Here is a 1,153,433-nt window from a genome sequence, read left to right on the forward strand (position 1 = left end):
TAAGGGGATTAAGAAGTACAAATAGGTAGTTACAGAATAGCTGTGGGGCTGTAAAGTATAGTACTTATAGGAAATGGAGTAGCCAAAGAACTTACACGCATGACCCACGGACATCAACAATGGTGTGGGGATTGCTTGAGGGATTGTGCAGTGTTGGGTGGAATGAGACAAAGGGAGGAAAATTGGGACAACTGTAATAGCACAACTAATAAAATATAATTTAAAAAAAGATTTATTTCCCTGAAATTGAGGAAGAAGAACTTAGGCAAGGCTGTAGCTGTGGCAGACTTTTCTTAGAGGGCAGGGGTCTTTGCTCAGGGAAGGAAGTGGGTTATGGATAAGCATCACTACGTCATTATTGCCTGTGGGTGTGGGCTCCCCAGAAGGGGCAGCCAGTTGGGAACCAGGTTCCTAGGTGCTACATGCCACCCACCATGCAGGACCAACCAGAAGTTTTGATGGATGCCTTCAAATATCCTCACACCATACCTCAAACCAGTCACTGGTACTTTATCCTTAGTGCTTTAAAAATGAATTTACCATAGCCATCCTGAAATCTGCTGCTGGCAGCTATGATCTTTGTGGAAACATAAAGAAATTCTGAGCCAACATTTTCAAATATCCAGAGTCTATATAACTTTAAAAAAAGTCAGCAGCTCTGACCTTGGCTGAGTGGCTCAGTTGGTCAGAGCATCATCTGTAGATACAGGGTTGTGGGTTCCATCACTGGTCAGGGTACATACCCATGTTGCAGGTTTAATCTGTCAGGTCGCATGAGGGAGGCAACTAATCAATGTTTCTCTCTCACTCTTTCCCTCCCTTCCTCTGTCTCTATAAAAATCAATAAAACATATCCTTGGGTGAGGACTTATAAATAAATTTTCTTAAAAAACCAGCAGCTCTAACATCCCTGGCCTTACTCCCAGCCTGGCCTCCATGGCCTGGGCTCTATGGCAGCTGCCCATGAGGAAGAGCTATTCCTCAAGTTCAACCCAAGCTGATTCACTCAGCCATTGCTCCTGCCTGGCTATCAAAAGCACCTGAGCTCAGGACTCCAAAGCTTCATTAGCCTTAAGACATTTAGAGCAAATGCCAACTTTGGAGCAAATGTCATCAGAGTGCAGAGTTCTTTGGGTTATTACATCCTTTCAATGATAGCATATTATCTGTGTATAAAATCCATGTGTATAAAGAGAAAAATAAACCTCCAGTACTCTTTCCACCAATCCACAACTGCCTGACCTTCACTTCTACGACTGAGCCCCAGCCCCCTTCCCTCTGATGTGATCTCATTGGCTGTGCCATCCATGCCCTGTGTTCTTGCCTCTGAGCTCATGTTCCCAATGAACAGCTCAGACTTGGCAGCTTCCCTCAAAGCAAGAGTCTGAGAGCAAGAAAGGGTGCTCAAGTCAGAGTTACAGCCTTTTTGTAACTTAGTCTTGGAGATGATACCAATCAGTTTTGCAATATTGGATTTATTAGAAGGGAAGGGTTTACACAAAGGCGTGGATACCAGCAGACGGGTGCCATCTGCCATACATACCTTCCATTAGTTCTTCCCTTCCTTTCCCTGTCCTGCTCAGTCCCTTGCTACTTTCTTCTAGTAGTTACTGTAGGTCTACCATGGCCCAGGAGCTTCCCCAGGCCCTGGGAATTGTGGACCTAAGAAAGAAGGTGCCTACTAACAAGGGCTCCTGGTGGCTAACTGGGCTCAAATTTTCAAAAGCAGAGCCCAGCAGCCATTTCTACTCCAGGGCCTCTCATGCAAACCACACTTTAGGGAGCAGCAAGCTGCCTGCCTCCTGCCCTGAAGTGTTTCTGCCACCTGAGTCAGCCTTCCTAAATGAGTTCCTGAAATCCTATTTCGAGCAATGTGGCTGAGACCATCCCTATGCAACCGAGACTGTGCAGCTATAGCCCATCGGCATCTTCACCACCGACTCATCAGAGCAGCTCCATTCTGACCAGTCAGGACAGTGCCTTTTGGACCAAACTATGGGGATTTGGAGTCCTCGTTTGCATAAGGACAGATCAGTCAGGGACCAGAGGCAGGGACTATTGTTTATATAAAACTGCTTCCCTCTTCCACCTACGACTGAAGACTGTGTTCTCGTGTTGGAGCTGAAACAGCAGGGATATCTCACCAGAGCAGATCAGCACAGGGTAGAGCAGACTGGCTCGGTACAGGGCCAAGCTGCCTAGCAGGAGGGGGCCTGGCCCTGGGGCCACCTCACCCCAGGACCTCCTAACAGCAGGGCTATTTCACAACCATGATGCTTTGTAGCTGAGCTGTGACACCACTGGGCTGTTCCAGCACCATGCTGTTCTCACAGCCCTGGTGTATCACAATTGAACCCTTTGCACAGAATAAAGTTTCCCTCTTTGCCGCACCCCAAATTAAGGATTCCTGTTGATAAATAGGTGCCAACGACCACCAGGTGACAGAATACAAAGTCTGAGAACATTGAGGGTCCCAGCCTAGTGAGAGAGAAAGATCCAATACAATGAACTGTTTCCCAAGCTTAAGTAGATGTTTTTCATTAAGTTGATTCTCTTCTAAAATGCAACCTTACCCTAAGCCAGTTCTTCACCCTGGCTGCCCATTAGCCCCAAATAGAATGGCTATTTAGCCCAGAGGTGAAGGAGACATGGCTAACACAGAGCAGTTCTCCCCACTGCCCCACACTTACTTTAGCATTCCCTTAAGTCTACCCCAGGTGGTCACCGGCAGGGAGGAGGCAGCTTTCTGCACTGTGACTCCAAGCTCAGCCTCCTTATTTTCCCCACCTCCCATCCACCACCAATGTCCCCCACCTCTAACCCCTTTAATCTTTCATCCACAAAGGGGCAAAACCACCTTGTTTCACCAAGACACAGCTTTCATTCACGAAAAAGAACTTGGCTCTTTAAATTAGAGATGGTACAGTATTGTGGGCACTTGCGACCCCAAGTGGTAGAGAAGGGAAAGCACATGCAGTGAAGTCAGGCAGGAAGGAAGCATCTCTCCCCAACAACCCAGAGCCTCCACTTACATTATGTAAAACAGTGTCTACAGGGGGCAGAAGCAACACACAACGATAAGCCACTTCTGCCTCTCACCTCGTGTTTGGAGCGGTTTTTTTCACATCTAAGCAGCCATTACCGCCAGCAGTACAAAAACAGCCAGAAGATACAAGTGCCCCTATTTTTTCTGCATTTGTCTTTAGTTGTTTGGAGCACAATATAGGAGGGGCATCTCAAACTTCCCAAGAACCAAGAGGCCAAGAGGACTAACTAGGTGATCAAGGGACTAAGGGGCTTGTCCTAAACTGCAGTAGCAAAAGCACAATTGTTTTGAAGTCTAATGTTTTGTTTTAAAAACTCATCGAATGCAGCATTCTGATGCACTCATATATCACTATGACTAACATAAAAAATGATAGTTTACCCAAATCTCTGAATAAAAGCAACCTTGTAGAAGGACACACCATCTTTATGCAGAGCACCCTTGAGTACAAGGGTGAAGGGCATAGAGAACACATGGCTACCTGGGGCCAGGCTCAGCTGATTCCAATCCCTGCTCCCCTATTTCCTGTCTGTGTGATATCGGCAAGTTAGCTGACTGCTCTGAAACCCAGTTATCTTGTCTGTAAAGGCAATGTGAAGCTCTGAGCTCTGGAGAGAGCCAGAACCACTGAGAATGGTAGTACTATTGTTGGTACAGTGTTTCACAAGTTACCAAGCATTTTTTTGTGTATTATCTTGTTTTGATAGGGTGTCTCCATGTGGCAGAAAGAGAGCAGATTTTGGAAGCCATGAACTTCAGCTGATGCCCAGCTCTGCCACAGAGTGGCTTTGCCATCTTGGGCAACTGACTTAACCTTAGAGAGTATCCACAGCCTCCTCCCCGAAAGAGTTGGGATAACAACGTCACAGGCTTTGGGCATCATCAAACAAAATGTGCCTATACGGTGGGCATTCTTTCGTAAGTGGGAAGTCTCCCAGTGCCTGGAAGCAGCTGCAGTGGGTGGTGAGCAGGCCAGTCTGCAGTCAAACCGGCTCAGCCCTTACAAGCTGGGTGGACTTGGGCAAATTACTTCACATCTTTGTGTCTCAGTTTCCTCAAAACAAGATTAAAATGGTACCTTCTTCGAGGGTTCTGAGGATAAACTGAGTTAACATAAGACACGCTCACCAGAGTGGCTGGCTCACAGAATGTTGAAAATGCCAGGAGGTGTCCATGTGTGGTCGGCTGGCCATACTGTTGTCCTGTTCAGGTGGGAAAGCAGAGGCTCAGAGCAGTTCCCTTCCATCAGAACGATTCCCTTCCCAAGTGGAGGATGAAGAGTTGAACCCAGGTTATGATTTAAGATCCAGGGTTTTTTTCACGATAGCCCAACAGGACCTCCTAGGATTGGAGGCTGCACAGGGCTTCCAGTGGAAGCCTCAGATCCCTGGGGTGGCCTTGTAAAGGGCAATGCTCACACAATATTCCCAAATACAAACAGCAGCGGTTCTCAGGCTACTCACTTCTAGTTCATGAAATAATGCACTCTAGTTTGCTGGAGAGGTTATAGAATAGACAAAAGCCCTATGGCTAATGGAATTTCTCTATGGGACATAGCGACCTCTCAGCTACCTTAAGATGCTATAAGAAACCAACAGCATCCTTCTGATACCTACATGGTTCCAACAGAGTCATAACATGTAAAAGTGGAAAGGGGTCGTAGATTGTTTTCTCCAAACAGGTGAGGGAATTGAGGACCGTAGAATGTAGACCCCTGATCCACACTCCTATATCTGTTTTGATCTATTCTATTCAATAACCAGAGACTTGCTCACCCGGGCCCCACCAAACATGCTGTCCAACCTATTGAAAGTCCTGTATGTCATTCTGTGTCCAAAGTGTCAAGTCTTCTCCTTCCCCTTCAGGCTCCAAACCTGCCAACTCCACTTGCTCTCTCCCAACCCATGACCTTCCTCCTACTTAATACACAGAGAACAGACATGCCATGGGGGGAACGTGGGTAACCTCCACAGACGTACCTGCATTGTACTGCCCCTCTGTCTCCTTGCCTGCCCTTGGAGAAAGGGGTCTTCACTAGTGCAGCGTCCAGATGCCACTCCACCCGGCCTGCTGAAGGAACTTACACATCACTGATTTCCCTTGCTCTCCCGTGAGTCTCCCACCGAGCTTCCTCTAATCAGCATTTGCGCGTGGTTCTATCTCTCCTATCTTAAAAAATCTGCATATGGTGCCAAGTGGGTACCACTTTGTGAAGGATATGATTCTCTAACCACTGTGCTGTATACCTGAAACTAATGCAAACTAATACGGAATGTCAACTGTAACCGAAAAATAAAATGAATTTTGCATGTGAAAAGTAATTAACTAATTAAAAAGAACAATGAAAACCTTCCTTGATCTCACACCTCCCTCCAGATACCTCCTTCATCTCTCTCTTCCCCTTTGCAGTCCGTTTTCTCCAGCATTGTCCAAACTCATGGTCCCTATGTTCGCCCCAACTTGCTACAAGTCCCTCAGTTGATCTCCCACCCTCATTACACCGTCAACACCGCCAACACCAAGATCAGCAGTGAATGAGTTCTATATCAGTTCATTGGCAAATACAAAGTCAATGATGCTGCAGACATTCTGCCAGGTGCTGGGAATACACTGTAAACAAACAGCAAAGATCCTTGTCCTCATGAGGCTTACCAGCTAGTCGGTCTAGGAATGCGAAAGTTCAGTATTCATTTCACTTCATCTTCAATAAAAGTTAATCTCTCACTTATTTTTTAAAATATCTGGTACTGGATGTCATTTTTCTTAGATGGCTGGTACGTCTCAGCATTTTGTATAAACTTATTGTCATCCTACCTGACTTTTTAAGCTTGTCATTTATTTTTCTCATTCTATAGAGTTTACCTGAAGACCAGGCATGTGCAAGGCATACCTGGATGTTGGGAAATAAAAGTAAAAAATAAAAAGGTAGTCTGCGGCCATACCATCCTGAATGCGCTCAATCTCATCTGATCTCGGAAGCTAAGCAGGGTCGGGCCTGGTTAGTATTTGGATGGGAAAAAGGTAAACATTTCTGTCCTCACAAAGTAGAAAAGTGGATGGAGACTGCTAGGTGTGAGTGGAGGTTATATAGGTGTCACTTCAAAGAGAGGACATCATGAACCATGGAGCCAAGTCCTGCCACACGAGAGCTCCAGGCAGAGGGAGCATTCGGTACAAATGTCCTGATGCAGAACAAGAGAATGAGGAGTTGACAACAAGGTCAGTTGGTAAGAGCTGAGCCATTGTGACTGCAGCGCTGATATGCTCCCCACCCGCTGGGCAGCTGCCTCCAGGCATTAGGGACTTACCACTTATGGAGAGTGTCCACCTTCCAGGTGGGAGGCGTGGATGGATGGGGGAGTATGTGTGCTGAGTTGTGCAGATCCTTGCAGTCCACCTTAAAGACTATGGCTTTCTTTCTGAGTGAGCCGGGGGCTGGTGGAGGGTTTCGTGGCAAGAAGAGATGTGATCAGACATGTGTTCTGACCACTCCAACTACTTTATGGGGAACGGGGATGATGGCAGCTGAGACCAGGGTCCTGGTGTGGGGAGGCTGAGAAGTCATGGAATCTGACACTGAATCTCCCCAGGGCTCAGCCAACCCTGGCCTTTCTCCCTAGTGAGAGCCCTGTAATGAGATGTCACTTAGGTGACCTCGTGTCCTCCACAGCTCCCAGTGCCTTCCACTCACTGACAGGTCTACCCACACATCTTCTCTGAGCTCCCTTCTCAGCTTCTTCACCTGCTTTAACTCATCCTAAGCTGCAGGCAAAGAGAACTTTTAAAATGCAGATTTCATCATATTATAACCCAGTTTTAAGTCCTTAAATGCCTTCCCATTGTTCCTAAATAAAACCTTACGAAACAAAATTTTTATCACATCCTGAAGTATCCCATCCCTTCCTACATCTCATCTCTAGTCATTTTCCATACCCTCTCCATCTTTCTGTGCACGCCAGACATATTAACCTTCTCATAGATTCTTCCCAATTCAGGGTCTTTGCACATAATGCTGCTTCTTCCTAGAAGACTCTCTCATATCCTCTTTTCCTTCCAAATCCTCTAGGTCTCAGTTCAGGTAGCTTTCCAAGGACAACCTTCCCCACACCTGAGATGGAGTCAGGGACCTGTCTCCACATGCTCACAATACCTTGAAATTCCTTTTTCACAGCATTGTCAAAATGGAAGTGAATTATTTGCTTATGTAGCAATTCAATGTTTGTTCATGTTATACACTTCATACTGTGTCTGTCTTCTTCCCACGCTATCTCTGGGGTCAGGGGTAGAGCAGGCACAGTGGTACTGCCGCCAGCACAGAGGCCCAGGCCTGGCTCCTGCCCGTCCCTTCCTCCAGAGGCAACGCTTCCCATGGGGTAAGGAGACAGGGCCGAGGGGAATTTTCTCTACGAGGTTATATGCTCTTCCTAGAGGCCCAGCATCCTGGAATCATCTACCCCAAAGGCCCGGGATCTACTTCCATGCCTGTATGCAGGTCTCACCTGGCTCTAGCCTTACACGCGTGGATGATGCCATCAGGTGAGCACCATAGTGCTGAGGTGTGTTCACACAGTGGTTGATGACTGTACATACGGCTGGGACACACAGGCTAGAGCATCCACACGCCAGTGTGCAAGGACACGGGTGCAGAGTTGAACTGGGGCGGGGAAGGAGGTGGCAGGCCATAGGTGGGGCCAGACCCCTCGATCCTTGCACTGACGGCCACATCTGGGCACAGGCCTCTCAGAATTCCAAGAATTCTAAATTCAAACCTGGCTTTGCAGTTCATCTTGAGAGTGAATTTGTCAAAGTAGGATAAAGCATTTTATGTAATGATTTGCTACTTTGATTTTACAATTGTCAAACATTCGGATAGGTGCTACATCGACCTCTGGAGTCTATCCCAGAGCCTGATAAATAAATGAATAGATTTTGTCTCTGGATCATGGGCATCAATCCCCTGAATGGCGAGGACATTTTATTTAAGGTGAAGATCCAGTCGCCGAGTGAATAATCTGTCTATGAAGGGTGACTCCCCTCCTCAGGGCAGTTATTGCTTGGGTGCTCCCTTTCCATAATTCAGTGACAAGTATAAATGACCATAATAGTTAATATCTCTTGGGTGCTCAGCCTCAGGCACTGTTTTAAGCCCTTTCTATGGATTAATTCACTTAATATTCATGATCCTAGGTACGGGTACTAAAGATAAGCACTGGCATTTTACAGATTAGGAAACTGAGACTCAGAAAATTTAAATGACTTGCCCAAGATGACAGAGCTGGTAAGTAGCAAAGCTAGAGGTACATTCGCAGACAGCTTCTGCTGTGTATGCAACGTCAGGGTGTATGCGGGAGCCCAAGGCCTCCTGTGCTTCCCCGTCGTTATCAGTCCCTGGGGTTGACTCATATTCTCATGTCTACTTTCTACAGTCAGTCTCCTCTCGTAGATTTACAGGAATGAAGAGATAAGACAAAGAGCATCTCGTGGTAAAGAAAGTTATTGAATTTTTATTCATCAATCACAGCATCAAGAGGCCTGGATGGGAAAATAAATCAGAAACTCCTCAAAGATGAATTTTTCACATGCTGTAAACTTTAATTAGCAAGAATATTGACTTTCTGCAAATGCTCTCCTTTCACCTGGTAGAATTCCACTGTCGGAATGGAAAAGCCCAAATCCCAAAGTGAAAGTAGAGAACCCCCTTCCTGCTTTCTGGCCATAGGATCACCAACGGTGAAGCTCCAAGGACCCCCAGGGGCAGTGTAAGCCAAGTCAGGGTTAGAGATTGTGGGGACTAGGATGGGGAAAGGAGGAGGGGACTCAAGGCTATGGAGTCCCCAAGCACTATGGCCCCAGCTACAGATTTTCAACAGATGCTGATGTTCTCCCCTGGGGGCAGGAGATGGAGGAAAGGGTGCCATTACCAAGGTCAGGCTCAGTATTAGCTTGATCTATGACCTACCCCGGGGACATCCAGAAGCCACTGGAGGAACATGAGGTAATCTCAGGCAGTGTCAAAGTGTCAATGTTAATCAACAATTTAAATAAATATTTTTGCATGATAAAACGTTTTTATTTCAGTGTTGTTTTAGGAAAACTGATGTAATTCTCTGTAGCATTATTCCTAACTGCAAAAAAAATGAGAAATACCATCTTAATGCCTTAACTGGCAGTCAATTAAGGTCAATTCTCTTTCCTTCTTCCATTTAGGGTCTCTACAAGAATGAAATGAGATAAAATATTTATATGCTCAGCACGGTTGCCATTTACTCATACCCATGATTTATTGAAATGATGTAATGTAAAGGTTTCTGACACATGGTAAACACTTAACATGTCTACTAAAACAAAACAAAACAAAACAAATGCTTGGCAAATGACTAAATTTAAAAGGACAACCCTCTCCTTCCAGGCTTCCATGGATGTGCCCCAAACCAGAGTGGCGGAAATAAAGCAGACAGAAGACCTGGGAAAGTCCCAATGATTCCAAAGCAGGTAACAAAATCCAGGCTTCAGCATCAGATCTCCTAAAATACAGATAGCAGCACAAAGTTTTCAGAATGCTTCCAGTCCGTTAAAAAAATAACCTACATTCTTGAATGGTCATTCAGAAGTCACATTTGTTGTGTATCAGCAAGCACTTCAAGTTTCCACTTGTAGTTGTCTCCTGACTAAATCTGATCTATTGCTTGGGACAGTCACCTGGGCTTTTCTGTCTGCTTGGCCTCCCAACCTGTGGCCCAGGTGGTTCTCCCCTTGTCCTCCCCCTTGCAGCGTCCTTCTGTAGGTCACATGGGCCTGGGCATGCGAAGCCTAGAAGTAGATTCTAGCCTTGACATGACCCTGCTTTACCAACTGGCCTTCAGCAAACTATTGGGCTGTGTGAGCTTCTGTATCTTCATCTGCAAAATAGTGATGCTACCTTTCATTGTGTGGTGGTTATGTCCGAGAGCCCGGTGGACTGTTACCTCTTTCCTGAAAACTTTACCGAACTCTCCCACCTCTTCACCCCCTGTTACCACGCCCCACCCTGGCACGCCCTTAGCTGTGTGCTCATCTCTCTCCCTAACCACTTTGGATGCTGCGTGTTTGGTGTCATTTGTTTTCCTACCTCCCTGGATCTCAGTCTTCTTGGTGCCTGGAGAAGGCGGTGCTCAAAAACGTTTGATGAATGAACACTAAAAAGCACAAAGCTCTAAATCAAGCAAACTTATCAATAAAAGTCTAGATGTTTCAGGCGCCATGGGCCTATTATAACTACCCAGCTTTCCTGGACAGCCTCCAGACAGCTCCTGATGTCAGTAAATGAGTGGATGACGCTGCTTTCCAGTGGGAGCTTATTTATGGGCACTGAAATTTTAATTTCATCTGATTTTTGCATACATTAGCCATTATTCTTCCTTTGATTTTTTTCAACAGTTTTAAAAAGTAAAAATCATTCTTTGCATATAGGCCATACTTGTAAACTGCAATCATTTGATCAATTCTGTGCTATTAGTTATTGGAGGGAAGAGGATTATTGATGTTTGAAAAGTTGACCTTGTGACCTTCATTTCAAGCTCAAGGGATTTTTAAACCCCCTTTTGCTTAGAGTCCCAGCATATTTATTATGACTGAAAACACTCAACGTTCTCTCAAAAGCCAAGGTAAATGCCGCTTTTACTACAAAGACCTAGAGAGCAAAAGGCATTGGCACGATTCTAGGAAAGCAATATTCTGATGGGTTCTGTGTCTCAGCGGCCCCCACGGGAAATGGATTTGTACTGGTGCCCAGCTCATAGGGCTGCTGTGGGGAGGAAATGAAGCAATCCATGAAAAGTGCTCAAAACTGTGTCAGAAGGTCAATGTTCTTTTTTCTTATTTTATTCTTGTTATTTTACAGTTAAGCGAGTCGCTGATGTGGCGACTGTAGTGATAATCTTTGCAGTTTACATGCAGGCCCCTGCTTTGCTCAACTATCCTCAGACTCAGTCAGAGGCAGGAGCCCTTTGCCCTCCCAGTCCAGAGCCAAGGGGGCTGGGGGGTGCATGGGACTCGCAGCCCCTCCCCAGGCACAGCTTTTGTGGATCCGACGGTCAGTGACAGGGCACTATTTTGTGCTCTGATGGTGTGAAAAAATGACAGCAGTAGCTTCACTATAAAGACTTGGTTCTCGTGTGTACAAAATCAATAAAGGTTGAAGGGGTCATTTAAATGTCCCAGATAGAGTCATACAACATTTTATTTTTAAAAAACAGCAAGCTATAGGTGGCATTTAGAAATCTGGGGATTCAGGAAGGCTTCAAAATATCTCTTATGATAGTTAAGTGCCATGGGAGTGTGATTTGTTTCCCCATGAGAAGCATGGCCACCATGTGGACTGCTCTGCTGTTCCGATTTTCTGTGCTCTCAGCCAGTGTTTTCCAAACTGTGTTTCTCAGTACATTGGCTCCATGAGTGGCTGACAGCATGCCACCTCTAAAAAAAGGATTCCCTAAATGTGCATGGTGAATCTAAGATGCGCTTTTTCCTACAAAACAGGGATCCTGTAGAATTAAACCGTGGATCGCTCTGTTCACACCACTGATGAAGCTGCTGCTTTATCCATGCTAATGAAGACACAATTCTCCTGAGATTGCATTTTTATTGGTTTCTCGGGCACTTGAAATATACAGATTATTGCTCAGTTGGGGGCACTTCTCCAGAACATTAACCTCACCAATTACTAGTGAATTTTCTTCATTATTTCTTCATTTTTAGTTTCATTTTTCAAGCATTAGAAATATAGATTTCCTCTATATGTTTATGATGGCCCCAACACACCCGACTAATCTGAGCTCATGTTCCTTCTGTTCTTGCCAAGTCTTTTGACTTCAGTAATTCATCAAATGTTTTGACTTTGACTTTTTCTACTTTATAACCATCCTCTCCTCGACCTTTATTCTCTGCATGAAGGCTAGTGATGTTTATGAGTCTTGTTAAAATGCTACCTCATTCACTCACTCAGTCAATCAATTGTTAAACACTGAGGACCTATTACGAGCTGGGCATTGTTGTAGGATCTGATCGAAAGGATCAGTGAATAAATGGATTTACTCATCCCTGTCTGTTGGGAAGATCTGTTTAATAATGCATGGCTAGGTATGATTATCTTTCAGAGAGAAAGTGCTGTATAAATCAGGAGCTATTATAATATTTACACGTTGGTTTCATGAAATACCATATAAGAGGTTTTCACTATAATACAAATTTTGGTAATTTGCATTTATATAGCACATTATTGGCACAACAGCTTTGTCCCTTTGAGTAGCTTCATTTAAAATGATTTTGTTTTAATTATCTCTCACACAGCAACTATAAAATGATTGTAAAACAATTTGTAATTATGTGTGTTATCTGTAAATGCTAAATAACACTTAAATTTTAAACACTATGCAGTGAAATCTGACATTTCTCAGGATAATATTTTGTTCATTTACCTGATGTACTGTCAACTCTGGGGCATTAACATCTGGAATAGGGAAGATGTATGTCTGGGCAGGTGCGGCGGGGAGCGCGCTTGCCTTAGGAGCCTCTCAGAGGAAGGAAAACTTTGTTTTATTCTCTTACCATCTTACCATCTCTCAGTAGATCAAACAAAATTATTTCCAAAAAAGCCAAGGTATTCATAAAGCATGGGTGTATTCATGGACTGATAGCTTGCATTCAGATGTATAAGGTGCTTTAAATATTCGCTAATAACTGGACACAATAGACATCTGAGCACATCCTTCATTTAATGAACTGTGCAAATCACTGTGAATGGCATCTTGGAACCAGCACTGAATGAGTCTGTCAGGATCCCTGAGCATCCATCAAACAAAGGAAGCACCTGGTGACATTTACATAATCACTTTTCTTCTCCAGTGCTCTGAGAATAACATCTATTTTTTTTTGCCAGCACTGCAGAGTTAAGTTTAAAGCTCTCAATCTCGACTCACTTTTTGTACAGTTGCTCTGTGGGTCCCTCATGGAGCCGACGGTCTCATGGGTCCAACCCATTATCTCATTCTCCTAAGGACTCTTGGAGGACCAGGGAAGGGGTAGTGCTGGACCTGTTCTACAGCCTAGGAGCCTACAATTTGGAGAGTATTAAAAAAACTCACTCAAATTTATACAGTGATAAATAAGAGGCAGAACCTGAGTTTAAGATGTCTAGAATCAAGGGAAGGAAGGATGCTCACAAATATGAGATATCTACTGTCTGATCTTCTCCACATCACAGGCTTCACAATGAAAAACGTTAGAATTGCATATATGTACTTTTTCCATTGCTACCTTAATGAATGATTGAGTGAGTAAATGAATGATTAAGTAGGAAGTTCTATGCTGATATCCTCTATTGACTTCTCAAACACTTGCTGCCTTTAAAAGGATGTGAACTATAGTTCCTCTGAACTATTCCTCTGAAATAGTTCAGAGGAACTTGCTTCCTTTAAATGTCCTTTAAAAGGACATTTAATTTTAACTGTGTCCTTAGCATTCTCTTCTTATCACTAACTTTATCACCACCTCATCCTGCTTTCTTCTCCATCCCTGTTACACCACAGAGGAAAGGAGCCCCTCCTTTGTTCTAGTTCTTCCCCTGAGATACTTCTTTGAGAAGATCCTGGAGCTAGAGGTGGGGCAGCTCGAACACTTTCAGTCTCCAGTATGTGCCCTACCCTGCCTCTGAAGTTCAGAATCTACTTACTTTTGGATTTATACTCCTATCTGGCCTATGATCCAAAATACGTGGAGGTTAGGAGTCTCAAAATTAACTACGATCCTGGCAGAAAGAGATGCTACCTTTAGAGCACTGGAGGAGAAAAGTGATTATGTAAATATTACCAAGCAGGAAGGATCCTGCTTCCTTTCTTGGATGGATGCTCAGTAGAGGCACTTGTGGTCAAATCAATCAGCAGGATCCATTGAGGGCCTGTGACCCCACTGCTTGTGTATTGCAACACTCTGCTGTGTGAGGGTATAAATGCGTAACCCTATCCGGCCTGAGAGTTCCTAGAGGTATGGATCCTTCCTTGCACAGTGCCTGGCACGTAAATGTTTATGGACTCAAATTAGATTGAATCTGACTTGCCTGAGCTTCACACTCCACATCTCAGATGGAGGTTCTGCTCTAGAATGGTGCCTAGGGGACTTCTAAAAAGGAAATGTGCTCTGGCCAGGATAAGGATGTTGTTTTTAGAAAAGAATATGTCTTGATTAAAATTCCAGGTCCACTGCCTATGCACTCATTGTATGTTTGGCTTAGACACTTGTTTTACTTCTCTGAGCCATCTGCAAATAAAGGCCAAAATGCCCCTCCATAGCTTTGAGGTGAGGGAGGACTCATCAACAGAAGGTGCTCAGGAAATATTTGTTGAGTGAATGATGCTGAAATAGTTCAGAAGAACTGCTTTCCATTTCAATGGGCTTTGACTAGGACTTCCCACACTGCTTTTCCCCCAGAGTTGTCAAGCTTTGGAACATAAAGGTAAGGACCAACTCCCTCTATCCCTATTCCCCACTGCAGCTAAGGCTACTTGTGCAAAACATCACTAAGGTCACTAAAATATTAAGTCCTTGGTCTCCTCCAGTACTTCCCCTCCAGCTCCACGGTGTGGTATGGGGTTAACCCATCCTTGTTTGCCACCTTACGCTTGACTCAGTGAGAGCAAGTGTGATGATCTGTTCATGGTGCAAGATCGCATCATGCAAGATGCTCTCTAAGTATCTGTTGTGAAGAAACAATGTCTTCCAGTTACTGAGCAGCACTAGGTGTCCTGCCATCACTGCCCTCTAGACAAAAATTCCAGAGGCAAAGGTTTGGTGATAAAGGAATGGACTCTTTAGTCAAAAAGCAGTTACTTAAGCCTTTCAAGTCACAGCTTTCATCACTTAAGCCTATCAATTAAGGCTAAACTCTAACACCTGTGTTCTCCAATTTTTTCTCTGTTAGTTTTTAATTACCTTCTTTCTATAGGGTTAGTTTATAAACTAAAAACATCATAATGTACAAAAGCTACACAATTTTGGAAGAATGACAGGCTTCTGCCTCAGAGCCTGTTCCCTCTAGAGCACTCAAAGAATGAACCTGCCACCCTCTGCCAGGCCAGCTTGATCCTCGGTTGTGCCGGGAGTTCCTTCCCGTACAAAATACAGTGCACTGGGAAATGCAGGCAGCTGCAGTGCAGCATGATCATCCAGGCATTCTCAAGGAAGAAGAGCCTGAGAGCCCAAGCCAAATCAGGGCAAGAGCCTGAGAGAGAGCCAGCTCAGGAGCCAGAGAGCTCTTTCTGAGCCAGAGAGACAGCTCTCTTTCTATTCCCATTGGTCCTGGAGGCATCCAGCTTCTCAGCCAAGTCCGTCCTAGACTGCCCACAATTGCCTTCACAAACTCCTCTTACAGCTCCTTCCTACTTCTCCCCAGTGATATGAGTTATTAATCAGATCTCTCTGTATCATTCCTACTTAGAATTTTATTTCCTATGTTAGCAGGTCTGCTCACTGGATACCTTCTTATCTAGGTGACAGATCAGACCCTGGGAAAGTTGGCTTTCTCCACTCATGAACACACTGGAAAATGGGCCTACCTAAGTAAAAACAATTCTTTAGCTGGAAAAGGTTTATTTTATAAATTAGGGTACCAGAAGCTTGGTTACTAAAAGGAATTGGAAAAGGGGTCTTTCACATGTCCACTTCAACCGAACCACTTCTAGAAGATATCCACTTAAACAGGCCCCAGACAGAATAGTTGGATACCTACCAGAGACACAGAAGACCTGCAGTGCCGTAACTTCATCACTTTGTTTGCTTTAGGCCTATTTACATGGCCCACCAAAAATAAACTACTGTGGTTCTTCTAATTTCTCAGTGTTTGGTGTTGAACATTTATCATCAAGGTTCCCCGTTACTCCAGTTTGTTTCATTTTGTGTATTTCTTCTCAAATATGCTGGTTTTATTGCACAGACTCAGTCTATGTCTGTGATGAATTCTGTGTTCCGAAAGGTGAAGTGTGGGAATATCATAGCTACACCTCTGTTTCCTAGCTGTAGAGACTGAGGGGCTTTAGTTAACAGTCATGTAGATAGGGAAATTAATAGATGGATGTATTTAGTTCATATGCCAACATTGGTGGCATGGTCAGCATCATCTAGTCCTTCGGGCACTGACCCTCCAAGTTTGGTTTTCACGAGAGAGTCACCTCTCCATGTACTAAGCATTTGCCCAACAAGCACATTTTGATAGTGTTACTTCATTTATCTCTGTGACTTCTTGTTGCATTGTGCTTGTTCTAAATGACTTTATTTCATCCTGTCTGAAGTCTGTATTACAGCTACTATAGATTCATTTCTAATTCTTAACCATCCCATTCCGAAAACTCTGATGACTTTACATTTATGAATTATAAATACCATTCAACAAAGCGATAGTGAATTGCCAGGTCCCTTAAAATGAGTAAATATTGGGAATGTTTCCCAAGCAACAGCCAATTACAGTAGGCAGGGGATTCATCCTATCAGGAACACTTATATTTCAGCTTATTTCAATGTCAGGAAACCTTACTTAATTGTGATTATTCTTTCAGTTCAGAGTCAGCCAAGACCACAGTGATATTATGCAAATGGATTAAATGGAAGAAGCGTAATAACAATTCCTAATGGGGAGACAGTCTGGCTCAGAGGCAGCCTGGAAACCCATTAGACTGAGAGGTATCACCCTGTTTCTTCATTACTGTCTTCTGTAGCCTTGGAAAAATTGTTTGTCTATATGTGGGTGCTTTACCTCTCAATGGGTGAAGTCTGGCAACACAAGACAGAGAGAGGAAGACAACAGCAGAAACCAGTTATTGATCACTTGCCCTGTTCCAGGCCCTGTGCAGGAGAATCTCATTTAATACACAGGTTCAGCAACAGATCAGTATTACCTCCATTTTACAGATAAAGAAACTGAAGCTCAAAGATACTAAGTGCAGTGGCTGGTCAGTAGTAGAGGCAGGATTTGGAGTCAGGTCCACTGGACTGTGAAGTGAAATTATCTCATCTGTTTGTTTTGCTTTTGTGCTATTTCAAAGATGCGAAAATACCAAAGGTGGGGAATCTAGTCTTAGGCTATGATTAGCAATTTCAGACCCAGAGAAGGAAGTGACCATCTCAACTATACCCCACTGGGTGGGCTGCAGAGTCAGGAAGAGGTCTGAACTCTGGCCCTTTAGAATTCATAGCAGAGTCTTCAGGGTGCAGCATCTAGTGCTTGACCCTGACTTCGGGGAGAGGGAGTAAACATTGAAAGAGTCGTGAGCCCCAACCTGATGGCATGTGCCTTTGTTAAAGCCCATGCTACTTTTTTCTCTCTGACCCTCTTTCCTCCCATGTCAAATGTATGTGAACTGCACCACCTGGCTGAGGCCCCATCCCCTCCATCCAGGGCTTGTGGCCCCTAAGGAATACCCTGCCTCCACTCTCAGTCTCTTCAGGTTTCTGACCACTTTATGAACAGAGTAATTTTTCCCGTAGACTAATCAGTGGATTTAAGTAGGATGATTACATAATTAGATTTACAGCTTAGAAAAATTAAACTCTGAGGAGTTAAAGTATAATCATCTTCTAATCCCTTCAGTCACCATTCACTGTCCTCCAGGCAAACTGAGTGCGGGACAGCTCAGCTGATTCCTCTGCCAGGCACCCCTCCTGCCCCTGTGGGCCCTGAAATGCTCACTGTCTAGAAGACCTAATAAAGCAGGAATGTCAAACTCATTTTCACCTGGGGCCACGTCAGCCTCGTGGTTGCCTTCAAAGAGCCAAATGTAATCATAGGACTGTATAAATGTAACTACTTCGTAACAGTTAAGTGAGAGCTTGGCACTGCCACAGGGTAGAAACAAGAAGCTAGGTCGGATAAAACAAGGTGGAGGGCTGGATTCAGACCAAAGGCCTTGTGTCTGCCACCTGTGCAACAAAGCTTCTCTATGAAGCTATCGTCACCTCCTCACACACCTGAAGAAGCCTTACTCAAAGCCCTCATGATTCACTCATTACATTGAAATACAGTTGACCCATGAACAATGGCAAGGGAAGGAGCACCAGCCCCCTCTCCCTGACCTCATATTGATTTCGACTTCCCCCAAACTTAACTAGTAATAGCTTACTGTTAACCTGAAGCCTTACCAATAACATAAACAGTCAATAAAACATTTTCTATATGTTATATGTATGATTTACTATATTCTTGCCCTAATGGAAGCTTAGAGAAAAGAACATTATGAAGAAAATCACAAGAAAGAAAAAATACATTTATACTACATATTGAAAAACATCCATGTAAAAGTGGACCTGCAAAGTTCTGTTATGGAAGGCCAGCTGCATTTTCTTTGTATTCTGTCTTCCCTACCAGAGTGCAAACCCCTCAAAGACAGGGGCGGTATCCCTCATATTTTCATCTGCAGCTCCCAGAGCAGAGCCAAGCAGTGGTCTCTCCCATATGGTGGTGGAATAAGTTGGCTAATAAATCAATATCTTCTAGAGGTGACATGATAAGGACAAGATACTGATTCTTCATGGTTCTTTAGGGGTAAAGATGCAAAATGCCTGCTTAAGAATGAGCAGGATGCAATATGACATGGGCCTCGGGAAAACCAAGAACCCCAAATGTCCAGACTCCTGGCCTCCTACCACCCTGGCACAAGCACAAGTTAGGGAGGAGAGTGGGAGAAAAAAGTGAGCATGTACTGGATGTGTGATTGAATTGTGTGGATAACTTCCCTAGGGAAGGATGAGGAGACTTGGCCTTAGAGAAAACTCCAAACAGCCACAGCCAGACTCTGTGCAGTCTGAACAGACCTCCTTCAAAGTAATCAGGGGCTGCAAAATGGGACAAGCCTCAGCAGAAACTGCTGTCTTCCCAGGAATCTGACAGCTTTGGAGAAGAGAGGCTGGGACTACTCCTTCATCTGGGGTGCTCAGCCTCTCACTGCACTAGGCACTGCTTTTCTCAATAAATGCTGAAAGAATGAATGACCAGCCACCAATCTGCATCTTAGTCTTCAAGAGTCACCTGCACAAAGTCTGGAACTGTAAAGGGTTTATTTTCTATATTCTCCTGCACCTCACATTTTGTGTTTTTTAAATTTCTGGGTTTTTTCCTATCACCACTAAACACTCCCAGTAATTTAATTAAATGCGTATTACTAGACCTCACCCACTCTTCCTCCAAACACCTGGTCAGTCATGGGAGAAGCCTAAGAATTGGTGCCCAGGGGTAGAGAATGGCAATTTCTAACCACTAAGTGCTCTTGTTTCAGGTTGAGTTGGAACCGGAAGAGGGTGCATTCAGTGTTGGGTTTATAAAAGTAGGAGGCAAGAAGTTCTGACTGCACAGCTGCTGTAGTTCTTGCTTTGCCTCTTTTTCTTCAGAGGTGAGGACTTCTAGGGGACCAGCTGTAAATACAGAACATCAGGGTCTCTGGCCCTGGGAGTGAACCAGAGTGGGAGGCAGTAGGCTGAGCCCCAGGTGTTCTAGGAAAAGGAAGGTGGCTGGAGGAAGAATAGGATAAAACTGCTGGGAAGTAGCCAGTATGGCTCTCAGATTAGTCAGGGTGCGGGTAGGGAGATGACTGGGGGAGCCTAGGCAAGTCAATCTGATATTTCATTTCATACCTACCTTGGCCAAGACTCTGGGCATGGCACTGAAGTGAGGAGGCGATACTGGAGAGGAGCAGAGTGAGAAGTAAGGACAGATTCTCACTAATAGAGACGCTGGTCTGGACAGAGTAGAGAGGTCTAGTTTGAGGTCAGCTGGGAGTGATTCACACATGGAAGTGGTATCCCCTGTCCTTAAGATTCTGCTAGGAGGTGCTCAACATGCACATACACCTCACTCCTTGAAGGAAATGAATCAACTGCACAACAGTTGCCATCACTTTTTTTAAAAACAAACCATTAAGCATCAAATATTGAAAGTGTGATTGAGATGTGCCAAATCCTGGAAGGACTGTTGGAGTCCTTTCTGCAGCCAGGTTGGGAATGTCATCCCTTCCTGCCCATTTCTGAGACTTTTTAAAAAATTTTTTTAAATTTAATTCTTATTCAAGTACAGTTTTCTGTTTTATATTCCCTAACCTGCCCCACCCCAGTGCTCCTAACCTCCCTCCCATTTCCTCCCCCCACCTTAATTATTGTCCATGTGTCCTTTATACTTATTCATGTGAGTCCCTCCCCTTTTCCCCTATGATTCTCTCCCCTCTCCCCTCTGGGCCCTGACAGCCTGTTCCATATTTGAGTGTCATTGGTTGTATTTTGCTTGCTTGTTTGGTTTGTTTAGATTCCTGTTAATGGTGAGATCATATGATATTTGTCTTTCACCGCCTGGCTTATTTCGCTCAGCATAATGCTTTCCAGTTCCATCCATGATGTTGCAAAGGGTAGTAGTTCCTTCTTCCTTTCTGCAGCATAGAATTCCATTGTGTAAATGTACCATAGTTTTTTGATCCAGTCATTTACCGATGGGCATCTAGGCTGCTTCCAACTCTTGGCTATCGTAAATTGTGCTGCTATGAACATCGGGGTGCATAGGTTCTTTTGGATTGGTGTTTCAGGGTTCTTAGGATATACTCCCAAGAGTGGAATTGCTGGGTCAAAAGGTACGTTCATTTTTAGTTTTCTTAGAAAATTCCATACTGTTTTCCATAGTGGTTGTACCAGTCTGCAATCCCACCAACAGTGAACTAGAGTCCCCTTTTCCCCACAACCTCTCCAGCACTTGTTGTTTGTTTCTTTGTTTATGATAGCCAATCTGACTGGTGTTAAGTGGTATCTCATTGTGGTTTTAATTTGCATCTCTCTGATAGCTAGTGATATCGAGCATCTTTTCATGTGTCTCTGGATTCTCTGTATGTCCTCCTTGGAGAAATGTCTGTTCAAGTCCTCTGCCCATTTTTTGATTGGGTTGCTTGTCTTCTTTGAGTGGAGCCGAATGAGTTCTTTGTATATTTTGGAGATTAAACCCTTATCTGAGGTATCATTGGCAAATATGTTTTCCCAAGCTGTTGCTTCTCTTTGTATCTTGATACTGTTTTCCTTAGCCATGCAGAAGCTTTTAATTTTGATGAGATCCCATTTGTTTATTCTTTCCTTTATGTTCCTTGCTCTAGGGGACGTATCAGTAAAAATATTGCTGCGTGGAATATCTGAGATTTTCTTGCCAAGGCTCTCCTCTAGGGTTTTAATGGTTTCACGGCTTATATTTAAGTCTTTTATCCACCTTGAATTTATTTTGGTGTATGGTGTAAGTTGGTGCTCAAGTTTCATTTTTTTGCATGTAGCTGTCCAGTTCTCCCAACACCATTTGTTGAAAAGGCTGTCTTTACTCCATTTTATGTTATTGCCCCCTTTGTCGAATATTAATTGACTGTAGAGAGTTGGGTTTATTTCTGGGCTCTCTGTTCTATTCCATTGGTCTATGTGCCTGTTTTTATGCCAGTACCAGGCTGTTTTGATTACAGTGGCCTTGTAATACAGTTTGATATCAGTTATTGTGATCCCTCCTACTTTGTTCTTCTTTCTCAAAATTGCAGCTGCTATTCAGGGTCTTTTATGGTTCCATATAAATTTTTGAAGTGTTTGTTCTATGTCTGTGAAATATGCCATTGGAACTTTAATAGGTATTGCATTGAATCTATAAATTGCTTTGGGTAGTATGGACATTTTGATGATGTTAATTATTACAATCCATGAGCACAGTATATGTTTCCATTTGTTCATGTCTTCCTTGATTTCTTTCTTCAGTGTTGTATAGTTTTCTGCATACAGGTCTTTTACCTCCTTGGTTAGGTTTATTCCCAGATATTTTGTTTTTGTTTTTGCTATATCGAATGGGATTTTTTCCTGATTTCTGCTTCTGCTCTTTCATTGTTGGTATACAAAAATGTCTTTGATTTCTGGATATTGACTTTGTATCCCACTGTTTTGCCAAATTCATTTATTAATTCAAGCAGTTTTTTGGTAGAGTCTATAGGCTTTTCCATGTACACTATCATGTCATCTGCAAACAATGACAGTTTTGTTTCCTCCTTTCCGATTTGGATGCCTTTTATTTCCTTTTCTTCTCTGATCGCTGTGGCTAGAACTTCTAATACTATATTGAATAGAAGTAATAATAGTGGGCAACCTTGTCTTGTTCCTGATCTTAGTGGAAAAGCTTTTAGTTTTTGCCCATTGAGTATGATGTTGGCTGTAGGTCTTTCATATATGGCCTTTATTATATTGAGGAATGTTCCCTCTATTCCCATTTTTTCTGAGTACCTTTATCATAAGTGGGTGTTGTACTTTACCATTTCTGAGACTTTTTTGTCCAAGCTGTGGACTAGGCATGTGGTGGCCTTTTTTTCTCACTGATCATCTGTTCATGCCAATCAACTTGGCTCCCTTTCAAGTGCAAATCTCCCAGGAAACCCCAGACCCAGCACAAACCTAGAAATAATATCAGGATGACATATCAGAGCTGCCACCACAACAGGTATCAAGCTCACCTGTCTTCAGTGCTGGGAAACTTGTCAAATTCCAGCTGTTGTCAGCGTGACTCTGCCTAATGGGACCTGGATCAACCTCTGGAAAACCTCCAGCTTGTCAGTGTCACAGAAGGCCTCCCAGCCGGAGTCTGAGAGCCAGCTGGACTAATGAGCTGTGGCAGGGGTAGGATGCAAATTGCTGGCTTGTTGGTTCCCCACCCCCTCCTTGGGTCTGTGCAAAACTGCTAGTCCTTTTTGTCCTCGGAAGACATGTTTTGTAATTCTATCAGTCACAGCCACAGGCTTGCTTGAAAACACTGGGGCACTAAACTTCTTAGTGGCTGGGTCCCTGATAGGTACTCAACAAGCGTTTTTTGCATAGTGAATGAATGTCAACATACGTTTGTTGAAATACAAGAATGTCTGTTTGAATGCCAATTCACTCTTTCTTTTATTTTTTTTTATTGAGGTACATTAGTTTTAGATGTGCAACCTAGTGATTTGATATTTGTATATAGTCATGTGCCACTTAACAGTGAGGATACATTCTAAGAGATACTTCACTGTGTGGTTCATCATTGCATGAACATCATAGGTACACACACCTTGATGGCATAACTTACTGCACACCTAGGCTATGTAGTATATAGCCTGTTGCTCTTAGGCTACAAACCTGTATAGCATGTTAGTGTACTAAATGCTGTACTCAATGGTAACACAATGGTAAATCTTTGTGTAGCTAAGTCTATGTAAACATAGAAAAGGTACAGTACTAATACCATGTAAAAGATTAAAAAAATACTGTACCTGTGTAGGACACTTATCATGAATGGAACTTGCAGGACTGGAAGTTCTTTTGAGTCAGTGAGTGAGTGGTGAGTGAATCTGAAGGTTCAGAACATTACTGCACACTCCTATAGACTTTATAAATGCTGTACACTTAGCCTGGACCACATTTATTAAACAACATGAGATTAAATCAAGCACAAGAAAGATGATGTGATTAAGAGATGCAGTTAAAGGCTGCTGGCAGTGTAACATGGCATACACTTACAACAAGCTTTTGGTTAAAAAATAGTAAGAGTACACTATGAAATAACAAAAAAAGTCTAGCATGGTAGGTACAAAAACCAGGAACAAAATCGTTTGTCATCATCATCCGGTACTGTGGACCGGACACGGCTGTCTGTGCTGTACTTCCGTAAGGCAGGCGCTGCCGCAGGTGTGCTTACACTGGCACCACCTCAGACCCGTGAGGAGTGGGTGGTGCTATGAAGTCACAAAGACTCCAATGTCTGTCATTAGGTGATAGGGATTTTCAGCTCCATGATTATTTTGTGGGACCACTATTATATATGAGGTCTGTTGGTGACCAAAACATCCTGCACTGTGAAGTGATTACGATGATATGTGTAGTTAAAACCCTTCACCATAGGTAATTATAGGAATTTTTTCTTGTGACTAGATTTTGTTAAGATTCACTCTTATCAACTTTTGAATATGCAATATAGTATCAGTAACTACAGTCACCATGCTGGACTTTACATCCCCATGACCGACTTATTTTATAATGGGAAGTTTGTAACTTTTGGCTCCCTTTACCCATTTTGCTTACCCTTCCTCCCTCTGCACCCCTGTCCCACACTTCTGGAAACCACCAATCTGTTCTCTGTATCTACAAGCTTAATGTTTTGTTTTTTTTAAGATTCCACAAAGAAGTGAGATCATATGGTGTTTGTTTTCTCTGAAAGACTTACTTCACTTAGCATAATGCCCTCAAAGTCCATCCACGTCATCACAAATGACATTCGATTCTCTTTTTTTAATGTTTGAGTAATAGTCTGTTGCATGAATAGACTTTATCAATTCATCTGTTGATAGATAATCAAGTTCTTTCCATTTCTTGGCTATGTAAATGATGCTACAATGAACATGAGGATGCAGATATCATATCAAATTAGTGTTTGTTTGTTTTTTTTTAAATAAATAACCAGAAGCAGAATTGCTGGATCATATAGTAGTTCTGTTTTTTTATTTTTTGAGTAATCTTCATATTGTTTTTCTTAGTGGTTGCACCAATTTGCATTCCTACCATAGTGCACAAGGGTTGTCATTGTCCATCTTTTTTTGATGTTTATTTCTTAGCCGTGTTAACAGGTTTGAGGTGATATTTCCTTATGGTTTTGTTTACATTTCTCTGATGATTAATAATTTAGATATATTTGCATGTACCTGTTGACCATCTGTATGTTTCCTTCAGGAAAAAAAATGTCTATTTAGATCCTCTGTCTATTTTTTAAATTGGATCATTTGGGGGGTTTTTTTGCTATTAAACTGTATGAGTTCTTTACCTATTTTGGATATGAACCCTTTACCAGATATATGCTTTTTGAATATTTTATCCCACTCAGCAGGGTGCCTTTCCATTTTGTTAATGATTTGTTGCCCTGCAGAAGCTTTCCAGTAAGATGTACTCCCACGTGTTTTTTGTTTTTGTGGCCTTGACTTTTGGTGTCCCCCCTGAAAACCAGCTCACTAAGATGGATGTCAGAAAGCTTATACTGCTTATGTTTCCTTCTAGGGGTTTTATGGGTTCAGGTCTTCTGGTGGCGTCTTTGATCCATTCTGAGTTAGATTTTGAGTGCGGTGTGAAGTACGAGGTCCAATGCAAGCTGTGCTGGTAAGTGGGGCAATCCCATCTCCTTAGAAACCCCAAGACCACTTCTTTTCAGCACTGCGAGGAGAACCGCAAGAACTGACCAAAATTTGGCACTGCAGCAGTGCAGACTGTCATGTAGGAGCTCGGACATTGGACTTGAGTGTACCTGCTGGTCCAGAGCCTCCTCATTTACTCCTTAATATAATATTACAAATGAATCTAAGGCATCTTGGACAGTCACAATGACTAGGTTCTTTGTTGGCCAGTATTGGTGACCTCTTCTTCCTTGTTAGATCTTCCTGTGCCCATCCCTGAGACCATTTTGTAGCATGAAACCAGTCTCAGACTGAGTGCCCTCGCACGTATTTTCTATTGGCAGGCATAAAACAATAATATGTCTGTTGTAAGGTTTGATGAAGTCTCAGCTGTTTTTCCTTTCAGTCTCTGATGAACATCTTGCATGCTGGTAAAGGACAGCACTTGGCTTCAGCTAACTTTGTGGCAGACAGAACCACCTTGAAATAACAGCACTGGATAGATTCCTTAGGCCCTGGCTGTGCTTCAAAGGGTAGAGATCACTGAGCTCACCTGTTCATTCAGGGAGATATCTGTACAATAGTTCTAGTCAACTCATAGGTCAACTGTACTGGTTTCACCAGTGAGAAACCTTTACTAATATTTGTTAAGACAAACAACAACCTTCTGGTGCCAACTGGAGATGAATAAAGTTGAGGCTAGCCTGACCTGTGTGGTAATGGCACCTCTGGGGTGTGCGGTTCTGATTACTCGTTCAAACGCTAAATAACCACCTATAGAGTGTGTAGGCCCTGTTAGGGTTCTACAATTACCCTTACTGTGTAGAATAGTGTCCTATAGACCACTTGTCACATTCAAACACTCCATATGAAGTCACTGGGCTCACCCTTCCCTGAGAGATTATATGATCCCAACCCAGCTGCTCCATTATCTTCCAAAAATCCAGGCTTGCTTTCTTGGTAGCAGATTTCCTTCTAGTTCTGAATCAGGCTGGACAAGCATTCAGGCTGTCACTGAATGCCCCTATCAGGAGAAAGCTTGCTGCACTCCATAGTCGCCTCGGTTCTAGCAGTCCCTGGCTGCGGAGCTGACCCAGCTGCCTCAGACCCAGAAGGAAGCACCCTAGCCCCCAGAATGCTGAGTACTCCTCTGTCTGTCCTATTCCAGGGTTCTCAAAAGCTTCCTGCCTGGTCAACTGTTAAGTCCATCTACTCTGGCTGATTTGGGAGGCTCCATAGCTCCCAACCAACTCTCTGGGGTGGTCTGTGCTGTGTGAAGAGAACATGTCCTGAGCTGATATGCACTGCCCCCAGGGCCCAGCCACTCAGCACTCTGGCCATAGCAGGTAGGCCTTGATCCTGCAGACTTACTGTGGACAGGATGCTTACCACAAATGCCTGAGACCAGGAGGATGGGGAACCACTTACCATTCAGTCATTCACTCTCTCTTTTAGCAGATATTCACTAATGACACATGTGTGCTGGGCTGGGCTGAACACTTAGTCCACTGGCTATCTGTCTCTAAGGGAGACAGACAAATGACTAGGAAATTATACTATGATATGAGAGATGCTGTGACAGGGTGAACCACAGGGGGCTATGGAAGGACAAAGGGGCAGCAACAAAGCTTGCAGAATCAGAGAAGACTTGCAAATATTGACCTCTAAGGAAAGCATGTTCAAAGGTTCAAAGGGGAGCCAAGCCTAGGAGGTTATGTGGCTGGCTGGCAGACTGGGACTGTCAAGAATGGGTAGGATTTTTCAGGGCCTTGGTGTCAAGCTAGGGAGTCTGGGCTTCATGGTGTTAGTAGGGAGGGGCCGTGGAGTGCTCAGGGGGTAGCTATCCTCTAAACGAGCACTGCAGGCTTTGAGGCATCTCAGAAAATTCACTTGGGCCCTAGTGCAAAAAAAACCACTATGATAGACTGAACCTCATATTCCATTCACTGCTAGGTGGTCAGGTACCCCTTCCCACTTTCATTAGCACTGAGAGGGCCTGGTAATGACGGCATCCGTATCACGGGCATGGAAAAAAGGCGCAAGACTCCATCAGACTGAGAAAATCTCTTCCTGGGGTAGAAGTTCAACTGAAACTCTAAAATGACTCTATTGTCATTTGTCTGAATACAAGTGATTTCTTTCTGTTCTATTAAACCAAGTCCCAGATACTAGAAACAGAAATCCAAGCTGCCATCGCATATTCACATAAACAACTGGTATTTTGGCCTTGGATGGAGACACACCAGCTCATGTTTACAGAGCTGCTTGCATTTGATGATGACAACATAATACAGCAGAGAAAAGTCACCCTATGGAAAAATCTGTTTTCCTTCTGTTCTGGAAAGAAAACTCACATGACATCAGATGCAGTGAGCAAGTCTGGCATAAACATAGAGCACAGAAGAAGAATAACCTCAAAAGAAAAATATACCCCCCACATTTACCTATAGGCCAACTGGAGGGTAGAAATAGTTTCAGAGAAGAACTTTATACCTTACCCACTTACATTCATGAACTTTATGCCTTACCCACTTACATTCCCATTTCCCATAATTAAGCAAGTCCTAATTATTCCCTATATTGTCTCTGCTACATTAGATCTCTGAGACAATGGCGTGTAAGACAATGGTGCATAACTCAAATACAGGGCCAATCTAAATGAGAAACAGGCAGAGAACTCATGGGACAATTGCATTATTCATGAAAAGACATCAGAACAATTGGAGGATAACATTAGATTTTAAATCACAGTGGCAATTACAAGACAATTATCCAAAATGGTGTAATTGCCGCAGCTACAGTGTATGTGATAGAACCTACACAGTGTTCATGCCACTTTTTCTAATGCCATGAGGAAAACAGGTCTGTACATTGTAAGAGGAAATTCTGCAGAAGAAAACATCTGTAGTCTCTCCCCCATGCTCCACACAGCTAACACCCGGAGCCTAAATGAGAAATGGAGCCCATGGCCATGCTTACATCTTTCAGGACCCCTTGCCTTGATTAGTCCAAAATGTGCTGCTTTCAGTTATTCCACTGTCTTTGAGTGAGTTTCGGTCCAAGCACAGAACCTGAATCCCACTTTTCCTAGAGTTTCTTAGCCAAGGATGCCCCATATAGGGCAATGGATAGTCGATTGATTCGGAGGCAGCAAACTGGGGTCTATTAACTATTCTAATACTGACAGTATGATTTAGTATCTGCTATTACAGAGGCAGCTACATGCACTGAATGCATACAACATGCAAAGTACTTCTCATAACTTACTGAACTTACTCTCATGACTCTGGATTTTCATGCATTCATGTATTCAATAAAGATCTATCCAATATCTTCTTTGTGTCAGGCTCTGTTCTAAGGGCTTATGTTGCATCAATGACAAAACAAAGCCCTGTCTTCCTGGGGCTTACCTCATGGGAGTCGTTTCTGCACAACCCTCATGGGTACTGTGGGCTGTCTGCAGCACTGGCAGAGCCAAATGCAAATTGGTACCAAAACATTCTCTGCTTCTTTCTTTACCCCTCTCTCTCTGTTCCATTTCTCTTTCTTCTACTATCCTTTCCTTAGACTCTGGATATTTTCAAATCAATTCAGCAAACACTATTTTAGCACCTATTAATTTGACAATATGAAGCAAAGTTTTAAATGGGCATACCCTTTGATTGAACAATTTCAGTATTAGATCTTTACCATATGATCTACTTGTGCAGCGTCGCTAAGATATCTCCAATGATATACATTGCAGTGTTGTCTGTGACAGACCCAAACTGGAAACAGTACAAAATGTTCATCAAAAAGGGGACTATTAAATTAACTACAGTGCATCATCCACATAGTAGAATACCATGCAGCTGCCAAAACAATATGCTGATCAAGAAAAATGTCCAGAGACTCCCATGAAGTGAAAAGGGCAAGTTTCAGAACAATGTATACAGTGAGGCCCTTTCTGTGTAAATTTCACACACACATAGAAGAAAGGCTGGAAGGATATGAAACAAGATATTACCTAGGAGAGCCTCTAGGTCTTTACTGACCTTTTAATTTAAAATGTGCACCGATTCCTTTTGCAGTTAAAACCGTGTGAAGGGCATGGACCATCTCTGCAGCCTGGGGCACTGGACGTTCAGGGATGACTAAGAGGGCGTGGTTTTCTGATTTGGAGGGGGGTGATGGTTAACACTATGTGGCTGTGCTATGGTGCCCAGATATTTGGTGAAACATCATTTTGGTTAAAAGTTATTTTGGTCAAAAGTTATTTTGCAAAGATTTTTTTTTCCAATGAGGTCACTATTTAAATTAGTGGACTGTGGATAAAACAGATGATCCTCTATAATTCAAATGAGCCTCATCTAACCAATTGAAGGCCCTAACAGAACAAAGAATGACCTCCCAGAGCAATGCTCTGTCGGCCAACCATCTTTAGATTTGAACTGCAGCTCTTCCCTGAGTCTCCAGACTGCCAGTCTACCCCATCGGATAGACAGAGATGGAGATAGTGTTCGAGATATGCTGTTGGTTCTCTTTTTCTGCATAACCCTGGTGTGGGTTAGTGGTCTAGGGAACACTCCCAGGGGAGGGTATTTGGAGCAAGCCCTTAGGCTAAAGGTGTGATCACACAAGTGGACATGCAGGGGTGACTTGGGGATGCTTTGGAGCTCCATAATCTCCTTCAGGCACCCAAAATAAACTTAAAACTTAAGAGTTCACTTGCCCTGCCAAAGTAGCTGTAAGAAAGTCCTGATAAGCTATCATCGAGATTTCCTCTGGAAAACAAAGTATGAAGTTTTAGAAATCCCCATTTCCTTGTGGCCTGCAAGGCACTGAGGCTTGGCTTCTAGGTTTCCCAAAGCATCTTGGCAGCATCCACATCCCCAGGGGCTCTCATTTTTGCAACAAGATCCTTGGCTCCCCATCCTAGTGGACTTGGCTCCCCATCCCTGAGGCTGTGATCCAGCCTCAGGAGGTCAAGCATTCTTCTCATGTCTTCCTCCCCTCAACTCTCCTGTCTTGGAAGCCCCATCTTCCATGAATTCATGCATAGCCTTCAAATACAAAGAAGACAAATAATTAAAACTTAAATATGATGACTTTGTAAAAGCAAGAAAAGTATTATTTATACAGAATGACTAAATAGAATATACAATCATGCCAGTGCTGTAATTACAGCTGTAAAAAAGTATGCAAATGAGTCAAAGACTGTAAGGTAATAACAGAACACAAAAACAGAAATTGTTAGGGTGGTAGAATTGTAGTGAGTTCTCCTTCCCACAAATAAAAGCTTATTTAGTTCTGAGGGGCCATGTGCAGTTGGCCTGGGTACCAGGCCCCATTCTCTTCAGGCAGGAGCTTACTTAGGAGGGATTAATTGTGGGGTGTTTACTGAGTGCTCTTCTTACTCTTCTTTTAGTGGGGCAAAGAGCAATAAAATCCTAAACTCAACAAATAGAGAAGAAAGACATTTAGAGGCATTCTGCTTTTTTAAACACACACACACACACACACAAAAAGAAAGAAAAAGCTCAGTTAGCACTGCTGTGGTCGCTTGTTAATGAAATCATGTCAATCAAATGGAAAACTGGATGAGGTCTTTTTGCCTGAGGAGCACAGGGCTGGCTATTTCTGCTGGGCTTGTTTCATATCTCTAAGCCTCCTTGAATTAGAAACTAGAATCTTCACAAGCACTGAGTACCTCTAGTGTTTGCACCTGTCAGCAGCATTTCATGAGACTACCACCCCAGTCCTGCAAGGTAGATATAGTTTGTTAAGACCAGTTTTTGAAATCCAGATATCAGTAGGGTTGGTTCCTTCTGGAGTTTCTGCAGACAAATCTGTTCCATGCCCCTCTCCTGGTTCCTACCAGTTGATGGCAATTCCTTCGTGTTCCTTGGCTTATAGACAAGTCTCTTCAATCTCTGTCTTCATCTTCATGTGATATTCTCCCTTGTGTGTGTGTAGTGTCTCTTTTCCTCTTCTTACAAGGAAGGCAGTCACATTGGCTTGGGGCTACCTTAATCCAGTGTGACCTCATTTTAACTTGCAATGACCTTATTTCTAAATAAGGTCACTTTCACAGGTTCTAGGGGTTAGGACTGCAACATATCTTTTCAGGGAACACCATTCGACCCACAACACAGGGAGTCAAACCCAGGCCTTTCTGACACCAAATCTATGCTCTTGGATGGGGCTCTGGGAAATCTTCATAGATAGCACAATTAAAGTAGGAATTTTATAGGCACAAAATGAGGCAACAGATATGGTAAAATCATTCTAACAGCCTTGAAAATGCATGCTGGATAATTGCTGCATTAATAAAAAAGCATTACAAGTATATGTGGAAATATTGAAATAATCACCACTGAAATAATGTGAAAAATAGGTAACTCAAGCACAGTAGATTGCAGCACATCAGAAGGTGAATTTAGTTCTTAATTTTTAACTTTATGAGTACTAATTAGAAATTAAAAAGTGATAACAGCCTCTTTTTGTCAAAAAAGTTGTAATTCCTTGGTAACTGGAGTTTGCCTCCATCATACATAGGGATAATTTATTCATTTCCCTGACCCTGGTACATAACAGCAGATAATGAAATAAATGCACATACACACACAATTACAAAGGGAGTGACTGTGGCTGATCAGTGTTAAGGAAGACACCAGACTCAATTGCAATTTTCACATTTTTCTCTCAAATATTTTTTTTAACTCTGAGAATTATTTCCATGATTTAAATTCAATCCTTTGATCTTGATTTTTACTGGGAAATCAAAATCAAAAGAAATAATTTAATTTGCTGACTGCACTGTATGGACCTTGTTCTATACATTATCCCAATTTAAAATTTATGGCAGGAGATGAGAAAATTGAATTTTCTCATTGTTAAAAATGATTGGAATAATTCAGTAGCATGCCTCCAGGTTACCGTTTCTCTAATTACCTTGTATCCTGAATTCTTAATTAATTATATTTCTCAGACATGAAAGAGTCCCTTTGCGCTCAGAGCCCAACCTAAGCCTTTCTCCGTGCTAAGTGAATTATTTACACAGTCAGTCTTATCATTGCACCTCAGTTTTGTCCTGGAAGTTGTTGCCTTTTTGGTCATTTTAATCTCATTCCTCTCAGAGTCAATTTCCTACCAGGTGGAACAAGCATCTGGACTGCTAACCTCCACACACACCAGGATCTCCTCACCTGTCACCGAATTCCTTTGTGACTTAGTTAAATGTCATTTTTTTCTGGGTCATAGAAATGATACTACTTAAAGTCTCTGCCTCAGAAAGTTGCTCCTGAAATTGGTCAGGACTCAGCTTCATTAGAGAACGACTGGATAGAGGTGATGAGCCTTGATGCAGATACGCAACCGCACCAAATCCCTGATCCTCCTACCTGTGCAAAACACGGTCGTTTAAGTAAGATACTGGATAGTGCTCCAAAGAGTGTTCTCAGCCAGCATGACTCCAGAGGACACCTGAGCTTTAATTCAAAGATTTTTCTCTTCTATTAATAGCTTTAATCATCATGACTGAACTGTTTCTCCAGCCCCCACACTAGATGGGATCCCTGAAAGTGATTAAAGCTCATTTTACACAGTGGGACTTAAACGGAAATGAGGAAAAATGATAGATGGCTGCCATTTGAGTGCTTATTATTTGTCAGACACTGCACATGCATAGCATCAGTGTCTTCTTGGAACTGACTTATTTTGTAGATTAGCAGCTGAAGTACATAGTGATTGAGTAACTCACCCAAATTCACATAGCTGGTATGTATCAGAGTCCAAGTCAAACACCCAGAGTGATTTCCAGACCTTCATGGGCATACGAACAGTCTGAAGGATTTGTCAACACAGCCATTCTGACCCAGTGGGGGCTGGGTTCCTGTATTTCTAGCAAGTTCCTTCCTGGTAGATCAATGCAGCTGGTCCATGGACCACAATTTTAGGAGCAAAGTACAGACTCTAGAGCAATACATTATGGTTTCTTTTAATGGTCCCTTTCCCTTTCAAACTGACAAAAGCTCACATGGAAATTTGTGTTTTAAGGATTTCTTTCTGCTTTTCTACACTGCATAGATGGATATTCTCAAGGTTAAAGGTTGTGGAATAACAATCACTCAGACGCACCTGATGTTATAAGAACCTCAGCATTTACGCTCTGTAGAATTTTCTTAGTAACCTTCTCTCAGTAAAATCTGTCTTTCCTGGACCTTTCTGTCCAAATGTATGACCTGGATCCAGGCATTCATTGTTTCAGAGAGATGAGTTCTTGGTGATTCTGCCAGCCAGCCCTCTGGTCCTCCTCTGTGAGCCCTGTCCTGGGAGGGCAGAGAAGAGTGCCACAGGTGACAATGCTCATAGAAGTGAAGAAGTAATGGGTCAGTTCTCATGGTGAAGGCAAGTTGCAATAGCAGTCCCCAACCTCAGATCTCCTGAGAATCTATATACTCTATGGCTTCTGGAACACAGGGCCAGTTCTACGCACTTGGTGGAGTGAGCTATGTAGTTACTATACACTCTGTGAAACTGTTGGTGGGGTTACTCTTTGATGAAGCCATTTCAAAGGCAGTTAAAATGGGAGAAATACTCTTATTTAAAAATAGGCATATTATTTGACCTGCACATTCTGCTTCTAGAAATCCATTCCTCAGAAATCCTCACATGTGTGCTCACCTGTTTATGGGAGCATTGTCTGAAATATCCGAACACAAAAACAGTTCATCAATAAGGGCACAATTAGCCCTGGCTGGTGTAGCTCAGTGGATTGAGCGCGGGCCTGTGAAGCAAAGGGTTGCCGGTTCGATTCCCAGTCAGGGCACATGCCTGGGTTGCAGGCCAGTTCCCGGCAGGGGACGCATGAGAGGCAACCATACATTGATATTTCTCTCCCTCTCTCCTTCCCTTCCCCTCTAAAGATAAATAAATTTAAAAAATCTAAAAAAATAAGGTCACAATTAAATTAATTATGGAATCACCATAATATGCAACACAATGCAGCCATTAATTATAGTACTGGCCTGTAAAGATATCTGAGACAGATTGTTAAGGGAAAACAGCAACCTTCAAGACAGTGTATAAAATAGGATCCATTTATTCAATACCCCCATCTACATAAGTGCTTATGTACATACAAAGAGAGTCTTCATTAGATGATCATTTTTGGAGACAACTATAGGGGTTCTTTATGACCTTTATCCTGTCTTCCTTTTCTTGATAATCTTGTGCTTCTCTGGGAAAAAAGAAAGGAAAGAGGAAGGAAGGAAGGAAGGAAGGAAGGAAGGAAGGAAGGAAGGAAAACAGAAAGAGAAAGAGGGAGGGAAGAAATAGCAATAGAACAAATAAAGAAACTTTTTTTAAAAGTTTTTGAATTTTCTACTTCTAAGCCATTTGTTCCTGCTCTGCTTTTTAGGCTGTTTTAATTTTTTTTGCCGCTTTGTTTTAAGTTATCATCTATTGTTAGATGCTTTAGCTGTTTCAAATATTCTTTGTTAAACAAAAACAGAGTAGCATAGCTGGCTGAGAATTAGTTAGAAATTAAAAGCAAAATAATGAAGACAAAAATGGAAGAATTCTGAGAAATAAGCCAAAATGCTTCAAGATGGATATTAGGTTATGCACCCAAACTAGAAGTTATCCAGAAGTAGTTACTGGAAGTGACACTTCTTACTCACATCAGCATTGGATAGCATCATTTGATTGACCAGCTTGCACTCACCTAGGATATTGTGGCAGAATTAGGTTGGCTGGATCCTTTGCTTCCACATAAGAGAGCAGTACTATGCAGACCACATGGAATGTGGAAACTGTTGATTACAGAGAGTCTGGGCAGACAGAAGTATCCACTGCAGGTAGAAATTGCAAGCAGAAATTCCAGATGGATTGTGCAGGGACTAGGAGTCCCAGTGCTATTCTCTGTAAGGCCTGCCTGCCAGGTTGGTCCTCGGCTGGTGTCTGAGAAGTTGAATTTTGAGAGTGTTTCTACTGTTTCGCTATCATTTATGCTGAACACCTGCATTCTTTCTGGCAGTCTGGAGTTTTGGGGTACCCCTGACAGAGGTTAGTGATGAGACTATACTCGGACAAAACCATAGGCACTGAAAGCCTAATGAGCTTCCCAGGTTAGCAACAGTCAGGAGTGCAACTGTATTCTAGGTCCTGCACCTTCCTAGGGAATCGGACCTGGGAGTGCTCTTGAGGACCCCTGACCCAGGCACAGAGAAAGAAAATGACCTTTCCACAAAGACCTATTTCCAAGCTTGGAAACAGCCCTTTTACCTCAAAGAACCAGCAGAAAATGAAGACTGACATTAAAAGACTTCTCTTTTCCCCAATGTACCAATGCTATTTCTTAATCAACATCTCTGGGTTCCTCTACCATTTTTGTGGGAGGAAGGGAGATTTAAACTGATTCTCTTTCTGCTAAGGGTGGCCGTGCAAAAGACATGGACATGAGTACTTTCATGAATACATCACTGTGGTGTTGGATTGAAAGGCAGAGAGGTTTTGGAATTTTTAACACCTGCCTCTCCTGAAAGCTTTCTCACTGTGGTTACTAAATTCACCAAAATGAGGAAGGATTTATGCTGGAGACATCATTAATGACTTTTTCAATCACAAACATTTAAGGAGGGCCATTATATACTGGGAAACAAAGATGGTGGAGATGCAACTCAAGTAGCTTATGGTCTTGGTGGGGGCCAGCGGCAGTCCACTGTAAGTGGGTCCTACTGGCTTGTAAGAGCCCACTGTCAGACTCAGAAATTTTGTGAGCTGGTTCATATTACCTTGGTGGTTTGAAATCAGCCATGATATGAGTACTAACATCATAGAAATTAGCAAATGAAACAAACTGGTGCTCCCCTTTCTTATCTGGCCATTAAGCATTCACCCCATACCACTGTAGGGATGGACCAGTGGTTGGAGGGTTGTAGCACACATAACTGCCAGCAGAGTGAGGATTTCAAGGAACCAAGTGCCCATCCAGGGGCCATTCTTTAGCAAGTGACTCTAGAACCCTGGTCAGTGGGGCAGGGACAGTTCCGCTGCCAGCCCAGGCAGGGCACACTCTAGTGACAGCCAGCAGCCAGGTCCCGGCCCTCCCTCACAAGGCAGGGCAGAGGGGTCCTCTCTGTCCTGCAGTTCTCCCTGGTCTCAAGGTAACTTACCGTGATGTCGCTTCTTCTTCAAAGGATCACTGTGTCCCTCCCACAACTTCTCCTGTATGTATTTTGACTTTCACTCTGTAGAAAAGTCCCCAAGGCTGTTTGCAGGAAAACTAGAGTGTTAACCACGTCCCAAACTTCTGGATTGATTGATTGATTGATTCATTCATTCATTCATTCATTCAGAGGGAGAGAAATACTGGAAAGGCCACCTTGAAGGTGTGGGGTTATGCTGAGGAGAGATTTCTGCAGAGGTGGATCTCGACGGCCCTCGTGTGTCCTAGTCTCTAGTGCTATTTTCATTTTCATCAGGGAAAAACCCCACAGGGTATGTGGGCAGTAAGAAGCTGAGTGAGATTCCAGCACGTGTGCACCAGAACCAGGAGAAGTCTTTCTGGGGGTGAGAAGTCTGAATAAATCCACCCGCCCTGCAGAGTGTGATTGCCCGAGTGCCGCGTGAGCAGTGGCTGTAACTGAAGACGAATAAAAGGAAACACTTAAGAAGAGGCAACACAATTGCTGGTTTCGTTTTTTTCTTTTTACTTGAAAACTTGTTTTAACCACCAAATTTTGTAAGTTATAAACCTGTACACTGTTGAGTTTTTGTTTTTGGCTGTCTTTTTTGTCATTTTTGTTTTTCTTTCTTCCTTTTTTTTTTTTAAGAAAGAGAACACCAGAGTAAGAACTGCCAACAGCAATATATGCAGAAACAATCCCCTTCCATAAGGGACGAGATCCACTCTAAGTGTTATCTTTCCCCTTTGCATAAGGTTTGGTGTGAGAGGTGTGTGCAAGTTTAGGGGATTACACATGTGTGTGAAGAGATGATATATTCCATTCTGAATCTGAAATGGCATAGATCTCAGGTACTTAGTAACTGGGCAAAACACACTCACTTAAAAAATGTCAATAAAAAACATTTCTTTGAAAACAGAGAAAGTTAAGTGAAAACCGTAGAACCAAAGAAAGTTTACAGTACATTTTGAAATGATTAAAAAACACCATTTTCAAATGTAAAATCCTTTTTGTAGGTGTGTGTAGTTACCTCAAAAGTTTGCAGACTGACAGCATGGGTGACTTAGAAGTATATTCGACCCCCCAAATTAAAGCATCCTGATAGGCATCAAATATAGTATCTACAAAAGCTTGGAAAATCGAAACCATTATATACAATTTTATAAACATTTTAAACACCAAAACATACATCTTTTACAAACCAGCCTGTTTGCAACAGGTAAATATACAAGACAATCTCTCTGGTACAGTGCTTAAAAAGAACTGCTTCCCTTCCCCGACACTTTCATCACTTCCTGAAATGCAGTAGTACGGGCTCACAAAATGGTTAAATAGTAGCAACTCAGGTCTTTGTTTGCTGGAAGGGCACTACAATACACACTCACGGGTCCAAACACGCTCCAAATGGCCGTACGATCCTCTAGTGCATCCTGAACTGTGGAAGAGATGTATTATGGCCTTTGTGTAACAGTACACACTTGTAATTATTGCTTTTCATTATTACATAAGGAGAGAAAACCTTACTTTTTTCCTATCTCTTAGCCAGATGGCTAACTACTAACTGATGCCAAGCCCATGAATGGGGACTCTAAACCCTAGAATTATACAGCCAGAAGCTTAAAGACGCTGTGGATTCCCACTAGAATAATGTGCAGTTGGACGTTGCAGGAAAAACACACAATCATCTTCTCACAGACCACACAAAATGAGGACACAGAAGAAATGTCTTTTCAAGTCCTCATGTCCCATGTTTTGAAGCTTAAAACATAAAAGTTTAATTGCTTTATCAATATTTGAGTACCAGAAGAGCAGCAGAGGAGAGAGAGCAGATGATTACCTGGGCATCCTTTGCAAAGTGAACACTAGATCTTCCTGAACTATCGCACGTGAAAGCGTTTTCTGGACCTGAAATGATTTATTTTGTTATCTCTTTTCTCAATTCCTCTGACTTTGATTATGGAGACACTGCATTAGTGGGGGAGTGGCATGGGAAGTAAGTAGGAGTTGGCTAATGGTGCGTGTGTGTGTCCAGGCTGTGCTAGTGACACCTATGGGCAGTCCCAAGGAACTCCCAGGAATGCAGCATAAATTCCTTCCCACACCTTTCTCTGGTAAGGAAAACCTCAAAGGCATGGGCGTGGCCTATTGCTATCACTAAGTTTTCTACAATGGCGCTTCATGAATGGTCAGGACATGAGCATGTGGAACGTTGGCATGGAATGAAACTCAGCAGCAAAATGCTCACACGAGAAATGGAATAAACACCTACTTTTACAGCCCCAGAGCTTCTGCTTACACATGACAAACGTCGATAGTCTATCCACCGACTCAACCAGAAAGTGTGCAATGCAAGTAAAGTGCTTACAACAGGCTGCAGAAAATGGCCTCCGGGAGGTGCCACATACATTTAGGGAAAAAAAGGAATAACACTAATTGGCTTTAATATTTTCCACGTGGTTCGTCACACTGGAGGGGGTAGGAACAAACATCAGAACTGATAGAGGAAGGGAAAAAGGAAAAACAAAAATGCAACCAGTTGGTAATATTATAAACAAAGTTTCACCATAACTGATGACTAGTCTGGGTTCCATTCTGTAATGATCATTCCATCCTCATCTGAGAAAACATTCATTTGGTAAAAGCAGCATTTTGATACATGTCCAAAGACATGTGTGAATTCCATAACTGCACCCTTCCTAGTGGGACTGCTAGAAATCATGAGATCATGAGGCTTCTGAAGAAATGGCATCCATGATCTCTAGCATTTTCTAAAGGAATACTGGTGGGAAGTCAGCAGGTCCAGCAGATGACATGCCCTGGGGAGGTCAGTGGTGGACAATGTTATACAGAAAGAATAGTAGCCACATGGATGTCCAATTACTTGACTTCCTATGTGAGCTTGGGCAAGTGCTTTTCCTGCTTTGGGCATGCTTCCTCTTTTATAAAAATAAGAGGGTTGGACAAACAGACCTTAATGACCCTTCCAGATCTTCATATCAGCAGATATCCCACCTAGTTCCATCTTGGCCTGACTGAAAAACCTCATAATCTATAGGGAAGTCTAATTTTCCAAAAAGTTAAAAGATACAATGTTTAAAGGGTAAGAAATCAAAACATCACAACACATGCTTGTGTGGTACGCATTTAGGTGCAGAGCTATTTCGCAGAAAACGAGGGGAAGGTGTCCTGATGAAAGAGGTATTTTATGTAGGTCAGAGCCAAGGGAGGGCACGGTTTTCTTGGGTGGCTTCACAACTGCATTAGGATCTATTTATTCCTTCATTACTGTGTCAGTCAGGCATTCTCCCCGGAGGAGATGCTGTGTAAGCAATAGTGACTCACTGGCATTAATCTTGTTCTAATATTTCCTGGGGGCAAGAAATGAATTGTTGGTTTTACTTTGGTGGTTTTTATGACATTGCATTATCAAAAGTGTAGCAGTGATTCTATGCTAGACCATTAGCTTGTCATTTTCTCCATGATTTTGCAAATGTGCTTCTCACCAAAGAAAATACCAAAGATGTTATACTCAAAAGCAGCCTCAGTGACATTTATTTCAAGACCACAGTGCAGATGATGCTCCCATGAGTAGGTCCAACCAGGAGATGGGAAAAGAAGAGAAGCTAAAAAATGGGAATTGTTTGCATGCACTCAGGAAGCTTGACAATGAAAAGGAGTTTCTTTTAGGACAAACTTCAGAAACACTGACTCCCATGGAGAAGTGGATTAAACACAACGAAATGACTAAAAATATGACCGAGTGGGTGATTCACAGACTCAGGACAGTACAATAACACACTGATGCCATATGCCATCAGAAACTGTGGACACAGATTTGCTCATTAAGCAGATAGTGCAAATATACATGTATTCACCATGGCTACTGCACATGCAACCATAATCGGACTGAAGCAAAAGAGGAAAGTCACTCAGTTTGTCAAATTTGAGCTTCCAGTATTGAGTTACTGTGTTTCCAGTGGAATGATTCCCTTGTCAATTTTGGAAACGGATGGCCAAAGTCCACATGTCAGAGGAGAACCCCAGTGTGTAATTAAACAGCACACATTTTTCAAATAAGAGTTTAGTTCTGGAAAATTATAACAAAATACTGCTTCTTTTTTTTTAAAAAAAAGCACAGTTTTGCTTTGAGTTAATATAAATGGCAGTATCAAAATAAAGTTAGTTGAACCAGAGTAAAATATGGCATTTGGTGTTTCTCTCACATCGCAGAGATTAGAGAAAATGGAAGGCCTGCCTCCCAGGCAGGATTTTCAACAGAGTCCACTGCCTAAAACTCCCATGCGAGTGTTCCTCAAGAGCAGCCTCACTGAGTGCAAGCACACCTTTGTGCATTGGCCCAGACACACACACCATTATCATCCACACACAGGAACTAAGCTATTTTCTTCTTTTTAAACGACAGAATTGCATTTATAGTGATGATGCTAACCAATTTAGAACAATATTCAGCTTTTATTTGCATTATCAAGAATTGTGATTATCTGGCTGAAAACTTCAAAAATGTTCTATTTTATGTTTTCTAAATTTGTGGATTCTGCTTAAACCTCTAAGTATCTGTCCTTCTAGAGGACAAAGTGTTACTTGTTTTCTCTTTATTTCCTGCTCCTCTGAACAAAAGTCAGTTTCTGCAGCACTGTTACAATTGTAGCTGCAGCCAGGTCTGTAAACTGGAAGTGGATAACCACAGTCTTTCTGGTGTCGGAATAATATTAACATCCCCACCCCACAAAATGGAACCCACAAAATGGAACCCCCCATATCCTCTTATCCCTCTTCATCACACCTTTCTCAAAGACCACAAAACCCAACTGTATTATATTGGATGCTTAACACAAATAAACAAAAATAACTAAGCATACTAAACATGTCACCTAAACCTAATTTTATAGCTGAAAATTGGGCAGCTTATAATAAAAAATAAAGTTGATCTTTAAAGGCTTCAGCCCATTTTCTTGTTTGTTTCATAATATTTTTCCTTTCCTTTTGCCTAAGTGACTAACTTTCCCAAGAACAATAACTAGCATTTCCCTTTCCCCCACTGGCTCAATATCACATGCCTCTTTGCTCATCGCCAGTTACTAATACTGCAAGGACTGACGCCATAACACTTCGCAGGGCGCAATACTGCACGAAGCCACACGAGAGCGACTGTGTAACCTAGGGGGTGAAATTTATTCCCCTCTTTAAAAAGTTGGTGAGCATTCCTGGTTCTGAACGCAGGTACATACTGCAAGGGCTGTTGCCACCTCCCAGAAACAAGTTCTGAGCCTTTCCTTTCTGCCCAACTGGAGTCAAGCTGGCTTGAAGCACTGTGACTTGTGAAGAAGTTCCTAGTGGAGAACACCACATTTCCTCCGTGCTCAATGCACTACTCTCCACGCAGACACAAGCCCAGCCAGTGTCCTTCTGTAGCAAACAGGGCAAAGCACCGGAGGTGCATCCTCTTACACTTGGGTCTGGTGTTGAGTCTCAATAAAGGGAATGTGAAGGCTGGCGAGGCTGAGCTCCCCCACGCTCTCGTAGTCACTCATGGCTACCTCTGCATCGTCAAAGCCACAGTTGGCTGACACATCTGAGGATGAGGTGCCTCTGGAATTGTGCAAGGATAGAGACACACTGTCTGCTGGGCCTGCAGTCTCTGTGCCCTGGTTCATGTTCACGGCAAAAGTACTAAATTCACAGGTGGCAGGCGGGCCCACCAAATCTGCTTCATTGGGGAATGAGTGAGGTGGGAGGTACTGGCTGGGATGGAACTGGGGTCTTCTCCTGCAGTCTGAACTCAGTGTGCTGGCCAGTGAGACAGGCTGGGAGGGCGGCAGGGTCTCGTACTGGTCCGGGAAGTCCTCTGGCAGGGGAGGGGGCAGCTGGTCCTGACTCAAGAACTCCTCTTCATGAGGGGGCGGGTACTCGCTGTCAATGTCGTACCCACCCAGGTAGTAATCGCTCTCCAACTCTCGCGTGCTTCCCTGGTGTGCAGACCCTCCCTCCTGGTTCTCAAAGTTGGGCACCTCCTCTATGTCGGACAGGTGGGCTGCTGGCATCCAGTCAGAGGTGTCCCAGTGGTAGGCTGTGAGTGAAAAAGCCACAACAGTTAGTTTCCTCAAGGCTGGAGTTGGGGAAGGTTTGGAAAGAGAAGGGACCTGGCATGCAATTAATATCCAAGAGATCCTACGAATCCAAAGCATGTGCATGCTCCATACAAGGGTGGGTCAGGGGCCAGCCATGCTCTGGCCCTGGGAGAACAGGCGGTGGCAGCTCTGAGAGGTGGTGGCTGGGTGCTGCAGAGCCTTATGCTCAGCCATGCCGTAAGAGATGGCCAGTGAGGGCATGCCGAGAGACACAGCTCTAGGACTTCCTCCCCCCAGCATTTCTACCTAGCCATACACTAAGTGAAGAGTCAGGCTGGCGACATGCTCGCAGACAGAGAGCGGCATCAGCTGGACTGTGGTCCACAGAAGGCAGGGAGGTGTGCACGCAGATGGATGAGCTGCACGGTAGGGGAGTGGTTGGGAAGGAATGTGGGCGGGGTGTTCACCTCCAATACCAAGCTCACAAGACACCTGAACATGCAAAATTCAGACCAGAGAAACTCAGAATAAATGGAGGGAGAGGGACAGGGCAAGAACAAACTCAGCAATTGAAAACACATTAAGTAAAATGCTATGCTGGGGGCGTAGCAGCATCACCTCGGTTGTAGTTCTGCCCTTGATCCATGACAGACACTGTTTAAATACAAAGTGAGAGGTCAGACTGACAATCCAAGCCATGTGAAGAGGGCACATGAGAACGTTTGAGATGCCTTAAAAATGCTATTTCTCCCCATTGCTATTCAGGTAATAAAAAGATAAATCCCACCATGGCTGGTGTGGCTCAGTGGTTGAGTGCCAGCCTGGGACTCAAAGGGTCTCCAGTTTGATACCCAGTGTAGGGAACATGTCTGGGTTGAGGGCCAGGTCCCCAGTAGGGGGTGCACAAGAGGCAACCACATATTGATGTTTCTCTCCCTCTCTTTCTCCTTCCCTTTCCCTCTGTCAAAAATTATTATAAATAAGTAAATAAATAAATAAATCCCATCTACACCAGGTCGTAATTGTATTACGTCACTAATATAAATTACCTGATGGAAATCAATCCTCATTATATTGTAGGTGTGAATGATTTCTCAAGCATTCCCAGGTCATAGTAGGTACTCAGTGAATACATGTTGAATGTAAGGATGGATTTAGTATTAATCTGGATTCCAAGTAATTGGGTACTCTTCTCTTGGAAGATATTTTATAAAAAGAGCATCCCACATATTAAAAAAATATGAACTTGATTTTCTCTAAACTTCTAAAATTCACCCCAATACCTGGAGAAACATCCAGGGTCTCCTTTGAAACCCACTCTTTACTAGGCCCCCTGCCCCCACGAGTTGTCACCTGAATAAAATCACCCCTAGTTCAAAGTAACAAGGAGGTAATATTTACAAAAGGATAAGTCTTTACACAAAGAAATGCTATGGAAGAAAAAAGTAAATACCTTCATTTTCTAGAGTGTCAACTACATTGTTGACAAGCTGAATGACAGTCACTATGGATGCTTGTGGCGAGGAAAAGAAGACAGGAGGGAGGGGAAGGACAGTTTCAGGTTAGTTATGTATTGTAAACATACGTTCATTTTTCTTAACAATAATGACCACCACGACGGTGCAGCACACAAACACCCGGAGCCTTCCCACTGTCGTCCGCGAGGCAGTGGTCCAGTGGACACTTTTTTTCTGTGGTCCCAGGGTTCTGGGAACAGAAGGGGAATGGCAGCGAATCTGGGGCTAGGCCTCCTGAAAGGCATGATGGGCGGGGATGTCTGGGTTATAAGTTTACACTTCATGGCCCAGTGAAATCCATCTAAGAAGGCAATGGCTCATCAGGCTCATGCTAATTCCTTGCTAGCAACTCCCAGAGACTCTACAGGAAGAGCTCAGTATTTCTGAAGAGAATTCTTTGTTGGTCAGTCACGCTGCTCCAAACCAAACCCCATGAGAGAGGATGAACTTGCAGGACTCATGGCTCCACACTCACCTGCCACCACTCAAAGCCTAGAATGACCCAAGGTCCAGCTCTCACCAGTAAAGTGTAGAGAGACATCAGCATTTAGGCTCTGAAATGGTTGGAATCTGGGAAGGTGATTTCTGTGCTTTATATGAGGCAACTTAGCACCTGGTGCCAGCAGCTCGTGGCCAGGCAATCAGGTTTAAAACCAGTGTGCTGAGACTTCCACACACTGCCTGCTTTAGTCAGCACCAATCCAGAATGCTAAGCACGTAAGGCCGACCTGAGAGCACACAGAGCAGAGAGAGCCCCGGAGAAGAGTCAACCCAGCATCGCTGCCTGAGCTGCTTCCTGGATTGTGGGAACTAACTATTCTCAGTTGTTTCCGTACAACACAAAGCAGTGGCAGCTTTTCTTCTGGTTGGGGACGAGAGAAGGTGTGAGCACCCTGGTAAACAGAGCTGGAGGTGTTCCCCTGACCTTCTGAAAATGGCCAGAAGAAATCCACTGTTAGGGTCTGTTGCCCCAGCCAGTCAGGTATGCTGTGGCTTCTGCAGCTCTGAGGAGTGCCGGGTCTTGGGGGTGGAAGTGATTCAAGGGTGGGGGTGGTGAAGTGGACTATTTTACTTCTGGGATTGCTATGGGCTTCGAGCTTACCTGGTTCTGCATTGACCTGGGGGCAAAGACAGTGTTGTTTTCATTTCATGCTTCTGGGTACACAATGTCCAGCACTGTGTTCAGCACACAGAAGAAACTCAACACGGGTTTATGGGTTGAATGGTTACATAAATTAACAAATATTCAATTTTTGCCAATTGCTTATAAATGGGAAAATGACATAGGAGAAGGCCAACTATCTCTGTGAATGACAATTTGAAATTATTCTTGGTTCACCACTCTTGCTGTCTCATGACCATTTCTGCTGCCCTCCCCTGCCCTGAGGAGAACAACCCACCCTCCAAAGCTGGCTCCTCAGCTCTGGAAGTCCAGTTCAGCAACCCTTTCACTAATATAAGTTCACAGGAGTGAGAGGTCCATGAACCACTGGGAATTGCATGTAGCATTTTGGGTGTGTGTGCATTATTGTAAGGAGCTGATCCATAGTATTCAATAGATTCTTCAAAGGCCATGACCCCAAATGGTCATAAGGGGGCTTCAAATGAATGAAGATGTCACTTCTATAGGAAGGGTATATTGCGTCTGAACTTACTTCTAATGACATGGAGGTTGGATGTAGAGTGGAGGCATAATCATTAGTGAAATTTAGAAATAAAATATAAACCATACTGTTTGCTAGAGAGCATCATTTGGGATAAGGCAGTTCCATCACAAGCCAAATTGAAGAGGGTGCACTGCGGGAGGTCCAGGGGAACCTTGTCCGGATCCCTAGGCTTGCTCACAACTGCAGCTCAGCAGAGCCTCCTTCAGCAATGACGCCCAACAATGGAGCTGCGGCCTGAAAACCCGGTGAACATGCGCAGGGGCCCATGAGCAGGGCGAGAAACGAAACCGGTCACATCGCCTTCCTCTCAACCACTGACTGCCAGCACAGGAGGCAGAAGTCGCCCCAGGGGATCAAATCCATGACTTCTTACCATTGTCATCACCAGAATCTGACTGGAAGGAGCTCAGGGACTGAACTTCAGAGTTGCTGCCTTTATTACTGCCTGCAAAGCAGGTCACTTCTCCCGGGTCTTCGACTCCTTTGTCTTCGCGGACAGCCAGAGAACAAGCAGAAATGACACTGGTTACCTCGTGTGTATTTGCAGCCCTGCCACCCCAGAGTTCACTTCTCAGAGCTCTTCCATTTGCTCAGAGAAAATAATTTAGCTCACCAATGGAGAATTGATTGTGCCACGGGGGGGCAAAGGTCTGCCTGTCAATCAAGTGATTTACATTATGGATACAAAACCCTTAACCCGTGGTAAATGAGCTTCCAAATAGCTGACAGCCGAAAGTAGCAGTTCCCTCCTCAAAGCGAAGCCTAAGTGAAGAGTGAAACGAGGATGAAGTGTCTGGGTTGCTCCTTGCCATTCAGAGTTCATTTAAATCATTTACATGGACCGATGTGGTGTCAACACCAGGTTAAATGAGATTACTTTTCAAATAGGGGTATAAATATTTTATAGGCAAGAATGCCATTACATTTATCCTAACTTCCATCTAGGGGAGCAAGCGGCGTTCTCAGCACTGCCTTCTAGAGGGCAGTGTCACACCATCTTTGGGAGTGACAGTGTTCTGCACTCAGGTGAGAGGCGGTTAGCAGCGGGGCAGGGAGGACGGGCTGTCACCCACACACTGCCCCCCTCTTTGCTACACAGATACGAACGCAGACTGAACCACCTCCCCCCCTCTCCAGGGCTGCTTTCTTTTTCTTATTTGAGGGACTGAAGGAAGCAATAAAAGCAACCCGTATCTTGAAACTGTCAAGTGGAAAATGAATTAGCCACCTAAAGACTGTCTCCCCAGATAAATGCCTTGCTTAACAAAGAAAGAAATGTATTCAATAAAACCCAATAATACTTTGGGGGAAAACGAGTGTATGAGTTTGAGGTAGATTCCCAGAATAAAGCTGTCACATTACAAGTAGGTGAAGAGAAATGATCACTGGGAAAATCTTCAAATCATCACGGAATGTGACGGTACAAAGAGACGGTGACTAGTGATGAAGGAAAAAGTTGTTTCTGTTCGCAGCCGGAGAAATCCCTGTTCCTTTTACTATGGGTGATGTCAGCAGTGGGCAGTGGGTCTGCATCTGCTGTCGGAGCTAAAGACACGGCAAAATCATCAGTTGGATAAACAACTGATATACACAGAGAGAGACACCAGCGAGGAATTTGCCTCCCAACAGCCGCGCCACAGAAAGTGTGATGTGCCTTGGAAACGCACATCGTGGGCGTCGGGCTTGGGCCTGAACACAAGGGAAGACTAGACACACGGTCTGGGCTGGTGAGGCACTGGCTGTGCATCCAACTGCTTTCTCTGCGCCTCCATTCATTCAACCCCCCTTTTTCATTGTCAAATAAAAAAGAGCCTTTCCTTCAGCCAGTAATGGGCAAGGCTTTGACAAAGCCTAACTTTACTGATGACTTGAGAGAATATATTTATGGTGAAAGTTCAAAGTATAAATGTGCCTCCAGAAAATGAGTCAGACACCCCTCATGTGGCCTCTCCACTGATCCACATGCGTCTGGCTTCGGGAAGGCCCTCTTCAATAGTTTCCTGCCCAAATTTTACCCATGGGCACAGACACCAGTAGGAATGCCCCCTTCCTCTGCGAAGGCTCCCATTATCTCCTCAGCTATGTGGGCTCTTTAGCTTCACTAGTAATCTGCCTCTCCCCCTTCCCTCTACTCCAACATATATCAGAATAGTCCCAGGGCACCCCTGCTACTCAAACAGAAAGTTATTTGGCCAGAGGAAAAGTCATAGGTGACAAAAGAGCTTGTCTTAGTTTCATCCCACTGCTGCTGAGGCAGGGGCAACAATCACCATCTCTCACCTGCATGTTCAAGGACACCACCGAATTAGTCTCTCTGCTTTCTTCTTTCTTTGGTCCTGTTTAGTTCTTCTCCAAGGAACGGAGCCATCTTTTTAAAATGTAACTTAGATCAAGGCAATCACCTGCCTAAAAACACGCACTCGTCTTGCTGTTACAGTGAACCCACTCTCCCCTGGTGCTCCCCAAGCTCTGGCTACACCGTTCTCCTCCATGGTCTTCAACATGTCTTTCCCACCCCGGAGCCTTTGGACCCGCTGTTCTTCCCTCTGTCTAGAATGCTGCTGCATGAAGCTAGTGGAGTGGGGCACACCACCATCTGGCCCAGCCCACTTCTCACACCTGCGGTTCACCCTCTTGTTTCATGGACCCTTCACATCAGCCAAATAGAACGACTTGCTTTTTGTCTGATCATGTGGAAGGCCCTCCTTTCTCCAGACCTATCATCCCACCACGATCCAACTCAATGTCCCTCTGCTCTTCTCAAGTCTTCAGTCCACAAGACTGGAAACGCTCTCTTTTCCTGACCTTCCAGAGCAAACTTTCTGTGTATCACTGACGCAGCTACACGGCTTCCTTTGTTCCAAGGGTGCAGTATTGTGAGGCGAGCATGGGTTTTAGAATTTGGCAACCCTGGATTAGAGTACCTCATATTAGCCTTTACTAGGGAACAGACTGACAGTCCTCAGGGGATGGGGGGCAGAGGGACTGGATGAGAGAAGGTGAAGGGATTAGCCATGGAACATCCATGCAGAAGCCGTGGACACCAACAAGAGTGTGGTGATGGCCAGAGGGAAGGGGGGGGGTGGCTGGGGACTAGGTGGAGGTGGGCAAAGCAGGGGAAAATGGGAACATCTGCAATATGTCAACGATAAAAACAAGGTTAGAATTGGTAAGTAAGTAAGTAAGTAAGGAAAGAAAGAAATAGAAGACTCTTTGTAGCTTTGTGACTGTGGGCACCTTATGATACTCTCTGAGCCTCATTTTCCCCATCTGTAAACAGGGATAAGACCCAGAGCGATTTTTCAGGGCTGGAATGTGAACACTCAAAGCCACAACATGTCACGATGTGCGCTGTGTCCTTGCAGGTTCTCTCTCCCTTCCCTAACTCCCTTGTCAAGTGACCCCCACACCTGTGGCTTCCCTGTGAATGACGGAGGGAGGAATAAATAACGATGCCGTAGTGCCTACTCACTCTCAGTTCCTGCGTCCCAGTCATTCTTGCGGATGGAGTCGCAGTCGGAGCGGCAGGGCGACACGGCTGGGAGGTTGGGAGCCACACTGCACACGACCACACCCCGCCTGGCGGTCAGGATGCGCGGGGACTCAGGGTGGAAGGTGGTCATCTCCTGGTGCTCGCCGCCCAGCCCGTCCACGATCTTATCCAGGTTGCTCCTGGAGTCGCTCTGGAAGCACGGGGTGTAGGCCATGGGGCGCACAGGCACCTGCGGGGGCCCCACCTCCTGGTACACGTTGCGGCCGTCCCCGCCACCCCGCAGGTTCCGGAAGGGGATGCCATTGCTCTTGTTGAGCAGGGCGGCCGTGGCGGGGTCCTGCACCAGCGTGATGTTGTTGCGGGAGTAGTTCTTGCGGAAGACCTTCTTGCGGAAGACGATGAAGAGGACCACCAAGATGAAGATGATGAAGAGGACCACGGCGATGCCGATCAGCTCCTCCTTTCCCACGTAGGAGTGGCCGGCCTGGATGTTGGGCACCACCACGGGGCGCAGCCCGCAGTACTGGCCCACAAAGCCCGGGGTGCAGTTGCACAGGAAGGAGCCAAACACGTTGACGCAGGAGCCCCCGTTCTCACACTCCTCCCGCTCACACTCGTTGATGTCCTCTTCACACCTTCAGGGCCAAGCATACACACACACCCCTTTCAAACAGCAGGCCTGTATATTGGAGCTCGATTGAACACTGACTTTAAAAGAAAAGAAAGCACCTAAAGGGTACATGAAGCTCCACGCAAATGGTGTGATGGTGTGTGTGTGCAGCAGGCGGCCGCAGTGGTCAGCACGCACTGATATTTCTCCCACCCAGTGTTCCCAAACAGTCTGGCCCTACCCTGGGAGCAAGGGGAAGGCCATCTTGGGAGAGAAGAGAAGGAGCAGAGAGAGAAAAAACAGATGCTGCTGAAGAGGCACTGGTTTCCAAATCCTTGGGGCCAGATGCACTTCAGAATTTAAAATTTTTCAATTTTAGAAATGTCACATAGTATATATCTTTCATATGATATAAAATACACCCCCCCACCCCAGGAATTAGTGTTGGCAGAGGACCCATAATCAAATATACCAGTGTTTCAACAGTAAAACATATGGATATTGACACTTAGTGAAAGAAATAAGGACTTAGATATAGCCTCAGAGTGGGTTTGGCTGTTTTGGGCACCAAATTAGTTTGCCACTAATTTATCCTCAACCCTGTTTCTTCTTGGAGCTTTGTGGTTTTGTAGAATTGCAGATAAATATCTGTAAAATTACACATTTCTATAAAGAGTTTCCCAAGAGTGGGAAGTCTTTAGTTCTGACATTTTCCTGTAGTGGTTATAGTAATTTGGGGGAGGCCTACATATCTACGTATCTTCTAGATTTTATTCTATTCTATATCAAAAGCTAATGCTAATGCAGATTACCAGGAAAAAATTGACTAATACTTTATAGTGAAAAATAATTAAATTAATTTTATTATCTCTAAAGCAATCCATGACTTGCTTTGAGTATAATCATAAGGCAAACATTTAAGTCTTATTATTTCTTAGTTCAAAATTATTTGAGCACACAGACCATTTTTCTTTCACTTTTCTTTGCTTCAGCAATTGTCCCGCTATGCTCACTTAAAGGGCCCATCACCTACCTATGTTTCTGGTAATCCACTTTGTAAAATGTAGTCAAATGTCCCTAATTTGAACAGATTGAAACCAGGTCAGTTGGAAATTAGTCAGAAACATGGAGAATTTCAAAATAAGTGCAGCTGTATTACTTTAAATGACACCCAGCAATTCAGAGTTGGTTAAGTACTTCCCGGTAAAGTCCTTGGAAGATTCGCTTTAATGAATATATAAGACTGATCTATAATTAGGATATTACTTGCTTGAGAGTATATATATATGATAAAAGTATATATATATATATATATCACTCATCCTTGATGGCTTTTAAAAGTATATACACTTTTAAAAGCCATCAAGGATGCGTGAAAGTGGCAATTTGCTAAAAACTTAAAATATCCCCTTTGCATTAATCTGCCAAACACTTTAATTTTACTATTTCTTGGTGGGGGTGGATGTTTCAAAGGAAGGGTAAGGTTTGGTTTCTCAGAATGATCACAGAATGCTAGGCAGTGGAGTCCAGTTAATGAATTCTGGGGAAGTGGACAGTGTGTCTGCCTCACAATTACACTGGAAATATTAGGGGGCAGAGGTGACTTTCTTTAAAAGAATCATTTTCTTGCTTACAGGTCACACAGTAATCAAATAAAAAATTAAAAATTTAGATAGTTATAAAGTATATAAATTACCCATGACCCCATTATTTAGAGATAATTCCTGTTAACATTTTAGGCACTTGTAAGTACTCTTTATATAAAGATATTAACCCTTTGCCCGTCCTTTTATGGGTTAATATTTTATCCCAGTCAGTTGTTTACCATTTTGTTCCCCTAGCAGCAAGAAATAGCATAACCACTCGAATAATCTCACTTACGTGACTCCAGTGAGCCCAGCTTTGCAACTGCAGATGAAAGTATTTCCTATGGGGTCGCAGGAGCCTCCGTTCCGGCAAGGGTTTGGGAAGCAGGCTGTGATCTCAGACTCACAGTTTCTCCCAGTGAACTGTGAGAGACATGTACACTGATAGCCTGGGGAAACAGAGGACCTCGTAAGCCACAGGTGCTGCTGGTAATGCTCAGAGTGCACAGACTCGGTTACAGCACATCCTCGTCATTCCCAGTGAACCAAATCGAAGGCAGATCCCGACTCCCAGAGATGATTAGCAAATTGGTTACACTGAGCTTGGAACTTGGTTACTCTGAGCTTTTCACAAAAATGGGAAGTAATAATTTGGACCTCCCACTAGTCCATAAAAATTCACCTAATTAGTCACATATGTGAATGACAGTGAGAATGGTAAGAGGCACCCAAGGAACACCCAAGACTCCAAGAACAGAGACCAGGATGGGGAGAGAGATGCTTTTCCCACCACACTATTATTGTAAAAGACAGGATGTTTTCAGATAGGAGCATATCACAGGTATCACCCTCATGTCATTAGGACACATTCTACAGTAGCTGTTCAAGAAGTGGTTTGTGTCCTCGCTGGTGTAGCTCAGTGGATTGAGCGCGGGCCTGCGAACCACACGATCGCGGTTCGATTCCCAGTCAGGGCACATGCCTGGGTTGCAGGCCAGTTCCCAGCAGGCGATGCATGAGAAGCAACCATACATTGATGTTTCTCTCCTTCCCTTCCCTTCTAAAGATAAATAAATAAAATTAAAAAATTATAAAAAAGAAGTGGTTTCTTTATAAAAGGTGAATGTGGTGAGACGTTGCATAGCTGGATGCACCTTTCTGACAGTTAGGTTGTATATGGAATTCTAAGCAATTCCAAGTTACTTTACAGAAATCCAAAGTTGTTTTGGTTCCTTAAATTTGTATGTGACTGGTTTCTTTTTCTAAGAGCTTGGAGTATCTTATTTGTCCCCAGTTTTCCGAGTTTTCCCTGTGATGGACTTTAGTGTGGGTTTATTTCGATCAGTGCTGGGTACTCAGTGGGCTCTTACAATCTGGGGAAAATTTTCTTTAGTTATTTCATTGATAATTTACCTTTCTTTGCTTTCTCTGTTCTGTCTTTATGGAAGTTTCATGGTTTGAATCTCAGATCTTTTGGATCCTCCTTGAATGTTATCTTTTTCTCTTATCCCTGTGGGTTTTTGCTTCATTACCCACTACATCCTTATGGGTTTTTGCTTTATTTCTCAACTTTTGAAACTTTGTGAGATTTTCATTTATATTGTCATTTTCTAAGAAGTGTTTATTTGCTTGCTGTGGTTTTCTTAAAAAAAAAAACTTATTGCACCCTGCTCCTATTTCATTGTTGCAATATTTTCTCTTATTTCTCTGCAGATACTAATAACATTTTTAACCCTCACCTGAGGATATGTTCATTGACTTTAGAGAGAGAGGAAGGGAAGGGAGAGAGACAGAAAGAAAACATCTCTTAATTGCCTCCCATACACGCTTCAACTGAGGATCAAACCCACAGCCTTGGTATGTGCCCTGACTGGAAACAAATCCTCAGTCTTCTGGTGTATGGGACAACACTCCAACCAACTGAGACGCATGGGCAGGATGACATTAACCATATTTTTATGATGTTTTCTCCCTGCATAGTTTCCTCCAAGTTGCTTTTCTCTTCTTCTGTGTTTTGGTCTCTGTCATGGTAAATTTTTTGTCAGACTGATTAGGACATGGAGCTCAGCTGTTGGTCAAATGCCACTCCCAATGTTGCTATGAGAGTATTCATGGATGTGATCAACATTTATGATCAACTGACTTTACGTAAAACAGATTACCCTCCATAATGAGGGTGGGTCTTGCCTATTCCATTGGAGGCCTTAAAAAGAAGGAATTCTGCCTCAAGAGTGCAACATAGAAATCTTGCCTGAGTTTCTAGGTTGAGAATTTCAAATTCAAAACTGGAAAATTAACTCCATTTATGTAAATTTCCAGGCTGCTGGCCAGCCCTACAGATTTCAGACTTGCCAGTCCCTACAATCCTGTAAGCCAGTTTCTTAAAACCCATCCATTGATCCATCCATCCTATTGGTTCTGTTTCTCTGGAGAACCTTAATATATTCCCACTTTCAAGTTAGAGGATTTTCTTCCTTGTCTGGTAATCCTGGTTTATCAGCTCATATTGGGGTGGTAAAAGCTTGAAATTGATGGAAATTTCTAAGCACCTGAGTGGGGCTTATTAGCCATGATACTGTGTCAGTACCTTTGACTGGGTCACTGTCTCCGGTAATTGCTCTCATCATCTCCCCAGAGGGAGGGCAAAGGCCTGATTTCTAATGTTCAGAAGACTGGATGGTGGTAGAGGGTGGTGGTGGGCCTCAGCATCCAAGGAGCACATGACACTTACTTCCTCAATGAACACTGTGAATAACCATCCTTCCTCTTATTTGAAGGGCTCTAGGGCTAATCTCTGCTTCCCAAGTGGTCAGAGACTGCTGTTGGGATTTTGTAGATTAATCTCTTACAGGTGTAGAAGATCTAATCATATATACATTGAAATAGTATATGCTCTTGTAAGCATTTTTCTGAATCCAGTGCTACAGAGAACTTTTTTCCTGAATAAGAGGACATTATGATTATGTATGAGTGTTCACGGATGCAGAGAGAGACAGACCATCTTAGGAGGCAGGGGTGGAGTTGGCAAGAGAGAACTCTTTACATTCTTAAAAGGAGGGAACTCTGCAGGCCCAGCCTCTGGGGCACAGAGAAATGCAGAGGACCAGGGACGGAGGCTCCAGGAGAGCCATCCTTAAATGCAACACTGATGGAATTGGAGGAAACTAGCCTACGAGGAAAAGCCATTATTAATGCAAACTGTCCAAATATGACCAGCCTGAAGTCTACGGGCAGGTGCAGTGGTGTGATATATACTTGCTTCAAATTATGCTGATTTGGGGTTATTCTTTTCCAGTTTAGAAAACTGCTCACTTAAATAGAATCATTGAAAGCAGCTGGGATCAGGCAAAATTGCATCACCTGGCTACTCCTTAGTCAGGATGGCATGCCATTTGGAGGTAGAGTAACTTCTGAGGATGAATTAGACTCTTTTTTAAAGGGAGTCATGAAGGGGAAACCTAAGGCAAGGTGGGTCAGCTTAGGTACAACTCCTCCCTCCCCAGCTCCTCTTTGGCATGATTCTGGCAATTGTGAAAATAAAACTATAGCAGAAATAGTAGGGGGCAAGGGAGGGGTAAGGAGGAACTGTCTAGAAATAAGGAACATTTTAATGCTATCATGGAAACTGGGTTCTATAAGGGTTGTGGGTTTGATTTCTTTGGTTTGATGTCTCTGTGCTCTGGAAAATCAGAATTTAAAACTAGTACCTCTAGTGCACTATTTTACACCCACACATTTCTTTCTGCATTTTGCCGTTTGCATTATCTTTTGTGGGATGTCTAGCGCTGCCTGATGCAGCAGCCAGCCGGGCTGATGAACCTGTTCCCTGACTGACTGCCTAAGCAGTAGGCAGTAGACTGCGGGAGCCAGCTCAGACAGGGGCGTGAGACCCGACTATGTAATTGGCGGACCCGTTTTTAAAACACTGGTAGCCTGACCTCAGCCATGGTGGGAGTATATGCACTGCGGAAATCAGTAAATGCTACAAATCAGTGCATTCAGTTTCAGAGAGCTGGCTTGCCAGCACACTCCTGGAAGAGGGATTCTGGCAGGCACCAGGGATACAAAGACAGAAAAACTATGGACACCATGAGCGCAAAAATGCTACGAAACTAGCATGAGGACAGGCACAGGGTGCAGTGAAAGCACAGAATGGGGACATTGGACCTATGCTGGAGAAAATCATGCATGACCGAGGAGCTCAATCTGAGAAAACTTGCTGTCCATTTTGAAGATGTTGATGATGATGGTAGCTGACATTTATATGCCATTTATTATGTGCTAAACAATTCTGGGCACTTTACATGTATTATCTCATTTAATTCTCCAAAAACGTTTATGACAAAGGGATTATTATTATTCCCATTTTATAGATGAAGAAAGTGGGGTCCTGGGAAGTCGATTGCTTACTCATAGCCATGAACCTAGTGTGGATTTGAACGGCAGCAGTCTGGCCCCAGAGTCCTGAACTGTTCACTATCATCTTGAATTATATTTTCCACAACCACAGTTCATCACACTCTCCATCTGGATTTCTCTGTTAATCTAAAGGCAAACCGTGTAGCATCTACTCTCATCATCTCAAACTCGTGGGCCTAAGGAAGTAGAGACCCTTTGGAAGAAATTGTGCTTTTTAAAACTTTAAGTTTGGAGGAGTTTTTATGTTAACACAAGGCAAGGGAAAAGCAACTGGACTTTTTTTTAAGTGACCAGATTTTTTTTTTTTAATGAAAAAAGAGTGGCATCTATTGTTGGCTCTGTGAAAGAGGCTTGTTGATCAAAATTAACCTGTTCTCACAAAGTATTATTTAGGACCTCATTATCCCAGCAGGGACCCTATTATTAATAATTTTTACAATATCAGTCAGTCTGCCATAATGATATTAAGTGATCGGAGGCTTTAGTGGTTTAAAATCACTTTCAGTCCTTTTATGAAGGATAATAATAGTCCTACAAAGGCAAATAAGAGGCCTATTATCATACCTACTCCATGGGGTGTTAGGGAGGTTAGCAGCTTGTTCAAGGATGTACAGCTAGTAAATGACTGAATTTGAACTCGAACCCAAGCTTTCAGTCTCAAATCTTTCTACAAGATTGTACTGACATTGGAACTTGTCAGTGAGCCAGAACTCATTACTTGCTAAGAATAAGGCAAGGGCTTGTAGTTACCTCTCACAAATCTCCAGGGAGCTGATGAGACACACTGAGAAGAACATATCAGACACCCTTTGGGGGAGCCAAATAATCATCAAATAGTAAAGATAGTAGCAAAATAAAGTTTCTCCTCTTCCCAAGCATCGCCATATGTTGATATACAACACAAATGAAAGAAACAGAATTTCAAGAGATATTCGGGCATTATTTGATCATACATTATTTAAATTTTTATAAATGTAAAAGAAAAATAAAATTCAGTGGATAATCTCAAAGTCTTGTTTTTTTAATTCTTACCTGAGGATATGCTTATTGACCTTAGAAAGAGAGAACGGGGGATAAAGAGAAAGAGGGGGGTGGGGAGAGAGAGAGAGGGAGACAGAGAGATGTGAGAGAGAAACATCGATCAGTTGCTTCCCAAAGGTGTCCTGACCAGGGACTAAACCTCCATCTTTGTGGGACAATGCTCCTACCAACTAAGCCATTTGGCCAGGGCTCAACGTCTTATTAAAAAGAGTGGATGATTTTCTCTGGGCTGGAGGAGAATTTCAAAAAAGAAAATCATTAGCAAGGAAAATAGCTTATTAGGTACAAAAAATATGCTAAGAACTTCCTGTGCATTTTTCTCATTTAATTCTCGATAACAACATTATGGTGTAAGGATTATTTTAATAATTATAAATGAAGGAACTGAGGCATAAATAAGTTGGTTTGCTAAAAGTTACACAGTCAATAAGTGGCATGGGCCACTTTATACCAGTTCCCAGATTTAAAAAAGACAGTTATCCTACAAGTATTGAGATATACATTAAAAAATACCCCCTACACACAAAACAAACCTCAAAGCAATGCCCCAGCTTCTCTCCCCTCAAATCTGGCAGAATGAGGAGTATATTTTTAAGCCTTGCCTCAAAGCTGTGCTCCTGTTTATAATCCTTCTACTTTCATTGGATGCAGATGGTTTTGAAATCCACACCCAGATTAATATAAAATGCTCGCTCCTTTCCTTGCCCGAGGAAGGACATGGCAAAATCTATTAAATGGCAAAAGTAGAAGTGGTTTGAGCAATTAGAGAGTGAATTTGGGCCATGTAGGTAAATAATCAAGATCATTCCTATTTTACTTCTTTGGCTTATTAGTCGTTTTCCAAACCGATTCATTCAGGTCGTGGCCTCAACTCTTGGCCCTGCTCACCAGCTCAGATGAACATCGCTCTGATCGGGTTTGGCTGCCCTAACAAGGAAACATCTGCCTGATGCACAAAGCTGGAGATAATGAACTATGTGCAACAAGAGCTTGGGATCTGAAGTCAGCATCAACCCCTGTGTTCGCTTGCTGAATTACAGATTTCATTTGGTAACTCCGAGAACTTCCATGATTTGGAGAGGCAGCTGTGATTTGGTGGAGAGGCCCTGGGTGCAAGCGCGTGTCCCGGCTGCTACCCAGCAGCTGGGTGTGATCACAGCCGAGCCGCCCGACCTCTAGGAACCCCCTGATTTTCATCTGATAGTTGAGCCCCACTAAGGCCCATTTCATTGAGGATAATAAGGTTTCAGGATTCATCCACCACAATACCGCACACAAACATTCGCTGCGTTATTGTCGTAATTATTAAAACTGCTATGGTTTCTGAAATTTCTCATAAGCCAAACACTTGAAAGCTATGGGAATTTTTTACTCTTTTAGTCTGAAAGTTGGAAAATATTGAAACCTATAGTCTGTGTGAATCTCGGGTAGTATGAGAAAACTAGAGGATGCATTATCACGTGAGATGCTAACCCCGAGTGGGGTGAACTTGGCCATGCATCATGGCCCTGTGTCATTACCCTACCATTTCAACTTGTAGTCCCTCTGACTTTTCTCTTCCACCAAGCAGGGTACACACCATACCCTAAGGCCTTGTAAAACAGAAACCTTTGAAGGCTGACCTGTACTTTTCCCTAGGAAATCTGGCTCACATTTCATATATCGTATATTGATTGGGTCAAACCTCTAATATTGTCTTTGAGAGTCTGGAAACATTTAATGTATTAACAACACTAGGCACACAATAAATCCTCACCTTCTGGCATGTTCTTTTGTGTCTGCAATACAACCTATCTGGGTTTTGAATTAGTATCAATATTATACAATTTATGCTGTTACCACAAGATTTTTCCAAAGTACAAAAAAAAAAAAACCCTATTTAAAAGCCACACAGAAAAAACAACCCCCTCGTAAACTATAACTCTCAGAATCTCAGTCAAATTATGTCCACGGTGTATTCACTGGGAACCTGGTTTTTTCTTCTCTGCCCTCTGTGTTCAGGGGGCTGGTGGGCCCAGTAGATACAGGGGAACTCTGTTCAATCCCTGTAAGCCAGCTGTGAGGGGAAGGAGGCCATGGGGTCGAGTCCACTGGTCACAGAAACAGCAATAGAACCACAGAATTTAACACAGAGCTCAGCAATTAAATTAGGCACTTAATTGAAGTTCAATGGACTGAATTTACCCAGACCATACAAGTTAGGGACACGAAATACATATTCAGTAATGCATCACCCAGAGTAGCCTGGATAGCTGTGTTGCTGAAAACACATCTGTGCCCGACTACTTGTAACATCTAAGAAGTTGTCATTTTGTGCAACTTGCTTAGAAGGAGTTGAGATCCCCAAATATCAGTCGCTGTCAAACTCAGATGTGCACAGTACCTTGGAGGCTTGTTAAAAACGGACATCCATGAATTCCATCCATGCAGATTCTGAGATTCTGACTTGTACGTTTGGGTCTTCCCCCGCCCCCACACTTTTCACTGAAAAGTTGTTCTTGGTAGGAAGTTCAGGAATTCGCAAATACAGTTCAGTGACCTAGCAGAAAGGCCCTTTGACTGGACAGCCTGCCGTCGAGGCAGGTAAGCAGATGCTCCTTCTCCCTGAACAGTCAAGAGGCTCTTCTGTAGCAAAGTGCTACTTTAATCAGGTCTTCGGGTGATGCAGATGCACCTCAGAGTGTGAGAACCACTATGTGCGATACACAGACCCACAAAGAACCAGCGTTCTTAGGTTTTGGGGCAGTTAAGAGAGAGAGAGAAGAATCAGTGTATCACCTAGGAATCGTGTTAAAATTCTGATTCCAATTCAGTAAGTTTGGGGTGGGATCTGAGGTGCTGTGTTTTTAACTTTCCCAGCGATGTCAGTGCTGCTGGTCCCTGGAACACCCCTTGACTGACAGGTTAAGAGCACAGGTTGTGTACTTCTACATACTAGGACCTACTTCCCTGGCTGTGTGATGCTGGGATAGCTACTTAACTTCTCTGGCCTGTTTTTTTTACCTGTAACATCAGTGTAGGGGGAGAAGAACAGTGCTGGTCCCGGAACATTGCTCTGAGGATTGTGTCACAAACAGAAATACTTGCAAGACAAGTTCTTGCTTATCTCAGGGCCAAGCACATAGCAAGCATCTAACAAGCAGTAGCTCTTATCATTTAAAAATGTACCAACTTTTCATTTTAAGATTTAGACTTCCAGTCTCATGCAAAGCAGTCTGAATGACTATGTTGTTTTACCAAATTATAGTTTACCCTCAAATCCATTTTCCCGTAATGGGCTTAAGCTGGGCAGGGGAAGGCATGGAGGACCGTGGACTCCTTATTCCGACTGCGGCTGCTCCCTGCCCACTCGTAGGGGTCAGAATGGGATGGGACCGTTTCTTCTCCACAGTGGTTGCTATTTCCAGTTCATGTTTATGAACTACATATAATTTGAAGGCTTTACCAAAAGAAAGCCTTTTCTCTGTGGTTGATTTACAGAGTCATATTTATACTCTTATTACAAGTCAGTGTTCTGGGCTCTGACTCCCCTGGGGTCCCCATGGCTTGCTCCTGGGACAGCCAGAGTCCCAACGCTGGTCAAACCTGCTGACTGTGTCCTTCGGAGCTGGCAGGCGTGGCTCCCTTGCCTCTCCTGCCCAGAGTTTGATTGTGTTGGATGTGGTGTAATCAGAACCTTGCTCTTCTGAAAGAAAATGCTCCTTGATGTGAGTTGCCTGTTTTAAAAACCCCAAATGTTCTAGAATAGTGTGCTAGGGTGACCATAGTCTGAGAGTTGGCTGGTCTCCAGCATTCCTCAAGACATCATGAGAATGATTGTGCTAAATATGTGTCCTGAGAAGTTGCAGTAACTCATAGCACAGGGTCCCAACAACAGTTAGATGTTCAAACAGTGAAATTTTGCTATCGACACTCCACTTTGCATGAAGTCACACTTTAAATACTTCTCTTTCTCCAGCTCAAACTTCCTCTTTGAATACTGCAGGCATTCTGGCCTTTGATCTGGGGAAGCACAACTCCCTCCCTTGCAACCAGCACCCCTGGCAACCAGAGGGACTTCTTCAAGGCGTGAATATTCTTTCATTAATGGCTCAGCCTTATCGTTCTTTTTAATCTATCACTCATCACTAAGATGATTTTTATTTTAAATAACCTTATAATTAGCTACATAGTCTAATGAACAAGAATTAAAGCCAGATTATTGGTTCTTTCTTTTCTTGTCCCCAGCCCTTGCTATTTGGCACTAACTGAGGGGACTTGCAGACAGGACACAGGGACCAACAGAAACTACTTTAATATGAACAGATAATAGGGGTGAGACAATGGATTCTCTCTCTGCTTTTCTTAGAAGCCAAGGCCTTATCCCTAAAGCCAGGAAGCAAATAGGTGCCTTCTCACACATCAGAAGACAAGCCTCCGGTACAAAGGAGAGACGTGAGCAGGTAAGATGATCCACCATTTGAAGGCAGCACACCTGTTGTGGAACCCCAGTCCCAAACCCTGGTGGGAGTGGGGAGCAGAGGAACAAAGAGGAGTATGAGCGCATGTAGGGTGGCTGACCTTGACCACTGTAGGCAGGGCTGGGCCCCTGGGGAGGGGAGAGGAAGCTCTTTAGGTCCTGTGATAAGTCTGTGACAGGTGGGTACTTGGTGCTGGAATCTGATTAAACCAAAGGGGATTAAAAAGAGAAGAAAATTGCTGTTTGGGATGTGGGTTGTAGTCATTTCATTAACATACCTGCACTGAATACTTAGCTCAAGGCAAATAAAAAAATCACAATGCACCGTAAAGAGCAAGATTCCACCGCCTTTTTCCTTAATACAGTGATTATTATTATTTTTAAAGTTAACCCATGGTGGAAGCTCTCAGCTTTGCCAGCAGAAACAATGTCCTGCCATGTTAAAAGTACGTTACAATTTGTGGCTGTGTACCCAGCATTTGACATGGAGTGGTGTTCTATTTCAGCCCAATTTAATTACATGCTCCTTTTATATATTGTAGATGGTTCACACTAGCAGAATTGTTTTTGCCTGCTGAAAAACTGGCCATGACTTGTCATAATGGGCTGGTTTATAGAACCACCGAAGTATAGTTAGTGCCCATCGTTCGGGAATTATGGCACCATAACAACCCTTTATTTACATATACTGCTGAGACAGTAAAAACAGCAAATAGATTTCTTAAATCGAGACTGCAGAAATTTCCCCCCAGGGCCCTTGGCCCTCATTGTGGCAGTAACATATGCAGGTCTGAATAACTTTGGTGTCTGTATTTCGGCAGTGCATCATTCCACGGACAGCTCATAACATTCTAATAATAAAATGGACTCTAAATTTGGAGTTGGGCTTCACGAACATTAGATGGTAATGTGCACGGCAGCATCTCTAAGTGATTTGTGAGGAAGGTTTAGATTTGCTAATCACACTGCCACTGAGAGACTCTGTCTGAAAGTGGCTTCAGTAGAATCCGTGTTTGAGAGGCGGGGAGGTGGCAAAGGCTTCAGCCGGGAGAGTGCCTGACCTAGTTTGAGTTCACACGAAATGGATCGGAGTAAAGTCCGGGATTCTTTTATCTTCAGACTCCCGGGACTTCAATAATCTTGGTATTTTCCTCAAACAGTAGATGCCCTCTCTAAGTCCTCCCACCCCTTTTTTATGGGGGAAGGGCACCCTGTTTGTTCGTTCTTTCACCTTCGTGATGTATCTTTGGGGAGAAAATTATTGGGGTCAAGCATCAAATCCTCATTGACTATTTATCTGTCTGGAGATATCATGTAAATTGTCCTCTCCTTATTCTTGACTTTCCACACCTTCGTAGGGAGGATGTCACTAGACTTATCTTTAATACACACATTTCAAAAGCATCTCCACTATATTTCTATTCCTGAGGTAGGGGGTTCATGGCCACCATACCCCTTTAGCGTTGGATAAAGTTATATGTCTATGTGTGGAAGTGTTATGTGCCGGTTGTCATGTGGTCTTCATAACTCAGACTGCTACCAGTCATTCGGCAGTGACAGGCAGGTGACTCAACAGGGTAAAAACTTAAAAGGGGATCCTGTTCCTCCAGGCTGCCAAGGCTTGGAAGTGTGTGGTGTGGGGTGGGCAAAGGAAGGGGCAGCTGTGATAGCATCTCCTGACTCCAGTGGCCACAGAGTCTGTGGGATGTTGCAAATGGATTGTCTAAACTGGACACTCCTGTAATTAACCGCGAAGCTCTCAATCCCCCCAAGGGGATCAAGATGATTGTGCATCTTGGCTAAATGCTGGTCTCTGGGTGAGCACTTGGGGTGGTTATGCAGGTGTGAGAGAGGACCCCCTGCAGGTCTACCGCTCCCATCCCTTCACCCACCCCTGCCTCTACAGGGAGCCCAGAGCACTCACCTCCAGAGGGCAGGCCAGAGCAGCTGCCCCCGTGCTGGCAGGGGCTGCGCTCACACGCATCGGGGTACAGCACGCAGCCCAGCTTCAGCTCGGTGAGGCCCACCACCTCGGCGAAGCTGCTGCGCTTGTTCTGCAGGGGCAGCTCGTTGTTGTTCAGCACCACCGAGTCCAGGCAGCCCTGGAAGCCACTCAGCACCTGCGTGACCCGCGTGTCAGTCAGGCTGCGGATGTTATCTGCCTGCACCAGGGCCCCGAAGTAGATGGTACTCTCGGTGCTCAGCGTCTGGAAATAGAGGGGTGCCCTGCGCCGCTCCACATAGCTGTCGTCCAGGGACAGGCTGGTGAAATTGCGGTTGAGCTCCAGGAAGACCGAGTGCCAGCTCCCGTCGTTAACGGCACGGCCCGAGATGCCCAAGAGTCCGGGGCCACTGCCACAGTCCAGCTGGAACCACAGCTTACCATCTATGATCTGCGTGGGGAAGGACACCAAAGTGCTTTTTAATATGCTTCTGGCAATACGTTCCTCCTGTACACTCTGCTTCCAAATGGAAAAGAGGAAGGGAAAGGAAGACAGACTTTCCAGGTCAGCAAGAGCTAAGGAAGTATAAAGAGCATGTAAATTCATAGAGATACACTGAGCCAGTCTTTCCAAAATGTTTGATTTGAGAGAGACCCCTTACAGATTCTCACAGCCTTACTCATGGTCACAAATAGACTATATATCTATGCTTCGGTATGTTTCACAGACTACTCATTCTTAGGGGCTCATTTCTGTCTCTGTGGCTCCGTGGATTCCCTGCTGCCCACTCTTTCTACATACACTTTGTAGGCTCATGCCACATAAACATGCACACTAAGTAAGAGGCAGGAAGCTCTGTGAACCAGGCAGAGCCCTGGGAATTTAGGAATGAGGAATCAGACCGGGGCCCTGCATCACCCAGGTCACCTGGAGAGAGTCACCTGGTTGGCCTCTCTGGGTTTGGGCTCCCTTATCTGCAGAGCAGAGGTAGCTGCTGTGGCCTATTTTACAAGGAGACCATGTCCACTGTAGGACGGCTAGCCACAGCAGCACACAGTTAGTACATACACACTGTGCTCTGTAATGCAAATGCGTGGAAGTAAGAAAACTGGAGACAGATATTTATTTTCTTTACAGAGAGCTTTCATGAGAAATCCATGCTGCTACCTTTGCCACTTTTTTGTCCAACAAAATGGACTGAATACATATGGTAAATCATACCAGCATACTTGCTCAGTGACAACTCCTGGATAGATATTCACATTTTCATTTCGATGTGAGTAATAAAATGACCAAACGTGACTTGGGGGACCACCTTCTTCTGCGCAGTCCATCTGCTATTATGCTCTGTGGCTGCAAGGTGGTGTCCCCAGTCTGTCAAGGAAAACCTGGTGGTGAAGGTGCACTTCATGTCAGGTTTTATACAAGGAAGTATTTGACTAGGCTATTCCTTGGTCCATTCCCCCTCTGGCCCTACACTCTACCAAGTCACAGATTCGCCCAGGAGAGCTGACGCAGCTCCGATGTGCTCACATAGTTTGAAGCTCTGTAACTAAAGAGCTCCACAATTATCCCGCACTAACACCGAGTGAGCACTGTTAAGTTTCATTTTTTCTTTTCTGTTGAAAAAGTTAACACTGCTTTTCAGCAGTAACACTACTGAATGCACAGGACACCAGAGGCCTACGTGATCCTCAGCTTTTTGAAAATAAAACTCATTTGTATCTTCAAAATTCTAAGCCTTGTTTAGATGACAAACTAGAATGCTGATGCTGAAAGCTGCCTTGAAAAACACTAATCTTTTGCAAGTTCACGAGTTTATTGGGCCAGAGAAAGAAAAGAGTACTTTCATATGCTCTCATACTGCAAAATTATACTCTGATCATATTTTGTTTTTCTCTGTCTTCATTCAGAATAAGGTTTACTCAATTTTAAAGGATTTCTCTTTTAAGAGAACAAAGCTTTTCTCAAATCAGGGAGCAAGCTATTTTAGCTGAAATTGGGATGTGCGTGAAGCTGTAAGAGGAATCTACAGCAATGATCTGAAATGATGCGCCAGGTGAGGGGAAGGCGGCAATTTCTCCAATGAAATGCATAATTCAGAGAGTGTGGCCCTTATATCTAATGTTATAAGATATTTTGGTCCTTGGGGTTGTTTCAAATTGGTGATGTGCTTTAGCTCAGATCTTCAGTGGCTTGGGCTTGGGAGACAATATATCAGAACTGTAAGAAGTCCTCTTGTAGGATTTTGAGTAAAAAAGTTTAAATTATGTGACAGAGTCTTATTGCCTCAGATCCCTAGTGTGTGGCTAAAGGAAATTTACTATTATCATCAAACTTGTAAGGGTGGTTACCACATGTTCTTTGAAAAGGAGACTTTTAACAAACCTGTTTTCATGGCTGCCATTAATCTCTATCTGGCACACCGCAAGTTCTCAAAAGTATGTTTTAAATGCATAAATGAATGAATAAGTTATCATTCCAGCCCTCCAAATGTCTTCTTGTTATGAACACTCTTGTGCTCCCAGCCTGTCTGCCCCCGTCAGAGGCCCAGATCCACTACCCACTAGCCATCACTGTGGGCTGGTCACTGAATCTCTCTGAGCCTCAGCTTCCTCGCAGGGAGAAAAGGAGTCACTGTATCTATGCACGGGAGAGTGAGAATAAAAAAACATACGTATGTGAAAATACTTTATTAACTTTGGGGTATGTTATTATTATAACATGTTAACCCACTCCTCAGTGTGGGTTACTCTTATACAGACCATTGAAATTCTGGAATCTTGTAGGAGGCTTCTCTGTCACTCCTCTGACCCCTGTTAGAAAGATCTGGATGCTCCAAGTGGCTGAATGAGCTTTTCCCTTACCATCTCCGAATGGCTGGTTACCAGGGATGGTAACTAGCCGTGTTTGAGAATCGCCGATATGAAACACTGTATCTTCGTAACTTCTCTCAAAGATAAAATCTGTGATGTTTTTAGAGTAATAACCAAGAATGGGGTGCTTTTGCCATAATCCTGGACCTAAAATCTGGCATAGGGAAAAAGTTACTTGTGTCTGGCAAATCTCTCCTGGTGGTCTGACATGTTTTCCTTGGCAGTTTGAGGACAGCCACAGGGCCAGTCCCAGCATTTTCACTCTTGCTTTGGCTGCCAGGAAACTCAGAGTCATGGTTTGTGTTCAACTGAATTAGAAAGCCTGGGTTTAGATGTTTAACGATGATATTCTGCCCTTCCCCACTTCATTGGATGGCTCTTAATATTTTGTTTTTAACCTTAATGGTGCTTTTATTTTAAATCATTTGGATGTTCATGGTAATTTTGGAGTCTGTTTTGGAAGGAAACAGGGTGTCAGTGGTAAACAGACGAGTGAGCACCTTCACTTAGAGATGGCAGTGCTCTCCATCCGCGAGCATTTCCACTTCCTGAGTTCTCCAAGCAATTCTTTAGCTGTCTTCAAGGAGTGCCCTCTACCCCACTGATTGTCTTAAGTAGTTTTTAGAGAATGCACTCTAAGTGGGAAAATATAAACAACCAAGAGTTCAATTTGGACAATGCATTTCAGCATAGTCATTGAACCAAAGTATAAACCACATACTGTACCTAAAGCCAATGAAATTTAATTTTGCACAAGGCTAAAAATCCTAAGCAAACAGATTCAAATCCCCTAAGTGGATATTCCTGGTGACTATAGGAGAATATCTGCAATAGGTCAGTACAGCTGTGTCCTGCTTTGGGCAAACCCAACATGTAAAAAGCAAACTCAGAGAACAGAGAGATTGGGGGTGATTATTCACACCACAAAGGGATTAATGGGTAAGTCCCTTCGAACAGTACCTGTTCCTAGTTTATTAGAATTCCATTTATAGATAATTAATTTATACAACTTTCAGAAACACACTTATTTCATGAAATACAATCTACCTTAGGAGCTAGAGCTGCCTTAAAGGTTTAATTTTTCTTCTTTTCCATCCTCAGGGATCTAAACATTTTAGACATTTGCCAGTGGGGTGTCAAATGACAAGCTCTATTTTAGGATCAAGCCATCCAGGCCCAATATTTCTTCCTTCTCAAATTTAACACAATATAAGAGATTTGTTAATAGAGAGTATTTCCTCAGAAAGATGCTCCATGACTAACAGCTCTTTTGAAGGAGGAAAGAGGAAGACCAGTGACACCCAAGCAGAACTCCTAGGAGCTGGTAGCTCTGAAGAAGCAGAGATTGTTCCAAGCAATTATGCAACGCCCACCACTCAGGGCTGTTAGAAAGTGATCTACCAACTGAGGGCAGGGTGCCATGGGGCCAGGAGAGAATAAAGACAGGGCTTAGGTCTTTGAATTTTTTTTCTTACACCATGAATATTTGATTTGAATTAACTGTTCTCTAAAATTACACCTCCAGAGCGAGTCTTTTGAAAACACTGCTTTAGATCCCTAGTCAGGGCACATATAAAAAAATCATGCAATGAATACCTAAATAAGTGGAACAAAAATTAATGTTTCTCTCTCCCACCTTTCCTCTCTATAAAATCAATAAATAAAAAAACTTAAAAAACACCACTTTCCTTTCCAGAGCTGAAATTCTCTGGGTCGACTGAGTAAGGAGAGTGGGAGAGTCCCCACAAAAGTAGTTAACTTTTAAACTGCAACTCCCTGATCACTCACTCTTGGCCACCAAGTACTACCTGACAATACCAGAGTGGGCGAGTAAAAGTCTGTCACTTTTACTACAGGGGAAGCCACTGGCATTCATTTCTCTCCCTCTGAAATTAAAGTCTGGGCACCTGGGTGACTTGTATGTGTCCTATCAAACAATCAAAAGACGGAAGCTAGAAAGGTCCACCATGAGTCTGGTTGAACCTGGTGATAGAATCCAAAAAAGAAACATTTCCAGCCATTTCCACTTGACATTTCCTGCTGGACCGACTCAGTATATCTCCAAATGCACTTAAAATGGGCTTGTATGGGGCCCTGGCAAGAACAGCATCAGATTAAGCATGTCTCCCTCCTTCTTATTGCTCCTCCTAACAACACTGGAGGACTTGATCTGTTCTCCAGATGCTCAGAATGTGATTTTTGATATGACAAGTTGCAGTGGCCACACTGAGAGCTGGGAGAGCATCGGGATAAAGAGCCTGGAGTGAGGGCAGCTGGAGTGTTGGTCTTGGCCTTGCCACTTATGAGCTGTACACCTTAGGGTGATTCCTCCACCTCTCCGAGCCCCTAGCTTCTCCATCAAATGGAGTGATCACATACGACAAATCTATTACATTAATTCTGTAATAAAAATCAAATGATGCATGTAAAGCTTCTGGTATTATTGCTGTTGCTGGTTTCATGAAGGCACCAGAAGCTCCGAGTGGAATACAAACACCAGACTTGCTCTAAAGGAAATCTGGCTGCCTGTGGAGGGTTCCTGGGGCTGGGAATGATTTTCAAAACTGGGCTACTTGTGTCACGATGGCGCATATGGAATCTTCTATGCCCCAGATCTCCAACTTCAACTTGAGCAAGAACAGAAGTTGCTTTCAGAGGTCAGTGGAAATAGAAGAGGACACAGCCAGTCTTTTTAAAGGACGACCCTTGCCATGGAATTGATTAGGAGATATGTTCTAATGAACTGTTGAGTGATTATAGCTTAAAGGAGGTTGGCCCTTGAACCCACTCTAGAGAGAGATGCCCCCCATCTGCCAACAGCCCGTTGTGAGACTGAATGTGCAAAGGGAGACAGGGCATTGGCACACTTCCCAGTTATGCTGCTGTTCCCTTTGCCCCAAAGTCTGCTTCTGGTCTTTCGACTTTAAAAGACAAAATGATTTCAGCAGCCCCCAACCAAGAGCCAAAATACGAACACAAGAACTGACTGCAGGACAAGATAACCCATTTTAATTACCTTCAGAATTATGCAGGGATTTGCTCTGGTGTACATTATAATCCCATTGCTTTGCAGTGTTCGCAAACGCAGAGCTAGCTTAAAGTCCTCTTCTTCGCTATTTTCTGAAAGCCGGTATTTGATGTAACTGTTTCCAGCAAAGCTGAGAGAAGTGTGCCCTGAAAAGACCGTAATGAGAAGACACATATGCTTTTAACTTCCAGAAATGAGCAGGGACACATGAAATCACCCAACAACTACCAGGCAAGTTAATTAAAGACCATGGGAACTTAATGAAGGCATTGAGGAGAAACCATTTTTGATTAAAAACTGATTCTCCATTTCAGGTCACACTCTAATTTCAAAGTGAAAAAAACTATTAACCAGTCAGATGCCAAAAAATCTTGCTCGCCTAATGACAAGAGCAGCTTGGTCAATTCTACAACCTGAATTTCCTTAGTGTCACTAAATTCCCAATTCCGACCTTCTACAATTATCTCTATTCAAGGACAACTCGTCACACCTGCTCCCGTCACTCAGGCACTTCAGTGAACATGGAAAAAAGGAAAGTTGTGGCCATTTTCAGAGTCTCCACATCTCCCACATGTCCTAAGGCCAGGTAGCCGAGTCGGGACATTTGCACTGATGCTAACAGAGATAACTGATACAAAGGAAGTTCAAATCTTGTGTAGCCACAGTTCTACCCTCTGACCATTAATTTCAAGGCTCCTCTTTCCAGAATTTTTAGCCCTCCTCACATCTCCCTCTTTTTTTGCTGTCTCCAACTTTATGTTTTAACAAGCAAAGTAATGGTTGAAAAGCTCTCTTGCTGGGGTGAAAGGTGGAAAGTTTGGAAATATACCAAATCAACGATAATTGTGGAGAATCAAAAGTTTTCTATATAGAAAAGAGAAGGGAGATGGGCAGAAAGAGACATCTGAAGTTAGGAGGCTGGCTCTATTGTTGCCCTGCACACCTGCCTGCTATGTGCACGGTGTGTGAGTTGGGGTGGGGACGGCATAACTATCTTTCAAGTCTAAGCCTCAGATGACTTCAAAAGCAGATACGCTGGTGATCCTTTGCTTAACAGGCAGCTCTGTTCTGAAATCAACTATGAAAGAGCTTTGGCTCTTATTTTCAAGAACAGTGCTGCTCTTTGCAAAGGCTGACTTTCTAGAACCCAACGCCCAGCAAGGTGCCTTGCACACACTAGTCAGGATCATTTTTTATTCCCACTATAATTACTATTCTAGTCATGGTTCAAAACATTCTTGGGTTCCAAACTGGGTATCAGTGTACCTATATTTTACATGTACCTTCTACCAAAAAGAGGGTTTTATTAGTGCCAGAAATGAACAATACTCTCTTTAAGAAAAAAAAAAGTCATAGAGAATACACAAATCAAATGAAGTACTAAAACTGAGGGGAGATCAGAAACAGAGGATCATTTGGATTGAAAGAACATATTACTGATTTTCTTTCTTTCTTTCTTTAGAGACACAGAGGAGAGTGAGCATACTCCGTTTGGGGAACATGCAGTTCGCAAGACACTCCACTGGAGACTGGAGAGTCTGCTTACTTGGTGCTCAGGCCTGGGCTTAGCCCCTGGAAGGCCGACTGCGCTGGCTCAGCTCTACCTTCTGTTGGTCTCTGTTTGGGGGCTATGGGCTTGGGCAGCCCTCTGAACACCAAAGGTCATGCCACAGATATTCCAACTCCTGTGCCTCACCATAATTTCACATCCTCGTCCACACGACATGACTGAAAACACAGGTGTGGTCCCCCTATTGTATCAGGAGTCCACAGTCACTTCATGTGTCCTTAGCACAGGCTGTAGCTGCAATAAATGCCAAGCACCTTGGAGGGCAGATGTCAGCTATGGTCCATTCTGAAGGACAATGTTGCATGCAGACACAGGTGTCTTCTGGAAGGGCTAGGGCAAGTATAATTTACTCAAGGGCAAGTGCTTCAGGCATAGGAATTTAGACCCTCGTCATTCCAACCCACTCTTCACCTGAGCACTCTCCGAGTTTCCCCGGTGGACACTGGCAGAGGAAGGGTCTCCTGCTGGCTTCGTAACCAACACACTGCATGTCCCCTGGACACGGCTTTTCCACGCAAGGATCGTTGGACCCAGGGCATAGCCCTCCTGTGACAAAGGGAGAATACACATGATCAGTACAAAGGGAATCACCCTGCACTCCAGGAAACACAGGAATGGTTCAAGAGCTTGATTCTATAGGCTCGGGGCTGAGAGACAAAGAGGCTGCCCAGAAGCAGGAGCACATGAATGGGCTTCATCTGGTGTGGGTGCCCATCGAACACCCCTGCATCTGCTGAAAGCTCATAGCCAGACTCAACTTGGTTGGATGCAAAGAGTAAATGGGCTCTTTCTTTGAGGCTAAAATATGGTAAGGTTGTAAGTGGTCCAGCTTCAGCGGAAAAAAATTCACTCTACACAAGCTCTGGTAGTGTTTCTTGGAGTGGGGTTCTTCCATACTGGTGGCCATTTAAATGCATCACTTGAGTGTAGATTTTTTTCACACCCCTCTCCTGCCCTGGAAAACTAGGAGTAGACATCAGAAAGAGTCAGCTGTTGTTCTCAGAAGGGGTGGGCTACTTTGCTAAAGAAAAGGATCATAAAACTAATTCTAAATTGTGAAAGCACAACTCACATTGTTTCCTAATCCCTTCTGCTACAATAGCATTGTATCGATTAACTGTAAATGTGCCCTAGCAGCTATCAAAAATAATAGAATTATCCTTGGCAAAGGAAGGCTTCCCTTCTACTTGTTCCACATCCACAGCTCAGTGAGATGAAAGGTTAATCCCTCTCAGAGGAAACCCTAGGAAGCAGATTAACCCACGACGACAGAACGCAGGCCCCAGGTGAATCATTTTGGAACTTCGGTGACAGCACACACCGGCCCACTGACTGCTCTTTTCACAGGCCCTCGGTACGTCAGACATAATTAGGCCACTTTCAAGCTGGTGAGAGTTTAAATGGTAAAAGAACTACAGAACAGGAGACCTTTAAAAATAACTCACAAGTAGGTTAGCAGGAGCACCCCTTCTTGGGAACCTAGAACAAGGCCGGACATCGGCAGCTTCTCTCCCCAGCGAGACCTAGGCTGTTCCCACACTCCTCTCCATTTGAGCCATTTCCTCACCAGTAAGCATATGGTTCCATCGTGCAGGCATTTCTTTGTCCAGGAGCGAGCAAAAACTTAATGCTTATAACACATAAACATTTTGAAAACTGTAATCCTTGAGAGGAGCAGTACAACTAGTAGCCGCAAACTCAGAATTCATAAATCTTATTTTCCACTGGTTTAGAGCTTGGCCAAAAATGATACTCTTGGCAATGGTCCAGCTTATAAAGTCTTCAAAGATGAAGGGATTTTTAACTGAAAATTTAGAACGATCTCTACAAATGGTTCTAAAAATGCATAATTGCCCTGAATCACATCTTCCCATTTTTGTTCCAAGAAATCTTTATTCCTGTCACGTATTTATCAATATTTATGGAACTTAAAAAAGCTGTTCAGCCACCTTATGATCTGTTTCAAGGGGCTTTTTTCATAACCAGTTTTAAAATAACTCTTGGTGCATATTCATTCAACAAATAATTTTTCAGGACCAGTGAGGCAATAGGCCTATTCAGTAAAGATGGAAGCAAATGATCCCGCCTCTTCTTCCCCGCAGGCAACAGCAGCACACCATTACATCCGGGTAAGGAAACCCCTTTCATAGAGACACCTGAGTGCAACGGAAGCACCAGAGAAAGAAAAATTGTGCTTCATGGGAGAATGTCAGAGGTCTTGTGTAGGAAAGGGGTGTTTTAAACGGGCTTGAAGGATGAGAGAATGAATGCGGGCATGCACCAACCACAGTTGGTGGCTTAACTGCATTCCTGTGTTTGCATTTATTCACGGAAAGTTCACAACTCTCACAGCTGACCCGTGGCTGTCTCCACCAGCGGCCCCCTCTCAGTTTCTGACAGCCTGCCCACTTCTAGGTTGCTCCTGCATGCTGACTAGTGAGTATATGCTTACAACATGCAAAAAGATCCCAATGCTAATCTCTGTCACATGGAGGCGGCAACGTGCTTGAATAAATAACAAGTGCATCACTTTTAACTCTGGATTATCTGGACATTTCCTTTCCGTTAGACAGAGAAACAGCAATTTAGGTCTTTAAGAAACCAGTTGCTGGGCGTGTCCCATTCCATGGACACGCTTCTTTCTACTCCCATTTTAGCCGGCCTAGGGATATCCTTTCCACAAATGTCTATGTTTCTGAGATACAGCTTACTTGTTACATAATCTTTCCTGCTCTAACGTGCTAAGAAACTTTGCATCGTCAAAAATCCAGTGAAAAAGCCACCATTTCAAAGCAGAAAAAAGGGCTAGATAATTTCAGACCCACAAAAGCAAAGCTATTTCTCCCATAGGAATAATGGTCACTTTTTAAAAAATTGTTATACATGTAAATAATAAAAACTAAACTCTGTATTTCAAAGTAAATATACACTTGGGCACTTCTCCCCTTTATTCACGTGTTTTGGCCTTTTCTTTTACCTTCCATCCTGCCCTGGGAGTTAGCACAGGCTTTCCCCTTTCCCACCCACATCGCTTACCCCGGGTTAAATCATGAGACTACCTAGACCCACAAGTGAAGTTCAAATCATAGCTCTTTTTCGCCTTTTTTCCTTATGTCATGACTACAGAACCCATATAATTAAATGAGACAAATTAATGAATTACATTAGAGCCAATCCCTATTGTGAAAATTCTAGCTGGAGGATATATACAAATATATTAATACAAATATTATGACATATGCATTCTAAAATAAATCTGTTAGCTATATAATAATGTGTATTTCCATTTATTTTAGCAATTGCCTCTGATAAGTCATTTTTTTCTTCTTTTTTAAAACTAGAGTTTTTATTTTTTGAAGATAAAGAGGTCAGTTCTTGGCGAGGGATTTTTCTCCTGATGCTTTAAAAATCCTCAGGTTCCGTCCTCAGTCCTGGCTGAGATGGGAGGAGCCATAAACACTTGGTCTCCAGCAGCAGCTGTCAGTTTGTTCTGCTCACAGCCCACTCTCATGCGGTTCAAGGAAGCATGAAGGCAGGTGTGAGCCTGGAGGTCCCTGTAAACGTAAGGGCCTTCCTACGTCGGGGCAGGGGTAAGCGTACCCCTAAAGTGCAGTTTATTCCGAGTAGAGCAAGACTTCTAGTTACTGACAAACAGGTTTCCCCAAACTAAATCCTCCCCATATGCTGCGTTTTGGTTCTTCCTTCCCTATGCACTGAGACAAGAAATGAGGTTCTTTCTGAAACTGGCGTTGTCAGAAGGACTTGATCTTTAAATACCAACCCTGAAAAATGCCACATGTCCCTCAATCTCAGATGTGCCTGGGTCTGGGTCCTGGAGACAGACTCCTGGGGATAATGCACATCTCTCATTATCTTCTCCGGCAACATAAAATCCAGTGTACTTGTAATGGTTTGCCAAGGGGTCCCCTTGTTTTTAGAAATCATGTTTACATCACCCCCTTTCAGGCATGTGTGCACATTTTCCACTGCAGAGAGTCTTCCAGTCCGTGTCTTCGGTGGTGGAAAGTGCCTCACCAGCTTCTGAGCAACAGTGAAGAGACAGCAGCGTCAGCTCCTGTTGGCTTCTGGGAGGAAGTCATCTTATTAACTATCATTAAATAATCCAGGTTTAATTAGCTTGTGCTGTGATCAGTGACAGGTTGGGGGGGTGAGAACTCTAGACCTATATGCTCGGCATCTCCGGGCACCCATCAATCTGCTGCCAGGACGAGCATGAAGGCAGGAAGTTCCCGCTTCATCAAACCAACTGACGCCGTTTGTCGTAGGCCAGGGCAGGACAGAAAGAGCAGACAGTTTTAGCAACTGTCAGAACACAAAGCAGGTGGAGAAGGCGCAGTTCCCCATTCCCGGGTCCCCTCCAGAAGGCGGGGCGGTGTAATAGAACATGGTGCTGGGTTGACGAGCAGCAGACCTGGATTTTGGCCGCAAGTACTTATTCAATTTATTTACTATGTGGCTCTGAAAAAGTCTCTGGGTCTCAACGACTTTTTCTGACAAGTGAGGGTAATGATTCTTCATAGGGTTGTAAGAATTAAATGGGCTAATGTATGTGAAAGCAACTTGCAAAGGAAAAAGAAAAACTTATAGTAGAAACAAATCACTACAAGGTCCCCAAAGTGGGGACACTAGCTGACTCGGCAACCTGGAAGAAACCTGAACTTCAGTGTAATCTTTTTCTTGCTGTCCTTTTTGGGTCCAATTCATGACCTGTAAATTGATAGGCATTATGAAATACCGAGTGCATGGGAGGCACAAAATAAGACCTGGAGCTTTTTACTACGCAGTGCCACAGGCCACGTGCGGCCACGGGACCCCCTTCCCCACTCTGTAGCTCTTCTTTTTCTGCAGTCTCTCCACAAGGAGAAACGTCTACACAATGAAGCCATTCTCCAAAAGAAGGTTCCCCACTTTCTGAATTTTGGCTCAGATGGCTATTTCGGTCATTCTCTACCAAGTTAACAGTGTACGACTCACTTCAGCAGAAGCTTCAGAGCTTTGCCAACTGCAGGGAGGAAAAAAGGTAATTCTCTCGAGGCTTTAGAAGGTTCTTGCTACCACAGATAATGACTCTCCTCTCCTCCTCTCCCCAGGATTCCCACAGCCCCCAGGATTAACTCAATGCCTTTAGCTAATGCATCAATATCTAGCTGTGATTATTACAGCTATGAGCTCATTCAAACTCTTGATTTATGTCTCTGCCTAATTACACTGAGAATCCAATAACTAATGGTTAACAATATACTGAGAATCCAATAACTGAATGGTAAACACCTTGAATTCACATGCTTTGCCAAGGTGTTATGTCTTGGCAAATGCTGCAGAAGTCAATAATCTTCCCCTCAATTCCTGGTCTGCATGAAATTTTCAAACACCTTCTCCTAAAGTCTCTTGGCTTTGAAATGGTCTCCTGTGGTTCTCCCAGAAGCACAGGATCATCTGTGATGGTGTTTTCTAGGCTCCATCCTATTTTCTGGATGATTTTTGCTAAAGGTTAAGAGTAGTTTCATTAACGACAACCTCTCTGGGGCGCTTGTGTGTGAGCTCAACATGCGAGGGGCTATCCACACACTGAGAAGCTGTATCACCCCTGGGTTAGACACCTCCAACCTCTCCTGGCACTTTCAGGCTGGACAGGAGGGGTCTGCAGAGATGTGTATGTTATGAATGAAAGATGGACGCCTGCTAGTTTGCAAGAGAAACCTGGTGAAGATTCAGAGACTATTCGAAACCGCCGGGATTGGGACTGCTGGCTGTCCTCCAAGAATCCGCATTAATAATCCCCAGCTCAAGAGTGAACGCAATCACAGATTTTTCTCTGCTTTTTAAAAAAAAAATCAAGGCTAACTTTTAAGTGTCTTACTGCCTCACACAAGACTTCATCATTTCACTTTACTTTATTGTGTTTATTAGAAGCACATTACCGTGGCTGCCTATCTATCACGGGCTTGATCACCTGTCTTGTCATGTCCCTCCCAGGACTGTCCTGGCTCCTCACCACCCAGCCCAGCCGAGCTCCTTGTGGTCTGCCCACTGCTGGGTCATGTTCCGTAAGGGTGGGGAACATGTCCCTCTCACTCACCATTGTGTCTCTCCAGCACCCTGACCAGGATCTGGCATAATAGTCCATTCCAGGCAGAGTGAATGAGCAAATGAAAGGGTGCCCAGCTCCCTAGACCTTCCTCTCCATTGCTCCTTAAAATGTATTCTCTGCTTGGCAAAGACCCAATAGATCAGCTGTATTGCTTCCAATGCCTTTTGTGGACTCTCTAATTAGGATTGAGGGCACCCCCTTTATGTCTCCTCTGTGCCCCACCTCCAACTCTTTATAGCTCCTATTTGTTTAAGGAACTTCTGTTGTTTGACTAGGAAAAACTGATTCAAGAGCTCAAAATAGCTACCCTTTAGATATCTGAATGGCAGCTGGTAGAACAAGAGTCAGACAGGTCAGGTTCTGCGTGGTTGCAAGGATGGCTTTGGGTGACATTACAAAAAGGTGGACTTCGGTGCTCTGTCAAGGAAGAAGGTGTCTCAGGTCTGCCTTGTGAGGCAGTGAGCACCTGGCAGGGTGTGTGAATGCTGGCTGAACCATGGTGCCAGGAGTAACGCAGACAGGGTGTCTACAGTAGGTGACTTTCAGGCTCTTCCCAAGTCTGGGCAGAGGTGGTGGGGTAGAGTGGGCAAGGCGGCCAGTCCTTGATCGGCTGTTTACTAGCTCTGTAACCTTGATATTTCTGACTTTGGTTTCCTAAGCTTTCGAGGAAAGCTGATGACATATGCCCCTAAGGGTTATTGTAAGGGTTAAATGCAACTATATATGTGTATGTCTAAAAAACAGGATGGTAACTGGTCATGGCTCAGTAAATTGTTAGTTGTCATGTCTGTTCCTGCCTTCACCTGTGCACTGAATTGCACCATTTCTCGCCTTCATTCCTTTGCTCTAAGGCTCCTTGGCCAGAAACCCTGCCTTTCCACGTCCTGCCTATTTCCCGGCACTCTTTCAGACCTTCAGCAATGGGCTTCAGTGCTCCCCCTACCTGCCCAAGCAAACCTTTATGACAGTGCTATAGCCCATGTTGAAGGCGTGGCTGCTGCTGTGTCACCTGGGCCTGGGGCGGAGCTTCACCCAAACACTCCATCCACTTTGTGTGGAACCCTGGGCTCCATTCTGTGTTCCCTATCTGAACCAGGAATTGGCAGATGGGGCTTCTACTTCCACCATCAGTCATTAACATACTGGTCTTTAACTCTAGATAGATAGCCTCACAGCATGTTCATTCTCCTGGACAAATGTTTCCTTTTTGATATATTTCTGTATTAGACTTAAGAAAAAACTCCAAAATAGACAATCAGCCCAACCCCATGGACTGCACCTGGTACTCTGTCCATTCGCTGCCCCTGTGGGGACTCAAGGGAGTCTGTCACACCCATTCACTTAGGTCAGTGTTGGGTTTCCTCAGCCAAGTGCCAATGTTCACCTAACATCTGAAGTTAACTAGGCATGATCTCACAACATCAGAACTTTGTATCTCTTGAACTTCTGTTCAGATGTGATGCTTGATGGTGGCTGGAATTTAATGAACCAATTTGGCTAAAATTCAAGTTTGCTCTCATTTTTTCAGAGCAACTTGGCATTTTGGTTCAAGAGGCTAATGATGTTAATTGGGCCTGAAAAGTCTGCATGAGAAAAAGAAGTTAGGAGAAGGATAATTACTGAGGCCAAATCTGTACAAATATTACTATACAGCCCTTATCATTCCAATTGTTCCACCATGTGATGGGAAGGTCCATTGAATGAGTCTGATGACCTTCCAGGGCAAACTGACACTGGCTGTGTGTGTGTTTGTGTGAGTTGAGGGAGACATTTACTGAATTCAGTTATATCTCCTTTCCAATAAATGAGAAGATGCCTGAAATGCCTAATGCTTTCCTTAATAGTTCTTCACTGTATTTTTATTTGAGAGGACACTTCATAAGAAGTGAGAGAGCTGTTATGTTACTATTATATCTAAAAGCTTGCCACCTGAACCTGGAGGAAATTTTTTTTCTGCTCTAGCTCGTTGTGAGAGTTCTCAAAGTCTGATTTTCTGACCACTAGTATTAGACTCACCTAGGCTACACATACAAATCTGAGGGTCCACCCAGAACCTCCCCTTACATATTTGTGTGGGGCTCAGCAATGGGCATTTCCAGGCACACTGCAGTCTGAGAGATGCTCTGCTATCTGGAGATGGTTGTGGTGAGTGTGGAGATCAGTCTGCCGGGAAAATGGGGTTATTTGAGTATTCCCACAGAGTATGTAGCACTGGGGTTATGACTCACATAAAACATGGAAGTGGCTCTGTTCTTAAGATGCAGATAATACAATAGGGGCTCTAAATTACCTTTATTGAATCAGCATGCCATTCTCACCAGGTGCATGGCCCCGGGCAAGGCACAGAGCTATCACATTTATAAAACGGAACTTATCATGTATCACCTGCTGAGACAAAACTGGGCCAGATGACCTTTTGGGCTCCTTTTACCGTTAAAATCCAGTGTTTTATGTTATAGCTTAATTATAAGAGTGACTTGAAGGTGAGAAGAGTCTCCAAGGTGGACCCTAGTCTGCACAGAGCTCCCAATGAAGAAACGTTTGCTTTTCAAACCAAAGCTTCCTCTTGGGCTGTCTGGGGGCTGAATCACAAAACAATCCAGCGTTCTGTGAGGACCAAAGGACAGGAGTCCTGGACAAGGTTGCCACCTTGAAACCTGCTGCATTTAAAACATCAGTGTCTCGTGTAAAATGCAGGGCAAGACCCCCTCTCGCCAACTAAATCCAACCCCTCTACATCCCTCCTGTAAAAAAAAAAAAAGAAAGAAAAGAAATTCTGCCAATTCTGCCTCCAACCTGTCTCTTCTTGATGAACTCATACTCATCCCTTAAGGCCCAGCACCTAGGTGATCTCTGGTATACAAATGTCACAGAAAACTTTTTTCTGCCCACAATCGGGACTTGTCCTTTGTATGTCCTAGCATTTACCAGGACATTTTTATTGCTAACAGGTACTTGCAAGCTGACTTCGCAATAGCCAACTCCTGAAGGCACGGATTGTGCTTTTTTTTTCTACTTTGAATCTTCAGGGCCTGGGACATTACTGCCTCCACAGATTTTTGCTGAATGAAACAAGTTTTCAGAGCTAAAGGACTAATTAGCTGTTTTAGTTTCTTTTGATAGGTCTGCCCTGTCCTGTGGTGAATGGCTTTTGAGCCCTGCTGTGAATGCTGCACCAAAGCCCCAGGAGAGCTTTGGCGCATAAATAAGTTTGCCTACAAGAGAAATCTAGGTGTGACCTGGACAGCTGGCGTTCATAAATCCTGTATGTTGGTGGCATCTGCCAGAAAGGCACTGCACCTAGAGTGCATGCTTTGGGTTATTTGGGGGCTAATTTACATATTCAACAGGTCAGACATCACTGCCTGTACCTGATGAAAACACAAACAGAACTCAGTGCATAGTAAGTGGCTAGAACTCTTCTGGGCTGCTTGGAGGCTGTCAAAATGTCTCTTAAAGGAAGCCATGATCTCCACGGTCTTTCTCTGATGAGCTTATTTTCCAAACTGCAACCAGGAACTCCCTACAAGGGAAGAGGCCAGGGGCCCCGCCTGTCCCTAATTATCTGGGGGGATGTTTTACAAATGGCCTTTCTTCTGGCTACAGTCCCTTTGGGCCAAGCTCACACTGGCTAGAAGTACTCTGGGTGCAATTTTCTTAGAAGAGAGCAGTGAATTTATAGCTCCACATGTCAGAGAGAAGAAAAGAGGGAGGGAGCAATGCTTCTCGCTGACCACTATGGGCATGTTACTTTGTGCAGTTACGGCCTCTGACCAGGAAAGGTCAAGGTTCAGTGGCTCTAGTTACATCAACAAACACGAAGCAGCCCTCTGCTGCTCTGAGGGCTGAATCCATCCCCTGACTGTGCTCCCGGATGTCTGGCCTGTTTTTCACTGAAGCAAATCTAACTGACTTGCCCTCTGCAATAGCTTCCTAACTTGTTTCCCTGCCTCTGGCTGGCCCAGTCTAATCCATGCCCTTCTGCAGCCAGCATGCTCTTCGGGAAAGACAGAGCTCGTCCTGTCGCTTCTTCACCTCAACTCAGCCAATTGTTCCCATAGCCCCGGGATCATTTCTAAGATCTTTATCCTGGCTAACCCTTGTGTGGTCCTGGGCTTCCTTACAAGTCTCATGTGTCATCACTCCCGGCTGCTTCCAGTGACAGGAAATCTCTTTCAATCCCCTCAGTGCAGGTTCCTTTCTTGCCCTTAAGCCTTCCTCATACCAGGTACCCATCCACCTGCAATGCTCTCTTTCCCCAACCTGTCTTCACACGTCTGATTCCTACTTATGCTTTATCTCAGCCTAGAGATACTCCCTTTAGGAAACCTTCCCACTGGATTGGGTCCTCTGGAAGGACCTGGTACTTGCCCTAACAATACTTATTGCATATGCTCAAGCTAGCTGCTCAGAAGCTGTAGGCTCCATGGGAGTGGGGGCTGAGCTTGTCTTGTTACGCCCTAGCCCCCGAATCTCTCGTGGTTGCTAGGCACATAGTAGGTAGTCAGTAAATATTTTGTTGAGTGAGTGAATGGGCAAATGCACACTTACCAGGAATGGTAACCCAGTCTACTCAAATCTCAGGCGGTGAGGTGGGAAGGCACTCTATGCCACACTCACCGTTACAGGTGCAGCGCACGTTCCTGTAGAATCTCGGACACACAAAGCTGATGCGAGCCGTGCTGTAGGTCATGAGTGCGTGGGAATCCAGTGACAGGCCCTGTTCACAGTGCTGCTCCTGACAGTCCAGCCCTGAGCAGTTCTTCTCCAGAATAGCTGAGATGCGCATGACATTCTCCAGATGTCTCCTGGCATTGGACAGCTTCTGGATCAGGTAGGCTGGCTTGTAGAACTCACTGCTGTGCATCTCCACAGCAAACAGCATGTCTAGCTGGTTGGTGCCCAACACGGGCTGGATGCTAATGATGTGCAGGGTGTCTTGCTTCTGGGTGAGGACCACGTTCCTCAGGGTGCGCCGGAACCCATGCATGTGCAGCCCCACAAAGTCTTCGGGGGACACATTTTCAAAGCGTATGGTGACGGTGTTCTGCAGCATCTCATGCACCAGCTGCTCCACGTGCACGACCACGTCGATGGGCACCTGGAAGCGACCATCACTCACTGACACATTCAGGACATACTTGCCACTGTCCAGACCTCCCAGGGCGATGATTTTCCCATCATGACTGTTCACTTTGAACAAGCTTTTCTGCTCCGATTTCAGGGCAAACGTGAGCACGTCATACATGTCTTGATCTGTGGCGTGAATCTTCCCAATGACTCCACCAGGAAAGTCGTCCTCCATGGTGACGATGAAAATTTCCAGAGGAATGGCTGTGGGCTTGTGGATACTCTCCTCAATGACCCGTATGCGGATGTAGGAATGAGAAACTTGCTGGGGTTTGCCTGAGTCTTTTGCCTGAAACAACCAAGAGGGAGAAAGATCAGGAACTAAGAAAAAAATCATAATCATTTAAAAAACAACAAAACTCGGAAGATGTCTTCTCCCTTTACCACACTCACTTCTCCTTCCATCTCCTGCCACTAGTCTGAAAAATGCTGCAGATGTGCATTTAGGAGGAGTGATTTGTCACCTTCAGTCCCCGTTCGCACACTTTGTTATAGACAAGAACATGTATCAACACAACAAAGCCAGTAGGGGTGAGCAGCGATGGAGGCTAGAAGGTGCTATGAGATCCAACCTGCCTGAAACAGGCTGGCCTTGTTTTAATTTTGCATAGCGCTGGCATTCCGTCTTGGACATAAAAATTAATTTTTACTTATTGATTTTAGGAAGAGAGAGACTTGATTTGTTGTTGCGCTTATTTATGCACTCGTTGGTTAATTCTTATGCGTGCCCTGACTAGGGATCGAACATACAAACCTTAATAAATCGGGAAGATGCTCTAACCAACTAAGCTACCAGGCCAGGGCAGAAGAAAATTTTTTGTTCTGTTCAGATTCTTTCCTTTTGGTTGAACCAGATGGCACCTTTCTGCACATCTAAGAAACAACATTAAGTGGAAATTACACAAAATTAAGATTTAGAATCAAGAATGGTGCCCGAAAGGAAAAAAAAATAGTAGCCTGAATGAAACCTTCTTTGTCTTCCTTCTTTATATCAGAATCGATGGCATAGCCACTCTGACAACAGATGTTGACTGAGCACCCGCACACGTCACGTGAACGTAGTTTGTGTTGTGGGGCTTCAGGGCAGGGCAGGCTCCCATGGGCTGGATCCTGGGGCAGATGTCCGAGGAAGCAGGGCTGAACTGGACCTGGGGAGGTGTGAGCTTATATGTGGAAGGCAGTGTACAAGCAGGGGCTTGGGCACCNTTAAGTGGAAATTACACAAAATTAGGATTTAGAATCAAGAATGGTGCCCGAAAGGAAAAAAAAATTAGTAGCCTGAATGAAACCTTCTTTGTCTTCCTTCTTTATATCAGAATCGATGGCATAGCCACTCTGACAACAGATGTTGACTGAGCACCCGCACACGTCACATGAATGTAGTTTGTGTTGTGGGGCTTCAGGGCAGGGCAGGCTCCCATGGGCTGGATCTGGGGCAGATGTCCGAGGAAGCAGGGCTGAACTGGACCTGGGGAGGTGTAAGCTTATATGTGGAAGGCAGTGTACAAGCAGGGGCTTGGGCACCCCACAGACTTGATTTCAAATCTTGGTCCTGCCACCCACTTACGTGTCTGACTTTGAGTCAGTTACTTATCCTTTCTGAGCTTCAATTCTTGTATCATTAATATGAGTAAAATAGTATTTATTTCACAGGCTTCTTGTATAGTGAGGACTAAAAGACACTGTAATTTCGAGGGCTTAGCACAAGCCTGACCCATAGGAGTACTTAGTATCTGGCAGTTAATGTGATTGTTGTTAGTTTTATTATCACCCTCACCACATCTCTATTTGATGGTCAGTGTGAACCAGAGAGGCCAACAGGGAAAATTCATATAGAACAGGATGTGTTTAGCAAATTAGGTGGAACTGGAAGTCAAACAGTGGAGGGTCTGAAAGGACAGTGATGAGTTTGGACTCTATATACCAGAGATTGCCCACTCAAAAGTCAGAGGCCAGAAAGATGACAGACAAGCATACAGCAGCTGAGGGTAAGGGACAGACCAGTGGGCTCTGGCCTGAGAAGGCCTGGAGAGTCATGTCTGCCTAAAAACCCTGAATTCAGAACCTGAAAGAGTCGGGGCCAGGATTTAGCCCATAGACCACACATTTCCAGGCACTAGGAAGCCCCAGATGGTTTTAGCTTAGGACAGGGCTTGATATACCTTGTCTGCGCAGGGCAAGGCAAGAGACAGTAGTTTAGGCTTTGAGGGTTATTTGATCTCTATCAACTACTCAGCTAGGATTCCAGCACGGAGGCAGGTACAGAGCATATGTAAAGAAATGGGTGAAGCTGTGTTCCAATAAAACTTTATTTATAAAAACCTGCTGATGGCGATGTAGTCTAGGAGCTTTAGTGTGTGGGTCCCTGGTGTAGGGGAATGACATAATCAAAGGGGAATGATTACTGTGAAGGGGCATAGGGAGGGATCAGAAGAGAATGAGGCTGAAGCCAAGGGAACCCCCCATGAGGTCTCTGCAGTGGTATGGGGACGAGGCCATGCAGAATACAGTGGGCGGGGGCACAGAGAGAGTAGCGGATGCACACAGGGACTTTAGGAAGGCAAACACGCAGGACTTGGTGGTTTACTGTAAGGAAATGGGAGGAGGAAGCTTTCTCTCCTGTTTTAAGAGTCTGAGATGTGAATGTGCTCTGTAACAATCAGAAAGGGCAGGCAATGCACTCTACCTGCTTCTGTGAGAAGGCCCTGGAAATCTCTCTGTGCACTTGAGCATGCACACTGTGATGTAAAATTATTTACATAATATTGTTGTGGGAATGGGTGGCAACTGAAGCATTCACTGACGTGCTCAGAGCCAAAAGTCATTAGTTTGGAAGGTTTTATGGAGCACAGTAAGCCATAATTCATCATAAGAAATAATGTACGCAATCAAATGCTATACAAATACTAAACTTATTATGGTTATTATTACCACCATTAATAATGAGTTCAGATTTCCCTCTGTGCCAATCGTATACAAAAATTCAGTGACTGTGTACAGTCACTCAGTTTCACTGATGGGACCCAATTCTTGGTACTGGCAAAATTCATGGATAGGAACTTTTTGGTGTTCTCTCATTTCTTGCCCCTACCCACACCCGTTTCCTACCTGCCACTTCTGCCTCTTTGACCCATTTCACTGTGCACAAGCCAATGACCTTGAGGCAGCAGGGATGCTGGGAGGCCACTGCCAACTGAGCACTTGGTCCTTTCCTGTCTCACTGAGAAAACTTACCAAGCAGAGGTCTCTTCAATAGCAGAGGCCATGATTTGGCTCCATTATGTTAGGACCAAGACTGATAGACTCCCTAAGTTGGGTGATATCACAAATACTACTCAGTACAAAGCAGCAAGCCTTGACCAATGAGTTGTCTTTGGGGGTCAATTAGAACCCCGGGAATTTTCAGAATGCAGATTTAGGCCCTGAGACCGTCTGCCTGGTACATCCTCAGGAATGTCCCTCCTGAACTACAATGCTTCCCTTCCTTCCTGTTCAATTTCACACACAGAGGCCACTTTTATTGGTGTGAAATTGAATTTGAGATTAAAAGGGGAACTTTCCTGCATGGTAATGAATTATGTGGACTCGCTCAGCAAAGGGAAACCAACCAATGGGCACATAAACCAGTCTGAGAGAAAGCCAGCCCGACGGGGACAGGAACGATGCCATACCTGGACACGCAGCACGTATTCTGGAGACTCCGTGTGCCGGAAGACCACAGCTGACCTCAGCGTCCCATGCTGGTCCAACATGAACTCCTCCTCCTCATTTCCCGACAAAATAGAGAACGCAAAGGGCGGCCCATTGTGAAAGGAGTCTCTGTCTGTCACCACCAGCTGCAAAATGCTGGTGCCTACTGGCTTATTTTCCTGAATAACAGAGTATATTAAAGATGAAGATAAAATTATACCTCTCTCCACATCTTAAGAAACCCCATCATTACTGGCTGACAGTGCTGTGCTAGAGAACAGGCCTTCAGAGGAAGGAATTCCCTGTGATATTATCGTGCCTTCTGAAAATATGCTGGCGTCTGTAAGCGTCATGCTTCCCATCCTTGGCTGCCTCCCCACAACTGCCCCATGAGACAATGAGCTGCAGGTGAGAACACAGGACTTCTCCTCGAATGGGTTTACAGATTCCAAAGATGGTGTTCCTCTGCCTTGTCCTTGGAAAGACTTGAAATGTGCTGAGTTCACCTATACAACTCTGGAAATATATACCACTCACTCACATTTGTGATTACATCAAAAATCCTCTCAGGCCAAGAAAACATCAACCTTTTGGGATGGGAAGGCACTTCCTCACAGTTGTCACAAGGTAATTATGCTGAAGCCCAACACTGTGATGCAATGTCACAACATTGGACTTTTGGAGGGGACATCCTGGCAACTTCCCGGTACATAGACATAAATATATGCCAGGTGAAAAATGGGCTTTACACCCCAGCCCTCATGACACACTTTTGCCATGTTTTGTAAGAAAAGGGAAGGAGGGTAGAATGAAGTTGGAAATGAGGAGAAGGAGATCCTAACTTCATCAGAATTTCTGGAGGCCCTGATGCTATTATGCAAGCAGTATTTTTCAGAACCTCTCTGCTTTCCCCCCAAATAGAAACACATTCTTTCTTGGCTCAAAGGTTTTCCTCACTTTGGAAATGCCATGTTAAATTCCTCTGTGGCTCAGGCAATGTGTCCCTTGCCTCACTCTGTTTTGACTTTAGCATCACCACAGCCTGAGCCTAAAGTCAGTTTCATTAGTTCAGGCCTTCTGATGACAGCGATTTAGGATTAAATGGGTTTGGGTCACAGAGATGAAGACAATGATACACTGATGTTTGGAGGGGAGTCATGCACGGGGCAACACCCGCTAGTTTTATGTGCCGAATTAGCCTTATAAAAACCATGTGTCGGAATAGGAAAGTTAGTCTTGGTTGAAATAAAGGAGAAATACTTTTTGAAGGAGAAAGAGAAAAGGACCTCAAAGACCCCTTATGTTTCTCCTTGTCTCCAGCTGGCTTTTGGTCATGGGGAACTAGACATGTTCTCCCTCGGGAATCAGTCATGGGACTGCCTCTGCCCAGCGTGGACTTACTGTGTCATGCTGACAGCACACTCAGCACCACACAAAACAGAAGATTCATTGATTTGTTTGCCCCATCTATAAAGGCCATTTCCTTCACAGAAGAGGGGGAAGGGAAGGAGAGAGAATGAGTGCCCTAGGGTCACCTGCTGAGAAAGAAGCATGAAGTATAACAGACAGACCCCGGTGCTGCAGACATGAGCCATGGTCCCTGCTCCCAGGCAGAGGTTCTTGGTCCTCTCACTGCTCAGGACTTCTTGTCGTGTGCGTGAAAGCAGACTGTCAAGCTGATGGATGTGTGTCATCAAACCGAATGTTGAGTAGGCAAAGCCCACTTTGTTCAGGGGCAAGCACACTGAGGCGGAGAAAGCAGGGAGGGCCATGTGGTGGGGGCAGTCCTGGGAAGAGCAACTGAGAGGAGGAGGGATGGATGAAAGTGTAGACCCTGCAAGAAGCTGGGAGCAGGAGAGAGAGAAGAATGCACAGTGGCTGGAAAAGGCACGAGAGAGGAGAGGAAAGCCAAAATACCACCAGGTGAAGGAATTGGGTTTTGCTGACAAGGATGGGAATGAAGCAGAGTTGCTAGCTTTATGCCTGCCTCTCGGCCTCATTCCCAGACAGCTCAGTGGTGCAGGGGGAGCCAGCTATGGATGGCCAGACTCAAAGTCTTGAATGTTACTCCAAAGGGGTCCCCCAAACCTGGCTCACTTTCATCTTACCTTCTACCCATAAAGCACGGGGCTCTATGAGGCAAGAGTCTGAGGCCAAATTGGACTGGGCAAAAGCTGATTCTCTCAGAATATCCGTGGTCCCCCCAAGGCAAGTATATCAATTCCTGTCTCCTCTAAGTCCTCCACACTGACACTATTCCTGGACTGGGTTTCCTTATCCTCCTGAAGTCAGGTTTCCAGCTTCTAGAAATACTGGGAAGTAGAGGTAGCTCAGTGCCTAGTCGTGTGCTCATGAAATATCTTTTGAGTTAGGAAAAAATAAATGGGAAAGAGAGTCACTCTGACTGCAGAATATCAGCAGGAAGTCACTCTAACCTGCAGCCTAATTTGAAAGAGTTAGTGGATTTAAAGTGCTAAACAAACCACTCATGGAAGAGCGACTGTAGTGAGTAGAGGCTCTAGCCTGATGCCCAGTCTTCATTTGACTGACAACACAGTTGTATAAATCTCCCTCCTATGCCAGCAAAGCACAAAGTGGCCACAAAGGCAAATGTGGAGAGAAAATAGTTTTTGCCGAAGACAAACCTCAGTTCTAAGCCTGACATTACCACTTAGCTGCTTGATCTCGGGTGAGCTACTTAACTCCTCAGACCCCCGTCCCTTCACTGTACGGTGGGGCCTGGCCCACCATCCCACTCTGTGGGGCTGTGGTGGGGACAGAAGGTGTATGGAAATCACCTGACACTTGAAAGAATCCCATTGGTGATGGTACTTGTTAACATTAATCAGTTGCAATAGAAGAACCAGCTCTTTCTATACCAGCCCTATGACTGGATGAGTTGATACTAGGCAAAAACAAAATAATGAACCATGAACAGTAAACCACAGCAAAGAAAGGAAGCTGAGTGCATAAAGACAAGTGCCTGACAGGCAAGGTTTGCTCACCTGAATCACAGCGGTATAATTAGCAGGTGTAAAGACCGGGCTGTTGTCATTCACGTCAGAAATGTCAATGTTGAGAGTGGCAGTTGATGACATCACAGGAATGCCACTGTCTACGGCCTGGACAAGCAGGGAGTATCCAGACACCTGTCAAAGCACGAAGGGCTGGCAGTGAAGAAGTGCCACACTTCCTTCCTTCTGCACCCACTCAGAAGAGCTGCAGGCTCTGCTCTGCTTCATTGAAGTCCAGCCACCTCCACTTTAGTTCTAAACCAGAGTTCCTCAGCCTCGGCACCACTGACATCTATTTGCAGAAAATTCTTTTGATGGTCTTACCCAATCATTGTGCTGCATTTGGGCCCATCCCAATATGCTCATAGTATTTAGAATGGAGACTCTTCCTACTCATACTTGGTGAGGCTGTGCCTGATTCCTGATTCCAGTGAAGGGATAGGTGTGGATGGGAGTGGATGGAAAGGGAGCTGGCCTGAACTCTCTTACCCGTTCCCGATCCAATTTCTTCTTAACCTTCACAAGTCCCAAGACAGGGTCCACAGCAAATTCATTGTCCCGATCTCCACTCACAATGGAAAAATGAATCTGTCCATTGGGCTGGCTATCAGCATCTTCTGCTATTAGCTTCACAGCACATAAGCAAAACAAAGAAATGACATGACAAGAGAAAAGGTTTATTTTTAGGGTTTCAGGTGACTACCAGTGGGCACAGCCCTGACCGTTGTCTTAGGTGCTACACTCAGCGGTGACAGTGATCATGACTCTAGTGGGAGAGGCAGTGGGGTTGGCGCCAGGAGGAAGCCACCAGTGCTGGAGCTGCCATTTTACCTGCTAATTTTTACCTGCTGGGCAGCCTAATGCTTGTCAAGCCTGATTTTCTGCAGGCCTTGAGCTAGTAAGGATAGAGTCAATGCTAACTGATAGGGATACTATTGTGGTCCTGTTCCAGTTCAGCAAAACAATGCTTTCTGTCACCAAGCTAGGCATTCTCTCAACCCATGCATTTCTGTGTTATGGAAGACTAAGAAAATTGCCTTTCTCACTTGGGCAACACATGTCCCACTGTCCGATGCGCATGTTGGTGATGCGGGGATTTATATGTGTGGAAACAGTTTCATAATGTCCAGGAAGGAGCAAGGACCTAGAAAGTCCATATCTGATGTGTAAAGAATGCACACCCACAACTTAGTGCTGCAGGAGCCAGCGATAAGGATGAATGAAAGAGACCTGTCCAACCCAGATGACGAGGATGGCGAGGATGAGATTCATTGTTTCCAAAATGTAACATGTAAGTCTAAGAGAGCCTGTGTTCTCACAATACTTCATCTATTCTTATTGGTATTAGAAAAAAAGTCCTTCTGTAAGCGTAGCCAACTCAGCTTATACTTGCTCCCGTTTGTAGCTGCCTTTGTGTGTGTGTGCGCACATGCACATATAGGGGGCTGGAATGGATTTTGTTCTATCCTTAGCTACCTAATAACTTGTCATCTAATGTTACAAGCTAGTGGGGGCCACCGTTACAAATTCATTTCATGGTATGTTTTGGTCTCAAAAAATACATTCCTGGGGGATTGTGATTATCAGTGACTTGTACTTTGATATAAATGCATTTTTCAGACCCTCTCTCACAGGCCAGACAAAGAAGGACAAGTTAAAAGACTCATGCCTGAGGAGAGTTATTGAGGATATTAACGGAAAAAAAGACAATGAAAGGAAAGAAGAGAATCCACAACAGACTTTGCCCACTTTTTCACTCTGTTGAGGACTGTTAGTTCCAGACATCTGGGCCTCCCACTGGCACCTACCAAAATGACAGAGTCCCCGACCAAAGCATCTTCACTGATGACAGCGCTATAGATGTCTTGACTGAACTTGGGAGGATTGTCATTCACATCTGTGAGGTCGATGTTCACAGTGGCCACAGCGCTGAGAGCTGGGGTGCCCCCATCTTTAGCTTCCACCACCAGGTAAAACTTTTTGCATAATTCATAGTCCAGGACTTCAGAGACTGATATACCCCCTTGGAAGAAAAATGGGGAGCTTTAGATTGGATTAGGAAAAACCATTGGTCAGCAATTCCATAATCATGGAAATACAACATCATCTCTGGCCAAGAATATTAGATAGTCAGGAATTTGTTTATTTAATTTCCTGCTGAGTCTGATAAATGCTGTCAGTTAAAAATGTAGGTAGGTATCTGACACAACACTGAAGAAATGAAGTGTTTGCATGGTTCGGTAATAGTTCCTGAGCTTCTCTCAAGCAGCCTGACAGTCTGGCATTTTTCATCCTCGTGCAACTAGGGACAGGAATGACATCCCCGGTAAGTGCATCTGGGTGGTTTTTCAAGTAGACTCGGGCTCACTGGGAATGAGCTGAAATGTGTGGGTGCAAGTGTGTGACCCCAGCCCTGGTGAGCCGATAAACGCCTTCAGATAGATGGACTCTCCTAAGAAGTCTCATTCCCTGTGTCCCCCGTCTTCAGCTCTCTGTGCTTACCTAACACTGTTAGGACACAAAGAGGGCAACGATCTCAGAAGGTACAGTGACAAAACGGAAGAAAAAAATACCTGGGAATCAGTGGCCAAGTAGTAAGTGTGGGCTCAGTGCCCACCACTACAGAACAGCGATAACGTCTGTGTCACTGATACATTTAAATGAAGCAAATGGAAGATGTGGAAGCAGCTAGCTGGGTGCCATCCCTAGGGGAAGTTCCATGAGAGCTAGTTTCCTCCCGTGCAAGCCCTTTCTAGTGAGGAAGCCCAGTGCTTCCTTCACGCTGCCGTTGGTAACTGGTTACCGAGAAACAGTCAGTCGGCCCAAGGTGTGTATGTCACATCCATCCACAGTGGAATGTGCTAAGGCTGCCCTTCTACTTAAGGTGAGAAACGGAAGTCATACCTGTAACAAGAGTCTTTTTCTCCCCATAATTAAGTTTTCTTACTAAGTATCACCCTTAGCATTTTATCTTGCACCCCAGTCTTGTTATCCAGTGCCAAATTTAAATAGCACTTAACCATTTCCCCATGGTGTTCGTATACAATGGACATAATGAGACAGGCTAAGGCTAATGCATATTTAAATGAGGAAAACTTCCATACATTTTAATTTGAAGTAATGGCCTTAATAAACGGAGTTACTGCTGGGAGGAGCTGCTAATGTAATTCCTCCATCAATATTTCCACCTCCCTATATTTAAGGGCAGAGACTATATCTCCTTCAGTTTTTGTACCCTCCTTCATTTTTTGTACCCTATACCTCCTTTACATTTTATGGCAGTGTAATTGAGATGTTAAGCATGTATTCCAAAGTCAGTAAGATCTGAGTTCAAATCCTGGATCCTCCACTTACTCATAGTAGACATTGGAGAAATTATTCAACCTCTCTGAAGTTCTGTTTTTCTCATATGGAAAATGTGAGAAATAACTAGTGATTTAATAGGAAGCTGGTGCATTTGCTATGCTAAATGAGCATTGCTAATTTGGCTAATTATGATAGTTTCATATTTGTATTACTGGACTATCGAAATGGACCTCCTTTGCCACATTGCTCAACACGTACATGTTCCTCGAGTAATGGGGAAATTGTGTCCCATGGCCAGAAGGTGTGAGAGTCTCATACTTCTCATCTGCAAAATGGGAGTGCCTTGCCCATTCATGGGATAGTAAACAAATGAGAATATCCATGAAAGTGCTTTGGAAATATTTTTTTGAATTTTTTAAAATTTAATTATTGTTCAAGTACAATTTTCTGTCTTTTACTCCCATCCCAGCCCACCTCCCCCCCCCCCCCCAGTTCTCCCCACCTCCCTCCCATTTTCCTCCCCTGCCTTAGTTTTGGCCCATGTGTCCTTTTTACTTGTTCTTGTGATTCCTTTCCCTTTTCCCCTGAAATTCTCTCCCCTCTCCCCTCTGGTCCCTGTCAGCCTGTTCAGTATTTCAGTGTCTTTGGCTTCAGAAATATTAATAAAAACACTGTATTCAAATTATCCCTAATAGTTATTAAATCTCTGATGAAGAGAAAGCCCAGGGGTTTCTCTCATTTTTTTTCTAGGCACCTTTTCTCCAGATGATGCCATATCTTCCCCTGGGGTATGAAAAGCGTGTGGTAAGAAATGACAGGGTGGGGACCAGGAGCAGTGAACAGGGTTCAACTACAGTGCCAATTCCAGTTGACTGCAGTGCCAGGTTTGGAAGGCCCGCAGATCACTGTCAGATCACCCATCAGTGTCTGCCTTGGTAGGTGACCAGAGAGTGGCAGCCTGAGTGTGGATGGTGGTAAAGGAACACTAATCTCCAGGAGTGTTTCCCAACCCACGGACACATAGTCCAAGTTAGAAAACAAAGGAACAAACAGAAAAAGTAGAGAAACAAACAAACTCTTGTGCTCAGTGTGCAAAGAACACTTCCTCTCCCCATCAAGGAACCACATTTACTGCTCCCCAACCTTCCTGTGGGAAATCCTGGAGACAACCTGGGGCTCAAGCATCTGCCAAGTGAGTCCACAGTTAGGAGCTTCAAACTTAGAGGGGCATCCTTAGAAGCAGAATGCCAGAAGGCACTCTGGGGCCTGCCTGCAGGCCCTGCTATGAGAAGACTTGCTTCTGCTGCAATCATGTATCAGGAGGAAAGGAGCCTACCAAGCAAAGTGGTTAGGAGGGTAGGAGCTGAAGCATTCTAAGTAGGCTGCTATTTACTTACCTGTCTTTGGGTTGATCCTAAATTTCCCTTTTTCATTCCCAGAACGAATGAGATACGTAATCTCAGCATTTGTGCCAATATCTTTGCTGGTGGCAAAAACCTCAAGGACTTGGGTGCCAGGGGAGGTGTCTTCAGGCACAGTCACCAGGTAGTCTCTCCTTTCAAACACAGGGGGGTTGTCGTTAATGTCCAGGACCGTGATGGTGACGGTGGCAAGGGAGCTCAGGGCCTGTCCAGGGCTCTGGTCGGTGGCCTGTACGCTGATGTTGTAGGAGGGCTGCTGCTCCCGGTCCAGCGGCTGCTCCAGGATGATGATGCCAGATGACTCGTCAATGGAGAAGTAGCCATCAGCCGAGTAAGCCAGGGAGTACACGACCTTCCTATTGATGCCTGCAGCAGACACGACAGCGTGAGAGCAGAAGGTGCTATCTGACCCTCTGCTCAAGCACCTTTGAAGGACCACACAAGGGAAAAGCAGTTCTAACCCACAGCTTTGGTCCTACAAAGATGTGAACTTCAGTTTGTAAAATATATGCAACAAAATTAAAGAGCAAGGAGGTAAAATACTGGCAACAAATATCAGAGATAGTTGGATATTCCTAATATATTGAAAGAAAAAAATTAAGATGCCAATGGATATGAGGGTGAAGAGATGTGCCACAGAAGGACAAATATAAATTAATTGACTACTTCAACAAATGTTTATCTAGAATCTATCAGAACTATTTATTCTGATAGATTAGAGGTAATCTGATAGACTACCTCTATTCTAGAGGCCAGAGAGTCTATCAATGAACAAGAGCCAAACATTTCCTGCGGAAATTTTTACATCCTAGCGAATTAGAGATCAACGACAAGGAATAAAACTAAGTGGCATGGAGTGAAAAGGGAGAGAAATAAAACCACAAAGGGGGAGGGCATGAGGAGTGCTGTGTGGGGCGAGTATTCGGAAGATGGAGCGAAGGGCAGTCATTTTAAATAAGATGGTCAGAGAAGGCCTTGGCATTGAGTGCAAACCGAAAGAAGAGGAGGGAATGAACACCAAGACTACCTGTGGGGAGAACCCCCAGGTGGAGGCACATGCAAGTGCAGAGGTCCTGAGGTGGGAGCCCGTCAGCCCTGTTTGAGGAGCACCGTTGAGAGGACTGGTGTGACCAGAGTCAGGAAGGGAGAAAATGAGATTATGGAGCAGACCCTGTGGTGGGGCGGGGAGGGGTGGAAAGGTGGGAAGCCACTGGGGGGCTTATGAGCAGAGTCATGTGATGTCCCTTGGATTTTGACAGGGTCGCTTGTGATGATGGTTGTGAACAGAATGGAGAGCAGTTAAGAGGGAAAGCAGGGGGAGTGGCTGGAGGCCTCCACAGAAATACAGGTGTGTGGGATGGCAGCCCGGACAAGGGGGGGCGGCGAGAAGGGAGAAGTGGCCTGGTCCCAGATCTATTCTGAATGTGTGGGTGGGGAGAAAAGACTGTTTTCTGACTGGGGAGCTAGCAAGATCTGGGATGGGACAGAAAAAGTACATCCCAGGATGACTCTTACGTTGGTTTTGAACTGAGCAAGTGAAAGAGGGAGCGACCATCAGCTGAGGTGGAGAGTGTGCAAGAGATGAGGATTTGGATGAAAGACCAGGATCCCTGTTTGGGGCAAATTAAATTTGGGATGGACAGTTTATATTTAAGTGGAGATTCAAGTAGGAAGTTAGTGCAGGAGGCTGGAGATCAGACAGGTTCAAGCTGGAGCTATAAATTTCAGGGTCACCAGTATTCAGAGGGTCTGTGGAGCCAGGAGAATGGATGAGTTTGTGAGGGAATGTAGACGAAATCCGATGGCCGTGAGCCTGGAGCACGCTATCAAAGAAGGGAGAAGACCTAGTCATAGGGGGATCTCTAGCTCTACGATATAAAGAAATGCACTTAGTTACCAAAATACAATTTTATCTCAATGTGTACTAACGCTAAAACATATCGACCAGGAAATGTCCACTAACAACCACTCAGTCAGTCACTGATGATTGGGTGTGCTTCTGGTTCTGAAGACTGATTTAACTATTTTTATTACAGGACCTCAGCACTTCAAATACGGTTTATAAATGTCAAATTTGTGGGTAGTTAAGATATATAAGAAGCACAATTTAATTATCTGTAGGCTGAAAAAAATGCCCAAATACTCTTAATGAGGACAGTCATCAGTCATGACTTTACCTCTGACAACACCTGGCTATGACTTTTGCAAACCATGGACCCCAGAGTACATACCCTTAGAGGGGAGGGCTTAAGTCTGTGTCGTTTTCTACCTTAACAGCTCACCATGGGGATGGACATTTGGCAGTAACTCCCTGAATGTACATTTCCCTTAAGCCAAATTCCCAGCAAACCAATAAAATCATACATCCTGAGCGGATGGCATAAATTGCATTATGTGGCTTTCGCCAAAAGGTCAACACTAAGAGCTTGTTCTTGGTTCCATTCCAGAGAGTCCATTTTTTCCAAAGTTTCATCATTTACTTAAATTTATCTGTCTAAAACAACCACTCTATGATATATAAACAACAACCTCTGATTTCATAGGTAATGAGATAAAAAAAGAGAAGGCCTTCCTCTTCTCTAGAAATAAGGTCCCAGAGCAGAGGTCTTAGGGGAGGTTTTTGGCTATATTTAGTGTCTGGAAGATTAAATTCTCCAGCATAACTCTCTGGGGTAAATGCACAGAGGGTTGGAAGGTGATTGAAATTGTACCTGAAAAACAAGTCACTGCCTGCATGTCAGAGCTGGGTGCATGCCCCAGGAGATGCCTTGACTAACTGGGTGGTCTCAGGACACCTCTCAAGGTCACAAAAATGAATTTAGGGAAACATATCAGTGATTTACATAAATACACCACATAGGTTTCCAGGTTGTCAAATTGCACATTCCCTGTGGATTAACTTCCACCCCCAACATACGGTACAGCAGTCTCACCAGCAGTCAGATGGGCAGGATATCCATGCGGGGGCTTTCCTCAGAGCACCTGCTGACAACTGCAAAAGCCACTTCACTGATGCATGAACCAAGGGCTGATGCACTTGTTTGGTGCCACCACCATTTTTTAGGTATGCACCAGAGACAATGTCCTGTTTTCCCTCAGCTTCTTGCTCAATCTGCTTAAGGATCTAAGATCTGGCCCCACAGACACTTCCTCTTCAGGCCTGAAGATCATTTGGGAAGGTAACTTTGGACTCCCTGCCCTGAAAGCCCTGGTGCTCAGAACAGCTGAGTTGGGAGAGAGAAGCTGGATGCACACGGTGCTGCTGTGGGGGGGGGGGGGGGGGGGGGGGGGGGGGGGGCTGTGAGGCCTGAAGGGAACGTGCTTTAATGGCCGCCTGTGTTTCCTTCCCTGGGACAGAGAGCTGGAATCTCATTAAACACATCTATATTCCTGGTCTTCAGCTTTCTCATCCAGCCTTATTCAGATGCACAGGGCTCTGCTCAGATCCCCAGGCAGACGACTCTGTCTCCTCCCAGCGTCTGCTCAGCAGGCGAGCCCTGTGGTTGGAGCACTGTGTTTACAAGGCTGACATTAATCAGCCACACAAAGACCAAGGCTCCCCTCCGGGCAGGTTCTGTTAATTTAAACCCAGTGACAGCGTTTTTCTGCTTAACCACAGCAGAAAACCACCTCCACCCCCAAAGTGGCTGACCTTAACTCCCCCCACCTCCCCATACATTTTGTTTCTGACAGTATCTTGGGCATTCACGCCAGGAGGAAGGGGAGATTTATTGTTTAGCTCTCCTTTCTGTGACCAATCAGACCGATAGGGAAACAAGATCAGAAAAGGTAGGGGAAGTGGGGGATCCCAAATCAATGAACCTGCTAAATTTTATCACTTCAGATTTGGTAGCTTTCAAAAACAGAGCAGGATTTATTTTTGGAACGTATTAACTCCAATTGAAATAAAATTGTGGCGGATTTCAATGATCTCTAGAAATAAAGTCAGATCTGGAGATGCCAATTTGGAGGTGGTATTTTTGGTGTACCAGTTTCTTTGCTGTGTTTCTAGGCGACGGGGTGCTGTCTTTGTTAAATGAATGCAGGTCATGTTCCCAAAGCGGAAACTTTCTATCCAAGGGCATTTGATAAATGCCATCCTTCAAATCACCATCACTTTGCTACATACCCAGCAGAAAAGATGAACCCGGGCAGAAGAGTCGCTTGCTAATTGGTCTAATGCTGTTACTGCATGTCACGATGCGTTACATTAGGTATAACATTAATCCATCATTTTGCCCCTGTGTTGTTTAAGTATGTAATTCTGTTCTCCAATTTGAGTCTAATTTAATGAGGACGGAGCTACTTAGCTTCTTAAAATGCTGAAATGCCAGGCTACCAAGAGAAGTATGATTTTCATTGCAAGTGAAGTTTCTGCATGTTAACTGTGGCAAATGGAGCAGGGCTTTGGGGGATTAAAATTAAGTAAAAAGAGAACGATTAAAATTCCTATTTGTTCAAAGGAAGTAATCGGTAGTGTCACTTTGCAGTGTGGGGTTGGAGGACAAAAATAGCTCTTAAAATTCCCAGTAGGAAAGGCTGGGAAATCCTGGGGTGGCTTGCCAAGGGCATCTCTACTCCTTCCCTTGAAAGGTTTCTAAATAGAGGTGAAGCCCCTTTCCATTTGGCCAAATGGAAACATGGATGTTTTAGACATGGGACTGTCAATGTGGTCCAGTCCTGGAAGACAGAACACCTTGCTGCTAGCCCATGATCTGCCCAAACTATCCAAGTTAACTTGGGCAAGTCACTTCACTTCACTGTGTCTCGGTTCTCTTCACAGTTAAAATGACAGAACCTGGGTCTGTTGAGGTCTAAGATTATCTTCCAGCACTATGATTCATTTCCAAGTTAAACTAATGGCACTGGTTTTGTTTTTACTTCCAAAAGACTGCCCTTCTTCCCCAACTGCCCATGAAGTTGCTAGACCTGGGCGTAAGTGGGCCATGTCACCAATGGAAAATTCCACAGTGACCTTGACCATGATGAACTATTGGATTTCCTGGGTAGAAAGAAAACTTAATAGAGCAGATTAATACCCGTTCAGTTAAGTGTTCAGAATTCACACATAATAGGGTATAGCAAGGCTCTTACACCTCCATGAGAAATAACACCCACTGTTAGGATCGTCCCCGAGGACCTAACCCAGTGTTGGAATAACAGCTTTATTTGAGATTGCTAAAGGTGTTAAAGTCAGCGCCAGAACCAAATGCCAAGAGTGGGCAGCACAGCAAGTGCATCATGATTTTTTTAACCTGACCTTTAAAAAATGTTTTCTCCCCTTCTGCAAAGATCAAGCTCCCTGGCTTAAGGAACCTAAGGCGAGCTCTGTTACGCTTCCTCTGAGGTCTTGTGTTGGCAGCTGTTTTGGCTCTGGCAGGGCAAGGCCTTGTCCTGAATGTTCACCACTACACCCTCCAGCGACCACATGGGATCTGGCCTGCAGGCAGTGCACACAACACCTGGGCTGCACGGAGTTGCTATATGCGGGTTTTTGTAAAAAGGCTTGAATATATATGGAATACATATCTGGGGAAGAAATAATTTGAAACAGCGTCGATAATCAGATTGTGGTAACAATTTTAATTTTGGTTCTAATGATTTTTATGTCAGCTTCATGAAGGCGTCATAATCTATACAGAATAGCATGAACAAGTTTTAAGTGTCCAGCTCACAAACTCTGACAAATGTATAACCCCATGAAATCACCACCCTCACTGAGATACAGAACAGCATAATCACTCCTTAAAGTGAGTGTTGAACTGTGGTCAGCTGCATGATATCACGCCCCGGACTATCTAATAACTTGTTTCTGAACCAAAATTTTCTCCGACCTTCATTAATGCCTATTCATCAGTACTTAAAATCTCACAAGGATATTTAGATTTCATAGCTTTTATGATTCAGGTGTGGTGATTAAGACATGCTCTTAGGTAAACTATAAGGATTATTCTTTTAAAAATGATAAGCAAAGCTTTGGTTCTTGAATATGTCACTGCATTCCTCTGCTACAGCCTTGTGCATAAGACAGCAGTTACTTTTGAGGAATGCAAGGGTTCTGTCTTTCTCACAGGGGACACTGGCTATGACCCTGCCATTTAATAAGGATTCACTAAGTGCCACCTCTTCGATTGCCCCAGGCTCTGTACTGAGGACAAGGGCACCCAAAATACATCATCCTGAACTCTAGTAGCTTAGCAAGGTGACAAGGAATTACTTAAACTAGACAGCTTCCTGAGTGTCTTCCCCCCCAAACCCCTCTCCCACCTGAATCTGAATGCTGAGTTCTTTGGATTCTACTGCCTATCCCGAGGCCAGGTCTCACAGCCAGGTGAGGCTCCCTTCCCCTCTCACCTGGATGGCTACAAGACTCCTGATTACAGACTGCCTCAGACTCTATCCCCTTCCAGCCAAACTCAACCAGAGTTAAGTTCTTAAAACTGGATTTAGTCTTGCTTCCAGCTGCTCCAGATAGTACTGACTTCTCACTTCTTACAGTCAGAAGTAAAAACTTTTGAGAATGGCCTTTAGTTTTTGCAGTCTGCTGCATGCACTGTCTATTCCACTTACTCCTGAAGACACAGTGCACTTTTACCCCTCGGACCTTGGCCTGTGCTCTTTTTTCCACTCAGAGCACTCTCTTTCTCTCATCTCCTTGTCAAAACTCTACGTATTTCCAGGGTCTCCTCTGACACAGTTTCCTTAATTCCCCAGTTACTTCCTTCTCTTTGCTCCCTTGACATTGTTTTTGCATTATCATTAGTTATATTTATGTCCTCTTTCCTACTCAGTTAAGGTATCTTTTAGGCAGAGGGGCTGTGTCTTATTATCTTTGTACACTATACTGAGCACAGGAATATTTAATATTAAAATATTAAATATTTAATACAAAAACCTTCATAGCTCTATTAACAAGCTATTGCTAAATAGGTTTCTGTAGTTGTGAAAAATACCTAGAAATGACCTAATTTTCTAAGAATGAGTATGGGTTGAATAAATTATAGTACATGCATTCAAAGAATGCCATATATACATACATATGTACATGCACACATACGTCATAATACATTGTAAAAGAATATATAATGAGACAGAAATACAGGGTGGGGCAGAGGAGGTTTACAGTTGTGAGTACGTGAAACACAGTTTATTCTTTTATTACTTATTACAAACAACAGTAAACTTACTTTTGTCCACTTCTGTGTATTGTAAGCAGGTTGCAATACAATACCTAGTTTATGAGCCCATTTTTGTAAAGAAAAAAAAGGCAAAAAGGACTTTTATAAAAAAAAACAGCAACAGTGGTTAGACTGACTTGTTTTTTCTTTTTGCTTGTCCTAGATTTTATACAATGGACACAGGTCATGTTTGTAATAAGTAAAAGAATTATTATAAAAACCACATATGTGGAAAATAATTATTTAATGTCAATTTTACAGAGAAGTAAAAATTTCAAGGTATTTTCCAGACTAATGTTCACCATGCATACCATATGAAATATTTGTAGAAAGATATATTTAGATATTCTATATTTCTTTTCCTGGATATTTACATTCCTCAGTTTAGTTTGTGCTCAGAAAGACACTGACTTTAAATAGAAAGTAATTTTTGTTGAAGGTCTCACTGTAAAGTTATCTCAAGGGATAAATTTAAAATTTTTTTTAATGTTTATTGTATTTTTTCCATTCAAAGGTATACTTTTGCAAAAAGTTTCTTTCACACTTAAATTAATTCTATGGCTAGCCTAAAATTCTTCTCTCATTGTCCGTGGGAGGCAAGTAACATTCCATTACAGTGAAAGAGCTCAAACTGACTGCTGTTATCTATCTTTAAAATATGCCTGCAGATGATATGAAATAAAACAGAAAGTTGCTGTGAAGAGGTCCATGGACTTGCAATTACTTTTCAAGTTAGAAATGACTTTGTAATAGACTCTAATTATTTCTGTTTTAAGTGCCTTTTAAAGGTTTTTCATTGGGCAACGACTAACCCTGGCACTTTCCCATGGGCACCATACCAACTCCGGGGTCAGTAGTCCTTTGTCGCTTCGAACAATCATAAGGAAAATAAAAAGACTAAAGGCAGCACCCGTCACATATCAGTGAGATCCTGACTATACCACAATCTCTCGGGGACTTGCCTGTTTGGCAGGTACCCGCTCTACCGGGTAGGATTGGTTTCACGATTATGAGGTCCCGTGCAACGTAAAAATATTTTTAAAGTATTAAGGAGCCTAACGCCGCCACAGCAGAGCCCTGAACCAAGCAAGGGGTCCTCCTCAGCAAGGTGCCCTGTGCAAATGCAAAGGCCGCACACCTATAACGCTGGCCTCCTTGGTTGAACAAGACTACCTTTTATGATACCTCAAAGGCTACAATCACCTACTGGGCCTGAGATAGTTGAGTGTAAGTAAATTAATTCATCAACCAGGTACTCAAAACTCCATCCCTATCGGTGAACAGAGCTTTTCAACTGGACTGGTACCTGACAATAATACTCACAATATTTCTTAATAGTTTTAACTAAGGATGACTGTTGTATCAGTTCATCCATCCCTTCAATAAAGGTTCACAGGACTTTGGCCCATGGCAAGCACTGGGGATGCGGTGAAGAATGGATCACTCTTTGATCCGGAAATGGCTCCCTTTTCTCAGGAGGCAAACATGCATATCGTTGATCATTGGAGAGGGGTTTCCAAGGGAAGTTTCCCAGAGAAGAAAAGAACTGAACTGAGGCACGAAGGAAAGACAGGAGCTGTCAGGAGAACAAAAGAGGAAAAGTGACAAACAGAAGGAGCACATCAGGTGATATGAACACAGGTGAAGGTAAGAGTGACGAAGCGTCAACGTGTACTCGGAGAAGAGTAAAGGGTCCAGTATCGCTCAATTAGAAGTTTAGGACAGCAGAAGCTGAAGTTATCTGTTTCCAGAACCACCAGCAAATTATCAGAGTTGTTATAAACAATTATGGCTAGAGTAATCTGAAAAGTAGGCATAAGTTCACCGATAAATTTGTGGAGAGAGAAGGAAGATTGGAAGAAGCAAGCTGGAAAGGGAGTGTGGCTGTGAACTGGTTTTTAATGTGTGGGAAGTTATTCAAAGAGCTCCCAGCAGATGATGGACAACATAATTGCGCCTGTCAAGGAGGCTTCGGAAGGTGAAGTGAGAGTGCATCCTGCAGCAAAGCGGATAAGCACACTCTGCTGAACCTCCACATACCCTGCAAAGGCAGGCAGCCAAAGCTGGGGGGACCATGGATTCTGCACAAAATGCCCAGGGAGAGGAGGCAATCCCCCAAGACATCTAGCACTCCCTTGGACTCATGCTCTGCATTGCTGAGTGTTGAATCAGGATTGGTTCAGTTGAGCACCTCAGAGGCCCTACCAATCAGTCACATTTCTTGATGAGGCCACGTGTGAATGGGTGAGCTCAGAGAAATGAATCACTGAGATCAACTGTTAGAAACCAAAATTCCCTGCCCATGGCTGATTGCTGATATGCTTAATGAAGACAACTTGTTTGAAAGAAATGAGCTGTTTCATTTAACTAGTATTTTGTACCCCCTGCTTGGAAGATAATGGATTTTAAAAAGACTAGTGATAACAACTTGTATGTGTCGAATGCAAAGACTCCTAAATCAGGCAAACTGTCACAATCAACTAGAGAAAAATATATATGCCGAGCCCTGCCCTGCACTTTCTGAATCAGACTTTGGAGAAGGATCCCTTGCTTATAGGTTTACTTTTGTCTGTTTATTTTTAAAACTCCCCAGGGGGATTCCGATGCATAGCCAGTGATGATAACCATTTTGTCTGATTTTTGTGCATTTTTTAATCTGTTGCTGGATTCTGGAATTTGGGATAAGGTGGTTCATAGGGCCCTAATCAAGTGAAGGGATCCTGAGTTCTTGTGCATGGGGGGATCACTTCGTATTCCCAAATTAACCTGTGAGTGGCAGGAGACATTCACATTTTCTCCAGTGGAACTGGAGAGGGGGATTTCTAGCCTTTGATGATTCCTGCAGGAGGGAGCACAGGATGTGTGTGTGTGAAAGCCTCTGCTACAAGGAATTTACACATGCAGCAGACAGGGCCTTAGGGAACTTAGGTGCACTGTCTAACTCAGTTCTCTCAGTAACTGGGCAGTTCAACAGACGTGTATTGCACGTGGGCTGGGTGGCTGGTGCCACCCCGGTGCTGGCAGCACACAGATTGCCTGGTGGTGGCCCCAGCTTCCCAGGAGCTCATGATCTGGTGGGACAACCAGACAACAACATGAATATCTCAATTTTTTTTCAGAGGAGAGGAGCCCAGAAGGTGTGGGAACTTATTCAAGGTCAGACAGACAGGAAAAATTGGCACTGGGATATTTAACGAGGTCTTATCCCAAAGCTACTATATGATGTAGCTTCCTCAAATGACAGGCAAATGTGACCCAGAGGTGATGGGGTGTCACAGCTCCAGCTTCTGGCTACACACACTAGGGAATGTGTCCTGATGCTGGTAGGAGGTGAAGAATTCTGGGGAGGGGTTTAGAGGGAGGGCCCCAGAGCCCTCTAGTTAGGACCTCTATCCATTTAACATGCCTTTGGAAGAACCACTTAAACCTTTTGAACCTGTTTCTCCATCTGCAGGTGGGAATGTGAAGATCTGTTCTGGCCACAGTGAGAGTACATGTGTTAAGTGTTTGGGGCTCTCTGGAGAAAGGCTTCAAAGGTGAGATTTTATTTTTTGATATCTGCAACAGACGAAGGGCTTTGACCTCAACATGCTTGAGAGGATGGCTCACATCTCTCAGTCTTTGGGGGGATTACTTAATTTTTGTGTATGTTTTGATAGTCCCTCAACTGCCTTCAAGGATTTAATACTTCAGAGAATAAATGAGCTTTGGGAAAGCAAAAAAAAAAAAAAAAAGCATTAAATCACTGACCTATGCAGTTTAGAGGTAAGAATTTCTCAGGTGTTAGGAAAAATATAGAATACATGATATTTAAAAGCAGATGGGCTGACTTCAGAACTGAATCCTTCTTGAGACACCTTCCCGCAGAAATTACTAGAGGAAAGAGCCCTGGACTGAGTGTCTGGATTCCCTCCTTCCAGATGCAGCTCTGCCTCCAACGTAGTCATGCCAGGCAGATCTCTTTGTCCCTGGACCTCAGTTTCCTCTTTAGAAAAAGAACAAACTGATGTTTGCCAGAGCTCATGATCTGGTGGGACAACCAGACAACAAGATGAATATCTCAAATTTTTTCAGAGGAGAGGAGGGCTTTGAGACCTCTATCCATTTAACATGTGTGAGGGGGTTTGAGGAATGGGTGAAAAGGTGAAGGGATTGACAAGTACAAGTTGGCAATTACAAAATAGTCACAGGGATGTAAATTCAGCTTAGGGAAGACAGGCAATACTATTGTAATAACTATGTACGATGCCAGCTGAGTATTTGAATTATCAGGGGGATCACATTGTAAATTATATAATTGTCTAACCACTATACTGTACACCTGAAACTAATGTATAATAATAGTCAATGTCAACTGTAGTTGGAAAATAAAATTTAAAAAAAGAAAAATAGGTATTTTTAAATTATTTTTTCAATTACAGTTGATGTACACTATTGTATTAGTTTCAGGTGTGATTAGACATTTATATAAATTATGAAGTGATCACCCTGATAAATCTAGTACCCACCTGGCACCACACACAGTTGTTACAGTATTACTGACTATGTTCTCTATGCTGCACTTTGCATCCCCATGACTATTCTGTTACTACCGATTTGTACTTCCAAATCCCTTCACTTTCATCACCCAGTCCCCCAAGCCCCCTCACCTCTGGGAACCCTTAAAATGTTCTCTATATCTATGCATCTCTTTCTGTTCTGCTTGTTTGTTTATTTTGTATTTCAGATTCCACATATAAGTGAAATACAAAGCATTTGTCTTTCTCTGACTTCTTTCACTTAGCATAATACCCTCTACATCACTCCATGTTGTTGCAGACAATTGAGTCATATTCCAATACACATACACACCACTTCTTCCATTCACCTACTGGTGGACACTTAGGTTGCTTCCATATCTTGGCTATTGTAAATAATGCTGCAGTGAACATAGGGGTGCATATGTCTTTTCCATTTACTGTTTTGGGTTTCTTGAGTAAAAACTGAGAATTGGAATTGCTGAGTCCTTCTTTATTTCTGATATATAGCCTTTGTTTTAAAGTCTATTTTATCTAATGTAAGTATTGCCACCTTAGCTTTTTAAAAATTTTTATTTCCATAAAATATCTTTTTTTGTCCATTTACTTCCAGTCTGTATGTGTCTTTTAATCTGAAGTCAGTCTCTTGCAGACAACATATGTATGGATATTGTTTTGTTATCCATTCGGCCACTGTATTTGGCCAGAGTATTTAATTCATTTGCATTTAAAGTAATCGTTAATAGACATGTATTTACTGTCAGTTTATTATCCATATTTTTATCTTTATTTCTTTTTTCTTATTAAGAAGACCTTATAAACCCTTTAACATATCTTTCAATATTGGTTTGGTGGTGATGAACTGCTTTAGCTTTTTCTTGCCTGAGAAGCTCTTTATCTGTCCTTTGATTCTAAATAACTTTGCTGGGCAGAGTAACCTTGGTTGTAGGTCCTTGTTTTTCATCACTTTAAATATTCTGTGCTAATCCCTATTGGTCTGCAAAGCTTCTCTTGTCAATTACCTGATAGTCTTATGGAAGCTCCTTATGTAGATAATTCACTGCTTTTCTCTTGCTGCTTTTAAGATTCTCTTTTTGTCTTTCACTTTTGGCATTTTAATTATGATGTTTCTTGGTGCAGAACTCTGTGGGTTCATCTTGTTTGGAACTCTCTATGCTTCCAAGATTTGTATGTCTTTTTTCTTTACCAGGTTAGGGAAGTTTTTCCATCAGTCTTTTTTCTTTGTCTTATTTATTTATTTAAATTATTTTATTGTAGTTCAATTACAGTTGTCTATATTTTCTCTGCACCCCTCCTTCCCACCCTCTCCAAACTCACCTCCCTCCCTTGCTTCCACTCTCTCCCTTAGTTTTGTCCATGTGTCCTTTATAGCAGTTCCTGAAAACCCTACTATCAATGTTTTTTTCAAATAAGTTTTTTTGTTTTGTTTTTTCTTTCTTTTTTATAATGGTTCATTTTTATTGTATTTTCCCCATTAGCATTTATCCCCCAGACACTCTTCCACCACCACCCATTCCCCCTCCCCTCTATAATCACCACACTGTTGTTTGTGTCCATGAGATGTTTTTCTTTTTGGCCCAACCCCTGCACAGACCCTGCCATGCTGTCAGCTTGCTTTCTATTTATGAGCTTGTCTCTATTTTGCTTGTTAGTTCAGTTTGTTCATTAGACTCCATATATGAGTGAAATCATATGGTGTTTGTCTTTCTTTGACTGGCTTATTTCACTTAGCATAATGTTCTCTGGGTCCATGCATTCTGTCACAGAGGGAGAACACATTCACTGATATATCAGATAAGGGGTTCATATCCAAAATTTATAAAGAACATATGTAAGTCAACACCAAAATATCTACAAGTAATCCAATTTAAAAAATGGGCAAAGGACCTGAATAGACACTCCTCCTACAAGGACACACAAGTGGTCAATAGACATATGAAAAGATGTTCAGCATCACTAAGCATCAGAGAAGTGCAAATTAAGTCCACAATGAGATTATCACCTCACACCTGCCAGAATGATTATTATCAATAAATCAACAAACTGCAAGTTCTGGCAAAGATGTGGAGAAAGAGGAGCCCTTCTGCAGTGTTGGTGGGAATGCAGATTGGTGCAGCCACTGTGGAAAGCAGCATGAAGTTACCTCAAAAAATTCAAAATGAAACTGGCTTATGACCCAGGGATTCCACTTCTGGAAATTTAGCTGAGGAAATTTGAAACACTAATTCTAAAGAATGTAAGCACCCCTAGGTTCATTGCAGGATTATTTACAATAGCCAAGATTTGGGAGTGGACCAAGTGTCCACCAGTAAATGAGTGGTAAGACAGCTATGGCACATTTATACCACCTGGCTGTCAACTAGTTTTCCGTTTTTTGCTTTCTCTCTTCTTCCAACATCCCACTCATGTGAACGTTGGTATGCTTGAAGTTATCCCAGAAGCTCCTTATACTATCCTCACTTTTTTTCTGCCCTGATTTGGTGTTTTCTGCTTCCTTATCTTCCAAATTGCTGATTTGGTCCTCTGTTTCATCTACTTTACTATTTCCTTGTAATGTAGTTTTCATTTCTGTTTCTGTAGTCTTCATTGCTCATTGATTTTTTTTTTGTTTTCTATCTCCATTTTATGTTTTCTGTCTCTTTGGTGAAGTGCTTACTAAGTTCACTTACTCTTTTGCTGAGGTCACTGAACATCCTTATAACCAGAGAGGCCAATGACTGGGCTGAGGTCACACAGCTTACACAAAGCACAGGGCACTCACCATCCAGGGCACTCATCACCCCCTTCCCATATGGCCTTTTGATCAATCTGGTTAGTAGGCGATGTGTCCCTGAGGAATGTCTGTGGATATCCTCATCCTCATTTGCAGAGTCCAGAGGAGGCCAAGATACTGGCTCAGACTGTCTTTCCTCCCTGTCCCCAACACACCCAAGTGCTGAAGGCAGTGGAAGAGGATGCTTCAGGCCCTGGCTAATGTAGCTCAGTTGGTCCTGTAACTGAAGGGTTGCAGGTTTCATTCCTGGTCAATGCACTTGAACAGGTTGCGGGTTGGATTCCTAGTGTGGGTATGTACCCCAGTCTGGGCATGTACAGGAGGTGACTGATTTGTGCTTCTCTCTCACATAGATGTTTCTCTCTCCCTTCCTCTGTCTTTAAAAGCAATGAAAAATGTCCTCAGGTGAGAATAAAAAAAAGAAAAAGAATGCTTCAGAATTTACCTTCTCTGTCAGATATAATTTTTAAAAAAAATTTCTTTTGGGGACCAGTGCAAAGATAATGTATATAATTAAGTCATTCAGATAGCACACGCTGAACACATGTTTTTTTCCTCCATGAGACCAATGGTACTGATGAAAGATTTAACATCAAAAGGCTTTATAGTTTTCTCTATTAGACCATAAGGGTGAAGAGGAAAGACTTAAAACATAGCACCATTACAGGATTGAAACTTCACCTTTGGCCATCCAATTTGAAATTAAGTGACAGCACCAAGTGTAGACAAGTGTTTCTAATTCTTACAGACTGGTATGAATAGAATTCCTTCGAACTTCATCCCAGGAAGATGTAGGACACTGCTAACTGGATGTGCTTATTTGCCATAGTTCCAGCATCTATCAGTCACACTTTGCTGTACACTTATCCCATCTTTTAGCTTTCTTCCTGAGTCTCTTCTTATGGCCTCCAATAATAAGTGGCAAACACACAGGCTAGGATGAGTCAGAAGAGGCAAGAAACATTTGGATAGATTGATTTAAATTTGTTTGGTCAGAAATGAAAATCCATTTAACAATACTCAGTGGTTATTTTTGTGAACATTCCTTCCAGATAAATAATTTCTTCCTCCTTCATAAGGAGCTACACTCTTAGAGCAAATGGTGCTCCAGGATACTGGACCAGATCCCTACAAGATCGCCTCATTGGAAAACCAAGTTAATCCCATCTTCTGGCCCATGAGAGCATGGCACAGGGGTCATGACACCATCTCCCTAGCAAAATATGCAGAAAACAAGGGCCCAATATTGACAGTAAGCTTACACTGTTACACTGAATGACAGTACAAAGTGAAGGGTGCTGAGGGCTACTAAAAACAAACCCTTCGTTAAAAGTGGAAAAGTCCTGTCAAGAGATGTTTTCTCTGTCTCTTTCCTGATCTTCATTAATATGAAGATTTAACCATTAATTTTAGAGAGAAAGGCATCATTCTGGAAGACTCCAAAAGAATTTCTCTTATTTCTTATTAATATAATTCACTGTACTGACTGAGTCCACTCATTTGGGTAACCTAGCACCTACAGAGCCCTCAGTGGGTGAGACATTTCTCTCCCTCATTTCTTGGTGACTCCCTTTTACTTTCCTTGAGTCCCTGAAACAAACTCCTTGCATTCTCCTCCGAGTGCCGAGCCAGCTGCTGCCATGTTAGTCTCCTGAGATGACAGAACCTCTTACCACATGGAGATGTCTAAGGGCAGATGTGTGCCTCCCACTGGGTTATCCTCGACATCTCCCTTTTTTCTTCCTCTAGGTATCTGATTTTTTCCCTTCTGCTTCTTTCTTTTTCACTTCTAAGGTCAAGTGGTCTCTCCATGTTGCTGAGGCTGACATATTAGTAAGGTCACCCTCTCTGCCTCTTTGGGATCTGCTGATCCAGCTGTCTTTTCTTGCTTTCATCAATGTGACAGAGTTGAGCACTCACCCAACATCCCATGGCCACCCCACATTTCCTAGCTTCCTCAGACTGGTGCTGGACAATGGACAGTGACAGAGTAGTGTGGGTCTCTCCCAGGCTGAAGCAGCTAGGTGCTGATGTGCTTGTCTTCTGCAGTAGTGAGCTTGGGAACCAAAGTCCAAGAAGATGGTATTGACCAGATAGGGGCCAGACATTTATGTCACCTGTACTTCACATGGGAAAGAATTAAACTTTTTCTGTGCTAAGCCGCTGAGACTTTAAAAAATCACCCCAGTTTGGCCAAGTTTATCTTGGTAGATACAATTCTTTCTCTCTCTTCCCCTACCCTTTTCTCCCTCTCACTTGCTTCTGGATCCTTCTCTTCTCCTGCCCATCTGAGTTCAAGTCCTAGCCTTTAGCACCCAACTTAAATGCTATTGCCACTTTGTGGATCCTTCCTGAGTCACCCGAGTTGAAAATTCATTGCTCACATGTTAATGTTTCCAAAGAGACCTGTACTAACGGATTATGTGTGCTGACTAATCCTTTCAAAATCCCTACTTTTACAGATGTACTCTATTATAACATTTATTACATTATTCTGTGAACGTTCATTGGCGCCTAACACCAATGACTGTAACCCCCTTGGAGGCAAGATCTCTCCACTTTGTCATGAGTAGCAAATTTATCTCATCTGAATATTTTTTCTAAAGGGCTGCACTTTTAATATCCAATGTGTCTTCAGTCTTTCTTCTTTCTCTCTACACTGAGTCCTATTCAGGCCACTTATGCTGTTTCTGCTCACTCAGCACCTTTACCTGGTGCCCATGTCTGACTTCCTGCCCAGACTATCTTGCCAAAACTAGAGTTCACATCTAAAATCGCTGATATGCTCCTTCTTTTTATTGTTCAGCCTTTTTAAAAGTTAATTTTTAATTTTCCTATTCTGGCTGACACTAGATATTACATTAGTTTCAGGAGTACACCCCAGTGATTAGACTTTGTATAGCTTATTAAGTGATCATCCTGATAAATCTCGTACCCATCTGACACGACACAGAGTTATTCAAATTTTGTTGACTATATTCCCTATGCTGTACTTTACATCTCCATGATCCTCAGATACAGAGAACATTCTGTTCCTTCACTTTAATTCCCAAAGCCACCCCACTTGTTTTGGCCATTGTGTTTTTTCTCATTCTCCCTCTACTCGCTTTTGTTACCCTTGTTTTGTTTTTATTCTTATCTGAGGACATGTTCATTGATTTTAGACAGAGCGGAAGGCAGGGAGAGAAAGAGGAAGAGAAATATCGATGTGAGAGAGAAACACTGATTGGTTGGCTCTCACACATGCCCCAACCAGGTATGGAACCTGCAATCTAAGTACCATATGTGCCCTGACTGGAAATCGAACCCAAGACCTTTTGGTTTACTGGACGATGCTGCAACTAACAGAGCCAAACTGGCCAGGGCCCTTACCCTCATTTAGATCCTTCCATCAGATCTGCACTTTTAAAACCCAGAGTGGATCATTTTTCTCAAAGGTACTCCGTAGTTCTTTTTCACACACTGGTTTAAGCACATTAATTCCTTCATGAACCACCACAATCAGGCTGTAGACTATTTTTCTCACCTCACTTACCTCTTTTCATCTTGCGAAACATGATATTCTCCCAACTACTTAATTGGGTCCACCATTCCCAGCTTTACAACATTGTCCTCATGTTCCCACCCTCCTGAATGGCTTCCTGCTAAAATCCTATTCAGTCTGGGACTCTGCCTTTCAGTAAAGTACTTGTGTACCTGACTCTTGCCCTTCACTCCTGCATATGACCCGAGGCCTGTCCCTGCTCCTTCTAGTTAGTTGCTCATTAAGTGTCTGTTAAATTGAGTGGGAAACAGCTGTAAAGTGTGTTATAAGTCTCTGAGTTCCTCTGAAGCTCCTGGAAGAAGTTACAGCCTTGTAGGAAACATTCCACAGGAAAGAAATGAGATGCTCATTAGAACATTTCTTTGCTTTATGTCCCTCATCCGTGAGAGGAAAACCATATCTTCTTGCATTTCAAATATGTGTATATTGGCCTCTCAATAAATCACAAGCTATATAGCACATATTTCAGTGCAAGCTTACATTTTATTTTCATGTTATCTGCCCAAAATGGTCACACATTTTAGCTTTGAACCTCATTCATTACTTTACATTGCATTTGCTAGAATAAAAAGCCCTCAAAATTTGGAACCTGGACATAAGTGGTACATCTAAGAGATAGACTAAATATAGCAGCATGTTAACCCACAGACATAGTGCAAGCAAATATCTCCTAACCTTGACCGAAAGGACTACATTTGAATAAATGTCACGTTGTACCATTCCATTAGTTCATGGGATTGAAGATATTTCCATTTTAAAAGAAAACTAAGAATTTCATACTAAAAGCTAGACAATTGCCATGCTATTTCTTAGAACTCGGAAGATAGGTGTTAAAGTGATCTTGTCTTTCTCTGGTTTTATTTTATTCCCGACTTGGCAGTTACTTTCAGGTAAAGGAATGCCCTTCACAGAGCCAAACAGCCCCGTCACACCATGCAGCCAACGTTCCTCACTAGAATCAAAACCAATTGAACAACTAACTTGGCTGGATCTCGAGGGAATGGTGCTGAATGAAAAAAAAAAGCTAATCAAATGGCTGCAAACTATATGATTCCATTTAAACACAATTTATGAAATAACTAAATTACAGATATGGAGACTAGTGACTACAGGGATTACAGACTGGGACGCTGGTGTGGAAGGAGGTTGGGTGGCTGTGGATAATGGGCCACAGCAGGGAGCCTTGTGGTGGGTGAAGGTGCTGGTGGTGATATGAAGTTGCACAGGTGGTGAAGTCACCTAGAATTATACACAGCACACTCATGCTAAAATCTGATACTTTAGTTACGCAGGATGTTATCATTGGGGGAAAGTGCTATATGACCTCCTGCACATTATTTTTTTGCCATTTCCTATCAACCTATAGTTATTTCAAAATGAAAAAGAAAAAAGAAAAATCTTGTCACTTTAGAGAATGGGCTTCTGAGATCAGGTAGTAACATATAGTAAGTGAAGTGGGTGGGAACAGGGACGCTGGGAACTGCCCCATATTAAGGAGACAGCTTTTATTTAGCTCCCACTGCAGTGGGCTATGCACCAGGAATTGCTGAGTCTTCTGAGAGCTGTTGTTGTTTTTATAAAATGCCAGAAACGAAAATTTTGAATAAAAGTTTCCTGACTTTTATTGACAACTATTTCAAATTTTTTAAATGCTGTATACAAGCCAAATTAAATACATGGAGGGGCTGGATTTGGCGTCATGATTCATGTGCAAACTTAGCTTTAGGCCAGAGGTTCAGTTTGACCCCAAGAGGAACTACTCACTTCACAACCTGGTAACCTCAGCACGCAGCTCATGCCCCTCTGGGGTTCCCAAGAAAGACCGAGAAATGGGATTTCTGACAAAGTAAGTTCTTCTCAGGCCACTGCTGAACAGTGGCATAAGCCCCCAGTCACTGGCACTCTGGAGAATGTCAGGCTGTTTGTGGCTCATACTGACGCTGCTGCAGCCGGCACCTCCCGCAGGCTCTGACCAAGGCCTTCACACTGGCTTCCTCAGCCCAGTGCGTGGGGCAGAGAAGGGGCTCGAGTGGTTTGTGTTTTTGGAAGTGTCCATTTGTTCTTCTCTAGCTATTTCAGTTGTCTGATTTTTAAAAGCTAAATGAGGTCTAAAAAAACAAAAAATGAACCAGGATCTGGTCCTAGGTTAGAATTTTCCTGAGGCTGATATGGTGGCCCCAGTGAATGTGATTTACATTTAAGTGCCAGCGGCACTCACAGCTTGTGTCTATTTAAAGCTTGAATGTAAGGCATTTGTTAATTGGTGCAAAATGAGGAGATGGAGGGGTAGATAAAATCATTATTTTGGTTTTGGCCCTTTAAAGGCTTCATCATCCCTGCCCTGCTTAAGGTCCAGGGTCTAGTCAGCCTTTGTTCTTCAATTCCCAACCAGAAACAGCTGACTCAGAAGCAGTAAAAAGGAGGAGAGGGCTAATAGCATACTCTTCCCCAAAACCACACCGGGGAATGGGGGGGAGGGGGAGGTCAATGACGTCTCCCCACCCCTGCTGTCTGAAACACCCATGCACACTGATCAGACCCCTTCCATCGTCTGTCTCTGGTAGATGGACCCCACCCAAGTCCTTCATGAACAAAATGAGTAGAATTCTTAAAGTTGAAATTTTAGCTCGATTTTGTTTTAATTGAAAGAATTATTAAATCTTAAAATTCTATCTAAGGCCCAATTAAATATTCTCAAAGTCTAATTTAAATTATTAAAAATTTCATTTGCATAATTTCTGTCCTCTTTTCCCCCAAAGTCTGCTTATAAGAGTCCAGAGAATGTTTACTAACTTTCTTTATAGGAGCATTTGTAGGTATTACATAATTATACATCATAAGAGTCATTTCCTGTTTATCGTTTTTCATCAAGCAGATTTTACAATATGCAGATTTTTAAAGGGTTGGTTGTCAGCCTAGAAAATTATGTTAATGTGATAAGAGCAATAATTCAAAGTGTAGCCACTAATTTCTCTCGGGGTACATATGCAGAGACCCTGGGCTTTATGTTTGTTTTCAACTAATTACAGTGTATTTACTTTTCCATTAGCCCAATAATTTTTCTTTCAATTCAGAATCAAGCAATAAGACAATGAATTATCTAAAGGCCTGTTTAGCATAGCAGACACACCCTGTCATTTCCTACTCCTCTGATTTACAGCCTTTAAAATGCACAAATGCTGCCTATATGCCCTTTTGTATTTACATTCCATCATGCAGTCACCTCAATAACTTATTCATTCTCAGAAGGACTACCTAGCAATTAACTCCAGTCTTTTCTAACTCACCATCTCATTATGTAAAGTGGGTTTGAACACAAACTTTATTTGCAACTTTCATTCTAATTTCTTTCTATCTTGCCCACCCTCAGCCTGCCTAGAAATGCCAGTTTATAGGTGACCAAACTGCTCTGGAAAATGGCAGTTTTAAAAAAAAACCCACATTGGACCAGCAGCACATTTAGTAATTGGTCTTTGCACTGTGGGGCACGGCCATACATCGAGAGTGTCGTATTTCAGCTGAAGCATGTGATGCAATCCTTCATAGAAATGGAAATGAATTCTCCCTGCCACAGCATTTTAACTATGTTCAGGAGGAACAAGCAAGGAAGGAAGTTGTAGTTTTTATTCTAAAGGTTAAAAGAAAAAAAATCCAAAATTCTTTGTTAAAAGGTAAAGGAATTCACAGTACTGGAAGAGCTGACATGTGGTTTGATGTCCATGTTCTTGGGAAGGAACCACAGTGAGCTGATGAAACTACAGGGAGGCAGATGTGTCTGCCTTCAGGTTCAGGACCTGCAGATGTGTCAAATGCGTGAACAGGGAGACGGCCCCTCCGTGCAACTGACTTACCGATGTCGGGATCCACGGCCTGAACTCTGGTCAACAGAGCCTTGGCGGCTGTGTTCTCGTAGACACAGGCGTTGTAGTGGTCAGAGGAAAACACAGGGGGATTATCGTTCACGTCCTCCAGGATCAAGCGGACATCAGACTGGCAGAACCTGCCACCCCCATCGGTAGCCCTGGCGATAAGGTTGTACACAGGAACTCTCTCCCGGTCCAACAGAGACGAGGTTTTCAACTCACCTGTGAAAATAAATAGCATGGCGTTTTAAAAACTGTCTTTCTTTAAAAAGCAGGGGATTGATTATATAAAGAATCCCAATTCAGGAAAGACCAATGACATTGGCTCAAGTGCCTCATATTTTGAAAAAAAAAGAACGAATTCAATTTTAAACATCAGGGAAACATTTATATAGTTTTGGATGCAACAACATGCATTGCGTGACCTTCAAATTAATTAATTCCACTGTGAAACCTCTGGAATCAGTGTTCCTCCTTTTGGCTACACAGCAGGGAAGCTCTATACCTCCCTGAACCTCCCGAGACCTGTTACATCTCTGGATTTCTGCTGCATCTCCAGCAAAAGCATAGAGAATGAACAAGTGTCCTGAGTTCTCTGATAGTCAGTCAAGTCAGTAATATGTAGACCCCAAAGAGGCAGGTAGTGTATCTGCTTCCAGGTACTCACCATCTTTTTACTCCACCTTTTTCTAAACTCACTATAAACATTTATTTATTTATTTTTAGAGAGGGGGTAAAGGAAGAAGAAATAGAGGGAGAGAAACATCAAAGCAAGAGGAAAACATGGATCCGTTGCCTCTCCCATGCCCCCTACCCAGGACCTGGCCTGCAACCCAGACAGGTGCCCTAAGCAGGAATCAAACTGGTGACTTTCCGCGTTGCAGGATGATGCTCAACCAACTGAGCCACACCAGTCAGAGCTTTACCCCACCTTTTAGAGGAAAACAAATGATCAAATCAGAGGCTGTGGCTGGTGTGGCTCAGTGGATTGAGTGCCGGCCTGCTACCCAAAGGGTCATCAGTTTGATTCCCAGTTGGGGCACATGCCTGGGTTGCAGGCCAGGTCCCCAGTTGTGGGTGTAAGAGAGGCAGCCACACATTGACATTTCTCTCCCTCTTTTCTCCTTCCCTTCTCCTCTCTAAAATCAATAAATGAAATCTTAAAAAAAAAACCAAAAAACCCAGAGGTGAGGCTAGTTATAGCAAGGGCCCTACTAGGGGCTGTGGAAGGGCCTGTGGTTGCTGGAGAAACCAACATGGAGGTAGGTTATGTATGTCGACCACTGGGACAGCTGTACTGGTGCTGGGTGCCAGCCCTCATGGAGATTTTGTTATTGCTGTTTCAAATGTAATGGTTAAACATTAAGTACAGTGAGAGACCTGAATCAATACTATTTGGTGAAAAGTGTGACTCACTAAACATTATTACACTGAACTGAAATTAGTAGATGTTACTTGGACCATGCCAGCCATGCTTACAGAACAGCTTCTCTGCTGGCTTCCTTGCCACATACAGACGATTCTCAAACACAGGTCAGATCATTTTCCTCTCCTACCCCAAACAGCCCGTGGTTTTCCAGGTGGGCATGCAAGACCCTTGATGGTGCAGCCTAAAGTCATTTTCCAACTACTTTTGTCACAAACCACTCTTCAGCCCCTCCCTTCAGTGACAAGGCACACCCTGGAGGTACCGCGCTCTCGGCTCACACCACCCCTGGCTGTGTCCTGCCTCAGCTGCTGCAATCCCGGCTCAGTTCAAATGCCAGCTCTTTTCAGAAACAGTTTCCTCTCCCCTCTCATCAGAATATTAGCCACTTCTTCCTCTGGGCCCAGATACAACTCCCCTGGGGTCTTTCCTGGGCATTCATTTCATTCTGCCTTTTCTTCTTCTTCTTATTGCCTTATCGGTCTGTCTTCCTTACTTGGGCATGGTTTGTTTTCCTCATCTTGAAGTCTACCAAAAACAGCCCATGACATTCTTTTATGTCGACTAGCTACCCAATAAGTGGTAGCCATTGAGCACATAAACACAGACACTCATAGCCGAGCAGTACACTCCTGTGCAGCTCAGTGCTTCCATGTAGAGTGGCGATGCCACAGGAGCGGGGCGGGCAGGAAACTGCCTTTGGCAGTCCCGATATTTTGTTGTCCCACAGGACTGAGACAACCCTGAAAACACACAAGTTATTCTCTCTTTACAGTTCATTTAAAAATTGCCAGTGGATGAACCATCCCATACACAACACTGAAATAGCTTACCTCCACAGAAAGCGCCGTTCCGTTAGCTCTGGCCCTTAGTGCAGGCATCTGCTCTGGCCCACACAACCTCCCACTTTATAAATTTTACCTGACTATGTAAGCAAATCTAAAGGCTCACAACTTTGGAGAAACTAAGCAGGGATGTTTAATAAAAACCAGACAAGTGTGTTAATAAGCATTGGGAAGGGACCCAAAAGAAATTCCAGCAGGGAAAACTCTCCTTACTGTGCACTGCTGTCTGGTTTGCATGGCAACCTGAACTTGTGATGTAATTCTGTTCATACTCTGTACAGGAAAGATGCTTTAATTCTCAAATATGAGAAACAGGAGAAGCAAAAGGGCATGTCTGATGACTTGATGCTAATACATGTAAGTAAGTCAGGGCAAGTTTATAAGCCAAACAGAGAACCCATCTTCAGGTACCAAGTACAAATAGCGTTTCTTAGAGTCCAAGGCACCCTGTCGAGGCTCTGGCAAAACAGCTGCCCAATACTGATGAGACCAAGTGAGAACTTCACGTCTCTCATGGGTTAACAACAGCATTTACCCAAAGAATAAATGTCACCTTACCATTTTCTGGGTCTAGAAAAAATTCATTGTGTCCAGGTCCATAGAGTGAGTATCGTATGTCTCCATTGGATCCAATATCAGCATCCTTGGCACTGACCTTCAGGATGATTTTATTTGATGGGATGTCTTCCGGAAATAATGCTGTATATGCAACCTAGGCAAAGGTAAAGAAAGGTAACGGAATTATCAGTATTTGTGGGTGAACTACCATAGTTGGCACAATACACAATTTTTAAACAAATGCATTTATATAATTTAGATTCAGTTTCTTTTCCTGTATCATAGAACTTTCTTAGATTATATGATGAAACATGGTGTGTCACCTGCCTAGCCCCTCCCATGCTCATTCAACAAATGCGGATTGAGCACCTACCATATGCCAGGTACTACCTAGATTCTAGGAGTACAACGGTGAAGAAAAATAGATAAGAACTCCTGCAATCATGACACAGATCACATATTGATCAAGGTCCTCTTTTCTGTTAAGCACCAGTGAATCCTCAGGACCCTTCAACTCTTTAAAGAGCCACTACTGACATTTGGCATGAGAATGATAAATTATGTCTGTTTGTAACAGTTTTCTAAGCTACAGAACACCAATATTGTCTCTCGGTCCTGATGGTGATTAAAAGAGGAAAGGTAAATTGTGATTTAATTTCATCAAGAAAGAAAACCAAGTCTTCACTGGCATCTCCCATTGGCTGTCACTTTTTGGACTGCGATAGAAAAACTGCCCCATGAGGAGCCTGGAGATCTGGGTTCATTGCCAACAGGGCCACTAACCAGCTGTGGAAACTTACACAAAAAAGCTAATTTATGCTTTTGTGGGGTCCATTTCTCTTTTATTAAATCAGTGATTTAGACAGAGTAAGTTATAAGGACCTTTAGGATTCCTTAAAAATTATTTAATTTTGAGACCCATGGTCTGGCTTTTGTTTTCGTGAGAAAAATCAGATACCTGACCATGCCCTCTTTCCATGTCCATAACGTTTCATCCTAGACTCCACCTCCCACCGTCTTGTATTCAGCTGGAGCTCACTGACTAAGCAGATACAGCACAAACTAGCCCAGCTCTCAGCAGAAAGGGAAATGTTTTTTTTTGTTTTTTTGTTTTTTTAATTTCAGAGAAGCAGAGTGAAAAGGAGCAATGTATCCGATACATCCACAACTCTTACCTGGTCACACACTGGGCTGTTGTCATTCACATCACTGACAGTCACTTCCACCATGGCCTGCGTGACAAAGAGCCCATCGGTGGCGGTGATATTGAGGAAGTAAATATCTTGTTCTTCCCTATCTAGGGGTCTCTTCACATAGACCTTCCACTCACTCTGCACCAGCCCCAGGGCAAACCTTCCTCGGGGGTTCCCTCCTGCAGTGAAAAAAAAAGAGTTTTTGCAGCTGTGCAAGGAAAAGCTCTGGTCTGCGCTCACCATGAGAGACCTGTGTAGGGCCATCCGGGTGCCTTGCAATTGCTATCATTTATGATATGGAACAATTGACGCTCACTTCCTTTTGGTTCTTGTACAAGAAAGCCTGGTATTTATGTGCTTGGCTTGTGTGGAAAGTAAAACAGTAACTTTCCAAGAGAATAAAATGCACTTAGAGAGGCTGGAGATGATCTTGTGTTTAGTGCCCCTTAAGGACAATCAAATTCAAACTGTGAACAATCAATCCTCTTCTCAGGATGATACAATTGTCTTTCCACTTTGTCTCAAGAGAGGATGTAATACACTGTAGCTCTTGTTACCAAGACAATTTCATTAGCTGCTGATTATGCAATCAAGGGAAGACAGTCAGTTCTAGTAAAGAATATTTTTTAAAGAATCTTTTTTTTAAATTTATGGCGGTGGCATTGGTTAATAAAATTATATAAGTTTCAGGTGTACAGTTCTATGACACATCACCTGTGTATTGTATTGTGTGTTCACCACCTCAAGTCAAATGTCCTTCCATCACCACTTATTCCACTTTACCCTCTTCTAACTTCCCCCATCCGTCTTCCTTGTGGTAATCACCATACTGTCATCTGCGTCTATGACTTTTTTTTCTTGAGCCTTCAACTATTTCACCCAGCCCCCCAGTCCCTGTCCCCTCTGACATCTGTCAGTTCTCTGTATCTATGAGTCTATCTCTATTTTGCTTGTTAGTTCAGTTTGTTCATTAGATTCCACATATAAGTGAGAGCATATGGTATTTGTCTTTCTCTGACTATTTTATTTCACTTAGCATAATGTTCTCCAGGTCTGTCCACGCCGTCACAAAGGTAAGATTCCTTTACTTTCAGTGGTTGAGTAGTATTGCACTGGGTAAATACACCACAGCCTTTTTATCCACTCATCTACTGATGGGCACTTGGGCTGCTTCCAACTTGTCTACTGTCAATGATGTTACAATGAGCATAGGGGTGCATATAGTCTATTGAATTAGTGTTTGGGGTTTCTGCTATTAAGGCATCTTTCAATGAAGGCTTTGTCATACAGCTGCATTATTCTTATAAGGACTGGAGTTTGGGGGAGAAACATGTATGTGACAGAAGTATTAAAAAGCCCTAACAAGGGGTCACTGAAGGAGCAGTTCAAAGAAAAGACTACAGTTAGATCAAATTTATCCCAGTGAAGCTGCAAAAGAGGAAGTAAAAGAGGAGAGGTGGAGTGGAACAGCTTCTGACAATGCTGAAACACTGACTGTGGTCCCAGAAATACTACGAAGGAAGAAAACGGCTTTGACTTCCCAGTCTTTAAAGAGGAAAACAATGTCACTTCAAACCTGGAGGAAGACTGGAGGAGACAACTGGCAAAGAGCCTGGAATTCAGTGAAATCATCATCTTTTCACTCGTTTGGCCATTTAACAAGTATTTGTCACCCGATCTGGGCCAGGCTCTGCTCCAGGCAGTGGCACTAACTGACAAGAGCCTCGGCTGTCTTGGTGGAGCTCGCATTCTAGTGGGGAAGTCTGACAATAAACAAATAAATAGGGAAACATAATGCATACTGGAGCCAGAACAAAAGTGGAGCCAGCTCACCTTCTTACAATGAATCTTCAAAGAAGAGGGCAGAGATCATGTTCCTGCCAAAGGGATGGAGGGGGAAGTAGTGGAATTCTGAGGGCCAGCGTGCACTCTGCACCACAAGGCATGGTGGGCGGTGGGGGTTAGTCCAGGGGCCTCAGCAGTGCAGGGCAAACACAGGATAAACAGACTGCACTGGGCAGACAGTCCAGAAAAGGAGAGGGCCACACATTCCTCCAAGGCAGTGGTTCTCAGTTGAGAGTGGCTATGCCTCCCTCCACTCCCACCCCCAGGGGATATTTGTCAAAGTCTGAAGACATTTTTGCATGTCACAGCAGGGGTCCTGATGGTGGTGCTACTGGAATCCATTGTGTAGAGGCCAGAGATGCTGCTAACCATCCCACAAGGCACAGAGCAGTGCTACAGTAAGACTTCTCTACCCAGAATGTCAATCGTGTGGATGTTGAGAAACCTGCTCTGGTGAGGCTTGGGGTCCTCCCTGGGAGATTGCTTTCCTCCCTCACTGGCTAGGATTCCACCAGGCTGCCACTGAATGTTATTTCAGCACACGTAAATTTAACCTGTTAAATGCTTTTGCTCCAGGCCCGCACTGTTCTTTTGTTACATCAAATGATTAATGGTCCTTTGTTAATCTGTGGCAGCACAGCCAAGTTGTGCTACATCCAGAGCAAAAGTTAAATCTCATTAAAATCAGTTGGTGGTTGGCAGTGGGAGCAGTAACAGTGGCTTTAAGCTACTCTGTTCTCATTACTTTGGTAAAGTTGATAGTGTAGTCCCTTTAAATCATCTATTCAGAGTAAATGTATAAATAATGAAAGTTGAGTTGCAATTCTTTCAAATAGGAAAATATCCCTCAGGATGCCTAAGAAACTTTTTATTGGAAATTGAATGCAAGTAAAATCAAAGTGATGCTTTACTCACCTTTCTTTCCTTACCACTGTTGTTCCTGTCTTTATTGCAGAAATGTACATTTTATTAAAAAATGAAGTGATCAGATAAAGCATAAAATGCATAAAGGGCTTTAAACAGAAAACAGCTCCATAAAGAAGAGTCATGCGGAAAAGCATGGCGGTCCCAAGTCCTGACACACATGCTCTCCTGTGGACCCTATTCTGCAGTGATTAATTAACTTTCCCACCAACGTACTTAAGCAGATTCTGTGTCCTGAGGGCATTCTGATGAATTCATTTTTAACATTGAATAATGTAGTTTTCCTGAAGCGAAGCCACCTGACTATAAGTATGGATGGATTCTTTAAAATATTTTGGCACTTTTTTTTATGTTCTGCCTTCGAATGTCACAACATCCATCAGAATGTTAGTTTTCAAATCCCCAAAAGAGTTTTTAGGAAGACTGCTCCCATACCATCCACCCTCTCCTTTTTGTAGTTTAAGGCCAACCACCCCTGGAAACCTACTGCTGATCAAGGCACCCCTTCTTCACTCTGACATGAGATCCTCAGGCCCTTGGAGCAATGGTGACACATTTTGTGCCTTCTGGGTGACCTCATTTGTCTATCTTGCCTTTCTCATTGAACTGCTACTTACTATTTGGAAAGACAGAAGAGGGATCAAAGAAAAGTGAGTTGTCAAAAATATCTTTGGCTTCGAGTTATAATGGGATTTTTTATCAAAAGGTCAAACCAGGCTCTGGAGTTTGTGTATCTGTATGCATTTGAGTTTTTAGCTTCAGAGGAAACTCGTAAGTGAAGCTTACAAGGGTCAAGCTCTTGGCTTTTTTTTCACACCTAAAAAAGGTAGGGAAAAGGAATATAGTTAAAAATACATCTCCCAAAGCTTCCCGACAAAGAGAGATGTTGTATATGACATATTTGGCTGGACTCCTTTTGAAATGATGAAAGGTGACTCAAGGTCTGGGTCCCAACCTGGGAAATGGGTCGTAGGCAAACCAGTGAACACCAAACTAAGGCTGAGTTAGGAGCAACCAACAATCATGTCTACTCAGAGATCTCTCCCTTGGCCCCAGAGCACCTTTACTCTTAACCCCTCATCTCATCTTCTTTCTTCTCTCCTATTCTTACTGCCTGCTACCTTCCATCTTTAGAAAGCAAAGCATGTAGTGAAAACCAAGGGTGGTAGACTCACCTGTAATATGGTAGCTCACTTGGCGATTAATGTCAGAAGTGTCTCTGTCCCACGTGCTGAGGACCGCCACCACCTCACCCGGAGGGTCGCTCTCCTTCACGTTCCCCTGGTACACCTCATGGGCAAAGACTGGCGCATTGTCATTTATATCTGTGACCCTGACAGAGATCAAAGCTGTGGAAGAAAGAGAGAAGGCCTCTCCAAGGTCGGATGCCACCACGGAGAAGGTGTATGAAGGGTCAGTCTCGTGATCCAGGTCCTTCAAAGTACTGATCCAGCCTGTGTTGCTGTCGATATTAAATGCTTCCATTACCTTTTCAGGCTGGGTATCTGAGTGGAGGGAGTATGTGACCTGCCCATTAGCTCCCCAATCCAGGTCAATGGCTCTCACCTGTGTGAGTTTGGTGCCGATAGGCATCCCTTCCATTATGATGGTCTCATAGCTTGAAGTTTCAAAGACTGGCTTGTTGTCATTCAAATCCGACACCTTGATATCTACATCCACAGTAAACACAATATCTACCTTGTCTAGGGGGATAGTGGCTGCTACTTTAAAGTGGAAAGCTGGGCTTATTTCATGATCAAGGCGTTTGTCAAGCTTGATGGTGCCTGTTTCCTGTTCTATGACGAAGACGCCCCCTTTGTTATTCTCTGGAAGTTCCCCATTAACTGTGCTGAACCTGACATTCTGACTGGGCAAAATCCTCAGGGTGTCCACTGTGCTCCCAATGGCTGTATCTTCTGAAATGGTAAATGAATACTGAGACTGGGTAAAGGAAGGCAGGAAGGTTTCTGGGGGCAAGACATGGATATAGACAGGAATGAGGGAGTGCTTCACTGGGATGCCCCCATCTACTGCTTTAACGAAGAATGACAGCACTGTGTTTTTCAGCTGGCTAAAACTGCCCTTTGTGACCATCCAGCCATTGTCAGGATCGATTTCCAGGAGGTCAGCTACCGAGACTGAGGCCTCACTATATAGGGAATAAGTAATCCTTGAATTGGCTCCATCATCTGGGTCCACGGCTTGAACCTGAGTAACCAAGTGGCCCCTTCCAACATCTGCCCTGACACTGGCCCTGTATTCCACTGTCATGAACTGGGGAGCATTGTCATTTTCATCCACCACAATCACCCTCACAGTGCAGAAAGTCGTTCTCCCTCCACCATCAAGGGCCCTCAAAAAAATACTAATGTCTCCTTCCAGAGGGTTTTCCCGGTCAAGCCTTTCTGTTGTAATGACTTGTCCATTGCTGTCTATGAGAAATCGATCTTTAGCAAAGTCGTTGATGATGGCATAGGTGATCTGCCCATACGTCCCTGGGTCCCCATCTGTTGCTCGAACATGAATTACCTTCGTCCCAGCAGCGGCATTCTCTCTAACCTCAGCTACATAGGTGCTTTGTGAAAAGGCAGGGCTGTACAGGTTAGCCCCAAGAACCCTAATGTGCACCTGTGCAGTGCTAGTGAACAACCCATCAGAGACAGACACATTAAGACTGTACAGAGGCTCCATCCGCTGCTTCCGGTGGTTGGACAGTGTGATGACACCACTCTTGCTGTCCATCAGGAAGCTTGTCCGGTCATTCCCAGATAAAATGTTATATTCCAACCGGTCAAAATCAGAGCTGTCTGCGTCAGAAGCTTGCACACATGTTACAAAATGGCCTCGGGGGGCTAATTCACTCACATATGACTCATAAATGAGCTGATTAAAAACTGGAGGGTTGTCATTTATGTCTGAGATGTAGATATGAACCAGGACCTCACTGCTCAGGGAGGGGAAGCCATTATCAGTCGCTCTGACTCTCAAAGTGCAGTGCTGCACTAACTCGTGGTCCAGCATCCTTGCTGTCAGAATTAAGCCACTTGCACTGTCTATGTGAAAATAATCGGTGCTGTTATACGTATCCTGGACAATCTGATAATGTACCATTTTATTGTTTTCTGAGTCCGCATCCGTAGAGACAACTTGCAAAACAGGTGTTCCAATGAGTGACGCTTCTGACAGTGTCGTATTATATGTAAGCTGATCAAAAATAGGGGGGTTGTCATTTACATCATTAACTAGCAAGTCAACAGTGACTTCGGCCCTGGCACCAGTAAGGGCATCACTGGCTCTTACTGTCAACTTGTAAACAGATGTAATTTCATAATCCAAAGGGCTAATGACTTTCAGGACCCCAGTGTCAAAGTCAATGTTAAATTGTTTATAAAGATCCCCATCAATAATGATGTATATGATCCCTTGACCTTCTGGACTGGTGGCATTGATGCTCAGAATGGGGGTGTCCATTCCGATGTCTTCGTTAATGGATGCTGTATAAAAGGGCTTGTCAAACACAGGCATTGCTTTGTTGACAATAGTGATGGGAAGTTCCACAGATGTGGACAAAGAGGGTTTCCCGCCGTCTTTGGCTAGGATGGTGACACCATACTCAATGTTGGACAAGTCAGAGTTGAATGCTTCTTTTAAAACAACATTCCCTGAATTCGGGTTAATTTCAAAATGGCCATAGTCATCCTGTAGGACATAGGTCACTTCCCCATTTGCACCTTTATCTTTGTCAATGGCTGTAACCTGGTAGATCAGCGTCCCAGGCTCAGCATCGACTTGCACAGCAGCATAGTAAGGGAGGCCCACAAAGACTGGAGAATTGTCGTTTATGTCTTCGATGTTAACTCTAACCACCACCCGAGCCACACGCAGATGATCCATCTCACGGCTGGCTTCTACCACCAGCTCATACAACTCCTGCTCTTCACGGTCAAAGGGGACTCCAGTGGTCTGAATGACCCCTGAGGTAGATTTTATCTTGAACTTATTTCCTGGGTTTAAGATGCTATATTTTAAGGGCTCATTAAGGCGATTTCCTACTGCATTGACAATAGCAACTTTGGTTATGTTAGTGTTGTTCTCTGAGATTGAGGTGGAATAAAAGCTTTGTGTAAAGTGGAGGCCACTGTCCATGGCTTCTTTAACTGAGATAGTGACCATGGATGTACTGTAGAACTTCCCATCAGAAACTTTAACTACCAGCACATAGTGATCTTTGGAGAGGTTGTTGTTTTTTATGGTGAGCACTCCAGTATTTGGGTCAATTAAAAAATGATCCACACTGCCTTCCATTAAGCTGTATGTCAGTTCTGGGGGCACTTCCGAGTCAGGATCTGTGGCACTAACTTTCAGAACCTCCACACCAATGTAGGTAGGTAGAAGTAAGATGGTCTCAAACGCAGCCTGAGTGAAAACAGGCGGATTGTCATTCACATCTGTCACCTCGATGTTGACTTCAACAGGACTCTCTGCAGTCAGCTGGGGGCTACCACTGTCTCTCACATGCACATGAAAATGGAAGTGGGAGATGGTTTCATGGTCTAGGGGAGCAATTGTTCTGATTGCTCCTGTACTGGAGTCCACTGTGAAGAACTTCTTGGCCGTGGACTCCACAATCTGATACACAAGCAGAGCATTCTGGTTGCTGTCAGCATCGGTGGCTCGAATCACCAGTGGGCTGTTATCTAAGCTCCTGACAATGCTATTGACAGGGGCAGCCTCACTCAGGCTGCCCAAATATTGAGAAAAGAGAAAAACTGGGGCATTATCATTTTCATCAACAACCTGAATATTGACCGTGACATTGGAAGCCATTCCTGCCATGTTAGTGGCCTGTACGATGAGGCGATAAAAGGAAGCACGCTCATAATCCAGTGCCTTCCGAGTGGTGATGACTCCAGAATATGGGTTTATGGTAAAGATCCCATCAGTGTTTCCATCTTTGACTTCATAAATGAGGGTAGATTGACTAATGGCAGAAATTAGAATGACTGATGTTCCAATATCAACATTTTCATTTACTTCTGCTTGGTAGTCTCTGTGAGTGAACTTGGGATGAGAATTATCAGACATGGTGACAGAAATTCGCACAATTGCCGTGGCAGACATCGGCGGGGAACCCTGATCTGTGACTTTGACTGACAGGACAAACTGACCCATGGTCGTCATGTCTGGTTCTTTGGAAACAGTGATGATGCCCAGGACTGGTTCAATCTTAAATGTGTTCCCAGTATTCCCTACAATGAGGAAATCAATGGGGAAATGAGTTACAATTGGATCCTTCTTTGAAGATTAACTTTTTATCTAGAGGCTGCTTTACTGCAACAGGGCAAATAGGAAGCAGTTGGGTTTATTTATTTACTCATTTTTGTATTCATTCCATCTCATTCTGAAATAAAACAAGAGACTTCTCTTTCAGAAGTCTCAAAAGCAACCAACATGAGTTTTCTGGTAAAATTGTGCATTTCAGATCATTATCTTCTTAATCCAGGTTAACACCAACAACATAGTACTGTGTATATTAAAACAGGCAAATAAAAGCTTGTAAGAGAGACTTTTCTGTTAAGAATATTTAGGATCTTCTTATTCCCAGCCTTGTGAGAAGAGAAACAGATTGGGCTGGAACATGCCAATGACATTAGGAAAAAGGTAGTTGTACCTAAACCATATTCTGCATTCTATGTTACCAGAAAGAGGGTTATAGAAATTGTTTCAGAACAGTATCACAGTCATTTGGTTCCAGATCACCCTAAAGGGAAGCTCTGCTACATGGGATTGGTATTGTTTCATGCTATCAAAACCAACTTCATCCTAAGCTCTACTGTGGTGAGGGAGGGTTTGTTCATGTAGGGGGAATTCTTTCCAAGTCACTGTTTGCTTTATAAGTCCTGAGGATTCTTTTTTTCAGACTAACTGAGTCTTCATTTCCCTAAATCCCAACACACACACATGCATACACAGACTTAAAGCTAGACAAATCATTATAAGGCAATTGCTCTGATCTGCAATCATTCTATTTGCCAATTTTTTCAGGGTTTTGGGGGGAAGTAGGAAACTGTTGATAATCTAAACCAGCATCCAGACCAAGAACCTGAGGTGTAAGCCTTACAAAACTGAGAAACTGGTGCCCACTCTGGCATGGCGGAAACAGGAAGTGCCATGAATTGTGAAATGGTGCAAGGTTAGAGCTCTGACTCTGGAACATGCGGTGGTGTGAGCTTGGGGTTGCGGAGGAGGAGGAGCATTAAGGAGGGGAACAGAATGGGGGACACGTAACTGGGAGAGTGGAAAGAACAAACTTCAGAAGTAGTGGATGATGTGAAACACAATTCTTCCCCAAGTTTCTTTTGCTTTTCTCATCAGGCTTTCTAATACTTCTCAAAGAACACAGATGTGTGTGTCTAGGTTCTTTTAAATCAAAAGCTAATAGTAATCTTGATTATTCAGTTATACGTCTTTCCTTCTTTTTGAAGTACTGCGTAGGCAGACACATGGGCAGTTTAAATGTCATTATCATTAAGGAAGCCTGCAGGACTGAGAGAGCCATTCTATAACATATCCATTGAAAGATAAAGCAAATGCAGCTGTATACATACTTCTTACTATGTACATGTTAAATAAACTTTTCCATGTCTGAAAGTGAAAAAGCCATGCTCATAAAAATCAGTTTCTATGAGACATTCGTTCATTTCTTAAAGAGGAAGCAAATCTAACAAAGAGGTAACAGATTTAATTCTAGCCCCAAAATGTGAATATTAAATAATACATCTTTAACGTCGGGATGATTATTTTACTTCACCACCTAAACAGGACCATTCTGTGATGACCACAAGCTTGAGCATTTTCAATAACTAGCACTGTGGAACTGAGTAGGAGCCGGACATCCAGTTCAGAGACCTCACAAGCAGGCAGTAGTCATCTCACTTCTGTGTCTCAGAGGAGAGAAGCATAGAGATATCAGAGTAACGGCCACCTTCCAGCAATGGCACCAACACGCAATCCTGAGTGACAAGTGCACCCGAGCATCCGGTGTCCCACTGTGGAGTTTCCAGGTATGTCCTTCCTCACTCCAGGCACAGCAGCTTTCTACATACCCAGAAAGATATGCATGGCCCAGACATAGAGGAGCTGGCTTCTGACTTTGAGTAGAACTTCATCACCTCGCTATAACCTGGCTGCTCACCTGTTTGGTACACTCCTCCAGGATGCTGTTCTCACATATCAGGCCCAGAGTGGGCTCTCTGCCTTTTTTCTCCTTCAACATACTGGCCCATATTCTTAGAATCCACATTCTGCTTACTCTCTACTGCTATATTTGAATCCTTGGGAACTAACTAACCTCTGCTTGTTTTCTTGGAGTCTACAGCCTCTCGCAGACTTTCAGTAACTGGCAAACACTGTGCTTATCTTACTTATCACCATTTATCTAGTACCCAGCAGAGTACCTGACACAAAGAAGGTGATCGATAAACATTTGTTGAATGATTGAGAGGAGAGATTTAAAAAGATTTTTTAATTCTCTATCTATGTATATCTTGGGATCCAATATGTCCCCATCCTAACTCAGCTCTTAGTCCTGGTCTCCCCTATACTGCCTGGTCTCAGAGCCACACACAACCCATTGTTTGCACCAACATAAAACCTGAATTAAGTAGAAGACCTGAAGCTCTGAGCCTCAGTTCTGCCTCAGACCTTCAGACCAAAATAAGAAGCTCTGATAGTTACTTAGAGGCCAGGCAGGGGAGGAAATTTATAGCCTGCCAGTAAACAGAGTAAAATTTGCTTATTGGAGGTTTGTGAGGTTAACTTAAAATGTACACTTCACACAATTACTTGTCATTTGCTTCAAAATGCTGATGCACCTGGGATTGCCTCTCTCCCATCCTGATCTGGGAATAACCTGGCTAGGGAGGACCAGTCTCATATAGCATAGGTCTGTCCATCTATGACGGAGCCCAGGGACCACTTGAGATTTATCATATACACTGTAATTCTCATTAGCTTTTTGCATAGAGAGCCAAAGGCCATTTTTGGAGATACAGTCATTCCTGTGGACTTCTGGAAATTCAAGCTTTCTATATAAAAAGTGTTTTAAGGAAACAACTTTTCTCTCTAGTTTATAGTTGACTGTGGAAGAAATGACCCAGTTTTCTCCCTGTGCACAGTGCCAGACTTAGCCTGTGAAGGTTCAAAGATAAAGGGAGGCAGTCCTTTCAGCTGGGTGGTAATTTACTTTTAATTTAGTCTTCAAGAACCTCCAAACTTATTTAAGAATGATCTGGTGACCTAAGAGGAATATTGTAGTAGCCTTAATGACAAATGTAAAAAACAGTAGGCACACAGGAAAATAATTAGAAAAAGTAAGTAAGGTAGAAGTAAGACTCTATATCTAAATGATTATAATGACATGGAACAATGTATATGTGTGAGTAAATATGGGGGAATATGTAAGTTATGGGAAAACTATAGAAAGAATATAGAGTTATTGGATTAGGTGACATTTTCTGTGATGCTATTTAAAAATTGGTTTCTTGAAAGGAGTTTCTAGATTATCTGTGAAACAAAAGAACAGGAATCACATAATGAAGTAATAAAATGTTCTGTGCTAAGTAAGAGATGTAAAATAGCATTTAAAAATTGTTGGGCTTTATTTAGATTGAAAGGAAATTCCATGGAAATCCAGAAAAAAAATGGATGAATCTGCTGAAGGCATCAGGCTCTTATGAACAGTTTTTTGTGTTTTCTTTTTTAGAGAGTTTACAACAGACTTATAAAAAATGTGGATGCCTAATATAGGACATAATTTTAGATTATCATTCAATGCAGGCTTTTTAAAAGAAGGTTGTTGGCTTTCTTTTCCCTAATATATTTTAGTCTAAAACTGTCATTCTAGCATTCATATTTTAATTCCACTACTCATAAAATTGCTCCACATTTAAATCAAGGGAAAGGAGCCTTCCCAGTGCTGGCATGAAAGGAGACAGCATTTGGCAGGATACACGACAGACATAATGTTGCAGAACATTTTGGAAATATGTGGCCTGACTATTCAAAAAAAAAAAAAAAGACAGCAGAGGAGAAGGGAAAACAGAGTGGATAAAAGATATTTGTAATTTTTAAGTTTACAGTCCTATCCCTTGATTGAACATTGATCTCTTCCATCATAAATGTTTTCTGGTGGTCCATCTTTGAACCATCAGTCAACTATGTATGGCCTTGTCTGACAGATGTTAAAATTGATTTTTCAAAAATCTCACAATTAACAAAATGAGAATCTATATTCATTTATCTTTCCGGTTAAGCAGTCAGTTAAGTACCCACCAACTACTCTGCTACTCAGATTACCTCCAGTGAAGTGAATTTGTGTCAACTGTGGGAGCATAGGAATGCCTGAAGCGCACAGCCCGCCTACTGACAAGGAAACAAAGTCATGTAAGATTCAATTCACACAACTGTCTTGGCAGTTCTCAAATGATGGGAAGCTTTGGTTATTTCAGTATGAGACCATGGCTTGTTGACCCCAAGTAAAAGACAATGAATTTACTATACATTTCTCTTCTCTTTTCCATTACAGAAAAATCTGAACTTGAACAAAATAAAAAGAAACTCTTTCATTGCTGTCAGTGATGGAAAACATTACTGAAATGCCAAGAACTTTATACACCATCATCACACAAATAGGGCAGTTGCCTGGCCAAAAAATTCATTTGGTGGTGTTCCAGCGGTAACTATGTAAATTTTGCAAGGTGATAAATACTACTGAGGGTCCAATGCCATTGCTGGGCAATCAGTGCAACAGCTCTCACCTGCTTCTATGGTATATATGAGTTCTGCATTTTCCCCTTTGTCTTTGTCCAGAGCCGTCACTTGCAGAACAGCTGATCCCAAAGCAGCCGATTCAAACACAGATGCTTCATACAGTGGGTTGGTAAAATAAGGGCTGTGATCGTTAGCATCTTCCACATTCACAATGACTCGGGCCAAGTTTCTTCGATAAGGAAACTCCTGATCTCTGACCTTTGGGCAAAATACAACAAGCAGTAGGACTAAAATCTAAAGTTGCAAAGAACTCACATGGCTATGCCTGTAGTGAAAACAAAATGACATAATGCACACAAAGTGCTTAACCCAGTCCCAGGCTCATAGTAGGTGCTCAATCAAATCGGGACACTGATTGTGAATAAATGGAGAGCAGGGACCACATCCTTTTTATTGCTCAGTATTATGCCTGATGAACGGTCTGTATTCAGTCTGTGTTTGTAGAACCCATGCCTGGATATCACAAACACAGCAGTTTCCTCTGCTCCCCTCACCCCCCACAAGCACACACAGCCACTACCTCTCATCTGTGTGTGCAGCTGCTAATTGAGTGTTGCACGAAGGCTCTTTTTAGAAGGAAACTAAAAAGTAGAATCAATGAATGCAACAGAAGCATTGCCATCCCTTGATTCAATCATTCAACAAACATTTACTGTCATCTGTTATTTGTCAAGTTCCAGGACTGACTCTGGTGGTTCAGCAGTGAATCAGACACAGTCGCTACCCTCAAGAACTTTGTAGTTGACTGGGGAATGCAAACAGTAGAGAGGCAGGTATAAGGCCAGGGGTAAGTGCCAGGACTGGAGTGAGTACTGAGAAGAACTTCACTTTGCATTCAGCCTCTTTGAAGAGGTAACAAAAATAACTACAAGAGGTGAAATGGTAGTGGTGGTTATGTGGGGCACATATTTCAGGCAAAAAGAACAAACATATACAAAGGCCCAGGACTGAGTGGGAACCCTCATTATTGGGAAGACGAACTGAATCTTAATTTCTAAAATGTGAGATCCCCATTGTGACTTCACCAAAGAACCTGCTTGATTGCTTTAAAGTTTCCCATTTTGCATAGGGCAAAAGCTTGCAAATAATCAATTCTTTAACCACATGATTCCACTGTAATTTTATGTAGCATTAATCAAATGTACACTTTCCATTTGTTCAATTTTTAGATTCCATATCTTGAGAGATGCAAAAAAAGTAAAAAATATTCCAAGAAGAGCCATCACAGGGAAAGGGGTTTTCAGAAATGACACCTGGAAGGAGTGAACAAACTGACTAAAATGCTTAGCTTGGAGAAAGGCAGTATTAAAGGACTTGGTTGCTCTAAATATTCAGTTACATAAATGGTAATGGTACAGGGTAACCAAACTGAATTTTGAGTTTGTTAAGGAAAGAATGAACAGAAATGACTCAAAGGATTGTGAGAATGGAGTTAGTCACTGGTATAAGGTTTCTGCCCCTGAAAAAATGCATGCCAAAGCAACCCAGGGAGTGTGCTGAATTTCTCTGTCTGCAGATTGGCCTGCCACACCCAGGGACCAAGCTGGACTCTGTATTTTGGGCTTACTGAAATCTAGGTCTGTTCCGTATGAATGTACAAGGGTGCAGGGACTCAGTCTATTTCTTATCTTTAGTGCTTTGAACAGTGTTTGGTACACAGCAGGTGCCGGAGAAATATCTGTTGAATGAATGAGTGGTGGTCAGAGGGGTGGATTTGAGGATTCCCTCTTCTGTTCCCCCTGGAAACCAGGGCTAAGGGCAGGACACTCAGGTTTCCTCTTGTCCAGAATGGTTTCTAGGCTTGGGCAGGCAGAGTAGCACTTAGTAGAACACTAATTACTTAAAGCTGCTTGGGAATTGGTAGCATCTTTGTGTGTTTTAAAGTCAATCAGTGTATAAGATTAAGCCTCTGTTATCCCACATGGTCTTAAGGAACTCAGGAGGACTCTGTAGGCAGAGGCTGTGTAATTGCCCATAGGTTTCTTAGGCGGTTAAAGGGATAGATTTTAGGTCATAAACCACTCAAGGATGCTTCTTGTTAAACTCTACTTCCCAATTATGGGAACTAGGCAAACTCCAGTTTAATATTAAAGCAACTTCTACGTAATTTGGAGGCTCATGAACCCGAATTCAGATCTAACACTCTCGACCGGCTTCTGTGTGTTTGGGGTTCTCTTTTGTATGCTAGTATTTACTACTAGGTCCAGTGTTGGTGCAAATGAATGAATTCTCTAAATGCTCCCAAGGACTAAGCATTGCATAGGCTGAGTAAATGATTACCATTGAAATTAACTTCTTAAGGAACCTCTTTTAAACTTTCCCACAAAGTCTTCTGGATGTGAACCAGTCCTATACAATGGGAGATTTATGGCAACTTGGCCTGTTCCTCCCTCTCACATCAGTCTCTCGGCAGCATTTTCTGAGCTACCACTGTCTATAGAATGCATCTAATATTTCAGTTTGGCAAAAATATGGAGTCACTGCCTAACAACAGTAATTCTTTACTGAAATAAAAAGGCACCAATGAAGGCAACCCTGTTGTGAAAAGACCAAATTTAGCACTACTTATCAAATTTAAGGGGCCTTGTATATCTGGAGACTAAGGTGTGTGCCTTGAATGGTCAATGATTCTGCTAGGAGAGCACATTAAGCGGTGTGGGCCTACCATTATGTTGAGAATGTGCTTGTCCTGAGCCTCGTGGTCCAGTCTCTCGGCGGTGTAGAGCACGCCCGTGCTGGGGTCAATCCGGAACTTCCTCATGCTGACTGCGTCAATGCTGCTGTGGACAGTGTAGCTCAGCTTGTGCTTCTCGTCTCTGTCTGTGGCTTCGATCTGCAATATCTCTGTGTCTGGGGCCACATCCTCGGATATTGTTACATCGTAATTTGGCTGAGAGAATTCTGGGCCATTATCATTATTATCCAGCACTTTGATAAATACCTATAGTGAAAAGAAGACACAAGTGATGACGACTGTCAACTTACTCCTTCCTTGCTCGTGTGAGAGGCCCCAGCCCTCTTGCTTCCCTCTATGTCCTCAGACGCCAGCTTGCAGCAGCTACCTCAATACATAGGAAGTTCTTGTGTGAAAGCACTCTGTAATCAGAGGCTGACACTAAACCAGTAGTTCACAGTAGCAGGAACACACCCTACAAGCTGATCAATATTCTCACTATTAATTGGACAGCTGAGACAGCCCCCAGCAGGAGATAATTCCACAGGATTACTTGAAGCACAAGGTAAGAGACCACAAGGTGACCTTAGTGTGTTCCATTGCTATTACCCTAAGTTGTTGTTATGTGTTCCTTAGAGTGGGCTTAATGTGGAGGCAGTGACAGAATGGGAACACAGGCTGAGGAAAGCGGTGGCGATCTCAGAGCAATCAGAGCTTCTCAGCTGCAGTGTACACAGGCTCTGTGACTCTCCTGTACTCGGGGCGTGTTGAGCAGGGAACACAATAGGTAAGTACAAAGCTCCTAACTTGTTTCCCTTTATGAATCATTTTGCTTTGAACATTTTCAGGCAGACATAAAAATAATAGCTTAACGAACCCTCATGTATTCATCGCTCACATTTGACAACACCGAATTCATGGTTAACCTTGTTTCATCTGCTCCCATGTATTATTTTGAAGTAAATCCCAGCCATCATGTACTTTCAGGATGTGTCTCTAACAGGAACTAAATACACATAATGCCATTATCATATCTAAACAGAGAAAATGAATTCCTTATGATCATTAAATATTCAGTTGGTGTTCATCTTTCTATAATTATTTTTACATGTGTTATGTATGTTGATAAACATGCATATAGATTTTTCAGTTTAATTTATTTACGATATGCAAATAAGATTCAATATTGCATTTGGTTGACATGCCTTTTAATTTATGGATTTTTTCCTATTTTTCACTCTAGCCCTCGCCATATTATTATTGTTTGTATTGAACAAAGAGAGCCATTTTATCCTTAGCTTCCACAGTCGGAATTTCACTCATTGTATCCTGGTGGTTTCATTCTACATGTCCAGTTGCCCCCCGCAGTTCTTATAAATTGGTAGTGTGAGGTAGAGGACTTGATAAATTCCAGTTTAATTTCCTCTTCCTCCTCTTCCTTCATGGATGAAGGTCTTTTTTTGATAAAAATTCTTCATGGATTATATAGTGTATTTCCATCTGGAGATACATAATACCTGGTTCTTTCTATGTTATGTGATATTAACAACCATTGATGATCATTACGTATATAACATTAATTCATTAAAAATGTAAAATGATAGTTTAATTTATTTCTTTCTTCCTTGTTAGCTAGAATAGTTCTAAAAAGAAACTTACTACAGTTATTTGGTTACTCTGAAGTACACTTCCTGTAGAAAGAGCAGAATAAATTCTTAATTCTTTTCCTCTATTTATCATTTCAAAATAATGAATTGGGTTTTTGGCTCCTCCCAAAATGATTCTTGAAGTATTTTTTCGAGCACTGTTATGACCTACTGAATTTAATCATATCTGATATATTTCTGTCCATTGCAGTTACTATACTCACTGATGCACAAACGGCCCTTCCTTGGTCAATGAGAGCTTCTTCAAGTTGGCTCTTAGAATCTTTTGACACAGCTTTAGTAGTCTTTGATAACCTATTTGCTTTCTGTAAGTCCTGCTGGTAATTTTTCCCAGGTTGTCTTGTACATTTTCTAACCCCAGGCCTGAATTATTCACTTCTCCAAAATGGGTTGGTCACTTTTATTTAGAAATGGTGTTTAGAGACCATGCACGATTTGGTATGAAGAATGCGTATTGTTGCTTGATCTGTTATTGTGTCTATCTTTTCTTCAGTGGACAGAAATCAGAAATTTATTTTGTTTTTAATAATTATTTCATGAGTTAGTATTGACCTTCCAATTTAAAATTAGGGCAACAAGGTTTTTACTTAATTCCATTCTTTTTACATTTGTACCTCCTCTCTTTCATACTGAAATTCTCATGCTTAATGACATCCTCATAACTAATTCTTGCTTTATTTGAAACACATGAAGTCTCAGAATAAAAACACCAACACTGTTATTATAATTCAATTACAATTATAACTACTCAAAACCATTTAATATTATTTTGCTGTTCTTTTGGTCCTTAGGATTTGGATATACAGTGAAATTAGATGTTTAAAGTCACTTAGGATACTTTTTCTCTGTGTAGATGTCCTACCAACTGAATACACATATTAAGTTCATTTGCTTCCATTTACTTTTAACTTTTAGCTTTGTTTTTTAAGCATTTAATTTCATTTTATATTACATACACACACACACACACACACACACACATATATATATATATATATATATATATATATATACCAAAGTTAAATTTACAAAAATGGTATAGTCAAAGAAATTTAGCTCCTATATTTTCCTTTTATCTTATTCCTTCCTTCTATAGGTAATCAGTGTTTAGAACTAATATTATGCACCTTTTGTCTCAACATGTTATTTCACTTAACATTATATCAATGGTTCTCAATTGGTGATGACTTTATAACCCAGGGTAATTTTGCAATATTTGGAGACATTTTTGGTTGTCTCAACTGGGGGAGGGGTGGTGTTCCTAGGATACAGTGGGTAGAGGGCAGGGATGCTGCTGAACTTCCCACAATGCACAGGACAGCCCCCTACATCAAAGAGCTATCTGACCCAAAATACCAACAGTGTCACTGCATTATATCCTGAAGGTCAGTCCACTTCAATTTAGAGTTAGCCTTCCAGTGGATAGATATATCATAGTTAGTTCAATCAGTCCTCTACTGGTGTTCATCTGAAATATTTCCTATTTTACTCTTAGAGTGTGTAATGAGGAGCCTTGTGCCCATATCTTTTCATATATTTGCTAACATATATTTGGGCCACTAGATTGAAGATTGCTGGATCAAAGAAGAAGTGCTTGTACAGTTTTGGTAGATACTGGGTTGGCCAAAAAGTCTATTTAGTTTTTCTGCAAAATAAAAGACACACTTTTCATTTTCATATGTAACTTTATTGATTGGATATTTTGAGTATGTTGGCTACCTCTCACATGGTATAACATTGATTGTTCTCAATGTCTCGAGTTAATTGCTATCAACTTCAACTGTTCTGACTGTGGAGTATCATCCAGCAAGAGATCTCCAGCACAAAACTTTGCAAACTGCTTTTGACATGTTTGATCAGTCCCAGCACTTTATCCCTACACTATACAAACCTTTCTTTGTGTTTCAGTTGTATTTTTATCTTTCTTGAAATAATAAAGCATAATACACTGTAAATGTTGTGTATTTTCTTCCATCTTCAATATTAAAATGGCTATGTAAAAATTCACCAGTTTTGATGTTCTTTTAAAGTGCATGCTGATATGACAGCTGTCACAATACAATCTAACAAAATTGCTTTGAATGAAGTTCAAGACTACAAAGCGACTACTAGAACCATTTCACAGAAAAAAAAACAAATGAACTTTTTGGCAAACCCAATATTTCCATATTCTCCTACCCAAAAGTTTTATCATTTTGCATTCCCATAGCAACATAGTGTGGGGCAAAAGTAGGTTTGCAGTTGTTAGTATGTTAAACACAGTTTATTCTCTTATATATTAGTTACTGTGTTATTTTCCAGAGGAATAGCTGTGAACCTACTTTTGGCCCCCTCTACCTGTAAGAATGACTGTCTTCCCATAGCCTTGCCAACAGAATATGTACATAGTAAAACTTTTGAATTTTTGGCCAATCTGATAGATGAGAAATGGCATTTGAGTGTAGTTTTCATTTGCTTTTCTTTTACTCTGAATAAGGTTGAGCATCTTTTCATTTTCATATGTTTAAGGGTCAGTTGTATTTCATTTTCTCTTAAAACTATATCAATCATTCTATGGGTAAAATGGCCTTCTCCTTTATTTTTGGAAAGTATGATGATTATAAATTCCAAATGTTCTCAATTTTGTCATTTATCTTTATTTTGCTCATGGTGATTTTTTGCTATGTGAAGTTTTTATTTTTATATTCATGTAATTGAATACATCAATCTTTTCCCTTGTTGTTTCTGGACCTTGAGTTATAGTTTAGAACATTTACTACATTTCTATGTTATAGGTGAACACACTCATATTTTTAACGAATAGCATATACATGTTTACTTTACTTATATTCCCATCTCTAATCCATTTGGAATTTTTCCTGGTTTATTATGTGAGGAATGGACCCAGTTTTATTTCTATTTCCACATGGCTCTCCATTTATTTCAATGCCACTTTTTAGATCATCAATTCCCCAGCAATTTAAGAAGCCACTTTTATGGTATATAAATTTATATATACAAATCATGAACATCAGGCTTTTTGTTTTGTTCCATTGGTTTACCAGTCTTTTCATATATCAATATAAAATGTTTTAATTTCAGAGGCTTTACAAAACATTTTAATTATTTGGAGAAGTGTCGGGGCCTAAAGAGGGCGGATGCAATCTATCAAGAAGATCGCACCAGGAGAGCTTGGCTGAGGCAACCCAAACAGGATATTGCAGCCGAGCCAGGTGGCCCCACCCTTGGGGGCATCTCTGGATCACGAGTACTAACTACCAATCAAGATGCTGATCACGCGCCCACCTACCAATCGTGGCTAGGAGCATGCAGTGAGCATGCACAGGACAACCTATTAGAACCACTTCCCCCTTTTCCCTGCCCCTATATAGCAGCCGCGCTCAAAATAAAATTTGCAGCTTGATCAGAATCCTTTGTCTTGCTGCCATTCTTTGAGCCTCCTGTTCCCATCCCTATTCATCCGTTTCAGGTAGACTCGGGACCCCAGTTGACTGTTCTGCGGGACGGAACAGAGAAGCTGGGTCTTCTCTTTTTTTTTCAGGGTTTTCCTGGCCATTCTTGCTTGTTGTTCTTCCAGCTAAACTTGATACTCAATCTGTATAGCAACTGACAAAACCTAAAGCAATCTTCCTTTCCTTCCCTTCCCTCCCCTTCCTCCCTCGCTCCCTCCCTCCTTCCCTCTCGCCCTCCTTCCTTCCTTCCTTCCTTCCCTCCCCTGAGCATATATTTATTGATTTGAGAAAAAGGAAGGGAGTGCGTGAGACAGAGACACTGATGTGAGAGAGAAACAATGTTTGCTCGCCTCCCGGACTGGGTTTCAAACCTGCAACCTAGGTATGTGCCCAGACAGGAAATTGAACTGACAACCTTTTAGTGCACTGCATGACCAAATAAGCCACCTGGCCAGGGCAAAAACTGAAGCATTTTAAATTGGAATTGCACTAAGGGAGAACTGATTCTTTATGATGGTGTCTTCCTATCCAAAAAAGATAGTTTGTTTTTTTTCTCATTTGTTCAAATCTACTGCTTTGTTTTTCAGAGTTATTTTCATTTTCCTTAAACAGGTCTTGAACATCTTTTTAAGTTTGTATATGTGTTATCTTAAATAGAGTTTCCTTTTCTATTATATCTTTTCACCATTTCTTTTTGGTTATAAATGTAGGCTATGAATTTTGTAAGTTAAATTTGTAATCTGTTCCTTTACTAAATTTTCAGATCCCTTGCAGTAGTTTTTTCATTCACTCTTTTGAGTTTTCAGATGCATAATTATTTTATATGCAAATAGATATCATTTTACTTTTTCTTTATAATTCTGATAACACAAATTGCTTTATCTAATAGCATAAATTAGTACTTACAGCACAATATTAAATAGTAGTGAAAATAATGATACTCTTGTTTTATTCCTGACTAATAGGGATGCCTTTAGTGATCACCATGAAATGATATGCAGGCATTTGGATGCATGCTAGAAAATTACTTACTTTGAAAAATAAAGTTAGATGATCGTCATTCTTACAACCGCATTTTGGTCCAGATGTGCTTTTCTGCATGAGAGAAACAGGGTGGTGCTCTGACCTCTGTGCCAGGACAGCTTGCCCATGGGAGTGAGCCTGACATGGGGACAAGCCTGACATGGGGACAAGCCTGACATGGGGACAAGCTTTGTCTGTAGCTGAAGGCAGAGAAAGAATGAGGAAGTGTGCCTATAGAGTTTTGGGTAGTGTTTTTACCTCCACTGTATTTGGAAAGTCTTTGAATGTCAATTCTTTCCTTTCAAAAGTTCAAGTTAGTCAAGATGGTAAAATATTTGTGTTCACAGAAGCAGTTATATTAATGGGGTAAAAAAAAGCTTTCTGGCCAGTAAGCCTGCCTTGACCTTCATGAAGTTTCAAAGTTGATGTGCTCTTGAAAAGCTTGCCTCTTTCTGCTTGCTTTGTCCTGAGCCTAATCGACAGTCAGAACAAGCGTTTCTCTGTAAAAGACTTCCTTTTCCTCATTTGTTTTTTATTTCCCACAGTTGGGGCCATTTGTGAGTCCCTGCACTAACAAACGAAGCAAAGTAACCCTCAAAGAGGTTGTGTTCAAAATGGTCATCGAAAGGCCTGCGGAAGTACAATGGAATCAAAGCAGGAGGAGGCCTGAATGCAGGCAGTCTCTTCAGAGTCGGTTTCAGCGCTGCCCACCACAAACACTTGGGGCTTTGCAGGCTCCTCTAAGCTAAGTCTGGGTGGATGCCAAGTCCGGCTTTACGGAGACTCTTGGTGGGAAGCGTCTATGGGGCAAGTTGCAGGGTAAGAACTCTGTCTTTTATTAGAACCAATTAAGTGCTAAATGACTGAAATTCTGTTCTGCCTCCATGGGCATTTCAAAACCATATTGAAAACATTCTATAGTTGTGATTTCAGGGGTGATGCCCTTGGATTTGCCCCAAGCTAACAAGTTCTGTTTTTGAATGTATAAATATAAACATCAGGTCAGTTTTTGTGCTTGTTTTACAGTTTAAAATCTGTATCATCTTTATGTCTTAAACTTCCTATCTCTAATTCACCAGTGTTGTGAGAATCAGAGAAGGTGCAGGATGTGCCCAAAGTCATTTTCTTAGTTCACACCATCCATTCCACCATGCCATTTCATGTGCACTTAAGTTATACACACATTAATTACAAAATACATCTGAACAAATATGTGCTAATATTATGTACCTTGCTATACAGAAATCCTAATTTACAAAACGGATAATTGACATCAATCATGGGATTATTCTAAATAAAAGTTTTTTGCGGCCCTTAAAATTAGAATCCACTTCCCAAAACTGATTTACTCACAAATTGTCAGGCACAGATCTCTGGCCAGCAGTGAAATTTTGTCATTATTATTCTTTTAACAGAAAGTTTCAGCCCTGGCTGGTGTAGCTCAGTGGATTGAGCACGGGCCTGCGAACCAGACGATTGCGGTTCGAATCCCAGTCAGGGCACATGCCTGGGTTGCAGGCCAGTTCCTGGCAGGGGCCAGTTCCCAGCAGGGGATGCACAAAAAGCAACCATACATTAATGCTTCTCTTCCTCTCTCCTTCCCTCCCCCTCTAAAGATAAATAAATAAAATATTTTAAAAAAAGAAAGTTTCATATTAGAATTGGCTTACTGCCTTCCAGCATTTTTTTCTAACTTAAATATAGAAGAAAGTTCTGGGCCACTGCCCTTTTTACCTGCTAAGTGTGATATGACACTAAAAGAGATGAAAGAAATTCTTTGATGAAGGCAGTGTCCCTTGGGAGTCCCTTGATCTAGAAAATCATGGGGCAGCTTTAGCAAAAGTGGCTTGTTTCTACCCTCCCTCTCCCCTCACCTTTTGTGCAGCAGCAAGGTGGAGAGAGAGGATAAGACAAAGTCCAAATTTGCAAGATAAAGTGTGCTTTTAAAGAAAGGAGGCTAGTAAGGAACCCCTGGGACATCACTTAGAGGCTAAAGAGTATGGAATCCTCCTGGCTGTAGAGGGCAAGGCTAACTCTAGGAATGCAGGCCATGGACTTCCCAGCCCCAGGAAACGTAGACCCTTTGTTGGAAAGCCTCTGTGGCCAGTCTCAATGGACTGCCTTTGTGTGGCTTTAGAGTTTTGAAGATCATCTAAAAGAGATTTTTAATCTCAGGTTTGGTTGTAGAATATATAGATACAAGGTGATTTTCATATCTTTATAAATCAAACCAGGGTTTGAATAAGAAAAGTATATTAAAATCCTAAAAGCACATATCATTAGTCCCTGAATCAATGCAATGTAATTTTTAGATTAATATATGGGCATGACTATATCTGGTCCTTTGTAAATAACAATAAAAGCCATATATATAATATTTTATAGTTACTGGGTATATTATTTCAATTTAAGTTGAAAGGGAGACTGTATAAAACCTGTACATGTCCAACACATCACAGATCTCAAGGGCCTTCTCACAATAATTTCTTTTTACAACAACCCACTAAACACATAACATGTTCTCCCCATTATGGAGAAGAAACTGAGTCTCACAGAGGGGGAGCTACCTTCTCTGGTAACACAGACAGCAACTGAGTAAAGTGCTAACTTGAACGTGAGCACCTGATTCAGGGTCAGTGCTCTTTCCACTATATCAAATGCTTCCCCAAATGAATTAGATTGTATAATTAGTATCTATAAGTGTGCAGGGGAAGGTTCCTGAGAGGGTATCTAATTCTGAGAAGGAAGAAGTGGGTTTATATCTCTTTACCTGTGTACACCTAGGGTAGCCACCTAACCAGTCTATAGCCTCAGTTTCTCACCATAAAAATGAGTATAATGGTAACATTTGATTCACCTACCCCCCAGTGTGACAGGGGAATAAATCTTAAGAATGAGGCTTGTTAAGTCTTACTATACAAATATCAAGAGTTTTATATTACTATGTATTTCCATCTATTGACCTTTTGAAAGAGTCACACTCTAAATTTGTTTAAGTAGCTGTGAAGATGCAGTAGCTCAGAATGGTCTGGCAGATGTTTGAGGAAAGTTATTAAAATTCATAATTCCTCATCCTTGGTAATGTGTGTCTTTGTGGCCCAGAAGCTCAGCAGGTTGAAGGGAGGGCTGAGGTGGGTGGGGGCATTGCTTTCTTCCCAGCATGCATGGCTGGCTACAAGACATTCTAATGGCCATAGGTGGTGCCGTGTACCCGAGGAATCCACTTTAAAGTGTCTCCCTGGTATTTAGGTTAAATTCTTCTGCTTTAGAATTTAACTATGACTTCAGGAGGCAACACAGAGAGTTCTAGTCAAGATGGAGGCGTAGGTAAATACAGCTCACCTCCTCGCACAACCACATCAGAATTACAACTAAATTATAAACCAACCATCATTCACAACCCTCAGAAATTGAGCTGAGAAGTCCAACAACTACAGAATTAAAGAAACCTATTCATCCAGATAGTTAAGAGAGGCAGAGATGTGGAATAGGCTGGTCCCACATCCATGTGTGTTGGATAAAAATTTGGGAGGTATATCTTGACAGCAAGAAGCCTCAGCCCCACACTAGGTGTCCTAGCCCAAAATTCCAGTGCTATAAAGATAAGTCTCTATAACTTCTGGCTTTAAAACCCATTAGGAATTGAGTCAGTGGAAGAAACTGTTAGAATCTCAAGCAATTCCCCTTAAAGAACCTATACACATACTAAATCAGACTCACTCTCTATGAGCTTCAGTAGCAGGGCAGCAGCTTAAAATTCACCAGTCACATTCAGGGAGGAATTGAAGCACCTGGCATCAAGATGGGAGCTGGCTGAAAGTTTTCTCCCAGACAGAAAAGTAGGCAGAGGCTGCAGTCCCTTTTCTGAGCCTGACCTCTGCAAACCATCAGGTAGGCAGAGCCAGCAAGTAGGTGCCATACCGGAGACTCCATCAACACGTCTAACACTGTTGGCCCCACCCTGAAAAACCCCTGATATTCTGTCCCACCCAACAGACAAGACAGCCAAGCTGTAACCTTACCTTTTCCATATGAATGACTGGCCTTAGCTCATGATTCACAACTTCCTAAAGCCTCTCAATCAACAAGACCTCAGTGAGCTCCCAGCCCCCATGTCTATTGTTAAGGGGTCACCCGGCAATAGCCAGCCTAGTTTCACAGCTTGACTTAGCCTGGGAATCTCCAAGCCCAGCCTAAGTGCCAGCTATCTCATATTGTTTTATAGCTCAGTCAGGGTGGCCCTGGGCAGGACACAGGAAGCAGATGATAGAGGAAGGGAAACCCCACGTGACAGCTACAGACCATGCTGGAGCACCATCACCCTGCCCCTGTGCAGCTGATCCTCCACAGAGGGTAGAGGTTGATGATCAGCAGATATAGCCAGTCCTTGCAGCCGACAGGCCTGGGTAAATCCCTTCCATTGATCTGACAACAGCAACCAAGGCTCAACTACAAGAGGAGGGTGTACTCGGTCCACACAGAGGGCATACCTCAGGTACCCAGCTTTGGTGATAGGGGAGGTTGTGCCTCTGGACCCTACAGGACACCTACTATATTAGGCCACGCTACCAAGGCACAGAGTCAAAGCAGCTCTATGTAATACATAGAAACAAATACTCGATTTTGGATGTTTGTCTCCTAATTTTGTCTCCTAATTTTGGGAGGCTGCCAAAATCAGGAGACAAAGAAAAATGGTCCAAATGAAAGAGCAGATAAACACTCCAGAAAAATTAATAAATAAATCAAATGGAGATAAGCAATCTATCAGATGCAGAGTACAAACACTGGTTATAAGGATGCTCAGGGAACTTAGGGAGGACCTCAACAACATAAGAAAGATCCAGAAATGAAGAATGCACTAATAGAAATAAAGAACAATGTACTGGGAAATAACAGTAGAGTGGATAAAGTTGAGAATCAAATCAATGATTGGAAACAGGAAGCAAACACACACACACACACACCAAAAAACCAGTCAAAACAGGAAGTAAAAAGAATTAAAAAAAAAACAAGGACAGTGTAAGCAGCCTATGGGGCAACTTCAAGCATTCCAACATTTGTGTCTTGGGGTATCAGAAGGAAAAGAGAAAGAGCAAGAAATTGGATATCTATTCGAAAACCTAATAAAAGAAAACTTCCCCAATTTGGTAAAAAATAGACATGCAAGTCCAGTAAGCACAGAGTCCCAGATGAGATGGATGCAAAGAGGCCCACTCCAAGACACATCAGAATTAAAATGTCAAAGGTTAAAGATAAAGAGAGAATCTTAAAAACAACAGGAGAGAACCAGTTAGTTACCTACAGATGAGTTTCCATAAGACTGTCAGCTGATTCTGAAAAGAAACTTTGCAGCCTAGGAGGGATTGGCAAGAAATATCCCAAGTAATGAAAAGTAGGGACCTACAGTCAAGATTGCTCTACTCAGCAAAGCTATCATTTAGAATCAAAGGGCAGATAAAGAGTTCTCCAGACAAAAAAAAAAAACTAAAGGAGTTTAACATCATCAAACCATTATTATACAGAATGTCAAAGGGACTTTGTTAAGAAAAAGATCAAAACTATGAACAATAAAAAGGCAATAAATACATATCTATCAAACAGTTGGATCTAAAAAAAAGTAAATGAGGACAGAGATAGAATCATGGAAGAGTGTTTTGATGGTTAAGAGGTAGGATGGGGTATTGGAGAATGGGTGAAGAGGTGAGGGTTTTAAGAAGTATAAATAGGCAGTTACAGAATAGCCATGTGGATGTAAAGTACAGTATAGAAAATGGAGCAGCCAAAGAACTTAGATACATGACCCGTGGACATGAGCAATGGGAAGGGCTTGCCTGAGGGAGTGGGGATAGTCTGGGTTGAGGCTGGCAAAAAGGAGAAAATGGGACAACTGGAACATTATAATCAATAAAATATAATTTGAAAAAAGGGGGCAGCACAGTGTGTGGTTCAGAAACCAGGCTCTGGAATTCAACTGCCTGGACCTGAGCTCTGATCTACTCAATTACTATGCTTTGCCTTAATTGTCTTACTTATAAAATGGGAATAACAATAGAGGATTCGTTTTGTGAATGAAAAAGGGCAATGCAATAAACCTGACAAGCTCACAGGGGACATGTGGCAGGACTGACAAGATCAATGAATGAAAGTAACCACATAAGGTGGTCAGATCACAAATTCATAACTGGGCAGGTCATAGCAGGTAGTCATGTCCCAGGCCTATAGCTTCCTTAGGTCAATGTTTATTCAGGTGAGCTCTGTCCATTGTTCTTATGCATCCAGGATAACATACCTTTGAAATGTCCAAGGAATTTTCTTTTCCAGATCTCTGGAAGGCATAACCACTGGTATGAGAGCACAAGACCACTGAACCCCTCACCGTTATCTTCCTCCCTGCCTACCACCTCTATATGCTGTTAATGTTCATTATTAACTATCCTGTACCCACCAATGTAAAAGAAGTATATGCTTCTCCATTTTGCCTTTTGACCAGTCCTAGAGATTTTCCTGCTTTGCTTTCTCCCATCCCCTTAATCTACCACCAATGGGTTTCATGTACCTTCCTTATGTCTTCTTTGCCTTTAATGTACATAATAAGCTACCATTCTCCAGAGCATTTGAGATCTTTCTTCCCTGCCTATGTCATCAGTTTGGCTTAAATAAACATATGAAAATTCTCTAAGAACTGGAGTTTCTTACATCTAGGTTCCTATTTCTAACATGACAAATTACCACAAACTCAGCTGTTTAAAACAACACACATTTGTTATCTCCTAGTTCTGTTGCTCAGAAACTTGTATGGTATGGCTCAACTGGACTCTCTACTTAGAGTCTCTCACAAAGCTGGAATCAGGGGTTTGCAGAGATGTGTTCATTTCTGGGAGCTCTGGGGATGAATCAGCTCCAATTTGTCTGAAGCTAGTTCCTCGAGGTTGGAGGCCTGAGATCCCTGTTTCACTGCTGGCTATCAGTGGAAGGCTCGCTCAGTCCCCCTAGGCTGCCTGTGTTCCTGGTCATGCTGCCCTCTCCACGCTCCAGCTAGTGGTGGTGTTTCAAATGCTCTCACAGTTGGAAATTCTGCCCCTGTCACTGCAGCTGCATTTCTTCTGACTTCAGCTGTAGCAAGTCATCCGCTTAGGGGCTCGTGGGATTAGATTGGGCCCATCTGGATAATTCAGGGTATTCTCTCCTAACATCTGTAGCTTTAGCTATATCTGCAAGGTCCTTTCACAATATAACATAACATATTCACAAATTCTGAAGATCAGGGCACAGACATCTTTGGGAGGGTGGTGGGAGGGCACTCTGCCTACTGCAAATTGTACCTGCTTTATAAAGTAATTGTGAGAGTTCAATGAGTTTGTTTTTAATATAATGTAAATGCTTGGGTTTTAAAAATCATCTATTTTATGTTTCAGTCAACTATAATCATTACCTTTTAGATGTTCAAAATATCCCATCCTTGAGTAGTGGAGGGCAGTTTAAGTTGTTTCTTGTCACCTTTTAACATGATTCCACTAGTCTCTTCTGCCAGTAAAGATGCCCATCTTCCTAGCCCAAACCTGGAACCAGCTTCTTCTATAAGAAACCCTGGTTCTTTTCCATGGGAAATGGTATGTAGAGACCACACTCTGGGCCCTAAGGGAGAATCCGTCTTACAAGAGATGCAGAGTGCTCCATATTTTGAAGAGTAACTTCACCTTCCTTGGCCTCTCATTATTCCTGCTCTTTCTGGGCCTCTGGTTTCACACCTTTCCTCTACCAAACTGGACCACCTCCATCAACCCTTTCATCCTTCCCTTCTAAGCTAGACCCTCATACTAATCTCTGGCCTTCTTGAAAATCAAAGTGGGGAACAGTTCCACAATGCTAAAGAAGAGCGGTTCTTTTCCCCCCACAGATTTCCTTCCTTCCTTCTTTCCTTCCTTCCTTCCTTCCTTCCTTCCTTCCTCTTCTCTTCTTCTCCTCCTTCTCCTTCTTCCTCTTCTCTCTCTCTCTCTTCCTTTCCTTTCCTTTTTTTCCTTCCTCCCCTCCTTCCTTCTTTGTCTCCTTCCTTCCTTCCTTGTTCCCTCCCTCCCCCCTCCTCTCTCTCTAATTTCTCTTGTTTGCTATCTAGGGATTTGGTAGACAAGCTTAGTCTCTTTCTCAACTTAGACAAACAGTACTTTGTCTAAAGCAGGAAGGCTTTATAAAGCCAACAATCCCATCAGGTGTGTGTGTTTCCTAGGAAGCGTGCGTGGTTGCATGTTGAAATTTTCAGCTGGAGTTTCTTAGTACTGAAAAAATATTGAAGAGTTGGATTATCTTAATAATTTTTATTTTAAAAAAATTTTTTTTATCAATGTATGGTTGCTTCTTGTGCATCCCCTGCTGGGAACTGGCCCCTGCCAGGAACTGGCCTGCAACCCAGGCATGTGCCCTGACTGGGAATCGAACCGCGATCCTCTCGTTCGCAGGCCCGTGCTCAATCCACTGAGCTACGCCAGCCAGGGCTTATCTTAATAATTTTTAGACCACATATCCATTTGAGCACTTGATGAATACTAAGGGTCTACACTCTATAAAGAAACACATACACACCAACCTTTATAAATAATGTCATGAGCTTCAAGCAACTCACAAGACCTCAAAGTATCTTGGAGAGTTTCATTTGTTTGCACAACTGGGTCCTAATTCATACTGGCTTCCTGGGGCAACAGGATTTGGAGGTCAGGCATGGGTCTCGACAGGAAGGAATGTGGATGGAACCAGGGTGCTGCTTTTAAATCTTTCCACACCATGTTATTCATTTTTTGGTCCAGAGCAATACTATTTTTGGTGCCAGTCATGAATGATTTGCTACCATTCTCTGACATTATACATGTAGAAATTGGGAGTATGTTTTTAAAACATTGGAATAATTCTTGGAACATGGAAAATACTCAACAATGTTGGCTGGTTTTAGGCAAAGGGAAGACAGTCAAAGAGCCATCACAGGTGACTGTCCTGGGAGGAGGCATCAGGAACTGGGAAAAGCCCATGAATATACCTCTGGTGTGATCAGAGTCTTTGACAAATTCTACATGGTTTGATCTGCACTGAGGGTGCCTTAAGGGATCGTTTTGCTCTTTCCACCCCAGGAAAGTCAGACAGTATCCAGAATAGCCCTTCATTAAAAGCCTGGGATGAAGCACTGGACCAACCCTTCCCCTCGAGCACCATCTCAGGCTCTTGTTCATTTCTCACAACATCCTGGGACACAGTCCCCATAATACAAATGCTCACAGAGGCTGTGATGACAGTAATAATGGCAGCAGCAGCTAATATTTGTTGAGAACTTACTGTGTTTGGACCTCATACTAATACTCTGTATATATAAATTCATGTAACCCTCAGCAATTCTAATGATGCAGATATTATTGTGCCCATAGATGAAAGGACTACAGTGCAGAGAAATTAAGTGACCTGTACCTGCTGGACGGGATGCAGCTACTAAGTGACAGAGTTGGAGTGGGAAAGTGTATTCATTACCACAAAGCCCATGTTGTCAAATACTCTGCAATGTTATATAAATACAGTAATGTCCTCCATAAAGTCAATTATTTTATGCAGAGGCTCTTGTCCATCTTGCCAGGAGGTTTTTGTAAATGTTGGGATGCTTTATTCTTCCATTTAGTACATCTTCATCTTTATAACTTGAATTCCACAGGAACTTTTTATATCCTGCACTCAAGCAAGGGAATCTCAGTAAGGAAAAGGATGTTTATTCACCACCAGATATTGTAGCTCGGAGGCACAAGACTCCTGTGAGTTGGGAGAACAGGCAAAACTGAAGATAAAGGAATAGTTTTCATGTGGACAGAGATCCCCGAGGCTCAGATTTATTTGACATTTGTGAAGTAAACTTCCATGTGTTGTTTATGGCTGATTGAAGCTTGTGTCATACCATGTTTTATGGTTCCTAATGAACAAGGTAGAGAAACCTTCCCGAAGGAAAACTGAACAGGTGTTTTGGGGATACAGGACATTTATTTAGTTATATGGTGAAGGGTGTCTGATGGTAGAATCATTAGGGTCATGGGTTGGAGCAGACTTCAGCGGTTTCTAAAAGAAACCTAGGATACTTGTCTTTCCCCAGACAGCCTTCTGTAAAATGTCCTTGACACTGAGGACTTTGACTGATTCAGAGAACTGCTGCTGTCCCTGCTGCCAGATGGGCTGTGGCAGACTTGAGCGGGGGCCCGGACTGGCAGGGGCTCTGGGGTGTCCAGGCCCAACGCAACCCCATGGATGGAGTAATGGGTTTTTGATGGTAGCAATGATGACATACAAGTTTATGCCTCGGAAACTGTTAGTTCTCACTTCTTGAGAAGGTCACAACCCTAGAGACACAGAGTGACTAAGAAGCTTTTGACAAGGAAATCTCTTGATACCCATTATTAACCTGCTTAGCTTGGCCTTGCTAAGAGGAAGCTCCAAGTTCACCTCATTTCTCTAACTCCTTCCAAACTGCTCTGGAGATAAGTTTGAAATAAAATCAATGAAATTGGGGCTCAAACAATGTGTACATTCAAATTCTTGTAATGTATGCTTCCATGTTAATTTTTTTAAGTTGGTGTACATCAGTCGTCTGGTTTTAAAATTCTGAATTACTGTGACCTCAGGCATCTAGTGCAGCTCCTTGCACATGGTATGAACTCAAGAAATATTTGTGAAATAAATGCTGTGAAGTGATGTTTCATTGGGTCTTAATAAAATTCCAAAATAACAGTTTCACTGATTTTTTTTTTTTTTTTGGTTACCATGAATCAGTTTTGTGCTTTGGGTCCAGCATACCGGCCATTTAGGTCCTGTTGAATATACAATATCCTCTATTTATTCATTTATTCTAAAAATAGTTAATGTATTTCTATAACATTCTGAGCCCACTGAATTGCTGTTTAATTCAACTATTCAAAAATCCTGGAGAGAAGTATGAAACTAAATATGGTTCCTCGCTTTATTTGTATTTTAGTCAAATATGTCTTATGTTTTTTTAAAATATATTTTACTGATTATGCCATTACAGTTGTCCCATTCCCCCCCTTCACTCCCCTCCACCCTGCACACCCATCCCCCACCATTCCCCCCTTTCGTTCATGTCTATGTGTCACAAGCTCTTTAGATTCTATATTTCCCATACTATTTCTGCCCTCCCCCCTATTTTCTACCTACTGTCTATGCTACTTATTCTCTGTACCTTCTCCCCCCTTCTCCTCCTCCCACTCCCCTGTTGCTAACCCTCCATGTGATCTCCATTTCTATGGATCTCTCCATAGATCTCTCCATGGATCTCCATTTCTACGGAGATCACATGGAGGGTTAGCAACAGGGGGAGTGGGAGAAGGAGAAGGGGGGAGAAGGTACAGAGAATAAGTGATGCTAAAAACTTAAGGTTTGGTTTGCTAAGACATGGCTAATTTAAAAAGCCTAATTGAAATTCCCATTTGAATGAATTAGCACTAAAGATTTAGCAATACTGCAAGTGAGTTATTTTATATTAGGCTTGGGGCTTTCTTTTAGATTATATAATTCCTGTAGGATCTCAACCATGGTGCCCTTTCCAAGTGTCTTGAAAATACTCTGAAACACAGCAGGTTTAGGTAGGGTGACTATGTAATTTGCCTAGGTCTCTGAGGCTAAAATATAAAACAAACCCTGGCCATTAAATCCCTGCTCAGAATACATAGCTGAACCAACCAATGGATGCATAAATAAGTGGGACAAGAAATTGATGCTCTCTCTTTCTCCCCCGTTCCTCTCTTTAAAAAGAATCAATATATATAAAACAAAACCATTTTTCTTATATTTAGGGCAAACCTGCCTCACACTGATATCTACCATTGTGTTGGTCTCACCCAGAGATTTTTCTCCTCCTCCTGGCGTCCATGTCCTTTCACAAAAACTCAAGTAGCGGAGTGTAAGCAGTGGTCCTCAACCCTGGCTGCATGTTAGAACTCTGTGGGATCCCTGGGGGTGGGGCCCAGGCTTTAGTGGTTTCAACTCTGCCCAGTGCCCCCAACCAGGAGATCCCACAGTGCAGCCAGGGTATAGACCCACTGGCACACAAGCTAAAACAGGAGACGGGAGTTAGGGAGTAAGGCACCGAGGCCTCAGGCCTTGTTTTTTATTTTTTTTATTTTTAATGCTGTGTGACCTTAGCTGTAGCACTCATCTGATCATAGTTTATAAAATGAATGTGGCCTTAGGTATTCTCCAGCTCTAACTTACTGTGGCTAACAAAGGAGGAGCTGAAGAGCATCATGGTGTTTTAATTCAGACAACATAGATGTTCTTCTCTTTGTAAATTCAAGAAAAGAGGACTTTGTTGTTAGAGATCAACAACTTACCTGAGTGACAGCAACATTAGTCCCATCGGTGACTTCCACACTCATATTATAAATGGACCTCTGCTCTGCATCCAAAGGTTTTGCAATGACAATGGTCCCAACACCCTTCTCTGCATCAAAAGAGCTGTCAAAATTCCCCCCTAATGATTTCACAAAAACATAAAATTAGCATATCTGAGAAGTTATTACATGTATTGAAGCACAGGCACCCTCAGGTTTCAATCTTATGCACACTAAATGAGACCTCTTTATTTCTAACTTAGTTCATATTTTAAAACATAGCCTCTATAATACATAGCAAGTGTCACCCCAAAATAATGTATTGCGAATAATGTAACCTCAGCACTGATGTTAGAGTAGAGCATCGTAAACTGGCTCCATAAAACACTTAGAAACTTAAAGGCCCATCAACCCCTGCGGCCTTGGTGCTAGGAATTTGTCCATCCTTTTGCTTTTCCAAAGTAGACTGAAGTCTAAGCACACAAGTAGCCCAATTCTGACTAACAAAAGTGAGTAGACACTCTTAAATCTACTCCAGGATTGATGGTGAACATTTGGTTGGTAGAGTTCAGAGTCCCTCATTTTTATTTCAAAAATAAAATGATACATAGTGGGGGGAAAAAAGCAAAAAATGAATTTCATATTAAATTTTTTATACCTGCAAGTTGGGATATTTATATGTTTTTATGCCACTTGGACCATGTGAATTGTTTTTCTCTCCCTAAAGAAGAAAGCCTATGGAGGATTTACAGAATGAAATCTGGAAAGAAGTTGAAGAAAACATCAGCTTATGTACATCAATGTATAAAACAATTAATACAAAAGTTTAGAAAACTTTACTTGCCCTCCGCCTCGAACCAGGTATAATCCACAGTGTGTGAATGATGTGCTTATGATAACAGCAGCTTTATCAAAACTATTATAGATATTTCCCATCCCTGTGAACCAAAGTGTGCTTTATGATCATTCCAAAATAAATCTTTTTTTAGGGGAAAGAGAAGATAATGGTTTATAGTTTTCATATGCCGGAACAGTTTTAGTGAAATATCAGTATATGTTCACAAGCTCTGTTTATTTTTGTCTGACATTTTACGATGTCAATTAATTTTGTTCTCAGTAACTTTATTTAGCTACAGCACACAGGGCAATGCATTTACTGAATTTCTTATTTTAGAAATGGAATCTTGGATTCTTTTACAGTCAACATTCTTTCCATTCCATTTTGCTGATCGATAAACAATACTATATGACATTTCTATGATATCACGATTACAAATGAGGAAACGAGTGAGGGAAAGGAGAATTTTACTTGAACTACTAGAATTTGATACAGTGACACAAAATAAATACACTGGTTCCCCCTTATCCAGAGGGAATAAGGAGTGACTCCTACTAGATGCCTGAAACCCAGGACAGTACCGAACTCTGAATACACCATGTTTTTTTCTATACGTGCATACCTATAATAAAATTTAGTTTATAAATTAGGTACTGTTAAAAAATTAACATTAACTACTAATAAAAACAGAACAATTACAACAGTAAATATTTTGTAATAAAGTTATATGAATGTGGTTTCTCTAATATATCTTGTACTCAACTTGCCCTTCTTCTTCTATGTGAGATGATGTGATGTCTACGTGAAGTTTATGACAAAGGTATTTTTGGACAGAGGTTGACTGTAGGTAACTGAAACTGAAATGATCGATAAGGGGAAGACTACTGTCATATGGTTATTTTAAAAAACTGGTCGTAAAGCACACTTTATATTTCAAATACTTATTGCTTGCAGCTGTCATACACACTTAAGATTATATAATTTCTCGAGAGAACATAATTGCCCTTGACATTTAATTAAAGGTATGCAGATACAGGGGTATCAGAGAATTGCCTGGAGATGATATATTTTTCAAAAATTTCATCTAAAAACGGACTCATCATCCAATTAATATGTTTAACTGATTTACTGAGAATTATTAATTCTTAAAAAAGATGCTTTGAAAACAGGATAAGGAGAAAGGGGAGGGAATCTAGACTGAAAAGGGAAGTAAGCTGTAGGTCACCATGTCCTTTTCAAGGGGAATGTTTCATGTTGACAACCCTATGAAATCAAATGTAAGGCTGATTCAAGTGTCTTGAATAACCATCTTAATGAGCAAAAGAACATAATTTGCCATCAAGTGGTACCTTCTGAAAAAAAAAACTTTCAAAGAAAGAACATAAAATATTCTTGGACCTGTGTAAAAAAAAAAAAGGATGAGAATGCAGCTTTTTAAGACATCTCTGGTGGGTTTGAAATCATGTTTTAAATCACATTTAAATCAATTTTATAGTGTTTTGCTAACCAAGCTGTTTACAGTAGCCCACCCTTATCTCCAGTTTAATTTGAAACTGTGATTTGAACATATTAAATAAAAAAACTTCAGAAATAAAGAATTCATAAGTTTTAAATTGCATGTCATTTTAGTGTGATTAAATCTTGAGCAGCCCAGCTCAGTCCTGCCTGAGGCGTGAGCCGTCCCTTTGTCCCGCCCCTTAGTCACTTAGTAGCCAGCTTGGTTATCTCTTGCAAGCCTGTAACTTGCACTCAAGTCATGCTTATTTGACTTAATAATGGCCCCAAAGCATATAAGGCTAGTGATGCTGGCAATTTGGATACACCAAACAAAAAGCAGAAAGGTTCTTCATTTCAGTGGAAGGGTAAAAATTCTTGACTTAAGGAAAGAAAAAAATTGTATGCTGGGGATGCTATGATCTGTGATAAGAGCGAATTTTCTTTTCTTTCTGTTTTAGTGTATTTTATTGATTATACTATCCCAGCTGATCATCAGCATGATTATGCTGATTATAGCTGTCTCATTTTCTTCTCTCCTTTGTCTCTCTCTGCCCTGCACCACCCCTCCCTCCAACATTCCCATCCACTCCTAGTTCATGTCCATGGGTCGTACATATAAGCTCTTAGGGTTCTCCATTTCCTGGACTATTCTAAACACCAACTCCCTGCCACCTATTTTGTGGCTAACAATTACGCTTCTTATTTCCTGTACCTTTTCTCCCATCTTCCCCCATTCTCCATCCCCCTCCCCACTGATAACCCTTCACGTGATCTCCATTTCTGTGATTCTGTTTCTGTACTAGTTGTTAGCTTAATTTGCTTTTGGTCTTGTTTTTGTTTTTTAGTTTTGGTTATGGATAGTTTGGGTTTGTTTTCATTTTACTGTTCGTAGTTTTGAACTTCTTATTTTTCATAAATAAGTCTCTTTAACATTTCATATAATAAGGGCTTGGTGATGATGAACTGTTTTAACTTGTCCTTATCTGGGAAGCACTTTATCTGCTCTTCCATTCTGAATGATAGCTTTGCTGGATAGAGTAATCATGGATGTAGGTCCTTGCCTCTCATTATTTTGAATACTTCTCCCCAGCCCCTTCCTTCTGGCCCCTTTCTTTTGAGAAATCAGCTGACAGTCTTATGGGAATTCCTTTGTATGTAACTGTCTCCTTTCCTGTTGCTGCTTTTAAGATTCTCTCTTTATCTTTAATCTTGGGTAGTTTAATTATGTTGTGTTTTCTTGTGTTTCTTCTTGGATACAACTTCTTTGGGACAATCTGTGCTTCCTGGACTTGCATATATATTTCCTTCACTAGATTGGGGAAGTTTTCCTTCATTATTTGTTTAAGTAAGGTTTCAATCTCTTGCTCTTCCTCTTTTCCTTCTGGCTCCCTTATGATTCAGTTGTTGGAATGTTGAAAGTTTTCCCAGAGGTTCCTAAGCCTCTCCTCATTTTTTGAATTTTTGTTTCTTCATTCTGTTCCAGCTGAGTGTTTATTTCTTCCTTTTGTTCCAAACTACTGATTTCAGTCCCACTTTCCTTCCCATCACTGTTGGTTCCCTGTATATTTTGCTTTATTTCACTTTGTATGGCTTTCCCCTCTTTCTTTCTTTTGAGACCATACTCAATCATTTCTGGGATCATCCTGATTACCAGTGTTTTGAACTCTGAATCTGTTAAGTTGGCTATCTCTACCTCACTTGCTTCTTTTTCTGGAGCTTTGATCTGTTCTTTCATTTGGGCCATACTTCTTTGTTTCAGCATACCTGTTATATTGTAAGGGGCAGAGCCTTAGGTATTTGCCCCGGCAGGTCAACCCACTTGGCTGTGTTGTGGCACTGTATGTGGTAGAGGGGTCAGAGAGGGAACAATGCCCCTTGCTTGGCTCTCGCTCTGCTTTCATGTACTTCCCTCACTTCCCACAAGCGGACTGTGCCCTTTTAGGTGCTGATTCTGAGATGGGTGGGCTTGTGTATGTTCTAGGATCCCATAGTCCCCTCCAACAGACTCTCCTGTTTGAGTGGGAGTTTCCGCCATTGCCACAACTCCCACAGAGGTTTTTGACGCTTTAGTTTCCTGTGCTGGAACCCTGGGCTGTGCGGTCTGTCTCCCTCCCCAGTTGTTTCTCCCAGCTTATCCACACACAAATGTGGGATATCCAGGTCCACAAGCCTCTGCCTTGTCACACATCCTTGCTGCCCTGGCTTCACCTCTCTGCCCCTCCTACCAGTCTGGATGAATGTTTCTTTAACTCTTTGGCTGTCGGATTTCCATACAGGTTGATTTTCCCAGAGGTAGAATCTCTCTCTGGCAGTTCTGGTTGTTTTTTGTTTTTAAATTGGTTGTTATCATTGGTTATGCAAGGAAGCAAAGCATATCTACCTATGCCTCTATCTTTGCCAGAAGCTCCAAGAGTGAATTTTCTATTTGTGAAATTGTGAAGTAGGAAAAAGAAACTTGAACTAGTTTTGCTGTTGTACTTCAAGCTGCAAAGGTCTAGTCACCATGTGTGGTAAGTGTTTCACTGAGGTGGAAAAGGCATTATTAGATTTGTGGGTGGAAGGCATGCACAGAAACATGTTCCCATCGACAGCTTTGCTTTGTGCCAGCAAGTATTGGGCCTACATGAATATGTCAGCAAGGGACCCTTGAAATGAATGACACCAAAGCATTTATTGTGAGGGCAGGTTACATACACTCAGGATGAGATTTAGACTGAAAAATAAAAAGTACTGGGGAGAGAAAGACTACATGCACATAACTTTTATTACAGTATATTGTTATCATTGTTCTCTTTTATTATTAATTACTGTTGTGAATCTCTTACTGTGCCTAATTTATAAATAAAACTTTCTCACAGGCATTTATGGGTAGGAAAAAACAGTACATGTAGGGTATGGTGTTATCAGCAGTTTCAGGCATCCACGGGGGGGTCTTAGAACATGTCCCCCAAAGATAAGGGGGGACTACTACACTTCCTTAAATCTGAGGACACTGATTACTTTTGCAGGGGTGGATGGGAAGAGAGGCCACTTTCTAACACCAATTATTTCAGAAGGTGAAAATTTGTAGATTGAGGCAAAATAGGAATTATGCAAATTATAAGACTTTGGTTTAGAGAACATGCAAGTAGAGATTTTCTGGTTTTGGCGACTATTTATTTTTTATCTTTTGTTTTGATGAAATAAAATATATTCAAGTACCTATTTCAATTCAGCAGCTATTTAAATGGGTCAACCCTATAGGTTCTCCCTCAACTGCCCAAGACTCACATTGTCCTCGGGCCCCATGCAGAAATACATCATCATTTCACAGGCTTAGTGGCATGAAATTGACATATTTTACATAGGGCATATGGATTGTGTCCTTTATTACTACTCATTTTTCATATCAGATGGTGTTTCTGGCTACTGTTAGGGTTGCCAGTTTTTCTAGTTCTCTCTTCCTGTGTATGTGTGTGTCTCCTTCATTTACTGTTTCAAGTGCTCTAGAACAGAGACCTCTGAAGGGGTCAGGGAGATGGATGAGGGGAAAGCAGATTGGGAGTGCTTGAGAGAGGCTGTGGAGTATCTCTCAGTCCATTGGTGTGGCGAACAGCCACTGATGATTGCTTCCAGGGCATTTGCTCCTATTGAAACCAGGAATCCATTTACAACAAGGTTCCTGAAATCTTCCCAGTGTTTTAAAATGAACTTCTGACAGGGGACGCAGAATCTAGACCAGCAGTTCACCATCAACCCTCACACAATGTAATAACCTACCACTTAAGCATCCCATTTCATAAACAACTCCATGTCTCTCCCCCAGGGCTCATTTTTCAGGCTCCCTTTTAGCCTGAAAGGTGATTTCATTCCATAGGAAACCGTGGCCAATTCATCTGGGGTGAGATTATCAAATGAAAGGAGTCCCTTTTCACCAGCAGCATTCCGTTTAAACAAGATGTGCTTCCTCAGAGCCAGTAACACAACATGCAAAGCCAGAGTGTGCTGCAGCAGCAGCGTTAGGCTAAACAAAAGGGGGGAGAAGGGAGGACACCGCCAAGCTGGTCTGAGTTTCAACAAAGTGGGAAATTAGAACAGTCACAGCCTGAGCGTTGCTGCGGGGGGGTGCGGCAGAGATGGTTAAAGCGAGGTTGTGAACAGCCCACATAACAGATAACTAGTGTAGGGGACATTTCTCTGTGACTGTTTTCTGCCAGGACCAGTGTCATAGGGAGAACAAAGAGCAGAAGAGGCATCTTGGATTTCTACTAGACTCTAAAGTTAAACATAGCAAGTTGGAATGTCCTAAAGTGCTTTTAAAAATGGGACAAGAATGGGAACACTTTGAGGCAGCAGCTGCTGCTTGAATATGCTGGGCAGCAGGTGTTGGGCCACGGTTTAGTCAAATTTTTCTCTAACGAAGGGCACGAAGCACCATCATCTCTCCATGATGAGCTTCAATGGTGAATATCACACTGCTGCCCCTTTAGAGAAGCTTCCAGCTCCCTCCCCCAGAATATGATTCCATCCCACTCTCCATGTAATTATAAAAATACTACCTGAGATCTAGTAGTTACCAAGGGGGAAGTGTTATGTGAGAAGCTTCCACAACACTGAGCTGCTGAATCTCAATGAATTGAGGGAGTCACTTACAAGCTGTTCATTCAAGTTCTGCATGTACACGGAACTTATGGGAAAATGTTAAGCTCCAGTTATGGGTTGATCATGACTAATTTTTCTGCCTTGGAATGAAGCAAGCACAGCACGGCTGAAAAGGATATTTCCATGGATGGCAGGAGATGTGGGGTGGAGGTCAGGAAAGAGTGGCAGGAAGGAAAATCCCTTCTAGAATAAGATTTAAAGCTAATTTTCTTAAAACAATGAATATGGGAATCACTGGTTAGGCTTTTTACTATGTTCCTAAAATCTCTTTGGGTGTGCTCCCATGGTCTGTATTGTTGCTATGGAGAGAAGAGATGCCTGTTTGGGATCCAATTAGGGGCCGAGTGCGGAATAGGAGAAATGACGTGTATGAAGTACACTGGATGACTTGAGAAAGCGTCACCCTGATGGAGAGATGGCTGTATGAGAAATGCTACACAGATGTGGCTTCTTTCAGGAGGGATGGGTAAGAGTTTGGCAATAAAGAAATATGACCATTTGGTGAGAGAAGACCCAGATGTGTCCAAGCCTTAGGTAGAGAACAGGGCTGCTGCTAGTGCTACCAAACAGTTTAACTTGTCCACTTGATTCAACCCTCATATGGAAGGGCTGCACTGGGGACAAGGTTCAAGAAGGACAGGTGCTAGCATAGGAGACAGAAGCACCCGAGAACCCACCATCTGCAGAAGCCTGTGACAGTAAGGGTCCAGGCAGTCTTTATGGACCTGCAATGCAGAGAGATATTTCCAGTAGAGCGGGGCCTGTGATCTAGCTCACACCATCAGAGAGCAGCCATTCCCCTCTTTATACATTGGGTGAGGCAAATAAACAAAGATATTGTTATCGTTTACTTTCTACAAGAAAAAATGTTGTAGTCTAAGTCAAGCATGAAGATGGAAAAGTGGGTGGCAACATTATCCATCAAGCTGTATGTGAAGAGGAATTATTTAAAGTGTGTAATGATGGTAGTCTTTACAATACAAATATTTACCATTGGGATACGGATTTAGGGACTAATGGTGAATCTCACTGTGTGCACAATAGAGAGTATGTAAATCATACAACTACTAACTTAAAAATACAGTCTCCTGGGAAGTGTGAAGATATGCCATAAGGCCACAAAGGATTATGGGTTAATTTTGTTTCCTTTATTTTCTCCTCTTTTAACACACAGAAGGAATGTGCTGTGCACTGGGCTGTTTAAACACAGAACAGCTGAATTTTATTACATTTGTTTTTAATAACAGCTTTCTTAACTGGGTTACAAGTTGGGCTTCTAATTCTGGAACCTAAGGAGGGCTTGGCTGTACAACGTCTTGTAAGCAGAGGCCTCTTTGGGGGCACAAGGAAGTGACTGGTAGATCCTTGGTACAGGAAGTCCAGGCTTGGGAAGAAAATCATGCTGGCCCACCAGTTTTTGTGAATTCATATTATGGTAGGAGGAAACAAATGCAGTTAAACAATAATTTGGTAGATATATAAATAGGGAAATGAGGAGACTATGCTCTCAGGGAGGAAAGCATGCTCAAACACTATTTGTGCTCATTTACTGCGAATTCACCAATTTCAGCATTTGTAAGCTGTAAGTGCTAGGCCAAGATGTTATGTTCTCTGTAACCCTGAGTGTCAGGATAGGTGCCTCAATGCACTAGGTTTATAAAGGAAGAAAGCCTGGACTCCCATCGGAAAAGTCATAGAGTATTTACGTAGGAGAGACCTACACTTTAACCTGAGACCTCACTTCAGATCTATGCCTTGTGTCTACTCTTACGATTCAACTCTAGTGCACTTCTGGGTTTCTCACCCATTGAAAAGCACTGTTCCCTCTATTTCCCTTCTATTGTTAGCTTGGCCAGGGAACATGCTTAGATAAGGAGGAAGGAAAGAGAGAGCAAAGTTTCAATGGCTAAGGAAAAAGAAGCAAGAAATCTTGAAAGTGAGGATAAAGCATCTGAATATGATAAAGAAAACAAGAGTTTTTGTAGAGAAAGAAAAAGACGTTGGTAGACTGAAAAAAAACTGTTAGATTAGAAAGGATTTTCAAATGGGAGATTTGGTGGAAGAGAGATCATTTCTATACTGAAAGCAACCAGCACCTGGGGAAAAGATTTTACTTTTGCAGTGGAATCGCATTGGTGTTGCAAGACGCTGTTGGCTAGATGTGGGAGTGGAAATAAAATCATGTTCTGTTTGGGCCCCTGGCTGAGTGAGTGTCATTTGTAGAAGCTCGGCTAGATGTTACCAGATGTCCAGTGAGATCCCCGTGAGGGAGACATGACGGACCAGAGGGACAACCCTGCAGTCTCGATTAAAAGAGCTACTCAGTCTACCAAAACCGAAAAGGTTCTGTGGGGAGAGTATAACATTCAGGAATGCAAAGAGGCAGAAACAGAAAACTGATACCATGTTTTTGATAATGATTCCCAGAAATATATTTGGAGCAGCCTAAAGGGACTCCTTCCAGGGAGGGCTGTCATTTGTAAAGTGCCCCTCTCACCTTGGAGTGTTCTCATTTTGTCAGAGGTGCAGTGGTTGATATGGCTGGGAATACAACAGAAGGTCACACTGCCTCTGAGTCAGTCTCAGGCAGCATGTAGGGTGAGGGCATTGGCTACCTGGGCCTTGTCCATTGGTCACCACTGTTTACTTCATGCACCCTTGGTACACTGCAACAGAAACACTGGCAGAAGGAAGGGATGAGGAGAGAAAGGCATTGAACTTGGAGATATTTCCAAAGAATGGACAGGATAAACATGAATGAAAATATACTATAGCACTAATAACAATAAGATAAAAACATGCAAGTAAGATTACATGCAGAACTACTAGGCATGCTTACCTATATGCAACCACATGCACACACAAGCAGGAATGCCGAGAAATTGCAAAGTCGACACGGCTAACTGGGGTCAGCCTGGGCATCAGAGAATGGTGTGCTTGCAGAGTTTTTGAAGAGAGCTATAAGCAAGGACATCTGGGGGTGGGTAGAGAAGGTGGTAGGATGTGCTGAGGGTCAGGAGGTTGCATGCATGGATCTCGCAAGGGACAGAAGCACTGCTGTCAGGCTGTGGAGGTGCTCGCAAATTAGAAAGTCAGGGAAGGAGGGGGATAAACTGGTGGCTGAGGAGAGGGGGCAGCTCCTCCCACAGCTTAGGATAGCACATAAGGAACCTCATAGCCGGTCAAGTTTTGACTGTATTCTCCTATGGACTATCAAGAAGGAGTCAGTCTCTATCACACACGCCCCTGGAGGCCCGGGACCAAGGGCACATGTTGACACTGAAATGCACTTTTTGGGGGTGGTAGTGAAGGGATCACTGAAGGTGATAGCACAGACAACCAGGAGATGTATATATGCAGCCCTTTGTTTCACTAAGACAGAAGAAGCTGCAGCAGATAATAACTTAATGAGCTGAAAATTACTGAGGAGATACAGAAGCAGAGACATCTTTCATGGATCAGAGGAAGTTCCATTTCAAATGCATTAAGTAGAAATGAAGAAGGAGTTGAAAGCCTGGAATGAGGATGGCCATGTACAGCGATGCTGTGATTAAAGCCAATTAAGTAAAACAAAGAAGTTCCACGATCATTCCATAAAATGATTCCCTTTTTTCTAGCACTTCACAGGACCCTCTATTGAGGTCTGATTGGGGGTCATGGGGCATTCTTTCTCTGTGCCTCATTAAAACAGATGTGGAATGTTCTAAATGCTTTCCCCAGATCCAGCCATTCTTGGGAACAGAAGCAGGTTCCTTATCCCTTCCAGGCAGTGACATGTGGAAGGAAATGATTCCCCCAGACCAGAACTCTGGATTCCCTGCCTCCCACGGAGAACCGTGGGAAGTCAGATGCAGCGCAAGCAGAGTCAGATCCAGGGCTGGCGCACGCTCTCCCCTCTCTCCTCCTAGCAACAGCCTGTGATATTTTCTGGTCCTGAATTTATTTTCTGTTCATCCTTCCTGCCAGTTTTTGAGGGCAGTAGTGCTTTTTTACCCTCTCCTTTTGCAGCCTGGTGTGCTTGCTTGCTTGCTTGCTTTCAAGGAATTCAAAGGTTCGCTCCCAAGGCCTAGCCTGCATACTCCCATCTGCTTTTTCTATTGAGCTCTTGAGGGAAGCTCTCACTGGCTATATATCTAGGTTCCATTTCCTGCCCTTCCTTTTGTGGACAGCAGCCAGGAAACTCTTCCTGGTGAGTTTCTGTGTGTGTGTCTGTGTGTGTGTGTGTGTGTGTGTCTAGGAATGGCATTACTGCTGCAAAGCAGACGAGTGGGGATATGTTTTAATTTAGTTCTAAATTGGAAAAGGTTCAGTTAAATAGACCAACCTACAAAACAAGATGAAAACAAAACAACAAAAGCCCACATACCACAAAAGCAAAGAAAAACATAAAAATAAATCAAAACAACCCCCACCCGAAATCCAAACCCCATCAAATCTCAAACAAAAGAGTCACTGGATCCAAGTAATGCAATAGCCGTTAGAGGCATGTATGGAGTCTGTGGGCTGAACTTCAGCCTGTCACAGGCAGTTATGAAGGATGTCATTTAATTTGCTTAAAAAACTGTAAAAGGCAGATTGGATAGCTGTATTTTAGCAAATGTGTTTGCACTAAGGGTACCTTCTGTTGAACAGTTCTGCCCACAAGCTGTCTGTAGAATATAGAACATCTCTCGAGCATGCTTGCCACCTTGAAGCAGGGCAGTCGGGAGCAGAAAAAAAAAAGAACAGAATGCAGAAAAAAGGTGAAGAAAAAGAGAGAAATGAAGGACAGCAAGTCTAGTACCATCAATACATTTAGAAATGAGATTAGCCAAGTGTGACAATAGAATTTATATGACACACAGAGAGACATTAAGATTGCAGTAAATAACATACTATGGAAAATTCAGCCAGAGAGCACTTTCTGTTCAGCTTAGCTACAGAGTTGGAACGAAAGCACAGGTCTATTATTCATTTTACTGGCTCTTTTGCATTCCAGCACTGTACATGTTTTAATAATTTTAGCACTAATCATTAGTGTTTTTTTTTTTGCTAGTTACTCCAAACAGTCATTGATCACACTGCCCCACACAGCTCTGAGGACTCACACTTACCAACTATGTCAAACCACAGAGGGGTGTTAGCTGGCTGCACAGACACCACCCCCACAATCTCGGTGACTCTATCGCTCTCCATGACAGTGAAGTTATAAAATGGCTCGTCAAAGGTAAGTGGTATAGGTGAAGGGGGTGGTTTCTTAATCCATTCAATGTGCAGGCGGGCCGTGGAGGATTTCTGTGGGCGCCCATTGTCCACTGCCTTTATCTACTCACACAGGGAGAGAACACAGAAAGCTGTCTTAGAGATTGGAGCTTGTGGAAGTTTGGATCTGTCACTCACATATTGTTGAGCTGAGCGTCCATACTCATCGCAGTGTCAGCAAAAGGAAGAAGAGAGTGGAGATCTGGGAAGCGTGACCTCAGGAATGGGGAGGAAACAAGTTGGCCATGTGGGGGCCCCATGTCACATTCGCCAGACAGTGATTTGGACCACTGCCAACTTTACAGATGTGGAAAGCTTGAAAAACAAATGTTGCATTTATAATTTTTAGGGTTTTATGGTCATGAATGGGAATAAAGTGCAGTGAATTCTGCTTAAGTGTGAATAGTGTGTGTGCAGAGAAGTGTGTGTGTCTGTGGTCATGTTTTGCTGCTCCTTCCTTCTGCTGTACTCTGGAGAAGGATTCCACTCACACAGATTGCCAGACGAGTGATGGGAGTAGGTGTGGGAAGGCAGTAGTCTTACTCTAACCACCTCAGAGCCCCTCCAGTTATGCCAGCAAGCTAGGGCGCCTGAAGTCAGTGGAGTGGGAATGGGATGCTCAATGATTCTTCTGTAGGGTCTGATAGAAAAGCTGAGGGAAGTATGTCTCCTCACCCACATGTGCAGGGTTAATTGTTATGGTGTCCTGGACTCAAATTGGGGCGGGGTGGTTAAGTCCAGCAAGCACTCACCACCAAGAGAACATAAAAATAAAAGATTTTTTAAATACTACATTAAAAATAACATTTTGGTCCTGGCCAGGTAGCTCATCTGGCTAGAACATTGTCCTGATACGCCAAGGTTGCAGGTTTGATCCCAGGTCAGGGCACATATAAGAATCAACTGATGAATGCATAAATAAATGGAACAACAAATCAATGCCTCTCTCTGTGTCTCTGTCTTCCTCCACCTCCCATTCTAAAATCAATAAATATAAAATTTAAAAATAATATTTGTAGATGAATAACTAATAGTTACAGCCTTTACAAACAGTGGCAAGTCTTTGTTCCTTAATGCTAGGTACTCATGGATGATCACTCTGCCCTGGACAATTCCTGGGAGATGGAGAACCCTTGAAGGTAGATCGTTTAGGTCAGGTCTCTTAGGAGCAGAGCCTGAGCAGGAATTAGAATACAAATGGTTTTGGGGACAGGGAAAGGGTTCTCAGGAGAAAGGAATGAAGAAAGCAGGATGAACAGGAAAGATGTTAAGCAAGAATGTGGCCTCAGTTGAAGTTTAATCTCAGCCTTATCCCACAGGGAGCTTGGAATCATTAACTGCACCACAGAGTTGGATCCATGTAAAGCCTAGGGGGTTGGACTTTTCTATCAGGTGTCAGGCAGTCCTTGGCTGTGGGCTGCTGGCCGGGGTAAGAATGTGGAACCAAGAAGTTTAGCCAAGGATGACTCTCTGGTGAAGAGGGCAGCTATGAGCTTTTAGCAGCCAACAGTCAGGTATAGCAGCTGGGGGATAGCTACACCAGCCTGGTAAAGGGAAGCTGGGTGGGGCATCAACTGTATCCACTTCAGTCCATCAAGTCCTCAAAAATTCCCATTGACAAGTCTCACATAGCTGCCATAGCACTTATTACACCAGAGCTTTAATGGTAGAAACAGGGCTATTTTTTTTTATCATCTTTTGCCTGACAACTGTTCTGGATGTATTACTGAGTAGGGAAAAAACTCAAGTCCAGACTGTAGAAGTGAAAGATAAATTAAGAGACTCAGATCATTCTTTAAAATAATAAAGAGCTGACTGTATATAGCAGAGAAAGTTGAGGACTAAGAGGAGGATGGCAGATGGCACCAACACTTGACATTTTGGGGGACCCTGGAAGATGCTCACCATTTGCAGAATGACCAGTCTCCTTTATGGCATAGGTGCTACATGCCTAATGTGGTTAACAGTGAGGGGAGCAGGCTGGCACCTTAGATATGAGAGTTTATGTTTCTATTCAATATGGTACTTGTGTTTGGTTTTATGTCTAATTTTCTAATACTGAAAAATGTAGTCAACTTTTGCTTGTTTTTTTTCACTTTTTAGAGAATATGTAGCTGTGATTCGTGTCTCACAATTCACACAGCTAAATTCATGTTTTGTCACATTGTCAACAATTACAAGTATTGCTTTCTTTGGGAATTCTTGGAGTCATATTGAGTGATGTTGAGTAGCAGGTGGGATATGTCATTCTGCCATTCCCCGACCCTCAGTTTACATCTATGCTCAATACCTTGAAACAATTTAGGGTTGCAGGGAGTATGTTGAATATGTATGTGATGGAGCAGGCTGGGAACTGGGAATGAGGGGGGTTGCTGATAGGATGCAACCAAACGAAATGGTATCATCACTGAGGAATATCATTGAAACAGAAGTAGCCTTCCACTGCTATGTGATCTGTACATTTTACTCTAAAGATTTATTGCTCAAAGGAATATACCTGAATAAGAAAGTGAGTCCCTCCCCTCATTAATGTCATTGAAGCTCAGAATAATCTTACCGTTAGGATGTCATAACTCCCTGCTGTAAACTGCTTTCTGGAAGAAACCATGCCAGTTTTGGGGTCAATAAAGAACTTTCCATCATCATTCCCATCCACTATACTGTAGGAGATTTCTGCGTTGGGGCCCTCATCTCTATCAAAGGCAAAAGCCCTGTAAATGGGTTCTCCCCTCTTCTTCCGGTCACGTTCTGGTAGCTTGATCTGGTAGACCTTCTCTGGGAACTGGGGCTTGTTGTCATTTTCATCCAGGACCTGAACCACCACCCAAATGGTTGACTGTTTTGGAGAGGAACCGCCATCTGTCACAGTCACCTGAGATTTCAAAGAAAAGGCATTTTACAATCAGAAAGGAGAAAAATCTTTTCTTGTCACTCGTCTTCCTGCTACCCCACAAAAGGTCTATTCTGTGCCTGAGAACATCTCAACTTTCCCTGTTTCTATAGTTCATGTCAGATGCACAACTCTTCTTAGTTCATCCATAAACACACCCATAAGGGAATAAAAATAAATAACGCCCACCCCCGAGAGGATTACATCCATAAGGGAATGCCCTAAATCAAATAATAAAAACCACTGCTGAAAGGTTCAGAGGGAGGTAAGCCTCTCATGGTATGGAGTGAAGAGGAAGAAGAAATAGGACTGCTTTGCAAAATGTACCAACTTACACAGACTTGCTAGATCTAAACTATGCTCCCTACAACAGACAGAACAATGCGACAAGTATATGTTAAACCATGGGTGTTTCTTCTAACCTTGGCCATTACCATTCAAATTTTTCACCATTTCTTTTCTTTCCTTTCTCTTCCATCTTTGCATAAAATTTGTGACATTTGCATTGTTAATAAACAAAGGGAAGGTGAGATATACACTTCACAATTTTGACGCCTGCTTGGAACTATATTTGACAGTTAAAGTATAATTTTTGACAGTCACAAAATAACTTTTTTCTCTAAAAAATTGATACCCCTTCCTGTATCTCTAAGATGCTATTCTTATGTATGTCTTTGGAAACTGAGAAAGAGGAGAGGTATGAAGAACACACATATAAAAATTTTTCCATGGCAAATGTAAAAAGTCTTTGAGTTTTACTGGGAAAAATCTTGTTACTCATAGTGATGAGAATTACTATCATATTCATACTTAACATGTGGATGGTGGCACAGTATATAAAGCACTCTTTCATACATTATCTCATTCATTTTCCAAGACACCCTCTTCAGTAAGTGGAATGAGTTTATTTATTCCCATTTTATAGATGAGAAAATAGAGGCACAGAGGTCCCGTTGTTACCAAGTGCTAAAGCCAAGTATTGAATTTTTGACAATTCTGTTTTACCACAAAACCTGGAAGAACCTATGTTTAATCTTCAAATTATTACCTTGAACACAACAGCTTATTACATCAAAATATGTATTTGGAGACTGGAAAGAACATGCAGATGACCTCGTCATCAACAGGAGAAAAACAACGGTGAATTACAGCACCTGGTCATCCAGATTTTTAGCTAATAAACCAACCTGACGGGAATAATGGGGGGAAAGGCCAAAAATTTGGCAAAACAAATTAAAGACTTTTTGCAAAATGGAATTACAATCTAGTTTAGTTTCTTTTATAAGGTGCCTAGGAAGATAGATTTTTCAGCGTTCTTGGTTTCTTTCAAAAATTAATCAAGTTTCCTTCCAAGGTTATTTTCCCTATTGGTTTGTTATATTTCACACACACACACACACACACACACACACACACACCCCAAAACATCAAGGCCAACATGTGCCAAGGCTGAATTTTGACTTTTGAGCTAATTTTTGGATATGCTGAATTCTGAAGAGGCATATTCTGTTGCTGCCAAACTAAAAAGTTATACTCCCAGGTGAGCTGTGCGGACCAAACAAAACACATTGATTTCTTGGCTGCTCAACTCTGCTCCTCTTTTCTGCTTGAACAGCCTCTTTCCATATCCATACAACTCTCAGTCTTCACCATGCACAAAATCACCTCCTCATTGCTTGTCAATCAGTGCCCCATGGTGAGCCCTGAGATGGAGCTCTGGTGCTGGTTCGAGGCCAGGTGGCTGCCAAGGAAAAGAGCAACTCCCTTGGCTGTGGTTCACTGCTCACTTGAGGGTTCTGCTCTTGTACAGATGTTTTCCTTTGGAGTAAACCTGGATCAACACTCAGGTGCTTGAGGTGTGTGTAAGCAGGGAAGGAGGGTAGCTGCATAGGCTCCTGAAGCAGCTCCCAGGTGTGCTATGGGAAACTGGGTCACCTATGTTAAGGTCACCTAACCTCAAGCACGCAGCTCTCTTGCTCCCTCAGGCTGCACAGGCACCCTTCAGGTCCTGCAGCACATGCTTCCATCTCAGGGCTTTTGCACATGATGTCCTCTCACCCTGAAGTGCTCTCCCCATCCCTCCCCCTGGGTCTTGCCTACTTATCTAGTAGGTCCAGCTGAAATGCCACTTCTTCAGGGATGCCTTTTCTAATCGCACAGGCCAAGTGCCAGTCCCTTCCCCTAATCCCCTCCCAAATTGTGTACTGTTAAATTGCCCCAAGTACTTCTTTTTTGTAGTACTTCCTATTGTGGGAATTAGCTACATATATGATTCTCTAACCTAACTTGATAGGCTGCATAAGGGCAACACAGAGTTTGCTTTTTGTTCACTGCCCTCACCCATGTCAAGCCACATAGAACGTGTTCTACATATGCTTACTTAATGAATGAGGCTTTAATTCAACTCCTACTTACATAATCTCTTTATTAAATTTAATTATTGTTCAAGTACAGTTTTCTGTCTTATATTCCCAGCACTGCCCACCCCCGCAGTGCTCCCCACCTCCCTCCCATTTCCACCCCCCTCCTTAGTTATTGTCCATGTGTCCTTTATACTTGTTCCTTTGAATCCTTCCCCTTTTCCCCTGTGATTCTCTCCACTCTCCCCTCTGGTCCCTGTCAGCCTGTTCCGTATTTCAGTGTCTTTGGTCATATTTTTCTTGCTTGTTTGTTTTGTTGTTTAGCTTCCTGTTAAAGGTGATATCATATGGTATTTGTCTTTCACCGCCTGGCTTATTTCGCTCAGCACAGTGCTTTCCAGTTCCATTCATGCTGTTGCAAAGGGTAGGAGCTCCTTCTATCTTTCTGCTGCGTAGAATTCCACTGTATATATGTAGCATAGTTTTTTGATCCATTCATCTACTGATGGGCATCTAGGTTGCTTCCAACTCTTGGCTATTGTAAATTGTGCTGCAATGAACATTGGGGTGCATAGGTTCTTTTGGATTGGTGTTCCAGGGTTCTTAGGATATACTCCTAACAGTGGAATTGCTGGGTCAAAAGGCATGTTCATTTTTAGTTTTCTTAAAAAATTCCATACTGTTTTCCATAGTGGTTGTACCAGTCTGCAATCCTACCAACAGTGAACTAGGGTCCCCTTTTCTCCACGACCTCTCCAACATTTGTTGTTTGTTGCTTTGTTTATGATGGCCATTCTGACTGGTATAAAGTAGTATCTCATTGTGGTTTTAATTTGCATCTCTCTGTTAGCAAATGATATTGAGCATCTTTTCATGTGTCTCTGGATCCTCTGTATGTCCTCCTTGGAGAAGTATCTGTTCAAGTCCTTTGCCCGTTTTTTAATTGGGTTGCTTGTCTTCTTAGAGTGGAGTCATGTAAGTCTTTGTATATTTTGGAGATTAAACCCTTGTCTGAGGTATCATTGGCAAATATGTTTTCCCAAACAGTTGCTTCTCTTTCAACAAACGGGGCAGTAACATAAATGGAGTAAAGATAGCCTCTTCGACAAATGGTGTTGGGAGAACTGGACAGCTATGTGCAAAAAAAATGAAACTTGAACACTGACTTACACCATACACCAAATTAAATTCAAGGTGGATATAAGACTTAAATATAAGCTATGACACAATTAGAGTCCTAGAGGAGAACATTGGCAGGAAAATCCCAGATATTTCACACAGCAATATTTTTACTGATATGTCCCCTAGATCAGGGGACATAAAGGAAAGAATAAACAAATGGGATCTCATCAAAATTAAAAGCTTCTGCCTGGCTAAGGAAAACAGTATTAAGATAAAAAGAGAAGCAACTTACATAATCTCTTTAACTAAAGTAGTCTTGCCTTGTAAAACACTCCATAGAGCATTCAAGAGCCTCTATAACATCACTACAAGGTGTCCTTCCTACCTTTGGCTTATATCTCTTACATCTTACTGATGGCTTCAATTGCCACCTATACACTGATAATTCTCCATTGTGTACTCTTGCACCTAAGCCTCATTTCCCATCTCCAAACAAACATGTTCAACTATTTAGTAGGAATCTACTCTCTGGCCCTCTCACATGTACCCCAACACTTCCAATCACAGACTGAAATCACTACCCTCAAACCTCCTCCTTCTCTTATTTCCATTGTCTCCATGAATGATACCCCCATCTACCCTCACACTGGTACACACCAGAATCCTGGGAATCCATCTAGAATTCCTGCTCTGCCTAACTGCCCACATCCAACCGAACTTAGAGGCCTTCATATGTTTTTCATGTGCACCCCTATGCCAGTCTCCTCTGCCACATTGCCCTGTGGACAGGCCTCATTTGTACCATGCTTGGACTACCACATTAGTCTCCAGGTGTCCCTACCACTAGCCTTCACTGTTGTAGAGTGTTATTTCTTCCTCAAAAATCAGATTTGCACATCACTCTTCAGGGCATCCTTGAGGTTCAAGGAGCTGCCTGGCCTTGATCATCTTTGGACAATCACTATCTGCCTCTTTCCCTCCCTCTATGCTCACTTACACTGTGAGCCTGGGAGGTCCTGAGCATGCTGTGCTCTTACACCTCCATTCCACTGCACAGCTATTGGGCTCTATGAGTGCCTTCTGTTGGGACAACACTTGACTCATTCTAGAAGCTTCCATTCAAACACTCCTTCTTCCACAAAGCCACTTCTGCCTCCTGCACACTGACGTAGGTACCTTCACCCTGTTCCCACTCCACTGTGTGCACAGCTCCAGGGCACTAATTATCATCTTGCTTTTTACATGTCTGCTTGTTGGCCTTTACTCAGTCATTTCAGACCTTGAGCAGTTTGAGATGAGGGATGGTCTCTCATTCATTTTTACGTTCTGGCAACTGGTATAGCCCTAAGTGCCAAATAAGTGTTGAATAAAATTAAGAGTCAATTTATCCAAAACTCTTCCCTATGATAATAAATAGAGAGCACATTCAGATACTGAAGGGTCTCTGTTTCTTCAACTATAACAAAGAAACTGATAATATATTATCTTTCAAGCAGTTTTCACTCTAGGATTCTATGATTGGAGTTCAGGTAGAGACAAAGTTTCAACCTTGCACTCTTCAGTTCATAACCAAGTTATAGCACTGAGAACACTACTAATCCTATAATTACTCTTAATGATTTCTAAGCAATTCTAAAAGCATGCTGGCCACTTATCTACAATCTACCGACATGATCTATTTACGTGTTTGGATCCTTCAGTTCACTGTGAGCTATTCAAAGGCAGAGACCTTGTCTTTTGCATCTCTTTCCCGGAACCCAGGGTACTCTTAATAAATGTATTCTGAACCGAAGTATGTCTTAATTTCCATTATTATTTTTGTAAAAATTCATAAACATAAAGCTCAGATAAAATGAAGCTGAGAGGCTAAAAAGAGACAACTCACACATATGTCACTCAAGACATGCTACTGATCTGAACAGAAAGAGATATGATATGTCTCTTGCATGATATGATATGATATCTATATGATATATCTTGCACCTTCAACAGGTATACCACATCACTACCTCAGAAGGAGGAAGAAAAGATTTCCCCTTGCCCAGTAACAGCTCAGCCAATGAGAGACTGCCATATCTCAGCCAATGAAAAGTTACATATGAGGTCTGTCCAGAAGGTATACAGCCATGTACTATGAAATATATAGACATTTATTGAAGAAGATACAAGATACAAGAAACATTGGACCTAGGACAATGACTCCTCAGTTCCCTTCAAAGTAGGTACCTTGGGACTTCACACAATTCTCTCAGTCGCCATCAGCTGCCCTGTCATATTTTCCTGAATCTCATCAATGGTCTGAAATCCCTTCTCTTTCAAAGGTGATTTTAGTTTTGAGAAAAGCCAGAGGCCACAGGGCACCAAATCCAGGCTGGTAGTGGAGCTGAGTCACCTGGGTGATTTGATGTTTCACAAAATAACTGAATGAGATGTGATGCATGAGTTGGCCATGGCCATGATGAAGCTATTAATCACCAGTTGCCCATAGCTGCGGCCTCCTGAGTCATCCAAATAGTTTTCACAGAGGAATGCTCATGCTTAATGGAATATTTGATGAAGATTTATTGCTTTACTTGCCAGTTGTTTTGAATATAACGCCCACACAGTATATGTGCTCACTCAACAGCACCTACCATCCCCACTGACTAGTGTAGTGAGATCATCATTATTCATGCATGTGTATTTCAGTCCACTCTCCTTGGCTGCCAGGTTACATCGATGTGGTGCGATCTGTTCTTGTTATATTAACAATGGCTAGACTTTTCTGTACAGACCTCATCGTATATACTTACAACTTTCAGTTTGCTTCAGTGGAGTCTTCATTTACCAGAGTACCTACGAGGTCCCCTTGCATTCCTCTGCTTCGTTTCTCTGGATTTGTGTGTGGTTCAACTTTAGACCACATGCCCCAAACTACAATTCTTTGTTGTTTTCAAACTCTTTCTTCGTTTTGCTGGAGAAATATCTGGCAGTCTATTTATTTAAGGTCAACATTTTCCTAGACTACTTCATGTATCCAGCCATGTTTGTACCTAGATGTTTGTACCTAGGTGCCTGTACTTTGAAGTTTCCATCATATTAGACTTCATACTTAATACTGCCATAGGCCTCATCGCATCACGAGGAATTAGCTTATAAGGAAGAAGTAGCAGCAGTGAAGATCAAAGCAACTAACTTCGATAAGTCCCTTTTTTCTCCTCCTTTGCATCATTTTTCCTTAATGATGCAGAGAATTAGCTATTATTCAGAAACTATCTATTGTCTTCTTGTTCTGCCACAACCTGACAAGAAAATACCAAGACATTCTAACTTAAATTTTCTGTACTCATCATTGGTCAATAATCAGTGGCTTGACAATTAATCAAAAGCCTGGAAGATTGATTTCTTCAGTTGTTTGTAGCTAACAAAAGGAACCACAAATAGTCCAGTACCACTGAAAGAATAACACAATCCATTTCAACCTTCTATGGTACTCCTGTGGTCTGTGAATTCCAGGCAGGACCAGAAGGTAATCAATGTGGCCCAATGGACTATGACAACATTACAAAGAGGAACATATTTTTAAGTCTATCTGTGAAGATGAAGAAGCTTTATAAAACAAAATATGGATGAACACTGGGAATTCTGAAGTTATGGCATCTGGTGGAAGACTATACTTCTCACTCACTGAAATTGCCTGCCTTTATTTTTGTTGTCTCCCTACAGTAGAATATAGCATGTAAGCTGACTTAGAACTGACACCTTGTGTCTTGTCACTGACTTGTCCCTAGTGATTACATGAGGATCTGAGAATACATTCAATTGTTTCTAAAATGGAGAGTTCAATTGCATCATTCTCCTCAACCATTAATTTCTCAAAAATTAATGGTTATTTACAGGCCACTATATTTTAAAAACTCTCTTCAGGGAATACATACCTCCTCCCACTGCACTTTATTTGTCTTTGACTCTTTATCTTTATGTAGTTTAACTTATCATATATATGCTTACTTATTACATGTCTGCCTCTGTTAGAACCTGAGCTCCATAAGGCATAGATTTTTCATCTGTTTTGTGCATAGATGTATCCCTAGCATCTATAATAGTAGGTGTAGTAAGCATTTAATAAATATTTGTTATAAACGAAATATTCATCCACTGCCTTCTTGTTACAAAACTCTCTTCCAGGCAAATTGAGAGATAAACCAACCAACAAATATACATGAATTTCTATTGAATTCACCTCCCCCATGCCTCAAAACCTCTATAGTACCCAGACCTGCAATCATTTCACCATAGTTTAGATGTTTTCAATAACAGCTCAAAACAGCCCATTTGTTAATTTATAGCTTTAATTTTTACAAAGCTCTTCATAATATTGAGCCGGAATCTACTTGCCTATATTTAGCCTAGACTGCCTGTAGCTTGATAGACTACTTTTACTCTTCAAAACTATGCAGAAAAAGTCAAATTCCTCTTCCAAATTGTTTCAATTATCTACTGTGGTATAACCCAAAAATAAGTGGCTTAAAATAACCATATCCTTCTATTGTCTCTCCCGGTTCTAAAGGTAGAATGAGGCAGCTCCTCCTTGGAGTTTCTCATGCAAACACAGTCATAGGTAGCTGGGCCTCTAGTCATTAAATATGCCTGTTGGCTGATGATGACCCCTGGCTGGGACCTCAGGTATAGCTGAGGCCAGCAGCCCCAGTACTTACAAGTGGCCTTTTTGTGTGGCTTGTGCCTCCTCGAAGCATAGTGGCTGCATTCTAAGAGCAAAGGGCCTAAAGTACAGAAAGGAACAGGTGGCAATTTCTCAAGGCTGAGTCTAAAACCAGCACAGCATCATGTGACCCATATGCTACTCACTAATAGTCTCAGAGTTCAGGTTCAAGGAGAAGGATCCTAAGCCCTACTTTATGAGAGGTGAGTTAAGTAATTTAGGGGGCCATATTTTAAAATTGCCATACTCATAAAATCCTTAAGTATATTTGATATTCCTCACCCAAGACTGAAAGACTCTAATTCATATAATCATTTCTCAGGTCATTCATTATACATAATGAATTGTTATTCATTATAATGGTTACCTCTTTCAGGTGCCTTCTCATATACCAGCTTCCTTCAAATATAAAGGCCAGGACAAAACAATAGCATGTTAAACTGGTTCAGATCTCTGAAAGCTGCCTTTTTAGTCCTACAGACAACCTCATGTGTANGAGGTGAGTTAAGTAATTTAGGGGGCCATATTTTAAAATTGCCATACTCATAAAATCCTTAAGTATATTTGATATTCCTCACCCAAGACTGAAAGACTCTAATTCATATAATCATTTCTCAGGTCATTCATTATACATAATGAATTGTTATTCATTATAATGGTTACCTCTTTCAGGTGCCTTCTCATATACCAGCTTCCTTCAAATATAAAGGCCAGGACAAAACAATAGCATGTTAAACTGGTTCAGATCTCTGCAAGCTGCCTTTTTAGTCCTACAGACAACTTCATGTGTATTTATTCAGTCCAGAATGCTACTTATTTTGGATGACAGCCCTATCACACAGCTTTGTGACATGAATGAATCAAACTACTTAGGTTTTTTTTCCTGTGAAAAGCAATAAAGTCTTAATGTGTGCTTTCCTTTTGAGGGCCAAACTGCAAGATCTTACATTTGTCCTTATTAAATTTTATGTTACTGGAGACTTTGACTCCTAATCTAGATTGCTGTAATAATCATAATGATGACAGGTAACAGGCATCAAAAACTTAGCTCGTATCAAGGACCCACTGTGAGAGGCCAGCTCATGCTGCTTTATTGTTTCGTTAATTCCTTTATTTGTTAAAACAATCTCATGAGATAGATACTATTATTACATATATTTCATAGATAAAGAAATTGAATTTATAAAAATGTTCAAGGTCACACTGCTCATATGTAGCAGAACCTTATTTTAATCCCGGCAGTTGGGCTCTGCACCAGGGATTATCAAACTACAACCAAATCTGGTTCTTGTTTTTGTAAATAAAGTTTTATTGGGAGGCAGTCATGGCCATTCATATTATCTGTGCATATTATCTATGGCTGCTTTGCTGCTCTAAGGCATAGTTGAGTAGTTGAAAAGTTGAAAAGTTGAATAGTTGAGTAGTTGAAACAGAGGCCTAAAATATTCGGCCTTTCACAGAAAAATTTGCTGATCTCTGTCTCAAACCATGTGTTCAGATGCCTCTTTTGTTACAGTGACAAAATGTCATTTATTATATACCTGCTTTGCTCAGTCCTTGGCACAATCATTTATATTGTCACTATTTTTCACAGGAACACTATAGGCTTTGCCATTTCTATTCTTTGGCTGGAGACAATGAAACTTAGGAGTTAGGTAACTTTTGCAAGGCCACTCAGCCAGTAAGTGACAGAACGTGGGTCTGCACCCAAGTCATTTTGGCATCACAACTCATGCTCTGGTCCCTACCTTGCACAGGCTGTGAAGAGATAGAGGCATCTGTTAACCATCTGTATAAAATTCTCTCCCCACGTGTGGCTTTGGATCAAAATCTAGCTTGTAGCCATGCTTCTAGAATCCAGCTTTTCCCTCCTTTGATTATTGGGATCATCTTTGACTGTCTCCAGCCTTTGCACCCCTTTCCTATTTTCCTCAATTGCTTAAAAACTGCCACCAGGTGTGGGTCACGACGGCAACTTCCATCAACTCTCCAAGGTCTGAGACCCCAATTTATACAGTGTAGCTACATCTTCTTCTGCTACCTTGCCATATTCCCATATCTTCAGCTCCTCTTCACAAAACCTGCTCTACCCTTTTCCCTGATGAGGAAGATGGGAGGGTGGAAGGGCTGGGTGGTCCCCAGTTCCTGTTGCCTCTTATTTTTCAGGCACTTGGTGTTTACCTGTGCAGGCCCTCTTCCTTCTACATGCTTCACAAATATTAACTTATTTGTGCTCTGGTCAGTCCTGGGAGAAGGAGGAATGGTTGTCCCCGTACTACAGATTAGAAACATGAACGATGGAGTAGAGTGAATTCAACCTGGTCCGGGGTCTGTGCCCTTACCCTAACCTCTACCCTATGCTTCCTCTCATCTAAATGCTTGTTTTAGATGGTGAGAGTGGCCACATTCTCCTTCCTCTGCATACAGTTCTAACATGCCCCTTCATCGGCCTCAGCCCCGTAGTTTCAGTAAGGATAGCAAGTAGATGGCATGTGGCCTGTGGCTGTTCCACTGTGCCAGCTGTATCCTGAAGCCGCAGTAGACAAACAGGTTACTTTTCACCTGGCAGGTGGGCTGTGGTCTCAGCACATCCAAGATGCAGCTCCCCAGAGCACAGTTACTGTTAGTCCAGTTGTCACTATCTAGGCTGAACACACCCAAATACCAAGTATTTCTGAGCTCATACTTGGCTGCTATATCCCTTCTCTCTGTTCTGGAAATACTTTTTCTTCTCAAGTGCTCTGTGCCCTTATTTATTCTGAGTCTCTTGATTGCTATAAGCTATTTTAGTACCTGATATTCTTCTACATAAAAAGATAAAAATCAAATGCAGTTTATTTTTCCCTCCTCCCTGTTATTATCAAAAGTCTTAGGATCCAGCTAATAGATTTTGTGCAAGGAAGACATCTAAAGATAAAGCTATTTCAACTAAGTCATAGCTTCCAACTCCAAGTGTCAAGTACATTACAGATATGCAACAACATTGTCCCTCCTAACTCTTGGGTAGATGAGTATAACCACATGGAGCTGGACCCCAGGGCTACTCACCTCCAGCTGGGGTTAGCCTTTCTCTTTATCTAAAGTATTATCATATTTTGTGTGTGCCACATAGGAAAAAGATTAGGAAACCCTGTAAATTACTAATGTTATAGGTATGTTCCTCTTCTCTTGGATCTGGTTGCATTTTAAAATGTTATGTCTAGAGATCACTGGATCCAAAGGACATACTTTCTAAGGGTAGGGTTTTAGATACTATGACTATTGAAAATTAATTTCAGTGAGGAAGCCTATCCATTTTCACTAGTTTCTTACCAGAGCAGTTGCAGATAGCACAGCTTTCCCCATGTATGTGTGCTTGGGTGTTTCCATTCTCGGTCACCCCACATGCAGGCGGACAGGTGACAGGACCTACTGTTGAGCATTTGCTTACCCCTCTCATGTTTTCCCATGTATGGAAGAGCTTCACAGCAAAGGGGAACTGCCTTCCCTTACCTCTGTTATACTCAGGAAAGCAGAGAGTCACGAGGCGCTAAAAGAACTCTAGAGTAAGTGAGAGCGTATACTTTGTTCTGGTTCAGTCCACTAGTTTTACAGATGAGAAAACAGGTCTAGACAGATGAAGTTCACAGCCCGACAGCATATTACTAGCAATAACCTCAGTCTTCCAGGACGTTGGTTCCACAATTCCAAGCTGCCCTTCCAGCACCGCATTCATAATAAGACCTGCATTCATAAATCCTCATGTGTGTGATTTCAGTGTTGCAGAGGTTTTGATTTAGGTATTTTTCAGAGTGTTAAACCCTTCAAAAAAGGAATGTGTTTAGAGTAGATATTATATGTATTTTTAATTTGCAAAATGTTTCATAAACATTAAACACTTAATCCTTCCAAGAGAGCAGAGAGGTTGCAAACAACTCTATCTCCTCTTCACAAGTGGAGAAACAGAGAAATGATCTTTCTCAAAGAATACTCAGGGGCTGATACCAAGGTGGGGGCTGGGATTCAGACCTGTCTGCCTATGGGCTTAGGCTACAGCACAGTTGAGAAGACAAGCGTTTTTAGCCTTTTCCAGAAAGAAAACTATGTACAAACAGTAAATTAAAGGGTAGGTCTCTAAGGAGGAACAACTCTTAAAGATAAACCTTCTGAAAGGTGAAATCACTGAAGCCAGCCTTAAATCATCAGCTCTGGGTTTTATTACATGTGATTTATTCAACCTGTGGTTTAGCATTAAGAATCAATTATTTGGAGATGGGTAGATGCTCTGGTTACTTACCATCCTGCCTTCTGTACCAAGCCCCTCACCCTGTGTGTGCTTTTAGGTACCACTGAGGATCATATTCTCTGGACTGTGAAATAGTCATGTCCCTGCTATTTCCAGTTTAAGTAAGTCAGGTATTTCAGGAGGTGTACACTTACTAAGTTGAATAAATTTATAGAAATGGTTTATTTTATAGGGGAAAGTCTTTCTCTGAAATAAGAAGAAAGAAATTAGGAATTAAAAGGAAAGGAGGAAAGAAGGACTAGACAAGAGGAAGGAAAAATGGAAAGGGGGAAGAGAGGACTGAGTATGGAGTGAGGCTGGGAAGGCAGCAAGGGGAGGGAACAAATAAGGAAAACAGGAAGGCAGGTAGCCTTTCGGGAAGAGTTGAGTCTTGGAGGCACAGAGAAGCTTTCTCAAAAGAAAGAAGTGTATTCCCTTCTTATGGGGAGGGCCCTCTCCAGGGGAAACAAGAAAACCCACTGCAATAGATTAGATAAATCAGATGAGAGTTTACTCTGGAGTGTCTTTCAGAAAGCTCATTTTTCCTAAAATGTTTTTAACAAGGCATAAGCTATAGGTGTGCTACAATTGGAAACCTGTGAGTGGAACCAGAGAACCTAGATGTTGGGGCCACACCATTCACTTTTGTAATCCTTCTCTTTTCCCAAAGATGGCACAATACTGTGGAGCCCCAGGCCAGAATCTAATCACAGACCCTTCCTGAGCACCTGTGGTCTGCCTTCTCCAGGGTGTGGATTCCCACGGGTCTGCAAGCCAATCCAGGGACTAGCCCAGCGTGGGGACGTAGCTGGTCCTCGATAAACATTTTTTGGTTGAATGCATGTGTAAACCTTGCATCTCAGGACAATGAAGGTGTCTTTTCCTTGCCGTGGTTAGACCCAGCAACTGCTAAATGGCAGTTCTTTAGAAAGATCCTCGACCAATTCACTTTGGCAGCAGCTGCTGAGATTACAGCTTTGTCCAAATCTCTTCTTTGCACCTCAGGAAATAAAGCATTTCCCAGCCTGACGTCTCTCAAAGCTTTTTTCCCCTACAGAGAGGTATATATCAGCTACTAATCTCATCACATTTCCATTTCCTTCCAGGCTCATCTGCTCGTCATTTTCTATTCACAAAACCTTCTTGATTCTAATCTTCCCTATCAGCAGGAACTAAACACCTCCTCAACGTTTCTTTAGAAGGATGGTGATTACCACACATGTGTGAACTCCTCTTTTCAAACACATGGGTCCAATCTATGGGCTCACATGTGAGCCATTAGGAAGGTTCTACCATGAACCAAGATGTGACATCATTTTAACCCCAGAACTAAAGCCCCCTTTACTATTTCCCATTTCCCCTGACACCAAGGCCTTACTTAGTATACCATTCTGCATCCCCCTCTGTGAGAAACAGAATCCACCAGATAGGAATCACAATGGAAAATGCATATTCGTAGCTTCCCCCTATTTACAGCACCGGACCTCACACTCCATGTAATTGTTACCCTGGCAGACTCTCATGCCTCACCTTCAATGGTGATGCTATTTGGATTTAAGCACTACACTCCTGCAGGCACCAGATTTTCTTTCTTCCCACAGTAAAGATTTCATGCAAAAATAAGAACATGTTCTAATCATTAGCTCAGGAAACACGGCTTTTCTCCTCTCACTCAGCAATTCAACATGGGTTTGCAGAGCAACTGAGCAGGTCATTTAACACCTTGTCTTCCTAAAAAATATAAAATTTAAATCCATCAACTTAAAAAAATTTGGCCCAGATGAATTAAGGTAGAAATTGTCAACCAGAGGCCTAGAGACGTGTGTGTGTCTCTGTGAGTTTTGGCCTACACTGTGTATTGTAAAAATTTCTGTCAACATTTAAAACTGCAGAGATTTTACATAAAAACTCAAATGACCAGCTCCTCCTGAAATATCAGAATAACTAGCCCATCCTTCCCGGTTGTGTGCCTAAAACTACAGCCATGCGAGCTGTCAGTCACCACTACTGCCCAGAGCGTTTTCTTGGAATAGAGAACTATTGCTCACTGTCCACCTGTCTTTACCCACTGTTGCACCTGTCTTTAACCTGGTCTCCTTGCCTCTGGTCTTGCCTTACTTCAGTTTATTCTTCAGGAGACCAGAGAATATTTTAAAATGAGCTTCAGATGATACAACCCCCTCTGAGAGGTCAATACTATCCCCCCATTGCTCTGAACAGGTTCCACACAGTGTGCCATGGAGAACACCAGCCTTGCAAGGTAACCTACCTTAAAAAAAATGGTCCAGGATCCTAGAAATTTGAAGAACGCTATGGACCTTTCTAGGAGCTTTACAGTGCACATATTCAGAGTAAAGGCATGAAGGAAATTGAAGCAAAGAAGCTGATTTAATTTTGTATAAACCAGTATTTCCTAAACTTATTCGACAACCGAACCCTTTCATTGAGTGATGCTTCTTCACATCTTTCAGCTTTGATATTTCAAAGAATATACTTCAGGAAGTGCTAATTACAGGATAAAGTCCACACACTTAGCATTTACTTAAAAAAAAATTTAGCATTGATACAGCCTACACACTGGGCTACTCTCAACCTTGAGTTTCTATCCACTCTATACCTAAAGTTTTAAACACACAAGCAGGCCCCTTAGTTCAGCTCACAGTGTGCAGTGTTTTAGACACTGGGTACACAGTGTGAGCAATGGGCTTCCTTCCCCCAGGGTGCACATCCCATGTTCTCCTTCAGACATGAAGTGCATACCTCAACACCTCTACAGCTTTGATCGGGGTTCCCATGCATGGAATCCCCGTTACTCCCTTATTCTTGTAGTTCTTACATAATCCTACAAGGCCCAGTGCAAATGCCTGTTTCTTATAATGCCTTCTCAGAGAATACATTCAGGTAGAATTACTCCCTTTTATGATCCACTTGACTTTATTACTATAACAACACATTACTTATCACATATCAAGTTAATACGTCTGTCCTCTTTAACACCTTTGCATTGAACTAGCTTGTATGCTCCCTGGGGGTGAAGACAATTACTCTATGACAGTATCCAGTACAATGTTCTGATACATAGTAAATGTGAAACTAACATCAGTTCCTTCTGGTTTTCATAAAAGAGATCAGGAATGAGGCCCTGCATTGGTGAAGGAATCGTGTATCTTGCTTTGTTTCCCTACTTTAATGGCATGTTATTTTAATTTTTGAGTCATAGCGAGGCTCAGAGATGGCTAATAAATTTGGATTAATTAGGTACATATCCTGTTGGTTGGAAACAAACGTCATTCGTTATCCCATTAACAAAGCTTTTAAAAATCCTGTGAACTTGTGTATGCATCTCACAACAGGTAGGATTTGTTCTTCACACATAATAAAACTAAAATCCCTGGGGAAACATGTCTCTGGATACAGCTACTAAAAGATAAAGATGGTTCATTTTAGATATTTAAAGTATCTTAATTACTTTCACAAGACAAAAGGAAATACATGTGACTTTTAAATAAAGATCAGTTCAGTAAATCTAATAGATTCAGAAAAGTAAATTCAAAGGTGAACATCATGGTCAATATGCAATATATAGGAAGCATGTATCATGTATCTGTATTCAGCTAATTTATTATGTGTGTATTTCTATCCATCCAGTTCTGGCCTTACATGAGAGTGTAAGACACACACACCCAGGCCCGGGTGTGAACTGCACTCCTCTCCTGGGTTCCTGCAGGGATCATGTCCATTGCTATCGCACCACCTGTGCGGCTGCATTGAAGCTGCTTGCCTATGAGCACTGTGAGGGTGGGGACGGTGCCCTTCATCTTCCCATTCTCAGTGCCTAGAACAGGATGAATGAAAGCAATGTTTGGAAAAGTAAACTGCCAAAGATATGAGAACTCAGACATGAAAATACTAGCCATAAAACAGTTCCACCTTGTATCTAGAAAATGAAACCAACCACAAACATAAAAAGCTTTCCATTAGATGAAAAGCTTGAAACTTTTCATAGTGCACTAAAAAATGTAAAACAAGAAAACAATGGGTGCTCTAGCACCTCTTCTGTTATCAATTCTTGAAAATTTGAATGTCTGTTACAAAGTCAAGAATGCAACAGTTTTCTTTTTAAGTATATATGTTTTTTAAATACCTTCTTTCTTTCAGAAATAAGGGGGAGGAAAATAAGGCCCAATTAACTTTTTGTCATGAAATCAAATAGATTCAGACACTTCAGAGAATGAAGAATCACCTGAAAGAACAATTTTTAAAGTTGCTTCAACCTTCCCTTCTATTCCTACTAAACACTGTTTAAATCCATTTCAAGTCTCCCATGATTCTTTACTTCTCACCCTTTCAGCAGTGGAGGCAGAGAACTAAGTATGAGCCTTCTCTTCATTATGCCCATGGGCAGCCCTTATCGGAGGCCCGAGTAATATAAAAACAGTGGCTGGTGAACTTTCTGCCCCGTCCAAAGCAAAACAGATTACACATGTTAAATCATGGAAGATAAATGACAGCCACACTGCCCCAGGAGTCAATTAAAAATACACAACTCAGTTGTGCACCTGTAAACCCCCCAAATAATCTTTTGACCAGCTGAAAATATTGAAAAGTCATTTGAAATGAAAAACCTCCAGCATGTACTTTCTCTACTAGGGGGAAACATAATACAGTAGTTTTCACAGATGAGGCTTTAAAATCTTGAATTTTATTCTCAGTGTTACTATGATGACTACATATGACTCCCTACTATGTGCTATCCTCACCTGTGCCAGATTCATCCCTGCACTTAATAGATATCCCCTTCCAGTTCTTTCATTTTGTGAACCAGGGCACGCCATGACTAGGACAGTTCAAGTACTTTTATTTTTTTCTCAAAACTTCCTTCTCAGAAGATCAGGCCCACAAATACCTATGTGTGAAAACTTCTGAGATCCCTGGTGGGCAGCACTGAAGAAAAAGTGCGTAATGAATAATGAATGCCTCTTTGTAAGCACTCTATTTAGCAGGCAGCTAAAGCTACTTTTACTTTGTGGCAAAAGTATTCTGGGAAAAGTATTCCAAAACCACGTTTCAGAATGTGTGAGAGGCAGCAGAGACTGCCAAGCGTTTGGAGAGATTTAACACCACCATGCACATTCACGGATGGTTGTTAATTGCTCCAGTGGTCATGAAAAATCTCATTCTAGACTTAAACACGTAACTTTGCGAACTAGCATCTTTCTTTTCCTTCTGGCTTTGTCAAGCAGTATGTCAGGGATTCCAAGAGTCAACCAATGTAAGAAAAAGTAATCCACTAAAATCTATGGAGAATGTCCCAGGAAGCACTGTACTGTGATAGTAAGAGGGACCAGTTTATGAAGCTCCCAAACTGATTAGATTATTCCTAGACTACAAACTCAGCAGATATGGTGATTACCAGAGGAACAGGGGAGTTGTGGGGAGGGGAAAGAGGGTATAGGGGGGATAAATGGTGATGAAAGGAGACTTGGTGTGGTGAACATGCAATACAGATGATATATTATAGAACTGTACACCCGACCCCTATATAATTTTATTACCCGATGTCACCCCAGTAAATTCAATAAAAAACAAACACAAATATCTCAGCAGGGAGCTTACAATAAAAACAATCCTTGAACAGACTTAAGAGTGATAGGGATATCTATTGATCCTAAAGAGTTATCAGGCTGTGGCCAGCGTGGCTCGGTTGGAGTATTGTCCCATATGGAGACCTAAAAGGTCACAGGTTTGATTCCCATTCAGGGCACATGCCCACATTGTGGGTTTGATCTCTGGCCAGGGTATGCACAAGGAGGCAACCAGCTGATGTCTCTCTCTTGCATTAATATTTCTCTCTCTCTCTCTCTCCTTTCCCCTTCCTCTAAGAGCAATGAAAAAATGTCCTCAGGTAAGGATAAAAAATTAAAAATAAAAATAAAAAGTTATCAGTTTCTAGGCCTCAATGAATAGGTGCATTACCATAACCTATCAGCTCACAGCCTTCCCTGGAAAACTGCAGAAATTATACAAACGAAAAGATCACACGAGGCATCAGGACCGTGAGCTGGCAGCAGCTGAGAACTCCCCGGCAATGATGCATGGCTGTTATCCAGATGCTGGCCCCTTCAGTTTTGACACGTGAAGGTCAGGAGGCCCGGGACACAGCAATGCAGTTCAGGGCAGGCTGAGTGTGAGATGGCCTGAAGCTCGTCCAACTGCTCTCTTGACATACTTCATTTATTTTTATTAAAAAAATTTTAATGTTGTTCAAGTCCAATTTGTCTGTTTCCTGCCCCACCCTACCACTCCGCGCCATCAGACCAGCTCAAGTCTTAGCACTTTTTCCTGGTGTTTTTGAGTTTGGTGGGTTTGCTGCCAGAATGACTGGGACCCTTCACCTTCTGGGTTCCTTGCCCATTGCACTCAATAAATGACATTATTGAGGCCACCTCATTCGTGCCACCCCATTCAGAGCTCTCTCTTCTCTGTGATCTCATTTGATTCTCCCAACAGAGGAACTAGGGACATTGATCGAGGAATATTAATCCCATCAGATAGAAGATGAAAGACCCAGCAAGGCCAAAAGCTTTGCCTAGTCACAGAACTCATGGGTGACAGCATGACCATGCTATAAGACATAGCACTTTGTGAAATGCAGACTGATGCTATGACACCCCCAGACTCATAGGGCATGACTCAAATTTGCATACACGCCCATGAAAACCAACTGGAGGTGGGGAAGTAGTGTCATGTCTTCATGTAGGATAGTGTTGTACTGTTTATATCAGAACACTCTGAATCCACTACTCTCCACCTGAAATATGTCTTGGATGTGCCGTAACTACTCTCAGGGGCTTGCAATGCAAAAGCACTGGGGGGCAGAGGGACACGAGGATGCATGGAAACACGGTCTCCGCTCCTGTACCAGCTTGTTATGTAGAAGAGAAAATGGGCGTGCTTACAAATAACAAAGGATGATGGAAGGGAGGTAAAGCTCTGTGTGGTGGCCGTGTAGGAAGGGAGTCACTCTAAAGGTCCCTAGTGGCGTCGTGAGTGTCATGGTGCCACTTTAAACGCCACACTAGTGTCCTGGGGAAACTGGTGTTTTGAAGAAGTGCCCTTTACTTTCAGAAAGTCAAAGTCCTGGAAAAGAAATCTGTATTATTTATTTCTCTCTTTATAAGGTGATTATAGAATTCTTCCTCTCAAAAGTACATGTTTTTAAATCTATCTGGAATAATACATTTGTGTTATTTTGGAGGACTGCCCAGCAGATTTCGCAAGGTTTTGCTTATCCTTAAGACCAGTGCTTTTCACAAAATGTTACAGCATAAAAGATGATGGGTTTTACACATCTCTTTTTTTAATGGATTTATAGGATTCCAAGTTTATTTGCCACTGACTCTTGGAAACGCTCTCCTCACCCTCATGCCTGTGCTAATGTGAACAAGCAAATAAGTAATGCTAGTTTTTGGTGGCCTTCTTAGAACTCAGAGCGATGCCAGCGGCCAGGTGACCTGACCTGGAAGGCAGCAGGGCTGAAGGACTTGGGCTCCTACCCTGTTACACAGTGGAGTGATTCTCAACACCACATGGCATGGCTCCCAGACTCCTGTTAGGTGGGTTATGCATTTTCTGATTGAAAACGAAGTTTATGTTTCCCAAATTTAAGGAACTAATTCCACTGAATTTTAAAAAGCTGGCTAAAATATATTAAGAATTGTGACTGCTTCCTTTTAGTAATTCTATGTAAAAATGACATTAACCAGGTAAATTCTTATCTACTATCTGGGTTTTACTTTTTATTAGTCAGATGACTTTATCATGTGTCCCTATGTGAATAAGCTTGCACACAGACATACAGTGATGGATACATATGCATGCACACCCTTTAACTGTGGTTTAAGATGCCCTGGGTGAGGTCTTTCATGTGCTCTTGGATTGCTGTTGGTAAGGATTAGGGTCCAACCACTTGCATCTGACATCACCATATCCTAACAAAACAAATGCTCTTTGCTATTCATTATATCATAAGCACAATGGCTACCCAGAGAGAAACCCTGTGGTAATGAAAGGAGCCAGATGAATGCACATCTGAGAGTAAAATCAAGGACTGGTGTATCCTCTTTGTTACAGAATGTAATCAGAAGACCAGGCAGATTACTTGAAATTCCAATTTCTTCCCCCTTTGCTGACAGCATACTTGAACTTGTGCTTTTCCAAACATTTTGAATAGTGACTGAGGATTCTATGAAGCATTACTGCTTTAGACTTCTGAAAGTTGCAATTACATACACTGAAAGTATATGTCACCTTGCCAACTTTTCAGAAAGGTATAAGAGAAAAAAATTAGCCATCAGAGGAAAAGAATTCATAGTTAAGGCTCTTTCTTCTTCCTCAACCACAGTCTGTTTGTCTCTTTATGGTAACAAATGTCTGCAATCAGAGCCTGGTTCCAGCTTTCTAAAGACGTCAGTGAGATGGGAGCAGAGTGGGAGGGACATTTCTCCTTTTACACATATGAAAGGAGAAAAGAAAAAAAAGACCACCCTAGAAGGAACTAAAATTGCATCTGAATGACAGATCTTTTAGATAAATGGATCAGATTCTGAATTTATAGCTTGACTACTAGAAACCTTTCATTTTCAAAAGGATGGAAGTATTGTTATATGCATAACTTTCTTAATAAAGACAACATTTCTATAACATTACCAGCTAAAGGAGGCCTTGGGAGTTTGGAGAGTGGTAGGATGGTGCTAATGGCCTCTGGTGCAGGGATTCAAGATGCAGGCCTCTTAAAGTGTGTTTGTTCTTTTAGCAGTCTTTGTGTATCCTCTTTGTTACAGAATGTAGTCAGAAGGCCAGGCAGATTACTCGAAATTCCAATTTCTTCCCCCTCTGCTGACAGCATACTTGAACTTGTGCTTTTCCAAACATTTTGAATAGTGACTGAGGATTCTATGAAGCATTACTGCTTTAGACTTCTGAAAGTTGCAATTACATACACTGAAAGTATATGTCACCCACTCTAAATGTGGGTCTGACCAAACACCTAAAGATTCAATTGGCATTTTTTACCTTTTATCACTTAACAGTTGTGCCCTCAAGTGCCGTTCTTCTACTCCATTTTACTGATTTGCAATGTAATTGGTTCTACTGAATCAATGGTAATTGTTTTCATGGTTATTTGAAGTCATCCTGGTGGCCTGTGGGTGAGGATTGCAGCATGCTCTGTGGAGGATGCACATCGGAGCTGGAGGGGCATCTTGTAAGCGTGGGACCATGAAAGTCATTATCTAGTTCATTGCTCGAAATCAGGCAGGCTGGGGTGACTTCGGTTCAGCCTCTCTGCTGGTGCTTCATCAACAGTGGCTCCTCATGGAGATAGGAGATGTCTGAGTCAGCACAAACAAGTCAACTGTTAATGATGAGACTTCTCCACAACCTGCAAGAGTAACTAGGGACTGTGTAGAAGCTCAGGTAGGATCCCACAGTACCTTCAAAGAGCCCCCTCTCCATGACGGTAGAGAGAACAAGAAATACAACATTTCTGGATCACAGAAACTTGTGTTCAATTTCTATTTTTTCCACTGCTTTAGAGCTGCACCATCTTTGGGGCAAGTTATTTAAATTGTGCCTCATTGTCCATGTCTGATATATGAAAAGAGTGATATCTACCTCAGGGAGATTTTACCAGAAAAGAAAAGTTATTGTGTTAATTATCCAGCAGACACTTTCAGAGCACCAACTATCTGCCAGGGAGCTACTGGGGATATAGAGGGAGAGGACCCTTCCACCCCTGTTTTCAAGAGCAGTTTTTCCGCATTGCAAGTTGGAGGTTAACACCTCCATCATGCCACAGTTACCATTTCTTTTGTGGTGAGAACATTTAAGACTTATTCTCTTAATTATTTTTATGTATATCATACAGTATTTCGAAAAAATGTGTACAAATGACCAACAGGTAAATGAAGAGGTGCTCACCACCATCAGGGAAATGCAAATCAGTAGCTATCATCTCGCACCTGTTAAAAGGGCTCCTATGGAAAAGACAAAAGATAACTAGTGTTCAGGAGGATTTGGAAAAAAGGAAACCCTTGTGAGTGGGTGGTGGAAATGTAAACTGATTCAGCCAAGAGCTTTGACTTTGTTAGTGTATGCAAGCAATCAAAAACAGTGCCTTGAATGTAGCTGTTCAATAAACGTAAGTGCTTTTGTTACTAAATCAGTTTCCTCTAAACATTTTAAGAATTATTAAAAATTTGGTTTTAAATTTTATTATTTTTATCATTTTCTTTCAAAATTGTTAACATGTTCATGAAGCAGAGCACTGACTGTTATGGCTTTCTATTTGTCTATTTATTTACATCCATCCATGGATGTAGATTCATACATCCTGCTAATCATTCATTCATGTAGTTTGTGTCCATCAATTTAACACACACACACATCTGGAATGAACAAAGGATTTAATATTCAGTGGACCTCTGTGGTAACTAAGCTTTTGAGAGCAAAAGCAGTCTAAATAGTGATTTTCATGACATTGCTCTCATAGAATGGTCTTAATGCAAATAATTTTGTTCTAAGACAGTGAACTCTTCTTCTGTGTGAACTGCAATGATTTTGCTCTCAGTACTGCAATTCAGTGTACAACTGGGGAAATAGCTCTAATTAGCCCCCTGGTGACCCGAGAGTGTTAATGTGACTTCAGAAGAGCACTGGTGCTGGAGAAATCGGGCTCATCAATCAGCACAAGGTGGGGTCAGATATGCATGCTCCGAGTCACATGGGACTTGCTCAGATTCTACTGGGAGTCCCTAAATGGTGGCATTCTGAATCCTTGCCTGTTCATTCACAAATTCAATTAGCTACCAAGTTCTGTTCACTCTACCATTTAAATCTACCTTAAATCCATCTTATCTCCCTCCCTAACTTAGTTCAGATCCCATTCATTCTCCTCTAGACCAGAGCAATAACCTCCTGACCTGTCTCTGAATCTGGTTTTGCCCAGGCTGTAATCCATGCTCCCCACTTTATAAAACAGGCTCAGCATTGTTTTATAACGCAAATGGGATCATTTGCTCACTATCATCTCCGGCGCAATCTCCCGACAAACCTGCACATCATGTCCACTCTTCCTCTCTCTGTGTTTTTGGATACTTTCCTTCTGGAATAGACACACGTCATTCTTTAATTTCCTCACTTACCTAACAATTTTTTCCACTTTTGAATACTTTTAATGTTCCAGGAAAACAAGGGTGCTGCTTTTTTTTTTTATTTTTTTAAACAGAAGGTGGTAATTTCTTTTTTTTTTAAGATTTTATTATTTATTTATTTATTTATTTATCTTCAGAGGGGAAGGAGGGGTAGAGAAACATCAATGTATGGTTGCCTTTCATGTGTCCCCTGCTGGGAGTTGGCCTGCAGGGAACTGGCCTGCAACCCAGGCATGTGCCCTGACTGGGAATCCAACCGTGATCCTCTGGTTCACAGGCCCGCGCTCAATCCACTGAGCTACACCAGCCAGGGCCTGGGTGCTGCTTTTTTAAAAAAATAGACATCCTAGTTTTTTCTATTCTTTATATCTTGTATTAGGGTGGTGCATTTGTTACCATTGATGAAATGATAGTACATCATTAACTGAAGTCCCTAGTTTACACCCCAGTTCACTCTTTGTGAGGTACCGGCTATGGTTTGACAAATGAATAATGACATGTGTCCAGTATTACAGTATTATGTACAGTTTCATTAAAAGGCCCCTGTGCTCTACCTTTTCATCCCTCTCTCCTTCCCTGCAAGATCCTGGCAATCACTGAACTTTTTACTGTCTCCAGAGTTTTGTCTTTTCTAAAATGTCATATAGATGAAATCATATAGGGTGCATCCTTTTTAGTTTGGCTTCTTTTACTAAGCAATGTGTGTTCCAGGTTCCTCCATATCTTTCTATGGGTGGATTGTTCATTTCTTATTATTGAGTTATGTTTCAGTCTCTGGGAAGTTTGTTTATCACCTATTGAAGGACACATTGATTGTTTCCAAGTTCTGACAATTAGGAGTAAAGCTGCCACACACATTAGTGTGAAAGTTTGGGTGTGGAGATTAAATTTTAATCTCATTTGGGTAACTACTAAGGAGCATAATTGCTGAGTCCTAATTTTAATTGTGTAAAAATTTTCTAAACTGTCTTCCGAAGTGGCTGTACCATTTTGTATTCCCACCAGCAATGAATGAAAGTTCCCATTACTCCAAATCCTCACCGGCAAACACTGTCACTTGTGTTTGGGATTTTGGTCATTCTGATAGGTGTATTTTGCATATCACATTGTTGTTTATCTTGGGTTGCCTCCTTGTTTTTCAAGATCAAGTGCTTTACCTTCGTAATACCCTTAGAACACCCTTATACTAAGTGTTGATGTTCTTAAATTAGACAACTTGTATGATTACTATGATTTTCAGAAAACTGCATGCAAGGCAACTACCATTATCTGATTAATGAATATTTTATTACTCACAACATTGTCACCTAAGTTGGATAAACAAGTTTGTGATATTAACTTAATATGGTCTAGATGTTATTTATAACAGATATGCCCTAGATTTGACTTCACTAATAACTGCGACAGCCCTGAGTCTCAGTTTCAAACGTAATCCTCTGTGATCATCCTCTCCCGTCCTCTCCTTCCCTCTTAGCCAACCTCCTCCAGCGTTCCTGCTCACACAGCACAGTTACAGAGTCCCACATCCACTGGGTTTTCTGCACGTTCACCATACACGGCTCAGCTTGGACTTCCCTCTGGCCTACTCAAGGCCTTTGCTCTTGCAATTTTTCTTCTTTCTCCTGGATCACTACTTTTTACTTCTTCAATACAGGAGCATTCACTTAGGAACAAAAATAGGTCTTCATAGTAGTCTCCTTGAAAAAACCTAACAAAACAAAAACCTTCCTGAACTCAACTCAGTTGCTGTTATTCCCTCATTTCTTTATTTTCGTTCACAGCAAACCCCCTCAGAAGAGTTGGCACTACTGGCTACCTCTACTTCCTAACTTCCCACTCCCATTCACTTGAGCTTTTGCCACCACAGTTCCGTTGAAACAGACCTTGTCAACATCGCCAGTGTTGTACACTAGCCAAAGCCTCTGTTCTGATCTGTTTTCATCATACTTGGCCTCTCACTACTTCTGATACCTCTAACCATAGTCATTTTGAAAGTTTTCTCTGAGTTTCCCAGGCACGATTGCTCATATGCTTCCTTCCTGCCTTCACCACCTCCACCTTTCCCGTTAGTAAGATGTTGGACAGCCCCAAACTCGCAATCCTTTCCCTTAATCTACCTACATCTGTCTCACGGCTTCAAACACTATCCATATAGTGATCACTTTCAGCTTCAGATCTCCAGCCTGGGATCTTTCCCTGCAGCTCCAATTCACAGTGTAAAATCCTTTAATGCCTTCCCATTACACTCAGAGTAAATAAAGATGTTTTTTAATATAGACTTTTTCTTAACCACGTCTCGTAAGGCATCTAATTAAACTGTCAGTCCTCTAACTACTTCCCAACCCCATCAATTGCTGCTATCTTACTCATCTACTCGGTTCCAACCACTCACACTGGCCTTCTTTCTGCCCTTGAACATACCACATGTACTCTGTTTGGGGGCCTTTGTGCTTGCTGTTGCTTAAGGTTGTAAATCTTATTCTCAATCTGTCCTCTTCCCTTCATTTAGGTCTTAACTCAGAGAGGACCTCCTCAGCAAGGCCATTTGCTGAGGCAATTCCCCTAGTCACTCCACTGCATTCTTCTACTTCTAACATGTTTGCTGTCCACTTAATCCCACTCTACCACAAAGCTGTATGAAGACAGGCACCATGAGTGTCTCTTTTCTGCTACATCCTCCATGCCCAAATGGCACCTGACACAGACTAGATGCTCAATATATACATTTGGTGCCAGTAGACATCTTCTCACTTAACTGCTAAAACAAATATTATTTGGCTTTCAGAGTTAAGTTCAAATGACTAGTCTTTCTACCCTACTTCCCTGGGCAGGGTCAACCTCTGCTTCCTCTAGTGCTTTTTAAAAATCTTTTATTTATTTATCTTTAGAGAGAGGGGAAGGGAGGGAGAGATACATCACTGTGTGGTTGCCTCTTGCATGCCCCCTACTGGGGACCTAACCTCCAACCCAGGCATGTGCCCTGACTGGGAATCAAACTAGTGACCTCTTGGTTCCCAGCCCATGCTCCATACACTGGGCTATACAAGCCATGGCCCTCTAGTGCTTTTATAGTTGTTGGTGCAGACCCCTATGTTAGCCCTTACCATACTCATTGAGTATCCTGAGTACTTAATCCAGCGCCTGATACATATTAGGTACTCAGATATGTGGGGGTCCCACTGACATAAGTGACACCAAACTGAACCTAAGCCTGCCTTTCCCTTCCAACCAGAGACTATTTTTTCCAAGAAAAAGCAAGTAGGCTACTACACACTGGGTTTGATTATTAAGAACTCTCACCATAATTAAACCAGTGATGTTCCCCTATGTATTACAATATCAGACACTCAGACAGTGCTTTGGAAGATGGAAGTTTTCACACTGCCTCCAAAGGTGTCAATTTATCACAAGGGACTTACAGAACATGCTGGCTCGTTAGGTAGTAGCACTTATTAAACAGATGTTTTCCAGAAAAGAAAGCGTATTTACAAATGCTGCTGTTAATCAAATGTCATACTAAAGCAACTATTTAACACCAGAAAAACTTCTTTCAAAAACTAACATAAAGAACAGGAAGAAGCATTTGCCTACTGTTAAAACAATCAGCTATGTTTTGCTGATTCCCAAATCTGTACCTGCAGTTTCAATTTCTTGCACATGCTTTTACCAGATATTTCCAAGATCCAAATGAAGGACTTATTTTTTTTGGCTCCTTTGCTTCTAAAACATAATGTACAACACTCAACTCTCCATCTCTCTTTCAAGACGCTTCTGCCTGTTCTACCCAGGAACTCCCATGCTCTACTTTTTCTCAGCTTATAGATAGTTGTAGGCTCTCTCCTGTCCTTTTCACACTGGTGGTTCTCCTTCCAGTAGACAGGAATCCATCTCTTCATTTCTGTTCTGACGGTTCCCCCCTATCCTGGTCTATACTTTGACAACTAAATACATAGTAATCACATGAGCATATTCAAGCCTCAAGTCTTTCCCTTAACTATGGCATTTTGCACATGGACCTAAAACACTCTGGTACTCTGCAGATAAGTGACCACCAAGACTACCAAATTCCATCACCGTCTTGCCTCATCCTACTTATTCAAATTGGTCTCCTAAATTTTCAACCATGATCCTTAGGCTAGTAATGCCAGAACATGCCGCATTCACTTGAATCTTCACCTCAAACTTTCTGGAATACAGAATTAGTTCATTCACCTACGAAGTGGTTACCAAACACTCTGTGGCTCCCAGTTGTATCCGCCCATTAACCAGGCTCACACAGCTTGTTGGCATCTGGCTCTGCTCCTCAGTTTTCACTGATCTGTGTCGCCACTGTGCCCATCCTGTCTGTACCTCACGTCTCACTTTCCTCTAGGTTCCAGTCAACGACCTACCACTCAGCAACCTGCTCTTTGTTATGCCTGGAACACTATGCTCGGTTTTTTCCAGAGACTAACTTCCAGTCATTTCTAACATTAAATTCAGTGCTTTTTCTTTTTAGGAAAGCTGTTTTTCTTCACCTCTCCACACTCCAAATCAAGTCAACCTGCTCTGTGATCCTTTGGAAGGAATTTATCACACTATCCCAGAAGATCTGTTTACTGCTCATTTTTTTCTTACCAAATCATGAGCTCCTTGAGGAAAGAAACAATATTGTATTCATCTTGGTGTCTCTAGCAGTTACTCAAAGTATGCTTATAAACAAAAAAATACCCGTTTATGTTTCAATCTATGTTTCAGGAACATAGATTGAGTCATTTCACTTCCACAAGCTCCTCTTCTATGATTCGAATTCTATTTTGATCTTTGAATGAACAAAGTCCTGCGACATCCAGCCATTATCTGGTTATAATTAAATTGTTTACTGCTTATACCCAAGACTTGCTTCCTCATTCTGAAAGACAGGTCCCTTATACCCTTCTGGAAATGCTGTACCTATCATTAGGAACAATTAGTCAACTGATGAATTAACTAACTGGGTAAAAACAGAACCCAAGATGACAAAAATAACCAATGGAAAAAAGTAATACTGAACTGAGAAGGCACAATGATTTTGATGGAGGTGATAAGGAAATACAAGCAACTGGAATTTATGATCTATAACTTGAATATGAAACTGCGAACAATACAGTTAAAGTCATTAATTCAGCAAACATTTGTTACCTGAATTTCTATGTGCTGCCATTATGCTAGGTACTGGCAATATGCCCTAATTTAATTTACAAAGGAGACCAAAACAATACCCTTAAATTGTGAAGAGTGAACAAACCGTATTCCACTAGAGAGATAAAGAGAGGACACAGATGAAGGAGCAACCAATTGCACTCTTGTGCCTCTTCCTCCTGTCCTAAATGCCATTTTTTCCCTAAAAGAATGAAGCTAAGGCCTCACAGAAGGAGCAGGCCACTTTCTTTGCCCTACATTTGAGGTGATTTGAAGGCCACTTGCTATGCTATGTTACCAAGAAGAAGTAACGATGAATCTGGATCACTGGAATAATGCTGGACAGCCTGGTTTAAATGCAGTTTGTATTAAGCTTGCAGCTCTGTGTTCCTTGATGGGAAGAGAGCTGGGTACATGTGTGAGATGGAGACGGAAGGTGGATGCTGTTGATCTGTGCCAGCGTTTCTTAGCACAGGCAGTACTGACATTTGGGGTCATGTAATTCTTCATGGTGGGAGTATATCCTGTGCATTTGATGATGTTTAGCACCATTCCAGGCTTCTACCCACCAGACATGCATCCCCTTGGGGCTCTCCCTACTCCTCACTATTGTGACAACCCAAAACTCTCTCCAGATATTACTAAACTTCCACTGGGGGCAAAATTGCCCCTAGCTGAAAACCAGACTTCTATGTCATGATGTGAAAATATTTCTGGTTAAGAACAATTGGAACGCGCACCATCCATTAACTTTCTTATACATATTTCCATATTCAATAAAAATGTCTAACCACAATATTATACCCATGAACTAACATAAAATAATATTGAATGCTAACTATAATTGAAAAATTAAAAAACAATTTTTAAACATTTCTTTTCCTAATGATTTTGACTAGAGTTTTTTAAAATAGCAATTTACACATTGCGTATGGATAGATGTGTCTTAATCACATTGTACATGTAGTTTCATCTCTTATCTTTTTTATTTTTTATATTCATTTTTAAATTATATTTTATTGATTATGCTATTACACTTGTCTCAGTTTTTCCCTCTTTGACTCCCTCCACCCAGCACCCCCCACTTCTTCAGGGAATCCCCACACTATTGTTCATGTCCATGGGTCATGTGTCTAAGTTCTTTGGCTACTCCATTTCCTATACTGTACTTTATATTGCCATGGTTGTTCTGTAATTATCTATTTGTTCTTCTTAATACTCTCATCTCTTTACCTATTCCCCCACACTCAAATCCCATCTGGCAACCATCAAAATACTCTCTATATCCATTATTCTGTCTCTGATCATCTGTTTGCTTAGTTTGTTGTTTAGATCCAATTGTTGATAGGTATGTATTTATTACCATTTTATTGTTCATTGTTTTGATCCTCTTTTTCTTAAATAAGTCCCTTTAACATTTCATATAATAATGATTTGGTGATGATGAACTCCTTTAGATTTTACTTGTCTGGGAAGCTCTTCATCTGCCGTTCAATTCTAAATGATATCTTAGCTAGGTAGAGCAATCTTGGCTGTAAGTCCTGTTTGAACTGGCTCTGAATATTTCTTGTCAATCCCTTCTAGCTTGCAATGTTTCTTTTGAGAAATCATATGACAGTCTTATGGAAACTCTCCTGTAGGTAACTAACTTCTTTTCTCTTGCTGCTTTTAAGATTCTCTCCTCATCTTTACACTTTGACATTTTAATAACAATGTGTCTTGGAGTGGGCCTCTTTGCATCCATCTCATTTTGGACTCTCTGTGGTTCCTGGACTTGCAAGTCTATTTCTTTCACCAAATTAGGGAAGTTTCCTTTCATCATTTTTTCAAATAGAACTTCCAATTTCTGGCTCTTTCTCTTCTCCTTCTAGCACCCTTATGATGCAAATGTTGAAATGCTGCAGTTGTCCCAAAGGCTGCTTATCATATTGTCAATTTTTTGGATTATTTTTTCTTCCTGTTCTGATTGGCTGTTTTTTGCTTCATTATGTTCCAAATCATTGATTTGATTCTCAGCTTCATCTACTCTACTGTTGTTTCCAGGTAAAGTATTCTTTTTTAAAAGAAGATTTTATTTATTTATCTTTAGAGGGGAAGGGAAAGAGAGAAGGAGAGAAATATCAATGTATGGTTGCCTCTCGTGAGTCCCCTGCTGGGAACTGGCCTGCAACCCAGGCATGTGCCCTGACTGGGAATTGAACCGTGATCATCTGGTTCTCAGGTCCATGCTCAATCCACTGAGCCACACCAGCCAGGGCATTCCAGGTAAATTATTCTTTACTTCAATTAGTGAATCCTTTGCTTCTGATTGGATCTTTTTATGCTGTTGAAGTCCTCACTAAGTTCCTTGAGCATCCTTATAACCAGTGTTTTGAACTCTGCATCTGATAGATTGCTTATCTCTATTTTATTTAGTGGTTTTTTTTTTACTTTTGATTTGTTCTTTCATTTGGGCTATATTTCTTTGTCTCTTCATTTTGGCAGCCTCCCTGTGTTTATTTCTATGTATTAAGCAGAGCTGCTATGACTCCTTGTCTTGGTAGTGTGATGTAATGTAGTAGATGCCCTGTAGGGTCCAGTGGCACAGCCTCCTGTATCACCCAAGCTGAGTGGTCAAGGTATGCCTTTTGTGTGGGCTGAGTACACCCTCCTCTTGTAGTTGAGCCTTGATTGCTGCTAGCAGGTCAATGGGAGGGATTTACCTATCCCAGTCAACTTCAAGGACTGGCTGTGACCACTTATCACCAACCTCTGCTCTCTGCAGAGGATCAGCTGTGCAGGGTCCAGGTGTGGTGCTCCAATGTGGTCTCTATCTGTCCACTGGGTACATAGGCTCTGGGGTTTCCTGGGAAGTCCAGGCCAAGGCTAACTCCCTCTTGTGTTCTACCCACGGCCACCATGCATGAGCTATAAAGCAATCTGAGGTGTCTGCTACTTGAGCTGGGCTTGGAGATTCCCAGGCAAATCCAAACTATGAATCTAGGCTGGCTGCTGCTAGTGCTGTGCCTGACACCCCCTTAGAAAGAGGTACGGGGACTGGTGGCTTACTGAGGTGCTATTGCTTATTTCAGAGGATTTAGGAAGTTATGAATCATGAGCTAAGAGCAGACATTCATATGGAAAGTCAAGGTTAACCGTTTGGGTGGGCCCATAATCTGGGTGAAACAGAGTCTCAGGGGATCTCCAGGGTGAGGCCAACAGTGTTAGCCCTGTCGCTGGAGTCTCTGATATGGCACCCACCTGCTGGCTCTGTGGTTTGCATAGGGAGGCCTCAGAAAAGAGACAGTGGCCTGCACCCTCTTTTCTGCCTTGGGGAAAGATTTCCCCTAGCTCTTGCCTTGATGCCAGATACTTCAGTTCCTACCTGTATGTGACTGGTGACTTTGAAGCTGCTACCCTGGTGCTGAAGCTCAGAGGGAATGAGTCTGATTTAGTCCATGGTGGGTTCTTTAAGAGGAACTGCTTGGGACTCTAGAAGTTTCTTCCACTGCCTCAATCCCCCTGGTTTTTGCAGCCAGTAGTTGTGGGGACATACCTTCTTATTGCTGGTACACTGGGCTGAGGCCTCCTTGCTGCCAAGATATCCCTCCTGAATTTTTATCCAGCACAAGTGGATGGGGGGCCAGCCTGTTCCACATTTCTGCCTGTTCTACCTCATCTGGATGAATGTGGTTTCTTTTAATTTCATAGTTGTCAGACTTCCGTCCAACTCCATTTATGAGGCTTCTGAGTGATGACTGTTCTGTAATTTAGTTGTAATTTTGGTGTGGTTGTGTAAGGAGGTGAGCTGTGTTTACCTATGCCAGCATCTTGGCTTGAAGTCCCCATTTATCTTTTTTAAAAACAAATTCTAAATATTCACAACTTATCTTAATAGTGTGGATAACTCGTCTTCTGGTATTAGTTACAATAAAACACTGGTGATCTCAAGCCCAACCTTTGATTACCCTTAGGTTTCTAAAAAGGACCCCTGGGAGTGACAGCTCTGGAGCAGCAGGGCAACATGAAGACCCTCCCTGCAAGTGTCAGAGACCCAGAGGCTGCATCTAGTGAATGGAGGTTTCAATCCTCCTGCTTCAAGCACAGGGACGCTGCAACTGGCCAGCGTGTTCTCTCAAAGCCCTAGAACTTTAAGATGTGTAACAGGTGACAGGGGAGTACAAGAATAAAAATAAAGCGAAGAAAAGGAAAGAAGACTGGGGTGACCAGCCTCAGCAGGGGTGATGCGGAGCAGTCAGCATAGTGAGCAGTATAGTGAGCATAGTGAGCAGTAGGCAGGGAGAAGCTAGAAGCCTACAAGTGAGACAAAAAAGTGCTTGAGAATGTGGCTTTAAGGACATAGGTCATCTCTAGAGAGAAAGGACCCCAATGCATGGTGAACACTAGAGACTTCAAAGAAAGCCAGCCCCTGCCCCCCCAATCAGGGTCCACTTGGCGCTTGGTCTGCAGGCACCTGCCCCTGCAGCCCAGCCACATCATCTGTGACACCTGGTGTGGGGAATGACACTGAAATCTATTCCCCTAGTCTGTTTTGGCAGGCAGGGCTGCACCTTCTATTTGACAAAATGTTTCAGTGCAAACCAATTAAAAACAAAAACTCCCAGTGACTAGGTTCTCCTCTCATTTCACACTACCTTTAATTTTTTTTAAAACATGTTTATTGATTTTAGAGAGAGAGAGGAAGAGAAAGCGTGACAGAGAGAAATCCTGGTGTGAGAGAGAAACATCATCTGATTGCCTCCCCAAAACACCCGGACTGGGGATTGAACACACAACCTAGGTATGTGCTCTGACCTGCAACTGAGCCCCCAACCTTTTGGTGTAGAGGTTAGCACTCCAACCTCTGAGCACACCAGCCAAGGCACATTATGCCTTTTTTAAAAGCACTGTTAAATCATGCCTTTTTTAAATGCACTATTTCAACTCTAGCTAAATAACTATTTGTGTAACTTTTATTTAAGGTTTGTGTTCCCTGATATACAGTAACTCCTGTCAGTTTTGGGGCAGTGTTTGTTTCAGTCACCTCTATACACCCAATTTCCCAGCCAGCATGTTTTGGCACTCAATATTTATTTTTTTTTAAATGAGTGTCTGATTATCCACTGCCCTTGGGGCAGTGTCTTTCTCTGAGGGCACCAGGAATCAGAAGAAAGCTAGTGCTAAAGATTGATACGCTGAATTAACAATGTACAGAATGACCAGTTTGCCAAAGTCACTGTGCTAAAAATCACTGTTATATTTGCCAAACCACTTTTTGTAACTGTTTACATATTTAATGAAAATTCACTTCCACTAGACAGTTTTAACAGTTTTTAAAGATTCTAGGAAAGTGTTAGATGACTATTTTTTCATTTTGTCTTAAGTGCAGCATTTTAGTGAATGCTCATTTTACTGAGAGGTAAAAACCAGAGTGATTTATACTTCTACAGAATAGATCTAACATAAATACATTTGACTGTGTCCTGATCTTTTGAGAAATCTCATCCTATTTCCTTTCTATTGCATTGGACAGTTTTCACTTTTCGTACTGAATCGGCCTGCCCGTGGTTACCAACTTGACATTTCCTATTTATAGATATCCAAGTTGCTAGGTAATAACAAGTGAGTTTATCATTTGAGATGGAATGATTTTAGACATTCTAGATTTCTTTAGTTGTTTTTGAGTGGCATTTTCTATTGTTTTAGAATTTAACCATTCTTATATTTTCAACCAGAGTGATTTAGACTTAATTTGCCTTTTGGTAACTCACCTGTTAAATTTTATTATACCACATGTGAAGGTGTTGTTTTGGGCATCTGAGTGTCTTCCATCCTCTGTCATTAAAAATATTTCAAATTTTAGGCATTTTATCATTCTTTTACGAACAGCTCAAATGGTATATAGTTGAAGATTTGCATTTATAAGAATAAGGAAAAAAACTTCACAATTTCCTATTGATATGGGTGCTCTGGATCTTTCCTCAGCAAATTCATCTGTATGATACATGGGAAACTAATCTCATTCTTAATTGTGGTTGCTGACTATAAAATATACATTTCCGAAGGTTAAACATATTGATAAGGAAATTAGGCAACTGTGACCCTTATCTTTGAAAAATTAAATATGCTTAAATTACATATACTGAAAATGCTGGGTATAGAAGAAGAAAAAAAAACAAACCCTGAACTAGAACTTCCTAGAAACTGTCGCAGCTGTTATTAAAACAATCCCATCCAATGTGAAGTTCTGTAGATTTTATAGCTGCTATTTTAGTAAATTTGGTGCAATAACTTAAAGCTCTAGATAGAGTAATTTTGGTAACTAAATAATTTAATTATTTTAATTGAAAGTTTTAGAAGTTAAAAGATATATTAACCATGTACTTGTGGAGCGATAGTGGAGAGATGGACAGGCTTTCTGGTGCAGCACTCCGGCCAGGCATTCGCCGCTGCATCACTCTCCACCCAGCGGACAGAAACAGTGGGAAGGGGTCTCTGTGTAGTGTGTCAGCTGGGGGATTATGGCAAAGAAACGAGAGCTCAGCTCTGAAGAAAAATATAAAAGCTCTTTATAATCCTAAATTTCCATGCTACCAAGAAGCATGCCTTGTACTTTTACTTTAAAAATCTCAACTGTATCTGAGGCAACAGACTATAAAAAGAAAATAGTCATTTTCTGACACCTTTGAGGATGTCAGATTTCTATACTTGTATAATCAGGTATAGATTATACCTGATTTTCTTATTTTCTTTATATTCTATTATACCTTATTTTCTTAAGACACCTTTGAGGATGTCAGACTTCTATACCTGTATAATCAGCTCTTCTATCAAACAGCTGGGAAACATGCATTTCATTTGATGCAATCACGCTGGGAGCTGTGTTTATAGAAAGTGGAGGCCTCAGGATAGGAAGTCAAACTGGACAACTACACTTTGAAAAGGTTTTTCAAAGTTGGATTGGAAACATTTTTAATGGCTGTGGACAAAGGTCTTTGGTTCTGGCCCATCTAATGTTACATGTATGGAGTTGAGTGGTTTCCTAGCTAGACCTGGGCATTCTGCTCTCCACTTATGAGGAGGAGGCCTCTCTCTTGGGGACAATTGGCAATGGAATAATGATCGCATGGTTTTAACAATGATGTGAGATCGTACTTGGAAACTTCTTACTCCTAGACTTTTCCCATTGTTGCAAGAAAACTTTTAGCTAGCAAATGACCAGAATTAGAACACAAATCACAATGTAGCTGGTTCTCCATAACCCAGTGTGTGCTAACCACAGCATAATTTTAGTCCCATCTCGGGTTCCCCCTGCTCCCCTGGCACCGGCTCCTATCTAATGGTATAAAAATTGGGGGGAAAAATATTTATGTTAGACAAATCTGTGGCAAAATTCAAAAACAGAATTTAAACAATTTTAGTTATAGCTGCTGTTGCCCTGCCACTTCCAGTGAGGCAATTACTTCAACATTTAATACACATGTAATGTTATGACTACGTATTTCACAACATGAGGGCCAAGTCATCTTCATTAGGAGACTTAATCTAATTGGAATGAAATGGGTATATTGGATAGCACCAAAACAGATTAACATAGACTGTATATTGTGGTGGATTCTGAAAATGGCCACAAAATTTCATAGCTCCCTGTACCAATAAGTGAATTCTATTTCCCTACCTTTTGAATCCAGTCTGGCTTGGTGTTCTGGACTGAATGTTTGTGCACCCCCACCCCAAATTCATATGTTTAAATATAATCTCCAGTGCGATGGCATTAGGAGAGGGCCTTTGGGAGGTCATTAGCTCATGAGGGTGGAGCCTTCATGAATGGAATTGCCAGAGAGCTAGTTGGCTCTCTTTCCTTTCTGAGAGGACACAACAAGAAGCTGGCAATCTGTGATCCAGAAGAGGGCTCTTGCTAGACCTCAAATGTGCTGACACCCTGATCTTGGACTTTATGACCAGTCTGTGGAACTCTGTTATAGCAACGCAAGCTAAGAAGCTTGGTGACTTGCTTTGACAAAGAAAATCCAGCTGAAGTAACACTGTATACATTCTAATTCTGAGCCTCAGGAGGCTTTGTGGGTTTTGCTCATGCTACCTTTAACTGCTGAGGTCACTATGTGACCAAAGCAGAAAATGAGAGGCCATGTGGAGAAAAATCAAGCACCTTAGATGCTGGTCTACTGACTCCCAGCCATGCAAGTGACTCTGTTGTAGATCAACCAACTTTCTCATCAGCTGACCACATGCCCTGGAAAAGCCCATCTGAGATCCTCCAAGCCAGGCCAGGTAACAACAGTCCAGAATTCCACAGCACTGTGAGCTAAATACGATGGTTGTTGTTTTAATACACAAGTTTTTTTTCATATTGGCAATATGTAATTGATGCAATTGTATTTTATATTTTATTCCTTTGGCTCTCCAGGAGCAGTCCCTATCAAAATTGAACTTAGCAAACACTTGCCAATTGGCAGGAGCATCAAGGACACTGCATTTGTGTGTCATAAAATGGAACCACAGCTGTAGATGGAACCACAGCCACAGATGGACACAACTTAAAAAAATTCCTTGGGCTATTGATGTTTACACCTTTAATGCTTCAATTACTATTTATTTCAACTGAAGGTTTATTAGTACTACTGATGCCTTTTAACGTATATATAAATTAAACCATTATTTCATTAGTTCACCAGGAAACAGCTTTCTAAAAGATCATTTTTATTGAGATATAATCTATATGCTATAAATTTCACATGTTTAAAGTATTAAATTAAATTTGTTGATGTTTAAGATCTGTTTATTATGTTATATTTACAAGTAACAAAGTCCCTCATTTCCCTCCCCAGGTTAACATACATGAACATAAAAAGCTATTGATTTTCACACTGCCCACCTCATCCATACTCCAACAGGGTTAATACGAAGTCATGAACCAGGAACAGACTCCTGAAGTAGCCCTGGTTTCCTCCTTAACTTGGTCTCGAACGTTAGCACTCTAATCAGTCACCCTCTTTCTAATTTCTTTTTAGTTTAAGAAAATCGATGTTTGTGAGCATCTTCCTCAGTGGAGAGGTCTGCAAAGTCCTAGAGCTCTTAATAACTGAGACAGAGCCTGGGTTGGATGGAATGTAATTGAGTGCTTGTGCAGCGGAAAGCTGCAGGATCCTATTCCAAAGCATCTCCTTCACAAAAATTCCCTTTTTACTTTCTGCAATCAGTTCTTCAGCAATGAATCAGCAGTGAGTCTGTTACTCACTGTAAACAGCAATGAGTCTGTTACTTCATCAAATGTTTTAAAATTGATTAGCCACACCTCTCACTACTGTCTTTATAGACATTCAATACAAAGTCTTCATTTAAGAATTTATACTGCACGTCTTTCTTGAAGAAGTCTTGTATACATCTGCAAATCTCTTCCCTTTGTTTAGAAGTACAATCACAGTATTGTGTGCAGTCCCATTGAGAAATACCAATAAGCTTGTTTTCCTCGACAAAACATCGGAACTCAGCCCCAGAAATTAATTCATACCATTTCAAAGACCAAGCTCATATTCCATACAAGCATCTGGGGAATCATCAGTGCAATGGCTGAATGAAGGCACAAGTGATGAAACCAGAACTCTTGACATCCCTGCGGGTTTTACATTTTAGAGAACTATTCATGGCTATGCAGTGCTCCTCCTTTGGGGCACTCCAGTTAAGCTTAGGGAATACACTGCCCACGGGGAATTGATAGCTTCTTGGACTGTATTGGTGAGCACAGGAATTCTACTGCCTAAGTGGGACTGTGCTCTTGTCATCTGACCACAGCAATTCTTCTGCCTCATCATCTTTGTCTGCCTGTGAACGTTTTGGAGAATCGTCTCTTCCTGGAGCCACCAGAGCCCCACCATAGAGTAAATAATCCTTCACTTTCTGAGGAAGAGGAAGAATGGCCCTCTTGATGGGGGCTTCAGAACAGTGTGCACCACACAGAGAATGGAGAGTGTCACACAGCCTCCTTCTTCATTCCGCAGCTGCTGCCCTCGTCTCTTCTTTCTCCTTCCAGCAGCTTCCCAGAGACCCAGTTCTCCAGTGCTTGCTGAGCTATCTTGGCCCAAGGACTATTCCATCCATAAAACAAGGAGGAAGTGACAGAAAAGGGAGCAGAGGAGGAGAATCGTGGGCCTTGCTTTTAGTATATACTAATACTCACACATACACAGATTTTGGATCCATGAAGAAGAATTCTGGGACTGTTGCTAATGGGATTAAAAGAAGTACATGCCTCTGCCTTGCCTCCCAAATGCAGGAGGTTCTACAAGGTGAATGTGCACACACTATTGTAACTGTGAGATATGGCTGTCTCTCCAGCAGTAGCACTGGCTTCTCTAGAAACTGTCCCTGGGCTCCTGCTTTCCTCTTCCGTCTCCCTTTTCAAAGGAGTCGTAAGTGGTTTTTTTTTTAGTATATTTATAGAGTTGTGCAATAACCCAAGTCTAATTTTTAGCATTTTCATCACCCCAAAAGCAATACAGCTGTTTACATATTTTTATTTTAATGATAGCTGATAAGACCTTTTACTATCCCATTTAGTTTGTAATAATATATTTCTTGCATTTGCCCAATTAGCCCATATTACAATATATGCACTGTGCCTTGTTACTAAAAACATGCTGACATTTAGAATCCTGGACTATCACACAAAATCCCAGGAGGATAACAAATGCTGAGTTCAAATATTATTTGCATTAAAAGACATATTCAGCAGATTTTGAGTTTGAAGTCCTGGTGTAGTTTAATAATCATTCATTTTTGAAATGCAAAAAAAATTCAGCAAATTTAGATGTCTATTAAGATAGTACTACAAATTACCATTAATGAGATAAAGAAGAGTTAAGTTCCAGGAGCAAAAACATAGAATCTAGAAATGTGGAAGAAGAAAATGGGATAGATGAGCAGAGTTGAGGACATGTTGCAGACTTCTAAAAGCATTAGGAAACTTTTCACTCTCTCACCTGGTATGCAAGACTGTCAGATTAAAAGTCCTTCCTCACTAAATGCTTCACAATTCAGTATCTCAAGACATACCTTTTTTTGTAAATACTGGTTTACATATTTATTCTATTATACTTTTATCATTTTTTTAATTTCGAATTTTTTCTTTTTAATTTAATCTTTATTGTATTTTTTATAATAGCTTTTAGTCACCTTATACTCTCCCCACCCCCAGCAATCACCACACTGATGTCTATGTCCACCAGTTTCTTATCCTTTTTGTTCAATGCCTCTACCCGCTAACCCCCCCCCCCACTAGCTGTCATCCTGCCCTCCATCTATGAGTCTGTCCCCATTTTCCTTGTTAGTTCAGTTTGTTCATTAGACTCCACATATGAATGAAATCATATGGTATTTCTCTTTCTCTAACTGGCTTATTTCACTTAGTATAATGTTCTTTAGATCCATCCACACTGATGCAAAGGGTAAAGTTGTCTTCTTTTTTTATAGCCAAGTAGTATTTCATTGTGTAAATGTCCCATACTTGTTTTATCCATTCATCTAGTGATGGACATTCAGGCTGTTTCCATATTTTGTTGATGGTAAATAATGCTGTGATGAACATAGGGATACTTACATTCTTTCAAATCAGTATTTTGAGTTCCTTCCAATATATTCCCAGAAGTGGGATTGCTGGGTCAAAAGACTGATCCATTTTAAATTTTTTGAGTTATCTCCATTCTGCTTTCCACAGTGGCTGCACCAATCTGCATTTCCACTCACAGAGAAAAAGAGTTCACCTTTCTCCACATCCTCACCAGCACTTGTTTGATTTATTGATGAGAGCCATTCTCACAGGTATGAGAGGGTATCTCATTGTGGTTTTAATGTGCATTTCTCTGATGATTACTGATATTGAGAATCTTTTTATATGTCTATTGGCCATCTATATGTCCTCTTTGAAGAAGTGTCTATTTAGGCCTTTGCCCATTTTTGAATTGGATTATTTGGGGTTTTTTTGGTGGTTGAGTTTTGTAAGTACTTTGTAAATTTTGGATATTAACCCCTTATCAGGTGTATAAGCAAATACATTGCCACCATTCTGTGGGTTGTTGCTTTATTTTGTTGATGATTTCTTTTGCTGGGCAAAATCTTTTGAGCTTGATATAGTGCCATTTGTTTATTTTTTTCTTTTGTTTCCCATGCCTGGGAGATATATCCAATAAAATATTGCTATGAGCAATGTCTGAGATTTTGCTGCCTTTCTTTTCTTCCAGGATTCTTATGGTTTGGGGTCTAACTTTTAAGACTTTGGTCCATTTTGAAACTATTCTTGTGTGTGGTGTAAGAAGGTGGCCTAGTTTCATTTTTCTGCACTTATCTGTCCAAGTTTCCCAACACCATCTATTGAATAAACTATCTTTAGCCCATTGTAGGTGCTTGGTTCCTGTCGAATATTAATTGACTATAAAGGTGTGGGTTGATTTCTGGGCTCTCTATTCCATTCCACTGATCTATATGTCTGTTTTTATGGCAGTATCATGCTGTTTTGATTTCTATGGCCTTATAGAACAGTTTGATATTAGGTAGCATGATCCCTCCAACTTTGTTCTTCTTTCTCAGGATCACTGTTGCTATGCAGCCCCTTTCATGGTTCTGTATAAATTTTTGAAATATTTGCTCTAGTTCTGTGAAATACATCATTGGAGTCCTGATAGGAATGGCATTGAATCTATAGATTGCTTTGAGAATTATGGACATTTTAATGATGTTAATTCTTTCTACCCATGAATATATGTGTTTCCACTTATTTGTATCTTTTTCAAATCCTTTCGTCAGTGTCTTTTAATTTCCCAAGTACAGGACTTTTATATCCTTGGTTAAGTTTATTCCTAGGTATTTTATTCTTTTTGAAGCAACTATGAATGGGATTGTTTTCTTGATTTCCTTTTCTGTTAGTTCATTATTGGCATATCAAAATGCAACTAATTTCTGGATATTAATTTTGTATCCTGCTACTTTGATGAATTCATTTTTCAGTTCTAGTAGCTTCTTGGTGGAATCTTTGGGGTTCTCTATGTACAGAATCATGTCACCTGTGAATAAAAACAGTTTTACTAATTCCTTTCCAATTTGGATGACTTTTATTTCTTCTTCTTCTCTGACTGTTTCTGCTAGGACTTACAGTACTATGTTGCATAAGAGAGGTGAGTCCTGGTTGGTGTAGTTAAGTGGATTGAGTGGGGGCCTGCAAATCAAAGGGTTGCCAGTTCAGTTCCCAGTCAGGGCACATGCCTGAGTTGCAGGCCAGGTTCCCAGTAGGGGATTCATGAGAGGCAACCACACATTGATGTTTCTCTCCCTCCCTTCCTTTCTCTCTAAAAATAAATAAAATTTTTTTAAAAATCAAGGAAAAAAGGTGAAAGCACACATCCCTGTCTTGCCCCCAATCTTAATGAAATGCTTTTAGATTTTGCCCATTGAGTATAATGCTGGCACTAGGTTTGTCATATATATGGCCTTTATCATGTTTAGGTATGTTCCCTCTATTCCCACTTTGCTGAGAGTTTTTATCATAAATGGGTACTGGATTTTGTTAAATGCTTTTTATGCATCTATTGATATGATCATGTGGTTTTTATCCTTCATTTTGTTTATGTGGTGAATCACATTTATTGATTTGTGAGTGTTGTACCAACACTGCATTCCCAGAATAAGTCCTACTTGATCATAGTGTATGATCTTTTTGATGCATTGCTGTATTTGGCTAGCTAATATTTTCTTGAGTATTTTGGCATCTATGTTTGTCAGAGAGATTGATCTATAATTTTCTTTCTTTCTAGTGTCTTTATTGGGTTTTGGAACTAGCATAATACAGGCCTTGTAAAATGAGTTTGGTAGCCTTCCCTTCTCTTGAATTTTATGAAATAGTTTGAGAAGGACAGGTATTAGTTCTTCTCAGAATGTTTGGAAAAATTTACTTGTAAAGCCAGAGCTTTTGTTTGTTGGGAGATTTTTGATTGCTGCTTGTTTCACTAGGTGTAATCTGTTTGTTCAGATTCTTTGATTCTTCCTGATTTTGTTTTCGAGGATTCTCTGTTTTTAGGAATTTGTCCATCTCATCCACGTTATCCAGTTTTTTGGCATATAACTGTTAGTAATATTTTCTTACAATCTTTTGTATTTATTTGGTGTCAGTTGTTATTTCTCCTCTTTTATTTCTGATTTTATTGATTTAGGCCCTTTCTCTTTTTTTTCTTGATGATTCTGGTTAAAGGTTTGTTGATCTTATTTATCTTTTCAAAAAACCAGATCTTGGATTCATTGATCTTTTGTATTTTTTTAGACTCTACTTTGTTTATTTCTGCTCTGATCTTTATCATTTCCTTCCTTCTACTTTGGGGTTTGTTTGTTGTTCTTTTTCAAGCTCTTTAAAGTGCAAAGTTAAATTGTTTATTTGAACTTTTTTGAGGGAGGTGTATAATGCTATGAATTGCCCTCTTAGAATTGCTTTCCCAGTGTCCCACAGATTTTGAATATTTGTCTCCTTATTTTCATTTGTTTCAAGGTACATTTTTATTTCTTCCTTGATCTTTTAAAAAATGTTTTTTAATAAAGATTTTATTTATTTATTTATTTTTAGAGGGGGTTCAGAAGGAAGACAATGTATGGTTGCATCTTGTGTGCTCCCTACCGAGGACCTTGCCTGCAACCAGGCATGTGCCCTGATTGAGAATCAAACTGGAGACCCTTTGGTTTGCAGGCCAGCTCTGAATCCACTGAGCCACTCCAGCCAGTGCTGATCTTATAGTTGACCCATTATTCATTGTTTAATAACATGTTATTTAGCTTCCATGTCTTTGTGTGTTTTTCAGTGTTCTTGTGTTTGATTTCTAGTTTCATAGTATTATGGTCAGAGAAGATTCTTGGTATGATTTCCATGTTCTTAAATTTACTGAGACTTGTTTTGTCATAACATGTGGTGTATCCTAGAAAATCTTCATGTGCACTTGAAAAAGTATGTATATTTTGCTGCTTTGGGATGAAATACTCTGAATATATCAATTAAATCCATTTGATCTAGTGTGTCATTTAGGGGCACTCTCTCCTTGTTGATTTTCTGCCTGGAAGATCTATTGATTGAAGTCAATGGTATGTTAAAATCCTCTACTATGACTGTATTTCTGTCACTCTCCTTTTGCATCCATCAAGGTTTGCTTCACAAATTTAGGTGCTCCTATGTTGGATGTGTAAATGTTTACTAGGGTTATGCCTTCTTGCTGGATTCTTCCTTTTATCATTATGTACAGTCCTTCTTTTTCTCTTACCACGGCCTTTGTTTTAAATCTGTTTTGTCAGATAATTACTGCACCCTAGTCTTTTTTCTTCTCTATTTGCATAAAACATCTTTTTCCATCCCTTTATTTTAGTCTGTGTGTATTTTTTAATTTGAGATGAGTCTCTTGAAGGCAGCATATATATGGGCCTTGTTTTCCTATCCATTCAGCTACCTTATATCTTTTGGTTGGAGCATTTAAGCCATTTACATTGAAGGTGATTGTTAACAGATACATAAGTAGTGCCATTTTATTGTTGGGCTGTTTTCCTCTCTTTTTTTCTTTCTCTTTTTCTTCTTCATCTTAAAGCAGGCCTTTGAACATTTGTTGGAGTACTGGTTTGGTTTTAACAAACTTCTTTAGCTTTTCCTCATCTGGGAAGCTCCTTATTTCTCTTTTAATTTTAAATGACAACCTTGCTGGGTAAAATAGCCTTGCTTGTAGGTCCTTGCTTTTCATGACCTTGAATATTTCACATCACTCCCCTGTGGCCTAAATGTTTCTGAGAAATAATCAGATGACAGTCTAATAGGTTCTACCTTGTAGGTCTACCTGCTTTTCTCTTGTGCCTTTTAGAAATCTCCCCTTATCTTCAAGCCTTATTATTTTAATTATGATGTGTTGGTTTAGGCCTCTTTGGGTCCAACTTGTTCGGGATTGTCTGAAGTTGCTGGACTTGTGTGTCTTTTTCCTTCACCAGATTAGTGATGTTTTTGGCCATTATGTCTTCAAATAGGTTCTCAATCCCTCGCTCACTTTCTTCTCCTTCTGGTATTCCCATAAGGTGGGTATTGTTCTGCTTCATGTTGGCCAAAATATTTCTTAAGCTATTCTCATGTTTAAAAAATACTTTTTTCTTTTTGCTGCTCTGCCTGAGTGTTTTTTTCCATCTTGTTTTCAAAATCACTAATTTGATCCTCTGCTTCATCTAACCTACTGTTTATTCCTTCCAGTGCATTATTTATTTCAGATATTGCATTCTTTATTTCTGACTGGTCCTTTTTTTATGGTTTCTATGTTATTTTTCATGCTTTTGTGTATCCTTATAATCATTACTGTAACTATCTGATAAATTGCTTGCCTCAATTTCCTCTAGTTCTTTTCCAGGAGAATTATCTTGTTCTTTCATTTGAGGTCTGTTTTCTTATCTTCTCATTTTGGCTGCTTCTTTGTATTTTCTGCCTTAGTTGTTAAACTAATCAATCACTTAAATCAATCAATTGTCGAACTAATCAAGCTGTAATCAACATCCAGGCTTAACCTCCACATAGTGGGGCAGAGTAATTCCTGCAGTTGGGGCTATTACTTCCCCCAAGGCTGATAGCTCTTGGAGACGAGTGCTTTCTCTGAGAAAGATGGCTTCTGCAGTATGGGAAATGACTCAGCACATGGATCCTGGTAGCTGTTCCTTAAGTTCTCTCCCCAGAGCCACCAACCTCAGACTCTCCTCAAGTATCTCTAGTCCACTCCGCTCTCCTTCTGCTGGGGTTCAGGGTAAATGGCTGCAAATGAAATTTTGTGTGTTGGCCCTTCAAGAGGCTCTCTGAGTCTCCAGCCTTCTCATGGCAGATAGAAACCCTGCTGCTTTTCACAGCTGGTTGTTATCCTTATTCCTTTCAAGGTCTGATGCCATGGGCTTGGAGCCCAGCTTGGAGTTTAGACCCCATGCTTCTCAGGGGGATCCCCCAGCCACTGAAATATCCCTTTAGCACTTCAGCTGCTGCCTGTGAGACCCCAGCTAGTCCTCTTGAATTCTGCATTCCCTACCAGTCATGTTGTACTGAAGTGTTTTCTTCTGTCTGTCCATGGTTTAGGGCTTTTCTCCAGCAAGTGTTCAGTTGGTTATTTAGTACACAATTTAGTTGTAATTCCAAATTAGTCCTGGGGGGAGGTCAGTGTAGCTTCCACTTACTCCTCTGCCATCTTGGATCTCTTACCCTCAAAACATGTTTTTAATAAAAAGATATCTCCAATTGTATGGCAAAGATGTCAGAGAACAGATTCATTTTATAGAAACTAACTCTATAGCTTACCTTATGTATACCCACCTATTTCTTTTAAAAAGGTTAATTTGATTACATATTTAAGTATTATAGGTTAAAACAATGACCCTAACAAGCAGCTAATCAATCCTACAGTTTCAAAGATAAAGTACTCCTGGAGATCATTCCACAACAGTTTTGGGGGGCCTAAGACTTAGGCATCATGTTAAGCAGTGAGAAGACAGATGAAAATCAACCCCTTATTCTACTTAAAAGATATCCTTTAGGAGATCTCTGGAAAGTGGATGTGTTTAAAATTGTAGATCCTTATATTGTCCAAGTTCTGTATTCTCCAAGGTCATATGACATTAATTAAGCCCCTAAGGTATTAAAAGAAAACCTCAAGAAAGAGAGTAACACAAGAAACATTTGTTGACCACTTAAAATGTGCTAAGGGAGACATATGTGTGAATAACACTCTGCCTCTGATGGGGTAACCTCATAGCACTCTGGGCTTTTCATTTCTCTTCACCAGAGGAAGGACGATGGACAGTTAAGTCTCATTCTGATTTTTTCCAGTGTGTCTCAGGAGTAAGACCCATTTATTAATTACTAATACCATACTTACTTCCCAAGAAGGTTTTGAGGAGACTTAATACAAAAAGTGTGTTTGTGTGTGTGTGCATACATATATAATTTTAATGATATCATATGTACTTATAAACAAAAAAAGGCAAGAGCTAGGTATGTGAGTGTGGTAGGGATAATAATATGAGAAAATCTAGGATAAGGGGAGCTACAAGTGTTTAGAACAACAGTTTACTCTGTAATAGATGGCTGATATCCTCATCTAATAAAAGGAGAAATTCCCTCTAGCCCCAACTCCAAACTCCGAGATCCTATTACATGTCTTTCCCAGGAAACAGTGAATAACCTGCAGGACAGTGTTCTGAACAGCACTTTTACAAAATATTCAGAGACAGGTGAACATGGTCGTGTAGTATAATAATGTCAATAAAAATCAAGAACATAATGCTGTACAAATATTTCCATGGGAAGCAAGAGTAACTTGAGCCAGGTACATGATATTCTGACAATCTGACTTGATACAAAGATATAGTTTGAAGCATAGAGAAGAACAGAAGGTTAACATTTCCTAGCCATTTTTTCGGGGGTATCAACTTATAGGAGATGCAGAGCAAGTTACTCAAATTTAAGATTAGTAGAATTATCTGCAGTGCACTTGTTCTCTGACAGGTCACTAAGCATCAGTATTGAGCACAGAGAAACTAATGTTCACTTGTAGAAGTTCATTCATACATGAATATTTATTGAGCACCCACTTTGCATCCAGTACTAATCTAGAGGCCAGAGATTCAGCAAGAACACTATAGATTTGGTTCTAACCAATACTCAGTTTATAATCTGTAGAAGGTAGAGTGGGTAGAGAAATAAATTATAAATGAAAAAAATTAAGATAATTTCAGGTGCTAAGTGCTATGAAGACACTTGCATTAAAGAGTTGTAAAGAGTCGGACTCCATTTTTCTGACTGCTGACAGCTTTCAGGCACCACTGCACTCCCTTCTCTTTTGCCCCACATCCCAGCAAGCAGAAAGCCTAGGCACTCCCACCTTTAATGCTGGTAAGAAGGGCAAATCATGTCAGTACCAGCTCGACAGCAGGGACACTGACTCTAGCCCCAGCCCCAGCCCCAGGCACATATCACCCCAAGCCAGTCTCCTAACCTTACTTGCTCAAGTCGTTTTTTGACCAACTTGAGAATTTAATTTGCTTTCCCCAGAAGGTGCATTATTCAAGTAATACACCCTTCGTAACCTCTTGGTGAATGTGTGACATCATGTCTAGACATTCAAACCAAAATGTGGTTGGAGAGTCCATCTTGCCTCAGAAGAGTGACCACATCATGAAAACAGGGCAAAGTCTCAAGATAACAAGCACAGGAAGAACAAGAGCAAGGTCTCTTGGGGCTTAGACTCAGAAATTGCATGTTACTTCCACTGGATGCTATTGGTTACAGCAAGTCACCAAGCCAAGAATCTACCTACTGATGGGAGAAGCTGCAAAAATTTGTGGCCATTTTTACAATCTATCTTGCTCATTTTGCTGAATCCAGTGTGTAATCATCCAGTTTACCTCTTTCATTACAATGTCCCTACCTCCCTGAGCACAGAACCTACATATCCTAGGTACTGAAGGAATGGTTATAGAAGTGAACTAAAATTAATTTTAAGTTAAGAACATTATAATAGCTAAAGCATAGATTTAAAAACCAATCTGTCATAAAAGTTTTTTAAAAAATCTTCCATATATGTTCATATATCATCTCACATATTATTCACATTTTTTCAGTCATTTGAACACAGCAGTATCAAACCCAGGTCTGTTGCCAGGTGGGTGACAAAGCCATTCCAGGTACTTCTACACCCTCATAACATAATTAGCCACCTTATCTGTAGGGGTGAGTCACCTCAGCCTCCTGACAGACCTGTGAGATGGGATAAAATAATTCATCTTTGGAAGTACAAGTACAATGCACACACTTGCGTGTTAGCATGGATGTACATTAGCCGAAGTGCTGAATAGATTCCTTCAATGGAAGGCAAATGGGTGTATTTACCTTTGGACATTGCTGTTCTCCCTAGTTCTCAAAATGCCCTTTGGCTTCTGAATCTATTGAGCAAAATATTTACTGGTTGTGCTGAAACTGTGCTAAGTATTAAAAACAATGAAATATGAAGAGTCTTTGCCTTGGAGAAGAAGAACATTAACAATAGTTGATGTCTCTACAGGATTGTGATTCAGCTGGGATAACAGATTCATCAGGTAAAGAGGCCCTGGTGAGTGAATTGCCTACTCCTCATGGTCAAATCCCAAGTACCCATCCAGTGAAGAAGGAGAAGAAAATATATGGACTCTAGGTCAAAATCTTCTGTGTTAGAAACTCTGTAGTGACCAGAGTGGTCCCAACATGCAGAGTCAAGAACGTTATAAAAATGAATAAAACTAAATTTACAAAAAAAGAAGGAAATTATTTTTCTGTATTTTTTTTCAGAAGATGCTTATAAAGGCTTCTTTCTTGCACAAGACAGGAGTAGACCAATCCTGAGATCATATTCTGATGGTGAGTGAGAAGAGACTAATTAGACAGGTAGCAGCTGGCATGAAGGCCACATCACTTCACCTAAAGGGAAGAATAATAGATGAAGCCAAGGGCACTTATGAGGTCTTGATAGGTCTGCTGCTGAACATTAGCATCTGACAACTGTGGGAAACAATGACCCTTGCTCCTCCCTTGAGTCTCTCATTCAACCTCTGTTTTGCTCTCATACCTGGGTCTTGCCTCCTCTTAACTTGCTGGCTTGCTCTCAGTCCCTTTCTTACTCCAAAGTCCCATTTCACTAGCTAAGTGATCTTTATATACAACTTCTATTACTTCATCATTCTGCTCAAAAACCTTTCATTGTTCTGTATCTCCTCATGTTTCTATTAAAATCACTACCTTAGCCTCCTCCTCCACTGTTCTCCAAATCCAAATTTCCTTTGACACTTAGGCTACTCTAGGCCCAGTCTCACAAGGGTGCCATATCTATCTCTCCATACCTGGATCATAAGTGTTCTCTTCTTTTACAGGGCTCTTCTTCTTCTCTAAGGTGCCAGTCAAGTCTCTCATCTTCCATGAAGTACCCCTGATAAGTCCAGCCCTTAACTCTTATTGGACATACAAGTGGTTTCTCACAACGAGAGACATAATTTTATTACATACCATCCTATAGTTAATTACTGTATCACTTGTGTTATTCTGGTGTCCGCAACTGTTTTAGGGTAACCGTGATTGTAATCACCATGTTGCATGTGTTGGAAGTACTCATGTGTATGTATGAGTCTGTATGCACACACATACATGTATCTATAGTTATTTATTGTAGCAACCATAGACTGTTAACTTTGTACATTCACACAAATAATAATTTACCTAGATTTATTATCAATTTAAATATTCCTAGTACATTTATTACATTTATTGATAAATTAGATTTTTTAAAAGATTTAAAAAATGTTTTTAGAGAGGGGAAGGGAGGGAGAACTAGAGGGAGAGAAACATCAATATGTGGTTGCCTCTCACATGCACCCCTTACTGGGGGCCTGGCCCACAACCCAGGCCTGTGCCCTGGACTAGGAATCAAAGAGGCAAAGCTTTGGTTGAAAGGCCAATGCTCAATCCACTGAGACACACCAGCCAGGGCTGGATAAATTAGATTTTTAAAAAGTAGGCTCATTGCCCTGTAATTCCCAAATGAGATACAAGAAAAAGTTAAGGATTTTATAAGGTAGCCCCAATAATTTTCTGCTTTTAAAAAGGCAGTAAAATAACTGAGAGCATGGTTACTGAACAGTTGGAAATTTACTTTCATGATTGCTTAATTAATTTCTTTAACTAAATAGTCCCAGAATGCCTTTTAGATGCCAGGTACTGTGGCAAGTATCAAGGACATTACTGGTATCAAAACTCTCTGTGGATAATTTCTATTACTCCAAAAGAAAATTTAAATTTTGTAGAAGAAATATATACGCAAACTGACAGATAGTCCAGTCTATTGAGAGCTGAATTAGGCTAAAGGACAGTTTTTGTTTTCCTGATTTAAAACAATGAAATAACAAAAACTTGTTCCAGCCCTGTTTGATTTCCATTTCAACCTCTACCATGGACAGACAGTTTGAATGAGGTTGGTTAGAGCTATTTAATTGTCATAGACCTTCTCAAATTTTCTCTATTTCTCCCCTTTCTTGTGTTGGGGGATTATGATGTGGATGGCTTGGAGCTCAGAGATTGGAAAAGCCAGTACACTAACCCGTGAATTTTAGTGTGGGAAGTAAAGTTTCTCTGCTTTTTAATGAATTCTTGGACAACCCCATGGCTTTCCTCCAAAAAACGCCCTGCTTGAAGTAGAGGATTATCGTACATGGGTCATTACACTTCCAAGCTTAAAGCCTCAGAATGAGCATTAAATTAAAATTCCCTGCACCTTTTAGGCAGAACATTGTGACACTCAAAAGATGTGAAAGCACTAATGAATTCCGAGCAATAATATTATCACCCCTGCATATTTATTGAGTTTAACAGGGTGCTAAGCCCTGTACAGACAGATAATACAAGCAGCCTCTACCAAAAAAAAAAAAAGCAACAGCAATAGTCTTATAAAAACTCTCCCATTCATTTGCTTTAGGAACACACAATTTTACTAGACTTATTAGAAATAGCCTCCTCTTTTCAAAAGTATCCTCTGGGCTCTCTATGCTTTTGTTTGATTTAAAAGTGGCCTGGTTTTGTACAGTTACCATTTATGGATGTGGCCGAGTCTCCCAATTTCAAGATTACCATACTAATGCTGTAGGTATTAACTGAAGCACTTCATCCTCTCATAACTGGAAATGACGAATGGAGTTTTCTGGGAAATCTTAAATAAATCTGTTGTAAAACAGGATATATATACCAATCTGTTTTTTATTCAACTGGGGCAGTATGTGTTTTCAAAATTGATAATAATGCTTTTAAAAAAAAAAACTAGCCTTCAGTTTTCAAAAAATGCATAAATTTAAATGACAAAATATTATGGTTCAGCTTACAATTAGAGTGCAAATATTCAAAATTAAAATGTGAAGCAAATATTCTATTTTTAACAAACACAAATAGAGGAAAAGTTAAAGTACAATATACACAATGTGTAGGTACAAGAACCAATATGTGGATGAGCACAATGAATAATTTTGCATATGCAAAAACGAACTGAATTTCAGAATCCCGACTTTCTTTATTTAAATGCCAGCCCATCAGGGTTATAAAAAAAATTAAGTGCTTTAGAGAAAATGGGTTATAAACTGTCATTGTTGAGTTTAGTGTTCTGACAACTTTGAAAGTAACTATAATGTAATTTCCCAAGTTGGTAGCTAAAATAATGGAACATCTGGATGCCATTGAAATGTATGACAATCAAAATGAGAGCAGAAAAGCAGTGGGAACAATGGTTTCCTTTGCTTATAATTCTTTGCTGTTTTGAACTCTTGCTCCAACCCTCAGTTGTGGCAGTCAAAGACAACTCTCCTCTCAAAGATTCACCTATCATTCCTGACCGTATGAGTCCATCTCTGGGCCTGCTTATTGCTTCCAGCAGCTATACTTTCCTTTGGCTTGTTGTCTTTACTCTGCTGTCAGACCTAATGCCTGGACCCCTATGTGAGGAGCTAATCATGGTCATATGTAAACTGGTCAGTGTGCTCATTTCAATCTTATATGCTAGGCCTTTCTTTTGGAAGTGGAGGCATCTCTAGAAAATGCCGTTTGTTAGGCAAGCACAGAGTCCAGTGCATTCTATTCTTCTGGGAACCAGTAATCCTATCGTGGATGACATAATGAAGTTGAACTGGGGCTACAAATGATCCAGATAGATTGTCTTGCAACTGGCAGCCTCATAGAGGGCGCTTCCTTCTACAGTTTCTGGACTGCATTTGCCATTTCTCAGATGTCTAAAGTTATATATTATGTTGTTAGAAATACCTGGGCACAGGCCTACAATAGCTAAAGCTCCTCCCAGATAAGAACTAATTGTAACTGAGATACATTTCCTCCTTCCTGAATCTAACCACAACAGAGAGAAGGGGGAAACATTTTTTTTTTCAATCCAATCCAGCCAATACTTATGAGTGCTTTGAGTCTAATAAGTATAGCCTCAGTGCCAGGAGAAAAACAAAGATAGTGATTAAGGGCCTTGTAATCTAGAGTCTCACAATAGACACAATTTCATGAATGATATATTTGTTTACATTTCACCCTCGAAAAAGGATATTGCATAAAAGCATATTATTTTTCTTGCCCTTCCTTACTAAAAACCACATTTCAAGGTTATCTGAAAGTGGGGTCTGGGTGTAGGGAGGACTTATTCTTGGCAGACACGCCTGAGTCTTTTCAGAGTCCCTTTTACTTCACGGCTCCAAGTTGGAACTGATGTGGCATCTGGAAGGGGCTGCCCTTCTGTCTACGCGTTCTACGGGCATCATCTGATGGGATTTTGCTTTTAAGCATGGGAAGGCATATGTGTCCTCTCAAAGGCATGTCAAGCCTCAGCTACAATTTGGTTTGGATCTCGTCCCTCGTTTTACACCACAGTTTGTCGCTGGTACAGAATGCACACGGCAGTGCCAAACGTGAATGTCGCTTGCTTGCCCACATTTGGCAAATATTAACTGAGATCTTTAATTTGGGAATTTATAGACTGTCATCTAGTACATGATTTCTAAGGTACTGTTTAGTGCTGAAATTTTATGATTCTGTGGGATTTATTTGCACTTTTGTGAAAAGATGCTTACAATGAATCATTTTGCCTTCAGTGAGAAAATGTTACATGCATAAGGTATAATATTAATATCCACCAGAATGCTGTCATATTCTACAGTGGAAGAGAGAGGAGTGGTGCATATTTGTGCATAAAACATTCAGTTGTTTACGTTATCGTATTTAGTTTACAGGTTCAGATTTCTGATATAATTTTCCAAAAGGACATGCGTTAACACGCAGTGGTTTTTTTTTCCAAATATTCAGAGATACTTATGTACAAATTTACTTACATAGTATATTTTTTCTTTCAGTAAGTGAATGCAGTAAGGTAAAGTGTCATAACTACAGGCAAAAGAGGGATTTTTGCTCTCAGTTGTGTGTACTCTGGTCAAGTGCCAGACACGGCCTGCTAAACGACGTTATATCATGTCCAGGGCCTTTCTTTCAGCTGACCCACGAGCAGAAGACAGGATAAGCAGACACCTGCCTGGAAATGGGCACCAAACCAGCGCTACAGAAGTACCAAAAGGGGGTGGGACTGTGCCCGTGCAGTCGTCCAGAAAAGGTGACAGACGGTCCCTTACTTAAGGTCATTAAAAACTCTACCACATGCAATCTCACACAACTAAGTAAAAAAATTGAATGTGAATTTGTTAATATAGAAAATGCCGCAAAATAAATGGATAAAGGCAAAAGAAGATTTACAAAGCAATGTGCAGAGTATTATTTCAATTTTTTGACAATTTTATGTAGGATTATATGTAATATGTCAACTTAAAGAAGTTATGAAAGTTTATATTCCAAAATGTAAAAAGTTGTCATTATAGCATGGGAAATTATGAGTGTTACATTTTCTTCATTTTTGCTTCTCTCTCTCTCTTTTTTTTACACTGAACATGTATTTGTCATTGATCGCTCTGCCTGGTTTTAGGAGTTGTAACTACCCTCCCATGGCTAAGGATGAGTGAGCAACCTCTGGAATGTGAACCACAAGGATACAAAGCTTATCTCTGGTAGCAAATGCTGCCTCAGTTTCCTCCCTGCCCCCCAAAGGATGGTTCAAAGTCAATGATGGGCAAGACCCCTCACAGCGGGGGGGCAACCTAAGCCAGATTCAATCACTTGGGAGGCCATCATGGAAGGACTCAGGGGGCTGCAACAAAGGGTGAGCATTGTACCCTTGCCCCCTGGCTATGTGACATAGCTTGAGTCCCCATGTTCTCTGAGAGAAGCACTTCCTGGCTCTAATCCCCTTAAGCCTGAATACCTGATGTGGAGAGGTGCAGCTCCTTGCCTTGCTAGAGTGTGTCCTGGGGAAAAATCTGGCAGCACAAAGAATTCCTGAAAAACCTGTGAAATCTGCTCTGCTAAGAGTGTTTTTATTCATATGTTAAGGGTCCCAGCAGGAAATCCTAAAATTTCTGCAAAACCCCCTTCCTGACAGACACTGACTCAGACTAAGCCGTCAGATTTCTTTGAAATGTTATCTACTGTTTGATCCTTGCCGCCCTGTATTCCTGGGTATTACAACCCAATAAAAGCCCTTGTAGAAAGGGGCTCAAGGCCTTTTTCCTCTGAGAACCTGGCCACCTCTCCCCCACAAGCAGATCGTGTCTTGGTAGTGTTTACTTTCATTGCAGATGGGGGGAGGGTCTTTCGGAAGTTGCCCCCACATGTATTCTATATAATATATTTCTGGCACGTCACAGTTATATGTTTCTAATTGTTCTATAATTTAAAATAACTATCTAAAAAATCTTACCATAAGCACTATGTGATTTCTAAAAGAAGAGTGTTGAACACAGACTGTCATTTTCCCTCTCTCACTGAGGTACATATACACATGCTTTAAACCGTAAGAGATCAAGTTCACTCTTCCTTCCATATTGATGTCCTTAAGATATGACAGGAACTTTTAAATGAGTTGCTCCTCGAAGTGTCATTTTTGGTAAATGGTTCTGTGCGTGTATCAAAGCACACATCATGGGTCTGTCACGGCCTTGCACAGAGAGATGTGCGATTCTTCATTCCGAGGTGGAGCAAGCGTGTCCTGGCTACTGCTGATAGAGACGGAACAGTGCCTGCTCTTGTAAAATGCTGAACGCAAACCCCATCCTTTTCTCTAGCTGAAACCAAACCAGCCCATCTGAATTCCTGCATTCCACAAGAATTTGTCTATTGCAGCTCTGTTTCTCCAAGGGCAAGGCTGTAATGTTGCCTTCGATGGAACAGCAGACATTCTGACTTCTCCTTTACCTGAAGAGAAGAGGTCTAAGGTCGTTTTGGTAACGATGGAAGATGTAAAGATTAGACTTTGCCACACTGATTTTCAAGTGGCAAAGAGGCTGTCCCCATACCATGAAGAGAAAATTTCAATGATTTCATGACCCTATAGGATACTGAAAGTTGTTTTCATGGCAATGAACGACAAGAGCAAATTAAATGGCTCTCTATATGGAGAAAGTTAGAAAACCTTTTTCATAACACGGGCTTCAATGGATGGAAACCCCCAGCTCAGCAGGTACTAGTTGCCTAATTTAAATTGCCTACATGAAGCTTCTTAAGAGGGCAATTAATGAGTACTCACACATTTTTAAAAATATTGAGCTTTTTCTCTTTTATTTAAAAGTAGTATCCTGAAAGTAGATTTAATCTCAAGTACACAATAGTGAAGTATGTATTAACACAGAGCTTAGTCTCATATCCAGTTTTAAGAATTATCAGCAAAAGTGTGTTGTAGCATGCCAGGAATTACAACAGGGTACTTCATGAAAAATCTACAATCTTCCTTCTGAATAATATATTTATGGCCTCTTGAGGATGATCAGTTTCAGGTAAATACATGTGATTTAGGGACTGTTTAGGCACCAAAAACACCCTGGGTTGGCAAGCAGCTTCTGTGCTGACTGGTATGCAGTAGGGTGAGGACTTTCCCCTTCCTGCCCGTCAGCTGGCATGGTGTGAGCCCTGAGAACCCCTCACCAAAGCACCTCTTTTATGTGGATTTCTGGGCAGTAGAAGTATGGATTATCTGAGTTGTGGGTTACCTGGAGCCCTAAACTTAAAGTTTAGCCAACACTCACTAAGTGTCTGTGATGTCCCAGGTATTTCTCCAGGTGCTATGAGTACTCCTTAGTTCTAGCCTCCAACCCTACTGTTGACCTTTACAAAAGGTAGGGCCAGGAAGGGAGGGACCCAGAATCTCTGAGAGTTCACTCTGCAGCTTGCTAACAGTGCTGAGGACGGCATGAAGGAGAGAAAGAGCGTGAAACTAGTAAAGGCAATGAATTTTGAATTATAGTATCTGTCACCAGATACTAACCAAGCTGTGGGTTTCCTCCACTGAGAATCCCCTGACTACTCGTGACTGGTTTATTATCTCCCCACAATTAAGGTAATGACATCTGAGTGAAAAGGGAAAAAATCCCATAATGTGTTTAAATATTAAACATGCTGCATTAACAATTAAACACAATTTAGGGCCTTAAAGTGGTTACACTTCTGGAAAAAGTGTGGGAAGTTAACGATGAGACCGGGTAGGCCTGAAGATGGCTAACCTAGAAAACTGGTTCCTGTCCCATGCTAGTCTCAGGAACACTTACTTTATTGAGACCTTAGATTCTTGGGAATGCTACAGCTCTGCCTTTGAGCTTTCATGCCTATTCTCCATGTCAGAATCAGACTTAGAAAGCCAGGGGACTGCAGCTCCTCCAGGAGAGCCCCAGTGACCCTCCTCATAGCCAGGTCAGACGCCTGGTGGACTCCCCACTCAGCCTATCTGAGGAGAATGAGCTGCTCCAGCTTACGTGGTCACTGTCCATTTAAATCCAGAGTGGCAAATGGAAGATGACAAATCCCTGAAACTTTGGGCTCTTCTTCAGGGAAGGAAGGAAGGAGTTAATACTTTTTTGCATGCATACCACATGCCAGGAACTACTCCAGGTACAGTCATGGATGCTATTGCATTGAAGTACCATAAGTATATTCAACAGCTATGGGCCAAACTATAAGCACAATGAGTAGTAAAAGGATCTAAGTGTTCAGAATTCTGCCGCAAGAAGACTGCTTCTGGAATCACAAGGAAAACATTTAATTATTTAAAGCTTCTAATCATCATGGCTAACATACATGAAACAATATGTGCAATGTACATGCAACATGCCAATGCTCACAAAATCCTATGGAGAAGATATTATTATTATTGTCCTCATTTACAGGAGAGAAAACTGAGGCTAGGTCGAAAAAGGTTACACAACCAGTGCGTGGCGGGCTCTGCCTGTCTGTCTCCAGATTCTATGCTTTAACCATCTCTGTCTGTAGTTGCGGTAAAAGATTAGAGTGATACAAATTTTAGATCGACATAAACTTTAAAAGGCCTATTATAATAAGGACATTGTTTTATGTGATGTTTTATTTATTACTAAGTCAGATTGAATAACTTTGTAAAATACATACATACAGGTAAAATACAACACTACATGAAAAAAGAAAAAAATAATCAAATTCATTGTAGGTTTTCTCTATTTTAAAGGAACTGATAGCATTCGCCCTAATACAGCAACCCATTTTCCTCGGCTCTTCCATTGAGACTCTCCTGACTTATCTCCCTTGTAGCAATCTGATGACAACCTTGCAGCCTTCACTAAACCGATCTTGCCATAAAATAAATGAGGCTGGTAGCCCCCAATCTGCCACAAAAGCAAGTGACTTGGAAGGTCCTGAAACAACAGCTCATTTGACCACAGCTGTCTGCTGCAAGCAGGAGGCAAGCCGAAGTAGTTTTTCCTTTTCATTAGCAGAGGCACTTGAGTTGGAATCTCTCGTTCTGATCCTGCTGCCATTACATTTCTTATGTTCCCACAGACAAGGTCATGAACATCTGGTGTTAGGCGCCAGCGTGGAGGGCTTCTGAAGGGCCCAGATGAAATCAGAGTGGACAGACCCTTCTGTAGCTCAGAGAGCGTGCTGCCCAAAATAAACTAGGGAAGCAAGACGATGGAAGAAGAGGGAAAGGGGGTTTCAGGAGCACAGGGCAGACAGTCCATTTAGCAGCATTGCACAGGGGCAGAAGGTAGCCTGGCTTCCAAGATGTGTGATTCACAGTGGGGAGTTCACACAATTGTTCAAAGCTGTGTAAGGAAATCTGAACCTCTTCTCTGAGAAGGGATAAGCCATCTAAGTGCTTTGATCTGCTGAGTAAGAGGTTCTCTCCCACTTCTTCCCTTCCCACAGGACCCAACCAGCACTGTCCAGGGAAGCGTGAAGGAAGCAGCAGCATAGCACCCCATTCGGAAAGGAAGCCACTCATGACTAAACACAAAAGCGGAGCCTCAGCTCTCTGCAGCTTGTGTGCCCAGCTCAACAAGCTGTTACCTGCCTGGAGCAATTATTGGCCAGGATCAGCCTTGAGCAGAGCGGAAGAGCCATGTCATTTCCATTTCCACTAGGAGCCACTGGATGGAAGGACCTTCCCAGCCCCAAGGAAACAGGTTTCCTTTACTGTGGCTCGACTAATCAGGATTCAGATTCAAGGAAGAACAAAACAAATGCAATCTTTCAGTGCCAGGTAAATTAGAGGAAGTTATTTATGGTATCAAGGATTTATTTCAGACAGCTCTCCAACTGTGTTCGCCTGCAGATTATTCCCTTGGAGGCTAACCAGGGACACAGACAAGCAAGGCTGAGAAGTGCAGAGCTGCTGGGGGAAGGCAAAACAGACAGAAGGCCTGGGACATTCTAGGATCCAAAGCACCACTTCCCTTCCTTGGTTCATACACAGAGAGGGCGGGAAGACGCCCTTAGCTGAGATCCTAACCAAGTCTTCACGTGCTGTCATTTCTAACCTCAGCAAGGTCTCCTAGGGGGCCCTGGGTGGTATCCCTTCTTCTATTTCTATGGGTCCAAAGGGGCACTTGTGAAAAACTGTGGGGCAGAGACGACAAGAAGCTAACTGCATTCTACAATACATGTGAATTATTTATTATGAGAGGATTGCACATTGTAAGGCAGGTAAGAAAAGCCTTCTTTTATATCAAATGTTGCAAAACAGGGTTCACTGGTATATACAGTGTAAAAAAAAAACCCAAAGGTGTCAACATTTACCATAGGGAGTTTGACATGTAAATCCAACTTTGTTGCTTTGGAAAAAATATGAGTTTCTGATGAAACTGGGCCCAGCTGTTTTTACACCTGCTGCTGGCTGAGCCAGTTTAGACCGGGCAGGCGACACGGCCGTGCTTCCTCCTCGACCTGCACCGCACACATGCGGCTCCTCTGAATTACCTGCATCACCCCCTGGGCATCTTGCAATCTCTGTTTTGAACAAACTATCTCTGAGAATTCATATTTGCTTTGAGAAATTCGTTTGTGTCTCTGATTCAATACGGGCACTCTGGTCATTTGGGAAATTCATCTGCCACTCGAACTGCTGGGAAGCTCTCACGAAGGATGGCTCTCAAGGGCCCACACCAACTGGAACTTCCTGCAGGAAGTGGAATGGCAGCCCTTGCTCCTACCACAGACAATGCGAGTACGCGTGTGTCTGCACACGTGCCACCGCCGCTACGACTACCTCCGCCACCACTCCGCCCTGCGTAACTGCAATGAGCGTGCTGAAGGTCACCCTGATGCCTTGCTGAAACCGTCTTGGGACATTATTTCAGACTTAAAAATGACTGCTTAGAAGGGGTTTATTCCTTGAGCGAGCACAATTGCCATGGGAGACACTTTAGAATTTGGGGGAAAGTTGGGCTGGAAACCCTAAGTGAGGCGTGTGAGGGAGGTGGGCACTCAGAAAAGCAGACCCGTGAGGGGAGGGAAACAGTTAGAAGCCATTGTACACCCTGAGGGCCTTCTGTGAAGATTTTAACTTGCAGCATGGAGCCTCGAACATGCAAATAACCACATTTAGATGGTTTTATCCCCCTGGACTGTAACTGTGGTTGCCCCAGTCCCTTAGCAAAGTCTGACACATTAGATAGCCTTGTGAGGTGGCCAGGGAGAAAAGAGGGAGGGCCCAGGCCAGGGAATGAGGTCTGGCCTTCTGCAGAGCTGGCTCAGGCTTGCCATAACAAAGGATACACACTGGGTGGCTTACCGGAGAGAAATTCATTTTCTCATGATTCTGGAGGCTAGAAGCCTGAGGTCAAGGTGTGGACAAGGTTGCTTTCCTATATGACCTCTCTCCCTGGCTTGTAGGTGACTGTCTTTTCCCTGTGTCTTCACATGGTCTTCCTTCTATATGTGTCTGGTCCAAAGTCTGTTTCTCGTAAGGACACCAATCATACTAGGTTAGGGTTCAGGGCCATAGCTGTTGTATAAAGGGAGGAGACCTGCAGCGGACACTACTGTGAAGTGATTGTGTGTCCTCGGACCTCTCCCTTCTCCTTTCTCAGCCTCACTCTCTGCATCTATGTGATGGAAGAGAAACTGTTTGGATGATATGAGGGAAAAACAGCTCTGTAAGTCCAGGACAGCAGATAACCGGGGTAGCTCATGCATAACCAGCAGTTTTGTCTCTAATAGACTTCAGTGTGACTGACAGGCAAAGGAAAAAACACTCACTCCAGTAACAGAATGTTAATGCCTATTCCCCATGCCAGGCCCAGAATAAGCACCGGATAAAGCTTTTAAGACAGGAGGGGGAAAGAGTGAGTCTCCATTAACTGAAGTTGATACAACATGAATGTAAACAATTACAGCTTTAAAATCCTCATCCTAGCAGTAGAGAATGGGGGAGAGGGTACCATGCTCTCTCAGAAGCTCTGGAAAACAAAAAACGCCCAGCTCTCCTTCTGAGTCCCGAGCCTGCTACAGGTGCTGTGTGTGTGTGTGTGTGTGTGTGTGTCCATGTATCCACCACCTTGTTTGAGGGCCTACTGGTACTTCTTGCAAAGTTTTCTGAGGGTGGCAGAAAGAGGAACCCTATGAGAGAACCTTCCATTTCTCTTGGAGTTAAATTATGAAAATATGGACTGCTTAATAGGCTGAAATAAGCCTGTGATTCTTCACCTCCAGAAATGGCCATTATTTCCAAAGCGGATACTTATTAAAGTAAGAAACTGCTAAGGAGTGCACTCACTGAAGAAATCAGTTTGCATCCTAAGGCAAGAGGAAAATGTTATAAAAACCTGTCCAAGGGCAGTGTTTTTTTCCTTCAGAAAATAAAACTTTAAAGGGGGATGAGAATTTCAGACAGGGAGGAAAAGCAGTTGCAGGAGGGGCACTGTACAAAGGACGATGATGTGGACAAGGATGCTAAAGGGACAGATACTAAATAACTTACATTCCTTATAGATGCAGTGTATTTCTCTGTAATGTGTTTTGCTATTTATACTGACTGCACTATAAAATATCACCACTTTCTCTCGACTACTTCAAGTTATACACACACGACATCATTTCTCATCTCTGTCTTTATACTGGTTACTATGCCTTGTCATCTTTTTTGATTTGCAAATAAACCATGCTCTCTGCTCTCTTGAAGACCTTTATCAGAGCCGTCCAGCCCTGAACAGAGAAACATTTGAAGATCAAGAGGGAGGCAAGCTAATACTCTTTCAGCAAGCAAGATAAAGATTCACACATAATTAAGCCGGGACTATAGAGTCATGTAAGTTGATATATCTTTTAAGAACAGTCAAAGTGCTATATGCTACTTAGACTGCTGGGGGCGGTACAGAAAAAGAAAGGAAACTGCCAAAGTGTTGAGGACCAAGGGAAAAGGAAGGGCTAGAGAAGAGGGATGGACAAACAGTGGGTTAGCAATCTGTGTGTGGTGGGCCCTTGGTGTAGTTCGCCCATGAGGTAAAAATTACTAGCTCCATTTCACAGGCGAGGCAACGGAGGAGCAATGCAAACGGTAAGAGTCAGTGTGTTCCCTGCTTTCTGTCTCTGCGATCATGCACTTTACAGTGTGCTACGACTCCCCCTCCATGATCTCAGATGGGATAAAATAAAGGTCTCTCAGCATAATCATTCATTCACAGGACATTGATTGAGGGCCTCCTCTTTTTCAGGTATGGGGCTAGATGCTCTGGATAACGAGATGAGTAAGACAGCTGGTGCTGACAAGAGCCACCCTTGTTCATGGGACAAGTGGCATCTAACAAGCAACGTTCTGAGCACTTTTTACCTGCTATTTCATAGACTCTGTACATCAACACCGTGCTAGGAATTGCTGTCCTCACTTTACAGATGAGGGAAAGGGGGTCCAGAGAGATCCAACAGCCTATCCAAGCTCTGCGAACAGTCCCCAGACGGCACCTCGGGCCTGCCTGAGTTTAACACCCACGCTTTCCCACACTGCTTCCGCTCACTAGTTTGAGATATCAGGTTGCAAGCCCACGAGGAGATTAAGTGTAGGAGGCGAGGAAACAATCTGTAGAAGTGGTCACAATATAAGAAAAAAAATCAGTGCCTTTATTCCATTATTTCATAGATGCCTTCTCTGGTAATGGGGAAACCAGGGCTGAAGTCACAGCTACTGAAACTAAGCTATTAATACATTAATTCACTATTTAGTTTATGCATTCATGATCAACTTTCTGCATCTGTTTGCTGGAATTAAGCTTCTACCTCCACTAGAATCATCATAGGATATCAAGGACTGTATATGACTGTGAATAAGTGAGCTGAAATGTCCACATTTGGGGACTGAGAGAAGCTCAGCTAGTATTTTCACGTAACAGGCTTCCAAAGTAGGCAACAGTTTAACACAATTCACCTAAGAGGCATAGGCTATACTTGTGATTTAAAAAAAAAACCAAACTTCTGTGCTGCTCTTATTTCTTTAGCAAGTCCCTTGGATTCTGTTAGTAACTTTTCACTTACAGTCAGGGATTTGAGGTGAAGACTTACAGACTCAAAACCCTCACACGGCCCATACGTGGTCAAATAAAATATCTTAAATCAACGTACAGGCAGACACCCAGCAGCGTACAATTAAAGTGCCTTCTATCGTGAGGATAGAAAACTATAAACAAATCATTAATATTCTCTGGGTTATCTGTTCTTAAGTGTACCTGCTGGGTCAGCTTCTAAATGGGTCCTTTCAAGAAGAGAACTTTTATTTTATTGGGAAGGAGAAAGCTAAAATAGAGCCAGAAGGTTAACAGGAGTTTAACAGGAACACAGGGTCATCTTAGCAATTAAAGGCTGCCCAGGAGGTTAATCAGCCTCACCCAGCACTTACAAATGACACCTGTATCAGCAGCTATAAAAAACCTGTGTGCAGCACAGAACTCTGTTCTACACTCTGCAAAGTGTTATCTTATTTATCTTGAGGGGCTGAGTTACAGCAGTATTCTTTCCATGATCTATTTAGAAAAAAAAAATGAATGTCACTCAAACTGTCACAGCAGTGTGCCCAAGAACCATACAATTCAGAGAGCAAGAGCTCACTGGTTTCCGTAGCAGGAGCTTTACCAAACAGAAGAGCACATGAGATGAGGGGTCCCTGGGAGCAGCACGCCAAGGGCCAGCTGGGGTGGTTCAAAGGATCTCCAGTTTCAAAAACATCCATTCTGAAAACTCAGAAAAGAAAGTGTGCTGCTTCCTGGCCAGAATCATGAGGGGTTTGTATTAGACAGCAATTTCCTTTGCCCCCCTGCCTTCACTCTGGTGACATAGCTTTCTAGGCCCAACATGGCACCGCTTCTGTCCGGGGTGCCCTGTCAGCGAACCGAAACTCAGGTAAATTCCCTGACCCTGAATGTGCTCTGCTTGCCCTGAAAGGTGGCACACCCAGGCAGCCAATCCGAAACACCACACGAACCCTGGGCCTCCTCACCCCAAACGAGGTTGAGCAGGCGGCCCCAGCCTATCAGGTATTTTCTGTTTTTCTTCTCCTTGGTCTTTATTCTTTATACTAAAAAAGCTACCCTCCTCCTGACCTGACCCATTTGGCAGTTTCTGAATGGAGAAAGTGCGCTTCATGAAGTGTTAAATAAAGTTTGTTTCCATCACCTAAGCAGTCTTCTTCAGTCATTTTTTAACATCACTCATCCAAACCACCATCATCTCTCATGCAGCTCCCTCTGAAAGGCCCACGCCCCCTCCACTCCTGGCACCCCACCCAGCCTGTCCCTGCCCAGCGGAGCAAGCCACCCACCTCTTATCTGGGCAATTTTGCATCATGTTACCCCAGGTTAGTGGCTCCTACTGCACTCAGAAAAAAATCAGAACCATTACTGCAGGCCCATTTGCTTTCTCCAACTTGATATACTACCTCATTTATAGCCCTCACCCACCTTTCTACCCTGAATCACACTGGCCTTGGTGGTCATACTCACCTTGAATAGAGTCTTGGCTTCCTGTCACCAAGTTCTGCCTTCTTAAAGAGGCCTTCCTAACCTGTCTATTGAATGCAGCCCACCCCCTCACCCCACTTTTAGCACTACCATGGCACCTGCTTGGAGTGGCCTGAGTAGCTTATGTCTGAAGCCACAGCATTTATTTATCATGAGTCTTCCCATCCTTTATGTTCCCTCTGTATCCCTAGCAAACAGGGCAGCCCTCGGACACGGCCGAGGCTGGTGGTTGCTATCTACAGCTCCTGCAGCATGTCAGGGCCTGGAGCTGCTATTGATGTGGAACATGGAGATGAAGCCAAATCTTTAGGAGGGTCCAGGTATCATGACACCATAAAATAATAATTAAAACCACAGTGATTACGACTGCACTTTACTGAGCACCTACTTAGCACCAGATACTGGACTGGATGTTTTACACATATTTCATTTTTGAACCTCCCGACAGCCCTCTAAGGTTGCTAAATGCAATGCTGCACTATTTTGTTAGGCAGAGGAGATCGGATACTAAGAAATGATGTTCCAGATCCTTCTGTGTCAGACTAAAGATCCAAAATGTTTGGTCAGTATTGATGTCAGTCTGTATACCATGTGAAGCCATTAAGGATTTTTTGGGGGAAATAAATCCACATGCCTGGAAAACATTCTTGTGTTTTTGTCTACAGTCACACTCTGTATCACACACACACACCCTGAGGACACCACCTCCCCAGGGACAAGCGTGTAAGTGATCTTGGGCAGATGCCCGGCTAATGAGACATCCTCTCTTTTCCCTGCTGGGAGGTAATGGGTTCAACCACCTGAGAACACAGCCCCCCCAGGAGCCCTGGACTCTTTGCTGCAAAGGAAAGGAGCACATAAATATAATATAAAGTGTCATGATTCTGGCAAACGTACTCTAATTCTGGGCCAGGGACATACAGCAGCCTAATAGTATAATTTTGAAAAAAAATTATAATAATTATTTTTTGGCAGCCTGGAGTCTTTCATCTTTATAAGATGATACTAATGTTTTAAAAAGATTATTATAATGCTGCATGGCAATAATAATAATAACCCTTTATAATGTGTAATGCTTTAAGAGTTTTAAAAATACTTTAATATAAAGATAGAAGATTTGATCCTAAAAGCTCTCCTTTGAGGTATACTTGCATGTATGCCAGGAGCACCTATGAATTCCAGCGAGTCTGTCATAGGGCCTAACAGATCATCTTAGAATCACGGACACATTGTAAAACCCTAACAAATCCCTAACTTCTAAGCATTGTCATCTGTTCCGTACCAGACAGTCACACTTAGAGCACAATGTCATATGTATTACTCAGACTTCAAGCTTCCCAATAAAGATACTTTCTGATAAGTATAGAAAGAATGTTCCACAAAGCCCTTTCATATATATATTTTTTCATCCCTTGCCTTGTGGTGATTCTTTTCACCTTCCAGAAATAATACTCTTCCAGTTTAGAATTGCTGTTTCTGTCTTAATGAATCATAAGAGTGCATTTGATAGTTTCAGAAACAGTCATCTCAGGCAGTGAATCAACTAGCAGCCTTCTCTTCCTCAACTCTCTCCCAGAAAAAAAAAAGAAAAAGAGGGGCAAAGACAACGTGAGGCAGTTCACAGATGACGCACTTCACTTTAGCCACAGTACCTTTGCTCTTCCTCACTCTGCATCTGAGACCGCAGTGGCTCTGAGGGCTCAGCTCCTGGACTCTCCTTTCCTATTACTGACATCCGGGCTGGAAGTCCAGGCAGAGACCAGAGACACCCACCCATCAGCTTGTTTTCAGCAAAATGCCAAGGCTGCTGCGCCACCTTTGCCTGGCACACAGAAGTGCATTCCAAGGAATGTACCAGAAATCTCCAAACTCAGAACCAGTCAGCCCAAGAGAAATATCTTTATTGTGTAAGCCAGTGTTCAAATATATTAAAGTTCTAGTTTGCGTCGAAGGTTAAAGAAGTTTAGCGAAAGTCATTTTAATGAATGCCGTTTCCTCTATGCGCTTACCTCTAGAAAATGTTCTGCCTGCTGTTCTCGATCCAATTTCCTTGACGTTGTTGTAATCAGACCTGCGTAGAAATGAGAATATTTGACTTTTAAATTCAGGGGCAAGTAGTTTACTGAGGCTGGGAAACAAGTCCAGTTAAAGGAAAAGCATAAGTGATGGGAATGGTCACTGTCCAGTCCCCAGTGGCAAGTGGGTGGTCTTGGAATTACTCTTTTTTTTGAGGATAAGCAATTTAAGAAACTTCAGAATTATTTAAATTATTCTTTTTACTTTTATTTACTGATTTGAGAGGGCAAGAGAGAGGGGGGAAGAGAAAGAAATATATTAATTTGTTGTTCCACTTATTTACACATTAACTGGTTGCTTTTTAATGTGCCCTGACCAGGGGATCCAACCTACAACCTTGGCATAAGGGGACAATGCTTTAACCAGCTGAGCTACCCAGCAAGGGCTTCAGAGTTATTCTTAGAACAAAAGAAAATTTACAAAGAAAATCTGAAAAATTTGTTCAGGTTTTGCTTAGGTATTGTAATCACTGAGGTGATGTAAAATTTTTCTAAAGAACCATTGTTTTTCTGATAATGAGGAATTTCAATGATTTATTTGCAGATGACTACAATTCTGCAGTGGGAACCTCATTAAAGATTTTAGAATTCTTGCACAATTAATACGTTGCCGATGCTGATTAGGTTCCGGGTATGGAGCAGCACGTTCTTAACTCATTTTATGCTTATCTTTTTTTATATATACTTGAAAAAGAAGGTTATTTCTGAAACAACTATTGTACACAAAATTATTGCAAGTTTAGTAACTCCCATATCTAACATTTCGTACTATGATTTTATCATTTTATTATATGTGTCTAAGTCTTCACAGAAAACAAGCCCCACATGGAAAATACCTATCTTTCCTTTGAATGGTGTTTCTCACAAATGAATCGCCCTTTTGTATATAAAGACAAAGAAAGGGAATGAGAAGACAAAACCTTCAAGGCCACTGAGCTTATTACACTAATTTGTCTTTTGCAGGTTTTTTATTATTGTTATTGTCAAATGGCAATTAGGAGGTCAAACTTACATTCCTTTCTTGATTCTCCAGTGTCCCTGAAGATAAGGGGCTATGGATTGGGCTGTTTTCATGACATACACTGACTGACACAAAATTGCAGAGAAAATCCCATGAGAACCTCACTCCCAAGACTGGAGAGGTAGATGAAATAAGGAAGAGGCACTTTATCGAGGTTTGCTAAGGGCATCATGACCGCCAGCTTTTATTGTACACAGAAGTGGAGGGTATGAGTGCATGGTGCATTTTAGAGGAAGCCAAGAGGCCATGGGAGGTTAAGTGGACTTCAAAATAAAATCCCACGGGAGCAGCAGAGCTCTTTACCAGCCATCCTCCACACCCCGACTCACATCTCTCTATACTCCCATGGAAGGGAAATCTATGTTTCCATCGCACAGATAACCTGCCTTCCCATGAATTCTTCCTCGAATGTGTCCCACTCCGCTGCTTCACCCTCAGATCTTTCAAATGTAGGTCATGTGTTCGCTTAGGTGTTAGAGAGGTGATCTCTCCACCAGGGTTGGGTATCCATCTAACTCATCCCATTGGAACTGGTATCCTGCACCACCATTGTCCTTTGCTTTATAGGACAATCCTTTGCTCATTGGTCTGCACTTTCCTACTAGATAGATTAACAGAGTTCCTTTCAGGGGAAGGACCCGTCTTTTCTTTCTGAAGCCCTGGTGCACACCAAGCTCCTGGACTAAAACAAAGAACAGGAACCTCGTTAATGCTCAGTTAATGGAAATTGCTATAGAAAAGATAGATCATTTATACTCTAATCTGCAGTTTTGCCACAGTCTGGGATATGTTTGCTTGGGAGGGTATTGTTTGGTGGGTAGGGAGAGTATGGGATGGTGGGCAGAGTGTGTGTGCCTTTAGTACTCATTCGAAACCACTGATTGAGGTCCTCTATGTGAATAGTGACATGCTCAGCATGTCACTGCTGGATATAAAGATGAGCTATTGTTCGAGGTTACAGAGAGAAGACGGTTATCAGGAATTTTAAGTGAAGGAATCAGTGATTTCTCTTCTCTAGCTGCCCATCAAATCTCCCGGAACTCAAAACACAGATTCCGTGTCCAGCTCCCTCCTCCCTTTCCTGTATCTGCATCTCTCGGGGTGATGACAGTCCCCTGATTCTGAGAGAAGGTTCTACGTAATTCCACCATCCTTTGTTGACTCTCACTATGACTTTTTCCTGACATTAATTTTTTTGCTCAGCCACATCCAAGGGGGAAACACACTGAGCTGCTTCAGCACATGGATCACGTGCGGGGCTCGGTGGGGAGGGGGGGCGGTGAGCAGGGGGAGATGGAGAAGCTGTGTGAGGACATGGTGATGGGGCTGATAAAGGACGAGTAAAGGGAAGCACAGCTCTCTGATTCACACTGACTGCGGGTGGGTGTGGTCACACCAGTGGGCCTCTAACCCGCCAATCTGATGCCTTCATTTCTAGGCCATTCTATTATACAAGGTCATATGTCACAGAGGGTCTTTCTCAAGAGGGGGTGGGAGGCTTTCCCCTTTTCAGGGAGCATCCTCTGTGAGAGGTCACAGTGGGAGTGGGAAATACTCATTACATTGAGGCAACAAATGGGTGAAGGGCTGTCAGCTCCACTCTGCTGTTATCCTGCTGCTCTTTCAGACATAAAAGACCAGGAGCCCTTTGCCCTCTGTTCCCCTGACGGCACTTGCGTCATTTCAGGTCCCATTTGCCCAGGTCAGGCCTCCACAACCCACTGTGGCGTGACTATGCAGAGGGAAGAGGCCAGTTTCCTCTCCTCATCATTCTTGGGGTCGTTTTTTAAGAAAGTCACTTGTTTTCACAAAGCACATGTGTAACTGAGAGAGCAGCGTGACTCCCTTTCCATTGATACACCTTCACCAAGATGTGTTTCTCACATATTTATCAGCCACCAGAGAAAGCTTCAGGCTTCCTGGAAAGTCTGCAACAACATACATGACAATGAACCTGGGGCTGTGAGAAAGGGAAGCAGGTTCTGCTCCTGGAAGAAAGACAGGGCAGCCTCTCCAGGATTCAGGTCTCTGGGTTTGTGTCACTTTCATCATCACAGAACTGAGGTAAAAGTGTCTAATGCAAAAGTGAAAGCAGGCAGGAAATCAGATGAGATAGAGTGGGGGACAAGGGTACAATGTTTCTTTAGGAGATGAATAAGTACTCCAAAATTACAGATTATGGTGATAGTCACACAGTTCCATAAGCACTCAGAAAAACATAGAATTGTATATGTTAAACAGGTAAATGATATTTTTTGTAAATTATACCTAAGTAAAGCTTTTAAAAAATCAGTAGGGAACCATAACTGTGCCTTTTAGATTTTAACACATCTTTCTAGGTGGAAAATACTTTGAATGAATGAATGAATGAATGAATGAATGATGGGCTGAGGGAATTAGTTTAGGAATCAGGCACAAAAAGGGGTTGAATGGAGTGATCAGGTTTGTCCATGAGGATCTGGAACATAAAAATCATGAACAAAACATTCAGGGTTAAAGGCACAACTGGCAGTTATTTGCACTGAAAAAAAATCAACTTATCAAGCCAGGATGAGCTAAATTGAAAAGGGTCAAAAGCTTTCTTCCTTCTAAAGCATCCATTTTCAACCTTTTTTATTCCACAGCACACATAAACTAATCACTCACATTCTGTGGCATACCAAAAAACATACGTTTTTGCTGATCTGACCAAAAACGGTATAATTTTGATTGATTTACAAACATAATAATAATAATAATAATAATAATAATAATAACCTACTCTTTTTGCTCCCAGGTGAAAAAAATCAGGTGCCTATACTTGTATATAAAGATTTCTGGTACCAAGAATTAACCAGTCAGACCCAACCTTATTATGTGATGGGCTAATTATATGAGATTATAGTTTATATAGTGTTTATAGTTCAAGCCAGGGTATTCACACAGGATGGCTATTGTTGTGTTGGCTGTTGTTGCTTTTTTGTTTGGTAGTCTAAGGGAAAAGAGGTGAGTGCCCTTGACTACATAGTCAGGTACTGTATGTCTGAAAAATTCTTGAGGCTACACTACAGGAACATACTTAGCATGAGCTATGGGGCTTTGGCGGTGCTGTGTTTTTTGCAGTCAGAGAGGAATGCAGTGAGCCATCCCTCTCGGTCCGGAGGAATTAGTCAAATTGCCAAAGCTGCATCTTCATTTTAACAACGTCGTTGTAGTGGAATGCAGTGGGGCTGCAGGGAAGGAAAATGAGTAAACCAGAGCAAAATCCCTCTACAACTGCTGTGATTCATCACTGTGGACGGCCACCTCACTGCAATCTCACAGGAAAGGGGCATGGGTATCGCACATGGAATGTGGACCCACACAGTAAATTGCAGACTGACATGACAAAATTGAATTTCAAAGATAAATCATAGGCAAGCTTTTGAATGTGGTTCGGAGATATAAACAAACACATCGTTTGATATAATTACATATGCAAACCTCCAATTTAGGGGGGGAGCTATGCCAGACCTAAGCGAATGATACTCAGTGAGGCAGGAAGGAGGGCACATGGGCTGGGACCGTGCAATTACATTAAAATGGCCACTGTTGATTTTTGGTTGTGGAGACAGAGGAGTCTAACAATCTCCCTGAGAAACAGGCTGAGCATGAAAATGAGGCTGCCTCTTCAAAAGAGAACCCACAATGTTCTAAGTAGTTACAATCAGAGAAGTGACACTTGTGAGCATGACATCTTTTCCCTGCGCCTTCTCCCTGTGGGTATCCTGGGTCGCAGCTGTGTAATCTACTGCTATGACATTTACATTTTCTTCAAGTGTTACTTGAAGCAGTAGAGTTCTTAGCTGTTTCAGCATCATTTTCCAAGACTCTTGGAAGCTTGGGTTTGTCTTAAAAATAAAACTACAATCATCAGCCCTCTGAACCAAAATTAGTGCTTATTCTTCCTTTTTCATATCCCATTTCTCCACGCCTACTCCCAGCTATCTGGTAAACCCCTCAATAGCCTTCCAGAAAACTCAACTATCGCCTTCTCTGTGAAGCCTCTGCTGACCTTTCCTCCTCTTGCAAGTTGCATGTTACTCAACTGCTGTCTCGACCCCTTCACAGTTTCGGGAAGGCAGAGATTCCGGGTAGTTCACTAGTTAAGCTCAGGAGGCTAGATCAGTGCCTGTCACATTGGTTGGCTATGTAAATACTGTGTCATAGCACCCAACATTGGGCTTCAGTTATTCGTTAAAGAGTCAATCTTTCCAAACAGTATACAAACAAAAGGGCAGTGAATACGTCTTATTCACCGCGTGTTCTCGGTATTTAATACCGAGTTCTTAACACAGAACCTGATATATTGCAGGTGTCAACGAAAACTTCTCTCAATGACGGTGACAAGGATGCTATCTTCCAGATCCCTAACCTTGTTTCATAAAGAGACCACAGTGGTCCCAATGCACAGGAGTTACAGTGATCTACTTGGTCTCTTTCATCTTGTGAATGATTTTGGCATTTTCCCAATTTTTGAATACTTTCTTCCATGCTGATAGTTGGAGGTTATTAGAATAATTCTCAATCGCCTTTTAAAAATTCTCATCTGCTGATTAAAAGTTTTAATCATTAATGTCATGCACAGGAGCTTTGTGGCCATTCCACTGTTATCCCACATTCTGGTTTCTAACTAATTTATAGAGAAAGGTGGGCAAATAATAATATAGTAGTAGTCCAACAGTAGTCCAACATTTGACTACTATGTGCCAGGCACTATAGCAAACTGTTTACATGCGTGATCTCATGGAATCTCACAATAGTTCAGGGAAATAGGAAGTATTCTGACTTCGTTTACAGGAGGAAACTGACTTACATAACTTGCCCACGGTCCCCAAAGACTGAGCAAGGATTCAAACCCAGAAACTCTGAAGCTTCCTCACTGTCTCCTTAGCAGAGGAGGATGCAGAGTGGTGGCAATGCCACCTGGCCAGGAGACCTGGGTCCCAGCCTCAACTCTGTCAGTCACCAGTTATGAGATTCCAGCAATCACATCTTTTCTCTAAGCCCTTGTTTCCTCTTCTCAGAATGTTTTCATGTCTATTTTCAGTGTGAAATGTCTACAACAATACAAAAACTTTAGAAGGAGGTGCTTCTTCCTCTTCCTCCCCTTCTCTCTCACCTGAGTCCCCTTTCTTTGTGAAGGACCTGAGTCCAGCTATGAAGGTCACCTAGGAAGGAAGAGGGGCTGTATTCTAGCTTTTATTTATCCACATAATCAACTCTTAAACATCCATGTGCATAGATCTCAAAGGGGAAAAGTAAAAATGTCACTTAACTGATTTTATATTTTTAAGTACGGGAAAAAAACCCATCTTAGTCATTCCCATGTTTGTTGCCTCTTTTCCAAGATGATAACTTTTAGAATCCATTTTCATGTCTCATTTTAGTCCATTAGGAAGCCCTAAAATGTTCCCTGCAGTATTTATACATAGACATAAGGCTGTGTGATGAATTTACAGAAAATAAAAGGGACACAGTGAATGCAAATTCAGAATTGTAGGAAAAATTAAAGTTGAAGGGAACACATATATTAGGCTTATTTTAAAGAATAGTAAGCAATGGGTAGTCTCAGACTATAAGATGTTTGTTTGAAAAGAAAAAGAATAATCAGAAAGAAAAAATACAGGAAGCTTACAACACCAGTTATGAAGGGATTAAAAACAGAAATCTGGAAGCTGGTTCCATCGCACACACTTCTGAAATAAGGGCTGTTTCGTCAAGTGTAAAGGTTGGGAGCTGCTTCAGGGGGCACACAGTGCTGCTATTAAATTTACTAAAGTAAACCTGACAAGGGAAATCACTGAAGAAACTCAAGCCTACAATTTAAACTTTTCTTTAAAAATAGTTATTTTCAAGATGCTCCCAGAACAGTTTTAAAACTGGGTAAGCGAGGGTGCATCTAGAGCCAAAGCATGAAGACCACGTGGATTGATGTTCATCGCTGTGGCTTTTCTGTAACAGATAAGTTTCATTTTTTTCCTTTTTTGCAAGCCAGTGGATGGCACTTCCTGCCTTGGCAGCAGAGACATCACAGGCAGCATTTCTTCTGCCAGAAACACCTTCCTTGCTGGGCACAGGATTTGGTAGGGGCTGCAGGTCACAGAGGGAAAAGCCAGCTTGTGAAGGAAAAGTGTTGATGCTGGCACATACCTTGTGCCTTCCCTTCAGGCCTGGTTGACAGATGGAGCTGCCCATAGCCCGGAGGGAGAGTTCTGAGCTCCAGACATGCCCTGCTCACTCACTGTACCCCTTGTTATAGACAAGATCAATTAGGGACATCTGAGTCAAGGCAACTTGTCATCGGGGTGAAGGATAGGACAGGGGCCAACAAAGGAGGACTAAGGAAGAAGACAGGTGGTGGAGGATGTTTCTGAAGGCCCTTTCCTCTGAATAATTCTCTCTTGTAGCAGGTGGTCCTGCCATACACACATGTACACACACATATACTTGGGACCAGAGATGCTGCACGTGAGTTTACTTTTGCCGGAATACCTGGATACTCACCAGCCCCATCTGCCCTTCCCTCATTTCCTTCCTCACACCAGTGATCCTGGCTCTCCCCCGAACCTCACACAGATCCCTCTGACTCTGCTTTCCATTCAGCTAAGATAAAGAAGTATTTATGCACCTGAAGAAAGCAGTTTTAACTAAACCTTGAATGCCATATTGGGTTTCGTCAGAGAAATTCAGCTACAGATGGTGAACCAATATTAAGGGTGTCGTATGAAAAGATGCCATCTTTAAGTGCCATTAGCATACCACCGATGCGTGTGCTCAGACACACATTATGGCACACTTCTCCCCTTTTCTGTCTCTGACAAGATTATTTTTTGCATAATTCTAAACATTGGTTGATTAAAACAAGAAAGAAAAAGTGACTGGCAATCTAAATGACACTGGACGGATGGATCTTAAAGGTTACTGAGTCTGAGAAGCCCCCTGGTGTCCTGGTTAGCAGCACAGCAACCAGTCCCCAGGCTCTGCAGGACACCACCTGGCTTTGCACCCCAGCCCCACCCCCGGGCAGCCGGCTGCGGTTTGGCAAGTGGCTTAGTTTCTCTAAATATCAGCCTCCTCTTCTGTAAAGAAGGCTTATTACATTAAATAACCAATTTTGAACGCTGAGCTTGGTTCCTGGCACATATTAAATGCTCACAGAATGTTGCTTTACTGTGAGCTCCAAGGATGATGCCTGGAGTATCGCATGTGTTCAAGGGTCTGATCGTGCCTCCTTTCCATCCTGAGAGTCCCTCCTGATGAGTCTAGACATTTGGGCGAGAAAAAAATGTAAAATGTCTGCTACTTACTCTGGCATCTGGCAGATAGGGAAACTGATGCTCACAGTTTAAGTGAGTTTTTCAAAGACTTATTTGTGAGAAACCCAACGTCTATACCTTGCTACATGGTATCGAGTGGACAGTATATAGTCTTGGCCCTCCAGCTACAGCTTGGGTCAGCAGCAGCAGCATCACCTGTGAGCAGCTGAGAAATGCAGAACGCAGGCTCCTCGCAAGACACTGAATTTCGAGACACCTGGATCTAGACCATTGCTGGTTTTCAGACGTGGCTGTGCACTGGACTCCCCCAGGAGCTTTAAAGCATGCAGATGCCATGGTCCCCCATCCAGGGGTTCTTAATGTGTTGGTATTAAGGAGGGCCCAGGCACAGGGATTTTGAAAAAGCGCCAGGTGATTCTAATATTCAGCCAAGTGCTAGAATCACTGTCTCTGCCGTCGTTAGCCCCGGGGGAAGGTGTTCTGGTAATTAATTTCTCTGGCTTATCTAAACGGTCTAGTTTTCTCACGATGAGCAACGGCTCAATTTTATAATCCAAAAGAATTTAAAGGCCAATAAAATGGCACACAGTCTCCTGAATGTCCCCACTGGATTCCAGAAAGTTCTGTCTGAATCCCCCCAGCGGAGGAGTCAACGCGCGCTTGCCAGGTTTATTCTTCCTTTCGATCTGACACATGTTTTGTGTCTTCCTCTCAAGCCCTGGCTTATGTCAGCTGCAGTTGGGCTTTTTCATCCCGGCACACTTCCCTGTGCTGCCTGTAGGGTTGCACCTCTCCTAGCTCCATCTGGCCCCCACGGTTCTCACTGCGGAGGTAAAACACCACCTGTGAAGTGATTCTAATATTCCCTGCAAAAGCGTGTTGGACACAAGGCACAGGGGGTACGAGCCAAGGGGATACAGCAAGTCCCCGTGTCTGCATTCATGCAACAAGCCAGCCCGTGAGGCATACAGACACACAGGCCAGTGACTGTGCGATCTAATGCACGTCCTTGATAACTCCGGGTGCCCTGAAGAAGGGAAGATAATGCCGAGCTGTGTGGCTGGGAAAGGTAAGAGAGTAAGTTGTATTCGTAGTAGGCCTTTACTAGCGAATAAGATCTCAACAGATAGAGAAGTTGGAAAAAGTTACAATATCTAATCACTACTGAGAATAACAAGACAGAAGACTGACAACAACAAAAAAAGGTAAATCTGGTTTTAAATACTGGCTGTGCTATTTCTTAGCTGTGTGACCAAGGGCAAGTTACATAACTTCTCTGAGCTCAGTCTTCTCCTCTCTAACAGGGGGTGATAACAATCCCTACAAGGCTTTGGAAACAAACAGCACAGACAAAGCACTCGGCCAAGTTCCTTGCACCAAGCAGATGCTGTTTGGAAACACAGGCAGAGCCTACACAAAGCAGTGAATTATCTTTCATTTGTACTAAAATCTCTAAGAGCACTGGGATGCTGTTACTGATCATATGGGGAAGGTAGACTTTTTTGTCTCTAGACAGGTCATCTCGGACAACGTCTGAAAATTCAGTAATCAGGCAACTGAAAGTTTAAGTTTCTTTTTGTTTACTTGAATGAAAACACTACAAAGTTCTTTCATTCCTGCACACTCTGGAGGTGTGAAAACAACCTCTGCACTCCCCTTAGAAATGATTTCACTGGCAATAATTTGTTTCTACATCTGTTTTCACAGGACAGACAAAATCAGGAGGATGGATGGAGTGTAAATGACACCGTGGAGGATGTGCAGAGTCTTGAAAACACATGTGCTTTGTCGGGGCGCAGTTCTCTCAGATGCTCTTTGCTGCATGGCTGATACGAGGTCGCAGGTAGGAGCGATGTTTACAACCTAATTTAAAACATTCTGGGAGAAATATCCCTTGTTGCGGGAGCTTTGAATGTTATCAGAAGGCTGACAACACTTTTTTTTTAATATCACACATTTTCAAGTTAATTTTCACACAATTCAATGCTTTCTTTCTGTCTTAATTTATATATATATATATATATATATATATATATACACACACATATATACATACACACACACACACACACACACACACACTATAATACCCAATTTTTCATTCTACCCATCTGAAAGTTTGCAACAGTTTTGCGGCTGGTTGAAGCTTACCTTTGTACCACCTAGGTAAATTAATAGGGTGGAAAGGTCTCGGGGGAATATTTAATGTACTGGAAACAAACCATCTGCAAAGCCCTTTAACAACCACCATTTTGATGTTTTAATTGCAAACCCCCAATGTTCCTGTTCTTTAGAGACGGTCCAAGCAGGTCCTTCGTTTGGCAGCCCCTTGTTAAGAGTAACATTAACCTTATGTGTTCACTGCAAAACAGTAAACATGTGTTCCGGGGAATGTTCTAGAGCACGCACTTTCAGCTGCTATAAAATCCTTCTCGGTGAGAGTCTGAATTAGTGAAATTTCATGGTCTTTCTGTTCTCTGGGAAGAAGGACCAAGTATTGCAAGAATGATGACATTTATGCCTAACCATTTATCAATGCAGCAACTTCGTGCGAGTCTTTAAAATTGCTGTGTCCCTCCCGTTTCTTCTTTTGAAACATAGTGATGATTTAATGGGGAAGCAACCTCTTCCTCACTGGGAGTAACTTACAGTTTTTTTTTGTTTGTTTCTTTATAAGTGGAAATAAAGGAGGACCTAGAATCCTTTACAGTTCATTGGGGAAACATGCTGTCAGTATGGGGAAATGTGTATATCCCCTCTCCTATTCAGTCAAGAACTTTATAAACAACCCTACTACAGCTTTATCAGTGTCTTCTGTTTGCATGCTTGTTTCCTTCCACAGCCCTGTGGCCTCTCCAGGGCAACCATGTTTTTGTTCATTTCATGTTCATTTCGGGGATACCTATTAAGAGACTTCGGCTAATCTCCGTACCTTTTGTGCTTGCCACAGCGCCTGGCATACAGATGGCAATCAACACATAGTAGTTGACTGGATAAGTAAACTATGCTATGGAAAATACCTAGGGAAGTGTGTGTGGCCATGTGCGTACTGCCCAAAGCAGGAAATGGTCCATAGATGCGAGAAGGATCACCTAGCGTTTGTGTTATGGGTTTAATAAATTTCCATGCCTTTTGGGAAAGGCTTCCAAATAAACTCAGAATAGAATTATGAGCTCTGGTGATTATTCTGGACTTGTAACATAAAACATTACAAGTTCACGAAGCCATGTTCTTTTCACATTGTATGCCGGAGTCTGACGTTTGTGTGGTTAATTGAGGTTAATGAGGGGGGGATGGAAAATTGTCAACGTTATTGAGTTTTTCTATTCTAATATGTATTTTATTTCTCTTTTGTCTTTACTTTTTAACTAAATTGTTCTTTATCCAACCGTCTGTTACATAAGTAGGGACTGCAAACCTGTCAGAAAGGGTTCAGACCACATTTCACTTTCCAAACAACATTAAACCCTTGGTGGGGGCAGGAGAGGGGTGGAGAAAGATAAAGGGGAGGGTTGCCAAAAGCAGCAGCCTCTGACGTCTCCAGGTCCACCAAGACTTCCACGATGAACATCCAACTGGAAGGGGAGCCAGAGGGCTTTGCAGGATCTCACTCCCAGCTGGAATGAACCCATTCAAAATGCAACCAACAACCTAGCAAGGAGTGTGCTCAGCCATGTAATAGCAAAAGGATAACATATGTGGCATTTTAGTTTCTGTTCAGAAAATGAAAACAAAAGACGGGCAACAAAGTGAGAGAAGCGGTGAACGAGCAAAGCTGAGGAGAAGTCAGAGAGCAGCCGAGGCTGGTTCTGTGAGACGGGGTGTCGTGGGGAGCTGGGCAGCCTCGAAGACTGCCACCGCATCCGTGCCTCGGTCTCGTTTAGTCTGCGTTTACCCACGGCAGCAACATGAACACATTTCATTTATTGAAAGTTACTGTGTGACTCCTAAATCTGTGACCTTTGACAGCATACTGTAATTTTTTTTGCTCTCTTTTCCCTTCCTGCTCCCTTTGGTAGAGGAGGCAGATGCTTATTTAGGGTTTCTTTCTACATCCGGGATGAGGATGGTGACCACAGACCTGAAATGGGGACAAGTCTCCTGGTCACTCGCACATTAGGGGTTTGGCTGTTGGTGGGCTGCAGGGCACACGTGCTGAGGTTTCTGTTTCCTACTCCTCATCTTGTCATTGCTTTGACCCCCATCCCTACCCACACGGTCCAGAAAAGGCACCGAAGCGGAGCTGCTAAATGTTTCTTCCATCAATACATTTCTAGCAGTTTCCAACTCTTAGCCTCCTTGGGGCTAAGAGTTCACACAAAAGTTACCCATTTAAAAAACAACAACATGCCAGATACACATGCCACCCATGTCAAAAGAAAACCTCATCTTTGCTGGCATTCAGTATCTTCTGAACAAATGGATATGTGTGGATGTACACACAGAGCCATGAGTGTGGATTTTTAGACCATTCATAACACTGAGTCAGTCCTTTCCCAGAGAAATTGAGCTCAATTCTCCTGCGCTTGTATTTAGTGGCTGGCTAGAACTTGCACGTGTCGATGCTACATGTCATGGAACTGGCCCTGGTTTAGCATCCGCTCCATAAGACTGTTTCATTCTGTTGCAATTTTGCTTCTTTCACGTCATACTGGTGCCCTGACACCAGAAAACCTGGGACTCTCAAGCAAAACAGACTAAAGTTTGAAATTATATGAATGGGTTTCATTTTTCCCATGGGAAAGAAGATTGTTGGAAGGTTTTGCATTAATGAACCAAAGCAGCCGACAGGACAGAGGGCAGGATGCATCCCACAGCTTCAACAGCTGTTCTGGGCACTGGGTTTTTAATATAACACAAACTGCAGTTGCAGCCCCACTGTTAGCTTGGCACCAGGTACTGGCCGTAGGAAAACTCTGAGAGTTATGGGGAACAAGCAGTGACTAAATAGTTATAGCCCAGCTATTAAAAGCTCAGGTGGAACTATGCAAAAAAATAATATGGGGGCACAGAAGGGTCAGCCTCGAACACTACCTGGGGGGGGGGGGATGCAAGGAAAAGCTTCTCAGCATGGGGTCCCCTGGTTGGAAAGAGTAGGAGTTTGTGAGAGGGAGACAAAGAGGTGGGGACCATTTACCACATGTTGATGGGACAGGAAAAGCCCACGGCAAGAAGTACCCCAGTTTTGTCCCAAAGTCTCTTGTCTCAAGAGACCTTTGGGAAGTCTTGGAATTTTCAATATTTATGGCTGGGACTGGAAGGAAAATAATATCTTTCTCCTTATGAATACTCAAGTCAGTCAGCCCTAGAAGGTGCTTTCTTAACTTTTAATATGGAGGCGTTTTTTACATTTTTTATGCATCACAAAACAGCATTGAAGGCGAGAATGGGAAAAGTTCTCTTTCCATTCCTGTCACACTCCAGCTGAAGACCAAGACCACATTATAAGCAAAGACTTGACCTTAACAAAATGATGGTGTGGGGGATGACAGGGGAACATCATTATGCCCATCAGGCACTATTGAAATAAGGCTTCTTCCCATCCCCTTGGCCTCCTCCTGGGAGCAGCACTCTAGGAAGGTGAGCAACCACCCCAGTCTGCCTGAGACTTTCAGTTAGCACTGAAAATGCCCATTCTACACCCCAAGAAACCCCTTGACCTTGGGCCAGCAGGGCGGTTGGACTCCGTAGGTTTAGATCCCAACCCAATGCCAGGTGTGTCAGCCTAACTGGTTACATGGTAGATTTGCGGGGTGCGTGTGGGCACTTTCACTCTCTTGCCCTGCCACCCACTCCACTTGTTGACGGGAAACTAAGGCCCAGTGAGGGAGGGGCAGCACTTTGTCAGATACCACAGTGCTTAGTGCCAGGCAGGTGATGCCTGCTCCCAAACGCTCAGAACTGCTTTCTGACCACTTTGTGTCTTCCCCACATAATCACACATTTTAAAACTCCCCACCGATGACCACTAATATAGCTAACAACTGACACCATTTTCAGATCATTCTCCGCATGGGCGATGGTTCGCTTAGCCCTTGAATGTGACATTTCTTGTACTCCTCACAACAGTGCTAAAAAACTGTTACTAAATCGCTAAGTGCTATTATCATCCCCAAACGGAAGATGAGGCAACTGAGTCTTAGAAAGACCAAGTACCCTGCTAGAGGTAACATGGTCAGGAAGGCAGATTTGAAACTTGATCATGTTTGACGCCAGGGTTCTTATTCTTAATCATGAGGACACAAGGCTCCTTTTCCTATTTAGTTTTATCTTGCACTGTTTCATGTGAAATTATGCCATCATGTCACCAAAATATGGGAAAAGGCCCAGGAATAGGTTTCCCATCTCCACACTTTGTTCTACCTCCCGTTCACTATTTCACGCACTGGAGAAGCATCTTCAGATGGGAGTCTATACTTGCTTTTCAGGTCCAGTAGGTTTGGGGCCGCATCAAACCTTCCACTGTAATACTGCTTCCCAAAAGTGCAGATTTCATGTATGGACAGTGTTTGAGTCTGAAACCACTGAACTGCTGCAGAATAAATAAAATTCAATGACACTGGGGCCCCCCACTCACCAAAGGAGATCCCAAAGGGATCCAAACACCATGCTTCTCTTAGGAAGTTTCTCAAGGTCATCACCTTCCTACATCTTCTCTAAGGTTTTCCCCCATTGTCCTCATCCAGCTCTTCTGCTTGATAATCTCTTTATTTTGAAAGCAAAGTCTTCATACTTAAAAGCTCAATTCAATTCACTAAAGTATTGATAGTTTGTCACCAGGTTCCAGCCACCCTGTAATTCTTCCTGTTTATTGAACATGTAAATCTCATTTCTGCTTTCAGCCTTTGTTCTTGCCTTTCCCTTGGCCAGTATCTTTCTTTTCTGATGCCTCTGCACCCACATATCTGCACAGCTGGTTCCTTCTTTATCACACAGACCTCAGGACAAATATCACCTCTCAATAGAACACCTCCGTTCTCTGAGCACCCCACCTAAAGTCTCCCCTTCCTTGTTTTTTTTTGTCCTGACCCATCCTGTCTGAAACTATCCTGTCTGCATACTTGTTCATTTACCTGTGGTCTGTCTTCTTCTCAAGAATGGAAGCCTTGCAAAGCAGGAGCTTCACCTGTGCCCTATGTACTGCCCTATCGGTAGCAGCTCAATGAACGTCTGGCACCCAGAAGACCCTCAATAAATGATGTTGAATGAAATAAGAAATGCCTATATGCAAAATGCTTATACACATTGCTGAAGGCTTTCTGTCCTCACATTTAAATATTTTGCACACTTTTGTTCTATTTTAATTTTCACAGGGAATGTTTTTATCATTGGTTTTGACTCTAGGACTGAAATTTCTATATGTTCTCCAACTAAGAATGCTCCTGAACAGTGAACAGGAATTAAGAAAGACCCAGGTTTGGTTCCAAGTCTCCCCACTTCCCAGTTAAAGGGTCTTGAGCAAGTGACCCAAACTCTCTGAGCTTCAGTTTCCTCATCCCTCAAATGGGAATGAGGAACACATACCTCATGGGGACGCCGTGAGTATGAGATGAGATGAGGTGTGAGAAAGCAACTGCAGCGCAACAAGTGCTCGATGTGTTCTTTCTTCTGTCCTTATGTCATTGTTAAGGAAACTTAACTTTTATAACTTTACCTAAGCATCTGTAAAACCTGGACAATTCAATTATTAATTTGAAAATAGAGAGCTTGGAATATATAGAAGTTCTGGGAAACCTTGGAATTCTCTATTTCTTTTCAAAAACCAAGGAGCCTCTAGGGCCAACTACCAGGAAGGGTCATTTAGAAGTTTGGTTCCAAAGCAGTGCCTGGAGGTCAGCACCATCTGGCAGGAAATTCCAGAGAAATGGACATAACTTCCACTATCAGACCAAAGAGGTCAGTGTGAAAGTTCAGAGAGCTAACCTCATCTGAGGCAATTAAATGAATATGAGTCTCAGAGTTGATTTCAATCTCTGGCCCATGAGATCATCAGAACAGCTCTTCAGCCCTCTGGTCAGGCCTCTCTCACTTCTGTGTCCCTTTTGCTCAGATGTGTTCTTCTACTGGTATAAATGGGGCTCTTCTGTGTGGAGTCCATGGTAGAAGTTCCTAGCTATCTTTTTTCTTTTACCTTGCTCCTGTGTTTTGGCAAGAGCATCTGTGGCCTTTGTGAGAAAGGTTGTGGCCAAGGATAGTGCAGAAAGCTCCAGAGTCCAGAGCACGAGGCTGTACATCAGCTTCTGCCCTTTGCTATTCTGTGATCCTACACAAGTCACATAACCACTCTGTGACTCAGGGTCTGCCCCTGTAACAGGGATAATATTAACTGCTCTGACCACAGAGTCCATCCATTTATTATCACCCATGACTTCCCACCAGCACAGCTCAGGAGCCTGTTGAGGAAAGCCTCAACTCAACCTGATGTTCAGGGACTGTCATGATCACACCCCAGCTTTTTTCTGCTTAACTCTCCTGTGCACTGTGCCTAGACATAGTACTTTCATAAATACTAATTGAGAGAATGAATGAAAATGAGAGGATACAGGTAAGACAACTTAAAAGGGCTATTTCATGTAAAACATGTTACTTTAACAAAATAGGGCAGTGATTAAAGCCTTTCCTATTTTAGGCCTCAGTTAGAGATGTGAATAGAAAAGGATGTGAAAATGGCAAACTCTCCAGCCATTTCACAATTAAATAATCATGCTTTGACTAAGACCTACTTCTTCCTAACCATACCTATTTAAAACCCCAGTTTAAATTTCATCCCATTCATTGAGTCACTCAACAAGAATGTAGCGAATGCTTTCAGGCTAGGCGCCAGGGATCCTTGCCTCCTTCGGTATTTTTCATGTGTGATGTGTTGGGGACAATGCCGGCCATTTCATACGACTGTGGGTGAAATGCCTTCACGGCAATCATGCTGACCATAGATAAGTTAGGATGACCAGAATAAAACAGAATGGGTTCTAACCCAAGCTTGGCTATTTACTTTCCCTGTGAGACTGGGCTGACTCTCTCTGCTCATTTGTTAGGTGGGGAATAATACCAAGGTTTTGTGCTTATTGAAAATATAAATTATGATTATACATATAAAACCACATAGCACGAGGGTTGGCACATACTGAGTGATGAGCACATAGGAACATCCGCCTTACACTGACTTACACTGATATATGCACCATCATCACCCATGACTCCCTACCACGGCATCTCAGTAGCCTGTGGAGTAAATCCCTGACCCATCCTGATATTCACGGCCTTTTGCAATCAGATCCCAGCCTTATCCTTGTTTTGGTTGGACCCTTTCCATTTGTAGTAAAGTCTTTACCTTGGGTGAGATGGCAGCGTATCACAGCAAAGGTAACAACAAGTATGGAAAGCCGGAACAGATTCCTGCTGCTTAGTGCATTATAGGCATTCCCTGTTTCTTCCTTCTGGTCCCTGTGGCCTCAGCCTCCACTAGTTGCCCCCCTCTTGTGTTATCCTACCCTGGTAGGGAATCTCATTAGGGCTGCTCCAGTCACATGGTCTCTGGATGAAAACAGAACTGATCTGAGGATGCAGACCGTAGCATCCTCTTTCCAGCTTTCTCACCTGTGAAGGCAAGAGACTGGAGGCATCCCCCGAAGTTACCCAGCCAACCTAGAAGGGGAGGTTATTTGTTTTTCTCCTGAGAAAACTTTAAACAATGAATGATATGGGGAAAAAAAAACGAATCTTGTGTTTCACTCCTCTAGGAATGGTTCTTGGTGGAGAATAAGATAAAGTGAAATTTAAGTTCCATTTGACCCAAGTTCTCTTAAGATAAACATACCTCAGATGGAGGGGTGATGGTAATTTCATTACTTAGAATTGGACAAATAGCCTAAGGCGGTGAGATTATAACCTGGCAGCAACAATGGTTTGTTCAGCAAACTACTTGAACCACTACTGGGAACATTTAACACCACTTGTATTTTGAAATCAGAGGCTACATCTACAGGCAATGAAGACTGTTATCTCTCCGATTCATTGCAGTTGCACAAACACCTAGTTAATTTGGCTATAATACATCTGCCCAGAGAAATATTTACTTCTGGAGCCTCCCGGGTATGCTTTAAATTTCTCCTAATTGCTACCCATTGAGTTCCAAGTTTAAGTGCTCTTGAGATAGACTCTAGGTGCCGTTTCTGTCCTGAGAAGTTCACCACTATCAAGCATAAAGAGCAGATTCTTAAATGACCTAGCTTCCCATTTAGGAACTATTTTCTGCCTTTAAATTGCACAGAAGAGATTCTCTCTGAATCTAAGAAGATGGGTTTTTCTCACTGCTCATTTGGCTTCTCAGTAGAGCAAACAGACGATAAATGTTTTTCAAGGATCACAAAGAGAATAACATTCATGCTTCTTCTTTGAGAATTAGATTTCTCGACTACTCAAGCGGTGGGAAATGAAGTCTCAGGACACCTCTTTAAACTGCAAGGATAACGAGAATTCTTATCCATTAAGCTAAGAAAATACAGTCAGGGAGATCAATTTCAGAGAAGGAACAAGGACTAAAACCTAGCAGATCTAATTCTCAGAGGAGGTGCTAATCATAAAAATATCTTAATGAATGTAACTTACTTATCTTGTTCCTTCCAAAACCCTAATTATATATATATATATATATATATATATATATATAATGCATATATAATTAATGTATATATAAAATGTATATTACAAATAATACATAATTTTATATATGTATACACACACATACAGGTATTCTAGATTATTTTGCTCCTTCAAGAAGCATAGTAAGGTAACATAATTTAGAAGCAAAAGACAGGACTGGGGTGCATAAGGAAGAAAATGAGAGCCCTAACACATTGACACCAGCTTCTCCACATTTTATTCTTCTCTGTGCACAACAGCTCATACCTGTAAATCTCTTCTTTTCTCTCCTTGTCCTAAACCTCAGGAGCTCATAGTCCTTGGAAGCACTAATGTCACTGTGCTCTGTCTTCTACATCTCCGAATTTCTTATTGCCTCCCACATCACACCCAGCATCTTGCCTGAACTGTAACAAGAGTTTCAATGGGTAAATGCAGAAGAGGCCCAGACTCCTAAGAAATTTTTTATTGCAAGATTGGAGCCCAGACTAAATTGAAAAGTAATATATAGTAATCGTGTCATAGCTAAGGAAATTGGGTAACAGTCTAACATACAAAGAACTAATGTAGCACCCTGAGGACATTTAGGCATATTCTGATGCCAAAATACCAATTTAATTGCAAACTCTTTGAGGACAGAAAACATGTATAACCCTTCTTTGCATCTGTGCCTAGCAGTTAACCTCCACTTAGAAGCCTCCCTAACCACTTACCTCACCGAAGATGACTTAGATAGTCTTCATACATGCACATAGGGCCATAGATTAATGTCTACATGCACCCTCAGCATCGGGATTGTTATTATTGATGGACTTGCCTGAACCTGACCACAAGTTCCCTAATTACAAGGTCTATGTGCTCAGTGTCTGATACACTCTGGCCCACATAAAATAGGTAATAAAAATTTGTTGGATGAATACATATAACAAGTTTCCAGTAGTGTTTATTGAATTGAACATAATTAAATATTTTAACAGTAAAAATATAAATAAAATGACACTTGAAAAAAGATTTTTAGCTTATGAGTTCTTTGCAGAACACTGAGTGTGTGTTGATTGTATAAAATTGAGAAAATAATCTAATTTCAATGTAATTCCACTTTTAAATCAATTTAGGAAGTCATCGTGACCTTAAGGTCCAGAAGAACGAAGTAAAGTAGACTAAATCCAAATCCAAATCAAACTAATAAATGTATTTTAATAATAATCCCAAACAGAATTAGAATTTCTAATGCCTCGAGTGGGAAGAACTTTATAGTTTATCTGAGAGTTAATACCCATGCTTTTTTGCAGTATCCGTATCACACAGTCGGCCAACCTTTACCTGAACAGCCCCACAACAGGCCATCCTCCACTTCTGAATCCACGAAGAGACCATACATCCCTCCTTGTAGTTATTGAAATGTGTATCCCAGTAATGTCCACCTAGTAGGGTCCTCCAGCCAAACACCAGAAACCTGCTCCTGTTCTGCATGGCACCCTGAAGGTAATGGCAAACACTGAATTTCCCTTTTGTCTGTAAGAATAATCTCTAGTCCCAGTTCCCCACTCTGATTCAGGGATTTCAGATCATGCCTCGTCATGGTCGGCCTCCTCTAAACAAGCTCTCTGATCTGTATGTCTGGTTAAGATCACAAAGAAGTGGGAACAAGTGGGCTGGCTGATAATTTTTTTAAGGATTATAATTGATACCGAGACATGTTCTGATTCTGCCAGGTACGTCTGTCACCAGAGAATAAACAGCAATATTATTGTCAGAGATTTCCCATCATAAACTATAATCATTTCCACCCAAGGGCAGACTCGCTGGCAGTATTTACTCCAAGGTTTCCAATGTCTGGAAATGTGGCAAAATCCCTTTCTGCTCTAAAGACGCTTCTGCTGGCTTCTGCCACCCATCCAACAGGGAGCAGCCTTCTCCTAACCATCCAACAGGGAGCAGGCTTCAGCAGACAGAAATGGAGAGCCTGACTCCAAAGGGTCTTCCCGATGTGAAGATGCTGTCAAGGTGCCAGGTAAAGAGAACTGGGGACTGGCTGGGTGGGTGAATGAGTCTGGGCATGAGAGGGCACCCACTGCATATTTTTTCCCATTTGCCCAGTAGTTACCCCTGCCAAAACCAACACTCATTCATTAATTCATTCTAAAATTTCTCTAATAAGCCTCTATTATTGTCTAAGCTCTTTATTGGGATATAAAAAAGGATATAATGAAGAGCAAGCAGATTCAATCCCCACGCTCACGAAATTTACAGTCTTACATGGATGACACACATTAAACGAATCAGCACACAAATACAAGATCCGAAACTACAGGAAGTGCTTTGAAGGAAAATCGGTGAGTGCAGTAACATGGATAAAAGGGCCCAACTTTAAATCGGAGTTTACAAGGAAGGCCAGTTTAAGCAAAAAAACCTTAAAGGTGAGTCCTGGAGGATGGGCACAATTAGTCAACCTGAGTAGGCAGTAACCAGCATGTGCTAACAATCTATTGTGGGAAAGAGCTTGGTGGACAAAGGCCCGTGTGGCTTCAGAAGAGTGGGTCAAGGAGTAATGGCGTGAGGCAGTAATGGGATGAGGCAGACGCTTTATATGTTGGGTTTAGGAATTTTTTAAAAACTATTTTTACAGCAATGGAAAGCTACTTACAGGTCTTGAGAAAGGGAGTGACATGATTGATTATCAGCATGGGATTTGGAAGCTTCCTGAGCTTCTTCGTGTCCTATGAGTAAGCTCCGGCTAGACACCGAGTGTTTTGCGTCCAGACGATTTGTCCACCTTAACCTGTCTCACTTCCCTGCCACAGGTGTTACCCATTTGTAAAATGCCTTTTCTCTTTTGAAATTCAAGCCATTTCTTCTGCAGATGTTATCACCGTGTAAATAACCTAGCACCCGCTTTGCTACAGAAAATTTCAGGCAATGGAATTCAGGAAGCTTGTGTCATGAAACACTGTCTGGCCCCCACTCCCAGGCATTCAGGCAAGGTTTGCTCAAAAGGATACCTGATATGTCAACACAATTCATCCCCCTAAACAAGGCAGTTCAGCTCATTAACCAAGTACCAAGCCCCAGAGGTAATTTGAGTATCCTCTAAAAGGATGTGATTTGCTATGTTTCATTAATAAGGAAACATGCAATGCGGGTTTCAGATCTGTATCTAAAAAAGGCTGCACAGTGGTTTTGTCTAATTGGGCAGGAGAGACATTGGTGTTTGTGCTGATCGGCATTGAGTCAACTGAAGTAAATGGGAAATCTGCTTTTAAGGAATGAAAAGCAGTTATTTCAACCAAAGAAATGAAACATCCCACTACAAGCATATTCATTGAAGATAAATTAGAGATTGCTCATGCCTCAAAAGCATATCTATACATCAGATGCCAAGTCATCAGAACGAAAGCCATCTATGGGCAGCACCACAAAGAATTATTAGAGCATTAATAAAAATAATACGGGCACCACTTTTATGTTATCTCCTTTCAGCCAGAAAACACCACTGTGGTATCCACATGAGAAGAATCATTATGCCTTTTTTGACAGCTAAGAAAACAAACACAGGGAGGGCTGAATGGCTCCCCTGTCGTCATGTAGCTAGTTGTTGGTAAAGCTGGGTCTTTGGCTTCCGATCCGCTTTCTGTGAATGGCTCATGCTGCCTATTTCTATGACAGCAGCACTGGCTGCCTTGTGATTCATTTCCATGCTCTCATGTAATCTCCACAGTCACACTGTGAGGCTGGCATGAAGATTCCCATTTTATAAATCAGGGACAGAGGCTCCCACGTTAAATGATTTGCCCTGGGGCCTGTGGCCATTAGGTGATTGGGCTGGAATTGAAAGTCAGGGTTTCCTGTCTCTAAAGCAAACGTTCTTAACACTGTCATGGCCACCCAGCCCCTGGATAAGAAGGCTAACCATCTTACCCTAGCCCAGAATGGACAAAAGCTCTATGTCCTCAGGGGATGCTACAAAGACAGGCAAAGTATTGAGGGACTGGTTATCCAGGTGTCGAAAGTGAAAATTCTGTGTTGAACAGACCAGGTCTGGGAACAACAAGTACAAGAAGGAATATGGCCAAAATCTGTATGTTCCCAAAGACATGGTGGACACAATGAACATGGGGTTGCCTGTGAACTTCAGGAGGGGACTCTTATGTGTCGAAGTCCCCATCCCTGGCCCCCACCGACATTAGGCTTGCATAGGTCAGGGTGTGAGTTATTTCCTTTATTTTGCCCAATAGCTGTGTAGTAATATCGATTTCATAGTCACCGTTCTAGAAGCTCAGGCACACTGAGTGACAGTGTGAGATCACAAAGCTAGAAAGCTCTGGAGCTGGAATCTGTCTGCTTGAAACCAGGCCCACTCTCTGCAGGGTGCAAAAATGACTGCTACAAGTTCTGCAGTTACTTGAGATGGCCAGAGTCAACTTAGGTTCTTTATTCCAAGGGTCAGAATAGGGTGAAACCCTACAAAAATGGAAAACGATCTGGGTACATCATAGTTGTTGGTCCTCTAAAGGTGTCTTGGAAAGCCAGGCATGTTTTATAGAGCCCCCTGTAATCTAATAAATTAAAACCACTGAGGACAGCTACGTCCTCACATAGGTCCCCTTTGTAGCTATTGCTCAGTTCCCTGCTTGGTTCACAACTTCCGTATTTCAGCCCAGTCCAGGGACCCCTTCTCCAGCTGCAGAATTTCTCATGCTGCTTGGACAGAACCCACTCAGAAAGTTGCCCCCAGTGCCAGAGCAGCACAAGGCATGTTAAAGCTCAGAGGTGCTTAGACATCGCCTGGCCCAGCCCTCACGTTTCACAGGCAAGGGATGAAGAAACAGGCCTAGTGTAATCCTTTCACTAAACTGTTTACACTGTCAGGCACGGAGCTAGGAGCCAGACACACATTTATTCTAAACCTCACAGAGATCCTACCAGAAGATACTGTTTGCCCTGTTTTACAGATAATGGTAAACCAGTATTAAAAAAAGTTAAATGACTTTATCAAAGTGACATGAATTGTAGGCAGTAGAATCCCCTTTCAAACCTTCATCGTGTGAGTTCAAAGTTCACATTATTTCTCCATCCCCACTGCAATCTCTCTCTCCACACTGCAGGCCCCAGTCACTGCCTGACACCAAGGCAGGTCAGAACCCCCTGGATCACCGTCAAAAGAGAAATTCACAGGTTCACACTGACATAACAAATTCCCCATGGGCAAGGGTCACACCTCCTTTCCTGTATCTTCCATTGTATCTGCAGAGCACACAGAAGGCATTGAGGATGTGCACTTGTACAAGGCTCCCTTAAAGGTGTAACATGATTGAGAACTTTGGTTGAGGTCACATTCAGCCAACCTGTATCCCGATACGGTTTCCTATGAAGAGATTCCATCCGGCAAGTTTCTGTAAGAACTCCCAGCGAGTTCTTTTAACTTTGGTGTCCTGCCTGACATCTAGTCCTGACGACATGCTGTGCTCCCAATCCAGAGGAGACAAAAAGGCAAAATATCAACCCAATGGTCAATGCACATTTCATGCTGCTCTGATGCAGCCCAAGGACGCTCCCGTCCCAACACCCTTCCTTAAAGCAGGCTCACTTCTATTTGCACAATGAAAGCATACACATCACATCACTATGCTGTTATTGAAAGGGCCTTGGTAGCAAAAGTTGCTCATAATCCACTTTTATATGAGACTCTGACATTTGGGCAGCAGAAAAAAAGAAATCAGTTCAAGCCAATGACATTTCTATGGGAAAGGCCCCAACTTCACAAAAGAGCCAGGGAAAGTGGCCGTTAACCCTCTGGTGGCCTTATTGTTCCTCATTCATGAATGGAAACACTAGGACCTCCAAGAGGAGGGCTCAGAGAAAGAGGGTTGCCACCTGTTGCTAGGCATGACATCATCACCCCAGCAAGAGCAGCTTGTGTGTGTCGTTAATCAGCACTGGCTTCTCTGCAGCCCCATTCACTAAGATCTCAACTGTCAGCACTCTGGCTTCAAAATTCCAAAGGGATCTGCCAAAATGCCTGGCCTTCGTCCTAAAGAAAGTTGGCCTGTATTCAAAATTACCTTGGAGGGGAGAGAAGGGGAAGTGGTGATGTGGTGATATTCTCTTGTTTGTTTTTTCTGTTACTGTTTTGTTTGTTTACAAGTCTGCTGGGGTTAAGTAGGAAAGGAGGAAAGGTAGAAGGGACTGGGGAAATCAAGAAGAAGCCTACCTTCCCTGGCTGGTGTAGCTCAGTGGATTGAGCGCGGGCCTGTGAACTAAGGAATCGTGGTTCGATTCCCAGTCAGGGCACATGCCTGGGTTGCAAGCCAGTTCCCAGTGGGGGACACACAAGAGGCAAACATTGATATTTCTCTCCCCATATCCTTCCTTTTTCCTCTAAAGATAAATGAATAAAATCTTAAAAAAGAAGAAGAAGCCTACCTTCCTCATCCCATGGGGTAGGAATGGAAATAGGAAAGAAGGAATAAGAAAGAAGTCAGAGAGTACACTCCCGTTAACATAAGTGTTATAGGCCACTTTTCATCCTTCTTTTTCTTTTAATGTGGAAAAATTCGTCTAAGAATTAACTGTCAGTAGTGTCACAGAATCACATCTGCTACCGAGTTGGAATCATGGATGTTAATTATAAGCAAAATCTTAGGTATCACCCTTTCGTCTTGCGGGTGAGTAAACAGTCCCAGATACGATGAGTCTTGGACCCAGTCCTTTGTTGGCAATAGCTAGCTGCTTACCATAGCTGGTTTATTCTTCTTTCTGTGTGCAACACTGAACTAGAGTTCCCAGCTTTCCTTGCAGCTAGCTGGGTGTGGCCATGTGACTAATTTGAGATGAAAGGCATGTCACTTTCAGGCTGGCCAAGGATAACTTTCTATGCCCTGGTTTCACGCTCTTTGCACTCTGCTGGCTTGCGAAAGTCACTGAAAAGGCTGGTTCAGCTCTGCTATCTCCTTCCTCAGTGCCTGGTCATGCTGTTATCTCTCACCTTAGCAGAACAATTTATGCTAGCAACCTGCCCCTTCAGGATATATGAAAATGGCTTTGAAATTCATCCTTAATTTGCATTGCAAATAAAATTGGGATAAATTAATCTACCAAAAATTTTCTGTTCCTTTGTCAGATTAAGATCTTTACCAGTTAAATCATCAAACATATTTGAGGTATTTCCTCAGACTCCTCTCAACCTTGATGTTCCTAGTTCACTCTGTCCATAACTCAGTCTTTTCTGAGCCTCTTCTTTAGCAGCACGTAGCCAACAGGCAATGCCATAAAATGTGCATCAAACGAGGCAGAGATGTTTTCAGAATAGAGTATGTGGACCCCAAGAAAGAATACATGAAAGTATTCTTGAAAGACTCCTTGTGGTTAATTGGCCCCAAATTCATACCCAGAGTCTAGCAGCCATTGCTGACAGAGGACTCTCACAAGCACTACATTTCAGGGTAATTCCACAGGCTGAGCTGTGAGCATTCTGCAAGACCAAGAAGCAAGGAAGACTTAATTCATACATGACTAATCTCTGGTCATTCTCTTAATTTTTAAGGTTTCAATGATTAGCAACTGAGGAGGCACAACTTACTTTACAGTTCAGTTCAGGGAAATTACAACAACCCCAGAAGGACTCTGGGGCTCTTTGAGAAACGTGCCTGTTGCTATTGTGTCTTCCTTATTTGAGTATTTTATTTCTTCTCCTTTTTATTAATTAGAAAGAGAAGCCTCTGTTTCACTTAGCATTCTTTCTGAGGCTTCCTCCTTTCCTTTCATTTGGGGAAAGAATAAACAAATGGGATCTCATCAAAGTGAAAAGCTGCCCTGGCTGGTGTAGCTCAATGGATTGAGCCTGGGCCTGTAAACCAGAGGATCGCAGTTCGATTCCCAGTCAGAGCACATGCCTGGGTTGCAGACCAGTTCCCAGCAGGGGATGCATGAGAGGCAACCATACATTGATATCTCTCTCCCTCTCTCCTTCCCTTCCCCTCTAAAGATAAATGAATACAATCTTTAAAAAAATAAAATAAAAAGCTTCTGCATGGCTAAAGAAAACACTGTTAAAATAAAAAGAGAACCAACTGTATGGAAAACATATTTGCCAATGATACCTCAGACAAAGGTTTACAAAGTAATCCAAAGTATACAAAGAACTTACATGATCTCACTCTAAGAAGACAAGCAACCCAATTAAAAAGTGGGAAAAGGACTTGAACAGACACTTCTCCAAGGAGGACATTCAGAGGATCCAGAGACACATGAAAAGATGCTAAATATCACGAGCTATCAGAGAGATGCAAAGTAAAACCACAATGAGATACCACTTTACTCTGGTTAGAATGGCCATCATAAACAAAGCAACAAATAACAAGTGTTGGAGAGGTTGTGGGGAAAAGGGAACCCTAGTTCACTGTTGGTGGGATTGCAGACTCGTACAACCACTATGGAAAACAGTATGGGATTTTCTAGGAAAACTAAAAATGAACATGCCTTTTGACCCAGCAATTCCACTGTTAGGAGTATATCCTAAGAACCCTGAAACACCAATCCAAAAGAACCTATGCACACCAATGTTCATTGCAGCACAGTTTACAATAGCCAAGAGTTGGAAGCAACCTAGATGCCCATCAGTAAATGAATGGATCAAAAAACTATGGTACATTTACACAATGGAATTCTATGCAGCAGAAAGAAAGAAGGAGCTCCTACCCTTTGCAACATCATGGATGGAACTGGAGAGCATTATGCTAAACAAAATTAGCAGGAGGTGAAAGACAAATACCATATGACCTCACCTTTAACAGGAACCTAATCAACAAAACAAACAAGCAAGCAAAATATAATCAAAGACACTGAAATAGAGAACAGGCTAACAGTGTCCAGAGGGGAGGGGCGAGGGAATTTCAGAGGAAAAGGGAAGGGTTTACAGGAACAATTATAAAGGACACATGGACAAAAACTAAGGGGGGGTGGAAATAGGAGGGAGCTGAGGAGCACTGGGTGGGTGGTCTGGGATGGGAGTAAAAGACAGAAAACTGTACTTAAACAACAATTAAAATAAAATTTAAAAAAAAGAAAGAGAAGCCTTGCTATCAGTAGAACCAGATGAGCATAACTTCAGTTGGTACTTATTAAATTTTAAAAATATTTTATTTTTACTGGAGTCATTCTTCCACACTTGACTACATCCTGTTGCGAGATGCATCTGGTCAAGCATTTGTCTCTGGCAAGAACACAGCAGAAAGGATGCAAGGTCAGTATGGTGGGACCATGGCATTCAAATCAAATGTCAACATGCATTTGTGGAAGGTTCTTGTGGAATCTCAATGTATGTTTTAGGCAAACAGAGACTCTTCTAACCCTTCTGTCTGACAGTATTAAAATTATTTTGACTGTAGAGCATAATTGGATATAAATGACCTAACAAGCTCTTGGAGGAGTTTGAGCAAAAATCAGCATAGCAACTGTCAGAGATGACAAATGAGACAACTATGAGTCCTTGCTCAGGATATTTAGGGTGGAAATTTCAGCCCAAACATAGGACCAAATTCAGATGATTTCTTCTTCATTAAATCTAGTACAGCAAACAAAACCTAAAACCAATAACCAATCTGCCTTTGTTAGGAGCAAAAGTGGGCACTGGGGGGATGAGAAGGAAAGACTGAAGAGAGAAAAGGAATTCATAAAAGTACCTACTTTAAATTGCAAGCAAATAAGTCAACAATCTAATGTTTAAAATATATATAAGAAAGATATTTTTCTAAAATGTCACAAGTTAATCTAACTCTCAAACTTCTGGTACAATGACTTCAGTGGTGAATTTTACCAAACATTTTAAAAAGAATTAATACCAATCATTCTCAAATGTTTCCAAAAAAAACAAGATGAGGAAACACTCCCAAACTCATTTTATGAAGATAGCATTATCTTGATACCAAACCAAAAACAGACATTTCTAGAAAAGGAAACTATAGGCCAATATCTCCGGTAGATATATTGTAGATGCAAAAATTCTCAATCAAATATTAGCAAACCAAATTCAGGAGGACATTGAAAAGGTTTTCCACCACAAGCAGGTAACCTTTATTCCAGGGATGCAAAGATGGTTCAACATAAGCAAATAAATCAATATGATACAAATTAAAACCACAGTGAGATACCACCTCATGCCTGTTAGAATGGCTGTAGCCAAAATAAACAAGAGATAATACTGGTGTGAATTTTGAGAAAGAGAAGTGTTTTACACTGTTGGTAGGACTGTAAATTGGTGTAGCCACTATGAAAAATAGTACGGCATTTCCTCAAAAAGTTGAAAATGTAGTCACTATATGACCCAGTAATTCCACTCAGAATATATCCAAAGGTAATGAAAATGCTAAGCTGAAAAGGCATCTGCACCCCTCCCCCCCCCCATGTTCACAGCAGCATTATTTACAATAGCCAAGACATGGGAACAACGAAAGTGTCCATTGATGAGTGAGTGGATACAAAAAGCTGTGATACAATGGGATATTACCCTGCCATAAAAAAGGAGAAAATCCTACAACTTTCAGGAACATGGATGGAACATTATGCCGAATAAGTTAGACAGAGACAAATATTGTATGATCTCCTTATATGTGGAATCTAAACAAAATAAAACAAAAACATAAAGTCATAGAAAAAGTGATCAGAGTGTGGCTACCGGAGGCAGGGGAAGAGGGAAAGGGAGATGAGAGGAAGATGGTCAAAAGGTACAAGCTTCCAGTTATATAAAGTAAATAGGGACATAACGTACAGCAGGATGAACATAGCTAACACTGCTATATGACACACAGGAAAGTCGTTAAGAGAGCTAACCCTGCCCTGACTGGCATAGCTCAGCTGGTTGGGCAAAATACTGTAAAGCAAGGGTGCCCAACCTGTGGCCTGTGGGCTGCATGCATACCAGGATGGCTGTGAATGTGCCCAACACAAAATCATAAATTTACTTAAAACATTATGAGATTTTTTCGTGTGTGTGATTACATGTCACAATGTATTTGATGTACGGCCCAAGACAATTTTTCTCCTTCCCGTGTGGCCCAGAGATGGAAAAAGGTTGGACACCTCTGCAAGTGCAAGGTTATCAGTTCAATTTCCAGTTAGGGCACAAGCCAGGGTTGCAGGTTCAGTCCTTGGTTGGGGCACATATCAATGCCTCGCATCAGTGTTTACCTCACTCTCCTTCTCCCTCCCTTCCCCTCTCTATAAAAATAAATAAATACAATTTTTAAAAGAGAAATCATTTTAAAAGTTCTTACCACAATTTTTTCTTGCCTTTTGTTCCATTGAATCTATTTGAGAAGATGGATGTTGGTCAAACCTATTATGGTCATCATTTCTCAATATATGAAAATCAAACTATCATGCTATACAACTTATTTATACAGTGATGTATGTCAATTATTTTTCAATAAAACTGAAAAAACTCCTGGGGTAAAGATATATATTATATTTGTTATGTAGTTCACATTCTATTTCATAAGCTACATTGGTAATTATTATTCTTTAAAGAGAGATAAATTATCTTTTAAAAAGTGTATGCCAGGCTAGTAGGATAACACATTTGTCAAGTCCAAACAATGTGTTAGATGTTTGATCTGTATTAATTCATTTTACAGAAGCATAAAAAGTAAATTTTAAGGATATTTGAGATCTACTGGGTAGTGCAGTTGGTTAGAGCATTGTCCTGATATGCCAAGGTTGTGAGTTCAATCCCTGATCAGGATACATTCAAGAATCAACCAATGAATGCAAAAATAAGTGGAATTGATATCTCTCTCTCTCCTTGCCCCCCTGAAATCAATAAGTAAAAATTTAAAATAAGATATTTGAGAGCCTGGTTAAGAAATGGGACATCATTAATCAACTGATCACCAAGATCCTGATTGCAGTCATCTCTGATCTTTATTCATTCTCGACATTGATTAAATATCCCCTGTATATCGGATGACAGGAGATTTAATATCAATCAAACCAAGTCACTATCTTCGAGACATTCACGGCTCAGTGAGAGAGGCAGATATGAGAAAGCAGCTTGAGAAAATGTAATGGATTAAACAGGCTAAACTACTCACCCTGTGCACACTGCACTACTGGAGCACAGAGTAGTTAATTGATTATTGTGAAGAGGGAACAAAAGAAATAATCCAATAGGGTTTTGAAGGCTGAGTAGGAGTTTGCCAAACCAGGAAAAGCCAAGACATGGAAACAACGAAAGTGTCCATTGATGAGTGAGTGGATACAAAAAGCTGTGATACAATGGGATATTACCCTGCCATAAAAAAGGAGAAAATAAGAGCAAGCATGTGCATCTGTGAAACACAAGTCCAGATGCGGGTGTGTGTGTGTGTGTGTGTGTGTGTGTTGCGACAGGGGAATAGATGTGTCAGGATTGAAAGGGACAGGTAGAGGAGGCAAAATTTTGATATTTTATAAAAGGCACAGTGGGGAGCCAATGGTGATTTTATAATATCCAAGTACATGAGTGTATCTGTTTTCAGACAATAACCAGCATCCGCATGAAACCTGGGCTGGGAAGGGAGAAGCATAACCTGAACTGGCTGCTGTGGGCCTGGTTTAAGACAGTGGATGGCAATGAGTAATAGGGATAAACTGATTCCTAACGTGAGAGTGAGAAACTATCAGATATGATGGGTGGTATGATGGATGGTTTGATGGAAGAAGTGGAAGACTTATCACTTAAAAATGATAAAATTTTTTAAGTTTGAGTGGGTGGATGTGCAATTTCTCAAAAAGAAAGAGTTATTTTAGATTGGTAGAACTTTTGGACATGCTGGATTCAAGGTTTTACATGAGGAATCCAGGTAGAGATGCTCAAGAGGCAGTCAGATATTTAGGTCTGAAGCTCAGGAGAGAAGGCAAGGGAGGACGGTGGCCGTGCATCTGGAAGTCAGTCAGCACCGACCTTGTCCCTGAACTGCAGGTCTGTCACCCAGCCCAGCGACATTCTTTAGCTCCTCCACTGCCCACAGAATCAGATGCGGACTCCTTATCTGACTTTCTAAGGCTACTGTGAGCTAAATTCAACCTGTCTTCTCAGCCTTATCTCCCTCGACCTGGATGCTCACACCAGATAACCTACTGTCCCTTCATGAACAGGACTCTACACATGTGCTGCCATTTCTCAGCTTTGCATTCCTACCCTGCCCAGATCCACTCCACTGGTTGAAATCTGATTCATTTCCAGTTTCATCCCAAATCCTATCTTGGCCTTCAAGTGTTACTCTAGTGGTACCCTCAGTAATAAACCAACTCGTCTTTTGGGCTCCCAGAACACAGTTTGCACCTCTGATTCAAGGTCTTACTTCCTCTCAACTGGCCCATCAATGTCTCTATAAGTCACTCTCCCGCATTAGACTGGGAGTTCATCTGGAGCAGGGACATTCCCGTAGGACAAGCTAAATAAAGGAGTGCTGAAAGGAAATGGCTTCTCGGGCTTAAAGCATATAACATCCTTTGCTCTGCTCCTGGGAACAGAGTCTTGCTATCACATCGGAAGCTAAAAGCTTCAGGGCTGATCACTTGGGCCCCAGTGGGAAATAGGGAACTCAGGATGATGTGATGAAACATGACAAATGACTTAGTGAACTGACAAAATTGCAAAGATTGGATCTTCTTTCTTTTCTGGTGTTTATCTGGCTTCTCTACTTGTCATGACCCTTCCTGCCAAGCCTGAGCACCTAGGCTTCCATGTGCAGAGCACAAGAAGAGGGGAAGTGTGAATTCTTTCGCAGTTGTGAGGTTTTTGTGTTTACACACTCATTAGACTTTTTAAAATGATTATTGTTAGTTATACGAAAACAACAAGCATCTGTCACCCCGACTATGGATAAATGTAGGCTGTAATCTCAGCTGTCAACAGTTAACATCTTTCCAGGAACACAATATAACTTGACCTCTAATTACAGAGGAATTACTCTAGAAAGGAATTCAGTTAATGAGGGGTGGACCTCAGAGTAGAGGCAGCCTGTTCTTCCTTGTAGACTCTCTCATCACCCAAGAGTTAGGGATGCAGAGACGAGTAGAAAGATGCTCCCCACTCCCCAGCTGCTGCTTCCAGTTTCTGCTGTCTGGAAGGCTGGTACCACCCTTGTGCCTGCTCCTGATAATGGCTCTTGGCATTGGATGCTCCGTTCTCACTCCACATTAGTTGACAAGACACTAGCCACTTGGATTCTGAGTGTCAACATAAATGCATACATCCTTAGATTCTGCTCATATAATATATATTCTCCCACATTTATACTGGTCAGTCATGTCAATATCATTCTAATAATTTTAGTAACAGCAGTAATAATATTAATTTAGAGGGAGAAGAAATACAGATCATCTTCTTGGCGACCAAAAGAGCCATTTTTCTGTGTAATAATCATCCACATTCACAGATGTGTAAGGCATGCATCTTACATCTGCTTGAAGATCCTCTGGCTGTCAAACAAAAAACAAAGATTCTTTGTATTGTTCCATCTTATAATTCCTTTCTTACAGTTTGTGCCTGGATTATATAAATAGCCAGTGCTTATTTTTGGAAAAAATAGATGCTGATTTATTGATCATTTGTAAAATGCCTCTCGTCTCTCTTCAGTTCCTTCTGAAATGTGCACTTTTTCAGTTTCTAAAGACAAATCATTTCCCCCCATGTGAATTTCTTGATGCTTCAAACAGATCAGTGGAGATGGAAACATTTATATAGTTGAGTGAACATGTGTCAACATGCTCTAAAAGAAAAAAGAAAAGAAAGACACTAGTGCATCATAGGAGCACTGCCAACCACACACTTTAATGCCCATCCATTATGACTTGGAATCCATGTGTGAAACTGTCTTCATGACTCTAGGGGGTCCTTGGAGGCAGGATGTGGATCTTGAAATTGAATTAATTTCAAGACTTCACCACATATGGTAACAGCATCTCCCCTTCAGAGCTGTGGGGCAGTTCCGGATACCTCATGGACCATGGCCAAGGTTCAAAAGACCACACACCTTTCTGTCTAGTTCAAGTGATCACATTCTGTCAAGTACATTCCATGAATAGTTCTGTGTAACCTTGACCATACGGAACTATGCACTGGATGTGAATTCAAGCAATCTGTCCCTGAAGAGCTCATCACATAGTCTCCACTACCTCCTGTCCCAAATCCATGGTTCCTCTTGGATTCTGAGCCATTTCCAGTACCGCTCAACACATTTCTTTGCCTCAATCCCATAGCTATTTCTGCTTCATTATCAGGTACTTATATAATGAAGTACCCAGATTGAAACATACATGTGTAGACAGACAAAGAAGTAGAATAATATTTTTTGAAAGATTAATTTACTAGGTCTGTTGATACTACTATTATTGCCATTGGACCCAAATGTTGAAGAATCCCCACTGTGAAGACAGCTGTTGCTGTTTAAGACATAATCTAGAACAAGACATGTTTATGTGCTTATGACTTTGGAGAAAATTTTAGGCAAAAGTTATGTGATGAAAGTCTTTCAGCCCATGAGGTCAGTGACACGCTGACTTGGTTATTTACCTTTGTCTCAAAGCTATGAAATTCAGAGCAAGAAAAGGCCAAGTCCGCAGTTTAAGACCACAACTTAAATCACTGCAGGAGAGATCCAGACTTTTCATTCCCTATTCTCCTGTTAGCTTAACACCGACTCTCCAAGAATAACCATCACTCTCAGAAAGTGACCACTGTGAGACAACTCTTTACCATGCTGAAAGCAAGATTTCATTAGCAAGCAGGATGCAGAATGGGTGAAGCAGGGCTGTTCTCTGGTGTAGGACTGTTTATCAGTCTTGGGCATCTTGGTGGACAGACCTCTGCTATGAATCTCAAAAGGCCCATCTCATCACCCAGACCCTGCTGGCCACCACCACTCTTGTCCCAGCCCCCATCACCAGGTATGATGTCCAAGAAAATGAAATGCTCTTATTATCATTATTTAGTCAGGATTCTGAATGTTAATTTCAGGAGCTCATCTCTTTCATGGATTTAAAGAGATCTTTATAAGCCCTGTCCCCTGACCCCAACCCCAGCACAAATGTTCATGTCATTTAAATCAGTAATTCATTCATAGGTTAGATGCTGAAACACTTTGCAAGAAATAAAGAAGTAGATGAACAAAAATTAATGGCAGAAATCCAAAGAGTTCTCTGTTTTTTTAATTAAATTGCTCCCAGACGTATGTGGAGGTCTCTACAGTCAACCGGAACAAGAGAAAAACAAAGGAAGTGGTGCACAACATGGCCACCCTCAGTGCATGGTCAGACTCAGTCTTCCCTGATTGCCCTTTCCTGTTGTTTCTACTTGCCACCAGGAATGTACCACCATATTCTCCACATGTGGCTAAGTGAGAGCCCCAGGAGAAAGCTCTAAATCTTGGCTTGTGTTTTTCCCCTCGTACCTTTCCAGTGTTCCTCAAAGAGTTACTGTGTGAAGCGGCACATGCAGAGGGTTCATGTCCACATGCAGGAGGTCCAGTCTGAGTTCTCTGAGATGCACCTGGCAGGCTCTCCATCCTCTCCCCTGCCTGGCTACTCTCTGCAATGTGTCTTCATCACTGTCAATTATCACTTGTCACTCATGTTTTGGGAACAATGCCATCTTCCACCACCAGCTTCACACTTCTACTTTTCTGTTATGCTCCTGACTTTACATGAGGGAGTCTGAACCTAGACAGCAGCCCTCCCTGAGATATTATTTCTTCAGAAACCAATGTCCCTTTGCTGACACTTGATTATTTTTCCTCTCAAAAACTTCTTGAATTTTTCATTTAAAAAAAGCAGAATCATTAGGAGGAATCTGTGAGGAAAGTAAGATAATAGTTGTGAGCATTCTTAGAAAGAGAAGGTGAAAGGAGAATGCTCACCTGATACTCCTGGGTATGACTTTGTAACGAGAGGTAGGAAGGCAGTCTGCCCATCAGTCTAATGACTGCACCCTTATTTGTGAGTACAAACTCAACATACTACACAACTGTGTACCAATCCTGCCATGTTATTACATTCCCTGAGCACTATTGTTCAACAAGGATGAACAGCAGAAATAGCATGGACTTGGGAGTCAGATCCCACCTGGAGTTACATCTGAGCTCTGCCATGACATCATGGGCAAGCTAGTTAGCCTCTGTGAATTTTAGTATTCTGTACCGTTATGAAAGAAGGAGGGGAGGGCTAGCTAGCCTTCTCTTTGTGAAACTTATGTAAGGATGCATGACATATTTTAGGATTTTTTCCCATAAACTCCACAGTTGGATACATGGTATGAGGATCCAGTTTCTCCTATCTCCAAACAGGGGCTTTAGTTAGATAATGAGAGTTTAATGTTCTGCAAGGGGGAAAGGGAAGATGACAATACTGATGATGTGGTGACAATGGCCAAGATGATAAGGACAACTACTTTTTAGACCCTTTACCCATGAGGCATTTACAACCTATGTGACCAGGCTGAGCTGATGGAGCAGGCGGAGCCAGCTATCTCTCCAAAAGAGAGGTTATCTATTCAGAACATGCAGTGGTCCTTGAGGACCTATAAGCATGTCAACTCTTAGAGAAGAACTTGAGGAAACAGGTGACACAGTAACTCTACAAAGACTAAAAATGTCCACACCTTGTTTTCTGAAGTCAGCAATGAGCCAACAGTCCCTGAAAAACAGTAAAGCAAATGGCAATCACTGCACTGGGGCTCAGCAAGACCAGATGAATCGAGGTCAAACTAGAGGTCATCCAGCCTGGCTTCCTTCCACGGTGCCCATGACGGGTGCCGAACACCTCCTTCCCTTTTGCCCCGGTCTGGATGGAGACACTACCTCATCCTGATGCCCACACTGGAATGATTCTGAGTCCACCCTGTACTGCCCGATATGCTGGCTGCCAATTTCACGTGGCTGTAGAATACATGAAATGTGGCCAGTGCAACTGAGTGGCTGGCTTTGAAATTTCACTTCAAGTAGTAAAATGTAAATTTAAAAATTGATACCTGATTTTTGTTTCTGAAGGATTTTTAAACATATTTGGAATAACTTGGATATGTAAATCTATTTTTTCAACCACAAATTTTAGGAAATCTAGATACAAATGAGTTACTTCTGATGAAAACAGCATTCAAACTGAGATATGACATTAGTGTAAAACGCACATTGTATTTTGAAGTCTTGGTGTGAAGAAGAATGTAAATATCTCAGTAATATGTTCATTACATATCAAAATTATGTAAGTTAAATAAAATAGATTGTGAAAATTAATTGTGTCTGCTTATTTTTTAAGCTTTTAATGTGGTTAATAAAAAATTTTAAATTACATTATGGCTCAAACTATATTTTTTTGGACAGCACTGATCTATACACTCCTGAAATGGAGATAAAATTGCAGATATTGTCTGACCACTAAAAACGTGCTGGGAATATCATGTTCTTTGTAATGAATTTGTTGGGTCTAAGAGGGCACAGACTTTGGAGCCGACAGCTGAATCTGAGTCAAGCTTCTACTAATTTCTGTATCACCAACCTACTGTTACTATCTGAGGTCTGCCTGAACCCTGATGCAATATTCAAAAGTATTTGCTTTCCCTTTTATCTTTATGCCTTCTGAAAATTTGATAAATATGCCTTCTACTATTTGGTTAAATTACAAAATGCCATGGAATTCATCTGAGAGGGCTTCAAAGATGTGTGAATTCCATAACACACTCCAACTCCCTGACATCATGTGTAACAGTGAAGACGTCTGCTCTCACAGTCCTGTTAGACAGGCTCTTATGTACTCTACATGTTCTATTTGCAGTCTTCACCATGAACTTGGCTATCTCAAAGTCTGGGGCTCCTTCCTTTTTGTGTGCCCACACCAAAAATATTAGTCAAATGCTGTGTACTGAACATCTGCTGTTGGGGACCTCTCTGTCTGGTTTCAGGAGTCATAACTACCCCCCATGGCTAAGGATAAGTGAGTGACCTCTGAAATGCTAGCCACAGGAGACAAAGCTTGTCTCTGGTAGCAAACGCTGCTTCAGCTTACTCCCCCTGCCCCCAACAGCATGGTCAGTGTTGATGACAGGTAAGACCCCTCACAGCAGGGGGCAACCTAAGCCAGACTCCATCACTTGCGAGGCCATCATGGAAGGACTCAGGGGACTGTGACAAAGAGGGAACAGTGGACCCTTGCCCCCTGGCTATGTGACATAGCCTGAGTCCCCATGTCCTCTGGGAGCAGTGCTTCCTGGCTCTAATCCACTTAAGCCTGAAAACCTGATGGGGAGGGGGTACAGCTCCTTGCCTTGCTAGAGCAGGATTTGGGGAGAAATCTAGCATAAGAAAGAATTCCTTAAAAGTCCTGTGAAACCTGCTTTGCTAAGAGTGCTTTCATTCATATGCTAAGGGTCCAAGCAGGAAATGAGTATGTTTCCCAAAGTTTCTGCAAACCCCCTTTCCTGACAGACACTGACTCAGACTAAGCCCTCAGATTTCTTTGAAATGTTATCTACTGTTTGATCCTTGCCACCCTGTATTCCTGTGTATTGCAACCCAATAAAAGCCCCTTGTGGAAGGGGCTCCTAGCCTCCTTCCTCTGAGAAACTGGCCACCTCTCTTCCCCGAGCAGATCATGTCTTGGTAGTGTTTACTTTCATCTGTGGTGGATGGGGGACTTGAGGGCAAAGTCACTCCCACAGTCTGCCATCAAAATTATTAACAAAGAGACATTAAATAAATCTACTTATCCCTTGGTGATTATCTTTATTCAGCAAAACTTGCTCACTCTAAGCTTATTGTGTACACTACTGGGTTCACTACAGTAGATGCATTTTGGGGATGGCCAGCCCCTCAGTGTAATAGAGGATCAGCTTGACCCCATTCTGGGAGCAGGGTGGGTCTTTGGTGATGTCGCTGGAAAATAGGCATGCCTTATACAAACATATCTGGAAGATGCTTAACAATGTGACTTCCCTGTGGAAGTATAAGCTCCCTTTTCAATCCAATCCTTTTCTCTCTTAGGATAAGGCCTTCTTTAGCTTAATTTTAGGTGGTAGTTACCGGGATTTCTTTTGTGCTATAGCTATCTCTGACTTCTCCATATCTTTGCTCCCCAGAACAATCTGGATTGCAGGTTTTTGAGGGAGGAAACATGTGGCAAATGAACAGTAAAGGAGGAGGCAGGGAAATAAAAGGGAAAGACAGAGCTCCAAGGGGCCTGAGTCAATCTGTCTCTGTTGCTCCATCTCTAAAGTAGAATCCGGGCTGAAAAAGTTTTCAACCCATGTATGCTGTATTAATTGGCTAGTTAATGGTTGTAACTCACTTAAAAATCCAAAGACTGTCATAAATATTAACTATTTTTTACATAGAAACCATTTAAGTAATTAGCAAAACTCAGTTTGCTCCGAATTAGAAAGTAAATTTCAACTTGAGAACCTATTACAGGCATGGGTGGAAAAAGCAGAACCAACTGGGGTCTAAGCCATCTTAGTGGGAATTTTATGTCACTGGTGGTTTGGTTGTGTCATTACATTGAGAAGATGGGTTATGTGCAATGAATAGGTGGCTTGGGTTATAAAAACAAATATGTAGTAAAAAATGCATGCATACAGGTACAGAAAATGAAATAGAAAAGAAGACATCTCTATGCTGGAAGCTGTTGGGCTAGAGAGGACAAAGAATCACTTCCAAGCCCCCAGGTGGCTAAACCAGCACTAGGGTGGGTTTTAATGGAACAAAACGCAAATTAACTGGCAATTAGCTACCTGTATTCTACAGCTGAGACAAAGTAAAGTTTAGCAATTGAGCCCCACCCTCATACCACTGAACATTATGGTATTTTGTTTCTGTTACCAAGATGACCTGGAGATCATTTGTTATAGGAGAAGAGACAATGGCTTGAATCAAATGTGGGGTTAAGCAACCCAATTCCAGGTGCTTAGAAACCCCAAATTCAGAGGTCCATGGGCCTTTGCCAGTGTCTGGGCAAAGATTTCAAATATCTCATAGCCCAGTCCCTCCTGTGTCCCCAAGAAATTTAGGATAGAGTGAATTTAATGCATCTAGTGCCTTAAGATTTAGTTGGGATTATTCATTCATCATTTATTCATTTATTCAATATGTATGAAATGAGGGCTAAATACAAGGTAGAATTCTGGCTGGACAATATGAGGTTACAAAGCTGAATCAAACACAGACCTACTTTTAAGGAGCTTCCAGTCAAACTTCAAAAACAAACCAGTAATAACTGACAAAAATAAATACATTTGTACCCAGCACAACGCTCGGTACCTTGTGGGCACTAAAAGAATGTTGAATAGCTGAACACAAGGCAGAGAGGTTGTAAATGCCACGTCAAGGCAAACACTTTGAAAGGTCTGAGTCAGGAGAGGGTCCTTCCCACCAAGGACGGCTGGTGGACCATGTTCCGTGAAAGCTGAGCCTGAAGGACTTGGAGCAGCCCGATGGAACGGCAAGGCAAAAATGTATAGAGAAATAACAACAGTGATAGCAAACATTCACGATTGCTTACCTTACTAAGAGGATTACATGGCTATTTTATTTTGTCCTGATGACAAGCCTCATTTACAGTTGAAGAAATTAAGCGATATGACTATGGACACAGAGTGATAGAGCTGGTATTCCTTCCTCCATTCGTTCAATCCATTAGTCATTCGTTCTAGGTGCTGGGGATACAGAACGTCACAAAACTGGCACTGTTGCTGCCCTCCCAGTGGGATCCTGAAGGAAATGTCTAATAAATTTGCCTGTGATCAATTTACCTCCTGAATGTTGCAGAGGGGGCAACATCTAGAGTCCCTTAAGTAAGTGGATTTCTGCCATCACTGGCAAAGAAAGATACTCAAAGTAATGTAAAAATATGCCACAGGAAAAGAAAAGAATGATGGCTTAAAATGGAGTGATTTAGTAATTCATAAGCAAAACTTAAAATAAAATATCCAAGGCTGAGAAGTATGCAGTAGGTCAATAAGATTTGTGGAGAACTTTGAAAAGTGGTATAGGAGTCATTTTTCTAGAAGCATGAAGAGGCCTTGTTTTAGAGGCAGCACAAATAATCTATTCTAGTGAAAAAAAGTGGATATATTTAAATTACATGGCAGAATTAATGTTAATTAGGTCCATATGTAAGCAGTCAAGTGGATGAGATGTAACCTGTTAGGTTTGCAGTAGGAAGGGATGACAAGGAATTGGACATTTCAACTGCAGTATATGGAAACACTGAACAATATAATGACTTCAGACTTCTTGTGAACCAGACCCCATTGTTTCTTGATAGTGGCAGAGCAACCAATTGCTTGAGGAAAGAGAGTTCTGAAACTCTCCAACACATTTATATATTTACGGTTTTGGAAATCAAAGATCTGATTTGATAGCCCTTAACCAAGTGCTAACATAGGAAAAGCATCATATTGATGGGAAGGTGGGCTGCAGAGATGATGCGGGGCTCCTGTCTCCAAAGAGCTTATCTATCAGCTTAGAGTGGGGCTCAGGAAGCCAGGTACAACCCCAATTTGGAACACCGGAAGGCAGCAGGGAAGGACCACTGGCAGGGTACAAAGGGCCACAGAGACACAGAAGCACTTTCTGTGAAATCAGGTGAGGGATTCCAATAGGCTCCAGGGGGAGGAACATTTTAGTCGGATACTGAAGGATGCGCACCTGCACACATATGAATCCTTTTGCGGGGAGGGTTATTTTCTTAAATTAAATTTATTGTGGTGACACTGGCTAATAAAATTATACAGGTTTTGAGTATACTATTCTATGATGTATCATTTGTATATTGCATTGTGTGCCCACCACCCAAAGTCAAATCTTTGTCTGAGAACATATATTTAACCCCCTTTACCCTTTATTACCTTCCACCCCCTTCCCTCCGGTAACCACAGTACTGTTGTCTATGTTTGTGAGGCTTTTTTCCTTCTTGTTCAATTGCAGTTGTCCCAAATTTTCTGCCATTGCTCTTCCCTGCCCCCCAACCCTCCTCTGTCTCAATCAGGCCCACACTGACCATTACCATGGGTCCTTTATATATGTTCCTTGTCGATTCTTTCCCTTCTTTCCCCTGTTATCGTTCTCCCCCTTCCCCTGTGGCTACTGTCAGTTTGTTGTTTATTTCCATGTCTCTGGTTCTATTTTGCTCATTTGTTATTTTGTTGATTAGGTTCCACTTACAGGTGAGATCATATGGTCTTTGTCTTTTGTCGCCAGGCTTATTTCACTTAGCATAATTCTCTCCAGTTCTATCCACGCTGTTGAGAAGGATAGGAGCTCCTTCTTTCCTTCAGCTGCATAGAATTCCACTGTGTAAATGTTACATAGTTTCTTGATCCATTCATTTACTGGGCACCTAGGTTGCTTCCAGCACTTGGCTATTGTAAATAATGCTGTTGTGAACTTTGGGGTGTGTAGGTTCTTTTGAATTGGTGTTTCAGGAGTCTTAGGGTATAATCCCAGCAGTGAGATCACTGGATCAAAAGGCAGTTCCATTTTAATTTTCTGAGGAAAGTCCATACTGTTTTCCACAGTGGCTGCACTGGTCTGCATCCTCACCAACAGTGAATGCACTAGCATTCCCTTTTCCCCACATCCTCTCCAACACTTGTTGTCTGTTGACTTGTTTCTGATGGCCATTCTGACCCCTGTGAAATGTTCTCTCGTCGTGGTTTTAATTTGCATCTCTCTGATGCCTAGTGATGCTGATCATCCTTTCATGTGTCTCTGGGCTCTCTGTATGTCCTCCTTGGAGAAGTGTCTGTTTGGTTCCTTTGCCCATTTTTAAATCGGATGGTTTGTCTTCTTGGTGTGGCATCAGGTGAGTTCTTTATATATTTTGGAGATTAAACTTTTGTCTGGAGTATCATTGGCAAATTTGGTTTCCCATACAGTTTGTTCCCTTTTCATTTTTCTGTTTTTTTCTTTAGCTGTGCAGAAGCCTTTTAATTGAATGTAGTTCCATTTGTTTATTCTTTCCTTTATGGCCCTTGCCCTAGGGGATATATTGGCAAAGATATTGCTGCGTGGGACAAAGATATTTGTTGCTTTCAGTTTTAAATTCCACATATGAGTGAAATCACATGGTTCTTGACTTTTCCTGTCTGACCTATTTCACTTATATGTGCTTACTTTTTGACAAGCAGAGAAGGGGATTTTGAACAGCGTATGAGCCCAAACGCGGGCCATTGGCAAAGGAAATAAGGGCCGGGGCTGGAAGAGGTGGTAGCACTTCAGGAAGCATCTTCCCAACTTCTATATTGAAATGGAAGATACAAAATTGTTACACCGACACACACAGATGCCTATCATTTCCCAATAGAGTGCTTTCAGATGCTTTTTTTATTATCTATTTCTGCTTTCTTATCTGTTAAGGGAAACAGATTCATGCGAAGGAAAATATTCCTGGGGAGAAGATGGGCTCCCGGGAAGTAGGAGAGAAGAGGAGGAGCATGCCCTTCAGAGGTTCTTTTTTGCAGGTAACCTACCGTTCTCTGGCTTTTAATTGAGGCTTTATGTGTGGCTTGAAGGAACACAAGACCAGTTTCATTGGAAAACGTGGTCCAGAGTTTCACGTAAGTTTATCTCTTCAAAGTGGTTTAGTAAATTTTTGAAAGCAAAGTCAGTTTGATGGCCTTAAAAGCACAGTGAAATTAGATATTTAAAAATTATGTTAATTTGAGTGTCTGACCTCCTTAACTAGACAGGCCAATGTCTCTGTGTGTTTTAGGGCTTTGACCAGAGCTGAGCTCCTTTTAAGCCGGACCCAGCAGAAGAGGCAGTGCCTTACTGTAGAGCTAGAGGAGAGGATGGAACCACAGGCCTTGGGAGAGGGGTCTGGAGCCAGGCTGCCCTAGCAGCACAGGTGGGCCGGTTACAATGAGCCGATGCGTTCAGTAATGTCCGCTCCCACTGGGGGTTGGGCAAGCGAGCGTGAAGCCTTACTCTCAAAGTGTGCACAGTCCAGACAGAAGGACAATTGAAATGAATCTATTAGGCAAATTGTCAAATCAATGTTCATTTCTCTAAACCAAAGCCTCCCCTAAAAGTCAGAAACAATTTTCAAACTCTCAGCAATTCAGGAATCACCTAGGAAAAACTCGACAAGGACAGCTTTGGCATTGCCTAAGGGGTACAAGTATGGATCTGCTAGATATTCATTCCCTACACAACCCGGAAGAGGTAAATAGACTAGAAGGGGAAAAAAATCTGGGGAACCTGTATGTGTGCAGTAAGCTACCCGGCCTTGTGGCAGAAATGGCTGTCTCATCACCAGTCATGTCAAAGTATTAATGCACACCTCTTGACTCCGACTGGCTGAGGTGGCACTCTGTGGAGTGGGAGGCATTGGGTTTTATTCTGAAAATTAAAAAATTGTGTCTACTGAGACTACAGTCTAAAGCAATGTAAAGTCCCAGAAGGGATTATAATAGGAACAGACCTTTTTTCTCTGCCCTGAGGCAGATTCCCACACCAGGAGAACTTATTCTACATTTTGTCTGTCTCTGAAGCTGGGTGCACTGACTATGCTCAGCCGTCCCCTTGGCCCACAGCACCCTCAGCCCCTCTGGCTTCACAATTCCTTGCTACTTGTGTGTGTCTGCCTCTCTCCACTAGACCACAGACTGCTTGAGTGAGGTCTAGACCTGCTCAGGTTATTTCTTCTCGCAGTATCTAGCATGGCACACTCTTCTGTGAACAATAGCCATTTAATAACCAATAAGTGGTTATCAAGTGAATACGAAAATGGAGCTATAGGAGATGAGCAGGGCTGCCAGCCCCACTTTGGTCAGTAAGTACATCTCAGAAGCCCAAGGGGGCCAGTCCCTTTCCCCAACTGAAGACAACATCATGAGTGGGGTGGGATGACTCATGAGATGAAGGTGTCTGGTGCACCTAGCTAACCACATATTTCCCACTGAGTGGTATGTTCTTCCTGCTCAGCTAAGGTCTATGCATGACATATCATCAAATCCTCACAATAACCCATGAAAGCAATTATTTTCATAGTAACCTCATTTCACATCCGAGGAAGCTGAGACTTAAAGAGAATAAGTAACACTCACCAGGGCTGACAAGGGATGAATCTACGCTCAGTCCTATGGTCAATGGTGCCAGGTACCAGCTCAAAGGAATCAGTTATGCTCTCATCTTCTCCCAGCACTGTGTCCAGTGATTTCATTTTGCATGGTTGAACTTGGCCATGATGGGGATATTTACACCATGAAAATCAGCAAGGAGTACAAATCAAGGCCGTGTGTGTGTGTGTGTGTGTGTGTTTGTGAGTGTGTGCCAGTTCTTACCAACATGTCCACTGCCTATAACTGTCTGATCCTAAAGTCTCCAAGCTAATGAGCCATTATTCCACATATAACCAATAAATAATAGTGCACAGACTTGGCAATAGCTGCATGTGGAAAATAGAAGGGTAATGTGTACAAATGAGTACAAACAGAAGGACAGAGGTATGTAAGGTGATTAGAAGAAAAAGAAAAAAAAACACTGAGCATCAAATTTGTCAGGAAATCCTCAGCACACAGCAAACACTGTATCTGGAAGACCCAAGCCACCAAAAAGCTATTTCCTTGTAAAGCATAAGAAAAAGTTCATTAGTTTCCACCCCAGGCTGGAACAAATATCTCTCCAGGTCATCCAGTGCCCCTTCTCTGATTCCTAGCAGCCTCTTGATGCCTGGGAGAAAGAGCAGATACTGGCACTGTGCTCATTAGAAAATATACTCCCAACTGTAATGAGAGAAAATGACACTGCTATCAGCTCTTCTTGGACCTTGTCTGATAGTTCTCTAATGTTCGATTCCTCCTAGGTCGACTAATGAAGTCAATCTTCTCTATGCACACACACAGAAAGAACCCAGCAATCTCCCTGGAATGGCTGGACTTCCTCTTCATTTATTGCTGCAGAAAGCAAATGAAAATGGAGGGGGGGGTAGGAAAAGAAAGGGAAATGTGGTACATATACACTATGGTACAAAGCAGGTGTTCAATTAATGCTTGCTGAATAATGACAAGAGACAATGAAGAAAGGAGAACTCTCTTATGATTTCAATGTGATCTCTAACCATCTACCATCTCTGACATCAGAACTCATCTAAGACAGAGCAACCTGACTTCATTGGGACACAAGGCCCTTTTCCCTTTAATTGCTAGCCTTTGCCTTAGGTGGCACTCTGCAGCCCTTGAGATGGAGGCCTGAATAGCAAAGCACTTAGCCAAGATGTCAACGTCTACTCTTCATGGACCTTTCCAAAAACCCAGGTAATGGGCATCCGGAACTGGTACCTGCTGGCAACACGAGTGGGAGATAAGTCCTCAATGATGGATAAAATAAAAAGAAACTGAAGAAAGAAAACAGCCAATTTTAGGAGTTCTAGAGCTCTGCCCTGAATGCAATAGTAGCTCATGCCTCAATCAGCTCAGTATTACAAAGGATGGCAGGGAGACATTTGCAGACAAAGCACAAGCAGTTTTTTAAGTCATAACGCCTCAGAGGAGCATCAAAAGCTGATTTTTATGGTACTCTCTGGAGTCCTGCTTGCTATAAAACACTATCCTAAGGTATTTATAGCCTTGGACTTCCATTTTAAGATTCATCACTCCACACAAGTTAATAGAAATCAATAGATCCAGTGATCCCATATTCTTTATAATTAGTGAGAAACGCCCGTCTTCATCACAATCCAGGGTGAGACCTGTTTCATCATGCACCCAGACACTTCTCCACACGCCATGTATGAAAGACAAATATCACCATTTATGCCTCACTGGGCAGGTACATGAAGCTGAATTATAAAGACAAACAGACATGGAATGACTCAGAACAGGACTGAGGAAAAAGGACGGGAAACAGGAGGAAATGAGTCACTGCTCAGTTCTGGAGGAAGTTATTCAGAGATTCTTGCAGCACTGTGGCACTATTCCTACTATTTCTTGACAGCTTCAGACTGTGGGGTGGCCAGAGGCTTTATTTCAATGTGTAGCTTTATGCCTGTCATGAGTCCCTGGCAAAAAGTATGGGCTTTACAATTGTTTGCTGGATCCTGGTATTGTGATACAGTTATGAAGACAGTCCACATCTGGGGCTCAGGTTCCCCAGGAAGCAGACTGGGGTGAAGATTGGTGTGTGGGAGATTTGCTGGGGGAGACCCTGGGATCACCAGCCGTGGGCTTGTGGCAGCAGGATTAGGTACATGGAGGATAGGAGATGCAACACAGGCCTCAGCTGATCCAGGGAGAACTCTGGAGCTAGGGTGACCCTGCGGAGTTGTTCTCCTTTGAGAAAGGAAGGCTTTTGTGTACCCGGATGTGGACTGTCCCTGGGGAGGACGAGATGGTTCTCTTCAGCTGGCTATTCCCTGAGATGGAATACAACTTAGAGTCACCAGCTGCCAGCACTCCCAGAAGCGGCAGGAACGGTGTCTCAGCCCTGAGGGGTCAGACGGCACACCACAGCACCTGCTTCAGACCACAGTGAAGAGTGCTCCAAAGTGCTGCCCATGTCCAAAGCTATTATAGCTCCTTGTCTGGCTTGCAGTGGCATCTGACTATAGTTATCCTTCATCTTTGTAAATCTTCTGTGCATTAAGTCTCATTCCTCCAAACTAAAATAATTCCTCTGTTATTCATGCTGCAGTCCAGAAAGAACTTTCATATGTTCCCCACCCCACCCATTATCCACCCACCAGAATAAACTACGGCAGACCAAGTGATCAGAATGAAGATAAAAACACTTACTCTACCTCAGCTGTCCTTGGTCTCCATTGTGCCCCTACTATTCTTTTCCTGGAGTATGGCCAGGTGAATTTCTCCTGAAATTTCCACTCAGGTCATTCTGTCCCAAGAAGGGGAACACAACCTCCTGAAATCCAGGTTACCAGTGAATAAGGTGAGGCGCACTTTTCACAGGATGAATGAATGTACATCATGGGAAACAAGCACATTATCATTTCATGTGGCCATTTCCTGTTTCTGTACAGTTAACATTTATTAAAGCCCCGATCATATGGAGCAATTCATTCCCCCCATCAAACATGAGACAAACGTCTACCGTCTCCTGGGTTCCTTGTTCAGAAAGCCAAAGGAATTAAGGTTCCAAATATGATAGGGGAAATCCAGCTTATTTGGTAGGATGCTGGTTGCTAATAAAAGTGTTGTCTCCCCAACACTGGTATAAGCTTGCTGGACGTGCAACCTGTGTTTGACTCATCCTGACATTTCCCAGAGCCCTACCAGGGCTGGCTGTTCTCGCTGGGCCCTCAGTGATGACAAACTGAAAAATGTTATAAGAATTCTGACTTACATTCCTAATAAGGAAACAAGAGAGGAGAAATAGTCATAAAAATTCAAGTCTTTGTAAAAAGGACATGTTGTATCAGTTTGAAATACTTTGCCATACTGATGTCAAACTCCCCCAACTTTACCATTAAGACAGGCTCTTTATCTTGTCTTTCAAGGGCTCAGCGAAGGGACCACAGCTCGCCTTGTTCATCTCATTCCCAGCAATTCTCTCATTTGAAGTCCATTCCACATATTTGCTCTTGTTCTTCACACTCTCCCGCTCAGGAATCCTAAGTTAAACTCTGTATTCTTTTTAAATAACGGTTTACGTTATTTGTTTATAATTATTCATACACCTCTTTTAACTCTAAGTACTAGCACAATCAGTATAGTTTGGCTTAAATTATTTTGTGGCAAGTTTGTGAGATAGATTAAAGCAAAAAGTTCATACAAAAGGCTAGCAAAACAGAAAGAGAATTGAGATATTAAAATCAAAGAAAAGGAGATGCTGCGAACGTTGTAAATGGAAGGCTCAACACAACTGCCCGGATCTCAGTTTGGGGGGAGCATCCCCAACGAAGCCAACCAGGTAATAGGAACTGTCCCAGTTCTTATCAGAAAGAAGAACGAACGCAGAGCAGGTTTCACGAAGCCTGTTCTTGGCCTGAGTTGGAAAGATAAGTCTCAGCAAGCGACTCTATCAGGAGAAATGCCATCAGCATTTCACAGAAAAAGCAGTCGGAAATTGTGTTGGTTGGTTCCTACACTGCCTTTTCAGAAGTGGCGAGGGTTCTGTCCGCCTGTCGCTGATTTACTGTGACCCAGCAGTCACCTGATGAAGAGACGCCAGTGCTGACCACTCTGGTTCTCCACCCACAGTCAAGCAGAAAGCTCCTCCTTGAGGAAAGCAGTCCTCCATTCTCTTCAGGTCTGTTTGTTTTTATTTTAATATTAGGGTTAGAGTTAGTATTATGCTTCAGGTTGAGGTTAGAAATAAGCTCAGAATGGAGTTAAAGTTAAACACAGAGTGAGGGCGGGGTTACTGTCAGAGTTGAGTTTGGCATTTGGTATAAAAACCTCGTCCTTTCTTCCAGACTCCGCTGCAAACTCACGCACGGCCTCCACGAAGCCTTCCTCTGCCACGCTGCTTTTCCTACTCTGCATTCACATGACTGTTACACATGCGGAACTTAGCATTCTTGTCCAAATATTGCTCTGAGTTTGTTCAGTCTGCGTGCTTCCCTTTCCTTTGCATGGTGTGGTAGATTCAACATGGCTGCAATTATTTTTGCTACATCTCCCACTAAGGGGGGCAAGCTAACTACCCTCCCATTGAATCTGGACTGGCCTTCATGACTTGCTTAAATAACAAAATACGGTGAAGTGATATTATACCTATTCCAGGTCTACCCTTTCAGACAATTGGTGCTTCTGTCATGTTCTCTTGGAATCCAGCATGGCCCTGTTGTGGGAAGCCTACACCACAGGGTAAGCCACAGAGATGTTCCAATCAATAGTGAGAGTTTAGCCCATCCTCCCGGACACCCCCATAAAGGACTAGGCATGTGATAAAACTGTCTTGGACCCTTTATACCAGTTCATCTGCCAGTGGAACACCACCAAGTGACCATCAACACCCAGTAAAACAAAAGAATTCCCAGTTGAGTCCTGCCCAAATTCCTACAAAACAAAATCTTGAGATCTAATGAAATGTTAGCGGTTTTAGTCACTTAATATTGAGGGTGGTTTATTACTTGACAATTGATAGTAAATCAAAAGTGTCCTGAGGCTGAAATCATGTAATCTACTTCATTTATTCACTCACTTCAGCAAATAACCATTGGAGTAGCCACCACGTACTAGGAACCATTCTAGAGGCTGGAGATACCATAAAATGAATTGACTTCTGGAGTGGTGGGTGGGAAGGGCAGAGGAGGGCAAATGGGGGAAAAACTTGGCACAACTGTAATAGAATAACAATAAAGAATGATAAAAAATGAATAGGGCAAAAGCTCTGCCCTTTTTAATGGCAGTCAAACAATGCATACAGAAACAAATACTGCTACTTTTGTAATATCTGACTTGCCAGGCCCAGCACTAACCACAGAAAGTGACTAATGGGTGCTTGCCCCTGTGTACCCACAGTGCAGCTAAACACATCATTCTCAATTCCACCTAAAAAACTTAACCGCATCCAAGTACTTGGAAGAGTGCGTTACTAACAAGTTACTAACAAGACAAGGTAGATAGGCCAGAGAAGTGAATAAACAACACATTTTTGCAACAATGAGTATAATGAAAGGATGTTTACCTATGTTCTCTGAAGCAGTGTGTCTTTTGCCTGTGGAGTTCTAAAACTTTTCTTAGGAGAAAGCGGGTAAACCTTCAGATTTTGAGAAATGTAGGTTCTTACCTAACTAGGGTGCAATGTAATGCTCCGTAAAATGTCAACATCAAAACAATATAGAAAAAATAATTACAGACAGTGTTAGTGTTGTGAGCTGATAAGGACCAGATGGTCTTTTGTATTTATGGTTTTCCTTGCGCATACAAATGCTTTGGAGATCTAATTAGCCTTCTACAAAACTCAAACTGGGTAATTACTATCATTATCCCCTTTTCAAATAAATCTGAAGTCTAAACTGCAATTAGGTTTTTTATTTTACATTTGGTATTCACACATTTTAAGAATTGTTCTTTGCCATCTACTCGGAAAACTTCTTAACATGGACCGAAGTAAATAAAGTGCAGGAGGATTATAAAAATCATTTTTAAAAAATGGATCATTCTGTTGGAGGAAAGTGCTGACAGCCAGAGAAGCACTTTCTCGGCGACAGTCCTGTTTCTGTCACATTTTCACTCCAATCAAGAACACAGTCCCTGTTCGCTGGGACTTTCTATTTCCACTTATGCTTTGCACAGCAAAAGAGAAGAATTTCTACATGGAGACATAACCAGTCACGCATGTTAGAGAAAGGATTCTCTACGAGATGCAATGTGGCAGCCATTTCAATTAACTTCTGACTCTGCCCCCACAGTGCAGCGCCTGGGCCGGCGGTGAGCTGTGGAAAAGCTGCAGGACGCGTGACAAGGCTGGGATGTCAGCTTTATTGGAGTTCTGGCCTCGGGACAGTCAAGTCACATGGCAACAGCATCTCTGTACTGGGAGGCAAAGGAGATGTAATCACGTGCACTAGTGACTCGTAATAGAGAATTCATCAAAATCTGTCTTCACCAAGCAGTATGAGACGAGGGGCGTGAGGAGGCAATCATTTTATTTCAGGCACGAGGCCAAGGTTTAGGGGTTATCAGGGGATCTGTGGGTCTTGACAGGAAAAAACATGGACAGTGACAGGTATTGGGAACCATACCGTCTCTTCCCCAACGGCTCCCAGTGAGGAAGGTCAAGAATATTCAGAATGCCTGGCCGATATCTCACAAGGTACTATCATGATTATCCGTCCAGAGGGCAAAATCTGAAAATAGTTGACAGAGGGAAAAATGCAGATGATGAACTGCAGGTGAAGTGGGTGCTTGGCAGGGGAGGCATTTCTTCTAAAGAGCGGTGCCATCTGTCAACGCAGCTCCAGAGGTGGCGATCCCCTCCCACCTGCGGCCTGCCTGACTGAGGGATGGCGCTGGGGCTGCCGCCTTGGCCCTGCACCCTGGAGACTGCCCTGGGCTGCCTTGCAGGCAGCAGCTCAGGCGGCCAGGCATGGACAAGGAGGGCTGCACAGCCAACACCTCTCCCTGCTGAGATGCTGGCAGCAACCTCACAGCTCACGGATAAGTATCTGGAAGCCATACATTCATTCTTCCATCCATTCAGCAAATATCTACTAGGTATCTATTTAGTGCTATGCATTATGTGAGGCAATTTATGCAAGTTCAGGTGTCAATAAAACATTGGCTTTACAAATGTTATAGTTGGGTTCCCATCATGAAAGGTGTTAGAGACTCAGTCCAACCGTGAGCCAGAGAGACAGTGTGTGGAGCGGTGCTGATGGCCTGGAGGGCGAGGTCGTCCTTATGTCTTGGGCTTCTGTGTCAGCCTGGAGTGCGCACAGCCGTGATTATGGTTGAGGATGGTAATGCAAGAGACTATCTATGAGTCCATGCATCATCTTGCATTAGCACCTTAACATTTGTGCAGCTATTTTTACGTGGTATCTTTACTTACTACCACCATCCCTCTTGTTGGAAGCCTGATGTGGCAGGTGGTATTATTCTAATTTTACCAATGCACAAGGCAGATCAGAGGTATAAAGGGACTTGCCCAAAGCTATAAAGCAAGTAAGAAGCAGAGCAGATTCCACACTCATGTCTTCTCTCTGCAAACTCAAGACTGTCCAGACACTGCACTGTCCAGTGAGGACTTCTGCTGAGGCTTCTGCACAGAGGTTTCCATACCAGGGCCCTCACTGCAGGGCTGTCTGAGCAGACTGTTTGGTGGACTTAAATGGCTCAGAAACTCAAATGTCCCTCTTGCTTTTGAGGTTGCAGGTCTAGAAAACCCCCAGGGGAATTTGAATCAGGACAGGACCAAGGTATCTGCATCAAGTAACCTGCAACCTGTGTAGCAGAAAGCAAACATTTTCAGTTGGCAAGGATAGGAACATGTCTCAGCCCAGCCAGGATGAGCTTTATCAAGTAACTTAACTCCTTTGGGACTTGGCTTCCTTACAGGTGTGAGTGGCCTGTGGGTATGCAGCAGCTGACAGTAAATCATAGCATCCTGAGGCCAGCGTCATGTATTCTACTTCATTTATTCATTCATACCCCCTCCCAGGGTCACTATGAGGATGGAATGAGAGGATGTGGCTAATACACAGGTGCAAAGCCTGCAGCAGAATGAGGGTGAGCTCTGTTCCTCTCTCCATCAGACTCCCCTGCGGGTTTTGCTCTACTCTGTAAAGGGGAGGAGAGTGTTCTAAAAAGTTTCCACCATGGGGATGCCTCAGAACTGTAGGCATTTAGAGAAAGCCTAGCTGTTACTAAACATCAAAGAAGAAACCTGAGGGGTACACCGGGTGTGGCACAGTCTGCTGTCTCCTGAACAGTGAGGGGGGGGAAGCCAGGCCCCAGTGCCATCCAGGTACACTCAGCAAATCCTTCCACAGGCTGTAGCGCTTCACTGTATGTCTTGTTTAGGAATGCTAGTTAAAGGGAAAAATAATAGCACTTGTGTCTGCAACATCCTAAACATTTCTTGCTGATTTAAATATAGTCTCCATTCTCGGAATAGGATCAAATCCAAACAACCTTCTAACCTCCACTTAGCACAGTGGGTTTCCTGCCAGTCAAATGGTTGTGTGGGGCCCGGACAATAATCGAGATGACAATCCAGTTGTGCGCTGGAGGTTAAAATATCGCATTGTGTCAGTTCTGGGTCCTGATGGCAATTCACCCCGTCAGCTTCCTGGGCTCTGCTGCTGACAATCAGTGGGGCAGGCTGGCCATTCTCTTCTATGAGGGCATCTTCGAGGCACGGCATCCAGGAACCCAAAGGTAACCATGGAGCAGGCTGAGGCTGGGAAAGAGCATGAGGCTTAAGGCCGAGGCAGATCTGCCAGGAACTTTTCCTTTGCCTGCATCCAAAGCCATCATGGATCAGCAACAAAGGTTTCACAAAGGCAAATCACAAAGGAAGTTGCACAGGCCCGTTTCCAATACATGCACCTCACGGCTTACTGAAGCTTCTCCCACCTGGGGGCATGGGCGGGTGGTCCAGGTGGACCAGTGCCATCCACGAGAATTCAGTCTTCCTTAGAAGACCCCCACAGTGGGCTTTGCAACCTCCTTCATCCCGCGTTCTATAGACCTTAGCATCTTATTGGTAGTCAGTGAGTTGAAATAATTTTTCAGTTAACCCAACAGCTATTATTTTTGCTTAGTGTTTTAACGTGACAGTAATAAACTTCACTTCCAGAGTTAACATAAGTGACAGAGTTACAGAATGGTTATAACAGGTATGCAGACTGGCGGTAATGTGAGTTGACTGTGTTGAATGGTGGCCCCCCCAAAAGATAGGTTCATATGTAGCCCTCAGAACTTGTCCGTGTGATCTTATTTGGAAAAAAGGATGTTTGCAGATATAATTAAAAATATTGAGGCCCTGGCTGGTGTAGCTCAGTGGATTGAGCACGGGCCTGCGAACCAGAGGATCGTGGTTCGATTCCCAGTCAGGGCACATGCCTGGGTTGCAGGCCGGTTCCCTGCAGGCCAACTCCCAGCAGGAGACGCACGAAAGGCAACCATACATTGATGTTTCTCTCCCTCTCTCCTTCCCCTCTAAAGATAAATAAATAAATAAAATATTTTTAAAAAAATATTGAGATGTAATAGATCACCCTGGATTATCTGGGCGGAGCCTATATCCAGTAACTGTTGTCCTTTGAAGAAAGGCAGAGGGGGATCTGAAACACAGCCGGGAAGACCAGGTGAAGATGGAGGCAGACACTGGAGTTACTGGGCCACAGGCTACGGAATGTGTCCTGGAGCCACCGGACGCTGAGGGAAGCAAGGCAGGACTCTCCCTTAGAACCTTCGGAGAGCATGGCCCTGCCACACTTAGATTTTGAACTTGTGGCCTCTTATAACTGTAAGAGAATAAATGCTTGATATTTTAAGCCATCGGGTCTATTGTAATTTGTTATGTCAATGCTTGGAAACTGATACAGAATATTATATATATATATATATATATAACATATATATTTGTCTCTACCTATCACCTGTCTATCCATCCATATGTCCATCCATCCAGTGTGTGCATATTACATGGTGAATGTGCTGTTTTATCACATTGGATATAAAGTCATCATCCTTGGTTGCATGATGGGACAGAAAACAAAGAGGTGTGGCCCATTGGCCAGCCACATTCAACAGCTACAGCTTATGGGGGGGGAAGAAATAATGCCACCAGGGCTCCTAAAATGGGAACTGAACCTATAGGAAACAATACTAGGTTATCTTTTACTCAGAAGGAATCATTAAATCCTAGCTCAAGTTAGGCTACCTGACAGAAATCAAGCTAACTGCATTAAGAGAATCTATATTCAAACCCAATGGTGTAGTATGCTCGGTATTCGAGGGGGCGTATGGTATAAAATATAGAGCAGTGGTTCCTGTAAACTATTTTGTAATTCTATGTCCTTATTTTTATGTGTATGCATTTGGGAAACAACTTACTTATATATTTCTAAGCTGCTCTATAATAACCATAAAATAATAGTCATAATGGTTATAATTAATCATTACTGAACACTTCCTAGGATTCAGGCACCAGGCTTAACCACTCACGTTCATTATCGTGTTTAAGAAGTCCAGACATAATTGTCCCGAAGAATGTTTATGTGTGTTTTTCAGATAAAGAGGCAAATATCATGTTCAGCAGGATGAGGGGCTTGGGCAAGCCGGTGGCTGTTTCCACAAGCAGGCGTGCACGGCCTCCCACCCAGCTCTTGGGCTCCGAGCCTCTGGAGACTTTCAGGTCCAATGGGCCCGTGGGCAGGAGGAACCTAAAATCTATTGTGGGATTCTCTTGTGTACTCATCATCAGTGACGGGACCCTGATGTGACCTCTCCAAATCCCCTGCCCCAACTTACGTGAAAACAGAAAAGGAAAAAAAGTGGTAATACTAAAATAAAGACTTCTAGAAACTGAGAGGTATTAAAAAGCTGAGTAGGGTTTAGACAGGGGGAGTTGGGGAAATGGGCCCCAAGGAGGAGGGAAACAGAGGTAGAATATCCAGGCACGTTTGGGAACCTGACCTGGCTGAGACCATGGAGTCTCCAACACCAAGCGCGTGAGTCTGAGTGTCCCAGGCCCTTTCCTGCAGGACAGAGATTTTCAACCAGTGTGCTGCAGGAGTTTTTAAAACACGCAACACCTGTCTATTTAGTCAAGGACTCTGGCCTCTCTTCCCTTGGATTGTCAAACGAAAAAATGACAATGAACCAACACCACAGCAGCCATCTGGTGTGAATGAGTCAAAATTATACCTATTTTTTTGGTCAGTTTGACAAGACATAGAATATATTTTTTGGTATGTGGCAGAATTTTAGTAATTAGTTCATGTGTATCCTGAGTTGAAAAAGGTTGAAATCGCTGCTATAAGGTGCTTACTAAATTTCCACTCCAGAAAAGATACTTGTGAAGTGGTTGAGTTTGAGTAGAACCCATGTCAATTCATCGAAGTGGGCATTCTCAGCAGCACCGGAGCCTACCTGTAAATAAAGGCCAGGACTGGCAGGAGAAGGAGTGAAGAGTGCATGGCATTCGGAAGAGGAAGCCCACAGAGGCTCTCAAACGCCTACTCCATACACAGCTCAGATACTTCTGCTGCAGGCCTATTTCTAAACTCAGGTGTCTTATCAAGCACCATCCTCAGACTTTAAATGGCTCCCAAGAGTGGGCAGGCCTGGTAGGCTAAGCAAGAGGGAAGGAGGGAGGGAAGGAGAGGCTGATTTCTTCACAATCACACTGAAGTGATTTTTTTTTTATTTTCACCCAAGGACATTTTTTTCTATGTTTTTAGAGACAGGGGAAGGGAGAGGGGGAGAGAAAGAAAGAAAGGGAAACATTGATGTGAGAGAGAGAAAGATTGATCCATTGCCTCCCATACATTCCCCGACCAGGGACTGAACCCACAACCTAGGTATGTTCCCTGACCGGGAATCAAACTCGAAGCCTTTGGTGCATGGGCCAATGCTCTAACCAACTGGGCCACCCGGCCATGGCACATAGTGCTGTTTGCTGAGAACTACAGGGATGGCATCGGCCCTTTGGGTAGGCATGATCCTTAGAGTATAACTTACTAGACTAGAGAAATCAGGCTCGTTTGCTCCCCAAAGTATAGAGAATGGGAGACACATTAAAGGCGGTGCCAGAGAATCTTGCTCTAATGCGGCAGATACGAAATCTGAAGCCCCTGAGATCCCACCATGGCTTCTTGTTATTGCTCCTGCCACCTCACATGCAGGTGCTGGCACCCATATTCGGGAGGGCTGGGCGGTTGATTCTAGTGCAAGAGCAGATCAGGTCTGGAAGGCAGCCTGCCTTAATCATCTGTGTCTGTGCCTCCGGCTCTTAGCATCAATATACTTATCATATTATAATTACTAATTAATGTGTTAATCTGGAGAAATGTGGGTGCATGGGGGATGAACGATGCTGATTGTGCTTGGGGGTACGGGACCTGCCCCTTCTCAGACATGGCTTATGTCAGACGAGCAAGGGCTCTAAGAGGTTAATAATACATCAGGGAATAAGTACCATTACAGTCCAAAACGTGACTGATGTCACTGCTAGACCCGTCACCATCAAGTACCTTTATTGCATCAGGTTGAACTTTTGGAAGGAGGAATAATGAGTATTGGAAATCAGGTATGCTGCATGCAATTGCTCAAGTGTCACTTACCCCTTGATGAATACGACCCAGAAAAGCAAAATTCACAGTGGAATGTCTTCATGACATCTGAAACCTTATTGACACTGACATTCGCTGTGATGCGTGCTAATAAGTTTCCAATTCAATTGCAAAATTCACAGTGGGTCCCAGTGTATAGAAAGAAGTGCAAAGACCCACATTTCAGAAATCATTTCATTTAGATTTAAATACCACAGTGCCAAACATTTCTTCCCCATTTATAAAATCTGGACTCCATAAAGTCCACATTTGTAATATAGCATAGTTTATTCAATCCACTTAGAGGTGAAGCGAGAACCAGAGAGATGCTATCAAAGCTGACCATCATAGCGGATACACTTGAGACCTTACCTATGGCAAAAGGACATAACAGCAAGAGTGGGAAGTGGCCAAGGAAAAAAATCCTAAGGCAGGAGTCTGATTAATTTATGGCATTTGGGTCAAGATCATGTTCAATAGATCATGACATAGGAGTTCAGGGTTATGTGTACACTCGCATACACATGCCTATTTGCCATCCATATTATTTAATGTATTTTAAAATTAATATGCAAATAGTCACCCTATTACCCAGTCCAATGAGTCCCTGTCAACCTTTCTGAAAGGCCTTTTACTGATCTCTACTCATTGAAAATTGAAGTCATTTAAATCTTTGCGAAGAGATTCGCATTTCCACATGCCTGTGACCCATGCCAGGGGGGGCACCAAATACAACATGGACCATGTGGGCTTCCCCAGCCTCAGCAATACCTGTCACCTGAAGAAGGAATGTGTCATACATTAAAATAAAAAAGGGAATATACACACAACATGCAGTTTTTGCTGAGAGATTTATTTTCAGGAGCTTCATACATCTGACACACTAGCACATTTATTTTAAAAACAAAAGCACCATGTACAATGAGGAAATATTATCTTAACATATGATAGAGTCAGAATAATATCCATAATACAGACCATATTCAGAAGCTCAGCAAGGTGAGGCAGACCCCATTGTTCCGGTTACCTTGCTCCTGTTTTCTTGGGAGATTTTCATAACCACTTGGACTTCATAACACTCAGGATGTGCCTAGGGCTCTTACATCACTTAATGACATATGCGGATGCCAGACCATAGGTAACTTGGCTACTCAGTAGGAACAAAAATTGTTTCTGTTTGTTAGGCCCTGCTGTGAGGGAGGCGTTCCTGACGCCAGTGCCATGAATGATGAAGATATCCTTGGGTTATTATTATTCTTTGTAATGACTCATTGCAAAAGTGAGAGAAATTAATGATTTTTTTCAGCATGGTAGGAGGCAGATTACATTGTCTTTATTTTATCATTAGTGAAACAAATAATGTAAAAATAGTATTTACCCATCCTGAACCCCTGTTAACCATTTTCTTTGGAAAAAAACAAACAAACAAATCCAAATGGGGCTCTGAGAAGAAGAAATATGCAAGGAATTTGGTACTTTTTCCTAAACTAATGACCAACAGAACATTGGTTTTTCAATCATTCAGTCCATCCCTTATACCACCTCCTCAAAAATCTGCAATTTTTTGCAGGTAGGGGCTGCCTTTGCCTTCTCATTGTGTCTTTGTACCTCCTTTTTTCTCACTCTTAGCATAGCACCTAGCACTGAACTTCACCCAGTGAAGGTGTGCTGTAGTCGAATGAGGGATCCATTGAATATTGACAGCAGAGGGCAAGTTGGAGGATGGAGAAACCATTCTGAGAAGCAAGTATGGATGGTTTGGTGCGTCTTGACTCTGCAGCGACCGCCAGGTGTCCAGGTAAAGAGGATAGACAGGACCAGCACTGGTGTCCTCAGTGATACTGATATTTAAAGCCAACATAACTTACTCTTCTAGGGTTGCCCATGACGTCACACGGAGCATGAAAGAGCTGAGACTGATGATGATGGCTACAGCTGGGTAGTCACCGTGGTCCTCTGACAAAAGCAACGCTAATGAACAAGCTAGAGTGTGTCCTCTACCTAAACCAAAGGGAGAGTTCTGACACCTGAAGTCAAGTTCAAGTCCAGTCTTCAGTAAATTCCAAACTGTGCAAAGCCCAATAGCTGCTGTAAATCCTGCAAATTTTATAACACATTGATTTCTCCTTCATTGTTGAATATTTGTTTCTTAGGCACTAGTACATGCCCAAGGATGTTTTGGAAGTTGCCAAAACTCACTGCCAAACAGCTAGGATGATCTAATTTGTCTAAATGCTACTTAAACCTCTCAAGCTGCACTTGTCCCTGCTGCAGTGTCAGTCCTTTAAGATGATGTAATGACTGAAATTCAGGACTGATGCTTTCTGAAGAACTCGGACAGGAATGTGGATATGGGTAAGGGAATGACAAGTCTCTGATTTAGAGAAAGATGAGTCCCTGGTATAACTTGGCCTCACCTTCTTGTGCTCAATCATGCATCATAGCCAAGGTCAAAGGGACACTTTTGGGTCTTTCAAGAATAGAGCCCTGTAGGAACTGCTGACATCTACCTCTAAGACTTTGTTACTGAATTGTCACCCAGTGACTCAGTATGCTTTTCCTAAAGAAATTATAGCCACTTCATACTGTAATATTTATTTTGAATTGGAAGAGAGAACACTTTCCTCCTATGCTTTAATCTTCCCTTAGCACAAAAGACTGTGAGTGTTTAAGTTGCTCCAGTTACATCAAAAGAGAATAATCACTTTCTGTTCCATACTAGCTGAGTTAAATAGCAGCTCTGTTTCCAGAAAGACAATAATGTCAAAAATTAGAGAGAAAACAGGAGGCATTTCCAGCCATAACTGTTGAACAAATGGCTGGAAAGTGCTCCAAAGTCAAATTGAAGAATTTTAAAATAAAAATTACACCCTGACTTAAAGCATAAGAACACTTTTTCTCCCTATGTAATTAAAACATAATGCTGAAGACCTCTTCAGACAGCGAGTCCTGATATTTTAATAATAAAGTAGAATGTCCTCTGATATGGCTTACTATTAAATATATTTGAGTGTATTATAGATTAAATCAATTCCAGAGGAAAAATAACTACAGCACAAGGTAAAAGCCTGGTTCAACACAATTTTCTATATAATGGATTCCCCAATGTCAGTAACATGAAAATGTCCAGCTGAAAAATCTGTCTTAAATATTCTGCTGAAGAAGTAGGTCAGAATGATGGGGGAGGGGAGGCATGGGGAAGATCTATGGATCGCAGCAGGCTCCTGCAGGAATGAATCTCGTGAGGACTGAGGAACAAGGAGCAGTACAAGGACTGGCCGAGAACTGCTTGTATTGGTATGCCCAGGTGACCATCACAAAGCACCACGGACTAGGGGCTTGAATGATAGAAATTCATGTTCTCATCATTTTGGAACCTGGAAGTCCAAGATCAGCTGCTCTCGTGGTCAGTTTCTGGTGAGGTCTCTTCCCTGGCTTGCAGGTAGTAGTCTTCCTGCTATGTCCTGGCATAGCCTTTCCTCAGTGTGGAAAGAGAAAGTCTTTCCTTTTGAGTGGAGGGAGAAAGTGCAGAGACAGAGAGCAAGCTCTCTGGTGTTTGTTGTTATAAGGGCATTAATCCTATGAAATCAGGGCCCTACCTCAGGAGCTCTATAATTATCCACTTAGAGACTTCATCTCTAAATACAGGCACACTAGAGATTATGGCTTCAACACAGGAATTTTGAGGGGACACAAAAACATAGGGAGTGTAACACTTCTTTTTAATCCTCACCTGAGGATGTGTTTATTGATTTTAGAGAGAACGGAAGAGATGGAGAGAAACATTGAGGTGAGAGAGAAACATCAATTGGTTGCCTCTTGTACGTGCCCTGATAGGGGACCAGGCCTGCAACCTAGGCATATGCCCTGACCAGGAATTGAACCCATGACCTTTTGGTTTATGAAATGATGCTCCAACCAATGATGATCTGAGCCACACTGGCCAGAGCTAGACTGTGACCTTTTTCATCCCATTCCTGTTATGCAGAGGAGAGGGAGGGGCCTCACCACCTCCCCGTGTGGAGACCCTACAAGAAGCCCTGCCCTCTGCTCCCTGGAGTGGATGAGCGGTACATGATTCAAGAAAATTAAAGTCATGAGGAAAGGTCAAAGGAGCAAGAGTTGTATGACTGTGAGAAGAGAAAATGGAGGTGACTTAGTAATCCTCAATATAGGAGGAGATATTATGCACAGAATTCTGATCGTTGTTTCCTATTTCTACTGGGATCCAGTCAGGAGAAAACTGGATTAAGCCACAACATGGGAGGGATTTAAATAAGATACAATGGATAGGCATCTTGATAGCACAAGCTTGTTGCTTGACCCTGAGAACAGACATACAGGGAAACTGATTACAGTGGGGGAACCTGAGCTCCTGGAACCTGAAAGGAATAGGCAGGGGTCCACACTGGTGGGAAGGAACAGTGGCAGGTTGGGAACAAAGCACTGAGTCTGTCATGCTGGTCCTGTGTTGGGCTCTGCTGTGTTTGAAATGAAAGACTTCATCGTTGGAATCTGTGTTTCCAAACGTGCCCTGCACTGTGCACTGCGCAGGGCGGCCACAGTCAAGAAGGTGACTGTTTATAATACTCTATTCTAGCAAGCAGGGGGCAGAGGGTCTCAATTCCCTGGCACAAGGAATGAAAAGTTAGGGGTACACCATGATTAGTACATGCCCATGCACCTATCTCTGCTTTAGGCCAAGCTCCTAGAGACAAGGGACATTTGTTGAATTTGTATCCATAATACCTTGCACAGTACTCAGTACATGTAGGCAAAGATAAATAAATATTTTCTTACTGAAGTAAAAATAGTAATACCTATAGGCAGATAATGAACCCAGCTGAACCTGACCCTGATCTATTTTCCCTTATCTTTAACCTCATGCACTGAAGATCTCTTTGGGAACAAATCACAGGAAAGGTGATCAGACTTATATTTATCAAGCGATGTGTTTCCTTCCTTCCTTCACTTCTAAAGCTAAAATGAAGTAGCAGGATGAGCAAGAGTCTGTTGAGGTTTGCTGACCAATGCATGTTTGAAAGGGGAAGTTCACTGCCTTTCATTCTGTGCCTTACTCTTTTGTTCTCCTTTCCCCATATCAGTTTCCTGAACTTGAGGACACAGAAAACGAATGACATGCTATGGAATTATTCAACAGGTTACTGACTCCATTGACCTCCCACTCAATTAGCGACATTTGCAGGGGTCACAGGGGCACCAGCCTGATTTTTAGGATTCTGGCAAGCAAAGAATGTTGTTAAAGTCACTGTCTAACAACATATTTAGCTTATTTTTACCTGGAATATTTCACTAGTAAATTTACTCTTATTCAGGAACACACCCATCAGACAAGAAATGACGGTGTGAGCCCACAGAAGCCAGGGCTCCCTTATAGCAAACCTGGGGAAGCTCTCTCTTTTACATTAAAAACTATTGGCCCACAAGGTATTAAAACCCCCTTAATTGTCGTCCTCTGGTGAGTGAAAAGCTCCTTTTGTTTGCAAAGTTATCTATGCATAAATAATTGGTGAAAAGAGGTCAACCCACTAATGTGTCATAAAGTATCAGGGGATGAAGGAAAATAACCAGAAACATCAAAGTAACTTACTGAACAAATACGATAAATTTTAAAACAATGATTTCAGTTCATTATTAACAATAAAGGTAGCAGGAAAAAAGGAGGAAAGATGTGCAGAGGGTAAACCAAGGTGCTACTGTCCCCTCTAAGGGGAAACACTTTTTCAGAGGCAGTAGAAACAATTACATACTTACCAGCCCATGGCACCCACGTGCTCAAGACACGTGTTTCTCCAAAAACGGAGGAATAAAGAGGAGTTCCTTCCTGAACTTAAGCCCAGAATAAGGATTAACCTCTGATTATACACACACAATGAAATTCAAAAGAATACAGGCCAGAAGGTGAAGCCCCATCAGCATTTCTTTCTGCTCTTGCCTCTGAAACTGTAGCAGAACCTCCCCATGACACTGACCAGGGACTGGGTTTTTATTAGAGGAATGTGTGCAGGACCATACTTGTTTACCTTCTGAACTTCTCTCTCATCCCCTGAACAGGACCTGGCTCTGAGGAGGCCTCAGTTAATGCCTGTTGGATAGAAGGGACTGCCTAGCCTCGGGAGCATTCAAAACGAGTTTAATGATGCTTTTTGAAGCTGATTTTTAGGAGCTGGTTATCCAGGGGTTGCCTCAGCTCATGCCCTAGCTACAGCTCCTTCTTCAGCGACCCGCCTGCCTCTTGGCCATTTTGCCTCTCATTAGAGCCTTTCGTGAAAGTTGTACTGGGAAGGAAGAACATGTGAGATTCAGATGACTGCCCGTGTGACAGCAGGAAAAGATAGATAATACTGAGTGACTCAAGAGTTTTTTTATGATCTGTAGATTTAAATTATCCATACCATGTCCAGTCCTCATTAGCATGGATGGTCAAATCTTGCTGGAATGGTTATATCTACTGCGTGGCAGGTTATGCAGCAAACTGCCCTACAAGTTTTCATATATATTCTATGTTGATGATGTTTCCAGTAGTGGCTAAAGTGAAAAAAAAAAAGCAAATATAATCCTAAAAACAGTAACTGTAAACATGGGCTTTCAAATGTCACCAATCACCCGTGGGTACATTAATTGACATGTTTCCTCCAAGAAACTATAAGTGCTCTTTCTACATATCACATAATGCAGTTTTCCAGTGAAGGACCAGAAAAGCCAGCCTGGTTCTACAGAGGGAGATGGGAGTGTCAGCAGATGGAAATGTTCAGCTTTCCCGGATAATCAGCTGATTGGACAAGTGCTTGCTGCCCAGAGCTATGCTTTCTGCCTGTGCATGGTGGACCGGGGGCAAAGAGAATGACAGGCTTTAATTTTTCAGAGACATTTTAATGCAGCAAGTATTCCCATGTTGTGAGAGATCTGACAGGGAAATCAGAGACTCAGTGGGGAGACTACCACACTGGCCCTTTGTGACCGATGAAAGCCGAGCCGCACTGACCATGCCTGTAATTCACTGCTAATCTGAACAGGTCAGGAGAGAATATACAAGTTTGAGTAACTCATTGTAAAGTTGAGATTCATGGCAATGAGACTAGAAGAAAAGGCCACTTTTAAATGAAATAGCTGTCTCTCTTAGTGTGAGGGGAAAATTCAAGCTGACCCAGTTTGGTGCTGAGGACCTGAGGGAGGGAAATAAATTGCAAAATTCCCAACTTGATGCCAGTACCAATCGGGTTGCTAGCAATTCAGGTTTTAAACACCCTGGCCCTCAAGCTCATGGCTTTGGATGTCTGATCTGTAAGTAAGAATTTCCAAAGAGGCTGTGTGCTAGATGGCTCATGCTTTCATTTATCTAACGCTATCGATCACCTGCCAGGCATTCAGCTAGATGCTGAGAATACAGCATGAAGAAGTCATATTTTCAAACTTCATGGAGCTAACCATCCAAGAAGGGTGGGAAGAACATAAATAACTGCTAGATCCTGGAGGAACCTGTTAGAAGCCTGTCACAATGGTTAATGAAGGTCTGGAGCTAGGAGAGGAGAAAACACAGTAAGAAATATTTAGGAGAAAAATCGCAAAGATTTGGTAGTGTTTAATGCTGGAGGTAAGAAAAATTAAAAGATGACTTCAAGTTTCTGGTTTGTTGGACAGTGGGGTATCTCCTGAAAGAAAACACACGACGGAAGGTTTAGTAAGGAAGAGTGTCGGTTCAGTTTTGGACACGCTGAGGCGAAGGAGCTTACACGGCATTGTGGCATGTGTCCAGAACATGAAAATATCTATGCATCCAAAGCTTAGGTAAGAGGCGGTCAGGGTTGTAGGTACATGTGAATATCATCAACATAGACATAGGGGTGGATGAAATTGCTCAGCATCTATGGGAAATAGGATTAGAAGGATGAGCATGGTATTTGAGGGAGGGAACAACATTTTAAGGATAGGATGAGGAATTAGAATCCACAAAGGGTGCCAAGAAGGAACTGTCCAAGAGGCCAGAGGGATGAGAGGGAGAGCACAGTGTCATCAGCGCCAAATGGGAAAAGTTCCGAAGTGGAGTGACCCACCTGTTAGGCACTCTAAGTGGGCCAAGGTGCCACTGCCTGCAGTGGTTAGGAAGGACCACGGTAATGTTGGCAGAGCATTTTCACTAGCATGAGAGTGATAAACGCCAGATTGAGCAGGGCTAATGAGGGACAGGAAAAGAGGAAATAAGAGGCAATGAGTCTAGATTAGCATCCCAATACCTGAGAGCACACCAGAATCACCCAGGGAGCTTGCTTACAACACACACACACATACACACACACACGCACACACACACACACACAGATAACTGGAGCTAGGAATCTGTATCAAGCTCCCCTGGTGATCCTGATGTACTGGGTGGTTGGGCACAGTAGTCTATTTTTTTAAGACACCCGGCACAAAATGAAGACAGAGATGGGGCAGGAGTCCCATTTGGATGATAGTGGGAAGCAGGGATCCTATGGGAGAGATGAGCATATTTATAGATCGGTGTCAGGGAGGGAGGAATGCATGGTCATGGTGCCAGGAAAGAAGAGGCGGAAGATAACAGATGTTAACTGTCCATCACATAGTAAGAACTCAATAAAATGTTAGTCTTCTCTCCTTTCATTTTCCCTTTAACAGAATAAAACTTCCACATTGTTATTAGTAATTGAATTCCATCACTGCTCCTATATCTTGACTCATTTCCAGTTACACTGGTGATAAAGAATGACCAGTTTGTAAGGAAAGATTTAGGTGCATGCTACAAATTAATTGGTCTGCTATAGAGTGCTCCAATTTTAAGAAATATTTTATGTAAGAAAAATTGTCCATCTCTCTATTGTCAATATTTTAATCCCAAATGACTGAGAATCCAGGCTGTCTGAGAGTATAAGTTCCACTAAAATATGAAAAAAAAAGATCAGATGCACTTTTCTTTTCAAAAAGTCTGTGACAGGATCATTTCAAGGAAGAATTTCTATAATGCTGTGTGTATGTGCAAAAGAGAGAGAGACAGGGAGGGAAGAGAGGGAGGAGAAAAGAAAGGAGGAAGGAAGGAGAAAGAGAGAGAGAGAGGGGGGGGGGGGAGGTGCGGAGATCCTCTGCCAAGTCACCAACTTAAATAATAGCTGCACATACATGCCATCACAATAGTCTCCACAGCAACTGTAAATGATATTACAAACCTGCCCGTGACTAAATGGGGAAGATAAGCAAGAAGACAAGAGTGGACAATCTCCTAAGCAACAAAGGCACTTTTTTCCCATGGAAACACTGCCTTGTGGAAAAAAAAGGAAACACAGATAGTAGATAAAGGTACACAAGAGTTTCTAAATATAGCATTTCACTAAGCACTCTGTCAATGGCAATTTAAAGACCATTCCACCTATGAGAAATGTTTCCCCTAGTTTAATGTTTCAAGAGAGGAAAGCAGAGGCATTTTTCTTGAAGTCAGTCATCACATATCATCACAGCTGCTCACAAAAGAGGGCAAATGTGAATGGAGCAAGTTATTAGTAAGCTTTTAGGTCTGCTCCACTTTAAGAAAATGCCATGGAATGGAAGCCAAACAAGCCAGATAAATTATGAGTAGGAAATCAACATTATTAAAATCCCCTTATGAAGAGAAGCAAGCTGGATTCCCTCGGAATAGCAAGTCCATTAGCGAACATATGAAACATTTACATTCTCAGAGTTACTTAAAAAAATTAGGTAGGGAACATTTGCTAAAAATGCTAATGACACAGTGCACATATGCATTACTGATTCAAGGCCCCATTGCTGATGGCCCACGATCTACAGTCATCATACTATGCTCTGGGCATCCCATGTCTGAACTACCTTATTCAAAAGCCCTGTGAGGAAGACTCTCTCACCCTGTGGGTCAAATGAGGAGACTGGCTGTGGGAGCAAGCATTCCACAGTCAGCACTGTAGATGTCAAGCTCTGATTCAGACCAGTTTCCCTCACTCTCTTGGCTGGACTCTGTCACCTCCCAGCACAGGCCTGCTCACGTACGAAGTGGTGTGTACTTCCGTTTTCCTGCAATCCATTCATGACTGATGTCAACTCATCCTCACAATGCCATCATCCTGTTTGTCAGGCATGCACATTCTGCTCTCCACATTTATAATCATTAACTGTTAGAGGAAGGGAAGACTTCAAGAAAACATGAAATATCCCATTTTATTGCTGGGAAAAAACAAAGTTCAAAGACTAAATATCATCTACAGAAGTGAGAGTGGAATCATAGTCTTGCCAGGCTCGTGAACCACAGCTTCTCACCACCTCACAGCCCCAGGACCTGATTCTTGTTACTTACTATGGACAATTATTTTCCATGTGGGCACCTCCACCTTGTCTTCCTTTCCCTCTCTTTGTCCTTCTCAACTATCAATTTCTAGAGATTTGGGAGCCATTTTATGTATGATAAAAGTTTAAATCCCAGGGAATAGAAGAAGCCCAGGGAACCAAGGGCTTCTTCTTCCACTCTGTTAATTGCTACAAACGACTTTCAGAGGCTGCCTCTTTCCAGCCCTCCCCAGCCCATCATGAAGTTAGATTTTCTCAAATACTTCCTTAGATTGTATTTGTCTTCATTGATGTAATAGAACCTTCACCCACAAATCAAGCCATCGATGTTATTTGCTCATAGAGGACCTCTGAAGTCACTGCCTATGTCCTCCTCCTCACTGACCTTGGTATAAAGCAGTCTCCCTCATTAATCTGTGATAATCACTGGTTAATGTTAAGATGACTTACACACATAGCAAAGAAGATCTTGATGATTCAACAATTCAATTTTCTCTGAAGGCCATTAAAAAGTGAGACATCTGTAGATTACCCTTCACCAATAAATGGGGATTTTCAGGCTGACCAGAATTCACAGGGTGAGAAAATCTGTGCTTGTTCCAACAATGTTGTAGTTTTATTAGTAAAATTCATTCATCTTTTTCTTTACTGTATGTCCCTGGATGAATTAAAAGTGTAGTCACACAAACGGCTCTTACTGAGGTGAAAGCATGAGTGATGAGGCTCCTTCCATACAAGGACAAGTACCGTGCAGAGTTCCTATGAAGTGAAATCAGCAGCTTCCACAGCTGGCAGTACCAATGGGGTGGAGGTTATCTCCCTCGATAGCCACCCCATTAACTCCATATTCTCCTTAAGTCTTTGTTGGGTGAAGGAGAAAATTTGAACCTCTTTGCAATTATCTCAGTTCCTCATGGAAGCACACTTCATTTCTCCAACAAAATAAAGCTCTAGCCCTGGTTGGGTGGCTCAGTTAGTTGGAGCATCGTCCCCTACACCAAAGGGTTGTGGGTTTGATTCCCAGTCAGGGCACATACCTAGGTTGCAGATTTGACCCCTGGTCAGGGTGCATACAGAGGGCAACCGACAGATGTTTCTCTCTCACATTGATGTTTCTCTCTCTTTCTTTGCCTCGTCCTCTTTCAAATAAATAAACAAATAAATCAACAAACAAACATGCCCTTGGGTGAGGACTATAAATAAATGAATATATAAAATATGAAATGAAATAAAATAAAGGTGAAAACTACTCCCAGGCATTCTGGAGCTGCCAAGTGTGAGAATCTGGGTTATAATAATTGGCCCAAAAAAAGGACCTAAGGAATGTCAATTGATGGTCACTGATACAAATTCAATGCCAACAGGAATCTCCAATTTGGGGTGGTAAATGGGGACACTTCATTCAGTGAAGTCAATTCAATTGTGATACAGCACAGCTGTGGAACAGCATGACTGAGAGAAAACTCACTAATTTACAGCTCAATTATGATACAGCACATGGCTATGAGGTAGCCTGGGGGCTAGGCATCCCTAGTTTGCAGCTCCATTCAGCTCTGCATAGCAAGACAGTTGCTCTGGTCTGGTGTTGCAGCTTAGTCCCTCTGTGGCAGCATGGTTCCACTCCACTTTGGTCTGGCAAGACAGCGACCATGTTAGAGGTTCAGCCAGGGAAACCGTCTTTGGTGGAAAGGGAAAGTGTATACCCCTGGGCCAGAGAAGAGCTGACTTATATAGAGGGAAGTCCCTGCCCCTGGTTGGTCTGTCTTCACACAAATGAGGACTCCAAATTTTCAGAGTTTGATTGGTCCAAAAAGCACTGCCCTGATTGGTCAGAATGGTGCTGTTCTGATTGGTCAGTTAAGATGCTAGATGAGGATATAGCTGCATAGCTCCTAACTGAAGGGAAAGTCTCAGTCTTATTGGTTGAAATATGATTCCATGAACTCCCTTATAAAGGCTGGCTCAAATGGCAGTCAGTGAAGGTGCCTGGCAGTTCATTGCATGCTTTTCCCTGACACATGGCTGTATGAGAGGCCCTGTTTAACACTGGGTAGATACTGGGCTGTTTTATTTTATTTTTATTTTTATTTTTTTTCCCAATCAGCCGCCAGGAGCCCTTGTTCTTAGGTATTTTCTTCCTTTCTCAGATCAATAGCAAGCATCAGAGATAGAAGCTACCAAGTCATTTGACAAATTATTTGATTAAGAAAAGCAACAGGTTCTTTTTTTGAACAACAACAATAGATTATGCCACGCCAATGTCAAACTCCCTTTACCTTGATCTAAGAAAATTTTCAGCTTAGTCAACAAAATGATACATATAAAATTTCCCTTGGATCTCTCTCCTAAAAAGTCACAGAATGTAATTTCTCTAAATTTTCTAAATAAATCAGGCTACCAAATTAAATCCCAACTTCTAAAACTGTTATTTCAATTGTCTTCCTTTAAAATGTACTCTCAATAAAAATAACTTACACAAATGTAATTCTATTGTTTTTCTTCAGTTGGAGAGAAAAACAGCCTTGGATATATCCAAAGTTAGGCTTTGGGGCTGCTCCAGGAGCTATAATAAAAGGTGTTTTCCACAGTAAAACTTGCTCATTTTCCAAGTGATCAAGAGGATTATCTTCCAGCTAATCCTCCATTAGATGTCTTTTGTTTGGTTCACTTCAAAGCCCTGGCTACTGTCTTACATTTTTTTAAAACAAATATCTGTAGAAATCATTGTGTCAGTCAATTTGATAAGTCAATTACAATGCTCAGGAATTTCAGTGCTTTAATCAAACCCAGGGAGTCCTTCTGCCCAGTGTGAATCTCCTCTTTGAGTCTCAATCATCTCTGCCTTCAGTGGAACCCAATGCTTCAAAGTGACAAAGGAGAGGAATCTCAGGCTTGGGATTAGCTAAATACATTTCAGGATCTGAGTAATACTATCCTGCTTAAAAACAAATTGAAGGACACATTCTTGGTTTACTGAATTAGTGGTTGACAATCTACCCATCCTCCCTCACCTCGGGGCATGAAATGGCCATAATCAGTGACAACTTTGGGGAAAATAGAGAGTCGGTGCGGTATCTGAGTATATTAGCTGCTAAGTTTAGCAGCAACATCTTTACTCTCTGGGCTGTTGTTCTGAGCTTTGTCAGTGGCTCCAACTGACAGTGTGATTGTGGAGAGCTTTGAGAGGCTGGTTTTGCTGGACGCATGTGTCATTCTCAGCAACGACAGCCACTATCTTGAGGAGGGGAGAGTTAGACATGGATTAATGTCATCCACAAAGAATATCTTAAATGCTACAGAATTTGACAGCCCATGTATAAGCTGGACAGCACATGGTTTATCCACAGCACCATCCCCTTAGGCTTTATCAGAGGACTAAAAACCAATAAAGGTACATAAACATGGAAACAAAGGTGCTGCATAGGCAGAAAACAAGTCACAAAAGCAAGCAGCTCTGTGACTGTAATACTATATTTAAGCAAATGTGGCATGGGCAACATAGCATGAGACAAACTTCCTCCCATTACCCATACATTCACCCAATCCCCTCCTTTGCTTTCAGTGAATGCCCACTGATTTAGGCTGAATTGTGTCTTTCCATACATATGTTGGAGTTCTAATCCCCAATACCTCAGAATGTGACATTTGGAGATAGAGGTTACCAAGTTAATATGAGGTCATCATGGTGGGGCCCAATAAAATAAGACTGGTGTCCTTAAAAGAGTTGGGGAATTTGGATACAGGGTCAGACATATGCATGTTCAGGGAAGAGGATGTGGAGGGGCAAAGTGGGAAGATGGACATCTACCAGCCAAGGAGAGCAGCTCGGACAGATCTCTCCCTGACAGCCCTCCTGCTGACTCCTTGATTTCATTCTTCTAGCCTTCAGAACTACCAGAAATACATTTCTCTTTAAGTCAACCAGTTTATTGCACTCTTTATAGCAGCCCTAGCAAACTAAAACAGTTGCCAAGCCAGGCATTGACCTCCTTGATCTATAGCCAACAGTAGTCTTTGGTCCCACTAACTTTATCTACTTAACATTTTGAGTCCATGCACCTTTGTGAATATATACCCTGTTGTCAGACTTCAGACCACCATGATGTTTCATGTGGATCACCACCAGAGGCCTCTAGCTGGTCAGTTGGCCTTGAAGCTTAACATCTTCCAATTCTCACTGTTACCAAAGCAGTCTTTCCACAATGCAAATCTGTTTTTAAACCTTCAGTGCACATTTTCTGGCATTTCTGTAGGAAAAGGGTGCTTAGCCTGTATATCACAGACCCTTTTTGATCTGCTTGGCTAACTTCTCCTAGACTTTTATCTTGTTAATTTCCCCTCCCTCAAATCTGTCCTTCCAGCCTTACCTGGTTTCCCATGCCTTCCAGGCTCACCTGCCTTCATGAGTCTGTGTTTATGTTACTCGCTCTGCAGGGAATATCCTTTCCCTCGCCTTTCTCCCTGCAAAATGCCTCCCAACCACAGCCAGGGGTCAAGGCTTCCAGGGGCTTCTCTGGGAAGCCTTCTCTGACCCCAGCTGGGCTTTGTTCCTTTCCTGAATTGCTTCCATAGTAGCTCTACATGGCTCTGTCAAAAGACTTAGAGTCAGTCATTCCCCTTATCTGCAGCTTTGCTATTCATGGTTCCAGTTATTTCCAGTCAATGATGCTCCAAAAACATTAAGTAGAAAGTTCCAGAAATAAACAATTCATAAATTTTAAATTGCTTGCTGTTCTGAGTAGTGTGATGAAATCTCATGCCATCCTGCTCTGTCTCTCCCAGGACATAAATCATACAGCCAGCTAGCTTTTCCATGCCCTACATGCCTCATGCTGGTTAGCCACAGAGTAGCCATCTGGGTTATCAGAGTGACCATCACAATATCGCAGTGCTTGTGTTCAAGTAATCCTCATCTCACTGTCTCTTTCACCTCACATTATCCCATCACACTGGCATTGTGTCATCTCACATCATCATAACAAGGGTGAGGACAGTACAAGATATTTAGAGAGAGATCACATTCATATAACCTTTATTACAGTACATTGTTATATTCTTCTATTATGTTATTATTATAATCTCTTACTGTGCATAATTTGTAAATTAAATTTAATCATAACTATGTATATATAGGAAAAAACATAGTATATACAGCATTCCGTACTATTCTCTGTTCTAGGCGTCNTCTGTCCTTCCAGCCTTACCTGGTTTCCCATGCCTTCCAGGCTCACCTGCCTTCATGAGTCTGTGTTTATGTTACTCGCTCTGCAGGGAATATCCTTTCCCTCGCCTTTCTCCCTGCAAAATGCCTCCCAACCACAGCCAGGGGTCAAGGCTTCCAGGGGCTTCTCTGGGAAGCCTTCTCTGACCCCAGCTGGGCTTTGTTCCTTTCCTGAATTGCTTCCATAGTAGCTCTACATGGCTCTGTCAAAAGACTTAGAGTCAGTCATTCCCCTTATCTGCAGCTTTGCTATTCATGGTTCCAGTTATTTCCAGTCAATGATGCTCCAAAAACATTAAGTAGAAAGTTCCAGAAATAAACAATTCATAAATTTTAAATTGCTTGCTGTTCTGAATAGTGTGATGAAATCTCATGCCATCCTGCTCTGTCTCTCCCAGGACATGAATCATACAGCCAGCTAGCTTTTCCATGCCCTACATGCCTCATGCTGGTTAGCCACAGAGTAGCCATCTGGGTTATCAGAGTGACTATCACAATATCGCAGTGCTTGTGTTCAAGTAATCCTCATCTCACTGTCTCTTTCACCTCACTTTATCCCATCACACTGGCATTGTGTCATCTCACATCATCATAACAAGGGTGAGGACAGCACAAGATATTTAGAGAGAGATCACATTCATATAACCTTTATTACAGTATATTGTTATATTCTTTTATTATGTTATTAATTATTATAATCTCTTACTGTGCATAATTTGTAAATTAAATTTAATCATAACTATGTATATATAGGAAAAAACATAGTATATACAGCACTCCGTACTATTCTCTGTTCTAGGCGTCTGGTGGGGGTTCTGGAATGGGAGTCCGGGAATGGCAAGGAGGACTACTGTACTCTGCTGCACTGTGACGGCATCTTGCTTGCAAGTGACTTGGGAGCAGTGGAGTAACTTATTTGACTGTCTACCCTTGTTTGCTTTTTTTAAAAGATTTATTTATTTATTTATCTTTACAGGGGAAGGGAAGGGAAGGAGAGAAGTAGAGAAATATCAATGTATGGTTGCCTCTCCTGAGTTCCCTGCTGGGAACTGGCCTGCAACCCAGGCATGTGCCCTGACTGGGAATTGAACCACGATCATGTGGTTCACAGACCCGTGCTCAATCCACGGAGCTACACCAGCCAGGGCCCCTTGTTTGCTTTTGAATCTAGCATCATACTGGGGACCTGGTAAGAGTTCATACATATCTCATGAGGTAAAAGTTTTAATGTTTAATAGAAGTTGATACTAGTTCTACAACATTCTAAATGTTATAATTTAAAAAAAACACTCACGGTATCTCTCTTTTTCACAATTGAGTATCCTTTACAAAAGCAATAAATAAGTAATAAATTATCTTCTCCTCAAGCAATGTTGGTATGGCATATTCCTATTTGCTTTTAGGTACACATGACAAAAAAACATGAATTCACATACCCTCTGCTAATCTGTCTGACTTAAGACAAGTTAAGACCATTCTGTTTTAAGTCAATGCTATTCTAACAAGCATATATGTACTGTATTTTTGCATACAGGTACTGCACATTTAGTGAGACACTGAAGGGCACAGCGGTGAGGAAGGCAGATGGCATGGGTAAGATTAAAAATATAAAAATGAATTATAATGTCTCTATCTTCAGTAAGCTCACAGATCACTGGGGAAGCACACCTCCTTCTCTGCAATATTTAATAAGCCCACTACATGTAACTTCAGGGAATCAACATTACAGAAATATTTTGTGTTCAGGTTCTTTTTTAAGTTTTTAAGATGACATCAGGGTTGAACAACAAGGCCTCGAAGAGCAAGGAGTGAAAGGCACTCAAAGACATCCCTTGGTTCAGCCTCATTATAGGAGGAGCGCTGAGTCCAAACTTGCTGGGAGGCCACTCTGGGGGGGCTCTGAGTCAGTGACTGATATATATCACAGAACCACCCAGGACCATGGCTATAATTCTTTAAGAGGAAGCTTGTTCACATAGCAGAGGCAGACATGAGGTTACTTTTATAGCAAAGTCTCTTACAGGGAGTCTCAGGGAAGAAGAACATCATTTCAGGCAGAAGATTTAAACTCTTTTTTATTAACCTCTGTGGCTTCACTATGAAACCAGTAAGGCTCAAATGAGAACTCTACGTGACCCTGCACTTGAGAAGCCATCCTTCTTCTCCTTTTAGCAGATTTTACACTACTCTTCCTAAAAACCCATGAAAACAGGTCATGCATGACTTCTGATGTGCGATGATTCCACTTGAAGGTTGATATAAATACACACAGCATACAGGTTTTTTGTCACAAGGGAAAACCCCAAGTGCTCCCCAGCAGTCAAGGTTGAGGGAACAGCAAGGATGGATTCGCAATCAAATCTCACTCAACGATGATCTCACCCTCTGTCTCTCTACCTGCTTGTGTAAACACCTGGCGCTGTGTGTACTCTACTCACTCCAAAGAATCGCTCGTCAAGGAGCTATTGGGAATACTGTGATTAATAAATAATATTTAGTATGTAAAATAACTGCATCATTAAGAGGGTCTAGTCTCAGGAACTCTTTCATAATTATGTTCTACCATTTTTTTTTTTTACATTTTGGGGTAAAAACTAAGTAGAGGCTAATAGTAAGGACAGAATTCTTACCTATAATGGAATATTTGCTCACTAAGTCCATAAATCAGTGGATCTAAAAGTTCAATACATTAGAATATTGTGGGTTGTTAAAATGCATATTCCTGGGCCATAACCAGCACTACTGTGCCAAAATTTGATTTTTAAACAAGCAGCCCAGGGGTTTTGATACTGTGGTTCTGCTGATCAAGTCACGGGGAACAACAGAGTGAACAGTCATTCAGGTTGGCTTTTATTATTGATTCATCCAACTTCCATGCCATTCTTACCATAGAAATCCAAACAACTCAAAGCACAAATGTTAGGAATCACAAGCATTCAAAGAACAGCATGAATTACAAGAAAAAAGTAAAATAAGAAGGAAAAGAACCATTCTGATCACTAGTGGCAAAAGAATGGTCATGAGCTGTATGTGCTGTGAAAACTACTGATGTACAGTGGCCTCTGGGAGAGGGAGCCACAGCACACAGGGAAGCCTTGCCAAGCGCCTTTGTGAGACACTTGATGGTTCCCATTGCCCCCAAAGAACTGATCTGGTCGAAGAGGTCTCAACATTTCAAGGAGGAGGATTTAGGAATGAAATGTAAGCCTTACGGATAAGCAAAAATTGTTGGTGATTTAATCCACTGGGAAGTAGTTGTTTTCCAAAGACCTTAAACTTAATTTTTCTTTCCTCCTGACTTCTTAGACAAGCCAAGGAATTCTCCTCCTCCCCCTCTTCTTTCTCTTTGTTTGGATACTCTTGATTCACTAATGAACTTAGAGAACATATGTGAACGCATTACTTGGTTGACTGGGAAGATGTTCTGATAGGAATAAAAGGCAGAGTTAAATTTTGGAATCAAATCAGGAGGTAGTTTTCAAGATGAGGTCATCTTTCAAGATGATGTAGAAAGGTACTTTGCTATGAACTGCATGTTTGTGTCCATCAAATTCATTTGCTGCAACTCTAATGCATAACATGATACGGGCCTTGGTGGTGGTAATTAAGTCATGAGGATAGAGTAGTTATGACAGGAGTGGTCTTGTGAGAGACCCGAGAGCCTGCTTCCTCTGTCTCTGCTCTACAGTCTATGAGGCCACCACAAGAAGGCGGCTGCCTGCAAACCCGGAACAGGGCTCTCACCACTTCCGGGATCTCTCAGCACCTTGATCTTGGACATTTCAGCCTCCAGAACTGTGACAAATAAATGGTTGGTTCAGCCGTCCAGTTTATGGTATTCTGTTATTGCAGCCCCAAATCATTGAGGCAGAGATGGAGGGAACAATCACACACACACAAAAATCAAATAAAAGAGATTTTGATGCAAATAAACCCAGTGAACTCCATGTTCAGTTAAAAATGTAAATTACAAAATGGATTGTAATAAAAATAGTGGGACATTGTAATAAATAGTGGGAGAAAGTGTGCTAAATAAACCAATTAAATTTTTTTTCTAATTAGTTAGGAGATAGTATGTTACAAATTCAGTTAAAAATATTTTTGCTATAGGAAACTATTGGAGATGAAGGTTAAAATGTTTAAAACATGGGCTCTGGCTGGTGTAGCTCAGTGGATTGAGCGCCAGCCTGAGAACCAGACAATTGCTGTTGGATTACCAGTCAGGGCACATGCCTGGGTTGCAGGCCAGTTCCCAGCAGGGAATGCATGAGAGGAAACTATACATTGATATGTTTCCCTCTCTCTCCCCTTCCCTTCCCCTCTAAAGATAAATAAATAAAATTTTCAAAAAAGTCCATTTAAAAAATTTTAAAACATAGGGCTTACATCAATATAAAATCTATACTATGGAGATTTCTATGTGAAAGCATATATACTGTAGATTAACTAGGCAAAAAAATCAACAACACACTAGAGGACCTGAACGCCACTATAAACCAACTAGACCAGAGACATCTATGCAACACTCAGCAAGAGGTTTCATATTCTTCTCAAGAACACATCAAACAGTTTTTAGAATAGGTCACAAAAAAGATCCAGTAAATTTTAAAAGATTAGAATCATGCACTATTCTCTGACCACAGTGGAATGAAATTAGAAGCCAAGGATAGAAGGTAATTTGGGACTACTCATGTATGTGGAAATTACACAACATGCTCCTAAATAATCAATGGGTCAATGTCAGAATTACAGGGAAATTAAGAATTCTGTAAGATCAATAAAAACAAAAGCCTAACATCTCATGTGAAGGAGGCAGAGGACTGAAGCTTGCTGCAGCCTTTGCACATTACACGCTCCCTCCACAAATATCTAAGAACTACCTACAATGTGCCAGGCACTGTCCTCAAGCGAGATAAACTTGCTCCTTGTCCTGTGAAGCTTTTAGGATAGAGGGGAGAGGAGCACTAAGGAAATATATTTAAATATGTAATTTCAATTATGAAAAGGACTATATAAGAAATGTAAGAGGCTTTGAAATCATGAAGAGGGTACCCAACTTGAGCTAAGATGCTAAAGAAAGCATCCCTGAGGACAAGACACCTAAACCTAAATTTCATAGGAAAAAAGAGAGGACGTTCTGAAATTCAAAAAAGACACTACAAAGTCTGAAAAAAAGAGGTTGGGCTTAAATACTATTTTCAAATATAAAAATGATTGAACTTTAGAATATTTCAAAAGGAATATATATTATTAAATATATTATAAATATGTGTTATCAAAATGTTTTTGAAGATACTACAAACTTGTTTTAAGGACTAGATAGAAGTCATTATACTTACTCTACAAAGTCTCATTAATATCGAAAAACAATTACAAAGATAATATCCTTAAGAAGGATCTGTCTGACTATAAGCTGGAAATGGCCAAGAAATACTTCCTGAAAGGGTGACTACAATACACCTTTTAATGTGGTTTTTACTACTAATTTAGTGTAATAATTTAATTTAGTTAGCAATACTTTATACCAGTGCAATACTAAATGTCAGCTCTGTTAAAGTTAAATTATCTCAAATTCTCACTTATTATCAACTTACTAAAGTTTATATTAAATGAAGAAAAATTCAAAAGGAATTTGCTTAAAAATGCTTTGTGCGCCGTTAATGTGAAAAAAATAAGAAGCCCAGATGGAAATTTATTTCTAAAAATATTGACAATATTTCAAAGTTAATAAGTAACTCTTCATTTTGCTTACTAACAAGAAAAGACAATTTTAGAGTGCCGATTTTAAGTAGCTCAGTGTCAATTACACAATGTCTGAACTCCCAAATTGGTAGTAAATGATCTAGCTTCCAGGCCCTTTTGTAGAGCACAACTGAGATGGGATCAATAGGAAACACTCCGATCAAATTGTAGACACACATACACCCACAGTCTTTCCTGTCTGCACTTTTATTCAGAAGGTGAAGAATCTTTGATTTTCAGCCCTGATAATTGCTTTTACTTGTGTATCTGATCTCTAGTTCTTATTACAACCCCGGAACAGCTGTTATACAAAAGTATATATATTTGCCACCCACTTAAGTCAGGTTGGATAGTCCTTAAGCTATAATGAGCTTTTGGTGAACCTGCTATTTTTTAATTCAAAAAGTAAAACTAAATTCATAATGCATCAGACACTTGTGTCATATACATTTAAAACATGTTAACATGCAAACTCACACCAAACAGACCACCCTCTCAGAATCCCAAATCAAATGCATTTCGATACCTGAGAATTCCCAAGAAGTTTTAACCTACATTTACACTAAATATTAATTAGAAACTCTCCCAGACCCATTTTGTACTTCTGTAAGGGCTGCGCATTATCAAGGAATTGCTGAAAAGTTTATTTCTGCTGTGGAAGTGGCAGAGAGACACCACGGAGCAAGAGGTGTACCTAGTGCATTAGAGTTCTGAGCACCCAATGACCCACGGTTAATTATTTGGCAATCATGAATAAGTAGCAGTGGAAAAGAAAGCGCCTCTTTGCTCATAAGTACTCAAGGATACATCACTTGAAATGTACGCAAAACAAAACATATGTGTTCATAAGCAGCAGTACTAAAAACCCACAGCCATAAAACTGATATATTAGGAAGTATCTCTGGGAAAGGTTCCCATTTATCTTCATGATCTCTTTTTCTTGCTTTGCGTCACAAAGCTATACCCTCAGGAAGCCTGGGCCATGGCAACCGTTTGCTTCCCAACTTTCCAGTGGGTTCCTGCAAAGGGGAGGTTCTCAGAGTGTTCCCTGGCTGGCTGGCTCTCTAACACTACTTCTACCCTCCCTGGGGGAGGTGCTGTTCCTCAGGCATTGATTGCTACAGTAAAACACGGCCTCATTAGATATGAGTTTTTTATTGCTGAAGTTTGGACAGTAATTTCATGGAGAACATTACCTCACTATCAGGTTCTTTTTAATTCTCTCATTCTTATAGGCAGCAATACTACTGTGCAACCAACCAGTCCATTCTAAAAGCTATATCCTATTTCATTATGCTGTCAGGAGAGATGAGATAGGTTGGAAAAGTTTTGAGGTATGATGCAAGAAGAAGAAACAGGCAGAAAATATGTAACCTGCAAATTCACATATTTCACACCCAACCAAGATTTTTCCATTTAGTTTTCTATTAAAAGCTGAGTAATTTCAATATGAAAGCGTGAACACAAGATTGAAAAGTAACAACTAACAGCATATCATTCCACAAGGAGTTGAAAATGAAAAGTAAATTAACTGAGCGTTGGCAAGTATCAATATCCTGGTAATATAAAACCCATCAGAACTCATGTGTGTAATGCTGCTTCAAACAGCTCACTGGAAATAGAAATAAAATGCATTAACTTAACATTTGAAGATTTTAAGGTCAGGAAATTGGTATTTGTTCACAACGAAAAAGCAGTGATGACTCAGCTTTCAGATAGGTGAAATTTGCTACACTTATCATTCATGTATTATTATCTTATGGTTCCTGCAGGGATCCCAGCTTTTAATTCCCTGAACACACTACAAACTCAACTACGGTGTTAGATGTCATGGTATTTCACTTTAAGGTGGAAAAAAACCCCAAATTGTTCAAAAGTGGAAGGCACTCTGTTCACTTGACCACATATATAAGGAAATTCTAGGTGGATGTGAGACATGTTGGTCCGAAGTCTTATTAGGATAAAGGAAATTGGACAGGGCTATGGGAAGTGGAGACCAGTAATGTTAAGGATGACCAAATGCATACTCCTGCTGACTCATAGGTGTATTAAGCACCCGTCTCAAAAATGGATCAGCAAGAAAAGTAGTGTTGCCTTTTCCATTTTTAAGGTAAATTATAAATTGGTAATAATTTTTGCCTAAAAATATGACTCACGTGTAGCAAAAAGATTGCAATAATAAATAGTACATGAACTTTTAGAACAATTTTAATCAGGTAGTATTCAAGAAGATGTTCAACATTTGCATTGTTTATGATATAGTTAAATACATGTTTACAATATAGTTCTGCTTGGTTAATTTGTTTCAAGACTAAAGAGCAAAACAGTAATTATGCCATCACATAAGTGCTAAACATTTGCTTCAAAGTTGGTTTGAAAAATGTAAGAAAAAACAGATGAAGCTCTTCAAGGAGACCAAATATTCTGTTATTAACAAAATGTTATATTAAAATTCCTCTAGAAGTAAATTTTAAAAATCATTGCAGGACTTCTGGCCAAGATGGAGGTGTAGATGGAAATACTGTACCTTCTTGCACAGCCATATTTAAGGACAACAAAGACTTAGAAACAAAAACACAACCAGAACAGACAGAAAATTGAACTGTACCGAAGTCTGAAAACAATGAACGATTCATCCAGACCAGTGAAAGGGGGGAGTCGGCAGACTGTGGGGAGGGATCCCTGGAGGAGGAGGTAGTGGTTGGCAGACACGGGTATGGGGAGGAGACTAGCAAACTCAGTAAGGTACGCAAGGCAGTTGGCTGACCTTGGACACACATTCCCACACAGATAAACCAGGCAAAAAAGGGCAGTGAGACAAACCACGAAACCCAGGGCCCCAGTGATGGGAAACAGATACTAAGAGCACCAATCGAAAAAACGTGCAGAGGTTGAGGTGCCAGAGTGGCTCCCAGCCTCAGAGGAGAGTTTGTGGGAGAGACCCACAGGGTCCTAGGATGTACACAAGTCCACCCACCCGGGAACCAGCAACAGGAGGGTCCAATTTACTTGTGGGAAACAGCAGAGGGGACTGAAATCTGAGAGAAAGTGGAGCACCATTGCTCCCTCTCTGACCCCGCCCCCACATATAGCATCACAACCCAGAGATTTGGGTTGCCCCACCCTGGTGAACACCTAGGTTTCTCCCCTCATACATAACAAGCTTGAACAGACCAAAACATTATGGCTCAAGCAGAACAGCTCAAAGCCCCAGAGCCAATACTTCTAAGCGACAAAGAGATAGCCAACCTATCAGATGCACAGTTCTAAATACTGGTGATCAGGATGCTCACTGAACTGGTTCATTTTGGTCACAAATTAGAGGAACAAATGAAGGCTACACTAAGTGAAATGAAGGAAAATGTACAGGGAACCAATAGTGATGGGAAGAAACTGGGATTCAAATCAATGGAGTGGACCATAAGGAAGAAAGAAACAACCAAACAGAAAAGAATGAAGAAATAAAAATTCAAAAAAATGAGGAGAGGCTTAGGAACCTCCAGGACATCTTGAAATGTTCCAACATCTGAATTATAGGGGTACCAGAAGGGGAAAAGGAAGAGCAATAAGTGGAAAACTTATTTGAACAAATAATAAAGGAGAACTTCCCCAGTCTGGCAAAGGAAATAGACCTCCAGGAAGTCCATGAAGCTCAGAGAGTCCCAAAGAAGTTGGACCCAATGAGGAACACAACAAAGCACATCATAATTACATTACCCAAGATTAAAATGAAGAAGAGAATTCTAGAAGCAGCAAGAGATAAGAGGACAGTCACCTACAAAGGAGTACCCATCAGACTGTCAGCGGATTTCTCAAAAGAGACCTTACAGACACAAAAAGGCTGGAGAGAAGTACTCCAAGTCATGAAATCCAAAGACCTACATCCAAGATTGCTCTATCCAGCAAAGCTTTCATTTAGAATGGAAGGACAGATAAAATGCTTCTCAGGTAAGGTCAAGTTCAAGGAATTCATCATCACCAAACCCTTATTATATGAAATGTTAAAGGGACTTATCTAAGAAAAAGAAGATAAAAATATGAACAGTGAAAGGACAGCAAACTCACAGTTATTAACAACCACACCTGAAACAAAAGCAAAATAAGAGAACAGCTAGATCGGGACCGGAACCATAGAAATGGAGATCACATGGAGGGTTAGCAACAGGGGAGTGGGAGGAGGAGAAGGGGGGAGAAGGTACAGAGAATAAGCATAGACAGTGGGGAAAAATAGGGGGAAGGCAAGAGTAGTGTGGGAAATGTAGAAGCTAAAGAACTTATGACACATGGACATGAACTAAAGGGGGGATTGTGGGGGGACGGGGTGTGCAGGGTGGAGGGGAATGAAGGGGGAAATGGGACAACTGTAATGGCATAATCAATAAAATATATTAAAAAATCAATGCAATTGCACCCTGGGAGGTAGCTCAATTGATTAGAGCATCGTCCCATTATGCCAAGGCTATGGTTTGATCCCTGATCAGGGACCATAGAAAAAGCAACCAATGAATGCATAAATAAGTGGATCAGCAAATCAATGTCTCTCTCTTTTTCTCTCTTACTCTTTTTTCCAAAACATATAAATAAAATTTAAAAATTTGGGGGGACCTCTCTGCCTGCTTTCAGGAGTTGTCACTACCTCCCATGGCTAAGGGTGAGTGAGTGACCTCCGGAACTCGAGCCAAAAGAGACAAAGCTTGTCTCTGGTAGCAAACGCTGCCTCAGCTTCCCGCCCCTGGCCCCAAAGCATGGTTGATGTTGAAACCAGGTAAGACTCCTCACAGTGAGGGGCAACCTAAGCCAGACTTGATCACTTGGGAGGCCATGATGGAAAGACTCGGGGGGCTGCAACAAAGAGGGAGTGATGGACCCTCACCCCCTGGCTATGTGACATAGCCCAAGTCCTCACGTCCTCTGGGAGAAATGCTTCCTGGCTCTAATCCACTTAAGCCTGAAAACCTGATGGGGAGGGGGTGCAGCCCCTTGCCTTGCTAGAGCAGGATTTGGGGAGAAATCTAGCATAAGAAAGAATTCCTAAAAAAATCCTGTGAAACCTACTTTGCTAAGACTGCTTTCATTCATATGCTAAGGGTCCAAGCAGGAAATGAGTATGTTTCCCAAAGTTTCTGCAAACCCCCTTTTCCTGACAGACACTGACTCAGACTAAGCCCTCAGATTTCTTTGAAATTTTATCTACTGTTTGATCCTTGCCACCCTGTATTCCTCTGTATTACAACCCAATAAAAGGCCCTGGAGGAAGGGGCTCAAGGCCCTTCCCTTTTGAGGGATCAGCCACCTCTCCTCCCCGAGCAGATCATATCTTGGTAGTGTTTACTTTCATCTGTGGTGGATGGGGGACTTGAGGGCAAAGTTGCCCCCACAAAAAATAAAAATAAAAATCAATGTAAATGCGGCCATGTTTCTTTGATCAAATAAATGGATGACAGGTCAGTCAGCTTGCTGCATGACTGAGGGCAACTCATTTTCTCTCTGTTTCTTCGTCTCCACTGTCAGCAGGCACCCTACTCTGCTTACACAGCAGTGCATAAAGCAGTGAGAGACTGCAAGAGAAATGATGGAAAAACATCACGGGGTAAATCCCAGCGAGCACTTACACGGTTCACAAACAAAATTTTCTCAGCATCACGGAAAATGCACATCTGCCCAAAATAGTAACTGAGTTCCCGGCTGAAATCTTTCAACCAAGAGATACAAACATCAGGATAGACTGCACATGTGAAAACTAAGGACCTCGACGGGATGTGATGATGGTTCAGTCATGCCCGTTCATTGCTAAAGGCAGTGACTTGGAACAGGAGGATGAAGATGCAGGGAGTTGCTAGAGCAGTTGTGTAAAGTAACAACATGCTGCGGTCACAGTAACACCTTCCACTTATCCCACTTCACTGCCTCCTTTGGGAGGGGGGGCCCGCAGTGAACGAAATGATCGTCAATTAAAATGAGACAGGGTGCTTCCCACTCCCACCTGCTCCCACCCACTCCACCTGGTCTCATTAAGAACCATTCTGGGGATTCTGACAGGGCCAAGTTTCAGTCATGAGCGAATCAGCTGACCATCCTGAGTTCCAGTTTCTTTAACTCTCAAGTGTGATTTAATAACAGCAACCTCAGAAAATCTGGTGAGGGTTAAACAAAACCACACACATAAAAACAGTGACTGGGACCAGTGGCACAGAGAGAGCACTCAACAAATGCAGGTGCTCCCATGACTGCTAGGACCCCATTCAGCAAGTGGAGATGTCTGCTCTCAGCGAGCTGGAACGAAGAGGTGGGAGGGCAGAAGGGGCCGAAGCAGACCATCTCCCTGGTGTGGCCAGGCACTGACCAGGCAATGCCCAGGTGCTGGGTCTGCAGGGTGCCCGGTCCCTGGCCTAGAGAAGTTTCCATTTTTCAGGCAAAGATGTGCAGGTTGCTGTCCTGACCTGGCAGGAGGAGGGCTGACTGCAAACCGGAGGAAGCTAGAAGGGATGACAATAGAGTTTTCTGCTTAGCAATTAAAAAATAAATAAAGCCATTTTCAGGAAACATCTGGGACAGAATTATGAGGCACAAACGCTGCAGTAACAGAAATTGTCTAACTTGTTTGACTGAGAGAACACTGTGATGCTTTCTTGACTTTACAGACATAAGCGGAAAGCAGGAGGCAGCTGAGGACTGGGAATCAGTCACCTGGCCTAATGAGAGTAAAGCAGAAGCTGTCACAGGAATAACTCATTCGGCTTGTAAATGAGGAGAGAACAGGAGTTTTTGGTTAAAGGATAACATTCTGTGTTCACCGAATTTGCCGTCTGCTCCACTTTAGCATGCTGCCTGGCTGGTCCCCCATTCTGAAAACTGATGGTCGCAGGACACTGGCAAAGGGGCCCTGGCAAAGCCAATGCCAACCTGGTCACTACACTAAGCTCCCTGCACTGTGGATGCTCCTGGTGGCAGCCCAGGCCCCACCAGTCCCTAGGGGTTGACTTAGGTAAGAGTTACTTTCCCTGAGTTTCAGTTTTCCTATTTGTAAATGGGGAATAATCATAGCTATTTTATTTCATTATTTTGAAATTTAATTTGTTAGGAGGCTTAATTTTTTATGATGTGTATGGAATACACAAAACAAACCACACCTTTTCAATGGTTATTATGCCATTTGCACAATTCAGAAGGGAATTCCCTGAATTTTCCAGACATATTTAGTCTCCTGTCCCCGTATTTTTTCTCAGGGCACCCTCCTCAGTGTGGACTAACATATATTTATTAGAGCACCTCTTTCCCCAATGATAACCTGTCTGAGGGCAGGGATCCTGCCTGCTTTGTTCACCATTGCTCTGCAGGGCTGTGCTCATGCCTAGGTAAAAGTCAGCAGCTGGTAAATACTGGGCAGGAGGGCCCACTGACTCTGCCACAGCACAGCACCCCGCCCCCCACCCCGCCGAAGTCACAGGTGCTCCAGGAGAGTCTTCTTTGATATACATGCTGCTGGTTTAAACCCTGGGCAGGAGGTGGCAAGACTGCTTTCATCAGTTAGACAAGAGGCAGTATTTGTCAAGCCTCTCTTGTCTGTCCAACTCGGTGGCAAGTGGGAGGGAATACCAAAGAAGACAGCAGTTAGGCTCCTGCCTCGTAGGAAGTCTGAGACCCAGATTCCGAGTATAAAAGGCAACTGGAAGGGAGACTTGAATGGCCCAGGGGGGATGGGGCGGCCTTCACGAGGCCACGGCCCTGCTGGAGCTCTGTGCATTGAGTACCTACTGCGGGCCAAGCAGTGTTTGTCACTTCCCATCCTTTCCCATTTACATCTTCACAGACATCTCACCGGAGGCATTACATTTCCAGACGAGGAAAACCAGGTTCAAAAGGTTTAAATGACTTGCTCAGAAGCTTTCAGCTAGTAGATACCAGATCCCAAACCTGAGCCCAGGCCTGCCTGACCCCGAATCCCTGCTGCAACCATCTCTGTACATCCCTTCTCCTTGCCTGGTCTACAGAGCAGGGTGACCTGCCAGCCGGAGGACAGGGGGTGGAGACCAGCCATCCTGGGTCCAGTGCTGCTGTTGGGAGAGGAGTAAGATGACACGGGATGGCCACGTACACTGGGGTCAATTACCTAAGAGCGGCGAATGCCAAAATCTCCATGTAAGTTTAAGCAGTGGGAGAAACTTGTCTTCTTGGAACATGGTCATGAAGTAGAGCTCAGTTTGGCTCTGGGGAAGACTATGGGACTGGAGACCACCCAGGAGAGATTATAAATGAATTACCTGGGAAAAGGGCAGTAATTGTGCCATTTATTTCTTCAGGATTCCCAGCCTAGTGCAGTGTATATAGTAGAAATTAAAGTATAATTAAATATAAGTAAGTTTATAACTTTATTTCTCTTCAAACATAAATTTATAATGAAAAAAAATCCTTGCCCAGAAAATGTATCCATACATATTAACTTTTTAAATTTAATCCTTATTGTAACTTTTTTCCATTATCATTTAGGCTCCTTATACACCCCCTGCCCCCCAGCAATCACCACACTGTTGTCCATGTCCATGAGTCCTTTTTCCTTTTTGCTCGATCCCTCCACTTCCTAACCCCCATCCCCACTGTTATCTGCTCTCCATCTATGAGTCTGTCTCTCTTTTGCTTGTTAGCTCATTTGCTCATTATATTCCACCAATGAGTGAAATCATATGGTATCTGTCTTTCTTCGACGGGCTTATTTCATTTAGCATAATGTTCTCCGGGTCCATCCATACTGTCACAAAGGGTAAAATTTTCTTCTTTTTTATGGGCAAGTAGTATTCTATCATGTAAATGTCCCATAGTTGTTTTATATGCTCATCTATTGATGGGTACTTGGGCAGCCTCCATATCTTGGGGATTGTAAATAATGCTGCAATGAACACAGGGATGCTTATGTTCTTTTGAATCAGTGTTTTGGTTCCTTTGGATATATTCCTAGAAGCAGCAATCGCTGGGTCCAAAGGCAGATCCATTTTTAATTTTTTGAGGTATCTCCAAAAGGTGATTTTTGAATGTTCTGCTATCTGTTCAGCAGTGTTAGTGTGAGAGACAGGCTTTCAGAGAACCCCACCTCCGGGCGAGAATATTGAAAAGTCATCTGATGGCACGCTCACAGACAAAACCGAACCCTTGAGTGCACGCCAATACCCAGGAGACCTTAAGGAAACGTGTACATGACACTGTTTCATTTGTAAACGAAACTTTGTTGGCCTCTTCCGCATCGGGAAATTCCGATGCATGTCACAGCATTTTAAATATAAGTGGTTGCGGAGGGTATTTTAATTTCTTTTATTTCTTGATTTGAGAGAGAGAGAGAGAAGCATCAATTTGCTGCTCCAATTACACATTCACTGGTTAATTCTTGTATATACCCTGACCAGGGATCGGACCTGCAACCTTGGTGTGTTGGAATGTTGCGTTTACCAATGGAGCTAACTGGCCAGAGCTGAGAGGCTATTTGAGATTGAACATTAAGGGCAAGATAAAATATGTACTTCAGTTTGTTTTTAGGATGCAGAATATGACAGTCTAGTCCATGTGAGAACAGAGATCTTGGAATGTCTAAAAGTTAGAAAGAAATACATGTTTTTGTGCTTTTTGGTGTGATATTTCCAATGCTAGTTGTTTAAGTGCAAAGCAATGAACTGCTTAGAGCTGCTGAATTTCAAAAACGCATTCCGGACACATAATACGCACAAAGCTTGGTGTTAGGCAGTATGAAAATCCAAAGATGAGGCAACACCGAGGGGCCTAGAGGAAACAATGAGACAGCAGCAGACCCGGGTGAGGGCTCGAGGGAAAAGTAATCCACACTCAAACCAAATATCTAATGGTTTCAATTGAAGCTACACCTTTATGAGCAATGTGGAACTTCTGACATCCTAACTCTTCATTGAAGTCCAGGTTCAGTTTTATTTAATGGGGCTCTAATAAAAAGCAAAAACCTTTTACTGAAATGACCAAGCAATCAGTCTTGAAAATCGCCGATGAACAAACAGTTTGTTATTGTCCCATCATTTAAACTGGTGAGTTCTGAGCTTCCGGCCTAACTCTTTCATACACAGTCTAGTCATTCAGAAGGAGGCAGAAGCTGCTGTGGAACTGTGCGATCTCGGAAATGCGTTTCCCAGCACAGCGTGTGACAGGCCCGGCTCCCACAGGAGGGAATGGGCAGCCGCAGAGATCAGAAGAGAGCCTGGGTTCTCCCTAACAACTTGGAAGCCCTGTGAAACTCACCAAACTTCAGGAATTACTGAGAAAAAATAAGCCAACACAACATGACTTCTGTACAATTATTGTGATCAGTGAAACATGGGTTAAATGATTGATCAGCCTATCTCACGGAATGCATAGTAAAAGTAATGAAGTCTTAGCAATAAAGTGTGGGGCTATTAAATCTTTGTTGAAAAGCATGTTGAAGCTGCCAGGATAATTACTTTTATTTTTTTGGCTGATACCTGGGAGAGACAACAAATAATTGAAAGAAAATCCACCAACCCCGAGTCCACTAAATCTTTTGTTCAAGGGCTCAGAAAGCTTGCTCTACATTTATTATTGTTGTTGTTATTGCTAATAAACCCAACAATAAACATCTTCCATCCATCTATCAGAGAAGAAGCCGCTTTGGGGCTGGAGTTAATTACAGTAGCTGTTTATCAAGGAAATGAAGCAGACGGGGTAGAGCACAGTAGTCAGCCCTTCCCAGGAACACTGAGTAGCAGCTCACCTGAGCCTCTCTGATTTGCCACATTTCATCCGCACTCGTATCCCTAAGCATTCTTGCAGGAACACACACCAGCCACTGAGGCCTGAGGGAGGCACACTGATGAATACCATGGACTCAGAAGTCAAGCTGACTGGGTTCAAATACAGACACCACCTCTCATTATCCGTCACCTTCAACAAGATAATTGGCCGATTTGCCTGTCTCCTCATCAGCAAAATTGGGAAAGAAAAATGATGATACACATAAGCATGTAGGACTGTGGCTTGCACACAGTATGAACTCAATGAATGTCAGTTATTATTATCTCACCGAGGGAGAAGCAGAATCAAGGCTGTGCTAAGTACCTGGCTGGAATCACCCCAGATTCACTTAGGGCATGCGCCTGCAGAGTTTAAGGGCTAGCTGTTTTGAAATGACAAACTGCAGTGTCATTTCTTTTATGTGAACTTTCAGAGGCAATCAAATCTTGGCACTAATGGTGCAAATTCCAACTTGAAGCTATCTTGCAGAAGGACAGACAGAAAAATGCAGCCCCATCAGATACAAAGTTTGTTCTATACGTAACAGGTTACACACAGTTATGCCCCTCCCTCCACCTCTGTCTCTTTCTCTCTCATTCTCTCTGACACACACGCGTCTTACATTCTATGCATTTTTCCTTTGAAGATGCTTGCTTGAAATGGCTTTGCCTGTCCTTACAGCATCCCTACTCCTGCTGCCAACTCTACCTTCTCACAGCAGCCAGGCAAACTTTTAAGAAGCAGCTGGTTCATGTCACTCCCCCCTTAAAACCTTCTCTACCTCCTCCTTGCATTTGTCGTAAAACCTAAACTCCTACGTGCTCCTGCTCTTCCTCTCTGATGACACCTCCTGCTCTCCTCCTGGCTCCTGCCTCTGCAGCTTTTTCTCTGTTCCTTGATGTTGCTAAGTTTGCTCCTACCTTGGGACTTTTCTGTTCCCTTAGTGGAATTCTGTTTCTCTGTTCTTCCCAGAACAGAGCCTCCTCACCATTTGAGGTTCAGCTGAAACTTCGCCTCTGTTGTAGACCTTTCAGCCACCGTCCCTAAAGTGTCCCCTAAATCTCTTACCTGATCAGTCTCTCTCATTTGCTTTACTATGTTTCTATCTTATTTGTTCCCAGTGATTATTACCCTTTGTTACACACTCTTGTTTCTTTTTTGTTTACTTGCCTACTGTTTTTCCATTCTCACACATTTGTTCCATGAGATCAAAAACCTTTCTTGGCTTATTTATGTTTATATTCTGCACCTACAACACCACCTTTTCCCATAACAGGCACTGCATCAATATTTACTGAACAAATGAATGAATGAGTAAATATACACCTCTAAGTAGTTACTGGAGGTCTGAAGTTGCTCTTGTTCTATGATGCCTTCTCTAATGGCTTCACTCAACCTGAAATCCTGATGTACTTCCTATCAAGGCTAAGCACTTTCTTATAAATATAGTTGTCCTGTTTTATTTGTAAAAGTGTAAGTCTTCTTCCCCCAACTGGCTTTAACTTCTTTGAGAACAGTGACCTTGACCCTCACAAATGAAGTAATCAGGACTTCATGCACTTCACTTGGGGGAGGCTACCTGGGCCTCAGGAAGGGCCCACACTTATTTCAGGCACAGCTGTAGCAACTAAGCAGATTCTGGCAGAAAGAAAACAGAGTGATGGCTAATAATAAGAGGCAAGGAGGACAGCTGTAAGAAGAGAAAAAGCAGGTATAAGCAGTCCCCATGTATAGGGGGAAGGCCATTCCATGGTGAGTGCCAACCCCTCTTTTACCTCAGTGATTCCTAAAGTATAATGAAAAGCACCTTCATTAAAGCCCAGTGTGATCACAGAGGTGCTTAATGATCACTATCAGTTTTAAAAGACACAGGAAAGTATTATATGCCTTAGAAAAGTTTGCAATCAGAAGAAGTTATTTGAGGTACAAGCACTTTTAAGGGTATAGTTTTTAGTTGTCTAGATTTCTCCCCTTTGTGCAGGGTACCTCTTTTCTGGTGAGGTCACATAAATAAGGCGTCCTTATGTGCTTACACAGGGGTGGGTACGTCGTTTTTAGTGCTGGGGGAATTAGCACAGACTGTGACATTTCATCTCTGCCATCACTAATTCGTATTGCTAAGCAATAACAGTTTTATTTATTGGCTAGGAGAGTGATGGGGCTTGATGATTGGAACTTGTGAACTTTCTATTCATTTTTCTTCCAGAATTATGGAGACCATCCCCTTGGGTAAGAAATTAACTTCTATATAGTAATACAAAGCAGAGCGGTGACAAACTGCAGAGGACTGTCGTTGTCTTCAGATATGAAGTGGTACAGAAAAGATGTCTTCTCGAAAGCTTCCCCCAGGTGCCAGCAAGTCCAGGATGGTATGGAGGAAGGAGCTCAGGCCTGGGAGGCAACGCCGTTGCAGGAGCTGATATTTATTGAGCATTTATTTTGTGCTAGGAATTGTGCTGAGTACTGTTGACCATTAGTTAATCTTAAGAATAGTACCAGTAGGTCTTCACTATCATCATCACCATCATCATTATCACACAGAAGAAAATGAGGAATACAGAGCTTAGGACTTAAGGTTCATCAGCTAGTCAACAGGAGCCAGGACGCAGCCCCGGACCATGTAATCCCAAAGTCCTTCAACTTACCCTTTACACAACAATGCCTCGAAGCGGCTTCTTGCACTTTCCATTGCTTCTTGCACTTTCTGGTTGGATGTGTTACAAATCACAGAAACTTTTCAGCCTCGGTTTTCTCCTCTATAAAGTAGGAATACATACATCTATACAGACACTCTCTCTCCCCCTCACGGAGCTACATGAGGCTCAAATGACTCCCTCAAATCCCTGTGGAAACTATTTTGTGTTATACAGAAGTACACTGTATATAATATATCTGATTATGTCTATGTGAACACCCATAAAGCACAAAACATGTTTTTCTCAAACCTAGAAACCCATTTGAAAAAAAAATGCTATCTAGTCTTTACACCATAAATTCAGATTTGATTATTCTCCCCTACATCCCAATCAGATTCTTCAATATGGGTTTCAAAAGTGTTCTCCTGCTGAGATTGTTCTTTTAGGAAACTCCAAATAAATTACAGATCTTTTAGATGAATGAGGCCCTCTGTATTCCCATGGTTTACTGATACATTTTTTGTTTTAATATTTCAATCATTTTCCCAAAGGCTTTTTCTTTTTTAATTCATATTGGTCTGATATATTGAACTTTGTTATAAACTTTGGACTAGTCATTCATCTCTGGGTCAGACTTCAGTTTTGTACACTGTTCTCAGTTATATTTAATAGGTGCTACTTCAGAAGAAAAGCCTACATTTCTCAGGATATATTTTGAGTCAAAATTTTTAGTAGTCTGTGCAGGAGTAAAGGAATACGTTCAACCATTAACTCCCATGCATGCAAATAAGCAGCTAAGAAAGAATCGCTTGAGATATTGTCAAAGGGGCTTCCAACAACCGAGAACTCTCTGTCCACGAAGGGGCTTCCACTGCACACATGATAGGGCTTGAGTAAAGCCACAGAGACCAGCAGTGCAAATGCAGGGAAAAGACTTAAGCTCTGTGAAGTGGGCATAACAGTGGGCTATAAATTGTCTTCCACTTAGAGGCACTGAATACCATGTTAACCAAAAAAAGGGGGAGTATTCATTTACCTTGAAAAGATAAAGTGGATCACTATGCGAAGGCTCTCAGTTAAACTCCAGCTTAATGCAGCTGGAAGAAAAGACACCCTGGAGTCATTTCTAATCACAACTCCGCCCATAAATGGCCCAGTTACATGTGCTTTCAGACAAGTTTTTAACAATTGAGCTAATTTATGAAAATGCTCTGTATCCAGGAGGTTATAATGAGTTAGGTTTAAGGAGAAAAAATATCGAGGGGGTGTGGGAAGCGATAAAAGGACAGAGAAGTCAAGAACAGGCACAGAGGAGACGAGGTAACTGAAAAGCAAAGGGGAAACATTCACACAAATGTCAAGGTTGGTCACTGAAGTGATAAAGGGGATAAATAGGAAAAAGGACATTCACAGTCTCGGTAAAAACAGAGCATGGGCACACTAGGAGGGAGCTGCACAGTGGCGGCAACTGAGCCATGAGAGATAACTCGGCGGAATTAGAGGAAATGGAGCACCAGCAGCTGGGGAGCCAGCGACAGACAGGCTGCACGTCTGGCAGTACTGTTGCCCGATGCGGGCTGTCTAGTAAGGCATTTTGATAATCGTGGCCACTAGGAAGCTGAGAGGAGAGCACGTTTGGTGTTCTTATAATTGGATACCAAAGAGCGTGGTACAAACAGACCAGAGAAAGAAGCACATTCTCACTGTACCCATGGCTCCCTCCCTTTCGCTGTGCGGGAGAGTCCTAGCAAGACGGCTCCCTCGCTCATCAGAGAGAGAATGGGCGGTGGCCTGTACGCTGGAGTGTGGTGTGCCCAAGCCATCAACTCATAAGAGCACTTCAAAGGATGTTGCTCATAACCTCTATCAGCCCCATAAGTCACTTTGAATGTACATGCAATCTAAACAACAACAACAAAATGCATTGTGTCTAAAAGTGTAGCCCAAGGTAAGTCGCTGAAGTCCCTATGGATCCAACGGCTCCCATAGATCCATCCGATAATAGAAAGTCTAGAGCTGCTTGCTGGCGTGACTCAGAAAACAAGATTTGGAGGGTCAGGGAGAAGGTGGTAGAGTTAGGTTGCACCGGTCACCCAGTGGGGAAGGCCTCACAAATTAAGGGCTGAACCAACACGGCTAGGGTCTCCCCAAGAATTTTTAAAAGAAGAAACACATAAACAAAAGCAGCTGCCTTTGGGACTGGTGTATCAATAAGGATGACCTGTGAGACATCACTCTTATAAGTGTTCTCCCAGCAACCCCAATCCCCCCAATCTTTCTTGGGCCACATGCGCAAACACCACCTGATGTCCCACCTTGTTCTCAAATAATCAACACAGAGTGGGTGGTGATTCCTTTCCAGGACCCAGGACCCTGGATGTCAGGAATGAGAACAGGAATATGACAATGGGGTTGGGGAAGCTTCTCTGGGGGGTCTGACCCACACTGCTCTGTGTGACACTAACAGCATTTGAGAACATGTCTGCATGTGCGTAGATGTCAGTCTCAGGGGGAAGGTCTCTATGAATAAGGTCATATTTATTCTAATGCCTAATGCCTAGTACACTTAAAATGCTTCCTAATGAGAAACTATGTCCTGTACCTTGGGATAAAATGTGGGAATAAGCTACCCTTGAGAAAGAGCTTATTTATGACTTCATTATTTAGATTACAAAGGTCTTGTTCTTTTCTTTCTTTATACAAAAACCAACAAAAGAGAGACCAGAGTCAACAATCGTGGAAATCCTGGGCCAGGAAGTACCACCATAATGTTTGGAAAGAAAAGCAATTTGTGTCGTGGACAAAACACATTTCTCTCCCACTATAGCCAGAGCCTGTTAAAGGCCTGTCAGGAAGTGAATGAAACACTTTTTGTTCAGATGCCCACATCCACGCACTCCATTCAGCAGAGTCTAGCCTCCTCAGAAGTGCAATCCAAGGTGAAGCCGAAGAGGACACACTGACTGGGGAGGGGAAGCGTCCTGGTGGAACTTTGTTCAGTAGGGACACTGGCTCCTCGGGCACTTGCTTCACTGGAAACTCTGCCCTGCCACCCTCTTCTGAAGGCATGCGCTGCTAAATTCAGCTTCAGCCATGAGACCACATCCCTGTCAATACCATGCCTCCCGCCAAAGAGAAGCTTTCATCTTACAAAGGGGAAGGGGGAGTGTGATTAAAGAGCCCACATGGTGTACATGAATGCTTTAATATGTATGCTTTTTCTAACGCTATATTTTATTTTAACTGAACCCTACTATATATATTTTTTCCTCTAAGCAATCCACCTCACACCCATTTAGAAGCACTACCAAAATAGAAAGCAATTGAAGCATAGAGTAGATTCTGGCAGCAAATATCAAGGGTGGGGAAGGGGGAGCTGGGTTTTACAGTAAAGCTATATGGGCAAAATGCACAGGCAATCTTTTGTCTAAGATCCTCTGCCTTATGAATAACCCCCAAAAAACAATGGGCCCTAAGTGTCCTCCATGATTTCAGAGACTAAGTTATCCTTTCCACTCCCATATTCCCTGGGCCCAGCACTGCACCTGACCCACACTAATTACTAAAAAGATGTGTTCAGTATATTCTGTCCCTAAGTGAAGGGATAGCTAAGGTACAGAAGGAATTTGCATACAGAAGGGAAAAATAGCCTTGGTTTCATGGTTCTGAACACCTGAGGGACCAGGAAGACCACATTAATCATTCTCTTACGCACATGTGCAAGTTAAGCGGTTGGGAACCCGAAGCTTCTGCAGTCCACCCCCAGCTCCTGGAGTCCTGCCTCCAGGTCCTCTCTGGCCCTAGAGCTGAGCCCTGAGCCCTCATTGTGACACATGCTGCTGCCTGTGAATGGGGGGAAAAGAGGGCCAGGGGAAGGGGCCCCCACTTCTCCTGGTTTTGTTCAGGGTGTGTATGTAAGACAGTGCAAGGATCTGGTGTTTCTGACATCATGACCAGGACGCAGGAACATACGCGATTGAAACAATGCTTTAAAATAAAAAGCTATCATACCTACTATCATTTCTTGCTTCAATAGGCTTTCCTGGCCTAGCCAGGGAATCCAGTCCTGTGTCATGATGGCATGTGCGAAGTTTTGAGGGTGCGACATCTGGCAATAAGGTCCGTGTTGCAGGTCCATAGCCATATGTTAGTTACCCTTCTGGGACGTGGAAGGCATAGATGCACTGATGTCAGTGGGGCCCCCAGGTAACTGTTGATCAGTGTTGATGGGTGTATGGAAAATGCTCTCAGAGCCTGGTACAACCTAGCCCAGGGCCTTCTACCCAGTAGGGGCTCCACAAACATTTGCTAAATGGCTCATTAAAACCAAATTAGCTCACCTCACACCCATTATGAGGGTTACTATAAGAAGCAACAAAATAATGGAGGATGTGGAAAACTGCAACCCTTGTGTACTGTTAGTGGAACTGTACAATGGTACAGCTGCTCCAGCAAATAGCATGGCGGTTCCTCAAAAAGTGGAAAACAGGATTATCACACACGGTTGCTGGGCATACACCTAAAATAACTGAAAGCAAGACCTTGAAAAGGTGTCTGTGTGCTGACGTTTGCAGCAGTGTTATTCACAATAGCTGAAAGAGAGATGCAGCCCCAGTGTCCGACCACAGATGAATACACACACAGACTGTGATATAAACATACAGTTGGATATCATTCAGCCTTAAAAGGGAAATCATGATACATGCTACAACCTGATTCATTTTGAGGATCATGCCATGTGAAAGGGGCTAGTCACAAAAAGACAAACACCATGTGATTCCCTTTACATGAGGCCCCTAGAGCAGTCAAATTCATAGACACATGGAGTAGAATGGTGGTGGCCAAGGCTTGTTGGGAATGGGAGTGGGGAGGTAAGCAAGGGGTACAGCATTTCAGTTTTTCAAGATGAAAGGAGATCTGGGGATTGGCTGCCAAACAGTTGAATGTCTTTAACACTACTGAACTGTACACTTAAAAATGGTTAAGATGGTAACATCTATGTTCCTGTATTTTGCCACAACTAAAAAAAGAAGGTCCGTAGAAACAAAGGCAAAAGATATCCACAATGACAAAAGGAATATGATCCCTTAAAATCAAATATCCATCAATAGTCCAAATGTCCCATAAACATAATGGATGTTCTAAATATAGCTTGCTTTAATCAGTACCAAAAATGGTTCATATTCTTTAAAAAATTAGAAGATTCCTGATCTATGATTGTGCTCTACAACAGAGTAGTAGCTAGACAACTTTAAAAATGATCCTTGTCCCTTGACCATAAGATTAAGAAGTACTTGAGGGCAGGGTCTGTATTATTAATTACATATCCCCAACGTCTAAGAATGACTACTGAATAAATGGCCAGAGAGTGCACTTTTTTCAGTGTAACTACCTTAGAAACATAAGAGGTCAAAGAAACAGAGGTAGAAAATGTTAATTTACTTTGCAGCAGTTCATATGTCAGAAGCTGGATGTCTGCTATTCTATCTGTAGGTGAAATGATAAAATTCTATGTCTATTTAGGAGTAAAATATGTTAAGCCGATATCATGAGCTTTTTAAATAGCTGGTATGCTTATAGTTCAGCAAACATTGACTTGGTACCAGTTTCTGCATTAGGCATTTAAAAAACCTATTTCTGAGAAGGTAACATTACCACAGAAGTCAGGAGCTTAAGAGTGATGTAAGTAACACATTGAATGTCCTTACTGCTATGCTTCTGTTGTTGCAAGATGGGTGTTAATGGCGAAATCATGCCTTCTTTGGATTGATAGAAATATATGAACACATTCCGTAGTGTTCTTGAATACTTCCAAAATCGCCTCTCTTAGAATGCTCCTCTTTTACAGTGCTTCGTCTATGTAAGGTCTGCCCTGTGAAAACCAACCCACTGCAAGAGCCCATTTGTGGCAAGCCCAGAGGCCCACCAGGAATGATAAGCTCTTCTGACACTTACTGCAGAGATGAGGAATATTTAACTTCGGCCAAAGAGGGTGAAGTCATCAAAGCCACATTTTCAAAGCCAGAAGGCCATTCTGAGTACTTTAAATAGGTTTTATTGCTTTGCTCCTAGGGCAAGTAAATTTATATTTGGCTTGGTAATAGAATTCCTTCAAAGGGTCCTGAATTGAGCTTTTTGGAGACTCCAGCATAAAGTTTCCAGGCCAGCATACACAGGAGTCAGCCTAGTAGGGCTTGTGGTTGAGTTATCTGTTTAGTAGTGGAAATGGGTTTTGTTGATTCCTTCCCGATTTCTAGTCCATTTTCCCTAGTAATCAGTTTAGCACAGCTTAGGCTATGGGTCAAAATCCTACCTCCTCTGACCACATAAACAGAGATAGAGAGAGGGGTCGTTGTCAAAAAGTTGAAGGAAAAAAAACGATGTAGGAAAATACAAAAATATCACCTTTGTTTTTTTTACTAATAATCAGCATACTATCTTTGTCCAGCATATAGTGAATGATAATAAACTAGTATTACAGGAAATGCTCAGTAAACAAAGGCTCCTGAAGTGTTTGCACCTGACCAAACCAGAAGATTACTTACTGTACGACCCACAGGGCTCTTTCACAGATGAGCATTAGTTTTCAAGTGTTCTTCTCTTTCACCTTCTTATACAAAGTCAGCTATTTTTAGGGTATAACAGAAGCAGTGATAACTAGTTAAAATAAGAATTTGCTTTTGTTATAAGGAATTCTACTTTTGTGAGCCTGGCCACTTTCTGTCACACAACTTCTCAGCTACTTGTTCATCCACTGTTTGGCCTCCCGCTACGTATGCCATTTTCCTCATCTGCTCTGCAGCCTTTCCACATCAGTGCACTCTCGTTCTGAACGGCTCCTTCTTGGAAGCTCAGCTCTTCCTGCCAGGCAAAGCCTTCCTACCATGCGTGTTCTTCTATGGTTTCACAGCCAAGTTCCAATCTTCCCAAGGAAACTGTCAGACTTTCTCATTTTGAATTAATTTGTCCCTCCCCCATACTCCTACAGTATATTATCTATACTTTAATTATACCACTTATGAGTAAGTTCCCTGAACTGAAAAAAAACTCTGTGTGTCAGCCTTCACCTGCTACGTGTTTGAAATGTGCACAGTGCTTCGATCATAGCAGCTACTTAAAGAATATTTAGTGAAATGATATTAAATAATACCAAAAGAAAACAATGAGGGAAATAGGTTCCACAGGGAAAGAAGTTTGTTCCAACTTAAAAAAAATCTATAGAAATTAAATTTAGGATAAACACGAGCATCTAGGCATCCATTTCTATTGATCTAATGTAGCTGGCCAGTATTCCGTGTGCTTGCTGATAGGACAAGATTGATGTCCTGTATTTAAGCATCCTTTTATGACAAAGGGCACTTGATATAGAAGGAGACAGCAGCCTCACAATATAAATAGCCTCAGTTAGGCCTCAGTTACGTATGTCATATCTCCGTTATTAAGATCTAAGGGGGAGGAATGCTGTTTACACGACCAGAGAGAGAAAGATCATTAAAAGTCATTCTAAAAGATAAGCTTACTCAAGTAAAGCAGGTATAATATATCCACTTTGCTGAGCAAGTGAGCAAGTTTAGGTTTAAGTAGACAGCACAGTTAACTGAGGAAAAAACTGTGCTTAGATAGTGTGTGTTTACCCATGGGGAGGGGGTCAGGACTTGGTATCTACAGATTGGGGCTTGGCACACTTCTTCCCACCTGAATCAACTCATGCAATAAATATATATTGAGCACTGACAAGTGTCCGTTTTATGCCTCAGTAGTGAAGGAGAAATGCCGTGGCAAGTGAATCTGCCACCTGCGGTAGAGACTGCCACTTGTCCACCACTGAATGTCCTCTGCTTACACAGTAATGGGAAATAATGGCCACTCAGCTGGAAACCACATACATTTCTCAGCAACCTTTACCACCAGACATGGCTGGTTCAGGCCAGTAGAATGCAGCTTCCAGGTCATTTGCAACAGGAAAGTCAAGTCATAGGCCCTGGAGTTTCTTTCTTTCCTTTTCCTGTGAGCTGGAACATGAATGCACCTACAACTCAGCTTCAACCATAGACACAGAAAATTCCCAGCCTTTGAGTGACTACCACCAACCCATCTCCCTGAACTGCCACCTCGTATCTCTCAAAGAGAAATGTATGTTCTATCTTTATTGTGCCACTGTACCTGGGGGGTTCCTTGTAAAAATTTTTATCCTACCTAATATAATTCTTCATTGATTCTCTAATATAAATCTCTCAGAACTCTTGAAAGGTGGCTGCATTCAGACTTTCCTTGTTGATTGAGAATGGGAACCAGGATACGATGATCATATTTTGTGGGAAATGTTCACATACTGTTTGTCCACCTTCACTCCCCTCACACTCATCTGGCTGATACCTGAAAAAAACAATGGCTGATTCTTTTCTGGTTCTGTCTGATGGGGACCAGTGATTGGCTGAACGGTTTGGAATAAATCTCTTAAGCCTTTCATCTGTGATAGAATAAATACCCATTTTCCTCCATGGAATGTTTTGTTAATTCATGTTGGTAGTGCAGAGACTGTTCCAAAGTAGGACTATTATAATATACCTCCTTTAGTCCAATTGCATAAACAACCACTGGAACTAATCACTCAAGAAGTAAAATCAGTAGCAAGCTGTCAAGAGAGTCAGCCTGAAATTAATCAATGAGGTCACTGCCAATAACAATAGTACATTCTGTTACATGTATAACTAGACTTAATGGATGTACTACACTAGCAAGTGACTGGGGAAAAAAAAGCTTTCCATTCCATCTCTGCTCTGGAACAGCATCTAACTGCAAAAAGCAAATAAAAAACCAGGGAGCCATGCCAAAATGACATCAAAAGGGAACAACAGAGGCTATTGTTGGAAACACTTGTTTTAAAAATGGACCAAGGTAAATGGTGGAAAAGGACACTGCTGTGAAATATTCATGTTTTCCAAGTCTCAACCATAAATCTATTGGAAAATGTCAGAACACGGAGATCCTTTGACCTGTGTGGTCATCCTCTTGAGGGTGAAGCAAAGTGGGAGGCCAAGCGCCTGAAGTCTTGGATGGCTTCAGGTGGCCTGGAGAAGTGGTGACTGAGTAAGGGGATAGTTGTATGTGCTGCTAGGCAACCTTGCTCCAATTCCACTGTCGAGGAAAAATGAACACATTTGTTTCTTGTTGAGCTTTGGCTTTAGATGAAGATCGATAAAGGCTAAAAATGGAAAGAGAAATTTTGCCTCTAATGTAGTTCTATCTCTAAAAAAGCAAAAAAGGAGAGTTGGAAAGAATTGCCAAGTATTTTTTGAAGGAGGGTCAGCTTCCCAGCCAGCCCTCTGGCACCTCCTCCAGCAGGGGCAGAGCCTGCAGTCCCACCTTCTCTGACGCCTCCCTGGGCATAAGGACTTCTGTGTTCCTTAGTCACCAGACTCACCATTCTAAGAACACAACGGGACACCAGAAGTTGGGGCTTCATTTTGGTAGGCAAAGTATGCTATACCTCAGCATTTTTAATGTTCAAATGACTTAAGTAATTGAATTTTGGTTTGTGCTACTACAAATGATCTGGCAACATTTACCAAAAGCCTGAAATACGTGCATTTTTTTTTTGACATGAAAAGTCAGCTTCTGAGAATGTATTCTAAGGGGAAAATAAAGACAGATGAGATTTTGAAGAGATTGATCACAGCACCTTTTTAATAGAGTAAAACACCAAAAACAGACCCCACATTGGCTATAGGAGGCAACAGAAGAGGCGGTAACTATGATGTGTTATAAGGAGATTATGCTAATAACCAGATTAATATAATTAAATATCCCACCTTCTATAGATCAAGGTCCCTAAATATATTTTAGTGAACTCATTTGCATTTAAGAGGATTATAAAAGTGGGCCCAGTTTACCATCAAATACAAAAGCCCTTAGAAAATGTCATATTGATATTTTCTCATCTTTAGAAGAAAGTGAGGAGAAGAAAATCAGCTATAAGTATATTCTCATAGCTACTAATGAAGGTAAACATATACTAATAGGAAATCAATACTGGAGTTTCATACATTTAATTTCTACCATGCTTCTTACATTTAAAATTATTCCAAACAAGGAAAACACCTTTCCCTTAATTGCCTGGAATCTATCATCTAAAAAACTCTCCAGTTAATATAATTCAAAAATACGATTTTACCAAAGCAATTCAGGTAAAGAGGCTGCTGAAATGCAGCCCATTTCTTAAAAGCATGGTATTTCAGTGAGTCAAAGTATGTTCCTAAAACAGAGCATATAAAAATATTGCCATTATTCAAACTCATTATTCGCAATTAACCAGAAACTCATTTTAATACACTATTAGTGTAATTTAATAATCCCAGATTCTAGAGTCTTGGTTAAATTCCAAATTTTAAAGTCACTGACATAAAAAACCAGAAAGTAACAAAACAACTATTTTCCTAGCCATTCTTTTTATTATTTCAAAATAATTTGAAATCTAAAGAAAAGTGCAAAGAAGAATACGAAGAACTCTCATAAATCCTTCACTTAGAGGCCCCACTCAAATTTGACTAGTAGTCTCAATAATTTCCTCTCTAGTGAAAAAATCGGATCCAGGGTCACAGGTGGCACTCAGCGGCCCTGACCCTGCAGTCTCCTTCAGTCAGGAAGACACTCTTCAAACCCTTCTTGACCCCCATGCACTTTATCACCGTTGACAATGCAGGTTGTGCTCAGGTATGCTTAATGTTGCCAAAGTGTCCCTACTTCCAGGTATTTGTACTGGACAGAACTCAGAAATATTTGTATGTAAATACACACACATATCCTTGCATCCATGTTTATTTCTATAGATAGCTAAATGCCTTGAAAATGTACCTCAAATTCCAATCCAACATCACACAGTCTAGCCTTACTGTTTTCCTATCTGCGACACCCTCTCCTCTGATAGTGAAAACAAAACAAGACTAGCTTCCATTATCCACTCACCTATCTGCTCAATGACCCATATGTCACCTGTGTCATCTACTGACACAACCAGCCTCCAATTGTCCCAGCACCTCCCTCCCTCCATCTCTGGCCCCAGGGTGCCATCCTGCTGAGGAAACTTCCTGGTGTGGTCCCACCAACCCAGTCACTCCCCTTCACTTAGGCTTGTCTTTTTAAAAACTGAAATAAAAGGGAGGAAAAAAGGAAGGAAAGAAAAAAAAACTGTAGTAATAGTTATGGTGCATTTAATGAGGGAAAAAGAGGGAGACAAAGGAGGAAGAGAAAAGAGGCAGAAGAGAATGATGGTCTAAGAACATCATCCCTGGAATCAAACTTCCTGGGTTGGAATCTTCAGTTGGCTACTTACTAGCTCTGAAAAAATGGGGCAATTTATTTTACTGTGTTGCACCTCTGTTTTTCCCATCTTTAGAACAGAAATGATATATCTATCTTATTAGATGAATGTGTTCAGATCATACATGTAAAACATTTAGAACAGCACCTGGTACTTTGTAACAAAAATTAAATGCTAACTATTTTCGTACATATCTACAGAAGTGCATCCTTTCCTTCCTTAGGTAGTACTGTAAAAGGTGCCACTGAGATGAGCATTTTGAGACACAAATGAGTTCAACCACGAGGTTTATCCTAAGATGTTCTGGAAACAATGCTGATGAAATGGACAGTGCAAAATTAAATCTATAGTCACCAGAATTTGGAACACTGAAAAATGATATTTACTGTTGTATCCACCCGAACTCCTTCCTATTCTCAATCCCTCATTTCTACAGAATGTCTACATCATAAAAAGAGTCTAGATCATCTTGGTATTCAAAGATTTGGAAACATTAATTACTGTCCCAATAACTTCATTGTCAATGACTGTTGTTATCATTTCAATCACTTTTCTCTCCACAGGATATTAAGTAAGGCATTTATTCAGCAGTTAGTATTTCTCAAATGAAAGTGTCTACGTAAATAACAAAGGGGTACTATTTTAAATTATAAATCTCTAGCGCAGATAATCTAAATAAATTCCACAGGCTATTCAAAACACAGCTCAAGGCAAAATACTGTCCTCCAGCTGAGATAATGACTTAATTTTCTAATCAGTCTTTTTTTTTGCACTTTTTTCAATCTACTGAAAATGTTCCTCAGCATGCCTAGAAAGTGAAGTGGTCCCTAAAGAAATTTTTAAACTTACACACAGTTATCACACACACCTCCAGAGGATCACAGACTGTCAAAGAGTTAAAATGGATCCATTCCCACATTACGTATCTTTGGTAACACTTGCCTTCTCACCATTCTCACCACTGTACCAGCAGCCTAGGGAAGACCTGTTTCAACCTCTGTATCGCATTCCTGGACATAACTGTTTCACAAACTAGTGACACTGACCTGGCCACCGAGGGAAATGCTAACTCAGCTCACACTCACTTTTGGGCCTACACACAGGTTCAGGGGCTGCTACTGCCTGAGTATTTATGTCTCCCCAAAATACACGTGGAAAACAAAACCCTAGGAGAGAGTGGATGAAGCTGTGAGCAAATGGCTACTGCAGTGACTGGCTGGCACACCTGACCCCAACCATCATATACAACAAATATGACAATATAGCTATTATTTATGGAGATTCAAAACTAGCCTTCACCCAACAGGAAGGAAGGATAAACAAAGAAAGGACAAGGCTATCTTGTAATGCCCCCTAAACTTTTCTCCTTTTCTCCTTAATACAGAAAAGACGTTTTCTATCCAAGGGACTATACCAAGCCCTTCCCTTAATAGGAAAGGCCTGTGTAATGCTAATTAGATCCAGTAAATGCAAAGATATTTCCTTTTAGACAAGGAAGCCTGAATTAAATTTAATTTAATGTAATTGTAAGAGATGGGTGGTTTAAAAAAATTCTGCAAAGTGCTAATGTGATTTCACTATAATAACAGTCTAATAAAGGAAACCAATATTTACAGGGAAGTATATTAAGTGAAACAAGAAATTATTAAAGAGTATTTAAAAGGTTCCTCATAATGTACAATATATTTTATTTCCACTGCTCTCTGCATTACTTATTGTGGCTCAGTTTAGATGTAGGATTTGCTTTCAAGCTTAGGAGAGGTCCACTCCTACATTAAAATAATAGGTAGGGAAATGCATTTTCCAACGATTGAATAGACCTTTTATCTTCACAACAAAAGACCTGAAGATGATCCAGAGTTTACATAATTTGCCCCTTTAAGGCAAAGTGGAATTTAGGGTATCCTGCTGGATGTCATACCATCTTTTGCACCATATTAGTTCTCACTCACTAAGTTAAGAACAGTATTGAAAGAATACACACTTTTCCAGCCAATAAGTGTCATTTGAAATCTCGCTCTGGGCAAATTCCTGAGTGTCGGTTTCCTCGTTCATAATAGATAGATGTAATAAATATTTTTCTCTGAAGTATTTTGTGTAATGGGTTGCTCAGTTAAATTTGAATATCAGATAAACAACAATTAATATTTAGACTAATTATTTGTTATGTTACGGGAGTCAATATTGTATTCTTTATTTTATCTAGCCAAATTGTGTAGATTACATTTAGTAATTCATGTAGAACACCCAGTATCATGCCTGGCACATACTAGTCATATTTTCTGAGGAAAGTTTAATGGCAAATGAGAAGTTTATGGCAGCATCTCCCCCTTGGGATACTTTATAAGCTAGCTGGGAAGATGAGCTGCCCATTCCTGGAACAACAATAGAATGACAATTCAGTGAAGGGCGAATCATAAATGCAATGTGTGGGTAGTAAGGATGGGAAAAAATAAGATGGCCTGACACTGTTGGATAAAAACAATCACAGACTGAGTAGCTCGTGAATTGGGTCCTAAAGAGACTGTTAGGGAACAATGAGAGTAAGGGAAAGGTGTCCCGGACGAAGGGACCGCTCTGTAAGCAAATCCCACGGGGACGAGACCGTCATCCTTATGTGACCAAGAACAGCCCAGCCTGGAGGAGGGGGTATTTGACAGCGGGTGGCAGGAAGGTTGCCCAGACAGAGTTGTGGGTGCTGGTGTAGGGGGGCAACTGCCAGCTTCACAGGGGCCACAATTCCCTTTCCTGCAAGGAGAATAGCAAGTCTCGGTGCCCCTTCTAGGATCTGGGGAGGTGCTGGATGGTGACTTGCACTGGGATGGGGAGAAAAAAAGGGCAGGCAAAGTAGAGCCAAGACCCAGTTCCTGGACAGAACTGAATGGAAAACAAGGCTAAGAGCTGTCCTAGGAGGGCACTGGTATGATGGAATTAGCCAGAGAGGCCAAACACAAGCACGTGGAAATAAGTTAGAAACTAAGAACTGCAAAGCAAAACATAAACAATCAAATGGAGTAATGAAGGTAATTTTTTAAAGATTTTATTTATTTATTTTTAGCCAAAGGGAAAGGAAGGGAGAAAGAGAGGGAGAGAAACATTAATGTATGGTTGCCTCTCACACAACCCCTATTGGAGTCCCAGCCTTCAACCCAGGCCTGTGCCCCTGACTGGGAATCAAGTGGACAACCCTTTGGTTCACAGTCTAGTGCTCAATCTATTGAGCCACACCAGCCAGGGCAGAGGTATTTGTTGGAAAATATCCCTGAGCTACTGTGGGGTCTTGGAGGGTGGGTGAGGGTGAGATGGCCAGGAAATCCAAACATGCTCAGAGGAGGTCGCTGAAGCAGAATTCAGCCATAAATCACCAAGAGAGGCCCTGACCAGGACAGCCAAAGTGAAAATGGCCAGAAGACGCTCTGTTTGAAGGCAGGAAGGACAAGACTGTAGAGGCAGTGGGCAAACAAGAGACTGGAGGGGAAGTGGATTCAGTGGATACTTAGTGAGTACCCAACGTGTGCAAGATAACACTGTCGTCTTTGCAAAGAAGACAGGATAAGTAAGACATCAGGGCCTTCAGAATGATCCTGACCAAAAGCACAAAGGTTGAGGATGAGATCGGGAGCAAGAAGCAGCCGGGTTCTGATGAAGTCCATCCTAGGTACCGTGGATGTGCTTACGGCAGGGAACTCTCACCAAATCAGGAGTGAGAAGGGAACCGGAGAAAGTTTTGTGGAGTTGGATCTTAAAGAATGGGCAGGACTTTAACAAGTGTTACGCCTGCTGGCAGAAGAGCATTTCAGACACAGGTGACCCCCAACAATCACGGAGGCATCCCTGGACTAAAGGATGCATTGGGTCCAGGTGAGACTGCTCTGGAATTAGCTGGAAAACCCAAGGTTAGAGGTAAGGCAAAAAGTAAGAACCTCAATAAGAGAGATAAGTCATTATTCATCTTGACCTAATATTTTTGTAACACTATCAAAAAACTTATATTTTTAATTTTTCCATGCTGACTTAACAAAAATACTAAAAACAAGATTAAAACCCAGACTGCTTTACATCATGTCTTAAGCAATTCAAGTGCCTATTAGACATAAAATGTACCCTGCAAAAGTATGTTTATATAATATTCTAGTTTATGCCAAATCATTTGTTTGCCCTAACTACTGGTGTTTTTAAAGTGTATTAATTCCATTGAAATGTTCACAGATTATATAATTATTGCATTTCATAAATTTCTCATAATTTTTGAAGAAGGCATCCAATACACTTTTTATCAGCAGTACCAGGGTGTTTTAAAAGGTGATACAGTGTGGCTGGTTCTGTAACTTCTGCACTCTTTCCCTAACATACCGATGATGGGAGAGACTTTTCTGCTGCCTTTGCTAAGGTAGTCAGAATGCTGTAACTATGAGAAAGAGTGACTGCACTGCGTTCTCTTAAGACTGAAACATAGGCCTTTCCTTAATAGGCTGAGCAGCATTTGACTGGGGTCCTGAAACACTGCATCTCTTCTAGTGATAGACTCCACAACCTGAAACACTCTGTCCCCAAATATAATTATCTCAGGGCATAAGCACACTCTACGATAGAATGTACCCTTTTATCCAGAGCCTGGAGCACTTTGCTGAGATGGAAAGGTGGCCTATTATTAAATATATCTCCAGAAAAAAAAGAGATTCCACAGATTCGATCAATAGCACATTTCAGTAGCTTACAACCCGCAGATGCATCGGGGTGTCCATTGGGCACTACCCACAGCCCTTTGGCTATAACTTAAACCGATTTCTTTCCCTTCTGTCCTCCGGTCACCACCCACCTCCTCCCTCTCTCTCATTCTCCAGCCTTGTCTCCTATTTTACTCTCTCCCTCCAACCTTTCCCTAACGGGTTCTGCTTCCTAATTCTTGAGTCATTTTCACTTAGCCATTTCTGACTTTTTCCAAATATTTCATTTGTTGTAGGTTCTTGACGTTGCCATTTTATAGTAACAGATTGCTGAGCTTTATGTTACAGATTTTACTCCCAGTATCCTGGCTTTCAGCTTATAACACAATTAAAGGAGCTAGAGACACTCATGTGGTTTCTAATGAAGAACTGTCTTCGTGAACCACGGGCTCAGAAATGCCCTTCTGAAGTAACACCATTACAGTCACAAAAGTAGCTGTTTTTATTTTCATCAGTTTTTCATCCCTTTCAATTCCTCTGTCAAAGCCACGTACTTAATTACCTTTCCAGCATTGGTTTTTATGACATATTAGACGATTATGGTGAAAAACGTTACTTTGCCATGTACCTTTCTTCTAAAGAACATAAAGCTTTTCTCACAAGTGATCTAATGTGTCCTTAAAACACTCATCCCTGAGAGATGGAAGGTTTTATCACTCCGTATCAGGTAAACAGGACAGGGACGCCTCAGAAGATTGCTTGATGAAGGCTCCATAGACTGCCAATGCCGAGCAGAGCGAGCACCAGGCTGCCTTTTCCAGGCTCTCTGCTGCCTAATGCGGCCAGAAGATAGCACTGCATAATAGCCCTCTCAAATTGGCAGTCCATTATCAGAATAGGAAATATTTCCAGCATAGTGTGACTCTGTGGCAGGCAGCATTGCCACAGCACGGTCTGCAGCGTGAAGACACCGGGTCACCATTTCTTGGATGTGTGACTTCAAGCAGACCACAAAGGGTCTCTGGATTTTTGTTTTGCAAAATGGTCTTGAAAACAGTATGCAACCCACAGGACAAATCCTGGAGGAAACAGCCATGCTTCCAAACTGGGCACGGGAATTACCACCAGGATAAACCCCTGATGTTTTAATGCATTGTTTAATTATTTTACATTACTTAGCACATTTACACGTTGTTAGCAAGGAAAACCAGGTAACTCTGTGAACACTATTACTTAGGGTTGGTTAAATAATCTTGTGAATGCTACCTGTTAATGCTGGTCAAAATGCTGGGTTTTTTTTCTATTTTTAACACTTACTACTCAAATAATGACATTTCTGGCAATGATTTCACTGTCTCTTTGAGTCAATAATTTATTGGCCTGCAAATAGTTTTTATGTCTTTGGTTCCAGTTTTATTAAGACACAGTTGACGCACAGTGCTGTGCAAGTTCATGGTGTGCGGCGCGATGGTTTGATTCCTACACTTTGGTGGAAGTGGGCCCGCTTTAAGTTCAGTTAGCATCTCTCTTTGCACACAGACACAATGAAAAAACAAAGCAAAAAAAGAAAGAAACCTTTTTCCTTCTGATGAAAACCCGTACTAATTTCCACCCACGTCACATAGCAGAGTTTACACATTATTTTACATACTGGCAATGTATCTAATCATACTGTATGTACCATAATTATACCACAAATATCTACTGACGTATTTCTAACGTGTATACACTTTTCAGTGTACACAGTCTCTAGTGCGGTGCTCACTCTGTTTCTCTCTTCTTTTTTTCTCTCTAAATCTCCATTTCTTTTTCTCCATGGTGCCCCACAAGACACATGTAAAGGAAACAAATCAGAACTCGCATAAGGTGTATCACAGACAGACCTATAGTTTTCCTTGGAAATGGCTAGGGGCCTCCCTGCCTTCTGAAGCCGTGGGAAAGCCTTGCAGAGCTGCTCCAGGCAGCCTGCCCCCAGCACCTCAGTGCCCCACCGTCAGTTTTTGTTCAAAAAAACGCCTTTCTTGAGGATGTTACAGATTTTATTGTAACTAATGTACTGCTTCTCTGTCATTATCCAATGCAAAACCGAAGTTAAAGTTGTTTTTTTTTTTTTTTTAGAAAGTTGGCTTTGCACCACCCGGAGGNGCCTTGCAGAGCTGCTCCAGGCAGCCTGCCCCCAGCACCTCAGTGCCCCACCGTCAGTTTTTGTTCAAAAAAACGCCTTTCTTGAGGATGTTACAGATTTTATTGTAACTAATGTACTGCTTCTCTGTCATTATCCAATGCAAAACCGAAGTTAAAGTTGTTTTTTTTTTGTTTTTTGTTTTTTTTTTAAGAAAGCTGGCTTTGCACCACCCGGAGGGGTAACGGTGTGGTCATGCTCCCTATCTTGCTCCCTCAGGGTGACAAAGGCTCAACTGATTGGAACCTTTGCTTCGAAGTCACTGACAACTTTCGGAGCAGGATTTCCTGAGCATAGGCAAACTTAGAGTCCTCTGCCCAAGTCTACAACTTTCAACATTTGAACGCAGAGGTTAAAATTTGAATAGATTCTCCCAACGGCCTAACAGTGTTTCACAGACTGTATTAATACTTTGTAAAATGGGAATAGCATATACATCCTGCTTGGTAATGAGCACAAGATCTATAACACGGAAATATGAACTCCTCTCTCGGGCTAAAGATTTATAAATTTACTTGTGATATAATCCACCTGTTCATAAAAAATGTCCCAGAGACCTCACCACAAGATGCTATTTAATGACACAGGCAAGGTCATGTTAAGGTTCAGACCAACATGTAATTGAAACCAAACCAAGTAATGAAATATTCTCTGGGAATGAACTTTGGGGAGGCCCCTCATCACCAGAGAAAGCGGGTGCAGCTCTGTGAGGAAGCTCGTGCCAGGGGTAGTGCTGCTGCTTCCTCTGCCCCAGCCCTTCAGGACCAAAGGCCCCGTCTCAGAAGCCACTCCAGCGATTTGCATGGGCTGCTGAATCCAGGCCCAGGTCTGGGCAATTACCTACATCGGCAAAGATGATACTTAGGATCAGTGCACATTTTTAAACTCTTAATTTATAATTCATTTTATGACAGTTAATTATTAAGGTAATTAGCATGTAAGACTCAAATTAAGTATGACACATTTTAGTACAACCTAAAGGGCGAGGCATCTGATAATTTTAAGTGTCTTTCTTTTATCTCTGATGCTAACTTGTTATTTCTAGTCTCAAAAAACTAAAAATAGTCCTGAATAAAAGCCTTCTGCCTATTAACTCATTTGGACTAAAAGCAATTTTAAAATAATAATAATAAGATACTCTCAGGGAAGAAGAGAGAGAGGCAGATAACATTTCTATTACTTATGAAACTATACTATTAAAGGTGCCAAATATAAAGTTAACATATCTTCTCTTCACTAAATTAATTATTTGTTATCAACCCCATTTTATTGATAAGGAAAGCAAGGAATGAAAAAGGAGGAGAAATGTTGAGGTCAAAGAAAGACTCCCCTCCACCAGCCCTCCCCCCGAATTCTTTTACAAGATCTTTAAAGGAGCCTTAGATACTATACTTGCGACAATTAAGTCAAAAAGTATAAGAGACAAAGTATAGAAATAGTGTTCAAATGAAAATTTGATTCATTTTAGGATATCTAATTATAGACTCACAATGCATTATTATTGTTTCTGCCATGTCACTTGGAATCAATTCATTGCACTGCCTGAAAGGAGAAAGCAGGAGACAGGACTGGACAGGGGAGGTGGTGATGGTGGGCACTGATGGGAAGCCGGAAGGACTATGTAGGGTCCGGCAGAAGTAATGCCTACTTGAGTGTGGCCGGTAGGGTAATAATACAGGCGTAATAATTTGTAGTTTTAATTTGAACATTTCACCTAAAATATCATATGGTGTGCTTGACTATGATATTGTTATGTTACCAAATTACGTGCTTATAATTTTGTAATAGAAGATTTTGTAATAAAAAGGGGGCATTATTTGTGCTGAACCCCGCATTTAGCGTACGCCTTTAATGGGGTGGAATGCGGATAGAGTTTACCTGTTATCTTGAGTAACCCTTACAGCACATGTATCAGTTCTATAAATTGTTCCTCAAAAATTCATGAAGTAGCTAAAAGATATATATGGAAAACAATAGCACAAACAATAAATAAAAAAATCAGGGTAAAGGACGATGGTTTTTTTGAAAAGCAAGGCATAGGCATTAGCACTAATATTTTGTGAACTTGGAAATGGGCTCAGAAGGTCTGAGTTTCCAAGGTCTGAATCCAAGGGCAGGATGGCAACTCCACTCCTTGACAGAGGGGGCCCCTGAGTTAGTGACAGGGACACTCAAAGCTTCATTCTCCTTTTCTGCAGTGCAGCAACCCACACAGGGCTGCTGTAAGACAGACAATCGAGAAATATAGTCAATACTTAGCACAGTGCCTCAAATGAAGCAATGCTTCACAAATAGTAGCCATCAATACTAAAAATAGTATACAGTACATAGCAGACGAGAAGTGTGCCAAAGACCCAGCACATTTGCTGGAAGCTCACCATGATGTGGCTCAGTTTCAAACCATTAAAGTAAAAGAAAAAAGAAAGATTTGCTTTAGATTTGCAGGTTGGCCTTGGCAGGGTACTCGGTTGGAGTGTCGTCTCAATGGGCCAAAGTTGTAGGTTCGATTCCTGGTCAGGGCGCATACAAGAGGTGATCAATGAGTGCACAAATGCGTAGAACAACAAATTGATGTTTCTCTCTCTTTGCCTCTCTCTGTTTCAAATCAATCAATTAAAAAAAGGACTTACAGGTTGTATTGAAAGAAAACAAATCAACCACTGAAGGGAAATATACCTGCTTTTCCCTCCACTTGAGGAGGCCAGTGAGCAGTGGCTCCTGTGGGGGAAATAATTTCCCCCATTTCATTGAAGAAATGTAGCTCTGCAACGTTAAATGCCAGGTTCAGAGGCACATGTGGAGGTTGGGCAGGACACCTGAGCCCTTTGCCAGCTTAAGGCATCTGGGCTCTACTGAGAGGCTGCCAGGGATGCCGTCCTGGGAGCAGATGCTTCTGCCATCTCGGGCACGTGCCACAAACACATTTCAAATTCTCCTCTAAACGTGATGCAGGAATGGGGACTCAGGGGTGAAATTTTTATTTCCTGTGACTTTGTTGATACAGTGTCATTCCAGACACTTGTGTTTGACTTTGTCCACCTGAGATGGTAACACTCCTAAACAGGTGTGTGGCGCTGCTCTGTGGCAACCGGCCTCACCCGCTGCTACACTATTTTCAACCAGTCTGGAGAATAAATCAAATTTCTCTTCCCTCTGAAAGCCCTTGGGATGTTTCAAGGCTTGTCAGCCTTGTGAAAATAAACATTTGCTCTTTTATTAAACTTGTCTTGAGAGGAATGTGCCAGTTTTATGTTGTGGCTGAATGAAGAACTTTCATTGTAGGTGATTTCAATTTTCTTTATTAGTTTTTTTAATTGAACAGTGTATTCACTTCCTAGGGCTGCTATAACAAATTACAGAGACTTGGAGGCTTAAAGCAACAGAAATTTATTCTCTTACATTTCCAGAGGCCAGAATTCCAAAATCAAGATATGGGCAGGGCTGACCTCCCTTCTCTGAGAAATAATTTGTTCCGTTGTTTCTCTCCAAGCTTCTAGTAGCTGCTGAAAGCCCTTGGCATTCTTTGGCTTGGAGCTGCATTAACTTCAATCTCTGCTTCTGTTTTCACACACTTTCTTCTCTCTGGTTGTCTCTAGGTCTTCTCTTTCTCTGATAAGGAGACTCACAATTGGACATAGAGACTGCCCTAAATAATGATGATCTCATTTCAAAACTGTTGATGTATCCACATCTGTAAAAACCCTATTTCCAAATAAGGTCATATTCACAGGTACTAGGGTTAGGCCTTGGACCTACTGTATTTTGCCATGTATAATACACACCCATGTTTGTGTGCTCATTAGACATGGGATTATTACACCCACATTATGTAATCATTGTCTACACATGTAATGCACATCTTTATTTTCCCCTAAAAAATTTGGGCAAAAAAGTGTGCACTATACATGCCAAAATATGGTATATTTGGGGGACCACTATGCAGCGTACTACAACCAGTAATGACTACAGTTTGTGTTCACTTCCAACAAAACAGAAAGTATAAGGTGTGACCTCTCTGGGAAACTTCTATCTCCTACCAGAACAGATACTCCTAGGGGTCCACATAGTGGAGGCAGAGTTAGCCACTCCTTCAGGGTCCTCCCAAAGCACACTTAGCTAAGAATTTATGGCCCAAGATAGTAATTTAGTTGATTTTTCCCCACTAGTCTGTTGGCTCATGAAAAATAGGGACAACCTTTTCCTATTTGTACCATTAGCAGCTGCATAGGTCCCAGCACATAATAATGAACACAATCAAGCATTAGGGATGGTAAGGGAAAATTAAAGGCACTGGAATATGAGAGAAAATGAAAGAGCTTCAGTTTTGTACAACTCATCACTGTTGCCTCAATCAAACCCTTGCACTTCTCAATTTTGACATGAATCTATCTCTAAAAAGTCGCCTTCTCTTTTTCACTTGCTTCCTAGGTACCATCTTCACATGGCATCCGTTTCTTAATTAGGTTAGCAAGATTTTGAATGCTTACCAGCTAACTCAGGAGGAAATCAAATGCTTAAACTGTATATACTAAAAATTCAATGTATATTAAGGAAGATGAAGGGCTCTGTTGTCATGGTAATGGTATAGGCTGAATAAGGACAACTCACTCATTCAGCAATTAGCTACTTCAATTACTAGTTAACTGGTTAAAAGCAATTCAATGGCTACAATCACTTTAATTCTTTTTTTTTCCTTGTGAGATTCTTAATCTTCATATCTCTTGTGACACGCTAGTGGTTATAATGATGTATTGCTACTTGCTGTCTTTCATTTCACTATATTATTAAAGTTGGACTAGTAACAGATTTTTTAAAACCATGGTCAAATATTATTACTCTGCCCGAGTAGCCCAGAGAACAGCATTCTTTAAAACATACCTTGGTATTTGCTGCATGGATGAGAAAATACTGCACTATCTGTAATGTTTATTTCCTTTTATTTTCATTGTCAGATGCTCAGTTATCATTTCATCCTGACCGGCTTTGGGATGAATCTCTTCTCAGAATCTATTGGCTTTTAAGCCTAAAAATTATAATGAAGCTTATTGATATCATGATATACTAACATAAGTAAATAGTATCTTTAAAGTGGTAGACCTCCTATATGATTGCTCAATTTAAATTATACCATAAATGATGTCTTATAGAGGCTCTTTCACCATAAGAAACACTGTGTGGTGAACCCCATGTGAGACAGGGCTGTGTCTCCTTCACGTCCATTCGAATCTCCATGCCAGTGTCATAGGAGACACTGAGCCAACTCTGTTTGAACGAACAAAGAATTTATGGTCTTTATTGAGCACTATCCCTACAGGACAAGCATTTCATCCCCAAAGAGATGAATGAACGAATTAACAAGCTCCCAGCCTCTGACACTGAAATTATACCTTGTTGGTAGTTTAGTTCCACCAGCTAAGAAACAGTGAGAATCTTCTGAAACCTTGGAAAAGCTTGGTTCTGTGTAGTCAAAACAGGGTCCAAACACACAGGGAAGCTGCCTCTTTCAATCAGCAGCATTAAAATGCCACGTACAGCCTGCTGTTGGCAAACATCCCTTGTAGGGTGACAATGCAAAATAAGCTGTGTGTTATTTAATTTAGTGAATTATCTGCACATGCATGTCAAAATCTTTCCCATATGTTTTCTCCAAAACAGTCTGATGGGCAAAAGGAATGCTAGGGTTATAGATGAGACAAGATTGGCCGAGACCTGACAGCTGTTGAAGCTAGATGATGGCTATGTGGGGATTTGTCACAGTGTTCTCTCTCCTCTTGTGTGCATTTATGAATCTTCACAATCAAAACTTCATGAAAGCACCCTAAAGCAACATCACTAATGATTATCCAACACCAGGCATAGAGTCTTGCTCATGCAGCCTGCCATCTGACAGCTACTGAGGAGTCACACATGCTGGAAATGATTTGTGTGCAAGTGCAAGGATGACCAAGGACTGGGCCCGTCTTAAGGGAGCTTACACTCTCGAGGAGCCACAGCCTGTGCATTTCTGGTAGAAGTGGTAGAAGCTGGAAAGCGCTGCCAGTGAATATAGAGCTAAATAGAGCCAATTCAGCTTAAACCAATCACGACTTTTCACTCTAGCCAGGTATTGCATATTTACTCCATCCTTTATTCAATAGCCCAAACCAATTTTCTTACAGGGTGCCAAAACAATCGTTAAGGACCCAGGAATCACAATTCTCATCACCAACCAAAGTTGTGAATTTCAGAGAGCTGCTGTCAGAGGCATCAAAGGAACCTGCCCAGTCAGACAAGAGAGAAATAACACATCCCAGGCGGACAAAGAGGCTTGTGGTGAGATGAAACATTCAGATGGAGCCCCGGACAGCATAAGCTGTTGGAAATCACTTTCTGACCAATTACTGTGAGGAGCCACTGACAGGGTAGGGCCTGCAAGTTCCGCAGCATACACTGGACTCCTACGGAGGGGGCGAGTGTTCCAGCTTTACTGAGCATGCCCAGTGATCAAATTAAAGGGGGCTTTACTTAAGCAGGGATGTGTCCTCTGAATTGATAAGGAATACAGTGGGATATATCGCAATGTGAACCATCTCTCTTTTGGGGTAAACAAAGAAGAACAACTACAAGAGTTACATGAGCAGTAGTTTTCTGCTAAATTTCCCACTAGCACAACAGAAAAATCTTCCAAACTTAACCAATCTCTCTTGGGAAAATGGGGGGAACAGTGTTTTGGTGACCCGGTCTCATCTTTTTCTACCCTTCTTCCCACACTTGATCTTAGCCAAAAAGGCCGAGAAGCGATCTACCCTTCTTCCTGTGGTGCCACTCCCTCCCTCTATCAGACCAAACATATTCCAAACAAGCAAGAACATCATGACATAAGTATGTCAATTCATACTTTGGCTGAAGGCTATGTATACATAGGTGCTCGGGCATAGACTTTGTATTTTAAGAGAAGTAGCTACATTTATTAAATGTTCTGACAGTTTTGCCTTTATTATCACATTCCTCCTACCTCATACCAAGGCTATAAAATAGATATGCTTGTTATCTTCATTTTACAGAAGAGGAAACTGAGGCACACAGAGGTTAAGTAACATAAGATCATGGAATTTGGTAGGTGGCAGAGCAGGGACTGTCTCTGGGCTCACCGCCACCCATACTTAACCACTGGGCCGTACAACATCCATTAGAAGCCTTTACTGTATTCACAAGCAGGGGGCTTGTACATCTGCTCAGTCAACTTCAGTCACGTGAAAGTGGATGGGGTAGACACACGGGGGGAAGAAGACTTCTTGACTCCAGAAAGTCAGGCTACAGGCAGAATGCCTCAGGGTGGTGCCACTTGTTCAGAGCTTAGCAAGGAAAAAAGAAAAGTAAAGATAATTAAAATAACAGAGACCTCAGAGTTGACAGGCAACCAGGTAGAGATGCTCCTGAGGTCAGAACACAGTGTGAGCAACTGTCTGGAACCAACCTGGTGACTTCAAGAAGGGGAAGATCTTTCAGCCCAGTTCTGGAGAAGAAATTGGAAACAGTCAGGTACACGTGGTGAGGATGGCACTCAAGGCATGCATGAATGTGAAAAACAGAGTGAACAGGACTAGAAAGCAGGCAGGAGCCAGAGAGTGACAACATCTGTATGCCAGGTTGGGGACTTCGGAGTTTACCCTGTGAGCAATGGAGAAGCACGCAAGGGTTTTAAGGACTCCCTTATAGTCCGCCTGGCCACAATGACCTGGGTGCTGCCTGAGGGTGATTCGAGCTCTGTGTACCTAGGTCTCACAGGTGCACACTTTCTGCTCTTTGCATTGCTGGCCTGAGGCCCAGGGAAGCATCACCACATAAAATTGGTGGCTCATTCTAAAGCAGATCAAAACACAAATATCGCTGAGTAGTCCTTTGATGATTGATGCCCTTAGGACACTGTAAATACAATACCTGGCAGGTCACCACGTAACTCATGGATAAGGGGTGTGTCAATGTGACTCTGCACAGTAAATACTAGTAAAGTTTAAATCCTTCTGATCTTGGGGGAGGTTAAAACAAATGGATTCACAAATTACAAAATGAATTGTGCTTGCCCCCATGCTGCTGTTCCACCTGGCAGGTTGATTTTCCCAAGGACGGAGACCGACACTGTGAGTGTCTGTTCCGTTTTGTACTGTCAGCGCCTAGAACAGTGCAGGTAGGTGACTGAGCAGACATTCAACAATATTTTGTGTCGACTGAATAGGCTGAATTTTAAACTGGGCTTTACAGTAGGTTAGGTTGAGGGGCAGTCAAGAATTTCTTTAATTTCTCAGCTAAAATGAGTAATTTATCAAGATGCCTATCTTCCTTCATATCTCTTGGCTGACAAGGGAGCCTTAGATTTTTTATTATGTTAATAATAACAATAATTAGAATAAATACTTAGTCTTTGAAGTTAGCTGACATAAATCTGTTTTTCTTTTTTAACAATTTTATTCTTTGTTTTTTTGAGGTACATACATTTTATTTTTTGAATTTAATCTTGATTATATTTTCCCATTAACATTTAGCCCCCTTTTACCACCCCCCATAATCACCACACTGTTGTCCATGACCATGAGTCCTTTTCCTTTTTGCTCAATTGCTCCTCCCCTAGCATCTCCCCAGCCACTAGCTGTCATCCTGCCCTCCATCTATGAGTCTGTCCCCATTTTTTGAGTGAATCACAAAAATATTGGGGTGCTTGCTCAGAAATGTTTTACTGATAAGAGCACATGATCAGAAATTTGGGAGGCCACTGTCTTAAGTCAAATCACCTTTACTTACAGTCTCTCCCTCTTTCTCACGTTTTCTATCACTTTTATATCATCCATATTATATACAGAGAATCCATTTTACATCCAGAGAAATAAGCAGCTATTCAGAAGCCAATTAGAAAATATTTTCTGAGCAATTACTCTGAAGATGACATTGGGCTTGGAGCAGAACAATCTATGGGTGGGAGACAGCAGAGAAACAAGAGAGGCCATGTTCTCCAGCTCTTTCCAAACCTAGTCCAGAAATCAAAGCTGTTCATAAAAGTTATCCCAATTCATACCCACTGTAGCACTACTAGATAGTAGATCCATTGTATAGGTGAGATGACTGAGGCTCAGTCTATTTAGTAATTTATATCAGAGTAACTGGGAGAACATAAATCAAAATAATAAATTATGTAAATGCAGGAGAGAGAATATGGATGAGAATGCATACTTTACATAAGTAATTTCCTGTTTTGTACCTCCTATAGGATGGAGCCACATATATACACATCACACCTGAATATAAATATCCAAGTGACTCATATATGTAAAAACTTCAACTGGTGAAAGGCTGCAGAGTGATGCTCAGAGTCAGAGCCAGGTAAGGGCTCAATTAATGCTGCCAGTGGGAGGTGACAGCATGCAGGGGACAGGATGGGGCACGGGGGGTTGTGCTGGACAGTAACAACCAGCCTGGCAGAGTATTAACCACCCAATTCGGTGAAAGAGTGGTGACACTATTAAAACCAACACCCCCAAATACTCCTTCTTAATAGGTGAGAGACAATTTTATTTACTGTTTAAAATTTTTAAATGGTTGATACCAATTGGAAAGAAATGTACTACTCCCTCTGAGAAAACAAACAACAAAGAAAAAGTGGGGAAAACTAACAAAGACAAGACTTTTTACGTTGGATGAAGTCCTAGGTTATTTAGAGTCAAGAAACATATTTCTAAAAACACAACATTCTAAGCTACTTTTAACTTCATGGATTTTGGTGGAAATTTGATGAATATTCAAAAACTAAATAATTGACTTTTCTTTGTGTAAAGGCCATTCTTTCCTTTGAAGAATTCTCAAAACATCATTTATACACAAATCAGATAATATCATTAATGTGTAAAGCAGATAAAAATGTCCCAATGGGACCATTCTGGGTAAACACACACACACACACACACACACACACACACACACACGAGGTACAGGGATCTGAAAGACAGCCGATACTGAAAAAGAATAGCTATAAAACTGTCAGCCATGCTGTATACACACTAGGGTACGGCAGTTACAACAAAATCTCTAAAATTTGGAGAATTTTCCTTGAATATTCCTTGGATAGGTTACTAAGTAACTGAAAGAAACATTTTCTTTCCTACTGCTATGTTCTGCCTACCTGGTCTTTAATCGCCTTTTCAATTTTCTGTCAAAAACAGTTGATAACATACGGGGGTAGTGAATTGACAGCTGTTCTTTCTTTTTAAAAAGATTCCCTCAATTTTTTAAAGTTTTTTTTTGCAGTAAGTACTCCAGTATTTCTGCAGAAGTGTTTATAAAGCCAATCTGGGAGAGGATCAGAAAATAGCAAGGTGACATAATCATCAGATAAACCACAGGTGCTGAAATATGTAACTAACCTGACAAAGCAATGAACAAACAACAGCCAAGCCCCAACCGAAGGCTGCCCAGCACTTACAATGAACAAAAATGATGTCTGGCTGGGGGAAGGAACTTTTAGATAGCTCCGAAATTGGATGGCAGACGTTTCTACAGTTAAACACAGCAGGAACAAGATTTTTCAACAAATTCAGTATTTTAGAATTAGGGAATATATACATAAAATCAAAAATATATTTGAGAACACTGTAAGTATGTAAGACACATAGGAACAAATTTTTGTGATCTTGGATTTCTCAGTGTGTTCTTAGACATGACACAACAAGAACAAGAAACAAGAGAAAAATAGACTGGACTTCATCAAAATTAACAGCAGTTGTTATGCAAAGGATGCTCTTAAGAAAATTAAAGACAAGTCAGATAACAGGAGAATGTATTTGCACAATACATATCTGCAAAGGGACTTGTACTCGGAATATATAAATAACCCATAGAATTCAGTAACAGAAATAAAATAACTCACTTAAAATGTGGGCAAAGGACTTAGATAGACATTTCTTTAGAGGAGATACACAAATAGGCAAGAAGAACATGAAAAGACACTCAACATCATTAGCAATTAAAAAGTGTAACTCAAAGCCACAGTGAGATACCACTGGATACTCAGATGACTGAAAACAAGAAGTGAGATAACAAGTGTTGGAAAAGTTGTGGAGAAGTTGAAACCCTCACACACTTCCAGTAAGAATGGCAAGTGGTTCAACCACTTTGGAAAACATTAGGACATTTCTCAAAAAGTTAAATGTAGAGTAACTATGTGGCCTAGGATTTGTACTCCTAGGTATATTCCTGAGTTACTGAATAAATGCATCCACATAAAAACTTGTCAACTGATAACCATAATAGCATTATTCATAACAGTCAATATAACTCGAATGTCCATTGACTGAGGGATGGATACACAAAATGTGGTGTATGCATATACTGTTCAGCCACAAAAAGAAATGAAGCACTTGTACATAGGCAACATGAATGAACCCTGAAAACATGCTCAGGAAAAGAAGTCAGTCATGAAAGACCACATGTGACATAATTTAACGTATATGAAATGTCCAGGAAAGGTGAATGTGTAGAGACAGAGAGTGGATTAGTTGTTCCTTAGGATTGGAGCACAGTGGGACAGGAGGGTGAGAAAATACAGGATTCCTTTTTGAAGTGATGTAAATGTTTTAAAATGGACTGTGGTTACGGTTGCCCAGTTCTGTGAATGCATGCAAATATATTAATTGTACACTTTAAGTGGGTAAATTATATGGCATGTGAATTACATCTCAATAAAGCCCTTATCCAAAAGTATGGTAAGTTGGAAGCTGACAGTGGCTGCAGGTGAGAGTGAGCACATGCCTGGTGTCACAGAAATGAGGTCAGTATAGTACATAATGGGCCTCTGAGGCTGAGAAACATAGACTGAATTCCAGTTATAATACTTATCAATGGAATGGCTTTGGGAAAGTTATGCATTCTCTTTAAGCCTTAGTTACCTCTTCTGAAAAAATGCAGTGACAATTATACCAAACTTAGAATTTTTTGTATTGAACACTAAGAATCCCCTCATTTCAGCTGTCCACATTGTCCCCTGAACACTGACAGCCCCATGGAGAGAAGCAGGTCCCCACCCTTTAGATCACTGACTTGGCCACTCGTGGAATAATGATTAAGACCTTAGGGTTAAGAGAAATCACTCTTAAAATGCAACAGTCAGTTTAAATACTGTGTTACTAAATACCGATTTGCTACCCTCTGGAATGGGAATGATAGTAGTGACCTCATTGTTTGTTATGAAGACTAACTAAAATGTATGAAAAGAACTGATCATAGTGTATAATAGTGTTCAGAAGGAGTTCTTTAAATCACTGGTAGAAGTCAGAAAATTGTGCTAGAGAATAAAGCTCTAGCTCACTGGTAATACGCACCAAAGGCTAGTCACTTGTATGTGTTTTAGTACCCTCTGAAGTTCTCCTTGACCCACAATAAATGGGCCTCAGAAGTGTGTGTGATGGTGAAGAATAGACCCCTGGAAGTTTTTCAAAAGTTCGCTCTTAGCTGACAAGGGCAGCAGCTCTTCAGTCAGGTGCAAAGTAGCTATCTGAAAAGGCTCCTGAAAAATCCTTTGGGTAATCAAAGATAGAAAAACACACCAACAATTTTGCCCCTGTATTATTAATTACCTCTCAGGACAGAATTAAAACAAAACAAATTACCCATGCTGAGTAGCGTGATAACCAGACATGGCACCAGATGAGCTAAGCCTGTTTCATGCCAGAGACAAATAGGGCTTGCTCAGTGCCAGAGATAAATTGGTCAGACTCATATCCTATTAGAAATAACCCTCAAAATACAAAGGCAGGTTGAGGCATTCAGTAGATCACACACACACATTGCTCGCATATATAAACAGATCACACTCTACACTCACACTTCCGTTTCTGAGAGACTATTTGAAATCTAATTTAATGCTGGTTAGGCAGGAGCTTATCTTCAAGAAAAGAAAATCCCTTCTTACCTAAACAAACATTTTTATGGACTTATTAAAATAAATTCCTATCAATGTTTAGTAATTGTGCTCCCTGGAATAAGCATCCTGACAACCAAAGGACAGGAAGTGTCCCTGTATCTTCCAGAGCTCCAAGCTTCAAGTACACCCAGCATGCCTGGGCCTGGCCTAGAGAATGATGGCACATCAGGGGATTGTTTGCAGTTCAAAGCATTTCTCACACACTAGAGGCTGGCAGCAAATGCCCGATGTGACAGCATGAGACACCTGCCGTGGCCAAATGAAAGAAGCCACTCCAAAACCAGGCCCCTAAAATACAAGGCAAGAGCCTTCAGACACACAAAAGTTTCACATTTTGTCAAAACAATCCTGGGAATCTTTACCCCTATATAAGTCATCCCTCAGGATCATAGAATGAGCTCTTTTAGTTTCCTTTTTAAATTCAGAACATTTCTAGGTCTCTAGTGCACCAGAGGCCAAGATTTTAAAGCATTGTAAGTCATCACATGATCTGTTTTCCTTGCTTCCAAACCAGGACAACCTTACTAAAGCATAAGTTTTATCTCCCGCTCTGCTGCCGAGAATTTACAATGGCTCTCTGCAGTCTGACTGAGGCATGAGCTGCAGGCTGTCACCACACAATGGCCGGACTCAAAGCAGGCCCAGCACTGACACCAGAGTTTATGGAGAATGGACCAATGCCATCTTGGCAAGGCCAGGGTTGTGCAGGTGATAGGTCTGGGGCTACAAGAGAGAAGTCACAGGTGACTTCTGGCTTGAGGGCTGGCACACTGCCCAAGGCCAAAAGCAGGAGATGGAGGTGCAGAGATAAAAAGTATAGCTCCACAGAGCCCAGGAGAACTTTAGTTGTTTTAAGGTCAGTCCTCCAGAGAGATCCTTTGGAGGGAATTTGACAATTAAATTCAATAAACTTCCTTTGAGCCTGTGTTGTATTGCAGGTGGCTGACCTCAGCACAGTAGGAAGTATACACGGAGGACGGTTCTGAGGGGACGAGGGACCCCATGATCCCTCCCACTGTTTTCTGTCCTGGGTGGTAGTGAGGCACAGTGACAGGCAAAGCAGCTTGGAGAGAACCAAAGGAAACTCACATACAAAGGTATCAAGGTGTTTGATAAGGATGAGCCCAATGCCTCTGTAGACAGTGAAGATGGAGTGGGGGGTGCAGGGCAGCAGAAAAGTTTGAAAGAGATGCTGCAAGAACTACTATAGAGAGTAAAAGATATAAAAATATATAAAAATGGATTTACTGCCTGGCTGGTGCAGCTCAGTGGATTTAGTGTGGGCCTGTGAACCAAAGGGCCGTTGGTTCTATTCCCAGTCAGGGCACATGCCTGGGTTGTGGGTCTGGTCCCCAGTAGGGGGCATTTGAGAAGCACTGATGCTTCTCTCCCTCCCTTTCTCCCTCCCTTCTCCTCTCTCTAAAAATAAATACATAAAATCTTTAAAAAATGGATTTGCCAATCAGCAGTTAGAGATAGTTGCAAAGTCAAAAATGAGAAACACATTAATTGACATAAATTCAACATATTAATTGAATCTGTACTACAAACCAGGTTTGAATCAGGACTACAGACATAGTAAACAGTGTATGGAACTCCGAGTTTAATTGGGAGACAGCTAAGGAAACAGAAAGTTACAATTCAGTACATGGTGAGTCTGCAAATGTAATGGAGATGGTTAGCAACTCTGAGATGTTTTTCCTTTCTCTAGTATGGCTTGGCACACTAAAAATAGCAGATACAACTGAAAGCTCTAGCGAGCCAGAGTTATGGGTTGATAAATTGGATGTGGAGACACTGAACTCATGAAACAACAGTATCGTTCTTATTCGTGTTTCAGCACCTTGGAGAGTACCTGGTTAGCCAGAGGCTTCAGTAAACATTTTTATGACAATTTTTATTATATTTTTCCATTACCATTTATTCCCCTTATACCTCTCCCCACTTCCTGCAACCACTGCACTGTTGTCCATGAAATTAGAAGAGGAACACAATAATTAAGTATTAAATTACCATGGCTTTTCAGTGAGTAGGGAGGCTATAAACACATGAAGAAGACCAAGGAATCATGGGAACTCAGTTTTAGGAGTAGGAATTGATGAAAACGCAGTAGCTTTGCCATGTAAATGAGCTGAAGAGTAAAGAAGATGGTTTTGGGGTTCGATAATGAATTTGGTGCTAATCCACGAAGAGGCTGCAGGCCCTGAGGATGACAGTGAGGGTAAGGACAGAGAAGATGATGGCAAATGAGACAAGGAGCTCACGAAGAGTGAGAAACCACGTGGGGGACTAGTAGATAACAACTAGAAGAATAAGATGAACTTAGGGCGAGAAACTAGATATAAGCTACCTTGATTCCTTCTCTTCACATTATACCACATAGGAGCATGACCTCTACATGATACAGTGTCCAGAACAGTGAATTTCTTCTCCATAGTGAGCAAGTGGAACTGGCTATGGGTAAATGCATAAAAGCAACAATGATCATGGCTAACATTTGTTGAGTGGTTGTTATGTCTTGGATGTTGAATTAACACTGTGCCCGTATTAACCCACTTAATCCTAACCAGAACCCAGAACAGACAGTACTGTCATTGGTCTCATTTTGGACTGAGGCTTTTAGAGTTTACATGTAACTTGTCTGGTCTAAAGCCAGTGATGGAAGGCCTAGGATATAAACACAAAGGGCACACTTTTAACGAGTAGGCTACAGAAAGGGAAGACAAGTTGTAGGGTTTGGAGGAAATATGGTGATTTTTGTGCAAGTTTTATTAAAAACATAAAACTCCACAAACCTTTCTAAATGAATTCATGAATACTGATGGTTTTACCAATGACTGACTGAGTCTTTCTCTGGACCAGCCTTGAGGCAGACATGCACCAGCCTGGATGAATAACCACAGGCCACTGCTCTCCCTTGGTGCTCACACACAAGGCGCAGAGGGGCAGTGAGGAGGAGGTGACCCTCTGCTGGGCTCAGCTCTGGGTCTTAAATGAAAGAGAACCAACCAGAAGTGGCCTGATGTGGCTGAATGAGCAAAGCAATACCAGCTTTAAAGAAAAAAAAACAAATTTGTCCCAGGAGTTTAAGATACACAAACTGTTATCCCAAAGGGAACTTGGCTTAATAAAAAAGGAAAACACCTTCAAGCAACCACAGCTTCCCATTTCCATTTAAAATTAATTTTAGAGCACGCAGTTCAAGTTATTTCCCATGTAAAGATGCATAAGAATATTATTCCTAACCATAACCAAAGGAAACATAGTTTTTTTTTTCCATTTTGCCCTAAGCTACTGAAATAGCTAATTCTGAAGCACAATCCCCATTACATCATGGTAGTGACAATCACAGAACCTCAGAATCACCCCATCAAGTCATCTTGTTTCCTAGGAAGAGAAACTGTATCTGGGTCTCTTGTACCCTCACAAATTTTCAACCTAAAGCACCAACGAATTCTCAATATCTCGAGGAAAAATCAAAATGAGAGGGTTTTTTTTTCTGGTTTCAAAGCTTTTGTTATGACCACAGGATTGAAAAACATGCCTCTGTAATATAAGATGTTATCTTTCTGAGATACCAGTTTATGTCTTTTAGCACAAAAGACAAATGAATAATAAGGTGCTCCTAGCTCTCTAACCCCCCATGCCATCATTCTCCCAATTTAGGAGCTTCTGTCCAGCACACACACTAGAACCAGAAGCTGCAAAGAGGGCATTTCACACTTTCTCCAATGACAGACACGGGCATGCACATGGCCAGGCCAGTAAAGACACTGGCAACATGCCATGACATTGACAGCATGTGGTTCCTCGTCAGGAAAGAGGATGTCTTTGCCTATAAACAGCATGCATGGGCCACAGGGTGTATAAGGCCTGACACAAAGTGGGGCCTAAGGAGGATATACTTCTTCACTCATGTTATGCTTAAAGGAAGGGGCTCAAAGATGGGGAGTAGAGTTAGACTGTAGATGTCATAAGCATTGATCTCATCCACTAAGCCAGTGGTTGTTTTTTCCTACTTCTGTTGTGTCTCTTCTGGGGACGGGTTTGAAACAGACAGTGAGTGGTGCCAAGCCCTGCATTTCCTTCCCTTCCTGAAGCAAATCCTAGCCTACACTGCCTCTCACAGTGACAAAAAAAAGCGGGTTCTAGAATTTATGTCTTCAGTTCCCATGAGTGCTCCTCTAGGGATTAGATCTGCTCCTGGTGTGGCAAAAAGCCCAACTTCATTTCTAGTTTTGCACATAAACCTCTGGCTTTCATGTGTAATATCAGCCTTCCCACCTTCTGCTATTGAACAGATGCCTGGCAACTCCAATGACAAAGTATTCCGCCGTGAATTCCTTCTTTCTAGAAGAAACAACCTTTATAAACGCTGAGTTCTCTGACGCCAGTACTTTTGTGTCTCATTCATCTTTGTATCTCACAGAGCTCTTGGCACAAAGTAGGAACTTCGCAATTATTAATTTAAAAAGAAAAGGGGAAAACACCTGGTGTATGGACAAGATCTAGTCTTTGACCTAAGTGTAAAGAGATGATGCTTATAGTCACAAAACTACAATGGGATGTTACTTTGTAACCACAATATTACAAAATGCCATAAGATAGTGATATTATCCCTTGAAGATCAAGATTTTTTTCCCTTTCTTTCTCTTTCTATCTCTGTCTTCTTTTACGCCCCTATGTTCATCAGGGATATTGGCCTATAATTATTGTATTTAAATTTTTACATCACTGGCTGCAATCCGAGGGTATGAACAATTTGTAATGTTAGACTTTCTTTAGATGCTGAATATTAAAATCTACTTTTGTATTTCAAGGGTTATTTCTAATTACATGCACAATTGCTAATCCATCTGCTGACTACATAGATGTCTGTGGTTATATATGCTTGAACAATTATTGAAAATTAAATAACATCGTAAGCAGTCCAATTGATTCCTCTGAGCGCAACAGAGGCAGGAGGCAGCACTAAGACAAAATGGGATTTTCCCTGAGAACAGGAAGAAAGTTTATCTCATACCTCACAGTTTGTCGCATTCTATTCTTACTTGATAAGAGTTTTTTTTAAACTTCGTAAAATCTGAAACGAGTAATATCTAAGGAGTATGATTGAACAGCAAATAACCTTAGTTGGATGAGTAATTTAAAATGTTACTCTAACTGTCAAAACAATAAGCCTATAATGTGTTCCTGTGGTAATATAACAGGGTACAGCCAAGAAATGGGGAGCAAATAGGGATTTGTAATGGGGTCCGGAACTCAGGGTGTCCAGGAACTATTTAAAAAATGTGGGATGTCCTCACCCCTGCAGGTCTGAACTGGGGAATGAGACACATGGAGCAGAGCCATTGAGAGTTGTTTTGCATAGCAACAGTTTTCCAAATAATCTCAGATATGGTCATTTAACATACCTATAACTTTTAACTGGTTTCATGAAGATGTTAAAGACACTCTGTGGCCATGCTTTGAGCCATGGGTTTGGGAGTGACTTCCACCCAGGATGTAATTGGGAGGCAACTCTCCCTGGTTACAGAGCCTGTGTGAGAGCTTGGAGATGGTTTCCCTCTACACCATGGGGTCATGCCTGCCCAGACTTAGTATGGCAACCAAGAAAGGCTGGAAACATACAGGAATGCTGGCAGGTGTAACGGACTGGGGGAAAAGTTGGAAATGGGCCTTCAGAGGAAGACTGGTGTTGGGATTTAAACCCAGGCATGGCAGCCATGCCTAGTTGGGACCGCACAGCTTTGGGGAAGTTGGGACTGTTCAGCTTTGGGGTGCTCCCTTTTGCCACGTGGCTTAGGAAGCAGGAGAGACCTTGCTGGGAAGGAAAGGAGTGAAAGAACTCTTGCTGGTTGGCCATGAGAAGGTGCCACATGGTTTTGGCTTAACTGGAGATTGTGGCAGTGACACAGCTGATGGGGCCAGGAGTCTGAATTATGGACTTCTACTTCTTTTCCTGAGATACAGTAGCCTGGACTGGGCAGAGGGAGAAGGAAGGACTGCGTGTGTCTGTGGGTATTCTGAAGGACTTTAATATTTTAATGAAGACATTAAGTCATTACTCTAAATCTGTATAACTTTTAAATAAATAATTCCTTTCATTTCACCAATATCTGGTATTGAGACATATCTTTCCTCTGGCAGTGGGCAAGGTGAACCTAGTACAGAGTGGGGGGACCCCCAGAGAAAAAGGGGGGTCCTTTCTGTGATAGTATATTGTTCATTCTCCAGGTCTGTTCTGTAACAGTGACATGGCTGAGTGCAGCAGTTTCAGGAATAAATTGTTTCCTTGAGTGTCCTAACATAGTACAAAAGTTGTGTGTGTGCCAGGGAGAGAGAGGGAGAAGTCGCTCCTGGCACATCTTCTGTTTCTGCAACAGCAGGCAGTCCTTGTGGAATGTGAAAAAAATGGAAGGCTGGACTTGCAGGGTCTATGAAAACTATGTTTATCCAAATTTAGAAAAGAGGTTGAGGAATAGTTTGTTACGGGGAACACATACACACAAGAGGGACAAGGATCACCTAGGCCCAAGCTGCAGTTGTAAAACAGGTCAGTTCTGGTGGGAGGAAACAAACGAATAGGTTTCCCTGTTTTAAATTAGGAAGGCGGGTAGAATCCAACCCCAAGTTTCAAAGTCAGGTAAGAGGATTGGATTGTTTTCCTAGACTGAATTGTTTTGTTGAATTGTTTTCCTAGAGTGGAGATTTGGGAAGTCCCAAGAGATGCACATTTGCACCTTGTATTTCCGCTACATGTCCTTTCAGAGGGTGACCCTTAGATAGGACCAAGACATCTGCTGATGTGGAGGGCACTTGCTGGCCTCCCATCAGTCTGTAGTAAGCACTCAGGGCCTAGTCCTGTTAAAGAGGGATCAGACTCTTCATACAAATAGAGGATGATGGCTGCACAGGTAAAGGCACTTTGCCTGAGGTTCAGCATCATCTGGACCAAAGAACTACAGAATCTAGAGCTTGGATCAGGCTCTAAGATAGAGGCCAGTGCAGTTCCTGGATGGGGTGCCCGAGGTCAGATCAAACTGGAAGCTCTGCCCAGAGAAGGGCAGAGCACAAGTGCTGTTTCTTGAAGCAAGTGGCAAGCAATAAGCAAGGAGGGGTAGTAACCTCAGCACCACAGAAGCAGAACAGCTGGGATGCTGCTGAGGAAGGTCAGAGGGGTGAGCACTCCTGCTGGTCACAAGGAGACCTGAAATGAGTGGCCAGCAGGCCAAGAACATTCCCAGTTTGGGGACAAAAGACAGTGTCTCCTATCCAGGATCCTTAATACCTCAAGGGTTCGTTGTCTATAGACACAATATCCAAAAAAGCAACGTTTTCAGTGTTAATTCAAATCGTTTTCCTATAAGTGGTTTCTTAAGAGCACAGCTTGACTTGGTACAGGTCTAAATTAGAATTCTATTCTTCCATTGGTGGGCTGTGTGACCACGGGCAAGTCCAACGACCCCAGGTAATAATACACAGGTCACTCACAACATTGCTGTGAGAGGAAGAACAGGTATGCGTAGGAAGTGTGGAGCACAGGCCTCTTCCCCAGGCAATCTACGCTCTCTTGCTCTTTATGTTGGCTCGCTCCCAGAATGCTCTCCAGAATGCTCTCCATCATGCCTCCACCGGTTTCTATGCAGCTGATCCCAGTGTCCCCCAGCCCTGCATTTCCACAGTGCCCTGTCTCATCAGAGTGCCCATTGCTCTGTGCTGTTCCTCCCCACCTACCCACGCGTCCCACTTGACCTCCATCTCCGTGATGACAGCAGCCACGGTGACGTGCATCTTCATGTTTGCTGGGCTATTCCTAAGTCTAGGAAGTGCCTGGCATTGAGCAACCATTTAGTGCATCTTTTCTGAGTTAATAAACAAGCGAATAAATTCAGCTCTAGTCCCTCTGTGGTCTCTCAGTCACCCTGAGCTCTTTTCTCAAGTAAAGTAACTATTTCCAGGGATAATATTTATTTCTTAATTACACCAAGAATTAAACTGTTGTTCAATTCCTGCATAAAAAGAAGTATTCCCTCACAAAATATATTTAAATATTTTTACCTCAATGTCACCCCCTTCACACACACAGAAGGTGGGTGAAGGAGTGTCTAATGAATTATAATCAGGTTCATGATCTTTGGTGAATGAATTACTATCTGACACTCTCTGTTGCAGTTGCTATGTAATGAAGAGGCTAGATTACATAAATTCTGAATACCTTTGATTCCACGCTTGTATTGAGAGGCAAAATAGAGATGACAGCCTCTCAACACATTGACATACAGCACAGACCCGCATACACAATCTATCCTCTCACGATTTTCAGTTAGGGTGCCAATAAGATGTCAAGAAGCAGAGGGCTCCCAAATCAAATCCCACATCCAGTAAGGAGCTGCATTTCAATACGAAAGGTCATTCGTTTCACTGAGCACCTGTGAAGATCCAAATACACCCACATCAAGGGCCGTTTCAACCAAAAAAGCTATAAAGTAACATACTTACACACACAAAGCCTGCTTTTTCAAAAGAGTAATAAAGCGAGGCAACCAGGGAAAGGAACAAGGTAATCTCAAAAGTCCTAGCTTTCTCTTGGCAGGGGCTTTGGGTAATAGCTTGCCAATTGCTAGTTACAGCTGCCAAGGCCAGGACTGCTGTGCTCCAACGGCTGGCAGTGGCCACCTATTGTTTGAGAATTTCTGTCTCAGCAGGGACTCTGCAGAGCAGCTACTCAGGGCATCAGGTAACCGCATTGGGTCACTGCTACCAGGGGTCACCACTGCCTAATGCAGAAAAGTCACTAGAAGTGAGAAAGAGGGCAGCCACGAAAATTTCCCTGGATGACTTCCTGAGTATGCTAAAGATTCAAGAAGTCATCCAGGAAAATTATATAATCATATAAAGATTGTAATATATATATAATCTCCCTATATGTATGAGGGGGGATCCAACAACCAGGAAATTATTTATAAAATGCTGTATTTATTCTTACATGTTTAAACTTAAGTCACTTTGAAGTCTACACCATTTGATGCAATATACCTATGGAGACACTTTTTTCCCTACAGTTCAGAACAGTTTTTGAACTTGTCGATTTTGATATGTTCTAGTGCATCGGCTGGTTTCGTTTCACCTGTTCCTCATAGGCAAAATGTTTTCCTTTGAGGACTTTTTTCAACCAAGAAAACCAAAGAAATAGTCGCTCAAGACAACATAAAATGAATAGGCAGGCTGGGGCACAAGGTTAATGCTGGTTTGGGTCAAAAACCGCTGAGCACGCCGCACGGTGCGGGCAGGTGTGCTTTCTTGTAGATCAGCCATCATGAAATGGGAAACACACTGAAAGAGGCTTCAAAAAAATTCGCTGAAGCCTAACACAGCCTCTCGCAACAACTCCAGCTGGTACACGGATACAGATGAGCTCCTAGAACACGCACCGAGCAGGGGAAGCCTGGACTAGAAGGAACCAGGCCTCCAGAAGATAATTCCATTTGGGGGGTCTCCCCTCTTATGCACATGCAGATGGGTATGTCCTCCGCAAAATAAATTATAAAGTAATATTAATAATCATCCACTCGAATCACTGAACATTTAAAAAACCACAGCTGCAGCCTGCTGGCTCTCTTGATCGGCTGGCGGTTTATTCATTTATGCTGGGTGGTAATACAGCATACAGTAATAGCTCACACAAGCAGATGAAAGGGCTCATTTGGAAATTTTTGTTTGGTGAACTCAAATATAGATACTTTGGCATCTCTTTTATGACTTAATGCTCTAGCATTATCTGCTAACTGTCATAGAGAGTGATTTAACACAGAAATTGGCTTTTGATTCTTGAAGGTTTTTCCCCTTTCTGACCCAAAGGCAATGCAGCACTCCAGAGGCCCCAGAGGAAATCCCAACTCTGCCTCCACAAGCTGTGGTCTGGGCACCACTGTAAAATTCGCCGAGCTTCAGCACCTTCCTCTATACACGCAGTTACTCACAGTCCCCTCCTCTGGCTGTTGGAGTGAAATGAAATGAGAGCACATGTGTAAAGCATTTCCTATTGCTAAAAAGTACGGGCCATCATTCGTTTCTCTATCCGTGGTCTCTTGGACAAAAACACGGCTCCCGCGTAAGTCGATGTGGCCTTGGGTCTGAATCCTGCTATTTACTAATTGAGTGATGCTGGCAAGTTAGAGTCCTAAATTTCATTTTCTTCGATGATAAATTGGGAAGGATCATTCTAATACCACAAACTTCAGTGTGTTACTATCAGTATAAAGTCACAGTTATAAATATGCTTGGTTAAGATATACCAATGTATAAACTATCATCATCATTATCATCATTGATCTATACCATCGCTAAATGCCAAAATCATAATAGCATTCACATATATCATCTTCTACCGCTCTCTGAGATCCATTACATAAACCCATCTCCCAGCTTATCAGGGCCACCTAAGAGATGAGGACAAAAGGGACTTCAAGGAGAGGTTGATGTTGAGTGAAAAAGAAAAACTTCATCCCCAACATAATAAAACTAAATGGCTCCTTATTAACCCAGCAGGAAACATTTTGAATGGGCTTCTAGGTCTGAAATATTCTTATGTGCAATTCGTCTTCTGTTTGTACCAAAATATGAGTTACTGCTTCTTCTAAGTAGGATGTCCCGAAAATAGGAACAATGCCTAAGATAAGAAAAATGTCACTGAGTCTGTGAGAAAGTGAGTACTCAGTAATATCTGCTATATCTACAAAGAGGCCCTGATGACATTTTTTGGTCATTTGGAGCTATCTGGAACATAAAAGAACTTCAAGTACTCTGTGATGGGCTTACACAGCCTCACAACTACACAACTACACAGTTAGCATGATGGTCTCAGCAGGGTAGTCAGGCTGACTGTCTTTCTGAAACAGCTGACTCAATGTACTAAATAAGGGAATATAAACATGGTACCAACACTCAGTGGCCACCACTGTTGGCCAATGAAAACTGTAAATGCAGTGCTCTCGATGCCATGTTAAATTCTTTTTTTTTAAATATTTTTTTAATTATTTATTTATCTTCAGAGGGGAAAGGAAGGAGAGAGGAAGGAAACATCAATGTATGGTTGCTTCTCGTGCATCCCTTGCAGGGAACTGGCCCCTGCCGGAAACTGGCCTGCAACCCAGGCATGTGCCCTGACTGGGAATTGAACCCCGATCCTCTGGTTCGCAGGCCCGCGCTCAACCCACTGAGCTACACCAGCCAGGGCTCGATGCCATGTTAAATTCTAAATCCCCCTCCAAATAGCAGTCTTGTAATTTAAGAAGAGTTCTGGTTTGCATTGTATTTAAAATATTTTCTTCTTAGTAAGGAAACCCTCTCCTCCCCTCCTTCCTTCGTAAAATAAAAACAAAAAGAGAAGGCTGTCTTTGAAAAGCTCTCCTACTGTGGTGATCCATAAAAGTGACACAGGGGTCAGTTTCCAGGGACACTTGGGCGAGATTTTCTGCACCAAGTCTCGGCAACAAATCAATCAAAAATTACACATAGCTTTGAAAATAGTTATAAGGACCTCAAAAAGAGAAAAGTTATCACCATCAGATCCAGAGGAAAGACATGAACATTTTCATGTTTAAATAACATCATTTTGCTAATTTCCTTTCTCATTTTTTTCTTCTCATGAAATAGCAAAAGATAATTCAAGGGCTGGAAAGGCAGGTTATGACTGCCCCTGTGTTTAACCAGAGGAGCCTAAGCAAATGACTGTGCCTGAGAGAGTTACGTGGAACAGACATTGCCAAGGGTAGATGTTCTGTCTGTTAGGATGAACCAGTACCCAAAAGTCTCCCCCATAATTGGTCAGCAAAGCCCTTGATATGCCAGAATAAAATTTACTTCATCTCCATTTACCAGAGATGCAAACCAAGCCTCAAAGCAGCTAAGTCACACACCACTGACTTAGCAAGTGCTAGGGATTAGGTTTGGGTGTGCCTGATATGGCTGACAAAAAAGCCCGTAATTCTACCAGAATATAGACTGCCTTTCCTAAACTGGATCGTCCTTTTTAAAGTAAAGCATTGGGACCAAGAAGGTGATCTCTGAAGTCTCATGAGGAACACATATTCTATGTAAATCGAGGGCTAAAACAGTGCCATCTAGATTCCAGCCACTGAGGCCTCTGCCCCTACAGAGCAGAGGGCAGCCCCTGGCCCTCCTTCAGCCATGCCCCCTCCTACAAGGCCAGGAGTGTGAGCAGCCCAGGAGTTGTGCCCACTTGGTGTCTGTGCATATGGTCCTCCACACACATTCTCAAGTCTGGAATCTAGACCAAGCTCTAGGTCTAGGCATTCTGGAATTCTCTGCCCCAGTGACCACCGAGGCTATTTCCATGGCCTGCGTGGGTCTCTTCACTGAATCCATTCTCACTGGGGCAGGCGTGGGGTCGTGCTGGACAGGCCTCCTCCAAGCCCCCATAATGGAAGGCTAGCCAGGAGGCCCCTGGCCAGAAGAAATGTGCATCGCTTTGGAAATGGATTGCAATTCCCTCTTTATCTTCTTTCGGGAGTGGCTTCTTGACCTTTTCTCTTTGCAAGCACACACAGAAATAATGTGGTGTAGAGTCACGCACAAGACATGTGCCCCCTTAGTCTGGGACCCCTTAAAACAAGTCTTGGACTCAGGGAGGTGCTGTCCTGCTTTGCCATCCGCGCCACCTTTGGTGCTCCCTGTACTGTGACTAATAAAGGCCATGTCTGCTCCATCCAGTCTTCCATGTGGTTTTTTCGGCTAATCTGAATGAGCAGTTGAGATCCCTGGGCTCGACCTTCTGCATTACAGCAGGCCATGTCTTCCCAGTGCCCAGGACTGAGAACTGGTTCATAGGAAGCTGTTTACAAGGGGTGGTGAGGTGTAGCCTGAGGCACAGGGGACAGAGCTGGAGGTGAGGAGAGTGGTGGGGCAGGAGTGAGTGAGGGTGGGAGGGTGGGGAGGGCCTGGGCTCCCCACTCTGGAAAGACTTTAGAGAACTCTAGTTTCAAATCTGGCCTTTCAGATGTGAATATCAGTCAGAGTCAGAGGATGGAATACATTTCATTAATAATTTTGTTCGTGTGATATATTAAATTTTAAATATTTACACTTGCAGTATGTGGGTCTCTACTTGTACTCTTTTTGAACTCAGACCTATGAAATGTTAAGGCCATAGGATATTTGTTAGGCTGGAAGGAATGGATTGCATTGTTTAGATTTGAACTATTATTGTATAACAATCAGGGGATTTTGCATGGAACCAGCACTTTGTAGTCAGTTTTGAAGGGAGAGATCTGCCCACGGCAGTGCAATTTTCTGGATTCAACCATCCTTTGGGGTTAAACAGCAGTAGCCCCCTTTTAGACATGGTAGGACTGTCCATTTGGTCACCTTCAGAGATGGGAGGTAAAGCTTCAGCTGGACCCACATAACCAATGCCCCCTTTTCCATGGAGGCGTCTGGCCAGGCCCAGTTCACTTACGTTACCTGTCCACCTGGGGAGACATCTGAGCATAAAATCCCTGACCTGACAAAACCATATGACATTAGCTGAATCACTTCACCTAAGAGGATCATCCAGGGAAATTAACCTAATTGAGCCTGTTTTCTGAGCAAACAAGTGTTATTTGGTATAATTGAAGATATAATCCCTGGCCTCATGACTCTTACTTAAAACAAGAAAATGCAGTAATCACTGGAACTGGGAAAGGAGTCTCTTTAACTATCTGTTTTTCTTTAGTTCAGGGCAGGCCAGAAAAGCAGTTAGTTATGGGGATCCTTCTTGTTGTCACTGAAAAAAAATTCCCCCTTAAAAGCCCTTGTTGAAAAATAATAAATCCAAACAATGAGGATATCATTTGTACCTTCATATGGAACCTTCATCTTTAAAAGAAGGGCGATGTTACCTGTGTATCACTGTGTCCAATAATTTTTTTTTCTTAAAATTGAAAACTCTATGGTGAGTCTAATTTCAGTTAAGATCAGAAAATAACAGCATATGGTGGATGGAAGCAAGATTAATTATGGCTTCAACATCCCTCCTTAGTTCTTTCTCGTCATCACGTATTAATCTTCTGGGTACTGTTCTACATGTTAAAATAAGAAGTGGGAATTGCTGTTAATAGGCTGTTGCCAGGTTAGAGTACCAGGGAATGTGAAAATGTCAGAAAACAAATCCCAGAGAGAAATGAAACACTGTTTTCCTTAGCTTGTGATTAACATACAAATAGACTGCTTCTGAATTTAAATTACAAGGACAAAAAAAAAAGCCCTTTACATTCATTTAAGCACACTGACGGGGATGAAGGGAAGGTGATCAGAGCACTGTGGTTCCCCGTTAACACCTCCTTTTCACAGTTCCGCATGCAAAACCGCAATCAGGCCACACACTCAGCTTCAAAACTTGGAAAGTAGCATGTTGCAAAACATTACAGCAGACGACATTTCTTGAATTAAAAGCAAAAATCTGTTATCTTCAACCACAGGGAAAAGTTATTATAAACAACGTATGGAAAAATCTAACAAGCACGTGGAAAGAGGAGTGGGGAAAAATGACAATTTCTCTAAGTACAATTGTGAATTTTTTCAGGATCAAAAGCTTAATTCTAGTAATGCCTGGCCACATTCACCTATCAGTTATAACCTCGAGATGGAGAGGTTATTATTATTTTATTTGCTAAGCAACCACAGGTCACAAGATGGCTCTGAAATGGCTTTGGTATATGGCATGAAACACCCACGACTGCCCAGGAGAAATGTCTGTAAACAGATGCTTGGCAAGCAAATTCCCAAATACACACAGGACAGCGGAGAAAGGGTGTGGGTGGCTGTCTGCGTTTTCGCACCTTCACCTTGCTTCTCTCCTTGACCAACTTGCCAACACCTACACATTCCTAAAGATCAAGCGCCCATCTCGCCTCTACCTGGCCTCTGGGTTTGGAAGATTAATGCACGGCCTCTAGACAGACTGAGTACAAATTTGGACCTCACTACTCATAATCTCTCCGAGTGAGAATTCTGGCAAATTTGTTCTTCCATGAATTCATTCATCCATTCAACAAATATTTACCAAATACCGACAACTTGCCAGTCCATGTTCAGGGTGGAATATACAATACAAAGACAAAAGGTCTGTCTTCGTGAAGATTGCTCTGTAGTGGGGAAATAAAGAATAAGCAAAACAAAGAGGTTGCACATCCACTGTGTTAGATAGTGATTCGAAATAAAGCAGGAAGGGGCAAGAAAGGAACTGGGCACTGCAGTATTGGATGGGGTGGACAAGGAAAACTGTGTTAGAGGATGATGTGCAAAGACTCCCCCAGTGCGACTTAGTGATCCAGTCATGACGAGACTAAGGGGACGAACATTCCAGGCCGCAGAACCAGCAGGAGCTACAGTCAAGAGTGGGCCTAAGCACTCAAGTAACATAGGGAGAGAAGAGAGGAGGGAGACGTGGAGGGCACAGACACGGGGCAGATCAGACCTGTCCTCAGCAGGCAGCAGAAGAACCTGAGTGAGACCGGTTTTCGTTGAGCATCTGTAGAACAGTGCACGTCCATTACAGCGCAATGGACTCAGTAAGACCTCGGCACAGTGCCTGGCGCCTACTAGCTTCAAAACTCACTAGAAGAGCATTAGTGTTCACACTTCTTTAGCCCCATCCACAGGAGTGGCTGCCCATGTTTGACCAGGAGCACCCCGAAAGCCGAGGTGGCCGGTGAGTCCTTCCTGTCACCACAGGAGGGCACTGCACACTGGGCGCGCCAAGAGTCTTTGCCAGTCCAAAGAGCTTTCCCAGTCAGGGGCGGGGCTCTGGGCACTTCCACCGAGGATGAACCTGTTAAAGGTCCGGCTTTCACCGTGTGTGTAATTTACTTCCTGGGTGAGGGGAGGCAGGCCAGGTAATGACAGACACAGCATGTCCTTGTCATGTTTGATGGCTGGTTATAACGGTTTGGTGGTTCTACCTTTATTTTTTAATAGAAACCAGCTTCTCTCTGCCAACATCCTTTTAGACATGTGTACATTTTAATGTTTCACTGGGTGCTGTATGCTTTGAAGCAGAACCATTTGAGATTCTTCTCTGTACAAAAGGGCTGACGATGGGGTTCATTCACAGGGTAGCTCCCCTAATGCATCAGAGTGCTGGTTTATGATCACTCTTGTCTTGGCAAAGAACCTGGGATGCAGAGGAAATTAAAGCTATAAAAGGTAAGAAGCCATTTGTTCAGTAGGGATCAATAAAAATGAAATGAAGTACCGCAAAAATTGGAACAAAAGTCCAAGAGAAGTGGGCTGTGACAGACAGGCCCTGCCTGCCTTGAAGGATGGCTGTTTCTCTTATTGTACTCCCAGCCCTGAGCACAGGGCCTGACACAGAGCAGGTTTTCCATACATGTGTGTTGAATCAATTAACTCATAATTAATACATAAGTCAGGGTACAATAACACCATCAACTCATTAAAGGCCAGAGAATGTTGAATTTACTTACTATGAGTTAAAGGCCACAGCCTTTATCATGAACACAATCTACTACTCTCAGTACACAATCTACTACTTTCAATATTTTATTCTTCATAAGGTGTGTAGACAGCTGCACCCACTTCCATCCCTGCCTCCTCCTTTATTTTAAGTATCAATACAATGGTTGACCTTCCTCAAAAGTGAAGGATCTATTTAGGGTGGTTTGGTAACCTAGATTGTTGCTTTTGATTCTAGGTACAAAATCCTAATTCTAAAAAAACCTTTTTATAGCTCCCTACGTGGACATTTATCTTGCAAAGAGGTTATTCTTAACCTATCACAGATAAAATAAGTGAGAGTTTTAATATTGTAAAACAGCAAGTAAGTTATAATTATGGCTCTGGCTGGCTAGTTGAGTTGGTTACAACATCACCGATAAGCAAAGTTTGGGGGTTAAATCCTTGGTCAGGGTACATACAAGGAACAGCCAATAAATGCATGGATGTTTCTCTCTCTCTCCCTGCTTTAAAATCAATCAATAGCTTTTTTTTAATTACAATCATCGTAGCAATTGTTATTAGGATCTCTATTAGCAAAAACCAATGCCCATTTTTTCTTGTTTATGGAAGTACAAGGTATTTTCCAAATAATTACCTGCTTTCTCCCCCCACACAACAAACCCCATTAAAATCAAACAGTAGAAGGACAGTGTCGCTGAGCTGGAAAGTCACTGAGATGTTGTTTTAGCCATGCCTAGACCCCTAGTTAGTTAAGGTTAAGACCTGGCATAAAATTGATGCTGTAATTCCCCAAGGGCTTTAATAATCTAGAATAAACTGATGTACAAAGCAACTAATGAGCCCTTAATTTTCTTTTATAAATACTTATGAAATTTCCAGTGCTGTGTACATTCTGACGACTTGCAAACTATGTCAACATAAAATTTCTTTTCATTTCTCAGAGGCAAGTTTATCCAGAGATGACATTTTGAAAATAGTTCAAATGTCAAGCGGAAGTTTACACAAAGCAATTAGAAAAATTTCAGCCATGGTTAGATTTCAGAAAGGTGTAAGTACCTCTTGCTATAAAAAAAGTTCAGAAATCCCTGAGCAATATTAATAGATGATACATACTATTCAAAGCATTCATTCACTCACCCATTCACTCATTTAGCTTTTCCTTAGGCCATCTGCTGTGCATAAAGAATTGTCTTTAGAATGGGTAACAGTTGTCTTATTCCCCACTGTAATCTGGTATGTACCACAGTGCCTAGCACACAGTAGGTGTTCAATAAACAACATTAAATGTTGCATAAGCAAGAAACACCACTATCTCTGTTCTGAAAAATCTTATTTTCTTACAATACAAATGCCAACACATTTTGAATGACCTAAAAATAAAAACAAAGCTTTGTTTTAAATTTTGGTTTTGGCTTGCTTTTGCTGCAGATAGTTCAGGTGTTGGACACCAGAGAGACACACCAGAAGAATACTAGAAATCATTGCAGAGAGAACACTTCTACTTTATGTAGCTAATACGAGTATAATTGCAAGGAAAATCTAGCAACTATAACCTGTGTCAAAAAGGCATGCCCTGGTTTACTTTAGGACAAGACACAAGCAAGAACACGACTTTGAAGGTACATGGACAATCTGAAGGGACAGAAATTACTGGAATCTAAAACAGTCTCTCATGGTCAACAGTGGAAACTTCATTGTTTATAAGGTTTATTTAACAGAGATCTCATTCAAAGAAACCCCACTTACCTTCTTATTGCCCCTAGCAATTTTGCAAAAGGTAGGCTTTTAAATAGATTGTTTACAACAATGTTCCTTTAAAGGAAATGGGCCAGAATTGGCAGTCCCAACGGGTATTCATACAGAGACAGCCTCTTCACCAAGGCAGTCAGTCCAGGAGAGGAGCAAAAGCGGCCTGTGATCAGGGAACAGCCTCCCGAAGCCCAGCTACCGAGCCCTGGCACTATCACTGTGTGGGAGGAGTCCTCAAGGTCACCCTTCAGAGCCTAGCGATTCTCAGCCTACTTACTATTCTAATACCTTATTTATATGATGTCTCAGCAGATGAGAGGCAGCAAATTAAAAGGCAGAGACCTGGAAGAGAGAGGCATACTGATAACGGGAGAGCCGGCAAGCTGAGCGTAAGTGAGGAAATCCGAAGGGTACTGCGTCGGAAGGCCCAGACAATAATTATCAGTCCAAATGGAAACCTTGTATCCATGACTGGATACATAATTTGCAGGGCCCCGTGCTAAACGAAAATGCCAAGGCCCTGTTCGGAAATTATTAAGAATTTTCCAGACAATGACAGCACAGCATTAAACTAAGCATGCGGCACTTCTGAGCAGGGGCCTCCCAAAGCAGCATGGCCTGGGAGTCCCTGAGGCTGGAGCTGCCTGTATCTCACTACATTCAGTCCACTACGCTTGAAAATGAAAAGGCACATTTAGTGTACTTTGGAAAGCAGTTCGGAAATATACATTTTTGTTTGCTTGTTTTGGCCCCTAAAGAGGTTAAACTTTAGTTATCTGGGAACACCACTGACGCATATCTGCAGATATGATTAAAATTCCAACATTTGACTTCAGTAACAAGCTCAGGACCCGCCCCAAAGTGCAGGTTTTCCCTTTATTGTAAAGTGTTTTTTGTCTTGTAAACAGCCTGTTTGTTCTTTTACGCTTGAGAAATTTCCCATTTCTTTGTGTACCTCCCCCACCCACCTACAGAATCCAAATCCATAAAGGCTTATTAAGTCAGAGAAGGGGAAAAGCACAAAATAATTTGTCATTTACTAGTCATTACAACTCAGCAAAGCATTGATAAAGATCTACTGAAAACACCTCTCATATTTTCACACATAACGCAAGTAAATACGAATCTACCAAGTGTGTTTGATTAGGTCTAAAAGGAGACTTTGGAGACTCTGCTGATCAGAGTCCACTTCACACTGAGAGTCATTTCATTGGGCACTAAAATGCTTAAATACTAAAACTATAGGAATATGCCCACATCTAGTTTCATAATGACCATTTTAATAAATATTCCTATTTCCCATGCATGAACATCAGGGGAAAGAATTTCTTACTATGACAGAAAACAATTTAACTAAGTAAAAAATGAACAATTTAGTAGGTACATAGCCAAGATAAAGTATCTCTTTATAAAATAGGAGATTTTACAGAGAAATTAACTTAAGTAGTAGGAGATAAAATTGGATTTGTCTTCCTTAACTATAGTATCTGCAGTGGCAGCATGTCTAGAAATGGTGCACTGGCGAAGGCTTGGCCTCTTTTGCCTGTAATAGTCGGCTTCCGACGGGACGGGTTTGTCTTCCGTCTCCCCACTCGGTGTCTCAGGTGTTTTCCTTCCTAATACAACCAATGCGTGCTACACCCATTTATTATTGCCAGAAACATCCCATGAAAAGTCTTACTGTTATTCACTTAACATTTTCATTTTAAAGCTATGCGATAGCAGCGATCAATGACAGCGGATGGTGGAATAATTCCGGCCTGTCAGATAACAGAGGACAAAGTCCCCACTTCGCCAGCCTTAGACCCTCTCCACCTGGCACCTCACCTGGTGTCCAGGAGGCACTCGGAAAACCGAAACGTGCTTTATCCATCCTGATCTTCAAGATATTTAATCTGACAGATCCTTCCTCAATTTTCAAGACAGAATTCTTTATAAGCAAATTCTTTTGAAAGGCAAGACTTTCAAATGTATTTAATAACTATAGTATAATAGTTCCTATTTATTAAGCACCTCACATGCACAAGGCTAAGCTAAGTGTCTTGTATAGAACGATAGCCCTTCTACTCACACCAACTCACTTAGTATCCTCCCTAACAGCTGGGGAACCTGAGCCACAAGAAGTTAAAAACTTGCCCATGGCCTTGTGAATGTGAATGAGATGGGACCCCAGTCACGGGGGAATCCATGCTTCTCCCGGCTGTACCTGGTGAATTTCACAGAGTGAGATTCCTAAAAGACACCCGGCCAGTGTGCACATCTCGTTCAACAGGTCAAGGATAGGAAGTGTTGTCTGAAATAGAATAGTTTTACTTTTAACAGAACTGTTGGCAGATTTTTCCTATGGAATTGCTGGCAAAATTTAAACCACTAAAGATCCATCTAAGAACTATTAATAGAGACAAGACTCAATCCAAGCACATGCTGGAGACCACAAATATTTTAGGTCATGACCCACAGAATTTCATAAATGAAAGATTAAAGAGTGGCAGTCAACATTTAGGCTAATGTAGATGAAACCCCCAGCAGTAATGCAACTCACGAAGACAGCTACCGTGCCCTGACCTGCCCTCTCGCAGCATACCTGAAGGCTTCCTCTGGTCTTCAACCTGCACGCCACCCCCGGCATCACAGTGTTTCTTTCTTGAGCTTCACTCCTGACTTGGCTCCTATAGTAACAGTCCAGTATGGTCCTTTCACTTACATAGAAAGAAAACCATTTCAAACTTCAGAACAAATTATGTATTATTATGACAGAGTATATCAGAATATCTAAAGGCAAAGAGCAGGCTGAGTTTCACTCGCATCTGGACTAGGCATTGAAAAGTCTCTAGGATCAAGCCTGTCAGAGAAACGAGCCTGAGAAACAGGTCTGTCTGTTTCTCAGCTACTTTGTGCCCACGGCCACTATCTTAGCCTGCTGGGGGAGCTGTAACAAAACCCTTATACTGGGCAGCTTATACATAACAGAAAATTTCTTTCTCATAGTTCTGGGGGGTGGGTAGAAGTCCAAGGTCAAGATGCTGGCAGCTCAGGCGTCTGGCAAAGGCCCATGGCCTAGTTGATAGATTGCATCTTCTAGCTGTGTCCTCACATGGTGGTGGGGAGATGCGTCTCTCTGGGATCTCTTTGATAAAGGCATTAATCTTATTAATGAGGGCTCTGCCCTCATGATTTAATTACTTCCCAAAGGCCCCACCTTCAAATACCATCATTCTGTGAATTGGGTTTCCACATGTGAATTTGGTGGGGACACATTCATGTACAGTTCTAAGGTTTACAACTTCCCAGTTCCACCACAGCCAGAGATTTTCTCTGAATCCCACTGACAAATTTCTGGAAGACGGAATCTCGGTCTCGGTGTCTACCCCCATCTTTGGCCAGGGTAAAGGAGGAAGGGATTGGGGGTACTCTGAGAAAAGGGGCGATAGTATGGGCTGGGTAAATAGGCCTAATAGTATTTACAGCAAGGCATCTTCTCCATGGGATTTCGAGCCTGGTGCTCCTTTTCACTGCACCCTGCAGACTGTCTTCACCTCTCATGTTCACCTCTTCTCAGTGTCACCAAGTCCCAGGCGACTCTATCTCTACACTGTCTCTCCCATCATCAGTTCCCTTCTTTCCCTCCCATCAATGCCACTGTTATCTGTAGACTCAAAGTCTAACAGAGGTAGAAACGGTTTCCGGGCCGTCAGTGGAAAATAAATATAATTTCTCATACCAGCTCCTCCTCAGTGTGTTAGATTGAACTGGATGCCGAGTGCGGGCACAGCGTGAAAGGCTGTCACTGCGACTGGTGTCCACCATGGAGCAGAAACAGAGTGGCAGCAACATCAGGTGCTGGTGTTTCTGATTCTTGCTCAGCCTCACTGATTTACAAGCGAGGATTCTGAGGCCTCCAGCACTGAGATAAATGTGTCTTCTGTTATAAGAGTAGTTAATGAATGGCAGGGGCTGGATAACCCAATTGCAATTACCAAGCGTTCTTTCCAAGGCCTCTTACTCTCTTCCTCGTGCAAAGTAGGTACATCTAAAACAGGGAGAAAGGTTTCCAGGAGCCTGGGAGAGGGCTCTCTAGAGACCTCTCAGGGTTACAGTCCACGTTTCAGCCAAAGTCTCATTTTGGTGAAGACACCTGGAAGTCAGTATGGCAGATGGACACAGTCTTACAAGACGAAACTTAATGAACCTATCAGTAAAGTGTCGTTTGTAGCTTGAAAACACCAACTGCCTGAGAACTGAATTATATAATGCGGATGCCCAATTACCTGACACAAATTCATGTGAAGTCAGTGTCATTGTACAGTCTACTATATGCCAAATACTTTTCAAAGTATTTGTTAATATAGATAAACTCACTTAGTTTTGGTGGCAAGCCAATTCATTAGTTACTATAATTTTCCCCATTTCTGCAGTGGATGAGACTCTGAGAAGTTAAGTAACTTGCTCGACATCACACAGGTAAGAAGGCATATAGCTCGAATTCAAATGCAAAGACATCTGATTCTAGTGTCCAAGCTCCTGAAAGTACTCCCTGTGGCTCCTCCCCTCTCGGGGCTATGACCAAGGCTACCTATGACTGCACATGGCAAAGTGCTGAACGGACATTTGCCATTTTGTCAGGAAGTAACGAGACTGCGATCCCTAACTCCCCACAGGTTGGTTTCATAATTCTGGTGTTAGATTCTCATACACTTTCCCAGAATATTCTACCTCGATGTGACTAAAATGTATAGATTTGTAAAACATTTGTACACTTTTATAAGGAGGTCAAGAAGTTAAAAACAAAGTCACTTGCAGATGACAGACAACGACAAGACCAGAATATAAAGTGCTAACAATACTGACACTGGACTTCTGGTTCTCCAGGTCGATCGTGAAGCTCTACGTCATCCTCCAGTAGCTTTCCAGCTGGAATCTTTCAGTGATTTGACAGAAAGTACCTGCAGAGAATCTGCTTTAAAAGACTGAGAAATAGGAGCGTAAAGGAGACTCTGATGAGGGCTGCGGGATGGAGCACATGGAATGCCGGTCAACAGTGATCTCCGCATGACCTCCTGCTTCTCATAAAACTCTCCCAGGGTCAGCTCCATGACCAACCGAGGGGGGGGGGGCCCACCATGGACAATCATTCAGAAGTCTGGAAATGAGTACTGCAGTTCAGTGCCACACAAGTCTCTTCAAAACCCCTATCGCTTTTTAGAACTATTAAATAATTAAACTCAATTCAGTCAAAAGTACTGCAAAACAAAAAAATTAAAATCTGGCTTGACTACTGTAAAAAAAACCACCGGATCTTTTAACATTCAGTCCAGTGAAAAGACCACTGTGCTAGGAGTCAGTGGCCCGTGGTTCTGCCAACCAGCTTCGCTCCCTTGGGAGAGCTGACCCTTCCTGTCTTTGGCCTGAGATGGTACCTTGTCATGTTTCCCAGGCCCACCCTAACAAAGTGCCACAGACTTGGTGCCTTCAAACAACAGAAATTTATCTGCATACAGCTCTGGGGGCTGGCAGTCTGAAATCAGGTGTCAGCAGGGCCTCGCTCTCGTTGGAGGTTCACGTGAGGGAGTCCTTCCTGTCTCTCCCTAGCTTCTGATGGTTGTGATGGACAATCCTGGGCACTCCTGGGTTTATGGCAGCATAACTCCTGTCCCTCCCACATCTTCACATGCTGTGCTCCCTGTGTGTCCCTGTCTTTGTGCCTGGATTTCCCTCTTCCAGTAAGGACACCCGTCACTGAATTAGGGGACACCTGAATCCAATATGTCCTCACTCTGCAAAGATCCTATTTCCAAATCAACTCACATTCAGGGGGACAGGAGTATAGGGACTTCAAACACGTCATTTTAGAAGATACAATTCACCCCATAATTCCCCTGTAAAACAGGGCATGGGCATATATAATCATCTGAAAGATTTCCCTGAGCTCCAGAGTTCTAGGATCAGTAGCGTGTTTATCGAGTTTGCTCACATTTTTCAAACTCAATAGCATTTGACTTTAGCAGTATGGACCATCAATCAGACCAACCTTAGTTCTGTGCTCAGTAGCTGGGTGACCTTGGGCCAGTCACCTAGGTTCCCCAAGTCCCAGTTTCTCCCCAGGACTGTGGTGAAGCTGAAGAAGCTGTACAGGAGAACACCAGTGTGGCTCAGGGCACAGAGCAGACCTCTGTACCTCCCTGTCAACCTGGGAGGGAGGGGGCGAGCCCCTGGGGAGATCCAGGAGTCTCCCTAACAACAGCCTGGAAAAATAAAAGGAGGCAGGCTGTGGTTTCAGTTAAAATCCACTGTTTCTCTCAGAATAGAAGAAAGTGATAAACCAATGGAGTATATATCATTGCAGTGGAATTAACATCCAGATAGACAAAATAGAAGAGAAATGTACAATCTTAACCAACCCATATCTCTTTCTCTCTACATACACATACCTCCATCATCTGCTTTATATACATGACTCTGTCACCTCTTAAATAATTCTCAGTCATTTCCAGCAGCAGCTGTGGCAGCAGCTGAGCTCCAGGGGCAGGCTGGACATGCAGAAAACTGCCCCCACCCCCAGGGTGGTTAGCAGGACACAGGAGCAGTGCAGAAGCCAGGCAGCACCACGGGCCACACCAACCAGCAGCACCCTGACCCTTCAGGAGGCACCTGGAGGCACCTGTGAGCGCAGGGTAGGTTCCCAGCCAAACAGCGGCATCGTTTCTCTTCTCCCCAGTGTGAACCTATACAGTCTTCCCTCTCTTTTACCAAAGTTCCCCGTCCCTGCCTGTAATTCAGTTTTGTAAAATCAGCCCCTGAATAATCCTTTTTCCAAGGACAGTCATATTAATTCAAAGATCTGAATCTCATAAGTTGGATAAAACACATGATGCTGCCTAACTAGCAGCCAGGTCTATTGAAACTTGACTTCATTTGGGAAAAAAGTTCCCTTTCCATTACTGATAGTGGCACTGAGCTAAGTCTCCTCAATCCTGCCATGTATCCATAGCAGGTGACATGGGACACTGATTTAGGTCCCCAAGCATCTACCACTTCCTGGGGCTTGTACATCAGTGCGGCACAGACTCAAGGCACGCCTGTTGGTCTAGATGCCTGGCTGTACAATCCCCCAACCAAGATCAAGGGGTTATTTTTTCTTTTTCATCAGCTTTATTCCAGGGAAGAAACAATCCACATATGTATCTGTCAGAAGGCTGACTTCAAGCAGGAACAGGATTTGGAGCTGCTTAAGCATTTCAAGAAAATAAATCCTGGAACCCTCAGGATCATCTCTGTGCACTCTTCTGAGAGTGCTGCTCAACACGGACTCTGAGGAGAGCTTTGTGAGCAGCCAAACCCTCTGCAGTACTAAGAGTTGAGAAAATGATAGCTTCATCCATATTCATTCTGTTTGAAGTTTTGTTATTGCTTTGTTCTTTTTGTTTTCTGATAGATTTGATTTCAAGTATTCATGGGACCTTCAAGATACAAAGAGCCTAGAGTCAGAGTGCAGTGAGAGGCAGCTTAGGATTTCTTCCTTCTTTTATTTTGTTAATGATGTCTACGTATGTGTATACATAGAGATATAGATACACGCACACACACATTTTTTCCAGTTAACAATACCATCATGGCTCCATAACCAGTAAATCATTTTGTACAGGATGCTTTGCTCAGGGCCATATGTGATAGAGTCCTACGAGATATTCCGCGTTCATTCAGTGGTTCTCAGTGGGCAATTTTACTCCCAGGGGACATTCGACAATGCCTGGAGATATTCTGGCTGTCACACCCCCGGGGGAGGGGTGCTACTGGCATCTAGTAGATGCCAGAGATGCTGCTAAACATCTTATAATGCATGGGACAGTCCCCTGCAACAAAGACTTTCCCAGTCCAAGCTGTTAACAATACTGAGACTGGGAAACTCTCAAACTGCTGCTTAGATTCATAACCAGCATTTAAATAAAACCAAACCACAGGAAGGTAGAGTTGGAGCCCACCCCAGGAAAGAGCATGCTCTCCCTTCCCATGGCCTCCCTGACCAGGCCTGCACCCCCAGAACCCCAAACTCCCAGGCCCCTAGCCCACAGTTAGGAGCTGATCAGATGGGGAAATGCACAGACTCCTTAAGGACATCATGGCAGTGTAGAAAAGTTCCCTTTATTCTTGTTCATTTGGAGAATATGCACAGGGAAGCAAAGGTCACCGCTGAATTTAAATAACCCCCTGTGATAAATCTGCATGAGCCCAATTTGTTCGAGGGGACTTGTTGGATTAAATTAATGCAATTCCATGTTCTATAGGATGAGGTTTTCTTTCAGAGCTGAAGGAAGGACGAGGGTGATTCAGTTTCATACATACTCATTCGCTACTGGACTTTGTACCAGGACTTAAAAATATCAACTCAACATCTAGTAGCCATTTCCACCCATTCAGAAGTTAGCTTTCCACTGGGAAGGAACAAAAGAGACAGCACTAGGAAATTTCTATGACATTCTCTAAGAAGAAAAGCACCAACATTTGTATGTATCCTTGTCCCTCACCTTGTGTGTTTTTCCTTTTCAATCTCTGATTTTACATATGATGTAACATATCCTTCTGTTTTCGAGGAAAAGGTGGTTTTTCTAAGCACATTACCACCAAACAGAGCTGTGCATAAGCCAGAGACTTAGCTCACTTAAGACAGAAAATTATTTTTGAGCACCACTGTCTTATGTGCGACCATTTTTATAACAAAATACTAAATATCAAATGTTTGTTAATTCTTTAAAGTAGGTCTGATTCCACTTTAGTTACAAATTCTGCTAAATTCTATACATTTGGAGACAATACAATTTTAATCTAAATATTACATGACCCACTTTTTTTTATCAACCAGAGCCCTAGTTCTGATATTTTGCTCATGAACAATTAACCAGACTGGATTTTCATTTTTTTTCACTTCATAAAACAGGAAACATAAGCAAGGATGTGAAAGTTGACTGGGGGGTGACGGCAGAGAGATCACTTTGGATTCACAGTCAAATGTCAGAATCCAGTGCTATGAGGCCAGAGTGTTTTATGAATGATGATTGGCTACCCTGTCCTCAGGTGCATCTCTCAGCACCATGAGATCTCCCTCTTCCGTTTCTCTCTGGATACTGAAGTCCAGAGTCTTATTCACCAGGCTCTTGGGGTAGCAGCATCAGCAGCACCTGGGAGCTTGTTAGAGAAGCAAATCATTGGGCTCTGCCTCAGGTATCTCTAGCCTACCAAGCTCACCCCGTGATTATTGCCGTGCTGAAGTGTGATCTAGACTTCTCTGTTACCCCTTCTGCTAACACTTGGCCACTATGTCTTTTACCATATACCAAAGGCAAGCTCATTTTATTTAGAGTTGGTATAAAAAAGAAGGATATCCAATATTTTAATAATGCACTCTCCTGTTTTAATAGGCAAATCTGTCAACCCCCAAGGGAATGAATAGTTAAGGATAGAATTTGAGGTACTGCTGTGGCAGACACACTTTGAAAAAGGAGCTCTTCCCCTCAGCTCACCTGGTGGGAGGACTGCTAGTCTACCTATATGTAAAGCAGGCTTTGGTCAAGTTTATCCCAAGATGCTCAATGAATGTTAAAAAAAAGCTGAGCTTCACCTTCACTTAAATACAGGTGAAGATGACAGTGTGCCAGTGCCAGGGCCAGAGGGAGATACTGCAACTGCAGGAAGGCATTTACAAAGCCAGGCCCTGGATAACCCATCCTCAGGAGGTCCGGAGTCAGCAAGGATTGCTTCCACAGACAGGCTCTCAATGCAACATATGCTGACCTTGGATTGATATTTAATGGAGGCGAAGGAAAGAATAAAGGATCACTCTTATGTATGTTCCCCCCCTCTAAAATAATTACTTCAAGTAGGCCTCTCAAAAGGGAGATATAAAAATACATATTTTAATATATTTTTCAAAAACACAAAGAAAATACTAGCAAACCCAAAAACGAAGGTGTTCATATTTGCTACTCTAATATCTTACAATACTCCAGACATTCATGAGTCTTTTAAAATTTCTTTGCTAATGATATGATGCCTCTAGAACTAGCTCCAGTAGCAGCAGATGGGTTTCAGGGTCAGCTGAACTTGTTTCTGATCCCTGGGTAGTCTTCTGGCATTTCTCTCTGCAGATGGACCCGAGCTTCAGGGCCCCCTTCGGGTCTGTGAAGTCCTTGGCCCAGCCGTTCTTACTCCAGCTGGCCCTGACCTCCACCCAATTTGGATGTTTTCCTTGTTCACAGCTTATATGCCACAGAGTTTGGCCATTTATTTACAAACTACCACACATTCTTGCTAAAGCACATTGTATGTGTGATCCCTATCTTGTTCCATGAGACTAAATCCCCTGAGTGTATAAACTACCTTATACTTTGCTACATCATCCATCCTGCCAACACCTGGGGTCTAGAAGAGCAGCAATACAAAGTACTGCACAATACATGTTATAAAACTGAATGGAAGGTGCCCGTGCAACATATTAACTGGTAAGAGACATTGCTGTCTTTGAAGGACACCTTCCCCAAAAGAGAGTGGAGTTGTATGCTTGTAACTTACATAAACTTTATTCCAGTGGAGAATACCGGATGACCATCAGTAACAACAACCAGCATTCACCCAGTGTTTTACTAAATGTGGCATGGTGCTAAGTAGATTTTAAGCTGTAGCTATGACTAAAATAGACATTCTGAAACCCTAGAGGAACTTGCTATGACTGTTCCTCAATTCAGCCTGGATGACCAATGTGTGGCCAGCTTGGATGTGGCTATAAGAGCTGGAAGGAAGTCTTTGAGTGCCTACTCACCCAAAGAGGCAAGTGAACACCAGCCTGTTGGGTGTCTTCAGTGCAGAGCACAGCGTTACTGCCCAGTCACTGACCAGCGAGGGCAGGCACAGGCAAGGAGGTTACGTTTGACTGGATTCAACTGCTCATCCTGTAATTCATCAAAGGTTCTCTTTACAGGCCAGAAAAGATGTCACAGCATCACAGCTTTTGGTTTTCTTCTTAAGCCACAGGAATTACTGAAGAAGGTCCATAGACTACTGATTCTATGTGATTTTAAAGCTGATAGAAATCAACAAATAAACAAAGAGTTCTTTTGGTAGAGAACAGAATGTCCAATACCGAAATCTCTCTCCTTTCCTGGGTCCAGGACATCTGTTATCTGCGCAAGCTTTGGATCATAAGAACTGGTATTATTTGACTTTGCATTAATCATTTTAATCTTTATTTATCACGTAGCACATTGCCAAAACAGAACAAAACTATAAATTTCAGGTCTACCACAGAGGAAGGAGTGATAAGTCTGTTTTAAAAAGTCTACATCAGATTTCTTTGTTGAAAAAATCTAAAGCACAAATCTTTCATTACTAAGAAATATTACAATAACATAACTATTTCAGGCAAATGACTTTAGAGACACAGGAAGTAATGCCAAAAATTAAAGTCTCTCTCTCTCTCTCTCTCTCTTTTTAAAATCCTCACCAGAGCATATGTTTACTGATTTTAGACAGAGGGGAAGGGAAGGGAGAGAGAGAGAGGCAGAGACAGAAACATCGACCCGTTGCCTCCGATATGCACCCCGAGCAGGGAGTGAGCCTGCAAGCTAGGAATGTGCCCTGACTGGGAGTTGAAACCATACCCTTTTGGTGTGGGTACGATGCTCCAACCAAATGCGCCACTGGGTCAGGGCTAAGGCATCCCTTTAGAAAGCTGGTTGAGCTGGCTGAAAGTTGCTTCATAGGAATGATGGTACTTAAAGCAACAAGCCCAACAAAATCACACTAGGCTTGTGCTTCTGTAAATCACCAGAGAAACAGACATAAAAAGATGTTTCTTAGAGAGCTTTGTAGTTTATCAACAACCTTCAAACCTATCATGGCATTCAGTCTTTCCTGAGCAACCCTGTGAAGAAAGTAAGGTTATTCTCACTCTCCAGATTAAGAATCTGAGGTCTAAGGAGATTAAATGACAGGCCAGTAATGGGAGCTAAAGCCACCAACTTGCACTGCGGAGCTTCAGGATGCCAGGCACTGAGCACAGCATTGCACACGAGGACTTCTGTATTCCTCACAGCAACAATCCGTTCTCACTGAACACTGCGTTCAGAGAGTCCAGTAATTTTTCCAAGTAAATGAAGCTGGTGAACATCTCTGATGTAGTCTATGTTTTTCTGTTTCTCAGACAAGAAGTGCGGTGCAAGGATTTGAAACACAAGACTTCTAACCTCAAATGTTACCTCTTCCACAAAACACTCCTTGACCGTCACTCTCGCCAAACGTGTAATGAGTGAAACGTCTCTATCAAATCAGTTATTGGGCTCCTTTATTGTATTATATACACTTGTTAATCATTTTAACTTCATTTTCCCTGATTCCCTAAAAAATGGACTATATCTTAAGTTTGAAACTCTGTTTATTAGGTCTCGTTTGTAAACTAGTACGCACAGCATACACTTGGTGGGGGAACAAATGGAGAAACAATATCCAGTGTTGTCATGTGACTGAGAATGACACAGCATGCTACAATATTGTAGGCAATTTTAGAAGTTACTTTAAAATGTCATTCCTGGCATAAATGCCTTTTAAAAGTCTGCGGCAAGAACAGAAAAACTATAAATATGGTTAAGGCTCTTATTAGGTAAGATAGGCCAAATTGTGATAATACAATCCTTTCTTAACATTCATGAACCAACTTTTAAAAGTTGTAGAAAAGACAGCTTTAGTTGAATGAGTGTTCATGTTCTTCTCCGCACACAATGTTCCATCTATGTTCTTCACCTCAACCCCAATTCTTCCCTGTGACATTCACGCTTCACTTCCAGCTAAAAGTGCCCACCTGCTGTGCCTTTTACCTTATCATAAAGGGCTGCTGGGCTCACTGTTAATGACCAAGGGGCAAGGAAACCAGATTCCACAGGGGCTGTGAAATGTAAAGATGTCTGTGTCTTCAGCTTCTTTACTAAGCCTTCTTTTGTCATTGTCCTCTCTCTCAACTTCCTAAAGTACCTGAATTCATTTCTCTGTCCCCATATTACACGGACCTCTCTGTCACAGGAAGACAGTGAATTGGAGGCACTTCCCAGCTCAGCTCAGGGGTCGTTCCTGTGCAGGAGCGGTTTTCCCCACTTAACGGGGCTCTGAAAAGTTGGGCTGGATGCCACAACTCTGAGACTTCTTCAAGTTCAAGCAGGCCCCCATCAGGCCCTGAGAGCTGTTGCCCTCTTCTCCTCATATAATGAAATTCAGTGCAAATCCTGATGGAACACTATGAGAATGCTAAACTCTGCTTAACTAAATGACTGACTCACCTGTAGTTAGAGAAAATCAATAGTTTCCAAAAAACTTGTCATTCTCTTCAAATTATGTTCATGGGAATCCCATATTTCTAAATGCTTGGGGCCACCTGCTTGTTTCTACTTTAACGAACGCAGGCAGGAGAAATACCGATCGAGTCGAGCAGCACTTTGGGAACCTGAGCATGTCCACCCCGAAACATCAACCCCCCTACCAGTTGACCACCATCACCTGGCGAGAGAGCAGCAGTGCCTTTTTATTTACATTCTTCTAAAATTCAATTAATTAAAACATTACCCATTCCAATTCTCACTAAGTGTTTTATCCCTTATTAAGATCTAGAAGAGGCAAATCACAAGAAAGCAATAAACTGAGATTCACTGTAAAAGGCATTTTTCTAGTGTACATGCTTTTCTCACATTGCATTCAACCAAACTTCCCATCGGCCTTTTCTGATCTTTATTCAAAAAAGTAAGTTTTCATTATAATCTCTAGAATTATTTTGAGCAGAAGACCACAAAAGAAAAATTATGTATGCTTTATGTAAAGATTGAGATACCAGAAGTTCTTCTAAACATTGACACTTCATTGATGGGTAGGTAGAGGAAGCACAAAAACCTCAAGGCTTACAGGAAAGGACCTGAGGAGAGCATTTACAGCAAGCTGGGCTAAGACCGAGCAAGGGAGGAATTATGGGAAGGAAGGGGTCACAAAACAGCTTACCCGGGGCCAGGCTACCTTCTCCCAAGAAGAAGAAAGGCAGCAGTTGGCCCTTTGAGTATCCTGGGAACCATTTTTTATTATTTTGAGAATGCAAATCTAAGGATTTCTATGAAAGTCTCTAATTTTTATCAGATCACTTCATCTTGGTATCATTTAAAATTAAAACTGATTTTAATTTCAGACAAGTAGAATACCCAGAATACCCCTAGAATACCCAGAATACCCCTAGTATTCTACCCCAAGTAGAATACCCAGACAAATAGAATACCCAGCTTTTTGGAAACTACCCCTAGAAACTACCCCTAGAAAATAAATAAGGAGATAAATAAAATAATATATGTGAGCCAGTGTCAGGGTGATGGATTTAACAGCTGGACTACGAATTTTAAAAAGTCATATGAGCATTCCCTTACCTGTTTTGATATTGATGGCAAAAAAGTTCTGAGGATTCCCACTTGTAATCCTGTATGTCAGTTTTTCATTGGAACTAGAGTCAGGATCCTCAGCCTGGATCTGAATGATAGACACATCCTTCGGAGAGTTTTCCATGACAACCGGATAATAAATAGGTTCCGAGGTCAGCGGTGCATTGTCATTCACATCCTCAATTTCAATGTAGACCTCAATAGTGGAATAGAGTGGAACAACGCCCCGGTCTGTGGCGTACACTGTCAGCCAGTAGGATCCTGTTGTCTCTCGGTCCAGAATGTCTGCAGTAGAAATGACTCCTATAAGAAAACAGAGGGGGTATGATTGCTACCATAAAACTGAAAGACATTAAGTAAATCATCCCAAATTCAGGACGGTTGTGCTGAGTAATCTTGGCACATTAAAAATAATTCATTAACATGAAGATGTTTCTCCTTACATAAAAAAAAAAAACTTTTTTGTAGAACTGTATTATATAGTACTTCTACTGTTTGAGAAGTACAATTAGAGGCAAAAAAATACTTTGTTTGAATTTTAGGGACAGATAGAATCTCAGTACATGCATACCCAATACTGAAGAGACAATGGGAAGCAATGGGAAGAGAGTGGGGCAGAGGTCAAAGCACTCCCCATGCTGCATGGGAAATTAGAGCAATATCAGGTCAATATCTCCATTTGACCTGATATTGAATTGATTTGCTGTGCAACAAAAAGCTCTCCCAGGGTAAATTATTTCCTGTGTTCATTCACAAGAATGAGAAAGGCCTTTCAAATATTCCTTTGCCTGTTAGGATAAAAACTACTTGGCATGCAAAGATGTAAGCCTTTTTCATGCTGTTTCCCTGAACATCAAATATCACAGTTATTCTAAATAATCAGTGAAGACGCCACGCCAACACACTTTCTGAATGAGCACTAGCCCCTTGAAGAACTCTACAGAGAGCCATAAATAAACTCAGAGTTACTTGGAGAGATACTCATGGACAATCATTCAGATTTAGCAGCAGAAAAATGCCTCATCTTCTTCCTCCCACCTTTCTCATTTTGTGATTGAAACAAGTGCCAACCAGGAAATCAGATGTCTGCCAGAAAAGAGAGAGAAGACACAGTGCTCTTCAGTGTCCTTACAGCCCTTGCCCAAATCACCAGGCTGCAGAAACTTACTGTAGAAACAGGAATGTAAGCATGTCCACAATGCTGGGGAGCTCTGGGATCAGCTTATAAAAACTCTGAAATAATCAGGATACTCAAGGAAGGCATGGGATTCATATTATACCCTAAAAGACACCCATGGAAAGAGTCAGAAACAGTCTTTCAATTCTGACCTGAATCCTCTATCTTCTGCATTCCTGTTGGACTTTGGACTATATTAGGCACATAATTTGGCCTACACACCCTGCATAAGCAAATGGCCAAGTATAGCAACTGAGAGGGAGGAGGGCATCTATCCAGAAACAATTAGGCTGAAATACTCAGTTGCCTAAAACTCAGAACAGCTAACTCTTGAAAGGGGATAACCCAACTGATGCTGAACTTTCAGCTCCAAAGCTGTCCACCAAAGATCCTATACCATGTTATGCCATTGGAAAAAAGATAACATTAAATATTCTCGATGGAAATATGTAAACCACAATGGGTTCCTATAGGTTCATGGATGATACCTGAAAGTCAGAAATGCTAACATGACATTAGAAGAATAGATTCAAGATATTAGATAAAGAAGAAAAACAGGGAAATAAAAAATAATGATTGCAAACAGGAGGCTATGTGTCCATTGACAGAATGAATAAAAGGCAGCTGTACAAATTAGGCCAAGGCAGGGTAGAACACCAACATGACATTAAGGTCCAGAAGACCCAGCCAGGTGTAAGAATATCTGCAAGTACAGGGTGCAGGTCCATCACAAAACCATGGCTAGCCTAGTGGAACACTCACTGCAGTCATAGCCATGTGCCTCCATACCGACGTGGGTTGTGTTATTACCCAGGGGAATTGGAGCTCTTCAAGTCAAAGGATGGTCAAGTGATGGGGAAACCAAGGGGTCTCTGAAATGAAGACGAAGAGTAGGCAGGCAGGATCTAGGATACAGGGCACAGTCTGAGAAAAATGCACTGGGAAGCATCTCTTGAATGACACCTGTCCATTTAATTTATAAGCATCTAGTGTAGCCTGTGCCGGACACCTCAGAAACAGGGGTAGGTGACAGAGGACCTCTGTCTTCAAGAGACTAACAATCTTTCTGTGTAGACAGACCTTGAATGAGGAGATCCACACTGAGTGGATAACTGTGCAGCCACCAGCCAAGAGGACTCAGCCTCATGTGGTTGAGACTGATACACTGGGAAGGCAAAGCATCTAGAACCAGAAGGGACTGGGAAGCAAATGAAAAAGCATGTACTGAACATCTATGATGTGCTATGAGACTTGCAACACAACTTCCCTATGATGTATGTGTTGTAATTCTCTCTTATATATGGGGCACCATGTATGCTAAGAGTTTAGCAGAATGCTTGCAACGTAGTACGTGCTGAGTATAAGATAAGTCAATGTGAAACAAAAGTAATACCGGAAGCCTTGTAAATAGTAACCACACCCCAAAGGAAGGGCAATCTTGAGGGGAGGGAAATCTGGGACAGACTATCTCATTAGATATTTATTTCTTAACTGGTCATAGGGCATTCCAGCACAGTCTTTGCAACTTGCCCATGACACACCCTTTCATAAAAATATGCTTGGGGAACAGAAAAGTAAGGCTACTTAAAAAAAAAAGAACATAAGTCAGTAAGCAACAGCAGCAAAGAAATTAGTGTTGTTTGTACCTTACCTGACTACCCACCCCACATGCACTCAGGTGCACTCACACGCACACAAATTTGCAGTCACAGAATCGCTTTGTGATTCCTGGAAGCCACAGAATTCTCTTTCCTCACACCCATCAAACTAGAAGATGGTATGTCACAGACTTTGGACATTAAATGATTTGGGGAAGTCTTTGGGTGGAAGGTATCCACTAATGCAAACTTTATTATACCAGTGGAATTTAAACAAAGGATCAGAAATGCTCCCTAGAAATCAGAATTCTCTCATTAAGATAAACTATGTCTATGGCCATATTTTTATTCATTAACTAGAAGTGTGAACAAGTATCATGGAACACAGTGTTCAAGCATCAGTCTCACGATCCACAAGCTGGAGGACAAATTTAAAAGTGTGACTGAAACGTGTTAACAGTCATTTTAAGATTCATCTAAGGCTGGTGCATATTAACCATATCACTACAACTAATATTCAGTGAAAGCACTTCCTCATTTTCTTCTTTGCTCTCACAGGTCACAAATGAAAATGCAAATCCACATGACCTTGACCATCAAGCAAACATTCACTTTCAAGGTTGCCCAAGGGTTGCCAAAAATCACATCACAAGCCCTTAGCTTTGTGACAACCATCATGCATTCTTTACTACATTTTTTTAAACTGAGGTACAATTGAAACACAATAAACTATACATGTTTAAACAATTTGGTAGGCTCTGATACTCATGAAGCCATTAACACAATCAAGATAACAACCATTATCCTTGAAAGTACCCTTTCTCGTTTTTCATCCCAATAATAAATGTTCCCAGTTCTCCCTACTACCAGGCCTCAGATTAGCTTCCTGTCACTACAGACTAATTTGCATTCTTTACAATTTTATAGAAATGGAATCTTTCTGATGTACACTTTTTGTCTGGCTTCTTTCAGTGAGAATAATGGTTTTGAGATTCACCCACATTGTGTATAACAATGCATCATCCCTTTTCCATTTTATTTCTAAGTAGTATTCCATTGTATGGGCATAGCACAACTTTGTTTTAACATTGACTAGTTTAGGGACATTTAGGTTGCTTTCAGTTATTGGATATTACAAATAAAGCTGCTAAGAACATTTATATATGTTTTCTATGGAAATCCTGTCATTACTCTTGAGTACCTAGGAGCAGAATGGCTGTAGCATAGGCAGGCCTCTGCACCATTTGATATCCCCACTAGCAGTAAATGTGGGGCATCCCAGTTGCTCCTCATCCTCACTTGTGGCATACTTGGTATGATTAGTTGCCTTAATTTTAGACATTCTACTGAGTATGTAGTGGCATTTTGAAGTTTTAATTTGTATCTTCCTGATAGTGTTGAACATCAATCTTTTTTTAAAAAAAGATTTTCTTTTTGGACAGAAGGGAAGGGGGGAGAAAGAGAGGGAGAGAAACAGCAATGTGTGGTTGCTTCTCCCATGCCCTCTACTGGGGACCTGGTCCACAACCCAGGTATGTGCCCTTGACTGGGAGTAGAACCAGTAACCCTTTGGTTTGCAGGCAGGTGCTCAGTCCATTGAGCCACCTGCCTGCAAACTGGCAGTGTTGAACTTCTTTAAAGTGTTTATTACCTTCTGATTGTTTGGTCAAATGTTCAAACTGTTTATCTATTTTTAAAATTGGGCTGTTTTCTTGTTAAGTTTTAGGAGTTCTTTATATATGTAGATAAAACTTCTTGTTCATATAAGTGACTTGCAAATATTTTCCTCCAGTATGTGACTTGTCCTTTCATTCTCATAATAATATCTTTTGAAGAACAGAGATTTTTAATTTTGATGATATTCAAGTCATCGATTTTCCCTTTGCTGCCAGAGGAAAGGGCGTGGGGGAAGGATGAGAGAAAGGGAAGGGAGTAGTCAGAGAACATGTCAGAGTGACCCATGGACATGAACAATGGTGTAGGGATGGGCTATGGGAGTGGGGGTGGGCTGGATGGAGGAGGGCAAAGGGGGGAAAATTGGAACAGCTGTAATAGAATAAATAAGAATAAAATAAAATTTTAAAAATCATTGCCTAATTCAAGGTCACAAAGGTTTTCTCCTCCATTTTCGTCTGGAATTTAATAATCTTAGGTTTTATATGTATATCCATGATCAATTTTGAGTTAATGTTTGTAAGTGGTTCAAGGTCTGGGTCTAAGTTGACTTTGTTTTGTGTGCAGACATTAAGTGTTCCAGCCCCGCTGGTTGAAAAGACTACTTTTCTGAGCTGCCTTTGCACTTGTCACAAATCAATCGATCATATGTATGTGAGTCTATTTCTGAACTCTCCATTCTGTTCCATTGGTCTATTTGTCTATCTTCACACTCATATCACACTGTGTTAATGTATTTTCATAGTAAGTTTTGAAATCAGGAAATGTAAGTCTTGTTATTACGCTCTTCCCCCCCCCCCAAATTTGTTTGGGCTATTCCAGATCCTCTATGTTAACATATAAATTATAGAATCAGCCGTAGAATCCATATAAAATTTAGAAAGATCTACTATGATTTTGACTGGGATGACATTGAGTATAGATCATTTTGGATAGCGCTGACATCTTAACAAATTTTGTGTCTATTGATCTTTAAATCGCTCCTTTTATTTATGTTTTGTCTCTTTAAGCAATGCTTTATAATTCTAGTATGCAGATCTTGAACACCTTTTGTCAAATTCATTCCTATTTCATGTTTTTCACAGTATCTAAAGATATTATTTTAGTTTCAATTCTTGGTTGTAAGTACATAAAATATAATTGATTTTTGTATGTTGATTTTATATCCTATAACCTTGTTAGACATCTTAGTTGTACCAGAATTTTTACAAATTCCATAGAGTTTTCTACATAGATGACTATATTACCTCCAAATAGGGTCAGGTTTATAACCACTATTGACACCACTATCATCTTCACATCCATTCATTACGTGCCTGGTACTATAGGAGCTGCAACAAATGCATTCTTTATTATGCTTTGTAAGCCCCTCACTTAATCATCAAAAAGTTATTAGTGGTAGATTTTTATCCCCATACTACAGATAAGAAAACAGAGATTAGGTTAAGCACTGTATTTTTTGGACCATAAGACACACCTAGGTTTTAGAGAATAAAAATAGAAAACAAAATTTTAAGCAAAAAATGTGACAAAATATTTAATAACATAAATAACATAATATTTCACCAATGTGAATGTAAACAGAACTTAACAGCAGCATTAACAACCATTACTCCTCCCAAATTTTTTTGGGGGGGTGAATCTTACAGTCCAAAAAATATGGTAACTTGCTTAACCTATCTATGATCACTCACCCAGTAAATCAAAGATGTGGTTCTGAAATCCTGTTCTGTCAAACTTAAGACCAGTTGTCGACTAAACAGTTGTTAACTATTAACCCATATAAATTTCAAGAACTTTTGGTGAAAATGGAGGTATAGGGAGACAGGTTTCACCTCTTTTCACAACTGTAAGAAGGATTACAACTAACCTCAAAACAAAAAACACCCAGAACTGCCAGAAAATTGAATTGTATGGAAGTCTGACAACCAAGGATTTAAAAAGCCAGATTCATCCAGGCAGGTAGAATGGGCAGAGAAGGGGAGCCAGGGCAAAGAGGACACAGCTGGGCAGCAGTGATGTGGTAGTGGTGAGGCAGTGGTGGTGGCAGTGGCCTATGGAATGGGTGGTCCCACATTCACATGTGGTGGATAAAAATCTGGAGGGACACCTTGGAAGCCAGTGATCCCAGGCCCTGGCCAGAACATGCAGCCTAAGTTTCCAAGGCTGGAAACTTAAAGCCTCATAATTTCTGGCTGTAAAAACCGGTGGGGATTGAGAAATACTAGTCTCTTGGGAAAGTCCATTTAAAGGGCTTACATGGTCCTAGAATGTATGCAAACCCACCCAGTTTGGGAACTACCACAAGGGCAGCACCTGGAGGGGTACCACTCACATATGGGAAGGGGATGAAATGACTGGAAATGGGGTGAGTGCTCAGCAAGCTTCCAGCAGCCAGACAGAGGCATTGTTCTCTCTCAAACCCCTCCCCCACATACAGAGCCACAAAGTGGTGGAGCAGTTTGCCCTGCCCTGGAGAATACCTGAGTCTCTACCCCATACAACTTAACAGGTGTGTTAAGATGGATACTCGGGGTTTAAGGGGGTGGGGGAGGAGAAAAGAAAAATAAAAAAAGATGGGGGGTCAAAGAAGCTCTCCTAATACATGGAAACAAACACAAGGATGCTGCCAAATGAAGAAGACAAAAAAAATATGGCCCAAATGAAAGAACAGATCAAAACCCCAGAAAAAGAAGTAAGCAAAACACAGATGCCAACCTATCCAATGCAGAGTTCAAAACACTGATGATCGGGATTCTCAGAGGTCTCACTGAGTATGGAAAAACCGTAAGGGAAGAAATGAGAACTATACAAAGTGAAATGAAGAAAAGTCCACAGGGAACCAATAATGAAGAGAAGAAATAATGAAGACAAGAAAGCCGGGGTTCAAATCAATGATTTGGAACATCAGGGAGAAATAAACAGTCAACCAGAACAGAATGAAGGAACAAGAACTCAAAAAAATGAAGAGAATAAGAAAACTCTGGGACATCTCAAAAGGGCCAACATCTGAATCAAAGGGATGCCAGAAGGAGAAGAGAAAGAGCAAGAAATTGAACATTTTTTAACAAAATAACAAAAAAAACCCTCCCATAATTTGGTGAAGGAAATATATATGTAAGTCCAGGAAGAACAAAGAGTCCCAAACAAAATGGACAGAAAGAAGCCCATGCCAAGACACATCAAATTAAAAAGCCAAAGGTTAAAGATGAAGAGAGAATATTAAAAGCAGCAAGAGAAAAGCAGAGAGTTACCTACAGAGGAGTTCCCATAAGACCATCAGCTGATTTCTCAAAAAAAACTTTGCAGGCAAGAAAAGACTGGCAAGAAGTATTCAAAGTGATAAAAAGCAAGGACCTACAACTAAGATTACTCTATCCAGCAAAGCTATCATTTAGAATGGAAGGGCAGATAAAATGTTTCCCAAACAAGATAAAGCTAAAGGAGTCGATCCTCACCAAGCCCTTATTATATATCATGTTAAAGTGGTTTATTTAAGAAAAAGAAGACTAAAACTATTAACATTAAAATGATAACAAACTCACAACTATCAACAACTGAATTTAAAATACAAAAACAAAAACAAACTAAGCAAACAACTAGAACAGGAACAGAATCATAGATATGAAGACCATTTGGAGGGTTATTAAAGGGGAGGGAGAAAGGGGAGAAGGGGGAGAATGGTGAAAAAGATACAAGGATTAAGAAGCATATTTGGGCCCTGGCTGGTTTGGCTCAATGGACTGAGTGCCAACCTGCAAACCAACGGATTGCTGGTTCAGTTCCCAGTCAGGGCACATGCCTGGGTTGCAGGCCAATTCCCCAGTGCGGGACACATGAGAGTCAGCCATACTTTAATGTTTCTCTCCCTCTCTCCCTCCCTTCCCCTCTGTCTAAAAATAAAATAAAATAAAATAAAATAAAATAAAATAAAATAAAATAAAATAAAAAGAAGCTTAATTGGTAGGTAAAGACTACACAGGGGGATTTTAAGGATAGTTTAGGAAATGGAGAATCCAAAGAACTTACATGCACAAACTCATGGACATGAACTAAGGGGCAAGGATTGCTGGAGGGAAGGTAGGTACCCACCAAAGGGGGGCAAAGGGGGAAAATTGGGACAACTGTAATAGCATAATCAATAAAATATAAATAAAAATAAAGCAGTAAAATAAAATACATATAGATATCAAACTTCCATAGGATTTTGTATCCAAAGAAATTTTTTCTCTTCTGATAAAGAAGTGTCATTAATTGGGCAAACAATATTAAGTTAATATTATATTTTCCTACACGAGTTCTTCATACTGACTATAGAAATCATCACAAGGTACTTCTTGGTATATCTTCGTAGAATATCAAAAAATAAACAACATAGTACTTATCCTCTGCAAAGACAGTTTGCTTTGATTTTGAAAAATATGCAGAATATAACGTTTTTGACATATTCTTGGTTGACTACCTGACAGAGTGCTGGAGCATTGATTTCTAGAAAGGAGTCTGCTTCCATGTGCCAGTTACAGAAAGTAGGCAAGTAGGTTCTACAAGGAGAGTCTGCTTAATCTTTATAGTCTCATTGCCAGCTACAGTGCCTGGCATATAGCTGGCACTCAATGAATCTGTTTTCCTGAATAAAGTCAGTCAGTCCTGACACTAAATCAGTGATATGTTAGTCTACATCAGTGATGAGATTAAGTCAGCCTCACTCACATCAGACCTGGAAGGGACTTCAAAGATCACTAAGCATAACCAACCCTCTACTGAAAGCATTCCTCCCACAACCTCCTTGACCAGGCACCCGACCTCTGCTCTGAGTCTGGTGACAGGGCCCTCTCTGTTTGCTTGGGTATTTCAGCTAATGTGAAGTTCTTCACACTTAGGAGAATTTTGGTCTCTCTCAGTCCATGTGCTAATTCTACTGGCACCTCCCTTCACCTGCTGCCCCCCCCCACACACACACACATCACAGAATAAAACAGAACAAGTCTGAAAACTAGTGTTCACTGTGGCAGCTCTTTAAATATCAGAAGATGACTTTCTCTTTCCAGGGATTTTCTTCTCCAGTCTAAGAATTTCAACCTCATGGGCTATGCAGGCTTCTAGTTCTTTCTTCCTCCTCAGTCATCTCTGTCTCTCAATCAACAGAGGGTCCCAGAGGGTCCGACTCTGTCCATTCACAATTGTATATTGAGTTGGGGGTGGAAATGGGTGAGTAATACATCTAATTAAAAATAAGCCATTCACAGTGAGTTTATAGCACAGTCCAGGTACTGTTGCTCAGTGACAAAGCTCAGGTGGAACATCCTGAAGTGGCCGCCCCTACCTTCACATTTTCATCTGTGACGGAAATGCTCAAAGTGGGTTCAGTTGAGATGCTCAAATGATATGCTGATACTTATGAAGCTGTCATTTAAAAATTCTTTAGAAATACATTTGAGATTTTTTATATTGTTTGATTTTGAGGCTTACTTTTGTTTATAAAATTTTTCTTTTTCTGTTTCATCTTTATTTGCTGTATAAAAAAGGCAATAGCAGACCAGAATTCTTTGTGCATCTTAACATTTCATTGTATAAGCACATGCACAAACAGCATGAACATATATGTATATGTGCAAGTACACATGCATTTATAAGAACCGTGCACAGCTTCAACTGGAATTAGTTGACCCCAGCATGAAGCACACATTAGCTATAATTGTTCTTCTTGACTCGAAAACAAGTAGCGGAAAACAAAATATGTACATTGCTCTAATCAAATAGGCTCCAAATACTTGAGAGGGAATGAAAAAATGCATGGAGCTGTCCTCAGTCAAATGGCCATTATATGATGGCATGCACACTTTGTCTGTTCTCCAGCCATATCCCAAATGGCATATCCCAAGTCTCAACGACATCTTGCCCCAAAAGAATGACACCGAAATGCTCACAAGGATGCTAAAACAACCTGTCAACAAATAGTTCAGGGAGTCCTTTGGGGGACATGAGCTTACGACACAATGAAAACCACCCTGCAGAGATAAGCATTATGGATTCGGAGGCAGTTAATAAAAGACAACATGATAACTTTAAAAACACCCTGATAGCATCTTCTTTGAAGATGCTCTGAACACAGTCTATTACTGGTGCATATGTGTTTAATTCTTATTTCCAGTGAGTCCAGACATTAACTCCTAATTCTCAGTGCATTTAAAATATTTGTTAACTTTCTATTTTGAAATCATTATAAATTCAGAGGAAGGTGCAAAGAAAAGTACAGGGGTTCCCAGGCACTCTTCACCCAGCACCCCCACTGTTAACACCCAGGTGCATTTTTAAATTGCCGAGAGTACTTGGAGTCCCTTCATGGTCTCAGTAACCAACTGCTTTTCACCAACCCTGGCTTACCTTCAGCAGGACCAAACAATAACTATTTTACTTCATTTGCTTATAAATCCCTGGGCTCTTAATGCCTTACTGGGGATCACTATCATGGCCAGGGATTTATGAGTGAATCCCCATTCACTAATAAAGAATGGGGATTTTTTCACTTTCATAAACCCAACCAGGGTCCCTCCGCACAGTCCTGTGGCCACACCTGTGACTGCTGCCAGTCTGAAATGCATGGCATGACTGAAATGAGCTGGAATGGAATGAGCCAACAGGAGCAGAGAAATTGTGGGTGAATGGAATCTTAACTTAGATGTCTAAAGTTATTCAAAAACATTTCAGTGTATACATATTATATAGGCATACACTTTTACATACTCCATATATCACATATTTGATATATATTTAAATATATACTTTAATGTACTTTTTTAATTATAAATTTTAAGTGAATCACCCAGCTAATCAAGAAACAAAGTCGAGCCTGGAAGCTGGAGCAGTGAATAGAAGTCACAGACTCTTTCATTATAGCAGCTGCCTGCTGATCTATCCACATGTGTCCATTATCATGAAAAAGAAGGCAATTCCATGCCCAGGAGCACCTCACAGTGGGTTGTTATCAGCTCTGTGGTAATAGGAAATTCAATAGTATTATTACCTGCTTCCATTTCTAAAAGTTGCTGCAATATGTTATTCTGAATCCATTTTTCTATCTTCTCAGAGGATTCTCACATGTTGGACTGGGTGGAGGCCAGGTGAATTGGTGGACTGAGTCTTCCCCAAATATACATCCCTCCTTTGCTTTTGCGCAAATAATGCTTCACACGCCCGCTCCTTCAGCCCCTGCTTCCCAAAACTGCCTCCTGCGACCCTCAGGTTTCAAGGTTTCAGATTCAGAGGATGCCTCACCCAGTCTGGCCCGGTTAGGGGCTTCTGTCCTCTGCCTTTATCTTCGTGCCTTATTTTTGTTCCTCCATCACTTGACTGGAGCTTCCTATGAGAAGGGACCATTCTGTCTCTATTTGCTCTACTCTAGGATGGTGACTGGATATTTGGAACACTATAAATATTAAATAAAGAAATTGAGGAATAACACTGTAATATCTGTCAAATTCAAACAAGTTGGGATGTCTGGGTCTTAATAGACAAGCACCCAGGCCAACAGCTACATTAGCAAAAAAACAAACAAACAAAAACCCCAAACCTCAAGTCAACTAGACATCTTCCTGTCCTGTGATCACCAGGGGAAATGAAATGATGGACTGAGTTTGTCATCTAATTTAGGCTTCTCAAATGTAGATGCAGAACTGATAGTTAACTGGCTCTGAAATGTAACTCTATCTGTGAATTATCCTATGTGATAAGATAATTTTATTGAAAAATCAACACAAGTTTTGGTTGTCCCCTTTGCTACCTACAGTGCAGCTCATGTCCTGATACACCTCAAAGCTTAAAGCCAAGGTGCAGCCTTATCAGTTGATTTTATCATGCACTTGGCTGACTGCACAGGCACCGACCACAGGCTCTAGGGATCTATGCCTTCAGGCCCCGATAAAGCACCAGCAGGGAGCTTTCTTTCCCTGGGCTCTCATTTACTGATTCACATCCACCCTGGGACACTTCTGTTCTACTCTGTTCCCTCCTCTTCGTGCCCACTCCTACTGACTAGATAGCTTGCAATGTTGCAGAAGGAGAAGGAAAACCCACGACACAGTTGTGGGGAACAATTATGTACTGGGAGGCGAGCCACTTTCATTTGCTGTCACATCACAAAGCTCAAAACTGGAGAGCTGTGCACAAGGTTAAGACAAAGGGCTGCAGGCTGAAGTCCAGCTTTTATTTGGAGTTAATGAAAATGGACAGCTCTCCTTGCTTGTTTAGGACCTAGAAATTCTGAACTCCGCTGTATGCTCAAAAGTCTCCCAGGAAGAGAAGATCTGTAGGCTCAGTAAACATACACTTGGGATTTGATGATTTTTTGAAGAAAACTTTTGGGTACTGGTTTTTAATGGACTCAACATGTATACCATTCTCTCTCTACAGCAATTCTAGTCTGTGTAGTCGGCACCAGGCACCAACAGCCCAAAAACAGAAAGAACAGAGAGTACCAGGCTGTAAGCAACATATCTGGCTTGTATTCAGTTTTTTTTTCTTTTTCATAACCCAGAATCAAGTATTTTCTGTGGCTTGTGCTAATTTGCATCTCCACCATACCCAGTACAATGGTATGTCCACACAGCAAAATGGAAAGGATGGTTGAAATCTTAAGCAATGGGAAAAAATGCTTTCAGGGAATATAAAAAATAAAATCTACAAGTGGTTTTGCTAAGAGCCTGAAAACATGGAATCTTTTACATGAAGGACACTAATTAGCCAGGTTATATTTCTTTATAAGAAGAAATGAGTACAACCTTCAGCACACAGGATTTGAGTTAGTTGTCTAGACATAGATTCTGTTCAAAATGGCAGACAAAGGAGTAACTATGGGAGGGGAGATTTTTGTATTCCTGTGTTTCAGTGAAGGAAGACAGATGAGAGCAGGAGGGAGGGGGGAAGAGAGGGAGAAAGGGAGGCAGATACTCTCGAAGCAATCAGACTGGTTACTAGGTTAGTGTTTGTGTTAAAAAAAATTAAGGCTTCATTATAGAAGAAAATAGGCAAGATAAAAAAGTGAAAAAAGAAACCTCATCATTTCATGACCCAGAGATAATAACTGTTACCATTCTTGGTGTATTGCTTTGTTCTATATTATTTTCACCCCAATGCAGCTTATTTCTCTGTAATTGTAGATTCTCACTTATCACGCATACCAAACATTTTTTTCACATCAATAACTATAGTTCCATATAATTCACTTTAATAACTTCCCCACTACCCCACTAACAAAATAAAAAAAAATGTAAGCTCCTTATGTGCAAGAATTTTCTCTGTTATATGATTGTTGTAATACCCTAGAGGAGTGCACCAGATGCTCAGTACATACTTGTTAAAACACTCATATGATATTTATCACTGATTTAATGAGGCCCCTCTTACTAGGTCATATTTTGTTAGGTCACATTTTATGTTCCCCTACTATAACTCATTATTAGATGAATAGGCATGTATCTATACCTTTTTCCCAACTATCCTTTAGGAAACATTCCCAGCAGTAGAATGGGTGGGCCACAGGATGTACACATCTTTAAATGCATTTGAATCACGTGCCTTCCAGAGAAGTTGCGCCTATGATCACCCACCAGCAGTTTCTGGTCACATTTTTTAATTCATCTTTGTGAGATTTGTATTATTGTTGGGGAAAGAAACACAAATAGAAAATACGACAATTTACCATCTCTAGAGATAACAACTGGCCTCATAAATAAACACAAATTTTTAAACCATTCCTCAGTGTACTTTAAACATTTGCCTAAGCAACAAATAACTGAGGCGGAACACTGTTGACCAAGACATGGTGCTGAACATTTTGTTTAAAAGAAAAACTTTACATGTAGCACAACTTTCAAGAAGTAAAATGTGTCCAGAAAGCCAAACCCTTCAGCCTTGAAAAGTGCTATGGGATTTTTAAACAAAATGTCAGAACATAACCTTTAGCTCTTCGAGTGAGAATATTTTCACATGGATATGCTGTCAGTATTCACTTTAATCCAGTATTTCGACTTATTTACTACCAACTCAGCCCAAAGAGCATCTGGGCTCTCTGAACAGACCAGCTGTAAGGAAGTCTCCGTTTGAACTGGAACTGAGTGAGTTTTGCTAGAAAAGCCTTTTCACTTTGTAGAAGCTAGCCTTGAAGAGAGCGAAACACTGGGCGAATGCTTTGGAGAGCGTACACACAAGCTCCCTCTCATGAGGGCGCATGCTCAACTCTGTAGGCAATGCTGGATGGTACGAAGTCCGATCACTCATCTGGGACCGACCCACTTTACTTGCTCTTGCTTTATGCTGAAATGTTGTGGGTTTTGAAAAAATTTAGGGAACACTGTTTTCTTTCTTGCATTTCTCCAGTATCGGATTAAGAAAACTGGAAGTAAAGCCACATCCACCCAGATACAAATCTCCTCCCCTCCACTCCCCACAGAGCAACAGCCTTCAGTAACTTCCCAATAAAATAATAAAAGCACACAGCTCACTTACTCTTCTCTCAAGTGAATGAATGCACCCTGATGTCTACAGCCGATTTGATGTTTACCAAGAAAATACACTTACTGAGCTTGCAGATAACTATACATATGATGATGCCAAAATAGCTGAATTTCTTCCCTTTGGCAGAAACATATTCAAGGTGATGGAAACAAAACACAGACCAAACAAAGGAAGATGGATTGGGGTCTAAGTTTAGTATTGTTGTTTTTCTTATGTGACCTAAAAACTTTTAACTATCTTTCTTATGACAAGTTTATAAAAACTCACCAAGGAAAAAGTTCCCTAAAGAACTTCTGTTTTCTTTCACCCTCCCAGGTTAAATCCCACTAAACTTCTTTTCCCTTGACCAGCGGCGTGGTGTGGCGGGAGCAATCACACAGACCGCGCCCTACTTCGGTAATTAAGTTAGGTTGAGTCATTTGTGGGGTTCTACAAAAGCTTCAGAGCCCATGAATGGAATCCTTGAAAGCACCTTACCTTTCTTCACAATGGAAACAATGAACTCTTCGCTTTCCTATTTATAACCAAATAAGCAGCTACAATAGTGCAAAGAAACCCGGGCCCAGAAGGAGGAAAGTGTATGGATTTCTCAGATTGAGTTTCTCCCTTCCATCCTCACCTCCTGTAGATCTCCTGGATTGTTTTCCAATTTTCACTCACATTTCATCCCATTAAATGGCTCTAACCTCTGACACAGGCACTTCGCCCTGTATTCATCTTCTTTTCGTAACTGAGATGAAACGTGCCCACTTGCTCTGTGGGCAATACCAGAGCACTGACCAGACACAGATAAACACTAACTCACTCTGTTAGACCAGGCTTCCCCAAGAAGACAAAAGAAGAATCTTCTTCCAGTTATAGTCATTAAAATCAGTGTGCATATATGCACAAGGCTTGCATTTTTGGTAAATAGGTGTACACTGGTAGGGAGAAGTAGAAGAGAAAATGCTGTTATAAGACCAGTTTGTTGTCACCATACTGCTTTATACTGCAGATAGACTAGCTATTTCAAAATTTATATTTAAATGTGCTTAGAGATTCTAAACTGAGCAAATAGCAATACAGGTGAATATTGGCTTTAGAAAAAGTTATTGAGATTTGTGAACAAGTTGCTATGCAGTTTCCTCAGGACAGAGATGAAAAATCACATTGATTTTTCTCCTCTTTATAAAAACATTAATTTAGACTCTGCCTATAATGTAAAGCAAGTGATATATGTAGAACCAAATCTAATTATTTTAGGAACTAAAAAAAGCAGTAATAATGCGATAACTGGATTACTGTGAAAATTCAAGATGATATGAAAAATGTTCTGACCTTATATTAACAAACTACTTTAAAAACTTCCTTGCACGGCTCAGGGATTCTGATGCTAGGTACAGACATGGTACGTACATCACTGATAAATATTGAATCTCCAAAGAAGAGCTGGTTCACTGAAATAAAAATGTAGGAGACTGGCATTTGGGGGTGTCTCTCAGCATATGCAGCTGTAGGTTCAATCGATAGTTCCTCGGTCTGACAAGAAGGACAAGCTAGGATCAAAGAGAAAAAAAGGGACTGTGTTCCAAAAGGAGGGCTCCTGGGTCCTCTTGGCCATCACCAGAGCCTCCCTCCCTGCTTCACTCATCTGCACTTCAGTGTCCAACACAGGTGACATCTCCAATACCTGGAGAAAGTTGCAAAAGAGAGGAAAAAACATGGAAACTCTGGTGTTAGCAGAGAATGCAGGGGTAGCCCTAGAACATCCTGAGATCATTCCGTATTGTAGGTTGCAAGGTGGAATTTTTTGTTTCAGGGTCAGTTCTGACCAACTGCCTGTTCAAAATGTTAGTTAGGGATGTTCTATAGCCACAGATGTATTGTCCTGTGTCTCTGAGGAGGGGGTTCCATCGCATGTGACTTTAATTATAAGGGTGATGTCTACATCCCCCAGTCGACTGCAATATTCCTCAGGACGGAGAGGATCCTTCCTGTCCTACTTAAAACAGACCCATCACCTACAGAGCACCTCATGGTTACTGCACACAGTACCTGTACGGGGGCGGGGGGGGGGCAAAAACCCCAGCATTTACTTATGAAAAATTGTGTATTTATTCTTACATGTTTAAACTTTAGTCACCTTCAAAGTATTCTCCATTTGATGCAATACTCCTGTTGAGACATTTTTCCCACTCCTCAAAACACCCTTTAAACTTGTTAATTTTGATGTTTTTTAGTGCTTCTGACTTTTTTTATGTCAACTCTTTCACTTTGACAAAACAGTTCCCTCTGAGGATGTTTTTCATCCAGGGAAACCAACAAAAGTCATTCAGGGGTGAGATCAGGTGAATAGGGAGGGCTGGCACAAGGCTCACGCCATTTTTGGTCAAAAACTGCTAAACACTCAGTGTGGCGTGGGCAGGTGCACTTGCTTATAAATCACCCATCGTGACATGGGCAAATGTGGTGAAACAGTCTTCGAAAAAATTCACTGAAGCCAAACACAGCCTCTCACAACAACGCCAGCTGGAACACTGCCACAGATGGGTTCCTAGAACACTAACATAGTGGGGGAAGCCTGTACCCACCCTTCAGAAAATAATCCAGGTTTTGAGGGGGCCCCCTCTTGTACAATAAATATTTTTTGAATGAGTGAATGGGGTTTCTATTTCCAATGGAGCTTTGATGATTGTGCAAGGCAAGCCCAGCAGAGGATTATTATAATCTGTTACATCCATTCAACAATGTTCAACATGTGGCAATGAGTTGAAAAGCAAACACACACCTAGTTAGCCCCAGGAGAGTGAAAACAGGAAGAACTGCTACAAGCAAAGTTTAATTAAAGTGGCAGGAGGCCCAGTTGAAAAACCCAAGCTTCTCACGTCTTCACATAACCCACTCAAAGCTGCTGTAGATGTAGCTCGGCCACCTTGCCCCAGTACACGGAGCCAGGGATGGCAGTGACATACATACATCAGCAGAAAACTGGCCTTTTCAGCTCTGGTTTCTCCGAAATGCACCTGCTGCACAACTAGGAGCTAGGTCCAGAGATGTAAACAGACACCCAAAGTCATGAATCAACTGTAACCTCTGTTCAGTTTCCAGTGAAATGTCTCAGCAAGTCCAAGAACAATTGTAAAGAGAGTGCCAGACAGAACCAGTCTCCCCTGAGAGCCATTTCTCAGAAAACCTGGCCCGTACATAACCACATGGGTGCAGCAGCATTCAGAGTTGGTTCAAAGGGGGTAGCAAGAGCACCTGGATGACCTCCAGTTGGCACACACGGCCTTCTCAGTGATCAGAACTTTCCACTCCTCTCTCAAACCTATGTCCACCCCTGCTCCCATCCACCTGGATACCCCAGAATTGCTTCATGTTGTTCCCCTGCCTGAAATAGCCACCTTTCCTCACCTTTAAGTAACAAAATCTCCTGCTTTGTGGTGCCACTAACCCGCAAAATAGGCCTGGCCATTTTTTACACTTGACCTTAGCCAAAAGGCCAATTAAGTGATTGGCCACTTATTTTACCACTATATTTATATCTACCATTACTATGGCACTCAGCACACTATTTTGCAATTTTCTTCATATTTGACACATCAGTATCTTAAAGGGGGCCAATGTCTTATTCATCTTCCATGTTCTTGATTCCTGGCACACCTAATCACTCAGCAACTGTGTATTAAGTAAACGGAAAATATCCTCGAACTGAAGGCATTTGCAGAAATGTCCTGCCAGGGAACATGCCAACTGGTAAATCTTGTTGGGAAATTGTAAAGTTTGCCAGGATGCCTGCTCTTGTAGAAAGAAAAATTACAGCGAGGAAGGGGAGGCAAAAGTACAACATATTAATTCATAACCAGTTAAAGGAATGCTTTAAAGACATGGCCAACACAGGATTTTAAAGTAAGCTGTAAAAATGCTTCATTTTCAGTGGGTAGAGCTTATCGGCCATCTGCATGATTTCCTGCAGAGAACCAATATTAAAGTCCTAATAACCAGTGCACCTTTGGAATAACTTTCTTCAGTCTCTGCTATTAAACCTGAGCACCAAGCAGAGAACAGAGGGGTTTCAAATGGCCCTTAAACAAACAGACACAGTCACTGGGAAACATCCAAAAAAGATGGCTGGAAAAAAGTCACCCAAATAAGTGAGACCCGCTCCCTCCACGCCTCTGAGCACCGACCCCCCAAGAAGTCTGGCTGCTTCAGAAAATCCGCGCATCTTCTGGTTCCCACTTTGCGTTGTTCATGGCACAACGTGGCTTTTGTGTATGATCTGGACCTGACAGCTATGGCTGTTCTAAAATGAAAAACTACAACTATTTAGCTTCCATTACATAATAATTCACAATCTCTGATGGAAATGTTCAAGTCACTTAGGACTCTGATTTGGAACAAGGTATCTGTTTTAATTCAGATGACAGCAGTAATTCATTTGGACAACATGATTCATTTAATGTGCTTCTCCTTCACCATAACCTCTGCTGTTATGGGATGGCACTGCTGTACGGGACCACCTCAGAAGAGCAAGGGGCAAATTCCTTTCTTTGTGTGAGTACCATAATTCATCCAATGTACACAATTTTTATTTCTCAGGAAAGAAAAAGAACAAGTCTGCAGTATTTCTTAAATTGCAATTAGTAAAGTTCACTTATTGAGCTCACTTAATACATTTGACCTGTGTATTTTTAAAATGTAATGCAATATAATGAAAAAACTCAGAATATGTTGTGTATTATAAGGACAAACAGTGCTTTATAAAATCTGTGTGTCTGTGTGAGAATAAAAGGGGAGTAGGAGGAGGCAGGGGAAGAAAAAGGGGAGGGGGCGAGAGAAAGAGAGAGAGATGACTTTGCAGGTACACTGGGTAAGTGTGTTCTATTTTCCCCCTCTACAACAAAATAGTATTTACTGTAAAATGCTCCATCAATTGTTTTTTGTTTGTTTTTCAATTACAGTTGACATGCACTATTATATTAGTTTCAGGTTTACTACAAAGTGATTAAACATTTATATATCTTACAAAGCAATCACCTCCTTAAGTCTAGAATCATCTGAAACTATACACAGCTATTCGACTATTATGGACTGGGTTCCCTATGCTGCACTGTACCTCCCCATCACTATTTGTGTAACTGGAAATTTGTAATTTCTCATCCCTTCACCTTTTTAACCCCTTTCCCCAGCCTTCCTGCCAACTGAATACCACCCATTTGTTCTCTTTGTCCATGAGTTTCTGTTTTGTTTGTTCATGTATTTTGTTTCTGAGATTCAACATACGAGTAAAATCATATGGTGTTTGTCTTTCTCTGACTTATTCCACATAGCATAATACCTATAGGTCCATCCATGCTGTCACAAATGGCAAGATTTCATTCTTTTTTCTATCTGAGTAATATTCTATTGTATAAATGTACCACTGCTTCTGTACCCATTCCTCTGTTGATAGACACTTAGGTGGCTTCCATACCATGCATATTAAGATAATACTTAAGTATTTTTTACTGAGGGCCATGGACAAAATAAGGTGGAAAACAGATAACTAACTATAAAGGACTCTGATTCTGGAGCAAGGGTGCACAGTGAAAACTGAGGTAAAAAATACTACATTTAACTCAATTACTAGTGATGTGCTCTTGTGCATGTTAACAACTTCTTTAAGTCTGTGTTTCCTCATCTATGAAATAGGGATGGTGCCTCCTGAATGTTGAAGTTTGAAGAATATAGGGTGTTTAATTCACCTTCTATGATGATAATGGCAAAAAACAGTGGTTGTTTACTATTTAAAATGTCTAGCACCGTGTCTGGCCACATAACAAGTTCTCTTTCAATGTCAGCAGTTATTGCTGTTACTATTATTATTTTTATATCATTAATATTGTTTTATAAGGCAATATACATATTATAACTGGGTATTTTTCTAAAATGCGAGAATCAAATATTACTTTCTAAGTTCTACGAACATAACGAAGCAAAGTAGTTTGGGACTTTTTTTGGCTGCCACACTTGGTGCTTCAAAATGCTTGACATTCAGCTGAAAAATTAACCCCTGGCTAACAATACCAAGGACCTATGAACTGAGCACACAGCAGAATTTCACCAGCTCCTCTGTTACCAGCGGTGATCATCCCCAGCTCGGTTCTCAGACCAAAGCAAAGGAAGAATAGACACGAAAGACCAGAGCACTAGTTAACTATCTTTTATTGAATGCTTTACTTACATGTATTGTATTCAGTCCATTTTAGAGAGGATAAAAACAGTTTAAAAGTTTAAATATTTTTTTTCAAGATCACATTATTAGTGACAGAATCAGGTCTTGTTTCCATGTCCATTTGGCAGGTCTTGAGAACTTCCACACTTGTTAGTACATCCTGATCATCAAAGCCAAACATCTGTCTGTATAGGCTTTAAATTTTAGCATCGTTTTAGTCTGAGTTTGAAGGCTCAATATTCATGAGCTTCCTACTTCCCAAGTCCTTCTGCTCCTGCATAGGCAGCCGTGATTGTCAGAATTTTTTTCTCATACCAGGCCCATGTATTTGCCTGCCTACATTTTCCATCCACTGAAAAAGCACAGAATATATATGCAGCCTCTTCTACACCACGTATTTTAAAGCAATGAATGAGTCTATTTCTTCTCTGTCTTATCTGCAGTCAACATTCTTCCTTGTTCTTGAACTTCACTCTACAAGAGAGTTCTTACACTTTTCTTCCCTGCTGCTTATCTTTTCTTAGATAATATTCAGTCTGAAATTATCCCCTAATGCAATACTCCCCATGGGTGTGAGCTGCCTTGGCAGAGTATTGGATAAATGGCTCATTTAATATCCATAGTTGTCTATCACTACCGTTGGAAGCTGCATTATGCTTCTTGCATAATGCAAGAAATAAAGTACTTTATTCTCAGCTTCATCTCAAGGTTTTGGTCACCTAAATCATCAAAATATTTTTCAAATGAACTGTTCAGCCATCTTTCCACCCTGCATTTCTTATGTTTTTTCATTGAATTTACTGGGGTGACATTGGTTAATTATATAGGTTTCGTGTATACAATTCTATAATACATCATCTGTATATTGTACTGTGTGTTCACTACTCAAACTCAAATCTCCTTCTATCACCATTTATCCCTCTTTACCCATTTCTAACTCCCCCCATCCCCCTTTCCCTCTGGTAATCACCATACTGTTATCTGTGCCTATGAGTTTTTTTTTCTTTGCTTCATCCCTTCACCTTTTTCACCCAGCCCCCAAACCCCTTTGTGGCAGACCCTGTCCAGCAGAGTCCACCTGTTGTGGCTGACGATGAGAATCAATGCACAGGTGACAACAATCCTCTGTGGAAACAGGGAACAGGCACAACTACTCTCAAGGGGAGAGAGCCTATGGGTGCCTTGGCCACTCTCTCAAGAGGGGAGTGCCCTTGTGGCTCTTAAATGCTCTACTTGTGCCCGCGGGTGTGGCAATTGCCAGAGAGAGAGAGCAAGGCTTCTGCTTACTAAAGAGAGTGTGGTCCCAAGAGAGGGCGACATTGGAAAGACACCCTTTTTCCCTAAAATACAACACACCTTACGCCCTCCAAAAAGCACTTGAGGTCTGCCACACCCCTTCCCATCTGACAGCTGTCAGTCTGTTCTTTGCATCTATGAGTCTGTTTCTATTTTGCTTGTTAGTTTACTTTGCTCATTAGATTCCACATATAAGTGAAATCATATGGTAGGTACTTGTCTTTCTTTGATGGCTTATTTCACTTAGCATAACACTCTCCAGGTCCACCCATATGGTCAGAAAAGTTATGATTTCTTTTTTTTCTGGTTGAGTAGGATGGCATAGTACAAATGTATCACAGTTTTTTTCTCCACTCATCTATTGATGGGCACTTGGGCTACTTCCATATCTTGGCCACTGTAAATAATGCTGCAATGAACAAAGGGGTGCATATATTCTTTCTAATTAGTGTTTGGGTTTCTTTGGATAAAGTCCTAGATGTGGAATTTCTGGGTCACAGGGCTGTTCTATTTTTAATTTTTCTGAGGTATCTCCATACTGCTTTTCACAGTGGCTGTACCAGTCTGTATTCCCACCAACAGTGTACATCCTCACCTTCTCTCCACATCCTCACCAACGCTTATTGCTTATTTATTTATTGGTGACAGCCATTCTGACAGTTGTGAGATGAAATCTACCTTGTATTCCAAATTGCTAATATGATCCTCTGCTTCATCCAATCTACTGTTTATTCCTTCCAGAGTATTCTTGATGTCAGATATGGTATTCTTCAATTCTGAGTGGGTTTTTTTAATGGTCTCTATGTCCTTTTTCATGGTGTTGTATTTCTCATTAAGTTGAACATTGCCAAGACCATTACTTTGAACTCTATATCTGATAAACTGCTTGCTTCCATTTCACTTAGCTCTTTTTCTGGAAAGTTCCACTGTTCTTTCATTTGGGGACTATTTCTTTCTTTCCCTATTTTAGCTGTTTCTTTGATTTTTTCCTATGTATCCAGATTGGAGTTAGACCAATCTGCTAACTCCTAGACTTTGTGAGGTGGTCTTATGCAGTAAGTGTCCTGTGAGACCCAGTGGTGCAGTCTTCTTGATCACCTGAGCTGGGTGCTCCAGGAATGTCCTTTGTGTAGGTTATGTGGGTCCTCCTGTTGTAACTGAGTCTTGACTTCTATTGTGTGTGGGATCAACCCTTAGGCTGGCTGACTGTGAGGCTGGTTCCCAATCACTGTGAGTGAACTGCTGTGCAGGAGCTGACCACACAAAGCAGAATTCGTCTCATCAGTTTGGTGCCAGCTGAGATCTCCCTTTGGATATTGTGAAGCTTATTGGATCCTGCTCTGATGTGGTCTGGGTCTGGCTGCTGAGTGTATTGGTTATGGGCCTTTTGGAAGGGACTCTGGGTCAGACCAATCTTAGACGCTGCCCATGACTGGCCCTTGGCAACCTATTTGGAGCTAAAAATGATCCACAGTTCATGGTGGTCTTTGGTGGGCTCGAGTGTACATGGGAAGGACCAAGCTATGCACTGAGGCTGTCTTCTACCAGTATCAGGCCAGAGCAAAGACAGCAAAAGTCCCAAGGCACCCTGAGATCCACCTCCAGCAGCCTCTGTCTGGAAGCTGCCGGTTAGGTTCAGTCACTGAAAGAGCTTCTGGAGGAGTCAAGAATATGGGGCTAGTGCATCTCCAGTGAGGCGAAGGTGCTGGTTAAGCTTCAGGGAAGGTGGTGGGAGTGGCATTCCCACTCAGTCTGTCCTGGATTTCTGCAACCATGGCAGAGTGGAGCCACTGGGAGTCTGAAGGGTAGGGCCTTTGGAGTCCAGACGTTGGGTCTACTGGGAGCTGCGAGGGTGGTTCTATCAGATTTCAAATGAGGGGAAGTGCCAGTCAAATTCAAGGGCCAGTGAGGGGGGTGGTCCCACCCCTAAGCCAGACAGTTCAGTCAGACACCCCCTGTATCTGCCCAGACAGTCTCCTTGGCAAAGGCAGCCGACTCCTCTGAAGGGTCTAAGCCACCCTGCACTTCTACGTCCTCATTTTGAACCTCAATTAAAGTTTTAATTTTATCCCTACCATATTTCCTTGCCTTGTTTTGGGTCCAGCTTTCCAGCCTACAGAGGTCACTTCGATTCTTCATTCTGTCTTTCATAAAATAAACTATTATTCTCAGGAGTATATCACATGCAGATGTAAAAAGCATGGGGTTGCATTACACTGTAGTAGGTTGGCAGAGTATGAGAAATACATATACACTCCCCAAAGCGTACATTTTTGCTTCTCTCATTAAATCCGAAGCTCCTGGAGCTCATGAGCACTGCATCCTTCTTTTAGTACATCATGTGGGCACAAAGGTCACTATATTCATTTTGACTGAATGATTATTAATTTGCACATGTCAAAATCACTGCTAGAATTGATGATAAGCCAAGAGGCAGTAAAGGAAATAAAACGCCACACATCTGAAGTGCAGGTTCAAAGGCAACAACTGGCACATGTTGCTTCCCTGAACCCAATCAATCACAGAGTTGACAGAAAATGGAAATTCACACTAGAAAAGAGCCCAGCAGAAAGACAAAGGGGAGGGAAAGAGACAAGAAGAAAACACGCATGTGCACATGCATCATGCATGTGCACACACATACATAACTCTGACTGGTAAAATTCCTTAAAGTAGTTCCTGGAAGCCTTTCACACATGGGTAGCACCATTTAATGGCATTAGGTCCATGATTTTGTATGACTATTAATAGACAGACTATTAAGGCATCGCTATTTTTGGGTTTCCACAAGGCAACATGATTTCCCAGTAGTATATTACCATTAATTGGTAAAAGGCACTCTAGGAGTACCAGTCTAAGACAATAGCTCTGCCACAATTAAAACAGAATTGCATTTGCTGACCTAGACGACAAAGCCAAGCGTGCCTGGGAAATTCTCTGCAATATTTTACAACCTGAACTAATTAAAGATCACATTCCCCATACAACCAGAAAGCAAACATGAGAAATACCCCCAGCCAAAGACTTTCTAGTTTGATGGCTACTTTAATGAGTTCAGTCCCAAAGGTTCAAGACAATAGGAAGTACTCCCCTGCGAAGATGGCGTGATGGAACTCTGACTTCCCCGAATTTCGGAGCCGTTGCTCCTTGTGCAGCCCCATCCATAGGCCACAGTCCAATTTTTCTGTAGTGAACACAGGGAATGTAGGGAGGGAAATTGATCTCACTGTAGCCTGCTAAATTTCTTCAACAGATTTAATGTTGACAAAGATTAAGAATAGCATATCCTCATTGCCAGACTGTATGCTGGATGAATTTCATTTATTAACACAGACGAGTCCTCTCTCATCTGAAGTAGGCAGCAGACTAAGAGTGTTTTTACTATATGATTAAAGTGTCCCTACACAGGCAGCCCTAGGCGGCCCAAGTTATTGCTCCACCGCCTGGAGGTAAATTAAGGTGATACTTTTCCTTCTCCCCATCTCTAATGGGACTGTACATTCTGCTGCTGGCAAAACCAATTGCACTATTACCTATTGCTAAAACCTCATTCCTGAATGCTGATGTGTGTTCTGTCACCTTTGGCTTGAAAAAATTACCTCTTACTAACTTTGTTCTGAAAAGGGAAAAACTTGAAGGAAGAATGTTTCCAGGGAGAGGGAAAGAAACATAAAGGAAAAAGGTACATTAGGCAATAAACGTGAGCTAAGAGATGTCATAATTTTGAAATATTTAATCTTGTTTTTCCTCCTTCAAATCTCTTTTACAATTAGCTTAATCACGTTCACCAGCATTTTAGAGGGTGGATGCTGTGCAAATACGTATGTGTAGTTTTGCCCTTGAACACAAATCTGTTCTTGGAAGAAAAATAATTTATAGATAATAAGATATCTAAAATAAAAATAAACTACATAATAATTTAATCTAAATTAATACTGTATGACCCAATACAAGTCTCTGGGAATTGATCCTTAAAGGAAAAAGTATATGTGTATGTGATGAGTCTGAGCACTGCCGTGTCGATGGGCCTTTTAAAATCCAGTCAACAAATGTTTAGTAAGCATCTACTATATTTACAGGCACTTTATTTATTTATTTGTTTGTTTGTTTGTTTGTTTTTAGAGAGAGGGGAAGGAAGACAGGGAGGGAGGGAAACATTAATGTGAGAGAGAAACATCGATCGTCTGCCTTCTCCTGTACATCCCCAGCTGGGGACTGAACCTGCAACCCAGGCATGTAGCCTGACTAGGAACTGAACCAGCAACCTTTCACTCTGTGGGACAATGCCCAACCCACTGAGCCACCCTGGTCAGGGCTTTACAGACATTTTCTCAGCCTGTGGATAGAGTGTGGAATGTGAAATCCCAAGGAAGCTGAAAGCATTTTAAATTTTGCAACATTATTTACCCTTAGTATTACTAGCATAAAGCCCACCTCTGAGTACAGTCCCATTCTGAGTATCAGAAACTTCTACAACTTTTGGACTCCTGACATTTGTAATGGAATGGGTGTTCTGCATTAATTTTTTGCCTAAGATGCTATTGTAGGTTCTTCTCATTTTATGATATCACTTTTCTGAGAAATGTCACATTTCTTGTGCATCTGCTCCCAATACAAGTTAACTAACTGCCTGACTTTCCATGTTTTCCAAGGGTTAATATTTCAAATGTGGTCATTTCCAACAGAGCATTCAAGGTTTCGCTTACACACAAGACGGCTCAAGGTGACATGGAGAACGACAAAGCCAAGTTCAGGTGTGACTGCTGGGAAGCCAGCTGAGGCCACTCACTCTGCAAATCCTTTGCTTCCATGCAGCAATCCAAGTTAGATGATTAAAACTTGATTCTCAGCAAAATTAGAAATTGCTCATATCAGGCACTCTAAATTAGTTTTGAATAATCAGCACCACTAATGCTAAAGCCATGAATAATAAAGATATATACTCTGCTGGAAACTATTTAGCAAGATTTCATTCAGTTATCACTTATAATTAACATCTGAATAGGGACTTCCGCCAAGATGGAGGCATAGGTGGAAACACTGTGCCTTTTCCCACAACCAAGTTTGAATACAACAAAGGTTTGGAGAAACAAAGACACAACCAAAGGACAGAAAATTGAATTATACGGAAGTCCGACTACATCTAACCGTTCAACGGGGACAGTAAGAGGGGCAGAGCCAGCAGCGAGCAGGGTCGGGCAGGACAGGGCCCCCGACCCAGGTGCGCAGGCAGACGGGAACCAGTTGGGGTGCGGGGCAGACCGCGGGCGCATATTCGCGCACAGTGAGACAGACCACGCAGGCCCCAGGGGGCGAGGGCTGACGGCAGTGGCACACTCGCGTGCAGTGGGACGAAAGGCATGGGCCCGGTGACTGCTGGTGAGGGCCCTGGCGGCAGGCGGCAGACAGGACGCCATAGTCCCTCTTTGACCCCGCCCCCACATACAACGTCACAACCCAGCGACTTAGTTGCCCTGTTCTAGTGAACACTTTAGGGCTCTGATCCTGCTATGGAACAGGCACGAACAACCCGAAAGATGGCGCAAGAAGAACTCAAAGTCCCAGAGCCAATAACTCTAAGCGACCGAGAAATTGCCAGCCTCTCAGAAGCACAATTCAGGACACTATTTATCAGGATGCTCACAGAACTGGTAGATTATAGTCACAAATTAGAGGAACAAAGTCACAAATTAGAGGAACATATGAAGGCTAAACTAATTGAAATGAAGGGAGATGCACAGGAAACCAATAGTGATGGAAAGGAAACGGGGACTCAAATCAATGGAATGGACCAGAAGGAAGAACAAAACATCCCACCAGAAAGGAATGAAGAAATGAGAATTCAAAAAAATGAGGAGAGGCTTAGGAACCTCCAGGACATCTTTAAACGTTCCAACATCCGAATTATAGGGGTACCAGAAGGGGGAAAGAAACAGCCACGAGTGGAAAACGTATTTGAACAAATAATAAAGGAGAACTTCCCCAGTCTGGCAAAGGAAATAGACTTCCAGGAAATCCAGGAAGCTCAGAGAGTGCCAAAGAAGTTGGACCCAAGAAGGAACACACCAAGGCACATCATAATTACATTAGCCAAGACCAAAATGAAGGAGAGAATCCTAGAAGCATCAAGGGATAAGGGGACAGTCACCTACAAAGGAGTACCCATCAGACTGTCAGCGGATTTCTCAAAAGAGACCTTACAGGCAAGAAGGGGCTGGAAAGAAGTATTCCAAGTCATGAAATCCAAAGACCTACAGCCAAGATTGCTTTATCCAGCAAAACTTTCATTTAGAATGGAAGGACAGATAAAGTGCTTCTCAGATAAGGTCAAGTTCAAGGAGTTCATCATCACCAAGCCCTTATTATATGAAATGCTAAAGGGACTTATATAAGAAAAAGAAGATGAAAAATATGAACAGTGAAAGGACAGCAAACACACAGTTATTAACAACCACACCTAAAACAAAAGCAAACCAAGAGGACAGCTAGATCAGGAGTGGAACCATAGAAATGAAGAACACATGGAGGGTTAGAAACAGGGGGGTGGGAGGGGGGAGAAGAGGGGAGAAGGCACAGAAAATAGCATAGATGGTAGGTAGAAAATAGATAGGGGGGAGGGCGAGAATAGTGGGGGAAATATAGAATCCAAAGAACTTGAGACATGTGGTTATAAACTAAGGGGGGGAGAATGGTGGGGGAGGGAGGGTGCGGGTGGAGGGGACTGAAGGGGGGGAATAGAACAACTGTAATGGCATATCAATAAAATATATTTTAAAAAAAAACATCTGAATAGTAAATGACAGTTGCATTTTATACAATGTGATAAAATATATGGTCCCAAGCTACTGCTCAGAAAATGAAGTCAAATGATTGGGTCCGCTCACTCCATATAGAGACTTAGCGAGTCCTTCTCCTGCCTACCCCAGCAGAATTAGTTACTTCATCCACTGCATTTCTAAAATAAATGTTGTGCTCCATTAATAAGGCACTCACCATGCTATAAGCTATTTACCTTTTTAACATGCCGACCCAGGTCACAGAGTAGGTGTGGTCACATATAGTGACCACCTCTGTACCAGGAAGACAGTAGGTCTTCAAGAAATGCTTGCTACATGAGTGACTCCACAATGCCACACAACAGACAAATACAATATAAATGTAAAAGGAAGAGTGCAGGTGGCTCTTCCTTTTAATACAAGACGTTTCAAGCTATTTTTTAAGAGTAAGATACTGTGACATAGAAAGTAAAATGCTACAGGGTATGTTCTTTGAGGCCAAGAGTGGGTCCGCTCTTCCCACAGGACAGCAGTCCCCCCAGGGTCACGGACTGCGTGGGGTGCCATAGAGACTCTGCCTGCACTGGGGGGGAGTGAGAGGAAGAGTATTACAGGGCATCTGGGAACCAGACTTGTGTCTTTTGTGTGTTTTCTCTGTAGTGAAATTGCCTTTATAGGTACGCCATCTATACTGAAGATTACAAGACAGACAATACATCATCAAACTGCAGACCAGTGAGGAGAGAAGAAACTCAGAAGGGCCATGTAGTCCATATTTCACGTTTCTGAAAGACCTTACAAAAATGGCCACAGACTCGATTCCTTTCTATAGTATCCTTTTCCTATTGATTGATGGTTGCAGACCAACTTTAGCTGTGTCACTTCAATAATTACCAGATGATGTCATATTATCATATTATAAGATCTGGAGACAGACTAGGGTCAAGGTCTGACTCCATCATTAGCTAGCTGTGTGGCCTCCAGCCACTGATTACATTTCTCGAGACCCTCGGTTTCCTCCTTCACGAAATTGAGATGAGAGTGTCACCTACCTCACAGGAGAGTAAGAGAGAAATGTATGTCTGGGAGCTGCCGTTGACCTTAGTATTTATCATAAAAATTTTCATACTAAAATTATATCTTTCCAACCAAAAGCTCCACATGAGGCCCCTATTGGTGGGATTTAAAATGCACAGACATTGACTTGGATTTGAATCCTCTCAGTAAAAACCATCTTCTGGATACAGATTCATTTATCTAACAAAAATGAGCTCAGACCTCGAATGCCAGGCAGCAGAGAACCAGCCACGGTACCTTCTCTGATGCAAAGAAAAGGCGAAGGAAAGGCAAATGGAGTGCACCAATGTGGCAAAGTACATGAAGGGACACACTCGATACACACTACATTCACTAGCAAAAAGGAAGCCCGGGGACCTATGGAAACAATACCGGAGAGAGCCAAACTAGGTTACAGAATTCCAGATGAACTCTAACACACTGAACTCCATGACCAAAGTCAGGTTCAGGGCAAAATACACTCTACCCAAGTGAGGAAGCTACACACAGGCCCATGTGTGGCATGCTAAGTGTTAAAGTAACCACTGTGAAGAGTATACAGTATGGAGTGCAGGTGGATCGTTTTTATGACTATCACTTGAGGACTATGTATGCTGAATTTTTAGCGCTCCCCAGCTCTGGAGTGTTAATTCAGTGCTCTCTTGTAGCTCTCTCCAACCACACAGGAATATCTCAACCTTTAAAACTTAATCCCCCCAGCCAGGTAGCTCAGTTGGTTAGATCATTGTCCTGATATTCCAAGTTTGTGGGTTCAATCCCTGGTGAGAGCACATAAAAGATCACCCAATGAAGGCCTGAATAAGTGGAACAACAAATTGGTCTCTTTCTCTTTCTCTCTTTCAAATCAATTTTAAAAAATTAAAACTTAATCTCTTTCCTCTATGTAAAGTCATTTGCAAGTCTAATACTTTGGGGTTACATGTAGCATTCCTTCCTTCCTTTAACCGAACAAGGACTTAGCGAGTGCCTACTGTGTGCCCACCACAACTGTGAGTAAAACTGAGGCCTTGCATCCATGGTTATAGCCTAGGAGAACTTAGAGATACTGCAAACATGTGACAAGGAAGAGTGTCACGTAAAGTCATGGAATTGTGTGCCAGGGAAAGTCAGGCACAAAAGAGGAGGCACGCTGTGAACTCTGCACGGAGATGTCATACAAGGCCCCACAGAGGAAGAGCTCGTGTTCTGGGTTCATGGAGTGAGTAAGACTGCTGGGCAGAAACAGGCCATGGGAGAAGAGGTTTTTCCAGGAAGGAACAGAAGGCATGGTATGCTTGTAGTGGGGGGCACCAGGGTTAGAAGTGGGGGAGGGAAAAGGGGGAGCAGAGGTGAAGCGGAGAGTCAAGGAGAAGAGAGAGTCCAAGACACTGCACTCATGTAAAAATATTTACTGACTACTATGTGCCAGGGACTGGGGATAGAGTCATTAGCAAAATCTCGATGCAGACTAAATATTCTTTAAGCAAAAGGCCACATGCACTGTGAAATCCATCAGTTTGTATTGCATGTCCACTGTGTAGGTGGGACAGCCGGCAGTGTGGTTGTGTGCTGGCAGAGTGATCCCAGTCCAAGCCGTCCCTCATCCTCTGCACAACACATTTAATCAATCAACAGTCCCCACATTTTTGCACTGAAAATATTTGGTGCTCATTTTTTGGATGTACCCACAGCAGAGTAAATGCACATCTAATAAAGATTTTACAGATTACCAAAACAAATAGCTAAAACTTGGAAATGTCTCTTCAACTCTGATTTAAACCAGCTGATTTGGGTTCAAATAGCTAAGTGTTAATGACCAAAATCATCCCCAGCCCATGTGGCTCGCACTACAAAGAACTCTTGTTAAAATATTCTATCAAGGATCTGAAAAAATAGTATACTGTGTACATAGTTTTATTACTCTCTCTGGACCTTCTAGGGGATGTCATGTCCCAGAAACCCCTGGAGTTGGATGGGTGTCCTCCCCAACATGAAGCTGGACTTCATTTGACCAGCTCCAGGGAGATCATTCCCAGTGATGACGGAAGAGAGGAGAGCCTGTGTTAGCCATTGACTGCAACAGCACACCTCCCTGCTCTGCAGTGGTTTCAGGAGCCTGAGGAAACAACTTTCAAAACTGATCCATGGTTGGCTTTCTGCTTCTTTCCTGCACATCAGCAAACTGGAGAGAATGTGTCCCTAAGTAACTTTAGAGAAACCATGGAAATCATAGTGAAAATATCTTCAGTTATTTTGAGCCAAATCCACCAGTCAAGATTTGATGAAGATTTCAGCGTGCCCAAAGTGTTGCAGCCCTCTGATACCAGTGAAACAAGCAGTTGGGAGAAGATGCACGCTGAGCCAAGAGACCTGGATTCCAGTCGGTGGTTCCTAATTACTTGTGTGACCTTGGATAATGCACCCTCCCTAAGAGCCCCAGCCACCTCATCTGCTCATGAAGAATAATGTTCTTTGCCCAGCCTACCTCTCCTGGTGCTAAGAGGATCAAGTGAGACAGGTTTACGAAAGCACTTAGGAAGGTACACTTTGCTAGACAAATACAATGATTCATTATTAAGCAGAAAGTGCTACCTATCCTTGAGGAAGTAAGAAGGAAAAACGTACAAGATTGTTGACTTGTTTCACAGCAAATCAACATATATACCTGTTAACCTGAAAACTCTAAAGAAAGACATCAACAATTGATCTCTTAGCCCAGTTTTCATGCTGATCCTAAATTATACTCACCATTTCAGCATAAAATTTATGTATTAGGATTACCTGGTCCTTTGGTCCATTCCTGGATAAACTGGGGACTTGAAATACAGTGTTTTGTTTCACTGGTTTTTGTTAAAGACAGAAATCACATTTTCACACGTTCTGCTAAGGCTCCTGTTGACAGCACTCCAGGAGACAGCCACAGCAGCTCCCTTGGCTATCTCCTGGCAATGTGGGAAGGAGTGCTGCAGGAGGGAGGTGAGGAGCGCGGGGGTCCTCAGCAGGGTGGGTTGGCTTTAAATGCCAGTTACTCACTATGGGAAATAGTGGGTGAATCACCTACATGCTCTAATCCCCCATTTTCGCATCTGTGTCATATGTACACCAACAGAACCTCTTATTTTACAAGATTATTGGGGGGAAATTAAATGGGAAAATGTACAGAAAGGGCCCACCACAGACTGCTTGGTACACTAAGCATTTATTAATGATCATGATGATGGGAACAATAGGATAGATGCCGTGTACCCAGACGATGCAAAAGATACAGGCAGAGGACACCTTGAGCATGTATGTTCTTCAGTCCTGAAGTTAACAGCAGGGCATTTTCTTAAGTGCCTACCACTGGCCAAATGCATGATCTCTAAGCAGGTGATATTACCCACAGTTTTACCAAAAGTGAAACACAACATTAAAGAGCTGAATTCAAATGAGATCACAGAACTTCTTCTTAGTGATGGAATGAAGAGTTGCCCTTAGGCCTCTGAGTCTGGCTCAGCCCACTAGGCCATTCTCCCAGCCCACTGCTACTGTGGCTCAGCCTCTGAAACTCCCGGGCTCCCTGGTATCCTCAACTTTCCAAATGGTTAGCTCAAGGTGGCACCGACAGAATAAATCTGAAGGATCTATTCATAGTCCCAGTTCTGCTATTCTCCTTCAGCATGTCCAGAGGTCGTCCTTGCTTCTCTCCCAGTCTCCTTAATTATATGCATTTGGGCACATGTACTCTATGCTTACATTGTACCAGGGGCTATGATTCCACTGAAGATTCATTCTTCATAGCCTCTGTTCCCTTAGAACTTTGAGTCTTCAAAATCTTGCTGGAGCATGTGAACCTAGCAATGTGAATAAGTATTATAATACGATAATCACAAATGCTAGGTGCTTAGGAAGTAGTAGCAAAGTGGTCTGGGTTGAGGATTAGAACTGACAGTCACCCCCATCCTGGGGATGGAAGGGCAATGTAATCGGAAGGAAGGGAAGTATCAGCATATTCAAGAACCGGCCAGCAGTGTAAGGTATCAGAAGAAATAAAAGAAGACTGTGGGGAAGCTAACTTAAGACACCTGAACTCCAGTTGGGCTCAGGCTGGGCCAGGGAAGCTGGAAGGGCCTGAGGCAGAGAACACCACACCCTCAGTAAAGCACCCTGGCACTCTCCCTGCAGGGAGCAAGGCCAGGAGCCAAAGGGCTAAGGCTCTGGGAATAAAGAGGAGAATCCCTTCTACTCCCTGGGGATCTAGAGCAAGCAGACCCCCATAGGCCCGGGCAGAGGTGACAGCCAGAGAAGAAATTATGGGAAATCAATCTGGGATCAGAAGGGGTGTAACCAGCAGACTGGTGCAGACAGGGGTGAGGTATCTCCATCCAAGGTCAAAGCCATCTATGAGAAATGTCTGGAGATGTCTAGTGATCAAATCAGAAAAATAAATTTCACCTTGGAGAATGACAGGTCATCTGAAATCCACTGAAGTCAGAGGGAGAGAAGAATATTTGCATGTTTTACAAAAGTTGAAAGAAAAAAAGAGCCAAATAAAACCAGACCTCTGCAATTCCCCTTATCTTCACCCTTGGCTTTTATTTAACGTCCTTTGCACTGGGCAGCAGTAAGCTCCACAAACATTTGAGGACCACTGCCTCAGCGAGAGCGGAAGCGGCATTTGTTCAGTGCCCACCTCACACCCCAAATGTTAGTGTTTCATCTCATTTTGTTCTTGCAATTCACCTGGTGATCCACAGCGAAGTTAAATACATACCCAAGGTCAACAAAGCTCAGGCTCACAGCTGCTGGTACAGGGTCGATACCAAACTGACCTGGAGGGAGTAAGCAGTACAATGGCCACAGCGGGCTGCACCGTGGGAGCTCTCAGCCTGAGCTTCTCAATGCAGGATGAATCTTATCAACCTTCATACCCTCCACTACCTTCGTCATTGTCATCATGGCAGTAATAATGAAGCTAATATTTATCTAGTATACCTATTATGTTTTAGATTCTTTGCATACTACCTGTGATCCTGAATACAACCTTGCTAACTGTTATCTCCATTTTAAAGATGAAGGCACTTGCCCAAAGTCCCACAGCAAGCAAAAGCCAAAGGCAGAAGGCAAAGCAAGATTTCCCAGCACACGCATGCATGTTAGGGTTGAAGGGTACATTGAATAGCATTGACTTTAACCAAATTGAAGTTGTGGTATAATGAAAAGGAGGAAAATAGTCTGCATAATTGGTTCAGTAGCATGGAAGACTAGCAAACTGCACCGGCTTGAGATCCCTAGCCCTGTCTTTACGCATGAAAGGGCACTGAACAGCACTCCCACTGCCTCATTGAACTTCTCTGGATCTCAGACTGCACAGGAGACATCGTATCAGGGGCCGTGGATGCAAAAGCTAGAAAAGAGGAGTTCAACACAGGTGTCCGAGTGCTCACCTGCATGTGATTCAATTCTTGCAGACTCCTGCAAATGGGAAACAAGCACAAATCTGTGGGGACTGAGGTTCTTGGGGTATCCAATCTGCAGCCCGTGGGCTGCATGAGGCCTAGAATGGTTCTGAATGTGATGCAACACAAAATCATAAATTTACTTAAAACATTTTCATTTGGCTCATCAGTTTCTGTTAGCGTTTGTGTATTTAATGTGTGACCCAAGACAGCTCTTCGTCCAGTGTGGCCCAGAGACGCCAAAAGTTCAGTCACGCCTGGATCTGCCCACCTCATTGCTATAGTCTCTGAGCAACCTTCTTCAGAACAGGTGAGATATTCAGAGACTGTCTGGCAGAAAGATTAAACACAACAAGTCTACAGTGAGACTCATCGTGAATCACTGTGAGAAGAAGGATCGTCACACATGCTTCAGTGTCATCTCACCACTGCTCCTGGGGACGCTGAAACAGCGCCAAACAGCTCAAATGTTCCTATGCTTGAGACACGATTTCAGGCCCCTCTGCTTTGGCAAATGTTATACACTTTGTCTGCAATACCCTTTCCTTCTCTTGTCTGCTTGAAGATTTTTTGAATTATCTTTTCAACCCTGGTTCGGGTGTCATCTCCTTCAGGAAAACTTCCTTGACTCCTCCAGCTCGAGTCAGGTTGCTTGACATTGGCCCTGTTGATATTTTGAGCCAAGATTCTGTGTTGTGAGAGGTGTGGCTGCCCCACACATCGCAGGATGCTTGGCGGGATCCTGCACTCTAGCCACGTAGATGTCAACAGCACCTGGCCAGCTGCAACGGTAAAAGGTGTCTCCTGATATAGTTATTGTGGGGAGCAGGCAAGGGCAACATCACCAGTTGAGAACCACCGAACTAGAGTACTTTGGTGCTCAGTTTATGCTTTGGTTGCAATGGCCCAGGCTTAGCTCTAAACAGAGGAGGAGATCATTGAGGGTCTCTCCCAGTTCCTTGTTTCTCTGCTAATATAATTGAAGGTTGAGGTTCAAAGAGTAGAATTTGCACAATGGTCCACCCTGGAAAACTCAAAGCTGCTTAGTGCATTATTTACAATTTTCTTCACAGAAAAGAACTATGCCACTGAGGACAAGAGAATGATAAATTATGAAGACCTAAGGTCAAGGTGTATAACCCTGAACCCTGATCACAAATTGTTTTATGTAAAAAGTGAAGCTGATTTGAGCTTCCTCACAAGGTTTCTGGGTTAAGTAAAACGTAGACATCAAGCTGCCTAGCAAGATCACCTTTCCTCTTTCACCAGAAGGTTAGGAATGGGTTAATATGTGAGAAAATGCTTTACAAATTCTAAGTGCTAAACAATAATAAGTGTTACTCTCTGATTTCTAAAAATAATCAGTTATAAAAATTGAGCTTTCTTTTCTGAACATAGCATTCAAACAACCTTAAAAAATCATGGTGGGGATGATATGAATTAGAAATAATAATCACTTACAGCTACAGAACACTTTGCAGTTTATAAAGTTCTTCCACACTGATGTCTTTGATGGTCTCCATTGCTCAGGAGGGTGTTAGTGGAAGGGTGAGGAGACAGCGGAAGACAAGTGAAGAATCCCCCACACTTCCAGGGGTGGAAAGGAGAGGCTCAAAATCCAGTTTGCAATAACAGACCTCTTTCCAGTGAACACTGAAGCAATATTTTAAACACAGAACAAAGAGCCATTCAGTCCAGCCTTTCATAAATTTGAATTATATTCTTATATGCAAAACTAGGTAGACAGTAGAGACCATTAGAACTGATTATGTCGACAGTTATCATCATTAGTTGCATATAAGCCAGCACTAAGGATTTGCAGACATAAAAAGAGCTATTATTGTATAATTGTCCAAAGCAATTATAATTAATTCTCAAAAAATATATATTTTCAACCCAAATCATATGAAGGAATAAACCAAGAGGAGAGATGGGCTCTTTCCATAATTGCATGCAAAAACTCTTAATTAAACCCAGACATTCAAATGTAGTTTCAGAAGAAAGGTTAATGAAATAGTGTAGGGAGGGAGAACATCCCCAGAGAATCCTGCAGACTATAGTTTTCTGGGCCAGCTCTCAGGATAAGGTACAAAATCTACAAAATGCATTTCTCTTTTGGCAATCAAGAATGAAACTGAGCTACTCTCCAGCCCGCTGCAAAGAGAGCTGTGTCATAATGTATTTTGCAGCACTCTGCCTGGCCCCGATGAAAAGTAGCTGAGTTCTGGACACACAGTACTTGATCTCAGAAGGAAGCTAATAAAGTCCGGTTTATGGCAATGATGTCCTGTTAGCATCTGGTAGAGGTACAACTTTGAAACAATGTTACAGTAAGAAGGAAAATCTGAAGAAGCAAAAATGCTCAAGTGTTTGACCCAAGTACAACTACTGAAGACTACTTCTTCTCTGTGCTCCACGGCAAATACCCGGTGGTTTAGAATCCACTGGCACCTGAGATCAGGGACAGCCCGACAGACTCACCACAGACCCAGTGAGTGAGGGGTGGAGCTCAAGGACTGGTACAATTAAGGACTGAAATACAGAGGAAACTGCCTTCTACCCAACTGGAGAGAGAACTCATTATTCTGGGAATAGGCCCCTTGCACTGGGGTCCCTGTTCCCAGTCATTAGTTCACTGAATGTGTACTGTACCTTTGGACTGTGTTGTGCCAGGTACTGTTCCAAGCACAGGGGCTATGAACAGCAGCAAGAACGGTCATGGTTCCTACTCTCCTGGTGCTGACAGTCTAGAAGGGGAGATGGACATTCTCATGGATGAATATGATATTCCAAGCAGTAAAGGAATGTGTGCCTATGGGAGAACACGACAGTAATAACAACACAAAAAAGTAGGCGCCATCCTCATTTGCTGAGAGTGCACCACATTCCAGGCATGCTTTTATGTAGTTAACTCATTTGATTCTTCCAACTTGATAAAATAACCTACTATCATCATCCTTTGTGTGTGCGTTGGGGGGGGATGTCACTTTTCATAATTTGATGAACTAAGCATATCACTTTAGTGTCGAGGTAATGGAGTCACAGAACATTTAATTAATTTGTCCAAGTTTCCATCACTAGTAAAATGGTAGAGTTGAGATTCAAACCCAGATAGACGGAGTTCAGAGATCTCCATATACTTCACCCCAGTCAATGTACAACATGGACTCCTCATCCAGGTTGAAGTCCAAGAAGGCTTTGCTAAGGTAGTAACACTTGAACTAGAAGATGAGCACAAGTTCATCCAAAGAGAGGTCAGAAGTGAATCTTTAGGGACCAGCAGTTATCAGCAGAGGAGAGAAACTGGGGAGTGGAAAGTGTACCTGCAGGGTGGAGTGAGGGGCAGCAGGGGAGAGAGGCAGTGGCAGAGCCTGCCCCCTCGTGGGTGGAGTAAGAGTTGGGGTCTTAATCTCAGGAAAGTGGGAAGGTGCCAAAAGGCTTTTAGGAAGCAGTAACATGATTTTTATCTTAAAAAATTCTCTGGATGCAGTGTGGAAAATGGAGCAGAGAGGTTCAGAGGGTGCATGAAGAGAGCAAGAAGAACAGAAGGTCACTGTCTAGTGTCTAGGCCAGTGATTTGCTAAGTGAGGTCTCAGGACTAGCAGCAATACTATCCCCAGAGGAGTTTTTCCAAATTCAAGATCTTGGGACCCACCCAGACCCACTTAATAAGAACCTCTGGAGATATAATAGTTATTGCAGTGTAAAGAATGAGCACAAATTTAGAACAGCTTATATTTGTTATTTCAGAGTTCCCATGGGCCAGCGAGTCTGGGCACCGCTTAGGTGAGTCCTCAGCTCAAGGTCTAACACACCTGCAGTCCAGATGTCAGCCAGGCTCTGTTCTCATGTGGAGGCTTGACTGGGGAACGTCCGCTTCCAATATTACTTACATTGTCAACAGCACTAACTGAACTGTGATTGTGGAACTGGGGGCACCAGTTCTTGTGAGCTGTCATCTGGGGGAGGGTATTCTCAGGTGCTGGAAGCTGCTGGCAATTCCTTGTCCCATGGGCTTGCTGAGACGGCTGCTGACTTCGTCAAGCCAGCATCATCTCTACAGCAAATCCGTTAGCAAGACAGAACCTCTATGTAACATACGGTAATCATGGGAGTGGAAGCGGCACCTCTGCAGTATTCTACTGGTTAGAAGCTAATCGTTAATCCCCTACACAACTGGAGGGGATTATAACAAGACACAAACACCGGGAGGTGAGGATTGAAGAGGATCACCTTAGTGCTTGTCCACCACAGACCCCGTACATGGGTTTTGGAGAATTTTCTAGGTAACTGACACATGCTCAAGTTGAAAAACCACTAGTGCTCACAGCACATATACTAATATTGAAATAATACAGAGAAGTTTAAGAACCACTAGTCCAGACTATAGATCTAAGAGGTATTTAGAAGGCAACATCAACAGAAGTAGGAGCTGCTGTAGCTCCGTTAGATTTCATAGTGTAGCACTGTGATCACGAGCATGGGCTGTGGAGCTGTTGAGATCTAAGTTCAAGTCTCTGCCACTTTCTAAATCCTGTGACCCCAGGAAAGTTCCTTAACACCATATAGCTTCAGCTTCTTTATCTATACCATGGCATTCCCATGGAACCTATTTCTTAGCGTTCAGGTTGTCAAGAGTTAAATGATCATCCATGTAAACTACATCTGGATGTCTGACACAAAGACCACGCTCATGCCCTGGCCAGTGTGGCTCAGTGGATTGAGTGCTGGCCTGCAAACCCAAGGGTCACTGGTTCGATTCCAAGTCAGGGCACATGCCTGGGTTGTGGACCAGGTCCTCAGTAGGGGACGCACAAGAGGCAACCACACATTGATGTTTCTATCCCTCTCTTTCTCCTTTCCTTCCCCTCTCTCTAAAACTAAATAAATAACATCTTTGAAAAATAAAAAAAAAATAAAAGTGAAGTTTAAAAAAGACCACCCTCAAAAAATATAGGCTACTGTTGCTAACATCTGTGGGATTCAGGTTCTCCTATGAAATGAAATTAGACCATGTAATTGTCTCCTCATTCTATAACTTGAATATTATAGGTGAAAAATCTTCTTTTTAAGAAGAGTGTATTTTTTTGCTCTGCTACCTATAATAATAATAGCAACACCCAGAGGGAATTTTTTAAAAAAAATTCTGTGTAACTAGAAGTAAACCTTTTGTTTGCTAGAAAAACATCTTCTGTGTCAACCTCCTGAATACTTCGCACACCTTCCAGGGACCCACTTCCTATACTTACCTTCTTTGAAAGAAATAACATGAAACATGACAAAAAGAGATACAAACACCCTCAAGGAGGTATCTAAACCATTATAATGTGGGGATCCCCTTCCATGGAAACTCTTGTTTTCAGCACTTATCACACAGTACTGTAATTGGGTACTGACTTCCTATCTCTCCTACTAGACTAGAAACTCTGTGGAGGCAGGGACCATCTCTTACTCTCCTGGATAAGGCGGAGGGGAAGCTGCTTCTGGGAAGAGGAGGTGGCTCTTTTATACTGACAGTCTCTGTCCCCTGTTCTTTAGCATCTCGTCCCTCTTCTCCAATCCTAGTTAACCCCCCAGTATTTGGGAAAAGCTTTTCACTTAAAAGAATGTCTGCTGGTAGGGATCAGAAGGAAGATGGGAAAAGATCTGGACAGAAATAAAAGACAACTAATTTCAAATTCTCCTCCAGTTCCCTGCCCGTAAAAGTAAAGACCAGAGGTCATCTTTGTAAGCTCTTTTGCTTAGGGAAATCACTTGAGTGGGCTTTTAGCCTTGCAAAGGTAAAAGAAAGACTTAGAGAACAGAGGTGGGACTATAAGAGAGGAAGGCACAAGGAAACATCTGAAGAATACCAAACTTACAGTTAGTGGCTGTGGAGTTCTGGGTCATGTTATTTGTGTAGATCAAGGAGGAGGCACAGAAAATCTGGGATTTGTTTTTATTGCACTTGATTATAGTATCTGGCGCAAAGTAGGTGCTTAATAAATGTTTACAGAACAAACTAAACCATGAATGAATAAAGTTAAACCCTATATTCTAGTCCCTGTTCTTTGCAATCGACCTCTCACTACTGACTCCTGAAATAAGAGACGGACAATGCCCCAACACACAGCATGTTAAAACACGCGCATACACACACCAGGACATCCCTTGGAAACAGGCACCACCATCTGCCTATGCTGGGAAGTATAATTTAGTGAAGAAACAGGCAGAACATGTAGTTCAGAGAATGGTAATACACAGTCAATAAAGTAACTAACCAATCCATAGTAACAGCCCCCCAAAGGACAATTCTAGAGTGTTTTATTCAGAGAGAAAATTAAAGCAAAACAAAGATGGGTCTACTGAAAAGGGGGGAAAAAGGGGGATTCTCTTCTATTTCGCATATGAGTCCTTAGAGGAATTTATGGAAATTATTCATATCTTTCCCATACCTCCTACCTGCAGTGTATAAAAACCCCTTTGTTTGAGTACAGCTACACTGGATGAAATGTGGCTCAGGCTTTACCCTTTTCTATTCCCTGCACGCAGAACACTTTCAGAATTAACTATTCATGAGCAGTATTAACCTAGGAACAGATTCAGAGTTCTGATAAGGTTGCAATTAGCCAGTTAACCAATCAGTAGTCCTTTCATCAAATCATGAATGATTATTTTTAAACAGTACAATTCTTAGGGTTCATAAAAGCTGATATTTTATTCTTTGCAATTGAGAAGAGTTGCCATGCCTTTTTGATTTGCTCCAGCAGCTGATGAGAATTCCCCTGGGGCCTGTGGTTGTTTAGTACATACACATTTGTGTGCTTACCCACGTGGGGTGGCAGGCTGGAGACAAATGTTTTCATTCGCATCGTATACGCATGACCATGGAATTCAGACGCTAATTTGGTGTTTACGCCCTTTCACTTCTCAGCAATCTATTGACTTCAGTGCCCTTATTAAGATGATTAAAATAAGCTAGTCTATCAATATGTGGTCCAATTATTTCAATTGTCTAAACACAGCTTTAGCACGGTCCTTTTCTGTCTCCAGAGAGACATGACTTTGGAGATCACATTTCTGGACCTTTCGCAGGAAACTTGGGACACCCCAATCCCCTGTATGTCTCCCAAAAGGAATCTGTCAGTGAGTAGATAGGTGGAGGGTATACAAGTTTTTGGTCTTCAACATTTATTTAATACCTATTACAAGCCACAGTTTTCAGATAGTAAGTAGTGGACATGCATAAAACCCAACACTAGGACTCAAAGGAGTTACACTATTGATACATGATACATGGAAGGTTTTTTTCTTTCTTCACCTGAGGATATATTCATTGGTTTCAGAGAGAGACAGGGGTTGGGGGGATGGAGAGAGGGAGAGAGAGAGAGAAACATCAAACATCGATCGGTTGCCTCCAGTCCGCACCCTGACCAGGGATCAAACCTGCAGCCTTTAGGTGCACACAACAACACTCCAACCTACTCTGCCACTGAGCCAGGGAGCTTTTTTTTAATTTGATTTTTTATTTTATTTGAAGTACATTAAGATTAAAAATGAACTCCTTTTTTCCCCATAGAGGAGTCTACTTAGAAGCTTATTTCTTCTATATTATTTTTATTTTAAAGGCTTTATTTATTTTTAGAAAGAGAAGAAGACAGGGAGAAAGAGATAGGAAAAAATCAATGTGTGGTTGCCTCTAGTGCACCCCCTACAGGGGACCTGGCCCACAACCCAGGCATGTGCCCTGACTGGGAATCAAATCGGGGCCCCTTTGATTCAGAGACCGGCAGTCAATCCACTGAGCCACACCAGCCAGGGTCTACATTCTTCAACCTGTAAACTTTGTTTCACCAAAGTTATATACTCTGTAAACTGTTCAACTATATCAATATATACATGAATCCTCACATTCACTTTTACCGAACACATATTTCCAAAGGCATTTCTCAAAAATTACTTGTCTAATTAACTTCTTTATGAACAAATAAATCCTGTTCATCTACAGACAAACTACAGTTACAGTCTAGCAACTGGGTGTCTGATTTCAGAGTATTATTAATGGTGGTTATTAGCTGAAGACGCGAGGTAGAAGTGAACATACAGGGGGAAATTTATGGTTACTGCTCTGTGGAGAACAGCAAGAAAGACTCAGTGCTTCTAATTTAACTTACATACCATAAGCTGTGGGTTTCACATTAAATGCCTTGATATTTTTCCTGTGGTCCAATAATTTGCTGAAGATAAAACTGACGCATTGTTATTATCATCTTCTGCAATCCAACACTTTTTTTTCTGTTAAATATTTTTTAATTTATTTATTTTTTAAGTACAGTTTTCTGTCTATTACTCCCATCCCATCCCACCCTCCGTGCTCCCCCCTCCCTCCCATTTCCACCCTTCTCAGTTGTTGTCCATGCATCCTTTATATATGTTCCTCTAAATCCCTCCCTTATTTCCCCTGAAATTCCCTCCCTTCTGGTCACTGACAGCCTGTTCTCTATTTCAGTGTCTTTGGTTATATTTTGCTTGCTTGTTTGTTTTGTTGTTTAGCTTCCTGTTAAAGGTGAGATCATATGGTATTTGTCCTTCAACACCTGGCTTATTTCACTCAGCATAATGCTTTCTAGTTCCATCCATGCTGTTGCAAAAGGTAGGAGCTCCTTCTTTCTTACTGCTGCATAGAATTCCATTGTGTATATGTACCATTGTTTTTTGATCCATTCATTTACTGATGGGCACCTAGTTTGCTTCCAACTCTTGGCTATTGTAAACTTTAAATTTTTGTTTTCCCTTCTCTAAGGAGGCCTTATAATAAAGGAGATATGCCATTGTTCTAAAGGAATTTTCCTTTTCTCACTTCCCGTGGTCTATTTCATTTTCAGTTGCAGGCTAGTCCTCTCTCTCTTCACCCAGTGAAAATAGGTACCCTCATCAACAACATTTTTCAGGCAGCATCTTCCAAGGGTTTCTTTCTTCCTTATATTAATCACTGTCTTATATTAATGAAAATTCTAAACTTGGGTAAGTTTGCCCAGCCTGAGATTCTACTTTATGGTAATAGTTCTAGCATAAAAAAAGCAAATAAAATATAAAACAAAAATAAAACTACTGAGGAGAAAAATATCACAATAGAACTTGTGGAGTGACAAGGATTTATTTTTGTAACTTATGTAGCATAGAGATAGATAGGGTCAGTTGTGGGGCTCTATGACAAAATGACACACCTTAGGACAAAAGGTGATCTTTTAGCAAATTTATGCAAGTGTTCACATTGAAAAAGTGAAGGGATTATAGCCCTTGATCACCTATCTGTCTCACATGCTAATTCTTAGAGAATTAACAATGATTATGACCTGAGACGTACCACCCTCCCTCTTCTTAGAGTATTACAATAACAAAACCACTTTAACTGGGCAGGCAAGTTGAAAATTTTATCCTGGCAACAGGCATTCACAGCTTGAGCTGTATGAGCAAGAAGATAAATCAGGCAATAATCCTGATAATCAGTTTCCATATCTGTAAGAATTTAACAAATAAATGTAATAAATGCTTTTATTCGGTGACTTCTCTGTGTCAGAGACTATGCAAGAGTCTAGGTTTTCCAGCACTTTTTATTAGATTACGAGGCTGAGGAGGGAACAGGCTATATCTTTCACACACATCATTGTACCTCCAGGGGTGTGATGTGCCACACGGTGCCTGGCATAGCAGAGGTGGTTGCTAAACTTGGGTGGGAGGAAGGAAGCAAAAAAGGGTCGAGGAAACTACTGTGAGGGGGAAAGACAAATGCAATTGGAGCCACACCCACAGAGAACTCAGTCTGAAGGACAGAGAGCCATGTAAACAAATGTTAGAAAATGACTGTTTATAAATAACAAAAGAAAATAAAAGATAGAAAAAAGTGTTTGAAGGGGAAACTGGGGTAAGATTTAGAAAGAAATTGAGTTATGATAGACACACAGAAATTTGCAGACAGATGTACTCCTCCCACATAATACCTAGAGGTTATTCAAACACTGTATCATCTGTACACTGTAGTTCACTCTAACCATCAGTACTGGATGGTGGTTATTTTTGCGATATACTCATAAGTTCTACTGAAAGACAGGCCAGCATGTTCTAGTTCATTTGTCTGGCTGCTCCCAATCCCCGATTGCACCAGTATAATTCAAGGCACCAAAGAGCATTGTGACTTTCCATGTTGGACATACATTCATTTTTCTTTCCTTTCCCCCACCCTTCCCGGATTTATGATGACAACTGCTCTGTATGCCTGCTTCTGAGACTGCTGGTCAGCTGGATTCTGTTGGCTGAGAACAAAGGCATTATAAATTCAGGAAACCTAGAGGGAACTTTCCTTTTCCCTCTCTTAGACCTAGGCAGGCTGCACCTTCTACCAGGATTTCAGCCTCTGCAAAAGGGAGGCCAATATGGGCTTCAGGAGAGTCCAGGCCCAAAAAAGGAGGAGGGCAGGGGGAACTGGATGCTCAGTCCTGTCTTCAGATATAAGGCAAAAGGAGAGGTCCTGGGGGGTTCTCTATCTGGCTGCCAAGACAGCAAATAGGAGAGGAATTTGGAGCAGAAGCTGAAGCTGAGAAAAGAAAATGCATTCGGATGAAGAAACTCAAATAGAGACGTGGGTGTGGCAATGGCGGCAAGAGGACAGTGATGGCCTTTAATAGCAGAAAGACCCGGATTCAAGTTCAGATTCTGTTTCTTATTTGCTAGGTGACTTTGGGGAATTGTTTAATCTGGAAAACGAGGACATATAAAAGAGCCTGCCTAATAAGGTTGGTGTAAGTATTAGAAGAGAACACGAAGAAGGTTCTCAGACCTGGCTGATGGTAAGGACCAAAAAGTGGCCAACAGCTACTGCAATGATTATTAAATCTCTAATATCCCCTATAAAAATATTAATCCACAGAAGTATTCTCATAAGTGAAAATGTCTATTCACTGTAAGAATGCTGGAAATGATAAAAAATGGAAGACAACCCAAGTAAGTGTTCACTAACAAAAGCAAGGTTTACAGTAGAGATCATCCTTACGGTGTTAAAGGAAATGCGCTATGTCTATCTGAACTGGCACACAGATGTCCAAATGTACAACTCAGTGAAAACAGACCAAGTTCGACAACACCTGTAACTATCGCCCCTCTGCTAAAGTAAATAGAATGCCTATTTTAACATCTGAAAAATGTAAGCATCAAATTATTAAAGTGGTTATCTCCATGGAGTGACATAAAAGATTTTAGTTTTTTACATTATACTTTGCATGTTTTTAAGTTTTAACAAATAGGTATATATTTTTAATCATTTTAAGTATTATTTTCAAGTAGCACATATTAAGATGGCTGAGGGTTTTCTTAATAGTCTTATTCCCAATAGTCCATTCACTACATGGTGTCCACCGGGCACCAGAATCACATAGCTGGTGTTTCTGTACTTCCTCATCAGCAATTTAAATTTCCCCTGCTCTGAAATCCCACAATGGAGAGACCTCAAAAAGGTGGAGTAATTGAGAGGACTGAGCTACAAGGACAGAAACACTTGTATTTTAGGTGTTGATTCAATTCATTTCATTAGTCAATTAGCTTCTTAAAATCCTAAGAAATTATTAGAACTAATGAAACACTGCTCTGTGATTTTCCTTTAATAATACAAATAAATCCAAATCTACCTTCAGTTAGAAACTCTTCAGCAAATTTCTAAACAAAATAAACTCAATTAATGCACAAATGCACTAAAATAGGTTAATACACCATTTTCTTGAATTCATTAGTTTCATATAATCTCACAGTTTATACTCTAATTGCTTTTTTCTTTAAAACTTTGGGATTAGATTTATGAAGCACTAATACCAAGCTAAAAACATCACTAGTCTCATAATATATAAATTGAAGAAATATATGTTCCACCCAGATTCAAACCACATACAGTTAAAATGTTGTTGCCCAGACACTTTCCTTTAGACGAGCAAGGAGTGGAGACTGTTTAACTGATTAGAATACTTTAGGCTTGTCCTTGCAATGCGTACTCAGAGCTCAAACAAGTGCTGAAATGAAGCAAAGATTATAATGACAGCCCGAGTCTTCCTGATCACTAACTAGTTCAGGTTTTTGTAAGCAAAGCACTGTAACTCCTAAGTTTGCATCCACGGCTTTCACTTGTGTGAATGAATAACAGGGACTGGACATAGCAGTTTAGTAGCTTCCCTAGGCCTCATTTACAAAGCAGACATTGGCCAGGAATTATCCTAGTATCTCTTCCTACTGCTTCTTCCACGAAGTCATAATTTCACTTTGCATGATTATTTATTCATAGATTTTGGTTATATAACATTCAATGAAAGAATGTCATTACAGTTGAAGTCAGCTACCAGCCAACTCCCCTAGTGCTTACAACTGTTTACTTCCCTTACCGCCACAACAAAATGTGCATTGCTTCCATTTACATGACTTTGTGACCTCCCAGGAAAATCCACATACATCGCGTAAAACTACTGAAAGGGAACATATGGAGGATTAGGTACCTTTTGTGGGTAATCTTTGCAGAAGCTAGAAAATCTGTTTCATATAAACTTACCAGGGAAGCAGAACATAAAGTCAGTTGTTCCTCTTGCCTTTTACTTACTGGGTGCATTCCCCCCCAAAACTCACCATCACAGTTTTGGTATTGGGAGCCCTTTAATAAAAATGCTTTCCTTAATTCTAGAGCAAAAGTTCTGGTATCAGACTGCTCCATAATTCAAGCACACAGAGGCAGTAGAATCCAAAACATCCACTCCTTGAACTTTCTCCATTTGAAATGTGGATTTCTGGCACTGTTTCAATGGCCTCTTATTTACTATATTGTTGAGGGAAGGATTCCTGAGGTAGGGTCATGGGAATGGCAGAACACACCACACACCACACTCCACACTGGACAGATGAGAACGATCTCAGTTCATTAGTCACATGCACTCACAGGGCAGGGCAGTAGGATAATGCATGCCATACAGGGTCACCAGGGGTTTGTACTGGGAACAAAGTGAACCATCAGAGGCTGTGCGAGGCAGACTCTGGTACCAAGAGGGAAAGGTTCCTCCTGTTCCTTGGGAACGGTGTGATTGCCTTGTTTGAACAATTCTGCAAGCTGGCAGGAATAAGCAGGAACTGCACCCAGTCCCTGTGATAAGGGGGCACATTTGACCAGGGGATCTTATCTGCAGAACCAGAGTGGGGAGGAAAACTTGATGTTAGGCTATTTGAAGCCTTCCTATCTTACCAGATATTAGGGAAGCACATAACACTGAGCCTTAGTTTAAACCTCACACTAGTAAACACTCATAAATATTGCTAAACAAGTGAGTGAATGAATGAATGTGTTGAAAGTGGGTGAATTCTGAAACTTTGGAGTATGCCGTGAGCTTGACACTTGACATCTTAGCTGCACTTCAGTTGTCCATAAAATGGGAATTGTAGTATTTTTTCTATGCATCTGAAGATAAATTATTTTTTCAAATAAGTTTTCAACTTCTTATTGTCTCCCCTCTGCTCCTGACACCCCTACCCATAATGTGAATCTTGTCCCAGAGTCTCCTTACACTTAATTAATTAATTAATTAATTAAGATGAATTTTACTGTTTTGTTATCCTGACTGGGTGTTTTCTGTCTTCTTATCTTCCAAATTGCTCATTTGATCCTCTGCTTCACCTATTCTACTATTGATTCCCTATAATGCATTCATTTCAGTTGCTGTTTTCTTTATTTCTGATCGGTGCTTTTGGTTTTCTAGCTCCATTTTTACGCTTCCTGTCTCTTTAGCAAAGTTCCTACTTAGTTAATTTACTCCTCCCCTAAGTTCATGAAAACATCCTTATAACCAGTGTTTTAAACTCTGCACATAGTAAATAGTATGTCTCTATTTTATTCAGTTTTTTTTTCCTGTAGTTTTATTTTGTTCTTTCATTTGTGACATGTTTTTTTGTCTCCTCACTTTGGCTGCTTCCCTGTGTTTTCTTTCATGTACTAGGTAGAGCTGCTACGTTTCCCAGTCTAGGTAGAGTGCTCTTATGTAGTTGGTGATGGGTAGGGCCCAGTTGCTTAGACTCCTTGGTCACCTAGCTGCGCTCTCTGGGGGTGCTGCCCATGCAGACTGTGTATGCCCCCTGCTGTAGTTGAGCCTTGATGGTTGCTGGTATGTCAGTGAGAGGCACTTACTCCCACAACACCACCACAGAAGATCTGCTGTGCAGAAGCAGGACTCACTTTGGCACGGACTCTGGCACCTCACTCAGTGCACCCCTTGAGTATTTCTCACGGAGGTGGTTTGGGTGGTACTTTGGTGTCATCTGAAACTGTATATCATGTGTGCTGGCTCTGTACCTCCCAGGAGGTGCAGGTCAAGGTCAGCTACAGCCTGTGCCCTGCCCAGAGCCATGCAGCATGAACTAGAGAGAGATCTACACATGGCTGCTACTTATGCTGTGCTTGAAGGTGCCTGGGAAAGGCCAAGCTGTCACTAGTACTGGGCTTGGGGACACTTAGCAAGAGGTACACAGCATACTCGGGCCAGATGTTGCTTATTTGGGGTTTGTGAAACTTTGAGAGATTTTAAGAAACTGCAGCATGAGCCAACATAGACTGTTTGTATGGAAAAGGGTTTGTTTTGGGCAGGATCTCAGGGGATCACCAGGTTGATGCTAACAGTGACAGCCAAGTCAATGGAGACTGAAACACAGTGTGCCCCTGCTGGCTCTGTGGAGGGTGGGCTCAGTAAAAGAACAGTGGCCTCTGCCGGCACTTCTATCTGGGGGAATATTGCCCTTCCAGCTCCCATGCTGATGCCAGACATTCCCCACTTTATGTCCCTGTCATCTTTCAAGGTGCTGCCAGCAACGGAACTCAGAGCAAGTGAGTTTAATTAAGACCGCTCACGGGCTCTTTAAGAGGAACTGCCTGGAACTCCAGAAACCCCCCATCTCACATGGCCCCTATCTCTGCTGGTTTTCACAGCCAGAAGTTATGGGGACTTTTCTTCTGGCACTGGAACCTTGGGCTGGGGAGTCTGGCTTGGGGCTATGACCCCTCACTCTTCAGGGAGGACCTCCACAGCAGACATAGCCCTCCTGATTTTTAGTGGCCACACATGGGTGTGGGACCAGCCTGATCCACATCTTCACCCCTCCCATCAGTTTCCATGTGGCTTCTTCTTTATATCCTTATTTATGGGGCTTCTATTCAGCTAGACTGCAGGTAGTTCTGAATGAAGGTTGTTCTGTAGTTTAGTTGTAATTTTGATGAAATTGTGGGAGGATGCAAGGACTGTGTTTACTTATGTCACCATCCTGACTGGAACTGGGGAGACATTTTTTAAAAAGACTCTAGCATGTCAAGTCTGGGTGACAGGGAAAATGATGTTGTCATCTGAAGAAACTTTAGTCAAAAGTAAAATGGTTGAGGAGAGGCAGTCAAGGTGATGAATTCAGTTACCAGCTCAAGAGGTTCTCTTAGAAATATATGTCTTGAGTACTGAAATTCTGGTAGCATTTTCCAGAGCTAGGAAAGCATTTTGTTTTAAAAATGTTTGCCTGGCTTCACATTGCTGGAGTTTACCCTATAGCTAGCTGCCTTAAATGACCTTTCTACACTGTAATTTTTCCCCAAAGGACACTTTAGAAATGTAACATGCCTTGCTAGCTTACTCGTAGGCATACAAGGCCTTCTGACTCCTACAATGAAGGCTGTTACTGTGGAGAGTTTTACTGGCTTCCAGTGATCCCCACAGCTTCACAGATCCATGTCATGCTGCCATTTTGACAGACCTCCCAGAGCATGCTCTTGTAAGTTAACCAAGGTCAAGGCTGATTATGACTTGCATACCCTGAGCTGTCTATTTGATCTCATGTTCTAATACAGACATAGAAAAATTCAGTGATCCTTGAACAAATTCAACCCTATACACTGACTGGGCATCTGCTCTGGGGTCAGACACCAGCTGCGTTAAGTGTAAGAGCTACCAAGCTGAATAACACATTTTGTGCCTTCAAGAAGCTCACAACCAAGCCTGAATGTAGACAATAAAATAAATAAGTACTGTAACACGCATGAAGGGCTAGAGAAGACAGAAAGACCGTGGTAGATGTAAGGGGTGAGGGAGACACTGATTTCCAGTGAGATGGTAACTAAAGTTAGAGAAAGAACACCCCGGTAGGACTTCTAAAGTACAGGCATGTCTATAAGAACAAAACATCACAAAAGGATAGGCACAAAAAATGCCTGAAAAAAGGGAATATACACATTCAATTTGGGGGATTAGGCTGCATTTGTACTTCTTTATTCAATTCCCTAAACTAGTAGTCTGACAGTGTGTATTTTTAGAATGCTGCTTTTGCAACCTACTGAAGCACAAGGCCATGGGCAAAAATACACTTCACACCAGCAACCTCTAAATGGTGAAATCTACATTGTCATCTGCTGTAAAGAACAAATAGCCCCATGCTACCACAGAAATCCCTACTCTCTTCTGTGGGAAACTATTTTAAATAAAGATGTCAGACAGTCTCAATTAAAAATAATAAACGAAAGAGCAATTATGGTCCCTCTGGATTCACTAATAAACTTCATCAATGAACCTTCCATCAGGTATTCAGGAACCAAAAAGGCGGCATATGGAGGAATTTCCGATGCAATTAAAGTACACCATTTACATTTTATATTACCACCTCTGGCTGCTGATACTCTGAATGAAATTAAGTATCTGGTTACATAATACAGATTTTCTCTGGGTGGTCAATGTAGCCAAAGAAATAAATAAGTAGATGAGAAAGTCACAGCAAATATACTTGATGTGAGCAATTTCCTAGAACAAATTTCAATTCATTTTTAGCCCCTTTGAACCACTTTCTTCAATTTGATTCTCTAATATGGTGTACTCATACCTCGATCACTTTAGTAAATGTCATTTTGTCCCCATTTTCCATGCCCACCAGCCCAAGCTCTTTGGGAGTACTAATATTTAAAGCCCCTGGGCCTCATAAGGGCAGTGGTTAGCTTTACATTCTCCCAAGGACCAGCACTTAAAACACAACCCACTGTGTTTTGATAGAATCAATGCATTTAAATACCTTTTATGCTGTTATACGTGAACTGCTAAATCTTTTGCTCTCCCCTTTCTTTGGTATCTCCTGTCGTTGTCTTGTCTTGTGCATTTCTGCACGCTTACATGAAAGGATGGCGTGTTGTGTGTCTTGCTCTGCCTCTAAGTCCCATAAAATCCCAAACCCTCTGTCTACCTCCACAATAAGATAGTAGCCTCTGAAGGATAGAAGAAAACATGATTCTGATGTAATTTTTCTTATGAGCCAAATGTACTTAAATGGCTTCTATGAATGATTCTGAAATGAGATTACACCAACAAGATGTATCGCTGATCAGGCATTTCTATCTGGTCAACTGACGTCAGCTGACTTGGTCAGGTGGCTTCAACAAAAAGATGGTGATCTAGCCAAAACCAAAACAAGTAAGAGGCTACCCTCTTGATACATGTTTTCCAATCCCAATTTCAGTGCCTTATAGATACCTCTTTACTGTATACTCACCCCATTCTGAAACCCCCTCCAGTCCCCAGTATATGCTCACGCATGCCTACATACACACTCACCGTAACTCACTGCTGGTCAGACTGGTGCCTTCATTAGTCATATGACCCCTGAAAGGGAGTTGATCTCTCACTTGAGTTGTTCCATGAAATCACTTAACCTTCCTCCTCTGCTCTGCATTAACCTTTGGTCTTTAATGTCTTCCTTTCCATTTGAGTTTATGACCTGTTCTCTCAATGAAGCCTTTTCATGAAGATTTGTATGGAGGTGACTTAGAATAAATTGATATTTGACTATGATGGTTGCAGCTCATAACATTAGGTTTAAAAGATCATGTTTCAAAAACAGACATGTAAGTAAGTATACTAATGATAATCAAAACTGATTTCAAAAATTTACAATATTCTCATATATTTTGTTTTGCTAACTTTTTTGGTTTGTTTCTTTGTTTTGTCTTTCCCCGCTCAACAAGCGATTGCTGAAACACTCACAGACAACATTAGCATCTTGTAAAGTTAGGACTGAAAACTTCCACCCGTATAAGAGTGAACATTGTAAGGTTTGTCTTTGTAGGGGGCACGGAACCAGCTTTTCACCTGTGTACGTACATCTTTTCTGAACGGTCTCGCCTTCCTCCTGACCCTGAGCTCTGCTCAATGAATACTAACAGTCTAGAGCAACACCCTCAGGGATGTCCATGTCTATTCTTCATCAGGGACCCACAGACAAAACACAGATAGCCTGAACGAAAGAGCCAGCAGAGCGCTCCTGGTATGTGGGGTTCTCCCCCAGGGGGTAAGAAACATGACTTGAAAACTGTCACTAAAAACAGCACAAGGATAAAAAAATGCAGAGAATCACAGAATCTCCAGAGATAGGAGAACTAAGGAAGAGTGGTCTCCCAGAAACCATTGGACACACATCCCACATTCAATGACCTTGCCATGAAAAGGAGAGAAATACAGGAACAAAAATAAGCTTTAATAAAGACCCACAATGACTAAAGACACACGCATCCACATCAGGTGGGGTATGGAGAAGAGAATTATCTAAGACAAGTGAACATCAAGGAAAGGCAGTGTTCCCACTAGGCCTTCCCGGTACAGTTCATCATGATAACATCACAGCACGTATTTTTCTAAACAGAGCAGGCGCTAAACAGAATCACGAGGGATGATAGACTATAAAGACAGCAAGGCATATTTTTAGGCATCTCCAGTATTTTCCCCACCTTTTAAGCTCCTTAACTCTCTTTTGTTACTAGCCCGGGAGTAATCTGGTATCAGTCTTTACCTTGGCACTACTTAAATGAAAAGAAACATTCTTCTTTTTATCTCTTCCCCGATAACTCTTACTCAAACTTCAGGTTTTAGCTTTGATTTCTATCTCAGAAATCTTTCCTGAGGCTCCTGGTTTACAGGAGTCACCCCTGCCGCAGACTCCCAGAATCCCCTCTTCTTCCTGACACCCTCATCACCTTCTGGCCCATTGTCTCAGGACTCCTGCCCCTGCCCTACTGTACCCTAAGCACCTGGAGGGCAGGAGTACCTACCCAATGCATCCCTGTGTCCCTAGCACAAGCAACACATTCAACACACGAACTGTTACCAATTAAGGTAGATTCTGTGCCCACCTACTATTCCCGAGCCCATAATTCACTTGGCTGTAGTGGCTCAAGGCTTTTATAGGAGTTAATCTATTTTTCATGAGTCTTTATATTTTATACATGCTCTTTCTAGGGAATGCATTTGTCTAACGGCTTTGCTATATCTCCTCCTAGTAATAAATTTCTGATGAAGCAATGTGTCACTGGCACAGCCACTCATCAGTAGCAGAGAAGTTACTGTCACCCACGAGCAGGCCTAGGAGCCCCCATTATGCAGAATGACCCTGCGCCGGTGTTGGGAACAACCACAGCAGTGAGCCTCTCTCAAGGTTTACAAGAGACCGCTGGGACGGGCCAGGAGAAACTCATCCCAGTGCTCTTTTATCTTTGGGCTGCCAAACGTGGCATTCTCCAGTCCAATTTAATACCACCTAAGGACCAGGCATCCACATGATGTTTGCGGTTCTCAGTTTCACAAGCAGGTTGACAGCTCCGGTGTCCTGACCAGGGCCCTGAGTGGCAGCACGTCCACAGATTCCCACAGACGTCTGAGGAGGTCACTTCTTTCATAGTCTTTCTAGACACAAGGCCTGGGAATAACTCAGATTGTTCTGTGCTAGGAGGGCAGGGATGGTATTTTGTTTCATCTACATGGGGAAAAAAAAACATCCTGAGTTTTTTGCCAGTCCCTACATTCACATAGCGCTTTCTCCAAAAAAGGGCTTGCTGGCCAAAGTCCTCTTATTTCCCATATGAGGCACGAAATACATGAGGGGATTCCAGCTTTAGAAATTAGTACTTAACCTCAATGCAAAACGAAAGGAAGCAAATGTTGCAGAAGCCGTTGGAGAGCTTAACCATGCTTTCTCACAGGAATAAGTCCTAATATGCAATTTATTTCTGTCTATATTGATGCCCAAGATGAGGTTATCAAAGATGTGCTTACTAAATTTGCAGCTGACGTTAAATTTGCTAGGGTTCCAATAATATAAATTTTAATATCTTAAAATTTCAAAATTATAATGGACTAAACATGGATCCCAAAGGAAAAAAAGATGAAATGCAAAAATATTCAGAAGGAACTAAATAAGACAGTGGCTGACATTCATCCTCTCTCTCTTCTCTCTCTCAGGGAAGGCTGAATGTCCTGGTCCTTCTCACACATAAGCTGAGATTATTTCTAATTCCAATTAAGTTAACAAACATTTACTAAGTATCTGCCCTAGCGCTATGCAATTAAGTATGTAAAATAAAGAGTGCAGTCTCTGACTATAATAAGCTTATAAGCCTAATTAGGGAGATGGATACACAAGTGAGAGTCACAAGTGAGGACCAAAACGTGCAGATGTTGAGATATATACACAGGGTCTCAGGAGCACATGGGAGAGACTGAGACTCAGGGAAGAATTTCAACAAGAATTTACCTTTAAGCTAAATCTTAAAGGCTAGGTGGCATTTGCCAAACAGAGGAAGGGCTGAAGAAAATTCTAGAAATGCATTAAGAACAAACAGGAAGTCAAAGGCGAATGGAAGAGGAAGCAGCCTTCCAGGAACCGCAACGCCGCCTGTGGACTGGAGCGTGGGAGCCGGGCAGAAGAGCAGGGAGAGCTCAGATGATGAAAGGCCTCAAATGCACCATCACTAGCATCTTCTGGACGGTTTCTTTGTGGCTGTGGCAGTGCTGAAGAAGAGCTTTACAATGGCCCCTCTGGCCAGTGGATGAAGGAGAAGCAAACTGAGGGTGGGTGGCAGGCAGCCTAGAGGCCGTGACAGTTAACACTGAAAAACAGATTCAGAATCCGAACCTGTTTGGTAGTTGGTACTTCAGTTTTTATGTAGAAAATTCAGATGCACTGCGGTCTCAAAACACTGTGTGGCAGAGGCTAAAAATGGGTGTTGGCTTGAATTATTAGCTCAGCTGGAAATGACTGGAGAGTCTAAAAGGGTCTGGTAGTTTTTTCCAAAGAAAAATCAGTTCCACTGTTTGTAAAATACCCTTGATTCTTGCCAGGAGTATCTTCAAACTGCTTTTTGGTTTTCATAGGTAGGCTTAACCTAAAGAGTGTGCACCTATCTGTCAGGTCAAACCTCTCATGGCAGGTGGAAAAATATTCAAAATTAAGCTATGGAGACCAGAACTGCCATTAGAAATGAGAGTTGGCAAGGGTGGGAAGAACGGATAATCACTTACAGTGACGGCGGAGGTCCAATTTGTCCTTTTATATTTCAGAACACTGGAAAGCATAGAGGATAAATATAATATACATTATGTACTACTCTATTTAGCTTAAGAGCTAAAATTTAACAAATATAATTGAAACCCCATGAAGACTTTCCACTCCATTTCCCTCCATATATCACTACCATGAGCTTCTCACTTGCCTGAATGCTTTTTAATATTCACTCCATGTGAATATCTCTAAATGTAATACACAATAACATTTGGTGTTTTAAATATTATTTAAATGACATACATAATACACAAAAAGCAGGCTTTTTTGAAACCTCTATCTCCCTTCAATAGTTTGTTTTCTGAAATGGATTTCTACTGATTTATGCAGCTCTGGCTTATTTGTTTCACAGATACACAGGGTTCAAAAGCACGGACACACTGCAGTGCGTTCACCCCTTCCTCCAGACTTCCAGGTTGCTCCCAGTGTGTCAGAAGCCACACGGGAACAAACTTTTGTGTGCAAACTTATAGGAGACTTTTCTATGGCGTTAATGAGTGTAAGTGCATTTTTAGTTCTCCTTCACTAAATACGGCTGAATTATGCTCCAAAGGTGTGGAAACAATTTACACCCTTCCCCCGCAGTGCATGAGTTTTATTGCTTCGCAGCCTCAAAACCACTTGGTTAGAGCTAAATTTAATTTTTGCCAAATTAATGGGTGTGAAATGGTTCTTGTAATTTTAATTTGTTTCCCTGATTGCTAGTGAAAGTGAGCATCTTTTCATGTTTACTGATCACTTTGGTTTACTCTTCTATAAAATGCTTAGCCAAGATATTTACCCATTTTTCTATGAAACTATTTTCTTTTTTGGTTGAATTTCCTTTTACATTTCAATAGTAATTCTTTGTTTTAAATTGTTATGGAAAGCACATTATTGCTATGTATTAAGGCCTTTAAACATACTCATACTCCTTGACTCAATAATTCAACTTCAATAAATTAAAACTAAGAGAGTAGTGAAGGTGCATGAAAAGATTTAGGTTCCAAAGATGCTCATCAAAGCAGTTTATAATAACAAATATTTCAAACAATATACTTAAATAATACCCATAAAAATACATAAAGTTCTCTGCCAAAAAAAAAGACTGGCATACCCATAAAATAGACTGCTATACACACATTAAAACAGATATTTATAGAAGAATGTTTAATGTATAGAAAAATCTCAAAAATATATTAACTAGAAAAAGCAAGTTGCAAAATCTTTGTACGGAAAAAAATATGACACTAAGTGTAACTATAGTTTATGGAATTATATTTTCTTTTTATTCCTATAGTTTTCTAAAATTGCTATAAAGGGTATTAAACACTCCTTTAAAAGTTAGGTATACAAATATAGAGGGGAGATTTTTTTCAGAACTTGACTCTAAGGAGAAAAATTAATCTAAAAAACAGAATTCTGCCCTGGCTGGTATAACTCAGTCAATTGAGTGGGACTGCAAACCAAAGGGTCGCAGATTTGATTCCCAGTCAGGGCACATGCCTGGGTTGTAGGCCAGATCCCCAGTGGGGGCCACATAAGAGGCAACCACACATTGATGTTTCTCTCTCTCTCTCTCTCTCTCTCTCTCTCTCTCTCTCTCTCTCTCTCTCATTCTCTCCCTCTAAGAAAAATAAAATAAAATAAAAGACAGAACTCTGAAAAGCACCAGATTGCAAGGAACATTAAAATCTACAAATAAGACCAGTGTACACATGTATTCAGGGTTTCCATTCCCAAGGCCAGATATTTCAGCCAAACCCATAGAAAATGATCATCCTTGGATCACTGCTGTCTCGTCTAATGGAAAATAATAACCCCCGAAGTTCTGTGGGTTCTGTACATGGCAAGGCTCAGTGTTTCCCAAAGGACTTACAATCTAAGGAAGACAGATGAGACAATTAAGACAAACAGACAGGGATGAGAAGGGCGATTTGTACCCCAGCCGTGGACTGGGCATATGGTTTCTGTGTCTATGCTTATATTTCAGGGCAGTTTAGAGAGAGTCAAGCCAGATCTAAACAGAAAATGCAGCTAGAACTCAATTCTGAGGATTATAAAAGAAGAAGTAGATTTTCTGTAGCTGATAGTAGAAGACATCAACTCAGAATGAGGAGATAGATTTTAAAACACTTTGACCCCAAAGTCTGAGGTTCTGAACCACTGGTGTAACTGTCCTTAGTTTATGAAATATTTGATTATAATTATCCAGAATTTTGAAAGATCCAAGGTCGAATGGGGAACAGACGACAGGGAATATCCTTCAGAGTCAGGACTGGGTGAAGCCATGGACACATTTTTCAACCTCTTTAGCCTTGATTTCCTCATCATACAAATGTGAATAATAACAGAGTGTCAACCTTGCATGTCTACTGGGCCTTTAGAGATAATGAAAATAAGCCCTGCATGTGTCCTCTTGGAGGCACCGAATAAATGAAAAATATATTAATCCCCACAATCCAGTGGTTTCCTCTGCACTTAGAATTAGAGCATCATTAGATAACATACCCCAGATATTTAACTGTCACAATATGTAAACCCAATAAAACTCTAAAAGCTTGATTATAAGCTTACTAGCAACATTTGGTTTCAAGCTATATATATATTTTAATTTAGAGTATATTTTCATCTTTAATAATCACAAAATACAACCATTTAAAAGACTTTATAAAAAGGAGCCACCCACAGTCAAAGGCAAATACTAGCTCTCCCTGCTCCATGCCCATGTAAAATATACAATTAATATTTTAATCCAGCTCCTAAAATAGTATTCAACCATTTCTCCTTTGTCTTGCCAAGAAGAGACAGATGGTGAATCAGCTTATAAATCAGCCCCCAAAATTCTTAAAGGCAAATAAATGCTTTATAAATCAGGGTTTTAAAAAGGTCTCATTTTTATAACAGTTATTACATTGAAGCGATCTTTCCCTAATTGTATTCATAAACATTAAACAGGGCTAATTTATGAGTTCCTGAACAATTTGGGGTTTTTGAATGAAACAATTGAGATCCCGCATGCTTGCCTTTTCTCTTTTAATCATCACTAACATATACAATGACCTTGACCAGCCCTATGGTTCGTTAAGCTGTGACCCTCACACAGTGAAACCATGCTGAGAAATTACTATTCAGCTTTAAAACTCAGAGTACATTTGAAAATGACTTTGGGATGACAAAACACCTTGGTGGTTTGGCCAGGGCCTCACATCTAACAAAAAGAAAGGATCACTGGGAAAAATGATTTATAAAGATTGTGACAGACCCTCTAAATACCACCAGCCACACCCCACACACCTTTCAAAGGTTGCTGCATTTGTGCTGACTGCACCACAGTTTTGTAGAGGGAGATAGGGTGGGATTAAGCTACACTTCTTTTCTGAATACACTGCCAGTGCGTTAGGGATGCTTTAAGAAAGGATATATAGAACAGAACTGTCTAAGGCTTCTGTTCAATTTATAAAGCACCATGTGCAGCCAAAGATATTCAAAGGTTGTGCATCTTATTATAAGAAAATAGGTACCCTTTTCTAGTCAGTTGAACTTCTATAACGAGCCATGTGTCACACAGAGTTACTTTATATAGTGACTCTTGTCTTATTACAGGGCTACAATTCCTGATCTAGTCACAGCTCCCAAATCCCCAAAGCTCTAGAAACTCATTGAACTCCAAACCCCGAGCTAACCAGAAATCACTTAATGATTAGACCCAACCTGGCCCAATGTGAGGCTATTATACTCAGCCCACCAGTGTGACTCTCCATATGTTTTGCCACTGAAATACTAAAGTATTTGATTACAAGCTACTGCCCTGGACCCTGCTGAGGATGTCATGCATATGTTACGCTATACGCCCCCTCTCTATTGCATTCTAAATTCTGAAACACATCTGGCCCCAAGAGTTTTGATACGGGACAATGGACTTGTGTTAACATTTGTATTTTCCTTTCTTCTACTAGCAAAGCAGGAGGAAGTTAATGCTGCAGCCCTAGGTTAGAGAAACAGTGAAATCTCAGGCAAATGTTTTAAAATGCCAATACTGTTGCCTTCAAATTAGAGGGCACTGTGGTAAGGTTGGTCCTCAATAACACTCAGTGATTTGAATGGCTGGTTCGCTCTGGGCACACGATGCAAGCACAGCCTGAAGGAGCTGGCAAAGGGCAACAAACTAACACCAAGGAACAAATGTAGGACTCAAATGAGCCCTGGACATACACGGACATGATTAATGAAATTGTACATAGGGGAAGAGATAGAGGCATTGAGGACTGGTGAATGAAGTCAGGATGGGTTTGCAAAATTGAAGCTGGGATCATGCTTCAACGTCCACCCAAGGAAGGGACGTTTTAATAGAAGAAGCAAGACAATAACTAAAGGGCACCTAGTGTGTGTGAGAATGCGAGGGTGCATGTGTATGTGTACATATGTTTCCTTAAGAGAAGGGGGGAATTAGATGTCAAAAGACTTCAGGAAAGGAGGCAAGGATGTGGCACCTTGGGCAGGCCAAAGGACCCTGGGGACTCAATGGAGATGCTGAGTGCAGAAGTGACAGATTAAGTCACGGTTTCAGAACCAAGAGATAAAACTCTGATGATCCAACATTTGGAAGTTATTTTCTTCTGATCTACATCCCCACCTCAATTTTAGGTATTTAATGGCTTGTTTTCCATTTTCCTCTCCCACCCTCTGGTTTCACTGTATAATTGACAACAGTAATAATCATCCTGTATACATGTACAGGTAGTACTTTACAATTCCATAAATATTTTCATAACATGACTTTTTATGAGACAACAGTGTTCCAAGGACAGATGTTATTATCCCTGAACATGAAATGAGAGTCAGAGTTTAAATCACGGTTGGTTTGATTACTCCTACCTTGGAGAAATGAAGTAAGCTATTAAAACCTCAGTTTTATCATTTGGAAGACAAGAAAAGTAATACCTACTGTGCACAATTTTTAACAGAATTAAATGAGGTGATACCTACTATAGAGAGTTTTTAACAGAATTAAATGAGGCGATATACATGAAAGTGCTTTTCGACACTTATTAACACTATAGCCCTGAAACTAGTGTCTGTGGTTGTGACGATTACTAAATCTGTGACTTGGCTCATGTTTTAGTCTTAGGAATTATCTCTAATTCTTTCTCTTCTCTTCCACTGACAACAATTTATTTCTGAAGGCAGTGCTTTATAACATCGTCAAAATCAGTACTAGGAAGCCTCAATTCAATTTTCACTTTAAAAATAATTCTGATAATTGCACTGGCTTAATATAAAGTTTCTGGCATAAAGCAAAACTGTGGCCTAGCAAGACACTCAAAATTTAAAATGCAATTCCATTAACTTGCAATTAGTAGTTTTCACACGTACAGGAAAGATAAATTGATTTAGCACCTTTCTCCCGTCCACAGGAATACTGAAGATTTTTTTCCTTGCCATTATTGTACCCTGGCTGCAAATATTAGTCACCCTAACTGCGTATCACGTAAATCAAATAAACGCCCCCCAACCCCCCCATAATCACGTTGGCAGCTGCTCCAGCATGTTTCAATGGCCATCCACTGGAACTCATTAAGAAAGCATTAAGTATAGTAAATTAAAATGCAAGGTCTATGATCTTCAGACAAAAAGATGACAAAGCTTATCACATGTATGCTCTGGCCCTCTCATTAGCTCTCAGGGTTGAAATGGCATTGTGCTCTCAAACAAGTCCCAGAGCATATTTACTTGTTATGAGCGGGGCAAAGTCAGACAACCTTTACATGCAAGAGATACTTTAACATTCCCCCCAAATAATTTTAGACAGAAATTTAAGCCTTGGATTATGGCTCAGAGATATCCTAAAAACTATTTAGAAGCACTTATTTTTTTTCTATTCAGCTTTTTAATGTTCTTCCACAATAACCAAATCCATCCACTTCAGCTTTACTGGTCTATCCCATTACCAGTTGCAATGGTATTATTTCAAATGAGAAACAGTTGCCATATAGGCTCTTTGGCTGAAGCATCCTTGTTGTTCCCCTAGTTTCTTTTATGGCTGAACCTATCCTTGCTAACAGGAACAGAATGTAGGCATAGGGGAAGCCCCGAAACCCCCATATGAGAAACGACTGAACAGTTGGGGAGACTGACTTGGAAAGTTCAAGTCCAGGAGAATATGCCATCTGCCTTCCGATATTTTGAGATGGCAACTTCAACCAAGGTCTTACTCTACATAAACCCAGAGGGACCTAGCTGCAAGTACGAACAATGAGAATGCACAATCGGCTGGCTGCAAGGAGAGCCCTTGGGATGGAGCTGTGTACCATTTAGGTGACTGCCACTTGCAGGGAATGTTAAAGGAGTAATCCCTGCACCAGATGGGACTAGTTGACCTTTAAATGCCTTTCCCATCATTGGGATCTTCCAACTCTTGGGAGCTCGTCTTCGTTAAAGCACTAGTTGTCCTTTCCACTTCTGACTGCAAACCTGAAGACGATTATTGTCTTCACATTTGCAACTACTAATGCAGTGCAGTGGGTGGCACACCCTCACAAGACCAGCAGCCAAGCTTTGCTGAACACTCACCATGTGCCAAGTGCCAAGTATTCAACATTTATGTGTCACCACACTCATGTGGTTTTACTGAGATGTTAGACGGTATTATTTCTAGTTTACAAGTTAGGAAACAGAGGGCCAGACTGTTTAGGTAACTGCCCAACATTACACAGACAGGAAAGGGATGAGAACTGAACCCTCAAAGTCATGCTTTTCTGCCTGTGAAATCCAGGAATGTACCCTCTGCAGTCCCGGAGCTGACAAGCCGCAGTACACACACGGGGGCAGGAGCACCTGTGTAAGAATCACCTGGGTGCGTGTTAGACACACAGATTCTGGAAACCACCCAGAAAAGCTGACTGAGTGAGTCAGTGGGAACTCAGAGCTGGTACTTTAAACAAACTCCCCAACATAACTCTGATGCTCATAAAAAGAGCTGCCATTCTTGAATACTTATTGACAGTCGCTACATTAAGTACTTCACATGGACCACTTCTTTTCTTTTCACAGGAATTCTATGAAGCAGCTTCTAGTGTTATCCCCCTTTGCAGATGAGGACCCTGAACTTTGGAGGCATGCAAGTCTTCCCCAAAGTTGCACATGCTGTCAGCTAGCAGAGCTGGAATTTGTCCGCAGGCAGCTTTGTTCTGGAACTTGTCCTCCTGACCACTGAGCTACACTGTTGAGCTCATACACTATCTCCCCACAAACACACCAATGATTCCATGGTTTGCAAAAGAATATCACTGCTTACTTATTCGAAATAGGCTGGTATAAACTGACAGAGTTCCAGAGACTATATTTAACAAACAGTGTATAAATTTGGTCAGTCTTACACATTTGGTAGGCTTCTTTTAAGTGCTGGCACAAATATTTGCTCCTCTATGAAGCGTCCCAAAATATCCATGAAAAACACACTTCTCACTCTACCATGCTGCCAAGGCACACAAACCACCTTCTGTCGCCCACAGACCAGCAGGAGCGAAGCCTCTCCAGGCTGGCCATGGGACTTTGGATCAGTTCTCAGCCCACAGGGACACCAGCATGCGCTTGTGGAAGAGAAAACTAAAGAGCACAATAGGCGCCAAATGGACAACAGATCTGGCTGCAGGAAAATTGTGTTTCATTCTGAGAGAAACGAGAAAATGAGGTGTTAGAAGTTCTGTTGGCCAGAGAATAAGACACTTTTTTAACCTCTTACATTTTGTTGGAATTCCAATTCCTAAAACAACTCATTTTCTCCTAGTTTTACTGAGGTATATAGTTGATACATAATGTGTACATTTAAGGTATATAACATGATAATTTGATATATTACATATTGTAAAATGGTTACTGCACTAAAGTTAGTTAACACATTCATCACCTCATGTAGATATGCATGTGTGCGGTAGAATTGTTAAGATCTGCTGTCTTAGCAACTTTCAAGTATATAGTACTGTTAACTACAGTCACCAGCTATTCACTAGATCCCCGAACTTACTCACTGTATAACTGAAAGCTTGTGCCCTTTGACCGACATCTCCCTGTTCCTTCACTGGCCAGGACCCTGGAAACCACTAATCTACTCTGTGTCTCTAGGAGATTGAATTTTCTCAGACTCCACATATAAGTGAGCCCATACACTATCTGTCCTTCTCTGTCTGACTCGTTTCACTCAGCACAGTGCCTTCAAGGTTCACCAGTGTTTTTGTAAATGGTAGGATTTCGTTTCTTTCTGTGGATGGATATGACTCCATTATAGGTTATATATATATTCACATTTTCTTCATCCATTATTCTTTGTCCATCATGAATAGACACTTAGGTTGTTTACACATCTTGGCTATAAAACACAATTTTTAATGAAAAGCACTGACAAAGGAGAATAAGTCACCACATCAGGATGTTAATACTTGAAAGCTAATTAATAATTTAGATTTCAAACTCTTCAGCAGGAGCACAGAAAGGACTCTGGGTAAAGCATGCACAAAGCTTCCTAGGTTTTCTTGGAGAATAAACAGAGAGGAGACTGCCCTTTGTGGAAGTTCTCTATGTGGTCCTCCACTTCCCCCTGGGTTCTCTCCTCCCCTTGGTGTCTGCTCACTTTGTTTCTGCCTTCCTCTGCTACTTCTAAACACAGGAGGATGGCGACTGTGCCTTTGCACTTCAGATAAAATTGTAAAGCTAAGAGGATCTGGCATTTTCTTTATAACTCAAGGGGAAAAGAATGAACTAAACAAAACATAAATAATATAAAACCACTCACATATTCAAGTATAGGATTCTGGTCCTTAGACTCCCAGTGGATCCAGCAAAGAGCTTTCCCGAGTCCCATCTGGCTTTCTGGGCAGATTGCTGCTCTCAGTCCCAAAGGGGGGTGTCATCAAGGTACTCCCTGCTCTTTCCTCAGCCAGGTTGGTTCCTGCTACCAGCACGTTTCTTTGGATACTAAGGATTAGTTTATGTTACTGTATTTGTTGAGCCCCGTGCTAGACACAAGAAACACAAATGAACAGTCAAGACATATTCCTTGTCCTTGTGGAGTCTTCAGACTAGAAGAGGTTTGAAGAAATATAAACATTCACGTATGATGGTGTGAGGGAGGCGGCTGCGGGTGCTTCAAAGTGGTGGAGAGGGCGGGGTAAAGCTTCTCAGAGGAGATGGGTTGGAAACGCCACCGCCCCTACCTAGGCTTTAACCTTCCAAGGCCTTGATGATAGGGCCCTGCTTGTAGTCCAGACTCTCTTGAGCTTCTCTTCCACCACCTCCCTGCCCACTTTGCCACTCCTTTGCTGGAACAGACAACCATTTTTTTCTAACTTTAGCTCTGCACCCACACGGCATCCTCTGCATGGAGTTCTCTCCCCATCTCTTCTTGCGGACCAGCACCTTTCACCAGCTGTTAACCTGAATGTCAGCTCCTCTGTGGGGCTGTTTCTAACTGCTAGGAGGAAGGTTCTCCATCACCACACCTCCCAGTCTCTTTCAAAAACATACTGTGCTTTTTCAAAATAGTGCTTTGCATTTTATAAGAAAAGATAGGTGTTTATTCTAATTTTTATAAATGTGTTGAATCTGATTTTGTCTATCATGACTTCCAGACCATTAACTTGATGAATGTGGTGACTGCATCTGATTTGGTTACTATCGCATAACCAGGCAGAGTGGGGAGGAGAGGACGGTGGACCAGGCTGTGGGGACAGCTTGAGTAACACTCCTGTCTCTGACCTCTCCTTTCAAAGAGAAATGCAAAGGACCCCCGGGACTAGAGTGAGTCAAGTGAGGTACCTGTCTCAAATACAAAACCTCCCTAATCTAGATAGAAAAAATTAGAATGCAACATTTAAAAAAAATAAAATTAATGCAATCCATAATAAACAAAATATATCAATCTTAAATAAAGACACAGTGGACATTCCTGATTTTTCCCTTAGTCACAGGCTCCAGTGTGGCTAGGCACAGCACACCCCTTTCAACATTTCCCTGCTCCACACAGCTGGGGGGGAAAGGGCCTCCTCTCCGTGAGGGTTTCTGGATGACTTCACGAGATTTCTGTAGGGCAACAGTGAGTGCTTGGGTTCATCTGGAGAGGAGTCCCCGCCTCTACTCCCACAGAAAGATCCTATATCATAAAGCTTCTCTTTTATGTCTACAACATAATCACACTTTAGCTATAGGACATCCATAACATATATCTAATGAGAGTAGAGATACTGGGTACATGCATTTTGTGTGCAAATGAGCATGTCTCTGCAGAATATAAAGGTCACTGCCTTGTAATGTGATTGTAAATTTCATCTATTTGTTTTATAAGCAATGGTGTCTCTGGGCTGGTAGGAAGCTTTCTATCCCTGGGCCACTAGCATGGACACATACTTTCTAACACTGTTTACGAAAGTTTCTGATTTCGTATGAATGCTCACTTGCCTGCTAGAATACCACTCTTACGTAAGTTAATGCCCAACCAACACACTGTCACAGATAAGAAAACAGCACCCCCAGTCCATTCATTTATGTGATGCCGACAGCTGCGTAATTAGTCTGGCCTGCTCGCCTGTGGGTTAGAGCTGGACCTGTGCAGAACAGGACAATGCAGGCATGGCTGCTATGCTTCAGCAGTGATCTGATTTCCCAGGCACCTCCCTTTGAAAAACATCAGTCATTCACGAGAAAGTAAAAAAACACATCAACAAGCTGCCGGAGACCAGACAAGAGCTTAATTATCTACCTTCTTTTGAATCTGTGGGTTCAATATTTATGCTTCCATTCCTCTTACCTCTGAAAGAGATACCAAAGGCATATCCCAACACTCACTTTACAGAACATTGCTAAAATTAACCTGTGCCCAAATATCGAAGGAAGGCATCACTGGAGGTAAAAAGAAGATGGAGAACAGATGCTTTTAAAAGCCAGCCAACAAATGGGTCTCTGGCAGCAACAAACCTTAGGCTAAAGACAAAACAAAGGAAAACATTTTTGTCTATACCTTGCACTAGCCATGGCTCCTGCTGCTTGATATTACATTTTGAAGGAGCTCCAGGCATGCAGAGAAGGCAGGCGAAGTTAAAGACCAACTAGTGTCTGAAGCTCTGACAAGAACACATCATGTCTTAGAACAGCTAGATTCCCACTCTTGATCCCCAGGGAAACATGGGTTTGATGTTTGGCAGATAGATGACATCAGAACACTCTTGGCTGTTCCTCTCAATTAAGCTAGTGAGGCAATTGCTGTACCTTCAAATAAGCAGGAAGTGAATGAGAGCCCATCTGCTCAGAATAGAAAAGGTTTGACCAAAATTATCCATGTAGAACTTCATATTCACTCTATCATCAAATACTTCCGAGGACCTCCTCTGCTCCAGACATAGACAGGCAACTTAGAGAGAGTTTCAAGGAATGTGAGGAGCCCAGAGTTAGGCACACATGTGGTATGATTACAGTAATAGGGGGGAGAACTCTAAGGCTCAGAGAGAGACACGTTGAAATCTACCCAAGCTGCAAAGTCAGCAAGAAGTAGAGCCAGGCACCAAAAGCTGCTCCTTCACCTTCCATCATTCATTCTCTTTTGTCTCCAAGACAGCACAGGAGCAGCTCTCAGAGCCGAAAGGAATGTACTAAGGGCCTGTGAATGCACCAAACCCTCTGTTGTGTCTGAAACAGTTCTGAAGCCACAGGCTCTGAAGCCTGAGCATCCACCCTACCGCACTCGCACGCATCAGTGCGGCCTCATTCAGGGACCCGACCTTCCTGAGGTCATGAGAGCTGTGCTCTCCCAGGTCCTCGTACTGGTAAAGGACAGATGGACCCACACCTCAGCAGACCATGCTGCACAGAGGTCACAAGATTGTAACACAGGGCTGTTTGCATTTCCAAGGTGTCAGAGGATGCTTTTTTGATATGAAGGAATACAATCAACTGTCTTAACACATTACAGTAAGTAGTTGCAAATTTGCCTAAATTCATATATAGCAAGTTATCAAGTGCCTATGCTTGGCCCCTGAAGGACACACACAGTGTGTCACTGTGTGCCACTCACAGTTGTTTCAGGAATTGGCTGATGAATTTGGTTGAAAGAAGGCAATGGGCTAAACACTGATGGGTAAGGACAAGGGCTGAGGACAGGGGTCTCTGACTTCTAGCCTTGGACCAGTACCAGTCCATGGCCTCTTAGGAAACGGGCCACACAGCAGTAGGGGAGCTTTGATGTAATGTGTTCGAATCATCCTGAAACCATCCCTGACCCCTATCCCGAGTCCGTGGAAAAACTGTCTTCCATGAAATTGGTCCCTGGAGCCAAATTGGTCCCTGGGGACCACTGCTCTGCAGGACTGCTATCAGCTCTGCCTCACAGCCTGCTCAGACCCAAGACCAAACAAACTGGTGCTGCCCCTTGTCATTTATCTCACTAGTGTATCACACACTATAAAGGCCACCATGTAAAACATCTCTGGAGAAGCCAATAAGAGGTCATTTATTCTGAAGGAGACAGTCACTAGAGCCACTCCATTTGGAAACTGAGCAGGTGAAGGACATAAAGGAAGGTTACAGCGATGGCTGAGCAGGGAATGGCAGAAATGGGGGGAGGATAAGAGCACTAGGTTTCTCATTTCATGGCAAATTATAGAAAACAAGCTGGATCTCACTGTTGTACAAACACTCTTCCCTACTGAGTAAGTGGTGGAGAAAAATATATGTTACAGGTTGTAGAAATTTAAAGGAAATGATTCTATGGAAAGTGCAGCTATTTAAACCTACGTACACAGAGGCAAAGAGTACAAGTAAATGTCAGACCCTGCAAAAGGCGAGGGAAACACTGCTTCCAAATATAGATGAATGTGCATTATGGCATTTATTATTCATCAGTTAGCCCTGTATGGTTCTACTCACTGCTTCAAGTCTCCAGGGCAAAAATCGAATAAAATTCCATTAGTTAAAATATTAAAATAACCAAGCTGGAATACCACAGTCTCACCATAGCGCTGCTTATCATAGGAGGAAAAAGGAAATCAGAAACAACCCTCAGATAGTGAGATGTTGCAGGAAACTGCACCATCAGGTCATAAGTAGGAGGCTTTGAAGAGAAAGGTGATGCTTTTTCCTCCACTACTGGCCAGGTCAGAGGTGGGTAGACTGTTGGCTTTATTTTGAGCCAGTTGTCTAAGATGTTCTGGTTTCTTTATTTTAATGTGGAATTATATTAAATACAATCTCATCCTTGGAGACTGGACTGATTTGGATGAGCAATTTTCAAAGGGTGTTTTTAAGGTAAGGATATCCACTGATATTCATCAATTAGCTTTTCTTGCCCCCTTCTCTGGGCAGCCAAAGTGGGCTCGAGTCCTCATGGCAAAGCAACTCACAGGCAGCTGCTGCCTCGGGCTCCCCAGTGTGATGCGACCACGAAATGGCACTGTCAGCCTGTCAAAGCTCGTGCGACTGTGCCTCACCAGACCACTGGTGCTGTTCTCTCATCTGAAGCACTCTTGCATTTCCTCTCTACCTGTTTATTTTTATTTATAATCGAAAACATCTGTTTCAAGGTTTACTAGCTAGCCCAGCTCACAGAGCTTTTGGAATTCTCTGACCTCTTAAGACAGAGGCTCACAGGCCCAAAGGGAAGTGGGTTTAGGGGCCCAGCACTGCAGAGAAGACCTCTCCTGCTAATGTGGGTTCTTCCTAGACTTCTTCGAAGGACACGTGGGCTCGGTTTTGCCTGCCTCGCCTATCCGCTCTTACAGCTTAATTATACTCCATTTCCCCTCCACCTGGGACTGCCCCACCCCCGCATCTTCCTCTGCTCCAAAAGTGGACAACAGTCCCACCTCCACCCCTACCTCCTAGCTATAGACCCATGACTATCCTCTTTACTCAGAATACCAAGCCAAAACACTTTTACTGCCCCAGTATGAGGCAGTCACATCACAGTGACGTTTCACACACACACACACACACACACACACACACAGGAGAGCTCCCAAATGTCCAGCAGAGGGTAATGTTTGAATGAATTATAGCACAACCATACAACAGAACAGTGGTTAGTCATTAAAAAATTGTTGCTGAGAAACACTTATTAATAGAAAAAATTCACTATTAAGTACAAACATATTCACTATATTCAGTATGGATAGTATAATACTATATTTATGTTATTTTAAAAAATATTTTATGTATTTACTTTTAGAGAGAGGAGAAGGAAGAGAGAAAAAGAGGGAAACATCAATGTGTGGTTGCCTCTTGCCCTACCCACACTGGGGACCTGGCCCCACAACCCAGGCATGTGCTCTGACCAGGAATTGAACTGGCGACCCTCTGGTTCACTTAATCCACTGAGCCACACCAGCCAGGGCTATAATTCTATCTTTAGGACATATATATACACACACACACACACACACACACACACACACACACACAATGGTAAAGACATGAAGTTATATATGTCAAAGTATTGCCCATATGTATCTCTGAATGGTGTGACTGTGGGTTTCATTTCCCCCCTCACTTTGCTTATCTATAGTTCATAGTTTGTCTACAATGTCCATTCATTGTTTCTACAATAAATAAAAAGTTTTTGTGTTGTTGTTTTGCTTTTATTTATTTATTTCTCTCCCAAGGATATGTTTTTTATTGATTTGAGGGGTGAGGGGAGAGAGAGAGAAACATTGATTGGTTGCCTCCTGTATGCACCCCGAGAAGGGATCGAAACCGCAACTTTTTGGTGTATGGCAAGATGTCCCCAAAAAATGAGCCACTAGGCCAGGACTGTTTTGCTTTATTTTTTAAGTAATTAGGGTAAGAAACAATAAAATAGTTGTGGTTGAAAAGATTTGAAATTACTGTTCTTGAATATAAGTTATACCATACAAGTGGCAATGAATCATAGGTTACTTATTACTTCCCGTGTAAGGTCCACCTCTCTAAGGAACCTATAAACTCGGGAAGTAATGTCATTATTATAAAGAAGAGCTAATTACTCCTGAGTATTCACCATGAGACAGGCACTGTTTTAGGCATTTATGTTTTATTTATTTAATTCTCACTATGACCCTATGAAGTAGGCATTATTATTATCAGCACCTTTATAGGTGAAGAAACCAAGTGGTTGAGAAATTTCCCCAGGGTGACTCAAGTAAGTAGTAGTAAAGCCAAGATTGTAGTCAAAATTCTTCTGAAATCACATTACACAAGAACTAGAAGCAAAAGTCTCATCTGCAGATTCTCAGAGTTCAAGGATCCAAGCCGCACCAGACTACACACGTGAATTGCTCCCTCATCTGCAATTCCTTTCCATCTTATTTCTATTTATTTATTTACTCTTATTACCCAAAACTAACTATAGCACTATTTCCAAGAATCTTTTCTCTGTCTCTAAAAGTAAGTAGCTATATGTATTTGCTAAAGAAGTTAACATATACTGAGTATTTATTGGGTTAAGAGTTTGTATCTTATAAACGCTGGCTCTTATTATCATTCCCTCATCTAGATGAGGACTCTGAGGGGTTAAGTAACTTCAAGATCTCCAAGTAAGGCGTGGAGCTAAGATTTAGCCCAGTTAAATCTCATTCAAGAGTTTGTTTTATCCCACCCTTCAATTAATGAAATTTCTGCTGAGTATTAGCCCAGTGCAAAAGACTGCATTCACCAAATGGCATTCTTTCCACCTAAAATTATATCATAGAACCAAGCTAGTAGAGGCAGACAACTGTCAATGTTTTCCTTGCCTCCTTGATTTGATTTCCCAGATCACTACCTACAGGAAGCCATGCTTCAGCCTGGAAAACATCAGCTCATGAATTAATAACATAATTACCATATGATATCAGCCAACACCGCACAGTAGTGAACAGGTGTCCTGGTAGAGTAAGATTAATGAAGTGACTGCAGCAGGAGCTTGTCAGAGCCACAGTTTCTGGGAATAGAGAGAGTCATCATGTTGAAATTGGAGGCCGGGGATAAATTGAAGCTACACCCAGAGAACAACCTTGACTCTCCGGGACTACGTTCAAACTACCCTACAAGTTTTAAAATAGAAATGTTATGATCTTCACATTCACAGAACTGAAGAAAGGATTTGAGCACCAGGTATCAAGGCTATTCAGAGATCTTCCCCGAAGGCCATTGTCATGTGAATGCTGACCCCAAAAAGCTGAGGATTCACGGATGGAGAGCACATGGGAGTCCCATGCTCTGTAACAGCATGGGCTCTGGCACGGAATAAACCGGACAACTGTAGAACAGTCAGATTTTTCTCTACTGCCTAGGCCTCTTTTCCTTGTCTATACAATTAGCTAATTCACAGAATCATGAGGATCAAAGGAGATGATGCATATTAAATAGGGCTTTGTACATGGAAAATACTAGGTATATGTTAAGTATACTATTATCACCTATTTCCTAGTAGACACCTGCACACTTATCTACTCCACTTACATTGCATTTGAAATCTCTCTGGCCCTCAAAGGCCAGTCCAGGGTTCTATCTAATAAGGCTCAATACCTTTCTTCTACCACATCCTCATGCCTATCAGGGTTTCAATACAACCAAAGTCAACCCAAGAATCTACCCTAAACAAAATTAAATGTTACCCCAACATTGGAGCTGAATGAAACAGAAATAGCAAAGAAATGTAAACATGCAACTAAATGTCACTGATTCACAGAGGCGAACGATGCCGTTGGGATTAAATGAGAACTGGTGCACTGCGCTCTTGGAAGAAAGGGCGGGGGAAGCTTTCCCATGAGGGCCACCTGGGTATGGACCTGCATTGGTCAACCATGAGTCACAGGTGGCTACTGAGTTCCTGAAATCAAGCTAGTCTGCATTGAGATATGTTGCAAGTATAAATTATGCCTGGGATTTTGAAGATTTAGTAGAAAAAAATGTAAAGGATCTTATTACTAAACTTTATTTAGTAAAGTTTACTATAAAGTTAACTATATTTTGGATGTAGTGGGTTAATAGGATATATTATTAAAATCATTTTCACCTTTCTCTTGCCCTTTTTGCTGGAATATCTAACTTTACATATATGGTTGGCAATATGCCTATTGGGCAGTGCTGATGTAGACCATGAGGCCCACAAGTCATACATGGAAAAATGTCACTTTTTTTCACTTCAGTGCTATTTACTTGAAGGCTCTGCATCTCACCTAGGCAGCTAATAGGTCTTACATTAAGACTAAAGCAGGGCAGGCAATGAAACAATGCCCAGGACAGTAGAGTTTCTCTAGCTATTCAGAATAGTTTTGTCATATTGAATATAGTTAGTTAAAGCTTAAGTTTAAATAAAGAAAAATTTTTAGTTCAGTACTTCTCAGAATACTGCTTTATGTTCATTGGAATCTAATTCTCAAAGAATGCAAGTTTCTCAGACTCATTTGACCACATATCAGTTGTATTCTTCTTCTTTTTTTTTTTTGGTAGACCTTCAGAAGTATTTTTTTTCCAGAAAAAGTTTTGAGAAAATGGCTCTAATATTAATTTGAAATCTGGAGAGGTACAAAAAGGTATCTCCTACTTGGGACTAGAAATTCTGGCCTGTGACTAGCGTAGTAAAAAAAAAAAAAAAACCTAAGAAAGAGAAACAGACCATTTGGCCTGGCCTAACGTACAGAGAACACAGTACATAATGATACATAATGAATATGTAACTTACACCATTCAGTTTTATTAATGAACAATCTGAAAAGAAGCATTTGAGCAATTATCTGTCTTACTCTGTATGACCCATTCACTGAATCCAGGCCCCAAGAAATCTTTTGGTTAACTTCTTAGCATTCAGACCCTCTCAACACTGACTGACTGTGGGAGAAAAGAAGAGGAACTAGCCAGCAATAATGGAAGTAGTAATGGGTAGAGACCAATAACAAAAATAGGGTATCAATTTTGAATTTTCATGATGGATGTTTGTGAGGCAGTTAATTCTCCTGCCCTCCTTTTAGTCACGTCTGTCAAAGAAGGGATGTGTGCTGGCTCCCTTTAGCACTCACTGAATCACATATTCAGGTCATTGCTGTAGTGACTCTGTGTGTGTGTGTTCCCATCAAATTACTCTGGCAATTCTTCTGAGCTTTTCTGAAAATCTCTTCTCTGACAAAGGACTTCTACTAATCTCTAATCATTTGTTGCTCTCTACTACTAGATACCTAAACCATTTCACTGAAGGTGTCTGGAGTCACTGTAAAATCCATGTTTTTATAGCTAGAATGATACTCTTGCTTTATCTCTGTGGACAACCAGACACTCACTTGCATATTTTATGGCAGTAATGCCAACAACATGGAGCAAAGGCCAGAATGAGTCCATAGGAAATACACACCATTACAACAAGAGTTCATTTACAGATAAGCCCATAGGACAAACACACCATTACAGAGCTCATTACAGAGAGCATTTACAGATGGAATGCTAATGTTCATTGGTTGAGAGTGTATCTACTACCTGATCTTTAAACTTCCATTGGCTGAAAGCATACACCTACACTCAGAGTAATCGATAGATAAACAGAACTCTTTCCTAAGGGAGTGTGTTCTCTCTCTCTGTGTGTGTCTCTCTCTGTCTCTCTCTTATCTATCAGTCTATTTATCTATGTGCACTTAAGGAAATTTCAGAGAAAATAGTGCTATGAATAGTCAGAGTTTTTTGGAGGTATTTGAAAGACATGCACTCAAAATCACGTTGCACATTTTGGGGGTATCTACTTGTGACTAACATACGCTAGGCACTGTCACAGCTTAAAACATAAAATGAACAGACACAACATTGTGATCTAAAGTTGTTTTTGTTGCAGAAAAGTTAATGTAGTGAAATGAACTTTTGTCTTTCCTATAAATGAGTTTTTCAGTTCTCATCCCTGTTCATTAATTTGGTTGCCAGCTACTCACTTTCTTCTGTTTCATGTGACTGGTGTTGCCAAGGAAAATAAGGAGAAATGCAGTATTAAATTTCGGAGAAATAGTTATATACCTATAATCAGGAACACCCAAATACTGCCATGCTTACATAGCTTATGTTCACTTGCCCTCACTCAAAAGGTTTGCTTCTTTCCTCCTTTAATGTCTTTCATAAATTTGGTCTCCAGGGAGTGCTGGCTGCTGTTAATTATGCATATCAAGTTCCACTGTGCCAGAGGAAACTTAATTATTCTAATTTTCAAGGTCATAGAAACATCCAAAGGTGCCAGTTTGAGAGTCCGAAGAATAACGTCAACTCAAGGGAATAGGAGACAAGACTTGTTACGGAAGGCTGGTTACAACCTTACTCACGGAGCTGGGCTGAAGGTTCACTAGCTTCACAACCTGAATTAAATTGCTTAGGACAAGCTCCCCCAAAGTGACCGCCCAATGACCTGGCCATGGGTAGGAAACACTTCGTCACCACAGAGGGGAGGGCAGTTCTCCCTCCAGGGTCCCTAGAAGCTGCAGCTTCTTTCAGGTGGGTAAGTGCTTGTGAAGTCACTCCACAAAACCACGGAATCCTTCCTGCTTACTCACTGGGGTTTTAGCCATGACAACAGGGAAAAGAAAAAGAAAAAATGCTTTGTATAATTTTAAATAAAATCTGTTCTACAGTTTCTAAAAAAACTGTCTCCTGGACACATTTCAAGAGACTGATCAGCAAGAATCAGGATTCTATTTTTAAATTTCTTGATTTCTTGTGGAGCCCATGTCTAGAAGCCCAAGTTTACAGGATTTCAATATTTCAAGTAAAATGAGCCATATTGAAAAACTAGTTTCAAAACAGTGCAAATTTATCTAGTTAATTATAATATTTCAGGGGACCACAACCTATAAAATGTCTATATTATCAGTTTAACACAACCCCAAAGGCAAAGAATATTTAGGCTCCTAAAATCTAGGAGGTAAGTGGACTTTGGAATTTCTGGCTTTTGAAACATAACTTCTAATTTACCTGAAGAAGATACAATTCTAAATTCCTATGTCCAACTCTGGGTACAAGATTTACCTTTTTCCTTCTAATTCCCAAGTCTTGCTGCTGCTAATTATTTCCAGGTATGCGTGGTTTATAAGGTCTTGTGGGAACCAGAGACTGTGATACTCTGTCTCCTTGAGGCTCTTTATCTAGCTCATTCGTAAGGATTTTCCAGAAAGCCTCTAGTGGGAATTGTGCCCATAAATCCCTCCATACACACAGGCACAAAGAAAGCAAGCTATGAACTTGAAAAGCAGGATCCCACCATCCAATGGCAAAAGTTTAGAAATTACAATGAAAAAATTTAGATATTAAATATCCTAATAATCACATTTTAAAGAAGGGGACTGCTTTAAAAACAAGGCCTCAAGACATACACGGGGCCCTTGGCTGGCCTGCCAATGTGAGTACATCAGGTCGCACAAGTGGCATAGAGATGGGTGTCGCAGTCGGGGGCAGCGTGCCCTGCTGGCTGAGGAGGTAGTCATGGCAGGGCAAGGAAGGAAGTTGGTCTCCAAATAGTCTCTGGTGTGAAAGCAAGTTTCTCAGGGGTGGCTGTCATGCCCTACCTCAGAGTCAGTTTTGAGATGAAAAAGTCCAGTGGCCAGGATAACTTCAGGACAAGGAAGTGACCCACACAGTGAAAGATAGGTCTCTGGAACTTCCAATAGATTGTTAACAGCAAAAGTACAGAGTTAGCAAATCTAAGGGGAAAATACCTGCGTATCCTTTTTGGATAGTTTATGTAAAATCTTGTTTTGGATTCTAGATGATGAATGACCTTGTTTTTTCCTATGTCAAAATTCCAATTTTTCCATTTGGAGAAAAGTTCTACTTCAGCCGAAGACGGAAGAGTAGAAAGACTATTCAAATTTCAGCTCCACTGCTAGGCAGCTGTTGAGGCCTTTTGCAAGTTGTTTCCCTGTACTTCCATCTCATCTGAACTTTACCCTATACTCAAGAGGGCATATTTCATGAGGGCATATTTTCCCTAAACAAACTGCTGGCCCCTCTCCAACACTTAACTCATTCCATTCATCTCTAGGAGGGGTGGCTCAGTGGTTTACTACTTTTGGGAAGGATGAAGAAGAACACTCCACTCAGCTCTATACTTCCTCTTGGAACTGAGCTACCCAGAGAGAAGCCAAATTTCACTGCCCCCCCACCAAGGGCTCAGATGCTGCTGAGTTCCAGAACCCAGGTAGTTTCTACTGATGTAACTGCCCTGTACATCTGCCTATTTCTGGGACTCAAGCTCATTTGGCTATGACAACAGCCTACAACCACCAACTGAGCATCTCTGGAATACAGGTGATTTTTTTTTGCCTTGATCTTTGCTCTCTTGCTTTACTTCTTAAATTGTTCAGAACTCAGGCTGACAGGAGTGATCTCCTTGGGCACTCCCAAAAGACTCCAAAAATCTTCAGGGATCAGGATGTCACAAGGAGTAAGTGAGGACTTATCTGAAGCCACCTAGCAGAGCCCAGTCCAGTGTAAGATTTCACTAAATGTTGGCCAAATGGAAATCTCACACACCCTGTGAACTGTTGACCCAAGTGGGCCCATTACCAAAGTGCCAGCCAGTCATGTGCATCTCCAGACTCCAGACTGAGGCTGGCACCTGTGCAGATACATACTACCCTTGGAAACTACCTGGGTAGCAACATCTGTGAGCCTTGCAGTACATTTTGGAGTAACGGCATGAAAATCTTAGCAAACTTCAGAAATCAGTGCCTCTCAACTGGGCTTAGGGACATGTTAAATCCCCGAGCCTCTGAATGCAAAAGAGCTGGGAGAAGGAGGCATGAAAGCAGAGTTCTGTTTTCCCAGCACACTTTCAGCAGACAACAAGGACAATAAATTAATGAACATGGGAGGGAGTCCAGAACTACCAGCTGCAGTTAGAGGAACTTATCACAGAAAACAAACATAATCTGAATCCTAAGCAAGTACCTTGACTAAAAACTAAAACACATTCTAACCTCAGAAGTATGTAGACTGAAATTTTTGTTCAGTTTGCAAATATGTTCTACCCACTTGCCTATCAAACTGCAGATTTTGCATTTTACAGATTAATGAAGATAATAAACCATCCTTAAAACATAACTGTTACCATGACTTTAATAACAGAACAGGCTGAGGACTTATAATTCATAATGCCATATGTTTATCTGCCTCCCCCAATTCAAAAACTCTAAAAAGTCACCTTTTAATGGAAAAACACATAAACCCAGGTACAATCATGAAAAAAAAAAGAAAGAAATACAAAGAGGGAGAAAAAAACACCTTAGCAAGAGCAAAATTGGCCATGCAGCCCTCCAGGGATAAGTGGGTTATGATAGCTAGCATTAACTGAATGCTTATTTCTTGCTGCACATTGTTCCAAGTACTTTCATAAATTAATTTCCTCAATCTCCACAATGACCCCAGAAGGTCAGTGCTATCTTTACCCCCACTTTATAACTGAGGGAATTGACCACAGAAAAGCAGAAAGACTTGTCCAAGGTCATACAACTAATTAGTGGCTGAGCCAGAAGCTAAGCCTAGGCGGCCTGGTCCCAGAGTGACCTGAATTGGCCATCTCCCACAAGCCTGCCCCCTAGCTCTGGAAGGGGCTTTTATAATTTTAAGTCAGTGTGAACATCATTCTTGATCCTGCCTACCTGTCACTGTGTCTGCAAGATTTTATTCAAAACCTACTCCCTGCAAAGGTATAAGTGCTCTAGACAGGCCTGAGTATAATATTCCCTCTCCCATTGTTCACAAGACTAGCCTTGAATAAGAGAAGCCATTCCAGTTCTCTTTCCACTTCTCCTTCCAGAAATGTTTCTACATCCCTGACTCCTCCTCCTGTTTCACTGCATTACATAAAGACATTTGTTCCAGCAACGTACACAGAAAATTCTCACCCAGATTCAGCAAAACAAGTGCTGTTTTGTCATTTTCCAAGAAACACTAGGGGAAATTCACTGTGTCCTATCTTCATTGTACCTAAAGGAGTGGGCAAGAGTCAGTGTACAGTTTTGAGTATACAAAACACAGCATTAATTCTTACACTGTCAATTAATTATTGTATTATTTTCTTTCTTTTTATTTTTAATCTTCACCTGGAAATACATCCATTGATTTCAGACAGAGAGAGAGAGAAGAGGGAGAAAAAGCATTAACACAAGAGAAGCATCAATTGGTTGCCTCTTGCACACACCCTGACCAGGGCTGAATCTGAAACTCCCAGGTGCACAGGACACACTCCAACAAACTGACCCACTCAGCCAGGGCTAATTATTGTGTTATTTTCCATATGAACAAATGTAAACCTACTTTTGCTCACCCCTGTATGTATGTATATGTGTGTGTATCCACACAGAGTGTTACCATACATGTATGATGTGCACACACATGCATGCATGCACACAGGGATGGGCAAAGGTACATGCATACATAATCCCATACATGTATGTATGCACACATATACACACACATGCATGTGTTGCATTGCTTTGTACTTTACTGTATTTCAGATTGGGGTAAATGGAATCTTCATTGTAGAACTGTTTAGCTGTTATTGAGCATTTATTGGGACATACTGATACATCTTCAAGAATTCCATCTTTATTCTGTCATTTAATCTCCATCTACTAGTAGATATTATTGTCCTCCCTTTGTAGAAAATAAACAAATGAGACTAGAAGAGGTCAATTAACTTCCCCAGAGTGACTTAGAGAGTAAACAGTGCAGCAAGGATATTAGTCCAAGTCAGCTTAATTATGAAACATGTACCTGAAATCACAACACATATACATATGTGTGCATGTATCTATTTATGTGTATATATGTGCCTGTCTGGAGAAAGTCTAGCCATTGTTAATGTAACAAGAACAGGTTGCATCTGGCAGCAAAGGAGAGTGGATTGGAATCCATACATGTGAACAATGACAACTTCACTGTACTAGTTCGAAGCTGTGGTAGACATTGTTGAGTGAATAGGTGTACTGTGTGGCCATTGCATTCAAAATGACTGAGCCAGTAGAGCAATGAATCTGCATCAAATTTTGCTTTAAGCTTCAATATTCCTCCACGGAAACTATTCGGATGATTCAGGAGGTTGCAGCTATGGGCAACTGGTGATTGGCAGCTTCATCATGACAGTGCACCAGCTTGTGTGTCACTTGTCCTACAGAGTTTTTTTGTTGAAACATCAAATCACCCAGGTGACTCAGCTTCCTTACAATCCAGATTTAGTGCCCTGTGACTTCTGGCTTTTCCCAAGACTAAAATATCCTCTGAAAGGGAAGAAATTTCAGACCATGAATGAGATTCAGGAAAATACAATGGGGAAGATGATGGTGATTGGGAGAACTGTGTGAGGTCCCCTGGTATCTACTTGGAAGAGGACTGAGGCATCACTGCCCTATCTACAATGTTTCTTATATCTTATTCAATAAATGTCTCTATTTTTCATATTATAAGGTTGGATACCTTCAGGACTATATATATATATATATGCACTGTATATGTGTATAGCATTTCCAGTTAGAAGACATGTTAATAGAAATTATTAGACAACATTCAGTCAACATTTATTGGCTACCTAATTTGTTCTATGGTGTGCCAAGCTCCAAAGGTTTAGAGACAAGTTTTAGACAATTGTCAAACCCCAACTGCCTATACTGTAGATAATTTAAATTCATCTACTTGGACAGAAAATGTTGAAGATGCTAACACAAAGGAGTGCAAATCCAGGCATACCATCAAAAAACTTTTACTTACACAACGAAATTCTATGCAGCAGAAAGAAAGAAGGAGCTCCTACCCTTTGCCACAGCATGTATGGAACTGGAAAGCATCATGCTGAGTGAAATAAGCCAGGCAGTAAAAGACAAATACCATATGATCTCACCTTTAACAGGAACCTAAACAACAAAACAAACAAGCAAGCAAAATACAACCAAAGACACTAAAATAGAGAACAGGTAGACAGTGACCAGAGGGGACAGGAGAGCGAATTTCAGGAGAAAAAGGGAAGGATTCACAGAAAGAAGTATAAAGGACACATGGACAAAAACTAACAGGGGTGGAAATGGGAGGGAGGTGGGGAGCACTGGGGGCGGTGGGCTGGGACAGAAGTAAAAGACAGAAAACTATACTTGAACAATAATTAAATTAAAAAAAAACAGTTTTACTCTGATGACTGTCTGGACCTACTTGGAACTATAGAAAATGTCTTTGCACAGGTAAAACACTGATTATGAAAAATATATGCATTCCATTTCAGGAAAAGGAAAATACAAGCAGGCCGAAGACTAGGACGTAGTAGGGAAAATAAAAATAGTTTTTGTATTAAGATGGGCTTATAAACACAGGCTACTCACATATGGATATTTTTATAATTTAATACACAAGAAGATTATTATTGAAAACCACTATATTCAAGAAAGTCATACTATCTTACTTTTTTATAAGTGAAAAGATTTGTGTAAGGGGACCAATCACCCTAAAAATATCTATCCCCTAATTTCTGACCTTGGGTTTTTGATTGGAAGCCTGTTCTAACTTGCTGTTGGTTGGAAATGCTAAAAGCCAAGCTTGCTAGAATTGGGTCTGAAAGAGAACAAGAGTCTGAAACAAGGGCTCCTGGAGGAACTGGGTAAGTTTCAGGCTGGAAGAGAATAATGACTGTCAAAAGCATGGGCTCTGGAATCAAACTGCCTCTGCCAATTCCTAGCTCCAGGATTTTAGGTGAGTTACCTGACACCTCTGCCCTGGCCTCGGTTTTTCATCTATAAAATGGGAACACTAGCATTAGCACATAGGGTTGTTTTAAGATTATGAGTGTAAGTACTTACATAGTTCATGACACATGTCAGTTATTATTTTGATATTTACTTTGATTTTCCATAGGCCTTCTTAAAATTTCTAACCTGATCTTAATTTGTTTGACTGGGGATCAATGACCTTAGATCAATGAAATGTATATGTCATGTATGTATATGACCGTACAGGACAAGCAAATTCCCCAAAGAGGCCGATTTGTATATTCATAAGAAGGGGTGATTAACAAACAAATGAATTAGGAATTCAATTTACACTTCAATTGTGAATGACATAATTTGTTTAGCATCAGACCTTTTGCCCTAACAGCAGGTTTTAGAAAGAGAAAATACTGATTAAACTGAGGTCATTACTACAAAACAATGAACTGTAAAATTCTACATCTACTTATGAAAATCACTCCCAGTGTCCTTAATACTCTCATCACTAAACTGTCTAATAAGGGAAAAGACCCCAGGAAACAATCACGTACCAGAAGCTTGAACAGGCTCCTTACTGGTACAATCACAGGTAATTTTTTCCTGTTGAAGACAATGCATACATACATACACACATGCATATTGGGTTGGCCAAAAAGTCCATTTAGTTTTTCCCATAAAATAAGACACATTTTTCATTTTCACCAATAACTATTTTTAAAATTTTTGTTGTTGTTCAATTATAGGTGTCTGCTTTCCTCCCACCAATCCGCACTCTTACCCCAGCCAAACCCATCTCCCTCCCTTGCTTCCACCCTCCCCCTTGGTTTTGTCCATGTGCCCTTTATAGGAGTTCCTGAAAGCCTTTCTTCCCTTATCCCCTACCTGCTCTCCTCTAGCTACTGTTAACTTGAAATTAAGATTTCATTGTCTCTGGTTATATTTTGTTTGCTTTTTTCTTTCATTGATTATGCTCCAGTTAAAAGTGAGATCATATGGTATTTGTTCCTCACCACCTGGCTTATTTCACTTAGCATAATGCTCTCTAGTTCCATCCATGCTGTTGCAAAGGGTAGGAGCTCCATCTTTCTCTCTGCTTTGTAGTATTCCATTGTGTAAATGTACCATAGCTTTTTGATCCACTCATTTAATGATGGGTACTTAGGTTGCTTCCAGTACTTGGCTATTATAAATTGTGTTGCTTCACTAATAACTATTGATTGGGATATTTTGAGTATGTCAGCTATCTCCCACTATTGGCTTCTAGTGGGTAGAGGCCAGGGGTGCTGCTAAATATCTCCCCAGGCATAAGACAGCCCTATGGCAAGGAATCATTTGGCCAGAATGCCAATAGTACCAAGAAACTTCACAAACCACTCTTGACACTTTCAATCAGTCACAACACCTTCCTCACACACTGCACAAATCTTTTTTTGTATTTCAGTTGTATTTTTACCTTTCTTGAAATAACACACAAAGAATGCTGTGTATCTCCTTCCACCTTCAATATTAAAATGGCTACACAAATTCACCAATTTTGATAAGTTTTTTAAATGCATGCTGATGTGACAGCTGTCACAAGACAATCTAACAAAATTGTTTTGAATGAGGTTAAAGACAATCTACTGAATCTACTATATCAGTAGAATCACTTATAGACTGTTTTAAACATATAAACTCCTGCCCTATCCCAATGCTCCAAAGACTCATGAACTAGAATTTTTATGAATCTGCATTTTTAAAGAGAATGCAGGTGATTTGAAGGATCAGTCAGATTGGATCATTCCTGATCCACTGGCATGTCTTCCTTTGCTCTGTGACTTATGAGCTACAACAACCCAGTGGGTGAAAAGTTTGCGTTCCTTCCTTGAAAGGAACCAATCGAGAACTCTCCTGGAAAGACAATGAGATCAGTAGTAGTTCTCAACCTAAACTCTAGCAAGATTTTCTGGAAAGGTTTGAAAACACAGCTATCCAGACGGCATCTTCAGCAATTCTGACTCCACTGCTGTGGGATGGAGCCCTGACATTGACATTGTTGAAAAGAAAAAAATAAATAAAGACAAAGTGATTCTAAAATATGGCCAGATTTGTGAGCTACTGACGTAAAACAGTGTATTAGTTTACTAGGGCTGCTGTAACAAGTACCACAGGGTCTATGACTTAAACAACGCATTTTATTTTCTCACAGTTCTGGAGGTTGAGAAGTCCAAGATCAAGGTGTCAGCAAAGTTGGTTTCTTCTGAGGCCTCCATCCTTTGGCTTGTTGTCTCCTCGTGTCTCCATGTCGTTGTCCCTCTGTGTGTATCTGTGTCTAAATTTCCCCTCTTTATAAAGATACAAGTCAGACTTCAATAGGGTCAATCCTAATGACCTCGTTTTAATTTAATTAGCTCTAAGGACCCTATCTACAAATATTCACTTTCTGAAATCACAGGAGATTAGGACTTCAAGACTTCAACATCTGATTTTTGTTTGGTGGGCAGCGGGTTGGCGGGAGGTCAGGGGGTGGCACACAATTCAGCCCATGAGTCTGTGGCCATTGACTTTTATTATGTTCCATCAAAATGACAGACTCTTTTCCTTCTAAGACAGAGAACATTGAAGGACTGTAATCATTACATTTCAATTATGCAGTTTCTGCTAATTTCCTGTTGATGTATCCTCAAGAAAGAGAAGGGGCTTGTGCACTGACAGCTGCCACGATTAAGATGCACTGAGCATTTTTATCCGACTTCTTTAAAGCCAAGTCAACCACTCTGAAAAATCTGTGTGCTTCTAAGAAGATAACAAACTGTATTTGGCATGATTTATCCGCATTATTCATTAACATCATTAAAGTATTTTTCTTCTGGGAAAATTGGAAGGCATTTTCTATGTACATCAGAGATGAACTCTAACGATTATCTATGTTTCATTCTTCCTTCTCATAATACAACTTTTACTCCATTTATTTATCAGATTTGAATATAGCACTCGCCCTGGGCAGGACAGTGGGGTCCAAACCATGTTACAAGTCGATTCGCCCGCATTTTAAACCCCACACTGTACTCGTAGAGCTATGACTGCAGATTTGGGATACACTGTTTGGGAGAAACAATGCCAGACTTTGAATGGAAGGCTCATGCGGTAGCCCTGTCACCTACTGAAGATGCGTGCCGCGCAGGAAGCAATATCTGAAAATACCTGTTTCTGCACTGTTGCTCTTCTGCCCTCTCACTGGGCTATTTTAAATGTTAAATTGGACACTAGCACACAAAACCACTCTGTAAATCATAAAAGAATAAATAATTTGAAGGGCATCATTATGATCTCTTCCTCTTCTTTCTCCTCCTCCGCTTCCTAATTCCTCCTTTTATTCCTTTTCCTCCTCCTCTGCCACCACCACACATGACACTTTGGAACAAGTGATTAAGAGTGAAGAGCTCGTTAAGAAATAGCCATCTTCCCACATAAAATGGATTGGTTTCTTATAACACCCTTCAGGAAATATCTCAAAATATAACGTTTCAGAACAAAAACAAAAGACACGCTCTCTGCTAGACTGGGCTTGGCAACTTGACATATTAACTGGACAATTCTCCTGTGTAAGAGACCACATGGCTATTCGTCTTTGGTTTTCAACTTCTGTCCTCAGGGCCAAGTTGAGGGCTTAAATCATCCCCCGGCAATAGTTCAAAAGAATCCAGGAGAAACAGAATATTCTTTAAAAACAAAATTTTAAAGAGCATGCTGTAAGCTAAGTTGTTAAAACAAAACACATATGCTGAAAATTTGCTCAGTAGCACTGCAAGCATTCGGCAACACCACATGCATTTGGAGACAGGGCTACTCACATCCCACCCTGGCTGCCCAGCAGCTGTGCCAAATTAGGAAAGGTTATTTTTAGAAACAAACAACTAGGAAGAGCCTCTCCTTTCTCAAAAGACTGGTTTGCTAATCAGATTTTTCTCTCACTGATTTAGGAGATTGTAGAATTACATCTCTATGCTTGAAAACAAAAACTTGTGCAAATGTAAAGACATGAGCATTTTCTTGACTAAACCTTTTAAATAGTTATGTTAACAATGAATTATAGAATCAAAACAGATATAAAAGAGGAAAACTTTGCAGGTTGATCAAAAGACAGCCCTTTCTGGTGTTTGTATATCACTGTATAGTTTATATATCTGTATCTATATATCTATATCTATCTACATCTACATCTACATCTATATCTATCTGTTGTCATTAGAAAATTTTTGGCCCTGGCTGGTGTAGCTCAGTGGATTGAGCATGAGCCTGCAAACCACACAATCGTGGTTCAATTCCCAGTCAGAGCACATGCCTGGGTTGCAGGCCAGTTCCCACTTCCCGGCAGGGGACACACGAGAGGCAACCGTACATTGATATTTCTCTCCCTCTCTCCTTCTCTTCCCCTCTAAAGATAAATAAATAAAATATTTTAAAAAGAAACTTTTTTGAAAATAGAAAAGAGAAGTTTTATGTGAATTTTAGAGGATGCTAAGGCTCAGTGAGGTCAAGCATCTCAGCTCAAGTATGTCAGCTAATAGGTAGCATTGACAAACTAAAGCTCCGGTCTTTAATGGTGCAGCTTGGGGATCTTTTTACTATAGGAGACAAGGACAATTCCCTGCCAAGCTTAATCAGAGAAGGAAGACGAATCCTACGTTTTGATTCAGCAGTGTAAAAATATGGCCCCCTGGGCTCCAGAGTGGCTGACAGATATAAACCCATTAAACGCAGGCAAATACACACAGCAAAGGAGCTTGACCAGAGTCATGTCTTGATTCCTTTTGCCATCAGCTCTGCAGGAAACTCCAGGTGTCTGTGCTTGACCTCTGTTTTGCAAAGCTCATGCAGTCTACATTCGCCAAGCAATGTTTCAGTTTCTTCAAGGCAGAGAGAGTACACATGCATTTGTTTTACTTATTTATTTTTGGTGGCACCACACATAACAATCTGAATCACAGGTGCACAAATACATTTCCAAAGTTTTGCACAAAAAAAGCCTACACTTTACTCCAGGACTCCACTCTCTTACTGAATGTCTGATTAAAGAGGTGCACGAATTTCCAAAACATTTCTAGAATGACTCCTGGATCATGAATGTGCCTGCAGAAGGGGCGGTACTTGAAGGTGAGGGTAAGCTTGTAAAATAGCTTCGTAGAGTTTATTTAAGGGGTGTCCACACCCAGGAAATTAATGAGGTTCTGAATAAAATACATCCCTAAGAGTTCCACCATCCACAGTGACTAGAGCCAGGATTAATTTGGTTGTTCCTATTCATATTTCAAACCCTAACCCAGGTCCACTTGCATCTGTGTGTTGATCAAGTGATGGAAGGAGACAAAGGGCTGTTTTATGGCGGTTTAAACACAGGCTCCCCTAATGGGCATGAGACGCCATTTTTAGTTTTAAATCAGTGAGACAGACGGCGGGCTCTCTGGGTTCTGATTGGGGGCAATGAAATGAATCGAGCAGCTGAAGACCAATATTAAAGGCCGGCACCCACGGCACAGTTCCCATTGGTCATACTCATGCCTCCCAATTTGGGGGTCAGCTATAATTCACAGTCAGTGCTAAAATGCTTTCAAAAGTATTTATTATCTTCCAGACACAATTTACTGCATTTGATTATTCATCTTTCATTACTATGGAAAGCAAGATTAAATTGTTTCGGAAGCAACTGCTTATATTAATCTTTCCAACACATGCTCCATGCAAAATTCTCTGTCAGACCAAAAGATATAATTCCTGCTCCAAAACTGCCACAGGTAAAAATAAACCAACACTAAATAAAAATATTCCTGAAGTCCAATATGAAGGGGAAAAAAAGCAGCGGACAAAGAGAGTGGAAAGAGTTCAGAGGATGGGCACGGATGGGAAGAAATGCTCGAGAGTTCATTTATTAGTCCCACTAAATTTATTCTATGAACATTTAATTTCAAAAGTAATTTGAATTAGCTCTTTATTTAAGTGTGAAATTAGATTACTTCTCCATTTAACATGCCACACACTTAAGAGCTTAATAAACAAGTAGTGAGGTAGCAGTCAGACCGCATCTCTGAATCCATATAAACTGCATTTTAGTGCTGGGAGAGATTGGAAACAACCACCTCACTGTACACACAGGAGCCTGAGGCCCAGAAAGGTTCAGGCAGGTACCTGAGGTCCCACAACTGGCTAACAGCAGAGCCAGAATTAGAACCAACTTACCGAGCAAGCCTATCCATTACAACTCTCTAGTCAATGCATATTTGGATAGTTTGGGGTCTGAAGGCACAATTATCACTATCCTTTTAGCAAAATGTTACTTTCCCTCCTTATTGAAAATCTTCTCATTGACTCCTAAGACACTGCACGGCATGCTATTTTGTCTGTCTTCTCTTCCTCAGTTTCTTCCATTGACACTACCACTGACCTCTTATTTGACCGAGGTACCTCAACATTCTACTCTCTTCCTTCGTGATAGATGCCAAGGGCTCTAACTACAAACACCACTAAGTTTTTTCCCCTCTAGCAACAGAAGTACATAGCACCTGTGCATGGCAAGCTGAAAGGGAAAGTGTCAGTGCCCGAGGAGCAGTCCTCAGCCAATGACGGTCTGAGGGACTTCCCAGGCCTTCAGGTGGGATAACTCAGGTGTGTTAGAAACTGTGTCTCAGAGCCCCCCAGTGGAGCTGAGCTCCACTGGCCTTCAGTGGTCACTGGCTTCCCAACACACACCCTTTACTGATTTGTTTCCCTTCCCATCCTCCCTTCCTTAACCCCCTAGTAATGTTACCTGGGTTCATCCGTAGTAAATGACTCCAATTCTGCTTTATGCAGGAGGCAAGAAAAGATGTCATCCAAGCATCATGCTGTATACCTCTAATTCTGCACTTTGACTTGGGCCGTTCTTTCCGTCCAAAACATCCTTTCATGCAGATCCACGTCATCAAAGTTACCCATACTCCAAGGCAAAAGGCCAGCTCCTCCCCACCCACGCTCCGTAGCGAGTCACCCAGGAAGAACCCCACCCATCCAAGCACTGTGTGCTCCTCAGTAGCACACTTCAGCAGGCCTTGTATAAGGACAAGTACATGTGTATTTGCTTCAAATACAATCCAAGGCCTAAATCATGAGCTCTTGCAGGGCAGGCGCCCTGTCATATTCCTTCTCGCCTCAAGAGCAACTGTGCTTTTACATGGTAAGCATTCATTAAAAGTCTGCTGGAAGGAGAACAACCTTAGAAATGTCCCTAATTAAAACCATGCGTTTCTTACTGAAGGATGCTTCCTTATGAAGTTTTTTTCCCCTTATCTCCCAGGAAGATCTGGCTTTCGCAATGTAGAATAAATGAACCTAATAAGACAGAGTAAAGGAAAGGAAAAAATGCTAAAATATTCTCAATCCTCTGTTTTAGATCAGAGGCACTGGAGCCTGCCTGTTGCAGAGAATTAAAAAGAAAATCATTTTATGTTTTGTTACTTTGAGAACTTTGGTTAAGGTTTTGCAACAAAAGCTCCTGTAAGTTCAGGAATTTGGGTATCAGGGAATCCAAATATAAGCAGCATAAAATTGAGGTTGAAATGCTTGATGCTGAAACAAAGCAATGATCTCCCATAGTCAGCTGTATGCTAAGGCAAGGATTACTGTCTTTACCTATGTTCTCCTCACATATGTAGCCTTAGCCAGATTTGAGACTGTTGTTTCCTGAAATTGGCATGATCAGCTTCATCAGGGATCATCGGTTTGATCAAGGATATGGTGGTTTAGCTGCACTTCTCATGCCACTATAATCAATTGGTGGGAACCTACAGGCGCTCACCTCCTAAATCCAGGCATGCCAAATTTATGTCAGGAACAAGCAGTTCTTCTCCAAGGGGATGAAACACTGGAGCCAGGCCTTCACTCAGTCCCTGTATTTCCTTTTCATTCCAATGGCCATGATCTTGATTCAGGATATAATTTCCCACATCCCGGAAATTATCCTACATTAGTCTCCATCCCTCACCTTGTGCTTTTTCTATCCTTACCCAAAGAGGTGTTTATTAATTTGAGAGAAAGAGAGAGAGGGAGAGAGAGAGAGAGAGAGAGAGACATTGATGTGAGAAAGAAACATTGATCATATACCTCCCATACTCAGGGGATCGAACCCACAACCTAGTTACATGCCCTGGAATCAAACCCTCGATGTTTTAGCGTATGAGACGATGTTCCAACCAATTAGCCATGTGGTCAGGGCCTCCTTTTGTAGTTTTTAACTAAATTGGTCTTTTGTGTATAAAATTTTAATATTCAAATATATAAAAGTATGAAAAATAAAGAAAAAATAACCTATATTTTATATATGGTGATGGTTGCACAACAGTATGAAATTTATGTGATAACAGAACTGAACACTCAGAAATGGTTCAAATGGTAACCTTTAAGTTGTATATATTTTACTACAATTAAAAATCACCTATGACACAATCTCACAAAGAAAATCATTGTTAACACTTTGGTTAAAGTTCTTTCTGAACGTTTAAGAATGAAGACACATTCTCTCACACACATAAAATTTTTTTAAAAAGAGATTACAATAACATAATATTTTATATTTTAAAAATCATTTCGGCACTCACTTGGTGATCTATGTCGAAGTGCATCAGCTTTAAACCATTGTTTTTGAATACTCTTCTGCAACAGACTCGCCAGGACAGAGGGAGACACATTTGTGCATACACTGCCAATGGCCTCCCACACTTCCACTTTTCAAAAAGAAAGCTTCTTCCTTCTGTGCGTCACCACACAGCTACTGCCTCTTATCGTAGGTCTAATCATCTCTTTGCCTCTCTTTACACACGTGCGTGCGTGCGTGTGCGCGCATGCGCACACACGCACACGAACAAACTAAGCCATCCACTGGCCTTCCTGCTCCTCCTGGGCTAATAAAAGTGTAAATTCCATGTCGTGGCATTCAAGACCATCCATGGTCAGGTCTCAATGACTTCTTCAGAGTTACGTCTCCCGTCTTGCATTCCTGCAGCACACAGCACCGCGGAGCTGGGTTACTCCCAATGTGCCCATTGTGACTCTCAAAGCCCCGCCTGTGTCTGTGCCCTTTCCTCCCGGAATATCCTCACCCACCGCTGACCCACCACTGGCACCTGTTGAAAACGTCTTCTTTTTGTACAGTCCAGCTCAGAGCACCTTGTTCCTGACCTCTCTGCATTCCATCACAACAGCCAATACTTACTGACGTGCACTGACCAGTGGCAAGCTTGTCTCATTTAATGTATAAAAGCTCTGTAAACCTGATTGAGGTAATTACCCCCTGTCATATAGATGGGGACACTGAAGCTTAAAGAGGTTAAATAAATGGCCTAAGGTCACAAAGGTAATAGGATGGAGAGCTGAATTCAAACCCAGTTCCTCTGCTTCCGATTAATCAGGATGTAACAAACATTGGGCAACACTTTAACTTGGCTTCAGTTTTCTCTTTGTTAAAGTAAAGGAAGGTAGGCTGAATAACCATGAATGCATTTTCAACTCCGACATGCTATGACATTTTAGAGTTTCTTTACTATTTCATGTCTGTTTTCAAGCCCTTCGCATCCTTCCAAATAAGCACGAGAGTTTGCTGCCTACTCAGAACATTACTTGGGTAATAAGACTTTTCCCTCTAAGTTCACTGGAGACAGGAATAGAAAATCACAACACACTGCAAAAATGTCATTGCTATTACGATTTCTCAGTGACCAATCCATCCGTGAGAATGGCAGCATAAATATCAGACAAAAATGCAACGAGAGGACTCAGGATAACATTGAAATACTGGTGTCATAAAACTACTTTTCATGCAAAACTAACATTTCCAGAGGCTTCCACACCAAGGACAAAAATGTGCCTTCTCTTGTTTTTCTTTTTCTTCTTTCCACTTGAGGGTTGTGTGCAACACATAACATTATCCTGGTTTGTGCTGAGGAAACAACACAGCACAGAAACCAGAATATCAAAATGGACCTGTCAAAATAAGAAACTCAGAGATCAAAATGGAACAGATGGTCCTCATACCTGGCTCAGAGCCTCAAGCCAGAGGCTTGTCTCGATGGGTCCTGTCTGCAGGATCTGAGAAGCAGATTTTCATCTTGTTCCTGGGAGGGGGGGTACCTAATGCCAGCCCAGCCTCTGAATGAATCAGGAACTGGCAATGAAGAGCCAGTCCTGAAAGCTGTATTAAGCTGGCAGACCATGCCTGAGAGGTGAAACCTGTTCTTTCAAGAAGAGATTCCTGGCAAAGCAGAGGTAATGTTGGGTATCGAACTGAAGGGAGGACAAAGAGGCCTTCAGGCCTGTGAATCGTTAGGGTCCAACGCAGGCAGATGAGATGCATCTTTATCTTTAAGTCGAAGGTTTATATGTTCGTTATCTGGGAACTACTGGACCACAAAGATAACGGGAAGTCAGAAATGGTGAAATGGCATTTCATTCACTTAAATCCCCAGCACTTCCAGCATTAGACACAAAGTAGGTAATGAAAGTAAACAGAAAATGAGAAGGGAAAGTCCTAAAGAATGAAGTCTGTGAGAGTTATGTGATCACCATGGGCTAGTTTTTATTGATTGACTAATGCCAGTTAGTGCCAATCCCCCTTACAGACACTGAGGAAGAGCCGTCCACCTGTGCACGGCAGTCTCGTACATGAGGACACTGAGTTGCATATCACTGGGGCCATCCATTAACAAAAATAAAAACAGCTTCATTTAACGTGTCCTTGTCATATGCCAGGTGACATGTGAACTGCTAGAAGTAGTTTATCCAATCCTCAAAACAACTCCGAGAAGTGGATGTAATATATCCATGCTACAGAGGAACAGACAGAGGTCCACCCAATTAAGCAGCCTGTGTTACACGACAAACCAGTGGTGGAGACTGGTTTTTAAGCTGAGGTTTGTCTGGCTCTAGAACCAGTGCGATGAACCAGCAGCAAGTCTCTAGAATGGTAAAAGCAGGAGAGACTCTGAGTACCCCCTACTCACTGGTTGTACTCTCTCCACACTGTATCACGATCAAGGGAGGCTTCTGGAGGGGTGATACCTCTCCTCAGTGAGACGAGCCTTCCTGACCACAGAACTACGGTGATCTGATGGTTTTTCACACTCTGCTAAGGAAGATTATATTCACCACTGAGTAAAAGAGTAAAAGAAACTACTTAAGATGTGAGCCCTTTTTCTACTTTGGATGTCAGTAGAAATGATGTAAATAGACCTGAACATGAAATTCTAATAGAGCTGCTGACCCCTTCAACTGCCCTCCTAAAAATCCACTGGTGATGCACTGCCACTGAGGAACCCAGGCATCCCCGGCGAGGCCATCTCTGCTGTACTACTACTTCCCTTTGTTCTTTGCGCACCACCTCCAATAACCCACTTCGAGGTGAGACTCTCTAAGACTGATGGTGCCTCCTGATCAGCAGCCTCTGGATTTCACCACTCTCAATCCAAGTGAATGGCTCCCCTGGAGAAGGAGCTTTTTGTTGCTGTTTAGCAAGCAGCTCAGCCCTCAAAGAAGGTCTCCAAAACTGCTGAGGTTTGGGTCCTGTCCAGCCAACCTCAGGACCCAAAGCAAGCAGGGCCCAGTAGGAATGCTATTATCCAGATATTCAAAATCAGCCAAGAAGGTAATCTTTTTAAAATAAAAAAAGTAGAAAGTGTCATCCATAAAGCTGTTCACTGCTGCATTATTTACAAGGGGACAGAATTTAAAAAAACAAAACGTGAAGGTCCAAAAGGGATGAAACAGTGTACAGATGGTAAAACTAACGCTTCTAAAGAGCACTTACTGTCATTGGAAAGCGTTCCCTTGTGAAGTTACATGATGAAACACAGGACATAGAAGTAATGACCAAGGCTATCTTAATTTTTAAAAGTTCACAGAAAAAAGATAGAAGGGAAACACTCATATGTTAATGGTCATACTATAATAAGATCAGAGCTATCATTGATTTCTTTTATTTCTTCATACTTCTATACTTCTTCAATAGTTTCCAAATCTTCTACAACCAATCCTTCTGAAGCAAGCAAACAAAAAAGCAAAGTTAAGGAATTTGGAAGTAAGGTTGACTATCAATTCAGCAAAGATGAGAGGAGGAGAGTTGCACTTGGATATTTTTCAGTGTACAACTTTGCAGAATTTTTTCTTCTGCTTCAAAAATCTTAGCAACACCAGTTTTCTGCTGAGGATTTACCAGCTAGCTACTCTGTTGCAGTTTACTATGGGGCGAAGCTGTCCAGTGGTCAGTCCCTGCCACATTGTGAGATCAAAGCTTTTACAGATTCCTGGGGCCCTTCAGACACTCGCTGTTTATGTAGGAGCAAGAGAAATGCAAGTTGTTGAATACTTTAAAAGATGTTTTTGTGGCATTTTTATAGGGTAAACAGTGTGTCCCAAGAAGACTAGCTAATCCAAACATTTCTTAAAATATTTCATAAAACATTTCATAAAATAGTAAAATATCTTTAAATATAAACAATTACATACACCTCACAGCTAGTTAAAAAGCTATCTCAATTGCCAAAGTGGGGGTTAAATCTTTTTTTAAAAAGAGTATTTTAAGAAGACACAAGGTCAAAATGGCAATATTCAGTAAGTTCTTTGCAGATATCTAGGGATGAAAATAAACAGCACAACAAAATCCTGGCATGTTACCCAGCCTCATCACAGCCCTGGGGCACCAAAGAAAATTTCATAGCTGTGTTCATCCGCAATTTGTGCTCCTTGAATAAGTAGTCCACTGGCTGATTTTACATGATGACCTAGCTAGGCTATGGTGCCCACTTGTTCGGTCAAACACCCGTACAGATGCTATGAAGGTTTTATTTATATGTGATAAATAGTTAAATCAGTAGACTTTGAGTGAAGTGGATTATCTTCCATGATTTATGTGGGCCTCATCCAATCATTTGAAGGCTTTCAAAGCAAAGACTGCGGTTGCCCAAGGAAGAAAGAATTGTCCTCAGATCTGCGTCACAGAAGCCCTGCCTGAGTTTCCAGCCTGCTGCCCTCCAGCACAAATCAGATCCCAGGCTGCAACATCAACTCTTCCCTGAACCTCCAGCCTGCTGACCCACCTGCCCTACAGAACTGGATGTCAGACTTGCCCGCCCCCACAGTCATGTAAACCAGCTCCTTAAAGGTCAATCTAGATGTGGATCCATATATAGATGTGTATATGTATAATATATCCATTTTTATCTAGATATAGGTAGATATGGATATATATCTCGCACTGGTTGAATTTCTCTGGAGGTCTCTAACACAGTCAGAGCAGAGTGCCCCTATTTCTTAATTAGCTTTAGACAGTCCTGGTTTATGCCCCTTGCTGTGGTATAATTAAGAGCCACCCCTTTCCCTTTGAAATGTGTCCTGGAAGGGATGATGAATTATATAATCTCTTTACGTGCAGAGCTAAAGACAGATTTATGGTATTCCTAAGTAATGAGCTCCTTTCCCTTACGATGTTGTTTTTCAATCTTCTCAGTAACCCACAATAAGAAATAACTTCTGTCACAAAACAGAACTGAGCCTTGTGCTGTGCAATGCGAGGGGCTATTTTATATTTTATAATAGGTGTCATTTCCAATGCTTTCTGCAACCCACTAACTTCATTGCATGATCTGTGGATAGGGTCATAACTCAGTTTGAAAAGCACTGACTTAGAGGAATCAGGGCTGACTGGCATGCACGGTTCATTCCTGCCTCAGGACACAAGGGAGGCAGGGACAGGGAAGAGAGGGGCCCATGTGTCAGAGATTTTACTTTGTCTATAGACCACAGAGCCTTCTCTTAAGTATAAATGAAGCAGTAGTAAACGTGACTACATCAACCAGAAACATGATTCCAGACCATTTTCCTTTAGTGCATCTCTAATTTCCCATGAATCCTACACACAGAGAAGAGGAAGGATGAATAACACTAGCATCCTAATGGGTTGTGCTGCTTCTGGTTTCACTCTCCTCCTGTGCAGTTAATTCCCCTTACAGAAGGACTCATAAAGCCCAGGCCCAATCATTGGCCATTCAATAAATAATCACCGACTCTCTGTGCTACATACAGGGCAAGGCCAGTTTCTCCCAGCACTAAGTCCCAACAGTTCTCAGCTGCAAACAGAATACATTCCAAGTCCTATGTTTGCATTCCAGGGTCCATAACCCAGCCTCAGCCGCCTTTGCAGCCTCTGTCTCTTACCACACACCCTTCTGTGCCCAATGCAAGCATTAGATCACACACATAACCCATGCTCCAACTTCGTCCCGCAGCCCCTGGTCAAGCTCTGTCCTCCATGTGGTATATCCTGCCAGGCTTCTCCTCTCCAAAGCCCCCTTTGGACCTCATCCCCATCACAGGGCCTTCCAGATGCTGCCAGTGATTGAACAGGTCCCAGAGCTTCAAGGTGGGATGTGGCTGAAGCCAGAGGAGCTCAAGTTCAACACAAGCACTTTTCCATCAAAAGTTGCTGTTAGGAACTGAAAAAGTGAAGGAGGGTCAGGGAGGCACAGGCGAGAGACAAGGGCAGGAAGAGAACTGAAAACGGTAGCAGAGGGGGCAGGAAACAGCACAGTCCAGTTCAGGAGTGAAAGGGTCAGAACTGCAAACAAGGAGGGAATGCCGTTGTGGGCAAAGGCCATGAAAGAGAACTCGGAGTCTCTCCTGATGGAGCAGTCAATTAAATCTGACCACCCCAGGGAAGGTGACGTAAGGTCTGCTTCAGGTGGGCAAAGGGCACAAGAAGCAGCTCCTGGCCTTTAGTACTTGTCAGATCTGCACTGAAAATTTTCTTCCGTCACTTGCTGGGTGACTCAGACAAAGGTCACCTCACCCTGCAGACCTCAGTGTCGTCTTAGTCAGTTTGTGGACTAGGAAAGCTATAGCGATGCCAGGGGCCTTCCAGAGCTTAAAGCACTCCAGCCGAGGGCTCAGCCCACTTGTCCCCCTGCCTTTTGCATTTCACTCACTCTGTTTGCAAATAGAAAGTTGCCTCCATCTTCAAGAGGACAAAAGCCCAAGAGACAGCCAAGAGTAAAGGGAAATACATTCAGTAAAATGAAAAATACATATTTTAACCAAAAGACTATTTCAGAACACTTCCACTTCAAGTCTGTTTAGAGACAAAAATATAAGATCTACAGAATTGCACAAACCCATGTAAGCACACAATTGCTCAACAGCCATACATGTGGTCACTTGCCAAAAACACAACAGGAAGCCAAGACAAATGACTCAGGTGCCTTATGCAGACTTAGATCCCTGCAGCAACAGACTGAGAGACTCAACAGAGAACCAAACACCAAATTGAAACGTTGTTACAGGACCAGATATCTGTTCTAAATGCTTTTGCTGACAAAAAGAGCTGATTAAATAAAAACTGAATTATAATTTCTTATCTAAAAAATAGAAAATAAATGTTTTTTAAAATGCCCATGCTCTCAGCAACAAGAAAATACTAAATAGTGAACCACAATTAAATTCAAAGTGACGTTTAAGTGATATGCAAACTGATATTTGAGTTACAACACTGAAAGTGCAATTTGAGAGATATATTCAGATATATTCCTCTTATCCAACCTTCCAAGAATGCATTATTTGGTCTTTTGAAAGATGAATTTCTATTGAACTATGCAATATCAACAGGCATGAGAATTGTCTGAGACAGAAAAATATTGGCTAACAGAAAATTAGAAAGTTAATAAATGATGTCATACTGGGTATTTTATGAGCACTGTTGAAAACACAATTGATAGAAGTAAAATACCATTGATATAACTGAGCATAATAAAGCAACTGTGTTAAAGGCTATGTGTGATAGAAATCACTTAAATAAATTGAGTTACTATTTCTTAGCAATTTGCTAAAAAGGAAAAATAGTGTAATTGAGAATCAAGGGTTCCTTCGGGAGCTGAAAAACAAGTTAGCTGGGTTTATAAGGGCACTTTAATCTGTTTTTGTATTTTTTTCTCTTTGAAAAAAAAAAACAAAGACAGGAAACAGTCCTTCTTTTCCTGAGTCAAGCTGCCAAATCCTTGGAATTTATAGAATTTAAATTATTAATAAGAATTTAGTTATGATAGAGAGTTCTCTCTGCTCCTCAGGCGCGATCAAAAACTTAAATGGCAGATCAAAGCTTATTCCAGTCATGTCTTCAGGAACTATCGAATCCCTCGAATCCGCTGGGACTAGAACTTGAATGAGAAGTCCCACTCGATATGGAATCGAGGGCAGAGCGGATGAGAACAAGAGCCCTAGGACGTCTCAGGGAACTGATCACAGCTATCTGTCTACACACAGACTTGGTTCAGCCTCTCCTACCACTGCATCCTTTTCGAGTGGGCAACAAAAAGATGAAACACTTTTAGGAAAGCAGAAACCACAATGTACAGATTTATCAATAGGACCACTTCTCTTCATGGCTTACAATGATCAGCTAAATTGTCCTGATGAATATTAAGCAACAGGAATACTCTAAGTCAGGGTTTTGCAAACTTTCTGAGTAAAGGGTCAGGTGTAGGTTTTTTAATTCAGACAGTGTGGCTAGTACTCAGCTCCGCCCTTGTATGCCAAAAGCTGCCCCTTGACCCTTTATTTAGGGAATCAAGGCAGCCAGTCTGTAGGCTAGACTTTGTGGGCTCTGCTTTTCCAATCAGCTATAGAAATCAGAATGGGCTTATAATCTAAATGAACTTCCCATGTTTATCCTGCCTTGGACATCCTTGAGGAAATGATTTTTCATATAAAATGTTTCCCACTTTCCTTAAACACTTTAGGTGGTTATCCTGGATATGTGATTAAGTGTCCCTTGAGCCAACATATGATTTTGTCATTTAGCCAGAAGTACCAATGAAATTGACTCAGGAGCTCCAGATTGTCATCTATCTCATTTAAACTTGATCGAGGGGCCTTGGCTTTAGTGATAGGACATAGTTAAAGATGAACAAACATAAAGCAGTAACACCAACCGTAAGTACATCAAGTATTGAAAAGGCAGGTCATGGAAATTCAAAATTCCACCCTTACCTCGCTAATCCAATCATGAGGATACACACACACACAGACACACACACACACACATACACTATCCTATCACACCTAGGGGTTAAGGAAATCCCAGGTCTAAAAAGAAATGTAACAGATACACTCTTCACTCTGCTTTATATCTTATAAGTAATCTTCATGGGGATCTTCAGTTTCAGGTTCCTCTTCAAGTCTCAAATCCTCTGCTTCAGGCACCCTTAGAATAAGATTAACAGAAAACAAGAAAAACTGGGGCCCAGCGAATTTCCTGGATCTTTGTAGGTCATTGTCCCCCACTTGTGAGTCAAGTCTATTTAGAAATGTGGACGTGCCTTAAACCACCTTTAAGAACGCCACATGGACGTGAAAGCAGCACGATGCCAGGAAGCAAATCTAACAGCAGCAGAGACGGTAAGCTGTTTTATAATAAGAATTTTTACACAAGAAAAATAGAATTCAGAGGACATAGTAATGGTTCTGGTTTCCAAAAGATCTTCCACAGAGCACCAACAACTTCAAAGACAGTAATTGGGGTTAGGGAGCGAGAAGCCTGTGCCCAGGGTTTTCATCCAGTGAGTCTAACCTAAGAGAAGGGTGTGCTGAGGAGGCCCGGAAAAGGCCAAAGTCTCTTCTGAAAACTTCTTTGCTTTGTTGGTAATTTTGAAAAACTAGATAAAGGTTCGGCCTAGAGGTCTGGATATTACAAGAATGCCTTTCTCTCCCGGCCCAGTGATTTCCTAAAAGCTACAACAGGCACATCTTTGTCTTGCGGAGCCTGAAAGCACTGGGAAGGCAGACGCCAATTTGCTGGTCACCTGTACCACTGAGCTGATTCCCAGCAAAGTCATGTCAAGTAAAAAAAAAAATCCCCCCCCAAACAGCTTTTTAAAACAGAACTTTGATTTGAAAAAAATCCAAACAAATTCCCTAAGGGAACTACAGCATGCATCTGTCACTGTTGGCTGGAGTGGCGCCCGAGCAGTGGGGTCAATAAACACTCCTGATGGGTCCTAGGGACCTGCAGACACTGCGTGCGAGGCAGACTCACTCCAAGTCACGTCTGCCAAAGGCGCTCACTGCCTTCAGATGACTTGGCAGACAGGATCTCACCTGGGGGGTGACAATGAGGATCGCAGCAAGGAGCCTGAGAAGCTTGGTGGTGTTATGATGGAAATGTCTTTTTTCTCTTTGGGGGGATGAAAGAATGTTTAACTCTTTCACTAAAGTTTGTTGTTATAATTTTCCCTAAATATTATTTTTTAAAGGAATTTCTTTTCTAACCTAGTAAAAGCTGGTTTCTTCAGGGTATGAGGTTATCATACATAAATACATTTACTAAGTGAAATGGAATAATACCTTGGTTATCCAATATGAGAGAATTTTCCAGACACATGAATTATTCTATTTTATGTGTAAAGATTTATCAAGAGATGTTTTCACAGGTGATGGCATCAGAGTTGGAAGAGAATTTTAGATACTGTACATACAAACATCTCATTTTAATCAAGAGGCAAGTGAGACTTCTCTAAGTGACCTGCTCACAGCTGCACCCCAATCAGTGAGGACTGAAAGGAGGACGGACTGCCCACCTGAGAATCCCTGGGCCCCCCCCACTCAGCAGGTCTGTGAGAGCTCCGACTGGCTTCTAAATCGACCGCGAGTGTCTTCTCTCTTGAATCTAAGGAAGATGGTTATTGTGTAATGTTAAGGACAGCTAACTATTAAAGACCCACAGGGAACACCAACGGTGCTATGTCATTATTAGTAAGGCCAGCGCCAATTACTTTATTTGTTTTTTAAATGTTAATTTTTAATATTTTGCAAGTCAAGTCTTTCCCATGCAAAGTGGTTTAAGACTAAGGTACATGAAATCTCATCCATGCAACTTCACCGGTGCTGTGACTCTGCCCAGTAAGTCTTCCATAGTGTATCTTTTTTCCTTTCTGGAAAGGAATGGCATCAAATTGCGTCAGATATCACTTCCCCTCTGCAGACAGCCCTGATTCACGCCCCCCTCCAGGACAGTTAACCAGGACCTCTCCCAGGCCAGCAGTTTTCCTTATGCACTTCTGTGGCTACACTCACTCATCACACTACTTGGCAGTTGTACATCTACGCATCTGTCTTCCCAGGATAGGGCAGGTGCTGAGAGAACAAAGTCCACTTCTCATTTTGCTATCCCCAGAATGCAGCATAGTACCTAAGAGGTACCCAGTATTTTTATGTTTATCTGAGTGTATGATTCAGAATCAAACCCTTGGAAGGGGTTTAATTATCTAATGGGAAACATACCCTGTTAGCAGCTGACAGTGAAGGAATCTCCACAGCTGTGATTTGGAAATAACTTGCATAATATGTTAGAACTTTTAAAGTAGGAATTAAACAACAAAACATTACCATAGATTCTTAAGAACTATCAAAACAGCAGGTTGTGCAAAAGTAGTGATGACTAGAAGTTCATTTTTAAACCCCAAAGGACCCATACTATCAAACGATTGACTCAATATCCTATTTATCCCCCATTTCCTTGCTACAAACCCAAGATTGTTCTGCATGGCTGGTATTTTCCAAGGCACACATCCAAGCTACCTCAGCCAGATTCCCTGGGACACTGCCTAACCTCCAGCATCTGTCGTGGTTCCCATCCTCTGCTCCAGCCGAAGGTCAGACACATTAATCTTTCTCAGCAGGAGGTGGACAGATCTGCACCTGTGAAGGATGCTAGACAAGCCAGCAAGAGAGAGTCTAGTCAGTGTCTCTGTGTTTGCCCTCTGCACTGGGACCTAATAAACAAGGGCATCCCACAGGTGACCTCACGGCCCACTAAAATCTCACCCAAGGGGCACAGTTTCCGGGGTGGGCTGGGAAGACATTAAGTACTTTCAAGGGACAATATTTTATGTGAACTGTTTATATCCCAAGCCAAGTTACTGTTGTGCAGTGGACAGAGCACTGATAGAGTTTAGAAATAACCTGTTCTGCCAGTGGCTTCCTGCTCACACTTAAGAGAACAAAGCACATCCTTTTCTCTCCCATTACAGAAAAATGCATAAAATACACAGAGTCAATAATCATATCAATAAAATACCATTAACATTAATATGGAAAATTTTTTTAAAGGCTTCCAGGAGTGCTACCATCTAACTGTGTAAAGATGGCTTGCTCTGAATTGTAAGGAATAGAGTTCAAAACAAAGCAAAAATTCTTATACTGGAAGATGGGTATGGTTGTTTACACCCTTTCTCACCATTGAAGTGGTCAAGGCCATAACAAAGCATATTTCAGTGGCCAATTTGGACCCTGCAAAGCCAATAGTATGAGGGAAACCTCCAAGGTCAGTCCTAGAATGTAGCTGCTTTGAACCACGTGTAGGCACATGGAGTTGTGCCTACCAGCATTTTTGTTCCTTTCTGACACCACAGCTGTTCTTTTTCACCCAACACAATCTGGCATCTTCCTAAACCACAGCCACTGATATTTGAAGCCTGAAGGCAGAGGATGGTCTAGTGAGGTTTTGCATTCTTGAAACGGTGGCCAACCCCGGGCGAATGAAGTGCAATTCTGCTGCTCTAGTGATGCAGGAGGACAGATTAGCTAAGGACCAGGGGCATATGCTCCCACTCCAAGGATTCTGACTCCACGCCCATCCCGATTCAGACATGCCAAGAACACACAAACATCTAGGAATGGAGCACCCAAGGCATGTGACCAACCAAGAGGCTGATCAGTGTGCAGAATACCATCCACACTCATTGCTGAATAAATTAGATCAAAATGAGAACACATTGGAAATTGTGAAATGGCAGGATTATTCTAGGCTTGTCACTTACAAAGAGAACAAGTCAAACAGGCGCCATGGTTATTCATGCTGAAATTGGCAGGAGAATCTATTTTTTCCCCAGAACATCAGGAAAAGAAAATTTTGTGTTTTTCAATTGGGAATGTCCTGAAGCAGAGATGTCACTGCAAAAATATTAAGATACAAGCCAAATGTATCTAAGGAAGTGTATTCTTTAGATTTTTTTTTAAAGCCCAGTTGCGAAAGGGTACTGTGTTCTGTTCTCCTGCTGAGAAAATTATGCTTTTATTACATACAGCTTTGTCGAGCATGTTCCAAGAAAGAAAATTGTCTAAGCCCATGTGTTGGGTGTCTTGTAGGCCAAGAAGTAGCAGAGAAATACAAAACTGATGCAATGCTTTATAAAGATAAAATAAGAAAAGACAGGCTAAATTTAACATTGAATTCTGTGAAAATAACTACATTTCACTTTTGCAATGGAGAGCCGCCAGTGCCAGGGCCTGAAAGAAAGGGAAATCACCCAGGACGTCTAATTTTCTAAGCAATTTCAAATGTGCTTTACTGACCAGGTCACCAAATCCATGGAGCATTTTTTTTCTGGTTCTACCCTTAAACACTGGACTCTTACTTGTTCACTAGTTTCTGTGGCGGCCTTGATTTCGTAAGAGCTCCTAGTTCCCTGCTCATGAATTGGGGCCCTAGGGGATGTAGTTCTTTCCCAGCTTGGTTTCAGACAGGTGAATTCTGTTGTAAGCAAGGTAATTCAAAGAAAAGCCTAAGGAGAAAAGACAAAGTGGAATGACAGAAAGAGGAAAAGACATTCCAGCTATCAGAACAAGAAGAAATCGTATGAACCAAGCCTTACTAATTGAGCAGGGAGGCATCAAAAAAGGACCCATACAAGGGCATCCTCAAACTCCCTCACTGAAAATGCAAGGCAGACACAGAGTAGATGTGGTGTCACTGGTTTCTGCAGCCACAACCGTAACCTATGCCAACATCACCAACATACACTACAGGTCACAGAGTTAGAGGGAGACTGGATCAAGAAAATTGCACCTCTCTTATGAGAGGCTGCACTGAGACCAGCCACACCTCCATCTGTTCTGTTGGGAACATTTATTTAGTCTTCAACACGTTGCAGGCTCCCTGGTCAGAAATCCCGCTCTCCTGACTGCCACTGTGCATAGAAATACTGTTCTTGGTGAAAACTTAAATGATTATATAAAAAAGTGGCTTAAATTTTCAACACGGTGATTTTCAGCAAACCCACTCCATACTCTGTCCTCTTTTATTGCTTTTAGTTTAAGCCAAAACTCTAGACAAGCAGTACAGTGTGGCAAAAGGCGCAACAGAGAAGGCCAGCTCAGACAGAGGGAACTCCCAGAACAGAAGCTTTCCTCCATCCCCGACCCTCAGAAACTTAAAAATAAGAAAGTCACAAGAACACAGGGTGCAGCTGGAGAAAAACGTGCCCCTATATGATGGATACCCTCCAAACACCCTAGGGCTGGCTGAACACGAATTCATGCGAGATAAAAAGGCACATGGGAGACATAGAGTCAATACATATAAATAATAACTTCCATTTGCTTAACCCCTACTATGTTCTTTTACATGCTGTAACCACTTTATCATCACAGTTGACGACATGACAGACAGACAGTTTCCCCTATTGTACAGACCCGGACACGCCGCCAAGCTCAATGTCTGACCCATTGTTCCAATAAACGAGTTCTCAAACACAGAAGGGCTTCTTAATTGACATTAAAAACAGCAGATTTCCAACATGATAGTTAGGCTTTTTGTCTAAGAAAACACAGGAAGATAAAATAACAGATTTTAAATTTTACTAATCCCTATTACAGCTAACTACATCAGGAAAAAGATAAAATGCATTTATGTGGATGTCATGATAGTTATTGAGTCTCTGGATAGTGGCTGATTGCTATGCAAAACTAAAAATCCCATACAAGCATATCTCACTCAATTCCCCAAGAGTCCAAAGACAAAGTGTCAAAGATACTGCCCGCATCCTGGCTCATTCGGTTACAGTGTCAAGCCGATATGCGAAGGTTGTAGGTCTGATCGGGGCACATACAAGTATCAACCAATGAATGCATACATAAGTGGAAAAACAAGTCACTATTTCTCTCTCTCTTCCCGACCCCCTCTCTCTAAAAGTCAATCAATAAAGAAATTTAAAATGAAGTTCCTTATTAAAAAAATACTATCCTGCATTCTGCTTCCTCTCTCAGTAAATTCTCATAAAGAAAACTAGCCTGTGGGGCTAAGACACTCACCCAGTCTGCCTGCAGAGGCAGAGACCTCCGCACAGCGCCCGGTTCAGTCTGGACCTCTGTAACTTCAGAGAACTATGGAGAATTAGGGGAAAGTCCAGACGAGAGCAGTGGACATGATGAAAGGGTTGGCAGTTAAGAGACAAGGCTGACGGATGAGGATTAATTAGCTTGAAGAAGAAAAGACAGTGGGGAACTTAATATTTTCCTTGAAATATAGCAAAGGCTATTACACAAAATACAATCACCGTGATTCACAATTCCACTGAAAATGAAAACCGAGGAAACAGCCTTATGGAAAACCATGACGACTGTAGATTAAATGCAAAATAAATCTTTCATTCTAGGAGATACGGGCACTAAAATTGATGGTGGAGTAAGAACTCCGCAAACGTTGCCTTCCTGCGGCCCTACTCCCACCGGGTCCGCTGCCCCCGCCCAGCTTAAACACACCTTCCCCCAAGAACCCCTTGGTCCTCTTTATAGGCCCTCTTTATACAATGAACAAAGCCATATTTCTCAAATTTTAGTGAGCATCCCTATCAAAATACAGATCCCCTGGCCCCGCATGCAGAATACGTTCAAGTGGGGCCTGTGAAGTTGCATTTCCCACAAAGAGCCGGGCTGCAGACACTTTTAGAAGCAATGAACTAGAAGCAATCTTTCCTTACTTCACCTTTCATAAAAATCCACCTGCACTTCTCTAGGCATTTGTCATTGTCCTTATATCACAGCACTTCATGTACTTTCCTACTAGAATTTGATCTGACTTAACTTTAAAATTTCTACCGCGCCTAGCATAAGGTAAGTAACATGCTGATCCGAGAAACACCCTCCTTAACTTGTGCCCTCCAAAGTGGGTCATTCTCACTTGCCTGGAGTTTTTCACTGGCTTTATAATTTCTCATGCATTTCTTTATTGTGTTGCCTGGGCGAAGTGACTCCATCACTTTAAGACCTTCCAATCTTTGTACATGAAATTGTTGCTTATGCCAACTTTATCTAACGTTCAAAATTAAGAAAATAAAATCTAGTTTAATACATGAAAATTTCCCTCCCATAAGGTTTATTCTTCCTCATTAGAGCAGAATTTTGGCTTAGGCCCCCAAGACTATATTCCAAGAAAACAGCAGGAAAGGAACCATATGTATATATTTTTTATTGTTTATTTTGCCTGGTTTCTGGTCGGGAGGCCAGGGAGGTCAATGAGTAAATAAGACTCTGGCATGTCTGAAATCCTGCTGGTTGCAGCTGACATCTGGGCCAGAAACTGATCTGGAAAATTATTCAGTAAACTCCAAGCTTACTCATTTGCTAAGAACTAAAATCGAATAGTGACCAAAAATGTACACAACACCAGAACTCAGGAGCCCCTCATGGAAACATTGGAGAATTGTCTCCTGGTCTTCAGGTTAAGTCAGACTGACTTAACAAAGCTATTTGCTAGATTGTATGCCCGGCTCTGGGGCATCATATCATAATCTCTCAAATGTTTCAAAAGCATAGTGAGAGCTCCACTATTCCAAATCAGTCCCAGAGTGATTGTTCACACATACACACACACAAAACATACTCAAGTACAGAAAACTTTTAAATGACCACATAGTACAATTAGCATGTATATAAGGAAGACAAGCAGACAATAAGTGCAGAGGACTTATAGATCTGTGGACTCCCATAGGTGCAATACATCTGATGATAAAAAAGAAAAGAAAAATCACAGGCCACCTTACACCCAGCAGGTATCATCATAATTCTAAAAGGAACCTCGGGTAACAGAAATCTAAACAGTGGACTTTGTTTTTCATTCCTTGCATTTTGGTCCTCCTTTATTCCATGCAATTTTCCCCCTAGAATCAAACAATGCATCCTCTTTGTTACTTCTCCTCACAAATGAGTAGATAAACCAAAGCACCAGAACAATTTAGCAGTCAAAAAGATTATGTCCGTTCCACTACACTCTATTTGGGAGCATTAAACTGCCGGCACAAAATGTTGTCCGAGGCTGGCGGGACACAAAAGAAAATAGAAAGACACGAGTGTACTTCATCTAGGAATCACTCTAAACGGTGAGCACTACCCTGTAATCACATCGGCTCATAGCTGTAAAGTATGGTCATTATCTTATGGAACTGATCTAATTTTGTCCTCAATGCCCTAAAATAAAGGGTTTCTTTTGAATACCAAATACAAGAACCGGGACCAAAAAAAGATAATAATTTGACAGCACTTTAAAACACAGTTCATTTTCTTCCCTCCTGTCACACTAAATAGCACCAACTGACAACCACCTCACAGGCTGAAAGAATGAAAGGAGATGCATTTGCTGAGCTGAGGAAATGCCACAGACACACTGGTATTAGCTCATTAGAGGGCTTAATACACAAGGACAAACAGCATATTTAAAAAATCTACAAAGGTATTGAAATACAGCTGGAATAACACAAGATGAATTTTGTTTTGGTACAAGGGAAGGGAGAAAAAACAGGCTTATCTCTTTAAAAGTGCCAATGTTCAGGCTATACTGATATATTTTATATATAATATATATAAGTATATATAAAAACTTCATTAATTTGGGATAATAAAGAAAGCATATATATGTAAATATATACATATATATGTGTATACACACACACACACACACACACATATATATACTGTGTTGACATTTATTAACATCTGTGCTAAAATCATGAATTAGAATTACATATAACACTTGGCCTGGTGAATTTAATTTGAAATACCATGAGAAGAAAGCCCAGGGAAGATGTAAAATCTTTTCTCATGAGTCTTATTTGCAGTGCAAGAAATAAAAACAACACTGCTATACATAATGTTAAATTCATTAACCATTGACAGGATTATTAAAAATATTTAAAGATGGGCATCATTTTAAAATGAAATTCCACGGAAAATTATTCCATTTCGTTTTCTCATCAAAGAAAGCCCTTAGCCTAATCCCATAATTTAAAAGAACAGAATTAAGGTCATTCTTTCATTTACTCAAATCATGAAAAATATCTTCCTTAGCATCACTGTTCCATAATTTCCACTGAAGGTAATGTGCTTGCTAATCCTCCCATTTTCTCAACATCACCACTTAACTCAGATAGCCTCACATTCTATGTTTGATCCAGCCTTCCAAAGATTTTTATGCCATCCTGGAGTAAGATCCACTAATCACTGAGAGAGGCATTAGTACCAAAAACGTGCCCGCAAACCTGGAGCCCGGCCTGCCCAGGCAAAGGACAAAATCCTAGAGGCCACACTGTGGTAAGGGAGAAGGTGGAGGGCTGGCATTTGGTGAGCCTCTGCTATGTGCCCTGCCCGTGGCAAGTTCTTTCATACATCTTTACTTAATTCACCTCCATCTCTTGACTCACGCTGTGATTATTACTTTTGTGATCTATGTAGCTGGGGAAACTAAGATGCAGAGAGCCTAAGTACCTGGCCACAGTCAAAACAGTTAAGCTGAGAAAAACCTGCAGTTCAAACCTGAAGTCATTCCTGTGCTATGAATTGAATTGTGTTCCCCAGAATTCCTGTATTGCAGCCCTAACCCACAAAGTGACTGCATTGGGGAATGGAGTCTCTAAGGAGGTAATTAAGATTGAATGAGGTCATGAGGGCGGGGCCCTGCTCTGATAGGACTGATCTAATTGCGGGTCTCACTGGTTCCCTCTCCCTCTTCCTCCTGTTCTCCCCACCCTCCTTCTCTGCATGCTCTCAGGCCACGTGAGGACAGACCGGTCATCCACAAGCCAAGAAGAGGGCTCTCACCAGAAACTAAATCCTGCTGAAACCTTGACCTTACATTTTTCAGCCCCCACTATGTGGTGTTTCACTATGGAAGCCCGAGCTGAGACACCCATTGGAAAGCTCTTCGCTGTCACTTTGCCTCATGGAATGGGACGGTCCATTTCCCCTCCATTTCTGCAGCAAATGCTCCCTTCTGGTCCTCCTGGTCTTTCACTGTCTCCTTATTAGCTGCATTTCTATGAATGGAATGTATGATTCTGCAGGAAGCTCATCATAATTTAACAGGAATTAATGTCCTCTTATCATAAAGGGCCCTACAAGCCACTGCTTAACAGTCAGCAACAACTAGAATTAATTCGTGTCAAATGAACATCAAGAAAAATCCATTTATGACCCTGAAGTCATGAAATTTAGCATAATTACATATACTCTTGTTTGGGTAATTTTTTCCCTCCTCATTAAATTAGGTGCCTACATTAGATTTCTGTCTGATCAGTCCAGACTAGTTATATGTCTGTAATCAAGGGCATTTCCTCTCCAATCAACCAGGGTTTCAGAGGCAACCTACACTACATGCATGAACCTAAGCTAAAGTACAAGAGCTGAAAAACTTTGAAAAGAACACATCTCTGATATGTCAGAAATTCACTCATAACATTTATTCATGTTGTTCCTCAACAAATATTATTAAGTACCTACTATGTGCTGGGCAGTGTTCTAACTATTTTGGAGGTGTATGAAGTCATAATGAATGAGAGTAACTGAAAGTAGCTCCTTGATAACTATACCTGCCTTTCTTCTCACTGCTGTATCCTTAGCTCTTACACAGCACTTGGCCCTTGATATTTGTCCCATCATCAATGGCGAGTGAACTCATTGTCTCGAAAATATCCCTTAAGTGTTAATAGTCAATCTCCACCTCCCTCTATTTCTTTTAAACACAGTCTGCCCCTCCAACTCTCTTGTAATATCTCCTAAATAATTTTTCTATCAAATAAAATCACAAGTTTAAGCCTGAGTGGAGATTGAACTCATGAGGCTCGTTTCTGGCAGCTAGAATGATTTTTAATTTCAAAAAAGTTTAGCCATCTACAGCCCCTTTCTCTAGTTGTCTCCATGAGTCAAGCCTTTTAGAACATTAAGAGAAACTTTCACGAATCGACTAGACAGTGTGGTGGAGAAACAGAGTTCTTCTCCAGGCTCTGTAGGGTGCACTTCTGGACTGGTCAGGAAAAAGGCGCAAAGCCAGAGAAATCAGCCATTGCCTATGAGGAGGTGTCTATTCAATCAATGTTGGACGCCTCAGTCAACGGATTTCCAAGGCACCTGGCATCTGCACATCGGGGGAACCACTTCCATGTGCTGTTTCTTGTTCCTGGAAAGGAGATGAAGTCTGTGTTTGTCCAGGCTATGCTCACATGGAGCTCGTGACCAGAAGGACTCCCCATAAGTCATCTCTCCCTTTTCAAACCATTCTGGGTGTCCAATGGGGTCTGGACAGCTTTCAGGGCAGCAAATTAATTGTGTTCATGAAGCAAAGAAGTCAGATTATTTGGGGGACATGGGGTGCTGTTCCCTTGGTTACTCTAATTTAGGAGGCAGTAGGTATACATTTAAGAAAGGGAACAGTCAGTTATAAAGGAATTTTTAAGGATCCCTCGTGTGCTAAAAATACAATTAGAAGGGAAGTGTATAAACTGCTACGAAAATACAGTTTTAGGAGAGACGGGGGTAACACAAGCAACCAGAAATTAAAAAGCTCAGTTTTCTACATGACTAACTCCTAAAACAGTTTCTTTCTCAAGGACAAGACAATCTCCATAGAAACACTAAAACAAACTCATAGAATGTGTGGCTCGATGGTGAAAGAGAATCCTTTTTAAAATTTTACTGCTGCCAGGCTGACAACCAAAAATGGGGCTCTGAGTGGAGACTGAGGGGGCTGTGTAAGCAGCACCATATAAATCAAGCAACATGGACTAATAAAGCAGGGAATGAAGCTTTTCTTTTTAGCTTTTGCAATAACAAAGCATTTTTCAGATTCCAAAAATATGTCCTGATGTATTCAAAGTTTCAGAATGTTCATGAGTTTAACTAGGAAACTGGAAAAAGTCCAAAACAAAACAATTTTGCTAAAAGAATTATCATTGGTAATAGAGAATGTTAAATTTATGCAAATTGTCTAAGAATAGAACATTTCTAGTCATTCCCATCCCCCACTTTCTCTACTCCTCAAATACATACTTTTCCAAAAGTTCTCCAGTTGATTAGTAGATCTTAATGTATAAATGAAATCTTTAAATACCATTCAAAAGAGTATTTTGATGAGCTCATGTTAGCAGGTTCTTGAAAAGTAATAAACCTTTTTGATTTGGACCAGGCTTGAGGAAGGCTGCGCAGCAATGAATTTCCCATTTCAGCAGGTACTGTTCTAACGATGCTCCCAGGTGCACTCTCAACAATTCCTCTGCATCTCTAAGGCATCATGGGAAGGCATCAGGAAGGCTTCCTCCATGACCAGAGTGATATATACACACACATGGGTAAAGCAGAAGCAATCCCTACACCTGGTAGTAAAATATCTGTCAAACAGGACAGCTCTGCCTGGGGAGAAATGGCCATGAAAAAGAACACAGGAAGAACCAGTAAATAAAAGGTGTTTTGGAGCAACGGCCAGCAAGCCACCCTCATCCACCTGCCACACGAGGCTCTGAAGCCATGACCCACACACACACGGGGTCAGGCTATGACCAAACACAGATGGAAGACCTCCAACGGCCCCCGATCGCTGAGTGGGAAACTGTGCTGAGGGTATGACAGAGATGGATCATCTACGCTAAGTCATCCAAGGTAGTTGACTTGAGATTACATCCTCCCAGCTCTTTGTTATTCTTCCCCTTGGCTGACAAAATTAATCACTCTTTCTTCTGGGCCTCCCAGACCCCATCATACATTCCACCAATACAGCACCTGTCGCAGTTTCTTTCAGTTATAGACACATCTGTCATTTCAGTTGCAAAGCTCCTTGAAAGCGGGAATTCTGTCCTTTTAATACTTGCACTCTGGATGGTAGTACAGAGATTCGATATTTGGTGAACGAGGAATCAAAGTAATAAACATTCCAAAACCGTTAGATGAACATTCCAAAACTTTTACCTATTTTTCATTATTGTATAGAATCCCCAAACAAACTTCTCCCATACTTCGTTCCCACAACTCCTCAATACAAACTTTTCCCTCCAGAGTGACCAGGAAATTGACCCACACGTTTCCACCCCAGGACTTTAATAAAGCTGTGGCCCTGGCCTATGACACCCTTGTAAATCTGCAAATGGCAATCTGAAATGTTAAGACCTACTTCAAATCTAATTAGTTTATTTTGCCTTCCTGGACTATGCCCACAGCTTTCATCTTTCAACTCCTACTGTACTTGGAGCTGTAGTATCCACCTGATACTTAACCATATGTTGCCATGATGTGTATTTAACTTGCTTTTTCTGAGAGCCTCCTTTATGTTCCAAAGAGCAAATGTCCTTTTGATGAAGTAAGGGAGAGGAAGACTAGCTCAGGGAAGCACAGTTAGTCAGTGAGAAACCCAAGGACGAAGCAATTTAAGATGACATCAAGGGTGGGAACTTAGAACACTGGGTACAATAAAGAAACAAAAACCCAAAGAAAAGGTCAATGTAACAAGACATCTTGCTCCACTACCACAATGTTATTCTACTTGCTGCTGTTAACAATGTTTTCTGTACCCCCACCCTCACCTTCTTTTTCTTTCTTTCTTCAGAGACAGAATAATTGCCACAATCTTGGGCTCTAGACTATGCACACTGAAATCATAGTACCAGCAATCAACAGCAATATGACTGAACAAATTACTTAGTGAAATATTTTCCTTTAACCTATTCATCAACATTTTTAACTGACAAATGTCTTAATATTAAACTACTTCCTAAAAGAAAGACCACTTGGACATAATGTATTTTTTAGATTATACTACTAGATTCAGTTACTGATATTTTATGTAGGGTTTTCACATTTACATTTGCAAGTGGGATTGCTCCATAGTTTTATTATCCTGTGCTTGTCCAGTTTGGGTAAGAAAGTTAGCCATATAAAGTTAGGTAAATAAGCTTGTAAAACTTATGGACTGGTTATCTTGTTAGAGAAGAAGGCAAGGTTGGGTGGAGGTGGAAAAGTTCCGACTTCTGATTCCACTTCATCATGTTCCCCTGACACTGGCTTGTTTCTCTGTCTTTAGTTTCCTAGTTTGAATAAAACATGTGTAGGTATGGGTTTTTGGTGGTTTTTGTTCCAGTAATTACCAGGCTTGTTATCCTGTGAGCTTCATGGATCTATGGTTGTGTGTCTGTCATTAATTTTGGCAAATTCTCAACCATTATTTCTTCTGCCCTGTTCTCTCTCTCTTTTTTAAGATTTTATTTATCTTTAGAGGGGAAGGGAAGGAGAGAAGGAGAGGAAGATCGATGTATGGTTGCCTCTCATGAGTCCCTTGCTGGGAACTGGCCTGCAACCCAGGCATGTGCCCTGACTGGGAATCGAACCGCGATCGTGTGGTTTGCAGGCTCACGCTCAATCCACTGAGCTACACCAGCCAGGGCACTGCCCTGTTCTCTCTTACAAAAGATACATTACAGCTCTGACTGGTGTGGCTCAGCAGATTGAGCACCATCCTGCAAACCAAAGGGTTGCCAGTTCACTTTGCAGTTAGGGCACATGCCTGGTCAGGCCAGGTCCCCAGTGGGGGTTGCAGGCCAGGTTCCCAGTGGGGGCCACATAAGAGACAACCACACATTGATGTCTCTCTCTCTCTTTCTCCCTCCCTTCCCTGCTTTCTAAACATAAATAAATAAAATATTTTAAAAAGATATGTTACATATTTTATATTGTCCCAAAGTTCTTGAATGGTTTGTTTTTTCCCCATTCTTTTTTCTCTTTATATTTTAGTTTCAAAAGTTTTATGGGCTTATCTTCAAGTTCACAGATTTTGGGGGGTTGGGAGCTATGATAAATTTATATATGAGCATATGAAAGGTACTCTTCAGTTTTGTTACTGTATTTTTTATTTTTATAAATTCCTTTTGATTCCTTGTTTTTTTTCTTAGAGTTTCCATGTCTCTGTTTACACTACCAATATGGGTTTGCATGCTCTCTACTTTTTTTATGAAAGCCTTTCACATATTAACCATAATTACTTTAAGTTCTGTCTGATAATCGCAAAAGGAGTGTTGTATCTGGGTCTGGTTCTGATGGCTGTTTTGCCTTGTCAGACTTGCATGTGCACAAGGTTTTTCTTCCTTCTTGCCTTTTGGCATGCTTTGAAATTTCTTATTGAAAGCAGAACAGCAACTCTGTAGAGGATAACAGGCACTGAAGTGAACGGGCCTTTAGTGTGAGAATTTATACTAACCAGGGTAGGAGATGACCTGTGTTTAATACTTACTGTAGCTACGGGTACCTGAGACTTCAGATCCCTATGGTGGTCTTCTCTGTTCCTTCCTCTTGGCTTTGGTGCTTCCCTTTCTACTGCTTCTTAAACACAGTGTATGCTTTTCAGTCTCTTTATTTGTACTCCTTTGTTAGTATTACTGAAGGCTTGGTAGTAAAGCAGTAGGCTATAGGGAAGAAAGATATTCTCAGATCTTGTGTGTTAAGTAAGTCTTAGTGAGCATGTCTTGGGGGGTGTGGATTTGAAGGGTTTTGTCCCTCCCCAGGAGTAGAGCTTTGTTTCTGCCCTGTCCCCTAGTCACTTCCCTAGCTATTTCTAGTCTATCTATCTCCTTGATGTTCTCTCCCCTGTTGACCATGGATCTTATTTAGGAATATTTTCCCCTTAAGTGAAAAGGGAAGGTGGCAGGCAGCTTGAGTGGGGCCAAGTTTTCTTCCCACAGCTGGGATGAGGCTTTAGAATTGCCCTGGGGAGAAGTCCTTCCCCCTGGAGACCAGACCTACTTTAGGGAGAAGAGTTTGAGTGTTTCTTGTTGGCTACTCTACTCCGCTTTCCCCGGGGTGTGACAGGAGCTTTCTGGAATCCTCTCCCAGAGTACTAGTAGAGTTCCAGAGGGTAAAGCTTGTGAAGCATGGGGACCCACTTGAATTACTGTCCCTAGGAGCTTTTTTGATAACCCACTTCTCTGCATTCGGCTTCTAGCAATTCATCAACATTGCTATTAACATGTTCTCACCAGTTTATGGCATCTAGTGGTCTCTGCTCCATGTAACCTAGTCTCAAGCCAAGTCAGTTTGTCCAGCACTTTTATAGTGGTGGGAGTATGTGGATGATACGGGGTGCAGCCAAGAGCGGGGCCCCAAACAGGGTTTCCGGAATGGGGTCCAGAACTTGAGGTATCCAGGAAATATTAGAAAGATATATAGGATGTCCTCTCCCCTTCCCCCTGCACAGGTGTGAGTTGGGGGAAGGGACACATGGAGCAGGAACATGCAGGGCTGTTTTGTACAGCAACAGCTTTGCAGCTAACCTCTGGCATGGTCATTTAATGTATCTATAACCTTTAACTGATTGCATAGATATATTAAATAGCTGTGGCCACGCTTTGAGCTAGGGGGATGGAAGTGACTTCCACCCAAGATGTAACTGGGGGGCAGGTCTCCCTGGTTACAGCACCTGCGTGAGAGCTTGGACAAGACTGGTTCCAAGACATGGGTGCTACACCTTCCCAAACTCACAATGGCAACCCAGTAAACCTGAAATAATACAGGTATATATGACTGATCATAGGAGGAGTCGGAAATGGGGGTACAGAGGAAGGTTGGTGGGGGGATGTAAGTCCAGATATGGCAGACATTGAGGGGAGAACCATGCAGCTTTGGCCAGAGTGGGGACCCCACAGCTTTGCCAATGGAGAACTACATGGTTTTGGTAGAAAAGAACCACGTGGCTTTGGGGTGCACCCTTCAGCCATGTGGCCTAGGAAGCAGGAGAGACTTTGCCTGGAAAAAAGGGTGCAAGGACTTTTGTTGGTGGGCTGTGAGAAGGCACCACATGACTTTGGATTAATTGGAGATCCTGCCTGGACAGTGACAGAGCTGATGGTGCTGGAAGCCTGGGTCACAGCCCTCTACTTTTCCTGAGATATGGTAACCCAGTTTAGGACCGAGGGAGAAGGAAGGACTGTGTGCATCTTTGGGTATCCTAAAGGACTTTGATATTTTAATGAAGACATCAGGTCACTACTTTAAGTCTGTATAGCTTTAAATAAATATCTCCTTTTCTTTTCACAAGTCTCTGGCATTGAGAGACTTCTTTCCTTTGGTGGTGGACAAGCGAACCTAGTGGGGGGTCCTTTTAGTAATAGTATATCGTATCCCCCTTGGCCCTGTTCTGTAACAAGGAGTCACAACTCTCAAACTCTGTACATGCCAGACCTGAAGCTGGAGGTCTCCTTTTTATGGTTTGGTCTCTTTAGGTTTTCTATTTCTTCCTGGATCAATGTTAACAATCTCTATATTTTACAGAATGTTGTTCATCTCATTTAGATTTTCAAAACTACTGGCATATAGTTGCTCATATCATTCTCTTTGTGAGTCTGTACACATATTCATATCAATCTTTTAATCTCTACTAAGCTTATAATTATGTATTATTTGAATATCACTGATCTGTGTTTTCTCTCATTTGTCGATCCTATTGATTTTTTTATTAGTGTATCATATGTTATACTTAATTTCTACTTTTATCATCCATCTGTTTGTTTAGCGTATTGTCATTTACTTGGCACTTAAATGTCTTAGCCTCACATTTCTTTGGGAAGACAACTGCTCAGATAGTACCTTTCTCATGGGCTGTCTTGTCTGTAAGAGAAGCGCAGCCGATGAAGAAGCAATGCACAAACACAAGACGACGTGACGGCTTATTGCCAACCCACAGTGCTCTCCATCTCGGATGCCTTCATTTCAGGTTCTTTCATAGCCTGGTTCATGCACTACACTTGTCATTTCTCCCCAGTCTTAGCCTTTCAGCATTAGACCAGTTTGTCAAGGACTGTGATCTGCTGAGAGAACACTTAAAAGCGAGCAGAGTCAAAGCATATTCCTTTCATGAATAAGTGATCCAAGGCTAAGACAGTTACAAAGAAAATGTTTTCAGTTGTTCCAAGCCAGGCTGCAGACCTCCTGTGGATTTCTTTGGCACTAACTCACTAAGTTAATGAAACACCACTTGACATTCCCTAATAAAGACTTAGTAACGATTACACATCTGCTTTTTTCAAAATTCAGCTTAAACTATTTTGCTATTTTTGCTATCCAAGATTAGTGATACAGTCAAAAAGTCAACTACATCAGTAGGGAAAGCTCTTCCACTATTAGGTGTGGATTCTCTGCCTGGAGAACAGCCAGGAGGAGCCCAGAATCTCTGGATCTGGATAACTGCATCTACCCCAAGTCTGTTGTGAGAGCACCCTTGAAGCACAGTGGGCACAAGAACACATACCTATGAAAGTTCACTGCTTCCTCCGCATTGTTTCACTCTCAGTGTTGGCTGGATCTGCCCTCCAAATCCTAAGTCCTAAATCAGTGGTGGATGTACAGGCAGGGAGGGCTGCAGAAGGTCTAGACAACATTCCCCTAAATAGTATAGAACAGTGATTGCAACCCTTTTTATCTCTGGCACACATAAACTAATTACTAAAACTCTGTAACACACCCTAAAATATATTTTTTGCCAATTGGACAAAAGAAAGTCATTCACACTGGATGGCTACTGTTGTGATGGCTGTTGTCATTTTTTTAGCTTGATAATCTAAGGGAAAAGAGGTCAGTGCCCCTGACTAATTAGTCAGGTATTACATGTTTTAAAAATTCTTGGGGCCTGCTGGGTGAACATTGCTGTACTAGACTGTGGCTGAGAACTGATTCACACAGTGGTGGTGAAATCACGGAAACTGCCTCGATCTAGTGCCACCTAACCAGCTCGCCCAATCAACTGTGTTCCGGATTTCCTTGTAACCTATGACCCAACGTCCATGTCAGGCTGAAGGGTCATGGCCACTGTGTATTTCCTCAGTGCACCTCCACTTTGGCCCCCACTCACCAAGCCATGTGCTCACCCAGAGTCAGCTAGGTTTGGTCCTAAAGTGTATGCCGGTTTCATAAAGTAGCAACATTTTCTCATCTAATTAAATATTGCAGAAGCTAAAGAAAAGTGTGAACAAAAAGATATTTATGTTGAATGAAATCAATTTTTAAAAACCAGTCATTGTGTTAGATGTGAGCAAGACAACTGTGAAACTGTCCAGAAAAATAGTCAATTATTATTGATATCAGCAGAGAAAGTTCTTCTGAGAAGTCTACAATCGGAGTACTCTGTGTTTTCAATTCAATCCATTATAATAATTTTAAAAACATCTAAAAGGAAACTATAGATGATAGTGGGTTTCATGCAAGAGAAACAACGTAAAATGTCAATCATGGTACTCTTAAAACAACATCACAAACAAAACTCTTGGGAAGCAATGTTAAAAGACTAGAGAATAAACAAATAATTTATATCTTGCACAGTATGTGTATATAGGTATATAATTGTTAATAGTACAATGCTTTCATTGAATTTTTTTATTACAACTATAGATCCTGACCTTATCAGACATAAAAGGTTCTATATAGTTTCACTGAGAAGATAAAAAGGTATTGCTCATATTTTCATTCATTTTTATTTTGTTTTCATTATATTTAACTTATTGAATACCTTCTCATATTTTATTGTTAATTTTTACCACTGACTTGCAAAGTAGAGATTACAACTTCCATTTTTAAAGGTGGAAACCGAAGATCAAAAAAGCCAGAGTTCAAATGCAGAATCATTGTCCTAAACAGTATTTTCAAAATGATGTGAAATCAATTTGGTGAGAAGCAAGGCATGTTTTTAAATGAGAAAATATAATTGGCCTTAAGGCATTATTTAAGGGTTAATTTTTGTTATGAGTTAAATTTTGTCACCCCAAAAAGATATGGTGAAGCCCTAACTGGGGGCATTCCTGCTCCAGTACCTTAGAGAATGTGACTTTATTTGAACACAGTGTCAGTACAGAGGCGGTCAAGTTAAAGTGAAGTTATTAGGGTGAGTCCTCATCCAATATGACTGGTGACCCTACAGAAAAGGAGAGTCAGACACAGGGATAGATACTCATGGAGTGAAGGTCATGTGAACGTACAAGAGCCAGGGAGAAGGCGGTCACGTGACTGGAGTGATGCATCCACAAGCCAAGGAACACCAGGAGCTAGGCAGAGGCAAGGAACCATCCTCCCTTAGAGACATCAGAAGGATCACCGCCCAAGCTGACCTTGATTCCAGACGTCTGGCCTCCAGAACTGTGAGACAATACGTTTCTGTAGTTTAAAGCGAAATACTTTTTGACACACTGATACAGCAGCCCTAGGAAATGAAGACAAAGCTGTTTTGTAACCGCTTCTGTGGACTGAGTTGGGTGTGGCTGTGGGTATGTATTCTGGGTCACAATGTAAATTTAATCCCTACTGTGGACTGTGGTCAAAAGGAGTTTGTAATACAGTGTTTCATAGCACAGGCAAATCTACTGTTACTGAAATTTATCTGGGTAATCCCCTTAAGATGAAAGATAGGCAAAAAAAAATCTGGAGAAGGAGAAGAGATGTGGCCTTTGGGGTGGGGGATGGAGTTTTTCTGGGAAGATGGGTAGAGAGCAGCACAATTAGCACAATTAAATGGAGTAACTGGTGACTGAGTAACGTGCTGTGCGAGACTAGCCATGTGTCACGTGCAAAATGAAAATAGCCGTGTTGGCAGGTATTTGGGAAAAGGTTTTAGCCAATCCATTTTGCATAAGTAGAAATGATTTAACCCAGCCCAAGCTTCAAGAGAAACTATGTGAGGCATGTTAATGATGCTGGGAACTCCATCCAGACAAGGAGAAAATCAGGGTAATGGAAAAGCAGACCTTAAGGGACCCATGCATTATTGACAGCAGACAGCAGAAGACTGCTTAATATTCTTACACAATTAAACTAATTCCCTTTAAGCTTGCTTCACACGCCATAAACAAGATCTCCCCATCCCTTAGAAATTAACTTTTAACATCTGGGCAAGTGTATTGCCTAATGCCCAAATCCCAAAAGTCCCAGCTTTGGTGGTGGTGGTTGCTGTTTTTAACATAGGCCAAACCAAAAAGCACTTTGTAAACAGTTTTAGCCTTGCTCTGGGAATGCACATTGCGACTCAAGTTAACCGACACAAAATTTCTATAATGTGGAATCAGATCATCTTTAACGGAGAAAAACTGCATTGTTATGAAATATCACTTATTTATAAATATGCATAGCCAATAAAGGTGTTGAAGGACAAAAAGATGAAACCTAATGATTTATTTTTTACTAAGAACAAAATGATGAGATGGGGCAACCTCGTGTGATTTACTCAGAAGCTGAATCCCACAGGCCTTCCCGCAGGGTCCCATGGCTATTCACCCTGAGCTAGGAGAGGCAGGTGATTCATACCATACCTCGCTACCCACTGGCAAGAAACCAGTCCATCGTGCTATCCCACTTATGAACTGCGCCTCCCATTGTCAGGTCGGATGAGAGCAAGCAGACAGATTTGTAAATTCTGCCCCTCTGGCTCACACACCGCCAGGATAGAAGCTAGGCAGAAGAGCAAATAGGGAGACAAAGCTTTTATTTTATTTATTTATTTATTTATTTATTTAGTTAGTTAGTTAGTTAGTTATAAAGAGCAAAAGGGAGTGAGAGAGACAGGGACAGAAACATTGATGTGAGAGAAAAACATCAATTGCTTGCCTCATGGATGTGCCCTGACTGGAGACCAAACCCATAGCCCAGGTATGTGCCCTGACTGAGAATCAAACCAGGGACCTTTCACTTTATGAGGCAATGTTCCAACCAACTAAGCTACACGGGCCTGGGAGAAAGGCAAAGTTTTAGATAAACAAATCGAGTGTACGGTCACTCAGACGCCAACACTATGCTCAGTAGCTCCAAGCCTCTTGTTCCTCAGGAATAAAGTGGATTAATGATCATACTCATTTCAAGGAATTTCTGAGGATTTACTGAAAGAAAGAGATGGTAATTGTAGAATCCGGGAGTGCAGATGTGCTCCATTCCACTCAGAGCAACCGCACCTGAACCTGAGGGAAGCTGTCACCGACCCTTCTACTGACATTTATAGTGTCTCAAACATGCTGGGGGCTGAGTGGGTGTCAGGGTGGGGTGGCTGGAGGGAGAGGGGAAGGATACAAAGGTGAAAAAGCTTGTTTCCCTGAATTGCACCTGCAACACCTACAGGGAGAGACACGAGATACCCAGACAAGCATACAAAACAGTAAGCGAGTTAAATACTACCACAAAAGGAGAAACAAGGAGCCAAGAATGCCCAAGGAAGAGACCAAAGAATATGGCACTGAATCTGGGTCAAAAGGATGCAAAGCAGAGAGGAAAAGGAAGATAGAGAATTTAAAAAAAAAAAATAAAAGAACGTCTTAGTACAAAAGCGAGAAATGTGAAAAAGTGTATTTGGGCTAAAATTCAGGACTCCTGGTAGAGAACAGTCAAAGATAAATACAGTATGAAAGACTTGGGATGAATTGCATAGTCTTGCTCTAGAAATTGTTATGAGCAGAAAGGCCCCCATATATAGAAGGGGCCAGGTAGTCAATAAGATGGGCAGCAGTGTTTGCACAAATATGTATTGAGCTCCTACTGTGTGACTGGTGCCACTCCAAGTGCTGAACGACATCAGTACCACCAAACTATTCAAGTGTGTATTCAAGTTCTAGGTCTTTAGTTTTACAGAAAGATAAACCAAGAATCTGGTAAAGGACAAAAAGAATATATCCAGGGAAATTTTAGAAAAAAAATATTTAATACTCCTGAGAATATTTTTAACAGATAGTATTAAATTGTAAACAGTGATGAAATATACCACTCTCAGCTAGGTTAGAAAGGATATGGGGTTCATTCATTTATTCAGCAAATATTCAACACCTACTGCGTGTCATGCTTCTCTTAGCTGACGGGCACGGCAAAAAACAAAACAAACATCCCTGCCTTCCTGAGACCTCAATTCTAGGGACATATTTAATACTGGTTAATTAGAAAAGTTCAGGACATGTAGGAAAAGTGCTAAAATTTTTATCACTTAAAGCCTTCACCTGCATATGTTGGTAAAAATACTCTATGGCATGTATATTAGGGAAGAAAAAACATATATGAAGGATAATAAAAGAAACCGTGGACTGTCCAAAAGTCTCTAGAAATACTGTAAATCTACCTTAAAAATAAGATTTTCTGCTGTAATTCTTGATACATATACATTTTTTATTGAATCTATTGGGGTGACATTAGTTAACAAAATTACACAGGTTTCAGGTATATAATTCTATAATATATCATCTGTATATTGTATTGTGTGCTCATCATCCTAAGTCATTTCTTTCCATCATCATTTATCTCCCCTTCACCCTCTCCAACCTTCCCCAATCCCTTTCTCCCTCAGTAATCGCCATACTGTTTTCTGTTTATGAGGGGTTTTTTTGTTTTTGCTTCATCCTTTCACTTTTTTTCATCCAGCATACCAAAACCCTCCCCTCTGACAGCTGTTAGCCTGTTCTCTGTATTTATACGTTAGTTTCTATTTTGTTTGTTAGTTTATTTTCTTCATTAGATTCCACATTATACATAGATCATTTGATACAAGTTTAACATGTTGGTGGCTGAACTAGAAGTAATGCCTCCTAAATAAACCTGATTTGTCAGCGTTCTTCTTTGACTTACTGAGTACCTCCTACATGTCCAATGCTATTACATTCCTAGGGATAGAAAGCAATAGAATATGGACCCCTACCCTTAACAGGTTTATCAATAAGAGGATGAAGAATAAAACATATGCATCTGAAACAATTAGACAGCATTCAAGAGCAATCCATGAGATATCGCAAGGTAACAAGTCAGGAGCATATAAAATTCATGTGTTGGTGACAATGGGAAGTGGAATTCTTCCCACCAGAAGTTTAAGGAAATACCTTCAGCCACTCAGGAAAACAACTGCTTGCAAGTGAAGCCCTTCACACCACTCTGTTTAATGATGCTTCTCACAACGAGTCAGTAGATGAGGCCTTGGAAAAATACTGCTTTTTGTAATTCATTAATCTATTAATCACACTGTCAATTATTGTAAATTAGAAGTAAATTCAACATTATTTTTAATACCTATTGTTTCAGAAATCAAAATTGCAAAACATTCCATCCGCTCCTCTCAGTTATCAAAGCCAAGCACAAGCTGTGCTTATCCCAGATGAGATGTCAGTCGTTGATCTATGATGCCTCACCCTTGAAAGACTGGGATGCGGGCATCACCGCTGATGAGAACATATGGTTTGGGTGGTTTGGCAGGCGAAATCCTGGCAGAAGAGTCTCAAAGCATCAGCAGATGCTGCCATCGCGCAGACATCCAAATGGTAGCATAATTGCCACTGCCGCTTTGACACCACATGTTTCACTGTGATGACAGCAATACCTCTCCCTGAGAGGCTGGTGGCAAAACAGAACCCCTCCCTGATCCCCACGGACAGACACATAGGAACGTGAATACAGGTACACGGGCATGCATGCATGTGCACGCACACACAGATGCACAAAATCGGGTGAGGTCTGCCTTCCATAGGTCTCTTTCTTCTGTCTCTAATGGTGTAAAGCCTGTTGGGAAGGGAACAGCAACTAGAGAATTACTTTGTTCTCTGCTTACATAACTGATATTTAGGTTTCCATCACAACACAGGAAGTCTCCGCCAGTCTTCCAACAACCTCATAATGGGAGAGAAGATGGCCTGTTAGCAACTCAGAGATAGGACCCCAGTCCCCTGTCCCCCTGCCAGCCCGCAGCACTGGCAGACCCCAGAAGTTCCTGTCATGAATTGCTAGGACTCATCTTCTTCAGACTCAGTCAATCAGTCAACAAATGTGTACCGATCACCAGCTATGGACCAGCAGGTGTGGGGGCTTTGAGAGTCACGACCTCTAGACATGAGGGGTTGCTGGGGAGCATTCTCCTCCCCTACCTGTCAAGTCACTTTTAGCCATTCTTTCCACCTGCGCTGAGCAGGGGCAGTCTAGCATTACACCCAGCCTGGAAACACAGTACTGAACAGACAAGGTGTGGTGCCTGACTCTGGTAGAGAAGTTAGCCAGTTAAACCAGTGGATGCAGAGGGCATCCTGTTACAATAGGGATAGGCTGGATTAGAGACCCCGGGGGTGTCTCTCTGAGTCTCAAAGATAAGTCGTAGTTAGCCAGGTGGCTAGGGCGGAGTGGGACTGAGGCAAGGGAAGCAGATGCAGTGTCAGACAGAAATTTGTGCTGGGTCCTCAAGTGCTCCAAACCCGAGCTCTTCGGCTGTTAAACAGCAAAACAGTAACACTCAGAGAAAACGTGAGTACAGAATTTAGGAATCTTTGTTCTAAAAATTGATGGCCACTGTTGTCATTATTACCGTTATTATTATTAACAATGCAGCATGGACAGATACTTGGAAGTAAGAAAATGTACAGAATATTCTGGAAAATTAACATGGTTCAGTTTGGCTGGAATAGAATGCATATTTGTGCGTGTGTGTATTTCCATGCATGTGCACATGTGTGTGTGTGAGAGAGAGCCAGAGAGAGAGAAGAAGGGGATTATTTGATGGTGGATGTCTGAGTTACTTCCAGCTTGAACTTGATGCTGAATGTCAGTGGAATGGACACAACTGAGGGTCCCAGTCAGTGGTCATCACCCTACAGAACCACAATGCCATGTCTGGATATGGTGGACTCTGCACCTAAAAGAGCACTGGGACACTTGCTCCATCTATCTCAAAGAACTGCTGCTGTTAATGGATCCCATTCTGAACTCGGACGTGCCAAGTAAAACTCAAGAAGGACAGGTACAAGCATGAGGAAACAGAGCCACTGTCATGCTAATTTAGATAAATCTGCAAGTTGGAATAAGGGATCTAAAAGCACAAAACGCCAAGCTGTCTGTTTCAAGTGTCAAACATTTGCATAGTCCACATTTGTCATTCACTGAAGAAAGGTGGACAAATTAATGAGCTGACAGAATACAGATCTAAACCACATGTACATAATAAGAACTCACAGTAACGCATACGAACTGTCTTGCCTCAACACAGGCACTAAGTTACTCTGAAGAAGTAGGGGCAGGGAGGGGGAATCACACACCTGGACCTTTCACAAAGCACAGATGCAGAAACTGAGATGTCCAGATAAAAGCGATCTGCCTACAGCCTCAGGGCCAACGTTTGTGGGTGATTCATACTGATTTCACTTCTCAGTCAAAACAGAAATTTAGAGAATGAAGGCCCATACAACCTGGGAATAACTGGGCTAGACAAACAGTTGAGAGACAAGGGTGTTAGGAATTGATACCCATTTGACAGGCTGCAGGGACACATGGGGAACTTCAGCAGTTTGACCCCTTGGGACAGTCTGGGGTGTGACTACTCCTGAGTCAAGCCTGGCCCAGGGTGGAGGAGGGGCTGTGGGGCAGCTGGATAGAGCTGGAAAGAGCACAGAGGTTTTTCTCACACAAACCGAGAATCCAAACCTGCTGAGTTCGACCTCTTCTCCATAATGCAAACTTAGCCTCTCTGGTGTAGTTTCTGAATATTAAGTGAGTCATATGTCTGTGTGAAATGCATAGTAGAGGATTCCATCAAGCCATAATAAAGATCAACAAACAAACAAAAGACAGCTTCAATGGCTCCCCACTGACCACAGCCTGAACTCTAAACTCTTAATTTCTCATTCAAGACCCTCTATGCCAGATGCTAGCCCTGACCTGTAACCGCAGGATTGGAATACTTCCACAACACTAACTCGGCTTTCCACCCTGCCTGTGCTCACTCTGCTAGCCCTCCTTGAAGGCTTCTGCTGCCCCATCTGTCCTCCTGGTGCACACCCACCCCTCAAGGTCCTGCCGTGGTCCCTCCTGCTTCCGCAAGCCATCTTAAAATACTCTTAACTGCTCCTTTTGAAATATAGTCAGTCCTATCCGGGTAAGAAATAGGTTTCCTGAGTCACAAAAAGGGGGAGTGCCCACACTGGATGGTTCACATCAAGGCCCCGCAGAGTTTCAGGCACAGGGAGAAAATGGTTCCAGCGGCACACCGACGGCCGTCCGTGGAGGCCTGGAGGCAGTGTGGAGCCACGGCCGTTGGCTCCCCGATGCAGGCGACACATGATGCCCGTTCCAAAAAAGGAAGGAGAGCAGGGGTTGGGTGGGCTCCCAAAGGTGGCCATGGATGGTGCTTGGCATATTCTCCACACGTGGCTTTACTCCTCTTATTTGAGGGTTAGCCCAGCTCCTGCCCATTCAGTACAGGCCCGTGACCCCTCCTACCTGCTCAAGTCCTCACTAACTCCCCCTCTCTCCCAGTCCAAGGATCCTCAGTTAGTCTCAGGAACTCTTGGGGAGGGATGGAGTGGAGAAAGCTGCTCCATCTTCCTCTAGTCTGTTTCTGATTTATCATCATGGCATAAACTCTATGTCTAGCTTTACCAGGGACCTTCATTTTTTTATTCTCAGGAGCCTTTTCTTCTCCTAAAAAAACTTAGCTCTTAAGATCAAAAGCTTTGCTTTTAAAACTGTCATTTTTCTTAAGTAAACTTCAAAGCCTATTTTGGAAGTAAAAAGAGAAGTTTTTTTTTTTTTAAATTTGCTTTCTTTGCTTTCTGTTGACACGCCTCCTGCTTGCTCTGCTCCCTGCCCAAAGCATCCCTAATTCTCCACAAGGCACTGTGAGGACCACTAGTGCCAGGCATGGGGCCATGTGGAGAAGAAAACCTCGAAGTCTGATAGCTCAGTGTTACGCTTCTCTAATTCCATAGTATTTAAGAGAATACGCACTGGAGACAAACAGAGCTGGCGTTTACTCAGACACTAATACAGGGCGGAGCAAAAGTGATTCATATGGAAAATAATACAATAATTAATCAACAATAATACAAGAATGCAGTCTGTGTTTTCTGAACTCACAGCTGTAAAGCTAATCTGCCCCGCCCTATATGGGATCCCAGGCAATTAACTTCTCTGTGCCGATATTATCATCAATACAAAAGTATTAGTACTCACTTTCAGCTGCTATTATGAAGTTTAAACTGTTATAAAGTGCTTCGCCCAGAACATGTCACATCCACACCACTCAATAAAGTATGGTTTCATTATACACCAGGCATTTGACAATTGAATATGTTCTACCTTATAGTATATCTAGTATCATTAGTCTTTATTATTGAAATCTATTTTTATTTCAGTTTTCTTGTAGGCTTTCTCAACTGTAAAACAAAAATAATTTGCCTTGTGAAGTCATAAGCATTAATAGGGGTAGTTATGACTTCTTAGTGTGACTCTAGGATAGAGAACAACAGTCACTATTTGTATGGCCCTTACAGGCAAAAGCCAAGCACCCCGGAAACTCCTCTCTAAGCTTGGACCCCCACCAGACAGGCAGGGGGTGCAGGCGACACCGTCAGTGCCCACTCTCACCCCAAGGACTCGGGCACTGCAGGGTGCTCTGGATGACGGCCCACTACTTCTCCGGGTCCGAGAGGGTTCTTTTAACTGGAACGAAGGCACTCTGTCCACCCCACAGTAGGCTGAATGTGCCAGGAAACTAAACCTCTCACCCCTGGGCAGCTCCCAGCCAACGACTGAATGCCTACGGTGCCCCAATGTCTCAGCTCCCTCACCTCAGGAACAGGGTAATTCTAAAATGTCTTTTATGCCATTTCCCAGTTTCTCCTCGGAATCAGACCCAGTTATTCACTGTGGCAAATACCTAACAACAGGTCCCTCATTGGCTGCTCTCCTCGCTTATATTTCTTCCTCTCTCCTTCATCAGCATTGATTACCCTTGAAACAACCTCCCTCAATTCCGATTCTAGGAAACCCGAGCTAAGATAGTAGGAACTAAGATAATGCCCATGGATAGATAAGTGGATAAAAAAGCTGTGGTACATTTATACAATGGAATACTACTTGGACATAAAAAAAATTAAATCTTACTGTTTGCAACAGCATGAATGGACCTAGAATATAGTATGCTAAGTAAAATAAGTCAGACAGAGAAAGATAAGTATCTATACTTTCGTTTGTATGTGGAATCTAAAGAACAAAATAAATGAATAAATGAAACTGTAACAGATTTATAGACATAAGAGAGCAGACTGGTGGTCAGCAGAGGGGAAGCGGTATGGGGGATTGGGTAAAAGAGATGAAGGTATTAGGAAATACAAACTGGTAGTTATAAACTAGTCACAGGAATGTAAAGCACAGCACAGGGAATAGAGTAAAAAATACTGTGGTAACTATGTGTGGTGTCAGGTGGATACTGGAAATATTGGGGGGAACACTTTTAAGGTATATGATTGTGTAAATACTATCAGTGATTTTCAACCCTTTTTAACTCATGGTACACATAAAATTATTAAGAAAATTCCTTAGCACACCAAAAATATATTACATTTTTTGTCAATCTGACAAAAATAGGTATAATTTTGATGGATTTACCAAAAAAAGTAATAATGACCTACTCTTTTTGCTCCAAAGTGACTTTTTAAAAAATCAGGTGCCCATACATGTGTATACGGATTTCTGGTAAGAAGAATTAACCAATCAGATACAACCTTATTCTGTAATGTGACCAGTAAAATGCAACTATGTTATATGACTTCTATACTTAGTGTTCAGGACAGGACATTCACACTGGACAGCTGTTGTTGTGCTGGCTGTTGTCGTTTTTTAATTTGACAGTCTGAGGTAAAAGAGGTCAGTGCCCAAAACTAAGCAGTCAGGTACTGCATGTTTCCAAAATCCTTGTAGCGTACCAGTTGAAAATGCTGCATTGTGCTGTAAAGGTGAAACCAATACAAAATAACATTGGAAATAAACTGCAATTGAAAATTCTATTTAAAAATTGTAGTAGTGGTCCCCATGCACATCGGTTCATTGTGCACAGAGCTTCCACAGGGATGCAGTACCACACCTGTCTCCAATGTGGTGATGCTACTGAACAGTGGGTTCAGTGGAAGGAGTCTAAGACTTAAAGTCAGAAAACCTGGATTTGGCCATGGTTTTCCCTCACACAGCGGTGTGACTCTGTGCTATAGATGGAATGTTGGTGCCACCAAAAGTTTGTATGTTGACACCTTAACCCCCAACATGATGGTATTTGGAGACTGAGCTTTCGGAAGGTGATCAATGAGATCATGAGGGTACCGCCCTGATGATGGAATTGTGCTCCTCTGTAAGAGACAGGAGAGGTCCTGCTTCTTCTCTCCCTGCTCCCCACCAGCCACGTGAGGACACAGAGAGAAGACCGTGGTCTACAATCCAGAAAGAGGACCCTCACCCAGACTCCACCATGCTGGTGCCTGATCCCAGACCTCCAGATTCCAGAGCTGTCACAAAGTAAATCTCTGTTGTTGAAGCCGCCCAGTCTCGGGTATTTTCTCACCACAGCCCTAACTAAGATCTCTTGGGAAAGTTTTCAGTGCTCGACTTTTAGTTCTCTTATCTGTAAGAATGGGACTCATAACGGCATCTGTGCCACAGTGCTATTCTGAGAATAAAAGGATACAGCTCCCATGTTACTATGAGGCTTTCAGAGTATGGCAGGAGGCAGGAAGTGGAACGGACAGGAGGAGTTGCCCTGAAGATGCTCTGGGGTAGTGTAGGAGAAACGACACAAAGCCAAGGCAGCAAAGGCATTTGGAGAACAGGTAACATATAAAGCAAAGTGCAGTTCAGGGTAAGGTGCATGACCTTCAACACAATTGCCCACTAGTTTGAACAAGGTAAGCACGTGTGTGAACTGCCAAAACAGCACTCCTTGGCACAGAGTTCCTTCCAGTCCTCCGGGCAGTCATTCCCCGAATCCCCACACTCTTGTGGACAGACTATGTTTACAGTGCTTTTCGCTCATGCTCTGTACTTATTTGTGCAGAAGCCCACCTTCCCCTGGGAGATAATCAGCTTCTCCAGGTTGGGAGGACTAGGGCCTGTTGTTTTATGTACGAAACCCGGCCATCCCCTCACCAGGAGATTAACCACAATATGTGTACACAAAAATAAGCCTAAATATATGCTGTTGAAACATAACCTGATTTTCTGTCTTTCCATGTCTGAAATACGTAACTTCAGAATGATTAAGAAATAAATTATAGTAAATACATCATTTCTCTGAATATTGTTTTCCCACTATTTCTCTTCTAGGAAATGCATTGACCTGAGGCACTGAGCACCATTAAGTGAGTAAAAAAACAGGCAATGAGCATGGCCCTCCACCCCTTGGTGACAGCCAGGAGAGGAGGAGGCATGTCCCTGAAGAGTGTGTTAAGGTGACCTGACCAGGTGTGGAGGGGAGGATGGGCTGGAAACACCAGCCACGCAGGCTCGGCTTCAAGCTGGAGGCGTGGTTTCTTCTAAAAACTGGCATTTCCTTCACTTTCAAGAAAACAGATGAATAGCTGGGACACATCCACAAAACCATGCTAAAATCATAAAAAATGTCCTTAGTTTATCAGCTTGGAGCCAAAACATCAAAAACTGAAGCCGGTGCTAATCTACTTCCTCTCTCCACCTCTAAGGGCTACCGCAAATGGCCTGACAAAAGGCCCCCAAATGAACATTAGTTGTTCCGATTAATTCCCTTCACCAGAAAATATCCTTGTACTGTATTTAAAACAAGGACAGCGTACCACAGTTCTTCACTGACTGGGCCATTACTCAAAGAAGACAGAAATTAATATAAGCTAATAACTCCCAAAGCTCCTTCATAAGGAAAAATCAAGAGACCCATATTACTCCAACTAGAAGAAGGTAATCTGCATAGAGAAGCCCAGGCTTCTAGCGTCAGCCTCGCAGCAACTCCTCCTCTGTGCTGTTCCCACTCAGGAGCTCCAGCTGACTTGTCAGAGGTGCATCAAAATCCAGGGGTCCACTCTCTCCCCGCCTCCATCTTGTTCTTTCTCCTATATTTGAAGTCTACATAAGAGGCCTCTTCGTGCCATGCAGTCCATGACAAGCCACACACTGGAGGACTATCACTGACTCTTTCTTACCTACCCCACCTCCACCCTTCTCCCCAAAAAAGACACGTCCGTTGGTTGCCAGACTCAGTGAATTTTCCCTCCTCAATAACTTGGATCGGTTTCTTCACATGATCCCTGCTGCCCCACCCTTACTCCAGCCCCTTATTTCTGGATTCCTGCAGTGAGTCTTCCTGGCTCCGGTCTCTCCCCAACACCGTACATACAGCTTTTGGCCAGCTTTCCAAAATGCAGTTCTGATCATGTCGCTCGCTGCTTAAAAATCAATCAATAGCAACCTACCCCAGGCAGCATGAAATTTCAAGACTCATAGCCCTCCTCACCCCAGGCCCCTAGCCAAGCTAAACTAAGGACAATTACTCACCTTCCCAGTTTTCTCACTCTCTCCTCAATCCTTATAAATGCTACTCGTGTGTCCTCAGTTTGAGATAAGCCCCACATACCATGTGAGGCGAATAGGCCCCGACTGGGACTTGGGACGCACAGGCACACTGGCCCCCACAGCCCTGGGCTTTGCTGGCTCACAGCATGTATCACAGTGTGTTATAATTCCCCTCTGCATCACAAATATCTCTAACAAGACTGTGATCTCTGCAAATGTTTTCGGATCTCCAGAATCTGACATAGTTCCTGCCACTCAGTAAGCACTCAGGAAATGCTTATTGAAAAAGAGAATGAAAAGGGGGAGTAAATGAAGCCCTAGCATATTGCCCATTCTGTGATGAGATGATCTGGCCCTGAGTCTATCATCCAGTAACAGTCAGACTGTGATGGGAGCTGTTTAAACAACTGAACATACCAAGGAAACCCCCCTAATAAAACAGCCCCTAGGGACCTCTCCATTCAGATTGGGTAGCACGTAGATCTCCACTTATTTATTGTGTCATGAATCTTCTCTTGTCTTCTCTCTCGAGTTTCAACTACCCAAAAGCAGTGACTGTCATCCATTCATTCACCAAATGTCTGACAAACAGTCAGATAATGTGCCAGGCAACGATAATAACTAATACGCAGACAGTACTTACTGTGCCGCACTGGGCTAAGCATCCCCCATTATGTTTTCAGTGTTGCCGCAGGCAATGGACTGGGGACCGGACACATGAACAAGTCCATACCACATGGGAAATGTTCCACCTGAGTATTTAATGTCCTTTCCAACAAATGTTTATTGAACATTCACTCTTTTCAAAGCCTTTTAAGTGTATCAAGGCATTTTCTTAAGGTAGCCATCCCTATTTTATCAAAAAGACATTGAGATACAGGGAGATCAATTATTTCCCCCCAACCCAACAGATGAGAAGTGGCAGAGTTGGGATTTCAATCCAAGCAGCTAGTTTCAGAGCCCCGTTTTTATTTTGTTGTTTTCTTAAGATGCTTTTTTAAAAGATGTGTATTTATTTATTTTAGAGAGGGGAAGGAAGAGATAGAGGGAGAGAAACATCAATGTGTGGTTGCCTCTTGAGTACCCCCTGTCACAACCTGGCCCACAACCCAGGCCTGTGCCCTAAACTGAGAATTGAACCAGCGACCCTTTGATTCACAGGCCAGAGCTCAATCCACCGAGCCACACCAGCCAGGGCAGAGCGCTGCTTTTAACTGCTAAATAAAATCACCTCTTGCTCACTGTTCAAAAATAGTAAGTGGTTATCTGTGAGTGAGTATAAAAGAGTTTTCTTTTATCATTTCCTAAATTTCCTTTGTTTTTGCTTATCTGTGTTTTCTAGTTTTTCCACATGGAACCATGTAATCTTGAACATAATTTATAACAGAAAAAAAAAAAAAGCTGACCGTGTAGTGGAAACAATTGCTACACGGTAGGGAAAATAAGCAGAGAAAATAAACCACTAATGAGATAAGCTGTCTACAGTCCATGTGAGATCACTACCAGGCTCTCCACTGACAGACACCCACAGGCAGCCTGCTTCCTGTGCTGCCTCTGACCCAAGTCATAGTCAAAGCCAACAAAGATGCTCCTATAATTTAATTGTTTAAAAGATTTCTTCATGAATTTAGAAAGAGATGAGGGCAAGAATAAACAGGAAGAACCAGTTGCTGGTGCTGTTTTCTTAGGAGGAAACTACAAGTGCATGATTTCCAAGTGAAAGCATTGAAGTTCAAGGCCCTAGGTGAGCCATAGAAAGTGTTATTTTGCCTGGAGCTAGCAGTTCCTCTCTCTGCTTCGTCTTCTGGGTGTCTACAGAAATCTGGGTCACTCAATCACATGGCTGACCCACATTTACAGAAATGCAGCCTTCTCATCCTATTAGAAAAATAGAGCTCTGTGAAAGCATGTTTTATGAATAACTAAATTTACAGATAAGCCCGTTTTAATTAGCTAGGGAAGAGGAACCCCATTCCTTCTTTCAGAATGAGCCAATACTGATTTTTCTACACTGGCACATCTGTAAACAGCTCCCAGTTTCTTCCCCTGAACTGATTAGTCTACTTTAAATTCCTTTTCAATGTCATTAATTTGCTTCCCCTACATTTTAAACCTGTACCTCAGAAAGGCAATGCTTTTGAACCAGTAATTTTCAAGGGAGGACAGCAATGTGTGATCTCCCAGACCCCTCGTACTCCAGCTTCTGTGTCTGCTTAAACTCGGGTTGCTTCAAGTCTTCACAATGAGTCACACATCACTGTGTGGGGCAGGGGGGAGGCTGGGGGAGGAATTAGCCTAAGCTGTGAATCAAGTTCTTTTCTGTGGTTTTAAAGTCAGAATTATGAGACGCACATATTTCTACTATTCTTTTTCCAGAAATAAACCTTCTTAGAAATATAGTTTTGTCATTCAAATGTGCTACAGGAATCCCCCTTTCTATGTCGTGCCTCACCCCTATGCCTGTTTGTTCCCTGATACACGAGAGAAACAGATGGAGGCACCAGGGCCATTTAGCACTAATGGGGGTGGTCGCGTGCAGATGAGAAAGTGAGGAATGACCAGTCTAAAGCCTCTAGAGGTTTTCACAGGAAAATGCCCATCTCTGCACCCTTCCCCCAAATCACTGCTTCAGGGTTAAAAGATGCCTCCACTGCCACCTTGTACATCATACAAAGAGGGTGGTTGTGATTAAGAATTTAAGTCTGCACGTGTTGCCGTGGGGAGGGGAAACTGTTCTGTGAAATGCATGTGGATTCCTTTGTTAGGCTATATTAGGCTATGGTGACTCCAGGGAAGTGCATTTTACAGTCTGCACATTCCAGATAAAATAACCGAAGAAATTTGTTGATTCAAATTTATATCTTTGGATCAGCAGGAATGGGGATAGCATGCCAAATTAATCTCACTTTTGTCTTCCTTTGTTTAAATTATATTTTCCTTTCAAAAGTGTGTTTGCTAAACTGGTGGATCGGGGAAATTCTGTACGTGTAGCATAGCTGGATGTCAGCAAGGCATTTGACAAAATCTCTCATGAGATCCCAAAGGACAGGCCAGAAAATGTGGGCCGAATGACAAGCCAGGGGAAAGGGTTTTAAACGGATTGAATTTCAGAACACACAAGGCAGTGTCAACCTGGAGCGAAGTCTCCAGTGGCTTGCCTAAGGACTCTGAATTCAGCCCTGTCTGTCAACATTTGTCCTAATGACTGAGATTGGGTTACAGACAGCTCACCCAATTTTCACATGACTCACAACCAGAAGAGCAACAAATATACTGGATGACAAAGTAAGGCCCCAAAGACTAATAGGCGAAGAAGGTGTTTCTCAAAGTGTGGTCTGCACATCACCTATGTAAGAACCACCTGATTTAAAATGTGTCCTCTCGTTTAAAATACAGATGCCCGACCCAGAGCACACCTGCTGCCTTGTGGCAGACACGGTCACCTAAAACAGTACAGTCTGACCTGCAATTCAGTGTGTCTGCGAACACCCTTCCATTCATACATGACAAAGGCCTTCGGACTTTTGTTACCTCAAGATTCGTGAAACCTGAAGGAGGAAAAAACCTCCAGAAAGTTTGGGTTTTGGTTTTCAACTCAGGAAAAAGACCAGGGAGTATCTTTCAAAATGAAATCAAGCTGGAGGCTGATAAGCATCTAGGTGGTGGCATAAGAATTAAAGCCAAATTACACTCAGGCAGAATGGCGGAATGTTCCAGTTCAGCCCTTATAATGATCTCCTTTCAGCAAATGAAAGGTTTTGTTCCAGGTGCCTTCCTCAGTAGGTAATTCCATTAGCCTCGTCACTTGAATAATAGCCAGGTTTACCAAAGGGAAACTGAAGAAAACGGTGAACAAAGGACAATGTAAATACTGCTTGTCCCAAAATGACACTCAAACTTACCCCTGCACTGAGTCTCTGTGATTTTTTATATTCTGAATAACAACTTTGAAATCCACTCCTAAGAGCTAGTTTAAGACTAATGCAACTTTAAACCTTGAGGAAATTAAAAATACATGTGAAGCCAAGTCTCTTTACTATTAAACACTGGAAGTTGATATTAAAATCTGGAATCAAAGGAGAAGCCAGCTCTTGCTCTTTAACATCAAGTCACTGTCTGCTAACATAACATGCAACTGATTTGAGCCCAAAAGCTCAATTTTCTCCTTGATATTCTGCCATTTATGAGATCTGGCCCATGGAAACTAACTAATACTATAATGAAGAAGCAACAAAACCTCATGGAACAAAAAACCATGCTCAATGAACACAAACAGAAAAAGGCAGCATCTCATATTTTCCCTCATTCTCTCTCAGACGCCTTGTACAATCATCTTCCAATATTCAAGTTTTCAAAAAATATTTCCCTTTAAGAAATAAAACGGGATACTCAAAACAGAAGATTAATCCATAAATTTGCCAGACTGTTACTAGGATTTGCTGAGAAAAAAAATAATTTATCTATTAATAACCTTTCAGCTAGCTGCCTATCTTCTTGAACAAAAATATATGGGTTTACTTCTTGAAAGTCAGATCAAAGGTGCTTTAGAAAATTAACATCTTTCTTTTATTACTAAAGGAAAGATAAAGAACGATGTAGTTTTATCCTTGAAACTCACCTCCTGGATTTATGATAACATAAAAGAAATGCCAGCCCCTACGATCCCACCTTCTCTTTCAACATTGGGGTAACTGAATTGTGTTGCTTCCCATATGGCTCTACTCGATGCTTATGCAAAACAACAGGAGACAGAAAGCAGACTGGTGGTTGCCAGGTGCTTGGAGAGAGGAGAAAGGGTATGAGGTTCAGAACTAGAGGGGGGCAAAGGTTGTACGACACTGTGAAAGCCCCAAATGCCACTGAATTAAACACTTCGAAATGGTTACTTTTTGGTTATGTGGCTTTCATCTCAATAAAGCAAAAACAGTGAAATTCCATGGTTACCCTGAGGACCTCGTCTCGTCAGCGGCTCACCCACAGACAGAGCTCAGCAGAGAGTATCAGGGCACTGAGTGGGAGTCTCCGCTCCAGCACCTACTCATGGAAATGTGACCCTGTACCTGCCCGAGTCTAGGGAAGAATTCTAGCTGCCCAACTAAAACCAAAGTGTCACCAACAGGTTATCTATCAAAAGTGAGTTGGCCTGAGAGTGAAGGGGTCTGGGCATTGCCTCAGCGCTATGAAGAGCTCAGTCTTGCTCTCTGCGTGTCCTTCCTTCTCTGTGAAGCGTGGATAATTATGCCTCACGGGGTGGCTGTAGAGGTCATGTGGCGCCTCCTCACGTGATGCAGCACAGTCAACATGGTTTCTTTTGGGGTGTTCAACAAAGAAGAAACAGCTGTATAAACTACAGTTGACTGATCAAGCAGACAGCCAAGTGTGACTGGAAGAGGATGGTGGAGCCTGCAGAACCCATTAAGGACCACAGACCCTGAGGGCTATAGAGCAAATGGAATATTTATGTACCAGGCACAAAGTGTCCACACAAGAAATTAGCAAGAGGCACAGTAAGTGTCAAAGGTCAACCAGAAATAGGAATGTATGTGACTAACAGGTGCCTTCACATTAGTTCTCAAAAATAATCTTTGCCACACATAATCCCTGTTATTAAATTTAACAATTATCCTCACAGCAGAACCTCACCTGTAACATTTTGTTCCTTCTTTCCTTGAATATGCCCCTCCACATCCCCCCTCACAAAAATCTGATCACAGGATGTCATTCCAGCCCAATATCACCATCAAGAAATAGCATAACCTGTTTTGTCTCTCATGGTTATTTCCTCCAAATGTTCCCCAGTCAATGACCTAACCAGCACCTGTAAGCTGGCCCCTGGCCTTGCCTAACCTCACAGACCCATTCTGGGACATCCATTGCCCAGAACCTGGTCTCATTCCTAAGAGAGCTTCTTCTTCCCACATGTGGTTAGAACTAAGAAGCTCATATTCTTCTGCTCCAAAGACCCAATTCTGGCCATTTCAGCAATTTCAAAACAAGGATAAACATGATGTACAAATCCAACTGAAAAGTCTGATTTTTTCCCTAGTACTTAGTATTTTTTTTTTAGCATGTCTGTGAAGGTCCTGGCCCTGAAAATGAACAGATAAGGAAACCCAAGCCAGGAGCTGACCTGCAAGCCTTCTCCTGATTGTTCACAAGGGCTCCCAGCTCTCAGAAAATGAACTGTCCCAGATCAGCATTTCCGGCTTTCTTCTCATCTATAGTCCGGCAAAGTGATTTTGGCAGAGGCAAAGACAGAATAATCTGCTCTGGTCTGAGTCGCCACTGAACTGCCTGGTATGTACACAAAAGATGAGTTTGTGCTCTCAGGGGCCCTTTCCTGGCCCGCTCCAACAGAGTAATCACATCAGAAGGAGTGTATGTTACCTGCCAGAAGAAAAAATTGAAGCCATGGCTTGGTAACTGCAGTCATGTTTGATAATCGAAAGCTTCTGTGTCTCAGACTTGCATGTCTGACAGTACGGGGCCTGCGCTCCTGAGCAACAGCAATGCCCATTACCTTCCTTTCGAAATGGGAAGGCTAAAGCAAATACATCAGGAATCCAGACGTGCTCTATGCTGCATATGAAATAACTCATTTAGTATATATACAAAATCAGTTGTGGAGCATGCTCAAAACTACACTCCCCAAGGAGAAAGACAATTAATCTTACTGAAGAAGACAGAGTGTTCTGAAGAAGTCAGAAGCACTGCCTACAGAAAGCATATGGATGGAAGGGAGGGAGCACCATGACAGGGCCAAAGACCTAACTTGGAAAACCACTCAAGTCCCTTTGCAAAGAAACACCAAAAGAGGTTACTGTTTATGAAGTAGAAACTGAGGGCCTTGAGGGTGAAGATACTAAAAAACTCTCTAAGAGAGTGGTGAAATCCAAGATCTTTGGCACGGTCCAAATAATATATAAAGTCTTACATGAAAAATGGCTGCCTAAAATGTGTCCAAAGTTCTAACCAGGGTAAGAGAGGCAGCACCTACTCAATGTGGGCAGAGGTGTGGAGGGGCTTAGTACAGTGGAGGGTGTTGAGTTGAAGTAGCCAATAAAAGGTTTGTGGGGCTTTATTGAATGAGAGGTGAGAAGAAAGATAATAAAAGAATTGTGCTGAGGATAAAGGCCTCCAGATAATAGAAACATAAACAGTCAGGCTAAGAACTGACCAAGAGAGGATTAAACACACTGTAAGGGAAGAGCAAGCCAGGTGACAAGAAAGCACAGGAAATCTGAGATGACTACACTTATAAGAAAGTGATGGGTAGGTTTGTAGACATTTTCTTGGCTCTGTTAGGGCAGGGAGAAAGAAGCCATAAATATAAGCTAAAAACCCTACTGGGGTCAATAAAATATAGTGAAAATTATTGAGAAGTCAAATGCAATTTTTTTTCAATGTAAGTTATTATCATTAGTTTTGTCACTACCTTAAATGGCTGGGGGGAAAATAAGCCAAAAACTCCCATATTTACACTTAAACTCTTCATAGATCACCCACGTCTCAATATTCTTGGTCTACGCATATGTCACTCAAAGCTTTGAACCACGAAAGAACAAAGAAGGTACTGGAAGAAACCCCAGACCTTTTCAGAGGTGAAGCTGATGGCCAGAAAAGACCTCCTCTTCATTGCACCCAACCTCTGGGAAGGAATTAGACAGAGACACAGAGCTGCTGTTGGACATGCATGGCCAGCCCTTCCTTCTCTTCCTTTCCTTCTAGAACTATCTACTGAGTAGTGATCATATGCTGAGCTCTGAGTGGCCAAGACACAGGACACAACAGTGCATTAGATACAAATCCTGCCTTCAAGGAACTTACAATCACACAGAATTAATAAGACAATTAACCACTGATGCTGAAATAAGATGAAGTATTGCCAATGGGGTTGAATTCAAGCTGGACCTGTATTCCCAGATCTTGGGCATATTCAGCGATTCTCCCAAAACCAGCTGATCTCACAGCATAAGCTGGAAATAGTCAGACAGATTTCTTGACAATGTGACTATCAGCTAAAAACATGTTTATCACTTGCTCTCTGGGCAGTTGAATAGTATCTTAATACAGACAGAATGCAAAACACAGAGTGTAAATGTGATTTAAAATAACCGGACAACAGTTTTTATTTCATTTCCTAGGGCTATGTGGAACAAAGCTGAATTTTTAAAAAAGTATCCTGTATAAACAATTAAATTTAACCACCAGCAATAACTCCTGTCCCTGGTTGAGTGTTCCTGAAAGAAAAATGTAATCAAACATTGAAGACAGATTATTTAAATTGTTAGTCCTAAAAATCACACATTCGTAAACACAAGAAGAAAGAGTACAGTATGCTGGAAAGTTGAAGTATCTGGGCAAGTCATCAAACCTTACTATGTCTCATTTTTCTTGTTTGTAGAATAGGAAGAGGGTAGATAACTCACACGGTAACTTTAACAATGACACATGCAGCAACACTTTTAAAACTTTTTACCATTATACTATTATATGTTTGCTTCCAAGGAGCTACACACAACAAGGTGCAGATTATGGGCTCCTACACATAAGCTCTTGTTGGGTTTCACTCATTTCTTTATACACACACACATACACACACAGAATGTCCAGGTTTGAACATTTGTACCTCAATAATCTGAAGCCTTTAAAGTTGCTTCCAATTGAGCATCTTTTTAGTGTCTGCTGAAGGGAGTTTACACTGTATTTATGGCCTGGACATAATCATTACCTTCCAATAAAAATGACTCATTAAATAAAAAGCAATTTTCATCTATGAGCTCTTAGGATATATTTGCTTACTTATAGCCTCTTGCTCAATATTTTCTGTATTTCTCAGTACAATTATTTAAGTCACATGCCTGTTCAAGATTTGCCAAAACACAGCAACTCAGAAACCCTAAAAGACAAAAAACCCCACTAACAATAAACACCCAAGTGAAGAAAAATACACTCATTATCCAAAGTGAGAGACTCTAGGATCCATTTGAGAGAGACAGAGAACTTCTGATTTTTATTCAGCTTCTGGTTAGAAGCCAAAACACAGCAGGTTTGCTGTTTCCAACATCTTTATTAAGAACCCCGTGCACTGAGTAGGGAATATTCCCCTGCCACAGAGAGAAATCTTGAGAGTGATGGGCCATCTACTCAAACCTGGGTACGGAGCTCTGCATGTTAAGTGAGCACTGGAGGTCCCCAGAATGATTAACTATTTGCTGGAGCGCCAACTGCACATTCCTGCTCGCTACGTGGGCTGCTTTCCCACTGTAGCTCTGTCTGCCTGAAACTCAAACTGGTACTAGACAAAGCAGACAATTTAATTTTACGGAAGGGCTGGAAATTTGACCTTACAGCTGGAGAAACAGCATTGGTTTGATCAGAACAAAAGAATGCAGAGCCTGTCACTCCCACCTACCCCCAGCTAAAGTAAGTGATCTAGGCAGTCGGTCCCAGCAGAGAATTTTCATCGCCCCAGTGTTCATTCACCCAGGGAAGCTGGAGGACCCAGAGGCCTCACATTGTTTAACAGGCACTGCCAGGAGCCGCAGGGAAGGATTGTGTTGTTTGTGTCTTTCACAGCTCCCTAATATTTTATAATAACAATGATACTGCTTCTCAGTTTAATGTCTAGTGTCTTAATGTTGGTTTTACTTGTCTTACCTCAAACAACATAATAATTGCAGAGTAGAAAACCACTTTGGGAAAAGGAATGTTTGCATATGCTAATGATTTAATTTAAAGAGTTCTGTGACTAAAAACTGAGAGTGTGTGATTAAAAAATGAGCTTTCATCTGTACTTCAAGTGTTATGTATGTTTTTAGGTCAGTAAACACCAGGGTGTAAAATACTAACTTGTAAAATAACGTAAAGGGGGGCAGTCACCCCAAAACCTCACAAGTGCACACAGTCCACTCTGGCATCAGCCATTCTAGTCAAAGTGAGTAGAGTAGCTCCACATGTCAGTAGTATATACAGTGAATGGTGATCGCCTCAGACACCAAAAAAAACATCTTTGAATCATCAAGACATCTCCGAGGGAACAGTTCCTATGCTTAGAAGTCCTGGGTTCAAAGTTCAGTTACATGAGGGAGCAGCTGTGGGGCCATGGAAAAGTCACGTCATCTCCATGAGTCTCACCTTCCTCAAATGTCCATGCAGGGGACAAGACTACGTGCACTCCAGTTCAGTTTGAATTTAGCAGGAAGAGTATTAAATTACTCCAATTCTTTGAAAATTGGTAATTTAGGTACAGGTGTGTGTTTTTTATTAAACAGGACAACATGCTTCTACTTCTCCTGTACGCATGTTTATCTTCCCAATAAGAATGGAAGTTCTCCAAGCAAGGACCAAGCTCCAAGCCCAACACTAGAACATCACACCTCAGAGCAGCTGCTCGATCTGATAGAGTGAAAGACGACACATTTGACAACAGAAGCACAACTGCCGTGTGATAGTAGTCAGAAAACCAGATTCCAGAGAAAGATGGGAAAGGCGTGCATAATCAACAAGGGTAGTGAAAACGTTTTTCCCCTTGTGGTGTAGACATGGTGGAGTGAAAGGAAATTTGAGATAGGGCGCATTTACATCAAGACTTTTGATTCACTGGAACGTGCTTTCAAAGAGGATACTTCTGAGTTTAACAAGTCTGAACTTACAATGGTGTCTCTTAAATCATGTTTTTCCGACAGTCATAGTAGTTTTGTTCATCACAAAGAGTAGTTTCTATGTGGCTATCCACTGAGTTCACGCTCATCTTTCTTGCTTTCCTCCGAGGTGAACTAACAAGCTGACAATCTCAAGTCTCTCCATACCAAATCGAGAACCCTTCTTCAGAACCGGCCACCACTGGTCCATCTTCTTTCTCCCTTACTTGCATTGTTTTTCTGCGTAGCACTTAAAGCCACCTAACATGCTATACACTATACTTATCTTGGTTATTTACTTCTATTAATTTCATTATACTTATTTATTGATTATTATTAGAATGTTACAAGAATAAGGATTTTTGTCCATTTGGTTCACTGGTCTAACTTAGTGCCTAAAACAATGCCTAGCATACAGTAGATGCTCAATAAATATAATATATAATAATAATAACATACTTGATCATATAAATAACACATTATGACATGTATACAATACAGGGTGGGGCAAAATGTAGGCTTACAGCTGTTTGTATGGAAAATAATATAATTAATAAATAATAATACAAGAATAAAATCTGTTTCATATACGCACAAACATAAACCCACTTTTGCCCCACCCTGTATAGTATAATTGTTTACATTACATAATATATTATACACTTATATTTAATATGCATTAAAGTCAGCCTATATTGTATGTTCATTATATTATACATTACCTGTGATAATATGCAATGTATATTACAATGAATGATTGAATAGTGCAGATATTCCCTATACGCTCCTATCAACAAAAGCACATGAGAAAATGTGATGCACAGAATCAGGTGGGGAAAGTGACAAATTTCTTGGAGGACCCAGACAGGTGGGGCCCAGGAACAGTATGAGGTCAGGACGAAAGCAAGGGCTGTGGGATTAGACGATGTGAGTTGAAGCCTGGGCTCTGTTACCAGGTTTGTAAAATTGGGCAAGTGATTTACCCTCGCTAAACTTCAATTACCACACCCATAAATCCAAAATAATAAGAGTACCTGCCTCATAAATTTATTGTGAGGACTGAGTGGGCTCAAGTATGCAAAACACCCTGCAGATTATCTAATAACAAGCCTTCCATAGTGCTGGACGATACTGGCGATGGTGCTGATGATGGGCACAATGATGATGGCAATACTGTGATGAGAGATGGAGACGGGAAAGTTCGACAGACCATCCTCAACCCCTAGGCTGTCTTCTGCCTCCCTCTGCATTTCTAGCCTGTGAATTCAAACACAGACATTTGCAAAAATAGCACTCGATGTCAGGTGCTCACAAGGATTCATAGGTATGAAGAAGATGCTTTGCCCTCCTCAGTCACAGAATCAGAAATGCTGACACCATTTTCCTTGCCGTTCTAAGCATTCCAGGGTCCAGATAAATAAGAATTATAACACCTTGACCAAGCAGAGTCAGAGCCATTAGGGGATATGTTGTGTAATTGAGTTTTCTTAGTGTGTAGCTGAACACCTGCCCAGGTACGCATCACAATTTTATGGGTTGTTTTGCTTTGCTTAGGTTTTGATTATTTTGAAGGAAAATCCTTTCCAAATATATGTTTTGCTCAGATCTCATTTGTGCAACCAAGATCTGCTCAATACAAGCTGCTCCACTGCCCCCCAGGCCTCAGTTGTTCACCAGCTTCTAGACGGGACCCCTTGCTGCTACAACAGAAAAAGGCGCTCCCCACAGCTGACAGCGGGGGCTGTAATGGGTGCACTATAACCACAGAGCACTGGCTTCTGCACCAATTGCCCAGGCACAACACGTGCAATCCTGAAGGGCTGGGAAGTCACTGTCCTGGGTGGTAGAGCTCACCAACTAGAGGCCTGAAATGGGAAACAGCTAAAAGAATTGCTTGCTCTTCTCTGCAACTCTCTGCCTAATGACCAAGATGCAGCAGTCCTGTGTGGCCTCCCTGGAAACACGCAGAAGTGACCGAGAAACGGGTTGCAGCTATGACCAATTTAATAACACACCAATTTATATTTGGTCTCTTTGCTTTCCATCCTGGCTTCCTTTCCCCCCTCCTCTTACGCCCCTATGGTCAGCAGCCTTAATAAAACATTAGCCTGTACCATAACTTTTTGCCTCGGGCTGTTTTCTAGGGAGCAGACTTGGACAATGTCTGGGAGTTTTCATTACAATGATCAGCTATTACACTGTCTTAATGAAGTGATGGACTCCCTTTGGGCTTCTATCCTTCAGGAGCTACTTAGGGCTATTTATCCAAAGAGTGTCTGACGGGTAGTGATTTAAAGCTCAGACTCTGGGGCTGAACTATCTCATTCCAATTCCAGCTCTACCACAAGCTGTGAAACCTTGGATAAGTTATTTAAAATCCAGCTTTTGCTTCCTCATCAGTAAAATGTGGATAATAAGTACCTATCTCATAGAATCCTTGAGAATAGCAAATGAGTTGATACTTTTTAATGCCTGGAAGATGATAATCATGCCCTGGGAGTTAGCTGTTTATTTCTTTTGTTGCCAGATTTTCTCACTGACGTTAGCATGCTGCTTAAAGAAGTATCTCTGCGTTGTGATCTCTAAACTACTAGAGGACTATGTATCAACAAGTCTAGCTTATTAGAATTGCGTGCAAAGTAAAAGTCAATGAGGGCTACGTAAAAAACACAAGTTCATGTGTATCAATGCAAATTCTTTTTTTATATTTTATTTATTTATCTTTAGAGGGGAAGGGAAGGAGAGAGGGAGAGAAATATCAATGTATGGTTGCTTCTCATGAGTCCCCTGCTGGGAACTGGCCTGCAACCCAGGCATGTGCCCTGACTGGGAATCGAACCGCGATCCTCTGGTTTGCAGGCCAGTGCTCAATCCACTGAGCTACACCAGCCAGAGCAACGCAAATTCTTTTTTAACTTCAACTTTTTATTATCTTTTGGTTTAGTTTATATGATAAGTATCTGTGAAAGAATTCAGATTTATTGGATTAAATGCTTTGCTTGCTATTTATAAAGCAAACTGAACAGTAAGTTGTTAAAGAGGCAGCATTTGGTGAATTAAATAATACTGTTCTGGGGGATCAGTAATTGATGTATATTTGGTTGAAAATATAAATTGCATTAGATTAGCATACAGATTTACACATCAAATGTAGAAAAAACACAAAAAAGTAAAGTTCTCTGTGATCCTAACAGAGTGCCCTTCCCTTGATCATAAGAGAACCAAATATTTTTAGAAGCTAAATCTATTAAGTTTATAGAAGTGTAAAATACCATACAAAACCTTTTTTTTAAGAAAAAAAGGTTGTCTTCTCACTTTCTATTCTTGGCATACATGTCAATTCTTCCAGTATAAGCAAAACCTCCTGAACCCCTGCCAGTGTTATCCAAAACTTGAATTTACTGCTGGACAAAAAATCCATTCACAATGAGCTGTGCCATTCCGTCACCCTTCTTTACTTCAAACTTTTTTTGCCATAATTAAACACTACGACCCCAATAGTCCCTCTCTAACCTTCATCTGTGACACCAGCTCCGACATCCCTGAAGTGTGTTGTTTCTAAGCCAGGACGTGAGGCTGGTCTTCCACGGCACACGAAGGCAGAGCGATCCGCACGTCGGTCTCGGTTGGGGAGATGGCTGAGCGGAGAGCCGAGCCAAGTAGGGCCTTGACCGCTGGCTGAGGGAGCTGGTGGCTGCTTTGGTGGCGCAACATCCTGGGCTCAGGCTGCCAGTGCTGGACAGCACCCGGAACCAGTGCAAATTCTTTACACACGCTATTTAGAAGACTCCCCAACAGCAGTGTTTGCTTATATCCTGGTTCTTGAGCATATCTACCAAATTATCAAGTTCTCCAGTAGCTTAAGTATTACTACCCAGTTTTGAATCTTGCAGTGTGACTGTGGAATGCAGAATTCTGACTTAGTATTAGCAGCCTTCAGTGCCTACATTACCCTAGCTGTGAAACCCATAAGGGAACTCTCACATCTGCACTTTTAGCAACTAGAACAGTGTTTTATGAAATTGTTGTCCATCTATTTAATCACTCTTTTCATCTCAAGGCTCATTCAGTTTAACAACGCAGTGAATATTCCTTTAGAAATATCATCTGATGTGAGAGAGAATCACAGAAGCAGCCACATTTGGGGAGAGATGTGTGATATGCACAAGAGCAGGACACCCACATACTTGGAAGAAACTGAAAACTTACTTTCTATCACCAAGTTTCCTTCAGGATCTCAGGGCCTCATACTGGCTCAAGTATGATATAATACCCCAACTATATAATTCTATATCAAAGCTCACCTCAAGTCAATGTTTATTTTTAATAATCACAGGGTTTTAACAAGGTCACCATCAGTGAAATAAAAAAACACCCTGCTGATGCCCATGGGGATGAGAATTACTGATTGTGAGATGTGCTATCGATATGTACCTTATTATAGTAAAAAATTAGATGATCTATAATACAAACTAAAAATAATATGAAAATCATGGTTAAGTGAAACCTGCATGATTTAGGGGAAAATGCTGAGTCATGCTTTTAGGATACAGATAATGAGTCTAAGTGAAAGAACTCTGCGACAGTCATTAAGACAGCTCCCAAAGGCCCTCTTTTATTACTTGCTTCCAGGTCCTGGTGTATTCTCACTAGTGAACTGGTAAAGAGGTATCATGAAAAAGAAGGGGCCCACTCAACAATGCAGCCTTCTCACCAGCCACCCGCTCCGAAAGGGCAGAGCTCAAGCCTCTGTATTTCTTAAACACGCATGTTTCCCTACTCTTCAAGTGCTCTGACAGCAGAACTTCCAGGGGACCTCCTTGGAGACACCTTGGAGCCAGACCCCCTCGTATGTAACCTTGATCTTACGTCCTCGACACTATTCTGTCTGTTGGCTTAATAATACATGAGGGAGACAAAAATTCTTAAGCCTGATCTAAGTGTCGCCAGCTTTCAAATCAGGACCAACCTTTGTGGCCCGATGAGCAGTCACTGTCTCTCATCACCTTGAAGACGTATTTCTTTCAGAAAATGTTCATTTATTAACATTGCTAGGCAGATGCGGATTTAATATGAAACTATCAGAGTCAAAGCTTTTAAGCCACAGGGAGGCCCTAGCAATGGTTCATACCGTTAGCCATTTTTGCAACTGACTTAAAAACTTTTCTTTTTTTCTTCCAATGACATTGTTCTCCCCCTGACATTTTGAATCATCAGGTAGAGTGGCTGCAGGCATTTGGGCCATCTGTCCCAGAGAGAATTGGGCTGAGGATACATTTAGTGCGCAGTTAGTGGCATGTATTTGTGTGCGGTTCACCATGGATTCAACGTATAGTCAAATACGTTGTTGTTAGTTGTCCCCGGGTGGAAATGGATTCCAACAATACTCGGACTACATACGGGACTGAGACACCCACCATTGTAACATTTCCTCTATGGAAATGAAGGACGAGTACCTGTTCCACTGCCTGAACATTTCCTGTGGTGGCCAGTGCTGAAATTACAGCAGTGGGGGAGGAGAGAGTAGGATCAAAGTTCACAGAGTCAGAGGTGGTCTGAGGAAAATTCCCTATTGTAAACCTGTACTTGGAGGTGTGGTTCTTGCCTACACAGTCAAAATGAAAATTTTCTTCTGGAATTCAGCCTACAAATTATAAGCTCACCATGAATTTCTTCTTTTGTTGATTAAACTCTCTGAAACAAAAATTAATAGGCTCTTTTTGCTTGTAAAGCATAGACCTGTAGCAGTATCAACAGCAAACATATCTGTTGTAGCTTGTATGAGAAAGATATTTGATAGATTTTTTCAAAAATGACACCAACATAGAAAATTCAGATAACATCAACAATAACAAGTTGCAACAATAGAAAAACATTTCTAAAGTCTCAATAATGAAACACAAATTTCAATTAGCAACACTCGAGGAAAACAAAATAATCTTTCTGTACTTTTTAAAATTTTATTTTCAATTACAATTTACATTCAATATTATTTTGTATTCCTTTTGAGTATGTACTTTTTATAGCAACAATTACAAATTGTTACCCTATAAAGAAGGCTATCAAAGCAAAAATGCAACCAAAAAAGTAAGAAAAAAAAGTATTAGAGAGGTATGAAAGGCATTTAGTCAACAAAAATATTATATTACTTTTCGGAATTGTGTGAAATGTGCTGTTTGTTGACTTTCAAACTGATGAGTTATTGAAATTTCTCTCCTCACTTCAAATACAATAATTTTGTAGTCATAACTCCTCGTACTTTTTCTCAAAGCAGACACTCAAAATTATATGAGGTATAAGCTTTCATCCTCACCAAATTTAGCTCCTTCCCAGGGTTGGGCATTCCATGATAACTGAGCCCTGCTTACAGATCATCAACTCACTGTAATGCTCCAGGGACCTCTCATCCTGTCTTGTCTCTGACAGGAATTTGTAAAGGCATCCACAATGCTAAGGGGTGACGAGAGCTAAGGCCACAATGAACATAATGAATGTCTGGCACAGGCACTTAGGCATTGCACAGTTTGCAATTACATGATTCTCTAGTAGTCCTTGACTTAATCTTATATGCATGCTTTTCAGTGTAAAGCAGGGAATCAGTGCACTGTAAATGTGGGAATGAGGGACAGAAGGTGGAGGGCAAGAAAACAGAAAGAAGGGAAACAGAATGGAGAGAGGAAGATTTTAACAGAAGCAAATGGAGAAAAAGCTATGGAAGTGGTTTAAGCTCTATTTATTCGATTTTCAGGGTAAACCACAAAGCCTTTATGTTTTTATCACAGTATCTTTTATTGTGTATGTGTGTATACCTCAAATTTTTAGCTTAATTTCTTCAACTTTTATTCACTTCTTGACTCAAGCCATTTCATATTTAATGTTATCCTCACTATTATTCTCCCCAGCATACTGCTTCTTAAAAGCAACCAGAATATTACCTATGTTATGCACATAAAAATCTGTGAATTTAATCACAAAGAGTGGCCCTAGAGAAGCCACTAAATCCTCCAGTGTCCAATAGGAAAATCTGGAGAGTCCTATTGTATTTGATAATTCATACACCGGTGCACAGAATTTAATATAAATTGAATTGAATGCTATATACAACTCTGTGCAGATTCTGACTGTTGATAAGACATGCTTTCATAAAAACTGGCAAGCTAAAAATACAGACTACAGTCCATTTTAATTCTCATTTCAGTTTCCTTTCAGTGAAACACTGTGACTGTAGCAGCGTCACATAAATATTTATCAAACTCTGTAATTCTTCCAAATGTAATGATAAATAAAAGTATCTTCAAAACACTGGCAAAAACATTTTTAGAGACTGAAATGAGATGCAAGCTACCCAGTCATGGAGGGCAATATATTTATCCCCCATCTACAGAACCATTGATACATGAAGTAATCATTCAATAGTTTCTGTAACCTCTGCTTACTAGACCTTTGGAATTTCATTCTTACTGATTGAAGAAATAAAAACAGTTCAATGTCACCTGATATAGCAGAAACAGTGATCTTGACATGAAGAGCAAGGTAAGCGATTCAAAATTTCTGTTACTAATAGAAAAGAAAACCCAATTTCAGAAAAGACAAGTTTCTGGGTTGTTGGCTTGCCACCCTATTTGGATTCCCTCCTGATGGCGGTCGTTATTGTCATCATTTACTAGTTACACAGGAACAACAGCAGCTCGAACTTGCTACAGGAAGCAGATGTAATTCCAGATTTGAAACAACAGTCCTCTATTAAAACCTAAACTGCCTTCAGTCAACAGTTAAGAAAAGGTCAAGAAGAAGGCACCTGCTGAAAAGAGTCATAAAAATACGCTGCTCATTATTTTCCAGAAGCCTCTAATCCTTTCTCCCACCTGGCTTACATGACAACCACTAAGTTCATCTAAATGTGTGGACTGTTCAGGGCTCCTCTGGGAAACATTATTTTTCTCTCAAATAATTATGTTCAAAAAGTCTAGAGCTAAGGTTAAAAATCCAGACACAAGAAAAGTTTCTGCTGTCACTTGATCATAGCTTCACTTCTCTCCTTTGCTTACTATGATCCCAAGGGCAAATTTTAACAGGAAGCCTGGGCCAAAATTCATTGAGTTTTGATTTGCATGGGTGGAAGTAAAATATCTCAAACAAAAATTGAGGATGGGGAATGCCAGTTAGTATGGAATTGTCGTGAACTGCACCAAAATCAAGGAACATCTGTCTCACTCCTTGATGTGTTAAGGAAGAAGTTAACAGGCAAGTTAGAGGAAAAGAAGCTGGAAATATTAATAACCACCATGAGATAAAATATGATTTCTGGTATCTCTGAGTAGAAGAAAAAGGAAGCTCATATGTTATTACATTATGCAAGAGGCATGCTACTATGAGAGTTACCCACCACTTTAAATGTCTGGGCTGGGCTAGTGGTTTTTGCAATGACAAAAGGCTTCTCATATTTCTAAGGTTTATCATTTTTATTAATATTTGAATACAGTTGTCTCCATTTTCCCACCACCACTTTACCCCACTGTACCTACCCCCACCTCCCACCCTCAATCCTAACCCCCTTTGGTTTCATCCATGTGTCCTTTATAGTGTTCATTGATGCCTCTTTCCCTTCTTTCACCTGTTATTTTCCTTCCCCATCCCCTCTGGTCACTGTCAGCTTATTCTTAATTTCAGTGTCTCTGGTTGTATTTTGCTTGCTTGTTTGTTTTGTTAATTATGTTCCACTTATAGGTGAGATCATATTGTATTTGTCTTTCACCACCTGGCTTACTTCACTCAGCATAATGCTCTCCAGTTCCATCCATGCTGTTGCAAGGGGTAGGAGCTCCTTTCTTTCTGCCACATAGAATTCTATTGTGTAAAGGTACCATAGTTTTTTGATTCGCTTATTTACTGGTGGGCACTTAGGTTCCTCCCAGCACTTGTCTATTGTAAATTGTACTGCTATGAACATTGGGGTGCACAGGTTCTTTGATTTGGTATTTCAGGATTCTTAGGGTATAATCCCAGCAGTGGAATTACCTGGTCAAAAGGCAGTTCCATTTTTACATTTTTGAGGATCTAATATTTTTAATTTTCCCTTTTTTGGCTTTCATTCACTCACTCTTAACTAGCTGATGATTAGAGACAACAAATAATTGGACTCAGCACTGGCAGCTAGCAATCAGGTCTTCAGCTAAACTAACTTGACAAAATCTACTTAGTTTTATATTTTTTTACCCTTGGTCACCAGTGGAAATGAATCCTTCTCCCTGTAGAAGATCGAAGCACAGCATCACAACATTTGAGAACTTGAAAAATCCTGATACCACACCATCCAGCCTGACTCCTCTTTTTCCTGTGTGTGGTAGGTCAGGGACTTTCAGCAAAGTGTTTTCTTTTCATCACAGAAAAGATGTGAAAAGCACAAGCTAGATGGGAAGACAAAGTCCTCTGGTGCATTTTCTTTCTTTGTAAAATAAAAGCACTAAATAATTATTATCATTCTATGGCTTTTCCAGGTCTCCACTGAAATGTACTAACACATAGAGAACCACAACACAGAGATTGGAATTGGTAAGAACTGCTAGACAACATCAGTTTTAAAAATAATTTTAAACTTATAATTTGTCTTAGAATATTTACATAAGAAGAATATTTGATCAGTCAGGATCCTGTCAGAAAACAGATGGTACACTCACACTGGGTAATTGAGAAGTACTTAATAGACTATTTACAAAGGTGTGGGCAGGGTGTCAAAAAGTTATAATAATAATATAAAAAGATGTAGTGCTCCAGAGTTGGTAACAGTAGGGAGCTGTCTCTTCCTATCAACAGAGGGATGCGGCCAGTCACCAGTAACCAGTGTATAGAAAGGGATACATAACCTGAACTAACTCTCATCCTCTCTGCATTCCCACTGGCAGTACTAACCAGTGTCAGGGAACAAAGGAGCCGACTGGCCAATGAGCTCAGGTATCTGGATGCAAACAGAAAGGAGGGTGGAAAGTGAATCTGGAGGGGGAAGTGAGAGAAAGCTAGCACAGATACTAAGCACAATTATAAAGTTATAGTTATTGTTGGAATAGCCTGTTCTCACACACACACAAATAGTTTTACAGTGCTTAATGAGTACGAGAAACCTATTTGGGGCATCTAGTTGAAGCAAAGTGCACATTAGACCTCCTAAGCCTCTGATGATCCTATCAAAAGATTTGTAATAAAGACAGCATTCTATGCTCACATAGGTTGGAGAGATGCTGGCTTGTACCTGGACATAAAGGTAAAAATAAATGCATATGTGCAGTGCATGTGAGTTTTTCCTCCTAAAATACCAGAGGTGTAACAACAAGAAAACCACTGTCCCTACTGCATGGGGTGACTGACTGAGAGCATCTGTATAAAGCATTCTAGTTGGTCTGAAGGTTGTAGGTTAGTGTTAAGCTGTATAAAGCATCTATGCAGACCTGTCACAGAGATGGTACTTAGTCACTGTTAACCACTGCTGCTATCGCCACAAGTGCTGTCACCTGCAGCTGCATTCCGACCTCTCAGAGAGACTCGGAAATTCCCCACTATACACCTGTAGCTGTATGTGTCACTAGTGGTTGGCTCAGTGCCTTACACATAGGTAGCACCCAATTAATTTTAGACTATAAAGACCATAGTGAGAGTTGTCATATATTATGTCAGGCTGTATTATTATTATGTAGTTATTCATTCCTCTCCCTCCCTCCCTCCCACCCCCACTCTGTAAAAGAAGTAGTCTTCCCTTCCCCACATCAATGCTGAGCTTGGCCTATGAGCTGTTTTGGCTAATAGAATGTGGGCCAGTTTTGAGCAGCGGCACTAAGAAGCACTGCAAGCTTCCAGCAGTCTTCTGGCACTTCCGACCTCCACTTTGACAACATCGAATCCCAGATAGTTTGTGTACTCCTGTGTCCTGCACCCTGCAATGGCAAGACACGTAAAATGTACTGCAAGTCAATTCACAGTCCGCAGCAATGCTGATTCAACGGTTCCCCCAGACTCAGAAGCAAGAAAAAAATGTCTGTTTCAGTAAGCTACTGAAATTTTGTGTCTGTTTGTTATGCAGCAATAATACAGAAAAATGTGACTAATACATATGCTGGATAAGGTTATTATGGCATGTTGGAGTGGAAAGGAGGGGATTAACATGATATCTGGACTTCATTTCTGGAGTTTCAATCCCAGCTCTGATAACTTCCAGGTGTGTGACCCCCAACTGGGCAGGCGTCCTTAAACTCCACCTTGCAGAACTACTATAATCATCAGAAATAGTACCCACAAAGCAGCTAGCATGGTGCCTGGCACAAAACAGATACTTGATAAATGGGAAATATACATATAATTAGCAATAATAAATGGCAAAAATATCTTCCCAATTATCCATGATTAATGTCCTAAACTAGAAATTGTTTATACCAATTAAGTATTGCTTTAATCTCAAGTAAATAAAATAGTGAAACCATTGCTTAAAAAGATCTAACTGCACCTTGCAAAAGATCTAATAGATCAGAGTTTAAAACAGACAATGTGCTCTTTCTAAACCATCAAAAACTTGAGTATTGAAGAATCTGAATCCCTGCTGGTCAAAGAGTAAGAATGCATTCTTGGTGAAGGGAACAGTGGTTACGTTGCATCTCCCAGACTAGCAATGTACACTGTGATCAAATCCTCTGTGTTTGGGCCCCACAGTGAATCCATTGATTGTGAACACTATTAAACATTTATTAAATGCTGGTGCATGGTAAAGAATTAATTGCAAAGATGTGGTTTTGTTCACCCAGTTCCAAAAATGTTAAGTACATAAAACCACTAAATGGATCAACTAATCCCAGCCTTTGCAGTTTCACCAAACAGGAGCACGTAATTACTGAAGCCCAAAAATAGATTTTTGATCCACTGGAAAGGCATTCAGAAAACTATCACCCCTAATGAATAATAGAACATTTATTTGGATTGTAAAACTTGACTAATAAAGAAATTTATCTAAAATATGAGCTCAATTCCCTGCGTTTCAAAAAATAAGGAAAAGAACTTTATAGAAAAGACAAAATCTCATAGACACTCTCTGAAGAGCCCAAGTAAATTTAGGGTAATGCTTCAAAACCACATGCAAAAAGATGCTTGCGGTGCTTAAATGAAGATTCCTGAGCTCCTACTTCAGACCTACTGATGCGGAAACTTTGGGACCTGGCCCTGGGAATAAGCATGGCTAACAAACTCTGCAGCCGATTCATGTGCACTCCTAAGTTCAAGAACCACTAAACAACATGAGCTATTAAGTAACCTTTGGCAGATGACTTAAAAGTTTCTTGAAAGACAAAAGTCCAAACAAGTTGAGGCCATTCTACACCCAAGTGTCAAATGAAGACAATTGAGTCTGAACTTGAGACTCAGTAACAGCTGCAGGGATAAATAGCTCTTCACTCTGCCAGCATCCCAAGCCATGACTTTTTAACACAGGGAAGCCAAGAACTGGTGGATCATTTTGACTTCTCCTGTTGGGCATACATTTGCCAAATTTCCTCTTAACTCTAGCATCTCCCTGGCACAAGTCCAGGCAATCATTCCTCATCAGCTTCTTGGGCTTGGCTGTTAAAATCTGTAAGAGCTGAGAGGGGAGGAAGTAAGATGATTATGAATATTATTGTATGAAAATTCTAAACTTCATAAAATATCAATATCAAGTCTGAACATTTTTTTCTACATTAAAAAACATAGTTTTACTTTCTAGGAGAAGAAAACAAAATGAAAAGTGAAAAGGACACTGCTACTACAGTTTTAAAAATTAAAAATCCTCTGGGAAAGTAAATCAGAAACACATGTAATAAATGCAGAGAGAGAGAGAGAGAGAGAGTGAGCACTGAATTATGACTGAGGAAAGACGTGGGTTTGAGATCCATGTACATCCTCCTGTGGGGATGTGATGGACACAACTCCATAGCTTCTCTTTAACTCAAAGGAGTGTGTGTTTTCAAGAAAGAGCTTTTTAATCCACGTAGCAATGTCAAAATGTAAGTGGCATTATTATCATCTGTGACAAAACTTATTTCATGTACTCAAGAATCTAACAGAACAAATGTAGAACGGTGAGTTGTTTTCTCAACACAGGTAAACGGTATCAAACTCTTGGAGTCAAGACATATAAGGGCAGCTATATCATCAGATGAAACTATATACACATTTTTCTGAAGTAACACCCAAAATGAGAATGAAATGGGGGAAATCTAGGTCACTGTCACCAAATTGATCCTGCCCATTCTCCCCTGCATCAAGCTACTACAGCCAAGATGAAACTTTCTAATAAAACAATTCTATGTGGTTTAATGCAGTCACCTAGGTAGCAGTGGTTAATGATCAGCCCCACACCTTCCTGCTGACCTGCCTACCCATACCTACCTGAGTCCCAAAGGTAAGCCTCTCTAACTGCGGAGCACACAAACAATGGGGGTCTAAGGAAAAAGGAAGGGTGATTAATGACCTGTGTCATCAGCCAATGAACCCAGGGTTTAAGGACTTTAAACTTGTTTAACACTTTATTGCCTTACAGATTTTAGATCAATACCAAATTCGTGTATCAAAGAACATGAAAGGAAGCCTGTACTTGTCTTCAGATGCAGACAGCATAGTATACTCACAGCTAAGTTTGAAGCTAGGCCCCACGTTATCTACTCTCTCTTAATGTCAGTTCATGAATTCATTACTAGTTCTACTCACAAGGCTATTGGGAGAAATAAATAAGACATATAAAGTCCTTCATTACAGTGTGCTGCCCATTGTATTTGAAGAAGTCATTAGTAGTAGTAGTAAAGTAATAGCACAGAATAGACAGTCAGTATAAGTTACTTCCCTGTCTTTCTCATTTTGTACTTCAAAATATATTCTAATCAAATAGCCAGTTATATATAATAAAACAGAGTAAGTGGCTGAATCAGAATCTGATTTTCTTGGCATTTACTTTCTCCTTTATTACAGCTATGAAGACAAATTTTATAATTTGCACTGTCCATGATCAGAGCCCACGTATACAAAAATTACAGTTTAAATCTGTGAGGATACATATTTTCTACTTCCATCCAATATTGAATACAATTCCTCAAGTCCTTTTCCTAGTATTATTGATGTACAATTAGTATCACTATAATGGACCTTCCCACTCCCTATTTTAATGATCATCATTCCTGGGGAAAAAACACCCTATGAGTGTTGTTGAAAATGATTTAATATATAGACATATGTCCTGAAGCCTGGAAAGTGCGGATATTACCACTTACACAGGAATAAAGACACAGTTCCTGTCATGATATATCTACAAGCTACAGCAGAGTAGAAAAATGCACGGTGCTCATCAAGAAACAGGTACATATACACGAATGTTGCAGCCTGTGTACACTTAAAGACAAATAATAAGAATAATGAAGAGTAGAAAAAAATACATATCTGTTTCTATGATGGAGAGTAAATAAATAGGTAGGGGAAATAATAATATTGGGTTCATTTTGCCCATAATTAAAAATATTAAAAAATCAGTTCTCACAAATAAAATTGTTAAATCAGTTTTAAAAAATCCACAACACGCCTGCTCTCATCTATCATAACAACATTTATAGAAGCATGCCTCTATGCACTAACGGGGCCTGCACAGCACACGCATCTGCCGTTCCAGGGCCAGGTGTGCCACGGAAACACGACAGACCAAGCAACTGATGCAGTAACACTTCAGCCAAGTATTACTGTGAAGGGAAAGATTAGTGTATAGATCCACTTGAAAATCCATTTCACACTTCTAATTTAAAGCCAGTTCAAATGTAATTTACTTTATCAGGACCCTTCATTAACTAAAAGCCAAAAGTGCAATCAACAGAGGTGAAAATTACTTCACGCTTATCGGAAGATAACCCGGTAATAGGGATAAACCAGAAAAACAAAAAAAACAAAAATAAGGACTCCTACTGACAATGATGGTTATTATTGTGTAAACAAGTCTTATAAACCAACATTCTAGGAAAAAGCTTTTCCTGTGTCATCTCTGCACCAAATGCAACCTCACTTGTCACTCTTTTTCACTGTGTGAGAAGATCCTTTTCCTTTTCCAATGTTGATTTGTGGGAGGTGAAACGGCACTCCGACACAGAAGATGAAACTTACCACTCTCGTCATCGATATTGAACCTTCCGAGCCCACTGCCATCCCTGATGGAGTACTGGATCTCTCCGTCCCTCCCAGAGTCCTCATCCTGGGCGGTCACCCGCAGGACACTCGTTCCAATACGCGAGTTTTCTTTTACAGATCCAACCACAGCAAAGTCTGGGAAATAGGGGGTATGGAGGTTTTCGTTGACATCCACCACTTCCACCTCCACGAAGGAAACAGATGACAGAGAGACAGGCCGCCCTTTGTCCTTGGCCCGAACCGTGAGGTTATAGAACTGCTGCTTTTCATAGTCCAGCTCTTTGCTCAAGCGAATGGCGCCGCTTGCTTTATCTATTTCGAATCTCCCGTTATAGTCATTGACCAAAGAATAACGCACTTGACCCCCCAGTCCAAGATCTGGATCGTGGGTCTCCAGCCACGCAATGACAGTGCCAATGGGGAGATCTTCAAGAACCTTCACACTATAGCTGCTGGGAATGAAAGCTGGGGAGCAGTCGTTGACATCATCCAAAAAGACCTTAAGAGTGACAACTGAAAAGAGCTGCTGGCCACTTTCTGCCTTGTCTCTGGCTTCTATTTTTAATGAGTAGTTTGCTTTAGATTCCCGGTCTAGCTGGTCAGCTACATAAACGATTCCAGTTGAGCTGTTGATGGCAAACTGCTGTGTATCTGTCAAGACTGAATAAGTCACTTCGCCATTAGAACCCAAGTCTTTGTCTCGGGCTTCCACTTGAATAATCTCAGTACCAATACTTGAACTTTCAAGAATGTTAACCGTGTAAGTGTCTTGAAGAAAAATTGGACTATTGTCATTAGCATCTTCCACATTGATGGTCAGCAACCTCCATGAAGATTTCTGCGGATTGCCTAAGTCGTAGATGGTGATATTAAGAAGATAGAGGTCTGTGTGCTCTCGATCCATGGGCATAAGGACTTTAAGTTGCCCAGTTTCCATGTCAATATTAAAGCAACTATCTGTATTGCCATCAGATATTGTAAATAGCACCTTTCCATTGAAACCGGAGTCGGCATCATAGGCTTTAATCTTTAGGATGTTAGCACCGACTGGCAAATTCTCCTTTACAGCCACATCAGAAGGAAATGACTTGTCGAAATGTGGTCCTTGCCTATTCACTGAATAAAAGTCAAGAAATCCATCTTCCAGATTCAGTTTCCCATTTGCTTTTGCCTTCATGAGTAGTTTCTCTGCCAGCTTTTGAGCCACGCGAGTTTCTCTGCAACTGAAGCTCTTTGAAGACACCTTCCCATGCAGGACTGAAATGTTAACAGACATGGGATCTGCAAAATTTTCCCCATCCGTTGCTGTAATCCTGAGGGCAAATTGACCATTTTTAATGCCAGAATTGATCAGTGACTTTTTAAGCTGTAAAACCCCAGAGTCTGGGTTTAAATAGAAGAAACCAAGTTCATTTCCAGAGATGATTTTGTACTTTACAAGTTCAAGTTCATCAATATCGATTGCTGAGACAGCTGTGATATGACCCCCCACTGGAAAGTCATATGAAATAACCCCCTGGCAAGCCACTTTTTCAAAGAGAGGGGTGTTGTCATTGACATTTCCTATTCGAATAGTCACATTTACCTCACTTTCATGGCGGTACGGGGAACCCCAGTCAGAGGCTCTGACAATGAACCTGTAAATTTCTGGACAGGATTCAAAATCCAATTCTTCAGTTGTGCTAATGATACCTGTAAACTGGTTAACAGCAAATGGCAATAAATTCAGGCTGGCAATACTGTAGGTGATGTACCCATTCTCTCCTTTATCCTTATCAGAAGCTGAAACTGTCAGAACATTTGTTCCCACTGGAACACTTTCATTCACAAAAGCATCGTACACTGGCTGCTGAAATTCTGGGGTATGGTCATTTGCATCTTCTATGCCAATGGTGACTTGTGCTTCTAAATCTCCTTCCTTGTTTGTCACCACCAATTTATACACCTCCTTCTTGATGGTATTCAGTGACTGTGCAGTGACAATCAGACCTGACCGAGGATTAATTTTGAAGTACTGTGCATCCTCACCAGGAGATAATTTATATTCCACATCCAATGGTTCAGGACTTAATTTTACTATAGCAACCACAACACCAGGAGGGGAAAATTCACTAATGCTCACATCATACACTTCTTTTTCAAATCGAACTGGGACAGTATCTCTTTGGGGGTTGGCAATGTGCACTACCTTTATGGCAGAAAATTTCTGAGGTGACCCCTTGTCTTTTGCTTGAAGAGTGAGATTGTAGCCATATGGAAAGCTCTCCCAGTCGACCTGCTTTCTCTCCTTAATCTTATATTCGTTCATCCACTTTCCTTCCTTAGCCAGGAAGAACTGATCTAAAGGATCCCCAGCCACAATGGAAACAGACTCAATCTCTCCATTGGCCCCCTCATCGAGGTCGTCCACTGTCACCATCGCATATGTGGGCTCTCTGTCCAGTGAGAAAGGAACATGAGTGACTACATGGATAGTCGGGGCGTGCTCATTGATTCGTTCAATGTGAACATAAAGCTTTGCAGTACTGCTCACTCCATTGTTTCCATAGAGTTTCATCCCTCGGTCCACAGCCAAAATTTCCAGGTCATACCTGTTCTTTTCATCATAATTTAATCGTCCGCTTAAAGAGATGACACCACTCGTGGGGTGGACAGAAAAGAGATCAACTTTGTTTTTAAAGTAGTAGTAGAATTCTCCATTGGAACCAATATCTGCGTCTGTTGCTGTCACCTGGGCGACACTAGTCCTTAAAGGTGTGCTTTCTGCTATCGTAACTGAGTATGTTGTGGGTGAGAATAAAGGTCTCAGATCATTCATATCCAACACCTGAATATTCACTTTGGTCCAGGCTTCCAGATCCTCTCCTCGGACAGAACCTTTTATTATCAATAAATAACTGTCCTGAATCTCCCTATTCAGTATGGCAGAATTGCCACCTTTAGTTCTTATTCTGAGAAAGCAGAAATCTGCAATGATGACTTCCTCTGCTTTGAAAAAGCCTTCCTCATCTCCAGATACTATTCTGTATTTGATATCCCAGGACAGATCAATTAAGGTGATGCCCATTCTACTCTGACTGTTGACGTATGTCCGTGCTGCTGAGTTCTCATACACTGTCGCATTATAAATGGAATGTGTGAAGTGGAAGCCCAGGGGCCCAGTCCCCGGCAGCCCCTGGGAGACAGTGGCCAAGAGCTTGAGAAGCAGGAGGACGAGGCAAGAAGGAGGAGGCCGTGAACCCACACAGTACCCCATAGTTATATCCATCACATCATACTTCCATCCTGGAGGGGGGAAAAGAGAGAGAGAAAAGATACATTAACCAGAGGAAAGTGGGAGAAGGAATAGGAAATATCTGTTATGAAACATTCCTGTTAATTTTTTAATTATAATTTGTTTTACTAAAACTTGAAAACCACTACAAGATGACAAGGAATTCAAAATCACTAGGATTTAACTTCAACTTGTTTGATTATTTTTAAGGAACATTTTTACACTGTTGATGGACATAATCATTGGTAAAAGACTTCTTGCATTCTGAAGGTCAATTTAGAAATATGTATTGGAAGCCTTAAAAAGGGCATTTACCTTTGACTTAGAATTATTTGTAGGCAATTATCCTCTGGAAATAATTATAAAAGTATATACTTATAACTTAGTTTAAAATACAAAAAAATCGGAAAGATACTAATGGCTCATCAATAGAGAATCAAATAATTTTTGACACATTCATAAAGTGAAATACTATGCAGCCACTAAAAAGAATCATTTAAAAATATATGTATTTTCAGATATAAGATATAATGCTAAGCAAAAACAGTATGTGTGGTGTAGTGCTATTATTATTTAAACATCTAATGTACAACTAAGTCTTACATTAAAAAGGATTAACTGTGTAGTAAGATTTGGGGGCTTATGTTCATTTTCAATTTCTTCAGTTAATAGTATTCATGAATGAGTATTTAATTGATTTACAATTACTATCTTTTAAAGAAATGCATCCAAGATATACCATCTTTCATTATGCTGACTTTTAAACTGATCGAGACTTATGCGTAATCCATCAAAATGAACATGAACAAAGTATTGTGTAACAAAGCAGAAAGGACCATCCCTAAGAAGTTGCACCATCTAAGTAATATCCATGAGTGGACTGTGCTACACAAAACAAGAAAAGTAAGAAAGATTCTTTGCAAAAAACCCCAACTTATTAAAGAATTACAAGAAAATTTTTCTTAAGGGTAATTTATGGAATTACTTTCAATTATTGTATCCATCTATTAAATTTCCACAACCCACAGTTCTAGGAAGATTAAAAGATAAATATACTTTCCTATTTTAAGATGTCAAGTATTTAAAATAGAAGTTGGGGGATGAGGGCTATTTAACAAGGACGAGCTAAGTTTCTTTACACCTTGATGGCTCAGAATTTTAGAAACCCCCAGTTTATGAGTCCTTCCACTAAGGTGTCCTCTACAGGACCTCACACTCTCTTTCTTCTGTATGAAGAACATGGAGAAAATTAGAAATGGGAAACGAATCCTTTTGTACACTGTGAGGTAGGCATTGTCAGCCATTTTCCCACTGTGTTACATTTAATCCTTGTAACAACCCTAATCGGTAGGTACTGTCTCACCAAACCACATGTTGTAAGACCGAAAAAGAAGTGAACCTGTTTGGTTGGAACACTGTCCCACTCAACAGGTGCCTCCCCGCTGGTGAGCTGCACAGCAGGAGCTCACACCCTGGTCTTTCTTATTTAAAAGCCATGCTTTTTTTTCCGCCATGATTTTTTGGGTCACACTGTCTTTCTCTTTAAATTATTTGTGACAAGAATGAAATAATTATATGAAACATATATATGTCATAACTTAATTCTATTAAACTAGTCAACATTTATCATTGATGGAAAAGCACAAAGCCCACCCAGTTTCTCTATTTAGTTACCTCCTTTCTGGTTTTAAACTAATTCCAATTACTGGCTGTACACTGAAGAACACCCTACTGAATTTAAACATTCTAAAATATTATAAATTACTTTGTAGTGTGCAGTAGTATCCCCTTATCCAAGGAAGATACTTTTCAAGACCTCCCAGTGAATGCCTGAAACCACAGGTAGTAGTGAACTCTATATACACAAGGTTTTTTCCTATATACATATGTACCTCCTCAGTTAAAGGAAGCAATTTATGGCTTCTCTTTGGCAAATCCGAACTGCCAGCATCACTACTCTTACACTTACTTTGGGGCCATTATTAAGCAAATTAAGGGTTACTCCTTGAACTCTGATATACCAGGAGAGTCTATTTGCTAATCAAGATGGCAGCTACAACCAGACCAACGGTCAGGAGCAGACGCAGTGCAGATGCTCTGGATAGAGGTGATTCACGTCCACAGCAGGATGGCATAAAGTTTCATCGAGACCCTCAGAACAGTGCTCAATGTAAAAGTTATGGATTGTTTATTTCTGAAATCTTCCATTTAATGCTTTTGAACTGAGGTTGACTCTGGGTAACTGACACCTTGGAAAGTGAAACCATGGATAACAGAGGAACGACTGCATAAAATGCTTTCATACCGAGTTGGCAAGGCACACACCATCATACCCGTTCCATAGATGAGCCCGTCAAATCTTATTTCCCAGTAGCTGAAGCAGAATTAGAACTCAGGCTCTCTCCACATCAAATGAGGTACGTCTCTATTTTTCTGCCCCCCCTCTATACTTCAAGAGACTCACATGAAGCACAATCCCAGGCATGCGGTTCCAACTGGGGATAAAAATATGTCTGGCTGTTCTCATCTGCACTAATATCTAGGAAACACTGAGCAGGCAGGTAGAAAGAGGATAGTTTAATATAGGGACTTCATAAGCAGAATAGATACTAAAAGTGAAAAGCAGAAAGATGGAATAGCTTTTTATAAAAGAAGTTCATTTCGTATGTAATTCCTCTGCTGTCTGTCCTTAGGAAGTGCCTCAGGTGCTAAGTATGTGGAGCAGTAGCTTGGATGTAGTAGGTTCCACTATCCTACCCAGTAGAATGGGGCCAGTGCAATGGGAGGTGCCTCTTGTGGAACACACAGCTGAAATAGGGCTCCCTCTGTAGGGATCATGGACATAAACCAGCAGAAGCTTTGATAATATCTTTCTGCATCAATAGACTCTTTTATTTCATCACCTGAGAATGCTCCAGAATAGGGAGGTATTTTTAGGCTCACAATGAACATAGTGGAATGAGACATGGCTCTCATAAGGGAATGACCAAAGGCCATGCCCACTTTCTCAAGGCAGGAAACAGATATCCCTCCCAGCATCTCCAGAGAAATACAAATTCAGTTTCTGCCTCATTTCTCACTCAGTATTCCACACCAAGGGCACTGCCTAAGAGAGCAGTTTTGTTGACACTTTGCTCAAAGAGTCTGGAATTTGTGGTCATCGGGAAGAAGAAGCCCCCAGTGGTAAATTCAGTTCAACTGAACTTTTTTTTAGTCTGTCTGGCCTCCCACCATCACCATCCTGCACCCAGACTGAAAGAAACCAGATGGAAGGAGCAGCATCTCCTATATGGCTCACCCTATTCCCAGCTCCCAGGACAGCGCATGCCACAGAGAAGGCACACAGTAACCAGAGGCCAAGAAGCCTTTACTTCCCAAATCCCCCAAATAAACACATCTTACTTCAGGAAACAGAATCAGGAAATCAGACACATTCGAAAGAGCCTTAAAGGCCAGCTGATCCGTCTCCTGAGTTCACAGGTAAGGAAACAGAGGCCCATAAAGATGAACTGATCTCCCCAATACCAGGTCTCAGGTATCCCAGGTTCAGAGCTGATACCAAACGGAAATGCGTGTTGCTTGAATTATTTTTCTCTGAGTTATGTAACAATCTGAGGGCTGTGGTTTATCATCATTTTGCAGTGACTGTCATTTCCTGACATCTTATTACTCTCCCTGGTGCTACTCCCCGCTTCTAAGTAGTTAACTGTTTATAAGTAAACACTGAAGTACCCAAAGGGGACAGTTACTTTTACAACCCTTCTGGTGAATCGTTCAAAGCACAGAATGCTGTCATAATATGCAGAAACATTCTTCAATTTAACTGCTCCAAAATTGGTACTTTGCATACTAAGTTTTTCTTTCAGCAAGATACACTGCTGGAATTTTTTCATGTAAAGCAAAAATTAGTGGTCTTAAATGCAAATAGAAACAACTTCAAACCCAACTTGACATGGAACAGTACTACTGTGTGCTAAAACTGAAAAAGCAAAGCCAAAATACCGAGCAGGACTAAACTTGTTGGCCTCAGTTTTTGAAACCAAAACATCTCATGAGGTTTTTGTATCTTTATTTTTGGAAAGAAGGAAGGGAGGAAGGAGAGGGAGGGGGGAAAGGAAGGAAGGAAGGAAAGAAGGAAGGAAGGAAGGAAAAGGAAAGAAAGAAAGAAAGAAAGAAAGAAAGAAAGAAAGAAAGAAAGAAAGAAAGAAAGAAAGAAAGAAAGAAAGAAAGAAAGAAAGAAAGAAAACTTATTTGGCACAAATTAATTTAAAAGCTTTATAGTTTTTTTTCATTGAAATACTAGAATAAAGTTTTTCACTTCCTTGTTTTAAAATGCGAAGTTGACTGTTTGCATTTTTTTTTGGTGGGGGGAAACAGGACAGCTTTTTCCACATCGAAGCCAAGCTCTTTGTGAGGCCAACCTGATGATCATGGTGTTTTAGATGTTCTGCACATTGATTTATTCTACTGCTCCTGGATCATTTTAAAGAAGGCACTTAGTTCCCAACCTCAGAGCCTATTTGCTATGACTTAGTAACATAATCAATAATTTTTGATATGATCTCCAAAGAGATCTTCAAGCCATCCATCAATCTCGGAGACAGTTAATTTTCAGAGGCAGTTTAACGTTCCTGCCCAGCCTGCTCAGAGAGGATCTCCACATGGGACCCAGAAAGGCCGGCAGATCTTCCTTTCCAGGGATGAATAAATACCAGGGACCTCAGGGCAGGGAAGAGCTCCCACCAAGGCGCCTCCCTGGGGCTGCCCTGACTCAGCAGGTGCCTCCACTTGCCTCTATAGCCTGTGAAGTTGTTTTCTGCCATCTTTAAACCAGCCTTCTTAAATACTTGAGACTTCTGAACAGTAAAAATGGCATCTTTGGAAAACATTCTATTTCTCACTCTATCTCTTATAATGTGAAAGCATCCAGTGAGCCAGACAGACATGGCACTGGGGAAACGTGCTGACAGACTGCACAACAGAGAACAAAGTCCGTATACGGAGGCCTTGATTTTACAGACATCCTTAACAATAGAACTGCAAATGGAAGCCAGTGACCATGCAGGTGAGTTCTACACCTACACAAAGTTGTATGGTGCAGTGGGTCCAGAATAAACACTTTGGTGTCCGACTGGCTGGGTTTGAACCCCAGCTCTGCCATGTATTTGTTGTGTAACCTTGGACACGTTATTTAACCTCTCTGTGCCTCAGCTTCTTTTTCTATCCAATGGGAAAAATAGTTCTTACCAACCAGAATTTGAGTTAATAAATATGCAGCACTTAAAACACTCTGTGGTTTGTGGTGTGTGTACAATTGCTAGCTATCAATACAAATTCGAAAAGACAAAATTTGTGAATCACACGATGAGGAAGGAAATTCACAACATATTCTGGCATTTTTTTTCCCAATAGGAAAAGGTGCATCAAAGATAAAGGAAAGGATGTCTTTTTTTTTTACTAAAAACAGAGGATTACTATACTATACTAAGAAGTCAGAGAAAACTGACTTGAACGCAGGCTTTGCCTCTTACTGGTTGGGTGACCTTGGGGTAACACTCTGAAAGCATTTTAAGTCTCAGTTTCCTTATCTTTAAAATAGGGTTATAAGGATTATAAGAGTTCCTACTATCATGTAACAGGCTTAGAATCATGTCTGGCACACAGTACATGTCCCATAAATATGAATCGGTATTTAATGATTATGGTGTTCAGAAGAAGGGATACAAAATGGAAAGCAAGTAAAAGCTGGGTTAAGAATAAGGGGTCCAGAGCTAGATGATCCACAGGGTAGCCCACCCTAAATACAAAAGCCACTCCCTTTGCATGGGTCAGGGTCGGTGCCAGAGAGGCAACTGCACACAGTGACATGGGCCAAGGACTACGGTCATAGCTATGCAATTTATTCCAGCTCCCACATGCACACCGTCAAACTCAGGAAGCTATAACTGCATTAGGGAGCTACTCCTCAGATCTGGCATTTAATTCCAGCGGAGTTACTAGCAGGGTTTCCCCGAGCGATGATGAGTCCCAGAACAGCCAGATACTGCTAAGCCCTCTCTTCCAGAGCAGCTTATTCTGATACTGCTCAAATTACCGCCCTCATGACACTACTTTATGCTCGGAGTCCTTGCTCCTGAAATCAGTTACACGCTGTCTGTATGACACACTGGGGAATAAAGTTTTACTCTCTGGCTGATGCTAATGGCTGCCTGAAAAGAAGAAAAAATGTTTACTATGGCGTTTTTCTTAATACAAACCATCGTAGCTAAAGCGTGTACAGGATAATATATTAGGCACTTGGGTCACAAATAATTCATGTCATGCTGTTATTCAGCCTATATCATAATATACTGTACCAGAGCCACATAAACTAATTGAGCTTTACAGTCAAAAGGATCATAAAATTGTCTAGTCCAACACTCCAGTTTTAAAGTTGAGGGAACAGATTGAGAGAGGTTAAGTGATGTGGAGAAGGTCACATAACTTGCTGGTTTAAAACAATGACAACAACTAAAATTGGCCCTCAGATCTCGACTGTGATTTTGACTTACATTGCTATTGTCTGCTTTAAAAATATAGGTTTACTGTTCATGTCTACAAGTTTTACTCCTCTTCTAAGATTTAAAATGCTACCTATTCCCCATCCAAGTGTGAGCTCTGCTTCTACAGACATGATTCTCAGACTTCATGGAGAATCAGAATAGTGAAGGGTTTGTCAAAGCTCACACTGATGGGCTGCACCCCAGTTTCTGGATCTGGTGCTTGGGGGTGGGGTCAAGAATTTACCATGCCAACAAGCCCCCCCACAGATGCTGGTCCTGGAATGGCCACACTCCGAGAACCACTGCCCTAAAATCTGTCTGTTTTTCATATGTACCGTTCTGATAGCACTTTCTTTCTTGTATTAAAGTTAATTACATGTGCTTTTAAATTACATATTGGGTGGTAAGCTCCCTTATTTCTTCTTATAATGGTATTCTTGAAAGACGAAAGCTCAATTCATTTTTATTGAGTGAGACTTGTCTAATCAGCATACACCTTCCACAACCTGCTCCCGGGAGGAAATGAAAATGAGCATCAGACAAATCAGGAATTATAATCATAAAACTCAAAGACCCCAAGGAAACTGATAGTCTACCATTTCCCAGAGCACATTATTTTATGAGATGTGAATAGGTATACAACTAAAAAACATAACATTTTAGGAAACGCTGGTTAAACAAAGGTAAACAGATTATATAATTTAGAGCTTCTTGGAGACTTCAGTATGCTTCAGAATAAACTCTCCCCACTTCCCATCCTTAGTCATCTCCAATAAGTAACCCTCCTCTGTTATCTGCTTGTGAAAACACAGTCTATATTGTCAATTCCCACTGGTAGCAATAACATTTTCTGGTGCATAGTCAAGACTCAGTCAACACTTCTTTCATGTACAAATATACTATGTAAATTGTGATTCCAAGGGATATAATATGTACAGTTTCTAAAATCTGTTTGATCATGAATCTCTCCCCCGCCTTGCTCAGCATATATACAGCCACTTGCAGGAGAAGAAAGCGTGTTTTGTGGAATACAGTTGGGGAAACACTGACTGAGTCCAAGCTAGACACTGTGCCTCAGAGAGTTCAAACAGTTGCCTGGAAAGCTTTCGATGTGGGGTGTAATCCAAGGATTCTTGACACTAGTTCATTATTCTCCCTCCCACACCATATTACAGGGTATAAATTCTCATTTCAACTCAGCTGTTATTCCTGAAGAAACTGCTTCAATACTTGTCATATAAACACATCTCCATGCTCCAACTGAGGAATGAGACAACTGTTCCATAGTTTGCTCTGCTATTTTCTTCTCTCATTTAAAAAAAAAAGCAGTATAGAATGTTCACAGTTCTGTGAGCTACAAAAACTGGCAGGAGAGGAAGGGTCATATTAATGTTGAATAACCACCCATATATTTTCATACTTTTTTACCTATCGTAGTCAACAGGCAACATCAAGTGGCCAAATTAACAACACTCTGAGATGCAAAATCTACAGCCAAGTTCACATCTCACTCTGCTCTGGAAAATTCGGCTTATCTATTCAAGCCCCGAATCTAGGCAGGGCTTTATAAACAAGAAGCGCATTTCACTTACACAGATGTGATATCACCTTCTGTCATACTGAACAAGAAAAAAATCCCGAACCAAAGCCTCCAGTAGCTTCTGCTAACCAGCCAAGCAGGCCGTTACCCAAACCCAATGTTTTTCATGGTAATAACACTGCAAATTCTAACTTTTTGCCAGCAGTGCAAATCTTTCTGTTGTTTAAAAGTGGTCTCTCAGGAGAAAAGTCAGTCAGCATGAAGCAAGTGTAATTCAAGTTGGTCCTGAGAAAACTGGGAGACTCAGCCACACAGCAGCAGTGCTATGAATGCCCTCCTTTATTTTCTCCCCAGGTGCTAGAAATATTTCCATACAACACTGGTTAATGTCAAGTATCGTTTCATCAGTAAATACTTCAAATTCAGGGGTAATTCAACCAGGGGCTATCAGAAGGAAAGATTAGCATGTTGTTCAAGCTTTTTAAAAATCACTTCTCCCCCTGGAGAAAGAAATTCATCACAGGCTAAGAAAGGGAAGGTATGGAGAGGGTATAATTTGCTCTCATGCTTGGCCATCTGAGAAAACGTTCCGAAGGAATGCATGGTTTCCATTTTTCTCTGCTGGGCCTCACTGACAGCAACCAAAGGGCACATACATTAGCATGCACTGACGCTCATGATGTAAAAAACAAAACAAAGCAATCAAAACCCTTTCCAAGTAACAGCATTTCCTGCGACATAACTGCCTTAAAGAGATAATAAAAAGAACCCAAATAGTTTCGAATAGAACACAAGTCTTTAGTAGAGTTCATTCCAGTAGTTATGGGGCACAGTCCAGTCGAAGGGGAAAGTGATCTCAGCTTGCCGATTGCTGCGTTCTGACACAATCCCTATTTACTGCTGTGTTACGGTCCTGCGCTCCATCTTGTTTTCAAAAGTTAACATCCTTTCAGCCATCCCAATTGCCAGTCTCCTTTATAAAGTGACTTCTTCAAGAAAAGAGTGTTCTGCACAGTGAAATAAGGAATCAGGAAAGCAGAACAGGAGGCTTCCCTCAGCCCACCCCTTTTCTGCTGACTGGCAGTGGCACTGTTAGGGTGACAGGAAAGTGGGGGCATCCACGGGAGGGCTAGGGGGTACACAGAGCTCCAGGACCTAAATGAGATAAAAACATCGGGTTTCCCTTTTCCAAATGAGCTGAACCACCAAGGAAAAATGTGATACATGACAAAAGATCCTAAAGATCATCAAGGACTTCCGGAAGGAGAGAGAGAGAGAGTTCAGTTCCAAATTCGTCCAAGGGTACTACTGGGACCAGGTCTGATTCTGACTAAAGCAGACCACAGGCTGCAGAGGGCAGATCTGGAATCGCCTGTCTCTTTGATTGAATGTTACCCAGAACGTGAGACAGCAGCACTGAGCCCACACACGTTACTCGTGCATCCTACAGTTCCTAAATAAATCCAATGAGAAAGGAGATAATGCTACCTGTTCGCCTCATGAAGGCTGTGAAACAGGCAAATGAGGATGGGGAAAATGAATACTTTTGCAAGAAATAAAGAAACAGCATGTCAGGAAGTCCGTAAGACTCTAAAAAGGAAGAGATGACAACATATGAAAAATTAACTCACTATGGAGAGAGGTTAAAATTATACTATAGGAGGAGACAAAGATTATTTGGCAATAGGCAATGATAAAACTTGCTAAGATTTGAAACAGCTTGTCTACAGGTCAGGAAATGCAGTCTAGAAGTTTGCTGACGATCCAGAAAACTTGTCAGTTATGTCTCCTCTCATTGTTATCACTGACAACTGTGTCTTAGAAAACAAGATGAAGTGCAAATTTGGTTCCTCCAGCTCTCCCATATTCCCGATTAAGGTTATTTATTATTGACTGACAAGTTTATGCCGACTTCACCTGGATTAGTGCTCAAGACCAAGTGGCAGGTCTGACTCCCATACCGTCTTCCTAAGAGCAGGTCACAGAGCACAAGTGAGCATCAGCTACCCGCCACCTCAACTAAAGAGCTCAAGGCTACAAAAACCATGTGCAAGTGAGGGGTCCTCATAATCACTTAAGACAACATATTTTCTTAGAGGGGTAAGACATTTTTAAACATTTCTGTAGATATAAGTTGAAGAAATTGTCAAAATCTACTAAGCACACACTAGCAATTTTCAGCATAAACAACCTTAGCCTAACGTATTCAGATCCAGCACAGGCCTACTACCCGAAAGCAGCCAGGAATGGACTAGAAGAGAGAACACTTAGAGCCTCATAGATGACCTGATAAGAACTGTGCCCCCAAGAGGTGCTGCCACGAAGTAGAGATGAAAGGCCAAGGCCAGGTCCTCTCTTTGAGAGTAACTATTAGGCACACCTGGGCAAGGCTGATCAACTGTGCTTACTCTAAGAGATGAACTATGTCTGCATGTCTGTGAATCCTACTGAACACTGCAATTTTGAAAGAATTAGGACCTGGGGTTAATAAAGTGGCTTCCTGGAACCCTCTCTCAGCCCCTCTCCTGGGACCCCGGCTGGCATCGTTTTTGAAATGGAAAGCCAGAAGTGAAAAATCAGCCATATGTAGTAGGTTCAGAAAGAAAAATGAATGTGTAAGAACACAATGGGTACAAATTCAGGGCTTTGGAGACCGAACAAATCAAACTCACACAAGGCTGTCAAAAAAGAAAATGAGGGTACCACTAAGGACTAAGTCCTGGCCATCTGTGTAAGAGAGGACAGTACCCACAGCCTCAAACCGCTGATAAGTGTGAAACATCATTGTCACCCCCCCGCCCCGCCACATCACTCCTGCCACAACCAGCCAGTCACACACTTAAGACGTGAGCAAATCCTACCCCTGCTGAAACACTTCCATACCTTCCCTATGCTTTCAGGAGAATAAAGCCCCAAATTGTCAACATGGTTGAGATGCTTCTGCCAAATCTGGCCCTGACTTTTCTGGACTCGTCTCCAACCACTGTGAGTTCCAGCCTCAGCGACTGTGGGGTTTTTCGTTGCTTTTGTTGGCTTTGTTTGTTTGTGGCTCTTGGCAGATCACCTCCTGCCTCAGGTGCTTTGCACATGTCCCTGAGCTCAACTCCTCCCATTCCTGATTCCCCATCACAGAAACACAGCCGCCTCTGCCTCCCCCTTCCTCAGGGCACACAACTCGGATCCCCAGGACTACCTGTGGCCCCTTGTTATGTGTTCTCAGAGCACCCAGAACATTTCCTTTGTAACATTTATTACTGTTTTAATTACATTTTGGTAAAACTCTTTGATTAGGGTATTATATCAACTTGACTGTAGATTACATGAAGGTACTGTCTCATACAGTCACCATTGTTGCCCACACCAAACGTAGTACTTGGCACAAACACAAAAGAGGTGCGCAATAAACATTTGCTGTCAGGTAAAATATAAATGCTTACAAAACCCCAAGAAAATGCAGGATTAAAGCAGTGGTTCTCAAGTAGGGACTCTTTAGTCCCCAGAGGACATCTGGCAGTGTCTGCCAACATTATTCTTTGTCACAATGGAGAGAAGTGCGACTGGTGCCTAGTGGGTATGGGCCAGGGATGCTGCTAAGTGTCTTCCAAGGCACAGGACAGCCTCCCAAACAAGCATTACTAGTCTAAAAAGTCAATAATGTCAAGGTCACAACTGGATTAGAGGAACTATGGCAATGACATTGAGAAGAGGAGAGCCAAACAATTCCCAAGAATGGGCACCGGAGACAGTGTATGGAACTCTTCCGGTGCCACTGAGATGTTCCCAGGATAACATCCCTGGGAGATCAGCTCTGCATACCTGGTGCTAAGAAATGAACTCCCCTCTTCTGGGGCTGGGATGACTTCTACCCTCAAAGTATGAGCCAGGCTGGGTGCTGCACTCTCTGCCTACAACAGAGAATGAAGGCCTGTCTACTCTCGGTGGCAGAACGCTTCGGCGTGGCTTTTCCAGCAAGTATTCACATATGGCAAGGTCACCAGTCACCCTGGCGCCCCCTTTGCTCCCAAGGACCAATGTCCTCCAGTTTTCCACCAGCCTGACTTTCATCTCCCTCTTTACAGAAGCCTTTAGTCTGCCAACAAAGTCAAGGCCCTGAAAGGTGAATCTTTCGAAGTCAATAGAGGGCCCCCTCTCTGGAAGTGACTACTAAGATCACAGCCTCCCAAGCATTTGAGTGGCCTCGCTTTTCCACAGTTTGGGGCAATCACTTTACCCCACAGCACGGTGTACGAAACGGGATGACCAAGCCCTNTCCACCAGCCTGACTTTCATCTCCCTCTTTACAGAAGCCTTTAGTCTGCCAACAAAGTCAAGGCCCTGAAAGGTGAATCTTTCGAAGTCAATAGAGGGCCCCCTCTCTGGAAGTGACTACTAAGATCACAGCCTCCCAAGCATTTGAGTGGCCTCGCTTTTCCACAGTTTGGGGCAATCACTTTACCCCACAGCACGGTGTAAGAAACGGGACGACCAAGCCCTGCCCTGGCCTGAGAGACCGAGCACAACTCCCACCATTCTACCTCAAGCTACAAGAACCTAAACAGACTTTTAAATGCTCTTTAATAGCAACAGCTGCTGGAAAGTAAACGGGTTGCCACTCTGACAAGTCTTGATCCAAGCACACACATTCCATGTAGTCACACTGAGTTTTCTTCTAGTCCACCCCTGAGTGCGTGCAGTTAAAAACCAAGTGCTCTACACTTTGCCACTGATTATGTACTACAAATAAATAGTTTACACAAGCAAATGTAAACTGCGAAGGGGGAGAGCAGCCATCCCGGGCACCGCAGCAGATGTTTAGGGACAGCTGTACAGGGAAGCTGACAAGAATTTAGATGAAATTTATTTTAAAGTCCCACTGGAGAGAAAGAACGTTTGTTTAACCTTTACCAAACGATCCGCATAGGTGGTGCAGATCTGAATTTCCCTTTAGAACAGATTTCTTTCGTTGTGTTTAACACAGCTCTCCCACTTTCTTGCGCTCTCTCTAATAACTAAAGAAAGAAGCTCTGGTGATTTGACCATTGTGAGCAAATGTCATTAAGCCATTATAAATGTGAGCCCAGAAGCTTGCTTTTCCATGCCCGGGTCTTATCAGTAAACGCTAACAGACCAGAGTAAATATTATTAATAAAAGATTAACAACAGCAAAGTCTATAAACCAAGCAGCCCATGTTCTGAGATTCAAGAATCCACTAGATCACACAGTTGTTTTCAGGAACTTTTATCTTCCACATTAAAAAAAAAGAGATGTTAGTGCTAAGACTCAGGGAGGCAACAATACCACCCTTCCATTACTTACGTGTTTTTAGGAGAACAAAAAAGTGGTATAATTAGTGGAAAGTTACTTAGACTACACATCCTTAACCAGAATTTTGTATCAGCTACTTCTGCCTCCCATATAGTCTTCAAAATCAAATATTAGTCATGCAATAAACATTAGTTAAACTGGGGAATATAACAGCTAACACAGAACAAGTGCTGACCACAGTGCCAAACCTTATGCATTGCTATGCTATCTAAGATAACTTGAAGGCTGGCGTTTCCACAGTTTGGAAGGTTAAGAGGAAGAAATTTCGGCGATAGTTGAATTCAGCATCTTTGCACAGAGATCAAACGATGGTGCCAGGAATCCAGGACTCACCCACGAGCTCACTGATGGCAAGGTGGATGAGGACTGAGGCCACAGAGCAAAACCAAACAGTTAAAGTACTATTATACTTTACAATAATATTCTAGAAGTACAGAGAGAATGCTTATTTGCCAAACTCTCTTGGAATCTCAGGTGAAAACCATAGACTTTATGGCCCTACCTTTCCCATACTTGACTTTAACATGTCATAAGAAACAGCCAAAAACATTATTTGATAGATTAAGATTATTTGGGTTTATAATAAAATAGTTACTGGTTATTTGACTTTTTTTCAAAAAAGTCAGTTGTTCTAGAGAATCATCATGCCGATCTTTCCACTAAGTAAAAGTGACACAGATGAATAAATTATTTGTATAATTTTGCCCTTTGCAATTCATATACAGATTACATAGAATATATACCCAGATGATTAAATACCTATCAATCTACTTTTGAAACTTTGAGTTTTACAGTGTCTATCTGATTGGTGGAGGGGTGGCAATTTGGGAATGACCTCTGTTTGGTAGATTCTTCTCTCTTTCCATTGATTCAACTTTCATATCCATTTTGATTTTTTTACAACCTGTTCACAACTCATGTGACACATTATGCCTACTTGAGTTTCCACTAGGACAACTCCAAAACCATTTACCCTACAGTTGGAAAATAATGTGAATGTACTTAATACTATGAAATTGTACACTTCAACATAGGAAAAATGATTGAGTCTTGTTACATGTTTTTAACCACAATTTAAAATATTTTAAAAACATTTCTTCAAGGCCAGTGCTTTTTTACATCAGATTTATATGCTGACATACAAAGCAGAACATCTGAGATTTTCGGCAGTCACGAATGTTTTGGAAGCAGGGGTGGGAGGGAACTGTTACTGTAGACTACATCACTGCGAACAATTCCCTCACTCAAACCCAAGGGAGTACACAGCAACTCGATACACCAGCTTCTGTCCGTCATCCCATCGTGCAGCTCCACGGCCTGTGGAGGAAGCCCTAACCCACCGTTTAACCCACGATTAAAATTCAAAGGAGTAAAACCTTCCATTTCAAGTCACTGGGAGTTTTTGCATCCATTCTCATACATTCCTACATTCCTTGTCTCAGTAAGGGCAGGGGTGGAGTAGACATTGGGGAATTTTTCCCTTTTTTTACAAAAACAAACATATAGGCTTCCCATGTAGATCCATAGGACATGGATCCAGCACACAAGATGGGAAGAAATGGGCAAAAGGTAACCCCTGGCGATACTCAAAGTAGCCGGGTGACAGAGACAGCTTTGTGTCTACTGTTCCCACTGTGGCACCCACATGTAGAGGGGTAAGCCCTTCTCCTTTCCAATATGCGCAGAGTTCATCAAGGTCCTGGCATGCAGTCCCTTCAGAATAAGAATTCCACAGGTCTAATCAATGGTGAACACGCAGGGCAGTCCCTCCTGCCTGAGGTTCCCTCACAGAAGCCTAATTTAATTGTGACCGATTCTTATCTGAGTCAGCTCTTCACACAGAAGACAGAAGCTCTGACCAGGTTTCACAAACGCTGGCCCGAGGCAGTTTCAAAGTCTTCCCATAATTGAAGCAGCTATCTTCCTCCTCAAGGTGATGCTTTCATATGCTACCAGGGAAAGAATTATAAGCTCGATATGAATGGCATTACTGGCACGTAAAATGCACCCTCCGAACTCAGCGATTTTCAACCTTTTTCATCTCATGGTGCACATACACTAATTACTAAAATTCTGCGGCACACCAGGAATGTATTGTTTGCCGATCTGACACACAAAAATAGGTATATTTTCTATTCATTTACACCAGATGGCTATTTGTTATATCGGCTGTTGCCTTTTGTTTGTTTGTTTGTTTGTTTTTAATAATCTAAGGGACAAGAAGTCAGTGACCTTAACTAAATAGTCAGGTATTGCACATTTTAAAAATTCTTGCAGCACAGTGGTTGAAAATCACTCTCCTCATAGAAGGAATCACTCCCTTATCAGTGGCACTATTTGGAATCACTCCATAGAGGATGGAAATTTAAAAATGAAGACAGAAAGAAAATCAGAGGCCACAGAGTGGCCTCATGTGTGGGGGTGTACAATACATCTTGTAAAAGTGGATCCTGACAAAAGTCATAAAGCATCATTAGCAAGATATTTTTCAAGCTCTATCAAATATAATGGTGTTACTCTTTTTAAGCTATTACACTCCTTTCTTACATGTAAATATGGGAATACTGGTCAACTACTTTGCCTCCTAATTCAATATTCACTCTCAGGCCCTTCCCATTGTCATCTATTTAACTGGGAGCAAAAGGGAAAAGTTTTTTTTGTGGGGAATGGGTGGGGGGATGAGGGGAGGGTACTGATTAAAGAGATGCGTTAGGAAGAGCATGAAGGCTCTGTGTCCAAATGTGTAGGTTGTAACTAGGGAGAGTCCCTAACACTTTCTTCAAATGTGTCTTGTTGCTGCCTTAATAGAGAAATAAAATGATTTTAAATTAGGAGATATTTATGAGACCGATATAGAGAAGATGATCATTTGAACACCACGAAGGATTGAAAGAAGCATTCTCGGTTTTTTCTGTCTTTGAGGCTTCGAGACAAGAATCTGGAGAATTCTAAGCTCCAGGACTCACTGCTCCCAACTCCCCACCTGGCAAGGGGATTGGGAGACAAGACACATATACAAATGGGGCAAAAGTAGGCTTATAGTTGTGAGCATGCAAAACACACATTTTATGCTTATATTCTTATTAATTATGGTATTATTTTCCACATGAACAACTGTAAACCTACTTTTGCCCCACCCTGCACATGGAGCGGAGGAGGAGGACAGGTGCAAAGTGACAGCCAGACACTGAGCACCACAGCACCTCCCTCCTGGTCACAGGCCACCAGTGCCAGCTGCTGCTTTGCTCCACAGCTTGACTCTCTTATTCTACAATTTCGGTGATTGGAGTAAGTCAACTGCTACGATCAATAGAATGTTAGCATTGCTACTACAATTTAATGAGCATCTAAAACCCACAGAAATCTCTATTACAATAAATATTGGTAACTGTGCAATGGGTGCAGATGAAACCAGCAGTGTCTGGACATGTTTCCATGTTGAATGGCAATGACCTTCAGTCAGCTGTTTGATCTTTTCTGTGCTCCCCAGCTATTTATAACTGAAGTATCTGGACTTCAACTCTGCTCATTTTCAGCTTGATTTCAGGTATTATACTATAAAAATAGGGTGCTTGACCTCAGGCATGACCCAAGAACGATTCATTATCTAAAATCACTTAAACTCTACTGTTACTAAGTACACTGGTTCAGCAACTCAATTCAACCAACACTTGTGAAATACATACCAGAAATAAACTAAGGATCTTAAGGAAAGGGAAATGCTGACGGACATGGCATTACCAGAAGGTAAGGATCCAAAGGGTTAGGAGAGGGGAGGCTAACTGTGTGGGGCAGGGAAACAGAGAAAGTCCACAGTGAAGGAGGTGTTTCATAGTATTTTACCAAGTGCCTGTTAAATGCCAGGCACTTCAGTCCTATCTGCCTCACACATTTAACTCTCACAATAAACTCATGAGATACCATTATGTCCATTTTATAGATGATGAAATTGAGGTTTGGAGAATGTAAGGTTCTTCCCCGTGTTCTCTCGTCTATCACAGAAGCTACATTTCTAACTTGGGTGCTCAGGCTGTCACCCACCAGAGCATCATACACTTATCTGAGGTGGGTCACAGAGGCAGAAAAAAGGCTAACAACTGGTTGAAATCCTCTTGGGTCCCAACACTACAGGAAGCAAAGGGAGTAAAACATGCAAGGCCACTCACTGAAGGAACCAGTGACTCAGTTTAGCCAAACCAGAGGAAGCAAGAGGGGAGAGGGGGAAATAGGTCAATAAGGCATAAGAGGTAGGCTTCCAAGCCATAAATACCAAAATGAACACTGTAAACTTTAACTTAGAGAACATTCCACAACTCCATCCCCACCTCAGGAGCTGCTTCAGGAAAATTACAGCTCTTTACCTAATGTGTGTGGGATATAAATGAGAGAACGGATAGACAAGAGGTGGGGAGGTCTGATAAGGAACACTAAGCTAGGAAAAGGCTATCTTAACAACACATAATGACCCTTAGTCAAGTTAACTCACCTCAGCTTCAGTATTTTGTATACATGCATTAGTGCTTAACATACTATTTTATTACATGCCAATACTATCTTTATTCAACAGATCAAAAATGATTAAGTCACAAGAACACAGTATTTAAGAAACTCTGTATTTTTAAATTTGGTCTTCGATTCACTTTAGGCTTCATTGTATCATGAATTTCACAAAGACAAGAGTTAGTATCCCACCCCTAGAGTATCTCTGGTCAAGGCAGAGAGGGGGACATGCGGTTCTACAACCACTTTGGTTCAAAAGAACATCAGCTGCTTCTGCAGCCCCACGACGGCAACTTTAATAAGAAGGGGTTTACTGCTGAAATAACACTCCACACCTGCCCTGGTGGCTCTGTGCAGGGCTATTTTACCATAATGCGCATTTCAAGTGCCTTTGCCACAAGCCTTTATTTTGTTAAACAGACTATAATATATGACCTGCCTGAAGAGAAAATATTTATTCAGACCAGAGAAGGTCTTTTAATATCTTAGCGAGGTTTCAAAGGAACTCTCATTTAGAAATAAAACAGACGAAAGAAAACACACCTATGTGCTCTGAATTTTATTATCCATTCAACCACAGATAACATTTAACTGTACAACAGGAGTGCTAAGTAAGCTTGAACCATTCTTGATCTCCTGCATCTAGAGATGGGTGGGAAACTTACTTCAAACAGCACTGCTAAGTATGTGTTTTATTTGACGTGATAAAGTATTTTAGTGCAGGTCTTATTTTCTTAACATTTATTTACACAGCCATGTAGAGCATTCAATAACAATATCTGAAAAGCTCTAAATGTAGCCATAGATATTTTACACACACACACACACATACACACACACACACACACAACCTGTCAGTTCCACAAGGAGTCCAGTCTTTTACTTCATTACCATAATGTTAAACCAAAGTCAATGGAAATTCATGAAAATACTTCACAGTATTTAATATTTGCTAGGTTTATCTGATACTTAGAGCTTTTTCTTCCAAAGTGCTAATGTTTCAATAACAAAACAATTACAAGTTTTGGAGCCATAACAGCAACATTCAAATGAATATTTACTCAAATAAGTAACAATAAAGAATAAAGTATTCCACTAATCACATATTTTTGTCCATTACCCAAAGTCGTGTCCTCACAGTTTATACTAGCAGTTTTCAACCATTTTTATCTCACGCATGCATAAACTAATTACTAAAATTCTAGTATATTTTTTGCCAATCTAAAAGAAAAATAGATATCATTTTGATTCATTCATGCCAGATGGCTATTATTGTGTTGGCTATTGTCATTTCTTTGACTTGGCAGTCTAAGGGAAGGGACATCACTGTCCCTGACTAAACAGTTGTGTACTGCATGTACTAAATTTTTTTTTGAGCAAACGAGTTGAAAATTGATAGTTTATAGTACATCCCAGCCAAGAAGTGGAGCTAAAGAAACTGGATTCGGAAACTGAACTGTACTCCTGCTTGCCTTGCAACTCTGCGCAAAATCTTTCAATCCTCTGATCTCCTTCTTCCTCACTTTTCTCGTGGAGCTATCATGAAATCATGGATTTGAAAGCACCCTGAAATTTAACTCAGACACTGTTTATCATTGTACTGATGAGGAAGCCAAGGTTGGAGAGAGCAAATGTCTGGCCCGAGTCAAAGCCAGAAGGTGAGACAGCTAAGATAGCTGTGCTGGCTTCCCCAGGAGTAAGACCAACCATTCTTAGAACCTCAGCAGAGCAGAATGGAGGAGAGGGCAGATTCCATGACTTCATGCCAAATTCTGCAATCATGCAATCTAGAAATGTAGCAGGCAGTTAGACAGACACGAGCAGAGCACGGCTGATAGGCCAGATACAGAAGGGCTCTCGAGCAGAAAGCCCTGAGTGCCTAGCAACAGGGAAACCTGGGAAAACAAAGACCTCATCCCCAGGGTGACCTTTCTTCCCCTTGCGTATCACTGCTCACATGGTTTAAACCTCTGACCTTTCATATTGCTGTTGTGGCTTGGACATTCCCCTGAATTTTTTCCCCCTGATATGTCACTAGTCACATGGTATACCCTTTAGCGGAGGAACAAGGGGGGCTGGAGAATAGCCTCATTTGACTCCCATACAAACCCTTGCAAAACCACTCCCTTAAGCATTAAGCCCTTAAGACAATGAGTTTCTGACTGCATCAGATAAATTTAGGAGCAAAGCCTCGATCTGTTAACCACAGAGACAGAATTTTGGTCAAACTAGAGATAACATCTAGGCCTTAGTTGTGCTTCAGCTCCAGGTCCAGAGAAGGAGGAAAACAAGACAGGGCAATACCATGACTTACATCAGGACCAGCTTCCATGATTAATGACCCTTTACCCTAGCACTGACCAATCAGTGAAGGCCACGACCCTGAAAGGACACATCTGGAAAGCTGATGAATATTCTATTAAGATCCTCCCCTAGGACCGTTCCTAAAAATCCTCAGGACAGAGGACCCGGTATAGTCTCTCTCTCCTCTGCCTCTCTCTTTTCCTCTCTCTCCATCCACACTTTCTTTGCTTTCTTACTCCTAAGTACCGAGAGGTCCAATCGCTGTAACTTAAGTACCGAGGTCCAATTGCTGGTAACATTCTGGTGCTGTTTCATGAACAGAAATACAACATTTTAATTTCAACATACATAGTCGTACGCATTTCAAAAAATAGCATTTTATTTCAATTTACATATGGGAAGTACACCATAATCTTTCCTTGTTTGTGGCAGAAGGAAAGTCTTAAACGGTCTCTACAAAAATGCACATTGCGGCTTCTACTTTCTCTTTCGGTTCTCTTTCCTCTCACTACTACTGCTATCAGGTTAGCCTCTCATCTCCTGCTCATGTTATGGATTTGCAACCCTCACCTGAAAACATTGAAAGTACACAGTCATTTTAATGTTTGACTTTAAAAACAAGCACAATTTCTCCCAACTGTGAAAAATCTGTTCAAATGAGACTGAAGTTTATTAAGCACAAGTAAGAACTTCCGAATTATCATCAAAGTATGCAGGTTTCAAACCTACCCAATAGATTATTACTGAAGAAACTGTCAAGATTGTGACTCACTGATACATAAGGCTCACAAACGCTTGGAAAAAAGCTAACAAATTAGGACTGAAGAGATTTTTTTGTTTTGTTTTGCTTTTTTCCCTTTCATTCGGCAGTCCTTTTTGCAACCTGTTCAGAACTCCTTGCATGAAGCTGCCGGGCTATCACAAAAGAACTGGTTGCTTGTGCAACCCTTACCCTCTGTTTACTGTCTGAGACAAGGAACAAAGAAAGACAGGTGCCCGGCAACAGAAGCTCTGCAGGAAGAATTTAAGTTGGCCCCCAACCTTCAGAAGCTGAGGTTAAAACAAGTTAGCAAACAGGCAGTCTCTGGGCAGCAATCCCTTGAATCCTCAGGTCCCAGTTGGCTGGAGGTTTTAAGTGCCAAGATTGTATTAGATGCAAACAACTCCTAAGGATGTCTGAAAGGAAAGAGATGAGGGCCTGTGCAGACACCACCTGCCAAGGTCCATTTCCCATAGAGTTCTGCAAGGTCTAGGTTTTGGAAATGTTAGTGCTGGAGCATATGACTGGTCACAGATGTCTGTGGCAGGTAGGTGAGAAAGCAGCCAAAGACTGGTGGATGCTCTAGAGCCTGTCTCTAAACAGCTCTTCATCTCCCAAAACGAGAGGTGGGAGGACTTTTTGACAATCCACCTGGAATTACAGCATTTTAATTTGAGCTGGTACAGAAGCATTACGAGGTTCTTCAGAGCCAGGGATACCTCAACTCTCCACATTGTAGGTGAATTTGGAGCAAAGTTCAGTGGCAATCGGTGACCATCACCAAACTTTTATGTAGTGTCTTCCACATGCACAATACTTTGAGAGCTGGACACCAGCCGATGAACAAAAGCAGACCATGTGATCTCTGCCCTAGAAAGCTTAACTCACCACACCCTCCTTTACAATGCTAAAAGTACAATCCAAATTTCCCTTCTAATGTCACATTTCTGAAAAATGTATTTATAACACTAAATGTTTCAGGACACCATAAGGCAAGATAAAAACTTTACTGACATCAGAAAAAACTTGACTTACATAAGAAAGAAATTCAAGAAATGTTCGCAATCACTTACATTTTTACTCTCTCCCTCTGTCCATGGTTTCCCAAAATTATTCAGGTAATTTTCATGTGTATTAGGTTTTTCTTCACAGTAACCCTTAAAACAGTCATTATCTCTCATTGTACAGGTGGGGAAGCTGAGGCTCAGAGAGGGTGACTGACTTGAAAACATCAATCAGCCAAGAGAACAGACAGCAGGTCTTAGATTATAGTGGTCTGGGTTCACAGCGGTCTTGATGATCCTAAGATGTGGTTTCTATTTTTCTATGAAAGACTTACTGAGAATTTCTTCTGCAGGTATTTTTTCCTGACCTTATGACCTCTATAAGCAATCCTATAAGCCAATTATCTATGTATGTTCCCTAAGCCATTTGGGCATTCTGTATTATTTAAACATACTTTCCAGGAATGCTGCTGGCTTTCCTTTCTGTATTACTCACAGTGCATCTGCTTACTGACAGGATTCTCTTCCAGATGAAATGAAATGTAAATTCGGCAGGCAGCATAAATGTGCATCTTTGCTATGCTCCATCCACTGGACTCTCCCCTTCATTTCAAGGTGCTTTCTCCTTCAAGTGCCTTCTTGGTCCTCAAGCTTAGTCTTTTGCACTGTCCACTAAGGAACCGATTCAAGTGACTCATTTTCTCTCAATAGTCACTAAGCCCCAGTGAACTGGTCCTGAAACACGTCTTGGATTTAAAATAGGAGCATATGATAGTTTATAACCTCCAAGATCTTGGTGGGGAAATGGCTTTTAGAGACCCCAGCACCTTGTGGGTGTTGCTTATCACGAACTCCACCCTGAATGCTTCTCCAGATCCTGGCCCTCACTAGGAGCTCATTTTGTCTTCTGGTGAACTTTGTATCTTATTTTCTTTCCTAAAATAATTGTTTATTTCTGGCAGTTCATAGGAAAATCATAAATGAATCAGGCATCTCTACACTTAAAATAACCAAACAAAAGTAAAAAAAAAAAAACCCACAAACACAAAAGTTTAAAAGTACTCAAAAACATTTTATAACATCTCTCAAATCTTGGCAGGAAGAAGCCCTACTTAAACATGACACAGTGTCTGTGAGCCATGACAAAATGCTAATGCATTTGGCCACATATAAATTTAAAACCTCTGAGCAGCAAAAATAAATAAATCAAATAATTATAACAACAAACCAAAAAGCACTGTAAGGAAAATTAAAAGACAACAATAGACCAGAAAGAGCTCTTACTTACCACTGAGAGGAACCCAAATGCTTCAAATAAATTTGGAACAAGGATATGAACTAGCCCTTTACATCAGAGGACATACAAATAGAAGGGAAAAGAAGCACACACACTACAAAAAAAAGATGTCAAAAAAGATGTATGACCAGGGAAATAGAAACTCAAATGAGAGTCCATTTTTGTTTATCAAATTGGCAAAATCAAACAGTCTTACATCCCCTCATGTTAGTGAATACGGGGAAACTGGGCACACTTCAACGTCAGCAGTAGAAGGGTACTTTGGGGTGACAGTTTTGGAGGAAAACAGGAGGCCATATTAACAGTGTAATGACACATATTCTTCGACTCTGCAATTTCATTTCTTTGACTCTATCTATGAAAACACTATCATACTGTTTTTTACAGAATTGTTTAAAATAGTGATGAACTGAAGATAGCCTGAATGCCCTTCAGAACAGAAAGGGTGAGCACCTCTGGTGGGCCTGCTCAGGGGAAGAGCAGGTGCTCACCAGAAAGGATAGAAAGAGTCTCTTTTTACTAACAGGAAAAAAATTCAATACCAAGTACTTACGTGTGAGGATGTAACATATACCTATATACACACATATATATATTTGTACAGCATAAAAGAGGTCTGGAAGATGCACACTGAAAAGTAACCCAAAAGGAGGATTAGAATGGAGTATAAGATTTTACATTTTATTTAAAATTTCCTTTGTCATTTAAAGAAAAAAAAATTTGTTTGCAGACTATTTTTAAAGAATGAAGAATTGTTATTTATTATTTGGTGACTTAAGCACCATCTTCTAAAGCATCAAAGCAGGGGGTGGCTGGGTGCCACCCCACGGAACTGCCCCTACTATGTCTCCTTAAGTACTCTCACCAGGTGGGCCGAACTTAATGTGACAAGTCATGGTATAAAATATCCCTACTTCTCCCTGCCGCACAGCCCAGCACCTGTCTTCCCCGAGTCCGCTTTTAAAAGATGGAGAAAGCTGAAAAGCAGCTGGTGATAAATGTTTTACAGCTGTAAAAAAACGGAAATGAGCCAAGTCCCATCTGACTTAGTAGTCATCTTCTAAGTCAGCAAGCCCCTTAAGTAAGTGGTGATCCTGTGGCAGGTACACTCGATGCAACAGGGAGAAAGGTGATGAGGGCTAGGAAGTGAAGAGGCGGCTCTTATCAGAAACCGGAGCACTGAATGGGAAGACTTGGGTACGAGTTCCTGATTTTTCATTTTTTAGCTAGATGACCTTGAGCAATATCTACTGAACCTGAGTCTCAGCTGTTACAATGAGATGCATAAAATCCCAGAGAAACATCACTATTTAGTTCATGTGTCTGGTATGAGGATTATGGTAAATATAATGCTTCATGTGAAAGCCTTTTACAGAGGATAAAGCATTATATAGGGTGTTATTCTTATCTCCTTCACTTAGCCCACCAACTGGAGATCCTTTTCAGGGGGCACAAGGCTCTTTACAAATGCAAATACCCCTGCTGAAGTTCAGCATCAGATGACAACCTAATGTCCATCACGTTAATACAATAATCTGCCAAGTAGCTGAGTCTGGTTTAGTGTTCACTCATGGAGAAGTCGACAGGACTGGCAACTTGCCTTTGAAGCAGGAGGGCCAGTCTGGGTGGGGTTTAAGAGCCAAAAGCACTCAATTTCTGGGCATAACTACAAAGAAAGGGAGAGGGGCAATGACCTCAAATCCAAGATGGAGGGGTAATAAGAGCAAGAAAACAGATCCAACACAGAGCTGGTCTGTATACTGAAAATCACAGTCTTCCCAGATACTGCCTGGTCCTCTTGTGGGAAAGAGGAAAAGAAAGGTGGAGACAGGGATTCAGAAGCTTTGACCTTTTCTTACCTTATTGTTAATATCTGTTTAGGCTCAGAGCAATGATCTGAGAATTCCCAGATTACCTCAAAACTGCACAGTTTGAAGTGAAAACAACACCCTGATTTTAGAAGTTAAAGAAGTCAGATAGCCCCAGTTTTTCATTAGTGAGAACTCTCTCGGGTTAAGTGATTTCCTCATGATTTAGCCATCCATTGCTACCGGGCTAGTTACCATGTAGTTATATGCAACCATAGAGACACTTTTAATCCACCCTCGAAGAATCTTCTCTTGACAAATGATTAAAGAAAATTGCCAAATAACTTCCCTTAACTAGAAAAAAATCACACCAACTAGTAAGTATTTTTTAATGTTTTACAGGCTGCCATCCACTATAAATCTCAGCTTCTGACTTTTCTGAAACACTCTGACCTGATGCAAGAATCCCTCAGAGTCCAAACACTCCAAGAAATTCCTCATTGTCCTGGGCTTCCCAACACAATGTGACCTATTTCTGGCCATTTCCAGCTTCACTCTGCTTCAACCATAAAGAAATCTGAACTCTGATTCCATGGTTCTGATTCCTGGGTTCACAAGTAGAAAAAATAAGAAGAAAAGGAAATCTACCTTTTCACCTAGGTGTCTTTGAATAGAAAGCATACATATACATATACATACATATATATATATATATATATATATATATATATGAAATACATATGTATGTATGTATATATATTATACATATATATATGTGCATGTATATATTATACATATATACATATATATTATACATGTATATGTATAATATATATAATACATATATTATATATTATATATATAATATATAATATATAATACATATATTATATGTATGTATTATATATATATTATATATATATTGTATATATATTTTATATATATATATATATATATATATATATATATATATATATAATCCAGAAAAGGTCAGTAACATGTTGCATGACAAGCAGAAGCAACTCCCTATCTTTTTATAAATATTACTGAAAAACTACCCATACCACATAAGAAATATCTTCAAGCCCTGGCTATACCAATTTCCCATTGAAAAGTGACTGAGTAGAGGAAAGGGAACTTTCAAGTTTGCTTTTCAAATGCAACAGTAGCATAAGGAAACAGCTAGTTTGTACTGGGCCCAGTGAATACTGATTCTAGGAAAGATTTAGTCCCTAGAGTCATTACAGAATTATTCAGCTGCGGGGCACTAATCTAGATAATAATTGGATCAATACAGGTCCCTATTTATAAGTGAATCTTGGGAGCAAAATAAGCAGGTAGGAAGTAACACCCCATTGTGGATGAAGTAGCGGTGGGGGTGGGAGGGATGGGCTCCTGCCTTGATGAAGGTAGACTGAGTAAGAAGACACCAGTTGGCTATGCCCGGTCCCATGGTCAAACATGGTCCAACATTAAATCCATTATATCCACCACAAATTACAGCTATCCTGATGGATACAATGAAACAAGGAAGGGAGATTGTGGCAGGCAACTGGCTGGGTTAAATGCTTCCCTCTTTGTCCACTGCACCTGATAAATACCACCACATTAGGCATGTTCATTTCATATGGAGAAGGAGTAGAAATCCTTAGAATCAACTGTTTCCCCTGGAACCTAATAAAGAGATCTTGCACAAAAGGTGAGCTAAGTCTGTAATATTGTGGGCCACTGCTTGTGTCTGCCCAATATTCCTCATCCTGCTCTTGCTTAAATAGCGCTGTATTTAATTAGTGAGTAAATATGTCCAACTCCAGGTGATTATCATAGTTGACCTTTGCAGCTATGATGGGATTCAGCTTAGTCCAATGACATTAGCACAGATAACAAATAATAGGTGGCTGACAGCATGGCCCTTCCTTCTTTTCTTCTTCCTGCATGAGTGGAGGAGATATGATGTCCAGAATTCACTAGCCATTTTGCAAACACATGAAAAAAAAAAGAGAAAGAGAAATCTACAAGAGTCACAGAAATATTGCCCCTAAGATTGCTGAGGCCCTAAGCCAAAGTTAGTAACCACCCACCTCTGAACTACTTGTTAAATTAGCAACATAAATCTCTATTCATTTAAGCTGCTGTAGTAACACTTTTTATTATTTGCTGTCAAATGCATTTCTAAACTATACAAACAATGTAAATTTTCTATCTTCTTACAAAATTAGATAAAATACGAGGTCTGTCCAGAAGGTATTCAGCTATGTAATCTGAAGAATACAGACCTCTATTGAAGAAGATACAAGATACAAGAAACATTGTACAGAGGACAATGATACCTCTCAGTCCCCTTCAAAGTAGGCACCTTTGGACCTCTCACAGTTCTCCCAATTGCCATCAGCTGCCCTGCTGTATTGTTGTGTTTTCCTGAATCTCTTCATGGTCTGAAATCTCTTCCCTTTCAAAGGTGAGTTCAGTTTTGGGAAAAGCCAGAACTCTCAGGGTGCTAAGGTGGGACTCTGAGTCATCTAAATGATTTGATATTTTGCCAAAAACTCTGCACAAGATGTGATACATATGCAAGAGTGTTGTCTGTGCTGAAGGGGCCAGTCACCAGTTGCCGTAGCTTCAGCCTTCTGAATCATCCAAATAGTTGCTGCAGAGGAATGTTCAAGCTTAAGGCAAAATTGGACACAGGGCCACTGTTCTACTCACTCAGTCGTTTTGCATGTGACAGCCACACAGTACACATGCTCATTCAGTGATGTCTACCACCCCCACTGCCTAGTACAGTGAAGTTATCATTGTTCACACACGAGCATTCCTGCCCACTCTCCTTCGCTGCTAGGTTACACCAATGTCTCACAAACCATTCTCGTTATATAAACAATGGTTGGACTTTTTCCAGATCTTGTATTTATACATGACTGAAGAGGAAATAAACTCTAAAAGTAGCCAAAGTAAAAAAAAAAGTTAAGAAACACCAAAGAGCCTTCCAGTAATCTAAAGTTCGCTGATGCTGATGTGACAAGTGCCATCTCTTTATTCCATTTTCTATCATAGCCACCAACATAGGATAATCAATTTCCTGAGAGCAGAGATGGATTAATTCAGAAATTCTATTCCACACTTATGTCAATATCATTTATCACTTGCACTGTCAAAGAAAGACCCCTGTTCCCCCAAAAGATAAAAGATGCATGTACTTTATGTTAGTGCAGTAACTCCAAACAATAATTGTAGTACCATTTATCAAGTACATACTATGTACCTGACACTGGTGCTTCAAATACCCTGTCTCATTTTACCTTAGGACAACCCCATGAGGTAGGTTAAATTAGCCACAGTCCACAGATGGGCAAGTGGGGAAACTGGACTCAGAGACTAGTGAGTGTATGACGAAGCCCGCGCAAAGCCAGTGCTCAGTTCCCGGGAATGTTAGGTTGCCTACTCAGGGACCACAAACTGTTTTGCCAACAGGAATACGGCTCTGGAGCCAGACCCTGAGTTATAAGGGCTTAGGCATGCCTAAAAGAAATGCACATGTCCTTTCACATAAAGAATGGCCCCTAATCTATGTCACCCAAGCTGCTGCTGACACGCCACAGCCCTGCATTCCAAAAGCACAGACGCCATGTTAGCCACATGTCAAATGAGAGCTAAGGTAGGAAGTTCCTGTCAGAAGGAGAAAACGTCTGACTTCAATTAAAGCACAAGTAAAAACTGGGGGCAAAAAGAAAGAAGGAGAATTATGCCCATTCTGTACACTTAGAGAGTCAGTGATAAGGTTTCTAACTTAACAGCAACCACCAACCTGAGGGCCTTCCACCTTTTCTCAGCAAAAAAAAATTAAAAAAAAAATAAAATTCTTTCATGCAGCATTAGCCAAGGGAGCAGACTTTTTTCACCTTCTGTACTGCACGGAACCAAAGAAGAAGTGTCTTCAGGTCCCCACCAACTGTTTGGAGCTGGAAGGGCTGGCAGGCAAATTAGAAAGGATCAAGTCAAGCTTGTCAAACTGCACCTTAATGACTTCACAAGCTGCAGGACTCTCACCTGATCCAAGTGCCACACAAGGATCCCCAGAGAATATTCACATTCCAGAGATATCTCCCCAGAGCCTTGGCATAATTTACCTAACATGCTTGAAACGGATTTTTGAATGTTATCAGATTAAAGGACCTGGTTCCTAGAGTCTCTCTGCAAGAATCATCTTCAAATGCCTGGCAGCAGCCCTCAATTAGGAGCTACAGAGAGTCCCAGCATGCAGGAACACCAGAGATAATTGGTCTTTTCTTCCAGGCAACTTCAGAACAATTATTATTGTCAGGAAGTGGGTTACAGACCACCATTCACGCACTGTTATGCTTTGTTATCTTACATTCACTTGGTTCCCTTGGACTGTAAGACAAGGCCTACATTTAACCCGAGTCTGAATTTCGGCAATTAAGGTTTTCAAAGCTCCTTCCTGTCCCTATAATCTCAAAGGCCCCGTCACCTGAACAAAGGTGGTGATCTGGTTTACACGGTACTGAAAAGAAGTAAGTGAGCAGAAACTCAAAGAGGTGTTTATAAAAAAGTTTTCCACACAGAAGAATACTCAAAATGAAAAAACAGATTTTATTTAGACTTGATCTGGTGCTAATGCCCATGACAGGGGGCAACCCCCACAGCTTATTATCTCCACGCGAGACACAGGTCTCTGAGTCTGAGCCGACTCCACAGCCTGGCTCTGCAACCTGGCATCAAAGTGTCTCTGAAGAAAAGTTAGACTTCTGTAGGCTTTCCACCTTTTTCTCCCCCTAAGAAAAATTATAATCTTTCAGAAGAAGTATTTTTGCATTATATCTGTTTAATTTTATCACTCTAATTTTGCCACTATAAAGCCCTTTAGCATAATAAATTAGTAATCTAAAAGCCAGGCCTAAAAACAATCAAGAAGTTTTTTAGTAATATCTTTTATTCTCTCCTCTCTTTGAAGACTTATCTATTTCATCCCAAGACCTTATCTAACATGCTTTAATTACAAAGTTTCCTACCCCTGAGGATTTGAGTTTTATATCAAACAAATGTAAGCATTATTCCTTAGCAGAGTGAGAGAATAAAACGAAGTTCACTTCATTATTACATTCAACCTCTGCGGGGAATGCTTGCTGCAAAGAAAAAGAACAGATGTCCAAGGATACTATAAATGAAATAAACACCACTTGAAAAAATAGTAACACATCGGCAAATACGGGCTAGATCTTTACTGCTGCCTGAACAACAACCACACAGGAAACCTACAACTCAAAGGAAAGTCCCAAACTAACAGACTTGCTAATGATCATTTTTTTCCTCAGGCTTTTAGTAAGACAGTGTGTCAGCCAGCATTTCCTAATCTGTTAGTTGCATAAATATCAACATGCATTTCTTAGATAAATGAATTTTTGCTGTTAAATAAGTTGAGGAGGGCTACTTTCAGCTTGTCAGCAGTGCCTGGGGCCAGTGCTGAAACAGACTACCTACCTAAATGTAGTCTCCCCAAACACGTTCTCAGGGAAACCCCCGTTCTCACCCTCCGCGACTGTGGTTCAGTAAGTCTATGGAGAGTGGGGATTTGGGATCACATTTCCAAATTTGACAACTGTTGCTATAACCCAGGTTGGAGATTCACAATTGTCATCAGCAAATTACATGTTCTGAAAAGCATAAATAAGAAAAATGTGCTGGCCTCCTTTAGCCCAAAGTTTACCAAAATCATTCGGCCATGGAAACTCCTTCCCAGCCATCTCCCATAACTGGTAACATTTTTCCATCAAATAAAGTTTGGGAAACACTAATATAAGCAAGCCCAGTATTTTCATAACCCTCATATTTTCAGAATCTCATTTTTAGGTCAAAAATGGTAAGTACACAGACATATTTATAGTAGGAATTTACTACAAAAGTACTCCCTGAAGATATATACTGAGTGGTTTCTATTCAGAGCTCATTCTCCCTTTCTCCTCTACACAGACCTACAGAACTATATAAGAAAAAATGGCTTTCAGAAGCAGATATCCATAAGACTTTCAAATCACTGATTTGTAAGTCCCTAAGTATAGGGATCATTTCATATTCATTTTTGTATCAGCAACACTTTACATAGGGTATTAAATGAGTCAGTGTTTGTCTAGAGCTGTTAAAATGAAAATTCACATTATCATACTAAATGCAAGGTGGGTTTACAAGATTTGATACAACTTTTTAAAAAACAACATGAATTGAAGCAAAAATGGTTTATTGTTGCCTGAATCTCAGACAACCAATGTTTGAAGTCATTTACTTTGCATTTTCCCAATCATTTTCAGGTCACCTGTTGAACATATCTTGTTCACCACTTATCACCTTGACTCATTCCAGACTATCAATCCATGAAACCCCAACGAATCTGAGAAAGGATAGAAACTATAACAAACACCTAAAGAAAGGTATTTGTGGTCTTCCACCCCTTCTTTGTGAAAATACGAATTACGCAGGGGCAGAGACCCTGTTTTCCTTGATCCATGCCGTTCAGAGAAGGGCCTAATAATCATTTGGAGTGTACCTTCTGTAAACTGTGTGTAAGCAAGGGATCAGAGTTCTCCCATCGGAATGAAGGTCTTGTGAGAGAAGGATGTTTGCTTCGGGCACTGATGCAACTCCAGTCCTAGGACAGCACCAGGCATGCTGCTCCTAAATAGTTGTAGACGAGGGAATTAATGAATTCCCCATTAAGCACATGCAGTTTTTTACATGTGCACGGTCCTGACCCTCCTTCTTCCCATCCCTTTCTCCCCACCCTCTTTTTCCCTCCTCCCTCCCTCCCTCTCCCCATCCTTCTTTCCTTTCTTCCTTCCTTGCAACTAACCTACCTACTTTCAGAATGATCAGCACTCAAGTTTCAATTCCTCATTTGCTGCCTCCTAGGATTACTTGGGAGAGTGATTGGTTAATTTCTTCTTTGTTCAAATTAAAGCATGGCTCTCCCAAAAAGCCTAGCCCCAGAATGGAGCAAGACTGGCATGCAGGAAATCACTGCCTGAAAGCCGCAATGAAGCTATTAAATAGTTTACTCAGCTTAGCACACAGCAGCACACAGATCGCACAGACCTTCCCTGGCCTAGACCTAGGATCAACACGCTAGGAAACAGAATGATTCCACAGTGCGATTTAATCATCTTTTCCCACAACATAAAAGTTGGGGACCATGCAATCTCAGTCACTGTTTACTTTGTATGCATTTTCGCAGCTTAATTTTGCAGAGACATTAGAAAACGGATCTACATTCAGGTTGTGTAATTTGCCAAGACTAACCAAAGCCATTCATTTTGAAGGGCTCAAGAGGTAAACAAACCATCTCCAATTCACCTTGTTAAGCACAGCTGGGTGGGGGAATATTTTTGGAATGATATTAAGAGAGCCATTGTGAAAAGCAAAACATTTAGATTAGTTATTTTTTACTCAAAGCAACTAATAAATATGTATTTTGGATATGTTTCTTCAACAACCAACATTTACACAGCTGCCAACACGCATGTGATCTTGGGTGCAGACTGTGAGAACTGAAACCTCACTCTTTCAGCCACATGAGACCTCCTGTACCTGCTGAGTTACAAGTAGAATGTCTTCTTTATACTTCCTAGATAATCGCTTCTTCCTCTCCATCTTTGTATTCCTAATTCTGCTTTGTTCCAAGTGCATCAGAGAAGCGTATGCAGAAGCCTTTGGGGATCTTTCAGCCCAGCATTGTCTATTCATTTTTAACTAGGGAATACTTTATTCACAATAATGTATAATCACCGGAAACCCCTTAGGAAATCTTTTAATCATTCCATCCTTTTTGCATAGTGTATGATAAGAGATTTAAAATGAAACATTTCACTTGAGATCAATACATTATTAAAGATTTTATCATAAAGTTCATTTAAAACAATTTTAATAACATTCATTATGTATGAAGACAAATTTCAACCTTTCCCCTTTTAATAAGTAATACGATATATACTGCTTAATTTACTTTAAATTTATAGAAAAAATAATGGTTTGTCTACAATTACATTTTTTATCTTTAATCCTCACCCAAGGATATGTTTTTATTACTTTTTAGAGAAAGAGGAAGGGAAAGAGAGACACGCATTGATGTGAGAGAGAAACAACAACCAGTTGCTTCCCCTCCCCGCCCTGACCAGAGATCGAACCCACAACCTTGTGTTGTAAGGGACACCACTCCACCAACTCCACCAGCTCAGCCACCTGGCCAGGGCTACAATTTAAAATGTAAATAATGTTATATCAGGTTTTATTTTAGGATCAAGTATATACTAAGATGTAAATTGAGTTTTAACTACCCAATACTGTTTCATAAATAAATAAAAATGTCCCCCAATGGTGAACTCTTTGTATCATGTGCTTAAACAACTGTTTTTGTAATATCCGTGGTTTCAGATTTCCACTAGCATGTACCTCTCAACAAATAACCTCAGAGTGGGTACAAATAATTTTTAATCTCAGCAAATGAAGAGCAAAGTGGATGAAACAGGCACTGTGTTTTATATTTTCAGCACCTGACATGCTATCTCAGAGCCCTGATCAACTCATCCTAAGGATCTTCTCAGGACAATCTCAACACTTTCAGCAGGATTATTATTTTTATGCTCACTTGTCAGTTTATTTGCATTTTAACATCAATGTTCCTCATGTGTCTTCTTTTCAACCAGAAGTTCATTAAGGTTATAAATTACATGATGTATGTGTATTAATCTGCATGGGCCGCCATACCAAAACAATATAGGAAGCTGGGTGGCTTAACTAGCAGAATCTTAATTCTCACAGTTCTGGAAGATGGAAAGTCCAGAATCAAAGTGCCAGCTGTTTCGGTCCCTGAGGAGGACTCTCTTCCTGGCCCGTAGACAGCAGTCACACTTCCACTGTGTCCTCACCAGGCTGAGAGACACAGAGATTTCTCTTCCTCTCTACTAAGACACCAGTCTTACTGGATTAGGGCACCACCCAGATGACCTCATTTAATCTTTACCACCTCCTCACATGCTCCATCTCAAAAAAAACAAAAAACAAAAAAACTGCCCACTTTGGCAGTTAGGGCTTCAGTGAATGAATTTTGGGTTAATGCAAACATCCGGTCCATAATAGTATGTTTAAGAATAAAAATGCATCAAATGATCAAGGCTCCAACCCTTTAGCCACATGACTAAATTGTGAGCATGGTCAACTGTCCTTCTCTATCATAGGTTTGCCCTAAAAGCCTTCATATGGTTCACATTAAAAGAAAAAAAGTTCTAGGGAAGGACCAGAAAGGAGCTCCATTTTACAACTGTAGACTGAAGAACCTGGCCATACAGCCTGACAGACAGCAGAGCTAGAAACCAGGGGGGACCCTAGACAACTCAAGGGCCCCAGTTGTAGCTCTACAGTCTGACCCAGTCGCATTCAATTCCCTAGAGAAGTTCTGCAAAGTTCTAAAGGGCAAGTTCAGTGGTAAAACAAGTGTTAACCCAGCAGGAAGTGGCAAGATGACACCCAGAGCATGATTAGGCTGCAAGTGCTTACAGCCCAAAGTCAGAAACCTGAGCAGAATCTAAAACAAAAACCCAAACTCCAATTCCCAGGCCCACAATAAGAAAGCACGAACAGCAAGCCAACCAGCCTTCAGTATGTGCCACGGCTCTACCACTTCTGGGGAGCAAGGCACCCCTCCTTTCTACCAAAAGAGCCCAGCACTCCTCCTTGTTTCACACCATGAAGTCCTTAGCAGCTCTTTGTAACTATAAAAATGATCAAATTTGGATTAATTTGATAATATTTTTAAAAATTATTTTATTTGTTGTTCAAGTACAGTTGTCTGCACTTGATAAAGTTTTACACCCCCAAAATGATACCATCTCCATGTTTTAATCTAAACCTTAGAATTTGTTCAAACTTACATGATCCCATGGCCTTAATTACTAATTACCTAAGATCACAAAACAGATCTTATTTTTAGGACTGGATCAAGGATCTACCTTTCAGTGGCGACCACTTTTGAGAATCTCATACAACTTGCCCTGACATTTCGAGGTCTGAAAAGTGATTGTCCTGAGGCAATGCTATAGAGCCACTGCAAGGAGGGTGGGGATGCAAAGTAGGAAGAAGTGAAGTTGACCACATTCACAGAAAATAATGCTAGAACATGCTACATCTCCTCAGCATTTAGCCTCTAAAAATGTTAGCACACCAAAACTCATCACAGTCTGTTCTGCTGCAATAAAACATATGTGTCCCTAAAAATCTCTACGTGATGCAAACGGTGCAGTAGAAACCATAGGGCTTATGGGGAGCGTGGGCCTAGCAGCACTGAACTGGAAAGGGGTACCAGTAACAGTAAATCAAAAGCAGACACGTAATAAAAATAGCAGCACAGTTTTACACGGGTAGAATAGTGGAGAAACAGATAAATGCTACAATATCAATGGCATTTTACCTCAAATAAAAGCCTGGAGTTGACCTAGAATTGGGTGTGGGAGAGGATGCAGCTTGTGAATGACGGTGAAGCCTGGTGGAAGGGTGAGCTGACATCCAACGGAAAGCTGGAACACCAAATGGGGATCGGTGGGGCTCACACCCCATGGGCACAGGGAGGCTGTAGCTGACTGGTTGTGTATGCATCTGGGGTCATCCTGAGTGGCATACAGCTGGCTGGAGTTTGTGGTTCTCTGCATTCACCTAGTGTTTCTCCAGGAGGAAATGGCACATAAGCCCAGGTAGTATCTGCATTATGTTCCTTCTCTAACATACCAATTGCTTTGCAACAAATTCTCATTTTCAAAACAAGTGTTATAGCAGACTGACTCTACCGAGGAGATTAAACTTATAAAAGAAATAAAGACTAAAATTCAGAGATCAGAAAGCTGGGAATAATGTAAGGATCATTTAAGATATCATACCACAGGTAATATTAAGATATTAATAGCTTTGAGCTTTCTTTTATTTAAAGGGTCTTACCTCTATCCCTTAGGGACCTCTTACAATTTTTAAGACTCATTCTAAAGTAGAGAAGATACTGGAGCAAAGAAGCTCTAATAGAAAAACCAAATGCTTACATCAGGTCCACAGACAGTGTGCCTCACCTGATACGGAACACTTACCTGGGTGCTTTAAGAGTTGTTTGAGAAACACATAGTTATTACCCAAGAAGCACACTCCTACTGGTTCAAGTGAGAAGAAACATATAACCCAAAATACAGAGGGGAAAAGAGAGTGTGTTCAATTTGCTGGCTTCTCTCTATCATATCATTTTGAGGTTCATGAGAACCATGGAACTGGGCTACACAGTCATTTGTAAGAGGACTGTTATTGGTATCATTGCCACGGAAGTATGATAACTACAGAGGTGGGCAAAAGTACATTTACATTTGCAATATTGTGCAAATAAACAATATAATAGTTAATAAATTATAACACACAAATAAATTCCATGTTTCACATCACAACTGTAAACCTGTTTTTGTCCACCCCTGTATTTGCTTTGTGTGGTGGACAATGATTAGAAGAGGGTATTCGCCTGCTTTCAGAGTTTTGGAGACGGCTGCAGAAGGAGCCCGTGCTTTCAAAACAAGCCCTGTTTTTCCTAATATGCGTGCAGGAAGCACAAAAGTGCTTTTCTCCAAATTCACCTAAACAGAAAAAGGAAACGATTTTGCAGTGACTGTTTAGCGATATGGCCTGTTAGAATCTACTTTGAAAACATTTCAATACTTAACATTCAGTGAATATTACTGAACATGTACCATGTACCAGGCATGAATGCCAACTACAGAACAAACTCCTGAGAGTGGCAGCTGTAGCAGCGTCATTCAGAACCCCCCCCCCCGCCCTGCCCCGCAGGTGAGCCCTATGGACACCTCCAGGCTGAGAGTCACTGGTTGAGTACATAGAAAAGTATTACATTTTATATAAGGGGTAAATCCAGTTGTAATTTCAGGAAACATGGCTTAAAAACTTGGAACAGAACAAAGTGCATATAAGGAAGGATCTGGAGTTTTGTTTTGGTTTTTTTTTCCCTTACTTTTTCTTTGTATTATGAAGGAGATGTTCGGGATACAATACAAGAGGTGAAACTTAAGGTCTTCAGAACATGTTCTGATCCAAGCCACTCTACTGGTTTTGAATGGCAGGGAAAGCCAGCCTGCTGACACATTAAAGAAACCAGAAGGATTTAATGGCAAAGACACCCCGCTATGGAAAATGGAGGTAGGTGAGAGCTAGCTGTGGGAGAGAAGAGGCTCTAAAGCTGGGTCCTACTCTACCTACTCCATCTCCAGCAGTCCCGACAGGACCCTCTGAGTCAAGTTCAAGGAAATGAAGGTTTTCCCCTTGATGGAGAGGATTTTCCCTTCAGTATGTGCATCAATGCTTGTCTATTCTCAAAGATAAACCACTGAAGAAATAGTCTGTTTCGCTACCATCCCTAGATTGTTTAAGTAGATTCATCAGCATGCCCTTTTGGAAGGAACATTTTCTACACACTCTTTGGACCAAATTTTATAAAGTAATAACTAAAATAAGTTGACTTAAATTGGGTATCTCGACATACACCTTTCCTTCATTTATGGCTCATGAGACAAGTTGATAAATAGAGCTAAACTGCTACACACATCGCACACCCTGAGGAGAAGCCATAAGAGAAGATACCATTAAAGGAACCTCCATCTCCAATAAAATACAGCCTACAAGACTACCAAAGAGACTTCACAAACCACGGATGCTTAAGAAAATAAGGCATACTCATTTCTTTCAATAAACCTCAGTTGGCTTCAAACTGTATAAGTTCCATAATGATGTGCAATCTGTTTTTGAAATTATGTCTCTTAACCAAAGGTTAAGTTTTTCTGAGAGATAACAGGCTATTGGTATTCTAATCTCAATTACTTTTAATAGGGAGTTTAAAAACACAGCTGCCTGGTCAGTACTTTTGTAGGAGTTCTTACTACCAAGAGTCTTTCCCTGTGCTTCAATTTTATATCTAGATTCTAAACACAGAAACTTTCTTCTAAAAACACATAAAACAAAAGGGGAAATGGGTGATTTATATTTATCATACATGCATTTATCTGCACCAATGTAACTGACCAATCAGTGCAAATGCTACCACACATTTAAATAGTCTCTAACTTGTTTCACTTTGATTACTCGAACGCACTGTAATTTTGCATCGGAAAAAAATGTAATCTGCTGAATTAAAATATTCTTATGTTAAGACAGAATCACACTCTTATTTCCAAAGTTTACAGAAATCATTGAAAGTGTTGACTATGTATGCACCTCATCTTTTCTTCGGGAAGTGAAAGGTTTTAAATGAAAAGAAACATCTTGGAATTGAAAGGTTTATTCCCCCCTTGAATACATGTAAATAGACATTCCATCAATAGCCCCAAGATTACCAAGATTATTCTTCCTTCAGATACTCAAAAAAAAAAAACAGAGAGATCAACCCGGGCAAACTACAGAAGTCAAGCAAAACTCTCAGTCCAATCTTCTTCCATCAAGAACCAATTAGTTAAAGGCCTTAGAAACAAAACAATGCCCCAATTCTTTGCAGCAGCAAATTACAGAAGCCCTTGCCTTTTAGTCAAAACAAGTGAAAGAAAGATAGCCAGCATAAGAAACCCAGCAGGCTTGCCTGCAACGCACATTTCTCAGTGGACTCATTCTGCAGCCCCCAGACCTAGGCATAAAAACTCTAGCCCGCCTGCTCCATCCTTCACTGTCTGAGATACTCGCTACCAGGGTAACAAAAAGGGGCCAAACGAAGCAGTAATCTTAAGTTGCTTAAAAACCTTTGTCCTGAAAAAAAGTGAGAGGAAAAGAGCAAGGGGTGGGAAGAGGAGAAAGGGGAGAAGAACAGAATAATTACTTTCATGAAGGTGAAGAGGTTTTTGCCATAAACTAAATGCACGGCAACCAGCAAAGTTTTGAATGACTCCGCTTCGAGCTCCTGAAAGAATCAGCCCCTACTTCTGCCACTGGAGGGGAGAAAAAGAGAAAGAGGAAGAAAGAGAGAGAGAGAGAGAGAGAGAGAGAGAGAGAGAGCGCAATAATAGAGCCAATGTATGGAGGATAGGGAAAAGAAGGAGGTGGGCGGAGGAATGGGAGGCCAGTGAAGGGGTGGGGGAGAGTGCTAAGATGTGACCCACATATGGAATGAGCATTAGAACAATGAGAACAGGACAGCCAAACCAGTGCACTCTGGGGCAGCAGTTTTCAAAACAAGGCTTCACAGCTTTGCAGGAAAGGGGGGTGTGGGGAACCATAACACAAAACTAATTGAAATAAGCAACTGGATAGAAAATGAGCTGGCCGAATCACCAGCAACTGGGATGTTGTAGGCTCCTGGATTTCATTTCTATGCAGCCTGTGGGTGTTTTTTCCCTTCCTCACTAGAAAGCTTTTGGTCCCGGGGGTCTAGAATTCCAGAGGACCCAATTAACACCGTACTTGGCAAGCTCCCTCGTATGATCAATATAACATAAAGCTGCCTTTTAGCATCTCCATAAAATAAAACAGCCTGGAAACTGGGTCTGCTGCTGCTTTTTTATTTCCTCTGTAGAGTGACAGCCAAATTTGGTGGTGAAGGGCAGGCAGAGCCACACACACGTCCAGCACTACATCCAGGATAGGAAGGGCATGGTGGCTTGGTTGGACATAGTGAAGAACACGAACTCTAATAGAATTTGAAGTCAATGAAATCATCTCTCATCATCTCTTCGTGTCCATAGGTCTCTGACGGCAGGATGTTTCGCATGTGAGGCTTTTACGCTCACTCAGGACTCTAAGGATTGCTGTGTTCTTTCTAACATAATCCCAGTGTTCTGGCAAAGGATACACTCATACACATGTTAGAAACACTTTTCTGGTAAACCTGTCATGGTTCCCTCAATAACCTTCACAGCAAGTCTCCCTTAAAAATGGTATTCTCTCTGGTTCTGATTTCCTTTCACCATCAAACAAGTGATTTTTCCAAGGCCCTGAGGTAAAAACAACATCAAAAATAACATTGCTAGATTTAAGTATTTCATTTAAAAAAGGGAACAATTCTCAAGCGGGGCTTCCATCCCAGCAGCCTTTATTTCACAGTATTTTATTCCTAGTGCAACCAGTTTAATATAACAGTGCAACATATTTCTACATTCTGTCCTCTGCTTACTATGGAAACAGAGACATTCAACCAACCCATAAAAGCGAGAGATGGCTGTAAGACTCTCCAAACGCACACATGCACACACACGGTCGATTTCAAAATGTGTGCCATGTTTCTTGTATTGTAATTGTAACCTTCACATTTCAGCAGTGTGGGGCCAGAAAAAAGTAAGCCCATGGTAAATACAAGGCTAGAATGACTAAGTCCACAGCTCAGAAAAAACACTCCCCCAAAATAGAGATCACCTCTCCATCAGAATAAGCTCAAGGTAAATGTTCATAGAGAAAGAGGTCTTTAATTCCCTACAAGTTACAAAGGCCTTAAGGGTTAAATCACAGAATATGAAAAGCTGTGTTTAAATAATATTTAGGCAATGACACAAGCCAAGGAGGAAAATAAAATGAATAAGTGACAGGAAAGAGGGGCTGTCAACACCGACTCCACATTTCTTGCTCCCGGGCTTGATCCTGTGTTTTATATAACACATATGAATAATGTGCCTCTTCTCGTGAGGTCTGGTACTCTAAAACCTGAGGTTGAAGAAACTTGGACTGCAATTTCCCTGAGAGGTAAAACGAAGTGGGATGAGCTCGTGGCTGGGCTGGTGGTGGAGGCTACAAGTATCGGGCAGTGTTTACAGCTGCAACTTCAAGTCATAGCCTTAGCAATGTAGCTGCTGAGAGTCAAGGTGGGCTCCTCCAGGCAGTGACCTTCAGAACTAACGTACTCAATTCCAGGTTGCTGACAACACACTTTCCATTTGCATTTACCTTCGTTTATCTTTATTGTAATTTGGCTTAGCCGGGTCCTGAATCAAATCAAATGAAGAAGCACTTTCAAAATATTCTCTTCCAGGTTGAACTTGATGTTGTTTATCTCTCTGCTGTTTTGAAATATGAGTCAGGATGTGAATGGGCTGTGTCATCTTGTATGGGGGCTGCCTAAGGCAAAATATTCCTATTAAGTAGAAGCATTCCAGGTGTTGTGAGGCCAGAAGTAAAGCATAGGAAGACCCTCTTTAAAAAAAAATTGTGTTATTGTGAATTGAAAATTAAGTAGAGGGCTTTGGAGAAAAGGCCTGTGGGAGTGAATGGGTCTGAAGCTTAAGCTTCAATACATTTGTTGGGGAAAGTAGTTAGCTAGTTATTAACAAAGGAAGGAAGCAAAGGAAACCAGACATTAAGAGTAATAAACTAGGGAGCAGAAGCCAGCTTGCTTCACCAGGAAGTTACAGCTTCACACACTCCTCAGAGAACCCTGGGTCTGCCCCTTGCAAATCACTGGGGAAGGAATAGAACAAGAAGTGGGAAGTAAGCACATGTGTGGTAGGAGCCAAGATAGTAACCATAAGAGGCCTGTCAGTCTAGCTTGGGAAAAGGATCGACGTGGATAAGAGATATAATGCAGGAGATCTGGAGAATGGGATGGTTAGGGGGTGGACTCATCCGACACCCACAAAAGCTTGGGAAGTTGATTGGTTATTTTGAAAAAGCACCTGGTCCTCCCCAGGCCCAAGACAATATAATCCCTGCTAACACAGAACTCCCCTCCCCAGCAGGTGCTTGCCCTGTTAGTTAGCACATTCTCTTTCCTTAGCAACCATGTGGCCTTAGCAGCCATCTGGACTCCAAACTCCAAACCCAGGAGCCTACGTACAGTAACACAGCAGCAGGTCAGAGCCAGGAACAGCACTAAGCTACCTGGTCGGAGACTGAGGCTGCTGATGCTGGGTCAGTGGCACAGAGTCTTTGGACACTGGCCTTTGTGTTGGCCTTGAATGAAGCCAAGGCTGGACTTTTTTCATGGAGATGAGACACTGGGCACCTAGAGGCAGCCTTCTAATGTTACCATGCCACAAAGCCCCATGTGGGAGTCTCTCAGAATGCTTTCCTTGAGATCCCATGCAAGAACTCGATTTCTACCAGCAGCACCTTCACAGTATATATGCTTTACTATCAATAGGGTTCTTTGTTGACAAATCTCAAGGGTAGGAAGGCCCAGATGCTGCAGAAAGCTAAAACTTCCCTCTCCCCACAGAGCTATGAGTATCTTTTTTTACTGGTGATAAGAGGAGAGAGGATCCTTCCCAAAAGGAGCTCAAAAATGTAGTCTGAATATCCAAGTAAAATGATAACAACAAAGGGAAGTCTCCGTGTGCTTTTATTTTTCTTGACACAGTATATGCAGCAGAGACAGGATATGAAGGAGTTAATGAATCCACTAGTTCGCTGAAGCTTCATGTCTCCTAAAGAAGAGTTTTCCTTTTAAAAAAATTAATTCAAATTTACAAAAAGTTGAAAAACTAGTACAAATTTCTTATTTACCTGTCACTCAACTTTCCCATGTTCTATACCAATATAACAATTATATGAAATCAATATTGATTCTACAGTATTAACTATTCAAGAGGCTAGTCAGTCTTTGCCAACAGTCACAGGTATGGCCTTTTGTTGTTCAGAATCCAGTTCAGGAATCCACACTGCATTTAATTGTCATGCCTCCTTAGTCCCCTTTAATCTGTGACATTTCCTCCGTCTTTCTTTGTCTCCTATGACCTTGACATTTGAAGAGTATTTTCTAGGTATTTCATACAATGTCTTTCATCTTAGGTTTAACTGATGCATCCTAATGAGTAATTTAAGGTGTACATTTTTGGAAAGACTATCATAGAAGTGATTTCTCCTTTCTTCATCATCTGAAGAGGTATGTGATACTGATTTGTCTCATTGTTGGTGGCATTCACTTTGACCATTTGGTTAAGGCAATGGTTGCTAGGTTCTCCACTGTAAAATTACTATTCTCCCTTTTAAACTTACACATTTCTTGTAGAGAGACACTTTGGGCCTATGCAAATAGCCCATTCTTCATCATACTTTCACCCATGAACTTCAGCACACACTGATGCTTCGAGTCTGCAACTATTATTGCTGTGGTGTTTGCCAATGATGACTTCCCATTATTCCTTCTACATTTATTAATTAGAAGTCAATTGTAAGATGGAGCTGAATAGGGAACCCCCCTTCTCGAATAGGAACTTTTAAAAAATATTATAAAAATCGAATTATTCTGAAATCAATACAGTTGATTTATTCATATAATAGCACCTCTCTGCGCCACCCAGACTGTGATGGCACGGACATTCTGCAGCCTTCCCCTTGTGACCTTCTGCTGGCCTTTCAAGCTTCTTCAGCAGCATCATTGCAGTGAAGGAGAGGGCGGAAGCAATGTGAGGACACAGAAATGCCATCAGTTTCCCATTAGCAATTGTGGCTTATAATGAGAAAAGTTTGAAACAAATGGATAACTTTTCTTACAAATGTCTCTTAAGCAAACTTAGCCAATATGTCTTTGGGGTTTAAAACTATGTATGTATGCCTTTTTTTTCCGGTCCAGAATTGAATTCAGCAACTCATAGTGCATCCGGTTGTCATGCCCAGGTTGGTCTGGCTCATTTAGAAGATCACACCTACCCAGCATGACACCCCTGCCCTGCCCAAGGGGCCAGTGAAATGGCCAACATTCCATGCTTCACATCTGCTGATCGCCAGCTCCTGGTCCATCCTGGTCTGCATGTATGCACTTTTGCTGAGCCTTGTCTCACCCCTGCACGTCTATGAAAGATCTAGTTTCTCTGAGTCCCAGACTGAAGCTGTCTCCTTAACTTCCATTCTTCAAATAATGGCCTCCTGGTTAGAAACAGGACAGAGCTCATCTTTCCTGCCCTAGTGTGTCCTGATCAAAGACAGGACCCAGATTCTAACCATCTTTTCCCCTTTTCATCTACTAATGGCTGAGAGACGACCATAGAGCTAGCTTAACACACCAGTTATTAGACTACAGTTTCAGTCATACAAACCACACAAGGAAAAATAAACTCAACCAAGAGGAAATTCTGTGAGAACAAAGGTAGACATTCATTCCAGAAAGAGATGATCACACTGTTATCAAGAACCGGGCACACGCTCACCGAGTGTGCAAGTCCTCACCAATTCTTTCTCCTGCCATCCGTAGAACAGAGAAACCAGCCTTGGGGGTTCGGCCTATATCAGACTCTGCCAGAAAGAGCAGGGAGAGCACTGAGAAGCAAAACACTGGATCGATCATGCTCCAGAGAACTCACCATGGTATGGCCACTCAGGCCCAGGGGGGAACCTAATGTATTATGCAGCAGGAAGGCTGGAGGCCAGCAATGGAGCTACCTAGGCCCCTTTGAGCCACCAGAAATCACCTGGTAAGGATTAAAGAGGGAGAAAGTCTTAGGAAGAAAAAGCTACAGAGATGCTTGGAAACCGCATTACATAGCTCCCTTCCTTTCCAGGTATATATTCTACAGGCACCATTTAAAATCACTAAAACACCAAACAGAGTGTGTCCTCAAATCCCATTGGGCTTTCCATCAAAATCTGTATATAACCACAAAATTGCTTAAACAGAGTTCTGTATTTATTATTTGTTATTGGCATCCAAAACCTTCTAAATTGCATTTTAACAGGCTGTCACCACCAAAAGTTCAAGATTTGCAATATCAGGTGCTAATTTTTCATCCAAATAAATGATGATTTAATAAGGTGAATCCAATTCACTCCCTATTATGATATCACTATTTCTCTGACTATCCATTCCAAGCTAGAAATATTCCCTAAAGGAAGAAAACTAAATGGCTAGTTCAACAGCCTAAGCTGTGACTGAAAATCTGAGCTAAATAACAAATTTATTGCTCTTACATTCATTTTTATGGTTATAATTTCAAAGACCTTCTAGACTCCATTAAGAACAAGATACTGAAGCAATGCCTCCCCTTTGGTTTAAAGTGTAGAACCCAATTCTTCATTTCCTAGGGTAAACAAGATCAGTCCCACAACATGTTAGCTATCCAGATGGTACTTTAAAGAATTAAGAGAACCAAACACTCGCAAATGTAAAACTTTGAAAGATACTCTCAAGACACAACCACAAGGCTGGTGTAAGAGATGGAAAAGAACTCCCATCCTGGGATGGAAAGTGGAAGAGAAAACAATGCAACAGAATTCAAAAACTAATAAAGACAGACCAGTCCTAATGAAAAAATAAACTTTACCTCCAAATTCATAAATAAATTGCCTGCAACACTGATTTCCACTTAAAGGGGTTTCCTCGTCTGTACATTAAGAATCAGCGCAAATTTACAATTACGCAGGGGCTCGCAATCGCCCTCATTAATTCACATGGACCAAGCATCCACAGACAGGCCGCACTATGGGAGAAGCTAGACTTCTTTGATCCAAAGTACAAACACGCTAATGATGTGGGTGACCGCCCCGTGACTCACACCCCGAAGAGCTCTGCCAACCTATTTTTCCACAAACGCTTGCTCTGCTCATTAGCTACGCACTAAAACGGAAGATGACAAAGCCTGGATCCCTGCTTATTTCCAGTTGTTACCAAGTAAATACTGTTTTGGTGAGTAAAATTAAAGTAAAACCGCCTGCATGAAATGTCTTCTTTCCCTTTCTTGAAATCTTATTAACATAACACTGCCAGAAAATTAATCAACACCGTGCAATTGTTAAATGCTTAATAAAAACAGTGATTATAATAATAAATTGCAACTTGAGACTATTTCTCATTCAAAATAGGTCTGTGAATTCTGTTTGGATTTTTCTGCCAGCATGGAAAAACGATGTTTATAAATGTAGAGAGTGTTTGTAAATGCAGCACCTTCCATGCTACTTAAGAGGTTACACAGTATTCCACCAAGGGGTGGTTTCTATCAATAGGTTTTAGCAATGTTTTTCTTCTTTTCCCTAAATTAAACTTAATAGACACCTAAATGGTGCCAAGCCTGAAAGAAAAAAAATCAGGAAATAAAACCACCTTTTCAGTAACATGCTTAACATAAGAAAAGGTTAGGTAGATAATTACCATTTACATTTACACAATAAACTGCCCGATTTTTTAGCTGACTAAATACTACTCTAGTTCATTATGCAGCCATCCTATAAAGGCAATTTTTTTCTTTAGAATTTCAGTTTCCATGACGTAAAACCACCATGAGATCTGAATATTTTAGATCTCGACAGTATTTTAAAACTTTATAATATATTCTTTTTTATAATTAATCTTTACTGTATTTTTCCCATTACCATTTAGCCCCTTTATGCCCTCCTCCCCCCAGCAGTCACCGCACTGTTGTCCATGTCCCTGAGTCCTTTTGCCTTTTTGCTTAATCCTTCTACCCCTAACCTCCCCTCCACATTAGCTGCCATCCAGCTCTGCATCTTTGAGTCTGTCCGCATTTTCCTTGTTAGTTCATCGTGTTCATTAGATTACACGTGTGGGTGAAGTCATATGATACTTGCCTTTCTCTGGACTGCCTTATTTCACTTAACAGAATGTTCTCCAGGTCCACCTATACTGTCACAAAGGGTAAAATTTTCTTCTTTTTCCCGGCTCTGTGGTTGTCTCTTAGTTGTTTGTAGATGTGAAGGGGCAAAGATGGTTAGTATCTGGGTCCCAACAAAGTTGAGTGTTTTAAACTTGTCAGGGCACGAGTGAGACTGGGAACCTCTGAGTGTCCAGTCTGCACGTTTTGTCAGGCAGTTTCTACCACTTATTCTAAAAATCTATAAAAACAAGGCAACCACATATTCCTATGGTGGAGAGAGCCATGGTGCACATGTATATATGTATCAGTGGGTGTGTGCACACACATTGCCAACCCCAAAGCCGAGACTAGATGTAGTAACACCCTGACATTTCAGTAGGATGTGTCAGTGGAACTCTAGCAGGTTCGGCAGAGTTAGGCTGTACGGCCCTTTGGGAAGAGATGGAAGATTTTCTGGATTCTCGTGCTTACAGCTTAACCTAAAAGAACATGTGCACATACACACACGCACACACACGCACACACTATAGACCTAATATGAGGCTTATGAGGATAATCCAGTCATGTCCCCTACCATTTATACAATTGTGAGCCCCTCTCTGTTTCCCTGGGATAACTGTGAAACAAACAATAAGCACACTTGGAGCAGAGAAACAGTATCAGCTTAACTGACTACTCTGGGTCCCAAGGTTGAGAACAGTAGGCATAACTGTCCCCAGTGAAGAATGGAGCTGGACTGGCCATCCAGCAAATCTAGTTCTGCAACCTCACCACATCACCTGCTTCTAGACTGCATAGAAGAGGTGGTCAGACTAGGGAAGTGCACGTGGCTGGTTGGCTGGAGTTGTAGGTCCAGAATTGGGGCATCCTGTGCCTATTCTGCTCCCACTCTATGGGAGGGGGAGCAGATTCTACAGGGGGAAGGAAAGAGGTGCTCAGCCACTCCCCTCTTGCCAAGTGAGCAGAGTCCTCTGCACATAGGGAATAAGCACACTCAAGTGGTTGGACCTCCAGGAATTCCTAGGCCCAGCTTATCCACTGCTCTGTTCTCTTTGTTATGTACCTATCCTTTTCCTTCAATTCTGTGTCCTTCTTCCTTATGGCACCGTCAGCAGTCATTAAGGAAAGAAGAACATAAAAACAACTCGTTTCTTCCTTCTCCAATGTAACTCACATATCAGGGTTGGCCAGCTGACTTGATGGAGACAAGCAGCCGAGAAAGACAAGGGAGACCAGGAGATAACACCTGACACCGTACTGTCACTCACCAAAAGCACACGGAGCAGAGCATATGAGCTTCCATGATCCAGAAAGAAATCATATTCTGTGCAGCATCCACTGAGCAAAACCTCATGAAAGGTTAGGGGCATGGAATCAAATGTGGCAAAAGAGAGAACACCACCTTCAAGGTGTCAGGGAAACTCAAGCCCAGAGTGGGAAGAAAACACTATAAAAAACTGTGAAAAGCTTATTTTTAAATAACAAAAGGTGTGTTAAACCAGATACAAAATCAAGGTAAAAAGGGAACCAAATGCCTTTCATGTATGAGACAAATACATATTAAGGGCTTTCCATGGGTCAGGTACTGTTCAAACAAGACAAACATCTCCATTCTTAGAGAACTAGCCTTTAGTAACAACAGACAAAAGCAATTAAGAAATAATTTCACATAGTGTTATATGCGATAGAGACAACATACATCGACAAAGTGAAAAAGAGAACACTGGATGAAGAGCAGGGTTTATTTTAGTTGAGGCAGCAGGTAAGGCCTTTCAGAGCCTGAGTCATCGACTCAAAGATCTGAGGAAAACGTATCATAGACAGAGGGAACAGCCATTGCAAAGCCTCTGCCTTAACAGCCTGCCTGCATGCCTGTAAACTTGCATTAAGCTTCTATTTCTCACAAAAGTGAACCAGACAAATCCCCTGCCTTTGAAGTCCCCATGTGTAGTGACATGATAAGTGCACACGCAAGCTCACACACGAATACCGATGGGAAGAGTCCGTGACGATTTCTAAGAAGTCACCTTGAAGCATGAACTTGATTGAAGAGTTGGATTTGCCCAAGACCTGTCTATAACAATATTCTGGGCACGGGAAATATAATGAGCAAAGGAACGGTGGCAGGAAAGTGCACGGCATATCAATGAGCTCCATTCATACCCTATAGAAATTACCCATAACACTTCAGCACTTAATTGTATGAATCTGTTTCATGTTCTCCCCCACTGTTAGAATGTATATTATCTGACAACAGGGAATTTACTGATTCTGAATCTTGAGCTTCCCATACAATGCCTGGCACCTAGAGTCAGTCAGTGTCTGTCGAATACACGGAATGAGACGTAAAAAGACAGGTTAATGGTACTTTGCGAAGGTTAGAATATGTCAGGCTGTGGAGTTTGACATCTTTCTGTAGGTTTGGGGGCCATCGAGGTTTTGTAAGTGAAAAACCTTAGGAATAACAAAAGCGAGCTTAACCTGCTACTGAACCCGGAAGCCTTGCATCGTAGAGCCTGTATGGGTGGTGCTGACAGCTACAGCTGATGTTGTTTAAACGAAGACGCGGCTTTCTGTTTCCTTTACTGAAGAGACTTATATTAATTGCAGTGCTTTTTATGCCATGAAACATGGTTTTAAAAGCTAGATAATCACTTCTACCACAGGTTTCCTGCTGTGATTGTCAAATGTAAGACTTCACCTACTCCCTGTGACCCACATCCCCACCATTACCTTGCTCCTCACTGAACCAGCCAGCCCATATGTATACTGTCTTCCCCCTCTGTGCACAGCAAGAAGCACTGTGAGAGAGAACATACTCTTCACACATCAGCATAATAAAGTAGCCTTAATACCCCTTGGAAGGGCAAGAACATTTATGGCATTTTTCTCCCTACTGTATTTTATTTTCTAGTTCAGCCGCTTTATCTCATTTCCAAGATCTGGTCCAACCCAGGGAACTAGGTTGGCTCCTGAAAGAGTTCCTGATAAAATGTTTCCTGGCTTAAGGTCACCAGGAACCAATCTTTGTTCATCTTGGGTCTCTCTGCGGATGACCAACACAAGTGCTTGGCACTTCTAAAGGTCCGTGCATTCCCTCAGATAAATTAATCCATCCTGTGCACCACTGCTGTCTTTGTGCCCTAGGGGCCCCTCCGATCTCTACTCCCTTTTCAAACCTCAGCCAGATGTCAGGGCATTATGTTCCCAGAAGCCAGAGAGCTGGCCCCACGTGGTACAGCTCTGTTCACTAACAGGAACTCTGGCATGGGAACAGATGCAATACTTTGCCAGCCAGAAATAACACAGATGTGGCCACACACCTTTAAGCATACAAGGCACTAAGATTAGGTAAGTGTGTTAAATTTTAACAAAAATGAACCCGAGACTGGAAGCCCGGCTGATAAAACAGATCCACTCCTTTTAGAGACCCATCATTCTACTGACACAGGAAGGATCCAGGCAGATCCATGAGTCAGGTTGAGATGCAAACTGGACACCTGGAGGTTTCCCATCTCACTCATACCCTGGCAAGTTCCCAACACTCAACTTTGTTGGGATTAAAACATTTTAGTTACTTGGGCTACGTAGGGTTTTCGACCTTAGAAGAAGAAAATCACAAGTAACTTAATGAAAGTCTTTAATGGTATGATTACTTATGATAAGAAAAATAATGAAAGGTAGTTGTCCAGCTCAAAGGAGTTGAGCCAAAAATCCAATCATCAGCATGAGCCTTCAATAAGCATTACAAACGTCCCTTCTAATATGCTACTATTTTTAATTCGTGTAACTTGTTAATAATCTAATGCCATCTCAGTTTACAAAACAGTAGGTTGGAAATAAGAAACCTAAGACACATGAAGGAGACGTCACCGTACACAGAGCAAGAAGAAATCCATCAGCGGAGAGAGGGAAAATTGCTCTCTAAAGGAACGGGACGAGTGAGACCCCAGGGGAAGGACTGCATATTCTAAGTAAGCTAACAAATGAAGAACTTTCCCAACACTTTCACAGATTTCCATCCACTAGGCACAGAGTCATTTCCTTAGGCACAATTCATTTATCTCTCCAAGACAGAAAACCATAATTTAATTAAAGTTAAAATGAAGAACTTAATGATTTGCTACATTATTGGATCCCTTTAAAAGAGTTAAATGTTCCCATGCTCAGATCTCCTTTCTTTTTGTGCTTCAAGATAAGTACTGGGAGATTTATGTGCTCTGAATTTCCAATTACCCATCTCTACCAACTGGGCTGTCAGTCACCACTAGTCTTATCCTGATGTCTTCACCACCCCCACTTCGTTGTTGTGCATTCAGAAAGAAGCTTATTCTTCCAAAAAGAGCTTACCATCAAGCAGCCAAAGGCTACTTTTTTTTATGTCTAGCTTCTGTTGGACAGAATTTCCGACTCAAATTACTACCATTCCATTGTCCCAACATATTCAAATAAAGCAAGAGTTGCCACAGATCGTGGGCAATTTAATATTTCAAAAGAGAATTGACATCACACATCTTCCCAGTGTCCACTGAAGCAGAATTGATGAGCTCTCAAGGGCAATGTAGCTCCTGCCTTTGACATCTGGAAGCAGGTGGGTGAATTCTAAATGATAACTACACTCACTTAGAGAACCAGTAGAACACAGAAAATAGTATGTTTGCAAATGCATGCTTATACATATACTAGTTATAATTTTGGAAAGAAAAAATTAATGAAGCTCTCCATGGCTCTTGAACTTGGGTTTTGTCTGAAGAATGAACATTAAAGAATTAAAGCTTCAAAGACTCTTAAAGGGGATGTAAGAGGTCTGAATATCAATATTGCAATTAAATACCTGAAAAATAAATAACAGTTGTCATTTAATGGTCAGGATTATAGTGGTGAGTCTCAATGGCACAGATTCATTTCTTTTGATTATGTCCAAGGCCAGTATCTCTATAACCAAAAAATATTGAGTACTTACTGTGTTAAAAGTTCTGTGTTAAATCTTAAAAGAGATACAAAACAATGAATACAATACAGTCCCTGTAAGAAGCATGTGGAAGTATGTGCATAAATAACATTAGCAAAAGAAAACCTGGAATCAAAATGTCTGTGGAACACTTTGTGAATTCAGAGGAAAGACCTTGCAGTTTGGCTGGAGCAGGACAGAGTTCAAGGAGAGCATCATGAAGGAGGCCCTGACTAATGATGCACTAAATCCAGTCAACTGCAACACTCCAGTGCTTTGGACCAATTCTTCGGTTGTTCCTCTTCCACCTGCCCTACTTTGCTTTGCCTGTTTCTAGAGAACGGGGAGAAGCAAGATAACTGAAATTCAAGCTCCAGTTTTGTTTTAATGAAATTTGGTAATTTTGATACACCGAGTCTTTAATTGGTAAAATAAAATCTAAGGATCACTTAATATTCACTGCTCTGGGTCACTGTGCAGTATAAATAGCATGAAAGTCATGTCCAAATCCAGAAAGGCCAGTCGTTCTTTCAGGTTCTGAACCTGGAGAATGCTACGGCACTGGACTGTTGTGCTTCGGGAGAGCATGTGCAAAGGATTCCCTCGTGTGGCCTCCTGACAAATGGGGAGGTCGTGATGAAGTGGGAAATGCACACGAACCTCTTAGATCAGCTCTGTTTCATCCAGGGCTTTGAAATGTCTATTAACTATTTCACCCAATTATTCCTGATTATCAAAAACACATGAAACGGATGGGGCATGACAAGTTGGACCGGATGTGCACCCAGCCATGACAGCATCCTGAACTTGCTTTCCCCCCTCTATGGCATTAGATAGATGGTGGCACCCCAGCACTGCGAGTGCTGTGGGGGTTTTCGTGGCCCAACATCTGTAGTTGACCCTCACACTAGAAATGCAGCCACCATGATAACCAACGTGTCGCGAGTCCTGCATCTGCACCTGGTCCACTGAAGTGTTTTAGGACCAATATCATTTAACTATTCAACAATCCTTACATGCATGAACCATTTCACAGTTTTCCAGAGGGTGAAACTAAGCCATGATGACATTAAGTAATTTACTTAAAGCTGCACACCTGGAAAGTGGAAAAGTTAGAATTTGAATTCAGTTTTTTCCAACCCCAAAACCTATGGTCTTAACCATATGCTCTTAGTCACAACTCTGTACTGCTTCCAAGAGACTGGGAATTAGAGGTGGAATTCTGAGTTTTTAACCCAGGGTATGCTGTCAAGAACGTGGGTATTATGCTGAACGGAAAAGAGCTCAACTCTTTTTTTGCCCTCTTACTTTGGCCGTGACCACTGAACCAAAAGAAACTACTGTGTGGCCTCCTCCCTGTACTCCTCGTGTCCTATCCCACTACTCACCAGTAGCGGCTGTACCAGACCAACCAGCCAACCAGCCAACACCTGGTGGAGGCTGAACTTGATCTGGTGACATGATGGTTCCCAACCTTGGCTGCACATTAGGAATTGCTTGCCTGGGGGGAGACCTGGGTTTTTTTTTTAAATATCCAAGGTGATTCTACTGTGCATCCAAAAATGAGAATTATTGTGTTTAGAGAAAAAAGTCAAGGGTTTGGGGCCCTTCTTTCCACAGTCAACAGAACAGCTGGCTGCATCTCACGCTGTTGTGGAAGCACATTAATATACCCCTGCTGATGACAGGTTGCATTCTCCAGAAGAGAACAATTTGCCAACTGTAACCTAAAATTTAAGGAAGATGAGAAAGAAAATCAAAAGAGGAAAAACTTTTCAAAAGGGTAAAATGTATTTCTAACCAAAATTTAAAGATAAAATAACTGATCATTATATAACGGGACTTTTTTTCCAACTTAGGAGATTCGTTTTATGTTTCCTTTTTTTAAAAAAATCGCATCCACAATTCAGTGAAAGAATTGTATTCAGACATCATGCAACTCAACACAGCAAAGATGCAGTTTTCAAATCACTACGTCCCTTTCCCTCACCTCCCTGTACACTAACAACCATGGGGGCCCCCACCAATCTAGCACAGCCTCCTGACGGAGCCTGAATGCAGCCTCAGACACAGTTAACACGGGTGCTGCTAGCAGCCTCTGTGAACTAAGTGTGTGTATGAGTTGAACAGTATTTCCCTCCATGTACTAGCCTATCTGCCTTTCCAGGGGAAGAATTTTTCTCATTCTGCTTTGTTCCCACTCGTTCCACCTAGAAGAGTTTAAGGCAAGTAGTAAATACTCTGTAAATATGAGTTGAATGAACAAAAGGACAGAGAGATAAAAAGCACATTTGACAGAAACCCTCCAGCTCTTTGATGTCCTTTTCTTAGCAAACTGAGATTTCAGGTTTAGTCCTGATGAGGTGATCAAGGTATCAAGAAAGACCTTGAGAGAAGAAACCGTGCCCATGGCCACTGAATAAAGCAAGCACACTACCCTAGGAGAGATCAATAGGGACTGATAGAGATTATGCAGCTCTACTAAATCTTTCAACTATCTCTTTAAAAAGACAAGACTTAGGGGGAAACAGAGAGAAGTACATGCCTGGAATGAATACGACAATGGCCCGACTCCAGGTTCTGCATTTTATTTCATTTATTCATATCCCAGCTTTTTATTTGTTTATTTATTTATTTAAAATTTTATTTATTTATCTTTAGAGGAGAAGGGAAGGAGAGAGGGAGAGAAATATCAATGTATGGCTGCCTCTCATGTGCCCCTGCTGGAAACTGGCCTGCAACCCAGGCATGTGCCCTGACTGGGAATCGAACCTCAATCGTGTGGTTCGCAGGCCCACACTCAATCCACTGAGCTACACCAGCCAGGGCCATATTCCAGCTTTTTAAAAAGGGGATGGGGGACATGGTAGAGGAGTTCCATGACTTATAAAATTTCAGATAATCCAGGAGATGATGCTAAATAGTAAGAAAAAAAGACGAAAATAAGTTTTGCTTACTTCTCTGTGCTAGATAGAGGTAGAAAGCAATATAGAGCCAAGCCTTGACTGCCTTCCCCTCTGTTGCCTGACACTTACTTGTCCCTAAAGGTATAACTCACTGCTCAGTGGATGACCGCTGTAACTAACAGCCCTATGAATGTCCACACTTAATTCCACTCCAGCATGATATGGTAATTGCTTACGGATGTATCTCCGTATCTCACCCTCTTTTGAGGTACAAAAGCAGTAGGTTCCTAATAATGTTTGTTGGGCAAGTGTGATAAAATAAACAGTATGCCCTCAAATTCATGTGCTGAAGCCCCACTCCTCAGTGGGTGGCTATAAGAGTGACCTCCAAAAAAGGAGTTAAGGATGAGACCCTGATCCTTCATTTTCTGAGAGAACTAGGATCCTTATAAGAAGAGACATCAGCCCCAGCTGGTGTGGCTCAATGGATTGAGTGCCAGCCTGTGAATCAAAGGGTTGCCTGTTAGATTTCCAGTCATGGCACATGCCTGGGTTGTGGGCAGGTCCCCAATAGAGGGTGCACGAGAGGCAACCACATATTGATGTTTCTTTCCCTCCCTTTTCTTCCTTCCTTCCTCTCTCTCTAAAAATAAATAAAATCTTTTTTAAAAAATGTATTTAAAAAAGAAGAAACATCAGGGAATTCTAGAGGTCTCTCTCCCTCTCTCTCATTCTAGCCCTCACTATCTTTATCTCTCTGCAGGTGATGTTCACTCACCAAGGAATGGCCATGTGAGAGCAAAGCACAATGGCAGCTATCTACAAGGAAGGAAGAGGGCCCTCACCACAAACTAAATCAGTTTTTAAACTTTACTTTGAATGTCTGGTCTCCAGAACTATAAGAAAATAAATATCTGTTGTTTAAACCACCCCAGTCCACGGTATTCAGCTCGAGCTGACTAAGGCAACAAGAAAGAGATAAACTTGATGCTGTGGTGGTAAAGCGCTTCATTAGAAAACTCTCTGTCCGACTATGCAGTCTTAAATGAGAAAGCAACTTCAGTCCAGCACTTCATTTCCTCATTTCTAATATGGACAAGATAAAACATCCTTTATCTACCCTTAGTGACAATAAGGATCACAGAAGCTCTAAATAATTAAAGACCTTTCTGAATTCACGGCTGCGCAGCACTGTTATTATAAACAAAGCCGGGCCTTTCCCATGTACCCTGACAATCATTCCCCAGGGGCCAGGAGGGCTACAGGGCCTCTGATCCTCCCCTTGAGGTCTATCTCTCCCCCTCACAGGGCCTTTATTTTCTAACTGCTCAATTAAGAAATCCAATGGCTAATATATTAAGTATAAGGGTATATTCTGTATATTCAGATTAGATAAGAAAAATTATGTGCTATTTGAGGCTCCACTTCAAAAATGTATCTGGTTACATCGGGGTCAGGTAGTTATGGTCATGATTTGAATTTTCTCCTTTATAATCACATGTATTCTCTACATTTTCAACAAACAATTGAGTTGATTATGAAGTAAGGAAAAAAAACATACCAGGTAAAGGCTAAAGAAAAGACTGACATCTGCCCAGCAACTTCATAACTGCCCCTCCCTCTGCAAGGACTGAGAGGAGAGGGGGCTGTGAGCGAGGGGAAGACCTGGGCCCTCCTCCGTGGCCTCACGGCAAAATCTCTGCTTTCCACCGTGAGGCCACGGCGGAAAGGTCATTGAGAGCTGATTTTACTCCAAAGTGTTCAGGCCGTCCCAGCCCCATCACTCTGCCTTCTTCAAATGCCTCTCATTTCAGAGCTCAGTAGAAACTGCCAGCTTGCGCACAGAGCACAGATCTAGCTCACTGCCAGTCTCACAGAAGGCTCTTGGTAAATGCCAGTTCCCTTCCTTCCTACTGGGTCCCACACTTAAATCCCCATTTTAAATAAGAGGGTCATTTCAGGTAGGCATAATTTGCCATATGCGGTACTGCCTAAAACTTTTATACACAGTCACACAGATATGCAGGGACATAAAATGAATTTGCTTAATAAACACTAGCATCTCCATTCTGTGTTTTAAAACTACACATGCTAATTTTCTGGAAGACAGAAGGCAAGTGTCATACAAATTAAGTTTCCTCATAGACAAAAGCAGCTGTCTCACCTCACTTACCATCCCCACGGTCATGTTCAACAGCTCCAGCTTTCAAACTACTGCTGGAGGTATGTTTAAATTTGAGGGGAAAATACAGTTCTGGACATCTGGATTCATTAAAAAATAACCTAGCCCTTTCTCTCCCTAAGGATAATAATTATAAACCCATACTTAATGTAGTCACACATTTATGCTAAAGATACACACTTAGCATGTTTTTAAAAATACTCTTCTGTTTATCATTAGTCTAAGAATATGTTGAACCAGCAGGCTGTGCCTTGATTACAGGCCATCAAAATCCATTAATAAATACACTTCTTTGGGTTTTACACCATAGTTAAATTTTGCCATGTAACAGAAAAGAGGGATTAAAAGATTGACCAAAATTTTATATACTAGCATCTACCTCATCCATGCACACCATTACTTACACAAAGTATTACCTTTTCCAGCAAATAAACCACAAACATTGAAGCAAACCATGACACTACCACCCTGACTTCTCTGGAAAAGATCATTTCAAATTTTCAACTGTGTTTTCTCTCCCAGGCTGAATCCTAAAGTGCAAGTACAGTTTGCCAGAGGAACATGGAAGGGGAGTTTAGTGGGAAAGGGAGCGGAGCAGGCAGAGGTCCAGGTGAGGAAAAGAGCAATGCTGGGGCACTCATGGACAGAGAAGTGCCTTGCAAGCTCCGAAGTCCACTCCACGCTGAAATCAACCCTCTGATGCGGGTGAGAAAGAGCATACTGGGTATTTCTCTGTGGCTCAGACCTAGGAAAGCAGAAATATACAGAGATAGAGAGGTATCTGGATATATGTTTAGGCCAAACCTCTCTGTCCAGAGAGAACAGGAGGTACCCACTGTATTAATGCCCAGCAAATTTAGAGACTCAGGGCTCCTTTTCCCAGCTGAGTTTCTCATTCGCTGAAGTTCCTCCCCTCCCCAGCCAGAAGCACAGAGCTGAGGGTAGGGACAGGATACCGTCCCAATCCTGGAGGAAGCAGCCGGACCTCTTTCTACTTCCTTGATTTAAGAGTACAAGCATCAGGCTCCTGCCAAAGGTGAGAAAGGAAAGATCTCAGTGAACACCTGAGGAGTCCATCCCTCCAACAGAGCAGAGTGGCTAGACAGCTCCTCACGTGACCACATACTATTCTTTGAACTTCTTTCCAGAATGGAAAATATACCCACCTCCTTACAGGATAGGCGTGTGCGTGTGTGTGTGTGTACAAGAGACAGAAAAAGAGAATAGAAAGCACTTAGAAGGGCATAACCTAAATTACCCAGATTGTCAGATATTTAGATATCTTGGCTTCCCACATATCTGTTCAGATCCATGCATTTCAAGTTAGTATGTATAACAGCACCACTATAATTATGTGAAAAAAAATCCCCAATTCATTAAGACAAGAGAGTCACCTTGGTGTCCTAAGGTAGCTGGGGTTCATCTGAAGGAAACTGTACAACTAAACCCATTCCTTTGGCTGGTGGGCTTGGAATATGGCCTACTAAATATTAACACTGCAGAAAATACAGCCTTTGGGCCATGAAAAGGAAGATTTCACCAGAAAGCATTCATTCAGTTTTTCAAGATACTAATGGCATATTATGGGTCAGGCCCCATTAAGGAGCTAGTGATACAGGCCCCAAGGAAAAATGTAAAAAAAAAAAATGATAATCTTTGCCCAAGAGTGGTTTACATTCTAGTGCAGGGAGACTGAAAAGAAGTTAAATCACTAAAATATGAAGAGAAAAAAGGCAAGAAAGGATGCTAGACTGCACTGTGGACGGGTTCCAGTTTTCAACAGGACATTCAGGTAAGGTGCCAGAGAATATGGCACTTGAATAAACACATAAACAAGGTAAGACAGTGAGCCATGCAGACACATGGGGTGAGCAGGCCAGGCTAAACATGCTGCAGAGTAAAGGCCCCAGGTGTGCCCAGGTGCAGGAATGGGAGTGGTGTGGCAGGAGTCGGTGAGCAAGAGAAGGGCAAAGACAGAGTTGGGGAGAACCAAGGGGCCAGACTTTGCAGTGTCTCTGTGAAGTACACTCTGAGTTAGATAGAAATCGTTAAGTGTTTTCAGCAGGGGAGAGAGATGATCAGATTAGTTTAGCCATATGATTGAGCTGAGGTATTGAAAATGGACCACAGCAAGAAAGCACAGGAGACCAGTCAAGAGGCCATCACAACAATCCCAGAGAGAGATGGTGGTGACTTGAACAAAGGCAGTAACAATAGCTAATGGTCAGATTCTGAAAATGTTTATAAATATAATTGCTACAATTCAAAATTTTATAAACATGATAAATATATAAATACAATTTATAAGTTTATATGATAATACATAATATATTAATATCCTATATACATCATAAAGATTCCAAGCTGGAATCTGACATCACAGCCATTACTGAGATAAGACAAGGAAGATGGCAGAAAGAGGCACGCATGTAGGATAAGGACGTGGAGATTCATACTGGGCAGTTTCAGTTCTAGAGCCCTTTAAAGATCCCATTTGAACATTGAGTATAAGAATATATGAATCTAGAGTATAAGAGAGAACAAGGCCAGGGCTCTGCATTTAGGACATATAGATGGTATTAACAGCCACAATACTGCAGGAGATCACTAAGGGGTCTGACAACGGATCCCAGGTTTTCCAGTGTTTGGGGAAAAAAAGGGAGACCAGGAGTCACCAGCAAAGGAGGCTGAAAAGGAACAGGCTCCGTGGTAGGAGGAGAGCCAGTATTTCCTTCGATGAATAATCTCTCTCAAGCTAGAGTGATGGAATGATAGATTGTGTGAAATGCTGCTGACACCTCAAAGAAGTGGGCTGAGTGCTGACTGCGGGTCACTATGGGTCACTGTGACACCAAAAAGGATAGTTTCAGTGGAGTGATAAGGGCAAAAATCTGGCTGGATTGGAGCTGGATATGGATGGGAAGGAAGTGAAAGAAATAAAAATAAGCAACCCTTTAAGGAGTTCTACTAAAAAGGGGAGCATAGGGCAGTGTCTGAAAGGAGATGTGGAATCAAAGGAGTTTTCTTTTAAGGTGCCAGGGATTACATATATGCATGCCATTGGGAAGTAATAAGAAGTAGTAGGAGGCAGAGAGTGACTCAAGAGAAACAGTACAAAAGGAATTTCCATTCAGAATCAAGGGACCTGGAAGTGGGACCCCAACCCGGAGCCTGGAGAAAAACACAGGTACGAAGTAAGGTAACCTGTCCCCAAATAGACAAGCCTTGGAGTGGGGCCTGGGGCTTAACCATTCAAACGCTGGACACATCCCAACTGCCTGCCAACATGTGTGACTAAAACCACCCAAGGCGATTTAGACAACACCTGCTCTTGGACGGACCACAAAAGGGTTATCTAGGATTGTTTTCACAGCCTGTGCCTCTCTGCCTGACCTAGCCCTCTCTGAGCCCTGACCCGACGAGCAGGGCCTGAGGCTCGGAGCAGATTATTAGTCCTCATGCTCCAGCAGTTCTGAGGTGGAGTTCCAGCGCATGCACTAGGAATAGGAAGGGAGGCAATGACCTGGGAAACCTTCCTTTTTCTAGACCAGGTTTAACTACCCATTGCCAAAGAGCTTAACCAAGTGTCCCCTGGCAAACCTGGGAGATTAAAAAAAGAAGGGCAAATATTTGATTCATGCTGTTCATTCCCTCACAACATTGTTTGGATACTCACAGGCACAGGACAAAATTTTAGAGGGTATAGGTTTGTTTTAGTTTCGACAATGTCCTTGCCTTCATGTAATTCTGATTTGAGGGGCGGAGGAGAGAAAGTAAGCAAGATAGGCAAACACATACAGATTTATAATATGAATAAACAAATAGATTGATAAGAATGAACATGTTAAAACACAGAAGGCAGAAATTCATTCACTTATTTATATTTTGCCTTGTTCCAGGAAAGATTTAAGATGAAAAAAATGCATGAATAAGCCAGCCACAGAGCTGAAGGATAGGAGAAGACAGAAGAGAACTCAGGTACTGACGGGGGCTCTAAGGCTTCAGGGAGGTCCCTCAGTCGTTCTGAGAGACAGTGCCCTCATCTCTGTGTCAGAGGACCTACTAGATAGCTTCAGGGCCACCTTCACCTCAACACTTTTTTGAACTTACAATTTGCCTTATTTCCCAGAAGATATTTCTTGGCCCAGCAGTGACTTCCATTTTACAAATGCATCCTCCACACATATAACTATATCATTAGACAACTCACTCACTCCACAACTTTTCCGTGTGTCCCAAATGGCTCCAAACTCAGGGAACTAATGCCACAGCTCACCATCCCATGGCCATCCCAACGTAGTTCACAGCAGACACATTCTAGAAGAGCTGCCCCCTGGCGCAGATGACACTTCTGGGCAGACAGGCTCTTTCCAAGCCAGCACCACAACATTGAAGGGGCTGGGAGGGCAGGGCAGAGGCCCCCAAAATCATCAGCTTAAAATGACAACTCAACAAAGCAAGGCATGGAGGGCAGAGCTTGCTTCTAAAATAAATATCATGGCTGCTAGTGAAAGGTGGAAAGAAAAAACCATGAAATCACTTAGAGAAGAATACAAGTATATGCAAGGGTGAGGGGAGATTTTAACCAAGTAGGAAATGGAATATCTGGAAGGTTTGAAATTTGCTTCTTATTTCTGCACACAATTCTACTTCTTGACAGTGGCATTTCTGATTCCAACAACAAGATGGGAAAGTCAGGCTCAAAATAGGAGCCAAATATGGCTATAATACAAATTGTTACAATACACAGTGCGTAGAAATAGAACAGTTATGAAGGACCTGTGGTGGTTCTGAACAAGTGTCTCAACTGCACTGCACATGCATTACCATAGCGATCACAGCAGGTTTTCACTCCAAACCACCCAAGGATGTAGCTTTTTAAATACCACTTACACCATCTTCTCCACAAAGAATTAAATTACCATGTATGGCCTATTGCCCGATTAAAAATTAATGAATTTCCTAGCTCCTAGGATAGAAGCCTTCATTTGTTTCATAATGAAAAAAAAGCTTTGATCTGCAATTCTCCAAGGCTGCGATTGTTTTTATTCTTCACTTCTCCTCATTAAAAATAAATACCTCCATTTTCTAAGATACACCTGCAAAGCACTTAAAACACCCATCTGAACAATAGGAAACCTATTTTCGTCTCCCTGCAAAAGAATCTCCTGTTCAAAGTACTCCAGCGGTGGGAAAAGCACTTTTCTTCAGTACCCAGGCATCGTTCTGGGTGGTGAAGGACCAAAATTGAAGGTTTGCAGCTAATCGGTATTTACAGACCAAGCTCAAAGGGCAGCTTCTTAAAACCGAAGATCTGAACTGTAATCAGAATCCTTCACATATTGTTTTTTGCTCAAGAGGGAGTAATGTGCCAACTGGAAGTCACAGCTCCATTCATGCAACACTTCAGGCTGCGCCCCTAAGGCAGTCCGCACCACCACGAGCGCGTCTTCTCTAGCAGATGCCACAGCCTTAACAGCAAAAGATAAATGAGCTCTTAGTGTACAACCAAAAAACAGCCGGCAACAACTGGAGTTTTTCTCCCATGCTATCACTATAATAAAACGCTCACCACCAGGCCCTAAGTGTCTTATGTGTTATTCAACAAGGGAATTGTGAGGCCTCTCAAAATGAACTAGTTATTAGAGGCCATTGCTAATTCAAGTGAGGTCATTCAGAAAAACAGCAACACCAAAACTATGCTCGATATTTGAATAACGCGACCCTTTCCCCTCCAGTCACTACAGGTTGATTAGGCAAAGGACTGAATGGACAAATGGAGTAAGCTCCCTCACTGTTTGAGGGAATGTTTCTCAAAGCCATTTCCAGAATCTGGGCATTTACATCCGTTACTTGCCATTAGACGTATCCAGGCTTCTGCAACACGAAACTTAGAATAATCAAAAACCCTGCACTGATTCTTCCACGGGCAGTGATTGCCTGCCTGGCAGTCAATAATATAGACTTGAACCCTGAATTGTTCCAATCCACAGACACCGCTTACTGAATCTCTGCAATAAATCAGCTGCCGGAATGACAGTGTCACCAGCAATGTGTGTATCCCCACCGTCAGAGCTGGGGAGAGTTTCCCTTCTGGACAGGGGTCTGATCCAAAGCCCTGGGCCCACAGCAAAGGGAGTTGTGGTCTCCGAGGAGAGCAGGGGACCTGCACTGTTGGTCAGCAGCAGCTTCGGCCAACACCCTCATTTTAGGGAAGAGTGTCAGCAGTGCTACTCAAGGGCACTGCCAAGCTGTTCACCCACTGCCTGCCATCCTGCCCACCACATCCCATTATCCTCCAAGGAGGGGCAGGGAACAACGTGGAACATTCTAGAAAACAAAACACAGAATACCCCAAATGAGCTACACTGCCATTTCCACCCTCTACTGCCTCAACTAAAAACACAGAATATAAACACATAAGTGACAAAAGAGAATTTTTTCTTAATCTGGCACTGAATTAAAAATATATGAATGCCTCCTCCTAGGAGGAAAAATACTGACATGCAAAACAGAACCAGATATAAGACTCTTCTGCCAAGATGACTGCTTCCCCTTAAGTATAAAGAAAATAATTTCAAATTTGGCTGACTCTTTTACATCCCTACACACATAAAAACTGGGATGGCAGAGTCAACCAACCTTCATTCTGGAAAGCTTAACCACTTGGCAAAACAATAATAATAGTATTAATAATAATTAACAATAATAGCACCATGTTAATAGATAACAGCTTGTCCTTAGTAAAAACTGGATGTATATACAAATGTGTGTCTAATTGGAAAAACAAACAGACTGAATAGGTTTCCAGAAGTTGCAGTCTTAGCCGTGCACATGAAACTCATAAGCAGATCCTACACAGCTATCTCAGATACTCTGTCTCTGCTCTCTCACCCCTCCCCCATTAAAATGGAAGACTAGCTTGGCTGGGTGGCTCAGCTGGTTGGAGCGCCATCCTGTGCACTGAAAGGCTGTGGGCTCAATTCCAGGTCAGGGCACATACCTAGGTTGTAAGTTCAGTCGATAGTCAGAGTGCACATAGGGAGCAATCAATAGATGTTTCTCTCTCACATCAATGTCTGTCTGTCTGTCTCTCTTCCTGTCTCTCTCTCTCTCCCTAAATATATCCTTAAATGAGGATTTAAAAATAAGGGAGACATTAGCCCCTGACTTCATCATGCAACCTAAACTTTCCTGAACACTCCCCAATTCATATCCCAGATATAACCACTAAATTGAAGACAGTCTGTTGCCCCCCTCTATATTTCTGTTTCCTCCCATTCCCATCCCATAAAGAAACCAGGAAACTAATACCTGGAACGTCATTTTCCTAATAGAAAAATGCTATCACCAATGAGCTATGATCATCTAACTTCGGTCTAGATGAAAACCTTGTCTCTGATGTCCCTGAGGTAATACCATCCTTGGCTATAGTTCAGCAATTCAATTCCACTTGGATGATATTTATAGAAGATCTGCCATGTGCCAGCAATGCACTTGATCTGGAGAAACAAAGGAGCATCAGCCAGTCACAGCCATCAGTGAAGAAGACTGGCCTGAAAGCATTCCTAGGACAATACTTGAGGTACTGTGTTGGGAGCACGGACAAAGAGCCAGGGGACAGAGCAATAAAGTCCTCCTACCACTCAGCCTCTGTGAAGTTCATCTTAAAAAACCCAACTCAGGCCCTAGCTGTGTAGCTCAGTGGATTGAGTGCGGGAATGCAAACCAAAGGGTCACCAAAATCCATTCCCAGTCAGGGTACATGCCTGGGTTGCAGACCAGGTCTCCAGTAGGGGACATGCAAGAGGCCACCATGCATTGACATTTCTCTCCCTCTCTCTAAAAATAAACACATAAAATCTTTAGGGGAAAAAAACTCAACTCAGGTCTTTTCAAACACAACATTCCCCAAGACAGACAAATGATAACACAAAGCACCCTAGGGTGGGATGGGCCTGTTCCGTGAGCCTTGCTGCCTTTCCATCCTGATATTCTCATTCTGACCCCATTTAGAACTGCGTTTCCCCCCTTAAAACCTAAAAGGTGGGTCCGTTAGCATTGGTGCAAAGGCCAGTGAGTGGCAACACTACTGGCTTTGCCTCCTCCATGAAGTCCACATAGAACCCCTAGCTCCTGTTGCAACACGATTTCCAGCTCTTACCTTTGTGAATCCCACCCTCCACCCAGAGAGAACCACTTCTGGAGTCACAGAGACTTTCCAATTTCCTACTTCCATGTCCCTGATCTGCTGCATCCAGCTCTTTTAATGCCTTCCCTTCCTCTGCCAAATGTCCATCCTTCAAAGCCAGCTCTACCGTCTTCCCAATGGATGTGTATTTGATTCGATACCTAACTTCCCATGTGCTTGTTTATTCACCACACATTTATTAAAAACCTATTCTGTGCCATGTTTAGTACGAGGGAAGTAGAAATAAATAGAATTTCTCCCAAGCCATCAGGAAATTCAAAGATACATGAATGCAGAGAAATGCAATAGATCAGGATAAGAGATGTAGTAAAGTCCCAAGAAACCTTTGTGTCCCAAGACCCAAAAGGAAAAAAATATAACATCTGCTTGGGTAGGTCATAGAAGGCTTCACAAAAAGCTCTTATCCTCCCTTTTAGACTTCAAGCTACTTCAGGGCAAGGCCAATATCTGGTTTGTATGTCTTAAGGTGCACTAGCCCAGGAAAGTGTATGTAAAAGAAAAGAATAAATGCATGGACAGGGACAAATGAGTGATATATCAAATTCACCCCAGGACTGTCACTTTATGCAAGGCCATTTTAACAAATACTTCCAGAAAGCACCAGGGTTCCAACCTCACTGAGAAGGGGTTTCAGAAGAATTATATCACTTAGCTGTTCCTGAATTGAAGGGGGGACCAGAAATTTACTCATGTGGATAGGCCATCATTAACTGTAAAAGCTAGAAAAACAAAACACTGGATTCAACTCTTGGGGAATTCACTGAACCATGAGAACTGATGAGTAGAAAATCTGGGAGATGCTACAGAAGCAGCATCCTGATAGAACCAGCTTACCTGGCTGTCATAGCACCTAAGATACTTCAGAAAATGATTTAAGGTTTAATTCTGGAGGTGGCAGTTTGGTGTCAAAACTTTTGACTGATGAACTTTACAATATTTCAAACTGCATGCTAACTAAAAAAAAAAAAACAAACAAAAACAAAAAACCTGAATGCCTCCCAGCTCAGGGATAAAGTTTGCCAGTGATGAATCTCAGATTTGATTTTGCTTTAACAAGAGAAAAATAGTTAGCAGTATGATCATTTCTGGGGGAGGCAAACACACAATACTGTGTACACATGATGCATTTTAGATGGTATACTCGAAACCTGTGTAATTTTATTAACCAATGTCAGCCCAATAAATTCAATACAAAGGAAAAAATCTCTGATCAGACTAGAGACTTTAGGAAGAGCTTCAAAGAGCCAAAGGCATTTGAAATAGACCTGAAAGAAGGGGCACAATTTGCACAGGTCAGACCGTGTAGGTGGGGACTTAAACAGTAGGACCCTTGAACATGAAGACTCTATTTCAAGTTCTAGAAGAAGTAGTAGTCCAAACACACAACCATTTCTTCCAGGTCTCAGTGCTCTCCAGGTCTATTATTATCACCAATAGGATCAGGAGCGCTTAGAATGGCTGCCTTACTCTAGAAAAATCTTCATTTCTAGTTTATTGATTCATTACCTTTGATTGAGAACTCACCATAGGGCAATTACTGTGCTAAACTCTGAGGAAAAGTCACTTAAGATTCATGGCTGCCCTTAAGAATTTCATAGCCTAGGATCCGGGAGAGATGAATAAATCAGTGATGAGCATTCAGTGCCACAGATGCACAAATAAAGTTAAGCACAGGGCCAGCAGAAATGCAGTTGGGGGCGTTCTGATCAGTTGCGGGGTTTGTGGATAAATTCCCAGGCAGGTGGATCCTTGAGCTCATTTGCACATATATAATTAAAATGTCTTAATTTCAGAACACACTTATACTTGTAGAAACTTAGAAAACCTAATAAATTATAATATAAGGGAAAATGAAAATCACCTATAGTTCTACCACCCAAAGAGTTTCTGCCAATTTTAAGGTATTTCCTACTTACAAACTCTCTCTTTTCCTCCTCACTAAATATAGCCACAGACACTAAAACATATAACTGAGAATACACACACATATTCGCATTTTATGCTTCTTCATTTATCTCATAGCTCTCCAATGTTATCAAAAATCTATGGAAACATAAAATCTAATGGCTATATAATATTGCATAGCATTTATTAAACCATTTCCCTAGCATTAAATGTTTAAGTTACTTCAATATAGTATTTTTGCTATTATAAACAATATCAGTAAATATATTTATACAAAATTATTTGTTCCAAAGTGGAATTATTAGGTCAGAGAGAACATACATTAGTCTTGAGTTTTGAAAAACAGAAGGAAAGTAATAAAAAAGGAAGAGTAATGTTGACATAAGAAAAAATATTTATGAAGATACACAGTCATGAAGCAGCATGACAACCTCTAGGAACTTCAAGTAATCTGGTAAGGCTGTATCAAAGGGGTGTGTACAGTGGAGTGAGGGAGTGTCTGAATGGAAATGAAGCTGAAGAGATGAACAAGGACTGAACCGTAAACATAGTCTTGGGAGCTGAATTACAGAGATTTAACTCCATCATAGAGTGAGTTACAAGAAACTGAAATATTTTCAGGAAAAGAGGAACATGATGATATGTGTGATTTAGAGAGGCCACACTTGTGGCAATGACAGGTGGGCAGTACTGAGAAGCAGAAATGACATCGTTGCGAGCCACTGTAAAAATCCAGGAGAAGAGAAGACTAGGAACGGCCTGAAGCAAGGTGACAGAAATTAACAAAGTGGGATACATATGAAAGATAAGAAGCTGCTGGGATCTACAAAATTTGGTAACTGATTTCAAAGACAGTAAGGCAGCCCTGTTAGGGGGAACCAGAGTTGACCTGTCTCATTTAAGAGGGAGAGGGTAACAGGAATGGATCAAAATTCTAGAGGTAATCTACAGATTCCTCGTGTCAAATACTCTGTTCAGGTTCTCTTCAAAACCTTCACATGTCAGCATTTATTCAGCGTTCCTGCTGAGGACGGTATGTACTCAACACCTCTGAGCTTTGTCACCAAAGTGACCTACACTTGCCCTTTGTACCTACAGAGAAGAGGATGGCCTCAGTGGCAGCCAGTGAAGGGAGAGATTGAGCCACACATGGGGCAGATCGCACCAAGGACAGGAGGCAGGTGGGACCTGATGGGTAGGTACTTAGACAAGCCAGCATAGCCTAGGGCTATCTTATGCACAGTATATAAGGTTTATAAAGTCTTACATAAAAGCAATAGCAGTGTGATTTAAATGATGCTACATTTCTTCGGACCTACCTTTACACTAGTCACATGAGGATTTCATGCTCTTGGTGCAGGCATTTCCTAATTCAGAGCTACTGTTTTCCTTTCCTCTTCTCTTGGCACGCCTACGATCCTTGGAATCTGGTAGTACCTACCACGGAGGACAGGAAGCCACCCAGGATGTAAACACACCGCAGCAAAAAGGGCGCACTTAATCACCAAGCACTGTGTTTATCACACTCAAGATAGACTATCTCCTGAAATAGGCTGGTCTCCAGCAAAACGTCCCTCACTCTGTCACCATACCTTTTGGAATTGGCACTCAGGGCAAGGGGACCTAACATGAATCACTGCCAGTTGCAAAGTAACTTTGGGCAAATAGAATTCAAAACTTGAGAGATGAATCACAACTTGTTTTGATTCTTCCATATATTTTGACAGTTGCTTATAATTTTCTTCTATAGGAATAGTGTGTATATATACTTTATGAAATATATGTATGTGTGTACATATGTACTATGTACTTCATAAAGAATAAATATAATTATGTGTAGTACTCCAACCACTATAGCTCCAAGCTTCTATTAGTATGTATTATTTAAGAATATTCTTAGACATAATAACCAAAAAAATGACCTTTAAAACTGCACTTGGGAAGTCCAAAAAGACCCAACAAATTCTAAATATGTAGAACATCCAATATGTTCCTCACTATAAGAAGAACTATTACAATGAAGCATAAACATAAGGACATGTTCATTCGGACAGCCAACACTCTTCAAGACTATCCCAACACTTTTTTACAAGGAATCAACTCCAATGAAATATCCTTGACAAAGCTTCTCTCTAATTCAATGGTTGGTCAATTATCTTTTTTTTAATTGCAGTGTTCTTTATTTATTTATTTATTTTTATTGAATTCTTGTTCAAGTACAGTTTTCTGTCTTATATTCCCAGCCCTGCCCCCCCAATGCTCCCCATCTCCTCCCATTTCCACCCCCACCTTAGTTACTGTCCATGTGTCCTTTATACTTGTTCAATTATCTCAAAAAGGTGATTAAAGTAAGAAACCATGCCTTAAACATGCAATTTTAACATAAACTACTTCAATATAAGTCTATTCTGTAATCATCTGAGAAGGGCCAAGGCCTCCTGCAGCTCCATCACATAAATGGAACACACAGGTTGTCACCAACAATTTCTAGTGAGGCATTCATAAAGTAATAATTTAGGGATACTTGCAAAGGAACTTCAGGATGTTACATGTCTTTCCATTCTCAAACAGTTACCTGACCTGCCTAATTTGACAAAAAATTTTTGGAAACTAGCTTTCTCCCAGCATTCAACTTATTTCCCAGAGGCAAGTATCTTCAGCCAGATATGTTTCACTGGTTTAACATTTAATTGAAATGGGTAAGTACAACTGGTGTCAGTTTCAGCACAACTAAAACTTTCTCTCCTAAGTACCTAACAGCCGCTGAGAGCAGAAGTATGTGGGCCTGCTGAAGGGGAGGCTGCCAGCTGCAAGCTACCCATGAGTCACAGGCAGCAGTCAGACCGAGTGGGACGGCAGTGATGGGAACCCAGAAAGGAGCTTGCATAGGTTAGTCAGGCAAGTGTCTAGTAGAAATAAAAATTATTTAATAATAAATATGGTTGTCCTATGAGATTATATCAATTAGCTTTGCAGCAATAATGCTATATAATGAAGTACCCCCCAGGCAATGTCATATAATAATAAGCAATTTGTTCCAGTGCTCATAGGTCCCCAAGCTGACTATGATGCAGGCAGGTCAGCACCTCTGCTTCAAGCTGCAGGTTAGATGAGCTTGGTCGCTCATGGAGATTGGGCGGGGTCTGCTCTATACATAAGCATTCAGGCACCCAGGCTGAAAGGGCAGCCGCTACCTAGGGGAAAGGTCTGCTCATGACAATGACAAAGCTCAAGATGCCTTTCAAGCCTCTTCCTGTGTCACGAATGCTAATATTCCATTAGCCAAAGGGAGTCGCATGACCACAGCAGTCATCAAGGGACAGGGAGCAGATTCTACCAACCTTAAGGTCAAAATGAGCCCTGTGGCCCAAGTCCAAGCCACCAGAATGAGAAAATACACTTCTCCCACAGAGACGGGGGAAGGAAGGGAATATTTTCAGCACTAATTTAACCTATTGCACGGACCAAAGTAAAATGCATACTTGGGGTCTTTGAATACGTGAAAATTCTGGTTAAGATTTATTTTCAAAGTTGCTTCGAGTATTCTATAATGCTATAATTTTATGATTACTTTGATAAAAATGTATTGCTGGACTGACTGATAATGTTTATAGAGACAGAAAGAACTAGTGTCTTAGACATTACTTTGTTAAACACCTTGGAATGAAGAAAGCACTTCTGTTCAGGGCTGGTTGCCCACACGGTCACACACAAAGAGCTGCAATTCAGCAGAAAACGTATCCATCCCATCAGATGACAGCATAGTAGCTTCATTTTCACATTCAAAACTGGATTTAATGAGATACAGTGCCCTTTTTAAAACAATAAAGTCATTTTATATGTATCATATATGTATGATATCTAAATATAGGTTAACTATGTACTTTTAAATTTGATTTGCATTTCAATGGTGAAAATATCCTAAAGATGAGACGCTGAATCCAACCCCTTCATTTTGTAGGTTAGGGAAGTTGCTGGGAATCAGGAATTATTAAATATAAAAGGTTGCGATTAATAAGCATAAATGTATACAGGTCTCAAATTAGAGAATCATTGTCATCAAAATGAACATTTAGAGGTGTTTCTTATTTTACAAACCATATGTGCTCCTGAAAAGTAAACCAATAAGTCAGTAGTTCAATACTAAATTGCTAATAGAGACCTAAGTGCATCTTCAGAAGTAAGAAAAGTGGTGAATTGGGGTAAATGGTGAAGGTAAGAATCAACCTGGACTTTTGAGGACAGATAGGTTTTGATGAAAGTGAGGAATGTAAGAAAATATATTTCATAAAAAATGGGAGAGAGAATCACAGCTGATGTTATGGAAATAAGAAACATGTTATGTCTGCCAATCAGTGGAACCAGAGATGACTACAGGGGCCAGTGGACATTTAGAGAAAAATAAGTTTAAATGTAGAAATTGAGGGCATTTATGGAAACATGAACTTAAGACACAGGAGTGTGGATTTGATATGGCGAGGAAGTTAAATGTTGGAAGTGGCTGAAAATGGGAAGTTTCATGGAAGGGCTGATTGCTAGGGTTTGGCCAGAGATTACAACGCCCCTTGTGGAGAGATGGAGAGGTTCCTGCTTTCAGACTGGTACCCAGGAAGACTGGAGATTCAAGGCCTTAGCCTCATGCTACTGCCAAAGTCTTTTTATTGTGGCTATGTTTACTCACATTGTATTAAATACCTAACATATACAACTAAAGTATAGAAGTAACCATTTGTGTCCATAAATGGGCCCTTGTTTGAAAAATACCTCCTAAGGCTCTCCATTTACAAAGTCACTGTTATTTCACATGGACCTAAGGGTTTCTAACAGCTGTGAAAACTGATTTATATTAACATTCATAAAAGCAAATAGCACAGCAAAATAAATATGGGAAAAAGACTAGACAAATGTGGGTGCCCACACAGTCATAAAAAAGGTCAAGAATTCAGTGTTCTATTTTCCTCTGAGTTTAAAAAATGGGTAAAATGAGATTATTAAGAAGATATTAACATCAATATGCTATAGCTTTGTCCTTAAGCTGGTAAAGAAATCAAATAGTATAATGAAATAATATAAGGATTTCACTATAGTAGTTTTTAATTTTTAGGTTCGCAACTAAAGATATTTACTTATTTTTATTTAGAGAGAGAAGGTAGATAAAAAGACAGAAGAATGTCAATGTGAGAGAAAAAACAGAAAAGTTTAAAAATACATGTAAACTTTTGGGCAAAATATTTTCTGCAAGAAGAGGTCCCATATAGTTTAATTATGTAAGAATACTTTATAACTGACATATCACATTTACAGAAGATGAGATTCAAAAATAAACCTGATGTGGTCAGGCAAATTAATGCTCAAGTGCTCAAAAACCTGGGTCTCTAAATTTAAACCTAACATTTGTAATCAACTTAATTGCAATTAATTTCCACTATACTATACTATCAATAATTCAAAATCAAAAACACTAGTGACCCTCCAAGTTATTAGAAAACTTTAATTGAAGATCAAATCCAGAAGGTTTTACAGCATTATTAATGTAATAGCAGAATGGTTTTGTGAAGAAATAGAAAATATATTGTTCTCTATCCCTGGTCCCTGTCACAGAGCTCCTAAAGCCCCTGTCATTTCCTAAGTGATAAGAGCACCAAGAGCATCTGTTGTCTATTTGCTCTTTGAGCCTAGTTCCCGACACAGAGGTCCTAAATCCTTTGGAACTCCCTGGATGATAGGGGTGTCATTTGTTCTTATGTGATTCTTGGTGAGCTCCTGCATAGCTGCAGGAGGGGGCTGGTCACCAGAAAGACTGAACCATGCTTAGAAGCTTGGGCCTTTGCATCTACTTCTCCACCCTACAGAAAAGGTAGACTGAAGACTGAACTAATGATTGATTATGCCTTGTGAATAAACCATAAAAATCCCAGAAGCTCAGTATTCATAGAGCTTCCAGGTTGGTGAACACTCAGAGGTAGGTGCGGGTAGCTCACCGAGAGAGTGGGAGGTCCCCGCCCTTCCCCCATACCTCGCTTTATGTATCTCTTCCATCTTGATGTACACCTATATCTTTTACGATACCTTTATTATATAATAAGCTGGTAAATGTAAATACTTTTATCCCTCAGTTCTGTAAGCCATTAACAAATCCAAGGAGGAGGTCAGGGGAACCCTGCTTTATAACCAGTCTGTCAGAAGGGCAGGTGACAACCTGAGACTTGTGACTGGTATCTGAGGGGAACTGAACCCTTTACGTACGGCATACGATGCTCACCCCAGACAGACAGTGTCAGAACTGAATGGAATTGTAGGACACCCAGCTGGTGTCACAGAATGGCATGACGTGTGCAAAACCCACACATGTGGCATCAGAGCAAAGCGAAGAGTGACAGTAGTGTGAGGGGAAAGGCAGGTTCACAGGAGAGGGCTTTCTAACTTACACAATTTCCAAAAGAAGAAAGACAAATCTCCCTTAATAACGCTCAACCATTTTTCTATAGTCATATTCTAAATTCTGCATGTGAAGAACACAGTGAAGAATACTGAAGGAAAATTTAAAATTTCTTGAACTTTATTGTCCAAGAAAGATAATAAGAGCATGAACTGATTAAATTAATAATGAACATTTAAAAAATATTGTGACTTGATTTTTTTAATAAGGAAGCTAAGAAATAGCATCATATTTTCATTAAACTTTTGATAACAGCAGACACTTCATTATGGGCTATTAAAACCAGTGTTTTGAGCTACAGAATAAACTTGTAACCTACTGACAGTAGACCCCTCAAAAAGTCAGTTTATGGTACCAGAAATGTTCTAATAAACATAATCATATTCTATAAATCAAACAACTTTGTGTGCTAATTTACGTTATCTCAGAAGAATAATAATGGTCAAAGCAAATGAGCAAATGAGTATTTCATTTTTTACTCTCTGTAGAATACAAGGTCCAAGGGACTCAGAGCCCCATGCAGATATTAACTTAATCCTCAGAAATCTATTCTGGCTACAGAGCTTTATAGTCTTCCCCTAATTTGGTCCTCTAGGCCTTGCTGCTGTTCCTTTGTCACCATCTCCTAGACTCTCTGACTTCTATTTCATTTTACAGAGGCACCATAACAACTTCATTTGCCGGCTTTTAAATTATTTTGATAAAATGTATGATATTATACAGTTATTACAACGAGGACCGCAGGGAACATTACCAGATCGATATCACCATCGCCCATTAAATGGCGATTCAGTGTGTCAGTAATTTCCTTTCATTGCACTTCAAATCCTAAAATACCAAAGCTCTTTTTTTATTATGTCCTCTACAACCCCTGCAGGCTCAGAATGCTACAGAATCTCAAAGCGGGTGGGGGTGACAGGAGGGGAGAGGGAGATGAAAGACAAGGACTCAACAGGACTGCTACAAAGATGTTGAAGAAGTAATTTTATTTTTTGCCAAAGCTGAAATGATTTTAAAGGCAGAAGATACAAGTTCTCTATAAACAGATCTGGCATCACTTGTACAAAATAGAGGAGATGAATGTTAGTGGTTTACAATTTGAGAAAATCTGTAACTGGTAAACCTATAACAGACTCCTGATCTCACAGATACTGTTGTTTAGAATGGGATTTGATGTGGGTAAGTAAAATAGAGGACAGATTTAAAGACAATGATTCGGTAAGGAGCTGTCCAGGGAGCACCCGGCAATGGCATGTCAGCAGAAGGTGATGTATGAAAATCTGACCTAAGGGAGTGGGTGGGGGAGGCTTCCCCCAGGTCCACAGATGGCAGACACAACAATGGACAAGGTGTAGGATCAGATCTCACAGCTGGCCAATAGGTTTGCAGATAAATAGTTTATTTGGCTCCAAAGATCTTACTTTTGCAAAATGTCTAGCAGGGTTCCTCGGCAATCCTTTCCCTAACAAGGTCATCCAAGGTCATGGGCATATAAGAATGCAGGAGGCCTGAAGATTACCTGTCCTCAATATTTCAGTCATCTGGGCACATTTTTCTGGGGTGCCCCACCCTACACAACATGTGCTACTCAAACGGCCTCTCTTCCACGCAGCTTCCTCTCTTCATTTTTTCCCAGCCTGCCTCTAACCTACATGTGACCCTCCCCCTCTAAATACTCCCATATTTTGCTTCTTTCTTTATTCTGACTCAAATCATATTCTACCTTCAACGTTGACCATTTTCATATTACAAGCTTCCAGAACACATGATCCATGTCTCGCTCATCTTCTCAACCACTATTACCACCACCAATCAGTAACTCAAAAAAAGTTTCACATTTATTAGGAACTCAGAAAGTAGTTTTATTGTGCCAAGGGAATGCAACGTTTATGCTAGAACAGAGAATCCTTAACCAGAAAGTTAGCATAGCCCATTCAGCCTTATGCGCTAGATTTCTATCTTGCTTGGTGATCTGCAACCAGAGGTTTCCCACTGAAGTGGGGTACCATGAACAATGGAAACCCGCTCCTCAATTTCCCCCTGACACTTTTAGTGCCTTCACTGCTCCTTCCCACCATCACCTTCTGACCTGTATGTATAACGTGTGTAGGAATTTAGAACAACATTGATAAATGAGTTCTCTTTGATGAATAAGCCAGACATTTTTCCTTCTGCACCCCTGGAGAAGTGAGGTGGAGGGCAATGGCTCCCTGGGAGAATTGATCTCAATTTTTATACAGCCATATAATGACAAAGATGCAATCTTATCGCAAAACACTCTCAACCCAAGGCAGAAGTGAAAGAAATCAGGATAGTTTTCTTCCAAGAGTTGTCATGTACAAGTTCAAAAATGGAACACTAGTTTTGCAACATAAAATAAATCCACTTCCAAAATGGGTACCTAGAGGAAGACAGAAACAGCAAAGTGACATTAAAAAGATGAATGGGATCTGAGAGGATGATTTATTCAGATACATGTAGCAAATCCAATTTACTCAGTCCAGCATATCAAAGGGAATTGTCATGTGTCTCCTTAAAAGATAAATCAAAAAAGCTGTAGAGACAAAGAGAAAAATATAGTAGGCCAATGCTTATTGAGCAGCTACTATGTGCCAAGCTGTTGTGGTCACTGAGAATACACACAGGAAGGCTTCAGCAAAATAGTAATTCAGCCACATAGACACTTTGGCTCAGTGTAGAAGATAGACTTCAACAATGCAAGACTGGAGGCAGGGAGCCCACTCCCAGACGAAAACAACTGCACTAGTCCAGGGGAAAGATATGGATGGATTGAAAAGGGGCTGTATAATGGAGATGGTGAGAAGTGGTTGGGTTTGGGATACACACATATTTTGGAAGTAAATGAGAGAGGATGTGCTAATAGACTGGATGTGGGAAATGAGGGAAAGAAAGAAATCAATGATGACTCCTGGGTTTTCAGGCTGAGAAATTGTGTGCATGGTAGTGCCACTTATAAAGATAGGAAAGACTGGGTGGGATAAAAGCAACTTTTATGATGGGACTGGAATGTTAGTTCTCTTTAGCCTTGTATGTACATAATATCTCTTGGACACACAAGTGGAAGTTCAATTAGATATATAAATTTAAGAGTAATTAACCTATACATAGTATTAATACCAAGGGGCTAAACAATATCACTCAAGATAAAGAAAGAAGAAGAAGATAGAAGAAGAATAAAGAAGATAGAAGAAAAAGAGGACACAAGTTCAAGCCCTGAGGCTCTCTCAATAGGTAGGGGTTGGTCTGAGGGTCAGCAAAGAAGACGGCGAAGGAATGGCCAGTGAGGTGACATGGAGGAAAATCAGAGCAGGACAACATAACTGAAGAACAGAAACGAAAGCCTTTCACGATGAAGAAAGCGGTCATGTGTACCCAATTGCTGCTGAGTAATCTCACCTCCTCTAGGAGCTTAGAACAGCTCCTCTGGGCTAGGAGTCATCAGCCACATAAAAGAAAGTACCTTAATGGAAAGGGCAGTGACTACAGCCAACGTAGGAAGAGAACATCGTATTCCTCAGATGGCTTTGCCATAAATGACTTCTGAAGTATCCAAAGTAATAACATAATGCATGTTTTAAAAAAGTGAGCTCAACAGGCAGCAAGGAAAAAATTCCTCAGGGGAACTAGAGAATGTATGGGGGGAATACTTGCCAAAGCCCAACTTTCTAGGTGGGCTGTCAAACGGGAAGGGGAAGCAGGGCTTAGTGGGTAGACTGATATCAAGCAAATGGAGTACTTGGATTTTATTCTGAAACTCATCTCCTCCATTTCTAAAACGGTAATACTCAACAGTAAGTATCCTCTACACACAAATAAATTAGACAGAAGGTAGGTAAATATTTTATTGCCCAGGAGTGCTTGGTACTGGACATGCACATTATTGCTATTATCCTTTCTTTTTTCATAACTTCGAATGAGTAATCCTCTTAAAATAGTTCCATCCTATGGCTTCAAGCCATAGGCTCTTACAACAAATAAACAAAAGATGAACGGAAGAGCAAAAAAGTTCTGTTTGTTCAAATGATATGACCCAGGTTCATTTTTTCATGGGACATGAATAAAAGCAAGAAAAACAAAAACAAATCAATAGGGTAATTTTCACTTTCATCCAAATATGTTGTGAAAGAACCAGTGAGAGTCTTACCTAGTATACACACTTGTTTATAGGTCTGAAAACAGACATAAATAATTTGAATTCAGGGCACTTGTGGTTGGGGGTGCTAAATGGCCAGGCAAACTGAATGTTTCTAACTCATTAAGACCACCCATCTCTCAACTCCTGCAGCCTTTCTGGAATCTGTCAACATTGTAAGTCATATTGTAACTATAAGGAAATGCTTTTAACTTAACTTTTGACCTTTAGTATAATGAATCCTCTAATTCTACCAGTTCAAACTGTTGAATAATTCAACAAACAGTGTTCTGACCCAACGTAATTTAAGATATGGTGATGTTTTTGCTCTGAGACTGAGGAAAGAGCTGATTCTGCATTCTACTCCAACTCGTCATGTTAAAAACACCTGAATACATTCAGTTTTAAAATTTTCCTTATGCAGAGTAAAAGGCTGAAATGGTAAAAATAATGGTTTCAAACCATAGTCTCTCTCTACTGTAACCAAAATCTCCCTGAAAATGTCTCCTCTTCCCCTCCCTTCCTTAAATGGAAGAAAATTGTAAGTTGGAACACTGCTTACCAAAGGATATATTTTGTGCATGTTTATAAATGCCAGGAGTTTTCTGAAGCCAAGGGTAACTTATATTTTAGTCAATTCTCTATGAATGCCTAGGGAAATATGTACAACATTAATCAGGGTAACCTCAATTGCATGCTATCATCTGAACAGAAAAGAAATACACAGAGAAGAATGACCAGAGCTTAAAATTAAGTTAGTGATGCATCTGAGAACTCTACGCAGAGAACCAAACAAAAAGGGAAAAAAGGGATTTTGAAATTACAGTCTCTAGGAAAATTATTTTTACTTTTTAAAAAATTGAGAAAAGGGGGAGGGAGTGTGCGGGTGGAGGGGAATGAAGGGGGGAATAGAACAACTATAATGGTATAATCAATAAAATATATTTTTAAAAAATTGAGAAAAGAAATTCTATACTAACCTCTCTCACAATTGGCATACATGTTCAAAATTTTTCAAGTTCAGTAGTATAATATATTGGAAAGATTATGGTTTAGGGAAAGAAGATGCTTAGTTTCTGGTCCATTCTCTTTATCACTAACTAGTTGAAAGGCCCTGACGTGGGCCAGCAGAAATAGCAGGAGCCCTGGTCACGGGCAAGAGCCAGATCTAAATTTAAAAGCTCATCTCTGCCTCTGCTGTGTTCCTCTGAGGCAAGCTCCCCAACCTCTCTGAGTGAGGTTGCCTCACTTGTGCAACAGTGATAATAGCAATCAGGCAGGGCTAAGATTAAGACAATGATCTGAAAGTGATTAGCACAGAGTTGGCACCAGGGTTTGTTCTCTTGCCTGAGGAACTTCAGGCAGATAACTAAATTTCTTGTACACTCTAAAAGTCTACAATGCCAGCACTGCACACTGAAGGAGGAAGAATCTCAGTTTTCAGTAATCAAGGCACCTGCCTGAGGAAGCGCCACCCCATTCCATCTGAACAACCAGTTCTCCAGATCCTAACAAGTGCTCACGTAGGTCATTCTGCAAACAACAGACCTTATGCACTCCATAAAGGATTTTCAGATTCAGATACTGAAAAATTTCAAAATGCTAGCCTTAAAGGAGCACCTCCAAATAAATAATGTTAACCAATGGCTTCTGTTGAGACCTGTCAGAATTAAACATTCCTTTTTTTAACTTTCTTTTAATATACTTCCAGGTAAAACTACATTTTAGCCATTTAATCAGACAATATAAATAGTCAACAGGAGGTGAAAGATCTGATTGGTAGATCTAGTTTTTTAAAATTTATTTAATTATTGTTCAAGTACAGTTTTCTGTCTTATACTCCCACCCCAGCCCACCCCCCAGTGCACCCAACCTCCCTCCCATCCCCCCCTGCGTTAGTTTTTGTCAATGTGTCCTTTATACGTGTTCCTGTGAATCCTTCCCCTTTTCCCCTGAAATTCTCTCCCCTCTCCCCTCTGGTCCCTGTCAGCCTGTTCTCTATTTCAGTGTCTTCAGTCATATTTTGCTTGCTTGTTTGCTTTGTTGTTTAGGTTCCCGTTAAAGGTGAAATTATATGGTATTTGTCTTTCACCGCCTGTCTTATTTCACTCAGCATAAGGCTTTCCAGTTTCATCCATGCTGTTGCAAAGAGTAGGAGCTCCTTCTTTCTTTCTGCTGCATAGAATTCCATTGTGTAAATGTACCATAGTTTTTTGATTCATTCATTTACTGATGGGCATCTAGGTTGCTTCCAACTCTTGGCTATTGTAAATTGTGCTGCTATGAACATCGGGGTGCATAGGTTCTTTTGGATTGGTGCTTCAGGGTTCTTAGGATATACTCCTAACAGTGCAGTTGCTGGGTCAAAAGGCATGCTCATTTTTAGTTTTCTAAGAAAATTCCATACTGTTTTCCATAGTGGTTGTACCAGTCTGCAATCCCACCAACAGTGAACTAGGGTCCTCTTTTCCCCACAACCTCTCCAACACTTGTTGTTTGTTGCTTTGTTTATGATGGCCATTCTGACAGGTGTAAAGTGATATCCCATTGTGGTTTTGATTTGCATCTCTCTGATAGCTAGTGATATCGAGCATCTTTTCATGTGTCTCTGGATCCTCTGTATGTCCTCCTTGGTGAAGTGTCTGTTCAAGCCCTTTGCCCATTTTTTAATTGGGTTGCTTGTTTTCTTTGAGTGGACTTAAGTGAGTTTTTTTGTATATTTTGGAGATTAAACCTTTGTCTGAGGTATCATTGGCAAATATGTTTTCCCAAACAGTTGCTTCTCTTTTTCTTAATACTGTTTTCCTTAGCCATGCAGAAGCTTTTTATTTCGATGAGATCTCATTTGTTTATTCTTTCCTTTATGTCCCTTGCTCTAGGGGACATATCAGTAAAAATGTTGCTGCATGAAATATCTGAGATTTTCCTGCCAATGTTCTCCTCTAGGATTTTAATGGTGCCACGGCTTATATTTATGTCTTTTATCTACCTCAAATTTATTTTGGTGTATAGTGTAAGTTGGTGCTCAAATTTCATTTTTTTGCATGTAGCTGTCCAGTTCTCCCAACACCATTTGTTGAAGAGGCTGTTTTTACTCCATGTTATATTACTGTCCCTTTTTTCAAATATTAGTAGCCCATGGAGACTTGGGTTTATTTCTGGACTCTGTTCTGTTCCATTGGTCGATGTGCCTGTTTTTATGCCAGTACCAGGCTGTTTTGATTACAGTGGCCTTGTAATATAGTTTGGTATTGGGTATTGTGATCCCTCCTACTTTGTTCTTCTTTCTCAAAACTGTAGCTGCTACTTGGGGTCATTTATGGTTCCATATAAATTTTTGAAGTGTTTGTTCTATGTCTGTGGAATATGCCATTGGTACTTTAATATGTATTGCATTGAGTCTGTAAATTGCTTTGGGTAGTATGGACATTTTGATGACACTAATTCTTCCAATCCATGAGCACAATATATGTTTCCATTTGTTTATGTCTTCCTTGATTTCTTTCTTCAATGTTCTGCAGTTTTTTGTATACAGGTCTTTTACTTCCTTGGTTAGATTTATTCCCAGATATTTTTTTTTTGCTATATCAAATGGGATTTTTTTCTGGATTTCAGCTTCTGCTGTTTCATTGTTAGTATACTAAAATGCCTTTGATTTCTGGATATTGACTTTGTATCCCACAGTTTTGCCAAATTCATTTATTACATTGAGCAGTTTTTAGGTAGGGAGCATTCCTCAATATAATAAAGGCCATATATGAGAGACCTACAGTCAACATCATACTTAATGGGCAAAAACTAAAATCCTTTCCACTAAGATCAGAAACAAGACAAAGTTGTCCACTTTCACCACTTCTATTCAATATAGTATTGGAAGTTTTAGCCATAGCGATCAGACAAGAAAAAGAAATAAAAGGCATCCGAATCAGAAAGGAGGAAACAAAACTGTCATTGTTTGCAGATGACATGACAGTGTACATGGAAAATCCTATAGACTCCACCCAAAAACTGGTAGATCTAGTTCTTTGGGATCACCTCCCACCACCATTACTGCTGAGTTCCATACTTTCTACCCCCCTGAGCTGTTCCCTCCCAAATGCAACTGTTCTCAAGCTGCCAATCTTGGCAGAAGGACCCTCCATAAACCGTGCACCTTCTAGGCTGAAGTGGGGGATGTCTGGTTTCTGTGTTCTTATTGCTCCATTCCCAGTCAAAACCTATCCATCATTTCTTCAAGGTTTAGAACAAATTAACTAATTCAATTTCTGGTAGAAGGTATCAGCCTTTACTTAGAAATTCTTTGCAAACATGGAAGGATGTTCCTGAGGAATCTGTACACTGTTTTCATCTTTGAAAAGTATAGGTGCAAACAAAACAAAACCAAACAAACAAACAGAAAAAAGAATTTGTTTTCTGTCCCATTTCTTCTGTCCTGAATTATAAGTAATAAGATAAACTCATGAATGCCAAGTAGGTTTCTCTTCTAGTAAATGCTTTCAGTAAATGAATTGGTGGGAATTTAGGGAGCAATGGCTGGGGAGAGGCAAGGCAGTGTCAGGCAGGCAGCCTTTCAACATCCTTCCACACCACAGTGGAGCAGTAGCATAAATCTGAGCTCCTTCCAAAAAATCCGTATCTGCACAGGGCGGCATGCAGACACATGCTTATGGGCCATTTGCTCACAGATTGTAACTCTGCGTGATATGTCAGCATTAACTGAGAGTTATGAGGCATGAATCACAGAAAATGAAAATCACCAGGTAAAATAGGGAAGAGGCACCCAAAAAGCATGCCTGAATTCTCAGAAAATAAATATCACTAGGTAAAATAAGGGAAGAGGTGCCCAAAAAGCATGCCCGAATTTTCAGACAGTGTTTCCATAAACTTCTGGCAAATAGTCACCCTACAAAGAGAAGACACACTTTCTCTGCAACATAGAACTACAAATGAGGTGAGTCTCAGAACCATTTTTGCTACCCTGGAGTAAAGGGCTTTCGACCAGCAGTTGGGCAAAAAGCCTTCTTCAGCCACAACCACACCAGATGCAGCAGGCTGAGGCTGTTAGAATGGAAAGGGACATACATTTCTCCACAGCAAAGTGCTGTAGTAAATTCCTTAATATGTAGTAAATATTCCACTCAAGTTAATCAAGAAAGAAAAGGGCCCTAGATTATGCTTAATTTTCTGACAGTGATAAAAGCTTAAAAGTCCCTATCAACCAAGGCCACCCAGTTCAATGCGCCTCCTTACTGACATTTTATTAAGGATGATTTGTACGTGTCGAACACGGGATAAATAGCATTTTGGTCCTGAAGACACACGCTTCTGCCCATACAAAACAGAAAACACAGATTCAGGGGTATTGGGCATAATTTTTCACTGTGAGGCCAGGTTCTCAAACTAGGGAGTGAAACAAACAGTATGAATTGCTCAGAGAGCTACTTTGATGGATTTTGAAAAGGAATATAGCTTATTTATGACCCCTCTCTTTTCATGAAAAACTAGTCACTATTTCTTTAAAAGAAGCATTTAGCATCTGAGATAAATTTCCTTCCAAGCTAAAGACTTGAAGGAAAATATTACAAACCGTGCCTTGTATTTAATAATACAGAATAGTTGTTGAAACCATAATTTGAGTTGGGACACATGCTAAAATTAACATTAAAAAATTAGGAAGAAATGGTAGAGGAAAGGGAGAAGAAAGAAGGAAGGAAAGAAGGAAAAAGAAGCCTGAAGCCTCCTGCCCTTCCCCCAGCCTTAGCCATTCTCTGGAAAGTCTTCCCAGCACTGGAGGCCTTGGGGTACCCCTTGCCTTTTGTAACTTCCTGCTTACTCGTCTGTCTTCCCCATGACACTGGGCCCCTGTGTGGTCAGAAAAAGAGTTACAAAAGGCTTCACCACCTTATCTGCAGCTCCCCCCACAAGGCTCAGGACTCACTCAATACTGGAGGGTGGCGTGAAAAGAGAAGGTCATCCTCCATCCTGCAGTGGAGGGAGTGGATGAATAAAGAAAGCACATGGTGGAAGAACTGTCATTGCTTCTTAATCTTAGGTTTTGTGGTTAGCCTAGTGGAGCAAATGGCAATAAGTTTTCGATCTTTCAAATAAATATAGAGGGAGAACTCAAAAATTGCTCAACCATCATCTACAACTCTCGGTCTTTTTTTTAATCCTTACCTGGGGACATTCTTTTCTTCATTGCTTTTAGAGAGTAGAAAGAGGAGAGGAAGAGGGAGAGAAACATCAGTACAAGACAGAAGCATGGACAGATTGCCTCCTGTAGACACCTGGACTGGAGATGGAACCTGAATCCTAGGCATGTGCCCTAATGAGGAGTCAAACCTACAACCTTTTGGTTACAGGACTATGCTCCAACTAATTCAGCCACACCAGCCAGGGCAACAGCTCTCTGACCTTGGTCCTCTTAACTTATACCATAGGTCACAAATGGCCCCCAAGACATACATGCTCCAGGGAGCAAGTAACCATTTCTAGACTCTTGGCTTAGCAATTGTTTTGCCTTTTTCTCCTTTCATTTCATTTCTCTTTACTGAATATCAAGAAAGCCCCCATAGAATAGTCACAGAATTCAGTCCAATCTAGAAAGGTGGGCATGCAATATTTCTGACTCCGAATTCTCTTTACCCAAGGAGATTTATATTTCAAATCCAAGTTGAAATAAATACGTATTTATCTTTGAAGGATAATAGTGAGGAAAGATGTCTGATCTCTTGGTATAACTTCCCTAAGAAAATATTGTCAGGGTAGTCTAGTGATGGCCACACTGAGTTTCAAGACCTTCCCTGGGAGCTAGGAGTGAAGGNCCAGGGAGCAAGTAACCATTTCTAGACTCTTGGCTTAGCAATTGTTTTGCCTTTTTCTCCTTTTATTTCATTTCTCTTTACTGAATATCAAGAAAGCCCCCATAGAATAGTCACAGAATTCAGTCCAATCTAGAAAGGTGGGCATGCAATATTTCTGACTCTGAATTCTCTTTACCCAAGGAGATTTATATTTCAAATCCAAGTTGAAATAAATACATATTTATCTTTGAAGGATAATAGTGAGGAAAGATGTCTGATCTCTTGGCATAACTTCCCTAAGAAAATATTGTCAGGGTAGTCTAGTGATGGCCACACTGAGTTTCAAGACCTTCCCTGGGAGCTAGGAGTGAAGGAAGCATTGCATAACTCTGAAGGACCATGGCTAGTGTCTTCAACACTTTTTTTCTTTTGTAACATGAAATCAAGAAAGATAAATGTGAAATGCAAACTTAAGCAATATTCAAACTTCATGTGTTTATACTCTAAAGAGGAGAAGACAAAAATATTTCCACTGTCATAGCAACCTGCATTCACCCACAGTATGTGTATGCTATGTGACACTGGTCATTCTGAATGACTGGTTAAGCTCCCTCTAAATGCATAGTTTGTTCTGCAGGGCAAGGTGCAGAGATGACATTAATGTCCTTAAAAAAACTTTGGTTTCTGCAATTTCACCATTTCACTGCACAGTTTCCTACACTGTAGATAATCATTTTCATGTTCCATTCTTTATGTGCAGAAAGAATGCCCTAAGTCCCACTATCCTGAAGAAGTATAAGAAAGCAAGGCTTACAATTTGAGTCTCAAGGTGTTCCAGATTCAAGTCTGAACTACTGGCCTTAGTGTCAATGCCCCTTGGCTTGTCATGAGAAAAGAAAAGTGTCCCATTCCCCTGGTTTCCATTATTTCTCACTTCTATAATTAAGTTCATCAAAGTCAACAAAATGGCACCTAGAAGAGTTATAATGATGGAGTCCTAAGGAGACTTGGGCTTGGCACTGATGGGTCAGTAGCTGGAACATAATCATGTACCTATAGTTCTAACTACTCTGCAGCTCAGTTTCTCAATCTGTAAAGCAGAAGTGATGGCACCCACTTTGCAACACCCCTCTGTGCACTGCCTGTGTAGTTCGATGCCTAGTGCATGGTGGTTGCTCAGTGTACATCAGCTCTCTTTCTTTCTAACAGCTTACACCAAGTGCAGTGCCCTGTTCACAGGGCCTTGGAGATGTCACTGCAAAGGTTAGTCAAGACAAGGAAAAAAAAGAGAAAGAAGACTAGAAGCAATACAAACTCAGATACAATCAATGCTGAGACATGATCCCCTGAAGAAATGTTTCCTCATTTGTTCATTTTTAAGCATTTAGAATTAAAAATTAAAGTTAGATCATGCATATATACTTATATTCAAACACCACATTTATCACAGGATATTTTAGACTAAATGGAATTAGACTTAGAAATTCAATTCTGATATTTATATCTTCTGTGGACACGAGGCAGGAAATTTTAGAGGAAGGATAAACATATTTTTACAAATCCTTAAGATCTTTATAAAGTAGCAATATCATTATTATCCCTACATTTTTAATGATTTAAAGTATTTTTCCAAAAATGCCCTCTTTACAACTATCTAGTGGGACATAGGAGCAAACCGTAACAACACACAATTCCAGACTCTGATAGGACACAAATCCCGAGAAAACCAGGTTAATTTCGGTAGCCATGATGACCGTAGTAAATATCTCCATTTCTGTATGCTTCTCTACTCTGGGCTTTATAGGACAGAACTGGCAATCACCCTTCAGAAGCAGCTACAATCACTGCACTTTGTCCAGGTGCTGTAGATTCAGAGGGTAATTCCCAAGTAAATTACTATATTCCCAAGCAATTATCAAAATAAAACTTGTTTTAATTATTTCATTAAATTATTTCAAATGTATTATGCTCTGCCCTATTTACAAATGACCTGCAAAAATGCTACTGAATGGAGAAAGGGATTTATTTAATTCCTTTAGATTCCTGATGTATCAATATCATTACAGGATCTGGTGATCTTTTCTGAGTTCTAACAAGAAGGATCGGGCCAAGGGTCCCTTAAAAGTATCTCCTAACAGTTCAGAGATTAGATTCTCCAAATTCTGAGCTAAGATTTCCACAGCTGATGAAAAGAGCTTGATATATCAAGTAACTCCTTTGAACTCAGTAAAAGGGGGTATATCCTTGCTCTCTCTATCCAGTCCTCAAAAGATTCATTGACACTAGTCTGGAAAAAGACATTTACTTGCAGGAAAATATAGGAGAAGAAAAGATGAGAAATTCCAAAGGTTTTTAAAACTACCTATGAACAGTTATTACCAATCAAGGGCAGCTGCAAAGGTCTCCTATTTCATTATCTGTTCAACAGTAGAATTTCTAATTAAGTGTTCCTTCTTTGAGGTTCTTATCGTTATTCAATCGTTTCAGGTGCTGCTCATTAGCAAAAGGGAATCTATCATGATAGCCTTTGTGAACTGTTTCTAGGTAACTAGACAAAAAATAATGCCTGAGTCCATTTACTCTTCTATAGATTTAAGCATTAAAATAAAAAGAAAGAGAAGAAATGAAGTAAATTAATATATATGTGTATGTATACATGTGTCCATGTATGCAATATAGGAATAAATGTTAACTGGATAATTAATTAGAAGGCTTTAATTTGGTAAATCCTTAATAAAGGGAATGGTTATTAAAAGGCCTCGGTATCCTGAACACGATTTGGTCAAATAACGAACTAGTGACGTGGAATTTCGAAGTCCATTGCACTTAACCTTTAGTTGTGGCACTACCCTGCTTTTAGAAAGAAATCTCTTGAGGAACCAAGTATTAATACATAAGTTACATCCATGGGTTAGAACAGTAAACAGCTTTGGAAGTTACAAGACCCTTAGAGCAGATGTTGTACTGAACTGGGTCCAATCGGTGGCAGTAATTTTGCTGCACAAGTCTGAGCTGAGCTAAAGTGTCGGGTAGTGTGATTTTTGGACAGAAAATAGCCAAATGAAAACACAAAAAGAGAAAGTAAACTAACTTATTACTCTCATAATATCTCACCTTAGAGTGCAATTCCCAACCCTGTAAGTATGAGGCCTTTTAATATCCAAAAAATAGAAAAGTATATAGTTTTTATGCATTCAGTCCACAGACAGTGAGGGTCTGTCACACTGCAATCACTTGGAGATCTAAGGCCACAGGCTGGGAAGAGCTGCTCTTTCAGAGAGGAGGAGGGGAGGAGGGGAGGGGGAAGTAGCAGAGGGTCGGGGGAAGGGGGATAAATGGTGATGGAGGGAGACTTGGCTTGGGGCAGTGGACACGCAATACAATACACAGATGATGTATTATAGAATTGTATACTTGAACCCTATATAATTCTATTAACCAATATCATCCCCATACTTTTTTTAAAAAGTGTACTTAAACTGGGCATAGTACTCCTTACCTTTCCTACTTAATGATATGACCTAAGTAAATGGCTTTCTGGGTTGGAGAAATTCTTCCTTACACTCTAAAATTCCTCCCATGAAGAAATCAAAATAATTTCACCTCTGAAAATACTCTATTTTAAAAAATCCCCTGAGTACAGGGATTTGGGATGATTTATGGGAACAACACTCATCTGAAGGAGTATACTGTCACAGCATTTTTTAATATGAATAATGATACAGCTCTTTCTCTTTCAGTAACTCTGCCCTATAATAAACAATCACCACACTACCCACAGATAACAACATAACATTTTTCCCAGCTATTCAAACTGCTTAATATCTGCAGGCAAAAGCAAATTGGATACCCACTACTTATGTCATTTTGCTGTCCATCTGATGTCCTGCATGTCAGCCTACTCTGTCAGTTTGCAGTTCTCAAAATCTTCCATCAAAGTATGTTCAAATGTCCACTTTCACTTTTCAAAGACAGGCCATCTACTGCACACAACCCCTCAGGCACAACCTAAGAATGGTAAGTACACTGTCTCAACATGAGGACAGAGAATGCACCAGGTGATATCATAACTTCATGGTCTATTTACCACAGACACATAAATAGGCTTCCTGGTGTACATCATGGGTCCTGAATTCGCTTATGGCCTACTTCCTATGATGTACCTGGAAGAGAGTGTGTCACACTCAAGCATTTACCCACAAGGCCCTTAAAGAACTATTAAAAGTGGAAGTTTACAAAGATTTTAAAGAAATTGTCAGCAAAATTCAAGTAGAGGAGTCTCACTATTTTTATGCCATTTGTTCTAATTTCATGCCTTACCACTTTTATAACCAAACAAGAAAGCCGATAAGGATATCTTCTCTTCTTTTTCCCCTATATGGCAGAATTTTCGGCACCCTGAGTCACTTTTTTTGTCTTTTTTGACTCCTTGAATAAAAAAAGGAGTCAGAGCTCAAGCACACAAAGGAACACTCTTAAAACATATGCACATACACACACATCACTTCTAGGTACTAAATCTGGAACATTCCTAATAGGAAACAAAAACAAAACTGATGAAAGACAAGGGCTAGAGGGGAAAGGGAATGCAGTCAAAGACTGCATCTGCCCCAGAAACCGGGTCACACCAACAGGTTTTATCAAATGGGTGCTTAGAATTCTGCATGACAGCTGGGCAAAGCTCTTCAGCTTCCCTTTCCTGCTTCCAAAAGAGAAGCCGCAGCACAGGGTGTAATGGATCCCACCCCTGGTAGGGAAAACTGTCTTATCCTTGAAAGACTTGAGCGCAAACTCCAGTCCCATCTTAAAAACACCCCAACCATATCTCCTGCTCTCCACCCCTTGTGTGGAAAATACCCAAAGAAAGAGGAGATGAAAGCAGGTTAAGAACTTTCTCCTTTAAAAACTGGGGAGGTCTTTAGGTTTCCTCCAGCACTGAAAATAGCCCAATCCACTAGTTTTCAATAACAGGTCTTGTTCCTTTCCAATTCATTCCAATTCAACCAAATTTCAAGTAATTTAGAAGCACTAAGATTATTTATAAGTTGTTAGACATAAAGAAAGGGAAGTGTTGAGTTCTGAACACTAAATATACCTATACCACTACTCTGAGGTGGAAATATTCTTGTGTCATCTACCATATATAAAGTTAGTACAGAAACTTGAAGTTGCAATGCTTTTTAAGCTTATAATACTCACTATATTTCCATTAGCGCGGCCTCTTTGAAAATTTCAACCCATTACCTATTGCACCATTAGCCTTGATTATAAATGTGCCCAGTGTTGGCGCCGCCCCAAATTATTGCCATCCTAAGTGCCAAAGGGGAAAACTTCCTCTTCACTAATTATCGAGCCCTTCCATCCCTCATTCAAATTGTATTTTTCCGCTTTAAATGTCAAGAGTCTAAATCTGATGCAGCAGCAGAAAGTTCAGAAAATGTCCACATTGTATGTCCTATTCTTCCCTTTTCTTACTTTCTGAGAACTGTTCAACCCATTCCTTTCTCTGTCTTAAACAATATTTAGGATATTGAATTATAAGAATAAAAGACATTTTCCAAGTGCAGAAACATGATCAGAGGGTTCATGGGAAGCCACTTGCTCAACATTACATGGTACAGAAATTTCGTGTCAGATCAAGCTCCGAAAAAAGGGTCCCTCCTCCTCTCTCATTTACTTCTGGTATCGCCACCACCTTTCTCTGTCAGACAACTCCCAATCCTTCAGCTTCCCCCTATACTGAATCAGTGATCAACAGCTGGTTCTCTGGCCACGACGTTCTTGGTCCCTGGTCCCCATCTCCATCCCACCTGCTCCATGTCCATCCCTTGTTAGCATGCATCCCAGCTTATCTGTCTCTTTCATGTCTCTTTCATGTCTGTCTCGCTCTCTCTCTGCCTCCATGCCCCTCCAATCCGTTGTGCCCACTGCACTGCCTCCAGTTAACTCTACACGAATCATGGTTCTCATAATTATGCCAAGAGGCTCATGTTTTTTTCAGCGAAGCCTCACTGTCTCATTAATAAAGTCCAAGCTCCCTGACATTCAACACTCTTCAAAATCTGGCTCCAATTTTCTCTCACATTACCACCATCCACATAAACAATAGTCCAGTCAAATGAAACCGTACATAGTTCCCTGTCAGTCACCTCTGTGTCCCCCAGGTCTGGGTCCCTCCTTGTGTTGCTGTACCTACCTGGACCGTCCCTTCTTGGCACAGTCAACACCGTTGCTAATTCAAGCGATCTCTCCCATGACCCCTCAAGCCAAGGTGAAAGGGTCCTCGTCTGAACTTCATATGGCACTTCGATCCCTTAGACCTCATTCCATAGACACCAGGTGTTTTCACTTCTTCTGTAAATGACTCACTTCTCCCAATCAAGAGTATTTGCTTCCCTTGCGGGTCCACTCCGCCTGAGCACAATATTAGGCACACCGCAAGAACTCACACTCACTGTTCCAGTGAATGTATCTGGGAACTCAGAGGCTGGCTCCCTCTTTTAGAGCAATATTTATTCCCAGAGCCAAGCAGAATCTTATACACATCAGCCAATAATAAAAGTTAGAAAAGTAGGAAAGCAAGTAGACACACTGTCATTCTGGGACAACCTGAATAACAATAAAACACATTAAAATAGAAAAGGGATTGGGATATATCCAGAGCGGGGGAAACTGGCTTTAATGGCACTGGCTCCAGATACAGTTTCCAAGCAAGATGAGGATGGAGTGTGGGAAGTGTTCTAGGTGAAAACTGATTACATAATGGCCCCTCTGACCAGGAAACTCTGGTATGCAAACAGCTAAGCCACTTAAGGAATACTTTTAGAGTCTGTGGAAAAATAAAATGCTTAATTATAATTAGGTTATATTATTCATTAAAATATAGTTCCAGCTGCCTCCAAAACAATCTTGAATGGAGCTGAATCCCAGTATTCATCAATGATTCTGAAGGGAAAATGGACGAGATAATTTGTGTTTTTAATTACACAAGAATCTGATTTCTCTTCCACATGTGTCCCTTGCATGTCTATATTCCAGTACACACCTATTTTTTAAAGCACAGACAAGAGTACAGGACTTCATAGTCCCGAAAAAAAGCGGAAGGGGTTACTGGTTTCACTTTTTTTTGTTATTTTTAAAGGCAATTTTTTCCTTCCTAAAATTTTGAGAAATGGAAAATCCATTAGGTAATTATGTCCAACCCTAGAGACCAATTCAGGGTTGTTCCCTCCAGTTAGTTCACTCTCCAGCAATTTTCCAGTCCACTTCCCTGGGGAAATGTTAAAGCTGTCTCCCCCACACAGTTACTTTTAAATTTAGCCCGAACCTAGGTACCACTGCACAACTTTAAATGTAAACTTTATAACAAGGCCTGAGCTGAAATTGCAAACAGCTACGAAAACCAGGATCTCTGCTTTCTGCAAAGGGGCAAAACAATACTAGGCACAAATGAAAGCAAGCATATCAGGTTTTTACACATTTGAATTAATCTCACCATAGCTATTCTCCCCAGCGAGTCTCAACTCCTGAGACTTTCCTTTTTTTTTTTTTTTTTTTGGTTCTGTAATTATCAAAAAAAGTGACAAGTTCTGAGCGAGAACTCAGACTTTTATTTGGGATTTTTCTGCGATAAGAGAATGGTCCAAAGCAGGCTACCAACTTCTAGAACTTTCAAAAATTTAGTAAGGGAGAGGAGCAAGCTTTGCTCCCCAATCCAGGACCCAGTGTCGGTGTTACAGGTATGTAAGGTTCTAGGGGGCTGAGATTATATGATTTGTAGCCTAACTGTGGTCAACAGTACCACGCTGGCTTAGTACAGACCTGGGTTCCAATCCTGATTCCACAATTTCTTAGCTATATAATCTCAGACAAGTTAAATGACATCTCTAAACCTGTTTCTCAACAATAAATTGGGCCTAAGGATACTTATCTCACAGAACGTCTCAAAGAATACTTTTCAAAGGACTGAGATAATCTTGACATAACACATATAAAACGTTTAGCACAAAACATCCTGTGGTCCAGCGGAAATCCACAGTAAATGATAATGAAGGGAAATAAGAAGCACATACTTTACTATTAAACCTGACAGAACCACAGTACCTTGCATCTAGAAAAGGCTTGCGTCACACATGCCAAATGCCACCTGGGTTTTCTTTCGGTTTTGTACTTTGGTTTTATAATTCCCTACATTCTTTTCATTTATTTATATCCTTATTTGTTTATAATATTAACAATGTTAAATTTGGAGGACATCTTTTATCTACGATTTACAGTGCTTTATAAACTTTACAAATGAGTCATATGTAATCTTGCTCACTTAGAAACTCTTTGACTATAAATTCCAAACATTTAAAAGCACCCCGCCTGCCGCTGAGGGAAACCAGGAGCATGTTAACAATGTATGTGACCTGAATGTGCACTCCTCCAGGAGTGGTCTGCACGAATGCTCACCCGTCTTCCTCCTCCGGCACCACCGTGCCCTGTTCCGTAGCGGAGCTGTTTGCTATGGCCACAACAAATAAACGCCAAATCCTTTCAAAGCAGAACCAGGAAAAGGCAAGACAACACAGCCCCAACCCCTCGGTGTCATTTAGGCTCAATAACAATGATCTATTATCTATTATTACACTGCAATATCCAGATCAGGTAGCTTTTTATTTAAAAAATGTGTAGATCAGTTTTTCACAAAATGTAAGGGCACTTGCATCAGATTCCACATTTATGTGATGCCCTCTTTTAATGGGGTGACGTCACCTCCACATTTCAACAACTTGGGCACTGCCCTCTCCGGTTTTGCCCACTCCTGAATTCCTTGTCATAGTGATGGCTGTTTCTAATTCATGACAGTCTGAACAATATATGGCAGTGGAGTGACTCTTTCACCTAGTCTTAAAGAGCAGGTCCATTCCTACTTCTACCACTTCTATGTTGTTAAGCACATCCCCGATCCCAGATTCATAACCATACAATTCTATAGGGCAGCTGCTATTACTGTTACCTGTTTATAGGGGAGGACATTAAAGCACAGAAAGGTTAAGGAAATTCCCAACATGCTAAGAGCTGAGGAGTGGCAGGGCCAGGCTCAGTCCAAAACAACGTGCTCCTCACTACTTCAATTAGACAGCCTCCTCCATATCCCAGGTACCACAATAGCTCCTCTTCAGGAGGAAAGTAGGGAACGATTGTTTCAGCAGTCATTCATTCATCCATTCATCAAATATGCTTTGATATCAAGTCTCTAGTCCATTGCAGGGACTATGCTAGCTCGTGGGGATCCAGAGAGGAAGAAGGCAAACATTGTGTCTGCCCACAAGGAGTTTACAAGCAAAGAAGAAATTTTTTATTTAAAAATCCCTAAAATTCAAAATGATCCAAATATTTCAATAAAATTTACCAAAGAAAACCCTACCATTAAAACATGCAAGGAATTCAGTAAAGTCAAGATGTTGCTACAAGACCAGGGAGGGCCCTGTGAATGGGTTTGGCAGAGGGAACCATCCTGGTCTGAAAGACCTGGGAACCAAGATTTCTGATGTTGCTGATGAAACGATTAACCAGGGACAACTTTGGCCACAGCATCTACAAAGGCAAAGGGCCTTTGAGTTTCTTTCTATAACATTTGGATTCCTGATTCCTGCCCAGTGGAATGGTTCAGTCAATCGTAGATTTTCAAGAATAATACAACATGGCTGCCAATAGTGTTTCAAAATGCCAACCTTCTTCTACCTCTCCCTGGTTCTCTATGTACTAATAGGAATTAGATACGTTCCTATAAAGGTTCAATAGGGTAACATGCCATTAAATGCTTTCCCCAGCCCTAAACTCTCAAGTAATTCTCTATCCTCTATCCTGGCATCTGACATTACTTTGGAGTTTATCTAAGACTCTTCCCTGCCTAATGATCTGAAAGTTTTAATACAGAAAAGCTTGAATATATAGTAATGCCTTTTTCTCCTCAAATGTTTATTAGAAAAAAAACTAATAGTTCCAGCCAGCAAGATCTTATTTGAACATTCTTTTTTTATACTTTGTCTTTTAAAAACTTTACAAAATGCATGAATGCAAGGTTTCATCTTAGTAACATTCTGGAGAATAAAATAAAATTGATCTCTGTTTAAGGCAAGATCTTGGATACTCTGTGAAATTTCTTGAGCTATCAGCATTTCTTAAATCTTGACACACTGACCATACTTGATGTGGAGAATAGGGCCCCTGTTGTGGAAGAGGCAGTATAGTTTTCAAAAATGACAGGAAAAAGGCAGAGCTGCTGGATTTCTACTTTGCCTGCACCTTCCATCTCTCAGCATGAAGCACACATACCAGGCAGAAAGGAGGAGGGGATTAAGAACCCTCAATCCAGAGCCCACCGCACAAGTATGGGATGCTCTCCCTGCTCCTGCCACAATGAAAAACACTTCACTTTTATCTAGTTCAAATCTGGAGCTTCCATGAAGGATTTCGATGTCAAGAAATGATGCTACTGCTTTAAAAGGTTAGAAAACTACTGGCACCCGATTTTAATTAATTCAAATATCCAAACTCGAATTAAACCTCAGAGTAATCTAGGACTTGCAGTGTGCTCTTTTCAAACCAGAATTCATCAATAGAAAGTTAGAAATCTTTTCTAACTCTCTACCCATTTGAGATGTTATAACTTAATGAATTTGCTGTCAGCCTAGGCCACTTACTTTGGGTGTTCCTGAAGTAAACAAATTCCTCATAAAGGCTGATTTTCTTAAAACTTGCCAATTAAAAAAGTACTAGGAAGAAAAAATGGCTAAATAATAGTTATAGTTTTTTCTAAGAAGGGCATTACTTCACATTAAAAGAAACCTGACTTACTGTAAAGCAATGCTCTCTATTAATCCTAAGTACTGAATAATTGTCCTTAAGCTTTCTAATTGACTTCCTCTATAAAGAGCCAATAAATATATCCTAGGTGCTTCTGGCAAACACAAGCACCAAGTCCCTACTCTCTGGGGAGAAAATTCCAAGCAGAAAGCAAGGAAATAAGCAGAAAGAATGAGTAAGAATGAAGGGCCATACTACTAACTGTGAAGTTAACATTCTAAATATGTTTAAGTACAGGGTGGGGCAAAAGTAGGTTCACAGTTGTTATATATATTAAGGAAAGGACAGAGCAACTGAAGAGAGAGAGCCCCTCCAAAAAGGAAGCACCGAATCTGAAATTCAGTGGTAACAGGAAGGGAAGCTGAAGCTGTCCAGGAGATGGGGATGGGAAGGGGTGCACAGCCCTATTATGGTGCGATGGATCAACATTGCTCCGAGTGGATATCTCATCCTGATCCACTCAGGACATGGAACAGGGAGAACTGGCTTCAACCTTACAGCAGAAATCCTGGCCAGGCATGTATAGTTCCTGCCCAGGGCCTCCCGGCCCTGCTCAAAGGGAATAAAAGATAAGCTGTAAGGCTGCTCCCCAGGCAATGAGGAAGAGGTGAGTGAGTCTATTTGATTTCCCAAACTCCTGCAAAATACTGCTTGATTCAGACAAAAAGGCAGTGGTAGTAAGGAAGTGTGGCAACAGCTTTAGGAGCAGGAGGCATGTTGGCTTGAATGTTGATGTCAGAGTGGCAATGGAGCCCCCTGGGAAAAGCACCATGGGATATTTGCAACTTACTCCAAAGTTCTAGAAGGCAGGAGGAAAGGAGGGGGCTGAGGAAGAAATCCCTTTCCAGCAGTTTTGCTGGTGAAGGTTCAGAGAAATAATGACTTATTGCGGTTGGAGGAAGGTTTATCAGCTCTTACTTGCTTATGCTTTGGCAGATAAGGGGCCTCAGTCACCAGAACCTAAGAATCTGTATTTTAGAGCTCCCCCGATTATGATAATAGTTAGATTTGGGAACCACAACTTAGAAAAACATTAGCACATAGAACAGGGCCAGGAAACATCAGTAGAAAGGAAGAGAAACGATACATGGTTCCAATGCAGTACTTATAGTCAAGTGAATTCTTCAAAGTTCTCAGTTGACACAATTTAGAGGCAGGCTGTTTTCACCTTGGTGTCACCTCAAAGAAGAACCATAAGCACAGGATTCCTAGGAAAAGGTCAAAAGTTCCAGTCCTAGCTCTGCAACTATTTAGCCATGTCACTTTGCGGCAATACAGACGGCTAGTGTGGTGGAGATGGCCAAAAAGGACATGTGAGCCTTAAGGACTTCATCACATTCCATTTCACGAGCCCAACACTGACCCATATCCACAACTTAGTAGAAAGAACTCTCAATTCCAAGAAGCTAGTCTTAGGCAAAGTTGCTAAATTTAGTTTCTACGTTCTTTCCTCAAGCACTTCATGCTTCTCAGATGTGTGGTTCTTGAAGCCCTGGAGTCTCTCCAGTCCACTCTGCCAAGTGGCCTTCGATTCCTTTACACATTTCTGACCAAGTCAAGGTCCTCAAAACCTCAATATTTCATAAAATGATAACTATTGCAAATGGAGTAATATGCAACCCTAGATAACCCCATCACATTTTCAGAAGTAACCAGTGAATTACATGTCTAGAACTGTCCGGTTTGTTAAGGCAAAAAGGTGCTTTTAGTTTACTTGGCAAACTTAAGAGATACTTTGCCAAGTAAACTAAAAGCACTGTCAACACACGCACTTGTCCACCGGGTCTTTCTAGGTCACAGGTGATTCAAAGGTGGATAAAAGCAAATCAGGTCTTATTATCTGTCTTTCCTCAAAAAAACCCTAAGATTTTTGAGGGTGGGACCTTGCCTGTCATGTCTCTCATGTACCACTGGTGGCTTCGGAAAGCTAACACAAGGTAAGCACTCAAGTTTCTGATTTTGCAATGAATTAAGGAAAAAGTCACTTTAATTGTGAAATATAACTTGTGGGCCTTTCTTCAGCAGACTTACCTTTTTTAAATTAAATCTCTACTCCAATTAATACTAAAATAAATATGAATTACTTAAGCACATTTCTGAAGAAATGATAAGAAGAGGGAAAATATCCTAGTTGTGGGAAAAATCATGAGATAACTTCATTTCGATAAATTCACCGATCACTTTCCATTGTTTTAAGTACCTGATTTTGGTCCACATGTAATATTCTAAATGTTTCTAAAGAAATTAGGACAGCCCTGGCTGAGGCCGCCCACTTGGTTGGAACATCACCCCACGAACTGGAAAGGTCACCCACAGTTCAGTTCCCAGTCACAGCACATGTGGACTGTCCTGGTTGGAGCGCCTACGAGAGGCAACGGGTCCACGTTTCTCACACTGACGTTTCTCTCCCCCTCTCACTCCCTCTCTTCCCCTGTCCCTGAAATCAAAAAGCACGTCCTCAGGTGAGGACAAAACAATAACAACAACAAAAAACATCAAGGGGAGGCAAGAGACAAGACGGCAGCACAGGAGGAGACTCTTTCTCACACTAGAAACAAAACTAAAGAGAAGAACCGCCACCCGGAATTACCCACCAAAGAGGAGACTTACCCAAGGCCGGACAGAGACCACCTCACTCGGGTAGGAAGGGCGGAGTCACAAGAGGGGATGGCCCCGCTCCCAGGGGCAGTGAACAGGCCAAGGCTTTGCAGGGTAGGGCTGCCCTGAGAGCCACCCCTGGGAGGGGGTAGCCCGGGCCCTGGCCCCCAAGCTCAGAGCACCCGAGTCCGGAGGAGCTGCCCACGTAGCATGCACCAGTGAGAGGCTGCAGAGTCCGTGTCCGCCAGAGAGGAGCGGAACCCGGTGGAGGAAAAAACAGGCTGTTTTATTTGTTTTAAGGGGTCGAAGCACAGGTTTTTCACTGGCAGCCACTCCAGTGAAGGGAGGGCAGTGAGGACTAGAGTCACCTGAGGAGAGTCTGGGGTGGGACGCATTAGGAGAGACCAGAGTAGCAGCTGCTGGGGTCCCACTACTGGGTCATTCCCCCCCAAAATCACAGCAGCCAGTTTATCTGAGAGGAGCAAGCACCACCCAGAGGAATCAGCTCTGGGAAAAATAATTACTCAGCCCTTGGGATACTGCTTGCCCCACCCTCTCGAATCCTGCTCACCCCACCCTGGACCTTTTAAAAAGAGTTTTCCCCACCCAGCATCTTAACCCCTGCAGAGGACAGAGCAACATGGACAGACACAGGGGTATGAGAGACTGGCTTGGAGGCGCCGCCATAACTTACACTTTCCCGGGAAACGGACTAGCACTTACCGCTCACAGGAGAGCAGACAGAAACACTGGCCTGGTTTTCCACCTACTCTAACTCTGGGCTCTGGAGACCCCACCCACCTGCCTCCCAGGGGCTCCGCCCTGCAGGGAAATAATCTGGGATGGACTCAGACAAATGGCTCAGGGGTGGGGAAACACACCCACCAACTTCCCCGAAGTCTGGAAGGTCCCTCCCCGTAGAGATCCAGGGGTCCCATTCTCCCTATTGCACCAAAAGCCCATTCAGAAACAATCGGGTCAGCAACTAAGACTGACAGTAGGCCGGCAGGCAGACAGGTGGAGGTGGATCCTGTGGTGCCCCGTACACTTGCTGACCCACCCTTGGGTCCTGTGCTGGTAAAAGCCAGCACTGCGGCACAGCTTGGCCCGCCTCGTGTGCAGCCAAGGATGGCAGAGGCAGCCACAGACTGCGGATTCCTTGTAACTTCCAACAGGCTGCTGAGGACCAGACCTGGACAGTGTCTGACATTGGCTTACACCATCTTCAGACAACATCAAAGTAGTATCCAAAGGGAGATCCTAACAGGCAGGAACTAAACTCTGCTGAGAGAAATTTCACCTTGCTCTTTTTCATTACTTTATTTTTTCATGGCCTTTTGATTATTAGTTTTATTTTTTTCTCTTTTTTTTTTCAGTTTGATTGGGACTCTCTGTGCTTCTTGAACCTGCTTGACTGTCTCTCTCTCATACCAAATTAGGGAAGTTTTCTCTCAAAATGATCCCAAACATGCACATACCAACACATATCATGACAAAGTTTAAAGACAGAGAATCTTAAGTGCAGCAGGAGAAAAACAGTTATCTACAAGGAAGTCCCTATGTCTTTCAGGTGATTTCTTAACAGAAACACTTTAGGCCAGAAGGGATTGGCATGAAGTATCCAAAGTAATGAAGACAAGGATCTGCAACCAATACTACTCTATCCAGCAAGGCTATCATTTAAAGTTGAAGGTAAAATAAAGACTTTCCCAGACCAAAAAAAAAAAGGCTAAAGGAGTTCATTAACCCCAAACCAGCATGGTAAAAAATGTTAAAGAGCTTGCTTTAGGAAGAAGTACTAGAGAGAGGAACATAAGTACACAAAAATAAAAAGACAATGAATAAGTACCTAATGATAATACCTTAAATGTAAATGGATTAAATGCTACAATCAAAACACATAGAGTAGCTGAATAGATAAGAAAACAGAACCCTACTTATATGCTATTTATGAGAGGCCTACCTCAGAACAAAAGATTTACACAGGCTGAAAGTGAAGTTATGGGAAAAAATATTCCATACAAATGGAGAAGAAAGAAAAGCTCGGACACAACGCTTATATCTGACAAAACAGACTTCAAAACAAAGGCCATAACAAGAGACAAAGAGGGTCACTACATAATACAAAAGGAAACAGTCCAACGAAAGGATGTAACCCTTGCAAATGTATATGCACCCAATATAGGAGAGCACCTAAATATATAAAGAAAATCTTGGTAGACTTTAAGAAAGAGATCTACAGTAATACAGTCACTGTAGGGGACTGTAACACCCCACTGTAACCAACAGATAGATCTTCCAGACAAAAAAATCAGTAGGGAAACAGCAACATTAAGTGACACATTAGATCACGCAGATTTAATTGATATTTACAGACCATTTCATTCCAAAAAAGCAGAATACACACTCTTCTTAAGTGCTCATGAATCATTATCAAAGATAGAACACGTGAGGACACAAAGTAAGTCTTAACAACTTCAAGAAAAGCAAAATCATGTTATGCATTTTCTCTGATCACAATGGCCTTAAACTAGAATCCCAACTAAAAATCTCAAAAACATTTGACTATATGGAGGCTAAATATTGTGTTATTAAATAATTAATGGGTTATCAATGAGGTCAAGAAAGCAATCAAAAATTACCTGTAAACAAATGAAAATGAATACACAATAACCCAAAACCTACGGAACACGGCAAAAACAGCCCTGAGAAGGAAGTTCGTAGCATTACAGGTTTACCTTAGGAATCAAGAAAAATCTCAAATAACCTAATACTACACCTAAAAGAACTAGCAAAAAAATAAAAAAGAAAGAAAGAAAAAAACAGAGTGAGTAGAAAGAATGAAATAATCAAGATTAGAGCAAAAGTAAATGACATAGAGACTAAAAGAACAATTCAAAATATCATGAATACAAGAGCTAGTTCTTTGAAAGGATAAACAAAATTGATAAACCTTCAACCAGACTCATTAAAAAAGGACCTAAATAAATAAAATCAGAAATGAAAGAAAAGTAACAACTGCTATCACAGAAATACAAAGGATTCTAAGAAAATACTATGAACATACTATGAACAACTATATGCCAAAAAAATGGACAACCTGGATGAAATGGGAGAAATTTCTAGAAACAATCAATCTTCCAAAACTGAATCCAGAAAAAGCAGAAAACCTGAATAGACCAGTAACAATTAATGAAATTGAAGAGGTAATCAAAAAATCCCTATAAACAAAAGTCCTGGACCAGATGGCTTTACAGATGAATTTTTCCAATCATTCAAAGAAGAATACCTATCATTCTCACTATTCCAAAAAATTCAAGAGCAGAAAGACTTTCAAGCTCTTTTTACAAAGCTAGTATTATCCTAATTCCAAAAATATATAAAAACATAGCAAAGAAAAAAATCATAGGCCAATATCCCTGATGAACATAGATGCTAAAATCCTCAACAAAACGTTAGCAAACCAGATCCAGCAATACATTAAAAAGATCATACACCATGACCAAGTCGGGTATGTCAGGGATGCAAGGTCGGTACTAATCAATAAATGTGATACATCACATAAACAAAATGAAAGATAAAAATCACATGATCATATCAATAGATGCAGAAAAAGCATTTGATAAAACCTATCACCAGTTTATTATAACCAACTTATAAAAACCCTCAGCAAGGTGGGATCATCCCTCAACATCATAAAGGCCATATACAAAAATCCCTCAGCCAACAACATACTCAATAGTGAAAAACTAAAAGCACTTCCCTCAAGATCAGGTACACAACAGGGATATCTTCTTTCATCACTCTTATTCAACATAATTATGAAAGTCCCAGCCATAGCAATCAGAGAAGAAGAAATAAAATACAACTAAATGGGAAAGGAGGAAGTAAAACAGTCATTATTCTCAGATGACATAATATTGTACATAGAGAACCCTATAAACTCCACCAAAAAGCTACTGGACTTAATAAATGAATTTGGCAAAGAAGCGGGATACAAAATCAATACTTAGAAATCAATGGAATTTTCATACACTAATAATGAACTATCAAAAAGAGAAACTAAAAAAAAACATTTCTCCTATTGCAACAACAACAAAAAGTTACCTAGAAATAAATGTAACCAAGAAAGTAAAAGACCTGTACTCAGAAAACTATAGGACCCTAAAGAAAGAAACTGTTGAAGATACAAAGAAGTGGAAGCATATACCATGTTCATGAACTGGAAGAATTAACATCATTAAAGTGTCCATATTACCCAAAGCAATCTATAGATTCAGTGCAATTGCTATTAAAATAACAATGGCATACTTCACAAGTCTAGAACAAATATTCCAAAAATTAATTCAGAACCTAAAAAGATCCCAAATGACCTCAGCAATCTTGAGAAAGAAGAACAAATTCAGAAGTAACATTATACCTGATATCAAACTATACTATAAGGCCACAGTAATCAAAACAGCCTGGTACTGGCATAAGAAAAGACACATACATCAACAGAACAAAACAGAAAGCCCATAAATAAACACACACCTTTATGGTCAATTCTTATTTGACAAAAGAGGCAAGAGACTACAACAGAGTAAAAACAGTCTCTTCAAGAAATGATACTGGGAAAACTAGACTACTACATGAAAAATAATAAAACTACACCACTAATTTATACCATATACCAGAATAAACTCAAAATAAATAACAGCCTTCAACATAAATTGCTATACCATAAAAATCCTAGAGGCAAACATAGGCAGTAAAATTTGAAATTTCTCATGTAGCAATATTTTTGCTGATACATCTCCTTGAGCAAAGAAAACAAAGGAAAAATTAAACAAATATAACTACACCAAATTTAAAAGCTTCTACACAGCTAAAGAAACCATCATCAAAATGAAAAGGAATCAAGTGTATCAGAGAACACATTTGCCAATGATACACTGCACAAGGGTTTAATTTCCAAAATATTTAAAGAACTTATATAACTCAATACCAGGAAGACAAACAACCTAATTAAAAAATGGGCAAAGGACCTGAATAGACAATTCTCAAGAAGGACATACAGAGTGCCCAGAGACATATGAAAAAATGCTCAACTTCACTAGCCATCGGGGAGCTGCAAATTAAAACCACAATGAGATATCACCTCACACCTGCCAAAATGGCTATCATTAATAAATCAACAAACAACAAGTGCTGGCAAGGTTGTTGAGAAAAGGAATCCCTTGTGCACTCTTGGTGAGAATGCAGTCCGGTGCAGCTACTGTGGAAAACTATGGGATTTCTTCAGAAAACTAAAAATGAAACTGCCTTTTGACACACCAATTTCACTTCTGAGAATATATCCTAAGAATCCTGACATACCAATTCAAAAGAATATGTGCACCCCTATGTTCATTATTTCAGCATTATTTCCAACAGCCAAGATCTAGAAACAGCCTAAGTGCCCAGCAGTAGATAAAAAAGAAAGCTTTGGAACATTTACACAGTGGAATACTATACAGAAGAAAAAAAGGTGAACTCTTACCTTTTGAGACAGCATGGATGGACCTGAAGAGTATTATGTTAAGTGAAATAAGCCAATCAATAAAAGACAAATACCATATTATCTCACTTAGGAGGGGTACACCAAAACCAGAATTTATTTATATAAAATAGTGTATTTATTCTTACATGTTTAAACTTCAGTCACCTTAAAAGTACTCTCCATTTGATGCAATACATCTATCAAGATGTTTTTCCCACTGCTCAATACAGTTTTTTGAACTCGTAGATTTTAATACCTTTTAGTGCTTCTACTATTTTTGTTTCACCTTTTCCACACACTGGCAAAATGTTTTTCTTTGATGACTTTTTTGACTTTTTTTTCCACCCAGGGGGAAAAAAGTCACTTGGGGTGAGATCAGGTGAATAGGGAGTATAGAGAATGGGGGACATGCCCCTTTGAGTCAAAAACTGCTGAACATTCAGTGCCATGTGGGCAGGTGTGCTTCTAAATCACCNTTCCCACTGCTCAATACAGTTTTTTGAACTCGTAGATTTTAATACCTTTTAGTGCTTCTACTATTTTTGTTTCACCTTTTCCACACACTGGCAAAATGTTTTTCTTTGATGACTTTTTTGACTTTTTTTTCCACCTAGGGGGAAAAAAGTCACTTGGGGTGAGATCAGGTGAATAGGGAGTATAGAGAATGGGGGACATGCCCCTTTGGGTCAAAAACTGCTGAACATTCAGTGCCATGTGGGCAGGTGTGCTTCTAAATCACCCATCATGAAATGGGCAAACACTTGAATCTTTAAAAAAAGTCACTAAAGCCAAATGCAGCCTCTCACAATAATGCCAGCTGGTACACTGGTACAGATGGGTTCCTAGAACATTTACCTAATGCAGGAGACTGTACTACAAGGGGCCCGCCCTCCAGAAGATAATTATAGGAGAATGTAATGAAAATAAACTAATAAGCAAAATAGAATCAGAGCCAGAGAAACATGGAACAGACTAACAGTTTTAAGGGAGGGTAGGAGATAGGGACCCTTTGTAAGAAGGTGAAGTGATTAGCCAAGGAACATATAGGCATGACCCACGGACCTGGACAACTGGTTTGGAGACTGCCCCAGGAGTGGAGGGGGGATGCATGGAGAGGGACAAAGGGTGAAAAAAACTGTAATCGTATAAACAACAAAATATTTTTAAGCTAAAAAGACAATCAAATGAATTCAGTTAGTATAACATGATATGTACCATAGTTTTTAAAGAAAAACTATAATCTGCAACACACTTGAGTTCTGTTACTTATCATGTGTGGAACTATCAATCAATTTGCCTCCCTCACACTCAGATTCCTCATATAAAGATGAAAGAAAGGTAGTACCTACCTGAGAGGCAGTGAAGCTCACCAGAAAGGAGCTATACAGAACTTAGCACAGTACTGGCTTTCAGTTAATAGTGATGTGTATTATTACTGAGACACTTGAAATTTACTCCATTGGGTGTTTTTGGATTCTAGTTTAAAGGAAATCTCTCTGGATCACTATGCTTACTAAAACTGTCTCTAGAAAAAGCCATGTGTACTGTAGAAATTGACTGGCCTGTAGTAAACATGGTGATCTTTGTCACATTACTTCATCGATTTGACTTTCTGGAGCAACACTGTGAGGGTTAATGTCACTTTACCAAACTAATGCAGAAGACGCTTATGCCTGTACACTGTGAACTCTGTTAAGAAATGACAGCTATTCGCAGGACATTTCTTGTCCTCCTGTCTCATCCTCATGTAGAAAATATCAGCAATGGCTCTGAATCACTAAAGTGGAAATTAGTTCAGAGACCCTCTTCTCAAGCCTCCACTGTTTTGCCCTTTCTAAGAACTGCCCCTTCAGAATAAACACTTCTCACATGTAGGGGTTTAACAGTCTGTAGTCAGCTCAATTAATTACACATCCTCAAATTCAGTTTTGCTTTCTTTTTCCCTTTTGATGTATTAGATTGGCTGTCAGAAATTAATTCAGACAGGAATGACTGAATATGTGCAAATTAAATCAATTGTTAAGGACTGCCTGAACTATGATTTTTTGTTGCTAATACTGAATTGGCAACCTGTAGAGCTCACTGACTTGTTACTTAGGAGAATAATAGGCATTAACATTGTACAATTGCACAGGCCTTTCCATAAAAAGTTCCATGTAACTGGTTGATATGACAATAAAAAACACAGATGCTAAAAATGGAAAAGTATTCCTTTGGTGTTTATACAGTAGTTTGTATACAGGAAAAAATGTTTTAGGATTCATCGACAAAACAAGAATTTAAAATGTCATATAACTGGTTTACCTTATAATCAAGAACACTGACATGCTAGAAATAGAAAAAAATACTTGCAGAGATTATGTGTCAGTTTGTTTCCAGAAACTATAAAAAAATAAATACTTTTAAGATTCACCCATAATATAGGAATTTTAAATGTCTTTAGCAGAAAGAACAATAACAACAAAACTTCAGTCCCTAAGGTTGATGAACTCGGAAAATTTTAGGAGCAGAAACAACCATAGATATCCACTCATTTACTACTCTATCACAGGCAATATATAATGTAACCCTCCAAGAGAGATGAAATTCAGCCTATTCTGCACTAAGATTACAGATTTGCACTTGGGTAATAATATCTGTCGTTATTTGCATGGGTGGCACCTCATCACATAATTAATATTAAATACTCTCCCTGCCTGTAAAGTCTCTCCAGCTCTCTCTCTGATGACTTCTGTGAGTGCAAGACAAGAACTTCCATCAAACCGAGGGTGGCTGGCTGCTGGGACCATGGGTTTTTATAAGGTGTTTGCACTGCTTTTGACTCTGTTTCATCATAATCACGCTACCTTTTGATGCTTCGCTCTTGCATATGAAGCTGAAGGAAGAAAGATGAAGTTCTTTGTTGCTAGAATTCCAGTATCAATCTTTTCCAATGCTCTCAGTCTACACACACAAAAGCCAAGAAGCCTCTTAAAAGAAGCTGATTTATGAACTTGTAAAACCCAAGAAGTCAATCAATATGTAATGAAGTAAAAAGAAGAAGAAAGAAAAGCAGGCAGGTGTGACAGAATACTTGGTCGATGGCAATTACTGACATGCCTGGATTGAAAGCATGCAGTTCACTTACTAAGACCTCCAATTCTGATAAGCACTGATTGATGAGTGAGAGACACATCTTAGATTGCATGTGCCTCTGCATTCTCACTTGTCCTAAGTCAACAGGTGATGGGTCTGTACTTACCAACACAGGCTGCCTTGTTACAGCCTCCCATTCCTCCTTCTGATTAGCATTTTCACCTGTTGCTCCCCACAAGTTCACCTTGATGTGATAATGTTTGTTTCTAGAGTGAAGTAGCTGTTTAAATGTTCCCATTTTTAAGAGCAAAATGTAGGTAGTACATTCACTTACTTTTAAACTACAAATAAGTCTTTCAAAATGCCCAAAATTGAGCCGGAAGTGCTGAAAATGCAAGTATTTGAAAGTAGATGGCCAACTGAAGAAGAATAGAACCCAAATTTTAGAACATTGAATTCTAACCCCTCACCAGGTCACTAATTAGTTATGTGATCCTGGGCAATTAGCCACCTCTGAATCTGAGTTCATCTGTTAAAAAAAAAAAAGTTTTCAATTGATTTGAGAGAAAGAGAGGGAAACGTTGATTTGTTGTTTCATGAATTTATACACCCATCGGTTGATCTTGTATGTGCCCTGACTGGCAATCAAACCTACAACTTTGGTGCATTGGGATGACTGACACTCTGACCTACTGAGCACCCGGCCAGAGCCTACCCCCACCCCCACCAAAAAAATTAAATCAGATTCACTCTAAAGTTTCTTACAGTCCTAAGGGTCCATGATTCTTATATCTTTTCAGGACTATTAATGTAGCTATGTTGTTGGAATTTATTCTGTCCCTTAGGAATTGTCTGTATATACAGATTATTTAAACAACAAACCATATACCTTTCTAAAATGTACATAGAAATATCATTGTCATACAGCAAGTTTTGAGATCCAGAGTTTGACTCCTCAGCCCTGTCCCCATCAGCTGTTTCTCTTTGTCCAATACCTATTATATTCCGCAATGACAATATACATAAACTAAATTGGGGTAGGGTTTTTAAAGAAATTTTTAAATTTATTTTTAATGTTTTAGTTGTCAATATATTGATCAATGTCAAGTACAGAGTAAAATTTTCAACACGAACTTAGTCTAAGAGTAAATTTTTATACATTCCAGCAAAACAGATAAGGTATTCATATCAGCTATTCTAAGAATCCTTCTCCAATATTCATTGCATTTCATATTTACATCTTTCCTTAGGCAATTCTAAACTGGAGCAAAAATGTGCAGAAGGTCATGCCATCTGTATGAGATGTGAAACCTAGTGTGAGATGTGTTGATTCAAACATGAAACAATGATACTCTCCCAATTCATTTTCTGATTTTTCAACCAATAAAGTGACAGTATAAGGTATAAATCAAACCATTCCTAAAATAAAAAGCTTCAAAGACAGACAAATTTAAAACATAGTCCTCTTTTCAGGAGATGGAAGAAAATGGTTATATCCTAAGAGAAAGAGGGAAAAAAGGAAGGATTGGGGCAATGGGGAAATATTTCTTTTGAAGCATGGATCCTCTGGTGAAATTGTTTCTTTCTTAAAATTTCATTTAAATGTTATTCTTGTTAAAATTTCTTAAAATTTCATTTAAATGTTATTCTTGTTTGACTTATTAAATTTGTCATATACTTAAGTTTGTACTTTGTAACAGAAAGATATCCAGTTTGTTTTTCAAAGGTAATTTCAAATCACAAGCTTGGATATGAAAGACGAATGAGCCCAAATATTTTACAATAGATAGGCTTCCTCAAAGAAGTCAGCTGTGATACGGACTGAACCTTCAGCAACGCTTAACAACCAGTAATGCTTGGTTGGGTGGAAGACTTGATCTCTCTGTTATTGAGGAAACTGAAAAATGACTACCATCTGATTTTAAAAAGATGGTCACAGATTTCAAGTTACAAACAAAGAGATATCAGTAATATCAGTAATCTTAAATGAGGCAAGTAAAAATGCATGGTGAATTCCTTCAATGGTCGCAGAGGGGGCACAGTACCCCAGGCAAGGGCAGATGCAGACAAACATGAGCAAGGATTGGGGCCCTACACAAATCAGAAGACAGGATTTCACGTCTTAGCCAAGGACAAAGGGCAGGGCAGATAGTGGATCATGTCTCCCTGCTGTGGCCGATTTCTCCTCTCCTGCTGTCACCTTTTGTGACTGCAAGGTCTATCCTAACCTGCACAATGCATTTACCTCAATTTCTGACATCCCTCAACTCTACTCCGGAGCCTAATTTCACAGCCATATCCAAGGCCTTTGTCATTTCTGGGAATTGCTACATCTCTGAAATCACTAAGAAATTGCAATCCTCTCCATCTCACTTCTGTCTCTTCCTAATCCTGTTCAACTCAACCAAGATCCAACTTGGGACAAGTATACCAGTTAAAAAAAATATTGTTGACATTATTACAAATATCCCTCATTTTTCCCCCTTTGCCCACCTCCACCCACGCCCCTGCTCTCCCCACCCCTCGCCTTCACTATACTTTGTCTTTGGCTATGCATAAATGTTCTTTAGGTAATCCCGTCACCTTCTTTTGTCCAATCCCCTCACCCCCTCTTCTCTGACATCCATCAGTCTGTTCCATATATCCATGTGTCTGGTTCTATTTTGTTCATTAGTTTATTTTGTTCATTAGATTCCATATATTAGTGGGATCTTACAGTATTTGTCTTCCTCTCACTGGCTTATTTCACTTCCCATAATACCCTCCACTGTTTCGTTCCCTTCTGCACTTAGTTTTCCTTAATATCCCGATTCACAGGCATCTGAAAATCTAGGACTTGATGTCTCTCCCACCCATATCTCCTGCCAATCTGCAATTCTGAGCACCTCCCCATCTGTTTTATCTTTACAGTTCCCTGGCTGCTAAGAACTACAGCAAAGTTCCATGCAACAGGACGGCACAGGTGCACTAATGAGTGAGTTCCAACCCCAGCAGAACCCCCAGTGCTGCCTGGTAAACTTGGTACTTACATCTGGTGTATTCTCTGCCTCAGTGCCCATTCTAAACCTTCACCAACTTCCATAAATTTCCCCTACTGTGTTCCACAATCTCTTCACTCTAGCCTAACCTCCAACTTTTCCAAGGAAACAATCAGCTTAGAACTCTTAGACTTGCCTTCCCAGTAGTAGAGTGATGTGATCCTCACCCACTCTTGTCTCAGAGGAAATACTTCCCCTTCCCCAGTTCGAGGTGCAGTCCCTGAAGGCTCTCTTAATCCCCTTCTATGCTGTTTCTTTTGAGAACTTTTCTCCATTAATCCTCTCTCCTCTTCTCTATTTTCATCTACTCCCTTTTCAGTACATGAGACACAACTTGGTGGCACAATTTTCTTAAGAAACAATGTGTTTGCAGCCTAGGCACCTGTTTCCAATGGTCCTGTCCTCTCTGCCTATAAACATACTTGTGTTCCTCTTTTCCTCATTATTTAAAAAAAAAAAACTTCCTGAACTCAACTTTCTCCTTAAGCTTTAGGGGCTACCCGCTCCTTTCCTCCACTGCCAAACTTCTTGAAAGAGTATTCAAAATTTGCTGCCTCCACCTCCTCCTTTACTTGAGCCCATTGCCATCTGGCAGGTATCCCTCCCCACCACTCTATTCAAACTGCTCAGTCAACAGTTAGTCATTACATCCTAACTGCCAAAACCAACGGCTTCTTTCAGCATTCATCCACTCCTGCATCCTTAATTGCGCTGCGACAGTAGAGGACAGTGACGCCTGCTTTCATTCTTAAAAATTTCTGATTCTCGGCTTTGGTTATCCTCCCCTTTATCTCCCACCACAGCTCAGATTGCTCTTTCTCTAGTTCTTTTTTCTCTGACCAATTCTTTTTTTTAAGATTTGTTTTTAGAGAGAGGGGGAGGAAGCGAGGGGAACATCAGTGTGTGGCTGCCTCTCGTGTGCCCCCTACTGGGGGCCTGGCCCACAACCCAGCATATTCCCTGACTGGTGACCCTTAGGTTCGAAGGTTGGCACTCCATCCGCTGAGCCACAACCGCTGGGGCTCTCTGAGCAATTCTCAAACCTGGATATACTTAGCTTTCATTTTCCACTCTAGAGCAGGAGTCATTTTCACTGGGGTCGCATCAGCCTCAAGGTTGCCTTCAAAGAGCCAAATGTAATTTTAGGACTGTATAAATGTAACTACTCCTTAACATAAGTGACAGCTCAGTGCTGCCACTAGGCAGAAACAAGATGCCGGGCTGGATAAACTAAGGTAGAGGGCCGGATTCAGCCGGCAGGCCTTGCGTGTGTCACCTGTGCTCTGGAACAAGAACAAGGGCTGCTAAGTATGGGAGCTACCATGGGCCACACTGGGCCAGTCACCTGCTTTTGTAAATAAAATTTTATTGAAACATAGCCATGTTCTTTTGCTTACATATCACCTATGGCTGCTCTCAAGCTACAAAGGCAGAGTTGAGCAATTGTAACAGAGTCATTACATAGCCTAAAATATTTACTATCTGGCCCTTACAGAAAACACATTTGCTGATTCCCTCTAGAATATCTACTACACAGGGGCTCTCAATGTCTGATCTCACACCAGGAGCACTGACATTACCTGGGAACTTCTAAGACATGCAGTCCTTGACCCCACCTCAAGCCTAGTAAGTCAGACATTACAGAGAGGGTCACAGGTACCTACGTTTTGTGTTTGACAAGCCTAGACAGGTGATTTTGATACTCTAGTAAGAACAGTTTGAGAACCGCTGGTCTACATAAGGACCCTGGAAAATCTCCAGGGCTTCAAGTCTCCCCCATGCATGTGAAGGTGACTCTTGACTCAAGTTCTACTCTGCTCTAAATCAGTATTTTCATCTACCAGATATTCCCACCTATAGGCTCATCCAGTCTTTCAACAAACGCTCTCTCGGCTTCCTCTATAGCATAAGCTGTGACCTCTGCAAGAGTCAAGTAGCCAATAAAAATATATTTCATGCGACATTTGTGACATACTTTACTGAAGAATTATTTGTTGTTTATCTAAAATTCAAATTTAACTGGAAACCTGTATTTTTATGTACTCAATCCAGCAGTCCTACGCACAGCTACAAAGCGAACATAAGAGGTTTTTACCCCAAAGTGGCACGGAGTTCAATCAGAGAGGCAATAATGCAAACACAGTACAAAACAACAGGATAACTTCAAAATCTCGTATCTGAAAAATCCCCCTCCCCACTTCCTAAGTCAGTGAATTATTGGGTGAGGCTACTTCAAAGACCTCTTCTCAATACCCAAATAGGATTTCTGACCCTGGAGTTGAGGGTAGAGCGGTAAGGCAGAGAGGAGCTTTCTAATCAAATGTGTGCCTGAGAGAAAGACTGTGCTGTGAATCACAATGAATTCCTAAGAAAGACATTAAATATACTTGGCTGTTCACTTCTTTAAACCTTGATCTATATCAATCATTTTTATAATGAGCAGTAATAGTCAAAGCTTATTATTTCAAGATATTTTAATAAAGGTTGGTTCCATTGTTTAAAAATGATATGCAGTGGAGAACTCATAGTTTGGAATCTGTACCTAAAATTAAGTCCGTGGCTTAGGGTTCAGACTCCAGACCACAAACCAAAACACTGTGACTCATCTGGTAGCATTTTACCCTATTAGCAGTCCAAGGGTCCAGGCAGAACTCTTGAACACTGGGTTTGCAAACAACGAGGACAACAGTGGTTGCAAAGCATTTTATTAGCTGCCATACCTGCAACAAGAAGGTTGATTTCTAAAACAATGGGTAAAATGCAAAATATGTGATGTAACATTTTAAAATTTTCTAACAGTTTTCTATTTAGAAAAAAAAGGCAATTTCCTAAAACGCAGACCAAGGCCATTTTTTTTAAAAATCACAGCTTTCAGCAAAAGCATTTCCATCTAACTCTGAACACACTCATTTTTAAAACTTTCCCCACAAGCCCGCAAAGAAAACTTACTGCTATTATAATTCACCCATGCCTGAACACATTGCATTGAATTACCTGGGGTAATGGAAACAATGACAGCAGAGACAAATGAAATTCAGGCTTTATCTCATTTTAGCAAATTCATAGTCTTTCATTTTTCCCTCCTCTTTTCATTTTAATCAATATCAGTCGATTCCAATTCAACAGGTCTGGCACTCGGCATCTGGTTCAGCTGGAAAAAGGACGGCGACGGAGAAGCAGCAGCTGCCAGGCACCAGGGTAATCTGCAAATTTAATACAACTGGTCTCTGATTTTAAATGTCTAATTCGTTTTAGTAAATCCAAATTCACAACCCATAAGTTATGTGTTTCTTTACACAAGAATAACGTGTAGGGCTTCTTTAAGTGAAAAGATTTCACCACAATTTAAAAACAAAACACCTCCAAACATTACAGATTCTGTTTCCCAGAACAGACCAACTCAATAAAATTTTCTTCTAACCCTTCCTTGAATAAATTTTTTAAAAAGAACCAGAACAGATCAGGGATATCAAGTTGAGAAACTTGACTTCTCCAGTGGTCACTATTAGGGGAGAGGCCACCCTGAGCGACCGTATCTGGACATTCCAGCAGTGGAGGGGGACCTTGGGTCACCTGGAAACCAATTGGTTTCTTGACAGGAAACCGATTCCCTGGTGAGTTCAAAAAGGACATTTTCATGTCAGAACCCGTAGAGCATAACCACTGCAGCAATACCATGTTCTACTCCTTGGAAATATCTCATGCCCATACCTCAAATTCCTTTAGGCCAAGAACAGTGTGGTTTTTAATCCCCTTGACCCTTCTAGTATCCAGCAAGATGCCACATTATAACAGAGTCCATGAATATTTATGAGCCAGTAAAGAACAGGATAGGAACAGGGGAACCACGTAAAAGGATGGTTCTAAGCTTTCGTTTGGAAGTTGCACTTAGCTGGCCCTTCCAATATTGTCCCACTGTTTTAACCACAACCGTTTTCTACTGTCCTTGATAAAAATCATGAACTCATAATGACTCTCTCAGCAGAATTAAACATAACCTGTCATTATCAGATATCTGAGTGGTCCTTCATCCAGCAGGTGGTCAGGTAAGATTTTGGAAAGGTACTGGTTTACAAAAGGTCAAAGTATCATCTTTAATAACATTTGCCTTTGATTCAATACCTTAATCTAGACATGCCTTCTTAAACCTTCAAAAGAGTCAAATCCTCATTCTAGAATTCTCCGTGTTAGACACAAAGTTGTTCACATCAACCCCACTATCAATGTCATTATTCTGAGTGTCAATGTGTCGGGGAGGATGGTGTAGGATGAATGTTTCCTCCATACTTCCCAAGCCTTCTTCTATTAAGTGTAAATAAAGTACACTTTCTTTGAGTTAGCAGTTAATTTGGCCAAAATCTCAGAACAAACTCAGTGTCTAGTCAGCTCTATAACTGCATGTGTATAAAAAATCACTAAGAGAATAATTACTTAATAAGTTAACTTTTAAAATATGGCCAGCTGCCCTGGCCAGTGTAGCTCAGTGGATTGAGCGCGGGCCTGTGAACCGCAAGATCATGATTCGATTCCCAGTCAGGGCACATGCCTGGGTTGTGGGCCAGTTCCCAGCAGGGGACTCATGAGAGGCAATCATACATTGATGTTTCTCTCCTTCTCTCCTCCCTTTCCTCTCTAAAGATAAATAAATAAAATCTTTAAAAAAATAATATATGGCCAGTTGCTCAAATTGTAAAAGGCTCATTCAAAACCAGAATTAAAAGGAAAAGAATGATATTTTTATATTTTCTAAAACAACCTATCATACTAGTTAATTAAAAACACCCTTTAACCAAGCAAATGAAGCACCAACAAAAATCTGAACTTATTAAATGTATCTGGTTTTCTAAATTAAAATCGGATTCCACCCCCTTCAGTAGCTATTTATTGATACTATGAATACATCTGGTAAGTCAGATGAAATCAAATTTGAATTGCAGACAACTTAAAAATAGGTATTCCATGATGATTTACCAGTACAAACAAGACATTTTTCAGTGAAGAACTTGCAAGAACTTGTCACAGATGCAGGTGAATAAAGCATCTATCTGAAAATATATTGTTTAGCCATCATAAAAATGCCTGAGACACCAAAGGAAACACATCACAAATGAGCTTTTCCAATACTGTGTTGGCATACAAACAAGTGTACCTTGCAAATATGAGAACAGGGCTTCCTGCTACAGTCTCTATGCTGAGAAGCTGGGGAGAGATACAACAGGGTCCCCCGCAATGAAAACATCCACAAAAAAGGAGGTTAGGCTCAGCAGCCTGAAATAGCAGGTTCAAAGCCAACAAATAGTTAAACACCTAGACTAGCTCAGTAATGAATGCTTAGCAAGTTTGGCCAAAGAATATCAAGTAGATACCAGGGCTAGAGCAACTGCTAAAGGGATGACCTTCTTGAATCTCATTTGCATAGCAATGAGATGTCACAAAGGCACTGAATCTAAAACTACAATGCTGTTTCTAATCCATGCTTTATTTTGTTGTGACATTAAGCAAACTGCTTTTTAAAGTAAAACAGAAATGATTCCAGCAATGTGGGGCAAGGGGGAGTGGGGAAGTGGGGACAAGTATAGATTATAAAATAGACTGGGAGAACAGCTAGGCAGTGAGCTACTGAGTCTCCGTGAAGTCTGAACAAAACCAGCTGAAAAGGATAATAAAATAACTTACAAGGATATTTTCAAAGTGAGACCAGGTAAGTTACTGGCTTTTGTAAACTGATACATGTTACTTGGTCCAAGAATAATTCTTGTCTACTCACAACAGACAAAACAATATGTCAATAAAATGAGCCCAATATTCTCAAAGTATCTGTTACTGCCTCAGGCTGTTGCCTGTAACACTGAAAAATCCTTCAATTGCAGCTTGGGGTTTGTTTTTGTTTTGTCTCATTTTGTTTTAAGCAATTATGCTTGCAGGTATTGCAATCATTAGTTATTACTAAGGAAGATGGAGGGCTTTTCTCTCTACCATTGAGGAATGAAACTTCTTTTTAATGCACTGGATTGAGTTACACTTACAGCCAAGGCTGCAAAAGAACAACTGGGGGAAAAAAACAGCATTGAAGTCAAGCTTTTGTGTTCCAGCAGTTACAGACTGAAAAGGCATTCAACAAAATGTTGAATACTCAAGCTCTACCTATATTTAAAAAAAAAGAAAAAAGAAAAATAGTTCCAAGTTTCAAATGTCACAAGTTAATTTCTCTCCCAGAGTCTTATGCATCAAATTCAAACCCAGTCACAATGCAATTAAGTGAAAACAAGCAAAATAACAACAAAAAAACCCTCTCCATGATTCTTTGAATATGCAACTTATCCAGTTATGGCTATTCATTACATAAAGATTTTTACTCATTTCTGCCATAAAGACAGGCAAAATGAGTAAACTTTTAGCTGCTTGTTACTCAAATTCCTGAACGACCTTTCCAAAGGCATAAAAAATAACTCTATTACTTTGTGATTTTGACAGAGCTTCAAGTTATTCACCAGACCACATGAATCTACTTTGGGCAATGAAATTAATATGTCAGTAAGTCATCTTCCATGAAACAGGAAGTCTTTAAGTAATGACCTTGGACCTGACAATAGAAAAAACAAGAAAGCAGGGTCCAAAGTCAGAGGGTGGTGATTGCAATTCAAAGATTTTTTAATGCAGCTAAGACCCCTAATTAAACTAACAAAATGTCCTACATTGTATCTTCTGTCTTTTTACTTACATTCAGCTGTGAAGCCCAAATCAGAATACAGCAAATTTCCAGCTTCTTAACCCAACCTGTTTTGTGCAAGTACAGCCATGGAAGATACACGACAGTCATGAGCCTAAGGAAGTTTGTGGGTGTTCTGTTTTTCAGGATTCTTTATCCATATTCTCCTATTCTTGTTTCTTCCATAAACTTTATCACCTACACAGTAAAAGCAGGATAATGAAACAGCCCTTTGCCATAAACTATATGTATAATATTTGTCCTTGTCAGCATTGTTATTACTATTATTCAAATAACTCAGGGCAGTATAATTCTGCACCTGCCTCTCCAACTTTGATCAGCAGTAGTTACATCAATGACACTTAAAGCTCCTGGATAAACTAGAATGAAGTCATGGGCAGTTTTAGCACCTTCCTGATCTCTGACAGACCCTGGCCCCTGAAGATAAGTGAGCCATCTAGGTAAAGCTACACTAGCTATGGAAATAAAATTTCAAGACAGACTTCTCTTCCCACCCAAATTGCCACCTCTTATCCTCTCTGCACAGAAATTCCAGAAATGTCCCAGAGGATACCCTTGGAGTCACCTTTAGGTGGGTCAATTTTAATTAAAGATTCTGAGAGGAAAATTTAAGTACTTTGGTAAGTAATTTAAAATATTTCATGTTTTAACAAATACATTATATAACAGACCATAAAATTCACATACATGTTTGGAGAAAAATACTTACCCATCAAAGAAATCTGACTGATGCTCATGCCTGATCTCCAGTCTCCACCACCAAGCTCTGAGTAGGAGACCATCCTCCTCTTTCTAATTAGGGATTTGTATGGTTGTGTTTGAAAAGCCCCGGTTGTCGGCAAGAGCTTTGACTTTAAATCCCAATCCTGCCAATTCGGGTCTATGACTTTGGTTCAATTCCTACCCCTATCTTTGTCATCTGTGACATGATTACGTTAGCATTCACCTCTTAGCACACAGTGGATGCCAGAACAAGAGTACATATGCAAAGAGCCTGATGTAGCATATGCTTAATAAATCTTAGCCATTTTCTCCTCACCACTTCCACTCCCCCTTTTTTACTCATTATTCAGGATCCCAGGTCATAATGATGCTTGGAACTCCATCAAACATCATCTATAACTTCTCTAGATGTTAAATCATTCCAGTACCCAATACCTATACAACAGCTCATTCATTCATCCACTTGGCAAATATTCACCGAGCATCTATTTTGTGTCAGACACTGTCTATGAGTAAAAAGGCCCAGGGGGCAAGAAAGGGTGTGCACGTGTACTATCCCAGATCACCATTTCAGGGACAAAGTATGTTCTGTGACATCGAATGACTAACAAAGCTTTCTCAGTTGGGGGAAGGAGGCAAGCATTGACAAAACATGCTGGGACTCCAGATAATTCAAGTGTGGTTTAATGTTATCACCAGTGTTCACTGGGATACTGGGGTCCCAATTCAATTCTCATCAGGGATATTAATAATAAGCAAAAGCTATTAGTGAGACCAAGGGAAAGAAATGAAAAGCCCCAGACCCAAACAAAAAAGGTTTCCAGCAGCAAAAAGCAACCAGGAAGAAACTGCTGGAACTTGATCTTCAGTGCTTCATCTACACCGCCTGCCCATTCACTCTCTTTCCAGTTGAGTGGTAACAGCGATCACACCATTTACACTGCTCCAGCCAGCCCGGAAATCTGCATGGAAGCAAAGGGTCAAAACGCCCTTTCATCTAAATAACTGTGAATTAACTCCCTGCCTTTTTAATTACTCTCAATTACTTTCCCACTACTTATAAGGATTTTTTTTTGCATAACAAAATCCAACTCTAATCAATATATGCAGTATATCCCAGCTGATTAGTATAATTCTTGCCCCACCATGATGCTGGAATTCTGCCAGCCTTACCTAGCACACAATTAAATGTCTGGTAATGCCTGCTGCTACCCAGCAGGCTTCATGAGTTAATAAGGAAGAAACGGGATTCACATTTCCCTCCACCAGCCCCTAAGTGCCCTCGCTCTCTCATCTGCTTGCAGACATGTACAAAGTGTGCCTGGAGAAATAAAAGCCTGGGACAATCACACAAGACTAAAAGGCACAAGAGCAGAAGAGGATCTCCAAAGTCTAACTCATCATCTCCTCTTTTCAGTAAATCCTTTCAGAAATAAGACATCACTCTACCCACCACCTATTCCAATAATGAACTGTGAGCACATTCTAAGTACAGAGAAGACTTGGGTATCTACACTCACCTAAATCCAATATTATGAATTATGTTCAGTGTACCTTCAAGTCAATTTTCAATAAACACAAATCACTTAATAAGAAATTAAGAGCATTACATGTTTCTCATGCTCCCATGGATTTGGTATTAATGAGATTTTGTTTCTTGAGCTCACAGAATAGCAAAATCTCTGAAAAGACAGACACAGCCTTTTCCAATTTCCATTCATTCAACAGAGTTCTTGAACATTTTTACAATTTAATATTCCCAAGACATATACCTGTTTACATGTTGACATTACCTGCCTGCCCTTCAAATAATGCTTTATTTATATTTATACTTATATTTATATTTATATATTTATACATTTATATTTGAAAAATGATATCTGGAATTTCATATCTTGCATTTTAATCTATTTATTAATTGCAGGTAACTACACACATCCACTTATACAGAGAAGCTTCATTATATGCCACACACTGTAAATGTGACCCTTAAGAAGCAAGAGTTTCTTGCCCACAATGGTAAGCAGTACCCCAGTCCAGCTCCATGTCTCAGTATTCATGAGAATGGTGAGAATGTTTATAATTCTGTGTAACGATAGTTACTGCACAGGGTGTATACAAATAACTTTTAAATATAAGTTAGAAAGGCTCCAGGGATCCTCCAAATAACATCGTTATGTACACATTCTAAGCTTTCCTAAGACAGAAAAGACTTAGCTCTGAGAAGACTCCTACCTCGCAGTGTACTCGTATTTTTGACTTGTGTTTTTGACTCATGTATTTACCTTCCTGCAAATGTCAACCTCCACTGGTGTATACCATCAGGGATGTAATTCCTGTCAGGATCTCCTCAACAAAGTGGTTCTACAGGAAGATGATCAAATGTTTGGATCCACCACGCCCTCCTGGTGTCTTCACCACACTTGCAGCCAACTTACAGGAAAGATCTGTAGCTTTGATAGAATCTGGGTATCAGAACCTGGATTGAAAGAACTATCAAGAACCTGGGTATACATGCTTGGAGGACCTTTCCTTCAATGAGAAAATGTGGAGCTAAAACATGCTATATCCCATTAGTACCAGGACCATAATGCAGTAGTAATACCTCAGCGATATTTTTCAGTATTTGATCATAAATGTTCTAATGTGAGAGTCAATGACACACTCTTCAAGTTGAACATAAGTAAATATGGTCATTCATTTTTAAAATTTAACACTGGTAAGATCCAGCAATAATAAGGGTGGGGGACCAAAGATTGTTACGCCACTGAGCCCTGCAAATAATGGCGTGTAGTGGGAAAAGAAATGGAGCACAGGCAACTCCACTACCAGGCACGTAGGATCCGGTTCCATAACAGTGGATTGGCCAAAAAGTCTGTTTAGTTTTTTTCCCAATAAATAAAAGACATATTTTTATTTTCAGCAAAGCTTTATTGATTTGGATATTTTCAGTATGTCAGCTATCTCTGCTATTGGCTTCTAGTGGGTAGAGACCAGGGGTGCTAATAAACTCATCCAATGCATAAGACAGCCCCACAGCAAAGAGTTATTTGGCTAAAATGGCAATAGTATTGTAACTAGAAACTTTGCAAACGACTTGTGACACATTACATCAGTCATAGCACCTCCTCCATACACTGCACAGATCTCTTTTTGCATTTCAGTTGTGTTTTTACATTTCTTGAAACAATAAAACATAATACCCTGCAAACATTGGGTACCTTCCTCCATCTTCAATGTTAAAATGACTTCACAAAAATTCACCAATTTTGATAAGTTTTTTTAAATGCACGCTGACATGACAGCTGCCACAATAACAGTCTAACAAAATTATTTAGAGTGAAGTTAAAGACAACTAAGCACTACTAGACCCATTGTATGGAAAAAACTAAACAAACTTTTTGGTCAACTCAACAGTAGTACAAACTGTAGTGGGGACCCGAAGAACAGAAATGTAAAAAAGAAGTATAGAGGGTAAGCTTTAAGCCAACTGTAGGATGGCACAGGCCTCCAAGCAGTGACTGCAAAAGCTGGGAAGAATGGGGAGATACAAAGGGACCAAATGGCAACAAGAAGAGGAACAGGTAGGAGGAGCTGCTGCAGAACAGGAGAAACCCTGAATGATAAAGGCCGCCTCTCTGGATGTTCCAAAGTCTGGGAATCGGGGTGACCTTACCCTTGTATTCACAAAAGAGCTGATGTTGTCAGAGGTGTAACTCTGTGTGGGATTGCACTGCACTCACTGCCCCCAAACTCTTGTGCTTTAACATTTTCCCAAGGTCTCCATTACTGACATGGACATTTATCCTAACTCCAGTCCTCTTTTCCATCTCCCCTTTAGCATCTCCTCTAGTGATTCTCAAAGCAGTACACTTCCCATACATATATACCCTTGCCTCATTTTAAGAAATGTGATACCTAAAATTTTAAATTAAAGCAGGTAAATTAAGAAAAAGCAAAATATTGTTCATCTTATAAAAGAATGTGCTACAAGATCTGCTTCCGTAGTGATTCTTTCCTAATTGAATGCATTGAAAATGTACTTTGCTTTGAAGAATGTGATTTACACTCCCATTTAAAATGTATCTATTGTATAAAGGCGATCCAGGCATATTTACTTTGATTATTATAACAGGCCCTGATGACCTATATGAAAGTGGTGAATCATAAAATACATGTAACTCCCTCTATCTCTTTGGAGAGGAGGTATAATGTGCTATTAATCCTACCTATTTAGAGGAAATAGAGAGCATAGATTGAACAGACTGTATGCATTGCTTAATACAATTTGGGAATAAAGTAATTAATGCAAATAATTATACATACAAAATCTACACTTCCAAAGTAAAAGAAGGTTTTCTAAATATTGATTGGGTAATTCAAGAAGATCTAGGAAACTGATTTGGCCATATAGTGTTTTTGTCTTACATTTCCTAATCAATTGTCTAGACTGCATAGTTCCCGCATTGTAGTAGTAATTTCCTGAATACAAATGAAAGGCATCATAGAACCGTTGTTAATCCAGGAACTTCCAAGCAGATGACATCCCTTAAACTCAATAAAAGATGCTGGTCTCATCTTTCTGATTTGGGGTCACAGGTCCTCTTCTGAACCTAAGTAGGCATCATCCAATTGAGAAAACCAATTTTTGAATGATCAGATACCACCTTTTGTTTTGTTTTGTGTTTTTATTCTATTGTTGTTCAAGTACAGTTGTCTGCATTTCCCCTCCACCACTTCCCCCCCACCCCAGCCATCCCCACCTCCCTCCCCCAATCCCACCTTCCCTTGGTTTTGTCCGTGTGTCTTTTATAGTTGTTCCTGAAAACCTTCCCCACTTTTCCCCCCATTATCCCATCCCACCTCCCCTCTGGTTACTGTCAGATTATTCTTCATTTCAATGTCTCTGGTTATATTTTGCTTGCTTGTTTTGTTGATTAGGTTCCATTTAAAGGTGAGATCATATGGATCATATGGTATTTGTCTTTCACTGCCTGGCTTATTTCACTTAGCATAATGCTCTCCAGTTCCATCCATGCTGTCAAAAAGGGTAGGAGCTCCATCTTCCTTTCAGCTGTATAGTATCCCATTGTGTAAATGTACCATAGTTTTTTGATGGGCACTCATGTACTGATGGGCACTTAAGTTGCTTCTAGCACTTGGCTATTGTAAATTGTGCTGCTATGAACATGGAGGTGCACAGGTTCTTTTGGAGTGGTGTTTCAGGGTTCATAGGATATAATCCCAGCAGTGGAATTGCTAGGTCAAAAGGCAGTTCCATTTTAGTTTTCTGAGGAAACTCCATACTATTTTTGACAGTGGCTGCACCAGCCTGCATTCCCACTAACAGTGCACTAGGGTTCCCCTTTCTCTATATCCTCTCCAACACTTGTTTGTTGATTTGTTTATGATAGCCTTTCTCACTGGTGTGAAATGGTATCTCACTGTGGTTTTAATTTGTGTCTCTGATGGCTAATGATGCTGAACATCTTTTCATATGTCTCTGAGCTCTCTGTATGTGCTCCTTGAAGAGAGACCCCACCTTTTTAAATATGCTCCATGAAAAGTCAGTCCCAAGCGATAAGAGCACTAAGCAGAAATACATTTCCAGGCACATGTATTTAAGAATCCAGCACAGGCCATCAGAAAGTCTAACAATATAATGTGTACTCAGTTCACCCAGACTGTGAATGATCTGCTCTGTCTACAGGAAAGATGGAATGCTAGATTACTTTAAACAGCTCCAAAGTAGAGAACATACCTATGAAAATGAGGAATTAAGAAATCTTATACAACTAGCTGTTCATATGAATGCCAGTAGAGGAGGCAGCTAAAATTTAAATTGTAAAACAGGTAGTGACAAATCCTCAAGGAGTCAAGGAAGCATGTTTCTCCCTCACTCGCTCATTGTCAACATTCTCAAATTATTTCTTTGCTAATTGCAGTACTTTCAAGCATTTAAAATTATCAAATGCAGTACAAAAAGTATATATCCCACAACAAGTATGTTTAAAAAGAACTTCCCAGTGCCCTGTACGATCAGAAACTTTTCCTAATCAACAATCTGTAGTAAGGATTTATACCACTAAACCACTAACCATAAAACTGAAAAGGACACAGAAAAATGTTTATTTAAATGTAATCTACGCTATTAGGTAAATATAGTAAAGAGCTAAAAGTTATAAAGAAGACAGTGGATTGAGCGCAAGCCTGCAAACAAAAGGATCGCGGTTTGATTCCCAGTCAGGGCACATGGATGGCTTGCAGGCCAGTTCCCAGCATGGGACTAGAGGCAACCGTACATTGACATTTCTCTTCTTCTCTCCTTTCCTTCCCCTCTAAAGATAAATAAATAAAATCTTATTTATTTATTATAAGTAAATAAATAAAAAGAAAGTTAAAAAATAAAAATAAAAAACTAATCAAAATGGTGAGTTTTAAAAAAAGTAATAAAGATGAAATCTCACAAATTATTTTTATTTTTAAGTATATTTTATTGATTATGCTATTATAGTTGTCTTATTTTTTTCTCCATTTTATTACTCTCCACCCTGCACCCCCCTCCCTCTACACCCCCCCGATCTTAGTTCATGTCCATGGGTTGTACATATAATTCCCTTGGGTTCTCCATTTCCTATATGATTCTTAACCCACCCCCTCTATTTTATGCCTACCATTTATGCTTCCTATTCCCTGTACCTTTTTCCCCATTCTCCCCCTCCTGCTCCCTGCTGATAACCCTCCATGTGATCTCCATTTCTGTGATGCTGTTCCTGGTCTGGTTGTTTGCTTAGTTTTTGGTTTTGCTTTTTTTAGTTTCAATTGTTGATAGTTGTGAATTTCTTGTCATTTTACTGTTCATAGCTTTGATCTTCTTGTTCTTAGATAAGTCCCTTTACAATTTCATATAGTAAAGGCTTGATGGTGATGCACTCCTTTAACTTGATCTTATCTGGGAAGCACTTTATCTGCCTTCCCATTCCAAATGATAGCTTTGCTGGATAGAGTAATCCTGGATGGAAGTCCTTGCCATCGGTGACTTTGAATACTTTTTTCCAGCACCTTCTTGCCCACAAGGTTTCTTTTGAGAAATCAGCTGATAGTCTTATGAGAATTCCTTTGCAGGTTACTGTCTCCTTTTCTTTTGCTGGTTTTAAGACTCTCTCCTTATCTTTCATCTTGGGTAATGTAATTATGATGTGCCTTGGTGTGTGCTTCCTTTGGCCCAACTTCTTTGGGACTCTCTGAGCTTCCTTGACTTCCTGGAAGTCTATTTCCTTTGCCAACTTGGAGAAGTTCTCCTTCATTACTTTTTCAAATAAGTTTTAAATTTCTTGCTCTTCCTCTTCTCCTTCTGGTACCCCTATGATTTGGATGTTGGAACGTTTAAAATTGTCCTGGAGGTTCCTAAGCCTCTCCTCATTTTTTCAAATTCTTGTTTCTTCATTCTGTTCTGGTTGAATGTTTATTTTTTCCTTCTGGTCCAGACTATGGATTTGAGTCCTGGTTTCCTTCCCTTCACTGTTGGTTTCCTGTACATTTTCCTTTATTTCACTTTTCATAGTCTTTATTATTTCCTTCATTTTGCCACCATATTCAACCATTTCTGTGAGCATCCTGATTACCAGTGTTTGAGCTCTGCATCTGATAGGTTGGCTATCTCTTCATCACTTAGTTCTATTTGGGGAGCTCTGATCTATTCTTTAATTTGGGCCATATTTCATTATCTCGGTTGCCTGTTACATATGTTTTAAGGGACGGAGACTAAAGTATCCACCAGGGTGGGGCAACCCACATCATTGCATTATAACTTTGTATGTGGGGGAGGGGTCAGAGAGGGGTCAAATGTCTCTTGCTTGGCTCTCGGCCAGTTTTCAGTCACTTCTCCCACTACCCACATCCAAATGGGCCCCTCTGGTGCTGATTCTCCATTGGGTGGGTTTGTATACGTTCTAGGACCTTGTGGGTCTCTCCAACAATTTCTCCTGTGAGACTGAGAGTTCCTCCCACTACCACAACCTCCACAGGTTTTTACAGCCAGAGGCTTTGAGGCTTTATTTCCACCGCGCTGGAACCCTGGGTTACGAAGTCTTTCTCGCTCCCCAGTTGTTCCTCCTGGTTTATCTGCACGCAAATATGGGACCTCCCGGTCCACCAGCTGCTACCTTACCCACCCAGTCCTCCAGCTGCCACTTTGCTGTGGGTTCTCTTTGCCCTGGCTGCCTGTCTCTGCTCCTCCTACCAGTCTAGGCAGATGTTTCTTCTTTAACTCCTTGGTTGTCAGACTTCCATACAGTTTTATTTTCTGGCAGTTCAGTTCTGGTTATTTTTTAATTTTTTATTGTCCTTCTTTTGGTTGTGCACGGAGGCAAAGTATATCTACCTACGCCTCCGTCTTAGCCAGAAGTCCACACACACATTACTTTTAAAATGCTAGAGCAAAAATTCCACAATTAATACCTTTTCTCCCCAGACCTTGTTTTTCAGCAATACAAAGCCCTGCCTGATGTTTTGGTGACACTTCACGTGTTATGCAATATCATGTGCTCGGCCCATGAGAATGGCCACCAACGGGAGGTGCACCATAATCCTAATGAGTTGCAAAGAAAAAAAGGCACAAATCACCGAAGTCAAGAAGCACAAAAAGGCAAACGGTCAAGTCCCAACAGCTATAAAAATCCAAGACATTATAAGCTTTTAATGAGTGAAGCGTGCCATGAGAAAGAGATCTTCTGTCAATAAATCCAAATCCTGGTTCACTAATTAAGCCATTTAATACAGTGTCTGAATATGTAGACACCAGACTTCAACATTTCTTAATTATATTCAATTTCAGGCATATTTTTCCATAAATTGACATTCTGAAATGCCTTTACAGTTCTATGAGATAGGTACCAAATTCTCAAGGGATACGACTACTCACTTCTGAATTCTGATTCATCTGATTGGAACTGTTATTGTAAAATTATTTTTTGATATGTGGGAAAGAGTCCCATCCAACTTTCTCCGTAACTCCAACAACGTTCAAGTCATTAGCATCAGGCCCACTTTCGATGTGTGCCTTTCTTTACAGCGTGGCTCTCTACAGCCAGGCCAGTCTGACGCACTAGCACTACCAGTTACAACCTGGCACCGGGTCTGCCCTGTGAGTCACACAGCACACTGCTCAACCAGCAGCACCTGCCATCATTTACCACCAGTTAGAGCAAAACAGAGAATTTCAAACCAGTCTCAAAACAGACTTCAGATGCCATAACTATTAGTCACATACTTAGACTTTTGAAAAAAATCAACAGTGCCATTTGTAATAGATGCTCCAGGTTTCAAAAAAGATCGAGATACCTCCTCCCAACATACGGCCTCATTCTGCCTTTGAAGAACACACACACACAGAGTGTTTCTCTGGTAGGAAAAAAAAAGAAGGATGACATTAATACCGTCACTAAGTGTATTTGTCACTAGATTTAACCTGTATTATCTGACACAATTTCAGATGTTTGCTAGTGTTAAGTAATGTTCCATGATATTTAGTAGCATTAATAATATGGGATTAATTTTAAAATGTGAAACATGATAGCTGCTCCAGCGAGCCTCACTTTTTAACCTTCCATGGTACTGAGAAGGCTATATAAGTTTGATCAAATTGTTTGGAATTTAATTTAGTTAAAGTCCTGAAGTTACCATTAAACCTTCAGTTAATCTTTCATATTTGTGTCTCATTCCACAGCTGGGTTTATCATGGACAATTCAAAAAAGAATAGAAATAAAAAATAGGTGAAATGTCATTTGTAACTGCTTTGCATGGTGTAAGTATCAGCAAGTCATGGTGAACATCCAAGGTAACAGTTCTGGCCTTTCTGCCCACATTCTGGAAGTTCGTGTTACTAGGTGTATCATTTACTTGACTTATTTTTTTCTAATGCTGAAGACCAAGCAACAGACCTGAATGCTGAATTCCTTGTTCTCTGCCCCAAAGCTAACTCTGAGATTTATAACTAGGTCTCCAACTGAGGAAAACAGGGACTTCAGACCATACCAAGTACTTCATTCTGCAGGAATGACGTTTCTTCCTAGTATATGCCAGAAGCATGCCTGACAAATTTAGTAGGTTCCTTCCACCTCCAACATTAAATAGTGCTGTGAATCTTTCTTTAAGTGTATACGTCTTTAGCCACAACTAGACTGTAAGCTCCCTCAGGACATGATTCATTTTTTTAATGCATTGGATCTCTCGTAATCCCTACAACTAAAAAGAGAACTCAGCAAATATTGATGAATCACTTGGAATCGATTCCCTGAATTCAGAATTACATTATCAAACAGACCCCAGAGCAAGAGTTCAACATGAGAAGAGGGAAAGTTTCTGCTCCTGGAGATGTCTGAAACCTTTTAAATTTCATTCATCAGCTCCTGGACCATGCTATGATTACCACTGGAAAGGAACTGAGGTAAACTAGAGCAAAATGGAGGACAGATCCACATTAGGCAACAGAAGGAATGTAAAGCGCTAGCAAAACTGGGAACCAGAAGATGCAGGAGGAAGGAAGCCGTGAACTTTCCTAGCCACCTTCAGGTCCGTCCAGCACAACTTCAACTCAGCACAGTGGTCCAGTGGTTCCATTCACAGCAGGGAATGAAGAGCACATACGTGTTCTCAATTTTCACTCAAATTCCCTGAGTTCTAGGAGCTTTTGAGAGGAGTGAGCTGTAATTCCAGGTGTAGCGCACCACCTTTGCAGCAGTGTTCCTTGACACAATAAAGTCATCTACAAGGATTTTAAAAAATACGGATGCCTGGGTCCTTTCCCCAGAGTTTCTGATGTAAGTGGTCTGGATACGTGTGCATTAGTGGTTTTAAAAGCACTTGGGTCATTCTAAAGTGTAGTCACGGATAAGCACTCCCACTCTAGGGCCACTTCTGGAAGCTTTGGGTGGTGTGAGACGCCTCTCAGGGTTGACTGTGGAAGAATAATAGGTAGTGCCATAAACAGCCCATTAACTGTTATGAAAACAGCGAAAATGGATGATTCCCTAAAAGGTACCTTATTTGCACCTATACTTTTTTGGTAGTACTAACAGTTTCCTACAAAACTCAGAATTGGTGCTATAGCCACCAGGAAGCCACAGAGTGTGTGTTGAGGAGGAAGCGAGGCCATGAAGGTGCACCTGCATACAGGCTTGAGACACATTTAAAACACCTGTGCGAACCAGAGGATTGTGGTTCGATTCCCAGTCAGGGCACATGCCTGGGTTGCAGGTCGGTTCCCTGCAGGCCAGTTCCCAGCAGGGGATGCACGAAAGGCAACTGTACATTGATGTTTCTCTCCCTCTCTCCTTCCCCTCTAAATTTAAATAAATAAAAAAAATTTAAAAAAGAGAGTAAAACACAATTTAAAAAAAACACCTGAAGGTCCCCTTTGAAGTTGGGGGCGGGTCCACAAAAGGACAATGAAGAAAAGGGCCCGAATGAATTCCTGTGTCTTTGCAAACTACTGGCACTCCAAGAGCCTATGTGGACTGTTTCATGAGCACATTCTTCCACAAAGGAACCCTATTCCACAGAAATGAAAGAACTATTAATTTTATGCTTTCTTGCCTACATTAGGGTTTCACTAAGAAATATGAAACTGGATTCTATTTACTTTATACTCCTCCTAAAAGTTGACTTCAGCTCGTATTTATTTCTCTCTCTTCTCTCTCCTTCACCCTGTTCGGTGACACTTTTTTTATCAATGAACAAGCATGGCCAATGTGTTGATTTTAGTTGGCCTATCCCACCTTCCCAACAAAGCAGTAAGTACACAGAAGCAAAGATTATATTTTACATTTATGAATATATCCTTTGCACTGCCTTCAATACTACTAAAAATAAATCTAAAAGGAAAAATATGTAAGGAGATAAAAGCAACAAAGAAAAATAAAATTAAAAAAATGAAAGTGAAGCTTCTTTAAGAAAGAAAAATAAAATAAATGACGTTTACACTGCGGGACTTTGCAGAATTAAAAACAAAGGAATAAATGTGACACACAAGAGTAAGAGTTAATTAAATAAATTTCCTTTATTAAATAGAGGCTGTAATCCACCATCTTGGAACCTGAAAGATCAGAAGGGTGAAATACTAATATCTGCTCAAAGACCCCGTACAACTTTTATGTCCAAGCAAGGGGACGTGCTCATAAAGCAATGGCTAAAGATGGAGGGTCAAGCAACCCTCCCCTGAACTCCACCTGGGCCTTCACATTCATACATGTCTACGCAGTGAAGGAAGAAACATCTCTCATTGTATGAAGAGCCTGATCACTTAAGTTTTGAAATCTGTTCACTATTTTTCTCTGACCATCATCATGCCAGTAAATTCATTCTCAAATTGTCATTCCTTCTGCTTAAAACAAAAATACCTCAGTCCTAGGATTGGCTAAAATTAAGACTAACCTGGGAGGGCCATTCCATTTCAGAACCACTGGAGTAAGTCATTTGTCACTGTCACCCATCACTGATAACCCGTTTTGGTAGACCAGAAACTGGCTTGAAGCCACCAGACAAGTGTCAAATACGTTCTCAATAAATTCCATCAGAATCTTTATTTTTTTATTTAAGGGAAGGCAACTTTCTTGTAATTATTCTTGGAAAGGGATTTAGGGGAAAAGAGGCAATGTAAACAAAGAAAGAAAAGAGGCTTATTAAAGGAGTAGATACTCCTCAATTGACAGAAAAATCAGTTGATTTCAGAAGCCAATCCAATCATATTGACCAAAACACAGACAGGATATTTAACCTCAGGGTTTTTCCCAAGAAAGTCACCTAAACCAAAAGTATTTACTTTGTGCCTATCAGGCCATAGGCACTGTGGTTGTCATTAAGAGGACAGGCTATAAAACATAGACCCAACTTTCCCAAGTGGGTGGAAAGCTGGTCATAATGACACAGTCAACAATTATAGACTGAAAACTCTCAGAAAATTTTACCAATAAGCGAAGCAATATACAGAGTTGTGTTTCTTCCTTCAATTTTTTAAGACTATGAATATCTGTGTAAGTCAGGGCTCCCTTATTCGCGGGAAGAAATTGGGCAGGAGATGCATCCTTCCCTCTGAGGGTCTGTCTGATCCCCTTCTTTTATATGTTCATGCCTCCCTGGTGTTCCTCACAATAGGCAAAGAACATGGTTTCATCAATAGTCCTTCCTCAGCAATCAAAAGAAATCCGTCTGAATGGACTTGCCCACCTGATCCCAACAGATGATCCCCACTCAATGCTCCTGCAGAAGGGAAAAACCCAGGAACAACTCACAGTGGAAAAGAAAAACAAATGTCCCCCAAATTATCCTTTGGCTCTTGCCCCAGAGGAAGAAGCCAACACACCAGCCACTGGACAGATATCATGGGATACCACACCCAACTCCAGGAAACAGTAAAGGTAAAGCCACATTGATCCTATTTGCCTCATGAGCTATTAATACAGCCTAACAACACAACAGCCACAGGAAGCACTTCTCAGACCAGCTGGTAATGACTAAATATCCTCTTCTCTGGTAATTGCCTACTTCTTTCTATTTGACATAATTCATCAGCCAGATTAGAGCAGGTCATTCTGCAGCGAATGAAGAAAGAGCAAGGATAACATAACCTGACACGTCAGAATGGTCTTACGTGAGCAGCCTGAAGAGCTGCTGCTTGACAAAAAGCTATGAGCTGGCAAAATAACCATATAGCATACAGGTCAGTGGGCACACACTCTGTTTATTGCTACTCATTTCATTTTTGAGTAGCTCAGCACTACTGTAATTGCTAGTTAAGAGATAGACTGGGTCCTATTTAAAAAAAAAAATCCCCCAAAATGACTGTGCCAGGAATCAGAATAAATAAAATTTAGAAAAAGCAAAGGAGGGGTATGGTGGGAGCTTGATAGCTGGTCACTGGGCAACAAACGCTGGCTGTGAAAATCCTGCTGCTACAAGAGATGGAGCCAGGCCAGCAGCTGACCGATTTCTGATCTCTGGGCCAGCTGCCTTTCATGTGGAGTTCCCTGTGTGGTTCAGATATGAAGACATTATAACTGGACAGTTCTGGGAACTTTCTCATCCCAGCTCACTGTGCATAGAAATTGGCCCCAACACCCCTCATTGTCCAAGTTCCAAAAAGGCAACAACTAGGATTCATGATTAAACATCAGCACTGGTTTTAATTCTTAGAGACAACTTTTCTCCTTGTAAAATGTTTAAAAAAAAAACCCTTCCCCCACTCCAACCCTACTAGAAAAAAAAAGAACATCAAAGCGCCAAAGTTATTATGCATTTTTTGTCTTTGTCTCTTGGCGCCCTGGTTTTCTTGGCTGTTCTTTATTCTCTCACTGCTCAGCAGCTCCAATTTAAAAACCAAAAAAAAAAAAAAAAAGGAGAGAGAGAGAGAGAGGCAGGAGCAGTTGCCTTTGTGCAATTTCCAGGATTCTGCAGAATTTCACTCTCTCAGTCGAGTTTCCCTCCCTTTATCCCCTTCCTTCTATTCCTGGTCAGATTCAAATCTACACGTCACAAACCAGAACATCATTCAAGCGTTCAATAAACGTTAAGAGTTCAGTGCCTGCCGGTGGAAGCGAAATCTAGACTGTCTTTGATCTATACTGAAAAGTGGGCACCTCAGCTCTCAATTCCTAGATGGCAGGCTAACCCCCTCTCCACCACCTGAACTTGCCTCCTGAATCAGAGGCAAAGTCGTCTACAGGCTTTCTGATCAGTTCAGTCTCTCTGCATCTATTTTAACTGGGGCCACAATCGGGGAATCTAATCCTAGCAACAAAGCCAAGAGCACAAATCCACCGTGATGAACTGGTTGGCCTGCTACCCCGCCCCCTTCCTCCCACCGCCCCAGACTAGCCTTTGAAAAGACGAGCTTCGGGGCCAGAAAATCAATACGTCCAAGGCCAGGAGGGGGAAAGCAGCGGTATACAGTGGCCAGGTCTGGTTTTGGCTTCGTTGTTTTGTTTGTGTATTTTTTTAAGCATCAAGGACCCATACAAGTGTGAACCCAAACTGGACAAGTCGCCAAGGCTGCGTGCACAGCCCTAGGCGCTGTCCAGAGAGTTCTCCCCCGCCCCCTCTCCCGTCTGGCTTGGGCCGGGGGAGTGGGGGAGGTTTGCGCGCATTTGTCTGACACTTGTAAATGGAAGTAGGATCCAACTTGGAAAACAAACGCGCCAGAGTCTGGGTCGGGGAGAAAGGGGGAGGAGAGTAAAGAAAGAGAAAAGACTCTTCCCTCGTTAGCTCGTTCTGCTCTTCCCTCCCACCCTCTTGCCAGGGCTACAGCAGGTTCGCCTAACCCAAAAGCGGAGTCTAAGTCCCGGCGCGGCAGCAGTGAGAGAGAGCTCCGCGCCAGAGTCTGCCAGCTACCGCTGGCCACTTCCACCAACTGCCCACGCTCCCGGCTGCAGGCGCGTCTCCCTCCTAGGAAACTCTCCTAGACCCCCACGGCGACCTCGCCGGGTCTCTACATCTTCCCTCCCTCCTCACATTCATTCGGGGACCCCCTTCCACTGCCTCGTTTCCCCACATTATTACACCCAACTGCAGCTGCAGGATGCCACTATCACCGACACACACACATCCCTGGAGCGCCACCTTTGCGTCCTAGGCTACTCGAGGATCTCTTAGCTCGCAGCCAAACTCCCGCCACCCCCATATCCTTGCCCCAAGAGCACGCCCGCCCACGAGAGTGGGGCAGAGGAAAGTGAACAATAAAAGTTGCATTCCGTAAAGGCCAATCGTGGTCAATGTTTAACCATTTCGGAAAGAACACGCGACAACAGTCAGCGGGATAAGGGAGGGAGAAATACAGGCCACAGTACTGCTAAAAATACCCGTGCTCGCCACCTCGCGCAAGCCGGGGGGCCAGATGCACTTTAGCTCAGCGACCCCCACTGGCGAAATCCTGGTGTGCACTGCACGCCACGCGAAGACAGTCTACTAGGACGGCTGCCTCCCTGCCCGCACCCCTCAGACCCCCATCTCGGCCCCGCACCCACAATGGCCCGGGCGAGGGGGTCCATACAGGACCTCCTGGGAAGGTGCCCAGAATGCAGAAGTGTCGCGCCCTCACGTTCCCTCCCCCAACCCAGAGAGGGCTGCAATGCACCCCTAGGACGGTCAGGCTCGCTCAGCTTTTTCTTCTCCTTTTTTCCTTCCAAAGACAGTAACCTTCACTCACACCCGCCAAAAATCATACACTCTTCTTCCACCGAACTCGGTTTCCCTCTCCCTGTCAAGATAGCAGGAAAAGTCCCTCCTCCCACCATTCTGTAAAAGGCTGTCGCTCCAGTCCAAGAGCAGCTGCCAATTCAGTAAATCTCACCCTGCCCATGCAATGACCCTCGCAAGCGGGAATGAAGCATGGAGCAGACCCGCAAACTGGTAATCTCTTCCCCCAACACCCCTTCCCCCCGGGCCAAACTACAACTGGATTCCCATCTCCATCGGCTGCTTCAGCAAGCGACAACCCAACTTGTGCCGCCGGCTCCCCCATTGGCATCTGAACGTCCCCACTGCGCCAGACGGGGACGAGCTATACCAAGCAGGCTCACCGCCTTGACCCTCTCATCCACCTGCACCAGCGGCCGGAACAGGGAGGGGATGGGGATGGGTGCACCTATTCGCAATCCCCTCGCACCTCTTGCCCAAATCTTCAGTCCTAAACTTGACCAACTCTCCTTGACAACCTCCCGGCTACCGCCACAGGACCGAACCTCCTTCCCTTCTTTGCGGCGGTGGCTGCTCAGAGCCATGCCGAGACCGGAACTTTACACGGTGAAAAGTTTCCCCCACGCGCTCTGCCGGCTCTCGTCTCCCAGAGCCCGCCTCACAGCCCATTTGCACTGGGCTGCTGGAGCTGTGGTCCGGATGGCGCGCTCCAGTCGGTGCAACGGACAACCAAAAAAATCACCTTAAAAAATCCCCACGCACCCTTGCCTCCGCGAGCGATCCACACATCCACTCGGCGCTTTCCCGGTGGTCTTCCTTTCCCGGAGCTCCAGCCCAGGGCGAGCTGGCCACCCAGCCGCTGCCGCCGCTGAGCTCGCGGTGCGCTCGCGGGGACTAGAGCCGCAAGCAGAGGCGCTCGGCGCCTGGGACGCCGCCGCCGCCACGCGGGCTCTCAGGCGGAGGAGGGAAACCGGGAGGAGAAGAAGGGCAGCGGAGGAGGGGGACGGGGGCGCGAGATCCAAATCCGCAGCCCAGATCACAGCGCAGCCTGCCGGGAGGAGCACCGACTCTCCGGTAGGCTCCGAGCTGCTGCTGCCACGGCCGCTACTGCTCGCCGCCTTGCCGCTCCCAGCTCCCCATCGCAGCCGACGCCGACGCACGGCCAAGCCCCTCTCTCTCGTCTCCCCCCTCTTGCTTCTCTCTCACTGTCTCCTCCTCCCAAACCGCAGGAGAAAAGGGTGGGGGGGGGGGAGAAGACTCGGCGTCCGGGAAGACTAGAGATCTGCGAGCGAGCGCGGCGCAGAGGAAGGGGGCGGGCGGGGAGGGGGGGTTAGTAGGGGAGGCGGGCGAGCTGGAGGGCGCTCCCCGCGCCTGGCCTGCAAGCTGGACTAATTTTAGAGCTCGAGTCTTCCTCCACTAGTCTCTCGGGGCGGAGGATAACACCAACGTGCCTTCCTGCGGCGCATAGAGTGAAGTGCCGGCTTCAGAGAGCGCGCTCACAAACACTGTGCAGTCCCAGCCTTACCACAGCAGCGCACAGAGGTAGAGAGCCTGGTACTCTCCTAAGAGAAAACTGAGGGACATCGAAGTGAAGATGGCTTCTCTAAGATTCTAAGGTTAGTTTGTAGTGTTAATATAAAAACCATCAAATATGTACCTCTTAATTCCAAATGTGCTACACCGACAAGGGTCCTACTACTTTCCCACACGTTTTTGGATCCTGGGGTCATCTGACAACCTTATAGAGAAAGGAGGAGCATTAAAACGGAAAAGGTAACCTGGCACATTTTCTTCATTCCTTCCCTGCCCGCAGATTGTTGTAAGCATTTTTGTCGAAATGGAGAAAAGGCATTCTGAAGGGAATGAGTGATTGATTTAGGGCTTGATGGTTTGCAACTTCAACCTGCCAGTTGGCCTGTTCCAGTAACTTATACAACCACACTCCTTCGAAGACTCCCATACTGCCTCCCCCCCCCTTCTCCCCAACACACACACATTCTGCTGCAGGGTAGTCTGTGCTCGTCCGCCTACTCCCCATCCCCCGTCCCTTTCTCTGGTTATCCCCTTCACTCCTCTGCTTTTCTTTTTCTTCCCCTCAAGGCATAGAGAGGCAGTCCTAACAGCCGCTCCTCACAGCCGCGCGCGCGCCCCAGCTCCCTTCCCTACCCCAACCCCAAACACAGAGCTGCATGCAGCTGTCCCTAAAGCAGACCTATAAGCATGCGTGTTGCCTCCTTGCAGTCTCCTAAACTGTTTCCCCCCAGCTCAACCTTTGGTACATGGGGAGAGGCACACCAGGCCTGCAGATCTGTTCTCTAGAAAAAAATCTTCACTTTTTAAAAATATTTTATTGTATTTATTTTTTTAGAGAGAGGGGTAGGGATGGAGAAAGACTGGGAGAGAAACATTAATGTGTGGTTGCCTCTCAGGCATGCCCTACTGGGGACTTAGCCTGCAACCCAGGAATGTGCCCTGACTGGGAACCGAACCAACCCTTTGTTTCACAGGCCTGTGTTCAATCCACTGAGCTACACCAGCCAGGGCTAAATCTTCACTTTTTTTAACCATGAAATTCTCTTTGGGCAGCCAGGGAGGGGTTGCTACTAGGGAGCTTTGTGCTCAGCTACTACAAGAGTGAGCCCTTTGAAGAGCCAATTCAGTTTACCTTTCTGTCTTCCAGCTCCCAGTCTGGGGCCTCCTCCCTGTCACAGCTACGCAATGGCCTGCCATTCTCCACAGGTGGAAAGTTTCCCGTGAAAGCCTCTGGCATCCTTGCTGCCTTGACTGCTCCATAAAGCATGGCATGCTCTGGTCACCCTACTCTGAGACTTTAATGTGAATACTAAAGAATAGGGACAACCCTCCATACATCAGCTAATTCAGAGGTAATCAGCATGATGTTACCTAGGGCTTCGTTGTCACAGAAGGACAGAAGATGGGTCTGGAGTGAGGGAAACCGCCAACAAGGATAGAAAGACTTACTTTCCTTGTAAAATGTTATCATTTGAATAATTTTATTCTTATTTTTATGTCAGCAGTTTTCTAGGGCATTGAAAAATGTATTACCATATAAATATGTTCCTACCATGGCATTTTTCTTGTGACCAGTGGAATACAGCTACCTACAATGAAGATTTTAATGAGCCAATATATTTCCTACCTGTGTGCTTCTGTGGAAGTACTGAAATAAGTTGGTTTCTAAAACCAAATACTTTGAGTATAGTCATCTGGTGGTGGTTTGGCTAATGGATGCCTAGAGCAGGAGTTCTGGCAACCAAATAGGGCATCCTCCACCTTTTGCCTGGGAAGACTACCAGGTGGGTGTAGGTGTGGCCACTGCTGCTGCTGCTGCTGGTGATGCTCTGATTCCAGCTCCTAGAATGTTCGCTTATGCCTCGAAGGCACCATACAGATAGATGAGTACAAAAATCTCTCTAAATTTTAGCCTCCTTTATTCCCCTAGGCAGTACATAGATAATAAACAGTCTTTACTCCCAGGGCAGGAACAAGCCATTACAGTCTGCAGGTAAGAGACTTCCTGCAAGGATGACAGAGTGGTTTATCCAGCTGAACATCCTTCTGGTAATTTAAGATTTGCATAGCACTTAATCCTCATTTAATGCTGATTGTATTAGAAGACCATTGTATTTCTTTAAAAAGGGACTACTGTGTGCTAGTACCGTAGTAGGCACAGAGTTGATAACCCAATAACTTTATGACAGCAGAAAATCTGTTTCTCATACAGGGTGGGGCAAAAGTAAATTTACAGTCGTTGGTATAGAAAATAATACAGCAATTAAAAAATAAGCATATAAAAAGAAACTGTTTCCTGGACTCAAAACAGTAAATCCACTTTTGCCACACCCTATATTTAGATTTCTGTCCACAGTTCCCTACACAGGGCCTGATATACTCAATGAATATTAATAAATGCTCAATACATATTCAGAGAATGAACCAAGAATGAACGCTTAAGAATCTTCTATTATACCCAATCAATATGATATATCGGACATTGAAGTCCTTTTAGGAAAAGAGGCCGAAAAATGAAAAATTTTGAACCTTTAAGAAAATAATGTTACTTGCTCTATTATACTTCCCATATACCAACTTAAGTCCTCTGGGCCTCACCTGTATCACCTCTGCGGGGATAACCAGTTCCCAGTGGTTCCAGCGAGCTTCACACAGGTGCAGTCTGACAGTGCCTTGCCCTAGGCCTCTCTTACATCTCTCCTCCCACCCCAGAGGTTTCTTTGTTCCACGTTCAGTGTAGAGTAAAAGCCAGAAAGAGACATGAGAGATTAAACACCCTGTGGCAAACCGCTGACCAATGAGAGATGGGAGTCCACTGCTAAATGTTCCCCTTTCTGTCCTCCAACGAAGGATCTTAAAATGTGTTCTATAGTGCTCTTGAGTGGTCTTACTGAATTAAGCAGCCAGAAGCAGTGGCCAGCTTGTAATGTCTCTCGTTCATTTGCTGGGCCCCTGCCTCTTTCCCTCACACCCTTACTAGGATCACACTCCTCCAAAAGGTACTGTCCATAAGTCCTCGCATCAGGCTTTATTATCTAGCAATTCCAGGCCAAATATCACTCATTAATCCTAAATATTTACATCAAGGAGTAGTCAAATGATTTTTCAAAATGCGCTATAGCATGTACTTATTTACTCACACACACACGGGCTCCTCTTTGTGACCAGTTATACCCCACCCAGCTCTGTTCTTATTATTCCCATTCAGTTTGTGTTTAAAAAATTTACGATCAGGATGGAATGTGGGTGGTGTAACATTTGAGCCAGTGCCTACTTTATTGTTAAGCCTTCCACAAAACATTCAATAATGGTTTTCTTTAAAGAAGAATTTGTTAGCACAATGAACTCTAGAGGAAAGTGGTGGAATTTACTTCAACTTAGAATGGGAGTGGATCTGTCAAGAAACTATTATAGTGAGATTTTTTTTCCGGAAACAGATCAAATCAAGCTATATTATGAAAGAGTCAGTTTAGGGTGGTAGTTAAGTGAGCAGGCCCTGGAAGCAGACAAACTGACTGAGTTAGAATGCTCACATTCCACCCTCAAGCTGTATTATCTTGGCTAAGTGTTCTGATTTCCCTAGGTCTTAATTGCTTCATATATAATATTGGGCCTATAATAGTGCCCATCTTATAAGATTATTGTAAGAGTAAATGAAATAATTCAGAAAAGCATGTGCTCAAATATATAGTAGGTATCCAACAACATTTAGCTATTATTATTCTTTTAGAAGCAAATTATTAGGCAATTATTTTATATAATCTGAGCTTAAAGTCAGTGCTAGGAGCCAGAACAAAGATTAGACTCTACTACTGTAGTAGGCAGTTAGATAGGCATGAGCAGGGTAGCAACAGTAGGCCAGGTGCCTCAGACACCTGGCAAGGGGCAGAACTACAAATCCTTGCACAGCCACACCCTCAATCGCTGAAGATGACATCTAGGCCTTGGCTGTTTTTCAGCTCCAGGTTGAGAAAAGCATCAAAACCAGGTGGAGCAGAGCCATGGCTGACAACAGAACCAGCTGCATTGACTAATGACCCCCTAGTTCCAACCAATCAGTGAAGACCAGAATGGGGGCGCACCTGGAAAGCTGATGGATGTTCTATTGAGATCCTTGCCTGATAAGGATGGAGGACCCAGCACCACTCTTTCTAAGGACCACAACCAAGCAGTGCCTTTTCCCACCCTTGTCTTTCCCCAGGGCATGCATCCATTTATTCTCTCTCTTTCTTTCTCCCCCCATCTCATTCTTCGGCTCTGGATTCTTCTCTTCTCTTAACCAGAACTCAAGTATCAAGATTGCTGAACTGAAGTCCACCCTAACTCTTCTCTAATGCCTGGTGCTGTTATTCCACCACCACCACTAGTGTCCCTTCCCTGTTAAAATTCTGATTCAGGCTCCAGATCTGGAATAGCATCTTATTATTCACATAGCTGTGACAGGCCAAACTTGTATTCAGATACAGCAGAATGATGTTCCCAATATTCATTATATAATATACATAATGAGTGTATTATATATATATATATATATATATATATATTATATAATGAATATAACATATATTATATAATGAATATAATATATATTATATTATATATATAATGGGATCAGTTGTGGATGGGAATGTTTATTTATATCCTTTTTGTTCCGAATCTTATTAAAATGTGCTAATTTGGAGTATACAAACTCCAAATTAAAATTCAGTAGTACCTAACTAAGACAATAGCAACTGCAGGAATTTTTTAGAACTTAGGCCAAAAATACCTCGTTATAGAGCAATACTTTATCACAGATATTTTTTCTTAATTGCATGTACACAGTAGTACTGATAAGCAGCCTGGCTTTTTAAATTCTCTACAGATAACATCTCCACAATCCATTACCTGCGTACTATGCAGACCAATCCTACTGTCTCACACTTGGTAGCAAGCCACGGATTAGACTTACACAGAGCCGTCTTTTCCGCTCGGCTCTGCTGAGGCTGATGGAGCCAATTCCCCTTGTTTTGAAACAACCACCAAACAACTTTGGGCAGCTTTTTGCTTTTTACCAGGCTTTTACTAAGTAAATTGTCTTGCTGACTGCCTTATCCATAAGAAAAAACATCATGCCCCTCTTTGGCTCTACTCTCGTTGGTTACACAGGAACTCATAAATATAATTTCAGGCAACTGGTTTTTGTTATTTATTTATTATTGTTGTTCAAGTACAGTTGTCTCTATATTCCCCCCACCACTCCCACCCACCACAGCCATCCCCACTTCCCACCCTTGATCCTACACCCCTTTGGCTTTGTCCATGTGTCCTTTATACATGTTCCTTGATGGCCCTTCCCCCTTTGTCCCCCATTATCTCCTTCCAGGATTCTTAGGGTATAATCCCAGCAGTGGAATTGCCGGGCCAAATTAGTTTTCTGAGGAAATTTCATACTATTTTCCACAGTGGCTGCACCAGTCTGTATTTCCACAACAGTGTACTAACTAGGATTCCCTTTTCTCCACATCCTCACCAGCACAAGTTTGTTGATTTGTTTATAATGGCCATTCTGACCCATGTGAAGTGGTATCTCATAGCGGTTTTAATTTGCATCTCTCTGATGGCTAGTAATGCTGAACATCCTTTCATATGTCTCTGGGCCCTCTGTATGTCCTCCTTGGAGAAGATTCTGTTCAGGTCCTTTGCTCATTCTTTAATTGGATTGTTTGTCTTCCTGGAGTGGAGTCATGTGAGTTCTTTATATATTTTGGAGATCAAACCCTTGACTGAGGTATCATTGGCAAATATATTTTCCATACAGTTGGTTCCCTTTTTGCTTTGCTGATGATTTTTTTTAGCTGAGAAGCTTTTTATTTTGATGAAGTCATGTTTGTGAATTCTTTCCTTTATATCCCTTGCTCTAGGGGACATATTGGTGAAAATATTGCTGCGTGAAATATCTAAGATTTTCCTCTCTATGTTCTCCTCTAGGACTTTTATGGGTCATGACTTATATTTAAGTCTTTTATACATCTTGGGTTTATTTTTGTGTATGCTGTAATTTGGTGGTTGAGTTTCATTTTTTTAAGTTTTTTAAAATAAGCTTTATTATCTTTTTAAAATTTTTTCTTTATTTATCTTTAGAGGGGAAGGGAAGGAGAGAGGGAGAGAGATATCTATGTATGGTTGCCTCTAGTACATCCCCTGCTGGGAACTGACCTGCAGCCTAGGCATGTGCCCTGACTGGGAATCAAACCTGGATCCTCTGGTTTGCAGGCCCATGCTCAGTCCACTGAGCTACACCAGCCAGGGCTGAGTTTCATTTTTTTGTATGTACCTGTCCAGTTCTCCCAGCACCATTTGTTGAAGAGGCTAATTTTACTCCACGTTTTGCTTTTGCCTCCATTGTCAAATATTAATTGACCATAAAATCTTGGATATATTTCTGGGCTCTCTATTCTGTTCCACTGATCTATGTATCTGTTCTTATGCCAGTATCAGGCTGTTTTGATTACAGTGGCCTTGTAATACAGTTTGACATCAGGTATTGTGATCCCTCCTACTTTGTTCTTCTTTCTCAAAATTGCTGCAGCTATTCAGTGTTATTTACAGTTCCATATAAATTTTTGAAATGTTTGTTCTATATCTGTGAATATGCCGTTGGTGTTTTAATAAGAATTATGTTGAATTTATAAATTGCTTTGGGTAGTATGGACATTTTGATGATGTTAATTCTTCCAATCCATGAACATGGTATATGCTTCCATTTGCTGTGTCTTCCTTAATTTCTTTCTTCAGTGTTGTATAGTTGTTTGAGTACAGGTCATTTACCTCCTTGGTTAGGTTTATTCCTAGGTACTTTATTTTTCTTATTGCTATAACAAATGAGGCTTTTTTCCTGGTTTCTGATATTTCATTGTTGTTGTACAATAATGCCTTCGATTTCTGAATATTGACTTTATATTCTACTGTTTTGCCAAATTCACTTATTAGGTTGAGTAGTTTTGTTGGTGGAGTCTATAGAATTTTCTAAACATACTATCGTGTCATCTGCAAACAATGACAGTTTTGCTTCCTCCTTTCCAATTTGGATGCCTTTTGTTTCTTTTTCTTGTCTGATCGCTGTGGCTAGAACTTCCAATACTATGTTGAATAGAAGAGGAAAAAGCGGACATCCTTGTCTTGTTCCTGAGCTTAGGGGGAAAACTTTTAGTTTTTACTGATTGAGTGTGATGTTGACTGTAGGTCTCCCATATATGGCCTTTATTATGTTGAAGAATGCTCTCTCTACTTCCATTTTGCTAAGTGTTTTTATCACAAATGAGTGCTGCACCTTATCAAATGCTTTTTCTGCACCTATTGATATGATCATGTGATTTTTGTCTTTTCTTTTGTTTATGTGATGTATTACGTTTATTGATTTGCAAATATTGTACCATCCTTGCATCCCTGTCTTGAGTCCCACTTGATCATGGTGTATGATCTTTTTAACGTACTGCTGGATGCAGTTTGCCAATATTTCCATGAGGATTTTAGTGTCAGAGGACTATTTTTAACACAACTACAATTCTCTATTCCTTTAACCATTCCTCTTTTTCTTATTCTCCCATTCATTTATTCATTCAAACATACTTAAGAGCAGCTATATACTTGATTCTCTGCTAAGTGCTGGGGACATAATGGTTAGCAAAAATTACAAAGCTATCTGCTTTCTAGGATCTTTAGACCAGAGGAGTCACTATTTATGGAACTGTTGGTGGTGATAACCAAGACAGCACCAGGTATTACACCAGTGAAATCAGACTGGATTTCTCTTCAGCAATTTCGGTACCTGAGCACTAAGAAAGAATTCAGAGCCAAGACTCAAACTATGTAAGAACACTTATTTAGAAATTTAAAGAGGTTGAAGCATTGAATGGTAGAAGGTGAAAGTAACTCAAGAGGGCTGGACGTGTGGAGAGGGAGAGGAGGGGAAAGGCACAGGTTTGATTCTGTGGCACAGGAAGAAGAGACACAGGGTCCTCTGTCCTAAGGGCTTTTAAAGGTTGAGATTTTAGGGGAGGTCCCAGGGAAGGGTTTCAACAGAATGTTCATCAGCTTTCCAGGTGTGTTATTCCAGGGTTATGGTCTCCACTAATTGGTCAGCACCTGGACAGGGGGTCATTAGTCAATGTAGCTGATCCTGACATCAGCCATGGCATCACTTGTCTGGTTTTGCTGCCTTTCTGGGCCTGGAGCTGAAACACAACTGAGGCCTAGATGTGGTCTCTAGGGGTTAATACTTAAGGGAGTGGTTGTTCAAGCGCCCACATGGGAGTCACATGAGGCCACTCCTCAGCCCCTTGTCCTTCCCCCAAGGGGTCTATCACATGTCTAGGGACACGTGGAGGAGAGGTCAGGGGAGGGTCCGAGCTGTGTGACCAGAAATATGAAAGGTCAGAAGTCTAGACCACATGACCAGTGATATGCAAGGGGAGAAAAGGCCGCCCTGGGGATCGGGTCCTTGTTTTCTGAGTTTTTCTGCTGCTGGGCACCGGAGGCTTTCTGCCCTGGGGACCTGCTGTACCTGGCCCATCATCCTCGCTCTGCTAACCTCATAGCAAGGATGTCTGTCTAACCGCCTTCTACAAAATGATCTTATAAAGAAATGTATCAGTAAAAAGGGCTGCAAGTTAATGCCTCACATTTTTGTGTAATGCTCACCACCATCCCAGAGAGGATCATTTTTAATTTCTCCACTTATTAATAAACTAAAGTTTAACATTAACCATGGCTGATAAGCAAACAGGGCATGTAGTTCTACACCTGATATATGTTTTGACATAATATTATAAATGACCAACGTCACCAAATATTAAGGTATTACTAGTTTCAAGATCCCACTCCAACATCTTCACCGAAAGTTTTCATCAACCTGATTGACCTGTAATTAAGCCTTATTTTCCTAAAGTATTCTGAGATGAAATTTTTATTTTTCATGAAAATTGCTGCTTTTAATTATTTTTAAATTATGGATACGTATCCACCCCTATATTTCAACACAGTAGATAAGTTATATTAGGAATGAAATGTGCTTATGTGGACTAATCTATTTAGACCACAATGTATAACATCTTTCTGTGGGAAAGGCATTCCGAGTTTCAAACAACTGGCCTCCGGGCTTTTCAAATGTGACTGGTTTGTGAGATGAGACATTATTTTACCAATCACAGAGAAAGTGGCTTCATAATATGAATATGAGGTAATTATTTATTGTAAGTTCCATGTAGTCTTAGAGTTTGAAAAGTAGTTAGAACTTATCAACCTTACTATCTTTAAATTTGCCCACAAGTCATAGATCCTTGTTCCTTCAGTCTTTCTTCTCTAGTGTGCTCCAAAAAAATGGTCTCGGTACAAAATGAAGACTTTTGTCTACTTGCTAAAAGGAAGAACTACGCTTTTTCTACCTTATTCATAGACTAATGCAGAAAGGAAAGTTAAAAAGAAATCCATCTAAACTAAGAAGTTCCAAAATCAAAGAAAAGGAAAAGCCTTTCCAAGAGTTTGGTGAACAAATTATAGGAATTGATTTTTTTAACCAGATCTTAATTGAATCAGCAAAGTATTATTAAAAATAAATGCAGGCATATTGCCTTAAATTAAGGAATATAGATCCTTTTTTCATTTTGAATTTATTAAAAGGGCCTATTTACCTTTATTTTTGGAATACTTTAACTAAATGAGTTAACACCTATTTCATTTCACCAGGCCAAATGTTAGCCTTGAATGTCAGTGTAATTTGTCAAAAGTGAACTGCCTGAAATTATTTGCATAACAAAAATGTCACTGTGAACCAGTACCTTGCTGCCTCTGGTTGTTGGAAGCTGGAAGAATATCTATTTTCCTCTCTGACAATTTTGTTCATCTGAAAAATAACTGCTACTTACTAAATGCAGTTGATATCAGTAAAGTGGGGGAAAAAAACACTACTGATTATGAGGAAGTAGTAGGTTAAAGGAGTTGATAATAGGATTCAGTTTTGTTTTGTTTTGTTTTTTAATTTCAAAATCTGCCAGTCCAAATTCAAACCAGATTTGGGGTGATTAAAACTTCTTTTCCTCTGGCTCTGATCCAAGAGTCAATTTGAAACAAGTTACTTCTCTCAGCACATTTTCCATTGGGCAGTTCACACCATCGTACAGTATTTATTACACATTGACAGCAATTCTGTGATGCACAGAAAACCCGCTCTGTGCAGAGGGGCAGATGTTGGAGGTCTCTGCAGGATAAATGGTCCCTGGTGAAATGGGAAACTTGCCCGTAACAACCTCCCAAATATAGCATTGCCCCTGGACTCAATACCATTGACTTGTTTGAGTATAAACAGAACTGTTAACCTTAACACCTTTATTTTCAGTTCTTTGCTACTGCACCAAGCCTGGGACTTTTCCTGGTGACCTCCAGTCCCTTTGAAGTTTCTGTGTTCCTGATGGCACCTCTGTGATATAACTTTTCTCACCATCTCATGCTCATCTTCCTCTGGTTTTGTGTCTGCCTCTCTACCAGACTGGGAGCCTCTTGAGGATAAAGGCTGATATTTATCTCTGTATCATCATGGTGAGTATCACCTAACATTTGCTTAACAAAATGTCTGTTTATTGAATGAATAACTGCACCTTAGCTTTGTTTGTATGGGTTTTTGAGAGATGGGAGAGTATGGAGTTGTCCATAAAATCCTCCTGCTGTTTTTATTTTTCTTGGGCCTAGATCGTGGTTCTTCAAGTGTGGTCTCCAGACCAGCAACATGCCCATCAGTTGGGATCTGGTTAGAAGTGCACATTCCCAGGTCCTACACCTGACCTAGTAAACCAGAAATGTTGGAGGTGGAGCCCAGTAATTTGAGGTTTAACAAACCATCCTGGTGATCCTGATGCATGTTAGAATTTGAGAACCACTAGCTAGGTCTTCCTACTTGTAACATACACATGTGCACCCGCAGTTCAGAGTAAGCCCAAGTAAAACCTGATCTTGTGTCCTCAAGTTCGGAAGTCTCACACCCATTTAACTCCAACTTTAAATCCATGAGCAGGATATAGTCAATTAGTCTAATTTGGCAAAAACTCCCTATAGCCTACCTCTTTGCTCCCCATGGGGAGGTGTTTGGGTTTGAATTGCCGGACAATTGCTTTAATTAACAAGTTCATTTTTACTTAGGTAGACATACTGGTGGTAAAACCATCCACAGTATCCTAGGTGTTCTAGCTTCTTCCCCCTAGGTTGAAGAAGGGGTTGAAGAAGCCAGCTAGAGACCTACCCGGGAAGGAAAATTAACTAGCTGGGGCGAGAACAGGGCCAGTGTCTGCATCTCCTCAACCCTGTTCACAAGTTTCTTTCTTTTATATCCTAGTTCATAGGCTATCAAGGTCTGGCACCTGAGCGATAGAAGGAAGTGCTTTCCGATATACAATATACTTTGGGTTCAGGTCCCCAATTTCTCCACCATTAGAATCATAATAGAAGTGGGTTAGACTGAGGAAAGTTCCTTGCCTGCTTCCTCAACAGCTTTGATTTTCCTGTCAATGGCAAGTGCACTTTTGCATTGTTGTGAACTGGAACTTAAGTCTGTGCAACTGATGGACATCGTTGGCATCACAGTCAAAGGGGAACACAGTATCTGAAAACCTGAGAAGGGAATTTTCAGGCAAATATTTACAAGCAATTCTTGTTGGTTTTAAGAAGTAATCAGATTACTTACACAGATTAGGCACCTTGAAATATGAAAGTGTGTTGAAGGAGTCACAGTGAAAGCATGTGCCTAAAATCAGTAATTTTTAAAAGCCTTGCTACATGGAATTACTTTCCTTGAGATATTTGGAACCTGGTGCCAATAATTTTTTATTTCCCTTTAAGACAAAATTGATTCACTTGATAGAGTCTTCTATCCTTTGGAGTTGAAAGGCTTAGGTGAAGAAATGTCTAAAGAAAATTTCATTTCTCAGGACGTATTTCTGACCTTGTTGGGGAGTGACAGTAACGCCATTACACAAGGTATTGAAGTGCTGCTCCAGGAAGCTGGCAAGAGGCCAGAGCGGTGTGAAAATCTCCTGCCAGTGTGTGGCGCTCTCTCCAGCTCCTGAAGGCTGCACAGAGTGTTTTTATCAGTGGTCACAGTCAAGGAAGCTGGCCCCATCTTGATATTGACAAGTAGCAGTTAGAGATCACGTAATTTTTTGTTTCGTTTTTTAAGCGGGGGCAGAGTGATTTTTTCCAAAACTCTGAGTAAACTCACATGCTTTAGCTCATTATGGTTAGAATATTTGGAAGTTGTAGAGAATGCAGGAAACACCAGGTTTTAATTTCTGTCAATTTGAGTGTTACTTACAGTAGAGGGTTGGTTTGTGATTAAATTCTGATAAGCTTGGACTAATGTACTCAATAAGAATGATAGGAAAAGACTGGTACTTTTATCCATTTATCGGCCCATTTATTTACATGTGTAAGCATAAACACATTCCATAGACACTTCAGAGCATCCAAGCCAAGGGCCTGGAGGATCACATGGCCTAGTTCCTGCCTCAAGGAGTCTGCATCCTTCTCTAGTTGAAAGTACTCGCCTTTACAATACCCTAGAACACAAATCAGCAGTGGCTTTAATTCAGCATAATACCTATTCTTGCTTCCTTTCCAGGGGGGTGATCCCTTTCTTTAAATTCCCAACTTGCTTTTATCGTACAGAAAAAAGGAGCTTATTTTTTTAAGCGGACAACTATTTGAAAGTATTTCTAGAGCAGCTACTAGGATCTCAGTCGTGTGTCTCTGCTGCGTACGTGGCGTAGAGACCTCAGTCTGGTTCCTGGACAGCTTCAAGGGATACTCCCAATAGTATATTCTCTTGGAACAATTGGATTCCTCTGGGAATGGGAGCAGCTATTGCTGGGAGACAGCTCAGCACAAATCAGTCTCATACCCAGAAAGGGTTAGAAACTGTCCTTGAGAACAGATGTAGGCGGCTTTTTATTTATTGTGGTGGCATGTACCGGGGCACAACGGAGACAGCCCCTCCTCACCTCCACTCTTAATGACACATTTAGTCAAATTCATTAACATTTCCATAACAGTTGATTAACCTGGAAGGAACAATAAGGTTCAGTCTGAATGCTCCTTCCATCCTAAGTATAAAAAGTATAGCATTGTGGTTTTGCATTAACACGAGTTGATAAATTACAGTCTTTCCTAGCTTTCACTTTTCACCCTGCCAAACCCTAAATTGGTCTGGTATGTTGGGTGGTATTTCATCATGTCCCTGTTGAAGTCACTGAGAAACTGCAACAGCAGTAATATCACAGCAAAATTTGCCGCCCAAAGTCCATAGCTCTTGAATGGAGCCAGTGTGAAATCTTGGCCGGGGTCTTTGAATCGCAGCCCAGCCTCGAGGCTGATGTAACCCGCCTTTGACTCACAATGGACTGTCCCTCAGCAGCCCCTGCCCAGCAACAGAGACACACTGGGACCCTCCCAACAGAAAAGGGTGAAGAAGCAAAGGAAGAAGAAAGGAAGGGACATTTTACAGTATAAAGATGTGAGAGTTAGCCCTTTCTTGTTCTCGATCAGTAATTCCATATAAGTATATTTAATATCTGCCATCTGGCTTGCTTAACCTAAAATATTGAGATGCATTAACCATTCAACCGATAAGTCTTATGTGCTAGACACAGTGTTTGTTTTGTCCCCTCCTGGCTATGTTCATTTCAATATGCTTACACTCTAGTTTTAGAGACTTTGCTGTATGCCCCTAACAAAGACTAGTCATCATAGGAGCATAATCGAGCTGGTAGGAGAGATTTCTAATTTCTTGGAAATGGGAAATTAGTGCATGCTGAAATATTCAGAAAACTTTCATTGAAGAGGCGAGACTTGGGCTGAATCCTAAAGGAAGGGGGGGGGATTCAGAAAGATGGGCAGAATGAATTGGTAATTTCAAAAGACATGCGTAAAGGGAGCAGTGTGGAGGGTGGAAATGAGTAAGAGCTCTTCTGGGGACAGTGAGAGTGCTGGGCTGGAGCTTTTCTGTGGGAGCTTTAGTGGAAAATAATAATGTGAAGGCCATATTTAAAGGTTATGGGATGCTAGGTGAGGGAGTCTGAATGTCATCTTAAGGCAACTGAGAGAGACGGAGGGTTTTTAGTTGAGAAATGACAAGATGAACACTGTTTTAGGGCAATAACGGTGTGATGTGTGATCCGCTTTGAAAAGGGAAGAGCCTAGAGGCTGGGGAACCAGTAAGAAGGAGGAGGGCAGTGGCTGAGAGAGCAGGGCTTGGGACCTCATGCTTCGGGGTTCCAGCCTTAACCCCTCCAGTTCCGAGTTTGTGCACATCCATCACTTAACCTTCTGAGTTCCCGGTTTGGATCGTACTTTCTATCCTCTTCATACATTCAACAAAAACTGCTCAGAAACTACTCTGTCAAACATGGTTTTAGGCACTGGGGGTATAGGGTGAGCAAAATGAACAAATTACCTACCTGGGTTGCAGTTCTTCGTGGATATAGGAAAATTGGAAGGATTAAATGAGGTCATATGTATGCAATCTGTGGCACCCAGTAGATACTCAAAAAATGGTGACTTAAAAGTCCTTTGTAGTAATACTCAGGATATTGCTACATGTAGAAAAATCACAGCAATACAATTTTCCAGACTCAGGGTTGCTGGGGAACAAGACAGGGATACATTTCAGGATACGGATTCCACCCCATGGGCTCTTTCCCCAGGAAGCCCTGTCCTTTTGTTCCAATTTGGCTAGCCTTCTGGAACTTAATCTTTTCATTCCTGCATGGACTTGTCAAAGACCCACTGAGTCAGACTCCAGTGATCCAGGAACTATTCTGCCCCCCATCAGATGCTTAGGATGTAGAATCTGCCACAGCCCCCCCCCCCCCCCCCCCCCCCCCCCCGCCCCGCAGCTGGGTGCAAAGAGCCATTCCTTCCCTCAGCCAGCCCGCTCACAAACTCCTTTCCACCTGACAAGACAGTGAGGACTAGAATTATCTCCTCAGCATCTCTGTACTCAGGTCAACTCTGCTAAAGCAAAATGTATCCTTAAAAGATTTGTTCATAATCTGAGCACCTACATTTTTTATCACCAGGCGGTGAGTCAAAAGGACAAACAATTTTGTTATCTTTAGTACTCTCCAAAGCAATGCCAAGCAAAGCTCTGAAGCACATTTTATTTTTAATACGCATTAGCAACTCTATAATTTGAAGTCTGCTGCTTTTTAGTTATTCAACAGTGTTTGCTGACTATCCGTTACATGCAGAACGCAGTGATGGATGTGAGGGCTGAGAGTCTGGAGCTTGTGGCCATACTCCTCATTGTCATCCCTCAAAGGAGACACCACCAGACTGGGAGGCAGGACGTGAGGGGGGTTCTAAACCTGGCTGTGGCATGGGATCCTAAATACTGCATTTAAAGTCACTTTGAAATCAGAATGACATAAAAACAGTTGACACTCACCGAATCACTAAATGCATGGCCATGTACTAAGTGCTTTATGTGCATTGTTTTATTCTCCTAGCAACCCCCAAAAGTTCATATTATCATTATTCTTCTTTCATAAATGAGTGAGGCTTGGAATGCCTCCCTTACCCCATGGAGTACTAGTGGAAACAAACAAAGGGGAAACTACATCTCTCTTAATCCAGGGTCCCAAGGCTTAACATCCATTCTCCAGGGTTATTATAAATATTTAACTGGTTAATGTACATAAAATTACACTTCACATTCACAACAAGTGTAGAGAATGCTCTTTATTCAACTGTAAAACCTTTGACATGAAGCGTTGTGTCTGATTCTCGTGTGTATCTTCTTCAGGCTCAGCATGAACGGCGAAGCAGGACGGGTTGGACAGAAAACAGCGCTAAACTTGTGCTACTTACTTCAAGCCCCACTGCCACCTCAAAACAATCTCCATGTCCACTGAACTGCCCAGATGTTGCTATTTACAGAACGAAGGGTGGACGTTACTAATGTATCAAAATGAAGCACTCCTGCCTCCAAAATTCTGTTTTAAATTTGCTTCACAATTTTGAGAACATGCATATAGAAAAGGTTAAACAGCCATACCAACGAATTTCTACCCCGTTAAATTGAGAATTCATCCTATAGTATTGTCCTGACTGCAGTGTGAAGAGTGCAAAAATGCCATGCGTGTGCCAAACAGTGCTCCTTCAGGGGAATGAAGAGAGAAAGGCATCCCAGAGCGGTATTTTTAGGAGGATGTTGAAGGAAGGAATGGCAGGCAGCGGTGACAGTCCTGCTTGGATATGCCACACCAAGCCCTCACTCCTGGTTTTCTTTCCTCTGATCTCTCTTACTCTTCTACCATTGTTTCTTTTTAACAACATTTATTTACTGTTCATTTTTGTCTTGTTTTGGGCTTTACTTAGCTGTAAAGTTGCAGGGCAGAGTAGATAAGGCCCTCTTCTCTACCTCTTCAGATCTGCCTGCCTCTTCCCCCTGCTAATCAGCACTCCGTAGGAGGAGATGCAGACTCAGCTTGACCATGCTTTGCCTCAGGCCAAAGTCAAGGGACTCCTCCTGCTGTCTCTGCATGGATAATCCCTAAGTACAGTAAAGTTACACTCTGTGTTCTGAATCTCTGTCCAGAGAGGTGGGTGTATGTGGATAAAGGCTCTTTCTTCCATCCTCCTGTGGATGAAATAGAGGTTCTGGTCATACAGCTCCCTGGATAGCCCTGGGGTGGCCGACTTACTAATGCATTCTCCTTCCTTCCCTGCTTCTCTCCCTACCCACCCCCTACCCCTGCTTCCCTGAACTGTGCTTTCTGGGGGGTTTCCGGTTATGATGACATTGAGAGTGGAAAGTCAGTATCTTAGCAATTTATAAACTTAAAATGAGGCCATTGTGTTTTGACTCATGGGTACAAAATATGGCAATGAGAAATGCAAAAGTAAAAAGGTATTAGTTTATTTGTTGGGCTACCCTAAAGGCATGCATAAAAGTCATGTTCCTCAAGAATAGTTAGTGACAATGGTCTGGGTTAATGCTTACATATTAAAGATGAATAAGAAGTGGGCCATCTAATATTTGTATTCTAATTTTACATAAGACATATATACGTATATGTAAGAGTTCTATAAAGAAAAACACTAACATGTTACTGTAATTAGTATTAGGGATGATCTTTATTTTGTCTTTTAATGATTTTCTCTATTGTCTATAACCATGCTCTACTTTGAAAGTTAGAGGAAAAAATTCTAGTTATTAGAAGTGAACCCAAAGAGTCACTTATTCCTTAAGTTTTTTTCTTCATAAAAGCAAATATATGTTTCTGCTTAATGAAGCACAGTGGCATCCCAGAGCCTTCTGCTTTTCACACACCCAGAGCTGGTGTGGTCTGTGCTATCATTCAATTGCCAATAGAAGCCCAGAGATGGCTTCACACTTCAGGTCTATGGGAGCTACCACTGCAGGGTGGCTGAGTGTTCATTTGCTGATGAGAGGGTGGTGTTGATGGCAGTAATGATGGGGGAAGAGCAGTGAGCGAGCAGACAGCATAAAGGTGTCATCAGAGCATGCAGAAAGATGCAGTCCCAAAGTCCAGATTTAATCTGCATTTAAAGGCATGCAGACAGCCCTTAGTTAGCATCACCCTGCATTGGTGATGACTGATAAGGGGAAAGAGGTACAGAGACTTTTTCGGTAGCCTTTACTATCATAGTAACTTTCCATATGAGCAAAATAGGTGGCTGCCTATGTGGGTACTAGGAAGATTGTTCCTGCCCCCAAAGTTTGTCATAGATGCCTGAAATTCCACCATCATTACCTCACCATGATGGATTAAGCAATATCCACCAGGAGGTTGGGCAGAGTCCTTCAGAGTATTCCTGGGAAGATAATATGTCATACCATTATCCGTTCTTATCAGTTTATACTGAATATCAGATCTCTTGTCTTCAACAACAAATTAAGAACAGATTAAAAGGATAAGAAGTATAGAAAGAACAGGGTTTTACTTCAGACTCTCTACAGCAACAAGGCATTGTCTATTGTAAAGACAGCCAAAAGGCTATGTATTACCAAAATAATAATTTTTTTAAAGATTTATTTATTTATTTATTTATTTATTTATCTTTAGAGGGGAAGGAGAGAGGGAGAGAAACATCAATGTATGGTTGCCGTTCGTGCATCCCCTGCTGGGAGTTGGCCTGCAGGGAACCAGCCTGCAACCCAGGCATGTGCCCTGACTGGGAATTGAACCAAAATAATAATTTTATCATCTATCTATCATCTATCATCCATATATCGTATATAACCATAGACCTATTTGTTTACAAAGCCCAATTTGACGCAAAAACTGTATCGTGGATTTCACCCAGTTTTTCATCCTTCCTACATATGGTTCCCAACTTCACAGTTTCTGCCTCTGAACTTTGAGCTCTACTATACATCTTGCTTTGATCAGTGATGTATGAACAGAAGTGACAGTCCTTGCTTATTTCCTTCCACTTGATGTCCTCCTGCTCTTCCACCATTGTCAAGAGAAGACTATGGCCAGGTGGCCCACTGATCCAAGGGGTATGAGAGGCACTTGAAGAAGGGTGTCCTCAGATAAGTGAGGACAAACTCGGCTGGGCCCCCAGCTGACCCACGGGTGCAGGATCAGTAATTAATGATTGTTATTTTGAGCCACCAAGTGTGGAGTGATCAATTTAGCGCAATAGCTGAGTGATACAATACTCTTTCTGTTTCTACATCCTAAATTCATTATAGCACAGCTCAAAAAACTTTGAACCCTGTGGGCAGGGACCATTTTTTCCCTCTAGCACAGTGTTGGCACATAATATGTGATTGGTGATGTTTGTTGAATGAATGATTCTCTGAGTAGTACCCTAACCTACATTTTCAGCCTCAACTTTATTGTAGGTTAAATTGGACCCCCAAAATATGTTGAGGTTCTAAAACCCAGTACCTCAGAATGTAAACTTGTTTGGAAATAGGGTCTTTACAGTAATATCCAAGTTCAAAGGAGACCATTAGGGTGGCCCCTAACCCAGCATGAATGACGTTCTTATAAAAGGGGAGAGTTTGCATAGAGTGACAGACATACACAGAGGGAAGATGGAGGGAAGACACAGGGAAATGATGGCCATGTGACTGGATTGATGCATTAACCAGCCAAGCAACACTACGATTGCTGGAAAACCATTAGAAACAGAGAAAACCCAAGGAGGGACCCTCTCCGAGAGCTGTCGCAGAGGGTGGGCCTGCCAACACCTTGATTTCATACTCTAGCCTCTGGAACTCTGAGACAAAACATTTCTGTTGTTAAACCCACCCAGTTTTTGGTGTTTTATTATAGCAGCTACGGGGAAACAATACTCGCCAATACTCTTCTTATTCTCCATTTTAGTCACATCAAACCCTTCCCATACTGATTTATTCCTTTCTGTCCTTACACATGCAATTCTCCTTTTTTGAATTTTTTCCATCTTCATCAGCTTTTTAGGTTTCTATTCAGCTTTCAAAAACCATAGAAAGCTCACCTCCTCCAAGAAGCCTAATCCAAATACCACAGGGAGAGTTCATTCCACACCAGTGTTATTTTCTTTGCTTCCCCGCTGCCCTATTGTATTTGTCACATTGCACTTAATGACCTGTTTGGGTGCCTTTTTGCCCTCTGCAGTCCTGTAGGACAGAAACTGTGTATCATTTCCCTCTCCTTACGTCTTCCATTTCTACTAGTTTCTGGCTGGTATAAGTCCTTGCTAAATGCTTACTGACTAACCATAGAGGTTTTAAAAAATGATATTTTCCTTTGGGAATAAAAGCTTGAAAGGTGACCTGGGGACCACCTGGATGGTGGCAAAGGGCACTGTTTCTGTGGGGACAGAGGGGGCATTCCATGGGGCTGGCATGGAAGGACCAGAAGGAGGATCTCAGGGGGGTTACTCCCGCTCTCGGTCAGAGAAAGGATCTACTGTCCCACAGCGAAGATGCAAGTTCAAGTGCACGTCTGGTTCTAGTCCACACACTTAATACCTGCTATTTCATCATTGGAATTTCATATCTGAAAGGAGAAGAACAAAGAGCTGACAGCCTCTTTCCACCCTCCCCTCTTGGCACCCTTAAGAGAATGAAGATCTAGGAGAGGACTGTGCAACAAGCGGGGCCTTTGAAGTCAGGAAAATTTGGACGGGGACTATTCTGGTACCACTTCTTTGCTGTGTGACCTCAGGCGAGTTCTTTCACCTCTCTGAGCCTTTGATTTCTCGTTTGAAAACATGGAAAGAATGCTTTCTGCCTCCTGAAACTGTTGTAAGGATCAAATGGTACGCAGTCTGTGAGAGCCCAGAGCACTGTAGGTGTTCTAAAGCACAACCTTTCCTGGTGTGCGCCTGATTGAGTAACGGTTCGACCTAGAATGGGAACATTGGCTCTTTCACAACATAGGCAAGTGACTAGAACATTCTGATCCTCAGACCACACTGATCTATCCTTCAGTGATCAGAGTAAAATATATGAGTGATTAAATGGAAGAAACTATCCCTGTCCCTGCAACTCTGAAGAATTCATGTCAAGTTCAAGCTTTTACACAGCTTCCTAGATGAGAAACTTACAGAAATCAGGGTTACGATGAAAATGGATAGTCTTTTAACTCAAGCAATAAAAGGGGTCTTCTTGGTAATGATACAAGTACAGTAACTGTTGGTTAGATTTTACCAGGGTTCACCGCTTTAACTGTTGGAACTATTGGATAAAAATTATACTGCAGTACCTGAATACAGGAAAGAATATAAATAATATATTTATAGATGCCAACAATTTTGTGATCTCATTTCATATCTGTCACCTCACATTAGGAAATACATCTTTCTGTTGGTATTCAAACGCACCAGCCTTCCTTTCGTCTTTAGAACTGTTTCAATTTCCATTTTTAAAGCCTGTTCAGAGGCAAATTTTTGTTTTTGAAAATTACAGTTCATAAAAACCATCTTCAAACTGAGCAAAATTATTTCCATAGCATCTGGTTCCTTCATGTGTACATTCATTTTTATTTATTAGAAGAGGCTTTCTGGCAGCCATATATAGATTCAGCAACAGGTTGGCAGGTGTACCAGATGCTGGACACAGCTGTCCTTTCCAGCATCGGGTTAGCCTCTTCTCAGAAGGGCTACCTAGGGCACCTCCTATAGAGGGATTCTTTTCAGACTCAAAGATAGATAAACAGAGCTTTACCTTACAACGAATACAAATATCTTTAAAATATATTTACCCCTGGAGGTTTAAGTTTTATTGTGTGTGAAAAGGAGAATGTGAGTTTTAGTGCCTTTTCTAACCAAGTTCTCCTATTAAATTTTTAAGTTACATATGAGAAAAATAAAATCAAAAGAAAAGCAGTCTAAATAACCAAATTGTAAAACGTGTGTAATAAACACCTCTAAATCAGAAGAGCTTATAAAAATATTTTGAAGCTTTTACTAATAAAACTAATGTAGGAACACGTAAGAAATTAATATACACAGTGCTTCCCTTTTTCCTTCCAGGAAGCTGAAATTGCTTCACTGATACTGGTAGCCAGCCTTTAACTCACTCTAAGGGTTGTGGAAAGCGCAGAATTTATTTCCCCTGCTTGCGTTTGGGGAGATCAGACCGCAGAGAGATTAAGTAAGGTGTCCTGATTGTAAAACCCCACATGCCGGGGTTAGGATTTTACCTTTTTGAATTCTCTCACATGTTGCACCTCATTCTACCCCAGCCCCAAGTTGTCTTCAGCCTCCCCATCGGCCTCCTCCCACCCTAGAGCCCACTGGCTTTCTTTTGCAAGTCTGGTGTTCACACCTCCTTCCCAATTATGAAGTTACTTGACTCTTCTCCCCAAAGGTGCCCCCCAAAGGCAGAAGCCAGCTCACATTAGGAGGGCTTTGTGCAGTCTTTCTTGCCCCGCAAGCTTCTAACCATCAGAAATTCCTCAAGGTACTAACTCAGATGGTATAAAATTAGATGAAAAATTTTTAAAAACTAACTACTTTAATAAGCCTTGGGACAGTTATGTAAGGTAGGCATTATTTTCTCCTGGAACAAAGTTGCATGGCTCTTCAGGTATTCATCAATTGTTTGTGGATAAGTTTGCTCATTACAAAGATAAGAGACCTTATGTTGAGATAATGTTGTAAATTGTGCATGTAAGTACCATCCTCTCCTCCAGAGAGGAACAAAAAAAAACATACAATGAGAAATTTAAAAACAGATTCTTGGGCTTTAAAACAAAACAAGTCTCTCCATGGACCAGAAATGAAATATAAATGCATAGGAGGGAGCAAAACTGAGAAGGTGTCCTGCTGGTCTCCTGGCCTCCTGCAAAACATTTGCATCAGCCAGGAGTGCAGTTTATTCGGGACAGCTGGACTGCAAGTGCTTCTCTATGAGGTGGGGACCTGAGCCAGGCTCACTGCTTGTAACCAGTGGCAGAGGTGCATCATCTGTGGGTGAAATGATGTGGAAAAGCATTGCAGCCGCTTTCTAGGCTGGAGTTTCCATGTAGCTATAGAGTGATGGAAGCCAGAGGGCGGAGCCCCAGCCTCAAGACCAAGAACAGAGCCACACTGGCCACCAGCTGGGCAAACGTTGAATGGAAGCTAATTTAAAGGTTTGACAGGGATGAGTGGGAAGAGGAGGAGGAAGAAAAGGAACAAGAGAGAGAAAAAGGGAAGGAGAAAGTAACAGAAACCTCTGTATCAAGATAGATCTGCAATCCAACAATCTAAAATGCATTTAAAAGAAACTAATAGCAAAGAAATCCCAAAAGTCCACAAATGGAGGAAAAATTTACCACAGAATCAAAAACAGTAACAGAAAAATTTAAATAAGGAGTACATGTCCCTGTTAAAAAGAAAAGTTTAAAAAGATATTTAAAAAACAAGGTAGACAAAAACCAAAACTAGTGGCTATGAAAAAATATGAGCAAATTTTTATAGTAAAATATAAAGGCATCATTTATAAAATGCAAAGTAGGAAAAAGGTCTCACTGTCATGAATTCTCTCCAGCATTGTATTGGAGAGAGTAGCCAGCAGAATAAGATTTCAGAAAATATATGTATTAGAATTAAAAACTTATTTTTAAAATTCAAAGACAGCTTTTAAAATGTAAAAAGACAAACGATGGACTAGGAGAAAATATATGCAACAATTCATACACACAATTCACCAGTGAGGTTGATGATAACTATTAAAAATTACATGGGATCAAAAACCCTAGAACCTAGGTTCAAATGCCAGCTCTATCACTTGCTAGCTGTGTGACTTCAATCGAGTTAATTCACCTCTCAATACCTCAGATCCTTCATCTATAAATTGGGAATAATAGTAATAATTCACCTCACAGGTGTTTTTAAACACTTAAAAAACATTTTTATCGATTTTAGAGAGGGAAGAAGGGAGAGATAGAGAAACATCCATGCAAGAGAGAAACATCTGTTGGTTGCCTCCCATATGTGCCCCAAGTGGGGATCAAGTCCTCAACCTAAATGGTGCTCTGGTCAGGAATCGAACCTGCAACCTTCTGGTGTTCCGGTTGATGCTCCAATCAACTGAGCCACACTGGCCAGGGCTACCTCACAAGTTTTTCTGTAAGGAGTAAGTGATAAGGGTAAAACACTTAAAACAGTGTTTGGCCATTTATTATGATTGGAAGAGAGCCTTTCTGATTGAATTAAAACAAAAAAGATGGAGAAAATAAGGTCCTTGCCCCCCAGAAACTTGTCCAGAGCGGCGGTCCTCCGAAGTTGGGTGCGGGGACCTCGGGTTGGGCAAGGTGATCAGACAAGATCTGAAATCTCATTTACAACTCTTGTTTTTAATTCTAAAAATGGAAACACGTCAGACTGTCGTAACAGAGCTGCAGGCTCTCCGCAGGGCCCTGAGACTGCACCCGGAGGGGGAGGGGCGTGCTCCTGGAAGAGCAGCCACTCTGAGACCCACGACCACGACCACGACCACGACCACGACCATGGTGCGCAGTCGGGGACAGTTTTCTCACCGACCGACTTCCTGTCCCTCACAGTCCTGTGTCCTGTGGGTGTCTGTGAAGTGGGTTTTTGAATATCTAACCCTCACAAAATGGAGAAACGGCTTAAAAAGATCCTACAGAAGAAAAATGGATTAAAGATAATCTTCACAACACAAACACAAGCAAACAGGGAAACACAGCAAGCAGACTTTTTTTTTCCTCTTCAGCCGCATCAGGCAGATTACTGACAAGTCACATAAACTAAAATACCGAGGTGAATACTTGAAATACTGATTTATTCCCACTCTCCTAATGACAAACCTTAAGTATAAATTGTGTCCTAAACTATTAGTAATACTATAGTCTGAAGCCATTATAATTATGAGGATATTCTGAACATTATTTAAACAAATTTATCTTATATTAATTTTTAAAAATTTTCTATGATTTAAAATATGTATTATATCGGTCAGAAAAAGAGTACTATAAGTACCTTAAACATAAACATGCATATATTGGGACGCTACATCAAACATGGTTCACTGATAGGATGTCAAATAAATGTAGAGGCGAGCAACAGAGCAGCTGCTTAGGGCACATTCCGATGGGTGAGGGCAGAGGCCTAGGGGAGCTTACTTGAGGGGGAGATAATCCAGCCTCGAGGAAATCAGGGCTGAAGGCTCAATGGCAAGTAGTCCTTAGCCAGGCTTGGAGTAGGGAGGAGGGCATTTCAGCAGAAGGAGCAATCCAATGTATGGATTAAACAAAGAAATACAATGGAAAAACCGTAGAGGCTTTGGACTCAGACAGAATGAGAAGCTTAAGTCTAAGCAATGTCGTTTGCTCTGTGACCCTGCTAAATTCCATCTCTTTTATAACCAGGGATGACCTATCTACGGGTGATTATAATAATGCCTCAATGTGACCCTCAGGTGAGATGGTGTGCTCTGCCGGCCTGCGGGGCATGCTCACTCACTCAGTGATTGCTGCAGGCGTCAGGCTTCCAGGAGGGATGCATGCAGGGGGCAGCACAGAGCCACCACAGGCAGCCTGCATTGCGAGTGAGGACCTGTTTCACCTGCACATTACACACTGACCCCCGATACTGGGAGGTTACGGCTTAAGAAAATGAGAGGTAAGGACAAGACCTTTAGAATGAGTCCTGTTGTAATAGGACAAGTACTTGGAGGAGGTAAGAAAACGCTTAGAGAAACTCCCCTGGAAATTGCTTTTAAAAGGAGCAGTCTGAGCAGGGAAGAAATGACCCTTCTCTTCTTCGAGGGGAAAACTCTGGAGTTAACAACTGCCGTGATCCTGAGCCAGGGCTTGCCTGGGGCAGTGGAAAGGGGGCAGGACCAAATTACCACTGGTGTCCTCCAGTCACCTGTCATCAGCAACGCTTTGAGGAAGGCAGGGGGCACATTAACTAGAGTCTGAGACCACCAATATCTGGGAAGAATTCCTGTTACTAAGAGAAGGAAAGAGAACAATAAACAGGAGGGAAAAACTCATGATGGTGGTTATTGGTAGTGGTGGTGGTGGTGTGTGTTTAGAAGAGATCCAGATGTTTTGTTTTTATCTTTTGAAGAAGTAAGGGAAAGAGAATTAAGTCATTTTATGCCAGGAAAATTTTTTTCTTTTTTTAAATATATTTTATTGTTTATGCTATTACAGTTGTCCCATTTCCCCCCTTCATTCCCTTCCACCCAGCATGCCCCCTCCCACCCACGTTACCCCCCTTTAGTTCATGTCCACGTGTCATAAGTTCTTTATCTTCTACATTTCCCACACTATTCTTGCCCTCCCTTTGTCTATTTTCTACCTACCGTCGATGCTACTTATTCTCTGTACCTTCTCCCCCCTTCTCCTCCTCCCACTCCCCTGTTGCTAACCCTCCATGTGATCTCCATTTCTATGGTTCTACTCCTGATCTAGCTGTCCTCTTAGTTTGCTTTTGTTTTAGGTGTGGTTGTTAATAACTGTGAGTTTGCTGTCCTTTCACTGTTCATATTTCTTACCTTTTTTTTTCTTAGATAAGTCCCTTTAACATTTTGTATAATAAGGGCTTGGTGATGATGAACTCCTTGAACTTGACCTTATCTAGAAGCAACTCAAGAAGATAACCTTAGAAAGCAGAAAAGCAGGCAGAATTCCTCTCAGCTTCATGGGAAAACCCCACAGCATGCTATAACCAACCACAGCTCTGTCTCAGCTTCCTTGTGTCACTGCTTTTTATCTCTGAGATTGTCTTGACTGCTGGATTGGTGACTTCCAGAGGGAACAGGCTGAAAGACACAAGGAAGACCAGCCTGAGTTTGCTTTGAATAATTATACGCAACATTCAAACTCTCTCCCCCCTCTGCATGTATCTGGCGAGTTAGACACCTTGCATCTAGTGCATCTAGTGGTTAGAGCCACCTTCTCCCCCACAACAAAGAGACACACTACTGCTCTGAAGTGCGCCCACTCCATGGCTGCACACTGCGTGTACTGGACACAGCCATGGCGTGTACCTAGCTATTAGACACAGCCATGTGTCTCTTTTAGGGAGCCCCAGGGCCAGAACTCAGAACTCCTCCCCACTCAGCTCTCTCTGCAGCAATGCCCATCATCTTTGTTGGGGGAGAGGAGGTGGCTCCAACCACTAGGCAGTTTCACTTCCATGGAAATTGGCATCATGCAACGTGTTGGAAAGAGTTTTATTAATCTGCGTTGCCAATCACTTGATGATTTGGTTTGGGCAACTTATCTTCTCTGAGCTTCAAATCTCTCATCTACAAATGGGAAGATAACACTCACCTCAAAAATTGTTAGAAGGATTGAATAAGATAATATGTTTGAGGTATCAAAGACAGATTCTGGCATATACTATGAATGCAACAAATGCTAATAACTCCACTTAATTAGAAATCACTGACTTCTCCAGCAAGTCTTTCTCCACATGGTGAGGGAGATGACCCTGGGCTTGAACTGTTGTCACTATTAAATATCCCATAGCAAAGAGGGTGACCACTTTTTGGCATCGCTATCTATCTTCAAACAACAGAGGTCAGAATATTGGTCAGGCATCCACCCTCAGACTGTGATAGTGTCCAGAGTGATGGGATACTTTGACTTCCCTATATCACTTGACCATTCCCATGTTGAGAGTAGACAGATAAAAACAGCAGCACAGAGGTGCCTGTTACTTGAGTGGAATTGATGCCAAGTGGTGCAGATGAGAGAGATTTATAATGGAAGCTTTGCAATGCTATACACAACTTCCCGGGAGAGCTTCGACTTCTTAATCTGCAAGATTCTTCCCATTCCTTTAATTCCATAATTCTAAGACAACTGCCTATTTGTTCTACATAACACAAATAGTAAAATATTGTATATTTAGTATGAAGAAGAATGACTAAAGAAACAACATAAGGAAAAGTAAATCATCAGAAGTAACATTCTCCAGGTCAGGGGTTCCCAACCCCCAAGGGGTCTGTAGCCTGTTGGGACCTGGGCCACACAGTAGGAGGTAAGTGGGCCAGCGCTCCATCTCACTCCCCATCACTCCCGTTACTGCCTGAGCTCCATCGCCTTCCATACCCATGGAAAAATTGTCTTCCATGAAAATGGTTCCTGGTGCCGAAAAGGTTGGAGACCGCTGCTCTGAGTGACCCTGAAGTAAGAACCCAAGAAACACAAAAAACAAAATGCCCCAAATCCCAGTGGATCTGCTACCTGGATCCCTCTAGTGTGCTAAATATCTATCTTTAATTTCTATGAAGTGACCAGAGAATCTGGCAAAGTCTGGATGAAGCAACAAGAAACGAGTCAGAGAAGTGGAACAGGGCTACGGCAGATGGCCTGACAGACAGTTATGGGGTAGACACGAAAGTGTGTGTGGCAAACACACCACCAGGCAGGGAGGTACAGAGTGATGTCATATCCCCATAGCCAAAGTAGAAGAGTAATAATAATAATATATCAGTATGTCTATAGTGTGTATCGTGTGCCTGTTCCAAGCACCCTATTTATCATTTAATCCTCACAAGAGTCCTATGAGATAAGGAGGTGATATCGATCACATTTTGACACCAATTAGAGGTAACAAAAATAATGAGAGGGTAAAAGGCCACTTATTAAAAGAAATAACTTTTTCCCTAGTGATTTGCAACCTTCTTTCACCTAAAGAATTGCCAATTTGACACTATCTTCATCTAGCACAGCAATTAAGTTTAAATGTTATCATTGATTTATTGTATGTAAAATGGTGAGAAATCAAATGTCTCTGTCATAGGAGAAGTCTTCCAGATTATCAGGGGCGGGCTTAGCATGCGGATCACGTGACAGCTTCTCTGGAAATTTTGTGTGGCACTTAGGGCCTTGTAAAATGAGCCACTTTGCTTCACGCTTGCTTTAGACTGCAAAATACTTAATTTATAAGGTTGCCAAGTTAGAAAATAAAGCACTTTCTATAATTACCACTCTCATTAGAATGTATTTCTTACTTTTCCAAGTTAATGATGAAGATGACACTTAAAAGAATTAATAAAGGATTATCCAGAGATAGATCATAGATCTGTCAGAGCATCAGATTTGATAAAGAATATCAGCTGACCACCATAGAAATATAATATACTAAGTAGAGTTGAGCTTTACCTCTTATACATCTGTAATATACAGTGTTCTTTGCTCCATCTGTCACCTTTTAGAGAAACTCTGGTGACGAGGGCTGTATTGCTTATTCCGCATGGCTACCTGGAGACGAGAAACAGAATCTGTGAGGTGAAAACACTTAACCTGTGTTCATTAGAAGTTGGGAGCCGGACATCAGGTTGGAACCTGCATATTTCTTAATTCTTTGAGCCAACTGGTTTGCTTTAAAATCACTGTGTTTATTATGGTTCATATATTTTTCAAGATAATGAAGAACCTTTAAAATAAAGGAAGGAGACTTACAAAACTGCCATTCTGTATTTCATGCTATTATCATTCCCTGGTCCATGTCTACATGCAAATACATTTTATGTGTGTCTAACACACACGTATCTGACAGCCCCAAGATTCAGGAATCACTCTCACCTTTAGTTCTCAGATACCAATAGTTGCAGGAAGGACAGTCTGTTATTAGATTTTCCTTTGTAAAAGTTTCTATACATCTTTCCAAATTCTCAGTGTTTTACAAATTCTGTTCTGCAGACGTGGCCTAGACCCAGTGACGTACTGCCTCTCCTGAAAAATATGTGTGCATTTATTTATGTACATAAGTTTATTATTAATTCATTGCTATAAAAGATGTATAACACAATTTACAATAATAGTAAAAAAGGCAATATACTTTTATAGCAAATTCCATATAGCAGTGGATTCTCACAGAATGATTCCATCGAGTTTCTTTTTGCAGAAGTTTTGTGCCCATGGACAACACATGGTTGCAATTGACAAACAGGTGTGGTTCTGACATAAATGCTGGCTGATATTTTGGTTTATATTAAGGAATATAGCAAAAGTTAAACAATGAAAACATATGTCGGAGCCTCACTTGTTCGGTTTTGGGCAATGTCTTCTGCTATTCACCGTGAAATGGCTACAGACATGACACCATTGAACTTTAATCTGGGTTTTTAACGTTTTCTGTATCACTTTCCCGGTCTGGAAAGTCAGCAAAGAACCAGCCCCTGTTTTGCTTTGACTTCCGTGGTAAGCACAGCCACCACGGCTGATTTCAGGCAATCCCCAAGGCGCGATCAAACGTGGGCTGGCGGGGAGCTGTGTAGCCGCAGCACTCCGTTACACAGCACATTCACCGCGCAGGTACGAAAGACCTGAGAGCACCGGGGATAGTAAAAATAATAAAATACTTAGGAAGTAATGAATTTTGAGTATTTGTTACCTTTATTTTTACTAAAATGTATTTAATTGTAAGATTACATAGTGAGTTTTAATAAAGTCTGCATTTAACAATGATCTCACAAAATTCCTTGTAGGTGCTGCTTTCAACACACTATTTCCTTGTCCATGTTTCTACCCAGAGTTCAAGTCCCAGCCTCCTTGAAAGACCCTCCTCAACACGGCTACCCACAGTGGAGGAGGGGAGGGTGGGTTCAGGAAGTTTTTTAAAAAGGAAACAAGAATCAACAGAGATGCACCTCTGCTTACACTGAAGAGAAACTCATTATTATACAGAACAGTTAAGCTCAACGTATCTTCCTAGTTCAAAACGGGCATTTTTGCTTTGTGGTGTAACCGGAAGGCCCACCAAAGCATTCCATTCCAGACAAAGGGTTAATGTGCTCTAGAGACAAACTCTAGTTTCCACCTCAGAAGACAGACCCTGCTAATAAGTTTTTAAATAGATATCCCTCTCTTTATAACCAGGATTGGTAAAAAAAAAAAAAAAAAAAAAAACGTACGTCTACTCTATGTACTAATGGGATCAATAGTATTATAAGCATTAGGTATATCTGAAATACATACATATTGGAAATATGCACAGTTGTATTTTACATGACGTTTCTTATTTTGCTTTGCCCACCTCATGTACTATAAACATTTCCCTATTATGTTTTTGATTTCCATTTTTCCTGCGGCATATGACATAGAATACTTCCTACTGATTACAGTTATATTTACTTAGATTCGTTTATTCCTTTAGCAAAAACTTATGGAGAACCTACGAGCCGGATGTTTTTGTGCAGGCAGATGATGGAGGACGCATTACACCATTGTGGTCCTCCTTCACATTGCTGACACTCTGGTGGGGAAGAGAGACATTATACTAAACATATAAATACTTACACATTGGGATAAAAGCTGGGTGGAAAGGTCAGCATATGCTTGGAGGGATTAGCAGAGGCAAGACTATATAGGTTTTGTAGGGCTTTTAAGAAGATTAGATTTTATTCTGAATGTAAGGGAAGCCTTTGAAGGTTTTAAATAGGGGGCCATGGAATGCAGTTTACATCTTTAATAGCTCTCCCTGGCTTTTATTTGGAGAGTGGGTTGGGATGGGGACAAAAGTGGATAGATGACTTTGAAGCTCGAGAAGATGCTGGTGGGTTGGACCAGTGTGGTTTCTGTGATGATAGACTTAAGTGGAGATATCTGAAATGCCCTTGGGGTTTGAGCTGACTAGATGTGGAGGCAATTGGATGGAAGGGTTTGAGCAACTGGGTGAATGGAGGCATTGGTAATTCAGAGAGAATAGGAGAGGAGGAGCAGGCTTCAGGAAGTGGTGGGTACTTGGCAGTGAATGGTCAAGGGTTCAGGGTGGGTTTTTTTTCTTTTTTTAAACATAGTCGGTACTTCAAAGTATGGTAAGATAAGGTTATTCTCTCTACTTTCTTTTCTGATGACCAACATACAAAGTAAATTTAAAGCCTCACAGAGCAAATTAAAGAATACATCTCAGGGGCAACAAGATATACAAGAAAAAAAAGAGCCTTGGTAACTACTACAGGGAAGAAAGAAGGAAAATTTAAAAGAGTTTCTTTCAAATCACAAAGAAACAATGGAAATATACCACATTATGAAATTCTGTAAAGACTAGCTAGTCATTCGCATAAAATAATTGGAAGCTTATAAGTTTCATGTGTGTGATTTTCCCCTACTAATTAAAAATGGCTTTTGCTTAAACCGTGTAAGAGACTGTGGGTTAAATAATGTCATAAATGGGGGGAAAAACTGGTTACAAATGATTCAGCTTATATTGAAGTTATATCTTAGATGATCTCAGTTATGAAGCCTCAGAATCAGTTGCAAAGATACTTTCAATTTCTTTTCTAAAAATATAAGTCCTTTTGCATTGCAATGTGACACCACAAATGTGAATAGACCTGATTAGTTATGCTGTAGTGACTGACGCTTCTAACCTGACTTGTGCATTCTGGGCTCCAGAACCCTTGTTGTGTCATTGGTGTCCCCCCCAATTCAGTCTTCTTTGTGACAGTATGTTGAAATATTCTCTGTGGGGGATTTCAGGAGTAGATCTAAAACATACATTGAAACATATAGGTATTCAGCAGACTACACAGAATGCCACAGAGATATGTCTTTGGAAAAGTTGCTTGGCCTCTCTTAGCCTTCCTTACCTTATGTGCATTATAAGAACAATAATAATATATAGAGTTGCTTGAGGATTAAAAGAGATCCTATCTGTAAAGTGTTTTGCACTGTGCTTGGCATAGAGTAAACCCTTAATAACTAGTAACTATTATTATTTTATTTACTAAGGTCAGTGTTATCATTCTGTTGTTTATTTCAAGTCTTTCCTGAAAGGGATTTGTTGAAATCCTTATTTTAGGTGCCTTCATAGATTTTTATCTTACTTTCACTTTATTTCATGGCGTCTGCTTATCTTCTTTGGGAATTTCCCCCACACAGATGGCTGCTGAACAATCATTTATTTAGTCTCTACTGTGGGTCACAGGAGGCCCCAAATCAGCAGGGGCATGTGCTCTGCCATAATGGAGTGGGGTGGAACCAAGCCACCTAGGCAGGATTTACAAAACAACATTCAAACTCCAGTTTTGTAACCCTTCAGTCAGCGCCATCATAAAAAGAATTATAAAGTATTAATTAGAGAGAATGCATGTGGAAAAGTCGTTGTAGTGAGGAGGCATTTTCTCTTATATTACCTCCAACTCCATTCACACTCACCCCAAATTGAGCGAGTGTTGCTTCAAGGAAAGCACTCTAAGAGATTGATTTCTGTTTTCTGTAGCCTTAGGTCAAGCCTAGAAAGGCCCAAATTTGTGAGGCTATGGCTGGTTAGATGTGTCTGCAGCAGAGTGAGGCGAAGTGGTCGTCTTAGGGAACCTGAACTCCAGAGTCTGTGGGAGTGAAGGATGGGTGAGATTTGCCTGACAAGCAGAGAGACAGTAAGAGACAAAATCTGTCCAGAGATGTTTCAAAATAGCTTTCTCTAATTAGGAGGAGTGATAGGACCTCACAAGGGAGAGTGTGTGGGGATTTTAAGGGACCAGACAGATGAGGCATTGCTTCTGTTATGGGAATTCAGGTGAAAAATCCTAATGATGATGCTATGAAGAACCCCAGAAAAGTCTCAACTTCTGTCAGTCCCAAAGAGACTTAGTTTTTGTGGACTTTGAAAAGGGATATATGTGCCAAAAAGGACTCCTAATGGTTAACTGGGAAAAATTTATAACTGGAGTCTAGCAGTCATTGCCAACAGAGGCCTCTCACAGAAAAGGTTACACACTGAACTACCAGTCTGCTGTAGTTTTCCTGCAGTCTGAGCCAACCTTTATAAAGGAGTTCCTGGATCATCTTTTGACCAAGGAGCTGAGACTTTCCCCTTCCAATCAAAACTGTACAGCTGTATCCTTATTTGCATCTTTACTGACCAATTACAGTGGCTCCATAACAACCAATCAGAATGTATGATTCTGACCAATCAGGACAGTGCTAAATGGTCCAATCAGACCTTACAAATTCGGATTCCTCATTTACATAAAAATGGACCAATCAGAGACCAGGGCACGACCAATCAGAGACCAGGGCACGCACTTCCTCTATAAAGAGGGGCCTGCCCTTTGTCTCCATGGGAGCACTTTCAGTTTTTTCAGGAGGCTGTATTTCTCTGGTTTGCAAATTTTTTACCTGAATAAAGTTTCTCCTTTTGCTGAACCCCAGACTGGGGACTCCTGTTGGTATAAGATTGGTGGTAGACACCTTTTACTGACATTTAAACCTGCAACAAATCCAAAGGAAACCAAGGGTAGAATACTAATATCAGGTGAGTAACACTGTCCCTTACCTCTTTTCTCTCTCTTGGCTTCTATCCTGGAAGAGCCTGGGCAGACCAGGACTGGTAGAAATGAGGTAGGAAAGTAAGAAATAGCTAAACCATCACTGCAAGAGGTTATTAAAAAAATGTGAAAGCCAAGTGACCTGAGAACTGTATTTCTCAGGCAATCAGAGGCTCCTCACTCTCTCCCTTGTCCCTGAATGTATGTTCTGGCCACCATTCCCACAGTTGGAGCCATTTTCAAAGACAGCCTGGGAGAGTAAGGGGTTGCTGAGACTATATAGGTGGCATATGTGGCTAACCTCTGAAGATGAGGTTTGTCCAGAAAGTATCCCCCCGTGTACTAAAAAAAATAGAGATATTTATTGAAAAAGGTACAAGAAACATTGTACATAGGACAGTGATACCTCAGTCGGCTTTAAAGTAGGCACCTTGGGACCTCACACAGTTCTCCCAATTGCCATCAGCTGCCCTGAATCTCATCGATGGTCTGAAATCTCTTCTCTTTCAAAGATTTTAGTTTTGGGAAAAGGAAGAAGTTGCAGGGTGCCAAATCTGGGCTATAGTGGGGCTGAGTCACCTGGGTGATTTGAAGTTTCATGAAAAACTCTGCGGTAGATGTGATGCTGCATGGCCAGGCCCATTGTTCTGATAAAGCTGCCAATCACCAGTTGCCCAGAGCTGTGGCCTGCTGCATCATCCAAATAGTTTCTTATGGGAAAATTTGATGTAGATTTGTTGCTCTACTGGCTCGGTCATTTTGAATGTGACAGCCACACAGTACATGTGCTCGCTCAATTGCATCTACCGCCCCCACTGCCTAGCACAGTGAAGTCATCATTGTTCACAAATGTTCATTCTGCTGCACTCTCCTTGGCTTCCAGGTTACACCAATGTCATGCAAACTGTTCTCATTATATTAACTACGGCTAGACTTTTTCTGGACAGACCGGGCATACTTAAGATTCTTGTGGGCAGAGGCAGTGATTACTCGCTTTGCAGCCACAGAAGACAGGCCACACCAAAAAAAGTCTCATTTAAGTTCTGTTAACTAAACCTGCCATCTACCTGTGGGGTCTGGTCTGCCTCCTTTTTATGTTTCTCTTTACTGCTCCATGCAAAGGCCAGTTTGAAAGTCATCTCAGCAACTCCCAAGGTTGCAAACCAACATCCATCTTCCTGGCAGAGGAGAAGAGAGGCTTCAATTTTGAATAATGTTTGCTGAAATAGACACATTATTACTGAAACAAGATGATTTTTTGGGCTGATAGTAACCAGCATAGGTATATAGGCTTGTAGGTATATATGTATGTATGTATGTATTTCGTATGTATCTATCATCTAAAAGGGAGGGGGCAAGTTATGGAAACTACCTGAGATTTTATTGAATAGCATGGGAAGAACAAACCCCACAGAATGGGTCTGAATGTCCATCTGGAGTTCTGGGACTCCTTTATTGCCCCTCTGAGTCTCATGTAGTCCATCTACTGATTACATTTGTACCTGACACTGTACTGACTGAGTAATATTTGCTAACATTTTTTGAGACTAATCATATGCCAGGCACATTGTTTCAACACACTTTTCTTGGCCTATTCCACTTGTCATATTCACTGTTATACCTCCCCTCTATCCAAATAAGGTTTCTTACTTTCTGCCCCACAGATCCTTGACATTCCCCAGGCTAACACTTTCTGTACATTTATTTTACTTTAAATAATTCTCTATTTAATTGTCCTTTTCTGATAGACTGTAAATGTGTGAGAATAGGTCTTTTTGATGTAGTGACTTGGTAGTAAGGTATTTTCAGAATTTTCTCAATTATAATAATCAAATGTGCTATTTTGTAGGTGAGTGATGTGAAGTTCAGAGGTAATGTGCCTAAATTCAATTAGCCGGTGGGTAGTGGAGTTAGAATACCATCTTTGGCTTGGAGTTGGTCTCCCCAACTCTAAGGAGTGTGGCCATTTATATGGTCTACTCTCTCTGACAGAAAGAACCTGATAGCTACTTAAAAATCTCAACATTAAAAAACTCAAGACTTTAAAGAACAATACAAAGTAACAATAAAGGCTCCTATTCATGGATCGTGTTACTTTAAATTGTAACACAGAATCCCAACAGGGTCTTTAAAAACTGCGTGTATTTCAAATTAAGCATAAATTCAAAAATTTGTTGGCCATTACTACTTGTTTATTACCTCTATATTCAAGAGCTAAGTGTTTTAATGTTCTCTGCATTTTAAGTCAATAAATACAATATACATTCATTCTTCACCTTAATTTAAAAATTTAATAAAATCTCCTTTTTTTTTCTTTCTGTATAGTGTACATTGTGTCAGTGTGGCTATCAGTGCAAAACTACAGTCACTACTTTCTCTTTGTCCCTCTACATTCAATCTCCACCATTTACCACATTCTAATAGGATAAATGATGTCCACCGGTCCCAATCTCCTGAGCCTTTGGGTGGATTCATCCAATGGAAGTCCTAGTTAGAGGTGGGAGGAAGCCAGAAAGATGGGCTCAGGGTATTTACTCCTCTGGGTCTTTCTTTGTGGAGTCTCTTCAGGCTGATTGTGCTTCTCAAACACAAGTCACAGCTGCTCCCCAAATAGTCTTCTGTGTATGTCTTTGGTGATCCTATTTGTATCTGTCCCTTAGGGTTTAAGGGTGGCAATAGCTCCACAAATCCGAATCCTGATTTATGGAATTATCACTTGTGGTTCCTTTATACCTCCCAGCCCCAACACCTTTGTAATTATACTCTATATTAAATCCCCCTCAACACTCATTAATTTGAATGTTACCTAGAAGATGTGACCACCCATTGATCCATGAGCTAGTGGACCTGGGCAATTGGAGGTTCCTTACCTTCCCCCGACAAACATTTCTTGGAATGTACATTCTTCCCATGTTGCCACAGCCAAAGACATTTTCAAGGACACAGTCTTGACAGAGTGGTGTGTTGTTGATAGTCTCTAGACAATATACATGATGGAACCGAGTTATGACCTCTACATAGTATAAACTTTTAAGAATATGGTAGGCAGGTGCAGAGAGCAACTCATCTTGTCATATCCCAAGATAAGCCTTGTGTATAAGTTCTCTTGCTTGTTAAACCCACAGTCTAACAATCTGGAGTGGCCTGAGTCTTCAGTCTCTCTTTGCCCTTCGGATATTGGGGCCAGTTAAAGATTTTGCCCGGAAAACTCCTGACTTTACAAATAGATAGCCATCTATGCTTATGGGGACCCTGATGGGCAAACTGAGGTAAATCATCGTGAAATTTCAAAATATCAAAGAAAAAGAGGAGTGCTTTAAAGCTATTGGAGAGGGGGAAAAAACGAAAACAGGGACAAGGAAGGAGAGCCAAGTTAGCAGAAATCCCCTTCAACAACACTTGCTGGTGGATGACAGCAGAATGATGGCTGAAATATTCTGATGGGAAACTATTTTGAATCTAGAATTCCATTCCAAGCCAAGTTATTTTTGAGGACAAAATAAAAACATTTCATATATCCAAGGTTATACCATTCTTACTGCAGATTCATAATACCTTTCTAATAATGCACCTCTAGTGAAGTTTTGGTGAAAACTAAGAAAAAAGATTAAAATATTTTTAAACTATGGGACTAAAGAGTATGATTAAAATATATCCTGTAACGACAATTAGTACAGAAGTCTAAAAACATAACTGTTTTAAATTCCAAAAACAAGCTTCCACGAAGACACTGTTCATGAAAAAAAAAATAGAGTGGATTATAAGCAGTAGAAAGAATAATCAGAGGAAAATTGGCAATATTGGAGAAGCAACATTATTACATCAAGAAGAAAATAAATGCAATTAGAAACTTCTGGAAAATTAAAGTTTTATGAGGAGTCATGGTCCAAATGTGAAGGAAATAAAGCTATTGCATTAATTAACAATATTGGACCCATTCCATACTGAGAGTAGAAGGATTCTCCTTGGGAGGCAGGAGAGGCGGAGTTCAAGGTAAGAGCAGTAATATCTTCATTGTGCATAACTGGGAGTCAAGGTGCACCCTCCCTGGCTGATGAAACAGGATTAATAAAAATAAAAAATGAGTGGGGACTAAGAAAACAAGATAAAATAAGTTGACATTTATTCTTTCATAGCAGGAATCAAAATACAATACCTTAAGTTTTTATCTCCAGAAGGAAAACAGCTAGTATCTAGACCTGCTAGTATCTACACATTTTCAAAAGCTGTTACCTTTACAGAAGTTAGAGAGGATGCCTAGCAAGATAGTGAGGGATGGATGCTGTTGCTTTCCATAATGATTTTTGTATGATACATTTTACCATTATTATCCACTCAATATTATATGGTTATATTATCTTGATAATAAAAATAAATACCTTCAAAAGCTACATACAAAGACAAACAATAGGAGATATATTATAAAGTGTTACAAGTGAAAGACAAATGGTAAGATGTGCTTAGCGAATACAAGAGGGAGGGTTTATTCTGGACTAAAAGAATGAGAGAAACCTTCACAAAGGAGGTTATTTTAAATCAAAGCGTATTTTTTACAAGAAAATATAAGGATCAAGGAATTGCAACAGTGTGTGTGTGTGCGTGTGTGTGTGTGTGTATACGTACTACACTAACAAAAGCTGGTGGCTTGAGAAATCAACCATCTATTTTTTCCTATTTCAGAGCTAGTTCTAAAAGCACAGTGACATGGGGGGAGAGACGTATAAGGAGGACAAATGGTAATGGGAAAAATACAATGAAAAAGAAAAATACAGGCACAATGAAATGAAATTGTAGTGAAATAATTATAAATAATCGTTTTTGTCCCTCCAGCACCTATCAGGTTGAGTGACACTAACGGTAGACAGTTGGTACATGCAGGTGATTAATTGATAAACGAGGGGATGGATTGCAGGTGATTAAGACATTATGTAAAGAGAGCATTCACATATACAAAAAAGCATGTTATGGTTTGATATATAAAATATATCGATATACGATATGACAAATGTGTCATAGATTGGAAAAATCCCCTGCACAAAGTATCAGACCTGTAGGACAGGGCCGTTGGTTTTGTGTTCTGTAAACCATTAAATGCGAGTGAGGCTTAGTAAAAACAGGTATGTGATGAGCTGCTAGTCTCTGCTCTTTGTACTGAAATCATTTCAGATACTAATTGGAGAAAGGCTTAAGGTAAGGTAATAAGCCACCATACTGAGGAAGTCCAGATACAGTACTTAAGCTACAAAAGCAAAACAAAACAGATCAGACCTGAATTCTAGTCATAGACAGTCAATTAGAATTTGGCTGACTTCTCATGTTCATGGCTGTCTGAGAGTTTCCTAAACATAATTAAAATAAATCAGAGAGTATTTCTCTCTGCATTCCTATTTCTCAACTACAAGTTTTGTAGTTTGGAGAAAAAGGGTGTTTAGTTTTATAACTTCAACCAGGTCATCACTAGGCTGGAAATATCTATCTGTTCACTATCACATTCCTGTGTTTACAGTTCTTGGCTCAGGTAGTTGCTTTATTGATGTTTTGGGGGAAGGAAAGAAGGAATTCCTAATGTTCTGACTTATTAAGTCACTTTAAAATTGCTCTCCGTATTCTCTGCTTGAACAACCTCCATGGTGGTGAATTCACTCTGGATGGGAAAAGGCTCATTTGTAAATACACGTACACAGTTCATAGTCCTCCTTACCTCCATGCCTCAGGTCTGAAACTGCCCTAAGTATGACCTCCATGGTACAGAATAACAGGGCATTACTCCCTGCTTTATTTTGACTTCTCTGTATCTATTAAGTAAATTGACTTCTGGGGCAACAATGCCAAGGAGTTTGCTCATATTGAATTCATAGTTGTTTTTTATACTTTTTCTTCATGGATACATATGAAACTATATATTCTTTATCATTTTGTATTTAGGTGTTTTGTAAAACAAAATATTTTAAAGTTACTCCAGTTGTATTTTGGGATGGGTTTTTCCATATAAAAATTGGGGTATAACTTGCATGGAGTGAAATTTACTTATTGTGTAGTTCTGCTAGCTTTGACAAATTTATGTAGTATGTAAACACTTCTACAATCATGTTCACAGTCTCATTGCTCAAAATTTTTCCCTAGTATAGTTCTGGAGTCACCCAGTCTTCTGTTCCCAAGTCTGGCAATCACTGATGGTTCAATGTCTTCTATTCATATAGTTTTGCCTTCGTAAGAATGTCATTTCAATGAAATCATTCAGTATGTAGACTTTTGACAATGGCTGCTTTCACTCAGTATAATGCATTGGAGACTCAGTTACATTGTTGCACATACCAAGTGTTTGTTCTTTTTAACTGCTAAGTAGTATTCCATTGTGCAGACATTCTGCAGTCAGGTTTGTCTATTCCCCATCTGAGACACTTGTGCTGGAGAATAGGGGAAAAGGTACAGAGAATAAGTAGTATAGACGGTAGGTAGAAAATAGACAGGGGGAGGGTAAGAATAGTGTGGGGAATGTAGAAGCTAAAGAACTTACGACACATGGACATGAACTAAAGTGGAGAAATGTGGGTGGGAGGGAGTGTGCAGGGTGGAAGAGAATGAAGGGGGGAAATGGCACAACTGTAATAGCATAATCAATAAAATATATTTTAAAAAATAATTTAAAGAAAAGAAATGTGATTTGCAAATACTTTCTCCCAGTCTTTGGCTTGTGATTTCAGCCTCCTGGCATTGTCTTTTATTAAACGATTTTTTCATTAAATTTATTGGGGTGACATTAATTAATAAAATTATGTAAGTTTCAAGTGTACAGTTCTATAACACACCATCTGTATATTGCACCGTGTTCACCTCCTAAAGTCACTTCTCTATCTGTCATGTATATTTGACTCCCTTTGTTCTTCTTTCCACCTCCTTTTTCCTCTGGTAACCACCATATTGTTGTCTGTGTCTATGAAATTTGTCTTGTTTGTTCATTTGCTGCTTTGTTAGTAGCCTACAAATGAGTGAAATCATAGGTATTTTACTTTTTTGTCTTATTTATTTTCCTTAGCATAATATTCTCAAGATCCATCCATGTTGTCACAAGTAGCAGTATTTCATCTTTTCCTATGGCCGCGTAGTAGTATATTGTATGAATGTCCCACATCTTTCTCCAGTCCTCTATCATAGGGCACTTCACTTGTTTCCATGCTTGGGCCACAGTGAATAATGCTGCAGTAAACATAGGCATACATATATCTTTGTGAATAAATGTTTTCAAAATTGTTGAGTAGATACATAGAAAAAGGGTTGCTGGGTCATATGGTAACTCTATTCCTACTTGTCTGAGGGATCCCCATACTATTTTTTCCGGTGGCTGCACCAATTTACATTCCCACCAGCAACACATGACAGTTCCTTTTTTCTCCACAACCTATCTAACACTTGGACATTGTTTTTTGAAGAGTGAATGTTCTTAATTTTGATGAAGTCTTATTTTTCAATTGTTTTCTTTAGTGGACTATGTTCTGGCTGTTTTATCTAAGAAATCATTGTTTAACTCAACACCATGATTTTCTTTTATCTTTTAGATGTATAGTTTTAGGTTTTACCTTTAGGTCTATGATTGCTTTTCAGTTTATTTTTGTACAGAGTAAGAGCTATGGGTAGACGGTTCATTTAAAAGTATGTTTACCTACTGCTACCCAATTGTTTCAGCACCATTTGTTGAAATGACTTTCTTTTCTCCATTGGACTGACAGCACCTTTATAAAAATTTGGTATTATATAGGTGCATTTATTTGAAGAGTCTCTATTCTATTCTATTACTTATGTGTCTATCATCTCTCCCACATGAGACTGCAGGTTATACAGAGGGATTGAAATTAAGAACAACCTGACAGTAACCAGAAGGGAGGTGGGAGGGGATAATGGGAGGAAGGGTTTTCAGGAACAACTATAAAGAGCACATGGACAAAACCAATACAGGGGGTAGAAGTAAGGGAGGAAGGGCTGGAGTGTGGGGGGAGTGGTGAGGGGTAAATGCAGACAACTGTAATTGAGCAACAATAAAATAATTTAAAAAAAGATAGAGGCTGCAGGTTTATAGTAAGTTTGGAAATCAAGTAATGTGAAACTTCCAACTTCTCTTTTTTCAAAATGTTTGACTGTTCTGTTTTATGTGCTTATTTATATGAATTTTAGAATGAGTTTATAAATTTCTAAAAACGTTTTTCTGGAATTTTGATTGGGATTATGTGGACTGATTATCCATCAGTTTGTGGGTGATTGACAGATTAACAGTTTTGAACCTTCCAGTTTGTGAACTGTTAGACTGCTCCATGAATTCAGATCCTTTTGATTTCTTTCATCAGTGTTTTATAGTTTTTAGCATACTGATCTTGCCCTCATTCATTTTGTAAGATTTTACATAGATAGTCCTTTTTGGGGTGCTATTGAAAATAGTTCTTCAAAAATTGAATTGTGACTATTCACTAAGAGTATATAGAAATACTAAATTTTACACTGACATTGTACCCTTCACCCTTGATACTCACTAATTAGTTTTAGTAGCTTTTTTGAAGCTTCTTTGAGAGGTTGTCTGTATAGACAAACCATGTCATTTGAAAGTAGAAACAGTTATGTCTTCCTTTTCAGTGTGTATGCCTTTTATTTCTTTTTCTTGCATCTTTATTAATTATATTTTTTCTTTCTTTCTTTCTTCTTTATTTAGCTCATTGTTCTAACCTGTCAAGGACTTTGGAATTGTGAAACTGTCACCTAGTTTTCTACTGCTGATCAAAAAGTTAATCACTTGGGTGGGGGTTGGGATGGAAGTATAAGACAGAAAACTGCACTTGAACAATAATTAAATAAATAATAAAAAAAGAAATTCCATTTCTGGACCATCCACTGAGAGATGAATGAATAAACAAAATATAATATATAAAAAGTTAATCAATTCCTCATCTTATTATTTGATTTAAAAGTACTGAACCAGATAGTTTTTGTAAAAATAAAATGAAATAAAGCAAACCTACTTTTCATTGGGAGAAATTTCAAATATATGTAGATGTGGAAAATAGTATAATAAATATCTTTTACCCATCAGAACTTCAAAAGCTATCAACACATGGCCGATTCATCTCTATCTCCACTGACTCTCCCTTTGTGCCCTGCCATTGTGTTCTTTTAAAACACAGGCAAACGACATATTATTTTTAGATAGAGATTTGACAGTGAGATCCTCCACTGTGTTGTAAGCTATCCAAGTTGGGGATGGTGACTTATTCATGATTTTATAGCCACTGATATCTCAGCATCTTGAGTGTGGAATATACATTCAAGAAATTTTTGTTTAAATAAATTTTTATGGAATCTCTCACTTAAGCATATTTAGAAGCCCTTTCTACCTTTGCTTTTTCAAAATCAGTCTAGCTTACTTTGAGGTACTTTTCTATATTCAGTTATGTACAATTTTCTTTTTGAAGTATTTTATTTAACACATATCACAAAATGTAACTAATATATTTGGGAATGTAAAAACATAGAAATGCAGTATACACTCAACAACCAACTCAAGAACCAGAATTTCACCAAATTACTGAAGCTGCAATCCTGTGCTCTCTCTTTCTTTCCAGAAATTATCTATAATGTGAATTTTGTCATTCAAAATTTAAATGTTATATAAATATCTCCACCCACATTCTAGAAAGGATATTATTTAGTTTTACTCACTTATTGAGGCTTGTAAGAATGCTATCATGTTGTTCAGTTTCTGCGAGTTATCATTATTTAAATTAAATAATCCAGACAATTTACATTTTATGTAATTATATGTATGGTTCAATTTAAGTATACCTTCTTACCTTGTATTTCTCTGGTCTGTTTTTGTGCCTTTTTTGGGGGGGCCTTTCCTGACCCTTTTTTTTGTTGTTGTCATTATTGTTTGATTAAGTGAATATTTTTAGATTCTATTTCACCTCCACTTGTTTTTTTAGTAAAAGCTCCTTTATAATTTTTTTGCTGATTGCTCAAATGTTTACAGTGTGTCTTTAAATCCTTGTAGTCTATCTTCACATTATATTATATCACTGCACAGGGAGTGAATGAACCTTATCACAGAAAACTTTCATTTCTTCCTTCCCACTTTTTTACCATTGTTGTCATACATTTTACTTCTCATATGTTATAAACCCAAAAATACATTGTTACCATATGTACTTTTTAAAAGTTAATGAGAAAAAAATAATTTAAAACTTTATATTGACTCTAATTTTTACCATTTCTGATCTTTACCTTTCTCTATGCAGATCCAGTTTGCATTTGATACCATCTTCCTCTGCTCAAGAACTTTGTTTAAAATTTATTGCAGTCCAGATCTGCTGGCATTATGTTGTCTCAGCTTTTCTTTTGTCTGAAAAGAGTATTTTTTTAAAATTATATTTTGTTGATTATGCTATTACAGTTGTCCTGATGTTCCCCCCTTTATCCTCCTCTGCCCAGCACCCCCATCCCTTCAGGCAATCCCCCCACCCTTGTTTATGCACAGGGGTCATGAGTGTAAATTCTTTGGCTACTCCTTTTCCTATACTGTACTTTACATTCCCAAGACTATTCTGTAATTACCTATTTATACTTTTTAATCCCCTCACCTCTCACCTATTATTATTACATGAACACCCTTCCAACTCTTTATCTTTAAACTTTGGCATTTTAATTATTATCTGTTTTGGTGTGGGCCACTTTGTTTGGGACTCTGTACTTCCTGGACTTGCATGCCTATTTCCTCCACCAAATCAGGAAGTTTTCTTTCATTACTTTTTCAAATCAATTTCCAATTTCTTGGTCTTTCTCTTCTTTGGCACCCTTATGAAGCAAATGTTGGATTGCTTAAAGTTATCCCATGGGATGCTTACACTATCTTACACTATCTTTATTTTTTTTGGATTCTCATTTCTTCTTATTGTTCTGATTGGTTGTTTTTTGCTTCCTTGTGATCCAAATTATTGATTTGATTCTCAGATTCATCCACTCTACTGTTGTTTCCCTGTTCTTTATTTCAATTAGTGTATCCTTTCTTTCTAACTGGGTTTTTGTTCTGCTGCTGAGATCCTCATTAGATTTCTTCAGCATCCTCATAAACGGTGTTTTGAGCTCTTCATCTGGTAGATTGCTTCTCTCCATTTTGTTTAGCTCTTTTTCTGGAGGTTTGATCTGTTTTTTCATTTGGAACATGTTTCTTTGTCTCCTTGTTTTGGCAGCCTCCCTGTGTTTGTTTCTATATATTAGGAAGAGCTGCTTTGACTCCATGTCTTGGTAGTGTGGCCTAATGTAGTAGGTATCCTGTAGGGTCCAGTAGCACAGCCTTCCTTATTACCTAAACTGGGTATTTAGGGTGTGCCCTTCCTGTGGGCTGAGTGCAACTTCCTCTTGTAATTGAGCCTTGGTTGCTATTGGCAGATGAATGGGGGTGATTTACTCAGGCCAGTCAGCTGCAAGGACTGGCCATGACCCCTGACCACCAACCTCCACCCTCCATGGAGGTCAGTTATGCAGGGGCAGAGTGGTGGTGCTCCATGTGGTCTGTAGCTGTCCACTTGGAGCGCTGACCCCTGGGATTTCCCAGGTGGTACAGGCCAGAATCAGCCCTCACCTGTGTTTTGCTCAGGGCCACCCCTCTTGAATTATAAAGCAATCAGAGATGTCGATACTTGTGCTGGGCTTGGAGAGTACAAGGAGAAGGCAGGCTGTGAATCTAGACTGCTAGTTCCTGGCCTGGGGCTCACTGAGGCCAGCTGCTGCTTGTTTGAGAGGATAGATCAGCCATTCATATGGAAAAACCAAGACCATTCATATGGAAAAGCAGTTTGTGTAGGCCCTTAAATTGGGTGATGTGGAGTCTCTGATGATCTCCAAAGAGAGTCAAACAGTGTTAAGTTGATGGAATCTTGGGTACAGCACCAGTCTGCTGGCTGTGTTGGGGGAGGTCCCAGAAAAAGAACAATGCCCTCTGCTTGCCTTGATGCCAGACACCTCAGCCTCCCTCTGCATACTACTGGTGCCTATTGAGCCACCATCTCATCACCAGAGCCTATACAGAGTGAGTCTGAGTAAATGAGTCTCTGTGTGTTTTCTTTAAGAGGAACTGCTTGGAGCTCCAGAAGTTTCTTCCACTGACTGAATTCCCACTGTTTTTTGCAGCCAGAAGTGTGGGGACTTATCTTCTTGGCACTTATCTTGGGGACTTATCTTCTTGGAAACCTGGGTTGAGGGGCCTGCTGTGGAGCTGGGACTCTTGGCTCCCAAGATATCCCTCCTGAATCTTTATCCACCATATGTGGATATGGGACCAGCCTGTTCCATGTTTGTGCCCCTCCTATGAGTCTAGATGGATGTGGTTTCTTTAATTCCATAGTTGTCAGACTTCCATTCAACTTGATTTCAGTTAGTTCTGAGTGATGGTTGTTCTATATTTTAGTTGTAATTTTGATGTAGTTGTGTGAAGAAGTGAGTCATGTCTGCCTACACTACCATCTTAACTGGAAGTCTAAGAAAAGTCTTTGTTCTCCCTTTCTTTTTGATATATAACTTTGCTAAATATGGAATTTTGGGTTGACAGTAAATTTTCTTTGAGTATATTAATTATGATATTTCATCTCCTTCTAACTCACAAAACTTCTGACAGGAAGTCTGTTCTTTTCGGAACTCCAATGACTTACGTTAGATATTGACTTATATTTGATATTGCTCCACAGCTCTCGGATACTCTGGTCTGTTCATTCTCTATCTATGCGTGTTCTCTCTGTCTCTCTCCTTTGTTTTTTTTTTTTCCTCTCTCTCTCTCTCCCTCTTTCACCTTTGCTCTTAAGTTTGGATAATTTCCATTGAATTATACAAAAGTTCACAAATTCTTCCCTCAGTTATATGCAGTCTACTGATATGACTGTTGAAAGAATTATTTCTGATATCAAGTAATTATTTATAGCTTTTCTATTTGACATTTTCAGTAGTTTCCATCTCTCTGCTGAAATGCCTCATCTTTTTATGTATGTCATAAAACTTTTCCATTAGATCCTTTACTATATTACTTATAATTATTTTAAAGTCTCTGATAGTTCTAACAACTGAACTGTCGCTGAGTCTGGTTGTAATTATTGCTTTATCCTTTGACAATATTTTTTTCTAGCTTGTCTGTCTCATACTTTTTTTATTGAATATAGGGCATTATTTGTAGACAGTAGAGAATGGAGTAAATAGCATTTATGTTTGAGAATGGACATTTCTCTTTGCTCAGAGTGTTAGTGTGAGGGGTTGAATCAATCTAGTCACTGGTTCAATTGAATTTTTGTTTTGTTGTTCCTACAGTTACTCTCAGTATACCACAGGCTTTAAGTTCCTCCATAAATGAACAGCTATTACCTTTATTTTTCTGTGGGGTCTGGAGTACTAAGGGTGTTTGTGTGTGTGTGTGTGTGTGTGTGTGTGTGTGTGCTCCTTCTCTCCTCTCAGCATTCAGGACTCCAAGTATGCCTATGTTGCAAGGGTCTCCACACTCCCCTTCCTCAGGGAGGGGAGAGACTATTACCGCTGTCACTTACTGCTAGCTTTGTTGAGGGACCAGGAGATATTTTCATTCTTCTGGATCAGACTTATCTTTAGCCAGGGCCTGTGCTCCTGCTCCTTGTTTATATGGCATTTCCAGTGTTCCTGCCATTCCACTTGTATCAAGCAAACTCTACCTCGTATCTGTGGCAGGTACTAGGCAGAAGCATTTCTTGACCCTTCCCTAGAGTAGCAGACTTTTGCTTTGCATTGGTGCCACATGCTGGGACATAAAGATTTTCCTTTCTCTGCTCTGGGGAAGAAAAGTTTGTGTCTGCCCTTACACAAGAAAGTTTGTGGTGGCAGGAAGGGGAGTGTCATAATCTTTCTTCACAAGTAGACAGATTCTATTTTTATCTCTTCTCCTGTGACCCTAGGTTGTAGAGGGTTTCTGTCCTTCCCTGAATGGCTTAAGGTTTTTGCTTTTTGTGAGAGATGGCCTACAGAAGTGCATGTTGTTTCATACCTAAATCCAAACAGAAGCTATTCACCTTCTGAATACCTGCCCCACTAAAGGAAGATTTCTCTCATCTCTTGTTCTGTCCCTAATCTTTCATGAGGGCATGACTGGAGCCCAATGGGGAAGAGCTGGTGTGTGATTAAGAACTGCCCTATGTCTGGGCTTCTAGTTATTCTAAATGTACATACCTGCCCACATTTGGCCTTTAGAAATTTGTTAAAACTTTAGCTGATTATTGATATTTACCGTCTCCTAAAGTAGTCTCTTATTTTTCTTGTATATTGGCAAAGGGAAAATAATTTCCATGCCTTGTCTTTCCCTAGAGGGGCTTGCCTCTTATGGAAATTCAGTTCTTGTGGTATGACCTCAGCTCCCTGATGGGTTCAGTAAAAGTTATGATCTTGTATGTTATCTGGTTTTTGTTGCTGTTGTTAGGATGGGAACAGCATTTTCCTGCAGCTTCGTATGACTTAAGTGGAAGCGGGATTTATATGGCTCATTTTCTTCACTCAGCATCATATTTTTAAGATTCATTTATGTTATTACATGTAGCTACAGTTCACTCATTGTCCCTGATGTATAATATTCTATTATGTGTACATAGCACAATATATCCATTCTCCCATAAATAGATATTTGGGTTGTTTCTAGTTATTTATTTTTATGAATGGCTTTGCCTTGAACACTCTTAGTCACATCTGTTAGTGCATATTTGTAAGTTTCTCTAGCTTATATATCTAGGAGAGGCTTAGTGCGATTGTAAGATATGTATGCTGAAGTTCAGCCTTATAAAATAATGCCTTTGATTTTTAATTCATGCCTCTACACCTCCTGAGAAATAAAAACTAACAGATCACTTATAGTTATTCTCTCTCCTTTTTGTCATTACCTATGTTTATCCTTCCTTTTTATGAGCTTTTGAGTACTAGTTCCTCCCCCCTTTTTGAAAATATAAATTTGCATTTGGCTTTACCTCTGGCTTATGATTTGTCACTTGTCTTGATATTATTCATTTGATATTTGACTCTTAGTGTCTCCTAAAATATTTTGGCTGGGACTTCCTGTAATTATTTGTATCGTGTTGATTTATATAATATAATATTCCTCATTGTATTCAGCCCTTCAATTGCCCTCAGCTCTGGCTAACTGAGTCAGCGTGTCCTCACTTAGCTATGTACTCTGTGCCCCACTATGAGTTTGTGTGCGATTATCTGAACACTTGAGGTTGAAATAACTATATCATTCGTTACCCTTTAGGGAGACTTAATTCCACTTTAGAAACTGGTTTACGTGGTTAAATAGTCACAACGCCAAACCACATTTCTCTGGTTTGTCTTCAGGGGTATTAAGAAAGATAAGTTAATCAGGGGTGTCTAACCCATAGCCCTCGGGTCACTTGGTATCCAAGATGGCTATGAATGCAGCCCAACATAAACTCGTAAATTTACTTAAAACATTATGAGGTGTTTTTTTGTTGTTGTTGTTTTTTTGTGTTGCAATGTATTTAATGTGTGGCCCAAGACAACTCTTTTTCCAGTGTGGCCCAGAGACGCCAAAACCTTGGACACTCCTGATAGATACAGAGTTTAGGACAGTTACCTATATTTTCCCTCAAACTGTAGGCAGCTCAAAAACTTCCTTGTAAGGTAGAAATTAAGATTTTTTTCTCTTCTTTGGTCTCCTTGCGATGAATCTATGAGCCAGAATTAGAGTGCTCATGGGGAGGCATTAATAATTGGAGCATAATACATATGAGAATAAATTTAGGGAGATTCAGAGTTTATGCCCCCACGGTCAGTTGTCTGGGAATCTATTTTGTACTTGCAGAAATGTAAAGAACAAGGTAGAATTTATGGGAGGAACTAAATAAAGAAACTCTTATTTTCTATATGCTCTGATTTTTATTTTCCCTGGCGAAATAATTGATTCAAAGCAGCTACAGAGTGATAGAATTTTCTTCCCTTGATAATTATAAAATTGGGAGAATACATGGTCTGTGCTCTTAAGGAGATTACAATTTAACAAAAATTAGTACACAGACCAATGCCAATGGCTGCATCAATAAACATATGGTAGAAGACAAATGTAAATAAGTGAAGATACTCTAAAGGTTATAACTCAGTGTTAAGAAATAGTTTGATCAGAACAGGTTAGGCAATTATATTTCAAAAATAAGCAGACTTATCAAAAAGAATGTGTCATGAATAAACACTTCCTTTTTCAAAAGAATATTTTTAAAAATGTATATCTTTCCATAATGCAAGCTTGTTGAAGTATTATGCTGGACACTGTTAGTGCTCTGCTGAAATACTCTTCATCAGGCAAGTTCATCAGACCTCTAGTTGTTGTAAGTGTGGGCTGCAAAGTTCTCACGGCTACCCCTCCTGCCGAGAATCATCTGATCTCAGTGACCACAAACAGTGGCTCCCCCAAAAGAACCATTGATTTCACCTGGAGGCTTGCTACTAATGTAACTTCTGACTTTATTCCAGAAAAACTGAATGAGACACTCTAGAGGTGGGGCCCAGAAATCTGTGTTTTGTTGAGTCTCACATGATTCTGATTCATGGTGAAGTTTGTGAACTACTGTCCTGGTTGATGGGAACCACCTTGTCTTGGAGGCTAGGCACCATCCAGCTCCATAGGTGATGGCTGATTGATTCACAATACAAAAGGCCAAATTTCTTTCCTTGGGGTGGGGCACACTACTCTGTGGTGTGATTTATACTCTAGAGAAGCAGTCAGCAAACCATGGTTTGTAAATAAAGTTTTTTGTAAATAAAGTTTTGTTAGAACAGAGTCAGCCTCATTTATTTTATTGTCTATGGCTGATTACATGCTACAATAGCAGGGTTGAGCAGTTCCAAGAAAGACTATATAGCTCTTTACAGAAAAAGCCCATTGACTCTTGTGATAGAGTTCTGCCTATTCCCAGTGTATCAGATCAACACCATACTCACGTGACACCATGTCCTTGCTTGGTTGGCTCTCTCTCCTTCTCCATTCTGCTTCCTTCTCTACCTTACAGATTGCATCCAAATCTCTGCCTAAGGCTCTGCTTCCTGACAGTGGAACTTGACAAGTATACATACATACTTCTTTATTTTCTGCTACTTTTTCTGTGTTTGCATTGGCTTTAAGGGAGCTGTGAAGTTTCCATGACTTGCAAAACTTGCTACATAGGCCTTGCCCTCCTCGTTGGTCTTCTGGATCAGTGATACTGTTCTCAGAAAGGGATGGTGTTTCTCATCATTGCAACCCCAAATTTTCTTTCTACCATTTCTCTAAGAGTGTCAGTGACTAACTGTAACAGTCTTTACCACTCTGTTTTAAAGGTCATATATTATTATTTTATTTGTATTTATAATGTATAAAGAATGAGGGCCTTCCATGAAATCTCTCACCATATGATATTTTATTTGGTCTGTGGCTAAGGACCTATGGAAATACAATTAAAAGTAAAATAAAAACACCCTAACCACCAGTGATGGTAAAGTATAGGCAGAGGTTGAGCTAGGATATTATTGCAATCTATTAAGTTAAATATAAAATAGAGAGACTATTTTGTCTGCAGTTTACTAAGTGTTCTACCAAAGGAGTTAGACTTTAAGTAGCACCGAGGCTGAGGTGTACATTCTGAGTTGTATACCCTCCTGATGATGAAATAGTGCCATATTTTTTTCATTATAGTGATGTTTTCATTGTGTGATACTTGCAGTTGATGCTAAGAAAAATATTCACAGTTTCTAGTGCAGTATGTTTTAAAATATTTTCTTATAAGATGAAGTAGGGCTAAAAAAAGTGAAGAATATAATTAGAATCAAGAGTTGAAATAGCAAAAGTCATTTTCTGGAAGGAGAAAGAGCTGGAATGAGAAAAGAGAGGGAAAGGCATTAATTAAATAGGATCAAGCATGATGAGGTTGCACTTTTAATATTGGCTGAGGATTCAGGCTGGGATGAAGAGTGAAGAGGTTATTCTTGTCTGTATTGAAAGACAGTCGATCATTTTATAAAATCTGTGACTATTCCTCAGAATACAGAAAAGGAATAGTTTCTCTCTTCATTTTGGAAAAACCTGTATGCAGGTCATAGAATTACTGTAAGATTTTCAAATGCATGGTTTCCTAGTGCTTTCAAGAAGCTGTTATATGTATGGTAGAAGAATGATATCCTTATTAGAATAGGAATTTTATGAACTAAAGTTTAATTTAGAATGTCATTTGTTGGTGAACTTCGGTAATTATTTCACATATGAGGGACTTTTATCAAAGCCCTATTCAGCTTTCTAGTTGATTAAAAATTATTGTTGAGTACTAACAGAGTGAAGAGTAGAGCACTGACGATGTATACGTAGGTGCTCACATCCAACCATTAGATTTTAATATAGTAATTCAAATCTTACAATGATCAGTATAATGGAGTGATAAATTATAAAATACTACATTTGTGTACCATTTTAAAATTCTTTTGAAGTACCTTCATATCTTCAATTTTACCTGTGCAACATTACTGCAAAGGGGACTAGGTTATTTACTTACTTAATTAACTTAATAGTACAGCTCAAAAGAAGTTTAATACAAAAATTAATGTTTATTCCTTTTCCCAAGATGGCATCAGAAACAAAAGAAGACTGTTCACTGCTACCTCGGCTGCCTGACCTGTTCGAAACTGTCCAGCAACTTCTGGACGAAGTGGAAGAAGCAGCTGAACCCACCACTTCCCGAATAATCCAAGCCAAGGTGTTGAAGGGACTAGAGCTCCTTAATACGGCTGCCGGAATGTTATCACAGCTTGACTTGTTCAGCAAAAATGAAGATTTGGAAGAGATCGCCTCCACCGACCTCAAGTACCTGATGGTGCCAGCATTTCAAGGTGCGCTCACCATGAAACAAGTTAACCCCAGCAAACGCCTAGATCATTTGCAGTGTGCTCGAGAACACTTTTTCAACTACTTAACTCAATGCCAATGCTATCATGTGGCGGAGTTTGAGTTGCCTCAAACCAAGAACAACTCAGCTGAAAACAGCACTGCTAGCTCCCCCACAGCCTATCCTAGCCTCCTTCTTATGGCATCTCAAAGACAGGCTAAAATAGAGAGATACAAACAGAGGAAGGAGGTGGAGCATAGGTTGTCTGCAATGAGATCTGCTGTGGAAAGTGGTCTAGCAGATGATGAGCATGTTCGTGAATATTACCTCCTTCAGCTCCGAAGGTGGGTTTGTATCAGCTTGGAAGAGATAGAGAGCATTGACCAGGAGATAAAGATCCTGAGAGACAAAGACTCTTTCGAAGAGGCATCAACTTCTCATTCATCTCTTCAGGACAAGCCTCCAGTGAAACCCTTTATTCTCGCTCGGAATGTGGCACAAGCCAAAGTATTTGGAGCTGGTTATCCAAGTTTGGCATCTCTGACAGTGAGTGAGTGGTATGATCAGCATCAGAAATTTGGAGCATTACCAGATCAGGAAAAAGCCAAGACAGCAGCGGAGGTCAAAATAGCAGCTCAGGAAAAGGAAGATCAGGAAGAAAAGGGAGACAAGGAAGACGAGTATGATGAGCAAACACTCCACCAGGCTCAGCAGCGGGATGACTGGAAGGATACCCATCCTAGGGGCTATGGCAACCGACAGAACATGGGTTAGTAGGCTGACAAGACAGGACTACGGGACTGTAGAGGGACACATCTTCCCTGGGACAGAAAGCTGTGCCGTCTCCCCCTATCTGGCTTCCTGCTTTGGCTCTGTACCCCAAAGGCAAAGATGGCTCTTTGCCCAAAGGCAAAAATGCTTAATCCTGCTTTGAGCTCAATAAAGTGTCAATCAATTAAATGTGTATTTGTACCCTAGATGATGAACCAGCAATCTTGTCTTGGCATTATCGTGCTCATCGTGATGTATTTCAGTGGCTGAGAAATAGCTATACATAATCAATGGCTATACGAATTCTCCTTAAAAAATAATACAAGTCCCTTCTATAACATGATGACCCTGTGCAAAAAAATAAAAATAAATGAAATAAAAATTAATGTCTAATTGATATGCAGTAGAGTCATAGATAGGAGCATGTACTTTGGACCAAACCAGAAAAGATCTGGGTTCAAATATCAGCTCTGATTCTTACCATCTTTGTAGCACAGATTATGTTATGTAACATGACTGAACTTCATCTTTAAAACAAAAGAGGATGTTATTGAACAACACCTAAGGTTTTATATATATACTACTTGGCACAAAGTAAAAGTTCAGTGAATTTTGGTTTCTTTTATGCTCTCAGCTATATGCCTCTAAACTTTATTAAAAAGATAAAAAGCAGCCTCCAAGTTAAACATCATGTAAAAAATGAGTATTTGATGACTAGAACAGAAGAAATGCTACCAAAAAAACCCCTGAACAGGTAGTAACTTAAACCTAGGTGAGCTGATTTTTAAGACGTATATGTAGCTCGGAGTTTCCTGACTTCTGAAAGGTAATCTTGTTGGTTGCCTAGTGTTCACTGCTGACAAAAGAAAGCATGCACGTTCACAGACCGAAGCAAACCTTTACTTGGAATTAAGTTAACTGAGGTGAATTTCTGTGGACCTTTTTAAAACTTGTATTTGCAAGCATAGTGGACACTGCCTCGTTACAGCTTTACAAACACAACAGAAATACCAATGAGACAGTTTCCATATCAAGCTTCAGTTTTGCTTAGAGCAAAACTTTGTATCATCAATCAGTGAAGGCATTTCTACGGAGAACTGAGATAATTTGGGCCAAGTACATTGCTTCTTGATGATTTAACTAAAAATGTGGCAAGCTTGGAGAATCTAGGAGAAAAGGTACTTGGCATGTCCATTGGACTGTCTTTTTCAAACATCAGGTGTCTGAGGCCAGCCCTTGGCAGATCCTGGCTCACAGACAATTCATGATTGAACACTCTAACAACTACCCACGGTGCAGCTATTATATGCTACTGGCTAATGTGAAAACTACGTGCTTTAGACACCAGACATGAGGGAGGCAGAGTTCTCATTATGTTATAAAAGTTAGGATCTTTCCTTACACTTTTGCCAACTCAGAGGGCTAACCCAATTTCAGTAGAGGCTTGGGGAGTGGACGTATTTATCAGTAAAGTTGCTATTTCTCTTCCAGAAGAGCTTAGTTTTTTTTTTTTTTTTTCAAGTGCTTATGAGAAACCTTTGGTTGCATTTTTCAAGTTCTGTATCACCTTAAAACACACAAAGGACAAGTATCACCTTCATATTACAGAGGCGAAGTGTCTTTCCTAATGCTGCAACTAGCAGCATATTTACTAGGACTTTTATTCTCTGATTCCCTCAACCAGAGTGGTTTACAGTAAGCAGTGTGCACAGCCCACACTGCTAAAACAACCCAATCACAGTTCTTCTTTAGCATATTGCTTCTGCCACTCCTTCTGGTTCAATCCATTTCAGGTTAAGGTGTCAATAAATTTGTTTCATGTCATAACATTCTGCTTTGGCTCTGTGTTTCCAAAGATGAGATTTTTCATACTCCTCTGGTTGCCCTGATGTCAATATACGTTTTCAAGGACTGGCTCAGTCCTGTAGGATGGACGTGATTTAAAAAAAAATCCATCTCACAATATTTATGTTACTCTTGCAAATATTTTCATTTATTTTTATGATTCTCTTGGAGTTAAGAGACCGTAACTCCAAGATTTGAAGACCAGAATGTGCTTTGGAAATTTAAGGCAGCCGCCCTGTCCTCATATTTGGCTCATAAATGGAGTTATGTCAGTGCAGGTGGCACACGTTTGAGAGATGAAATGGATGGTTGTATAATACCTGCTCACTTGTTTTTAAGATTCTTCAACTGATGATGTTGCAGCTTCCATATGCTATATATACCCCTGACACACACAGCTCAGGGGGATTACAGCAATAATACATGAGCTTAATTTTTACCCAGGGTTGCACCTGGTCTCTTGGTTAATGTAGTAGTCCTTTATCATTATCTTTTGTGAGAGAAAATTATCCAGACATGGGAAATATACCATATTCTCTGGGTCTCATAAAATTAAAATTTGGAAGGTATAGCCTCCATCTTTATTGTATTTCTTGTTACCAAAAAAAAAAAAAAAAAAAGAAAGTCCAAGTTCTGAAATGTTCAAAGGGAAATACAGAGCTTGCTCTTATGCCAGTACTGTTCCCTTGGGGGTAACACAAGTAAACACTCTGATATGCATCCCCTTTGAAAAACTTTAATTGGTGTTTAGTCTCCACAATTTAAGAATCTACCACAAAAAGATATTGGCTCTATAGATTATGGAAAAAAGATTTCATGCTGGGAACAATGATAGCTGTTTAGTGAGGGATTTTTTAATGTACATGTCTGATTTTCAAGGTGTGATGAAAAACAAAAATCAAATAAGAGTAGCATTAAAATTCTATAGGAAAATATGCAGTACCTCTATTATAATAGCTCCTCATTCCAGAATCAATTAGTAAAGTTTTTTTAATAAAGCATAGAAACTTCAGTAATAAAAGCCAAATATGAATGCTAGCACAATGTATTCAAGAAGTAAGAAAAGAAAAATATATACAGGCAAGAATGAATTTTAAAATTCTGGTTTTGCAAATTAACATGGCTATATCTAGAAACTAGAAATAAACAAGCCCCAAAAGTACGAAAGATAATTAAGAAAAAAATCAAAAGAATTGAGAGCCACAAAATTCAATGGTGTTCCCTAACACTGATGATGCACCACTAGAAAATAGAGTTCCTATAAAAATAACTTTTTTAAAATTATTGTTCAAGTACAGTTGTTTTAATTTCCTTGCACTACTCTCCCTCACCCCAGCCATCCCCACCTCCCACCCTCAATCCTAACCCCCTTTGGCTTTGTCCATGTGTCCTTTATAATGTCCCTTGAGGACCCTTCCCCTATTTTCCCCGCATTATGTCCTCCCACCTCCCTTCTGGTTACTGTCAGTTTGTTCTTAATTTCAATGTCTCTGGTTATATTTTGCTTGCCTATTTGTTTTGTTGATTAGGTTCCACTTACAGGCGATATCATACAGTATTTGTCTTTCACCACCTGCTTTACTTCGCTCAGTGTAATGCTCACCAGATCCATCCAAGCTGCCACAAAAGGTAGAAGCTCATCTCTTTCTGCTGCATAGAATTTCATCGTGTAAATGTACCACAGTTTTTTTATCCACTCATTTACTGATGGGCACTTATTGATAAGTAGTTTTATTGTTCCAGGTCAATTCAATCAGCCACACATAGATACAAATTTCCAGGAGTGAAATAAAGATTTTGTGTCTCAGAAGTTTAGAGAAGAAGTTTATAATCTTTATGAAGACTATATCTTCATTAGTAAGTTTGCATGAATGAAGCACTTGCATATTCTTATCTACTCTTTAAACACTTCAAGCAGAAAAGGGGTTTATTTAGCAAGACTGTGTCAAACTGGTGAGCCAACACATCTAGCTCTGTACTGTGCCTCTGTAACACCTCTCCATAAATTTTGGATGAGGGTCACCAGGGCCTCTGCAGCACAAAATGAATGCATAGAAATATGCAACAGGAATCTGAGCTAACCAAGAGCAAATGCAAGCTAGGGTCCCTAAATCCTTTTCTGATTCCTTCAAGATCGAGTATAGAAGTTGTTTCCACTGAGGAGCTTTCTGTGGCACTCAGGCCTGGGTTAGTTGTCCCTCCTAGGTTTCCATGTTACCCTTTGCCTGTGAAACATTCTATTGTATTATAATTACAGGTTACTTGAATTTCTAAATGGTAAGCCCTTTGAGGGTAGAGGTTACATTTTTTGCATTGTTTTGTATTCTTGCTTATTCTATTACAGTTGTCCCAATTTTTCCCCTTTGCCCTCCTCCATTCAGCCCATCTCCTCACTCCCATAGTCCTTCCCCACACCATTATTCATGTCCATGAATCATTCATACATTGAAAGAAAGCAGAAGTTACATCTTGTTCGTTATTGTTTCGCCATGTCATAGCACGTCTTCTAACACACAGTGGTCTCTCATAAATGCCTATCAAATGAATAAACACATAAACACATGAGTAAATGTTTACTAAATTTTTCATCCCCACCAATGGTTTCTAAGCTCCAGCTCCGAAGTTGTGTTAACTGTCAATGCTAGTCAGTTAACATACTCATGAAGGTTAGTTTGCTCTTTTATAAGGCACAGCTCAGTTGTCACTATTTTTGTGATGCTTAGACAGGGGAACTATTTTTCTGAGATACGGACTGAGAAACTAAGCCTGATAACTGTGATACTCTTCTAAACAGGTACATTAGGAATTGGAGAAGGTGCCTTTCATTTAAATCACCTAAAATTCTATCCCAGTAACTACCCTCTTAATAGGCAATCTTGCTATGGTAGTACCAACACCTAACTTGTTTTACTTTGTGGTTGAAGAGCTGAAATATTTGTTGATCGCCAGGACACTGGTGGGCATTTCTTGTACTGGGCACAGGGTAGAACACAGTGTTAGAATGGTGGGGTGCTGCTACTGGAGGAGGCTGGCAGGTCCCCTGCACTTCAGCTCCTTGTCCTTGGGACCCCAACACAAAAAGTAACTCTGGTGGGAGTTATAAGAATTTGCATGAACAAAATGTAGTTGCCTGGTTTCTTGTCTTATTTCTTTGCAAATCTATAAGCCTCTTAAAGGCAGGATTATATCCTGTGCAATGTTGTGTTTCAACTCCTCATACATTGATGTAATATTAGAAGTAATGTAAAGGTAATTATTTCCATTTGGTATGGGAGATTTTGTGGGATTGTTTTAAAGTTGGAAGTTATATTGGGAAGAGCAAGAAGCCAAGAATGATGTGTTTTTTTGTTCTTTTTCCTTTCATACCTAAGCAGAGAGAGAACGCTAGAGCAAGTGGTTTCACCAGGTGTGTTTCACCATAAGGCTTAAGGCTTAAAGCAGTTTCACCAGGTATATGTTTCACCATAAGGCTTTCACCAGAGAGGGAAGAAAGCAGAGTCTGTTTTCTGGATATGTCTGTTCTTGCATTGCACAGGCATATCCAGTAGAAACTTGAGTGCAACCATGTTTAGAGCTGCTAAACTAGGGAGAATAGAGACCCTTTTAAAATGATTAATTTCTGGAATTACCTTTAAAAACCATAAAGAAAGGGGGAAATTTTAATTATGGGAATTGGTAAAATAAGTTATTAGAGAAGAAGAAAAGAATGAAGGAAGGCTAGGTCACAGAACTTCAGTTCAGTCACTTCTGCCTAAGAATTGAAGTAATTTCTTTCTTAAGAGAAGTTGAAGTGAACAAGCATATCTTTATTCATCCATTTTTTCATTCAAATACATTCCAGGCAACATGTTAGGTTTGGGGAATTAAACACATACACACATACACACACACACACACACACACACACACTGCAAACCTTCATGAGCTCATTGTCTAGAAGTAGAAAGACAAAACAAGAACATAATAAAGTAGCAAGATGATATTTTGCACTAAATATAAGTAGAAAGTACTAATGAATACATGGAAGGGGAACTTACTACATGTTGAGAGATGAGAGAAGGATTTATAGTGAAGGTGATAGAGGAGCTTAGTCTTGAAATCTTAAAAGCCAAGGTGAAGAAAGAATTCTGAGTAAAGGCCTCATAAGCTTAAAAAAAAATAAAAAAATAAAATAAAATATCCTGCTCTATGGTCTACAAAAAGAAGTAAAGATAGGTGCTTTGGAATGTAAATAGCAAGACATGGAGTTATTGCAGATGACATTGAAAGGAAAGCAGGGTCACCTCTTTATTACTCTGTCTGGGAGCTTGAACTTGTAATATAAGTGATGTGGAGTCATTGAAGGGTTTTAAACCAAGGAATCATACTTGGATTTTAGGTTAACCATGGTGAGGACTGCTTGGAAGATGGATCCAGAAAGAAACCAATGAAGTTAAAGAGTTGTGTGAGTTGTCCAGAAGAAAAACAATGAGGGTTTAAACCCAGGAAGTAGCTGTAGGGACAGAACAAAAAAAAATATCTTTTGAGAAACAGGAAGTCAAATTGGAATTATTTAATAATTCGCTGTAATGTGGGGATGAGAGAGAAAGTTAGAGGTTTGGATGAATTTTCCTGGTTCTATGGGCAGGTGTTTGTGGGGGGGCTCCACCCACAGGGCCCACCCCACTCGGCTGCCATGAATGAGAATAAGTCTACCAAGACATGATCTGCTGGGGGAGGAAAGGTGGCTAATCTCTCAAAGGAGAAGGGCACAGAGCCTTTTCCTCAATGGGCTTTTATTGGGTTCATTTTGCACAGGAGTACAGGTGAAGCTCATTAGTCATCATCAGGCAGTAAGGATCAAACAATAGATAGCATACAAAGAACTCTGAGGGCTTATTCTGAGTCAGGGTCTGATAGCTAAAGGGCTACAAAACTGGGAAACAAACTCCTTTCCTGCTCCAACCCTTATCATTTAATTGAGAGCATTCTTAACAAAGCAGGTTTCACATGATTTTCTGTATTCTTTCTTAGGCCTGATTACCTGGGGAACCCACCCTTTCCAGCACAGTGCTGTACCATCCTCTGTTATTGTTTCAGGCTTAAGTCAGGCAGGGAAAGTAAGGCAGCCAAGAGATTAGGAGACTTCTCTCAGACAGAATGAAGACTCAGGTTATGTCAAAGCTGAGGGGTGAGGGTCCATCACCCCCTTTTGCTATAGCCCCCCAAATCCTTTTCTGCGGCCTCCCCATGATCATGCCTGTCTTAGGTTATTTCTCCCTTGGGGAATCTTACCCATCATTGGCTAACCAATCAAGCATTGGGGGCCAGTTACGGATGAAGTAAAAGGAGCAGAAGCAGTGCCCCTGCCAGGGAGATAAACTTTGTCTCCTTATTGGCTTATGGTCCGAAGGTTGCTCACTCAGCCTTAGCCATGGTGGGGTGGGGGGTACAGCTTCTGAAACCAGGCAGGGTGGTTCTCAACAGGTGTTGACATGATAAAGCTAAAGGAGGAGGAGAAAGAAGATAGGTGCCGTTTTGTGGCTGTTCAGTTGGTAAGTTCGAAGTTCTAGCTGAAATGTAGGTGCAATACTTGCAAAAGAGGAATACAACACAGATCTGAATTTTTATATGCCATCAATATATAGTTGGAAATCACCAGAAGAACCTTATTGTACATTGCTACATATATGTATATATTACATATTTATATTATATAAATTAATTTATATATTATATGAAACTATAGTTTAATTAATATTAAATATGATACAACATGGATTTATATGCTATGTAAATATATCCTAAATTAACTTATACATATTTGTATATTTGTATTTGTACATAAGCTATTTTGCTGATGGAGCATACTTTAGAAATTAATTACTCTATATTCCAAAAACAGTGATTTAATGTGGTCACTGACACTTCATGTCATACTTCCATTACTTCTGTTGTGAAATGTGAACAGTTCGTTTTAGTGACTTTGGGTCTAGTAATTATTAATTTTTTATCTAGTACACAAAACCTCAAATCTTCAAGATAAAGAAGTTGTCTGTAAAGTTTCAGGCTACCCAACTTTTTATTTTCTAAATACAATGAAGAAATGCATTATGTTTGACAATTAGAATTATAACCATTCCAGAGTCACCAGATGAATACCTTTTAATTTTCTAGACTTTGTAGGAAGAGTCTCCAGAAGTGAATCCATAATCTTTTAGTATTTCTTGTAGAGCTGGTTTGGTGGAGGCATATTCTTTTAGACTCTTTTGTCTTGGAAGCTCTTTATTTGGCCTTCTATCTTGATTGAGAGTGTAAATCCATAATCTTAACAGGCCTGTTAGCTCTAGAACACACATGGAATTTAATATCCATGGAGTCCAACGTTAACACTATTAACCCAGTAGTATGTACATCCCCAGGGGTCTGGGCTGTGGTGGTACTTTGTTAACACTTCATGAGGAAGAGTTTGCTCTGGGTACTTCTTGTTGGGTCCAGAGATAGGATATTTCTTCTTCTTGCAATCTACATTCTTCCCCCGAAAGCTCCAGGGCTTTTTGGAAATACCTAATAATACTTATGCATCTTTCAGTTGCACTACAAAGAAAACCTGATGGCTTCGGCTAACATTCCTATACCTCATGAAGAGTCAGTTCTCAGAAGTCCCTCACAGGGTTAACTATAGATCCAAAGTGAAACTGGCTTGAGAAGATACAGGATGGGTATGCTGACAGGTGACCTTTTGGAGGTGGGAGTAATGAAGTAATCTAGGATGGGGTGGGTTGGTTTTATTCAACCATGTTCATGTTCACTCAGGACTTATTAAACATTTACTGTGTTGTAAGCACACTGTGAGGCTTTGTGGATAAAATATAAATAGTGTTCAATTCTTATCCTTGATGAATTCACAGATTAGTTAGGGAACCTGGACATAAATGCATGACTTTCAATATAGTGTGTTAAATTTAAAAGTAGAATTATAAATAGCATGTTATGGGAACCCTGCTTCTAGGAAACTGACACAGAGAAATGGGTATTTGGTCTGAGCATTGAAGGATAAGTAAGAACTTTTTATATGAAAAATATTGTGTGTGTGTGTGTGTGTGTGTGTGCATTCATGGTGGTGGAAATGGGGCAGGCTTTGATAAACCCCAACTGTGTCCTGTAGTACAAGAGGTAATGGTATGTGGAGGAGGTAAGCGCTGCTGAAGCAGAGTATTTGGCCATAGAGAAAAGCCCACCATAGGTAAGGTTAACTAGACTGTTAGACTTCAACTAATTGGAAGACCTAAACAAATTTCTAGTACATAAAGTTATAACTTACTGAACAATATTTTCAGCTGTAATAGACACCTGAGTCTGAAGTATCTGGGGCCTGAGACTGTGAGGACCCCACACTAAAGCCCAACAGAGGCCCCCTGATTTTACTTAGGTAATTTCAAGTCCTGGGATTAATGTAGTAGAAGGATGATCAATTTCTCATGACATTTAGGCCTATATTTGTTTGCAGTACAATCCAAGCTTCTGTGTTCCTCCTTATCTATGGGACCACAATGCCACCCTGACATGACAGGCAAAAACAAATGTCAGCAGCTGCATCCTCAGCATGCTGAGTGCTGCACATTCAAACTTTCAGTCAGGTACCTGTGCGTGCCTTGCAGCCAATGCACTGAGGCAAAGTGTCACTTTGATAAGAAGTGATGGGAAAACATAGGCTACTTTTAAATAGTGACATTTCCGCGGTACTGAGATGAGGGTCTGATCATTTGTCATCATCAATTAACCACTGCTGATCTCCTCTTATGGAATTAACATTGATTGAAATGGGTTTTCTCTACAGAAGGCATTTGGGTTGACAAAACATTGTACTGTTTTCAAGACCCTGGAGACAGACTCCTTGAGGCCAGTGGCTGTGGCTATCTTGTTCATCATTATTTCCCTGGCATTTATAAAAATGTTCATGACTTATCAAATAAGCAAATATTTATTGTACAGTGTTATATAATTTTTCTTAGATATTTTTAAAGATCTGTTTGCAGGTACTTAAACTTGGAGGGTGAATAAAGCAATTAGGTCTCCATCTACACAGTGGGAATTTTCTTATAAAGTATTATTTGGATGTTCCCCTGGAAATAAAGAGTAACAGAAGTCATAAAGACTATAGTTAGGGTTCAGATAGTGAATATATCTCAACTTAAGTAGAACAGCAACATTTATCCATATTGGTCAGCATGACCCAGTCAACAACTGCTTTAGCATCCTGTATTTCTCTTGTTGAGTAAGACAGAGCTGAGCAGTTGAGGCAGTAGTAGTGAGACCCCCAGCTTTTGCCCTAGGTTTTAGAGGAGATGACAGTAAGGGAAATCCCTCATGACTGAGATAGTAGCACTTGGGGAGAGGAACCTGGTAAGTCAGAAGGAGGGCAGGAGGTGGTTAGCTCCCTATTAAGCTCTTAGTCCTGTCCCAGCCTGAGGCTGACATCTACAGTTATCACAGCATTCATTTGAGTGACTCCACCAGACCCAACACTGCATCTCCATTTGTCACCAGGACAGGTGAAGCCAGACAGCATGGCTGAACCCTAGTCTAGGAGTCATCTAAGCTGCATCAGCTTTTCGTTGCATCTCCCCTGAAGGCTTCATGCTTGAGAGGAAAAATTTTGCGGGGTTAGTGTGTGGCAAGCCCACAGGAAGGGCTATTCCCAGTGCTGACCATTGGAGGGTTCCCTGGAGTCTTGCGATGAGAAGTGTGGGTGTGGGGTGGCCCTGATCTTCTGTGCCGGAGATCAGGCCAGAAACCCAGGAGCCGTGGGGCTAGTGGAACTCCTCTCTTTGTTTTCAATTCCAAGTAATAAACTTCTTTTCCTTTTAAAAAAATATGCTTGGTACATTGCTTATATTGTTTGAAACAGGTAAATTAGACCTAATAGAAATAGATTGTAGATAACTCAGTTTGGTACAGTAGGCTTTCTGTGATTCTACTGGAAAAAAAAAACATTTATTGGACAAGAAGAATAAAAGCCTACCTCATTACAATGGCCAAATGCCAATCAGAGGAGAGGTTCATGGACTTTTTCATCTTTATTGTAGTTATCTGTCAATTATTAAACACTGTCTATTAGCCATACGCTGTGTTAGAAGCTGGAGGAAGGGACTCATCATCATTGAAAGGGATTTCCAAAACTAAGCTGCTGCTTTTTTTCTGTCTCTGCCAACAGTTTGCATTTATAGGAACTATAGCGTTGATATTTAAAGGGGGGAAATAACCCAGTAGTTATGCTCATAGCATTAGGGCCTTCATTAGGAATATGCTGTTGATAAAGACCCTAGTTGGAAAATTGCACCTTTGTATTACTGACCTGCCAGAGAAATGTGGCTGGTGGCTACACTGTAGTGATATACGGTCAGGACAGCTGGTTTCCTAGCCAGAATGCTCCCTTGTTCTTGGTAAAACAAGGTTTTTGTCATACACGGCTTTAGGCAACATAATTCTGAGAACAAGAACCAGCATTTCCAAGGAAGTTTCTGGCAGTTGCTTGTAGAAGGTTAAATTAAGTCTCAGTATGAGGTTCATATTTGTTTCCTTCGATAAAATTGCAAAGAAAACAAGGCTGCAGAATCATGAGACTACCTTTGAGGATGTTTGCAGAAAAATAGGTATCCAAATAATTGGTATAGTTGTATTGTGCTTTATTCTACAGTTTTTCAGAATGTTGATGTGTGATAAGAATTTGAATTCTGATTTCTGTTAAGTAAAATATATTTAGAAAAGTAGTTTACTTATTTGCTTGAGATCTCCGTTTTACTGTTAATCAGATCAGAATATAATGGATTCACATCATGCAGGGGTTGAGAAGCAAAGTATAGATAAAATAACTGTAAGAGTCCCGTGAATATTTTAGTAGCACAAAAATGCTTATTATCAATAATAATAGTAATAAGTAGTGAAAGATTCAGATGAAGTCAAAGGAAAGACATTGTTACATTGTTTTGCTGGGATTTAAAAAAGCGATGGCTTTCTTGTGCGTGTGACACTTTCAATTGTGTCGGAGAGAATGAGTTCTAAATGTAGCACTCGGTTGTCTAAGGAATTCGTGATGGAGACAGACTTCATGTGAAGTCTAAATTTTGTCACTCACTGTCTGAGTTTTAACATTAAGAACTTTAGAAGATAATTTGTTTATTCTTAATATAACCCCAGGCTGAATTCTCTTAGGTTATCACAGAAGAAATGTCACTTTTAAGTAGGAAATATCCCTGAAATTGCTTCAGGCTTGAGTAAAATTGTTCTTGTCAAAAAATTGAGTCCCATCTTGAAGGTTATCAGTATTTGCATATATAGCCACCGCTGTTTTTTGGTTCCCTGGGACTAAAGGGTGAAGTGATTAGAAGTGGGTGAAAAAGAGATTGTTTTTACACTGAAAAATATTTAAAAATATGTGAGAATACCTTCCAAGATGGAGTACGCTAACGATCTGTGTGTGCCTGAGCGATATATCCTTGAGTCCTTGCAAAGAAAGGTCATTAGCTGTTAGCTCTGTGGACAGGATCTGAACTCCATTGTGTGTATCCAAATCCTTTTACCCTTTCCTTCTCACATAATAGTTTGTTTCACTGAATAGATGATTTTTAAAGGTATACAAAATGAGTTTTTAAAATCATGTATGAAATTATTTTAAAAGGCAAATTAACAGTATTTTAGTTATAGTGTGTGTCTTCCATGTGGAAATTAGAAAGACAACAGCCACAGTAAATTTATTTGGTTTAGCAAGGTTCTTTCACTCATGAAAAACAACCTTGGTAAGACAAGTTCATATTTTGGATAATTAGAGAGAAAGAGGCAAGCACCATGAGCCTGGTGAGCGGGTGGGAGGGAAAGTGCCTCCAAGGCCACCCTTTAGGCCACGTGAATTCCAGCTAGGAATTCACGTCCCAAACAGAGGGAAAGGGAAGGCTCCCATTCTACCACGGCAGGGTGGGCCTCCCTGCTGCTCTGATGAGTGCTGGAGTCCAAGACGTTTCTTGGTAAAGGTCAGAAATCAAGTTCCTCTACGGGAATTTTGTTTTTGTTTTTAAGCAGATGGTCACAGTGCCGCAATCTTCTTCAAGCCCCAGCACCAGGGAAACTGTTACAGACAGGAATGCATCTTGTCAGTCGCAGTTTAGATTGGTTTGGCAAAAGATTAGTAAGGATTTGGAAAATTCCGGGACTAGTTTGGTGTCAGGAAGTTAGGAACACTTTATGCTGAGGTCAGAAAGGTGACTTTGAACCTCCGGACTTTGTCTGTTACCCAACTAAAGCACAAATTTTTTAGTCAAGACAATATCTAGGCCTTTAGAGAGGCCCTTGAAGAATTATAATCTACAGTCTCTGTTTTAAAAGTAATTGCCTTTAGTTGTGAAAAAATTCAGAAGTGTATGAAAAAAAATGGGATAAGGCAGAATATGTAAAGTGCCCAGTAAAATACAGGGAAGGTAAAGATTGAAAGGAAGAATGCATATGCGTTAGCACGCTTTGATTCAAATTAACAATATTGCTCTCAATAACTTGGGCAAAAGAGAATTTATTTGAAGAATTTTAGTAATTCAAATACTTGCCAGGAAATCTTGAGAGTCTGACTTGGAGGCCTGGGGGAGCTGTCCAGAAGTCTGAGGTGCCACCAGTCCTGGTACTTGAAGAAATCATACATGTTATATTACTCCAAGTAGTGGAAAATGTTTTACATTCCACCATAGATGTAGAGATGAAGTTTATCATATACTTGGAATAATGCATAGATCCTTCATTTGCTTGAAATGAAGGATTAATGCATGAGGAAAGAGATCAAATTGGCAAAGCAAGTGGGAAGCAGATTATGGAACCTTGCTAAAATTATCTTACTGGCAGTGGGGAGCTATTTGTAATATTAGCTAGAATGTAGCACGGTGATAATAATAATGTTTTAACTCCACTCTTTACAGTCATAAGATTTCAAAGAAAATAGCTATGCCCTTCCATGTTCCTGAGGTTTCTGAATTCAGCCTTCCCATGGTTTGTTCCTGAACTATTTACTTTCCTTGAGTCTGCCGTTATCTAGGGCAGAGTTTCTCAAAGAAGCAGCCACAGGCTGCGAGGGTCAGGAATGACTGGGGAGATTTGTTAAACTGCATCTTCCTAGGGCACTACCGAATTAGGATATTTGGGAATGGAGGCTGGAATCTGCTGTTTCCATAAGTTGCCAGAGTGATTCTTTTGTGAACTGATACTCAGGAACCGCTGCCTTAGGCACTTAGGTGAACCAGGTAGGCCCAGAGCAAGGGCGAGATCCTCAGACCCCTCCCCTCTGCCTTTCCTTCCTCATCATCTGTGCCTGCTCTTCCTTTCATTCTCTTTATTGTACTCCTCCTCTTTGTCTTCTCTTTCTCACCTAAGAAACACTTCACCCACTGAGCACCGATTGTGTGCAGAACACTGCTAGATGCCTCTACTGACACTGGAGACTTAAGGACATACCTACAGAGCTTACATATATGTCTAGTCAAAATATGCGTTGGCAGAAAATCAGTGTTATTTCAGAACGAGACCTTTATAGGAAAGGCATTTAGCTTGAAGTACCGCTCACTTTGATTTGAAAGCTTGGCAGGGCTTACATCAGCAAGATCTTTGGAATTTTGGCTGTTGACAAGGGCAGCGGTGAGTGAACTCAAATGGCAGGGATCAGGGGTAGAGTCTTCTCCAGAGCAAGTCAGAATGTCCGTGAGAGTGTGGGTCAATTTGAAGTGGGTAAATGGATGATTTCTCCCCTTATCCATTGCTTTTGTTTGAGACATCATAAAGAGAAACAATATTTATTTGGCATGCCTAATGCTTTATAGATATCACCTCATTTATTGTTTATATGAACCCAGCTACTAGAACAATACTTAGCACAAATAGGCTTTGAGTGACTATTATTGTTCAATCATTCCTTCAGTAAATGTAGGCAGTGTTCTAGGCAGGGGAGATGCGTCACTGAAAAAGATCCCTGTCCACAAGGAACTTATAGTCTGGTGTTGCATCATATTTTACATCAGCCTTATTTGGTAGATAATATAATGCCTATTTTACACACAAGAAACTGGAGCTTGACTAAGTTGATTTGCTGGGGTCAGACAGCTAGGAATTTGTGAAATCTAGCTGAAGGAAATAGATTCCAACATCATTTGGCTTTGAAACTCATATTTTCTATGACATCATTACAGGCAGATTTTTAAATAAAAAGCTATCTTCCTTCCTCTGGAAATGTTGGTCGCCCTCTGGGATTGAAGCGTATTTCCTAGAGACAAACTTCATGCAATAAGATGTAGAGAGAGCTGAGGAGACCCTGAATAATCCATGGCATCAGTCTCTTGCACTTTATGCAGAAATCAAAGGCTCCGTTAAATTCCTGTAAACTGACTCTGGACTGAAAACTTACATGCTTTTGGAAGTGTCCCGTCACATGTCTAAAGTGTACTCCTGCTTCTGATATTTCAGCCCATTACTTTGGGGAAGGGCACTGTGGCCCTGCTGGTAAGTCAGCTGCTCCACATTAATAGTCGTGCACTGTTCAGCTGAAGAAGCTGAGGGTTGTTCTCCACATCTCTCTCCCAGTGTGTGGTTTCTCCTGTTTCTTCCCGTCCTACTGATCCTCTTCTCCAAGGGCCCAGCATGCTGACATTTCCAGGGTCTGCAAAACACAGCTAAAAAATGATCTAAACAAATGACTGCTTGAGAGAAGAAATACCTTCCTCTTTCAGGAAGAAGGGTTTGCATTTCAGAAGAGGGTGCTGCTTAGCCTAAAGGAATGACATTCCCTCAGAGGTAGCTCAGGCTCTGAGGCTCAGTCAAATGCCCTTATCACTCTGCAGATCTCCCTCTTCTCTCAAGTAGAATTAACTACTTTTTTCCTGTGAGCCCATAAAGTTATGCTCATATCTCCTTTATAGTGTTTTTTACAATCTGAAGTGTTTGTTAATTAGCTATAAGAAAAACTGGACTTGCATCTCAAAAACATTTGTATGCCTGCAGTGCCCAGAACAACAGTGTTTGTACTCTGCAGGAGCTCGTGGCAGTTTGGTGCCCTGAAAAGAGTGGAAGGAGTCGTTCTGGGAGAGGGGAAACTGAAAGAGCACCATGTGTACTTTCCCTCTGAGTCTCTTCATGATAATTGGCCAGAGATGTAAATAGGTGTAGAGAGATGAGATGGGCATTCCAAGTTATTCTCTGAAGAGATCAACTAAATACCACTTGTTTCGTTCCTATTATACATTTAAACACTACAAAGGAGGGTCTCATCTGTCTGCTATTATCTGATTGGTCCCAACTGTGCAGTTCTGATTGGGTGGCATTATAATTCTAATTGGTTATGGAGTAGTTCTGAGGAGATGGGACAGATCTCAGTCTATTGGTCAAAAGACAAAACCAGGAACTCTTTTACAGTCATTGATACAGACAGGAAAAATAAACATGGCATAGTGTGAGAAGCCGAGCATTCAGTCAGAGATTCTTTCCTGTATACAGAGTATGTGAGAAGCCCCCTGCTAAGCCCCTGCCAGCAGATGGCTTAAACTCATTATAAAATCTGAGTCCTTGGTTGGCCACAGAGAATCCACCTTAGCAGGTAACATCAAATTACTCTCTCATCAAATTAATCCTCATAATCCACAATTATGAAGATTCAGTGAGATAATACATATAAAGCACTGAGCACATTGTAACTCTCACTAAATGTTCTTTATTATTATTTTTATTCTCATGCCACTTTGAGATTCAAGATCCCTGCATTTTACAGATGAAGTAAGAACAACAACTACCATGTATTACATGCAATCTTTCATTGAATTTTTACAGCAAGCTTGTGGGAAAATACCATTATTATCCCTACTTTCACAAAGAGGAACTGAGCTGTATTCAGGGGGCATCCAGCTGGATAAATGGTAGAATTGGAGTTGAACTTAACTGACAAATGCCTGTGGCTTTATTCTTTTGACTATGACAAGCTGCCTGTAAGGAATGATTGCCACTTCAAAATTGCATTCAGCCTTCTTAAAATATTTGTTCTTCAGATGAAATACCTCAAGTCAGTTCTAAATCTGTAATACTTGGGGAATGAGAGCCTTGTCCAGTGTAATGCTGCAGTGTGCTCTCTGCCCTGCAAAGGCCTCAGACACAAAGGCTTTCCCCACTGAGGCACCTGCATTGTACTGATCGGCCGAAGGCACTTGGGATGAGGAATTCTGTAAATGTGAGCCACTGTTCATTATATGTCTTTGACTAATTAAAAAGCATGTTCAGCAAGCATTATGCAATACATATGTCTTAATACCTGTGCTGACATTTTATAAGCCTTTAGTTTATTAACATGTGAGTTTTAACTATTGTTCCCTGCCAGAGGTAACTGATAGCAGAATAAAAATTGTTAAATGTAAATTCAACTTTAAATGGTGAATGGATAGGGCCAAAGCAAACTTTGATTGGAAGCTGGATCCTTGCCAGCTCTTGAGCCCTGAGAGAGATCTGAGACCTGGGGGGAAATGGCCAAGTTATAAAATATGATTTCCTTTTGCCTTCACATTGTTTCTTCAAATGTAACATTCCCACGTAATCCTCAGTGATGTTTGATCACATGAAAGCTGACTTCTATATGTCTCCTGAAACACTCAAAATATTTTGCTAAAAACATAGGTAGGTCATTTATACTTTAGTGTGAATAAAATCCAGATTTATTAGAGGTGATTTCAGGTTTCACCCCACCCCAAGATTTGTATCAGTTCTTGATATAATTGTGACAAATCTATGGGAAAATGATGGGCAAGTTGGCATATTTTTCAAGAAGCAAAATTCATTTAATTGTAAGTGATGATCTATATTTTTTAAAAGTTTTTATTTGTTGATTTTAGAGAAAGAGGGGAGGGAAGGAGAGAGGGGGGACAAAGGAAGAAGGAGAAACACATTAATTTGTTCCACTCAGTTACGCATTCATTGGTTGATTCTTGTATGTGCCTTGGGACCAGGGATCAAACCCATAACCTTAGTGTATCAGGACAACACCATAACCGAGTTACCAGGCTGGGGCCTAATCCTCTATTTGAGATTCAATCTTTTTAAAATGTTATATGTTGAAATGTCCCTTTTCATTATAAAATGGTGGTAATAGTAGACTGAAATTTATATTTTTTAATGTTTTGGAAACTATCCAAAGTTGCTAGCTCTATTTCTGTTTATCAATTTTTGTTTGTTTTTAATCCATTAGCCTCGTAATATAAATCTGGGAACCACTGGTGTGGTAGAAAGAGGCTTTGAAATCAGAAGCCCTTAAATTCTTGCTGGATCTCTGGGATCCAGCAGATGAGCTGGGACCCTATTAGTCCTCTTAGAATCTCAGTTCCTCTGTTTGTAACATAAAGGCAATAGTGTTGTTGAAAGAATTAAATGCGATCACATACGCAAAATGTCTAGCTCACAAATCTACCAGTAAACAATAATCTCTCCTCTTTATTTTTTTTCTTCTTAGGGAAGAAAAAGAGTATGCTCTTTGGTTGCAATTTTGGGGATGAGCAGATAATGGAGACAAGTCACAAAATAGGAAGTTAAGATCCCAAAGGCAGGTTGTGTCTGAGGTAAGCTTTTCTTTCTATACCTTATGATATTCTCTGATAGTGAGGAGGTCTGGGGTGGCAGGATATGTTTCGCCGCCTTTTATTTCATAGCACCTGGCACAAGGCAGGCAGAGAGGCACTGCTGCAAGTAATATGGCACAGAGAGCAGACTGAATTGGCCGTTTGCAGTCAGGAAGCTTATTGTGGTACCTTTCTCAGTTCAACATCTGTATGGAAGGGAAGGTAGAAGAGACAGGCGAAGGGGTCTTTGCCAACACTGCAGGGAGTCTTGGTGCTGGGCAACCCTGCACATCTATCCGGAATCAGACAGGGGACCCAGGCCTTTATACTCTCTTCACAGATTAGCCACAGGATGTGAACTGATGCAGGGAATGGAGCCCGCCTTGGGAGAGGTGGCTCTCTTCAGTTGAAGGCAATCTCAGGAGGTGTTTCAGCCATGGATTCTCAGTGACTGCTCTCAGTTGAATTGTTTCCTTCCCAAAGATGGTGAAAACCTAACATCCATTACCTATAAATGTGATCTTGTTCGGAAATAGGGTCGTTGTAGATCATCAAGTTAAGATGAAGTCATTAGAGTAAGCTCTAATTCAACGTGACTGTGTTCTTATAAAGAGAGAGAAATTTGGACACAGAGGCAGACATGTGTCAAGGGAAGACAATGTGGAGATACAGGGAGAACAGATCTACAAGCCAAGGATTATTTGAGGCTTCCAGAAGCTAGGAGAGAAGCATGGACCAGACTCTCCCCCAGAGTCCTCCGAAGGAACCAAGCCTGTCAACAGCTTGATTTTGGACATCTGGCCTCCAGAACTTTGGGAGAGTAACTTTCTTTTGTCTGAGCCACCCAGTTGTGGTACTTCATTACAGCAGCCCTGGGAAACTAATACAGGTGCCAACATTGAGCAGCTGTGTAATGTACGCCCGAGTCCTGAAGCGGGGGCAGCTGATAGCATCCTTGGTGGCGTGGGCAAAGTAGTCTTTGTGTTCCAGTTTTGATCAGTCTGGGTCATTTTTCCTCCCGAAAGAATTCTACTAACTAGGCCTTGGACTCATGGGTCCATCTAATGATGTCCACACACCTCCCTGCAGTGAGTCACCCACTCCTATAAGAGTGCCTCGAGGCAAACTGTGTCCAGAAACTGACAAAGTTGTGGATACCCACACAGACTCAGAAAGCAGGCTTGACTCGAGGTGCCCTAGAAGCCAGGTATATTTATAGAGCTGGGTCTCAATGGTCTAAGACCATTCTGGAGCTTATTACCACACTTGTTCACATTGTCAGCTTGAATAAAATGAGATTTTAAAATATATCAACAGTCTTGGCACTGGAGAAAGAAAGAGGTCTGAAAACATGAGAATGAGGAATCTTTATGTCACAATTCTGCTTAAATGCTAATGAACAATTGTCTCAGGATACAAGAAATTGGGATGGATTCACGTTAATTTTAAATTGATATTTGCTGGTACTATATGTTTCTGTTATAGATTTTGTCCATCCCTTAAAAGGCAGGGGATGGGTCTTATTCATCTCAGTAGTAGCAGCAAGCCCAATGGACAATTGCTGGGGAGTATATGAAATTGGCCTGCATAATACCCTTTCTTCCTGTAAGTTGTGGGTGTTAGCTGTATTCTTTTTCTATCAATAGAACAGTAGGGAAAGAGGAATCTATTATCTCACTCATTCCAACAACTCAATGGTCATCAGAGTTTAAACTGCATTTTTTTTTTTTTGCATCAAAGGGAGAAAGAAAACAACTTGCTTGCTACTGAACTCCAGATAAGCACTTAGAGCTTAAGGTTGAAAAAGGTAATTGTTGAATGGATATCAAAGGCATGATTAAAGCCCTTCAATACTTGCAAGTTTTCACTTTTGCATTGTATATAAGTTTATTCCCATTAAGGGAACCATACATGTTAGTGATACATGTTAGTGCAGAAAGGCCCAAACTGCCATTCCTTGCTTGAAAATCATTGAGGATTCTCCTAGTAGGTGCTCAGTAAATATCTTTGGACTGGAATGCCATGTTGTATGATACAAATAGGTTCCCCAAAGGGAATTTACCAGGTCTCCATGGAAACTTCTTTAGGAGCAGAGAGTCGAGTCAACTCTTAAATGGTGTACTCCATCTCTTTTTATTAAAACGTTTATTTATTTTTAGAGAGAAGGGAAGGAGGGTGAAAGAGAGGGAGAGAAACATCAATGTGTGGTTTCCTCTAGTGCGCCCCCTACTGGGGACCTGGTCCTCAACCCAGACATGTGCCCCAACCAGAATCGAACCAGCAACCTTTTGGTTTATAGGTCAGTGCTCAATCCATTAAGCCACACCAGCCAGGGCCCCTTCTATCTCTTTTTACTGTTTATTTGTGAACTCCCTACTCACTTCCCTGGTCTATAGCTCCAGCACCAGAAAGGAGACGTGGGAAGGAGACTCTGGACAGCTCTGTCAGCTGAGTTCAGTGCTGGTGAACATTGTGGGGGTCATCAGTAGCAAAGGCTACAAAAGACCACAGTGGTGATGAGGCTTGCTGGGGCTCTCTGCTCTCCTTCTCCCTCTGGGGTAAGGTTCCCTCTTGGTCATCAGCTGCTCTAGACTGAAGACTGGGACAATGCAGATACAACATTTCCTAAGTGTTTCTGTGTACCCATCCTCAGTTTTGGGGCTCAGCGAGATTTTGGCTGCTGCTTCATTATATTCCAGAGCTTACACAGAGCTATTTTCATCAGTTTATAGTTGCTTATTTATTGATTTTGTTGTTTTTGTGAGAAAGATGAGCACTGAGACCTTCTAGCCCAATATCTCATTGATGTCTGTTCTAGTTCCTTTCAACACTGACCCTACGATATGTAGAAAGTATTCACCTTAGGAAAATCCCTCCCGTGTGAGGAGAAGCTGAGTAATGCATCAATGCTACATCAGAGCAACTTCCATCAATGGCCTAAGGAGTTGGGAGCCATTGCATTCAGCCCAGAATGAACTCTAGTTCCTAATTTGGTTCTGAAACTCAGAGACTGTTTTGTTTTGTATGGACTGCTCCAGAAGCCCCGCCAACTCACCTGGAGGATAGATTGCCCACCTCCTACCCTCACCCCCACTGTCAAATCCATCTGTTATAATTTATTGTGAGGTTCTAGGAGCAGAGACTACACCTCACGTACTGGAACCACTGGCCTTTCATAAAAGAGTCAGCAAATGTTTGCTTGGTGATGTCATGTCCACCAAGGATTGGATTGTGCTATTAGCCTTGAAATTTGGGCAACTTGCAAAATCACTCAGAAGTTAACTTTCTCTGTACCTACATAGGACTGTGGTGATGATCAAATGAGAGAGTGGGTAACAGCCCAATACCCATGCCTGGTACATAGTAGGTATTACGGGTATCCTTATTTCTCTCTTCCTCCATCCTTCTTCTTCTAAATTCCTAGTCCCTGCTGTAGATTTACCTATATTGCAACCTCAAGGCTAAGCACAAAACCTACATTCTTTCCTTCTTTCTTCATTCTTCTCTCAAATATTTCCTTCTTTCTCGGCTGACTCTCCTTTAATCCTTATCATCTCTTGTCTCTATTTTCTATTCTCCCCTTGTACTCAACATTCAAACCAATCTACATTTTCTCCTCTGACTTTCTTAAAGTTTAATATGAACATAAAGTCTCTCCAGCCTACCAAAAAAAAAAAAAAAAAAGCAATGGAGACTGCTCTTTAGTTAGATCTACATATTAGTTCTCCAACTGCAGAAAAAAGACTCTATGAAGCTTGTCTTCTGCTCCCTACTGAGACAAAAAGGGCTTCCTAAGCCCAGTCAACCCAAGTGCTGAAATATTAATAAGAAAAAAACCATCAAGAAAAGGGACCATGACAGTTTGGGTGCGAGACCAGCAGGTCTTCTGGAGCTCTCTTCTGTGTGGCGCCCCAGGAGGGCTGACATTCAGCCTGCCTCCACGTGGAGGGGCAGATGGCTGCAGAGCCTCTTTCAGTGAGCATACGACCAAGGGGGTGGCACAGACTGGCAGAACAGAGCCACAGTCCCTATAGATGGCATTAAGTTGCCAAGATCTGAAGACAATTAAAGATGAATCACTGGAGGGAAGGGCACAGAGAGACAGTTCGAGCCCTATTAAAATGCATTGTAAAACTATTTTTTTGGTGGGGGGGGGGGAAGAGGAAAAAATATTCCAATTTATTTTTAAGTTTTAAAAAAGAAATATTCCTTAAGATTGGCCTCTTCTAAATAGGGTCAGTAAGGGCATGGCTATATAAAAATAAATCCAATCAGACTTCCCACAGTATTTTCCTTAAAAAAAGACGCCACTAAATTTGTAATACTGCCAAGCTCCAAAAGAACAGATTGAAATATCCAAGATTATAAATTCAAATTTTCCCATTGAAATGGCATTTTAATTTCCTGTCCTAGAATCTCCTTGATGGGGGCAGGGTCACTTTTTAAAGATGCTTTCTGGTTTTATTTCTCTTTTACTTTATTTTATTATTGTTTTTCAAGTAGTGGGTTCTAGTTGAAAGAGATAAAAATACTTAGGCAGATTTGATTATAAATCACTTTGGGTTTCACTATAATCTACCAAATAAAGAATATATCCATATGTGAAGATGGCAAAGCAATACACTAAAGGTAGTTAATTAGTTCTGATAATCCCTGCATGGCCAAGCAAAATCCATCTACTCCATTTCGTTCATATGCTGTAAATGAGCCTTGCATTTATGAAAGTATGGTGTCTTTATTGTTGGCTCTTTCTTCACCATTATAATGTTTATAGTTCATCTTTATAGTAGAGTGTTAAACTCAAGACCTGAATTTCATTTTGGGTCCTATCCCATCCATCATTTACTGTTGAGTGATTCTGAACAAATTATTTCATTGCCTTGTGCCTCAGTGTATTTATTCACAGACCAAGTGTGTTAATACCTGCTCTTTATGGTTTTTGTTAGGATGACATGAGATTCAGCATGTAAAACACTGAACACACTATCTGCTAGAAGTGCAAGGAGTCAGTAATGTGTGCAAAGAGTTGATATTATGCTAACTAGTGTTATTTCTGCTGCCTGAAAAGTGTGTATTACGTTGTCCTACCAACTTTTGATATTTTCATAGCACTTTGCAAATTTCAAAGCATTTCACTTACATTAATTACATCATGCATCCTGTGAGTTTGGTAAGGCAAGAGTCAACTATTCTCATTTAACATATTATATTTATATACTAAAGCAAACTCATCCACTTAGAAAGTACTAGGTCAGAAAGTACATCATCCTTGATACTTTTTAGTCCATTGCTATATGTATAAAATATTAATAATACATTTAAAATTTAGTGATTTTTTATAATGTGCCAGGCAGTGTTCTATGTTATTTACACGGATGAACTCATTTGATCCTCACAGTATTATGAGGTAGGTGCTCTTAGTTCCCATTTTGCAGATTACTCAAAGGCCCACAGCTTTTACATGGGAGCTAGATTTGGACTCAGCGTCATGTGACGCCAGCATCTGGCTTTCTAGCAAGGCAGCTGGCTTTCGGGCAAGGACACTCATGGCTGCCATAACTATGTCTGAGTTTTCAGCTGTGTAAGCTTGGATAAAAATCACTGAATTTTTCTGCATTCTTGTTTTCTCATGTATGAATTGGGAATACTAACTCAAGGCCACTTCCCAGAGTTGTGAGAATAAAATAAGACATTTCAGTATCCTTTGGAAAAATAACATGCAGGTACTATTTATTATTAATATGGCAATAAATCAATTATATGAATGTGTGTAGGTAAAATAATCACCAATGATCTGGTATACTTTTTTTTTTACATTTTATAATGTTGTTTGGCAATATGTAGACACGGGCATGGTAAGAACTCATTAGTAGTAGGTCAACTGTGGTTTGTTTCTTTAAGAAATGCTAAATTAACAACATTTCCACAGCTCAGATAAGTTGATTTCCTAAATCTAAATTGTCTGCAGCTGGGTCAGTGTTGGTGCTGGTGCTTCTGGCTTCTAACTTCTGGACCAGCAGCCAATGAATTCTGGACACCACTCTTTATCGGATTAGAAGTCATTCTAAATTCATGCAAAGTGCTTTAATATTTGTGCAGGTGACCCAGATGGACTCTGAAACTGCAATTGGTTTTGGCTGCTCATTCCTCAACTTGAAGTTCACTTAATGCAATTGTTTGATGAACATGTCTGGGTAAATATCTGTGTAGACAGACCTGGGAACCCCTTCTGCAGTATTGCTTACCTTGGTATTAAAAAAAATCAAACAGTGGTGACTTAAAAGACAAGACAATAGACATGAGTTCTCTCCTCCACACTGGTTTTCGGGCTTGCAGGATGTCATGTCATCCTAATGTGAATACAGAGGTAAAGCCTGAATGTGACACACCCAATAAATGATGGTCCTCACTCCTCTTCTGGTGCCTCTATTCCCTACAATGGCTGGTGCAGAAAATTTCATATGGGAAAGATGTTGGAATGTGATGTTCGATACCCATTGTCTGAGTCAAGGGCTCTGCAACCTGGCACCTTGCTGAGACTCCAGACTCTGGTGCGCGTTAACCCTGCAGACTTGAGTAAGTTCCTTCATCTTCCTGACTTGCTTTTCCTCATCTGTAAAGTGGGGCTAATAGTAAACACACTTTTGGGTTGAGGATAATGAAGATGATGTAGGTAAAGTACAGATACTAGATAGAAATATAATCATTACTTTTCCTTTTGTCCTTGACAATTTATTCCCTTATCTCACAATCTGAAATTCTAAACCAAAGACCTTCAGGAACAGAGTCATGAAAGGTGGAATGTTTCTTAAATGTGAGGTGTATTTATTAATTTTGCCTTATTCTTACACAGTTCCATGAAATAGGTACTATTACCCTCACCATCTGGATAACAAAATGAGTCCATAGAGAGATTAAATCACATATTCAAATTGTCCTATCTAAAAGGTGAAAGATTCAGAATTTGAACCCTGTGTTCTTTATTAAACAGCAGACTAAATTTAGAGTTAGGTGGCCTTTGTCCAAATAAAAATAAGTGACCTCATATTAACTGAGACTTCACCATATACCAGACCTGTGTTAAGCAATTCTAAACACTGACTGAGTTATGTCTGCCATAACATTATCCCCATTTTACATTTGAGTAAATGGTGAGATTACCTGAATTGCTGCAGGTCAAACAAGCAAGAATAAAAAGAGTCAGGATTTAGCCCCACGCGCTCTAGATCCAGAATCTTTGCTTCCAGTTCTGCACTGTATTTTCTAGGGGCGGGTTCACCTCTGCCACTCTCAAGCACAACTTTTGTCTTCTCTGGGCCTCAGCTTGATAGTTGGTAAAATGATCGAGTCATTTGGATAAACCATAAAACCCTTCTGTGAGTCTATCCAATAGAGTGAATCAATGCTGTCATAATAAAAATCACGCAAGGGCATGTCCTGCAGGGCAGACCCATTCCCCCTGCTGACTCATGAACTAGGGCTGCTCAGTGAGCAACAAGGACTGTGGGTGCCTTTTCCTCTCTCTGTGCACTGTTGACACGAAGCTGTGGTTTATTAGACTGCGGAGAAATATGTACCCTGTACCTGTAGCAGGACTTTTCTGTCCTCTGAGGCGATTCCTCTCTGTTCCCTTTAGTTTTCTTCACAAATTTGAATTTCCCCTCACTGCAGAGTCACAGCGTATGTGACAAAGGGATTGCAGGAGTTGTGACAGTTAACCAGGAAGGACCTCACTTTAAATTTAGCAGCAATGAAGCCTCTTCAGTTATTTTGGTCTATTTTTCTTTATTAAGGACTAGCCCTGAAAAATTTCAGTCTTAAACTTGTAAGCGGTGTAGCAGAATATTAGGTCCAATCTTTATTTTCTGACATTTTAATTTCAATCTCCTTTTACAGAAATTCAATCAACACATTTTCAAAACAGTAGAAAGAAAGCCTAGCCAGGACATATGTAAGGAGAGAGGGGAGTTTTCAGTGAGAAATTTCTCCCTTTTTAAGAAGGACCCCCTCGCTCTCACTTAGTTCTCTTTATATCATAAGCCCTTCTGAGACTATGAAGAAAGCGATGAACTGCTTTCCTAGTCAAAAGCTAACTTTATGTCACACAGAGGTTTGCACACAATTTCAGGGGTTCATAAACATTTCCAAACCTGTCCATCATGGTGGATGACTCCAGCTAAATACCCTCTTCTCTAGAGCTTTGATTCTTTTTTTTTCTCTCAGCCTCTTTTTCTACCCATCATTTTCCTAATTCTTTTCTCTTCACTGAAGTATAGTAATAGCCTCTTGGATGTGGAAAGGCTCTCAAAGCCCAGTGTACCTATTCTTTGTTCGTCCAAATGGCCAGTCAGCATAGGCTGCACCTCTTTAATTAAAAAGAATTTACTCTGCACTTAGGACTGCTCACTTAATTTTAAAAAGTAAACTAATTAATAACTAAATAATCTTACTAGAAGCTTTAAAATTGTTTTGAGCGGAATCCGACTTTCCGCTACATAGTGGCTGCTGTCGGGTCCATCCCATATCCTCTACTTGCTGGTACATCCATGGCCGAGCCACCATGTGGGTTGGCTGATTACAATTCATAGCTGTTATTTCCCTAGAGAATTACCATGGACTGAATGTAAGCTGCAGTTGCTATGCACTCGCCCGCACCTACTGCAGACTTGGGCAGTGACACTTGCAATATGTAGGACCAACACTGGTGCAGCTGTAGTCTCAGAGTACGCCTGTGGGATCAGATCTAAGCTTGTCTTCAGTTGAGTTCACATTCTTGTCTAGCGTGTATCCCATCACTGACCCTGTGACCTTTGTTTTCCTTCTTAAGAGCACTCCTGTTTCTCCTCTTGGGCTCTGCTTCTAGACCTAAGGCACTTTGCATCACACATGGTCCTGCAGTGGAATTCTGGAGTTGGGTCGCTCACTGGACAGATGGCAGTGAGACCCCTGTCACTGGTAGTAAGGGGGATCTTGATAGCCTGCAGCAGTGGTGCAATTGTTAAGTCACTCACCTGAGATGAGCTGGAGGGATACCAGTGCAAGGGATACTAGCTCATGCAGAGTCTTGGGCATTTGAGATGTGTGGGGAAATAGTAACTCAAAGGACTATGGAATTATGTAGTCCTTCTAAGTAGCACTCATTCATTCAAGAAAATACGACATTTTCAGATCTAGCCATCAACAATTTAAAGCAAAGTGAGAGGGAAAGAACTTACTTGAAAGTTTTTTAAAGAGCTACTATTTCCTACAGCTAGAAGGGAAGCACATTTGAGGGTAAGGAACAACACTTACTCAGAAGAGAACAGAACTTCAGAGAAGCCTAAAATCTCATCTTAGGCATCTTCTATGCCAAAATCAAGGCCCTCGTAGGGAGCAAATGAGACTCTGAGGCTTGAGATGGAGATTATTGGTAGATTCATTAAGAACCTTGAATCTCCAAATTCTTGGGAACTCTCTGGGAAGATAAAGTAGCTTCCTTCACTCTGTTGGAGATAGAGTACTGCCACCTTAGCCCCTTTTGTGAAGATTATGAGGGGCTTTAAATGAGACAGGGGCCTTATAAAACTTTGCTTTTGCCCTACATTCTGTGACCTTTAAAGACTCAGGAATTGTCTTACCTTCTCTGGTTCACATATACGTCATTAAGGTCAAACTGCAATATAACCTAGCCATCCTGCTAAGATAGGTCAGAGACTTTATGCTGCAGGAGCTATAGGACTAGGTTAACATGTATTGGCAGAAACAGATAGTATTCCTGTGAGTGGATCATAACCATGCTATGTCTCAAGGGAAAGAGAATATAAAGCTAATTACCTGTTACATAGAACTTAGCACCTGTGCAAAGACCCTGAGTGCTGGGGTGGCTCTCAAAAGCTTGGATATAAGCGGTTGTCCACATTAGACAAAACAGCGATGTCAGAAGTGCTGTGGAAAACTAGAGAAGGAGGAAGAAAAATCTCAGAGAAGCCAATATACTAGAATGGACAACCACAGAAGACTGGAAATCCTATCAGCTAACCGTATTCCTCTCAAAACCCTGGGGGCCCCTATTTTTTGAGTAATAAGGAATGTGCAGGTGAGGGGGGCATCAGCATCTCCTGATAATCTCCTATTGGCTGTTTTTAGTAGACTGGGCCTGGCAGTAGAAGATCCTGTTACAGAATTAGACTCCCCACTGATAATAGCCATGAAGGGATCATGGTGAAACAGAGGACAGGTGGCAGCACAGAGCAGTCAGAATTGATGTAGGTGTAGTTGCCATCCACTGGAATGGCAGCCAGGGAGACTGACTCAGAGTTGTATGCAGAGATGGTTATAGAACACAGTGTTCCTAAATGCATGATAGAAAGGCAGCCAACAAATGTATTACTTAATATATATAATTAAGAAATTACACATAGATGAACAAAAGGCTGAGGACAGCTGCCTTAATGGAAAGTCATAATATCTTACTCAGTTGTTATGTCTTAGATAGTTCTCAGACTCAGAGGGCATTGACTGAAGGAGAGGTGGGTCCCCATGATGAGAACTATGAAACATCATGACAAGTGTATCCAGTAATAAGTACTGTAGTCCTTTCCCTAAAAGCTATTTACCTGAGTGTGTATATATTCGGGAAAGCTAGCACCTAGATCTTTTGAGAACTTTTGGATAGAGAATCTGAGTTAACATTAATATCTTCAGCCATGGCCTCTCTGATAGAATAAGGATGTAGTGGATGTTGGATAGGAAATAGGTGCAGTGGAGCCACAGATTTACCATATAATTTTCCCGATTCCCAAATGTGTAATTGGAATCGACATATTTGGCAGTTGACAGGATCCCTATGTTGGTTTCTAGTTTAGTACAGTGAGAACTAGCATAAGACAGACCAAGTTGAACCTCCCCAAACCACCCCCTCAACTAAATAAAAACAAGAACATGTTTTGGAATCTCAGCAAGAAATGCCACCCTCAAGTTTAATGGTTCCTATCATATCCCTATTTTCTTCACCAGTTAAACCCTGAAAAATTCAAATGGATCCTGCTGAGTGACAGTGGACCACCCAAACATAACCAAATATTAATACCAATTGCAGCTGTATACTGATGTGGTAGCTTTACTAGATCATATTAACACAGAGATTTAGGTATATGGTATGAAGCTATTAATCTGGAAGATTCATTGATTTCCATGGTCATCAGGAAGGATGATTCAAAACAGTTCACATTCACAAGAGACAAGTAACAATACACATTCATGTTGTAGTGCCAGTGCTGTGACTTCTCCTGTTCTCTGTCACAATATATTCCAAAGGGGCATGGACTCTCGGGACAATTCAGAACATCACGTTAGTCTACAGAAATTGATGATGCCATGTCACTTTGACCTGAGAGTCATTTGGTATTAAGGATTTTGGGTGCCTTGGAAAGGCACATGCACTGCAGAAGATGGATGATAAATCTTACAAAGATTCAAGGCCTGCCACACTGGGGATTTTAGGGACCTAGTGGTCTGGGTTATGCCAGGGCATCTCTTACAAAGCAAAGGACAAATTATTTCACCTTTCTCTTTCTACCACAAAGAAAGAATTACAGCCCTTAATAGCACTCTTTGGATTTAGGAGCCATCCTTTGACGCACATGACTCTTACAACCCGTTTATCAGGTGATATATGAGGCTTCTAGCTTTGGCAGGCAATAAAGTTGAGACAGACACCATGTGGTGTCTCTGGCAAAACCCAACAGGAGAGTCATAGAGCAGCATCTTGTGGTTCTGAAACAGGGTCTAGCCATATGCAGCAGAGCACTTACATTACACACCATTCTAAAATCTCTCCTGTTGTGCGTGGGGGCTCTGATTGAAACTGATCCCTGACTCTGTGGTATTAAGTGATCTCGGGGCCGGAACTGTAGGTCAAATGATGTGTTCTGTGAAACCCACCAATGGGGAAGGTAAGTAAGCCCAGCAGCAGGTCCTCATCAAACAGTAGTGATACATCTGGGATCAAGATTGGGAGAGTGCAGAGGGACCCAGTGAACCTCCAGAGCAGAAAGCCAGGCCCAAATGTCACTTCTGGCACTCTTGCGTTTTCCTCAGCTCACACTGAGGCCCTCATGGTGCGGATTCCACAGGACTAGCCGATGAAGGAAGAAAAAACTGAGTTTGACTCACAAGTGGCCTGGCTTTGTATGTAGGTACAAACTGTACATGGACTGCTGCCACTCTGCAGTCTCACTCAGGAGTGACCCTAAAAGACAATGGTGTGTGGAAATTGTTCCTATATATATATATATATATATATATATATATATATATATGTATGTATGTATATGTATATGAAGTGACAGAGGGAGAAAAGGAAAGGGAGTGAGAAAAAATACATGAAGACTCCAAAATGTTACTGAAAAGTGAGACAGACCTCCTAGTTGCTTTATATTGCCTACACGTGTAGCATTTGTGTTATCATTCCACAGGGACAATGGGCAGAGCTTTGGGCACTGAACCTGGTCATCCACTTTTTGTGACCAGGGGAATACCTAGAATTATGAGCAGTAGTGAATAGCTTAGTTACTTGTTCAGAGCAAGGTTGGACACCTGGGGACAAGGGGCTTAGGAAAGAACCATGTGGATGTTTCCATTGAAGTAGGAAAAATGGATCTTATATCACATGTCATTGATCATCAGGAAACATTCAAGGCAGAAAACAACTAAACATCCCAATGGACATGCTAATATAATACAACCAGCAGATGCAAACCAGCCTCTGTCACCAGCTACCCAGTAAATAGATTACATGGTAGCAGAGCTGGAGGCTGTGTATGGGCTCACCAAGGCCGATCCAGCTAATACTACTAGTGAGTACTCAACCTGCCAGCAATAGAGACACTGATTCTATGTCAGCCTTAAAAGAAACCAGCAAGTGGCAAGTTGACAGACTTGACCTCTTCCATTTTGAAAGGGCCAGTAATTTATGTTTACTGGGGTGAATGCAAAATCTAGACATAGATTTGCCTTTGCCTGTCTGTAGTACCTTGGTTAGTTCCAGTATCTGCGGTCTCACAGAGTATCTGAACCACCAACATGGAACTTCGCATAACATTGCTTGGATCTACTTTATAGCAAAAGAGATGGGGCTGTGAGCATATAGCTGTGGCATCCACTGGTCCTTCCTCATACCATACCATTTAGAAGCTTACAGCCTAGGAGAGCGATGAAAATAAACTCTTGAGATGCCACACCAGCTTTGAGAAGACACCATGCAAAGATGGAGTGCTATCAGTAAGTACCTTAAACCATGAAGCACTATATACTATGCTCCAGATAGGTGGAATACATGGGTCTGAGAACCAAGGAGTGGCAGCAGAGGTGGCACCAATGATGTTGATATCCTATTTCCCATTTACAAAATTGTGCAACCCTTTCTGTAAATTTTGGTTTTGTGGTTTTAGAGGTCTTAGGGCCCAGAAGGGGACACAGTAAGAGTACTCCTAATCTAAAGCTAGGGCTGCCATTTGGTCACTCTGAGATCCTCAAGTTAGCTGGCTATTAGCCAAAGCAAGTAATTATCCTAGTGGCAGAGGTATTTGACCCTGATAATCATGAGGTGGTAGGCTTGCTTACACATAACTGAGGCAAGGAAGATGATGTCTAACCTAAAGATGATCCCCTTAGGTATCTCTTGGTACTTTCATACCCAGTTGCAAATTGACAAATAGAGCAACCATGGTTGATAAAAGCACAGAAAACAGGGTTTCTGACACTCTAGGTGTAAGAATTTGTGGCAAATCATGACACAAGACACCTAGAATAGTATTAGCACTGGCCCATGGGGAGGGAAAGCGAACATGGATATTAGAAGCTATGGACGGTGCATATCATTCTGCAGCAGTGGATGTAGTTCATTCCAGTTAACCCTCGTCCAGTGAGTTCTCCAATAAACTGAGACCAGTGAGAGTTCTGAGAAGCCACACTCAGAGGGAGTGAACTTAATGAAACAAATAGATATAAGTGGTACAAGACATGGGCTGTAGTGGGCACTGTCAGTGTCTTGCATGGGTATACTTAGTCAGTCAGTGCACCCATTATCCACCTGCTGAGGGTGTTGGTTGAGAATAGTTCACAGCTTTCTCTTCTTTGGAGAATTGACTTAGATAAAAAAGGAGCACCTTACTTTGGAGGCTATCCCTGTTTGGGAGCCAGGAGACTCGCATGCATAGTCACATGAAAGGCCAGTCCACTTGCCTCCAGGTGAGACCAACTTTGTGGTGCAAATTGTTCTTTAGAGCTTTTCTGTGACATCAGAATGAAGCTCATCTCTAGATAAAATTATTTCGTTTTCCCCCTTTGTCTTGTCCCACTTCATTCACTCCCTTCTCCCAAGGTAGCTTACTGAATAAACCACTTGGATAAATTTTTAGGGAACCCTACTTAGTACACCCTTAGCTTTTACTCCTTGGTTCTCATGTAGCCATGGCTCTTTGTACAATGCAATGGTTAAGAGATAAGTGAAAAGAATAAAGCATGAAATGGTAATGATAAATTGTCTAAGTTCTGTTTTTCCAATTTTACAAACTCCAAAACTGAGGTCTCCTGATATCCACCTCTAAGTTTATTTCCCCAATAGCTTCTGAAAACAATCCTGATTTAATTTCAGGATGGTTTAGGGAGACTACCTAGAACCTGCGAAGGCATGTCATCTCAATTCATAGTTCAAGGGCTTTCTACTTTCCACTAGGTAGTGTTCTGTTCTGACCACTTCAGATCACTCCGTCCCAGTCTTATTGCCCATACCTGACTTTCAGCATTGCCATCCTATCTGGAACATAGGTTCTCTCAACACTGAGACTTCTAGTTTACACGAGCCCTGCTAGGGCCTATAGTCCTGGCCCTGAATCCTATTTGAGCAGTTAGTGTCTTGCTGCTCAGCCACTCTGATGCCAACTACTTGATTGCCTATCTGGCTCTTGCGTTTCGCCTCCTCTGAAGATGGTCCTTTTACCTCTTTCTGGAACATCCAATCACGATATCATACTTTGCTGGATCCGGTGTTCCTTGGACTTCCTCTAGGTACTTTTGCACAGGATGGTTCATCCTTGCTGGCTCTGCTTGGATTTGAGAAACACTCTGCTTCCCCTCAGTTTTTCTATTCAGTTTATACACAACTTTGTGGAAGAATTTAATATCTCTGTTCCCACTATCCTCATATAATAAATGGGGCTAATTATTTCTTATATGGGTTAAACAAGAAATACTCATAAAGCATTTAGAAGAGTGCCTGCCAAATAGCATTATTTAATAAGTGAGTTATTTTGTGAGTTAGTTGTTACAGCCTGCTGTGCAGATTTGTCAGGAAAACAGTAACCACTTTAGGAACTTCAGACAGGAAGGAATTTAACACAGAGAGAGGCTTACACAATTTGGAAGGACCTGGAGCAAGAAGATTAGGAAGGCCACTGCTGGGTTTCAGAGCACACTGATGTTCAGGAATCATGGGGCCTAATGCCTGGGGCCTCAGTCACCAGCATCATGGAAGTGGGTGATTACAAGCTGTCCACCGCAAAGCTTCTGGACAAATGCTCTACCTGCCAATGCCCATGTGCCTACACATAGCGGGAAATAATGGCTTTCTTATTCATCTATGTTTTACAAATCTTGTGTAAATACTTTATTGGTTAAGTATAAATTGTGGAGGAAATACAGAATTGAAAAACAGGTTCTGGACTTTCCATCCTTGCAGGAGAGAGATTAGAAATGTAGGGATGGTGCTGAGTATTGGTAGACAATATTTGCCACAATTATTATTATTTCCATCATTATGAGGGCAGTTCCAGCTCTGTTCTTGTTAGGAATCATGTAATGGGCAGTCTACTGTGAGGGAAGTCAGAGGGTATAATGGCTGGAGGTGGGCACCACAGCCTTCCTGAAGAAACTGAATTGGATGCTTACTTAGATGACCTGCAGGGAGGAATAGACGAGTCCCATAATACAGTCCAAATGATTGACTTTAATAAAGACATGGCAAAGCTTGGCCACAGGCATTCTTGGGCAATTTATTGCTAAGCCTCTCAAAGCAGCTAAAAAAATGTCAGAAACAGATATATACCTGGTAGGAGGAACATTATCTCATGTGTTCTTACTGCTGACACGGCATCCCATTTCATTTCATCACACTTGGCTTCAGCAGTGATGCTTCTCTCTGTCGCATTCAGCAGTGACCTGTCAGTTGTACCATTGCCTATACAGAGATCCAGACCCAAGGTATTATCAATCACAGACTAATATTGGGAACTAGGGTTAGGAAGAGCTGATCCCAAGGGACCCCTCTATTCCCCGTAGTTTGCACAGTGCCTGTCATGTAGAAAGTGCAAGAGTATGGTTTGCCAAGTGAATGAGACAATATTTAATCCATGTACACACATCAATGACAAGGGCCCACACCTTGTAAAATCAGCTCATTCCACTGAGGGTTCAGATTTCTCAGAGGAAAACTGCAAATGGCAATGCAAGGCTTTATGGGAGTAAGAGAATATTGAGTTGGAAACTCTGTGGGGCCTGCCAGGCAACTCTCAGGACATCTGTTTTACCTGAATAAACAAGGTTAATTCAAGGTCACTGCAGACAAGCTGAGCAAATAAATGACTGGAGGAGGCAGTCTAGGCCCTCAGGGAGGAAGAAAATGCTCTTGGGAGTGCTAAAGGACTATGCTAAGTGCTCTTCTTAATACTACAAGAAGGTGGGGGCTAAACCCATAGGATCTTTGGACTACTTATACACCTAAAAGATGAAAAGCAAACAGATCCCCTTCTTACATCCTAGGGTCATAGAATTTCAGAGTCAGAAGGAACCTTGGAGACTATCTGGCCATACTCTTACCTGGTCCCTGAATTTCCTTTTTATTTTTTTTCCATTTTTTAAAAATTTAATTGTTGTTCAAGTACAGTTGTCTGTATTTTCCCCATCATTCCTCCCTGGCCCCAGCAATCCCCATCTCCCTCCCTTGATTTCATCCCACCTTGGTTTTGTCCATGTGTCCTTTATAGTTGTCCCTGAAAAAACCCCTTCACTCTTTCTGCCCCAACCCCATTATCCCCTCCCACCTCCCCTCTGGTTACTGCCCATTTGTTATTAATTTCTTTTTTTTAAGATTTTTATTTATTTTTAGAGGGGAAGGGAAGGAGAGAGAAGGAGAGAAGTATCAATGTATGGTTGCTTCTTGTGAGTCCCCTGCCAGGAACTGGCCTGCAATCCAGGCATGTGCCCTGACTGGGAATTGAACCACAATCGTGTGGTTCGCAGACCCTCACTCAATCCACTGAGCTACGCCAGCCAGGGCCATTTGTTCTTAATTTCAATGTCTCTGTTTATATTTCGCTTGCTTATTCATCTTGTTGATTAGGTTCCACTTAAGGTGAAATCAAATGGTATATGTCTTTTACCCCCTGGCCTATTTCACTCATCATAATGCTCTCCAGTTCCATCCATGCTGTTGCAAAGAATAGGAGCTCCATCTCACTTTCTGCTGCATCGTATTACATCATGTAATGTACCACTTTTTGATCCATTCATTTACTGATGGGCACTTAGGTTGCTTCCAACACTTGGCTATTGCAAATTGTGCTGCTATATACATGTGGGTGCATAGGTTCTTTTGGATTGGTGTTTCAGGGTTCTTAGGATATAATCCCAGCAGTGGAATTGCTGGGTCCAAAGGCATTTCCATTTTAGTTTTCTGAGGAAATTCCATACTGTTTTCCACAGTGGCTGCACCAGTCTGCATTCCCACCAACAGTGCTTTAGGGTTCCCTCTTCTCCACATCCTCTTCAACACTTTGTTGCTTTGTTAATGATGGCCTTTCTTACTGGTGTAAAGTGGTATCTCATTGTGGTTTTCATTTTCATCTCTCTGATGACTAGCAATGCCGAACATCCTTTCATGTGTCTCTGGACCCTTCTCATGTCCTCCTTGGGGAAGTATCTGTTCAAGTCCTTTGCCCATTTTTAATTTTTTTTTTTTTTTTGTATTCCTACAGTGGAGTTGTGTGAGTTCTTTCTGCGTTGGGGAGATTAAACCCTTGTTTGAGGTATCATTGGCAAATATGTTTCTCCGTGTGGTTGGTTCTCTATTCATTTTAAGGCTGTCTTCTTTACCTGTACAACAACTTTTTATTTTGATGAAGTCCCATTTGTTCATTCTTTCCTTTATGTCTCTTCCTTTTTATAATTTTCAAGAAGTTGTTATATAGCTTCTCTTTGAATTTTCTCATGGGCAAGGAGCTCACTGACTTTCTACTCATTTCATTTCTTTTTAAAAAATTTATTGGGATCTGGCATTTTCCCCAGAGTCACTAGTGTTTCAGTTTATAGCTTCATGGAGCTTCCAATGTTCTCATCTCTATTTCTCTCCCTTTTTATATCTCAACTAGAAAAGAAGTCTGTTGTCCTGTTTACTATAACCTTCCATTTGCAAGGGGCCATGTGATTAACAAGTGGTAAAATCAGGATAGGATACCAGTGTTGTTTGACACCCGAGCCTGGACCTATAGTCATTTCATTACACAGTCATGGGTCTTATAGCACTGTTTCCTTCCAGGAGGAACCGCTTATATCATGGTGGTCCATACAATTATAATGAAGCAAAAAAATTCTTGTTGCCCAGTAATGTAGTTGTCATAAAGGCGAAGTACAAGGCCTTATGCAAATGCTTATCAGTATATTAGACTCGCCTACAGTGGTCAGTACAGTGACATGCTGTTCAGGTTTGTAGCACAGATGCTGTAGGGGAACAGAATTCGTGACCCCAGAATATTGCTATTTGACATAAGAATTATTTTAGGCTGGTTAATTATTTTAGGCTGAGAAACAGCAAACAATGGAGAAGTGCCGAAAACCAAATAGAAGTTACCATTTGCAAAATCTACATACATTTGTAAGGAAATTTTAATTTGTAAGAGGATGTCCCTCATTCTGTCAGAAAGATATCTGTAGAAACTTTTGTCAATGCAGAAGAGAATGACTTTAATCTATGTAACAATTTTACCCTTATTTCCTGTGCTTTCCCCTCCCCAAACTGACTACTCTCTTCCTCAACATTCTCTTCTGTCTTCAGCTAAGATGGTGTTTAAAGTGGTGGCTTCAGCCATTTGGGTGAGATACTCGGTATTCCTGGGTCTCTCCTATGTAGACAGGAGGTGTACATATTATTAAGCTTTTACTCATTTTCTCCTGTTAATCTGTCTTTCATTACAGAGATGTCTCAGCCAAGAATCCAGGGAGGGGGAGAAGAAATTGTTTCTCCTCCTCTGCAGGGCAATAGGCTACTCCATATAGCCTAGGTGTATTGTAGCCTATACCATGGAGGTTTGTGTAAGTGCACTCGACGATGTTCACACAAGGACCAAGTCACATCTCTCAGAGCAAATCCCCTTCAGTAATCAGCACACTGTAGTGTTGGAAAAACACACATTTGTGCTCACACCCATGTTTAGTTGCACAAATTTGTATCGAAGTCAAGTGCCCTTCGTTAAATTTTGGTCACTACAAAAACCTTATGGAGCAGAGTTAGTTCTCAAAGAACTGTCAAAGCCCAGGAGTGCTGCCCCCGTGCAGTTTCCCTTCCTGTAGACTCACTAACTAGACTCTCGGAGCCAGGAGGAGTTTTGGTGAGCATTAACTAGAACTCCCATTTTATTAGAGGAGAATGGAGGGACTGCGCTGTGAGGTACTGGCACAAGTTCTCTCAGCTAAGTAGATGCTAAGTTAACCCTCAGCCTCAGGACCCTCTAAAAATCTTGCTTGTGTGAACAGTAATGTAACAGGTGTGGAACAAGGTTCAGAACTTGGGCTGCCCTGGAATATAGGGGAAAACCTCCACAACCATTGCTTGGGGGATGGGGAAGTGGACAGACTGGTTGAGTGGTACTTTGTATATCAATAACAGGTGGATAGCTTCATAGATACATTAAGCAGTTGTAGCAGTTACTCAGAGCCAGGGAGATGGGGGTGACTTTAACCCATGTGATGTAGCCTAGAGGTGGTTCCCGGGTTGCTGTGCCTCTGGCCTGTGAGAGAACAGGAAGGAGGCTCCCCTACCTTACAGGATCATGCCTGCCTTGGCAAAGAATGGCAGCCAGAGAAAGGCTGAAGAGCACTGGCAGGTGTAACCCTTTGTGGAAGCAGTGGGAAATGGGATTATGCAGGGGATTTAAACTGGGTACAGAGCCATCTCCTGCTCTGGATCATGTGTCTTGGAAGGGAGTAGGAGAGGCATGAAAGGCTCTCTCTCTCGCTCTCTCGCTCTTGCTCTTGCTCTCGCCTTTGCTCTCTCACTCTCTCTGCCACATAGTTTAGAAAGGATAAAGGAGGGTTTCAGCCCTGTGGGCTGTAGTAAGGGATTAAGCCATCCACTGCTGCTGTGATTGTGTCTGCTCTAGCTGACTCCAGAGCTGCAAAGGGCTTCTTTGCAAGATGCTGCCTTGCAGAGTTGGATTTTACCTGGACTTTTAAGACCTGTTCCTTTCCTGAGTTTCATCATAATCCAGAGTATCAGGGCACATGCTTTACTGGACTATTAAAACAGAAGCTGATGACCACATTGTCAGATCCTGAAGAAGAGAGCTGCTGCATGAGGATGGTGACTTAGGTACATTCCAGAGGGACTGGAGGGCTGTTTTTGCAGCCAGTTTAAGTTAAGAATATGGGGAATTTGGGGGGTTTCTGTCTAGGAGCCTGGTGAGGAGCATGGGAAGTGCTGGGTCTCATGGAAAGGAGGGCTCCAAGCTGGGGTGCTCTGAGCCCACCCCCGCCAAGGGTTGGAATGTTGTAAATAAAGTCTTGTTTCTACCAGCATTAATTGTTGGGGTTTTCACCAAAGTTACATGTGAATGGGCCCCAGTCTGCTCACTTGCAGTTTGGGCAAGCTCTGTAACAGTAATGCCCAGCATTGTGCTGGTGAGAGTGAGTGGATAAACTATACACATTGAAAGACTGGAAGGCTGATAATCTACTTTTTAAATCTTCTTCGGAAACCTAGACTAATACATCATTGTAATTTCTTGTTGTTCTTTTGATTCAACAACTCCCATTATTTATAATTAGTCTCTGTGCACAAAATTATTGGCAGACAAGAGAGAAGAGGGGGAGGAATGAAGGAATCCCTAGTACTAATTGAAGACAACATGGACCCAAGATTGGAGTGAGGATTCCTTTAGAACAAGAGACCAGCCCCGCCATGATCCCAGGACTTCAGTAGGCGGCGGTGATAAGACCTATGCAGATCTGAATTCAACTCCCACTTCTAGAAATTTCTAGCTGTGTTCCCCAGAGTAAAATTTCTATTCCTGCTGAACCTTACTTTTCTTATCAATAAAACGAGGATTTTATAAGGATAATGAGAAAGAAGCACATAAAGGAAAGTCTTTTGTCTAGTAATTGAGACATAGTAAGTACTCAATAAAAAACATACCCTATTATTATTATTATTATTACAGCTTTATTTTACCCCTTGTTCCCTTTCTATAAAGTGGGTATTTAATAGATTTCTCTTAAATGAATGCATAAAATTCACAAGATCTTTTTTTAAAATACAGTATGGAAAGAAAAATGGTATCTCTTCTTTTTAGCTCTGAATTCAACTCCCACTTCTGGAAATTTCTAGCTGTGTTCCCCAGAGTAAAATTTCTATTCCTGCTGAACCTTACTTTTCTTATCAATAAAACGAGGATTTTATAAGGATAATGAGAAAGAAGCACATAAAGGAAAGTCTTTTGTCTAGTAATTGAGACATAGTAAGTACTCAATAAAAAACATACCCTATTATTATTATTATTACAGCTTTATTTTACCCCTTGTTCCCTTTCTATAAAGTGGGTATTTAATAGATTTCTCTTAAATGAATGCATAAAATTCACAAGATCTTTTTTTAATGTACAGTATGGAAAGAAAAATGGTATCTCTTCTTCTTAGCCCTAACAATCAGGCTATTTGTTTCTTGGATGATGAGTAGGGAAGACAGGTCTAGACCAGGATTTTTAAAAGAATGGCCCACCGGCCAAATCTGGACCTCCGCCTGTTTTTGTAAATAAAGTTTTGTTGAAACACTAGAGCCCTTATTTGTTTACATATTGTCTATGGCTATTTTTGTACTGAAGTGACTGTTGACTAGTTGTCACAGAGAACAAGTGGACCTCAAAGCCTTATGCATTCGCTCTCTGGCCCTATTCAGAAAAACTGTTCTGGCCCTTGATTTACACAGATATGAACCAGTTGGCTGCATAATGGAGATCTCAGAATGTTCCCATCTGTGAGAGAAGACATGTGAAGAACAGGGGAGAAATAGGACAAAAGGCCTGTGTAATCTAGTCGGAGAGATTGTGAACTAAAGTCAGGAGACTTGGGTGATAGTCTCAGCCTTATTGGTACTTGGGTACTTGCTTAATTCCTCTAGGCCTGCTTCTTTATCGGCAAAATGAAGGAGTTGAATTAAATCAGCCCTTGGACATTTTATCACTGATATTCTATGATTCTTTGGAAAATAAGTCAAGGACAGAAAGGAGAAAAACTTGGATAGGTATTTCCTTTATACATTTGAACTCTATTATCTTTTTAGGATGTAGCAAAGGCTGGGAAGGGTTCCTGGAATGAAACAGAGATAGACTTGAATTCAGGAAGAATTACAAAATATATATAATTCCCCCCCCCCAAATAACTGACAGTGAAGTATAAACTTTATTAAGACTTTCCCAATTCTAAGGGGAATAAAGAGGGTGCATGTTCTAAAGCTATTTTTGGCTTTTGTGAACCATGGTAACTGTGTGGTTCAGGTACAAGAGCCAGGCACTAAAAGCGTTAAAGGGAATTCCTTTCCCCAGCATTGCTAACAGAAGATGATGGCAACAGAGCACTCAGGTTGAAAAGTTTAAAGAGCCTTTTAGAGAGTTGCTTGGGAGAAATAGATTTTAGTATTTAAAAATTTATATATATATGTATATAAAATATATATCTAATGAATGGCATAACTATTTCTTAGGTATATACGAATACATCATTACTGGCCCCTGGCCTGACAATAGTAGTTGAATATATACTTTTGAATGAATGACTGAAACCCACCAGAGCTTTTACATTAGACTACTTACTCCTTGAATTCAACACACGTTTATTTTATGACTATTATTTGGATTATTGGGTCCCTTTTCAGGGTTACCCCCTACAGAGAGTAATGACTTGCTTTTAGCACTCCAGATGTTATTAATAATGTTCCTTAGATGAAATACAAGGAGGGAATCCCAGAATTATAGTTTCAGAGCTGACAGGGGCTAGACGAAACAATTCACTCTCAGTATTTTTCCTCAGCCTCTTACCCAAGGTCTCAAGGCTAGTTAAAGGCAGTTAGAAATAAAATTTGTTCTTTGGATTCTTAATTGAATGCCTTTTTTTTTTTTGTTACATAGTACCTTAGCTTACATTTTAGAGTTTGGTGAACTTCCAACATAGAGCATCCTTGAATATGGTGAGGAATTTGGGTGTTCTGTTTAATGGCAATGTGGTTACTCAGTCATTTATCTCTTCAAGAAGTATTCATTAAACACCAGCCATATCTGTTGCAATGTGCTATGGTCTCCAAAGCTGACCTAAGATGAAAAAGAATGAGACACAATCCCTTCCCTTAAAACAAGGGTCTCCTGCAGGAAGATTTCTCTGAGCCTCTCATGATGTCCCCCAGGCTTACCTCTAGCACCATGTTATATTGGAATATAATATAACAATCTATATCTTTCTTTAGCCTATAAGATGCTTGGGGACAGACATGTCCCCTCTACCCCCAAATATATTTGAACTGCATTAACATGATCTCATGGTATATTTGGGAGAGAAAGTGAGTAATAAATAGCTTTCCAGTTTAAGATATATGCCCAGACTAAAGGTCTGTCTCTCTCTTAAATATGTGCTGAAGCCCTAACATCCAATGTTATGGCAGTTGGAAATGGGGCCTTTGGGAGATAATTAGGATTAGATGAGATCATGAGGATGAAGCCCTGGCTTTATGAAATTAGTGCCCTTATAAAAAGTGACACCAAAGAGCTCTCTGTCTCTCTTTTTTGTGTTTGTCTCTCTGTATCTCTCCATCTCTCTCCCCCCACCCACCACCACTGTCTCTCTCTTTCTTTCAGCCCTAAGGAAAGACCACGTGAGGACACGGCGAGAAGTCAGCCACCTACAAGCCAAGAAGGAGGTCTTCACCAGAGACAAACCATATTGGTGCATTGACCTTAAACTTCCATCTTTCAGAACTGTGAGAAAAAAAATTTTATTCTTTAAGTCACTAACTCTATGGTATTTTCTTTGACAACCTGAGCTAATACAATATACTATGCAATATTCTTTACATTATAACTCTACTGAAAATAAAGTCTTACACAAAATTAGAACATTCAAAACTTTGTAAACTTTCTGGATTTTTGTAAACTTTTCCAGTGAATCAAAGCATCTCTAGTTGGTTAAGACTGACAGTTAATACAATGCTAGCTAAGTGGAGAGACTCTGTGAACGAGAATCAGGACTGTATTAGTTTCTGGTGGCTGCTGTAACAAAGTACCACAAACTATGTGGGGGTGACTTTCCTCTCAAGTCTCCCTGTGTGCCACAGATGAAGTAAACACTACCAAGACATGATCTGCTTGGGGAGGGAAGGTGGCCAATCCCTCAAAGGAGAAGGGCCAAGAGCCCCCTGCTCAAGGGGCTTTTATTGGGTCCATTTGCACAAGAATACAAGTAAGGATCAAACAATAGATATCATTCAAAGAACTATGAGCGCTTATTCTCAGTCGGAGTCAGATAGGTAATGAGCCATAAAACTTTGAGGAACAAACTTCTTGTTTGGACCCTTATCATTTAAATGAGAGCATTCTAAACAAAGGAGGTTTCACAGGATTTTTACATGTTCTTTCTTAGGCCTGATTTACCCCGATACCTGCCCTTTCTAGCACAGGGCTGCACCTCCTTCCCCATCATAGGTTTTTAGGCTTAAGTGGATTAGAGCCAGGCAGCACTTCTCCCAGATGGAAATGGGGACTCAGGTTATGTCACAATAGCCAGGGGGACGAGGGTCCATCACTCCCTCTTTTTCGCAGCCCTCCCAAGTACTTCCACAGTGGCCTCCCAAGTGATCGTGTCTGGCATAGGCTGCCCCTTTCTGAGGGGTCCTACCGGCCATGGACATCGACCATGCTTTGGGGGCAGGGGAAGAAGCAGAAGCAGCGCTTGCTGCCAGAGACAAGCTTTGTCTCCTGTGGCCTGCATTTTGGAGGTTGCTCACGTAGCCATGGGGGGCAGTTACAATTTCTGAAACCAGGCAGGGCGGTTCCCAACAAAACTAGGTGATTTAAAATAACAGAAATTTATTCTCTTACAATTCTCAAGGCCAGAAGTCCTAAATCACAGTGATAGCTGGACTGTGCTCACTCTGAATCCTCTATGAGATAATCCTTCTTTGCCTGTCCTACCTTGATGGCAGCCCCAGGGACATCATGACTCCAGTCTCTGATGCCAGTTTCACCTGGGCATCCTCTCCTTCTGTCCATGTTCGGTTCTGTGTTTCTTTTCTCCTTCTTACAAGGACTTCAGTTATTTTGGATTAGGGCTTACTCTAAGGAAGTCATGATAAAAATGTTATTTTTTACCTTCCTTGCAATAATAACATCAACTTCTACTATTTAGGGACACACATTCCATGCTGATCACGGTGCCAGACATTTAATTATTTTTCTTCTTAACGAGGCTGAGAGGCAGGGAGTGTTAGCATTGTTAACAGCTGTGAAGTTGAGACTCAAGGAGGTTGACCAGCACACACCAGGACCTATACTAGATGGTGGAGCCAGGATTTAACTTAGATCTTTCTGATATGAAGGTTGATGTTCTTGAATATAATACAAATATTTTTGTATTTTACTCATGAACTTATTAGTCATCTTCAGATTTCCTGTGTCTCAAAACTTTAGGAACTCTTTTCCTAATGTCTGCATTAAGCATTGTCCTGTCATATATTTAACCACTACCTGCCTGAGGTAGACACATATGCTGTTACCTTGTTAGGGTCCTAAAACTGTGCTTCACCATCTCATTAGACCATCTCATCTGTCACTGCTGCATCTCGTCTTTCCCCTTGTCCTTGTGGTCCATGTCATCCTTGAAAGCCATTTCTAGGTGCTAGGTCAGGTCCCAAGGGGACACTCCATAATTCTTGTATAAGCTCTTTTATTCTAACCTTATTCTGTATCAAGGAAGCCTAACCCTTATACTCCTATGTTCAGTCACTACTTTTTCAAAGCTGACCTAAGACACAAATTTAGCCAGTTTGCCCTGGATTTGGAACTCTGTCATGTACTCTGCTGACTTTCTCATCTTCTCTCCCTGCCCTGGAGCCTCAGCTAGAGGCACACTCATGCACCAGCCCCACTTACCTCTGCCTGGCTTGTCCCAAGGCACTTGGAAGAATCGTCAAATTATTTTCAATTGCATTTCTACAGTTTGCAGCTATTTGAAAAATTCCAGACTGATTCTCAGCCAAGCCCCGCAGCCTCAATCCGAATAAGGTTCAAGCATTGAAAAAGTACAGCGATGAACCATTGATTAAGTTGACACTGCAATCTGTTTTCCCTCCCCCTGGTAGGCTGAACTGGCTGCTTGCACTTGCATTTGTTAAATGTTCCATGGTTTTATCTTTGTGAATAATCTCCTCTGAAACCAGAGCTGGTCCTGTGCTTGGTAGCTCTGTCTGGGTATCTGTCAGAGCCTCTTTCCAGGGGTGTGAAAATGAAAGCTGAGGAAATTAAGGGAAGTATACAGGGAATTCACCAATCTTAAAACCTAGTGTCCTTCTTTGCTACTGTGTACAATCCCAGCTTGAGAGCTTAGAAGGAAGCCTGTGGTTGGGAAATGAACATGTCCACAGGGAAATAACACAGCAGCAGAGACCACAACAGAGTGAGTGTCAAGTTCAGGGCATGGATGGCCTTTCCACGTTGGGAAAGTGTCCCTAGACAGTGGCAGCTCTGTTGTAAATATAAATCACTAAGATATACACCATTAGCCCCTTCCCTCCATCCTAATGCATCCACTTTCCCAGCTTCTTTGAAATGATGTGCTTCAGTTTGAATTAGAGTCTTGACACTGTTGTGTGATTATGGGAGTGATACTAACTTCTGTCAGCTTCAGTATCTTCATCTCTAAAATGGGGATGGTACTGGTATTACCTCATAGAGTATGGTCATGATCAAATAAGCTAATGGATATAGCAAGCTTAGCATATAGTAAGCATTCAATAATAATAATGAAGCAAGGTTTCAATTTGAGACTGATAAAATCATGTTGAAAGTCAACTAATTTTAACCAGTTTTTTCCTTTACACTGGTATTTAAGTGGCTGGTTAAAAATAAGTAGCTTGGTTCATTCTCACAATGGGAAAGGGTATGAGGGAGCAGACTGACAATGAGACAGACCCCCTGTCCCCCCTGATGGAGTAGACAGCCGGACTCACAATGTCACAGCGATATGTCTCTCCATCAGCAGTGGCAGGATGAAAAAATTGACTAGGGAAAAAGCACATTTGTTGTTCACAAGCTGCCCACCCCTGGCTGCCTCAGCAAAGGCACCCTCCCTGCTCTCCTTCCTTCACAGTGATTTCTAGTCACATAATAGTTGTTCTTGTAGGGCAAATATTAGGTCTTCCAAATCTAATGTAGAGGGATTTTAGCCATCTGCGTAGGGTAAACATACACATACATCCATACACACATACATTCTTCTATGAATATTTATGGAGAATTTATAAATGATTCACACACAACCTCTCGCATCCTAGGAGAGGAATGGTGAAATGTGCTGTTCTTTGAACTGATACCTCAGCCCCATCAGTATGCAAATTACCTAACCCTGGACATGTAATTGCTCAAATAACACAGGTCCTAGAGAGCTGATTCTCATATGGAGCAAAGTCATATTCCAGACACTTTCATCAGTCCATTTCTTCAGTAATAGTCCCCCAGACATTTCCTACCAGTTCTGTGCCTGCCTCCAGATTATTCTGAAAAATTGCCACAGTCATGTGTGTGTGCCTTCTAAAGTGTAGATGTATGCGGAGGGGAGCCTGGATCAGACTCCTGATAAAGTTGCTGCCTTAAGAGGTGGGGGCAGAAGGGGATCTTTTCAAGCGGCTCTGTCCAAGAGCACTTTCTTTGAGGACGGAAATATTCTTTATCTGTGCCATCCAGCATAGTAGCCACTAGCCACGTGTGGCTCTTAGACACTTGAAATACAGCAACTAGAAACTGAAATTTTAATTTAATGTTAATTGGTTTAAATTTGGATAGACACTTGTTACTAGTTACTAAGTTACTACTTAGGATATAGGCCACCCAATCTCCTGCTGCAGAGGAGATGAACTGGAAACAGAGAAGACAGAGGATGATCAAGGTAGAAGCTGACAGGTTAAATCCTATTTCTGTTCTGACTAACACACTCAGTGTCAAAATACTCAAGATTTGGGAGCATGAGAAAAATTGAAGATTTAAAAATGAGTTATCAATTCTTCAGCCATTTACTGAGAGCTTTGTGTCCAATCCTCATTATGCAAGGAAGAAGGAATGAAGAAATAAAATAACAACAGCACAGCCTCTGCCTATAGAATGTGTATACTCAGAACATCAGAAAGGACCACATCAGAATAATTTTATATGGTAAATTGTAGAAGAAAGACCATAAAAAATAAGAAAAATATTATTATATTGTTGAGAGATTAGTTAACTCCAATTGGAGTTAGCAATTCAAATTCATTATGGTCTTCCCAAAATATAAAATAGGACTTCCATGGAGTTAATGCCCTTTAAGAATGATAAAAAATTGTTTGGCCATTGTTTCTAATTTCCAAGTCTGATCATTCCTATCACAAGTAGCTATGTTTCCCTGATTCTCTTACCAGGGTCAGCTAGAATGGAAAGTCCTTGCTCTGTNGTTAATTCCAATTGGAGTTAGCAATTCAAATTCATTATGGTCTTCCCAAAATATAAAATATGACTTCCATGGAGTTAATGCCCTTTAAAAATGATAATAAATTGTTTGGCCATTGTTTCTAATTCCCAAGTCTGACCATTCCTATCACAAGTAGCTACGTTTCCCTGATTCTCTTACCAGGGTCAGCTAGAATGGAAAGTCCTTGCTCTGTGATGTCGACCAGGTCTCAGAAGCCTGGGATGTTTTGGGGTGAGATAAATAACCCAGGAGGACTTTCCTTGCATAGCTTCTGGACTGCCACCATATTGCTATTATTTGTAGACCAAACAAATACCCAAGAGTGAAGGCACCTGTGTATTCATCCTGCCCTATTCGAGATAATTCAGAACTCCAAATATTTACAACTATATTTCCCTTCAGTGACTGCTTCCTGGTGACAACAGACCCATCACTACCACAACCACATGAATATGTAATACTGCTTTTCTGGCTGATGATTTTTTCTAAGAGCATCCTTCCCCTCCCGTCTTTTCTGTCTTGTCTCCTACCTTTGTTTATCCCATGGTAGTTATTGAGTGCTCACTATTTGCCATGCATATAATAAAGTTCTGGGGATGCAAAAATAACTACAACTAAGCTTCAATCTCTTCATTTGCAGAATGGACAGTGTTGCCTAATGGCTAGAATCATATGCTTTGGAGTTGGACACATCATCATTAACTGTATGTGATCCTGAGAAGGCTAGTCATCCCTTTATGCTTTAGTTTCATTTACCATAAAATGAGGGTAGGAAGGTGTGTACTTTAAAGGGTTACAGTGATAATTATGTAGATAATGCATGCAAAGCACCTAGTACTTTATCATGGAATAACACAATTAATTTCCCAGGGATTTTCTCGGGAAGTATGTTGAAATAGGTAATGTTTTTTTATGTGTACACCCTGCTTTTGTTTCAATTCACCATATTTTTCATATTTCTATTGTAGCATTTAGAGGTTACTTGCATGTTACTATCTATATTTTCAATCCCCTGATATAGACAATGAACTACTTGAGGTAGTTTAGGTACCTTAAGTAATTCATCTTTGTTTAACAACAAAATATATGGCCCTTGGTTAGTACTGAAGAAGTATTTATTGGATTTTTTTTACTAGTTTTGAGAAGCTTACAGTGAATTAGGAGAGACAGAGGTGCTGCTGTCACCTGTATTGGGAAAGCTGGAACAATTCAGAAGTTTAGCTCCACACATTCTTTTTCCTAATTCACCAGCTAGATGACTCACCCCATTTGCTGGGGGTAGAATAAGAGAAGTTGGGCAGAAGCCAGGATTCACATGTTAATGGGACCAGTCAACATGGAAGGAATCATCAGAGTTGGGAAAACTAATTACCCAAACAGGAATGTTTAGAATACCCATTTTAGAAATAAGAAATCTTCAATAATTTGAGACCTTGCCCAATTTGATAAGTCACAGATCTAGAATATGAATTCAGGACTGAGAGAATTCAAAGTTAAATTATTGTACTATTGTAGTACTTTCATTTTTGCATTAGTAATGGGAACCTTGACTGGAAAAAAAAAGGCACCTACTGAAAAAGGCTCCTGGTGGCAAACTGGGTTCAAATTTAAAAGAAAGAAAGAAAGAAAGAAAAGCAGAGCCTAGCAGCCATTTCTGCACAGAGACCTCTCCCATAAAGTACATTTCTCAAGTAATCCTGTGTGCTGAACTGCCTGCCTCTGGGCAAAACTGCTTGCCTGCACACTGACCTGCCTTCCTGTACTGTGTTTCTGCCATCTGAGCCAGCACCTAAAAAGGAGTTCCTGGAGTCCTATTTCAACTAATAGAACAGAGCTGCGAAGCTCTGATCAATCAGAGTGGCTTTATTGTGATGAATCAGTATAGTGCCTTTGGACCAATCAAACTGTGAGAATTTGGAGTACTCCTTTGCATGAGGATGGACCAGCTAAGGACCAGGGGCAGGGACTTCTGCCCATATAAGCCAGCTCCCCTTGGGCTCAGAGAGTGCACTTTCTACTAAAGACTGAAGAACTGAGGCTTCATTTCTCCTGCTGGAGCTGAAACACTGAGGATGTCTCACTGGAGCAGAGTGGAGCTGCCTAGCTGGAGAGGACCTTGGCCCCAGAGCCACCTGACCTTGGGACAGCCTCACAGCTGTGCTGTTTTCACAGCTATACCATAATGCTATTGAGTTGTTTGTACTGAAAAGTTTTCTTCTTTACCACAAACCAAATTGGGGGTTCCTGTTGGTGTTGAACTGGTGCCAATGGCCATTGGTTGATAGTAACTCATTCAGAGGCTAAGACTAAATATTTATTGACTTGTCTACTTTGTTCCAGGCACTTTCATAACATAGATGAAAACTTGCAGAGTAAAGAATAACCTCTGGTGTTCTGTCAAGATGAAGTAATCCGAATTCTCCTGGTCTTCCCTCTTACAACTACAATTCCCTTGTCATAACACAACAAACAAGGGCAGGGGGACTGAGGGATGGAGAGAAGAAGATATATTCTCAAGGGATGTTGGGACTTGAGGAACAGCACAGTGATGGGTGCCCTGGGTTTTGTTAGCCCCCAAATATTCCCAACGGGCTGCTTCCAAAGCCTCCCTCCCAGAACTGCCAACAGACACAGACAAAAGTCTCCAAGCTGTTCCCTTAAGCCAAACAATCACAGAAAGGGTGGCCTAACATCAGAAAATGTTCATGGCAATATGCCTTACTCCAGTCAAACACCAACAGAAGAGCCATACCACCTCTTTCCCATGGTTTATTCCACCCTCTAGCCCATACCCCGTGGAAGTAGATACTATGCCCCAATTCTCCACTGGCTGATGTCAGCTGGACAGAGCAGGGATCTCTTCTGTTTTCTACTTGGCAGAGTAGGTGGCAGCACTCCAACTCATCAGATAGGATTGGTAAACTGAGTGGATAGCTGGTTTTTTATCCCTTACCCAGAAAACCAAGCGGTACTCAGATTTCCTCACCAAGTTAGTGTCATTGGGGTCGATTGGCTGATGGCTTGGAGACTGAACAAGGTGATGTAAGTTTAGGGTAGAAATCACTTCATTTTCCACCTGCCCCATGCCAGTGGGCCCCACTGGGGATGTGAGCCTCCACCCCCATTCTGTAGCAACAAAGCCTTATGAGTCAGCCCTCTGCTTACCCCTACTTGGTGGTAGCAGGGCCCAGAGTCAGGACCCCCTACTTGGAGACAACAAGGCAGTGTGACTATTGGTGCCTCATTTTTAAAGAAAGGAGTCAATAGACAAAGCAGGGAACCAATCATCTGCCTTACCAATCTGTAACAGGGCAGTGCAAGTCAGTGCCCATCTTATGCTGGACTGTGTTGGTGGGACCCATCTGCCCACAGGTTACATCTCTGCAGATGGAACCGCTACTTAAAAAAAAGATTAAATCAAATCCAAGGTCTTACAACATCTAATATGTCCAGGATACTATAGAAAATCTCTTGTCATACCAAGAACCAGGAATATCACAACATGGATGAGAAATGACAATGAATAGAAACCAATCTTGAGATGAATTGATGTCAGAATATTCTGAAAAGAAGTTTAAAGCAGCCATCATTAAAGTGCTTTAAAAATGGTCATGGAACCAAATAAAAAATATAGAAAACCTCACCAAACAAATAAAAGTTATAAGAAGAATCAAATGGAAATTAGAGACCTGAAATGAACAATTATTAAAAGAAAAAAAAAGACTTCATTAAACAGTCCCAAAAAGTAGAATGGAAATGAGAGAGGTTAGAATTAGTGAACTTGAAGATAGATTAATAGACTTTGCCCAAGTTAATTTTTAGAAAGTATAATCTGAGTATGTGAGAAAATGGCCTACATAACAACAACAAAAAGGACAGTCTCAGGTAACTAAGGGACAATAAAAAAACCTGCTAACATATCATTGGAGTTTCAGAAGGAAAGAAAAGAGTGATATTAAAGAAATATTTAAAGAAATAAGGACTAAAAGCTTCTGAAGTTTGGCAAAAGACAAACATCTACATTCAAGGTGAGCAAACTCCAAATAGGATAAATCCAAGGAAATGCATGCAAAGGCACACCATAATTAAACTTCAGAAATTAAAATAAAAATGGAAAGCAGTCATAGAGAAATGGTGAATCATTTTCCAGAGCAACACCAATTAGAATGGCAGTGGGCTTCTCATCTGGAACCATGGAGGCCAGAAGGAAGTGGTGCAACTGTCTTTGAGGGCTGAGAGAAAAGAGCTGTCATGCCCGAGTTCTCTATTCAGTGAAAATATCCTCTAGGAATAAAAGGGAAAAAAAGACATTTTTCAGATGAACGAACACAAAGAGGATTTGTTGTGAGAAAACCTCTCTTTGAAGAACGGTTACATAGGTGGGTTGAAAGTGAAAGAATTGGAAAAGATACACCATTCAGACACCAATTTTAAAAAGGTGGTATTAATATCAGATAAAGTGGAATTTAGAGCAAAAAACAGTCTTTGTCCTAATTAAGAGAGCTTAACAATTTACATGTTCAGTGTTATTGAATGTTACATTTTCAGTTTTTAAAAGGAAACTTTGGCCACCAAAGCCAGATGATGGGCTTCAAGACACAATTAAGCAATAATTTAAAAGTTAATTTTTAGAAAGTATAATCAGCTCGCAATGTTTCTTTCACATGTGTATTTAGCTTTGTGCATGTGTTGTTGGCTGGTGCAGGTGATGGGAAGTCTCATGTAAAATGGAGTGTGGTGGGACTTTGAACCACTTTTAAAATGTACGGAAGGGATCTTTTGAGTGTGAGAAACTTTCATTTGATTTATTATAGTATAGTGGGAAAAGACAGACATGGTCCCTCCCCTCATAGAAATTAGGATGAGGTTGGTTTGGCAGTGATGAATTTATGGGGTTGGGAAAATAGGATAATGGTGAGGTCAGATTAAGGGGAGTTCGGAAAGGGTTTAGGAAAGGGTGACCCATTGCCTTGACTTTGTCTGTCGCAAAGTTCGTAGTGAAGATGGACTGTATTTAGTGATGGGATTCTCTTCTAGTAACTGCTTAATTGGTGGCAGTGATTCTTTAGAAATATATTGAAATTCATCCTATAATATTAAATAAAATAAAAATACTTTTTCTGTACTATAGTTACAACTCTATGAAAATATTCACACATAAGGAAAATGGCTGAAAAGGAAATGGACCTATGAAAATAGGTCATCTCCTGGGGTGGTAGGATTGAGAGTGATTCGCGATTTCTTCTTAGCGATCTTTACCAATCACTTTAGATCTTTACCGATAGAATGCATTCTTTAGAACGAGTTGAAATCAGCAGGAGATGGGTAAGCTGAATCACAGAGGAAACAAAAGGCCCATGGATCCTGCTCTGTGTGTGTGTGCATGAAATCTGAAGACAGCAGGCAGAGCAGTGGGCCTTCCTCCGCCATGAGGTGGACACCCAGCCAATGCCCACTTGGGGCTATGGTTCTAGTTGGTACCAACTGTCATTGGCTGAGTGAGGCTCGCACTTTAGGACCTACTTTCTCATGCTGCATGTGAATCGGTCTGCCTTCCACTCCATTTATTAAAAGAACAACTCTAATTATTAAAGATGTGTTATATTAGCACTTTTGCAAGCATTTTTATCTCATTGATCTTTATGACAATGCAGTGAGGTGGGCCTGAGAGGGGTTATGTCCACACTTACCAGACAAAGAAATTGAGGCACACAAAGACCCCTCCACTAAGTACCTGTGGGACCTTTGCCTCAGTTTCCTCATTTATAAAGTGATAATAATGATACCATTTAAATCATAAGGACACATATAATTAAAGAAATGACATATAAATTCCTTCCAACAGAGCCTGGCACATTGTAGGAACTCCATAAATGTTAGTTGTTATTATTTAATAAATATCAATATCATTATATTACTTAGCTTCCAGTATATATTTAGATCACTGGTGTAGTCAGGACTGCAGGCCTGTTTTCTAGCGTTCCTTGGTCTTATACTTCTTGAGAAAGTAGCATGGTGGAGAAGAAAAAATGTGGGCTTTGTAGCTAAGAAAAAACTCTTGTTTTAAATCTTAAGTTTTTCACCAAACTATGAGATATTGGAAAAGTCTATGAATCTTAGTTTCCTCATGTTTAAAATGAAGATGATGATGAATATATCAATGGTTTGGGTCTTGGTGTAGGTTCTCTAAAATACAAAGCCTGATCAAAAGATATGGATATTCCTGCTGCTTTATTTGGAAGATGCCTTGTTAGGGCTTTAAGGGGAAAAAAGAAGTATAGTAGGTAAGGAAGGGACATTGTGTAATGAGATGAAATACTGTGTGGCATGATTACAGAGACACAGTCAGCCACTTGGCCGGTGCACCCGTTTGGCCTAATAGAATATTTCCAGATAAATAATATTGTGCTTCCAGACTGACCATCAGTGGGAGGGAGGGAGAGCCAATTCATCGGCTGGCTTCCTCCTATAACCTGTTTGCAATTGGTCACAATTTGTTAATTTGTGCCACATGGGAATTAACTTTGGCAGCTGCTCAGAAAGTCAGATCCCATATCCTGTTTCGTGGAAATTTATTGGAATCTGGAAGTAGAAATGGTAGGAGTAGTTAGCAACTAAAAGAATTAGGCTAGTTGGCTTGTGGAAGCAGAGCCTCCCAGATTTGTAGTGTTTTCTTTTTTCCTTTTATTTTTTTTTCTTACAGCAGTGTCAAATGTGGACAAAGTAGCCAGGGATCCAGAAATCTCTGGAGGTCTATAAGATGTGCCTATTATGTCCACAGATGGTGAGATAGAATGGAAGAATTGTCTTAGTTTGGGTTGCTATGATAGGACAGTAGTATATTGGATGGTTTATAACCACATAAACTTATTTTTCAAAGTTCTGTAGGCTGAGAAGTTCAAGATCAAGACTACAGTATGTTCCATGTCTGGTGCACGTCCATTTTACAGTTAGATAGCCATCTTCCCATTGTGCATGCACATGGTAGAGGAGAAAAAGGAGCTCTCCAGGGTCTCTAAATGGACACGGATCATGTTCATGAAGGCACTACCCTCAGGACGTAATCACTTCTCAATGCTCTCACTCCCCAATATCACCACACTTGGGACTGGATTTCAACATATGAATCTCGGGACAATAAAAACATACAGTTTACAGCTGGGCTGTGTTAACATTAGTTTTTAAAAATTTGTGCACTCTATATTGAATAGTGGCAGAAACAAGGAGGTGGCACTGCTGTGTGGAACTCTAGAAGGCACTTCTAAAACTGCAACAGACCAGACCTAGCAGATATTCTTAGAAATACCACCATCTATCAATGTATATACTGAAGGCAAGGTCTTTGTGAGTTCATGTGTGATGCTGTATTCCCTTAGCAGAAGCACCTCACGGTCTGGCATAAAACAAACAAACAAACAAACAAACAAACAAACAAAAAACACCACCACCACCAACAAAACAAAACAAAAAAAATCCCCGAAAACAATAGCTAATAGCTAGTAGTCAAAGGGGGTGGGAGTGCAGGGAGAATCCCTATCATTTAAAAAATGCTTATAAATTTAGAAACTCTTCTTTCCTATAGTACAGATTACATTTTCATAAAATGGCCACACTGATACATGTCTTATCCAGGTGATTTACTCACTTCGTGACACTCATACTGCTCTCTACAGAGGTGAGGTCTGAGTTCCCAACCCTCAAAACTGGGGAGAACAGTGTAACTGCCTCAGTCAATAGAATGCACCGGAAGTGATGTTGCATGTTTTCTAAGACTGGATTGTAAGAATTGAAATAGCTTCCTCGCGCTCTTTCTCTGGGGACATGCCTCTGGAGATCCTGAACTACAGGATCTATTAAGAAATACAGCTCGCCAGAAGCTGTATGTGGGAGATATTATGTGGAAAAACCAGACCACAGAGAAAGAAACGGAGAGGGAGGGAGGGAGAGAAAGACAGAGAGAGACAGAGACATATGCTTGAGTTGCTGCAGCTGCTTCAGCCTCAGCCGTTGGGGTCTTCCAGCCCAGTCACCAGCCACATGGGTGCAGAAATCTTTGAGCAGATCCCAGCCCCAGCCACCATCTGACTGCACCCTCACGAGTGAACAGAACCACACCACTGGGCTGCACCAGATCTCCAGGCCACAGAAACTGTGAGTGAGAAATCAATTGTTTTAAGTTGCTAGGTTTTGGGGTAATTTGTTTGCATCATAAAAACTGGAAAACCTGTGGAGCCTCCGTGCTTTGATTAGGAGGCTGTCACTACAGCTGTTTGAAAAGTGTTACTTTTTCTTTATTTAAAATATTTAGCTCTAATAACTTTGTTAATACTAAAATATTTATTAAGTGCCTACACATTGCCCAGACCATTCTAATTGCAAGGGGTGCAAAGTGAGGACAGACCTTGGTTTCCTGAAGCTTAGATCCCAGTTTTTAATTGGGGGCAGGGGCTAGCATTAACATGAAGATGTCGGCTAATACATGATGTAGGGATACACCACACTTTTTCAAAGCTCTTCTACTTATCTTTTTTGAGGAAAACCAAAACATTTTTGCACTAGGCAGAGGCTGACTTACATTAAACTAATGAAGCTTAAGCTTCAGAGTCCTTTGGTTTTTATATCTTTTCGACATCCTGGCTGCAATCATCTGGTTTTATATACTTATAGTCATATATCAGATATACACATATTTTGTGTAGTTTTCAAAAGTTGAATATTTTAACTAAAAGCATTTGCAACCTGTGTCTCTTTCTACTCCGCCCTCTCTTCCATTATTGTCCTCCTGCCAGGTGGTGTACAAGGGACTGTGACATTTTTTTGATAATGGCGAAGAGCAGGTGAAATTGAAGATACTTTTTTTAATCCTTACCTGAGGATGCGTTCACTGATCTTAGAGAGAGAGAGGGATCAATCAGTCACCTCCTGTACATGCCCAGAGCAAGGCTGGAACCTGCCACCTAGGTATGTCCCCTGACTGGGGATCAAACCCACGACCTTTTGGTGCGTGGGATGATGCTCCAAACAACTAAGCCACCTGGCAAGGTCAAGTTGAGGTTACTTTTGGTTTGAATTTAGTGAGTCCTACATACATTGTCCTCAGTTAATTCTCTATAAAGTTAAGTTATTGCTAGTCACCCTGGTGTAAGACAGTGTCCAGGAATGCTGCTCCCCACCGTGCTCACTGACCTGGTGTCATGGCACAGAGGTTCAGAACTAGAAGGTGTGTTGTCGTAAGAACACGTTCTGTGTAGCCAGCACCACTACGGGAAGTGCGGGGGTAGTGGAAGGAGAGCACAGGATTCAGTTCTCACTGACACCTGGTCAGATTTTAAGTCCCCTCCTACCAGGAAGATTCTCAATAAGGCACTGTATGCAATTTTAAATGCAAGTGATTAAAGCTGATAAATAGCTTGAACGTTATAAAATTCAGAAAAGTAACATGATATTTTTATTATTTAAGTATCAAATCAGCACAAAATTAAAATCTTTTGCCAATGTCATCCTATTATGCACTCCTCTCCATTAATTGGATTATTGAAGTCTAGTTACTACTGCTATTCAAAATTCATCTCTTCCTCTTAATAATTTATTGCCTTGGGCACAGGCTGAATAGACTATTTTTATAATTTTCCTCTTCATGTCAAAACAGTTTCTATTGCTTCCATTGCTTATCTTGTTTGCTTTTCTTTCATATTTCATTAACTTTTAATTTGATTTTTTCTTCATTCTTAATAAGTAAATATAAGACAACAAAGAATGGCACTTCCATGCAGACCAAGTTGTGTGTAACTCCTTATTTTCTTTAAATTTGTAATGATTGTGATATTTTTTCTCGTTGTAAATAAATATTCACTTTTATATCTCATTGTTAAATGCTTTTTATCAAAGAAGGTCATCCAAATTGTAGAGGCTTCAGGCTCCACACACCTGGATCTGTTTCTGACTGAACATTGAAGCATGATTTCACTGAAGAATTCTGTCTGATACCTGAAGCTTGAATTAAGCACCCTCTTAGGTTCCCAAACTGTCTGCTGATCTCTAGAGATCACCACTTTGAACCAGATGTGCGCTATTCTTTTGGAGCTTACAAGGCTCTGTGTGATGGCACGATGGCCGATTTATCATGCTGACATGGCTGAGATCCTGTTGTTGGGTCCAACACTAGTCTAGATGTAGCTGGGAAGGTATCTTGTAGATGTTATTAACCTATACGCAGTGGTTTTAAGTAAAGGAGGTAATGTGGGTAGACCTCATTTAATCACTTAAACACGTTCAGAGAAATAGTGAACTGTGCAGGAGATGAAGCAATTCTATCTCAAGAGTGTAACATAGGAATCCTGCCCCAATTTTCAGCTCACTGACCTGCCCTGGAGATTAGGATTTGCAGGCCCCCATAGTCCTGGGAGCTGATTCAAATCTCTGTCTGTCTGTCTATCTGTCTCTCTCAATACACACACACACACACACACACACACACACACACACACACAGTTATCCTGCTGATTATATTTCTCGGGAAGACCCTGACTGGAAAAGGTAGTAACTGTCTGGATTTTATGGAAAATAAGCAGGGTTAGCAAGTAAATGATCTCAGGACCCACAGCTGGTATGGCCAACCAGGTCTGCAGACAGGGCTTGCTCTTTCTACTCTGCAGCAGACTCTTTCTGGAGTCAGAAAATGCTCCTCACCCAGCTTTGTCTCTTTGGGTTGAGTGGTCTTGGAAGGTCTGAGTAAGGTACCCAACCTTACTCAGTCTCTTTTTCCTTGTGTGTCAAGTGCGGTAACAATCGTTCTTGACCTATACATGTCACAGGACTGTTTCACCATTCAATGAGAGAAACAAGTGAAAGCAAAGCAGCTACACAAATATAATTTTATTGTTAAGTGAGATATGAACTTCATGACTTGCTCCTAAGAAAAGTCTGTAGCAAACATACTCAGATGTGTGTGCTCTCATATACTTTGTTTAATCATCAGAGCAAATATGGTTAGATAAATATTATAACTATATCACAGATTAGGAATAGACACAGAGAGGTGCCCCAAGTAATATGGTCAGATAACAATAGAACTGGAGCATTCTTCTACTATATCAAAGTGGAAAAATATTGTAAAATTCAAATCAATTTTAACCCTGAAACGATGGTCATAAAAAAATAATCCCTCATATTACAGGAGAGAATGTCTTAAATTCAGGCCTCCTTTCTTCCCTGAAGGGAGGAAATTATAGTTTCAGTGATTAAGCATTTAGGGTCAGTGTTTCCATTGGAACACTCTGGGTCTGAGTCACTGGTCACCACAAAGCTGAAGCTATCAAGCATTTGGTGCCCAGCTGGCTGAAGAAGATTAAACTCCAGAAAGGTGTTTTAAAAATTTTAAATAATTCATAATTTGCCTCCCTCTGAAGAGCAAGGCCTCTGCAGTACAAGCAGAAGAACTGTGGTGAAGTCTTCAATGGAAGGCTGAGTTACGAAGGGAAGAATATCCGAAATCTGGTTTTCTATGTAGATGGTAGCTGACAAAGGGGGTTGACGTTTTTTCTTTATACATCCCTAAACCAACTGCTCTTATAAACTACTTTAAAATGAAAGTGCCCAGAGAGTGTAGTGTGTATTGAGACTAGAATTTGGCTACCATATGTTTCAGGGGGTATTGGGGAGCCAGTTCCAGTTTCAGCATTGGGAAGACACTGTTCTAAGAGAATCAGTGGAGGAGCTGGGGGTGCTCAACACGATGGCTTAAAAAAAAAAAAAACATTTTTCTGTCTGAAGGGTAGATGCTTAGCTCCACAGGACCCAGTGGGATTTAAAGGGGAGCAGATTAGAATTTTTTGTAACCAACAGCACTATCCAAAGATGGGACAAGCTGGTTTGTGGGGCAGGACTGGTGGGTGCTGGAGGTGGGTTCAGGATGGTGACCAGGGATGCTGATGCCTGAATTTCTGTTTTAGCATGTACAGTGTTGGACTGCACAAGATTTAAGGCCTCTTCTATTGCTAATATGCAGAAATAAAAAGTTGGCTAGAATAGTCTTTGCATTAAAAATGTGCTCTAGCTTAAACCTTTTTAAGTAGAAAACTGACTTGCTCATTCGATTTATCTTGAGGGGAATTGGTATGCACTAAAGACCTTTAACAAATTTATACAGACTTATTTCTATGTCTCAGATTCCTTACACATAGAATGGGATAAATATGGTGACTGCTTCATGTGGCTGTTGTGAAGATTGGTTTGAAATGATGCACAACTAGTGTTGAGTGCCTTGCACATAATATTTTCCTAATAAGTGTTAACCACTATTTTGTTGTTGTTGTATGAAAATTTATTCTGACATACAACCTTGTGAGGCTGATGATGTCATCTTCATCTTAGAAATGAGGCATCGAAGGCCTAGCTCAAGTAAACTGTTTGAGTTTCCACGGTTGGAAAGATGTGGAAATGAAAGTCAAATCTGTGTCTTGGTCACGTCAAAGCCACAACAGTTTCTTTAGGCCTCTATATGGCTATAGAGGCCTTTTTTAAATTTTCTCAGACATTTGTTTCATTTTGATGTTTCATCATTCTGAGCTCCAACAGAAGCAAAACTGTGGTTTTGTGGTACATATGTACATACACACATACTCTCATACACACAGCCTCAGTGCCTAGAGTAGAAACTGGAGGCGACAACTTGATTCTGTTATTTGAAACAGCATTTACTGGTGGCTCCAGCAAACCTTTTGATCATGCCAAGCTGTGTGGCTCAATGAAATCCATGTATAGAATCCTATCTCGCTGCAGAAAGATTGCATCAGGGAAGGCTGAATGGTTCAATTGCTGTTATTATAAAGCCGGCATTCTGGGGAGAGCATTAGTATTCACAAACATCAAAAGAGTTGCTAGAATGGAAATTGACCCTGTCTTGTAATATAAACAGGTCAGCTGTTTGAGGGTTTTCAAAGACAGTTATGATGTAATAGCCTATATACAGTACTCACAGTCTAATCTGTCTTAAGCTGCTCCTCTGGCATTTCTCTTTCCCAGGGATAAAATAAAGGGGAAAGTGAATACAGATAAAGAAGGGAGCTCATCCCTCCTGGCATTTAAGAAATGGCCTATTGTCCAGCCTCCATAGTGGTAGGGCAGCGCTGGTAAATACAATATTTACATCACCGGAGCTGTTTTCTCAGAGACCTTCTTTTCATGTGAGATGTTATCATCTTCTGATTTATGATCTGTGCATCTCGACTGATATTTTTTTCTAAAAAAATTTTTTAGAATTTTTATTGGTCATAAGTGTACATGACACCAGGCAAATGGCTAGTGCTGACTGAGTTGTCTGCAGGTGCTGCAGACATTTTCAATAAGAACACAATTAAATGGAAATCTGAGTTCTAGCCAGCAGGATGTTAACAATCATATCGTGCACTGGGGTGTCCCGTGATATTGATTCAGTGGCACCTCTCTAAGCAACAGCACAGAGCATTTGCCACAGAAGGATGTATGTATTTCAGCAGAGCCATCTCCGTCTCCTCCGTGGGGTACTGGGGTACGTTGTAGGAGGAAGTAGGTTGAGCCAATCCATTCAAAGGTAAAATATAGGTCAAAGATAGAGCTACACTTTGTTTTATTTAGACTCTCCTTTCCCTTTAAGTTTGCTGATTTTACTAGTCTCTTGTCAATTCCCCCACCCCTGAATCCTGCAACAGTTATTGGTGAGGTGAAAAATTTAGAGTGAAGACTTAATTTACACTGAAAAATATAACATCACAGTTTTCCCCAAAGTGACTATTTCTAAAATTAAAGGTGGAAAGCCACCAAAAGAACCTGCAATTGGCAGAAAGGCAAACTTATTTAACTCATCTCCAGAAAGGCATTAAAGTTGAACACAGAGCTATAACATTGTGGGTGTTTTATCCAGGCCAGTGCTTTGGGGGGCATGCTGGATCTAGAGGACTGTGACAATGTCACATCATTCAGAAACTGGGTAAGAGGACCATGATTCTGAGGCAGGTCAAAAGGCTGGTAATGTTTCATATGCCTGGATAGTGTTCAATTCCGCCACATTGTAGGTCTCTAAAATTCTTTCCCCCCACAAACACTTACTTCGTGATAGATGGCGTGCAAACATGTTATCATTTTTGGAAAATCTCTCCATATATGGTTTTAAAACAAAAGTTTAGCAGAAAGAATCTAGTACCTTGCTCTATGTAGTTCCCAGTTTATGATTTAATGAATTTATAGGAAATGGTGTTTGCCAGAAAGCATTTGCTTTGAAATTACCTATCCATCAGCCATCCAAAAAAATCAGTTAGAGTAGATAATCTGTGGCCAGTAAACCCTGTAACCTTTCCCCTTTCTTTTAGAATCCCCTCAATCCCCAGTTGCCCACCTGCAGTTCAGAACCTCCCATCGTAGCCCCCGAAACACAGTAGGACATGCCATGTTATTTGTGTGTTCCAATGGCAGGCACCCCTCCTCCTCCACAGCTCCATTTCCTCAGGGACAGGCAGCGCAAAACAGTAGCAAAGAGCCACGGAATCAGAGAAACCAATCCATGACCCCAGCCCTACTGTTCCTGCTTGATGTTGTCGATTACTTATCTTCTTTTAGTTTTGGGTTTCTTATCTATAAAGACATACTTTACAGACTTATGAATATTAAATAAGATAATGTGTTTGCAGTGCTTAGTACAATGCCTGGTGTGTAGATGTTGCTCAATAAATGTTGGTTTGCTTTTTCCCTGTACAAAAAAAAGATACAGGAGATGGGATGAGTCACTTCATGTTTTGCTTTCCCTGACAAGAGATACTTGGATTTTAAAAGGGATCCCTTGTTGACCAAAGGAATTATAGGTGGTAGAATTATAGGAGAGTGGGGCAGGCTAGTGTGGGAAATATTTTTAAGTAAGGAAACGTTCCGGTTCCACTAATTCTTATACTAAGGACAGTGAGTCAATCTAAGTCTCTGTTAACAGGGAAATAAGAACATTGTCATAAAATTGCATTAAATAATACCTCTCATATGCTTAATGATCCTGATTTCAGGAAATTAAAGATCATTTTTACTTGATCAAATTTAATTAAACAGAACCCACCACCTTAAAGCCCTTGGGATTCTGTAAAGAGAATACGAATGTGATGATTAAATTAAGTTACAGCCAATAAAGATTCTCATCAGAAAAGAAAATGGAAGCGATTACCTGATTGTGAGCCCTGAGTCAATTATATGCCTTGAATGTTTCATGAAAAGGTATCGAAATTTACCTGTGATGAAATGGAAAAGAGACCACTTAGCAAAGCTATTCGTTTATTCATCCATCCATTCATTCATCCCATATTTATCAAGCCTCTTCTGAGGTGGAGACTGTGCTGGGCATCTTGCACAAAATATGTGGGTGAACAAGATACATTTTCTGCCTCCCTTCGCGTAAAGTTGAAGGATGAGACACTCCCAAATGAGTATAATCAGTAGCACTTGGGATGCAGAAAAATGTATCAATTTTAATTTGAGGATATCGGGAAAATATTATCTAAATAGGTGGCCGTGAATCTAGGTCTCAAAGCTAAGGTAGTTCAACAAAAGTAGTGGAACCATGCTGCATTAGGTATGTACCTTAAGTCAGGACCTCACCTAAGTACTACCTGGAGGCGCAGTTTCAGAAGCAATGAATGGGATTGTGTCCTATCCCTGCTTTTTTCTGGCTGTGAACTGTAGTTAAAAGTTATTTCATCACTCAAAGGCTAACTTTCCTGAACTCGGTTAAAATAAGCTTTGGCCTTTTAGGTAAATATTTAGTGAAATAATGCACATAAAGGTAATTATGTGCTTGATAAAAGCTAACTGTTGTTATTATAACATTCCTTTGATTTCCTCTCTTCTATTATCTTTCTCTAAATTCGCCTATCTGTGACAGTTAGTTTGAATCTCGTTATATAAAACTTTAAGCAACAAAATTGAAGCAAAAACTTGGGTAGCTCTTTAGCATCTCTTGAGAAATTCTAAATAAATGTGTTTTGTGTTTGTATTTAAGGTATTTCATTATCTGCTTCTAATCCTCCTCTCATACATACTGTCTGATTTCTGGGTAAACCAGATTCCAATGTGTTGTCGACATGGGCTCTGCTGCCTTTGAGTTTCTACTTATCTTTGAGCAAAACCTTTTTGCCTTCCCTTTGATTCTTATTATATTCAAGACCCAGCTGAAAGGTCACCTCCTCTGTTAAGCCCTCCCTGGTTCTTCTGGCTTATTTCCTTTCTTTGAATATAGTATTGATCATGGTAAGGCCCTTTTTAATTGGCTTTTAATTCCCTGATGAATCAAGTCCAAATATCTCAGTTATTACATGCCCTTTATAATCATCATCCATATGATTTCCCAAATGTAGTAGGTACTATTGTGCTTTTGTGTTTATATAATAAAAATATGGTCCTTTTTATTCATTTTTGACATGCGCCACTCAATATATAGGAATATTAGAAATAGAAACTATATTCTTATATTTCTAAGCACATTTATTTTTTATTCTTATAATTTTTAAAGTTTTAAATTATTATTATTTTTTTTACAGGAAAGGCAGGGAGAAAGAGAGGGAGAGAAACAAAGGCGTCAGGGAAAACCATCAGTTAGTTGCCTCCTGGACACACCCTGTCCGGGACCAAACCCTCAGGCTTCTGCCCCGAATGGAAACCAAACCCGTGACCTCTAGCTCTGCAGGACCATGCCCAGACCACTGAGCCACACCTGTCAGACACATTTTTGAGATTAAGTTAAAACCCTAGGAAGGTTTATTAATGTAAAGTAATGGACAATTTCAGGGCACATGGTCCAGTATTGATTGGAATATTTAAAGATTTTTTAACTTTATTTTTATTGTTGACACTATTACAGATGTCTGTCTCCATTTCCCCTCCATTGCCCACCTCCCAGCTCCTGCAGCCCCTTCCCTCTGGCCATCATCACACTGTTGTCTATGTCCATGAGTCATGCATATATGTTCTGTGGCTAATCCCTCCACCTTCTTTTAACCAGTCCCTCCCCTGGTCTTCCCTGTGACAGCTGCCTTTCTTATGCTATGTTTTCTGCATTAAATGTCTCACATTGCCTTAAAATCTCTGGCCTTTTTAGAGGCCATGTCTGGGAAGCCTCTCTGGGTTGCTTCAGTAGGTATTAATTTCTCCATCCTTTAGGTTGACTCCATTTACATTCTATTACAGCACTTAGTGACACCCCAGCCCACAGAGTCTGCTGCATGTTCCTACCTCGCTTAAAATAGTATAAATTCCTTAAGATACAGACTGATTTTTATTTATCATTAAGAGCCCCATTTGTATTGCAGTGCCTAACCCAAAGTAGGACTCAATAAAAGTTAACTGAATGGTGTAGACTATATAGACTCTTCCAGGAACAGAATAGTGACTCTCAACATGGTGCTCTTTCTGCTGGATTCAAGGAGTGAAGTTCTGTGCTTTATTTTGGTGTCCTGAGCATGTAGAGGGAATTCCTCCTGGATTTCTTCATCTCAGAATTAAAGCTCTTCTTAGAATGCTTACATAAGTCATTTTTCAGACAGTGTGCTTTAAAACAGACCTTGAGGGAGGCAAAGGGTGTTGGGGCAACTTTCCTCAAAAGTCCCCACGGGTGCCATGGATGAGAGTAGATGACTGAGACATGATGTGATCTTGGGGAGGAGAAGTGGTCATTTTCCCTCAGGAAAAAGGCTGTGAGCAGTGGCCAGTTTCTCCGAGGAGAAAAAGGCCTTGAGCCCCTTCCTCTGGGGCCTTTTACTGAGTTATAATACACAGGAATACAGGCAGCAAGGATCAAACAGTAGATAACATTTCAAAGACATCTGAAGGCTTAATATGAGTCAGTCTGTCAGAAACAGAGTTTTAGGGTTTCTTGCTCGAACCCTTAACATATGAATGAAAGCACTCTTAACAGAGCAGATTTCACAGATTTTTCAGGAAATCTTTGTGATGCCAGATTTTTCTCCAGGACATGCTCTAGCAAGGCAAGGAGCAGCACCCCTCCCCAACAGGTATTCAGGCTTAAGGGGATTAGAGCCAGGGAAGCGCTTCTCCCAGAGACCATGGGGACTCAGGCTATGTCAAAGCTCGGGGGGCGAGAGTCCATTGCTCCCTCTTTGTTGCAGCCCCACCCCCGCCCCGTGTCCTTCCATGAAGGCCTACTAAGTGATCGAGTCTGGCTTAGGTTGCCCCCTTCTGTGAGGGGTCTTACCTGTCATTGACTTCTGACCAAGCTTTGGAGGCAGGGAGAGGAAACTGAGGCAGCATTTGCTACCAGAGATAAGCTTTGTCTCCTGTGACTCGAATTCCAGAGGTTGTCCCTCACCCTTAGCCACAAGGGGTAGAGATACAATTCCTAAAACCAGGCAGAGCGGTCTGCAACAAAGGGGTGGTTGACATCAGTTGGTCTGACCAGTTGGTCAGACAGTGACTGCTGGAGAGCAGGAACTAAGTAGATTCTTGGGTGTTGGTTCAATACCTAGGCTTCAGTTTTATCCTATAGGCTTCATCATTATTTTTGTGAAGACTGGGTGGCATCAGGTCTGATACATTGTAGCATCTCAGTAAAAAGAATATTGATTTCTCTTTTATTTCCCTCTATCAGCCAGTGTAGGACCTTTTAACATAATCTCTCTCTCCCAGGATCTACATGAAATCTGGAAACACAGCACAATGTGCAGGAGCTACCCCCTGGGGCCTTCCCTGCATGCTCATGCATGCCCTGCTCCATACCCACTTAGGCCTCCTTCTCAAGGATGATACCCAGGCTCTGGGGCTTCTAAATAGTGGTTCTTAAACTATTGGACAGCCTCAGCCTGGCCCCTTCTCTTCCTTGGATAACTGTCAGATGGAAGCAAGTTCCCTGCTTGGTTTTCTTAAGGTTATATGGTGCTCTATAGTGTTTGCTAATCAGCTTCCCCACTCTCTTGCTTGGGCACTTCAGTTTAAGGCTTGAGGTGGGAAGAGAGTTTCACACAGCATTTCTGTCTCTTCTGTCTGGTCCATGACTCTTTGCTGAGAAGGAGGATGAGAAAAATGATGGAAAGAAAGAATGGGGGATAATGACAATGACAATATCAGTGACATAATTGGTAGGAGCTAAAACTACAATTAAAATCTAGAACAGAACATTCTCTGCATTTGGTTGCATCAATTCTAATGTTCAAGTCATTATTTTCCATGCAGCGAGCATCTCATTGATGGTGGTATGCAGATGAGGAATAGATAATTACTTTTGGAGGAACGGCATGAAACTTCATGTTTAGTGTTCTCATAGATATACAATTCTGTATTTTTATGAAAAGATGACATCTGCATAAAAGAGGTCCTGTGAACCTCTACATGTCCACACATCTCTGAGATCACAGGCATGGTAAGGACTCCAGAGCTCCAGGCAGCATCACAGAGCTGCCCAAGGGTCTGCAAAATTCATTGCTCATTGTCTACCTACATCATTATTTCATCCTCTGTGCTGATTTTTCCTTTTTCTGTTGCATGGGTAAAAGGACTGAATATTCTGGGCCCCAAATAGGGCCTTGGGTAAACTGAGGACTCTGTTTCTTCTTTCTCCCCTCCTGACAGGTTTTGGCTGATCAGGGTAGGAGATAAAGATGAAGAGAGAGCTCTGGGTCCTGAGAAAGGAGGAAGGTTGTACGAATCCTAGGGTCCTTTGAATTTTAATGTTTAAAGCTGTTTTCACTGATACAGTTAGTGAAAGTTAGGATGGAAACATCAAGAGATTAGAGTGAGTTTGGAATTGAGACTAGATGTGATTTGTTCAAAGTATAATTTTTTTGGCAATCCTGTAAGGATTTGAACATTGATGTCACAAGAAAATGAAACAGGTACTTCTGTAGTAAGCAAATGATTTAAAACACTATGAGCAAAAAGTTAAATATATTTGATTAAATAACATAAGGTTTTCCATTTCTAACTGTTAGTTCTATCTTATCTTATCCTGTGACATTCCAGGCCAGTTCATAATAGGTGATACCACTGAAGATGTGTACCCTTGAGTAAAGCAAATGAACACCTAATTCCACCCACAGCAATGAGAGAGCTTGAAGCCTCTATAACTTTAAGGGGACAGGCAAAGTCACCTTCAGAAACAGTGTATTTTACTCATAAAATCCCTAAATGAATTTGTGATCATTCAATTACCTATTCAAAGATAAACAATAATATTTTAAAGATGCATAACAAGAATGATGTGAATAATCAAATTAGTGAATCCCATTACTGAAAGAAGGTAATTTAAATGTCTTTTTTACAACTTTACTAACGTATAATTCACATGACAGAAAATTCACCCCTCTATGGTGTAAAATTCGGTGGTTTTTGCTATACTTACAAAGTTGTGCACCCACCGGTACAAATTTTAGAGTACTTTCATCACCCCCAAAAGAAGTACATACCCATTTGCAGGCATTCCTTCTGTCCCTAGGCCCTAGTGACCAGGAATCTACTTCCTGTCTTCATGGACCTACCCATTCTGGATATTTCATATAAATGGAAACACATAATATATGACCTTTTATGTTAGGCTTTTTTCAATATGCATAATATTTTCAAGGTTCAAAAATGTTGTAGCATATATGGTTTATTTCCCCTTTATATGGCTGAAAATATTTCACTGTAAGAATATCAATAGCTAACTCACAGGGTCGTTGTACAGATTAAATCATATAACATATATATAATCCTCTACCAAAGTGCCTTGAACACTTATTTCATGTGGTGGTAGCATTTGAGGAAGGTTTGGATCTCAGTTGGAAGATATTGGCGAATATGGCTCTTTTGTGCTTTTTTTTGTCTTTAATTTGTCCACTTTCATTAAACTTGAATTTTAAAAAGGTAAACTGGGAGAAGGCAGAATGTATGAACAAGTGGAATTTTACTGAGTATCCTCGTGTGAATGAATAGCTGGAATGCTGGATGGCTGTGTGACTGCATATCTGTTCATTCATGTGTTCACTCATCCATCGTTTGTTTGTTGGAAATATTTACTGAGTGTCTGTGCCGGATTCCTTTCTGCCTTTCTGCTCTCCAGTCACTTGGGTCAGCTCTCTGACTGTCCCACACTCCCTCCTGTCTCAAAGCCTTTCCGTATTCCCTTTGTCCTGTGCAGGATACTCATCTGAGTTCACTCGTATTCCTTGTTGGGCTCTCAGCCCAAATTTAGCTTTTTCAGAGCTATGCTTGCTGACACTTCCCAAATCCACTGCATCCCATTTGAAAGCAGAAGCCAGACTTGAGCACCTGCCTGTTAGATCAGTACCTATCTATTGATTCCACTAAATGGCAAGCCTTATCAGGGTAGCATTTGTTCCATATTTCTCCCCACTTTATAGCTCAGTGCTCAGCACATAAAAATGTTTTCAGACTAATGGCTGAGTGAGTGAATGAACAAGTGTTAGGCACTGTTTAGGATTCCTGTTGAACGGATGTGGACTCTGACCTGTCTCAGCACTCACTGGGCAGGTTGTTTAAGGTCAGCGTGAGTGTCCGAGGATCATAGGAGTGAGGGTGAAAACCCCCGGGAGAAGATGGACAGCAGGGCCTAATCTTCTACTAAAGTTGGCCCTAAAAGCATCTTAAAACAGAACTGCCATATTTACCATAAAGTATTTTGGTGGTGTTGGCTATGGAATAAAAATTGTTCCTTTGTTCCCCATCTGACACATTCTCTCTCTCTCTCTCTCACCACTTGAAACTAAAATTCTTCTTCACCACTTTTTTCTTCCCTTAAAAGCAGTGCTTTTTAATTCTGAACATGTCTTTTCTATGCAAAACAACTTTCCCTGTTCTGGTCAGGAGTCAGGTTTGCCTGTGTGTTTCTTTTAGCTTATTAGTAATAGGCATAATCAGTAGGATGGGGTGCGAAGTGTTGGGCAAATACATTTTAATGTACATAGAATTTATTCTCTAAGCTTATAAAAAGCAAATTAAAAAATGCACATTTGTTAAACAGTCCCTGTATTGCTGGGAAGACTGGCTTGGTTATTGTTAATATACGAGAGAAAGTGGCCTTTATCTGAGCTTGCAGTATGTACAGTGAAATATTAACCACTTGCCTCATATGAATACCTGCCTTGCTCTGCATGGGCTTGGAGTACTGCTGATTTGCAGCTGTGACACCTTTGGGTTCACTGGAGAGAGGAGTCATGCTTGTTTCTCTGGTGAATACGAGGCAGGGCTTTGTTCACTTCATTGCCACTGCCCACCAACTCTGAAAATACATCTTGTCCCACCAGACATGAGGCCAACGGGGCGATATAGTGCAGCACATTGCAAAGCTAAAAACTGAAACTCTATCTTGAACATTTATTTGTCATTTTACAAAGCTACTCCTTTTTCCTGTGTCTGAAACTGACCAGAGAAAGACAGATGACCCTCTGAGAATGAAGCAATGAGGAGGGAGAGGAGATATGGAGAGAGGGGCGATGTGTGCACGTCTCCGTTCATTTCCTGGATTGCTGATGCAATTTGGACAAATGGCTGTATTTTCCCAACCTTTTCCTGGACGCTTGTGAATCTGTGAGGTGACAAGAACTATAAGCAAATCACCATTATCAATTTAATTTGAAATCTGAGGAGACCACTTTTAACATTATGTGTTGGAAGTATCATCTGTGGATGGGATTTCTCATTTCCCTGTTTACAGCAACCTGGAATTTGACTTGTTTTGTTATTCATAACATTTGTTTGTCTAGTGGTCTCAATAATTAAACCAAAATGTCACTACATCCATATGCCTTTCTATATCCATTTTCTTGTTGAAAGGTTTATCCCACAGGAGTTAACCCAGTTTTAGTCAAGTTTTGCTTTGCCTTAGGGGGAAAAAAAAGCACAGAAATCAGCTCATCTTTTCAAATGTTTTACACAAACTCTAGGACAATTAAAATAATTTATAGACAACCATGCCACAGGAATAATGAGATGATTAAAACACACTTAATGAGTTTGCAGTTGTTTGATTTGATGTAGCAATACATATTTATCACTTTAATTATTGTTTGGCCTCAGAAAATATCTTTTTTAAACAGATCGGCAGGGTTTCTAAGAATTGATATGTTGACTTGTTGACTTCTTGATTCTTTTCTTAGACTATTAGCAATTAGAACACTATGCAGTGATGAGGACATAATTTAACAAATTTATTTAAACCTGTTATGAGCTTCAAAAACTATAATGTCAAAATTTCTTCTGTTTTCCTTTTTTTAAAGTAATCTTTAAACCTAAGGGTCTGCTGAGAAGTACAAAATAATCCACGTAGCATTCAGAGGCAATTACCTTTATACTGGGGGGAGGGACTTATCTGCCTCCTGCTGTGCCTTTATCTTATTCTCACCCTGGTAGGTGAGAGGGGAGCTGCAAGAGGTGGAGCCCTGGCTTGTGCTCTGGCTCCTGTTTTCCCCCAGACACTCCGGTCAGCAGTTACTTCTTTGTCCTGTTTCTTCAACCCTGGCTGCTATTTACTCAGCCTAAAAAATACTCATGTCCCCCCATCAGTATACAGCAAAACATATTCCTACCGTATGATCATAATCTCACTCCTTTACTTAAATGAGTTGAAAACTTAGGTCCATATAAAAATCTGCCCATGAATGTTACCTGCAGTTTTATTTATAATTACTGAAACTTGGAAGCAACCAAGCTGCCTTACAGTAGGTGAATGGATAAGTATATTGCAACACCCTCAGAAAATGGAATATTATTCACCACTAAAACGAAATGAGTTATCCACCCATGGAAAGACATGGAAGAACCTTAAATACATATTACCAAGTAAAAGAAACCAAACTGAAAGGCTTTGTACTTCATGAGACCAACTATATGACATTCTGGGAAAGGTAAAGCTACGCAGACAGTAAAATGGGTCCGTGGTTGCCAGGAGTTATAGGGAAGGGAGTGGTGAATAGAGGGTGTACAGAGGATTTTTAAGGCAGTAAAACTGCTGTTTATGAAACTATAATGATGGACACGTCAAAACCCATAAAATGTATAGCACCAAGAGTGACTTCTAATGCAAACTATGGACCTTGGGTAATAACGATGTGCCAGTGTAGGTTCATCAGTTGTAAGAAAGGCACCACTCTGGTTCAGGATTTTGATAGAGGGGGAGGCTTTGTATATGTGGGGAGCAGGAAGTATGTGGCAAATCTCTATACCACCTGCCCAGTATTTCTGTGGAGCTAAACTGCTCTAAAAATAGTCTATTAAAAGTTATTTTCTTCTTTCAGCCTCTGCCCTATGCCTCTATACTATCTACTTCTCTCCAACTAGGACATCCTGTTTTCTGCCAGCCCCTTGAAACAAACCAGTGAAACCTGCTCTCTTGTGTCTACTAGTATTAACTCCTGTTACTACTATCCTTTTCTTCTGGTTTAGCTCATTCACCTATTTCTTCTTCAGGCATCTTAGCCAAGTGTCTATGCCTGTCGGTTTCACTTTCTTCTTTCCATTTGAATCCTTCCTCATTGACAATATGGCTTCCATTCTTGCCTGTACTGACAGTGTCGTCAACAAAAACTTTATGTTGTCAAATTTAATGGGCATATTTTGGTCCTTATTTGACCAACTGCCAGCCTTGGCACTATGTACTAATCTTCTTGGAACTCCTTTTGCCTTGGTTTTGCCTTGGTTTTGTGGTAGCTTCTGTCCCGGAACACACTGGCTCTTCCTTTGCAGTGTCCTTCAGAAACACTTTCCTCTTCGATCTAGGGTTGTTGTCCCATGCCCTGAGCCTCTGCCTCTGACCAAGCTTTTCTCCTATTGATCATTTTACCTGAACTAGCAACAATTTGAAGATGGTTTTAAAGGAATCCTTATATGCAAATTATTCTCAAACCTACCCCTTTACCTCTAATTTCTCTTCTTGACATGAGATTCCAGCTTCTTTTCAATGCAGACCCTGTGCAACTGGAGACACTGTATTTAGTGGGAACTCAACATGTTTAAAGTTGATTTCAATCTGCTCTTCCCGCCCAGACTGCTCACCTTCCTCTATTCACTGTCTCTTAGCTTCTCAGCATCACTCTGGCTCATAGGTTTTTAAAAAAAATTTGTTTAGATTTTTATTTATTTATCTTTAGAGGAGAAGGGAAGGAGAGAGGAAGAGAAATATCAGCATATGGTTGCCCCTCGTGTGTCCCCTGCTGGGAACTGGCCTGCAACCCAGACATGTCCCCTGACTGGGAATCAAACCATGATCCTCTGGTTTGTAGGCCTGCATTCAATCCACTGAGCTACACCAGCCAAGGCTCATAGGCTTTTGAGAGGGTCAAGTCAGTCAACATGTGAACATATTGGGCCTGGCAAATATTTAGGTTTCAAGAAATGTTTGCCATTATTTCTCTTGTTATTCTTATCTTACCGACTCATATCACTAAACCAGGTACCCACACCAGCATATTGAAAGTCATCACAAATCTCATCATCTGCTCTAAGCCCCACCTTCTCCTCCACAACCAAATAACCATAGGACCTGGCCTTTGTCTGCTTATCCAGCTTTCACTCCCACCATTATCTGTCTCATGGGTTTTGCTCTAGCGGGACTCAAATACTTGAGTCTTTTAAAATTTTTCTTTCTTTTATGTTTCATTTTCTTGTGAAGTCTCCAATGCCTCTAGTGATCTTCCTTTCTTGCCCTACCTGCTCCATTTTCAATTGCTTCTTCACACTCAGTTCAGCATCTTTTCCTCCAGGGACTCTTCACTGTCTCTTCACTCTACACTGTCTCCTTGGTGTAACTTAGATGACTATTCTGAGATTTAATGTTGTGTCTTGTGCTTTTTTGTGTTACCCACAGCCTTCCATGTTGAACTGTGAATTCCAAGGACCATGGCTCATTCGTCTTTGTTTTCCTCTCACCCAGTAGAGTGGCGGGCATAGACCATGCATGCGATTAATACTGGTTGAGCTAAACTGGGGATTTAGTTTAGATATTAGATATTTAGCTTGGACAGCCCCAAAACCTTATGTGTGTCTCCTCATAGGTTTCAGAAGTCAGCTGTTTTAACTTATAAAGCTATAGATAAATCCCTATGAAATTTGCTTCATATTAGATATTATGTATATTTTGAAAATTAAGATTTTTTTCTAATGCTGATCCTCCTATTTTTAACTGAATAATGAAGGCATCAAAGTACATATTTAACCTGGTGTAAAATTTGACAGGTTCTAAAATAGAGTCCCCCGAATCTATATATTCATTCGAATATATAGATTTGAATATTCGAATCACTAAATACAAATGCCTGTGGACTCTAAGTTTTTTAAAATTTTATTTTCATTTTAAGATAGGGGTTTGCAAGTTTTCCCTTAATAACTATAGTAAAGCCCAATATAGTAATATTAGAAAATAAAGGAATTTATAGAAAAAGAAAACAAGAATTAGCTATAATTCTACCACCAAAGATAATTACTGTTATAACTTGGTTCATGATCTTCCAGGATTTTTCATAGTTTTTCTTTATAAAAATATTACAATTTAAGTACTATTTTTGAAGTCTGTTTTATTTTTCCCTTAGCGATGTAAGAAGAACACTTTTTCCCTGTCAATAAAGATTTGTCTCTAATGTTATTTTTAATTTTTGCATGGTATTTTATTGTATGGATATAATCCCTTACTATCTAAGCATTAAAATTGTTGGAAAAATTGTATTGGAAAATTGTATGCACGTATCTTTGCTATATTATCTACTTAGATAGTATTTGTGTGATAGAGTGCTTATATACATATGTAAGTATATAGTTTAACTATACAAATACATTTCAGAATGTTCTCTTGTTTATGCAGATGTGTCTCTTGGAAGACTGAAGAAAAGGGCCAGAGTGAGTCATATCATTCACATTTGTAGCTGAGACAATAATGATCTTGTTTTGTCAACTTCTGGTGTTAATTTGCAAGTGATTCATTTATGTAAGATGGGAAAGACATGTACCTTTATGATCCTCAATTTTTTAATGGAACATAAAAAATGTAAAATGGAACTAATATTTGCCCATCCTCTGGGGAAAGTAGGAGACAGTATTAAAGCACCAAGATGAGTGAAGCCATGTGTAGTTTTCATGGTCACTATTTTCTCATCTATCTTCCTTATTGTGATTTTGTTTGCTATTGTTACTCCCCACACCCATCTGATCATGAATTAATGACAACTCTTAGGTACAATTTTCTTTTTGTGTATGTATGTGGGGGCCTCTTTCTTATAAAGCAATAATTTGTGCTATACAGAAACATATAATAAGGATCAATTATATTTAAAAATGAGCTATTGTTTCAAAGTGAACTTTGAAATATGGGAAGTCTCTGAAGTATGCGAAAAGATGAAACGATGGATTAAATGAGATGTGGCCACCACAGGGGACATCCTACTTCATAGAAATCCCAGAAATCTCAATGAAATTGCTACATAATTTACGCATGTTCATAAATAATCCATCTCAACCTTTTCCTTTAAGAATCCCATTTTCAAATGCATAAGCTAACAAATCCTGGTGACCTACCTCCAGTATGAGATGGGAAAATATATTTCAAGTTTAAAAAATGACTTCATGGGTTGTGGTTAATGGGATATTTGCCAGTTTCTTTATCAAGGCCAAAGGGACATTAGAAAATGCACACCCTTTGATCATTTATTAATGCACCATGCTCTGAGCCTCTTAAAATAATTTTAGCACTCAGGAATTGGCTTATGAGAATGGCAGATGCTTGAGAGGGTGACTGAACTATATTTTGAAAAGGGCTTTTACCATCCTGGCTGAACTGTGCTATATAATCCTTTTCCTTGCTATAATTGGACACAGGTATCACTATTACAACTCCAGTTTTCTTATTGGGATATAAAGCAGCAGAGAAGATAAAGATTAGTATTTTGTTTTTTTAATGATTCAGAGTTTGGAAGGAGAAGGAATACTAGAGCTTGATGCAGAGTTCTAGCCATCCCACCATCCTACACTCTAAGCCTCAGAAGTAACTTCAGGTACTAAAGAACAGAGCTTTCCCTCTATTGATGGATGAAGGCCTTGCCTTAGCCAGGGTAGGAGCTTCACATGAGCCTAAATGCTGGAGATTAGCCTCTTGGTGACCAGACATTCTCTTCCCTATCTTCCCCAGGAGTTATTCCGGGGGTGAAGAGATCATTCATCATCAGTGAAAACACAACATACTCATCTTCTATCACACAGGACTGGTCTCCCAAATGTGCACATCTGGAAATCTTATCTAGGCCTGCATAATAACCAGTGTTTAAGCATAATCTATGTGTAAGTGAATTCAGCTGAGAGGGACTTTGCTTTCCAGCTTTCGCCGTCTGAAGCCTTGGCAATACTGAGCTTTCTTCTGTTACATTTTATCGTCTGCACGAGGAAATTGATGGAAGCTGGGCAAAAAGCTCTAAACCAATGATTTTACAAAGAATATAGCTGTGTGTCTCGCCATAAAATCATGCAGGCTGTATAGCACCACTGGGTAGCTCAGCAGCTTTCAAGCTGTGAGTCAGCTTTTTGGATTAGAATGTCTTCTGATTTCAGGGGTGGGTGTCCCAAGGAAGGGTTAGCACTGCATGAGGGCCCACAATTTATGTTCTTTTTGTATTATGGGTGAAAAGCATTCCAGCAGACTAGTGTGGATTATCTCAGTGAATCCCTACAGAGTCTTGGGAGGGACATCATTACACACATTTATGGATGACAAATCTGATATTCAAAGGGTGAAGTGACATACTTAGCAAGTAACAGAGATTAAAGCCCATCTCTAAAACTTCATGAGTTTCTCTTATAGTTTCTTTCACAAATATTTTCTGTGGAGCTCAAGACTTCACCAGTGGGCATTTATTGACTCTTTCTTTTTGATAAAATGATCAGAAGTCCATTTCTATTAATAGAGAAAAATGGTATCTATGGCAAGACCATATGGAAATTCATGGGCAACAGCTGCTGGCCTGCTTAGTGGTAGATGACATCTTTGAGGATCCAAGGTGAAGGCATCAGATGTTTTTCTGCCTTCCTCTTGGTTTCGAGGGACCTTCCATGCAAATGGCCATTGCTGGCCTTACCAATGTTTGCAGCAGTGCAAGTGGTTTCATCACAAGCTCCTTATCAACCAGACCTGCTTCTAATCTCACCCATGGTTTTGCAGAGGTCCTGGGCCTTTACTCAAAGCCCAGAGTCTCTGAATCGTGATAGATAACAGTGGAAAGAAATACCACTTCTAAAGGCAGTCTTGCTACACCTTGCTGTCTCTGCACCTTTTAGAGAACTGAGATATTTTAGTTTTATCAGGATGCTATTCAGTGCATTATTTTAGCTTAGGGCTTGGGCTCTGTACTCAGACCCATCTGAGTTTACACTGTGGTTCTGCCGTGTCTAAGCTTTGTGACCATGGCAAGGAGTTTTACTTTCCTGAGCTTGTTTCTTTATCTGTAGAATGGAGACATTCATAATTCCTTACCTTCCAGCATTGTTTTGAAGGTCAAATAGAAAAGTGATGGTAAAGGACTTAGAATAGTGTCTGGTAATGTTGATTGCTATTATTTTTATTTTTAAATATTAATTCAAGTGATTCCAGAAAATGTTTATGAAAAATTTAATCAGAAACAGCAGAGTGCAATGTCCACTATTGCTGAAACTATGAAAATATGAATGATCACAGGTAAAGGCAGAACAGCTCAGCCACTTAGGTCTTGCACTTTACAATCTGAAAGGCCTGGGTTAAAAATGTGGCCCAACTTATCTCTGTGTGACCTTAGGCATTTTTTTCTTAAACGTTACATGCCTGTTTTCCCACTTGTATAATGGAGTTAAGTATAGTTCTCATACCCTTAGGGTGCTCCAAGGATTAATGAGATAGGTCCTTTAAAGTTCTTAGCACAGTACCTGACACATAGTATGAGATAAATACATAGTGAATATTGCAAGGCAATAAATAGAGCTGCACTGGTGTGATGAGATGATGAGCATTTTAATTTCAACAAAATTTCTCTAACACTGCTTTTACATATGTCCCCTAATTATAAAAGTGGGATCCTCCCCCAGAATTATTGCATCCCAAGTCTGTTTTTAGAATTGAGATTCAAAATGATATTTATAATTTCAATATTTGTATCCCCTGACTCCTGTGATCACTTTTAGTGGATGTGGCCTGAAAATATGCAAAGAAGTCTACCCTGTGACAACCCAGACTGCAGATGACAAATCAAAGGAAACAAAAAGAGGAAATGAATTGTTCTTTGTACATATGGAAACATGATTGGTGTTCGGGAATATACTTTTCCAGATGAGGAAGTTGAATTCTAATGAGAACCTCATTCAGTTCCCTGTGGGAAGAGGGATGACAGGGCCATCCTTGTGAATGGAAAAGTGAAAGAAGCAGGGTGACGATCCCAGTAATGTCATCACCATCAATTAGGCCCACTTAGGTCCCGTGAGAGGTGCACTCTTCTAAGTCTCCACGCCCCTCACATAGAATCCGTGTGTCAGAGCCAGGAGTGATCTTAGCCAACACCTTGTCAAGCCTTCTCATTCACACAGAGGTGAAGTGAATCGTCCCTTTATGTGGCTGAGAAGAGGAGAAGCCACTGGTGCAGCTTTCTCTGATACCTCCTAGCCTAGGTTGCTTTGCACTCTGCAGGGGCCTCCCTGCCCTAGGCAGGTTTGAAGAGATTACCTTATGGAGGGAGTCACGATCAGAAAAGAAATTATGGGAATAAGGGAGGGATTTAGAGGAACCTATATAAAGGATACATGGACAACAACTGAGAAGGGTGGAAATGGGAGGGGGGGAGGATGGGGGGCTAACAGCAAAATGGCTGAGGGTGAATGGGGAGGAAAAGGCACCCAAATTAAGGAGCATACTGCGAGGGGTGCTTTCCCCTTCAAAAGGGAGACAAGGGAAAGACACTACTGTTTGTGACATGCCAGCTGTACGTCAAGTACTTTGTCATTTGACTCATATAGTTCTCTCCATTAAATCTTCCTGTAACCCATGAAGATACATGAAACTGTTCTATTTCATGGATAAGGTCACTTAAACCCAGAGAAGGGGCCTGGCTAAAGTCATATGACAAAGTAAAGGTCAGAGGTAAGGTGTTCCTTGAATGTGTTGGCCATCGAGGTCCATGCTCTTCCCATGTCATTCCATCTTCCTGACATGTTTATCTTTTTACATCTCTTAACCACACGGAGACAACTACACACTCCCTAGTGTATACACACATCTCTTCTCACAAACACAAACTTCCTGTCAGCTCACCTGTACTCGCTTCTCATCCCCCAGTCTCTGTCACATCAAGTGGATCCTCTGATGAGTCTTTGGCTTCTTCACATGATAATTAGACTTATGTTTTAGGGACTGATGAGGCTGAAGAGACAACTTGTGCTGATAGGGGTTCCAAATCACTGCACTAATGCACTACATCCTTTACTCATCTATGCTATCTGTGGACAGATATGCATAGAGAGAAAGTAGTGAGTCCTTGTAATAAAACCAGATGAACCTGCAGAGCATACGCAGGTCCCTGTGCATTTAAATTCTGAGGCAAGTGTCAAGGCTGCCCTTTGAACAGGTGCTGCCGCTGAGCCCTGGGGAAATTACATGAAGACACTGAATTCACAGGGAAGACTGTAGGTGTGCCCAGGAGGTTAATTGGAGCTTCTCCCTCGGATTCCAGGGCTTGCTCTCAGGCCTGCCCTCTGGCCTCAGATCATCAGACCAAGAAAGAAAAACCTGGTTTCCAATTTGCATTGAGGCATATGGATTTGGGGGGTTTTCTTTTATGTTCTCATAAAACTTTATTTCCAAAACAAGCAGTGGATTTTTTGACACTGCTGTCATTCATTTGTTCAACAAATATTGAAACTACTGTGTAAAGACATTGTGTTAGGTGCTAAGCTTACACCGGTGAACCAGGCACAGACAGTCGAGATGCAGTTTACTATCTTTTGATCTGTTGTAACTCAGGTAATGGACAATCTTATGCATAACTGTGATTCTCGTTGCTGTATCACTTTGTATAATTAGAGTTACTCTACTGGGATACAGTACTCTGGGCAAAGAGGGTGTCAAATCAGTATGCATGGACCATCTGTTAGCACCTAACCTCTTTCATATACTTTATAGTGCAAGGTCCTATATTAAGTTTCTGAGTCACTCAAAGCCACTTGGCTGTCTTTTCGGCTGTAGCCAATTTGTTCAACTTACNGCCCTCTGGCCTCAGATCATCAGACCAAGAACGAAAAACCTGGTTTCCAATTTGCATTGAGGCATATGGATTTGGGGGTTTTTCTTTTATGTTCTCATAAAACTTTATTTCCAAAACAAGCAGTGGATTTTTTGACACTGCTGTCATTCATTTGTTCAACAAATATTGAAACTACTGTGTAAAGACACTGTGTTAGGTGCTAAGCTTACACCGGTGAACCAGGCACAGACAGTCGAGATGCAGTTTACTATCTTTTAATCTGTTGTGACTCAGGTAATGGACAATCTTATGCATAACTGTGATTCTCGTTGCTGTATCACTTTGTGTAATTAGAGTTACTCTACTGGGATACAGTACTCTGGGCAAAGAGGGTGTCAAATCAGTATGCATGGACCATCGGTTAGCACCTAACCTCTTTCATATACTTTATAGTGCAAGGTCCTATATTAAGTTTCTGAGTCACTCAAAGCCACTTGGCTGTCTTTTCTGCTGTAGCCAATTTGTTCAACTTACCACGGCTATCCTCGGAAGCAGGAGTCAGGTTTCCCTTTCCCAGAAGCTCAGACACTGTGCAAACATAGCTTGATATTCATATTCTTAATGGGAGGGCATGTGGTACAACAAAAGGAGGAACCAAGATCTGAAATCAGATGTATCTGGGTATGCATCCTGGGCCTGCTACATATTAGCAAGTGATGAGGGACAGGGCCTTTATTACTTCCTCTATAGAAGGGGGTAACAATATCTGCCTCTGAGGTCTGCTGGCACAATCCAATGAGATTCATGATGTAAATGTTCCTTTCCCACACCTCAAGCAATTTACTCAGTTTCACATCAGTTCGTTTACTATGAAAGCATGGTGAGAAATATGGGACTTGTGGTATTAAAAACCCTCCTGAACCAGGCCCAGTTTACTCTCCAGATTCACGCATATATAGTGAATTGCATATATCTCTATATCTATTTCTACCTCTATCTCTATTTCTATCTCTATCTCTATCTCTATCTCTATCTATATAATCCCAATGTATTCTACACTTCCAACTCTGCCCACCAGAATGGGAATTCTTAAGGGCTTGAGTCATGGTCAATTTGTTCTTGCATCTCTAGAGTCTAGCTCAGTTCTGGTCTGCCATTTGTGGGCATTTAATAAATGCTTGTTAAATTAAAGTTGTCTCAATCTCAGAACTCCCATGTTATATGTGAAACAATTCAATGATTTTATTTTTCTGATGACATTTGAATCTTTTCACCATCAGATCAAATCTTATCTCCTGAGTATCTTTAATTTCTACAGCTGTTAACTTCTTAAAAATAATTATTTAGGAAGACTTTATATGAAGAACGCCTTTTAAAACCACTTGGGTGTCTTGGGTTATAGCCATTTGATTACACTGCTTAAAGGAATACTGTGAAATCTTGCAGCTTGCTAGAAGAAACTGTAAGGCTCATATTTGGTTATAAAATCAAGTTTCCCATAATTAGAATGGAGATTGTGTCAGCAGAGTTTAGTTAATGAGAAGGTAACTTTAACTGAATGTCTGCATTATTTTGTTTACTCAGGTCTAAGTGTGCGACTGCATCTTCATGTTTCATTCAGTCACATTAAACTCTTACTCTAAAGCATCTTATTCAAACACAGCATTTAAAAATTTTAGTGAATTCCAAGTGCTAGGAAATAGGAATTGTCCCATTATTTCTATTTCAGAGATGAGAAAACTGAGGCTGAGGTTAAAATGAGTACAGGTCAGAGAAAAGCCCTGAGTCAATACAACACTATTTAGGGTTAACTAGGGGAAAGGCTAATGTAAAGTACTGAAAAGTCTGAATATGTATTATAAAAATACTCTTGTTGTTTTCAGTGACATAAAATTATACAGAGAAAATACTTAATATGCTCTACATTTCAAATTATTTTATAGCAAGAAAGAGTGGTTTAAAACTAACTTGTCTTTATGCAACATTGATTCTATAAGTGACAGTACTCACTAAATATGTAGCTAAGAGAAACTTTCAAGCTTTCTTCCATATCATAGAAATTTAAAGTGTGGCAAAGTTAATTTATAATTATAACAAATATTAAAATAATAAGGGATGGTTATTATGATGGTCTTAGGCCTTCAAACAACAAGGATCACATGACTTCCGCCTTGGTCCAGCCTTGTGTCTTGGTATGAAGTCTTTGAGGGAAGTCAGCACACTAAGATTTTGAAGTAGAGCATACTAATCTTTTATCACATAGGACTTTGGTTCAGTAAATTAAACTGGGCCCTAAGGAGGATTGCTTCTTTCTTAAACTATTTAGGATCAAATACCCTGGAAAGAAAAATAATTTAAGACCTCTTTTTGCTACTTTCCCCAGGTCCAAACTGTGGTTTTCTGTCTTCCTCACTGGTTGAAGGAAAGGGCATTCAAAACAAATTAGGTAGGCATAGGAAGTGGTTCTAGGGACAGATAAAAAATGTTGTCTTCTCCAGGACTTAGAGCTGAATTGGCCTCTTGCCCTTGCCCTGGATTCAAGAGAATGGGGTGGTGGTGGTAGGAAAAGAGAGACTGGGAGTGAGCGAGGTGGCTGGGTGGGGGGTAGAGAGCGAGAGAGAGAAAGCACAAATGAATCTTGGGTACTCTTCCTACGCAGGTACAATGAAGAAATAAAGAAGATAGTGAGGTCAAACTAGGAACAAGGATTATTTCATTTCACTAAGTGACTCCACATAACGGTCAAGTGCCCAAAACAAATGGTGAAACCTGATCTGACTAGAGTGGGTCTCCTTCCTCTTGGGAGACAGGAAGGGGAAGGTCTCATAGAATTCTCCTTGAAGTTTACACTATAACCATTTACATTCATTTTTTTCACCAGGTATGAAGTAGGTAGTATTGTAAGACCCATTTTACACATTATTAAACTGAGTCTCAAAGAATTTAGGAAAACTTCGCCATTCACAGAGTTCGTAAGCCGTGAGATTCTAATGTAAGAAGTCTTGTGTGACTCAAAAAATCTAACAACATATCTGGCAATAATTCCAGTGCTACAAATTACTCATTGTGTGACCCCCCCCCCCAAAAAAAAACCAGACTAATAAATACTTGTTGAATAAATAAATTATCAGATGTAGCTACCTTGTTTCTCAAACTGAGTAAGGTTAATCCCCATTTCTTAGGGTTGCTGTAAAAATTAAATAAAATAATTAAATAATGAGCTCTAGATAAAAATGTAAAACTCTTACAGGGCTGAAATAAATTCTTCCTGAATTAGAAAGAGGTATCAGGACTAATTTTTTTCTTACTCCATAACCTTTGAGGAAGAGGTCAGATAGAGCATGTGTTCTTTTACTGTCTGCTGTTAGGACTCTCATGAGGAGTGAGACTGGGCATCCCTCTTTGAGTTGGCCGTGGAGACCCTGATATTTTTCTGTTAATGCACAAATGAGTGCTGTTAAGTGCTTGCAAGCATTAAGTTCTCTAAAGAAATATAAAAATTCTTCTTGTTATCTTATGCACATGATTGTTTTACCTGCATGCTTCTTTTCTTTGCTAAGTACAGAGACACCAATTCACAGATGAATGAATAATCACACATTCAAAAATGAATATGGAATTGGATTTTTGCTTACTCGGTAAATACAAATCTACTTAGCACTTATTTGTACACGAAAGAAGTGATTCCCAGATGAAGCACCACAGACTCTCTTAAGTGCTCCAGAGGTCAGGTTGACCCCAGGGGAATCTTCTTGTGCATGAAACCTCCGTGCGGTGCTCGGCAGCAGTCAGTCTGTGTCTACTTACTTTGAACCCTTTTGGGAAGACTTGGTGCCTTTGGAAATTTCTAGCTTCTCTGTCATGTTTAAATCATGATGGAATTTGGAGAGATTTGGCAGAACTGCTCAAAAATATTTATGGCTTCATCAAGGCTTACCTAGATAATTCAACCCAGAAGTCTAGACATATATTCTATATGTTAAACTTGACACCAATATCCCCCTTTTTTATAGGACAATACTTCACTTTTTCCTGCACCCACCATACATAACCTCAGCAAGTTACCTCTTATTTTCCTCATTCTCTCTAGGCAAACTAAAAATACATCTTGAAGAATTTGATTTTAACAAAAATTTTCTCTTTTCACTTGCTATACTTTATTTTTGTCTCTTGAAAGGACCTATTTTATCTTCACATGTTTTATCTTCATTCTGTAAGACACCTCCATTTTCACAGCTGAACTCTGAGAAAACACAGAAAAATTAACACATTTTATTTGGATCCAACTGATAACAAGGCCAACAGAGACCTCAATTGCTAATCTGCTCTTCTCTCCTTTTTAAGTCATCATTGTCATTTATCAGCCAAGGTGGGACCATTCCCTTTGAGAGCATATTTAGTCTTCAGACTTCATAAGAAAATGTTATAACTTGCAGTGAAGATTCCATATTTCATTCATGATTTTGGTACTCCAAAATCATTTGATATTTCAGTAACCTTCCATTCATGGCAGCAGGTTAACATACATGATAAATTTGTTTGCTAGTGGCTCTGACAATGGACTAGTATGGCTGGAGGTAGTCCCTGGCAAGTAGTATTAGTCTCCTGGTTGGAGATGCAATCACACACACAGACTAGTTCAAAGGTGGCCAACCAAGTTACATTTCTAAAATGAATTGTAAGAACTAGAATTAATCTCACTCTAAATGTTATAGTTCATAACTTTACTTTTGTATCATTTTAGATGAATGGATATAAATTCATCTTATTGAAATAACTGGAGCATTCTTACATATAAAACATTGTACTGTAATCACTGGACTGACAAAACTATTTTAGACTCAGTTTTGTCAGTGATTATGTATGTGACCAGTGATTAATTTCTTAATTAATTCAATTTAATTAATTTCTTTGAGTCTTAGATTCCAGGTGATGTTTTGCATGCTATGAAAATAGATGCTCTGCAAGTACTGTTGAGTAAATATATTCAAATTTAAAATCTTCCATGCAGCCAACATTCTCTTTGGCAGGGATTCTCTTTGTAGACTCTCTTTTGTCTGTTTTCTCTATTCCTTTCTCTATTCCTATTCTCATTCTTTTAGTTCAGACCACCATCATTTCTTTCTAAGATTAGGTCAGTTGTTGCCTGTTTTCCTACTTCTGATCTTGCTTCTCTGTTAGTGTCTTCCTTACAAGGCAATGAGGATGACCTTTCAGAAGTACGTATTTGATTGTTTACTTTCTTGCTTAAGGTTTCTGCCATAGATTGAGTGTTTGTTTCCCCCTCAATTCACATGTTAAAATCCTAACCCCAATGTGATGGTATTTGGAGGTGGTGCCTTTGGGAGGTGATTAAGTCATGAGGGTGGAGCCCCAATGAATGGGATTAATGCCCTTATAATAGGGACTCCAGCCGCTGTACTTTACATCTCAATGACTCTTTTGTGACTACCAACTTTACATAATATAATAACTCTCTGTGCCTCCAGGTGTGTATTAGGTTTATCAGGGAGATCACTTCTTCAATGATATAAATGTGCAACCGTGATGTGGTACACCTGAGCCTAATATAAAATAATATTCCATGTCAAATATAATTGAAAAAAGTTTAAAATAATGCTTGAAATACTATAGAAGGGGGGCCCCAGAGAGGTCCATCACCCGTTCTGCTATGTGAGGACATAATGAGAAGATGACCGTCTATGAAGCAAGAAGCAGGTCCTCGTCAGCACCTGATCAGCAGTGCCTTGACCTTGCACTTCCCAGCCTCTAGAATGGTGAGAATTAAATGTTGGTTTATTAAGCTACCTGGTTTTACAGCACTTTTGTTAGAGCAGTTTAAACAGGTGAAGAAAGTTTTTCTGCTGTCCTTCCTACAAAGTACAGTTTCTCTGTTGTTGCTTAGAACTGGCTCTAGTTTGCTTTTTCATCTTCATTCTGTCCCTATTCCTTTCCTTTGAACACTTTGAAATTCTAGGGTTTTCTAAATATTCTTTCACCTGGGGTCTTTGTAAAAGACATTCCCTCTGCTTGAAACACTAGTGTCTTCTCTTTGACAAGCTGGCTCTTCCTATTTATTCTTTAGGTTATAACTCTCAAGTTACTTTCTCTGTGAGGCCTTTGCTGACATGCTGAATTTGGTCTCCGATACACTTTTCCTCACTTACCTTACATTGTAGTATAGTGACCTATTTCTTTGCCTGTGATTGTCCCGAGACTGCAAGTTATACTGAGGGACAGAAGCTACATCTGCCTTGGCCACTGTTGAATCACCAGTTTCTAGCAAAGTGCTTAACACATTACATATGTTTGTTAAACAGATTAATACATGCCATAAATGAAAGGAGTTTGTTAAGTTCTTTCACTCTTTTCCTATAGAACACGGAAGCAAATTTGTTAGTATGCACTGTTTTCAATTTGTACCTCATTTGATGTAAAATGTCTTTTAAAAGTACAGAAAAAATATGTTTACTTGAGCACAAATATACATCTTATCACTCAATAGAAAGAGAGAAAAGAGAAATATTTAAGTATTAAGAGATGGTAATAATCTAATTATTTTTTTTCCTGCTAATTACCATGCGGGCATACTAAGTTAAAAATGGTATGTTTTTGACAATTTTTACATACCTTAAAGTGTATTACTAAGTTCTCTGGAGTGACAAATGAATAGTGTTATGCTCTTTGGGGAAAAAATAGTCACTTTCTAATAATGAACTAGCTGTGAGACATTAGCATCTGTGGAGAAAGATATTAATAAAAAAGCAGAAATTAAACCAACTTAATTTTCTTTTTTTATTTTAGTATGTTCAGAAACGAAACTCAAAAACAATAGTTTCAGATGGCATATGAAGATTATATTATAGGTTCATTATATGGTACAGAAACCCATGTGAGGATGGGTATGAAGCAATGCTTAAATTATATTTCAGTATAGTGAGTTGTATTTTCCCCCATAGGTATTTCTGGAACAGTTGGTATTTTGAAGGTAGAACAAAAAGTATTGGCTGATTAGTTGGATGTGGAAGCCACAAAATGTAAGTCAAAGATGCTGCAATTTCTGGCCTGAGCAAATGGACAAATATCATTGCTAACAACAGGAAGAGAGAAAGCTGAGCATAAAATAGATTTGGAGGATAAGAGTAGAAATTCAGCTGAAGATATGTTAAGTTTGACAATTTTATCAGACACGTGAAAAAAGAGATGTTAAATAGGCAGGGGACAGCTGAGTCTGGACTTTGAAAAAAAATCTGTACCAGGAGTACCATGTTTATACATGTTGGAGACTCATCAGCATGCAGGTGATATTTAAAACTATGAGACTGGGTGAGATCACCAGGGAATGGGTGTAGGTAGAGAAGGGAAGAGAAGCAAGGACTGAAGCCTGGAGCACTCCAATGTTAAAGGATGGGGAAGAAGAGGAGCCAGCAAGGGAGAACGAGAAGGAGAGGGCCAGTGAGGGAAGAACAGCCCCAGGAGAGCATGGTGTCCAGAAAGCCAATTGACGAAAGTATATCAAGGAGGAGAAAGTGATCAGCTGTCCTTAATACTGTTGGTAGATCTGTAAGATGAAGACTGAGGATTGACCATCAGGTATGGCAACGTGGAGGTCACTGTGGCTTTGAGAAGAATGGAGGAACCCAGAACAAGATTTTGAGTGGAGTGGGTATAAGAGAGATTGGGAGGGAAGGAATTGTAGATTGCAAGTATAAACAACTTTCTATAATCTATACATTATATATTTAAAAGAACTTTGGACCCAATTATAAATGATCTTTTCCTGGGTTTTTATATGTTAAAAAAAATCTGTAGAACCAGAGTCACTTTTCCTTTAGTGAAAAATATTCCTTAGAAACAACAAAAAAATACAGTGTACATGAGCAGCAGTGAGGAAGCATATGGGCTTTAATGATCGGTAAAAATGCTACCACTCACTGATAAACTTTCTGGTTACAGGGCTCTTGTTTTAAATGGGATTTGCCATAAACATAGAGGCAAAAAAATATATCAGGTGTCTTCATGAAGATGCAATACTTTTACTTTTCCTGAACTATTTCCATTGAAATCTGGTAACTAACTGCTTTGTTCTGTGTCAATTCAGCTCTTATAACACCTTATATGTTACCAAAAAAGGGTTCTTCTTTGTTTATTGAGCTTAAAGAGGACAACATGGACTTTTTAAAAATGGAAAAGTGTGCATTTTATTTCTTGTTGTAGCAGTTCCGTAATAGGCACACATTTTTATTGGCTAGTTCTGTGGGCCATGGTCACCAGCTTTAAAGATTCTTTTTGATCCAAGTCTGGGAATGTATTCCTAGATTATCATTATAAGTATCAATTTCTATCTTATAGTAGCTTTCATTAGCTGCTGAGAGTGAATGGTCTAGAATCAGTCTACAGCCCTCAGTTCCACTGTATGGTCTCCTTGGAAGTACACTAAACTTGAGAGTGCCTCTCTAGGCATTCATTGTGGTCTCTCCCCTTTGTGTGTCCAGTCTGTTTAGTAGACTATCCTGGGACTTAACTTCCATTCTGTGCTAGAATGGAACATTGATCTACTCATTCTCAAGAAAAGGATCTTAGCAAGGAAATGGAAATGAGTTATTTTTCTTCCCCCAGGTATTTCTACTCTGATTAAAGGCCAGAGTACTCAAAGATACTTCTATTGAAGACCTTATTACATGAATCGATTCATCTTTGTATCTAGGTCTATTTTATAATTGAATTCATAATGACCCAGGAATATATACATAAGTTGGGGTACAATATGCTGAGGATTGTGATAGAGTTTGTGTGTGGAAATGGTGTGAGAGCACAGAGGTAACAATCTGCTGTTAGACATTTGAACTAGATACTAAAGTGAGCCTGGGAGTGATCATGTGGACAGGAAATACAGACGCACATCTGACTATAGGACCAGCGGCTGCATGAGCAAAGGTCTGGAGGTGGAGACAAGCTTATGGCTTGAGCAATGTGAAATGTTTAGTGTGGCTGGAATATTGCATGCAGAGGATGACTGTGCAGAGCAGCAAGGGTTAAAGTCTTATTTCTAGATTAATACAAAACAAGACTCATAGCTAGTTGAGACATGTGTTGTCATTTCGTAAAAACTTTTGTATTGTTAACTGTTTTAGTCATCTGTTTATTATGAAACTAAACTTTTGAGCATCAGTCAGTGAAGAAGACAGCATTCCTAAGTACTGTGGGTCAGGGAGGATGAGAGGACACCATGCCTGAGCCTTGGTGGGTGAGATCCCATTCGGTATATTCAGTGAGGATGGCGGCTGGCCTCTATCTTGCTGTTAGGCTTCCACTTCCCATTGTTGCTCCATGACTCTGCGACAGTGACAGCATGTATAATTTAAACAAGAAGAATGACAGATGACCTCTTTTTAACGTGCTTACCTCAGTTCCACGGGGAGAAACTCCCGATATGGTGGCAGGGCTTCCCACTGACTCTTTAGCTTTAGCTCCACTTGGGTAATTTCCCTCATGTTAGAACCTACTGTTGCTCTGACCTGGCTCTGTCCTTCGTACTCACGGAGCGTATCTCCTTTCTTTTGTAGTCAGAGAGCAAGTGGGAATAGAGTTCCAAGACTGTGAAATTTTTGATTCATCGCCCTCCTTATTTCCTAGGGCAAGACTATAGAAACTTTTTGCTCTATCCCCCAATTTAACCTCCTGTCTCATACTCTAATTATTAGAGCAGACATTAGACTCTAATGTCTTCTTTTCCTAAACCTTCTATTTTTATTATTAAATTATATTTTTAAATGATCAGATAAAAACCAGAAATAAATACAAGATTCTCTTTTGCCTATATTTCCAGAGAACATCTTACTTTAAAAAAAAAGTATTTGTTAGCTTTCTGGGCAGTGAGTCAGTCAATGTGACTAACTTGGAATGTAGCTTTTATCTCCAGTTTAAAATTCATAATATAATTAGGTCATGCTTCCCCATGTTGATATTTGTTCCATGGTAATTCTGATAGCTGATAGTTTAATTGAGTTTTCATGGGTTTGGAACAGATGCTAGAAGCGAACTCCCCCACCAAACCGGAAATGCTAGTCACACAGAGTTAGAGGACTGTGCTCCCCCGTTGTTCATGACTGCATGGTGGGCCATAGGCGACTGAACAATGGACTCATTTTACCACCAGCATTAACATGACTCATGGGAGCTGTGTGTTTAGAGTTTACTGGCCACCAGAAGAGACGTTTCAGAAATAGATTCAGGTGAGGAGTATGATGATGTAAACTGCCTTTTAAAATTGTTTTACTTATGCAAAGCATAGAGTATAAATAAGTAACTATGCTTGTCATTATTCTACGCTCTTTTAAGATAATTCAATATGCCAGAAATTATTTTGCTCTTTTTCTTGATTAATATCAGGGCACACTCTTTTTATTTTTGGTTTAATGACTGAAATTTTGGGAGCTATAGATGCACACATCATGAGGACCTAAAATAACATTACCGTGAGTTCTATTATAAAACACCTAGAATTTATAGCAAATATATATACAAGCTTACAAATAATGGGAGAGATTTAATCGTGTTGACCTCGCTCAATCATAAAAAACAAGACTGCCTTATAAACTGGCTCCAATTGCTCCCTCATTACACAGAAATTTTCTAATCCTTTCCAGTCACGAACACTTGAGTAACAAGCGACAGTAATCCTTTGGGTTGTTGCATTTCTTTATGAGAAATTTTCTTCATTTCCACTTTTCTCTCTTGAGTTCTTCCTGTTCTTTGCACATTATCGCCCACTGTGATCTCTGCCTCATCGATACAAGTGATTCTCCACTGTCCCTTACAGGAGCTTGGTGGGCTCTGGAAATGCCTACCCATGTGGAGATTTAGTCACTACTCCCCTCCATTAACAAGTGGCACACACAGAAGTGCACAATTTTAGTACTGAAATTCCCATGGCTTTGTAAGCAATTATGTGTATGCTTTTCCTCCAATGTTGTTAAGTAATGCCTTTTGACAAACAAGATATATAACTGATGTAAGAGTGATAGCTACTTAAAAAAACAAAACTATGAGTGTTTGGGAGGCATAATATAATAAAGGGGCATTAATAAAATTCTATTGTATTATTTATATAATAAGATGAATAAACATATGAAGAAATAGAAAAAAAGTAAATGTGGGTAAAACGAGGCTATTCCCCAATTCTCCTGTCAAACACTTGGCAAATATGAGCAGAATATGCTAGATGGAGAATAGATGGAGACCACTTCTTGTCTTAAAATTGTATGTTTGATGTGAACACAATTACACACATGCACACACAGGTATAGTCATCCCTTGGTACCCAAGGGAGATTGGTTACAGGAGCCCACTGGGTTACCTAAACCTGCCGACGATCATTTCTTATATTGCTATGGTATAGCGTTTTCCTATTGGCTGCAGCAGACTGTGCCCACTTCTTTATGTGTGTGAATCCAGTATAGTATTTGTCACATGACAAAGTTAAGTTTTGCATTTTAGAAATTTCTGAAATAATTTTTTCTAAATATTTTCTGTGCACAGTTGACTGAATCTTCAATGTGAAATCCATGGATACGGAGGGCCAATTGTATATGTGTGTATATGTATAAAAAAAACCCTGGTCATTAAAAAATATTAAATATTAATAGTGAGTTTTATCTGTACAGGTGTAAAACAATAGAAATTTTAATATTTTTCTGTTTTAAATATTTCTTCAATATGGTTATATCACATTAGAATGATATGTGAACTTTAAAAACCTAGCCTATAAACCCTGCCAACTAGTTTGAACTGAGTTTCACTGTGTGTGTATTTGGCTCCAACAATCAGACATGAGAAGTTAGAAACTACTTGCGTTGATCTAGTCACCAAAGTACCCTCTCCTTGCTGCATGCAGCACACTATGGGTTGGAGGGTGAAGAAAGCAACGACACAATTAACATAAAAGATTGCCGTTCTGCTGTTTATGGTATTTTTCATCCATGTGATTTGGGCACAAATAAATAATGGACACAGATACATTGCTTTTCATCCTCCACAATTTTGTTGTGAACTTGCCATTCTTATCAGTGGAATAAATTGATAAGTGCCTGGAACGCAGGCCATAGAATGAACAATGTGAGCTGAATCCACATTAGTTTCGCCTTTTTCCCTACCAGCTTGCAAGGTTTGTCCTGTAATGATTCCCTGGGCTTGCTACTAGTCACTGAACAAATATTTCTGGTTAACAGCAAAATTCATCAATAAGCAAATGGAAAACAAATCAGGTTAGCAATAAAGTTGAAAAATAGTCACAGCCTAGTAGAGGAAACCTGCAAGGTGACTTTACAGTAAGAGTGATAGCAAAATTGCTTGGGTGTGACTTGAATTTACACTGCAAATAACGGTCACAGGGCCGCACCACAGAATGCTAAATAATGGTGATATGACTGCTGTGCAAAAACATGTTTGTGCTTTCCAGTTATGAGTAAGAATGCCAAATACTTTCTGAAAGGAGAACCTCTGAGTACTTAGTCCTGAGCTCTTTCAGTGTAAAAGGGGAATTCTTGTCCTTCATGGACTCACTGTAAATCAGAAAGCTCATGTTGTCTTATACCCAAGTAGCTTTCTGAGCATTTGATTTAAGAAGATAAAAAACACCTAGATTTTTGCATGCTTTCTATGCCCCAGGCATTGTGTTAATGATTTTAATATACTTCATTTACTGACCACAAATCCCTATGAGCTTTGGGGCCATTACCCCGGTGTCGCATTGTCTAGGGACATTCTGTCATAGACACATACTTTAGTCTTATTATTTGACTGAGAGGCCTGACATTCTGGATTCTTCTTGGTTTTCTTGTCTCTCATGATTTTCTTGTTTTGTACTTAATGCCATTAATGAATGTATAGTAATTATTATAGGAAAGGCTTTTCAAACACTATGGGCCAATAGGCATACATTCTCTGTCTCTGTCTCTCTCACTCACACAAACACACACATCCTCTCTCTTACTATGTGTCTGTCATCAATACCCCCAAGCTAAAGACCACAGGACTACCAGAAGTTGAACAAGTGCAGTTTATTACTAATTGCCCAGTGGTAGAACACACAAGAACACTGGAAGGGAACTATGGGATGTCTCAATAATAGGCTGCTGAAATAACTTAATAATGGACTTAGGATCTAATTGAGGGATTTATGGAAAGGTCTAAAGAAGCAGGGATTTTTTCCTAAATTGGATGCTGTCAAAAAGCAGGGGAAATTTTATGATCTCATTAAATCGTATCTATGGGGAGGGAATATTAGAACCAGAATAAAGCTGTCATTGGTAAAGAAGTAGCAGTCTCTCATTTTAGCCAAGAGAAGGGGGTTGTTTGGTATATTTGAGCAGTGCTATGACCTTGCTTTTGTCTATTTGTGGATGAAATTATGAAGTAGCATTGCTTTGCCTTACCTTTTCCTAGCTTCAGAGTAAATTTGTCTGAGGTTGGTATTCTATGAGACTTTTTTATTGTCCAGCAGGAGAATAACATGACCAATCTGAGTGCCAGGTCAGCTTCCAAATGGTAAGGGCTGTTGTTTTTGTTTGTTTGTTTGTTTGTTTGTTTTTAAATCTACCTATCTATCATCTGCCTATGCTCATTTAATAGTCAGAACCACTCTGTCGGATAGCTCTTCTAGTTATCTCCGTTTTACTGAAGATGAAACTGAGGAACAGAGAGAATCATCATTCTCTAAGTCTTAATGCTAATAAGTAAAGACCTGGTATTCAGACTCAGGCAGTCTGACATTACAGTCCATGCTATTAATCACTACACTATACTGTCTGACAAGGAACCAATCTAATAAGTAGTTCATTCTTCCAACACAGATAGCATGACCTTTTAATAATGATTTTCTATGTTGTTGCTTCAGTGAAGAAATAGTAGAATATTGAACTAGTTAGGAAGAGAATGCAGTCATGGAAGGCTGGTGGGCAGAGCTTTTTGTGAAGAAGTTTAAGGGAATCTAACTTTTATCTTGAGAATCACTACTTATTTCATTCACAGTTAGCTCTGAATGAGCCGATCAGCTTAGGGGATGTAGGCAACAGAGATCTGGAAAGGGGGCTGTGTCACTCTGGGCTTCCTGGTCTCTCAGGATGAGAGAGTGTGTCAGAACAGGAAGATGGATACAGTCACTCTGGCCAGGAGGAAGTAATAAAAAGAAAGTAAAGGCAGCATGAAAAAGTGGAGCAGAGAGGAGAAGGGTAGGGGATATGCAGTGAGAAAGAGGGAAATCGGGCTCTGGTACTTGCCTGTTTCCCTAGTAGCTGAATCCCCCTGAGTGCAGAAGCAAGGGGAAAGAGAGGGCCACAACATCCCTTGTGTTCTATAACTGCTTTGCCCCATGGAGGTGTTTGCCCACTAGAGGCTGATTGATGTGATCCTATATAAGGTGCCCCCCACACACCTCTGGAAACATGGGCCTGTCCACATTTGGTGACAGAGAGAGGAGACAATGTGGGTAGAGGAAGAGAGAGATGCCCCTAGTCCTGCTGGAGACTAACAGCAGGAGGGACAAGATAGCACGTTCATGATGTCTACCTTCAGCCTTAATTTGAAAATCAAAACAGAAAAAATTTCTTAGCTGAATTTCTGGTCTATCAAATTAGACAAAATGGGAAGTCAAAATAGGAGGAAACAACCAGAATCCTAATTAGATAGAGAGAAGAGACATAAAGTACATCTTGATAATAATTTTGTGTTTAATTTCTTTTTTCTTTTCTTCATTCATCACATATTTATTGAGAGTCTACTGTATTTTTGGCACAGTGCCAGGTAAGGGAACACAGTGATTAATGAGACAGGCTCTCTGCTGGTCACAAAGTAGGCCCCAGACACTAGGTCATACTGCTGATTTAAAGACAAGAAACCTAAGAATCTTAAACTTATTCTGAGAGCATACATAAATTTGAGTTTTAATGCTGTTAGATTTCCACAAATCAAGCTGCTGCATGGTAGTCCGCTTATCTATTATACTTGGAAGAAAAGTAATTTGAATTTTGAATCATTGTATTTCCACACTGGGCCATTTATGCTTCTTTCTTCTTCAGTAAGTGAACACAAGCCTGCCTCTCCATGGCTTACCCCGGATTCCTGGGTGATTAGGTAGACTGGATTCACGAGTTCTCACCTTTCTCTGCCTTTGCTTTCTGCCTCCTATTTATGATTTAGGAGCTGAACTCTCAGTTGGGTCAATGGTTGATCAGGTGCCTAGTAGAATGCAGTTGCTCAATAAATGAAAATAGGATATTGTCAAGGTGAAGCAACCTCTGACCCTGGGTGAATAGCACTCCGTAAGAGCTGTGTATCAGTATTCACTCTCTTCTTCCTTTTGAACTATCCCCAGGGGAGGAATGGTTAGCTGACAGGTCCCAAGTTTTCCCACCTGAATTGAGTCTTCTAAATAGCCACATAAAGAAATTCCTCCAAGCCTCCAGAAATGGTCAATAAGTCCAGTTACAAAAGAGCATTCAGGGATTTTGTTTCTCAATCCAAAGAAAGTAAGGGGAAAATCTCTCTGATGCTATCACTCTTTTAGCTTTAATTTCTCATTAGAGAGATATTTCAAAAGTCTGAAGAGAGTGTTCAATAGCCTGACATCTTGTGAATACAAGCTATTGTGCTGCTAAAGTGTCTGTTCGTGTCAGAAACATGAGGTCTGGGTGCATTTGTCCTGTTGATCCACTTTAGATATCTTGTCATTGTCTGTAAGAAACCTTTCATCACATGCCTTTTCCTGTCCCCTTCTCAGCTGAGTTGCAGAGCATTTAGGCTTAAAGTGTAGCTCATTTTTTATACAAATGAGTCACCTGGTTCTGTTTTAATTTTCTGTTTTTTTCTAAGCTGTGACAGTCACCTGTGAGGTTGGTATATGGGGAACGCAGAAGGCTCCACCTTCTGGAGTGGGACTGAGAACAAAACCTACAGCCTCAGCAAGCCAAAATGAAAACCTCACCATAGCAAAAGGAAAATGAGAACAAAAACAAATCCCAATTAAAAAGAAAATTAAAGTATTTATAAGGGGCAATTTTTATCCCTTATCTCAGGCAAAAATCTTCCCGGAGCCATATGCAATCTCTTCTGTTAATTTACATCTGCCTTAGAATACAGGGATCAGGACAGGCTCTTATAATGCCTGGAATCAACTAAAAAGTGTGTAGACAAACTCAGAGTGGCAAAATTGTGGTCAATCAACAATTTATCAGCTATTTATGCCAGTGACGTCTGTTTGGAGTTAGCATAAGAAGCGAACTTTTATTTGTTTTTATTGGGTTTTAATGGCCATCATCTTTTGATGAGGGAGAGGGGGCAAGAATGAGGTACTACTGAGTTTTCACTAGATGTCACAGGGAACAAAATGGTGTCGTGCCTTCTGCCTATTCTTATAGCATCTGGGCTATCATCTGAATAAAATTCCAAATACTGTTGGCTTCAGATCTGACTATATCTGTTATAAATGATCTAAGCAGAATGTGCACTGACGTCATGAACAGGATCCTATGAGGTATGGAACCAAGGTGTTCAGGCCAAGGATTTACTTGCTCTCAAATACCAACCTACCATTCTCCATGGTTTCTTTGGAATTATTTAATAAATCACTTGAATTATATCTACCTTCCACATTAGATATTAAGTCCTTCGTGGGCTTGTTAATAGCTACATGTCTAGATATTAGCATGGTGCCTAGTACATAGTTGGTGTTCAAGAGTTATTTATCAAGAAACAAAAATAAACAAGTGAAGAAATAAATGCATATGCAAGGATCTGAGTTTTTAAGTTCCTCATTTAAATACAGATGGAGTCATAGCTTGAGCAGGTAGAGTGAACTTTTTTCCAATAATGTGAGATGAGATAATACATGTACAGTAAAGTTTCTGGCACTTAGCAGGTGCTCCACAAACTCTAGCTGTTTTTCTCAGCATGTGCTTTGATGATGACTTATGAAGTCTGAAAAGAGTAGGAGCTTGAAGGCTATGGAGAAGGGTAGGACTTGAGTGCTAGAAGGGCAAAGAGGGATCTTATAAAGGAAATGGGAAGGTACAAAAACCACGCATTATCCAATCCATGATTTTCCTTACACTGTGCCTGAAGGACACCTGAAGTGCCACTATTCCCTTTCACTCAGGGATACTGACTTACAAAACTACCTTTTTTAGAACTTCCACAAAGTGATGCCAGGATTTCTTGGATAACAATAATGTTTAAATTCCTATTTGGGACCTCACATCATATACAAAAATTAACTCGAAATGGTTCAAAGATGTAAACATAAGATCTAAAACACCAAAAATATTAGAAGAAAATGGGGAAAGCTTGTTGGGATTTGATAACAAGTTCTTGGATATGACATCAAAAGCACAGGAAATAAAACAAAAGTATAGATGAATTGGACTACATCAAAATTTCTATTTGTAGCAAGTCTAAATTCTGCAAGGGGCACTCTTGGATATGTGAGACCGAAGAACACTGAGGGTTTGTGCCTTGTAAGGATGGGTAGATTTCCTTTCAGATTTTCTCCTATGTTAATGGCACTATTCCCTCTCAGCACTGTGAGGTTGGGGAACTCATTGCGTTTTTGTGTTTTGGTTGTTATGAGTTGTTTGTATGGTTTATGTTTCTGGCAGCTTAAAAAAATGTTGGCCTTCTGGCTAATTTTTAAAAAAGGTTGTTTAATAAAGGTGTATGGGTTGATTCACAGAACCAAAGGAACATTTGAGGAGCCGTAGAGTCAGGAATATTTGGAGACAAGGGAATTCTTGGGAAACCAGGTAGCAAGATTGAATTTGGTCTCATCAGATAATGTTGCAGACTGAGTCCCAGATTTTCTCAAGTCCTTTGTCTGTACATTTAATATCTTATTGGCTAAGTTTGAATCGTGAACACAACAGCCTTCCCTTCGAGAAAGAGATAATATCTTTATTTAGGATCCACCAAGACTGCATGAAATGAAAGAGCCAATTCTACCGAAGGGAGTAGGGGTGTTCTTTCCAGAGGAAAGGAAGTGTGTTCCATAGCAAACGTAAACCAACCAACAACCCCAACATTCCACATGCTGTGAATTTGCAATTATCACCCATTCCTGAGGGAAAACTGAAGTCCTAGAGTTAGATTCAAAAGGATCCCGATGAGTGAGAAAGCTAATATTGAAGTCACCATTTCTCTACCTGAATTCTATTCCTATGTTAATTTCCTTGGGCCATACTGTAACACGCCAAGATGTTGGAGCTGTAAAGAAAATCTCGTTTCTCATAATAGAGCAGTAATTTGGTCTTTAATCATGCTCGACTGTCCTGTTTCAGGTTTATGACCATATTTGTCAAATAGAGATGATGAATTCCAAGTGTGTATTAGGATTTGAGACTCTGGAACACAGCCTGATGGCATCAGATGTCACTCCCTCTCATTCAGCTAAAGTCTTGATTGTAGTTTCTGTAGGAAAGTAAATATAATTTCCCAAAGATTCTTTATCATGATTATTACTTTTCTTCTCCTTGGCTCATGCTTCATAAATTGTTAGGTAGTAGCACAGCTTTTCAGCTCCTTTCGGAGCCTACTGAATTATTATCCAATTGATATTTGTACCAACCCATCTGTGCTTAGGAACATAAACACACTCAAAGTCACATGTTCATAGTATATCTTCACAGATGCTATCTCAATTCTCATTGACAATCTGGGAATATGTTTAACATTCCCATTTTACAGGCGAGGAAAACAGGACTCAGATTGGCCATACCCTTAACCAGTATCACAGAACAAGCCAAGTTATGATAAAGCTTGGTCTTCTGCCTCCAAACTGTAATACAAGACACAATTGAGGTGAAGATCATACTTTCTTCTTCTTTACTGTTACTTTTAAAATTCCTGATAACATTTAGAATGATATTAGATATAAAAACATTTTCTTCAGGAAAGCAAAGGGCTGAACAGTTTTCTTACAGTGCTTGTTTTCCTCACATTTACTTTTTTTCTTCATTCTTCTTATGTCTTGCTGTGCTTTTATTCCATTTCTCTCTTCTCTTGAGCTTATTTTTACATTTATTCATGGCTTGAAGTACTGAAGGGCACAATGCCATCTGTACTTGTGTAGCACCTTTTACTTATAAAGAACGTTTACCAATGTCGTGTTACTGGATTCATCTGATTCTCTTAACAATCCTGTGAAGTATTATTATCACAGTTTCCAGGTGAGGAAACTGAAACTTAGTTAAGTTTATGTTTTAACTTTACATCACTAGAGAGGCCTGGCACAAGTTATGGAGCTAAGATTTGAATTCAGATATTTTTTAACGTTCTGCACTCTGTTCTCTTTCTATTTCTCACACTGCCTCTCACCAGCTCATCAAAATGCAAGACATTACATGCCAGGAACTGCTGTCTTTGCAGACCATTCACCGGCCTCTCAGCTGCCTGCTATCTAGGCTGCTTTCATTCAGAAATTATTAAGTTGTTTATCAGTAATAATGATAGAAAAATTAGTTTTTTATGCTCCCAAGCAATATTATTGCATAGGTTTTTCCTAAAATATAGTATTTCCTTAATCTAATTTTATTTTGAAATAGTGCTTTATGCCTTGAAAATGTGCAGTCTTAACATTTTTATGGCACTTGATTTGATTCAGATTTGCTTTGCTGAGGACTTTCTGCAAATGGAATGTCTACCTGAGAATAAATGAGCTCTCCAACACTTGGAATAGTCAAACAATGGTTAGATAGCCACTTGGAGATGTTACAGAAAGAAGACATGTTTCATGTCTGTAGTTAGGTTTAATTAGACCAATGGTCTCTCCCCATAAGCTTTACGGAGGCTGCCTTTGACTGGTTGCATACCGATTAAGGGAAAAGTGAATTTGGAGAGTCATTATATTGCACACAGTAAAAAACATTTTAAACAATGATTTAATTTGGTTACTGGTAATGTGTATGGTGTGGAATGGATATATCAGTGTAAGGTCAAGAGTTTTGGAGTGAAATGGACATTGCTTTTTTTCATGGTCCTGGAAAAGTACTTAACTTCTGTGACCTGCAGTTTCTCATTTATAAGTTGGGCATGTCAGTAACATCTCTTCCAGAGTAACTGTGCAAGATGGAGCTGTTTCTTTCAGAGGCCTGATACCTGGTGTGTGTTAGTCATATATATTGGTATATCACCACCATAATTGTACATGACAAATAATAAACCATGGAAACCATATTGTTTATACACCTTGACTTTCTCAGGCATCAACCCTTTCACAAAAGTGAAATTCTTCTCAACTTCTTTCTGGATGCACAGTTAGCCAGGGCTGACTTAATGAGTGCGCGACCTGTGCAGTTTCACCGGGCATCATGCTCAGAGGCCCCATTAAACCAGCACAGCTTGGTTTAATGCTCTGCTGTCACTGACCTAAATTGTCCTAACAATTTTCTTTTTGACCTATGTTTTGTAAGTGAAATCCAATGGGACAATAGAGCATGCACATGAGCAGAGAAGTTTCAAACAATATGCACATCCACTGTTTATTGCTGACTTATTTGCATATAGCAAAATAAAGTTATTACTTGTGACACTATCATCCAGATAATTTCTGTTTGTACAGGTATGTAAATATATGAATACATATTACAAATATATGCAAGTATCTGAATACACATACATACATTACATATATACATATAAAAGTTGGGTCTGGTATTTGATTTTAAGCTTATTTTTTATATTTTACAATTGACACATTTACAATAAAAACTAAAGCAACAAACATACTTTTAAAACTAAAAATCAACAAAAGACAACCTGCCTAAAATTCATGAATAGATTAACATAATTTGATAGCATGAGTTAAAAATAGGATGTTCTGTACTACAACTGCATTCAGAGCAGAGGTTTAAAGAATTTCTGATCATCATCCTGACCAGTGGTGGCTCAGCTGGTGGGACATTGTTTCACAAAGTGAAAGGTCACCAGTTCGATTCCCAGTCAGGGCAGATGCCTGTGTTGCAGGCCCTGTCCCTGGTTGGGAAGTATGTAAGAGGCAACCAATTGATGTTTCTTTCCCTCTGTTATCTCCCTCCCTTGGTATCTCTCTAAAATAAATAATAGATAAAGTCTTTTTAAAAAAAGAATCAAGACTATAATTTTTTAAAAAGAATTCCTGATCTTCAAGTTTCTGTGTAGGATGGTCAGAGGTAAAGATACTATTACACGTACCTCTGGGAAGTGGCAAATGGCTCAGCTGGTTGGCTAGGAGACTAGAAGGAACTGAAATATTGGAATATTGGAAAATAGGGGTCAAGCAGTTCCGGAGAAGTAAGTGGGAAGAGCTAGAAGAGTGGGCACTCAAAGTGTGGATCTGCATCTTTGTGTTTCACGACAGTGCCCACAGGAGATTATAGCAGACAGCCCCTTAGATGGTCCCCATGGTCCCTGTCACCTGTTGGCCATGCCCTGTGTAACCTCCTACTCTTTACTGTGGGCTGAACTAGCTACTGCAGCTAGCTGGTGTATTGTGTCAACAATAATATAATTTCACTTCCAGATTATGTCATGTAAAATAGTTAATTCCATCTTGCTAGCAGTTTCTCTCCTTTCTCACTTGCTGACTTGATGAAGCAGACCACTAAAGTGGGGAGACCCATTTGGCAAGGAACTGAAGGTCATCTCTAACCAAGAGCCACCAAGAAGCTGAGTCCCCCAATAACCACTGGCACTTGGAAACAGATCCTTCCCCAGTTGAGATTCCAGCCCTATCAGATAGCTTGTTGCAACTCTAAGAGATACTTGAAGCCAAGGACCCATGTAAGCAGTACCCAGATGCATAACATACAGAAGCTAAAATGATAAACGTGTATTCTTTTAATTGCTAAGTATAGGATACTTTGTTATCCAGCAATCAATAACTAATACAGATAGCATGTCTAATAGAAGAGTTGACAAAACCAAGTGGATAAGATGATTCATCCGGGTAATGCCAGCCAGCCAGCTTCTGTCCTCAGCCATCACAGAATTGCACAGTAGTTAATGACTGGGAAGGCAGGTGACACAGATGGAGAATATGTACAAGCCCAACAGTATGCACTCCCTCTCACCACAGCCGCCCCAAGTGCTGCTGGTGCTGCACGTCTGCCCTGTCACAGCAGAGGCAGTGCCAAACCTTCAATATGGCATTTTCTGTAAAGGAGACCAAGTAGCCACTTAAGCCTTCTGAGCTCAGAGTGCTGAATTACTTACTCATGCCTCGCATGCAAGGTTTTTAAGTCAAAGAATATGAGCAATTTCTATAAAATTTAGCTCATAGCCAGACTAATTATTACGTATGCCTCCTACTTATTATACTTGTCCTTTGTTCCCTGTAACTTTACTCTTAAAATATTTGGCTTCTTAACTTTTACTGATAGACTGGTCCTATCATTGGAATTACTTTCCCAAAGGCATCACAAAATTGATACTGCCCTGACTTAATTAAGCAACTATGAAAACCCAGCAGCTCTAATTAGGAAGGACTAGGAATATAACTATTTGGAGAGAAAGAACCTAGAAGAATGGAAAGAATGTATTTTTGTCATAATCATACAGTCCTTTCTGGAATGCTGGCCTATTGATTTATTCTGCTCAGCAGAGTAATACTCTGTTCTTTTGTGGCCATTACCCTAAATAAAACCAGGTAGATGTGCAGTTATTACATCTGATTTTGAGGCTGAAGGATTTAATTTTTGAAGCCCCATGTGCGAGGCCAAAAACTATCTGTGTAATGCTAGAGCTGAAAATAAATTATAGAAGTCTCACTCCTCATTGTATCTTTTAGACACATTGCTTTTGCCCCCAATTTGTACAACACAAAATCTTATTGACCTAGGCAATGTACAAAACATACATCAAAATGGGACAGTGTTCTCTACAACCTATCTTGTTAGCAAGTAGAATCTATGTGATATAAATCTGAGTGGTGATTTTCCATATCATCTAGATTCTCAGGCTGTGTTCTTCATTTTTATTTCTTTGTACTTCCTAACACAGAAAATAGCAGCCTCCAAAAACTTTTAGGAATAGAGTATTAAAAATTATTTTTTAGACCAAATATTAATAGTAAGCCTGGAACAAAGTTAGTTCACCACTTGTTCTTTCTTTTTTTAATTGTATCTTTTCCTGTTTCCATTTAGCCCCCTTCCACCTCTGACCCTGCAGTCAAGACTTGTCCATGAGTCCTTTTTTTTTTGCTCGATCCCTCCACCCCATCGACCACTGCCTGCTACAACCACCTTCTCTTTCCATGAGAATTAACACCTATTATTCACAGAACACCATGTTAGGGACCAATAAAACATGAAATCTTGGCTCAAGAAAATTTAAGACAGGTCAGCAACCTAGTAAATAGAAAGCAGGATGAGATTGGTCTAAAATAGAATACCTGTCCAGAAGCTCTGGCAAGACGAAGAAATGACAGATGAATTAAGAGAACCATAGAACATGAAAACCAAGATGGAGCTAGAGAGCCTCTTGACTAGTAGTGCCCATATTTTTACTGCCAGTGATGTGCTTTATTAGTACACATATTTTTGCCTCAGCTCTCATTTTGCATAAAAAAATTATCTATCAAACAGAATCACTTACAAATAATGAATGCAGTATCATTGTTTTTTGGGGGGAGGGTCTGGCAGTCAGAAGTACATTTAAGCAAAGTTTGTTTGTAAGATGGGGCAATATTTGAAGGCCTAGGAGAAGCAGTGAACATGGAAGACAGAGAAACCGTGAGAGAGGGAGAGAGAGAGAACAATTTAGGAGACAAGGTCCCTCAGGAAATGAAAGGGATTTGAAATAGTGGTTGGGGGTGGGGCAGCACAGATTTGCCTTGGGAAAGAGATGGTGGAGAGATGAGGTGGGAAAAATGGGAGTTAGGGAGGGAGTTCCAGCCAGGGCAGGCAGAGGGGCACTGAGGAAGTTAGAGGTGAATGGCCACAATCTTCCCAAGCAAGAGACAATTCCATTTGAAAAAATGAAACAGAAAAAGTAAAGACTCAAACCAAATAGGTAAGGTCTTCAAAGGCTGTTGAAAGCATTTAAGGGAAAGAAAAGGGATCGGAGACAGCATATTATTATTATTCTGGAGCCAATCAGCTGAGAACTCTGACTGTGCCAATAGCCCTGAACATTCTGGTGCTAAGGGCTTAAGAGAATTTGGGGTGATGCTGAATGTATATAGAAAATAGTGGGAATTGGGGCCCAGACAAATTCTGGAGAGGCACAGTATGAGAAGAAAGGTTGTAGACAGAGATGACAGGAAGGTGACAAAGAATAGGCATTCACCATGGTGGCAAAGATTGGGTTCAAATATTAGGAAAAGTAGGAGAATGAGAAGTTGGGGGTATTTGCAGTAGGTATTTCCTGTCTGATTGTGCCCTGTGTGTGTGGCCATCATGAAGTAATGGGGTGAAGTTAGCATGTTTGTGAATTGTGAGACTACTGTGCTTTCACAGCACCATTTACAGAAATGGAGACATTTACAGGAATGCTGATGTTTCTGGGGCTGACAAGATAAAGACACAAGCAGGTATCTTTTTTTTTTTTTTTACTGCTGAGTGATCTGGTGGAAATACTCTTAAACCACAGACTTGGTGTCTGCCCTGATTCTACTCCCATAAACCAGATCTGTGACTTCAGATAAATGCCCTTTTCCCCCCTTTTCTTTTGTTTTTTTTTCTTTCTTTTTAAAAAACACTTCATTTCAGAATAGTATTAAATTTGCAGAAAAATGGAAATGATAAGGTAGAGTTCCCATACACCCACATCAAATTTCCCCTATTATTAAACCCTTACATTAGTATGATACATTTGTCACAGTTAATGAACCTATTTGGATATATTATTGTTAACTAAATTCCATACTTTGTTCAAATCCATTTAGCTTTTCCTTTGTCAGTTTTTTCTCTTCTAGGATTCTATGTGGAATACCACATTACATTACATTTAGTCATCCATTCTCCTTAAGCTGCTGTTGGGTATGACAATTTCTTTGGCTCTCCTTGTTTTTAACCACTCTGACACTTTTGAGGGCCACTGGTCAGATATTTTATAACTGTCCCTCTATTGGGATCCATCTGATTTTTTTGCTTTGATTAGAGTGAGAATATGGGTTTTGCCAGAAAGACCACCGGAGTGAATCGCCATTCTCATCACACCGTGTCCAAGGCATGTGCTGTCACTATGACTTACGTCTCCCCATGCCGACCTCAGTCTCCTTGCTGAGGCAGTGTTTGTCAAGGTTCCACTCTGTGTCCTTTGTCCCCTTTCTGTACCGAACTTTTTGGAAGGAAGTCACTATGTGAAGCTCATGCTTAAGAAATGGGAATTATGTTCCACCCCTTTGAGGGAAGAATATCTACACAAATTATTTGGAATTCTTCTGCACAGGGAGATGTGTCTCATCACTCCCATTTTTATTTATTAAAAAACATTTATATCAGCATGGACTCTTGAATATTTCTTCTACGTTTTGGGTTATAATTTAATGACAACTTTCTAATTTGTTCAAATTCAAATGTTTCCAATGTTGGCCATTGGAAGCTCTTTGACACGCTTCCATCATGTCAAAGCTGGTGTGTTTGAGCACATCCTTACATTCTGGCACTCCATTTGCTATAGGTTCAGCTTGCACCTTTTCTGTGCTAGTCCTTTCTCCGAAGATCCCTGGTTTCTTTTATTGAAAAATAGTTTTAGAAAACAAGATCTGCATGCTAATAGCTTATTGCTATTGAAGATCAAAATTATGACCATGGTGTGCATGGACTTTCATGTATGAACTGGAGCCTGTTATTTTCATCAATCCTCTTAGTTGCTTCTTAGTCAGTCTCACTGACCTTCTTGTCATTGCTGGAAATCCCTGTGCTTCCTTCAGCCTCAGAGACTAATATATCGTTCTTTTTACCAAGTCATCATTGCCATTGGCTATGCTTCTTAACTATCTTTGCCTCATTTATTTCTACCTATTTTTCATTTTTATGTTTGCTTCTATGTTCCTTTTTGGGGGGATATTCAACTTGTATTTCATTGTATTTTTAATAGCCACCGGTACCTCCAACCCCTGCCCTCACCCTCTGTAATCAAGATCCCTTTTTAGGGAAACCTGTCAGAATAACCATCTCAACCCAAATTAGACATGACCTTGGAAATGTTTGACATTTTTATAATTTCCTATATTTTGCCTGAATGCTACTTATCACATTTTTCAGTGTTATATCAATTTGTATAATTATTTGATTAGTGTCTGTCTCAACCTGTAAGCTATAAGAGTATGTGTGTGTATTCTCATCATTATATACCCAGTGTCCAGCACATTGCATGGCATATAGTAAGTCTACTCTAAATTGTTGAACATGAGTGAAATACATGGAAAGCTATGCTATGGCAAAAAAAAAATGTTACTCTTTAGGATATAACAATAAAATCATACAATAAATTTAAAGAAGGGAAGCTTTTGATTCAAAACAAATACATTTCTTATTACACAAGTATCTAATTTGGAAATGGTTCACATCATGGGGTAGTGAGCACTTTGTCACTGATAATGTCTAAATAGAGAAGAGAAAATCATCTTCGATTAATGCCTCCAAAGGAACTTGTGATACTGATGTGGAATGTTGGATTGGGGCATCGTTTGTTCAACAATGTGATATGGTAGAACCTAACAGACAAAGGAACCAAATAGAATTGATTGTATCTTCCTTCTACTGCATTCTTGCTCTGTGAACTTGGGCAAGTTTCCTGTCTTTGCTGAGCCTCGGATTTCTCATTTGTAAAATGGGGATAACAACATTTTTTGTAGTTAGGTCACAGTGAGGACAAAGTTTCATAATATATGTGAAATGCATAGCACAATGCCTCAGATAGGCAAGACTTTAATTAGAAAAATAGCTGTTATTATGGAGCATATAAAACCTAGTAAATGGCAAAGGATTTGGAAACAGGCACATCTGGTTTTGAATTCCTACTGCTGTTTTTCAGCTATACTATTTTTGCCAAGTACCTATGCTCTCCAAGCCTCAGTTTCCTTAACTATAAAGATAATAGTATTTCTTATTTTATTATTTTGCAAGGCTGTTTAGAGGAAGAAGTATGAAAACAGATGTATAAAACTTGAGCCTAATATGCACCTAGGTATGCTTGGGAGGCTGGATGACCTGGACGTGCTTTAAGGGCCTGCTGCAGGAGCACAGGTGTTTCTTGGTGACTTCTGCCTTGTTCAGTGAGGCATGCAAAGTGCAGGTGAGAAGTGAATGGCTTGGTGCAAGGGAAGGGATACATTCTAGAGGCTGAAGTGAGGGAGAAAAAGGACAGGATATGGGAAATGAGTATCTTAGGTGAGGAAATACTTTAGGAGAGGGAACAGTTATTAAGTGGTAACAGTGATGAAGCTTTGCTGTGTGAAGTGAAAGTTTGATTTCTTGGGAAAGCAAAAGTCTCTTTTGATTTCCTAAGAAATAGCCCATAACGTGTATAATTATTCACCAGTTCTTCAATCCTTTTGAATTGTTGCTGTTGTTGAGGAGCTCACTGGTGAGTCTGACCTCACGGTGGACCTAGAGTAAGAACAGAGATTGCTCAAACAGCACTAACTCCTTCCTTCTTCTGGTTCTTAGGTTCTGAGAATCTACTGTCTGTTCTGTCATATTTACTGCTGTCAAAATGAAATGAAATAAATAGATGCAAAAAACACTAAAACGTACATTATTAAATATATAAGTAAATTCCTTTTTTAATACTAACTAAATGAACCAGAAATTTTGGAATCCTGAAATACTGGTAAATCTCAGTAAAAACATTCTGAAAATTTCCAACTACTCCCTCATTTGAAATGCATTCTTTGCTGTAAACTTTCCCAACCATTTTCCTAACATTGGGCTGTCATGAGAGTAGGGAAGTGCCATTCATTTAATCAAGCACCAAATATTGATTGAGTGCCTACTGTATGGCAGCAACCAATCTAGTTTAGTGACAGAATGATGAACAAGGCATACAGAGTATTGACAGTTTGTGTTCCAGTGTTTGCTGGTGGTGGTGAGTGGGGAAGGCAAGAAATGACTAAATAGACAAATGGACAAGATGATACAGATTCCTAGTCATAACTATGGCTCGTACATTGATGCATTCCCTAGCACAATGTCTAACATGTAATAGGCACTCAGTGATTACCTGCTGACTAAAATAGATAAAAGTGTATCTGGAAACTCATTTTATCTGAATTTAACACTCTCCTTTTTCCAATTACTAACTCACTTCAGCTAATGCATCTTAAGCATGCATTCTGGCACATTTTTTTTAAAGTTAATGCTGGACCAAAAAGAATCACTAAAATGCATCATTGACTCAGAAGCTTTGTATCACAATTTAACTTTCACTTACTCTGGCATCTCCTTTGTTTGAACTCAAGGTCCATTTTTCAAGCAGGTGAGGTAATACAGTGTTAATAATAACTGAAGGGAATTGTAAGCTTCTTTTATGATAGCCAATTCTGAATTGTTTGAATATCATTCAGGTCATTATGTAATCTCTCTAACACAAGCTTGCTGAAGATTCAATTCAACTAAGTAGACAACTTATATGAATTATTTACTTAAATGCTTGCTAAGTAAGATTGTAAAAATGAAACCTTAAGGGACCTCATTAGGGGATCAGATATTTTATAAGGACTTAAGATTCTTGATGAAGAATGTAATTCTTTACAAAATCTCCATGGGCTCAAATAATAACTATTTTCTAAGACTTTAACTTAGTGTACCTACTGTCAAATGTTGAAGAGTAGACAGGTGAAACAGATGGTGTTGAAAAAGATGTATCTTTTCCCCACTTTCTGTATACCATAATTTGACTTCTTGATTTTTGCAAAAGCAATAATTGACTATACAGGGTGATAGGTAAAATGTAATCTAGTATTAGCTTCATTAACAATTTAAAGATAGTACAGCATGAGGGTAATTGAAAAATAATTCTAACCTTTAGAATAATAACATCCTATTTGTTTATATTGATTAGTTTTTTTGACATTGTACATTTCATTATACACTCTGAATTCTGAAAGAGGAGGGAATAGAAAGTCTATGGCACACAGGACTGGGAATCAGATTATGTTAGCTCTTCCAATAATAAGCTATGTTGCCTTGAGTAAATGAAAAAGTTACTTAAGTTCTTTGATTCTCCTTTCCAAAGCTATAAATTTTATGCAAGGGTTAGAAATGGTGTTACATACTTTCTTTTCAGTTCTAATATTGAATGAGCTTTTTGATGCCTGATTTTAATGTTTTCATTGGAAAACTAGGCCTGAATCATTTGTTTAATATCCAAGAAAGAATTTCTGATAAATTAAACACAATATATTACTCACTGTGTGTCCTGTACTGTATCAACTGTACTTAAAATATTTTGACTTGATTTCAGCTTTTTATTCTTCAAATGATATGCATGCAATTTGTCTTCTGGCTCTCAAACAGCAATTTCAGTTAGAGACTTCTCATTTTTAAAATTTCTATGAATTAATTATCATTCTGCTAAATTATTAGAAAGTAATGACTCAGAAATATAAAAACAAGTCTAAAGTATCTATATTAATTGTCTAGATTACACAGAATGAGATTTTTGCTGCAGGAAATGAAGGAGAACCTGGTCTAGGGCTTGCCATCCACTGTGAACAACTAGCACATGGGAACAATTGTGTTCAGACATTGAACTAGAAAAGGCTATTTAGGCTATGGCCTCTGAGAGAAGGGGAACACATGAGGTAGGACCTATGCTTGCTTTGGCCATGACACGGAAGGGAAAAGTCAAGCAGAGTGCTGTGTCTTGCTGAGTTATGAAATGAAAAATTTACTTAGATTCTACAGAAGAAAGATTGCTGGACTGGAAATCATAACACTAGAAACCATCCAAAATGGGGCATAGAGGAAAAAAAGAAAGAAGACATTTTAAATCCCAGTAACCAAGGAGATATTATCAAGGAGGTTAATTTTCCCACTGTATAATTTAAACCAAGGGGGAGGAGAGCAGAAAAAACATATTAAAATTGTTCCATATTTGAAGAATACTATAAACAAACAAATGTAAGCATTTCAATGAAATCGATGCAGGATGTACTCCAGAAAATAAAACACAAATTACATAGAGGACAAATAAAGCAAAAGTGAGAGAATAACCAAAAGTGAGAGAATGCATTTCTGGCAGACTAAACTATTAAAGTATTAAAGGAAATTCTTCAGACAAATGTAAAACAATATACCATATGGAAGCATAAATCTATAAATAAATAAATAAATAAATAAATGCATACATACATAAATAAATTTAGAAATGGTAAACATTAGGGGTTTTTTTCTTTTTAAAAAGATAATTCACCACTAATAATAATAATAATAATAATAATATACCATAGGGTTTATAACACAAGTAAAAGCAATTATATGACAACCATAACACAAGGAACAGAGGGTGAGGGAAATAAACATTTTTACATTATACTTGTGAAATGGTATAATATTCAATAACTTTAGGATAAAAATGTAAAATCTGTAACATCTTAAAAAAGGTCTGATGGCCAATAAACTAACAGCAAAGATAACATGGAATAAAAAATTTGCCTAATCCAAAAGAAGACAGATAACATAAAAACAAATTAAAAATATAAAAGGTAATGAAAATGAAATAACAAGATTATAAATCAAAGTAAACCATATTGATAATTATATTAGCTATATATTTTATCTAAACATAACAACGAAGAGCAGACATTATCATACTGGGGCAAAATTACACCATCTGCAGTAACACCCAATTAGGTATGAATCCCCAGGTGAATTAAAATTAATGGAAAAGCAAACATGAATCAGAAATAATAGAAATAGCTGTGTTCGTATTAGACCAAGTGTTCTCCAAAATAGGGACTGTTACTCATGATAATGAGGAAATTGTGGTATTGATTAAGTGATTAAGTCATCAGGAAGACCTACCAAATTTTAAAACATCTAATAGAGCTTCAGAATACATGATGCAAAAATTGAGCTGAAAGCAGGAATAAATGAAAGCTAACAAATTTAAATAAACCAAAGACTTCTTTAGTAATTAATAAGTGAAAACTAGAAAGAATCAAGAAGACCTGAACTGTTAATCAGCTTAAATTGACATTTGCAGAGCACTCCACCCAATTTGAACAGAATACATATTCTTGACAATTGCTAAAGAATAATCCCCAAAATAGACTATATGTTGGTCCATAAAACAGATCTCAAGTAACTTAAAAGGTTTAAAATCTTAGAATCTGTTTTCTCACCAAAACAGAATTAAATTAAAATGTAATATATAATAATCATATAAATACAATCGATTACATATTAATTAATGTAATAAAAGAATAATACATGAAAATCTCCAAATATTTAGAAATTAAACAACATGTAAATCTATATTCAAAAAAAAAGATTTTCTCTACCAAGTGTTGGTTAAAATCAGGAACAAGTAGAACAGTCATGCCTATAAAATGTAAAGGAGCATAAAAGGGTTTCACCCACTCTGGAAAATGGTTTGATAGTTTCTTATAAAGTTACACACACCTAATATACAATGCAGTAATTCTACTCTTAGGTATCTACTCAAGAAAGTGAAAACATACGAGGTCTGTCCAGAAAAAGTTCAACCATTGTTAATATAAAGAGAATGATTTATGCAACACCAATGAAATTTGGCAGCCAGGGAGAGTGGACTGGAATACATATGTGTGAACAATGATGACTTCACTGTACTAGTCAGTGGGGGTGGTAGGTGCTGTTGAGTGAGTGTGTGTGCTTTGTGGCCATCAAATTCAAAATGACTGAGCAAGTAGAGCAACATATCTGCATCAAATTTAGCATGAAGCTTGAACATTCCTCTGCGGGATCTACTCAGATGATTCAGAAGGCTGCAGCTATGGGTGGCTGGTGATTGACAGCTTCATCATGACAATGCATCTGCTCGTGCATCACATTTTGTGCAGAGTTTTTTGATGAAATATCAAATCACCCAGGTGACTTGGCCCACCTTCAGCCCAGGTTTGGCACCCTGCGACTTTTGGTTATTCCCAAAACTAAATAACCTTTGAAAGGGAGGAGATTTCAGACCATCAGAGATTCAGGAAAATATGATGAGGCAGCTGGTGGCAATGGGGAGAACTGTGTGAGGCCCCAAGGTGCCTACTTTGCAGGGGACTGGGGTGTCATTCTCCCATTTTATATCTTCTTAAAAATGTCTCTATTTTTTATATTACATGGCTGCATACCTTCTGGATAGACTTTATATGCCCACACAAGCACTTATACACAAGTACACAGGATAGCTTTATTAATAATAATTCCAAATTGTAAACAATGCACATGACTATCAGTAAGTGTACGAAGCTCTAGCTAAGTAATTCAGTTGGTTAGAGCATCATCCTGATACACCAAGTTTGCAGGATGTACCCCTGGTAGGGCACTTATAGAAATTAGCTGATGAATGTATTAAAAAGTATAACAACAAATAGATGTTTCTCTCTTTCTTCCCCCCCTTCTCTAAAAATCATTACAAATAAAAATAATCTTAAAAAAAGAAATTAATGAATAAACAAATTATGGTGTGTCGATACAACGGAATACTATTCAGCAATAAAGGTAGGAATGAATTATAATATTTATTATAAAATATAATATATAAAATAATAAATGATGTATTTATTATATGTATAAAATAATAAGTAAATATCAAAAACATTATGCTAAGTAAAAGATACCAGAAACAGAAAAGTATACTGTATGAAATTATACAGTATAATTTTAGACATTGGACATTGTCTACTACATGATTTTAGTAGTAGACATTGGACATTCTAGAAAAGGGAAATCTGATCAAATGTTTGGAGTCGTGGGTCTTCAGGAATTGAGAATAAAGGGACATGACTTTTTTGGGTGATAGAAATATTCTGTCTTATTGTGGTGGTGGTTGCACTTGAGTGTTTACAAGATCTGCAGATTCGTTGCTATACTAACTCAGTCATTTTGAGTGTGNAGGAATGAATTATAATATTTATTATAAAATATATAATATATAAAATAATAAATGATGTATTTATTATATGTATAAAATAATAAGTAAATATCAAAAACATTATGCTAAGTAAAAGATACCAGAAACAGAAAAGTATACTGTATGAAATTATACAGTATAATTTTAGACATTGGACATTGTTTACTACATGATTTTAGTAGTAGACATTGGACATTCTAGAAAAGGGAAATCTGATCAAATGTTTGGAGTTGTGGGTCTTCAGGAATTGAGAATAAAGGGACATGACTTTTTTGGGTGATAGAAATATTCTGTCTTATTGTGGTGGTGGTTGCGCTTGAGTGTTTACAAGATCTGCAGATTCGTTGCTATACTAACTCAGTCATTTTGAGTGCGATGGCCACACAGTACACATCTTCATTCAATGGCACCTGCCACCCCCACTGACTAGTACAGTGAAGTCATTGTTCTTCAAGTATGTGCATCCCAGTCCACTCTTCTTGGGTGACAGGTTTCATTGATGCTACTCCAACCGTTTTCATTATATTAACAACGTTTGGACTTTTTCTGGACAGATATCATATATCTGTCAGAACTAATTAACTCTATATTTTAACAAATTTTAAAAATTTTCAGTTAAAGTTGATGTGCAATACTGTATTGGTTTCATGTGAACAGCCAGTGATTAGACATTTATATAAGTTATAAAGCAATTAATTAAATAAATCATTACCCATCTGACATGATACATAGTTATTATAATATTATTGACTATATTCCCTATCCATCTGTACTTTATATCTCCATGACTATTCTATAACTTCCAATTTGTGCTTCTTAATCCCTCACCTCTTGTTTTAATATTCCCCATGTATCTCTATGACTCTCTGTATTTTATATTTCCTTGACTATTGTGTAACTACCAATTTGTACTTCTTAATCCACTTGCCTCCTTTTTTTAATCCTCACCTGAGGATATATTTACTGGTTTTTAGAGTGAGAGGAAGAGAGAGAGAGAAGGAGAAATATTGATATAATAGAAACATTGATTGGTTTTCTCATATATGTATCCCAACTGGGGATCTAACCCACAACATTTTAGTGTATGGGATGATGCTCCAAACAACTGAGCTACCTGATCAGGGCAATTTCCTCACCTCTTTCACTCATTCCCTCAACCACCCTCCCATCTGGCAACCATCAAAATGTTTTCTGTGATGGTCAGGGAGGAAGATGGTGGTGGAGTAGGACAAAGGATTTCGCTTCTCTCCATGCACCGGAGAAGGACCTGGCTGATCTGCGGAGGAGCACAGCAGATGACAATTGGGGATCCAGCATATAAGAAGGCAGGACTCCAGAGAGTGTAGCGGACACTGAATGACCAGAGGTTGAGGAGAGGAGACGACCTCGGATCAACAAGGTACTAGGGAGCAGCTCAGAGGTGGTGGCAGGCCCTCCGCCAGGCCGCACCAGGGCCCTGGCTGACAGCCCCGGTCTCTGAGAGCCCAGGGTGGGCAACACCAACTCTGGGAGAGAACTGGTCACCGGCACCCTCCCCCCCATCTGGCAGGGCGCAGATTGGAAAACACCATAAGAGATGGGTCTGCTAGTAGAAGCAGAGAGAGGAGTGAGCATTCGGAAGCAAACCAGAAAGCTCTGATAACCTGTGGAGTCAGGTTGCTGGCTTGGAAGAACTGAGAGTTGCCCGAGCACTCCCTTGCCCAAGCATTCCCTGTTTCTCGGGGCCTGTGCCGACACTCTTGGGGAGTCTCGGGCTGCTGGCAGGACCTCTAGAAATGAGTCAGTTGTGAGCTCCACCCCTACTCACCCTGCGAAGACCAGCTCCATCCCTGCTCAGCTGGCGCAGACTGGGAGGCACCGGAAGTCAAGCGGTGGCCTTGGGCTTGGGTGGCTGCGGCCTCCTGGGTTGCTCCTGCCTCCCGGGCCTGGGAGGCTCATGCCTGCCCTTAGCTTGACCAACCACCTGTCGCCCACACCTCCCGGCCCTCACGGGGCCCGCGTTGGCCCTTGGCTTGACCAACTGCCAGTCGCCTGTGCTTTCCCGGGGGCGTGGGGTCTGTGCCTGCTCTCAGTTTGGGGAATTGAGAGTCGTCGCCCAGGTGATCCCTGTGGTGCAGGACCTGCACCGCTCTCCAACAGTCTCGGGGAGTCTCAGGCTGCTGGCTGGGCCCCTGGAAGAGAGCCAGTCACCAGCTCCATCCCTACTCAGCTGGCGCAGAAAGAGAAACAGGGAGTCAGGCTGTGGCTGTTGGTTTGGGAGAATTGTGAGTTGCCCTGTGTGTTCAGCCACAACACAGGGAAAGGTTCACACCCAACCCTATGAGAACAGGAAAGCCTGGCTGAGAGTGCGCACCCTCACACCAGACCAGGGCTGGAAAGCCTGGGAGAATATCCGCTCTTAGGGCGTGGGAGAGCGGCACCAGTCTGGATCTTGGGGGGGCACTGGCGAGACCAGTTGAGCTTACCGAGGCACGAGAAAAGCCACACTAACAGCCCCTCAGACTGCTGCAGCTAGTGAGAACAGAAGAAAAGGTTTGACCAGCTGGAAACCAACCAGAGGAGTAGTACAAGCAGAGAACACCAAGATACCTACAGGAGACTGCACCACTGAATTTCACAGGTATCCTACCACAGAAGTTCACACCATAAACTCAGGGAACCAGAACAGATCAATTTAAGAAGCTGAGGCCAACAAGAAGAGCATCACAAACAATGGGAAGACAAAGAAACAATCCCCAAATGAAAGAAAAGGAGGAAGGAAGAAAGAATGTTAGATTCTCAGAAAGAATGTTAGATGAAATAGAGGCAAGTCAACTATCAGATATTGAATTCAAAGCACTGGTTATCAGGAAATTCAAAGAGCTTACAACAAGCTACAAGAAATTACAGGGGAGCTACAATGAACTCTCTGCAAACTATACCACATGAAAAAGGAAATAGAAACCATCAGCAAAGGCCAAGAGGGAATGAAGAATACAATGTTTGAACTGAAGAACACAGTAGAAGGTATGAATAGTAGGATTGATGAGGCGGAAGACCGCATAAGCGAGCTTGAAGACAGGGTGGAAAGAATCTCCGAGACGGACCAGGTAATGGAAAAGAGAATCAGAAAAAATGAGGAGAGTCTGAGAGAAATGCAAGACAGTATGAAATGTAATAATATCCGAATAATAGGAATACCAGAAGGAGAAGAAGAAGAACAAGGGATAGAAAACCTACTTGAAAGAGTAATAACGGAAAATATCCCTACGTTGAGGAGAGATAAAGTCACACAAATCCAGGAATCCCAGAGAGTCACAGGCAGGTGGAACCCAAAGAGTCCTACTGCAAGACACATCATCATGAAAATGGCAAAACTCCAAGACAAAGAGAGAATCCTAAAGGCCACAAGGGACAAAAAGGAAGTAACATACAAGGGGGTCCCAATAAGGTTGGCTACTGACTTCTCAATGGAAGCATTCCAAGCAAGAAGAGAATGGCAAGAAATATTCCAAGTAATGAGAAACGGAGGCCTACAACCAAGGCTATTGTACCCAGCAAGGCTCTCAATCAAGATAGAAGGCCAAATAAAGAGCTTTCAAAACAAAAGAAGTCTAAAAGAATACGCCTCCACAAAACCAGCTCTACAAGAATTACTAAAAGGGCTGCTTTAAGGAAAGGAAGGAAAAGAGTGAGACGGAGAGGAACACAGGTACACAAATGGCAATGAATAAGTACCTTTCAATAATAACCTTAAATGTAAATGGATTAAATGCACAAATTAAAATACATAGAATAGCTGAATGGTTAAGAAAGCATGATCCACACATATGCTGCCTACAAGAGACCCACCTCAGATCAAAAGACCACCACAGACTGAAAGTGAAAGGATGGAAATAAATTTTCTAAGCAAATGGACAAGAAAAAAAAGCCGGGGTAGCAATCCTCATATCAGACAAAATAGACTTCAAAAAAAGGGCTATAAAGAGAGACCCAGATGGTCACTTCATAATACTCATGGGAAGAATGACCAAGAAGACAGTAACATCATAAATATATATGCACCCAACACAGGAGCACCCAAATATATAAAGAAAATCCTAGAGGACCTCAAGAAAGATATTGACTGCAACACAATTATAGTAGGGGACTTTAACACTCCACTCTAAAAAATGGACAGATCTTCCAAACAAAATATCAACAAAGATATAGCAGCATTAAACGACACTCTAGATGAAATGGACCTAATTGATATATATAGAGTCCTCCATCCCAAAGAAGCTAAATACACATTCTTTTCAAGTGCACATGGAACATTTTCAAAGATAGACCACATGATAGGACACAAAACAAGTCTCAACAAATTCAAGAAAATTGAAATCATACCAAGCAATTTTCTCTGACCACAAGGGGCTGAAACTAGAAACCAAAAACAAGGGGAAAAAACTAAATACCCAAAACCATGGAGATTGAATAATGTGCTATTAAACAACGAATGGGTCAAGATTGAAATTAGGGAAGAAATCAAAAAAATTCTCAAAACTAATGAAAATGAACTCACAACAACCCAAAACTTATGGGACACAGTGAAGGAAGTCCTGAGAGGGAAGTTCATAGCAATACAGGCTTACCTAAAGAAGATAGAAACATTTCAAACAAACAACCTAACCTGATACCTGCAAGAACTTGAGGAACAACAACAAAGACAGCCCAGAGCAAGTAGAAGGAAGGAAATAACCAAGATCAGAGCAGAACTAAATGACATAGAGACTAAAAGCACAATTCTAAGGATCGATGAATCTAGGAGTTGGTTTTTTGAAAAGATAAACAAAATAGACAAGCCTTTAAGTAGGCTCATCAAGAAAAGAAGAGGACCCAAATAAATACAATCATAAATGAAAGAGGAGAGATTATAACTGATACCACAGAAATAGAAGAGATTGTAAGAAATTACTATGAAGAACTGTATGCCAAGAAATTTGAAAACCTGGGTGAAATGGACAAATTTCTAGAAAAATATCATCTTCCAAAACTCAATGAAAAAGAAACAGAAAACCTGAACAAGCCAATAAGAGCAGATGAAACTGAAGCAGTAATCAAAAAACTCCCATCCCACAAAAGCCCTGGATCAGATGGTTTCACAGGAGAATTCTACAAGGCTTTTAAGGAAGAGCTAACCCCTATTCTTCACAGACTATCCCAAAAATTGAAAAGGAAGGAAAACTTCCCAACTCTTTTTATGAAGCCAGCATCATCCTAATTCCAAAGCCAGATAGAGACACGACAAAGAAAAGAACTTCAGGCCAATATCTCTGATGAACATAGACGCTAAAATCCTCAATAAAATATTGGCAAATTGCATCCAACAATACATCAAAAAGAGCATACACCATGAGCAAGTGGGATTCATCCCAGGGATGCAAGGATGGTTCAATATTCGTAAATCAGTAAATGTAATACATCACATAAACAAAAGCAAAGACAAAAACCGTATGATCATATCAATAGATGCGGAAAAAGCTTTTGATAAGGTACAACACCCATTTATGATAAAAGTACTCAGAAAAATGGGAATAGAGGGGACATTCCTCAATATAATAAAGGCCATATATGAAAGACCTACAGCCAACATCATACTCAACAGGCAAAAAGTAAAAGCTTTTCCACTAAGATCAGGAACAAGACAAGGTTGCCCACTATCACCACTTCTATTCAATATAGTATTAGAAGTTCTAGCCACAGCGATCAGAGAAGAAAAGGAAATAAAAGGCATCCAAATCGGAAAGGAGGAAACAAAACTGGCATTGTTTGCAGATGACATGATAGTGTACATGGAGAAGCCTATAGCCTCTACCAAAAAACTGCTAGAACTAATAAATGAACTTGGCAAAATAGCGGGATACAAAGTCAATATCCAGAAATCAACGGCATTTTTGTATACCAACAATGAAACAGAAGCAGAAATCAGGAAAAAAATCCCATTCGATATAGCAAAAACAAAAATAACATATCTGGGAATAAACCTAACCAAGGAGGTAAAAGACCTGTATGCAGAAAACTATACAACACTCAAGAAAGAAATCAAGGAAGACACGAACAAATGGAAACATATACCATGTTCATGGATTGGAAGAATTAACATCATCAAAATGTCCATACTACCCAAAGCAATTTATGGATTCAATGCAATACCTATTAAAGTGCCAATGGCATATTTCACAGACATAGAACAAACACTTCAAAAATTTATATGGAACTATAAAAGACCCCGAACAGCAGGCACAATTTCAAGAAAGAAAGACAAAGTAGGAGGGATCACAATACCTGATATCAAAATGTATTACAAGGCCTCTGTAATCAAAACAGCCTGATACTGGCATAAAAATGGGCACACAGACCAATGAAATAGAACAGAGAGCCCAGAAATCAACCCAACTCTCTACAGTCAATTAATATTCGACAAAGGGAGCAATAACATAAAATGTAGTAAAGACAGCCTCTTCAACAAATGGTGTTGGGAGAACTGGACAGCTACATGCAAAAGAATGAAACTTATACCAACTTACACCATACACCAAAATTAATTCAAGGTGGATAAAAGACTTAAATATAAGCCGTGAAACCATTAAAGCCCTAGAGGAGAACATTGGCAGGAAAATCTCAGATATTCCAAGCAGTAAGATTTTTACTGATAGGTCCCTTAGAGCAAGGGACATAAAGGAAAAAATACACAAATGGGATCTCATCAAAATTAAAAGTATCTGCATGTCTAAGGAAAACAGTATCAAGATACAAAGAGAAGCAACTGTTTGGGAAAACATATTTGCCAATGATACTTCAGACAAAGGTTTAATCTCCAAAACATATAAAGAACTCACTCGACTCCACTCAAAGAAGACGAGCAATCCAATTAAAAAATGGGCAAAGGACTTGAACAGACACTTCACCAAGGAGGACATGCAGAGGATCCAGAGACACATGAAAAGATGGTCGATATTGCTAGCTATCAGGGAGATGCAAATTAAAACCACAATGAGATACCACTTTATACCAGTCAGAATGGCTATCATAAACAAAAAAAACAAACAACAAGTGCTGGAGAGGTTGTGGGGAAAAGGGACCCTAGTTCACTGTTGGTGGGACTGCAGACTGGTACAACCACTATGGAAAACAGTATGGAACTTTCTAAGAAAACTAAAAATGAACGTGCCTTTTGGCCCAGCAATTCCACTATTAGGATTATATCCTAAGAACCCTGAAGCACCAATCCAAAAGAACCTATGCACCCCGATGTTCATAGCAGCACAATTCACGATAGCCAAGAGTTGGAGGCAACCTTGATGCCCATCGGTAAATGAATGGATCAAAAAACTATGGTACATTTACACAATGGAATTCTATGCTGCAGAAAGAAAGAAGGAGCTCCTACTCTTTGCAACATCATGGATGGAACTGGAAAGCATGCTGAGCGCAATAAGCCAGGCGTTGAAAGACAAATACCATATGATGTCACCTTTAACAGGAATCTAAACAACAAAACAAAGAAGCAAGCAAAATATGACCAATGACACTGAAATACGGAGCAGGCTGACAGGGTTCAGAGAGGAGAGGGGAGAGAATCATAGGGGAAAAGGGGAGGGACTCACATGAATAAGAATAAAGGATACATGGAGAATAATTAAGGTGGGCGACGGAAATGGGAGGGAGGTGGGGAGCACTTGGGGGGCAGGGCAGGGAATATAAAACAGAAAACTGTACTTGAATAAGAATTAAATAAAAGAACAAAAATAAAAATAAATGTTTTCTGTGTTTATGAATCTGTTACATTGCTGCTTGTTTGTTTATTTTTATTTTTATTATTTAGGTTCCACATATAAGTGAAATCATCTGGCATTTGCCTTTCTCTCAATTATTTATTTAACTCAGCATGATACCCTCTAGGCAAATCCATGTTGTTGTAGATGGCATGATTTTATTCTTTTTTTTTTAGTGGCTAAATCATATTTCATTGTATATATGTACCACTTCTTTTTTCATTTATCTGTTAGTGGGTACTTAGGTTGCTTCCATATGTTGGCTACTATAAATAATGCTGCAGTAAACATATAGATGTGTATGTCTTTTTGATTTAATGTTTTGGGGTTTCTTTGAATAAATACCCAGAAGTGGAGTTTCTGGGTCCTTCAATGTTTCTTTTCATAGCCTGTGTTTTAAACTCTATTTTGTCTGGTATAAGTATTGCTACTCCAGCTTTTTTGTTTGTTTTCATTTTTATGAAATATCTTTTCCCATTTTTTCTATTCAGTTTGTGTCTTTTAATCTGAACTCTCTTACAGAGAGCATATATAGGGATCTTGTATAATATAATATAATATTATATTATATAATATAATAAGGGCTTGGTGATGATGAACTCCTTGAATTTGATCTTATCTGAGAAGCACTTTATCTGTCCTTCCATTCTAAATGAAAGCTTTGCTGGATAGAGCAATCTTGGCTGTAGGTCTTTGGATTTCATGACTTGGAATCCTTCTTTCCAGCCCCTTCTTGCCTGGAAGGTCTTTTGAGAAATCTGCTGACAGTCTGATGGGAACTCCTTTGTAGATGACCGTCCCCTTATCTCTTGCTGCTTCTAGGATTCTCTCCTTCATTTTAATCTTGGCTAATGTAATTATGATGTGCCTTGGTGTGTTCCTTCTTGGGTCCAACTTCTTTGGGACTCTCTGAGCTTCCTGGATATCCTGTTAGTCTATCTCAAACTTGTGGGAGAAGGCACAGTGTTTCCACCTACGCCTCCATCTTGGCGGAAGTCCCAGTATGACTTTTGATTGGAGCATTTAATCTATATGTATTCCAAGTAATTGTTGATATATGTGTATTCATTACCATCTATTATTCATATTTTTAATCTCTTTCACTTTTCCTTAAATAAGATCCTTTAATGTTTCTTGTAATACTTATTTGTTGGCGATAAACTCCTTTACCTGTTTCTTGTTTGGGGAGCTCTTTATTTCATCTTCGGTTTTAAAGGGTAAGCCTTACTGGGTAACATAGTCTTGATAGTAGGTCCTTGCTTTTCATCACTTTCAATATTTCAGGCTAATCCCTTTTTGCCTGAAATGTTTCTGTTGAGAGATCAGCTGACAGTCTTGTAGGAGCTTCCTTGTAGGTAACAAATTTCTTTTTACTTGCTGCTTTTAGAAATCCTTTTCATCTGTAGCCTTGGCATTTTAATTGTTATGTATCTTGTGTGGACCTCTTTGGAGTCCCCTTGTTTGGAGCTCTCTGCACTTCCTGGACTTGTATGTCTATTTCCTCCATCAAGTTAGGGAAGTTTTCCATTATCAACTTTTCAAATAGTTTTTCATTCCCTACTCTCTCTCTTGGCCTTCTGGGACCCTCATGATGCAGAAGTTGGTACATGTGAAGTTTTTACAGAGTCTCTTTACACCATCCTCATTTCTTTGGGATTTTTTTCTTTTTGCTTTTCTGTTTGGATATTTTCTGCTTCCTCATCTTCCAAATCTCTAATTTGATACTCTACTTCATCTACTCTAGTGTTGATTCTCTGTATTGTATTCTTCATTTCAGTTAATTGTATTCTTCATTCTCACTGTTTCTTTTTATTTTCTATTTCTGTTTTTATGTTTTCTATTTCTTTGTTGAAGTTATCACTAAGTGAATCTACTATTTTCCTAAGTTTGAGCATCCTTGTAACCAGTTTTCTAAATGCCGCATCTGCTATATTGCTTGTCTCCATTTTGTTTAGTCCTTTTCCTATAGTTCTGTTCTGTCCTTTTATTTGGGGCATGTTTCTTTGTCTCCCCAGTTTGGCTGCCACCCTGTTTTTGTTTCTATGTATTGTATTTCTGTGCATTGGTTGTTACATCTGCTGGTCTGGGTAGAGTGGTCTTACGTAGTAGGTATGCTGTAGGACATGGTAACACAGCCTTCACAGTCACCTGAGCTGGGTACTCCAGGTTCACCCCACCATATGGGCTGTCTATACCCTCCTGTTATAGTTGAGACTTTGCTGCTATTAGCACATCAACGGGAGGGATTTTCCACTAGGTAGATTGGCTGAGTGGCTGGCCATGACCACTGTGGAGGATCTGCTTCTAAGAGGCCAACCTCACTGAGCAAGATTGGCTTCAGCAAGGCTTTGGTGCCTGCTGAGTGTGCCCCTAGAAATTGTTATTCATGGAGGTAACTGGGTGGTGTAGCTTCATGGCCAAAAGATCTACACCAAGTTCACCAGGTTTGGGGCCTCCTGAGAGGTGCAGGTCAAAGTAAACAATCACCTGGGTCCTTCCCAGGGCCACCTGGCATGAGCTACAAAGCAATCTACAGATGGCTGCTACTTGTGGGTTTGCAGGAGCCTGGGTGGAGTCAAGCTGCAAACCATGTCCAGCTCTCTCTAGTACTGAGCTGGGGCCACTTAGCAAGGGATATGGGGTATGCTGACACCAGGTACTACTTGTTTTGAATTTTAGGAAAGTCTGCAGCATCAGCCAAGACAAGCCTTTTATATGAAAAAGCCACTTACAACAGCTTAAGTGAGGCAGCAAGTTGGGTGGGGCAGAGCCTCAGAGAGTCACTAAGGCCAGGTGAACTGTGTTAGCCAGGTTGATGGACACTCAGATTTGCTGTCTGCCTGCCTGGTCTGTTGGAGGAGGGCTCAACGAATGAACAGTAGACTCTGCCAGGACTTCCGTTTGGGAGAAAGCAATCCTTACCCCCATGTCAGACAATTCAGTTCTTCCCCATATGTTCCTGTTGCCTCTGGAGCTGCTGTCCCAGCACTGGAGCTCAGAGCAAGCAAATTTGAGTAAGTCCATCCATGGGCCCTTTAAGAGGAACACCTAAAATTCCTAAAGCCCTCTGTCTCACTCAGCCACAGTACTTGCTGGTCTTTACAGCTGGAAGTTATGGGGTTTCTCTTCCCAGCACTGGAGCCCTGGGCTTGGGGACCTGATGTGGAGCTGGAATCCCTTCCTCCTTAGGTGAAACTCTGTAGCTGAGATATCCATCCTGATTTGTAACAACTGCAGGTACATTGGGGACTAGTTCTTTCTTGCAAATCTGTCCCTCCCACCAGTCTCAATTTGGCATTTGGCTTCTTCTGAGTATTCTTAGTATAGGACTTTCGTTCCGCTGGATTTCAGGAGTGTCTGAATGATGGCTGTCCTGCAGGTTGGTTGTAGTTTTGAAGTGGTTGTGGGAGGATGCCTGTATTGCATTCACCTGTTGCTGCCATCTGGACCAGAAGCCTCAAACTCTATACTTAATTGGCTAAATTTTGTTGTATAAGGGAAATTTATTCCTCAAAATATTTGATTAACAACAGAGATTTTATGTATTTTGTATGAATTTTCATGTGTGACCCATAAAGAATAAATTGGTGACTAAATATATTGAGAAACTTTCAGTTTATTAAAAATTGTAAGAATTCATAGGACTCTTTAGTAGGCTATTTTAAATTTAAAATTTGCAAGATATTCTCATGTTTTTAGCATTTGCAAACTTTCACATAAAACATCTTCCTGAAGTAGTTTTTTCTGTATCATGTTTTAAAAATATTCCCCTATTTTAAGTAGATATTCTAATAAAGGGGTATGTGAAATAATATTTTCATCATCCTGAAGTAGTTTTACATTAGTGACAGGCATACTTTTTTGATATTACTCAATAATTGAAAATAAATGATTAAGAAATGTTGTGGGAGCAAAAGAAATCATAAACAAAATGAGAAAACAACCCACTAAATGAAAGAACAATATTCACCAGTTGTACACCTAATAAAGGGTTAATATCCAGAATTTGTAAAGGACCCATAGAACTCAACACCAAAAAAAAAAAAAAAAACCAAAAAAACAAATACCGCCCCCCCCAAATCCAATCAAACTAAAACATGGGCAAAGGGTCTGAATAAACACTTTTCCAGAGAAGGTGTGGAGATGGCCAGTAGACATCTAAAAAGATACCCAATGTTCCTAACCATCAGAGTAATGCAAGTTAAAATAGCAATAAGATATTACTTCATACCTGTCAGAATGGCCACCATCAACAAAACAACAAATGACAAGTGCTGGTGAAGATATGGAGAAGAGGGGCCCTTGTATACTGTTGTTGGGGATGTAGACTGTGCAGCCACTGTGGAAAGCAGTATGGAGTTACCTCAAAAATTAAAAACAGAACTGCCTTATGATCTGGCAATTTTATTTCTGTGTACATATCTGAAGAAATTGAAAATGCTAATTTGAAAAAAAACACACGTATGCACCCTATGTTCATTGCAGAGTTATTTGCAATGGCCAAGCTATGGAAGCATCCCAAGTACCCATCAATAGAAGAATGGATAAAAATGGTGCTACAGGTAGATATATATTGGAATATTACTCGGCCTTGAAAAATCGTACCATTTGCAACACATAGATGGTTCTATGGAGTGTTATGCTTAGTGAAATAAGTCAGCTGGAGAAAGACAAAGCCCATGTGATTTCACTTGTGTGTGGAATCCAAAGAAAATTATAAATGAATAAATAAAATAAAAACAGACTCATAGATACAGTAAACAGACTGATGGTTGTCAGTCTGATGGAGAGACTGATGGAGAGACTGAGTGATAAAGATGAAGGGATTGAGAAGTACAGATTGGTAGTTACAAAATACCCATGGGATATAAAGTACAGCACAGAAAATATAGTCAATAATATTATAATAACTGTGTGTGGTGCCAGTTCTCTGGAAAGATCATGGGGAACACTTTGTAAAATATGATTGTCTAACCACTATGCTATATGCCTGAAACTAAAAGAGAGTAGTATTGAATGTAAACTGTAATGGAAAAAAATTTTAAAAGAGGAATGAGAAAATAATTTGTAAGTGAATGGATAAATATACTTTGGTACATCTAGACAATGGAATATTGTTTGGTGCTAAAAAGAAATGAGCTACCAAGCCATGAAAAGATGTGGAGGAAACTTAAACACATATTGCTAAGTGAAGGTAGCCAATCTAACAAGGCTATGTACATATGATTCCAATTATATGACATTCTGGAAAAGTTAAACCTATTGAGACAGTAAAAAGATCAGTGGTTGCCAGGAGCTAGGGGGCGGGGAAGGAGTGAATAACTGGAACACAGTGGATTTTTTAAAGGCAGTTAAAATACCCTATATAATACTGTAGTGATGGATACATGTAATTATACATTTGTCCAAATCCATAGAATGTGTAACACAAGGAGTGAATTCCAGGGTCAACTGTGGACTCTGGCTGATCATAATATGTAAATGTAGTTTGTACTAAAGGTATTGCTCTGGTGGAAGATATTGATAACGGGAGGCTAAGCATGTGTGGGGAAAAGGGTATATGGGAAAATTTCTGCACCATCCTCTTAATTTTGCTAAAACTGCTTAATAAAAATAAATTCAGAAAAAAAGAAAAGATGTAAGCATTTTGAAAAAGAAGTAGTCAAATGGGTTCACCCAGAAACAAATCATCCATGGTAGAATAACTTTCTTCTTTGGTGGATTAGGTATATATAATATATACAGTAGTTCCTCTAATAATGTTCTTTCATTCAATGTCATTTTATTATAATGATGAGATGCAGTGAGCCCTTAGCTCTTGTTTAGATCAGTCTGTGGTAAAATTGTTTTTTTGTTACATGTAGCTTTGCTTAAAGATGCAGAACCTATTGAGAACATTCATGATAGCTTTCGGTACTTGGATTTCAACACGATGTCAGAGTGTCCAATGACATCTTTCTGAATAGGTGGAACAGTATGAGGATGGTTTGGTATAGTAAGAGTAATTCATGAGAGGTCCGAGGAAGGACTGGCTTCAGAGGATTAATGCTTACACGAATGGTGTTATTTCTAGAGGCATGAGAGTCTTTTTTTTAAACTTCTATGTATGTGTGTCTGTGTGTAGTTTTTGTTTAGTTTTTAAACACTACTTTTAAAACGTTTTTACATTTTTAAGAAAACATTTGAAACAATAATATCATGTTGTGCAAGCATAGTATTTTAAACAATGTCACACTGATCAGAATTTTACATGGTTCAAAATTGAGAAGAGTGGTTAAAATATTTGACTCTGGAATTGTTACCCATAAAGAATTCAAGTGATTCTGAAATAACAGATGAATATTTGAAAGACATGAAGGTAAATAGGTAAAGGTAAGTTTATGCCACTGGTTTTATAATAAAGTAATTTTAACCAGTGAAATATTAGATGTAAAGAGAATTGAGAATTTTGAGGTGATTGTAGATGGAATGTAAATTAATCATTGACATACCCTGCCCAAACCCAAAATTAATAATAAAACTTACAGTTTATTGTGTGCTCACTATGTGACAGGCATTGTTAAGGCCTTTGCGTACATTTATTGGTAAATCTCATGTCCATCTTTATATTTTAAGTTTAACTTCTGCCATTTAATAAATGGAAATTTTAAGCTCAGAGAGGTTAAATAACTGGCTTGCACAGCTAATAAGAGTTAAGATTAGACTACTAATCTAGGATCCTGCTTTCTCCAGATTTATGTTTTCTTCTCCTTCTGCCTTATCAATGTAGTCTTTGGGTGCATTGATAGGTGGGAAAATAACTAATATAGAAGATGTAGTAGGTATATTTTAATTTAAGGTATGCAAAGTCCCACTGGAGTTTTTGGGGGGTTTTTTTGGTTTTGTTTTTAATTGAGAACATTTGGGACTCATTCTTTCCATCTTATACAAGAGAAAAGTTGGAGTACTTTTAGAGTCCCACAGGTGATCAGAAGATATTTGAATTCATTTATGCGAGGAGCAGTCCAAATAACTAATAATTTTTGACCTGAACAACTGGTAACTGTCTTCAGCATTTGAAGAACTGTTATTTGAAAGATGGCTCACATTTTTCTTTGTGATTCTGCAGAGTGGAACTAGGATCAGTAAATGAGAGTCATGAAACCACCTTGGAATAACATAAGTTTGAATTTTCCAACAGTTATCTGAAAGTGTACTGACATCTCTGTGTGGTGGTGAGCTGACCAGCAGTGGAGATGTTCAAGCAGAGGGTCGTTGGTCACTTAGTTGAATATTCAACATAGAGTCACTGGTAGTCTCAACTTACTTTTAAGGTTCCTTTGACTACAGTACTGGGACTCTTTATTGTTATAGAAAGTATATTTAGAAGGTGCATTTTTTATAAAAGTAATTTTATTGAATAACTTTATTATGACATCAGATTAAAACAGAAACAAACAACAAATCACCTGCAAGTTAAAGCAGACAGGCAGTTGTTGGTAAGGGGAGACAGGATTTAGGTAGTATTCCATCCATTGTTCTCAAAACTTGCCAAACAATAATTATTTACTTTTGGACAAAGATCCCTGGTGTATATTCTCAACATTCTTTCAGGGGTCTGATTACTAAATGTTTTCATCTCCATCTCCAGTCTTTGAGTCTTGGCAAAGGAAGAAGCCAAGGTGACCTTCATAGAAGAGAAGGTGAGCGTTCTTGGCTGTGATGGAAATAACCCTGCAGTTACCTGGGACTCATTCTTTCCATCTCATACATTGAAAAGACCTCCCAGGAAAAGCTGCCAAGACATCCAAGGGCCATGTAGCCTCCACAAGCAACACTCAGGACACTTTGTGGAAGTCATGGCTGACTTTCATGCAGCACTCAGAAAAATAAAGACACCCTCACAACCCCCCAGTCCTCCATTGCCAGTTTTCTGTATTGACTTATGAAGTAGTTGTTATTTACCTAAAAGCATTTTGAAGGTTTTTGTTTTTTTTCAGAAAAAAAAGCTTTTATTTTATTTTATTTATTTTTATTTCTTTTATTTTTATACTTTTTATTTACTTTTAATATTTTATTGATTATGCTATTACAGTTGTCCCATTCCCCCCCTTTATTCCCCTCCACCCTACACACCCCTCCTACCTATATCCCCCTCCCCCTAGTTGATGTCCATGGGTCATACATATAAGTTCTTTGGCTTCTATATTTCCAATACTATTCTTTTTTTTTAATATAATTTTTATTTAATTCTTGTTCACGTACAGGTTTCTGTCTTATATTCCCAACCCTGCCCGCCCCCTGCCCCATGCTCCCCGCCTCCCTCCCCTTTCCACCCCCCACCTTAGTTATTGTCCATGTGTCCTTTATACTTGTTCATGTGAGTCCATCCCCTTTTCCCCTATGATTCTCTCCCCTCTCCCCTCTGGACCTTGTCAGCCTGTTCCATATTTGAGTGTCATTGGTCATATTTTGTTGAAGGTTTTTTTATATTTTTTACCCTTGCTAGTCAGAATGTTTTCTGCAGGCCAGCATCGACACCACTGAGAGCTTGTAAAACATAAGATCATTGCCTTCACACTGGAACTATTCAACCAGAATACCCCCTTTTTGCCCCTTTTTAAATAAAATTCCCAAGTGATATGTATGTACATTAAATTTCAGAAGCACTATTTTAGACAACCTGCTCATGATTTTACACATTTCCTAGTGATTTAATACTTTCTCACATTGTTCTACATTTACTTTTTAATGCTTTAAGTTGCATCCCTTAGATTGAAGTGAGTGAGCTTTCTGGAACTATTGCCTAAACAAAAATCTTGAACTAATTCTTTACTCTTGAACCTCATAATCCAAATGCCCACCAATTATAGAGTCTTAAATTCTACCTCCAGATTGTCTTGTTTCCACAGGCCACCGTAGACCTGGACTGGGCTCCATTATTTCAGTTGGGGCTATAATCCAGCCTCTCTACTTCTGATTTCTCTCTGCTCTCATTCATTCTCCAAACTGTGAGCAAAGGTAATTTTTATTGAAAACATCCTTGTCCTAGGACAATGTCTTAACTTAATTGCATAAAATTCTTTTCTGATCAGTCTCTAATAACCATTAGCTTCTTCTTTTGGCACATCCCTACAGAACACCTTAATTCTAATGTACGCTACAAATGGGCATTTGCTGTTTGCCATTTTCCTGAAAGCTCATCCTCATATTTCCTCCTCCTCTTCCTTCTACAGTCGTCTTCTACAGTCTTCTCGGGAAGAATGAATCACGTTTTTCTCTGCGAATGTAGCACGGCTTACATGTTTGTGCCATTATGTTCCAGTGTTGTGTTCTCGTCTCCATATAGTGCTAGACTCTGAGTGCCTGCAAGGCAGGAAGAATGGAGGCACTATAGTGTTTAGTTAAAGGAATAGATTCTGAAGTGAAAAAAAAAAATAGATCAAATTTCATTTCCTCCTTGCTACCGCGTGACTTTAGGTGAGTTACCCCTCTAAGCCTTAGTTTTCTAATCTGTAATGTGGGAATTATTACACCTGTCTTGAATGAGTTTTGTGAGGAGTGCAGTAAAATATGAGGGTTTAGTTTCATGATGTTTAGTTTTTAATAAGAGCTCAATACTGTTTTCTAGAAGGAGACGTTATATTGGGTAGTAATCAAGGCAGTGGCAGCGACTTAAACATGGAAAGTGCTATACATTCAAATTCTAGAATTAGAAGGCTAAAGCAGGGCTTCATTGTAGGGAGAAGGAAGAACTAAGAAACAGAGGATTCAGAGTGACCTGCCTTAAAGCTGAGTTCCCGGGACTGGAGCTTCTGAAGGTTCACCCAGTAGCCCCAAAAGGGTAGGCACAAGGAATGCAGGGCTAAAGAACAAACCATGTCCCTATAAAGTGCCTTGTAGTTACCTGTGTAAAGGATGAGGGTCATGCTTTCCAGTTTGTTTCTACTGTCCTTCCTGATGCTACCCAGCAGTTCGTGGGTCTAAGGATGTGAGATTTTTGTTGCCCTCTCCCTCCCGTTCCCTCTCTCTCTTTTCTCTCTTTCTTCCTTTAAAAAAAAAGTTATGGTCTTTAATCTCCCCACTGAAATGCCAGAAAGATAAAACAGAGTTAGTTTAATGACAATGAATGTTTGTTCGATAAATGCTTGATTAAAACCAACAGAAAGCACACACACAATTAGAGACAATTGCCTGTCATTATCAGCACTGACAGATTTTAACTAATATCCCAGAGTAAAAAGAGTAGCCTGCCACTTTCTGTGGGTCAAATGCAGTGATGCTGACTGGAGAAAACAGTGCTAAATTAGAGATATAATCCATATAATGAAGTACCTTAAATCTTAATTGTTATCACATCCTGAAAAGGCTTCATACTTGATGCACTTACTTGTCATACAACTTCCTGTTCACTTTGAAAAAGAAGTAGGAAGTGAGAAGGAGGTTCGTTTCCTAGACTGCAGCCTGGTACCTAGGGCTCGGACGGACGTGAGGGTTTTAGGGTGGAAGAGCAGAGACCTAGGCTTAGACTTTGGACTTACTCGACCTATTTGGACTTTACTTTCCTAGGTGTACTGCCACATTTTAACTAATGTACATTAATATTCACTGCAACTGAGTGTATATATACCATTTTAGGAAATCCTCTGGTATAAGAATGAGTGCAATTTGCTACAAGAAAGAAGAGACAGAATGTGAAGCCAACTTGGAGTCAGAGGAAGAGTGACATGGTGTGGATCACGGGGGAACTGGGCTTCATGAGTATGAGAGGAGCACAGGTGGGGCAGGAAACTGTTCTGCTCGTGCTGTTGATCGGTAAGGGACAATATGGGTAAATAATGTGATAAGTGTGGGTACTTTTACGGAGATGATTTTATGCTAGAGTAGTGATAGGGTTGTGGGGTTTTTGGTTGTTGTTGTTCACAGGTCTAAGGTTTTGAATCTTTTGTTTCTTCCAAAATTAACCTGCATACAATTCTAGAATTTAATTGTGCTGAAGGAAATTAAGTAAATAGCCACTATAACCAGTGCAACAGTACTGTTACTACTTTTTTCTATCCCCACCAAGTTTGTAAGAGTTTAAAAAAACTCCTGTTACATGGCTACTATGTGCCAGGCTGTACCACAGTATTTATTTAGTCCATGTTGTTCTGCTAAATTCTCAAAATCATTAAGTTAGTGATTGACATTCCTATTTTAGGGATAAGAAAACTAAAGTTTCAAGGTGTCGAGTAAGATGTTAAAGATCACAAAGCAAGTCAAATAAGATTTAAATTTAGATCACTTGGCTTTAAATTCTTGGCCTTCCCTCTTTATTATACATGTCACCTCTTTAGATGGAAACAATAAATGTAACACTGTCTGATTGAGGTCTGTCTATCTATCTATCTATCTATCTATCTATCTATCATCTCTCTATGTTATGCACACACACACACAAACTCCCGCACCTACTATTTGTTTCTATGGCTCTTAGATTATAGGACACTACTAACTGCCTGAACTTAAATACTGTTAACCCTTCAGTGACTCTGTTTCTGACTGTAAAATTAGAAAATTTAGACCATTTGCTTTCAGTAGCATTTTAAGCACTAATCTATATGTCCCAAAGCTTCTATATAGGAACTTTCACTTAAAATTCTATTTAGGTAATATATAATATATATGTGTACACACATACATATGTACCATAAGTAGAGACTTGAGCAGCACATGAGAAAACCTTTAGGGAGCAGAGTTCATGGCTTAATTGGGTTCGAACTAGCTGAGTATCCAGTAAGAGTATCACGTGCTTCATGGTGGAGGAGTGGGAATGGTGGCAGTTCAGTTAGGAAGAACTATTGCTGAGACAGTGCTGGGCTGTGGTAAAGTAGAAAGAGTGTAGGTTTTGGAATAATGGATCCCTGAATTTGAGTCCTGCTTTGATCAGTTACCAGCTATATAAGCTGAGCCTAATTCTGGGTCTCAGTGTTCCCTTCTGTAAATTGGTAGGAATCGTTGACCCCTTGTAATAATGAAAAGAGATCATGGGAACTAACCACCTAGCACGTGACATGGAACATCGTTAGTAATCGATAAGTGCTAGTTTTCCCCTCTTTTCTCCTGTATATGTGACCAGGCATACACTTACAAAATAAAAATATGAGCTATTTCAGTAAAAAGTTTCTTTCATGGCATCTCTGAAGCATCAAATAATTATATGAAGATCGGAATTGCAGAAAGTAGTCTGGACTGACTCCCGTCCCTCTTCTTGTTCTACGAGAAGCACACTGTCCCTTTTCCTCTTCTTTCTACTTCCTAGCCGTCCCTGAGTAAGCCTTTGCATTTTTCGAGAAAAGTTTGATGTGTGCAGACATGGAGGCCTGGCCACACACCATGGATGTTTGATTTTCCTTCTCCCTCCTCCAGCATTCTCTCACGAGAAAGGCTTAATCAGAGCTGTTGCCAGGTGATGAGGTCTTCACATTCCTTCCAGCAGCTGCTATTTATGTACAGTGTCTGGTGATGTTTTAACACCTGGTTCAATATTTACCTGTGAGGGCTTCACTTTACTCTCTGACCATATGCACAGAAGGGGGCTGTCCAGGGAATGATGCCTTGGGGATTGCTATTAAGTATCCCCCAAGCCGACCACTTAGTATTTACCTATCTTTCTCAAAATGTTCTTCTGTTTTGAAGGTTCTGAAATAAAGTCTGCTGCCATCTTTTCTTGAACTCTTGAAACTGTGAACCCTAGGAACATGGTGGATTAATTAAAAGAATTAATTAGTGGGTTTGTGGGCAACCATAACTTACAAACAAGGGAATGAAGTGTTTTATGTGCCTTCACTATCCCCTCTTATGAATGAAGAGAAGAAATAAAACTCTCACCTCAAAACTCTCCTTCAGCTGCAGTGGTCACTTGCAAAGTCATTTTGGTACATCACCTAGCAATTAATATGGGTTTTCAGCTCCATTGTTTCATTCCAGCTACCTCATGTCTCAGTGCATGGCCAGTGTTATCCCATTTGCAGATGGAAAATGGAGGCCCAGGGCAGTTAGGTAACTTGTCAAGCCATTTCAAATCTTGGGTTGGATAAAATGGGGAGTAATTAGGCTAAATGTTAAACATGTGTACAAAGAAACACATATGGCCACTTAAAACCAGATGTTATGATGGGACTGTTACCATTAACCCATTTTACAGACGGGAAAACATGGCTAATAATCATGCCTTGATTTGCTCAGTTATATCAAATACTTGGCAAAATGATGGATGGAGGATGTGTTTGTACATTGTTACAATAATAAATATTGTGGTGGGGAGTATGTCATGAAATCGGGAGCACGGACATGGGTTTAGCTAGGCCTGTCTTTGAGTCCTTGTTCCACCATGGGCAAGTGACTTAACTCTTCTGGCTTTTATCCTAGTTGTGAATCACTGTGTAGAGCAGTTTCCTGATTTTTAAAATGGGAGTGAATAATATCTAATTAGCACTGTTGTACAAACTGAAGTCAATAGCGTGCCTGGCAATTGGTGGAGACTCAAGGCTGGCTCACACAGTGGAGAGTTTCTGTCAGTGTTTACAATTCCAGAAAGGTGCTCACACCATTTTGGTTTTCTCTTATTTTTGGCTGGGCCTCTGGGAGTTGAGGAGAGAGAGGAACTGGCTTGAAGCAAACCACCCCTGCACGTACGTAGTTCTGGCTCGCTGGCTAGGTCTTCGTCGTATGTAATTACAGTGACATCTCAATATGTTCTTATGTCTCCAGTCGTCTTGCTTGTGTCACAGTTGCATTTGAAAGTTACAGATCCAGTACCATAAAGGCCGAATGGTCTCCAGGTAACTTGACGCCGTGCGGAGCAAAGAGCTCCCCTTCAAAGTGCTGCCAGGAAGATTCACTTTTTATGGCACTTTTTATAGAAATTCCCATGGAGGAGAATTCTCAGGAGAAGAATTTGGCCTCTTGGTTTAAAGCACATCTGGTTCTCTGAGTTGTCAAAGAGTAAGTAGTCCATAACAATCGAGAGAATGAGGTAAATGTGAAATTGGAGCTGGAAAAAGTCAGAAGAAATTCAAATTGCAGACAGCTTTGTTTATCTTTCAAAACATCCTGCTGGCTCATAAATTAGATTGAGATTCTTTAAGTTAATCAAAAATGAAAAACCAGTAGAGTCCCAGTGGAGCTCTAAATTAATTAAATATAATTAATTTTCCTTATTTAGAGACTACTTATTCATTTGTGGATTTTTCAGGGCCCTTGTTTTCATCTCTCACACCCAATTGTCTACTTTTTTGTTAGTTCTCTGTCTGAACACTGTCTTCTGTCATATGCAGGCAGAGGAGGCAAAAGGGAATCCAGTGAGTTAACTACTCATGTAATCTGTACTGTGTCTTACTCTCAGAATTAGGTAGGCTCTGAAGATTGTTTACTAGATGAAAGGAATCTGCTACCTATTAGGAGTTTTGAACTAATGGTGTTCTGGAGTTGCCATGAGTTCTGTTAATCCATTTTATTCTCACTAGGTAGGTAGATGATTGAGCCATCAAAAGTCATAATTTAGAGGTTTTCCTTTGGGCTTCCGGGGTTTTTTACATTCCCATGATAGCCTGAGGGTTGGAGAAAATATTTGAATTTGGAATTTCGTGAAAATTTAATTGCAACCAAACCAGCAAAGATATCCAATTATCCTAGTCAGAAGAAATTTTTGTCTTCAGTGAACTCTTAAATAATAGAGTTTGTGTGTCCCCATCGACAGCGTCACAGGCCTTGCTTTGCACGCAGTTCCACCTCCCCCACTTAACTGCGGTGCAGGCCTTGAGGGCATGTCTGTGCTCATCTTCATGATCTTCAGAACAGTGCAATAAAACTATGTCAGCCACATTTGTAGTTTATAATTTTCTAGTACCCACATTAACTGAAATAAAAATAGAAAAACAATGGAAATTAATTTGAATAATATATTTGCTTAAACCAATACACCCAAGTTATTATCACTTTAACATTTATGTGATATAAGACATTATTAGAATTATTTTACATTAAAAAAAATACAAAGTCTTCAACATTTTGTGTGCATTTTCCACTTGGGGTACATTTTAGTTTAGACCAGCCAAATTTCAAGGGTTCAATAACCACGTGTGGCTAGTGGTTACCACATTAGACAATTTGACTCTAGAACACTTTTGACTGTGAGAGGTTATCCAGTGCTTTGCTATTAAACAGCAGACGGTGTGGGTTCAAGTTCAAGCTCTACTGGTTTTCTAAGCTTCAATTTCTTCATCTCCTAGAATGACCCTACTATAGTGGTGAGAACAATACTTGAATACATAGTATGTATTCAAAAGGCCCTTATTAAATGAATCAAAATATTCTTCATAAGGGGTAGCCTGATGGTTGAATGAAATAATGCATATAAAGTCTTTAGCATAGTATATGGCACATGGAATCTCTTCGATAAAAATTAGCGATTGCTGTGTTAAGATAGTGCCTGGACACTAAGACATATTCTGTAGATATTTCCCCCTCAAGCCTGCCAGCTAAACTTCTGTTCATTCTTTGTGCACATCTCATGGAGGATCTTCTTCCTGTAGCCTTCACCCATTCCAGTCGAGTCCACATGGGTATTTTCTTGCTCTGTTCTCCCACAGAACTTGATTAATCTTTTAAAAAAATTAAGTATTTTGGGTTTCAATTTTTTTGCACATTATAAGCCTGCACATGCAGGGGCATTGTCTATTTACCTAGGTATCTATCGTTCACTGTGATCATGCATTAACTGGGCCATACTAAGTGCTCAGTACATTTTTAGTATATAAGGAGGGAACAAAGACTTTTTATTGCAGCATGAGAGGTTGAGATCTCTCCCAAAAGAAAGAGTACTAGGTTGTTTTTCTGGTATGAACTGTTCTTAGAAATAAATAAACATGAGGTGAGCTTTGAGTTTCCTCTCAAACATTTATTGATCTAATGGACATGTCCCAAGATATTGAAGTTTGTAATTGGTTTTAATGGGGCAGTTATGGATCCTGAGGAGAGGGTAAAGTCTCAATGATTGCTAAGTGATGAAAATTTTGCAAAAAGCCACTTGCACTGGTATAACGGACACATCTAAACTGAAGGTGATATGTTCTTTTTTCATTGTGGGTCACAGCTGTGTAGGGCACCAGCTAATTCATGAAGGATATATCATTACCCAGGACTTAAACTTAGATAAACTCCATGCCTGCAGCTGCCACTCAGGGAACAGTCCCAGGATTGGTCAGAGCAAAGCTGTCACAACATGAGGTCTCCTTGTGTTTCTGGGGTTTAGTCCTTAGGGGCACATCTGTATTGTTTCCAGAAATTTCTTTCTTTCTGAAACTAATACTCATTCTTCAACTTCCATCAGATAATGTGGAGGTGGGGCTGGGGTCAGAATTGCTGGCGTTAGGCCAACCAAGTCTATGTGTGGTGAGATTGTATAGAAGATATAGTTTTATTTCTCCTTGCTGTTCATTATGCTTGTCCCTGACTTCCATTTCCATCTTCTCACCTGCTGGTGCAGCTTAAGCAAAGGTAAACATTAATTTTATCAATAAGTGTTTAATGATTCCACTGAAATTCATATCATTGTGTTAGAAGCTGGGGCCCAGACATGAGTAAAAAGTGGCCTATCCTCTCACGTGTAGCAGGAGAGATGGACAAACATACCACTGTAAGAGCATAGTGTAAGGACAAATAGTTGTTATATATTAGGTAAATGCTAAAACAGAAAAGTCACCTGGCTCTATCTCTTCTTGGCCAGGTGACCACAAGCAGGTGAACTAACCTATCTAAGCCTCGGCTTCTTCAACTACAAAATGGAGATAATTAGACTTCTTTTCCCTGTGGGTGAAGTTGACCAGGACCGTGAGGACTGCTGAGCAGCAAGGGGTCTTGATACATGAATCAACGTATATCCAGCACTTGGCAGAGTAGTGAGTGTTGAGTGAGTGTTTGCTACTGCTTTCACTATCTAAGTATAAGGTGACTCTTTGAAGTGCATTGGTCACTATATTTCTGTAATTGAATAGCTTGTGACAGAATGTCACTTTATATTAAAATTCAAGGTCTTCTGATGACAATGTAGAAGTGTATATATGTATTTCAAATCAAGATTTTTTAATTTAATTAAAAATGTATGGAAGAGTAATTAAAGGGAACTTGATCTGTCTGTAATCAGAGAAGACTTGCTCTGTCAATATGAAGAGATATTTTAAAGCCAAAATAATTTAAACCTTGAGATATTGGTGAACGAGTAGATAAATCAATGAATAGAATAGAAAATGCAGAGACAAGTATAGGTTATATAACAGTTTTATATATACCAAAAAGCATTACAAATTAATAAAGGACTGTGTATCATATTGTGATGGAGAATTTGATATTTTGAAAAGAAAATAATAACATATATTCCCTTTTCATGGCTTATGTAAAAAGGTCATCTCTGTGGATTAATATTTAAATATTAAATACACATACAATATAACACATATGACCAGATGCCTAGTCTTTGGTTAGAGAGATGACTTCCCATTGCCCTTAGACCAAAGGGTAAATTTTTTAATGCAGCTTGGGTTCTGCCTAGGTCCTCATTCTTATCCAGAATCACTCTCTGGGCTCCCACCCTCTCTGTGTGTTCCTTCTCTAGGGCTTTGTCTCAGTTTCCTGAATATGCTGTGTTCCCTCCTGTCTGCTGGACTTGACTTTGTTATTACTTTGTCTGGATGGTTCATTTCTCCTCTCTAGACTCACTGCCCCCCCATTCCACAATGCCTAAACTTTACTTATTAAGTCAGCTTACCCATCACTTCTTATATTTTAGATGACATTAAATACCTTTCTGGTATGATCACACAATATCCAAACTTTTCCTTTCATAATCTCCTCACACGTGTTACAGATTAGTGCCTGTCTCCTCACTGCACTGAAGCTTGCATGAGAGCAGAGCCCACATCCATCTGGCTTACTGCTGTTGCCCTAGAATCTAACCACCACCTAGCGCACGTCGGACACTCAGAAACAATTATACCAAGTGACCAAAATCAAGGAAACTAGAGGTTTGACCAGATAAAAATGAAAACAAAAAACTTTTTGTGCCTTTATACATTATTGTGGAAGATAAATTCCTTCTACATGGAGTAAAGACCTTTGCACTTTTTATCTCTATTCATAAATCACCCCCAAAACAAGGAGATTAAAGGCAAAACACAAACACCATCTTCAATGAAACTTTGTGATAAATGGAAGAAATGGTAAACTAATCTCTGGACAGAGGAAAATTAAAGTTAATTGCCCATAGATTGTGGCACCAATGAGAAATATATTTTTCTTTCTCTACAAACTTTACTAAGACCCTGGAGTGAAGGCACGAAGCACAAATTAGGGATAAAATATATGGGTGTATGGGTTAGGGAGACTTACTGAAAATAGAGGATTTGTTTGAAAGTTTTTTAAGAAGCAACTACATTCCTAGGTGTTCGCTTTTACCCAGAATAAATTATGGTGACTATGGAGGAATGGAACCAGAGAGGCTGGAGGGGATGGGAGGCCTGGGGAGCTGAGGCCTGGGACAACAAGTAATGGACTAAGCACAGTCCTCTTGTTCAGTACTGCCCAGTTCCAGAATTTAGCAGCCAGGCTGATGCTTCTGAAGAAAGATTTGATAAAATCCTTCCCTGTAAGAATAGGTCCACCGCAGAAAAAAGACTATATGTACTGACTTTTGTCCATCCTCATTGAGGAAGGCAGCTGGCTACCAGCTCACCCCATGTGGACATACAGCAATTGACCGGCCTTGTTCCACCCCGTCTCACAAAAACATTCAGTCAACATTTTTGTGTCCCACTCAGAAAAATCTATACTAGGAAGGGTCATTAGCATTTGAGGAAGCCTCTGATACAAAATGAGGAGATTGAGATATTAGTAGTTAGATAGATAGTGAAAGGGATATTTGAAGTAACAAGATGCAAGAATGAATGGGAAGAAAGGTACAGGGATTAAGAAGCAGAGTTGGCAGGTACAAAATAGACAAGGGGAGGTTAAGAATAGTATAGGAAATGGAGAAGCCAAAGAACTTATATGCATGACCCATGGACATGGACTAAGAGGGGGCGGTAAATGCTGGAGGGAAGAGGGTACCAGGTAGAGCAGTGAACAGAGGAAAAGAACAAACTGGGACAACTCTAATAGCATAATCAATAAAATATACTTAAAATAAATAAAAGTTTTTATGAATGTATTTGAACAGTTGTGAAAATATATTGCATTCATGAAATAAGAATAGGATACTGTAAAAAATATTTAGCAAACAAAAAAGATTCCTAAAAGTTAGAAATGTTAGGTTCTAAATTAACATTTTAATTAAAATGAAGGGCCATTCATAGCCAAGACATAATGAGGGCTGACTACGTACTGGTGCTGGTCTAGGCAGTTATGAAATGCCAAAGTTTTGCCCTCTGGTAATGCACATTTCAAAAAGGCAGAGACAATGATAAGCAAATGCTTGTACAAGCAAAAGCTAGCAGATGGATAATAAGTGCTTTGGAGAAGTAAGATGAGGTAAGGGAGAAAGTACCTGGAGGAAGGAGTCGCTCTTTTATGAAGGGTAGTCAGGGAAGTCCTCGCTGTTTAGGTGACATTTGTGCAGAGATCTGAAGTGGCTCAGATGAAGAGTCATGTGGATATCTGAGGGGATTGAATTTCAGGAAGAAGAAAAATCCAGTGCTAAGGGCCTGAGAAGAGACTGTTTGGATTGCTGGGCAAGAAGGCTGGTAGACACGGAGGTAATGGGAACTTGGGGACCTCAGAGGTGACAGAGGCCAGATCATGTATGTGTACTCCTCAGAGCCAATGGCCTGTTATTTCAAAATTCCTCCTATACTTTCCCAACATGAAATTAACAGATAATATAACCTACTTACACAAATAATTTCAAAAAATTCATGTAATTCTCTAAGTGTAAAATATTTGAGAAATTTCTAAAAATGTATGTAAACTCTAATGTATGATTATACCAGAAGACATAATAAAGTCATCAAATGCTTCACCTTTAGTCAGGATCACCATAAACATGACATAAAAATGTAGATTGATATAATGGTGACTCAAAGATCATGAGTGACATTGTCATTGATGACATGACTTTGTGAAAACAACAATTCTTGATAAAGTTCCAAATGAAGTCATGTGTACTGTCCAGAGAGGACACCAAAAAGTCATGCTGGTGACGAGGAGATTCTTCACTGTGTGAATGCCCCGTGCCTTGCAGGACATGTAGCTGCCCTGCCTGCTCACTGGTGTGCCAATGCTGCTCCTGATAACAACCGCCTCCCCCCACCCTGGCAGAATTTCACAAAAGGCCCCTTCATTGTTATCCCCTCCATTGAGAAGTACTCACTGAAGCCTGGAAAAGACATTTAAAGGGTTTTGGCATTTATTAGAGAGTGATGTGGAAAGCCACTGGAACCTTTTCAGCAGAGGCGTGATGAGATCTGACTCATGTTTTCAAAGCAGACCTGTGTTAAAGATAGACTGTTTTCATAGTGAGGAAGGGCAGAAGCAGAAGTTATGTTGAGGCTCTGCAGTCAGCCAGGATGGCTGTAGCTCAGAGTGGTGGTGAGAAGTGGATAGATTCTGGATATGGCTTTTTTTATGTAGAGGTAGCAGGATTGCTGAGGAATTGCATGAGAAGATGATAAAATGGAAAGAGTCAAGGGTGGCAAAATTAGGCATTAAGCTTCTCTGAAGCAGTGTTTTAACAGTGTCTATGATTCTCTCGTAATGTTTTCGTGGCACGGAGGCCAATCCAAAGTTACCAGGTTTTGCAAGATATGCCATTTGTCTGTCACTAGTTGGCTAGGTTGTAAGTCCCTCACGTTTGTCTTTCACCTGTTACCCAGAGACATCAATGGAGACCAGCACTATGATTATACTATTGGAATGAATACTCTTTCAGAGTTCCTTTAAGGAAGGCATATGTATGGTCCAGTACTACAAATCTCATTACCCTGACCAACATAACATCATTCCATTACCTGATCATCTTAACTCTGCACAGCTGGTAAACTAGAGAAAAAGATGAAATGAGTTTTCTAGCCCCCAAGGGAATGGGGTCAAAGCAACACAAAATCTCTGTTTTTCATGGGTAATATCCATCAAGCCTAGAGGCTAATCACTAAAAAGAGAAATCAATTTAAAAAATTGAGGTGAGCTATGATATAGTAATGAGTGTTTCTAAAACTTTTACATCTTGTGATAGTGAAGAATCAACTTGTCCCAGTGGCTAGATGAAAAAAAAATAAGGCATAAATCTAAAAATAATTTTAATGGATAATAAACTTCCTTTAAATTATGCTTTTTAAAAGAGATTTTATTATTTTTAGTTTATTTTTAGAGAGCGGGAAAGGGAGGGAGAAAGAGAGGGAGAGAAAATCAATGTGTGGTTGCTTCTCTCCTGCCCCTTACTGGGGACCTGGCCCACAACCCAGGCATGTGCACTGACTGGGAATCGAACTAGTGACCCCTTGGTTTGCAGACCAGCACCCAATCTACGGAGCCACATCAGCCAGGGATTTGTTTTTTCATTTATAAAATTCATGTGATTTTTGTATTCTATTGCATATGATTTGTAGGCTTTCTTAAAATAGCAAAGTGATATTTTAAGTTACATTCTATTAAGTAAAATTGATGTATTACTTTTGTCTGTGGCTTCCTATACTCATACTACCATGTGTGCTGCAAGGGCAACCGAAAAGCATTTGTGGTGGATGGGATACGGACAAGCAGCATAATTGAGGGGAGTCCAACGAAGGCATCATGTTCAACAGGAACAGGCAGAGTTAAGGAAAACCAGAGAAGAATGGTGAGGCACTATGGAGGGTTCAGTGGTAACCTCCCCCAAACATGTCCACATCCTGATTTGTGGAGCTGTGAGTATTGCCTTCTATAGCGAAAGAAGGACTATTGCTTTATATAGTAACATGTTAAGGACATTGAGATGAGGATATTATCTGGGATTATTCAGGTGAGCCCCAACTTCCTTCGCAAATGCCCTTATGAGAAAGAGACGAAGGAAGACAACGCAGACTGAGGAGAAGGTGGCCGTGCAAAGATGGGAACAGAGGTGGGCACAAGGAAGCCTCAAGCCCCCAAAGGCTCAAAGAGGCAAAGATGGAATTTCCGCTAAAGCCTTTGGCCTGTTGTCCTGCTGACACCTTGATTTCAGACTGGCCTCTGACACTGAGAGAATAAATTCCTGTTGTTGGAAGACACCAATTTTGTGGTCATTACTGGGGCAGCCACAGGGAAAGTAGTACAGGCACCTTGATGCTAGCAGTCCTGTGGGGCCGTTAGCGCCACTGCAGGTCTGAAGCGCCCGGGGAGCGTGGGGCTACCAGCTCTTGGAGAGAGCAGTAGCTTCTGTTGTGGTTGTCACGTTAGCAGCAGGCCACTGACCAATGTGGCCTTTGGTAGAGCAACGTGGCCTTTCAGGAGAGCCAGAGGCGTAAGTGTTCTGACTTCTATCTCCCTCCATCCTCTGATCTTTTTACCAAGACTCCCACTGAATTCAGTCAGAAGCCTGGCGTCAAGAGAGCCTGCTTGCTACAGTCCACATAGCAACCTCCCGGGAGAGAGCAGAGCATGATGGAGGGGTGGGGTGGTCGGGGGAGAGATTCTTCAGTATATTTGTACTTCAGTTTGGCCACTTCAGAATGGTGAAAAGATTATTGGCTAAAAGTCATTCTGTCACTAGTTGTGTACTTAGTTATCTCTGGGTTTCATTTTTCCAATCTATTAAAAAATAAAATTTATTTTAAAACTTTGGAAGTTGGAGATATCTCAGGGATCATTAGATTTTGAGGGTCAGAGGAAGAAAGAGACTTAGCTGTCTCACACGACTGACCAGTGGGTCACAGCGTCTCACAAGCCTGAGCACCTGCTCTGGTTTTCTAGGCTTTGTGGGAGAAGCTACTGTTATGCAGGGAGAGAAGCGGAAAGCGCTAGACAAGTATAAAGTGAGTAAAAGAAAATTTGCTTGTTGGAGTGGTGGCTCTCATTTTCTGGGAAGCCTCCTGTCACTTTGTTTCTATCACAAATTAGAAACAAAGGGGACACTAGTGCTGTTCCCTGTGCCTCCTGCCCCTCCCCTCTGTCCTGCCTTACCTCAGCCCTCCAAAAAATCAACTGAAACCTGAGGGGTGCCTTGTCTGACCAACCAGAGTAAACCTGATCTTAAAATTCTTTGGGCCGCCAGTGTGCTTTGCGCAATTCTCTCTTATTTCACTTATCACACTGTCTCAGTTTTTGCACTGTTTGACTCTCCCCTTTGACAGTAAGCCCCTTGAGAGTAAGGAAATGGTCGTATTTCTCTCTTTAAAAATTGTATTAAAATTTATTTTTAGAGAGAGGGGAAGGGAGGGAGAAAGAGAGGGAGAGAGACATCCATGTATAAGAGAAACGTCAATCTGTTGCCTCTTGCATACCACCAACCGGGGACCTGGCCTGCAACCCAGACATGTGCCCTGACCTGGAATCAGTGACCTTTTGGTTTGCAGAATGATGCCCAACCCACTGAGCTGTGCTAGTCAGGGCTCACATTTCTCTTTATCCTCATTTCTTAGCACAGTGTATAGATCTTTAATATTACTTAAATGAATCAATAAAATAGCAGAGGAATGCTTGAAATGTTGTAAAGGGACGACGCCCTCAGAATCTAGATGTGCCTGACCATTTGTACATCACTCTAGGATTTAAGATAGGTCAAAACTTATAAATTTAGGCTCACTCCTTGACTGTCCCAGTGTTTCCTATTCACCACAGTGTCCCAATTGCATCTTTGGCAAATATGAATCAAAAATAAACCACGGAGCATGACAGTATTTCATTGTGCATGTGTTCCCCACTATATTGGGAGCCCCTGAGGGTAGAACCTATGTCTTGTTATTTTCCCAGCACACACCCAAATGTCTGAATACAGAATAAATAATTAATTAAAATGTATTAAAATTAACTGGATGTCTACATAATTGAAGTTAACTTCATTCTATCTTTGACAATTTTCACAGCATGTAAGAAATAGCTGAGTGGATTTTTACAATTTTTTGATGATACATTTGGAATTGCATGATGTAAATTTTAAAAAAATGTGTAGCATGTGCAAGACTTATTTTTGGAAAAGTCCCAGGGAGTAACTCAACAAATCAACCTCTGGAGTGGCTGAAATTGAGGAACAATGAAGAGCCCATGGGACGTTGGACCCAGAGAGACATGGCCTGTGTATGAGAAAACATATAGTGCTTTCAAACAGAGCACAGGTCACTGGGGTACATGCTTTAAAGAGTCAGCATTGATTTGTGTCTAGGCTGCTTCCCATTTGGGCATCTCTGTGTTGCCTGCTCCAGTGTGTCTAGCAGCAGGGATTTTTCCATTTAACTACAGGTAATTATTCTCTCCAGCCACAGGAGACAGCCAGCTAATCTCTGTGATGGCAAGGGCTTTGCTAGGAACTTCTTATGCTTTAGCTGATTTGCTCCTCTCAATAACTCTGAGGAAGTTGTTTTATTCTCCATTTATATGAGAAAGCTGAGGTTCAGAAAGTTTAAGTGACTCTTCCAAGCTCACAGGACTAACAAATAGTCAGCTGGAATGCACGGCATCATTTTCTGATAACAAAGATAAAGATTATTTCACTAAATTTTATCTCTTTCTGCAATGAAAGTTGCTAAGGAATGTCAGTCTGCCAATGGGTTCACTGCTCTGATGGATTAGGTCTTCCCTCTCCCTCTCATTGATGGAAACAAGTGTTAATGAGAAGGCAGCCTGTGCTTAATCTCCTGCCCGCCTACTTCAAGTTTTCTGATCTAGCCCTTTGTCTCTTAGCAAGTTTTTAATTTAGTTTTATCATGGGAACCAAGGACCCAGACATTTGGAGAGACTCTTCTGAGAGAAAGCTCAAAAAAGAAGTTATTTAGGTTGTGGCTGAGTCCTTACAGTTTTTTCTCTGTATCTTTGTTAGACAAGAAACAGAAACTAGAGTGAACCTGCAGGAGGCTCAGATGCTTAATGGCAGGTGGTGGAAATAATGGGGACCTACTGCACACTGTCAGGCAGTGTGTCTTCTACCCTCAGCTTGTTGCCGGGGTTGGGCAGTACTCTACCACCTCCTGGTTCTGATCTCTCCAACAAGGCTGCTGTCTGTCATTGGACTTCATTCGCCACCAATTCCCATCCCCCTGCCCTCCCTCCTATCAAGTACATCTGGAGTGACACTGAGTGATTCCAAATGGTAATTCTCATTGATCCATTTGGCAGTGTGGTTGAAGGAAACAGGAGGTGGCAGGCAAAGGTGATCAGCAAGTGAGCCTGAGAAGGCTGGGAGGGAATCTGCCCCGTGTGGGTCACTACTAACTGGTGGAACGGCTGAGAGTTTGGCCCCCTCCAACTATTAGCTGGCCTGGAACTCTGATCTCTGTTATCTGGTTTAGCTTCTTTTAGGAACAAAGTAGAATAATTGTTGAAACTGAAGCATGACTGTGATGCTAAGAATTTAGAGACGTGGGGGATGTGATTCTGAGAGGAGCGAGGAAGTGCCCTGAGTGCAGTAACAGTGTCCTGCCGGGCCGGCACCTTCACAGCATCAGGGGCTGGCTACCAGCTCGGCCTTGGGAGACAGAGATCCCAATTCAAGTACCTACATTCCCACTTTATAGCTGTATGACTTTGGAAACATTATTTATCTCTTTGAGTCTCAATGTATTCATGAGTAAAACAATAGTTCTTGCCATGTCGAGTTGTGAGATTTAAATGCTTTACAATGTGGCAATGCTTAGCATCTATAAGGGTTCATTGATACTGGATCTGAACATCATCTGGTCTCTGCATTGGTCACATGTTAGAATTACTTGGGGAGGGGCAGGTGTTGAAAGTTTCAATGCCCAGGCCACACACAAATCAATCAATTCTGAATCTCTTGTGTTGTGTACCAGCATGTTTTTATACTCTGTTGGTGATTCTAATGTGTGGCCAAGGATAAGAATTACTGTTAAAAATATTATGAGTCCATAATATTTGATGTAGTAAAGGTTCTATCGGAATAAAAATAAATAATAGAATGAAGCTAAATCTGTTTGAGACCAATCATGAGCTTGGTGCTTTTCACAATATTCCCACTTTACAGGTGAGCAAATTGAGGGGTTCAGGGGATTAAAGTACTACATGATGAAGCTGAAATTCTACTGCAGGAACTTCACATTTCAGTCACTGCAGTTTACACCACAGTAGGGAGGGCCCCATGCTTCCTAGGCTAGTCTGGTGGCCCTGTGCTTGGATTTAGCTCAGAATCTGTTCTTCTTGTTAAATTCTAATCTGTTCTTCCTGCAGAGTAAGCCCTGCAGGAAGAAATAAGGTGAGCATGATATTCAGTGACCTTCCCCGATTATCATACAGCTGACAGGAGACTATAGCTGACACTGGGTGGTTGACTGAGTAGAAGTCCAGGAGGCAGATGAGAGTACAGATTCTGTTCTTACTATTTTCCAGGTGGTCTTAGGCAAGTCACTTACCATCTCTGAGCCTTTCACTCCTTATTTGTAAAAAGCAATAGACTGCGTCCACATGAAAACCTGTACACAAATGTTTATTGAAGCTTTATTCATAATCTTCAAAACTCAAAAGCAACAAAAATGCCCTTCAATTGGTAAATTGATAAGCAATAGAAAATGAAATACTATTCCACACTAAAAAGGAATGAACTATCAAGCCATAAAAGTATATGGAGGAAACTTAAATGCATATTACTAAGTGAAAGAAGCCAATCTGAAAGGCTCCATACTACATGATTTTGACTATATTACATTCTGGAAAAGACAAAACTATGCAGACAGTAAAAAGATTAGTGGTTGGCAAGGTTGGAGCTAGGGAAGGATGAATAAGCAGAGCACAGAGGAGTTTTTAGGGCAGTGAAACTACTCTGTATGACACTATAATGTTGGATACATGTCATTATATGTTAGATCAAACCCATAGAACATACAACACCAAGCATGAACCCTTAAGTAAACTATGGGCTCTGGTTGATTATGATGCATCGAGTGGGCTCGTCAATTGTAACAAATGCACTACTCTGGTGGGAGACACTAATAATGGGAGAGGCTATATATGGGTATGTGTGGGGCAGTGGAAACATGGGAGATCTCTGTACCTTCTGCTCAGTGTTGCTATGAACCTGGGATTGTTTTATCTTAAGAGTTTATTTATTTATTTTTTAGAGAGCGAGGAAAGGGAGGAGAAGGAGAGGGAGAGAAACATCAGTGTGTGGCTGCCTTTCACATGCCCCCTGTGATGACCTGGTCTACAACCCAAGGCTGTGCCCTGACTGGGAATCCAACCTGTGACCCTTTGGTTCGCAGGCCCATGCTCAACCTACTGAACCACACCAGCCAGGGCTACCTGAAATTGTTTTAAAAATAAAGTGTAATAAAGAAAAAAAAATAGATAATTCTGAGTATTCCTTCCTTAGTTAAAAGAATAAATTAGTAAAGTGAGTTGAAACCTTTTGCAGATCTCCTCATAACCCCTCTCATACCTTTCTCAAACAAATTGAAAGCAAAGCAAGATACAAAACAAGAGGGCACCAAGAGGCTGTCTCCTCTGATATTTGTGGTCTAGATTAGGTCGCTAAGGACACAGGATAAGTTTATTGAAGTCTCTCCATACGTCTTACTAATTAATATAAGTAAGCCATCCAATTACTTAGATTAGTTACAGTTATGGAAAGACATTTACCTCCTCTGTTCTTGAAGCAGCTGGTGAGAGCCTCAGTCACCCAGAGCTGCTCCTCTGGCCCATAGAGCCTTCACTACACCCCAGGGTCAAGGTATAGGATCGCTGTCTTTGTGGCTCAAGATGTGAAGACGATGTGATGACCACTGTTTTTGTTTCTCTGTCTCCTCACTCACCTACACAGAGTTCTGTCCTGATAGGAACTAAGGAGGTTCTGGGAGGGATGTTTGCCATAACACCCTATGGTCTGTTGTAGCCACAGGCTCCTGGCAATCTGAGCTGAGTCAGCAGTGGCCTTGGGAGCCAGTGAAGGCTCAGGGAGGGCTGAGATGCTTTGTGTGATGCTGACCTTGTAGCTCTGTGCAGGTGGTAACAGCACTGTGGAGGTAGCTGAGGCCAGGAAGGTGCTGGCTTTTGTAGACATACTGGGGGTCTTTGTGCTTGAAACTTTTTCTTACTGTGCAAGGAGAGACAAAAACTGGCCAAGGAATCTGCCCTTCTAAAAGAAAAATGTTAAACTTGCATTGGATCTAACTCCACTGGAAGATAATTTGAAGGCCTCAAATCAACTGCTGTAAAAGTGCAACCAAGAACTATCAGATCTAGCTAACACAAGGAGCAGTAACAGAAAGCTTGAAAGCTAAACCTCTTTACTTTGTCTTAAAATAAATTATTATAGAAAATCATGGAAAGAAGAGAAAGCTAATGTTTATATTCAGTTTGGTTGGTGACCAAGAGATGGTGAGTGTCATCCCTTGGAAGACCCAATGCAGCAAGGCCAATAGCAAATATTCACAACAGAGTGTCCTTTAAGACCCATGAGAAGAATGGAGAACTGATTTGAATAGCACCAGTGAAGGCTCTGGAAGCCTAGTCCAGCTGCAGGGAAACATAAGGTGCTCTCACTGGTGTCTGAAATGAAAGGAAAGAATGGCAAGTTTGTTGAAGAGGGGAAAAAGTTTCCAAAAATCTAAAACTGCCTAAGAAGCAAGTTTCTAATGATACACATCAGAAAACGTCTAGGTGCCCTGGCTGGTGTAGCTCAGTGGATTGAGCCCGGGCCTGCGAACCATATGATCGCGGTTCGATTCCCAGTCAGGGCACATGCCTGGGTTGCAGGCCAGTTCCCAGCAGGGGACACACCAGAGGCAACCATACATTGATATTTCTCTCCCTCTCTCCTTCCCTTCCCCTCTAAAGATAAAGAAATAAAATCTTTAAAAAAACAATTAAAAAAAAGAAAGCGTCTAGGTGAACTCTGCTAAAGATGAACAATTGGCTGCTCCCTGGAGTCCCTGCAGCCTGACCAACTCCATGCTGAGTAAGCAGGCTTTCCAGAGGACAGAACAAGACTGAGCTTGTTTTGGTGCTGCCCATGAGGACAGGAGCTCAACGGCTCTCTTTGACTCAGCCCTGTCAAGTGACAGTGGGGCAGCTGGCACAGGCTTTCACGTCCATAGTGCCTTCCAGTCAGAGGTCAGATATGGAAGACGGCCCCAAGAGACAGGACCAAGAACAGAATGCCCTACTTTCCCCCACCCCCATGCGCTGTGGAACATCTCACCATGAACCACCAGACTTGTTCCTCTGTCCACACAACCTGGGGGCACAAGTAGGTCACATACTAGTCCCTCTGCCTTCCGTTAAGTCTACTTTGAAGATCCACAACAACTGTTTCAAAGATGTTTTTGCAACTGTCTACAAATTATTATTTTATCCTTTTTAGTATTGTTTTATTAAGGGGCTATGCAATGCTTCAATTCAAAATACGATATGTAACAATTGTTAGTATAATACATTACAGCTGTAGAACATAATGCATCTTATAGGTTAATTGATTTTATGTTGTTCAATTCACAGATAGTGTAATTAGAGTATTTTTGTCATCATTCACTAAAGTAAACAAGACACACAGTTTATTGGTTCTTGTTTAACATGCCTCCCATAAGATCAAGTGTAGTATGAGTTTTATTTGAAGAATTTTATCAGTGGAAACATTTCAGGCTGAAGGCTTATTTCTGTATCACAAGGACTCATTACCTTCTGGTCTTAAGATTAATATTATTTGCCATTATAAACTCTGATTAACAAAAAACCAAAAAGCTATTTAAAAAGGAAAGTAGACCTACATTTCTTAAAGAAAAAAGAATAATAGGCATACTCCTGAAGTTTCTTTTGCTTCTCATTAGTGGCTTATATGAACAATTAATTACTCAGTATTACTGACTTACTGTAGAAATCAGTAGATTGAAGACACACTGTAGAATGCCACGTTATTGTTTAGGATAGGTCTAGGATGATCTAGCCACACTCTGTGTTTACTGGTGAAAATATAGGCCAGAGGAGTGTTAAGATGCCACACAAGATACTAAGTTCAGTATAGTAAAGGTAGCATATGGCTTGAATTTTCTAAGTCTCGGTAGTATTCATTTGGTCTAAATGATGGTCTCTAACCTCTATCCATCAAGGGGCCTGCTAATCATGAAATGTTCTATACATAATGTTATTATAAAATTCAGCATCAATTGCTGTGTTCAGGATACTTGTAGAGTACCAGCTTGTCAGATCACCTGAATCTGACAAGCTGGTAATTTGTAATTATGCCTACAAACTATTGTAGTCAGTATATTATTTGATTTATATAGGGGCTAGATAACATTTGGTTGGGAAAAAATATTTCAGTCAATGCTTATTTATACCCAAACTTTGACTGATACTTTAGAACTGAATTGGAAGGTTTATGGAATATTTAATTTTAGGACTTGTTAACTTATAATAAACTCATTTTATTTTCAGCTTCATGTGTCTGCAAGATCAATAATTGTTACTGAGCACCGCAGTTTCTGATAATCCCTATGGTTTGTCAGAGACACTCCAGGGTGCACACTTATGCACACCTTCAGAAGAAAATAGCCTGGTGTGAATGTCTGTATGGATGGTGTGTGCTCAGGCGCCTGAATTGTGCTCAGTGTGTGTATGGAGGCTGAATGACTCTTGTACTCACTATTATACAGGGTTGCTGTTCATCAAACACATTGCAGTGTATGTGAGAGGACAAGGGCTTTATGCTGATGTGCCATAAGGGCTTCATCTGGGAGGGTCATGAAGGAACCTGAAAAGGGAAATGACAGGAGTAGGAACTGATAGAATGGGATTCAGTTTTGGTGAATGCAGCTTGATACACATGGGGCAAAATATTGTGAAATACAGATATTACATGGATTAGAAAAACCTGGAAAGCACTGACGGTAGAAAAGACCTTGGAGTCTTGCTACCAGATGATAAACTAGATTTGGACTTGTAATGGGCAAGCAAAATAAGCTCATGTTATTTTTGGCTATGGGGACCAAGGCAAATACCACATTATTTGAGATATAAATCTAGTGTCTTTAAAGAGAAACTATCATTCTTATCTTACTATTCCCTTTTCTCCAATTTAGTGGCCCACCTTGCCCCAGTTTTTCTGTAGTGTTGAAAAGGTTGCTAGTTTGGTAGAAGACAGGCCTGCAGATGGTGGGGTTTTATTTCTGGGACATTTTGTTCTACAACTACATTAATCACTCAATGAGATAGAAATGGCTTATTGGCTAACAAAAATGAAAGGAAAAAAGCCGATTCATCTTTTCTGAAGTAAGTAATTTTTATTTCCCCGCTGATTCAATGTGAAGAAATAACCTTGTTCTGGGTAAGAAAAGATCATTTCCACAGGAGAAAACTCACTCAGCATGAGCCCACCAGAGTTGCACATACCTCTGAGTGCCAGTTGGTGGTTAAAATATCCTTTGGAATTTGTGTGTGTGGCCAAAACCCAAGGGTCTGAAAATGGTTGATCCAGTGCTCTTGCCTGTCTTAAGAAATTGATGACTGGATATTTAAGGATCTAAAGAGTTGAGAACACAAATCATGATTTGACTAAAAAAAAATACAGTAATTCAATTGTCAGCTGTGCCTTGACATCTATAGACTGGTTTTGATAATTGATTACATATAAATGCTTATTTGGGGAGCCTTTTCTAATGTATGTATATACAACCATAAATTTAGAAATTGTTTTCCAGAGTCTGAAGGATTGACTCATATATCTAAGTTGAAGAATTTTGAGCAGTTTCCGCAGATAATGAAGCACTTAGATACTGAATTTGTCCAAGGATTTCTATTTACTCAAGAAAAGTGACCACAGAGATCAAGTTTTAGATGATTTAAAACAAAATAAAGCCCCAGAAAAGCATCTGGGTAGAAGAATAACCATTGCAGTAAAATAATTTTTCTTCCCCTTCCCTACTGTATTTCACAGCAAACTTGCATCGCAGTCATTGATCACTCCATTTGCTGAGTGTTTTTCACATATACAACATTGCATTAGACACTATGGTGGATATAGAAAAGTATAAAACCTGCTTTCATGCTCTGGAAGAAAACAGAAAGAGCGATAAACTTGGCCAGTGGAAACTGCTGGTGTTTATTAACACTCTGACCTTAGCAAGTTATTTAACCTCTCCAAGAGTCAGTTTCTTCACCTGTAAATGGAATAGTAGTGTCTGCCAAATAAGATTTTTGTTAGAATTAATTTAATAACGTGTCTATATGCCCAGAAAGTCTCTAAGACCCAGTAAGCACTCAATCAATTTAAAATCTTTTCTTTTAAAATGACAGTGTGTGACATTATTTGGTAATTGCTGAAAGTGCGCAAAAAGGAAAGGTTTGTGCGTAGTGAAGTAGAGAGAATAGCATTGCTAAAGATATGGGACTTTAAAAAGAGAAAGATAAGCTCACCATTGATACATGTTTTGCAGAGATATTTAAAACAAGTGAGGGGCCCAGAGAATAGACACTGACACTGTCTCCCATAGATAAGCCAATGCAGCTTCACGGAGGAGAAAAGTGTAGGACAGTGTCGCGTAGAGACTGAAGACCTGTGCTTTGAACTCAGAAGAAAGCTGGATTGCTATTTTGCTCCATTAGTTACAGACTGATCTTAGAAAAGGTACATAAACTCTGAGCATCAGTTGCCTGGCCTATAAAATGGGATGATGGTACTTACCTCAAACAGAAACTGTGAGAAGGAAAGCAATTCATGTTTTACAAGGTGCTCAGAACAATGCCTGGCATTAGCTATATAAACATTCACACATTGCTGTGTTTCTGAACTCAGAATATACTTTCAAATCAGTTACATGTCACCACTATTAGCTGGGGTATCTTGGAAAATACATAGTCTGAAGCCAAGATTATATACTGATGCTTGTTTCAGGGTGGGGAGGGGTGCGTGCGTTGGAGATTGTAGTCCTAGAACAGTGATAGAAAAGGGGAAGTGAGTCAGGAAAGGAGAGAAGCAAAAGCAAAAATGGAAGTTGTGTTGCCATCCTGGCCATAGCCTCCCCAAAACCCCAGCTCATTTTATGTCAGAAAATATGTATCTGAAAAAGCCATGTTGGGGTCACTGTGTATCAGAACATCTCTTGATGTGTGAGAGGGAATGGTGAACAATTTTCTTTCTTTTTCTTGTCACTCGTTGCTTAAAGTATGATTGAATTCCCCCCACTTCTGGTGTGATATCGGACCTCTCCCCTGAAGAGGAGGGAGCCTGCAAAGGTCTGGTTGTGCTGGACTTGAGTGCTGGAGCGGTGGAGGCCCACACCACAGTGAACCTGATGGAGGCCACCCTGAAGCTAGATGTTTGCACATCAGAAGTCCAATCACTTTCTGGCCTGCCTGCCCCTCTAGGCTTAGATGACCACATCTTTATAACCAGGAAACTGCTTGAAGGTGTCCCTAGAGCCAGAAGCAGGACAAACTGCTGAAGCTTAAGAAACAATTAATCTTATGAACACAACTGGGCCCAGTATAGAAGCACAAAGATTAATCTAAGATGGTACTGTATCTTAGATTCCGTTAAATACCACAATGTTAATGCCAACTTTTTAGTGTGGTCTTAGCACAGAGTTGTCACATAGCAAGTTGTCATTCAAGTTCAATTCATGTTACTTATATTATGACTCATTCTTAGAAACTTACAGAGACCCCCCCCCCCCGCCTCCAAAAAAAAGGTTAAGGTAGTGTGAAAGAAACTTTAAGGCTGGTGAAAAACCCTGACAGGAAAATAAAGGCAGTCCTGCTTGTTCTTGAACTTGTACTGTGCTTATCTCCTTCCTTGGGTTTAATCAGAGTCCTTCAGGCTTGTCTCACTAAATTTATTTATTTATTTTTCTTTTTTTAAAAGATTTTATTTATTTATCTTTAGAGGGGAAGGGAAGGAGAGAGGGAGAGAAATATCAATGTATGGTTGCCTCTCATGTGTCCCCTGCTGGGAACCGGCCTGCAACCTAGGCATGTGCCCTGACTGGGAATCGAACCGTGATATTTATTTTTCTTTAATACTGTGCTACATTCATTTTTCTATCTTAGTGGGGGATAATGCAATCCTGCAGTGTGTACAACCCCATTTAATTATGTGTACACATTTGAGAATCCACCACTCGCATATGCAACCTCTTTTTATAGAAAATCCCCGAGATTGCCCACATGCAAATTGATATGAGTTCATGCTACTCCATTTGGGAACATGCTTTATGGAAACTCAGCATGCACATCAAGAGCTTCTTGGAAGAGAATGGCCTCTGATAAACTAAACCACACAGTTTGCAGTATTTAGAGGTTAAGCTTGTTTGAATTTTTATGCAATTCCATGGTTGTGTTCTAGTTTGCAATGCAGTCCTGAGTACCAGAGCTCATTGATGTCTTTCATTGCTTTGTTTTTGTGCCAAATTGAATTTCCATAAATTAGATGTTCATAATTCTGTCCCATGGTGTGATTTCTTTTCTCGGCTAGCACCAACCCATTGTCATGGTGCATCAAAGGGATTTGTGTTCTATGAAGACTATGTTGAGTATGGAAATGCTTGATCTTAAAAAAAAACCTTTCCATGTATAGATTCTTTTCCAGATTCTTTTCAAGCCATTTTCTGGATAATGAGATATTTCTTTAATTTGGCAGGCATAAAATATACGCTAATCAGATGCTTCTTTTATAGACTGAATATTAAGAGCAAGGAGTAAAGACTTCAAGGTTTTTCTACATATACAAACTCCAATATCTGTGAAATTATTTGCAAAGGATGTATAATTTTTTTATATACACACATTTTAGAATATCATTTCATGGCTGCAGGCAAAAATTCTGAATTTTGTACTCAACCCATTTGGAAAAGTCAATTCCTGGTATCTCCCTTACTGTACAAATGCCAGGTGATTTATAATGGTAGCTTATTGGGAACCACCCTTTCTGGTTTCAGAANTGATAAACTAAACCACACAGTTTGCAGTATTTAGAGGTTAAGCTTGTTTGAATTTTTATGCAATTCCATGGTTGTGTTCTAGTTTGCAATGCAGTCCTGAGTACCAGAGCTCATTGATGTCTTTCATTGCTTTGTTTTTGTGCCAAATTGAATTTCCATAAATTAGATGTTCATAATTCTGTCCCATGGTGTGATTTCTTTTCTCGGCTAGCACCAACCCATTGTCATGGTGCATCAAAGGGATTTGTGTTCTATGAAGACTATGTTGAGTATGGAAATGCTTGATCTTAAAAAAAAACCTTTCCATGTATAGATTCTTTTCCAGATTCTTTTCAAGCCATTTTCTGGATAATGAGATATTTCTTTAATTTGGCAGGCATAAAATATACGCTAATCAGATGCTTCTTTTATAGACTGAATATTAAGAGCAAGGAGTAAAGACTTCAAGGTTTTTCTACATATACAAACTCCAATATCTGTGAAATTATTTGCAAAGGATGTATAATTTTTTTATATACACACATTTTAGAATATCATTTCATGGCTGCAGGCAAAAATTCTGAATTTTGTACTCAACCCATTTGGAAAAGTCAATTCCTGGTATCTCCCTTACTGTACAAATGCCAGGTGATTTATAATGGTAGCTTATTGGGAACCACCCTTTCTGGTTTCAGAAGCTGTAACCTGCCATGGCTAAGGCTGAGTCATGGGACCATAAGCCACTTGGAAGACAAAACTTACCCTCATGGCAGGGATGCAGCCACTTCCTCCTTTACTTCATCCTGATTGGCCACTGGAGGATGGCTAGATAGTTAATGACAGGTAAGATTCTTCAAGGGAGGGACAAACTAAGACAGGCACAGTCACAAAAGGACCATAAGGGAACAACTTAGTGGACTATAGAAAAGGGTGATGGACCCCCAACCCTCGGCTTTGTCATAGCCTGAGTCCTCATTCTATCTGTAAAAAGTATTCTAATCTCTTAGATGCCTGCATGCCCCAACTGATTCAGGCCTGAAACAATGCCAGAGGGTGGTGTAGCCCTGTGCCAGAAAAGGTGGTTCCCAGAGTGGGGGGCACTGTCAGGCCTAAAAAAGAATGTGTAAAATCCTGTGAAACCTACTTTGCTAAGAATGCCCTAGATTTAAATGATAAGGGTCCAAGCATAAAATGAGTTTGTTTCCCAAAGTTTTGACCCTGACTCAGAATAAGCCCTCACAGTTCTTTGAACGTTGTCTATTCCTTCATCATTACTGCCTAACAATGATTGATGAGCTTTATGCCCTGTGTTCCTATGCAAATTAAACCCAGTAAAAGAGCATTGAGAAACAGGCTCAAGGCCTTTCTCCTTTGGGAGACTGGTCAGCCTTTTCTCCCCAAGCAGATTTTGTCTTGGGATATTTGTTCTCGTCTGTGACAAATAGGAGAACTTTGCTAGATGAAGCTCCCCCACAGCAGCTTTCCCTTTATTATGTTGACAGTTTTTTTTTGTGAAATAATATTTAATTCAAATTTAACATTCAAATACCACACATATTTCAATCAGGAGGAAGGTGCAATAAAAAGATTATAGAGGAGCCAAAGCAGAATCCAAGTGACTGAAGGTGCTGCTGACCCGTGCCATGGAGGGAACTTTGCTTCAGTTGCATTGCTGACTTATTTTTTCTCTGATGTTAAACTAAACCCCTCTTTAAAATATAGAATGTTATATTATGCCCTTGATGGGAAGGAATAAGAAGAAAATTGTTGGTCATTGCTTTTACGTTAAAATCTTTCAACAATTCCTAATTTTCCTTAGGATAGGGAAAATTAATAATATGGACCAAATTGTGTTCCGATCTACCATATGTTGAACCCTGACCCCAGTGTGAAGTGGATGCAGTTGGAAATAGAATCTTTAGGGTATAATTAAAATTAAATGAGGTTGTAGGGTGGGACCTTAATGTAGTAGGATTGATGTCTTTATAAGAAGGGACACCAGAGCTTGCTCAAAATGAATCCTACTTGGCTAACATTTTGGTCTTAGAGTTTCTAGCCTCTAAAAATGTGAGACATAAATTTTAGTTGTTTAAGCCAACTGGTCCATGGTATTTCATTGTGGTAACCTTAGTAGACTAAGACAGATTTTGGTATCAGAAAGTACGGTGCTGCTATAACAAATAACTAAAAATGTAGAAAGGGTTTTGGAAATGGGTAATGGGAAGAGAGTGGAAAATTTTTGAGGTATGTTGCCAGAAAAAAACTAGATTGCCATGAACAGAATATTGGTGTAAATGTAGATGTTAAAGGCCATTCTGGTAAGATCTCAGATGGAAATCTGGAACATGTTATTAGAAAGTGGAGGAAAGGTTATTCTTAGTATAAAGTGGCAAAGAACTTGGTTGAATTTTGCTCTAACATTTTGTGGGAGGTGGAACTTGCAAGTAATGAAATTGGATATTTAGATGAGCAAAGTGTTGAAAGAGTGTTTTGGTTCCTTCTGACAGCTTATGTGATAGGAGAAATGGACTAAAGAAGTAATTATTAAGCAAAAAGGAAAAGGGACTTAAAGTTTTGCAAAATTTTCCACACTTTTATATTGGAAAAAAAGAGAAAAAACTGGTTGTGTAGAAAACACTAAGGATGTAGCTGGATAAACACTCCTAAAAAAGTTTCTCATGATATTAATCAGCCATCTCAGCAGAAGCCAGGGATACAAATGGGATTATACCAACAGGGATACCATCAGTTTAGACTAAAGGAGAGAGCAAAAGTGGACCAGAATGAAGGAAAAGGTTGGATTGTATAGGACCCAATGACAGAGCTATTTTGCTGTAATATGCACTATTCTTCAAGGAAAGGGAAGAATAAACCCAAATGTGATTTAGATAGCTTCAGGCCTGCCGCCCAGACAACAGGCCCATGGAGCAAGACTTTTCTTCTTCGTTTCAGAGGGAAGAGCCACCTCAGAGAGCTACAGGTGGTGATGCTGTCACCCCAGTGGGTATGGGATGAGGAACCCTGAGCCAAAGAGGATTATTCTTGAAACTTGAGGTTTAATAGAATTTACCCGCTTCACTTTTTTTGGGACCCATCACCCATCACCCATTCTGTCTTTCCTCTTTCTCTATTTTGGAATGAGAGTGTCTCTGCTATGTCTCTTTCATCATTGTATTTTTGGAAGCACATACCTTGTCTGGTTTCTCTGGTTCATAAATGGAGAATTTTGCTTCAGAATGAATTGTACATTCCTTCTCATGCATAGCTGATTTAGCATCCTATTTACATGAAACTTTGGAATTTAGACTTGAATTGATGCTGGAATGATTTAAGACTTTGGAAGTTGTAGGGATAAGATGAATGTATTTTCTATGCAATCAGTAAATGACTTTTGGGGTGCTGGGGGAAATGCTATGAACTGAAATGTGTTCCACACAAATTCATAATGCCCCAATGAGTAGGTCTGTGATCTGATAGAATTGCTTTCCTTATAAGAAGAAAAAAAAAGAGACCAAAGTGTTCTCTTTCTCTTTCTCTCCCATCTCAATGCTCAGGCATATGGGAAAGTCAGAGGAAGAGAGTCTTCATCAGAACCTAATCATGGCGGCACCCTAGTCTCAGACTTCTAGCCTCCAAAAACTGTGAGGGGATAAATATTTGCTGTTTAAGCCTCCAAATCTATGATATTTTGTATGACAGCCTGACCTGACTGGGACCGTTAAGGATCTGTCTACCTCTGCAGTCTTTCAAACTTATCCTGTCACCACTGACCGCAAACCTCACTTGTAGGGAACTGAATTCAACCATGCTATTCCTTTCCTGTTGGGTGCATCCTCACCTATTAGTAATGTCACATCTGAAGCAGAACTTGGATTAGAAGCTTTTCCTATCAAGATCATCATGGCAGCATCAGAGTGTCTTGTTTCTGTGTTCCTTTAAAATCTTGTACATAACTGAAATAGGAGCCATTTAAAAAAACTACAATTATTTATTCAAATATTTGACTTATTGCACTGACCTTGAAGACAAAAACTTTTTTATATTGATATTTAAATTTCTGGATTTTAAGAAAGCATAGCTTATTGGTTAAGACCTAGAACTTCAGAGTTAGCACTTAGATCTATCACTTATTAGTTGGAGAAATTATTCAACGTATCTAGTTTCTTCATCTATAAAATGGGGCTGATGAAAAGGTTAACTGTGACTGGAAGTTTTGTTAGAGCACAAATGTGTGGGCCAAGCAAGAATTTTGAAGTGAGTAGGTGTTGGGTGAAGTGGGGAAGAGGAATTGTGTTGTAATATGTTCCCAGGTAAGACTGATGCTACCTTTCAAGGCACCCATTGTAAGACTCACCATGGCAGTTTGCGGTTCACAGCAAAATGATTCATATACTCTTTTAACATTTATTAAGTATATTTCTATGTCAAGTTTGGGATAAGCATTAGGTAGGTACATAGGAGTGAACAAATCAAAATTTATTTCCTCAAAGACTTTAACAATCTCTGTTGGCAACAGATGTAAAACAATAAATAAATAAAACAAAAACCAATAACTTCAGATGGTAATCAATGTGAAGATGATAAGAGAGAGAGCATCTTGAAGGTTCTTTAATTAGATAGGTGAAGAAAGGCCTCTTTTAAGGAGATGATATTTGAAATGGAACCTAAGGATAGAAAGGGATTTACTATGTTGAGAACATTGAAAAGAGGTTTCTGTTCTAGACAGAGAGGAAAGCAAGTCATAGTCTTTGGGAAAAGAGGAGCCTGGTTTGTTCAAGAACAGAAAGAAACTCTCTGGCTTAGAGATAGTATGTGCAAACATACGTAATATGAAGTGAGATAAGCAGGAGCCAGAGCACCTACTGGTTTATGACTGCAGAGTACAATGGATTTAAGTGGAAGAGGAGTGTTGCCTACTTCATATGTTAAAAGATGATTGGCTGCTATGTAAAAGGTGGTAGGGGGTAAGAATAAAGCTGTCATTGGAGTTCACAGAAGTTCAGGGAAGCAGATGTGGCTCACATCAGCCTCACAAAACTGGGTGTGAAGAGCAATGGGCAGGAGTTTGAAAGTAGCTACAGGGACTTGGTGAGATATAAGGTGTGGTGATCAGGAGAAAATTGTGTTGAAATTTTCTGAATTTTCATTTTCAATTGTATTGAAAATGTGTTCAATAGAAATTAGGTTTTTAATAAAATAAGTGTAAATGATTAAAATTCTTTTAAAATGCCTGTTAGTTTCATGCCTGACATTTATTTTATTCAAAATAGTAAATCATCATGGATAGAAAATGTATTTATTTTTTATAGGTAGGAAAAAGATGACTTAAGCTGCCAGAATTTCAGGGATTGTGTCTGAGAAAGGGAGTGCACACGTCAGGAGCATTGATGAGCACATTAAAGAATGGAAGAATGGAATCCAGATGAACACAATTTTACCCTGAATTCTTTTGTAATTTTGTTAATTAATTAATAATTTTATTGTTGTACAATTACAGTTTTCCCTATTTCCCCCCTATTATTTCCCCCACCCTACCCACCCCCAATTCCCACAGTCAGTCCCCCCCACCGCTCCATTTTCTTTGTCCATGGATCCTTTATACATGTTCCTTGACTTGACCCTTCTCCTTCTTTTCCTCGTTATTCCCCACTCTCCTCCCCTCTGGTTACTGTCAGTTTTTTCTTTATTTAATGTCTCTGGTTATATTTTACTTGCTTGTTTGTTTTGCTGATTAGGTTCCACTTATAGGTGAGATTATATGGTATTTGTCTTTCACCACCTGGCTTATTTCACTTAGCATAATGCTCTCCAGTTCCACCCATGCTGTCATAAAGGGTAGGAGCTCCTTCTTCCTTTCTGATGCATAGTATTCCATTATGTAAATGTACCACGGTTTTTTGACCCACTCATTTACTGATAGGCATTTAGGCTGCTTCCAGCACTTGGCTATTGTAAATTGTGCTGCTATGAACATTGGGTGCATAAGTTCTTCTAAATTGGTGTTTTAGGATTCTTAGGGTATAATCCCAACAGTGGAATTTCTGGGTCAAAAGGCAGTTTTATTTTTAGTTTTCAGAGGAAATACTATGCTGTTTTCCACAGTGTCTGCACCAGTCTGCATTCATACCAACAGTGCACACTAGGGTTTCCTTCTCCCCACACCTCACCTGTACTTGTTGGTTGATTTGTTTATGACTGGTGTGAAATGGTATTTCCTTGTGGTTTTAATTTTCATCTCTCTTATGGCTAGTGATGCTGAGCATCCTCTCATATGTTTCTGGGCCCTCTGTATGTCCTCCTTTGAGAAGTGTCTATTCAGGTCCTTTGCCTAGTATTTATGGATTGTTTGTTTTCCTGGTGTGGAGTGATGCCAGTTCTTTATATACTTTTGAGATCAAACCCTTGTCCAAGGTATCATTTGCAAATATATTTTCCCATACAGTGGGCTCCCTTTTCATTTTGCTGATGTTTTCTTTAGCCATGCAGAAACTTTTTAATTTGATGAAATCCCACTTGTTTCTTCTTTCCTTTATCCCCCTTGCTCTAGGAAACCTATTGGTGAAAATACCGCTCCATGGAATATCTGAAATTTTCCTGCCTATGTTCTCTTCTAGGAATTTTACCCTGAATGCTTAGTTGTGCAGCATATCAAGGCTCCAACAGAAAGAACAGCGAGTGATCTGGAGGAGAAGTGGGGCTGAGCAGTGGCGCATGCTCTTCTTTCCATATCTTTGTATCTTCTCTGTGTAGACCCTGGTTTCTAGTTTTCTTAAAATTCTCTCTTTTTAACTTAAAATAATATTGAAAAAGATGAATAGCAACCTACATTGTCAAAATAGCAGATAGGTTAAACACATTTTGGTACATGCATAAAATGGGATACTGTAGAAAACAGATGCTGTTTGGCATATTAGAAAATGCATTTTCTCTTCTTGGCTATATCTGCTCCTCCCTTCTTCCTTTACTATTAGGCTATTAGGTTGAGCTTATGGTCCCTCAGCAGGGAGGAAGTGGGAAGGAAACAGGCATAAGATGTCATTGCTTTGAGTTTCGAACAGTTCTCTTTAAAAATTAGTAGCCTGTCTTTCAACACATATAGGTGGGATTTTATATACAAATAAACAATGTATAGAGGTTTCACTATAGAGAGAAATTAAAGAATAGCCAAGAAAAGGATGTGATATAAAGAAAATATGTGGCACTTATTAAGGAAAATTCCATCCTGGATTTAGGGATGGGCAGGGTAAAAGCTAGACAGAAGAAGAAAATGTCAGAAAAAGAAAAGAAAATGTCATGGCTTCCTTTTTGTAGTTGTAGTGGAAGAAGAAACACCAGTAGATTTTCATAAGTCAAAAAATATCAGGCTGGTATGCTCAATTCTCAGGCATTGTGGGGAGGATGTAAGGTTCTCAGAAACACTCTCGATTCATCATAGTCCTTTTTCAACAAGAGATTGCAGGGATAAGTGGCTATAGGGGGAGCCTCATCATATGGGGCTGAGGAGATTTCACAGAGTCTTGTACATTTTAGTATAAAGTAGGGCAAACAGCTAAGAATTATCAGGATCCCTAAGCAAGATGCAGATATTCAAACAGGACCAATGGAATTGAAGATTTGGGGATTCAGAACTAGAAGGCACAATGATGTTGCTGAGAGTAGAGCTAAGGCCAAGATCCCCAGTCACCACCAGTGATGCTGAGCACAATTCTTAAAGGTCAGATGACACCAGCCACAGCCAAGCAGATATTGGTGAAGGACAACCAGTGACCAGTTAGGCTATGCTGCACTCTAGTGCATACTATGAGGACCCAAAAAACATTATGAGGTACAGATGCCCCTCATGTAAAGATACAAGGATGCCATCATTGACTGAGACATCACCTTGGGAAACAGAATCCAAAAAAGGTAAGAAACCCTGAGAGATAGAGTAATTACCCTCAAATAAGTGATTTACACAGGTAGATAGCAATAATTTTACTTGGCAAATGTAATCTTCAGTGGAAATGAGAGCTCAACAATGCAAAGAAATTTTCAATGAAAAATAAATTTAGGTTTTATATTTACTGACATATTTAATATTTTTTTCATCTGTGTAAACCTTTAATCCAGCTTTATTTACACTAGGTAATCATTTAAAAATGGTGGGACAGAATTTTTATTGATATGAAATGCTTTTACCACTGCTAAAGCTTGAAATGACAAGGCCACAAAATGTTATTTATAGTGTGAAAAATTTGTGGAAAGAAAAGTAAATATATATATATATATATATATATATATATATATGCATCAAAATTTAAATAATTATTTGTGGATAATGGATTATAAGTAGTTTTTTCTTGATAATTTTCTTAATTTCATCTACATTTAAAAAGTTATTTTTAAAAATCAACTTGAGCCCTGGCTGGTGTAGCTCAGTGGATTGAGCATGGGCCTGTGAACCACACAATCGCAGTTTGATTCCCAGTCTGGGCACATGCCTGGGTTGCAGGCCAGTTCCCAGCAGGGACCTCAGAAGAGGCAACCATACATTGATATTTCTCTCCTTCTCTCCTTTAAAGATAAATAAATAAAATCTTTTAAAAAATCAACTTGAATGACATACAACTTAGAGATAGTTAAGTGCAGAGATTTTAGGTGCATAGTTCAATCAATTTTGACAAAAGTATAAACCCATAAAAACATCACTCTTATAAATACTTGAGAATATTCACTTGTGTTCCTTTGAAGTGAAAACACTCCCTATACCCCAAGCAAACACAGACTGGATTTTTATCACATTGATGTTATAGAATTTGTTTGGCATTTTATGTCAAAATAATGTCTAGGGATTTATCCATGTTGTTTATGTACCAGAAATTCATTTATTTTTAATTTCTGATTAGTGTTCAATTATAAGAATATAGATTTTCAAAGATCTGTTCACCTAATAAAGGAAAATTGAACTGTTTTTAGCTTTTAAAATTTATTTATTTATTTATTTATTTATTTATATTTTATTAAATTTATTGGGGTGATATTGGTAAAATTACTTTAGTTAATTTTTCTAGAGATTCCACTATGAAATCTTATCACACTAGCCTTATAAAATTATAATGAAATACTTTACACTACACTGTTCAAAAATCATATTTCATGAGTAAATAAATCTTCTAATAGTTTAATTTCATTTACCTCAGCCTTTGTAATTTTGTTTCATATATTTTCATTCTTTATACATTATAGACACATATTCAATGTTATTATTGTTTCAAACAGTCATTTGCCTTTTAAATATATTAAAATAAGAAAAATGGTACTCTTGTATTTACACATAAGGTATTCTTTTCTGAGCTCTTTTTTTGCTTTATGTAGATCAGTTTTCATTCTGCATTATTTTTTTCCAGCCTGGAAAAAAATTCCTTTAGCTGTTCTTATGGTACAGATATGTTGGCAATGCATTCTTTCAGCTTTTGTTCATCTGAAAATGTACTTCATTCCCACTCTTGTGGGATGTATTCACTAGACACATACTTCTGGGTAGACAGTCACTTCCTGTGTCTTCTCTCCTTCCTCGGATTGCACTTCTTTTTATTTTTTTGAGTATATTTTATTGATTATGCTATTACAGTTTTCTCATTTCCCCCTTTATCCTCCCTCCACCCTGCATTCCCCAACCCTCTAGCATTCCTCCCCCCTCTTAGTTCATGTCCGTGGGTTGTACATATAAGTTCTTTGAATTATCAGCTTTTTGTACCATTTTTATCTCTCCCCATCTATTTTATGCCTACCAATTATGCTTTTTCTTCCCTGTACATTTCCCCTCCATTTCTCCCCCCCCCCACTGAAAACCCTACCTACGATCTCCATTTCTCTGATTCTGTTCCTGTTCCAGCTGTTTGCTTAGTTTTTATTTTCGTTGTTTTTCTTTATTTTTGGTTCATTTGTTGATAGTTGTGAATTTGTTGTCATTTTATGCACCAAGGAACATCATTATTAAGTTACCCAAGATTAAAGATAAAGAGAGAATCTTAAAAGTAGCGAGAGGAAAGGAGAGAGTTACCTACAAAGGAGTGCCCATAAGGCTATTAGCTGATTTCTCAAAAGAAACCTTACAGGCAAGAAGGGGCTGGAAAGAAGTATTTGAAGTCAGAAAAGACAAGGACCTAGATCCAAGATTCCTCTATCCAGCAAAGCTATCATTTAGAATGGAAGGGTGGATAAACTGCTTCCCAGATAAGGTCAAGTTAAAGGAGTTCATCATCACCAAGCCTTTATTATATGAAATGTTAAAGGAACTTATCTAAGATTGCACTTCTTTAAAGATACCATTTCATTGTCTTCTGACCTCCATTGTTTATAATGATAAGTCAGTTTGTCACTTTTTTTTTTACATATGACATCTTCCTTTGGGGCCTTTAAAGATTTTTTCTTTTTCTTTTTATATTTTACCTTCATTTATTCATTTGGTGATACTTTTCCTTTTTTTGCTGAGGTCATACTTTCTGTCCAAAGATACTTTGCTTCTGTGTGAAGAAATTTTAACATTTGTTATGAAATAGGTCTGTTGAAAGTTAATTTTCTGAAATTATATTTCTACGAGAATCTTTATTCCTCTTTTATTTTTGAAAGATGATTTTTCTAGACCTAGAATTATAGGTTGATGGTTTTTAAAAAATATCTTATTTAGTGACCTGTAGTTTACATGCTATAAATTTGCCCTCTTAAATTGTACAATATAGTGATTTATAGTTTATTCCTAAGTTGTGTAACATCACCATCATCTATTTCTAGAACATTTTCATCCCTCCATTAAGAGACACTGTAGTAGTTAGCTCCCACTTTTCATTTCTCCCCGACCCAGTCTCTAGAATTCATTACTCTACTTTCTATTTTCAAAGAATTGCTTATTCTGAACATATTTATTCATATAAATGGTACAATGCCATATGTAGCCTTTTGTGTCTGGCTTTTTTATGACCCAGTAATTTCACTAATAGGAATTTATCTGAAGAAATTCAAAACATAGTTCAACAAATATAGGCACCTCTATGGTCGTTGTGGTGTTATTAACAATCACCAAGACATGGAAGCAGTTCAAGTATCCATCAGCAGATGAGTAGATAAAACAACTATGGGACATTTACACAGTGTAAAACTACTTGGCCATAAAAGAGAACAAAGTTTCACCCTTTGCGACAGTATGAATGGACATGGAGAACATTATGCTAAATGAAATAAGCCAGTCAGGGAAAGACAAATACCATATGATTCCATTCATTTGTGGAATCTAGTGAACAAACTGAACTAACAAGCAAAATAGAGACAGGGTCTTAGATAGAGAGCGGGATGACAGGTAAAGGTAGGTGGTGGGGTGGGTGGAGGGATCCAGCAAAAAAGGAAAAAAACTCATGGACATGGACAATAAGATGGTGACTGTGAGGGTGAGGGCGGTGGATGGAGGTGGAAGAGGGCAAAATGGGGATAAATGCTCATGTAAAAATATAATACAATAACAAACTATACCTGAAAAAGCCATTTGATTTCAAGAAGTGCAGAAAAATAATTTGATAAAATCCAGCACCTATTCTTTATTAAAATCTTTTAGCAAACTAGAAATAGAAAGAAAACTTCCTGAAACAGATATAGATAATAAACCCTATATCTACTACTACAATTCATGGTAGAAGATTTAATGCTTTACTTGTAAGGTCAGGATCAATAAAATGATGTCTGCTCTCATTGTCCATGAAATAAAACTAGAAAATGAAGTAAAAGGCATCCAGTTTGGTAAAGAATAACAAAACTTTTTTTTTTGATAGATGACATCTAAGTAAAATGTAGATCATGTGGAATCTACAAAAACCTATAAAAACTAATAAGTATTTATAACAATGTTATAATAATATAAAGTCAATATATAAAATTCAATTAATTTCTTTTCTATGTACCAGAACAAATCATTAAAGATTAAAATAAAAATAATATCATTTATAATAGCATTAGGATATAAACAATTTTGGATAAATCTTATAAATTATGTGAAAAGTAACACAAAAATGGGCAAAAGATTTGAATAGGAACTTCATCCCCCCCCCCCAATAAAAAGATATACAAATGGCAAATAAGTACTATACACCTAAAGGATGGCTGTAATTAGGGAGCAGACAATCACAAATGTGACAAGGATATGAAGAAATTGGAACTTTTATATTTTGCTAGTGAGAAAATGGTACATCCCCTGTGGAAAACACTTTGGAAGTTCTTCAAAAAGTTAAACATTGGGTTATCATATCAACAAATCCATGCCTAGTCATGTACAAGAGAGAACCGGAAATATGTGTTTACTCAAAGACTTGCACCTGAATGAATGTTCATAGCAGCATTATTCACAGAAGCCAGAAAATGCAAACAACGTGAATGTTTGTCAACTGGTTTATGAACAACAACAAAAAATACAATGGAATGTTATTTGGCCACAGAAAAGAATGCTCTTCTGATACATGTTACAACATGCTATAGCTCTGAAACAATTCTATTAATAAAATAGTTTCCCTTATTTTTGGTTTTCAGCAGTATGACTATGATGTTCATAAGTTCGGTTTCATTCTTGTTTATCCTACTAGAAGTTAGGCATACTTTTTTTGGCCTGTATATTGGTATTTTTTACTGAACTTGGAAAAAATTTCACAACTTCTTTAAATATTTTTCTGCCCCATTTTCTCACTTCTCTTATTATGAAATAAAATACATATATATTAAATTAAACTTGATATCTTCCATAGGACTATTTTTTTATTTAGTTTCTCTGTTTTTCAGAGAGGTTAATTTCTATGGCCATGCCTTAAGGTGTATTTATTCTTCCTATTGCTGTTTCCAATCTTATGTTAATGCCAAACAGTGAATATTAAAAAAATTTAGACATTGTATTTTTCAGAGTTAGCATTTCTATTGGCTTTAAAAAATAATTTTTATTTCTTGGCTGAGATTCCTAATCAGGAGTCTCTTTTGTTTAAATCCTCCAGACCTATTTAATAGCTGCTTTCAAGTCATTGTCTGCTAATTATAACATCTGGGAACATGTAACAGTTCTTTTCCTTTGATTGATTTTTTTCTTGATTATGAATCATACTTTACTGCATCTCTGCATGTGTAGAATTTTTAAAACTTATATGCTGGACATTGTGGATAATGTACAGACTTTGGACTATTTTCTCTTCTATTAAACATCACTGAGCTTTTGTATGACAGGCAGTTGATGACTGGAAGATTTCCTTCATCCTACTGAAGCTTTGTTTAGTGTTTGTAATGGCAGGTCTAGAGTAGTTTTACACTGAGACGTGACTCTTACTTCGGAAGCATGGGTACTCTGGTGTTTCAGCTGCCCATGCTCAGGATGTAAAAAATGTCTTTTCATTCTGACCGGATCAGTATTTCAAACTCTCCTAAACGATCTCCATAACATTATCAACCTTACAGGTCTTACGCTGAACATGTGCGGTCTGGTCCTCGTCCAGGGATCTGCAACAATCCCCTGTCCTCTATTCACCCATCCCTGGTATTCTGTTGCCTCCTACTGAGCAGCTTCTCTCTCTCTGCTAATCCATGCTAGAGCTTCCAGGCTCCGGGGGCCCTGCCCCCTGACCTTTGCCTCCTCAGCTCAGAGGGACCACTGGACTCTGTTGGGTTGTACTTCTCTGTGCTACAGTTGGGAAATTGTACCTACCCAGGTGGAGAACAGGGTAGATCACAGGGCTTACCTCTTCTGTTTCCCCTCTCCTGAGCACTACAGTGCTGAGTTGTCCACTAGCCAGTGCCTGAAAATAGCAGCCTTATATATTCTGCCTAATTGTTGTTTATTTATGGCAGAGAGGCAAGTCTAGTATTAGTTAATCCAACATAGAAGAAAGGGAAGATCCTCTAAATAAGTGCTATTTTGATAATAGTAATATACATAAACATTGTTGAAGTTCACTTCAGGTGCCACTTTGTCATATGTGAGCCCTGAGTTGTGAGGTAGCAAATTCAATGTTACTTCAAAGATGTAATTCAATGGCATACAGCCAGTGCCCGAAAATTATTGTGACTTTCTGACTGAGTGTTTTCATACTTGATATGGATTTTGTTTCAAAATTCAGATCTTTTCTCTTTTTTTCCCCACTTTATACAGCCGTCTCCATGCTCTGACAGAATTGCAGGTGAACAATTTGGAATCAAGCCAGGAAATGGCCAGTATGTGCCATCACTTGTTATGGGAAAAGTTGCTATATTTTGTTCATTGTGAATGGTTAAGGAAAGGAATAAACAAGAAAGAGAAATGTTGTTTTTAACTTTTTAAACTGCCAGCCTACATTAACTAATCTTTACTTACTCCTCCTGGCTCTTCCCTTTAATTCTTTTCTTTATTTTGTGTGTGTGTGTTATGTTGATCTGTCTTTAATATGAATTATTGAATACACACTGGCATACAATTTACTATATACTTTATTCTACTTTTACCACTATATCAAGGATATAACTGAAGAAATTCTAAAACATCTACATTTGTTTCTAAATCAACTGTAAAATATTCTTCCTACTGAGAAGTTCTTCGAAGGGTTTGGTAAGCCTCTAAGTCAGATCTAGAAGGGCAATGCCTAAAAAAAGGAATGCCTGTTTATTTTTAAATATTCATTCAAACAATTCTTAACTGTACAGTTTACTTTCAAGGCACAGAACAGTACACTTATGTGTTGGTGGTGGTGGTCTGTTCCTTTTGGAAATTTATAGAGAATTTTTTTCTTTCTGAGTTTGGTATTGTTTGATGTTATAATGCTTTGTGTATCCGCCCACAAGTCTCTGAGCAAAGGGACATTTAAAAAGGCAAAAGTTATGAATTACTGATTTGTTCACTTTTAATGTAACTCTTTTTGTCTCTGGTCTCTTAACATATGATTAGTCAGGCATTTGCCCGCTATTTCCTAAGAGATAAATGACTGTCGGGTCTGCAACAGACACACCAGCAAACCTTCCTGTCCCGAAATGTTCCTGAAAATCTATCTGTGATACACTGGCTCAGCTCTGCACCACTGATCATTCAGCTTCATGACTACATTTTTTTCTCTCTGATACACATTTACACAGCATCTGTTCTCAGCCAGACTGAATTTAAAATGATGTCTGAAATTTCTGATCCTGTAAGAGACAGTGGAAAGTGTACTGAAGGCAGAATCAGATAAACCTGGATTTCATTCTTGGCTCCATTGCTTGCAAGCTGTGTAACTTCACCAAGCCACAGATTTCTCATCTGTAAAAGTCGAATCATAAATATCATTCATATGTGCCTCACAGGTGGATAACTGGCAGGATGTATAAGCTAAGGTAGGAGCTCTTAGCAAGTTTATGATACTTGTAATTCTTTATTCCCAGGACAGGAAACTTGGGAGTAATAGGTTCTTTTTTTCTCCCATCACTGTTGATTCACCAAACAATTAAGAAATGTTTTTTGCAATTAATTTGTCTTGAGGGGAGAGCCTACCTTCTAGGCAGCTGAAGCCACTTGGATCTCCTGCATTGACTAAGTTGTAAGTTACTTGTGCCTTACCTGACACTGGAAAAAAAAAACGGGTTTGTTTCACACACATGTAAATCTGTTACCCTCTGCTGTGGATATCATTTACAAGTTCATGTCTTCCTAAGTTTTTGTGAAGCCATTTTTACAGATGGACCACAAGCCCTGCAGCCAAAAAGAACTGAAAAAAAAAATGTCCAATGTTTCTACTGACTAGCTCGCTGCATGACATTGCTCAAATATGGGCCTTATCTTTCTCACCCACAAAATTCAGACAACAGCGCCGAATTTTCAGGGTGCTTGTCACGAATGAATGTGATGGCCTATGAAAAATATTCACCTTTGACTGCCATCAAATATTAACTCCCTTTATATTTTTTCATTCTACCTGTGGTATGTGCTGTTAAATAAGACTTTACAAATCTGCTGGGTATTAGAAGCCAACTTTCTCGGTTTTATGAACAAAAAAGTTTGCCTTATACTTTGCCTACTTGTTTTAGTTTGACAATCATACAATTTCTGAATCTCAGTATTCAAGGTTTAGAATAAAAACATATATGTGATTAGCATTGTACACACAGCATAAATTTAAACCATTTGGCATTCCTCTCCAAAATATTAAAAGGGATACTTTATTTGGCAGAACTGTGAAGCCCAAATGTGGTTGCCCCACTCCGTGTGGTCACACACCCAGGACAACTCGTGTCTGACCTAGACATTCACTCAGGTGTCAGGATAGCCTTGGTTGGCCCGAATGAGTCGTGGGCCCCAGTCCTTCTGTCAGTAATAAGGAGAGAATGGACAACTTGATTGATTTTAGGACAATATACTCTATACCCCCACCCCCCCATCGGACTTCATTATTTATAGCATGTTAATAAATACCTCGATAAATGTACAGATTTAACATAATCATGTGACTATCTTTGAACTTCCAAAAGATCAAACTATATTGTTAATGATTCTACAAAACAGTACATTTCAGTAAGTACATTTCATGGGAAACAAGTTCTTAAAGTAAAGGGGGAGGAGGGGTGGGAGAGGGGGTGTGCAGGGTGGAGAGGAATGAAGGGGAGGGATAGAACAACTGTAATGGTATAATTAATAAAATATATATATTTTTAAAAGTTCTTAAGAGAAACATTTTTTGATGAAATAAGAGAAGAGTTTTCCCTTTCCCTAAGGCTGAGAGACAGCTTGGTTTAGATCCTGAGCCACAGAGATGACCCAGGCTTTTCTGGCAAGGAGGGTGGGGACCTGCCCTGGGCTACATGGAGGCAGCCATCGTGGGGAAGGGAGATGGCTGTGCAAGGAGCTCTGGGAGTTGTCTGGGCTTGTGCAGTTTGTTGTAAATCATTCTATGTCTTGCTCATTGCCCTTCCATTATCGCTGCACCATCTGTTAACCCTCATCAACAGTAATGGAATAATCTTTTCTACTTTGTGAAAGATTAAGGGGAAGGATGTGTTCTATATTTGGAACAATATAAAAAGAAGCAGCTATATAATCTTTCCTGAGGTTATTGTGGTGAGTGTGGATGCAGTGACCCACAAGGACAGCTGTGCACATCTAAGCAGTGAGCCCTGAGTGGTTGCTGGCAGCAGAGCTGACCAACGGTGGCCCAACAAGAAAGGGAGAGAGGTTGGGTCAAAAGAACACAGGGAAAATATTCCTGAGATGATGCCTAGAAGTCACTGACAAAACTTTAGACATACTCAAGGGTCTAATTACCAGCAAGGGGGGCAATGGAAGCTGTTTTGTTTTGTGAACTTGAATTACACACTGACTAAATCTAATTCATTCATAAACTGTTTTGGGTTAACATGTTAACATTTAAAGAGAGAATTAAGAAAACTCAAATAATACAGTTACAAGTATTTTTATAATAACCTTAGCCAGGAATTATTTTAAGCGAAGTTGTAAGATTTGTAATACTTTGCCTCTAGGAAAAAATTAATTATTTTGCAGATTGTGAGATAGAACAAAAGGTTGGAGTGAGCAGAAGAGATGGAAGAAGTTCAATGATGAGACTTTCATTTCTAGGAAGGGAGCAGGGGCGCTGTTGGGAGAGGTTTTGGAGCAGCAATTCTGTGAAGGTGCTAGAAAACGGTTTGTAAAGATATTTGATCTAAAAGAAAGGTCCACGCCACTTGAGCTGTGTAATTAATATCACTTAGGAAAACAAAACGTTTATTCCCCGTTAAACATTTCCAAGCCCCTCTGACGGCATTTCCCCAGCAAGTATGTACTGCTTTATTTGGCCATTATTGATTATTTTCCTCTTTTGCCAACAGAGCTTGAAATAAACTTGTTTTTGTTAGGGCCCTTGAGTGCAGCAAAGCGTTAGGAGTTTAGCCTTTTCCTTTTAGGATTTAGCATTAAACCAGCTGAGAATAACAAAGACTACTTAAAGTTCCATATTGTTCCTTAATAGAATATCTCACTAGGTTAAACCTTTGATTTATATTAGCTCTCTTCTAGGAAAAGAATCTTAAATGTCTGGGGACAGATTAAAGGTAACATAACATTAGGCTTGGAAGTTATTGTAGATATCTTGTCTAATCCTCTTAACTGTTCAGGAATCTTCCCTGCATTATTTCTAGTGTTTCTTCCGTTTAAGAGTTCCACTCATTCCTTATAACTAATACATTCCATTGGGAAAAACTCTAGTAAAATTTGACTTTCATAAACACCTGAAAGTTAGGAACTTTCTGGGTTTTAGCTATTACTCTTTGAATTACCTATAGAGAAGGCCCTAACAGACTTTATCAGTGTCTGTACCCATCAGAGCAGCACCAGTGTCCTGTGAGCAGCTAGGAACCTCCCCCATTTATTTATGGGAGGTTAAACCTAATGGCCTCTAAGATCTTTGCCAGTTCATCTAACCAGATCTCTGGTTAGTTGGAAGCCTGTAGTCTGTGGGCATGCTCAAGTTCTGATGTCAACAGATCTGTTTTTGCTATGTAATCTGATTAACCAATGTTGAGAGGTCTTTGTGGATTATCAAGATACCCAGAACTCTTTCTCTGCTCTGGGGTTCAGTTTAGAATGTTGCCTCAGTAGCTTCATCATGGTGGGTCAGAATTAATGTGAATGGAGAGAACCCAGCAACCACAATGCAGCAGATATATGCGTTAACTATGCCTAGTGCTCAGGGTGCAGCGAAATGTGCTCCTGGCTAAACAGAACACCCTAGGACTTTGAGTAAAACGAGGAAAGCTACAACAAGCTTTAATCAGGGTGGACGTTTACCTATGATCTGTTGGGCTTATGGTAGGGTCCTCTTCGTCCATCCCTGTATTATCTCTACATCTCTGCTGCCTCCTTGGACCTGGATGGGTTCTTAGACTGTTAGCAGGATGTTATACCAACCCCCTTGATGACTTGGTTGAGATGAGGCTCAAAGTTACGTGTCAACACTTTGTTCAGCAACCATTCACTGAATACCCATTACCCTCTGGCATGGTGCCACAGGCTTCACCTGCTTTGTCTTTTTGTTTTTATCATTACTAACTTGTAAAGCACTATTCTTATCTTCAGTTTACAGATAAAGAAACTGAGGCACTGAGAAGGTTAAGTAACACAGCTAATAAGTAGCATAATTTTACTTTAGCACAAACTCCTATATTAGTTTCTAGTACTTTTGCAACAAATTATACAAACTTGGTGGCTTAAAACTTCAAAGTTTATTAGCTTACAGTACAATAGGTCAGAAATGCAACTTGGGTCCTCCTAGGCTCCATTCGAGGTTCCCACAGAGCATCTTTTCTTTCTGGAGGCTGTGAGTGAGAACTGTTTCCTTGCCTTTTCCAGCTTCTAGAGACCGTGTGTATTCCTTGACTTGTTCCTTCTGTTTGGCATCTTCGGGGCCAGCACCACAGCATCTCTCTGACCCTATTCCTGTTATCATCTCTCTCTCTCTGCAGAGCTGGAAAGGGCTCTCAGTTTGTAAGGGTCTCCATAAGCAGATGGGGCCCAGGAAAATCTCTGTATCTCAGTGTTCTTGGTCACTCTTGCAAAGCCCCCTTTTTAAAATTAATAACAACATTAATCCTCATATGAGGATATCTTTATTGATTTTAGAAAGAGAGGAAGGGAGAGAGAGATTGAAAAACATCAGTTGGTGGTTGGTTGTCTCCGGTACTCTTTCCAGTTAGGGATCAAACCCGCAACCCAAGTATGTGCCCTGACCAGGAATCAAACCCATGATTTGTTGATACTCCAACAAATGGAGCCAACCAGCCAGAACTCTGCAGAGTTCCTTTTGCTATGTAAGAAAACATCTTCACAGGTTCTTAGGATTAGGGCTTATAACTGGGGGGGAGGTCATTGTTCTATCTACTACTCTCCTTTTGAATCTGTTTTCATAAACCTGTAACTCTAGACCACATACTATCCTTGTTGATACTTCTGGGGATATTTCCAGAAATGAATCTATTGCTGACTCAATCAATATATTTGAGCAAATTAATAAATATACTAAAATACCAGAATATGGAAATGGTTGTTTTACTGCACTCAAGTGGACTAATAATGATTGATTTGAGGGATAATTGTTTGTAACATCATTCTAGACTCATAAATCCAGAGATAAAGGTTAATCAGTTTTCTCACAGGGGCAGAGATGCTTATTCTGTGTGCAGCTGAAGCAACAATTGTGGTACTGCCCTGGCTAATTAGTTGATAGCATTGTTAATGCATGTATTATTGGGAATATTACAGATGCAACTGATCTCTGCCTTAAGAGTGATCCCTTTGGTTTGGAATCCTTCTGGGAAAAGAGTATTCAGAAGCTCTAAGCATGCTAAAAATTTCAAAGAGAAAGCATTGATGATGAAGTTTCCCTTATAATGAGGGTTTTTTTTCCTTTTAATTTGGCCTGGTTCAACTGGACACTGGGCATAAGCAATTAGTCTAGATGCCATTAATTGGAGTCAGTGGGAATACTGCAGGAATGCTGCTGAATTGAACTCTTGGTGTTATCTAGCAAAAGAAGGGGAACATTAAAGTCTATTTCATAAACAGTATTTTTTTTTTCTGGTTTTAGGCCTAGCTGGACTGGGCGTAGGAGGGGAAACCTGGAGGAGCAGATGACTGAACAAGGTGAGCTTCCTGATGGAGCTCTAAGACCAGTCTGAATGCTGAGTGAGACCTGAGGAATGGGTTGCAGCCAGTAAGCTCCCTTGATACCGCGACAAGCAACTGCAGTTGGTACTAAGTCAGTTTTAGGCAAAGGGCAAAATTTGATCAAGGGTCGTTCGGGGTGTACACAAAATATCTTGACTAGGATTTGATGTCTTTACCCGATGGAGTGATCCTTTCCAACAGGGAGTGAAAGACGGCACAGTGCTCTCTGCAGGATTTCAAAAATGCCCAGTGTTTCTCTTTGGCCTCCCCTGAGTCTCCTCGGCATNAGGTGAGCTTCCTGATGGAGCTCTAAGACCAGTCTGAATGCTGAGTGAGACCTGAGGAATGGGTTGCAGCCAGTAAGCTCCCTTGATACCGCGACAAGCAACTGCAGTTGGTACTAAGTCAGTTTTAGGCAAAGGGCAAAATTTGATCAAGGGTCGTTTGGGGTGTACACAAAATATCTTGACTAGGATTTGATGTCTTTACCCGATGGAGTGATCCTTTCCAACAGGGAGTGAAAGACGGCACAGTGCTCTCCGCAGGATTTCAAAAATGCCCAGTGTTTCTCTTTGGCCTCCCCTGAGTCTCCTCGGCATCAGGAACCTATAGACATTACAATATATATATATATATAGGTGTCTGAGAAAAGCAGGCAAACTACAAAGTGAGACATATACCTTTAAGGAAAAACTGAAGGTATAAATTTGGTCTTCCTAAAACAGGGATAAATATATGCATTTCTTGGTGGTTCTAAAAAATAACTGAACATAACAGCAATGTCACTTTAAATTATGTACTGTTTGAGTTAGGGGAGACAAATGTTTTATTAATAAGCAGGCGGTTAGAGCACTATTTGTTCCCACCTCTGAGAGTATGGAAGGGCTGGGGAGGCCAAGCTGAAACCTCCAACAGGAGAAATGATTTACGAATTTAGTGTGACTGACAGGCCTTGTGATGAAGAGGGACTTTATTGTGCAGTGTTAGGGAGCAGCTGAAGGGAAGTGGTCAGACATTTTAAGAGCTTCAGCCTTGCAGGATGGAGAGCTTCATCTTAGCCCCTGGCCAGATTGATTAGGGTGGACCTGGGGAAGGAGGGAGGGAGAGAGGAAGGGAGAGGGGAAGAGAAGGAAAGAGGTATGTACTTCCTCATTTGGTGCGGAGAATAATTTAGGAACTGCACATTCATCCATCATGAGCTGGCTAATAACTAATCAATGACTGCAAAGCACTTTGAAGGTAGTAAGTTTTATACATGTGCTAAATAACAAAAGTGCTAGAATTTGGTTCAGGAATATAGCCAAATTCAGCCTTTGAGTGAAAAGCTGGGCGCATTATTTTTTTTGGAGAAAAGTCTAGGCTGACTCTAGGACCCTCACTGTAAACCACACTAGGTTCCCCGTGTGTGTGACTGGGGGTGATGTTAAGGTGTACATCAACTGTGCTGTAGTTAGGGGTATCGGACTCCAGGGGGCACTCTTAACTTTTAACTCCTCTAGGTTCTTTGACACTGCATTGAAACAGCCATGATACAGGGACAAGGACACATGACCCATCTGCATGAATGAAACTTCCTGATTAGGGCTGCTCTGGTTGTGATTCATCTGTGTAGAGCTGTCATGATAAGGTCACTCCAAGGACATCCTGCAATTACTACCAACACGAGTGCTACCTCCTGCGAGAGTCTTTGCTTTTCCATAGATATCTGCCCCACCTTCTAGAACAAGACCTGCTAATTCTTCACCTACGACAGCTCTTTGAAAAGGAAAACTTGGCACACTTTCTGACTTCCAAAGCTTCTTTCACCATTTCAGGATCTGGGATATTTCTTCCCCTTTAGTTGATAATATCTGTGTTTTGTTTGTTTGTTTTTTATGAAGAGTGAAATCACTCCTCCCATTTAGGAGATGCAATTACCAAGGTATTAATTTGTCAATTTTAGGCTATAGTGAATTCTTACTGCAAAAACAGTTGTAGTCAACGACATTGCAGTGGTGCATTTTTAAGCAAACAGCAATGTCTCTGGAATATGTGTGCATAAATATTAATTAGGAAGAGAAACAAGACAGTGATGAAACAGTTTCTGTTCATTATTTTGGCTCCTTTCCAAATTTGTTACAATTTATCTGACTTTCTTTTTCCGGAAGCCCTTGGAACCATCTACCTCAGCCTGTGTATGCAGTGAAGGTGTCTGAAAAAGTCAGCAACTACTTCCAGTAGCAAGTCCTCCTGAGGAAGAATTTTTTCTTCTTTACTAATCTGGGCCCATGATGAAGCAGGGAGGATTTATTCTTATTTTTTCTGGTTTGCCCAGAAGGTTCTCGTGGACAAGCTGTCAGGGGATTCCCAAGACTTCGTGGCTCTAGGAGGGCCTGTTTCCCACCAGTCACCAACTCAGAACTTCCCAGAGCTCTGCTGTGCTTAAGAGCACAGATAGTTCCCACTGGAAAGGAAAAAGAACAATAAAGTGCCAATGTAGAAGTTTCTTAGTCATTCAGATGAATGTCCCTGGGCATATCCTTTATCTACAGCACAGTCAATACCCATCAGTACCCAGAAGTAGAACGCCAAAGTCTCTGAGCAATCAAATGGTGCCAAGATTGAATTTCAGAGTTAATTTTACATTTTGTTTGACAAAGTTTTAACAAGTTTGATTATCTTTCTATTTTTCAATTTTATTTATGCATGCATGCATTCATTCATTTATACTCATGGAAGATTAGAAGTAAGTAAGATATGAAAAAGGTAAATACAGTGCAACTACTAGAGATACATAAGGACAACAGCAAAAAATAATAGCTGATACAAAGTTGAGAGAGATGAAATGAGCGAACACAGAAAGTCTGAAAACCAGTGCTACACTGTTCAGAATTCGGAGGAAGAAACCTGCACATCCCTGTCACCTTCTAAGACCTCACCATGAAACATTCCACATTCTTAACCACAACCTTGTATCATCAAAAACAGAGTCAACTTAATTCACCAAAGAAGAATTGCGATTGGTCAATAAACACATTGAAAAATGTTTAGCCATGAGTAATCAAAGAAATGCAAATTAAACACAAAGCAATATTTATTTATCTGTCAAATTGGCAAAGATTTAAAGAAATAGATGATATATACTGTTGTAGGAAGGATAAGGCACAGGCGCTCTCAGCTATTTTGGACACAGACATAAATTGATACAACCTTTCTAATGGGTACTTTGGCAGCACAAGTAAAAAGCTTAAAAATTTTGTATACCCTCTGACCCAGTATTTCTAAATATAAACAATGTGTGTTTATCGATTGTGAGTTTGTAAGTTTTCAAAAGTTTAACAAAACTACTTCCTAGCACTGCTGCTTCGGCATTGATTTTGTCTGCCTGAGTGGCCTACATGGGCTTTAAACTGACCTCAGCCTCCTTATGCAAATATGTTCGAGAAGACAGCTCAGAGGGTACAAGCAAATGCAAGTTCCTGATATCCCTTCCCCAGCAGCTCTTAGGATCACCAGTCCCCCCACTTTCCTGAGATTTTCCCTTGCATATCCTTTAGATAGGACCCCTGGCGGGGCTTACTGAAACCCCACTTTTTTAGTGTGAATTAATTTATCCAGCCTGAGCCTGGGAACCTCAACACACTCTATCCATAGACCCTAACAAAGGTACGTGCCCCAGGCCCTGCCTCTCTTTCCTTGCCTGCTCCTGACTTGACCCCAGAGGGGTCAAGTGGCCCCCAGAGGTGGGGCCACCTATGTGGCCCCCAGAGGTGTACTGTGTACCCCCTCCAAGCCCAGGGAGTAATAAAATGTCCTATTTCAATTTCTCTTGTGGATTTTGTTGAACCATGGCTTACCATCTACCGCTCTCTGTCTCACTTAACAAATGTTAATTTAACAAGTTCACGGCATAAGAATTTAGCTTCAGTGATTGCTAGCAGAGAATTTTAGTTGCAAAAATATTCTAAAAACAAATTGTGACCTAGTCAAGTGCAATACATTTTTATATTCATCTCTATTCTTTTACTTTTTAAGAAAGACTTATAATTTGTCTATTAACATGGAATAAAGTTTGAAAAAATAAAAACTATTCAAGAAGGTATATATGTATATATATATTTTTTTTAAAAATTAAAGAGAAAGACAGACTTTTATTATATAAATATATTCTAGTTTAAAAACAATAGAAAATGCCAGCAAATTTTAGAATTATATCACATTTATAATATATGATATATGCTCATTTTTTCATTTATCTGGTTCTTTCTATCAGTATTTTCTAAGCACCCACCAGGGGTCAGGCACCAAGTGTACAACAGTGAGCGAAAGGAGTATGTTCCCAGCACAGAGACAGTGTTTCAGTCAATCTAGAGATGACATCTAGACTTCAATTGTATTTCAGCTCCAGGCCCAGAAAAGCAGCAAAACAGATGAACTGATGCCATGACTGACATCAGGACCAGGGGCAATAACCAATGACCCCTTACCCTAGTGCTGACCAACCAGTACAGGCCACGACCCTACCCTCCTTGGTCACCGTGATGAATGATTTTCCTCTATACAACCCACCCCTGGAAGCCACTGGGGAGCCAGGTCTTTGATCATTGACTCTTCTGTGACTCCAGGTGTGAGCCACTTCCAGAACTAAAATCCTTACGTTCTTTGCTGAGGAAGAAAAAAAGTTTGTTTTCTTCTGGGGCTCTAATGTAAAGCACAGTGATTATGTTAATAATACTGTATTATATGCTTGAAAGTTGCTAAGAGAGTAGATATTAGATGTTCTCATCACAAAAAGATGATCATTATGTGGCATAACAAGAAGTGTTAGCTAACCCCATGGTGGTAATAATCTTGCAATATATAAGTAAAACATGTTGCATACCTTAAATTTGCACAATGTCATATGTCAATTATATCTCAATCAAGTTTGGGGGGAAAAGTAAGTTCCTGCCTTAATAAAGTTCACAGCCTACTTGGAGAGATGGGCAATTCTGTAATTACACATAAAAATTAACTGACAATTTTAAACAAGAGAGCCACAGAGCCCTCTAGAGAGAATTAGGATGAACGAGGAGGCAGCAATACTTCAGAGGGCCCTTGGAAGGAGGGGCCCAGCGATGGCCTCTGGGGAGAGAGGGAGGCAAGTCAGGGCACTGTTATATAAAGTATGGTTTCAGGGATAGGTGTGGGTGGTGGATGGTGCAGGGTCTTGAAGTGCGTTCTGAGTTTTGCTGTAATCCCTCTTTAAAGCAATGGCAAGCTTTCTATGCTTCCAGGCATAACAATGAGTGATTTGACCTTTAAAAAGGTAATTCTGAATCTCTTGTGAAACACACATTAGAAAGAGACCTGAATGTATGCAGAGATACACATTAGAATGTTAGACAAATATGAGAAACAAAAATGTAGAAGAGTTTGCCTTGAAACACAGAGTGATGGAAGTGGAAATTGACAAAGAAAAACCTAGATGACTGTTATTTGAGACTTGAATTTAATGATGGCGTGGATGTGGGGCTGAGGGAGAGAAGAATCAAAGGTGACTCCTGTTTGATTTGTATCATGACCCACAGAAGGATAGTACCATCACCCTAAGGTTAGAAACAGGAAACCACCAGCAGCCGGGTGGGACCTGGTACTGATCTGATTTTGGACAGGTCAGTCTGAAACATACTTGAGACACCCAAGAGGAAATGTCAAATGATAAGGGATAATCCTAGTGAGGGATCAAGAAAAAAGGAAAGATGACTCAGAACTTTCACAAGTTTGGCTCTTTATTGTTACCCGACCAGGAGCCAAAATTTTGGCACTTAAGTCTCAAGGTGGTCTGCTAGAAAACTCCCTCTTACTCCAGGAACCTCGTGTTTTTGTTCTATTCGGGCCTCCAGCTGGTTGGATGAAGCCCACTTACATTATGGGGATCAATCTACTTCCTCAAAGTTTACTGACTCAAATCCAAAAACACCCTCCAAGTTGACTCAAAATTAGCTATTGTATCCTCTTACCAGACAGTCCTGGGTAATGTGTTTCTAATAGGATGATAGTTGACCCACTGACGAGTCAAGCCATGGGTTTTTTTGTGCAAGGGGTTTTTCTAAAGCCCCCTCTCTATCCATCTACTGTGTAACTTGCGTCCTCATTCATTTCCTCAATACCCACGCTGATAGCTGATTATTACTGTGTACACCATAATGTAGCCTGCTTTGATTTCTCTCTGGGTCTTCCTAGGACTTGGAAATGTTTGTGTGCATCGGGCATGCCACTTCTATGCCTGGGTTGCTAAAGAATATATCACAGCAGCAGCTTCTGGATATACACATAGGGGAAGTACCCGAACAAATAAGAAAAAGACATTGCCAACTTGCAATTCTTATCTAGTAGTATTCTCCATTTTATTCTGTAGATCCAAATCACACGCTCGTATTTTAGAGCAGCTAGACCCTCTAGCAGCTGTGGACTCCTTCTCTTTCGTTCCGAAGTCTTTTAAACATTGGCCACCCACTTCTGTCCAGAAGCAAACGGTATGACCTGAGACCTGAGGTGCTCTTCCCTAGATTTACAGACATTGCTGCTGTTGCCAGAGGTTTTGACATTTTTACCCATATAAGTAAGATATTTAGAAAACAGAGGTGGTGGGGGTGCTAAATTCATATTTAATAGAGTCACAAGCCTTGACAACAGGAGAATGTCCTAGGGCAGAATTCCAAACTTGTGTCTTTGTGGACTCGCAATGGTAAGTAGATGTGTGCACTGAGGGGGGGCTTGGCAGATTGGAGAGCTTATGCTTCCTTTCACAGAACAGCCACTACTCAGGTAGAGCTTTGGGGGAAGGAGAGCCCAGTTCCTGATGCTTTTAAAAAATATGGACTTGTTATATATGGTCTGTTCAGACAGAATGATAGGTAAAGGATCAGTGCCATTTGAAAGTGAATAAATGTATATTGTTATTGAGATGCGTTAATATTTCTAAAAGAAATCAGTAAATGTTTCTAACTTATTCTACTCAGCACAATAAATTATAGATACCTAAACATTATGTTTTAAAATTCATAGAAAGAATAGAAATCATTATATAAGATTTATATGACAAAGTAGAAAAGAATTTTCTAATTTTCCAAGAACTATATCAAAGCCAGAACTAGAAAATATGAAGAAATGATTAATAGATTTGGGTATTAAAAACCCTAAAGCTTAGAACACCTCTACTTTAAAAATATATCATTAAAAATTATTTAAAAATGACAAACTATTCTTAACATATAGGGGACAAAAAAGGCTAATATTCTTATTTCATGATGAAGTAATTACAAGTACTTAACCTAAAGAAAACCACTTTCAGAAAAATGGGCAAAGAATATAAATAAGCAGTTCACAAAAATGCAAAATGTTTAAACTCATTAATATAAAAGCTGCAAATTACAATGAAGTATAATTATTCACCAATTGAATTCTAAATATTAAAAAATAATAGGAGTATGAGGTAGTGGGACTTAGAAATCACATGTGTTACTGGTGCAGAATAAAATTGGGGGGAAATTCTGGAAGGCAATTTGCAAATTGAAAGCCTTAAAAACCTGCTTACCATTTGACCCAAGAATTTCTTTTTAGGATTCTATCCTAAGATTTTCTCTCTCTCTCTCTCTCTCTTTCTCTCTCCCAATTCTATCTCTATCTCTGCCTCATCTATAGCATGTGTCTATAGTCCTCTCTCTCCTCCACTAAAATATAAGTTCCACAAAGTGAAGAGACCTGTTCATTTAATTCTCTGTACTTTTACCCAAATCTAGAAAATTGCCTAGCATGTAGTATGTAATCAATGTGTGTTTGTTGAATGGATCATTATTTCTTAACATTTACCAGGGGCATTGGCATCTTATAGTGTATCTAAAGAGAATGACTAGGATGTTAAGGAATTTTAAATTATATCATGAAAAACAAGAGAAAAGAACTATTAGAAGAGTAGCTAGCAAAGAATTCGATAATAGTCTTCAAACACTGGAAGAAATAAGTGAAAGAGTAATTTGACTCATTCTGTACAACTTCTAAGTGCAGAGATATATCAATGAATGGAATTTATAGAAAGGCAATATGGTAGCTCTATTTAAAGAGCACTTTCAAAGAACCTGAACTGTACAAAATGAATTGACTACCTTGGGAAGAAGCAATTCCCTGTGAATAAAAATGTTCAAACATAAGTACTTATAGGAAGATTTGTATAACAGAAAAAGGCTTTAACTAGATTCCTCTAAATTTCCTCTTCTTAGAAGACTCACCTCCTATTTCTCCCCAACATCACTTTCTATAACCTCTTTCCTTTCAGTTACTCCTACTTAGTCTTCTGACCTTATATTAAATGTTATCTCTCTCTGGAATGCTTTTCCTACTACTCACTCAATCCATTTAATGTTATATGTTTATGCCTCTCATAGCCGCCCCATTTCCCCTTTATATCAAAGTGTACCATAGTTTCCCATCTGCTGGGGTGTCTTCCACTAGGTTATGAACTTCGTGGAGAAAGGAACTGGTTCTATCTATCATGCTTGTCTTTTTCTATCTCATGTCTAGTACAGTTCCTGGTTCATAATAGAATAAAATTATTCTTAATGAGATGTGTACATAGTTTGAAATAACATTATATTTTACTTCTTTGAAGACTATGAGTCATTAAATCAGGGATGCATATCTTTTTTCTTTATTTTCTTTTAGAGTTTTCAGTTCTTCATGGTTCTGTTTACTTTGTTGGTGCATTGGCTTATGTATATGCCTTAAAATTAGATGTTCTAAAAGGAGGCCTTATGATGGCCTTCCTCTCTCCCTGCGCCTATGTGATGCCAACAATCCCAGGTGGATCCACTTAGTCATCACCAGCAGGTTCAGCCCAGCCCTAGTTGTTGGCCTACAGCTTTTGTTAGGGAGATTATATAAAGCTTGGTAAAATCCTCCAGAGGGTGAGCACGCTCAACTTTGATGCAAGACTTTCTCACATGTTGACTCAATTTCTGGAAAGTGGCTCTTCTGTCTTTTCTAAATTACAGCTGGTATTTTAAAAAATTATTTAAAATGTCAAACACAGTTAATATAAAATATTCAGATAAAACATAAAGTGTAAAGTAAAATTACCCATAATTCACCTTAAAATGACCTTTATTAACATTTTAGTATATATCTTTCCATCTAGACTTTTATAAAATAAGCATTTTTATGAGCAAATATAATATAGATACTATTTTGTAATATGTCTCTTCATTTGAGATATTGAGAAGTCATTTCCAGGTCAATAAATACATATTTACACTATCTTTTTATCTTCTCTGGATAGCATTTGAGAATATGAATATGAAAGCTTATTTAAATAACTTTCTCTTTTATGATATTAAGATTTTTCACACTTATGGGCAATGATATAGTAAATGTTTTTGGTTAGCTATCTAATTGCATGTAATTGATTGTGCATTAGCATAGACTCTAAAATAAAGTCCTAGAATTAGAATTACTGGATCATGAAGTATCTACAGTATTTTAGCTTTTGGTGGGAATTGCCTAGTGACACACCAGAAATTATGTAGTAATTTCTATAAAATACCATTGATGTGATTGACCAGCTTGCCATTCTGTGAATTACTAAGTTAATAAAGTTCCCTTCAACCTACATAATGGAGAAATGGAAGGGTGAGATAGCCCTGATATAATGTAGAAACACATACTGTTATCTTTGCCATGAGAAGGAAAATGTTTCTGATTATTTTTAAATATGATGGAGATGAGGGAAATGCAGTAAGATAACCACTGATTATCAAATTCCAATGGCTTTGTTGATTTATTCACTAAAAATTTTATATTCAAAAACACACCTGTAATTGGCATTACCTTTTAAAAAAAGTATCCAGCTTTTCCTCAGCTGAATGGACCAAGGCGTATGCAGTGGCTTAGATTTGTAAATTGTGTTATGTAGGCTACAAATCCTCATTGCTAATACTAGATTAGGTTTTTTTCTACTGGGCCGCTGTAGATCAAGCTAGCTGTATTTCAGTAGGCTGTTTTCTATTTTATTTTTAGGAAGTCTGTGATTAGTAACCATTGATAGAGATCCCTACACGTCAAAACACTCCAGTTACTACTCCCCCATGTCTTATTGTGGTCATTTGACCCAGATTTACTCTGAAAGTTAAATGTCACGGTCTGGTGTACCACTCTAGTATCCCATTATTCCCTTTGAAATCAGGGACAATTCAATGTAGCAGTCTCTTCAGCTACATAGAACTCTTCAAAATAACTTTCCCTACCACTGGTAATATTTTTCATAATAAGCAAAAATTTCTTTGGGGTCCTCCAATGAGATATAGTTTGGAGGGTAGATGAGCATACCATTGATTCATTCTGTTGCTCCCCTTTTTCTAAACCTCTATTTTTGTTCTAATAAGCAATAAATAAACTTGGTATTTTAGACATGGAGGCAACTACTTGAGAAAGACCCTGAGTTATCAGTAATAGCTGCTCTGTGACCACACACAGGAGACAAGGGAATCCTGCTACACTGTCATAGACTTTATGACTTTCCTTACTGTGTTCTAAATTGTATAGCTTTGAACTTCTAATTTTTTCTGTTTATTCTTTTGACCCTGTAGGTCCATAAAGGAAGACAGGTAACCTCATAATCTCTATAATCACCATAGCAACTAAGTGATGTAGGCCACTTAATGTCCCAAAGCTTGCCCTCTACCTGCATTTCATTCCATGCTGCTACTGGAAACAGTTTAAATAATTTTGTTGCCATCAGTGCTGTAGATTACTCAAATCCAAGTTGCCCCTAACTGGGGGTTGTCCATATGTTCTTCAATTATGTAAGTAACTCAATCCCCAAATACCGTATTTTGGGACTGTTGCGTGGAATCCAGATCCCAATCACTATACCCATTAGGATTCTAACAGGAAATAAGTGGTACCCTAAACTTCAGTAATTTGAAGGGGTTTTGGTAAATGGGGTATTAATTAATGAAGATATGGGCAGAGTATGGGGAGATGACAAGGGATAAAGCAGTTTACAAAACTAGTAATAATGGCGGTCATTACCATCCCTAGGCCTGAGGGGCATGGGGATGGGGCAATTCACAGAACCCAGAGACAGAGAACTCTGTGGAGAGGACAGTTTAACAGAATCTGGGACCTTTGGTTGAGGGACATACCTGACTGCCATTGCTATTGGTAAGAGCAGGACAATACCCTAGTCTCATCTCATCCCTTGCTTTGCTCTCCTGTAGGGACTCCTCATGGGCTGAACTTAACTAAAAGGTGAAGGCCTAGGAATTCACTGATACAGTCCCTACAGTCCCTCCTGGAGCACAGGGGGATTATCTTGGGTGGACTGTGGCTAAGAAGGGGCTCAGTTTGTGTCTTATGGTGAATTCCAGCTTGATTTGAGATAGACTTGCTCTCTAAAAGGGTTGAAATCAAAGACCTGAGTCCAGCAATTAATTTATTTAGTGTTGTCACCTGGACAGAGGCTGGAGGGGTAGGAAATGGAAGCAGATCCTGACAGAGAGGGTGTAGAAGAGCAATCTGTAATCCGTGAACTGTGTCCTGATCCATGGGTTAGGACATTTGTTCTGTGTTGTAGGATTTAAGACAGAATTTTGGTCACTGTGGTAGGGGCCAGCAAAATTTTTCTGCAAAGGGCCAGAGAGTTTAGATTTTGCAGGTCATATGGTCTTCATCACAACTACTTAAGTCCTATCACAGCTCAGAAGCAGCTATAGACAATACAAAGGCAAATAGTTGTGATGAGGTTCTTATAAAACTTTATTTGAAAAAGTAGGTCGAGAATAGGGTTTGGTTCCAAGAGTCATGGTTTGCAAACTCCTACTCTATAGGAAGTTGGAATCATAAACAGGAACTTGAACTAGAAGTCATTGTATAGATTGGACCAAGCTATCAGTAACAGGTGAATGCTATGGATTGGTCAGCAATTTTTCACTAAGACAAACTAATTTATGATTATAAGGAGTCTATGATTGTAAGATTAATTTCCAGTCTCCCAGCTCTCCCCTGGCTGGAGAGTTGACGTTGGTAAAATGCTGTTTTTCTAGTTAGCTTTGGTTCAGGACCCCGGTGGGATGAAGGCTACAGGTAGTAGATATGCTTTACTTCTGAGAAAGATGAAGAAGTCAGCTAACCTGTTCCACTGGACTCCTAAGGCACCTGCACGGGTCTCACTTCCCTACCAGACCCTGCCCCAAACTTTCTTCCATTTAGGTCTTAGCTATTGATCTGAATTTCATTCCCCTGATTGTTCTTGGATCTCAGAACAGTCCTGCATGAATCTTGCCCAGTGGGCCTACTTTCCAGATTCTACCTTTTCCTTATCTGGCCAATTCTAGTTAAGTAGGACATAGATTAAGATTGCTTGCATTTTGAGCTAGTAGTTTTGTATAGATTTAATTTACTTTGTAGCTAAAGCTTTGGTTGTATTTTATGTTTTTTTTAAGTGACTTGGATTTAGTACATCTAAAAGATATAATTGGAGATTCAGGAATTGAATTCATTTGTTTCTCCAGATGTATTAGTCCCTGAATCACACGCAGCAGAAACTGTAATGTTGGAGTGGTCTTGTCCAAATTTTGAGTTACTTCATGAGGGTTTCAACAGAGAAGGCCCAGTTTAGGGCTTTTAGCTCCTAATTTAAAACACTTGACTCTAGAGAGCTCTGGATTCCTTCCAAAAGTTCTGACACTTTGAAAAACTTACACACTTTTCTTTTATAGTGGTGGGCATGGGTTTCCATGGGTGTAACAGCCCTTCCTCAATCCATCCCCTATAAATCTTTCTTACTGAGGGTGTGGATTTGAGTGCATGGGGTTGGCTTGAGACTGAGGCCACAGGCAGAGCTGTGATAACTGGCATATGAAGAATTGTGTCAAAGTATTGAGCTTGTTTTCACCTTGTTAATTGGACTAGGAAGAATTGTGAGTTGGCCTGAAGTGATCTTTATTTTTTTTATTTTTATTTTTTTAAATATTTTATTTATTTACTTTTAGAGAGAGGGGACGGGAAGAAGAAAGAGTGGTAGACAAACATCAATGTGTGGTTGCCTCTCATATGTCCCCTACTGGGGACCTGGCCCACAACCCAGGCATGTGCCCTGACTGGGAATTGAACCAGCGACCCTTTGCTTCACAGGCCCACGCTCAATCCACTGAGCTACACCAGCCAGGGCCTGAAGTGATCTTTAAAACAGACCTGCTCACCACACGTCCAGTCTCATGGCTGTTTGCCGTTCATAAGGTGGGATGTGAAACCCAGCGACAATGGCTTCAAACTCAACCTTTCTGGAGGAGAGACTGCAGAGCGGCTGGAGGGGGCGCAGAGTTAGGGTGGAGGTTCTGTTGGATTTCTCTCAAAATGCCAAGATAATTCCGGCCACCACAGAAGTCAGAGGAAATGCAGAGTGGAAGTGCTTATCCTTGGAGCTGGAGATAGTCACATGCATTCTACTGAGCTTGAGAAGGACTGAAGTTGGGAGAGATTGCACATTAGAAAGTCTTTGATGTGGGAAGGAGAAATCAGGATTCCAGGGCTAGCTCTGCCTTTAATTGCTATGTAAGCGAGGTCTAATCACTCAGCCTTTTCTGGCAGTTGGTTTCTTTATCTGTAAAGTAGGATAATTAGTCTTGCCCTATCTCCCTCAAAGAGATGATGAGTACCAAATGAGAGCATTAATGAATGTGAAAGAACTTTGAAAATAGTATAAAGCCCAGGAGATAGACATTATTATTACCGCTGCAAATGCAATGCACTGACTCACTAGCTCCACAATGCTCCCTATTGCAAACACAAACTCCTCACCCAGGCTTCTAAGTCCTTTTCTTGAATGGATTCTATGCAGTATTATTACAAATCCCTTACCTGAACTCTGCTCCAAGCTGTTCTCACATCGCATTTTGCTTATTCTTACCTTTATGTTTCCTGTATTTTGTTTCTGTTTTTTCTTTTCTTTTCTTTTCTTTTTTTTTTGCTTCCTTTACAGTCCCCACCCTGTCTCTTAAAGCTAGAAGGGCACCCCACTCAGCTACCTTCTCACTCAAAATAGTCATTGGAAGACCTCACTCACTCCTGCAGCATTAACTAGCATCGGTAAGATGATATAGATTATATACTCATAGATACAATCTCACTTCTCACTTCACAGTAACAACACACTTGCCTCCCGCTGGAAGTTAGACAAGATGTATTCTTTTCTGCCCCGCCCCCTTGTTCTTTCCTGCAGAGTCCACATTCCCTTAGCAATCAAGCCCTGTAACATTTACCTCTCAAATCTCAGCAGCTATAGCATTACTGCTGCTTTACTTTCGGTTCCAATCTTTGATAACTTGGATTATTGTCACAGTTTACTGATTAGATTCCCTGTTTCAAGACTGTTTTCCTAACAATAGATCTTCCACTCTTCTGCCAAACTGCGATTTCTAAAACACACATCTGAACATGCCATTTCCCTGCCTCAAATGCTTCAGTAACGCTCACGCTTTTCAGATTCCCTTAAACTTAGAACAGTAGCATGTAAGTCTCACGATGACCTGGCCCCCACCGATCCTGCTTTCCACTGGGTATTAACTCTTTTTAGGTCTTGTGCTCATCTCAGAGTCTCAGGAAACAGGACAATTGTAGGCAAAGATTTGCAAACAGATGACCACTTTTCTTCTGCAGTGAATCTCTGCCACCCCGCTGAATAACATCTGTAGTCCCTCTCCAAGTCCCTCTCCAGCCTCACTCTTCCGTATTTCCTATGCAGACTCTTGGTTCTAGTCACACAGAGGTTTTGGAGCTCCCAAGTCATGTGTGGCTTTCTCATACCTTTGTGCCTTCATACTTTGTGCCCCTCCCCTAGAATTTTCTTCTTGCCGTCTTGCTCCAGTTAAATACCACTTGTCCTTCAAATAACAGTTCAAATATTACTACCCCTAAGAAGTCCTTTCTCATTGTCTATCTGGTTTACCTATTGCTGTATTGTGGTTCCAGAATAGCCCAAATAGTTTTCCATCCCATCTTCTCTCAATGAAACTTTGATCTCCCGTGTGTTTACTCCCTAGATGTTTTGAAGGTAAAGACCTTATCTTAATTGACCATGTAGTTCCTTCCAGTTTGTAGCATATTACCTGGCATGTAAGAGCACTCAAGTCCCTGGCTGGGTAGCTCAGTTGGTTGGAGTATTGTCTCAATGCACCAAGGTTGTGGGTTCAGTCCCTGGTCAGGGCACAGGCAAGAAGCAACAAATGAATGTATAAATAAGTAGAGCAACAAATTGATCTCTTTCTCTCTCTCCCTTTACTCTCTCTTTAAAAATCAATAAATCAAAAAAGAACACTCAGAAATGTTTCCTGAATGGAATTGAATTGTTCTTACCCAAAATACTCTTCTCCCAATCTTTATTAGTACACACCTTATAGTTCTCTTAAGGTTAATCACAAAGACAATCTTTTTGTATAATCTTGCCCCATTTTCCCCATCATTTAATGATCATCGCCTTGAATATCTTTCTTACTAGTGTGTGGTTTTTATCATTGCATGTTCATCATTTAGAGGTTGCTCTGAAATGTATTATCCCCAAGCCATCACTGTTCTTTAAGTATATGATACCATGTAGGGAAAAGAGCCAGAAGACCTACATCTAGCTTTAGCTCTATAGAAACTAAATGTGTGGCCTTGGGCACAATATTGATTTTTTTCCCTTTGGTTTAAGTTTCCTTATTTTTTAAATGAGAGATATGTACAATCTCTAAGATACCTTCCTGTTAAAAAGCAATATGCCATTAATGTTTTTGACTCTTTCATACATCATATGTATATATTTCACTTTTTCAGTTACAGGGTAGTTTCTGTGTGCAAGGGATGTTTTGTGCTCCAGGCCCATTTTTGTGTACATGTCACTGACCGTACATCTATGGGTACATACAATAAACAGTAAACTCTAAGCATCACCTTGGGAAATTTAGTGCAAAAAAAGGTGTAACAAAGGGTTAATAAAATTATTGTTGCATCTTCAAACCTCTAGATTACTTCATGAAGTATGTGCAGTTAATGTATATCATATACACATCCCTATAATCAGGCCCATTCTTTAGAAGGAGAGATGAATTTGAATCTTCAAACCTTCTTTTGGAAATAGAAATTTTCTTCCACTTGGGAAAAGATGTACCCTGATTCAAAGTAGGAAAAGAGCTTTTGGAAACTCTTAAAATATTTAAAGGGATTTTTGGAATCTCAACTATGCTAAAAAATTGAACAACAATAAATTATAACAATGCAATGGGTTATTTTCATGTTAATCTAAGGGACGGTGTGCAGCTTTGCAGACTATAATTTACTGTTTTGCCAGAATTTTTATTGAGAGTCATAGATATTTTTCTGATTCCAAAGAAAGACCAAAGGTTAGTAGCCTGAGTAAAGAAGGATAACATTTGTTGCAGTCATACACACATTAAGACAAAACAAAACAAAACGAACAGCTCTGTTTATTCAGCACAGGCGCTCTTCATCTCTTTCCATCTTGGCTTTTGAGTATCAGCAGCATCCTTAGCAGTGGCCAGATGCACGGAGGACTCGGCTTGGGGTTCCAGGGGCCACAAGGTCGTAATGAAAGCAACTCTGTATAGCCGAGTACTGGGTCCTAAACAGCAAGCACTGTCTTCTAAAGAATAAATACAGTTTTTACTTGACTAATTTAGATAGACTCTGTTGTTGAACATGCAAAAGTCACTAAATATTTAATTCACCTAAATCAGCTGTTGTTTTACTGTTGGTCAATTTAGGTGGGAAATTGCCTTGATTTTTTAATTAAAAGGGTCAATATTACAGTAACTACATACTTACTGTAGCTGTTGTAATTGCAATTATTTGTTTGCTTTTATATCTCTGCCAGAAGTGTACCTAAGTATGTGACACTGAAAGTAGGGCAATGTTTAACCATCCCTTGATCTATGCAACACAATTATTGACTGTAATGATTATTATTTTGTGTGGTACTTAGTATACTGCACTATGGGTTCTTTAAAGTTAGGAATCATGCTTAATTTACCTTTGAATCTCCAGTGTCTAGTAGTTTGCCTAATTTTTATTAGGTGCTCAAGAAAGGCTTATGACTTATTGAGTACATGATTGTGTTGATGGTAGAAATAGGATTCTTCCATGGAATGTCAAGGCAAGTGTTTCAAGGACCCACACATAATGGCAAGGTTCATTGGAGCGAACACAAAGGACTGTCTCCAGGTGCCCAGTATCTCATCCATGACCAGGTGGTTCAGCTCCATCTCCCTGTGGAAGAAGTCTAGCCTCTGGGGTTATAAGCCTGCACCCGTGCCCATAAAGGGGCAGGGCGGGGGGCTGGACTCAGAGACGTAGAATTTCTCTGTGTCTCATTTCCCCATCTGCATGTCTGTGGACAAGGCTGTGCTTGGGCTATGACTGGTCTTGCACTTGGACCCATGTGACTTCCAGGCCTCCATGGCTTCTACCAGAGATAAAGAGAGCACAGAAATGAACAAGTTAACACACCACAGGTCTTTGTTTTGCTTTGATCCTACAATATTTTCTTGGGTTTGGGAAGGGATAAGCTCTTTTTCAAACTAACCCATCACTCCCCTGACTTTCCAGGCCTGTGCTGAGCCCTCCCATTAACCAACCCCTTTTCTGGATCTTCTGGGATTCATGCCCTCATCCAATCCCATCCTTTCCCCAGATGAGAGTCCTCCCCTTATGCCACCATTTTCGCTCCTACTGCACATTCCTCAGAGTAGAAGGACCTCCGCTTGCACCATCTTCACTTCCACTGCACATGCCTCAGCAGAAAAATTTCCCCTACTGTTTTATTGTCCACCTTCCTTTCCTGCCTGGGGTAGTCTAGGCAAACAGCCAGTTATCTTCCAGGGAGATTGGAAAGCTGATCTTCCTGCCTGGGGATTAAGTTCCCTTTGATGGAAGATGTGGCTGTTCAATGGGGTGTCTGAGGCTGTATCTTCCAGACTTAATCCTGCCTAGGCTTAGCCAGTTTTGTTCCCTTCTCTTTTGTTAATATCTAACTAACTGCCTGCCTACTGTAATAAGTGGATCATCATCTGTAGTATGGCCAGAATCAATCACTAAGTAACTCTAAGCATTTTATAGGTCATATACTGCATCAGATAGAGGTCTGCATTCTGTATGGTATACCTAGATAATGCCTACACAATTCTTCAAAGGAGTTACACAGGGTTTTACCAGTGGAAGCCTATGGACTTGATGATAGGTTCATATATTCCATTGTCAAACTGGATCTCTTCAACTCTTTCAAAACTATAATTCCTGACATTTCAAGCACTCCAGCCATCGGCCCATTGTGGGTCAGATGCCTGAAATGTGATAGTTATTTTGCCCTTATTATTGAAAGTCTGTGCTGGATGTCAGAAATCATACAATTATGCCTCTTATCCTCTAATTATTACATGATGTTCACTTTTCACTCATTTTTGCAAGCACTTGAAGTGCAAATTAAATAATAATTAGGGGGTAAAAATACACAACTACGTAATTCTTCAGTCTTCTGCACAATACCAGTTGCTGCATAAAAATTCTCAGTGAAGATGCCAAACTAACCATCATCATTTAAAGAATTTGAGTGTTTTGTTCCTCTAAGAATAACACATTTTAAAATAACCTTTTTGCTTCTCCATGGCTACAAGACCAAGGAAGTAAGTAAGAATGCAAGCAATTTTTAAAAAGTATGAAAACTCCTTTGCCAGTTTTATAACTTTAGCCTGAAAAGGAGGAGATTCATATCTTAATTTACTTCCCAAGCAACACTTTTCTTCATTCCATAAGTATGACATTGTATTCATTTGCTCAAGTAGTAATATCATAAGCAGTATCAGGCCTTAGGAAGCAGGTGATGTGTTGTCTTAAAATATGCTTTGGAAAGTCTTCAAAGTGGCCCAGTCTTTAAGGTGGAACCAGGTTGGTGGTTTGAGATTGTAGTGTCTAGGATTTCTCACGATGGGAGATAGGAGGGGCCATTCTCCCTCCTGATTAGCACCCTGGCAGTTCAGAACCTTATATCTGAGGCACTGCCATACAAACATGTATCAGAAGAAATTTAATGGCCTTTAACATTTGCTGAGTTGTACTGTTTGCATTGGTCTGGCACTCTGCTGGGTACCTGTGAATGAATACTATAATTGATTTAATTCTCTCGATCACCCTGTGAGGTAGCTTTAGTTTCTCTTACTTTATACATAAGGCAACTAAGGTGCTCAAGTCATCAACTAGTACTTGAAACTAGGTTTTATTATTATGTCATGGGTGGGCAGTATTCTTTCTGCAACAGGATAGCAATAACAGTGAAAGGGTGGTCAGTGGTGACTTCGTTACTTTTTTTTTATTAGGCTCCTTTTTTGGCCATCTTATTTCAGGCATAAATTTTGATCAAACCTAGCATTTTTTTGTTTGTCAAACTTAACTTGCATCCTCTCATACCTCCTGGCTTTGCACAGGTTTTTCTCAGAGAGATCACTAGTTCTTTCTGTGCCTGACAAAATTCTGTCTCCTGGAGGCCCTTCCATAATTTTTTTTGAACCACCTCTGGGAAGTCAACAGTTCTCTTAGCACCTGACACTTCTATAATTGTAGCACTGATTACATTGTGTGCTAAGTCCCTACCTAATGAACTTTTCCCATAGATACAAACCTTATGAAGCAGGGAGGGATCCATCAGCAGCACCCAGAACAGTGCCTGCAGACTAACAGGTGCTCAGTGTGTAACTATTGATTGACTATTCTTGTGTCTGATTACAATCTCCTTGCTTTCTCCTTAAAGCCCCTAGTTACGAATGTAGGAAGAACACTAACAGAGGTTGTTTCTGGGACGTGGGACTGGGAGCTAGCTGGGAGGGGAGCACACTTTTTCTGCACACCTTCGCTGCAAATAATTACCATGTTCATACATTACCTTATAAATAAAAGCAAAACACATTTAAAAATAACTCTGCCAAAATCATTTTGGAAGGCTGTACTTTTCCCCATGCAGCCTTTCTCTAATCTCTTTCTATGGCAAACCTAGAGCTCTCAACAGAATAACCAATGCGTCCATGTAAGGCAGATGAGTATCAGTGCAGGAGCAGGTGTTTGCTGTTTGGCTCACACAGTCGTTCTAGCTGTTACTGGACACAGCATAGAAAGCTGAAACTAGGCAGAAAACAATCTCACATGTAAGGCTTATGACAAAGTCCTGTCCAATATATTTGATCTATAGAAAACTTTACTTTTCCCAAATATTCACTGTACACCATAAATCACTTGGAGCTTGAAGAAAACTAAGATATGTTGTTTGAAATGTAATAGGATATTCCCTTTTGATAAGAAAACAATATAAATGCAATAGATATGCATCAGCTCCAATAAATAATCCAGGAGATTTTTAAGGTAGGCAAAACATTTTTAAGGCTATAAATCCATAAGGAAATGGGCTTATAGAGAATATATTGAACCAACTGGGAAGTAAACTCCATTAAGGGAAGATTAAATTAAAATCTCAGAATGACTTCACAGTGCCCTTGTTTCTGGGGAAAATATGGAACTCCCAAGTGGAAATGGAGTGTGTAGTAGTTGATTATAAATATAGTTTATTAATCAAGTTAAAGTTATTTTAATTCAACAAATGCTCATTAATTGTCCTCTTTGGGAATGGAACCCTCTCTCAGGTACAGCAAGGTATATGGGACATCAGGCTGAATCCTTCCCTTAAGGGAATTTACAGTCTAAAGCAGGGCATAGGATAAGACAAGTATTCAAATAACCAGAACGTTAGAATTATCAGCCGAGGGGTACACATAACAGGTAAAAATGAAAAGGGGTAAATGGGACTTGTACAATACAAGTTCAGGAGAGACTTCATTCATGAGAAGTGGGATTTGGGATCTGCAGTGGAGCTGGGAGACTTCTAGGAGGATGGAACAAGCATGAGCATCAGCTCAGAGGTGGAAAGGTATGGAGAGAAGGGAATGGCGGGGTCTGCTTTGTTTGTAACAGGACATGTCTGGGAACCAGTGGGAATAAGGCCTTTGAGTGAACTTGCGGGCCAACTGGCATAGGGGAGACGATGCAGAATTTGAAAAGAGCAAAGTGCTGGGACTCAGAGGACCTAGACTCAGGTTCTATCTCAACATTTTGATTCATACCTAAGCATGTTCTGGATACTTATTTTGGTTTTTTTTGCAGAACAGAGAGTTGGTGTAAGAAGCCAATAATGCATGACTTTGGGAAATAATAAATAAAAAACATTATTCCATTGTAGTGAGGGTCTCAACTTGAGAAAACAGAGCAGCTCACCCAGGATTCAGTTACGTACTCCTCACCATATTTTGACTTCTAAGATATAACTCTATGAATGTGTAAAGATTGATCTGGGAAAGAAAGAGTTGAGAAATAAAAGTCAGCATGTGTAATAGAGAATAGATAGATAATAGAACAGATATTAATAGATATTAATATAGATATCAATAGATATATATTAACAGATATTTATAGATATCTATTAATAGATAATATCTATTAATAGATAAGAGAACAAACTTCAAAGTCAGACCTGGAATTGAATCTTGACTTCTCAGCCCTCATAAGCTATACACCTTCTCTAAGTGACTGAGTTAATAAATTGACACAAGGTATATAAAGTGCTTAGTAGACTACCTAGAAAAAAACAAATTCAATAAATTATGACTGTGTTATTATTACTAATATTTTATAATTTCATTCATTATTTTATTATTATCATCATTTTTGTTCTTGGTTTAAAAGCAGTGGGCTAGGGTCTGGGTGCTGAGATGTGGATTAGTAGTGTTTTCTGGCATTACAGCATTACAGAGTCATGCCTGATACCTAGGGAGAGATGTAACAATAGTACAATGGGTTAAAATTCGAAGAGTGAATGCACACGATGTGGGGAACACAGGGAGCACCACATTGTGGTCCATGGGACAGTCTGTGGGACCCTTGGGGGTGCAGCCTGTTGGAGTCCATTGAACGTGGCGCCCAACGGTCAAAGCTACCGATCGCATATGTCATGACTGGAATGAGGAGTGTGACGTGATGCTGTGGCACCTTTTTAATGGACATAGGTAGCTCCTACAGCAGCATCACCGCAGACACCCAAGAGAGAAGGGGAGGAACGTAGTGGATAGAGTCAGGTGGCTGCAGAGAGAACTTGAGAACATGTGCAAATCACCTTTCTGGGGACTCTTGGGAACTGTGGGGAGGAATTTGAGGAAGTCGTGTAGGAGGCAGGAAATGCTATTTAGTTATTATTCTGTGTCCCTCATTCCCTTACCTCCTCTCTAACCCCCAGGCTGGTGTGATGTAAGGTAACACTGGATACACGGAGTCCAGAGAAACAGAGCTATGAGTAGAAGATAGTAAAATGCAGGGGAATGTGCTGGGGAGCAGGCGGAGCGGAGGGGTCCCTGATACTTGACGCTGTGCTGCCCGTCTCAGACAGAGTCAAGACAGTTCTTTATCAAAAGCAGACAAATGTTAAAAATCACTTTATTTTCTTAACAAACTTAAAAAAAAACTTATCTAACTTTTAAGGTTCTGTTTTTCTCTGGCTTCTATACTTTATTTATCACATTAAAGGGCAAGAAGTTAAGGCTGACTACAATAACTATTGATCAATTTTAATTGGGTTTGGGTAATACTACTTGTGGTTTAATAGATGAGTCTTTGATTTTTATGCTTTGTAGCAATTAAAAGCTTGCAACAACTATCTTAACTTCTTACTAACGTGTTGCTATTTCAGTATTTATTTTCATATTTAGCAGCACATTATTTTGGTGCGTATATAGTATTTTTCCAATGTGTACCCTTGATTCGTTGCCCCTCTTCTGTTTTCCTGAGGTGGTTATAAAATGGGTTTTCATTTCAGCCTGCAGGTGACTTTGAAGACTGCCATATGGTGCTAAAACATTGTAATACATCACCTCTTGTTTGCCAGATGTTCTACTCTGCTAGGCAGTGATTCAGATGCTCTGTGATGATTTTGCAAAATGAATCTCGCTAAATTGGAGGGTTTTAGTTATCACATCCTGTGTCATTATCATTGCCTGCATATTTAAACATATAAGAAAAACTAACAGTCTGAAACAAAGCCATTAGATAGCAGTGCTCTCTGTTGCCCAGGTGTCTGCCAGCCTTGCATACGACAGCATCCCCATTTCACAGAGTGGTAAATAAAGTCCCAGAACACTAGTTTCATGGGGTAAATTGCATTGTGGTACCAGGGGATCATTCAATGCACTGGGATTTCAAGCGGCTTTCTACACTGTGCAATCAGACACAGTGCAGCCATTCTCTAGAAGGCTAAATACCCAGCAGCTTACATGGCATAATTTGAGAAGGGTCAGGATGACCCCTGAATGTCTAGTTATATAGCAGTGTCTACTTTTCAGCATTACTAGGTTAGTATTTAAGGTAGGAGATTTTCCCCAAAATTTCTCATTTATTTATTTACTTTATTTAAAATTTTTTATTAAATTTATTGGGATGGCATTGGCTCATAAAATTATATAGGTCTCGAATGTATAATTCTTTATTACATCATCTGTACAGGGGTGAACAAAAGTACATTTGCAGCTGTGAATTTGTGAAACACAAAGTTTATTCTTGTATTATACATTTTTTATGTAAGAGCAACTGTAAACCTACTTTTGCCCATGCCTGTATGTCGCATTGTATGTTCCCCATCAAAGTCAAATCTCCCGAGTCACCATATATGACCCCCTTGACCTTTTCCTACCACCCTCACCCTCTTTGCCTCTGGTAACTACCATGCTGTTGTCTGTTTCTATGAGGTTTTGTTTGTTTCAGTTTTACATTCCACATATGAGTCAAATCACATGGTTCTTGATTTTTTTTCACTTGACATATTTTGCATGATAATCTCAAGATCTATTCATGCTATAGCAAATGGCATTAAGTATTTATCTTCACTTATGGCTGCATAGTATTCCATTATATATATAGTATATGAGGTCTGTCTGGAAAAAGGCCAACCATTGTTAAATTAATGAGAATGGTATGTGCATCATCAGTGTAACTTGGCAGCCTAGAAGAGTGAACTGGAATGCGCATGTGTGAACAATGATGATGTCACTGTACTAGTCAGTGGGGTGGTAGATGCCAGTGAGTAAGCGTGTGCATTGTGTGGCCATCGCATTCAGAATGAGTGAGTAGAGCAATGGATATGCATTAAATTTTGCATTAAGCTTGAACATTTCTCTGCGGAAACTATTCAAATGATTCAGAAGGCTTGTGGGGATGATGCAATGAGTGCAGAGATGCAATATGATGAAAATAGCTGCAGCTATGGGCAACTGGTGATTGGCAGCTTCATCATGACAATGAGCCTGCTCATGCATCATGACTTGTGCAGAGTTTTTTGGCAAAACATTAAATCACCCAGATGACTTAGCCCCTCTACAGCCCAGATTTGGTGCCCTGCAATTTCTGGCTTTTCCCAAAGCTAAAATCACCTTTGAAAAGGAAGAGGTTTCAGACTGTTGATGGGATTCAGGATATACAATGGGTGGGAGCAGCTTATGGCCACTGGGAGAACTGTGTGAGGTCCCAAGATGTCTACTTTGAAGAGGCCCAGGTTGTCATTGTCCTATGTACAATGTCCCTTGTATCTTGTATCTTGAATAAATATCTCTATTTTTCATATTACATGGCTGGATAGCTTCTGGACACACCTCATATACAACATGTAAACATGGTGTACAGCTACTGTGGGAAACAGTATGGAGGTCCCTTAAAAAATTAAGAATAGAGTTGCCATATCACCCAGTAATCCCTCTTCTTGGTGTCTATTTGAAAATTTTGAAAGTGTTTATTTGTAAAAATATATGTACTCTTATGTTAATTGTAGCATTATTTACAGTGGTCAAGACTTGGAAACACCTGAGGTGCGCTTCAACAGAATTTCTCTTTTAAATAGTCACATATTATAGGGTGGGGCAGAATTTGTGATGTGTAGGAATTAAATTCAGTCACCTATCTTTGGTCCCCTTCATCCTATATCCATCTTTGACCTGGTATAACTGGTGTCTGCTAAGCCCTCACGGAATACCCTTTGAATGAGTACATGAATGAATGAATGCGTGAATAAAAGAGCATGACTGAGTTCCATAGCGAGAACAGTGGGGAAGAATTTACTCCTCCGCATGTGTGTGTGTAGTGGAATGATGCGCCGGGTGGGAGGACAGTAAAATGGCAAGTCAATTCACTACCTAACGTGTCGTGGAGTGCAAGGACAAGTTTCGACAAAAAGACCATTCCACTACACGTCAACTCTGTAGAGTTACTGAATGCAGCTTTTGTGGATGGTGTGTGTGGACCTGCACAGCACGCTGCTTCCTCATTGCCACGGGCCTTTCTACCCTCAGTGAATGAGAAGGCTTTCTTTTAAGTGTTTTGTACTAATCACGATATATCAACAGTTTCTCTTGTTTTGTTTTGTTTTTTACCCAGGCCAGGGTCAAGTTCCAATCTGTCCAGTTCCGCTGTCACTGATGGAGCTGTCAGTCTGTCAGCCAGCAGATCCATCACTGGATTTCTGTCAGTTGCTTATTGTCATGTGTTTTGGCAGCTGGACTGCAGGCCTTTTCCTGGCGAAATACCGTGTTCTTATAAAAATGCCTTTAATAGGGATAACCCTAGAACCTGGAATACATTTAAAATTAATGCAGCAGAACATGAATTCATAGTCAGACTTTGGTATTCACTACCACAAAGGAAAAAGTTAGACACTGATGGATTTGTGATAGCCCAGGACAAAAACTTAATTCAGACAGGATAAAAAGACAGAGCTGAGAGAATGACTGTTCCTCTGGAGGTGAATAGCAACAGGATTTTAGGACGAGATTCAAATGTTCACTGTGTGAATTCAATCTATGGTGGAAAATGCTAAAACATTATATTATGGGGGTTGGAATTTGTAAGTTTTGAAATAAGTGGTGGGTTAAATAAGTAATTCAACTTCTTTTATTTTACCCTGGAAGGAAATGGGCAAATTTTTATATCAACAAGTATTTAATTTATACTCGCTATGGTAATATCTGCTTGAGCATTAATTATGTGCTTAGCATAGTGCTAAATGCCTTTTGTTGATCATTTCTCTTGATTCTCATTGTACTCCTATTTCTGTTTTATAGACAAAGAGCCAGGCTTATTGATAAGAATTGACTTGGCTTAGATCACACAGCTAGTAGGTGGTAGGTAACAGAGACTTACGAGTTAAATTAGGTTTTAAAACTGGCTCTACTCTGTGTCTGCTGTGCTCAGCTACCATGCTCAACCCCTTTCCTAGGTAATGTGGGAGTGTAGGGGATGTTGTGGTGCCCACACAGTCCCCTTTAAGAGGCCTGCCACACCCTACCCCTAGGGGATATATTAACTGCTAATGGCTTGCAGCTGCCCAGTCTCCTTATCCTGGCTGCCTTGCCCAGCGTTACTCATCTGTCCCCACCACTGTGGCTCATGACACATTGATGCTTCAAGGTGGGCAACTCTGTGCTGTGATTTATGCTGTAATGAGCCTTATCCTGGTGTACAGGGCTAAGATTATACTTGACTGTGACCACATCCCTGCTGGGATAGTTCCACTTCCCTATTCCATTCTCTTTTCTCCTTTACAGATTCATTCTTAAGAGCAGTCTGTCAATAAGTCATATCTACCTAAATCCACATCTCAGGCTCTGCTTGCAGGCAACCTGATCGAGAAAAAACTTCTTCCTGTAAGAAGCATGCAATCTTAATGCAACAGAGAACTTTCAGAGTAGCCTGTGCTATTTAAAGATCGAATTAATTGTTTGGGTCCATACTGAGTTTCCTCTTTCAGGAAACTACAAAACTACAAAATAGGCTGCATACAAAGATCATTGGGCAGGTTGTTGTGTAGGGAATTTAGGCATGAAGCAGGAAGAGGGAGTACATAAATATAACCCCCAAGATTCAATGATTTCATAAACTGAAACCTATTAAGATATTTTTATATGCACATTGTGCTTCATATTTTCTAAAGAAATGCTTTGCCTCCTAATAAGGTTATGGACACTATAACCTGACTTCTTGGGGTTCAAATCCTGGCTCTGTTATTTACATGTAATATAACTCTGAGCAAGTTTCTTTACCACTCTATGCTTTATGGTTTTTTTTCTTTTCCTGAAAAATGGAGATATAATAGTACCTAGCTCAAAGATTTATTATATGGATTAAGTGAGTTAATGACATGCAAAATGCTTAGAACAATACTTACCATATAGTGAGTGCTAAATAAATATGAAAAGCGGGCACCAAAACACTGGGATTATCTTCCGGAGGGTGGGCCCCTTGTAGTACAGGCTTCCCCCACTCGATGAGTGTTCTAGGAACCCTTCTGTATCAGTGTACCAGCTGGTGTTATTGTGAGAGGCTGCATTTGGCTTCAGTGAATTTTTTTGAAGACTATTTCAATGCCTGTGCCCATTTCATGACGGCTGATCTACAAGTAAGTGCATCTGCCCACATCATGCTGACTGTTCAGCAGTTTTTGACCAAACCCAGCATGGCCCCCATGCCCTACCTTCCCTATGCACCGCATCTCACCTCAGGCGGCTTTATTTTTTCTCCCCATTTGAAAAAAGTCCTCAAAGGAAAAGATTTTGCCACATTTTGCCAGTGTGGAAGAGGTAAGCAAAAAATGGCAGACGCACTAAAAAGCATCAGAATCAATGAGTTCAAAAACTGTTTTGATCAGTGGAAAAAAGTCTCCATAGTTGCATTGAATCAAGTGGAGAAGACTTTGAAGGTGACTGCAGTTTAAATGTAAGAATAAATACACATTTTTTATAAATAAATTTCAGTTCTGAGGTCCCCCCTCATATTAGCTCTTGTTTTATATATTTTTATATGTATGACATAACTCACCAGTGCTTATTGTATTAAACAATAAATTTTGTTTTGCACTGTAAATAGTGATTTTTTCCCTTCCCATTGTCTTTGAAACTCCTTCATGATAGAGAATTATTGAGACATAATTTACACACCATAAAATTTATCTTTTTAAAGTATGCCTTTTGGTGGTTTTGATATGTTTACATTGTTATAATTATATATTAGTGATAGTGCAACATTTTACCATCCCCCCAAAAAGAACTCATGTCTATAAATAGTCACTCCACCTTTGCCCCTCCTGCCAGCCCTTGGTAGCCTTGACTCTTTGGATGGTTCTTTGACTCTTTGAATAATCTACATTCTTTGACTCTTCTGGATAGTTCATATAAATTGAACCATAAAATATGAGACCTTTGGGGACAAATAGACTTTTTTCACTTTGAATAATATTTTTAAAGTTCATCCATTGAAACATGTGGCAGTATTTTACTCCTTTTAAAGGCTAAATGGTAGTATTTATTTTGTTTATATATTCATCAGTTAATGGACATTTACATCTCCCCCTCTTTTTGGCTATTATAATTAATGCTACTAAGAATGTTCAAGTACATGTTTTTTATGAATATATGTTTTTACACAATTTGGTGTATATCAAGGGATGGAATAGCTGGGTCATATATTAACTATTTAACTTTTGGAGGAACAACTTAACTGTTTTCCAAAATGGCTGTGCAATTTTGCATTTTTTCCACCAGTGTATGAGGGTTCTAATTTCTCTACATGCTGGTCAACAATTTTTATTCTCTATCTCTTTTATTATAGTCATTGAAATATTATTTCATTGAGGTTTTGACCTGCATTTGTATGATGGCCAATGTTAAGAATTTTATCATGTGTTATTGGCCATTTGTATATCTTCTATGGAGAAATATCAATTTGAATGTTTTGCTCATTTTTAATTTGGTTAATTGTCACTTTATTATTGAGTTGTAATAGTTTATTATACATTTAAATATTCAGTCTTATCAGACATATGATTTTTAAACATTTTCTTTTATACTTCAGGTTGTCTTTTCAATTCTATGATAGCATTGTTTAGAAACGTGAAAGTTTTTTATTTTGATGACATACACATTATCTATTTATCTTGTACTTTATATTATATCTAAGAAACCATTGCTAATCCAAGGTCATGGAGTTTTAAACCTGTTTTTCATTCTAACTTTGTCTCTTTCGACATAAGATCCCTGGTGAGAAGCATGATGACTAGAATCTAGTAGATTCTCAAAGAAATGTTCGTTGAATTAATGACTGGGTGTATTGGGATGCCTGTGTTGCCATAGCGACAGGGCCTTATTATCTCTTCACTTCCACCCAGCATTTGGCATTACATTTGCAGTGCAGGCAGGGCTTCGAGTTTCTTTGACACTTAGTTGATGGCATTAATAAGTCTCGCGGAGTCTCACTACAAACTTGAGACTGAGGCAATGAAGGCATTATAAGTTCCATCTGATAGATGATAAAAACTGAGAACCAGAGAATAAAGGAATTACTCAAGGCCACTGACTAGGTGTAGAATTCTAGCTCCTCTTCTGGGCTCTCCCACTCAACTCAAATGTGTGGGCTCCTTTTTCTATGCATAGCAGTTACCATGGTTTCCTGGCTGTTTTCTCTTTAGTTGAGTTTTGTGACTGTCTCTGAGGCTTCTAAAATACATACCTAGCCCTGTGTGTGTCAGTACCCTGAAACTCAATAAAAATTCAAACAGGTAACCCCCAAGGCATTGTAGTCCTTATTGTCTTGCTGTCTTCTCTTTGCCTTTGGGAACATTTGTTTTGTACCTTTTCTCTTTGTGAACAAACCTGAAAAACCTGTTCTCTGAGGACCATTTGTACTCAATTGCTTCTGCCACAAAATTCACCACTCAATTTCTCATATGTGATGCCCTAGATTGTTCTTCAATTGTTTTGAATGTTTAGTTCCTTTCTACTCAGTTTAATTGTAAGGCCCTTGAGCACAGGGATTGTGCTTTATGTGTTTCTTTTATCTCTCCATGGTAGCTGAAAAAGTGTTTTCTTTCTTCTGAAATGTCCACTACCTCATTTGTTTTATACTTCCGTTCTGTTTGTGCGTGCATTTATTGAACATTGTTCCGTTTATCCACCACCTTCTCCAGGAAGGCTTTGCCAAGCATCACCTCTTCTGAATCCATGACAGCTGATTTGAATAGCTCACGTGTTATTTATTCCATACTGTCTACTGCCATCAGCATTTATGGTTATGCCTTATTTCTCTTGCAGCTACTAAATTCCAGGATTCACGGAGGAGCCATTACTTATTATACAGTTTTGAGCTTTTCTGTTCCCAACAGCAAGATTAGTGAGTTACTCATACAAGGCTCAAAACAAATCTGTGCTTCATCAAACTCCTTAAAGTTGTAGAACCTGGGTAGGATTTAGACTCCTAAGACCTCCAATGAATTTCCATTTCTGCCATTGTGTGGTTCCCATTAAGCCACTTCTTAATGAACCTGAGATTCCTCATCTGTAACAATCCCCCATTCAAATGAGAGTTGGGAGGTATAAATAATATCATACATAGAAAAGCATAATGCAGTTTATTAATGGTAATAATTGTTATTTTTTGTTGCCATTCTGAAATAAGACAAGACTTAAATTCTTTGTCAAGAAACAGATATTGCATTGAAATACCCAGTCCCTACAAAGCCAGTACCAAATGCTGAAAATTAGGTGAAAAAGAAAGCAAGAAAGAAAGAAGAAGGGAAGAAAGAAAAGAAAAGAACAGTCTCAGGATGTTTCTAGGTGTAGGTTCAGTGCTCCAATGTGTGTCCTGCTGCTAGACAGTTTGCTTTCTCTTTAGAGTATTTCCAGGCTTAACCAGGTCTGTGTCTTTTTATAGAATTTAGTTTGCCAGTCTGCCACTTGTGGAATCATTCCACTGTTGACCAATGTGGTGCAGAAATCTAGAAGGAGAATGCATTTGTTTGCAATACAGTTTCTGTCTCACTGTTGGTGCTCAGTGAATGTTAATGTTAGATACTTAGAACAGGGTATTTCCAGTTGTAAGGAGAAAAAGCATTTAACAAATGTCACCCATTCTCTCTCCTTGTTAATATACAGATACCACTATTAAATAATTGCTACTAAAATGAGTTCAACTGACTGAATGTTCTCTGAAGAGAAAGCACGCTCTCAAAGATTAGATGGTATACTTAGCACAGAGCTACACTGATGATGTTAAGGAGCCCATTTCCATTTAGTTTATCATCTACATTAAAAATGTTACTAATAGGTACCCAGAATGTTCCTAGGGGCTGTCAGGACAAGCCTAGTAATTGATCTTTCATTCAGCATGTATGTAAGAATACATGGGGACTAAATTACTTTTCATTATATTATTGTTTAAACCAGGAAATGAAAGAGTAGAACAGATCCAGGGTAAATGTAAAAGCCATCCTGATCCTATCGGCCATTGTGGGGTAAGATGGTTTTCTTGTAGGACTGTGCCTCTGGAACATTTTTTTCTGTGGTCTTGATGGGTGACCATTGCAAATCTTTTTGTAGAGTCTTTTGTACACTTTCATATCTGACCTCTTTTTTTTGCAGGATGGGAGAGGGACAGATATGTAATCATCGGAAGCGTACCAGAGGTATTTCCTTGGAATTGGAAATTAAGTGAATGCCGTTACTTCTAGCCCAGCAAAAAGTCTCAAACATGGCAGACAAATTTGACAAGACATTGTAAGGTATTTATGTATCTCAGATGTAGTGTCAAAAAACAGTCTATTTGTAGATCTCCAGATCTAACTGAGAATATTTTGAGAAATAACTGAGGTAATTGAAAGCTGCTGTAGTAGGTGGTATGATATGCAGTCTTTCATCCACAAACATTTCTAAAATACCTACTAGGTATCAAGTACTTGGGATAAAGACCTAATCTATCCCTTTATTAAAAAATCCACAGCCTTTGGTTAATAAGCAAAATAAATAATCTCTATCTTGAGGAAATTTACAATGTAAGAGAGAATATGAGTGGACAAATATGAGTGGGAACAGTGAAATGATAAAATTTGAGGGGTGATTAAATATGGAAATAAAACTTTTTGTTATCTTTTTTTGGTACAAAGCTATCTTGAGGTGCTAATAAAATAGATAGACAATAAAATCCACTACATAATAGCATATGAGCATTTGCACATAAATATTTGAATATGATTTTAGAGAAACTCTTAAACTCATTGGTAACACCAAGGCTATGACCTTATGTAATAGATGTCTAGGTAAAACATACTTAATATAAAATGCTCTCTCCAAGGGAGGTTGTGTGCATGAATTAGGACTCAAGGGAAAGAGAAAGCGAGAGAACACTAAATGAGATAGTATACAGGGTGGTGCAAATTAGGCTTACAGTTGTTTGTATGGAAAATAATACAATAATTAATAAATAATGATACAAGAATAAACTTTGTATTTCATGTACTTACAACAATAAATCTATTTTTGCCCCAACCTGTGCACTTTCGGTGGAACCCTAGAGAAATATTACATTGCTAGAGCATGCAGATGATTTGATTAGCTTAAGGTTTGCAGACTGGGATTCCGGTAGGTCAACCTGCTTGACAGAAGCATACAACTGGGGAATGAACTTGGTATGTGGCTACTAATTTATTAGCCTGGAATAGAGATTCATGCTGGGAATTACAAGTTAGATGGATAGCGATGTATGAATTTGAAAGCCCTTGTTGGTCTTTGATTACAGACTTTTTAAAAATATATTTTATTGATTATACCGTTACAGTTTTTCTATTCCCCCCTTCATTCCCCTGCACCCTGCATACCTCTTCCCCCACCATTCCACCCCTTTAGTTTATGACCACTTGTCTCAAGTTCTTTAGATTTTATATTTCCCATACTGTTCTTGCCCTCCCCTCTATCTATTTTCTACCTACCATCTATGCTACTTATTTTCTGTACCTTCTCCCCCCTTCTCCTCCTCCCACTCCCCTGTTGCTAACCCTCCATGTGTTCTTCATTTCTATGGTTCCGCTCCTGATCTAGCTGTCTTCTTGGTTTGCTTTTGTTTTAGGTGTGGTTGTTAATAACTGTGAGTTTGCTGTCCTTTCACTGTTTATATTTTTATCTTCCTTTTTGTAGATAAATCCCTTTAACATTTCATATAATAAGGGCTTGGTGATGATGAACTCCTTGAACTTGACCTTATCTGAGAAGCACTTTATCTGTCCTTCCATTCTAAATGAAAGTTTTGCTGGATAAAGCAATCTTGGCTGTAGGTCTTTGGATTTCATGACTTGGAATACTTCTTTCCAGCCCCTTCTTGCCTGTAAGGTCTCTTTTGAGAAATCCGCTGACAGTCTGATGGGTACTCCTTTGTAGGTGACTGTCCCCTTATCTCTTGCTGCTTCTAGGATTCTCTCCTTCATTTTAGTCTTGGCTAATGTAATTATGATGTGCCTTGGTGTGTTCCTTCTTGGGCCCAACTTCTTTGGGACTCTCTGAGCTTCCTGGACTTCCCGGAAGTCCATTTCCTTTGCCAGACTGGGGAAGTTCTCTTTTATTATTTGTTCAAATAAGTTTTCCACTTGTGGCTGTTTCTTTTCCCCTTCTGGTACCCCTATAATTCAGATGTTGGAACGTTTAAAGATGTCCTGGAGGTTCCTAAGCCTCTCCTCATTTTTTTGAATTCTTATAAGTTCACTTTTTTCCATTTGGTCATTTCTTCCTTCCTTCTGGTCCACCCCCTTGATTTGAGTCCCAGTTTCTTTTCCATCACTATTGGTTTCCTCTGCATTTCCCTTCATTTCAATTAGTTTAGCCTTCATATGTTCCTCTAATTTGTGACCAAAATCATGCAGTTCTGTGAGCATCCTGATCACCAGTATTTTGAACTCTGCATCTGAGAGGTTTGCTATTTCTTTTTCGCTTAGTTATTGGCTCTGGGGCTTTGAGTTCTTCGTGAGCCATATTTTGGACTGTTTGTGCCTGTTACATATGAGGAGCAGAGCCCTACGTGTTCACCAGGGTAGGGCAACTCAGTATCTGGGTTGTGATGCTGTATGTGGGGGCAGGGTCAAAGAGGAGCAATGGCAGTCCCCTCTGCTGCTTCCTGCCACTGGGGCCTGCATGGTCTCTCTCACTGCGCACAAATGTGTGACTGCAGTCAGCCTGCCACCTTGAGCCCTCACTGGGTTCGCCCATTGCTACCCGATGCCTGGGATCCATCCACTGCTGCCTGGGCGCCTAGGGTCAGGGGATCTTTCCTGCCTGTCCCTGCTCCACTGCTGGCTCCGCCCCTCTTACCAGTCCAGGTTGAAGGGTTCTTTGTTGTTGGACTTCCGTATAGTTCAATTTTCTGTTCTTTGGCTGCATCTTTGTTTACTAAACCTTTGTTGTAGTCAAACTTGGTTGTGGGAGAAGGCACAGTGTTTCCACGTACGCCTCCATCTTGGCAGAAGTCTGATTATAGACTTTTTGAAGAATTTAAAAACCCAAAAGTTGTAAGAAACATTTGAGGTGAGTCTAACATCTTGGCATCCCAACATCTCTGGCAAGCAGTCATTTAGTCTCTACACTTGAACACATTAGTATGAAATCAGAATACAACATACATGGAAAGGCTTACATTATTTAATGGACCTAGTTGGTAAAAATTATTTGTTAATATCAAGAATAATTTTTTAAATTCCCACCTTCCCATCTTATGTGGACCATCATGATTTTGTTCTCTGGAAACAAAAGTAAAATTTCTTTTTTTGGCTTGGAAGTCCTTCTAGTGTTTGAACATATCTATGTTACATTCTTTATATCTATATCTTCTCCTTAAAACCTACATATCTTAAAAGTTTCATCTTTTCTGGTGAATACAATATTTTAAGAAGATTTGTTATACATGTGCAGGTGTATTAGAGCAGGAAGTAAAAGGCTAAAATTTGGAAGACTAGTTGGAATGCTATTGCAATAATGGTGATGGAGGAGAAGTGGGGAGAACATGAAAAAAATAAAGTTTTGGATGAAAGAATTGATAGTACTAGGTGACAAATGGTTATAAGAGATAAAGAAAAGGTGTGATTCAAAGACCAATATCTCAAAGAGTTCTGTCTTGGGATAACAGAAGAATGATTTTTATAGTAGCCATCACTTTTTTGGGGGGAATATCTCCCATTTCATCTGAGTAGGAGATATTTTGGTGTTGTGGTTACGAGCATGAACCATAGCTGCAGAATATGTGGGAAGGTTTGAATTTTGGATTTATCACTTATTTTTACACTGGGAAAATTAAGTTATATATTGACATCTTGATTTCATCATTTACAGAATGTGAATAGTATAACACATATGAATATTTAGCCTGACTGGCAGATAACACAGGCTAAAGAGCAATAGTTTTATTTACACCCTAATGAGTTTAATTGGAAGTAAGTGAAGTGCAAGTGAAGAAGTTGAAAACAAACAGACTGGATAGGAAGCCATCGGACCTGTGGTCAGCTCATAATGTTAGGGTAGGTGTAGACACTGCAGAAAGAAGTAAACTTGGAGCACACAAAAGTGCAAAGTCAGTTGAGGTCAGAAGCACTGGCGGCAGAGGGTAGAAATATAGGTAACTTGTCACTTTTCCAGATACATGGTAGAAACAGGGCAGGTTTGAAAAGGCACTTCTCCAGCCCAGGAAAGACTGTCTTATGTCTTAAAGACCTGTCTCCTGTGCACTGTTTTTCTTCACTTGGCCCTAACTCATGGGCTAATCTTTTATACAGATTACCTGCTTCTCTGGGGTGAGAAGGTCAAAAAGGTAACCTGCTTCAGGATGTCAAACTACAGGCATTGGGCAAACTTGCAAGCAGAGGTGTTTTATGAGAAGTTAGAACTCAGCTGGAAATGTTGCTGGTGACAAATATGGGTCAGCTTATAGGTGTTGGTGAATGCATGGGAACCCCCGAACTTTCTATGTATGAATGCATTCAGGGGTTGGTAATCTAGCAGGGATTCTCTCTTTGTTTTGGTGTCTGCCCATCCTGAAAGAATCTGTTTTTATCCTGAGGAATTATAAGATGATTTCTAACCAAAGTTGATAAAGTACCTGCAAGTCAGGACAGAGCAATACCCATGGTTTTAATCAGGGGCAAGTCAATTACCTTTCTGCGCTTGTTTCTTCATTAGTAAATTGATAAAATACTAGTAACACCTACTTCATGGTGCCTGGCCCCTTGGCAGTCACCAAATAAACATTAGTTGAAACAGATGATGACTATTATCAATTTTTTAGTGAAACCCATCCTGTGAAAATATGTATGGGGTAACATATGTTGGAGAAGCTATTCTCTGGGTCTAATTTATTTTTTAATATGATTTTTATTTAGTCCATCTAATTCTCACCTCAATGTTTCTTGAAACCAGACAAATGTCACCAGAGTTTTTTTTAACTGCCTTTCACTCCAATAGCTTTGCCAGAAAAAAATCATTCCATATGTTTATTCACCTTGAGAAGCTAAGTTTGCTGTATCCAATTTCCTTGTGTACTCTTTCCCATGCTAATGTGGCTGAGCAGGTACAAATACCATTCTTTATCCTTCCAAGTCAGTCTTGGGTTTAATTACGGATTATGAGAAATGAGCTGAATGTTTGAGCGCTTTGGAGCCTGGTGAGAACAATTTGTTCAGAATGGTTAGAGGCATTTTATTTCTTTGGAAAAAAAAAAGCCTGGTGCAGCTCACTTGTGGTGCATGAAAGATGAAGTGTGGCTGAAGTCAAATGATGGGACCCAGACTTCGCTCACTCAAATTGATTCATTAGGACCCATGTCAGCTTCCCCAAAGGCACACATGCACTCAGCTGCTCAAAGAACAGGGAGGGCAAGTGTGACCGCCCAGGAGGAGTAGTCAGCATGGGGTATTCTTCTCCAGGTTAGCTGAGGAACGATGAGGTTGTGTGAAATAATTAGCAGTCCTTTCTTAGCTTCTTTTTGGGTGCCTCTGATGCTGTGCCTGTGAGGAGCCTCTCTTTCCTGCAGGGGCATTATGACACCCTGGAAATGGTTTACTTTGCAGATTATTAGAAATAAATTGGCTTAAATTAATATCTAGCCTACTTCCTGAATAAGAGAACTAAGGAGAACTAAGAAGACAGGGAAAATATGGAAGCATTTAAAGAAAACTAAATTTATGAATTAATTATAGGAGTTCTAAATCTATAAAATGAGAAGCCAGGCATTCCGAAGGGACTAATAGTACTTCTAATTAGAGCAAGTAAAAGTGAAAGTTTATCCATTCTTTTACTAAGTCTTTCATGTAACCTGAATTTCTTGAGCTCTTATTTGTGTTAGGTACTGTGCTGGCCACAGAGAACTGACTGATAAACTAGACACAGTCTTTGCCAGGCCTCTAAGGCTCAATCTAGTGCTGGAGATGGAATTGTAGACAAATGATTACCACACAGGATAAAGGATGGTATGCCAGGGGAACACAGGAGATGGAATACTGAAGAATAGGGAGAGAACGTTAGGAATTCTGGGGATTGTCTAGAGGGTCTTTCATGAGAAAATGGAGAGAATATAGGACTGAAAAGAGGAAGAGGGGAGAGCCAGCCAAAGAAGGAAGAGGAAGGACTTTCAGGTGCAGAGAACCAGGGCTTGGGGATGTCATGCCTGCTGAAGTGAAGAGAACTGCAGTGAGTGTCCATCACAGGGTGTGGCGGGGGAACTGCAAGAGATGTTTGGATGTGCTTTAGCGTGCTTGTGAAAACTGTCAGGTTGGTGGTCGCTGGGGATTGGCTCAGGAAATACTGTACGTATCAAATGGCAAAATACTGCCTTGGCTGGTGTGGCTCTGTGGGTTGGAGCATCATCCCATGAACCCAAAAGGTCTGAGTTTGCTTCTGGTCAGGGCACATGCCTAGGTTGCAGGTCCAGTCCCCAGTTGGGGCATGTTGGAAGGCAACCTATGGATGTTTCTCTCTCATATCGATGTTTCTCTCCCTCTCTTTTTTCCTCCCTTCTCCTCTCTCCAAAATTAATAAGCATGTCCTTGGGTGAGGATAAAAAAGAAAAGAAAGAAAAACTTGGTGAAATCTGTAATTGATGTAAAAACAGCATTAATAGATAAATATATGGATGACTTTACTACAGGCACATAGAGATCATTGGGAAACTTAATTGTTTTTTCTTGTTTGGCAGGTCCAGGAATATCTGAGATGAATTCTACATTTGACCCTATCCTTTAGGAAAGTCACTCACTTGAGAATGATGTGTTACAGCTAGGTAGGCCAGGGAGACCTGAAAAGGATAGGTGTGAATCCCCAAAATGTGAGAACTCTGGGCCCTTGGGCTGTAAACATTTCCAAAATGTTTTTGTGTATTGATTTTTACTCTGGCTTCAGATCTACAGTACTCAAAATTCACCATCTTTGATATACTTAGTGTAAAACTATACCACAGGCCCATAAAAGCACAGAAATGTAGGGCTTGTGAGACCTTAGTAATAGCTGTTTTAGTGATCCAGTCAGGTAAGCTGCCTCTCAGGGCCTGACTTCCTTAGAGAAGAGAGACTAAGTTGCCTCAGGAATCTCTTCAAGCTCCACTATTCTGGCACTTAAAGTGAGCCCGAGACAGGTTAAAATGCCAATGTAATTTAGATAGTTAATAGAGTCAGAATCCACTCCAGTGCTAAGTTGATTGGCAAATACTCAGCAAAAGAAGTTGTTCTATACAAAATTAGGCATAGTAAACAAACAAGCAAGCAGACACCTTCAAATGATACAGGAAGCATCTAATGACAAGATTATCTTGTCATTTGAACAGTTTCTATTTGTTTTGATTTTCATTCAAATCAAAAGGGACTTATCTTACACAAAATTATTCATGGGAAAATTTGTCTTTTTTCCATAGCTTTTTCTTTAAGAAACTTGAAGGAACCATTCTGTACTAGAAAGTACATAGGGTTTGGAATAAATCAAAACTGACTTCAAATTCTGATTTCTCCATCTTTCTATTTGTGTAATCTTGCCAGACTTAGATATTGATATCTTCTTTAAGTCCTAGTTTCCTTATCTGTAAAAATATCCAGTAATGTTTTACCTTTAAGGAGGAGATTATGTGAGATAATTTTACAAAAATATCTGTCAACAGAGATATTCAAAATGTTAATTTTCCTTTTCTCAGCCCTTTAATAACCATTGTTTTCTAGGAAAACTTATAATGTACTGGTTAAGAGCACAGTCTTTGGAACTAAAGTACCTGAGTTCAAATTTCTGCTCTGCCATTCACTAACTGGGTGCTTTGAAGCAAGTTATTTAACATCTTTGTGCCTCAGTTTCTCTGTCTGTAAAGTGGGAATAACAATAATAGTACCTACCTCGTAGAGCTGCTCTATAGATTAAAGTATTAATATTTATAAGGTGTTTAGAACAGTATCAGGTACCAAATTGTTTGTTTTTGTTATTTCTAAGAATGGCAAAAATTCTATCTATGCTAATAAAAGAAGCAAAATTTTAAGAGTAATGGAGAATCCTGAATTGTATAAGGGTTATGCATGAGACTAATTCTAAAGGTAAACCTGCTTTTGTCCTCCTGTTAGACTGACCAGAGGAAGGAATGATCTTTAGTCACTGATTGCCTGATTGCATTGGACTATGCTATAGTATAATTATTGTATTTCAAAGCCTTCGCCCATGATTTCAAATCTTGGAGTGCTTCCCCAGTTCTTCTATATTATGCCTTCTCCTGGTGTAGCCGTGGAAATAGATACTTTCTACTTATAGTAATTGCTACTTTTGTTGAGCAATTCCTAGGTGTCAGATCTGAGATTTCACTCTACTTGTTAGCTGGTAGGTTAGTCCGTGCTATGGATGCTGAGAAGACACAAGGTTGCTGGCTCAGAGACAAAGGACGTTTTACTACTCATAGTACAGCAGCATCACGAGCGTCGGCATGAGTCAGTTCTTGTCTGTTGCCACACACACTGTTCTTCATGTGCGTGTGATGTGATTAAGGGCCACCATGAATGCTGAGCACATAGTCAGGTTTCATTGCAGCTAAGGAACATCATATTTGGGGGAGTCACTATTTTTTTTAATTTTATTTATTTATCTTCAGAAGGGAAGGGAAGGAGAAAATGAGAGAAATATCAATGTATGGTTGCTTCTGGTGCATCCCCTGCTGGGAAATGGCCCCTGCTGGGAACCGGCCCCTGATGGGAACTGGCCTGCAACCCAGGCATGAGCCCTGACAGGGAATTGAACCATGATCTTTTGGTTTGCAGGCTCGTGCAGCTCAATCCACTGAGCTACATCAGCCAGGGTTTAGGGAGTCACCATTTTGTGGCTAAAAGTAAACAAGTGTGCTCTTAGAACTAGAAGGTGACATTTCTTCATCCTTCATGGTGAGTTCACTACAAATACAACTCTGAGAAATGCTTGGGTGAAGAGCAATCAGGCTTTGCGTTCTTTTTTTTTTAAGATTTTATTTATTTATCTTTAGAGAGGAAGGGAAGGAGAGAAGGAGAGAAATATCAATGTATGGTTGCCCCTCATGAGTCCCCTGCTGGGAACTGGCCTGCAACCCAGGCATGTGCCCTGACTGGGAATCGAACCTCGATCGTGTGGTTTGTAGGCCCGTGCTCAATCCACTGAGCTACATCAGCCAGGGCAGGCTTTGCATTCTTATACCCAGCTAGAAGTGCAGGGCTTGGGGATCATGACAGATTTCCTCTCCCAACACTGGGTTCTAGAAAAACTGCCAAACATATTAACGGGGGCATTTTTTAAAATTGGCAGATCACATATGTAACTGATATTCTATGTACATTGAACTCCTTGTGACTTCTTGAGGTTTCATGGAGACTTTAGAAAGGTCCCTCCAGCCATATTACAAACTGGGTACATTCTGCTTGTGTACCCCAAATTCCTGTGGAAATCACTATTCCCTAAGCAATCCCTAATGTTCAAGACTTACATTGCTATTGGTTCTAACCTGATCTTTAAACTTGAAGCTCTTGCCCTACCCATGTGCCACATCCCAGCTCATTTCTTCTTCCTCTTTGCCCTAAAATGAGATTTACCTATTCTGCGGCTGATCTTGGAGATCCTTTCCCTGTCTCCTAAGTCACTGAGAAACAAATAAAAATTTAAATGTATTAATATACAGAAGGGCAACTTGCCTGAGGAAATACAATTTTGTTTTAAAAGAGACCTTTTGAAGATATACTGCTTTAAGGAAGGAATAACCTAAATGGTGGGAATTTGGGATTTCAAGAATATATGTGCAACTCAGTATGATTCCTCTGTGTCTGGCCAGCCTGGGGTCTAAGGAATACATTTAGTTTCGATTTTATATGAGGCATTAATTTTGTGTTATCTAAAAAGAAAAAGGAATATTTTGAGCTATGGATTTAAATGTCATTTTTTTTCACTCCCTGCTGTCCAAGGGTTTGTAAGATACAGTTGTTGATCGTAGTGAAAGTTAAGTGCCACCGTCACTAACTCTTTATAAGCCTTCATAATAAGCAGGGGTTGGCCTCCTACTAATAAGCAAACCATTACCCAAAGCATACTTTTTAATGGAGCTGCTGCTGAGGGCGTTCACTGCAACACGTTAGGACGTGGAAAATGAAGCTATACGTAGGCTGCAGAGCAACCGTTCTGTGACCTAACGCTTCTATGGGCACCTGCGTTTTGGGCCTGTAATGTTTTCCTAACTGCTTTCAAGACCCAAGTGATTTCAAAAGAAATGACTATGTTCATAAAAACGGGAAACTGTAAACCAGCATAAATGTCAGTTTTTATGTTGATATTTACATTTATTCCACAGAGAGAGTGAATTGTTCAGTAATGCAATCCAATATTTGGGGTCAAATATTTCGGTAACATTTACAGATCAATACATTAGACACATTCCATCCTAAATGATCAGAAATAGCTTGGTTTCCCAGTGTGAATGTTCCAGCAGGGAATGCTCCCTGCAGAATTGTTAATTGCACTAATGCTTTAATAGTATTATATTTTAACTACCACGGTGTTAGATTCTTAAGCATCTCAGAGGTTGTAAACTGGTCATTAAAATTCATTCCTGTTGGCAATTGGTCTGCTGAGCCTGGACCCGGAAACGTACATGTCTAATATTTATGTGATTTCCATTTGAACATAACTATTTGAATTACTTGCAGTACTCTGGCCCTGGCAGTGTGTTCTCTTTTTTAAACAACCCCCTTTTTTTACAAGCTCTCACTGGGTTAGACTGTGAAGGCTAAGCTTCCCTATACTAGAAAATTGTCCTCCCAGGCCTGTGACTTCTGCTAGCAAGGGCCCATTGGCTGAAGGCATGTTGCTTAGACTGGTAGTGGGAATATCACTTGTATATGTGTTTATGTGAAGACACACATGTAAGGGGAGCTATAAGCACTGTGTTAGGTGCAAATAGTAGAGAAAATATTAAAAAGTAAGTATTAGATAGAAACCTGGCACCCTTTATTCCCGGGTCTGTAAACAATAACAGGAAGGCAGTGATCAGGGAGCTGGCTTAAGGAAAGTCAGATTGCCCTTCCCAATACGTTCATTTATCTCTGCTGGACCATCTTGGTTTTCTTTCCTAGAGTGCGACTTACTATTTCTATCTTGTCTAATAGTCATCTCCTCACTTATTTCCCCATCGAGCTGATGCTGCTGAGCCCAGGATCCACACATGTACAGCCTCTCCCTCTCCTTCCTCAGCACTAACTCCATGCCTTGTTGTTAACCGGTGTGCAGTGTGTTGTGTGTTGATCTTCTTATGGATTTGTTCTCTTTTGCTTAAACTTGAGAGGTTAGCACTAGGCAGGACTTGACAATTTAATTACAGCCTATTTGTTTACGTTGGACCTAGCTGAAATACGCATAGTAGTAGGGGAGGGATTAGAAAAATAAAAGAAGTAATATGTGCCACCTAAAAGTCATGAACAAACTCTAATGAATTTAAAGGGTCACATTCAACATATGTGACATGGAATATATTTCTGGAAGACTTGATATATGGCTTCTAAAATGATGTGGGATACCACTGAAATCACATGGGGTCATTTGGGATAAAAGTTTTTGATCAAGGCAGTGTCATGAGGGCACATTAGAAAGCTTAATTTGGATGTTGCAGAAAGATAGATTTAGAAAGGATGCATTAGAATGAAGTGCAATTGGAAAAATGAAGACTGATTAGGGAGCCTTTGTTATAGTATAAATGAGAGGTGGGTGATGGTGTCCTACACTGAATATTGGCAGTCGGGATGTTCAGAACAGAACGACTTTTGGAGATATTGTGGGAGCAGAATTAGTGGGACTTCACAAGAAGGGGAATTGAATATGGCCCTAGGAGTTTGTGCCTGCATGATTTGGGGGAAAAGGTTGGTGACATTAACAGAGATAGGGAAGGCAGGATGATGAATGCCACAGGGAGGCAGCGGGGAAAGAAGGTGACATTGCATGTCAGTGTTGGGTGTTTCACACACTGAGAAACCTCCTGCGTCTAGTAAGCAAGAAGTTGTAATAAAGGCAGATATGGCCAACCAAGAGGTTGCCATTAGTCTGATAGACAAGGAATTCAGTTAGTTGCCAGCTCTCTGACCTAGGGCAAGTTATTATCTGACCCCCTCTGGTTTTCATTTTCCTTGTCAGTATAAGAGAGAACTGGCTTTAGGAAAAGCTAGCTTAATGGATTGATGCAATCCATGGCAGGTATAAAGTGATTTGGAACCTGTTGAGAGGTTCCTTGCAGGCCAAGGGCATTTGACCTAGATTCTCTGCTCAGTTTGAATTAATGTTATCTCACTCTGGTCCTTCCCCCAAATTGGAAATTTGTTGTTACCGGATCATCAAGCCTGCCCAAGCTGATGCTCATAGATGTCACCAGGGCCTTTGCCTTGAGAGTCATTAGTACTCCAGGTGAAAAGGAAGCCTCTCTCAGACGTGTGTTGTCAGCTTTCTAAAAGCCTACTTCTATTAAAAAAGGCACAGTCTACTCCTCTTTTACTACTTTTCCACCTTCTGATAAAAAATGCACTTTTATAATATTAATAGAGAAAGATGAAAGAAATAAAAAATATTTTCTTTGATTTTGTGAGATGTTTCTTATTTAGGAGTTGAGTCTTCAATCCCCCTCTTGAGCCCCTGTGTCATAATGCCGCCACATCTGATTGAGTAGAATGATGTTGACAATGTTCAATAAATTGTGACCTGAAAATAGAGACAGAAAGTGGTAAAAATATTGTTCAGTCGATTCACCCGCATCTGACAAAATTTTTGACTTTTGGCTTGAGTTTTTTAAATATAATTAGAAATCTGTGAGTTTGGTATATACAGCTAAACATATTTCCCTGCTGATTTTCAGTTCATTTTGCTTCTCATTAACCTTTATAAATATTCTAGTCAGAAGTTAGGATACAGTGCTTTCTTAGTCAAAGAATAAAGTAATTTAGAAAAAAAGTAATGCTGTTATCTTCCTTTATCACCCATCCTGAGAGAAACTGAGAGAAATATGGAAAATATTTTAGAGTTACAAAGACCTGGAATGCCATTCTGTTCTATGACTTGCTAGCTATGTGACATAATGCAAATTATTATCCAATCCTTCTTGGTTTTAGTTTCTTCCTTGAAGAATGATATGTAACACCTACACATCCTAGCATTGTTGAGAGACCACGTGGGGTAATGGTAGTATCTGCCTTTAGGTTGTTAAATACAAGGGATCTGAATTTGTATTGCATGGGCCCAAATCCTGATTATACTCTGATCAAGATCCTTTACTTCCCCTAAAGTCCTTCATCACCCATAGCATGATTATAATAGCACCTCCCTTATAAGTTTGTTATAATGATGAGAGAGAACTGGTGAAAACCTCAGAGACCAGGTAAATGGAAGCTTCTCTCATTTTCCTCCTTCATATGGGTACTTAAATAACCTTGCAGGGTTTCTCTTCCATATATTAAGCAAAACAGGGGACACCAGCAGCATGGCAGAGTTAGAAGACCCCTTTGTATCCCCCTTTAAAGTTAGAACAAGTTGAACAGCTACAATTCAACAAAAGATCCTCTGCTCAGCACACATATGCTGAGCAAAGCAACCCCTGGAATACGGGAGCACGTAGTCCCTACAACTGCGCTGCTCACCTACAAAAGAGAGGCTCGTCTGTTGACTTTAGGTAGCGCCTTCCTTTGAAGGAAAGTTTCCTTTCTGTGGAGCGGTTATTAATGTGTAGTTTCCTTATTGAAATCGTAAGTTATCCTGCCTGCTCCTAATCTATTGTCCCAGCTTCAAACACATTTTGAAAATCCTTCTGGGTGCTGTCTTTCTTCTTAATTACCCTTGCCTTATTTCTCACTTTCTTATAAGAAAATTTATCAGGGTCTTCAAGGCACTGATTTCTCTTATGACAACTTTAAAGCATACAGGTTCATAGAGAGCACATTTTCTTTGGGTTATAAAACACATTGGCTAGTAGTGCAGCAGAATTTAAAGTCAACTCAATAAATAACTAGTTCTACAGTTTCCTAAATCCTCACTACATCATAGGTAAGATATGATATTCATTAGGTAAGAAATAACAGAATGGTCTACAATTTTCAAGAACTCAGAATCTAGAAGAAAATGATTGGATGCCCTAGCACAGCTCAAGATGAGCTCTTCCACATGTGTGTATGCATGTATGCATGCATGCACGTATGCATGTGTGTATGTATTTATTTTCTAAATCACTCACCATGCAGTGTCTCAGTACCTAATGTACCCAGGATATTATTTATTATGGGAGTAATACTAATGCTAGCAATGGTAACTATTATGGGGTGGATTATGTTTCCTCAAACTTCACATATTGAAGCTCTAACCTTCAGTACTTCAGATAGCGACTCTGTTTAGAGACACAGCCTTTGAAGTTGTAAATAAATTAAAACAGGTATGTTAGTGTGGGCCCCAAGCCAATCCAACTGGTGTCCTTATAAGAAAAAAAAAATGGACACACAAAGAGACATCAGGGGTGCACACACAGAGAAGAACGATCATGTGAGAACATAGTGAGAAGGTAGCCATCTGTCATCCAAAAAGAGAGGGGCTTCAGGAGAATCTGTACCTGTTGACACCTTAATCTTGGACTTTAAGCCTCTCAAACTGTGAGAAAATAAATATCTGCTGTTTAAGCCGCCTAGTGTATAGTGTTTTGTTATGAAAGCTCTAAAAAACCTGATGCAGAAATACTTTAAATTTTGCTGCATTCAATCTTTTATACAGTTCATGCTTTTTTCACATACCTAATATAATATAATGGCCAAAAGCATTGGCTCCTAAGCCAGACCTCATGGGTTCTAATCTACAGTCACCTTTGTGACTGTAGGCAAATTACGTAACCTCTCCTCAGTTTCTTCATCTGTAAAGTGGAGTTGATTTTGATATCACCTACTTCATGGGATTGTTGTTGTATTAAATGAGTTAATGTTTATAAATCACTTTTAACAGTGCATGGCATGTAGTAAGTTCTAAAAGAAGTATTCCTTAAATTAATAAAATAAAATGCATACCATAGTTCATTTTATCCCTCTTAAATCGTGTGATATCAGAGAGAGGGTGTGAAGGAATGGGGTATAACATTTACTGAAATAATGTTACAGTAAATAATGTGGTCACAATTTCATTCACATTTACACATGTGAGATTAAATTATTGACCGTGTTTTCATATTGCTAAAAATGGTGGGCTTGAGATAGTCTCCTATTTTGAATCTGAGTGTATTGTTTTTTCCTTCTATTTAGTGTTGCTCCTCTATACTAGGAATGGAAGTGGTATCTAAATAAAATGAAAAACATAGTCAAAAATCAGATATTGTATCAGTCCAAGTTCAGCTAGAGAATCAGAAACAGTAGTCAGTTTATCATCTATCGATCATCCATCTACCTATCTACCAATACATTGGCCACTGGCTTATGCAACTAATTTTACATGATAAAAAGTTCAAAGTCCATAGGGAAGTTGAGAAGGAAAGATCATGAGTAGAATGGAACCCCATGGGCACAAACTAGAGTGTGTTAACAGTTGGTGGGTCTCTCGCGCGCTTTCTCCCTCTCTTTATCTCTCTTATTCTCTTTCTTGAAAGCTGAATTCTCTTTCACCTAAGTCAGGCTCGCCATGATACTTTCTTTAATTTAAAGTCAACTGATTAGGGACTTTAATCACATCAATAAAATGCCCTCAGAGCAGCACCTAGAGTTTGGTTACTGGAAGAGGCATGTTTATGTTACCAAAAAGCTGACTTTCTTTCCATCCTCCAGCTCTTCTGAAAAAAATATCCCTTATACTTCAACCTATCTGGGAACAAACTAGAAGGGCAATTCTGGGGAAGATAGTTCGGCTTAGTCCACTAGACACACCGCAAAATGATTGCGGGCATTACAAAATATAAATCTATAATTTACTGTGCCTGGGACTGGGGTACATTTTTAGATAAGCTACTCCTCACTTAACCTTCATATAAACCCTTGGAATAGTATTACAATTTTATGAATGAGAAAACAGAGGCTCTGTTAGTTTAAATAGGTAGTGCAAATCACAGATCAAGCTAGTGTAGAAATTAAAATTGGAATGCAGAGCTGATTCTGAAGACCATCATATTTTTTCAGTGCTCAAAATTAATTATTTTTTTAAATTTTATTTATTTATTTATTTATATTTAATTCTTATTCAAGTACAGTTTTCTGTTTTATATTCCCTGCCCTGCCCCCCCAGTGCTCCCCACCTCCCTCCCATTTCCGCCCCCCACCTTATTTATTGTCCATGTGTCCTTTATACTTATTCATGTGAGTCCCTCCCCTTTTCCCCTATGATTCTCTCCCCTCTCCTCTCTGGACCCTGTCAGCCTGTTCCTTATTTGAGTGTCATTGTGAAGACCATCATATTTAAGAAATAACCTCAAACAACCTTCTAAAGTTCCAAGGGCACTCTAAGGTTGTGGAGACATTGGTGGTCTTTGGGCTCTTTCTGCTGAATTGAATTTTTAACAGGTAAGAAACATGAATCAGCAGAGGACCAAGAAACTACAATATGTAGCCTCCTTACCAAGACCTGATTGTAGACTCCTAAGATTTTCTTCTGGGGATAGCTTTGCATCTACAGCAGGTTAGAAGTTGTCATTTGCAGGAGGATATGTGTAGGGTTGTGTGTGTGTGTGTGTGTGTGTGTGTGTGCATGTGTGTGTGTGTGTAAAACTAAGAATGAAATCTCTTAGTTTTACATCTTGGATAACCTCTCAAGAAGCTGGACATCACCTACCACATACTCACACAGTTCTATGATAGATCATGAATACTTGAACTAATGATATTTATGAAATGAAATTAAAATGTCCTTATTTAAAAATGCGTTAATGATTGGGCTGCTGGTAAATCACTACATAGATTCCCTGCCATTATAATAATTCTTACTATTTTGCATATTACTATGTGCCAAAGATTCTGTTTAGAGCCTTCATCTACCATACTTTCTCTAAGTCTCACAACAACTCTACAAGTTTTACTGTGTCCTTTTTTCACCGATGAAGAAATGAAAGTTTCAAAAAAATCAGCCGCTTGCTTGAAGCTTACTCCTCGTGCCCAGAGAGATCAGTGTGAGTCAGGTCGGGCTAACTCCAAAGCCCCAGGTGACCAGTAACGAAGCAATCGAAATCCCCACGGAATGTTTTAGTGATATTCAATTTATTAAAATTATATAGTTGTCTCATTCTTTCTAAACACATAGTGCAAGGATTTAAAAACATAATTTTTATAAAATGATTGTGTCAATTTGAGTCAATGAACTCAAGCAGAGTATTACAAATAAATTATTTCTAATCCTTTGATATATTGTTTCAAAGTCCTAAATAACTTATCTTTGTACATGTTGCTTTTACTGTTCTTTGGTGGGAATAGTTTAGTTCTGAAGTCACAAATCCAGTGTCGTTGAAACCTTGCCATGGATTCTAGTCCCATTTTCTACTGATTCCTCCTGGTCAATCCTAATTCTGTAAAGATCTCTGCAAATACCCATTTGTTGACATGCAATGCAAATCTAGGAAGATAACATTTTTAATGGGAGAATATTCAAGTTATAATGTCATTTGGCTGCAATTACAAGTGCCAGGTAATATGGGTTGTCATCATATGACACCCTTTAAACAGTCAGGGCAGACCTGGGCTAGTGTCTGCAAATGGAACATATTTCTTAGAGTCTTGTTTTAGTTCCATAGTTAAGAAGGAACCATTTGTCAAACTTACTATAATCCTATGCTTTCATGATAGCTGTATAAAAATATGAAAATACTAATGGAGGCTAGACTTCCTTGAGAAAATTAGGGCTTTATGATTTGTATGTGCATATGAAATTCCAGCATATTGCAAACCCAGTGATAAGCTATAATGATTATAATAAGTTATAGAAAATTCAGTCCAAATTTCAAAGTTGGGTTCCAGTTAACAATAGAAGTGTAAAGGTTATTCTAATTGATGATTGTTCTTGCAGTATTTTAAGTGTACTCATTTAAGTTCAGTCATATATCACAAGGCATTTAAATCATTTTAGACATGCACTCAGAAACCACATCCATTGTACTTAAGAGCTGAAGACTGTGTTTTTACAGGGAGAGTACAATTTATATCAGAACTGCCTGTTGCGAGTTCACCATGAGTCCTTTAGATATTAATAGTTTGAATACATAGTTCTAAAACTCTAAGTCCCACGTGAAAAAGGCATAATTTTTTTGGTGTGAATAGGTAACTCCATGAAGTGAAAAAGGAAAGAAAAATACAAAGGAAAACTTGAGCACATTGATCAATAAGAAGTAATATGATGCTCAGCAACTGAGCCTGGTTTCTAGGCTTATATTTTCATGGAAATGTGATTATTTTTCTTTCTTTATCAGCATATGTTTCCATCCACACAAAGTAATGTAAATCAAATATCTGTTTCACAATGCAGTTTTAAAATCGTGTATTTAAGTGTTATTTTCTAAAATAAGAACGAATAAAATGTTAACACTCTCTATGTAACCTTATTAATGCAATTGATGCAAAATGTGGTTCCGTCACACAGGAACACGTCCACACGCACACACACACACAGCTGAGACTGCCACTGTGTTTATTTTCAAGGGTTACTTTTCTGTGAAGGAAACACAGGCAAAGTGTTTATTACCTCTTCTTAAAGCCTTTACTCATGGTAAGCAGATTGACAAGAAAAGCATAGAGCATGCACCCTGGATGAGACGGTTTTATTGTTATCAATGTGCTACTAGGAAAGAGAGGGAGAGGGAGGGAGAAGGATGAGGGAGGGTGGAAAAAGAAGGGACTCACACATTCATTTTAATTGCAATTTGCCTCTTAAAATAGAATACCGGCATAGTCCTCACTAAGTATCATGAGGTTATCTGCAAATCTGGCTTTAATTAATGGGCCTGGCTATAGCTGAATTGGATGAAAGCAACTGCATTTGTGAGCTGTTTATTATCTGATCTGTGCTGCACTGAAGCAACAATGGTCAGAAGGAAAAGGTCCAGCCAGGGTTTTTTTTGTGAGAAATCCATGCTGCCATAGCCCACCTTTCACTCTGATTGTTTAAATGATAATGTGCAGAGAGGCGAGGCAGGAAGGGGTATCCAGATGACCCTCATACCTATAATATATTATCTAGTGAATGCCTAATATTCTCCAGAAAACACCCCATTTGTAAGGGAGAAGAATGAAAGGGAAGATGAGAAAATGTGTCTCCACTCTGGCTATCATGCTGGAATCTAGTTCCATGACTGTTCATTTGCTTTTCCTCTTTTGTTTTCTTGCTCAATGTTCACGGAAAGAAGAATCGAAAGTAAAGCAAACAAAAAAGCTTTCCAAAATCCCATTTTTCCTTCCTCCTCCACCTGTAATACGAGCTCCATCTCATTTTCTGTGGAACTAAAATACACTGAAGTTCTCCTACTGGTTCTGCAAAGACCCTTGGCTATGAAATCAAGCCCAGGATTTGAGTTTTAATTCATTTTACTAGTTCATGACTTTGAGGGAATTACTTGATTTCTCTGAGCTTCGGTTTTCTCATCTGTAAAATAAGGATAGTAATTGTTGACATGAGCATCACCTTTGTCATTCTACTTATTTCTTATAGAATTTTAAATATCTTGATAACATATATAAAGAGATCTTATAAACTTGAAACAGTTTTATAAGGTTGCTCATTATCATTATTTAAAAAAACCCCTTCCTCTCATCTAATGTGACATTCTACTTGCTTCCACTTGGCCCTTTGTGGGACATCACATTGTGTGGGCAGATGGCAATGAGCTAGAAATGCAAAACCTAAAACTATCTTCTCTGAGAGTCTCGCTGTTCTGCTGGGTGATCAGCTCTCTCACCTGGGATGAGCTGTATCACCCTGGTGATGAAGTTTGCCAGTCGGTGCTGCTTTTGGCCTAATAAGAGAAAATGTGTTGATAAAAAGAAGCTTTCTCTTGGCAGCTGGATCTTAACTCATAAGTCCAATCTAATTTCATGTATAGCATTGGAATAATGACTTCCTCAAATAATAGCTCCATAGTGGCTATGCAGAGAAAAAGTTACTGGGTAACCCACCACATAATACACACCATGTGAATTTTATGTTGGCTCTATTGAGTACTTTTTTTTCACAGTACTTAATAAGCTAGTAAAAAACATAGGCAATCTTTGAAACACTGAACACTTTGCCTGGGAAGTTTTATTTCCTGGTAGGGGAAACCTTTGTAAACCAATAGCTGGACCGATAAACATCTGTTCTGGCAGAGTTAATTTGATAATTCAACATAAATAGGGCATTCAGTGATTCGGTATAATGGTTGAGAAACTGTGCTTGGAAGCAGACAGATCTGGGTTTGGGGCCAATTCAGGCACTTCATGGCTGTGATTGCTCTTAGCCTTAGCATACTCTAATAGTACCTTCATTAAGATTTTGAGGGGACAAAATGTGAAACTAGGTATAAAGGTATTGGCAAAAATAAGCACCACTACTAAAAGTGTGTATTAGTTATCTATTGCTGTGTAACAAACTGCCACAAAACTTAGTAGCTTAAAACAGTAAATATTTACTACTGCATAGTTTCTGTAGATCAGGAATCCAGGGGCAGCTGACGTGGGTGGCTCTGGCTTGGATCTCTAATGATGTCACAGCTAAGGTGTCCACCAGGGTTACAGGAGTCTGAAGAATTGCCTGGGGCTGTAAAACCCAGTTTCAGGATGGCTCGCTCACATAGCTGTTGACACGATGACTTAGTTCCTTGCTTGCTTTCTGCAGGAGGTCTCCATTTCTTGCTACATGAATCTCTCTATAGGACTATTTGAGTGTCCCCATCCCTGCTGGCTTCTGCCTGAGCACGTGATCCAAAGGAGAGAAAGATATTAGCTATCATGTTTTTTATGACTTAGCCTTGGAAGTCATACTCCATGATTTCTATGGTACCCTAGTTTATACAAAAGTCAGCCCTATTTATTGTGGAGGAGGATGGGTATGTAAGAGCATGAATAGTATGAGGCAGGAAGCATTAGGGACCATCTTCAAGGTAGGTTAGCACATTTGGTAAAGGTGAGAACCTATTTTGTGTAGTGTATTCAGAATGTTCCTGAAACAAAATATCCCTCAGCTCAAAACACTGAAAAGGAGTGAGAGGGCTGTTGTGCATGATACGTGTGAAGAGGGACTCAAAGAATAACTCAGGAGTAAAAAAAAAAATACACTCATTAACACTGATGTAGCAGAACCTTCATAATCTTTTGTTCTGAATTTAGCATTTAATTAAAAATTCCTAGTTCCCTTTGAATGGCTAAGGTTATGATCTACATCATAAGGTTTCTCTGGCCTGAACAGAAATTTTAAAAAATATCCAAGAGGGCTCCCTTTTGGGTACTACTGCACTTGAAACCTACATAAACCAATGTCACCCCAATAAAGTTAATTTAAAAAAAGAAAAGGAAAAGTATTCAAGAGGAAAGCCTAATACTTTTTAAAACTCCCTTTAACCTGAAAACATAGAATTATTACTTTTAAACAAATATCCTTATCAGTCGAGTAAGTACAGTCATACTCTGTGAAGCTGAGTCATACAGTCATACGTGGTAGCGTATAAGGCCAGTCTGACCGTCTGTTTTACCTGCAGGTGTCTTGAAGTATGTATCAACCCTGCTTTTATTTTTCTCTGTCCTAGTATTATAATGGTTTTTGATAATATTTTATTTTGGGTGATGGTGAATGACAGAGATTGGCAAAAGAGCCAGGGACTGCAAGGATGTCTCCCAGGGCAGGTATGGGAAGTCGAAAGAGCTGTACGTGGCGTTTCTCTTCTCGTCAGCACGTCGAGCTAGTGCTCACACACCGAGTGTCCCGTGGAGCAGCAATGGCTGTAGACCTGGTGGGGCATGTGCCTCAGCTTGCTCCACGTTCTAGCTTTGAGCCCTTGAACAAATTAATTCTTTTCTCACTTGTACAATGTGAACGGTGATAGTGTCTATCACTTAAGGTTTTGTAAAGGTTAAAATGAGTAAATAGATGAAAAGTATTTCATCATATATATACACATATATATGAGACACACATGGAAAATTATATAATATTAAAATCTAGTAAGAGAGATAGGCATATTCATAAATAACTCTAAACCAGTACACATACCACAGTGTTACAAGGGAAAAAATAAGCTTACCCAAAATGCAATGGTTCTGTGAGGTAGAAAGTAGACAGTTCCAAAATGGGGCTATTGGGATAGGCATCTTGAGGATTAATTTAAACCGGGCCTTAGGAATGAGTTGCTTCAGTGGACAGAGAACATCTGAAAAGGGAGAAAGACACTCCAAATACAGAGCACAGCATGAACGAAGGATGGGAGAGGGAACGTGCCCACTGTGTGAGGTGAGTGGGAGATAAGTCAGTGTTCCCAGAACATGAGCTTGAAGGGGAGAGCAGAGTTGGAGGAAGAGACTGGATGCTAAGGACTCTGGGTGTTAGTTTATAGACATGCAGAGCTAGAAAAATTTGTATTGCCCGTGTTTGAAGGTGCACTTTGTTCTTGTTTTCTTTAAACTATCTATTTAATTGAGTAATTTGTGTTAGCTCTGGTAAACAAGGAAAACTCAATGTGGAAAGCCACATACACTCCCAAGCGTAACCATCTACTTGGGAAATGCCGGGGAGCCAATTTTGTGCCAAATAATCTCTGCCTTCTCTTGAGATTTGAGTTCATCAGACTCGGCTGTCTATCAGGAGGCCTGAAGGACCCATGTGTGCAAGAATGTTGGGCTTCCTTGGAGTTGGGGCCTGGCCCTAGGCATGAAGTTCTCAGAGAAAGAACGCTGGAGTTGGCAAAAGGGGGAAAGGAAGGGAGAATATTAAGCGGTTATGAGCACCAGCTTTGGAGATAGGCCTCGTATTACATAGTAGCTCTGTCATTTACTGTGTGTGTAATTTAAAGCAAATCACTTACTCTGTTATTTAATATTCTTCATCTGTAGAGTGATAATAAACAAACCCTTTTTATGGTATTGTTCTGAGGATTTATAGATATTATTCATGGGAAGTGCTTGATACTTGGCACACAGTAAGTGCTCAATAAGTGAGGAATGCAATCAATTGATGTTGGTGTTGATTTTGCATTGTTTTCGATGCTCTCCTAGGTAGCTAAGTAGAACTCTCCATGCCCAGGCACCATAGAAGGATTGGGTGCAACTGAGGTGTTTGAGCTGTTAGCACGTAGAATACACTTCTATTAAAACCTCCTTATTCCCATCTCTTCTACAAATGGACAGAGAGGGCTAATTTGGAGGGCCTACCAGGTCACTCCACCTTTGTGATACAAGAATAGCCTTGTTATCTAAGGGAAGGTTATTTCCTTTGAGAGTGCATCAGTGGGAGTAATAACTTATAATGAGTGAGAAGAGAGGCCCTCTGTCCAGCTGATCAGAAGAGCAAATTGTACGCTGGTATTTTATGGAGTGAATGATGCTGTTTAAATTCTGTTGCTCATACCTTTCTCTTCCTGAAGGAAGTCCAGGAATGAATTCATGCACCTCTTTTGTTCTTCCACAGCGCTCGTAGCAGCATTAGGTAATACGTAAGAGCAGAGACTCAGAAATTACTTACGCCTTTCTCTGCCTCAGTTTTATCTTCTATAAAATGATGAATTTTTGTATGGCTTTACTGAATTAATAGATGCAAATCCTTAAAACAATGATGGGAACCTATGCTCTAGGAGCATTAGGTATTATTTTTTAAAATTTTATTTTAGTTGTTTAAGTGCAGTTTTCTGCCTTTTATTTTCAGCCCAGCCCACCCCTCCAGCCTTCCCCACTTCCCTCCCATTTCTACCCCTCTTTTGTTTTTGTCTATGTGTCCTTTATACTTGTTCCTGTAAACCTATCCCCTTTCCCCCTGACATTCCCTCCCCTCTCCCCTCTGGTCACTGTCAGCCTGTTCTGTATGCAATAGGTATTCTTTTAAATGTTCATCACAATGTACCATAATTGTGGGGTGTATCTTTTATATTCAGTTAGGCTCCAAGCTTACTTATTTTGAAGAATGTATCAAAAAACAAGAACTACATTCCTAGAGAAACTGTAGAAAAGTGGAAAGTTAAGGTTCACTGCATCAAGTGGTAGAGAAGACCCCTAATCCTCCAAAGCGAAAAATACTTTCTGTCTTGGCAGTGAACTGACTGCACTGACCGAAAGAAGAATGGAGCTGGCCATGCTCTAACGCCAAGCCATGCCCAAAGCCTGATGTGAGCTCTGAAGTCACTAGGTCTGTGCCAAGGGCATCAGGGGTACCAGGACAGGGCCAGTTAGATCAGAAGGCTGCACTGGGTAAATATCTTGGACCCCTGACCAGAGAAAGGTGGGCTTGGGGCAGAGAGTGTTAGAGAAAGCCTGGAAAATGAGATTGCTTAGAAGGGAAGAATTCTGAAATCATTTCACCCACCCCACTGTTTCCCATTTTTCTAGTTCATAATGGCAGCAACAGATGTGTGATGCCTTGAAAATTATTTTTGGAATAATGGCTATATATATTCTAGATTCCAGGAAGTCTGAGTCAAAGTAGCTCCTGAGAACTGTAGGGTATGGAGATGTTGTATGTTCTTGGAAAATTTCATTATTTAGTATCACCACATCATCATGTCCAGGGTCATCGCAAAACTACAATTCAGTTTGCCCTTTTAATACCCAGACCTGACATTTAACAAGGTCACTGCAGCCATCCAAGCAGTATTAAGTTGGATTTAAACTTGGTCCTTTTTTGTTACATTTCAACATATCAGAAAACAAGAAAATAATAATATCCTTTACATTGTATCTGAAAGTGTTCATATCAATCACCTATTTCTAGCTCTTTCTTCACTTTACTCACCTTATTTCTAACCTTATATTGTATCAGCCATTGTATTTTTATTTGGTTCTGATGTAATTCATGATAGTAAATTTTGAAAATAAAGAACTGTAAAAAGAAAATCACAATCACAATTCATATACAGAGATAACTATACAAATGCCATTACTTTATTCCTACTTTTTGTTTTTATTTTTACAAATTATGTGGTTAAAACATTCTTGGATGTGTCCTCTGTTGCAAAACGTCTCCTAGACTACAGCAAGAAGTTCAAAGATCACTGGATGGTAGTGACATTCAGAAGTACGACTGAAGTTAAATTGCATCATGAAACCAATTCAATGAAGTATATTTTAAGTCTTTTTAGCCATGTCCCACATTAAAAATTCACTTTATCTCAAATCAAATATACACATATGTCAAGATGTTGGATAAGGAAGAAAGGTGTGTTTGTTCTGGTTAGTAATGAAAATGTTTATGATATTGTGGGTTGTATTTCGCAACAGTTTCAAAAATGTTGTTCTAATGCACAGGTGGCAAACATAAGGCCCCTCCACCTTGTTTCACCCAGAGGCACCACCGAGCTCCTTGCCCCTAGTTAAGGAGCAGTTACATGTATACAGTCCTAACATTACATTCGGTGCTTAGAAGGCAACCACGAGGTTGATACGGCCCCCAGTGAAAATGAGTCTGACACCCCTGAATCTGTTTAATTTTTCTTATAAAAAATGAGAATGTTGACATGTCTTATTTTTGGCACCATTCCCCTTCCCACTTCTTAATTTTTATTACAAAAAACATGGGATTTTAAATACAGCGATTATTACCGATTTATTATTTGTATGTGTCTTTCAATTTTAATCTATATTATGTTTGTAACTATATTTATATCAAATATACATTCTTGTTATATTTAATGAGTTTAAATGCTTGTAGCATTTGTTTGTTTCATGATAACCCTGTTATTGATTTTTAAAATTAGATTTTTCTTCAGGTTTGCTATAGAACTTCTCTGAGTAATTTATTGAGGAAGGCATCTTCTTAATATGATTAAACCTAGAAACCGGTATAGTATAACTTGAGCAAGTGACAAAAAATTAACCAATATCTTGGTTTTCACTAGCACACATTTAAAAAATGTACATCATATTTAATCAGTTAAGATGCTTTTTAAAAATAGCTCTTAATCAACAAATGTTTTAGGAATACCAATGATTTGCCAGACATTATTGTAGACTCTGATAATGCAAACAGAATATGACATCATGACTGTAAGTGGTTCACAAAAACATGTGGGATGGACTCCAGATGCACAGTGTAATACGGTAATGATGAAGAGGAGGGTGACATCAAGAAAACCTCATCAAGCACTTAATGTGTGTTTCTGATGCAAAAGTCCTTCAAGGGGTATCAAAATTATTTAACGTTAAAAAACCTTTAAAGTGTAGTTGCTATTAATATCCCTATTTTATATTTAATGAGATGGAGGCACAGATCATGAAGTAATTTGCTGGAGCTGAGTAGACAACTAGGAGAATAGCTGGGATTCAATACCAGCTCGTCTAGCTCCAGAACTTATAATTTAAATTGACACTGATTTCCATATGATAAAATGGTTTTTTAAATCTTTTAGAGTTTATTTTTAATATTTTTATTAATTAAAAACTTTAAATGGGTATCTCTTAATTCTACTATGGTAGAATGAGCTAACAGAGAATCTCCTATTAAAAATGTTTAGAAATGCTGAGTACAATATGATCAAAAGAAGTATCTGAGTTCAAAAGAAAGACAGAAATTCTCACATGCTAGAAACAAAGAGGGGACTTCAAAGCAGTCCGATGCCAATACTAGAGCTGGAAGTGAGGAGATTCTGGGGCAGCCTTATGCAGCCCAGAGTTGAAGCTCTCATATGAAGAGATGACAAGAAAAACACCTCCTACCAGCCAAAGGAAAGCTGCTGAGAGTGTGATGTTTTGGGCTCTGAACAGGGGGAAAAAGCAGTAGTTACCCATTAACAATCTCAAATTTAAGGTTCTCTTGCCTGTGTGTGTAGAATCCAGTTTGGGGGAGAATGGTGTAAAATTAGTGAAAGTCTGGTCCTGACCCAGAGAAAGTCTCAGAGCCCTTCACAGATGCACACATGGAAAGCCAGTTGCAGGGACCCTCCCAGGACAGAGGACAAGTGGACTGGACAGTGGAAGGCCCAGCTGTGCAGATCAGCTCACAGTAAAAATCCCTGACCACATGCCGCACAGTAACCTGGAGGATTAACAACTCAAGAACTTCAGATAATTGGAAATTATGAAGGGCTATAAAGCTTATATTTAAAATGAATTATGAAACATAGAAAGAATACAAATCCTAAAGAAAAAACAGGTTACTATGAAAATTTTAGATGGAGTGGAAAAATTACAAAACATGATCAAACAAAAATACATAGCTAAATTTTATGCTTGTGAATTATATATCAATAAATGCTATTGAGTTATATATCAATAATAATACCAATTAAAATGGAGAGAATCAAAGTTTAAAAAAAGAACACTGAATGGTTTAAACAGCATATAGACACAATTGAAGATAATCAATAAAATACAAGATTTATAAGAAGAAATTAAGCAGAATGGAGCACAGAGAAAAGGAACAAGTACTAAATGAGCATCTACTATGTATGCAGCATTTTTCTATATGTTGGGAAATATAACCAGGGAGGAAAACAAAAATATACTTCCCCTCATTGGAGTACATATTGTATGAGGGAAATGAGGGAAATGAGAGATAAAATTTAAAAATTTGGTAACTAAAACAGAGTATTTCAGTCACAGGTAACTATCCTGGGTAGAAGCTGGGGGAAGATACGGTAGCAAGTGCAGATGGGACACCAGCCTGGTGATATAATTTCAGTAGAGTGGTCAAGATCTTTACTGAGAACTGACATTGGAGCAAAAACTTGAGGAGAGAAGGGAGCAATGCAAAGACCTTGGTAACGAGATTTTTAGGTAAAGGGGAAGACACAAGGCCGGGGTGGGGATCCTTGTAGTGTTAGAGGAACAAGACGGAAGTCGATGAGTTCCAATGGACCGAGGGGCAGAGCGGTGAGACAAGAATCTGTGGCTGTAGCTAGGGGTGGGCATGGGGAGGATGTTTTACGAACTCACAGGACTGTAAAGACTTTCAGTTTTTCTTGGACTAAAATGGGAAGTCTTTGGAGGGATTTGAGTATTACCTGATCTGAAAAAAAAATGTTTTTAGAGAATAAACTGTAGGGAGAAAGTGGGGAAATAGAGAAATTGATTGAAGAAGCTATTGCAAAAACTAAGGAGATAGATGCTGATGATTTGAACCAGGGGTAGCAGCAAAACCAGATTCTAGATATATTTTTAAAATAAAACCAAAATTTGCCTAAGATTTGATGTGGATGTTAGAGAAAGAGGATGGGGGAAATATATCTAATATATCACTCTGGCTGGTGTAGCTCAGTGGATTGAGCGTGAGCCTGCGAACCAGAAGCTCGCGCGGTTCAATTCCCAGGCAGGGCACATGCCTGGGTTGCAGGCCAGTTCCCAGCAGGGGGCGCATGAGAGGCGACCATATAGTGATATCTCTCTCCCTTTCTCCTTCCCTTCCCCTCTAAAGATAAATAAATAAAATCTTATAAAAATATATCTAATATAAACATAATAGTGGTCCTGGAAGGAAGAATACCCAGAATGGGGAAAGAATTTGTGTAAGAATTTTTTAGTAACAGAAATATTAATCCTCAGATTAGAGAAGCGTACAAAGGCCTGATGGGAATAAGTAAAACAAGGTAGTAAAATCATAGAACAACAGAGCAAACAGAATATCAGTTAAGCATTCCAGGAGAAAAGGCTGTTAAGTAACAAAGCAATAACAATTACTCTGAGACCAGACCTCAGCAGCAAAACAGATGCTTGAAGATCATGGAATAATATCTTCATGGTGCTGACAGAAGATTTAACTGTCAGTCTGGATTCTATGCACAAGATTTAACTGTCAGTCTTTATTCTATGCAGTAGAATAAAGGGAGATATAAAGATATTTTCAGGTACAAACAACTGAGAAAATATACCACTCAGTGAACATTGCTGAAAGAACCTAATAAAGAATATACATTAAGAAAATTTAAAAATCAGGAAAAAGCTTAGAATACTGTAAGCCAAAAAATGTCATAAATGTGCTACTTAAACTAAATAAGCCCTAATTGAAATAACAATAGCAACTAATGGGGGATAATTAAAAATATGAAGGATATACCACTTTAGGAAAACATTTTAAGGGAAAGAATGGCAAATTAAAATCATTAAGTAGAATAAAGGCAGAAATGAAAATGTGGGCAAAGATTAATGAAATAGAAAGATAGGATAAACAGGATCAATAAGTCAAAGTTTGATTCTCTGAAAAAAACTAATAAAATTTGCCCTGGCTGGTATAGTTCAGTGGATTGAGCATGGGCCTGTGAAGCAAAGGGTCGCCAGTTCGATTCCCAGTCAGGGCACATGCCTGGGTTGCAGGCCAGGTCCCCAGTAGGGGACACATGAGAGGCAACCATACATTGATGTTTCTCTCCCGCTTTCTCCTTCCCTTCCCCTCCAATAAATAAATAAATAAAATATAAAAAAACTAATAAAATTCATGAGTTATTGGCAAGTCTTAACAAGGAATAAAAAAGATCAGATAATCAAATATCAAGAATTAAAGATATCATTATAGACTTATATCATGAGGGGTTATTATGAACAAGTTATGCCAATATTTTTGAAGATATATATATAAAATGAATAAATTGTTAGGAAAACATACTTTTATAAACTTACAAAACAAGAAAAGATAACTTGAATAATCTAACCATTATCAGAGAACTTGAATTCATAATTAAAATATTTTCCACAAACAATTTCATGTCCGCAGAGGTTTTACTGGTGAATTCTAGCAAATAGAAAAAAAATTTTAATTTTATACAAACTTCTCCACAGAATAGAAATAGAAACATTCCAACTGGTTTTACAATACTGGCATAGTCTTGATCCCTGCCTTAGTCCATGCGAGCTGCTATAACAAAATAACACAGGCTGGGTAGTTCATGAACAACAGAAGCTTACCCTTTACAGTTCTGGAGAGTGTAATTCCAGAATCAGGATACCAACATGGTTGGGTGAGAGACTCTTCTGGGTGCAGACTTCTCACTGAATCCTCACCAGGTTGAAGTGGGCATAGGAGCTCTCTGGAGTCTCTTTTAAAAGGGCTTGACTCTCCCTAATCATCTCTCAAAACCCCACCTGCTAATACCATCCCATTGGGCATTAGGATTTCAACATGTATTTTGGGGGGGATACAAACATTCAGACCATAGCAATATCCAAATCATAGCCACAACAAGAAAGAAAAGTAACTGAGCAATCTCAAAAGCCTACATGTAAAAATTATAAACAAAATATTAGCAGACTGGATCCAGCCATATACAAAAAGGTTATTTCTCAAGATTAATTTGAATTTATTCCAGGAAAGCAAGTTTTATATTGATTAATAACACATCAACTTAAGACTTCATATTAAGAGAATGAGAAAGAAATGTCTTATAAATCTCAGGAGAGTCAGGAAAAGCATTTGATAAAATCCCATATCCATTTCTAATAGATAAAAATAGGAAAATCTTCAGAGTAAAGAAAATATTTAAGCCAAAACTTGAAAAATAACCAGGAGAGTGTTCTAGGTAGTCAAATGTGTGGGTGAGTGTGTGTGTGTGGGGGGGGAATTTGTGGGGAGGAAGAAGATGGGGAGTACACGGAGTGACTGCAAAGTCACACAAGAGCTTGAGTTTGGGGAAAATCCTAAGTAGCTTTCTTTGAAGCAACATACAATACAATAGAGGTTAGGAATTCAGTCACTGGGTTCCCCAGGTAAGCATTAACATCTGGCTTAATTAAATATTTACTTTGCTAAACCTTGCTTTTCTCATCTGAAACCTGGGCAGGGTTATTGACTGCATCATCACTTCGCAGGCAGTGGGGATTTACAGAGAAGCTAATCGGGCTCAGTTAAGGGTTCCTTCCAAGGCCCTTGGACGAACTTTGGCAATATATACAGAAGCTTCTATGTAGTCGTGGGAAGTAGAGATGCAACGGTGACTGAAATGTATGGAGCTGGAAGTCTAACTGCAGTCCTGCAGCTCGGACATGAAAGGGGATTGATCCAGGTTTTCCCAGATGAGACATCAATTCCACAGATTTTGCTGACATTAACACTAATGGGTTGTGGAGCTGTAAAAAAGATTTTCTGAATTAAAAATAATATTGGATCTTCAAACCACTGTGAGTAGGCAAGCCCAGTCCTCTGGCTGCTGAACTGAGGACCTCAGTGGTGCCATGGGTTTCCATTTTTCAAGAGAAGATGGACATTTAGAGCTCGAAGTGATATTTTCCCATCTGAAAATGTTGGCAACTAGATCAAATATTTTTAAAATACTGTGTGGGCCACATAAACATGTTTGGGGGCTGAGACTGCCAATTTGCAATCTGATTTCCACTGGTAATAATTCATTTATTTTTCTTGTATTTGAATAAGAAAACCATGAAAGGTTAAAAAAAAGAATACTTTAATCTACCTTGTTAGAGGAATAACTAAATTTTCATCCTATCACCACTCCCCAAAATAATATTATAAAATGATTGTCGCTTGAAAAGCTGATCTAAGAACATGCAGCCAAAAAAATGAAGGAGAAAATTGTTGTAGAGATGTGGGGTGAAGGTATTTTAGAAAAATATCATGTTTCTTGGATTTTTGCCGTATCTTTGGTACGTGTAAAGTTTTCAACATTTGTAATTTATTGTAATTTATTCTTGCATTCTGAATAAATGTGTAATACTATAAATGAAATAACTATTTACTTTGTACCTAATTTTGGATTTGTAAAAGCGTTGAGCCTGGCACATGGAGGGTACTAACGTGAGTACTGGTGTTGCTGTTACTGTGACATCTTCAGATGTTGATTTCTCTAGACACAACTATCCATGAAATGGATGTTTATGTCATAAATTGTTAGTAAAAGGTGGTCTGTTAACAGTAGCCTGTTAAAAGGTGCAATGTTGTTCAGCTGAGAGGTGGTCCCGCAGCACAGAAACTGCCTGATTACTTGGTGATAACAAGAAACACAATGAAAACTCCTAGATGCAGACAATGATATATTGGTTACCAGAGAGAAGAGGGGTGGGAGGATGAGAAAGAGTAAATGGGGGTCAAATATATGGTGACAGAAGAAGATCTGACTGGGTGGTGAACACTCAATGCAATAGAGAGATGATGCATTATAGAATTTTATACTTCAAACCTATATAATTTTATTAACCCATGGCACCCCAATTCATTTAATTAAAATAATATAGAAAGCATTCCAGTATTATATAGGCAGTTGGACTAATCTTTCATGTCACTTCCAACACTGTAATGCCATGATGATGGGCTTTACAACCACAGGTCTTCCCTTGGTCTGGAGGAAACGTCTCTGTAGCAGAAGCCTGGAGCCCTGAGGGCTTTGGCCATGGTGGGGGAAGTCACATTGCCCCACAGGGACCCCTGTGTGCAGGGAGGGTAGCTTTGGGATGGGTTTAAACAGTGTCACAGGATTTGGGGAAGTACACACACCCATTCTCGCTCCATCAGAACTGGTTCGATCACTCCCTAAATGGCACTCTGTGGCAGTACGGAATACTTTCAACAAAATATCCATCTAAAAATTATGGAGGCATTTTACATACATTAATAAGTCACAGCCCTTTGTGATGTGCACAGAGAACAGTCATGAACCTGAGCCTGTGGTTTTCACACGACTGTTCTATTTTTTTCCCCACTCCCAGGTACATGTCACCAAGAGCAATGCTTTTTCGCAAGATAATGAATTTTTGTCATTCCGCCGGCAGTTAGTGTGATTAGAAATTGAAGTTAAATATAGACTCAATGGGAAAAAAAGAGTAATATTTAACTCTGGAAAGATACTTTTGCCCTTCGACAATCTGCAAAATGGCAAAGCAGCGTTGCCTCATTTCCTTTTTCAGGGGGTGTTGCTCCTCAGACGTGGATTGGACGCTGCTCTGTTTTTATAGATTGGGGTCATTTTTTCCCCCGCTTTGGCTTCTGCTGTGTTTCTCCTGTGATTCATATGAATTCCGTGAGTCTGCTATCTGAAAACCTGGCTGCGATGAAACGTGTGTGTGTCTGAGAAACTTCAGGGGCGCTAACATATACAGGAGAGGAAGTTGGAAAGATTTCACTGCGCCAGGGAAGCTCCTGGCAACCTAGAGGACATTTTCCATTACTCTAGTGGAAAAAGGGTCCTTTCTTACCGGTGTGCATTTCTCACCTCATAAAAATAAAAATTCTTCCTTTGTCAGGTTCACTGTGTCAATGACTCTCTGACTGTGTCATGCAAATCTAGAGCAACTCGTTGATTCATATATTCACTGACCAAATCTGTCAAATTGCATTAAAAAAATCTAACTGGTAATTTGGCAGAGATCTGACTGGAAAACTGCAGCACTGCAGTTTATTTCCACCTACTTCAGTTTCCCATACTGGACAATTTTCTAGGACAGCATTTATTCATTCATCTAATTTACTAAGGCATTTGCTTGTTCCAAGCATTGTGCTAAGAACCATGGAAGATATAAAGGTACACAAGACCTAGTTCTGTCTCGGGAAGTTAATCTCCGTGAGACCAACAGGTGCACAAACGGTCACTATGTACAATGAAGGCCAGTAGGCACAGGATGACAAGGGATCATACTTATAACTAGCTGAGACACACTGTACATGTTGTAATCACATAATTGGTTTAGGTCTGGACACACAAAACGTGTGGCAAGTATAGCTTAACTGACAGTTTTTTAATGTGCCGCTCTATTGGAGGATGATAGAAGGTTAGTTTTGGTCAGTCTAGGGATCACATCCTAACACTTTTCATGACTCTCGTTACATTCAGGTAGCGTATCAGAGCATTAGAAGATGGGGCCTATTCAGTCCTTTTTATCATTTAATTAATCACCAAACGTCCCCTGAGACCCCCGTTGTTCCATCCAGTGCCTGGCCAGAGGTGCATACAAGAGTCTTCGGAGCCAACGCTTGTCTATGTCTACACGGTCCCTCAGGTCTGGCCACTAGCTTTGCCACATTCCAGCCTCTCTTAAGGGCACATGCCATTCTCCTAGATCGCGTCTGGGGTGTGGGCGAATCTGTGAGGTTCTCTGAGTCCTGTCTATCAGGACCTAGCTAAGCACCTCAGAGTCACACCTCTTTCCTGAAGACCAGCCCAGGCAGGACATGGGGCTCAACACGCTTCTGCAGCACACGCAGCTCCCAGAGCTCATCCCGGGCGCCTCCCTGTGGGGTACACGAAACCACCTCTGGGACCGCCTTTCATTCCTGCCTTCTCTTTTCCTCTAACAGACTGTCCTTGAGAGGGAAAACTAGGACAGGCTGACTTGTTCCTACTTACTTATTTATTTGTGTTGCCTAATTTGTTGTCTTAGCTGTATTCCAAGGGCCTAAGCTTTTAACGGGTGTGATTCAATGGAGAGTTTCTCTCCGTCTCTCTCTCTCTCCCTCTCTCTCTCTCTCTCTCTCTCTCTCTCTCTGTGTTTGTCTCTGTCTCTCTCCCTCTACCTCTTTCCCTTCTTGGACTACCATATCAATTTCCTAAGTTCTTGGGGAAAGAAAGCCTGACTTCTGGATGAAGGGGGATGGGTTGTGCCTCACAGGAAAAAAAGAAAAACATCAGGAAAATATTTAGTTCTTTAAAAATTTAGTATATCACCACAACACTTGTTTTTAACAGAAGATCACTTTAGACACAGACTTGTAAATCCTTTGAAGAGATCAGCTGTTACAGCCTCTCACCCAAACCCGAGATCATCTCCGCACTGGGGTGATGGGCTGTGGCAGCAGCTGGCTGTGCTGTTTTGGCTGGCAGGTTATGTTGGGATTAAGGCTTTCCTGTTCATGGTGGATTGGTGCAGTTCTTCACATTGCTGCCTGACTGAACTCTACATACAGCTCATCACACAGTTCCTCTGCTTCAAAATGCCCCTTTGTCTGCCTGCCTTTTCCAGGTGTTATTTTCTTATTTGGGGGAGTACGACAAATCCGGGATTGGTCCTCTAGTTTCCACCCTTTTCTCCTGTAGCCACTGTAAACTCTGCTGCTAGATTAAGCTATTTCCTCTCCGGTATTTAAGGTTTCCCATGAGGCACTGGGTGGTTTTGTTCCTGGGCACTAAGGGGTTAACTACGTAGGTTTGAGGTGCTCCAACCCAGTATGGTCTAAAGAAAGGACTGGTCCTTGATGGGTCTTGGAGATAGCCTCTAAGCCCTTGGAATAGCCTGCCTGCTAAGAGTGTTTTTGTATACATGGGCCTTGGGGCACAACAGATAGTCTATGCTAACGGTGTGATTTATGGTGGGTGCCTTGGGCCGTGCTGTATCAGTTTGACCTCTAGAGGGGCTGCAGGTAGAGTAAGTTCAGTCAGACAGGTGCTCCAGGCCTATGTGACTGACCCCCAATAAATACCATGGACATCAAGGCTTGAGTGAGTTCCCCAGTTGGCAATGCTCCACACCGGCTGCTAAGCATTGTTGCTGGGAGAATTAAGTGCTGTCCCTAGGTTGAGAACAACTTGCCCTTGTCTCTCCTGGACTCTGTTCTGTGCACCTGATATCTTCTCTGATTTTAATCTGCACCCTTTGTTGTAATAAACTGAAAATGTGAGTGTTAACAGCTTTCCTGAGTTCTGCTAATCCTTCTAGCAAACCATTGAAAAGGAAGGGATTTCGGGAATCCCTAACACAGCCCCCAACTGTCTTTCCTGCTTTGTCTCCCCCTGCAGATACTCAGCTTTTCACCCAGATGTAACAGTTTACTTTGGGGCATGCTTGTTCCGGGCTTCCCTATGCCCAGGTAATTATTTATCCTGTCTCTTCTTTATAAAACTCACCTTAGCAGGGAATGAGGGAAGGGAGCTGAATCACAGGATAGCTTATTTCAAATCCTAGGCTGTTGTACATCCTTAAACTATTCCATTTTAGAAGGTTCTCTTATGGGCCTGCTGGTATGCAGAAATCAATTGGAATATAAATTTAAGGTTCCCTAGTCAAGTTCCCAAACCTCTACCACTTTCTCTAATTTTTTTTAATTCAAAGTCTCCTATTTTCTTTTTCATAAAGTTTATCACCCAAATGATTGTAAATTCTGTCAAAAGCAACTTCCAATTGTTTTGCCCTTCAGATTAGCAAATATTTTTCTTCTGACATCATGAGAATGACAATTTTTTTCATCCTCATCTTAGATCCGTACACATAACACCTATTTTTAAATTCTAGACGTTTTAGATGATTTGAAGAAGAGGGTTAAAGTCTTAGACCTGAAACCACTCTGGCTATGCAAATCTGAGCCTGTTTGTGCCTTTCCCCTGGGCAACAAAATACACACAAACATCTCTGCACAGATTCTTTCTCGTGAATAGAATCTTAAGCATTCCCTATATAACTCTAAATAATTGAGGGTTGAAATGTTTATGCTTTATTAAAATGTATCTTCAGAGGAAAGACATACAATTATCGCTTATAGGTAATACTAGTTGTTGGTAACAAGATATAATAACAACCTGCAATAGTAACAATCAAAGGCAAACAAGTAAATAATTTACATTCTTAAGTAGCAGAGTCTGAAAATGTGCCACTTTACTTTGGACGTTCTTTAAGATCTTTGGTAAGGAAACTTACCAGTTGCTTTGTAGAAGCAGGTGAGTGACGGCACTGGAGCATTAAAGACAAAAGTGGTTGGCTGGCCTCTGTGGCGGAGGCCTGGGACAAAACAGGGCTTCTCTCCTGTGGGCACCTGCACTGCAGTTAATGCTGCTGGCAGCCTTCGGTGGTTCAGGGTCAGCTCTTGTTTATCAAGAGTAGTTCCATAGGAGTCAGCGGGCATAGTTTTGAGACTTGACTCTACCATATCTAGCTACCTCACCTGAGGCAGGTCGTTAAAAATACCGAGGCTCAGTATGCCCATCTATAAAATGGGAGATAATGCGTAACCAGCCTGCTTCACAGGGCTACTATGAGGATGAGCTGCAACAATGGATCTCTATCACTCTTAGACAGTAAGCAAGTTATAAACACAAATTTTTTTTCTTTTCTGTTCTTTCTTTTCTCAATATTATCAAACACTCTCTTCACCACTCCATGTGTATAGTGGTAAGTTCATGGGCCACAACATGAGGGTGCTGTTAAAGCACCTTTGCCATCTCCGCCCATCCACCAACCTGCTGTGCTGTGCTGTGTTTGCAAACCAGAGGTGTCAGGCCAGGAAGCTGCAGAACTCTCAGAGCCATTCCAGCCCACGGGATTCCAGTAGCTTTTGACCTAGGCTTCTGAAAGTGCACTTCTCAGGGAGCATTTTACTTTCGTGGCTCAATGTATTTTGTTTTTTTTCTACTTTCAGATCCTACTTCCAAATAACACTTATTTCAACAGATCAAAGCTGGAGAGAAACAACAGCTCTGGGAACAAAGCAAAGACCATGTACTTTTAAAAAATCTTCACTCAAAGATGTGTGTATTGATTTTAGATAGAAGAAGGGGCATAGAGAGAGAGAAACACTGACCCATTTCCTCCCATACGCATCCCAGCTGGGATCATACCCACAAACTAGGTATGTGCTCTGATGGGGAATCAAACCCACGCATTTTGATGTATGGGACAACACTCCAACCAACTGAGCCACCCGGCCAGGGCAAGACTATATTTCTATTCAGAGGGAGCATTTGTGTGAGGGAATATAAAGATGGGAAGACTGGGGCATTTGCTGAGGAAGTTTATTGTTGTTATGAAGCAATATGCAATTAAACATGGCAATGGAACAGTGAACATGTAGGTGTGATATGTAGCACATGAAGGGACAGGATACGGCAAAGGGTGGAGGTAGGTGGAAGGAATACAAAATGGGCCTTGGCGTTGGGTTAGAAAAGAGACACAGAAAAGGCTTTATGGGGGCATGCGGGTTAAAGCAGAGACATGCAGACATTGCCATGGAATAGTCAGTCAATCTGTGAAGATCTGAATTCCCTGGGGCGAGAAGCCCCATTCCCTTGAAATGTGATGAAACAGAGGGAGTTGTGGAAGGAGGGAGGGACTGACCTGAATTTCTTCTTTAATCGTGGACAGGAAGCAAATAGTCTGGGGCTCTCGGAACCCAGACTCCCTGGGCTGTCAGAGACTGAGCTAGAGGGGGGCGGGGCTGCTCCATGCTTGGGACCACTGCCAAGGCAAAGCTTTGTTGTCTTCTCCTAAAGAAATGTCCCCTGCCTCCTTACAGTAATAAATCTCTTGGTGCCTTGAGCGAACATGGCTTTAAACAGCATTGAGGACATATTATAGATATGAATATGAAGACAGTGCGTGTAGGTCTGTGAGTTGGGGTGTGTGTGTGTGTGTGTGTGTGTGTGTGTGTGTGTGCATGCTTAGGGTGGTACAGGCAGCAGAGGCGCTTAGAAAATACCACTTGCAAAAACAATTTCCTACTAAATATTTAACAGATATTTATTAAACACCAGCTGTATACCAGGCATGATATACCAGGCTCTAGGCAATCTAGTATGTTCCAGGCAGACATGATCTGTGTCTTTGGTGAGTCTCCAGTCTAGGCCCTAGACTTCTAACAGGACTTTGTGGCATTTCGGCACTTGTCTAGTGGGCTAAACTAAAAGTTACATTTCCACAAAAACTCCCGTTTCTTTGCGCTGAGATGGAGCATTAAGAATTTAGGTTAAGTCATAAACATAATCAGCACAGCAAGCTGCACCAAGATGCATAATAATTGAAGCCACAGGGACAGCTTAAAATGCCATTGGTTTATTGTGCACACAGGCATCCTGAGCCTCTGATAGGATAAGAAAGCAAAGTAGGATGATGAGGCAGATCACATTCCATGGGAAACCAGGATCTCCTCAGAGACTGCGGTCTGAATTTGCATGGCTGCTTAGTGTTGGGTGGTTGGGTGAAATGTGGATTTTGATAAGGACAGAAAGGAGAGAGTTGTGAAAACTCTCCCATCCGTGGTGGTGTGGAAGCCTCACCCAGTGGTTTTTCCAGCTCTTTGGCCAGGCGAGATGGATGTCTCAGTCAAATTGTCATATCGATCGAAGCATGGAGGTGTGAGTTCCTAGGAGGGAAATGAGGGGGCTACTTCACTGGTTTCAGACTGAGTCAGGGAGATGAGGGGAGGGAACAAAAGCAAAAGGCATGTCAGGGGGCCTTCCATGTACAGTCTCAGAGGGATTTAGGAAGCATGGCCTAGGGCCATGGCCGTTAGGATCGTGAGTTTTGTAACTTCCCTGTTCTCGTTACTTTGTGTTAAATCTTGTCGGTTGCGTGTGTCCCCATAGTCATTGGCATTAAAACCCAACATGAAGAAGGCGTGTGCTTTTTGCTTTGGAGGCAGCAAAGACATTAACTCACCCTCTATCGCTATGGTTCTCCCCACCTTGCAAGGTTTCCCCAGGAGGGGAAACAAAGAATTAAATGGTGGGTAGTGGCTGCTTTGAGAGGAAAAGAAATCAGCTATTTTCCTTGGGTCTTCCACATGAAAGAATTTGACGTGGACACTGGCTCTGGGCTGAGTTTGTGTGAAAACACTGAAGCTTCCATTATACTTGGTTCCAGATGATACTTTCTTCTTCAACAAATTTGTATGCTCGTCTGCTTACTTTTCCTCTTGCCTTGCTGTCTTACCACACCCAGATTTACCCTCTGCTTTTCTCTGTCCTATCCTGTACCCCAGGACGGCTGACACTTTCGATCATCACCCAGACTCTTGCTGTCTGGATTCCAGCTGGCTCTGGGGGATGAGAGGCAATAGCTAGGGAAAGCAGAGTGGAGGAGAGAGGAGTCAAACATTTGCTCCCTGCTTCTACTTCCTTTGTGCTGTGGGCCACATCTGTGACAGTGACTGTCTCTCTGGGACTAGCCTGCTCCATAGCTCTAGGTCTCACCAGGCTTTAGCTGTCTCTCCCCTTTGCCTTTTCAAATGCACAGGGTAGCAGTGGCTTCTCAGTCTCGGTAATTTTACTGTTCTCCACTCTTCTTGTTTGTTACTTTAAGTTTGTTCATGCCTGGATAGATTATGCCTCCACTCTTCTCTGTGTGAGTTTCTGTAGGAGTTCTTTCATTTTCAACTTCCTGTCACATCTGATGCATCAGAAAGTCCAGTTAGTTCTACCCTAAAACAGCCCATCACATTCTTTCTACCGCCAATGCTACACTCTAGTCCAAGTGGGATTAACTCTCAGTGGGATTCGGCAATAGCTAATAGCCCCTGATCAGTCTCTCGGCTTCTTCTCTTGGACCATATAGTTTATTCTTTATACAGAAGCCAGAGAGAGCCTTTAAAAATTTAAAGTCAGATCAGGTCACTCTGCTCAAAAGTTTTCATTAAAACAAAATCCAAAGTTATTACCTTGAGTAACGAATGCGCATTCTGATCTGGTCCTTGCCAAACTCCTAGAGTTCATCTACCTCTGCTCTCTCTCGTCACCAAGCCCTCATTACTCTGTCTCCGTTGAACATGACAAATTTTTTCCCCTCATGTCTCCGTTGAACATATCAACAAGTCATTCCACCTTCACACGGTGTTCCCTCTGCCCCAGGCCCTCACATGGGTGGCTCCTTCTGGTCATTCGGAGTTCAACACAGACTTTCTCAGAGAGTCTTCCTGTCGTGGCTCTAATACAACACCTCAGTCCTCCCCAAGTCATTCTCTAGAACATCATGTCATTTTACTTTCTTATAGACCTCATCTCTGGCTGATATTATGGTCATTATTTACATCCTTTCTCGTTTAGAGTCTGGATCTCTAATGAGAAGCTGAGATCTAGCAGCTTGCCTGTCCTGATTACCACTGCCTCCCTGTCATATCGGAGGGCCTCACCCATGGTAGGTGCTCCACGCACACACACACACACACTCAATATTTACTTATCAGAATTCTTCTAAATGCTTTAAGTGTATTGTTTAATTTAATCCTGACAACAAACTCATTTATCAGGAACTATTATTATCCTTGTTTTACAAATAAAGAAACTGAAACACAGGCGAGTTAGATAACTTGCCAAAGAATATATCCAATTAGGAAGTACCAGAAACAGAGTTTGGAGTCTGGCCATCTGGCTCTTAAGCCTGTGCTCTTAAAGGCTAAAGTATAAGCATCCAACAACAGCTAAAGCATCCAACATTTGTTCAATAAATTAATGAATACTTCCCGTCAGCTTCTTCTGTTTCACACTTGGACTTTAGAAAGGAGGAAGCTATCTAATTTTTAAATGTGGGAGCCTGCCTGACCCTATGTTAGGGGTTTTCTGCCCCTGAAAAAGGATGCTCTGAGCTCAGGACAGGCAGAGAAGCACAGATCTCTTTCCTGAGTACCAAACCTTTGGGGAAAGTTCCCAGAGAGCCTCAGAAGTGCTGAGCCTGGTGGCTGCCAGAAATGTGGTCTGGACCATCACTGCAGGAATAATTTCCCTCCCTAGTTTTCTAATATTAATTCAGAAAACACTTACTAAGTCTCTGTGTTGCACTAGACACTTGGTATACAGAGGTAAGTGAGACCAGGTCCTAGTCCTATATGAGTTTACACGCTAGTGAGACATCAGCTGTACTTCTGGACACATATTCTACTTGTTCAACCATTTTTCCGGAATCAGTCAAAAAAGAGAAAACAGACCAGATGTTATATAAACTTACACCCGTGGACTCTGTGCCTGGATTGATGGTGCAATCTTATGAGCATGTTGAAGCTGGTTTCAGGTTCAGACTCACCTGTGGAAGGGCTGTTTTCACAGGCGAGCCTGCGATGTCTGTGATGGTGCCCCTCCAACAGGTCCCTTTGGTTGCCCAGGCCATGGTTGCTGCCTGTTTGGAAGTACTTGCCAGTTCTTTTCAAAACTGCCGTTTCTTTTTTTATCCTTAGTCCCATTTTGACAAGTGACACTCCAGCACAGGCTTCTCCTTCTTAGAACAGATGGTGCTTCCCTTCCGTCTTCCTCTTCACTCTTCCTTGGCAGTAGATGAGATTACCTATGTCAACCCATCTCCTTGTCTTGTAATCCAGTCACTCCCCTGCATTGATAGTTTCTGTTTCTGTCTTTTAGCTGCCCTGTTTGTCTCTTTCACACTATCGCCCAAGCACCTGAAAACAAAACTGGGTCCACCACATGGCCACTGCAGACAAGGTGTGGAAATGGGACTTAAAATGCATTCAAGCAATGCACCCTGTTTTTAATTCTGCTTTTCCGCACTGTCAGCTTATGTTCAAGTGTCTAGTATCACCTTTCTGCTGTTTTTCCCCCTTTTCCTTTACTTGCTAGTCTTGTTGCTTTCCAGGTTTCTCCCTGGAAATTTAAATAGCTGTGTTTCAGGTTCCTTTCCTCCGGCTGTATTAGCTTTCAGGTCTCCATGCGGAGACTCATTGGGTAATTTCCTGCCCATATTTCTAAGCTGTGCAGCACCTTTATGTTACTTGCCTGTCCTTAGTGGTTTTGTTATGCCTTTCATTTCAGCTTGATCTGCAGATTTAATTAGTGAGCTGCATGTCCTTCCATTCTAAAGAGTACATAAGGCAATGGCAGTCCTCTGCAAAAACAGGTGCATAACAGAAACAAGGAAGGAAGGAAGGAGGTTGTGCTGTAAACAGCTCTCTGCAAAATAAGAGGTGTGGGGTTGTGAAAGAAGATGTGGAAGATGTGACAAAACAGCCCGGGGAATGGGACCTTACTGTACCAAATTTGCCAGGCTGTTCTGCACATATGGTGTGGCAGCACCTACTAGTACATTTCAAAGGCAGAAATGCAGAGGGTGATTGAGGTGGAGAAGTGAGATGTCAGTTCAGAAAAGGGTCCAGGGAGCTACAGCCTCAAATCTGAATGATTTTTGCAATTTAATCTCTAGGAATAAACCCCACATCTGTCTTGGGTCAGGTTTCTGGGAAACAGACTATGAGATGAAATTTTACTGGGGAGTGCTCTCAGAAACAACACCTGTGAGGGAGTGAAGGCAGCCGGATCCGGCAGAAAGCGGGGTTCAGCTGTCATGCAGTGTCAACAAGGACCTCAGCCCATTCCCATGGGGATCTCCTGAGCTGGGTGCCCCTGCAGAGGAGTGCTTGGAAGCAAGGGTCTCAGCCTTTATATCCCCACGTGGGTCGGTTATTGTACTTGGGCACCCCTAGCGAGAGAGGAGAAGCTTGGGTGAGGCCGCTCTTTTCTGAAGAAAGTCATTCTTGGAAAAGGACTCCGCTGAGCATCATCACAGCCAAGTTTCCCAGCAGCTGGGAGGATGCGTGAGTGCTCCGATCCTGAAGGGGCCTTGGCGGCACCCCTCGTCCTCCACGACAACACTTTACAGGGTCATGCACACTCCCTGTGACGTTTGGCACTATGGAACATCCCCTGTCGGCAACAGGCTTCTCTCTTTTTTTCTTCTGTGACTCAGCTGCATTTCAGTCCCGGCTGTGATTCTTTCTCCTTTTTCCCCCTTCACCTTTGCTTTTTAAATAGAGACACATTCATCATTTTTATCAACAAGTCATTATTAAATGCTCTTTTTGTTCCAGATCTCCCATAATATACTGAATATACTCTTTTTTGACTATTTTTCCCCATTCCTTCTCCCTGGGAAATCCCACTTATTTTTTTTCTTTCTTTTCCCCTCTAGTGATTGCTAATTCTTTAAATCAAGCTTTAGTCTTGCTTCTAAAACAAATGTGTTGAGTAATGGAGTCCGTGTCCTCCTCTGCTCCAAACCTGCCTCATTTAATGGAACACACGTCCAGCCTCACAAAGATGGTATACGTGGAGTTGCCCCAAATCGTGCTGCTCAAAGTGTGATTCACGGACCAGCAGTGTGTCAGAAACACAGAGTCTTAGTCCCCATTCGTCTCTGCTGAATCCGTCTCCATTGCAACAAGGCCTCACTAGTCATAAGCCCATCCAAGTCTAACAAGCATAGATCTCAAACTTTATTCTCCCTCAAACTTCACATCCATTGGATAAATAATTTAATCTATTTTGTCTTTTTAATCCTTCTATAACACAGGTAGCAAACAAAAGTCCCCAGGGGCTGAATCCAACCCTCTACCTTGTTTTATTCGGCCTGACACCTTGTTTCCACCCACCCAGTGGCCGCGCCGAGCTCCTTGCCCCTAGTTAAGGCGTAGTTACCTTTATACAGTCCTAACATTACATTCGGTCCTTTGAAGGCAACCACGAGGCTGATACGGCGCCCCGGTGAAAATGAATTTGACATCCCTGCTCTACCAGGAATATCAATCACAACAATCTCTGTTCTATCATCAATAGTTAATACTGATGTATACCTGTTATTACATCATGTCCTCTCATACAAACTTCCAACTGCTTCCAAGACCTAGAGGGCAAAGGTGTAATGCGGTGCTCATTCCCTACTTTTCTCTTTTTACCTTCCACATACCCGAGCTCCAGCCTTACTGGTCTACTCCTGCTTGAGTACACGTTCACCCCATTGCGTCATTCTTTGAGCTGCTTCTTCTGAAACATCCCGTTGCCTGTTACTTTGGCTAAGAAAATCTTACTTAGCCTTTCAGTCCCAGCCGAAACACCTTGTCTTCCTAGAGTTCCCCCAAGCTTCTTGCCTGAACTAACCCTAAAACACATCAGTCACCTCTATGTTGTCCCATTTTCATTCTGCTTTGCTGTCAAGCCTAAACCTTAGTACCTAGCAAAAGGCATAGCACATTGCATGTAACGTGTATGTATGTTAGTATGTGTAATGATTAAATCAATCCATGAATAAAATAAACAAATATTGACAACCAACAATTTTAAACATAATGGAATCTGTTTAACTGAAAAAAAAACTTGGTGTCTCATGAGATTGCCATTCATAGTATTTAGATTTTTTGAGACAATCCTATTTCAGTAAGTTTTCCAGTTTTCCTGAAAGTATATTTTTATATTTGATTATTGACTTAAAAGTATGTTCCTCATTAAAAATATGGCCCTCACATTCATGGTTGCTAAGCTGCATCCTTGTCCACCTCGGGACTAGACTTTGGAGGTGCTGCCTAGTTCCATGTCCTGAGTGATGGATTCTGCTGAGTATCTCGGGCATTCGCACCTGCTATTTCCCTGTCATTTTCCCCAAGCCTGGCTGTTGGCTTTCGCATCTACACATCATGCCCTCCTGCCTACTCTTTGCCTGCCTTCCTGGTTTCCTACCACTGGAGTGGACGGAGAGAGATCTATTTCCCTTTGCTAACTCTGTCTGAAGTGACAGAGTTGATCAATGCGTTTCCGTGCCTGTCCAGGAAAGCCAGTTTGATTGTCCTCCTGTGGCTGGGCTGACAGCATTCAGCCTTTGATGAACTGAATAGTGAAGCGCTCTTTGGAGTTCAGTTTTGCCTGCGTATGGTGGCTTCCAGCTGTATATTTTATGTCTGCTGTTGTTATATTGTTGCCATTAGTATTAATCTCCGGCAAGTTTATTTGCTGTGAATTTATAATGACTCTATCATAAAAATTTAAAAAAGCAATAGCGTAAACTTTAGAGTGTGATGAGAGGAGCTCTAAGCGAAAAAGTGAAGACACTGGAGGCTACCTGGGACCGACGGGGCTTCCTCAGTGTGGCTCTTAGGCAGCTGTGCTCCCGGGAAAGGGAGATCTGTTGGGATCGCAACGCTTGCCATTCTTGCTGAAAATAATCTTTTGCTGTAGCAGCAGAAAGGTTCATTCTTGGGATGTGAATACCGTTGGAGTAATCCTTACATCGGGAGTAAAGCGTGGAGCAACATGGAGTGAAGAGCCCTCTTTGCTTGGTCTCTGATTTTTCATACCAGCAATTACCAGGTGAGAAGGGTCCTTTAAAAAAATGTACCACGAGGACCTACAACTCCAGTCTAAGACAGTGGCCACATTCATAGAATTCCACGTTCCATGACTTCCGTGGCAGAGTGTGCACTCCAGCTTCCTACATACTTAACAGACATGTAATTTTCTTGGTACATGTTTTGCCTAAAACTGAATATATTTGTCAAAGTGGAAAAATACCTGGGATAGGCACCATGAAAATAATTAGATAATCCCCCCTTTGATTGATGAGCCATTAAAAATTAAATTTTAAAATATATTCAGACTTTGACTTAATTAAAATATTTTACTGAAAGACTTAAAATTCTGTTTGGGAAATTGGAATACACAAATAACCTTAGTAGGGGTAAGAGACTTATTTTCTGTACCACTCTGTTTCCTTCTCTTGATGATATTGCCCAGCTGTTAAGACTTTCATTTATGGGAAAAAATACTTCTTATTATGGGAGGAATTAAAAACGGAACTGAGAAACTTCAGACAAAATTTTCAAATGCCTGTAAACTCTTACTAATTCTTTAAGCCTCAGATTTGTCTCTTCTTCAGTTGAATATAAACTCTACAACTTAGGAATGTTGTCTCCCACTTGTTCAATTCAAATTTAATTCAACAAATACTTGTTATGTTCATACTGGTTGCTTTTGCTTCCTGTTGACAGAGATGGTCTGAAAGTTGCCTAGGAGATGCATGTGAATGCTCTCAGGAGTGCAGATTCTAATATGCATATAGCATCCTTCCAAATCCCCCAACCATTTTCATTGATTAATTGATTGATTTGTTCAATAAATCCTCATTGAGCTTAGAAACAGTTGTAGGCCCTGTAATACCAAAGTCAGTATAACAGAAAGAATAGCTGCTCTCAAAATGTTCAGAGTTTACTGTAGATAGGAAGGTAGTGAAAGGATAAAGATTGATAAATACCACTAGAGAATTTAACAAAGAAGCACAAAGAAGATACCTGTCTTTATCTTTAAAGGAGGCATTTTTCAATATTAAGACCTGAAAAATAAGTGAATAGGAAGCAAAGAGGATGTCGAAAGAATATCCCTGGAATATGTATTTGCAAAGATCTTGAGGAATAGTATGTTTGGAAATATCCAATAATTCAGTATGACTTTAATGTGGTGTAATTATCAAAGAGGATGCAGAGAGAAACAAAGGCATGAGCACAAAGGCTCTTGTTTGTCACACCTTGGAGTCTCAACAACCTAAAGACAATGTAGACATATTAAAATGTTGTAAGGAAAAAGAAGAGTCAAGACTTTCATTTAGAATATGCTGGCTACAAGCAACAGGTAGATTTTTCATCCTACAAGTACTTATCAGCACTTACTATGCATCGAAACACAGTAGTATTCAATACTTACAGGGGCTAGAAAGGTACCATTTGGAGGCAAGGAGCTCAGCTGAGAAGGAAGATATTAGAATAAATAGTGAGGAGGTAGACATAAAAAAGTAAGATGTACTTATAGTCACTTTATTTGCATGATATTGCAAATATCTTCCCCAACTATCACCTAGAGAAAAATCAATGAAGTAATAGCTTATTATTCAGTGTGCTTACTTCAGTATAGTTCTCCACCATTGTTTGTTGATTTGACAGAGGCCTACTAATCAGCCTGGCAAATGGTTTATTGGAAAAAGGAAATGCTTTGGAAGTACACAAATAAGGGTTTAAGTTACAGCCCTGCTACTGTTTTAATTGGGTGAATGTGAACACTGGTCTCAAGTGGGTTCTTAAGATATACAATGCTATTTCCTCTTTTTTTAAAAAGATTTTATTTCTTTCTTTTAAATATATTTTATTGATTATGCCAATACAGTTCTCCCATTCACCCCCTTCATTCCCCACCACCCAATACACCCCCTCCCACCCACATTCCCCCCCTTTAGTTCATGATCATGTGTCATAAGCTCTTTAGCTTCTACATTTCCCACACTACTCTTGCCCTCCCCCTATTTTCTCCCCACCATCTATGCTACTTATTCTCTGTGCCTTCTCCCCCACTCTCCTCCTCCTATTCCCCTGTTACTAGCCTTCCATGTGATCTCCATTTCTGTGGCTCTGTTCCTGTTTTAGGTGTCCACTTAGTTTGCTTTTGTTTTAGGTGTGGTTGTTAATAACTGAGTTTGCTGTCCATTCACTGTTCATATTTTTCTATCTTCTTTTCCTTAGATAAGTCCCTTTAACATTTCATATAGTAAGGGCTTGGTAATGATGAACTCCTTGAACTTAACCTTATCTGAGAAGCACTTTATCTGCCCTTCCATTCTGAACAAGAGCTTTGCTGGATAGAGCAATCTTGGATGTAGGTCCTTGCCTTTCATGATTTGAAATACTTCTTTCCAGCCCCTTCTTGCCTGTAAGGTCTCTTTTGAGAAATCAGCTGACAGTCTTGTTGTAGACCACTCTGCCTGGTTCTAGGAATTGTATCTCGACCCCTTGTGGCTAAGGGCAAGGGACAACCTCTGGAATGCAAGCCACAGGAGACAAAGCTTGCCTCTGGTAGCAAATGCTGCCTCAGTTTCCTCTTCCTGCCCCCAAAGCATGGTTGGAAGTCAATGATGGGTAAGACCCTTCACAGCGGGGGACAACCTAAGCCAGACTCGATCACTTAGGAGGCCTTCATGGAAGGACTCAGGGGGCTGCAACAAACAGCAATGGACTCTCGTCCCCCCCACCCCAGCTTTGACATAGCCCAAGTCCCCATGTTCTCTGGGAGAAGCAATTCCTGGCTCTAATCTCCTTAAACCTGAATATCTGATAGGGAAAGATGCAGCTCCTTGCCTTGCTAGAGTGTGTCCTAGAGAACAATCTGGCATCACAAAGACTTCCTGATAAACCTGTGAAATCTGCTCTGCTAAGAGTACTTTCACTCATATGTTAAGGGTTCGAGCAGGAAACCCTAAAACTCTGTTCCTGACAGACTCTGAGTCATAGTAAGCCCTCAGATTTCTTTGAAATGTTATCTACTGTTTGATCTTTGCTGCCCTGTATTCCTGTGTGTTAGAACCCAATAAAAGGCCCTGGAGGAAGGGGCTGGAGGCCTTTGTCTCCCCTGAGAAACTGGCCACTGCTCATGGCCTTTTCCCTCTGGGAAAATGGCCTCTTCTCCTCCCTAAGCAGATCACATCATGTCACAGTCATATTTACACACCTCGACCGTGGCACCTGGGGTCCTTAGAGGAAAGTCACTCCCATGGGTAGACATTCACAATAGCCACTGCAGGGGCTCCCTAGTCCATTTGTGGGGGACAGTGTGCAGTCTGATGGGAGGAGGCTCAGAAGCTTGAGAGCAACCTGAATGTGGCTCTGAGAATTTTTTCTGGTCTTTCCTGTTGCCCTGCTGTGTTTTACTGGGCCAAGAACTCCTGCAGCAGTTTTACCTTGGTGGCCTGAGAAGGTGTCATTAATTTTTTTTAATTATTTTAAATTACTTTAAAAAAAATAATTATTTTATGCATTGATTCTGTAATTCCATAGATATTCTTGAAGTATCTGCTGAGTGTCAGACATAGTCCTTAGCAGGGGGAGAGGAAAGGAATGTTGGGAAAGTACATGGTGGTCATGGAGGAGGGCACAGTGCCCTACCTGCGTGGTTGGCAATTTATAATGCTCACTGCTCCATGGCTAACATTCAGTGATGCAGCGGAGTGAATTAAATTAAACCAACTTGAATTTTCTATGTGATGGGTGGATATATAAGAATAATGGATGCCCTCATAGTTCAGATAAAGAGAGACATCTCGTTATTTTATTGTTGGGAGTAATAAAAATTGCCCTAATCTTTCAGTGAGCAAATGGCTCTTTGAGAGAGGGGGTGGGGGCAGTCAATGGTTTCAAGGCAGAGAGATCTGCAGGAATTCACTAATGAAGATATGAAAACTTCAAAACATAAATGCAACCTAAAAACAGATCCGAGGGCATGGATTTGTTAAAGTGCCTTGTTTAAGAAACTGCAACAGTATATTTATCTCATGGAACTACACATCATTGGAATATGATTACAAGTTCAAGGATGAGTGTTTACAATGGCATTGAAAGGTCTGTACATATTTCCAAGTAGCCAATCTTCCTTTGTAAATTTTATGAAGAATTAGCATAAAGGAGAAGCGATATATGTTCACTCTCCCACTCTATAAGTAAAAAAATCAGTGCTTTGTTAGTGAAGGTCATTTAGCCAAACTAACCATTTGGAAAGTGGGTTTCCCAAAAGATATTCCAAGTGGTGAACTCTCTGGGACTCCACCAGCTCATAGGATTTCTGTAAGAGAATTATGGTCCCCTCTTTGAAGATGTGTGTAACTTAGTCTTCTCATTGAGTTGTTCAACATGCCCCTGTGCCTCCGAGAATGGCTTGATGAGTAGGGCAGGGGGACGTCAAGTTCAGCCCCCATCTGTCCCTATGGGTGGACACTTGTGTAGTGACTGTTCAACACAGTTTTATGGAAAGCCTTGTAAATGGCAAACCACACATGGTATATGTATCACAGTGCGAGGCAGACATCAGATTCACAGTAGAAGCTGACTGCAGGTATGTAGCCCTGTTAGATCAGGTAGAGCCATGTAAAGCTGTAATTACTGGGCCCTGTTCCTTAGACTATTACCACGGATAATTTCTTCCCCTTTACTTGTCACTGAAGGTCTCTGGTGTTTCTGCCAGTGATTCTCCCTGGCTGGACCCACTTCAGTCACCCCCATCAAAGCTTTGAGGAGAGCAAAGAGCCTCTTGGGCGCCTTTCTATAAACTCTGGAGACATTAAGCCATTCTTAGCCAACTCATGTCTCTTTTTAAGCTCCGGGTATTCTTTTAAATAAAATAAAAAGTTTACAAAATAAATTTTAAGGTCCCTTCCAGCTCCAAAGTCTGAACTAAGCAAAGCCACATTTTCTGTGATTATTTACTTAAACAAAAACTCCCAAATAAATTATAAACTTCCCAGAAAAAAATGCTGGCACATTTGTTAACAACATTTTATTTATTGTGAAATGTGGTAAAGAGGTTTTTGTTATTGTACATTTCTTAAAGTAAACTCTAATTTGCTCTAAAAATACAATTTCTATTTTTGCTTTAATTTATGACAATCCAAACTAAAAAGAAAAAGGCATAAATTACTTAATTTTCAGTCAATTCTCAGAAGAGCTCACAGTTAACATAGCGTGTATAAACATTTCTGTAGATTTTCTGGAAGTAATGTTCATACTAGCCAAAAGTGAGTGAGTGGCAAGCCCTTATGCCATGAGTCATCTGTTAGAACACTCGGAAATAATAAGTACTAGTTTCTAAATTGCAAGCTTATTCTTTCAAAGTGCTTATATGAAAGAGATAAAGAGCCCTTGCCATATTGAAATTCAGCAAAACATAATTACAAACTTCAGTTTAACTGCAAAAGATTGGTCAAATGTGTGAGGACCAATTTTAGAGTGAAGGGCTCCCCAAAAGGCAGGTTTCTGATCATGAAAACTACATTGTTCTTTCATCCTAGAAAGTTCAATTTACTGGTCTCTGGGTGAAGTCCACAAGGCTTTGAAAATCTGGCCAAATGAGCCTATTTTCAGAGTCATACACTGAGATGCTGAACTCCAACTTGAGTTTGTCTAAACAGAGTTGTGCAGTGATAAAAACATTACAGATATATTAGAAACTACAAATATTTCACAGTGTTTAAGAACATTAGTTTGTGTTTTTCAGAAAAGTAAACCAATCCAGGTGAATTAATATCAAATACAATAAATTGTGTACTTGAGATTCTATTCCCTAGGCCCAATTTTGAATAAATATCCACAGTGTGCATAGCAGAACCTGGAAAATGTCTCTTGAGTAACCATGTTGAATTAATTATATTCTTCCAGCCATAAAAAATTAAAGAAAGAGAGAAACTAAAGCAAAGGGAATTAAAAGGAGAATGTAGTCAGCTCAAAAATATTTTAAATATTTTTTAGTTTTAAGTAGCATGTCTGGGAAACCTGAAAATAAAAAATATAGCTTAATGTGAAGGTTTCAAACATATAACTACACGTGTAGACAAACTTGATCATCAAAGATTGAGATACATTTGGGGGTTGGAGAACTAGCTGTGGATCACAGGAAGGATGACGCTTTTGTTCAGTGGCTTTGTCCGTTTCTGCACTTGTCCTCCGTCTTGAGCTGCTTCCCTCTCATCTCCAATGTCCCTTTCTCACTTTTCTGGCTCTTCTGTGTTTTTTCTTTGTTCGTTTGCTTGTTTGTTTTTGTATTCAAGCTATCCAGAGAGGGAAAATATGATTGGGATGGTGCATTATTGAAAACCTGTGTTGAACTTATTTTCTGACTTCCAAGTTTCTTTGCTTGCAAAAAAAATGTCACTGCCTCAGAGAGGACTTCTCTGGCCACACTGTCTACCATTGTATCCCATGTATAATTACCTTCCTTGTTACCCGAATGTAGAGGGAGTTGAGTACAGAGCACTCAGGGCCACCACCCCACGGCCACCTCCCCACTCAAAGTCACTGAGGGGAGGGAGTGAGGAAGAGACACCCCCCAAGAAGGAGACGAACTCCCTCTTCTTCCACCTCCTGCCAGAGGCTCTCCCATTGGCAGAACCCAAACTGGAAGAAGCAGGTGCAAATGGATTCAGTTGGCCCTGGAAGGACAAGGGAAAATCTCCCCCCACCCATGTCACTCTCTGCCTTTCTAGCTTACTTGATTTTCTTTAGAGCCTCTGACTTTATACTTGAGGGTAAGCTTTGTTTGTTGGTTGGTTATTTTTGTGGTAGGAAGGATGATTTATGGAAACAGACTTTACTTTGGACTCATTCTTGTTTTCTAGAATGCTGCTCGGCACATATCATGCACTCGTTAACTGTTTGTGAAAAGCAGGAAAAAAGGAAGGAGGGATAAAACAAAGGAAGGTAACAAAAATAAAGAAAATGAAAGTAAAGAATATAAGAATATTTTCATATATGTAGACTCACAGGAAGATCTAATTTTCTTCTCTGGTGGTTTTTGCAATAATTTTAGGTGGCATGTGGATAATTGCTTTTTATTTACTTAACTATGTTTTTGTTTTAATGATTTTTTAATGTTTTAATTTGTTTTAATGTTTTTGTTTTAGATGACTTTATTTTTCATGAGAGGTCTTGAGTGGGCCTTCAAATATAAAAAAACTAAGTTATAGAAAAACATTAGTTATACATTATTAGAAGTAAAACAATGCTGTATAGATAAGTGAAGTTTGGAAAAAGGTAGAGTAAATGTTCCCCATACCTCCACGTCTTTATCAACAATAATAGCAGGCATGATCCTTCTTGTCTTTATGGTACTTAAAGCTGTTCAAGTGTTTCACACTGACTATGTGCTCTTTTAACAACACTATTGGGCAAAGTGTTTGAAAGGCTTTTCCAGGGTCCTACATTGAGTTGCTGGTGCATTTGAAAGCATGACTCAGGTGTTATGATGTGAGAATAGTTCTCTCATGTTGTGTTTAACATGAAACTCCCCAAGCAGCTGAGCAGTGAGTGGGCCATGGGCCATTCTGTAGGATGGGAGTGCTAAATACACAGCTCTGAAGGCAGATTGCCCTGGCTCAGAGCTAGCTCCACCAGTCACTGGAGGTGACTTTAGTAAGTTAGGATTTTCTCTGTGCTTCGGTTTCTTCATCTGTAACATGGTATAATAATAGCTAGTCTCTTGTTGGTTTGTTGCAAGGATTCGATGAATCAATGTAAGCACCTAGAAAAGTCTGGAACATAGTGTGATGGTTTTTTTTTAGTGTGGAAATATTTCTAAACAGCCAGAATTATAGCCTGCTTTCCAGTCTTTTTCTCTCCTTGCTGTGTGTGCAGAGAAAGATTTAAGCAGCATGTTCTGAACCAAAAATATATTCATTTGAAGCGCCTCGCATTGATTTGTACCACGGGAGCACTGACAAATGCACTTTCATAATTACACACTGAGTGGACATTTTGTAGATGTGGGGGATGACAAAAGGATCACTAAAATGAAACAAAATGTGCATGCTATGACTATCAGCTAATGCAAAAATAATGTGTATATATATATATATGTATATATAAACCACAGTTATTCTATTAATAATAATGAGGTCTGCATTTGTATTTTTTCCAACGGAGGCATGCGTTTGAATTTATTTGCAGTATGGAATATTTTCCCATGTGCCATGCACCTGGTGTTGGCTGAGCTTGCCTAAACCTCATGTTGTATTATACACTATTAAGTCATTTTTGTAAATTTATGCAAATTTACACACTCCTATACGCAACCTCTGAACAGTGTTTTCACCTGATAGAAATACTATTTCCCTCTTCTCATGGTCTTAATAAGTACCTACAATTCTTACTTTTTTCTCCCCTTCACCTTTAGTTATCATTGAGGTGATGGTACCAAATAAAACCAAGTAGCAGGCAGAAAGTCTTTCAGCTTTGGAATTTACTCAGTGATCCTATCAGTTCCCACATATTTTTCAGCTGTTTTTTTTTAGAGTAGACAGTGTGAATAGGAAGCAGGGAATTATGATTGACAGTGACCCCTCAGTATACCTCCATGTCATTAAGATAACCTCACTCTTCAGTCTAATTCAAGGGGATGGATCCAGCATGAATGATGGCATCACTCCTGTTAGAAGGAAAAAGTGAGTAAGGAAGCAAAAGAAAGCAAACACATAATCAGGAATTCAGTGTCATCCAGGTTGTTGTAAAAGAGAGGGATCTTAATGCTCAGTAGGGGCTGTCTTGGCTTGATTAGACAGCAGAGTGGTGATGTCTTCGAAGAGAAACAGTATCTCAGTTGTTTAGGGTTTAGACATCAATTACAATTCCTTTTGAGATAGCTTTAAAATGAAAAGGCCCTGGTGGGCTCTTAATACCATAGTGGCCTCTTAATATTATGATGTCTTTATTTCACTGATGATAATCTGTCTGTGTAAGAGATTCCATTCTATTTTTTTAAATTGGTGCATTAATGTGAAAATCTTCTTTACTTGGGCAGGTTCAAAGGGAAGCGTTAGAAAAAAGGAGTTATAAATAAAATTTAATAAGCTGATCATCTCTTGCTTGTTAGTTTTTAAATAGTAAACATCTTCAAAATCTACATGGTGAAAAATATCTTGATTTGTCAAAATTCCTTTTGAATTCAGCTAGTGCAGGGCCTTTAAAAAATGACCCTAATAAGTCTCAAACCTTCAGACATCTCTGAGTGTAAAGACAATAGGGGTTAACAAGATGCCCACCCAGGGGGCCACCTTGGACTTTGAGCTTGACTGGGTTAATGGAGTTGGAGATTTTGAGCACACATTACCTAAACCAGGTTGAGGGTCAGCACTAGAACTACCTCGTCAAGTCGGGTGGAGGGCTAACTGGTGGGACCCTGAGGGACTGGACAGGTTCAGAACCAAGGAGAAAATAAGTAGTCCAGAATCTGGCTATGACTAGGGCTTGAGTTTTCTCATACTCTTAATGGGAATAACAATAGTACATATTTTATAGGGTTGTTGTGAGAACTAATTGGGATAATAAATGTAAAGCTCTAGGCAAAATGCCTGCAACTCAACAATAGCAGATTTGCTTTTGTTTTTATAATAATAACATGATAATGAATAGTATTGTAATTGAGGCAGCACAGAGGAGGAAAACATGATATATTCCAAGAAGGATTTTGTAAGTTTTTAAAAAATCTTGCATATAGCCAACCTTGAATGTCTCAGGGACTTTGGCAAATGGCAAAATGGTTTTTTAAATTTTTATTTTCTACAGTACCACAGGTGAGTTGGGAGCAAAGAAGCAGACAGGGCAATAAATGAAATTTCAATGAGTGAGAAAAATGCAGCTCTGAAGAGTTTCTCCAGTTTTATAGCAGGAATGGTCTGCATTTTTTCTTGAATTATTAGTTTAGTCACATGCAATGCTTTCCGAATGGTCTCATTAAAAAAGATGCCACTTGGCATATTCCCCTTAAAAACACAGTGAGTTAAGCTTAAAATCTGGTCTTCTGTTTTGCTCTGTTCAGGGACAAGAGACAGTGACTATTACAGTAAACATGGTATCTACAAAACGCATGTCGTTGCCAAAATGCTGAGCTTCCAGAAGCCAGTAGCACCATGCTGAATAAAACTTTGATGATGTTATTTGTAGTGATGGTCGTTGAAGAGGCCTGTTATTTTTGCCTGAATTGTGTTCTCTCAAAAGCCATTACATGCAAGTCCCATCCGTCAGCGTCTCAGAGTGTCACCATAGCTGGAGATAAAGTCTTTAAGGAGGTGATTAAGTTAAAGTGAGTTCTTTAGTGTAAGGCCCTATGATCCCATATGACTGGTGTCCTTAGAAGAAGAGGCAGAGACACCAGGGCTGCCCACAGAGACAAAGCCACAGGGAGAAGGTGGTCACGTTCAAGGCAGGGAGAAGAGGTGTCAGGAGAAACTAAACCTACTAATACCTTTATCTGGAATGTTTAGCCTCTAGATAGTGAGAAAATAAATTTCTGTCATTTATGCCACCCATTCTGTAGTATTTTGTTATGGTAGCCCAAGCAATCTAATACCCCTGCCTTTCCTGGAAATTTCGGCATGATCTTTCACGCTATGTGGAACTCTGCCCCTCTTTATTCCGGCTTTACAGTAACAAGTGTGGCAGAAGCAGTGGAGTTGTCTATGAGGGACACGTGTTCAATGTCTGAGTTGCTTCTCATGGTTAGACCCAGGTCGCTGAAATAGTTGATGCTACTGTGCAATTCCAAAGCATGGAAATATGCTGGGGGGAAATGACACAACTGTTTAGAAAGATTCTTGATTGCTGTCACTGATAAAGATATGCACATGTACCCTAGTGCACGTATGTGCATTCACACACACGCACAAATATGCATTAGATGTTCATGTCTCCAAGAAAAAATAAAAGTCACACAAGGCTCACTCGCTGCAACATCCTGGAGTCACAAGGAGTTATTATCCACCCGAAACAAGAGGAAGTAGGAGAAAACCGTAGAGAATTCGTGTAATCAATCACTCCGTCTCTCTTTTCTCACTGGACTGATGCTGTTATGCATGAGTGTCCTACTGACTGATGCTACTAAAGGCTTCAGGTTCTTCTCAGAACTGCAATCATATTAGTTTAATGTCTTAGGAATAATTTTAAAAAGCTCCCTCTGCTAACACTATGAAAAAAAGTGTAGTGATGCTAAGAATTCCAACAGTCCTAATATTCCTGGAAGGTCCACCCACTCACTGGTTTCTGAAGCCGGCAGTTTTCTCTTCAGTCATCACTGTGGTCGTGGTGGTGATTGGGCACAGGCAGGCTGAGACCTGCTGGGCATGTGACGCTCCCTGTCCACGGGGGAGGGGCACTCTCTGAGTAACAAACACCTAAGTCAAGGGGGGCTCTCCATTCACCGAGTCTGGATGGAAGTGCAGCTGGTCCTGGAAAAAAGCATGGCACTTCATCATATGTTTCTTTGCTTAATGTGGTGAAAAACACAGTCAGCTCCTCTCTTAAATCACAAAAGTCACAGGCAGCAACAGGAAGCCTGCATCTCAGCTCATCCAGGCTGTGTGCTAAGGGAAGCCAGAATCAGCTCTGCTTTTCAATTAGGTGAGAGCGAGTTTGGTCTGAGTGGTGTACAAGCGCCCCTTTCCTCCACCCAACACCAGCCTGCCCTGCTCCGACCGTTAACACAGCCTTGTGAGTAAGACACAGAGTTTTCAAGATGCAAGTGTTCCTTCAGGCCTAGGATGTCTGTGCCTTTTCCTCCCTTTGTGGAAATGCTGCTGCCCATTTACAAACTCCAGAAATAGAGCTGTCAGTTTAAGCACAACTAAATCATAACATGTTGAGAACAAAGCCACTAACGAGCCCTGGATCCCAATAACCAACCTCCAGAGAGACAATTCCCTGTCACAGAAGGTCTTTCTAAAAGTGTCTGCCTTTGAAAAGATTTGGCACTCTCGAAAGATGCATTCAATTTTATTAAGTACAAATAAAGTTTATTTTACTTTTATGAGTTTTAATCTGTATTTGAAAGCAATGTGGGTTGTTACTAATGAACACATCTCAGTCCTGTTTGAGTGAGCAAATGATGCACCTTATTGAGCTGCCTTCTTAAACATTTTCCATTAAAATGTTGAAGGTACATGAACAGTAAAACCGTCCAGCACATATTTATGAATGTGAGGCTCTACAGCTAAGACGTCCATGCACAGCAGATCCGTGGAGGGAAAAATTAAATCAAAAGATGTGAATAAGTGTCTGGTGGGGCTGAAATAACTGTAGAGATGTATAAAGAATATAACAAGGTAGAAAGAGAACCAGGAAGGGATAAATAAAAGAAAGATCAGGAATGATATCAGATCACAGTTTTATTTATATTTTGTTTGCAAATATATTTTGTTTACAGAGTCTTGCTTCCAAGGAGTTCAGGCTGGATGTTTGATCAGTCATTTATTTAATAAATATTTATAGTATCCCTAACAAATACTAGGCACTCAGTTGGTACTTGGAATATGATTATATACTCCCTATCTTTGGAAATATTCCAACCTACCGGGCAGTGAGACTGACTTTACTCTCAAAACTCTGTAGAGATGTGAAGGAAAGCACTCTGGGTAAAAACAAAGCCTATTGAGGCTGGGGGTTGGGATCAGGGAGTGGAGGTATTGGAGAAAGTTTTCCCAAGAGGTATAAGGAGATCTTAAGGACAGAAGAATGCAAAGAAGAGGATAGATTTGTGTGGGCACAGACAGGGAGGGAGAGCTGTGGTGCAGAAGCACAGTTCAGAGTGGAGAGAATGCTACGTGTAAGATATAGTATGTGTAAAGGCAGTGCGAACAGGAAGGGGCTGACAGCACTGGGGATGGTGGCGAACCCCACATGACAGGAGCACGCTGTGATACGTGATGATGACGGAGGGGATGATGCTGAGGGTGTGGAACTGGGCTGGTCCAAGCTGAGGTATTTGTAGCATGTCTTCGTCAGGGCAAACTCACTGCAGTTTTTAAGCAAACGGAGTCAGCTTTGTTTTCTTGCAAGATCACTCTGCTGAGCAGCATGCGGAATGGGCTAAAGAAGGCAAACAGCACCAAATGAAAGATTTCACAGTAGTTTGAACCACCTTAACACCTTCCCTCTTCCTTCTTCACTGAGCACACAGGTCTGCAGCCACACACACTCCAACCCCTCAGGACATTGTTCTAGGTTCCCACTTTTAGTTTTGATCCTACCTGCTCTCACCGGCTTCTGCTGCACTGGTTTAGCCAGTGTCATTTCTCTATGCCCCAAGGGCAGTGGCTCTGCAAACAGAGAGAACAAGATTTGAGAGACATTTTCGAGGCACAGTCAACAAATATATTTTATTAGCTCAGTCCACTCACCTGAAAATTGCCTTGTAACCTACTTTTATTTATTTTGTTCTTTCTTATTTGTCCTCATTCATGCCCAAGCTCCTGGAATCTTCATGTGTTCCTATGTTATGGACATGTCCTTTGTCTGAGAGTGTTCAGAGAGCTCAAGTCAAATCGGTTCCAGTATTCAAGCTTTTGCTTTGTCCCCAAACAACTCTGTCCCCTGTGGTCTGTTAATGATCATGTTAATGCGCCATTCCCTTAAAGAGGTCTTTAAAGTGGAAAAGGAACAAATCCCATTTCCCCAAGGCACAGTGAATATCTGCCGAGTACTGTTCTAAATGTTTTGCATGAGTTAACTTATTTAAGTCCAAGGTAAGAGGTACTTCTCTTTTAATGCTAAAGAGAAAACCTTATGATATGAGTGTCAATGTTCCCATTGTACAGAATCAAAAGTCAGAGTTCTTTGAAATTTTAAGCAGTTGAGAGAGGTCTTTTATGACAGGGACCTCTTTTATACTCCACAAATCACTCCTTAGCTAGCGAACTTCTATTAGAATCATAGATCTACAGAATTCTAGATTCTCGAAAGAATTTTATAGGCAATATTTTTTCAGCCTTCAAAGCTTCAGTGCATCTGGTCCTGGATGATATCGATTCTTTTAGTCATTTCTTCATTTACTTACTGTGGATCGACCACCTACTCTTTGTCTCAATGTTCACCACAGTTAAACGTGCACGGCCCCCTTCTAGCCTCAGGTGAGCAAGTGTAATGACAGGGACTTCGCCACCTCCTGAGGCAGCCTGTGCTGCTGTGCTGTTGTGCATTTAGTTTGGGAGATTTCGTGTATCGAGACAAAACGTACCTCCCTCCGACTTCCAGTCACTGGTCGTAATTTTGTCTCGTGGGGCCATCTAGGACAGGCTTAATCTTTCTGCCACACGACAATGCTACAATGAAAGGAAGGATTTATTTTTTGTAAATTTCCACTCACCACTACTGAGTATTCTCTTTCTTGGCTATACATCCTTGGTTCTTCTGGAGGCCAGTTTCAAATCTCTTTGGTATCTCAGTGACTCTCTTCAGGTTGCTTGGGTATCAACATAACCCACTTCATCTTCATGAACCTGAGCACTTCATGCAGTGCTCAATACTCTATGCAAGTTTCTAAGCCTGCTTTGTTCCGGAAAGGGTGAAAATGAGTTATGCCTTTCTCCCCCCAAACTTTTATTAACTCATCATATTTGTAATTATATTCTTGCATTGGTGTCTGTATCCCCTTCAAAACAGCAATTTTCAGCAGTATCCCCAGCAGAGTGCCTGGTATGAGTAAGTGTGCAATAAATGCTTATGGAATGAATGACTGAATGAGTGAGTTCATTGCTGTTAAAATACTCCACAAGAGCATGCTGGCACAGAACTAGAAATAACTCTGGAAACTCACTAGCCCAGTGAGCCCATTTTTAAGAAAGAAAACTGAAACAGAGAAGTCAGTGATTTGCTGAAGTTCACACAGCAGAGATAATACTAAAACTCAGGACCACTGACTTCCCCTGCAGTGAGTGAAGGGCACCTTCAAGTCTCTTTGGGGTGTGCTGCTGGCGGTACACATGAGACAGAAGTTTTAGTCTCTGAAAGCCAGGCACCTCGAGCCCTTCTGAGGCCTGAGGAAAGCCACAGGGAAGTAGTCTTTGCAGCCTAGCCCCCCTCCCAGGTCAGGATGTAACTAACTCACTGGGATGGGGCTGCATTCAGGGAAGACTTGGGCCCCCACTGTGTATTCAGGGCTTTTTTAGGGCCCCCATAAAGCTCAAATATTGATTCAGCATCTCTCCTTTAAGATCTCCTAAGCTGCACTGGGAAAGGACTGACAAATAAGAAACAGCCGAATATATACCCAGAGAATTATTCCACAGAAAAGAAATGAGGTGTTGGCAGTGCAATGAAATAAATTCTGTTTTTGTTCTGCTCAAGCTCACTGAGAAGCAGGAAGGAAGCCGAGGCCATTACCATTCTTAGAAAACAAAGCAAAACTGGATGTCAGTTACAGCTTTCTCCTGGATGTGTTGTTCATAGATGTGTCTGGTCTGATCACAGGAGAATTATGGCTCTCATACCATAAACAGCACTGATCCATATCCTCCCTCAGAGACTATGAGGGGGATTCTGCAATATTATTTTATGGCTCGAAACAAGGTATAATATAAGCCCCTAATCTGATGGTAATGGTCTACTCTGTCACCCTGTACTGTATAAGTGCCAATAACAACATGAATAATACTTACCATGGTTAAACTCTGGCTATGCGTGATTCCATTCATGAGTCACAATAGGTATTATCCCCATTTTATAGGTGAGGAAATCAAGGTTCAGAGAGTTCCAGTTTTGAGATCACATCTGCCTGATGCTAAATCCTTAAACTTGTGTCCTTAACCTTGTGCTCACAGCTTGTACAGTGCATTAGAAAAAAACAATGTCACTCTGGGTGTGCTTCTTCTCCTGTTTCACCAGAAACTTTCTACTCAGGGCCTTTACACATTGCTGTCTTTCTGTTCTGACTGTTCTTACTACCCACTCTCAGATTTGCCCTGTTCCTACTCACCCTTCTAGGCTCTATGCCCACTCTTCCAAGAAGCCCTGTTTGCACAGCACTTCCCTCCTATTTCTGCCATTGCATCAATGATTCTGTTTGCTTAAAACCTTGCTTTTCTCCTGCTAGATGGTGAGCCCCTTGAGGTCAAAGGCCATTCCCATTGAGTCTGTGCTCCCTGTGCCTGATAGAAGTAGGTCTTCCTTATATTTTTATTTATTAAATGAAAGGCTCTGTGGTACCTGATAATTGATAGGACCATGTTTCCTAATCACAAGATGATGGAAGGTGCTTTAAAAGATTACATTCCTCTTGGGGTGGAGGATTCATTTTCCATCAGTATCCCCCGCAGAGCACCTGGCACCAGTCAATATGCATTAATGTGAATCTAAAGGGCCCAGAAGAATCCTACCAATAAAATACTGAACTAAACAAAAGGAAAGACAAAGCTCAGTGGGAATGAATCATGTTATTCAAGGTGGTAAATCAGAACAAAAATCACTAGGGATGCTGACATGAGAAAGACCTCAGATCCCAGTCCTGTCACTTCCTGCCACCTGGTCCAGCAAATTAAGAATCGTATCTGAGGCTCAGTCTCTTCATCTGAAAATCAGGGATAATAATGCCGACATTATAGGGCAGTTGTGAGAATTACATACAATACTGTGAGTAAGAGTCTTAGCATGAAGCTCAGCGTCATGTTAGCACCAGTGAATGGCAGCTATTTCTACATAGCTGCATAGTCCTCTCTTGGCCAACAGGCATGTGAGGCCCTTGAATACACTTTTCATCCAAAGTGTCGCAAATCTGGTATGGAGGTGGAGGAAACTAGGTGACTGATTTCACATCAGCAATATATATATATATATATATATATATATATATATATATATATAGTGTGGAACTCATATTTTCAGGTTGTATTCTGGGCCTACAGAAAGTCTTCTTCCACACGCCATCCTAAAGCAGAATTGATCACTCAAATAGAGTGCATTTTATCATCGATATTTTAAAGTAATTTTTAATGCTGTCTTTCCTTTCTATACTGTGAGCTGTGTAGGGCAGACATTCTCTCTAATTCACCTTTCCTTGGGCTTTGTAAGTAGCACAATGCCTGGCATAGAGTAGATCATTTTATTTTTAGCACTTGTCATAGCTGTTCTTGACAGTTTTTTAAGTATAATTAGGTTGAATATATATTTCTCTTAAGAGGCTGTGGGTATCAGAGGGAGTTGAATGGAAAAGTAACCTGCCCAACTCCTGTTCTTTATTTAATTGTATTACCTCCAAATACTGGGCCCTCTGCAAAAGCTGCATTCTCTTTTTAAACCATGGGACACGGGAGACAGCAACCACCTCCCTGTCTATCAACGCTCACACTCAGAGCAGGGTGTTCTGTGGCGTGGATCAGAGATGTGACTGCAGGGAGGCCTGGGGGCTGTGTGCTCACGCACCATTACATCCTCAGTATCCCCTACCCTATGTTTCGGGTACACAGAAAACACTCAGAAAGTGTTGCCCTTGAATGTTTTCTAGCACCAGACAGTGAAAGAAGAGTTACAGGAAAGGATTCCCCAAAAGCCTTTATTTCCCAGCTATAGGTATGTGCGTCACTTGCTTTCTGTATGGGTGGTTCTTGGACCTCAGAGTACATAAGAATCACCTGGAAAAGCTGTGAAGATTTGACTGGAGGTGGCGGCGAGGATGGAGGAGACAACTACAGGCGCTGAGGGATATCCTAGTGTGGCACAAGAGCATGCATTCATTCCAAAATAACTTCAACAAAGCTGCAGGGCCCAGACATGGGGCCGGAAGGCTGATGATGAGTCATTCCACAGAGGCCGTCTCACAATCCAAGCAGGAGTACAAACGTTAGGATGGCCTATTAAGATAGTGTGAGACCCCATCGTCGGATTGAACATGAGAGAAATACCTGGGTCTCTGGGAGATGCGTTGACTACAACAAAGTTGGACTTTTGCCTGGAGGCAGAGGGGTACCAAGAAGACTAATAAGATAGAGTTCAGAAATGATAACTAGTCCTTGAGATGGGGGGTGGATGAGGTGACTTTTTTTCTTTATGACATGGTTCAAGCATCCCCTGCTGTAAGCTGCCCCTGCTCCTTACATTGCTCTCATCCTGCTGCATTGCAGTAATTTGTTTATATTTGTTGCCCTCACTAAATGGTGAGCAAGCTGGGAGCATGGCCCATGTATCATGACTGTTATTATTACTTCTTGTCTTCATGTCTCTAGTAGTTAGCTCAGGGGCTGGCACATGATATCTATGTCTTACATGTTTACTGAATAGTGGCAGGAGTGAATGGATGGGTGGATTTGTGAATGATTTATTTCCCTTCTCTCCCCCTACCCCAAGTCTGAAAGAGGTGTTTAAATCGCTCTGGCAGCAAAGCCGGGCACTCTCAGGTGCTGGAGCAGTCTGAATGCACATGTGGAGATTAAGTGATCCCAGCTGTCAAGAAGGGCCAACCAAAGAGGATGGGACCAGAAGAGGAAAATGGTGAACAACTAGTCATTAGTCACTGACACTTTAGTGTGGCTGAATCTATCATTTTAGTCTTTTCTTTTCAGCAGGACAAGCCTATCAGAGGGTTGAGAAAGGCAGAAAGGAAAGAGAAAAAAGTTTATATTAACAGTGTTTGTCCCTTCAAATTTAAACCTTATTAGATTCTTATGAAACAGATTTATTATTGCCCCTTTAGAGATGTGAAAACAACAATTTGCTTGAGGTCCTAGGGCTGCCTCAGGGTAGTCCAGAACTGGAGGCACTCACTCGTGAGTGATTACCTTAATTTGGGGTCCTGGGAATAAAGAAAGAACATTATAAATGCACTGGGTGCCTGGGGAGAGGGGGTCTGGACTCATATTTCACTTTGGTGACCTTGACACACGCAACAGGACCACCAAGACCTGGAAATCCTCTCATGACGTATCTCATCAATCCTCAAATTGTTTTTCACCAGAAATTGCTTATTTCCAATAGTTCCTGTGTAGTTCCATTATATTGATTAATCTAATTATTAGCTATAGAAAAATGTTATTCATCCAGTTAACCAGCACCTTTGGGGCATGCATTTTTTGTGGCACATGGCATTAGCAGCCCAAGAATAATAATAAAAAAAAAAAACAATTATGTGTTATTGAATGACTAGAACTGTGCTAACGTTCTTCACATATTTCCCTTCGTCCCTCTTCACATAAGCTCTAATAAATAGATATTATTTCCATCCTGATTGGCAGCAAGGAAAAGAAAGCTCAAAAGTATAACTAACTTGACCGTATCCTCTCAAGTTCTAACCTTGGATGATTCTTTCTGACTTTAACATCCATATTCTTTTCATTATAGCATGTGTGGACCAGAGGTTCCCAATTCACTCAGGAAGGCAGATTGTAAATGTATAATTAAGTGTAAAATTTGATATAAGTTTTTAAACATAAATTCCAAAGCACTGGGGGGCTAATCAGTTCCCTAGCCAGAGAAGGCAGCAGCGTGAAGATAATGTTCAAATTGGGCCTTAAATGAGGAATCGTTTATAAAGAAAGAGCTCGTTTGCTTTGTATATTAGCTTTAAATTCTCAACAAGCAAACAAAGGTGGAGGTGAAGAACGATGTTTAGTGTACTCAGGTCCACCTTAGCCCATCACCTTTCTACTCTGGGGATTTGCCTTCTTTCTACTCTGCACTGTTGGCTGCTACGCCTGGGTTCATTTGCACGGTTAAACTGCTAGTCCATCTGTTCTCAGTGAAAAGTACAAATATTCAGATGCCAACCTTGAAAATAAAATTGCCACATAGTTAAAGCAGACCTGTCAAACATCTTCTCTTCTGAAGGCCAGAGAACATTTTTAGTGATGTGTTCGTGTGACTATGTTACTCATTCAGGGCCATGGTATAATCAGGAATATTTCAGAAGGTTTCCTGCTGGCACTGGAGGAGTTTATGCATAGACCTAATAATAAATCGGAGATCATTACATGTATGAGAGGAACATTCAGCATCCTGGGGTAGAATTCGTAATGAACTCTTCTGACAATACCATCTCCACAAGTTTTATTTTCTCTTTCTTTTCACAATATATATACACACTAATCTTTCTTCTTCCAAGTTACCAAAACATGCTTTCAAAGCCTATGCTTTTTTCTCAGGTATTTTTTTTCCTCTATTCATTGCTCAAACAACGGGGCGATTGTCTGTTCTAGGCTCCTTGAAGGTAGTCCATTGTATTGGCTCAGGGTTTTGGAGCCTAAAGGCTGGTTTGAATGATAGCTGCACAGTTCACCACCATGCAAACTTTTTAACACTGGATTTCCCCTCTCTAAAATGCATTGAAGACAGCACTGACCTTATAGAGTTGATGTGACATCAAATGAGATAATGCTTATAGAAGGCTGGGTATCATTCCAAGCACATAGAGATATTTCCATCAAATGTTAACTTTTATGATGTTTTCTAGCATAGTTCTTGGTACTTAGCAGGTGCTTGAATGCATTTGCTATATGACAGAAGAACACAGATGTTGTGGACTGCTCTGCTTGGTTTCAGGAATTGTAACTCTCTACCTGGACATGGGGACTTGGGCTTTGTCAAAGCCAGGGGGTGAGAGTTCATTGCTCTTCGTTGCAGCCCCTCCCCCCCACCCCGAGTCCTTCCATGATGGCCTCCCACACGATCAAGTCTGTATTAGGTTGCCCCCTCCGCTGTGAGGGGTCTTACCCGTCATTGACTTCCAACCAAGCTTTGGGGGCAGGGAGAGGAAACTGAGGCAGCGTTTGCTACCAGAGACAAACTTCGTCTCCTGTGGCTCGTATTCCAGAGGTCATCACTCCCTCATCCTTAGCCACAGCGGGGAGAGAGTTACAATTCCTGAAACCAGGCAGAGCGTCCACAACACACAACACAGGGAACATAAGTGGCTTATTTAAGGATCCACAGTCAGTAGCAAGGTTGAACTATAGTCCACCTCTTTCAAACAGAGGACATTTCTTTTTATAATGGGCTAGCCTACCTTTCTTCTTTTCTTTTTTTCTTTTGAACTGCCATTTGTCTACATTTTAATCTTTAAAAAAAGATTTGGGTCTATTTCTATTTATTTATTTCCTAAACACCTTCTACTTCCAAAAGAATTTTTTATTAAAAAAAACATTAAGTATGAATGCCACTTAACTGTTATTGAAAACCAGTATCTGTAATCATAAAACAAAGTGAGAGGGGATGGGGAATACTATCCAAAGTGGAGGACTGAGTCCAGACACAGAGCTGCAACTCTGGCCTTCCTAGCAGTCACGCACATGCACACATGCACCCAGAGGAGAGCCAAGCTATCTAGGTCGGGCCTGGGGGTGGGGATTGTCTCTTACTGTCCCCTTCTTGATAGTCATGGTCAGATCCTCTAGCTTGGAGCCCTTGTAGGTCAATATGGAGCTTCTCCTAGAGTTCTAGTGATACCTGCTTCACTGGTATTTCTGCATTTTCTCTTGAGGTGTTTAACACACATGAAAAATTAAACTCAAAGACCGGGAAGCTATTAGACAGTCCTTCAACTTCTGGGGGCATGGTCCGCAGAGAGGAATGTAGATCAGCATACTTAGTTTTCACCAGAGGAGGTTATGAGAGAAAATGCAGCTGGATCACAGCACTGTAAGCCCATGTTCCTTCCCACTGCTTAGGCAAAAGGTCAAGTTGGAAAGAGTCTGAGTCTGATGTTCAAGCTGGACCCATCTTTTAGACAGACTGTAGATGGCCTCTGGTTTAGTCTGTCGGATCAATCACTGCTCGCACTTTACAAAATGATTATCCAACCAAGGACATCTTTATTACCATACTTTATAACTACACTTTACCCTACAGGCTTCAACATGATCATAGATAATTAGAGCCTGGCAGGGCAGTGTTGCAGGTCCTCTGATTTGGCTATGTGTCCTGGTGACTGCCAAGTGGACATGCCTAATTCTAAAACAATGCCTAGAGTGTTAATTGGCATTGCCCGAGAAGGTGAGGCATCTCCAACCACAATTAAAAAGACTTAGGAACATTTTTCATTTTACGTGACATGAAGAGAAAATGTTATATCAGTGAATTATTTCCTATTCTGGAGGATATATAGAGAAATTATTCAGAATCCAAAGATCACAGCCTAATGTCAGAAAGCCATTCTATTGAAATGTATCTCCAGAGGGCTACTCTTTCAAGAATTGTGCTCAAATATATTTGCTTCTGAATGTTTCTGAGACGATATTTCAAAAAATGAATAAATTAATCAGCTATACACCTGTCCATCAGTGATCTATTCATGCAACAAAGATTCACTCTATTTTATGCTAAAGAGTTTAGTGGTCATCATAGGCATATAAATGGAAATGCTATGATCCCTAAAGTCAAAGAACTTCAATTAGAGAAATGCATACCCCTCTTACGCAAATAATATTTCGTGAAAACTGTAATTAAAAAAAGAAAGAAATTTATATTTTTTAGTTTGGAAGGAAATTTAAATATCTTTAGTCTAGATTCCTTTACAAAAAGTCTGGTAGGGTAGGATCAGGGGTGAGAGGTGGGGATGGCTGTGGTTGTGGGGAATGGTGGGAGGGAAATGGAGACAACTGTACTTGAACAATAATAAAAAAGTTTAAAAAGTCTGGTAGAAAAAAATTATCTGCAGAAGAATGACTACTTTTTAAAAGCTAAAGAATAATAATGTGCTATAAATTCTCATGTGGAAAGACTGCTTCAAGTTGGAGGCTGTCAGGGAAGGCTTTATGCTGGAAATGGCTTTTATTTGGTTCTTAAGAGATGGTCTATCCTTGATAAAATATTGGCAAACCACATCCAGCAGTACATTAAAAAGATCATACACTATGATCAAGTGGGATTTATCCCAGGAATGCAAGGATGGTATAATATTTACCAACCAATAAACATAATATACCACATACATGAAATGAAGGACAAAAGCCACATGATCATATCAATGGATGCTGAAAAACATTTGATAAAATTCAGCACCAATTTATGATAAAAACACTCAGCAAAGTGGGAATAGAGGGAGCATACTGCAACATAATAAAAGCTATATATGATAAAGCTACAGCCAACATTATACTCAATGGACAAAATCCAAAATTTTCACCTCAAGATCAGGAACAAGACAAGGGTGTCTGCTTTTACCACTGTTATTTAACATAATATTGGAAGTTCTAGCCACAGTGATCAGACAGGAAAAAGAAATAAAAGGCATCCAAATTGGAAAGGAGGAAGTAAAATGCTCATTATTCTCAGAAAACATAATAGTGTGTGTAGAAAACCCTATAATTTTCACCAGAGAATACTTGACCTAATAAGTGAATTTGTCAAAGTAGTGGGGTATGAAGTGCATATTCAGAAACTGATGACATTCTTTTACACCAACAATGAATTATCAGATAGAAAAACTAAGAAAAAATCCTATTTACTATAGCAGTAAGAAAAACAAAGTACCTAGGAATAAATTTAACCACGCAAGTAAAGGACCTACACTCAGAAAACTATAGACCACTAAAGAAAGAAATTAAGGAAGATACAAATAAATGGAAGCAAATATCATGTTCATGGATTGGAAGAATTAACATCATTAAAATATCCATACTACCTAAAACATTCTACAGATTCAATGCAATTCCTATTAAAATGTCAATAGCACATTTCATGGAATAGAACAAATATTAGAAAAATTCATATGGAACCATAAAAGACCTTGAATAGCTTCAGCAATATTGAGAAAGAAAAACAAAGTAGGGACATAATACCTGATATTAAACTGTACTACAAGGCTGCTGTAATCAAAACAGCCTGGTACTGGCATAAGAACAGACAGATAGATCAATGGAACAGAATAGAGAGCCCAGAAATAAACCCAAGTCTCTATGGTCAATTAATATTTGACAAAGGGGGCGTGAACATACAATGGGGTAAAAATAGCCTATTCCATAAGTGGTGTTGGGAGAACATGGGCTGGTGCATGAAAAAAAATAAAACTAGACCAGCAACTTACATCATACACCAGCATAAACTCAAAATGGATAAAAGACTTAAATATAAGTCATGACATCATAAAAGTCCTAGAGGAGAACATAGGCAGGGAAATTTCAGATATCCCACATAGCCATATTTTTGCTGACATATCTCCTGGGGCAAAGGAAATAAAGCAAAAAAAATGAGACTTCATCAAATTAAAAAGCGTTTTCATCACTAAAGAAACAATCATCAAAATGAAAATAGAACCAAATATATGGAGAACATATATGCCAATGATACCTTGGACAAGGGTTTGATTTTCAAATTATGTAAAGAACTCATACAACTCAACACCAGAAAGATAAACAATCCAATTAAAAATGGGCAAAGACATGAATAAACACTTCCCCAAGGAGGACATAAAGAGGGCCCATAGGCACAAGAGAGGATACTCAGCATCACTAGCCATCAGAGAGATGCAGATTAAAATCACAATGAGAGACCACTTCACACCAGTCAGAATGGCCATCATAAACAAATCAACAAACAACAAGTGCTAGCTAGCGAGGATGTGGAGAAAAGGGAACCCTAGTGCATACACTGTTGTGGTGAATGCATACTGGTGCAGCCACTGTGGAAAACATACTGGAGTTTCCTCAAAAAACTAAAAATGGAACTGCCTTTTGATCCAGTGATTCCACTGCTGGGAATATACCCTAAGAATCCCAAATCCCCAATTCAAAGGAACCTATGCACCCCAATGATCATAGCAGCACTATTTACAGTAACCAAGTGCTGGAAACAGCCCAAGTGCCATCAGTAAACGAGTGGAACAAAAAACCTTGATACATTGACACAATGGAATACTATACAGCAGAACGAAAGAAGGAATGCCTACCTTTTGAGGCAGTAGGGATGGAACCATAGAGTAACATGGTGAGTGAAATTAAGCCAGCCAGCAAAAGACAAATACCATATGATCTCACCTATAAGATAAATCTAATGAACAATATTAACTAACAAAAAATAGAACCACAGGCATGGAAACATGGAACAAGCTGACAGCGACCAGAGGGCAGTGGGGAAGGGGGGTAATGGTGGAAAGAAGGGAAAGGGACTAGTCACAGGACAGGTATGAATGACCCCTGGACGTGGAAACAGGGTGGGGATTGACTATGGGAGCAGGATGTGGGATGGGCAGAAGAGGGCAAAGAGGGAGAAATTGGGACAGCTGTAGTAGAATAGTAATAAAATGATTAAAAATGAAAAAATAGATAGTTTAGGGGGCTGAATAGTGGCCCCAAAAGATGTGCCAATGTGCTGGTCCCCAAAATCAACGTTACTTTATATGTTACAAGAGTAAGCATTACCTTACGTGGCAAAAGATGTGACTCAGTAAATAATTTTGAGAGAAGGAGCTTATCCTTGATTATCTGGATGGGTCTGACTCAATCCAATGAGAAGCATACTTATAAGAATGAGGCAGAGAGAGCTGACAGACGGGAGGAAGAGGGATGTGACCTCGGAGGCAGAGATGGAGGTGATGCCGACACAAACTGAGGGGCGTGGGCAGCTGGGCGGGGCTCCCCTGCAGCCTCCAGAGGGCGTGTGGCCCTGCTGACACCTTGGTTTCAGCTATCTGGCCTTCAGAACTATGACAGAAAAGAAAATTCTCTTATTTTAAACCCACTAGTTTATAGTAATTTGTTAGAGAAGCCACAGGAAACCCAACAGAAATGGGTAGGATTTTAACATACGCAGCTGGAGGAAAAGGGCAACTAAGGTGGAAGAAACAATGTGAGAAAATGCATAAAGACAGCATTTGAGGGATCCCGAAAGCAGTTTGGCATGGTTGGATAAATAATAAATGTGTCGGGAACACAAATGAACACGGACTAGCCAACATATATTGAGCACTGTTTCTGTGCCATGCCTGTGCCAAGGACTCTCCATGTAGTTGCTCACTGAATGCTCACAGCCACCCATGAAACAGGCATTTTTTTTATTTCTGTGTACAGGTGAAGAATCTGAGGCACAGGGAGGTTAAATATTATGCCCAAAGTCACAGAGCTAGAGAGCATTTGAGCTGGAATTCTAACCCCACCTGTCTGCTTGTGCTCTAAACTTCTGTGCTTGCTGTACTATGAGCGCTTATTACATGTATTGAAATTTGGTTTCATTTGCTTGCTTCCCCTACTAGACTATAACTAAGCTCTGTGAGAGAAGAGACCATATCTTTCTGGATTGCCAGTGATTCCCCAGGCCCAGCACATAGTGAATTATAAGTAAGTTTTTTTGCTAAATCATGAATGACACTTACAGGCTCTGTAATAGCATGGACCAGAAAGCTTCACTGTGCATGTCTTAATTTGAATGTAGTGAGGTGATATTAAGGCCCTTTGGCAGCCCATCTCCATATCACAAGAAGATTCCCCCCTCTTAGGAGAAAATAGTTGACATGTGCAGGTATCGTAGGTGCACTCTGGCAGTCTCCTTATGAAAGAGTTACTCTAGGCCAGGTCCTGTGAGCACAATATCCAATGAGCACAATAGGCTGAGAGCCTAAATTCTCTCTGCTGATGTGCAGATCCCCACCAAAGAAGAATTCACTGCACTCCCGCTCCAGATTCTTTGAGCTTTGGAGGAAACAAAAAAGCACTGTAGATGGCATAGTTGTTCTAACTCTTGGAAGGATGATCCCTTAATGGAAATTTTTTTTAAAAGTCTTGTCTTTTTTTTTTAAAGCTTGGATTTCCCGAGCCCTAGATCTCCAGTCCTTGCCACTTCCAGTTAGGACAGAACTATAGCCGCCACCTCTGCTGTGGTTGCAACTTTTGCTGTAGATGTTGGAGTTTGAAGCCTTCACTGGGAAGTGCTGGTCCATGGAGAGAGCTGTGGTCAGAAGCAGCAGTGATGGAGAACATACCCTGCAGAGAGTACGCCAGCCTGTGTCTCCACTAGCAGAGTCATGTCCAGAGAACTAGGGAGAAAGTTGCACACCACGCAATATGAGAACATGCATGAAAGGGTTTGAAGGAAAGCCTTCATGAAAAAGGCAAAGACAAGAAAGAGCGCCAAGTTGACAGAAACTTATAATAAAGATTTGCATGGAGGACAACAAATCTGTCAAAGGAACATTGAGTTAGGAGCCTGACAACCCTCTGCAACACATGCGCACACACACATGCACACTAGCAGAGCAGAACATAAGAGGACAAAAGAGAGATAAAGAGAAAAAAAGAAGAAGTTAACGCATTGAGATGAGGGCTCTAACTCTGATTTACCTACCTTCAAACTCAGAAGTCTCCAATGTATCCCTCTTTTTAAAAGTAGTTTCAAAAAATTTCTTCTCCAACCTTTCTGCATTCCAACTGTTATCTACATGTTATGTTATTCTCTACTGCACCACCCTCGGTATGTGCAGGCAGTTTATAGTTCACTGAGCAGAACTCTCCAGATCCCATCTCCCATTTTCCTGCCTCAATATCTTCACTCATAGAGTCTCCTCAATGTATGCGTATTCAGTGTTATTTCTCCCTCTCAGATCTTCCCCCTGATCTCCATTCTTGAAAGCCTGAGATAAGCTAACATCATCAATTCATGTGAGTTTTCATTTATTTAGCCAATATCTGTCGAGAACTTCTTATAGCACAGAAAGCATTTACTGTCTGCCCCAGTTGTTTTTCTTTTTGACACAGTTGCCCTACCTGACTGGCAGTTTCAGCTTTGGAAGTCTGGAGTGCTTTGTGTATGCCAGCTCTTACAGATTTTTTGAATAAATAATTCCCTGGTTAGAGCCTATGTGTGTGAGAACGCTCTGCCAGTTAAAATAAAATCCACAAAGTATGCTTGCAACTAGCTGAAACATTCAAGTGTTTGGTAAAATTTGCTAAGGGTCATGCACAATGTGGGATGGATGTCACCTGGCTTCTGCAGCAGCCTCCTGGCATCCTTGCTACCATTGGTCTTGCTGCCTTGAATCCATTCTCCACCCCACTGTCATCGCCATCTTTCTAAAATACAGATCTGATTGTGTCTGCCCCTGCTTGAAGACTCGGATGGCTTCCCTTTGTTGTTGGGATAAATCTCCAACACTTGAGTCAGAACACCCTGCAGCATCTCATCACAGCTGGACTCTTCAGGCTCTTCAGGCTGTGCATCGTTTTCTTGCCATTTAGCTCATCTTTGCTGTTTCTTCTTCCTGGAAAAATGTTCTGCTACTCCAACATCATGCATCACATTCTCCCCCTTAGCTCTTTATTATCCTGTATAAAACTACTCCCCTACCCCCTGCCTAGGTCTGAGATTTTGTTTATATAGCATGCTCTATATTCTCTACAGTAGCATGTGTCACACCGTTTTTAATTGCCTACGCTTTTATTTAAACCCCATGAAACTGAGGATTCATAATGGCAAGGATTAGGTCTGTCTTGTTTATCAGTTAATACAAGGGTGTGAGACAAGATAGCACCCAATGGGTAGTTGTAGAATTGATGAGTAGACTCTCATTAGGAAACTAACAGGACACTTATTCTACGAAAATTATTGTGAATAAGAGTGACATGTTCTCTGCTGCAGAAAGGAAGAAGGAACTCCTACCCTTTGCCACATCATGGATGGAACTGGAAAGCATTATGCTGAGCGAAATAAGCCAGGTGGTGAAAGACAAATATCATATGATATCACCGTTAACAGGAATCTAAACAACAAAACAAACAAGCAAGCAAAATATGACCAATGACACTCAAATACGGAACAGGCTGACAGGGTCCAGAGGGGAGAGGGGAGAGAATCATAGGGGGAAACGGGAAGGATTCACATGAATAAGTATAAAGGACACATGGACAATAACTAAGGTGGGGGGCGGAAATGGGAGGGAGGTGGGGAGCCCTGGGGGGGCAGGGCTGGGAATATAAGACAGAAAACTGTACTTGAATAAGAATTAAGTTTAAAAAATTAAATTAAATGTTTAAAAAAAGAGTGGCATGTTCTCATTTAACACCACTAAACTGATTACCTTGTGAAAATGGGATGACCCTTCTGGAGTCTGTATCTTCACCTAATTGACTAAGACAAAGAGGGGCGCCCTGCCCAAAGGAATGCTCCACCTGATTCCTAGGATCACTCTCAGGCCTGAACTGCCTTGCAAAAGGTGGGGTCGTCAAGTTACAACCCTTAGTAAAGCAACCCTTACTTCAGTGTTTTTGCTGTGACAGCTACTTTTAACACACCTTGTTTTAATACTCAGAACTATTTAGTAGTAGGAAGTGTCATCCTTTATTCCTGTATATGAGGAAGCTGAGCTCAGAGATTAGTAAGTCACAGAGCCAGAATTCAAGCATTGCTGCTTCTCATTCCAGAGGCTTTGCTCTTTGGATTTCACCACATGGTCTCTCTAAAGGCTTCCCCATGCATGCAGGCTGGGAATGGAGTAGTGATTAGGAAAATCTGACGAGGTCAGCTCAGAGAATAGTAAGTTCCTTCCTAGTTAAAGAATGTTGGGAAATTTATTTCTCTCTGTTGTGCTTGTTCAAAAACAAACCAGCACTCCTCATTTTGGAGCCTACTGTTTTGGTAATGACAAGGAATGAATAATTTTTGTAAAGTTGGTGGGCAGATGAAAGTCTTCCACTTCAAAAGGTGCATTCACCAACACCCTCTTAGCAATGACTCCAAAACTTGAAGAAGGGCCCATTAGGTCTGCCAGTAGTGCTGCTGCAAACAGCTGTTCATTGTGAGCCACATTGCCGAAGCATCATCAAGTACCTGTGATATCAAAATAAGTCCTTGTCTCTGACCCATGGTATGTTCAGTAAGCCAAGAGACAACTCCTGAGAAGTATCTCAACAAGCTGCATGAAAAACCAGAGCTTCAAAATTGAGCTGTTACCTAATGGGGAACTTTCTATTATTCCAAGGTATATGATGCTAAATGACCATCATTTTTTATTGATCCTCAGTGTGATTAGTCAGGAAGCCTTGAGTACATAATCCTCACTGATCTTATGGTCCTTGGAAATGACAGCTAAAGCCAGCAGCTGGCCCAGTGGAGGAGTGAGACGAAGGCAGCAAGGCCTCCTCCGTTGCATTATTCATACAAATAAGACCATTCACTACTGGCCATGCAGGGCCCCCATTAACTCTTGGTGCTTAGAAACAAGAGTTGAGGATCAAAGTCTTAGCAAAAATATAAGTATGAAGTTATGTGAAAATGTCAATTATTTTTAGGTGTTTTATTCCCATAGCTTAAGGCTTTAAATTCTGAGTTTGAGAAAGATAGGTTGATAACGATGACAGTTTAACTTCCCCTGGTATATAACATTATGTAGTACATCTTACCTCAAAAATATCTGTGGTATAAGTAAATGCATGGGGAAATTTGGGCACAGGTATGACCAGAGGGAAGACAATGTAAAGATACAAGTCATCCATAAGCCAAGGAGAGGGACTCTTAAAGGAAACTAACCCTACTGATACCTTGATTTCAGACTTCTAGTTTCCAGAATCATGAGAAAATATACTTGTGTTGTGTAAGCCATCCAGTCTATGGTACTTTGTTTGGAAGTCTTAGAAAACTAATACAATTCTTCATAAACTTCATCAATTATCCGTATCTCTCTAACTCTCCTGCTACCACCCTGGTCCAAAGCAACCTCATCTTTTACTTGCACTGTTACCATTCTTTCTTAAATACTCATAGTTGCCTGTATCCTTTGTCTCAGCCCTCCAAGCAATTGCTCAAGTAACCTTAAAAAAAAAAAAAAAATTGTTATGCCTCTTCTCTTTAGTGGCTATATAGAGCAAAATATTGCATTTGTCTGAGCAAAGAATGTTAAAGACTTTAAATAAGGCCATGGAGTGAGGACAGTGAGGAAGAGATAAGAATCAGATGGGCTTTGAAGGCAGAATCCAGAGGAATGTGTAACCCACTAAATGGTGAGAGAGAATAGTGAGGAATGGATCAGGAATGTCTCCTAGGCAGTGACATATTTAGAGTTCTTGATATACAGAGGCAATATTTTTTTAAAAGATGTTATTTATTTAGTTTTAGAGAGAGGGGAAGGGAGGGAGAAAGAGAGGGAGAGAAACATTAGTGTGAGAAAGAAACATCAACTGGTTGCCTCTCACACGCGCCCCTACTGGGGACCAAACCTGCAACCCAGGTATATGTGCTGACCTGGAATCAAACTAGCAACCTTTCACTTTGTGGAATGACACCCAACCAACTGAGTCAGAGAGGTCAGAGCAGAGGCAATTATTTTTAAGCTCTTCTCTTCCCTATATGACAAATGCATGTCCAGTAATAATCATGTAACAATTGATGTCATTATTTTGTTGATCTGTAATTTAAAAGCAACACATAGAAAATTGCATTTAAATTTTGAAGTCATTGAAATTCAGTAAAGTATATTATATCTTTCACTAAAAGCTTTTTTATTGTGTTTTCTAAACAAAAATATGGTACCTTACAGCTCACTTTTAGTTCAATACTTTCAGCTTTTAACGCAACTGAAATCTCCAGTGGTTGCACACAATGAAAGAATAGAAGCACCTGTGTTCTTTCTTGGTCTTTACAATGGCTGTGCTACCGCTGTTTATTTCTAACCTACTGTTTTAATGCAGGAGTGTGTATTCTCACAGGAACTGAAGACACACTGTGCTGATGCGAGCTTGAATGCTTCAGAAATATTGTGAAGGAGCTTTTGAAAGAAATAGGTGTACGGGAGCCCCTAACAGGTGTTAGGGGTCAAATGCATAACTGGAGATTCTTTGGATTAAGTTCCATGAAGAATATAATGTTTATTGCACTATGTCACACAGTGGGCTAATTTGAAACTTTCATTTATAGGATTCAAATTCAAGAATAACAATATCAATTATTTAGAACCTACATTAATTTTGCTGACAGGAGAATTTTATCACTGGCATTGTTTTGACTTGTCAGAAATGGTAATTATCATCATCACCATCATCAGATCTATTTTTGTCAAAAATTATGCTGAAATTCTTTATAGACAATGCCCCCGTAAGTGACTTTCCCTGCGATGGACTGTCTCCACTGCGTTACTGCTGTACTCACTACTCTGCCCTTGGTCGACCACTGTTGTCAGGCATCTGACTCAGAAAAAATAGATTCTGTCTGTGTTGCCTGGTAGGGGACAAGAATGGAATAGTGACTGGGAAAATGTGGCAAAAATCAGATTTTACATCTTGAAGGCCTAACCCCCACTACTCAGAACAGGACTGTATTCAGAGAGGCAGTCTTCAAAGTGGTGACGTCGTTAAAAGGAGGTAATTTGACTAGACCATAGCCCAACATGACGTGTATCCTTATGAAAAGAGGTTAGGACACGGATGCGTCCAGAGGAAGGACGAGGCCCAGAGATGACCAACTGCATTCCAAGACAGAAGCTCAGAAGAAACCGAACTTGCCGACACCTTAATATCGAACATTTAGCCTTCAGAACTCTGAGGAAACAATTCTGTCATTTTGAGCCACCCAGTCTGTGGTGCTGTCTTGTGCCAGCTCTAACAACTGTGCATTGCCCGACCCATAGAGACAGGTTTTATTGGAAAGGTGGTAAATACAAATTCAGCTTTGAGTTGCTTTAGCCTTGCATCGTCTGGGACAGCCCAGAAATTTCAGACTGGACTTGGAAGATAACAGTGAGCTGGATGAAGTGTATCATCGAGTCATCAGTATGTGGGTGGTAGTCGAAGTCATGAGAATAAATGGAATGACCCGGAGAGAGGCACAGAGTAAGATGAACAAGACCAAGGATGGGTGCCTGGGGACATGTGCAGATCTGAATAAAGGTGCTTGTTTGCTCACAAATGTACTTGGACATATCAAATGGGGTTATTCACCGGAGAGAGGTCACTTAGGGAGATACTCAATTTTGGATATTTTGGATTGAAAGTCATCTGTAAATGAAAATTGTTCACATGACAATTCTCATAATGAATAATGATGCCATCTGAGGCTCTTTATCCCTGTGATCCGCCTGAAAAAATATTTAGCTTAAAAAAACTAAGTAGAGGCCCTGGCTGGTGTAGCTCAGTGGATTGAGCACAGGCCTGCGAACCAGAGGATCGCGGTTCGATTCCCAGTCAGGGCACATACCTGGGTTGCAGGCCGGTTCCCTGCAGGCCAACTCCCAGCAGGGGACGCACAAAAGGCAACCATACATTGATGTTTCTCTCCCTCTCCCCTTCCCCTCTAAAGGTAAATAAATAGATAAAATCTTTTTTAAAAAGTTAAAAAAAAAACTAAGTAGAAATAAAGTCTGGGCTTTTTTTTAAGAAAAACTTTCATAAATGGCAAAATAAAATTCTTGAACGACAATTAAAATTTAAAAAATTAAATTCTTGTTCAGTAAAAAGGTGAACTGAAAATTCAGGTTTCTGAAATTTAATGTCCTTATGTGTTGGCAGTGCCATGAGTTTGTTTTTTTATTTTTTAAAGGTTTTATTTATTTATAGAGAGACAGGAAGCAAGGGAGAAAAGGAGGAAGAGGAACATAGATGTGTGACACATAACATTGATTGCTTGCCTCTCACAGGTCCCCAGTGTGGGGGCCTAGCCCGAAACCCAGGCTTGTACCTCAATGGGGAATCAAACCTGTGACCCTTCGGTTCACAGTCCAATGCTCAATCCATTGAGCCACACAAGCCAGGGCTGGAAGTGCCATTTTTTAAATATCTCAGAATACTGTAATATTCATTGGTAAACTGAGAAATGGAAATGTCTACAAGAAACTATTTGAAATGAATAGACAACCTCAATTCAAGGCTTTAGTGAGAAAAAATAAAATGTCACTGACACTTGAAATAAAAAAAAGTATCAGAGGGCTTTTCCAAGTTCAAAGTTAGTTCATTCTGTGTGTATGTGGGTATATGCAGATTTAATGTCAGATTTCAGTATATCTTCATAGTAGAATTTTATTTTAAAATAAAGGTTAATGTCTCCCATTTAACTCATACTGAGCATGTATATATGGAACTAATTTTTAAACATAATGATTTTATAAACAAAGTCAAGTGTGTTGAAAATTTCAAAGGCATGACTGGCTTCATTTAAGCTTTATATAAGCGCCCGCGTGGTAGAAACAGGATTCATTTCAAGTCTTAATCCATCTCTCTTGCCTACTGCCTCTGGGTCAGCTCACTTATGGGGCAGGCTGTTTTTCTTGGAGGCAAGATAATTCCAGGTGGTCCCAGCTTTTCATTCAAGTTCAAGTGTCCAAGCAAAATACTCATTGGATCTCAGTGAATCCTTTGGATCGTATACCTGTTAATGAACCCATAAAAGTGGCCAGAAGTCATATGCTGTGCTCATTTTCCTAAGCCTACTTCACGTGTTCCACTTTGACTCTGCTTGGCTTCCATATTGTCCATAAATTCAAGCAGGGTTTACCTCCAAATAACTGATACCATATGAAGAGTGCATGAATATGGAGTGGCTTAAAAAAACTACAGGGTCTGGCTTAAGTAACGCCTGCTTGAGTGTGATTGGTAGGATAATAATAGGGTGTAGTGACTTTTAGTTTTAATTTGAACATTTCACCTAAAATGTTATATGGTATGCTTGAGTGTGATATTGTTAAGTAATAGAATTACATACTTATGCTTTTGTAATAAAAAGGGGCATTATTTGCGCCAGACCCTGTATACTCACTCACGCATATCTGCATATATATATATATATACACGTATATATACACACATATATAATAAGTGTTTGAATATACATACATATAATTATTTAAAAAAGTGTAGCGCAAACTAAGAAAACTTTAAGGTGTTCCTAATGCTATTTTATTTGTGGCATAAGAGGAACAAGTAGAAGGGGAAACGCCAAATTGTTGGGCCCATTGACACTTTAATACTGCAGTTACGCTGCTGCAAGAAGATAGTTTTCTATAGGCTGCGGTAGGAATAAAAAACCATTCAGGGTTACTTTTGTGGAATGATATTTCAAATTGTTGTTCTAGATACTCTCATTTAGAACCAGCCAGCTAAGAAGTATTAAATTCTATTTATATTTTTATAGAAAATTTAATTAACTAGAAGTTTTAAGCATTTCCATTTAAGTAATTAAGTGTAGTATGGCTAGATGAGGATGATTGATGGGGGCCTGGATAGTGTATTTTCCAGAAACGTGCACGTGCCTGGATTCATGTGTCTGCTTGTGTGTGTGTGTGTGTGTGTGTGTGTGTCTGTGGCCTAACCTAAGACCACTGAGTGATAACATGCAGAACCTCCACAGAACTATACCATGCTTTACTCTGGCAATTAGTAGCATAAGGGAAGCTCCATCCACACTGTCAGGTGTTTGAGAAAATACCTTCTGTGTCCCCATGTGGGATAATTCCTTCTACAAATGCTCTGAGATATGAGAAAATGGGGGAAATTGCACTCAGTGTTTATTACTTTGCTTTTGGGTCTCTCTCTAACTCCCATCTGTCCCCACCCTGCATTATACTTTGCTTCTCCTCCCTAATCGCTCCACCTCACACTGGTCCTTCTTCCTCTGACACTGGACTCCCCAATCCTTCGCCAACTTTGACTCTCAAGTGTGTGCACAATATCTGACAACTAGATGGGACATTGGAGGTATATTAGGACAATCCTTTCACTTTATATCTGCTGAGTTGAGTGAGAGGCACGGAGCCTGGGGCTGCCAACGGCCATGTCACCAGCTGATGAGTGACCTGGAACAAGAGTCCAGGGCTGATTTCTCCAGGCCCCTTTCACCCAAATGTCCTCTCAGGTCATCTATGTCACCTCACTCACAGACCGCATACATGTACACTCTCGGAGCATCACATTTCTCTGCGTTTTCCATAATTACCTCTATCTTGCCTCACAGCAGCAAACTTTGGGTTGTGGTTACCTCTACGTAGCTTGACCCTCTTCCTACCTCTCCACTTGGGCTTGTTGTAGTAGCAATAATATAATGACCCAATATAGTAACAAATATTGAGTGCCCATAATGTGCCATTCATTAAACATTTTACATCTACAACATTGTTTAATTTTCACACAACTTGTGAAGTAAATACCATTGTTTTCCTTACTTTGTAGATGAGGTTTAGAGAAGTGTTCTGTTGAACTCACATCATTAGTAACTAATAAAGATGTGATTTGAACCCAATCCATCCGATTCCAAAGTTGGACCCTTACCTACAATGTTATATTGCCTCCCACACAGACGGTGCCACATTTTGAGCCATGGCATAATTGGCTGGCAATGGTCCAGTCTCATAGATGAGAAGGTTTAAGTGACAACTGGATTTTTATCTTGAAAAGGGGGCTCCAAGGAGCTGTTCTCTGCTTCTGGCTCATTTTTGCAATTCTAGCCCCAACTGGACCAAAATTTAATTTTAACCTTAACATTGAAAATGGAAAAGAAAGGAAAGGAAGTATATAGAAGACTGTGGTGAAGGAAAAGGAGACTATGGAACAAGAATCAAAGGGGGGGTGGGAATCTGAGGCTGAGGGGAGGTAAAATGGTTATAGCAAGAAACAAAAATCTGAACTTCTTTGCTTTTCTGACCCAACTGAATATCTTTGTGCCATATCACCTCTCTGCTTGTGCTTTCTATTTTCTTACTACTCTAGAATCTTAATAGCATAATAAAATAAAATACACTTGTCCAATGTAAAACATGGCTTAGGTAGAAAAAAATCTAAGTCATCATAAAACCTCACCAAATCCCTGTAACAGATATTACAGGAGGCTGGCAGTCAAGACAGAAGGGCCCTGAAGTGCAACTAAGTTCAGGTCAATAGGAAGTATTTGTAGCTTGAACTTACGATTTACAATAAAGAGGAAATATGCTGGCTGTAAGCAGCAGAAGCATGTAATAACCCAGTCCCAATGCATTTCAAAGTTGTTTTTATTGAACTCCAGCCATCTATCTAATTTGCTCTCCAGGGCATTCTCAAAGAGTAAGTTTATGATATATATTTTTAAAAAGCTGACTGTTTTCAATAGTTTAGATTTAATTTTTTTCTCAGTCTATTAGGTGTCATTAAGTCATGGAAGTCTTTAAGCTGTTGTAGACAAATGCCTTAAGATTGCAAATTAAAAATAGATTTAATGAGTGAAAACTGTGACTAAAAGTAGGAATGGAATAGTTTGCATTAGATGGAGAAGTGAACACAAAAAATACTGTGAAATTCAATGAAGCTAGAACTCATGGAAACTGCACAGAGGAACAAGGAAAGGTAATAGAGTTTCAGCAAAAGTTTCTTAACTAAATTATGGTTATCCCACACAACTTTTGAAGTTGAAAAAAACTCAACACAGGAAGAAGAGGATTTGAGCAAAGTAAGGTTTGGGAACCACACTTCTTCATCCACTTTGCTCTTGAGCTGAGCCCGTTTGCTCAGGTTGAGCTAATGGAGTGGTTTCGTACAGGTGAGCAGAGGAGGACACTCTGCTTCCAGCTTGCAGACCTGAGTGCCTCGCGGGTTCTTGAAGCAGCAGTGTCGAGTTGTGATGAGAAGTCTCTCTGCTCATTAGTTCTGTGACCCTGGCCAAGTTATCCACTCACTTGAGCCTCAGTTTCCTTATTTCTAAGATAAGAGTGATTTCTAAAATTTGTCTTCAGATCCATACCTAGAAAGGGCAATTCATGTCTACCCCAGGGCACAAGAATGTAAATAATGATGTATAGAGATGATCAGTTTAGTATTAGATTTACATGTTCACAGCACATTTACTCTCTCCACAGCACGTAAGATCAACTGAGACTATCACCTAATCAACCAGGATTTTATTCTAAGAATCGGGTGCTACTAGAGAGCACACAGTGTTATTAACATGTCTGTGAGCTGTATCATTGGTTACAAAACTGACTTTGTGGTACATTTTGTCTGTTGTTTACTTAGAACACCTATGTAGCTGGTTTTAGATTTGCCTACTTTTGAAGTTTAAATGAAATGAGGACTATTTGCTCAGGGCAACTGAATCTAATTATAAAAATGTAAGTAACGTTTAACACAATGCTGGCTTTAGTCCACTAAACTGATTTTAAGTCCCATTCTTAGGTCATGACCCACTGTTGAAAAGTCCTGAAACTAATATCCAATTACTCAAGGAAAACTGGCCTCTGTACAAACACCAGGTTCTGTAGTTCGTTTCCCATTATAAAAAGACTTTGATGATTTCTGGGCAGAACGCAGTGCCAAAAGTGCAGGATTTAGCCCATGTGGCTGTTGTTCATGTGCTTTGTGCTCATAAAAGATACTGGCCTTTTAAGTGTTCTTGCTTCAGAGACCTTCTGTAGGACTGACCTCTCAAGAGTGGAAATGGCTTGCTACTGTACAAAGGAATAAGCAGGGAGATAGAAATTGTTTGGGCCACTGCTTACTTCCTCCCTTGCCTAGCTAAAATTCTGGCCAGAAAGAATGGGCTGAGGGAGGGAGTCGGGTGTATGCGTGCAGCAAAATAAGGGAGAACTGCTGGAATGATTGGAAGGTAAATTAATGGAGCTCTGAGGCCCAGTTACTCCCATTATTTGTAGTTAAGGCATCATTATGAGCAATTAATGAGCAGCCATATGGCACATCTCTAAGTCGAACCTAAAACTAGATTTATTCACTAAGGTGATTTACTTCACGTCCAGGTGGTATAAGTAATAGAATCCTTTCTGGGTGGCTTTAGAGACAACAAAACACAAGCAGCCACATTCCCCGATGTGTGACTACATGTGCACACACAGACACATACCAACACACACTCGCCACTCCTTCAACAATATTGTGTTCAATTTCATTTAGTGGATAGAGTTATGAGACTGATAGTTTGATGTAAAACTAATATTTCTCTTAGGATTTCTTGCTGCAAGCTACAGATAGAAATTCTGTGTAATGTAAGCAACAAGGTTGCCATTGGAAGGATATGAAAGCAATTGACAGATAAAGAAAAGGCTAGAAAAAGATGTGTTTCAGAAAGGGCCGGGTCCACAGCTGCACTGAGGGGTCCCTCTGGTTGAAAAAACTTCGGCTGGCTATGTGTGCATTGGTATCTCAATTGAAAAAAAAGGTAAAATCTTCAATTCAATTCAATTTATATTTAATTGAGGCCAACTTTATGCCAGGGATTGTTCTAGGAACTTGTGATATATCAATATAGAAAAAATACAATGTTCCTTCATGGGTTTTACAGTCAGTCTTTGTACAAATCCTTCCTAAAGTGTAGTCGTAAGCAATGTTGACTATGGGGTGGTAAACTCTTCTCAAAAACTTCCTTTTATCTTTCTTTTTTTGCAAAATGTTACTTATCTTAAATTTAAGATGATCTGCCTGTCAATTAGTCAAAGTAATTCTTGATACAGATATGTATCACTTTTAGGAGGGGACAGGCCACCAATCATCCTAATGATTAAAAAATACATAATAAACGAATAAGATCTTAGCTATATATTACACAAAAATAATGAAATAAACAGATCACTAACCACCACTGAGTTTATAAAATTTAAGATTTAGATGTTGCATAATGACTTCATTTTGCTTAAAACTGACCTCTCCACATAACATAGCACTTTTTGGAAACCTTATTAAGTGAAGTGAGGGAACTCCCCAAAGTACGTAGGGAATTACACACTCGATGTGGCGATGACCAGAGTATGCCTCAATGTTTCCAAATCCCAGTGAACTAAATAGAGAGCTCCATCAGTGCTCTGGGAACTTTTTTAAAAGTGTTACTAGCTTCAACAATTAAGAGGGATAATTACAGCCCTGGCTGGTGTAGCTCAGTGGATTGAGTGCGGGCCTGTGAACCAGAGGATCGAGGTTCGATTCCCAGTCAGGGCACATGCCTGGGTTGCAGGCCAACTCCCAGCAGGGGACGCACGAAAGGCAACCATACATTGATGTTTCTCTCCCTCTCTCCTTCCCCTCTAAAGATAAGTAAATAAATAAAATCTTAAAAAAAAAAGAGGGATAATTACAATTTAAAGGATGACTCTTATGTAAAAATTCTTCTTTATTAAAATCAAAATAAGCGTAATAACTAATTTAAAAAAGTTAACATAAAGCTACTTCTGAATTCACAGTAGGTAGTTCTAGTATGATAAAAATGATACTAAAATATTGGATTTAATTTATGTAGAAGAATTCTTTCTCAGAGAATGATCAAAGGCTTCTTTTTAAATGTTTTATTGTTTATGCTGTTACGGTTGGTGCTGCTTTTTTTCTTTTTCCCTTTCCCACCTCCACCCAGCCTCACCCTCCCCACTCCCTCCGTCAATCCCCATATTGTGGTAGATGTCCATGGATCATGCATGCAGGTTCTTTGGTTAATCCCTTCACCATCTTTCAGCTAGCACCCCTCCTCCCCTCTGGCAGCTGTCAACAAATTAGTCCCTGGCCAGGCAGTTCAGTTAGTTAGAGCATTGTCCAGATACACCAAGGTTGCAGTTTCAATCCCCTGTCAGGGCACATACAAGAATCAACCAATAAATGCATAGTAAGTGGAGAAACAAATCTCTCTCTCTCTCAAATCGATACATTACAATAATTTAAAATAAAAAAAGTTAATTTGCAGGACAATTACTACATTTGGGAAATTCAATTTTGTGTCTTCCTCTGCCTACTTCCCCTGTAAAGAGCTGAATATAGGAAAATGAGAGTGTGTCCTCCACGTGGAATCCTCTTTTACGCCCTTCCTGGCTTTAGCCGATAAGGATCCCTTGTTTATTTCTTCCCGGGGCAGAGGCACGCAGCTGTGCACAGGTGATGGCCGGGTACCACTGCGGCTGCTAATGCCACCGCGCACACTCCTGCTGCTGAGCGGCAGGAAGAGCTCTTTTAACGAGCCGGACCGCCAGAGTTCATGCTGTTTGTAGCAAGTTCAGAAGCATTGTTTCATGTAGCCTTGGGGCTTAGTCAACTCCAGAAATACGAGAGAATTTCACTTCGTCAAAGGCAAATGGCAATACATGTCATAATTACACATTGAAAAGTATCACAGTGGACTTTTCAACGGACAATCTATTTATTCTTCTTTTAATTACGTACAATGGAGAGAAAATGCCTCTTCATAAACAGAAACACATTTTCCATCCACCTTGATTGTGCAAGTCTATCGTTCTTACTGTCTAGTTAAGGATCTTTGGGCGAGTGTAGTATGGGCTGTGAATGTTTGCAAAGCCTGAACGGTCATAATGGCCACCAGGGGCTGCATCCATCTCATTCACCTGGGAGGTCAAACCAGTGGTTCAGAGCATCTGTTTGTCTCTACAAATGGAAAGGGGAGAATATGTTTTTTGTTATATGTTAGCAACATTTTATTATTCGTTTCAAACAAGGTCCTCAGACTGTAAATTTCCTTTCAGAGACTGGCATTCCTTCTCGCATATTTGCAGCAGGAGAAACAAACCAAAAATAACAAGCACGACTCCCTCCCATCCTGTGTAAAGGATACTCTGCTCAGGAAAGATTTGGGATCGGGTATAGAAAGCAGTGTGCTTCTCTGGTGGGATCAAGGCCATAGAGTCAGGCTTTCTAGCTGGAGAATGCCAGGTGCGTTGCCCAAGTTACTTCCCCTGTCTGATTTTTTAGGAGGTTCTCATCCGTAAAACATAGAGATCACTTTGCTTGGCCCTTTGCAGTTGTACTGTTGGGGTTCATTTGTGTGGGTTTTTGACATTCAGAATTTTGAACCAAAATGCACTTCCCTGACCGAGGAAGGTGAAAAGGACAGGATGGTATGACAACAAAACCACTGAACTAGCAGTCAAAAAGCCCGTTTAACCCTGGACTTGCTGAGTAATAACTTAAGAAATTACTTAATTTCTCTGAGATTAATTTTCTGATATTTGGTCATAGTAAAAAATTCCAACACATAGAGTTTTTGGAACTAATAGTACATTGTGATTAAAATATGGTGCTTATGTTGGAATTGCACCCTTTCTAAGTACTTAGCTGTGTGCTAGTGAGCTAAACTCTCTACACCTGCTTCTTCTTAGATACAGCAATACTTACCTTCAGAGGTTTTTAAAGTCATGAATGAGATAATCCAAACATAGCTTTTTGCTGTTGCTTTTAGTATTTATGTTATAATTATTACCTAAATATCAAGTGAAATAAAGGCTATAAAGTGTCCTGTCAACTTTCTAGGCTCAAGGTGGAGATGCTGCTGCCCAGAGTGTCACATCAGCAGAACGGAACGCAGGCAACCGTCTTGTCCCCGTGAACGCTCCACTTGACCAGGAGCGCTGTGTGTGCGGTCAGTCGATCCTCGAACCCCAAACCAGTGCTGAGCCTTCTCACCCCAAACCAGGCTGACTATTTGGTCTCAGTCAGTCACATATTTTGCACTTTTCTCTTCCTCAATCTTTAGTCTTTATTCTATAAAAACATTCTGCTTTCAGCGCCGTTTTGCAGTTCTCTGAAAATGAGAGAACTGCAAAAGAGTCTCCTATTCTGAAAGGAGACCGCCCACTTCATGAAATGTTACATAAAATCTAGTTTAGTCACCTACATTATTTTCTTTAATCATTATTTTAAAAACTTTAAAGTTCTATTGCATTATTGTGTAACAGTTTGATATTGATAGAGCAGTGTAATCTATTGAAATATGAGCCTGTAGAAACCTGCTATAAAGATAAAATTTTCATACTTAATGAATGGGCCTCCATACTGCATTGATAGGAGTGTGTTTTACTTATCCTTTTAATGAAGTTTGTTTCTGTAAGTGTACCCTTTCCAGATATTTGGTTTATGCTTACAAAAATCTTATTATTTTCCAGATCATGCCCAAATAGAATTTACACAGGTATAGCACTCAATCATTATTTTATTTAATAAACATAAGTTTCAATTTATACTATACAGCTATGTCTTCAAAGTCATAAAATTCAACCATATAATTACAGTGACACCTCATTACTTGGCAATTTGAAGTAATAAAGGTGACATTTCTAAGTAACTAAAGTTTTACCATTTAACCAAACCTTTTTCAACTGCTTTTGGAAGAAACCTTATTATATTATATGACTTCTTGCTTTCTTAAAAGTATAGATTATAATGTGACATTTTCTCCATGGCTAAAAATGAACACTATGACAATTAGTAACTGCATTAAGTTCTAACTGAGTATGTTTTATTTTTTTTCTTTTTCATTGTCTAGCTGTCAGCTGTCACTTCCAGGGTTGAAGTGCTAGCTTCATATAACTGTCAGCCCTCTAATTTGTTGTTTCTAATCCGCTGAGCTATGAGAAATCATGTAACTGAGACAGTGTTGCGTATAAATGAAGAGAATATTCTGTCCCACAAAAATGTGAAACTTTCACTATAAGGGACCCGAGCAGTTATTCAGTTATTTAGGATTTAATGGGTTTTTTTTTGTTTCCTGAATCTCAACTGCTCTAATAATTATTGACATTTCCAGAAAAAAAGTTATTTTCTAGTACATCTGGAAGCAAGTTACAAAAGATTGAGGGTAAAGGTACTCTCTATTAATACAGGCAGTCATAAATTCCTGATTATCTAATATAAATGAGACAATTTTATGAATTTTTATAATGTCTAACAGTAAATGGGTACTGTGTGCCTTTATAAACTTTATTACTCCATTTATTATATTTTATGTAACTAATGCTTATGTACAAATATTAACTTATTAAACATCATGAGTATTTATCGTTGAGAAAGCAGAGACTCTGAGAAGTTCTATAATGTGCTCCAGGTCTCTCAGCTGTCACCTGGTAGCACCAGCACCTGAAGGCAGGGCTGTATGCCTTTGAGCATATGATCTTACCCCTCAAATGCTCCAGCTGACAGCCAACAGTAATGATCAAAGGCATTTACTCTGAGAATATGAATCCAGTACTGTTAAATCTAGTGACACAGGACTAAAGTGGGATGAGCCTCCTACTGGCAAAAAACAAACAAACAAACAAACAAAAAAACAAGAACTTTGAAGAATCTTGCCATTGAAAGGGAAGAGGAGGGAGGTTTGGAAGTTATTGTTATGATTGTGAAGTATTCACTCTCTCTCTCTGATTTGGCTTCATTTAGCTCCTGGTCTGGTCTACAGAACATGATATACCAATTTTTCAATATTTTGGTACTCAATGTGAATTAAGAGCTGAGGTTCTGGAAGTATTACTGAGTTCAAATCTAGGTTCTACAGTCTGAGCTTGAGGAACATCAATTGTCTCCAAGGTTTTTGCCTTTGTGAACGGTTCCAACAATAGTACACAGTAATAATATATAGTAATACAAGTACCTCACAGGATCATTTGGAGAGTAAAATGAAATCATAGTTCTCAGCAGACAGCGTGGCATGCATTAGTCTATCTCTACACTTGTTATCGTTATCACCATTTTGAAAAATGCACTCCACGGAATGCTGGCACAACAAGTAACTCAGGAAAAACAATATTATTCCTCTCAAGTAAATCTGGGAAATATTTTTTTAGTTCCCTCATATAGGGTCACAGTGCATATTCTCATAGGAAAAGCATTTTAAAATTCTGGTTTAGTAAACATGTTTAAAGTTTTTTAGCTCAATATTTTCCAAACTTGTGTGTCCATAAAAGCTGTGTAGGTTGTGTGTGTGTGTGTGTGTGTGTGTGTGTGTGTGAAGCATGCAGCTTACAAAACTAAATTTTGATGGAACATACTGCAGGGAAATGCTGCCCCTCGCTAAAATTTCAGAAATGGGAGTGACAAGAAATATATGGAACCTAAGGTGGAAATTTCAGATGTGAATCCTATTAATAGGGATCAAATATTAACATGCCAACTGACAGGGCAGGGGGACTTGGAACTTATATCCTCAGCAGGTGAAGCCATGTGTTACTAGAGGGAACCCTTTAGTTTGATCCTTTGAATCATCTCTACCAGCATCACCCACATCATATCCCCACCAGCCTCCTCGTCACTGCATCCTGGCTGCCAGCTTCTTTTCAGTGGTTTGCTTTATGGGAGGCATGGTGCTAAGTGATTTGTTTGCATTAGGCATCACAGCCACTGGAGGAGACATCACAACTCTAATTTTCATATAACAGAACATGGACTTAAACAAGTTGCATGCCTGAGAAAAGGAGCTAAAGGTGAAATATCCTTTTGTACTCCGACTGTCCTGGAAAGCAGCTTGATTCATTGCTGCTGAGAATAATTGCCAGTGAAAAAGTTATAGCCGTAACTCACCGGGAGGGTGAGCCAGAATCTGTGTGACCAGGTGTGCCCTCTTAAGAGATGAGGGTCCCCCATAGCTGTCCTTTCAGTGTGTGCATCACACAAATGCCCCGCAGAGGCCCAGTGTGCAGGGAGCCCGGGAGCAGCAGGGGGAAGCATGGCTCCCCTAATGAAGGCGACCCCTTGGCTTCTTCAGAGCATAGTCTCTTTCTTTTTAATGTCTGAATAGTAAAGCTGAACTTCGTCGTGCTGCTAATATTATAGGCTATTGTAGGTTTTTATGGGGAAGTAGAAGAACCAGACTTAAACCTGGGGACCAAAATTTACTTTACGCTCTGAGAGGGACAGAGTTATGTAGAACAGGGTCTGCACACTGTTCCTCATACAGCAAGCATGGCCCATCACTCATGATAGTGTTCCCTGTGGTCTAAGAAGGTTTTAGCATTGTCACAGGTTTACATAAGTAACTATATAACATCCTCAATTTTGTTTTTTGACTAATATCCTCAATTTAAAAAAAAAGACTAAGTGCGAACTTAGTTTAACCATTATTGTTGAAGGAGAGGTTCCATTGTCTGCAGAAAATGTCACGCACAGAAGGAACCCGGGAGAATGCCCCACCAGCGTTTTATTGCAGATTCACACTATAAATTCCAAACACAGATCACCATGATGGTGACACTTCTTTCTGCCCTCACTTCCTCACAATTGATGGGAACTGGGGTGGACATGTGCTGGGTTATGTCAGTCAGATGCTTCTTTCTTACAGATTAAGGATTTGGATTATAGTTAGCATCTGAGAGTGACTAGACTTTAAGCAGAGTTAAATATTCTTGCTTTGTGGATCAGCTATTTGAAGCCTGCACAGATGCACAGAGAGATCAGAAAAACTTAGTCCCAAAGAGAGAAGAATATAAGCAGAGGGCAGAAGACAGGCGAGCAGAGAGATGATACCCGGTTGTCAGCAGATCTCTCGTCTTGGTTTCAGGAGGCGCCGCTGCTGCTCTCCAGGACGGTCGTCACTCTCGACCTGCAGCTGTTGTGTCCCCGAAATGTGACCAGTCCAGACTGAGTTGTGCTGTGTGTGTAAAATATACACCAGGTTCCAAAAACTTAGCATAAAATTAATGAAAAATATCTCAATGTGTTATGCTTATTCAATATTGAAACAATAATATTTTGGATATGTTGGGTTAGAATTAATTTCACCTATTTTCTTTTGTTTTACCAGAGAATTTAAAATTGTTTCTATTCAAAAGAACTGCTTTAGAGATGCAGCTACTTTGACTCTAAGAAATATTGTTCCCTATTCATTGCCCCCCCATTTCCTTTTTTTTTCTTGCTGAAACTAGACCAAGTTACTTTTTGTTAATGTAAACAAAAATCCTTGAGTAAGCAATAAGCCCTTTAACATGTTAAATTTAAAGTACATGCCTTATGCACTGAAAAGATTTTGTCCAAATAGGTACTTTACCTTTTTATATGTCATTCCTTAACACAGCATTAAATACCATTAAAAGCCACCATTTATTGGGCTCTTACTTTAGGTCATATGCTCTTTTTGGTGCTATTCAATCAAAACACAGTGTCATCCCATTTACAGAGGAGAACATGGAGGCGTTGAGACTGTTACATGATCTGCCCAGGGTGGTAGAGCTGATAGGTGGTAGAGCAGGTTTCAGGATAAATCTTCTGCTCTTGACCTTTGGACTGTCTCAGTCTTGAGTGGAAGGTGTTTGCGCCAGCAATAAGGTGGTGATGTGACCATGTTGACTTAGTGAGCAAGTATAGGGCTTAACTGGGTAGAGAAGGTCCTGAGACCTTCCTAAGAGAAGGGAAGTGAAAGGTTGGCTGAAATGAGGAAAAAAAAAACTTGCTTCCCCCTGCCCTGCTGTGTGCTCGGATAACACATCAGAAACTCACCTAGGATAGCCAGTCTTTGCTCTTTCTAATATGCCATTCCTGGAAAAACAGAATTTCCCACAATCTCTGCAGTAAATATTGGAAGACTCTAGACCATTGGGAGGCCTGGAGAATTGCTGAACCTCGAGAATGGGCCATGTATGAATCGGAAGGGGCTTCTGCGAGCTGGCTGTGCCCAACACACTCTTTGGCTGAGGGTTGGCCTCACAGTTTCCTGTTTTCCTGGCTGCTGCCTATGCTGCCGTGCTCACATTAGCATGGATTCCCTGGAGAAAATCTCTTCCCAGTGCTCAGAACGGAACCCTGCTCTTCAAGAAAAGCTAATTCACATCATATGGGGGGACACATTACTCCCAGATAGGAGTTTATTTATTTTGGCTCTCATAGGATGAGACCGAATAATAAAAATCTTAATAATGATGCTAATGATGCTAGCAAATGTAAAGTCTTCATATTCTTCTTCTTGCAGAAGACCATTTAATAATCCTAATTTTACAGCATATTTCTATTGGCTAGACAACCGTTTGGTTTTTCATCATATTCTTTTGTCACTGGTGTATTGAGTTTCCAGATGCTTATCGTGCTGTGCCTAATTCAATTGCATTGATTAGGCTATCACTTGAAACACAAAGGAAAATGTTTTAAAAGTAAAAGAAGAATGATGAATTGTATTGAGTGGCACCTTCAAATCTTTGGAAATGCATATTGAAATTGTTCAAGGACAAACTGAAATCTTAAGAAAACAAGCAGATGCCGTTAACTTAGCTCTCTCGGTGCTGTCTAAGCGGTCCCATGAAAGTCACACGGTCCCTTATGGTAGCCTCCTTAATCCAACCCCCATATGACATCGAAATGGGAGGAAAAACCCTCCCTGAAACCAAGGCACCATTTGTAGGAAATGCCTCAAGAGCCTCCCCACACATCTGTTATATCTGCTTTGAGGACATATAAGCAGCATATGATCCAAGAAAATCCTCAGCTACCCTAAGGAATGCCCTTTTATGCTCCTTTTGTAGACTTGTCCTTCCAGAAACCATCCAGTAAGCTGGGTGGCTCTTAGTCCACTCCCTCTGGAAAAACACTAGACAGGGTTCTGCTTTATAACTGCTCAGACCTATCTCTTCCAATTCTGCAGCCAGAATCCATATATGCTTAACATGCTAAGTGGGATCAGCTCTCTGAATCCCAAATGAACGTTTTATGATGTCCAAAGTACAGTTTTGTGAATTTCTAAATTTTATTTTTTTCCACATATCTCCTTTCTTTCTAAGGGAGGTACAAGATAGGTGAGTTTAATCACTTTGCCGTGCTTAAGGGATTGAAGGTCCACAGGCTCTTCTTTCAGGCTGGAGTTTCAGTCTTCCCCTTCCTTCCCCTCTCCTTCCTTCCCGACTCTCTCCGGTGTCCCTCACCCCCATGCCTACCCGACGGCCTTTGGGACAACTCAATTGTTTTGTGATTGGACTTTCTTCTGGTAAATGGGTTAAAATGTGTATAGAGTCTGGCTCCATATTTCCTCTCTTAAAAGTAAGATGGAAGTCTGCAGAATCAGCCCACAGGGAAAAGTAACTTCAAAAGCCAGGGCTCAAGTTCTATAAATGAGCTCTTCTCATCTGCTCCCTTAACAGTGCGCCCCTAGGACCCTTGGAAGTGTAACTTTCCGAAAGGCTCAGTGGCAGGGAGCTCCCGGGTTGTTTTCTGGTTAGAAATGCAAACAAATCCGAGGAAGGAAAAAGGAGAGACTTTATTCAGATAAACAAACTGAGGAGGCATAGCCTCGGGCAAAAACTGAAAGATTTTCCTGAAACGCAGTAGAGGCAGTGGAGGCTGTAGAGGCTATTTTTTTTTTCTTTTTAAATACAGAAAGTTGCTACCCAGGGTTTCTTATTAGGCCCAGTTGTCCAAAACAAGGTATTCAAATTCCTACGATTCTGACTGGTCTTGGTCTGAATCACACAGTTATGATTGACAGGTATTACATACCTGTAATACCTGATTGATTATTATGGAGTAGGTCTCAGTGTGTTGATCCAAAGATGAAACCAGGAACTCCTTTATAATAATAGTTGACTCAGTGGGCTTGAAGGAACAGGAGGTAGTGCGGGAAGCCGAGAGTTAAATTCTTCCAGGTTCCAAATTCTGTTCCAGGTACAGCATTTGTGAGGAGAAGCCCCTGCCACCAGAAGGCCACTAAACTCCCATTATTTATAAAATGTGGGCTCCCAATGGACCATGGGGAGACCAACTATGCAGGTGAATTCCTTCTCAGGGATCGCATCAGATGGGCCGTTTTCCTGCAGCCCACACGACCTGGGAGTTCTGGTCACGTACTGTGGCCGCACAGCCCTCGTCAGGAACCGATAGCAGCCTTAGGTCTTTCCTGCCAAGAGTAGGCGTTGAAACATACCGGCGTCTGAATAAATAAATGGTGACTTGGTAAGAGGGAAAAACAGAGTTTCACAATGCTAAGCTTTCTCTATAGTAATGAGTAGAGGTTTTTCCAGTTTTAAGGTTCAGCCCATATCCATGACGTTGGTAACTGTGGCTGATTAAAAAAAAAAACACATTCATTTATTTATTTCATTTTGATTCCATAACTGTATATGGGGTGTAGTGAATATCGTGGAGACATGAATCGTCTTCTCTCTCCTTCATGCCTCTTTGCTGACATAGTTTCTACAGCGTTCATGTGCCTTTCAGCTTTCCCCCTCTGCTGGAACATATGACCTACTTTGAGCCGTCCGTAGGCTTTTGCTACTGAATTGCAGGATGCTTTGACGCCTACAAATTGTTTAATCTAATTAAAAGAAGACCTGAAAACCATGCTGTTTGAGTTTTCAGCCCTGTGATAATGGTGTGATTCCTGCTGGATCGAACACCACTGCTCACCTGGGTGCTCCGGGGCTACCGTTTCCCCCTGACTGCCCAGAGAGGCCTGCTTCAGCCAGGCGGTACCCACTGCGCTCTTGGCTCCAAAGCTCTCACCCACCACTCCTCAAAACAGCACTGAAACGAATGCCTTTTTACGTAGACTTTCCTCAGTAAGAATTTAATGACTTGGCTGGTAACAAAATTTGTTTCATAGGCACTTACTCCTCAAAGATAACATATTTGCACTTTATACTTCCGTGACTCAGTCTCATGCAGCGATTTATCCTGAGACCTTTATGGCCTATGGGAAGGCACTAGGAGATACCTTTGAGGCTTGAAGAGGCCTTTTCATATTCTGTAAAACTTGGCAGGAAGAATCTGTTTTGCCCAAGTATTGTCTTATTTTGTGGTTTGACTGTAATGGACTAAACATGAGATGAAACGTTATTCCTACAGATGGGAAGGAGGCTCTCATTTTTGATGAAATGTGAACCCACCTTTCGAACTATTAAGCTACTTTCATTGGCTGTGCCAGTCACCACTGCTTAACTCAGTAAGGCTCATTCGCCTGTGACAAGGTGATGAAAGTTAATCACTCTGAATTCCAGTTTCAAATCATACTCCTTATAACATAGGGATGGCAGAATGTATTGATAAGTGTCCTGTCATTGGGGAATTCATAAGCTGATAAAACAATTACCTATGGGCTCCAGGAATATTGGGTAAAAGGAATGATATATGGAAGTTCTAAATTAGTAAAAACAAACAAAAAGCAAGACAGACACAATTCTGTCTTTGTGTGTATGCATGTGTGAAACATCAATTTATGATTTTACTTATTTATACCTTCATTGGGTGATTTTTACATGTGCTCTGACCAGGGCTTGAACCTGCAAACTTGATGTATCAGGACGGCATTCTGCCCAACTGAGCTACCCAGCCAAGGCCTTTTTCCAACTTTTAAAATATCAGAAATTGAGATATGTCATATGGTCATTGTGCCAGGAAAGCACTATGTCAGAATAATTAACATTTTTCCTTTCTTAGGGTAACACACAATAATGAGTGAGTTTTTCAATAGAACAGAGTAGAAAATCCTGGAAGAAGGTGATGGTAAAAGAGAGGGTGGCAAGAACCAGGAGAGAACGCCGATAAAGGGTCCCTATCACTGGAGGATGATAGCACTTTGCTACTCTGTCACCAAATCTGATTTACCCTCGTACCATAGCAGAGACGCTTACTATCCACAAAATACTTTCTAACTTTCAATAATACAGGTGGGAGGGAATTGACAGCCCAGGAGGAGACCAGACCTCCACCTCCTCTTAGCGATCAGAAGAGATCATGTGATTTTTCCCCACAGAATGCGAGCAGAAATGATAATGATCTCATCTAGAAAAGAGTTTTTAAGGCACAAGTGTATCTTCTTTGGACTCCCTTTTTTCTTTTATATGTTGGATGAGAACAATAATGTGAAATCCTGCAGAGGTGTCCAACCTCTGGCCTCTGGGCCTCAGGCAGCCCAGAATGGCTATGAATGCATCCCAACACAAAAATCATAAATTTATGTAAAACATTATGAGGTTGTGTTGTGCTTCCCTGTCACAATGTATTTAATGTGTGGTCCAAAACAACTCTTGTTCTACCAGTATGGCCCAGAGATGCCGAAAGTTTGGACATCCTGTTAGGAGATCAGAGAGGCAAGTAATATGCATATCCTGGGGTTTTGTAGCACTAAGTCCATACAAGCTACCTGCTTTGGGTTGTTGTAGGAGTAAGAATGAACTTCTGCTGTTTTGGATCTGTTCATTAGAGTGGTTGGTATTACTCTAACTAATATATTTACATTACTTCAAGATACCAAGTTAGGTGAATATGGGAGTTAAGGAGGAGACTTAATTTTTTATAATGTTTAGCTAAAAGAAGGGAAAAGGAACATTCAGGAGGTCTTGCTGTGCCTACAAACATTTAAAAAGCAGTCTTAAAGTAGAAGGGGTGAGAATTTGTGAGTGGAGAGGGCCTCCCTCTGAACAATGGGTGGAGGGAGGTAAGAGAGGCTGTTTGCTGCATAATAGAATGGACACGTTCAGATTAGTTGCTGTATTCCAAACAACCTTTGCAAAAAAGCAACTCCTTGGCAATAATCTTTTTAGGTGAAGTTGGATGATCACCTGAAGGCATTCATGCTTTAGTCAGGGTGCAGGGTAAATGACCCCTGAGGCCACATTCCTTTGTGTCAGGACACTATGCATGTGGAAGAGGAAGCCTTTAGCTTTGGGAGAAGGGGATGCTAGTACCTAGACAGTATGGATAACAAAAACCAAAATCTTCTGTACGGAAACTTGCCGATCGATAAACAAAGGAAATGAATGCTTTTAAATTTTCTTAGCAAAATGGGTTTATTTCTAAATTAGGAAAGCACAGTGGGAAATTATCTTTAGTAGGAAGCCATTCAGTCAACAGACAATTACTAAATACGTGGTACCTTCTTATGTAAGTACAAGGCAAGGCTCCCGTTGTCGAGGCCTGTGCAATCTGTTAGGGGAGACAGGATGCATTCACTGTGGAATACTCTTAGTTATCTGCCGGAAATTCACCAGGGCAAGTGGAACAAGCCAGCAGGAAAGCCAGAGGGGCCAAGCCCAACATCCACCTGGCACCACACACAGTCAGCACAATATTTATACGGCTTAACGTTGCCACCTCTTTTACCCAGTCCCCTCTCCCCTCTGACAACCATGAATTTATTCTCTGTATCTGTGAGTCTGCTTCCACTTTGTTTGCTTATTTTGTTCTTTAGATTACAAATAAAAGTGGAATCTTGAAAAAAAAAAAAGAGCGAGATTCAAGGTCCGTTTTTGCCTCCTACTGGCTACGAGGTTTTAGTAATTCATCAATCTTTTCGATAATACCCAGTTAAAAATAACTTCATCATAAACTTAATGCATACTTACTGTTTAACATTTGGACAAGTTCACAATCTTATAACCTTTAGTGAAAATTACCATTACCTCTGAACTCAGAGAGTAACTGTTAACAATTTATTCTCTTCCAAAAAATCTTAGGAATATATAAACAGGCTACTTTAATATCTACAGATTTGGAATTGTAATGATTTCTATCCCCCAAACTGGGATTATAGGGCAGGCGCATATGAGGATGAGGGTGACCAGAGCTGCTGAAGAGAGTGGGGGTGGCCCAGCAGGCACCCCGGGCCACAGACAGCTCCACAGGAGGAAGCCTTGTGTGGAAGGGGAAGAGACAGTACCTTGACTCTGTATTTGAAAAGATAAAATTAACCTTTTGAATCACCTTAGGAATTCAGAAGGTATAAGGGGAAGAGAACCAAAAATAAACATTTTTAGTCTTCCATTCCATCATCCATTTAACCCCTGAAGTAATCCTGTAAGGCTGGTACTGTGTTATTATTGGCTCATTTACAAATCAAAATACTGAGAAATAGGGCATACAACTTGTACATCCTGGAGGCTGGATTTAAACTGCTGTGTACGATTCTCAAATTCGTGTCCTTTCCTTTGCCCCAACTTGTCAGAAATAGCTTTTAATGGAGTCTTTTCCCACCATCTGCCAAAATAAATTCATCATAAAACAGAAGGAAATTTGTGAACAGTTCCTCTGTTACACGTATTTGCTTTGCACTTTATGTATGTTGGCATTGGCTGACATGCTCAATGCCCTTCTCATTTTCTCCTTCTAAATAAGAATTAAGAGGAAAACAAAAGAAAGGGTCAGTCAGGTAGAAGAGGAAATGAGTGCCTTCTTAACATTAAGGGACCGCTTCTTTCTGGACAAAGAAAGGCTGGCCAGTGGGCCAGTGATTAGGACTCACCTTTCATTTTCTCTGTAGTGGGAAATTTATGTACAGAGATGAGTAGAGCCATATAAGTTGATTACAATCAGGGTTGTCAAATTTAGCAAATAAAAACACAGAGGGCCCAGTTAAATTTGCATTTCAGATTAAAAATGAATACTTTTTTTGCTGTATCTCAAAGTTTTAGTATAAGTATGTCCCAAGTTATACTAAAAGATTATGCATTGTCTATCTGAAATTCATATTTGACTAGACATCCTGTATTTTCACTTGGCATCTCTAATTATAGCTGATCGCTACCCTCCTTGGCTACCTAAATCTAAAGGACAGAGGAAAAAGCTGAGGGTCAGGAACCTCAAAATCTACCCGCTGCCCAGGCCTCCCTGCTGACTTCTGCAGGGAGCGAGAACCAGGAGCACAGCCTAGAACTTCAGCCATGGGCTCTTTGCAGTTTCTTGCTAGTTGGTCATCTGGGCTGTGGAGAAGACCAGCAAGCATCCTAATTTAAAATGTCTGTGGTTATGGTTGAAGGGAGGAAATAATTGTGCTTATCATTCACTGTAAATAATAAAATCAATCCCTAATTTGCATCCTCTTGAGAGAAATTTTCAATGTCCATCTCTGTGTATTTTGTTTGTTTATGATTTATAAGATACAGTGCTGATGTAGGAATTAGCAATTCAGAGGACAGAATAGTTGTGCTTATTTGTGAGACAATGGGAACAAAACGTCTTGTTAATCAATCACCCTGCTGGCCACTTATCCAGATTCCCCCCCTAAGAGAATCTCTCCAGAGCTATGTCATGACTAAAAGAGGCAATAAAAACAAACGAACCAAAAAAGAGCTTGTTACATCAGGGCTTCCCTTTGCTCTCCTCCCAAGACTGCAGCTGTTTGCTGAGTGAGTGACGTTTCAGTACTTGGTTCTTCAACCTGCTTCTGTTTCCTGTCACAGTACTGAATTACGGAGAAAGAGTAAACATGCATTCACCAGATAGTGGCTGGGTCAGTTCCATTCTTTACTCAATTCCCCATTTACAGAGGATGGAATTCCCAATGCTTTGGGCAGGTCTGGGATGTCATCTGGGAACAGACATAGTTTTGAAGCCACAGAACTAATGAGGGCTCCCAACACTCAGTACTTGGGCTGGTAAAATATTTCAGACGTTCTCTTACTTTATTAATTTCCAAATACGCCACACAGTTTAAATCACTGACACCCCCAAAACAAACTACCACACCCAGAGGCTGGTGCAGTACTGACTGAGGTTTCTATTGGTTAAATTTAATAAACAATATTAACAACAAACAGTTCAACAATGGCTCTTAACAATGAAGAGATAGTTCATATTGAGATTATTATATTTAATTTTTGCTCTTATAGTTAAAACTGTAATGCTACAAGTAATAGCAAAAACAGCGTAAGTACAATTAAGCAGTTACTATAAACTCTGACCCATACTAGGAACCTGAATGGGTATCAGTATCTTACAGAAGTGGAACCTGGATCAGAGGGGAGAAAAATGTGTTCAAAATTCCTGAGAAGTGGAACGTGGATTTAAACCTCGGTAGTCGCAGAGCCTTAAGTTCTGCTTCGAACATTATTGTTGCAATAAAACCCCTGCATGGAGGGAGGGGTCCAAGATGGCGCAGCGCAAGAGGCTGTGGAACTCACCATCTCTCATGAGAAAACTTCAATACACTGGTAGAGAGAGAGGAAATACCCCTGCAAGACAACAGCTACGAACAACAAACATGAGAAAGATACTGAATAGAGAAGGCTGGAAAGCTTCGAGTCTCCTCCAGGAGCTGCAGTAAACTATCCAGGCTGCAGGAGCTGGTGAGCATCACTGTTAAGTTCTGGCCAACTGGAGGGGCCTGGTGGGAGGTGTTTTTGGATTCTAGCTACTTCACTGCCCTGAGCCTTTTGCCTCCCAACAAAGAGAGCAAGTAGAAACAACAGGGTGTCACCAAGTGCCCCAGGCACCATAAGCTGTTGCTGGACTCCAGCAGGCTGCCCCAAACTAGCCAGCATATAGAGAGCCTGCACAGAGATTCTTCTGCAGGGGACCACTTTCAGTACAACAAATGGGAGAGACCAGATAGAGAAGGGCTGGTGAGCATTGCTGTTTATGTCCCCCACAGCCCCTGTCCTTTGGGTGGGGGCTCTATCCAGGTGCTCTGGCTGAGCAGGTCTTTCAGTGCATTCTCAGACACATGGCCTGAGCCCAATTCAGCCCCAAATGAAGGCAACAAGTGGGGTCAACAGAGCATTACTACGTGCACCTGGTCTCCCCACCTGGCCTCCCAACCTGGCGCCCCTTTGGCTGGGTAGACCAATGCCAGGATGCCTTAGGCACCCACTCAGCTCCTACCAGCCTGCTAAAACCACTCAGCGCACAGCCTACACAGAGTTCACTAATACAGCAGGTCAATTTTGAAGACTGGGAGAGACAGCTGTTTTGTCTTAAGTCATATAACCGAACTTAGAAAAAGCCAAACAAAAAGAAAAGCCAGAAGAGTATCTCTCAAATGAAAGTACAAGAAAAGTGTGCAGAAAAAAAAGTAGTGAAAAAGAGGCAAGTACTTTGCTTGATAAAAAATGAGGGGAGCATCCTTCTGTGCCACAAAGGTGTTTGTTGAGTAAAACAATTTCCAGAAACATTTCCCTATTTCCCTTTGCCTTCATTCAGCAGATGTTTGTCCAGGGCCTTCTCTGTGAGACTCTGGGGACACAGAAAGGAGTGGAATGATGAGGAGGAAGCACAGGAGCTAAGGAGCTGACATGCAAGGAGATCATTGAGCACAGCCTGGGGAGGATGCTGCTGTGAGACAGGAGAGTTCAGTGAGGCCCCCCAGAGAGTCTATTCTTTTGGAGAACTGAGGTGAGAAAAGGCTCAGGACAGTTTGGTGGAGGACGTGAAAAGAGCTGAGTCTGGAATGAAGAAAAAACAGGCGAGTGAGGGTGAGGGTTTTTCAAACAGAGGGAGTAGCAAGTGTTAAAGGCATCAACTAGCAGGCAGCAGGGTACAATGATCATATCCCGGGTAGTTAGGTATGGCCTGCAGCGTGGAGGCTTGGGGGTAGGACCTGCACAGAAGGACATCACTGGGAAAGTGAGGGTTTGCGTGATGTACATTTTTGCCTTTTAGACAATAAGGAGACATTGCAAGATTTTGAAGTAGGCAAATAGGATTGATTATATTTATATTTGGAAAGAGTTATCATTGAGATAATAAATTTGGGGCAAGGGCAGGTAAAACTAAAGAAAGAAACCAGTTTTGTGGCTATAACATTGATTGTTAACTTCAGATGTCATTCCTTTTTTTAAAAGATTTTATTTCTTTTTAGAGAGCAGGGAAGGGAGGGAGGAAGAGAGGGAAGAACATCACTGTGTGGTTGCCTCTTGCATGACCCCTACTGGGAACCTGGCCTGCAACCCAGGCATGGGCCTTGACTGGGACTCAAACTGGTGACCCTTTGGTTCACAGCCCATGCTCAATCCACTGAGCCATACCAGCCAGGGCAGATGTTATTCCTTCTTAATTTATACTGATAGGAATGTAACCAAAAGCCTGAGTCAGGACCTTTTTTGTTTTTTAAGGGCTGTTGCCTGTTTTTTTCTGAGGTCCATCCTAATTTGTTCTTATTGAATTTTGTTTTTTAACTTCTATTGAACATCTATTATGTGTCAGGTATCATACTGGTGAACACTGTATGTATTTATTTGTACTTTACAGAAGAAGGGACTTTCCCAAAGTCATACAGCTAATTAGTGATGCATCTGAGTTTAAATGATGGGACTGTAGAGGACTTGCTCTTTATGCTATTTTTAAACTACATTAACCTGATACTACCTGTGAATAAGAGCTTGACTTGCATTTCAGTTACACCCTAGAGGCTGGAATAGCACCTATTCCCTCGAATAACCAGCCTTTTCTTACTACCTGACCACACTCTAGACGTGAAATCCAACCATCTTCTGTCTTTTACTGGCCATTTCAAGAATACTGAACCACTTCCTTCCAGGCACTAGCATGACCCATGCCAACAAAATGACTGAAGACTGTAGAATGAAATGCAGGTTTTCATAGTTGAAAATTGCTTGGGAATAGTTGCTCCAGTGTTTCCTAGCAGGAACTCCAAGACACAGCATTATTGTGGGGTCTTAATAGGTGTTAAATGATAAAAGACTTCTGTGACCAAGTAATGAGGAAAACACTGAATTAAACAGAGTTGGACAGCTCTTCCCCTTGGAGATTTCCTGGATAATTTAGTACACAAGAGGGCATTGGCAATCTTAAAGATTCACGAAAGTAGTATTTCAGTTCATTTGATCCCCAAATTTTCTGACACTAGCACATCTGACAAATGCTGCCTGCCCTACCACTGCTTAAGCAGGAAACAACAACTAAGGGAGAGTGACTTACACAAGTTCACACCCCCTGTCTCCCCAGATTCTGAGTTAGACTAATGCCCACGAGGTGACTCCTTTAGTTCACTATAGTCTGGGCATTTGCAGAACAGTGTAGGATGAGGAATGCTGCATTGTGACTTTCTTCAAGGAGCCAACTTCCCAAATAGACACAAAAACAAGGTGTATGATACCCCAGGAAGAGAGAGAAATTACTATCAGCTTTTATATCCCAAAGAAGTCAACAGTGAATGGACTGTGTCCAGAACCTAAAATCCTGCTTTGCACATTGTAGTCAAAGGCTTCTGAGTGGATGCTCCTTTGGTCAATTCTCTGCACTCATTCAATGTTTAAAATTTTGCATTCTCTCAGCAAATTTAATTCTTGTTCCTGAAATTTTATGTTTTCTTGTTATGATGAGGATGAACAGCTGGTTCGTTTTGTTGATTCTGCAGACAGTGCTCGGTGGCTTTGCTCAGTCCCTACCCTCCCTTTTCTTCCAGACAGTGCTCCGCTCACTCTGTCTGGCTACTGTCTGACATGGCACGTACACTACCTCCGCTCCCAGCTGTTCTTTGCTTTTGTGCTGTGGGTTGTTCTTCGCATTAAACTTAAAAATGATTTTGTACTTCCAGAGGGCTAATCTGTTTCCACAGCAACCCATAAAATGGGGTAATTTGATGCAAGACCTGCCTAAATTTTTTTTCATGAAAGTTTTGCATGTGTGTCTAAATATGCATGTGTACTTCCACACTAAGCACTGCGTTCAGAGAGCAACTTCACAAACCCCAGCCACACTCCTGATTACCAGCAGAGTTCTATCAGCTCTCTGGCTTTTTTAAACAATGCATTTTTATTAGGAAATTAAATAAGAAAAACTATAATATGAGCAATATATATACTAAAAGTTACAAACAGGAAATAAGAGAATATAGCGTCTTTCATGTTTAGCAGCTAATTCCCAAATGCTTTTAACAAAATAGTAATTGAAGCCCTGGCTGGTGTAGCTCAGTGAATTGAGCTCAGGCCTGCGAACCACACAATCGCCGTTTGATTCCCAGTCAGGGCACATGCCTGGGTTGCAGGCCAGTTCCTGGTTTCCGGTTCCTGGCAGCAGACACATGAGAGGCAACCATACATTGATATTTATCTCCCTCTCTCCTTCCCTTCCCCTCTCAAGATAAATAAATAAAATCTTTTAAAAAAGATAGTAATTGAAATTATGAAATTTATAAAAGTTTCACAGCTAATGGTTCTAATTAGTTCTAAACTTTTATGGTGACTGGTTATCTTTAATGTTGGATAATTTTTTAGCAACATCATTTTTTCAAGTAACTAGCAAATATTTTAAACTTAGAGAAGTTAATAACAATATACTCTCTAGGAGGCATTAGCTATAGAAAATTGTGTTTTTGTTTCACACTGTGTATAGCATGGGGCACAACAGGATCAGACTAATCTGACTCTGAAACTTAGAAAATATTTTATGATATTTTATGCCCCTTAAAACTGAATCTAGATCATGTTTATATTTAGAACTGCTAGCACAAAGTCTGGAACCTAGCTAGCACTCATTAGATGCTTTTAAAATTTTTTTATAGAACAGGAAATTAATTTTAAAATGCCTTCATGGTAGTATTAGATGTGATTATTGACAATTATTCTTTCCTCTTTCCCTGTAGGTGGGCATGATTCCTGCCCACTTTGAGTAGCTTTGAACAATAGAATGTGAGAAGCTGTTAGAGACATGTAAATGTTACTATTGTGATTCTGCCATCTTCCATGATCCCGCAGGTCCTTCATCCTGGGTCTATGTGGGAAGACAGGTGGAATAGGTCTCCATCCATCTGCATTCTAGTGCAGAACTTCAGCCCACTTCTTGCAGTCCTCATGTAAGGTGAGCATGAAACAAATGCTTGTCTTTGCAAGTCATTGAAATGGTAGAATTGTTACTGCAGCAAAAGCTAATACATAGATCAAATGAACTGTGCTATTGAAATGGGGAAAAAGTCCCCCCAGGTTGGACTCTGTGCTGCCATGAAAGCCCAATTCGTGAGACAGGTGCTGGTGAGAAGGAAAGTGGTGTATTTCAGATGCTGGCAACCTAAGGAGATGGCAGGCTCATGCCCCCCAAACCATCTCCCCATTTCTGGTTAAGCCAGTGATTCTTATAGGAAGTTGGTAGGAATTTGGGAGGGGAAAAGTTCCTGATGGGAAGAACATAGGTGTGTAGTTTCTTGAGACAAAGAAATGCCAGTGAGAGGAGGGGGCTTTAGCAGAATCAGGAAGTTTCCACTGGGGTTCATTCTTCTTGTTCTGATGTTATTCTGTGATGTGTGTCAGCTGGACGTCTGTGATGTGTTGTTTGGTTGTCAGCATCAGAGCCCCTCATTCCAGAAACAGGTTGTTCAACTGTGATGAGAACTTGGCAAATGGGGGTGAAAGCACAGAGTAGATTAAAAGCCAGGGTTAATTACACATTTTGATGTGTTACAGAATGTGTATTTTGGTCACTAAACTAGTAATATTAGATTATGGTTACACTATGTTATATATGCTATATACATATATATGTATACATACTGTATTATTTATATTATATATTCCTAATCATAACCCCATAGGTATTATTTTTTATTTCATAGAAGAGAAAACTAAGGGTTAGAAAGTTAAATATTTCATCCAGAGTTATACAATTCTTAATAAAAATATGGGATTCAAGCACATGTCCCTTTGCCTTTCCAGTCTCTGTTTAAATGTCAGGCTCACAAAATACATTTAAAGTAGAAATTCAGTTAAAGACCCTTTAATAATTATATTTAAATATATTTTTGTATATACCTAAAATATATATTTTTTATTTCCATAATATATTTTAATTCAAGCTTAACACATGTTTATTGAACATATTCTATGTTTGTAGTTAGCAAGTCAATTTTTGGAAGACTGGAGGCAATTGGACATAGTTTTTGCCACCAAAAGGCTCATCATGTAGGGTAATCTTAGAGTTGGACAAGAACCTTAGAATCTAGTTGTTGACATACACTAATAAACACTATGAGACTGAATTGCCAACAGTAGAGCCCCACAGTAAAAAGTATTTCCTTTTTTTAAAAACATGATAATAGGGTGATATATTTTAACCGATCAACTCAGATTATTTTCTCTAGCCAAAAGTGCAGATTTGAGAGTCAGCAAGTTACCAGGGGCAGTTTGGTTAAATAGCTATTACAGCCACCAAATCTTAGATGTAGCTTGACTAAGAATGCATTTTACATAATGGAGCTAAATGTCACTTGTATATATGTATACCTGGTCTGGTTAATTTGGGGGTATGTAGGCTCAAAGAACATATATTTGGAAGAGGTATACCACATAAAAAGAGAAATGAATTTAGTGCTTAAGAGAATTGCCTCAGGAGTCGACTGGGACTAGGATGAAATCTAGGCTATGTTATCAACATACTATGGGACTCTGGATGGATTACTGTACTCCTTTGCCTCGTTTCTTCATGTATAAAGCAAATATAGTCTCTGTTATGCAAGATAACTATGAGGACTGAATATGATTTAACATTTGCAAAGCAAGTAGCACAGTGCCTGTTATATATGTAATGCTGACAGCCGTTATTGTTATAAGTGAGATGCAAAATTGAAGGCACAGAAGGGCCAATATGAACAATAGATATAATATGTGAAGGGATTAACCTGAGGATATGTAAACATGTTCAGATGTGTCCATTCACTTGCTATGACAGACCAGTTTTGTAGGGTCATCGTAGTGTGGAGAATCCATTGGAGCCTTATGAATGTTCATGATGTGGTTTCTACCCACTTGTATCTCCTGCCACCAAGTTTCCAGTTCCTTGAAACCATAATCATAGCTAAGAGCCACATTCTTGTTTTTATCCCATCTCTGAAAGATTGCTCTGAAAACCAGTTGTTATCATGGGGCAGACAGGAAAGGGATTCTGGTTCCAATTCATTAAGCCAAAAAGAAGGCAGAGACCAAATGTGGGAAAACCTCAGCCCAGGAGAAAAATGTCATTAAGTGATTAGCATCGAACACAAAAGTGGAAAATTCAAACCATTTTGCCTCCTGAGCTTGTTCTAATGTCTAAAATAGAAAGAAAAGCAAAGACAGGAATGACATCTTGGAATCTGGTAATCATTGTTCTCCTGTCCTGGATAAGGACCCACTGAGCCATCAGGTGTCTAAGTAGCCCTCTTTTCTCCCTCCTAAGTGTCAACAAGCAGAATGGCTCTGTGTAGACTGATTGTGCTGGATTGTCACAGAATATCTTCATTAGAGTGACTTGGAGGTCTGAATAGAAATAATGTCTTTCTTTATTAAAATCAAACTCAAACTCTCCAAAGTTGGCACTCTCTCATGTTAATATGAGGGAGGGGATGGCAGGGCATGGACTATTCGACTCCACTTTTAACTCAAATCAAACACAAGCATGAACCAAACCTTTTCACATATTCTCTGTAGCCTATTCTATTAAGATGGGAGCAGGGCTGAGAATTTCTTTTTTAAATGAGAAATGCATATGAGATAGGATGCCTTTAGTAGCAAAGATGGAAACTTTCTATACACATTGACTTAAATTTGTGGGACTATATCAAAAAGCCCAGGGGCAAGCTGATCCCCAGTATCATGAGTTCAGAGACTCAATGATGCCACAAAATTTCAGTCTCTTTGTTCCACCATCCTCTTAAGGTTGATGCCACTTAGAGTTACAGATGACTGTCGCAATTTCAGGAGTCATCTTTAGGCATGAAGATGTTCAGAGAAAGGAAAAGGCTACCTTTCATGTGTTCCTTTTGAAGATCAGGGGAATCTTTCCTAAAAGCCCTCAGACTCTCCCTTGTGTCTCATTGGCCAGTACCACTCTCATCACATGCCTACACATGCACCAATTACTGGTAACAACAATGGGCCTCTGCCGAATTATTTTGAACCGATCAGGACTCAATCATGAGATGCCTGAGGCATAAGGTGTGATAACAAGTTGGGTTATGGAGCATAATCAGGGTTTGTTAGCAAAGCAGAAGGGCCGTGGGAAATGATATTGCATAAGCAGAGTCAAAACACATTTTTAAAAATGTAGGATAAGCAAAAGCCAATAAATACAGAGTGTCAGAAATCTGGGAAACATAACATTGTATGTTAGGACTTTTTATCTTGAGCTTGAAATCTCTGCATCAATGTAGAAAACCCTAGAAAGAAAAATCTCTATGTCTCTCTCTTTCTATTCCTAGCTGGGCTTCACCTAACAAATACCATTTTAAAACGTACCATTTAGGATGCCTCTTCTAATCACTTAGTGCCCCTGGTTGTTTTCTTACGTGCCAAGTCTAAATAAACTATGTGGAGGCTGTTTGAATCATTGTAGGGAATAAGATGTTTTTAAACCATCTCTAACACTGTGGGAAAGAGTACGTAATAGACTGATTTTGTCTTCCAAGGCCTGCAAAGATTTAAATGAGGGACCATGTGCCAGGGACTTGACGTTAAAAAAAATTGCTCTATATCCAGACCAAGAGAAGTAGAAAATTCTATTTTTCTGCTATTCTATTTTTAACATTCCTAATGGTTCCTGTTTTATACTCAATGTCCCACCTCTTATCAGATGATTAACACCAGGAAATGACTTTTTTTCTCAGGAAATCTGACCACAAGGATGCAGACCAGTCCTCGCAGGTCTCCACAGTACACTAGTCAGCACAGGATAACTGTTCATATAGAGAGATACAAATTACAAATAAGAGGGTATGCTTTTATTACAGAGGCACCTGAGGAGGTATCTTCTCAAAAATATTTTCCTCCCCACCTTATGTACTAAATTCCTCCTAAGGTTTAATTCATCCAGGTATTCTGCTAGTGTTTTCTGAGAGGGCACAATCTATGCCTTTTATTTACCATTAATACGTGCGCTCAGATGAATTAATCAGATTCAATTTATTAAATAAACTGGGAAAAATTTTAAAAGTAAAGTGAAAGATATGTCCAATAAATCTTTGCCTACTTCAAGGTCATGAGGATTTTTTCCTATGTTTTCTTATAGAAACTTTATTTGTTCCAAGTTTTAAGTGTAGTTTAATATCCATCCCAAGTCACTTCTTGGGGATGGAGGATGATCACATTTGTTTCTTTTTCTCTCCTTAGGTACATCTAATATATCTAACACTACTTGTCCAAAATACTTGTTTTCCCCATTTAATTTGCTGGAAATTTTAATGAAAACAGTTGACCTTTTGTGTGTCTGAGTCTAAATACGGCCTTTTTATAATGTCTTATTATCTATTTTCTATTCTCATACAAATATAATATTGATTTGATTACTGTGGTTTTAGGGAGTCTTAAGATAAAGTTATTTAGGTAACTTAACCTAGTTCTCTTTTTCGATATTGAGCTAACACTGATAGGTGTGTAACATTTTCTCATAAAGCTTTAGAATTAGTATGCCTAGTATTTAAAGACATCAGACATGTATTGTGCACTAGAATTAAATTGAATCTAGAGAACAAAATAGTGAACTAGTATCTTAACAATATTCAGTCTTTCATTTCATAAAGATGTTATACCTGTTGTCCTTACTAGTGTGGCTCAGCTGGTTGGATTGTTCTCTGGTACACCAAAAAAAGTTGCGGGTTTGGTGACCAGTCAGGGCACATACCTAGGTTGGGGGTTCGATCCCCAGTTGGAGTGTATATGGGAAACAACCAATTGCTCTTTCTGTTTCACGTCTTTCTCTCTATCTCTCTCTCTCTCCTTTCCCCTCTCCCTCTTTCTCTTTAAATCAGAACCATATTTAAACATTTTTAAAGCATAATGTTGTATCTTCTAATATATTTAGTTCTTCATAAAAAGTACTAATCATAAAATAAAAATATATAAATTAAGTAATATCAAAGTGGTAACTATTTTCTCATCAAAAAATATACCATTAAGGACCTAAGTGGTCAAATTAGCCTGGGAAAATATTTGAAATGCACACACACACACACACACACACACACATTGAGACTATATAAAGAACTTTCCTAAGTCAGATAACCAAAGGGTAAGCAACCCATGAAAATGGACAAGACTTGGGTACCCCATAACAGATAACACATAAATGACTCAAAAGTGTATGCATGAAAAGTTATCAACATAAAAGTTAGTCGACAATATCACATGAAATGTGAATTGAAATCACAATAAAACTCTCATGTTTTTCTCAGGAAAGAAAATGGCACAACCACTTTGGAAAACTCTAGCAATATCTCATAAGAGTTAACAAACAACTATTACACAGCCCAGAAATCCCACTTTATGTTTTTTATTGAGAGAAATGAAAAGATTTATCTACAAAACACTTGCATAGGAATGTTTATACCATCCTTACTTGCAATAATCCCAAGATGGATTTAGTCTTCCATCAAAAGGAGAGTAGATGAACAAATTGTGTTATATTTATTTCTACAATAGAATATACTTAGCAAATAAAAAGAACCAACTGCTGATACATGCAACAAAAAGGATGAATCTCAAAACCATTAGAGTGAGTAAAAATACTTAGGCTCAGAAAAATGTATATTATATAATTCTTTTTATATGAAGTTTGTGAACTGGCAAAATAAATCTATGGGTAGAAATCAGGACAGCGATAGCCTCCTATGGACTGATAGAGGACAATTGACAAAATGGTGACATGTGGGAACTTCCGCTGTGGTAGAGGAGTTCTTATCTTCTTTTGGATGGTGGATTGTTTTGATGTTTACCACAGTCAAATATTATAAGACAGAACACTTACATTATGTGCACTTTATTGTATATAAATTATAACCAATAAAACAATAATTTTAAAGTCCAGACATGATAGATAATAACTGGTAAGGCTAAATTTTTCCTTGTAATTTCATCTTCAAATTGCTAATTAGTATTATGTATAAACTACTAAAAAACTTGTTACTTTAAAATTTTTTTTTAAATTTATTATTTAAAAACTTGTTAAAATTTTTTGTTAGTTTGCAGATGTCTATTAACCAATCAAGTGGAGATGTTGAGTAGGAAGTTGAATATAGGAGTCTGAATTTAGGAGAAAAAATTGGGTTGGGATATAAATTCTGAAATAGTTAGCATATACAGAATGTTTAAGTACTGGACCTGGATGAAGCCACTAATAGAACAAATGTAGATAGTGAAGAGAAAATATCCAATGACTTATTCCTAGCAGCTACAACTTTAGAAGCCAAGGAGAAGTAAAACCACCTATTGAGACTGAGAGGAAGGAAGGCTGAAAGTTGAGTAGGAGGAAAAACCACAAAAATGTACTGTTAGAGACGCCGAGTGAAATGTATTAACGAGGAGGGGCTGATGAGCAGTCAAATACTTTTCTCCTTGTTGGCCAAACGCTTTAGCTATTTAGAAGTCACGTGAATCCCCCTTGAAATTAGTTTTTGGTAAAACAGTCACAGCGAAATTTATTTGGACTTGTTTAAGAGAGGATGGAAGGAGAGGAACTGAAGGCAGTGATTATACACAACTTTTTTTAAAGGGCAGTGTATGATATACCTGCTCTGTATAAAAAGCAAACAACAGATTTCAAGGCTTGGGAGGAAGATGTTGGAATGAAAATAACAAGGGTCACTGTGCTTGGTTCTGAGAGTGGGACTAATGGAGATTTCTCAGAGGCAGAAAGAATGTCTACAAGAAGAACTTAATAGTAGTGATGTGTAAAACAGGGACTTATAAAGTATGTTATAGAGTTTGTCATATAAATCTTTTCTGTGAAATCTTCAAAAATCCATATTGCATATTTGTTGCAAATGGATTCTTTCTTGGGAAGTTAAAGAGATGCTGAATCTATGTTCTAACGCTTGCTCAGCCAAGACAGAGCCAGTTGATATGGATTGTGGGCTATACACTTAGAAATGTCTCGTACATCAGTCTAGTCTAAAACTTATTAGGAGAGAGGAAAGTGTGTGCACAGGAGGAGCCAAAGATGACCAAGTTGTACCACCCATGTACATACATAAATAACTGTACTATATAAAAGTAAGTGATTTTTGCCCAAAACTAGAGTATAAAGTGCTGTGGCCATTCACAAAGATGCAGAATTTGCTTAAAGATAGGGAAACAGAGAGGAGATAACTTCTGGATTGGAAGGTGAAGAATAAGCAGACTGTGTTGAGGTGAGAGCATTTGGGAAGAAAGAGCAACATGAGCAGAAGCAGGAAGATTTGAAAGCAGGGAGCATGTCTGGAGAAGACTGAGAGGATTAGGTAATAGGGAGCTAAGGGAAATATGATTGATTGAACAACAGGCAATAGCACAACTTGAAAGTGTTGGATCCGTGACAGAAACAGAAGAGGAGGGAAAGGCACAGACATGAGACAGAGAGGCAAGAAGATGAGCAATGTTTGAACTTATTTTTCAGGACTCTTTTTTAGAGCTCCCTGCTCATATATTGCTTTCCTGGGTAGGCATCAGGCCAGTAACTAGACATGACTGGCTTCCTTCCATTGAACCAGGGCCATGTGCTGCTGAACTAAGGATAACAAAAGGCATTTTCTCAGCTGGAGAGAAGTGTTGTAATTGAGCTATTAACATGGCACAGTGGAGGAACAAAGGATCTATTGATCAGTGGAGTCTTTATGCCCTATAAGAAAGCATAGAGAAAGGCTGGAAGCAAAAAACTTAAGATTTGTTATCATTTTTCATTACCATTTCTTAGTATCATGAGAAGAGCTACACAAACACAGAGAAAAAGAAGCAGCCCTAAAGCAAAGATGTTAATATATGGCTAGTGTTTCCAACAGTATTGGGATTGTTTTCCTATAATATATTAAATTCTATATGTTTTCCATAGAAATAGAATTTGCTAGATGCTCTAGTGAACAAAATGTTCTGTGGTCAAATAAATTAAGCAAGCACTGCATATCATGTCTCCCCTTGGAGATTTATCATTTGCATTGGCATTTCAAAGTTTCTGAGATGTCCTACACTAAATAAAACTGTTTAACTTTAAGTGCTTTCTAACCTAATTTGACCATAGAATATTTTTTCCAACACATTAACATTTCACAAAATAAGTGTTCCCAGGATCACACTGCCTCATTGTGATTGTACTATTAGTAGAAATCCTTGTTAGGAGAAAGCCAAGAGAATATCATGGAAGAGGTCTTTCATTTGAGAAGGTATGTAGTTTTGGATCGTCCTATCTCATGAAGAGAGTCAGCAAGTGAACAATTCTTCACTCAATGTGTATTTCACAACTAAGAATATATTAGGCACAGTGCTTATGGCTGTGGCCTCAGAGAACATGAGTCATTCTGAGTTTCTTCTTTTAAAGGTAAAACATATTGATAATGAGAAGAAGTCTGATAATAATATCACAATCGCTGATAAAATGATTTATAGCCATGAGATTGGCCTAATCCTGGTTTAGAGGCAGAATGTTAATCACCCTTTATTGCCCAAAGTCCTCTCAATTTTATCATTGACCAACATTTGTTGTTGATTTTTTTATAGTAACCATTCTGGCAGGTGTTAAGTGATATTTCATTGTGGTTTTAATTTGCATTTCTCTGATGATTAGGGACATTGAGCATCTTTCCATATGTCTACAGGCCATCTCTATATCCTGTTTGAAAAAAATGTCTGTTTAGGTCCTCTGCCCATTTCGTAATTGGATTGTTTGTCTGTTTGTTTTTGGTATAGGAAGGTGATATAGTTTTATTTCTTTGAATATATCTGTCCAGTTTTTTCCAACTCTATTTATCAAAGAGATTGTCTTTACCCCATTGTATATTTTTGCCTCCTTTGTGATAGACTCATTGACCCCATGGCTCTGGGTTTATTTCTGGGATTTCCACTTTGTTCCATTGATCTGTGTCTGTTTTTATGCCAATACCATGCTGTTTTGATTACTATAGCCTTTTAGTATATTATAAGGTTGCATGATACCTTCAACTTTGTTCTTCTTCTTAAGATTGCTGAGACTATTTGTGGTTCCATAGAAATATTAGGATTATTTGTTCTGGTTCTCTGAAAAATGCCATTGATATGTTGGTAAGAACTGCACTGAATCTAGAAATTGTTTTGGGTAGCATGGACATTTTAGTGATGCTAATTTTTCCTATGCATGAACACAATATACCCTTCCATTTATTTGTTTCTTCCTTAGTTTCTTTCTTCAGTATCTTACAATTTTTTTTAGTACAAGTCTTTTATGTCCTTGGTTAGATTTATTCCTAGGTATTTTATTTTTTGATGCAATTGTACATGGGATTGTTTTCTTAATTACTCTTCCTGGTAGTTTTTTGTTGGTGTATAAAATGCTATCAATTTCTGAATATTATTTTTGTATCCTGCTACATTACTGAATTCATTTATTAGTTCTGATAGTTTTTTGGTGAAATTTTTAGGGTTCTCTCTATATAGTATCATGTTACCTGCAAATAATGACAACTTGCTTCTTTCTTTCCAATTCGGATGCTATTTATTTATTTGTTTGTTTGTTTGTTTATTTTACCATGGCTAGGACTTTTAATTCCCACTGATTTTCACAGCCAACAGTTGTGGGGAGTCCTTCTCCCGGTATTGGAGCCCTGGACTGGGGAGTTCTTTCTCTTTAGGGAGGATTTCTGCAGCTGACATTTCCCTCCCAATTTTCAGCTGCCACGTGTGGGTGTTTAACCAGCCTGTTTCTTGTTTACCCCTCCTACCAGTTTCAGTATGGCTTCTTCTTTATATCTTTACTTATGGGAGTTGCATTCAGCCAGTACTCAGGTATTTTCCAGAGGACTGTTGTTTTTATATTCCCTTTAAATGCTGCTTGAACTCCAATAACTTTTTTTTCTGAGCTCAACTCTTCCCTCTCAAATGAGGAATTTGTCCTCATTTTTTCTCACCTGTCCTCATGAAGTTTACAGTAAGAAGAGATAGCACATGCAAATAATTTATTTTTACTAACATTGTTTTTTATGTTTTTTAATATCAAGTTAATAAAACACTTTAATGTTATCTCAAGTGACAGGTTTACTAAATATTTCCAAGTTTGTAAAACATGTATCACTATTGTTTTACCTTACAGTAGCAATTTTCCTGACTAGTTTTGAAGTCACTAAAACATATTTTTAGTTTTGTATATTTTGGTGTCACCTCATTTCTAAACACCAATTTCTGAATCAGTAGTCTTGAGCTAAGTTGTGCTGTAGTAACAAAAGACTCCTCAAATCTTATAGGGTTATAAAAGTAAAGATTCCTTTCTAGCCTAAATTATGGTCCATCCCAGGTCTTTAGCTTTGATCTCCATCTTCATTCTGGAACATAGGCTGGAAGGGCAGCTTCTATCTTGGACCACTCTGATCTCATGGAAGAGGGTAATCAATAAGGCAAAACCAAACTCATACACTTTCTGGTCATTTACTTCCCATCACATTTCATTGACTTCAGTAGTTCACATGTCTAAGACAAACTTTCATGCAGCATTAAATATAATTTTCCACAGGGAAGCACCATTTGGGGAGCGGTTGTTGGGAGAAAGAACAAATATGTAATCTACTATGCCTGAGAAAATAGATACACAAAATAGAGCAATTAGACTTGAAACTTTAGAGGACTTTAGAAATTATTTAATCCAACCCTTATATTTTATACATGAGGAAAATGAAATTAAGAAACAATAAGTAACACATGAAAGTTCAACTAAAATACTGGTCTCAAAATTAGATCTGTTTCTTATATCTTTGGATGTCTTTATTTCCCTTATAGTTGTCTTGAAGTATACTTGACAGACAATAAGCTGATTAAATTTAAATTTCATGAATTATGACATATGAATAAACTATGAAATCATTACTGCAACAAAGGTAATGAAGTATTCATCAACCCCCCAAATTTCTTGTGTCTCTGTGTAATACATCTTTTTATCCACAGGTAGTAACTAATCTGCTTTATGTTACTATAGATTAACTGATCTGCATTATGTTACTATAGATTAGTTTGCATTTCTATAGAATTTTATATAGGTGTTATGTATTCTATATTATATCTTTCTATATTATATCTGTTTTCTTATACTGACCATAAATAATTGAGACTTGTTTATGTTGATATATGTATTAATAGTCTGTCCCTTTATTGCAGAGCAGTATTTCGTTGAATGGATATACCATACTTTATTTATCCATTCACCTTTGGATAGACACTGGACTGTTTCCACTTTTTGGCTTTTCCCACTAGGACATTCGTGTACAAGTAGTTATGTAGCCACATGCTTTTATTTTTTTTAATGAGTAACTACATAGGAGTGAAATGGTTAGATCATATAATAGGTATATTTAACTTTGCAAAAAAACTTTTGTGAAATGATTAGCTATTTATTTTTTTAAATGTTTACCATAGGATATGAGAGTTTTGCTTGCTCCACATTCTTGCCAATACTTGGTATGATCAGCCCTTTAATTTTTGTCTCTCTGGTGGATGTTTCCTAATATCTTATTGTGGTTTTAGGTTACATTTTTCTAATGACACACATATGCTTATGTCTCATCCATATATCTTCTTTGGTGAAGGATCTTTTCAAATTCTATCATTGAGTGATAGGAGTGTATTAAAAATTCTAGACACAAACACTTTACTGGCATATGCTTTGAAAATATTTCCCATAAATTTTTGGTTGGTCTTTCATTTTTATAATAGTATATTTGGGAAAGCAAAAGTTTCCAAGTTTTGATGAAGTCTAATTTTTATTTCTTTTGTAGTTAGCTGTTTTGTGTATGTGCCCTATTTAAGAAACTTTTGTAAAATCAAGGTCCTATATTCTTTTCTCTTATGATTTTATCTCTTATGTTTAAATCTATAATTCATTTCTAGTTAATTTTTATATATTGTTTCAGGTAAGGGTTACAGTTTATTTTATACATGTTTATTACCATATGTGTAAATATTTATATATACATATATTTGTTAACATATGTTGATATTTCTTTCCCATTTAATTGCCTTGGTATCTTTGTCTGAGATGAAATTATAATGTATATGGAGGCATATTTTCATTTTGTTCCATTAAACTATTGGTCATCCTTTATAATGATACTGCACTGTCTTATTACTATGGTTCTATGACAAATCTTGAAATCAGATGTTATAATCCTCCAATATAGTTTTTTTAAAACATATTTTGGCTATTTTATATAAAGTTTGTTTTTTTCATATAAACTTAAAAATCAATTTTTATGAAACACCCTGCTGGGCTCATGCTTTCCTTTATTTTCTTTAACATATAGATAATAGTTAAATGAATTATAGTTTTAACAACTGTTTTAATATCTTTATCTACTAATTTTATTATTTGTGTCATTTCTGAAGCTGTTTCCATTGACATTCCCCCCTCCTTGTGAACTAGATTTTCCTGTTTGTTTGCATGCCTAATAATTTTTTATTGGAGTGAAGACATTGCACATTTTACCTTGTTGGGCACTGGATACTTTTTAATGTCTATAAATATCCTTTATCTTTATTTGGGATGCAGTTAAAATTTTTGGAAACTGTGATTCTTTTCTTGCTTGTTTAGACAGCTTTTTTGGCAACATCAGAGCAACCTTATATCTGGGGACGTATTTTCCCTCCAATGGGACAGTATCCTGAGTAACCCACTCCGTAAACTACAAGGTCTCTCCTCTTGCTGGTGAGAGCACAAACTATTCCAAGACCTAGTGGGCCCCAGGGGTTATGCCACCTGCTTTTTCTTTACCTGGCCTCTGGTACACACTGTGATCAGTACTCAGCTGAAGATGTGAAGGAATCTCTGCAGATCTTTTTCTCCCACCTTCCTGCTCTGTCTTTCTAGCTCTCTTCTGTCCTGATACTTCGCTCTTCTCAGATACTCTGCTCTGTAAATTCTAGACAATATGGCCTTTCTCAGCTCCGATGCTTTAAAATCATGGAGACACCAGGCTGTGTTTGGGTTCTCCCTCTTTGCATTGCATCCTAGAAACTTTCTCCCATCAGAAAGCAGGAAATAGTAGGTTGACTTTGTATGTTTCCTTTCTCTCAAGGACCACTGTCCTGAACTACTTGTTGTCCCAAGTCTGAAAATCAGGATCTCTCATCTGTTTTGCATGATTATTTTTAGTAACTATAGGTGAGAGGGTAAATCTGGTCCTTGTTACTATTCCCTTATGACTGAAAAATAAATTTGGATTTTTAGATTTCTTGATTTAGTCATTTCTTAGCTTCATTAAGATATGCAGAGTCCAGCACAAATAACACTCCTATTTATTACATTATCTTTTATTACAAATCATAGCCATGTAATTCTGTAACATAACAATATCACACTCAAGCACACCGTATGACATTTTAGGTGAAATCTTCAAATCAAAACTATAAATTATTATACACACATTATTACCCTACCAAGCACACTTAAGCAGGTGTTACTTCTGCCAGACCCTGTATATTAATTTACTCAAACTGCGGAGTTTTAGCAGACGTTGTTACTTTCAGGAACTTAAGCATACTTGATTTGCCAATTGAACAAGGCCATCCTGAGCCTTTAGACAGAGATTCAGCTGGGGATTGATTGAAACTGATTAACACAGATTAATAATGAGAACAGCACTGATACTAGTAAGATGAGAATTAAATTACATTAATACCAATTAGAATTTCTGTATTCCATCTTCACATTTTAAAAGTCTGGTGAATTTTACTAACAATGCAATTGTGAATAATTGTGTCAGAGAGGGCTAACACAATGTTAAATGAGATAACAAAGCAAAAACTTACCACCCCCATGTTCTAAAACAAGGGTCTTAGAGTGATAGCCTTCTGAACAGAATAAGGACTACGACCACCATTCTTGACAGCTCTAACAATTTGTGAAGCTTTAATGTAGAAATAATGTTTCCTCAAGTTTAAAAGTAAAAAGTGATTCTGTGGTTAACACTTTGTTTGAGTCACACTGCTGGTCATTGCAGTGCACTGGTGGTCAGGATAGCCCCGATTTGTTCACGTGTTGTGTTTGCCACACCTCTCAGTAGGGTTCTCTCACACACACTCTGGCATTGACCGTGTGGCTTAAATGGACCAAAGAACATTCGCAAATATGACCTAAGTAGAGGCTCGAAAAGTGCTTGCACATCGGGCCTGGCTTTTTTCCTCCTTTGACTACTATTGCCACTGGGTGTGTAAACTCGGGCTAACCTACTGGCCATTGAGAGACTCCATGAAGAAGATCCTAATGACTCTGACCTAACAGTTAAGCCTAGTGAGTCCAGGCTGGAATTAAGTTTGCGAGCCCAAATCAGCTGAGCCAAACCCAGATTGCATATCAATAGGACTTCGGACTAATTACTCAGTTGTCATTTAAAACATTGCATTTTGATACATTTTTATAAGTGTAGGAAACCTCATTAATTATATTTTTATAGTTGGTGTGACCTCAGGTGAGAGAGGAATGATTCCCCTGCTTCCTGTGTTTACCGCAAATAGTACAGAAGTTAGGTTTGTCTATTAGGGCTGTTATGATAAAGACACCATTGACTGGGTGATTTAAACAACAAACATTTAATTTGCACAGTTCTGGAGGCTGGGGAGTCTAAACTCAAGGCAGGCAGATTGGGCATCTGAGGAGGATCCCCTTCCTGGTTCAGGGACAACTGTCTTCACGCTGTATTCTCACATGCCAGAAGGGGGAAGGGGCCTCATTAGGATCTCTCCCTCTCTCTTTTTTTAATGGCACCAATCCCATACATGAGAGCTTCATCCCCATGACCTAATCACCTCTGAAAGACTCCATCTCCAAATACTATCACATTGGAGATTAGTTTGTAACATACAAATATGGCGATGGGGCACAAAAATTCATTCCATAGCTGGTTGGATGCCTCTAGTTGAGTTTGAGCTTTTACACTCTTAAGAGGCTGCTTTAGGGCCTATAATGTCTTATGTTTTGGTGTCTTCTCTAAAACATGGGGGAAATGAGGTTAGGTATTATGTTTTCAATTTATTGTACTTCACTGTTCTTTTTAACCTGATCCTGAGGGATGGCAGCCCATTAATCTTACCTTAGTAGTGATTAGCAAATGCCTCAAATAATTATCCCATTTCTATTTAAATGAAAAGCTGTTATTTACAGAATGTAAAACCTAACAGTATTTGGTGAGTCCTAAAATTCTGTTTCTTGTTCTGAATCCCCGGAAGAAACACCTGTATTCATGGGAGCTACATAATTCAGAGCTGTCTTCCTTCTTACACTTTCGTCTCATTCCTATCCAGTCATGGAATCCTACTGTTTTTTTTTTTAGCAAAATTCCCAGTGTATCTAACTATTCCACGTGGAACCATTTACAAGCCTGAATCTGGCTTTGCCACTTATCCACAGAAAATCTCTCTGTGGCTTCCCATGCAAAATCGAATTGGTCTTTGATGTAGACATTTATTTTTTGTCACCATAACATCCATTCTCACTTTTTGCCTTCTGATTATACCCTGAATTTCCCAATCATGAGAACTGGAAGGTAACAACCTTATGCTTGGCTTCCAGAATGAGTTTGGATTAGCTTAAGCAAATTAGCATGCCCACAAATCCCTGCCACATTGATTGGATCAGGACTGGGCCTGTGCGCCAAGTGAAGACCTGGCCAAAAGAACTCAATTTTACTATTTTAGTTGAGTTTTTAGTGAAGCAGATTTTCTCTTATTCTCCACTAGGCATTAGACGGTAAGCACATAACCATAAAGTGAGGTCATTAAAAGGAGGTAACCTGTGGAAACAGAGCTCAGAAAAGAGAGAGGGAAAGTGAAAGGGGTCATATCATTTGAACTCCAGATTCAGCCTCATCTTAATCCTATTTACTTTGGACCATTCCCTCAGGTGAACATCTCTTTCTTCCTCTCTCCTTTTATCTCTTACGTCCCTCCTTCCCTCCCTCCCTTCCTCCCTTCCTCCCTTCCTTCCTCCTTTCCTTCCTTTCTTGTTTCTTTTGTTTTTTTTTTCTATTTTTTCTTAGGTATTTTGGAGCAATATCCCAATTTTTTATGGTTTTAAGCCAGCTATTTTCCCGTGCTTTATTGGCTTTTTCTTTCATTTTCCCCAAACAGTCTACAGTAAGCAAGTAATATTCCCAATAATCATATAGTTACATGTGTGCAACTAGAATAAGGCTATGAAAGAAAACTACAGGATTTTAGTAAAATCTACCGTGGAGGAACTTAATCAAGTCTGGTGTCAGCTAATGCTTCTCGGAGGAGGAGCCACTTCAGTTGAGAGCTAAAGTCCTGGGGACACTTCCACTTTTTGCCAGCTTTGCTGGAGACGGAGCTTTCCTTTTATGGCCGGGGTCTAGAACTCCAGAGAAGTAACTCAGACAGTGTGGACACTGGGTGGGCATGCAGAGACAGGGCCTGTCAGGGAGCCACTTTTACAAAGGGACATGATACTCCAACACTGAGAAATCCTGTTCTTAGGGACAGTTTTTTTCTCTCTGCTCATCATGCTTTGAAACACTTTTAAGAGAAATGTCTTGTACTTTTATTTTCTTTTTAGATTTTACTTTGGTTTGTAGGAGCAAATACAGTTAGTCTTCAAGAACAAGTAGAAGACAGTGGGACCTTAGGATCTCTCCTTTGTTCAGAAGGGTGTTTCTCTGGGGGGGGGGGGGGGGGGGGGGGGGGGGGGGGCGANCCCCCCCCCCCCCCCCCCCCGCCCCCAATACAGTGAGTGTCTCCCTTATTGGGGAAAATTCTTTACCAACACTTATAACTGATAGGAGAGCTCAGGTCTCAGCAGAACAGATCCTTAAAACACACAGACGGACAGTTTGGTTTGTCATGAGGGAAACATTTTGCTAGCTCCTTCCAGAAAACAGCCTTTGCCGTGTGGCAGGGAACTGAGAACACGACTGCGCGGACTAACTACTCTAACAAATGACATGGGTTTAAAATAGAAATTTCAGCAAACGGTACCACTTTTAAAAAATAGCAGTTAGCAATATCCAGGACTGAATATAAATATGACTTCAGTGAGAACTTATAAATCTGTTAGACTTGGAGGGCTCCTGAGTAAACTATATTCTACATTTAAATGCTCTGCGAACACAGATTGGACTGATCTAGGTTGTTTGCCTTGGAGATAGGCGGGTCTCGGCGAATGGCTTCTGTTCTGCCAAGCGGGGCCAAGAACTTTCACATCGAAATCCATTTGGAAGGTGCCTTTTTCATTTGGCTTTCAAAGTAGTTCTGTAATTTCTTTCTAGCCATTGAATAAAATAACTCTACAAGACAAGAAGAGACGCTGGCTATTCCAATTCTTGTCAGCACGAGAGTGATCGATGCTGAACTTTGTGAGTTTTAAGATGAGACAAATTTTTTCCCAAGTATTACTTTGATTCCCTGAAGGTTTGGACACATTTTTCCTCAATATTTATGTATATTCTTTAAAGATATGCATGGTTTGCTTAGTGATGTATGAAGTAACCCATAGGAGTTATTTACTTATATAGTCTCATGCGTGAAAGAATTGGTGGTGGATAAGAAGTCTTTCTTAGAACCACTACAGAATAATAGAGACTGTCTTTCTTCATGCCGTTTATAAAAAGAGACTTATTAATCTGATGAAAAATGCCTGAGTAAACATAATCCGAGGTACTTAATGATAGTGTTAGACAAACAGGAAGGACTTTTTGTTCTGATTTCTATTCCCAGGTTGGATATTACTAAGTAGTAATATGTAACAAATGCTCTTTCCTCACATTAACCCTTTGAGTAGACACTGTAAATCCACTTTTATTGTATAAATTAGATTAGGGGTTTATTAGAATAAGATGGCTCAAGGGGTTTTCAAGTTCCCTAGGGGAATTTTTGTTATCCAGATACATCTTGAAATTCTTTAACTCTTCCAGTGGATTAATATGAGCTAAGCCATCTAGTAGCATTGGGTTTGCTTAGAAAATTTAAATTTCATTGTAAAATTCTCATTGTCTTGGGGAAAAGTTATGTTTTATGGCAGAGCAAGACTTCATGAGCATCAGTAAATCAGGAAAATTTGAGGTCATTGTAACTTGAAGGATTTGTTGAGTGAAGTTGTCAGAGTCTCAGTGGCTGCCTGCTTATTGGTAGAGTCAGGTCTATTAGTTTGGACTTGTTGTGGTAGAAGTTTAATATGCCTTTGATGAATACGCAAGTACATAGACAAATTAAAGAATGAATTCAAAAGTATAAAGTTAATTAGTTTAAGTATTATAGAAGATTTTGGTATAATTGTTTTGTTATAGGAGCATGAGACATGTTGATAGAATTTTCTTTTTATATATCCTTTAAATAATAAGTTAGAACATTTTGTATTTAATATACATTTCATATTTAAAGTTTGCTGCTTTATGCAGTAATATTAAAGTATTTGAAAAAAGTTTTCATTTTTTTCTTTCTCAAATAAGCTAACATCTTGCATATGATTTATTTAATTCATAAACATTTTTATCATCATAAGTAGTATAAAACCTTGCCTTGTTGGCATGGGTATAATCCTTGAAAACATTCCCTTAGTTGAAAGGCTTGTAGTGTGGTTTGGACAGGAAGGATTATCCTTTTTAAAAAGACAGGTTAGCGGACACAGGGGAGTGCAAAATGTCTGCAAAGGGCCCTGAGTCCTTCATGCTGGAACCAAGGCTGGCATCCAGAACACTCACTGTTGTTTCTGCCCTAATGCAAGCGCACGCATAGTTTTCTGTTGATAGTACCTTTCTTCTTTGGGGAACTATTTCTCCTTAAGTTTTTCCATGTGGTCCCATAATGACTCTATAACCCTTTTCATGTCTTTCAAACCTGCAGATGGACCATTTGTAGCATTTCACCAGCACAGTGTCAGGTCCAAGGGCAGGTACTCAGCAGAGCCCTTCCCAGTAATGTTCTAGTCTTGGGTATTGGTTAGGGTGGGGCTGTGTCCTTCCTCTCTGGCAGTGAAAGTTTGGGATCAGGAGCCTGCTCTCCCTGGCACATGGAGACTGCTAGCCTGTAAGAGGAGAGGATGCACAAAGACTATAGTGTAAGACAATTCTGGATTTTATTTCCTGTCTTCTTTCCTGTCTTCCTGGAGCACTGTTAATCTCCTTCCTTTGATTTGCGAACACCCCCTGTTTTCTTCTGATAATTTTTTTTTCTCTCTCAGAGGCATAGCGCTCAAAAGCTAGGGCTTCAGTGTCGAATTGTCTCAAACCCAGTCTCAAGCTATCACTTACTAGCTTGCTCTGTGCGTATGGATAAAGTATTTGGGTTCTCTGAACTTCATTTACTTATCTGCCAAAAAATTAAAAGGATGACAATAGTACTTAGTTGATAGAATGCTCTGAGGATTAAGAGACGATGTATGAGAAATACTTAGCTAAATGCTGAAATATAGTAAGCTCTCAATAAATGTTATCTGTTACCTTTTTATAAAGTCTTTTTTTAAAGAATTTATTTACTTCTTTTTAGAGAGGAAGGAAAGGGGAAAGAGAGGGAGAGAAACATCGAAGTGTGGTTGCCTCACATGCCCTCCACTGGGGACCTGGCCTACAACACAGGCCTGTGCTCCAACTGGGAAGTGAAGCAGTGACCCTTTGGTGCAGCAGGCCCACACTCAATCCACTGAGCTATACCAGCCAGGGTTGGTTGTTATTGTTCTTACTACTGTTTAAGGTAGCCTCTGTTGGATTTTTGCCACTTCCAACCAAAAGAGTCGTGTTTCATCGTTTCATTTAGTCAAATAATTTGTATAATTATTGCCTTTTATAAATGCTAGAACCATGACATCTGATTAGTGTCATATTCTTGAACTGCACTTACCTTCCAGTGTTCCCCAAATGGGAATTTTCTCCCAATCAATGAACTGGCTATTCTGTGATTCAAATCAAATAATGGCACTTAAAAAAGGCAAATTTTTTTATTGACTAATATTTGATCTAACTGGGCATTAGCATTTAAGAAAAAGTAAGCCTTATACATAATATGTCTGGTGGGCAGGTTAGGCTCTTAGCTTCTCTTTTGCAAAATCTCTAAGTAATACACTGCCGTGGATCTGCATCACATTCAGTAGATGCTGTCTTCACTCAGGACGAGCTGTAACAATTTTCATGCAGACATTGTGTTTATGTGAGTTTTCCCTTCAGGTCCACAGACACATGGCATGTATATCACTGAAAGAGGAGGGGACAGAAATGATGGGAATATAAAACACTGAAGAGAGCTTCACAAAGAGAACGAGACTTCTTTTTGACACATATTGTATGACATTTCCAAAGCTTGGGGAATGTTTCTGGTATATTTAACTGGCAAAAGATTTTTTTAAAGTCTGTAGCTCTTTTTTTTCTTTAATCAGTGACAATACATGTCTGGGCTGACAGTAATCTGCACACCTATAATTTTAATTGCATGTCTGATGTGTCTCCAGCAGTCTGCTTGCACCATTCCTATTTTATACTGGCTCAAAAATTATTTAAAAATAATGATAAATGATGGCACTTAAAACTCTATTCTGGTTCCTGGAATTAGCTAGCAATTTTATATACTAAAATTTACCAAGACACAATATTTTCCTTCTTGAAAACAATATCACCTTTCTCTAGCTGTGAATTTGGAACATAGATTAAACAGAGGTTAAATGACTAAATTGGCCCAGAAGAATTTTGATACAGTTTAGCTAAACTTTGGAATAGATAGATATTCCAAGTTTTCTCTTAGGAGTTAGTGCGCGGTGAAACAGCATAGACAGCCAGAACAAAGCAACAAGTTAACAACACAGAAAAGAAAGAACTAAATAAATGTAATGCATTTATAATGGATAACTGTATTGGCTATGCTTGAGGAGATAGGAAGTTGTAAGACTGTGTGTGTGTGTGTGTGAGAGAGAGAGAGAGAGAGAGAAACCGTGTTTGTTTGGATAGGTGTCAAGACCTATCTTGTCTTGTTTTCAAGTAGTTTTATTTTTTAAGGACAAGTAAACTGAAATTGCAAAAGTCTACTATGTTTGAAACAAATTTAGAGTTTTTTTTTGGTGAAATTCCAGCTTGTTATTATTAGTTTCTCTTTTTTTAATGTAGGAAATAGAGAGCCAAGTAGCCTGTGGCGTGCTGTCTTACTACTGCAAACCATGTTGCATTACATGTTCTAGTGGGGAATTCGAGGTTTTCCCCCAAACTGGTTTGCGACTTTTTAGAAACTATTTACTTTCTTATTTACTGTGATAATCAGTTCCCTTACCTGTAAAATGGAGTAATAATCAGCCAGTCATAGAATTTTAAAGTAAAGATTAAGTAAATACTGCCTTTAAGTGATTGCCCTCATTTTGACATAAAGTAAGTGCTCAATAAAATAAACAGAGGTTCTCCGAAAGCTTGAATTACATACTTTTTGGAAACAATTAGCTCATTTTTCCTCAGCATGACCTCTCTGAAGTAGCTCTCTTTCTTCCAACAACAGAAAGATATCCGAACTCGCAACATTTGTTTAGAACATTTGGGGAAATGCATCTGTCCAGCCTCCTTTTGTTCCTGTTCGGCTCCCGGAGGAGGCAACTTAATGGTCTTCGTTCCTTTATTCCTGCTTCCGTCTGACTGCCCCTGCCTGGGGTTAGCTGGAGTCTGCTTTCCTTTCCGAGCACCCAATAACCAGCACGATTCCAGACATGCTTAACAGGGTAAAGCCTTTAAGAGGTCCCAGTGGCTTACAACTCACCAAGTGTGCATTTTAGCAGATGGTTTATATTATCATTTTGGGGTCTGTGTATCAGCCATTGTTAATCAGCCATTGTTACCAGCAGTCTAGTTCTTTTCATTGTATTTTTATTCCTTCTTCTGCTGGTAGTTCCAAAAGGCTTGATAAAAGACTGTATCTAATATTTTCACTGTTAGAACTTAGTTTATTGTAGAAACAATGTCAGAAGCAGTTGGTTTTTAGAAGCTTGGAGTTCTTTGAAGGCCTTAGCACTGAATTGAGTTCTGGGTTCTAAGAACGCTTGACCATTTGTGCAAAAGGGAAGCGGTAGAAGGGGAAGGAAATGGCTGCTTCTTTTCTGATGTAATTTTAGTCATGGCCCAGATTTTAATCATCAGGTTCAATGTTTCTTAGCGACATTCCACCTCCCACTCTGAGCCTCTCTTCCTGTGGCGGCCTTCCTTCCTAATGTCCGCTGCTGTGCCTTCTTTCCCCTCTGAACCAATGTCTCTTCACTCTTATTACTCCAGGTTTTCTTTCTTGTCTTCTGTCTTTCTATTATAATTCTCATTGCCTCACTTACTTTGTTATTTGACAGAGGACAGAACAACAATCCCATAACCTAATACACACTACTAACTTTAATAACACGTCCTAGTATCAGGCATGTTTCTAAGCTGTTTCTTTCTAAGCTCTTTGTTAGTATTATTGTTTTGAAGGTCAGTAAATGAACACAACAATGATGTAAAATTTCATGTTTATGTCACATAACTTGCAAGATTGGAACTGGGATTCCAACCAGGTTGCTTGACTCCAAAGTCAGTGCATTTTAGCCATTGCATTATCCTGTAGTAAAATGAGTATCTGATTTTTATGATGTCCACATGGAGTGTGCATACACATGGAGTGTGCATACACATGGAGTGTGCAAGACCAGAGTGAATCCTAACCTACACTATGGTCTTTGGGTGATTACGATGTATCAGTGTATATTCATCAATTAAAGCAAACGTTTATAATAAGGGAGGCATTTATAGGGAGCAGGAAGTATATGGGAAATCTCGATACCTTCCCCTTCATTTTGCTTAAACCCAAAACTGCTCTAAAAAATAAAGTTTAAAAAACTGCCATGAAATAAGTATCTCAAATCGAGGTTTTGAAATAAACAAGGTGTACTGTACAACAATATCATTCAGAAACTGGCCTCCTGGTGTGAACAATGGAAGACTTGTTAAATCCCAACATTATTAAAATACACAACCAGAATTCAACTTATTATGAGTCACTAATGACTTTCAACTCAAATATGGAGCTATGGGCGCTTCAGAGGTGTCCAACCCTTTGGTGTCTCTGGGCCACACAGCAAGAAGAGTTATCTTGGGCCACACCTTAAATACATACACGCTAATGAAAATGATGAGAAAAAAAGTTTTTAAGTAAATTTATGATTTTGTGTTGGGCTGCGTTCACAGCCGTACTGGACTGCATGTGGCCTGTGGGCCATGGGTTGGACACACATGCCATGTGATTATTCTTATTTAAATATGCTTATAAAACAATGGGTTCAGCAATTGTCTGACAATAGGCAAGTAAACAAATCTAGTAATTACAAGGCAGGATAAATTCTAAGAAGGAATGTGTGCTAGATGTGATTAAGAATAATAAATGGAGTAGTTACTTACATAGGGTGGTTTGTAAGATTTTTGTTGGGAAAATGACATTTAAATGCAGCCTGTCCCTCAGTAACATGCAGCCTGGTGTAGGACACAGGTCAGGAAACAATGACACATGATTCAGTTTGATAAAGGTTATGCAAATCCGTGGCTGTGGGGATGAGAGAACAAAGTGGAGGAAGCAGCTAGCTTTGCTCTGGGAAATCCCTGCAGGCCTCATAAATATTTGTTCTGGGACACGAAGGACAAATAGGAGTTTTCTAGGTGTTGGATATGTGTTCTCTATATTTCCCTAATGCCATGGGGCATATAATGCAGATATATAATAGACACTTTTAGTGGACACTTTTCCCAGACCATCAGTACAAGACCTTTGGAGATTGTTTCACTGCAGGGAAACTGTACCCAATAACGAGTCAACTGAGAGTGGAGGAGGTTAAAAAAGGGGGGATGGGTTCGTTTGCTTCAATCTGAAGGATTCTCTTCAGAGGTGAAGCTTCATCCAGTTTCAGGGCTCTCTGCAGATTCTATGATCGCACAGACTTCATTGCAATTCAGCTTCTCTCTCTTTCCAAACCTGTTTCCTTTACTCTTCTGTAGGTGTTGAGCTTCAATACACTCTTGTACACAAGTATCCGTCACAGAGCTTGCTTCCAGGGAAACTGACCAGCAGCCAATTCTCAATAAATACGTATTGATTGGTTGCTTGAATAGATTGATGTTGGAATAAAGAGAGCAGTAAGGCATGCATTAATAATTACTAGGGACTGCTACAAACATTAGAGGTAGCACTGTTGAGCCTGAGTTCCATATGCCTCGGTAGCGTCCCTTTGTGCGTTGCGCTCTGTGGCATATATTTATTACTCTTTTGGGAAAAGTTAGCCTCCCCCCATTACTTGTGAGGTTGATGTTTAAGCATAATTAAAGCAAATGATCACCCCAAGCCCTTGAGGAGAGTTTCAGAAGCAGCAAATGACTCTTCTCTGATGGACAATTTGGTTTTATTCATTATGAATAATTTCCATAATGGTGCTGAAGCATAAGTGAGATTTACACTAAAGGGACCATCTTTGGCCTCAAGGCAAATTCCAAACTACCAAAATCCAAGGAAAGAGAATCATATAATTGTCCTCAGAAAGAGGCACAGATACACTTTAGTAATTGCTTACCATTCTTCTAAGTGTAAAATTTTCTGGATGCAGTTTTCCTTGTCATGATTTGAGGTTGGGAAATATGTGAGTCTGTGACAGAGCAACTCCAGTTTTTAAATTATTGATATCCCATCGCAACTTTGGATTTCAGAAGTCTTGTTGCACTTACTGGAAATGTGAGTGCTGATGTTTCTGGTGACATAATTAGAGAGACCTCCCCAAGAACTATTATTCTACTTTCTCGTCCAGGTTTCTGGAGATTTTGGAAGAAGATGTCTGGCCTCCCCCCGCGTTTCTATCAGACCCTGTTGATTGTTATTCAGTGTGAGACTGAGGTGACAGATAAAATAAATGAATAGAATAAACAGCAGAATTAGTTTTTAATTTCCCTTTTCCCTTGATTGCTCACAGTGTGTGTTTGCAAAAGCATGAGATCATGGGACCTCTTTCATGTCAGAAATGCCAAGAGTTTGTTTGGTTTGCAGTGTTAAAAAGGATGATTTTTGAGGCCCATTACAATGAAGGCAATATGAAAGGGAAGCATTTTAAGAGGGGAAATGAAAACAAAAGAGTTTCAGCTTTGCTTTTCTTAAGCTACCTTCTCTACAGTCATCTTACATTTTTTAAAGATAAATAAGATTTTAATTTTACAAAGCCTTAGTTTTCTTCTCCTTCATCTTCTTCCCCCCCATCTTCCTCTCCCTCCTCCTCTTCTTCCTCATTTTCTTCTTCCTTCTTGTCCTCTTTTTCCTTCCTTTCATATTCTTTCTCTTTCTCTTCCTCCTCTTCTTCCTCTTTTTGGTGGTATTTTGGAACTACTAGTTAGTCTGGGTTAGTGATCAGGAGGATTGTGGAAATGCATTTGCAGGGAATATACCATCATTTTTTTTCCTGGTCCATAGTCAGCTCAACTCATCCCTAATATATTAATGATGAGACCAGCCTGGACTCTGCTAGAAAAATGCCCTGGGTTTTTGGTTTGGTCTTTTCAAGAGCCTTGGGCAAGTTACTTGGCTACTAATTAATCAGTCATTATTTATTTGGCATCACCCCACTTTGGTATGCCCTGCGAATAAAATGTTATTCTCATTTTACTGAGAATAAAATTGTATGAACAATTTTGGTGAACAAAATTCACAGAATTGTTCACCAAAATTCAAGTGAACAAAATTGTATGGCACTTTCTTCCTGGAAATTGTCTAGAGAACACAGAGAATGAGGAGTAGATTATCTAAGATGGTGATGGCAGGATAGGCAGGGTTTTGGGCCTATGGTAGTTACAAGAAACGTTAAGAAACTTTGTGGGAGCCCACCAGGCCGCAGGGGACCACGGACAGAGCCCCCACTGTGAAAACGGTGGCGGGACTTGGTTTCTGGTCCCTGGAGCTGGCGGGTATCTTGACATCTTCCGGACCTTCTCCTTCTCAGCCTTGAAGGAAAGAACAAGGTCTTGGCATGTGCGTCATGTTCCAAGGAAGTGATAATTTTGAGGACACTGCTATCTGTGGGCTAATGTTCTCAGGATGTGAGAACATCTTGCCCTCTTGATAGCTTTCGGGAATGTACAAACTTTTGTAAAACAGCATTGTTCTCAGGCCACTGTAGTTCTGCATATAAGCCAGCAGTTCCTTGAATAAAGTTGCCATATGCCAGCAGAGCTATGGTCCTCTCCATTCTTTAAGTCCACCGCCTCACCTCGCGATTCACCCTTGCTGCTGCGGGCAGCGGCAGAACTTTGTCAAAGAGATAAACAGTATCACCGAGACGGCAAGAACTAGTGGGAGTGAGAGCACCAGAAAGTGGTTGGATTTAGGTAGAAGGAGTGACTCTCTTCTGTGTAATAGAAATAAATAGGAGAGAAATGGTGAATATATTGCATGTCTATATGTTTGGTAGTTAGATGTATAGAAATTTGAACACTTCTCCACTTAACCACTTCTGTCTGTGGGCTGAGAGAGAGGGGGAGAGAGGGAGAAAGGAAGAGGGAAGCAATTGTGTGAATTTAGAGATAAGGGTTCCTACTGAAGAGAAGAACTGAGATATTCGGAGGTTTGGGGAGAATTGAGGAGATCTGAAATAGTTCTTGTAGATAGTGGGTGAAAAATTGCCTAGAGGTTCACAGCAGAATTAATTAGCAGTTTAGAAGACCCACTAACCTTAATTATCATAAATTTAGAGCAGTTTTAATCTGTTAAGTAGTTTTCGGAAAACTAGGTTTGACTTTCTAAATACAAGAATAGAGAAAATAGTTTTAAATAAGAGTGGGGTTTTTCTAGATGGATCTGATTTAAAAATAGGGGGTAAAGAAAAAGAGATTAAGCAAGAAGACTTTAAAATGAAGACTGTGAGTTCTAAACTTGTAGTAAAAGTAATTAAAAGCAGGAGGAGAGTAAAATTTGTAGGTGTAAGTGTGAATGAAATGAGGTGCTAATAATGTGTTCCACCTGACTTTGGACAAGCAAAGTAGGACAGGAGACCATGGTCAGAGAGAAGGATGCTTGAATTAGTGGTTGTGGGGCAGAGATATTTGGATAATGGAGAGAACCAATTATTACTGTGTGACTGGGGGACTGAGGTAAATAGAGGAGAAGGCTTTGGGGCATGATAAAGCCCACAAAGTGAAAAGTGTGGGTGAATATTATAATCAACCAAGGTAACTGCAGGAACTGGTTGAGGTAGACTCTATGTCAGGTTCCAAGACCTTTATTAATAAGGCAGGATGGCATGGAGGTGATTCCTTTGCAGTGATACTAGATCAATTATAATAATGAAAAGGACACTAATAATGATTAAGATCTACTGATAACTTTTTCTCTGCCAAAAGTTAGGTTTATTGCTTTATAGGCCTTATCTCCATTAACATTTACAATAAACTGAAGACATTATTATTCCCATGTTAAAGCGAGGCAGCTGAAATCATAGGGAATGTCAGATTGAAGTGAGAGTCTGACTGACTAGGGAATTCACAATTATAACCATTATTTTATACTACCTATTCAACAAAATATTACAAAAATTAATTATGCTACATAAATTTGGAAAGTGTATGTGATTGTTAAACTCTAGAACAAATACGAATGTAAAAATGCAAGGAATTGTTAATATCATTATTACCTTTTTTCCTTTTCTAAGGTAATTTTTCAGTACCTGAGTGCTCTAGGAATTAAACCCATGGTTAAGTGAACAGAATCTGGCTGATTAGTCTACAGATAGAAAATGGGCTTTGGTCAAACCAAGTAGAGATACTTGAATCCATCAATAGAGTCACTGAGAATGTCTCTTACATTCATCCCAATGGTGTGCTCACAGGCTTCATTAATATGCTAGATCTTCTCTTATGGTTCCAGAGAGCTGGTGATGAGGAAAAGACCCTGAGTTCCAGAGAACATCTCCCATTTAATCATCCTAGCTTGAATGGAAAAGGTAACCCCACGAGAAACTGAAAAACAATGAAATGCACACTATGCTTACCAGCTATAGGTAGAACTGCAGTGCAGAGATAAAAGGTTAGGGTGGGAAAAAAGGTCAAGAAAGACTTCACAGATGAGATGGATCTTAATCTGGACCTCAAGCAGTGAGAAGGATTTGAGTAAGACCTGAGAAGCACAAAGGGCTTTTATGGTAGCCAGTGGGATGGTGCTGTGTCCTTGCTTATGAGATATCTTTAGTATATTCTTACTGATCTGTACCTGAAATGAGAACTTTAACAACTTCCTACAGAATATTCTAGGTGTCCCTACACTGTAGTATAGATTCAATAAATAAGTGAAGGATGCATTTTTAAGGAGTATTGGGACTAAGTAGATCTTGTATCTACAGTGGTATCCTTAATTTAAAATAGCATATGATAATAATATATATGTACAGTTTTGAGTTGAAGCAATTTTTGTCTCTAGACCCTTTGGAACTATTGGTTTCAGGAGACATGAGGGAGGGAACTGAAGCGTGGTCTAGAACAGGGGAGTGCACTCTTACCTAGGGTTTTCCTCATTTCTAAGAGTTTAGCAGGTCCTTAACCTCTTTGGGTCTCAGTTTCTTCAACAACAAAATGAAAGATTGTTTCTGGACACAGAAATCCATGGTTTTGATTCTATGTTAGAGCATCTATGAGCCTCTTTTATATCTGGGATAGTACACAAAGCCTTTCTGACAGAGATAAATAAATAAATGAATAAACCCAATCACCCCGCCCAGAATTTATTTGTAAAAATTGTGTATTTATTCTTACATGTTTAAATTTCAGTCACCTTCAAAGTACCCTCCATTTGATGCAGTACACCTATTGAGACATTTTTTTCTACCGCTTAAAATAGTTTTTGAACTCACCTATTTTGATGCCTTTTAGTGCTTCTGCCATTTTTTGTTTCACTTCTTCCACATCAGCAAAATGTTTCCCTTTGAGGACTTCTTTTATCCAAGGAAACAAAAAAAGTTGCTTAGGGTGAGATCGAGTGAATAAGGAGGATGGGGCATGGGGGTCATGCTGTTTTTTGGTCAAAAACTGCTGAGCACTCAGTGCAGTGTGGGCAGGTGTGCTCATAAATCAGCCATCATGAACTGAGAAAACGCACTGAAAGAGTCTTCCAAAGAATCCACTGAAGCTGAACACAGCTCACAATAATGCCAGCTGGTACGCTGATACAGGTGGGTTCCTAGAACACTCACCTAGCAGGGAAAACACTCACTTACACAAGGGGCTTGCCCTCCAGAAGATAATTTCATCTTTTTTGGTGTCCCACCATGTATACATTCCCAATGAATAATCTCTTATTTGAGTTAGTGTCTTAACTCAGGTAAATTCATCCCTTGATTGACTTTCTGTATAAAAAAGATGTGTTCACTGTGACATACTTTTACTCTTTATTGAAATGTCTCTTTCATGAATGTAGAGCATGACCATTGGATAATGCATGTTTGCAGCTTTATTTTGATAATTATTCACGTATTTCCATTATGTTGCTCATATTTCAGGGGCTCATACATTTTCATTCTGCTCTTGGCAAATCATGAGATGGCCTCTCAACTTAGAATATTGGCAGAAAGCCACATGGTGTTCTTTCTCTGTCGCTGTTTCTTTCTCTCTGTTCCTCTCTGTGTTTTACATACACACACCCCCAACTAAAAAAATGCAAAACAACAAAGACATAATGTACATACTATAGCATCATAAAGAATCTAACTTAAAATAAAACTTGCTAGGCCCTTACTTCTGAAAAGTTTTCATAATAATGGAGACAAATTAATACTTTTGAAGGACTCAGATTTAAACATTCAAAAGCATCATTCTCTGGTTGCTATTTCATTAGTATTTGAAGCATAAAAAACTAAAAAAAAAAGTGTTTCTTTCCCCATGGAAACAGACACTTGACTCCCATTAACTCCAGAAGGAGGAATTATACATGAGAATGAAGACAGACAAATAAGTATGCATGTTCAGTTGCTAGATTAACCCGATAGCCTATGATAGATCTTTGAGAGCCTTTATAGTCTATGAGATCAATAATCCATTATAGCGCACACTGGTGACTAAATGATTTCAGAGGTTGGTAATGGCATCTGAAATCTTTTACCTTTAAGCCATGGCTTGTAATAAATCCTAAATCCCCCCCAGGCCTCACCACCTAGTGGCAATAAGGGTATCTTTGATTCGGCACCTTGAGGAGGGCATGGCAAATAATAGGTACTCAATGCATAACCACTGAACAAAGAGAAAATGTATCCTTTTCTCCATATTCAGATCTCCTTTTATTCTCACCCTTTCCTGGGCTTGGTATATTCCTTTGGTTTCTGCCTGATACCTGGTTATTCTTTCTCATCTCTAATCCAATTTTTGTTACACCTGCTTCTCTTCTTCTCTTCCCTTAATCATAATGTTCCTTCTGCCAAATCACAATACCTTTTGTCACTGGACTTGCTAATCAATGACTTTTTTGAGAAGGGTGCTGTGAAAGATTGGAATCAGTATACTCTGTGAAAGCAGGACATTGATAGTGGCTGTTAGCCTTTAGAATGACCCTTTCCAAAGTAAGGGGCAGAGGAGAGAAAAGGATGGTGTTCCCTGTGTCTGGCATAAAATCTGGCACACAGCAGGTGTTCGAATAAGCTTTGACAAGTATATAAATGAGTAGAAGTGAGAATAATGAAACTAATATGTTTAGAACATCTGTATATGTTATGATATTAAGTTGTATTTACATTTCTCATTAAGTTCTCATGAGGATACTAAAATAGTATGCCTCATCTCCATGCTTAAAGATAAGAAAACTTTGAAATAAGTTCGAGAACTTTCTCCAGACAACATATCTCATGTATTTCTGAACCCGAGTTTTATTCTAGGTCAGTCTGACACAATTTTGTTTTGCTGCTCTGATGTTCTGGATTTTTATTCCTGCCCCATTTTTATGTTCTGACCTTGGAACATTGATTACCCTGTAGGAAGAAGTGTTTTCTGAGCTGTTGTACTTTCACAGTGTTTACGAGATCAGACCCAATTTATGCCAAGTCATAATGGCAGTGGCTAACATGCTTAGCGATACTGCATTCCTTAGCTTACTTTTATGCACTTTAACGCGCAAGATATAATTTGATCATTATAACAAGCCTGTGAAAAGCAAAGCCTGCATTTTTTTATAATCAACCTCCTCATAGTTCAGATGACAAACCTGAGATCCACAACAATAACAAGTCATGATCACCCAAATTCATAATTTACATCAGGGTCTGCTCTTGAGGTTAGATAGACTATGCATCTGAACAAATATCTAGTGACATGTGTTTATCATAAAAATAATTTACAGAGTGTTTCACTGCCCTAAAAACCCTCTGTGCTATTTATTCCCTCAACCTCTGACAACCAATGATTTTTTTTTATTATATCAATAGTTCTGCATTCTCCAGAATATTATACAGTTGGGATCATATAACATAAAACTATTTTTGATTGGCTTATTTCACTTAATAATACATATTTAAGGTAGTTCCCTGTCTTTCTATGGCTTGACAGCTCTTTTATTTGGTGCTGAATAATATTTCATTTTTCTGAATGTATTACAGTTTATCCAGTCACTTACTGAAGGTTATTGCTTGGTGAAACTTGGTTGCTTCCAAGTTTTGGCCATTATGAATAAAACTGCTATAAGCATATTTGTGCCACTTTAGACTAGATATAAGTTTTCAACCCCGCTGGGTAGATACCAAGGAGCCTGATTCCTGGATCTTATGTTAAGAGTACGTTTGATTTTGCAAGGAATAGTCAGACCGTTTTCCAAAATAACTACTGTTTTTCTTTCCCATCAACAATGTACGAGAGTTCTCTTTGCTCTACATTCTTTGCAGCATTTGATGTCCGTATTCTGGATTGTGATCATTCGAATAGGTGTGGAGTAGTCAGGGAAGCTTAATTTATTGTGTGAAATGATAGAGCTAATAATTGGCCTTCTGCACTCTGTTCACTAAATTACACCAGATTCTTCCACAGGTCAGTCATGGTCACTGGCAGTATTTCTGAACACTTGCTGCTTATAGGCGTCCTCTGTTTTCTAACTTCTATAATACAGAACTTGAAATCATTTCTAATTATCATATTGCTTGGGGGGAAAAACCTAAAATTGGTAGTCACAAGACTTTAAATGTGGCTTAGGTAATGTGATAAAACCTGTGTGATTAATTTAAAGAAATGTAACCCTTCTGAATCTTGGCTTCTTCATTTGTTCAATTTAAAAAATAGTATGTGTTCTACCATACAGGGGTGAAGATAAAAGAGGTAAAATGTGAATATACCTTCAGTTACTGAAATCACTGTGTCAGTGTAAATATTGCCATTATGTTGAAAGCACAAGAACGAACCACAGTGAAATGGTGCTTTAGGGGGTCACGTCCTATCAGTATTTGTTAGAATCCAGATTTCCTCTTCGTCCAGGTGAGGTCAGCTGGTCCGAGGCCCAAGCTACTGATGACTCCCACTGCCCAAGGTTTTTTAGTATAAGAAACCTGTCTCCTTCATGCTTCCTGTGTCCTGCACTCTGTCTTGTGTATAGAGAGGACAGGCAAATGTGTGCAGAATCAAAGGAATTTGATTCCCTGGAGAACAGTTGTATTTCAGCTAAAATAAAACAAATGTTTCTCATCCGGATTCTAATCCAGGTAATGGGTGATATAATAAAAAACAGGAGTGGGGAGTTCTATGGAATAGAAATGGGGAAAAACATACAAAAGGAAGTACTTTTGCCCTCCATGTTAACAGTTCCGTGTTCAATATGAATCACCTGTGAAGAAATTGTGGCCCTAGTGCACACTTTTTCTACCAAGGGGCCTTTTATACAATCTCTAAATCAGCCCTATGGTCCTAGAAAGCATAGTTTTGTTACATAGATAAGTAAGATATGATTGCAGGGAACCATGAAAAATAAAAAGAAGATAAGTAAAAATTATTGTTTATGTTCACTGCTGATAAATACTGTAGGAGGTCCTACACATATATGTACATGTATTATACATAGCCACAATTTCTAGGGTAATCATAATAGTTCCCTAGATGATACTGCAATTAACCCAATTACACAGATGCAAAAACAGTAAAAGAGGGTAAGTGACTTATCCCTAACAATACAACTAGAATATGGAAGACCTGCGATTCATGTAAGTCTAGCTGCCATAGTGAATGTGTCAAATTTTGTGTTTCTGTTAAAGTAACAACAATGGTACATGGCCTGGATGGGCCATTAACAACTGCTTTTAACTTTAGTTCTTCCCTGAAGAAATAATGTATTTTGAATAGGTTAGGTTAATGAGAACATTTGTATCATGAGACAAGGTCATGAAATCGTTTTTTAGGAGATAGAAAAATTGCCCTTTTTTTGGCCTTTGACTTGTCTTTTATTCAAAACTAGCTGTCCACAGTGATTTGACCTTTATGGAATAAACAAATTTAAGTTTATGCTGCAGGTTTCTTTTCTTCTGTGGTAGGTTTATTTTCTTCAGGCTTCTTCTCAGCGACTGGTTTGTTGGTAGGTGCAGCCTTTTTCTCCCACCAAAGGCTTCTTCTGCTTCCTAATGTCAATAGCCTTTCCTTTCTTCCCTACCACAGACTTCTTGCCTGGAATACCCTTCTCATCTGATTTGGCTTCTAGTGCCGCTGCTGCTCTATCCACCCAGAGCTTGTGATTCTTGGCCTGGCGAGGCCTGGTGTACCAGTGCACGGTCTTTGCATATGGGTTTAACTTTAACACCATTCTCAGGTTTTTCAGTGGATTCTCCTTCGGGACTCTGCGATGATTCTTCTTGCATGGTGCTCAGAGGGTTCTTTGGATCTCTGGGCTTTCCAAGATTCTGCCAAGGTCTGTATCAAGCGTCTTGTGCATGGGAAGGTTGTAGTCACTCTTGAGGGAAGGAGCTCTACGCCGAGTGCCAGACGGATCATCTGACTTGCGGAAAGCACTTTCAGTCCAGGTGCAGAAAGGGCCCACGTGCTCGCCAGGAGCAGGTTTCAAAATGCTTGGCTTGCTTACATTAAGCAGAATAATTCCAGGAATGTTTCCAAAGGTTTTGAAGATACTGATGTCCTCATTAGAGATGATACAGGTCTCCTATGCTGGATACGACGAGTTTTTCATTTTGCCCTTGCCAGCTCTCATTCTCCGAGAGGCATAGACCTTTTTGATATCATTTCCAGGCCTTAAGCTTCTTAAGAAGCAAAAATGCCTCCGTGGTTTTCTTGGAGCTTTCAGCTTTATCTTCAACTACAAAAGGAGATTCAGGAATGACCTCCGTACGATGACCTATGGACATGACCAGTGCTGGTACAGCCAAGGCAGCCAGGGCAGAGCAGATGGCATATCGCTTCTGTGTTGTGTTCACTCCGCGGTGTCAACAGCACCAGATTTTGGTTGGTGCAAGCATGCAGCCCCCACAATACATATTTCCAAAAGCACCCTGGCCAGAATGATGAGCCCCATAACCTTGAACTCTGGGAATTCAAGCCACAGCTCTGCCAGTACCCCAAGACTCAGCACTGGTTTGATGTCCTGCCAATTCACTGACAGCATAGGGCTCTATTGTTTTTGTGCAAGTTGGAGTGAACAGAGTTCACAGTACCTGGCTGAATGGAAGCCTGAACAAACACAGCAGGTGAAGTGCCATTTTGTCAGATAATTACTCCTTTTTCAAGTACGCTGATATCAGTGGATGAGTACACGCCATGGTGTGGGGAAGAGAGGCCACGCTCCTCAGCCCAGTGGCTCCCACAGGGAAAGAAGCAAATTACCATATTCTCTAAACATTTTCAAACTTAAGGTACTCTTTCTGAATTTATGTCATTTGATTTATGTCCTTCTTTCTTTTTTAGCATATATTCATCTTATTATCAAAATTAAGTATCACTGTGTATCATCCAGGCAATATCCGGTGCTAAGAACACAGTAGTGAACAAAACACAGAGATTACTGCCCTGGTTACCAGAGAGGAACCCCCATCATGGACATACATGAGTGCTGGGAGTGATCAGCAAGCCCTCAGAGTTAAGAAAAACCAAGTCTACTTTTCTGACTCTTCACTTATAAAAAACTACCTTAAGGAAGGGGGTAGTGGAGAATGACACATCTTCTTAACCTTAAGGCCATTGAAGGCAGAATAGAAAAAAAAAACAAAACTGATAGGCTTCTAGGAAGAAAACGCTCCATTTCTCCCTGCCCCAGGAACCAGACAGAGATACACTGATTCTGGGGGAACTAGGGTAAAAAAACATACATCTGCCCATAAAAGAGCAGCATTGAATGTCTTTTGATCTCAGGATCTTATAATGGTAAAAAGCTGAGATCCTCTTCTAGGTGAGAGAGAGGAGAGTTTGGCTGCCATAGGGATTGAGGGGCAGGAAAGCCGACACCCTTAACTCTGAATCACAGGAGCACCAGCCTGGTCCAAGACTGAGCCTGAAACAAGAAACCTAAATAATGTTCCCTGCTCCTGCCACAAGCCTAGTGCTAGTAAATAAGCACCAACCGTTTACAGCCAGGGAAGGGATAGGCAGAGAGACTCTCTCTGTAAGGTCAGGACTGCTGAAAGCTGAGAATGAAGCTGGAAGACTAAAAAAGTCTTTCCCATCAAGGGAGGAATTTGAAGTTGGGGATGCATTGAAAGTAATGATAGTAATAACAATACCCAAACATAACTCATTCCAAATATAAATTACCTGACAAGAGAAAAAGCATGGCCATTTTCCAGCCTAAATACTATTAACCTGATGTCTAGTATTCTTCTACACATAGTGACTGGCATTCAGCAAGATACATGAGATACACAAAATATCAAGAGAGAAATAATGCTCATGAACATTTAGCAAATTGAATCTAACAATATGTAAAATGAATATTCAGAGTGTCTAAATGATTTTTATCAAAGAAATTTAAGGTTGATTTAACAGTCAAAAAACCAAACTATCAGTCACCATATTAAAAGAGTCAAAAATTTAAACAAATGATTATCTCAACAGGTACAGAAAAAAACTCTTAACAATGCAATCATGATAAACTCTCAGCCTGTAAATGATATCTATGAAAAAAACTTCAGATAATATACTTATTGGAAAAAATATCGACTGATTATTCCCCTATTATCAAGAACAATGCAAGGTGAGTTGCTCTTACCATATCCATTCAGTATTGTACTGAGATGATATGAGCTGGAGATGATAAGATAAGAAAAAGGAAAATGAATAGACTGGAAAGGAAAATTAACATCCTCATTTATTCAATGATGATATAATCACATAAGTTCAAAATATTGTTTAAAAATGTATAAAACAGCTACTAGAACAAGTAAAATTCAATAGTAACTTGCTGACCAAGCGGCTCAGACTTCCAATATAATCACTCCTCTTGCACTGCCATTTCTCCTAAAAGCACACCTTGACCTCATGGGGAGTTCCATCTGAGCAGTAGTAAAGGAAGGAAGATATTTATCCAGGTGGTCCTGTATGACATATGAGCATTGTTTGAAAGTGGGCTACTGCAGCATAGTTGCATTGCAGGGAGTTCTATAGGATAGTGGGGAAAGGAAATCCTTTTAGTGGACAGAACTTTAAGGAGTGCATTTGGTTGTTTCCTTCTTCTGGAAGGAGAGGTGACCAGAGATAAAGATCTGCATAAATTCATGGTTCTTAGTGCTTTGCCTGATAGTGATGTCATCGAACAGGACATGACTGCAAAAGTGATGACAGGGCACTGGAGGAAATGAGCATAAATTGTGCGAATATGTGTCTCAATATAAACGCTCATCAAAGGACATCCATTGCAAAGAAGGGTCTCAGTAATTATGTAAATCAGATGCCCTATTTTGTCCATATTAGTAAGCCCCCTTTTCCCAACCATCTCAATGCTTCCTCAATGGTTCATGAGCAAACTTCGCAATTATCTGTTGAACAACATTTATTATGTGGATATGACTATGACAGCAGCAAGAGAAGTCGTGTGTGAGATGAACAACACCTGGGCTGATCTGTCTATTGCCATGGGTGATTATCCAGTCTGCTAACAGTAGAGACCAGTGCTGCACTCTTACTGGGGTTTTAGGGTGAGGACCATGAAACCACATAGTGACAGGATGATGACACAAGATGCCTTTTATCATAGAAGAGGCATTAACTGGTCCTCATTAAGTAGCTCTTTACTCAGAAAATTGGTTTTCCCTTGCAAACATGTTTTTGTCAGCCTCACCCTCCATAGTTTACCCACTATGTCACAGTGTTCCAAATAACATTAACGTAACAGCGGTAGAGAGATATTCAACTCATGCTCCCAGGATTAACACATCTTACATGCACCCTCTTACTCCTCAGCATCTTTTAAAGATGTAGTTACAGCTCAGGTATTATGGCAACACCTTGCAGAGCTCTGGTTTTATCCTAAAATGCGGCTTATAATCAAGACCTATATATAAACCCATTTCTTCCAACACCAAAATATAAGCATCTATAAATAGAGAGGCAGGAGTGAGACTGGCTACTCTTTCTCCTAATTGATCCACTTGCAAAAGTTTTATTTTTGTCTTTACTGGAGTTAAAGCTGTATTAAGAGAAGCTATTAACTCCTGGAGGAAATAGAGGCAGATTTGGAAGCAGCTTCATGAGGTTTTCATCTGCTTTGTCAGGATCCTATCTATCACGGGAACCACTAAAAACCTTTGTGGCTGCTTCCTGGTGACATTCCTTGACATTTGCAATGACTTTCTGGACAGTTTTTGAGAATTGCCTATTCAGTGTGGAACGAAGCTAGAATCTTCAGTGGCTGCTCTCCTGACCTTTGTTCCCAGCCATTTCAATGGCTGTGTAAGCCTATAACTCCATTTTTAACACTTCCTACTTGGAATACTTAGAGTGACTTCTGTTTTCTGCCTGAATTCTAACTCACACAGGGTTTAACAATTTAGATATATTCCCAGAGAGAGGAAACGATTCACCAAAGGGGGGTCCATGTTAAGAGATTGAAAATTGTACATGCAATGAATTTGGGAAAGTAAGAAAAGATGTGTAGATAGCGGGAAAAAAAGAAGCCTAGTCCACTGGAATAAAGCCTTAAGGAAATTCTCATGTCATGAATATAGGAAAGTCTTTACTTATGCGAACAGTAATAGTAAATCCTTCCTGTGGAGAGCTATTTAATTCACAAAACACTTCATATACATTAACCTTCTTGGACTTGAGAAGTCTCATACTGAAGAGGTAAAATAGATATACTGTTTCTCACTGAGTCTCCCCAAATATCCTTAACTGCACACCATAGCAACCCTGTGAAGGGCAAGGCAGGCACTGTTATATGGGCTTCGCAGACGATGAAACTGAGGCTGTTAGCCATTAGGTTTATCTCATTCACATAGTCGCTGAGCAAAAGTACACTGGCTATTTACTTTGTGTCAGGAATTGTATTAGATTCCAGGGATAAAAGAATAAATAAGACAAATATCTCCATGACCTCATGTTTCTTATTTAGTGAGAAACACAGACATTAAATAATGGCTTTTAGTATAATAAATACCTCTTGGAAAGGGAGAGCAGAAGGTGCTATGGAGACTTCCATTGCAATGATACTCAGAGAAGGACTCCCTGAGGAGCTACTGCCTACACTGTTACTGAGAATTGAAGAATGATGAAGCAGTAGCCCAAACTCACACAGTCAAGAAATTTCTTGACTAGAAATTTCATCAAGGAATGTCTCGGAATGCAATTTATTGTCCCTGATTATAGTCCCAGTGTCTTCTTTACTACATAAGGTTGGGGTTGCAACTGTTTTCCTCACTTGGGATAGACAACCGAGCAGTGATTGTGTCAGTCTGAAAATGATGCAAATGTAGTAAGGTATCCAATCCCTTATGGCTAAATTTGTTTGGGTGATATCTCATTATAAAGAATATGCATCTCAACGGAATATTTAAAATCTATGTGGCAAGGCCTAGGTAGTCCTAATACTCCATAGACCTCCATTTTTTCGAGGCTATGTAAATGAAGACTAAGTTATTCAATTGAGTTATAGGGAATTGCTGATATTTAATAATTTTGAATTAAAAAATGATGGTTTCGTATGATTCTCTACCTAATACTAAACTGAAAACCCAGTCCTGAAGTGTTCTAAGGAATTCTTTTAACTGCTTTTACAAACAGTCAAACATAATTGCCGTAAGAAGGAAGAAAAAAGGAAGTAAAAAACATAATTGCTGCAGATAAAAATAGTGTCATACCTAGATAGTCACAAAATCTGGGAGAATTCACAATTTGAAGCTGCTATTATAGTCTTGAGAAAGCACTTTTAAAAAGTTGTCTAGTTACAAATTGACTTGACCGGGTCAATAATTTGAGAACTCAAAAAGATCTCCAGGATATAATCGACCATTCTGGTTGCATCAATACTAAATTGACTTAAAAAAAATCTAAATTATAGTAAGAACCATGATGACACTCAGAAGCATACTTTCTAAATGTAAATTGCTTGAAAGTTTGAAATGAGCCATTGTCCAACAATAGTGGGGCAAAGTCTGAAACAAGTAAATATTTTCATTCCTAACATTTGGGGTTGAGGAATATTTATAAGCAAATAATGCAGTTGTAAGATTTGTACTGAGCTCTGGCCGGTAGCTCAGTTGGTTGGAGTGTTGTCCTGATACACTAAGGTTGCTGGTTTGAATCCTCATCAGGGCATATATAAAAACAACCAATGAATGCATAAATGAGTGGAACAACAAACCAATGTCTCTCTCTCTCTCCTCCTCCCCCTCTAAAATCAATAAATAAAAACATGAAGACTTATATTGAGACACTTTCATTAAAATATATTTATGAACTTCTTTTACAAACATCATTTTTTTCTGAGAAAGTGGACAAATGGACTTCTACATGCTGCTGATGAAGTTGACAATGTCTTTGAGGATAGGAATTTGATAAAAAGTACTAAAAATAAAAAAAAAATTACGCCATACATTTTGAATAGAGATGATAACACCCCCAATCGAAAGATAAATTGATAAGTTGGATTGATAAGTGGAAAGACAAAAATTTTATTCTTTTAATGTATAAAGCACAGAAAAAAATATATATGAAGATATACAGAATATTTGACCTATTAAAATTACATGAATAAATGATTTGGAAAAATATCTAAAAATATCCCCTTGGATAATGAAAAATAGTTGAAAAATACTGGCCTACATCCTTTGAATCAATAGCAAACAAATAGAGAAATTTTTAGGAACATATTAAAAATAATTCTAAAGATAGTGTCTAGAAAATGTACAGATATGGAGTTAATGCGATATTCATAGCAGTGCTATTTATAATAGTGAATAATTACAAGATACATAAATTTCTCAAAATCAGAGGATGATTAAATAAATTGTGCTGTATTCTTATGATGGAATATCCGTACTCATTGTAAATGTGGAAGAAATACATATGATATGGAATGTGTTTATAATTCTATAATTGAAAGAAATTGTATACTGTTGTCACTTCATCAAAATATATATAGATATTTTACACATATTACAAAATTGACCTAAAGGAAGGATCACACCAAAATAATTTACAGTGATTATCAATGAGTAAGAAATTACAAATAATTTTTTCCCAACTGTGTTTTCTTTTAATTAAATACTTCTAATGATTCAATATCTGTGTATAACCTTAAAATTTAAATAATAATAAATGAATTAAAATTTAAAAAATTGCTTTTCCTACTCCCTTATTCAGCTTTCCAGAGATGACTACCTTCTACTTTTAAAAAACTATTTTCCTCTAGGTAATTTACTTAACTTGCTGTTGTTTTTAAAATTTTTAACCAGTTAAGTGTATTTTACTGACTTCTTATAATGATATTTGAAAATTATCTTCCTTATGTTACCATCAATAACCACAAATACTTCCCCTTCCATCAATCATATCAATATATTAATATGATAAAATTTGAATACTCAGTATTTTGTGCTTAATTTGTATAGTTAAAAATAATATGCATTGTTGAATTGCATGGTTTACAGTGATTATACTTTCTCTTATTCATACATTTTTCTTGAAGAAAATAATTGTCTTGTTTGCTTTTTACCTTGAGCCTTATCTTCATAAATTCTCTGATAGACATATGGAAGTCCTATCTACATAATCAGATGTTATAACAGATCAGTTTAACTTTTTTCTTGTAGATATCATTTTTAGAGTCTCCCATCTGCCTGTATTGATTGTTATTAAGTGTTTGGCATTATTCATGGCTGTTTTCTTGGAACCACTGTATTACTATCTTGGAATTTTTCCTAATTTTCTCCTACTTTAAATATTTTTTTCTCAACTTCTTAGTTTGTTGCTTTGTGTTAATAAAACAACTTTTTGTTGCTTCATGCCAAAAGGCATATAGGAAATAAATTTGTTGAAACTATTCATATCTGACAATGTTGTAATTCTGCTCATATACTTGATTGACACTTTGGATAGGCACATAATTTCAGAGTTTTGAAGTAACTCTTCCTCAGTACTTTAAAGACAACGTTTAACACTCCTGGGGTCCAAAAATAACCTACCGGCATTATAATTATGGATACGTTGCATCATAATTTTTATGTCTAAGAAATCTTTAGAATGACTATTCTTTTTGTCCTTTGTATTCTTAAATATCATATGGTGTACCTTGCTGAGAGATTTTTTTCCACTTAATATCATGGGTATTTAGCAGGTTTTTTTCCTGAAAAAAATTATGTGTTAGTTATGAAAAATTTTATTTCTATCTTTTTCTAGAATTCTTATTTGAGTTGAATAGCATACCTCCTGAAGTAAGCCTTCTTTTTCTTATTTAATGCCCATGTCCTTTAATTTTTTTTTCTGATTACTGGGAAGTTTCTTCAAGTGTATCTTCCAGTTGTCAATTGACTATTTTAGTGTGCCCTCATAATTCTTAACACAAGTTCCTCCTTTTTACACTCTGTTTCTTTTTTAAGACATGTTCTTTTTAGCTTTTATCTTTCTGCAAATATAGAGATTAGTATTTGAACTTATCTTCTGTTTTCTATATTTCCTTTTCTTCTTTACCTCTTTTTTCTATTTTCTGTCTCTTTTAGGTGAGAAACTTTCTTGTAAAATTTAGGAAATATATCTAGTTATAATTAAAATTTAGTTGCTAAAAATAAAAGATATTTATTCATTTTTATTGTTCAAGTACAATTGTCTCCAATTTCACCCCACTACTCCCCTCAACCCCAGCCATCCCCACCTCCCACCCTCAATCTTATACCCCCTTTGGCTTTGTCCATGTGTCCTTTATACATCTTTCTTGATGACTTTGCTCCTTTGTTCCTATGATCCCCTTCTACCTCCCCTATGGTAACTGTCAGTTTGTTCTTTATTTCAATGACTCTGGTTATATTTTGCTTGCTTATTTGTTTTGTTGATTAGGTTCAACTTACAGGTGAGACCATATGGTATTTGTCTTTCACCATCTGGCTTATTTCACTTAGCATAATGCTCTTCAGATCCATCCATGCTATCTCAAAGGGTAGGGGCTCATTCTTTCTTTCTGCTACATAGTATTCCATTGTGTAAATGTACCATCGTTTTTTAATTCATTCATTTGCTAATGGGCACTTAGGTTGCTTCCAGCACTTGGCTATTGTAAATTGTGCTGCTATGGACATTGGGGTGCATAGGTTCTTTTGAATTGGTGTTTCAGTGTTCTTAGGATATAGTCCCAGCAGTGGAATTGCAAGGTCAAAAGGCAGTTCCATTTTTAGTTTTCTGAGGAAATTCCATACTGTTTCCCACAGTGGCTGCACCAGTCTGCATCCTCACCAACAGTGCACTAGGGTTCCCTTTTCTCCATGACTTTGCCAGTACTTGTTTGTTGAAAGGTTTTTACAAGATCTCTATGCTTTGCTATAGCTACTTGACTTATAAATGTGCAAAGAACTAGCTATTTGTTATATTACTTCTAAATGTATAAGTGGGTAATTTTTCTTGATAATATCCTTAGTTTTCTTTTTCTTTTCTTTTCTTTTTTTTTTTTTTTTTTTTTTTTGTAGAAGTGAGGAATAACCAGGGATCTAAGACCGGAACTGGGAACGTGAGTCAAGGTCACTGTTTACTGCGCAGTTTCAGTTAATCCCTGTGTTTTCAGTGAAACGTTGGCTGTCTTTCTTTCAATCAGGCCTGGTAGCACCTATGCCATAGCATCTCTGGTTCTCACCTCAGAGGGAATAAACTCTCTGCCTTTCATTTAGGTGGCAGAGAGGATCTGGTTTCTAACAACTTCTTAGGCAAGTTTTCAATGTATTATTTTATTTATGATCTCATCATATTTCCTTTCATTGAGAAACAACTGGAACCTCCCTGAGTTCTATCATCCAGGAGGAAAAATTAACTTGTTTTTTGCTGACTTCCTCATTTTTTTTCACTCCTAAGATCCAAGAAAGTTAAATGCTAACTATGCATCCTTGTCTGCTCTCTTTCCCATGGTGGGTTGTACCACTGTAGTTTCTTTAGTATTATTCTAGTGGGGTTGAAAAAGAAATCGAGATAAGATCCTCTCTTTAATTTACTACATGTATACTGAAGTTCTTCATAATATTTTAAAAAATTTTCCCCAAGAAATATGTTTTAGTTTGGTAATCATGACAATAATCAATACAAATAAAGATAATCCATCCCTGGCTGGCATAGCTCAGTGGATTGAGCATGGGCCTGCGAGCCAAAGGATCGCAGTTCGATTCCCACTCAGGGCAAATGCCTGAGTTGCAGGCCAGTTCCCAGCAGGGGTTACACGAGAAGCAACCATACATTGATATTTCTCTCCCTCTCTCCTTCCCTTCCCCTCTAAAGATAAATAAATAAAATCTTAAAAAATTGTCAAGGAAAAGATAATCCTGTTTCACCATATAACACCTACTACCACCCCCAATATGTATTGGAAACCATAAATAAAGGTAGAGATAATCTCTGGACATGACCATTGTAGCACAACCAATGACTGTGTCCATTATAACTGGGCCCTTCTTCTCCACTCTCTCATTGACTGGACCCTGTGCTGTGCTTGTCTCTGCTACCAGGACCATAAGTTATCCTTGAGATTCTGAGCTCTCCTAATGCTCTATGATTGCTGACCCTCTATTATGCTATCTGTGCCCCACTTTTATAACCTTTCTTATCCTCATCTCAGATCCCTGCCTGCTTCCCATGACTTGTTACTGCCCTTGCACCAAATTAGGATTTCCATGTTAGTAAAATACCCACTGATGTAGAGTGACACAAGGCTAGTGAGTGTAGGACCAACATGGAAAGTCCATTTTGCATGATGTTGTATTATGAGAACTCTTGTGTATCATTCAATCACTGCTATTTTCGTAAAATCATATCACTTAAGTTATCATATGTGCTACTTGGTAAGATGTGGTATTTTGTGTATATTTGCAGTATACTTAGAAAGATTATTCATTCACCTTTTTTCTTTCAGCTTCTTAGAAGTTATTATTATTTTATTTACTTGATATTGAAATATTAAACTTTTTTCACGGGCTCTGCTGAACATACTTTATGTGCATTTTTATGGATTTTAAATACAAGAATATTTTTTATCAACTTCAGTTTAATCCAAATGAGAGAATTTAAGTATAGGCAGTTGAAGTAAAAATTAGCTATTAAAATATATGGGAAGAACTATGAATGAAAAGGGAGAGTTACCAGCAGATTCCGGGTTATCAGCCTGTTTCAGGAGTCAACGCAAATTTCCAATAATTGTTTCAGCTGCCTACAGTACTGAAGTGGATTATACACAACAGGGTGCCAGAAAGGCCTGCTCGTGAAGCCTATACACTTACTGCTGTGAAAGGAGCAATAGCTTCTGTGCCTAGGTCTCTCACAGGTAACTGTCAGTGATGAAACCCTTATTCCACAGTGTCCCATGCACTTCTCCAGAAAATTCCCCAAGGTGCAAGGTTTAGGACCTAGGCTTTCATATTCAAAACTTGTTCACATTAGTGTTCCGGTGGTGTCCTCTTGTGGGATGGCAGCTTGTGATACACAGAGCTCTCAAGAGACTGATGTATCAATCAGCACACCAGACTCTTAAATTACAGTGAAGGAAGAGCTATTTTCACCAGTCCAAGCTTTACCGTCCACCCCCATGAGCAAGCTGCTCTGGAAGCCACATTATCAGAAGGTTGCTGGTTGAGCATGAAATCAACAAGGGGAGTTAATTACAGGATTCGAATATTTACTGGCAGGAGGCTGAGATGACCTGAAGTATCTATTATAATAGTAAAGACATGGATATATGCATTCAGAAAAATCTAGTAATCAAACTGGCTCCTTTGAATCAAGACACTCTGCCAACATTGGGTTTCACAGACAGTTGAAACATTTCATCAAGACTCTTTCTGATTGACATATTTTTTGTTGTTGTTAATCTGTTGAATAAGTTTGATGTCAACTTTTTCTATTATTGAAGAAAAATGTTTTGAGAAGTGTTTGGGGACAATTATTTTATTCTTATTTTTTTTTGTTTTTCAATGAAGCTGGGAAAGCCTGCTATCATCTGCATCTGCAACATACTAAAAATGAAGTTTGTATCTAGTATTTCACATAAACTTTTATGATGGCTTGTATTGCACATTTTAACTTGTAATTACTTTTAAGCCTCTCTTCCCTTGACTGAGTATTTTGAAGAGGGAAACATGTCTCATTCACTTTTATTTTGCACATATAGTTGCTAAAAAAGCTGGCTGAATGAATAACTAAATGGCTGAGTCATATCCCATACAAGACGTGGCTGCAGGTTAATGTGTTCATGTGTTTACCTTGGAAGGTGTTTAAATAGAAGTTGGATGAGCATTGGCTAAAGATTCTATAGGGACAATCCCAATGTCCAGGTTCATGTTTAATTTTGTGAATATTTGCAAGATTCTCAGTTATCTTACAAACTTCAAGAAAATCTAATAGTCAATTTAGGTAGGGACAGTGGCTGGCCAGGAATGGTGACATACTGGAGAAGAAGTGGCTAACACTCTCAAACACTAAGTAACTACTTATTCTATTGAATTTATTTACATTTTTCCAGTTTGTTGATATAGGGTTGACATATTAACATTTTGTAAATTGAAGTGGCACAATGGGATTATGTGTATAATGCAAAGTTATTCTCACGATGATAGTTAATACATCAGTTCCCCATACAACTACCTTTCTCTGTGTGTGTATAGTGAGAACATTTAACGTATGCTCTCTTAGCAACTTTCAAATATACAGTTCAGTACTGTTCCCTCGTCACCATGCTGTACATTACATCCCTAAAACGTCTAACTAAAAGTGTGTACCCTGTAGCCAACACCTGTGCATTTTTCCCATCCAGGTCTTGGCAATCAGCATTCCCATTCTACTCATGTTTTCAGCATTTTTGGATTTCACATATAAATGAGATCACACAGTACTTTCTTTCTCTGACTGACTGTTTCCCTTAGCATAATGTCCTTAGGTTTTATCCATGGTGTTGCAATGGCAGGGTTTCATTCTCTCTCGTGGCTAGATTATACACACATACACACACGCTTTCTCTATCAATTCATCCATGAATGAACTGTAAGGTGGTCCCCTGTCCTCACTAGTGTGAGCCGTGCTGCAGTGAACATGGGGGTGCAGATACATCTTCACGATAATTATTTCACTTCTTTTAGATACACACTGAAAAGTAGGTTTGCTGGATCATATGGCACTTTTAATTTTTTTAGGGACCTCCATACTATTTTCTATAGAGGCTGTACCAATTTACATCCCCACCAACACTGTACAAATGTTCCCTCGTTCTTTCACCTACTTGCCACTGCTGACATTTTGTGTTTTCTTAATAGCCAGACTAACAAGTGTGAGATGATATCTCATTTGTGTGTTGATTTTCATTTTCCTAGTGATTAGTGATGTTGAGCACTTTTATGTACTTGTTGGCAGTTGTATGTTTTCTTTTGAACAATATATATTCACTTCATTTGCCCAGTTTTAAAGCATATTATTTGCTTTCTTTTGCTATTGAGTTGTATGCATGCCTTATATATTTTGTATATGAACTCCTTATCGGATATATGATTTGAAAATATTTTCTCCAATTCCATAGTTGCATTTTAATTTTCTTGATTGTTTCTTTTGCTCTGCGGAAATTTTTTAGCTTGATGCAATTATACCTGTTGATTTTTACTCTTGTTTCTTAGGTATTGCTGCCATATCCCCCCACCCCCAAATTATTGTGAAGACTATTGTCAATAGCTCTTTTTACTTTCAGGATTTTTTTGGTTTCAGGTCTCACATCCATGTACACTCGTTTCTCTTAAAAATGAGTAAATCACATTTAAGTCTTTACTCTATTTCAAATTAATTTTTTGTGAATGGTATGAGATAGAGATCTAGTTTTATTCTTTTGTATGTGAATTTCCAGGTTTCCTAACATTTACTGAAGAGACTATCTTTTCCCCATTGTGAGCTTTTGGCTCCCTAGTCAAATATTAGTTTACCATGTATGTGTGTATTTATTTCTGGACTCTGCATTCAGTTTCATTGATCTACGTGTCTGGTCCTATGCCAGTAGTATATGATTTTGACTACTATAGCTTCATAATGTAGTTCGAAATCAGCAAATAGGTTTGTTTTTTTCTCAAGATTCCTTGGGCTACTTAGGGGCTTTGTGGCTTTGTATGAATTTTAGCATTGTTTTTTCTATGTCTGTAGAAAATGTCATTGGAATCTATATAGAGAGATTATGTTGAATTTATGGACGACTTTGGATAGTATTGACATTTTTACAGTATTAATTCTTCTAATTCATTATTGTGCATTTTCTTCTATTTCTTTCTTCAGTGTCTTATACTTTTCAGTGGAGAGAACTTTCACCTTTCTGGTTAAATTTATTCCTAAGCATTTTATTGTTTTTGATACATCATCATTTACATATTATCAATGCCTGCTTTATACAACAACAGAGTTTAGTTATTGCAACAGCGTATCGAACAAAGATGAAAATTATTAATATCCGACCTTTCAAAGAAAATGTGTGCTGACTTCTAAACTAAACCAGAGTAATCATTTCAGTCTAGATACAAAAAAGGAGTGGATGAGTTAGTGACTGAGTGCCTGAGATGAGATGGAGCTGGCTTCATTAAGCAGATGAGTGTCCTGAAACATAATTCTACATAATAATATGCCTGGGGAGATAGTGATGTTCCAAACAGATGACAGGACACTGGAGTGGTTTAGGATATTTTTTAGATGGAGTATACATCCAAAAAACAGAGAAAGGGCCAGGAAAGAGAGGATAATAAGAACCTAAGGGAGATGGTGGAAGATGTATGGACTTCAGGCTGAAATCATAGTGTTGGTACTTCCTAGCTGTGAAACCCTGGACCAGTAATTTAGCCTCACCCTATGTCAGCAGGCTCACCTGAAAAGTGAAAAACAATCACATGTACTTCATATGATTATGATAAGGACTCAATTATATATGAAACATCAATGAAGTTTTTCCTTCTCTCATTGCACCTCTATCCCTCTTCTCCTGCCTTTCTGGACTCCTTTCTGCATTCCTTCCATGTCTACACTTCTCATGTGCTGGGGGCAGAAGGTGTAGACACCAAAGAGGTGCAGGATGCTCTGTAAAGTCAATACGACCCAGGGGAGAGAGCAAGAAAAGGGCACTGAATCGTCCAGGCCCATTTGGAGGGGAGGAGCAGCTTAGAGCCCAACTTGAGAATCTCTTACTTTCTGTAGCTCTGCATCTCTTCCTAATTGACTTTCTCCAGACTTTATACTGCTATCTTATTGCTAATTCCTATCAGTCTGTTCCCCACTACGAACCCCAGGTTTTATTCCCTGATATTGTTTTCAAGTTTCTTCACAGCCATTGACCAGCTCTGTTTTAGATTACTTCCCCCCGAGTACATCAACTCTCATTACTCCCCAAGTCGAATCTTGTTATTGTAAGGTTTGCTGAGGATAAAAATGTACATTCTGTCCTTTCTTACATTTTGTTTCTCTTGAGAGACAATATTTGGGCCTGAGACAGTATTTCAAATAAACAGTCTTGCTATTTCTTCTGAATTTGGACAACATCCACATTTACAGCTTCATCACTAGACTACAAAAAGACCAAAAGAAGGTACCTGGATCCTTGCTCTCTCCTTTGGCAGTTGCTGCTGCATCTGCTAAGTGCCGTGGGTCAGGCATCCTTGCAGACTTGTACTAACGTTTCGATGAGAGCAGGACCAGGGGATTATTTTTAGAATCTAAAATTAATTTTGTAATCAAATGATTGCTGTTTTTAAAAAAAAACATTTAAAATTATACTAAATGCAAGAAAGGAAAACATCTCTTCATTGTGTATTTACACAGTTGGAAATATGTATACAGAAGCAGCTCAGTTTTTCAGTATGTTTATGGAAAAGTCCAGCATCAGGCTTATTTTTCAGCTTTTTTATATGGCTAACGTCAAAAACATTTTATTTTCTCACAAAACCCACTGGGAGTTTTTTAGCTATATAAAATAAAAGGATAGTGTTGGAGAACACAGAGAATCTGGCTTTCCTCTTTAACATTTTCTTTTACTTATTACCAGATTAGATGGATGCTTCACTCGCCTATTCCATCAACAGGCTTTTTTTGTGTGTGTTTGTTTCTTAGTGTCTACTCTGTGCAGGACAAGATGGACGCATAGATCACTTTTGGGGTTCTTGAAGTCTGGCATAGTAGACAGACTTTACATATATAATTCATTGCAATTATAGCCTAAGCACAGTCAGTACAAAAGCATATAACAGAGGCTTTCTTCCTCTTTCTCTCCCTGATTGAGGGAAAGTTCTCTTGAGGAAATGATTTTCAAGCAGACCCTGAAGGATAAGCAATTGGTGATTAGAACGTTTGCTCTAAGCAGCTTTCTAGGCATGAGGAAGAGCAACATGTCCACGGGCCCATCGGACACCTGGTGTCTAAGGTGAGGAGAGCGGCAAGGGAGAAGCCAAAGGCCAGGACAGCATGGAAGGCTATACAAAGAAATTGGATATTTTTTTACGTTGTTATTATCTTTTATTTCTATAGTGTTTGCCATTCTCTAAGTAATTTACAACGTGCCATTTGGTTGACCCACATCTTGTGGGTTTGGTGGAGTTATCAAAGGAGAGAGTAGAGAGCTTTCCATATTTGAAATATAAGTCTAGTTGCTTGAAAAAACTGCTTAGCCAATCTATTTTTAATTTTGAGAGCACATTGTTTGAGAAATACGTAGAATGTGGGTTAGTCCTAATTTAGTGCTCTGTTCTTCATAATAATAAGTAACATTTATGTCTAAGTACTTTATGCGTATTAATGCATTGAACACTCTTATTCTTAGAAGGAAGGTACTATTATTATCCACCATTTTACAGAACAGAGAAGGAGACATGTACTCAAGGTTGCACAGCTGGCACGGATCAGAGGTGAAACTTATAGTTTTAGTTTTTGCTCCTGTCTAAACTCTAACGCTTTGCTTTTTGTTAGAAACCTTGTCTGTATGTCTTCACACAAAGGATTATTCTAGGTGCTTCTGTAAAGTGTCAGATATTCTTTTAGAATATAGCTTTCACTTAACCTGAAGGAGAGTTTGACATGCAATGTACATATGCATTGATATTCGTGTCAAGAAGGATCATAGTTGATTTACTTGTTAAAGAGAAGATATATTTTTGTAAGTGCCCTAGGTTAAGTTGTAGAGGTGTGTACTTGGAAATAAAAATTGATGATTCTCTCTTCTGAGTTGTACTGTTAATATAGAAGCATAATATTCTTCTTTTCTTTCCAGGTTCCTCTGTGAGTCAGAGGTAATTCCAAGATCTCATGGATTTTCTATTTTGGGACACATTACAACATACTTCTAAACAATATAAATCATTCTTCCCTACCTTCCAGCGATTCCTTCCAAACTGTCAATTTATATATGTATAAAGTTCAGCAGAGTAAAAATGTTTTTTATTAACAGTTTACCAGATTAGTCCTGACCAATGGGTCTTAGTTGGTTGGAGCATGGTCCCATAACTGAAGGGTTGTGTGTTGGATTCCTGGTCAAGACACATAACTAGGTTGTGGGTTCAGTTCCTGGTCCGGGCATATATTCCTGGTTTGGGCACGTAAGCTCCTCAGTTTGGGTATGGATGGGACGCAACCAATCAATGTTTCCCTGTCTGTCTCTCCCTCCCTCTCTCTCTTAAAGCCCTGAAAGAACACTTGTAGGAGAGAATTAAAAACAGGAAAGAAGAAAAGAAAACTTTACCAGGTTAGAAAAAGAATATGATTGAAACTCTGTATTATTGTGGGTCTCTGGAATTATAGAAAATAATTTTATATTTATATAGTCAATCACTATTTGATCAACAAATATTTATTAAGCAGCTACTGTTGTAGATTACTGCGAAGACTGCAGAATTTATGATGATCAAAACAGTTATGGTCTCTCACTTTAGTGAGATTCAAATTCAGTAGAAAACATAGACATTAAACAATTATTATTATAGTAACTAGTAAAGTAAAATACACGATACGTAAGAACATAACATACAATGATTAGGTCTCAGTCTTTTTTACCTTTAATATTCTATTATTCTATATCTCCGGTATGCACGAGTAAGGAAACATGTTCTCATCCTGGGTCTGTTACTGAGTTTTCGTGTAACCTGAGGAAAGCCAGGGAGTTAGAATATTCAAGACATGGGGGTTATAATGTACTCCCTGCACTCCATTCCCCCCATTTACACAATGCAGACGGGGAGTACGCAGGATGGTCTGAGTTAATGGTTCTCAAACTTGTATTTCTTTAAATAAGTTTCTGATTCCAATGAGTGTACATCAGAATAAGCCAGGAGAATATTAAAACATAGGTTGGTGATCCCTTTACCTTCTCCATAGTTTCTGACTACGGCTGTCTCTGGCTACTGAGAGTGTTGCTTTTTAAACCAGTGCCCAGGTGATGCTGATGATACTGGTGTTGGGACTGCACCTTGGGAACCACTGGCCTAGACAACCTTGAAGAATATTTTTATCTCTGAAGTACTACATACTGCAAGAAATAAAGTTATCTGAAGGAGCTTCCATAACCTAGCATTTTGGTAACTATTCTCTCCTATGGAGTTTATTGTGAATTTTTTTAAAGTTCTATTTGTTTAATAATTCTAATAATATTTTAAAGTATTAGGAATGGCTACAGAGAGTCACAGAACTCAATGCATATAATATGTACTACTCAAATTCTTGAACCCACAAGGTCTTGAAGAGGTATTTTGAAGGCAATCCAGCTGGTGTGAACTTGATTATTTTATAATATGAAGATTCTATAGTCATAATTATTCATGCCAATGATAAGGAACAAAAACATAACATTTGGTAGCCCCAGGGAGAAGAAAAGAGTTGAATTAAGAAGAAGCATTTCTAAGTTGATATAAAAATATTTTCAAAATCTTTGAGTCAAAGTATTTTCAGTGTTTCAACATAGTTTATGAATCTTCTTTAAAATGTATGTGAGGATACAGTAGTAAAAATTGTGAGGAATAAACAAAAATAATTCTGTTCTTCACAATTGCTAGTGAAAGGGAGTTACAAATCTACAACAATTAAAATAAAATAAAAATCTACACAGACCTAAGGTTCAATGTTTCTGGCAGGTTCTAGGTAAAATAAATTAATAATCAATACATGTTTATCAGAAGCATACTCTGTTAAACTCAGCATGGTAAATCACTGTTTGGGTACTAATTTTCTGTTTCTAAATTGAAAAGTCAGGAATTAATGATGCCTAATAACACTTCTGGCTTTAAATTGTTACTATGCTTTGTGTTAGACTTGAGGGGATTAATATTTATTTGTTGAATTATATCATATTTAACGATAAGCCTGCTGGCCGGCAGTTGTTGAACAAAATGTTTCTGGCCAGAATTCAGGGAATGGTGTGTAGGTTATTGTAAATTCCATCCTCCTGCGGGGATGAAGGCATCATCTCTGCCCTTCTTTCCCTCATTTAGAGCTTTCTTCTCTCTGTTTCTATATGGCTATTATGTGATCCAAAGAATTTGTAGAACAGATCAAAATCTAATACAGATTTGAACTTGAATGTTTTGTTTGCTAGACTATGATGAAAGCCATACTTGTAAAAATAACTTTAAAAAAACTTTCAACCAAATAGCATGGCCTTCTGACTTCTTCCTTTGGGAAATAGAATTACCTGGAATAGCTGGACGTTTATATTATTTCATAGACTGACCAAATGCATGTTAGAGGAAATGGAGGACTTTGGCACAATACAAATCAAGCTAAAAAAGGTAGAAGATCATTGAATGTCAGAGTTGTAAAGAATATTAAAGATCATCATAATCAAGACATTCATTATATAAGTGAGATAACTGAGGCTCATAAAGTTTTATAATCTTTCTAGACTCATAATATGTTTTAATGGGCTTACTCACCTCACCTCTGACTCTACACAGGGGCAGAACCACAATTATTTAAATCACACTAACCCACAGAAAGATGGTGTAGCTTACTTAATATTTAGATAATATCCGTTAAGTCAAAATGAATTGCTAAATATTGTATCGCTCTGAAGCTGAATAATTTTTACTTCTTTCCCCCTCAAACAAGGACATGCTTATTAATTTTAGAGAGAGGGAAAGTGAGTAGGAGAGGGAGAGAAACATCAATGTGAGAGAGAAACATTTATGGGTTGCCTATCACATACACCCGACTGGGAACTGAACCTGCAACCAAGGTGTGTGCCCTCACAGGGAATAGAACCCCGTGGCCTTTTGATATACAAGATGATTCTCTAACTGACTGAGTCACGCAAGCCAGGCAGAAGCTGTATTTTTTTAAATCTAAAAACATATAAAATTGTTTTTATTGTATTTTTTCCATTGCCATTTAGCCTCCTTACACCCGTCTCCACCAAACATCAGCTCACTGTTGTCCATACCCATGAGACCTTTTACCTTTTTTGCTGAATCCTTCCACCCCCTAAACTTACCCCATAGCTGTCATCCTACTTTCTACCTCTGAGTCCTTCTCTCATTTCTTTGTGAGTTCAGTTTCTTCATTACATTTCACACATGAATGAAATCATGTGGTATTTGTCTTTCTCTGGCTGGCTTATTTCACTTAGTGTAATGCTCTCCAGGTCCATCCATGCTGTTGCAAAGGGTAAATTTTTTTCTTTTCTATGGCCAAGTAGTATTCCACTATGTAAATGTCCCATAGTTGTGTTATCCACTCATCTATTGATGGAGAGTTGTACTGCTTCCAGCATTTTTAAGTTATGTAAACCAAATAATATAATTCAAAATATATAAAGCAAAAACTTGACAGATACACACAGAGAAAATGACAAATATACCACTATAACAGATTTCTATATTTCTCTCAATAATTGATATCAAATAGATAAAATCAGTAATGAAATAAGGAAAATTCAAACAACAAAATAACTTAAGAGGACACACCTACTTACAAATATTGAATCATTATGTTGTATACCTGAAACTAATAAAATGTTATATGTCCATTATACCTCAATCCAGAAAGGGAATGTAGACATAGGCAAAGATAATTTAAAAAATCAGCTTTAAGTGCAGCAGTAATATTGTGAGCGTCTCTGTATTGCAATGCATAGGAGGAGAGGAGAAAAGGGAATTAGAGAAGAGTTTGTTTTCCGTAGGAGATAACAGCTGAACTGTGTCTTAGGAGATGATGTTAATTAGGAGGAGAGGGGAGGAAAGTATTGGGTTGGGCAAAAAATCCACTTAGTTTTTTCCATAAAATTAAAGACTCATTATTCGTTTTTACAAATAACTTCATTGATTGTTCTCAGTTAATGTCTTGATTCGATCACTGTCAATATCAACTGGTCTCCCTGACCATGGAGCATCATCATCCCGCGAGAAATCTCCAGCATGAAACTTCGCCAACCACTTCTGACACATCTGATCAGTCACAACACCTTCTTCATACATTGCACAAATCTTTTTTTGCGTTTCAGTGGTATTTTTACCTTTCTTGAAATAAAAAAGCATAAGATGCCAAAAACATTGTGTATTTTCTTCCATCTTCAAATATTTAAATGGCTGTGCAAAAATTCACTAATTTTGATGTTTTTTAATGCACTCTTATAGCTGTCACAATATAATCTAACAAAATTGTTTCAATTGAAATTAGAGACAACTAAGTGCTAGTAGAGCCATCTTATAGAAAAAAAAAACCCAAAAAACTCTTAAGCCAATCCAATATATGTGAACAGAGAATCCTGAAGAAAGATGCAGTAATTGGAAATATCCTGATGTGTGTAGAGAACTATGAATAATGTACTGTGAGGAAAAAGAATGAGACAAAAATGGCAAGCGCTAATACTGGAGAGCAAGATAAGGTGTACTGAACGAAGGTCCTGGAAGACAGTATTATAAAATGTGAATTCCAACTTGTAAGTTATTGGGATTCAAAGTGTCTGAGCAAGAGAATGGCAAGATTGAATTGCCAAGACAATCACCCTTGTGGCTAAAGTTGAGAACAAAAATGACAAGCTAGGTAGTAGTAAATCAAGTGGGAGCCAGTTCTGTGTCTACTGAGGTGTAATATAGGAGGAAAAAATGTTAAGGAAGAAGGGTTATGAGTTGAGCACGTTGATTTTGAATTGTCTGTGCTACCAAAACATGAAAATCTCAAGCAAGTAGTTGAATAGAGAATTATGGAATTTAAGAGAAAACATTTTCTGAAGATGAAATTTGAAGATGTTTATTTAGGAGTTATATATTTAAAATGGACTTACATAGAACATTTGCACCAAGAACATTTATATATTTTTTAAGTATAATAGAAATTTACGAAGTGTGCTGTCAGTATTCTAAGTCATAAAACAAGGCTCAAAACATATTTAAAAATTTTATTTTTATACTTTCATTTTCTAACCCAAAATAAATTATTATAAATAAATGATAAAAAAGATAATATGAAAGTATACATTGGGAGATTTTAAAAACATACTTCAAAATTACACATGAGTACACAAGTGTTCTACTAAAATTTCAAGGACCAATTAATCTCAATGTAATACACAAACTTGCATAGAATAAAAACTGAGAACACTCCTCATATATAATCAGGGTAATAAAATCTTCAGAGAAAAACCCAAGGATTAGAGTGAGTAGGGAAAGTGCAGATCGATCTCACTTAAGAAATATAAATATAAAATCGTATAACAGAATTACCAGAAATCTATCAAAATATACTATGGTTATACTGAGTTTATATAAGGAATGCATGAAGAGTTTAATACTAGAAAATCTGTTATTTTAATTTTCTATTGTAGTATCTTCTCATTACCTTAATACATTTATTAAAAACTCAATTCAACATGTATTAATGATTAAAACTCTTAAACTAGAATAAGAAGGGAAAACTTTTACCCTGATAATAGATATCTACTATAATTTATAGCAAGGGTCATAGTCAGTGTGAAATGTTAAAAGCATTTTCTGTAAAATCAGAAAGTGTCCTGATTTTACTACTACTATTCATGGTAATGGAGGAACTAGGCATTGCAGTTAGACAAGAAAAATGAAAGACAGACATGAAATAAAGAGATATAACAGAATTTATAGAGAAACTTTAGAAACAGAGAATTCACCATTATTCTTGGTATAAACTCAGCATTAAAAAAATCAGTGATAGTGTCATACAATTTATAGCAGGAAAAATCTCATTTATAGTAACAATAAGCCATGATGTTAAGGAATTGATGTAACAAGAGCACACAGACTTATTTTGGAGAAATTTACAAAATATTACTAATATTATTTTATATGTAACTAAAACAAAGTTTTTTTTCTGTACAAATATGATTTACTTATTTTAGTAATATATTTTATTTTTGATTTAATCTTTACTGTTTTCTTCTCCATTACTATTTAAGCCCCTTACAGTCCCCTCCCCCCAGCAATCACATTATTGTTCATATCCATGAGTTTTTATTATTATTTTTTAAAATTTTAAAATTATTTTTCAAGTACAGTTTTCTGTCTATTACTCCCATCCCACCTCCTGTGCTCCCCCCTCCCTCCCATTTCCACCCTTCTCAGTTGTTGTCCATGTATCCTTTATATATGTTCCTCTAAATCCCTCCCCTATTTCCCCTGAAATTCCCTCACCTCTTTCCTCTGGTCACTGTCAGCCTGTTCTCTATTTCAGTGTCTTTGGTTATATTTTGCTTGCTTGTTTGTTTTGTTGTTTAGCTTCCTGTTAAAGGTGAGATCATATGGTATTTGTCCTTCAACACCTGGCTTATTTCACTCAGCATAATGCTTTCTAGTTCCATCCATGCTGTTGCAAAATGTAGGAGCTCCTTTCTTTCTGCTGCATAGAATTCCACTGTGTATATGTACCATAGTTTTTTGATCCATTCATTTACTGATGGGCACCTAGTTTTCTTCCAACTCTTGGCTATTGTAAATTGTGCTGCTATGAACATTGGGGTGCATTGTTCTTTGGGATTGGTGTTTTAGGGTTCTTAGGATACAATCCTAGCTGTGGAATTGCTGGGTCAAAGGGCAGGTCCAATTTTAGTTTTCTGAGAAAATTCCATACTAATATTAAGGAAGATAAAATTAAATGACAAATAAATAATACCCATGAATGTGATTACTCAATATGTCAGAAGATGACACTTCTCCCAATATTGTTCTATAAATTTAAGACAATGCAATTAAAAAACATAAACAGGTTTTGTTTTTGTGGAACTAGACAAAATGATGACAGAATCAATATGGAAGAGAAAAAGATCAAAAACAGGGCTTGTTAAAAAAAACAAGGAAGGAAACTGTTCTATTAGATATCAAAGCTTATTACACATTTTAGAATTTAAACCATGTGGTCTATCTCTTCATATTGTGTTCTCTGATTCACAAATTTATCCGTTGGACTGCAGGAGGGATGCAGATGCTTAGGTACCTGTCCAGGGGTCCCCACCCCCGTGCAGGAAGTTCCTCTGGCAGGGAAAAGGATTTTGTGACCAGTACTGTTTAGAATTGCTGATGCATGATAAAAATAAAAGTAATAAGTCAGAGTCAGTTTTTTCATTGTTTCAAAATGTTTTCTATAGGCAGTGTATCTATCCTCCTACTGCCTTCTGCTAGGAAAGATTGCACCTATCCACCCTTGGTATTCCTGAAATATAGTATAGGTATGGAAGTTTCGTATAAAACAAAACATTATGCATTGGTGGGAAAAGGATGGATTGTGAAGTGGCAATGTTTTTATAAAAATGTTAAATTAAATTATAGAAAACATCTTCATAAATTCAGGGTAAGAAGTAATGGTTTTAGGCAAGTCAGAAGCACAAGTCATAAAGGAAAAGGCTGATTCATTTAACTCTGCTAAGGAAAAGGGTAAAATGTGCACAGAAATAGAAGGTTGGTGAGAATATGTTACTGAACAAATTTAGTACCTAGAACCTATTAAAGAGTCCAATGAGAAAAAATCAGATAATTTGGTATAAAATAAGCAAAAAATATGAACAGGCAAATCACAGATAATGAACCAGAATAGGCAGTAAATATATGAAGTGATACTGTACTTCACTAATTATTAATTAAGGACTCACTAATAATTAAGAACATAGAAGGAGAAACAGGATATTTTTAAAATAACAAATTGCCCAAGTTAAAAATTAAACAATTCTAAATTTTGGTGTGAATATGAGGGAATGAGAATTCTCAGGAAGCACTGATGGGCAGGGCTGCATTGCAAAACTCTGGAGTTCAAATTGGTGCAGCCACTGTGGAATATATTGTCATAAAACCTGGGAAAGTGGATAATGTCCCTGCTCTATGACCTGGTGATCTCTCTCTGACAAATAAACCTTAGAGCTCTTTTTCTTTTCAAACTTAAAAAAAAAAAACACAATACAGTAAAAAGTACATGGTACATCAAAGTTGACACAAGCACACAGAAATAATGTAGTTCACAAAATACGGCTCCCTGCCTCCTTGCTACACCTTCATCAGGCCTACATACTCGCAATTCTTAGACCCTAAGCTTAGGCTAAGCTTAGGGGAGTCATATGACAAGTTTTGACCAGTGAGTCATAAGGANGTGGATAATGTCCCTGCTCTATGACCTGGTGATCTCTCTCTGACAAATAAACCTTAGAGCTCTTTTTCTTTTCAAACTTTAAAAAAAAAAAACACACAATACAGTAAAAAATACATGGTACATCAAAGTTGACACAAGCACACAGAAATAATGTAGTTCACAAAATACGGCTCCCTGCCTCCTTGCTACACCATCAGGCCTACATACTCGCAATTCTTAGACCCTAAGCTTGGGCTAAGCTTGGGGGAGTCATATGACAAGTTTTGACCAGTGAGTCATAAGGAAAAGTGATGTTTATCACTTCTGTGCTAAAGCATTTAATTGCTAGTCCAAGATTATATACATGTATATATTCCTTCTGTCATGGTAACTAGGAACTTTTTTGAGAGGTCACTTGCTCTCCCAGTCTGTGTCCTGGAGTAAGATGTAGAACAGAGCTCCCAGCCAACGCCAAATGGACAGACTGATACATAGGCTTTGAGTTACAAACCAATTGATTTTGAAGGTTTTGATCCTATAGCATTGCATAGCCCATATTGTGTATATCAATATTCTTACTCTTACTATATGCAACCTAAAACTCAGCAGACTAAAACAAAAACCTCATATTTGGTCATAGTTCTGTATTCAAGTGTGGGCCCAGCTGGTAACTTTATTTCTTGGCCTCCTGGGTCATTTTTAGAGAAGCATCATCCTGGAAGTTTAGACTCCAGCTGATTAGTTGAAGTTGGCTTCAGTCCTATGTGTAGCACCTCAGTTTTGATGGCTAGAACAGCTGGATTTCTCTCTCTTCATGTGGACTCTCCCGAAGAGTGGATGGATGCCTTTGCATGGTGGCTCGGGGCTCTGTAAGAATAAAAGCAGAACATGCCAGACCTCCACAGACCCAGGCTTCAGAACTTGGATAACACTCCGTCCCATCCTATTGACCAAAGGAAGTGATACAGCCTGAATCTATCCAGGGAGAGGGGTAATAGACAGCCCTTCTTGATGAAGACAGGACAATGACACACTGGGACGAGAGGATTGTTGGTGACCATCTGTGTAGGCAATCCACAATATTATGTGTTACAAACCCTGGTATTTTATTCTATTCCATCAGTTCAATTCTGTTTTAGTCTGTCCTTCCAGTTTTAAAATGATGGTCTTGATCTAGGAAATTTACCTGATAATACCCCAGTAAGTTTAGCACAGTTGGATAAACCAGCAAAAACCAGCACATTTGAACCTTCAGTATGGAAGAGTACTATAATGTCCACTGGAGCATTATAAGAACACAATTTGAAAACATCTTAAATGTTCCTCAGGAGGGAAATGAATATGTAATGTGTTATTTATTCATATAATAAAGTACTGTTCATTGGTTTAAAATGAATGAATAAATAGGTTCATAGGAAGATGATAGATGAGAGATAACAGATAAATAGATGGATGGATATATGTCAAAGACAATGCTGAGTGAAAACACATTTATCTTTATAACATGCAGCATAATAATATTTAAACACATTCAAGGTAATGCTTTCTGTTATTCATGGATATGCATCTACACATAGAAGTTTTCATACCAAATTAATAAAAGAAGTTGCCTTTGGGGAGAAAGAGAATGGAGTGGAAATGAACAGAGGGAAATAGACGGAACTTCAAATCTGTATACTCTTCCCTTGTTTAAATTGGAATGAAAACAATAACCTTTCAGTATTTTAAATATTGAGATGTTCTCTTTATTATTTTTAATAACTTGATGAATGACAAATATAGGGTATAGAAAAGTGTTACAAAAGCAATAGCAGGGATATTTGTTTTTTCAGATAATTACTTCTGTTAAAATGTTTTGACTCATCCTAGATGGGCCAAAAGTCGAGCTGACTTACGGACTCTGGTCCAGGGTGGAAGAACTTGGTGTGGCGGGTTTTTATCCAGAAAGGCCAGTTGCACGAATAGGTAGAAAGAGAGCATGACTCTCAGAGAGAAAAAGAGTCAAAAGCAAGGAAATCAACATCAGTTATTGATCAGGTAACTGAATCAGGCGTCAGAAATGGGAGACAGACCAATCCAACTTTCAAGCTGGGTAGGAAATGGGATGGAGTTCAGAGTCAGAGCAAATGTCAGACACAGAGGTGCACAATTCAAACCTCTCCCTGAGTCGTAGCTGCACTGTGAGTTTGGTGAGCAGGGAGCCTTGATTTCAAGATCCTGGACTGGCCCGGGTGGGACAGGCAGAAATACCTAACCCGGTGCTGCATCCTGAATCAAATAGTTCCTGTCAGAGCTGCTCAGGAATACTTTGTTCAGCAGTCGAGTTGCCATTCATTGGGAATTAAGATGGGTGCTGAGAAATTCTCTGGCTTGTACAGAGCTCTAGGAGAAAGTGGGGACGACATGATTTCCTGTCCAGATAAGACACAGGCTGCTTGTTCCCATCAGGCAGAATTGGCAATAGTGAGTCAGGGTAATTGCGTTAGTTCATCAGCTGGCTGTCGGGACTCTGAGACGCGCCTGGTCTGCTTGTGTTTGCCTTTGCTTTCCTGACAAGTTTAGTCTCCTTATTCCAGGGTAAGAGTGAGGTCATTGAGTGAGTGAAGGCTGGCGGCCTGAGCGAAGTTGTTCTTTTTCTCTTTCTTTCTCTCTAGATTTCTGAGAATTATGTTGATCCCAAGAGATGTGCCTAAGGGAACCTGAATTACTGGAGAATTGCCAATCAAGGTGAAGAGAGAGAAAATGTCAGGTAAATGTTATCTGTGGGTTGCTTACTTAGACTTCTCCCTGAGGGGAGAAGGCTAAGTCACTGAATTGCGTGAGCAGTTCTGCAGGTCTGTAATTCTTCTCTGCTGACAACTGTCATTGTAACCTTGTATCTGACATTTAAAAGGCACAGTTCTGGAGAAATGGCTCGGGTTCTGGGATGGCTGGTGCTGATTCACCCTGTTGCCTGCCTCTACCTGAACTTCTTGCACATGCATATTGTACGATGCTTCTTTTCTGCTGTGATCCAAACTTTTCCCAATTTGTGCTTTTCCTTTCTGATTTTTCACTGGTGTTTTCTGTTGTTATTTTATGAAGACCTCAAGAATGTTTTGAGAAGCAATGTCAGCATGTCCTCAATTCTTGCTGTCATTTTGGTGGTAGTGGGGAGAGACAATCCTGTCAGCAGAATTCTCTTTGTTATGGTCTGAGGAAAGTTAGTGGCTTAAATATGGATCAGAAAAGTTGGGACCTATATGCTTTCGTCTATTAATGTATTAATTTATATAAATATTCATTCAAGATTTATTGAATAGCTGCTACAGGTGAGAATTTCACTATAGTATATCTAAAGATACTTGGTTTTCTGTAAAAAGTATACACTAAAAAAAATTCAACTGTTCTTTACAACTCATGAAATGTGTGAAGGAAAAGTACTTGATAACTAACGTGTGAGACATTTAAAGGGATGGAAGGTGCTTTCATAAAGAACAGATGCTCAGACTGAATGCAGCCTAGGAGAAGCAGTCACAATGTTTTCAGGTGGGGGGCATCTGCTATAGAGGATATCTTTATGAGTTTTTTCCAAAATTCAAGCTTGGAAACTTAAGCTTCCAGAAGGATGAAGTAGATGGCACTTTTCCCTGTTCCTCTTGCTAAGTTCAACTGAAAACCCTGGGTATTAAACCTAAAACAAATTGGAAACTCCTAAAGGTAGTAAAAAGAAGACAGACTGGTCAGGGACATCAGGACCCAAAGAACAAGACAGTGTGGAACTCTGTAAGTTTCCTTTCTGCCTCCTGTGTCTTAGGCTTGGGGTTGAAGAAGCCAGTGCCCCCAGATACTCTGAGGGGTGCAGACACTAACAGCCCTGACAAAAGCCTTCTCTTTCCAGCTGGAAGACAGGGAAAGGGGCGATTTAGCAAAACAAAACCCTTTTAGACAATCACTTCTCTATTGCCGCCAAACACCACAGAAAAAAATTTGACCCATCCCCTCCTGTACTAGCAAAAAGTGAACGGAGAGCCTAGAATTCCACCTTCACAGGATTTAATGCTATTGCTAAAAATTACATGTGTCTTTCCCTTTGAGTCCAGATGTAGCCTCGGGCACCTTTGCAGCACGGTGCTGCCAGGTGATGATGAACTTCCTCTCAGGACTGTCAGTGAGGACCATATGGGCAGCCTGCACTTTGACCCTTACCTGGCAGTAAGAAGCAGGCGTTTCTTTCTCCCCACGCTGATGTGGTATCAGAAGAGGCCTAGAGGAGAGGCGGGATCTTCTCCACGGTTCAGTGGTGACCAATGAGAGCCACAAGGGCCCAGTAACTAGGACCTCTCACCCCTCCCAGCCGGGGGTGTGTAAGTGGGGACCCAGTGGGAAGCTGAACTCTCAGTGCAGGCCAGTGTGGGTGTTAATGTCAGTTTCCTGGTTTGAATATTGTGCTATAGATTTGCAAAGTCAAAATACAATATGTAAAGTGTGTCCACTGAAGTATACATGATTCCTTTCTGTACTGTTTTCCAACTTCTTATGAATTTGTAATTATTTCAAAAGAAAAAGTTAAAAAAAGGGAAATACATGTATCCCAAATTTGAATTTTTACTTTCAACTTGATTTCTAAGAAATTCTTTCTTTCTTTTTTTTTAAATGAGAAATCAAAGCTGATTACATGGTAACATTTCAAGACAAAAATATGTGCCTTTTTTTACATTTGTTTTCCTTTACTACTCAGAGCCTATTAAGAGACTGGTGAAAAATAGCCCTGGCTGGCGTAGCTCAGTGGATTGAGCGTGGGCCTGCGAACCACACGATCGCAGTTCGATTCCCAATCAGGGCACATGTCTGTGTTGTGGGCCAGTTCCCAGTAGGGGACTCACAAGAGGCAACCACACATTGATACTTCTCTCCTTCTCTCCTTCCCATTCCCCTCTAAAGATAAATAAATAAAAGAATTTTTTAAATGTTAAAAAAATAAAATAAATAAACACACATGTACATGCAGCCACTAAGTAGTGACCACTTGATAGGAAAGTTCCTTCAAGTTGACTGACTTTTGTGGCAAAGCCTCAAAAGGCTTTGGACTTAACCCACATTTCCTTCCGGATAACATAGCTAAACTATATTTCTCCGCCTCCTTTATAGTATGTGTGATCATGTGACTGAGGTCCCAGCAAATGGAAGAGATGTATGTTTCTTACAGTTCCGACCCTTGAAATTCTCCCCCATGTTTCTTCACTGTCTTTCTCTACCTGCAGCTGAAAAGAGAGTAGGTGTTCTAGAAGAGGCTTGTGCCTCAGGCCTGAAGGACCCCTAGACCCGAATGACTCTAAGGAGTCATTCCCCTGCCACCAATTGAACTGTAAATGAATAACTGATACATTGCAGTATAAAAGCCATGCAGACCTTGGGACCTGGGGGTGTATCTGTTACTCAAGTTTCAGTGATATCAAGAAAGGGTGGTAGTGATGTTTGGAATCTTCTTCCCTAGAGGCCGAGGAGGTTGAGATTTCTTATTATTTTCTTTAACTTGATGCCTGATGCTTCCTGGAGTTCACAAGTGAATAAGGTCAGGAGAACTAGTTCTAAATTTAAACTTTGTTACTCCATCTTGAAAATTGGGTGACGGAACCAGGTAATCTCCAAGTTCCAACTCTGCCAGTCTTGCATATATTAGTTTGTATGAGATACAACAGCATGTGGTACCTCCTGTACCCAGGAGAGACGGTGCTGAATTACCACATGGGTCTTTACCTCTGTGTCCAGAGGCAGCTTTAAACTCCTCAATACCATGCTTCAGGCAGCTGTTGCCAATTTATTTGTAGTGACAGAAGTGATGGTGAAACCGGTAGGTCAGTGCTATTCTATACACTGACCTAAACATAGCTGTCTGTTTTTAGCCACTGTGTGGGTAGCAGGTCGTGTAAGAGGTAAATGTGGTCTCTGCTTAGCATCTCTCGGACACGTCCTCCATGCACCACCGTCCCTCACATCTCTTCTCATTCCAAGGGATATTTGTGAGAGAGGTTATGTTTTTTTTGGGAAAAGTTATAGATTTTATAACACAAGGCTTGAAAGATACATATCCTAGAGGCACAGAAAGAAAAATGATCTTTAAGAAACTTTAGAATTAGGTCCATTGTTATTTTAATTTACATAAATACAAAAAGATACCTTATATTTCATGATCTAGAGAACAAAGGGTCAGAGAAATGTACTTGTGTGTTTATTACCAAAGGTGTTGATGGAGGCCCATATTCCTTAATTATTCACTAACTTTTGAGGTTTTTTGAAACCTGTCACTGGCTGGTTCTGTGTGTGTGTGGCGGGGGGAGGGGGCAGCTAACAATACTAGGGTTTACAACATCTATTTCTTCTACCTCTTTCTTACCAACAGTAATTAAATCTGTTTGAGGTGGTAATGAATGAGTCAAACTAAAACACCTTTCTGTACCAGTTTTCCTTGCATGCAGCTTGTGGGATAGTTACGGTTTACAGGCACCTCCCACGATGATAAATGGATTATACTCTAGTTTGCTGAGAAAGACTGGTCTTCCTGAAGCAGATTGCCCCTCTTCTTTCCCTTCTCCCTGCCTTGAACACGGTCATGGCAGCCTCATCGGCAGCAGCCATTTAGAAACTAGGGTAGGCCGAGAGAATCACAGACAAATGTGCCCCGCTACTGAGGCCCTAAGCCAGTGCCAGCAGNGGGCAGCTAACAATACTAGGGTTTACAACATCTATTTCTTCTACCTCTTTCTTACCAACAGTAATTAAATCTGTTTGAGGTGGTAATGAATGTGAGTCAAACTAAAACATCTTTCTGTACCAGTTTTCCTTGCATGCAGCTTGTGGGATAGTTATGGTCTACAGGCACCTCCCACCATGATAAATGGATTATGCTCTGGTTTTCTGAGAAAGACTGGTCTTCCTGAAGCAGATTGCCCCTCTTCTTTCCCTTCTCCCTGCCTCGAACACGGTCATGGCAGCCTCATCGGCAGCAGCCATTTAGAAACTAGGGTAGGCCGAGAGAATCACAGACAAATGTGCCCCGCTACTGAGGCCCTAAGCCAGTGCCAGCAGCCATTTGACTCCAGACTTTTCATTTTCTGAGGAAAACAACCCCATATTTTCTAAGCCAGTATAGTCAGGTTTTCTGTAGATTGTAGCCAGATATTAGACTGGGTTTATCATGCATATTTAAAGGAAATCGTCCTTTTCTAAAGGAACATGTCCCCTCAATAATAATATAATTGTGGAGGAGGAAGAAAAACCTAAGTAATTCTAAGTCAGAAATTAGTAGATTGACTGAAAGATATGTAAATTGTGTTATGTATTTAAGTGTATAACCACTCTACTTCCCCTGGGAGAGATTCTACAGCTTTTGTTATATGTCAAAGAGTTCTGAGTCTCAAGAAAATTTAAGAAATACTATAGGAGTTTTGGGTGTATATAATAGGAAATAACTGATAATTTGTTCAATATTAAGTCTTATAAAATTAACATGTGCTGAGCATTTACTACCTTTAAGCACAGTGCTAAAGATTGCTTTTATTTCTCTAGTATATCACTTATGCTTCTCAATAGCACTGTGAAAAAAAGACTATTTTTACTCTTAATAGATGAGGAAATTGAGACTTGACACTACCTATTTTATCTTAGTCATTCTGTCTCCTGAACACCCAGAATGGCACATAGTAAATAGTATGTTGTAAGTCAATATTTTAATGAATAATAAGTGTATAATGTTTTTGTACATTCTATATTGCCTTATTAAGCATCTTTTAGGCTATGGCCTCATCCTGAGGTTTTAGAAAATAAAATATCCATAGATATTTTTCTTTTCCTTAAGAAGATAATATTGTGCCTATAATTTCATATACACAAGTAGTTTCATGCCATAAGTAACATTTTTTACTAAGAAAATCAAGGATAATTCAGAATTGTTAGATTTTGATCTTTGAGCACAGCAAATCAAAAAATAGCACCCATAAAGGCATAGGCCTATAAAAGCGAGATAAGTAAAAATGTGATATTGATCCAATGGTGAATATAACGAGAGTGGTTTGCACAACATTTGTATAACCTGGCAGCCAAGGAGAGTAGACTGGAATGTGCATGTGTGAACAATGATGACTTCACTGTACTAGTCGGTAGACACCATTGAGTGAGCATGTGTACTGTGTGGTCATCACATTCAAAATGACTGAGTAGAGCGATGAATCTGTATCAAAGTTTGTGTTAAGCTTGAATAACCCTCTGGGGAGACAACTCAGAGGATTCAGAAGGCCGCAGGTGTGGTTAACTGGTGATTGTCAGCCTCATCACAACAAAGCGCCTGCTCACGCATTGTGTCTCAGGCAGCGTTGTAAAACATCAAATCACGTAGGAACTTAGCCCAGAGCCCAGATTGGATGCCTTTTTTTCCAAAACTAAAATCACCTTGAAAGGAAAAAGGTGTCAGACTGTAGATAAGATTCAGGAAAATATGACAGAGCAGCTGATGGTGATTGGGAGAAATGTGAGGTCCCAAGGTACCCATTTTGAAGGGGACTGAGCATCAATGTCATATGTGCAATGTTTTGTACCTTGTATTTTTTAAAAAATGAACGTCTCTGAATTATACATGATTGGATACTTTCTGGACAGATCCTCATATATAATAAAATGAAAGTGGTGGCAGGAGATTAAATTGTGAAAGATATTACATAGTAAACTAAGAAGTCGGGATTTTAGGATCCTATTATATGGTTAATGAGAAACTAGCACGAACAGCTAAGTCATGAAGTAAAAGCTCAAATTTGTTTTTGGCAAGATCTCAGGGGATAATGGGGGAAATAAGGAGAAGGGTAAAGTCAAGGAATATATAGAAAGGGCCCATGGACAAAGACAGTGGGGGGAGGAGGATTGAAAGTGGAATGTGAGTGGTGGTTAAGGCAGGGGAGAGTAATGGGGAAAAATGGGGACAACTGTAACTGAACAACAATTAAAACATTAAAAGTAAAATAAATAGCATCTTTCTGTAATAAAAGAATCAATGTGGGAGAAGGACTAAATTCAGAAAATATAGAAATCAGAGCTTTCTGCAGTCGTCTAAGCACAAAAGCTGAGAGCACTTGGTTTGTGACTCAGAATGGTTGGATATGGCAGAGTCTTGAGGGGCATAGCACATGAAATTCCTGAAGAGTATAAGGAAACAAAGTAGAGCTAGTGGAGTATGGAGGTTTGTAATAATTTTATTTCTAATCACACTCAGTCCTATCATTTGATGATTCTAGAATGCAAATTTGTTTATTCACTAAATTTGTGGAAACATCAAACTCAAAACTCATGATACTTTTGGATCACTTACAGCTAATTGTTGAGTGGTAAGAAAGAAAAAAGAAAGAAAGAGAGAAAGAGAGAAAGAGAGAAAGAAAGAAAGAAAGAAAGAAAGAAAGAAAGAAAGAAAGAAAGAAAGAGGAAGGAAGGAAGGAAGGAAGGAAGGAAGGAAGGAAGGAAGGAAGGAAGGAAGGAAGGGGGAGGGAGGAGAGAGGAGAGAAGAGAAAAAGAAAAGAAAAACACAAAAGAAAGAAATGGTTGAGTTATCCAGCGTGCATATCCCAGTGGAAGCAGAACAAGATCATGTTCTGACTTCTTTCAGGTCTCAAACTATAAACATGTGTCCTTTTCATAGTATGTTTAGTGCCCTATTTCTCACACTTTTGTTCTTATTGTTGGTGATTTTGCTGCTTCAAATGACGCCCAAGCATGATACTGAAGTGTTGTCTATTGCTTTTGAGTGCAAGAAGGCTGTGGTGTGCCTTAGGGGAAAATGTGTGTTAGATAAGCTTTGTTCAGACATGAGTTTTCATACTATTGGCCAAGAATTTAATGTTAATGAAACAGTGCAATCTATTAAATATGGCGCCTTTAAACAGAAGTGCACATAAAACAAGGCTGTGTTTTAAAGGTTGACAAAAGCACTGTGACCAGTGGCGCTCAGTAAACTAGCACTTTCTCCCATAGGAGCAATGATTGAGCATTTGCTAATTTATTGTTGGCAGAAATTTTATACAACATGAATACTGGGGAAAATGAAAAGTGTATATATCATACTACCTGGAAAACATATTTGAAATAATCAAATTCATTGTCATTATTGTGTGAAGGAAACTGAAGTCCAGGAATACAAAATGAAGTATTTAAGTTTGCATACTTATTTATCCCTGAAACTGGACCATAGTTAGGGCTCTTAATATTTTCTTCCATGGTTTTCCCTTTTCACAAATAGACAAATAACACAGTACTTTCACTGATGAAATATTTAAGCCAAAGTCTGAAGTGATTTGAGTTTCTCTGGAAGACGGGTCTGTGACAGACATACCTGATTAATCACACATGTGGTGCTGACTCTCTGTACTCTTCAAGGCCGGTCCTAGGCTTGAGACTCCAGTCTACATCTGGATGGATCGAACCCATGAGTCTTTCTAGCTGACTAGAAGGATCTCTCTCTCTCTCTCTCACACACACACACACACACACACACACACACACGTGTGTGTGTGTGTGAGCATCTATACCCCTGTGCTGGTGGGAATAACACTCTCTTTACTTACCGTCAGCTTTCTGTGGGGTCACAATCTAGCAATCAGTAAACTACTACCTACAGGTGAATTTTCCCCCATTGCCTATTTTGTAAATGAATTTTTATTAGAACTCATCCATGCTTATTCACATATCTGTTGTCTATAACTACTTTCACTCTACAATTGTAGAGTTGAGTGGTTGTGACAGAGATTTATGGCCTTTTATATTTATTATTTTGCCCTTTATAGAAAATGTGGGGTGACCTTGGCCTAGCATATAGCATGAACTTTGGTGCCAGTTTCTCATGTAAGTGGTCTGTGGTGACAGCCTTTGTAAGCATTTCATCAGTTGTTCCGTCCTTAACGCGTGGTTAAAGATACAACTTTACTAAGGTTTCTGGATGACAGGAGAGGATTATCTGTTGTTATCTGATGTCACCAAAAAAATCCAAATCAGTTTAACAGAAGTGATCTGTAACTCATTTTAGTACTTACTGAAATCTGTCAGTCATGTGAGTTTCCCAGCTCAGGACTACAATGGTAAGATTGTGAATGAAAGATGCATTTCCCACTCTAGCCCATCCTCACCAGCTGTCAGCACTACCTGAACCAATTGTTAATGTGGCTGTGAAAGCGGACTGACATATAAAATCAGTAACAGGACAGAATTAACTTCCCCAGTGTCTTTTCTGTTGCACAGGCATGTGTAAGAAATGCTTTTACTTAGCTTAGTGACATTTGCTACCCAAGTGCTGACAAAACATCGTGTCTAAACAAATGTCGATTGTAGAGATTCATCTTCCCACGATAATGAATGGTAAATGCATAGAGATAATTATACAATAATCTCAAAACCACACACACTGACTTCTGCTTAATGGAATTACTTTAGAAAGAGTATTTTAATCTTGTAACCTGACACTTCAGAAAAAACAGTGGTAAACATTTGAGCAGCATTTCAACCATATTCCTGTTTAAATGGGCACTGTCTCTATGAAGGCTTCCTGAATTAAAAAAAAAAAAAAAAACGAAACTTCCTCTCCTAATTAGCATACTGTGGCTGAATTAACACATCATTTCAATTTCTCATAAGCCTCTTAGACATCTTCAGTAAAAAAAGATTTAATGCCCAAATGGTTATTTTATGAGAATAAAGAACTTTACAAAGTCTCAGTTTCAAAATCTACCAGGTGTGGAGTAGAACAAATTAGTAGGTCTTGGAAACTCCGAGAAAGTGTGAATAATTGTGATGTCCTTCTAGATATAGACCAGAAAATATTTTTTGTAGATTCTTTCTAAGGAGCATAGGGAGAGTAAAACATAAATGAAACAATCATAAACATGAATGAGGAATACAGAAAGATGTCTTGAGTTTAAATGTTGTATTGAGGAAATAATGACAGAGCATGGGGCAAGGATGAGGGTGAAAATGTATGAAAATCAACTCAAGATGAATTAAAGATGAATGTAAGACCTAAAACCATGCAGCTTCTAAAAGAAAACATAGGGTGTCACACCTTGGCACTGGTCTTGGCAATGATTTTTTTTATTTTTTGATTTGACACCAAAGACAAAGGCACAAAAATAAAAATAAACGAGTACATTTATATCAAAATAAAAGCTTCTGTTACCGAACAAAGGGTCCGGGGTGGGGAGGCAATACTTGGCCCGCCCAGGGATGCCAAAAACTGCTACAGAAAACAGGGGCCCCTCCCAAGGACAGTATACTAATATCTATTAGGCTCTTCTGTCCGCCGCCAATTGGAAAGACATCTCTCAATGCCAGAGATTTGTGAAAAGGAAACAAAATGTTTATTTAATGCTATTCAGGCCTAATGCCTTCCTTAAAATATTAAAGTCTTTAAGGGTATACACCTACACACACACACACAGCGCTCCCTTCTCCCACTGTCCCAACCCCGGGTACTGTAAATCAGGAAAAGAGCACACGTCTGTTTTTCAGGTCGCTGGCACGTGAGCTGTGTCGCCTGCCTGTCCAGGCAGGATCTCCAATTAATCCAAAGTCATGTGGCACCTTTCACTGGCAAGAGTTCTTTGTACCAAATCCTAGTCAAAGCCTCTCCTGGTTTCCAGGCCACTCAGCCAAAGGGAGCACGCCAAAGCTGCGTGGGCCTCTTCCACCAAAGCTGCACTCCACCAAAAGCGCACGTCTTTCTTCTTCACCTAGCCGCAGGGATCTCCATTCTGCCAAAGCTGCGTGGTCTTCCCTTTCACATGGCCAAGAGGGGGTCTGCACTCCGCTGAAACTGCATGGCTCTCCCTCCTAATGGCTACAGGGGTCTACATCTTCCTAAATAGCGTGGCTCTCCCCCTCACCTGGCCAAGAGGGGGTCCTCACTCTGCTAAAGCCACATGGCTCTCTCACAGGCACTCTCTCAGAGAAGCAGCCCCAGTTCCAGCCTGGTAAGCCGCCACTCACTTCTCTCTCTGGCCCAAAACTTGGCCACAGCTATTTAACATATCTATGAAACCAGTTAAAGGTTATAGATATGTTAAATGACCATTCCAGAGGTTAGCTGCAAAACTGTTGCTATGCAAAACAGCTCTCAATGGCCCTGCTCCATTCGTCCCTTCCCCCAACTGACACCTTGGGTGGGGGGGGGGGCTGAGGATATCTTAATATTTCCTCCAATATTCCTGTACACTTTGAGTTCTGGACACCATTCCAAATCTTTTCTGGGCCCCCCTTGGCTGCACCCTGTATCACTTCTACACAGTGAGGGGAAACCATCAACAAAATGAAAAATCAATCTGCAGCGTAGGAAAATATTTGCATGCCACATATTTGATAAGGGATTAATACCCAAAATATGCAAGTAACTCATACAACTCAATGCCAAAACCTCCCAAATGACCCAATTAAAAAATGGGCAAAGGAGATGCGTGAATAGACATTTTTTCAAAGAAGTCATACTTATAACTGGCAGGTTCATGTAAATATGCTCAACATCAGTAATTGTCAGAGAAATGCAAATCTAAACCACAATAAGCTATCACCGCACACCTGAAAGTGTTCTCAAAAAGACAAAAGGTAACTGATGGTCAGGATGCAGAAAGAAAACCCTTTTATTTTTACACTGTTGCAGTAAATGCAAACCACTGTGGAAAACAGATTAGAGGTTCCTGAATAAATTAAAAATAGAGCTGCCATATGATCCAACAATTCTACTTTTCGGTATATAATCAAAGGAAAGCAAATTATTGTTTCAAAGAGATATCTGTATTCGCACTTTCATTGAAACATTATTCATAATAGTCAAGGTAGGGAAATAACCTAAGTGCCCACAGACGAATGAATGGATAAATAAGATGTATAATACACACACATACACACAGTCATCACATGGCGTCACTTTTAGATGGATTCTTAAAACAGTCAATCTTATTCAACAGAGTAAAAAAGGAGTTGCCAGAGGCTGGGGGAGAGGAGGAAATTGAGGGCTGGTAAGGGGGTACACATTTTGTTATCAAATCAATAAGTTCTGAGGATCTAATGTGTAACATGGTGACTATACTTGGTAATGCTGTATGTGTAATTGAAATTTGCTAAGAGAGTAGAATTGAAATGTTCTTACTGTTACCGAACAAGAGGTGGGGGGGGGCAATACTTGGCCCACGGAGGGATGCCAAAAACTGCTACAGAACAACAAGGGCCCCTCCCAAGGATGGTGTACTAATACCTACTGGGCTCATTTGTCCCCCTCCAACTGGAAAGACATCTCTCAATGCCAGAGATTTGTGAAAAGGAAACGAAATATTTATTTAATGCTATTCAGGCCTAACACCTCCATGAAAATATCAAAGTCCTTTAAGGTGTACACCCCCCCCCCCCCAACACACACACACAGAGCTCCCTTTCCCATTGTCCCAACTCCGGGTACCGTAAATCAGGAAAAGAGCACACATCCGTTTTTCAGGTCGCTAGCACTGTGGGCTGTGTCGCCTGTCCAGGCAGGATCCCCAGTTAATCCAAAGTCATGCAGCACCTTCCACTGGCAAGAGTTCTTTGTACCAAGTTCTAGTCAAAGTCTCTCCTGCTTTCCGGGCCACTCGGCCAAAGGGAGCAACCCAAAGCCGCGTGGGCCTCTTTTACCAAAGCTGCAGGGGTCCACACTCCACCAAAAGTGCGTGTCTTTCTTCTTCACCTGGCCGCAGGGATCTCCATTCTGCCAAAGCTGCGTGGTTTTCCCTTTTCACCTGGGCAAGAGGAGGTCTTATCTCTGTTGAAACCCCATAGCTCTCTCTCCTAATGGCTACAGAAGTCTACATCTTTCCAAAACAACATGGTTCTCCCCCTCACCTGGCCAAGAGGGGGTCCTCACTCTGCTAAAGCCACACGGCTCTCTCGCAGGCACTCTCTCAGAGAAGCAGCCCCAGTTCCAGCCTGGGTAGCAGCCACTCCCTTCTCCCTGCTTCAAAACTTGGCCACAGCTATTTAACATATCTATGAAACCAGTTAAAGGTTATAGATATGTTAAATGACCATTCCAGAGGTTAGCTGCAAAACTGTTGCTATGCAAAACATCTCTCAATGGACCTGCTCCATTTGTCCCTTCCCCCAACTGACACCTGGGGGGGTGGGGTGGGTGAGGACATCTTATATGTCTCTCCAATATTCCTATACACTTTGAGTTCTGGACACCATTCCAAATCTTTTTTTGCCCCCCCCCCCCCCGCTTTTGGCTGCACCCTGTATCATTACCACGCCACACACAGAAGATACATATCTGTGGTGCTGGATGAGTTAACTTGGTGACGGGAAATCTCACAATGTATATAAATATCAAATCATATGTTGTGCACCTTTAATATCTTAAATTTTATTTGCTACTTATATCTTAATAAAGCTGGAGAAAGGAGAATGAGCATGAAAACATAAGTATGAACTGTGAAATACAGAAATGAACATATTTAAATGTGTCATCTGGCCTGGCTGGTGTAGCTCAGTGGATTGAATGTGGGCCTGCAAACCACACGATTGAGGTTCAATTCCCAGTCAGGCCACACGCCTGGGTTGCAGGCCAGTTCCCAGCAGGGGACTCACAAGAAGCAGCCATACATTGATATTTCTCCCCTTCTCTCCTTTCCTTTCTCTCTAAAAGACAAATAAATAAAATCTTAAAAAATAAAACTGTCATCCAATAGTTTTAAAAATAAATAAATAAATAAATGTGCCATCTAAGAAATGTAAGAGAGATTAAATGTACTGAAGATGCCTTGGATTTGAGAAGAGTAGAGAAGAAACAAAAAATATAAAGATAGGGTAGGCAGACTGCATGACTACAATGATAGCTTCTGCAATTTTAATTGTGTCAGTCTATGTACGATTCTAAATGTAAACCACCAACTGCAAAAGTCACTATACAATACTTACAGGCATGGGCAACAGTTATCAGAAAGCACTGCACACTTCAAAGCTGTAGACTCAGCTGACCGTAGCTGAGTCTGAACCTCTTCACCTAAGCCAACTATGAAACCAGTGGCAATCTTGACAGTGAGCTGTAACCTGAGGCTTTATCAGCATCATGCATTTTACCATTCAAACCAAATAGCCCAAAGTATAAAGGCAACAGAGTATATGGTCTTTTAAAAACTCATTGCTCAGCCCATAATTGTTGTAGACAGCTCTGCCTGGTTTTAGGAATTGTATCGGTACCCCTTGTGGCTAAGGACGAGGGACAACCTCTGGAATGTGATCCACAGGAGACAAAGCCTGTCTCTGGTAGAAAATGCTGCCTCAGTTTCCTCTCCCTGCCCCCAAAGCTTGGTTGGAAGTCAATGAAGGGTAAGACTCCTCACAGCGGGGGGCAACCTAAGCCAGACTTGATCACTTGGGAGGCCTTCATAGAAGGACTTGGGGGTCTGCAACAAAGAACAATGGACTCTCGCCGCCCCCCCCCCCCCAACACACACACAAAGCCTGAGTCCCCATGTTCTCTGGGAGAAGCGCTTCCTGGCTCTAATCCTCTTAAGCCTGAATACCTGTTGGGGAGAGGTGCAGCTCCTTGCCTTACTAGAGGGTGTCCTGGGGAAAAATCTGGCATCACAAAGACTCCCTGATAAACCTGTGAAATCTGTTTTGCTAAGAGTGCTTTCATTCATATGATAAGGGTCCGAGAAGAAATGAGTGTGTCTCCCAAAGTTTCTGCAACTCTCTTCCTGACAGACACTGACTCAGACTCTGAAGCCCTCAGATATCTTTAAAATGTTATCTACTGTTTGATTCTTGCTGCCCTGTATTCGTGTGTATTACAACCCAATAAAAGGATATGGAGCAGGTGGCTCAGGGCCTTTTTCTCCTCGGAGAAACTTGCCGCTGCTGGCCTTTGTCTTTCCTGAGAAACTGGCCACAGCCCACTCCTCTTCCGCAAGCAGATCTCATCATGTCTCGGCCATATTCACTCTCCGGTCCGTGGCACTCAGGAGGACTTGTGAGAAAAGTCGCCCCCACTTTACTTTCAATTTCATGAAATTGAAAGTAAAAAAGATACAAATTTTATTTGTTTATTTATTGTATATTTTATTGATTATGCTATTATAGCTGTCCCATTCTTTTTTCTCCCCTTTACCCCCACCACCCAGTACCCCCATTTCCTCCAGCATTCACCTGCTTAGTTTGTGTCCATGGGTCCTACATATAAGTTCTTCAGCTTCTCCATTTCCTGTAATGTTCTTACCTCCCCCTGCCTATTTTGTGCCTACCAATTATGCTTTTATTCCCTGTACCTTTTCCCCCTATTCACCCCCTCCCTGTGACTGCTGATAACCCTCCACGTGATCTCTATTTCCATGATTCTGTTCCTGTTCTAGTTATTTGCTTAGGGTTTTTTTTTTGTTTTTGTTTTTTTTTAGGTTCAGTTGTTGACAGTTGTGTTTATTGTCATTTTACTGTTCATAGTTTTGATCTTCTTTTTCTTAGATAAGTCCCTTTAACATTTCATATAATAAGGGCTGGGTGATAATGAACTCCTTTAACGTGACCTTATCTGGGAAGCAATTTCTTTGCCCATCCATTCTTCACTGGATAGAGTAATCTAGGTTGTAGGACTTTGCCTTTCATAACTTCGAATACTTCTTTTCAGCCCCTTCTTGCCTGAAGGGTCTCTTTTCAGAAATCAGCTCACAGTGTTATGGGAACTCCTTTGTAGGTAACTGTCTCCTTTTTTTCTTGCTGCTTCTAAGATTTTCTCCTTATCTTTAAGCTTTGGTAATTTAATTATGATGGGTCTTGCTTTTGCATTCATTAGATGTGTGATTTTGGACACTTGTTTTAACTTTTTCCAAACTGCAACACTTAAGAAGAAAATAATAATTCACAGGATTGGTGTTTTTATTAAGTGAAAAAAAATTGTAAAGAACCTGGCCTAGTAAGCATCCATAAACAAGTTATTATATACACAAGTAGTTTCACCTTTTGAGTCTGATCATGGCTTATTTATTTACTGATTTATTAATTATCATCCTCACATCCTTACCCAAAGAAATACTTATTGATTTTAGAGAGTGAGAAGGGGAGGGAGAGAGAGAGAGAGGGAAACATTGATCCCTTGCTTCTCACATGTGCCCCGACCAGGTCCCAAACCCATGTCCCAGACATGTACCCTGACCTGGAATCAAACCTGCAAGCTTTTGGTTTATAGGACAATGCTCCAACCAACTGAGCCACACTGGCCACAACAGATCATGGTTTACTTTAAAGGCTAAATATTCTATATTCTATATTCTATAAGCAAATATTTGAGATAGGCAATGAAGAGCAGGACAGCCAGAATCACCAAACTCTTGCTTAAAACCAGAATAGAGCAAAAACTTATTCCTTGGATTCTAATAGTAATTTGATGTTTTCCTGGCTTTAGCAGAAATATGTTGCTTATATACCAAAACATTTCACCAGACATAGTTTTTAAATCTCTAGGAAGGCCCAATAATGGCTTTGTGGTGTACGGATTCACATGGAATTCTTAAATTGCTCACTCTTTACAAATAGAACTAGCCAACAGCATCTGACACAGGGTTTTGCTTCAGTGAGCCTTAAAACCAAAGTTCATCACCCCTTAAATCAGCACTACCTAATATATTACTAATACATAAATTTTATGACTTTTCCATTTGTGGTAACACAATCTATACATTAAAGTTTAGCTGGAAGTTTGTTACTCGGTCTCACAAGTGTGATGGCTATGAAGCTGCTCCTTAAGAGGAAAGGAAAGAAAACATGTAAAAAAAATTTTATAGTCAAGTATAGCCACTGAAGATATCTAGGGGATTGGAATGGTGTCTGGATGCCAACGTGCTTTGAGAAAATTCTCATGTCTACATTAAGTAAAAAATAACTTCCACATTGGTAGTCCTTTGTTCGAGTTATTCCTTTAGAGCTGCCTGACAATGCTGCCTTCCCTCTGGCTCCTTAAGAATATTCTCCAAACCTTCATGGTTTGGTGAAAGAATGATTTCAAATTGAATAAAAAATAAATTTAAAAAAAGAGAAATCTTAGGGTCTGAGGGAGATACATCCTTATGCCCTTTTGTATAGCAGAGACCTACCTGCATCAGGATTTTCAGAATTGACCTCTATAGAACTTTAGCTGCTCCTTAATGATGCTGCATGAGCAAGAAGGCACCATCTTCAAATTTAAGCTTAAGATTGTATTAGAGGTTTCTATACAGTCTCATAAAACCCAGGAGAAGCTTCATGATAAAGAAACATGTTTGCTATTGCTTAACCTGAAGTCTCCCCAAAACATTTATATAATATATTCCTTTTTCCCCAATATATTTGCATCGCCTGTGGAGCTATTCTGTGGAATGCACTTTGGGAAACATTAATATACTATCAATGATAAATGGTCACAGGAATATAAGAATAGATATTTGACTAATTACCTTATCGCCTATAATGGGGTAGGGCCCTTAGTGGGTGATAATTTTATATCCACTGTTCATATCATTGAAATCCTTCTCTGTGATGTGTGCTGCACTTTTTGTTGGTGATCCCAGAGAAAGGATATAACTTGGGCTGATGTTCCTCATAATAGACTTTCTTACACATGAAGACAGAGTGAGGTCTCCTGTTAGGCTACTTTCAGTTAATTATCCATGTTCTTCAATCCCCTTAAGGTTTCCCTTTAGTCTTTTTTTTTCCTCACAATTTTTTTTGGATCCTTTTAAAGCAGGTACTGAAGTAAAGAACTCATGGTCTCTATTTTTTCAACATGTTTGCCCAAATAGGTTATTTTGTATCTTGTTTTTAGTTCTACATTTAGATAGCCGTTTTTAATTTCCAGATTGTATCTTATACTACCAGCTATTGACTATTAGCGTATGGGAATAAACAATTACTTCATCAAGTTTTTTGTATTTAGTTCCTTTCTTTTCTGTTTTAATTACTTTCATAAGTTGTCACTTTTCTGCAAACTGAATGAAAGCATCCTTAATCTAAGATACTGAGAAAATTTTCAAGCAATTCAGAGCCTAGATTTCTCTTTCCACCTTCACTTACGCTTCTAAAATGTATCCTTAAGATAGCCAAACTCACTCACCAATCTTAAGGCCAATCCAAATACTGAAGTCATTTAGTGCAAGTTATGAATGTTATTCCTCTTTGCACCTTAAATCCATGCAGAGTGTCTGTACCTGGTGTCTTTTTTAAGGAATGTCTGTGTATGAACATCAGACCATTCAGCAAACTGTCTCAGAACAGTATGATCTGGACCATCTTCTGAGCTTACAAGTGAAAATATTATTTGAAAATAAATACCTCATGATATCCTGCAAATTACATCTACTGATTCTTCCTTATTTACAGTTTGTTTTCCTATGAAAATAAAAAGTTGAATTAGTCACATGCTTCCATTTCCTAAGGCCATGTTATCTCCATGCTAAATGTGTATTCAGATGGCTGCTAGCTTACAGTTTCAAAAAATTCATTTTTTCATATTTTAACATTTTAGAAGTCCGGATGAATCATACAATTGATGGCATCCTGGCACAGTGTCATTTTTTTAAGTGGCAGGAGTTTTTTTTCTTAGTGATGTATATAACAATGATGCATTAGATTGAATAAAGATTTGATGAAACAATATTTTAATGCTTCAAGTATGTAAAATACAATTCTCTGGAATGCGGGGAGTGACATTCTTAGAGGAGAATTAGAATAATGTAACATCAGTCCTATCGTGTTTAGAGAGTCCCCATGTACGTCGTACCACTCGATTAGCATAATAACAGTGGAGTTATTATTAGCCTAAATTTGTACCTGAAGAAAAAACATGCTGAAGTGACTTGCTCAAGGACATAGAATTACAAGGGCATGTTACAATAAAAAAACATGTTCATTTTATTCACAGGGCAAAATATGGTGCTTGGCATACAGTAGGAACTTAATGCATATTTGTAAAACAAATGGGAGGATAGCATTGTACTCAAGTTTAACTATTTTTATTTAAATATTACTCCCTTCTTGTTAAAACAGCAATCCATTTCCTTCATCTCTCTCCAGTGCTTTACTGTCTTTCATAGAGGGCAAACTTATTAAGGGGCAAGACCAAGTAAAAACATGTTTTTTAAAAAGATCATGATGGTATATAAAACAGTTAGAGTTGGAAGGGATTTTAGAGACTGCTGAGCCCTATCATCTTCTTAAAGAAAAGTAAACCAAGGACCAGAGAGATTGAATGATTTATTCAAGTGGATACGACTAGTGGGTGGCCTACCTTGGCCTTGAAGCAGGCATTTTGTAGTTACTCCCTCCATTTCCCTAATGCGGTTGATCTGTCAGTTGAGTTCAGCTCATCTCTTGTCTTCAGGCTTAGTCTGAACTCTTCATCTTGTGTCCACATTGCTATGACTTCCCACTGAATGCCTCCTAGGGGCTTCAACCTCAAATTCTGAAAAACGGAACCAATTATGGCCTGCTCAATCTTGCTGTGCCCCCTGTATTCCCATTAGGTAAGGAAAGCCCCGTGTTTTTTTTTTTTTTTTTCACTCAAGCTGATGCAGGCCTTTAAAAATCATCCTTGATTTCTCCTCTCTCACCTCTCATTTCAGAGTAATGTCCAAGTCTTGCTAACCTTACAACCTAGCCATTTCTCAAAGCTCTCTCTTGCCCCACTGACCACTTGTAGCCAGAACAAAACATATATAAATATGATTCTGTTCTTGATTCTCTCCTGTTTAAATCTTTTACTGCTTGTCTTCAGATTTAAATCCAAGCCTTTATTATGACCTACGCCAGCTTGCAAATTCTGGCTTCTGCCTAACTCTTCATTGTTTCCTGATTCAGCATGCACTTGACAGTCATACCAGGAATTTAAGCACAGTTATTAAGAGCTCAGACTTTGAAGTTTCAAAGTCTGAGGAACAAATAGGAACAAACCTTCACTCTACTTTATTAAGTGTTTAAATATTTTGTGTGATTTAATTTCCCTAAGCCTCAGTTTCCTCATTTGTAAAATGGGGCTAATATTAGTTTCTATTTTATTGCATTATTGTAAAGAATAATGGAAGTAATTCATATACAGTATTGATTATTTACCTAATACATACACTGTATGCACACAATAAATAGTCCAGGAACCTCATTTTTTTTTCTGTCTTTGCTTTGGCCAGTCCTCATCACCACGGAAAACTTGATCCTGTCTCCATTCAACTTGAAAAACTTCCTTATCATGCCTCCCCCAGGCAGGGTCACTCAGCACCTCTGTGTATCTTTATCATTGCACTGTTCACGCTGTGCTTACTGACTTTTATATCTTTTCAATAGACTGAGGTTCCTTGAGGGCAGTAGCTGTGACTTTTAACTGTGTATTGAGAATCTAGCATGGTGTGTGGTACAGAGAAGTCGCTTGATACATATTTATTAAAATGATCTGAAGATCATGAAAGAAAGATACTACTGTATTCTCAGTTCCTAACCTGTGTAGGTAGTAGGCAAGTTGCTAAATATCTGTTGAACAGATGGATTAGGAAATTTAAAGATGAACGCTCCCTTTGCCAGTTTTCTTTTTCCATGTGTAGGGAAGGAACACCTTTTCCTTGCCCATGACTGGGCCTGAAATTAAACAGACAAAAATTAAGAGGAGGAACATGTATAAATTTACTTAATGTAAGTTTTACATGACATGGGAGGCTTTATAAGGAAATGAAGATGTAAAGAAGCTGTTCAGTTTAAGCATTTTTATACAAGGTTTGATGAAGAGTAGAAAGTCGTGAGAAAATGTGATAAGACCAAAGAGTATGAACTAAGTTTAGTAAACTGGGGGGAGCTTTGCAAGACCTGATGTTCCCTTTTCCAGTTAGTGTCCCTCCATCTTCAGTGATAAAGATGCCACTTTCCTCCAAATGGAGGTAGCAAATCTCTCACATGAGTTTTATGACCTGCTTCAGGGGAAAAGTGGGGAAGTCAAAGAGTCTTTCCTAAACCTCCTGTTTCAAAATTCCTTCATCTTCAATTATTCTTTTTTTAATATTTTTATTTATTTATCTTTAGAGGGGAAGGGAAGGAGAGAGATATCAATGTATGGTTGCTTCCTTGAGTCCCCTGCTGGGAACTGGACAGCAACCCAGGCATGTGCCCTGACTGGGAATCGAACCGGGATCATGTGGTTCGCAGGCCCGTGCTCAATCCACTGAGCTACTCCAGCCGGGGCCCTTCATCTTCAATTATTCTATATACCAAGATGCCATATGTCAGGGTAGTGTGTCCTTAACCCTATCACATGGCAGCTCAAGGAAAAACAGTCACTCTGTTATTAGTCTCTGACCATCAGTGCTCTCCACTTCATGATAAGACTGCAGCACAAATAGTATCTGGGATCTTTAGTTACTCTTATTTTAGAAAGTGACTGACACTTCTGCCTGTGACATTAAGGCATCAGCATGTAATTGATCACACACAGAAGAACGTGGATGTGCCCGTTAGACATTCCCTCTTACAGAACAGTTGCCCCTGTCATTGCAGTTGGGCTTCCTCCGCTTGCTTTTTTCCTTGTGATCTCATCAAACAAACACACCACCTTACAGGTACTCTAAGGTTCATTGAGCCTCTAAGGTTCACGGACTCAAACAGATGTTACCTGGGGTGTTACTCTGTGCATAGAAGTTTGCTCCATCTGCCAGAATTTCTTCTGTGAACACCTGCAGGCCAGATTATTCACATAAAAATATGCTAGAATTATAATTGGGATATTCAATATCAGATAATTTGGTGCTGTAGCATTGCACTGTCTGTGATAGTGATCCAGGGCTGATGGCCTCCTCTCGTCCTTCAGGACTGCCTGTCAGGCTCTCTTGTTCCAAACCATTAGATCTCTTCACACTTGGCTGGTTTTGCAGTCTCTCTCTCTCTCTCTCTCTCTCTCTTCTTTTTTGATGATTGGTGATGTTCTTTTTCTCTTTTTCCTTCCTTCTCTGGCCCTGAGGCTTTTTCTTTCCCTCTGCTTCTCTCTGGGGATCGTTGTCAGCAGGTTTTAAATGGCATTTACGGTGTTACAGCTTTCATCCAGAATTAGTTCCTTTTATAAATTCAAGGATAGTCATTGGGTCAAACATTGTAAAGTCAATAGAAACTTGGGAAGTGATATTATCTCAAAACACATGTTAAATCAATAAATTTGCAAAATTAATTTCTTTTGCACTATAATTATATAGCATTTCTTCCTTTACCTCCACTTGAGAACTTGCTAAGGTCTACCTTGAATTATAAAAAACAATGTGAAAGGTAACTAGCTGGTTGTTAGGCATGGTTTATGAATGTAACAAGAAATTTTGCATTAGTATTCACAGATCATTGACTTTATGAAATAAGACCAAATGACACATTTCATTTTTCCTTCCACCCGGTTTCCTTTCAGCTGCCGATACACCAGGCTCTTCACTTTGTATGCACTGGCAGGAATCTTCTCTCTCAATTCACTGAATTGGAAATCATTTCTGACGCTTACCACCTTGGAGATTTTCCTGACTGCTCTATTTAAACAAATTTTTCTTTATTATTTTCTGTCACAACTCCTTTCTTTCCTTCCCTCCCTTCCTCCCTTCCGCTCTCCCCCTTCCCCCTCCCTCCTTCCTCCCATCCTTCCTTCTTTCCTCNAATCAATAAATTTGCAAAATTAATTTCTTTTGCACTATAATTATATAGCATTTCTTCCTTTACCTCCACTTGAGAACTTGCTAAGGTCTACCTTGAATTATAAAAAACAATGTGAAAGGTAACTAGCTGGTTGTTAGGCATGGTTTATGAATGTAACAAGAAATTTTGCATTAGTATTCACAGATCATTGACTTTATGAAATAAGACCAAATGACACATTTCATTTTTCCTTCCACCCGGTTTCCTTTCAGCTGCCGATACACCAGGCTCTTCACTTTGTATGCACTGGCAGGAATCTTCTCTCTCAATGCACTGAATTGGAAATCATTTCTGATGCTTACCACCTTGGAGATTTTCCTGACTGCTCTATTTAAACAAATTTTTCTTTATTATTTTCTGTCACAACTCCTTTCTTTCCTTCCCTCCCTTCCTCTCTTCCGCTCTCCCCCTTTCCCCTCCCTCCTTCCTCCCATCCTTCCTTCTTTCCTCCCCTCCTTCCTCGCTCTCCCTTTCTCTCTTCCCTTCTTTCTCCTCACCTGAGGATATGTTTATGAATTTTTAGACAGAGAGGCATCAGGAAAGATATGGAGAAACACTGATCAGCTTCCTCCCTTCTACACACTGACCAGGGATCAAATCTGCATCCCTTTTGTATACGGGGACAATGCTCCAACCTACTAAACCACCTAGCCAGGGTCCTTCTTCTTCTTTTTTTAAATAGGCCCCCTTAGAACAGGTAATTATTTTACTAGCTTGCCTATATTACTGGAATTTTTGGTTTGTCTCTTTAAATAGAATATAAGCCCCATCTATTTTACTCAGAAAGGGACTGTGAAATAATGAGAAATACATGTATTTCTCATACATACATATTTGTCTCTACCCCAGTTCCAGCTAATATTTGGTATTTGAACCTGATTCATGACGAAGAGCTTCTAAAAGGTCTTATAACTTCCTGAGGATGGGGGTATGTGACCCAGAGTTTCTAAATTCCATGGAATTTCCTGGGTGATGGGAGCATATTTTTTCTACTGAGGCAGTTCTTGATGGGCTTCTTCATGGGGACTGGCCACTGAAAAGGTCAAGACATGGTTAGAAACTTGGAATTTTCATTCCCAGCCCTCATTCTCCAGAGAGAGGAGGGGGAGTAGAAATTGAGTGAATAATATATCATAATAGATCATGCTTGTGTGATGAAACCTTGATGACCCTCCCACACACGTACAGGATTCAGGGAACACATGTGCCAGGAGAGCGATGAACCCCAGTTCCACAGGCAGAGGTTCCTGCACTCAGGACCCTCTAGACCTTGTCATATGTCTCTCATTATCTGGCTTTTCATCTGTGTCCTTATCATGTTCTCTACTGTAAAATAAACTGGTAAGTGTAAGTAAATGCTTCACTGAGTTCTGTGAGCTGTTCTAGAAGGTTATGAAAGCCAAAGGGGAGTTGTAGGAACCCTCCTTTAAGGGTGGGTCAGTCAGAAGTACCAGGTTATGATGTGGGACTTGTGACTGGAATCTGAAGTGGGAACAGTTCTATGAGAGTTGAGTCATTAACTTGTGTGATCTGGTACTAGTTCCAGGTAAATAGTATCAGAACTACATGGAGTCCTAAGTTACCTACCTGAAGTCAGAGAAGTGGTCAGTGTGGGAATAAACCCCTATACATCTGGTGGCCAAAATAAGTGGCAAAAATAATCATAGTATGAAGGAAAATGTGGCATTTTTCTCATTACAGGATTCATATGTCTCTTTCCACTGTATTCCTAGTGCCCAGCCCATTCTATAGGCTCAATAATGTTGAGTGTACTGTGCACTGACTCAAATACTTTACATGTATGTATTCATTTACTCTTACAGCAACCCTATTATGGGTGTATTATTATTATCCCCATGTTGCAGCTAAGAAAACCAAGACATAGAAAGATCAATAACTGGCCCTGGCTGGTGTAGCTCAGTGGATTGAGCACGGGCTTGTGAACCACATGATCGTGGTTCGATTCCCAGTCAGGGCACATGCCTGGATTGCAGGCCAGTTCCCAGCAGGGGACTCACGTGAGGTAACCATACATTAACCCTTCTTTCCTTCTCTCCTTCCCTTCTCCTCTAAAGATAAATAAATAAAATCTTTTAAAGAAAAGAAAAAGAAAGATCAATAACTTGTTAACAGCCATGTAGCTAGTAAGTGGGTGAGTTGGAATTCAAACCCAAGAAGTCTGGCATTGGAAATCTGGGCTTTTAGTGAATACAGTCACAAAATTATATATAAAAAGTTTAAGTATATATATATATACTTATATATATATATACATATGCATATATATATGCACTCAAACAATGATGAAATGTCCCCAAATGACTTTGAAACACAAGCAATAAAATTGTCACCCCAGTATCCTCTGCAAAAGATGAGTCATTTCCAGGCCAGCTAAACCATACTGTTGTAAGCACTAAGGTATTAAGATATTAACGTATCTAAAGAAAGTGTGTGTCAATCACAAGGGAGATCTTTCTGCAACGGAAATAAGCAAGGCACAAGGGAGTGTCAAAGAGGTGTCACCAGGCCAAGGAAAACACCCTCCCGCACCCATCTCTCCTCAGTCCTCGAAGGCAGGTGGTAAGTTGGTCGATGACTTACAGGTGATTTTTGTTCATTGTGGCAACATATACATAACAGAAAGTCTACAGTTTAACCCTTCTTGAGTGTTAACATTTCAAGCCTCAGATGAGATTCTGTATAGCTAATTAGGAGTTATGTTTTAATTACTTGTTACGTAGAGATGGGCAAAAGTAATTTATTGTTATATAGGGGTGGGCAAAACTAGTTTTACAGTAGTGAGTGCACAGTTTATTCTTGTATTATTATTTACTGATTATTGTATTTATTTGTATTATAACTGCAAACCTACTTTTGCCCATCTTTATATACAGATTTTATTAGAATAATTTGAAACATAGGGTTGCATGGAGAAGTGGAAAAGAAAAGACTTTCTGCATTGTTCTGCAAGATAATGATAAGAGCCAACTCCAGTGTGGACAGTGTGAATTTGCAAGTAACAAAAAAGTTAGCAAAATTTATATTTTCCTAGGTTGAATAAATACTTTTTAAGGGGAGAGCATCACATATGTTCTATCTAAAAGTGAATTTCTGCAAGAATCATAATGCATTTTGGTGACTGTGCTAGTATAGAGATCTATAAAGTGAACATCAATAATCCATTATTTGTATGTCCTGGAGTGTCACATTCTTACTGAAGCAGCTTGCTTACTGTGCTCTAGGTAGAATAACAAAGTCGAAGAACTACATTGCTGGGAGACAGGTGGGTAATTGATTCTGGACAAGAAGTGTGAGGTCTCCTAAAAGTAATCGTGGGGAAGCTAGGGCAGCTTTTAAAGAATAAGAGTGTACTCAAGGGCTGGGCTTGCAGGGGTGTCCAACCATTTGGCATCTCTGGGCCACACTGGAAGAAGAAATGTCTTGGACAACACCTTAAATACAGAAACACTAATGAAAACAAAAAAAAATCTCATAATGTCTTAAGTAAACTTATAATTTTGTGTTTGGCTGCATTCGTAGCCATCCTGAGCTGCATACATCATGCAGGCTGGGGGTTCGACACCCCCAGTAGGGAAAAACTGTTTGATATACCATGCAACTTAAATAGTATAGTTTTGAAGAAAAAGAAGAAACCACAAAACTGAATGGCTCACCACCAACTGCAAACCCCCATGATCTTGAAGCATCATATTGAGAAGGAACTTCAGTTCTTGAACTCCATTATAGAAGAAAATAGCTAGAAGGTGCATTTAACTCAAAAGCCGCAGGAAGGACTTGGAGTAGATGGACTAAAAAACCATCCATAAATATTAGGGAGAAGGCTTTGAGGAAGAGGACGTACAACTAGCAACTGGGATTCTAGTCTTCTAACTGTAGTCTAAGGAGAGATGCACTCCCAGTACGTCTGTCTGTTTCCAGGGAAGGTGGGCCAGGCTACCTTTATTTTAGTCTACAATTATTAAAACTGCAAAGCGGGTGCTGTCTTTCAAAACCATTCCATATAAGCAATCATCTGATTATCAATTAGTTTTCCATGAGCTTGCTAGTGTGAAGAAAATATACTACTAAAGATTTTTTTGTGTTTGGCCCACTTGAAAATCAAAATTCTTTTTATTGATTAATAACTGGCATTTTAATAGTAATTTGGCTTGCTACATAACTTGCCTAGTAGGAGAGGTTGTACTGGCCATAATCTCTAATTTACTGTGATTTTATATATCCATCCATATGGGTCTGGTAAATACGACTCACCTCCTGAAAGATGATTCTATTCTTAATGTGCTGAATAAATTGAGTTCCTAGTCTTAAGACCAAGAGTGAGGACAAACGTGGAATGTGATTAGTTTATCCACACCACTGTTTTGGTGTCTTGGTAGTCACGTGAGTTTCACTTGTGTTACCAGGGCCTGCCATGCTTATGAACCCTCTACCTCAGGTGTGAGTAATATTGTATGTACAGGTTTGTATGTTGTGTTACACAGGTTTCCTGAAGCAACCTTCAGATACCCACTTTCTGGCACTTATAGATAAAACTGTTGAAGAATATGCTGCTTCCTCACTCAGGTCTTAACTTTTTTTTTTAGTGTCATGGAAATGCACTCAGTGGGCCTAATGGGTTTTCTCCGTGGCTAAGACCACTAGCAACTCTATCACACAGCGTGGCCCAAATTTTGAACTTCAGCAGAAAAACATGAGTGATGTTGATCCGAGAAACTGGTATCCCACCACTCTCTCAAGCCCACCTTTTTGTTCTGGTTCTGCAAGCTGTTGGAGGTGCCATGTCATGTGACCCACAGGCAGGACTCCCTGCTGTAAACCTGTGCTCTTGTCACCCTCATGAACTAATGTCCATTTGAATATTATAGAGGTAAGAATGTAGGAATCAAGGGCCGGGAGCTTCACTATTAGCATTAAACTGTTTAGTCTTTTTTCTTAATTCTTACCGAAGATAATGTTTATTGATTTTAGAAAGAGAGGAAGGGTTATGGAGGGGGGAGGCAGACAGACAGACAGATGTTGATATGAGAGAAAGAAATTGATCAGTTGCCTCCCATATGCTTCCCAACTGGGGATCGAACCCACAACCTTCAGTGTATGGGGCAACGCTCCAACTGACTTAGCCACCTGGCCAGCGCTCTTTAGTCATTTTTATTGATGACTTTGGATACTTTATTTTCATAACAGAATTTTAATTCATGGTGAAGAATCCGTATGTAGAGATATACTTTTCATGATTTTGTATTTTAAATTCACAGGAAAAATATAAAAGAAAAATTATGCCACTACTGTTTGAACAACTGCTGTTAAATTTGCTCATGACATTTGTGAGACAGAGTAATGCAATTCCACTGGAATTACTTATAATATCTTAGTTATTGTGTGTATGCATTGATGCATTCAAGTTAACTGTAATTCCAATATCTTGTGGGCAGGCAGAACAGAGTCATTTAATCATTAGAGTGTATTGCCAATTCAGATTTCTTCAAGAATTATGTTCCTTATTATTTTTTACAAGAGATTCTTCACATACCTTTAAAAGATAAAGGGAAAATGAAACTTGTAAAAGTGTATTATTCCATGTTTATGCATATGTAGAATCTGGTCAAGTAAGGTGAGGTGGGAATAGAGGCATAAAACAGGAAATGTGCCTAGTTTAATTATGAAAACCTATTTTTGGTTTAATAGTCATGGTACAAGTTCCTATTTTGAATGAAACTCTGGAAATGAGGCAAAATGAAATGGTTTTTGGTAACTCTTAGTAAGTGAGATATAAAGGAGGGGGCTGTAGGAACAGAGTAAGTCGGCTCCTACACAAGATGGGGTTTCAGAGCAGAAATGTCTCATTATGTTCTAGCTTGTGTTCCCAATATTTCAGTAACGCTTCATAGTATTAGGGTTTTGACGGGAAGGCAGTTCTGCTTTGTTTCTGAATTTTCCATGGAGTGTGACACAGTGCCTTGCACAGAGTTGATTAGGAGCCTGTGAATGCATAATGAAATTGTAAAGACCAGCATTACTATGGCAGGGCCATCGTTAAGGCACAACTGGACACGCGACTCTGGGGACAGTGTTGCAGTGAGGTTATAGTACTTTTCAAGTAGAATGCTTCTTACTATTGGTAGTAATTAAAATGAGGGAGTATTTTCAGATCCATCATGTAACCACAATAACAAAAACTGTAAGATTGGTTATTCATGTAAGAAAAAGTAATTTTGATGACAGGTCATGTGTCCGCATGGATGCTTGAATAGAATGGAAAGATTTGGTCCTGTCTGGGTGGGATCTCAGGCTCTGCTCCCAAACTGGACAGTGCTGCTGGCTGGACTTGGTGCTTAGCCAGGCTGCAGGCAGGGCTTGGCAGATGAACAGGGCCTCGGGCTGTGCTGTGATCAGTCGGGGGGCCACAGGCGGTGCCCGAACTTGGTCAGGGCTGCGAACTGAGCTTTGCAATCAGGCAGGCCACCGGTAGTTTGCTGCTGTTAGGCAAGGTTACTGGCTATTTTCTGTGGTCAAGAGGGGCCTCCAGCTGTATCCTGTGATGGGGCAGGGCTACAGACTGCGCTGTGTGAATGGCTGGGTTGCTGTCAGGGCTCCCTGGTCAGCATAGGTGCAGGCTATGCTCTGCAATTAGGCAGGGTCATTAGCTGGGCTCCCCGCTTCAGTGAGGCCTCAGGTCCCGTTCAGCAATTGGGCAAGGCTTTAAGCTGGGATCCACTGATGGGTGTGGCTGTGGGTTCTACCCACAGTTCAGGGGTGCCGTGGTCTGAGCTCTGAGGACGCCTAGAATTACTGTTCAGGATCCCTGGGTATATGGGGACAGAGGCTATGCTTATCAGTGGAGCAGGGCTACTGGTTTGACTGCCTACCTGAGCAAGGTGGGGGATGGGCCCTGTGATGCTCAGGCTCTCTGGTCAGGAGAAAGAAGGCTACACCTAGTAGGGCAGCAAATTTGCTTCCTTTCCCTGGTGGGGTGATGGAAAGGGCTCCATGACAAGAGCAGCCTGTCAACTGGGGAACCAAATCAGGTGGAACTGCCAACTGAGCTCCCTGGCCAGGTAAGTGTCCCCTTGGCTGTGCAGGCGGATGTCTGCTTGCGTGCTGCTACAAGCAGGAGCATGTCTACCAAGATCTGAGAGCTGGGTGCTGTAACCCCCACCCTCTTCTCCATTCTTCTCTGATCCCAGTGTTCAAATCACGTCTGTGGTACCCATGAGACAAGACCCCAATGGGCCTCTCAGGAAGCATATTGCAAAGGTTAGGGAGCTGTATGTACACATTCCACTCTTTTTTTTTAATCACTGAAGAAACCCCAGCCCCAGGTGACCCTCTCAGTGCTACATTGTGCTGGCCCAGGGGGGCTGGCCCAAGGGGACGGGGTATAGGCAGAGTGTAGCTGCTCCTCTTACCCTGCTAATATGGTCGTTCTCAGTCTCTGTGATTTGGGAGGGTGCTTCAAGTCACTCTTGGGTTCAGGGGTTTTCATAGTGATGTCTTGTCTCTGGGAAGTTGCTTCTCAGTTTCTGTGAGAGGAATGAAGTCAGGAACAACGTATGTCATCATCTTAATGCAAAATGTTTATCCTAAAAACAGAAACAGTATTTTCTGGGCTTTCTCTTATCTAAACTGCAGAAATCACATCTGCTGCTTCCAGGGAATAATTCTGGCTGTGCCCAGACAACACTGCTAACTGTTCATGGACTAATTCTCTGAATCACATATCCTGTCCTCCACGTCATTTCACTGTGTAACAGTTCTCTCTACTTCTGATGGCAACTCCAAAAACAGGGCTCTCTTTTGTTTCAGTGTAGCTCCAACTTCTAGGTGCCTAGATTTCTCTGTAATCCAAGGAAGCTCTTTAGTACATTAAGCAAATAAATTTTTGGTGGCATTTCCCTAACCCTTCTTGAAGAATTCCTAGGCATGTCTAAAGGTCACAGAACTGGTTTAATATAGAATTTCTACTTTTTAATAATTTTTTAACAAAAATGTATTCGATACCTACGAGCCAGCAGAAATTATAATAAACCTTCTAGATGCAAGAAAAAATGAGATGGGATTCCCACCCTAAAGGAATTCACAGTATAGTGGGAGAGATAGACATATTAATAATTCCCATTCTGTTTATAAGTCCTATTCTAGGTAGAGTCACGTTGCGTAGGTGCTGTGTTACCTGCTGAGTGTAAAGAGGAACTTGGCTTGCTCTCTCCTGTTGCCCACCGTAGCTATTTCTTTCCACCGGTCTCTGTACCCCTTCCCTGCCTACTGAATCTCAGCAGATAACTTACTCCTTCTTGCACGTAAAATAGAAAACTCAGATCAGGAAATTCCACACGTTCAGGTTATCTCCCCCTCTCCTTACTCCCACCCTCTGCTTGGCTTTCGCACCTCTCTTTACTTTTCTTCGCTCCCAGTTTAGTGTAGGATGTATTCTTGCTTCAGGGCAATCCTTTTACTATGATCTCACCCTCCTCTTTACATCTCCTCAAGCTCTTGTTCCATCACACACTTCCTTGTTCTGTCTCAGCTTCAGCCATTCCAATCCATTCGCTTCTGGCATTAGCTTTCCTAGGCATTGTTTCATGGCTTCATCTCCAAGAAATACAGTTTCCCCTCAGTTTCTTTCTCTGTTTAGCATATCTTTTAGAAAGCATGGGGACATTCAGATGATTAAACAATTAACTAGTGCTACACAGCCATCAAAAATGGCTATCTTTATAGAGGTGAAAAATATTAAGTGCTGGTTAGTATATGGAGCAAAATGAACTCTCATATACTGCGGGTTGTACCTTCACTTTGGAAAATGGTTTAGCATCATGTAAGGTATTAACGGTAGGTGTACCCTGTGACGAAGTTCATTCAGTTCCTCAGAATGAACAGACCCGTGGAAAGGTGTGTGTGCTTTCATGGAGGGACACAGCAAATGATGTCATGAAAGCACTATTTATAATAGTAAAAACCCTGGAAAAATTAAAATGGCCATTAATGTAGAATAATAAAATTCTATTGTGTTTATATAGTAGAATATTATATATGATACCCACAGTATTTGTAATTGTCACAAACATAATGGTGAACAAGAAAGCAAGACTAAAAAGAATAAATGTGGCATAATTTCATTTATATAGTTTGGAAAATTAAACTACATACTCTCTGTAGGCATGCATGATTTAGAGTGTATCTATATACACATACATACACAAACACTAAATAAAACAAGAAAGCATGATTATCTGTGTGGTAGACAGATGAGAAAATTATTGGGGATGAGAATCAGGGGCCCAGTTCTTAGTAGAGACAAATTAAATGGCAGCTATAAAAATAATTTTCAGATAATGAATAATAATTTGATAATGACCACAGGATTCTTACTCATCTTGACTATCAGTGGAAGACCACAAGTTCATGGACATGCCAACCTACTGGTGCGCCACCTTAGCAGAAGCCTCAGGCCTGACTGCCAGTCTGTGCTTGGCCAGGGCACCTGAAGCGAAGCCAATTTTTTTTCTCCCCTCACTTCCTCAGTATAGGGCAAGTTTTACTTTCATTGATGAAGACTTTTTTCTTTTTAGTATTAAAACAAAATCTCCATGTTCAGTTTTACTTACCCATCTAACACATGTCAAATGCTTTGTTCCTCTTGCTGTTTCACAAATATTACCTCACTATAAGGTTCATGACAATACTTTGAGTTAAATATTATTGTCACTTGACTTTTTATTGATTAAAGAATCTAAGGGAAAAAAGAATTAAAAAACTTGCCTTGGATGACATCACTAGTATTGTTGAAGGCAAGTCTCAAACCCAGGAGGTCTCTCTCCAGATGGGGACTTGTCAGTAAGCAGGGCACCATATTACGTCTTGTGGTGTGTATAACAATCTGGATTAAAAAGACAGGAAAAGTAAAAATACACAAGAAACAAACCTGAGAGGCCAGAAATGGAGTACTGCTGTGAAGAGAAAATACCATTTCAAAAGACCCTCACACACAATTTACCTTCCCCCAGCTTCTCCCTGGATTAGTACCTGGGACCATGGTCCATCCAATTGTTAGGTAAAAACCTTTGAGCCATCTTCGGCTTTTCTTTTTTCCTTTATTTACTTCATCCAGCTTTTCACTGAGTTCTGTCTGTTCTGTTTCCACTATATATTCCAAACGAGCACACAGAAAATATACACTGAAATCTTGTTTTTCAGCAGCCAGCAGCACAGACTGCAAAGAGCCAGAAAGTACAGGGGTTTGTGACCCCGTAGTCTCTGTCATAACGATTCACCTCTGCTGTCGGGACACAAAAGCAGCCATAGACTGTGTATAAACAAGTGGATGTGGCTGTGTTTCAGCAAAACTTTATTTATGTAAGTATGCAGTAGTTTTTTATTCCTCTGTTATTTTAATAATGTTAGGTGCTATATTATGTACTCAATTTACCTGAAATGTGGCACATTGTACATAACCGATGCTCAGTGCAAAAAGTCTGAATACGTGGCTCAACTTGTTATATCCCGTTAACTTCAATCAGCCTTCCTTCGAAGAATGGAGGAGGCGATTATTATTCCAGACTGAATTGCTACCAGATTTCAAGGTTTTTGTCACATTTTTTTCATTGTGATGAATATTTTCTAAGTCTAAGTTTGACAGTACAAAACTCTCATATTCTTTACACGGAATGAATAGAAACTGTTGTGCCTTCTAATCTCTACCATAAATTGTAGATATAGTTATTCTCAAGATTGTAGAAAATATAAATACAACATTTGGGAGATTATCTCTGTTTCATCTGGAAGAAAATGATTTATTTCATTTTTCTGTAAAAGAAAATTGGTTCTTGATCAACCAGTGATAGAAAGTTCTACTGTTATGCCACAAACTAGTGGTGATTTAATCCCCCTGTTTGGGTTGTTACGTGGCTGAAATGTGCACTGATACAATGATGCGTGTGTGACTGAGTGCCTAGGTTGGAGTAGGGAGTGGTAATAATTGTTCATAAGATAAGACTGTGCTGGGTGCCCAGATGACATTTCATCAATACTTTCCTGTTTAAAAACACCCAGATTCTTTCTTGTTTGAAATCTCTCATCACTTAACTTATACTATATGAATTAACATTCTCCAGGCTCTCTGATTTAAGTTCTGTGGTTGTTTTATGTGCAAAATATTGTTTATCCCATATTGCTTTCTAAAAGAGTTTTTGGTGTTGCCTCTAATTCCTCATGTTTCCATTACTCAGAATATTCCAGTCTGGTTGCTGCCTTTGCCTGTTCACTGCGATTTCTCACACACATTTACACACAGATGCAATAATAGGTAAGTCTCATATTGCAATGGTGAGGAACCTCGTGACAGATTAAGAAACCCTCGAGGAACATTCTACAGCTCAGAAGGCTACTTGAGGTTGTTCTGGGTCACTAGTTGGGATAGGTGAAGAAGGAATGATTCTAGCTTGATTCCAGGGAAATTTGGGCAAAGAGACAAATGGAATGATTACTTAAGACACTGTGTGCTACATGTCTCTTCAATGAAATCTAAATAATTCATTGTTTTTTAGGGGTATGGGCTCTTACAGGAAAGACTGACTTAAAACACGGAAGGAGGGACAGGACACAAGCTAGCATGGCTTATATCCTGTTAGACAAATGGGGTTATCTAACAAAGTGGGCATGGCTTAAATGCCAGTATTTTAACAATGTGCTTTTCTAATTGATAACTTTCCTAGTAATACTATTTATGCTATTATGATATAAATTACACAATCACAGTATAGACAGAATATTTTTGACCAGTGCAATAAAGAAATTTCTTTAAAATAACAGTGAAAGTCTGTGGTACAACTAAAACACACCTAAGCTGACACATCAACTTGGTTCCTACAGTCAAAAAAGATAAATTTATACATAATAAATATGACTCTTTTAGTGTTACATGTATATGAATCTTGAAAAGTATATACAGCCATAGAGCTATAACCATAATCAAAATACAGAATAGTTCTGTCACACCTCAGAATTTCTTGTGACTCTTCCTCTGTGGTCCAGTCATGTCCAGCATCAGCCCCCTGGCAACCATGGATCGGTTCTCTGGTCTTTTCGTTTGGGGTTTCCTGGAATGTTTTACATACAGGGAACTATACAGTGAATTGCCTTTTGAGTCTGGTGTTTTTTCTTTAGCATATACATTTGAGATTCATCTGTATTGTTATATGTCTGATAATTAATCCAATCCTTTTGCTTGCTTACTAGTATTCTACAATGAATGTATTATGATTTTTCTTGGTCTATTTATCAGTTGAAGGACATTTTGCAATTTGGTTGCTTACAGCATCTGGCAATTATAAGATGCCATAAAGATGAATAAAAACATCATTCCATTTTTGTGTAAATGTAAGTTGTCAATTCTCTTAGTACATACCTCAGCATGGAATTTCTGGGCCGTGTGATAGCCATATGTTGTATTTTAGAAGTAACTGCCGAACTACCGTCTAAAGTGGTTGTACCATATTGTAGTACTATCAGCAATGCAAGAGTGTCCTAATGCTTACTTTCCTTCTCAGCACTTCATATTGGTAGTTTGTTTTTTCCCTCTAGTGTCCATGTGGTGGTATTTCATTGTGACTTTATTTGAATTTCCCAAATAGCAGTGATATTTTTTGTTTAAGAACTTGATGTTTGTATTTGTTTCTCTATAGTTCTATATAGTGTTGTTATAACAAATTACCACAAATATAGTGGCTTATAAAACAATTTAGATTTATTATCTTACAGTTCTGGAGATCCGTTTCACTGGGCTGAAGTCAAGGTGTTGTCAGATTTAGGTTCCTTCTGGAAATTTATGGGAGAAATTTTTCTCCCAGCTTCTAGAATCTACATGCATTCCTTGGCAGTGACCCCTTCCTCCATGTTCAGAGCCAGCAGTATAACATCCCCTCTCTGACCTCTGCTCCCACACTTATGTGTATCTTTGATTGCTGACTCTGGTCTGCCCTCTTAAGGACCATTGTGACTATATTAAACCCACCCAGGTAACCCAAAATAATCTCATCTGAAGACCTACAATGAAATTACATTTTCAAAGGCCCTTCATCAAAAATTAATATGTTCATAGGTTCTTCAGATTAGAATGTGGGCACCCTTGGGGGACCATTATACAGTTTCCCAAGCCCTCCATGTATCTTCTTTGATGAAGTTTCTGTTCAAGTCTTTTAATCACAGTACTTATTGAGCCGTTTGTTTTTTATTGTTGAGTTTTGAGAATTCTTTATATAATCTAAAGGCTAGTACTTTGTCAGATATGTAATTTGCAAATGCTTACTTCCAGGATGTACTTTGTTTTTCCATTCTTATAACAGTATCTTTTACATAGTAAATAACTGTGTATTTCTTTTTTCTAGTTCTATTAAATTTTGCTTATATATTTAGAAGCTCAGTTTTTAAGCGCATATGCATTTAGAATTTTGTTTCTTTGCTAAATAGACCCTTTAAAAAGCATTAAGCAATGTCTCTAGCAATTTTTCTTGTCATGAGGTTTAGTTTGTTTGATGTCAATATAGCTACTTACAGCTTTCTTTTAATTAGTACTTGCATGACATCTAGTTTTCCTTTGCTGTGCTACTCATATCATTATATGTAAAGCATTTTTCATATAGACAACATATAGTTTTTTTGGTAATTTTCTGTTCAAGTGAAAAAAATTATTTAATTTGTGTTTTTAGATTATGACATTTAATGAAAGAGATTAATATATTTATTAGGTCCATAAATTATCCAAGATGATTGAGGTTGGGTCAGCTATTTTATTTCCTTCTGTTTGTGGCTAAAATTTTCTTCTATCAGCTTTACTGTCTCCTTTTGGACGATTTGAATATTTTAATACTTCTTTTCAATTTATCTATTGATGTTTGGTTATGTCTTACTGTGTGTCTTATCTGAATTTATTCTAAAGATTAAAATATACACATCTTAAGTTTTAATATCTACTTAGATTTTATCACCTCAGAGAAATATAGAGACTTGTAACCGTATTCCTTTAACCCCTTTATTTTATAATTGTCCTATGCAATACATTTATGTTCTTTGAACTAATAACAAGACAATGGCAGTATTTTTGCTTTCAATCACCTTTTGCATATCAAAGAAATCAAAGGGGGAAAGTAATCACCTTGCATTAGTCCACAACTTTACAATTTCCATTACTCTCCTTTCACTCCTAAAGTTTTAAGTTTCCCTCTGATGTCATGTCCCTTCTGCTAAAAACAAACAAACAAACAAAAAAAACAACAACTTCTGCTAGCATTTCATTTGGAATGAGATTTATGACAACAAATTATCTTAGTTTTTCTTCATTTAGAGTTTTCTTTGCTTGTATTTCACGGAAGATACATCTACTGAACATAGAATTCTAGGTTGCACTCTCTTCTGGGCTCCATGGTTTCTGATGAGAAATACACATACATCTGCATCATTGTTCCTATAGAGCAGTGTGTTATTTTTCTAAAGCTACATGATACATATTTTAAATTATATATGTGGATATAAATCTACAATGCATCAAACTTCTTCCCACAGTTTCCTGAGGCTCTGTTCTTTCTTTATAGAAATATGTTTTTCCTCACTGACTTTTAGATTGTATTATTTCCATTGCTCCATCTTTGATTCTTGTCTCTGACCTCTTCATTATATTCTGCTATTCTCATTCAGTGGGTTTTTAAAGTATCTGGTATGTTTTTTCTCAGTTCTAAATTATCTATTTGTTTACTTTTTATAGTTTGTATTTCTCCAATGAGAACTTCTGTGTTTCCTACTTATCTCTAGAGTGTGTATTTTTATCTCACGCAGTATGCTTTTAATAACTGATTTACAGTTTTACTTAGGTCATCTCAGGGTTGGCATCTGTTAATTATCGTTTTTAATTGCTCACATATTCCTCATTCTTTGTATATAAATTCATTTTGATTTGTATCCTAGACATTTTAAACATTGCCTGTCAAGATCTGAGCCCTGTTAAAATCCTCTGAAAAATGTTTTTGTTTGTTTGGTTGTTTTAGCAGTCAATCATTAAAATTAGATTTAAACAGCAAGTTTAAACTTCGGTTTTCAAACCCTTTGCTATTCTGTTTTAGGTCTGTCTCTTCATGTGCTTCTCAGGTCTTAGTTTAGGAATTAGGTGGTGAGTTACATCACCGATTAATTCTCACAGCCTTGACTATGCTTCTTTGTGTCTCTGCCATGATCACACTGTGTGGGGATGATTCTGGGACTTGTGTCAGTTCACATACAGAATGAAGAGATCTTCTCTCCAGCTTTCTTCTTGGTAGAATCTATCCCCACCTTCCAGAACACCTCCTTTCTCAGTTTTACTGGTCAGAGGGGTGGAGTTTTACTACAGTGTTAGGCCCCTGCTCTGTCATAGAGCTCTATGTGATGGCGGCCATTTTGACGGAGAAGTGGCAAGAGAAGAAAGAAAAAAATAATAGATTTTATTCATGCTCTTTATACACAGGTCCTCAGTTTGAAGTTTCTCTGGACAAATTTTTTTTTTTCTTTTTAAGTATTGGGTGCCCATCTGATGCTGCAGGAGTGAAATTTGGTGAGTGGGGTTGCCCAGGGGTGGGGAATAGAGAGGGAGAAAGAAAAAGAAAAAGAAA

General features: G+C 40.7%; 2 protein-coding genes and 2 pseudogenes across 4 annotated transcripts; 1 reads left to right on the forward strand and 3 right to left on the reverse strand.

The window, feature by feature from the left end:
• Nucleotides 1–37,040: 37,040 nt before the first annotated feature.
• FAT3 (FAT atypical cadherin 3) lies at nt 37,041–552,503 on the reverse strand. Of its 3 annotated transcripts, XM_037042799.1 has the most exons (28): nt 549,200–552,503; nt 391,169–391,483; nt 234,955–235,016; nt 167,852–168,166; nt 165,147–165,357; nt 164,672–164,740; nt 153,078–153,217; nt 134,562–134,837; nt 131,884–132,094; nt 123,241–127,314; nt 119,279–119,475; nt 118,104–118,257; nt 115,263–115,496; nt 93,355–93,744; nt 90,460–90,674; nt 89,141–89,278; nt 88,643–88,786; nt 85,619–85,816; nt 81,438–82,236; nt 71,117–71,251; nt 69,124–69,281; nt 63,213–63,681; nt 51,665–51,818; nt 49,153–49,808; nt 46,054–46,167; nt 43,950–44,009; nt 43,115–43,150; nt 37,041–42,495 (listed from the first exon to the last, which is right to left on the reverse strand). In XM_037042799.1, the coding sequence occupies exons 1-28, from the start codon at nt 552,489–552,491 to the stop codon at nt 41,873–41,875; spliced, it is 13,839 nt and encodes a 4,612-aa protein (XP_036898694.1). In that variant the 5' UTR covers nt 552,492–552,503; the 3' UTR covers nt 37,041–41,872. The 3 variants fall into 3 exon arrangements, with proteins under 3 accessions (XP_036898694.1, XP_036898692.1, XP_036898693.1); XM_037042797.1 differs by lacking the exon at nt 164,672–164,740; XM_037042798.1 differs by lacking the exons at nt 43,115–43,150; nt 43,950–44,009; nt 164,672–164,740.
• LOC118984697 (cell division cycle protein 123 homolog) lies at nt 205,987–206,996 on the reverse strand (annotated as a pseudogene).
• Nucleotides 552,504–739,306: 186,803 nt separating the features above from the next.
• Nucleotides 739,307–740,347, forward strand: LOC118984702 (immunoglobulin-binding protein 1-like). Its single transcript, XM_037042805.1, has one exon. The coding sequence runs from the start codon at nt 739,313–739,315 to the stop codon at nt 740,345–740,347; it is 1,035 nt and encodes a 344-aa protein (XP_036898700.1). The 5' UTR covers nt 739,307–739,312.
• A 346,989-nt stretch (nt 740,348–1,087,336) lies between these two features.
• Nucleotides 1,087,337–1,088,654, reverse strand: LOC118984703 (60S ribosomal protein L4-like; annotated as a pseudogene).
• Nucleotides 1,088,655–1,153,433: the final 64,779 nt, after the last annotated feature.

This window comes from Sturnira hondurensis, unplaced genomic scaffold (assembly GCF_014824575.4).
Source record: "Sturnira hondurensis isolate 20B ecotype Veracruz unplaced genomic scaffold, ASM1482457v3 Scaffold0003796, whole genome shotgun sequence".
Taxonomy (NCBI): Eukaryota; Metazoa; Chordata; class Mammalia; order Chiroptera; family Phyllostomidae; genus Sturnira; species Sturnira hondurensis.

What these genes read in the sequence shown, in the direction of transcription:
- LOC118984702 (XM_037042805.1), top strand. Translation starts at nt 739,313, where the DNA reads ATGGCATCAGAAACAAAAGAAGACTGTTCACTGCTACCTCGGCTGCCT.
- FAT3 (XM_037042799.1), bottom strand. Translation starts at nt 552,491, where the DNA reads ATGGATATAACTATGGGGTACTGTGTGGGTTCACGGCCTCCTCCTTCT. An exon ending in GCAGAACTGTTCAACAGAAG is followed by an intron (nt 153,218 to 164,671) that starts GTACCCTTAGTG and finishes TGAAATCATTAG; the next exon opens with GGGGGAATTTTGACAGCTCT. An exon ending in ATTATACCGCTGTGATTCAG is followed by an intron (nt 85,817 to 88,642) that starts GTGAGCAAACCT and finishes TCTGTTATTCAG; the next exon opens with GAAAATAAGCCAGTAGGCAC.